General features: G+C 44.6%; 1 protein-coding gene across 2 annotated transcripts; it reads right to left on the minus strand.

Moving 5' to 3' along the window:
• Window positions 1–36400: 36400 nt before the first annotated feature.
• On the minus strand, window positions 36401–900728 carry MCTP2 (multiple C2 and transmembrane domain containing 2). Of its 2 annotated transcripts, XM_086958087.1 has the most exons (23): window positions 900207–900728; window positions 634530–635062; window positions 529899–529973; window positions 516358–516466; window positions 424223–424365; window positions 408899–408975; window positions 404377–404488; window positions 403658–403693; window positions 376608–376772; window positions 371249–371379; window positions 342807–342993; window positions 336814–336907; window positions 332982–333084; window positions 330655–330757; window positions 262225–262326; window positions 262054–262128; window positions 261288–261407; window positions 174212–174331; window positions 147663–147704; window positions 128939–129048; window positions 97166–97275; window positions 75873–75970; window positions 36401–38132 (listed from the first exon to the last, which is right to left on the minus strand). In XM_086958087.1, exons 2-23 carry the CDS (start codon window positions 634992–634994, stop codon window positions 38082–38084), a joined length of 2628 nt encoding a protein of 875 aa, XP_086814213.1. In that variant the 5' UTR covers window positions 634995–635062; window positions 900207–900728; the 3' UTR covers window positions 36401–38081. The 2 variants fall into 2 exon arrangements, with proteins under 2 accessions (XP_086814213.1, XP_086814214.1); XM_086958088.1 differs by lacking the exon at window positions 403658–403693 and having other exon boundaries at window positions 900207–900680.
• Window positions 900729–1153433: the final 252705 nt, after the last annotated feature.

Consider the following 1153433-nt stretch of genomic DNA (forward strand, 5'->3'; position numbering starts at 1 on the left):
CACTGGAGGAAATCAGATTTTAAAATACTAGTGATCAGAGGGGAAGATGGGACAAGACCTCAAACCTGTGCACTATAGCATTGGAATCCAAGTCTGGAGATGGTAGTCCTGTCCAAATCAGCAGATGGAGGCTACTACCTTGCCCATAAATACACAGGGTGAGCAGCACAGAAGTATTCTTGTGTGTGGGGGTTGAGTCCGATATTTCAGTAGGCAGCTAAACGTGTCAAGGCTTAGTGGTAACTGAGTTGGAAGAAGCACATCTGCGGCACATCCTAGCACAGTGAAAAAATAGCACCACATGTGCCTATCCCTACTGGTTGTATGTGATTTCATAGAAAAAAGATTTAATGGAATACCATTACTAAGAAACTATTTCATCTTAACTGTTTAATAGACATTTCAAGAATGAAAGACATTTAACATTTCATAGAAACCAATTCATAGAATGTCTTTGTTCGAAATTGGCCTTGGCATGCATTTTTTATAAGGTGTAACTACAATGGTTCCAAGTCTTACTTTCAGAAACAGTTTTGCCTGAGGTATTTATTTCAGTGCTTTCATTCAGGGGATATTATTTCAAATTTATATTTTTCACAATGTCAAACAGTTAATGTGGATGCTTATAATTCGCTGACCCCTGACCAGCTCTAAACACCATCCATCCCTGACCCCACACAACCCGTAAATACCATCAATCCCTGCCCCCTAAAAATCCCTCACTACAGCTAAACCTCCATTCCTAATCCCTAAAACCTTTTCAACCCCTATCTTCCACCCATTTCAGGAACCTAAAAAAACCTCACTACACCCAAACTACACCCATTGACTTCTAAACCACACCCATCCCAGAATATAAGAATCCCTTTCTATTCTGTTACAAATGGGGTCTGTAGTTGGCAGAGGAATGCACCCAGTGTAGGTAGGTCCCCACACTCTTGTCAGGGTAAGGGCAGTAAACACTAAAAGTTTACCAGTGCTCACTGTAGGAAGCCGGTTCTCTATATAGTGTACTAAAATGAAGTACACTGAGCGGACAGTCCAGTGAGACCCAGATTGGTAAACAGAGACAAACGTTTATAATACTACTGCTCTATTTGCGGTATTGTGGGCGAGCACACGCTCAAGAATAAATATGAGAACAATTGATAATTGTATAGAAAATTGTACATTTGGGTTTCGGGGTTCATCTTTGGGTTTTAGGAGGGCAGCAAAGCCAGGTCAAATGTCCCACCAGCAGATTGTTGGGAAGGTCCCAAGTTCGGCGGGGAGCAGGGCAGTGGCATGACAAAACTTGAGGGCCCCCCTGCAAGTTCCGTGGAGGGGCCCTCTCCAGACTCAAACAGGCGCTCTGTGGCCAGGGCAATGTGGTGAGGGGGCCCCCTGGAGCTGGGGGGGGCCGCTGCACGGTAGGTGCTGCAGGGGGCTTTGTTACGTCATTAGAGCAGGGTGCCGAGGTTGTTGGTAGCAGAAGAGAAGGGGTCACCTCAAAACAGGATGCAGAAGGGGGATTGCAGGTAAATCCAGAGGATTGTAAACGAGGAATCGGGTCACAAGGGCCAAAGGACCACAGTAGCACAGCTGGTTCATCGGTACCCAAGCCGGGTGGGCTGGGTGCAGGGCAGCCAGGTCAGCCGGGCTCTGTGCGTCAAGATGGTCTTCGCGGGTAGGGGCAATCAGGTTGCAGGGGCAATTCCCAGACAGCTGAGCCACTTCTGGGTGCTTGCTTTCGGGGCAGTTGGATTCTTTGATTCAGTGTCGTTTGCAGGTGGTCCGCTACCTCAGGTATTGCCACGACATGGCTCCGGTAGGTCCTAGTGTCCTCTCACTTGGTGGGGGGACAGGATTGGTGTTCAGAGCTGGTGTGCCATTTCTGGTTTGGTTGCTGTGTCAGCATCGCCAGGGAGTGGCAAGACTGTAAGCTGGACTCTGCAGGTTCAGTACCTGCGGTATGCAGGGAAGTAGTTTCTCTACTCCAAGGGCGTTCTCTGGCGATTGTCAAAGGGCTGGAGGTGCTCCAAGGTTCTTGGAGGCCTCACAGCACACCACAATGGTTGAGTCCTTGAGGAAGCAGGCAGGGATTTGCGCTAAAATTCTGCAGTGCAATAAATCTGGGTCCAGATGTGCCACCTAAATACTACACTTAGGGGAATTAAAGGGAGTATCAGGTAGTAGCTAATGGGCTACCTACCGTTAGGGTGACTACACCCTCCTATGAGTACTTCCATTGGATTGGTGTCACTACAACGCATGCTTTTACATTGCATGCCTTTACAACGTGGTTTTTACCACGCAGTCCATTACAACGCATAATGCTTTTAGGCGCTGGATAGTGAATTATTTAATTTACTATTCCAACTCCAGTCCCCGTGGATAGCAGGGAAGGTGTTGGATAGTAAATTAAATATATTCCCTATCCTAGAGCGCCCCCCAGCGCAATGCGTTGTAATGGTATGCGTTGTAATGGTTGCGATGTAATGGTAGTGCGTTGTAAAAAATGCGTTGTAAGTGATGTTCCCCCTTCCATTGGATAGTAGGCATAATCCTAACCCTTGTTGGCTACAAGATGGGAGAATAGTAAAAAGTGGGGTCCACATCACCTGCTCCATCTTAGGGGTGGTGCTGGTTGAATGTGGGCACACCTAATCTAATTAATGTTTCTTCCTGTCCTCCTGCCAAAAGTGGAGCAGGACTGCGAGGTTGGCATTCTCCACTAAATGGAGATGCCTGGGTTGCATTTCAAAGGCAGATTCGCCTTTGAAAATTCACACCTTGGAATGCCAGTCCGGCCTGGAGGAGGTGTGAAACTCCTCTAGCCAGAACAGGCACTATTGCCAGCCTCTGCGAGAAAAGGCTCTCACCCCATGAGGTCAGAAATATGTCTGGTGTTGGCTGTCTGGTTAAGACTAGTCAAACACCAAACCAGTGTTTGGTAAGTTTTCAGGGGGCACCTCCAAGGTGCGACTGTGGGCAGTTATTAACAAGTCCAACACTGGCATCAGTGAGGATTTATTAAGACAAGATGTTTGGTACTAAACATCCCTGGGTTTAGAGAAGCCATCATGGTGGTGGTGAACCTGTAATGACGGGTGCTTAGCCCATGAACTCTATATGGCTTCCCTGCGCACTTACAATATCCAAAAATGGACATGACCACACATGTGATATAGTTCACCTTGCCTTAGGGCAGTAAGGCCAGCAGTAGGGGGGACTTACCAATACCTCATGCAGTGTCTGTTGGCATGTCACACAAGGATGTGTGCCATGTCGACTCTTCAGTTTTCTCTGCACAAAGACATGTAGCCTGCAATGGCAGTTTGCATGGTCTTGGTGAGGGGTCCGTAGGGTGACACAATTTGTGCTGCAGTCCTAGTGGGCCCTCTTCAGTCCCAATGCCCGAGATACCAAATGTACCATTTATTGGGAACTTACAGGGGGTTGCTGAAGTTGTGCCAATCATGATCCAGTTTTAGGAAAGAGCTCTGGCACTGGAGACCTGGTTAGCACTTTCATTGTGGGGGCTAACCATGTCAAAAGAGGCACTTTCCTACACTCGCCCTCTGGTTGCTTGCCGCAGAGCAGTCAGGCTAAACTAAGGAGGAAATATGTAACGTATTTGTACATACACACAAACACAGTGAAAACACCACAAAAGTACTCAACACCAGTTTAGGAAAATAGCCAAAATAGCCAATACTTATCCAAGTAAAGCATGACCAAAATAACAAATATCCAACATACACAAGTCAAGATATGATTTTTTTAAAGATTAAATCAAAAATGCAGTGCTTACAAGTCAATAGCTCCAACTGAGGCTATCTGGTTGCACTTGACTGAGACAAATCCACGGGACGGATGCACAAATCACACAGATCCTCTTACAGTACTTTTGATGCGTAAGATATTTAAGACGATGTGTGGCACAGAGGAGGTGAGGCGTCGTGGATGCAGGTGATGTGTCGATTCCCGAAGGTGGAGCAAGGTCGTTGAACCTTAGCTACTCAGGGATGGTGCATTGAGCAGCTGTGTGCTGTGTGTGCACATGCTCCATACAGGCCTGCATGATAGCCATGGCACCGTAAATCAGTGCTGAGTGAGTGTGTAGGAGTGACTGGCTGTTATTACTTACACTGCACAGCAGTGTTGCTTTACACGTTGATTCCTTGTCAAAAGAATATTACTTTTGACATTGTTTTTACCTGCAAGACCTTGGCCTACACTGTTGCTTAAAAGTGTTGTAATTACCTCTGTGTACACATTTCTGATATTGTTGTGATCTGGGGTGCACTCTATAACAGTGTTGTATTGAATTATAATAATTGCTGGGGTGGGCTGCGGTCTGACAATGTTTCACACTGCATAAGTGAGCTGGGAGTAGAGTAGAATCTTTCCTTTTTTTTTTAAATGTATTTATATTTTCACAGCTAGAACACATACACAAAAAAGAAATCCATTACAGTTCATAGACATAAAAAATGCAGCAAGATAAATAAATAAATCAGCACAGGTCATCATAATAAATAACAATAACAATACATAAGCAAGAAAGGGCAAAAAAACAAATACAGAAAAATACAGCCTTTCAATCATTTTCTGCACAATTCATTCATATCCACAAATATCAAATCTCATAATAATTACGGAAGCACCCCAAATTTTCAGACCCAGTTGTCTCCTCCTAGAGCCCTTAACTGAGAAAAGCCTCATTCCAGTTTATTTAAACTATGCATTTTGGCTCGCCATTGTTGAAAAGCAGGTGGATTTTCCTGTAGCCACTCAGTTGCTATACACAACCGGGCTACCATCATAGAAAAAAACACAAAAAATAACATCATGGCCGGTGTAATTACTAAAGGCGTTTTAATAACCAATGACACAAACTTTTCAATATCCGCAATGAAACTTTGGAGTTTAACACAACCAAAAACAATATGTAAACTATCCGCGTCATCCTCCTTACAACGAAAACATTTGCCCTCGTATCCACCCCCCCATTTGGCCATTCGTGCCGGGGTTTAACCCCTTCGATGCTCATGATGAGCTCAGCTCGTCATGAGGTACACCTCTCGTACACTCATGACGAGCTGAGCTCGTCATGAACAATGGGAATACATCGGGATCAGCACAGGAGGGGAATACCATCAGCATTGATGGTGATAATATAAATCAAATAAGGTCTTATAGAATTGGACTTTAAGGTTTGCAGACATTAATGATTCTTTCGCCAGCATAAGCATATCCTCTACTTCAATTTCAGAGTCCCCTAAAGCAGTAACCCACTTCAACCTAACTTTATCAAGGTCATCTGGTCTTCCCAAAAGCAATATTTGATATAGAAGTCCAATTTTAGCCTGTCTTCTAACACCTTCAACCACCATATTTGTTTGCATAACCACATTAAGGCGAGCTAGAAAATCACAAATTTGAAGAAATTAAAAAAAAAGGTTCTAGGAAAAGCAAACTGAGCCATTACTTCCTCGAATGATTTACAGCTCCCATTATCCATATACAAGTTCCCCAAAAATCTAACCCCTTTCCTCTGCCACTTTAATGACATATCTGAGAATATACCTGGTAAAAGCCTATAGGCTTTATAGGGTGTATAGAAAGAAATTTTCCCCATTGCAGTTGTTTTGAAAATCCATTTCCAAACTTTAAATGCGCTAATCAATACTTTAAAACGCGTGCGTTTATAATAGCTACCATCCAGCTCGATAAATAAACATTGCTTCGCAATTGGGCCTAATGACATTTCACAAATAGTAGGGGCTAGAGCCATATTAGCAGCCATCTCCCCCGTGATCATTACCCTTATTTTTAACAAAAAACAGATAACATAATAAAAGAAAAAAACAGGCACCGACATGCCCCCCCCCTATCAAGGGGCAGAGTCATGAATTTCATTGCCCGTCTAGGTCTCCCTGGGCTCCAGATGAATTTGCCACACATTGATTGTAAATGCTGTAACCTTTTTTTAGATATTTCCAAAGGTATTGACCGGAATAAGTAAAGGACCTTTGGTAGTACATTAATTTTAACAATGTTACACCGGCCAATAATAGAGAAATATAATCGTTCCCACCTTCTTAATGAAGTAATAATTTTGAAAATCAACGCGTTCCAATTAACATCCACCAATTCAGTCATATTTGCTCTGATCTGGATCCCTAAATACGTGACATCATTTACAACTCTATCATCAAGCCATACTAAGATATCCGAGCACAAAATCTGCGTCTTTGATTCGTTAAGTTTATAGCCCATTACGCTACCAAACTTTTTAGCCAATCGCTCAATTTCTTCGATGGCAGGTGCAGGATTCACTGTAGCTACAGCGATATCATCCGCAAATGCGAACACAGAAAAACAATAACCAAGAACTCGATACGCTGGAATAAATACACTCCGAGACAGTTGTTCAATAAAAGGGTTAATATACAGGGCAAACAAAAGAGGGGAACAAGGGCAACCCTGCCGGGTTCCCCGGGCTATACTCAATGAATCAGAAAGCAATCCCATGGAAGATATCTTGGCCTTAGGGGCTACATAAAGAGACTGTAAATCTGCAATACATTTCTGACCAAAACCCATTTTATCCATAAGTCTCCACATATAGCCCCAATGAACGCGGTTGAACGCTTTCTCAGCGTCAAGTAAAATAAGCTCTAACTCCCTTTTCTCCACACCTGCAATATCAAATAAACTTATCAGTATATTTACATGATCAACCGTACCTCTTTTCGGTATAAAACCGTGTTGATATTGGGACACTAGGGGCGTTATACCTTTAGAGAGTCGGTTAGCCAAAATCTTGGAGTAAATTTTATTATCGGCGTTTAGTAATGATATTGGGCGATAAGATCCAACCAAGTCAGGGGCCTTGCCTTTCTTACAAAATACCGCGCTCGTAGCATCCGACCAAGATCTAGGAGGATAGCCCAACTGCACCATCTGCATAACTTTAAGCAGCTCATCCTTGATAATATTGAAAAACTGCCTATAAACCTCCCCGGGGATTCTATCGGGGCCTGCTGCCTTACCTAAAGCCAAGCTTTTCACTGCACTTTCCAATTCTAGCATAGTAATTGGGGATTCCAATTCTTCTAGTTTGGAGGGATCTAATAATTTTATGCCCTCTTCCAGCGTTTCTGTCCAGTCCCCTTCCACCTCCACCCCACTCTGCTGTGTATATAACTCAGAGTAAAACTGCTGAAAGATCTTAATAATCTGGTGAGGTTTGGAGTGCGATACCCCATTCACGTCTCTCAATGCCTGAATATTTCTAGCCGACTCCTTCATCCGTAATTGTACCACAAGCTGTTTCCTGATTGATTCCCCAAATTCATGGCTTTGCATCCTAGATATTGAATACCTCCTGGCATTCTCTGCGCTACAGAACCCCAAGACATTAGCCCTCTTCTTCGCCACCTCATTCTCTAATTCAGATAGATCATTCAGGCATGTGGCGATCCCCTTGGTTAGTGAAGTTTCAGCCTCAATCAAACGATCATAAAACGTTGGCAATTCTTTTTTAATCTTCTTTTGCTGCCATGAGCTAAAACTAATACATTCACCTCAGAAGCACGCTGTAAGAGTGTCCCAGACTATACTCCTCCAGAGATTTCACGGAATCACTCCAGAGCTTGAACTTTATATCTCACATCCACACCCCCACCCATGTCCAGGGTCATACCTTGGACCAAGCCTGGTCCCTCAATATCCCCCTTCTTGCTCCCACTGTGACCCCCTGTTTGTGGTCTGACCACCACTGGATTTCTTTCTCCCTGAATTTAAGTCTGTCCACAAAACCCCCATTGCCCAAAAACACCTGGGCTCGAAACTGGGGCAAAGTTGACATCCCATCACTCTGCTCCTCTTTACTATCCACTTGTCCAGCTATAATGATCAAACCCCACTGTTTCAAGCTGAAACTCTAAACAAATGGCTGGCCAACGCCTGTGACCAAGTGGCCCCCCCTGAGAAGTATTACGGTAAGACGTGCTCATGACGTCAACAAATGGTTTAGTCCTGAGCTCAAGGAGAAAAAACTAGCTGTCCGCCGTGCAGAACGTGCTTGGAGACGAACCTACTGCTCCGCCTCTAAATCATTGTATTCCTCCATCCAGGCCGAGTACAAAAATGCCATCCTGGATGCAAAAACCTGCTACTTTTCAAATAAAATCCTTCGGGCAGAGAACCAACCTAGAGAAATCTTAGCCACAGTTTTTGAATTGGCCTCTTCAGACAGGACCACCTCCAAGCCGGTACCCTCCCAATCCCTGTGCGACTCGCTGAACAACTTTTTTATCAACAAAATTGCAGATATTAAGGCCAACATTCCCTCTCCCTCCCCAGTTTTTGTCAACCCCGACTCACCACCCAACACCTATCACCTTGATCAAATAGCCCCTCTGTCTAAAGAAACCTTTCTTTCCCTGATCCCCTGCGTCAAGTCCGGTTCTCCTTCCAACATCTGCCCAGCCTACATCCTAAGAGACATTTTCCTAACCTGTCCTTTCTCTGCCCTTACCTTTCTCAACAAGACCCTTAAGTCAGGAACTGTCCCCCCTTGCCACAAATATGCCACCATCATCCCAATCCTAAAAAAAACGGGCGCTGACCCAACAGCGCTAGTAAATTATCGTCTCATCTCCCTTCTTCCCTACCTAGTCAAGGTCCTCGAACGCCACGTCACCAAAGTCCTCATCTCCTTCATCGAGGACAGTGGCTATCTCGCTCCTTGCCAAGCAGGGTTCCGCCTTCTCTATTCCAACGACAAGCATTTGCAATGCAATAGGTCTCGCATTTGGAAAGTTTGAGGTATTGGTATTGTAAATGACAATTTTTTTATTTATGTATTGGTTTTGAAAATAGCAAAATACTTTGTCATTTACAATGCCAATAGTTTTAACTTTCGCAAACGTGACACCTATAGCATTTGTAATGAAATATGTGTTGTATTTACATGACTTAGATGTATTAATATTACAAATAACAATGGCTTTTATTTTTTTTAATAATTAATACTTAAATAAAAGTTATTGTAATTTATAATGGCAATAGCTTAAACTTTTGTAAATAACTTTTGGGAAGATTATGTTCAGTGTATTTTATTGTGATGAAAAATCCAAGAACAGTAGTGAAATATTAACATCTTTTTGTGACATTTGTAATAAAGCTGCTGGATGGCGTTTCCCCAAATTCAACAAAAATTACGTACCAGGAGACTCCGTGAAATAGCGGAAAAAACCATTAACCCCCACAAAACAACACCAGTGTCCTCTGCCCACATCAGTACAAACTTCATGCATCTCTGTCAACTGCAACAACTGTGAAATAACAGAAAATAAAAAAAGGAACAAACACTGTGATTTACCGTCACGCTGTTTTGTTCTGTGCTGCCTGCAAAATGAAGTTAAGCATTTGGCCACCATAATAGTGACTTAATCTTCCTGTGCCTGAAGGTGTCCTTGTGTAACGTAACCCGTGCTCATTTAAAGCGCTCCAATACCTACGGCACGAGTTCACGCTGTATTAATCTGCATTAAAAAAAAAGCACCCAAAAATAAAAAATAAAAAATAAATAAACTGCACACGCATCACAAAACAGCCTCAATACATGAAAGCGGCTGGCTGGCGTTTCCCCAAATTCAACAAAAACTACGGACCAGGCGGGCGTTTTGCTCCTCGTCGGGCTGTCACTGCAATGCCCCACTGGTCCCCAGAAGGATCGCTTTAGCGGAGATTTTCTGAGACAAAACATTGTACGGTGCATGCGGGTGTGTGGAGTGGGTCCTCTTGGAGGGTGGTGTGGTGCGTGCAACGTGAGAATTATGATTTTTAATGAAGGGGTACCCTTGACAGAGTAAAAACCCAAAGGTTAGAGGTTACTTTAGTCTGCTTAATGAGCCCCAGGTAACTATCACATAAAAGAGGTTGACATGTTTCGCGCCTGTCTGGTCTCAAAGATCCATGGTGCCTCTTCAGGACCGAAAAAGCAGGGTGAAGTGTTGTGCACATGAATAGTGTCAGGGTTAATACCCTGAGGAGGTGTCGGGGCAGGCCAGGGAACAGTGTACCCTGCAGTCTAGCTGCAAAAAACTAGTTATTGCCGCTCCAGTGCGTCACCTAGGAGAGAGATGATAGAAAAGAGAAAATGTGTGTCAGAGTTACACGTGGGGCATATCAACGAGTCCCCACAGCCTATCATTGGGCTATGCACGTCGTGGTGACATGAATGCAAGAAGTTACCACAAGAGCGGACTGCACATGTGCGGAATTTTAACTACGAGTCACAAATGGGCTGAGCACAAATCATGCCAGAGGAGTGGCCCTAGCATGTGCTGCCTCTCCGGTACCCCAGGAGTCACCCCCATTCTATGCCATCCTGCTAATAAAAATGCCCAATATTAAAAAGTGAGTGAGCCTCTCTAGAGCGCTTAGAATATGATTGGCATATTCGACCAGTGGCTGTTGCACAATCGGAGAGGTTCCTACAAGAGTTGGAGCCTACAAGTGCCATGACTAGTCTCCCACAAGTGTGGTCTACAGTAGTTAAAATCATAACATCCTCTTACCTCTAAATATCGGTGGAGTTGCTCCATAGGCTAGGGAAGTAGGACGCCCGCACCTTACTGGGCTAAACAGATGACATAATGTAAAACATAAACATCAGATACGCCCCTGGAAATGACAGTATAGTGCGGTGTAGTACACTTACTACATAGCTCCCGATGCCCCCAGACCAGCGGTCTTGCTCATAATTTTGCTCGGGTGCTGGCTCACTCGCACCTACATCATCTGTACTCCTGCCAGCAATATGCGGTCATCGGTGGGGACGGCTTTAAGTAGTGAAACTAATTTGTGTGGGGAGGGCCACTGGTCTAGAACACAACAGAATCACAGACTAGCAGTAAAATACAAACAATAACATTATAATGCACGTGAAATATATACTAGGGATCCGTGCAAAAGCGTATAAGTAAAACATACACACATGCACAAACATTTAATAAACGAAACACCACATCTTCCCTGTGATAATGGACTGCTAAAACTACAAAACTAACTTCACTCAATGAATTCTCTCGAACAAAATAAACAAGTCTTTACCTTGTGACCAGAAGAGTCCATTTCCAAAACACATACACAAAACACGTCACTTCCGGTAACATGGGCACCTTTTCCGCCTGATGACGTTATCAGCCGCTATGGTGTTAAGAAACCCGATGTTAAAGCCGCAAGAGTTCTCAATATTCTGCGTTCCCATTGCGCAATCATATAACAAAGCTCATTCAATTTATATTGGTATTTATTAAAATTTAAATTCTTAATCATTTGATTATTATAACTGAATTATTTGTCATATTTTGCTGCTATTTTGTTGCACAAATTCCAAACACATTCCTAGGGTATTTGTTTTGCCCTTTCTCTTTTGAAATGTGGGATTCAATCAATAAGACAACTCCATTTCAAAATGGCGTCAATCTTTGACACAGCTCCCGGAAGAAACGAAAGACTACAATGTTTCACCCGTCTTCGCTTTCTTTTCTCGGCATTAAAGCGGCTGTTGGTTTCTGGATATGTCTACAGTGCGTTCTAGAACACAGAAAACGAATCGGAAGACCCGAAATAAAATTATAAAATCTCGAACTTTGATGACGTTGACCGTTTTTAATTGTCTGCAGTGTGTGCACAAAGAGAGGCATAACAAGCACGGAATAGAAACCTGTGGTGCACAGAGGAGCCGACGCGGGAATAGAAACCAGTGGTGCGCGCGCACCAGAGGAGCGGGGGCAAGGGAGCTCGAAGACACGCCCAGACGAGGTAGGGGATGTGTGTGTGTGTAAGCGCCGGGGGTTCTGTGTGTGTGTGTGTGTGTGTGTATGCATGCATGGCGGCGGGGGCAGGGGGGGGTTCTGTGAGTGTGTGTATGCGCAGCGGGGGGGTCTGTATATGTGTTGTGAACAGCCTGCCGGAATCGGAGCGCGTGTTGACGCGCGCGACCTGATCCCGGCAGGCTGCTGCTGCGTGCGCGTGACAGTCTGTTGTCCTCTCCCCTTGAGTCCCTGAAAACCGGAATGATAACAATAGTCTCGCTCTGCGACAGCAGGCCTTTGGCCTGCAAGCGCAGGGCGAGACCTAAAAAAGTGGTGGTTTCGGTTTTAGACACACTTAGAGAGGGGCTAGACGCTAACCTCCCACAGGCACTGATTCTTCTTGACTTGTCGTCCGCCTTCGACGCGGTGGACCACACCATCCTCCTTTCCCGTGTCGAAGCGGCTGGCATCGGAGGTTCAGCCCTGGCTTGGCTCAGCTCATTTTTGAGCGAGCGCGCACAAGCAGTCCATCTGGCAAATTTCTCCTCCCTAGCCTGTAAAGTGCAATGTGGCTTCCCTCAAGGATCTTCTCTCTCCCCTCTTCTTTTTAATCTGTATATCTTCCCGCTCATTTCTGCCTTACAGAGGATGGAGGTCACGGTGTTTAATTACGCCGATGACCTCCAGCTCATCTTTAACCTCTCTAACTCTTCTGACTCAATCTATAATTTTCAGTCGGTGATAGTCTTTATCAGTGATTGGATGAGCTTTAACCACCTCAAGCTCAACCCTGATAAGACCGAACTTCTGCTCACTGGCGGCAAACTCAACCCTTGGTCTCCTATCTTTTGGACCCCCTCTTTTGGTTCCTCCCCTTCTCCTTCTTCCTCTGCTAAGACACTGGGAATCACCCTCAACCAACAACTCACCCTTCACTCTCAGATCAGCACGGTGGTTTCCTTGTTTTTTTATTTTGCACACTATCCGGAAGATCTCACGGTTCTTTTCCTTTTCTGCTCTTAAATTGATACTGATGGCTATGGTCCTCTCCAGTTTAGATTACGGGAATGTCCTGTACAATGGTGCTCCTGCGGACGCCATCCGACGGCTCCAATTGGTGCAAAACCAAGCTGCTTGCCTAGCCTATGGCCTATCCAAATCAAACCATACCACTCCCCTCCTAAGATCCCTCCACTGGCTCCCTATCAGACAAAGGGCCCTCTTCAAGATAGGATGCATCACCTTCCAGGCTCTCGTAGGAACAGCCCCTGAGTTCATCAAGTCCAAAATCACACCTTATATCCCCAGCAGACAACTGCGCTCTTCTTCTCTGTCCCTCTTGGTGGTACCCAGGTTGAAGAAGAGCAGAATGGGAGGCTCTAATTTCTCAGTTCTTGCCCCCAATTTTGGAACTCTCTTCCTCTCCAAATGAGATCCAATACATCCTACCTGGAGTTCTGCAGTACCCTGAAAACCTTTCTGTTCTCACAGGCATTTTAAGAATCTAAACCTTCTTCCCTTCCAACCCAGGAACCGTTCTCCTCAATAGCGCCATGAAACCGCCTGGTGTACGAGCGCTCTACAAATACCTTCAAATTCACATTCAAATTCAAATTAAGGCAACCCACTAATTCAAGCACAATTGAAGCATGGTCCGATGTAATCCTTGGATAGACACGTATTGTGGCCCCACCCAATAAAGAAACAGGTGCAAAGAAATAATCAAGTCTAACCAACTTTTTGTGGGGGTAAGAATAAAAAGTAAAACCACCATCTTGACCCCTCAAATACCCCACACATCCACTAATCCTTGGTCCCTAACTAAATTATGAAGTGCCTTAAAAACTTTAGGTTTCCGCCCCCTGTATTTATGAAATCCATCCTGAAGTGCTTCATTCATCAGATTTATATTGATATCTCCACATACCACCACCGGTTGCGGCCAAGTAGCCAGTTCCGAATTTATTTCATTTAAAACCCCCACGTCATCCACATTGGCTCCGTATACCGTACAAAGTGTTATCTTTCGCCCCTCAAAATTACACTCTGCTATAGCCCAACGCCTCTTCTTAACCATAAGTTTCCGATCAACATTAACATAGTTTCGTCTAGCAAGAATGGCTACACCCCTTATCATACTGGATTAGCCTGTTGCGATAATTAACGGATAGCCCAATTCCTTTAAAACCCCCTCTTAACCCACGGGATATGGGTTTCCTGAATACAAACTAAGTCTGGGTGAATATGTCTTAATTCAGCTGCTACCTTTTGTCACTTTAACACATTATTCAGCCCAGACACATTCATTGAGCAAATTGTTACTCCTGTTGTAGTCATTTTAAATCAAAAAAACAAAACTCAAAAGCGCTTATCCTTTCAAAATCAGATCTGCTGATTATTATCAACCAACGGCTGAACTGCCCTTTGCAATAAGTATTTGATTCTAGTGTTAGTCGCTGTGAAATACTTTTTCCCCTTTTTTTAACCCCCCAAGTGCTACCCTCCACCCCCTAGCCCTACTACTCCAGCCCCCCCTGGAACCCTCCAACTTACCCTCCACAAACCTCCACGCTCCCATCACTGAGGCTTTAGGTCCGCAGGTCCTTTAGATGCAAGCTTTACCTGAGCCTCTTGCGTTCACCTGTCGAGCCGTACTAACCCAACATAAGAATACTTTAGAATAAACATAAAGAGAAAAGAGCACCTAGGGAGCAGTGAGCCTTACATATACCCCCAAAGAAAGAGTATACACAAAAAACGGTAACTTACATTATCCTAACTATTATTATACTGAACAAATTTCAGGTTTCATCATTATATTCTCACTGACTATCAAACTCCATGAGCTATATCAATCATACAAATTCAGTAGCAGAAGCAATATTTGGAAAAAACCTGGTTTGAGCCTTAGTTACTATTTTCAATTTAGCCTCGGGTAAATACTCGACTGATAGTCGGGTATTAATTGCCATCTCAGTTCTACGGACTTCTGACACAGATCCGGGTGAACAAAAAATTCAACCTCCCCAGCCTTGGCCTTCTTGTCTGGTCTAGCTAATTTGAAAACCTCATCACGGGCCAGAAAACTATTAAATGCAATTAATATTGCCCTGGGTCTACTTTCCTGAACCTGTCCAGGCTTTAAAGGAATGTTAAAGGGGAATCTATGTGCCCTTTCGATTTCACGTTCCCAGTCCTACTGAGTTAAACCAGGAAAAGCCGCCTTAAACAAACTAACCACGAAACCCCTTGGATCTTGCCCCTCTTGTCCTTCGGGAATTTGAAGCAGCCTCAGGTTATTGCTTCTACTACGATTCTCAATGTCAGCAAGTTTCCAAATCATATCCTCTTTTATCGAAAGACTCTGTTCCACTGCTGCCTTCTGCTGTGCAAAGTCATCTTCCAAGTTAGAGATCCTCGTTTCAACTTCGTTAACTCTAACCACAAAGTCTCCATGTGATTTCAACAACCGTCTATTGGAGTTTTGTAATTTACGACAGATGTTCTGTACCCTTACACTCTCTTCCTTAGTTTCCTCTCGGTGTTGCAAGATAGTTTTATATATTAATGACAGGGACACATCTACGCCCTAAGAGTCATCCAGTGGGTTTTTCTCAGCGACATTATCATTATCATGCAGGCCCGGCTTTTAACCTAAATCCAGTTTCCTAACTGTTTGTAACTAGCCTTCCACCAATACTTCAGGATCCTCAGTCAGTGAGCTTCCACCATCGCTGCAGTCCACCATTGAAAGCTGCACCGAGTACTGCTCAGCCAAATCTTCACAGGAGGAGTCAGAGTGTTCTGACAGTGAGTAAAAATCACCACCCTCCTCAATACCAGACTCGAAGCCTCCAACATCGCGAGCGCTTGCTTCACTTTGCAGTCCTGTGCTAGCAATACCTGGTGCAGAAAGTTCAAACCCCTCTTGCAGCGCTGAAGTTTCACCCTCTTTATTCCTCCTTCTCTCCCTTTCTGTCTGCCTTTCCGGTGTAGCGGTAAACAGCGCTGGAATTTTCTTACCGCCTTCAGTTTGACTGCCTTTCTCCTTCTCTACATGGCCAGCCCCCAGATTTTGAATGCCGTCGCTCTTTTTTTGTGCCTTGTTAGCTATGTTAATGGCAGCGTTATCTTCGACCGCCTGCTTCCCCTTTCCCTTATCAGCAGCCTCTGCCGGGATTTCCGCAGTGCCTTCTTCCATTCCTTTCTTGCTCCGTGAACTCTTCGGCGGCATCTTGCAATCTTACAAGCTTACAAACTACCAAACTAATCACCACTGACCGCCGCTGCTGAGGACCGCGGTACACTCCCTCTGCTCAGAAAAGATAAGGCAGCTACTTCTGGAGTCCTCCTAGCGTCCTCCTTACTCCTCCCTTCTCGCTCCTCTCTCCTCACACCACAACTAAACACCACTGAAGACCGCTGAGCATTCACTCCACTCGGCAGAGACACCTACTGCTGTTGTCTTCCTTTCTCCTTCCTCCTCGCTCCACTCCTCGCACCGCACACCACAGGAAAAGGATCTGCAGCTGCTCCCGATCAAAGTTGCCGCGCTGCTCCATGATACAGTGTAACGGCGTCCTCCACGGCTGCTACACGCCTGCCGCCTTAACAAACAGCAGGGACACTCTTTGCCGCGGGTCCGCGCCACTGCAGCTAAGACACCACGATACAATGTTAGAAATATATCAGCGTCCTCCTCGGGTAATACACGCCTTCTATCTCAGCATTCAGCCGGGAAGCTCTTTTTCTGCAGGTCCGCTCCGCTCCACACAGTTTACCGGTTTGCCGCTCCACTCCACACGAGTTAACAGCTGCAGCTGAAGCACCACGATACAATGTATCAGCGTCCTCTGCAGGTATTACACGCCTCCTATCTCAGCATTCAGCCAGGACGCTCTGTTACCGCGGGTCCGCTCCGCTCCGCTCCACACAATTTACCGGCTGAACACACACAATTTCCTCCCGCAGTCTGTCCGCTTTCAAATCAGTGCGTCCCGTTTTCTTTCCTTGAGCTCTTCACGCTCACCACACCCCCCGCTCGCTCTCCGATACACGGCTCAGCAGGATCCCGCAGGAGAGGTAAAACTCAAGTGTCCTGCACGGGCGCCATCTTGCCTCCTTAAAAAATAGGATCTTTCCCAAGTGTGCATATTACTGATGTCATTTTAACATGCTTGGGCCTAGTACTTCTAATGTCATTTCCTAATGTGATGTATGCCCATAAATACATAATGTTCATGTTGTGTTAATTAAGGTGTGTTGAATACAAACTTTATTTACATGCATCATGCATGAAGTCTCTTTTGTGATGCTCAGTGTAGTTATTGTGTGAGAGTGCTGTGCCAATGATTTTCACATTGCCTCTGTGATAAGCCGGACTGCTCAGTGCCAGGCTACCCACGGGGGAGTGAAGGTTATACAGTGAGTGCAATCACCGGCCCCTGATGGGAGTGGTAGGTTCGGACTGGCTGAGGCATCACCTCAGTCAACCACAATGTGCCTGTTCCAACAAGAAGCATGAAAAATACTCTCTTCTCATCTGGGACTTTCTTCTAATTAGTTCCATCACACCTTAATTTCTTTGGCCAAGAAACCACTGGACAATATGTTTCCCTTATATTAGCCATGAATTTTCATTTGCTCCGCTCATCGCACTTCAGATCTTCCACAAAAATGTCTTTCTTGGCACCCACTTACAGCCAAGTGCTCTCTCTAATTACATTACTATTTTAAGCTATTCTACACATTGAATTGAATTTAAAATTATTTATTAAGCGCACGTTCGCCAGCGGCTTCATGGCGCTACAACTTACAGAAGCAGGGTGAACTGGCCAATGTAAAATAGAGCAATTCAAACTATGGGAGGAACAATTTAATTAAAGGCTTTAGAAAACAAAAGTCTTAAGTTGTTTTCTAAACTGGGAGTAAAGAGACATGTTAAAGAGACGTGTTACTGACATTAGTCAGTAACACGTTCCTGTATTCCAAACATGTCCTGGGTCTTCTGACTCACCAAATGATGTGAAAGTGAAATAGTAAGAAGCCAGTATGATATTACATGGGATAAGAAAAATGGGGAAAACATCAGGTAAATGCAGGATTCACAACCAATGCTTAAAGTTCTAACTGGCACTAAATACAACCAATAATACTACACAATTTATTGTGAACTGGGAAGCCATGCATGTTCGTCCTGTGGTTTCTCCATTTGCTCCTTGTCCTGTTGTTTACTCACTGTTTTGACAGGTGTGGTTCTAGGAGGGTCACCTCAGTAGTGTCGCTAGCTCTTCATTTCTATATCTGTCAGTTGGATCAAAAAAGTCTCTTCATATTTTCTCAAGTTTTGCCATTTGACTATGGGAATTATTCTTTCATATGATGTGATTTCATGTATATCCTGCAGCCAAGAGTGATATAAAGGAATTTTCTCTGTTTTCCATGGCATACATGTACCTAGTTCAGCCCCTGTCATCAGAGTTGCGAATGATCTCTGGTGTTACTGAGTAACCTCTTATAACTCATCTCTATCATGTAGTTGTCCCATTCTACAAGTTAGTGTTTTCTCAGTCATATCAGGTTTCCCTGTATAAAGTCCCACATTTTCAGGAATTCTTGCCATCATTTCTGACAGTCCAAAAGTAGAACCCCCAGTGGTGCTAATAAATCTAAGTTTACTAGCAGTCTTATTGCATTGAGATTTAAAGCTTAATTTGCAAATATCGATGTGTCTGTGACTCAACACAGTGGCAACACCCAACAACAACAAATTATCAAGGCATGATCTTATCCATGTGCACCTTAACCCCTTCGGTGCTGCGCACATTTTTGCGATTTAAATAGTTGGCGGGATTCAGACGGCCCCCGTCCGTCCTCCGCACACGCCCACCGTGACAAATGACGGCCCCCATTATTGTGTAAAACAGGGACCCCCTGAACAAAGTCAGATTCCTGGATCAGGGAACAACAGGTAATTGAGAACAACAATATCCAGGCAATCAGAAATAATATTAAACTGGCAAAAAACACACAATGTAGTGCAAAAATATATAAACACAAGTAGAAGAAAGCAAGATAACCATTAATTATAATCACATATAAAATTTAATACCATGGATACAAATTGATAAAAATTATTACATTATTGATATTAAAATAAAAGATAACATTAAGAGAAAACAGATTGACTAATCTCTCAATCTTAAAAGAAGAAGTGGGAACTGTAATGGCTCCCACGGCTGATAGTTTGGGTCGATGTCAACGCGTTTCGACACAGAGTGTCTTCATCAGGACCTTAATAGCACCTTATCAGCACATATCTAAAATTATAAAAGGATAACAGATAAACTTTTACTTGTGTTTAAAATGATATATTTCATTAGATCTGATAGATTGCACTTACATTTACTACCAGAAAGTATTTATAGTACATTTCACCGCACAAAAAGAACATTGACGAGAAACCAAATAGCAAAATATGTAAACCACAGGTCAAGTTTTAGCATTCTTTTGCAATACATATTTAACATTTCCTAGAGATCAGTAAATTCTTACATGATCTTGGAATTCTTTTGCAATACATATTTACCATTTCCTAGAGATCACAAATTTCTTACATAATCTTGGAATTAGCTAACAATGAAGAAGAAATATATATACACATCGTTATACAGAAGATAAGTCACATAGAATCATACATAAATAGTATATATTCAATATATATTCTGGTCCTTAGTAGGTAAGAGGAAAAAGGAAAAAGGGCCATTCCTGATCATATCTGAAGATATTTCTCAATTGAATTGTTCTGGATAAATGGGTTCAAACGATTAAAAGGCAAAGCCACGAAGTATTAGTCAAACCACTATTGTACAAGGGAAAATAAGAACAAGGAATGTCTCAGTTAAGGATTATATTTTGGCCAAAGTTCGTCTCATCTTTGACGTGGTTGCTGACATATCTAAAACATCTTTAATAATTACCTTCATAAATAGGAATATCAAGTTCCCGCTGATATTCCTTATCTAGAAGAATTCAATTGAGAAATATCTTCAGATATGATCAGGTAATGAATGGGAACTAAAATTGAGGCATAAGTTGGCCCTTAGGAATTTATATAGCGTGTGTGATCTGAAAATGAACTATAGAACTCTATACCCGGATTAATTTAGATGGAGTTTATTTTATAGCAGTGATATTGACGCTAACATAGTTATATTGATATTGCGATGGTGTTGGCGCCAATGACACATACTTTATTAAATTTAAATATTGCGAATAGCTAGATGGCCATATTAATTGGAGTCCCTTGATTAGAATGCAAGCCATTCTTATTTTGGCTTCTTATTCTTTTCAAATAAAACCTAATAAGAAGGTTATCTTTCCCTTTAGATAGGATCATTATTTGGAAATGGCCCTTTTTCCTTTTTCCTCTTACCTACTAAGGACCAGAATATATATTGAATATATACTATTTATGTATGTTTCTATGTGACTTATCTTCTGTATAACGATGTGTATATATATTTCTTCTTCATTGTTAGCTAATTCCAAGATCATGTAAGAAATTAGTGATCTCTAGGAAATGGTAAATATGTATTGGAAAAGAATTCCAAGATCATGTAAGAATTTACTGATCTCTAGGAAATGTTAAATATGTATTGCAAAAGAATGCTAAAACTTGACCTGTGTTTTACATATTTTGCTATTTGGTTTCTCGTCAATGTTCTTTTTGTGCGGTGAAATGTACTATAAATACTTTCTGGCAGTAAATGTAAGTGCAATCTATCAGATCTAATGAAATATATAATTTTAAACACAAGTAAAAGTTTATCTGTTATCCTTTTATAATTTTAGATATGTGCTGATAAGGTGCTGTTAAGGTCCTGATGAAGACACTCTGTGCCGAAACGCGTTGACATCGACCCGAACTATCAGCCGTGGGAGCCATTACAGTTCCCACTTCTTCTTTTAAGATTGAGAGATTAGTCTATCTGTCTTCTCTTAATGTTATCTTTTATTTTAATATCAATAATGTAATAATTTTTATCAATTTGTATCCATGGTATTAAATTTTATATGTGATTATAATTAATGGTTATCTTGCTTTCTTCTACTTGTGTTTATATATTTTTGCACTACATTGTGTGTGTTTTTTGCCAGTTTAATATTATTTCTGATTGCCTGGATATTGTTGTTCTCAATCACATGACGGCCCCCAGCCATCATGCGCACTGAAGGGGTTAATGGAATAAAGGGCCTAATTTACATCTCAGTGGATGGGTTACTCCTTCACAACAGTGTTGGATATCCCGATTACCAAACTATAAATCCGATTATGTCCTATGAGGTTTAGATTTCGGCAGACGGGATACCCGCCCCCTTTGTGACAGAGTAACCCATCGCCGAGATTTAAATCAGCCCCATAGTCTTTCTCCACTGGGTACATAGGTTTTTTAAAGAATCTTTAATTTTATAGTTAGTCTTAGGTCTTTTAAGATCCCCATACCTGGCCCTTGTTTGGTGTCTTTTCATCCTGATCTGTCTATGAATGTGTCAAGAACTACCTTCCAGTATCCTCCTAAAATTACACTTGTCTTATTCAGAAAGAAAGTCCAAGAGATTTTCATGAGGAAAGTGTCTTTATTTCTTATTAATGTGTATATGGACCCTATTACTGAAGTTTGTTTGTTTTGTGCTATTGATTAGTATAAAATGGCCTTGTGGATCTGCCCATGTCTTTTTGAATCCATAAAGGTAGCCCCTTCCTACTATGTATTGCAACTCAACAGTATGTTGCTTTGGTGAGTTGTTAGTGTTCTGTGTTACATAACTTACTTGCACAGTATATTTTTCCTAATCAGTTCCTTCTAAGATTATCACTTTCCTGTGGAGACAAGTGCATTTTTTGATTCAAAGAGAAGTCTGTTTTATTTGGCCTTATGTAGGTCAAGGCTTTTCTCAGTTTTAGGAATTGGGTCAGCCTGTGTACATTAAGTGAAATTATGTTAAGACCTCGATGTCTATTGGTTGTCAGGGCAAACATGCACGTTTGGTTGGGTACTTACTTGTGGGCCTCTGGAGGATATTTAAAATAGCTAATTGATCTGTGATGCTGTATGATGTGACTATTGGGACTTTTATTGGAAATCTATACATAAGTAAAACTGTACCCGTTTGTGACACACACAAGCTATGTGTTCTTAGCTGGTTTGTGTCGGAAGTTTAACAGGATCACAGGCCAATTTCATGGTGACTTATAATGTTTTGTGTTGGAAACTGGGTTATTGATGGGGGTAAGTATGCACCTACCACTATCAATAAGGCTACCAACATGGTATAGGGTCCAGTAAAGGTCTAAGTATATTAGCTCCTTGCTCAACCCTTGGTAGCTGACAACGAACAGTCAGGTCTAACTTAGAAGACAGGAGCGTAAAGCATCTCAAAACATCAAATAAGTACGACACCATACATAGTAAAAATCCCACACCAATTAATAAAAATAGTAAATATTTCCATGAACAAATAGAAGTCTGGCACTCCAGCGCTTTCAGCGGGACAAACATGAAATTCTGACTGGGTCGTGGTTAAAGATAGTTGACTTGACTCAACGTTGGGGCGGTCACCTCATGGAGCTTTTTTATAAAAGCTCTCCCAACATCAGAAGGTGCTTCTTGAAGGACTCCTTGTAGGTTCAAAGTGTACAAATCACCAATCTAAAGATCTGGAATCTCCTAGATGGTCTCTGGAATGTCTGGACTACAATTCACACAATGCACCTGCCCAAATCCTTAAAAGTTCACTGGACGCACTCCATGATGGTGACTCTTTGTGGAGATGAAACAGGAGAGCTCTGCTAACCTGTAGCTTGTAGGGAATCCACTCCTTAATCCTTCTTGAAACAAGGTACAGCCCACAGGGCTGTAGTGCAAGATTGTGCAGCAGGCACAGTTAGTCAGAGTGCAGGTCTCTGGTTGCAAATCCAGATTCCAGCATGGCAGCCATTTTCCTTGTAGTTTCAGGCTGCAGATCTGAGACTATGCAGCTCTCACATATTTATTCAGTGCTCTGGGGCGATATGTAGGGTGCACCTCTGTCCAAAGAGATCTTTGGTGCCAGTCTAAAGCAAAGCAACTTCCTCCAAAGTATGGCATCTTCTTGTACCACAAAGCTCTGCACTTCCAAAATCCAACATGGATGATTGCACTCCAGAGGAGTAAGAGCTAGCTAATTCAACTCACAGTTTGGCTCATTTCCAATAGCTCTGCTCCCCCTGACCTCTGCAAATTCCTGTCCTATGCCTGCTATCTGGCTGGGGCAGAGGATGTGGGGATAGGTACGCCTAGCATTCCTTACTGATCTGCTAGCTCTTTGGGCTCAGTTTGATTTACCCTGCCCCCTCTACAGGACCCATCCTGGTCAGCTTCCAACCTCCTACCATCAAATAACCTCTGCTCCAGCCAGACAACTTATCGCCTAATCAAAGTAGCCTGGCTAAGCCTGTTAAGGCTGACCAATCAGCAGAGACCACTAGAAAGCTGGATTTTGGTTTACAGAAGAGAACGTTCTATAACTTCTCTTCTGTACTAGTTATGATAAATGTAACAGTGGCAAGTTGTTGACTTTATCAATACCACTCTTTTAAATCCTTGAATGATATTTTTACCCCTGTAGACTGTGGGGGTGCCTAATATGTAAAGATAAGGTAGCTTGTCACTTTTACTTTTAAAGTGCCCATATCAACAAATTCGAGTTTGCACACAATTTACTTTTAAAGACAGTCACCAAAGCCAAGCTGCCTTTAAACATGATAAAAGTCACTCAGTAGTGCATACATGCAAGTTTAGGAAATCTGCTGAGCCTCTAAACTTCCATGCTCTATTATATACTAGGAATGTACAGGTAGTTTGAAACTCCTTGCCCCAGTATATATTAGGGACTTATTATAGGGGTCTGTCAATATCGATTGTGGGAGTTTACTTTTAAAGACAGGCTGCAAGGCAGGCCTGCCTTTAAAAGGACAGCAGGCTCATATGCAAGTGCAGGAAACCTGCTGGGCTTTTAAACTCCCATGCCCCACTAGGGACTCATAGGTAGATTGCACCCCCTGGCTCCACTATCTGATAGGGACTTATAGGGTCTGTCATTGAAAATTGTAAGTGTACAGTGTACCCTATTACATTTGCCTTTTTAAAAATAACACTGGCCCTGGTCCTGGTTAGCAGAGCCCAGGGTACAGTTAGAGGTAGTTACCACCAGTATCATTCAGCAAACAAATTGGAGTGAACAGGGATAAAATAGTACTTTCTAACATCCAGTTTCCACATAGTGCAAACAGAGTGGCCACCAATGGAGCTCTGAAAGGGCTCCCTAGGGTCTGCATACCTGAATGTTTTTTAATGGATTTACAACATTGCAGATTCTACTTGTCCTCAGCCTGTACATTTTGCAAATGTGCTGCCTGAAGAAATAGAGGAGGGGTGACCCTTAGGAGTAAGTTTCTGATTTACCTACTTGGTGTATGACATCTGAAATTCGCAGATGCATGTTCCTCCGATCCGCCCTACCTAGCTTGGGTTGGTAGGCCAGAACTAAATTAGATTGATTCTACATTAGTCTATCATTGTTCTTCTGAACCCCCCAATCAGTTATATTGGCCCAACTCCCCCATCTTCCATCTATACATACAACATTAAATCTTGATGTCTATCTGCACTTATACTATCAACAAGCAATCTTATTGAAATAATGTATCATATTTATCATACCAGCAGTGAGTGAGAGTGAATATACACTGGCTTTAAGTAACAACAACCATGTTTGTCTATGCCCACTATGTAGGGCGAGTTGTCAATTATCATCAGTGTCCTTTAGTGACAACATTGATTTATCTCTTAGAACTGGGAGTTTCTGTTGGTCTTTGAATCTCTTATTCAATGTCTTTTGTCTTCTTTAAAACTCAAATAATTATTACCCACTTGATAGGTGCTTTGTTCTTCATAGTTGAGATGGAGGACAGTGTTAAGTGTCCATAGGAAATGCTTCCATGGTATTTAGGAAATGTTCCAATGATTTAGGGTTGTCAAATTCTTTTGATCTTCCATATACAGTTAACAAAATAACAGTAGCTTCAAGCAAGTCACAACAAATTTCCAATGTTTTTTTAAGTCTGAGTCTTAGTATTAGGAATTTCTTACTCTTTGAGGTAGTCTCATAAAATAAACCTCATTTTCTCCAAACTGAAACAAGGCTTGTTTTTTCTGCAAGGATCACTTGCCATGCTTGCTGCTGCCTGGGAGAAAGCAAGCAGTGTGGGTCTTGATGATCCAGTACTTTTGCTTGATCGGATCCTATGAGTTCTGTAGTTCCAGTGGAAGGATAAAAGTTATTTTGGAGAACTCTGGGATAAGTCAAGGTGGCTTTTTTTTAGCATCTCTGGGATTCCAGAAAAGTATATAGTATGTCCTATATTCCAGTTTTCAGGAATGACAATTGATCTTCTGCTGTCTACAAGAGCACATTGAAAGCTTGGTATGTCTGATTCAATGGTGAAGTCTAGCATTTGTTTAGTTGTATTGTCTTCCACAATTGTTTTTCTTGTGGTCAGCTCTCTCAATCATTTCTGGAATTATCTGTTGGGATATCCGTACAGGCTCTTCAATGTTTTTTAGTAGCTTGCTGTCAATTGTTTCATGAAGAGTAGATGGCTGGGCTATTTAGATTTGGATATTAAGCCATTCACATTGTCCTTTTATCTTCTTTTATCTTCTTCTGTCACAATGGTGGCCTTCTCCTCTCACAGGCCAGTTTATGTATTCAGTCATGCTTATGATGTCCACACTACTGGAGTGCTGTCTATTGCTCTTACTTTACATGGTGTACGACATGCATCAAATCTGCTGCCTGTGTTTGACAGCGTGGACACATATCTGATGAGTCTGAGAACATACGTTGCAGCGTGTGCATGGTCAAATATGCTCTATGCAGTAGCATAAGTTGTATGAACTTAAATTTCGCATTTCTTGACACCTTCCTAGGGTATTCCACCAACACACTCCATTCTTTGTCACTAAATGCCCGTCCCATATCCGTTTCCCATGAATCACGCAGAGTCCGGAGGGATACTGCTGCCACTGTGCAAATGCCTTTGTATACCCACCTGGTAAGGTGTCTGCCATTGCCCATCAAATGCTGCATAGTGATCCACCAAGTGCCCATGTAGTGCAGATGTAGTGAGAGGCTGGCATGCAGAAGGAACAGCGTGTCTGGTGCTCCATGTTCCAGCGTAAACCCATCATGTGACGTCATATTACCTTCTCTGGAGAAATCGCCCACTGTGGTCACTCCTACTTCCTCCCACGCTCGGATCCGTCTCATAGTGATTCTGCCCAACTGTGTGGGGATCCCCAGCAGGAGGTATAGTGGGGGCATATGGGGTCGCTGCCTTGGTATATCGAAGTGAATGCCTCCAGTAGAGTAATGCAATTTTCAAAAGGTGTGGGGCCGATGGTGGGAATTTGCTGTTAGGCAGCATTAGTGTATGTGTTGCGCCCCTCTGCCAGTCCGAGTGTGCCATGTCAATTTCTTGCAAGTTTTGCCCCGCTAACCAGTAGGCCAGCCATTGCAATTGACGCACGTAGCAATAGGCTTTCAGGTCAGGGACTCCCATTCCCCATTGCTTGTATCTAGGCACAACTTTGCAAGGCCTATACGCTGCCTGCCCCCACCTCATATTAATTCAGTAAGCATAGAGGAGAGCATTTTAAACATCTTGAACGGTATCAGTACGGGCAGGTTGGTGAAGAAATACAGCAGTCTGGAAAGCACCACCATCTTGGTAATTGCTACCCTCCCCGCTACAGATAAAGGCAAAGTGAACCAGAACTTTATTTGGGATCGCAGCGAGGTAATAGCCCTTTCCGGGTTACCCTCCAGCATGTCATCAGTATCCCTGTTTATATTGATCCCCAGGTATCTGAAGGTGCCAGGCGCTATCCGTAACAACCAGTCCCCAAAGACTAGTGCACCAGTACGTGTTGCATCCTTAAAGTAATAGGCATAGGATTTGTTTTCATTTATCGACAATCCCGATAATTTTTGGAATATGGCAAAAATCGAGGGCACAAGTTCATAGTCTGCATGCGAGTCCCTAAAATACAATATTAGATCGTCTGCATATGCAGATGCAGTGTGTGTGGTAGGGCCCATTACTATACCCCTATGTCCCGCAGGCATGAGTAGTTTCAATAGCAAGGGTTCTAATGCCAAAATAAACAGCAGGCGTGACAGCGGGCATCCCTGCCCGGTGCCCCTTGCAACCACATATTGCCTTGAAATATGCCTACCCGTTCTCTCGCCTGTGCCATAGGGTCTGTATACAGCAGTGTCACCCATTTGATGTATTCCGCAGGGATTCCGTATCTGGCTAGAGCATAAAACATATATTACCACTGTATGGAATCGAAGGCCTAACGTAAATCTAATGAAATACAACCCACTGAGTCAGTCCATTGGAGAGTATGAGCCATCACCTGATGTAATCGTCTTATATTAAAGGCTGTACTTCTGCCTGGGACAAACCCACATTGGTCATTGTGTATTAGCTGTGGTACGTAGTGACTAATCCGATTTGCCAGTATTTTACTCAGTATCTTGTAATCTATTTAGTAATGAGAGGGGCCTATACCCTGCCATATCCGTGCTATCCCTTCTGGGTTTCGGCACTGAAACCACCATAGCTTGCAACGTGGTAAGCGGCAGGGGGCCCACCTCCAAGGATGAGTGGTATAGCCGTTGTAAGTGGGGCACCAGTAGGTCGGCAAACGCGGCATAAAATTCCACCAGCAACCCATCCCCGCCAGGCTATTTATTCCTGGGCAAACTATGTTTCGCCTTTTTGATTTCTATCGCAGTCACCGGGAGTCGGAGTTCGTCTATGTGTGCCTGTAGTAACTGAGAGAGGTGCAACCCGTCAAAAAAGACATCCATTTCCGTCCCACCAACATCATCCGGCCTGTTGCATAGTATTCCCTAAAGGCTTCATTTATGTCGAGTTGTGTGCTTACCATTTCACCGTGTACATTTCTAACCTCCAGTATGGGGACAACTAGTGGGGCATCTTTGACAATCCTAGCCAGCAACGGTCCCAACCCTGTCCGCTATCATATGTTGTTTCTGAGCATGAAGCCTACTATCCACCATTCTCAGATCTTCCAGTAATTCGGCATAACGTATATTAGATTCTTATAGTTGCGCCCTGCTTGTGTCATCCAATGCGGCCCACTGTTCCATTCTTCCCAGTGTATTCTCTATGTCAGTAAGTTGCGTGACTAGTGCGTGTCTCAATCCCACCCTTGTACTGATCGCCACGCCTCTCAACACCATTTTGAATGCATCCCATTTAATCTGCCTGGAGGAGGCAGTGTTTGCATTTTCGGAGAAATAAGTATCTATAGTACTGGCTATTGTTGTTTTGAAGACGGAGTCTTCTAGCAGCTGCGGTTGCAGTTTCCATGTCAGCACTAGGGTCAGAATTTTGCTCCACTGCAGTGTGATCTCCACCGGGCAATGGTCTGACAATGTTTTCCCTAAATGAGTGGAGTCCCTAACTGCGCTCATCAGCGTGGCCGAGCAGAATATCCTGTCAATGCGCTATGTAATTTGTGCATTGGGGAATAAAATGAGTATTCCCTGATTCTGCAGTGTTGTTTCCTCCATACATCCATAATTCCCCACACGCTTGCCCAGTTCCTCAGTACCGTCGCAACTTTCTTACTAGGTGCGTTATGTAGTGGTGGGTGGGACCTATCTAGTCTGATGTCTAACACCGCATTAAAATCACCCGCTACCACCCATGGATATTCCTCCCAGCCGACCAGCAGCGTATTCAAACCCTCCCAAAACTTGTCCTGTTATGTATTTGGTGTGTAAACACTGCCCAGCACAATGTGCTCCCCATCAAGTAACCCATGGATCAACACATATCTTCCTTCTTTGTCAATCGTTTGTTCTAGTAGCTTAAAGGGCGTGCCATTTCTCAGCCATATCGCGGTTCCCTTTGCGAAGGCCGAATATGACGTAAAGAATAACTGGCCCCTCCACTTCCTGTTCAGCTTAACTGCCTCATCATGATTTAGGTGAGTCTCCTGAAGAATTGCAACATTCACTTTCCACCTATTCCGTTGTGCAAACAGTCTACGTCTCTTCTGAATGGAGCCCATGCCCTGAACATTCCAGGAATGACATCTGTATGTGTCCGAGTGTGCCATTAGTCCTTACATTAAGTGACCACCCAGGTCCACAGGAACCGCTGATCTCGACATTATCAGATCGACTAACGATGAGCCCTCAAACACAGTAAAACTCCCCAATACTCGGTTGCCCCTTTCAACAACGGATGACCAAACCAGCATTAACCATATAATCAGAAATCTACTAAGTTCATATCTCAATGCAGTTGCCACAGGGGGGGGAGGCAACCACCATCGCACTCTTTGACATTTACTCAGTACATGTTTCATACTCTCGGTACCCCAGTTCAAACCCTTTACATGCTAATGTACTAACATATGGAACAGGCCACCTCATCTTATCAGCAATAGACAAGTGCGCTAGGCAACACATTATACAATACCAATTCTGTCCGGAACCCTTTCCCAGTTCAGTAATTATCTGCCGTCTGTGCAGTCACCAGCAGGAACAAAGTTAGGCTAGATTCTGATTCCGAACGGGCCGGCGCCCCCTCTGAGTGGACAGAAACCGCCTGTATTTTAGCATCATGTTCCTCCAGTGCCGCAGCCATCAGCAAAGTGTCCTTCTGGCTGCTTGTAATTTGTTCCATCGATGGTGATAGCCCAGGAGCCGACGCCCCTATGATTCATCTCAGCTAGTGTCGATGGCACAACTCGTCGTCGTGTGGAGTTCCCCGATCCACCACTCGGCCTGGAGTCCTGCGTGGCCCAGGGGGTGGGGGGGTGAGAAAGTGATCTCAAGCCAATCCGCAGCTTCTTCCGGGTTCTCAAAGAAAAGTGACTTTTGTAAAAAGATCACTTTCAACCTGGCCGGGAAGAGTAAGGCGTATTTCAGGTCGACCGCCGTGAGCTTCCTCTTGACCTCCAAGAAAGTGGTCCTGGCCTTCTGGACCGCCAGTGTAAAATCCAAGTACAAGGAGATCGTTTTATTCTCAAATCGAATAGGAGCATTTTCTCGCGCCGCTCTCAATATCGTGTCGCGATCTTTGTAATTCCGTATATGAGCAACCAGGGGTCTCGGGGGTGTCCCAGTCAGTGGAGGCCTGGCTGGTACTCTATGCGCTCTCTCTACACTGTACATCACCGACAGTCCATACTTCACCACGTGCTCTTTTGGCCAGGTCTCCACAAACTGCGTGGGATTGCGCCCCTCACTTTTCTCCGGTATTCCCAGTATACGTACATTGTTCCCAAGGGACCTCCGTTCCGCGTCATCCACCCGGTCCTGGAGCCTCTTCAGCTGGCGCCGTACCTGTTCCATTTGAGTAGTTTGCTCCATTTGTTGCGGGAGCAAGTCATCGATGGCTATTTTATTGCATTTCACCTTCTCCGCTAAATTTTTGTGGTCGGCCTTTAATAAGTTGAAACTGGTAGAGAGGGATCCCAGCTACGCCTCCATTGCCAATCGCCAGTCACTTATTTCTTTCAGTATGAGGTGTAGTTTGTCCACAGGTTGCGTTTCATCTGTTGGGGGGATCACATCCGTATCCGACTCCTGTGTCTGGCCACTTGACGTCATTGCACTCACGTTGTCCGCAGCCTGTGCGTCCGGCTGTTTCGCCCTAGTACGCCCCATGTCACTGAGTTGGCCCTGCTCCAGGGCTCTGTGGCTTGCCAGCACTCAGTTAAATGTATGCACCAGTATTTCTGCCACCAGAATGGGGGAGGGAACTTATGGGATAAGCCTCTTTTTAATGCCTTGCAGGACCCGTTCGGGGTCTCAGCCGGGTCACTGCACTGTCCATTCTCCCCTTGCAGACAGCTGCTATAGCAGCTCACCGTCTACTTAGAGCTCCAGCTCCACGACTAAACCCCCCCTCGTGTACAGCACATCCACATGGGGCTCGACATTGATGTGGGTGAAAGTGAGCAAATTCTTAGTACAGCACGCCTCTTAGGCCACGTAACACCTCACCCCTGTGCTTAGGCGGTGATGTTTGCAGTCCGGCAATGTACTCCTTCCAAGCGGATATCTCCAGGCACAAGCCCCTCCGCTGTACAGCACCCCAATGCCCAGTATTCCACACACCTCTGTGTACTGCGCAGCATCTCTGTATGCCCACAGCAGCCGCTAAGCGTCCTCTGTTTTCAGCAATTGGCTTTGTGCCCCATATGTCGAAGTGCCTGCAATGCAGCCCAAGTGGCAGACCTCCCCCGCTCGTGGGTAACACAGTTCCAGGACCACTGTATATCCAATGGGGGGGGGGGCACAGGTTCCAGCACACACCTCCAGTATACGGCTGCTCTCCACCCCAGGTCCGTTCTCCTACGAGTATGAGTTCCTCTCCTCTGTCCCGCTCACACGCCGCAGTCCTCAAAGCCGGGTTCCGCTGCCCCGCAGCACCGCCGCTTCCTGCTGGCAACTATCACCTCCCTCCGGGCGCCATCTTCGAATCCCACCGTCCGTCAGCGCCACTACACCGTTCCCCAGTGCACCGGGGTCCGCAGCACGATACCGCTTATGTCCTTCACCGCCTGCCACGTTCAGGGAGGGAAAAGGAGATCGCCCGTACCAACAGCGTTCCACAGGATTCCACGCTCAGCCCCGCACCAGTGTACTCGTCTGCATTCCCCTTCAATTTTACTGCACCGCAGCTACAGCCCAATCCACTTCACTCAGGAAGGGGCCCATTTCAGCTCACCACATGCAGTTCCCTGATTGCTCCGCTGCAGCTTGCAGGTATTTGTAGTACAAAAGTGACCCGTTCTGACAACATAATTTGACAAGTGTCAGGTTTGTCTCAGAGCTTCCTTAGCTCGCCTCCGCCATGCTTGGCAGTTAGCCACGCCCCCCCTCGTTTCCGACAGACTTAACAATGATAGGGATTGGCTTTGTTCAAGATGCCTTCCAATCCCTGTTTCTTGATTTGGTCTTTGTGTGAGGGTTGTCACCTAATGAAATGTAGTGTAATATGCTGATAGTGTAGCATTTCTGGGTAATGAGCACCTTATGTGTATATAGAGGTAAATGGTTTTGTGTTATATAGTGGTAAATGGTTTTGTGTTACAGTCTGTTGTCCTCAAGGGAAGAAAGGCCTGTTATGTTCAGCACCTATTTAATAATGTTCTAATAACCTGTCCTTTTTTCCCTGATTCAACCCATCCGATTGTGTTGTTTCTCTGATTCCCCGCCTGTTAACAAAAGGTGAGACGGGCTTAAGTGCTCACCGCAGGCATCTCTGACAGGTCCTTCATAAACAAGTAACTAGCTCTGTTCTTTCTATTCTAAAATAGTCACCGTCTTCTATTAATCAGCTGTCCTCTTTCTCTATTTGTTGTTCTGGTGGTTTATAGATCTGCTGGTGCTTGCTTGCTCTCTGGTCCCTGCCCTCCTGTATCTTGATTTACATTGATTTAAAGTAGCAGCACGCCACTCCCTCTACTTGCCAACAGGTGCACTTCTACTAGTGGTCTAGGCCCTTTTCAATCTCAGTTGACTGACAGGCTCCTGCAAATGGCATTTCCTAAGCTTCTTAGCATTCTGTGGCTCTTCCTGTGCTCCCTTTCCAACTCCTCAGTGGAGTGGTGTGGTCGTCAAGTACAGCTGAGATATCACCTCCTCTGCAGTTCTATAAAGCTGTGGCTGAGGGCCTGGACATTCTCACAAGACTCTCCGGACCCTGCTTCACCTCCAGTTATCATTCCTCTTGTTCTATGTGATATGTATAGCCTGGGCCATGATCAGGTTCAGTGCATCAGAAGGAAGCTACCACCTTCAAAATAGTATTCAACAATTTCACCATTGTCATGGTAATGTGCTTATTGACTAGTCTGCCCTTATACATTTTCTATTACAAGAAGAGAAGAAATACAAAACAAAGTATATTCCTCTCTAGTTCACTTTTCAGCTACTTCGTAGACATGCCTTAGCACACTAGTATTGTGCAACATGCTTTCGCATGCCAGGCCATATGCTGCATCAGTAAAATGTTCCATGTTATCATAGCTTATCATCACCCCCTTTCACAATGACACCATATAAGAGTTCAAGCAACTCATTCGATACAACAGTGACCATTTTCACAGCTTTCACAAACCTAGTGAAATGGCGCTTCAAGAGAAGTCCGATTTTCACACGTCCCAACTGTCTGGAGAACGGGAACCTCAATATATTCACCTTGTGTTGAATCGCAAGTTTGTATATACATTGACTGTAGATGATTGACTTTTATGTATAACATACTCAATCTATCTTTGGCCTTGAAACCCTCCAGCTCAGCTGCTACCACACACGAACTCTACTTAACCATATCCACTTGAATCCCTTACAAATTTAGGCAATGACTAATCTTGGATCCTTCTTTCTCCACAATTGGAAAGTAATCTAAGTAACTAGTAATGCCTGTTAGTGAATTGTCTCTTGTACTCTCCCGTCGTAAACAATGTGAAAAGGCTTGACTACGGCACAGGAGATGAAACATCCACAATGAGCTGCTGGTCACAACAGAACTTGTTTTAAGCAAAATAATGCAGCTCGTAATCACTTTACCTGTCAACAACCAGAAACCAGAGTTAGCATCTGCTATGATCAATAACGCTACCTTTCACCAACCCACCAACAGGACAAGCAGCCACATCAAAGGTTACATAGCTTTCTGAACATATTTTACTGCTCTAGTAGTTTACTGAATTACTCCCCTGGAAGAAAAGACTATGTACTGTCCTGAAATTCCGTTGCTCCTTCTTAGAAATACAAATCTCTGATGCAAACCTTGAAACTTGCTAGGGGAAGCAGAATAGACAGACCAGCTATCTCACAGGGCTCTCACTATCATCATTTATTTTCCATGAATATGTCAGTTCAGCCTCTAGCCAACTTGTTATTTGCTTTCTAAAATCCTTTCCATTGCCACATCACCAATACCCAACTTCAAGTCTAAGGAGGACTTTCCCTCTCCTTGCATTATCATATTTAGATTATCATGCTTTCCCCTTTGATTTAAACTCTTGCTATATTTGCCATCAGCCTTGCCTTGTCCTTCTACTGCTTTCTTCAAATGCTCATTTCAACCCTTTCTTTATTATTTGTTCCAGTTCCTTTTCCTGGAGTCTCGTCTACTGCATGTTCCTACCTCCAGCCATTTATTTACATTTTCTGTATTACTGTACTCTTGCCCTCCTCATCTGTGTCCTGCAGCACTTACTTTCTGCTTTATTCGGCCAGACAGATTGTAAAAAGTGCAGGCGCAGTTGTAGTACCACGCTTTAGCACATATAGCACAGGCTCATTTTCCTCACATTGGCTCAATGCCTGAATTCTCATAATTTACTCTGCCACTTTATATATTTTCAGGACGAAGGGCCTCATTTGGAGTTTGGCAGACAGTTTTAGTACTGTCCCCATGGCGGAGTACCATGGTGAGGGTGCTCTGCCACTCAAATTTAGAAGAGACCGCCAGCCAAGCAGACATCTCTGCATTTACTGGAACCACCATTACAGGACTTTGTGTAAATGCATTAAATGTTTGATGCATCCGTTCCTTCAGCACGACTGAGCCATATGACAAATTTCGAATGCTTTTATTTTTATTTTGAAAAACAAAATCCCAAAGCAGGATTTTGTTTTTGAAAATTAAGAAAAATAAACATGGTCCTCTCGCCATTGGGTTTTTCTCTCATGGGTTGGGGGTCATTTTACAGTTTTCACTTCCGCTTCCTGCAGATTTTAGTTGGTGGTAATAACAGGAAACACTGGCAAAGTGTTCGCCACTCTAAAAAGGGTGGGTGAACACACGGCCAAACTTCTGGCGGCCCTTACTCCATTGAAGCTATGTTAGTGGCAGCAATAGAGTAGTCTACGCAGTGTACATCTTGAAGTTCCACCCTACTCCAAATACGGCTCCGTTGTGACAGAGTATACTCTGCTCCAAAGTCTAAATCAGGTCCTTAGAAGTCACTTACTGGTTTCATGCACGCTGAGGCTACAGCAGTTGGGCAGGATGAGCAAGAATGAGGGCGGAGATGCTACTGTATGGGTCAGTCACTTCTAATTGTCTCGCCTTCAACAGTTTCAGACTATCTGGGTCTCTTAGGAGTAATAATGGAACAATTGTGCAGTATACCAGGCCTTCACTGATTTATGTCTGGTAAGGTGAGTGGAGGGCAGAAGTGTGGTATGTGCAGGCAGACACAGGTACATTCTGGTCTTGGCAGAAACAGAAAGCAAGTTTTCTGGTACTCCTGTAACATACCATACCGTGTATTTCTGCAGCACAACACTTAGGGCATCTTGGAGCTAAAAAACGGATGTTTACTGCTACCCACTTCAGAGGTACTCAATTTAACGACCTCAGAAGGATAAAAGCCTAAGTGGGCCCAGTGGGATTTGAATCTTTGACTATGAGGTAAAACACTGATTCCTGGAGTGGATGCATTAGTCCACTGAACTATCAGCCTGTCGAAGGAGAAGAATAGAGGGAGGGTAAAATATCCCCATCTGCTGCCCCACGTAGAAGTGGCTTTCAGAACCTGTAACCCTTGGTAAATAGGAAAGTAGTATAGGGAGAGTCTGATTTGTTCAGCCCTTTCCCTAGAGAGAGTGAGCAGCAATGTGCCGGTGCAGGAGAGGATTGACTAGGAGATACCAGTCTGCCCAACTATTACCCATCATGGACTACCTTTACCAGACCCTCTACTACTGAAGGGCAAAATGGGATGAATGGACGATTTGTGTATCCTCATCAAGTACCACCAGATTGATACTACTTTGTGAATGGACCATGGGTGCTTCATTGTACTAACCTGAGTTCTCATTTCTGGTTCTATTGCTAAAAGACATGTCTAGTAGTTTTTTTTCATTAATATACTAATATTAAAAGTCGCCGCAATTATAGCTTATGCTGGAACATCCAAAACACAATATATTTTAAAGGGTAACTGCACAGAATTTGAATACTGGTATTAATTATGTGGTAACTGTATGGCAGTCAATTGTTCATCTGCCCTCTTTTTGTCTGAAGGAAGTTGCAATCAAGCAGACAGACAGAACAAGTGTAGTGAGTAAGCCAGGACACATTTGGAGATTATCTTGGGTTGTTTGCGTTATCTCCATTTCTCGATTGATAAAAATATCATAATATTAAATAGTTGTAAATAAGACACATCATTTTAATGTGGTGTGCCTAAGGGAGCCGAATATTTCAAATTGATTGGTTACTTTTCTGCACTCTTACCTTTAATTTTCCCACATCACTGTGTGTAGGACAGAGATAAAGGTTTACCATCAGCTACAATTTGTAATTACATTAAAATGTAATAAATATGCCTGAGAGACTGTTAATCAACTTGATACATTATTAAATAAAGCCATGTAAACTAAGAATTTCACCATACACGTATGACAAAAATATTTTTATTCCGTTGTACAAATGTGTTACTTTAATAGTAAATACAAAGATAGACAAACAATGAACACACCTCTTGTATTATCAAAGTAAAAACTTCTTACCTTAATACATACATGTGGCATTAGCAATTCTAATGATGATCCGTTTGGCACTGTATTGCACTTGTAGTAGCAAGCTTTTATGATATTCATATAAAACATTTCAGAAGAACAGCCATCAAAAGGTGCAGTAAAATTCTTCATAAACAGAGAAAAACTCCATTACAGAAACCTTTGTAAGATAGCTCATCACGTAATTTCATGTTTGAGCCCGATATTCGGAAAGTCCTTTTAAAAAACAGCAATTGATTTAGCACAGATCAAAATCATGATTTAATAAATCGCATTTATAAAAACAATATCCTCAAAAGGGTTAATTTCCTACCAGTTAACATTCTTGCTGTCAAAAGATACTCAGCCTCGATTCACATCACCCACCCATTTTGAAATGGTATCTGCTGGAAAAGTGCATTTGTGGGAGACATCATTGCTTCACTAAATTATCCACTTTACCAAGATAAAATAAGAATGCACATGAAAGTAGTAAAACTGTATTTACACACATCCTTTATATGTGCCATATCCTACACATTTAACTCTCCCTTATACAGCTTTAAGAAACATTCGAAAAACTGCAGCCCACAATCAATGCCACATTTATTTGCATTTTTTTTATTTTAACATTAACCATAAAGAGATTTCAAGACATGTCACCTCTGGTTATGGAGATAGAAGACAAGTACTGTACCACATTTAGCAGACAATTAATTTGACTTTAGACAGACAAGGATGATACACCAAAAAAAAAGATAAAATTATGTGCCTTTGGAATTTCTTTGTCTTAAATAGATATTTCAGAAGTGTGACTGGAATGTGAAAATCCATGTTAACTCTATTACTGGGCATTACTCTTAATAAAATCTATTTGGTAAAAAAATATATTAAATACATTCTTCACAAACTTTTTTATGCAGCACAGGGCCGTTGTGCAATTACTTTTAAGGCTGTAGTGTTGGTAAATCTTTGGCTTTAAGCACAAGCAATGATCCACTTTTCTAGGTCACAGGAGGCAGAAATTGTACAAGTAAAGGAGTTAAGAAAATATGTTTGTGCATAGACTTGTATCCACCTGTATCTGGAAGTGAATGCACCGCTTGAGCATTTGCAGGTTTTCATCAATCACTAATTTTCAATGTTTGAAAGTACGAGGAGACCTCGGACTCTTGCAGCATTTGCACTGCCACTGACTCACTCAACTAAGATGGCGAATCTGCTGGAGGTATTCCAATGTGCAGGCCGTATCTCCTCAGAGAAGCTTTTCCATCCACTCCATTGTTGATAAGTATGCTTTGCCGCGGTGCAAGCTGGGGATTTCATTATCAAGCTTGGCCAGTGCGAATTAAAGAGATATGCTTTCTCAGACATAGCCCACCAAGCCATTCTCTGAATTCCAGCTTTTCCTGGAGGCCGTTCCTCCACAGAAGGAAAAGGCAACTTTCAGTAGGGCCGCGTCAGAAAAGCCAGCAGTAAGTTTCCAGCCGAACCAAACTGGGCTCCCATGACAGTGATTAGTGCTGACTGGTGAAGAACAGAAAGAGGCAGGGCATTTCTTCTCAAGCGCCTGCCTCGTGCCTAAAGAGTAGTCCTCTTCTTCCTTAGGGGTTTCAATTCCGCATACTGCACCTGTAAAAACAAACAGACATGACGTTCACTGTTAGGTAACTCCAGCTCACTCCAGTGTGTGTTAATGGCTCCCGAAGGACAGCGCTTGAGGGAAACCACGGAAGGTTCAAAAGTAATGAATCATTCTCTAAACACGTGAACGTGGGGGATTAATTGCAGGAAAGGTTTGAGAAGCCATGCATCATTTCTTGAAACAAAAATATTAAAAGCAGATTTTTCTAATGAGATGCATGGGATTTCTACCTGATTTCAGCACTGTGGATGGGTGTCTGTTCGCGGTTTTAGCCTGCTCATAATAGGGAATAGGAAGTCGTGCAGCAAGTGAAACCCATTTGGGAAACCAGTTGCAACGAACAGTCCCCTCTAAAAACACTGGACTCAAAATTAAACAAATGCATTTGAAGGAAAGAAAAAAAACGGGGAGGTGAACCATTTTACGAGGACATATTTCCCACATTCAAACAGAGCAAAGCAATTTGCCTGTAGGGAACTCTGTTACCATGATAATGACTTAAACATCAGTGAAAAATGTAGAGCACTGGTGTAATCCCAAGGGCCAAATTGTCGAGTGTGCTGCTGAAAAGGATTCCCAGAAGGCATGTAAGGAATCCAACACAAAGTGGTGTTCTTTCAATCAGCATCTCCATGGCGTACCTCGGTTTATGTGTGTCAATCTTGCAGTCTGCTGAAATACTACACACATGCCGGCTCTCGCCAAAGCAGCAAAATGATTTAAAATGCATTACAAGTACTACCAGAGAACTCGAAAACAGATCTGTTTATTTTTACTGAAATGTCTTTAATTGCAGTCTCATGTTACCGTGTACATGTGCAAACACTTTTAGCATTGACATGTAACAAAATAAGACATAACCAGTGTTCTAGACAAAGGTATATAATTCAAATGGTAAATATAGAGCTTAACTACATTATATAAATATACATATATGTGTGTGTTTATTTAAATATATATTCACTGAAAAAAACAAAGATTAAAGTGACATTATATTAGGTGAAAATTTCAGTGACATCGTGACGTATTTAAAATAAATTAAAAAACGGACTCACTAGTTATCTCAAGTAACTATAAGTTGTGCCTTATGGGGGCTATATCTCGTGCCCCCACCTTGCACAGTCTTGCCTTCAATGATGTCATTGCAAATGTTGCAGTGATGTTATTGTACATGTAATATATGTGAGGTCTTCTCACCTTCAGAGCCTACCACCAGTCGGGTCCCACCTATCTGTCCCAAAGGTTTGGAAGATACACCCCCTCTCGATCGCTCAGGTCCTCCAACCTGAACCTACTGGTGGTCCCCAGATTTAGGCTCTCAACCAAAGGTGGAAAATCTTTAGGAAAATCTTTAGGTTTTTTGGGAGCTAGAGCCTGGAACAAGCTCCCCACCCAGATGCGTCTGATCCCTTCAGAAAACCTGTTTCGCAAGGCTCTCAAAACCTGGATTTTTAATGCATCTGACACCCTCGTCCTAAAACTAATTTAACTTAACACAATTCAGTCAGCCCCCTCTCCCCCCCTCCCCCTTTTAGTCGCCCGTACATTTCCTTTCTCCCCTCCTCTGTGACACTTTTACCACTAGCGCCAAGATGCTCCTTGGAGTGTAAGTTGCGCTCTATAAAAACCGTATCATATCATATCATATCATATCAGCTGTGCATGACGAGAGCGCGAGTTGTGGTCAAGTGTTTTTTTTAATTTAAAATGTTACATTGTCACTGAGGGAGTTTTTACTTTTTTATTTATTAAACATAAAGTAATATTTTACTACCTTACATAAAGCTAATCCCTCAACATGCACACATGGCGTCGGATTGGCTACAGACCCTGCGCCCAACCCTCCATGGGCAGCAAACCCGCACCACACATAGCTTACTGCTGCATGCAATGTTTTATTGGCCACTGGCCAGGCTTGGCTGTGTCTAACCCCTCACAGCAGGCGCGGCTCTAGGCTCATGGCGGCCCTGGGCAGGGAGCGTAGGTGGGGGGCCCCGGAAGAGGGGGTCCGGGCGGGGCGGAGCACAGAGGCCAGTGAAGAGGGGGGGTCAGGGTGTTTGGAAGTGGAACAGAACCGCAGGCCGCCAAATCCCTGCCAGGGGCCGCCCCGAAAATATGTATATATCCTCAGAGGATTATTATATTAAGGATATATATGGGCATGGTGGCCACTGGGGTTTGGTGGCCCTGTGCAGGTGCACAGCTTGCACATGCCTAAGGCCGCCCCTGCTCATAGGCAAGAAACAAGACGACATGCATGGCCTTCGTCCATGTGCGTCGAGGTGTTGGCTGCAGCCGTGAGAAATGTGAGATTGGACGGCCAGTTTCTGCCTCTGACCCTTATGACCTGACACAATGCATAGCCTTATGGCATGCAAATCCTGGCCACAGTCAGGCAGACTTACTGACTTTCGCTAGCTGCGGGCTTCTGAGAAAACCTTTGGGTACCAGCACTTACTATTTTACAAATTAAGCACTGCTCTCATCATATCAACAAGATCATGGCTAGATAAAATAAATAAAACACTCCTTCTGGGCGATCTGTAACAACACTTTTCACTGTCTCAAAAAGATCGATAACGATCCTCACCTTATTTAAGTTACACCTAAAACCTCTTTTGGGCTTCATAGATAAACTAGACCTCTCTTTCCATCAAGATGTAGAAAACCTATATACTGATATAAGGAATATTAACAGCATCCCCCAAATAATGACATAAAAGAATTCTATTCCAAAAGATGAAACTGAAATGGAATCGGAACAATACTCAGTTCCTGATAGTCAGCTCTAACCTAAAAAAAAAGTGCAGCAAAAAATTGAAATGTATTTTTTGCTTTGAGTGGGCCTCGCTAAAATTTTAAATACACTTGTGAAATTAAAAAAATTCTGAAATATTGCACTATGCAAATTTCGAAATAGGCAACATTTTGGATAATGCAATTTTGCATAACTTTTTATTCAAGGGTGCATCTTGTGCAAAATAAAAAGTCTTGTCATTTTTCAGTTAAAGACTGGTTTGCACAGAAACTGTCTCACAAGAGACATTTTCCGCTTGAACTAGTCTCGTGCCAGTATCTTGAAAGAATTTATTTTATTTTTACACAATGTGCACACTTTTTCGCAAAAGTGTAATTAATTAACATTTTCACGGAATTTCCCAATGATAAATGATGGGATTTTGCCATATGTTTTTAAGTTGACAAATCTCTGGGTTCCAATTTAGATAACTAACAGAAAAGTCTTATCCCCAGACAAGGTGTCCGCGTCTGCCTGAAAGTTTTAAGTTTTTTCTAGATCATGTGAAGTGTTTCACAGCTTTGAAAATGAAAGAGGAAGATCTAAAAGTACTGAAGGCTTTGAGAGAGTCATTTGAGTTTAAATAGCATAGGGGTGATATGCTCACATTTCCTAATAAATGTAATAAGTCTTGCAGCTTTATTAAGAACAATTTTCATTGGGGCTGTCCTGGTGACTGGGAAGTCAGTGAGGATAAATGTCCCACATTACAACCTCAAGACTTCCATTGTGTGTGTTTGGGAGGTATGCTGTCAAACAACTTCACCAGCTGAGGCTTCATCTACACCAGTGCAGCTGCCGTAAATCGAGTGTTTTTTTTTATAGCAAAGTATCTTCGCTGAAAACGTTTTTACTGACAAGGAAAAACATAATACAATGTCTTTATTTTTCAGACCCAAAAAAAGAAATGTCTGAAAAGCATGGAGTTTTCTGCTTTCTCTTGCCCAGCACCACCATGGCTCACATAGGCAGAAAAATGAACATCAAAAGCCCCGTTCTTAATAGGATGAGCCTTCTGAGGTATACTGAATGGCAGCCATTTCGCCGATGGCCCACCTCTCAACATTTTAATGGCGGAGCCAGCTGATGCTACAAAGTAAGAAACATAGTAGTTTCTGCATACCTGTAATAGTTGAGGAAACCAAGGGTGTTGCTAGCAGGACAGCAAATGGTTTGCAGTGGTTTGGCTCTATCACCTGCCAAAACTTACATGATCCCAAATACTTGAAGGACAAACTGACAATGGGATTAATACATCAGTAGTAAATGGTTCATACACCCTTGCTGTGTCTCTAAATCTTTCACACATCTGAAAAACAGTTATGGCTTTTAAAGGGCAGAGGATGTAGCCTTACGGCTAGAGTGGTTGACGTCGAAGCTGGGAAACTGGAAAGGGGCGACCACTCGGTCCCACCGAACGTATGGTTGGGTGCCCCGATCCTCCCGGGAAACCATTTTGGGCGGGGGGCGTGTCTCGGCTGGTATGCCCGAAGCGGCGCGCCTTTTCCCGCCCAAGAGGGGTTGTCCTAGACACCTACACCGATGACCACGCCCAGTAGGTGTACCGGAGGAGGGTACACGCCCTCCCGAAGAAGAATAAATGGAGCGGGAATCCGAAGAAGCGTCCTCTTGTTCCTGTGCTCTGAAGGCTGCACCCACTCGTTGCTCGTGAGCCCTCGACGGAACAAGCGGCAATTTTGAGAACTTTTAATTCTTGTGTTTCTCTTTCAGTGATTTAAGGCGAAGAATCCAGGACCGTGTTGATCGACTCGGAGCGGATAATCGAACCATGTCTGGCAAGAAGGCAGGAAAGGGTTCCGAGACAGACAAGGTGCTACGCATGTTGGTGAACCGAATAGCGGGCATGGAACGGAAAGTCGGCCAAGTCCCAGCGCTTGGTCGAGATTTGGCGGTCGTCAAAAAGCAACTGGCTGCAATGAACAAGCCTGGTAGCCCGAAGAAGGTAATAGGCCCGGCCTTGCCGGGAATCGTCCCAGAGGGTAGAGGGAAACGGGTCAAGAGGAGGGCGGTTGCAGGGGAGGTTCCGGTCCCTGAGGTGCCCCCGGTCACACCAGCTAATTACCCGGTACCGATCCCAGACGCGGGTCAACCGATCCCGGTTGTGATTACGCCCGCTAACGAGGAGGATATGCCTCCTGAACTGGCCACCCAGTTGGCCGCATGGCTCAATAAGAAGGCAGGGGGTGCTACGGCGCCCGGAGATACAGCCGAAGAGGCCAAGTTACTAATTCAGCAGTTGCAGCAGTCGCGAGATGCCGCGAAGGCGAATCTTCCTCTTGTTTCCCCACAGGTGATACCGGAAGGACCGGCAGCTGGTCGCGAGAAAACGGCGGGAACAACGACCGAACCGGGTAAGCTCGCTTTGCCGCTGGCGGGGGAGGGCTCATTACCCTCAAGGCGGGAGAGGGTGGTACAACATATCCCGATTGCCACCAAAGAATTGATATGGGCAGACAAGTATGTCAATATGTTTTCGTTATTAACTGACCATCGAGAGATGGAATATGCTAAAACACAGAAAGATTTGTGGCACCCGAGCGTCTGGCGTGCCAAGTTTGCGGAGTTTCGGGTAGAGGAGACGATAACGAATTGGGCGAAGGCCTTTGCAATGTTTACTGCGATTATTGGTGAACGTAAGCCCGAGGTATTGACTGAACTGTCTTGTTATCAAACTCGCAAAATGGATTTTTATGAAATGTATGAGGGGGACGAATGGAAAGGTTACGACATGAAATTCCGTAAAGCGAAAGAGTATGATTCCTCTCTGACATGGGACTGCCTCGACTCAATTTCTTGGCATAAGCAGCTCCTGCCTGGGACGGCAGGGACATCCTCGCCAGGCGGGAGTGGGTCGGGGGTTTCCCGCCAAAAGCCCGCGGTGCCCTTTCGAGCAGGCGCCAGGGGTGATCACCAGCCGAAGGCCGGCGGGAATGGTGGAAAGCGGGGGGTCTGTTGGGGCTTCAATCGAGGCAACTGTAACAGACCGCAAGGAACATGTAGGTTCAAGCATGTGTGTGCGGGCTGTGGGAATTCCTCACTTATACGGCTGCCACATCCCGGCGGGGGATTTTCGAGGGGAACCTTTTTGTAAAAACCAGCTATCAGCGCAGCAGAATCCAAGTGTGGTAGAGAGAAAACTAGCAAAAGAAGTGAGTCTAGCGCCCGCCAGTGGCGGATTTCATCTGTTCCCCATTAGGGGTCGCCTGAAGAAGGAACTGGGGGAGTTTAGGCTGATCCATAACCTGTCTGCTCCAAGGGGTTTCTCGGTGAACGATGCTATTGACCCAGAAGTTTGTTCGGTGCGGTATGCGTCATTCGATGATGCCGTCACCATGTTAAATCGCCTGGGCCCCGGGGCGCTGATGGCAAAATCAGATATCAAATCAGCGTTCCGCTTGCTCCCGGTACACCCACAGGATCAGCGTTTGCTAGGTTTTGCTTTCCAAGGGAATTATTACATGGATAAATGCATGCCGATGGGTTGCTCCATTTCTTGTGCCTATTTTGAAAGATTCAGCTGTTTTTTAGAGTGGGCATTCACCGAGGCCACAGGGCATAGGTATGTTATGCATTATCTAGATGACTTTCTGTTCTTGGGAGCAGCCGGCGACACGAAATGTGCGCAGGCGCTACAGGACTTTTGCATCCTCATGAGGGAGTTCGGAGTCCCATTGGCACCAGGTAAGACGGTTGGACCATCTCCTTCACTGGAGTTTCTGGGAATTGAGCTCGATTCTGTGGAGGGGTGTTTCCGTTTGCCGGTGGGTAAGGTAGCTAAATTTAGGGCTTCCCTAGAACTTTGCCTTGGTAAGGAGAAAGTGACCCTGCACCAGTTACAGCAAACAGTGGGTCAGCTTAACCTTGCCTTGAGAGTTATATCAATGGCCCGCCCCTTCTCACGCTCTATTGCACAAGCTATGGTTGGTCTCAAAGAAGGACACCACCGTACGAGACTGTCTGCAGAGGTTCGCTAGGATATGCGCATTTGGTTGGCATTTCTGGCGGACTTCAACGGTCGAGTAGTGTGGAGCAAGCCGCCAGCGTCTTCGGACGAGCTGGGTTTATGGACCGACTCGGCGGGGAGCGTGGGATTTGGCGCCATTTTTGGTAACCGATGGTCGGCGCAAACATGGCCGGCGTGGTGGCACTCCAGCGGTCTCACAAGTAACATTGGGTTCCTGGAGCTGTTCCCTATTCTTGTTGCTCTGATGGCATGGCCAGACGATTTCAGAGACCGCTCGGTGGTATTTTGGTCTGATAATATGACTGTTGTCGAATGTATTAACCAACAGGCAGCACGCTGCAAATGGATCTTGAGATTGTTAAAAGAAATTATGCTGCTTTGCATGAGACTGAATGTACAGTTCAGGGCGAAACATGTGCCGGGTGTACTGAATCATGCGGCTGATGCACTCTCTCGTTTGCATATGCAGGCGTTACCTACCTACAGCGGACCTAGCGGCGGCACCATTCCCCGAAACACTCTGGCTAATCGGTGCCCCGGATTACAAGACCTCGTGGCAGCAAGCTTAGCCCCCAGGACAAGGAAGGCATACGAAGGAGCGTTTCGTTCCTATTGTGCATTTTTGGGTCCGACAGGGAATCAGAACTGGGGTCAGGAGGAATCCTTCCTAGGGTTCTTGGTAGCACTGCACATAGAAGGCCGACAGTGTAGTTGTGCAGCTCGTGCGAGGGTCCCCCACGTGCCCGATAATGTGTATAGAGGAATACTTGGCACTGAGGGGGAATACATGGGGGGGGGGGAGTTTGCTGAGGCACAACGATGGCACCCCACTGACGAGGTTTCAGTTCCAGAGGGTGCTAGCACTGACAATCGCTGCTGCGGGCATGGACCCGGGCGATTTTGGGACCCACTCCTTTAGGATAGGGGCTGCTACTGAGGCTACGGCCAGGGGTCAGAGTGCAGAGGAAGTGAAACGATTGGGACGATGGTCCTCGGATTGCTTCAAATGGTATGTGCGATTGCACATGTTGTGAAGTCAATTGACATGCACTCACGCTTCTTGTCTTTTGTTTGAATTACAGTTTCGCGAGCATATCATGCGGGGCGGAATTCGCAGTCGACCCAGTACCAGGATACCAGCGGTCATGGATCACCGTCTGAGGAGAGAGTGGTGTGGGTCGTGGGCCACTCATACGTGAGGCGGGCCGGGGACGTATTCAAAGCAGGTGACGCGACTCGCGCAGCTGGGGAATACCGGTACAGAGTGGCCTTCCATGGAAGGGGCGGGCTCTGTATTGACCAATTCAAATCTTTTGTTGAGGGTCTTTTAGGGCGGCAGAGGTCACCCCCATCTGTAGTCATAGTACACCTGGGGGGCAATGACTTGGTGACTCTGGGTAGACGAATATTGTTCGAGCAAGTTTTGTCTGCTGTTAGCTGGTTGGCAAAAAGAATCCCGGGGTGCACGATTGCCTGGTCCCACATGATTCCCAAGAAAGTATGGCGGGGGGGCCTTTCGGTGTCAGCACTGAACCATTCGGTGAAGAAGGTTAACAATAAAATTGGTAGATTGTTTCGCTCAGCACAATTGCATAGTATTCCTCATGGGTGTATTCGGGGTGATCACATGTACCTAAATGATGGGGTTCACCTGACCCGGGAGGGGAATGTTTTACTCATAGGAGACTTCATAGCATGGCTAAGTGGTTTGAGGAAGCATGACCTTTAGGAGGAGTCTGGGGGGGGGCCGGATAGCCGGTCAACTATCCGGCCTGTGGCGGTAAGGTCATGATCGGTGAGCAGTAATTTCAAGGTCCCTAGAGTGGGGCGCCACCCAATATGGATGGGAGCGCCCGGGGGGAGGCGGCCATTGGCCCCTCCCACTGGGAGGCGGAACCCACTAATGATGGGTCGCCTAAGGGGAGACGGCCATAGGCCCCTTCCAGGGGAGGAGGCGGCTATATGCCCCTCCTACGAATTTCCCAGGCATGGATGTGTGCCACATGGCACATTTCAAAAAGCAAAAAAGTGCTTTTTGAAAGGAAATCGCTAATTACCACCAACTTGAAGTTGGTGATAATAAGCGATTCCTTAAGGATCACTCTTTAATGTGCTTCCTACATTGCATTTAAGGAATCGGTATTACAGATTCCTTAAATGCAAGAGCAATAAGGAATTGGTATTAAGGAATCGGTATTTACTTACCTACATTAGGAATGGCTAAATACCAGTCGGTAACACTGAAATTTACTGAATTTCGGCGATACCGACCAGTATTTAGCCACCTACATCTGGCCGTTAATCTCCCTGGGCCTAAAAAATGAATGTGCCCTTATGTAACGAAACTGGTGCTATGTAAAGCACTCTGATACCAGATATCTTCGGGTGTAGTTAGCGATATATAAAACTATTAAAAAAAAATTCAAGTATAGAACAAAATGTTTTCACTGGGTCTTTGTATCAGGATCTTACATCACCCACTCCTTTCCTCAACATTGTTTTAATAACTACTAACTTCATAAAATATCAATCTCCTTTACTCAGAATAAAATACCTGCAATAGCCAGTGACAACAATAACAAATGAAGGTTAGAACGGACACATCTACTCTATGTTATGTCACTCTCAAAATATTGTTAAATGTGTTTTATGTATGCACGTAAGTAGGGCTGTTTGAGAAGTAAAGTCCTAGTAACAGAGGTCTTTTTAAGTTTAAAGGACACTCTTGATAGTTAGAGCAGCGACAGAGTTGTTTAAACAAATCATCTTTATAACATTGGTAGAATAAGATGGTTCTACAGTACATTGAATCCAATGGAGCTAACACATATGTTGAAGGAATGGCCGTACCACACAACTAAGAATTTTATGCAGACACCCACCTGCGGCTTCTTTCATGACTATTGGTTTGTTTGAGGTCACAAGTTATACATTGTCAGTTATAAATAATCATGGTTTTATCAGGTATCTGACCAAGCATTTCATCAGCGTCTACCAGAAACTCTTGATTCTATCATAAAAACAAAAACACCCTTCTTCTCTTTGGAATTTTCACCCTTTACATCGCCTCCATTAATCCTATTATAATAAACTATTTCAGTATCACTATTCATTTAGTCCTTAATACCTGTGATGCAGTTGTGTATGTTTACTGTGCACCACTGGTCTTTAAAGCCAACCCCATTCTTTATGAATACCCCAAGAAGTTAGGATTCAGGCAAGATGATTGATCCAATGGGGCTGGAGAGGATCGAGAACAGATCCATGGTGTCCGAGACGAGAACACTAAACTGCTTCCTGATAGTGATGCTCACGTACTAACGTCCTGGTTTGGGGTCACGTACAGGTCATGAAGGGTACAGCCCAATTTAGTCTTTGTCTGTACTTAATCCTGTCCTTAACAACGTGGTGTGTGGTTGCATTGGCTTTTTGATTTTCATTTTAGTTCTCATCCTTTTTGAGCCTCTTCACTGTGTTTTTTTTCCTTTACTGTGTCCTTGGTTTCCTTTACTTCTGTCCCATCTTAGAATTATTGTTTTTATTGTCATTTGTCTCGTTTTGTGTAGAGATAAAACTTGTGTGCATTACGCAGCACCCATGGGCTTGACCTTACTCCAAGTTTGCCCCCAGCTTGTCATAGCACCATCCATGGCTGAAACTGGCCAGCCTTGTTTCAGTTGTTATTTGTTGTTGCTGTTCAGCTGAAAAATTACACTTATCGTATATGCCCTGACTTCCAGCTGGTCAAATCTATCATTCCAGACTATTTCACTTTCTATGTCTTTCCTGTTTCTCTCCTGCGTTTGTCTGGTGATCTGTTTTATCTCGATCACTAGCACAGATATCCAGGTACTGAATTTGCTTTCAGCGGATCCTCAATACTGAAACCAAACATAGAGACAGGAATCTGACATCTGTACCTCCAGAGCAGTAGACACTGGAGGATATGATGCTGTCATCACAGGGCTAGATTTTATTTTGTTAGGAGTTTTTATTCTGCGCTTATTTGAGCCATGATGCTACACAGTATATGTCCAAAGCCATTTGAAAAAGGCTTTCAACAAAGGCCCAAACCACAGCAGAACAGCAAAGGATTTTTTTTTTTTTGTGGCTGAATGTTGTCAATTGCAAGATCATAATTTATGCTTATACTAAGACCACTTGTTATCACGTTTCTCCAGAGCTGGTCCCACTGAAGTGTCTTGATGTGATAAATCTGTTACCTTGAGAGAAAGGAAGGATTTTTTTCAACAGAGAAAACAGTTTCACATTTGTGTGGGAGAACATTGGATCCCTAAAACACACCAGATTAACTTTAATCTCCCTATATGATTGAAGATAGCACTAAAATTCCAATAAGCACGGGCTATTTGCATTTGTGATATATATTGACTGCAGCTTGATGGGCACTTGATCATTGTACAAGAGCCTCATTCAACACCCTTATGAAATGGTGTTGTTGGCTGGGGGGTGAATCAGTACTTCTCAAGCAACAGCCACAATCCCGTCAGGGGGAACCACAAAAATTCATTAAAATAACCTGTGCTTAACCCTATGGTAGCTTGGCACAAATGCAGTCAGGCTTAACTTTTGTGGCAGAATACAAATAGTAATAAAGTGAAAACAAAACAAGAGAAAAATCCCACACTAATGTAGAAAAAAAGAATAATATCTAATAGATTATTGACACCAGATCAGTAGAACTGGAGTTATGAGTTTGTAAAGGATTTTAGGACAATCTAGCACCTCAAAGAAGATCAAAGGGCCAATCACAGACATCAAGTTGCACAAGACCAAGAATAGTCAAACGTTATGCTTGACCGCGTTTCGGATACAAGAAGTGGATGGGTCTTGGTCTCAGCTTGCCTTTGGACTTAAGAAAAATGTAAGAGAAGGTTAAGTTCAGCAGGGCATGACAGTCGGCAATGTCCGAGGATGAGCTGTCGTCAGAGAGATGATGGATGACAACACAGTGTTGCAAGGCTTCTGTTTGGAAACAGAACTATGCCTGGGACCATAGGACTTTGGATTGTAGGGACTCAGTCACCATACTACATCAGTACCTAGGGACCCAAATCCAACTAGATCATAGTGCCTTACCTGCCCTCCTAACCTTCCCAGAGTAACAGGTGAATTGGCACCCCAGAGCACAACTTTCTAGTCACCATAAACCATGGAAACCAATCTGTAGTTAGGTGGTCTTCATATCAGGTTGTGCAAAGCTAGCGCGCCTGTCCCGGGACCTTTCCCCTCTGCAAGAATCTTCTTCTCTGTTTTCAAAAGCCAAGTCTATGATAAGAGGTGACTCACTTGAAAGCAGCAGCTGTTCCTTTGTGGTGTGTCTAAATGCCAAGCTATGTTGTTAACTGATGACAGAAGAAACAGGACACAGTGTTGTTCGACCACGTACGAAATGTTCACACTGAGTCCCAAAAAGGAGAACTGAATAATAAAAACATGTGCAGCGTATTTCTAAAATAATATCGTGGCACAAAAACAAACATGCTGTGTGTTACGTATGCAAAGCAAAGCAGCCTACATTGTGTTATGAAGATAAAATAAGGGAGAACTAAGTGGGGCCTAAAGGGAACTCATGACAACAGCGAAGATTTCTTCATTTGGATTTAATCTCTTTTTTGGAAGGCGAAGACCTCCAGCAGGATGAAGCTGCAGGCCGCATTCGATGAGTGCTCCTAGAGGCTGGCTACCGTTCCAGAGATCAGTCTCTGAACAGGTTCTGCTGAGGTTGAGAAAATGTAGCGGGATCTGCCGTTAAGTCAAGCCCACCAACAATGCACCGTGGGTGGATCAGCAAGCAGGTCGGTCCCAGTCTCCTCTCAGTTCTCAGAGTAGTTTTTGGTACAAAATATTTAAGTCCAAATTTTGGGATTTTAATTGGTTGGGCACCTTTACCACCACTTCCAAGAGACCAGGATTGGAGACACTACTTGGAGGGTTAGGGCTCACTTCCGGCTGGTTCAAGGTGCATTTTAAAACTTTTTGGAACTTTTTGTGTCCCTGTAGCTCTGATCAGATTGCCACTAAACTAGCTCTTTGAGTCACTGTGGTGGAACTGTGTCAGAGAGGAAGGCAAGTATCAAGTAACAGGGCAGCCCATGAGGGCACTGCTAAGGATTTAGGAAGCAGAATCGTCCTCTTGCAGCAGGGCAGTCCTCTGAAGTACTCAGCAGGCCTTAGGCAGCAGGGCAGTTCTCTGAGAATCCTCCAGATGTTCATAAGTGAACTGAAGAGTGAATCTAAGGAACCTAATAACTGGTGCCAGTTTTGATGTGGAAGAATCTTCTAGAGTTTTCCCCCCACAGATAGTCCTGGAATTTCCTGCCAGGCTCCAGTGGGTCTGGGGTTACAAAAGGCTAGTGTTCTTTGTTTGCGTGCTTAGACAAGTTGTTTGTTTGTGTGGTGAAGAAACTCCTTTAAAATGTAAGAGGGGCTTAGCACAGCTCTGCCCCTCCCATCCTCTCAGGATGCCCCATCCTGCCAACACCTAAACCCTTTGTGTTACAGTCTAGGAGAAATACATACGAGCATTTGGTAACTACACCTAATAATGAGACCCAGGAAAAAGGCTGCAGGCACCAAATAGTTAGGACAAGAAAATGACAACTTTAAAAAACTATTTACAACAAGGGGTGGTGAGGGACAGAGTCTCTGAATTAAGCAGAAAACTCTCACCCAGTCAAGAGATCAGGGCTAGATCCAACACCGTTTTTTAGCTCACTGCACCATCCCAGTTTCAGAACCTGGCTGTATGCAAATTAGTCTGTTCCTGTCCCAGTGCATGATGGGAACAGGGCAAACCAAACTACAAAAGCCAATTCTTACACTGGGAAGGAAACAAGCTCCCGGGGACCGGTTTCTGGCATTACAGCCGTCTTCGGCCCGGTTTGCTTGAATCCTGATGGTGCAATGAGCAAGGGACTCATGTCTGAGTATACCCTTCCACGCTTAGGGTGGACAAAAATATTTACAACAAGGGGTGGTGAGGGACAGTCTCTCTGAATTAAGCAGAAAACTCTCACCCAGTCAAGAGATCAGGGCTAGATCCAACACCGTTTTTTAGCTCACTGCACCACCCCAGTTTCAGAACCTGGCTGTATGCAAATTAGTCTGTCCCCGGTAGCTTGTTTCCTTCCCAGTATAAGAATTGGCTTGGTAGTTTGGTCTGCCCTGTTCCCATGATGCACTGGGCCAGGGTCAGACTAATTTGCATATAGCCAAGTTCTGAGCTGGGATGGTGCAGTGAGCTAAAAAACGGTGATGGATCAAGCCCTGATCTTTGGACTGGGTAGGAGTGGTCTGCTTGATTCAGACACTCTGTTCATCACCACCCCCTTTTCTGAATCATTTTTGTCCACCATAAGCGTGGAAGGGTATACTCAGATGTGAGTCCCTAGCTCATTGCACCATCAGGATTCAAGCAAGCCGGGCCGAAGACGGCTGAAATGCCAGAAACCGGTCCCCCTTTTGTAAATCGATTTTGGCCACTATAGGTGTGGCAGGGTATACTCAGACATGAGTCCCTTTCTCACTGCTCCATCAGGATTCAAGCAAGCCGGGCCGAAGAGGCTGAAATGCCAGAAACCGGTCCCCGGTAGCTTGTCTCCTTTCTGGTAAAGAATTGGCTTGGTAGTTTAGTCTGCCCTGTTCCCATGATGCACTGGGCCAGGGACAGACTGATTTGCATATAGCCAGGTTCTGAGCTGGGATGGGGCAGTGAGATAAATAACGGTGATGGATCAAGCCCTGATCTTTGGACTGGGTAAGAGTGGTCTGCTCAATTCAGACACTCTGTTCATCACCACCCCCTTTTGTAAATCGATTTTGGCCACTATAGGTGTGGCAGGGTATACTCAGACATGAGTCCCTTTCTCACTGCTCCATCAGGATTCAAGCAAGCCGGGCCGAAGAGGCTGAAATGCCAGAAACCGGTCCCCGGTAGCTTGTCTCCTTTCTGGTAAAGAATTGGCTTGGTAGTTTAGTCTGCCCTGTTCCCATGATGCACTGGGCCAGGGACAGACTGATTTGCATATAGCCAGGTTCTGAGCTGGGATGGGGCAGTGAGATAAATAACGGTGATGGATCAAGCCCTGATCTTTGGACTGGGTAAGAGTGGTCTGCTCAATTCAGACACTCTGTTCATCACCACCCCCTTTTGTAAATCGATTTTGGCCACTATAGGTGTGGCAGGGTATACTCAGACATGAGTCCCTTTCTCACTGCTCCATCAGGATTCAAGCAAGCCGGGCCGAAGAGGCTGAAATGCCAGAAACCGGTCCCCGGTAGCTTGTCTCCTTTCTGGTAAAGAATTGGCTTGGTAGTTTAGTCTGCCCTGTTCCCATGATGCACTGGGCCAGGGACAGACTGATTTGCATATAGCCAGGTTCTGAGCTGGGATGGGGCAGTGAGATAAATAACGGTGATGGATCAAGCCCTGATCTTTGGACTGGGTAAGAGTGGTCTGCTCAATTCAGACACTCTGTTCATCACCACCCCCTTTTGCAAATTGATTTTCTAACAGAGCATAATTGCGATTAGTAAAAAATTCCGACCCTATCCAGGACTTGAAAAACAAACGTGACTGAGGGGCTAAAAAGGTTTCAAACCCCAGTCAGATTATTCTGTTAGCATAAGTAGGACAAAGTTGAGATAAATATCACCCTTTGATTCATTCAACAATTGAGTAATTGTTTGATGCTTTTTATGTATTTATGGTGTATAGTCAATGTAATGTGTACTTAAATGTTGAATGTTTTTCGTTTTGGATGTTATAAGATTCGCAACAAAAGAGTGTTGAATTGATAATGAAGGTGAATACCAATATGTATATATAAAAAAGCTACAAAGATTTCAAAAAATAAGTTTTGATAGCCCAAAATCAATAAAATGGATTGTTGAGGCAAAAAGTTATTGTCATGTATGGTATCAGAGGTATCAGTGTTGCAAAAAAAGTATTATAGATTCCAGCCTCTGAGGTCCTTAACTGAATCAACCCCTTTCATTATATACCAAGGACTGGATATGTGACATGATCCTTTGGCAAGATCAACTTTGCACGTACGCTGAACTACTCCCCCACTCCTAATGCCCCTGTGACATTTGGGGCCCACTGCAGTCATACTTACTATAGCACCCTACCATTGCTACTGATGAGCCATGAGCCCTAACCGCTACTGTAAATGCTGATGTACTCATTGTATCTCACTGACGGACATTTAAATTTAAAAAAAAGTCTCAGCGGGGACGCTCAACATCCTGTGATTCTGGGAAAATCGCTTAAATCTTTCTGTGCATAACAAAATGAATGTATCTGTCTGTAACTCAACTGGTGCTCATGTAAAGCACTCTAATACCTCCGGGGCGAGTTTGCAATATATAAAACAAAAACAAGAAGTGGGTTTAATTTCAGGCAATAAAAAGCCATCCAAGATAAAAATGTCTGCCCTAGCTAGAGTAAATAGGGAGGAGAGTCTTAGATATAATTGTGTTTCACATGCAAAGAGATGAAGCATCATTTTTTAGCGTCTGAGAACTATGGCCAGATATTCCTAGTACAATTTGAAAAAGTTAGGGCTAGAAGTGAGCCTTGAGGCACTCCCTGGCCTAGAGGTGAGGGACCCAAAGATTATTACTCCATTTTACTGGCTTGAATCTGTTTTCCGGTTAAGGTGCAAGCCAGGTCACTTAGGTGCCACTACTCATCTATTCCTTCTTTGTTTTGTGAACGGTGTAGTGGTTTAATATTTGACATGCCCAATAGATCTAGCAGGATGAGTAGATGTGTTGTCTAGGACCTCGAGGCATAATGTGTTATCGACATACTGAAAGATTGCTGTTTGAATTGTATAGCCACGTCTGAATTTGGACTTTTTCTGAATCAAAAAAAGAGCTGTTAGAACTGGTGGATAAGGTATGGATTGGGTTCCTATTATGTGTTGGTTGGTACTGGATCAGTTAAGTGAAGTGAGAAGATAGGTAATTATTTTTATATTCCTAATGAGTTTACTTGTAATCAATTGTCTAAGGTTCTTTTATGCCACATCAGTTTAGGAGTTGCAATTTGGAATAATTGATCAGCTGTTTAGTTAGATAGAGTAAGCTCAATCTGTTTAACCTGTTTAACAAATAATTGATATAATTATCTTTTTTTTAATTTTTGACATCACATCTGGGAAACAGTTTTGGTTTTTGTATCACAGTCAGCCTATAATTCTTATGCTTTATTATTTCATTTTGACGCGTTTCCAGGATCATATATAAATTTCCTTTTCTTCATTCAGCTATTTAGAGCATCATTGAGCTTATTTAACGTTTTATCTTCATACATTTATTTGTGCTAATTTGGTCACCATGTCCATGATCGGTTCATGCAATGTGCTGTAATTCGGAATGCCTTTAATTTCTTCTTAGGGTATTGTAATTCAGACAAGATATGTGGTGCCAAGCGAGAGATATCGAGATCCTTAGTGTCTCTTATCCATTGCTTAGTTCTTTTTACCTGGTAATTAGTTACTGTTTTACTGGATTGATTGAGAATGGAGTGAGGCGGTGGTGAGGGACAGAGTCTCTGAATTAAGCTTTCTGCTTAATTCAGAGACTCTGTCCCTCACCACCCCCTTTTTGTAAATATTTTTGTCCACCCTAAGCGTGGAAGGGTATTCTCAGATGTGAGACCCTTGCTCATTGCACCATCAGGATTCAAGCAAACCGGGCCGAAGACGGCTGTAATGCCAGAAACCGGTCCCCGGGAGCTTGTTTCCTTCCCAGTGTAAGAATTGGCTTCTGTAGTTTGGTTTGTCCTGTTCCCATCATGCACTGGGACAGGAATGGACTAATTTGCATACAGCCGGGTTCTGAAACTGGGATGGTGCAGTGAGCTAAAAAACGGTGTTGGATCTAGCCCTGATCTTTTGACTGGGTGAGAGCTTTCTGCTTAATTCAGAGACTCTGTCCCTCACCACCCCCTTTTTGTAAATATTTTTGTCCACCCTAAGCGTGGAAGGGTATTCTCAGATGTGAGACCCTTGCTCATTGCACCATCAGGATTCAAGCAAACCGGGCCGAAGACGGCTGTAATGCCAGAAACCGGTCCCCGGGAGCTTGTTTCCTTCCCAGTGTAAGAATTGGCTTCTGTAGTTTGGTTTGTCCTGTTCCCATCATGCACTGGGACAGGAATGGACTAATTTGCATACAGCCGGGTTCTGAAACTGGGATGGTGCAGTGAGCTAAAAAACGGTGTTGGATCTAGCCCTGATCTTTTGACTGGGTGAGAGCTTTCTGCTTAATACAGAGACTCTGTCCCTCACCACCCCCTTTTTGTAAATATTTTTGTCCACCCTAAGCGTGGAAGGGTATTCTCAGATGTGAGACCCTTGCTCATTGCACCATCAGGATTCAAGCAAACCGGGCCGAAGACGGCTGTAATGCCAGAAACCGGTCCCCGGGAGCTTGTTTCCTTCCCAGTGTAAGAATTGGCTTCTGTAGTTTGGTTTGTCCTGTTCCCATCATGCACTGGGACAGGAATGGACTAATTTGCATACAGCCGGGTTCTGAAACTGGGATGGTGCAGTGAGCTAAAAAACGGTGTTGGATCTAGCCCTGATCTTTTGACTGGGTGAGAGCTTTCTGCTTAATTCAGAGACTCTGTCCCTCACCACCCCCTTTTTGTAAATATTTTTGTCCACCCTAAGCGTGGAAGGGTATTCTCAGATGTGAGACCCTTGCTCATTGCACCATCAGGATTCAAGCAAACCGGGCCGAAGACGGCTGTAATGCCAGAAACCGGTCCCCGGGAGCTTGTTTCCTTCCCAGTGTAAGAATTGGCTTCTGTAGTTTGGTTTGTCCTGTTCCCATCATGCACTGGGACAGGAATGGACTAATTTGCATACAGCCGGGTTCTGAAACTGGGATGGTGCAGTGAGCTAAAAAACGGTGTTGGATCTAGCCCTGATCTTTTGACTGGGTGAGAGCTTTCTGCTTAATTCAGAGACTCTGTCCCTCACCACCCCCTTTTTGTAAATATTTTTGTCCACCCTAAGCGTGGAAGGGTATTCTCAGATGTGAGACCCTTGCTCATTGCACCATCAGGATTCAAGCAAACCGGGCCGAAGACGGCTGTAATGCCAGAAACCGGTCCCCGGGAGCTTGTTTCCTTCCCAGTGTAAGAATTGGCTTCTGTAGTTTGGTTTGTCCTGTTCCCATCATGCACTGGGACAGGAATGGACTAATTTGCATACAGCCGGGTTCTGAAACTGGGATGGTGCAGTGAGCTAAAAAACGGTGTTGGATCTAGCCCTGATCTTTTGACTGGGTGAGAGCTTTCTGCTTAATTCAGAGACTCTGTCCCTCACCACCCCCTTTTTGTAAATACTGTTAGAAAATCAGTCATTATCGCTCTTAGGTTCCAGTGAACGAATCTACAGTGCATAAAGTCTTCCAATCCTCTATCTTGTTCCTTGCCAACGCGTTTCGACCGCCTTGTGTTAGGACCAGGTGTGTTTTCTTATGCAGTCTTCCTCAGGGCTGAGTGCTTATTCTTTTGGACTTCTTTTTGCACCCGAAATTTGTCTCCTTCAGATGTGAGCTGCTCTGTTCTCACAGCGTGGATGAGTATTTTTTGGTCTGTCGGGTTTTTTCTGGGTCTGTTTCCTGTAGGCTTCGTGATCGGCTCACTTTCCTCCGGGTTGATTCCGTGGAGTCTGTTCCGGGTGTTATATATACATATTGGTGAATACCAATATGTATATATAAAAAAGCTACAAAGATTTCCAAAAATAAGTTTTGATAGCCCAAAATCAATCAAATGGATTGTTGAGGCAAAAAGTTATTGTCATCTATGGTATCAGAGGTATCAGTGTTGCATATCCAGTCCTAACACTTGGGGGCTCGGCCACGGCCCCATCTACACTCGACGCTTCGCCAACACTAAACAAAAGGACATGAATTTCCTATATGCAACAGGGATATGTTCCGTATACCCTAGGAGTGTTATAAGAGGGGATCTGGAGATAGGTGCAGAAGTCAGGGAATCTAGGGCCCCGAGAACATGGCTCCAATAGCGAAGCACCCCCGGACATCCCCACGCTAGATGTAAGAAATATGCTTGTTCCGCCTAACATCTATCGCATCTATCAGAGTCGAGCAAGCTGTACTTGTGGAGCTGGACCGGGGTATAATAGCTACGGTGGAGAAATCTGTACTTCATGACACGGAGCCTGCTGTTAGAGAAGACCTTCTCCACCTGCTTGCAGCAGTACGCCCACTGTTCATCGGTTAGCTCCTGGTCCAGCTCTGCCTCCCATTTAGCCCGAGAGGCGCACAGCAGGTAATCATTATCTACATACAAGATGTGATATAGTGTGGATACTAAGTGTGAAGCGGAATCTGTGCATAAGATTTGGTGCAGTGGCGTCAAAGTGCTGGACTCAGAAGGGAATGTGGAGTAACATGCTTGTATGTCATGACGCAGAAGAGCATAGAGAAAGGTGTCCAGAGTAGATGGAGAGGGATTTTGGCACATCTGCTGGCGGGTAGGGAACTTGCCATTGACATATAAGTCTCCCCAGTATTGAATATTTTGTGTGGGCACCATCTTCCTAAACATGCCCTCATGCAATAATGCCACGTCCGGGTGATAGGTGAGTGGGAGAAGAGGGGAATAGAGGCAAGAGTCGGCTGTATGTCCTAAAATGCGAGCCCAAGCTTTTTTCGTGCAGTCTACAGAGGTGGGGTTATGCCCCGAGGCTCAACACTGGGGAGTAAAATGCCATCCAGTGGTATAGGGTCCACAAGCCAATGTTCAGTGGCGACATGAGGAGTATAGCGAGGTGAATTAAACCAGTAGTAAGCGAAGTGTGCCTGTGGGCTTATATAGTTAAATTCAAAATTTGGAATGTCAAAACCTCCCTGTGCATAAGGTCGTACAAGCGTGTCCCATTGAATACGTGGCTGCTTACCACCCCATACCAATCTAATCAATTCTGTGCGAAGAGTCCTAAAAAGTGACAGCCAGGATCATAGGGGATGTTGAGGAATAAATATAGAAATTTAGGCAGGATAACCATTTTAATGAGGGATATGCGACCAGCCATACTCAAGGGTAGTGCTATCCATCGTGTAATACAGCCTGTGACGTGTTCCATACATAACCGTAATTAAGACGCATAAGTTCCTCCGGTTCTGCTGTCAAGTGAATCCCCAAGTATTTAACCTCGTCTTCGCACCACACAATGGGATAATCTGTTTCAAATAGAGTGGCTGCAGTGGTCAGTGGGAATATTTGAGATTTGGACCAGTTGATATGAATTCCAGAGTAGCCACCAAATTTAACAAACTCACGAATGAGTGGGTTTAAATTCTGACAGGGGGTTTTTATATGTAGGGTGACATCGTCCGCATATAGTGAGATAAGATTAGGACACAGGAGGCAACGAAGGCCTATGTGGTAGTAGTGTTGACTGATTCTTGCTGCCAAAGGCTCCATCACTAGGGCAAAGAGGATAGGGGAGAGGGGACATTCCTGACGGGTGCCACAGGATAGGGAAAAGGAGGGTGAAGTGTGCCCGTTGATCAAATCTCTTGCCGTCGGTGAGGTATATAATAATCGGACCAAGGAAAGAAAGCCAATGGGAAGTCCCATACATTGTAAGACAGTAAAGAGGTAGTCCCACTCTACCAAGTCAAAAGCCTTGGAGGCGTCTAGAAAAACTGCCAACAGTGCCATTTCGAGTTCGACCGTTTGTAAAATGGAGAATAAGGTTCTAAGGTTGTGTGATGTCGCTCTTCCAGGAATAAATCCCGCCTGGTCGGGAAGGACTAGTTTATCTAGGAGGAGACACAGGAGATTCGTCAATAATTTAGCAAGAATTTTAGTGTCCGTGTTTATAAGGAAATGGGGTATGTAAGATTCACAATGGTTTGCAGGCTTGCCCAGCTTTAATAATGACGTGATAAGGGCCTCCCTCATCAAAGCCGGAAGAATTTGTGTCTCATGATCTTCAAGAAAAACCTCTTTCAGTATTGGGAGGAGCTGATCAATGTAGGAGTCATAAAAATCAATGGGTAGTCGATCAGATCCTGGAGTTTTGCCCGATTTCATCTGCATAATGGCTGCCCGCAGCTCATCATCCTCAAACGGTGCGGCAAGGAATTTGCGCTGTGTGCAACTTAGCCAGCCTAGAGTGATGTCTCCAAAAAAGGGAGTAAAATCTGGGGGGGGAGGTACATTGTGAGTTATACAGATTCGCAAAGAAATGTGGTGAATGTTTCAAGTATATCCTGACTGTCCCTATGTCGCACGTCCTCATCATCAACCACATCAAGCACATAGTTAGAAAAACAAGGTTGCTTAATGGCATTAGCTAAGGCGCGTCGAGGTCTTTCACCCTCCCCATAGCGCCGGGCAATGAAATACTTGCCTCGGAATTTCACTTCACGGTCTGCAGTAGTTGTATAGTCTGCCAGTTTTTTTCGGAGTAGAGCCCGGTGTGCACCAGAAGTATCGTTCCACATGTCAACCTCCAATCGTTTAATCTCAACCTCTAAACGCTGAAAATTCCATCTGATGTCACAAAGTACTCCAAAGCTCTTGGACATACCTATGCCCCGAACAGTGACTTTAAAGGCTTCCCACAATGGGCCCATCTGATCAACCGAACCGTTATTTCTGACAAAGAAATCCGTGATCTCTTCCCCCAGTTCAGCCTGAAAGACAATATCCAGTAGAGTCTCGGGTAATAATTTCCAGCAACCGGGAGTGCCAACAGAATTGGAGGGAGCTATCTCAAGACGCGCACTCAAGACGCACAGGGGCATGGTTTGAATACGTGCGGGCCAAATGAGCAACCGATCGGATCCAGGGGGTCGCTCTTCGGGAACAAAGCCAGTAGTCTAGACGAGACCACGTAGTATGACCAGCAGTACAAAGCGTGCCCTCTCTCTCAGTAGGATGCATGTACCTCCATGTATCTACCAGTCCGTTTTCCTCGAGTATCCCTGAGAGAGCCTTGTGCTTGTTAGTGTAGTGGTGTGTTTGAGCGTTAGATCGGTCAGCAGTTGGATGTAGAGTGGTGTTGAAACGTCCCTCCCCACAACACATGCATGAAGCCTATTTCCAATATGCGTCCCCAGAGAGTGGTGAAATAGTTAGGATTGTCTTGATTAGGGCCATAGCTACAAGCCAAAGTAACTGCTTGTGTACTCAATGTACCCCACATTATGCAGCTACAGCCAGAAGTGTCACTATATGTGCCTCCCAGTATGAATGGTGTATTCTTTTTGACTGAGATGAGCGTACCTCGAGAGTATGTTGAGTAGGAGGAGAATGCACATGCGGAGGCCCATCTACTGCCATATAACGAAGGGCGGCGAGGGTCCATGTGAGTCTCCTGAAGTAGGGCAATGTGTACATGGTGACGATCTAAATACGCCAGGATTTGTCTCCTTTTACGAGGTTTGCGTAACCCCCTGACATTCCACGTGAGTAGTTTAATGCTTAGGTGATCAGATTGTGCTGTCATAAGAAATGGGGGAGAGGTAACTGATGTGAATGTGTTTGTGTAGAGGCATTGCCACTATTCATGCAGAATTTGATGTGTTGAAAGACATGTATCCCACATGTGACGTAACAATAAAAAACATTCCCACCCCTTCCCACCCACCAGCAAGAAAAAACCCCAGTCAAGCTGATGTTGAAACACATGCCAAATCTCGAAACCACCCCCTCCCACAACGGCCGGTATATAGCCGCCCACCCAAAAATTCCCAGTATTGCAAGAATTGTCCACAGGCCCAGTAAGGCCGGGCACAAAACAAGGAGTGCCAGCAAACAATAACAAATGAAACAAACATGCAAGGGGGAGCTCCCATAAAGGGTGCGCCAAGTGAGCACCATTCCCCTCCCATCACCCAACAGTACCGCAATGTAGCCCCCCAGGTAAAAACCAGTCGGGGATAGAGCAAAACATGGGGGAGGGGTGCTCAGTGATGTATCAAAGGTATCTACCAATCACGCATTAGTGCAATTACCAACATGCATCAATAACGTTTAAAGTATTCAAAGCCACTAGGGCACTTAGCTGTCCAGAACCAGTTGGCATTAGCAGTGGGCCTTCCTGCAGCATATTAACGATCGGACCAAGGAAGCAGAAACAGAGGCCAACAGGAAGTTTACATCTCATGATGTCTTGTCACTGTTAACTTGATCAATCAAAACAATGTAATTGTGGTGTAGATTAGCTGCCTGGTGGTGAGGGAGATCTAGAGTCCCGTTCTCGTCTCGGCAAACATTTCAAAATCTTTTTCAGGAAGTCGTCCACTTGCTGCGGGTTTGTGCAGATGATGTGTTTGTCTTTATCTATAATCCGGAGCTTCGCAGGGTATAGAAGAGCGTACGCTAAGTTGGGCTTACAGAGTTTTTGCTTTGTAGGGAGAAATTTCTGACGTGCCTCCTGAACTGCAAGGGTAAAATCAGAATATATGGAGAACGAATTGCCTTCAAATTGCAGAGGCTTGATTTCACTGGCTTTTTGTAGCGCAATAAGACGTTTGGGGATAATGGGTGTCAGGGGGGCTCCTGGCAGGGGACGCGGCCCCAGGGAGCGGTGTGCACACTCCACTACAAAATGAGGTGAAAAGGAGGCTGTACCAAATGATCCTTTCAGGAGATGCTCAACGTATTCTTGAATACAGCCTGTGTTGGTACTTTCTGGTATGCCCACTAAGCAGATGTTGTTGCGGCAGCTTCGAACTTTGATGTCCTCATTTTCAGCCGCTATGACTTTTAATAGTTTGTCCATGTTTGTGACCTGACCTTGCAGCTGAGAGCGGGCATCTTCATTCTCAGAGATACAAGGCTCGGCCTCTTTGAGCTGCCCATCGTGCTTGTCAACTTTGTGGCACGAGGAAGTCAAGGCGATTATTCATTATATCCATCTTCCCGGACAGGTCCGAAAGACTGCTGAACTGCCAAAAGAAGTGTTTTGACGTCATCCCCGGGAGGATGATTGACTATGATCCATGTCCGCTGATTCAGAGTCCATAGAAGTGCAGCTTTCTTGGTGTCAAACGTCAATCTGGGCTGTCGGTTGTCAGGTTTCCACATGGTGTCACGACACACGACAGGACAGTGGAGAAAGAGTGTTGTGTTGTAGGATATCCAGGCTTCTCAAGAAGTATACAAGGCCACCATGTGAAAAACAATATTGGCCAAGCAAATAGCAATGACCATTAAACCGTTGAAGGATGTAGAGTTTCTACCTGCCAGCGCATCAGGTGGAGTGAGACCCGACCGGGTTAGGGCATGCGTCCAGATATAGGCAGCAGTCAAGTCGGCGGACCTCCAGCGGAAAGGTTCCCAGGAGTAAATAGCTTAATGGTGCTGGCAGCGTGTGGCAGCCATGTGAGAAAGCTTCAGGCCACAAGCAAACTCCCAATGATGGATCTGCAAAGGCAATACTGAAGTTGGGAATTCTTTAGTACCATGTGTGAGGTCCCCCATGTTTAAGTGTCAAGTAAGAGGAGGGGAGCAGTATCTAAGCGCACCAGCACTTGCGGATCAGTTTCCTCTCGTCATGCGTAAAGGAGTAGAGTGCGGCATACAGGTAATTTCGTGCTCCAGGGCCCAACGGCATATCAACAAGTTGTTCATGCAGGCCTCGGGTGATTCCTTGTGCATGGGCACAGCGCGATTTAGGCAGTGCAGGGTGTAACGCCTCCGTGCATGGGATGGAGGTCACGTACAATTGCCAGCACAAGTATTATAGATGGGCTTAGGCCGTGTGTGTCACATTTGAGGTCCCGGCAGATTCCAGAAGAACAGTGCGGCCTCATCAAAGAAACGTGCCTCGTGGGTTGTCAGTGCAGAGGTGGATACTCGCTGTAGGGCCTTGGCTATTGTTTGCACCCCGGCCGTTAGGCACTCCACAAGATATAAATTCAGTGCTGATCGGAGGTAGTGGGGAAATTCAAAAGTTCCAGCCAGTATACGCAGCCCATGTGGGGTCTGTGGAGGGGGATAATCAACAACCGCATACGCCCCCAGCAGGATGGCTTCCCCGAGACGGGTGACTCTGACTAGTCAGATGTCCCGAGTGGCTGCGACACCAGAGGTGGGAGGCCTGGGAAAATGTTTCAGTCTATACCGCCTCTGCCGATTCAGGATCCCCGTAGCAGGCGCGTGGCTCACCTCAGTATTTGCTAGTCTCAAGAGTAGCAGGCAGTAAGCAAGGCAGGAAGAAGAACAGCACCTCGTGGAGACCCCCCAAATCAATTTCGGGTTGCCGCAGGCCCAGAACCGCGTGGAAACCAGGGAGCTAGCGTAGAGGCGGCAGCCGATCCGGGCTGCAGTGCAATCACCCGCCCTCAGCAAAAGCACTTCTGCCGGAGCAAAGCCATTCACCCAGAAGCCGCAAATTTTCACCCAGCGTGGCAGGAGGGTCTGATGTATATGCAGGTTACAGCAGCAGCCAAAGATTACCGGGAGATACACATAATTAGCGGATTTCTTCACCGAGCCTCCGGAGCCTCACAGGTGTGCGGCCATCTTGGATGAGCGCCACCTAACACCCCTGTCCCCGCTGAGACTTGAACTTCCTTAAGCAGCCTTGAGGGCGACCGATCTAGCCATAAGGTCACATTCCTTCTTATTTCACCACTGAAGACCTCATTCCCCGTCTAGTTATTTCTGGACTACTTTAATGTACAGACCTACAAACGTTTTGCATACCCAAAATCTCTGGGCTTCACACTAAATAAAAATCAGACTCTAAATGCACACATAAACGCCATAGCAAAAATGCTCAGTTGCAACGTATCCTTCTTAAATGGGTTAAGCTCTTCATAAAAGCACTGAAAAACAGATCGGCAGTACACTAATTTTGCGACTAGACTATAACAAGGCCTTACTCAGAGATATACAAAGTTTTATCTAGCTCCTCTGAAGCCAACCCCATTCAATGCAGCTAGACTAGACCAGACCAGAAGTAGAACGCTTCAATAACACCACCCCAGTGCTTATTAATGTGACATTTTCTTCCACAGACTAGCAATGCATATTTACAATGCCCTGCATCATGAACAAACCAAACCATGCACTTTAGAACCTGAAAGATCTTTCACCGAAAAGAACTATCTCAGGGTGCGAAAGTGTTCCTAGGGGAAGCCGTTCTCTATAAATTTCTGGATCCATGCTCCTGGAACCACCTTGGTTCAAAAAACGAAACATGTATTCTAATCATTGTCACGACTATCCTCATATGCGGTATGTAAATCTACAAATAAATAAATAAAATAAGTCACCAATATCTACACCACTATGTAATTTAGGGATAGGGACCCCCATCTCAAGAATGTTGATTCAATATTTGATGACTGGCCAGAGCGATAGTATGACAAGGATTCAAAATCTCACAAAAACACAAGCTCAGAGGAAAAATGTCAACTAGTCTAAAACCACTATGGTCAAAGGAATAACAAAAAAAAAACTTCAAAACTAGAGACGCTCCACCAATAGCAGGCGAGATGAAGCGCTACTTCAATAGAGAAATCAAAAAGTGATGAGTCATAAAGTGGTGATAAAAATATATTTAAAAGAATATCTGAAATGGGTTATGGAATTTGGCCCATGAATCCAATTGTCACAAAAAGAATATTCAATTAGTGTGACTGACATAATATTAGGTTCAAGCCGGCAAGTTTTCTTAAATTCATAGTAAATACATAAATAAGAGAAGAGGGTGATGTACTTCCTGTATTTCTTGATTATATAACACTAAGCTCATAGGTTATTAACTACATGACGTAATTTATAAAGTAGAGCTTTTGTCTTATTGTTATGTCTTGTTTTGTGTTTTTGTGGGATAGTAGCAGAACACTGACAAGAATCTCCAGTAAAGATGTTTATTCACAAATAAAGCAATAAAACATCTTCATATTTTTCTCTAGTAGAAAAACAATTTAAAATGCATCCAAGTAACCCTCATGATTTTCTTCAATTCATGTTTCAAAATTATTTTTTAATGACCTTTCAATATCTTACTAATCCCTTTCACTCCCAAATCCTTCAGCAATTCTCATTTTTTCTTGTATTTAAAATGGATAGCAATTTACAAAATACCCATACATCATGCATCCACACATACCTAATGTTGAAGTTGATGTAGCATCTTTAAATCAGATCTTTGTATGTACATCAGATAGAAGGTACCTTATTATTACTCTGCCTATGTAAGAATTTCACAGCACGTGTCGTTGCTACATACAGTGAAATTATTTTTCAATTTTCTGCAGACTGAAATGAATACTTAACTCTGGTTAGCTTATCATGAATAATAGTTTTTTTATGTTCCAATTTGATGGCGTGCTATTTGATAAGTCTCTCCTGAGAACTCTATCGAAAGGAGAGCTCCAGATTGGCTATCCAAGGTGAGGATGCTTACAGATGGTTTATTTGGTTGCTTTTCCATCAAAATGGGCCACTGGAGGAGAGGAAACTCGGAAGGCCAAATTCGCATTTAAATTTGTACAAGACGCAAATAAAGAAGCCCTTCGTGTTTAAGGCTGTGCGTTTGCAACTGCAGACACTTGCTCATTAAAAGGGAATGATGAATGAAAGACCGCACACAATTCTAAATACCCCTCGACTGTACCTTAATACAAGCGGGCAAAGTGAGGGGGTCGTGTAAAAATGTATATTGTTAAACTACCATATAAAAAAGTTCTCTACGCTACCTTTTAATGTGTTCAATGGCGAAAAATCATTTATTGACCAAGAAAAAAAATCGTTCAGTAAGAAACGCGTTAGTGCTCTGTGTTCTGCACAACAAACATGGATATTTTAAGGTGCATTCCTGCATCTGCCCTACTATCTCTTTCTGCTCCCTACATGTCCCTCCTATTCTGCTCCTGCTATATTTCTAAAATAGTTTTCATATTAGACAAAGAGAAAAACTGGGAAGGTGAGATAAAGATGCAACAAACATCATAAAGAGTCAACTAATACATGGGAGGTCTGCCTCCTTGCAGAGAAACCAGAATTCTCAAAGCAGTTCAGCACATCTGTGCAAACCCAGGCACTGCTCTGGTACAGGGGCATGCCCCATTCCCTGTGTGGCCCTCACTTTACATCCAGAGCATTCAAAGGTCTGATGATTTAGTGGCCAGCAGAAGCAGGAGATTCAGCATTAACAGAATCTTTCTCCTGCATCCTGATTGCCAACTATGAATAACCATTGGGGCAAATCAACCCGGAAAAGAAATATAATAAAATAAATGAAATGCAGAATAGGTCACCCAGGAAAACACCTAAGCTTATGATCTCTAGGCCGAGACTAGTATGATGCTGAGGGGATCCTTTAAGTGAGTAATGCTAACAGGGCCATGTGGGGTGGTGGTATTGAAAGTTGTCTTACAGATATTTGGGGCCACTTCTGAAGACCATAACAAGTTCTTCTTTAGCTCCGGTCGAACAACTGTCTCCTAAATGATCAGAACACCCAGCTCATTGGATTGCTGACTAGAGGAAACGCTTAATTTTAGAAGGTGCTACACAAAACGTTGTCCTATCAAACATAAACATGAAAAACAAAGATCCGAGCAATACATTCTATTCAAGATCAAAGTGGATGGAAGTGAAAAGTACACGATTCATCAAGACTGACAGACACCCTTTCTGCAATGGAAGCACAAAGACTTGAAAACGTGAAAAAATGCCCCCAATTATGAGAAAATCTGGAACAACACAGAGATAATAGGTGAGTACTGAACATTACCTTCCCACTACAAAGTCCTTAGCAGTTCTGACGTGTAGGGAGTTTGAAGAGTGAAGATATATCTGGCTGACATAATAGGAAGAAAGGATGTGTGGTAAGAGAACAGCAAAGTTTTGCACAAAGGCGTAGTTCCAAAATTATGTTAGACGCATGACAGGACCAAGTTGAGGTTTCTATGATTAGGTTGCGATATTTGTTCAGGTCAGTTCTTGAGGGTGGGCCTTTACCAGGCAGTCAGACAGGGGTGACAAAAGATGTACTGTTTCTCCCTATATGGCATTAGCAGGGCTCTGAAAAACAGTATCTAATTTATGAAAAGGAGTGAAACATTTATTTTAATTGCGTAATATGGGATTTGCTAGGTAACCATACTGCGTTCTAAGCCTTAGATATGTGCATGTCTCTTGGTGTTATTTATCTGTTGTGTTTTGAGCTCATACAGCAGTTTAAAGTATACACTTTAGGTACTGAGACGGGCTGCAGGAGACAGACATCTCTGTCAACGAGTCAACACTAATGTGTGGAAATCCAAGAGGGAGGTCAGCTAGGTGAAAATCCTCAGAAAGACCAGTACGACTGATCTTGTGAAACACATGCAGATTAAAAGAAGCTAATTGTGTTACGGCTCCAGTTCCTCTCCACAGGTCTCAAGGAGCAACACCATGTATTTTATTGAAAGAATATCTTTAGCGCTGGGTCTGGCTAAAGCAATTTCTCTGCACTGCAAGGAAGCACACCCGTTCGTGCCACTGCTGCTTTGGCAAGATGAGTGCGTACTGGTCTGGTTTAATGAAAACAAAAGCGCTCACATAACAGCATTAGAAAACAAGCATTTGCAATGCAATAGGTCTCGCATTCACACAAGTCTGAGCTATTGGCATTGTAAATGACAATGTCTTTTATTTATGTTTCGGGTTTTAAAACATAAATAAAAGGCATTATCATTTACAATACTAATAGGTTAAACTCTCGCAAATGCGAGACACATTGCATTGCAATTGAAGGCCTTATCAACCGTTTGTTAGATTGTAAATATCAAAGGAAGTGACCGGCCTGCGAGGTCTTCAAAGTTGTGAAAAGAGTGCATTGAAGAAGATGTGTAAGTGTTGTAAATTATAAAGAAAATTACACTGACAGAATGTGTGAAGTGAGAGTTACATATGATCTAAGGTATAAACACTAACAAAGCGCTTCAACACCTTTCGCTCTGTGATTACACTGTCGCGGCTCAGGAGGAAGAGCGGGGGGTAGCTATTTCCTGCCCTCTCCGTGATTTGAGTGTGCAGTGTGGCACTGCTTAATGTCATTGCTATATTTGGCCTAATAAAAACACTCCAGCTGTAGTAGGGCCCTGGCTTCACCTCATGGTGCAGGGCGGCTATGCTTTATGACAGGCATGGAAGGGATGGATTGTCTCGACAGCAGCTCCAGCCTCGTAGAGTGATCCTGCTATTACTAGTGAGAAAGAGTCGCTGAGGTGGTGGTATTGGTTGTGGTGGTATTGGTGGTGATGGTGGTACTGGTGGTGGTATTGGTGGTGGTGGTGGTGGTATTGGTGATATTGGTGGTGTTGGTATTGGTGGTGGTGGTGGTGGTATTGGATTGGAGGTGGGGGTGTATTGATGGTATTGATGGTGGTATTGGTGTCAGTATTGGAGGTGGTGGTATTGCTGGTGGTATTGGTGGTGGTATTGGTTGTGGTTGTATTAGTGGTGGTATTGGTGGTGGCATTGGTGGTGGCGATTTTGATGGTGGTATTGGTGGTGGTATTGATCTTATTGGCAGTCGTAATTTGATATGGGTGATGGTGGTATTATTGGTATTGGTATTGGTGGTGGTGGTATTGGTAGTGGTGTTATGGGTGGTGGTGTTAGTATTGGTGGTGGTCTGGTAGGTGGTGGTGGTGGTATTTGTGGTGGTGGTATTGGTGGTGGTGGAAGTGGTGGTATTGGTGGTGGTATTCATGGTGGGGTTATTGGTGATGGTATTGGTGGTGGTTCTGGTCGTAGTCGTATTGGTGGTGGTATTGGTGGTGGTATAGGTGGTGTTGTTAATAAAACAGGCTTTTGAAAACAACCCATCAAGTGGCTTCAGTACAGATGACATGTAACACAGATATGCTGTTGTCAGCTTCAGCACATTAGCACAGGATTATGTGCTACTTGGAATTCACATGACTTAATTCGCAAATCATTTCTAAATCCAATTTACCAGGGGGTAGGAGGGTGTTGAAATAGACACAAGATAATGCCAAGTTAATGTGACTAAAACCAGGCCCCGGTGTTATGGGTCGGCCATGCTGATTGAAAAAACACAAGCGGTTTCAGCTGAAGCAGTGCATGTCCGGACGGCAGTAAGAGAAACTCAGTAACATAAATAGTGCTTACAGACTAAATAACAGGTCCCATGGAACAACCGAAGTAAAGGGGCCAGTCACAATGGGAGGGTTCAAATGAAGACAATGCCATACTAAGGAGGGACTAACAAGCCTATTAACGAATCTGAAGGCAGCATTCACGAAAGACAATTGCACAAGTCAATGAAAAATATGGTAGAAGAGTGGGCACGGCTTCTCTCCCATACTCTACAACAGCAGTCTCGCAGAGTGAGTAATGCATGTGCACTGCTGCTAGGCTCGACCTAAACTGCTAAAACCAGTAATCAACCCACTTCGAACTGTGAACACTGCACTGCTCACCAAGTGATTGGCAACTCTATTTGGATTAAGGACAAATTGTGTGGTATTTTTACCTCATTGGAAGTAATCAAAGAAAGATGCCTGGTACCAGAGCTTGAGGAATCCGTAAACATTTTGATCTCTTTTGATTAGAGCAGTACTCTTCATTAGGATATGTTGCAGACACTTGGTCTAAAAGTGAGCACTGCAAACATAATGTGATTAGAGCATGTGTTGGAGATGGCCCTCTCTGCAGGGTCACCCCAAACCTTTTACCTTTTACCCTCCACTTTTTGCTGAATTCTTTTTTTTTGGCCATAGGACTCTGTGTACTTTACCACAGCTAACCAGTGCTAAAGTGCTTGTGCTCTCTCCTTAAAACATGGTAGAATTGTCTTATACCCAATTGGTATATTTCATTTACTTACATGTCCCTATTAAATTGGCAGCACATGTGCTCAGGGCCTGAAAATCAAACGTTGCTAGCAGGCCTGCAACATTGATTGTGCCACTCACGTTCATAGACCTTTAAACATGTCTCTGGTCTGCCATTACAGAGCCTGTGTGTGAAATTTTAAACTGTCATGTCGACGTGGCAAAATAAACCCTTTGGTAGGCTCAAAACATCCTTTTTAATAAATTAAAGTGACCCATAGTGTTTCCCCTGGACAGCCCGGAGATCAGGGAGAAATGTATTTGAAAAATTGGACATGTACTTTAAAATTTTGCATGTCCTGGTAGTGAAAAACTCAAATTCGTTTTCCACTACTGCAAGGCCTAGCCCTCTCATAGGATAACATTGGAGTTGAAGTATTACATAGTGTAAATTCCAAATGGGAATAGATAACCTGTACCTCTGCAATCACAATTTAAAATCCTATTTTTTTGGTGAAGTTAGTTTTAAATTGCAATTCTGAAAATGACACTTTTAGAAAGTTGACATTTTCTTGCTTTAGCCATTTGAGGTCTGAGGCCTGTAGCCTGTCTTAGGTCACATAACTGGGTGCAACTAACAGACTTTGCAATTCCCCCGACAGTCACACAATAGTGGGATTAGGTATGCCTGAATGGACCATCTTCTGGCAGAATGGGGGGCACAGCTTACCGCAGTTCCACTTGCAACTTAATAGGCTATGCCCTGCCTCCACACAAAGAGCTGTATGCCCCCTGCAGTTGGTCATGAGCCGGGCAGGGATGGTATGGCCTATGTGCACCTCAAAGGCATGCCTCTAGAAGCTTCTCCCAACTTTAAAAGCATAACTGTGTATAAAAGAAGGACCTCAGACACCAGCGCTTCAGTAAACTTCTGGTCCTGTGGATACTCTACCAGGAGACTGCAGTGCTGCTACAAGGGTTGTCACTCTGCTGGACTGCTGCTCTTAAGGAACTGCTTCCCTACTGTGTTGAACTGCTGCCTCTTTCCTGTGGAAGAACTGGACCTGCAATTTCATCTTTGTTCTCCGGACCCCAGAGAGACTGAAATGGATAGCCTGCAGGCCACCTGGCCTCAGGGACATAAAAGGCAACCCAAAACCTCCTGGACCAGTCTTCAGTCAGTTCCTGGCCTCCAAGTGGTGCTTCTCAGGTCCTGGACACTTGTGGTTCAGGGGCGCTCAAATAAATGAAGCTGTTGGGCCCTTTATGAACTGTAAATGAGCCTGTTTGTACCTGAACCGTGCCGCACGCACAGAAATTCAGGGCGAACCACCATCAGCCCATCTCTTTGCACAGCAAGCATCGATCGCCCACAGAGGCCCCCCACCACGAAGTTTTAATCTATCCATCTACAATGCCAGGCATGTTCCTCGCACGATCTGACCACTGCCTGCAACACCCTCCTTGCTCCCTGCGACCCTCTCCAATGTGAAGAGGACTCTTGGCACAAAACTTGAGAAGGTAAAACTTCAGCAAGACTAATCTGGGACTGCATCCGACCCATGTTCCATTGCGATTGGCATGACCTTTTGTCTTTGACACGTCAACCCGACGAGAACTGCGGTTGGCACTTTCTGCTTTTAGGTGCTTCAATGCAGTTTATTCTTCATTACTACGGTGGGAAACAGGCGATGCGTCAATTCTTTCAGCTGCGGACTGGTGATGCATCGATTCTTTCAGCCGCACAGGAGGGTCTGCGTAAGTCTCAATGGAGTGGTCTTTAACGACAGAAACACGGTAAGCTGGACTCAGGCTGCAGAAGTTCTGCGGGACGCGAACAAGCACTGCATCAATTTCTTCAGCCACATGTCAGCAGTGCATGGAAACTTCTCCCTCATGGCGGGGCTGCGTCAGGAAAACAGACATTGGAAGGTGCGATGCATAGATTTTGCAGTCTTTTGGAGCAGGAACAACCTCCATGGGCCCAGAACTGGAATTGGCACCAGTTGCCAGGTCAGAACACCCAGCAGTGGAATTCAGGGATGCTGCAGGTCTATGATGGCCCGAGACATCCAACAGGAGGCAAGCACACACAAGCCCTTGGAGAAGCTTGGAAAAGCAGGATTCAAAAGCAAAGTACAGTTCTTTCACTGCCCGCAGACAGAAGCAGTAACTGCAGGCCAACCCAGCAAAGCAACACACAGCAAAGGGGCAATACTCCTCTGACAGCTCTTCTTCTTGACAAAGTCCCCAATCCAGAAGTGTTCTAAAGATGTGGGGTTATAGGTCCAAATCTTATACCCCTTTTGACCTCTGAAGTAGGCATCCTTCAAAGGAAAGTCTTCGTTGTCCACAAGATCCTGCTGTAGCTTCAGAGATACTACAGGGGGAAGAGACAGCATCGTGGGAGGCCAGGCACAGCCCTATTCAGGTGTCAGTACCAACTCCTCTCACCACTCTAGCTCAGGAAGGCCCATCAGCCTGGTGATGGGCCATCAGGATATGGAGGGCACACCTCAGCTCTCTTTTTTGGGGGAATGTGGTTAAATATATTCATTATTCGATCAAACAGAGAAAGACAGCTATTTCAAGAAATAAACATTCTTGATCTGGTTTAAATGTTTAGAAATACTGTTGTATTTGCAGTTGCGTCAGGATGTCTAAATGTATCTGACGGAAGGCATTTTCCTAGAAATGTATTTATTATTTATTTATTTAGAAGTTTTCTATAGTGCTGGCAAGACCCGAAGGTAACAGAGCGCTTTACAGTTAGAGACTGACAAATGAACAACATGACATATAAGAAGTGATAGCAGTCAACGAATGACAATATAGAAGGAGTTGGTAACAGGATTCAGCGTCGCCACATAGTTCTGGGGATGATTGCTCATCCGAATTAACTGCAGCCAAGGGAGCGGATAAGGAACAGGGATTTAAGTTGTCTCTTGAATTCCACATAGGACGGTATGGTTCTGATGTGCGGGGGGATGGAGTTCCATATTTTGGGGGCGTTTCCTGTGAAAGAGCAGTCCGCAGTTTTCTTCTTTCTGGTTTTAGGTAGAATGAGCAGAAGGGAGTTAGAGCTTCTCAGATTTCTGGCTTGACCTGCTTTTTTGAGCTTGTTTGCCAGGTATTCCGGTTTGCCGGTGTGGAGGGCTTTGTGGGTTAGGCAGGCCGTTCTGAAGGTGCTACGCATTTCAACTGGGAGCCACTTGAGTTCTTTGAGTGCCGGGGAGATGTGGTCAGATTTTTTGAAGCCGGTGATCATTCTTGCTGCCGCATGTAGTGTTGTTTTTAGTGGTACCAGGTGTGCTTTAGGGATGCCTGTTAGGATTGAGTTCCCATAGTCCAGTCTTGATAGTACTAGAGTTTGCGTGGCTAATTTGAGGTCCTTGTTGGGATTGTACGGTTTGATTTTGTTCAAAAGTCTGAGGTTAAAGAATGCACTTTTCACCGAATTCTTTATGTGATTTGTCAAGGTACGTTTGGGGTCTAGGGTGAAGCCAAGAGATTTTACGGAGTCAGCTAGCGTGAGATTCCCTTCAAGCGCATCGATTGACTTTAGCCACTCGGTGATTTGAGAGTTGTCTTCTTTGTTCGAGATTAGGAGTGTCTCAGTCTTGTCGGGTTTGAGTTTCAAGTGATTATTTGTCAGCCATTCTTGGACATCAATAAGGATGTCATTTAGTCAGTGGATGTCATTAAGAGAGGAGGTTTCCAGATAAATCTGCGTGTCATCCGCTTAGAGGTGGAAGCGGATGTTGGCTTTCCTGAGTAGCTTGGCGAGCGGTTCCATTTAAATGTTAAATAGCTGAGGAGAAAGTACTGAGCCTTGGGGGACACCCTTGTTGACTAGCTGGGTTTCGGAGGTGAAGTTCTTGATTTTTATTATTTGCGTGCGGTTGTGTAGAAAGGAGGAAAACCACTTGAGGACTACCTCGCCGAGGCCAGCTCTATCTTAAATAACATTAAGAAGAACAAAATACATTTATGTTTTTCCTTTGCAGCAATCACATTTCTTGTCAATATTCAAATATGCACAAAACGTTCCTTCATACATGAGCTTAATGTTCCACAGGTACAATTTCCACAACTTCATGGTCAGTATACAAGTATTCTGAACAAGCCCACGTGAGTGGATTTTTAAAAAATATTCCTCACGAAAAATTAAGCTACCTTCAGCTTGATGTCTGCTTTTGTATATGTGTGAGCCTATCTCCCAGACAAATGTGTGTGTATTTTTATGATTTTATATTTTGGGGTAATACATCAATTAACTCCTCAAAGGAAAAATATATTGCCCAGTAACCACTTCTAGGAGTGATGAAGGAAGAACTCAATGATGAGTGCTATATTCCTTTTGCACGATATCCACTACGAGAAAAGATGCCTTTTGAAAAACTCTGTAATACATTTTTTTAAATGCACTATTTTGCCTTAAGCTAGTCTCTGAGGCTTTGAATTATTTTCACACTGTTGATATACCCTAAAGTGATGCTGCAATGAGCAAAACCCATTGAGACATGATCAATGAATTATTCTGACAAAAAAGGTTCTTTAAAGATTGCTCAGGAGACAATACCAGAGAAAAACGCCCATCTTTTAAGGGATCCAATACCGTGTTATTGAACCCTGATGTAGCTTCTTCGATCACAAACATTTCATTGACACTAACAATATCAAACACAAGCTCTTGACTTTCAAGGCTGAGGAAACCCCAACAATAACATAATGGGTCCAATAGAAAACGCTCATTTTCTATTCACCAACTGCTTTTTAAAGAATACTAAGCAATAAATGAACACGCCCGACCTATAAACTGCTGTTCAGCAACTACTGTATAGTTGGTGTTTTTGTTATGCTTTAATATGTCACGAGGCCGAGGAATATTGTACACATGGAAGACATTAAAAGTAGGTAATGAACTTTGTTATTTTTAAAGTAGACTCATATTTAGTATCCATTCTTGTGGGACAAAAGAACAACAAACATGTGACAAAACCAAAAGTCTTTCCTAAATGTAATATTATTTTTTAAGATTTCAAGTGTTAACGTGCCAGGCTTTATGGCTGTAAAATGTGTCTGTCACCATACCGGAGAATTACTTGCCTTTTGAACATCAGATGGAACTCTGGAGAGAAAATCTAATAACTCGTTATTGTCAATAGAGTCGGGATTTCTGAGCTTCTTGGTAAATTTGTTGATCCCTGAAAAGCAACAACAATGTTTATGAAATACTCATGTATAGACGTACACACATATTACACATGACAGTTTTAAGTTTGATATATTTGGAGGACTATTTCAAATGGTTACCATTTAATTCATGGTACATAAACATCTACATTTCAGTGGTACCCTCACACTAAATTTTCTGTGTCCTTTCCAAAGGGATCCACATATCACGCAAGTTATATTTTGGTGAGATACGCTTGCATATGCACATACTGGGTTTTCTATAGGACCCAGTGAAGGACAAATTTTAACAAACTTACACAACAAATTTAAGAAACATATATATTTTGATCTGACAGTATGCTGTCTAGCAGTAAATTAAAACTCTATATTCAACAATCAAATTGTATAACCAATCAACTTGTTTTAAATGTCAGGCATTTTAATTCCACTTTTAGTTGTAAAAGTAACATGCTTGAGACCATGAAGAACAAGAAACTTTCCTTTGGTAATGCTCTTTTTGGTGAATACGCCATCAAACCTCATATTCCTTACCCTTAGATTGTTCCCTAAGTACAGGACTACATCTTGAAACTTTTCATGACAGTGTTCCTGTGCACCATGTGGGTCTGCGTAGGGTACATTCTTCGCCGAAAGAATAGATTTCAAAAGCAATACCTCAGAAAGGTGGCTCATCTAGGAAGTGGGCTTAGGCCAGAAAATCATGAAGGGCTGTATAGGCAAAATGCTCTTCTGGCTTGGTTTTCCAGGCAGTAATGCTTTGTAAACATGTGTATAGATGCCCACGGCACAGCCTAATAGGTGTCAAGGACAGGAACTCTGCGTGCAAAGTGAGTGGAAATGGGCTCTCAGACTTACTGAAGCCTGTTTTTTTGGCCAATGCATAGCATATGGTAATGCAGAGGATTATCTACCTCGACAGAGTCACTTTCTGCATAGAGAGCTCCACAAAAAGCTGGTCAACCACCCAATGGTCCATTGTACAATCAATGTAGAAACTTAAAGATCTTTTGGGATCCATTAGATGGAGCATCTTCTATTTTGAGGGGTAAGGCGAGACAAAGAATGCCAGGAGAGTGATAGAATGCACAACGTGGTAAGGAGTCATAACTCACACCCTTGCCATGCACTGCTTATGACCTCACATATTATATCACTCATGACATATTCTAGCACATCAATACGACATATGAAATGACATCACTGATGACAATACTGTTCATAGTAAACTGTAAATGGTGAATTTCAGTGTTTATTATTTAAAATGTTATGTTTTAACTGACATTTTCACATAACAAGAACCTCACTTCAATAAAAAAAAAAATATATATATATATATATGCAAAAAAATAAGGAGAGAACTCTGGGTAGTTCTCAAGTTTTGGTGGAAAGCAGCTCCTGTTAGAGCACTCTCAACTCCAGCGACACTCTAAATCTGCTCACCTCAAATGTCTGTTTTTCTATCAAAGTTTTTAAGCATAGGATTAGCACAGTGCTATCCACGCCGAGATAGAAATGGACAAAGTCTTTTGCTATTTATACAGCAAAGTCTTTAAGCATAGGACTAGTACAGTGCTGTCCTTGCCGAGCTGTAAAATAACAAAAGCCATTTATCATTCCAGGGTGAGCAGATTTAGAGTGTCGCTGGTGTTGAGAGTGCTCTAACAGGAGCTGCTTTCCACCAAAACTTGAGAACTACCCAGAGTTCTCTCCTTCTTTTTTGCATAATGTATGCGTCACTCTATGCCTGAAAGGGTTTTGTTTTGACTTAATACTGGGTGCTCCCTTGTGTCTGGACAAAGCTATACCTCTCTGAAGAGCTCAAATTAGAGCGAAACACTGTGTCAGGGGTTGTTTTTACTCATTTCAGGTTGGCTTGAGTTGGTATTTTACCAATTCAAAGCTGTAATATTGTGCCTGGAGTGATAAATGGCTTTTGTTATTTTACAGCTCGGCAAGGACAGCACTGTACTAGTCCTATGCTTAAAGACTTTGCTGTATAAATGGCAAAAGACTTTGTCCATTTCTATCTCGGCGTGGATAGCACTGTGCTAATCCTATGCTTAAAAACTTTGATATAAAAACAGACATTTGAGGCGAGCAGATTTAGAGTGTCGCTGGTGTTGAGAGTGCTCTAACAGGAGCTGCTTTCCACCAAAACTTGAGAACTGCCCAGAGTTCTCTCCTTTTTTGCATAATTTATGCGTCACTCTATGCCTGAAAGGGTTTTTTTTGAGATTATATATATATATATATATATATATATATATATAGGCTGGTCTAGATCTTTGCAGTGAGGTAGGAGAGGGAACGTCCTCCACTGCTGCTTCAGCAGATGCGGGTTATGAGCAAGGGAGAGGTGGGCAGAGCACAGGAGTCTGGAGGGATGGAGGAAACTCAGGCAGTGGTTTATGGATGCTGGTCTCTACAACTCCTGTGGATGAGGATCCAGTGGAGTTTCTTCAGGGGAGGGGTGGTGTGGGTATGCCTTGGATGGCTGAGGATGAGTCTGTGGAAATTCCTGCATAGAGGGTGTTGTCATAGTCCACGCGGCTGGGGATGAGGGCTTAAGTGACTGTGTGTCTAGTGGAGACTGTGAGCTATTTGAAGATCATTCCAGGTATGCACAGAATGAGAAAGGAAGCATAGATTCATGGGTCCATTGTAGATCTGATGTGGATCCTCAATGGTGTGAAATATACAAAGACTTGGATGCTTAATATCTCACTAAATACAGAACAGATTTATACAGATCACTAAAACAAGCTTTTTGTACCAAGATTTTGCTTTCTGCAAAATTTGGTGTAATTCCGTTCAGCAGTTTGAGCTGTAGCTGTGTCAAATTTTCCTATGGAAAAATGAATGGGACAAACGTGTTTTGGGACTATCCCCTTTTCTCCGCCACCCGCTTTATGCATCACCCTGAAACTTTCAAGAAAGGAGCTGAGGTGGGAGTACATTTTTTGGGAAAGGCTCATAAGGCTTCATCAAATGACGCCAACGTTATTAGGAAAACAGAAAATGCCTTTCCTATGGAAACTTGGTCCTAAGTATAACTACTTAGTGGCAACTGTCACTGGGAAATTTATACCATGTAAAATAATAATTATGACATCTCAAACACATTTTTTGTGAGAACACAAAGCATGGTAGAGTGGAGAGTCATAGTTAATGTAGTGTGGCTACCGACTTAAATAAACTGTAAAGGGAGGTGCAGGAGTTCTAATAATTTGAAGGTGTTGCATACATTTTAAAATAAAGGTATGAAAATAATTTCAGAAGTTAAATTTTGTATGTACTTTAACTTTTGTTTGTTGCTAAAGAATAAATGAAGTTATATGAATTTAAAGATGGTGGATAAATTATAAATGTAAGGTACAAATACCACTGAAGAATTTCTCCATGTTTGTGTATTTTAAGTTTGGTTTGTATAGAAAGAATACCTAAACTTTCCTAAGTATAACAGGTTTAACTTTTAGTTTTTCCCCAGAATTTTTAATTTTTAATTAAAAAAAAATGAAATCATCGAGTTTACTGTCATCGATTGTAGTGCCATTAAGCGGACTGCATGGGGAGAAAATTACAAAAAACAATTTGATGGACAGAATGTAGATCAATGTCTTACATTCACCCCAGTACAAGGATCTGGGCCTAAATCCATCGTTTTTTGCACTCCACACCACCCTGGGTCAGATAATGGCTTTATGCAAATCAGCTCTGACCCTGTGCCCCATGGGAACAGTCCAGTCCGAACTACAACAGCCATATCTTTCCCAGACCGGAATCAAGCATCCGAGGACCGGACCGGTTTCGAGGTAACACCTCTCATCAAAGCAGACTGCGGCACAGCAGAGTGGATGAGTGTCATAAGGCATACTATGGTAGAGTATAGTATAATGGAGTAAAGTGAAATGGGGTTCAGTGGAGTGGCCTACAGTGGAACAGCATACATTGGAGTGGTGTAGACTGCAATGGCATATTGTAGAGTATTGTGCCATGAAGTGTGGTAAAGTGGGGTGGCATAGAGTGGAATAGCATAGAGAGGAGTGGTGTAGAGTGGAGTGGCATAAAGTAGGATAGCATACAGTGGAGTGGCAGTGAGTGCAGTGTAGTTGAGTGCAGTAGCGTACAGTGAAGCAGTGCAGAGTGAAATGGTGTACAGTGGAGCAGAGTGGAGTGAGGTACAGTGCCGTGGTATACAGTACAAAAGCATAGATTGTAGTGGCATAGAGTGGAGTTGCATTAAATGGAATAGCGTATAGTGGAGTGTCGTAAAGGGGAGCCTCCTAGAGTGTAGTGGCGCAGAATGTAGTAACAGAGTGGAATAGTGTGGAGTGGCGTACAGTGGAACCATGTAGAGAGGAGTCGTGAGAGTGAAGTCTATACTGTGTGTTAGAACCAGTGTCTCTAGTTGGCTGGGGTATGCACCCTAGTCAAAGTAGGGACCACCGCTTCCGACAGGGTAGCTTGGCGCAGAGCAGGAAGGCGTAACTTAAGAGGCAATGTGTAAAGTAGTTGTGCAGCACAACCCCAACAGTGACACAGTAACAACACTCACAAAAGGACACTACACCAATGAATCATAAAAATAAAAATATCTTTATCTATATTTCAGGTAAGGTCAACAATAAAAAAAAACATTCCACAGGAATCAGGAGTTCTTAATTGTCAGGTTTGTTATAAGGAAAACAGTCATCAATTCTGGTAGTCTTTTAAGGGAACGCTAGTCCTGAAATTGCCAGTTCAATCTGAGGTGGTGGTGAGAGTCCCATAGGACAATGAATTGTGGGCTTAGATTACTGAGGACTCTAAATGTGGGCGTGTCCCTAGTGTGCAGGGCCTCTCACGCTGCTGGTCTGGGTCTAGATTGCACGTATTGGGCCCCGACTGTGCTGCCAGCAGAAAGTTCTGTGTCCCCCACGCACCCCGCTGCACGTTACCAGTTAGGGATCTCCTTAACTGAAGGCAGAACCCCATTGTGCAGAAATGTGGGGGGATTATGTCCCTCAACTTCCTGATCAAGTTAGTGTATTTCCGAGTACCACAGTGCCCCTACAGGGGGGTGCCAGCCGTGATTGACACTGGGGAAAAGGAAGAGATTTCCGCAGTCAAAGACGTGCCCCTGGTCTTCCTGCTACCGCCCACACGGACTCAAGTTCTGAAATTCAAGTACTGTGGTCCCCAGCCCGTACCCCTCCCGGTGGCACGGCAGGCAGGGCCACAGCGCATGCGTTAAGGGGTTACCTGGGATCCAAGCGAAGCAGGCACCATCCTGGAGTTCCTCTCCACCCTGGGGCTTTCGGTTCTGATTGGCTCGGCAGCCGAGGAGCGGGAAAGCCCTTTCCGGTCTCAGCTTGACCTCGGGCTGGGACGAGCCCCCATTGCCGGGCAACGCTCCACCCCAGTCACCAATCCCAGCGCGGCCCCTCTCTGACTCAGGTGGGCTCTGCACAGGCTTCCCGAGACTCCCAGGCCGTTACTGTGATTTCGTTGGGGTCTTAAAAGCGGTCCTGGTGTGCTTGACGAGCTCTTAAATTGAGTTTGGCGGCTCTGGCCAGAGGCAGTGATGTGCCTGATGTTCCCAGGTAGTGCAGACACTCACGCTCAGCGCCACGGGGTGATGTGAATAAGGCATACAGTCCTCCTTTGCAACAGTGCTTCAGTCCTTGCGCAGCGCTTCTCAGCGTAAGCCTGTCCCCGGGCGGCTGCAGCGATTTCCCAGGCACAGAGCGCCCCTTCAACATACATGGGGTTCAGACCCCACATGCTCCGTAATGTAGGTGAGCCTTTGGGCTAGTCCTGTTCCCACAGCAAGGGCAGGAGTGGGGCTAAGTGTAGTTGTGTACACCCAGCATGCACACACCGTCCTGATAGTTTAGAGCAGAGGTCTTCAAATTTTTGATGCCGAGACCCCCTAGTAAAACCTTTTTAGGCGTAAGGACCCCCTTCCGACAAAAGTTTCTAGAAACTGGTACTCTTCATCATCAACTTTTGACAACCATAAATGCGCCTGTTAGACCTCATCACATCCCTCCATCATTCATCCACCCACACTTTCACACATCCATCCATCCACCCTTTCATCCTTCCATCCATACATACATCCTTGATCCATCCACCCTTTCATCCTTCCATCCATCCATACATCCATCCTTTACCCATCCACCCTTCCTTCCATCCACCCATCATTTATCCACCCACCTTTTCACACATCCATCCATCATTCATCCATGCAAACTTTTATCCATTCATCCATCCATCCACCCTTTCATCTTCCCATCCTTCAACCACCCACCCTTTCGTCCTCCCATCCATACATCCATCCTTCACCTATCCACCCTTTCATCCATCCATCCACCCACCCTTTCATCCATCCATCTACCCATCATTCATCCCCCACCTTTTCACACATCCATCCACCCATATTCATCCATCCACCATTTCATTCATCCATCCTTCATCTGTCCACCCTTTCATTCTTCCATCCATACATCTATCCTTCACCAATCTATCCTTCATCCATCCACCCTTTCATCCTTCCATCCATACATCCATCATTCATCCACCCACCTTTTCACACATCCATCCATCCTAGGGGGGGGGGGGGGGGGGAGGATCAGTATCTTTCTGCATTGTCTTCCTTCTTCTTTCCCACTCATGGGAGGGCATCTCTGTGCCTCCCTGCTGTGGGCGGGGGACGTGTCTCGGGACCCACAGCTCCAGGTGCGCAACATCCATTGAACTCAAAGGGCTACACTACAGCCACTCCCCCAGCCCCCCCCACTCCCCAGCTCCCCCCAGCTCGTGTATGTGATTCCGGCTGTAACAGCTTCAGGGACACACACACAGTCACACCCAAGTACTTGACAGGTCTTTAAAAGACCTTTTACTTGTTAATGAGGCGTTGATGTTTTAGACACCTCTGTGTGAATTAGGCCTCCGCCGTGAGCCCCCTCCGCCCAATGCCAGGAACTGCACTCTGCAGAATCTGCGACCCCCTTCCCAGGACTCCACGACCCCCCTGGGGGTCGCGCCCCACAGATTGAAGACCGCTGGTTTAGAGTGTTCTTTTGGGCCCCAGAAACCAGGAAACCCGTCAATCTTCTTATTCGAGACACTCCGGAGATGTCTTGGTGTTATATCCAGTTCTCCCTAGCAGGACAGGATCAGCAGGCAGTAGGGCAGCTCAGCAAGCAGGGGCAGCATTTCCTGGGAGCAGTCAGCCTCCACACAAGTGGAAATCCTCCTGGTGCAGCAGTCCTCACTCCAGCAGAGATTCCTCGTAGTCCAGCAGTGTAACAAAGATGTGAGGCCAGGACCCTCCCTTATATACCCTACAGTCTAGTTACTAGAAGGTAGCAGAAGTCTCTGGAAGGGGCTTGGGGCAGGGGCTTCTGGAAGAGTCCAGGGAGTTCTGGGATGTTCCCTGCCTTCCCTGACCTTGCTATCACAGTGACTAAAGACAGGGCAGTTAAGGCTACAGTGGGCAGCCAGTCACAGCCCATTCAAAGAGAGAAGGTGTGAATCACCACTCCCACCTCCCAACCCAGGCAGCTATCAGTGTGTAGATAGAAGGGGGGAGTCTGCAGTGTCCAGACTGAGTGTAGGCAGGAAAATGTCCACTTTCTAAAAGTGGGATTTCTAAAGTAGTAGGGCCCAAACCCCATATATAATTGGAAAGGATTCCCCGCCCCGGTTCCAACAAGACCAAACATGACATTCTTATTAGGTCCCAGTCAGAAATTATACCATTAGTGGGGGGTCCCCAATGTTCCCGTAGCAGAGGCCTGTGGCATGTATTCAGTAAAAACTGTATGCATTGTTTCAGATTTAATCCTTAGGCACCCCTGATGGACTGTATACATTCTGCATTCTTGCAATTATTTCATTGGACTTGGGATCTAGATCATTCATTTTAGACCCAGGTAAATCACATCAATAGACTTATCTATTGTGTATACATGTGTTGCATAGTAGGAGTTGAACTTGTATATATTTTTCTAATTGTTTTATTTCCTTTGGTGAATTATACATTTATAAAATCCGGTATCTATTTATATATTAGCTATATTGATGATGGATCATAACAGGTTCTATACATATATGCTCTTTAGGATTCCTCACCACAGAGGTTTGCTGTTTTTCCTGACCCAGTCGTACATCTCGATTGGGCACTCCCAAGTTAATGACAGGTAAATATCTATCTCTTTTAGTAGTTGCCTCCTTCTTATGTCTTATTTAATATAAGCACTAAAGGACTTCTCTTGTATTCCGGTCTGTGTTCAGTTATAGATACATCAAGCTCTCTAGCACCAGTTGCTCACTTCCTGGAGGCTCTTACATTTTACCTCCTTTGGTAAGCATTGTATCTTTTAAAAAAAATACACAGATTCTCACTTTGGTTTACACTCTTTTCTCATATTTCTTATCACATTGCACATGCTGATTCTTTATCTCTTTCTGTTCACTTTCTCTTATCTGTGCACCACAGATACATTCTTGTACCCTATTGGGGTCTTACCTTGGTTCTTTATTCCGTTTGCGGCCTTTTTTGTTATTTTTTGCACCGCCTACATGTATTATTTCACAGTTAATCTTTTTAAATGTAAAACGTTATTGCTTTTTGGAACACCCCTAAAGGTTTGTACTGTGCACTATGCCTTATATGTGATAGACTCAGTGTACTGTAGTATATGTACTATGGCATGTTATATGGTATGCTTATTGTTTTTTACATATACAGAAATTCAAGTGTTTCTCCTGAAGAAGGTGGGGGATACGCCGAAACACACAGAGATTGTCATCCATATCTACCCAGATTTAGTGACCCTTGTATTACTTTATTATTTGTTGTCCTATGTTTTATGAAGATTGATGAAACAATTGACTTTTATCTATGATCAAACTGTGTTTGGTTTGGTAACTGGTGTTTTAATGTTCGTTTTAAAATCAAGATATATACATATATGGAAAAAAATAAAATGACATTTTTAACTGTGTTTTGTTAGTACACTGAGTTTCTGTCTTTCAACCTGAATGCGTGAAACCTGATTCCAGACAGGAGTTAAGTTGCCTAGGAATTGTTATTATTTAAAGGTATGCCAGTGTCACAATGCTTTAGGGGCGAGCACCTGCACCTGAGCTCTGTTTCGAAGTGGTGAGGTGCCCAGAGTCCTACGTCCAACAAAAAGGTATGATAAAAATGGTAGGTACAAGGGAAAAAATGTGGGGGAAGACCACCCTAAGGCTGACAGGTCCAACACGTGTCCCCCCCAGCTGAAAGTGGGGAGAACTACCCAACCTCTAGGGAGTTCTCATCACTAAGGCGAAAAACCTAGAGAGACCGTCTGCATTGGTGTGGTCTGTGTTCCACCCTTAAGTCCATCCCCAGTAGAGAAAAGACCATCTCAACCATTTGGGATTTTCACCCCTCATTTGCATAAGCCATCTGAGGGGCCGGTGGCCAGTTTGAATCAGGAAGTGGGAGCCAAACAGGTATGGCTTCAGCTCCTTCACAGCCCAGACAACCGCAAAGGCTTCTGTCTCTATAGCACTCCACAGCTGTTCCCGGGGGAGTAACCTCCTGGAGATAAAATCCTGGAGATGGTCCAGGCCCTCCTCATTGAGTTACAAAAGAACCACCCCTATGCCATGCTCTGAGACGTCCGTTTGGACAATGAACTCTTTGGAGAAGTCAGGGTTCACAGCAACTCTTAGCCGACCTGAAACCCCTCCCCACTCAAATGGATCCTGTGCTACAGGATAGTGACCATCCTTGTTGTCAGCTACCACAGCTGGGTGGAATGCATCGGGAATTATTTGCTCTGGTGACATAGTCATGCTGGCACCTGTGTCCCTCAGGGCCTCCACCCCCTGACCATTGATGGTGACCCACTGCCTATACTTGGTAGCATTTGAGGGCACATGGACCTTAGGAACCATCTCACTGTCTCCCAGGGACACTAGGACAAACCCTGCCCCCTCACTCCCATTATCTAGGGACACCTCCTCCCCAAGCGCTACACTAGCCACCCCGGGGTTTTTACCTCCAGTGGGAGGTGGTGTTTTCTTGCAACACTTGGTATCCCCCTTGTAGTGTCCAATCTCACCACACTCATTGCACCGGACAATTCTGGGCTGCTGTCAGAATAAGTGGGCTTTTGGTGGCCAGATTGGGGCAGGGACCCAGACCCTTTCCCTTGTGAATTGTTTTGGGGGCGTTTGGAGAACTTTTTTTATCTCCCCCTCTTTCTTCTGGTGGGATCCCTGACCACCCCTTTGGGAGTCCCCCAGATCACTTGTTGGACACCCTGGTACTGACCCAGGTGCCTTCCTCCTCCGCAAGCTTCCTAGGATGTCAACTTGCAGTCAACCAGGTGTTGGCGCAGCTCTGGAAAACTTTTCTCTAGAAGGTGCTCTCTTAAGAACAAGTGATACAACCCTTCATAGTCATGCACAATTCTGCCCCGCACCCAGCACTCCAAAGCTTTACTGGCATAGTCCAGGAAATCTACCCAGTTCTGTGTGGGAAGTTTGTGGCTATTCCTAAACCTCTGCCTATACCTCTCAGGTGTAAGACCGAACCTTTTGAGCAATGCTGCTTTCATGACAGAATAGTTGGTCTGGTCTTTCTTTTCTAGGTAAAGGAGTGTGTCCCTAACTCCTGGAGGTATGTACTTGTAAGAACCACTCCCTAGTAACTCTCTGGGACCCCATGGGCTTAGGGACACCTCATAGGCTGCTAACCACTTGTCAATATTATCCCACACCGTAAAAGTGGCCATCACATCTTTAGGCATAAAGACCTTGGACTCACGTGAAGCTTCAGTAAGTAGGTATGCTGCCATCATTCTTGTTGCTGTTGGTCCCTACTTGTAGGGCTCGAATTTCCAGCTCCTTCAGTCTGAGCTCATGGGCAAGTTTCCTCTCCTCCCTGGCCCACCTTTCTTTCTCACGCTCCCTTTCCAACTTGACAAGCTCCAATTTAAACTGTCTCTCCTGTCCTCCAATTCCTTTGAGGACAGGGTCCTTACTGACACACTACTGCCTGCCCTGGAAGGTACCCTTGTACCTAACATTTTCCACCAAGTGCAGTAGGTCAAGATCTCCTGCGGTGTCGTGCTCTGATCCCTGCTGGTCCCCTTCTCCTTCTGGGTAGGCAGTTACCCATGCTCTCAATGCTTTCTGCAGCTCTGCCTTCTTGGCGTTTCTCTTGAAGGGCACCCTTTTCTCCTCGCAGAATTCTTTGAGCTGCACCACCGTGTAAGCTTCCAGGTTGGTCAGCTCAAGTTCCATCTTGCTAGGTAGGACGCTTGTGGAGAAAACCAATGGGACTTGGCAAATTGGCTGCTCTTTTTCAAAGTCCTGTCAGAGAGAATTTAAAAAATAAAAATGCCAATTGGAGAGGGTAGACAAAAAGGTTTCAGTGGAGTCAGGTGTAGGGTTGCAGTTTCACTGAGTCACTGTGTGGTGTTACACAAACACAAGTCCTAATCCCACCGCTTGATCACCAATGTTAGAACCGGGATCTCTAGTTGGCAGGGGTATGCACCCTAGTCCAAGTAGGGACCACCGCTTCCGACGGGGTATCTTGGCGCAGAGCAGGAAGGCGTAACTTAAGAGGCAATGTGTAAAGTATTTGTGCAACACACCCCAACAGTGACACAGTAACAACACTCACAAAAGGACACTACACCAATGAATCATAAAAATATATTTATCTATATTTCAGGTAAGGTCAACCATAAAAAAAACATTACACAGGAATCATGAGTTCTTAATTGTCAGGTTTGTTGTAAGGAAAACAGTCATTAATTCCAGTAGTCTTAAGGGGACGCTACTCCTGAAATTGCCAGTTCAATCTGAGGTGGTGGTGAGAGTCCCGTGGGAGAATGAATTGTGGGCTTATAGTACTGAGGTCTCTCAATGTAGGCATGTCCCTAGTGTGCAGGGCCTCTCACGCTACTGGTCTGGGTCTAGATTGCACGTATTGGGCCCAGACTGTGCTGCCAGCTGAAAGTTCCATGTTGCCCACACGCCCTGCTGCACGTTACCAGTTAGGGATCTCTTTAACTAAGTACAGAACCCCGTTGTGTAAAAATGTGGGTGGAATATGTCCCTCAATCTCCTGATCGAGTTAGTAAACTTTCGAGTACCGCTGTGCCCCTACAGTGGGGTGCGGGCCGTGATTGACACTGGGGAAGAGGAAGAAGAAGAGAGTTCTGCGGTCATAGAAGTGACTCTGGTGTTTCCGATACCGCCCACACGGACTCAAGTCCTGCAATTCAAGTACTGTGGTCACCAGCCCATAATCCACCCGGCAACTTGGCAGGCAGGGCCTCAGGGCACATGTTAAGGGGTTACCTGGGATCCAGGCGAAGTGGGCACCGTCCTGGAGTTCCTCTTAGCCCTGGGGCTTTCGGTCCCAATTGAGTTCGGGGAGCCAAGGAGCAGGGAAGCCCTTTCCGGTCTCAGCACCGCCTTCGCGCTGGTACGAGCCCCCGTTGCCAGGCAACGCTCCACACTCATCACTAATCCCAGTGCGGCCCCTCTCTGATGTCAGAGGGGCTGTGCACAGGCTTCTCAAGACTCCCGGGCTGTGACAGGGATTTTGGGGGGAGTCTTAAAAGTGGTCCTGGTGTGCTTTTTCGCCCAGGCTGTGGCAGTGACTTCAGGAGCTCTTCAATGGAGTTTGCCACCATGGGCACGCAGCAGTGATGGGCACAATGTTCCCGATGTTCCAAGGGAGTGAAGACACTCACGCTCAGCGCCACAGGGTGATGTGAATACGGCACACCGTCCTCCTTTGCAACAGCACTTCAGTCCTTGCGCATCTCTTCTCAGCGCAAGCCTGTCCCGGGTGGCTGCAGTGCAGACCCCACATGCTCCGTGAGGTAGCTGAGCCTTTGGGTTAGTCCTGTTCCCATAGCAAGGGCAGGAGTGGGGCTAGGTGTAGTTGTGTACACCCAGCATGCACACACTGTCCTGATAGTTTAGAGTGTTCTTTTGGGCCCCAGAAACCAGGAAACCCGTCAGTCTTCTTATTGGAGATACTCTGGAGATGTCTTAGTGTTATTTCCAGTTCTCCCTAGCAGGGCAGGATCAGCAGGTAGTAGGGCAGCTCAGCAAGCAGGGGCAGCAGTTCCTTTGGGCAGTCAGCCTCAACATAAGTGGCAATCCTCCTGGTGCAGCAATCCTCACTCCAGCAGAGATTCCTCGTAGTCCAGCAGTGTAACAAAGATGTGAGGCCAGGATCCTCCCTTATATACCCTACAGTCTAGTTACTAGAAGGTGGCAGAAGTCTCTGGAAGGGGCTGGAGGCAGGGGCTTCTGGAAGAATCGAGGGAGTTCTGGGATGTTCCCTGACTTGGCTATCACAGTGACAAAAGACAGGGCAGTTAAGGCTACAGTGGGCAGCCTGTCACAGCCCATTCAAGGGGAGAAGGTGTGAATCACCACTCCCACCTCCCAACACAGGCAGCTATCAGTGTGTAGATGGAAGGGGGGAGTCTGCAGTGTCCATACTGAGTGTAGGCAGGAAAATGTCCACTTTCTAAAAGTGGGATTTCTAAAGTAGTAGTGCCCATATATCATTGGAAAGGATTCCCCGCCCTGGTTCCAACAAGACCAAACATGACATACTTTTTAGGTCCCAGTCAGAAATTATCCCATAAGGGAGGTCCCCAATGGTAACCTATGGAGGGTTAGGCCTAACTGCGGTAGCAGGGGCCTGTGGCACGTATGCCAGTGTCGCAATGCTTTAGGGGAGAGCACCTGCACCTCAGCACTGTTTAGCAGTGGTGAGGCGCCCAGAGTCCTAAGTCCAACAAAAAGGTACAATAAAAAGGGGAGGCACAAGGGCATAAATGTATGGGAAGACCACCCTAAGGCTGACAGGTCCGACACAGTGGTAAAGCGTAGAGGGGACTAGCATAGACTGGAGTGGCATAGAGTGGATTGGCATAGGGTGCAGTGGCATAGAGTGCAGTGGCACACAGTGGAATACTATACATTAGAGTGGCGCATGGTGCAGTGGTGTACAGTGGAGTGGCCTAGAGTGGAATAGCATAGAGTGGAGTGCAATACTTTGGAGTTGCGTTGAAACCACTCTGCAAACGCGCCTCCTGGTGGCAGTATAAACTGATATTCTTGTGCTGATTGATTTCTTGCCTAGTCTAGAAGCAAACTTTCAAATAGTTACATTACTCTGGACAAGATTTGAGTGATTGTTAGATAATAAGGGATTCCATCATAAGTCGGCGTCAAACAAGAGTTCCAGATATGGAAAAAATGTTCACCCTCGTGATTGCCTGTGTACCTATCTTAAAGATTCTAGATTTTGTATTCCTTGGGCCAACTACCATCACGTGGGAGTTTCTAACATTAGTACTGAGGTCCACTTCTTTCATAAAACTCACAAATAAGATAAAAAGGGCTTGCGAGCCCCTGGCTGTTTTATCCATGAGCATGGCGTTGTCCGCAGGACGGGTAAGGACCAACTTTTTACTTTTGGGCAATATACTCCCCCATCTACCAGAGTTTGTTCAAGTTTATTAATATGCAGGCTGAATAAAAAGGGGGCCATGATGCACCCCCTGCCTAACACAATGCCTAACTGAGGCCATGCAGCTTACGATCCGAACAAATAGGGACAATGTCTATACAACCACATTAACACCTTACTAAAAAACAAAAGTTGAAACTACAAAGGTTTAAATTCAATAATTGAGTTTATTGCCCAGCCACTTGATTGCCAGTACACTTCTTGTACACTTGCAAAAGTATAGCATTTGAATACATTTTGAAAATTAGCCCAGCCAATGCAATGAATCAAAGTACCTATTCAAGCCCATGCATGCACTCTCAGGTACTTCCAGCAGGATCAATAATGGGGAGAGCTCTATCTCCAGGTTCAAAACATCATACAATAAGGCAATCACCGATGCTCAATATCCCAATGTTCTAGGACAGGACCATGTCATGTGAAAGAAATGAGCTAGGATTTGGGGGCATTGAAAGCATGCAGGACTGGTGTGAAGCCCAGCTTTATGGAGCCTCTTTGATAAGAGGTATGAAGTCTGAAGACAGTATGTTTATACTAACTAAAGCAGAGATGAGATAGTGAGAGCCTGGGGGGCCATCAGTGCATCCTGCCAATCTGTGTCCTCTATAGGTCCAAGACACCCTTCTCAGTGGGCTCTAAGGGCCGACAGTGTGTCCAAGGCATTGATGATCAGTGAGCGACAAATCTTAGATATTGCGCCTTTGCGGAGGACAGGGAGGACATAGACCCCCAGTGTGTGATGCAGTTGCAAATATTTATGGAACTGCGTTCCAGACAGGGAGTAAGCACACTGAATGGAGGACATGTGGTTGCTCTTCCACACGTCTCCTAGAAATGTAATGCCGATGGACTCCCACCGAGCAAAGCCATCTAGTGATGCTACCTCTCTCAGCCACATGCCTTGCCATGGGGGGAGGGTGTTGGGAGAGTTTGGACCACCACCCTGTGTGTCTATGGGCTGCCTTTCACCTCTTAAATACCAGCCGGGTCACCTCTGGAATTGTGTTTGGAATTCTGCCTCTGTATAGCATTGCTAGTATTCGGGGGAAACCTAACATGTTGAGCTTTAATCAGTAGGCTGTTTCAGACCATCAGCCACTGAGCCACTCGTTCACAATCAGGAAGGGTAATGTCAGGTAATACAAATAGAGTTTAGTCATGCCTAAGCTGCCATCATAGGGGGCACACTGGCAGGTGCCAAATGCAGTCTTGAGTGGTACCTAGTAAGGCAATTGCAATTGAATCAATCTCTCGAAACCAGTGACAGGGGATTGTGTGAGGGAAACGTTGCAGGATATAGAGGAATAGTGGCAATACCATTTTATACAAAGCCTTTCTCCCCGTGACATTCAATGGGACCACCTGTCACTTCCTGAGATCCTCCCTGATCCTAAGGGTGAGTGGAGCAATGTTAAGGGATCATGTCAGCCCTGGGCCCAAGGCCACCTGGATGCCTAAGTACTGAAAACTAAGACGGTGTACTGGGATAGTAATTTGCCAGTCCACAAAGTCTGGCGAGGGAGCCAATGGGACCAACACTAATTTGGCAGAATTAAATGTTAATCACAAGACTTCCGCGTAAATTTTCTGCAGCTGGAGGCATCGAGGAGCACTAGCAGCGGGATTAGTCAAGTACATGAGAATGTCATCCGCACAGAGAACTATGCTATCCTTGTGTACCACAGCCCATACCCATCCCTGTATCTGCGCATCACAATGTATAAGCCTAGCAAGGGGTACAATGGCTAGCACAAATAGGACGGGGGATAAAGGGCAATCCTGGTAGGTTCCGCATTGCAGGAAAACTCAGCGTACATCACCCCATTAATCTGCACCCTGATCGTCCGGTTGGAGTAAAGAACTTGGACTAGGCCTCGGAATCATGGTCCGAATCATGCCCTTTCTAACACTCATCGGGTACCCCCAGTCCACAGTCCTAAACGTCTTTTCGAAGACTATCTACAAACAGCACTAGCTGGGAGGCAGGGAGCAGTGGTGGATGAGCACCACAAAGATGCCCGCAATAGGCAGTGCCTCGTGCTTCGGGCGGGCATTAAGCCACATTGGTCTGGGTGGATTAGGGCCTGGAAGACACTCCGCAAGCATTAAGTAACCATAAGGGGCAACTTTTTGTGCTGGATGCCGCAACACGGAGGAGTAGCTGGTCATGATGGGAGATCCCGCACGGGAGGATTCGTGCATGAGACACTGAAAGCACATCTGAGCATTGCAACCACCGGAACACCCTGGAAAATTCAGCCTGGTGGACTTTTTCAAAACCCTGATGAGCTAGGAATAGACAATGGAAGCCTAGTAAATGGGTCTCCTGATGCATCAACATGAATGGTTGAAAGTGATGGGTGTAACGCAATTCCGCAGAGCTCTTGCTCCTATCTAAAAGACCATTAACGTTCCATGCCAAAATAGTGTGTGTGGTAATGGCGGTGCATGTATTGCTAGTGTGAACAGAAGTAAAATGGCGTACAGCACCTTGCAGGTAGCTAAATGTGAGGTGTCTTGTGAGGACAGGTGCGTGCAAAAGACCAGCTGGCAATAGGACAATGCCGGTTCAATGTGGCAACCTAAGGAAAGAGGAGGGCATATGCATACAACAACACAAGGTGAAATATGTACCTATCAAAAGAACACCTACCCCCTCAAATCCCCCCACCCCAATCTTCCCCCAAAGAAGCATATGTCCCCCCGAAATGTAAACCCCAACTTAAACTCAACGTATCTTGATTAGGCGTGGAGTGGTGAATACAATGCGGTGCAAGCACCTGCACGCCCGACCTTTTGACCCTCCATTGTAGTTCACAGGTGCAGCCTCCCATGAAGGTCTCTTCACAGGTGGACCATGATAGATTCAGATGGGCAATGGAGTTCAACTGAGCTGATCAGTTATCTGGAGTTGCATATGAATCTCCCCTGGAATGCAAGGGCGATCCCAACCTCTGGAGCCGCACAGAGGACCCCGAGCTTGGGGAGGGTGATAAATCTCTGGTGTTGTGCTGCCTTGGTCAAGAGCGATTACAGACCCTTGTCCAATGTTTGGTCAACCGCAGATCACATGTCAACATTTGTCGAGTGGTGGGAGGTGAGGTGCGAGAAGGGTGGCACAGTTGTTCCTCCTACGTTAGCCATACCTAAGCAGACTCTGGAATTGTATTCATCCTCAAACAGGACTGAGTCGCACTGGGAAAAACATCATAAAGGTTAGCTTGAGATTCCAGAGATTTTCATCAACAGCTTCGTATGATTTGTGGTGGGCCTGGACCTCGTGGTTGTAATACGGAAAAATCTGTATTTTGGTATTTTGATCTTGAAGGTCTGGCCTCATGCAGGATACAGTCACGATCTGAGAAATGAAAGAATCTCGCTGCTATGGGCCTTCAGGTTTAGGGGTGAGTGCCCTGTGATCCACCTCCCCGGCAAACCAGGGGAAGAGTTTGTCAGCAGGCATTCAGTATTTAAGCCATACCTCAAGGAATTCTGCAGGCCGGGAGCGCTCCACATCTTCCCGAAAAACCATAAAATGCAGATTGTTGCTTCTGGAGCGGTTTTCTGCATCCTCAACGTGGTGATGAAGTTTGTTTTTTGCGGGTAAGGAGTTAGGCCACTTTGGCCTTGAGGTCCGCTTTAGTGATACGGCATATGACATTACACAGGTCCTGGCAAAGAAGAGCCACATCAACAAGCACCTCCCCCATTTTCCTCTCAGCTGCGGTTTGGGAAGATTGTAATACTTGGAGGATTTTGTCACGACCACCTTCAGATACCGTACTTTTGTCAATTGTTTCTACCCCGGTGGGGTAGTAAGTTGGTGATGCGTGGTTGGGAGGGTGGTGGGTTCGCAGACTTTCTCCATTGTCTCTAAAGAACCAAGTGGTCCTCATATGAAGAAGCTCATCCTGCTTACCGCGTCCCCACTGTAGCACGAGCAGCCGGGTGGAGGACTGGCCACCAACCCCACTTAGAGCCAGAGTTGCAACAAATGAAGTACTGGGCCACCGGGGGTAAAGGCAGTGCACCACTAGTCTATGTGGGTGGAAGTCAGGCCCGCTCACCACTGCTTGCAGTAGCACAAGCAGCCAGTCGTTGGATTGATCACCTACCTCTACTGAGGATCACAGACGGGCAAGCAGAGGAGCTAAGTGCCAGGGATCCAGATGTTCTTGAGCCCCAAGTGACTCTCGTTCCCTTAGGCACTATGAAGATGGGTGAGGAGCTGAGAGCGAAGTCTCAAGTGACCCTGATCACTAGTACTCCACTCTGCAGCGCCCCCAGAGCCAGAAGGATCAAAATGGTTATAGATGTTTAAGTGTCTTAGGCCCCAGGAAGCATCAATAGGGGGGAAATAAATGGTACATTGCCAGGCACTGCAGCTAAAGGAGAGTGCCTGTGTTGGGAACAGCCTGCAGAAATACACCTAATGAGTGAAGGCTGTGTCTGCAGAAATCAACTTCTGGCCTAAAATGTAGTCGCACTCCTTATACTGGACCAGGCCCCTATGAGTATCCCAGCGCAAGCTGCATGGCCACAGGGAAGGGCCTATATTGTCTCCTTGCTGCTCCTCCCCCACATGGCAGCCCAAGCCTCAAGTGATCTCCCCCAGCAAGTCAGCCCCCAAGTGCCGCCCCCAAGTGTTGGTCAGGGGAACTTGAGACATTCAGAAAAGGTCCCGGCCTGGGTCCTCACCACTTCTATATGAAGCCAGTGAGAATGCGTCTCCAGTTAGTTTCTAAAGCAGGATGCAGGGGGGAACCAGCCTTGATGGGGTGAGGAGACCCCCCACCTCTCTTAGCACTGACAAAGCAGGACAGGCACATGAGCCCCAGCTCCACACGGCACTATCTTGTGTCCGTACTGAATATCATATGCGGTTGCAGCTGCTCACCTAGTAATTTACCTCACCCCGTCCTTCAGTGTTGCAGTGCCCGGCCTCGGCCTGTTCACAGCGACAGAACAGACATGTCAGGCGCAAACTGACAAACTTGTGCCCAGACAGGATCCGCCATTTTGAAGCTCAGACGGACTCCGCTCACTGTCTCTCCAGCTGGCGCCACTCCATGCAGCACTCTTGGCAGATTGATGCTGCAAGGCCTCAGGATGAGCTACCCCCATGAAAATCAGACCGGACACCACGTCGGATGGAGGCAGATGGCAGAGGGGTCAGGAGCACTCAAAGAGTGTGACCGCCATCTTGACGCCACAAGCCATTCCCCGGGGATCTCACTTTTCACTTATCTTATGGCTTGATACGTTTTAGAAAATTTTCAAGAGGTAATGATCAAGTGTGGAGTCCAGCACTGGTTGCTCTCTAGTGTGATAGTTACCTCCATTTCATGCTAAACTAAATAAAGATCAAGAAACAAATGGAAAAGGGACCCAAATTGGACATCCAGAATGCAATTCTTCGCTAAAGTTCCTTATTTATTTCTTACTACATCATATAGTCCAATCAGAATAGTTAGCCTCTTTAATGATCTCATCATAATATTGCAGCAATTTACTTTCTATAGAACAAGACACTTGTTTCAGGTGGTATGATTATATTACCATACTCGTACAACTTAACAGCCCTGTATTGTTATCCTTACTCTGTGTATTTCTTATTGTTTATTTTATGCATTAAAATCTGTTCTATAGATTTACGTGGAAAATGTGGTTTTTGGTAGAGAAAAGTGCGAGCCCTTCCCAAGCAACAGACACAGTTCTTGCCAGGGAGAACCACAAAATTCACAAAATTAACCTGTGCTTAACCCTCTAGTAGCTTGACACAAAAGCAGTCAGGCTGAACTTCGAGGTAACGTGTACAGTATTTATGCAGCATACATACACAAGAAAAATTTGGTGCTAATTTAGAAAAATAGAGTAAAATGTAATAAAATAGTTGACACCAAAACGAGACAAATTCAATCAGAAGCACTGGAGATATGAAGTTTCAAAGACTTAAGATAAGCATAGGACCTAAAATCAGAAGACACCACTCACAGTTATCTGGGCATGACCGGGATGGAGCGCAGGCCAGATATAGGGACTGGGTTAGCCCTGTTGAAAGAGTTACCTTCTAAAGTCCAGCACTAAGAGTCTAGTTCACGGTGAAGGAGGCACTAGCAGAAGGGAGGGTATTGCAGGTAGTTGTTGCTATCTACTTATCTGCTCCTCTACTTATCTTATGCTTCACAATTCACTGGCTGGACCCACCCTGTGAGGTAGCATCCTATGCTACCTCAAGACTCTATTTACTAGGTAGTTAGCATTTTTTCAAATAAACCGTCTTATCAATGGCCCTATAACTGCTGAAGCGCTTAACGGATGCATCCTGAAACTCAAAATTCCTTCATATCACATTCTAATGCAGGATATTTGTATTATTACTGGACGTCCTGTATCTAAAGAATTTGGTACTGCTACCTAAACAGTTTAATAATATATAACATTTTATGGAAATATAGGTCGTTTTGATGCACTAATCCAGTTGAACGGAATTAATTGATTCTGATATACATGTTCATCTCAGTTTCTTTCCAGTGCCTAATTGCAATCTTAACACATAAGGATCACTCATTGAAATTGTTTAACAGCATACTACAAATATGGTCATAAGCCTGCAATGGAAGTCCCAAAAAACAAAACTTACCCCATATTAAAACAATATATCTCAATGGTATGAAATATAGGAGAACCGTGGCCACAGCGAATACTGTTCCAGCAAGAAGAGACAAAAAGGGCATTGTCCAATTAAAAGTGCTGAAAATAAAGAAGGAAAATAAGATTAGATAATAGATGTAAATTATAACAATTAAAAATACATCAACTTAATCCCACACACGAAATTCCTAGAATAGCAGCCGCACTTTAAAACAAGACACATTTAGGTGCTGATATCGGCACTAAACTTTGACTCGGATAACACAGTTTGTAAAAGTGTATGTAGCACGTAAGCATAAATTGTCACTTTAGAATATGATTCACAAAATAATTCACTGACTAAGGGGGTCTATAAATTAGCACTGAAGAAATATCATGCCTGAATAACTAAACTAAACAAGCCTATTATGAGGCGAGGATTGCAAAAGCAGGAAACAGTTCGAGAGAGATCTTCTTGATTGTGAGGAGTTATCGCCCCACCAGCATGTAATATTTCCCAATCAGTCTCCGCAGAATAGTGTGAACAGCTTGCTAGTTTTTTTAATGTAAAGATTTTAAGTATTCAACCAAATCTGTCTGTGGGCTTAAGACCAGTGGAAGACCCTGGGATAAAACCACAAGTCAGGATGACTCCGCTCTCTAAGGAAAAGTTGAACACCTCAGATCCCATTTCTCTGTGGGCTTTGAATGCCGTTAAATCTGGTTCTCTGCAGATCCGTGTCCCCCTAAATTATTGACATCACGGGTTGACATTATTAATCCTGTGGCCAATTTGATTTTAAATACATCATTAAAGATGGCCACAGTTCTCAGGGTGTGGAAGCAGTCTAAAAAGCCTGCAGCAGATCCAGCTATCCCTGCCGACTATAGGTAGATCTCCCTATTGCCTGCCTATCTAAACTTTTAGAGAAACATGTGAATAAATAGCTCTTCAGTCTTAAATAGCGCTTCAATCTAGCCAGTCAGGCTTTAAAGACCAGTATAGTACAGAGACGGCTCTGGTGGAAGCATCTGAATATGTCAGAGGAACTCTGAATGCTAGGGGAGTGGCTGAATTAATCATGCATGACCAATCAGGAGCATTTGATACGGTCCCCACTCGATGCTGCTGGACCATCGTGAGGCCACTGGAGTAACAGGGCAAGCTTTGGACTGGATAACATAATTTCTAGCTAAAAGGAGCCCAAAGTCTGAATTCCTCCATGTTCTGCCAATCCATGTAATACACTGGTGGGAGTTCATCGGGGCTCTGCCCTGAGCTCCAACCTTTTTAATTTATATCTTACCCCTCTGGCTCAACAAGCAGAAGATCTGGGAGCTAAAGTGATCTCCTATGCGGATGATACACAACTGATTTTCTCCTGGCATAAGGGTGCTGAGTTGAAAGGTGGTCAGATTAAAAGTTACCTGGATGCTGTTTTTCACTGGTTAGCTACGGCAAAACTCAAATGTAACAAAGAAAAAATAGAAATTCTATACTTTGGGAAGATTCCATCAGGTTTTTAGCCAACCTTTTGGCCAGACAAAGCTTCTCCCCCAGTGCCCCAGACAGACTCTGTTGAAATCTGTGTATTAAATTTGATAATAGACTGTCAAGTAAAAGTGTTGCTAGGCGGGGTGTGGCTTAGCGGGCCAGCATGGCGGACGCAGACTAGTGTGGCTCCGTCCCGCCCGTCATCTATCCTTCGATATATCCTGTTCCCCTGTACCGCTTGGAGGAGAGGCACTCGGCTCTGCAGGCGGGGTGCGGCTCCGGTGAGATTTGTGGAACTCCTGAGTGCCCACGGACCGAGCTACACATAGCGGCGGCCCCGGCCCTGCTCCGTAGAGTGGCAACCGGGACCTAAATTTTCGCGCTCTCCTAGGCCTGCTGCTTTTGGGAGGCCGCTGGGAGACCACACTGACTGCTGTGCCGGCGCTCCGACGCAGTCATTGACGGATGCCTCGTCCCACCTAAGGAGCACTGACTGGGGGTTGAGGCTCCAGTGTGGGCTGCCGGGGGCTGGAGTGCCCGGACTACAAAGAACAATGCACGCCGGGTTCGGGCCTAGTCCGCGGTGCGGAGGCCGGGACCTCGATTTTCAGGCTCCCTGGGCCCGACGCACAGGAGGCGGCCGCCGGCCCAGAAATAGCAGCTGGCCAGGCACACTGGGGGAGTGACCAGCGGACGTCCCGGAGGGCCCCCAGGAGGTGCCGGGGGTCAGGGCCGGTTGCAGCAGGGACTGGTTCCTGCCCCAGAGGCGGCGTGGGGGCCCGGAGATCGAAGGGCCCGGGGGCAAGCTGGGGGTTCGGGCCCAGCGCCTAGACCAGCCACATAGGTCACCCCTGAAGAGACAGGACTGGTGGGGCTCTTGGGTCATATCGGCCCTCGGTGGCGGCAGTGCTCAGTGGCCGTGAGAGAGCAGGCTGGCCATAGGGACAAGATCTGGTCCTTGGTGGAGGACGACGTGGGAGGCTACAGCTAGCTGGTCAGCTCAAGATACGTATCCATGGCGAGGGGCCTGACTGGGCCGCAGTGATCTTTCAGTTGCCTGCCTTGTCTTGGCCCAGGGGGTCAGATACTCCTGTTTCGGACCGGACTGGTGCGCCTATGTGTGGAAATATAATTGGACTACTTGGCGCAACTGGATCGGTGCCACTTCGACCCCACTGGAGGTCTGGAGGGGCTGTGAAGGCGGCCCCCTGTTGTGATGGTCAGTAACTCGGAGTGGCTGTACTGCCCTGTCAGGGATGGACTGGACGGAGTCCACGTATTCATCCGGGGCCCCGGAGAGGCGAGGGGGAGAGATAGATGGGCGGGACGGCAGGATAGCTGGTGAGTGTCCCAGATTGCCACCCAGGATGACGAGGGGTGGGGGTGGGGGGAGCCACAAAACATGGACCAATTGAAAAATTCACGGAACCAAGTGGTGGGGCCGGAGCAGCTGGGGGCCCCCAGGCCGGGTGGGCGGACAATGCAGCCTGGCTGGCAGCCATAACTCAATCTAGAGATATGTTGGACGCAAAAATTGGGGTGGTAGGAGCGGATGTCACTCTGCTGCGTCAGGACTTGCGCAACGCCGTAGCCCGCCTCACTGAAGCTGAAACTAGACTCTCAGGAGTGGAAGATGACATGGCGACTTTGAAACGCAAGGTTGCCAGCATGGAGATAATCCAGAAGAACCTAGCACTCCGGGCAGAGGATGCGGAAGGGCGGGCTAGGCGGAACAACTTGCGCTTTGTTGGGCTTCCAGAGGGCTGCGAGAAGGGCAACATGGAAAAATTCTTGATTCAGAGGCTGACGAATTGGCTTCCCCCGGACTCCCTGTCGAATTGTTTTGTAATAGAACGGGCCCATAGGGCTCTGGTTCAGAAGCCGACGGGTGGGGCTCGTCCCCGACCTGTCATCGCCAATTTATTGAACTATCATGATCGCGATGTCATCCTACAACAGGCACGGGCGAAAGAGCCGCTTCTATATGATAACCACCAGATCCTCATCTTTCCAGACTACACACGAATGGTGCAACAACAACGGCAGTCATTCATGGCGGCAAAAGCGTGTCTACGAGACCTTAAACTTCCATACGCCTTGCTTTATCCGGCTCGTCTGAGGGTGGTTTCCAATCTCACACTCACTTTTTCGACACTCCGGAAGAGGACTTCCAATGGATGGATGAGACAGTCAAAGTGAGGGTGCATGCCCCGCCGGGCCTGGATTCAGATGCTCCGCGGAGCAAACCACAGACACAAACGGCACGGGGAACGAGGAACAGTGGGAATTGGCACTCCAGGTCCAGAAGGCGCTCCGAGTCAGAAGTGGGGAGGTGGGGGGTCGGGGGTGCCGCGGGTGCCGCTGGATCTCCTGTAGCAGATCCTTGATTTTTGGTCCACTTGGTAAGGGGGAATTGCACATGCCGGACAAATGTCTTGCCACTGATATGACTAGGATATCGGGAGGGTGTACCCCTGACTAAGAACTGGGGCCGAAGATTCTCCGTATATGTGGATGATGTTATTTGTGATGTAGCGGGATGGGGGGATATGTACGGGGCGGGTCATTCCCCTTGGTTGGGACTTTATGGGGAGTGGTAGGTCGATGGGTAGTTTAGGAGGGATCCATTGGTGTGGTCAGGCTCAGGCCCTCTGTTTTGGGCTTGGTCGCCTATACCGCGACAGGTACTTCAGCGTTCTTGAGGTATGGGGTTGGGATCCGGGATTGGGGGGAGGGCCGCGGCTTGTTGTTCTACAGGGGGAGGTAGTTGGAGGTGGGTCACCCGATCATTGGGACCTCTCCTTGCAATGCTTGCATACACCTCAGAGGCCCGGCACCTGGGCAATACATAACATAATACATAACTACCAGATGGCGAGCTCTGGAGTTGGCACAGTGAACCCCGAAGCGACCCTTAAAATCCTAAGCTGGAATGTGAGAGGTTTGTTAGATAAAATTAAGAGGGGTGCGGTGTTACAGCAAGCAAAGAGGGAACACGCTGATATCCTATTGTTACAAGAAACTCATCTATTAGGCAACAAAGCACTTTGCTTGCAGCGATTTGGCTATCAACAGGTCTACCATGCAGGATTTGCTAGAGGGTCCAAGGGGGTGGCCATATTAGTGCACCGCAGACTCTTATGTTCATGCCACTCAATGGGTCGACACACAGGGCAGGTACATTTTTATCAGGGGTAAGATTGGGGAGGAGACCCTGGTACTGGGTAGTATATATGCGCCACCTCCTTTACAGTGGTCTCTAGTCGAGAAACTCTTTGATGTTTGGGCTGACATCCCGGAGACACCAGCGGTAGTGGGAGGAGATTGGAATGATGTTATGAACGGACTGGTGGATCGATGTAGGCCAGAGGGCGGGCGTTGGCCACAGCATCTACCAGATTGGGGGACATGGTCAGAAGTTTTCATTGGATTGACACATGGCGGTACTTCCATGCACTTGGGAGGGAATACACATACTTATCCGCAGTCCACAAATACATCTCCAGGCTAGATTATATCTTTGTCCCACGAGCAGTTATTGGCAGAGTGGGGTCGGCGGCTATTTTGTCGAGGGGACTATCGGACCACTCTCCTGTTAGTATAGAGTTACTGCTCGGCATAAGGCGGCAGCCATTTCGGTGGCGCCTGTCTGCGTGGCATTTGCAACACGAAGACTACCGAAACCATATGGGCGAAGCCATTGCACAATCCTTGGTAGAAAATGTGGGATTGGTCACTACAGCCGAGACAGTGTGGGAAGCCCTGAAGCCCATGCTGCGGGGAGTTGATATTGCTTGGTGCGCGGCGGCGTAAAGAGGACTTAATCCGTGCCGCTGCGGATATCGAAGCTTTAGAACGTCGCTGTAGTGTAGGGGGGAAGTCAAATGGTGGGGTAACTCCTACTGGCACAGCAAAGATACACATCCCTGCTACTAGATGAGGTGCGCCATGCGTGGCTAGCAACACGCAGCAGAATCTGTCAATGGGGGGATAATTCAGGGACGCTGTCGCACCGGCTTTGCCATGGCACGTTCCACGCTCAAACCCTGCCAGGTAACCTTGATGCGGCGGGACACCCGATTGCAGACCCAAAGGTACTAGCAGAAGGTTTTGTGACATATTACGCGACCCAATACGCCCCGAGTGAATGCCTCCCAGCTGATATGGTAGACAAATTTCTGGCGGACCTGCCACTGCATGCGGTAACAGAGGAGGTGCGTGATCACCTGGAGCTCCCTCTGACGGCCGAAGAATTGGGGAAAGCTCTGGGAGACCTCAACACCGGAAAGGCTCCGGGACCCAATGGGTTCCCAAGTGAGTTTTACAAAAAATATCATCTCCAGCTCGGCATGCCTTACAGGGCGGCATTGGAGGAGGCCAGGGAGGGAGGTTGCCTCCCTGAGGACTGAAGACATGCTGAGGTGGTGGTGTTCCAGAAGTCGGGCAGGCCCCCGGAACAGCACGCGTCATACAGGCCTATATCCTTACTAAATGTTGAGGCTAAAATATTAGCTAAGGCACTGGCTAATCGTCCTCTGCCCCACATTGCGGGACTCGTTCACCCAAATCAGACCAGGTTTATGCCCCATAGGGCTACCAGGCATAACATTCGCAGGGCCCACGTAGCAGTGGCGGCAATTCAGGATACTGGAGTACAGGCTGCACTTCTCCTAGCAGACATCTTCAAAGCCTTCCACTCACTGAGCTGGGTCTACCTGTTTGCATTGCTGCCTCGGCTCAATCTGGGGCCTCGATTCTTGTCCAATCTGAAACTTTTGTATACGGATTTGACGGCATCAGTGAGGGTGGCAGGCACAATTTCCCTATCTATTCCCCCTGGCAATGGAGCCGTTGGGGGCATGGGTGCACATGGATCCACAGCTTAGAGGTCTTGAATGGGACACGGGTCCGTCGGATAGAATTGCTCTGTACGCGGACAATGTCCTGTTCTTTCTTACCGACCTCAACAGATCGGGGCCACGTATACTCGAGATAATGCAAATATTCGGTGAAACCTCGGGTCTGTATCTAAACCCTCGGAAATCCACCCAATGGGTGCTCGGAGTGCAAGCCAGGGTGGGAGAATGGGCATCCGCGTTACAGGTGGCGGTTGGGGGTATCAAATACCTAGGAGTATTTATCTCGGAAGTCCCGGCGATCTCCTGGGAGCATAACCTGGTGCCAGTCTGGGATAGGGTTCGGACCAAAATGAAGACATGGTCCCGGATGCCCCTCACCATATATGGTAGATCGGCCATATTTAAAATGGTGGCCCTCCCTCGATTGCTTTATCAATTACAAAATCATCCTTATCCAATCGCACCCCAGTGGTTCCGCCAGGTGGATTCAGCGCTGGGGCAGTTTCTCTGGGCTGGAAGAGCAGTGAGGGTGGCATGCTTCTTCCCAACTTACTGTGGTGGCCTGGCGACGTCTGATATACTATCCTATTATCAAGCCTCTCACCTCCTAGTTCTGAATGAGTGGTGGTATGGGGATAGGGGAGACCCTGCATATGCCCTAGAACGACATCTGATGGGCTCTAATTCTCTACATGTGCTATTGTACGCAGCACGGCTGCGAAAGAGGTTGCCGCCGGCTACTTAAATTGTCTTCCAGATATGGAGGTGGGCACTACATCGCATGGGGTGGTGGGGTACGCTGACAGAGGAGACCCCACTGTGGAATAATGGAGGCCTCCCGGCCTTGGAGTCGCTTAAGGGCTTTAGGGAGTGGGATGCCATAGGAATTTTGACCCTGGGGGATGTAATGTCGGGAACAACACTTAAATCCTTCCAAGACTTACGAACTAAATATGACATTCCCCGGTCCCAATTTTTCCGATATTTGCAATTTCGTCATGCAATCACCCGAGCATAGAGGGCCTGGAATCACTCCCGGAATGTAGCCCTATAGAGGCCAAGATCTTTATGGGGGACCTAGGAGATAAGAAAATATCCCGCATTTACCAAACACGGGTGACACATTGCTCCACAACATTACAGAAGCTCCGGGAGGCATGGGAGAGGGAGAGGGATGTGGGCGACTTAGAGGAAGAGGATTGGCGGGAGGCATTGGAGGCCCCTAGAGGGGCAGCCATAGCGATTCGGCTGAGGTTAATCGAATTTAAATACTTGCACAGGATTTATTATACCAGGAAACGACTCTGGAGGGCAGGCCTCATTGCATCCCCAAATTGTCTTATATGCAAGAGGGAAGTGGGGTCGCTGCTGCCCACGGTGTGGAGTTGTGTTTCGCTAGCTATGTTCTGAAAGGGAGTGTGGGATTGCTTGACCGAGGTCCTGGGGTGGGCCCTCCACGCCACGCTTAGGCCTGTTGCTCGTGATGGATGAGGTAGGGGGGAACAGATATAAGCGACACCTACTGCTACTGGCCTGACCACTGCCAAGAGAGATATAGCACAGGCCTTGAAAGACCCCAGATCTCCTTCAGTTCCGGTGTGGAAGAAGGGACTAGATTTGTGTGTGGGGCTGGAGCAGCCAATCTTCGAAGCCCGCAGCTGCCTGCGTAAGCATTACAAGATATGGAAGAGATGGGCCGACTATCGGGGCCTATGGCTAGAACCTCCGGTGGGTCAGGAGACTACCCTGGATGCTATGTAGGGAGCTTTAATGAAAGGTGTAGGCTACTCTAGACTTAGAACTGCTTTGTAGAATAGAGGAGACCGAGTCGTGTGACCGGGGGTGTGGGATCCAGAGGGTTGGGGGAGTTGGATGGTTCGGGAGGGGTGGGGGGGCCAGTATTGTTTAAAGTTGATGCTATTGCCGGCAAAAATGATGTACGGATTGCTATTTCATTGATAACTTGTATATGATTGGCAGTGGACTCCAGTGCGCGGGGCGCTGCACTATATGTGCTATCCATCTAATGAAATCTGTTTTAAAAAAAAAAGTGTTGCTAGGCACTTGTTTTGGGATTATGGGGTCCTGAAAGAAATTTGTGCCTCTCTTATCCTTTTGAGCAAAGAAGATGTCAATTCAGGCGCTGGTAACATCCAGAATAGTTTATGGTAATGCACTATATTTGCCTTACCAGAGTATCCGATGGACAAACTTCAAGTGATCCAGAATGCAGCGACCTGTCTCTTGCTAAATGTTCCTATGAGAACATAGATTTCCCTACATTTGCATGCACTCTCTTGGCTGCCCATTAGGGAAAGAGTCAAATTTAAGGCTCTAGTATTAGTACATGACATCCTACATAAATCCAGCCCCTCCTACCTTAGAGCCAGATTTGGCTTTCATAACCCCACAAGACAGCTGAGATCCTCCAACAAATTGCAGGGATCCCTAGGATTCAGGGCGTAAGAGCAGGAGGAAAGTCTTGAACCTACCTGACGACAACAGCGTGGAATCAGCTCCCTTTGGATCTGCAGATGATGAATGATGTGGCACTGTTTAAGAAGAAACTTAAAACTTGGCCCTTTGTGCAGGTCTTTTTCAGATTTCAATCGCACTGCTTGTGCCGGGACACCTATGAGTGGCTGTACGCATTGCATATTGGAATAAAGGAATGCCAGTGAGGCTTACCCACATACTGGGGTGGATATTCGCAAACATTTGCAATGAGCTGTCATACTAATAACACACATACAACTTCTTCAAATAAAGTTAGGAGAGAGACTGTTTCAATGCTGAGACAGGACATGGTTACTTCAATGAATCCCAGCTTATTTTGCTCACCACACCACCGCAGTTTGGACCCAGTCATATCCAAATCAGACTTGATCCTGTTCCTTGTGGGAACAATCCAGCCCAAGCTGCCAAGCCAGGTCCTCCCTGGACCGGAAACAAGCATCCTGGGACTAGTTTCAGGGCATTGCACTTCATCAGCCAGGCTAGCTTGAATCCAGTTGTGTAGTGAGCATAGGACCCACGTCTGGGCATACCCTTTCCAGGTAGGGTGATGTATGCAAAAGAAACTATTGATGGACGGAATGCTGGACAGTGCAAACATTCACCCCCAGTCACAAGGATCTGAGTTAAATCCATCATTTTGTTGCTCACCACACCACCCCAGCCATATGCAAATCCGTGTTGATCCTGTTCCTTGTGGGAACAGTCTAGCCCGAACTGCCAAGCCGGGTCCTACCTGGACTGGAAACAAGCATCCTGGGACCGGTTTCAGGGCATCACCCTTCATCAGCCAGGCTAGCTTGAATCCAGTGGTGTAGTGAGCCGGTCCCATGTCTGGGCATACCCTTCCCACTTAGGGCGACGTATAATTACAGCAGTTATGTTGTGAGCCTAACCATAACTCCTGAAGTTGTGTTTTTTCCGGTTTTAAATCCAAACCACAATTTCCCATTAAATCTTGATTTTTTTTTGTTCCTTTTTTTTTAGTTTATTTTGAATATTTGCCAAGATGTTATAACTAGCCATATCTTCACTTTAAACTTTTTTTTTAATCACATAAAACATCCAGGAGTTCCTTACACCCAACTATTCGTGAGCAGCCAACCTATTCAGCTGTGTGCAGTGGGAGTTGGCCGCAGGGCCGGCCTCCAGAAGGACCTTACTGCTAACTTTCCATAAGTGGCCAACCTCCTCTGCACACAAACTTTGACCTCCTGCCTCTGCGCAGGCATTGAACCCAAACTGCTATGGGTGGCCATCCCCCCTGCATACTGCACAGTTGAGTCACACATGTGAATCATAACAAGTAGACACAAGCGCACAAGACATACACGCTCGTGTCTCGTGTACACAAAAGGCTCAGCACTATTTGAAAGATAAAGACACAAGTAGGTGGCACGAAACTGACACAAATGTCACACTCACACACTACTCATGCACAATAGCACATGTAACCGTTTCACCCTTGTTGTGGGCTCATAAGCTGGGTAAAGCTTGGTTCCAGTAACGGTGTACGCATGTGACCCACGTTTAGGCATACCTGTCAGACATAGGGCATCAAAAGCTATACCCGAATGATGAGCCAATGAGAAGGGTGAAACCAGTCCTCGTTGGTTTTTATCTGGTTTAGGGGGGTGAGGCCTGGCAGTTCAGGCTGGACTGGAGCAGTGTCAAGGGAGATTTGCATATGGGTCCAAACAGAGGTGGCATTGTGGGTGAAAAACAATGGATCTGGAACGTTGAAGGATCTGCAAAATATTGGTCGAAATATCTCAACAATTACACCTATTAGGAACACAAACCTGCTTTTGTAACAATTATTTCTCAAAATTTACTGAATGGAATTAAAACAAACCAAACTAATTAAAGTTTGAGTCTAATGCTACGTTTGGAGTAATCATGTTCAGGGTATTTGTTGTAGCGGAGACCAACATTTTTCAATTGGAGTTTAAAATGGAACACACACATTTTTTGACGCTTGCTGCAATTATACCCCTTTCAGAGCAGCTCTACACAAAACGTGAAATAGCTGCACTTAGCAATAATGTCATTTGATTGGAACGATTTATGTACATTGTTCAAAGGGGAAACAGCCACTACAACGTGACTGTTTCCACGAATGCACTAACCACGCATGGTTTACAACGCATGCGTGGTTACCACTATAACCTTTACCACGCGTTCCTTTACTACGAACTACATAGTAAAGGAATGTGAGTTAAAGGTCCAATAAAAAAAGGGGCTTGGTAGGCCTGTGGGAGGGGGGGGGGGTCTCCCCCCCCAAAAAAAAATAACAATAAAACGAGCGGGTTTAAGAAGAAAACTTACATAAAAAACGCTCTTCAGTGCCTCTGTCGTTCAAGGAAAGAACCTCCCCAACGACGTGGCGTGTAGTGTACGTCATTATAGAAGTCCTTTTTTAATTTTGCTAGACATGTTTTGACGCTTGTTTCTGTGGTTGGTGGAAGTAAGGGCTGCTGCTGAAAAGCGTGCAGGTGTCAGGTAAGAAAACTAAAATTTAAACATAAAAAAGTATTATTTAAGCGCTCTTTAAATTAAATGCATTTTTAAATGTAAGTTAATCTGTTGTTTTTGATTGTTTTAAACATCGATCTTTTGATTTGTTCTGCAGTTTTGACTATTTTTTTTAGCCTATCACTATCATTATGTACATTTCAATGACATATGTGCCTAAGGGACGTTAGATGTTTCATAACGTTTTTTTTTGCATTGTATAATCCTGCGTTCTAAAATGCTGCGTGGTAAAGCCACTCGCAAAGTAAAATTTGCGTGGTAATGCCATGCGTGGTACTTGTTAGCGTTGTATAATCATACAACCTGTTCAAAGGTATCGTATAAATGAAATGTGCACTTCCAAGACAACAATTCCAAATGGACCCAACTCAGGCCCCAGGACTGAAGGTCTTCAGATGTAGAGATGGATAAAAAGATCTCTGGCAAATAGCCCCCTCACAGGACCCTTGGGCACTGCAGCAGTGCCTACCTAACAAGAAGCACAGCCCAATGATGAAGTTTGCCACCTTGGTAGGTAATGCCCTGTGCATCCTAATAGGATGCTCTGTGGCTCATGACAGGCCGTGGGGCCCGAGTTGAGTCCATCAGGAATTCTGTCTTCAGAAAAGCACACTTGATTAATGCAATATTATTCAGGGAGTTTGTGCTCTGGACCAGTATTTCCTCTTGACCCTTCATTTTATAGTATTGAGGGGATTTGTCAACGGTGTCAAAATGATAAGTGAAGAAAAATTGCCTTTTGGATGGAAAATGATACCTAACCAGAACTACACAGTTGAATGAAATATATATATATATATATATATATATATATATATATATATATATATATATATATATATATATATATATATATATATATATATATATATATATATATGTATATATATATCCTCTTCGCTGCTGATGACGAGCTCAGCTCGTCATCAGCTACGGCGCTCGTTTGCTGATGACGAGCTGAGTTCGTCATGTAACGCAACTTTTTGAAAATTGCCGCACACAGCGGGAAAATCCGCTGCAGCGATGCGGTTTTATATATATATATATATATATATATATATATTTTTTTTTTTTTTTTCACTAGAATGCCTCTGACATAAAGACGCCACTCCGTGGATGAACAGGAACAACCTTCTTTATTTGCAGAAACTGCGCCAAGCGTCCGTCATTTTTCTGGGGTCCCCAACGCGTTTCGAAGCGTCTCGCTTCTTCCTCAGGGGGTGGCACTCGATGAGGACGGATGCAACTACAACTCTATTTATCCATTGCGCATGCGCCCTCCAATGGGTGCATGCTGGGGGTTGTGGTTTGTTGATGCTCCTCTGGTGGAGTCCGTTTGCTCAAAGTGTTTACGTGCTTTTGGTCCGTATTTAACTGCCCTCCAGTGGGCTGCAGACACAAAGCGCAGTTTTTAATATGGCAGTTCATTCACGCCGCTTGTTGACTGTCGGGTGACAGTCCCAGCAGACCCGCGTTGCCTTTTCAGCGGGCGGTGCATCTTCCGCGGTTGAGGCCACCGCGCATAATCTTTTCACTAGAATGCCTCTGACATAAAGACGCCACTCCGTGGATGAACAGGAACAACCTTCTTTATTTGCAGAAACTGCGCCAAGCGTCCGTCATTTTTCTGGGGTCCCCAACGCGTTTCGAAGCGTCTCGCTTCTTCCTCAGGGGGTGGCACTCGATGAGGACGGATGCAACTACAACTCTATTTATCCATTGCGCATGCGCCCTCCAATGGGTGCATGCTGGGGGTTGTGGTTTGTTGATGCTCCTCTGGTGGAGTCCGTTTGCTCAAAGTGTTTACGTGCTTTTGGTCCGTATTTAACTGCCCTCCAGTGGGCTGCAGACACAAAGCGCAGTTTTTAATATGGCAGTTCATTCACGCCGCTTGTTGACTGTCGGGTGACAGTCCCAGCAGACCCGCGTTGCCTTTTCAGCGGGCGGTGCATCTTCCGCGGTTGAGGCCACCGCGCATAATCTTTTCACTAGAATGCCTCTGACATAAAGACGCCACTCCGTGGATGAACAGGAACAACCTTCTTTATTTGCAGAAACTGCGCCAAGCGTCCGTCATTTTTCTGGGGTCCCCAACGCGTTTCGAAGCGTCTCGCTTCTTCCTCAGGGGGTGGCACTCGATGAGGACGGATGCACCTACAACTCTATTTATCCATTGCGCATGCGCCCTCCAATGGGTGCATGCTGGGGGTTGTGGTTTGTTGATGCTCCTCTGGTGGAGTCCGTTTGCTCAAAGTGTTTACGTGCTTTTGGTCCGTATTTAACTGCCCTCCAGTGGGCTGCAGACACAAAGCGCAGTTTTTAATATGGCAGTTCATTCACGCCGCTTGTTGACTGTCGGGTGACAGTCCCAGCAGACCCGCGTTGCCTTTTCAGCGGGCGGTGCATCTTCCGCGGTTGAGGCCACCGCGCATAATCTTTTCACTAGAATGCCTCTGACATAAAGACGCCACTCCGTGGATGAACAGGAACAACCTTCTTTATTTGCAGAAACTGCGCCAAGCGTCCGTCATTTTTCTGGGGTCCCCAACGCGTTTCGAAGCGTCTCGCTTCTTCCTCAGGGGGTGGCACTCGATGAGGACGGATGCAACTACAACTCTATTTATCCATTGCGCATGCGCCCTCCAATGGGTGCATGCTGGGGGTTGTGGTTTGTTGATGCTCCTCTGGTGGAGTCCGTTTGCTCAAAGTGTTTACGTGCTTTTGGTCCGTATTTAACTGCCCTCCAGTGGGCTGCAGACACAAAGCGCAGTTTTTAATATGGCAGTTCATTCACGCCGCTTGTTGACTGTCGGGTGACAGTCCCAGCAGACCCGCGTTGCCTTTTCAGCGGGCGGTGCATCTTCCGCGGTTGAGGCCACCACTCACACACTTTGAGCAAACGGACTCCACCAGAGGAGCATCAACAAACCACAACCCCCAGCATGCACCCATTGGAGGGCGCATGCGCAATGGATAAATAGAGTTGTAGTTGCATCCGTCCTCATCGAGTGCCACCCCCTGAGGAAGAAGCGAGACGCTTCGAAACGCGTTGGGGACCCCAGAAAAATGACGGACGCTTGGCGCAGTTTCTGCAAATAAAGAAGGTTGTTCCTGTTCATCCACGGAGTGGCGTCTTTATGTCAGAGGCATTCTAGTGAAAAGATTATGCGCGGTGGCCTCAACCGCGGAAGATGCACCGCCCGCTGAAAAGGCAACGCGGGTCTGCTGGGACTGTCACCCGACAGTCAACAAGCGGCGTGAATGAACTGCCATATTAAAAACTGCGCTTTGTGTCTGCAGCCCACTGGAGGGCAGTTAAATACGGACCAAAAGCACGTAAACACTTTGAGCAAACGGACTCCACCAGAGGAGCATCAACAAACCACAACCCCCAGCATGCACCCATTGGAGGGCGCATGCGCAATGGATAAATAGAGTTGTAGTTGCATCCGTCCTCATCGAGTGCCACCCCCTGAGGAAGAAGCGAGACGCTTCGAAACGCGTTGGGGACCCCAGAAAAATGACGGACGCTTGGCGCAGTTTCTGCAAATAAAGAAGGTTGTTCCTGTTCATCCACGGAGTGGCGTCTTTATGTCAGAGGCATTCTAGTGAAAAGATTATGCGCGGTGGCCTCAACCGCGGAAGATGCACCGCCCGCTGAAAAGGCAACGCGGGTCTGCTGGGACTGTCACCCGACAGTCAACAAGCGGCGTGAATGAACTGCCATATTAAAAACTGCGCTTTGTGTCTGCAGCCCACTGGAGGGCAGTTAAATACGGACCAAAAGCACGTAAACACTTTGAGCAAACGGACTCCACCAGAGGAGCATCAACAAACCACAACCCCCAGCATGCACCCATTGGAGGGCGCATGCGCAATGGATAAATAGAGTTGTAGTTGCATCCGTCCTCATCGAGTGCCACCCCCTGAGGAAGAAGCGAGACGCTTCGAAACGCGTTGGGGACCCCAGAAAAATGACGGACGCTTGGCGCAGTTTCTGCAAATAAAGAAGGTTGTTCCTGTTCATCCACGGAGTGGCGTCTTTATGTCAGAGGCATTCTAGTGAAAAGATTATGCGCGGTGGCCTCAACCGCGGAAGATGCACCGCCCGCTGAAAAGGCAACGCGGGTCTGCTGGGACTGTCACCCGACAGTCAACAAGCGGCGTGAATGAACTGCCATATTAAAAACTGCGCTTTGTGTCTGCAGCCCACTGGAGGGCAGTTAAATACGGACCAAAAGCACGTAAACACTTTGAGCAAACGGACTCCACCAGAGGAGCATCAACAAACCACAACCCCCAGCATGCACCCATTGGAGGGCGCATGCGCAATGGATAAATAGAGTTGTAGTTGCATCCGTCCTCATCGAGTGCCACCCCCTGAGGAAGAAGCGAGACGCTTCGAAACGCGTTGGGGACCCCAGAAAAATGACGGACGCTTGGCGCAGTTTCTGCAAATAAAGAAGGTTGTTCCTGTTCATCCACGGAGTGGCGTCTTTATGTCAGAGGCATTCTAGTGAAAAGATTATGCGCGGTGGCCTCAACCGCGGAAGATGCACCGCCCGCTGAAAAGGCAACGCGGGTCTGCTGGGACTGTCACCCGACAGTCAACAAGCGGCGTGAATGAACTGCCATATTAAAAACTGCGCTTTGTGTCTGCAGCCCACTGGAGGGCAGTTAAATACGGACCAAAAGCACGTAAACACTTTGAGCAAACGGACTCCACCAGAGGAGCATCAACAAACCACAACCCCCAGCATGCACCCATTGGAGGGCGCATGCGCAATGGATAAATAGAGTTGTAGTTGCATCCGTCCTCATCGAGTGCCACCCCCTGAGGAAGAAGCGAGACGCTTCGAAACGCGTTGGGGACCCCAGAAAAATGACGGACGCTTGGCGCAGTTTCTGCAAATAAAGAAGGTTGTTCCTGTTCATCCACGGAGTGGCGTCTTTATGTCAGAGGCATTCTAGTGAAAAGATTATGCGCGGTGGCCTCAACCGCGGAAGATGCACCGCCCGCTGAAAAGGCAACGCGGGTCTGCTGGGACTGTCACCCGACAGTCAACAAGCGGCGTGAATGAACTGCCATATTAAAAACTGCGCTTTGTGTCTGCAGCCCACTGGAGGGCAGTTAAATACGGACCAAAAGCACGTAAACACTTTGAGCAAACGGACTCCACAAGAGGAGCATCAACAAACCACAACCCCCAGCATGCACCCATTGGAGGGCGCATGCGCAATGGATAAATAGAGTTGTAGTTGCATCCGTCCTCATCGAGTGCCACCCCCTGAGGAAGAAGCGAGACGCTTCGAAACGCGTTGGGGACCCCAGAAAAATGACGGACGCTTGGCGCAGTTTCTGCAAATAAAGAAGGTTGTTCCTGTTCATCCACGGAGTGGCGTCTTTATGTCAGAGGCATTCTAGTGAAAAGATTATGCGCGGTGGCCTCAACCGCGGAAGATGCACCGCCCGCTGAAAAGGCAACGCGGGTCTGCTGGGACTGTCACCCGACAGTCAACAAGCGGCGTGAATGAACTGCCATATTAAAAACTGCGCTTTGTGTCTGCAGCCCACTGGAGGGCAGTTAAATACGGACCAAAAGCACGTAAACACTTTGAGCAAACGGACTCCACCAGAGGAGCATCAACAAACCACAACCCCCAGCATGCACCCATTGGAGGGCGCATGCGCAATGGATAAATAGAGTTGTAGTTGCATCCGTCCTCATCGAGTGCCACCCCCTGAGGAAGAAGCGAGACGCTTCGAAACGCGTTGGGGACCCCAGAAAAATGACGGACGCTTGGCGCAGTTTCTGCAAATAAAGAAGGTTGTTCCTGTTCATCCACGGAGTGGCGTCTTTATGTCAGAGGCATTCTAGTGAAAAGATTATGCGCGGTGGCCTCAACCGCGGAAGATGCACCGCCCGCTGAAAAGGCAACGCGGGTCTGCTGGGACTGTCACCCGACAGTCAACAAGCGGCGTGAATGAACTGCCATATTAAAAACTGCGCTTTGTGTCTGCAGCCCACTGGAGGGCAGTTAAATACGGACCAAAAGCACGTAAACACTTTGAGCAAACGGACTCCACCAGAGGAGCATCAACAAACCACAACCCCCAGCATGCACCCATTGGAGGGCGCATGCGCAATGGATAAATAGAGTTGTAGTTGCATCCGTCCTCATCGAGTGCCACCCCCTGAGGAAGAAGCGAGACGCTTCGAAACGCGTTGGGGACCCCAGAAAAATGACGGACGCTTGGCGCAGTTTCTGCAAATAAAGAAGGTTGTTCCTGTTCATCCACGGAGTGGCGTCTTTATGTCAGAGGCATTCTAGTGAAAAGATTATGCGCGGTGGCCTCAACCGCGGAAGATGCACCGCCCGCTGAAAAGGCAACGCGGGTCTGCTGGGACTGTCACCCGACAGTCAACAAGCGGCGTGAATGAACTGCCATATTAAAAACTGCGCTTTGTGTCTGCAGCCCACTGGAGGGCAGTTAAATACGGACCAAAAGCACGTAAACACTTTGAGCAAACGGACTCCACCAGAGGAGCATCAACAAACCACAACCCCCAGCATGCACCCATTGGAGGGCGCATGCGCAATGGATAAATAGAGTTGTAGTTGCATCCGTCCTCATCGAGTGCCACCCCCTGAGGAAGAAGCGAGACGCTTCGAAACGCGTTGGGGACCCCAGAAAAATGACGGACGCTTGGCGCAGTTTCTGCAAATAAAGAAGGTTGTTCCTGTTCATCCACGGAGTGGCGTCTTTATGTCAGAGGCATTCTAGTGAAAAGATTATGCGCGGTGGCCTCAACCGCGGAAGATGCACCGCCCGCTGAAAAGGCAACGCGGGTCTGCTGGGACTGTCACCCGACAGTCAACAAGCGGCGTGAATGAACTGCCATATTAAAAACTGCGCTTTGTGTCTGCAGCCCACTGGAGGGCAGTTAAATACGGACCAAAAGCACGTAAACACTTTGAGCAAACGGACTCCACCAGAGGAGCATCAACAAACCACAACCCCCAGCATGCACCCATTGGAGGGCGCATGCGCAATGGATAAATAGAGTTGTAGTTGCATCCGTCCTCATCGAGTGCCACCCCCTGAGGAAGAAGCGAGACGCTTCGAAACGCGTTGGGGACCCCAGAAAAATGACGGACGCTTGGCGCAGTTTCTGCAAATAAAGAAGGTTGTTCCTGTTCATCCACGGAGTGGCGTCTTTATGTCAGAGGCATTCTAGTGAAAAAAAAAAAAAATATATATATATATATATATATATATATATATATATATATATATATATATATACATATATATATATATATATATATATATATATACATACATATATACACACACACGTTTCACCTTCTACAGGTAGTGAAATATGTGTAGATAGATACATAGATAATCGTGTATCTAGCTCGCCTTGCCGTCTACAGTTCTCGGCTATTGGATTTTACATCTATTGATTACTAAGCCACACAAGCCTGCATCCATATATTGCTCTACCCACCCATCTATCTTCTTATGTATGTGTGTCTAGGCACACACTTTACTGGAAAGAAGCCCGCACACGCACACCTGCTGTCTGCCTGTCCATCTCCCAGAACCATTTCAGCTCTTTCTATTGTTCCCAATGAACTCACAAAGGAATACTAATTTTGCAGAAAGCCCGTAGGTATAGGGCTTTTTCTTGAAATAAGTGTCTGACTGTAAAGCATGATGAACGGCGGAGAACGCTGAGTGCAATCACGGGGGAGGGGAGGCAAGCAGCTGGGGAGTAGAGGATAGAGAGGATTTCTTCCTTGAATGATTTTGAAAGATCAAAACTAGGAAAAGACTGGGTTGACAATTAAAAGACAGGCATTTTAGGTTAGGAACAAGTCAGATGGGAACAAGTCAAGTCAGGAAAAGCATTGCTTTTATGTAGTTTCTTTTGGTTACAATGCAGAATGCATTCTTGGCAGTCATCACTGAGGCGCACATTTATATTTAGGATAAGTGAAATCTTTCAAGAAGCTGCACTTGACAGTTTTATTATTTTACCCCCCACTATTTAGCCATTTTATGCTTTTTAAGCTATGATGAACTGAGGAAACACTATTTTAGTACAAGTACAGAAGGACAACGCTCCCTGCTGTGTTAAACATGCAGTGCACGTCCCGCCAATTCGAGATAACAAAACAACAATCCAGTCTCCAAAATAAACACATTGGAGTGTAACTTCATTCTGCAACTCATTTAGCGGGCTCTCAGAACACATCGGCCTACAAGCAACTTAGGCACCGTGAGCAGATGTGAAGTGATTGAAAATTCCCCGGTTATTAAACGAACACTATAACACAACGGTGTTTGCTTAACAAAGTGGAAATGGGTGAACACAGGAAAATGCTGAATTTCTAATTCCCGTATTAGATGTGAAAGAAGCATTTGCAATGCAAGAGGTCTCGCATTTTTTTTTAAGTTAGAGCTCTTGGCCTTGTAATGGAAATGTTTTTTACTTATGTGTTTAGGAGTGGAGTGGATGTATGTGCTGACAATTGTATGTTTTACAATGAGTCTAAAAGAAAGCGCGTTGATGGTCGGATATGGTGCATGTCAGCCACTATGTGTGCCATGTAAATATAATGTGAACACTAGTCAAATAGATTATGCGGTGCTGTGCATGTTCCAAAAGTGATAAAGAATCACCTGTGGTTAATATGCAAAAGTTAAAGCACAAGAACCACTGGCAGGCTGTGCGTTCTATGAATGAACTGCTGTGACCAAACCTGACAGGATTATAGGGATGATACACACAAGTCCCCTATTGTGAAAACGGTGCCTGGGGTATGTAGTCTTCAATGTGAGCGTAGTGAATACGGTGGGAACACCAGTCCAGGTGATGAACACTGGTTGAGGTGAACCAGAGGTCCAGAGTAAGTTTCATATATGGTGAAAAAAAATCATCACTCGATGTGCGAACCAAAAAGTAATACAAATTGAAAAAGTAACAACCAGCAGGCTGTGCTTTGTGTAAATGATGCGTACTGGTGCAGTAGCAGACAAATGTAGTTTCACCGCTATCTTGGAATGGTGTTCAACCCCATGGCACGTCTATATATATTGTATACTCAAATCCACATGTACAATTAACTTCAAATCCACATCCATCCACAAATACACCACGTCTACGCTGCCTGTACATGCAGCCCAACCGAGATACGCACAATCATGTACTCATACAATGCTCCACACCCCATCCATGAGTAATGAATTAACTGAAACTCCAAATTTTTTCCCATAAAAAACAAAACAGTGAACTAGAGGCTGATCTGAAACTAATTAGAATCTCAAACCACCACAAAGTTTTAATAACAATGGTTGGACGTAAAAAAAGATTTTTTTTAAAGGCTGATGTGAATCACTGGCACATCATATACATTCATCACATACATTTTTAGACGAAGTTTGACAATAAACAACTCAACCCACCATATGTTTACTGACCTATTAATTAATTTATCCAAGTATTGTCCAAGTAGGAATTTCCCAACATGTGCTATAAAATTTATGCGATGAAGTCGAAGGCTGAAATAAATCTGACTTCCAGTTATACGATGATGTAGCATTGTTCAAAGCTATCAAAAGGATATTCATATTGCAGTACAATTTAAAGGGCTTACACCCAAGTTGGCATTTTGCAGCATCACAACCAGCATGGACAGGATCACGAGCAGCTAGCACTGGATCTTTACCGGATTCCATAACTGAAACCCCGAAAGAACCAACAAATTAAGTAATACTTTGCCAAACAAATGTTGGCTTGTGTTGCTTTTTGTCAAAATTGATATCAAAACTATTAAACATTAACATATGAAAAACTCGGAATATCACGTACTTTCAAAGTAAATTGTAGAACAACAGAAATTATATGAACCAATTTAGTGAGGAGAAACTGCCCAAATGACATTTTTTCCAAAAATGAGCCACCTGATACTAACCAATGTTATGCAAAAAACACTTTTTGGAGGTGATTCAGGGCCTAAGTGTAGCGTCAATTCAACCCTCACTTTGGTTACCGTGCTATCTGTCTAGGAAGAGACATCTAGCAGCATAGTAAAAGAGGGGAAGGGCTGTCGCCCCACTTACTGGACTTTTCAATGTCCTAGAGACTGCAAGCAAGAGGTACCCTACCAGTCCTAACAAAACAGGCTGTAATGGAACAGGCATAAATTGTGTTGCTAATGCGAGCTGATGGTCATGCTGTGACAGGCAGAGGGAGGCCTAGGGACTCTGGAGAGGAGAACTAACTGACATGGTGACAGTGGACCTGCCATGTTTTCAAAATGTTGGGCAAGAGAGATGATCTGACGTTACGACTAGAGCTGCCAACTTTGGAACACGAGAACCATGTTCAAGTCTTGGCATTGGTTCAACATCCTGTTATTCTACCTCAAAGAAAAAAAATATATTGACCATGTGTAATGTAACTGGTGCTTATACAAATCAATCCAATACCTTCGGCTTGAGTTCATGATATATAAAACTGCAAATATTAAATTAGAAACTAAAGGTGCAAGAGAAAGCATCACAATGCACTGCAGACTATCAGCGTGATGGCTCCAAAGTGATGCAATGTCTCCGTAATCACAGCTGAGCAGTCCATTTGGCGGCAGTGTGCCTCCCATAAAAGACATATTTTGGGATGATTCTCCATGATGTTAGGCTCACCCACCATTATGCCAGGACACAACTGCTCCTACCTCCCTTCTATAAAGGGTCTGCCTCGGAGAGATCATGTGTGGATTCACCTCTAAGAAGCGTAAAACATATATTGCCCTTTGAAAAAAGACTGAAACACACATGAGCTACCAGAAATATCCAAAACAAGTTGTCACCTACATAACAACCAAAATGACAACAAAAACAACTCACTGAAGCTAAGAATTATTCAACAGAAGATGCCATTATCCGGACATTCTCTAGCTTTCTGTTATTTCCATGCATAGGAATTAAGATGCAAAAAGTGTGCTGTGGTAACTAATAATCTTGAGAAACAAATTGTAAGGCAAGCTCTTTACGGTCTTGCATAATATAAAAACTATCCAAAATACTCGATGGGCGGGAGGTGGTGGTGGGGGTGGTGAAAGATCGACACATCAAGCTGAACAAAATTGTGTGGCATGCTCCTTATGGTCTTGAATAATAATATAAAAACGGTCCAAAATACTCAATGGGAGGGAGGTGGTGGTGGGAGGATGGCTGGGAGCCGAAGCTGAACAGCACCAAACAGCGAGCAGGAAAGAAATAATAAACAAGCAGGAGGGAAGAGAAGGAGACAGCTGCAGCTCTAAGGAGAGAGGAGCAAGCATGGGCACAAGCAAGATCCTGAGCCTAAACAAGCAAAAACAGAAAAAGGTGCCCTCACAAACTAATAAATAACATGAAGAGTAAGAGCACATGTAGGAGGGGCTGTCCCCATGGGAGGTTACAGAAGTAGAAAAGGAAAGACTACCGAGCATATTAATCAAAGATAAGAAGCCATTTACGAAGGGCAGTAAAAGGACCCAATTAGAATGAAGCGCGGTGCTTAAAGACCATATTCTAGATACAGCCTGTCTCGAAGACACACCACATGTGCTGCCTAGGCAAGACCAAAAAAATTAGAAAAATTATTTCAATATCAGTTCAAAAGGTTGCCTGTCAAAGAATGAAAATGCAGCCCCAACCATCCCCTCTGGTTTTAAGCAGTAACGTTTAGCAGTAACTTTATTTATAACACACAAAGAGGGTTGCTTAATCTTTCATAAGCTTCTCAATCGCTGCCAATAGTCAGATCAATTTCCTTCAACTCTTTTTATCTATTGAGAAACCTAACAACTGTTTAGAGTTCAAAACTACTCTGAAAACAATGTATAATGAAGTTAACCAAGGGGCAGATATGAGATTGCTTCTAAAGCTGTACAGAAGCAAAGAATTGTTTGAGAGCGCAGAGAGGCCTCATACAGACATGTTGATTGCTTAAGGCTTCAAATAAATCAATCCATGTTAAGGTTAGTTATATGTTTTCCTGATATAAAACGGAGTTTGTGAAACAAGTTCCAGTGAAACTATTTTCTAGAACTAGATTTCATCCATTTTTCATAATGAATGTTTAGTACGTTAGAATGTACACAGTTTTTTGCAAAGGGATTCTACTCTTTTCCTGAAGCCAAAGTTTTCTGCTGCACTATTTACTTCTAAGAATTCCCTACTATTGCATCCCCCTTGGCACATAAATCCTGTTTAGTTATAAAAGTCATAAGACAATGATCCTGAGGATGATTTTAGAATGCCTTAGGAATGATTCGTGTTTTTGAGATGATTTTGGAATGATTATTTTTTTATTCCTAAGCTCAGATCAATCCAGCTGAAATCCTTAAGTGCTGCAGGAGACACAGCAAGTTTCAGGATTCTTGCCTCTATGTACATCTCCCTATATATACTGAAATTATTTACAACTACAATTATTGGAGAGCATACAAAATGACAAAACTGGGACCTCAGTCCGATAATGCTGTGCCTTCACCTCTCCTCATCCATGGCGGATAGGATATGCAAGCAGCCTGCAGGATTACTTGCATAGGCACTGCAGACAACTATGCCTGTAACTAAATAGTGTGGCAATCTGGTTTACTGCTCAACACTTGTTTTCACGAGCCTGAGATAGATATGGTATGTTAGTGCGTTCAGATATTGATTTTCCTCACACAGATGCAAAAGATGTGAATCTGATTTGCAATGAATACAGGCAGGATAGTCCGACAAGAAGGCTGACAATTTAAACGAAGAGCTGGGACAACTAGTGATTGGACGAGATGTTCGAATATTTAGTATAGGCCTCAAAGAGTTTAGAGACCATACTTCTAAAGCGGTACAAAAGGGGGTGGTGATGGACGGAGCCTCTGAATCAATCAAACACTCACACCCAGTCAGAAGATCTGGGTTTAATCCATCACCGTTCTTTAGCCCACTCTGCCACCCCAGTTCAGACATGGCTATATGCAAATCAGTCTGACCCTGTGCCTCATGGGAACAGTCCAGCCCGAACTGCCAAGCCATGTCTTCCCTGAACCGGAAACAAGCTTCAGAGGACCGCTTTCTGGCATTCCAGCCGTCTTCAGCCCGGCTTGCTTGAATCCAGTGGCAAAGTGAGCAATGGACTCACGTCTGAGCATACCCTGCCACACTTATGGCAGCCAAAAGCGGTACAAAAGGGGGTGGTGATGGACAGAGCATCTGCATCTTTTGCCACTGGATTCAGGCAGGCCGGGCTGAGGACGGCTGGAATGCCAGAAACCGGTCCTCAGAAGCTTGTTCCCGGTCCAGGGAAGACATGGCTAGGCAGTTCGGGCTGGACTGTTACCATGAGGCACAGGGTCAGACTGATTTGCATATGGCCATGTCTGAACTGGGGTGGCAGAGTGGGCTAAAGAACGGTGATGGATTAAACCCAGATCTTTTGACTGGGTGTGAGTGTTTGATTGATTCAGATGCTCCGTCCATCACCACCCCCTTTTGTACCACATTCTTCTAAAGCAGCATCACAGAACAGATGCAGAATTAGGATTACATTTTGGAATTAGGTGCAGCAAAATTATTTGCACACAATACTATCCAGACCTACTTCATCCAAGCAATTCATGAGATTACAACAAACACCATGATTTTCAAAGTCGTTCATTCAAGAAGTTCTTTTTGACTCAACAATGGCGTTGGTAAGAGGATTCATTCACTGAAAAGAGGAGAAGGGGAGAAGGGGGTGAAATGGTGATAGAAAGCATCTTATATCAGGCAAAACATCACATACTTCAATGACGAGATTCTAAAATGCCCATAGTATATGTAAGATTATTCATTTCAGAGGTCTTCAAACTGGAGGGTGGGCCCCATGGGGATAACTGGAATCATTATAGGGGAGGAGCAGGCACTGGCCAAGAGGAACATTATGCTGAAAACAATGAGAGGCAGTGGGCCACTTTGTAATTGGGCGTCATAACATATTTTACCACTTGAGCCCTGGATGACAGTAGGTGTCAAAGGGGGCAGAAGGCTCCAAATAACCCTCCAAGCACCTCTTTCAATTCTGTTTAAGGATCCCTCTGTGGATACCTTTAAACTTTAAGGTGACCAGCCTGCCAAAAACAGATGTTAATCATATATTTGATTGCATTTTTTCAAGGGATAACAGATATAACTGCAATGTTTGAAATATTCAATGTGCTGAGAGCAACCACTTTTTTTGATATTTGAATTTTTTTATTGCAGAAGATCTGGTGAGCAGTTGAAGTCTGATATGTGCAATGGCAGAGAAGCTTCTTTCCCCTTGCAATAAATGCATTTGGGTTTGCACCCACCAGAGGAGAGCTTGCTCTTGCTGAGTGGAGGGGGGAGAGGGGGGATACAAAACATGTTTAGACAAGATTGGTGAAAACAACAATTTGCCAAACAGATCTGCTATCCAAATAAGGTTGCTACGAAACAGGAATTTTATATGGTTTTTTCAGATATGGAAAGGCAGAGGTGCCCATGGGTGTTCTGGTTTCTGTGAGCCATTACTGCTGCTTAAAGACATCTGACAATAAAAAATTAGCAAAACCAGGAACTTAAAGGTTACCTCTGTCATAATATGCATCCTTATGGGATCGTTTAGTGCTTGCTTATATAAAAGGCAATTTTGAATACAATCCACTCACCGATGGGACACTAACTCCCATAATCTTCACTGTATCTAGCACTCTATACTAACTGAAAGGAGACCAGTACCACTACTTAAAAAATTTGCAATAAATTAAATACCATAAAAGGTTACTCACTTAAATACTGTACTTATTTACCATGCCACCATGTTCTTATTGATCCAATCTTCTATTTCAGTGATTTGGTAAGACTATATGATGTAGATACAAAGACTGAAGGGAAACACAGGACATCCTCCAACAGTGATACCTCAGCGACCAACGTCTAATAAGGAACCCCAATGCCGTATACCAGTTGAGTGCGACATTCCATTACTTACCAAACATATGCAGGTATCCATTCAATAAATATGCCCAACTTATCTAAATAGGACTTACTGGTGAAAAGCAAGTCATTAATTATTTTATAACAAACATATTACTACAGGGCTCTAAAAGATAATGTCTTTCTACTCTTTAGTACATTTCACTAATAATTTTTCAACAGGGCTTTTCTAACTGTCCCACATTCAGAGCATCACATATCCTGAGCGCAAGAACATGGATAAATAGTTAGACATAAGAACTCTTTCTTGGGACGTCTTGAATATACCTAAGACAAGGTTCAAATCCGAAGATATAACGCACAAAAAAGAGTTGTCATTCATAACAAGGTACTCATTAGCCCCAGATCTCTGTACTGAAGTGAATGTATGACACTGTTCTGCATTCTGTCCATCAACTGTTGTTTTTGCATTTGTCACCCCGAGTGGGACAGGTATGCTCAGACCTGAGTCCTGTGCTCTCCATGCCACTGGAATCAAGCTATCCTGGCTGATGAGGGCTAAAAGCCCGAAACCGGTCTTAGGATGCTTGTTTCCAGTCCAGGGAGGACCTGGCTTGGCAGTTCGGGCTGGACTGTTCCCATGGGGCACATGGTCAAGACTGATTTGCATATGGCTGGATTCAAACTGGAATGGCATGGTGAGCAAACAAACGATGGATTTAGGCCCAGATCTCTGTACAGGGGTGAATGTATGACATTGTTCTGCATTCTGTCCATCAACTGTTGTTTTTGCATTTGTCACCCCGAATGGGACGGGTATGCTCAGACGCGAGTCCCGTGCTCTCCATGCCACTGGAATCAAGCTAACCTGGCTGATGAGGGCGGAAAACCGAAACCAGCCCGAGGATGCTTGTTTCCAGTCCATGGAGGACCTGGCTTGACAGTTCGGACTGGACTGTTCCCATGGGGCACAGGGTCATGACTGATTTGCATATGGCTGGGTTCAAACTGGAATGGCATGGTGAGCAAAAAAAACGATGGATTTAGGCCCAGATCTCTGTACGTCTGAATATAGGACATTGTTCTGCATGCTGTCCATCAACTGTTGTTTTTGCACTTGTCACCCCGCGTGTGACGGGTATGCTCAGACGTGAGTCCCGTGCTCTCCATGCTACTGGAATCAAGCTATCCTGGCTGATGAGGACTGAAAGCCCGAAACCGGTCCTAGGATGCTTGTTTCCAGTCCAGGGAGGACCTGGCTTGGCAGTTCGAGCTGGACTGTTCCCATGGGGCACAGGGTCAAAGACTGATTTGCACATGGCTGGATTCAAACTGGAATGGCATGGTAAGCAAAAAAACGATGGATTTAGGCCCAGATCTCTATACTGCGGTGAATATATGACATTGTTCTTCATTCTGTCCATCAACTGTTGTTTTTACATTTGTCACCCCGAGTGGGACGGGTATGTTCAGACGTGAGACCCGTGCTCTCCATGCCACTGGAATCAAGCTATCGTGGCTGATGAGGGCTGAAAGCCCTAAACCAGTCCTAGGATGCTTGTTTCCTGACCAGGGAGGACCTGACTTGGCAGTTCGGGCTGGACTGTTCCCATGGGGCACATGGTCAAGACTGATTTGCATATGGCTGGGTTCAAACTGGAATGGCATGGTGAGCAAATAAACAATGGATTTAGGCTCAGATCTCTGTACTGGGGTGAATATATGACATTGTTCTGCATTCTGTCCATCAACTGCTGTTTTTGGCATTTGTCACCCCGAGTGGGACGGGTATGCTCAGACGTGAGTCCTGTGCTCTCCATGCCACTGGAATCAAGCTATCCTGGCTGATGAGGGCTGAAAGCCAGAAACCGGTCCTAGGATGCTTGTTTCCAGTCCAGGGAGGACCTGGTTTGGCAGTTCGGGCTGAACAATTCCCATGGGGCACAGGGTCAAGACTGATTTGCGTATGGCTGGGTTCGAACTGGAAAGGCATAGTGGGCAAAAAAACAATTGATTGAGGTCCAGATCTCTGTACTGGGGTGAATGACTTTGTTCTGCATTCTGTCCATCAACTGTTGTTTTTCCAAATGAGAGGTATTCATTTTAATTGCTCCTAGACCAAATGACCACTTTCCAATAAGTAAACAATATTGGCTCCCGATCTAAAATTGAAGACTTCATGTTCAGTCCTTTAGATTTTAAGATATCACCCTATGTCAATACAGGCTTGTTTTAGGAATAAGGTTAGTAGTATGGGCATTAAGAATGTTCCTGCAGCTGTGAGTCAGCAATCAAGCTAATGCATAAAAGAGGATGAACAGGGAAAATTTTAATATGCTCAGGGAATTTCACAGATCCCGCAGTCCCCTTATGTCAATGAACGTGTGTTATTCTTGCACCTCTGTTTCTGCAGCCTTTTTCTTTCTGGATGGATCTCTAACCTTCCTTTCTCTTGCTTCGTCAACAGCCCTTTCCCCACTTGTATTTCTAAGAATTGCTTCTCCTGGCTGCCTCTTATCAATAATAATACATTTGAATTCTCGAATTAAATCAACAACTTCTGTCCTCCTCCGCTTACTCCCATCTCACCCCATAATGCCACTTCCTTCTTCCTCCACTTCTGTTAAACTCACCACTCACACATTTATTTTGCTGCTTCTCACAGTTCCTCCCATTTCCACTACATTTTCTGACGTCATCTTCCACACTTCACCCTTTATCCCACTTCATCTCCCTTTTCTCTGATATTTCATTTTACAATATTCTTTCTTATGCTGATAACTTCCTTCCCTGCTTCTTTCTTTTTTAAACTTAAACCACTTTCCCGATTTTCCAATTTCTTTCAACCCCACATACCCTACATTGTAATATACAGATCCTCTGTTATCTCACTCTCCCTTTCTGTACTTTGTACTTCATTCCATTTTTCTCTCTAGTTTTGGTGCACTGGTATTCTTTTCTCATTCTAATACTCACCCTAGTGCTTCCATTTCCTTAACCACTGCCTTTCTTCCCCTCACCATACTTTTTTTCCCGCTCTTCACACCTCTCTTTTGCACTTTTTGCTTTCTCTAAATTCTACATTTCATCTGATTAACCTACATATCCAACTCAGTGCCACTTCGCACTCTAACTCGTTTTTACCACTTATCTCACCTCTGCCTTTCTATGTCCACCTTTCTTTAAGCTGCCTATTTCTCTTATCAAACTTTCCAAATTATTCTTTTTCATTTTAAATACTGTCATTTTTGTTAACTTATTTCACCTTCCTTTCACTTTCCATAGCTCTCTTTTTCTCGTTCAGCCAACTTTTCCCCACGCTAAACCTGATCGCTCTACAATAATTTTTCTTTTATAAACTATAAATATATGAATATTTTGATCCCCTTAAAAAGTGGTAAACATCTCTTTAAAGAAAAGAGGGATGCTTTGTCACAAGTGCAGCTTGTACACTTTTATGAAGCCAGTGACTGCTGCTTCTACTAAATTTGAGCAGCAAATGAAAGTAAGGAAGCATTATTAGATGATTGTGCTCTCAGTTTTTAGGAGACTGAGGCTTTATGGGCTTTATGACTTATTTTTAAAATGTTACTGTTGTGGGTAAGCACTTTCTGGTAAAAGTGTTTTAAAAAAAGATTTTTCTGAAATAAATAACAACGTTTCTTGTAATGTTAGTATTGAGGTACCAATTAAATAATTCTACATAAAAACACTCACAAATCTATGTTCGTAGGCCAAGTTGAGTCCTAAAGAATTTCAAAATTAGAAAGAGACCTAGATTAAGACAACACAAATAAAATGAATTATTTATATGGATGTGTTGGAATTTATATAGCACAAACCTATCTCAGAAGCAACAGAGTGCTATATATTTCTTGGAGGAATGGGAAACAATCTACAAGATTGTGTACATCGATTGGACATTACACAAGTAAAAATCACAGATTACATTTCATATTTTAGGCAGACAGAGATTAAGGGCCCAAGTACGAGTTTCCATGGTGCAAGGGCGGGTCGTACTCCACCGCCATGCCCCTGCAACGCTGAGACATGCCACTGCCCTCCCGCCAGATTACAATGTATTTGTTGTCTGGATGGCGTCGAGGCATTCCGAGGGTGGTGCCTCTCCACAATGGAAATGCCTCAGAAGGTTCCTGCAAGGCATGGACTAAAAAGTCTATGTCATGCAGGAACTCCTGTGCATACACACAGTGGGCACACAATATGCCTTCATGTGTGCATGCGCAAGCAGATGAGGCTCAGGGGGCCCTCTAGGGCCCCCTTTCTTTCAGCTCCACCAGGGTTGACATGGAGAAGGAACCTCTATGTTACCATCAGCGGAGAAGAAACTCATAATATGCCTGGTGGGAACACAACGGTCCCTCCATGTATTCTGCAACCTCTGACCGCTGCGCCAACTCCAGGGAATGGTGGTTCACTGGCAGCATGACGGTCTGACTGCACAACTCCTAATGGGGCGGTCGGACTGCCAGTGGATGGACCTCCACCGCCGTGCCACCATAGACTGGAAGTCATGGGTTGTAGTGACTTATGAGTGGTGGTCCAGCCACCGCTGCACCTGTGGTTCGACCACCCCATTATGAGTTGGTTGATTGGACCGCCCTTGGACTGCTTATGCTGCCAGGGAACCGTCGTTCCCTCGAGGTGGTGTGACGGTCAGAGGCCGCAATATGCCTGGTCCCGTGGTCCCGCCAAGCATATTACGAGTTTCCTCCTCCAGGTCAACATTGGCAGAGAGGAAGCAATGGCCCATTGTGCCTCCCCCGCTTGTGCATTCACACAGTGGGGCATTAGAGGTGCCCCCCTGTGGCAATGCACTAAAGGTTCCTGCATAGCATGGACTTATCAGTCTATGCCGTGCAGGCCCATTGCTGTGCCTTTTTATAAAGCCACCGCAGCCTTTGAAAGAGGCACCGCCCTATGAACACCACGGCACCCGCCCACCAGACAACAAATAACTTGTAATCTGGCTGCTGGCGGCGAGTCTTGTTGGTGCGGGGGCACAACTGAGTAGTACCACCCTTCCTCCCACCACCAAAATTCATAATCAGGCCCTAAAAGTCGCCCAGAATCACATGATGTGGAATCAAGTACCAAGGTTGGGTTCGAACCAAGGTCCAAATTTGGTAGCTCCAGCATCAATAGGTACATGAAGGCTCGAACATATTCCCCACGAGAGGTCAACAGTGTGATGATTGTATCACAATTGTGATTGTATCAAATAGACTGGATATATGCACAGGATGATGAACGACTGATGACTTTGAACTGGAAACATCTACATTTCAGCAACCTAGAAGTAAACCGGGAATGTTTTATCTACGAAATTTGAAATGTTTAGACCTTAAAGGCCACCGATGTTATACTTACTTTTTAATTCTTTCTCCAAATGATGCAATTTCTTCCAAAACATTTTGAACCGTTATGACAACATCTTGGACCATGTAAATTCTTTCAATAATCCCCTTTTTTTCAGACTCCTGTAAATATAAATAAATATTTGTTTTTGGTTGCAGCCATGCATTGATAGCGTAGTAGCCGATAACATTCCCGGTTTATCATAGTGGTGGATAAAATGGTATCATTTTTTTCCCGGGGTAATATGCATAATTTATTGGGAATACATGCATTTTACCTGAATTATTTTTGGACGGGTGCCTGCTCAAAATCGAAAGTAAGATATGCCATCAAGTTCAAAAGTCAAGCTAGAGATCTACTTGATATTTTGGGCTAGCCCTTTTAAAACATTTTCTATTCAAACTTGTCTTCGCATGCAAAAAGTATGTGAAAACCGTAAGCGAAAGAAAAACCAAAAATGATGTGAAATGCACAAAACCCAGAATTGCGATTATGCAAGATTATGGTCACATAAAAAAATCTGCTCGGGTTTAGTGAACAGTCATTTGTTTGATACTACAAACAATCCCCAAGGGTGGGAAGGAGTTTACCACTCAAAGTATGAGTACCCTCATTCCACTAGAGTCTTGCATAGCTCAAAATTTACAAAACCTGACAGCACATTTTAAGCAGCTGTATTTTCTTCCTTTTCAAAAGAAAAGGTTTTTGGCTACAGACATCCCAATTTCACATAAACAAAATTCGCAGCTTTTGCTATCACAGATATAACCAGCTTAAGAAGACATAGCTACATATCAAATCTTTTTCTGGGATTATGTGCTTTGGGGGATTGTGTTTACTACACTTTGTGATCCAGCATCTAATTAGCCGCTCATTAGCATCTCATTAGCTGCTGAACAACCTTGGTATACTCTTGTCTGCTTTGTGTGACTCCAGAATCCCTACTTGGTGGTAATGCCTTAAATTGCAATCATTGACTTTACACTTAACACACTGGGAGTCAGAACTCTGTAACTTGTTATCAAGAGACACATATTCTCTTGAAGTTATGAACATGGGAGAATAATTCAGGTACGGCAAGGCATCCCTTCTTCCAACTAACTGATCTATCAGTATAGTTTTCTATTAATTTATAAATTGTTATATAGTGCAGACATTACCCAAAGGTGCTAGAGCGCTTTAAAATGAACAAGGTTAGTTGCAAAGATACGGAATTATAAACACATCAGATCACAAGTCATACAAAAGGCACAGATTAGATATTACTCAGATGTCTGTACATTACTGGAGGTAGCAGCTTGCCTAAAAATGCCCAAATCGAATAGTTAAATCCATGATAGGCATCATTGTTGCAACTACACAAAATGTCTTTGAAGGAGGAGGGCTTTCAATTCTGATTTGAAGATAGCCCCCAAAGTCATGGTGCGCACGTTCGGAGGGAACGAGATCAGTATTCTGGTTGCCCTTCCGGAGAATGATTGTTCCACGATTTGTTCCTTTTTTAAAAGTTGGGGTATTCAAGTAGCAGTGTTTTGACATTTCACGATCGTCTGGTGTCCCCAGAGATCTTGAATTTGCCAGGTAGCATGGGGTGGACGTATGTAGGTCCTTGTGTGTGAAACCAGCTGCCTTATATAAGGGCCTGGCTTCGAAGGGCAGCAGCTGAGAGTAAGGAGCATAGGTGTGTAGCAATCATTTCTTTTCGCCCCGTAAATGAAGCGTTCTGCCGAATGAAGGCTAGATTAAGGGAGAGAGATATGCATCTAGAGCTGCAGTAGTAGAGTCTTGAGAGCACCAAGGAATTGACCAGAGTTTACAAATCTTGCTCTGGAATAATGCTGCATATTCCCCCCCCCCGCCCCCCCCCCCCGAGAAAGCGTAGTTGATATAGTGTATTTTTGGCCTTTGATGTTGATTTACAATTGAAGAGTTAATCTTATCTAGGATGACTCCTAGGGATTTTGAGCTGTCCACGATGGCGGGTTTACTATTTAGGATGTTGAGCGTGTCCATCCACAGTTAAATGATCAATCTTTGCAATCATTGCAGAGTGACGAGTATTCTTTGATTATCAAGAGTCCTAGGGGAAATAAAGATGCTCTTACATGTAAAATGGAGACTTAGGAAAAGACTATGTAACACTTTTCCTGAACCCTTGCACCCCCTATTCAAACACCGACAGAGAAACGATTGCACTTTGCATTAAAAATGTATCCTGTAAACAGTGTTTGGATACAAGCAACTCCTGCACCCTTTCTAGGGAGTACTAAAAACTTCTACATAAAATCCAGGGAGAGTTACAATTGAAACACTCAGTGAGCTGTCAGGATATGTTAAAGCTCAACCACCAGTGCTCAATTTGTGGCAGCGGTTGCACATGGTGGGCACCAGCACGGTTTTCTGAGAGGAGCATTACTTTTGTTCAACAAACTTTGGCCAAGAGAAAGGCAAACAAGGCAAACAAAAGAAGGTACGAAAGACAACAAAACAGTGACAGAGAGAGAGAGAGAAAGCACGGAACAGAAAGAACATACAAAAGTGAGATAGAGAGACAGAAATCATAGGACGATAGAAGAAAGAAGAATGAGGTGGAATGAAGACGAGACAATGTTGGTGTTTGGTAACCCCCGGCATTCTTCAGCACTGGTGGCAGGCTTCTAAAAAATAAGTCGAACCCCTTTCACCTATGCATATATATTTATATGTATGTATGTTGTCATAAATTATGCACTGGGATCCCATATGGACAGTGTCATAGTTCGCAACATTCTAGGATCTAAGGATGGAGCTGAAGGGGACAGGTCCACTCTACAGTTCCAGGTCAGTCTTGTAATTTTAACTTCACATGGAAACAAATGATGTGTTATGAGCAGACTTCCACAGATTTGCGCTGTGATTTTCACTGGCAAGTGACTTGACCATAGTCATTGGCAACATCCCAGCACTTTCCTTCAAAACAACCCTTTTTCCTATATTTTGTACACTGCCTCTTTCAGTTTATGTGGGGAGCTGGAATTCCTTCCACACTGAGAAGCACTATTCATTGTGCCCAGAAGGTCACCTCGCAGCTCTCTCTTCACTGACACTGAATTCAAGCCTATGACAGGCACATGAGGAAACTTTCTTGTCATCTCAGCAGAAAAGTATCACCAACCCCCCCACCGCCTCACAGCCGGGGGCAACCACCCAGGACGTCCCAGCCTGAGGCTATGTCTGAGAGTGCAGCTGGGGAACTTGCTTCTTGCCAGCTGTCTACTGTCTCTTTCAGTATAAGGGGAGACTTAAAACTAGCAGCGATGCTTCTCAAGGGGTATTGTTGAACGATGAATCCTGACTGAGAGCCCGTGCGCACTGAGGGTTACACAAAATGGCCTCACATTTTGAGAGGACGCCTGCGGAGGAAAAAGCAGGGCATTCAATAACTAGTTCCACCCACATGTTCTACTCTGCATTATGATACAGCAATGGAGTCTTTGTCTGCCTTGTAGCAATCACAAACCTCTACATATCCCCAAAATAAGTTAGGCAATTAACAATCTGTCATGGGGCTTTCTGTTTATATAACAGTCTCTGTCTATCAAACTCGGGCCTCGGGCTAACAATTACAAGGCTGTCTTTTCAATGAGGGTCCAATAGGCACTTAGTAATTGAAAGAATGAAAACAAACAGTCTTTGCAAAGGTTATCGCTGCTCACGGCCCACTGACATGCGACGTTCGGTGTCAGGCATTGCAATTTTAATGCAGAAATGTCGTGCAAGCATTGGTGTGCAGTTGTGTTCACCATGTGAATGTGATATGAACTAAGTGGAACGCAGCCGAGATCAGCACGATTGATGGATTAGTACGGGGCAAACTCCACAAACACCTTTGGTACAATGGTTTTCAAGGGCAGGTATGCACTTCTTCTCCAAGCAGGGTCACTTGGCAGCTCCAGATGCAGCCTGTTGACTTTGCACACTGCAGACTGCTTTAGAAATGTGGTGTTGGAACAGTTCAACAACCACAGTATTACTTTTGCAGTAACTGCCATTGTGTCATGAAAAAAGCAACAGTGACTTACTGTGAAATTTGTAATCTCATAATATGTTTCCTCTTCCAGAAGCATGTGTTGCACAGTAGCATTTCCAGCTTGTGTGTCAGACGCTCAAAAGGGAAACTAGCTCCTGAAGTGCAGGAACTTCAACACACACATACACTATACGCAGATGGGCAGAGTGTGATATTCTATTTATTTCCATTTTTATTAAGTGTGAGTAGGGGCCATGAATCACAAGAAGATATGCCCCTCCCTCCATAAAGATAAAAAAAACACAGCATATTATATTCTGCACACATGGTTTACAACATGGCGTTTTTTATTTGCATTTGTTTTAAAAAAATATATTGAAGAGGGTACATGTGCAGTACGTGAACTTCTCACTGCAGAAGCCTGGTAACTAATAGGAGAAATATTTCAATGTGTAAAGCAATTGTAAAATGCAACGTGAGAGCCAGTAAACCGTGTTTTTCACAAGCTGAGGTCGCACTATTGTGGCAATCAACCGCAGTATGAATCTGTTTTTATTATTACAGTTGTTCTACATAACGAGTGTTATTAGGTCACATTTTATTTCACTGCCGTGGCAGAACTGTATGTATTTATTCAATGGCACAAATAAACTACAGGTTACAATCTTTACAGTATGGACACAGCCTTTCACCCATTCAGATTTCCTAAAATTATTACCGTTTTATTTATTTATTTTTTACTATTAGCATATCTCCACATATCTTGAAGCTCAAAGTATTGCATTGGGGATACATAGGGATCTGCCGGCACTTTTCTTAGAAGTGAAAAAAATTAATATGAGACCCACATTTAAAAAAAATATCACTCAAGCACAATAACCATATTAAAAAAGGCAACAAAGAAACAGGGCTACACACGGAGTTGGCCTGAGACAGAATCTGTGGGACAGGTCTGTTTGGAGAAAAAACAAGTGATGGATGGAATAACTGAAATAATGACGGCCAATGAAATTTACACTGAGGTACATTATTGCTCAACATTTGTTTGCTCACAGTGCCCTGATGGACAGGACCCTCCATGTTCAAATCAGGTTGGGCCTGCTCCAATAGGAATAGCCCGTCTCATCTGAGTGGGAATAGGACTAACACATGATGTTGTGTCAGCACTGTTAGATCTCCCCACTTGGGTACACTTTAAGTCCTATGGCATAATGTACCATGAGACCCATAGGAGACAATGCAGCGGTGGCTCCTCATCAAACAAGCATTGAAAATGCAATAGGTCTCGCCTTTGACCCTTTCGATGCTGATGACTAGCTCAGCTCGTCATCACCCACGGGTGTCGTGTGCTGATGACGAGCTGAGCTCGTCATGGTGCCACTAAAATGGCATTTTCCAGCACAGGGGGGGGAAAACGCCCAGCAGCCATGTGGTTAAGTTAAAGCCATTTACTTTACTAATGGTATTGTATAGCAAAGCAAATGGTTTTAACTTGATGAAAGGCGAGACCTATTGCATTTTTAATGCTTGTTTGAACTGAACGCAACAAAAGTTGATTAATAATTTTTTTTTAAACACAGAGACAAAAAAAAACTGTGACGGCTGCGGTATCGCGGATATAAAGTGCAAATGATACCAACGCAAAATCACGAAATCATCTTCAATTCTTCCTGCCCATAAAATATCCTTGGTGCCTCAAAGGTGTGTTAAATTAGAAAATTATTTTCAAAATCCACTGAAATCGATCAATGCAGGCAGGTGAAGTCTTTCAAGTCTGCACACAAACACCAATGGTTCGCCCTCCTCCGCAGGCGCTCTCAACGGAACACAGGATCACGCCTACTAACAGTACCATGCACGACTGCACGCTCAAAAACAATTACCAAATGGCGTTTTTCCTCACAATGCGATAAAGTTTTGTAAACTTTATTTTGTATATTCATTAAAGCTACTAAGGTGTTTCACAAAACTTTTTCCGTAGATATCTACAATTGCACCAACATTACTAAAAAGAGGGTTTTCCTATCGTCCGTATGTCTGAGGTGTCCGCCATTTGCCTACTACTATTACCATATTGTTTATTATTGGAAAATAAATATGAGCTATGCCATTAAGATAGCGTTCACTTTCAAGATGGTACCGCAACTATGCAACTTACCTGATTGGCTGAAGGAGCCTTCCTGCAGTGGGAGGTAACTGAAATGAAGACTCTGCTCCTAAGGAGTTTGTCTCCCAGTTACTTTTCCACAACAACTTTTCCAACCTATCCAATTGAAATCCAAATCAATGATGATGCTGGCTTGCGCTGGTGTTCGTGTGACACAAAACAGCACAAACGGGAGCACCAACTGTAGAGAGCAAAAGTAATTTTCGATCTGAAAGTCAACATAAAGTCAGCAGAAAATGCCTCAATGTTGTTTAGCGCCAACCGCCTGCAAACCAATGCAGCAGGGACATAATTAGGCGCAGGAGAATTTTGCGTATGCTAGCAAAACCCCATGCAATTCCTTGCCTTTAGCTTGTTACGAAAAAAGCTCGAGAGTTCGTTCACGTAAAAATTGTATTGCAGAGCACTCATATAAAATAACATGCTTAAAGAAGAACTCCTTGTGCAAACTAAAGATACCAGAGTCTCAGCCGCTGATTAGGCTGTGGGCACCGGCTCAGTTTATAAAGTCTAGGCACCCAACATGGTGGCCGGGGATAGAGATACGTGGTTGCCATTGAGTATCAGCGCCATCACATGTGTAGGAGGTTATGCACGAGAGACCATGAGGGTGAGAGGGCTGTAACAATCCTGCTAGTACCAAACGGTAATCGGGGCAACAATCCCTTCACGGACAGACCATGCACTATGAAGAAGATGCACATAGACTGCAAGTCTCACACAAACCATATGGTCCCGCAATTTGATGCGGACTCACCCCTTGTAAAATAAGCATAAGGACTGTGGAGTGAATGGAGTAAGCCACCTTAGAGCGCAAGTAAGAACAGCGGTGTCGCAGTGTGTGTGCGCCTACTATGTAGCCAACTAATTGGAAAATGAGGGGAAAAAAATGGCATGCCCGCTTTCATGCAAGACACATGCAATAGTAAAAAAAAAAGTGTTGAATGTTAAGATCAAAGCCACCTTCTCACGCCGCTGGTAAAACCTCCAGTCCAGTTGGGCGTGGCCTAAAGTGGACAGGATGGCATGCAGGAGGGACTAAGAACACTCCGGTGCATTCAACAAAGTATGTTTTGCATAATCAGTGATGAATGATGAGCCTCAAATAGATTAAAGCTCTCTGGGGAAGCTTCTTGCTTGTGCCACTGAGAAAGAAAAATTTATGGCGAGAAGAGGGCATCAGCAGCTAAATATGACGCACAACAAGGTGCAGAGTGGCACAAAAATTGGACTGCAAATACTCTAAAGGTTATGGAGGAATGCCTGCAATAAGTCTAAGAACTTGCAATCCACTCGGGTAGCATCCCAACCAATCATTCATTTGCCCACTATACTACCTCAGTTAGGAGCCGGCCATATTTAAATTTGTCTTGACCCTCTACCATTAGGTACAGTCCAGCCCGAACTGCCTGGCCTGGTCCTCCCTGAGCCTGTACAGTAGCAACCCAAGGGCAGTTTAGTCCTGAATGCTGTCTCAAGAGATTGCCAGTGATTACTCTTACTGCAAGCATTTCTCTCAGCACCTTTTGTTTGTTTGGCTTAAAGTGGGCCTCCATTGAAAAAAAACCATTTTATTAATGGGTTATTCTGCATGGGGAATTTACAACGGTGAAGTCTTCAGACTAAATTAACCTAGAAAGGTAGCAGCATTATTAAAGGAATATTTTATTTAGTAACATAGTTCAGAACTACAAAAAAATTAAACTCAAGAAATCAATGTATTAATCAGATGTTACAAAAGGACAAATCAATTCTAGATTAGGCATTTAACATTTTTCAGCTCAAAATCAATATTTTCATCAATGAACACCAGTAGCATGACATTGGACATGCCCATATTCAGGGCCTTGGAAATGTACACCAATTGAGAGGGAGGCAAATAGTAAGGTTATTTGGAAAAACACCTCTTGTTGCACATTTCTTACAGGACGTTTCGCTTGTCCTTGCTGATTGAGAAAAAACATCTCTAAAACAGTGATTCCTAATTTTTGAGGTTGCTTTTTATTTAGTAAGCCCTGAGGCAAAATCTATGGTCCAGGTTTATTTGGGGAAAAAACATGATAGGTTGAAGGCTGCAAATAATCTGAGCCACTGGTAATTCATCAGGGCTGCATTAAAATCCAGCTTGTTTTGCTCATGATGCAAAGACAGACGTGGGCTAATCAAATTCAAATAACTGTTGGTCCAGCTACTATAGGAACATCCCAGTCTAGTAAGGCCATGTCTCCTCAGAGAGGAGCACATAGTCGACTGTTTTCAGCATTGTAGGACATCATCTCAGACTGATACAGCTTTAGTCTTACTATAGAGTGAGCTACAAGACTGATATCTGGGTAGATATCGGGTCTTTTCTATGAAATAGGTGAAGAGAATATTCCTGCACCTTTCTCTGCTGCTCCTCAGGGGAAATTATAAGTCGAATCCTATAAGGAGAGACATCAACTTTGCATCAACCCCTCTAGTCATTGCATGACAATTAATACTGAAGGCTCCTTTAGGAGAAACCTCAGAATGTTCAGCAGAAGATGAAGAAAAAGAAAAAAAACAGTCCCCACATAAGCATACTTGCAATATATCGCCTAAAATTCAAAACAAACATCTGGTGTGGAAAGAAGAATCCCAGGGTTGGGAATGAGACGAGAAAAGAACGTTATTGTTTGCTTCATTCATAAAAAAACAATGTAAAAAAGTTGCGGTTTGTCACAAACATTCGAAAAACAGAAAGAAAACAAAAAAGCAAACCAAGCATCCTCAAAAAAAAAAAAAAACATCCTCAAAATAAATGGTTCTTTTGAGATACTACCAAAACATCTGAAAATGATCTTGCTTCTACGAACAACTCACAGTGGGTTGGGTGCAGGGCCCAGTCATAGGCCATGTCATGTAGCCTACTCCGTAGTGCATGGTTAAAGGCCATTCATGGCCGTTAGGCACAATTATGGACTTTTGTGGAACTCCTGCTGCACACCAGTGAAGACCATGCATAGCTGGGGTTGCCTTCCACAGATGGTTGGGCACAGGACCTGGCCAAAGTCACTCCTTGTGGCCAAACCCCACTGAGCACAGCCAAAACAATTAAGAGAATAATTTCAAAGATGCTGGTTGTATTATCTTATAAAAACTGAAATTCACTGAGAAAACTATTATTAAAATAAAGTTCTGTCTGGAATCACTGATAGCACATATCATATGTTTAGAAAAACCACTGAACAATTCACAGTTAAGTGAAGTTATGTCATTAAGCAAAACTCAAAAAAACACTGAAATTCACCAGTAATGGTTAGTTATCTAATCCATAAATCACACTTCAGCCACCTAACTAAAATGCGCCAACCAAATGATGTAGGAAGAAAAATCATACTTCCAGGGAACCACGAATAATGGAAAATATTTCATGCAGCACTATTAAATATGGGTTGCATCATAACAAAGATGACCCTCAAAGCCGCTCAGCAGCATTACTATGTTGAGGGCTTCTAGGATTATTAGGTGGTATGTGGGACTAAATTAAGCAGGAATGTTTTCTAGATTTTGGAAAAATAAATGAAATGTGTGGCTCTGTCCCGGGCAGTATTATCTTCATCCAACTGAGGTAGAAACATGAGTGATGTGATATATGTGGTCATAAGCAGTGCATGGCTGGGGGAGCTAGTTATTGTTAGCACTTCTATCTATATCTGGTGAATTTCTGTGTTTTTTTTTTAGCTCAAAATGGTAATGTTGACAAATTCACCTAAATATAATGTTACTTTAAATTTAATGTTACTTTAAACTTTGTTTTTTCAGCATAGTTTCTAGGTTTCTTTTAGTGTAAAGTCATATTTAATTACGATACATAAATCCCAACCCCCGCATGTAGCTAACCCCATGCGGTGCACCATCTTCAGCCATGCGCTGCCTGGGACTGGCCACAGGACAAGGCCCTGAGTACCTCATTACCCAGGACCTTTTTGGTTTTTTTAAAGAGGGGTGGCTGCGTATCTCTCCACGAAGGCCCCATTTTGCTCTCGGGAACCCATCCCCTAGGGCTGTTGTTTTTTTATTAAAGGGAAGGGAGCTCTCCGGGACATGGTTACTGAGCAGGACCTGAGGAATGGGGGAAAGACACCATTCTCCGTTCCAAGTACATATTTCCCTTCTCAGGAAACTAATTAACCCATTATCATAGTTAATGCATCCCTTTCACAGACCATCTTAACTGGCAAGCAGATAACAGGACAGCATATTATCCTGACCTATACAAAAAAAGAACATTTGGGCCCAAAGTAGCTCAACCGCTAGAAAACCATTATGCCTCCTATATTTCTTGTGCAGCTACCAGAACATGTAGTGACCATTCACCTGGAAGGACAAATCCTCCATGACAATCAGGCAGGCTTCAGGCAACAATGACGTGCTAAAACACTCATAATGAAACCAATGGGTGATGTTAATATATGGACATGGGAGTAGCCAGAAAATTGCCCACGCTTGGAAACATATGCCATGTGGCACAGAGATACCTAAGTAACGACGAAGAGGATTGGAAGGCAGAGTTCCATACACCCATAAAAAATGAAAAAATAATGGGAAAAAGCATATTTTAAGGCCCCTTTTCCAGAAACTTCGCCAAAAACTATAACTTTTCCAGTCAGTTGTTAAATGACACTCATGTAATAAAAAAAATCGAGGTTAATAATTTTTATTTCTTTTAGAAGTCAATCTCTCTGAAAAATTCTGAAACAATGGGGTCAAATTGTGCATTTACAGCACAATCCTCACATAATTTGAATAAAATAAATAATATGTTTTACCATCCATTCTGAAGAGGCCTTCATTGAGTATTTCAATAACGTAATGGACCTGTACCTAACCCTAGTAGACTGATCCTCCCATGGGAAATTGGGGGTTCACTTTATATGACTCCTGGTAAAGATAGAGGGCAAATGAAGATTTTTTTTCCAGTCTAATTTCGATGCAAAAGGTTACTTGAAGTTGCCTACTTTAATGTTTCAAGATGCACTTAGCGTCTCACTTTGCTCTTACTCTCGTCTACTTTCATAGTCCTACACTAACCCCTCCAAGTACACTTTCTGGGATATATATCATGACTGAGAATTTATTTGTAGTGCACAGGTTGAGAAAATAAAAATTTACACAGATCGTATATTATCTATCATTTGATAGAATGACTATCTCTCAAGTTAGACTGCTCACATAGTCTCAGACACCCAACCCACCAAGCAGGTACAGACAGCTGACTAAACCATGTGGTTATAGCAATCATACAGACTTTCACCTCAATCACAGCTTGATCATTACGGAGTATGAAATGCCTACACATGAATGATGACCGGTGTAGCAGCAAGTGCTCTTTGGCACCAAGGAAATACCATCAACAATATGTGGCCCTAGTTCACCATGAAGTGTCTCTTGCATATTTGCTTAAAACCTAATATGGGAATGCAATGATGTGGTTCCCTCAGATCAGGTTGGCATTTCCTGATAAAATACATATGTTGCTTTGAAATACCAGATTTTCTTTTCAGATAAATCCGACCAAGTCCCCGAAACCATAGTTTGTACAATTTGTAATGTACGTTTTGTCATGAAAATGCTAGCTTTTTGCTTTTAGTAAATCCGCAAAAATTGTGTCAAATACCAACTTGCCAATGTCATCAAGTGTGCTACTTTTCCACAAGAGAGAAACAATCTCATATGCCAAGCATCACAAACACATTTCATAGATGTCCATAGCTTAGAATCCCCACCTAATTACACAATGCTCTTATATGTGTGGATACTATATGCTAATGAAGGTAAACATTATGTCTAGGGTGGTAACATTAATAGATAGGATGCCAACAACATGCAAAACGTATCCAGTGCATTTCATGCCTATCATTGTGCCAGGGCTGACCAACAGGATGTGTTGAATTATCATAAAATGCCAATGAGAACCACCTTTTGTAAGTGCTACTGCAAAGCCTGAAATGCCGGAAAGAAGCCATAAATAGTTAACTTATGCCAGGCCGCCTTCATGCGTAGAGTACTCACAAAATGCCATAGAGGGCCACTTTATGCTAGAGCCAGCATCATCACTGGACTGGCCACAGGATGCCACGGAGGGCCATCATAATGCCTCCGGCTCCTTAAATACACCACAGAGGTCTAATTTATGCCAACGTATCCTCTTACTTCCACCTGTCTTCTTATTTTTACCCTAATTCTCTTTGACCTCTCTTCCCTTTTCTCTTTGTTTGTACTTTGCCTTTCCATTTGCCACTATGAACCTTGTTTTTTCTTTTCAATTTTAATAATTTCATTGTCACTTTATGTGATTCCTTTGCCACGCTTGGGGTTCCAACTCACATCTCGGTCATCCAGTGATATTTATTATCCCGCGTCTGGAGGTCTGGATGTCACTGTACATGTGGTCTGAAAATAATAATTGGTTTGATCCAGTAAAATACGCATCCATAAAGTACAATACAACCTTATCTGTAGATCACAACTATGATCTCCTGGCACTGCTGCTAATTTCTCTGCAGCCTTCCGCATGGGTAAACGCCAGACACATAAGCAACCTCCAACTTGCGTGGGATTTTATGGCATTCTGCTTCATTGGTTATCCTACTGTCCACTTACCACTCATTTACAGCAACCAAGGTTTCGAGGTGAACATTACCAAAAGCATCCATATAGCTAGATACAATATATCACTCCTGCAGAACATAGACCCCTGCTTATTGTAGAATAATTTCAGAACTATCCAGAGCTCAAGCCTTGTCCTCCCACCTGGATGGTGTCAACATCCTAGCTGTTAAAGTCCAGTTTCTTGTGTGGATCCTCAAAAAGACGTCATCTATGACATAGCGTTCCTCATCAGTGGGCTAAAGAAATGTGACTATCACAACAATCCCAATGTATCCCATTTGCAGTACAGCAGCATGGAAAGAAGCATACAGTCAACTTTAGTAAATAAAAGGAAAGGGAAGTAACTTTGCTTCCTTCAAAACCATATAATAATCATAGGAACAAAGCTGTTGTTTCATCATTTAGAGCCCGTTTAGTTTCCAGCTCAATGCTTTGTAACTGAAGAATTGATGTTTTGGCCACGCCTCATAAGCACTTTGATATAGTTATGTCTGTAGACCAAAGGCACAGGTGACATGTGCACAAGGATCCCATTATGAGAACTCAGTAGTTGCAAGGGGATAACAAAGATACAATATGGCAACTCCGTGGGGCAACGGCTTGGCATGATAATTCTATAGGTGGCCGTTATATGGTCCACCAGGCTGTGATAAAATATTTTAAATTAGCAGTGATTTCCTGTCTACATTTTAGTGCTGAGTGACATTAACCATGACAAAGCAGTTGGTCTGGCCATATTTTGGATTCAGATGAGTATTGTTTGTCTAGTGTCAGCCATGTACTGTTAGGCATGCTATGCGTGTAAGGAATACATAATGTACCAGGTGGCAGATGCGTGTATTTCCGGTTTTGATGGAATGGTATTTCCTCTGTAGTGGGAAATCCTCAACTCCTGGCTGATGCCATGATAATTATTTGATAACTATTTCTGAAATACAAAGAGTATTTACTCAGTACATCTGAAAAATGCATACAACTCAATATCTGCTGCATCTTAAAAAATGCATTTGTGGCTCTGCTCAAACTATGTTGGGAGGAGCTGGGTCGCTCAGCAACATGGCGACTCCCTTTTCTCACTCCTCGTGATGTTGTTGACACGTCCGTGGCTACCACTTTTTTTTGTTTAATCAGAAATCGCCTGCACTAGGGGTCTGCGTAGAAAGACAGGGTGCTGGCGAGTTTGGGGCTCACTGCTCAGAGAACGGGCTCAGCATTATTTATCATATCTTACAAAGGAGTCCAAAAAACATGGCCAGGGGCTGGAAGTCATGCATCCAGAGAAATGCTGGGAAAGTATCTGTTCATTTAAGGAGAAGTGGGCCGTTTCCCAGCATGCTCTTATCTTTTGCTGAGACATTTGCTGGACACTGGAGTGCGAGCACTGCAATCCTGTCATTTTACAGATGGGAAGTCGACTTAAAAAGGGAGATACGCAGCTCTTCTGTTTTTGAACTGCATACTCCGGATGGTTATAATTTATAAACAATAACTCTCTCCCAGGGCGAGTTACAATGTCCAGAAGCATGCTCTGCCTTGTTTAACAAGCGCCAGAATCTAGAAAAGCGGTCGGCATGAGAGGATTGTGACAGCGCACGACCTACTTATGACGGGAAACAGAACCGGGACATTTCAAATCATCATATCCCACGATGAACACCAGTTTACTCTTGGCACTGGGAAAAAGAAGATGAAAATGAAGGCAGGCATAAGCGCAAGGATACAGCAGAATGCCTCCTCCCTCTCTATGTGTTATTAGTAAAGAATTGTCTTTCTTGGGTCTTAATAAACATCACCTCAATATTTGTAGCTGTATCTTCTGTGGGTCAAAAATAACTTTTGAGTTCACCTTTAAGTCCTTTGATACACAATGAGTCAAAGTAGGGAATCCTATCAGGAGCATGATGCAGAAAGGACTGCATCAGCTAAGTCTATGCAGCATAGCAAAACAATTTAAATATAGTGTCATGAGGTGATGAATGCTTAGCGTATATGTGTGATGAAACTACTGATGCCTGCGTCATTTAGGTGCCACGTGAATGTGTGATAGACATACATGCACACAGCACCACACGTGGGCACATAATGAATGATGCAGGCATCATGATGTTATATTTCCCTATACAAGATGGCGGAATCACCTCACCGTTTGCGTTAAATGGAAAGATACATTTTCAATTGTTCTAAGATTCATTACAGAAAGAGGAGTAGCCCGCAGTAAATGGGAGCGGCAGGGCATAGGCAGAAATGTAAATAATTCCAGGAATGTAAAATCACTACGAGGGATGGGTGACCAAGGGAGGAGAGGGTGCGGGAAGCAACAGGGAGGGGGCAAAGAGGATTGCATAAAAATTAAAATAAAGCCAGGCCTGGGAGAGAAGTGATAAAGGGGAGGAAAATCAGCACATGAGTTAGAGAGTAGAGTCCGGTGATGGTTTTAGTGGCGCGGAGAAGCATTTGATCAACAGGAGACCAAAGCAGGGCTGGATGCTGGCTCTACTGCTTTTTAACTACTATACAGCATCAAAGATGAGGGAGCTGAGAAGTTTGTCACTTGGGAACAACCCTCACTTGCACTGAGACAACTCCAGTTTTAAATGTTGTCATTTTGAAAACTGTCTGTCTTCGAAGGCTAGTTCAGCTCTGATTCGGAAGCCTAATGAATTTTTTCCTGTGTTAGGTCGATGTACTTATCTTTTCCAGTTGTCTTTATAAATCTGAATGAATAGTCTCTTATATAAAAAAGTATGGCATTTAGAAATATCCTAAACAAAACGCCACAAAACTATGAGGAAAAAACATTTTAACAAAAACTTTAGAACTAAATTAGAGCGTCCCTTCGAGCCAAGCTTGGAAATTGCATAGTCACTACACGCAGCAACAAGACCATCCACGGAGTAATTTTAGAATGGTGATATTTCCTTAGAATCGTGCATATTACCAATTGGTATTAAAAAGTGCTGTGGTCAAGGAGCATGGCTAAGTTAATGTGACAGCCCGGGGCACACAGTTTTCCGGTTATCTATGTCCCCTCCATGCATGGATTAGGTCAAGAGCCTTATCTAGCTAAAGAACTCTGTCTATACTACCAAACTTTTCTAAACATTTTACTGCCATCACGGCTTTAATGTATATCAATAATTCTTTAATGGAGGGTTGCTCACTTGTAATTCCTGTAGGGGTATTATCACTTATTTCATAAAACAACTAGCTTTTAATCAAAAGATGTTTAATATCATTTGAAGGACTTTAGTTTGTTCTGGACATTACCGTCTGCATCTTGAGACCTGTATTTAGGAATACACCGTTGTTACTCTTACATGGTTGAAAGCTCATGCTTACTCAAAAATATGATCTGGAAACCTACATTATACGCGTTCATCTTTTATACATGGATGCCAATCATCAACCTCAAGTTCAAGACTAAAGATGTCATTTAAAATTAGTGGCACAAGAGTCCTGCTCTAACTTAGCAGACACCCACCCTGCAAACTCGCTCTTCTCTGCAACATTTAGAGTCGGGGAGAGCACTTGATTTACACTGGAGGTGTCTCTGCTGGCTTTTTCATTGTAAGTCTTTGACCAAAGAGCCTGTCTGAGAAGAGGCTGCGAGGTCACAGTAACAGTCATGCAAACATTTTAAGTATAGGACTACCACAACTCATTTTTCCTGTTCATGTAAGTTTAGTAAGGCATGGTGCGCAATATGAATTATGGTCCCCACTTGCAAGAAGAAAACTCCCTGTGTCCCAGGAAGCTTGTTTCTTCAAATAAAAAAAGGTTACCTGAACAGAGGTTTAAAACAATGCACACGCTCTGCAAACTTCACTGCTGTGAAGGGAGCCACCATAACACTGGGTTCCTTCACGACAGAGATTCCTGCATTGCAGGTGACAATCTCAAAATATAGCAGGTGGTCCTGTACCATAGGGTTGGAGGAATTCTCTACACTGACCTTGCAGGACAAAAGGTCCCCTATCATACTCAAAATAAACTCTAAAATCTTCCTTATCAATGGCAGCCATCGCCCACCTGAGATATAGGCATATCTCTACACCATCAAATAACAAGGTGTCAGCCCCTATCGAATGACCTTTGTTAAATCTTTAGGCGTTCACATACTTTTAATCTCTTCTTTAAAGATCATCTGGGGGGAAAAAAGGTCTAGACCATATGGTAGCAAAACTCTGTTAACTGGCCCATCTGAAGCCAACTGTTTACGTGTGTACTGAACACAGCAGCTCATGAAATCACATAGAAAATTCGAATGGCTCAAGCTTTTCCTGCAACAACAAAATTGGCCTCACCATATTTGCTTCAAAGCTTGATCACTGGGCTACAGCATATTGCGCACATACACACCGCAAACTCTCACATAATCAATTGCAGAATATCTGTTGGTAACTCCCCAAAAAATCGGCTCCTTGTATGACAGTCTTGTGGTCCAAAATTCTCTTCAGCAATCCACATGAAACTAAGTCTTTACTTTGTTTGCTCCAAGATGATGGTGATTTAACAAACAAGGAGACCCAAATATTTGGTCAGGGACCTTTGGGCGTAGTAATTTTATATGAAGAATGTTCCCTAACAAGAAGAATAGAGGAGTGAAATGATAATGACATACAATGAGTTCTATATATAGAAATGTGTCCATCCGGATAAAAAAAATCTTTTAATGTCTATATATGAAATTAATCACACACAAGCAACAAATAAGTGGGGACACATTTTATCGGGAAACATAAAAACATAAGAAGAAAGCTTAGGCATTTACAAGGGTTTGGAATCCAATGTGCAGTTGTCCAAGCAAATACAAAAGTGCAACACCATTGTACAATACAATGAACAATTCTGAGAGTATCAAGGTGTACAGAATCAATGACGTTTCGATCCCACTTAACTGGATACCGGGATCATAATTAGGACATAAGGGTATATGCCTGATGCTAATGCCTGTAAAACGGTCCTGTCAGAACACCCTACCCTGGATGGGACTGGGAGCAGTTGGCGCGGTAGGTGTACGGGCGCACGTCGTAAGAACCCCTAAGGAGTTCTGCTGGGTCCTATAGCAATATAGGTTCTCAGAATTCGTCTTAAGAGAAGAGTCCAGTTCTGATTATCCTATTATTTGGAGGACCCAAAGAGTGGCTAATCCAATTCTGCATTTCTACGAGTACTGGAGTTCCTGGGGCTTCCCAAGGTAACAGATACCCTTCTTGTTTGTATGTCCAGTCCGAGTAAGGTCCTCTGTACTTCAAACCAGATCTCTGGAGCAAGTCGCTGTGTATTTATGGTGTTACATTGTTTTGTCCCAATAATTGCTGCACGAGTATTTATTCTGTGCTTTTTTAGCTTTTATTAGCGGAATAAAACATTTTTGACTGACTGACTGGCAAACTTCTCTCTGCCTCAAAATATCATGATGTAACAAACTATCCATTCTTTTTGTAACATGAACATTGTAACCCTACATGCATCCTTTAAGCATTTACTGCTATATGGATCACTCTTAAGGCTTTTCCAATGCAATTTGCAAAAGGGTATTGTAAGTAGACCTTGATTCTACACTTTGTTTATTGTGAGTTATGGGAACTTAACTATTCGGCTGTAAGCCACCATTGTCTCACCCATCCCAGTGAGGCCAGTGACCCCTCACATAATGCCAAGGGCATTTTATTCTTATTTTAGAGTAAGCAATTTATACAGCACTGCATATTGTACGAGTTGTCACTTCACTTAAGCTGGAAAACACACCTATGTTGTAAAGACAACAACATAACAGGATTCATTTTCTCCTTATTTGGCAGCTTGGAAATCTAAATCTGACTAGTAACTCGTGAAATAGTCTTTACCTATAATGACACAGTGAGAACAAGGTTTTCAAATGAAGAAAGGGCCTAGAAAATGTAATAATTTTCAGCACATACCTTATCATCATCATCTTCATCATCGCCTATATCCAAACTCTCCTAGAAAACAAACAAACAAGCTGTATTATTTTCAATGTGAAAAATTACTTCCACAATTATCAAATAATATGCTACATTAATGAAATAATATATATTCATATTCTTTATTATTTTAATTGAAGAAAAAGTTCTGTGCGTACTGTACAACGCTCAAACATTTACTAGCTCTATAACTAAATGGTGGTGGGAGCAGCTTTGTCGCACACAATGCTTGACATGGGATTATGTATTAATTATTTGGTTTAGTTTATTCGATAAAGGTTGTAATGCGCGGGTGATATTTCAACACTGGCATGTCAATCATGAATTTAAGGTTCACTGCTATACAGTACAATATTCCTCTTTATTGACAATTTATCAACACTACAATATGTTTATATTAAGGAACATACAGTTGTAGGTATTGATTTTTGAAACATTTTAAATGTTTGGCTAAGACACAGATTGTGATAACATCTGGAACCTGAGTTCACTCCACAACTTGGAGTGCATTGGCATCTTAGTGAGCCTATGGAAAACCAAGACCTGGGCCTACACTAGACCAGCATAACGGCTAAAACCCACCAATAGATGGGCTAATCCACACAGTGACCAGGACAGATACATCATACCTGCTAGAATAAACAACAAAAAATTATGTCAAATTTGTAAAATTTTATTTTCTGTAATTATGCAAAATTTTAGAAAAGTACACAAAATGATCTATATATTATTCTATATTTTAGCGTGAAAATCATCCTTTCTTCTATTTTGGATGTTATGATGCATTTCGCTCTAATAATAATAGTGCAAAAACCTAACGCTCCACAAACAACAGCCTCTTGAATGCTTTGTTCATTCACATTAATCCTTTGATTCGGATATTGGGATTTTCATCCAAGCAGACTTGAAATTATGCAATATGGCATAAGGGAATAATTTAGAGATTTTTGTGTAGCAAGAGTACTAACAATGCCCAAAAACTTCAGGAGATTAAGCCGGTTTAAAGAAAATGTAATCCGGATCTAAACAAAAGCAATCATGGTGGGTGGACAATTCGCTTAAAAAAGTTGGACAAAGCTATACAAAGAAGTGCAATTAAGTTATGTTAAGATGTGGGGCTCCGTGGGGGGTGGCCACGCCGCAGACTAAGATGGCTGCGTGGCTCTGAAGCTCTGTCCGGCTGCTACTGCACAATCCATCTGTCTCGCACAATTAGGATCGCTAGGAAGGTGTGACCCACAGCGCTAAATCCCCTCCAGATGGTGCCTCGATGTATCCGATTTAACCCCCTGAGTCTACCCGCAATCTGGTGAAAATCGATCCGGGAGCCCGAGGGGAGGTGCCTGCTCCATCCTCCAACACGGCCTGTTGGAGCTCCCGGGCTACCTGCACCTGGAACATTCACTGGGCACCCAGTGGAGACGGCCTTAGCACTGGAGCCTGCGGCGGTGAGTGCGATGCTTGCTTGGCCTCCCCCACCCCTCTAGAGCCAATTCTGCCGTCACCGCGCGCTCCCCCTATTAGTTCCCATGAGAGATGCGCTCGCCCTTGGTGATGCTCCCTGAGTTCCCTGGGGAGACAGGGTCCTCGGGCAGGAAAGGGAGACAGCTATCCAGCTGCGCACTGGGTCTGTGGGGGGTGGGTGGCTGGGTGTGGTGCGGGCCTTCTACTGCTCGGGCTACGGACTGCCGGTGATGCAGCTACATAATTGGTAGCCTCTCCCTTGGACTCTCAGTGCTGTGAAGTGGAGGTGAGGGCAAAATCACACGCCACTGGAGAGATAAATAACTGGGCGGCAGCTGGCCACTTACCAGGGTGGGGTCACCTCCAAGCGGACCAGATGATGCCAATGACACTACTGGAACATTGCTCTTTCCCTGCCTGCGTATTTAGAACACCTCATCAAGACTAAGGCCAGGCACAGCATGAGGGATCAACTCAATTGTTGGCCAGTTGCTCAAAGTGCACCCCCTGCTGATAGGTCTTCCCTCAATATCTGGCTATAAAACTCACGGAAACGCCTCTGACACATACTGCAGGCGACCTGGGGACGGAATGGCCACCTGAGTACTTACACAATGGCTTTCTACTCACTACACATCGGCTGCTGCGATGCCCATGCTGCACTAACTTGGCGCTGCTACGTTATGTCATATTGCCTAATCCGGTTAGCTATCGTCACAATGGCAGGCTTGTCACTCTGTCAAGGTCACACAGGTATGGGCAAGAAGGATCCCAAGCAGAGAGTGCCTACATTCTCCGTCGCCACAGAGAGTGAACAAGACCACAGGACTACCATGGTGGAGGGTGGCCAGGACACGCCCGCTGTCCCTGAGACCACCCCCTCCCATCCCGATTTGTTGGCAGAACTCAAAAGCCAGGTTTAAGTCACAGGATAGTAGATTTGATACACTTGACAAACGCCTTGACTCGCTAGGGGCTAAACTGGACATCCATGACCCTAGGCTGCACACGGTGGAAGGACCTTGAAGACGAGGCCGCGCAGTCAATGAAACGTTTGAAACGCATGGACACATTTTTAAAGAACATTGCAATTAAAAACGGAGATTTAGAAGCACGCAGCCGCCCAAATAATCTCTGCATTATTGGGGTCCCGGAGTTGACAAACAAAGGAAGAATGGACAAGTTTGCTGAATCATTGCTCGGTGAAATTTTCGGAAAAGAGGCCTTCACCCCTGGATTTGTTGTGGAACGCGCTCATCGCTCCTTGGGACCCCACCCCAATCCTGGCTGTCCACCTCGGCCTATCATAGCAGGCATCATGAACTTTCGCAATAGGGACAGGGCATTAAGACTGGCCAGAGAGCTTGGGGAACTTACCTGGCAGGGCTCCGTTGTGTCTTTATTCCTGGACTTCAAACGTATGGTCCAAGAAGCTCGCCGAAAAGACTCTGGTGTTAAGGCAGCGCTGCAAAACTTGGGACTCCGGTATGGCATGCTGTACCCTGCGTACCTATGAGTTGACATTAAAGGGCGGTCCCGCATATTTGACAATCTCACTGAGGCCCAAGCTTTTTGCAAGACCTACAAAAACTCAGAAGGCCAGTGGAGGGACGCTGGGGTCCGGTTCATCTCCACCCCACATGTGGCTCAGTTACGAGTGTGGACGTTTTCTCTAATGATTAATCCTCTTGGCTACTCCTTTTTCATTTCTGTTTTTTGCTCTGCATATAGCGGCTTTATGCCTCAACTAAGCTAAATGATAATTGAGACAGATAAGTAATGTGCCTTTCTTTTATTCTACTATGCTGTGCACTGTTGGAGAGTTGCCGCCCCCCTAGGTGTGTAGCACACTGTTGTATTCACAGATCACAATGCATTGTTCTGAGACTTGGTATTTACATACATGATGTTTACAGGATGCATTAGGTTATTGGTTACTAGGGTTGATACCTTGCGAACTGGGATGCGAGGTTGAGAGGGGGTGAAGGGAGGGGATGTTTTTGGATTGTTATATGCTATTTGTTTGCCAGCTCCATGCATGATCATCAGTGGTTGCTCGCCACTCATCACACTTTCATTGTAATGCTCTGTGGCACGGACTACTGCCCCTAATTTAGTGGACCTCTCCAATCTGTCTCTCATTACTTGGAACGTGCGGGGACTCAACCCCAAAAAATTTAAACACGTACTGCATTATCTGCAATGGTAGAATGTTAATATAACCATTCTTCAGGAGACACATCTGCCCTGGTGTGACACCACTCAGTTTGCAGCTGCTGGGGCGCACACAGTTTCTTTTCCAATTACAGCACGTATGCCCAAGGCACAGCGATTTTAATACACAAGAGACTTCCTTTCTCCTTGATTCGCAGCCACAACGATAGAGAAGATCGGTTTACAATAGTAGTGGGCAAACTGATGGGCCACATTGTGACTGTGGTGTGCATTTAATGCTCCCAACACCGACTGCCCTGAATTTTTTCAGGAACTAGACACAGCACTTTTACGCTTGGGCACTGACAGTTTGCAACTGGGGGGATTTTAACTTACTTCTTAACCACGCAGACAGTTCCTCCGGGGCTGCGGACACCAAACCCCATGCACGTCAGGTGCTGTTAGACACCTGCGAGACATTTCAACTCTCGGATATTTGGAGAGCCCGCAACCCGAAAAATCCAGGTTTTACACACTAGTCAGCCAAACGTGACACCTGGACCAGACTAGACTTCTGGATTCTCGCCCGAGCCCAGCCATGTGGTACAAAGCAAATAGGATACTCCCCAGGACCTATTCTGATCACGCGCCAGTCTTGCTTAGACTCTGTATTCCCAGACCAGAGGGACATGAGTGGTATTGGAGATTCCCCAGCAGGGCGTTGAACGATTACTTGTTTGACTCACAAATTAAAAAAGCAATTGAGGATTATTTTGATTTAAATACCAGGTCAGAGGACACATGGGCGATGCTTTGGGAAGCCTTTAAGGCCTATATCAGGGGTGTTGCCATATCAAAACATGCTGGAGTGTTAAAAGATCCGAGAAAATCTCTAGCTAATATTGAACAGCAGCTGATGGCGTTGGATACCTCTATGCTTCTGTCACCAGATGCGGCGGAGGGTAGACAGCGTTGTCTGGCATTATTGGTGGAATTTCTAGACTCAGCAGATAGGAAAACCCATTTCCTGAGTAAATATGCAACAGCGTGTAGGTATGGCGAAGGCGAGAGGCCAGGGCTCACATTAGCACAATTGTTGAGACCTTCATATTCCAAATTATACATCACAGAACTCCAGGCCAACTCTGGGCAGATCTTAACAGATACATCGGACATACGGGATGCATTCCTAATATATTATGAGCAATAGTAAACTTCCAAACTTGTGAACAACTCCTCGGAGCGAGATGATTATTTTGCTGAGAATGCACTGGTATACAAGGAAAAATATATGCCGAGCCATTTTCTACAGACAAAATAATCAGTGCGATTGATGCATTGAACGGCTCTTGGCCTCGATGGTTTCACAGGAGACTTTTATAAAAGATACAAGGATATATTAGCCCCAAAGCTCCTGGAAGTATACAATGAATCCTTAGAACAGAATCAGTTGCCTCCCACTCTTAGAGAAGCAGTGATAGTCTTATTGCCTAAACCTGGCAAGGATCCCTTGTTGTGCGGGTCATACAGACCTTTGTCACTGTTAAACTTCGATTATAAAATATTAGCAAAAACGATCGCCATGCGACTCACCCTGCTACTGGACAAAATAATATTCTCAGCCCAGTCGGGGGTTGCGCTCCACAGATCTACCGCTCTAAATTTGTGAACTCTTCTTTGCAGTCGTACAACGAATTGATCCGGAGACTCTGGCAGCCGCAGTCCTGCTAGATGCGGAGAAGGCATTCGACTCCCTGGAGTGGCCATTTTTATGGACATTTATGCGTAGGCTGGGCATGCCATTTGGATTCGTAAATCTCACTGCGCCCCCACTGCCAGACTGTAACTAAATGGCACGCTATCCCGCTCCTTTACCTTATCCCCAGGCACCAGGGGCGTAACACAGGCGCCTTCAGTCCCCGCATTGCGGGGGGCCCTCCTGCTACAGTGGCCCCCTCTGTGGTCACGCAGCACTTACAACTATACACATCCGTCTGGGATGTGAATTACATAACTTACTTAATTTGCGCTCGCCCAGCCTTGCCGTCGGTAATTAAATGATGTGCGGGCTGCGTCTACGTGGTCCCCACCATTAGGTTGGAGCATAGGGTTGGATGGTCATTGTCAATGCGCATGCCGCTTTGCGCACTTAAAAGAGCGTGTGAGGTGCGATGGCTCAGAGAGACCGTGCGGCCATACTGTAATTACTGCCAGCCATGGATAACCTTGCCCAGTCTTCTGCCGAGCCTGCGACTGGAGCTGCAGGCCCGGCCTCCGGTGAGTCTGTCACAGAAGTTTCTGAGGGTGGGGTGGGGTGGGCACTGGCAGCATACCGGACATGCCAGTTGCATGCATCACAGGGCCTGGCATAGAATGTAATATAGGCCCAGCAGCCCCCGTCAGCGCTGAGCGCAATAGTTGTAGCATGCATGGGTGCCCCAGTTGCCTCATAACAGTCCTGGCCTGGTAACCTCTTTTACTGGAACAACTTGAATGTATTGTGATTTCAAAAGTCCATCACCGCCAAAAATGTTTTCCCCGTTAAAGTATGTTGGGGCTGGAGACAGGGAAAGGCCGGGGGCAGGGGAGGCTCTAGGCTCATGGCGGCCTTGGGCAGGGAGCATCGGTAGGGTACCCGGAAGAGGGGGTCCGGGCGGAGCGCGGAGGCCAGTGAAGGGGGGTTCGGGAGGATTCAGGGTGTTTGGAAGTGATACAGAGCCGGAGGCCGCCAAATCCCTGCCAGGGGCCGCCACACCAATATGTATCCATCCTCAGAGGATTATCATATTAAGGATATATATTGGCATGGTGGCCCCTGGGGTTTGGTAGCCCTGTGCAGGTGCACAGCTTGCACATGCCTAAGGCCGCCCCTGCCAGGGGTGACATTTAAGGGGAGCTGCGATCTGCTTCTGTCCCAGGTAAAGAATGTAGGCCCCAGTTTCTAATTATAAGATGCATCATTCCTAAGAATAAAAAAAAATGCTCTTTGATTAGGTCGGGTCAGGTATCACTTGCTTGACTTATCAAGATCGCAATTGTATTTTACTGCCTGCTCTTTTCTCGAAGTCACAACCCAGTGACATTCCTGGCAAAATCTTTCATGGCGACATCCCCCTCAGGGCGTGAGTTATTCCCAAAGGCCCCGTAATTTCCCTTTGAAATGGCTCATCGAAATCTGCGCATTTCTCCCACCAGGCCCTTGTTTAGTTAAACTTGGGAAGAGAACATTACTGGGGAGAAAGCTCTGTGGGTTGATGCATATGCTGCTGGTATTGGAACCAGATTTTTAATTTGACCGACAGAAGCATAAGAACGATCGGGTTAAATAAATATAGCAATTTTTGTTTATAGTGCTACGAAGCAACAACACTGCGCCAACAAGTGCAACTGAACATTAAATGAATGAATGAATATTAACATAAACTCCTTCATTGGGAAAAGAAATAAGGGACATACCCCATAGTGCAAGATGAAATTACACAAAAGTGATACGACTGACGTTTGTAGGAATTATATGCACTTTAAAGAAGCTGCTTTGTTTTGTCTATAACATGTTACATATAGCAGTTAAACAGTGCAGAACTTTTTAAATACTTTGTAAAATTATATATTGGATATAAAATTACCGCATTTAATTGTCTTCCGGAAATAAACATTCTGGTTTTAGAACCTCTCTGAGCTCCATTGCAGGGCCCGCTCAAAGCAAGGAGCCCTCCGTTGGAAAGGACTTGTTCGAGTTTGTTATTCCAGTTAAGAAGAAAAATGTCTCTCACATACACATGGGAGCCTTCTACTAAAAAAACAACAGAGCCTGTGAGTCAAAGGTACTAAGGAGTGATAATCAACACTGGTATAATTGCACGGAAGGGAACCTAACTGAAGACCATCAACAGTAGCTGATTAAGTCCTATCAGCCCACCCAATGGCGGAGCCTCATCATGTAGGACTCCAATACCAAGGTAAGTGTGCAATCGCCCAGTTGTCAATTAGCGATGCATTCCTCAACCGAGGTAAGGTCACTACCGTTGTTAGACTTGAGTGGGAGACTGATAAGTGCAGTGCAGGAAAAGAAAATAGTGTGTGATTAAAATGGCTATCAAGGCAAACAAAGACCTTTATTAGCGTTTGCCTGGATGTCAGGTTAAAAAATAGTGAGAAAACAGTGTGGAAAAAAATCACTGTTAGACTTGCTTGATAGAAAACTAAGTAAGATATAAGAGGGCCAACATGTTTCTGCCTTTAATGTGAAAAATCACTGGCATTCGTCAGGGCCGAATTAATATCTGCTACTGCAAGACACTATTGTATGTGTGCAATATATTAACAAAATGGAACCATCCTACCACATCTTGTCAGTATTGTCGTGGTGATGCGATGGATTTTTCCTGTGAGAGTACAAGAAAGAAAAAAAGAAGAAAAAGAACAATGTAGACATTGCATTTTTACATTGCTCAAAGGTTAAATCTACACCAAACATATTCAAATGAGATGATTTAACGTGCAAAACCAGTGTAGACTCTCAAACCTATGACAGGACCATCACTCATTGGTGGTGGTCACATACAAGGTGCATTCTGATACGTCACCCAGTGATTGGAAATAAAGTACACAGTATCAACACTTACCCAGCAGTGTGTGGGAAGTGGACCTCACCTCACCCGGCAACTGCTCGGACGAATAAGGCACCGCTCTGAACATAAAAAGACAATATCTCACAAGATGCATGTCTCTGGGGTCTATACTCCCTATGTTCAATAAAACCCAAATGCTTTAACAACTGTCTGTCACGTGTTCCCACCCGGTGTCCTCGGTGGCCACGCATCACTGATATTACATCAAAACCTCCAGTAAATTGAGAAGATGCTCTTGAGTTTATGTTAGAAATACCAACTAATTTATCAACAATATCAATCAGTGATGATTGCTAATGTCTAGAATAAGTAGAAAGAAATCCCCATCATCCATAGTCCATCTCTACAGCTAAACAAAGGATTAATGTTAAGCTGTTCAAAATTGAATGAAGGGAAATCTTGCTGGTCTTAACTGTTAACTAGATGTCAGAATCTCCTACTGAGCTCTCTAGGTTCGTCCTGGCAATGTAACCCTGACCCTGCTTACCTGTCCGTCGGTACCTTGAGGCTGAAAAACGAGCCGAAGGGGAGGCACCGAACGAACGATCTGGCGTCTATTTATAGCGCTGGTATCTCGCTAATGTGGCTCAGCTGAGTGTCTCAAGTGCGCGCTGCACCTGCGTGATGTACCGGTTACTGCATCCTCGCGCGTGTCTTCTAAAACAAACATCTAGCGCGCATGCGCGGACATGAAAACGCTTGTTTAAGTGCACCGCGCATGCGCGTACGAAACACGTAGCTAGTGCGCATGCGCGAACATGGAAACGCCTGGTTAAGCGCACCGCGCATGCGCATGAGAGCAGTACCAACACACTCGGTCCCGGCACAGCGCGAGATAGTGCTTGCATGCAGTTGTCTCGCGCATGCGTGTTATAGCCTCAATCTCGCTTTGGCAATAAATGTTTACCGGCAGGGCAAACGCAATTGTATTGCATTTGACACTGCGTTAAATTCATGACCTGATAGGACAGAATCTATACAAAACGATGTAGTAAAGCAAGGGGATGAGTAAACTAATGTTTTTAACCCATGAGGTAATAGCCTTTCCACAAATCGTGAAGTGCGCACAGTTATGCCAAAAGTCTGCAATACTAAATGGTAAAACAGAGAAAGGTAAAATAGGTCCTGGGCCAACATGCGCAGGACGCCTTTCTCCTACGGTGGAAGTACATGTCTAGTTATAATGGGTATACCAAGATAATGTCATTTGGGAGAGACAAAACTAGACAGGAGGACTGTGTTTAACTCGGGTACCTCCAGGCGGTCAATAAGGGGCCTGGTGTCGCCAACACTCAAGATGGGTGGTAATAAATCACACCAGAAATGGCTCGTTGTAACCACCAGAGGTACACATGACAAGTGGTCCACCAGAATTACTCATAGCCAGGGGTCCAATCAGATTAATAGCCACGGAATATTGTCATTCAAGCCAACAACGTCAGATTGCAATCTGTGGATCCACCGTTGCTCCTTCACAAACAGAAAGTGGGAGACATTGGTAATGTGTGGTGGAATATACGGCTTTTCCAACACTAGCCAAAACATATCCTCAGGTTTGTGTTTCGCTTCCAAAAAGTGATTCGTGAGGCCTGTAGATTGCTTCCTACATCGGATCGTACTTTTATGTTCACTGATGCGAGCCTTGATCATCCGGGTTGTGTGGCCCACATACTGTTTTTTGCATGGGCAGGTGATCAAATAAATTAGTTTGTCTGAGTTACAATTAGTGTGTTTTATCAACTTCCAAGGTCTATCGGTACCGATATCCACAGAGAGGGTTTTACGTGTCTGAGGACAGGCTGCACAATTCCCGCAGGGGTAATGGCCTTGGACTGGAGTGCTGTTCCAGATGGTATTGATAGTTTGTCTCATCTCATTGCGTGGTCTGGTATGCACCAGACTGTCCCGAATGGAGGGTCCTCTTCTGAAGGCAAACAGAGGGCGAGGTATGGTGCCTGCTGCTGTGTTTAGTATCTTCCAATGCCTTAATATGGTTTTCTTCACCTGATTGGAAGATGTGGTGAACGTTTGGACCATAGTCATCTGGTCGCTTGTGGTCTCAGGCCTCTTGTGTTGCAAAAGTGCTTCACGGTTGTTGTGAAAAGCTCTCTTGCGTGCACGGCGAATTAAATGACCCGGGTAATGTCGATCTTTCAGATTGAGCGCTAGTTCCTTCGCATGTTGTTCATATAAGGTGTTGGATGAACAGTTCCTTCTTACCCTCAAAAATTGTCCTACAGGCAAGTTCTCGCGTAGGGACTGAGGATGGAAACTATGGTAGGACAAAAGCGAGTTCCGTGCCATTGGTTTTTTGAAGAGCTCACTCTGTAGGCCTGCTTCTGATGGAAAAATCTGAAGATCCAGGTAAGCCAATCTCTCTTTGCTGCTTTCCATGGTAAACTTGAGGAACTGATTCCTCGAGTTTAACCATGTGTGAAAGGCCGAAACCTCCGTCAATGTACCTCTCCAAACCACCAAAATATCGTCAATATAACGTTTCCACAATACCACTTGGTGAATAAAGGGATTATTGTGGTTCAATGCGTGGTCTTGTTCGAACTGGTGCATGTATAGATTTGCCAAACTTGGCGCAAATACACTCCCCATTGAGGTCCCTGAGACCTGTAGATAGAGATTATTTTGGTATTGGAAAAAATTCTCCATCATGGCGATCCTCGCACACTCCATAATAAAAGCGACGGGGGTAATTGTGTCCATTTGTCTAGACTCCAAGAGATTCCTAACACAATCCAGTGTTGCTTGCTGTGGGATTGACGTATAAAGCGATTCAACATCGAAGCTTACTAGTAGATCAGTCTCACCATTAAATTCCACATCGGCCAGGAGTCTAAGCACATCTCCAGTGTCTTTGAGGTACGTGGGTGTTTCCTGCACAATGGGTTTGAGAAAAAAATCTACAAAAGTAGATAAAGGCTCGAGTAACGAACCTATACCCGATATAATGGGCCTTCCAGGAGGCGGTCTCTGTGCCTTATGAATTTTTGGAAGGCAGTAGAAATAGGGAATGACCGGATGTAAGGTGATGAGATATCTAGCTTCGTGAGAAGTGATCCATCCTTCTGCCAATCCTTCTTCAACCAGGCTCTTTATTTCATTGGAGACTCTGGGAGTTGGATCTTCACATAGGAGGCGGTAAAATTTGGTGTCATCAAGTTGTCGCTGACATTCTTGTTGGTAAGCCACAGTGTCCTGTAGCACGATGGCCCCGCCCTTATCAGCCGGCTTGATGGTAAGGGATCTGTCGTTTGACAGCGTCGACAATGCTGATTTCTCCAAATTAGACATGTTATGAAAGATCTTCCGTCGTTGTTCAGTGTTCATAACATCATGTGTCACTGCTTGTTCAAAAGCAAGGACATTGGCTGGTACTTGTTGATTTAGAGGAGTGAACGTTGATTTAGGTCTAAGACCAGTGTTTTGTTCGACCTGGTCAATCGCATTGAGCTCGTTCGTGTTAGAGCTGGATGACTTGAAAAAGAAGTGCAGGCGTATTTTTCTATAAAAACTTTCAAGCTCGCATCTCAATTTGAACATGTCTCCTGTATTGGTAGGGACAAATCCAAGCCCCTTGTTGAGGACAATATCTTCAGTTGGTGTGATAGTCCTCGAACTCAGATTTACTACTAGGTTGCTGTTCCAGGGGTGGGGCCTGTCTTGTTGGGTTGTGGAGCCCAATTCACGGTCTGTTGATTTCTCCTTTTGCCGCGGTTCCTGCCACGGCCCTGCCATAAAAAAGACGATTGGTCGTAGTAAAATGACGGATTTGGAGGATACATTGGCATAGGGTGACCCATCGGTGGGGGGCCCATTGCCCCCGGATTGTAGTTCCACGGGCCCGGCGGCCACCACTGTCCTGGGTTAGGATACTGTTGTCCACCACGGCCTCTGTAAGGTCTACGTTGGAACCCTCCACCTCGTGGGCCGGTATTGGGGCCTGTATTAGAGTTCCCTTGATCACTCGAGCCAGAATCAGATCCTGACGAAGAATAGTTAGACCCATATCTTTTCCCTTTCGAGTTAGTAGAGGGGACTACATACGAGTCACTCAGATACGGATAAGCCAATTCCATGGAGAAGCGTGCCAGGTCTTTTTTAAACTTCTCCACTTTGTTTAACAAGATGTTATCATAATAGTCTTTGTTTGTTTTGTTGGCCTCATCTAAGTTCTTTTTATAGATCACGGGCCGCACCGCTGCGTTGATTTGTCCCTCTAGGACTTGAATCTCTATCAATAATGCATCGGCTGTTTTTTTAGCTGTTTTAATGATTAAAACCAGCCAGTCCCGGGTGCATCGCCAACCAATCAATGCCCAGTTTCTAAGAAATTCTTTATCTTTCAAGAAGAGTCTAGGCGTCGTAGTGACGATCAGGCCTGATGGAGCACACTTGCCATGTAAGTACTCATTCATGATCACACCATGCAGTGTAATCCGAGAGTGATTCTTTTTCAAATTCAAGAGTTTAACCCACTCATCTTCTGTCGTGGGAGTGGAGGTAGAGGGTAAGTCATCAAGTATACTGGGGTTGTTGCTGAGGATGGTGTTCAAATCCTCCTCATCAAATGCTAGGCCACCGAAGTCCTCCATGGTGAGGAACTGCAATGGACAGACAGCCGAATAAGTAAAATGGGTGAGCTAAAAGCACTAAAACAATTGCGTGTAGTGCTAATTGAAAGAATTAATGACCCGCAGCCGAGGCTGCTCTATACACTCTTTACACTGTTGTCGGTAAACTTTCCCTCGGACCCTCTCTTACGAGTTGTTCAGATAGCCTTCTACTAAAGGCACCACTCACGTGGGTCCAACTCTGATAAACTTTTCTTCCACTCCCTGAGTGGGCAGCTCTCTGTAACCTGCCCTGATGACTGCAGGGTGATTCTGTTGCACGCCCTCGCTGACAATCGTCCTTACTGAAATGGTGGACGAACAGCAAACCTCTGAGGCCATCCTTATTAAACGAGGCTTCGCACGTGGCCTAGTGCAAACATATGTCTCTGAGCTGTGGAATTTCTCTATCCAAAGACAAGTGCTGCTGTATCCACCGCAAAGCGCCTGGAAACGAATGGCGTTTACACCTGGAGGTGGTGCTAGAGCTCTAACAAGAATGGGAAGAACCTTTGCTTGATCTACTGACCACCGCTGAGAACTTAGATCAGCACTTCTGCGCGTTTGAATTTCCAAGCACTACACACATCCATTTGGGATGTGAATTAAATAACTTACGTTGCGCTCGCTGTCGGTAATTAACCTCATCCGTGCTGCGCATTTTCCCGCTGTGCGCTGAACTTTTAATGCGCATTTTCCCGCTGTGCGCTGAGCTTTTAAAAATCCCGCGGTTCATGACGAGCTCAGCTCGTCATGAGCGTACGAGAGGTGTACTTCATGACGAGCTGAGCTCGTCATGAGCGTCGAAGGGGTTAAATGATGCGCGTCTGCGCGGCACTCACCATTAGGGTGGAGCATAGGGTGGGGTTGGTCATTGTCATGCGCATGCCGCTTTGAGCAATTAAAAATGCGTGTGAGGTGTGATGGCTCAGAGAGACTGTGCAGCCATAATTTAATTACTGCTAGCCCCTGGATAACCTTGCCCAGTCTTCTGCCGTCGACTCGACCTGCCACAGGAGTTGCAGGCCAGGACTCAGGTGAGTCTGTCAGAGGAGTTGCCGAGGGTGGGGTGGGGTGGGGTGGGGTGGGCAGCATACCAGACATGCCAGTCTCATGCATCATGGGGCCAGGCGTAGAATGTAATATAGGCCCCACAGCCCCCATGTTCCAGCCTCCAGGCCCCTCTCCTCTCTCCTGTTTACCAGCCCAGCATCATTGTCTTTGTTTGTAGCACATTCCGATGACCAAGTTATAGATAGAGCCACACAACTATAGGGACAGCAATTACATGTTAGGTTACTTTATTAATGTTAATATACTGTATTCTATGGAAAATATGGCCCACAGCCCAAATGGTATGTCTGTGCTTAGTTAGATGTAAGCAAAATGTTCTATTTAATGTGTTGTATTGGAAGTTTGTGTGCCATTGAAAAGTGCTTTTCGGGGGCCACATTGCAGCCAGCTCTATAGTATATTTGTGCTATGTGAGGTGTGTCCAGTGCGTTCTGTTCAATTCTTGCATGTGTTTTATACTACTTTCAATGCTCGTGGGAGCTGCGGGCCATCCAGCTATATGGTATTTCTGAGCTATGTGCTATATAAGCTTTACCCAGTGTGCGTCATTACATGTCTGCGTGTGATGTACATTATTGAAAAGTGTTGTTGGGTGCTACAGTGCACCACAACAGTCAGTCAGCTGTACGCTCAACATACCTTTGTAAACTGGTTACAGTTGCTTAGTATTTTTCTAGTTCCAGTGCCCCCTGGGCTCCCACTCTGCCTATTCCTTGGATTTGAAATTTACATTTACTGCTGTATTGTGAGAATGCATTTCATGAAAAGGAATATAAAGTAGGGTGGCCAAAAGAAAAAGTGTCACTCATGTGTTGTTTAAAGAGCCTTGAGTCTTGGCACTAAATAGGGTTTTAAATAAATAAGTATGTATTCATTTGTAATCTGACTTTGTTCCCTTTAATTATATGTCATAAATCTCATCATTCAGGCAGCTCTAGAACACAATTTAAAGTGCTTTTTTATTTATATTTACTGTTCAAAGTATGCACAGATAAGTGCTGAAAATATGGCTTTAGGTGACTGATTATTCTTGCCCAGTCTGGGACATCAAAATAATGAGCTGGCCACCCTAATCATAAAACTGGAAGTTTGTTGCATGATCAGCACATTATTTATTTCCTTCACCTTTAATCCCTGTTTGATAACAATAGTTTAACTTATATATGAAACCCTACGCCGCCGTCAATAACTTGCTGAGTTACTTCAAGTGTCTGGGAATGCACTCTGCATTAAGATAACTCACGCCTCATTCTCGGCCTTCACTGTTACGCTCACCCTGCACTCTCAGCAGTCACAATGCACTCACTGAACACCATGCACTCACACCATTCACCCGCTCACCCTGCACTCAGTGATCACTCCGCACTCACAATGCACTTGCGCTATTCACCCTGTACCTCACCTTGCAGTCACATGAGCACACTACTCACCCTGCACTCATGTGACACTTCACTCACCTGTCCCTCTCACTGCTCAATCTGTAATCTCACTCAAACAAGGCCATCAATAACCATGCTTTCTCTTTTGTCCTACTCTGTACTTACATCTGCACCTAAATTCATTTGGTCACTTCACTCACCCTGCAGTCACTCTTCTTACCCTACTCTCACACTGTCACATCACTCACCGTGCACTCACATGGGCATTCCTGCCACCCACAAAGGGCAGAGGGTCAATGTGCCTGCTAAAAAGAATGTGTGAGTAAACTATGAGTAGCACTATAAAAAAAATGTTTGTCAGAAAGGTGCTATAGAGAGATGGGGTGCATTGTTGGTTAGTGGTAGTGGGGAATTCATGGAGAAGGAGAAAATGGGGGTGGCAAAAAAGACCGTTGCACCGTGTGCGACAAGTGCTATTGCAAGGCCTGGCTGGGAGTGGTAGCCCATCCTCCTCCCTGAAGTTTGGGTCTAGTTACGCCCCAGGTTTCAATCCCTTAGCCAAATTATGACTTTCGTTCTCGCTTCTCTGATTTGTTATATGAGGCTTAGGTTGGTGATGGCCACTGGGGAAGCAAGGGGCAAAGCCAATCTGTGAATGGGCAGAGGTGTGGCACCCCCAGTGCTTTAAGCATTTGATCTCCATAGTATAGATATGTGTCCATCTATGGGCATTACATGGTACTTCCTTCATTTTAAACCATGAGTGAAAGCTCACAGAGTTGAATATGGACTTTGATTTTTTTAAAGCATACTGCTATGCGAATACAGAATTGTCAATCATGTTGAAAATAACAAGTTGCCCGAGTCGAAAATTTATATTTTTTGTAGGCAACAGTGTGTATAATGTGAGGGCACATAAGTCTCTTACTCTTATCAGTACTGATGTTAATTATTTACCGAATGTGCAATATTCATCTACATTTTTGAAAATCAGGGATTCATCTTCACAATAACCTCTCTGTGTAAAAAAGGATGTGTTCATCACACAACATAACGAACCCCTTAATATAGTTTGCTTTAGTCCCTTCTAAAATTCTATTGCATTCATTGGCAAAAGAGAAAGGAAGGTGACCTGAATCTTACTTTTTCCTTTAACAACTAACACCGTTATCAATATCATCTCCAGCTTTACTCTTAACATCCTAAAACACTTCAATATTTACTTGCTCAGATGGAGAACTGTAATATGGGAAAGGAGTGTATTAAAAAAACATGTTAAAACATATTTTAAAAGAAAACATGTAACTAGCTACTGTTTGTTAGCAATCATGTGCGGCTTGTGCAGCTTTGGATGCTTCTTCCTAAACTGTACATGCCTTTGGTTTTCCAAGTTGCGGTCCAACATGAGGAGCTGCAAGACATCTTTTCAAATTATTTAGGTGTGTGGGTTTTGGTGCTACTTTGCCTGCAGGACTGTCTCTAGCCACCCTGTCACTTGCATTTACATGCCCACCACTTCGTGATGGGCTGCTATCTTCCTTCAGACTTCCTTTCACGTGCAGTAAATTCTCAGCTCCTGTTCCATGCCAGGGCCCAGGCTGATTCTAAGTGCTCTGCCACTTGCCATGTTTGTCGAGCCATATCCTTCGCCTCTAGCAAGGACCTCCTTTACTCTCCCCAGGTCACAACTGCTGCCTCCGAAGCTGCCATTACTGCATGGGAGATTGTTGCATCCATTAAAGGCAGATGCTATCCAGAGATGTTTTAAAGCATGGTCAAAGTGGGCTTTGGCCCAGGGCCCCAGACTTTCAGGGTGCCCCCTTATAAAACCAGCTTTGTTCTGCAGAGCCTTGCCCTGATGATATGAAATTATTATTGAACTGATTTTTTTAAATTTCACTTACCTTTTCTTTATTTCAATATTGGTGATACTTGTGTCTATTACAGACATTTTGTAGAGGAATGTTTTGTTTCATGCAACATCTATAAAATAGTTTCTTTTGGATCAAATCAGGACCTCACACATATGAGAAATGGGAGCGTGTCACAGAGATTATTTGCAGTAATATTGGCGAGCAGCTGCTGTTACAATATTGAAAACACACATCTCTATCCCTGAATATTACATGGAAACACATTTAAAATTTGTCTGTTACACTTTCTGTGACCCATGACAGTCGCTAGTGTGTGGCATGCTATTTCTCTTGAATTTCACAGGAGTTATATCTTGTGTACTTCTCATTTATATTGTCAGTCGAGTCTATGGAATTTCAGGTTTGGGTTTGTCTTTCAAAATTTCACGTTCACGTTATTGTCCATTATTGTCAATTCTAATTCAGAACCTTCATAGTTTTTTGTTCTTCAGAGGCAGTTCCTGAGACAATAGGATCGCTCATTGAAATTGTTCTGATTGCTGCCTCAGTTAAATAATCTGCTTTTGACAGTATTGTTACAAATGGCATAGCTTGTTAAGAGTTTTTCCCAATATCTCATTAGATTTTTGAGCAGGACAATATAGAGGCATTTCATTGATTGTTGGAGGTTTCAAATTAAAAGTTACCAGATTTTTGGGAGGTGGGGCACAGTGGTCGATGGGGGGCCGGCCTCTGGTGGGGGGCCCCCTCCATGTGCTTTGCAGGGGGGCCCGCTCAAGTTTTGTTACGCCACTGCCAGGCACCAGATAAGGATGCCACCCGTCTCCTCACCTATTTTTATTAGCAATGGACCCGCTCGTTAGGGATTACCAGGAGCGTCATTTACAGAGGGGGCTCCAATTCAACTAAGGACTGGTCAAAAGAGAAATAGCACTCAAATGGGAACAAACAATTGCTCCGACCCACAAGGAATGGCTGGGCAGTCTTGCATTTGCAATACCAACTACGACTTATATGCCTTCACTCTTCCAGGTACATTCCTGCCACAGGACATTTGGGGTCCTTTCAAACACTACACGGCAGCAACACGATTGCAGCCCAACACAAAAAAAAAAAAAGAAAAAGATGTGGGGCTCCGTGACACCTAGACATGGGGCTCTGCAACATCTAGGGCCAAGCATCAAAAATTTGTGAATAATCTACGCCACGAAACATGTTCAAGAAACATCAAAATGGGGGAGGGTGGGCACTAATTGACATCGAGATGTGTGGCCAAGCCACAACAATAGTTAGCACAAAGAGGTGCAGCTGTGCAACAAGATATTGGAATGGGTGAATCCCAAATTTTCACATGCTACTCTGCAAAGTTGTAATACTTCGCAATCAATCTTATCTCATACCATCCTTTCATTCCAAGCTTTTCTTAATTTTTGCGTGTACGGTGTGGTACCTCTCTGCACCATCACGTTCCATGTTCTTCTGGTTTATCCACCTCTTGTTGAAAGGCATTTTTATTTTTTTGCCCATATTTCTCTTTGGCTACCTTCTCTTTTCAGAAGTTCCTCCTCCAGTTTGTGGACATTTTTCTGTCCATATTTTTCGATTTTACCAGTCTTGTTTGCTTAAATTTCTTCTGTTCTGCCTGAATGTGATTAGATGAGTAGATTTTTTTGGGCTCAAGTATTTCTCGCGAGCTACTGGACATGTTTAAGACTCTCAGTCTGAATAAATGTGATGTCTGTTTTATTTTTAACAGCTCATCTCCTGATTTTTGTGTGAATCCCATGGCACCTTGTTCTTCTTTGTTTGTTCCCCTTTCTTTGTTCCCCTTTCTTTGCTTACAGCTTTGCCTGTTGCTTTCATTGTGAGGTGTTAATTTTCGCACTTGCCTGTCAATGAAACTTATTTCATGAAGTGTTATTTACGACAAGATGCTATTCACAATAGCACTACACAAAGTACTGGAGACATATAGTTGGAACAAAGTGACAAAAATAAGTGGTGCTAAGTACTAAAAGTAGGTGGGGCTAGCCTACAACAAGCAATGCTGTCATGTTAGCAGATGCTGCAGAGCTATAGATCAAAAAGTGATGGTATCAAACTAAATGAGGCTGAGTTAAGCCACAGCAAAATGAGAGAATAAACAACAGTTGGATTTGAGGGAAAGTAAAGCCAAGAAGCAATCAAGAATTTGAACTTCAGAAATGTATTTGTTGAATCTGGAGACAAAGGCGTTTATGTTGTTATAAGGACTGATGTGGAGACAGGAGGTTAGAAGCAAGTATTGCTGGGTTGTTAAGGTTTTTAATATCAGCAAACAAGATCAGTCTGTTTGGGTTTACGAGAAGGGAATTGGGGAATCCGGCGAGTTCCCATTGACATGGCCTTCAGGGTGATTAGGTCGAATCACAACACAACCTGCCCCAATTTAGGAAGCGCCTAAAGACCTGGCTTTACCAGTAACTTTACTCTGAAAATAACTGTCTTCTAGTGTTTTCAGTGCCTAGATACCTCCGGGTTATGTCGTGCTTTAGAAATCCTTCATTTAATTTCATTTCAAATGCTTGAGCTTCCAATCTCTAGTCTGAGTGGGATGAGTGGACCGCTGGGTGAGATCCATAGAACAGAGGAATAAGTAGAAGATATTTTCTGAACTATCGTTGTAGTTCCCGCCTTATAGATTCAAATCACCTCAAATGTGTTAGAGTCAGAGAGAATAAGTGGATTACTAATGTACACTATACATGTGTCCGTAAAACTGAAAATGTCAACCGAGGATAATAGATGGCATTGGAACGAATCGACTGGATTTACAGCTGTATGTTCTCACCAATCAGGCAATACAAAGAGACATAGATGTTAGTGGCAACTGCCCAACACTGGACTGTCTGAAATGTCATCTACACCTCTTCTATGCTACTTTCCAGGTCACAGTGCAGAAAAGAGGAAGCAGTAGGACCATGATATTGTGAGAAGTGCCTTTCGGCCAAGCCTCCGTTAAGCAAAAGAACATCTAGTTTTTAATTAGTAATAGGGTCATACATTTTGAGTCTATGTTTCACTGTAGATCTGTAGTAGTATAATCGGCAATGGAAAGCAGCATTGGCTGGGAATATAACTGAATTTTAGAGATTACTATGGTTAACTCTCATTTGCAAGTAAATATTCATTGGAAGTCTAGAGAAAGAGACCACTGTGATGGTAGCAGTAGCTACATAGTCCCTGCAGTGCAGCTTATTGGTGAAGTGGCAACTGCAAACTTCAAGAAGGTTAGGTATATATCCTAATTGAAGAAGTAGTGGCTCGGTCGGTAAAGAGGACGTTCCTGGTTGTCTCGCTGTATGGTGCACATGACAAAATGATGGTTAGGTGAATGTGGTCAGAACGTCTGACCAGGGAAGCAAAATGCCGAATTGAGATTGGGAGAGAGAATTGTGCCATATTCAGCTAAGAGCTCAATTCTGTTAAGAAGAGGGTAGAAGAAAGTGGGATTTTGAGGCGTTTCGTGACCTGCTGCAGCTGGTGTCCGACCAGACGAGGTTATGATTCAAAGGGGAAGTTGAGATGGTCAAAGCTGACAGAGACCCAACTTTGAAGACAGGTCAATGTATCTTCCCATTTCCAAGGAGGGGCAGACTCTATGGTACGAATTAGATGATAAAGATAACATACTCAAACCAAAAGCAATATAGCAAGATTGGTGCTAGTTTTGGGAACATACTGGGAGGAGGTTATTGAGCTGCAAGAGAGGACACGTTTAAGAGAGTAGATGTATAAGGAGGAGGGGTGGGTTGAGAGGGATCTAATTTTGAGGGCACTATCAGAAAGTGGGCAAGAAGAATCTATTGCAGTTGGTGGCAGACAGTGGAATTACCTGTGTCATCAATAAGGGAAGTAAGAGAGACAGATGTGAACGCTGGGTGTGTTGATTTGAAGAAGATGACAAGCAGGGAGGAGAGAGGCAGAGGATAGACAACAACGTTTGAGAGCTTTTGATCAGTAATAAAGGAAAAGGCTTAGAAGTAGATGACATAATATGGGGGTGCAAGCGGAGAGACTGAGTGAGGAGAGGATGAAGGCCATTATAGTATGGAAGAAGAGGGAGGGTGGAGATGAATGTCAATGATGTCAGGGTTAGGTCATGAAACTCAAAGTGAGCAAGAGGACTGAGAAATTCTAGAACATAGCAGTGTCTTAAAGCAAAGATCAAAGAGGCACAATTTGCCATCCTGTCTTCTTCCTGTTGTTGTAAAAAGAGATACCACTGAAGCTGGCTGAGGCAGAGATTGTCATTTTATGGCCCTAGAAAATCATCTTCACACCACATAAGTTAAAATAATTGATGTAAGTTTAGGGGCAGGGTATTGTGTTGAGTGTAGATGATAAGGTCAGTTTCATGTTTCCCCTTCCAATCACAGTGGTATTGGTCAGCACTAAGTGTTCAGGGTACTCTCTCATGACCTTGTTTTTCAAACCTTCGTTAGTGAGGTTAGATGGATTTGGAATATTATATGAAGATAGTGATTGCACGTTTGAGATGATGTGCTCCTTTCTATGCTGTATCCATATTGTTCAGTTATGAGTTACAGAACTGACTTGCTTGAAAACAATCACACGGTTGCTTCTTGCATCCCGACCAATTGGATTAGTACAAGTAGGTTTGTGAGAATAGATTGACTTGATTGAGTGCCCAATAAGTATGTCAATTCGGTCTGTTTAATCAGACTTTTTCCTTGTTTATTGCTATTTGGACTTCAGAATTATCATTATTGTCCCTTTTTAGATCTCGCCTAGCGTTGCAGCGCATGCGCTGCACACTTGGTGCGACCTAAAGTGATAGAGTAGATTTCAGAAGAGGACTTGAAGCCCCGCTCATCCTTTTCATTGCGTCACGTCAGCGTTTATGCTAAACGCTGGCTTCCCATTGAAAAGGATGCTTTTGGGCCACTGCCCTTTCTCCTTTTTGTCCAGCCCATCCAGACTGGCTAGTATGCGCTGTGAAGCAACTTCTTATCTCCACATCGGCCGTGTGTTTATTTTTGCATCGCGCTTTCACTTGAAGTGAAAGCGCAATGGAAATATAAACAAGTGGCTGCCTTCCCGCAATGGCGAGTGCTTGTTGTTTATTATGTCACTCCTCTCTTTACATGACATTCATTTTGTGCGTGTGAACCTTTATCAATGCATCAAGAATGGTGTTCTTGGGGTCACATATGATTTCTTGGGGCTTGTTCCCTGATTATGCCGTCTGTTTTCATGCTGTCAGTCGTCCCCTTCTCTTTTGTGGTTATAAGCACTGGCTAATTATCTTGTGAGTGCACCTTGAGCCTGCCCATTTCTGTGTGCCCTATGGTGGTCAGGGTACCATCCATGTGCGGTGTTCGCCATTGTCAGCCCGAGTGTTTTCACGTTGGATATATTACACGGTGGCTGCATCAGCACCCAAATACTGATAGGCCGGGGTTAGCTGAGCTCGGGGGATTGTCAGAGTGAAACATGCAGTGCGTGTGTGCATGTAAAGGCTTCGATGTGTGTGTATGAGTATCCCACCCCCTGCCGCTCTTGACGTCTGTCGGAAGAGGGAGTGGGAGGAGGGAGAGGACAAAGATGGGCTTCAGTCGCTAACCTTAAGAGTGTGTGCGCGGAGCAGCGATGGCTAGCTAGTGCTCCTGTGGAGACTGCATCTGCAGAGAACGCACCCACCGCAGTGTATGTACCACTACCATCGCGCTCCTCATCCACAGACAAGCATGTGCTAGACAGATGGCAAAGAACAGAGGTTTGTGCCTTGGGTCCCACCTTCTCCGACCAAGTTACATAATTCTGTGCACGTTATCACCCTACACTCCACTCCTGCACCAGTGGTTGTATTTAAACCTGTTAAGTTGAAACTAAGTACCCTGCAGCTCTCAACTGCACAGCACCATCCCTACTTACGTGATATTGTCAGTAACAGACACGCGCTATGCAATGCAATAGGTGTTGCTTTTGGTATTGAAAATAACAATGGCTTTTAATTTTTTAAACCTAAACGGCATTGCCATTTACAATGCCAATAGCTCCAGAATTCACAGTTGCGAGACCTACTGCATTGTAAATGCTTGTTATTAAGAAGGACTAATAGATGTTTTATTTTAAGACTGGTTACATTTTAGCCATTTAATCAGCTATTTAAAGGTTATCCAGTTGTCATGCAATAACCTTTTTTGTCAATTTAAATAATATTTTGGTTAATTTTGCTATGATTTGTAAATCCATTTAAAGCCTTTTTTAAGGCAGTTGCTAAGGTTTTTGCTGAGAATAATAAATAAATAAACAAATAAATATTAACAGACTTTGTACCCACCTTGTACAGTTGTTGTGACGGGGTGGGTTAAGAGAGAGCCATGATTTAGGAGAAAGAGGGAGTGTGAGCTTAATGTTACAACCTAGAACCAGCTATTGGGAGGAAAGTGTATGCTAAGAGAGGAAGAAGGGTAATAGCTTATTGACAGTGGTAGCAGCTGTAGCATCAGCGTTAAACTAACACTGAGTGTGCACTAAGCCTGACATTAAACAGCAGGTTATGCACAGGAAAATCAGATACCATCTAAACTCCAGTAACAGACTATTCATGCAGTTTATGGGTACAAGAACCAAGGAACACTGTAAAATGTCACCTTGGTGATAGTGGGTCAAGGGCAATTTAAAGAGAGCAGTGAACACAATGGCATGAGAAGACCTAATGATCTTAATTAAAGTAGTTCTTCCTGAATTTTGCTGCACGGAATGGTTCATATTGGTGATAAGAACTTTTAAATGTTAATGCAGCCACATAAATTCAGAGTGAGGCCAGCCTCAGTTTCAATGCCTAACAACGAACACTACCCTGGGATGATTTACCTCAGCATTTAATGGCCTATACCTCTTTTTTACTGCCATTCAAAAACTTAGATGGAACTCCTATGAGAATCATGTATATATGGGAGGAAGATACCCGTCTGAATACTGATGTCTTTGAGCTAATAGCAATTTGCAGCCTGCAGTAGTCATGAATTAGGTGTTTCCTCAATATCAGTTAGTTCAGGCAAGCATGAGTAGGATTTCTTCAACGTTGATGAAACTAAGAAAGGCCATTGCAAAATCACCTTCTCCCAGGGCATAAACTCGGGAGTTCTTTGAAACAGTGGGAGAGTTGTTGTAAACTCAGGAGGAGCTGGGACAAACCAGCATATCATCAAACAAACTATTACGGAATAAATCACAACATGCCTGAATGGGGTGATGGTGTGCTACAAGTATCCACAGGATAACAATCTTAGTACATATTCAAAAATGAATTCATGGAAGTTTTCTACAGCATTTGAATATTTTGTCCTGATGATGGTCTACAAGACGACTGCTCCTTAGACCGAAACGTCGACACCTTCATCATCTCCGGAAACGGTGCATTGGCACAAACATACAACCACTTTTTTATTAATTAATTTTGGTTGTTTTTCTGTATCCATTTGGAGTTGATGTCTTTGGTTATGAACTGTAGAAAAAAATATTGTTTATCTCTGTTCATGACTTTTTGCTTGAATTAATTTGTTTGCATTTATCTCCCCAATTTTGTGTTAGTAAATATACATTTTCTGAATATATTTTCCTTCTCTGTGTGTTCTCTTCTTACCTTCCATGAATTCATTTTTGCATATGTACTAAGATTGTTATCCTGTGGATACATTTGAGTGTGTTACTTTTGTACAACTCACAAATTAGATCGACTATCTCTCTAAATAAGTCCCTTGTAGCACACTTTGACCTCAACCATACAGTGCCCAAGCCTACAAGGGTCGATTGGGTTTCCCCTGCTTATAACATAAATGGGGTGATGACACCAATCCTATCTTGCATGCCTATCACAGGTCTGTTGTTCTCCCAATTTATATAGGCAAAATGGATTGTACATTTTAGTAACTGACGTACCCGCTTGACTGTGGTAAAGACTCCTGAACACCAGGCGTGTCACACTCCCTTCTTGAGACTCGCCAACACAGTTGGTGCCTCCTGGCACAATCCTCAGGTTGCTGTAGCTCTACATGTCCAGTGTCCATAACATTGCTACTCACCCCTTCAGTGTTTCCCAATCTGACCTCGCCACCTGCTGCGAACCTGTCCTGGTGGCATCGCCCTTCTATGCTACTGGCCACTGTGGAGCACAAAATATGCGTACCCCGACCATGCCCAGCCACTTACACTGGGATTTCAGGGCTAAGCTGCAAGTAGGCTGCAAGCACTCCTCTGGAAGGAATTTATAGACGAATTCTGAACATTGTGTTGTGTTACTACTTTCAGTCGAGAGAATGAGCGAGTCAGTACTGGAACGACGCAGGCCATGGCGGCATGTTATAGCTCAAAGCTCTGCTGACCGCCAAGCATTACAATATAGGGCATTACACTTCTGACTACAAAGATTGCCAGGACCCTCCAATCATGCAGCATTAACCACTGCTTGAAGTCATCCCAGTCGTAGGCCTTGAAGGCATCTGCGTGAGTAGGATGCTAACAGACTGCGTGTCCAGCCAAGGAGCCTCGGGTCAGTGGGACCATGTGCCGCCATCATCAGCTTGGATGGCCCTCTTAGGGCCATGGCTATTTCCAGTACACAGTACTCAGTTGTGAAGGATTTTTTTTTCGGAGAGAGTGCTTCACTGAAAACAAGGGTTTACTGTAATAAGGGTAGCAATCTGAGTGGTCCGTATGCTCGTTTGAACAGATAGAAGAATGTAAAAAGAATTCTTACCCCTAACTCACTTCACCGCATGGACAACAATGACTGCAGAATTAACAAACATGAAGGTTATTCTCCAGGTCCTTCAACTGAAAGGAAACGAAACCCTCCTCGGTTGGGCTAATGACAATCTCTCATTAAATAATGCATTAAAAAAATAAAAGGTGTTGCAACAACTGCGCAAAGAGAGTGTGCAAACATTATGGGCTTAAACGTCGGTTTTAGTTCATCGTGAGCATGTATACTGACGGAAAATAAGAACACATTTTTTTCTAGTCTATTTGCGATCAGACTTTCAAAAAACACTATCTTTCTCCAAACCACTGAATGTTTTTGTCGAATGGGGATGCTGCTGAAAATACCAAAGTTGGCCAAGTGCTTTATTTCATCTTGTGGCTAGCTTCTTTAAGAGAGCATTTTTTTAAAGAGAAAGGAAATGTATCCGCCAAGAAAAGGTACGTCAAGAGAACACATTATTTTAAAGACTTAAATGTTCAGCGAAATGCTAGGAGATGTTTTGGGTGGCATAATTTTACAAGAAATAACAAAGCACGTTTGCCTCTACTTACCAGATTGTCCTGGGTGTTAGTCTTCCCAGTGGAAAGGAGGGCGAAATTATAGGCAAACAGGGACAGAAGGAAGAGGGGAATCATGTAAAGCTCAAAATTCCAGACAGTAACGAGGAACACCTGGAACAAAAGGAGTAATTATTATGTTTTTGACATGTGTGAAATTACAAATTATGCTAAATATACCCTTTCCCTATTGTAGAAAGAAATATGCATATTTATGTAATTTTAAGCAGAGACTCTATTGTAAAAAATAATTATTCATAAGCATGTCATATTTAAACTTTCTCTGCCTACCCTGTAGATATTGACAAGCTCAAAGAATACAAGAAGTTGTTTACAGACAAGTTTACTTTTGGCACCTTTTACTTTTCAGTGGAAGGATTAAATACATTATTTACCTTAACCATTGTACAGATTGATAAAATCTTCCCTCTGCAGAATCCTATTCTGTTGAACTATTTGTGGCCAAAAGGTTGGAAGCCCTAAAGTATTTTCCTCCATCTCAAACTGTCTTTGTGCAGTACATACACTAAGCATCCTGGTAAGGTTGTGCAGAGCAGAGGCCATATTATCAAAGTGCCCCAGTAGAGCAAAAAGGCACGTGAGGCCATGTTTTGCCCACCCCATGCCACTTTGGAATTACAGAAAGGGCTACAGAACACATGAGCAGCTACTTCAGGAGTACAGATTGCAAAAACAATCTTAAGGGAGTGTTTTCTTGGAAGCAATGGGGCATGGCCCAAAGCAAATGAGGAAACATTTTCCCACTGCCATGTTTCAGACGCCGGTGCAAAGGAGATGCCGATGGAGGGTGGGGCATGGTCTGTACACTAAAAAAGGGGTTGTGTACAGTCAGTGTGCCCGACAGCAAACATTGGAAGAAGGGAAAGAATGTCACATAGCACCCTCCAGACATCCACTAGCAGCAAGCATGGCCAGTCACTCACTGCAACCACCTTCAGGTGGGTCTCTGAGCCCCTTTCCAATGAATGTGGGCTGAGTTACAGCCTGTACATTGAAAGGTGGACTGGAGGATTCAAATAGCTGGTACGCGTTCAAAGGCATTCATTGTGACAGGGTGAAGTGACACAATCTGTGTCCAGTGCATACTCTTGAAGATGCACCAGACGGGTTGTATTACCAAGATTTGCCGGCCCCTTAGTCTTTGCAATTGTATGTCATCAATGCTCCTGTAGAACCTTAGGTTCTGCAATAGTTCCCACCACACAAAGGTACCAAGAACACTCAGAGGCAAAGAAGGGGCACAGCCGGGGCATAAAGATTCTCATGTGAGCAAAAATAGTAACCATTAGAATCATCATTATCGTGTATTCTACAAGATAGTAATCTTCATCTGTAGATTCTTAATGGTGTAAAAGTTTCTGCCAGCCAATACCATAAAAATCTGGAGAAAAAAGGGCATAAGATATTTTTCAGAAAATAAATAAAGTTATCCAAGTTGTGCCGAACTTCTGTTCTTTAAAATAATGCTCTGGGATGAGAATGAGAAAGAGTATAGATAATGGTTTAGAATGAAAGAAGCCATTCAAATCTTTTAGATTGGAATAATAGACTTTTCCTCTGGTACAATGAGCTTTAAAATTCTAGCAAGTGAAATTTGTAGGCACCCTCAAAAGCTGCGAAGCAGGCCGTCATCGACCGAAATAAAGTTTGTTTGGAAACTAGGGGCCTGGTTTAGAGTTTGTCAGATGGGGTACCCCGCCACCGTACAACATGTGCCATTGAATCTAATGCACTTGTAATAAGGCAGATGGAATTTCCGTCTCGTTTGCACAGAGTATGCCGTTCGTCAAACTCAAAATTAGGCCATAGGTATCTAATGACTAACATATTTTAGGATCAGGGCTATGAAACTATTATTCAATCTTTTAAAGAATGAGGAGCTAAATATTCAGGAATCTTTTTTGTTTTGTTTTCATAGTATTGCAAAACCTACATGTTGGAGACATGCATTGTAAACCGGCATAGACAAAACCCGTAACTGGTTACAAGTAAAAACATTAAATGAGGGAAAGTGCTGCATAATATTTTAGTCATTTCTGACAAATAAAGGCTGATTTGCAAGAGAAGAACTAAAACAAGATGGTAAGAACAAGCCTCTCAAGAGGGGGGGTGGGTGTAGAACACAGAGAGAGGGCGGAAGAGACCAAGAGGAGGGAACCAAGTGCAATAAATCAGATGATACTGAGGTGATATTTGTGGGCAATACAATGTATTCTGCCAAAGAGACATGTAGAGGCAGTACATGACTTCCAGAGAGGGAGAAGGGAAAGACTGAAACATATGCTGCTATAATGATCTATGGTAGGCGATGCTCTGTGTGAGAGAGAACTGCAGGGATGATGTGCCCTAGGAGACATACTGAAGTTAGCACATATACGATCCTGTACATGATGTTATCAGATAAAACGATCTGCAGAATGTGTGATGTGTCATGGGAGAGAGATTCAGAGGAAGAAAGATGAGCCTAAGGAAGGAGGTCTGCAGAGCATAAGACTGGTGAAAAAAAGATCAACATATGATGTCTTTTGAAGAGAGTCATGCTTTGGTGAGATGTTTCATGAGATTAAGGTATGTGAATTTTATGTGTCCTGAGAGAGAATCAGCAGGGGCTGAAAGAGAAGGGTGAACGATAGAGATAAAACCAAAAGCTGATTAGTAGACTTTATGCTCCCTGGAGAGTGAAATCTCTAGACCCAGGAATTTATTCCACAAGGACTAAGGTGTTGCCTGGAAGAGAGAACAACACTGAGCAAATCGAAAGCGCTAAAAACTCGAATAAAAAGCTCTTTGAAATAACCAAACATCTCGCGGGATGTGTCCCAGACATTAACCCCCCCCTTGCTCACAAAATTTCTGTGATTCACTGGCATCCTTCTTTTTCACCAAGGTGAATGACATTTTTTCAGCATTCAACCTAGGTGATAACCAATGCATTGAAAAAATAAATATACCATCGTCAAGCAATAATTTTTCTTGCTTTGCAGAGGTTACTGAAGATCAAATCCAGGACATTATTAAAACTATTAAATCTGGATCAACTCTGGACCCCTGTCCTCTGAATACCCTTCGTTCACTAATGAACAACGTCATTCCAGTTATCACCCAAATAAGCCATCTAATGTTTCGCACAGGCATCTTCCCTAACCAGTTAAAAAAGACCTTACTTAAACCCCTCCTGAAAAAACCCGGCTTGGATAAAGCTGAACTGAAAAATTACAGGCCCATAGCGAACTTACCCTTTCTTGCCAAGATAGTCGAGAAAGCCATGAACACCCAACTTGCGGAATTCATCGAGCAATATCATCTGCTCGACGAAACACAATTTGGATTCCCCAAGTTTCATGGAACAGAAACAGCGCTCATTAAAGCGGCGGATGATATCCGATTAATCAGAGACCAAGGTGGCACAGCACTATTGGTGCTTCTAGATTTATCGGCTGCTTTCGACACGGTTGACCATAAGATCTTAGTCAACCGTGTCGAAAAGATGGGAGTGCAAGGCCTAGCAAAAGATCTATTGGCGTCTTTTCTGGCAGAGAGATCCCAGGCAGTTATACTGGGCCAGTTTGAATCTGCTGAGTTATCACTGCCATGTGGGGTACCTCAAGGTTCATCCCTTAGTCCGACACTATTTAATATATATGTGTCGGACCTCGCAAAAACCATCAAAGCGCATGGGATGAACCTTACCTCATATGCAGATGATACACAGCTGATACTGGCTGTTAGAAATGATGGGGAAACAGTGGCGGAAAGTTTCAAAACAGGTATGCTGGCCATTGGAAAATGGATGTCAGCAAACTGTCTGAAATTAAATTCCGATAAAACCGAGGTGGTCCATTTTGGCCATCTGAGCCCTAGCTGGTCCCCAACTTGGTGGCCATCTTCCTTTGGAGCTGTACCCAAACCAGTCACGAAAGTGAGAAATTTGGGTGTCATCTTTGATGACAATCTAAATTTCATGGCTCATGCCAATCAGACGGCCTCCACTGCCTTCTATAAGTTACGACTGGTCAGGAAGATTCTTCCTTTTCTTCCCAAAAATGTGGGCAAGACATTGGTCAGCGCTCTGGTCCTATCAGCATTGGATTACTGCAATGGCTTGTTCGCTAATGCTCAAGTCAGGATTATCAAGAAAATGCAGACAATCCAAAATGCAGCAGCCAGACTTCTCCTTAACATCCCTAAATTCAAGCCAATAGCTGAGACCTTAAGGAGTCTCCATTGGCTTCCTGTTAGGAATAGAATTAAATTCAAAACACTGTGCATCGTCTACAAGTCACTACACCATCAAGCGCCTCAATTTTTGTGCGACAATCTTGTCCCATACATTCCCACTCGAACGCTACGATCAGCAAGACAGAATGACCTGGTAGTGCCACGGACTAGGCTGGTCAACTGGGGAGACAGACGTTTCCTAGTTGTCGCCCCAAAACTATGGAATACACTCCCGCAAACCATAAGATCCAGCCCAAATCTCATGTCCTTTAGGAAGAAACTGAAGACATGGTTATTTGACCTCTGAACAATTCATAAGATCATTCAGGAGAGTAACAAAAGTACAGCGCCGAGACGCCTGCGGGCAATTGTTCGCGCTTAATAAATGCGAAAAATAAATAAATAAATAAATAAAATCAACAGGTAGCACGAGGTGATCTTGGAAAGAGATCCCCATCCATGGGTGAAGCTTACCTTAAACAGAGACCTACACGAGTGAGATGTGCTGTGTGAAGATCACAAAGGGGGTTGCAAGGCCTTGTGAGACCATACTGTGAATTTGAACTTTCTGTAATGCAGCACACTAGGAGCCCATCTTGCTCCTGTAGCACCACTGTGAAAGCTTTTCTTCACTCTGACAGTATAAAACCGGAATACCCCTCAGGGCATGGCTCTCATTGTCCTATGCTACAGTTGTGGAAGTAGGCAGTGTGGTGTCCTGGTTTTGAGGTCACCTTTCACTGTAGTCTTGCTGCAGGGGAGGGAACATTAGAAGTGTGAGGCAAACATGAGGATAGATCCTACTCAGGGTCTGTTCAGTAGGAGGACCTCACAGTGACATCACTACTGAAGCAGCTGCTCCCAGGGTAACACTGATGCAGTAATGGGAGTTCCCAAGGTGTAAATGGTGCAAAGGATAGCTTAAGGTTGGATGATACTTCAGAAAATGGCAGCTCCCAGTAAGATATCAATGAACCAAGAGCAGCTCACAGAGTGACCCAAAAGACAAATCAGAGTGTGATTTCACTGACTTAAGTGCAGTTACTAAGGTATTGTCAAAGCAGCAGAGACCACCAGTGCAATAACACTGTGATAAGTAAGCATGGGCGACTTTTGCGAATTCGCGATCAGCGGATTTGCGAATTCGCGATCTGCAAAATTCGCGAATTTGTGCGAAGCATCAGGGAGTGAGTTTGGGGAAAGACACTACCTAAAAGAACAGTACCCCGCACAGAGCGAAGGAGGCAGCCCAGATGGGAGTAAGAGGAGAGGCATGAGTTAAGGGTAGAAAGAGAGAGAGCTCTCACCTGATAGGGGGAACAACTCCCCTGGAGGAAGACAAGACTCAGTCCTGAGCCCCATATGGGGATAAGCCCGAGAAAGAGTCAGAAGGAAGGCCCCTAACAGAAGCATTCACAGCACCTGGTCATGGGCGCAATAAAGGGGCCCTCCAGGAAATGAGTAGTCAGGCTAGCCTGACTGAAACACAACTGAAACTCCGAAGGAGCAGGATGGCACCTTTATAGGCATACGAGGAGAGCTACGACAAGGACATTCGTCACTACCCGAATGCGCCAGTCAGGCAGACCAACCCCTAGAAAGAAAGTGTCCAGAGAAGAGGGCGAGGCCTTCACACTGAATTTCTGCCATCTACTGGTCTACTGGACCGAAAGGAAGGGCCAGTTCGATTGCCCTGGCTGGGGAGGGATCCTTCAAACCCGAGGACATGGCAGTTGTATAGTACTGGAGGGGTGATGCGAGATAGATGCAGGAATGCCTGCGATGACGAGAGCACTACTTACAGAAGCACTTTCAGCACACTACATGTAGAAAATCAGCAGTCAACATAGTAATACCATGTGATTCGCATCAAGCATTTTTCATCTTCCATCCCTGTATGCAAAACACCATTACCATATCGAAAATCAGGATGGATGTTAAAAAAATGGTGCTCAGACCAATCACAACGCTGCATTGCAGCGTTCGGATTGGCTATCGGGAGGCTGGGAGCAGGGTGCTTCCTGCCCTGCAGGCGAAGAGGACAGAGAGAAGGAGGAGGCAGCGGCAGATAGGTAAGTGTATTTTTATTTTCAACTCATCCCTCCTCTGCCCCCCCTGCAACCTGCCTCCCTTACTGCTGGTAAATACCAGCCGTCACTGTGAAGCGGGAGTAGTGAGTGACTGCACCCGCCTGCAAGGAGATGTCTGGGGAGTCCATAGGACCCCCTTCCACATCTCCAGAGGGCTGCCATAAGGGAGCACACTGACAGTGCTTCATCTTTTAGCGGGCACACTATCAATGCGCCTCCTGAGAGCATCTTTGCCTCTGTGCTAATATCTGTAGTACCGCTCGTGCACAGAGGCAAATGGATTCCCACATTTACATGGGTCACACAGCACTCCCATGCAAATGAGGGAATGCCCTCTGACAATAGCGCTGGTGCTTTATGTGCTCCAGCACTTTCAGTATTTCAGAGGGGGCTGCATAAGCGTCTGCGGCCCCTTCTGTAATACCAAAGTGCCCCGGGAGCATACAAAGCGGGCACAAATACCCGTTGCGCCCCCGGGACACTTGGTAATACGGCCCTAGGTGTAAAAGGAATGGTTGTGAGAAGACTCATCCCTGAAATTAAGGGTACACGGCCCTTCACAATGACTGCAGCCGCAACATGTCCTCCTTCTGAAGCAGGAGCCGGCACCAGTATGGTAGCAGGTTAACGTGAACATGGACTGATTTCCAGCTCCCTCCTGGCAATATAGAAGGCATTCAGCAAGAGATCCCTTTGTGTTTGTTTATTTAAAGGCTTCCTAATACTGTTGCAAGGATGCTTCTTGGCACTAGGAAACCTAAGCTACACTGCCTGGACAAGCAAATACAATCAGGCAATGAAAAACAAATGTGATTGCCATGTGTGTCTCGCAAGAGGACTGGCACAACCTTCATGCAACAAAGAGAGACCATGCTAGTGGACAAGGAACACGGCTTCCGGTGGGACTAAAGGGTTTTTACATCATTGGGAACTGGGGTTTTGATGATTCGGTGAAGACACAAAGTACTGTGCACGATGCTTTGTGAGATATATGGGACAATAAGGCCCAAAATATAATTATATGGCTAGTACAAGCCGCCCAGCATTCCCTGCCTCCGCTGCATTCCAGGAAGATTGTAATTGTATAGCGCTTACTTCCCCCGAGGAGGAGTTGAATGAGCATGTACCACTTATTATATGTGCTTCTTTTGACTACGATGCCTAAAATGATGGCTCTATAAAAATGTATCGCCATTAAATAACTCATCCAGTTCGATGCTTTTGTCCCATTTTGTTCGGAGAGGGATGTACCGAATGAACCCAAGCATAGACACAACCTTGTTTTTATTAACGGCTTTACTGTGCAACAATGTTTTATTTTAATTGAACAAACTACCTGCTCTGACAAAATTGCAAAAGGTCATGAACATATTGGTAGATGTGTTGATAATTGCTTGCTAACTGCATTAAGTGTTTACGCTTCTGTTAGGAATGTCAAAGTTGACAAGTGAATATGCTTGTATTTGTATCTGGAAAGTATGCAGTGGAAAATCACAATGGGTCGCTGAAAAAGAATTGTATACTTCAATGCAGGTTTACCCGTAGATGATGGACAGCTGCGACACGTGACATGGACCATGTGTTTCAAAAGGTGCTCCTGCCCGCGAGGCAAGCTATTATTATACCCGGTGTGCTAGGAAAAGGGTAGGGGCAGGGATTTTATACGACCATAGTTACGTGAATGGAAAGACACGTTGCCGCGCCAGCGCTCTCTACAATAGCAAAAAGAAATGCAAATCTACAGAATTGTGGCTTTATTTTCAAGGTCAAACATCCATCAATTTTAATGCAAAGCAGCTTTTGCATAGAAAGAACGCCACAGCTTCATTAACACTGTACATCACGGTATTAAAAAAATGCCCCATGGCCGCTTTCGAAATCGAATTGTTTAATTTTTTTGTATTGTTTATTGCTAGAACGGTTTTGTTCTTGTTCCATAACTAGTTTCGAACCATGATTTCTAACCCCCTTCTCACACAAAAAAAAACAGGCTGTGACAAATGATAAAAGCGCGCATTTAAAAGACTTTGATCCTGCACATTTGATTCCATTCACAGAGGAAGGCTAACCTTCAAGAGTAAAGCGGGCGTAGTTTGGATGTGCTCAGCTGCGAGTGATCCGGCACGGCAGTTTAATGTACAGTAATGTGGTTTTTCGCCGGCCTTCATCTAAGACATGAAGAGCAGGGTTAGAGGCAAGCTGCGGCGCACGCACGTGAAACGACATCACGTACCGCGGAAGTCGGGTGCAGGGACGTAGCAGCGAGCTGCTCTCAGATCTCTCGAGATGGGGAATAATTGGGCATTTTAGCTAAAAAATCGTGTTTTTTTTTTCAAATGAAACCAGGGGTGAGCCATCCAGGAGAATAGGCCGGAGGGGGTCGTTTCGTATCTGCTCTTTCAACATCACAAAGGGGCCAGGGAGTCAATGGGTGAAAATGGGCACATGAAAAATTATTACCAGGTTCTCCAAGGGTGTCATGGCTGGGGGGAGGATTACTGAAAGTGACAATTAAAAATCTTCCTTTAACATTCAAGTGCCTAGGCCCCATCTTTACACACCCTGCGGGATATCTGGTCGAAAAAAGTGTAACAATGCAGTTTTACTGCAAGTTAACCACTCTATATGACGATTATAACCATGGTGTGCTTTATATAGCATTTCTGACTGTGCATCTGCTTTTAACTACTGTACATAACTCGTGCTTTTATTACCCACTTTAATGGTCACCAGCTGACTAACATTGGAAGGGTGGGATCTGCAGTGGGCACTTGTCCGCAGTGTGCACTTAACTGACTTAGGCCCGCATGACAATGGCCCAGAAAACAAAACAGAAAATCCGACCTCACCCCGTAGTTACTATGGGTAACCCTGGGAATGGAGAAAATGATGCCAATTATGATTTGGAAAGCGAGGGACCATTACAAAAGTTAAGAATTACCGGACGAATCTCGTTTTCCAGTTTCACATCTACCCGAAATTTCTCACTTCCCCCCCATACTTTTACACAAAGGTTTCAACTTCTTTCTGCAGCCAAAATCTCCATTGAAAGTAAGGTGATCCTGAGTGTTCCAGCAGATCTCATATTTCTAAAGGGGTGGGACTCTGCTGTTACCAAGCCCACTGGACATAAGATGCCACTGATAATGAGGGCCTAAGCCATTTTGCAGGCAGCATTATTCAATATATAAACTATGTGGCAATCTTAAGGCTCTAATAGTCATTTCCCCTTAATGTCCGGTAGAAATGACAGGGCATGGCAATGTAAAGACATCTGCCCACTTAAGGCCAGAGTAAATAATCAAAATAGGGAGTGAAGAGGTAATGCTCCGAAAGCAAAAGAGGTGGATACGTCCTCCTCTATTCAGTATATAAGAAACAAAAGGGATCCACCCTTGAATAGATATATAACCGTGTTCTCCCAGACGTAGTGTGTCTCCTACAATGGTGGAAAGCGCACAGCTTTGTTTAAATACCCCTCACACACCAAAATGGCCCTTGGTGTCATGCTTCATGATAGTGGTCTTCCCGCCCCGCTGCGGGACGGGACGTGCTGAACCTATGACTACGCGGGAGCACTAATTTTTTGGAACAAAACTATGTATAGTGTAGGAATGTGAGTGGAAGGGTGAGGAGGGAGTGAATATATGTTAAAAAAAACTGGCTCTTTGGAAAGAAAATGTTAATATTCTGTTGAACAAATATTATATTCCTCACTTTTAAAAATATTTGCTCAACGGAATACAGTCGCAGGTTGCAGCACGCCCCGTCCCGCAGTGGGTCTGGAAGACCCCTATGATGAAGGGTGAGTCCCTTTTGTTTCTTATACACTTAGGGCCTGATCCAGTGAAATTGTTTTATAATAAAGCCAATAACTGTATTGTATTGTAATTTATATAGAGCTTACTATCCCTGACAAGACATTGAAGCATTTTGAAGAAGGACAGCACTCGACTCCAACGAGTTATTAGAAAGTGATTAAGTTGGCATATATTGGGGACGATTATAGTTGTTGTTCTCGTGCAGTGTCATTCAATCAGTGATGTTTTGTGCCAACTAGTTGGTAGTGGTGCCTGGTATAATTAACCCCTTCGATGCTGATGACGAGCTCAGCTCGTCATCAGCCATGGGGGGCGTGTGCGGATGACGAGCTGAGCTCGTCATCTAACGCAGCTTTTCGAAAAAAAGCAGCGTAGGGGAAAAATCACTGCAGCAGCGATGCGGTTAAAGGCTTAGTTTAGTGGTTAGTCAAGATATAAACATGGCTTTAGGTGGGATGAAAAAAAGGGGAGGGGGTATCTCAATGTAATTAAGGACGTGGCTTAAAACACGTAAGCATAAAATATGTGCTCAGTATAGTGTGCCACCTGAATGGTATTTTGCGGCTTCTGTCATTGCATCTAGATATTTAACAAACGTCACATTACACCTACAACAAGCCAGAACTGTTGGCTTTGTCAATGGTTGTTAGGTGCATAAGCAACAACTAGGACGATGAATATAATATGACAATTGTTCAGTTCTGATGAAATGAGACTGTAAATGAACTTTAACGAGTGTCTTCGAAGTTACCCAAAAGGCAGTGAAGGGTGGTACTGTTGCAGAGTAAAGATTTTTTTTTTCACCCCACGAGGGTGATGGCAAAAAAGGAGATCCCAACAGAGACCCGTCTCGACACCTGCTTTTCAGAGCTGCCGGTGCACTGCACCGGCGGGACTTGGCCCACTTAAAGCCCTGGGTATAAGTGAAGACCTGTTTGGCTTGTGGTGCATGATTGAAGAAAAGCCCTTATTGGGCGACAAATGCTAGTTTAAAGGGAGGGCTTGGCTGACGAATAAAACAAGCCCTGCTTGAGTTGTGGTGCATGCTATGAGAGAAGATCTGTTGGCTGCTGGTAAATGGTATGAGGAATGATCCCACTCAATGCAGGTATACGATATGAGGGAGGGGGGGAGAGACCTGCTTGATAGTTATTACTGGTATAAGATAACATAAGGTTTGTGGTAATTCCTGTCATAAGGAAATATTTGTTTGGTTTGCGATACATGCTTGAAGGAAATGCCTGGCATGATAATGATTCTTGATACTAAGGAAGACCTTGGTGAAGGGTGACGCATGGTATAATGTTAGGCCTGGCTGGGAGGTGATTTCAGGTGTAAGGTTAAGCCTGGCTAATACTTTATTCCACAGCTGCTTATTGCCCACTTTAAGGAGCCCCCCCTACTTTACAAGCCACTTCCCTATGTGGTGTACTCTTCAAGAGGGTGTGAAGCCACAAAGGGCGGTAGCTTGTCTGGCGGGATCCTCAGCAGGGCCATGGAATCCGGAGCAGCGGGAACATGGGCTGCAATACACGAGACATCATGGTGGAGAACCTGGGTGGAATGTTTTGGTGCAAGATGGGGTGTCCAACCGCATATTAATGGCCACGCTAAACCACGCCTGGCAGTATGTTCAAGGTAGGTCCAAAGTACTGTCACATGATTGTCATTAAATTCACTTTAACCTACAAGGTCACAGTCATTTATTCTTAGCTTATACAAGGTGCCTGATTCCTAAAAAGACCATATGTAATATTCAGTCTACAGCCTTTAGACTCCCAACAGGCTCCTATCACCCACTACTCCCTCCTGTGTGAGCTGATAAGGAAAGAATGGCAGACAAATATTATTTTTTAGTTAACAGTAAGGGGATGCTGAGAAAGTGCAAACCTTGGCATCTTAGCTTCCCTGCTGAGGGCCCACATTCAAACAGCTCTTCAGCAAACTATTTTGTATGAACAAGAAGAACTCGTGCCACTTTTACACACAAATCTGCTAGGCATATTCTGTGCTGGAAAACAGATCCAACTTTGTGAGTTGAAAGCAAGGGCAACAGAGAATATATCCCAAGTGTTTCAGTAATTAAACGAATACGCATAATGAACCGTACGCCCACAGGGCTTCTTCTACATGTGGGCCAGGTTTTCGCTTGAATTTTTAATCTTTATATACAGATCAAATGCTCAGCGTGTAATATAGCAAGTGTGTTCGCCAAAACGCTACAGCCGGAACGAGTACTCCGGGGCTAGGCTTGCAACGAATTAGGACACCATTCCGCTTGGGGTAGTGGCTTCTAGGTCCAGATCAGCAGATGAGTTCCAGGGATTTTTTTCTACGTTGTCTCCTGCTCGTTCTGCCATTTGAAGCCAAACATTCGGAAAAAAGTGTCTTTTTCTAGCAGAAATTTGGATATTTTCATGGACTTTGAATTTCTCTTAATTTTTCATGAAATCAAATTCAGAAAAAAACAATGCATGTAGACATAGAATGGAAGAGGTATATGAAAAGGGGTAAAATGCAGGCAAGGGCCCAATTCTATTGGCTCCTTCTTTGACTTTCAACCCGAACAGGTCTTTTGGGGAAAGCTGAAGCACAGAACACAGGGGCAATGCGTCTGTTCCCAGTGTCAGTATCAAATATGTCACAAGAAAATGATCACAAATAATATGGCGTACATAGACAGCAAGTATCAAAATAGGTCGAGGATGAGGAGAGGATGTGGCGTTGTGGCCATAGCTGCCGACTCTGAATTGGGGAACCATATTCAACTCTCTGCTTCGGCTCAACATCCTGTGATTCTGGTCACTTAATCTCCTCATGCCTAAAAATAAATAATTCGAGCTTTGTGTAATGGCACTGGTTCTTGGGTAATGCGCTCCAATACCTTCAGGTCGAGTTCGCACTGTAGAAAACGGCAAAAACCAGACAAAAAAAAAATAGCAACAGTGGTGTGGTGTAATTCCATGGTCTCAAGTGCAACGAATGGCCAAGGGAATACTTCCGATTTCATAATAAAAAATCGTATTGTGAACTTTAAGCACAATTTCTCTACAGAATTGACAAAAAGTCAGCTTTCACAAAGTTCTTAAGAGGCTCTTATAAAATATTCCGGCAGCTCCAGGCTTGACAAATGAAACAGAAAAGCTGAGTATAATGTGCTATACCGTTTATAACTTCATGAAGGGTGCAAAGTTTTCTGGTTTGACATATTTGCATTAAAATCTCGACCTTTGGCCCTAAAGTGTATATGCCCACTGGACACTTGCAAAACAGTTCTACATACAATTTACGTTGCAGAAAATAGCTATTCATGAGCAATGGTGTTGTCCATAGAAAGGCTCTGTAATGGCAAACTTCAAGAGAAAAACATGCATACACTATCCAGCATGGGTGGGCTTCATTATAAAGAACTGTATCTTGTACTGCACTGAAGCGGACATTGCAAATGCATACAAGCGAAAGTGACTGTAAGCCTTGCATGTTCAGCCATGGAAGTCGTGGAACAAGTTATGACAAATAAAACGGGTCACGCCTTTGCAACCTACAATCTTTGACAATGCCTTTTGCTGATGTTGTCAGCAATGGAAAAACATGTTTGCCAATCCTGTGCAACATCGACCAAAAAAGCTATCACACGTGTGCCCATGCCCCACGATGCATGAGCATGCCGAAGAAAAGAGGCAGGTTTTATGTATCTGTTCTGAGGAAGGGCTAGCATAAATTTTCTGTTGTGCCCACCAAAATGTTATTTTAAATTAGTTGAAATGATAAAATAAGGACCAGCGGGGGTACAGAAGCAGGATTAGGGGTGAAGCAATAGAGAGTGGGTGGGGCGCACCACAAAACAAAATAATAAAGCCGGTTGTGGAGAGAAGCTGAAATAAAGCACAGGAGGGAGTGAACAGCAAATGGAGAGAAACTCATGAGGGAGAGACCACACACAGAAGCACACAAGCACAGAGAGTGAAGCACACAAGAGAGACCGACCAGGACATATAGGAGAGTACAACATGGAGCAGGTGGGGGGCATTTTGAGAGGGTAGAAACAGATGGGGGGAGAGATGGATAATGCATGCACACTCTGGGCATGCTTAACTAAAAAGAGAAATTAAGTTTCCAAACATTGCACAGTGTAAGAATATAGATCAGTCATGCAAAAAAGATGTTGAACAGACTTTGCTCAATAGAAGGGACAAACAAAAGAGAGAAGAATAACCTATAGAATAGGACGCAAGCAAATTTATTTAGTTATTTGAGTGTTTTATATAGCTGTAGTTAGACACGGAGGTATCAGAGTGCTTTTCAACAGTAAATGGTCACATTAAAGATAACATACACACACACACTAATTCACAAGTTAAATCCAATTAGCAATACTGATAGCTTTGAGTACTGTTCGTTCTTGGATTATATGTATAATAATACCATAACCTGAGTAGTTTTGTTTTAATCCTCTAGACATTCATAGTTAATCTCAATCTCATTAGCTACAGTTTCATAAAACACTAACTTTACATCATCATTGTTTTTAAGTTACCTTGTAGGTGAGTTGATATTATTTCTGCTCAAATCAAGGAAAGTTGCTAACATCAATTGAATTTAACCAATATGAAGAGAAGTCATGGTTTCTATCAGCAGCATGTCCCATGAGTGAGATAGCCCAAAGAGAGTATACAAAAGCCCAGTAGGAGGTGATTGTAGTAGGTAAATAATGTATGTTGGGGCACGACTAAAGGTCAAGAATATTGGGGTAGAGACTATTTAAAGGGACTATGGGAGTTCGGCACAAAAAGAAATTGATGGGCCGGGAAGGTCAGAGAGTGTCTTTACTTAGGGGCTAAGATTGACTGCAATGTGGCTCCAGTCCATGCACAACCCTCAATGTAGTTTTATTTCGCATTTTCCAAATTTAGTAAACTTAACCTAGTTATTTCACCACTAGGCTAAAGCCAAATGTTAGCCTCTAGACCTGTGTGAACTCAAGACTATTTAGCAGCAGTATGCATATTTGGATAAGATGCTGAGTCATACCTTGTACTATTGTGTTTTAAATGTGAAGACTCTTATTTCATGATCTTTGAGCTAAGTGACATGAATTTTCTGGGAAAAAATGTACGCTTCTCTTTTGTGGCTGTGCAGGGCAATGACTTCTGGAAAAAGAACTGATGTGGTCCCTTAGAATATCGCAAACATCTGTTCAATCCACTTGCAGGTTTTTTTAACATCCCTATGTGATTGTTTTTTCCGCCCTGATCTCTGTTGCTCCATTTTTTTGCTTATGACTTGCCTATACCTTTGTGCACATGGTACTACAGTGCATTACCTAATATGACAACTATTATGCTACATCTTTTTTTACATATGTTGATGCCTGTACAGTTACACCTTCTCCTTTCCAAAGATCACTTTGTCCCTTTTAGCTAAAAGGAATTTCACTTTTCTTGCTTAATCTCCTAGGGGTTGGTGGACCATACGCAGCATGTACTAATAACTGGATTGTGAGTCCCGGGGCAAGAATGCAACTTTTATCACCCTCCCTCCAAAAAAGTGATACAATAGTCAATGATGTTTGGACATTTTTCAGAGTGATAAATAGCACCAATTACATGTAATCACCCTAAAATGATGAATAACAGATTTTGGTGCTTTGTTCCAGTGTTGACTGAGCATCTTTCACCATGTTCGACTAGTCAAAATTCATATGGGGGTGTAGACTTTAATGCTCACAGCAATTACTGGGTGCGACGAACTTCATAATAGTTGTACTTACCTGTCTAAGCAGGGATCGGTAAAATCCGAGGCAGCTGTAATAACAGCCTGAGTGTATTGTCACACGGTCAACGTTCAAGGGCATTGTGTTTTTTTCTAGAAGCTAGTAGAGAGCAACTAAGGCAGCCGCCCCTCATATCTAGGAACTCCAAACCAGTGTTCAAGCAGCTGGGCCAAAGTGGGTGAAGGGTGCTAGCAGTGTATGGCTGGAACCGTCACTGCACCATGCTACTCAACGCCCACTGTAATATCTGGCGAGCATGAAAGAAATGCTGTAATGTAGTGTAATAGCTCAAGGACATGAACTAGCCAGGTGAAAATTTGATCCATAAAATGACATTTCAGGTCAGCTGTAAATCTTATTTTTTGACTTCTACAAATGCATCTCAAGGTAGCTTTACGAGTTTCTCGGATTGTCCCAAGAATTGTAAATATAGTACGACTATTGTTTTAGAGCCATTCCACAGCGTCTCTATACATCACAATGCTTTAAACAAATGAATAAACAGTCCCTTGGAAACAACTGCCGACGGGATTGCATTTACACCTTCCTGCGGCTGAGATTCAATTTCTCATGGCAATTCGTACCTTTTCTAGCAGCAGCGCCCTTGATTCATCCATCTGTGCACTTCAACAAGAAATCTCATGACTGCTTCCAGAAAGCGGGCTGGCGTGGCCCGCTGGACGGCGGTAAAAATAGAAAGCACAGACGCCGTGCATTTGCATGTGTCAGAGCGCTGTTTCCCATTTCAATTTCACGTGTTCGGTACAGTAAGTACTTCAGTCGCAAGAGGGAGAGCGTGGGGGAAATTCGGTAAGTGAATGAAAATCAATATGCCGAAGATGTGCTTTTTCACAGACAGGAACATAAAATAACAGATTCCACATGCACAGGCTTTCCAAAGCTGATGCCTGGACGTATTACTCGTTCAGTAAAGCTGTAGTTACATCCAACGTGGGGCACATCTAGAAGATGCAGGGTGTCAGCATAAGGGATCTCGTCATGTCCTGTCCACAGAGATTGTACATCCAGGGAAACAACAACAAGCACCAGCAGCACCACCACTGCATACACAAGCATCACTCTCTGGTGACTTATGGTATTTGTCATCCCACCGATGGAGAATTTCCATATACTGTGTATTATAGATGAGTGAACGGACCTTTCAACATGATGATATGAGTTACCACCTCGGAGGCCCTTAAACATGCCTGCATCGCTACACTGAATCAGACACGTAGTTTACCTTCAATGAAACCCACTTATATCCATGGAAGCGTCCCATGATAATGGAGGACTGCCTGCTACCTCGGCTTGCGTAACTACACTGCCTTCAGACACACAAAGCCGCCATCAGCACGACAGCATGGGGGATTAGCTTATAATTATAAAGTAAAACTTACAAATTAAGTAATGCTAAGAGTTCATCTATTGCCCACTCAAAGTGCCCATCCTTCGTTTACGGAGTTAGCAAATTTAACACTGTGTCTTCGAGGCGTGGGCTTGCAAGTAATCCCAATTGCCACATGTTGGCACACTAATCGTTCATGTATATTGGCTGGCATGGACTGAATTACTCTTAACTCAGAAATGCTGCCAGGGGACAGCAGGCCTTTTGGAGTAGGGCAGATCGCATTGTTTGCAAAGCATGGGAGAGAAAGTTCTACAGCACAGTCTATGTTGACATATATGAGAAATAAATAAATAAATAAATAAATAAATATAGTGGCCTAACAACACAATACAGGAAGAATAATTATTTATAGTTTCAATGCAATTAATCCAATACATTTCAAAGTAACCAAATTCACGCCAAAACATGTAATAGGAAATAAAAGCACCACCATTTATTATATATATTAACTGAAAAAACCAAAAGGTTAGATTCAGATTTTACACACACAAAATCACAGACATTCAGCAGTCAGTTATCTCAAGTAACTATAACTCATGCCCTACGGTAACTATATATAAATGCAATTACAATTCAATAACTCACACCCTCACCATGCACAGTTTTCTCATCAAAAACTTAATTGCAAATGTTGCAGTGATAATATTATTGATGTAATAGGAGGTGACATGTCCGATGTAATATGTGGAGTAATTAGCAGTACATGACGAGAGCGAGATTTATAGTCACCTAAGGGCACGAGATATAGTTATGTGAGATAACTATACCTGCTGAATATCTACGGTTTTGTATATAACATACAATATATTTTACACACACACACATTAATATGTTGCAGTGTAAGGGGACCAAGGAAGTCGGCCGTGGCTGTTCGTCTGGATGGCAAAACACACAGCCTACCTGCACCAGCGCGGACCTACCGTTCTGCCTCACTTCTCCACACCACCTGCCCAGGCTGGACGGTACAGTAGATTACTCATTGACACTGAACTACTGTGGGTGTGGCGACACCATTAGGGGGAGGAGCAGCGAGTGCTGGGAAGGATTTTTAACAGGTGGACTATTAGGTGTGCTCAGTGCTGGGCGCTGAAGAAGGCTGACTACGCCGAAATGCATTCGCCCGCTGCCACTGCCTAAAGATGAAATAAAGCGAGCTGGCTTCTCTGAAAACCCCTTCAGGCCTCTGAGTCCTTCTTTCTGCGAGAGGGTATGGATATATATATATATACATATATATATATATATATATATATATATATATATATATATATATATATATATATTACCTACTGGCGGTCGCCAGTAGGTATATATAGTTAGGATTTTTTCTCTATGGGAATTTTGAAAATTCTATGTCTAATAACTTTGGCGTTTGTGGACGGAATTGGCTGAAATTTTCAGGAAAATGGAACATTTTGTTTCTGAGCAGCCCCTGACAATTTGGGGGGGTTTCATAAAGGGGGGGCCGAGAAAAAAGGGGGGTCCCAAAACGCGTTTTTCCCATGTTAATTTCCATAGGGCGGTTGGCCTCACTTTTAGCTCGAACGGCTGAATGGATTTGCACGAAACTTGGCAAAATTGTAGGGACTGTTAGCCCGATGTGCCTTTGCTAGGTCTCAATATATGTACTCCAGTGGATTTTGAGTAATTTAGGTTCAAAAAAAGATATATATCTGGGCGGAGCCTAACCACACATCTGATCTGATTGGCTGTCAGCACTTCATCCAAGAAGTGTTGGCAGCCATCTTGGGACCAATATACATGATAGCACCTCATTAAAAAGCATTGTAGTTTATAGAGGGTTTTAGGACTTTAGTTACATTATAAATCATTTGTTGATGGTACCATACTCGTTTTAGGAATTGTGGTGGGTTCTAAGGTGATTTTACCATGTGAAAAAACCTTCTGCTGTGATATCATGAATATTGTTTGAAAGAAAACTAATATCTCATGATTTTCCCACAGTGGTTTGGAAGGGGATCTATAAGCTAAACTGAAAGCATATTTTCTGTAAATTCACATTATCTTTCTCAGTCATGTGAAAATGAAGTCTGACATTCTCAGTAAAACATGTACATCCAACAAGGACAGAGACTGTCAGTTGATTCCTTTGTGTTCTACTGCAGCCTCCTAGAGTGTTCTAAAGAACAACTAGAGCGCTAACAGTCCTACTTATTACAAAGGTATGGCACACCTGAAGCCATCTTGATTGGAATAAAGTGGTAACTCTTAAAACATTTAATTTAAAAAGAAACAACATGAGGGGGTATATTTTACCATAGAAAGTATGATTAGTGCTGCAGAATGAAAAATTAGGGCACATTTTGAGTGACTTCTCAAATCCTTTTCTATTTCATTAAAACATTCTGACATGCAGTCTCCCAAAATGGCCACCAGAGACAAAAGAGCCCAAATGTAGCCCAAATATCACCCAGATGTAGCCCAAGTATAGCCCAATGACAGAATGTCCCAGAGTGTTCTAAAGAACAACTAGAGCGCTAACAGTCCTACTTATTACAAAGGTATAGCACACCTGGAGCCATCGTGATGGGAATAAAGTGGTAACTCTTAAGACATTTAATTTAAAAAGGAACAAAATGAGGGGGTATATTATGCAATAGAAGGTATTATTAGTGCTGCAGAAAGAAAAATTAGGGCACATTTTGAGTGACTTTTCAAATCCTCTTCTATTTCATTAAAAAATTCTGGCATGCAGTCTCCCAAAATGGCCACCAGAGACAAAAGAGCCCAAATGTAGCCCAAATATCACCTAGATGTAGCCCAAGTATAGCCCAATGACAGAATGTCCCAGAGTGTTCTAAAGAACAACTAGAGCGCTAACAGTCCTACTTATTACAAAGGTATGGCACACCTGAAGCCATCTTGATTGGAATAAAGTGGTAACTCTTAAAACATTTAATTTAAAAAGGAACAAAATGAGGGGGTATATTTTGCCATATGAATTATGATTAGTGCTGCAGAAAGAAAAATTAGGGCACATTTTGAGTGACTTCTCAAACCCTCTTCAATTTCATTAAAAAATTCTGACATAGTCTCCCAAGATGGCCACCAGAGACAAAAGAGCCTAAATGTAGCCCAAATATCACCCAGATGTACCCCAAGTATAGCCCAATGACAGAATGTCCCAGAGTGTTCTAAAGAACAACTAGAGCGCTAACAGTCTTACTTATGACAAAAGTATGGCACACCAGAAGCCATCTTGATTGGAATGAAGTGGTAAGTCTGAAAACACTCAATTTAAAAAGGAACAACATGAGGGGGTTAATTTTGCCATAGAAAGTATGATTAGTGCTTCAGAAAGAAAAATTAGGGATCATTTTGAGTGACTTCTCAAATCCTCTTCTATTTCATTAAAAAAATTCTGACATGCAGACTGAAACATGCACTTTGAATACCAGCAGCAGACGTCCCTGGTGAGCAGTAGCATTACTACAGTGATCTAATGTGCAACTAGAGTGCTAACATTCAGAATTTATGGCAAATGTGTGACACATCTGAATGCCTTCTTGATGGAACCAAAGTAAACAAGCATTGAAAATGCAATAGATCTCGCCCTCGTTTAAGTTAAAGCCATTCTGTTTGTAATGAGGTGGCTTTTTAGCTTTGCTTTTATTAGTGTTTTTTCAACTTTCATGTAAATAACGCACCGTTTTCACCAAATCGACTTTGCCCAAGCACACCCTTCCCTTCGGCCAACAAATCCCAAAAATGCGGCACACCTGCCGATCCACTCTCCCTACAGCTCACCCAAGCCCCGTCCCTCTAGCGCAACTGGAACACCCCAAATTCTCCTTCTCCATGCGCACCAAAAACTCCCATTGAATAACATGGCAATTCGCTACTCCGCACAAAAATTGCTCTTTAAAGCACTTCCACTGCTCCGATCCGCTTCAAACTTGGCTGGACACTAGTTCCAGCGATTCCCTAACATCTCACCAAGAATCAGCCCAATCCATCCACTGGAACGGGGACGAATTTCAACCTGAATACGCGCCCCCCGCAAACACAAAAAAAAGCCATAAAACAGCCAAATCTCGACCAAAAACCGCCAAAATCCCTCAAAACCTTGCCAACACCAATACGCACGAAACTGAACCGGCCCCTCAGCCCTAGGCTCCGGGAACCCTACTTAATTGACCCAAAAGCCCTAAAAAAGCAACATAATACACACGAAAACACCCTAACAACCCTAAAATGCATATAAGTATATGTATGCATGCATTTATGTTTGTATTTATATAGATATACCGATGATATATGTTTATATATGTATGTATATATATATATTCACTGAAAAAACCATAGGCTATAGACCATATATAGTTAGGAATTAGCATTTACAAAACCTTGAAAATTCACTGAAAAAACCATAGGTTATAGACCATATATAGTTAGGAATTAGCATTTACAAAACCTTGAAAATTCACTGAAAAAACCATAGGTTATAGACCATATATAGTTAGGAATTCGCATTTACAAAACCTTATTTTACTCACACAAAACCATTGAAATTCCATATATAGTTAGTTGCACTAACTATATATCGCGCACCCGCAATCCACTGCTGATGATGTCACATATTACATCATTCATGACATGGTCAGTGACATCACTGATGACATCACTGATGACATCTCAAATGACATCACTGATGACATCACTGATGACAACATCCAGTGACTGTATGTTTCTGTAAAGTTAAAATATGTCTTACATATTGAAGAATGAGTGGATGTATAAGTGTCTGGATGAAGGATTTAGTAGGTGCATGACTGACTGTATGAGTGAGTGATTAAATGTGTCTCACTGAGTGCATGGGTTAGTGACTAAACTGTCTTAATTTGTGCATCATTATGTCTGTTGTTCTGTAAACTGTTGCATGTGTTGATAAGTAGCTATATGAGTAACTGTATGGGTTATTGATTGGTTGCCCAAGTATTTGTATGGGAGACTGAGTGTGTGTGTGGGTGGCTGGGAGGTGTATGACTCTGTGCATAGATGTGTGAGCAGTTGATTCACTAGATGTATGGTTTCAAAAGTGCATGTGGAAACAGCTGTATGGGCGGTTGACTGTGTGCATGAGTGTATTGGTGAGTGAATGGATATCTCAGTGCTACATGTCAAAGTAAGTACTTATGTAAAACACAGTACATGTGAGAGTTGACATATATAAATAACTGTGCATAAGAGCCAGTGAATGTGTGAGTGGCTGTATGGATCATTGTGAACTTGTATCAGGGAATGTATAAGAGAGTAAATATGTGTTAGTATATGTTTGAATAAGTAAAGTTTGTATAACTGTATAGTTGAGGAAATGGAGGTGTGATTGATTCTTTGCATGACTGACTAGGTGTGTGAGTAACTCCATGGATGAGTGACAGTCTGTGAGTGTCTGTTTACACTGATTGTATCTAAGGTTATATTAGAGTCTGAAGAGGTTCATCGTATTATCACATGAATGATATCATCAGTGATGTGATCAGTAATGTCAAATGAGATGTCATCAGTGATGTCATCAGTGATGTCATTTGAGATGTCATCAGTGATGTCATTTGAGATGTCATCAGTGATGTCATCAGTGATGTCACTGACCATGTCATGAATGATGTAATATGTGACATCATCAGCAGTGGATTGCGGGTGCGCGATATATAGTTAGTGCAACTAACTATATATGGAATTTCAATGGTTTTGTGTGAGTAAAATAAGGTTTTGTAAATGCGAATTCCTAACTATATATGGTCTATAACCTATGGTTTTTTCAGTGAATATATATATATATATATATATATATATATATATATATATATATATATATATATATATATATATATATATATATATATATATATATATATGTATATATTCCGTGATCCTCAAAGCTCAGTTTGGTTGCTTTTAAATATAGTGGAGGGATGATATCCAGTTTGCATCGCAGAAAGCGATCCAAACATATAAGTACGCATGCAAGGCTTGCTGGTCTAACTGGATTAATGGGTGAGCATCTCCACTTAGCAATTTGTGCATCCGCTTCAATAGTGCATATTCCCTCTTTGAAAAACTGACATTAATATATGTGTGTGTGTGTATCTATCTACAAAAAAATACGCCATATACAAATAAATTATATATATATATATATATATGAAGGCTTTTAACACTGCAGAGATCAATTTAAAGAGCATATGATAAAATAAAGTAAAATATCACAATAGTACCTTGGTCCATCCTGTAGTAACCTAGGGCCAGATGTAGGTGGCCATTTACCGGCCGTTACCGACCGGTAAATGGGTTTTTGGGATGTAGGGCGCCGATTTTACCGAATCGGTAAAATACCGAATCGGTATTTTTACTGATTCGGTAACTTCCAGATGTAGGTGGAACTCTTCTGAGTCCCAAAGGCCTTTCAGATTTGGTATTTTACCACCCAATCCAATTGGGTGGTAAAATACCGAATCCAGGTGTGCATGCACATGTGTGCATGCACACCTATGCCATGTGACAGACAGACATGCCCTTAGGGCTTGTCTGTCTGTCACATGGCACACATACCTGTATTTGGGGTGCTAGAGGGTGTCAAAGTGACACCCCCTGCACCCTTGCTGGAATCGGTATTTACCGATTCTGTAAATACCGATTCAGTAATACCAATTGATTCCTATGGGCTTCAATGCCCATAGGAATCAATGGGCATTACGGAATCGGTATTTACAGAATCGGTAAATACCAAATCTTAACGATTCGGTATTTACCGATTCTGTAATACCTATATCCCCCCCCTCCCAACCCCCCCACCTCTATTTTACCACTTCTTAAATACCGAATCAGTAAAATTCGGTATTTAAGAAGTGGTAAAATAAAATTACCTACATCTAGGCCCAATTGTGATAAAAGTTTCAATTGTTTTCTTTTCTCAATATATATATCATTGTAATCCGTGTTTCTCAGGATCTTTTCGTGTCCTACATATAGGGGGTGGACATTCCAGGAAGCGCTTTCTGCGATCCAAACTGGATATCATCCCTCCACTATATTTAAAAGCAACCAAACTGAGCTTTGAGAATCACGGACACTTTTCGGCCGTCCAAAGGCTGGACCCGCCCTCAACACACCTTGGTTTCCTAACGCCCTGCCAATGCACTCGATGTGATTGTACACTGTGTGGTTTGATGATCACGTGCACGCATCACTCATAAAAGACACGTTTCCTATCATCACAGCGTGTGTAAACGTGTATTTGGTCATCCGAGGATAACACCCTGGCCAGCCCAGTACTCTTTATGCTTCTTCTTAAGCCATTTAGGAATGGCGCGGTGAGTGACTGAAGACGAGTACACGCACTGCGGCGGCTCCACTTCAACTGTGCGCCGTGTGTTTGTTTTAGCGTTTCCCACAGTGCAGCGATGCTGAGGCCTCGCAGCTCCGCTCCTCGCATGTATTCTGCAGGAAAAGTAACAGCTAGCATTGGGGTGGTCGTGGGAGGGCGGGGGGGGGTTGTTGGTCCACTGCAGCAAGCCAGCCCGAACTCCAGGGACTTCTCTATAAGCGAATAAAAGGCAGGGAATCAGGACATCCCATCTACGCCTGAGCTTTTCAGGTAGTCCATGAATCATCCCTTTTAGGGTCCTGTTGAACCTTTCAACAAGCCCATTGCATTGTGGATGATAGGGTGTAGTGAACTTGTAGTTGACACCACATTCCTTCCACAGAGCAGTCAAGTAGCTCGACATGAAGTTTGCACCTCTGTCAGAGACAACCTCCTTAGGGAAGCCCACTCTGGAGAACACTCCAACTAGGGCTCTTGCCACAACAGGTGCTGTAGTGGTCCTAAGGGGAATAGCTTCAGGATACCTGGTGGCATGATCCACTACCACCAGTATAAACTTGTGCCCTGATGCTGTCTGGGGTTCAATTGGACCGACAATGTCAATCCCCACTCTTTCAAAGGGCACCCCCACCACAGGCATTGGTATAAGGGGGGCCTTTGTTGTGCGACCTGGCTTACCACTGGCTTGGCAAGTGACACAGGAGCGACAAAACTCCTTGGTATCCTCGTTCATGTGAGGCCAGTGAAAGTGTGAGACAAGCCTGTCCCACGTCTTCGTCTGGCCTAAGTGTCCTGCTAAGGGAATCTCGTGGGCCAAGGTAAGAAGGAAACCACGCTGAGACAAGGGGATAACCAGCCTCCTGGTCATGCCAGGCTTGGGGTCTCTTGCCTCAGTGTACAGGAGTCCATCCTCCCAGTACACCTTGTGGGTACCTGTGGCGATCCCAGCAGCCTCAGCAGCAGTCTGCTGTCTGAGGGGTTCAAGGGAAGGGCAGTCTAACTGGTCCTTCCCCAGGTCTTCTCGTGAGGGTCCCCCTGAGCCCAGAAACTCAACTTGATCAAGTTTGAGTTCTTTAGGTTCAGTTTCCCGCAATTCCTGGAGGTCAGCCTCCTCTGAAACTTGATCCTCGACCTGGGGCAAGGGGGAAGGCGCGGCCTTAACCCTTCTGCTCTTCTTCTTGGGAGGTGTCTGATCCAGCACATGTTCAGTGGGGCATCGTCTGACCTGTGACCTAGTCACAGCAAGCACATGTGCTGGCAAGCCTAACATTCAATTCAATTCAATTCAGAGATTTATATAGCGCGCTACATACCCAGAGGGTCTCAAGGCGCTAGGAGAAGGGTGGGTAGTTACTTGTCAAAAATCCAGGTTTTAAGTTGCTTTCTGAATGCTAGGTGATTCTGAGTGAGGCGAAGGTGAGTGGGAAGTGAGTTCCAGGTTTTAGCCGCCAGGAAGGAGAAGGATCTTCCTCCCATGGTGATTTTGTTGATGCGAGGTACAACAGCAAGGGCTTGGTGGGAGGAGCGTAGCTGGCGGGAGGGGGTGTAGAAGGAAAGTCGTGTGTTGAGGCCTTCGGGTCCAAGTTCGTAAAGTGCTTTGTGTGCGTGGGTTAGAAGGCGGAATGTTATTCTCTTATTGATGGGGAGCCAGTGGAGGTTTTTCAGGTGACCAGAAATGTGCTCTTTATGCGGAATGTCAAGAATGAGTCTGGCTGAGGCGTTCTGGATGCGTTGGAGTTTTTTCTGAAGTTTTGCGGTGGTACCGGCGTATAGGGTGATTCCGTAGTCCAGACGGCTTGTAACTAGTGCGTGGGTGACCGTTTTTCTAGTTTCAGTGGGGATCCAGCGAAAAGTTTTTTTGAGCATGCGAAGAATGTTGAAGCAAGATGATGAAACTGCGTTGACTTGTCTAGTCATCAAGAGTGAGAGGAGTCCAGAATGACGCCCAGGTTTTGTGCGTGGTCTGTTGGGATGGGTGTTTTTCCAAGGGATTCTGGCCACCACAAGTCGTCCCAGGCGAAGGGGGAGGTACCTAAGATAAGGACTTCTGTTTTGTCGGAATTCATTTCAGGCTGCTGTGCTTCATCCACTCAGCTACTTCTCTCATTCCTTTATGTAGGTTGGTTTTGGCGGTGTTAGGGTCATTGGTGAGTGAGAGGATCAGTTGAGTGTCGTCAGCGTAGGAGATGATGTTGAGGTTGTGTTGACGTGCGATGGCCGCGAGGGGGCTCATGTATACGTTGAAGAGGGTGGGGCTGAGTGAGGATCCTTGTGGAACTCCGCAGATGACTTCAGTGGCTTCTGATTTGAATGGTGGGAGGTGGACTCTCTGAGTTTTTCTGGCAAGGAATGAGGTAATCCACTCCAGTGCTTTTCCTTGAATTCCGATGTTTCTGAGGCGCTGTACCAGGGTGCTATGACAGACTGTGTCGAAGGCTGCGGAGAGGTCGAGGAGGATGAGGGCGACGGTGTCACCTTTGTCCAGTAGAGTTCGGATGTCGTCTGTTGCTGCGATGAGTGCGGTCTCGGTGTTAGATTTGGCTCGGAAGCCGGACTGTGAGGAGTTGAGGGATTTGTTGGTTTCTAGGAATGCGGCGAGCTGTTTGTTGACAGCTTTCTCGATGACTTTGGCCGGGAATGGAAGGAGTGATATGGGGCGGTAGTTTTTGAGTTCGGTGGGGTCAGCTGTGGGTTTTTTCAGAAGGGCCTGAGTTTGGCGTGTTTCCAGCTGTCAGGGAAGGTGGCGGAGGTGAGGGAGCAGTTGATGACATCTCGGAGGTGGGGTGCGATGATGGAATCTGCTTTGTTGAAGATGTGGTGAGGTCATGGGTCTGTGGGGGATCCTGAGTGGATGGAGTTCATGAGGCGGATGGTATCATCCGTGGAGATTGGGTTCCAGCCATTAAGGTTGTTCAAGGGGGGTGAAGGTGAGGCAGAAGGTTGGGTGGGTTGGTCTCCGGGTTGGTTGTGGAAGCTGTTGTGGATGTCTGCGATTTTGTCGTGGAAGAACGAAGCTAGGGAGTCGCAGAGGTCTTGAGAGGGAGTGATGTTGTTGGACTTGGCAGTGGGGTTGGTGAATTCTTTGACGATGTTGAATAATTCCTTGCTGTTATGGGCGTTGTTGTCAAGTCAGTCTTTGAAAGCGGCTTTCTTGGCAGTTCGTATCAGTTGGTGGTGTATGCGGGTGGCGTTTTTGAAGGCGTCTCTGGTGCTGAGATTTGGGTCTTTTTTCCAGGCCTTCTCAAGGGAGCGACAGAGTTTCTTGGATTTCTTAAGATCATCGTTGAACCAGGGGGCGTTTTTGGTGCCTTGTTTGATTTGGCGTTTTTTCAGGGGTGCTAGGTTGTCGGCGCTGTTGGTTAGCCATTGAGTGAGGTTGATGGCTGCTTGGTTGGCGTTCGATGAGTGCTCAGGGGGGTTTTGAAGAAGCGATGAGGAGATCTGGTTGATGGTGATTTTGTTCCAGTTTCTTCGCAGAGTAGGTTGAGGATGGTTGTGGGTTGTGGTCTTTTTGTAGATAAAGTGAACCATGTGAGTCCTCTGCTCCACTTCTGACCATTGTGAGGACTCCAAATCATTGCCCAACAAACAATCCACTGGGAGGTCTGAACTAACAACCTTTTTCTGGCCATTTACCCCTCCCAAGGAGAAAGCAACAATCGCCATACTATGACTGGTAGTGACATTGCTGGCATTGGTCACCAGGAAATCTGTACCTGGCATGATCTGTCCAGGGTCCACAAAGTTAGGTGTCACCATGGTGACACTGGCACAAGTGTCCCTATAGGCCTGAGCCATTCTTCCATTTATTAAAGGCGTCTGTCGGTATTTGCCCAAAGTATTGGGGCTGACATCAGGGGACATATCCACATCCCCTGTACAGACAAGGACAGCCTGAGTGAGTGTGCCAACTAAGTTGTCACACCCCTCAGAACCCAAGGTTAACCCAACTAGTCCCTTGGGAGGTGCACTACTACTGCTGGCTGTACTAGGGGAAACAGGTGCCTTAGGGGCTGCAGTAGCAGGAGTCTGCCCTCCTTTCTTGGTGCAATCACTAAACCAGTGAGTTTTACTTTTACAGTATTGGCACCACCTTTTCGATTGGCCTTCTTGATGCTTCTTTTTCTGGGAAGCCTGACCCCCCCCCCTCTTTGGGTTGTTGGGGACCTGTCGAAGACTTCTGGTCATTTTGTTCACCCTTAGAATCTTTACCCTTCTGGTCTGCTTTCTTCTGACCACCCTAGTTCTGGCCCTGGTTTTGCTTAACCCTTGTTCTGACCCATCTGTCTGCCTTCTTTCCCAATTCTTGGGGAGAGGTCAGATCCGAGTCGACAAGGTGCTGATGCAACAACTGGTTCTGACAATTGTTTAAAATCTGTTCTCGCATGATCAAATTATACAATCCTGTGTAATCAGTAACCTTACTGCCCAGCAACCAGCCCTCCAAAGCCTTAGTGGCACAATCGACAAAATCAGACCAGTCCTGAGACTGAGTTTTCTGGGTATCCCTGAACAGCAGCCTGTACTGCTCAGTGGTTAGGCCGAACCCATCAATCAGTGTGTTCTTTAGGACCTGGTAATCATTAGCGTCCTCAGCTCTAGTAGTGAGGAGCTTATCTCTACCTTTACCTTCAAAGGAGAGCCACAAGATAGCTGCCCACTGACTCTGGGGGACACACTGTACAGTGCAGGCCCTCTCCAAAGCAGTAATCCATTTGTGGATATCATCCCCTTGCTTAAAGGGGGGCACTATCTTACTCAGGTGTCTAGTGTCTAAACTCCTGTTTTCCCTTGGGGAATGCTGCCACCAGTGGGGTTTTTCCCACTCAATTCTTGCTCTCTAGCAAAGGCGAGTCTCTCTTTGGCCAGGGCAAGTTCTGCCCTTTCGATCCTCAGATTGACTTCCCTCACTTTAGCTTCGTACACTCTCCTCTGAGGGGATGTCATCCCTCTTTGAGAGGAGCCTCGAGAGCCATTGGTTCGAACAGATCTATTAGAGCCTCTCGATAGAGACCTAACTCGTCCATTCCCAATGTTAAGCTGGCCTGAGAGGGGCCCCAGGGGTCTCCTAGTACCATTCTCGTGCCTGCTTAAGTTGTCCCTAGTTAGCTGGCTAACTACTACTGGACCTTTGTCTGCCTCGTCCTCAGATGGCTCTAGATCCTCATCCTCCTCTTCACCTTCTGCGGAGAGATGGATAAGGTCAGGGTCACCTAGAGTTCCCTCGAGGGGGGGCATATTCCCATCTGGATGAGAAGGTTCTGTGTTACCAGCCCTCCTAGCATCATAAGTCTCCAAGAGACCAATCAGAAACGGAATGGTAGGGTTTGCACCCTGTTTTAGCTTCCTGGATGTACAGATCTGTCGCATCTCTTGGAAGCTAAGTGCAGCATATCTGGACATGACCTGTGGAGGGTCGACTGACACAAGGGGAGACTCAGAGTTTCCTCCTTTGTCTGACATGCTGCTTCTAGTGTGGTGTAAGTGATGCACCTACCTACACTATATGTTTACCTACTGATCCCTTGCTAAGAGTTGTAGCCAAGGTGTGCTAAGCCTTGAGGAGCTACAACAGCTGGTTCAGTAGAACTCAGAGTATTCTAAGCTAAGTTATATGTACCTGGGGTACTTATGCGATCTTTCACAAGATATTCTTAGGATACGCGTGGTAAAACAACAGCAAGCTCAAATCCCAACCGCTGCTCACCAATGTGAGAAGTTGGCCTGATATGCAGTGCTCACTATTCTAGTGATCACTATGCATCAGTCCAAACGACCCTTATGGTGATTGGTTGTAAGTCAACCTTAGACCAGCTATCCTAGTAGCGTGGATACGAGCAGTCTTCGGGCTAAACTCTAGAGGGTGTGTTAAGCCAGCTGTTATACCATCACATATACCCCTTGAACACCAAGTGAAAGGACACCACACAAGTGTTATGAAAATAAACAGTGTATTTATTTTAAGTCACAACAGCCCTGTACTCTTTATGAGGACAGGGTACTAAGCACACAACAAAACTCTTAGGAAAATACTTCAAGTGCACAATCTACACAAATGCCCGAGGGTACGGAAAGTTTAGTGTTCTCGGGCGAACCCGATAAGGTAAGTCGGAAGCGACAGTGACTCTGGACCCTTAGATAATGAGGCTATGCGGGCACCGAAATGCCAAAGTTACCTAGCCCAGGGGCTGCGGCTGCATAAGTCTTTACAGACGTCGGGAATCCTCGCTGACGGACCAGGAGCCGGAAGAAAGGAGTTGCTGGCCGGCGACCAGTGAAGATAGTTCGTAGAGATCCAAGCCTGGATCAGAGATGGATGACACCTGAAAGCAGAGGGGACCAAGTTCGTAACTACTAGCCAGTAGTCAGAGGGTACCAGGAGGGCACCGGATGATCGTCACCTCGACTAGGTGAGTTGTCGACGCTAGGCTCTGCAGTCTCACGGACCAGGAGGCGTTGTCGGTGACCAGGATGGAGGTGCGAGCTGTCCCACGAAGATTGATGCTGTCGGCGTCGCTGGGCCCAGGATTGGGGCAACAAGCCTTGGCAAATTCAGGGCCACGTGGTGGACCTAAAATGGCGTCTTGAGTGGACCAGGAGGGTCCGGGGTGCTCCTCTTTCAGAAGGGAGCAAAGGCCAGTCTGGAACAACCAGACCAGCAGCGATGTTGTCGGGCGTCGTCGAGAAGGCCACAAACCAGCGGGCTAGTAGCCAGACAACGTGATGAGCAGCAAAAATCAGAAGGGCCCCACGCAGATTGTGGAGATGCTGGGAGTCTGAACTTCGGTGCTGGAGCTGCTCAGGGTCGGGGCTTCTCGGACCCCAAAGCACTCACCAGAGGATCCCTCGGCGGTCGTGCTGGTTTTTAGAAGTCGTGCAGGTTCTGATGATGGCTGGTCCCTCGAGGTCTCGTCGCACCCACGGATCTCAGCTGAGCTGATGATGTGGGTAGAGGTCAGAGGTGCCAGGGAAGCCGGTTCTCGTCGAGCTGTGGCAGTCGGATTCCTGAGGAAGGACGTGCAGCAAACCGCAGAGTTCTTAGATGGTGCCTGCGGATGCAGGGTGACTACTCCTTAGCCACAAGGGAGAAATCTTGAGAAGAGTCGAGAGTTCCTTTCGTAGAAAGTAGTTTCTTGATTCAAAGATGATCTAATTTGGAAGGGTCCCCGCTCCTGCCTTTATCCTAAAGAAAGGGGTGGGTACGCGACTAGGTCCTGCCCTAGGGGTGGGACCAGGAAGGGGGGTGGTTACACCCCTCTCCCATGCCGGACTTTCCCCAGGTCAGGGGCTGGTGTGCCCCTGGAACTTGTTCTAGCCGGCAGATGCGTAGTGAGCACTGGGGTGCCACTCCGCAGTCACCTTCCTGTAAAGCCCTGCCTACCCAGGATACACAAAACCCTGTCTGGGATTGTGCGAGCACCGCCCCGGACAGGAAACCCTTTGTCCAAGCTCTCCTCGCTGGAAGGACACCCAGCAGCAGGAGGTCAGACTCGTGTCTGTGGTGGCAGCATCCATTTTGTGGAGCTGAGGCTTCAGTTAACTTTAACCGGGGTTTACAGTTACGTACATGTCGTGTCCCTCTAGAAGGGTGGAATGCTAACCCCGTCGCCAGCATTGGTGAGGGGTCAGTATCCCAATTCGTATAACACCTTACTCGATATGTTTTGATAACGCGATACCGAATTTAGCATTAAAGAGTATGGTACGCGTTATCATGGAGCAGCCATTGGGACTTGGTTCCCGCAAGCTGCAACCGGGCTCGGCTCATGCCAGAGCGCCAATTCACACGATTCCACGCACTCTGCCTTCAGGATTGTCAAGGCCTGCCATAGGAGTGACTGATAGGAATCCGGGTGTCCATTTTAGGGTTAGATATAGGTATACTATATCTAAAGCAAAGGGTGATTACACCACCTTGCCCCAGCTGTCGTGCAGCCAGTTGTGTCAGATTTAGATGGCCATCCAGGGGTGGCATAATACATGCTTCAGCCCCTGGTAGGCCCTGGGTACACCGATGCCCTGAGTTACAGGGTCTGACAAGGTGGCCCAGTTCCAATTGGGTAATGCACCTAAGGTACACATGTCAATTTAGTGAGGGAACAGCTAGGCTGTGGGTCTGATTGGCAGGCCCACAGCCAGAGAAAGTCGTAAACCAGTGAAACAAAAGCAAAATATCTGGGTGATCATAGGATTGCAGACCCTACTCTCCTACACTTTCTAAAAGTGCTGTTCTCAAAAACAGGATTTAAAAACAACCTTTCCTAAAAGATGTGTTATTAAATTATGAGTTCAGGGGTACCAGACTTTTATGACCAATCTTGCTCCTATGGGAAGATATGCTGGTAGCCACTGTAGCCAGCATCCCACATGATAGCCTATGGGGCAAGATAGCCTTACAATAGTGAAAAACGAAAATGGCTGTAATTCACTACCAGAGCATGTCACTTAAACACGTACATTCTATACCTTTCACATACACTGCACCCTGTAAATGTAAATGTGCTGGACTTGTAAAGCGCACAGCTGCCCGTAAGCGTCCCGGCGCTTGCTTAGGGAACTCGTCCTGGTATCCCCCTGTGAGAAACCACGGCACGGTGTCCACAAGGTGAAAGCCAGGCATCCCGCCGCGAGGGGCCGTAGTGGAGATTAAGCAACTATTGCCCAGAGTCGCAGAGTGTGACCCCGTGAGTTGAGTAGGCACCACAGCGAGAATTGTCGAGTCCGTAGAATTTTGAGCCCGAGACCCGCCGAGGCGGGGAATCGAACCCTGGTCCACGGTCGATCTCAGCTTCCGGGTCTGCCGCCTCTAACCACTGAGCCACGCTTCTCCACCGATGGGCCTTCCATAGGGGTGACCAATGTGTACAGAAAGGGAAGGGTTAGGCCTGGCCAGTGGGGACACTGACCAGGAGGACATGGCAGTTCACAGACTGCACACAGGCACTGCGGTGGCTGGCCTGAAGCACCATTTTAGGGCTCCTCATGTGGGTGGCACAGTCAGTGCTGCAGGCCTACCAGTGAGAAAATTACAAAAAACAATTTGATGGACAGAATGTAGATCAATGTCTTACATTCACCCCAGTACAAGGATCTGGGCCTAAATCCATCGTTTTTTGCACTCCACACCACCCTGGGTTAGATAATGGCTTTATGCAAATCAGAAACAACAAGTGATGGACTGAATGTGGATCAATGTCACACACTCCCCCAGTCAAAAGATCTGGGCCCAAATCCATCGTTTTTTTGCACTCCACACCACCCTGGGTTAGACAATGGCGATATGCAAATCAGCTCTGACCCTGTTGCCCCATGGGAACAGTCCAGTCCGAACTACAAAAGCCATGTCCTTCCCAGAACGGAATCAAGCATCCGAGGACCGGACCGGTTTCGAGGTAACACCTCTCATCAGCCCGGCTAGCTTGACTCCAGTGGTGTGGAGGCTCTGGGACCCACGTCTGAGCTACCCCTGTACACTCAGGGAGAAAATGACAAAAAACAATTTGATGGACAGAATGTAGATCAATGTCTTACATTCACCCCAGTACAAGGATCCGGGCCTAAATCCATCGTTTTTTGCACTCCACACCACCCTGGGTTAGATAATGGCTTTATGCAAATCAGCTCTGACCCTGTGCCCCATGGGAACAGTCCAGTCCGAACTACACAGCCATATCTTTCCCAGACCGGAATCAAGCATCCGAGGACCGGACCGGGAAGGACATGGCTTTTGTAGTTCGGACTGGACTGTTCCCATGGGGCACAGGGTCAGAGCTGATTTGCATATCGCCATTGTCTAACCCAGGGTGGTGTGGAGTGCAAAATAACGATGGATTTGGGCCCAGATCTTTGGACTGGGTTGAGTGTGTGACATTGATCCACATTTGGTCCATCACCTGTTGTATTTGCATATTCCACCCTAAGTGCGCTAGGGATGCCCAGACGTGGGTCCCAGGCACTCCACACCACTGGAGTCAAGCTAGCCGGGCTGATGAGAGGTGTTACCTCGAAACCGGTCCGGTCCTCGGATGCTTGATTCCGTTCTGGGAAGGACATGGCTTTTGGAGTTCGGACTGGACTGTTCCCATGGGGCACAGGGTCAGAGCTGATTTGCATATCGCCATTGTCTAACCCAGGGTGGTGTGGAGTGCAAAATAACGATGGATTTGGGCCCAGATCTTTGGACTGGGTTGAGTGTGTGACATTGATCCACATTTGGTCCATCACCTGTTGTGTTTGCATATTCCGCCCTAAGTGCGCTGGGGATGCCCAGACGTGGGTCCCAGGCACTCCACACCACTGGAGTCAAGCTAGCCCGGCTGATGAGCGGTGTTACCTTGAAACCGGTCCGGTCCTCGGATGCTTGATTCCGTTCTGGGAAGGACATGGCTTTTGTAGTTCGGACTGGACCCATGGGGCACAGGATCAGAGCTGATTTGCATATCGCCATTGTCTAACCCAGGGTGTTGTGGAGTGCAAAATAACGATGGATTTGGGCCCAGATCCTTGGACTGGGTTGAGTGTGTGACATTGATCCACATTTGGTCCATCACCTGTTGTGTTTGCATATTCCGCCCTAAGTGCGCTAGGGATGCCCAGACGTGGGTCCCAGGCACTCCACACCACTGGAGTCAAGCTAGCCGGGCTGATGAGAGGTGTTACCTCGAAACCGGTCCGGTACTCGGATGCTTGATTCCGTTCTGGGAAGGACATGGCTTTTGGAGTTCGGACTGGACTGTTCCCATGGGGCACAGGGTCAGAGCTGATTTGCATATCGCCATTGTCTAACCCAGGGTGGTGTGGAGTGCAAAATAACGATGGATTTGGGCCCAGATCTTTGGACTGGGTTGAGTGTGTGACATTGCTCCACATTTGGTCCATCACCTGTTGTGTTTGCATATTCCGCCCTAAGTGCGATGGGGATGCCCAGACGTGGGTCCCAGGCACTCCACACCACTGGAGTCAAGCTAGCCCGGCTGATGAGAGGTGTTACCTTGAAACCGGTCCGGTCCTCGGATGCTTGATTCCGTTCTGAGAAGGACATGGCTTTTGTAGTTCGGACTGGACTGTTCCCATGGGGCACAGGATCAGAGCTGATTTGCATATCGCCATTGTCTAACCCAGGGTGTTGTGGAGTGCAAAATAACGATGGATTTGGGCCCAGATCCTTGGACTGGGTTGAGTGTGTGACATTGATCCACATTTGGTCCATCACCTGTTGTGTTTGCATATTCCGCTCTAAGTGCGCTAGGGATGCCCAGACGTGGGTCCCAGGCACTCCACACCACTGGAGTCAAGCTAGCCGGGCTGATGAGAGGTGTTACCTCGAAACCGGTCCGGTCCTCGGATGCTTGATTCCGTTCTGGGAAGGACATGGCTTTTGTAGTTCGGACTGGACTGTTCCCATGGGGCACAGGATCAGAGCTGATTTGCATATCGCCATTGTCTAACCCAGGGTGGTGTGGAGTGCAAAATAACGATGGATTTGGGCCCAGCTCTTTGGACTGGGTTGAGTGTGTGACATTGATCCACATTTGGTCCATCACCTGTTGTGTTTGCATATTCTGCCCTAAGTGCGCTGGGGATGCCCAGACGTGGGTCCCAGGCACTCCACACCACTGGAGTCAAGCTAGCCGGGCTGATGAGGTGTTACCTCAAAACCGGTCCGGTCCTTGAATGCTTGATTCCGTTCTGGGAAGGACATGGCTTTTGTAGTTCGGACTGGACTGTTCCCATGGGGCACAGGGTCAGAGCTGATTTGCATATCGCCATTGTCTAACCCAGGGTGGTGTGGAGTGCAAAATAACAATGGATTTGGGCCCAGATCTTTGGACTGGGTTGAGTGTGTGACATTGATCCACATTTGGTCCATCACCTGTTGTGTTTGCATATTCCGCCCTAAGTGCACTGGGGATGCCCAGACGTGGGTCCCAGGCACTCCACACCACTGGAGTCAAGCTAGCCGGGCTGATGAGAGGTGTTACCTCGAAACCGGTCCGGTCCTCGGATGCTTGATTCTGTCCTGGGAAGGACATGGCTTTTGTAGTTCGGACTGGACTGTTCCCATGGGGCACAGGATCAGAGCTGATTTGCATATCGCCATTGTCTAACCCAGGGTGGTGTGGAGTGCAAAATAACGATGGATTTGGGCCCAGATCTTTGGACTGGGTTGAGTGTGTGACATTGATCCACATTTGGTCCATCACCTGTTGTGTTTGCAGGCCTACCAGTAGCATTTGTTATAACCAGCCCTGGCACACTCAGTGCACTTTACTAGGGACTTCTGGGTAACACAAATATGCCAATCTCTTTTTTTTTTTTTTTTTTTTAATTTTTTTATTCCTCATATACCAGAAGTGGGTATTCTAGAAAGGGTATCTCCTCCTCTCCTCAATGCGATGTTCCGACCAACTGGACCAAAGCTACCGTCTTGGCTCCAGATTGGGAGAGAAGGTCGGATACCCCTCCAGTCTCCACTGTGAGCTAGGTCCACTCCATACCCTATAGTCGATACGGCCCTCAGTTGGGTAGGATACCAAGCGTCCACAGGACCCAGGTGAAATCATAGGAATATATATCCTCGGTTCCGCCAAGCCACCAGGGCCGCCCAGGTTTTGTCAAGGCAAGAATTATCACATGCAAGATCAGCTTCACTGATATATATAATATAGCTTAAAAAATCTGTAAAGGTAGGAATGATCTCTGACTTCCAAAGCTTACAAATTTCTCGTCTAGCTATAATCATTGCATAAAATATAAATTTAGTCCTCATCTCGTTAAGCGGAGATCCAAGCTCTAACCCAAAAAAAATGGTCATCGGAGTAATTTTAAACCGTATATTACACACTTCTATTATAAATTCCTCTATTTTGGACCAAAAGAGAGATAATTTAGGGCACTCAGCGAACATATGTATGTCGTCTGCCTTGGAAAGTTTACAGCGCAAACAAGAGTAATCCATATTCGTAAACTTGGACAGCTTCTTGGGTGAAAAATACGCTCTATATAATGTAAACAGATGGTTTCGCTTTAAGGGGGCAGATTTAACAACCGTATGCAACAGTTTAAAAGAATCTCCCCAAAGACCTTGTAGTTCGCCATGTTGTAGAGCTATTTCTTCTCCCCATAATTTGTTAAGTTCAGGTTCCGTGACTTGATCTTTCTCATTTAGTGCGTCGTACCAAAAGGCAGCTTCTTTTTTCCAGCCCCCTTTTCTCTTTACTAGATCAAATTTAGGATTAGATGTGAGATTCCAAGTTATAGTACTACACCAGTTGGATAATTGATAAAATTTGAATCTAGTAAGGGTTCTATTTGTTAATCTGGATAATGAATCCCACTCCATTAGTCTAGAGTCTATGATGAGGTCTTGCCAATGTCCAATGCCCGCTGTTCTAAGAGGAATTGATAATTGATCTCTGAGGCATTCCGGTGTTCCCGGGGAATCCCATATGGGGGCAAGGGGAGTGTAGTAAGAAATATCCAGTTTTTTCCTGATAAACACCCAATTTCGCAAAGCTGTTCCCAAGATTTTTAATCTGACCTTCTTGTAGAACTACAAGAAGGTCAGATAACCAATCTCAATAACAATTTACACAGGTAGCACTTGCACTTTGACACTGAACAGCAGTGGCAAAGTGCCCAAAGCATCTAAACCAGCAAAAACGAAATCCAGCACAGCATCAAAAATACAGGAGCTACAGGCAAAAAGATAATGGGAAACCACGCCAAAGATGCCAGGTCTAACAGCGACGATCCTGGTTACATGGACTTCCCAGTGTGCAAGTTATCTCAAGCAAGCTGGACCAAAAGATATAGGTGGTCTCACATCCTCTTCCGAAAATTAATGATCTATTTGCATCAACCAAAGGTGCTACGTTTTTCACCAAACTTGACCTGTCTAGTGCATATCACCAGGTTGAGTTACATCCTGATTCCCGTCATCTTACTGCATTTATATCCCCGTTAGGCAAGTTTCAGTATCGGCGCATGCCCTTTGGATTAGCATCGGCTGCGTCGATATTTCAGAGGGTGATGAGTACCATCCTGAAAGGAGTTGATGGGGTATCAGTTTTCTAAGAAGATGTACTTATCTTTGCGAAAGAGGTTTCTTCACATGACCTCATTTTGCATAACGTTTTGGGTTTACTTCAGGAACACGATGTTTTAAAATTAGAAAAATGCAAGGTCCTTTGTACCGAAGTGGAATACTTAGGTCATGTCCTCACTCAAGACGGTGTTAAGCCTAGACCTGGTCTCCTGGAGGCCATTTCCAATGCTCTTACTCCCACAAGACCCGCGTCAAATCTCTTCTGGGGCTTTGTGAATATTATTCAAGGTTTATCCCTCATTATGCTACAATAGTCCGCCCCATCAGTAACCTTCTCAAAAAGGGGACCAGATTTGTTTGGAGCAATGAATGTGTTTTGGCATTTGAGGAAGTAGAAGACAGAGTTGAAAAAAAACATAGCATTTGCATCTAGAGTACTGAGGTCACTTGAATTATAATATTCAGTTATTGAAAAAGAATTATTGGCTTGTGCATGGGCAATTGAAAAGTTTCGCTCATATGGGTGGGGAAAGTGGTTTGTTCTTCAAACTGATCACAAGCCTCTAGTCAATATCTTGGGTGGTAGTTTGACAAAGTGTTGTACTACTAGCATTATGAGAATGGTTACTAAATTACTCCAATATCAATTTGATATCAAACACATCTCTGGTGGTAAGAATGGGAAAGCAGATTTTCTTTCTCATTTCCCTCCCACAGTTTTCATGAAGATGAAGTTACCTTGTCTGACCTCATTAAGGAGGATTGTGAAGATTGTCTTGTGGCAGGTGTGGATATTCCTGAGTTAAAGTTTTATTCTGAGGATGAATGGAGAGAAGCATTTTCCAATGACTGTGTTCTTCAAGATGTTTGTAACTTTATTAGATCGGGATGGCCAAGAGAAAAGGTGCTACCTTCCTCTCTTCAACCTTTTTCTGTAGTGGAGGATGAAATATCTTTGGAAGAAGGTATTTTGTTGCGTAATGACAAAGTGATTCCTCCACATTTATGTAGGAAAGGGATTATTGTAAGAGCTCATGAAGGACATTTAGGTTCTTCTTTCACCAAGCGTCATATTTATAACACATTTTGGCGGCCGGGAATGGATTCAGAAATTGACGAGTTTGTGGCGGATTGTTGTATTTGTAGGTCATCGGACAAATCCCTTAAAACTTCTGTTCCTCCTCTTATGCCTGTTGAGTGTCCCGACCGTCCTTGGTGAAACTTGTTGTAGATGTCATGGGACCATATTTGACAGTCAATGGTAATTCTAGATTTGTTTTGGTTTTGGTAGACTATGCGTCTTTGTGGCCTAAGTACAAATTAGTTATGGAAGCTGACACCAAAAGCATTATTGATTTCCTAAGTGAGGTCTGGTCCAGAGAAGGCTTTCCTGAGATACTTATTTCAGACAATGGGAAACAGTTCGTTAGTAAAGATTTTGAATCTTTCTTGCCTGTTTCCGGCATTAAGCATATAAAAAGTTCCCTTTATCACCCTCAAGGAAATGGACTTGTTGAAAGGATGAATCGAGTAATTGGGGACTGTGTGAAATGATCTAAAGCCAGCAACCACGATATTGTCAAATTCCTTAACAGTATGATATGGTTCTATAGAACTACCCATTAAACATGAATCTGAAGCACTCCCTCTCTTGTCTTATATCAGATTTTTTGTAGCTGTTTATCTAGTTTAGCGTGCATGCACTCGAGTGTGCTCTGCTCCATTTTGCACACTAATACTGTCCGTACTTAAACAATGGCCCACTCCGTGCTGGTCATAAACGAGTTGCACAGCTGTGTACACTTAGTGTTCCAAATGATTCACTTTCACCATAGTTTGTCCATATTTAATCCATTTTATTTCCAATTTTTATCCAAACTTCATTGTCATGCCAGGGATACGAAATTCATTGAAACTTCTGCGAATAAATACTTCATGATTGCCTATCCAGGCTTAAACATGAGCATGTACTGAATTTCGAGTCCTCCAAATTATGCAAAAATGACATCAAACCCAATGCATTTCGCTTTACGCTTCGTCAGGGGTATCAACGATAAAAAATTCACATGTTTCCATTACTGTTTGAGTTACACTTTCAACATATTTTAACATTGTTGTTTGAATCCATTCCCCACACCATAATTACAAGACAGCTATTCACTACGTAAATACTTTCTAACTCACACCATGTGCTGTGCATGTTTTCTAAAACCCTATCATCATAACGAAACTCCCCATTTAACATGCATCCTCTAAAGTAATCTTTGGCTGCAACATAAATTGTAAAAAACGCTATCTCATGCCTCCCCCTAATTAAAACAAATTCTTTGCTGTAGTCCTAATACCTCTTGAAATCACACTAACTAACTTTCTCCCTCTCCCATTCCTAACCCGACAGGCTCTTTTGTATAATCTGTTTACGTTCGTACCTGATGTCGACCTGCTCCATGACTCTTTCCGTGTTAACCTCCATTTGACCCGTCCGCCTTACAACTACTCTTTTTAAAGCTATGTGACCCACCCACCTGTGAACCCTTAGTGCATTACCCACGTGTCAAACTAGCTCCTCCCCTTAAACTATATTCACCCAATCATATCGCACAACGGTAAAACATAACCCCTCCACATTACATCAACCGTGAATGTTGCCCTCATCTTTCTAAGTGAATATCCGTATAATAAATAATGTTTTTTGAAGTTATATGACAATGTCTCCTTAAAATGTCCACACATGATTTTTGGTTAATCCTTGCCATTAACTCGGTGAGTGATCCTCGGCGTGACCTTCAGGTAATCCTTCGTTCGTTTCAATTTATCTGCGGGGTGCTGCCAGGTTGGAACAGATTGGTTACGATACATTAAACATGAATCTGAAGCACTCCCTCTCTTGTCTTATATCAGATTTTTTGTAGCTGTTTATCTAGTTTAGCGTGCATGCACTCGAGTGTGCTCTGCTCCATTTTGCACACTAATACTGTCCGTACTCAAACAATGGCCCGCTCCACGAAATTCATTGAAACTTCTGCGAATAAATACTTCATGATTGCCTATCCAGGCTTAAACATGAGCATGTACTGAATTTCGAGTCCTCCAAATTATGCAAAAATTACATCAAACATGTACATGCTCATGTTTAAGCCTGGATAGGCAATCATGAAGTAATTTTTTATCGTAGATACCCCTGATGAAGCGTAAAGCGAAATGCATTGGGTTTGATGTAATTTTTGCATAATTTGGAGGACTCGAAATTCAGTACATGCTCATGTTTAAGCCTGGATATGCAATCATGAAGTATTTATTTTGCCGAAGTTTCAATGAATTTCGTGTCAGATGTATGCAAATTGATGTCTATTGTAAAAGGTAATGTTGCACTTTCACCCAAGCTAAACAGAAAGACAGTTTTGATGCGAAGAAGGGCTCGAAAACAGCTATTCTCAAGGTTGGGGATACTGTCAAAATCAAGAAGTCCGTTCATGTTAACAAGGGTGAGCGCAGATTCGGTCCACCTGTTGAAGGTGGATTTTGGTGGAATTTAAGCAAGGTTGCTAAAGTTCAATGGTCTACTCAGCAGGTTGTTTCCAAGCATGATAGTAGGTTTTCTTTTTGTACGGAATCTACTACAGGGAATACCAGGAGCAGTTACCGCAATGTGGTTAAACCTGCAAGATATAGAGAATTACGTTTTTCTTTTTTAAATTTTTTGTTGTAATTTTTTTTAGTTTCAGAAGAAGGGAACGTAATGTGGTAATCTGTTTGTTCAGATTAAGTTTCTTCTGTTAAGTATTTCTTCCATATTTGTATACTGTAATTGTAATGTGCTAGTTTCTTTAAGAATGTTCTGTCACTGCCTAGATACTGTAGAATGTACATTAATTTACTCTTGAGTTGGTATCTGTTGGAGCTGGCTGCTTCCAAGCTAGCTCCTCTTCCATGTAACCTTACAATAAATCTACTCAAGACATTATCTGCTTCCAGGCTATTTACTACATACTTTTTGCCTCAGAGCCCTGGCGGGACAGGAGTACCAGGGCTATTCCAACACCTGAACTCTCCCATCCTGCGGGCTCCAGGAGGTGTGCTCTTCAGGGACTACAAGTCCTAGCATTCCCAGTTTCCACCACAGGTGCCGCGAGTGAGGGGGAGGCGACATCCATCGCGCTTATAGTGCTGCCTCTACCTCTGTGGCACGGGAAGCAGCCCGGACGAAGATCGTCTGTGCCCGTCAGGGGCCGGATCAAATTTGTTTGTTTGTGTGGTCAGGAGTAGTGACAAGGGCGAGTTCAGTTGTGGCGCTTGGCCATTATGAACAAACGTAAAACTGCAGTGGGAGCAGGGGTTGTGGGGACAGGCAATGAGTTTCTTTCCAGGGCCGAATCAGTGCTAATTCACCAAATTCAGCTCACTGAGCGCAGGCTAACGCTCAAACCAGCAGTTCCTTCTAGTACTCTTGGAACATCCCGACCCCTTCCGCGCAATGAGACAAACATCATTGAAGCCACAGATCAGCCCAGTGGTCTGTCTCCCTCACTCCATTGTGTTCAAACACTACGCATCTCCTCTAGTCCAGGTATTTTAGAAAGTCCCCCTAACGCCACCTTGGTTTCGACTAGTGGTTGGAAGTCTATCCATGCCACTATTGTCGAACCACCGTCTAAATAGAGGAAAGCTTGAGGACCACCGAAAAACAGCTATATGCCATTAAGGTCAGGCAAACTCAAAGGGGAGCCTCTTGGTAGCACCAGCAGTAAGATGGCTGGTAGTATTCATACCAGCTCCCCCTCCCAGCAGCTGTATGTGTTACTCCCCTTATGTTTAATGAGGTAAAACTTTGCACTAGGATCAAATTTAAACTATTGGCATTGATAGATCCCATTCTAAAGAAATTGACACTGAAAGAAGAAAGTCTTGACAAAATAGGGCTGGGCATTTTTAACTCTCCCCTAAGTAACTTCAGCGGAACAACTGAGGGTGGGGCTATAACACTTGAATGGGAGGTCAGTGGGAGTATTTAGGGGTCCAGCCAGTAGTGCAAGTTGCTTTCCATCCTCACAAGGCACTGTCACAGTGGCAACACAACCAGATAAGCCACCCCAAATTATAAAGACCCCACTTCCCACAATACAGCAGGTAGAGACAGCTACTAGTCAGCAGATACATCAGCCCCATATCTCTGGTTTTGAGCACTCAAACCTTCCTACACCTACTCCTGGAGGCTAGACCTTAGACAGTTGTTCTGTCCAACGTCCCAGTGCTCCCCTCTGGTGTACAGGAGCACTTGTCTACGTTAAGAAATAAGGCATTACATCTGCTGAGTGTTAGGGCAGGTATAAAGGAACCTCTTTTCAGTGAGTTTAAGATGGGTTGCAGAGTTCCTTGGGTGGGAAAATCCTGCAAGTATCTCCCAGGTGATTGCGTGGTACTTAGTTTTAGAGCACCCAGTTTGGTTCAGCACATATTGAAGAGGGCTGGTAATTGTTTCATTAAGGAGGATGATATTAACATTGTCCCATTGGGATTTTTTTATAAAACAACAGAAGGCGTTATTGGACGCAGAGAGAGAAAGGGCGTACCATACACATGTGGCCAACATACCTTCCAGATTCCCATTAGCAACCAATTTGATACTCTAACTTCCATGGAAGATATAGACTGACTTAAAGTACCGGGTGGCCCGATTTTAGTAGGAGTGCAAGGATCTGAGGACTCAACTGGGGTAGCTTTCGGCTCTCTCGATCTACTCTATGCTGTGACTATTAACACCAGTGATGTTTCTGTCGACAGCAGTCCTGCCGACCCTGGGACTGTTTGTGGTATTAGGGAGGTTAAAACACTGGAGGTGAGGACGAGTGAATTAAATAATACTTCTTCGGCTAAAACACCCATCATAGTGTTTTCCAACAGCCCGAAAGTTCTTCCCACAAGCCAGAGTTTGTGGGCAATAGTAGTATGGGTGTAAATGACCAACATAATACCACCACACAGCGGCAGGTACAGCCATCTATGTCTATATCTTCCTGGAATATTGCTGGGTTGTCTTCCAAAACCGCCCCAACTGATTGGACAGCTTTCATAGATAAATACGACATCTGAACCTTTTAGGAAACTTGGTCTTTGACTCATTTTCTTCCCAGGATATCTTAACCTTTCCAAACTTGCGCTGGGTGGCCAGAAGGGAAGGCCGTTTGGTGGACTAACATGCTGGGTTAGGCAGTCAGCTGGATGGGTGGTGCAGGAAGTCGATATAGACAGCCCTGATATAATGGTATTGCGGCTACAGATGGGTGATGCATTAGACATTTTGATAATTAACGTCTATGGTAGAGGGTTGCCAAGGGACAGAGCATCAACTGTAATTGCCCTTCTAAATACGTTTTTAGGAAGTCTAAGGGGTGTCTGCAATTTGATAGTAGCGGGGGATTTTAATTGCACCTTCGAGCCCCTTGACTATGAAGACGGTAACCTCAGTTTAGAAGAGGACGTACAATGGAATATTCTGCAACTAAATTTAAGCCCAAAGTGGACAGAGGCTGCATTACAGCTCAAAGAGTTGTGTTTGGAAAGGAGAGTCAGAGCAGCTAATGGGAGGATGCATTCAGACAGTAAGGGCACCCATACTTTTAGTAATGGAGTGAGAAGTAGTTGCATCGACTATATATTCCTCAATTTAGAATTCTGGTCTTTCATTTTAGAAATGGTGGTTCAGGAGCGGAATGGAAGTGACCGCAATCCACTGACCCTAACCTTAAAGGTTCCTGTACTATCTAGAATTGTCACTAAGGCCACCGAGGATAAGTTAGCAGAGGCCTTACTTACCAATGATACGAGGAGAGTTACATGGGCAAGGATTGTTTACATTTACATTTAGGGTAGCCTCCTGGTATAATAAATCCTGTAGAGAGACGTATAAGTCACTGGCTAGGACTATTAGATCACACGACATGGGGGATATAAAAGTAGCAAGAACTAGGTACAAGGCATCCCAAGCGAAGAAGGACTGGGATGAGTCCAGTTGGCACGATCTGCTTGTAGCAAGTAAAGAGCAAAATATGACAATTCTGGCAGCTCGTCAAATGGGGCAGTGGAGTTATATCCCAAGTACCCATAAACCATGTTGCCCAGACGTGTGGGTGTCCCACTTTGAGACACAGTTCTCCGCCACTAATTCTAGTGACTCTCTCAGCCATCTTCCTATTGCAGTTACTAGTGCATCCTTTACCTGTCTTGAGGTGGAACATGTGCTAAAATCGATTCCACGCGCCGGGCCCCTGGTCCCGATTGTATTCCAGCCGATCTGTTTGTATCGGACAAAGAGAATTGGGTTCCTTATATACAATATCTTGCAAACGCCGTAGCCAGTGGCGCTCCTATTCCTGAAACCAGGTCTGGTGCCGAAATTTTACCCATACATAAGCAGGGTGACCATTCCCAACCAGGCAATTATAGGCCAATAAACCTTATAGATTCTATTACAAAAAATTGTTGTGAGGCTTGCTTTAGTCAGAATCCAGGCTTGGAAAGAAGAGAAGGACATATTGCCCCCCTACAGGCAGGGTTCCGCCCCCATACATGCACCCTTTATCAGGTGTTTATTGGAAGGTAGTTGCTATTGGAGGCAGTACGATTTAAGCGGCTTTTGTAGATCTCAAGACCGCGTTCGACCTAGTTCCAGGTACCAAATTGTGGAGCGAATTATTGGCTTTGGGAATGCCCCATGAAATATTGGGTATTCTGGTAAAATTGCATGAAACAAATTATGCTCAGGTCCGATGGGGAAAGCAGGGGAATGTTACTGAAAGTTTCCCGGTAACTGAGGGGTTCGTCAAGGGTGTGTACTGGCCCCACCCTGTTTTCACTATTTATTAACAGGGTGGTCCTATATTTTACATCCCAGCCCACTGATGCTCCAATGCTGGCAGGTACGAAGATACCCTTGCTCATATTTGCGGATAATACCATGATACTTTCAAGGACTCAGCAAGGGCTGCAGGTAGCCTTGCAGAGTTTTTTTTTTGCTGCGAGCATGAACTAGTGGTGAATGTGGAAAAAACAAAGTTTATGGTGTTCCATAGGTCTACGGCTCTGAGGGGGAGGGTTTGCGTGAATAATGTCCCCTTGGAACAGACTGACACTTTCACCTATTTAGGGTTAACATTGGGCAAGAAACTCAGCTGGAAATCTCAGATTGACCTGCTGGCGCTCAAGCACTCCCAATTAGCAGGTGTATTGTTAAAAGAGCATAGGCTTTCCAAGATCAAGCCCCTAGCCCTGGTGTTAAAGATTTACAACCAGAAAATAGGCTCATCATTATTGTATGGGGCGGAACTATGGGGTTTTGATGATTTAATATCGTTGGTAGCTGCCAAAAACAAATTTGTGAGAGCTCTGATTGGCCTGCCGCAGTCTACGCCACTTCGGCCTTTATATTTGGATTTGGGCTGTAACAAAATTGCGGATCAGGCACGGTTTAGACTAGTAGCACTCTGGAGAAGGCTCTGGACCACTACAGAGCTTTCTCTGTATGCTCAAACCTTTTATGAAGTCAGGAAGCTGGGTTGTACAAACAAAATCCCCTAGATGAGGAATCCAAAACACACTGAAAGCAGCCTACTAGAACATGGTTAGATGGCAGCAACTTACTCTCCACCAACGCTGCTCTTTGACTAGGGTTTTTTTTACGAGCATAAATTCGAGCCAAAGTTGGAAACATACTGGGACATTATTGCCAGACCAAACGATAGGAAGCTGTATCATCAGTTTAGGGTGGGTTTGTTTCCTATTAAAGTGTTTACCAGTAGTTGCCATCCCCCCACGCATGACAAATGTTCTTTTTGCCCAGCAGAGATTGAGTCACTAGCTCACATTTTCTTTATATGCCCTGCCTATATGCCACCTAGGCACAAATGGCTGAACCCAATTTGTAAGTACTTGGCATAAGAGTGGCCCTGGACGCTTTAAGGATTCTGAAAACTAATATCATGATCATGTTGTTATTGCAGTGGCTAAATTCGTGAGCTAGATGTGGATCATCCGAGAAAATAAGATGAGGGTCTAATAACTTGGCCCAATATCAAATAAGGACCCAAATTTTCCAGTTGTAGCTACTACTAACAATCTACTTCAGTTTTAGTAACTTATGTACCATGTCTATATTTGCCCACTGTCTTTTTCAAATGATGGTAGTAATGGCCTGGGCGGTGAAGTTCACGCCATTTCCTTTTATGAGTTTTGTAGCCCTTTAAATAATATGAATAGTTGTTTTAGATAATTGAAATATTGTTATTTTTTATGTACTTCTTTTACATCTGTTTTTTGTTCTTTTAACAGATTTATTGGTCTTGGGAATCCCAGCTAATGTGTTATTATGTAATTTCCTTGATGTAGAAAATATTGGTAGGTGAAAAAGATACATCAAAAGTTTGAAATTCTTTAGTCACAATTGCCAGGAGTGGCATCCACCAGTTATATTTGGATAGTCCGCTTCAGATAGTGAAAAGCAGCCCATGAAAGCACTATAAGAAAGTGCTGTTAGAGGCCCTTTGAAGGTGAGAATTGGCAGGGCATGTCTAATATTTTCTGAGTAAGGTATTACAGAAGTTTAATGTGCTGCCAGAGAAAGATTGTTTGAGAGTGCAGGTTTCTCAAAATAGTTGAGTGAGCAGCTTGAACATAGACTGGCTTCTGAGGGATATGGTACAATCAGAGATCTGAGGTTTTCCGTTGTTGATGTCGTCCTCTTCTGACGTCGTCATTCCTCAGTTCTTTTTTACTTGTTCTCTATCTGTTGAGATGTTACTACTTTCTTCACACTTTGCACTATTTTTTCTACTGTTCTCTTTTTCTCTTCTCTTATTCAATTCTTTCTCTTTTCTTTCTTTACTATATTCTCTTCATTCTCTTCTGATCTCTTTCTCTTACATTTACTGTTTTTCACATTTTCATTGCGATTCTCTTCCTTTCCATACTCATCTCTTAATGTATCTTATTTCATATCATTTTACTGAAGTTACAAAATCCGAGTAGTTACTTGGAATGTTAAGGGGTTAAATAACCCCATTAAACGTCAACGTGTCCTAACTCACTTAACACGGCTTAAAGCCGACGTAGCTCTCCTACAAGAATCCCATCTTTCGGACAAGGAAGCTACCAAACTTAAACGTTGCTGGGTGGGACATGTTTTTCACTCTCCTGCTTTAGGTAAGAAAAATGGTACTGTTATTTTATGTCATAAAAAGTTAACTGTTTCAGTTGTATCCCATGAAAATGATGATAATGGCCGTTGGGTTATTACTAATCTTCTCATTGATAAAATTCCTATCGTTATCTTTAATGTTTATGCTCCTACAGGTGTTGATAAGTTATTTTGGCCTGCTATTTCTGACAAATTGGTTACACTTGATGAACAATATGTTATTTTTGGTGGTGACTGCAACCAAGTTATGGACCCCTTTCTTGACAGGAATTCCAAAGTTAAGTTTATTCCCTCCAAGATGCATTCCCAATTTATTACTTCAATTCAAAACTATGCTCTAGTTGACATATGGAGATTATGTAACCCTGACCTTAAGGAGTACACGTTCTATTCCCCCACCCATCACTCTCAATCTCGTATTGATTACCTTTTCCTCAGCAAACCCCTAGCACAACTAGCCACTCATTCCGATATTGGCTCCATTTTAATCTCTGACCATGCCCCCGTTTTTGTCGATATCGACCTTATTCCCTTCTCCCCTCATTCAGGACGCTGGAGATTTAATAATTCTTTACTCCTAGACCCCATATTCTCCACTAAATTTATAACTTTTACCTCTGAGTTCTTTGCACTAAATCATCTCCCTGAGTCTTCCTTTGTCACGGTGTGGGACTCTTTCAAAGCAGCTGCTAGAGGTTTTATCATCAATTTTGTTTCTCAAAAGAAAAAACAGTCGATCACCAAGTCAACTCAACTTTTGGATAAAATTAAGAAACTAGAATATACCTATTATAATTCTACCTCTGAATCTTCACTTCGCGAACTTATTTCTGCCAAAATTGAGTTTAATAAGTTTACTACAAATGCGGCATCAAATTCTCTCCTTAAATGTAACTCCCGCTATTATGGAGGCCAAAACAAAATGGGCAAACTTCTAGCTAATTACCTTAAAATACGCAAAGAAAAAACAAAGATTGAGTCTTTACTAGATCCAGCTGGTGTTTCTTTGTTCAAAGACAAAGACATATTAGCTCAATTTGTCTCTTTCTACCAAACTTTATACACTCCTGAGTCTAGCCCTGATCCTGATGACCTTCTTTCTTATTTCCAAAATATCCCTTCCCCTCACTCTTCTCATGTTGATTTTCAATCATTAAATTCAGACATTTCCCTCTCTGAAATTTCACATGCTGTTTCAATCCTCCGTAGAGGCAAAGCCCCAGGACCAGACGGTTTTACCATTGAGTTTTACAATCACTTCTCTTCCCTTCTCCTCCCTAGGCTTTTATCATTGTTTCAGTCCTTTGTCGAATCTGGCTCTTCTCGGGGAACTTTTCAAGAAGCATTAATTTGTCTAATACCCAAACCGGATAAAGATCATACTTTATGTAAAAACTATCGCCCAATCTCCCTGGTAAATACAGACTATAACATTTTCGCCAAAATTATAGCCCTTAGATTAGATCCTCTGTTACCAGAACTTATCGGTCCGGAGCAATCCGGATTCGTTAAGGGTCGCTTGTCATCAGATAATTCTCGTGTTTTCTTTAACATTTTGAGTAGAGCCGCCTCTCTTCCTTCTCCACTAGCTGCCATTTCTCTCGATGCCGAAAAGGCTTTTGATAGAATAGGCTGGGATTTTATGTTTCAAGCTCTTCGTTGGTTCGGTTTTCCACCCAAATTCATTTCTCTTATTTCTTTACTTTACTCCAGCCCCCATGCCTCCATTTTTGCTAACGGTATCACTTCCGATTATTTTCCCCTTCGCAGAGGAGTTCGTCAAGGATGTCCTCTATCTCCTCTTTTGTTTATTCTAGCTTTAGAACCCTTTTTAACTAAAATTAGACGTGACGAGAATATTTCCGGTTTTCAATATGGTCCCCAACAACAAGTTAAATTATCGGTGTACGCTGATGATATTTTATTTTACTGCTCAGATCCTCAAACAACTTTACCTTCCTTCCTTAATCAAGTTTCTGCTTTCTCTAATGTATCTGGATATAGACTTAATACGGCCAAATGTGAAATCCTCCCCCTGAATCCGTTATGCCTCAAACATCTATTTGATGCTTCTGGCTTTTCCTGGCAACCCTCTAAGATTAAATATTTCGGTGTCTGGTTCGCCCCTCGTCTCTCTGATACCCTCAAATTTAATTTCGAATCTCTCTCTACTAAGATCACTACTTCTATCAATCGTTGGAACCCTCTCTTTCTTTCTTGGTGGGGGCGCTTGGATTCCATAAAAATGATGCTAGCTCCTTTGGTCCTCTACACTATTTCTATGACTCCTATTCGCATCCCTAATCATTACTTCAAGTCAATAGATTCTATTCTGTTGAAGTTTTTATGGAAAGGTAAAACATCTCGAATAGCCCTTTCTGTTTTAAAGAAAGATAAATCTTTGGGTGGGGTCAAATTTCCCAATTTTAAATCATATCATACTGCCTTTTCCTTAAAACAAGCCTTACGTTGGCTCTCTTCAGATCTTCCGTATTATCCTCCACTCTGGCTGACGCTAGAATCATCCTTCCTTCATCCTTATGACTTCAATGAAGTTCTTTCCTTTTCCTCTAATGTCTCCTCTCTTCGATCTCCCATCATTTCTCACACACGTTCTCTTCTTCAGCCTTACTTGCTATCCTCCTACCCCTCTGCTTCTTCTATTCATACCCAACCTATTTGGCATAATAAACACCTTAAAATTCGTAATCGCTCACTCTATTGGAAATCTTGGCATTCACGTGGTTTAAAATGGATTTCTCAACTTATTTCTGATACTTGCCCTCTCCCTTTCCACCTCCTTCAAAACCAATTTTCGTTGCCTTCCTCTTCTCGTAAACAATATTTATCGCTGATCCCCTCCCTTATCCAATATCTTTCCTCCCTCCCTGCTACCAACTCTATTCCTATACCCCACCTTTACATCTCTAATGCCCTTGACCAATCCCCCTCTGCTTCTTTTCTCTATAAAGCTCTACAATCATCGACTGAACGCACTAAATCTAAGGTTGAGTTGGCTTGGGAGGAAGACTTGTCTCAAAACTGGCCCCCTATTCTTTGGGATAAAATTTGGTCTAAAATTCATAGTACATCTAGAGCTGCCAATACTACCCAAACCTTATTTTTTATCTATAATCGTACATTATATGCTCCCTTAATTCTGTCTTCTTTCTCCTCAGACACTCCTTCCACTTGTTGGTCCTGTCCTTGTCCTTTAGCTGATTTGAAACACATGCTCTTTGACTGCCCTCCCATTCTCCATTTCTGGCAATTAGTTTGGTCCCAAATTCATAGAATTTTCAACATTACTCTCCCCTTTTCAATCCTTCACATTTTTCTAGGTTCCCTTTCCCCTGATCTTTCTGGACCCCACCATAAACACAAACTACTCGATCTCCTGATAGCCATTGCTTTTCATCATATTACATCGCATTGGAAACAGGCTAAGGATGTTTCCTTCTCTGCATGGTGGAATGCAGTGTGTTTTAACCATCGTCTAGATACCAATTTTGTCTCCCCTATTTCCCTAGCAATTAAACGTGACCTTCTATGGCTCCCCCTTACCGAATATCTATCCAGAATTTCCAGACCATCTCCCAATTCTCCATTACGTAATGTCGAAGTTCAAAAACCACCGTGATTGTTTTATCTTAATATATGTAAGTTTATTGATGCAAACTATGATTTCTTTTTTTTTTTTTCTGTCACTTCTACGATATATGATTCTAATGTTTTTCCCTTACCCTCAATATTCCTGACTTTTTTAATACACATTGTTTCTATTTTACGTTATTTCTATGATCAATTCCATTCCAATGTAAGAGAGATTTCTTGTTTTTTATAACTTATGATTGTTTCTTCATGTACTGTCTTTTCTTCTTTATGCCTTAATAAACTTCAAACTTAAAAAAAAAAAGAGATCTGAGGTTTTCGAGACAAGTACTCATTTATTTCAGTGGATTGCCTTGAACGTATTGCGTGGAATCTCATATGCTGAGTTACATTCAAGGGGACACAAACCTAGAAAAGAAAAGCAAGCACAGGTGTAAAGTACTGAAATCTTTTTGCATTTTATACCCTGCATGTTGTCATGCGAAGGGCCACTTTCGGGGGTCTTGGTGATATTTGGGCAAACTAATAATGTCTATAGTCTATACAAAAAGGTCTATAAAGTGGACAGACAGTATCGTGTCTTGCTTCAGAAAGAAGAGCATAAGTCTGCTGAGAAGTTTTAGCTGGAAGTGTGTGACTTTGGCCACTAAGCAATGTAAATATCAAGGGGGAAAGCCAAATGAATTTGCTGAGGTGGTTGTTTTAGATGTAAGTAATGTGTCCTTCAGGTGACTTGACCGTTCATAGAGACGGTTCTAATCTTTGTTGAGGGAAAGTAGGAGAATATATACATATAATCTATTTTGTATCTACAGGTCCAACTTGTCCTCAGGATAATGTATAGAAATGGGTCAATGCATTTCAATGGGTATCTGGTTATTCCATCTTTATCATGACTGTCATTATGATCACTTTTCTTTGTGGTATATTTGATTGTTATGCCCTGAATGAAAGGGAGTTAATATTTGCACTTATTCTTGTACTTCTTTTGCAGACTCGAAAAATGGTCTATTTTTCCTGACCCCCTTGTTAAATAGACATGAATAATCCCTATTTCCCAACTGCCGTATATTCTTGAATTGGTCAATCCAGAACCCCACAGATTTCTAGTTTTGTGTCCAAGCGGTCCGCATATGAGGTCCAAGGTAGAGGGGCTTGAAGTACATACACCTCCCCACCTGCTGATGCCCTTACGTCGCGCTCTTATTAGCTCAGGGACTCCCCGTCCTGCTTTGTCCGAAGCAGAACGGGGAATCCCTGAGCTAATAAGAGCGCGATGTAAGCGCATCGGCAGATGAGGAGGTGAATGTACTTAAAGCCCCTCTACCTTGGACCTCATATGCGGACCGCTTGGACACAAAACTAGAAATCTGTGGGGTTCTGGATTGCACCGTTCAAGAATATACGGCAGTTGGGAAACGGGGATTATTCAAGTCCGTTTAAGAAGGGGGTCCAGTAAATAGACCCATTTTTCGAATCTGCAAAAGAAGTACAAGAATAAGTGCAAATATCAACTTCCTTTCATTCAGAGTATAACAATCAAATATACCACAAAGAAAAGTGAACATAATGACAGTCTTGATAAAGATGGAATAACCAGATACCCATTGAAACGCATCAAAGCATTTCTATACATTATCCTGAGGACAAGTTGGACCTGTTGATACAAAATAGAGTATATGTATCCTGGCTAACCTTGCTAAAATTATTCTCAGGGAATTGTTGAGTTAAAAGACAAAGCATACTGTCTATCATTGTTCATCTTCCCTATTTTGTAGGGTTCTCTGTGGTAAAAGTGTCATTAGATGTTACGTTATGTCCTGATTTGATGAATTGTATGGTTTTCAATTATGCTGAAATGATGCATTGTGTTTTATTATAGGTGTTTTTAAAATATTTGTGTTTTAATAATATTCACATGTACTAAAGAAATAAATTGATTTGTTTGCACTGTATGTTATAGTAGTATCATTGTTTGAGTGTTTCTGGGACTTTGAGTGAGAACTTTTTCAAGTTTATCTATGGGTTTTACATGAATTAAGAATACCACTACTGATAGGGAGTTCTTGTTGATTGAGTGAATAAAGAGATCATTTGTTGGTTGTACTGATAGTACTCTACTCCCTTCGTTGCTGACAAGGGGTCTCTCTCTGTTTAAACGTGAATGTGGTCACACCAGGAGAGGTCACTGGCACATTTTTGCATCCCACAGTAGGGAGCTGGCACTAGTGCACACCAGTTGCAAACTTAAATTGTCTATTATATACTCAAGCTTCCTTTAATTTGTCTTCAAAACAAATCAATTTTTCATTTAGGTTTTTGACCAAACGTGCTTTAAAACATACTATCTGCCTCTATTATCCTTGTATTTCCCTTGGGAACAAACTCCCCAAACTGTCCTAACAGGGTCGGATAGTCTTCTCATGTTTTGGCAAATTTTACTGTGAATATACTTTTTAACATCGGTCATATAATAGTTTTCTAAATTGGTTTGCGAGTTTTAGCGTGTTTTTTACTTTAACATTGTTGGTACTGCACACTTCTTTGGTGATTGCCTGCTGCTTGGGCCCTGCTACCAGCGGTGGGCGAGAGACTCTCTGTAGTATCCTTAGGTTGTACATATGTTCCTTTACTCCTCTGTATCTAGCTGCTCAGCCAGGGTGAGTGTTCCGGTTAGAATGTTAGTGAGAGTGCAATGCTTGGGTGGCTGCTGTATGAGTGTTGTCAGTTGAGGATGGGCCGAGAAGCTAGGAGGCTGCTCCTGGTGGGACTTGATGTAACTTCATCTAGAACTTAATGAACTTCATCTACATTTACCTGGCCATGTCTACACTCGCTACTTTTGACACGTGAACATGTGGGACCAGCCCACTACACTCTCTCAGCCTGGGTTTTGACTTAACCAGGGTGGGATTATTGAGTAGGTGTGGGTACTCCATGTCAAATTAATAACCCCATTCCTGGTATATTAATTTAGAATTTGACTAACAACCAACTTAGCGAAACCTAACCATCAATCTAAAAGGCATAGACATGCCGCATAGAGAACAAAGCAATGTTTCGCAGGCGATAGTGCCTTAGAGATAAATATAACATAATCTGGTGACTAGTTATTAGAACACTGTACAATACAACCACAACAAACAAGGTGGGATTACCACTCACTGGAGTTCAACAAAACATAGAAAGCTTCTCTTGATAATGGGATTTGGCCTTTTATATTTGACCTTCCACTACAAGGTCATGCATGTTTCCTGACTCCTGTATAGTAGAGTATGACCTATTAACACGCACATAAAATTGTAGAAACAGGTACAAACAAAGACAAAATATAAGTTGAGTGTTGTGGGACAATGCGTTTTCTGTTCATGTTTCTTCAGAAACTGGCTATCTCTGCGTCATGAGATCAAACAAAATGAATGTATATCACCTCCCAATAGTCAGAACAGCAAAACAACCAGTATCTGGGTAAACTGGGTAAAGAGAAAGTGCATGGTCGTGTTACTTCGGCATTCACAACTCGCAATCCAGTCTACCATGTGCCTATCAACATAATAAGTGGAAGGCGCTATTGTTTTGTTAATAAACTCTAAAAAACAACACCACCAAAAGTCTGATTTCTTGGCCCCAACAGATACAAATATTGTTATTAGTGGACCAAACCTACTACATTTTTCATCGGTTCATTCGGAAACAACACTTCCACACTCAGTTTACAGCAAAGGTTACAGAACATTTTACTGAAGAGATAAAAAAAAAAAAGGTTTGTGCGGAAAGAAACGCTTGTAAAACAATGCATTTCTGAGTTGCTGGTGCCACCTACTGGTTTTATGCTCAACACCTTTGGGAACCAGAAAAAAAAGAGGGGACAAGTAGATGCATTTATTTTTAAGTTATGTATGTCAAGCACATCATACCAAAGCGGTGTCAAAGCACTTTATAAGGAGAATTTTTCATCCGAAGGGGGATACAGCGTCCGCTGCTGTGTGCGCGCGAGGACAGTGACCTACAACACAAGGATGCCACGGCCCAAGGACAAGCAAGGGACCCCCCGCCCCCTATTCTCAATTTAGGAGGTAAATGTGGAGTGCAGCGGGATCTCACGCCCCTCGGCCACTGCACACAGCACTAATCATAGCTCGACCTTGCGAGAGAGACTCTTGAGTCTAAGGGGTGAGTAGAGCACAGAACGGCAAACCAAAGGGTGAAGTGACTCATGGTGCGGGTGAGGAAAACAAGGCAACTCCGACCACTAACTGGACAGTACAATAGAGCCATAATGCAGGTACAGGGGATCCCTGGCATCCCCGTCCATGCTGCAACTGTACCTGCTGCACTATTGATAACTAAGCCCCGGAGTGGAATCTTTGTGAACCTATTTCCCCGGTCTGCGGTTTCGTTCGCCCTTGAGTATGAAAAAAAGCTAAATGTATCCTTTATTTCAGAAACGTTTCAATATAATTTGCCTTGTTGGAATTTTCATGGAAAGGGGTCTTCGAGGTCACAAAGGGGGCACCTCTCCTAATTAACATGTCTGACCTACTCCCACTGTACTGTCTCTAGACACCGCTGTGCCAAGGATCAACCATGTGGTGGCAACGTCCTCAGAGCTGGCCAACGTCAACGGCTTTCTTTCTCTTAATATTCAGGCCCATCTTTCCTGTTCACCGAGTCTGCAAACTGTGCACAGCAGAGGTTTCTATCTTTCTTCCGACACCAGAATTCCAGTACAATGATAAAACCATCAAATTACTCCTTTAATAGCTGTTCCAAAAAGTCTCTTCCTCTGATTGCGGTATCTAAACTTTTGTACAGTCGTTCTCTTTCTCCTGCTTAGTCTACGATTAAAAAACATGAAACTTCAAAATTGATAATTCATCATAGATTTCAGTTTGAGAAAATTATAAGCATCGGGACCAATCAGAGTGTCCGATGGCTGCTAAATGTACACACAAAGACTTTTGTAACAATTGGCTCCTTTTGACTGATCTACCAAATATTCGGCCCATTGGAAGCACCTAATTTCATCTTCTTACTGAAGCTTCACACTACATCCAGTAAAAGGCAAATGGACCATATTTTTCAAAATAAAGGACCATTTATATCACCTCTGCATCGTGCAGTTGAAAATAAATATGTGCTTTTGCCTGTAAGTGCGGGACTGTCTTTTCGAGGTTTTCAACCTAGATTGCCAATCAGATATCCTTATTAAACTTTATATTTCGGAGCCTATTTATAAAGGCATTTTAGGATATGTCGATCAATACTCCTGCATCACATGTTTACATGTGTTTGTAAATTAGCCCAAAAATGGCGATAAAGTGACAATATTCAGGAAATAGTCATGTACAAGTAAACAGGACTATGTCCTGTTTGTGACTTACTAGCAGAGAGTGAGATATTTTGGGGCCTATTTACATAGGGATTAAAGAGTACATAATGGCTTCTCCTATAGTACTACTTCCAATACTTGGAGCTATTGTTGTGAGTTGTCCCCTTTGTGTGCATATATTCTGTGTGAACATTTGATTTCATTATAGGATTTCTCAAGCTCTCTAAAGTGCTTTAGGTACATCTGACATATTTGAAGTGCAAGTGAACTTTGAAAGTACTTAGAATACAGCAAAGTTCTAGACACACCTCTTTGCAAGGATTTACATCCTTTAGAAAATGAACACAGAACATTTTCAAGGAATTTGAACATTCAGTGCTACACACTATAGAATAACTCAACAAGCTTTTAGCATTGTCATACACTGGCCTAAAGCTTGCTGGTGGAAAAGTACCCGATGAAACAGACTCACTGAATTTCTACAGTTTAATGATTCTTCATACACAAGGATATGCTGTCATGCACACTCGCACATTTGTGTGTTAGGAAATACGATCAAAGTAGCAGCATTAGTCACCTATATCATCCAAATGCCTCAAGTGGACACCATTTTTTGAGCCCATCAGGCGCGACACAGGCACACATTATGATTTGCCCAAACTTTAGTGAGTAGATACCACGGGCCAGAATCTACATCACTGGCCAGTTTTCAACACCAAAGCACGACCATTACAAGTTTCCCCCCTAAAATGGGGGAATGGAGTGCATAGGGGTAGAGCGCACCCTTGTGCCTGCATGAGGGGAGCATTGCCTGTTCTCCCCTGTTGCAGGGGTGGGCAGAGGCCATGCAATGTTGTCTACAACCTCTGCACTTCAGCAACTGTGACCGGCCCAATGTTTCCGGAGTTTTTAGATTCTACAATTACAGACTGGTACACACTTGGAACTGTGACGTGGTATACTTCACCAAGAGTTATCACTCTGTGTAAAATACTCCAACTTGTAATGTGGTTCGTAGACTATTGTGAATCCAGGTACATTTGCTGCATTAATAAGAATATGTTGTGAGTATTTTATTAGTTGTGGTGGCTAGTTCCCAACACAAGTTAAAAAGTCACTACATCGTTAGGTCTGGTTAAAGGTTTAAGTATTTTAAATTTAACGGCAACCACATGTAGTTGTGGCACAGAGCAGACAGGCTTAACTTAGAGAAGATGTGTAAAGCATTCGGAAGTACCAAATCCGTTAAAATGTTGACAATACAACACAATCAAAATCCCACTGCAATTTATAAAAACAGAGAAACATTTAAGAAGTAAAAGGATGCCAAAATGTAAAAAATCTGAAGATGAGAACCACAGATATGAATTTTTAAAGAGTTAAGTGGAAAAAGCACAAAGAAGCGCAAATCACTAATTGTAATCAATGCTTGCAGTAGACATAGATCTAGGATAGATTTGAGGCCAACAACGAAGTAGTGCCGTCCAATACATCAAGTAGATTGCCCTTGTTAGGGCCAATAATAGGGAATTTCTAAAACGATTCTAAATCCTAATCCGCATGGCTAGAGGAAATTAAAAATGGTGGTTCTAATGGGAAATCACAGATTACTCAAAACAATGCATACGTAAGAAGGAAGTATTTCCCAACAAAAGATGAATTCCAAAACGTGGCTTCTGTGGGCTGAGAAGACCTGACATTAACATAACATATATAAAGATAAAATAAAATTAATTAAGACTTGGACTAACAGCAGGGAGCAATATGCAAGGTAAAATAGCTTTCATTTGCGAGACCAAGTAGTTATTTCCTATTTCACGGGGAAGAGGAAACTTGATGGATTCCATGATTGTGCCAACCGTGAGTACTGCTAATGTGTTTGTTTTCCAACTAAAGCTTTTTTTCTTTCATTTTCAGTGGCTTCACTGCAGACCATTAGCATCAGTAATGGATATGGTGTGGCTCACTGGTTAGAGGCGGCAGACCCAGGAGCAAAGAACGGCCCGGGACCAGGGTTCAATTCCCGACACGGCAGGGTCGTGGACCAGGGTCAGCGGACTTGATAATTCTCGCCTCGGTGCCTACTCTAACCAGGGATCACACTCAGCAACTCTGGGCATTAGCTTGCCTCATCTCTACAACGGCCCCCCACATTCGCCGGGGATGCCTGGTTTCACCTTGGAGATACCCAGCAGGGACCATCTCACAGGGATAGCCAGGACGGGTTCCCCAGCAGTCTACAGCGCCACAATGCCTCAGGGCCGCAGTGCGCTTTACAAGACCACATACATCAGTACCTCTGGAAAAGGAATTGTCCAGCTAAGCTTGCACTTTCCCTGTTGTGCTGATGTGAAACTTGTATTTCTGGCACAAGTATTTAATTCACGGAATAGAATTAAATAGTGTATGACAGTGATACGTTCATTGGCACACCAGAATATAATAAGAACATTTACCAGACCGTCATAATATGGTGGCATTACATTTCCAGTTAAATAGATGTCACCCCACTCCATCAACGCACAGAAATACGAATTGTGAACCAAACAGCTGTAGGGGTATGAACAAATGTGTGCTATCTTTAGAATCTCAAGCTTTATTCTCCCACTTTAGGGTTCTTGTCCTTATATCTGCTCTTCCTTTTAAGCTGCCATGGTATACTACATATTCACCTGAGGGTCCAAACAAACACCCTTATCAGACAGAGGCACAAAATCAAATTAAAAAACAGAGTCCCGACATAAGCAGATGGCAAGAGAGCCTATATTCGAAGACTGGGAAACAAAAAACAAAAGAAATCTATCAATCAGTGTCTGCCAAAATATGCACCGTTCAACAATAAATGCAGATTCCTTCAAAGTTCACTGCAACACAAATTCAAGGGATCGCACACAGCACAGAATAGAAGATCTCCTACTTGTAGCTATACTCACACTATTCACATCTCGAAAGAGACAAAACTATAAGAGGCAGCAGTTGCAGCATTGCCTGCCAAGGACTTGCCCGGCAGCAGCTTCAGAAACAAGGTCAGATCAGTCCTTTCCACGGATTGTGTAATGGGCAGCATAATGAGAATGACACGTGCATAGCTTTAAATGAAGCCTTGCCACTACTTGATTTAGAAAAGCTGTTTTAATATTGTTCACATCATCTGAGGGGGTGCATGGGCACTGGAAAAACAATACAGCCAGCAGGCTACATCAACAGACGTGAATACACACCTGGAACCTAACAGAGTTTTTTTTGCATGCAAGATCAAGAAAGCTAAATAAGTAAACAACTTAACATTCAGTAATGATATAAAAACATCCCCAAACCCAAGATCAGTTTTAACTTTTTGACTTCGGTGGACCCCCACTTAATTATCACTGGAATCCAGGGACCCTCAGTATTTATTGGAATAAAGAGACACCACAGACTCATTATTGAAATCTAGGGAATCAGACCTAAGCAATTTAGTTGATTTAAAACAAACAATACACATAAACAGGGGAACACATATTCATCAAACAAACATAAATGACAACATATTTTATTAAATTTACAGATCTAAAAAAAAACAAAAAAAAATGTTTATTGTAATGGATATGTTGGAGCCTTTCTAAATTCGATCTAGGCCACTCATCATTCAAACTACATTTTGTCTGATTTGCACTGCTCCCATGAATCAATCTAAGGATACCAACTTAATTTGTAACCTCCAATTTCAAATTTCCTCACATTTACAGAACATTAAAAAAAATTCAGTTTTATATTTTGCTTCTTGATTTCTGTGCACTTTATGAACCTGTTAATATTAATTAATTCTCTAAGAAGCAGTGTACTCCTTAAGCAGGCATTGCAGACCCCCAGGGGTCCCCGGACCACAAGTCAAGAAACGCTGCCCTAGATAATTAACGGCCTCGGTTTGCGACTGCGAGACATTAGTGGCAATTGTCCTGCTTTACACCAGGTCCCGTATATCTAAAACTGCTGTCTTACAAGCTCTTTGACGTTGATCGGAAATGCTTGGGAAGCATGCATGCAAATGGATCCAGTGTATCTGAACGATATGCAATTCAATATAGTCAAAATGGCAAACCGGATGAGATCCAACTGTTTACCACTCAGTTAGGGAGCATCCAAGGTAACTGTTTCCACTCAAGGCATCACTAAATCAGTCTCATTGCCCTGTCTGCCATCCTTGGAAATTATCTAGAAGCAACCTATCATTCATACTACATGCATCCCAAGGTATTAGACCGTGACATCCCAAAATAGCAGTTTTTAAAGTTATTGTACCTATTGAGATTCTAAAATAAAATCCATTAATAATAGGTACCATTTCACAATGGCTGATAATGCCAATGCAATTGAAGAAGGTTAACCCAGATTCAATTAATTAACCTTCTCACAGACCAAGAACAAGGGAGCAATGCTAGTTTGTGTGAACTCAGGTATCACGTTGCTCTAGTGCGGACGTCTCCACACTGGCTAGTGTCTTAATCTGTATTCAAGCTTGCGGTGCGCTGTAGCCCAATCGAATCTGATGGATTCAGTGCCATGCCTAATTAAATTCTTGGTTTATAAAGTATGGTGCAACTCCTATTCCCAAAACAATGCATATGTCCTAGCTGCTTTTCTTCAGATGGAGAAAAAGTAGCTGACACCATCTGGTAGTAATAGGTTATCAGGTTCAAAAGACACTTTCCATCACTTTTATCCTGGGTGCTTTGCCTAACTTGATGCAAATTAGGGGACTGTTTAAAGCACACTCATGTCAGTCATATCACAATTCACAGATAGATTACCAAGGACGTGTGATACCCATTAATTGTGTATAAATAGAGTAAAAAGGTCCAAGTGATAGTTACTAAGGCTTCAGTGGAAGGTGCACAAAGGAACGCACAGATTCACTTTGTTCCAGGGATTTCCAATACATTATACTCTGGAGCACATACTGCCTTTTCTACTCTTAGGAAAAAGCCAACATACATTTGTGTTTCTTAACATGCTACTGACACACATTTGAAACAGATAGTCAGTTCGAGAACTGTACCTCCTAAAACTTTCTGCCCGTGTAGAAAACTTGTTCTTAGCATCCTATATTAAACTAGCCACTTTCAGCTCCTAAGAATGAGAAAGTGCTGTCGGTACACGTGGGCAAGTGGACCCTTCTGATTACAGGGGGAATGAAACCAGACACTGTAAAAGGTTCGAACGAAATGTCTGGTCTGCAGATAGCCAAGTTAATCCAGCCGTCAGGTTCCAAAATAATTTCCTTCACCGGAGCAGGAGCTCAATACACCTGCAGGGCCAGACTTTTTATTTTTTCAATCTTTGCTATTTTATGCATTTTACAGATCCATCATCTGTTAAAAACTTCTAAGGCGAGAGTAGTTCGAAGGTCAGTCGAGCCCCACTCAAGTGTCAACAAGACTGTGCAATGAGAGTTGGAGATCTGTCAGAATCAGGACTGCAGAGGCCAGCATTGAATGAAACAACCTGAGCAAATAATTCAACAGGATCCAAATTACTTCAGGTTTTTATGCCCCTTGTGCTAACATCATATAATAGAAAAAAATGAAATATTACTCTTCTTGTTAGGACATGTCATATCATTACATAGTTAAGCAACTGGATGCGCTGAACTAAATGAACCTGCGCTTTTACAGAAGCCCACACGATTAATGCTTTTGAAAATTAGCGTTTGCCATTCACATACTCGGGGATAGCGTCAATACTACACCCTGTCCAGTTCTGCGGGGAAATAAGAAAGAGGGATTGGTGGAAATGTTTTCTTATTTTGTGGAGAATTGTAGGAAAATCTATGTGGGCATCTACAAATAGAAATAATTCATATTTTTGTTTCTTAGAATAGTGTAAAAAATAATGAAACACGAACTGGCAAAGTCAGTTATGAGGCTAGGTCAGAATAGCTACATAATCAACAACCCGCCAAACCTATCTAAAAATTCAGCCAAATCCCTTAAACACAGACTCCTTAAATCGAACCCAGAAACCCTAATCTCTGACCCCTATTACTGACAGGAACTATCACAAATGATCTGATCTTTTACTCTAAAAGAAGGGCACAATGGAGAAATGCCTTCTACTCACTACTCTGTATCGCCTCCTCTAAGAAAATTCCTTATGGCCTAAGGCTCTCTCTAGTCACCTCATCCACATTAAAAGCGACGGCTATCATATCCATTTATAATGTACAAAGAACACCTGTGCACATCATATCAAGTCACTTTTATCCCAGTGCCTTAAGCACAAAGTTTCAATGCAAATTCTTTTTCCAGACACTCCTTCTTAACTCCTTCGACGCTCATGACGAGCTCAGCTCGTCATGGTGTACACCTCCATACACTCATGACGAGCTGAGCTCGTCATGAACAATGGGAATTTTAAATGATCAGCGCAGGAGGAAAATAACACTAGCATCGATGGTGTTAATCCAAGGGAATCACGTAGTGTAGACAAAATACTTCATTTTCTTTTTGTTAAAATCAAGTGCTTCACAGCCGACGCGCGTTTTGCCCTTTCCGGGCTTTCTCAAGGCAGGTTTTCAATAATCCTTAGTGCAATATATTTCTTAACATTCGTCTCAATAAATCCTTCTAAGAGTACGCTTCGTCTGATTAATTAATCCAACGTTTCCAAGCACATAAGATAGAAAGTACATTCCTTCCAAAAGTCATTCAGGAGCCATGATAAGTTCCATAAGCTTCACCGACACACATGTGTAACACCAGGAACTCCTGGTGTTACACAGGTGTTCTTTGTACTTTATGAATGTGATAGTCTGTAACACCATGGGTGGGCAGATTGTCTAATTGTCAATACTTTAGGTGGATAAGCATTTCACACCTAGTTTGCACTCAATAGTGGGATGATATGATACACTGCTTGGATACATGAAAAGAGACTAAATGTGATGTGCAGATCACATATAGCAAATCCGCCTTCTTGTGTGTTTATGTAAATATCCATTTATAATATTGGGATTATCCTTATACAAGCCACAAATCGTAACCTAAACATCTTTGATGAATGTTTTGCTGTCATTAAGAACTCCCTTAACAACAGCCCCCCTCTCAAAACTCCAGAGAACTCTAATCCCTCACCCATTTCTCAGGACCACCACAAAGCCTACATTCTTAATCCCAAGCACCATACTACTCCACCTGAGACCTACACTCTCTTGCCCAATGCTGATACACATTTCTCCCAATAACAATGTCCCTCCCATACCATCTTGGGACTGTAGCCCTTCACCCACACCTCCGGCCCCTCAAGGAATCCTCCTATATCACCTAATGACCTCCTCTTCCTCCTCTCCCACCTGGCCAACACCAACAGACCGCCCCTGATGGGATCGTCCCTTCTTACCATCCTCGCATATTTTCCCCTACTACTACCACACCTGGGACTGACTCCCCACTCCCACGCTCACAGACACTCAGCCTTATGTGGTTTCCAGACTAAAGAAAATCAACCGGGAGCTACAAAAACTCAAAAATTACATATAAAAATCTCAACCATCCCCTCAAAGCTGGCCTCAGACTTATCGTCCAACAAGGCCCTCAGAATTGCCTGCAAATACCCATACATTACCCTAAGACTTCAACTTCTCCTGCTGAGATGAGGAGGGACCCTAAGCATACCTCCCCCCTCCGGTCCTGGAACACTACTCCCTACCCGAAAGCCACGTTCAGACCCATTAGATTGAAGAACCACCTTTCTGGCCCGGACATTCTCTCCCTTCTTCTAACTTACAACACCACTCAACCTGATATCCCAGTCACATCCAGACCTACTTAAGCTACGCCGCTAGCCCTTTTTAAAGATCCAAATAATCTGATTGTCACACCGAAGACCATTCAAACCATTACACTAAACCTGCATAGAACCCCCACAGATAACTCCAATGCTCTTAGTACCACAATTCTCATACAAGTTCACATTGCACAGTCTACTTCCACTGACTCCCAAAATCACCTGAAATACATCCTTCTCAACTGCGGATCTGCAGTGAAACATGCCACGGATATCGCTGACCTCATCCTTGATCAGGAACTTGACCTCCTGATTCTCACTGAAACTTGGCTCAATGTCATCTTGGGTCCTGTCCTGGACATCCCAGTTGCTCCTACTCACAACATTAACAGACTTGACAGAGCTAAGAGTATGGGGGAGGCGTTGCCTGTATTTACCATAACAGTCTCTCAGCATAACAATCTCTGTCCGCTTCTCTCTCCTCTTGTGAAAACCTAAGAATCAACATCTTCAGCAGACAAAGACCCCATATAAAACCTACACATCTTCTACCATCCACCAGAGATAACCTCCTTCTGATTGAACAAACCATAGAAACCATCTTAGCCAATCTAGGTCTTTATTGCCCCCAGATCTTCCTGAAAGACTTCAACCTACATTGGAATGACCCAAATGACCTGGCCGTGAACAGTCTTAAAGAATTCCGACTTGACCCCAATCTGACTCAATTCTGCGATAGCTCAACACACAACTTGGGCTTGGCCCACGATCTAATCATCTCCAGCCCCAACAACATTCAGATTGAAAAGATAGCCCCATGTGACTGGTCAAATCACCACTGTATTTCCTTCTTCCTACTTTAACAATGGAACACCCAAAGACTTCAACCCAATACATTGAAACACTAGAAAAGATCAATGCAAAACGCAAACATGGAGGACCTCATATCATGGAGCAATCTGTCCCTGCCTCCACCCATGCTCATGGCAGATGTCCATGAATTCACCGATCACTACAACCACTCCATGCTAAATGTTTTGGATGCAATTGTCCCCCTTCAACTAAAAAGAAAATCCAACAAAGACTCCAATCCTCGGTTCAATGACTGCCTAAACTCATACAGGCGCAATTTAAGAATAGCAGAACAAGCTTGGAGATACTCTCCATCTACCAAATTCCTCAAACGTTTGAGAGTAAAAAGGAGTCTGTACAACAAACACATCAGAACTGCAAAAGCGACCTTCTTCAGAAGATAACTAGACAAAGCCAGAAATCGCCCCAAAATGCTGTTTGAACTGATCAAATGGCAATCCAACAACACACCCATACAATTGACAATCACCACAAGTCCCCAACCTAATTGCGAGGACTTTGCTGCCTTCTTCCTTGAAAAATCCCCAAAAATTGAATCTGATCTAAGGTCTGCCTTGCTCGAAATATCTTTACTAGACTTCAACTCCCCAGTGCCCTCTTCCTACTTACCACTCTACTAAAAACAATCTGCATTGGAATCAATTCTCAACCTTCAATGACACTTGCATTCTCTCTACCCTGAAACCCTCAAACCACTTCAACGATTCCCTTCCCTCAGATTTCTTTAAAAAAATGATAAGGCATCTAGTTCTGCTCTGAACCAAGATCATTAATGCCTCCGTACTACAAGGTGAGACACGGACTGCCTAAAGTCTGGGCTAGTTCTCCCTATTCTCAAAAAATCTACGGTGGAAACTGAGGATCTGAATAACTTCTGACCAATCACTAACACCCCTACTCTGGCAAGCTCATTGAGAAATGTGTACAGGTACAACTATGTAACCACATTGAGGAATTCCAGCTACTAGACCAATTTCAATCGGGCTTCCGTCAAGGCCACAGCACCGAAACAGCCATCACACACATAGTTGATGACATGCTTTTACCCTACTTGGCTGGAACAAATCCTGCCTATTAATCTTACTCGACCTCTCATCAGCCTTCGATACGGTCACACATGACAACCTCCTGAGACTTCTGGAACATAGGATGGGGCTCTCTGGTGCAGTACTAAAATGGTTCATCTCCTTTCTCCATAATAGAATACAGAGAATTAAATCCAACCAATCTCTCTCCCATCTGAACCACTGCACCTTGGGGGTGCCCCAAGGCTCCTCGCTTTCACCCACACTTTTAACCTATTCATTAAACCCTCACTGAAATATTCAAAGCATCTAACATCCAATACCACATGTATGCGGACAACACCCAACTGTACATGAAAATCTCCTCGCCTGATGATATCAAGTCACTCAACGGAACCTTACACAAAACCCTTAACTGGCTTACCTTCAACCATGTCAAACGAAACACCCTCAAAACGGACTTCCTCCTTATTTCCCCGCCCAAGCAAGTACCCATCATTGGGGAATACATGAAAAATCTATCTGATCTCAACTGCACACCACATATCATAGACTCTACGAAATCCCTGGATATAATGTTGGATAGGAACTTGAGCATGCAGGATCACATTAGTGCTTCTACCAAAGGAGCGAACTTCAAACTGAGCATCCTAAGGAAAGTAAAACCTTTCCTCCCCCCTGATGACAAGTCCGCAGTACAAGCATTAGTCATCTCACGATTGGAATATGGCAGTGCAACACTCTGCGGTCTGTCTAAGTACAGACAGGCCCCCCTCAGAGTCTCACTGAATGCGGCCACCAGACATGTTACAGGCTCCAAGAAGTATAATCACATTTCTCCGGACCTGAAAACTCAACTGGCTACCTTTCGAAGCAAGGATACACCTAAAACTTGCCTGCATGACCCACAAATCCCTTCACTTCAACACACCTGCAGAGTAGGTGGGCGATCCTTCCGTGTTTTGGCTGCTAAACTTTGGAACTCACTCCCATCTCATATTCGTGCTCTTGATGACTTGTTTGTGTTCAGGAGGGCTATTAAACCTTTTTTGTTTCCCCCCCCCCTGCTCTTTAGTGATCTGCTCTTTTGGCCCTATGATGTTTTGCTGTGTTGTGTTTCTTCTGCCTTTCCTAAGCGCTGAGGCAGCTGTGCGCTATAGAAGTTTTTTTAACATAACATAACATAACACCTCTCTACCTCGCAAAATAAATTGAGCTGTTGGGTGGTGCACGTACCTCCAGGAGCTCCAGCACCCTCCTACTTAAATCAAAGAAATAAAAAAACAAAAACCTACAACCGTTCCTTCTCAGGAACTGCCCCAAGAATCTGGAACTCCTTTCCAACGGCAATGAGACTGATTCAATTTACAGTGTCCTTCAAAAAGGAAATGAAAGTGCTACTGATGAATACTTGCCTGCCCCGAAGTCCAGTGGGGGTCCTAGGTCACCTCATCTTCCATCACGCTGATGACTTTCTCGCATTATCCTACTGACTAATTCTTTTTGCCCACTATTATGTCGTTATGTAACTATTGCAATTTTTTTTGTCTATCATGTCGTCACATAACTATTGTTATTTTTGTCTATTGCTGTGATTCTGCAACGATTGCCCCCCTCATATGTGTCGCAACCCTCTGTAAAGCGCTCAGATACCCTCTAGGGTCATGTATTCACTATACAAAACATTCTAAATAAATAAATAATTCGACCTTGCTGTGCAAAAGATTTTTGTTTGTCTCTATTAGTTTTGCCAATTCTTTTAAAATGGTATCAGCAGTGTCAACACTCATAGAGCCGAACAGCTATCTTGAAAGACCATTTTCTATGCTTTCAAGATGGCTGCCACTTTTCATGACATAACATGGCAGCATGCGTCGTGACGGCCATTTTCAAAGTATAGAAAATAATGTTTTAATTTTAGATGGGTCTGTGTGACTTTGTGTGCATGGGCACTTCACGGATGTTCTCTTTAAGAATATGAACCTGCATGTCTGCTTCCTAGTTAAAGGTGTCTGTTGCCTCTGTGAATAACTGCATGCAATGATGGCTGAAAAAGGTTGCAAACATGTCTGTATCTTGTTAGTCATATGCATGAGTGAATCTCAGTGATTCTCTGTTTTTTATCCTGTGAACATGGACACGTTTATCAGCATGCAGGGGACCTTTATGTTTATCTGTGTGCATGGGATTCTTTATGTTGGTTTGTCTCTGTGAATAAGACCCATTATTTCTCCTAGCCTATGTGCTGTGAATGCAACAGCATATCCTAATGTTTCTGTGCAGAAAAGCCTGTAGGTGTTTTGTTTCTGTTCCTCTAATTACTCAAATTGGACAACTGTCTGTCCAGTCAGTTTATCCATTCTGTTAGTTTTCAGCAAGAGTATGGATGCTTGAGTGTGCCTTGTGGGATTGAGAGAGTAATCTATGTCTGCCTATCCGTCTGTGGGTTCCTGTTTTGGTACATATATGTCTGGTGATCCACAAAAATAGGTGCCAATAAGTCTGTTGATTTGTGTCTATGTGCTTCTGTTCATATTTCCGCAACCTATATGTGAAATGCGTGTGTTTATGAAAGGAGTTTGTAAGTGTGCAGGTTCTAAAGCTCCTGTTGGCTTTGTCAAAGCGGTCTGCTCTCCCGTAAGTACTTGTCAACCTTTCATTCCATGAAGAGCACAGGCTGGGAGCTTGTAATGCAGCGTCTCACGAGCCCCTCTGATGTTTGAGAGAGGCCGGGTTTAAACATGAATGTACATATGGCGGTCCCAAATGTTAGCACAAGAAGTGCAGTTGTGAAAGAGGATAAGCGCAGTCTTCTTCATATAGGCATCTGAGTGATTCTACTTCTGCCTACCTCCCCCAATGCCTGCAGGCGCTCAGATTAGCCACGTGCCTGTGTGCTTCATCCTCTTAGAACACCAAGTCACACTAATGGCATCCATACCCAAAAATAGTGTGAGAGATGTGGGGCCTTTCAATTCGCAGACAGCAGCAAAACGCTTTAAAACACGTTTTTGAACTATTAGAGCTGCACCAGCAGACACACGTGGGGGCAGTTCGATATAGGAATGACTGGAAAAAGAACTTACTGTGCAGAACAGTGTGTGTGGACTGACAGCTTCTGAGAGCCTGTGCGTCAAATAGCGGAAGGATGCTGGCAGTTAAAACAAATGGTGCAGCATGAAGAAGTGTATCACAAAACGGCTCCAGTGACAGGTAGCGCTCCCCTGTCATGCCCGAGTTAGGAATTTGAGGTAGGAATTCCCCGCCTATCATTGCTACTTCATTTCTGTGATTAACAGACAACTGATCTGCGCATGCATCTGGCCCCGTTCTGTACCGTCTTCAAATGAGATACTTTTCCGAACTTAGTCTTCATTGGAATGAGCATAGGTGGAGAATTTGCACAGAGCACTAACTAATCAAGAGTCAACTGGTTAGCCGATACCCGTTTGTTTGAGTGATGGCTGAATATTCCCATAAGTCTATGAAACATATGCGCAATCTCCTCTCGAGGTCTTCTGCTGTTGAAATCAAGCCTGTTTTCCTCATCTATTTAACCTCAAAAGCTCCTTGGCAAGTGGATCTTATGATTCTTGCACCAAGACACCCTCGGGTATTTGCACGCTTTTAGACATTTTAATTAAGTAATTCATTCATACTGATTGCTTTAGATTGTGAATACTCTCAGTTCTTTTTCTAAAGTCACTGTCACGCATTTCACAATGAATGTATCTCAAAGTGCTGCTAAAGCAAGTGATTTTAGACTCTGTCATTCTATTTGTGTTGAAGACCACTTGCCTGGTGGACTTTCATACTGTGCGACAGCAGTGCAAACAAGCACTTGCAATGCAATAGGTCTCGCATTTAAGCGAGTTTAAGCTATTGTCATTGTAAATGACAATGCATTTTATTTGTGTTTTAAAAACTAAAACATAAATAAATGCAAATGTAAATGCAAGCATTTGTAAAGCGCACAGCTACCTCTGACGGAGGTGTTCCAGCGCTGGGGCCAGTTGGGAAGATTAAGCAAGCTATTGCCCAGAGTCACATGTTGCTGATCAGAGCCGGGGATCGAACCGTGAACCCTGTGGTCCGGAGTCAGGCACCCTTGCCGCTGCGCCACACCTCTTCCAGGCATTGTCATTTACAATGCCAATAGATCAAACTCGTGTAAATGCAAGACATATTGCATTGCAAATTGTAGGCATCACGGACAACGGGAGGGAGGGTGGGCGGGAGAAGGCACGGACAACGGGAGGGAGGGCGGAGTATACTAAAGAAGGCACAACGACAGGAGGGAGGGTAAAGAAGGCACAGACATAAGGTGGGAGGGCAGGTTTGTAAAGACGGCACCAAAGCATGTCATGCCTGCAGTAAGAGAAACTAGAAAGAAAGAAAATAGTGCTCACTGTCTAAACACGTACCATGTAACAACCGAAGTAAAGGGGCCATTCACCATGAGAAGTGACAAATAAAGAGGAGGCTGTACTAAGAAGGGACTAACAAGCCTATTTACTAATTAGAAGGCAGCATTTAGGACAGATAATGACACAAGCCAATGGAAAATATGGGCGGAGAGTGGGCAGGGCTTCTATGCCCTACTCCACTACAACAAGTCTCGCAGAGCAGCGCATATACGCTGGCACTAGACTCGACCTAAAAACTGTCTTTGGAAGGCTGGTCCAGTGGCGCAGTAGGCCCTCCGCTCTCATAGGTGAATAATTAGCGAGGAAGCCATGCAGGCAACGAATAGGATTGGAGGATATATTTCAGTCAACTTGTCGAACTCTACAGGGAAATTCCCAAGTCACTACATGAGGAGGAATGAAGTACATTATCTTTATAATTTTCCAAGGACACTTTTATTGCTGGGCACAAAAAAAAAATTCATGAAGTGTGTCAAGAATCCAGAAAAGATTGAGAAGAGAAAGCACCAATGCAACCCTAGTCCATAATGAACAGATCATACAATAGCATTGCGAAGTGACAGGTAAGTAAGTAATGCATTTATATAGCACACAAATACCGGGGTGTCTTGGCGCTGAAAGAGTTAGGTGTAACGAGAACTGTTCCAGAGAAGGAAAAAAATCATATTTGCTTAGATATGAATTTTTTCCTTCTCTGGAACAGTTCTCGTCACTTTCACCACCTTTGACATCATCACTATTCCCATCCTCATTCAGCGTCTCCATGAAGCTGGCATACTCACTACAGGATCTGCTCTTTCGACGTATTCAGCCAGTCAGTCTGGGTCCCTACACCTCAGCTGGAAACAACCTCACCTGCAAGGTACCCCAAGAATCTTCTCACAGCCCGATGCTGTTCATCGCCATGCTGTTCTATAGCGCCTCTCGCCAGCTTCATTGGAGCAGACGGAATCAATGATGTCTCCTATGCCGGAGACAACCAGCTCATCCTTTCCCTCTTTATCGCAACAGCAAGCATGTTTTATCCTCCTGCATGTCTGAAGTCACCAGTTGTATGAAGACCACATGTCTGAATCTTAACAACCACAAAAAATGGACACCTAACCAATGAACTCCACTTGGTAGCTAGCAGATCTCCGATCTTGGCCCTGCCCAACAATCTAAGTCAAGTACGAAGGAATAGTAGTGGCCAACCGACTCTGTATGATCAGCCAAACCAATTGTTTCCTCCTCATGCTTCCACAAGCTCAAACATTCCCACAAATCTCTACGTGACTACCGATCAACACATGCAACACCACCTGTAGGCCTTTATCAACAGAAAACTTGATTACGGCAGCATACTCTACATCAGTATCTCCGCCCACCTGACTGGAAGATTTCAGGCCATAAAAAATGCAGCAGCCAGAATATCAAAAAAAGTCCTGCTCCACACACACATCCACGCAGCAAAGCTCTCCACTGGTTCCTCATCCACAAATGTGCACTCTTCAAGCTCCTCGCATGTACAGATATAGCGCTATACAATCTGGCTGGGCTTCTACTCGCACACATTTGCAGAGTCAGTGGTTATGCCTTCTCTTAATGCTCCTCCAAAGTGTGGCACAACATCAGAGTTTCGTCCTCAGTCCTGGAGTAATGCAAGAAGTCTTTCTTGGCCAATGCATAGTAGATCTAGATAAAGAGGATGACGCAATGTGAAGTGGTGTTTTTGTTCACCACCTGGCCATTTGTGGCTCCAGCAAAACCTGACACAGCTGGTCTAATCTGTCCTGTCAAAAGTGTTCTATGTAAATGGATACCACATGAATGGGGTTCAGTCAGTACAGCTCCTCCTCTTTGATGGGACAAGGAAGAAAAATGGAAGAGAGATGGAGAAGCCTATGTGATAAGCAGATACTAATTTTGGGGGGAAAAGTGGACAGGTATGGAGAACTTATTTATACAAGTAGAATACAATAATTTGTTTTTGAACTAAAAGTACTCAAAGTTCACTCACACTATGGGTGATGTCAATAAAACTAACAAGATAGTTTTCAAAGTGAGAAATTGAACACAGCAATTGTGTATTGGCTCAAATGTGGATGCCGTTAGGAACATCAACACAAGATCTCACCTGGAACAATAGAGTGGAAGAAAGAAATAACATGGATAACGTGCCACGAGTGACAACAAAAACAGAGAATGCTGGCAACTACAACAGAGAAAGCTGGTTTGGAGACACATGAAAGCAGCTATTTCAGATGTAACAGTAACAACTGCTAGATCTTGCAGTGGAAGTGACAGTGCAGAAATTCAGAAAGGCAAAACTAAAATGGATTTAGAACTTCCATCACACACCATTGAACAAACCTGATCCTGTCAACCGCATGCATGGATTTTATAGTGGGTTTATTGCCCAGCAAAGGGATGTTTGCAACATCAGATGGTAAGCAAAAGGAAGCTGATATTTGCTCAACTCCACATGTGCAGCTGCTGTGTTTGTGGACTGTAGTGGTAAACCAGACCTTCTTCTGCAAAAGCAGGTTTACCCTGTGTTAAAGTAGGCTGAATTCTGAGTGCTAAGAAAATGACGTACCAGGTCCTCCTCGCCCAGTCTAACGCTTTGAATTTCAGCGATGCCTGATATTACAATCCCTTCAGTAAGACCCTCAACAGAAAAGGAATAGGGGGAAATGTTTGCAGTAAGAAGCTTGACCAACTAAACCTGCAGTAATCCCAATGGACCTATTTAGAGGGAAGTGTATGAAACAAATCTGAGTACACTTCCTGTTCTGGGCTGTGGTGAATAGAGTCACTTAGGGACACCCTAATCAGGAGATTATCAGTGCTGGCATTTCGGGATGTAGCTCGCATCAATGGTCCTCCAAGGTAAGTTGACTCAGAGCATCCGCTCTCACTTTGAGGGAGTCCATAAAATGTGCTGTTAGCAGGAAAATCCACACTGGTGATCCCATTGACTCAGGTGAATCTCCACCAAGCAAATAATCTACAACCACACAATAGTGCATTTGTTGGTATAGTAGACAGTGAAGGTATTGTCAGAACGGATCTGAATAACACTCCCTGAGATGGAAGTGAGAAAAACCTTCAAAGCAGGGTGGGCCGCCTGCAGCTCCAGCACGTTTACAATTAGGCATTAATACAACGTGGACCAAAGGCCTTGCGCAGTTATTTCACCCATATGGGTGCCCTAGCAAAGTGATGAGGCATCACTGACTACATTAGTCTGCACCTACAGAAGGCTTAAGCAAATACCCACCAGTAGGTTGAAGGGACACATCCATCAGTGCAGATCTGGATAGAATAAATCAAACAATATGCACCTGAGCCAAGAGCTTTCCATGTTATTGCAAGCACAGCTTTCCCAGGCATCCGTAAAGACCTCCCATTCACTATTGTGTGTGTTGTGATTACAGGATGCACAAGACAATTAGACCCAGCAGATACAGTGTATGCAGAACCAGGAACTGTGTCTCAGTCAGAAACATTGAACTCATCTCCTGAATATCCACAGTCCTCTGAGGCTAAGGAAAGGCCTTCATGCAGGACATGCACAACACCACCTCTATGGATATCATTCAATGCATGGGAAAACAATATCATTTCTGGTAATGATTGTAAAGCCGAAGTTGTGAAGGAGGATCATTGTGCACTAAAAATAATGCAACTTGACGACAGCAGTAGACATCGATTTGATCAGCTCGTCATCCATGTTCAAAAATGCTTGGACTCCTGACCACCAAAGGTTGCTATGCCAAACTGATAGTGTTGGAACCCCAAGATGAACCTTGGGAAAAGCATGTGTGCTGGAAAGATGTGAAGGTGAACCATGAAGTAAAGGCAGGAGAATCCCATGACCCTTTTCTCTAAAGAATCAACCTCTATGGCCACTTTGTTTAGCAGGCCTGAAACTTCTTTCTCTAAAATCGAGGAATGTGTTAGAGAGCGCAATCTGTGGAAAGCAGGGGTTCCCGAGAGAGGAACTGGAAGGGTAAAGTCTAATCCTCGAAGGTTAACTGTTAACGGTTATCGTCTTTCAATTGGTGGAATAACGGAGGACCTTTCCCCCAATGGTAGCTTAAGAGAGGTTTTGAGGCAGCAGACACACAGAAAGATGTCAAGACTCGCTCTGCTAATGCTTTTGGTGATGGCATACTCTAAAGTCAACCCTACCGCAAAATGAGTGGACATCTGATGTGATGTCTGTGAAGGTTATCGTTGCCAGGTGGCTGTGACCTGGAAAACTCTCAAAATATTTTATATAATCAATGGAACAGCTTTGCAGGCTAGGTTAGGCTCAATGAACGACTTTCATTTGTTTATGAAGCATCAAGGGAGCAGTTGAGCCTTTTCACCAAACAGCTACTCACCACCAAAGTATATGCACGAGGGCTGCTTGGGCATCTTCTGAAAACCCGCTGGAATGCATGCAAGTGCGGTGACACATTGTGACAGCTGTGCTAATGGAATCGGCCAAAATATCTAAAAAATCTAAGTTACACTTCTGGATTAGTTTGGAGGAAACCACACCATTGAAAACCAAATCAGAATCTTAACCAAATCAGAAAACAAGCTTTTTCATGTGGTCCATAAGACTTAACTATAAGCCTTGTCAGCTCCTACATGGCATGGACATAGTGACATAAAAGTCAGGTGGCAATCAACATACAGAGGGCAAGGGTGCAAGAAATTAAAACTTTTCATCCCACAAAATCTGGATTCGTAAACTCTATGTGGGACACTGGTGGGAAAGTAATTTGGGTCCAGCTTTGAGAAGCCTAGCTCAAGAAAATTCCTGTCAAGATGTGTGAAACCAAGACTTTTTGGCCCTATGGGCATGATGTGGCAGGTCCAGGTAATCTGGTTTCAGTCAATGGAGCCTGGAATTCCAGCTCCATCTTGTTTAACATTTGGATCAGCTGTGGCAATAATGAGGAACCCAGCATCAGGAGCAGTGTCGCTTCTCTACAAGATGCTGAAAGTGGCATAATTTCCTGGACGATGATTTGATTTCTCTAACCACGAACACTTTTTATATTTTTGTGGACAGATATTTTGGGATATCATTTCATGTCAGGCAAAAGGAGATGGGAAAGTAATATACTTGGTTGTCTGTGAGAGAGGAAAGAGAGACACTTTGGTGTGTCCTTATGCACCACTGCCAGAAACTGTTTGACCTCCCACTCTCTGATAATGTTCAGATGTATCAATGACCAAGAATTGCAGCCCCTGTCATCTTGATTGGGCCCTAGACACAAAAGGCAGATATCACGTGGGTCTGACAGAACATCCTATTGAAGCATCTGGGACAGGGTTTAAACCCAGAGTCTTAGAAGTGGACATTTCATATAGCTGCTTGAAAGACACCTGAGGAATTTCATGATTGAAGCAGAGTGCGCTCTGGACCCTAGTCGATGAGGTATGGAAAACAGGAACTGATGCCTGCGATACTAGGTATCTAGTACACTCCCATGCCATCACATCCGCGTGGCACCACCTGGTGATGCAGAAAGACTATTGCTGTGGGGAAAATCTGAGAATCTTGTCTGGTTCATGGCGTAGATTCATAAGGTTAATAAACTGCAAGAAGATGTATCTAAAGAATCTTGGAGACAGTTGTGCTGCGTAGTACTACTACCAAATCAATAGTGTAGGTCATTTAGCTCATCCTTGCCACAGCAGGGTTCCGAAAAGAAAAAATAATTTTAAAAAACAGGGAACACTCATTTCCGAGTTGTTGAAGCAAATTCAGTAAATCTTAAACATTAACATATCTCACTGTATTGTGCGCAAACAGGTGGGCCAGTGTTAGAAATGGGGTCTCTAGTTGGCAGTGATTTGCATCCTTTCTAAGCAGAGACCCACACTCTAGGCACAGTAAGTGTAGTACACACTAAGTTTACCTGTGCTCGCCCTCTGGTACTTTGGCTCAGAGCAGTCGGGTTAGACTAAAGAGACAATGTGTAAACTAGTTGTGTACACACACACACACACACACGGTGAAAGTACCACAAAAGTACTCTACACCAGTTTAGAAAAATAGCCAATAGTTGTCTGAGTAAAACAAGACAAAAATGACAAAAATCCAGCATACAGTAGTTAAGTTATGAATTTTTCAAGATTAAATGTAGTTAAAGTGCTTAGAAAGACAATAGCTCTGGTCAGGGCATGATATCTGGTATACTAGATAACTCAGCTCCCTTTGTGTGTAACTGTCTAGATTGAATTCGGAAAGCCCAACTGTCATCCAACCCAGACGTATTCTAGGGTCAAGCAGAGGCACAGAATGGTTACAGTAAGAAAATAACAAGTTTCAAAAATTGGCATTTTTAGACCTGCAATTCATAAAACCAACTTCCCTAAATGATGTGTTATTAATTTGTGAGTCCAGAGACACCTAAATAAATGTTTCCATCTACTCCCAATTGGAAGATACATTTGTGAAGTGTGACAAAGCAGCTCCAATGCTATCCTATAGGAGGGATAGGCCTTGCTGTAGTGAAAACAAATTCAGCAGTTTTTCTCAACCAGGACATGTAAAACTCAAAAGTACATTTCCTACCTTTTAAACACATTGCACCCTTACCACGCAGCTATCTATGGCCTACCTTAGGGGTGCCTTAGATGTAGTAAGAGTGAAGACTTGGGCCTGGCAAGTACGTGAACTTGCCAGGTCGACATGGCAGTTTAATACTGCACACACAGGCTCTGCAGTGGCATGCCTTTTTTGGGCTACTTGTGTGGGTGGCACAACTTGTGCTGCAGATCCACTAGTAGCATTTGATGTGCAGGCCCTGGGCACACATAGTACACTGTACTATGGACTTATTAATAAATCAAATATGCCCATCATGAAGAAACCAAACGCCATTACATTTTAGACATAGAACAGATGCACGTTAGCAGTGGTTGTTAGTGGTAAAATACTCAAGAGTACTTACACCAACAAAATGAAGGCCAGAAAAATAGGCAAAGGAATGCAAAACGTTAGGAGATAACCCAGCACAAAGGGCAAGGTCCAACAGTCAGTAAAACAATGAAGTTGTGCTCTCAAACACATGCTAAAGAAAAATGTCACTGTCGATCACCAGCAATGGAAAGACTTCCTCAGACAATCCATGTTTGACTAAATGTTTAGTTCATCGTTCAGAAGAAGCTACACGATTTCCCCTCTGGACAATTTGCAAAGTAAGTACATGACAATAAGCTTCACATAGAAATCTACGATTTGCATATGTTTACAAAAGTACTCTTGGGAAATTCCTGAATCCCATAAAAGATTAAAAAAAATATGCAAAGGACAAACATTACAAGTGTTAGTTATGTTTATGGCTTTTGTGTGGTAATTGGTCTCAATATAATTAAACACAATCAATAATTAATAATATATGCATTTGTAAATGAAGGTAATGCTGACAATAAGAAAAAAATAAATGCATGGAATTCATCATTATGAAAAGACAAAAGATGTATAAAGGAGGATACACGGGAATTAACTATATTTGTAAGTATGTCTGTATTCTAGAGAGAGCAATCATTGCTAACAAAAAGAGAACTGCACAAAAAAAAAAAGATTAACCAGAAAAGCAGCAGCAAGTATTTATTATTTTCATAAGGGAAATGCAATACTTCCAAAGAAGATACTTTTATAAACCACCACCCACCACCCAAGAACCCAGCTACATGCAGTGCATCCTTCGTTGAAAGCTTTGCCACACCATAAAATTCCTTTATAGTGGTCATGAACAACTGCAGTTGAATTATGACTGTTCAGTGTTCTGGGGACTCCAAGTCACAGGACCCTCTGCAGTGCCTGCTCCAGGAGGGGGAAGCAGGGGCATCATTTGGCTCTATATAGCACTTCCATGTACCCCACTGCATGGAGAAAGCCTGCATCTTTGGGGAATACAAGTCCCAGGACCCTCCGTTGTGCCTGCTCCAGGAGGGGTAAGGTGGTAGGGCTCACTACAATCATCTGATGCCATATAGCGCTTCTATTTGCCCGCTGTGTGGGACACACACGGTCCAAGACTGGGTCGAGGGCGGGCGGGCCCGTCCGCATCAAGAAGAGGCGGGGCAGGGTACCCCCTGGCCATCTTGTAGAGGTTCGATTGACCCTCTCGACCGAAGTCCACTTCCGGTCACATCAAGACACCTTTTAACCTCTACCATTGAATATTGGGTCATAAAATACTTTTTTATTAACTCACTTGCACCTTGAAGGCTAGTTGGTTTTATTGCACTAAAGTAAATGTTAGCTATGCAGTTACGGTATAAATGGCAGGCATTGATTGTTTCAATTTATCATAAAGGTGAGCAAATTTATTAAACTGCAATCATTTCGGTGTCACAGAGGAAAAGTGTTTCAAGGTAGCAATGTTATATCAGAGCATCTACACAAAAAGCACTCGGGTGCCATTTAGTCCTACCTCTATCTCTAATCTGTAGCACACACATACATAGCTCAGCTAGCAGACCAATGAAGCTGTAATGAAAACAAAAACTAGATAGAGTGAGCGATTTTCCACAGTAATGTGGCACACATTATTGGACACCAGCTCCCTAGGGTTGCTATAACAGAGCACCGTGGCCCTCTTTTTCTACCCGTACCAGTAATCCTGATCCAGGTAGAAAGGGCAATAAGTATCCAAGTGGAATTACCACTGGGGCAGCAATACTGTATTCTTTAGCCACATAAATTGCCCACAAAGAGAGGGTGGACACACAGCTATCCGACGCCTGCGCATTCAAACATGTATAAGGTGAACCATGCGGGGTCTATTAGCTTATGCCTGAAAGCCCATCAGCACAGTGAAAGCAACAGTCACACTCCCAGTGCGAGGGATCAGATACGTCACATTCAGATGGTCAATGTGTATAATTAAGTGAAAACAAGAGCGCGTGGGCTTGTGTAAGACCAAGCACAATTTCCCAAACATTTCTCGACTCTAAAGATCGAACCGTGGGAAGGCATAGATGTACATATGAATTAGAGAGTCCATAGAACTGGAAAATGCTTCATAAATCGAAGTATAAACGAAAGGACAATGCACAGCAGTAACTCTCGGCAGACCACAAGGAGAGCTTCTCTCCATAAACATCAGATCAGGCAGCTAAAATGATTACCGAGGCGCTCTTATAGCTGTCACCTGCGGTGGGTATAATTACAGGCTGCCGCTGGAAACGCGCCCACGTTCCCCAGCAATAAAAGGACCCGCGGCGTGCCAAGACCAGACAGACAATGGAGAGGACACGCCACCTGACGAGCGCCCAGGAGGATCAGCCGAGGAGCCTAATGCAAAAAACTGACAGCTCCGAAAAAACGAGGGAAAATGCCTCGGCCACGTAAAAAAACAAAGAAAGAGGCATCGGCAAATAGAGGAAAGCCACTGGGGTGTTTCATTTCACACAACTTGAGAGTTTGAGTTCTGAAACATGACGAGTCACTATGAATCGCGCATCGTTAAGGGGATATTGAGAGTTTCATTGATTTGGAGACCAAATTTAAGACAAAGAAAATCTGTCTCAGGATTGAGAGAAGGTACCAATGGTGCTCTGGGGTCAGAACACAGTTGCAATTAGACGTTTTCAAACTAGCATTCAACTGAGTTCATTTACACAGTATGGGGGGTCGTGGCTGCAGAAGAACATCAGAGAACGGCCCATCCCCATCACTCAGCCTGCAACTACAGGGCAAGTGACCAAGGCCGAAGCTTCATCTGGACTTTCAATGCGCTAAAGATGACTTAAAGGAGAAATGCATAACTCTCTTAAAGAATCAGAGAAATTGATCAATGAATGGATGCACAGGTAAATACCTCGACTTAGGTATGGTTCATTGGAATCTGCATCCCCCTCAGGAACATCTAGCAAAGTTCCTATGGTCTTAAACCAATCAAGGAACCCCTCCGGCCTCGCCACCCCTGTCTCCCACTTCTATACTTAAAGTGACCCATAACTGGGGTACAGAAAGGGCCCCTTCTCCTCTTGAGTCCAGTGCCACTGCACCTGCTGCACTAATGCCCTTTGTATGCGAACAATTTGGCAAAAGTCCCTCATCCGATCACTTGAACTCCAAGACAGCTACATGTATTCCTTCAATAAGTTCACATCTCTTCAACAGAGTCGCCTCCCAGACTTCATAGTTTTTGACCATGACTCAAAACAACCCGGCACAGGAATGTGAATAAATATTTTTATCGGGTGAACCGGAATAATAATAAAGAAGAAAACAGCTATGGATTTTTTAGGGAGATTGAATCGGATCGTTTTAATATTAATGCAAGTATTTCTCATCATCGGGTACAATAATATTATTACAGAAAACAATTTCAATTGGGTGGGAGTTGTGTAAGTTGCCATGCTTACAGGTGAGACCCATTCCATTTGATGCAGCAAGGAGTCACAGTTTTTGCAGTAGTGTGATGTAAGATGGAGTATAACTTGAGTGGGAATGAAGTATACAAAAAGTACAAAGCCGCAAAACCCTGTATAACAGTTTAATCAAACGATGAAAGTACTAGCATACATCGCACAATCATTATGTAAGCTTATATAAAGGTATACAGGATTTGTTAGGAGCAGGGAGTTGCTATCTCCATAATCCAGTGATCAATCAAGACAGTAGAAAGTGCAATGTATCGCAAATGAGGAAAATCACATAACATATGGTATGTGTACACTCCAGACACATGTTGAAGGGGACTTCAAAAGCAAGAGCTTGCAGTAATTTGTCTGTAAACTGACGGATGGTGGAATTCCAATATACATCAAACAATCAGCCAACACTTGTTTCATTCTGAGGAACTTTTCAAGATTGTAACAATATATATGAGCAACTGTATCGGTTGGTAAAATAATGACTATTTTTTCAATAGCTAGGGAGTGGGATATAATAAGTAGCAGTCAGTTACACCAAGATATGGAGACCGATAGTATAAGAAATAAGGAAGACCTGAAATGCAGTTAGTGTGAAGAGAAGTGTTAAAAATGCACACATTGCATGCAATTGGTTAGATTTGTCATGTACGGCAAGAGGTACCTATTGGTATTCTGGAGGAGTTTTGTTTGTATAAATATGTTGGGCAAGGCATTGGGCGTGCAGTGGCTGAAAAAGGAAAATATAAATGACAGTGCTACTCTGTGAGCAAAATCAGAGGTATAGGCACTCCTGGAACAGTTATCACCTATGGTTTCTATAAAATGGGCCCCTTAGGTCATACCAAGACTCAGGATGGCATGATGATGGTAATTGCTGACCTTTTTTTTTTTTTAACGGCTTCCCCTTTTTCCGCCTTTCAATAATCAAACATTTTGATGGATTTTACGTCATTCTATATTTTGTGTGGTTTTACCATTGCTTGTGTGAAATCCTTTTTTGATGCAGAATTCATTAATACTGTTTTAAGAGATTTTAATAACTGGGTCATCTTTAAGTTCTTGGAACTTCAAGAGCTTGTTACTGGGCCCCCACACGTGGCTGGACATTAACTAGATTTAATTTTCACCTTTAAATCATTAGTTTCCTATACCTATTATTGATCTTTAACATGAACATTCTATTTGGTCCTACCTTTCACCATTCTTGTCCCAGACCTCAACTATGGACAGCATTCCTAGAATATAAGAGGGAGCGCTTGAGCTATTGTCATTTGGAATCTATCTTTCAGGTTTAAATAACTCTTTCTTGTCTCGAATGACAGCCATGTAGTAGGGTATCATAGTTTTTCAGCTGGCATCCGTGAAGCTCCTGGTTCAGTGTTCTTTAAGGTTTCTAAGATCTTCTATCTTTAGTCAACACAAAGAGAAATAATATCCTGAGCAATGAGTGTCCATAATAATAAGAACTGTCCACATCAGTAGTAGGCACAAAATTCTTCTTATCTTCTTAATTTTCTTAGGACAAGATCCTTAATACGCCGTTTCTAGGGAGTACTCTCCTCTCCATATTAATTTCCCGCTAAGGTCATTTCTGGAGTAATGAATATTGAGTTTGGAACCCTTTATGGGCTGTTATTTTTTCACTTGAAATTGTGATATTTTGCAGTCCTTGACACTGTCCAAGTACGTTATTCGTTCCACCACACTATAGCCTTTAGTAGATCGAGATATTTTGTCTTTTGCCCTGAGGAAGTCTGCGGTTGACTCCACAATAAGACGAAACATGTGTTGGCTAGAAGCTGTGTTGAATCTTGTCTTAAGAAAATAAAGATAAGAAGATTTTTGTGTCAACTACTGATGTGGACAGTTATAATTATGGACACTCATTGCTCAGGATATTACTTCTCCTTGTGTTTACTATATGTGTGGGCTGCTGTCTGCATACAAGGTAATGGTGGATGGCCATTACTTATATCCTTCGGCATTGTGATTTAATCATTGCTACTGTACGCAACTCAACGCAAACTTTCTTTCAAACTATCCTTTGGTTGTATTTTCTTTCATTAATACCCAATTGCACATCAGTTGAATATGTACGGTGCTGACATTATAGTGTCATTGAAAATCGAGGCTGTAGCTACCTTAAGTAAAGTTTAAAATGCTGCACAAAAGAACTGCGTCCAGACTCTTGTCAGAGACATGTTCCACCTCCCACTAGCAGTGAGACAGCATCATTTGAGTGCTTTCTTAAATCTTCAGATTGATGCATGCTCATCGCTGTCTTTCTCTGAAGAAGCAACAACTATCTTAGCAGCTACAATACAGGATAGTTGGACTACGTATGTATTTATGTGTCGTACTTAGCACAAAACTAGCTATCAAGTATTTTTCTTGTCCCCTCTCTCAAAATGACAAACTCAGAAATTAAGGAATATAATCAAGCTTCACTAAATGTTCAATTTAATGCAGAGGTGTGAGCGTGCACCCCTTATTTAAAATATATTCACATCCTTTATTCACCCCTGTGACCTTCAGACATAAAATGTCATCCTGGGTCATTATTGGTCTTCGTTTGGACTACTCCAACACCTTTCATTTTGGTATTTCTGCTTTTCTTCAAAGTAAGTTATAGTAGTCCAAAACAACATAGCAAGGAAAATCTCTGGATCCAGCAGACCCTGATGCAGAGGTCTAGCCCGGGACCAGGGTTCAATTCCCCGCCTCGGCGGGTCTTGGGCTCAAAATTCCACTGACCTGATAATTCTCGCCTCGGTGCCTATTCCAATCATGGAGTTCCACTCTGCAACTCTGGGCAATAGCCTGCTTAATCTCCACAACGGCCCCCACAACGCAAAGGATGCCTGGCCTCCACCTTGGAGGTGCCCAGGAGTGGACGCCTCACAGGGAAAGCCAGGATGGGTTCCACAGCGGTATTCGTACAAGCGCCTTGAGACCCTTGCGGGTGAGTAGTGCGCTATACAAGTATCAATTTACATTTGTTTTTACATTTTATGTACAGCTTCAAGCAAGATCATCTTCCAAATAGCTGTCTTATGCTTAAGATTTACCTATTGTTGCTCTCCCCAATCACAACTAAAACGTTATCGGAGACCTTACATAATAAGGGGAACACTGTGTTCATTCTCAAATAATCTGCTTAGTGGTCCATGGAACAATGCCCTGCCTGGGGGATGCCCCCACTTAGTTCTGGATCCAAACCTATGGAGTTCCTTACCTGAGCCAAAGTCTCGGTCTCTTAGCATTCTTTCAATCATTAAACTTTTGATTGCTTAAGAGCTCCAATGGTACACAGAGGTTTTGGTCCATGGATCTTGCTAGCACTGAGGATCCCATTTGTGACTATGTGCTTAAAAGTAACTTTTATACAACATGTGGTGATTTTCAGATTTGTCAATTTATCTTTAGTTCTGGATACACAAGCAGCAACTTAGGTTTTGTCAAGTGAAAAACAACCTAATGTGTAGAATCTTGAATTGACTATCTGTTCTTCAACTGATGAACATAGTGGTGATAGTAGTAGTAGTACTAATAATAATAACAACAACAACCAGATTGGTCCCTATGGCAGCTTTGTCTAGAAATCAGGTGCCTTCACCACGTGATGAAGACAACAGGAGGTCTCATGACAGTAATTACGAATTGGAATTGAAAGCGCAATAGAACCAGTTAGAAACACAAATCATGTGATAAATATTGCATTTCAGGAAACTAAATCGATCAGACTATGAAACTGACGACACATTTTAGTGCCTATACTTTAAAGCAAAGATGGCCAGAAAACGTATCTGAAACATTAGCGAATCTCTAGAAAACCTTGTTAATGTTCCTTAGCGGTCAGCCTCATTTTCATGAGATCTTGAAAAAGAGATTAAGCACCCATTTACTGCTCTCACATTTCATGCATTTGCCAATTCCTGAGAGAAAGTTTTGCAGTGCATTCAATTAAACCACAGCAAAAAGATGGCATTAAAAGTGTGAAACAATGCACACCAGACGGCGGCTGGTATTTTCTAATGTTGCAGTGTGGGCTTGGAGTTGATCTAAGTTATCTCTGCAAGGTGTGTGCAGTGCTTCCAGCTTAAATTAACCTTTTCCCAACTAGATTAAGCTCTTAGCATTCAGTGATATTGATGACTTATTACTGAATGTAGCAGTGTAGCTCTTCTGTGCAGTGTGGCAGTGCCTTCTGCCTCATGGCACTCTAAAGCCACTAAAGAAAATCATGTGTCTACCAAGTGGAGTGGCTTTGAGTTGGAGCGCAGACGTGTAACCGCTAGGGTCCACTTCATTCCTGCATGCATCATTGTGGGGTGATCTCACTGGGTGAGAGAGAATGCATCAACAGTGCTTGTCGAGCATTGGACTCCATTAACATGAAGAGAATATTGCAGCAGCACAAGCTATTCAGCGGAGTTCATATGACATCCATACTTATCTCCCGCATAGATGTATGTATGTATGTATTTGCATACTTATATAGCGCTGTACTGTCACCCAGAGGGTATCCTGGCGCTAGATAATTGTTTACATCCTCACCCTCGATTACTAGCAAACAACACATTTACAGAATTTGGCCTAAGTGCACACCAGCTAGCATTTTTAGTTTGCAAGAGTATGGGAGAAAAAACATAATTGTTAAACTCCAGGATTACCCTCTTTGCTTGCTGTCACTAAAACAAGCCATCTATTCATAAAACTTTCAATATATCACTTACCAGAAATGCTATCACGCTTCTTTTCCGTGATTCCCACTGAAAACAGCTTTTAACAAACTGGATTGTGTTCCATATTGCCAACATGATTCTTTTTACACGGTCGACGTTCCTCGCTAAAATCTAGTGAAGAGACAATAAAGATAAGGCAACACACTAAATTCCAATTAAATACTTTGAAAAAGGAAATTATTGTTTTCCCTACTTATGCAACACTGTTTGTAAACATATCAAGTTGCAAGCCAGTCTCTCGCAATACACATGTTTTTATATCAACACTTTGGCTTATGGTACATTACAGAAAAATAAATGTACTAAAAAATACCTTAAGGGTAAAATCAGCCCTACTTTCACTGGCAACCTATCACGCTCAAGTGTCAGTAGCTTCTACAGTCCCTACAAGGCGCACTTCACCTCCATGCAATAATCCCTTTGAACATGGGCTTGGCTATCTAGGTTGCAACTTCTATCGTTGTCTCATTGAATAGTGCTGGAACAGAAGTGGGAGTGAGTGGAAGCAACAATAAATGGCCTGGAGATATCTTAAACAGTTTGATGCCAATATAATGGTCTCTACACCCTTCTGTCTATTCTCTCACAAGATTTGGGAATTGTCCGTCGAATGACCTTCACAGACTAGGTTTTCACATGTCATCGGCTCAGGTCATGTGGGCAGCGAGTGGCCTCCTGAACCAGCAGTGGAATCTGTCAAATGAGGCGAAAGGGTCGAGAAGATTAAATACACCAGCACTCCTTTTAGTGAACAAACCTTTTTTGAAAACTTCTGGTTGTCTTCTAGAAAGCGCGTTTCTCTTGGCTCAAATGTCCGGATGCTTGCTCTTACCTGAAAAAGATAAATCCGTTGCAAAAAATGAACCTGCTTTTCATGATTTTTATGTCCTGACCAAATCCCAATTTCAGGGAAAGAAAAAGAACTTACTGGATTGAAAATGACGTCCATTTCCAAGTGGATAACTCCTTTTGCTGCTTTTCCCAACTCTTTATTTTTCAATGAATAACATATTTGCTGAGCATTTTTAATCTACAAAAAATAAACATACATAAACACACACTTTACTTTCCCATCCCCTGTAGGATAAAGATTAAGGCGCAAAGATTATAGTGGTCAATACATCTGGTGGGACATAAGTAAGAATAACTGTGGTTTATTGATACATATAGAGAGAAAATGCTAGGAGTTTGCATTTAGAGAAGGCTGGGAAACTAGCTTGTTATTCCCTGAATGCTTTTTCAGAACAATGTTAAGAGCAGCAAGGAGAACAGGTTTTCAATACAGTTTAGCATCAACAATGGAGCAGTTTTGCACTTAAGCTAATGCCATTGACAGCAAGTAGACAGTGCCAGCTGACAAAGGAAAAGTTGAAGACGGTAGTTTGGAAAGCAGGATGATCATTTTTCAGTGTGGAAATATGCCAAATTTGATGCTCTGAATAGGCACACCTACAATCCACCCTCCTCTAATGATGCTACTACATTTTCACTACATTGGGCAGAAAAGAGAGGATAAGCCATATAGTTGAGAAGTGTGGCTCACTGGTTAGAGGAGGCAGACCTGGAAGCAGAGGTCAGCCCGGGACCAGGGTTCAATTCCCGGCTTCGGCGGGGTCTTGAGTCCTAAAATGTCCATGGACTCGACAATTCTCGCTCCGGTGCCTACTTGATTCACGGGTTCACACTCTGGGCAATAGCTTGCTTAATCTCCACAACGGCCCCTCGCGGCGGGATGCCTGGCTTTCACCTTAAGGATACCCTGCCGGGGTTATCTCACAGGGGAATACCAGGACGGGTTCCCTAAGCAAGCGCTTAGAAACCGCTCGGTGATTTGCGCTATATAAATTCCTGTACAATAACTCATCAGTGCATAAGAAGAACATATTCTCTCTCTACCACTGTTGAACCTGGCCCTTTCTGCAGGGTTACTCACAAAGATTTTGCATTCCTCTGCGTGTTTTTCTGACCTTCGTTTTGTTGGCTTTAGGATTCAGGGAAAGTTACCAATGCTAAAGCGCAAGTGCTCTCTCTTCTAAACATGGTATGATTGGTTTACACCGGTTTGGCACATTTGATATGCCTGTAAACCCTTTATAAAGCAGTATACCATATACACAGGGTCTGTAAATTAAATGCTACTAGTGGGCCTGCGGCACATCGTGAGCCACCCACACACGTAGCCTTCCAAACCAATCTCAGGCCTGCCACAGTAGGACCTGTGCGCACAATTTACTACCACTTTGACTTTGCATTTAAAACTACTTGCCAAGCCTTACACTCCTCTTTTATAACACATAGGTCACTCCTATAGCAGGCTCTAAGTAGCCCTACAGGAAGGGTCCTGTGTAAGTAAAAGATGGGAAATATCCTAGAAGTGACAAACAGCCTATTTCGTTTTTCACTGCTGTGAAGTCTAGACCTCTCATAGGCTAGCATTGGGAATTCCCTCATACACTTTTAAGTGGCAATTCCTGATCAGAAAGGAGTGGCATTACCATGTCTTGTATGTTTAAAAAATTGGTAATAAATCCTATTACAGGTGCAGTTGTTTTTGACATTTCTATTTTAGAAATGCCACTTTAAGAAGTGGGCATTCTCTGTGCTTATTACTATTTGTCTGTTGCAACCTTACTCCAATACGCGTCTGGGTTGGGTGACCGCTATGCTTGGGGGAGGGGATAAATCTGAATTCATCTGCATACTGATAGTCTTATTGTGCTGGGAGAGGGAGAGATCATTCAGACTTTACATTTGCATAGAGTGTGCCCTGCCCTTATACAAAGGGCTAATTTACCCCCTACTGATCGTCTGAAGCCAGAGCTGGGTCTGAAAGGCATTGTTGTGCACTTCTAAGGTTTCCTTTGAAGTCACCTCTTCATCAAAGAAATTTTTGAGTATAAATACTGGGGCTCTGACCCATGTTCTTAGCTGCTGCTAGGGACTTGTAACCAGACTCAGCTGGCTCTACAACTTCACATTGCTAGGAGAACTGCTGTGCTGCAAGCAGAAACCACCATTCTTCCTACTTGCTTTGATGAGCTGGCCTGCGTTTGTGCCTCTCCTCAAGTGCTGTCCATGTGCTTGTTGGCTTGCTCCCTTCCTGTTCTTTTGGAATCTAAGGGCCACAAAAAGATTCTTCCATTCCTGCCCCTGCCATGGTACTCTGTTACTGGTGAGTCCGGCATTGGGGCCTTAGTCTGACCAGCGCTGGGATGATCAACCGTTTATGCCGGGAGAAATTGCTTTTCGAAGGTTGCGTACTGAACAAAGGATCAACACTCCCTTTGCTGACCTCACACTGCACAGGCAGTGTGTGCCGAGTCGACAGAGCTCCTTCAGGGATCAGTGTTCCCCTCTACGGATTACTGCCACCTTCCTTCCAAAAACGCACTGCCCAGAAACAGGAAGCCTCCGGACCGCATCAACATTGCCTCACTCTGCCCCCAGGAAACCAAGACCTGTGGGGCATGACTGTGGCCATCGGTCCTCAATCTCCCAGCATGATGAGCCCCGACTGAGAGAGGGAACACTGCGGGTGTGCTGCTCGGGCTCCCAACAGGCAGCAGAGTCTGCTCCAATGCAAGGCCACCCCTCAAGGAGGCACGGAAGGTACAGTGTTGTGAACCTTTGTCCTGTGAGATCCCCGCAACCAATCTGCAAGCAGAGGGCGGATAGCACCTTCTCCGGCACCTTGTCCTGAGGGACCCACACAGCATTCCTGGAATTGAGTGTAGCCGCCCCTTGCTCCCTCATGGGCAGTTCTGCCTGCACTGGGATCAGTAGTCTGAGGGGCCCCAGAGAGCTCCCGACATGCTGTTCTTTGTGAACCTTACTTTTTTTTAATAGGAGCCTATGTGGGGGCCCCAGATTGGAAGGGCTCTTTGCCCTCTCAATTTAAAATGACTGCATTGAAATTTCCTGCGGTAGATCCCAGACCGGGACCATTGCATTCACACTAGCAGGACTCCTGTAAAGCCTCTAAGAGAGGGGAGGGGGCTTTACCTGCATGTATTCAGAGATTGTGAGGCTTGTAAAAACAAAGGAGATACTCATGCTTTTCTCTAAACAAACCTGCATTACTTGCCAATTGCACTAATAGGGCCATAAGGACTACCATAGTAACTAATGCATTTATAGTGATATCAAGGCAATATTTAGTTCTCCATTTTATGTGATACCTTAAAACTGCATACCTTGGGAAGTATGTGTCACTTGCATTTGGATGGCATATTTTTTAAAGTATATTGTGTAATCTCCACAGTATTTATCGATTTATATTGTTTTCGCAGAGTACTGCAACGTATCGGAGTTTCTCTAAAAAGAACCTGCGTACCCTGCACAGTATTTTTAGCACATGTCCTTTGGTCTTGTGTTGTGTACAATAAAGAAAGTATTTTTTATGCCCCTTGTGTGGAGGCTCCTTTTTGTGTTGTGTAAGTGTGTGGCACAACTGCTTTATTCATTGCCTCTGATAAGCCTGCCTGCCCTGCACCAAGGTAACAGAAGGTGAGCATAGGTTATCCTTGGTGTGTAACTGCCTTACCTAGACTAGAGTGATGGGTTTTGCTTGGCTTAGGTGCATACCCTAGCCAACCAGAAACCCCATTTCCAACAACCATCTTCATTTACAACCAGTGCTTTATCGAGAGAAGAAAGACCTCCAGGATGCCTGCACTGATAGCCTCTATTACCGCTGTGATATTTTAAATTCTCCTTGTCTATGCGCTCTCTCTGCAAAAAGAGCATTTACAATGCCTCTTGATTGGAGATTGGAAGGGAAAGAAAATAAGGCCACCTATTGAGAATTCGGAGGGCTATTCCTCTTCCTCATACACAGCAGCTTTCAGTGAAACTTATGATCTATTGACATGATAGTACAAAAATACCTAGTGAATTTTAAAATCACTTCAGAGCTAAGGGCAAAATGAACAATTAGATCATGCAAGGATTGGAATTATAGATTCAGTACCAGGGAACAGTAAATTAAACCCTACTAGAGTAGCACTGTAAAACATGCCTCCGGAGTGCTACTGCAACCTATAGTGAATTTTTAAACTGTCACTTGACCTGGCAAAATAAACCTTTGCCAGGCCTGAACCTTCCTTTATAATACTTAGAAGTCACCCCTAAGGTAGGCCCTAAAGGCTCATAGGGCACAATGCATTGATATGTTTACCCATGTTTTACATTTCCTGGAAGTGAAAAACCTCTAAAGTAATTTTTCACTGTTGTAAAGTCTATCTCTCCTATTGGCTCACCCTCGATTATCCTATTACATTTAAGAAGTACCAACTTTGGACAGGCGGAGATAGAGCTATGCGGTTGGCATTCAAATGAATTGTAATTTAAAATCCTCTTTAATGGTGGAGTCAGATTTTAAGACACAGTTCTAAAAATGCCACTTTTAGAAATATGTCATTTCCTTGCCCCAACCAGTTGTGCCTTCTGCCAGTATCGTGGCCACATGACTGTCCAGACAATAACACAAAGGGGGCCTTTAGTGTGAGCAGGATGGGTCATTCAGGCAGGATGACTGGGAAGGTGCTATACTCAGCCGCACATACACCTTAAAATGTTTTGATTCCAGCACACACAAAGGAACAAATGAACTTGACACAAGGCCTTCCCTGCCTTTGGTGACTCGTTAACAGCTTGGAGCCTTGACAGGAGGAGGGGGAAGAACTTTCCAGAACCAGATCTGGGGTAGGACAGAAGTGCCCTCACAAAGCAGGGTACTAGGTATTAATATTGGACCTGTGGTACTTGGAGAGGACTGCCCTGTAGCTTGGAGGACTGAATGGCTTGCTGCATGAGAAGGAAGACTGGACCTGATTGCTTTCATCATAGGCTAACAAGAGTGATTCCATGTGTCAGTTGGCTGACCTCCTGTGTGAGCTACAGGGAAATTACAAGCTTCAGATGTCTCCCACCCAACTGATCTGCTGCAACTAGACCTCTAAGGACCTGCAACTGGACCAGCCTAAGCTCAGCTGGCCTTAGCTTGAGTGAGTTCCCGATTCCCAGGACGAATCTCTGCAGATCCTGGACCCTTACTTGGCATCAGACTGTACTCTTCTGGAGGTAAAAGTGAAAATCCTGGAGTTTGGGCTCCTCTCAACTGTGAACTGACCCAGACAGCCATGAAGAATGCCAACACAAAGTACAGGTGAGCCCTGTTTGTCGTGACAACCGTGATTGTCGCAGTGACAGCAATGCATGACATACATTATGTGCTTCTGCAACAGCAGTCCGCTCTGACCTTCAAGTCAAAGCTACAGCAATAACTGTCCATGCTGCCCAACTGGCTCTTTACACCACAGCAAGGACTATCCACGAGAACCAATCTGCTTTTCGCTTTACAGTGATGACTGTCTGCAACACTCAGCTTTTTTTGTTGCGGCCTCCTCCACTGTGAACAGAACACTTTGCACTGGACTTGAGAAAGTACATATTCAACTGGACTAACCTGGTCCCTGTATGCGACCTGAACTTGGGACTTCGCCCCAGTCCAGTGTGACCAGATGACTGCGAATGGCGCTTTTTGCTTCTAGCGCTATTTTCACTAAAAACCTTACAAATTGAATGTCTCTGATTCTTCTGACTGGATTTTCATTTTTATTTTTCTGGTATTGTTTTATTTGTTAAAATTTGCTATATTTTTTTTAATTGGTTTGGACTATTCTTATTTTATTTTTTCACTTCATTACAGGGTGTGTGCTGCATAAATACTTTACATGTTGCCTCTAAATTAAGCCTGACTGCCTACTGCCAATCAGAGAGTTAAGCACAGGTTAATTTAGTGACTTTTGGGGTTCACCCTGACAAAAATTGTGGTTCTTGCTTGAGTAAGGTGTTGACCCCTCTCAACCAAAAACCCAATTTCCCACATGAAGTATTTAGGGCCATATGTATCAACATCCTGATTTGCGGTTCTCAAATAGCGATTTTTTAGAAATCGCTATTTGAGAATCGCAAATCAGGATGTATGTAAAAAAATCAATTTTTTTTAGCGATTTCTTAATAGTCCTTAATTGCGATTAGCGAATTGCGAATAGCAATTAAGGAATACTTTCCCATTCATTTCTATGAGACAGGAGGCCCATAGGAATGAATGAAAAGTTATTCTCAATTTGCGATTCGCAATTTGAGAATCGCAAATTGAAAATAATATCAAGGGTGCAGGGGTGTCAAAAATGCACCCTGATGCACCCCTGAAATAAGCATGGGTGCACATGTGGTGCACATACATGCCCTAAGGGCATGTATGTGCTTCACATTGCACTTTGAAAAATGCAAAAAAGTGAATTTTTCAAAAAAATCGCAAATTACCACCAATTTGAAGTTGGTGGTAATTTGGATTCCTTAAGGCCAAATTGCACCTTTTGGTGCTTCTTACATTGCATTTAAGGAATCGCTAAATTTGCGATTCCTTAAATGTAAATCGCAAAATAAGGAATAGCAAATTTTGTGATTCCTTATTTTGCCTGAATACATACCATTTGGCAAAATTGCATTTGCAAATGCCTAAATTCTGCGAATTTCGGCGTTTGCGAAGGCAATTTTGCTTGATACATATGGCCCTTAGTGTTTTTACCCATTGACTAATTTGCGACTCAATCTATATTTTGAAATGTGACAGATCTACAAATCAGTTACAATGAAAATTAATGAGTATTCTGTAGAATTTGCAAAATTCTGTTTCATGAATATTAAGGAGGCAGGTAGCCATTTGGCAAATCATACCAAATGCCTGAGAAATCAGTTTGGGAGGCCTATGTGCAATTGCACTTCCCTGTTGCTTAAGTCACGCCAATTGGAGTTCTTCTGAGTACAGCCCTTGCTCCAAAAAGAGACAAGTGCTCCATTCAGAAGCAAATGTTGTTGGGAAAGCCATTAGCTTAGGCTTGTATTGTGAACCCTGACTAAAAAAAAAACGCAACAAAGATAGCTTTCATGGGTATACACTGCATCTAGATGATAAAAATGTAATGTGTGCTGATTCAGTGTACTTTTGAGATATCAAATTGCCCCATATTCCATTGCTATACAATGCAAACATTATGTAGGAAATGAATGAAGTCAACAGCATGAGGTGAGACATTGTAACACCTCTGTTTGGAGTCACATCCTTTCAGTGCATATTTTAAGGAATTGCACCATTGTGCCTCGAGAGGAAGCGGGAAGTTACCCTTGCATACCCCTATCCATCATCCAATTCACAAAGTGCCAACAATTCCAACTTGCAACATAACCTTGTCACCAACCACAGGCTTTGCAAATGCAAAAACACTTTAGTACGATTATGGGGCCTTTAGTTAGCAATAAAATTGATAAGTATTCATGCCACACATATTAGTACTTTTCAATGGATATGTAAACAATGTTGTGGGACACACAGAATTCCACAAGAGAGCTCACTCAGTTACCTAATGTTTGAAGCTTTCAGAATCACAGACTTTGGTGAGAGATAATCAAGCTCACAATAAAAGAATCCATTTTGTAAACTGTGTCAAGGCAGAAATATTTACTTCAACACACCCTTCAGTGCTCAAATGTTAACGTACACAAAAGAACAACAGGGTGCAATACAAAAAAAAAATTTAAAGGGGAAAGCCTGGATTTTTAGAGGAATTATGTATTTTATGTTGTGCATGAAGATGTGTGTTTGTTTAGTTGTGGGAGGCCAGACTGTATGTTGAGGTGCTTTGTTAGCACTTCTACGCAAGAGTGGTCCTTCGGGAGTAACAGCACAGGGCTGTGTATAGATTTGTATGGAGTGCAGGGTAATGTGAGCTGGTCGGCAGGTGGTAGTGTGGGAATGTTACTATGGAAGTGTAGGTCAGCAATGCAATGGTGTAGTATGATACTACTGCGGCGGAGTTGTAGTTCAACTGGAGTAGCAACAGTGAAAATACAATGCTGCTGGCGAGCTGGTATTTTGGTTTTGTTGGCGGGTGAGTGGATTGTGGTTTGCAGATGAGTGTCACAGTAACAGGGAGCAGAGGCTTGTAGTTCACTGCTAGCCGTTCTAATGTGGTACAGGGAGGTGGTACTGTGATTTAATTAGCTCCAAAGAGTGCCAGATGCAATCAATTGAGAGCCACATACACTCACATAAAAAGCTCACATCAAACATGCAAAATGCTAAATTAACAAGCATTGGACGAGCAGCCGTGCAAACGACACAGCTGCAAAAGTGAAAGCGATCGGGCTAAGAATGCGCAACTGTTTGTGTGTGTGCGTGCAGTCTGCTCTTTTTCGAAGCACATACTCGTGCTTGTGGCATGCTCCCGCAAGGTGGATGCCGCTACAAGCATGAGTATCTGCTTCAAAAAAGAGCAGAATGACGGCTAAAGGTCTCCTATGCAGCGCATGGGCACTGCGCAGGCGAGACTTAAACATCAGGATTACATCAGCTGCTGTTTTACAGTAGACATAACTTAAAACAAGATAAAACAAACGCATTCAGTGTGTCCACTAGTGGGCGCTCATAACGTGGATTTTCTTTAGACATCAGTGTCCCTTTCTGCAATTAGGGCAGGTTGATCTCACATATTAGCGTGAATAAAATACAACCGGAAGCCCTATGTGCCTTCAGGATACAACATTGATATTTTTGAGGAAGAAGATTGATAAACATCTATCTTAAACAAAAAGACCTAACTCTGACCAGATTATCCTATTTTTCAATTTTGAAATTTATTCCATTACATTGTTGTGAACTGCCTGTGGCTTTCTCATCAAGCTTCAAGAATTAAACTGCTGGATCAACGGTGACACGTGGCCGTCTTGCAGAAGTGGATAGATTTTAGAATATGTAGACAGATAGCACTGGGCAAACATAACAACACTGCCTTCTTGTTTATCGAAACAAATATAGTTATCAGATATCAAATTGAGAATGAACACGGTCACCACTGAAGCTGCAGCTACAACCACAGAGCTCAGCCACACAAAAGGAAATCTGATGGAGGAAAGGCCTGACAAGCAAGTGATGGGAAATGGCCTTCTGTTCTGGCATTCCACCCAACTGCCTAATCAGATTATGCACTAAGGATGTGGTGGCGGCATATTCTTAATTTAGCTCTAAATTAATAACTAAAGATTTTCTTCTTGTTTTGAGGGACACATATACTATCCTGGTGACCTTGGGAATTAGAAGGTGAGTATGTAGGCCATGAAGACCTGAAGGGACGAAAATATTTGAAACTTGTTATTCGAAGAATGGAATTTTCTCTTATGATTTCTTCTGTTCATAACCACCCAATAAGGATCATGTTATGACATTTCCTATAGTGCTCACTTGTCCTTTTTGAATCCCCATCTCTGAGAGAGCCCTTCAGACAATGGAAACTGTCCTCCATGTGGACTACATCAAGACAGCAGACAACAAGACAGGTTTCGCACTGTGAAAAATCAAAGGATTATCTTCAGTCCCACTACAAACTCCCCAGAACAGAGTACAGTCCTAACAGATAGACAGGAATCCATGACAGTGACATTTTGTCAGATACAAAGGATGTATTATTGATTGTAGGAGGTGCCCAGCGTTTCAGTGAATCTCACTGGAATTGTACCATGACAAACGTAACCAAAAGATCACCACAGATACATACCAGGTTGTCAAAATTGAAGCCATGATAGTCAGTCAGCAAAAGTGGCATTGACACTAAATGAACCATGAAACTGAACTCATGCTGTTTTGTTAAATTCACGCATCCAGCCTCCTCCCAAAAAAAGTCCCTAATTTTCTTATCTCAATTTTGCCCACAAAACAATCAGAGTACTGCTGGCCATGGATTGCAAAAAAACACAACACTATACACAAATATGCCCGCTCTGTGCCAGTACCATATTGTATAAATTAATTTAAATTCGGATACATTTCACCTCACCATATCAGATTCTAGCTTTGATTGCAATCAGACAGAGATGAAAGTCTGGCTTGCGGATGTAACCACTTTTAAAATTATAAGTGAATTACTCATTAGGCTTATTTGTCTACATTTGTTAACCCACTTCTTTTCCAGCAATATGAGTATGCCATATGTGATATTAGGAGATTGAAAATGGTGGTCGCAGTTTGATACCTGATGGATTGTATTATGGAATTGATGGGTGGATTATAGTATTGAAGGACGGCTGTGTAATTTCTTCAAGGGTATGGGCTCCTAATTATGTAACTCATATTTAACTGAACAGAATTTAAACTAAATAATTGAATATTTATTACTCATTAGGGCTCTGCATAATAATTTATTTTAAAAATAGTTACACATTTTGACTACTAAGCGATATTATAAGGGACTACAAAATTATATTATATTGAATGGATTTTTAAGTAAATTATCATTAGTAGATATGCCACAGGGAGGGATAAAATCTGATTAATACCAAAAATATTTAATGTTTGTTTTGTTGAAAAAGTTCCTTCTAGGATCGAGCAGAAATACAGAACCATGCTCATGCTGTGGTGCTGCATTATGAAAGTGAGACATGATCATTTCAACAAACTACCTACACGAATACACTTGCTTGTAAATCGCATAAAACAATATTAGCAAGCAATAAGCTATGGTCCATGAAAAACTGCCAATTATATTATGTGTAGGTCGATGCTTATTATTTTTGCATTTCTTCACAAATATGTTTGTCTGTATGTGATCACTTTTCTTTTTCAAATTAAAGATTCTTATAATCTTACACAACAATGGTCACATCTGTATCACTTCCTTGAGCTACATTACAATGAGAGATCCATTACATCACAATATCCAATAACACATAGTGAAGTAAATCACATAGCAAACCAATATCGTACTAAACAGTCAAGCATTTGAGTCAGAGGCTCCCAAATATCTGAGGGCTTAGAAACAGTTGGTAGTTCTTCTGCGTATATTAAAAAATGATCTCTACAATCGACAGCATCTAATATCCAACTTGTTAGGGTGGGGGTCATCTTGCTATCCCAATGCATCGCCACTATACGTTTTGCAAGCAGTTACATTATGGCAACCAACTTCTTTTTGTTGATCTCACATGTATGTTAAGGCCTAATAGGCCTAACCGGGGTGTGCACGAAAGTGTACAAGATACCAGCATTCCCAAGTGGTAAGTCACAGCTTCCCAATATTTCTTTACATTATCATAATTCCATGAAAGATGTGCAAAATCTGCTTGGTCAATCCCACATCTCTTACAATGTGCATTATGGCGTAGACCATATTTATAGAGTTTGGCCGGAGTGTGGTACGTCTGATGTAGATATTTGTAATGGATGATACAGATATTGCCATTAGGTGTGAGCAATGTGGTTAGCGTGCAACAAGAGGCCCAGTCTTCGTCCTTCAGGGAGGTAGCTAATAATTTGTTCCAGTCGTCATGAGCTCTTTGGGTGTGAGCTCCTATATCCGTTTGGACCAGTTTATAAAGTAGTGAGATTATACTAGAGTGGGTGGAGGCGGCTATTAGAGTCTGTAGTGGTTTAAGGATAGGGGGTTCAATGGGGTAAGATCGATACAATTTCCTGATTGCAGCTCTCAGTCCATGATAAATAAATCAGAATAGCGGCGATTGGTTTTGTATATACGACAGGTCATCAGAGGTAATGAAGGTTCCACTGGGATATAGGTCGCCCATCTGTGCTATACCCACTTGTTCCAACAGCATCATGCTATTTTGTTCTTGTGTGACAGATAGCGCAGGGTGGTACGCCAGCGGTAGATTCGGGGTGTATATGGGAGTTTTGTTCGCTAAGTGACTGATGAGTCGCCATGCTTGTGAAGTGGTCCGTATCATATTTATATCCTGCTTTGACAAATAAGGTCATGTACGCGTGAGTATATTGGATAGCGGTATTGGCTCCGGGTCACCATATTCTACTGCAAGGTGTGGCAGGTATTTTACTGGGTGATACCAATAGTAGGCATAGTGTGCCTGGGTGCATAAATAGTATAAATAGATATCATGGACCGTGAATCTGGCAGCGGCATATGGGAGTGATATGGTTTGTAGACTGATTCGGGCCCGTTTGTCGGCCCATATCAGTTTGATGAAGTTCGTGCGTATCCTGTTAAAGATTGAAGCAGGTGGTAGTATGGGTATATTAATAAATAGATATAACAGCTTGGGCAGCAACACCATTTTTATTAACGATATTCGATCAGCTAAGGAGAGAGGAAGAGTGATCCACCTATTTATTTGTGTTTCTATGCGATCTATTGCGATGCCATAATTGGATCTGAGTACTAATTCAGAATCTCGATGTATCCAGATTCCGAGATATTTAATTGGATCCTCCTGCCATACTAGGGGAAATTCCAGATTCGGTGCTTTTATATTTCCTGTCAACGGTATCACCGCCGATTTGCTCCAGTTAATTTGCAGTCCAGAGTGACGCCCAAATGTTATATATTCTCGTAATAGTAGTGAGAGATTATCCTCAGGATCTGGCAGGTATAATACCATATAATCTGCGGATAATGATATGCTAATGGGTCGCAGATTAAACTGCAGTGGCGTGTTTACATAGCTCTGATGTATTTTGCAAGCTAGCGGCTCCAACGCTATGGAGAAGAGCAGAGGGGACAGCAGACAACCCTGTCTAGTGCCACGTTGTATTGATATTACTTCTGATATATGTCTGTTTACTTCGATGCAGGGAGTGAGTTTAGTGTAGAGAAGAGTGATCCAGTTGATAAACATTGCTGGAAAACCAATTCTTTGTAAAATCGTGAACATATAAGGCCACTCAACGGAATCGAAGGATTTAGCTGCGTCTAGTAGGAGCGCCACTGCTTGTAGATCCAGTGTCAGTTGATTTAACAGGGCAAATATGGTGCGTAGATTATGTGTGGTTGATCTCTCAGGAATGAATTCCGATTGATCTGGTAGGACTATAGTGGACATAAGTGGTTGCAGCCTCGTGGCTATGATCTTTGCCAATATCTTAATGTCAGTATTTATTAGTGAGAGGGGCAGGTAGGATTCCACTTTTTCAGGATTTTTGTCTGGCTTTAACAAAGCCACTATAAGCGCTTCCTGTAGCGCAGGAGGAAGGATTTTATTGTTATAGGCTTCATCGTACATACTCAAGCAGGTGTGGGGTCAATAAGTCTGACTGTATGTGATCACTAAAGTTATTGTGAGAAAACATGTCACAAAAAGACAGTAAGGTGTTCTGAGGGATTTGTGGGAGGAACTTAAATGCACTATTTTGAAAAACATAATTTCATCTTCAAAATGGTGTTTAACCCCTTCGATGCTCATGACGAGCTCAGCTCGTCATGAGGTACACCTCTCGTACACTCATGACGAGCTGAGCTCGTCATGAACAATGGGAATCGATGATGGTCAGCGCACAGGGTAAATCTGCACCGCACCGATGGTGTTAAGAAAAAATTTGCGATATGCCCTTTTTATATTTCAAATATTTAAACATTTACTATTGAGAAGGACTAGCCTAAGAGTTAGGCATTTGATAAGGAAAATTCATAATGAGTCACAGAAATTGTAAATTTAAATGAGGAGGCAAAACAAGGTAGTGTAAAAGCGAAAAAGTAATGCTGAACGAGGTAAGAACAGGAGTGTTAGTAATATTTAACTGTTATGAGTCATAGGAGGGTGACTATTATAATATCATGACTGATGGCGTAAGTCTAGTCGTTGTGGATGTATTATGGTACCCTACTGATAGTGAAGAGACAAAGGTGATGGTGGGATCAAATTGTGGTGGTGAGGTTTTTGGGTGAGGCTGAAAGGAATGTGTTTGGGAGGGAATATATTTTAATTGGGTGGTCGAGATATTCATATGGTCGGAATGCAGAGAATTTTGGTGTGGTTTTTAATATTTGTAATTCGATGGGGTGCTAGTGCAGTGGTAGGTGCATCAGCACAGTGGTGCAGTCAAAACAGAAGTGATGTAGAAGAGCACTATATAGAAAGGTTATACCTTACTCGTGGAATGCAGCATATCGGTGTTTGTGTAGGAAGGTTGTGCGAAGTCACACTACCATTATAGATGGGTTTGCAGTGGAGGCCTGAGGGGTGTTTCTAAAGTTCTAAATGATATTGTGGCTTACCAGGAGGTGGCATTTCTGTTGTGGATGAAGGTGGACTAGTGGTGGGAGAAGGAAGCCCATGGCTTTGAGGTGGTAGCATGGTGGCAGGCATTATCTTATGCAAATGTATAGAGTTCATAGCTTCCAAGTGCCAAGTGAGTCGAGTGTGCATTCCCAATCATCTAGAGCTAGAGTCTAAGTTAAACTAATAAGGGTAAAACTATGTTTTGAGCATTTTCCTGAAATTAACCTCATTAGGCTCCATTCTTAATTCCGCTGGCAGAGAATTCAAAAGTTTGGGGGACAGATAAGAGAACGATCTGCCACTCAATCTGGATCTGTGACTGCATGTCACCCTGAAAAGACCTACGTCTGAGGATCATAAACTTCTATTTGGAACATGGGCTGATAGAAGAGCACTTATCAGTGGAGGTCCCCTACGATTCACACTTCTGTGAACCATGCAGAGTGCCTTAAATGTTATTCTTCCCTCCAGTGGAAGCCAGGGAAGAGGCGAAGGCACCTTTCAGTGAGATATGGTTAGGCAGCTTGTAGATAGTGTCGCAGAAGCATTTTGGGCCACCTGAAGTGTCAAAACAACTGACTTTGAGAAACCCATATACACAGAGTTGCCATCGTTCAGGCGGGAGAGAATAAGCACTTGGAACACGATACTCCTGGAAGGTGAGGGAAGTAGATCTAAGACTTTCCGTAGAGTTCTATGCATAGCAAATCAGGATGTGGTCAATCTATTGAATTGAGCTTTCATTGTTAAGAAACTATTCATCCACATACCTAAACTTTGGAGAGGGGGAGAAGGGAAAGGAGGAGGTCCTAGACAATCTGGCCAACTTAACATTATGTGTGGGTTGAGACGGTTTCTCACCATCAACAGCTCGGTGTTATCTCCATTTAATTTTAAGGAACAGTTTGTCATCCACTGTGCTACTTTCTTGAGGCATGGAACTAGCTGATGTTGAGATCCAGTCGTTCCAGCAAGAGAAACCACCTACTGCGTATCAGCTGCATAGGAGACCAATGACACACCAGATTCCTTAACTATGGCTGCTAGAAGGCCGTACACATATATTGAACAATATGGGGCTTAGTGCAGATCCCTGTGGGATCCCACACTTTAAAGGGACAGACTCCAAAAACAGGGAGGTTCACTGATCTGAAAAGACCTTTCTTTTATAGAAGAGGAAAGCCAGTTTAGTGCATCCTTTCTTATTCCAATTTCCCTTAGCCTGAGTGCAAGCGTGTCATGATTGATCGTATCAAACGCTGAACTCAGGTCGAGAAGAATGATAGCCACAGACCGTCCCTGGTCTAGTAGCATTTTTGCCTCCTCGGTTACCGCAAGTAATGCAGATTCAGTACTATGTTTTGGACAAAAGCTATTCTGAGTGGGATCAAGAAGGAAGTTGTCTTCTAGAAATCGTGAGAGATGCTCATTGATATGCCTTTTTAGGAACTTCCCTATAACTGGTAGAAATGATATGGGTCTGTAGTTCCCAGGGCATGTAGGGCCAAGATTCTATTTTTTTTTTTTTTTTTTAACTGTGGCTTGACCACTGCATGTTTCAACGCTCAGAGAATTGTTCCTGCTTTTATTGACGAAGTAAGGAGCTTTGGAAGACTAGGGAAAACGTCTCCCTTTACCTATAAAAAAAATATGGTGAGGACTTTACCTTTCCAAATAGCACGGGAAGTACCTCTTTTGGGATCAAGAGAAAGGCTGAGAGACAGGGCATATCCTCCCAATGAATACTGTAAACAGGCACAATCTGCCGAAACTCTAACGTCTAACAGAGGGCAAACGATCAATGTCAATCGATTCCTAACAAAGTATTCACAGCCTTGTTATGTTACGGAGGTAGCAACAATTGCAAAGGCCAGACGTTCACTCTTTCTCTATGTGTTCCATGTAAATGTTGACAAACAATGGGGTAGAAACTTTAAGACTTGCAGATGCAGTCACACAAAAATGTATTTTCGATCGGAAGGTTGTTGGCAAATGTATTCACTATGATGTGTACAGCCTTCCAGTTTTTGCACTCCCTGAGTCGGGTCCATACAGCTCTCCCGCCTGCATAAAAGCTGCTAGCGCATCACCTTCACACTATTAGAGCTAGGGGTTCAAGATGTTCTACGCTAACTGGAGAAGACCACTAATTTCACCCTGTTCGAATGGGAGTGAAATTACACGACCTCGCCTAGCGTGAAGATAATCCCAGGCGGCCAACTTCAGGACACAATTACCTGCTACAGGATGTCCCTTCGGTGGGCCATCCTGTGCCAGTAAATCATATGATGGTCTGAAACACTCCCCATACAGGTAAAAAATGTAAGAAAAGAGTGTACAAAGTATCAGGTGGAGGAATAGAAATTGGTACTTTGGCAGCTGGCATTCTCTAAGTGGGACTTGAGACTTTCTTTGCTGTACAGATGTGGAGCAGGGATGGAGATTACTGCTGAGTGGTGACATGCCTCCTACTGGCCTTTACAACAGAAAGAAATGCTGCCTGCTGCACAGAAGTGCAGCCTCTTTTTTTGTTTATACTCGCACTTAGCGAGCTTGCAAAACTCTTTTCTTTTTCAAATTTCAATATTGTGAGCACCAAGTTTATAATTCTGCACACCACTAAACAGATCTCGGTTATGTTATGCATACAGCACACAACTTACAGAGGAGGGAATCCCGGCTCTGAAACTGTGTGGCAGAGCCAGGGTCAGGACTAGGGTAAGAGCCAGTTCTTAAATTTCTTGTGGAATTCAAGCACTATGGAGGAGGTTCGGATCTGCAGGTGCATGCTGTTGAGGCTCTAGTGAGATGGGTCAGTCCTTGTCCTAAGCAGAGCAGAGGTCGGAAGTCAGCAGGGCAGCACAGCAAAGAAGAAAATAGGTTCTTTCAGAGCTGCGGTCCAGCAGAGTGAAAATCCTTGCAGCCCAGCAGTCTTTACTCCGGCCAGTGATCATCACAGGTCCAGTAGTGTGCTGTGTTGGTAGGGTCAGAGCCCCTGTACTTATACCCTGTTGTGCCTTTGAAGTAGATGCGGTTTCAAAGCAGGCCCCCTTTTCTTCCCAGCCAGTCCCAGACTATCAGTAATAATCCCTTTGTGTCGAACAGGACACTGCATATTCCGATGTAAGTGTCAGCTCAAACCCCCCCACCCCCACCACCCCCCCCTTCATCCCCCTGCCCAGGAAGAGCCATATGGAAGCAGATGAGTTCTCTGTCACACCCACCCTTTCTGTGTCTCTAAATTGAATGCACAAAGTGTAGCTGTCACTCCTCCCATATGTTTATTGGAGACAGGTTGCAAGGCACACAGGCAGTACGAGTAGAGAAATTTCCACTTTCAAATAGTGGCATTTTAAAAATAGTAATGTTAAACCCAATTTTACAGTAAAGATCACATCATTTTCATTTCAAAGATATGAAACATGATGCAGCTACTCCTTTATAACCAAGCATTACAGCTTAAAAGTGTTTTAAGAAATTCACAATGATAGCCTATAACAAGAGTAGGCCTCACAGTAGTGAAAAACGAATTTGGGTGTTTGTCACTACCAGGACATGCAAACCATAAAAGTACATGTCCTACCTTTTACTTACCTGCACCCTGCCCGTAGAGCTACCTGGGGCCTACCTTAGGGGTGACGTGTAATAAAAGAAAGGAGTTTCATGCTTGGCAGGTAGTTTTAAATGCCAAGCCGGAGTGTGAGTAAACTACACACACAGGCCTTGCACTGGCAGGCCTGAGAAAGGTTTGAAAGGGTACTTGTGTGGGTGGCACTATCAGTGCTGCAGGCCCACTATTAGCCATTAATTTACAGGCATTGGGAATATGGAATGGCACTTTACAAGGGATTTGCAGTAAATGAAAAATGCAATACAGGTGTAAACCAATTATACCATGATAAGAGAAGAGAGCACATTTACTTTAGCAATGTTAGCAGTGGTAAAGTGCTCAGGGTCCTAAAGCCAACACAAAGGTGGTCAGAAAAAGTAGAGGAAAAAGGTAAAAGGTTTGAGGTGACCCTTAAGAGAGGGCTATTTTCCAACAGCCCACATCAAACTCATTGTTCCTCCCATCACTCTTCAGTTCTTCTAGGATTCTAAACTACATGTTTCAATTCTCTTTTTCTATGCCTACTTCCTGCCTGTAATTACAGATTATTAATCTATTTGTGAAGTGTGAGCAAGGCAACACCTCCTCCTATATGCTTGTGGCGATTAAACTGTACTTCCTAATTCTTTTGTTCTTCCTCCCAAATTTCACTGGATCCTCATCCCACACCTTGTGCTCACTACCATCTCCGTTCCGTTTTCGCTCTTGGCTCCTAAATAAGAGAACGCCCTATCTGCATTTGGCTTCTTAACTTTATTATTAACTTTTCTTGTCACATCACCTTACTTCTTTAACACTCCAAAGAAAATTCATAGACCTGTTGCATGGTACTGGCTTCTGTAATAACATGGAAATCAATTTAGAATTTCAAACTCACTTTTTCTGTCATGCAATGTTAATGTAAACAGAGTTTAGGCATAAATTATTAATATGTTGGAAGTAAATGAAAGACAATTTGCAAACATTTGTTATATTAATGTACCTGGAATGAAGATTTAATAGAGAGATCTGATGAAGTAAAGATTAGTAGAAGAGTGCTAAAGAAATATCCAAAGTATCTGCAAACGAGAATTATAGGTGAATTAAGACGACAAGAGGAAAAGACTGGACCAATTTAAGAAACTTTAAATTCACACTTGAAAAGGCTATAGAAAACTGTATAGTGCTCTGTGGGTGATGGCAGCTACAAAGCTAGAAGTAGCATGTTCAGACCCCGGTAAACAAAAAAGGCATAGTTTCTTATTTTTAAAATGTTTTTATTGGAATTTACATATTGCATATTACAAAAGACACTGTAACAAGTAATATATAGCAGGTTTCGCAGACAATCGCATAGGGCAAAACTGTGGTTGTTTTTACAGTCTTTGCTTGTCCGCCCCACAGTCTGGCTCGCATAAAACATTGAACATTTAAGTTCTTGCGATTGGACGCGTATCTAATTGGTACATAAAACATAGAAGTGATTGGTGGTTGTTTAGTGACAGAGCGCCGGGCCCACGTGGAGTTGCGTTAAGTTGGTTTGGCTCTTTAGGCATGTATTTGTTGTTTACAGAGATTTGTGGGGGTTTAGGAATATGTCTAGTTTTGACCACATCCCTCTGTTGGGGTTCCTCCAGGGTGTGTGCCGAAGTGCAGTGTTGTCGGCTCCTCTGAGGAAAGTGGCTTTGGAGTTGTCCTTCCATTTGGTTAGTATCGTTTTGACTGCTGTCGTCAGGAGGAAGTCCAGGAGGTTTCTGTCCTGTTGTGTGGCGATGTCTGCTGTTATGTGTGCTGTGGTAGTTGTGGCAAATGTTTGTTTTAGATTACAGCCTAGGGTTTTGTGGATGTAGATGAGCACCTTCCCCCAGAAGTTGCTGACCTTAGTGCAGTGATAGATGAGGTGTGCGAGGTCTCCCCTTTCTGTGCCAAAGTTCCAGCAGCTATCGCTTTCTCTTAGGCCTATCGAAGTAAGGCGAGCTGGCGTCCAGTATGCTTGGTGTAATAGCCAGAATTATATCTGTGCCAGCAATGGGGATATCATATTTTTTGATGGGGCCGCCCAGAAGGTTTGGCGTTCTTGTTCCATGAGTTTGGAGCCTAGCTAAGTTTCCCAGTAGCTGGTGTTCTTGGCGTTGAGTTTGGTGGAGACAGGCTGGCAGGTTTGTATTGGGGTGAAACTTGGTGACAGGTCATGTTTATGGTTTCCATGTATTGAAAGGTTGAGGGCTTGTGCTTGGCTAATTTTGACTTTGTTAAGGCTGTTTTGATTGCTAGGAAATTGTATCGTTCTATGTCTGGGAGGTTGTGTCGTGTTTTCAAGCTGTTGAAGGTGTGGGGCTCCCCCTCAGCTACCAGCTGAGCTGAATACGAGATTCCTAGCTTTTTCCATGACTCTATGCCGAGGGGCTTCCCCCTGTATTTAATCTTGGAGTTTGCTCAGAGTGTTTCCCATTGTGAGTTCTTAATGCTGTGTTCGAGCTTCTGGTCTACTTTGAGCAGCGCGTACCTTGTCGGTGAGGAGAGTTAATAGGTCTATGAAATTTAGAATGGCTTTCTCTATAGAGAGCCATGTCGGTGTGTATTGCTGTTTCGGAAGTACCCAGTGCATTCCCTGTCTGGCTATGAAGGCTGTCTGGAATATTCTCAGGTCCGCCACGTTAAGTCCACCTAGCTTTTTCTCTAGTCTTAGTTTTGGGAGGCCTATTCTGGGTTTCTTATCCCGCCATATAAATTTGTTTAGCATTTGGGCTATCTTCCTGTGGAATTTGTCCGAGAGGCCCAGGGGAAGCATACCTGCTAGATAGTTTACTATGGGAGTGATCATCATCTTTACAGTGTCTATTCTGCCCCACCAGGTGATGAACTTGGGCAACCAGGTTTCCAGTAGCCCTTTGATCTTTTCCAATGTTGTTTTCTCATTTTGTTCTAAGGTGCTTCTTAAGCTTTTTGTGAATTGAATACCCAGGTATTTGACAAACCCAGGTTGCCAGGCCAGCCCTGTGGTACCCATTACCTCTCTGGTTGTGTGTATGTTGAGGGGCCTGCATTCTGATTTGCCTCTGTTGAGTTTGTATCCCGAGTGTTTAGCGTATGTTTCAATGGTTTGCATGAGTGCTGGTATGTATTGACCCTGGTTCTCTGTTATTATGAGTAAGTCATCCGCAGAGGCAGCAAGTTTGGCTGTGGTGTTATTGGTTATGCCTGCTATATCGCTGTTACCTAATGTGACCCTAATCAGGGGTTCAAGTGCTAGGGGGAACAGTAGCGGGGATAGCCGGCAACCTTGTCTTGTCCCCCTCTCAAGGTTAAATTGGGCAGATGAACTTCCGTTAATAGCTACCTGTGCTTTAGCGTTTTTGTACATTGCCATGACTTTCTTCGTGTAGCTGTCTCCTAGGTTGTATGCTTGCATGCTCTTCTCTAGGAAGTGCCAGGATATTCTGTCAAAGACCTTTTCTGCGTCTAGCGTGATAGCTACCGCAGAGTTGTATGATTTTGAGGAGTGCTCTATGACTTGTCAGGGGAGTCTTGTATTATTGTGCGACATGCGTGTTTTCATGTAGCCTACCTGTGTATTCCCAATCAGTTGTGGTAGTACTTTGTTTAGTCTTGTGGCTAGAACTTTGGCGTATAACTTGCAATCTAAGTTTATTAGTGAGATGGGGCGGTAGTTTTTGGGCCATTGTGAATCTTTGCCTTCTTTGGGTATGACAATTATGTTGACTTGTGGCATAGATTCTGTTACTACCCCCTCCTTTCCGCAGTGGTTGAAGACTTTAGTCAAAAAGGGGGAGAAGTTGGAAGTTTTTGTAGAAGGGTGTTGTATATCTGTCTGGCCCTGAGGCTTTGTTATCTTTTAGTGACTTTATAGCTGTTGTGATCTCAGTCATTTTTATGTCTTGACCTAGTGTTCTAGCTTCATCTGCCTTTATCTTGGGTAAGTTTAGTCTGTCTATGTAGGCTGAGCTGCCCTCCTGATCGAGATTGTCGTCTCTTTTGTAGAATTCCATGAACGTGTGTAGGATATCCTTGTGTCAGGTGTGTGTCTTGTTGTTCGCATCTGTGATTGTGGAGATACAGTGTTGTCTTCGCTTGTGTTTGAGATATGATGCTAGGATTTTCCCTGCTTTATTAGCTTCACAGAGGTTAATTTGTTTGTATTTTATTATCCACAGACCCGCTCTTTCGCTAAGAATCCAGTTGAATTCATACTTTTTCCCTGTGAGTTCTACTAGAACAGCTGTGTTTGAAGTGTTCCAGATATGCTTAGTTTCCAATTGTTTGATGTCCGATTCTAGCTGAATTAAGCTGAGCTCTTGTTTCCCTGTCTCTTCTGGCCTTCATTTCTATTAGCGTACTTCTGATGGTCGCCTTAAGGGCGTCCCATAGGCTTTTAAGATCTATTCCCGGTGTGTCGTTTTATTCGATATAGTCCTTAATGGCCTTCTCTATATTGTTTGTGTCCTGTTTTGCCATTGTTATGTTGTTGAACCGCTATCTACGGGTGATGTGCTCATTATGACGGCCTGTTAGCTGTAGGCTGATGCAAGAGTGGTCTGAGATTGTTCTTGCCGCAATTTCTGTGTGTTCTATCAGGTGTGTGTGTGAGCCTGAGATGAGGATGTAGTCATTTCTGCTATATGAGTTGTGTGGGTTGGAATAGAAAGTGTAGTTTCTAGTGTCTGGGTGTTGTAGGGGCAATGGGTCTTGCAGGTCGAATCTGTTACATATGTTTTTTAGAATGTTCTAGGAGGCTGGAGGCCGTGCTTGGGACCCTGATTGTCTATCTAGGGTGTGGTCTAGGACTAGGTTGAAGTCACCTGCCATGATGGTCATGTCATTTAACCGATTTGCCTCTAGTTTGCTCGTCACCCCCTCCCAGTATGTTGTGTCGTCTATGTTTGGTGCATAAATGTTTGCTACTAATATGGTTTCCTCCCCTCTTAAGTTGGGTAATCAGTAGTCTACCTTCGTTGTCATACTGTTCTTTCTCAATGATTAACTTGGACTTGGTGTTTACTAGGGTGATTACCCCCGTTTTTTGCCTACCGCCTGTGAGCAGGCTAGCTGACTAATCCATCTCGCTCTAAGCTTACTCGCGTCTTCCAAGGAGAGTTTGGTTTCTTGTAGAAGGATAATATCACTTTTAGTCTTTGCCAGCTAGTCTAATACTTTCTTTCTTTTAATCGGGTAGTTCAGACCTTTGACGTTCAGAGAGACAATCTTTAGGTCAGCCTGCAGTGCGTTGTTGATATTCAGTGTGCTGGCAAACAGATCCCAGCTCTTCAAGAGTGTATTTACTGCGATCTTTGGGTGTCAGTGGTCTGTCTGTGTGAGTGAGGTTAGCTGGTATTGGCTGTTGCTTTGACCCAGACATCCTGTCTGAGAGTTTGGTGTGGACATAGACGAAGATGCAGACGAGACATACTGGGCCAACTTGACAAACAGGACAAACATGACGGACGGGACAAACCCTTTCCTCCCTCTCCCCCTTCCAAACCTCCCCTCCCTCCCCCCCTACTAGTGTGTCGTACTGTAGACGTGCGACAGCAAGGTCCCTCCCACCCAGCTACAACCCTGGGATAGTCGAATACGTTAGTCTAGTTTGCTTATTCTATGCTCTGCTGACCTTGAGATAAATCCAACGATTACCCTTCACAGCCGGCTATCATCCATGCCAACCAACATTGGAACTGTTATCAGCTGATGCTGGGACACTATGAACTTCCCCCATAGCTCCATATGACTGGTTTGTGACACCTGTACTGCCGGGTATGCAACCTGGTGCTGCAGGGGCCGGCAGGCACCCATCGATCCCCCTGTTTGGACCTAGGATTGTGATTGCTCACTGTCTCCTCAGTGGAGATGGTGGACTTGCCCAGTAGGGGCTCGAGGAAGTCTATCGCCACCAGAGCAGGCCCGGATGATACAGAGTGGGAGAGCGGCATGGCGATTCCCAGTACATGTGGGCTTCTGTTTCCTGCCCCCGCCCCCATTGGCGGGTGACATAGGGGAGTCTCACTGATGGAGACCTTAGAGGGGTGGGCCTCCCTCTCCCAACCCATTTCTACCACCCTGTGAGACAGTGTCATGGGGGTGGAGCCCAGGATTTGCCGCCTGGCAGCTTGGAGGCTTACTTACAATCAGCAGTGTATTGGAACATGATGGTGCACTTACAGATACTGGCTGCCCACTGTGGATGCACTGGAACACAACAAGGCAATTTGGAGGGAGTGCCTCCCCCTCTGTGGATACATAAGTGTCAAACTTAAGCTGTAAAACCCATCATTAACTGAACCTGCTATTATATGCCTTTAGCAATACGGTTGACTCTTGTGACGGTGAGCCCACTGCTTGCAGGTCTGGTGGAGGACCGATATGCCATATTTCTCATTTTTGCGCCTACATGGCTTCAGCACCCTCAGCAGCCCAGACAATGGGGATGACAGAATAAGCATCAGGCTAAATTATTTTTCAGCAAACATCGCACACGAAGGAAAGCAGGAACATGACAGGACAACCAGGCCCCATCCAACACCCTAGAGGATAGGGACATATTTGCAGAAGTGCGCAGTACCTCAGGAGAATTGACTCTAAGATCGGCATGCTGTCAAGACACCTGGACAGAATGGGTAATTGGTAATCGACTGGATAAACATGAGTGACTTCTCCAACTTGAGCAACATGTTTTCGACTCTAAGGGCGGAGCAGAAGCATACAAAGAGCAACTATTACAAATGAAGAAGGTTCTTGCGGTTATTAAGGCCAAAGATGAAGACCTGGAGGTGTGCTTTTCTGGGCAACAACATTAGAGTCCTGGATCTCCCCGAGTCTACTACCATGACCACTGAGGAAGAATATATGGAAAATCTCCTCCATGCAGTATTTAGTGACCATTTCACTGCTATGTTCTCATTGGCGTGCACTCATTGCTCCCTGGGGTTGCACATTCCCTGCCATGCTCCCCAGAAAGGCCTATCACTGCAAGGCTACTCCATTATAAGGACTGGGACATCATCCCGAGCCTTGCAAGTGAGAATGGTGAGATTCTCCACCAAGGAAACAGAATATCTATCTGCCCAGACTTTACCCTTGAGGTCGACTGATGAAAATGTCCTCCACCCGGCCAAGGTATACATTACTCTTAACCCCTTCGATGCTCATGACGGAACGGTTCCGTCATGAGCATAGGTTGAGCTGTGCTCATGACGGAACCGTTCCGTCATGACCATGCCCGTTTTCGTTAGGGCTCAGCACCGGCGGTAAATCTTACCCGCACGGATGTGGTTAAAGACAGAACACATTTCTTCACCGACCCTAAGCTGGCCCTAAATTTCTGCTGCAAGCACTCCCGGGGGCAACCAGACATAAACTCACAGGCGAATGCTGATTGAGATAGCCACCTCATTGACAATGATTACAACTGCCGCTACTGATATACCTACTCTGGGGCACATGTCACACCACTGTGACCCATCCGATGAATGACTCCTGATATGATTGATTTCTTCTTTTTTTCTTTGTTAGTAGGGTTGGGGTTATTGTTCAAAAAGTTGAGAATGTTAAAGTGGTGTGGGGGATGGAATACTGGGCTTTGTACCTGGTTGGGTTTGTTGTCTTCTTTATCAAGATACCCTATGCAGCACAATCACATTTTGCCAGTGCTATGGTGCATTACTGGAACATCATTCATACACTGCAAGTGCCTGGTTTGGCCAGGGATTCCTTACGGACTCTCTTAACAAGATTACACTGTTGACATGGAAAAATCGAAGTTTAAATAACCCAGGAAAAGAGAGGCAGATGATTGCATTTCTGCTGTGGTATAGGGTGGATATCACACTGATGCAGGTGATCCACTCAACATAGGACACTTTGGAGTGGTTGTACTCCAGGTGGATCGAGGAGACATATATATATCCACATACTCTCCGTTCGCCTTTGGAGTGGCTTTGATTGTTTGCAGGGTATTCCGGTGGGGGTAGCAGTAGACTTAGATTGATATGGAGGATAGATATGTGATAGTGCATGGAAAACTGCTGGGGTAGCAAATCACAATTGCCTGTGTATATTGCCCCAATGTTGACTAGCTAGATTTCTTTGCGACTATGTGGGAGAAAATAGTTGCCCTTGGCCACTCAATAGTACTATGGGATGGAGACTTCAATGTAGTCCTTGACCCACAGATGGATAGATCCTCAATCAATCAATCAGAGACACTTATAAAGCGCGCTACATACCCGTAGGGTCTCAAGGCGCTGGGTGGGGGGGGTGGGGGGGGTGCCGCTACTGCTCGAACAGCCAGGTCTTCAGCTTCTTCCTGAAGGAGAGGTGGTCTTGGGTCAGGCGCAGGTCGGGAGGGAGGGAGTTCCAGGTCTTGGCGGCCAGGTAGGAGAAGGACCTTCCTCCTGTAGTCGCTCTTCGGATGCGGGGGACGGCGGCGAGGGCGTGGTTGGCTGATCGGAGGTGGCGTTTCGGAGCGTAGAAGTTGAGTCGGCTGTTGAGGTAGCTCGGGCCTTGGTCGTGTAGGGCTTTGTGTGCGTGGGTGAGGAGGCGGAAGGTGATTCTTTTGTTGACGGGGAGCCAGTGAAGGTCTCTCAGATGTCCGGAGATGTGGCTGGTTCGTGGGATGTCGAGGATGAGTCTGGCTGAGGCGTTCTGGATCCGCTGGAGTCTCTTCTGGAGCTTGGCGGTGGTACCGGCGTAGAGGGCGTTGCCGTAGTCCAGTCGGCTGGTGACGAGGGCCTGGGTGACGGTCTTCCTGGTCTCGGTGGGGATCCACCAGAAGATCTTCCGTAGCATGCGTAGGATGTTGAAGCACGCCGAGGAGTTAGCGCCTGCATCCCCACACTGCATCCCAGATTCTCTCCCTCATAGAAGATCATAACCTGGTAGACATTAGACACGCCTATGCAACTAAGGGCACGTGTGTGACCACTGCCTGTGGCACCTGGTCATGCATTGGCTATTGGCTCATCACAAGGGATATATTCAGGAGTGTTGTGAGAATTGAGTGGCTAGACCTCAAACTCTCAGGCCATGCTCCAGTGAAGCTGACCCTGGTGTTGGGACGTCCCATGGACCGCTCCTTTACCAGGCATCCCCCACACAAGGTGCCACATGACATCCTCCTCCATGCTATGATATATGCCGCTATAGCGGACTACTTCACAAATAACAGTGGTTCCGTTGACTCGCTAGGGGTACTCTGGGAGGCTTTTAAGGCATACGTATGTGGTATATGCATATTTAAACAATCAGGCATTCATCGTGACTTGCGCACCCACCTGCAGGCATTAGAGCATAAGCTCTATGAGCTTGAATTGCCCTACTTTGAAACAGTGCTAAGACACGCTCGCTAATTATGAGGACTGTGCAGACAGTGAAGTGCTCTTTCTTCATATGGAGAATACTGCGTGCCAGTTTGGAGAGGGCAAAAGAGTAAGCTGAATGTTTGCAGCAGTGCTCAAAAAAAGTGGACCAGTTCCTACATCCCTGAACTGTGTGATCCCACTGGAGAGTCACAATATTCCTATGCGGCCATTACCCAGACCATGACCCCTTCCATAAGAGATGCACTAATAGTTATGCTCCTAAAATCTGAAAAGCCATCTAGCCAATGTGACTCATACAGACCCCTCTACATGATCAACCTAGACAATAAAAAATTTGCGACCGCATCTTTCCCCTCCTACCCACAACAGTGCACCCAGACCAGTTGGGTTCTTCCCAGGCCACAAGCCTCTATACCCTTTTCGGACTCCAACACTAGCTGCATCTCCGCTTCCTGCAGCAGCTGTGTTTCTGGATGCAAATAAGGCCTTTGACTCTCTGGATTGGTCTTATCTTTTCCTGCTGTTACAGTCAATAGGCTTCAGTACTGACTTCCTTAGATGGATTCGATTTTGTACACGACCCGAAATGCTAGACTTCGCATTAATGAGGAGGTTACTTGCCAAATTGCTGTCTGCAGGGGTGCACACTTCCCCCAATCCATCATGCAAACATCATCGAACCACTAGCCACCCTTCTTAGTCAACCCCATGCCAAATATGGGCTTAATTATACAGCCGGTCGATGTTGGAACTGGCCCTTCTTGCAGGGTCATCCCAGACTTTTTACTTCTTCTTCCATTATTTTTCCTGACCGTGGCTGTTGGCAATAGGACTCTGCGCACTTTACCACTGCTGATCAGTGCCAAAGTGCATATGCTCTCTGTTTAAATTGTTATTGTGATTGGATCTACATGATTGGCATATTTGTATTACCAAGAAGTCCCAAGTAAAGTGCACTGGGTGTGCAAGGGCAGGTAATGACAAATGCTACTAGTGGGCCTGCAGCACTGATTGTGCCACCCACACAAGTAGCCCCAAAATGGTGTCTCAGGCCTGCCACCGCAGTGCCTGTGTGCAGTCTGTGAACTGCCATGTCCTCCTGGTCAGTGTCCCCACTGACCGGGCCTAATCCTTCCCTTTTTGTGCACATTGGTCACCCCTATGGAAGGCCCAAGGTACCCCCCTGGGCAGGGTGTAGTGTATGTGAAAGGTAGAGCATGTACTGGTGCAGGTGAAATGCTGTGGTAGTGAATTACAGCCATTTTCGTTTTTCACTGCTGCAAGGCTATCTTGCTCCATAGGCTATCATGGGGGATGCTGGCTACAGTGGCTACCAGGAGATCTTCCCATAGCAACAAAATAGGACATAAAAGTCTGGTATCCCTGAACTCAGAATTTATTAACACATCTTTTACAAAAGGTTGTTCTTAAATCCTGTGTTTGAGAACAGCACTTTTAGAAAGTTGCTGTTCTCTTCTCTGACCTTTCTGTGTGCCTTGGCCTGTTTGTGTATTGACTGTCTGGTTTGAGAGTGACAGGGGTTGGGGATTCCCCAGGAGGCTGGCTGAGTCAGCCCTAGGCCGAATGACTGCATTTGCAACTTGAGTGGTGGGAGGAGATAGCATCTGGGCCCGAGTAGGGCTGTGCCAGCCTTCCACAATGATGGCTCCACCTCCTGCTGGGCGGCTGACGACCCTGCCCCTCACTCTGAAAGGAAAGGAGAAGTCAGAAAAACAAAGTGCTCAAGGAACACCCAGAACTGGTTCAGACCGGGCTCAGGGCCCACTTGCACAAAGAGAACAAAGACTTTTAGGGGTATAAGTACAGGACCCCTGACAACAGAAAATTAGATCATCCTGGAATCAAAAAGGACATTCTGCCAAGGAGAAAGCTGAAACTGAAGAATGAAGATTGTCCAGCTGTTACTCTGCTGGATTGCCCTGTTGTTGCTTTGCTGCCAAGGAGAGGGGAAGGACTTTGCTTTGTGCTGTGTCCCCTTGCTTGAAGAAATCTCCAAGGGCCTGAGAAGGGCTGGCTCCCTGTTCTGAAGTCCCAGGAACAAAAGGACTTCACCCCCAGCTTCCCCTGAGTGCTACTGAGAGAGTTCTGTCCTTCCTGGAGTGTGTGGCCCATGTGTTGTGCCTCTGGAAGCTGTGCCTATGCTGGGAAGCTGGAAACCAAGAGACTTGCTACAGAAAAGTTATAGCATCGCTCGCTGCGGAGCGCATCCCCGACAGTGCGAGGAAATTCCCGCCGCTACGAAGGTCGAGACCGTCGCAGCGCTTGTTGCTGCTGTCAGATCCGTCGCATCCTTCATTTGCGGGACGTACCCGATCGTTGCAGGAAGTCTAACATCGCTGCGAGTGTCGTCGCAGAGCCTGTCGTCGCTGGGTGAGATCGCCGCACCGCCTGCATGCGGACAGCATCACGTCGCTGCGAACATCATCGCAGAGCCATCGCATGTAGGAGCTGCAAGAGAGAGATCGCTGCTGGATCGCGCATCGTCACCCCGGAGATCGCCGCAGCCCCCACGAGATCGTCGCATCGTGCCTTTGCGAGAACAAACTTCCTACGGAACCTATGCACCGGAATCCATACAAGTGGCCTTCCTCCCAATAAAGACCGGATTCGTCGCAACACGCCTGCTGCTGCAGCAGGGCTGTCGTATTGCCTCCACAGGGTCTCAGGAGCAACGCATTGCTTGTTTTCTACGCGCACCAGCTTCTGCTTTTGGAACTGTCGCAACTGAAGGTACTGTGAGTTAAACGTGAGCCAACTGTGAACTTTTCACGCAACTGGGGATTATTTTATCGCAACCTAAAGCACTCTTTTGAAACCATATTTTTGAACTGTGTATGTTGGATTTTTGTCATTTTGGTCTTGTGTCGTTTAGATTAAATACCTGTATTTTTCTAAAACTGCTGTGGAGTCAGTTTGTGGTGTTTTCACTGTGTTACTGTGAGTGTTGGTACAAATACTTTACACATTGCCTTCTGATTAGCCTTGACTGCTCATGCCAAGCTACCTAGAGGGTGAGCCGGGGTTATCTCCGAGGGTTTTCTCCTTACCCTGACTAGAAGCAAGGGTCCCTATTTGGACAGTGGTACCTACCTCTGCCAACTAGAGAGCCTCAGTTCTAACAGCCGGCTTATAATCTCCCTATATGCAGATGATGTTATCTTTTATGTTAGGGAGCGGACTACGAACCTTGAGCAAATTTTGTGGGCATTCACCTGTTTTTCTCTACTGACTGGAGTAGCCATTATCTTGTCCAAATCAACCATTTTCCCCTTATTAGGAGCACAATATATTTCCCCATTGACAATCCCCTTAAATGGCTGATGGCAGTTTACGCTACCTTGAGAAACAGATTCTCAGGGGCATCACCCAGATCTCGTTGGAAAATTATGGCTTGGTGGTCGGATGGTTAGAGGAGCAAGTCCCTGCGTGGACTTAACTACCATTGCCGCCTACTGGGAGAGTGGTTATCACCAAGATGGTGGTGAAATTACCCGAGCTCCTCTACCTGTTTGTAAATATCCCGCTTCCACTCTCTATATCATTCTTTGCAGGTCTCTTCTGCTCTAGCTAGCATGGGCAGGCCAGCAGTCACAATTGGCCGGGGAAACACTGACTGTGCCGTTTAAACAGTGAGGGCTGGGAATCCCGAACACTGAGCAATATTATTACAGAGTGTGGGACCGCTACGGCTTCTACTGCATACAAATGAAAGAACACACCAACTACATCGCGGGTCTGTGTTTCCACACCATTGGTCTACTCAGACGTGTCTTTCCTTTTCTTCCTGCCACATGTAGAAAGACACTTGTACAGGCCTTGGTAACCAGCCGCCTGGACTACTGTAACGGCCTGCTGACATTAGCCAGTACGGATGCAGTAGGCCGCTTACAGGTGGTCCAGAATACGGCAGCCAGACTGGTCATGGGTGCACCTGCCAGGACTCCTTCCAAGCCCTTGCTGAAAGAACTGCACTGGCTTCCCATACGACAGCGCATCCACTTTAAGATCTGTTGCACGGTACACAAATGTCTGTATGGAGCAAGCCCTAAATACCTAGCACAGTCTCTTGAACTATACCAGCCTAGCAGGACCCTGCGTTCCTGCAACCAAGCCCTGTTAAAACCTCCCAACACAAAGAAGACTAGGCAGGGTGACCGTGCTTTCTCCGCTGTTGGTCCTGCCCTCTGGAACAACCTTCCCATTTACCTAAGAACCACCATAAATCACTTGTCCTTCAGAAGGGCATTAAAAACCCTTCTTTTCCAAGAAGCATTTCCATCCACATAAACCTTAGGCTGCTCTACCTAATAACCTTCTTAGCTGGCAAAGCGCGGAGATACCCTTACGGGATTGATTCCTGCGCTATAGAAGAAATTAAAATAAATAAATAAAATACAAATGGTTCAATTCCTACCCATGACAATGCTAGCAACTGCCCTTTGCCCTTAGCTGTTTGCACCGCACCTGTGCATCCGCGTGGGTAGATGGATATGGTTTATTGCACTGCATGAGCTTGGTACTACCTCTGCCTTCCCTTGGCAAATAACCCAACATTGCCCCCCACTAGAGATGGCCATGCTAAACATCAATTGCAACAGCTAGGGTTGGAGACTCTGGGTGACCTATACCCTGAAGGCAAATTACTATCTATATGGGCCCTGTAGGACTACACCCACTGCACTCATTTGGACATGCTCCTATATAATAAATGCCCAGCACATAGCACATACCTCAGCTAACCTGCGCCCCTACAGTCCCTGTATTGTGTGCTAAATATCTGCTCATTTAAATGAGTGATAACGTGCCTATACACTATTATAAAGACAAGGCACAAGTAGCAACACCTAAAACGCTGTTGAGATGGCAGACATACATTGGCGCAGATCTAACTGATGCAAAATGTAGGTATTGCTGCTCTCAAACTAGCTTATTGTTGCCAAATGATAAACTGAGCCTCATATGCATACATTTCCTACATTGCAGTTATTGCTAGCCTGTGGAGGATGGGCCTTGCCCAGGAGACGAGTTGAGAGGCTGTGGTGTTGAGGGGGCTGCCTACCTGCACCAGTCTCATTGATTAATGAAATGCTGCCTTCAACTCCATATGATAATAGAGAGTCCTACGCCATGCAGTACACGCACAGCCCTAATGGGGTATGTCAAAGATATTTCAGGACTGTTAGACTTGGCATCTTTGTCGTGATTTACCCTGACATTTTGCCTTTACCTCCTGTATTTTTGATGCTGTGCTGGATTTCGTCTTTGCTAGCTTAGATGCTTTGGGAACTTTTCCACTGCTCATCAGTTTCAAAGTGCAAGTGCTCCCTGTGTGAATTGTTGTTACAATTGGTTGTCCCTGATCAGCATATTTTATTTACTGCTAAGTCCATAGTAAAGGGCACTGAAGTGTTTCAGGGCCTGTAAATCAAATGCTACTAGTGGGCCTGCAGCACTGATTGTGCCAACCACATGAGTAGCTCTGAACATGTAACTCAGGCCTGCCACTGCAGTGCCTGTGCACAGTTGTTAACTGCCATGTCGACTTGGCAAGTGCACCCACTTGCCAGGCCCTAACCATCCCTTTTCTTACAAGTAAGGCACCGCTATGGTAGGCCCAAAGTACCCCCCTGGGCACGATGCAGTATATTTGAAAGGTAGGACATGTATTGGTGTGTGTGACATGTCCTGATAGTGAAATACTGCCACTTTTGTTTCAAACTATTGAAAGGCCATCTTGCCCCATACACTAGAATGGCAGTTTATTTATAAAATCTTATAAATATAACTTCCCATTGGAACAAGATTGAGAAATAAAATTTAGGCTCTCCGAACTCAGAATTTAATAACTCAGCCTTTAGAATAGATGTTTTTTAAATTTAGTATTTGTAAATTCCACTTTTAGAAAAGTAGGCATTTTCTTGTTTAACCAGTCTCAGTGCCTCTGCCTGTTTGTGTATTGACCATCTGGTTTTGTAGTGACAGGGGCTGGGGGTGTGCATTCACTGTAGACAGCCTCTGGGGGGGTTGAGGTGTGCCTGGCCCTTCCTGGATGACTCATAGCTGGGCTGAATAGACCCTGGCAGAATTTAGATGGGGGAGGAGATTTCCTTGCACCTGCATAGGGCCTGTCTCCTTAGCAAAAAATGCTGTCTCCGCCCCCTGCCGTCATGCTCTACAAGTGAGGACAGCACTGGTTTGGACTGGGCTCAGAGACCCTTGCACAAAGGGAACAAATACATTTTTGGGGTATAAGTATTAGACCTAACACCCCTGAACTTTAGACTACTTCTGGAATCAAGAGTAACCTTTGCCAAGGAGTAGAGCTGGAGAAACTGAGGAGAAGTACTGCCCCTTTGTTGTGTGACTGGGGTTGGACTGCAGTAGCTGTTTCTGCCACGGAAAGGAGAAGGACTTGCTGTGTGCTGTGTCCCGTGCTTGAAGAAGATCTCCAAGGGCTTGAGTAGAGCTTCCCTCCTGTTTTGAAGTCTCAGAGACATAAAGACTTCACCCTCAGCTCCCCTGAACTTACTTGCTGGGATTTCTGACCTGCCAGGAGGTGCCTGTGACTGTCTTGGGTCTCTGGAGGTTGATTGTGCTGTTGGGAGCTGCAAAAGCAACGTAAATGCAAAAAATCAACGCATCGTTCTTCTTGTGGCACTTTTTCCAAAGCAGCCCTGCAGTGAGAGAAGAATCTCCATGCCTAAACCGACACAGCACCTGGCACCACTGCAAGAACCGACGCATCAAGGGGACGCAGCTGAAGAGACCGACGCAGCAAAGCTCGACCACGCCGTGTCATTCGCTGCCACATCCCAGATTTCCACGCAACATACCTGTGCGTGAAGTTTTCCCGACGCACCACCTGTGGCTCGGAATTGCTTCAGAATCGCTTACCACCTATAGACCGGATCCCGCGCACAGCTCTCCTGCATGCAGAAGAACTGTCGCATTGCATCCCCAAGGTCTCAGGAAACGATGCACCATTTTCTATGCCGCCCATCGCTATGGCTGTTTGGCCTTGTGAATTTTGTCACAACTACAAGTGCTTTGAGAGAAATCACGCATCTATAAGTTTCTATTGACCCAGTTGCCAAAAACATTTTTAAGGTCATTTTTATTAATACTTGTATGTTAGGGTTTTTGTTGATTTGGTCTTGCTGAGTTTAGATAAAGATAATTTATTTTTGTAAACTGGTGTGTTTTGAGTAGAAATACTTTACACATTGCCTTTGGGATAGGCCTGTTTTGCTCCTGACAAGCTACCAAGGGGGTGGCAGGGGTTATCTAAATTGTGTATCCCCCTTACCCCGACTAAAAGCAAGGGTCCATATTTGGACAAAGGTACCTACCTCTGCCAACTAGAGACCCGCATTTCTAACAAGGACTCACACATCAACTGATTCTGATGTGGTTACTTCTTGCTAAGAGAAGGGTGGTGATGCACTGGGGAAGGAGCAAGAGTCACATACATAACTAATGGCTAAGAGATGTGGTGTATTGTCAAGACAGACTGGAGGACTGCTGGGCGATGATGCCAGTAATATCTCGCCCCAGAGACATCTGGAGACACCTGGAGCCCCTTTCAGCTCTTATCTGACACTCCAGGCAGATGTAAACGCCTCCTCCTCAACACCCCCATAAATACTGTTTCTTCAACGAGAGATTATTGAATAGGACATCTCCTTTATTTGCATCACAGTGCAAACAAATTCTGCACAACTTAATAAGAATAAAAAAAACTTTTTCAGAGGTCATCACTGGTCACAGACAGATCGAAGAAGGATTACTGCTCTTTAACAGACTCAACAGTAGTTACACGGAGTAGATTCTTTCGAACTTGAAATAGATAAAGATGGTTAAAGAATGAGTGGAGGTGTCTCAGTGGTCACCATTTGGCTTATCTCCTCTTCCGGATGCTGCAGCTAAGAACTCATCCTTGTGCTCCAGTGGTTGATGTCTCTTGCCGCAGGGCATCTTGGTGGTCGACCGCTACTTTGCCTCAAATTACTAGTGCATGTCAATATTCCTTCCTATGTCATTAGAAGTTGGAGCATCTCAGAGCTAAGCACTGCTTCCATTGATGTAAGGCAGGTAGAAAAACTGTACCTTATGCCAAAATAGCAATAAATGTAAAAAGGAACCTACAAAATGTTCTGTTAAATGTCACAGAGGAATAACTTCACTTGTGGCACAGATGAACAAAAAGTGCTCCAAATATATTCAGGACAATGTTTCCTACATTTCAATAGACAGTACTTGTCGACAGGTACTTTGTTCTGCTTTGCCCTTCAGTCATCTTAGATGTTTTCACTTTCTATGTCTTTATTCTTATTTCTTAATGTCTAACAGTTCATCAGTTTTCATTTGTAGCCTCATTGCTGTGTAACACACACACATATATATATTTTTTTTTCCCCAAAAAATTTCGGCAGCCCTCTCTTCGACAATAATTCAGCTTAATCCAATCCAAACTTAAGGCATAAATTCCACTGAAGGAAGAGAGGAAAGGTTTTTTTAATCCATGAAGTACAAGCTTTTTATTTAAAATGCGCAATGCCAATATGATAAATATATAGAATAAGACATCCTGAAAGGGTATGGTTTGAGTGGGTGTGCAAATATTTATAACATCTTTCACATATGTGTGTGTGTGTGTGTATATATATATGTTATGTATATATGTATCTATATATATATACATTACATATATATAATGTAAAATTGTCTGCCTTAACCTACGGTACATGCAAGTCAAACGGTTTTAGCAATTTTAAAGATTCCCCCTAATGGAATTTGGAATGATTTTTTGATTACAGAGAATTGTTCAATACAGCTTGAATATATAAAGGTAAATCTGAGCTAAGAGATACAAATGATGGATTACTCGCTTCAGAGTCTCCAAATATCTATTGGATTTGCACTTCAAGATGTATAAGGGCAAGACCTCTGCATAAAAGGCGTAACTCGAAAATTGATGAAAAGAGGAGTTTTGGCATAGATTATTTCTCAAATCAGTGTTTAGCAAACCTCAACATCACTGACCTTTATCTCTAGGCATTCCCAGGACATTCCTTGGTTTCGGCTAGTCCATCATCTTATAAAATCATTTTGAGTCTCGGAAACCCTACCCACAAATAACGTCAGAGGTGCTAGACAAAACGATGGTGTGTCATAGTATGTAGCTCTGGCTGTACACTCAGTTAAAATCATATCAAGAGTAGTTTACACACTTGAAAGTGCGCTGCACTTATACTTTATATATATATTTACCTGTTTTTGAATCCGGAGCTGTGTCCCGCTTACTTTCAACGGAGGGTGAGCATTGGATTTTGTATGTTTCCGGTTGGCTGAGACCGGTGGGGGCACGCACTCTCGGTCAAAAGCACCGCACCATTACAGCAAAACAAACTTGGACAGTACGAGGAGTACAAGGTGCGGCGCCCCCCCAGCGAAGACATTGCCCGCGGGTGATTGGTTTCCGCTATGGGGAGAGAGGAGGTGGCATTGCGCTACCCAATAGGATGAAAACGCGGGTGGTGACGGAACAACACTTTCCTGGCTGCATTGCTAGGATGTATGGAGCAGTGCCGAGGGAAGGGAACATCCCGAGAGGTTGTTTGGAACTCCGCTATTAAGCAGGGAATCCACACTGGACTACACATCCCAAGATGCAATCCGCCAGGCGCTACAGCGCTAACACCTGCAGATGGGAGGAGGAGCCGTGAGACCGCCCTAGAGGGAGGGGTCCCCCCATTGAGGTGCAGGACTGTCCTAAAAGGAGTGGTCAGCGATCCGAAGCCCACACGAATTGCCAGCAGCCTGTGACATCGGCACTGAAGACGGCCAAGACGGCCAGAAACGCGTCTGCCCACACAACAAGAAGCGCATCACGGACTGCAAAGGAAAGTGCTGTAGGTTTCAATAAAATTCCTACCTGTTTTTGAATCCGGAGCTGTGTCCCGCTTACTTTCAACGGAGGGTGAGCATTGGATTTTGTATGTTTCCGGTTGGCTGAGACCGGTGGGGGCACGCACTCTCGGTCAGGAGCACCGCACCATTACAGCAAAACAAACTTGGACAGTACGAGGAGTACAAGGTGCGGCGCCCCCCCAGCGAAGACATTGCCCGCGGGTGATTGGTTTCCGCTATGGGGAGAGAGGAGGTGGCATTGCGCTACCCAATAGGATGAAAACGCGGGTGGTGACGGAACAACACTTTCCTGGCTGCATTGCTAGAATGTATGGAGCAGTGCCGAGGGAAGGGAACATCCCGAGAGGTTGTTTGGAACTCCGCTATTAAGCAGGGAATCCACACTGGACTACACATCCCAAGATGCAATCCGCCAGGCGCTACAGCGCTAACACCTGCAGATGGGAGGAGGAGCCGTGAGACCGCCCTAGAGGGAGGGGTCCCCCCATTGAGGTGCAGGACTGTCCTAAAAGGAGTGGTCAGCGATCCGAAGCCCACACGAATTGCCAGCAGCCTGTGACATCGGCACTGAAGACGGCCAGAAACGCGTCTGCCCACACAACAAGAAGCGCATCACGGACTGCAAAGGAAAGTGCTGTAGGTTTCAATAAAATTCCTACCTGTTTTTGAATCCGGAGCTGTGTCCCGCTTACTTTCAACGGAGGGTGAGCATTGGATTTTATATATATATATATATATATATATATATATATATATATATATATATATATATATATATATATATATATATATATATATATATATATATATATATATATATATATATATATACATATATATAAAAACACCACGCAAGTTCGGTAATTTCAGGGTAAAACAAGCATGTGAAATGCCTGAAGCCCCTCTGCTATACTTCTTTGCTATGCTTACCTTAGTGTTGCTTCCTTTAGTCAGTCAGCCATTTCATGTCACTGACCACCACCTTAAACCAACGTTCAAGCAGAAGGATCAGCTCCACTTGCCACCTCAAGAGCTTAAAAAAACAATAATCACTTAACCCATCCAGGAGGCTCAGAGGGCCTGAATTCAGCCTGCAGTTACAGATCCCTTTATTGGCCTACCCACCTCCCTTGGTTTTCAGCAACACATCCCTTTGATGTCAGAGTAGCCCTACAGAATGGCCAGGGACTAATGAAAATAAACCATATCTAGGCAAGTTGCCAGTGCCAACTGCTGAGTGGTGATTCGAGCAGGCCTTACCATATGACCTGTTGAAGGCCAGGAATGAAATATTATCAATTGTAAGGGAACTTAGTTTGAATCCAGTCCAGTCCAGTCCCGCAAATATCCCACCAATGAGGAGAATGGGGTTGCAGTCTAGGAGGTCATGTGTGTCATGCATTGACACGTGGATGTGTCAGGTACTTCATGACCAGTTTGTCACCCTGCTATGAAAGCTAATCCATGTACGGTAGGCAGCTGGAAATTAAAGAAACTTAACAAAAGAGATCAAGAATGAATTTCCTCATAAGAATCGTTAACATGATTTCAAGAGGTAACTATAATCCATTGATAGTTATTTAGAAGAGAAAGGATGATTAAAGAAAAAAAACAAGTCTCCAAAGTGATTTATTAGCCAAGGATTCGTTCCGAAATATAAACAAACTATGATGTACTGTAATGGAGGCTGTGAAAGACCGGTATTACCCTAAGCATTCTCGGTCATGTCATCATACTTTGATTTCATACAAGCCAGTGCTACCTTTTTTGTACTTGATTGATGGGTTTAATAGCATGATCAAGGCTGTCCAGAAAACTATCCATGGACTGACCAGGAATTTCAGTAAAACACCAGGAAAGATTTTAATTTTACAAGACAAATGACATAATACATCTGTTACGTATGGCTCTGGTATAGAGCTTCTATCGTTTATTTCAGTTTCTGAATGTCATTTCTCAGTGCTATGACATCACAACAGTTGATAACACTTGTTACCCACTGTTGTGATGTCATAAAGGCATCCCGTGCAAGGCTGACATGCCTCCCTGAGAGTCTGTCAGCAGAACTCAGCTTGTCTCCATTGACTGAAAGAAGAAAGCACCGCTGCAAAAAGGGAAGGGAAGGCAGGGAACTTTGTGGGGGTTTGTTAAGCATGGCAGGTTAGTTTTTGTTTAACCTTTGGAACAGAGATACATAACAGAGGCCATGTTATATATGGCTCCTCCAATACTCCTCTGCCACTGGTTGCAGCTGAAAGCAAGGGGCATATGATTTTGGGAGACATACATAACATAAAACTATAGATGTTAAAAAGTGAATCATGGGGATGTTTTTGACCTTGGGGTTCTGAGTGCCATCAAAGACAACTTAAGCTTCACTTTCGTTGTCCAGTAGATGTCACTCAGAAGCCCTCTGCATTAGACCTGTCAACCTTAGGTTGACCTTCTCCCAAACATTTTGCCATCCTTCTCCATTTGTGCTGGCCTTAAGACTCTGCACAGATTACGACTGCTTATCAGTGATAAAGTGCATGTGCTCACTCATTAAAATATAGTAACATTGGCTTATCCCCAATTGGCATATTCAATTTGCTTACAAGTCCCTGGTAAAGTGGAACTACATGTACCCTTGACCTACAAATTAAATGCTACTAGTGGGCCTGAAACACTTATTGTGCCACCCACTTAAGTACCCCTTTAAATATGTCTCCTTCTTGCTATTGTAACCTGTTTGTGCAGTTTGTAACTGCCAGGTCGACCTGGCAAAATAAACCATTGCCAGGCCCAAATCTTTCCTTTTGAAACATGCAAGCCACTGCTAGGATAGGCCCTGGACAGACCCCAGGGCAGGGTGTAGTGTATTTAAAAGGTAGGATATATACTTTTTAGTTTTATAAGTCCCAGTAGTGAAAAAACATTAAATTCATTCTTCCTTACTGCAAGGCCTATCTCTCCCATAGTTTAACATTGAAGACACCTAGTTCCATCTAGTATTCTATAATTTCCAAATGGGAGCAGGTACCCAGTTTATGTTTGGTGTCTTTGGAATTGTAATGAAAAATCCTAATTTATGGTGAAGTTGGATTTTAAATTACAATATTGAAAATGCCACTCTTAGAAAGTTGCCATTTTCCTGCCTTTGCCATTTAGTGCCTGTAGCTTGTCTCTGGGTCACATGACTGTATTTGACTGATAGGCTTTGTGTATTCCCCCTAGACAGCCTCACACAAGGTGTGCCTCAATGGGCCATCACTGGTGTGATGGGAGGGTGGACCTGCGCACAGCCCTACTCACACTGTAATAGTTGCACCTGCCTCCACACAAAGGGCTGCATACCCCCTGTAGTTAGTTTGGAGCCAGGACAGGGAAGGCTGGATACCTGGGGATGTCAAAGGGAAACCTGTAGAAGCTTTTCCCCCACTTCAAAGGCACAACTGGTTATAAATACTGGACCTAAGACACCAACTCTTCAGTACACTTCTGGACCTGTGAATACTCTGCCAGGAATAAGGACTGCTGAGCTGCTGAAGGACTGCCACTCTGTCAGACTGCTGCCCCGCTATGCTGACCTGCTGCCCTTTCGCCTGGTTGAGAAGGATTAGACCTGCATCTCTTGTTCCCAGAACTCCAAAGTGACTCCAAGGGCTAGTTAGCTGGCCTCCTCCCTCCAAAAACTCAAAAGGCTCCAAAAACGTTCTCCTGGACAAGAGGTGCCATTCCAGTCCTGACCCCTTGGATGGGAGCCTAAGATGCTCTGCCAGCCTCTGTGGATCCAGCGGAACCGAAGCACCTCCCCTGATGTGCGTTACAACCCCGAGCAGAACTGATGCATCGCTGCTGCTCACAAAGACTGCCATCACATGGCAGCCCATCTCCGCTGTGCGACGCATCTTCCGTGCAGACCCGCGCATCTTTAGTTGACAGTAACCTCCACGACGACACCGGACTCTGCATTGCAGCCTCACAGATCCTTGGAACCGACGCATAGCCCCAACTGGGGCAAAGCATCCTCGACACCGGATTTCGCATTGCAAGACCTCAATGATAGGATCTTTGACATCAATGCATCAGGAACTCACACCATAGCATCTTGGAACTAATGCATCTTTGATGCAGATCTTTGAAGTATCTGCAATCCAGGATTCAAGGCATTTTGTTCAGTGGGCCTAACTGGGTACATGTAGCCAGCTCGTGCTCCACCGCAGTGGGCCTGAACTTGTGACTTTGCCCCATTACGGCGCAACCAGATAACCGCAGTTGGCACTTTGAGCCTTTTGGCACTATTTTCATTAAAATATTTTAACCTAAATATCTCCGGTACTGCTAATTTTAATTTTGGTCTTGTTTTATTTATTAGAAAATACTCTATTTTACACACTCTGTTGTGTGCTCCTTTTGTGGTGTGTTCTCACTGTGTTACTGTTTGACATGTTGCGCAAATACTTTAAACATTGCCTCTGAGTTAAGCATGATTGCTCTTTGCCAAGCTACCTGAGGGTTGGGCACAGGTTAATTTAGGGTTTGCTTGTGGCTTCATCCTGAGAAGAATTGTGGCGGCTGTAGTAACCCAATTTCTAACACTCTGTGAAAAACATCCCCTTATTTCACTGTTACCCATCTATAATTCCATATACTGTTTCATGTTAAATAGTCTTTCTTTTACGATGTAGTACTGTCCCACAATTTGAGATCACTAAATTAACATGTGTTAGTAGAAATATGTTTTAAGTTGCCGCAAAAATGAATTTGCTTGATCACAAATGTTAACACAGGTGGTAGGTGTTCATTATATTCCCTATGAAAAGGGAGAGTAATAGTAGATATGCACCAACTTTGTTGGTAAAGTCCAATACCAAGACATGGATCAAGGCAGATCAATCATACCAGGGTCTCCTATAAGAGTGTTTGCTAGTTCTGGGATTTAGCCAGATGACACTATAATTATATGTTTTACGCTGCATCTTTGTCAATTATTGTTACCCAGGGGGGAGGAGCTACGACACCAACCAAGATGGCCGCATAGTCTCCCGGCTCCGCTGACCTCCGTCCTTCGCTCTATTATCCTGTCGCCTATCCTGGTTACCTGCACCGGATCCGTGTGTGTGATCCGACCTGCTCTCCAGTGGTGCAATCCCGGAGTTTCTCCGCCGTTGTGGAGCGGAGTTACGTCGATGATCGTTTGAGGCCTAACACAGCAGGGACGCCGGGGTCTCGAGTGCGGGCTCTGCCGGGTCCGAATTGAATAACAACGGACTGCTGAATGAGGTCGGGTCCGCTCTCTGGAACACTCAGACTTTTTGATTGGTCTGCTATCACCAGCTGCCTGGTGCCCTACAGTAGGTGAGGCGACGAGTGACACACGGTGCTGTGTCGCGGGGGTCCCTGACCGGGGGGTTCGGCATTTGCATCGTCGATCCCCCTGGGTCGATGCCTTGCTGCGTATTACTGCTTGCTAACCGTCAGTCCCTCATGGCTTACTCCTGCTCCGCCTAATTTTGCCCCGGAGAAGGCGCCTCTCCGTGGGGACCATCATGTTGGAGGAAGAAAGGCATCTAGCGGAGCAGGCTCGAACTGGCCCGTCATTACGAATGGTGCTGGAGGCACTCATTGCACTTAAGGGGACCATTTTAGTCCAGACTTGCAATTTGTTGTCTGCGACGGAAGGACTCGCAGGCCTGAGAGCGGATTCTGACTCGACACCCGTGCCCCGGCAGCTAGCCTGCATTTCGATAGATGTTTCGGAGACTTGTTTTGACCCGGCGCTGAAAGCAGAGTTCGCCCCTATTGTACTGGGTCTATCTGACTGTACTGTGCCCGATCACCCAATGGAGCTGTTGGAACCCCCGACTGTGTACCCCTTGGAACATTTACATGTCGTCCTCATTCTGGAACTTTCTACTTTTCATCTTTTGCTGTTTCGGACCTTGTCGACTCCCCTCCCCTGTCGGTCTTACAAGATGGCGGATGGAGTAAAGCTTGGCTTCGGAGACAGGGAGGGGCAACATTGGCACCAACCATCTACATTGAGATCTGCCGTTCTTTTCTCCTCTGTTTACTCCTGTTCTGTAGACTTTTGCAGTAATTTGTGGAAGGGACTTTCTTTAATTGACGACTTTAGTGAATTTGATCGACGGGGCCAGGGTTGAGATTGTTATCTGGGTCTTTCATTGTGGCACTGGGTTTAACGGGATTGCTTTCTTGACCTAACGGAGTCCGGGGCGGGGCTGGCTATGACGGGTGGAAGGAGACCGGGAGTCCGTAGAAATATGCCCTCTTCCGATTTCCCTCACCGAGTGGGGCTCTTTGACTTTTCTTTCTTTCTCTTCTTCTATATTTCGGGTTCTGATTACTGGGCGACAGGCACGCTGCGAGGGGGGTGGCCGTAGTCATCAGCAGGGGTGCAGGTTGGGGGGGTGTGGGGATGGGTGTTCGTTTTTATTTTTGTTCTATGGCCTCTTTTCTTCCTTCTCTTCCCTTGTCTTCTTCTCTTTTTCCTTTTCCGGGTTAGTGTAGTGGGTTCGGCTTTCTTACATCGTTGTTTCTATATCTGTACCTTGACTTTTTTGAGGTTTTGGTGCTCTGGGGCGGACAAAAATGCTGGAGTTGACTAATATTAATGTGCTAGTTTATCCTTATGTCTTAGGTCTTAACTCCGTTGACTTATTTTATGGCGAGTTTATTTTGGACACGTTGTTTCTTTGCTCGCCCCCCCTTTTGTGATCCGAGACACTGTGCGACACCTGACTCTTCCTACTTATTATTTTAAAATGAAAACCTCCTATCCTGTGTTCAAATTGAACTACCTTTGCAATCGATCCGTTTTGTGAATTGAGATCCTATGCTCTCCAGGGAGGCGGGTTTGAAGTTTGCGGGTAATAACGTACTAAAATGCTTAGCGGCCAGCCCTGAGGGTTGTAGGCCCTTGTCTGTATTTGATTGCAAATGTTAAATAAAGGTTTAAAAAAAAAAAAAATTATTGTTACCCACTCTTTCAGTTAATTTTTCACATTATGTCGCCATCATCAGTTATTCCCTTAAAAAATATAAGCACTAGTAGCATTTCATCCAAATCGCAGGTGCTGTTTAAGTGACATAGTATGCTGTTTGAGCAACACACAGCCTCTGACAGTAAACTGTAACTTTTAACAAATCAATTCTTGTTGTAATAAAAGTCAAGTGCATGTTTAAAAAGTGTTTCATAACAGGCATAAAGAGCCAGCTACTAACACTGTTAAAATACACATGTTTTCTTTAAACAAAATGGGTCTTAATCATAAAGGTATTTTAGAGTACAGAAAGCAGTATTCCCGAAGTACTCTTACCTACACTTGAATATATTTGTGAATTGGCTCCAAAATGTGTAAAATGGTACTATTAATAGAATTTCATATACAGTTAGTACAAATAGAAAGGACAGGGCCCTATTTGCAATGTTACTAATAGAGAGTTGAACTTTTTGGGGCTGATTCCGAAAGATAGCTAAGGGTAAGTAAAGAAGTACATCTACAATCCTACCACCTGTACTCATATTGCTTTTGCGAATTTGCCGGTTATTAGGTTTGTAGATTTATATAGCTCTGCCTATGGCCTGTGAGGGTATCCAGTCGCTGTCCTGGGGCACGGGAAGATTAAGCGATTTGCCCAGAATCACTGGATGTTAGGCTGATGCCGAGACTCGAACCCGGGTCTCCAACTCGAGAACAGGCAGCTCTGGTCACTGCCCCACACCCTCCCCCAGTAGAATACGGTGCATTTGTTCATACTGACCAAATTAAGAAGAATTTGATTTGCTAGCAGCAACAAAGAGGTAGAAACTGTTACAACTCCATTTTACACCCCTGATTTGAAGCACATTGTCTGAATGTATAGAATGTGGAGGCTTTCCACTGATGTTAATCCTCATTCGCAACATTCTGGTCCTATTTTTGTTCCTCCACATGCTTTGCTTGGAGGTCCACTGGACCTACCACCGCACCACTGTGTGCATTCTATGATTCACAGGAATCCACATTCTCCAGGAACTGGACTTTTATTAGTTGTCATCATTCCGGCTGGTCTGGTTTGCATGCCTGCCGCCCGTGTTTCACTGCCTCTAGTGCCCCTTCAAATAGGCACTGGATATTTGCTTGGCTCTGCTGACGCAGGCTCCCATGGACATAGTACAACAATAAATACTCCAAAGGAGACCCACTCTGAAATCCACTGGATCAATGTGGGTAATGATATTGAGGATAGACCCTACGTGTTGGGTGAGATTATACAACTAAACACTTAGGGTGTGTGTGATATGCTAATCATACCTATGTGGTGATGAGGGGGCAACACTAGTTGTTTTTAGTTACCCTCACACACCCTAGTGGTGTCATGCTTCATCATCGGGTCACCTGGACTCCTATAGGTCCAGGTGGGCTCAACCACAGTATTGGGAAGCTCTTATGATATTGAAGGCAGATGGATATAAATAAAATACCTCAGACAGTACCCAGGTATCCCTTTATTCGTGGGTCTGTATGGGTAATTAAAATTAAAGATAAAAAGGGTTTCGTCAGGATTTTTATGGTCCTATGACCCTAGTGAGATGCCATCTCACTAGGGTCATAGGACCATAAAAATCCTGACGAAACCCTTTTTATCTTTAATGCCATCTCACTAGGGTCATAGGACCATAAAAATCCTGACGAAACCCTTTTTATCTTTAATTTTAATTACCCATACAGACCCACGAATAAAGGGATACCTGGGTACTGTCTGAGGTATTTTATTTATATCCATCTGCCTTCAATATCATAAGAGCTTCCCAATACTGTGGTTGAGCCCACCTGGACCTATAGGAGTCCAGGTGACCCGATGATGAAGCATGACACCACTAGGGTGTGTGAGGGTAACTAAAAACAACTAGTGTTGCCCCCTCATCACCACATAGGTATGATTAGCATATCACACACACCCTAAGTGTTTAGTTGTATATTCTCACCCAACCCGTAGGGTCTATCCTCAATATCATTACCCACATTGATCCAGTGGATTTCAGAGTGGGTCTCCTTTGGAGTATTTATTGTTGTATTATAATTATAAGGGAGGACGTACTCCACATCCCCTCTCATATCCCCCCGGACCTCTGAATTAACTCACAGAGGCCCGTTTTTTGTCTTATCCCATGGACATAGACCTATTGATGAGTCCATTAGCGACCCATTTTCAAAGTTGTCCTTCGGGCATATGGCTTCTTCAAAATGTGAGCTAAGAGCCACTCCTTCATGAGGAGACGAGTGCAACTGCACATGGAATACTACGCACAGGCTCCACTAACACAGATGCAGGTTGCCCGGCTACTTTATCAGCATCAGAATAGAAACAGAATTGCATGCCTGTTGCATGGAACTTGTGGACTGGGCTGTAAACCTACAGTCTGCGGAGATGGAATCTGTTCTGGATTTACTCACCTTCGAAATACCTCTGATAATTTTTAGATTTGGAGACTTTCCAAAATCGAGAAAATTAGTTATTTTCAAACCTTTTTATATTTTGATTTGCATTTTAATTCAATATTGATTGAGTAATGTTTAGAGTCTGCTTATCTTATTATAGTTATTTTTTTTATCAATTATTTTGTTGGTCGTAGAGTTAGACTCCCGACCAAAGGGAGGCTGTTGTGGGGCCCGTATAGGACCACAGTAGTTTTGCCTTATATTAACCCAAGTACATAGATAATAGGCCGCTACTGCTTTGCACACATTACGCATTAACATGCTTGTGTTTGTGCCACAATGTTATTTTCAAAATAAACTACACGTTTTCTAATCCCATTCTTCAGCTGGGACTAAATCTGTACATCGTGCAGGGCCAAACAACATAATACCCTGTTTTTCTCTGTGGTTGGACACTAACACCTTGACACAATCGAGACAGCAAGCTGCTGTTTTTCTACCAGAGCAAGTCTTATTATATAGGTGAAGACTTGCAGTCCTAAAACAGAGTGAGGCGAGGCTTGCAGAGAAAGGGTTCTGAGATGAATGAACTACGAGCCTGAGATGATTATAACTCACAGGTATGAGGTCCGGCCTAATAACAGATCCTTAGTCTAATATAGAACATAGCCAGCAAGGGTATGCTTAGGCTGAATTGTTTTCTAAATATGACAGGGCTTTTCATTGTGTATAGTTTATTAATCGTGCTGATCACATTCCCTTGCATATGTCTCCTAATTGTAGCACAGCTTTTGCATAATAGATCACGTTAGTTTCAATAAATATTGTAAACTAGGCATGTGTCTCTTACATTTTATAGCCGACATGTGTGTGAGAAACAAAAGGTGATGGACGACCTGTTACCACGACGCCTAAGAGAGTCTAGAATATTCTGTTCTGGGTGCCAATTCACTTGCCTCTCTGGAAATGTTAGGCACTATTAGCTAGTCTGATTTGGGCCCATAGGTGAAGATGTCCTTTTGTGGTGTGTTCTCACTGTGTTACTGTTTGACATGTTGCACAAATACTTTTAACATTGCCTCTGAGTTAAGCATGATTGCTCTTTGCCAAGCTACCTGAGGGTTGGGCACAGATTAATTTAGGGTTTGCATGTGGCTTCATCCTGAGAAGAATTGTGGCGGCTGCAGTAACCCAATTTCTTACACTCTGAGGTCCCAGGCAAAGGTTTGTCTCTGAGCAGAATCCCTGCAAAGATATCCACCACAAGGTGAATCTTTGTATTGTTAGATTTCATTTCCCTTACTTGTAAAGTTATATTACATGCAAGAGCATTGTGGATCATTACGTTTCTGTTATCTTTTCTCAATAGAACAGGTGGTTTTCTTTTAGACTATCAATTATTTTTAACAAGTAGGGTCTTTGCAATTTAGGTTAAACTAGTGTTTTTCAGGTTTTCTTGACAAGTATTCACTTACAACTGTAATAAATCAAAATATTGAAAACAAATTACCAATAACGTTACTCGGAGTTTATATCAAACCAAAACGATGACCAAAATGTTTTTTGCTCAAGAAGGCAAACATGCATTGTGCAAAAGTAGCCCTTTCTCCCTGTCATCCATCACTCAAAAATCGAAGCAAAATATTGAATGTCTGCGATCGTCCTTCTCTCCTTTCTCTGGGTGGCACATACTTGGTATGAATGCACGTGCAGCCTCCACAAAGGGACAACTGCCGGTCATATGGCCACACACAGAATGACCCCCTATTATCTTTAGAAAAAACACTATGGACGAGTAACCCAGAACATGAACACTAAGATGAGCTTAAAGATTAATAAGGCGAAAAAAAACGTTTTTATCCAAACGATTATTGAAATGAAATGTCCCTTATAGTGTCCGAAAATTCATGCAGTACCTTCCGAAAGGCTCAGTGCCACAAAAACGTAACCTTGATGGGCTCATTATCTTGTCAATTCTAAACGTTGCAAGTGGGGAAAAAAATAATTCTGCAGTTAATTAATGAGCTTTCTTGATTATTTACACATGTCTGGGGTAAAACAAAAGTGACTTAATGTCATATTGATGTAGCCAATGGTAAATCTATTAGGCAACAACCTTAACGACAGCTACTGTCTCTGAATTCTAATAGCGACGACAACAGTTAATATGAGCGCCGCAGAATAAACAGACACAGGCTTGTATGGGAAAGGAAGACCCGCGAAATTAATCGATTCACGAAAATTAAAGGATGTCCACGCAATAAACAGCACTCGGCTGCCAGCTGAAGGGCCATACATCAAAACATCTTCAACCACGACAGCAAGCGCGCAGCTGACCGGATAATTAAAACAGTAGGTGCCTAAGCTGAGGTCTGATTACAAAATACGGCGAAGAGTCAGGGCGCTGGTCGAGCACAGGAGGATCTTATCATGGACTCGTGGCGGGGTGCCGCTCGCGCCACGGATAACGGGAGGAGAAGGCGCGCGGAATTTTCACAAAGAGATTTCCAAGTAATAAAACCTGCCTTAATCACAGCACTAGTTCTCAGACAGGCAAGGCAGCACTGAACGCACATGCCTCATTTGGAAGTGAGAACGGCATTAACTTTGACTCGGGGCAGGGATCGTGTGAATGTGGTACCGTAAATACACTTTTAGTAACTCCCTCAGATCAGGCCAACCCAGGAATCGCATTTTGAGGGCAGCCGTACAGTATGCTTCAGTTCTCGGCAAAGTACAGGGTTGGCGGAAGTATTCCTCCGTGGGCCATCATTTTGATGTACAGCTGTATTTCTCCTGGTACTAATGTCAGATCAGCCCAGGTCCATAAAGGAACACTTCTCACAGTGTTGTGACGTTCCGGTGCGCTCTGGCCATTCTTTTCATGGTCAGGCAGTCTCTCTCTCTCTCTCTCTCTCTCTTTCTTTCTTTCTCTCTCTTTCTCTCTCTGACACGTGTTATCAGTGCGTAATTATCATATGCGTTTGTCCAGGCACGCTATTTATGATTGATATTCAGTATCAGACGAGATTTTGACGGCACGAAAAGGCGATGTTATAACAGGGACTGTTTGCATGCACAATGACGTATTCATGACTGCTATTATTTCCATTGGCCAGTGTCAGATTTAATGCTGACACGATCCTGATGGGTACTATAAGTGCCACTATAACAACTACACAAAACCATAAAATGTGACATAATCTAGTTTAAATGACAAAAGGAGCGCCCCGTGCAGGTAAGAGGGCTGTGGCGGTGGGGCCGGGTTGGGGGGTGAGGGGGGATTTCGACAGACGATTACGAGGGAAAAATAATTATTTATTTATTTAATTTTCCCTTGTGTTCTCTGTCGTAATCCCCACACCCTGCCCACCACTCTTACCTGCACAGGCCATTCCTAAATTACAATGTATCTTTCAACAAAGTAGATTTAACTAGCACCGGCTCTGGGAAGCTGCGGAGATGGCACGTCAGGGGCGGCCTTAGGCATGTGCAAGCTGTGCACCTGCACAGGGCCACCAAACCCCAGTGGCCACCATGCCAATATATATCCTTTATATAATAATCCTCTGAGGATGGATACATATTTGTGTGGCGGCGACTGGCAGGGATTTGGTAGCCTCCGGCTCTGTTCCACTTCCAAACACCCTGACCCCTCCCCCCTTCACTGGCCTCTGAGCCTGCGTTCCTCCTGGTTCCTGATTGGCTTCTTTTTTTTCCCTACCCACTCCCTCATGTCGTGTGTCACAATGCCCTTCTCCTCCTAAATTTTATCGTTCTGAAACAAGTTTGGAAGGGTAGGAGCAGCCGCAGGTACTGGTCATCTAACGCCTTTTCTGGACGTTTTATTAAAACACCTTCCTGAGCTCTGGGGGGCTGCGCCCCACCCGGACCTCCTCTTCCGGGGGCCCCTACCTACGCTCCCTGCCCAGGGCCGCCATGAGCCTTGAGCCGCTATTGGGCACGTGATAAGAAGGACAGAGAAGTGCACCCCCTTCCGCCGGAGAGGCAGGCTATGCAAGGAAGCCAACGATAATAAAATGTCAACACTGCTCTCATTTTTAACCTGTGACATGAAGTGTTACTCTGGCAAAATATACGAGTCCAATGAAACCAACTGCTAAGCATTTTTAAACTTAAATAAAAAATGCATTTCTAAACTTTAAAAAAAAGGCGAATGCAGCGTGCGTTTCACAACTGGCAACAGAAACAAGGTGTGCAGCTTACAACTAACTTAAGAGTTGTAAACTCAAATTGAGCTCGATAGCCCGGTTCCCACACGCCATCCAGAGAAGGCGTGGCTGAGGGCAGAATGTACCCTCACTGAAAATACCGTGGCAGCATGGCCGCTTGAACGGACCTACTGGCAAGAAAAGGTTGCTTTCTTTCATTCAGAACTTACTGCAATGTTGTAGCTGGTTCTCGGTAACCTAAAAAAAAGGCTAGGTTATTTCCAGCTTAAGTGTGTTTATTGACCTAAGAATAATGGAAGGCTGGGACAGCCCCGCAGCAATTACAGCACGTGACCTGCAAAGCAACATACAATATGAATATATTGAGCTCCATTGTGGGTTTTGATGTGCACTAAATGACGTAACACATTAAAAGCAACCAAAGCTGCAAGGGGTTGTTGTGGGCATGTGCCTTAAAAGAGCTGATCAAAAGCCAGAGGCCGGCCTGAGGGGGTCTGTTGGTCCGGTTTCATGTGCCCTTGGATGTGCTCATAAAGGGCGTCAATCACCGACAGCGTAGATTCCTCAATCAATAACTCTCCCAGTGTGGACTTTGACACGTTGAAGAAAAGTTATTTAAGTATGAGACCCAATACGACTCTGGAAGGTTTGCCCCTGGGGAGTATTTCTAAAACACTCCCTCAAAATGTTGTTCCCTTTTTGTCTAACGTCTGATAAAGGGAACTACCCTGACATTACAACACACTATGCCTTTGCACAGAGTTGTCCTGTCTTGACTGGTGTGTGTATGGGAAAGGGAGCGCCTTCCTGGTGGTGGCAGCCTGCGTGCCAGTATATACCGCCCTGTCCTACCCCGGGACATTCACTTCGGTCACCTTACTAGAGGCCAGATTCTTAAACCCGAGCCCAGAGACCCCTTCCTTGTCAGGGTTTAGGAGTCGGTAAGTACTGTTCCAGCCCACGGTTGGAGAGCGCAGCTAGGATGGCTCATCTCTTCAAGGTGCACCCCAATAATCATTCCCAAGGGCCTCCTCCCCAGTCCCAGGGCCAATGGTGAAACACACCCACCCCTTTTTATCCACAAAGTCTTGAGCCCCCGCCTCCATCCCCTATGTACAAAGCTCCCTTGCTCATGTGCTGCAACATGCCAAGGCCAACAGGACAACTCTATCCCAGCCGTCCATGGGTGCTCCGGGGTACACACTTTGTTGTGGATTAGTGCAGAGAAAGGCAAAGGTTTCCGGTTCCACATAAAAACCAGGCAGAAAGAATAGCAGTGAATGTGAGGCATGTCAGGAAAGAAATAGAAAAAATAAACAACAAGCAGCACTTAGGTTCGGTAGTGGAGGCATGATAGTGCCTTAAGATTAGTGCATCGCTAGGCGCGAGACCTAAAAAGGTGAGTATTTAATGCTCTCCCTAAAGTGAGCCGTGTGAAGCAGATTTCAATGTTTTCTGGGAAAGAGTTCTTGGTCTCTGGAAATCACCTTTGCAGATGGTGCTACACCCAGCTTTTCTTTCTGGGATTGTGTCTTGAAAAGAATCCATAAGAGTCAGTACAGATAATGAGTATTTTTTTTTATCAGATTTCTTCTTCTTTGGCTTTCATGCCTGTTTCAAGATTGGACATTGCCTGGGTGGGCTCTTCCTTATGGCTACATGGATAGCTGAATGGTCCCATTTGATTTCCAGTTAGTTGGTAGTGATGGTATATGAAGAAAACATTTTATTAAACTGGAGATGTGAGGGATGTGCAGCCTGTGACTAAGAACTAGTGAACATTAATCAATGTATTTACTTTGATAACATGAAAATATTTTAATTGCCGATTTATGACTTTTTATTTAAGAAGGGTGTTGCTGCTTGTATGCGCTAGCTTGTCATAAAGACATATTGCTATTCACCAGCAGCCCTTAACCCCTGGTGTGCTTTTGACGGCCCCCGGCCGTCCGATGTCACGGTGGACGTGTGCGGAGGACAGCGGAGGGCCATCCGAACTCCACCCTCTCAATAAAACGCCCGCACAGCACGAAAATTCGCGCAGCGCGGAACGGGTTAAAAGCTTATTCGTTTTACTTTGCTGTGTTAATAGCATGTTGTTAGAATAACTGCCTTTGTCATCAGAAAGTAAAGACAGTCACACAAAGGTTTTCTTAACATATTAACTGTTGAGGCAGCACCCCTTCCCAACAGCAGAGCCATTTTGTGTTATCTTGGACATTTCACACTTAAGCCATCATAACCTTTTTCACAAAAGACATCCAGCCATATATGTACCCTTTTCCCCTCAGTATTAGAGATTCTATATGTACAAAGGGTTTGTGGATTCTCATGGATTGATGCAATCCATGAAAATTCATAGATTGTTCAAGAATGCATATTATTTTTTTCCCCTCAAATGTTATCCACAAAAGGTTTTCTGTGATAATATAACCCTCTCACCAGCTTTTAGGAACAATCAGAGATGTGAAAGAACAATTATCACAGTTGTTGCATTTTAGTACGTTCTAGTAGCGTTTTCCTATTCTTTGTGGCTTCTACCCACTTGCAGTCTGGCGTGGAAACAGGTGTGAATCTCATGGGTGAACCAGTAAAGCAATATAATTCTGAAAAGCAGGAACAAATTGAAATTAAGCTAGGGGTCATTTGTGCAGATAACTCATGGATTTCCCAAAGAAACTAAATGTTGAAAGAAAAAAAAAAGAAATTAGGTAGCAAAAAACTGAAACGGGATATTTTCATCTGTAAATGTATGCCCCGAAATTGGATTTACAAAAGTAGCACACTTTTCCATCAGAATTTTCTATTATAGAGATATATAATGTTCCTTAATAGACTAAAAACTCATGATAAACAGAGCCAACAACTGAACAGCAGCTTATAATAATTTGTTAATATGAACCAAATATGCATCAGTTCATATGGTAAATTCTAATAAATGTAAAATGAGTATACAGGAAGCCTATGCATTTTTTAAATTTGTATGAGATAATGAGTTTAGGAATAGTGGTTATTGGTACATCTCCAATTTTTGGGTTTCATATAATAACAGATTCAGAAGACATTTTGCAAAACGTGTTTCTTGCACATTGGCTTAAATCCGAAAGCCAAAAATGGAGCGAAATTCAATTGATAATAACAAATATATTACAATTATGAGTTTCCACACTTTTCCCGAAAAATGGTACCCCACTTTTGTGACTGGGCTTATCAGCAGTGAACCAAATTACAACAGGAGATGCAACAAGGAGAAACTAAAGTAGCCCATCATGGACTCCTGCAACGGACTAGAAATGCTGACCTTTCTGTCACATAAAAATGGAAAAACAGTATTTATGACCGATACTTTGATTTTTGCATGGAATTCTGGTTATGAAAATGTGGTGGGATCCACACAAGACACACAACCATGCATTCCCCTGGACCTCTATATTTCATAAATGTCCAGTTTTGATAGGGTTCCCTGGTTACTGACTTACCCAGCAACCCAATATTGCATTCATTCACCATATTTCTTTTTTTTCCTTGGTAGTCTAGTAAGCTTTCAGTCCTCCTGGTTGGTAGATTGGAGTATGAAGTTTGCCTATCCTGGCACTACACAGTATTCACAAGGAGATGATGGACGAAGTGCTGAAACTTTTCAGACACACACACTCAGTCACAGATCTGGGTTGAATCCATCATCGTTCTTTAACTGACTTTGCCACCTCAGTTCAGACCTAGCTATATGCAAATCAGTCTTAACCCTGTGCCTTATGGGAACAGTCCAGCCCGAACTACTAAGCCAAGTCTTAACTGAAACAGAAACAAGCAATCCTGGGACCGATTTCAAGGTAACATCCCTCATCACCCAGACTAGCTTAAATCCAGTGGCAAAGTAAGCAAGGGATCCATGTCTGGGCACACCCTGCCAACTAAGGATAAACAAAGCAAACACAAGGACATGATGGACAGAGCGCTGTAACTTTTCAGACACCCACCCTCAGTCACATATCTGGGTTGAATCCATCATCGTTCTTTAGCTCACTTCGCCACCTCAGTTCAGTTCCAGTTATATGCAAATCAGTCTTGACCCTGTGCCTCATGGGAAAAATTCAGCCTGAACTGCTAAAGTTAGCAGGGTGTGCCCAGACATGGGTCCCATACTCACTTTAACACTGGATTCCAGCTAATCCAGCTGATGAGGGGTGTTACCCCAAAACCGGTCTCAGGATGCTTGTTTCCAGTCCTGGGAAGACCTGGCTTGGCAGAGCAGTCTGGACTGTTCTCATGAGGCACAGTGTCAAAACTGATTTGCATATGGCTTGGGTGGCGAAGTGAGCTAAAGAACGATGATGGAGTCAACCCAGATCTGTAACTGGGGGCGATTGTCTGAAAAGTTTCAGCACTCCGTCCATTATCTCCTTGTTTTGCTTTGTTCGCCCATTGTTGGCAGGGTACACCCAAACTTGGGCCCCTAGCTCACTTTGCCACTGAATTCAAGCTAGACTGGCTGAAGAGAGGTGTTACCCTGAAACAGGTCCCAGGATGCTGGTTTCTGGTCCAGGAAAGACCTGGCTTGGCAGTTCGGTCTTGACAGTTCCCATGAGGCGCAGGGTCAAGACTGATTTACATATGGCTGGGTCTGAACTGGGGTGGTGAAGTGAGCTAAAGAACGATGATGTATTACAGAAGAACCTAAGTAGGTCACAACTGCTACTGTGTACTGATTTTAAATGGGGGCGACCGGATCGGATCTTTATTCACGATCGCCCGCATATGTTCAAGGATCCTCTTTTGGGCTGGGTGTATGGTGTTGAACTGCATTTTAAAAACCCACACGACTCCATTTTGTGTTGCCATGCTCTCTGCAACTTGGTGCAGAACTGCTTCCCACGTCCCCGTTGAAACTTGCACAACCCTCCCCGCTCCTTGTGCTTGAGTCGATTCCGAGAGGCTGCCTGTGTGCCTCACCACCCCAGTTGTGTCAAAGACTCAGCTACATCCTGTCGACTGTTGGTAACTCAGCCTGTCAAAACTCCTGTGCCCCATGACCACGCCATCTGGTCAAGGAAGCATGAGGCTTTGCCACGTGACAACGCCATCCGATCACGGAAGCACAAGGCTGCACCCTGTGACCACACCATTGAGCAAGGGAGCACAAGGCTGTGGACATTGTGCAATAAGAGACAGATGTCCCCTGGCCACGATTACACCACAAGACTGACGAAGAACTTGTCAAATTAGGAACTAAGCAAAATGTGGAACTGTGTATTGTGTAAATGGGCGTGGCTAGCGCTATAAGTATGTGTGTGCTGCGGATTGAAGCAGCAGTCTCCGTAGAATTGTCTTTGTACCATTCTGGGACCTCTGTCCTTAGCTCGAGCTAATAAATAACTTACTTCCCTCCACGGCTGGTTGTCCTGGTCTCTTTGGTAATGTATGACTTAAACAAGGAGAACCCGTAGATTCTAAGGTGTGCCCTGCACCCCTGGCTTTGACTCTCCTAGTGGGGGAAAGGTCTCCAAAAGCCGGTTCTACAATGGTGCTCCCAATATACCTGCAGCCGTACAGTGACTATGTACTAACTGGTCCTTTAACAAAGTACTTAGTCTGTATGTGATTTGGGGATTACACGTGATGACTTCTCTAGTGATGTTCTCGGTTGTAAGGATTCTCCAATTTTTCTTAAAAATCTGTTCTAGTTTGTGGGAGCTCGAGCTAAAGTCCGTAATCATTCTACAGGTCCCTCTCTTTCATTATTAATAGGTTTGGTGCAGGTTTTGGTAACAAGGAGGCTAGATCTTTCCAAACTGTCAGCTTTTCTCACATGCCCTAGTAAAATACCTTTGGTGTAACCTCTTTTGCAAAGTCTCTCAAGCGTACTTTCCTTCGCTGTCTGGTAATCTCAATCAGTAGTGCAGTTATGCTTGATAGGTAGGAGTTCACTGTATGGGATATTTTTTATCAAAATCCCGGGGGGATGAATCCCTGCATGCAGTATTGAATTCCCTGTGGTGGGCTTCCTATATATTATAGTCGAAAGCTTATTCTCATCTACAGATACCTCCAAATCCAAATAGAAGACACTGGTATTACTGATGTACCTTGAGAAGACCAAGTTTAGGTATTCTGATTTAGGACACTAATGTAGGCGTCAGTCATTGCACGCGTGCCCTTCCACATAATGAATAAATCGTCTATATAACAGGCCCATAGGACCATATTGGTAACCCATTCTTCTAGTTCATCTGCCCAGGCCACGTGCTTCTCCCACCAGCCCACAAAGAGATCCATGTAGCTGAGGGCGAAGCACATGCCCATCGCAATTACTATTATTATTAATTACATTTGTAAGGCGCAACAGGTACCCAAAAAGGGTTTCCTGGCGCCGGCTAGACCAAGAAATAGATGGCAGCTTAATGATTATTGATTAAAAAGCCAGGTTTTTAAGGATTTGCAGAATTGGACATACACTGCTTCATTTCGAATTAAAGTAGGGAGGGAGTTCTATAGGGAGGGACCGAGGTATGCAAACGATCGACCACCCTTCCGGGATAGTTTGACTCTGGGCACAGAGAATTTCCCTTGGGTAGAGGAGCGAAGGCAACGAGGAGGCAGGTAAGGACAGACCAGTGACGGCAGATACTGAGGGGCCACACCGATTTTGTTTTTAAACATGTAGCATTTCTCAACCCTGAGCCCGTGCAGATCCATGCTTTTGTTGGTACAGTACTCCAGCGATTGTAAATATGTTGTTTTCTAAACAAAATATCGTAATTTCTAGCAACATCATATTGTGGTCTCTAAATTTCAACGCTCTTTTGTTAAGAAACCACTTGACTGTTTCCAGACACTCTTCATGATCAATGCAGGTATAAAGAATGTTATGTCAAGTGTGATTAGTTACATCTCCTCCTCCCACTGGATAACATCAATTAATCTAAGGACGTTCTGTGTGTCCTTCACATAAGAGCTAAGATCTTTCACAAAGGGAGATAAAAATGAATCAATATAAACAGAAGTGTTTTCCAATAGGCTGTTTTGAGATGCCACTATTGGTCATCCTGGGGGATTAGTCATGTACTTGTGAACTTGTGGCAGATGATAAAAGGCAGGCAGTACAGGATGTTCACAAAATAAAAGAAATATTCATCCTGTTCTAGCATGCGGTTTCTCCAGGTTAGCAGATGTTTATGAAAACTGTCCACACATTTATCCTAATAAGTTAATTCATTGTTAAGTAGCTGTTGTCATCCTTCAGTTGTCTTAATGACTACTTGTAATATTGGTCTTTCCTAAACAGAACAAGGTTTGATAACAAGGGGATCATCCCTCTTCAGATCTTGTTTCGCCTTCCACTGTCTCACTGGAATGTTGTAGTTCCTATGTTGCTTTTTCGAGTTAATCAGTGCAATTAAATCTCATATAGTTGCTTCGTTGAACACATCAATGGTATCAAAGGGGTTTTGAGGCACAAGTTCTGATTAAAATTTTAAGTCACTCTTCCCACTCTGTTGTGCAATACCAGTTCTAGCCTAGAAGGCAGTAATATTATCTCCAGTCTCAAACATGTTGGATTCTTCCAGTTCCAGCAGTGTCAACAGCTCGTCCAAATCATTACCAGTTAGAATGTCCATGTCTTCAGTAGCCATTGTCCTACATGGAGTTTTAGTTCTGGGATGTCGAAGATGTACTTTTTGCAACTTTAAGTTTCTCACAAATTTAAACAATTCAATGCAAGTCTGCCTGTAGTTGAACTCAGTGGTGGGACAAAATGCCAGGCCTAACTTCAGTACCTGTATCTCATTAGAATTCAACACTCACACAAATTGATAATAGTCTTTTCTTCCAGTGCTCCTGCCATTTTCCTCTTCTCCCCTTGCGACCATATGAGATTTGATTGTACTAAATACCTCGAAAACGCAACATAGGAACTACAATATTCAAGCAAGACAGTGGAAGGCGATATGAAATGAGTTGACAACATGATGTATAATAGGTGAATTTATCTTGTTGGTCCCTCGATTAGAGTTTATTTTCTAATTTTATTTAATTAAAATAATTAGTTTTTTTAGAGGCTGTTCATTCTGCTAGCAGCAAATGTTTGCCCACTGGGACAATCAGAGGGCATTGATGTGTAGACTGATTGCCCATTCAGGGCTTGATTGTAGAAAATTGATAGATGAACTCAAGCTATGTTAGGGGTGACCAATGGCAATGTGTGCCAGAGGCTTGGCTATTTGGTATTAACCAATATATAGGAGATGTCCTGCGTATGTAACAATAGCCGAAGGATGACTATCCATGGTATAAGAATTGAGTATTATTCTTCCTTGCATTTCATTTCTTCATCTACTGTTTTTCTTCCTCCCTTTTTTCGCTCATGTGATCTATTCAATCAGCAACTTTAATGTATATTTGTACACCATGATTTGCAAGTGATACATTTATATATCAGAAAACCGTATGTTAGTATTTGTTACTTCACTGCAATATGGCTGCAATTTTTACGGAGTATTCTCAGACTTGTTGTGCCTTCTTTTGTTTTCATGAAATGTATTGCACATTCACGTACAATCAAATGATTCAAAATGTGAAAAATATTTGATTTACACTTACACTGAGGAAGGCGATGTGCCGAAACGTGTCTGCCAGTGCGGATGACTGGCCAATAAACAAATTCTTTAATCCTGGACCCGGGAGCCTGCACAATCGCAAATGGCAGGTGTATTCTAACGTATTGCGGCTCACCACCGCGGGAGTGGCACCTGAGACGAAAGGTGTGGCGGTGGGTGAAAATCGTGTGCTTCGATATATATATTATATATAATATATATATTTATATAAAATATGTACATATAGAATTCTATTTTGCATGTCTCCCATGGAAATATAATTACAGAGAAGGCAATGAGATATGCAAATTTTCCTTCCTTCTGGTACATAAAAGGGCTTCAGGGGTGTCATGCAGACTTGGTGTCTCTCCCATTCGCTAAGACTAAATCATGTTTTGTACTGAACAATAGCAAAATATGTGAGTTACATTGATGAATCTATCTGCATCAGTTTATCTTTTAATCTGATGGACCTTCAAGTGTGTTCAAATTTGGCTTAGGAGGCGGAGGAAGTCTTATTAACTTGGTGAGAGATGATTAATAGGATGACAGAGACCTCATGCGGCAGACCTTGTGAAACCAGCAATGGAGGTGAGGGGGGTGAGGGGGAGGAGAGGCAGGGGTGATGGGTAGAGATTGGGAAAGGTGGAGACTCTGGGAGAATGAGATTTTTTCGTACATTATGCCCAGTGAGTGGTGAATTGAAATTAAATTTGAATGGACATTAATGTAAATGTATCACCCACTTGGCCAGTGCGTTTCTCGGTTGTTCATGGTTGTTCATTAAAAATGTGAATAAAGAATACAAAAAAAAGTGTGTATGTTTTTCTATGCTCTTACAGTTAAATGCAAATAGGTGCTCTATATTTGTGGGCTTGTGTGCCCAAATCTTAGTGCGGAGTAATGTGCAGACCTCTGAATTGGTGCGCATCAGCATGCCAAACTGTGCCGATTAATAGTTATATCTTGTGACGTTTTTCGTTAAGGCATTTGTCTCTTTGAGCATATTTAGAGTGTGGATTTTGGTATAGGTAGGCAGACCTGCGTCTTGGCAATTTATTTTTCAGTTTCTGAAGATGAGGAGATGTGTTTGTGGTCATTTCTGTCTGAGGAAGTCACGAGTATGTGATTTTAAAAAAAGTAATCCGTTCTTCACTTGGCGAAGCGAATGCTCTTCTTTTCTGCCACAATAGCACCTGTGTGTGATTTGTGTGTAAGGATGTATGCCATTAACCCCATGAAGGAGCATTTATGTGAGTTTTTAGGGTGTGTATTGGTTCGCACCTGTGTGCATGTGAGACCCTTTCCATACATAGGTACACACAAATGGATAGATTGGATATGATCCAGATGCATTATTTGACTTTACGTGAAGTGTGTGAGTGTAGTAAGGGGTTATTTTTTATATTTGGGTACACAACGTGATTGTGGCTGCATTTCTACACATCTATACAACGCAGAACCCCGTAGACAGCGGATCAATACTACATCCACCCGGTACTCTTCGCAACAGGCCATTAAAGAAATATTACTGACAGTGGACCTTCACACTATCAATCAGGATCAGCTCCTTGTGTTTCCATAAAGAAAAACTTAAGGAAAATGCACTGGATATTAACCACAGTACTGACTTTACCATTGCCAGAAACAGTGATTACAAGGAAAACGCTGATGACTGGTATGGCCTAGAGACCGATGAACAAAACAAGTTTTTTTCCCAATTCAATTGGACCATTTACCACAAGGGGCATAAATAATAAGCTGCACAAAGTTAAACAGACCAGGCAACAGGCAATAATAGAAATACGAAATCTTAACTAGAAACCAACGTGGAACCAAAACTGATTCTCTATCAAGAGAAATAATTCCCATCATTTTCTTAGGGGCAATGGCATTTAACCCCTGCTTGTGACAGCAAATTTTTGGTCTTGATAAAGGTGGTAATGACCAAGTGAACCCACCGAAACGCGTTGACGCATATATTGGTATAATTCAAGCCTCCAACACCAAAATTGATATGCTGATGCAATAGCAATACAATACCGGTGTGTCTATAACAGAGCCAGAATATACAATTGTATTCAACAAATTAATGTTGTACTTGTTCTGTCTTTTCAATTGTGCAGGTCAAAATTGTTTGTATTATTTTAAATGTGTTTTAGATTAGGGATCTAGATCAGTTGAATTCTCAATTGTGTATTTAAGTTTTTCAAAAATAAATGAATTTTTTAATTAATTACTTGTTTCTGTTGTTTGTACGTATGACATTGTAAGGTTGGTATGAAATCTCTGCTTAACCCTTTTCCAAGGGAATCTTCATTTTTCGGCTGCATTTCTAGGCCAAGAGGCTGTGTCTTGCACACAGATTATCTCCCTGCTTACATATACACACACAAGGTGTGTGCTGTGTCGGTGCGTTTGTGAGTGACTCCATGCCTTGGGCTCATCCAGAAAAAAATGCAAGCCATTGCTGTTTGGTCAAGTCCTTCCCTCTCCTACTCCACCTGACCCTGATGATCACAGGACCTCAGATACATCTACTGGCTACACTTTATTGGAAAAAAGGGGGTAGAAGGTGAGGAAATCAAACAGCAATGAACTCTGCTGAAAACAAACAGTAAAAACGTCACAGTATAAAAAAGCACTCACCAATGGCTCTGAACAAAATTAAATAAATACAAAATTGTAGGGAGATGAATGCTTCCAATCAAAATGTACAACATGCAAACACGATTCATAAGGTCTTAAAGGGCCACTAAACTCTATTTATTTCACCGAAAGTGACCTAATAAGTTCATGTTCCTTTCATCAAAATGGCACGTAAAACCTGTCTAAACACAAGACCTGGGAATGGAAATGAATAGTAAATTAAGTGCATCTGCTTGTACCAACACCCTTGTTCCTGGTCTCTTCAAAGATGCTTGGGAAAGGCTTACAGACTCGAGGAAAACTCCCAATTTAACTTCCTCTCGCTGTGAGCCCACACAGGCAGCAGGCTGATCCCACAGTAAATTTGGCAGTCAGGGCTTCTGTAGCAGCACAGCTGTGTAGGCCTCTCTTTCAGTAGCATTTGGGAAATGAGGATTTTGGGAGGAATTAAAACAAGATCAAAAACAGCACGCAAGTCAGTAACGTTGGGAGCGTTGCCATGTTTCTTGTTATCACCCAGGATTCTTTGCTTGAAGTTTACTTCAATTCAGTTTCTAGTTGTAAATCAACTCGGTCGGCAGCCCACACTGTGTGCAACCAGACCAGAACCAATAAAAACAGGGACAAAGGGTGGAGGGTAAGAAACAACACTACAATTAAAGGTCTCTTTTATATAGAAATCCAAATAACCGTGAAAGAAAATTTTACAAGGCTCTTGAAATCAGCTCAACGTTTTGGGCTATTATTTGTGGTAGCCATTTTATTACTTCAATATGTGTATAATTCAATTTCTGAACACCTTCAGAACAGCTAACCAAGAGAATGTATGTTGTACTGTAATTTGGTCTACAAATGTATTACTTCCAAGCTTTTACATTTTCGGTTAAAGTGTACTTTCTGAAGTCACTGAAAGAGGCCAAGACATGCACCACAACTTCAACACACCACAAACACTGCGTGCACATCTTCCAGGCCTTGATGTCCAGTGCTACCTGAAGCTAAACTCAACCAAGACAGTATTCCTATTATTTGCCAAGAATAAACAAACAAGATAAAGTGCAAACCTTGCTCAATGATTTGAATACTGATGGCTTTTGAATCCCAGCTCTCACCAAGTGTCCCTTGGATTCACCGTGGACACCAACCACACCCTCAAGGAATACATTTCCAAAAAACAAAGGCAGCCTGGTACCAACTCTCTCTTCTAAAAAAAAGTCAAACCATTTCATCCAGAAAGGGAGTTCAGAACTGCTGTTCAAGCCCTCGTACTCTTGCTTCTGGATGGTGGTAATTCCCTTCTCCACGGCCGACCAGACTCTACACAGGGTACCCCATATCTGCATTCTACACTCTGCAGCAGGTCTCATCCAGGGCCTGGAGACATATGATCATATTATGCCCATCTTGATAGAACTCCATTGTCTAACTTTGCGGGCCCGCATTATCTTCAAAAACCAGCTGCATCATTTAGAAAGGTCAGTAATTCACAATGGGGTGACCCAGTATCCCTCAGAACCTGGGCGCAAGTATAAAGTATACAAATGGTTCTGTCGCTTGTGTACTATTTCTTTATGTTGCACTGAATCCTAAACAATATATACATTTCAAAGCATTTTCATCGAGGAAGAAAGAATATATACATTTTGAAGTGATTTCATATAGGGAAAAAAAAGAGAATATAAATCCAAACAATCTGGGGTAAAAACATGTTTTACTTTTCTAAATTATTTTCATTTATAATTACCCTGATTTCAAATATGAGAAGGCTGTACAACATACATAATGGCGATCAAATGTGAAGAAAGGTGAAGCTCAGTGATTTTTGTGAAGGTGTCAAAATATACAGTGGTGTTTAAAAGGGGGGACAAGGAGGGGAAATTGGCCAGTAATATAGGATTTTCAGGAACTTCTGAGGACCTCATCCGTTGGTCTTCTCACAGAGTCCTTAGTGCTGGTCCAAAGTATTGGACTGTCGACGTTTCAACCCTGGGTAAGCCCTCTTGAAGGCTCAGAGTGGGTCTTCATCAGAACTGGGAAGGGCGTGGGGGGGTGACCGCCTCAACGGGTGCCCAGTTGGGCGCAGCCAGGTGGGGTTAAGGCAGAGCCACTGGTTGGTCTGTAGCTGGTACGAGGTATTAATTCCCTTGTTTGTTAAGTCTTTAAATCATGGAAGTTGCCTGTTATGGTGCAAGCATTTCATTAGCGAGGATGCTGATCAAAGATGGCATGCATCCGCATGTAACAGTTTCGGGCAATCAAGGCCCAGAGGTGCCCATCTGGCTCAGGGACGGTCGAGCTCAAAACAGTCTAGGACCTCACCAATTCCCATGGTCTATTTGCCCAAATGTAGTCTGTTGATGCCTCAGTTAGCAGGTACTACAATTCCAATATTAGCTGGACAGCTGGACCACAACCAAAAGCAAACCGTTGGTATTTTCATCGATGGCCTGACTTTGCATTCCCCAGCAGAATTTCGCCTTTGGGGCAGAGAAAGTCTAGGGGAGGGACACTAATGTCGCCAGTACACCAATAACACCTTGCCAAAACAACAATGTTGTGCATCGTTTTCTCCTTCAGGAATGGAGTTGGTTATTTAGTGTACTGCGAGTACACATGATTATAGATTTAAAGTTTTCACACCTAGCTATACTTCCAGCATATTTAGTGCAAAGTGAACATTAGTAATTGAAGCAGACAGATCTGTATAAACCTCCAACACGGACCTCCCCATCACCTCAGCCCAAAACAAGACAAACACATACCATTCACTGTAAACAAACACAGTTCTTGTGATAAACACTGGAACATGAAGTAATGTACGTAGTGCAACCTGATGATTTTTCCTAGTATCGAGGTGCGTCAGAAAAGTCCCCTTCTTTCAGTGTCTCTCACATTTACAGTTGATTGGGCAAATATGCAGTTTCTCTTTACAAAATGTACATCTGAAACCACAATGGTTTGGGGTATGTTGTTCATTAAGGTATTTAATATTGCTGGAGCCAGTTGTGCTGGCAGGGAGCAGATGAAAAGGAGATGTAGCATTAGTGCCAGAGCTAGGACTTTGAAACTGAGGAACCAGGTTTGAGCCGTGGCTCAACATCATGTTATGACAGGCAAATCACTTAATTTCCCCGTGCCTACAAAAATGAATTTGTCCTTGTGCAATGCAACTGGTGGTCGTGTAAAGCACTCCAATATCTTCAGGTCGTGTTAGTGCTAAATAATTACAGCAAAAAATGAAATAAAATGGATCAGTTTGCCTGTGCCCTACTGAGAGAATGTCTGCAACCATGGTACATGACTTCCATCTCCTTGACAAGGGAAGAGTCTAGAATTGAGATCTATATTACTCCCAATAATCAAAACAGCGAATACTAGTCATTTCAATCTGTTATCTGTATGCTGTACACAGACTGTTGTGGAAGATGCATTGACCCACCAAAAAGCTGTGTGGGCATAGAGTACTTTCTGCAAGTCATTTGGGCAGTTTGATCCTTTCCTCTTCTTTCCAAGTACAACACCTAAGATGGCAGCAGCTGCAGTAACTTACCAAGCTACTCTATTAATGTTTGCGCTCATTTTCCATTTCCATGTAGGTGCCATGACCTGCAGGTGGAAAGCGGCTGATAACAAGGAAGCTCCCTCAGGCATCAGTGAATCAGGATAAAGAAGGGGGTGTACCAGCTACTTTGACCATAAAGTGACAGAGGTCTTAGTAGGGACAGGACAGGAGGATGAGATGGGCGAGAAGTTAAGCCCAAGAGCTCTAATGCAGGTGTATTTACAGACAATGATAATTCAGAACATGCAGTTCTTGCTACACCTCTAGAAACAGCCACGCGGCTAAGCCCACCTAATGCTTCAGCTCCTTTGCTCTGAGTAACACTGCCTTAGACCCAGAAGATGGGCAAACAACATTGGAATGCGACAGGAGTGAGTAGGAATGCACTTTCACCATCCTTCTGAGGGACCAATAAGAGTTTATTTTCAAAAATGTTTCAAGTTCCCTCGCCTTACAAAGGCTCCCTCTTTAACTACTCCCCCTTCCTCCTCCCACCACCACAAGATTAACTATGCCATCTTTCTTCTATTCTGACATCACAACTGAGTGTTTTTTCTTATTTTTCGCACATAATATATATAAAGCGGTCAGTCTTTCCTTTCTGTAAACTTTTGCATACAACCACTTAAGGAGACTGTGTTGTACTCTGAACCAAATAAAGTGAGCTTTCGAAAACAGTTCATCTTAATTGCATTTGTTTAGGTACAACAAAAAACAACATTAGTAAGCAGTAAGCCCCATAAAAAATTACAATAAAAACATCATACCTTATTAATTCAATACAATAAAAAATATATATTCAAGCTAACACCCAACCAAGTTATAATAAAACTATCAATAGCATCATAAAGTTATCTTATCCAGAAACTAAAAAATATGTTAACCACCAAAGGAGAAAGTAAACAATGGCATTTTGAAATGATGTTAGCAATCATAACGGACACATTTGCCCACTCAGATCAATAGGAGAAGTCACAGCAGAGAGGCAGGAATGAAGACTGCATGATTTTGTGATGTATTAACAGTGATTTCTAAGAAAATCACTGGACTAGCATGTTGCTGATTACTACTCGTTAAATCATGACATTTTACAGCCACTGAAAGAGGTTTAATCTTATTATCTAATAGTGCTTTTAGGACCTCTCTTCTTCTCATATGGACTAACCCTGGACCAACACAGAAAATATGGGCCACTCTTTTAGAATCAGGCTGCATATTTTGTATAACTTATTCCACTTCCCATTGGTTGCACCCATACTGATGTTACCCCACTAGGTGGAGCTGCCTCAAAAAATACCTCATGAACCCATACCTAACCTTCGGGGACAAAGGAGTTTGTAAGTATTTTGTACAGATAATTGTTCATAACATGAGGTCAGATCTTTACAGCACTTTAAGCACGACTGAGCATCAGTATGATATATGGGATCCTGCAATCCATGTATAAAAGGTAGTCTCTAATTTTCTTACTAAAGTCAAATCGGGACAATTCTAGTTACCTGTCAAAAAAATGATGTTGTTGATAAACTAAAATAAGTTGCGCCCTGACCTTATGAAGGAACTTGCCCTTCAGCATCGTTCCTATATATGGGCATGGAACTCCTCAGTGACTGGCAGTAGACTTACAATGCAGGCAGGGGGTACTTTATCCGATATATATTTATCGATCCTTTTTTTAACCTTATTTATCATTGTAAAATCCTCCCAGATATCATGCAAATTATATTCATTAAGAAGTGACTCTAAATGATAGTACTTTATGACATTACTTTAATTCCTGGAAGAACCATTCATCAAATTGCAAGGGGGTGTTGTGCTGGAAGATAATAGTATATAGACACAACTGATTTGACAGTCTGCCCACAGAAGTACCGTCGTACCTGTAATCCAAGTAGTACCCGCTTTGGGGTCAATAAGAAATGAATCAGTGCTCGCCTCAGGGTCAATAAGAAATGAAAAGTGTTAGTCTAATATATTTACTTATTATTTTAACTGGCCCTTTTAAGGTGGGAAGGCGCACATTAAAGTGGCTTTTAAGTAGCTTCTTACTTACACTGCTACAGCAGTCAAGCGTGAACCAGCTGTCAGACCACCATATTTCCTATTAAAGTAATTTAGTTCATTAGTTACTTCTGCTACTTTTTTCTTAAGATGTTCAGGATGTAATTTCCATGCTAAGGATTTTGAAATATAAATAGTAATATACGGCACATGGGTAATCTCACTGTTCGCTGATCATAATTTTTCTTACATCTATTTTACCAAAGATTAATATATTCGTTTTGTTGAGTTGTACTTTAAGGTAATTACCCTTGTTATATATCTGTAAGTTATCTAATAGTCTATTCAGTAGATAGTGTCACCGGAGAAACAGTAACATTTGCCAAAAAGAAACAATAACCAAGGCCCAGTGAAATAATAGTCAAGAGTAACAGGATGGGTAGTCTAGAATTTTTTTTAAAAACATGGCAGAGTGATAGATGCCACCTGACTGGGAAACAACACTGATTCAGTGAGCCATAGAAAATGGAGCATTGATGGAGGGACACAGAAACATTGACCCAGTGAAACAATATAGGGAACAACTGGTACATAAGCACCAGCATTATCACTGCAGTTCAGGAAATATTTCTCACATAGAAAACTACTTTTCCACTTTCAATTTTTTTAGTGTAAAGCATGCCCTGGCAGCGGTGAGCACTTTACAGAGAAACAACAATAATCCAAACTTTGCATTGTATTATTAAAGGATTTATTTGTTATAATCAGCATTTCTATTTAGACAGGACGTTTACTGCTGAATGGGTAAGTATTAAAGAAACATATAAACAAAAAGGAAGACTTTGGCACTGTAACTAAGGGAGTAAACAGCAGAACGAGATTTCTAGCCAAAGACTGGGGCTAGTGCTGCTGCTCAGCAGCTGCATAAAACGAACACTGCAAACCAGAGGAAGCAATCTATTCACTTACCGACAGCAAAGGGATGGTAACTTTCCCAAGAAAGTCAGGTGGTCTATCTGCATCGTCATCAAAGACTGTCACTTCCAGCACATCATGGATGTCCTTAATAGGGCTAGAATTGAAGCACAACGTATGCTGTAATACAAACACATTCACAGTCTTTTCCTCAAAGTATTCAACTAATTAATCAGCATTCCCTCTGTGTATAAAACTCTCACTTAATTAAGATCAAAAATTAAATCGAAACAAATGTATTCCCAGATCTTCCATCACACCCCTTACAAGGAGCTAAACAATATTTACCCGGCAAGTTGATGGGTATTATCGTATGAATGTCTAAGAAAAATCTGCTGTGAATGAGCAGTATGTATGTCTAAAAAATAAAAAAGAGACAAGGCATCTTCTTTTTCAATATTTAAGCAAGCCAACTCGAGATTCCCAGATTGAGGTATGGCGGTCATTCTCAGCAGCCTCCCTACTCCAATAGGTGTTTCAGTAAAGGTTTACTGTAAACGTTATCACATTTCATGATCACTTCTGGTAATGTAACACTGCTTCAGAAAACAAGAACTTCACACCTTATGTGGGGAATGGCACGAATTAGAAATTAATATTTCATTTGTCAAGCAGAGGAACCCTGAATTTTGAAGGTGTATCTGGCAAAACTCACAAACAGTAAAATTACTTCTGGGTCCCACTTGCTTATACTGAAGTGGTTAATGCTCTGGACGAGCAAGTGATAGGGCTCCTACGGCCATGGCTGGGAATCCTCCATCTCTCTTTTTCTCACAGGCAGATCCCATCAAATGCAGGTTAAACTGAAATTAGGCACTGGATTGTAGTAATGTCACATGAATGTTGACTGAGGGAATATTTCTCTATGATTTCCTATTACACACATTGTTCATCTGTGACAGTATGTGGCATTACCTCTACTCCAAGGTCCACAGACTGCTCGGGTCTGTATTTTGGGAGATGTTTATTACACTTTGCCTCTGCTGCTAATGGTGATTTACATATGCATTAAGTGTCAATGTTTGTTAATGCAAAGTGCCTGAAGTGACTACCTATATGAAAACATTGCCAGGCTACTGCGATATCCAACCATGTTTATCCCTATTATATGTGATTTTCTAATGGCCATTCTACCAAAAAACTCTAAAGCTATGGCAAGAGCCACTAAGCTCAACAAGAAGACAACCAGCACCATTATTGGGCCAATGAGCACCGACAACGGCTCTCCTGCAAGAAGTCACTTCAGTGGCTTGGCTATCCCACCAAATAAAGGGTCAAAACCAAGGATGTGTACCTTCTGTGGAAAGCTCTCTATGGTTGTACGCACTCCTCATTTTCCAATGTGCTGACGATGCAGGAGGGCAAAAGATGTATGATGGAAGAGTAGATTTACGAGGCAAAACTGAGTGTTCAAGGCTACTCCACAGTGACACTCACTTCCCATATTGATCAGCCTTATAGAACACTTTCTTTGCAATCCAGAAAAGACCTAAAAGCACATCTGTTATGACAGGTCTTTGTAGCTCATCCAAGCAGAATATCCTCTAAAGCAGCAATTTCCTTGCAGAATATATGGTCTCTGATGCAGTGCTCTCTATCCAACCTCCTGCAACCTACTTCTCCCCTCTCCTACAAAGCATATCGTCAATCACTCTATTTATAAACCACAGGACATAGCTGATGGACTTCTGGAAAGAATTTCTTCAAAGTACCGCAAACAAAATATTAATAGATAGGTTGAGACATAATTCAATGAAAAGGTCTAGTGGAACCATGAAATGAGAAAAGAAAACACTCTATGCACACTGTCTCAACTGATTCCTTAACAGCACGCTAAACAACCGGTAAACGCCCACTTTTCCATTTTTTATGATGCAATAACATTACCAAAAAATTTCCTAGAATTAAGTTCCCTTTGTTGCAGCTCAATGCTACTAAATATCTATGCAAAAGAAAACACTTAAAGGAACTTTTCGACATCACTTTATTTTGTCGTCCAATGGCACATCAGGAAACACATAGAGTATATATATATATTGCACAATCCTAATGCTCATTTAAATAAATACTTGGAAAGCTTCACCGTGAGATATGTATCAAAGTGTATGAGTTTCGTGGTGAATGCAATAAAACAATTCAATTGTTTAGAGACGAGTCTTTCACCAATCGTTTTGAGCACATACAGCACACAATGCCTATGTCCTTCCATCGTTCTCCGACAATCAGATATACAGGTGGGTTGCTCTGCGAATACTTAAGAAACGGCAACAACATCCTGGAGGAGTGTTTATAGCAAGTGGTTAAAAATTCTGTTCACTTACAAAGTGAAAACTTTGTTCCACTCCGGGTTGAGGTTTTTGTAAACCGTATGCGTCTGTAGTCTGTCATTGCCCACCTCCAAGACGCAGAAAGGGTCGCTTTTGCCTGAAAGAATAAAAGAAAACATGTCAAATGTCCCTATAAGTCTTTCTCTCGGAAACGGATATATTTGTCCGCACCCAATAAATGCCAATGCTAGATGGTGCGTACATTCGTTTAAGAACAATATCTTCTGCAGCGATAGCTCTATCAAACCTAAAATGCGAATCTAAAAGTCTGATTTAAGTCAGGCATAATAAAAAGTACATTTACTCTGACGGCCCTTACATGTGTATGTAAACTACACGGTACCTTTCCAAGTCAGCAGCGAATGCACAGAAAAAATCGCGAAGGCCCTACTCAAAATGCAAAGTGGTATATGACAAAAACGATTCCACCCTGTAATTTTGTGTTCTGAACACGGTTTTTTGGTCAGTGAGCAAATGCAATCTTGACGAATAACATTCATATGTATAACAACTATTCAATGAGGCAAAAAAGTCATTCCACATTGACAAAACTATTATCTGGAACCGCAAAATCTCAATAGCAGCGAATCACACGGAACTTGAGCAGGGGTAGGAAGGGGGCGAAGGGTATCATTAAACAGAAAATGCCCTGTCATAGTCTCCACATGTAGAGATGTGGAAATAGCTCTCTAAGCACCTTTCCACGTCGCTGTGAAGTCCCCAAAATAGACTGCGAGGCGACCATGCCTTGTGGCCCCCAGCTACTGTTAAACTGCAAAACAACTCGGGTAAATGACTATTATTGTGGCGCTTGATCATTCATTTGCTGCACAGGTTTACAAGTTTAAACATTTCTCTTTGTCCCTAGCTATGCTGTGATCCTTAATGTGTAATGCATTTTGCTGGAGTTGTAGCAATGTTCTGCTGAGGGTCTGAGCTGACCTTGAACTAAGAGCAATCATTGTCCTCTGGGTAGGTCCACTGTCAGGGTCGTTACTAAGGCTCCGGGACGGGTGTGCTTTTAGTGCATTAGAGGAAGGAAGAGGACTAAGAAGGAAACAGAACAAGCATCAATGATGTGTCTTGTAAATTAAAGCACACATCCATTGAGGTCGCAGTGTTCATAAAATGTTCATGATTTTGTAAAGCGCTTATACCAAAGTAGGCATCTTGGCGCTAGTGACAGACATTAAGCGCTGTCAATATTATAGTCTGATAAAAAGCAATCCAAACATTAGACGAGTACAGGACAATTATTCTAAAGAAAAGAGTAAATCTTTGCTAAATTTCAAAAGGTTGGGTTAGGATCGAAGGTGTTCAGGCAGCACATTCCACCATTTTGAAAAAGGATACAAGCTAACACATTTGGTTGTGCTATATGGGGTGCAATATAAAACGTTATGCTTATGTTAGATCTTTCTACCACTCACATTTGCATCAAACCTGTAACAACGGTGCACTATTTTCAACTGTATGAGTACCCACAGTTCACAGTATCCGGGTTAGCAGTGGGACTATGGCCATTTCAGTGAGGAGTATTCTACCGTGAATTCAGACCTTTCAAAAGCAAAGTGGCTCCTTAGAGTTGATTGGGTGGTGGTGGTGGGGAGGGGGATATCTCAATATTTTAATGCCATCTAGAAAAGCGGTTTGTCCTAGGGAAAAAGTTAAATCGGTCGATGCACACCAATGTATCATTTACATACAGAGTTTTTGACAAATGTTGCAGTTTGATGAAGTCCAGAAAATGTATGGCTGTCACAGATTTCCAAGACAAATGTAGAATTGTTTATAAATGCATAAAAATTAGATCTGCTCAATAGATAGGCAAAACCACATCAGATGAGAATTCTGACTTTCCTATTTGGAGCACTGAGTACTGGGCCTTTTGGGAACATTGTACAATGTATCACGCTTTGGTCGTCTTAGACTACTGGGCATGCATTTCCCAAAGATGAGAGAGCAAAATAGAGGTGATGTTAGTACATTAGAGGTGGTGACGCAGCATGTTCTGTGTGGTGGGAGCCAGAGAGCACAGTCTCCGTAAGCACTTATGATAATATAATATCTCTCTTCGTTAGAGCAATTTCACGAGTAGGCTTGAGGTTCTAAAAAGATAGGTAGGTCTCCAGTGAGTGCTAAACAAATGACCTCATACAATTAATGACATTATAATACAAATCCCTTACTCAGTACCCTGTTGCTCAAGCAGTTTTACTTTTATGCCAAAGTTCGATACCACTTAGGGAGTAGATAGCTGCGACTGTAATGCCGCACACCACAGCATGGCACATGAACTTTTACAAATGAGCCATCTTTGGAAACAACAAGCCACACCAGCATAAATACAGTGAACAATGCAACATTAAATGATATTAAAAAGTGAGAACATACATAATTCATTAACGAAAACTATTGAAAACGTGATCAATTAACATATGATTAAATATTTTGCTACATTAGATCCAAAATGCTACGTTAATTAGTAACTTAGTAAAATATGTTAAAACAATGTTGATTACAGTGAATGTCTGGTTTTACATTATTATAGACAGTCTTCAACTAAAAAGATGAGGCTAAGTCAAGATATCCGAGCGGTTGTGCAGATGGCACTGCCTGTGCTCTCTGGAGTTCGCATCCCTGGGATGGACGTAGGAGTCACACATGATGGGTGCAATGCCAAAAAAAGGGGTGACTAGTGCCGTGGCCGAAACAGGGACTTTGGACTGCCTGAAGCAATGTGCAGGTGTGGAACCCCCTGCCTCACAGCTCTTCGCACCCTCACAATAGCCATGTACTGCTCAGAGACCTTTGTTTGGCAACTTTATTACTGGTGCTGATGCGTGCTCAGCACCTACCATGAGATTAAAGGAGAAAAGACAAAAGTCTCCTGTAACAAGAACTCCCCAGGCATTAGAATGAAGTCCTGGGAGATCAGTATTATTACTGAGAGCTCATGTGATCCCCTCCCAAGTGAAAGGAAAGATCTCCCCTCTGCGGAACTGGGGGAGTCATCTAGGACTCCTACTCAAAGGAGTGGATAAGGAGTCATCATGATGACTCCTGGATGAGAGGATGCAAGTGACGCTGGAAGTGACATTAGAGAGGGAACAACGTCAGAGTAATGGGTACAGACAGATCGATTCACATCAATCGCTTGAAATCCCCGCAATGAGCGGGTTCATATCAGTTGTCATCTCATTGTCCTTTCTTTATTTTCAGGACAGTCATTATTTTGCACGGATGTAGACGGAGTGGCATCATGGGTACCCACAGCTGAAGAAGAGCTGGTGACTCCACTGAAGGACAAAAGGTTACATTTAGCCAGTCCTTACTTTTCAGCTAACAGCACAAAGCATGCTGGGGTATCTTGGTTGTACTTCTAACAGGAAAGGGTAAACTACAAGTCTTGGCCGGAACACCCTGCCTATGAGCAGTAAGGAGAGGGCACAGGTATGGGTCCAGTCAAAGTTAAGGTGCTGGCAACATCAGTGCATCAGAGTCCGGATGCTACCTATGCCATGCCTGCACTGTGCATGGGGGATGCTCACGCTGCTTCTGGTCTTGCTGTACCTCCTGTGTGTAAATGTAACTTACAAAGACACTGGTGATGGTGTAGCTGATGTGCAGGAAGCTTGCTCTGCTGCTGTGTACACCTCATATCTTACTCTGGGTATTAGGTGAAGTTTGCACCGCCACTGCAGGTGTACCTCTTCAAATGTGTGCAAGAGATCCTAACACTGCTGCTGTTCTTGCAGTACCAGCACAGGGTAAGTCTATTAACGCTTCAAAACAACGAAGAAGAGAATAGGCTAACAGTGATTACCTGAAAAATCTGCAGCCAACAGATCTTCTGCTTTTAAAACTTTCACTTGCAGAAAGCCAATGTCCCTCATATTCTGGAAGGAGTTCTTAAGACACTGAAATATAAAAAGGTCCATTAGATACGTCATTCATGGATCTAACCTACCTGGATTACCGTGCACTATAGTAGGAGGGATTGCCTCTAAATGCAGGAAGGAAAATTCCTTGGAAAAAGATTCCCTTGTGTAACTTATAATGCCTAAACGTGCACACACCTAAAGGCTATTTACTCATATTTGTTGGCTATAGTAAACAATGTGTGGATTATTACTGAGTGCTACTTCTACAAATATGGACATTCCAAGAGCCTAGGTGAAGTATTGGGGTTCAACAGGTTAACACAATGACATAAAATCAAAAAGTCACGTGCAATTAGAACGCATTACACAAGTTTCTCCTTGCAAACCTGTATTTTTTCACTTGATGGCCCACCCGTTTGGCATATTGCTGGCTAAACACATACTGTTTCACTGTGCAGTAGATCTGAATGTCTTTTCACAATGACTGAGATATAAAGTCCGTTGTACTTCATTTAAAATCGAACCTGCCAACCTGAATATAGGGTGGTGACTACCAATGTTTATTTCCTTAAAATGAGCAGTGGGCTTGTTCCGCGACTGCTTTCTTGCCAGCCTTTTACATACGGTAGAGCACAGATGCATTCGGCTATGCTGTTCATTGGTTGTATGACAAAAGTAAGGGCACAGAGTAGACAGTCCTGGTCCTCTTGCCGGCATCTGATTTTTTGGCTATTCCTGCTCCTCTGTGTTATAATAATGCTCTTGCTATTTATTACCCATGATGAGAGGTGCTTTAAGTCATAGCCTGTGTAAAGCAGCTCACTAGTCGTTAAGATGCAAATGCTGTTAGTAAGAGAATATGCCTTACTGAACTATTTAAGGATCTACCCAAAACAAAGATCTCTCGTTGTTAAATAATAATGTAAATAATCTATCGAAAGATGCTCTTAGATAAAAAATAAATGAGTAAACAAAAAATACTACATTTATTTGGAAGAAAAAACAAACATTCTTTCTAAAGCACAACTAAGAAATGAAGTGGTAGGGCTGACACCCAAAGGTAAAAGTAAAAGAAAGAAAAGAAAGGAAAAGGCACACATAAACATACAGACCCCCTCCAAACCCCATCGAAGAAAACAGACTTAAAAAGCAATAACACTTATGTGAAATATTTAGTTCTTTGGGTCCTATCGAACATGAACGGCAACCATTGATGATCAAGTGTTATCGGAACCATTGAATAATTTATTTTCTTTGTATTACATATTATCAAACCAATCCTGTGATTTGTAGAAGGCCAAGCACATTTAATTTGCATGGGAGGAATTTATTTCTCAATAAGGTAAATACCGAACCCTATATCAGGGCCGCTGAAAAAACAAAATAATATGTTAAATTTGAGCAATTCTTCAAACTGTCAGTTCTATGCTTACAGATGATGGTCCCACATTGAAGGAAAGCACAGACAGGACATTGACAGAATAATCAGATTTGGAACCAACAGATTTGTATTTGTAAGACAATAACAGAAATCAGATACCCTGACGAAGGTTAATTTCTCCTCCGATTGAATACATCCATTTACACTGCGATGGCAGGGCATTGTTGAGCCTCTCAATTGGTTAAAACTCCCACAAGAACTAACATTATGGTAATTGTTCTGGTCTGTTCATCATGACCTTTGCATTTACAAATTTTATGTAAGTGGCAAGTGAATGAATGAATGAATACCCTCTTCTATAGCGCATGGCTACTCTTGAGCATCCCAGCGCTGTAAGACCAAGGGACAAGGAAGACACTATTGAAACAAGTGCGTCTTTAAACGCTTCCTGAAAGCGAGGTGGTTAGACTCGTGCCTGATGTCATCTGGGAGTGCGTTCCATTCTTTAGCTGCGTGCACAGAAAGCCGGCGGCCACCCATCTGGGCCAGCTTTATCCTGGGGACTACCAACAAGTTCCGCTGGTTGGATCTCAGAGATCTCACTGATTGATGGCAACGAAAGAGGGGATCCAAAATCGGGGGGCCAGCACCATGGATGGACTTATGCGCCAAGCACAGGGTTTTGAAAGTAATCCTTCCCTTGATGGGTAGCCAGTGAAGAAATTGAAGTGCGGCTTTCGCTGAGCATCTTTTGGGGACTTTCATAAGCAGCCGAGCAGCACAGTTCTGCACAGATTGCAGAATTTTTATGGTGCCGACTGGAGCCCCCATATAGACGGCATTTGCATAATCCAGCCGCGACATAATCAGCGACTGGACCAGCAATCGTCTGGCTTCGAATGGCAAGAGATCTAGCACTTTTTTTAAGACTCTCAGCAGCCCATAGCAGGTTGCGGCTACCTTTTTAGCCTGATAGTGAAAACCAAGGGAGGAATCTAGCCAGATCCCCAGGCTTTTTATATGGGTCTTAGGTGCTGGGGGGGGGTCCTAAGCAGTGAGGCCACCAAGGGTCCAAGTTAATTGGGGCTTTGTAGCCCAGAAGCATAATGTCCGTTTTGGTCCCATTTAGCTTCAAAAAGGAGGAGGTCATCCATTCCAGAACCTTGGTGAGACACGGGGTCAGATTGTTGATCCCCTGATTTACGGCATCGTTCCTCACCAAGGATACAACCAGCTGCGTGTCATCGGCGTAGGTAACAAGTTGGATTCCCCAGGGAAGAACCACCTCAGCCAAAGGTCTCATATAGATATTAAATAGAGTAGGGCTGAGGGAAGATCCCTGGGGAAGGCCGTGATTCAGTTGCAGCTGGCTGGATGACACCTCTCCCTCAAAGACGGAGAAGCTTCTTTCTGATAGAAAAGAATGAAACCATTTGATGGCCACTCCGGAGACCCCTGTAAGATGCAGCCGATGCAGCAAGAGAGAATGGTTTACTGTATCGAAGGCTGCGCTGAGGTCCAACAGGACCACCGCAGCACAGCCTCCTGCATCCACAATACCCCTAACTGCCTCCACTACCGCCACCAGGGCAGTCTCTGTTCCTTGTTTTGCTCTGAACCCCGTCTGGGTGGAGTGTAATCCATTCGTGGATTCAATAAAGGACGAGAGAACCTGGTTGACATGTTTTTCAGCTATTTTGCTGATGGTCGGTAGAAGAGAAATGGGCCTGTAATTGGCCAGGTCTTCAGGATCCAAGCTAGGTTTCTTTAGCAAGGCTCTGACCTTAGCCTTCTTCCAATTGGGGGGCACAACACCGGAGGCCAGAGACGCATTGATGACCTGCATTATCACAGGGCATACTGTCCCTGATACTTGTTTCAGAACTGCCGGAGGTGCAGCATCTACCGGGGAGCCAGATTTAAGATTGCCAAGGAGACTATCCACTCCAGCCAGATCCAGTGGCGGGAGGACTTTGAGACCTACAGCTGGATTAGGGTCTACTTCCCGGTTCCCCCTTTTTCCGTTCTCCCAATTATCTGGGGAATCTTTCACTGGTGCAAAGCCGGAATAGATATTCGACATATTCGAATAAAGCCCCTTTGCTCCAGGGTTCAAGACCATGAACTGTGATCCATTTGCCCTCTCTTGCTTATGGGCTGGGGCTCAAACACAAGATATGGTCCTGCAAGAAAGGAACCCTGGGAGCTGTAAATGTCCTCTCACTCTGCACAACCTTGTAGTGCTGCAGAGGCATTCAGAATGCAACTAGTCTAGAGTGTAATCCCTCATACTAAGACACTGTTTATACATCAAAATAATCAAAGATGCAGATTCTTAAGCCCAAACAGTGACCACAATTTATGAAAGGTTGGGTTGTACATAATACTAATATGCATTTATTGATCATACAATATCACTGCTGGTCTTTTGACACTAGCTGCAACAAACACCTAGCAGCAGCAGAGATATCAACCAACTTCTAAAAAATACATAATACATTCATCTTAAGTTGAAGATGATGTTAAACATGGAATCAAGCATCACAAAATTCAAGATATTGATAACCTTCTGCGGTTATGCAAAGCCAGAAAAAGTAGCAGCCTATAATACTAATGGGGATCAATTTTTCTTTTTAGAAAACTGCTTTATTTCATTTTAAATCAAGCTGCAAATGACTTAGGTAAACCAGCAGGGAAGGTCTTTTAAATCTGGAAGAATATGCGCACCGGGTGCATATTTTCTATAATTTAATCCAAAAGAAGAAAAATATATCTGTCCTTAAACATAGAAACACACTTTGCTCAAATCATTCCATAGCAACCCTCTTCTTTTGTGGCTCCTATACCGACATTCTCAATTCAGTGTACTGGTGTGGTCTTGGTATAGACAAAAGAAAGAAAAGAAGTAATCAACTGGATCTGTAGAGTGATTTTTGCAACTCACACCTTGCTGGTGGTGATGGAGCATGTCGAGTCAACACCTAACATATTGTGCACTCATTTGTGAGGGATGCACTGATTTAGCCTAGTAGAGTAGCTTTTTGTTAGTGAAAAATTGTAAGAAATATCAGGTAAGATTAAACAAGATTTGGAAAATAAGTTTAGAAGACCAACCTTTGCATGACATGAACGCGTTGACATATTCTGGAAAAGTGACTATTCTCCAACTATAAATGGGAAAACACCAAGAACCTTACACATATTACACACCAAACTGTGGAAATAGTTTTTTTTTCACTGTTAGATTGCGGGCAGTGCAATTACAAATATTCTCGACAATAAACATAGTTTCGCTCATTTCAGAGGAAAGTATTCTACAAAAAAACTCTGACAAATAGTAAATGAGCATGTCAGAGCTATACAGAATGATGCTCCATTGTTGGTCCACAAGAGCATTAACTATGACCGTTATCCACCGTTTTGAATGAATAAGTTGTTTATTTTTACTGTTTACATGAAAATTTGTCATGAGGATACCCTTAGAATACCCTTAGAACCTGGCATAAACACGGCCCTCTTACACAAACTTCAGAAACTCAAGCTCAACAGGCCTTACATAGCACCAAGTTGTGCCCAGATTCAGCCAATCTACATAATATGCCCAAAAATATCTTTAATAAATCACGGAGTTAGGTCCTGGGGAATGTAGTTGGTTGGACCATATAGTTATAGGAGTAAGCAAAAGTACCAACTACACACTTCTTTTTCTGACCTCTGGATTGAGGAAAAAACAAACTAATCTTACTTTTAATTTGTAAGGTACCCTTTATTTATACCTTTTTTTTATATTTTGATTATTCTGATATCCTTGTGTGTGAGAAAGAACACACTATACAATTTATACTTTCAACATCAAAACAATACACTCAGGACATTTTACATATAAAAAACATCTATATACAATTCATATCCAATTTTTACCTACAAACAACTGATTCTCAAAAGGTGTTTTTAATAGCACCACAATTGGACAAAGTCGCGTTTTTCTAAAGGTTCAATCGACAACAAATTCATACAAAAATAAGTTCAATGCACCACCACAAAATTCATTAGTGTATGGGACAACTATTATCGATTCTATTAAATTTTTCCGACGCGTTTCGAACCCAATGACACCAATTTTCGGGTTCTCCTCAGGGCTCTGTCTCATGTGTTTGTCTGTTCTCCAGTTTGCACCGGGCCACAGGGTAGTTTATGACTCTGGGGGTCTTCTATCATTTGACCAGCATGTGTCTCTCGCTTTTCATAGACACTAAATCTCTGTCTCTGTGTTTATATTCAGGTCGTTCTATCTGTTTTTGACTGCCTGTTTTAATCCTTCCGGGCACTTCGGACGCTGTGTGCTTAGGACGCTGTGTACTTATCGCCCATGATAGTTCGAGCAGCTTACTCGGCGTGGGGCCCTCGTATCTCAAGTTCCCTATGCCTTCATCGTTACGGTGCTTGTTTGGTTATTTGGTTCCGTCACAGAATCATTTTGAGAGAGCATTTTGGGAAAAAGCAGTACAGCTTATTTCAAAGGCAGGCTGGTAAAGGGTGTTAAAAAGTACTTACATATCGCTGGCAAATCTGTTTCCTTTCAGTGGATTCTCCAAGAGGGCACGCACAGATGTCAGAAATGGAAACTCCTGTACATGTAGTAATCTTTATCAACATCACTATGGACGCCTGGCTGTTTTCCAAAGAAAGCTCCACGCGATTCCTCTGCTCCATTGGAAGGGCTGCGATATCCAATTTGCACCTGGAAAAAAGCAAACATCTTCAAATAATATTTTGTCTTAATGAGTTGCCATATTATGGGGCTCTCTGGGCAATGCAAATGCAAAGCAAAGACATGCAAATCTTTTCAAATGCTAAACTCTGGATCCCATACAACCAAAATAGCAAACACCAATGGGTTGCTGGGTTTTTTGACACAATAACCACCCCATATAATTTTAATCCCAAGAGAGTACGTTGATAGGAGACATAACCTATACTTAACACTATAACACTTTCTCTCCCTCTAAAACTAACTTTTATTTGCATTTATTTACAAATTGCCTGACAGGATTAATGCAGGTTTACTTTCAAACGCATAATTTAACTGTAAATCAATGGGAGAATGATGTGTCTGGTAGCAAGTAGTTTAGGTCATGGCTTTGAACATCTTGAACACACAACATATTTCTTCAGCTCCTAACTCGAATAGTGGGATAGTTTAGAACATAAATCAACTTATACAAGGAATGTGCTTCCACTTTAAAACTGAGAGCAGTAGAAATGAGACATCTTCCAAGACAGGACCTCTTTAAACTATTAAAGGATTACAAAGACATTCTAATGGATCGGCCATGAAAAAACTAGAATGAGAATACATGAAAACATGCAACTCAGCCTCCGGTGTTGGGCTTAAGTATAGCTTGCCAGTAACACCTTTCGAGAGATTAGGGGCATGGCATGGCATGGTGCCATTACAGTTGCATGGCAAGGTCCTCCAACTGAGTAAGGTTTCACAAGAATCCAGCAATGGCCTGGGGTTTTATTTGCAGATGGATCGAGCAAGTGCTGTAACCGATTGTTTATCAGAAAACATTGCTAATAGGGAATTTATTATTACTAGGTAATTATGGGTTGTGCCATATGTAAGAGAGCAACTAGATTCATATTGGTATGCTGTGGTAGGTATTTATCTTCTGAGCATGTGCTTAAGATCTCTTTCTGTTGGGGACAGATCAAGGGGATTTATTTTGCAGATGACATTCAATTAAAGTGGATCTAAACTGTTTCTAGAACAAAGGCTCTATGCAAATTCCATAAAATATATCAGCATTCACCTGCATAATAAAACATGATTTGTGCTTTATATGAAAAAGCTTGAACACATTTAATAACTATCTGTTCCAGTCTTTGCAAGGAGTTTCACAGGAAAGAACCAGGTATCTTTCATGGTGAGAGAAGGAGTAGTTTCTCATCTATAACTCCAGTTCTGTAGTAAGGGTATCTCTGTTATAGTCATAATCTTGTGAATAGTCCCACCCATGTGCGGGGACCCCAGAGCATTCAAAATAGTCTCTTAAGTTGTCTTCCTCTACAGTCTTGCATAGACACTTAAGAGATAATCAAAGACAAATAATGCAGCCTAAAACTACAAGGCTACATTGGCCAGCACTTCGTCTGGAAGTGAAAAAGGATAGCCAAATAATTTCAAAATTTACACATTTTGTTAAGTTTCACAAAAATCCTTTGAAATGATAGAGAGGAAGGATTGGACAGACAAGCCCCCATAGTCTGCCATTATATGTGCCTGGAAAAGGGATACTGTGTCTTTAAGGAACTCTCCAGAGACCCTCGGTATCCCAGGATGCACAGCCAAAGGCCTTTTACTTTCAGTTCTTGTTGAAGGTGTATAAAGCCAGGCCTGTAGCATACAGTTCAATTATCATTTTCTTCACCGGGGAGGAGGGCGGGCGCTTATGACTATAACAGAGATACCACTACTACAGAACAGGAGTTACAGGTAAGAAACTACTCCTTCTGTAGTAGGGGATCTCTGTGTATAGTCATAATCTTGTGAACAGAATGGCAAGCCCATCCCAACAACCAAACCAGCGGTGGAGGAAACAGATAACACCCCTACTGTGCAAACCAATTTCTAAACTAAGCCTGCTCAACCTGAGCATCTGCCATGGCATCAGAGTCCAGACAGTAGTGTTTAGCAAAGGTATGGACTGACTTCAAAGTGGCAGCCCAACAGATATCTGCAATGGGAACATTACGTAGCAAAGCTGTTGTAGCCCCTTTGCCCCTGGTGGAATGAGCCTTCGGTATACCCCCTAAGGGTTTGTTATTCTTTTGGTAACAAAACTGGATACAGGATACAATCCACCTAGAGATGGACTGTTTAGAAGTGGCAAGACCAGTCCTGACCGATCCGTAATTGACAAACAATTGGTCTGACCTAAGAATGTCTTTGGTCTTATCCAAATAGAATTTCAACACTCTTCTGACATCCAGGGAATGAAGAGACCTCTCCACTGGAGTAGAAGGATGTTGAAAAAACATAGGTAATGTTATCGTCTGATTGACCTGGAAATCAGAAATCACTTTAGGAAGTAACTTCGGGTAAGTTTGCATTACTACCTTAGAAGCATGAAATACAGTGTAAGGTTCTTGGTAACACAAGGCCTGGATTTCACTCACCCTGCGGGCCGATGTAATAGACACCAGGAAGGCCGCCTTCCAGGACAGATGCTGTAGAGAAGCCTTATGAATAGGTTCAAAAGGTTACTTCGAGCGAGACAGCACCACATTCAGCTCCCATGAAGGCGAAGGACGCCGAACAGGGGGAAACACTTTCTTCAATCCCTCCAAAAAATCATTAATCACAGGAATCTGGACGAAGGATGTTTGTGAAGGGCATTTCCTATATGCAGTTAATGCTCTGAGGTGAACCTTAATAGAATGAAAATTAATGCCAGATTGAGCCAAATGCAAGAGGTAAGGAAGGATGACATCTTTCTTGCAGGTGGTAGGATCATAGTTATTGGACTTGCACCAGATGCAGAACCTTTTCCATTTGTTTCTGGAGTGCCCCATCTGTCAAAGATTTTGCCTAGCACCTCGTTGTTTAGGACCCACTTGTGATTTTCTTGGTCCAGCCTGCTGAGTGCGTCTGCCTGAGCATTCTGCACACCTGGCAAATGGGTAGCCGATATTGCCAGTCCTCTGGCTAGCAGCCAGTGCCAGATCGCCTGCGCTTCTTGTGACAGTGTGCGCGATCTCTAGCCCCCTTGCTTGTTGAAGTAATACATTGTGGTCGTATTGTCCATCTGTACAAGCAAGGAGTTGGTCTGGAAGGACGGATGAAAGGCCTTCAGTGCCAAGCGAACAGCTCTGAGCTCCAGAAAATTGATGGGATACGTGGATTCCGGCGGGGACCACGTTCCTTGGATCTGTAAATGGTCCGAATGTGCTCCCCAGCCGTGAAGAGAAGCATCCGTCACTATAGTCTGAATGAGAATGTCCTTGTGGAATGGAACCCCCTTGAGGAGATTCTCTGCTGAGCACCACCATCTCAGGGACTGTTGAGCATGTAGAGACAGTCGGATCCTGTCGTCCCAGCTCCCTCGTTTCTGGTCCCACTGATCCTCCAGATATTCCTGCAGCGGCCTCATGTGCAGACATGCATGTGGCATGAGGAAGATGCAAGAGGCCATCTACCCCAGGAGAGATGACAGCGTCCTCACTGTCGTAGATGGAACAGACATGAGAGGCTGAGCCTTCCCGAAGGATCGATAAGCGTCGCTCCTCCGAAGGAGACACACTTGCTAAAAGATTATCGATGGAGGCTGCCAAGTATTGTAGGCACTGAACAGGAGTCAGAACAGACTTGGACATGCTTATGGGACACTCCAGCTGGTTCAACAAAACGGCCGTCCTTTTGAAGTGCAACTGCGCTTCCTGGAAGGTGGAGGCTTTGATCAACCAGTCGTCCAGGTACGGGTAGACAAACACCTTGTTCTTTCTCAGTTGCGCTGCCACCACTGTCATGCATTTTGAAAAAGTCCTGGGTGCAGACTTCAGTCCAAACAATAGTACGGTATACTGATTGTGATTGGTGCCGACTAGAAAGCACAGGAACTTCCGGTGTTTCTGTGCAATGAGCACAGGGAAGTACGCATCCTGCAGATCTATTCCACAAAGCCAGTCTCCTCTTTGCAGCTGAGGACAAATCTGGTGCAAAGACAGCATTCAAAACTTCTCCCTGCGAATCCATTTGTTTGCTTGTCGCAAATCCAGAATGGGTCTGAACTCGTTTTTGTCCTTCTTGCGTACCAGAAAGAACCTTGAGTATAGACCCTTTCCCCTTTGAGACAGAGGGACTTCTTCTATCGCCCTTTTTCTTAACAGGGTATTGGCCTCTGCTTGAAGCTCGCGCAGCTAGTACAGCGAGCGAACCGGTGGAATTGCTGGAGGAGGGCTGACAAAACAAAGACTGTATCCATTGCAAACAATATTCAGCACCCACTTGTCCTGAGTAATTTTTCTCCACTCTGCCAAGTAATTTTGTATGCTTCCCCCCGGAGTGGGTAACGGACGAGGGGGAAGTAACTCCTCAGGGCTTAGACCCAGCCGGGCCCTTGTCCGCCGAGGAGTACTGCTGGCCGCCTCTGCCCCTCTGACGCTTCTGGAAGGGATGCCGCTGGTATTGCTGCTGCTGTTGTTGCTGCTTGCCAGCTTGACGACCTTGCCCTCGCCTCTGGGAACGGTACCACCTCTGGAAATGACGGAAGGACTTCCGTTGTTCCTTTGGTTTCTCCAAACAAACCGCCTTCAGCGTCTCTACCTCCTCCTTCATGCAGGCCATTTCCTCATCTGCATGCGTACCAAAGAGGGTCGATTCCGAGAATGGCAAATTCGCGACCCTCTATTGCGCCTCTGGCTTAAGAGAGGTAAGGCGCAACCAGGAATGATGTCTCAAGTTGATGCCATGGCAGTACCCATGAGCAGCCAGGGGAGAGGCGTCTGCCGCCGAGCTGATGACTTGATTTGAGACCATCATGCCCACGTTTAATATCTCCTGGAAGTCTTCCTGCCTATCCCTCGGGAGGAGCTCAATAAACTGTTGCAGGGACTCCCACAAGGAGCAATCATAGCGACCCGAGAGCGCCGAGGCACTCGCCGCTTTCATCGAGGTGGCAGCCGTACTGCAGACTTTCCGTCCAGCTGAGTCCATCTGACGGCTCTCCTTGTCCGGAGGGACCGTAGGCGAAGAGGCAGTCGAATGCAGCTTCTTGGCCGCTGTCACAATTACAGAATCCGGGACAGAACCTGACCTCAAGAACACCGGATCAGAATCCAGGGGCCTGTACTTATTTTGAAGTTGGTTTCTCCAGTCCTGGCAGCAAAGGCAACAAAGGGCGAGAGAGATGTCTTTTGTGCAAAGTCTCAAAGATCACAGAGGTAGGAGTGGGTACCGTCAATGTGATCTCTAACTTCGCTGCCCCCCTCAGCAGCACATCCTGGAATGTCACAATGTCATCCACAGGCGACACTCTCGTAGGAGGAGAGTCCGATAACGTGGGAGAATACCACCGGTCACTGGAAGAGTCCGTGTGACGGGACCATGACCTTTCCCTCCGATGGCGATGATGGGACCTTGTCGAGGAGCGACGCTCACAGCAAGAGTGATACCTCCCTCTGGACCTTGACCTAGACCTCCTGGGTCTCGCAGGAACCGCCGGCCTTGGAGGAGGCGGAAGCGGAGGAGTCGGAGCCAGAACCCCAGGTTGTGGTTGTGGAGGCCGGGGAGGCGGTGGACGAGGAGGCAGAGGTAGTGGAGGCAGAGGAGGCGGAGGAGGAGGAGGAGTAGGAGGAGGAGGAGGAGGAGGAGGTTTCCAAGGAGACAGTGACAGAAGAGTAGGAGGCAAAGGAGTCCTGGGCCTAGACGGCAAATAGGTCCGTGAACAATCAGATTTCGGTGACCTAAGCACTCTCCTCTTCTTACGAGCAGGCCTCGAGCAGGATGCTCTGGAGGCAGACCTCTTTGCGGACGAACGCCAGCGCCTCCGCGACCGGGAACTCACCAATGAAGATGATAGACTAACCACCGAGGCACTGGACACCGTCCTGGGCCTTGACTGTCTCCTCGACGTTGATTATTCTCTTCTTGACGTCGACCTCTTCGACTTCCCTGTTCTCGACGTCGATCTTCCAGACGTCGACGAACTCCTTGATGTCGAATGTCGTCTCCTCGACGTCGACTTGTCTCTCCTTGACGTCGACCTTCGCGTTGACGGTGAACGGCAGTGTCGCCTCGACGGCGAGCGCCTTCGGGACACATCATGATGTTGATGGTGTTTCGAGGCCAGTGAAGTCCTCGACGTCGACCTCATCCGAGGTCTCAATGTCGAACAGCGACGCCTCTTTGACCCAGAGCCCTGGGTCGACAGGGAGCATATGGTGATTGTTAGACCCGTCAGCCCTAGGGTGGTCTTTCCCTATTTTTTTACGCCCTTGTCTCATTTCTTCCCACCTTTTTTTTTGTTGGCCTTAGATCTCCAGGCACCTTCCCATTGCTAATCAATGCTAAGGTGCAGGAGCTCTCTACTTCAAACATGGCTGCCACAGGCCCCTGCTACTACAGCGTGGTCTTTTGTGTAGCACCCTAGTTGCCAGGAGCTGGCTGGGACCTTAAACATTGTTGCAATACCAGCCTGCCAGCCTGCCCATAGCTAGAGTGAGGAAGCTCCTGGAACCTTCCAGAATAGGAGAGTGGACACCAACTGCCACTGCCAACTGCCAACTGACGCTATAAAAGAAAAGGGAGGGAAACATTCCAGTCAGTTGGGGCATCACTGACCTCTGGGGACCCTATGAAGGAGGCTTAGGTGGTAGGGCCTAGTTAGGAACCTATACCACTGGGGGTGACAGGGTTTAGGCACTGCCCACCAAGCTGAGTAAGGAACACAGAACTAGCCCACTGATCTGGCCCGGCGGGAGGGGAAACCAGGGACCACCTGAAGTGACCTGCTGAGGAAAGCCTTCAACTCAAGCCCCCCCTCCTCAAGAAACTGAGAGACTGTAACCTACCAAGGGCGCAGGAACCACCAAGCGCCAAGAACAAACCTCACTGCCAGGACTACTGGGGAACAATCAGGTACGGGGCTGTGTCCCTCCTGCGCCCCTCATCTGAGCCTGCGCTGTCCTGCCTAATCCCCTTTGTTGTCTTTCATCATCTCCACTGTGGGCTTCCCTGCCTGCCTACCCAGCCCTCTTCTACTGTGCCCCCTCTGAAAGCATTGGGATCTGCCTTACAAGCGCTATATCTCGCCCCAGGCGCTGGACTGCCACGTGCTACTGTGGCCTGTACTGCTTTTACCCCTCGCGCCTGAAGCGCTGTGGAGCCCGAGACTGTTGGAGCTCTGTGAAGCGCTGTTCCTGAAAGCGCCGTAATTTCCCCTCAAGCGCTCACCTGTGGTGTCCTGTGAAGCGCTGCGATTAGCCCCAGTGCCAGGAGAGGGCCGCCGCCGTGTGGTTGTGGGCCACGCCCAGCCTGAGCGACTGCGGTCCCTGAGGTGGTCCCCGGAGCCTTGGGGAGGCCACTGTGATCATCAGCTAGGCTGTGCCCTGACTGGGAGCCTCCTGTCCCCGCCTTCGTAAATTCCTGTCAGGCCACACTAGGCCGCAAGCCTGAGGCCGAGAGGAACCCCCATCACGTGGCGGGGGAACGCCGTCGCGTCACCGGCCGCGCCCCCGTCATTGTGGCCTGTGATTGGTAGGGAGGCCGGCACGCCGCGGGCCGCTCTGCCATTGGCAGCCGCGGGTGTGCCTTCCCATCGCCGCACTCCGATTGGTCCCCGGGCCCCAGGAGTGAGTGGAAGGCCCGGGACCGAGGGAGTCTCCAGCACCAGCGCTCGTGAAGAACGAGAGCCCCCACCTGCCGACATAGGCCCCGGAGGACCACCTGTCGACATAGGCCCCGGAGGGCCTGGAATCAATCGGGAGGCCTACCAGAGGGCCGGAGCCCTCCCCACCTGCCGCTTACACTGCAAGAGGCCGGGAAGGCCTGAAGACCTGAGGTAAAGCTCCTGGGGAGGGCGAAGGACTCGGGGAGAAGCGGGGCCTCCCGGATGTGAGAGGGGGCCCTGAAACCGCCCCTCCCCCGCGGGGAACTGGTGATTGGGCCCCGTTGGCCCTGATTAAGGAACAGATATACTGTCCCCAGGAACTGTGACTATTCTGGCATAATGACCTGTATATTTTTGCTTAAGGAAAGGGTGATTTCATGCTTATAGTTCCATAATGAGCTGGTTCATTAACGCCTAAGGGAATATCCAGGGCTGGGGCATGAAATAGTTGGGAACCTACTGAAATGAATATTCCTATTGAAAGGGGTGTCCTTACCTAATGAATGGTTTCCTTCTAAATAATGAATTGCCTTGTTTCAGCCTTATGAAATATTCTACTTCAGCTGTTGAACTGCTTATCTTTGCAGCTAGGAAATGTTATTACTGAGTAACGCAGCGTTTATCCTCCTAATGAAATGAGGTATTGCTACTGTGTTTATGGGTGGCTATACATGAAAGGGTATCTGAAAAGGTTGATGCCAGGCCTACAGTTAGTCACTATTTAATATTTATTTATTTATGTATTTATGGCTGAGTACTGAGAAATATGCCGTTTAAGGGGATGTGCATTGAGTTATTGCTACAGTGAATATTGAATTGCACCCCTGATGAAATGTACTGAAATTTACTGATGAAATGTTTTAAGGAGATATTGATACCTTTATTGCCAAAGATACCTTGAATATTGATTGTCCTGATTCTAATGCTATATAAAAGCTTATTGATTTGAATCAAACGTACTGGTGTGGTCTCAGTTTTTGCGTGCACTTATTGTCTCAGTAGCTGTGTGTGCCATGTAGTCACTTAACTGAGGTTTTGGGTGCCTACCTGCTCAAGCCAGGCTACCCCCGGGAAACTGGTGACCCCAGTTCCTACATTTGGTGGCGAGCGGTGGGATCAGGACCTGTGACTGTACAGCACCCTCCAGTGAGACAGAGTGAGCTGCAATCAGACTAGACACCTATCCTGCATGCAAGCCTACTCAATTGACCCCCAGTCTTAACCTGAGTGTGTAGAGACCTGTTTTGACCCAGTATTGTTACCTACGTCCTAGTGCTTTCTCTTATTTTTATCTGGGTCCCCACCTGGCAAAATGGAGTTCCAGCTAGCCGACCTGGAAGAATACACAGTGGTGCAGCTTAGGGAATTTTGTCAGGGGATGGGGGTGCCGGTTGGGCGGAGAGCCGCAAAGGAAGAACTCAGTACCGCCTTGAGGGCAAGGGCCCACTCAGAGGGGAGAGGGGATGGGGGACAGGAGGGGCAGGGTGCACCAGGGGAGGTGGGCACTCCAGCAGACCAAGGCCTACTCAACATTGATGTGTCTGACAATGTGTTGCCAGGAAGACTTTCCGGGGCAGGGAGTAGTGTATCTAGGGGGAGTGCGTCGTCGCAGGAGTATGAGGACAGGAGGGAGGAGAGGCAATTGAAGTGGGAGATTGCCAAGCTAGAGCACGAGAGGGAGGGAGAAAGGGAAGATAAAAAGCTTGCATTGGAAGAAAAAAAATTAGCATGGAGGAGAGGAAGCTGGTGCACGAGTTTCAGCTTAAGGAGCTGGAGCTGCGAGCATTGCAATTGAGTGCGCCAGGAAGTCCCAATGGTGGCAGCGTACCAGGGGCTCAACACGAGCCTAGGTTTTGGTTACCCAAGGAGGTGATAGTGAGCTACACTCAGGGGGATGACATCGCCAGGTAGTTGGAGGCGTATGAAGTGGCCTTGACAGCCCATGGGGTGCCCGAGAAACACTGGGGAGATGGCCTGTATCGTTACGTACCTCCCAATGTCAGGGACACCCTCCTGTACTTGGATAAGGCGGACAAGTTCAGGAATTCCCCCATGAAGGAGGCGCTCTTTAAAAAGTTTGGCCTCAACCCCGAAAGGTATCGCCAGAAGTTCCGTGGCAGCCATAAGCGGTCCACGCAGAATTGGTTGGATTTTTTTGATTATGCCCGTAAGGCTCTGGATGGTTGGGTGCGTGGCAGCGAGGTGCAAGATTATGAGGGCTTGTACAATCTTTTTTTGATAGGATAAGTGTTTTCCGGAGCTGCACCAACACCTGGTGGACGCAAGCTAACTGATCCCCGTGAGCTTGCAGAGGAGGCGGATACTTGGGTTAGCACGCGGGTGTCACACAAGGGCCCCGGGGGAGATGGCCCGAAAGGCGGACAGGGCGTCCCCCAGAAGAAAGAGGGGGGAGATAAAAAGAAGGAGTTCTCACGAGGCCCACAAAACAGACAGTTTGGGAGAGGAGTAGATACCTCATCTCAGTCCAGTTCCCCAAAGTCCACTTACCCTGACAAGAGTCAGCAGCCAAATGTTGTCCGGTGCTATGAATGCGGGGAGGTTGGACACTACAAAGGAGATGCCCAGTGTCGCAAACGACCCCCAGCTCCCACAGGTGGCAAGAGTCCCGGGGTGGCTAGTGTAGCACTTGGGGTGGAGCTGCCCCTAGATAGGGAAGGGGAGTGGACAGGCCTGACCCTGGTTTCACTCGGGGACAGATAGTTGGTCCCAGTGGCGTCCTTACCATTGAACACTGCTAAGTACCAGCAGAGGGTGAAGGTTAATGGGGAGGAGGTGGAGGCTCTGAAGGACACAGGAGCCAGCATGACCACCGTAGTGAGGTGGCTGGTGTCCCCTGAGCAAGGAGTACCTGACGTGTTCCATCCGGCCGTGTTGGCTAACGGCAGTCTGAGCTACTATCCCGTGGCTCCGGTTCCCTTTGAGTGGGGAGGAGTGAAAGGCCCGTTGAGAGTTGCGATCAGCCCTGCCTTGCCTGTGGACTGTCTGCTAGGAAATGACCTGGAACAGACCGCCTGGAAGGAAGTGGAGTTTAAGGCCCACACTGAGATGCTGGGGTTGCCAGGATGGACTTGCGTGGTCACGCAGTCCATGACTACCCTGTAAGGAACACAACCCGGGTTGGAGCCTGAGACAACGACCCAACCCAATGCTGGTCCTGAAGAGGAGAATGTTGTGAAGGACACACCCCATGTGATGGATGGGGAGTCTGTGGAGGTACCCCCGGAGTCCGTGGAGGTGGATGTTGTTCCCGTGGGGACTTGCCAACCCTTGCCGAGTGGCATGTGGAAGGAGGTCCTACCCGGGAGGAATTCTGTCGGGCGCAAAATGAGTGCCCCGCACTTGAAGGCATGCGGCGACAGGCCGAAGCCCAAGCGACCGATCAGGAGACCAGCAGTTTTCACATGTACTGGGAGGATGGCCTCCTTTACAGTGAACCTAAGGTTCCGGTGCATGGATCTTCGAGGGCCTTAGTGGTCCCCCAATGATACCGGGCATTCTTATTGGAACTGGCGCATGAGATTCATTTGGCTGGACACCTGGACCAGGACAAAACCTTTGCGTGGTTGGTCCTGCATTTTTATTGGCCCAGGATGAGGGTTGCCTCTGACACCTACTGTAAGACCTGCAAGACTTGCCAAGCCAGTGGCTAGACGGGGACTAAAGTTAAGGTCCTTTTGGAACTGCTCCCGGTGGTCGGGACCCCTTTTAAGCGGGTCGGAATCTACATCGTTGGGCCGTTGGACCCTCCGACCTCTGCGGGACACCGGTTCATCTTGGTGTTAGTGGACCACGCCACTCGGTACACGGAGGCTATCCATCTGAGGACCGTCACTGCATCTGTGGTGGCGCGGGCCCTGATGGGGATATTTACCAGAGTGGGATTCCCCAAGGTCGTGGTGTCAGACAGGGGCACAAACTTCATGTCTGCCTACATGCAAGCCATGTGGAAGGAGTGCGGAGTGACCTACCGGTTCTCCACTCCTTACCACCCCCAGACTAACGGGCTCTTAGAGCGCTTCAACAAAACTTCGAAGGTGATGATCCAGAGCCTGCCATAGGAATTGTAGCGGAAATGGGACATCCTCCTCCCTTGCCTGCTGTTTTCGTACCGCGAGGTGCCACAGAAGGGAATCGGGTACAGCCCCTTCGAACTGCTCTATGGCCATCTCGTTAGGGGGCCCCTCATCCTTGTCAAGGAGGGGTGGGAGAAGACTTCAAAGAAGCTTCCCGTGATGTCGTCAGCTACATGCTGGCGTTCTGCAGCCAGATGGCCAAGCTGTGGAAGGAAGCCTCAGACAACTTGGAGGCTAGCCAAGCCGTCATGAAGGAGTGGTATGACCGCAACACTCGGACGGTGGAGTTGGACGCTAGACAGAAGGTGTGGGTCATGGAGCCTGGGGAGCTTAGTGCCCTCCAGGAACGGTGGACTGGTCTGTACGAAATTGTGGAGCGTCAAGGCCAGTCTACCTATGTTGTTGACTTAAAGACCCCCGTTAGCCCCATCGGGTGCTCCACAACAACCGCCTGAAGCCTTACCATGAGCGATCTGAGATTGCTCTCCTCATGGTGACGGACGGGAGCGAGGAGGAAGAGAGTGAGCCTCTTCCTGACATTCTGGCAGCCCAGGAGAAGGATAGTTCAGCGGAGGGAGTTGTCCTCTCCCCATCCTTGATCCCAGAGCAACAGAGGGACTGCCGCCAGGTGCTGGAGCAGTACGCCTCTTTGTTCTCCCTCACGCCTAGAATTACACATCTGTGTACCCATGATGTGGACACAGGGGACAGTCCGCCTGTAAAAACCACATGTTACCGGCTGTCCGATAAAGTTAAGAACAGCATCCAGGGTGAGGTGACCAAAATGCTGGAGCTGGGGGTGATCGAACCTTCCAGCAGCCCTTGGGCTAGTCCGGTTGTGTTGGTGTCGAAAGCGGCCCCACCGGGCACCACACCAGAACTTCGGTTCTGTGTGGACTATCATGGATTGAACTTGGTCACCAAGACAGATGCTCACCCGATCCCACGGGCAGATGAGCTAATTGACCGGCTGGGAGCAGCCCGGTACCTCAGCACCATTGATCTAACATCAGGGTATTGGCAGATTGCCATGGCCGATAGAGCAAAGGAGAAAACAGCGTTCTCCACCCCGAGGGCCACTTTCAATTTAGAGTGATGCCCTTCGGGCTCAAGAATGCTTCAGCCACCTTCCAGCGGTTGGTGAACAAGGTGCTGTGTGGCCTGGAGTCCTTCTCAGTAGCGTGCCTGGATGACATAGCTGTCTTCAGTAGCCCCTGGGAGAACCATCTGCAGCATCTCCAGGAGGTGCTGCAGGCTTTGCAACATGCTGGCCTGACCATCTAGGCTAGCAAGTGCCAGAATAGACAGGGATCTGTCGTTTACCTGGGACACCTGGTGGGCGGGGGTAAGGTGCAACCTCTCCAGGCCAAAATTGAGACCATCTTGGCCTGGGAGCCCCCCAAAACCCAGACTGAGGTCCGAGATTTCCTCTGCCTCACTGGCTATTACCGCCGGTTCGTCAAGGGATATGGTACCATCGTAGCCCCCTTGACTGAGTTGACGTCCAAGAAGCAGCCACGAAAAGTGATCTGGACCGCTGCTTGCCAAGAGGCATTCGAAACACTGAAGCACGCGATGTGCACCGCTCCGGTGCTTGCAACACCTGATTTCACGAAAGAATTCATCGTCCAGACGGACGCCTCTGAGCACGGCATAGGCGCTGTGCTATCGCAACTCAACAACGATGGGCAAGACCAACCTGTGGCCTTTATCTCCAGAAGACTCCTCCCTCGGGAACGGCGATGGGGTACCATCGAGCGAGAAGCCTTCGCTGTGGGCTGGGTCTTGAAGAAGTTGAGGCCATACCTTTTTGGCTCTCACTTCCTGATTCAAACCGACCACCGACCCCTTCGCTGGCTCATGCAGATGAGAGGCGAAAACCCCAAGTTGCTAGGTGGTCCATTTCCCTACAGGGGATGGACTTTAGGGTGGAACATCGAACCGTAGTGGACCACGACAATGCTGACGGTCTCTCCCGGTTTTTCTGCCTTAGTGACGAGAACTCCCTAGAGGTTGGGTTGCTCTCCCCACTTTCAGCTGGGGGGGACGCATATTAGACCTGTCAGCCCTAGGGTGGTCTTTCCCTATTTTTTTTTTTGCCCTTGCCTCATTTTTTCCCACCTTTTTTTTGTTGGCCTTAGGTCTCCGGGCACCTTCCCATTGCTAATCAATGCTAAGGTGCAGGAGCTCTCTACTTCAAACATGGCTGCCACAGGCCCTTGCTACTGCAGCGTGGTCTTTTTGTGTAGCACCCTAGTTGCCAGGAGCTGACTGGGACCTTAAACATTGTTGCAATACCAGCCTGCCCATAGCTAGAGTGAGGAATCTCCTGAAACCTTCCAGAATAGGGGAGTGGACACCAACTGCCAACTGACGCTATAAAAGAAAAGGGAGGGAAACTTTCCAGTCAGTTGGGACATCTCTGAACTGGGGGACCCTACGCAAGAGAGGTGGTAGGGACTAGTCAGGAACCTATACCGCTGGGGGTGACAGGGTTTAGGCGCTGCCCACCAAGCTGAGTAAGGAACACTGAACAAGCCCACTGATCTGGCCCGGCGGGAGGGGAACCCAGGGACCACCTGAAGTGACCTGCTGAGGAAAAGCCTTCAACTCAATCCCCCCCCCCTCAAAAAACTGAGAGACTGTACCCTACCAAGGGTGCAGGAACCACCAAGCGCCAAGAACAAACCTCACTGCCAGGACTACTGGGGAACAATCAGGTACGGGGCTGTGTCCCTCCTGCACCCCTCATCTGGGCCTGCGCTGTCCTGCCTAATCCCCTTTGTTGTCTTTCATCATCTCCACTGTTCGGTTCCCTGCCTGCCTACCCAGCGCTCTACTACTGTGCCCCCTCTGAAAGTGCTGGGATCTGCCTTACAAGCGCTATATCTCGCCCCAGGCGCTGGACTGCCACGTGCTACTGTGGCCTGTACTGCTTCCCCCTGAAGCGCCAGAGACTGTTGGAGCTCAGTGAAGCGCTGTTCATGCAAGCGCCGTAATTTCCCCTCAAGCGCTCACCTCTGGTGTCCTGTGAAGCGCTGCGATTTGCCCCGGGTGGCCCTCGGTGCCAGGAGACGGCCGCCGCCGTGTGGTTGTGGGCCTCACCCAGCCTGAGTGACTGCGGTCCCTGCGGCGGCGCCCGGAGCCTTGGGGAGGCTGCCGCGATCATCAGCTAGGCTGTGCCCTGACTAGGAGCCTCCTGTCCCCGCCTTCGTAAATTCCTGTCAGGCCACACTAGGCCGCAAGCCTGAGGCCGGGAGGAACCCCCATCATGTGGCGGGGGAATGCCGCCTCGTCACCGGCCGCGCCCCCGTCATTGTGGCCTGTGATTGGTAGGGAGGTCGGCACGCCCTGCGCGCCGCGCTGCCATTGGCGGCCGCGGGTGTGCCTTCCCATCGCCGCACTCCGATTGGTCCCCGGGCCCCAGGAGCGAGTGGAAGTCTCCAGCGCCAGCGCTCGTGAAGAGCAAGAGCCCCCACCTGCCAACATAGGTCCCGGAGGGCCTGGAATCAATCGGGAGGCCTACCAGAGGGCCGGAGCACTCCCCACCTGCCGCTAACACCGCAAGAGGCCGGGAAGTCCTGAAGACCTAAGGTAAAGCCCCGGGGAGGGCAAAGGACTCGGGGAGAAGCGGGGCCTCCCGGATGTGAGAGGGGGCCCCGAAACCACCCCTACCCTGCGGAGAACTGGTGATTGGGCCCCGTTGGCCCTGATTAATTAATTACCGGCTGCTTTTCATCAAATATGACAACTGTGGGAGAGAAAACAGCTTAGATTACTTGCATTTCTTTTAAAGCCAGGACACCTGCATAAGGAGAACCTCTCATCTTGCTATATGGCTCATGTGGAAGCAGTGGATGTGGGTGTTGGCTCTATGCGCGTGCCACAGTGCAGTATACCACCATTGTGTGCTACAGCCATGTAGGACGCCCATTTTTTGCCCATTGTATCAGTAATGTGAGCGAAAGAAGAGTGCTTTGCTGTCTGGAGATAATGGAGGTTGTAGCTAAACACCAGACTTCCGAGAGCACTTACAGCAAAGCTACATCATCAATATACATTCCCCTAGACCTGGCCGGTAAGACAGGATCCGTGAACTAGTATAGTGGGCACCACAATACACTAAGGGTGAAATTTATGTCCAAGAGGAAGATAGGACCATTTTAAAAGACATATCATAGAACGTCTCCCAGTGGCAGTCTTTAAGAAGCAAAGGGCTTCTTTTTTTGACGTGATTAAAATCTAAGAATCCTCCCTCAATAGGACCTGAATGAAGACTGTCTGAACAATTGCAGACGATGGACTAACTGTTGGCAGGAGGTGGCCAGTGTTCCCCTACAAAGTCAATAGTAGGTGAAAGATGTAGGTAAATCAGACATTCATAAGATCGAGGACTAGTATGCAAGTTTTTTTTTTGTGTTTTATATAGCGCAAACTACACCCAAGGCATCGGGTATCGCAGCGCTTTACATGAGCACTAGTTTTGTTACAGATGTACACATTAATTTTTGTGAGGCACGGGAAGATTAAGTGATTTGCCCCAGAATCACAGGATGCTGAGCTATCGTTGCCGAGACTTGAACTCGGTTCCCCAGGTACGAAGTCAAACACTCTAGCCATAAGGATACATACTCTCCCCATTATTATTAACCCTGTAATGCCTACGCTTTAACAGAGAGCTGAAGGCTAATCTGTATCCCACAGGAGGGGCTGTCTGAGAAGTCCCCAAGTTCTACCCTTTAGAAGGGAAAGAAAAGGAAGCTTATTTCCAGAAGCTCTGTGAAACCTACCACTTCAACTACATCCTCTGTGACATCCATGTCCTTTGCTAAACCTCAACAAGGACCCACATCCTATTGAGAGAGAAATGTCTACTGTGTATAGGGTTAGACTTACCTGAGAAATCAGGTTACCCCAACATATGGCTGCAGTAAAAAAAAAAGCATACACAGTAGTACTCGCAGCAGTAGTAAAGGTGGCTCAAGCAGTTAGCTTGTGTGAGGCTGAATGCACTGATTCAAGTAGTACCCTTTCACGCGAACCACCCAATTACAGCAATGGAGATATTGATGCTAAAGAGAAGAAAATGATTACACCTCCCATAATACAATGTTCTTGATCTGCAGCTGTGACACCTGATGCTGAAGGGTTGAGTTAGACCTGGTATAATTGGCGTGAGTCTCCCTTCCATTTTTACTGATTGCCTCCTCTGTTTTTTATCGGTTTTGCTGGTTAGAAACTTTGGGCACTGTGCCACTGTTATTCAGTGCCACAGTGAATAACAGTGGCACAGTGGGCACAGTGCCACAGTGTAAGTATTGATGTATTGATTAGTGACTCCACGATTGGGTTATTTGATTTACTTGTCAGACCCTAGTACAGTGCACCATGCTTGTAGATCTAATGCTGCTGGTGTGCTTCCAGCACTGGTTGTGCCACCCACAGAAGCAGCTTGTAAATTGTGTCTCAGGACAGCCATTGCAGAGCCTGTGTGCAGTCTAGTACTGCCATGTCGACTTGGAAAGTGCATCCACTTGCCTGTCCCTAAACCTTCCCTTTTCTTCATATCAGACACCCCTAAGGTAGGCCCAAGGGGATGGTGTATTGTATGTAGAAGGTAGGACATGCCCTGATGTTTGTGGCATGTCCTAATAGTGAATCACATCCATTTTCGTTTTTCACTATTGCAAGAATACCTGTTCCCCATAGGCCATAATTGGCAGTTTGGTAATAACATCTTATCATCCTAACTGACTCAGGGAACTAGGTAGAAATTCAAATTAGTATGCCTGAACTCAGAATGATAAAATACATATTTTAGTGAAGTTGGTTTTAACATTCTGTGTTTGAAAATACCACTTTTAGAAAGTAGGTCTTTTCTTGCCTAACTATCCAAGCCTTCCTCTGCTAGGTTGTGTATTCCATGTCTGGAGTTTGAGTGACAGTGGCTGGGGGATTCCAGGAGACAGGTTGAGTCAGCACAGGGCTGAATAGAGAGATCTGCATGTAGATGGGGGGTGGGGGGTGCGGGGGGGGGAGTTGCACCTGGGACGTGAATAGGGCTGTGCCTTCCCTGCACAATGCTGGCTCCACCTCCTGTGGTGTGCTTGATATTCCTGGCCTACACTCTGACAGGAAAGAAGGAGTCTTGTCAACAAAGTGCTCCAGCACTGAGTAGAACTGATTTGGACCAGGCAAAGGCCTCTCTGTCTTCAGAGAACAAAGAGAATATGAGTATAAATATTTGGACCAAGACCCCAAGCCTTTAGATCACTTCTGGGAACAAGACAAACGTTTTGCCGAGTAGAAGAAACAAAGAAGCTGCAGTAGTTTGGACTGCCCCTCTGCCAGTGTGCGGTTTGCTGGGTTGGCCAGCAGTGGTCTCTTCATTGCTAAGGAAAGGAGAAGGAACTTTTAAAGAACGTTCATCATCTTGCAGAATATTACTCTAAGGGCTTGATTTGAGCTTGCCTCCTGACCGAAGTCTCAGGGATACCAGACTTCACCCCCTTCTGTGTGCATGCATCTGGAACTTGCTGTTTTAGTGCTACAGAAGGAATTTGCAATACCGACGCCGGCGAGCGACGCCGTAATCTGCAACCAAGTCGTGAGCGCTGCTCCGACTTGCAACGTAGACCAGACGCCGGCCGCCGTACCACATCGATGCGAGTGAACAACATCGTAAGCCTGCCGTAGCCGTGAGTGCTGCTCCAATTTGCGACGCCGGCCCGAAGCCCGCTGCTGTACCGCATCGACTCCAAAGCCATCACAGAGCCGATCGTCGACGTGGGGGGTCAAGAAACTATCGACATCGTACGGAATCGTGGTTTCAGCGCCATCATGACGTCACCTCCTCTCCGGTCAGGAACCGACCCCTCCCCTGCCTGCGCAAGCATCCGAGACACCGACGCATCATCTCCACCGAAGTAAGGAACCAACACCGCAACGAGCCAACGACGGCGCTCCTCCCCAACGCCGTGAGCTGTCCTTGTTTTCGCTTTTCCAAGGTACTGTTTTTTGGGTGGTATGTTTGTATTCCGGGCCCGACGCTGCGCGCCTTGTGGTCGGTGCCGTACTTTGGGATTTCTTTGACCTTGCCGTTGTGATAACTCCAGTTGGGGTTATCTGTTGCTAAAGACTGTTTTTAAGTGAATAACCTATTTTTGAACTATTTCTACCATCTTGAAGAATTCTTATTGAGTACATTATTGTGGATTGTTGTTGTTTATGGTCTTGTGATAAGTCTATAATAAAGAATACTTTTTTTATAAAACCTGTGTGGTGTCCATCTGTAGTGTTTTCACTGTGTTACTGTGTGTATTCACAAATGCTTAACACACTGCCTCGGAGATAAGCCTGTCTGCTTGTGCCCAACTACCAAGGGGGTGAGCAGGGGTTATACAGTAGTATAATCCCCTTTCCCTGACTTAGAAGCAAGGGTCCCTATTTGTTCAAAGGGGTATACCATAGCCAACGATAGACACCCTGTTCTAACAGGTTGATACTACAGGAAGCGCATCATCAGGAGAGTCAGCCCTTTATGTTTGAGAAGAGGGATCAAAGACCTCAGGCTTTGTTGGACAAACGTGGGATAGAGATAGAGAAAATGCAAGCTTCCAGACTATGTTCTGCCACTACACATTTACTCACCTAGTTTCCCACTTGTATCCTGTTTTTGATCCACACGTAAACACAAGTCTTTAGCAGGCACCATTTCCAACAATTTTAGATTGAGACCAATCAGTCCACTTATTTGGAGGCAAGAGACCATTGGACAACCCGCCCCTTCACCTGTATACCAATAGTGTTACAGTTCTGTGGACTAATGCAGGGACTAACAGTTTTATTAAAATTCCAATTTGTTTCTTGGTTCACACGGCTCCTGAGATACACATTAATGTTAAAGAGATCAAGCAAACTTCAAGGGAAAGTAACTTCAAATTGCTCGTCACATTTCTAGATTTATAGCGAGACAGGTTTATAGTTCTCCAAAGATTCATATATTGGAACAAGTCAGTCACATTTGAAATCATTTAGAATCCTGGGTCTCTGGTCCCACTGAGAATCAGCAAGGCTTACTGAGGAGCCTTCTAAGACAGATATTTTGGTTATGAGAGAGTCATTATTTCATCAGTGTTTCTGCAGTCAAGCTTCTTATGGTCAGCAAGCATCGCAAGACAAGGCAAGTTTTGTGAGATTTCCAGACATGATCCCTCCTTTATGAAGGCAATCGACAGAGTCCATGTTCTCCAGATTCAGAAATACTTGTCAAAAAGCTGACCTAAAAGCTTGGAGATCTGGCTGTGGTTCACCAATACTTACTAAAAAGTCCAACAGGCTGAGCATGGGTGAAGCTCCAAACACAAGCATTACTTTATTCAGAATATGAACGGACAGCCAACTAGGTGAGTGCACAATTTTGTGGACTGCTCTCTAGACCTTCTGAGGCCGGCCAGGAATCATCTGGCCATTACAACCCAAAGTCATACATCTGGTAAACAAGGGCACCTTTATAGAAGACTTCAGTCATGCAAATGCAACTCACTTAGCAGAGCTAAAATACGGTACATACTCCAAGGAGTTATGGTTGCATTAATCGTAGGCTAAATGGATATTTCACAAGGTGACTGGCTGAACTTTTGTTTAGAGGTTACTGCAAACAATTTATGGAATTGTGTAAATTCCAATATGCATTTGACCCGCCAACAAAAGACAGCAATGCCATAACCACAGTGGGGGCAAAATACACTCCTTGTGACTATGCAGGGGAACACTTTGTGTGTCCCCAAGTTTAGTGGAGACTGTAACCAGGGAGCAAACAAGAGTTGGTTTATTGGTGGTCTGGTCTGGTACAATAAAGGCCAAGGCTGAGAAAAATGCATGGAGATCTTGGTGAAAAATATGAGTAGATCAGCACAGTGGTTTAGAGAACAGTGAAGAAAAGTTTATCTTTGATATTTGTGTCCTTCAGTATCTGGAAAGTTCTTTCACTGGAGCAGCATCAACATATGTGTTATGTCAATGATTCCCAAAGCTTTAAAATGTTTGGTTACATTGATTAAAAGATGCCAGGGACAAATTTCAACTGATGACAGTTTTCCACTCAGACATCGTGGTTATAAACCAAATTCTGGGATGATTAGTGGACTAATGTAGGCTCAACATTCTACTTTAGAAACCTAAAAACAACTTTGGAAGTGTATTCGGATTATGTATGCCCAAAAATTACATAAAGAAGTGAAAGAATTATATGGCAGTAAATACTGAGAAAATCAGGATGAATGCTGGGCACAGAGGTAGCGCGAACACAACGGTAAAGTGAAGTGGGGAAAAAAGTTCTGCGCTGTGTGGTAGGGCCAGGAAGTGAGAAGTCAAGTTGTATGAATGGGAAAGAAGACTATGGGAGGCTGCGTTGAAGGCGAAGACAAATGCATGAAGAATACTGGGCTAGCAGAGGCCAAAATGAAAAGAAAGATAATTTCAAAGTAGCCCAGAGGTCAAAGAAGAATTCTGGGGGTCCTTGAGCATTGGAAGAAAGGTGCAACAGAGCTGTCAGCATATTTTTTGAATAGATGGAAGAGGTTAAGCGGTAGCACAGAATTAATTAGAACATGCACAAGTGAACTGGGACAAGGCCACTTTAAAGCAAGAGCAGAGAAGGACCTTGCCCGAACCAGGATAGGAAACTGAGGAACACACCAAATTCAAAAACGCGGACATCTGCAAAATTCAAGCAGCGAGGGATATTTTATTCAAACCGAACATCTAGGGTTTCTGCCACCCCGACCAAAGCCACAAAATCGTCATCAAGGGGAAAAGCAGAAGAAAAGTAAGAGATGCGATTGAACGGAGGGGAAAGGACAGGAATTTTGTCTTTTGTGACATCTTCCTTTGAAGTAACTGCATTTAATCTAAGAGGAGACAGAAATAAGACAATCCAACACCGGATTGTGCACTGAGGGAACAAAAGCAAAAGAGCAACAGAGGCGCGCGCCGTCCATGTGCAGACGATACTGGCGACCATGAAAGGAAATATTATTTCCGATAAAAGAGGCGCGAAGGGAAAAGAAGAAGACCCAGACAGCGCCATGTGGAACCCCAACTGAGCAGAAGAAGGAAAGGGCAGCACTTCACACAACCAAAAAGAGCCACTGGAAAAAGAGGATTCGAACAATTGAAGAGCAGGATAAAATAAGCAAGGCCCCAGAGTCAGCGATGAACTGATTAATCTACAGACGACGCCGTCTGAAAGAAATCATGTGTTTTAAACAAAATCACCGCGCAGGAAGGGATCCGCGTTCTTTGCTCTCCAACCCTCCTGAAAGTATTTGAGGCAAACCTTCAGTGAAGGTGGAAAAGCATTTTTCAATTCAGTAAAAAAAAAAAAAATGTGACAAAAAAAATATATCAAAACTAGAAGCATTTCTATTGTGGAGCGGAATCCTTTTTCAGCGAGCTCGTGGAATTTACAAAAAAAAGGGGACTGGGTCTTAGGAAGAGAAGCGAAACACTCCCGCTGGGCCAGTAAAGATCGTGTCAGGCAGGAAACACTTTCTTTTCAGTTTTCTTGTTTTACAGAGAAGAGTCGGCAGGGATAAAGCTGTGCGGTGTTTGGATGGTTGTGTGTTCTGACATCAGCTCTCCCAGGGACGGGAAGGTGCCCTGTAAACTCGCAAATTAGCAATCCCTCCTGGACCGGATATGGTTTCAGTGAACAGAAAACCACTTCGAAAATATGAAAACCAGGAAACGCGCGTGAACGTAGCACTCGGCAATAAGTGCAGGTTTTTGCAGCCTTCGGTGTCCTATTCACAGATAGCTAAAATCAGTGCATTCACTGCCATCTTTAATAGGAAGCAATGTGTGCCCTAGTCCAAACAGATGCCCACAACGTGACAAGCTACAAATAACTAAAATAATAATTCATGTCGCAAACTCGGGCTTGACGCAGATGCTGCTATCCTATCTTAAACCACCGAGCTGTCTCCACAGGAGACCTTTTCAGTTCCAAGAATTTTAGGAATACCGAGTAAATATTCCTCCTACGGGTAACCGTAATTTTGGCAAGCGCGAATATCATTATTTTTTTGCAGTTTTATACAGCACGAATTGACCCGAGGGTAGCAGGACGCTAAACATGAGCATCAGATGCATTACAGACGGACATGTTAATTTTAGGCAGGGGGAGATTAAGTAATTTGCCCAGAATCGAACATGGTTCCCCAGCTTCAAAGTCAACCGCTCTATCCGTTAAGCCACATCATCTTCAGACTTTGAGTGTGTCCCTGGAAATAAAAACCCGCAGCAGGAATCGCACATTACCGCACCTTAATTTCACTGTAACTCCCTGCTTTTTTTGGCCCTTCCAACTTAAAAGTATCGGCAGATTTTAGGTGGCAAAATGTCTCTACATGAAGCACTGAGAAGTCGGCAGTTACGCGTGGCTTGTAATTCTCGGTAATGGCGCGAACTCCACTACCACCCGAAAAAGGAACGAAGACAGGGACTATGCCTTATGTAGGTCCCAACCAATATGCCTCTCACCCTATAGATAGTTGAATTTCAGGCCCAACTAAATGTCACACAGAGTGAATAATAAATGTTATGTCGAATGTGCCATGTCCCCAAATTAGAACAATACTTGTCCTTGTATCCACGGTGCTACTAGCTGTCAATATACATGTGCAATTTCCTCAACCCAAAATCACTTATCCTAAGCACGGCTGCCAAAATCTGATTATCAGACGAGTCACACTCGACTCGAGTACGCTCCAACTCGAGAAATACATTTAGGGCAAAAGAGGCTTATGAAGAAATGATGTAAACAATGTGTAAGAAAATTTCATTCTTGGTGCTTATGACGATAAGGCCAGCCCCCGAGTCTGTGGCCACCGCATGTCGACAAAGCTGTGGAGCGGGCCCCAGAATAAAGAGCCACTCGAGGGCCACCAGTCTGCTGCTTCACTGACCATGGTCAAGGTGAAAGGCCGTGACCCGCATGAGCATGGTACTTACGAAAGCACCTTAGTTTGGTGGTCTGTGTCGCATCACAGTACCGGAAGGCAATTAGAGAACGTAATTACATGTGCTTGTAGTCTTAAACACAAACGTTCTGTGGTCATCACGGTGACTGACACGTATCAAATGTGCACTGAAGAACAGTTACTAGGGCTTTTCCTCAATAAAGCAACCCAGATTGCCCAAATATTTAAAGAATTGCTGGCTCTATAAACACCAGGTACTCTTGGACTATACAGAAATGATTTACAGGGCTAACTTTGTAAAAAAAAATCAAATAAATGCAGGTCCCCAAAGATTTTCTTAGGAGCCCAGAGCCAGTGCAGCTGAATGAAAGGGCCTAGAATTGATGCTACCTTTTTTCACCCACACTCCCTGTCGCTTTATATTACTATTGCCGGTTATTTTTCAACCATTCGTTCCCCTCTGGTCAGTGTTCTATTTTTTGCTTCCTCTTCCTTTCTCTGCACTTGCTAGTAAGTCAAAATATAAGTGCTGTCGGCTCAGCACCAGCAACCACAGTCACAAATTAACCACTGCTATGTAGAGTGCATTGGACAGAGGCAAACTCTAAGAAGGCGAGTAGGATGGAGAAAAAGAAGGACCAAAAATACTAGCATTGAGAATAGTTTCCATTCTGTGATTCTGACATGTCTCTCCTGTGTTGCAGGAGGCTTTTCTATTCTCATCCATGTTTCGATGTTGTCAGAGGCTATGGCAAATCGTGCATACAGTAGTGTTGCACTGTGCCTGCATCACACATGAACATCCCGAAGTCTTAGATTACCGACAACTATATGTAGCTGCTTGACACTGCTGAAGAGGCCGAAGGGGTCTTCCTGTCCAGGCCCATGCACTATCAGAGGCACTGCAAAATCTGCAGGAAAAAAACCTCTTAATTCAGTCAACTGCGTAAACCTGGCAATTTTCCCTGTAAAGTCTTGTTCACGGGTAATCGCAGTCTAGTGCCTAGAAGCCCTGCATGGCTGTAGAGAACGATACGAGTCTGTTTATCCAAAACTACATTTCCATCGTAACTCACGTTTCCTTTCCGACAATAGAACAGTTTTTGGCCCCAGTTTCATTTGAAAAGAGCTGTTTATTTTGGCTCTGGTGAAAGGTACCAGACTGACAACCTTGGAAACAACACAAACAGAAGTTGTGACTGTCGGAAAGGTTTCCACCTAGGACCACACTAGCGGGGCTAACTAGAAGCCCCCGATCTAATCTAAAAATAAGAAGGGAGAGATGCATTTTTAACTCCGTCGAACTTCTTGCCTAGCTGCTGGAACTGAAAGCCAAATTGTCAAACGTGATGTGAGTTTTGTTATACATCATACAGGGTTACGAGTTGAATGGCATTTCAGGAGAGCTCCAAGCTGTTTATCCAGCCATTGGCCCGGTGTTTGAAATGAAAAGGAAACCGATGCAGGACACTTTATTTAGCAGCTCTTTTCAGTATTTCTGGGTTAAATGTCCAAAGCCATGATCCATGCCTACACAGCAGCAAATGAATTATTTAAATGGAGGACAGCAGTTCTTAACCTGGGGTTCGCAGTCCCTACTCCTGGGGCCCGCGCTTACAAAATTAAATAATATTTGTAGATTATTAAAATATATAAGCATAAAAAAGCAAAATGTAAAATTTTACATTTCAAAACGCTCTGTAAATGTGTAGGAATGTAAAATTGGAGACAACAAATGAAGATGGTATTCTTAGCAAGCTTTGTGGGAGCAGTGCAAGCACATCTGCAACCAGAATCCAGTAAGGACATTTGGTGGTCGCACGGAAGCAGTGCTTTGTGCCAACATAAGAGCAGGTATGAAGAGAAAATGTGCTGGAGACTAGCATATCACACTGCTTTTCAAAAATAAAAATAAAAAGTTTTGAAAGGCTCTAACCTTCCAATTAAGATTAAAATTGTGGTTTGAATACTGTTTGTGAACAAAATAAAAAAATTCACAACTAGTGCCTTTTTTAATGTATTCTTTTTATATTTTTTTGTATTGTTTTAAGGGTCAACAAGTGAAAAATTATTAAGTTTTGTATCAGTGGGAGACCATAGAAGTAAAAAAATGTCAGAACAGCAGATGTAGTGTATAGAATGTGGAAATACATAATTTGCTTTATGACCTCTGCGCCACTGCTTTCAATTTTTACATATCATATTAACATTTTAAGGTGCTTTTTGAAATAAAATGGGAAATATGTTTAACGCTCCTCCAAATCAGCAAATAAAACCCACTACACTGAAATCTACAGTGTGTATGCCCCTAAGCAGGTCTAATGGGCTGTCCTCCCTCAGTATTATAACTGCCTCCTTTAGGCAGTAGATTATGACTCTTCTAAGGGTGGGTCTTCAACAAGGTAGGAATCTCAAACTACCTTAAGGGGTCACCAATACAAGGGGCCAAGCTTCCCCCAAAATATCAGATATCACCCACCTCTAGAGATAATAAAGGACAGTCACCTAAAGAGTTACTTTCTTAGGATATAAGTTAATGCGTATTGAAAAAATAGCAATTGAAGGGCGGTTTGAGAGATATTTCCCACCTGCTTGATGGGAACAGTCCATCATATTCACCATGCGTGTCAGTTTGTTTTTGTTTGCCCACATTTGTTACAGTTATGTGCACTAACATTACTCCCTATTTTTACCCATCTTTCAATTTTCAACCATACCTAAGCAACTACTAATAAAGGGGAAACCTCCTGAGTTGCTTAAGGTATTTTTATTCTCCAAGACCCTATCTTCTATCACTTATTCAAAGTGCTACCTGGAATATGGTCGAGCCCATCCTGGTTTTAAGGAACCAGGATGAATCCGGATGATGGAGCATGCCACTACTAGAGTGGGTGAGTGTCCTACTAAAAAAATAATTGTATTTCTTGAGCAGATAGTGATCAACTAGGTATGCCCAATGGAAAGCAGTGGGTGAGGATACCTATTAGTGTATATGATTCATAGTGTTGGGAGAACATTTCCTTCCCCCTTACAAAACTCTCTTGCCCCACCGCTGGGAGGCTCACTATACACCTTCTGTAATTTGGTTATTGGTATCAGTCTTCAGCTCTCATGGAAACATATCCATGCCTGTACTCCAGGTTCTTTGTGGTAGATTAAGGTAATAGGTGTTGTCATTAATGAGAGCTATGCACGTTCACATGAATGGTGGATGGGATGAGTCGATAGGCTAGAAGAAATCAGGCATTGTTAGATTGCTGGTTACATTTGTGAAAGAGGTTGCGAGCTATGAAATAAGTTGCGGGCAGTTTGCAGAAAGACAAAATTATGAAGACAGGCAGACGGCTTTGATAAGGCTGTACTCCGACAGCAGGCATACAGAGGATTTAAGGTAAGGAGAAGGTCATTCAAAGGAAAGAAAGGAGCGGACCAATCGATAGTTTTCAGTCAAGATCAGTTTTTCATGTAGGGTTTTAGGAACATAGAGCTTGAGACTTTGCAAGTTAGCACACACACAATACAACATGACAGTGATGAATAACATGCAAAATACATTAAATACCACTTTCTACAGAAAAAGATATTCTACCTTGTAGGAAATCTATTTGACCATTAAAACAGCCTTCAAAAATCTAACAGCAATAATCGGCCACACAACACTACAAAGCATAACCCCCCTCTCGCTTCCTTAAAATAAATTGTCCTAACAACATGCATATATCTAAGAATTTACCTATTGGTTTGCACTGTCTACATATGAAAAACAAAAACCATCTAATTAACAACTATGGGTGTTTATGAAATAATGAGGCATGACTGTGTACAGTAAAGGGACAGAACTGTTATCTGCACGTAAAAATGTGTCCTGCGACACCTGCTTTCTCAGATCACCTTATCCCTACTCATGCACAGCATTCACAGCAAATGATGCATCTTAAGAGGAAAATTATCATGACCACTAGACCGCCATTACTCAGCGAACCTGAGCATTGCTGTGCAAAGATCATGGGTATATAAGGTGTTTCTTCCAAAAATGTTGAATCTGCAGACACCAAAGGGGAAATAGTCCCCTCCCGAAAGTGCAAATAACAAAAAAAGCAGCAGTTAAATCGTTGAACAGAATTACTTAGCCAACCAAAGATCAAAATCCTATGACGTGCTATAATCAATTTAATTATTTTAAGGATTCAGCTTAATAAAACTTTTTCATAATCCCCGACTTTCATGTTCTTAACGATCCAGACCCTTGTGGCTTTCTCGGTTAGTGTTCACCCTGAATCCCTAATGTCAAAAGCCTAAATGGGGAGAGCAGAAAATCTAGCTCACACATTTCCTGTTTACCACATGTGTATACGGCAAAGGGGTTACAAGCGACATGAGAACTGTAAGCCAGAACATTAATTTATCTGTAAGAATAATAGTTTTGTGCTACACCTTCTTTTACGAAGAATTGAATTATACTGTCATGAGTGGGGCGGGAATTGGGAAGGAAAAGATGAAAAACAGAGAGAAATTAAGCTACTTACGTCCCCAGAACTTCTTCGTGTCTTTTGTTTTCCTTTCCGCACACCTCGATGTCCAGTATGCCCATCCTGCCAGAGAAGTAGTGAAAATCAAACCGCTCCCTCCACTGAGGATTTGTCGTCCTACACTGTGTCTGGAAAACGTACAATTATGATGAATTAATGATATTTTAGTAGCTTAATGTTGTAGTACGACATGGCAACAAACAGTAGATACAATACAACACTAGATCGCATTTTGCAAGGATTGATTAATCGAAATCCAAGGGCAGTATCAACCGTTTCAAGTGAGAAACAAACACTGATGTCCTTAAGGGGAAAGGTGCAAATTGCAAGTTGTAAAAAAAATGACATATTATGACTGGGTGTATGACACTAAATAACATCAATCTGCAACAACAGGTCACAGTGATATCAGCCCAGAAAAAAATATCGCAATTAATAAGGAATGCAGCATACGGTGTCTCACGTAAAATATCCCTCAGTGCACCTATGTTTTACATGTAAAAGAATGCCCCTAAAAAACTTGGACTTAATTTAGGCTTGAGTTAGGGTGACCAACACCGCCCTGCCCAATACGGACACTGTACCATGTCTTAGACCTTTAGGGCAAAATCCTAATGCACTCTGGGTGCTGTAGTCTTGATTTGCTTTCATTGGATTAATAAGACAAAGACGTGTGATAAGTTCAGGATTGGAGACAGTGTCAACTTGGAGTAAAGTGATCACCCTAAACTGAGTGGTAAAGAAAAATGCTCCATTTTGTTTGTCGACAACGCTAAATCCAGAGGAGTATACAATGGTGGACTTTGCATCAAAAACTGTTGATTCTCTTTTCATTTTTACACGTTCTCTAGATAGTTGTTTTGTTCCACATCACTATAAATTAGGCACTTATGCCAATGTATTAATTATTTTTAGTGATATCATTATGAAACAAGATTGTATGTGCAGCAAATCTACCTTTTCTGCATAGCCATCACAGACATTTTGGCTTTTTCTTATTGCTATTTTTCTGGCTTTAGGAGTCAGGGAACTTTATCAATGCTAATTATTAGTAAAGTGCCTGTATTTCCTCTCTAAAACGTGCTGTACACCGGACCTCTCTGTTTGGTGTATTTAACTTCACATAATCCAATTGCAAATGGTGCGTTAAGTGCACCTAAGTCATAGAACGTTAAGTGCTATATAAGGGCTGCAGCAGGTATTTACACCTTCCACACATAAAATAGGTAGGTGTATTTAACTTTCATGGAAGCCCATTGTAAATAGTGCCTTGAGTGCACCATTGGCATAGAAAGTTAAGAGACATATGAGGGCTGCAGTGGGAATTTACACATCCCACACATAAAACAGAAATGTAGTGTTATATCTTCCAGGAGCACCACTGTGCCTGATTGGGCTGCAGTTTAAATGCACTGCAGAGAAACATGGTTAGAACAAACACCTTTGCCTTGTGGGAAAAGCCTTATTTGATATATTCATAAGTTACCCCCAAAGTGTGCCTTGTAAGCCCACAGGACAGGCTGCCAATATAAAGAAATACATATTCGGGTTAGGTTTTCTTCAAAAGCTATGTCACTTTGTAGGTGACTTTTTACACTTTTTCCTACAAGGCATGGATGGAATGAAATGATTTATTTAAACCCCCACTCAGGAAGGGGCTATATAAATGCTTCTTAGTTTCTTCCTACTAAGTATTAAAAGTCTGAAAAAATCAATTTTCAAAAAAAAACTTAAGCAGAAAAGTAACTTAGTATAAATGTACTTTAGAGTCTCCTAGCCAGAACTGGCTTAAAAACATTGCTGTCACACCTCCAGGTGTTCAATACACATCCTTGGCTGGCAAATTTAACAACCCTGGATCATACAACAATGGCTTGACTTGGAGCCTAGGAAAAAGCCAATGGGGTGTTAACTACTGACCAATTACCACAGATTAGCTGTTTGAGGTTGGACAGGAACAGGTGGCAAAGAAAGGGTTGCTTTAGGACTACCCACTATAGCTTAGTCCTATTCATCCCCTGGACCCCATTAGCCAAACAGATTCAAGTGGTGCCATTGTAGAAGAAAAAACTTGTTTTTACCCTGTCAGGTAGGGAAGTAAAAAGAACAATGGATGGACAGAACGCAGAAAAATGTCATACATTCTCCTGAATACAGAGATCTGGGCCTAAATCCATCGTATTTTTGCTCACCATGCCATTCCAGTTTGGACCCAGCCATATGCAAATCAGTGCTGACCCTGCGCCCAATGGGAACAGTCCAGCCCAAACTGCCTGGCCTGTTCCTCTCTGTACTGGAAACAAGCATCCTAGGACCCAAATCCGGTCCCAGGATGCTTTTTTCTGGTCAAGGGAAGACATGGCTTGGCAGTTCGGGCTGGACTGTTCCTATGAGACACAGGGTCAAGAATGATTTGCATATAGCTGTGTCTGAACTGGGGTGGAGAAGTGAGCAAAAGAAAGATGATAGATTCAACCCAGATCTGTGACTGAGGGTGAGTGTCTGAAAAGTTTTAGCGCTCCGTCCGTCATCTCCTTGTGTTTGCTTTGATAGCCCTAAGTTGGCAGGGTATGCCCAGATGTGGGTCCCTTGCTCACTTTGCCACTGGATTCAAGCTAGCCTGGCTGATGAGGGCTGTTAGTCCAAAACCGGTCCAAGGATGCTTGTTTCTGGTCGATGGAAGACATGGCTTGGCAGTTCGGGCTGGACTGTTCCCATGAGGCACAGGGTGAAGACTGATTTGCATACAACTGTGTCTGAACTGGGGTGGCGAAGTGAGGTAATGAACAATTATGGATTCAACCCAGATCTGGGGGTGAGTGTTTGAAACGTTTCAGCGCTCCGTCCACCATCTCCTTGTGTTTGCTTAGGTATGGAAGCAGCCAAAAAGCTGAAGGCAGGCTTTCCTGAGGGCATTAGGGCACTGCCATATTAAACCAGGGGATCCTGTGTAATTTTACAGTAGGTCAAAGAGGAAGTGCAACAAAATGAGGTGGAGGTCTGTAGGAAAATAGGAATGGTAGATTTTATCCACACACACACAATCACCATCTCCTCAGAATATTCCTGGACCTGGGAAATTTACATCCGAAGAAAGCCTTGCAGGAAGAAGAATCATGTCTTCTGTTTCCTGCAGAAGACTCACACACGAATCAAGGGTTTCTCAATCCTGCTGGCACTCAATGAATGGAACTGCTCTTCAAGGCTCAACTGGCAGGCCTCCTGCTTATCAGCTTCAGGAACACAAAAAGCAGATCGACTCCTGTTTCCAAGGAGGCCCAGAGGACTAAAGAAGACTAGTCCATGGATGAAAACTGGTGCTCAGAAGTCTGCCTGGAGGAACTCGGGCTGCAGGACCAGAAGAAGCTTTCCCAGCAGCTGAAGACTATGTCTGAAGGGAACACCTTTGACCAGGACAACCCTCTAGGCGTATCTGACCTCCACTCTGTCATGGTCAGGTTGAAATTGCACCTTGATCTCGGTCCACCACAAACTGCTGGTTTTCCATAGAGTTTGGATATTGTTCTAGGTACTTGTTTCATAAAACTTTAAATGTCATATCTATGGTTCCTTTTAACCTATTTTAACAATGTGGGTGTCTTTTTACCTATAATTGTTTTTCTCCACTGTTCCTAATTGGTTTGGAATTTTATTGTGTCATGTTGCTTCCATTTGTATTGTTGGTACAGCTCAAACGTAGCACGCACTTCTCTTACACTTGCCTGCTGCTTGTGCCATATCTACAAAGGGTTAAGCAGAGCTTCTCTTAGAACTATTTTGACCTAACGGGAGTGTGAGTTTATGGAGCTGCTAGAGGTACCACTCTCCCAAACTAATAACACAATTTCTGATGGTCTGTAATTAAACAGACACTTTTTCTACTGGACAAAACTTTAATCCTAGCCCACTATTTCTCTCTTCTCCGTGCTGCCTCTTGCCTTTTACATCATAGCTCCGCCATCCTCCCCCACTCCTCCGTACTTACTCAGGTGTTTCCATACTTCAGATTCCTACTAAATCCAGGCTCACGCCATCCCTACTTCTGTCCCCGACCCCCACCTCGGCGCTGGTCCATTACAACCCTCTGCTCCACCCAACCTTCAGGATTGTTACTTCCACATACTGAATTGCTCCTCCCCATTGCTGGCTGCTCCCCTCTGGCTCACACCTTCCCATTAACCTCTTGAGCCCTGCACTTAAAGGCTAGCTTTCCCCATGTTTACTTGTTCTTCCCTTCCCCTATCAGTACAGCACCCACCTCCCCTTACTGTGCTTCTCCTCTGCCATATTCCACTGCCCTTCTTACTTCACGTCTCCTTCCCATTACTAAGCAGCTTCTACCCTCATACTGGACACACCTCCTCCCATTTCTGGGCTACTCCTCCCAGGTCCAGAGCAGTCACACCCCTCCCAGGTCCTGAGCAGTCACACCCATCCCAGGTCCTGAGCAGTTACACCCATCCCAGGTCCTGAGCAGTCACACCCATCCCAGGTCCAGAGCAGTCACACCAGTCACACCCATCCCAGGTCCAGAGCAGTCACACCCATCCCAGGTCCAGAGCAGTCACACCAGTCACACCCATCCCAGGTCCAGAGCAGTCACACCAGTCACACCCATCCCAGGTCCAGAGCAGTCACACCCATCCCAGGTCCAGAGCAGTCACACCCATCCCAGGTCCTGAGCAGTCACACCCATCCCAGGTCCTGAGCAGTCACACCCATCCCAGGTCCAGAGCAGTCACACCCATCCCAGGTCCAGAGCAGTCACACCCATCCCAGGTCCAGAGCAGTCACACCAGTCACACCCATCCCAGGTCCAGAGCAGTCACACCAGTCACACCCATCCCAGGTCCAGAGCAGTCACACCCATCCCAGGTCCAGAGCAGTCACACCCATCCCAGGTCCTGAGCAGTCACACCCATCCCAGGTCCTGAGCAGTCACACCCATCCCAGGTCCTGAGCAGTCACACCCATCCCAGGTCCTGAGCAGTCACACCCATCCCAGGTCCAGAGCAGTCACACCCATCCCAGGTCCTGAGCAGTCACACCCATCCCAGGTCCTGAGCAGTCACACCCATCCCCAGGTCTTTCCATTGCAATTGCTAAACTCTCGAGTTCCCTTCTCGCTCAATCTTCGTATGGAATCAACACTTTTTTAAGTTTAGACCACCCCTCATGACAGCATCCTCTCACATGAGGTAGCTAACAATGCTCAATTTGTGTTGTGTGGGTTGTCTGTTGTGAGGCTGAAAGTAATGTGGTGGTCACGTATCTTTAAAATGTCATATAACATAACAGAACACCCAACGTTCCCATACGACCAGTTTCCAGTGACAATCCCATAGCAGAAACATACCTTGCTTCTATACTTTTGGTCGCCCAGTCTGAACCGCACAAAGGCAGCGGGTATGCCTCCTTCCGGGATATTCTTCCCTTCTAGCAAAGTAATGCTGATATTTCCGTTCCATAACTGGTTCTTGCCCAGAGATTCCGACAGCTTCAGACTTTGCATCGAACTTGACTGACAAAAAAAGATGCAAACAGATGCACTGTATAAATAACTTACTCTTTGGTCAGAGCCGAAACGGTCGTTTACAGGTCAACAGGTAAACATTTAAATTTAGTGTCACCACAAATGCAGCGATGCAACTGATATTACAAGATGTGAGGAGAAGGCAGAGCACTGTCATTAACGTGAAATGAGAAAGCCAGAACGCCTTCTAGCTGGTGTCAGTCGGAGTGTGTGTCAAATGAAATCCATGTGTACTGTTTCTCCCGGGATAAAGGCTGACAGATGAATTTCTCACCTGTCTTGTATTCCCCGTGCACCACTTCCCTGGATCGAGCAAAAGCTTAGAGGCGTTTATATAGCAGAAAAAAACACCTTTTCTATGCCTACACTTAGCTATTCAAGAGTGGTGGGCCAGAATGTGGCCTCACCCTAAAGGGGCAGTTCATTTAATGCCGAGCTACAAGCGGGGGTGGAGGTGTGCACAGTTTCTGCCTTCATCTGTGTAGTGGGGACACTTCCGTGTTGCTGCTCCTATAAGTCCACTCTCACATTACCATCAGGTGGGTGTTCCTTCAATAAAAGCCACCAGCGCCCCGATGAGTGAGTATTCTTACACAACCTGCAGCTGCTTGCGAGTTGCACAAAACCAAAAAGATTGTCAAAACGCTTATTATGCATTTATGGAACACGGAATACAATTTAAAAAGTATAAAAATAGCTGAAAATTGAGTCAACTCAATGATGAAAAGCATTGACAGAAGATGATATGAAATAGACAACAGAAAAATACAAGGGCTGGGTTACTCAACACATCAAGCAGGTGTGCTCCAGAATACTTCCTCCAAAGTGGTATAAAAGAAGCTGTGCGGTGAATACTACCAATAAAGGAGTGCATGACGCAGAGAATTTAGTATTTATGCGAAGTTTTCCTTTTTAATCTTCCTTGACCTGGATAAAACCGCATAAAATCCCCAATAGCAGCTGCATCCTTAGATTATTACAATTGCAACCACTGTGAAAGAAAAGTGCCAAGTCCAACATTACTGTCTATGGGCTTCATTATAGAAAGAGCTGCAGGAACCTCGAGCTTTGCAATTAATAACTACTACCTGAGGTAACTGACAGAGAAGCAGCAATACAGAAAGACGAATTATTACCTCGTGAGAAATCCCTATCTGTCATGTTACTGCCAGGAGTGAAATAATTACTAGCAGTAAATGCATTACAGAAGCAACTCCTGTTTATAAAAAAATATTTAACGAGAAAACAATATTATTACTTCCCAAATATACGTCATCTTGAAATTGTTTAAATATGAATATTGATTATGTGTGGTCACTAGACACTCATATAATTAGACACGTGTTTTGTCTCCCAAGGTCCATATCCTTATGTGTGAAAGGGAAATGTACTTTTTTCTCTGGTGGTATTTTTATCACCCATCGCTAAATTGTATACCTGGCTAGATTTGTTGAGCTGCTAAGTTCATGGATTTGCAATAGCTTACTGTATTTTCTAATTTCTGTTGGTAATTACTGTCAAACCTAACAGCTTAGGGTGGTCTTCCCTCCAACTTTTTGCCTGCCTCTGTCCATTTTTATGAAATCATTTTTGCTGGTTTTAGGACTCTGCAAATATTACCACTGCGGACAAGTGCTACAGTGTTTGCACTCTCTCCCCTTAACAAAGTAACATTGGCTCAACCCCAATTGGCATATTTAAGTTACTTAAAAGTTCCTAGTAAAGTGCACTACATGTGCCCACTGTCTGTAAATTAAATGCTACTAGTCAGCCTGCAGCACTGATGATTGTACCACTCACATAAAAAGCCCTGTAACCATGGCTCAGGCCAGCCATTGCAGAGCATGGATGTGCAGTTTTAAACTGCCATTTTAACCTGCCAGCAACCCTCTTGCTAGGCCTAAACCTTCCTTTTTTATACATATACATCACCACTGAAGTATGTATGCCAAGTCTTATCCACAGGGCAGTGTGCCATGCATTTGAAAGTCAGGACATGCACTTTTAAGTTTTACATGTACTGGTAGTGAAAAACGAACAATTTTGTTTGTCATTATTGCAAGGCCTATCTCTCCTATATGATAACATTGGGATTACCTTATTAGCCCTTATAAGTGTAATTCCCAATTGTGAAGAGATAGACTTTTCTAGTGTGGTGTCACTGAACTCACAATTTAAAATCACAGCTTAATGGTGAAGTTGGATTTTATACTCCAGTTTAGAAAATGCCACTTTTAGAAAGTTGGCATTTAATTACTTTAGCCATTTCATGCCTTCTGCCTGTCTCTGAATACACATCTAGGGTGGGTGATAGCTGGCTACTTGCCTTCCCGCTAGTCCGCCACGCACAAAGGAAGGGTAGGTGTGACTGAGTAGCTATCTGCATGCTATTGGATCATCCTGAGCAGGGTGGGAGGAAGGTGCTGACCATTAAACCTGAAAGGGCTGTATCCAGTCCGCACACAAAGGGTTGCGCACCCCCCTATAGGGAGGCTGGAGCCAGTGAAGGAAAGGCAGGGACTCTGGGTACTTCAAAACTTTCCTTTGAAGTCTGCCCCACTTCTAAGATACCACTGGGTGCAAGTAATGGACCTCTAACACCATGACTTCAATACACTTCTGGACCTGTGACTACCCTGCCAGGAAGGAGAACTACTGTGCTGCTGAAAGGATTGCAACTCTGCTGGACTGATGCTTTGCTGGACTCTGCTTGCTGTGCTGGACTCTGCCTTGCTGTGCTCTTACCTTGTAGAGCTGTCCTTCTGCCTGTTGTTCTCCTGCCTGGTTGAGAAGGACTGGACCTGCATTACTTGAACCCAGAGAGACTCCAAGGGTTTACTGGCCTGCCTGCTGTTCCAAGTCTCAGGGATATCAAAGACTTTAACTACCTGCATGTTCACCTGGATTCGGCAAGCTTTGAGTCTGACCTGCAAAGTGGGACCACCCCAGTCCTGGAACCTTGGAAGTGAGTTCTACAGTTCTTCTTGATCCAGAACCAATGCATTCTCATCGTAAACGGCACATATTCACCTATGCCCGGGTTGGAACTAGCACATCATTGTTGTTGCGAGGAGTGGACCCGGTGCATCACCCTCGGAACCAGCGCATCGCATTCAGAATTGATGCATAGCCTACTGTGTGAATAGCAGTTGCCCATCGCATCCGGAACTAGCGTCTCACACTCTGAACTGGCGCATTGCCGCAGTTCTGTGGAGAAAATCAACACATATTGTCCACTATGTGGCTCGACAACGAAGCATCGCCTCGGCTGCACCTCACATCCTCGTTGACTATGCAACATCCTGGATAAAGGTACTTTGGTTCAGCGGGCCCAAGTGGGTCCCTGTATTCGGCCCATGCTACAGCGCAGTTGGCCTGAGCTTTTGAATGTCCTAGTCTAGCGCGACCCGATACCTCATTTAAGAACTTATTGCTTCTCAGCGCTATTTTGACATTTACACTTTCAAAATTAATATTTCAACTTCTACTCACTGGAATTTGTAGTATTGGTCTTGTTTTATTTATAAAAATATCCTTTATTTTTTTAACCTGGTGAGAAGGCTTTTTGTGGTGTTTTCACTGTTTTACTGTTTGAAGTGTTGCACAAATACCTACATATTGCCTCTTAAGTTAAGCCTGACTGCTCTGTGCCAAGCTACCAGAGAGTGAGTACAGGCTAATCTAAGTTGTGTTATGACCTACCCTGACTAGGATTTCACTCTCTTTTTTGATGGTAATGAACATACAAGGAATACTAATAATAAGGAATTGGGAAGAGAGATTTGATTGAGAATGTGAAGCGAGCATGAAAACAATGAGAATTGTGTGCTTTGGGCATCCCAAGTATTACTTCAAAGATGGCCCCCGCCTACTGAAAACGGACGACGCAGTTGAAAAGTAGACTATTGGGGCACGTGATTTGTTTTGCGACCAGTAACGCAGTATTGGTGAAACAGAGAGCACACGTACTACAGTCAATCAGAGCTCCTGGGAAAATAAACAACACAATGGTACAACTGTGGGGTTGGAGAGCTGGATACACAAAAGAGATTATCCAGACTCATCTTAAGTATTTCTGTTTTTATCATCTGTGCCAATGCTATTCTGTAGAGCTCTTTATCTCACAATAATTATTATTAGACAACTTCTGTTAGTTGTCTGGGATGTGAAAGTTAGTTTGGAGTTGAAATAGACTACTAGTAGATTACCTAACCAATAAAATAGTTCAGGGGAAGGAGTGCCTGCCCCATAACGCTTCTAGGCACAATAATGATAATACATTAGTCAACGTACTCTACGCATCCAACACACTATACAGAGTTAGCCAGGGAGATGGCTCAGAGACCCAGTGTTAGCACTGGCTACAGAATGCAGCAAAACCAGTGATGGCCCCACATTCTTTGAGATTCTTTGAACTTGGAGCACAGTGGATAAAGGTATGCCAGAGTCCCCCGGTGTACTGCAGGATGCAGTGATAAGTCAACAAGGGAACCAAAGGAGGAGAAGGGACCAAAGGCAATCAAGGATACCATCACAATTATATTGATTAGCACACTTGTTTATGTATCAACTGTAAAAGAGAGGACCAAAGTAGCCATGCTAGACTGTAAAAGTCCTGATTATAGCTACTAAACCTCCAGCAGACCACCACAGGCAACACATCTTCTATGTTCTCAGGAGCACTCTCAGAAAGGGCAGCACACTTACAAAAGCACCAAGAACTGTTGACCAATCAAATGAAAGGTTTTCTAAAGGGCACGCCCGCTGTCCATTTTTTCAAATGAATCAAGAAGCAGCTCCATATAACATGGAGTGGAAAACGTCCAATTCCATGTGGCCCAAAGACGAAGATGTGTTTTGTGTTACAGCATAGGTCTTTGTGGTAAAAATATACCACACTTGGGTCAGAGTAATATGAATTCTGTAAATAAAATGCATACACTGATCAAAATGAAAAACCCTGCATTCCAATTTCTTAATGCATGAATTGTTGACTCCCACAGCAGTCATTGTGATGCTGGGACAGCAAGTGATGGTAGTACATTGGATAGAAATATAATGCAGAGAGGTACTAGAAATTACGTCACTGAAAACTGAGGGCCTTCAGCAGTTCAGTGGCAAGGTACAGAACAGATAGTGGCAGGGTTTTCTTCTCCAAATTGCCTCTCCAATTATGGTCAACCCTGCTGTGAAATCAACAAGTTACTATGGATTCCTTGCCCATTCACTTTCTAGCCTCCCTAGCAAACATGCCAACCAGGTACTAATGTGACAGTGGTATTAGTAAAACAAGGTACCTACCAACTGGTAACTGGACATCAAAAATCATAAAATAGTTTTGAATGATAAGGACTGCGCTTTAAAATCCAATCCACAACTTGATGGAGTAATACATGTGAACATGTCTACGTCAATCGCCCTCTGATTATCCCCTTAACCTACTGCAATGTTGCCAGCAATATGCCACTGAATGAAACAGTAGTGTCAGGAAACATTCCAGAGGGGCTCAGAGAGATCAGGACTCACAACACCATAACATGCTCTTTGCCGCTTACACTGAAGCTCTGCACAAATACATCTGTAACGTTACATTAACTTTCAGCACTGGCATTCCACGGGCACGACACAACTTCACCTACAGGCCTTCACCATGAAAAAGAAAATTAGACTTTGATTCATAAATCCAGCTGCAACTTTTTCCCCTTTACTTTGACTTGGAGGCCAAGAAGTTAAACTTGATTGTTCCCATGGCTATACTTCAAAGCCCCGGCAGATATATGCCTCCCTAAACACTGAAACTATTTCAAAATCCCTTTTAAAAACGAGGACTAATGTCCACAGAGGAGCAAAGGCCATCTCGCAGTCTGGCAACCGCGTCAGAAAAATGGCTGCGCTTCCATGAAATATGCCCAAAAATAATTTTGCGGCTTGGTATGTCCTAATTTCAAATTGAATGTTTATCTTGGAAAGGCTTCTATCTAACTTAGCCATAAAACAGCTCCACTTAGCTCTGCGAGCCCTGTGAAAATGGAATCCGAAGCTGGCTATTAAAGGGGCCTGGAGATTGCTTCCATATGGCGGAACAGCATGAGAGTGGAGGGCTAAGGCCTACAGCAGGCGCGGCTTGGCGGGAGCTCCAGATCTATCCATGGACACTCGTTGCATTACACCAGAACATCTGGATTATTGCTTGTAATGTCCCTGGGAAATATCCACTTCCCATCAAAGCCTTTATCGTGCTCGGCCGCGCTCGGAACATTTTCGGATTTAACACAGTCACGTTGGAAGTGTTACGCTTGCAGCTTCGGGTTTCAACTTTTCGGCCTTTTCAAGCACAACTCTGAAAACAGGCACAAGAAACAGTTCCTCGATGTGCATTTTAAGGTGTCTTGTTCTGTGCATTTGACTTGTTCACTTTTGCAATTACAGGTTTTTTCGAGTGGAGAGTGTAATGCAAGGCTAATTAATTAAACTTTGCAATGCAGAAAGTAGAATTGAATCATAATTGTCCTGGGGACTTCCTGTGTGTGTGTGTGTGTGTGGAAATCTCGGTATCTCTATTAACTTCGTTCTACAAATGTCAAAATATGAAAACGAATAGTCTGTTCTGTTACAAAATAATTACCAGCACAAAAAGAGAAAGCGCTTAAATGCGAGGGGATGGCACAACACTTGCTACAGGAGGCACAAAGAAAGTGTCTGTGGAAGCAGCCAGTGTTGGCCTGGCACCCTCTCATCGTTTATATTTAATTAAAATCTAAAGTTAGTTTGAATAAAAATGTAATTCACATACATTAGGGTCAACAGGTGACACACTTTTGTTAGGGACCTCAAAATACTGTCCTGTTTCTCCATCCACAACACTTCCTGGTTTGGAACACAAGACTTATTGGTCCACGCGAATAGAACCATCTCATTGGTGCACTTGGCGTAACATGGCGGAGCGAGGAAGCTGATGGAGTCATTCATAACTGTGACCAGGGCACTCGAGCAGCTCTACTAGGCCTCTTTCAGCCTCAATACAGAAGAAGTCGGTGGGAGGTCGCGTAAGGTGACTGCTTTTTTGGTGCCATGTTTGAAATTGAGCACACGGACTGGGGTATGAGTGAGCTCTTTTAAAAAAAACTGAAATCCCCACACCTGTGGCCAAGATGTGGGATAATGGATCATGGACAACCCTGCCTACTTTTCAGCAAGACTTGAAAGGTCTAAAAACAGCAACCCCCACACTTAGGCAAATTACGGTAGCACTGGCACCATTAATGATCAGTGTTCCATGGGGCCAATGATGCTCATTCGTGCTGATGCCATTGAGTGTCATTATTGCTGGGCACCAAGGATGGTCATTGCTGCCTCAGTGTATTAACATTCTTTATTGCCTGGGATCACTGACACTCTTTTACTGCCCAGGTCTATTAAAGCCCAGGTCTATTAAACTGCACTACTTTCTGGTCACATTGTTGTTCAATACTGCCTGGAGCAACTGAGTGTCATAACTGCCTGATAACATTTAGGCTCATTACTGCCTCAGGGGGAATTTAATCTCATCCACCCCTGTGGATAGAACATGGGGCCATTAATAGAGGGGGGATAAATATGCTTATTAATGTATTCCTAGGAGCGAGACGTTGATTCTCATAAAGACCAGAATCCATTGCTCCTGGAGAATTTGCTGGAACCATAAAAAAGAACAAAATTCAATAGAAAAATATTTTACGTTTGTTAAGTTTGTTGGCAGGTAAATGGCACCTAAAACACAAAACCTCATATGGAAGGAAATACAATAAGACAGAGCTTCTGAACCTGTGGTCCGTGAACCCCTGTGGGTCTGTGACGACTACTCAGCGGGTCTGCAACTGCTTGGAAAATTAAATATTATTAACATATTACTAAACTGTATCTAAATAAAGTAGTTTAATTCAAGATTAAACATGTTAAAACGTAAAGTAATTGGATTTGTAGCTGCAACTGGAGGCTGAGGATTAAGTTTGTGCCCTCAGATTGATTAATGACAGCAGTGCAAATGCATCAAAAATAATATGTATGTAATAGTATGGACAAAGAGTGGCCTTAGTTGAATATAGAAAAGCCTCAACCTTCCCATTAAAATGAAGATGTTTGTATATATATATATATATACACACATATACATATACATATACACACACACACACACATATATATATATATATATATATATATATATATATATATATATATATATATGTGTGTGTGTAAAATAAATGAAACATGTAATCATTTCTGTGTTTGTTGAATGCTTGTTTCTCTGTTTCTAAGTATTGTTTTGCGTCCAAGTCATCCAAATTGCTCAAGCCAGGACCCTGACTTCCAGTATGTACTAATGACTCCGTGGGGGGCCCGGGTTGCAGCAAAGATTAGGTAGGGGTACACGGAAGGGAAAAGATTAAGAACCACTGCACTGCATTAGGTAATACTGTGTACCCCACGCTCACTGTCATGAGCGAGGCACTGTCTGCTTTCATTTCACATCCGATCCGTTTCTGTCATTTTATCCATCTTCCTTTTGTAAAGACTATTTCTATTACTTAAATCACAACCGGTATCTCCTGCCATTGTATCTGTAAATTAAGGTTTGAATTTAAGAAGATGTCGTGCCTGAGATGGATTTGAGGCTAATTTACCTCCTCAACGATTGCATTTTTTTGTTTTGAGGTTTTGCGTTTTAGGCTCTATTTACATTCTCTAAACCGTATCTGAATGTGCACTAAATGTTTTCCAAGTGAATATATATTTTTAAGTTACAATATACCCTTTATATTTTCGAAATATTAACTATCTCATCGAGTACTAAGTCCGTCCAGCTGAAAAAAAATCCGACTTCACTGATACATAGGCAGGCACCAATATAATTGTCTTTTTTTCGCCGTTCTGCTATTGTACAAATAAAAGTTTAACATAGTCCTCGTTCCTACAGTTAAGACCAATTTCATTAAGGAACATCAAGCAGTTTCCAAGAGATTTACAACCACGGACTCAGTGCAATTCACAGTTTCAGTGAGATAAAAAATGACCCAATAATAGAAAAGGAAAATTCAGTGTGGCTCAAATGACATTATGGACAACAACAAGTAAGTAAGTGGGGGACCACGTTATGCGTCCTGGAGCAAAACAGCAGGTCAAAAGCACTGCTGAATCTATCTTAATTTCCATTAATTCGTAGACAACAATGTTTTGCAACATTCAAGTTCCATCACTTGGAGTGGCAGCATTAATTTCAGCCCTTGCATGTTTTCACGTTTTCCTGCATTTTTAGCTGTTTGTAGCATGTTTAGAGTGTCTTAGTCCAGAGCGTAGTATTTTATTCCACACCAGTGCCTCCTCCTGGCTACTCTTACACAGAAGCTCTCATCTTTTCCCTGGTCGCCAATATTCCCCAAACTCACTGTTTTTCTTTCTAGCCTTAATGTTGTTTTCCCAAACTGGCAGTACTGCTCCACAGACCAGAGTTTCCTAACTAAAGATGGTTATTGATGTACTGCTGTTTTAGTGCAGTAGCAGAATCAATAAACTAGAACATACTGCTGTTTGTCAGGATTGCCAGAGCATTCTGGGAAATTGTTTACTGCCGGTCTTCAATGGCCCTATACGAAGAGAGCCTGAGCATCCTTTCAAGAATACAACCGAGAGCAGTGTTTACAGCGTGATGTTCTACTGCCCTCTAACGGACTTTTTAAATAACGCAGCCAAAACCTCCCACTTGTTCCATTCAATTACATTATTTTAGGATATACTTCAGCATGTAAAATCACCACTGTATGTTATGTTACATAGAGTAGAGACGCAAATGAACGTGTGGCCTAATAGTATGTGTTTTAAGTGTAAACATGCTTCCAATTACTCCCGCGGCACAGCAATACTTATTTACAAATGGGTGCCCTTTACCCTCCACTCAGTGATTGGAGACAGTGTGGGCAGGTACACCATTGTCACAGGCTCACTTATGGGTCATAATATTGCCCTGGCCAGTGTTTATACCTCGAACACAGACTCCCCCGAATTCTTTCATTCACTTCAGGCACAACTCGCTAAGCTTGACTGCGGCTTATCGATAGTAGGTGGAGACTTTAATCTACTTTTAAATCCCACGCTAGGCAGCACAGCCTCTACCCCAAGCACGAAGCCTCGTGCGCACTAGGCGCTAATAGACATGTGCAAGCAACCTCCATTCTTAGACATCTGGCGCAGGCGCAACCCCCCCACCACAGACTACACGCATTAATCTGGTCAGCACAACACATGGACGAGGATAGATTACTGGCTACTTTCCCCCTAAATGGGCTTAGTTCCCACTGTGGGATGAGAGATATATGGCACACATCAACTAGTCTCTGTATGAAACAATGCTCTCTGTTGAGATAGTATAATGCTTTGTGATAGAAGTATTATGTATGTGCTTTGTTAAAAGAGTAGGCGCAGAATGTGCAGGGGACTACATGCTCTCTAGCCTCAGGGACTTGGATGTTCCACTTGAACTGGATTTATTACTAATTTGTTCTGTTTTATCTTACCAGCAGACCTATAACTCCATACCTTTTAGTTGTTCAATGTTAAATGACACTTTAATTAACTGCGATATTGACAGTGAGCCGATATGCTTCTATTGCTGTAATGCACAATAGGATAAATACACTTAAAAAAAAGTAAGAAACGTGCAGCCTGAGAAGACGCGGAGTGTGCGGCCTGGCCTTGGCGGAGACGCTGTGAGGCCTTGCTACCCAGAAGCAACTCAGAGGCGGTCGGGTCCTCCGGCTCATCACTGGGGGAGTGAGTACCCAAAACTGAGCTGCGAAAGGGAATGTGACCGGCTCATAGCTGCACATCCACAGAGGTGCTGAGTGATTTTGATGTAATCGAGCACGGGAGCCTGGCTGCAAAGGACATTATAATTGGGAGGTGCCCATTTGCAAGCACAAGGCGCAGCGAACGCTGACGGCTGGTAGAGCGAAGGGGTCTCCAGTTAAAGGCAAGAGTATAACCCTAGAACAAGAAACAGCGCTCCAATACTAGCGCTATATTGAATAAAGGAAAGAGCTCCTGGTCACAAAGAAAATATCTCAAAGTGATGAGGAGAGACATGTAGTGGAAGAAAGACGACAAGATTATGTCTGTTATTAGATAAGAAGTAAGAGACATATATATGTATATACATACACGCACATACATATATACACTCATACATATACACATACATACAGAGAGAGAGAGAGAGAGAGAGATTTCATGGGGTCCACTGCCTCAGAGGTCTTGAATTTCATAAAACAGTGCTATTTCGCAATCAGGCTAAGGAGATGGATGCACAGGATTGTACTGCCCACTAGATTACCAGACTTATAGTAGCGCATCTTCCCGAACAGACAGCTGGGGGTTCCCAGGAGCAGTAGAGTAGAGAGGAAAAAAGATGAGCATCAGCGACCCACGAGAGCGGAGAGTGTGCCCACCAACGATAGTGAAAAACCACGCCATGTGTTGGGGAAGTGAAACGCTTTGGGCAAAGTGGACAAAACGCAACCCAAGCTGCACTTCGAACAGCGAAAGTTGAGGCTCAGCGACAACGAAGCAGACCAGGTGACTGACAAGCCAAATAAAATGGCAGAGGAAGCAGCGGGAGACATACAACACATCCTAGCAGCAACGCAAAAGAGCTTGTCCACAACAGATGGCAAAATTAAGTCACTAGCATACCGCATGGACCGCATGACCGAGCACCTCGACAAACATGCTAACCGACTAGATATGACGGAGAGAAGAGTGGCGGAATTAGAAGAGGCCCAGACTGAGACGGATACTGCGCTGAAACAGAGGGGGAAGCTCCTGAGTGTATTACAAGATAAGGCTGAGGACTTGGAGGCTAGATCCCAGAGATGCAATATTCGTATTACAGGCCTTCCGGAAACCACCCATGTGATATGGAGATGTACGTAGATGAGTTATTGATATCACTGCTAGGCCAGGAAACCTTCTCAGATACGTTTGTAGTGGGGCTCGCACACCGATCGCTGGGCCCGAGGCTTCCTCCTGACGCCACACCATGACCTATCATAGCTAAACTGCTGAACTATAAGGATGGGGATGCAGCACAGAAGATGACCAGAGAAAAGCATGATCTAAAGTATGAGGGCTCCATGATATCAGTCTTCCCAGACTTTACCATGAGGGTGCAAGAGGCACGGAGGCAATTTGCTCCTCTGAAGCGACTGCTGTGAGAACAGAATCTATAATACACTATGCTACATCCAGCTTGACTCAGGGTTAATATGAATGGGAAATCCAAGATTTTCACAGATCCAAAGTTCTGCAGAAAGCTCTCAAGGAATGAGCCAAAACTGGGCAGCGAAGCAAGAAGGCATAAGTGCAAGACGGTGTAAATGGCGATCACCTAGAGGAGCAGGACTAGCAGGACACCACACAATCTCTCAGCCATGTGCCCGGAACTACTGGGGAAATGACTCTTCACATACACATATTGCAAGGTTAGAGATGGGAGTGTAATTGTCAAATTGGCGTGTGCATAGTTCTCCGGAGATAGAGACTGGATTGTTGGGCGACATCATAGTTAGATTGACAACCTAGACATAAAAGGGTTATAAGTTAAAGATATTATCTAAATGATAAAATAAGGACTCGAGGCTGGATGTAGAACTTATATTGTAGTTTAGATGGCAAGGTTATAAAGCTAACTCAGTGAGACAGATAAGGGCGAGCCGGCAATATCCGCCCCTCGAGTGTGAGACAGAAATGTTCTTTGAAGAAAATAGTCATTATTGATTGTTTCAAACAGAATGAGGGAGGATAACCAACTATGCAAAGTTTGCATGGCGTGGGTGGGTGGATTGTTAGGGGCTCTTGTTAATTGGTGATCACAAAGCTAAATTGGTGTGTTTCTAGCATGCAAAGTACAATGCAAGATGGAGGAGAGAGGGGGACGATATGTCTGTTATTCTGTTATACATAGTGCAAGATCAATGAAATAAAGTAAACATGGCGCAGAATCAGGACAGTAGTACAACAATTTTAACATGCAATAGCCAAGGTCTCAATGATTTTAGGAAACTACGAAAAGTGTCAGTTTATCTTACTCGGCATGGGATAGACAATGCGCTCTAACAAGAGACTCATCTGCCCACTATTAGAAGAATGTTGACAAGTAGACAATTGCATGGAACTTTCCATGCTGCAGGGTTCACCATTCACACCAGAGGCATACTATCATGGCTAGGCCCGAAGTCAAGGATTATACTGGAAGCGTTAGAGACGGACCCAGAGGGCAGATATGCCGTCTCTAGATGTTGCGGGTGAGGGCTAGATTTGATTACTGTTTACATATTTGGACCGAATTACGACAATCCACAATTCTACTTAGATCTATTGGAGAGACTATGCAAGTATATGACTCTCCCGCAGACCTGGGGAGGTGACTTAAATTGTGTAATGGATCCGACTCTGGATTGCTCTTGTGGTCCCACCCAATGCCCCTCCGCAGCTGCCAGTGCTTTACTGGATGGGACTGTCCGGCTAGACCTGTGGGATGTATGGCAAACGCACTTGGGAAACAACCATTACTTAGCAACTTTTAATTTGCTATTCTTTTACTTAGCAACTTTTACTTCGCATAGTCCATTACTAAGCATGCTTCTACTTAGCATGCCTTTACTTCGCATACACCGTTACTTCGCAAATTAAATTATTTTTTACGTAGGTTGATGGTGAAGACAGGGACCACGAGGAGAGAGAGGTAAGTGGGGCAGGGTAGTTGTGTAGTGTATGTGTAGGTAGGGGGTAATGTTTTAGGGTTTAGGGTAGTGTTGTAGTGTATGTGTAGTGTAGGGGGTAGTGTTTTAGGGTTTAGGGTAGTGTTGTAGTATATGTGTAGTGAAGGAGGTAGTGTTTTAGAGTTTAGAATAGTGTTGTAGTGTATGTGTAGTGTAGGGGGTAGTGTTTTAGGGTTTAGGGTAGTGTTGTATGTGTAATGTAGGGTAGTGTTTTAGGGTTTATGGTAGTGTTGTAGTGTATGTGTAGTGTAGGGGGTAGTGTTTTAGGTTATAAGGTAGTGTATGTGTAGTGTAGGTGGTAGTGTTTTAGGGTTTATGGTAGTGTTGTAGTGTACGTGTAGTGTAGGGGTAGTGTTTTAGTGTTCAGGGTAGTGTTGTAGTGTATGTGTAGTGTGGGGGTAGTGTATTAGGGTTTAGGGTAGTGTTGTAGTGTACGTGTAGGGTAGTGTTTTAGGGTTTAGTGTAGTGTTGAAGTGTATGTGTAGTGTAGGGGTAGTGTTTTAGTGTAGTGTACTGTAGGGGGTAGTGTTTTAGGGTTTAGGGTAGTGTTGTAGTGTATGTGTAGGGTAGGGTAGGGTAGGGTAGTGCTTTAGGGTTTAGGGCAGTGTTGTAGTGTATGTGTAGTGTGAGGGGTAGTGTTTTAGGGTTTAGGGTAGTGTAGTATATGTATAGTGTAGGAGGTAGTGTTTTAGGGTTTAGGATAGTGTTGTAGTGTATGTGTAGTGTAGGGGGTAGTGTTTTAGGGTTTAGGGTAGTGTTGTAGAGTATGTGTAGTGTAGGGGGTAGTGTTTTAGGGTTTAGGGTAGTGTTGTAGTGTATGTGTAGTGTAGGGTAGTGTTTTAGGGTTTAGGGTAGTGTTGTAGTGTATGTGTAGTGTAGGGTCGTGTTTTAGGGTTTAGGGTAGTGTTGTAGTGCATGTGTAGTGTAGGGGGTAGTGGTTTAGGGTAGTGTATGTGTAGTGGTGGGGGAAGTTTTTTAGGGTTTAGGGTAGCGCTGTAGTGTATGTGTAGTGTAGGGTAGTGTTTTAGGGTTTAGGGAAGTGTAGGGAGCGTGGAGGGTAGTGTTGGTGTGTAGTGAAAAAAATGTTTAAAAGAATATGTATGCGTAGTAACAACCTGCAAAGTAATGTACTGCTAATTAATGTCACTTTAATGGTTTTCAATGAATTTGCGAAGTAATGGCATTCGTTATAAAATACTGCTAATTAAAGGCATTTGCGAAGTAAAAACTTCGTTAAAAAATCATGCTAAGTAATGGCATGCTAAGTAACATCATACATTCACGCACTTGCCTAGTCAGGGTGGTTACACGCATTACTCAGCCCAACATTACCTGCACACCAAAATTAATTACTGTTTTGCCTCACGTGCACTAAAGACCCATATCCGGATATGCGAGATTCATCCCGCTCATATTCGGATCACTCCTGGATAGATTTGGGCATGGGTTGTCCACAGAAAAGAATTTACACCTGGAGATTCCCACCATATTCGCTACTTGATAACTTTTTTTAAACGGAGATGTCAGAGGCTGTAGATAAGTTCTTTGACAAACACTGGCTCGGTAGATACATTTTCAATGGTGTGTCAAACTTTCAAGGTGTATATAGGAGGAACTGCCATGACCAAGCATTCAGATGTCCTCCGAGCACTTAGAAAGAGATTGGCTAATCTAGAGGACCCTCTGAGGACATTGGAGCGGGACATCCAGGTGGCAGAAGGAGACAGGGCAGAGGAGGAACTAAAAGCAACATTATAAGAGCTTCACAAGACTGCAGATACAGAAGTGAAACATATGGGAAAATATGCTACTGCCCGCACCTATGGGGAGGAAGAAAGAACGGGCTCGGTCCTGGCATCTCTGCTGAGAAGCAGGTGGGATACGACTGGAGTGGTAGAAATACAAGCAGAGGGAGGCGAAATCATGAGACCCGTCCGATGTAGCCAATAGATTTAACCAGTATTATTCCAAATTATACAGCTCCAAAGTGGCAATGGATGAGAGAGAGATCCAAGACTATCTAGAGTAATTTAAACTTCCATGGCTAACAGACAAATATAGAGAATATCTAATCAGGCCACTTGATGCTTACGAAATAATGGTTGTGTTACAACGATGAGAGCAGGGAGTGCCCCAGGGCAGGACAGCGGTTTATTTTTATAAAGAATTCAAAGGGCAACTTATCCCACATTTAATAATATAATGTTATTTGAAGAGATGAACGAGGAGGGAGGCCTTGATAGTTGCTATTCTGAAGCCAGGGAAACCCCCAATGAGTGTTCATCGTACAGACCCCTATTGCTCCTAAACGTAGATACAAAGATATTTGCAAACATTTTGGTGAACCTCATGGCTCCCTTGGTGCTGCTGCTGGTATGGCTAGAACAGGCAGGTTTCAGGGCCATACAACACACCAGAAACTAAGGAGCCCGCTGCATTTTTGGATATGGAAAAAGCCTTTGATTTGGTGGAGTAGGCGTTTATGAGCTAGGTATTGAGACAAAGGGGGCTGGGTGATGTGTTTTAACAATTGTTCCTGTATAACGCACCCTCAGCAGGGGTCAGAATAGGTGACATGGTTACTGCCCCTATTAGGATATCTAGAAGTATGGCCCAGGGTTGCCATCTATTGCCACTGTTATGTGCATTGGTGGCAGAACCCCTGGCTTGTGCTCTCCTAGAGTATCCTAGTCATAGGGAGATACGCTTCCAAGCCAAAAATCTGATCATATCCACTTAAGCAGATGACACGCTTCCATATATAAGAGACCTAGAAAACAATGTGCCTCCAGTGCTCTGAAAGGTACCTAGATATGGGGAGCTATCAGAACTCAAGGTCAATTGGTCCAAGTCAATTATTTTCCCACTGACCCTGGCGGCGGAGCCTTTTGAGCCTGAATACCCATTACAGTGGACAACTGAACCGGTAAGATATTTGGGTGTAAATATACACACCAATTCAGAAGGGATCTTCAAAGAGAACTATGGGAGGGCAGTTAGCAAATTAGAGGAAGACATAGAACGGTGGATTTGCTTGGCCCTGTCTCTGATGGGACGTGTGTCCCTCATGAAGATGGTAATATTACCTAATTTGTTAATTTTATTTATGATGGTCGTCCCAGCGCACTTTTTCAAAACAGTCAAATCACTACTGGTTAAACTGGCTTGGGCTGGAAAACAAGCACGAGTTAAGTGGGACATGCTAACACTACCATACTCTATGGGGGGGTCTAGGAGCCCCAGACCTAGATTTGTATTACAGAGCTGCGCAAAGATCCCTGGGCACCCCATTTGCAGATTGAGAAAATAGTGGAGGCTCCCTCCCCACTTCCGGAAATAATCTTTTAATCCCCCATACGAAGTACCCTAATCCTAGATTCAGTGAATGCTACCATGCATGCCTGGCAGCACCTACTCAAACAGCAGGCAGGGGCCATATTATCCACCCCATTGTCTCCAATAGAATGGTGCTCCTGGCTGCCACTATGTAGAGAGAAGGGAGTAATCCGCGCTCTAAAATCAATTAACATTAATACAATCGGAGACCTGCTCATGGAGTTCAAAGCGCAGATTTTGGCTGAAACAGAGGCAGAAGGACATAAAAGCACAATACTTGCAAGATTCCACTTTCATAGAATGAGACATGCACTGAAGGAGACATTGGGTGACGAAATGTTGGAACCTTCGGACATGGCAGCCTTTACTTATACACTGAGAACAGACTTGCCCGCAAGGATAGTTTACAACATATACAACACTGCACAGGACTACCGGAAAAACTACTACATTAAGGCTAGACTAGAGTGGCAGAGTGAGATTGGAGATGACACTACCAGGAAAAACTGCTGTGAGAACACAAAGCCACACTTCTTTAGTAGAGAAGTGTGGCTCAATGGTTAGAGCGGCAGACCCTGATGCAGTAGTCTGGCCGGGACCAGGGTTCAATTCCCGCCTCGGCGGGTCTCGGGCTCAATTTCCTCGGACCTGAAAATTCTCGTCTCGGTGCCTATTCTAATCATGAGCCCCACTCTGCACCTCAGGGCAATAGCTTGCTTAATGTCTACAACGGCCCCAACAACGCTGAGGATGCCTGCCTTCACCTTGGGGGTGCCCAGGAGTGGGCTCCTCACAGGGAAAAGCCAGGAAGGGTTCCTTGGCGGTATTCGTACAAGCGCCGAGATGCCTCCGGGTAGTCGTGCGCTATATAAGTTCATAATTATCCTTTTATTTATCTCATTAAACAGATGCAACAGATTATTCCATTTCAAATTACTTAACAGAGTTTATTACACCCCAGATAGACTGCACTATTATAGCATGTGTGACTCAGCAGAGTGCAAAAGATGTAGAGCATGACCAGCTGTTCTTTTCCACCTAAGTAGGTAATGCCCAGGGATTACTAATTATTGGAAGCTAATATTCAATACGCTGGGAGAAATAATCGGCATGAGGTAAACTGAAGACCCATTATTAGCGATGCAGGGCTACTCAAAGAGCTTCCCGAAAGAAGTTAGAGGGTTGGTAGATATGGGGCTGCTACTAGTGTTCTGGGCTCGGGGTCCGGTTCCTACTGTAGCCAGTTGGTCTAAAGACCTAGTGTACTGTAATACGCAAACATAACTATACAGTGACTTACTTCCCCACAGAGCCTACCAAAAAACTTTTGGGGTTTATATCGAAGCTATGTTGCTGCAAGAGAGGTGACAGAACCTGCCCCAGAAGGTCCGAATTAATGAACCAGTCTAAAAGCGTGTTCAGAGCACAGAAATCTGCCTGACAAATTTCCATGCTTAAGGAGATATTAGCAGATGATTGTCTGTCATGTGATTAATGTAAGGTTAGATTGACTGCAATTGACTAATATTGTATACAGACAAATCTGCAAGTAGACAGATATGCTTTCCCCTCCCACAACACTGCATACATGTCTGTGATAGCCAAAATGCTGGTAATACTTGACTCAAAACCTTAACAACGCTGTGATCGACCTTATGTAATTTTTCAGTACGATGCATTGTAATGTCATGTTCTCATCTCTTCTCTTTTCCTTTCTATTTTGCTAGTTGTGTACATGTATATTCAAATGCCAATAAACAAATACAAAAAATCACAAACAATTGTTGGGACACGTGTCCTAAAGTAGAAGAGTATGACTGAATGTTGCAGGGGATATAGAATTCCCAAGGTGTTTATTATGTAAGTGCCTGCACATATGTTCAGTGTGTGCAAAATCTAAACTGAAGATTAAAGGTTGATAGAAATGATGGGTGTTGACGATATAATAAGTACAGCAATATGATAAGTATCTGTAAGATCTCGGCTGGAAAAACTCAGTTACGCAGTTAAAGATTGAGCCCTAGACCCGACTCAGCCCAGTTCAAAAACTTCAGATCATGTGTCATCAGCAAGTGGGATTAATGTCTGTATCTCAGGAACTGTTGCTTCTCACGTCATACTAGTGGCCAGGGTGATACTGTGGGCAGTTTACAGACAGGCACCACACCTAAGAGTGGCCCAGATGGGAGCGGAGTATTATTGACAACACTGACACAGAGTTGATTCACACTTGTGCGGGGACTGCTGTGGCGAGCCCACCTCTTTATTTTATACTACTGCAGTCAGGTAACTTAGGGATTACCATGCATGCCATAATATCGGGGGCATCAGATGGAACACCACTCTGCCCGAGATGTAGTATTCCTCCAGAAATGACACTGATCCCCCCCATCCAGAGGAGATGCCAGTTTAATATTCTGACCCACGCATCCAAATCCATGCACAATAAAATAGCATCATACATTAACAAATGCTTGACCTTCCACCAACCGACCAGACATCTACGGCCGCCTCCCTCTTCCTCGCAGACACACTGCAGATCCACCGAAGTAATAGCAGAGAATGCTCCTTCTTGCACCTGATGGGCAAAACTTGAAATAATCTTCTCCTGCACCTCAGGACAGCACCATCGCTCTGGAAATTCAGGAAAATCAGGAGAGGACTCAAACCTGGATGTTTGAATGAACAGATCAGCATGGCTTAGTTAGCATCTCCAGCGCATTGAGACCCTTCCGGATGATATGCTGCACTTTATAAATCCCTGATTGTTTGATTGACAAGTGCCTCCCCAACATCGCAATCAAACGTAAGAGACATTTAACTCCAACAGTAGACAACATTGTTGCAGAGCTATCCGGCTCCAGGTGGTTCTCGAAGATGGACCTGTGGTCAGGCTACCACCAAATCCTCTTACCTCTGGAATCCCATCACATTAGAATGTTTCCAACCCACATCGGTCTTCGACTTTGCAAGCTCCTCAACTTTGGCATTTTGAGCAGAAACTAAGTCTTCCAAGACATTGTGCATGGGTTGCTGGCTGGCCTCCAAGGGGTTTTGAATGTCAGCGATGACATCCTGATGTATGCCCCAATCAGCGAAGAACACCTCTACAGGCTGAAGGCAGTATTCAAGCGCTTTCGGGAAAGTGGGAACACCCTCCACTTACACAAAAGTTTGAGTTTCTTAGAGAAAACATCAGCTTCTTCGGTTACTGCTTTTCTGTAAAAGGTGGCATTCCTGACCCTTCTAAAATCAGGGACATACAAGCAGCACCCTCCCCCAGCCCCCCCCCCCACCACCATCAAATGTCACTGAAGTCGGAAGTTTCTTAGGTATAGTGACACACTGTGATCACTTCATGCAGAACCTCTCACAACTCACTGAACTGCTCAGAGAACATCGCCCCCTGGCAGTGGGGTGCGGAGCAAGACCAAGCATTTCAGGCCATGAAACAAGCTCTCTCGGAGGAGATCACTCTGGCATGCTATGATCCTGTAAAGGACACTGACATTTCTGTAGATGCGAACCATACCGGCCTCGGAGCCGGACTGTCCCAGTGCCATTAGTGCAGAGAATGCACTCCCATTGCCTATGCCAGCAGGGCACTACCCCCAACCAAGCAAAGGAACTCTCACATTGACAAAAAGGCAATCACCATCAATTGGGCGTGCAGTCACTTCCATATGTAGCTGGAAGGCTACCCATTCCAGGGGAATACGGACTACAAGCCGCTCATACTCCTGTTCAAAGGGTCCACGTTGACCCCCCCCCATGGTGGATCGAGAAATGGATCCTCCAATTATAGGAGTACAACTTCTCTGTGGAGTACACTAGGGTCCCACAATCTGCCAGATTGCCTGTCGTGGCCTGCCAGGCCAACCATCACACAGGAAGATCAGAAAGCAACAGACACAGAGGAGTATGCCAAAAACATGGTAGAGGGATCTCACCTTCTTCCTAATTACCTGGCATAAACCACAGAGGATATTAGAACCAACGATTGTCTCCAGTCTGCCATCGCTGCAACACGGTCCCGCATGGATCGAGATATTGGCCACCCTGGCACAAAAGCCATCCGAAGCCCACCGCATCCCGCAGTCCATACACAGTGTAAAGGATGAGCTCACTGTCACTGAGGAAGGTTGCCTCCTTAGAGGACCCCGGCTGGTGATACCCTCCCGTTTGAACAGCAGATAGTGGACCATGCCCATGGATCTCAACAATGTGTAGTTCGAATCAAGGACTGACTGCACTACAAGGTGTGATTCTCGGGCCTGGATGAGCTACCTGAACGCCCCATCAAGCTGTGTGACTTGTGACAAGCATCTGGTCACCCTGACCCACTGCCTCCTATAAACATGGAGCCAATCCCATAGATCCTGTGGAACTTTGCCAGTGCAGATTTCGGTCTCCCCGATGGCCATCACCTGTTTGTCAACATCGGCAATTTCTCCGAATACCCAGAGGTAGCAATCGTGTAATCTACATCAGCAGAAGAGACAGTTCCTAAGTGTGAGAAAAGTCATGGCCATCCATGGACTTTAACCGCATCGCTGCGGCGGCTTTTCCCGCTGTGTGCGGCATTTTTTTAAATACTGCGTTACATGACGAGCTCAGCTCGTCATTAGCATACGAGCGTCGTAGCGGATGACGAGCTGAGCTCGTCATCAGCAGCGAAGAGGTTAAAGAATTGAGTACAGACAATGCCCCCCCGCTTCAATGGCCAGGAGTTCACTGGCTACCTGTGATCGTGAAACACCAAGGAATGTCAGATCATCCCACGTTGGCTTCAAGCCAATGGGAAGGCTTAGACGATCATGTGAACCATGAAGAACGTCATCAGCATTACACAGGCAGAACACACAAATGTTGAGACAGCGATATACACATTTCTAAGAGACTATCGTCTGACGCCACACATCACCACCAGTGTAGCTCCCTGGGTCCTTTGCTTTAGAAGGAGGGTAGCAGATACAATACCACACCAACCCCAGTGGGACAAGATCTCCGTCCACATCAGCATGGCCTCATCCTGGAGACATGTCCATAACCAAAATATGTCACAGTGCACACAGGCTGCCACTACAAACATCCAAGTTGGAGACCGTGTGTTAGTTTGAGATCGACATCGTGGTAGCAAATTCCATTTGCCTTTTGAACGAGCACCCTGACAGGTTAGAGGTACAAAAGGGACAAAGATGTCGGCTGCAAAGGGAAAGCAGACTGTCACAATAAATGTGTCACACTTCAAGAAGTTCTGGATGGGTCCGGTAACACACCAAGAAGTCATGTCAGTCCCACAAGGTATCAAAGAAACCCGTCCCAATCATAACCGACAGATGAGGACTACAAACCAGCAGAACAACTCCACGCAACCACATAAGAGACCCAAGCAGCTTGCCCAGGTCATCTTTTGCAGGAGCAAGAACCCCCGGCAGCAGAAACTTCAAGGTGAGTACTGTCCGGATACAATCTCAGGAAAAATCCCACCCTCATTGCCAATTGTTGCATCCCCTGTGATACTGCAGGCCAGGGGCAATGTGTGCTAATTGGTGGCGCACCCAAGAGAATTCCAGAGGTGAGGAGCAGAGTATAAATGATGACAGACACAGAGTTGATTCACACTCCTGCGGCGACTGCCGCGTCTACGCCTCTTAATTTTATACTCTGGCGGTATGGAGAAACCATGCATGACATACACATACTATCGGGTGAGTACTCTGCCTGCGATGTAACAGGAACGAATGCTGAAGAATTACAAACTGCTACTCCTCATTTGAAAAAAGAAAAAAAAAGTAACCCTTCAACTCTGCATCGCAAAGACAGGAGTGGACAAGACACAGTAGGCAAAAGCAGCTGATCAAGGTTTGCCTTGACCTCGGTAAACATCCAAGAGGGAATGTTTGAGACCAAAAGGAAGACAACTAAATCAGAAGTGGAGCCCAACAATTCTGAATAAAGCACCCACTGTTGGAGTCCATGACAAAGAACAAATAGGTATGCTTCCCAGGATTCACCGGACACCATACCTACACTTTGGGTATCATGGAAAGATGCATTGTAACCTGTCAATTGTGAGAGTCATGACATAAAGTGACATTCAACTGCATCTAGCTCTAGTCCGAACCTCTCCTGAGACCTTGTCAATCAAGAAGAAGATACACTATATATCGTTCTCACCCACACAGAGAAAAACTCAATAAAATGTCTTCTTATTCAGAAGTAACCAAAACACCTCCGCCATGTCTGCACCCAGAAAGAGTGGTTCAGGACAGTGAAGGGAGAGTCCCTGAAACATAAAGGTATGGAGGGTGATACTACGCATCTCGAACAACGATTGTTGTTTTACAGCAAAGAATAAAATCCCAAAACATCCACTGGAAAGAGCACTATTGCTTAGTTCATGGATAGACATTAGCAACAAATGACTTTTCAGAGAAAAATGAACACATGTAGCTGAAAAGCATAAAGAGTGAGATAACTGTTGGTGAGAAAGGTAAAACCGGGGAGAAGACAAATCTGAGGTCCTCATGAACAGGAAGGCATTACTTTACATTTGGAATACCTGTGCGACCTGTGTTCCCAAACAACGTCCTCCACGAGCATGGCAGAAAACAATGTGGATATGAGCCAAGTACTAACACTTTCCCCTTTACAGAAGAGAGGAGGAAGAATTCTCTGAAAACAAAAGAAGTGCTGGACTCTACCACTGGTCCAGCTGCTGAGATCTTTACACATTTTCTAGAAGTTTTAGGATCCTAATCCTCTCTACAAAGAAAGGACCCTAGTGCATGTAGAGAGGTGCAAGCGTTGGCCAAAGACCAGTCTCTGCGTTCAACCTCCACTGCACCTGGTTACGTGTATATGAGAGATGTGCGTAGGCCACGCCCTCGTTCAAACCAGAAGACTCAAAATGTTATTTCCGATGTCAACATTGATTTTATGAGCAGCACATGAAAGGGATTGGAGTTATGGTGTGAGTAGCATACCACAATTGGGGTATTTCAGTGTTTTTATATTTTGTATCTGTGGTCCTTAATGGATTTTCCGAGATTTTTACTAACAGAACCCTATTCATTATGCTTTTTTGACATTATTTAATATATAACGTGATTAAATTCTTAAGAACGCATTCTAGAATGCTTTCCTCCAAATGAGGTGGAGCCAACATGACTATTGTATTATAGAAACTATTGGTGAAACAGTACCTGCCCTGTGTGTAGAGGGGTTTAGTACATACAAAAGATGGCGTAATTATTACAATCATGCAAATGCAAAAGAATGACTCATTGTTTGCGTTTTCAAGGCACATGCATGAAAACAAAGAAATGTAAATATTTGTGAACAACCTTCACACAAGACTGCAGGTGTGGCCAGAAGCGATATCTTGTTAAAGGCATCATATGTGCTTTTTTTATAGACCGAATTCAAAATGTATTAATTATGAGCGAAGTACAAATGCTTTAATATGCACTGGGAGGTTTGTACATGACTGGGGCAGAGAACCAAAGTCTGCATCCATTTCACTCTCTTTAATATTCCAAAAAGCATGAAATAACTTGCTACATGCCCATCGAAACATGTTTGTGACTAATCATGGTCTAAAGTGCTATACATGCAATTGTAAAGCTGTAAAGATTAGCAATCCCAGGAGATGTGTGAAGGAAACGCCCAGGAGACGGGCGTCCTTTTTCACTTCTCACTAAAAGATGGTAAAGTGCTGTAGCACACAAAACGTCAACCCTAGAGTGTATGGAGGTTCAGTTAAATACAGACAGAGTGTATATACAAGTGACTGAAGACCACAAGAGAGATATTTTGGATCAAATGTGCATCAACAGCAATGTTTGTTCTACCACAGCAGCAGGTCTTGGTCCAGATAAAGTCAGTATGATTTTCAGCTGGGCCCACACAACAATATTGACCTCTCTTTAGAGAGATGCAAGGACAACCTGCTGGGCCTGAACCATACTTCCTAGGGCTTCAATTCCCTCAAAGATAAACATTTAGGTTTGTCTTCCATTGACCTACCTGCCTTACCAGCGTCAGCACAGTACTCTGTTTGCCTTCCGACAATCTAAAGATGCCCTTCAGTCCAACCATCAAATACCCATCGTTAAGGACATTCCAAGAAGGAATAAAGTTGCCAACCATGCCCTTGCGGTGACAAGTAAGAGTGTAGCATAGGACAGCATGTAGACACCTATTTGGTAACATATTACGTTACAACTAAGCATGTGGGTGTTTTCACCATTCTAGACAGGGTATCAGCCTCCATCAAGGCTGCCATTTCATGGTCCTCTTTCTTTGGTGGTGCTCAGTTGTGCAGCCAGAGCTTGAGTTGGTAGAGCCTGTTGTAGTGCAGCAGAATCACAACCAGATTTTTCTTCTAGTCTTATTTTTGTTTTCCAGTCAAAGGTTGAGGAGAGAATAGCCAACTTCAGATACCAGCGGTGCACTATTGCATTTGAGCAATGGGTCCTGCACACCGTGAATGGACATCCTGGTAAACGTATGACAATTTCTATTTCAGACATGTACAGAATGCACAGCTAGGTTTTATAACAAAGAACGACCATAGGAATGTGATGCTACCGACAATGCATTAGGTGACTGATTTAACTCAATTCAAGATCAGATGAGCAACATTTTTCGAGTCAGGAAAAAACAAAAAGGCCTGGTCCATGACATCAACTTTAACATCACTTAACTATACTATCACTCAATGCATCAAACAAAGCCCTCTGTCATGTGGTAACACTAATCGATTATGATTTCAAATGCGTGGTTGTTACTGTTACCAAGTAAGCATACCTAACATTTGAGATAACATTGGCACAGCTCTGAGCTACTCTTGATGTTGCAGTGTAAAATGAAAAACTGGAGATGTACCATATTACATTGATGATGATTCTTTGAAAAGGACGCTAATGAAGTAAAAAAAAAATCTGAAGGATTAGGTTTTAGAATTTGCTAAGAATCGTGCTAGTTCATAAAAGTAGTAGAGCACGCTTACAGTCCAAGGTAATTTAGGAAAGCGCCTGGTTTGGAGTGGAATGGTGTGGCTCAATGGTTAGAGGCGGCAGACCCGGAAGCAGAGAACGGCCCGGGACCAGGGTTCAATTCCCGACGCGGCAGGGTCGTGGACCAGGGTCAGCGGACTCGATAATTCTCGCCTCGGTGCCTACTCTAACCAGGGATCACACTCGGCAACTCTGGGCATTAGCCTGCCTCATCTCTATAACGGCCCCCCCACATTCGCCGGGGATGCCTGGTTTCACCTTGGAGATACCCAGTAGGGACAATCTCACAGGGATAGCCAGGACGGGTTCCCCAGCGGTCTACAGCGCCACAACGCCTCAGGGCAGCAGTGCGCTTTACAAGACCACATACATTACATTTGTCAAAAGAACCCATAATGAACATTCTGTAATGTCAACGTAATGATACACAACTCATTAACCTAAAAGATAATTTTCCTTTATTTGATATAAGCAGTCCTACTTACCAAGAATTTTCTAAATTTTTAGATAAACACATCCAACTGAAGAAAAGGACATATCCACAGAGTACATACATCTAATGCATACACAAAACAATTAAATAAGCCAAACACTGTCCATGCAGAAGGGTGCTGCAACGGGATTTTAATAGTTAATGTTAATAGTTAAATGGGTTTAGGGTTGGGGGTTAAGGGGAAAAACAATAGAAGAAGAGGTTAGTTACCTTCAAGTTACCTAACCGCCTCCGGGATGACCATCTCTATTCATTAGGTGCCAAAATGGTAACATATGAAGGCAAGGAGGGAGAACAGTGATGGAAAAAGAACATGTATTAATGTAAAATATGAGCAAACCACGTGTTAACAAACAAGCAAGTTAATAAAACTACATTATTGGGTTAAAGCAAACAACAAGTCTGACAAAACCAGCCAACTAATGTCACTGTTTCCAACAGAAAACAGACAGGCATTCTAGTGAGGCAAAACACAGGATCTTGCATTGTGATGATAGAAGAAGGACAATTAAGCCAGTTTTGATTTGTTATGCAGTTACAGTCCTCTAGAGATAAGCAAGATGAAACAGGGTGTTATTGTTTAAGTTACAGTCAATAGTAAAACCTACCCACGGCTCCCTTAAAAATATTCCCAGCGTTGTCACCAGTGTGGGCCGCTAAGAATAAATCACGGAGAAATATCTAGAAGGTGCAATTCTTTGCCTATTCTTCATCTGAACTTTAGCACCTGACAAACAAAAATGTGTGAGCCTCTATTCTCACACATAAAATTGAATTTGGTTATAGGGCATTGTTTTTGTAAATGTGGGACAATAACATGTTTTGCACCACTGAATGTGCACTGTTCACACATCCAGGGTGGCCATAAAGAACTGCAATAGCCCAATTTTGCATACATTCATAATTACACCAAAGTGAGAATCACATACATGGCTCTTTTGGTCCCTTTGTCTGATGGACAAAGTGAAATCAATTACAAGCACTCCCATATCGTCTTCTAAACTGTTTGGATCCTCCAGTTTAAATATTTTCTCTGTAGTCCTGTTGAAAAAAACATATTTAGAAATTGAGAACAAACTGTGATGATAGTTTCTTTTTGTTAACAAGGGCTGAAAAAGTAATTACATGTATATTAACCTGGGGAAAACCAAACAGTTGTAACACTCAAAACAAACCTGCACAACTTGAGCCTTTGACTTAGCTTAACACATAGGGATTGCCATGTTCAGTGCGTTCATGCCACTACACTTCCAATTGGGGCCGCCATCTTTTTAATAAGCTGTTTAGTTGAGAAGGCAGGGTTAGGGGGTTGTCCTGCAGGGACTTAAGAGGGGCCATTGCACGATGCGCCACTTCCGTGCTGTAGGCACTCCTTAGGCAAACCTGTCTGCACCAGACCTCGCTCAGCCCGCTTTCAGCACGAATCATGCAGCCCAAATTCTATCTCAGCCAGGTCTATATAAAAGTTACTCCCTTTCGGAGATCCATGCTTTAATTCCTAATTTATCATGCTCTGGTCAGTTTGAAATGTCCCCTTCAGCTCTGTCGCCGACTTGCCTCTGTGTTCCCCTGAACTGTATGGCTGTTTGTCATCTGCTACCGCTTCCTGGGCTAACATCTACCTGAAGGTTAGCAACCATCATGCCAATACTTTAAGGATCCATTTAGAGCTAATAAGTATTAGATCCCTCCACAAATGCATTGCAAATCTCTAAGCTTCTCAGGGAGGATTACTTGGATATCCTCTTCCTCGCAGAAACATGAATGAGCGATAGCTCTGCGCCGGACATTGCGTTTGAGTTGCTATGAATTACTCGATTGTTCACCATGATGGAGTGGGTAAGAGGTGAGGGAGTGGTTACAATTTCAAAACGCTCCTTGAATTTGACTTCTTTTGAGATTCCAGAAACTTATGGGGCTGAATCCTTGGGTTTCTGCTTATCTCTTTCAGCAACTAAATCTTTGTCTGGAATGTTAATTTTCCGTCCTCCTGGTCAGCCTAATGATTTTTTGTCCTCATAAGAGGACTGTCTGTAAATTGTATGCTAAATTACTCTAACGTCTCTATACTGGGAGACCTGAATATGCATTTGAACAGAACAGGGGATAGCCATGCCTCCCTTCTCCTGTACATTATGCCCACCTGTACTTTGAAGCATTTTTTTGGGCAAACCTACTCACTCTGCGGCAACCTGCTTGACACAATATTTTCTAATAGTTATATCACGTTTGAAGAGGATCTGTGAGCAGAATACCTGGTCGGATCATTCTAAGGTTCCTGGACACTGGAGCAAGGCCCCTGATCCAGAGAGTGTGAATCCTCAGTGCCAAATCATAAATCGGCCAAGGTGAAGACAGAGGAAATAACATACTCTTAATATTAACTTTCCAGCTTCATCTGACAATATTGAAGCAGATGCACTGGCAGTTAATGACTGGCTAGGTAACATGGCTGCCTGGGTGGATCCCATTAAATCAGCATCTGGTGGTTTGAGACACCAATTTGCCCCTTGGTTTGATAAGGAGCATAGATCAATGAGAAAGCGGTGTATACAGCTTAAAAAGATTCTTGAGCAAGCTGTATTTACCAGAGGACAAAAAATGCTATAAAAAAAAAGGAGATGTCTATTTACCATCATTCCACACCATGATTTTCACAAAAAAAATCCTATTGTCAAATAAATATGTGGTTAAAAAACACAAAGCTAGATAACCACAATGAAAAATATTTTCTATGCTAAATAAATTAAAACAGACGTCAGTTACAAAAAAAAAAAAAATTAAAGGAGCAAATATCCCTATCATCAGCATAAACAGATGATGATGCATGCAAAAATGATATGGAGTGTTTTCACAGAGGCATAAATGATACAGTGGGTTGTCATTACAGAGGAGATACCAATTGAGGGTTACGGCCAAAACGAGAGTGAGAATGCAACGCCTGGAATCCATAGTAAAGAAAGCCTAACATAAGAGAAAGGCATATAGAAAAGAAAGGCAGTTGGAGGAGATCAGCTGATGGAAAAGTCTGTCTGATAGAGTGGAATGGATGATACAGGAGAAAAGCTGGCACAGAAAAAAGGCTTACATAAGAAAAAGGCACCTAAATGGGACAGATGAAGAGTCAACAAACTGAAGAGTGGATGATACAAAAGACTAACTATACACAAGGTGAGGGGCAGGAGGTGCTAGTCCTAGTAAGGCCCTAAAAGATGGTCAATCGGAGAGGTAAGCAATACGAAAATTAATTGATATTATGTATAAGGTATATCATACTTACGAGAGGATGGGGTAATGGAAATCACATTTAAGAAATGCAAGAAGAAACAACTACATGAGTTATAGATAGCAGGGATTAGAGTTGCACCACATAATTAAGTCACAATAAGGGCAATAGACAAAAGAGATAGGAAACTAGTGTGGTAAGAAAGTATAGGGGTCAGATTTACTAGTAGTGTAAGATGGCTGGGGGCAAGAGATGACAGGGTCATGGAAAAATGGGGTTAAGAAATTACAAGGTTAGTAGACAAGGCTAAGAGACACTTTTAAGAGTTGACAGGCCTAAAAGATGACAGAGTTAGGAGATACTAGATGTAACAGATACTGATGTTAATAGATAAAGGATTAAAATATGTGGTAAAAGTGATGGACAATAAGAAGGCATTTGGAAACTTCCTATTGTGTGGTTTTAGAGAATATCTGAGTTGCGACATGGACATCTCAATTGTAAGGGCTGCATCATAGGGATGTGTTATTATAAATATGACACAATACTATAATTTATGTTTTTTTTTAAAAATCAACACATCATTTTCATTCTATTTTAAATGACATAACAGAAGCAAGGGCATACTCCACTGATCCATAGCGAGCTATGTAACATCAGAATCTGTAGTATTTTGAAGAATCCTCATTATAAAAGGATTGCCCTGGCTGTCTAATGAAAAGGAATTCGAGCACTACCAACTGTTATTCTATTTTAAAATGGAGACAATACCAGATTATCTCAAGGAATGTTTCTGCCTGCACACACTCTCAAAGACAACAATGAGAATTTGAAATGCTTTAGCTGGCTGCATGCACATTAGATACAAAGTAATATTTAAAGTCGCTACAGTCTGAATTCATAATGGATAGCTAACTCTATCGGACGACTTCTTATTCTGTACCATCTCATATTTACAATATAGGGCAAACAACAATAACAAAGTTATCCTGAACCAAACAATATTAAACTAAATTATCAAAGTCCGATGACGGGCTAGTTTTCTGAGTTCTAAATTCTCCACCTCAGCCACTAGGCAAATCTTAACATTCAGTGAATTGTGTTTTGAAGTCGGAGTTGTATGCTGCAGATTTAAATCCAGGTAGGATTGACTCAGTCACCATTTTTCTTGATACATTGCGTACCAATTTAAATTACAAATTCAAAAATATAAAAGGTGAAACTATGGAGGAGCAAAGTATAGGAGGGGCACAAACAAAATGGAGTGAAATATATAAAACATATTAAGTGTAAAAGAGAACAACAAACTTACAACATGTGGAGTAAAAGACAAATGGGCTAAATCAAACAGTAAGTAACAGGTATGTAAGGTTAAATGTATGTGTAAAATGTAGAATAATAATTTAAAGATACACAGCATAAATACAAGAAAGTTTCACAATTTCCATCTCCAGCATTAAAATGAGACATCCAAGCTGAACAAACCCACTTAAAAAATTCAACAAATCTATCAGTATTGACTAGTAAATCCAGTGTAAAGGTTTTTAACATACAAGCACATAAAATTAATTTCAAACAATTAAATCAACACACACTTTAATATGTTTCAAATACTCAGAACTTGGTTCATATGTGATGTAGATTGGCTGTGTGTACAATGACATGACATTCTTTAAAAAAAAAAAGTAATAACTACACCATCATTTTCTTTAGGTGAATAAGATACCACACTCTAGAAAATGTCTTTCAAAACCCTAGGCACACTGAGACATTTGCTCTTAACCGCATACAGATTTTCAAAAGATTTGCTTTATGGAGCACTTTAGGAGATTATATTTACATTTCCAGAGATTATCCTCAGAATTATATGTTTTTTGAAAACTTTATTCATACAATTAAGCATAAACCATAATATAAGCAGCATGATTGAATAACAGAAGAATGACCAGAGCAGTAATCACAGAAGTCATCCTAAAATTAACAAACTAGATCATTCAGCTACAATGCCATTGCACCGCTGGCTCCCACCCCATTCCTCAGCATCACAATTAAGTTTTCAATCTTATTTTCCTTTAACAAAATCTTGGCCAATAAGGATCTTCATTTGGCATATCAAATTATGTTGTCATCTATATTAGGCACTGTTACTAAGTACATATAAATAATGTATTAACACCCAACAGAATTAACAGGAAAGAATGACGAAAAACAGTACAAAACCTTACTTATTGAGTTCCAGGTCCCGTAGAGCTATAAATGCAGAGCCCATGAAGTCATCAGTGGTAAAGTCACGATCATACACCTAGCATAGACAGAAAAGAAAAAAAACGAAGGATTAAGCATCTCTATTAAAATATATTTTATTTCACGCTTCAAAATAACAAATGAGTGGCAAAAAATTACAAAATACCGCATCTTCAGCTATTAAAAATGCTTCAACTTGGTAGCTAGTTCTTTGTAAATTACACATAACATGAACTCTACCATGAGTTTTCAGAAATCTACTTGATTGACAGGTCATCAGAAATACGAGAACCCTCCATGATGAATCGTCATATCCCAAAATATGGGTCTAAGGGTGACATTATGAATAAAGCTCAATCATATGCGAAGAGCAGTCACAAACAACAGGCAGACAGTTCATGTTATTTTGTTGATCTTTTGAAACTTGTTAAATAAGTGTTACATCTAGTTACATGTTTCATTGAGCCAACAAATCTTTGACTTTTGAAAAGCTGGGAGTGAAGATATATTACCACCATATCAGTCAGGAATATATAAATTAACACAAGCGCTTGCACAGCATAGCTCTATAATATGAACCATCTCATGATTGGAAGACTGAACGTATCAGCTCAGTTTAATATTTTTTTCTAAAGGAGAGGTTGATGTATTTAAACCGTTTCAACCGTAAAGGCTACTCGCTTTATTTCTTACACCGGGCCGCTCTCAATAATGAATCAGGCACAGTGGGTGAAAAAATTTAACAACCCGAAATGTCATAACATCACAGATATAGAAATATGATAGAGATATAAGAAATATTGGGAGTATTCTTTACGGTTGAAACGGTTTAAATAGATAATGTTTAAATCAAAGGTCGAATGGCCATAATAGTGGCATTGTTGTTTCTTTCTCCCGCTCTTTTCTAGATCGGTCATTTGAAATAAGAAAGTGTGACTAATAGCACACTGTAGGTAACATTATTTCCATCAACCGGCTTACGGCAAAATCCTGATGGCACTATCTCCGCACGTTTAACTTCGGCGTCATCAGGTATACGACCTCAACTATTAAAAGAATATAATCATTAGCCAAGAAGGAATAAAAGACCAATGAGTTGATGTGTATGTCTTACTCTTTTAGATTATTTCGACAAACACCACTGAGTGTACTTTTAACAGCACATCTCCTGCAAATGCATTGCAGTCTGGCCTTTATGAAAAGTAAGCAGTTAGTAAATATAATTATTCCTCCTTTTTTCAAGAAGGTCTGATTCTATGTTAAGCGATAGGTACCCTAATGTTAAAGATTGAGGTGATCGGTGACAAGGCAAAACTTGTTTTGTTTCTGCAAGGTGGTGGCTGCTACATCCTGGAATAGCTGTGGTGAATGACAACGGAATCAAAGTATTGCTTCTTTCTCTATGAAGTTGCGAATGCAGACCAGCGTGTCTGCTGCTGGATGGGGGGGGGGGGGCCCCTGGAGCGACCAACTTGGTGACACCGATCTATTTTGATGTTGTTCATCAGTGCCACCTAGAATAGAGCTGAATAGAGCCTGGACATAGCCCTAGAGGTCCACGCCCTCAGCGCCAGAAGGGATTCCCAGATGCGGACCTTGTTTCTTCTGGACCTGTTTTTTAAGTCTTCAGCATGGGCCTGCCAGTCAATTTGTTGGTCCTGGAGATGGATGATGGAGATGAATGATTTCCTGCTGGAGGGCTTCTATTTCTTCATCTATAGCAGCAGCTCTCTCTTCAAGGGCCACCACTCTTTAGCCTACTTCATCAATGTTTTGGTGTGCTTCCCTTAGCTCCGTCAGATCCTTTATCACTGTCTGCAGGTCCTCAAGCTGCTCAGGGAACCGAGTGACTCCAGGAACTCGTGGGTCACCATGCCCTTAACTCCATCTCCCCCACCAGGGTGCTTCGACTCACTTGTCACCTTCTTGTCCTGCTGGGCTTCCCCGTGCCTTTTAGCAACAAATCACGACTAAACGGTCTTTTGTCGTTTTCCATGTAGCCAGCGTGTACAGGCTCATGGAACCTTGGGGTGAGTGTGGTGGGGCAGTAAGTTCAGGTCGTGGCGTGAGCAAGAGCTGATCCAAGGTCCCTCCCGATGAGCCCCACCTCCGTGCGGTTCGGGCCCATGTTCGTCCCTAATCCAAGGTCAACAGCCCTGCCTCAGAAGTGTCCATATTGATACGTTCAGCACATTGTACCCTAGGCCCTACGACAGGTTAGGCCCTACGACAGGGTATCCGATGATGTCAGTGAATGGTAGGCCACCAAGATGCAAAAGCTGGGGTTCTTCCAAATGCCACACTGCGGGGGTTAATGTGACTCGCTGAGTGGTAGCCCAACAGCTTTGGCCCCTAGATATCGAAGCTGCTCTGATCATCCGCCGCAACTCTGGGATGAAACACCTGAGGTCCAAGATCGCAGATGCTTCTGCGGCACGTGGCTTGAGGGGCAATTCAGGATGATGGAGGCATTCAAAGGGGGCTCAGGCCCAAGTAGCTTACAGCAGTTGGGAAGGCTGAGAACTTTTGTTGCTTGTATGGCCCAGGACCACCACACCTGATTTGTGGTGGAGCGCAGATAGGAGCTTACTTGATCGGTCCCTGGCACGTGAAGGCCTGGTCTGTAAGAGTCCAGCCACACCTGTTTGCCGATGACCCGTGGAGGCTTATATAGTGCGAAGCCGTCCTGAGCCTCCAGCCCCAACTCCCCGGAGGCAGCAACCCCGGGCCGGGGAAGCTGTAGGTTGGGTGTTCTTGGTGGGCACTTTGCAGTTCTTTTGCCACCCCCGGCACTGATGAATGTGGTGATGTAAGAGGAGAGAAGGAGGGGGGGCCGCAGCTCGCGGCCCACCAGGACGTCTCTGGACCCGGCCCATGAATGAGTCACATGATGGGGGTCACACGGGTTTTCTAAGGCTGTGCGTTCCAAGTGAGAGAGCAGGCCAGCCTGTGGAGTGCAGGCCTATCCGACGTGGCACTTCAAACCGCTAACGCGGCTCCATCTCAACTCCGCTCATTTTTTTGGGACATGGAAGGTGCACCAGATATGGAGTCAAAGTCATATATTTTAGTCTATTATTTCACTTGATTGGTAATAGGAGTAAGAATGGTCATCAGCCAAAGCGCTTTGTTCATTTGACCCAAGGAACTTCATCAGGGCTCCATGTAACTAGTGGAATATATTGTGTTATCTTCCATGGTTCATAACAGAAACGTAGTATCTCAGGACGTCACCACAAAGTCAAGGTCCAATAGTTCTAGTCCCGGTTCGCAATCTGAGACTTTCCTGAACTGCCAAATGTATCTGCACTGCATTGCATTCTGGGACCCTGGAGGAGCCCTCCAGCAGCCGCCTGGAGAGGAGCGTTTTGTATGTTACCAGTTAGCCGGCTTACAAAACTCCCAGAATTCCAGAGTCCCAGAATGCAATGCAGAGCAAACCGTGTTACCCTGTTTGACAACAATTAATCAGGGTCACAGTGAAAGCTCTTGCTTTTGGGTCTTCTATGTGAAGAAAATAGCACAACAGAATGGTTCGGTGGGCATTTGTCTTCGTCAGTTGTGGCCTCCATGCCATTGGGGAGTCCTTTGCTATGGCAGTGATGATATCTTAGTCCACAGCACGCAAGCAGACTCAGAACAGGTGCCATGGTTCACAGCAGAGGAACAGGGAGGCATGCTGGCACTTAGGAGTTGTTGTCACTTCATGCAATGCACCACAAGGACTATGCATGAAGTGCAGGTGACCACTCCCAGCTCGGGTCAGCACCGGCTAAACTCCTAAACACAAGTTGGCTTCTTTAGGTTTTCTATCCACCGGAAACATGGCTAGGCAGAGAACAAGCTTACCACTTCCCTTATTTGAAGGGGCACATATGCTTCTTGAGCCCAGCCAGACTCACAGCTTCTCCAGCAGGTTGTATAGACTTTAAATAATGTCCTCTCACCTCTTGCAGATTGGCTATCATGCAGACACCAGCCCTGGATCACAGTAGCACGGTACAACATCCCATCCTTGGTCAAGGAGAACATGGAACTGGAACATGGGATGATGTGGATCCCACATTTAGACTTAGGAGTATCCCAAAACGTGGTCACAATGAAGCATCATTACTCTAAACCTGGCTATCATTTGCATTTCTGAAGTAGCATTCAAAGAAAGAAAACAGGGCAAGCTCTGCCCAGAAACTTTAACAACAGAATCTGCTGGTTCTCCTCTATTCTTCCATCCACCAAATTGCGGTGCTCAGGAAGGAATATTCAGCAATCCCCTGCCAAAAGGTCCTCAAAGAATTGTCAAGGGTATCCCTGTCTGGGTCTCACACCTTCAGCTCAAGGAACACAGGAAATGCACTACCACTGTCTGGGGCAGCTGCTGTATCCCATTCTCCATCTCCCTACATGTGATGCCAGGGGCTATCCAAATAGAAAAACCTCCAAAAGAGCAATACTGGCCTTAACTGGTCGCACTGGTATTAGTTATTTACAAGTATCAAAATAGCACTCAACCTTGTATGGTTCTACTGCTCCAGAACCATAAGATAAGACACATAATGGGGCACAAAGAAAAGTCCAAGAGGTTACCTGCAAGGTCATCAAATATTAATTAAAGTCCATCAAACATAAGAATTCTTCATCGAGCCCAATACACAGCAGGAGCCATAATGTGATATCCAAAAATAATTTTATTCTTCAAAACATTGTAATCTAGCCCAGCCAATAAATATCGTCCTGATATTGACTTCTTCAGAGTTTTGAATGATCTTTATCTTCCTACTGGACAATAGTGTAGCAGAAGAGTAAAATGGTTCAACAGTATTTTAATCCCAAGTGGGTCCTGCAAAGTTGAGCAGTAGAGCAGACCGCAGCACCAACACAAAACTTCCTCATCTTTCAGTAACCCTCTTAGACTTTTCTTTGTCCTTCCTTATATGTCTTATCTTTAGGCTATCCAAACAGATCCTTCTCATTCCAGCAATCAGACTCTCAATACAACATTATTCTTGCTACCACTCACATCATACACACATACATAATCGATACGTGATGTCAGCCTAGGGTATGGGTGTTGGATCTAAGCAGAACTTCACACGAATGGGGAGCGTAGGCTGCATTCCAACAAAACAGAAAAAAGCTCTGTTAAGTATTATCAATCAACAAAATTAACGATATGATGCGAAACCCGCTTCATGTCAACAACCCAGGATAAGAGTACCATGTCCGTGATGAGTGCCTGCACTGTATGCCCCTTCCATTTCTCTTGCATTTACAATGGAATTCCCTGGCTTCAGTGCAAGTTTGAATATAGTGACAGGTGCAATAACAAAAATCAGGATACCAGTTTCACTTGCGGTTGTGTCACTCAGTGTAAAGCAAATGCTTATTCATTCCTCTCCCAAAATGTTCCACTGATGAATATAAAATGAAAATGTTCCCACTAGCTGGCAACTCTTTACCGACTAAATCAAAAATGGATGAGCTCTTATCCGTCCCAACCATAATGAGAGCCCTTAATTTAGTTAATTGATGGTTGATTGAGGGATCTCCATACAATAAGAGGAATATGTGATGTCACTGCTGTGAGCAATGGACCTTTATATGGCATTTTATCAAAATACGCTCACTTAGGGGCGGGGGAGAATCTCCAATTTCATACCCTACTGGGGGAGATAATCTGAATAGGATGAACATTATATTAAATATGAGTCCCTGCTTATTAAAAGATATCGTTTTCATTGTGTGACATTTTAACTGAATGAGAAGTCGAATACAAAAAAGAAAAAAATAAGCACATGAAGTAACTCCTTCAAAATAGTGTTCATAAAAATGAAGGCTACGTGATTGCACATTAAGAAGGCAAGACCATCACGGATAATTTGTCCCAGATTTTAAAAAGGCCTGCGTTAGAAGTGAGAATCTAACCGCAAGAACGGCATGCAAATGAGGATTCTGAGCAACCAGACAAGACTTAAACCTCAATATACCTGGTTAACTCCTATCACGACGAAGGTGGCAGAGAGGCAGACTTGGCTTTAAAAACTTTCATTTCCAATTGAAGACTCTCTGGGCCCTACATTAGTTTCTCGTAGTTTGACCCTTTGCACACCCACCAGGTCTCCTTGGTCAGCTGCCCTCTTGCTTATGAAAGTTCTGCCCCAACCCCTAGAGTTTAACTCGTTTGTAGTGGCGGGCATGCTTTTCACGCGGAGAACAATGCCACCTCTCCAATGGCATGCTTTGTAAGATCTACCTGTTTGGATAATTCTGTTTGCCACAATCTGTTTCTCTCTCTGAGTTCAAAGTGTCAAGATGCCTCTTTTGGTGAATGCACTTCACAATATATACACTTTCTTCAAATAAGGTTATTTCAAAAACAGATTGTAATTGGTGATTGGGGGTCTCCTCTGTAAGAAAATGCAATGAGCAAACCAGATCAGTCTTCAACCCTTAGGGTAAATTTGGAAGAAAGTGATAATGGCTCCGTTTTAAACAGAAAGAAAATGCGATTTTTTTTAATCCAGCTCTGGAGAAGGCCGTATTTAGACCCTGACAAGAACTTTCACTTGCTCTTAGTGAGAAAGTCAGAACTAAGCAAGATCTCCTATCTGCTGGAAATGTTGGGTCTGGCAATATAAAAAAAAAAACACTGAAAAGCTCGTGCACTCCAGACACAGATGTTGTAGCACTTACCTCTTGTAACTGGAAGCTCGGAGTTCCATTAGCTAAAACATTCTTCATAATACAAATCGGATTTTGTGCCTGTCACCATGGAGTCAGAGGTAATATTTTCTGTAAACTCGGAAAGCTTAAGCATGTCCGGTGGAAAAAGGGCAAATCATTTCGTGAAGCATTTGTTTCCTTTTAACTTCAAGGGAACAGATGCTGCCGCCCATTCCTGCAGAGCCATACGGCCGCATACAACTGAGCCATATCACAGACTAGTTAAAAAAAGAAACCGAAACAAGTGAAAAACTAATAGCAATGTGCATATTTAAGAATAATAGAAACTTCGTTTATTAAAAATGTTGTGGATGGGGGAGCAGTTTCAATTTGTAGCTTGTAAAGACTGGCGTCTCTTAGCTGAAAATAACTATTTGATGTGGTTTCAATGTCCTGTGGTTACCTCTGGGGTACAGAGGCCTACACCATGTGAGCAATCTTCAATAAAATGTGTTTTAATCAATAACATTTGTTTTAAATAAAAATGTAGTGTATTGCTTAATGTCTGAGATTCACAAGCAAACTTCCCTGAGTCATCGTCATTCACCATTCCCAGCCTCCTTTAGCTAGGTTTTGCGGTCTCGGTACTAGCCCTCCCCTCCCAGGGACATCTTAAGGATTTTGGGGGCCCTGGGCCAAACATATTTTGGGGGCCCCTGTTCAGAACAACCTTTGAATTTATGATCCACTTTGAGCCCCTGTTTCCCACACAGTTTCCGCTTCCTCAGCTGCTTTAGTGATCCAGTTTGCATCATAGGCATTAGCCTATATATTCCTGATGTAAATGGATGCGTGCAGCTGACAGCGATAGAATTTAGTGTTTCCTGCCCAGCTACTAGGTTTTTCATATTTTTTAAATTGTATATGTGTGGCTGAATTTCTCTGTGCTTTTTAACATTTTCTCCTACCCACGCGCACTTGAACTTTACTTGATTCTGCTTGTCTACACCTCCTTAGCTGCTCCGATTTACATCTCGCTTTTACTCCAGTCCTGGTCTGTTACGGCTGATATGCCGATTGTACGGAGGGCTGGGGTTACTATCGGGCTCCTCACTTCCGCCCTCGCAGTTGCCGCTTCCTCAGCTGCGTTAGTGATCCAGTTTGCATCAGAGGCATTAGCCTATATATTACTGATGCAAACGGACGCGTGCAGCGGGGCGCTGCTGGCGCGCTAAAGGCAAGCCCAGAGGCGTCCGGCGCCAGCCATGCTGCCCCTCCGGTGAGTTACATCCACTATATTAAAATAGGGAAAAACTGCCTAGCCTTGGGCGGCTTCCATTATGTCAGTGTACAGCGGCTGATCCGAGCTTGGAGGTAGATTTTCGATGCAATAAGTACAACTGGTCTCTCCCCCAGCCCAGGAATCTCACACCCAAGATCCTTCCATGCAACAATAAGTATAAAAACAATAAGAAAACAGAGGACTTAAAGACCACCCTTTAAATTGTCGCTCTATGCAAAAGCATGAACCACACATTTATGGCCTACTTTTAGACGAACAACCTGATTTTTTATTTCTCACTGAGACCTGGCTGTCTGAAGCCTCCAACCCTACTATCACCTCAGCCATCCCTACAGGTTATAAAATCCTTAGGAGGGACAGAGTGAGTGGGAAGGGGAGTGGTGTCGCCATAATTAACAATAAAAAACTAGACTTCTTTCCCATCCCGATGGAAAACATCGAGGGTGCAGAGTCCTTAGGCTTCTGCTGTACCTTAACCTCCCAATATAGCATTGCTGTTTTTCTGATTTACAGACCTCCCAATGCAATTGGAAATTTTATTACTATGCTTAATACATCCACCACCTCCCTGGCCTTAAAATACAACAACTGCATTATTCTGGGAGATTTCAATATACATATGGACAATGGAAAAGACCCTCTAACAATTTACTAGTTGGAGACGCTGCAGACCTGCAACATGTTTCCATCTATTTCTTCTGCCACCCATGAGAAGGGCCATACCCTAGACCAAATCTTTTACAACTTTGACATATCAGTAAGCCTACCTCTTCCCATTATCTGGTCTGATCACTTCCTTTTAAAATTCATCATTTCCAACTCTGCTACAGCGCCTCTGGCTAACGCAGGGTAGAGGTTCCCTAATTACAGGACATTCCATAAAATATCCATCCTGATGTTAGCAGACACCCTCGGTTGTTCCTCACCAGAGCTGTCTGGCTGCTCCAACTCAAGTGCCCTCTCAATAGATTAATGGCTCCGAACCAACATTGATGCAGCGCTACTGGTTGTTTCCCGCTCCTCAAAGAGTTTGGCCCCATCAGCTCCATGGTTTAATGATTGCCTCAGATCTAGCAAAAGAAATTGTAGAAAAATGGAACAGAAATGGCGTAAATCCCATCTACCTGAGGACAGGAAGGTGTCTAAAGACAACTTAAAAGCTCATTACATTCTTGTGTGGGCAGCCAAGAAAAACTTCTTTCAAACCAAGATAGAAAATGCCCAAAATAAGAGTAAGGAAATCTTTAGTATAGTTAAATCTTTTACCGCCCGAAAGCCAGGAACAAAGGAAGGGATGTGCATGGAAGAATGGTCCAAGCAAATAGCTCAATTCTTCCACAAACAGATCTCTGTGATCCAACAAGCCTTCACTAACATCTCAGAGGAATAACTGACCTTCTACCTTGGTTCTAATAGCATATTTCACCTCTTGGATCCTGCATCATTACTAGCTTTCCCTGAGTTTCAGCTTAAAGAGTCACTGACCCTTCTCCAAAGCATTAAATCTGGCTCTCCTACCGACCCATGTCCAGCAAATATCCTGAACGTATTAGCTCCCACCATAAACCCCATGGTAAACCAGCTCTTTAATGCTTCCCTCTCCTCAGGCAACATGCCGAAATTATGGAAGAATGCTAAGATTCTTCCACTGATAAAAAGTCTAACGCCAAACCGACGGACCCTGCCAACTACAGGGCAATCTCCCTTCTTCCAGCCCTCTCCAAAATATTAGAGAAGCATGTAAACAAGGCCCTCCAAAAACACATTGAAGATGGGAAGCTCCTTAAGGAGTCACAATCCAGTTTTAGGGCTAACTACAGTACGGAGTCCGCTCTGCTGGAAGTGACTGAAGGGTAAGCTGGACCAGGGAGGCACGTCTGTTCTGATACTGCGCGATCTGTCAGCGACCTTCGATATGGTCCCACATGAGAGGCTCCTGGAGAGACTTGCTAACATCGTCCTGGGGGAGACCATTTTAACATGGATGTCATCCTTCTTGGCAAATAGCTCTCAGGACATCTGACTCCCCCCTTTCTTATACCCGGCTCTGGCCATGAATGTAGGTGTCCCTCAGGGCTCCATTCTCAGTCTTACCCTTTTTAATATACATCTATCCCCCCTTGAATTTCTGGTAGAGGAAGAGGGTGCCAAATTTGTTTCCTATGCCGATGACACGCAGCTAATTTTTACGTGTGAAAAAGGAACCAACTTTGACAGGGCAATGATTAGGTCTTGCCTCACAAACATTTTTAACTGGCTTAAGATCAATCAGCTTAAGTGCAATCCTGACAAAACTGAAGTTGTTTTCTTTGGTAATCCAGAAACGCCTGACTGGAGCTCTGGTGGCCAAAAGATCTGCCTCCCCTGCCTGCGGAAAAGGAGAAAGTAAAAAACGTAGGAATAGTCATAGACAAGACACTCTCCATATGCTTACAAATCCAAAATCTAACTGGTGCTTGCTTTGGCATACTCCGGATGCAAAAAAAATTCCTGCCACTTTTACCACTTGAGAGCAGAAAGATTGTGGTGCAGGCACTGGCGAAATCAAAGCTTGACTATGTCAATAGCTTGCACTTCAGTCTTCCCAAATCCCTTATCCAGTGCCTACAAGTGGTACAAAACGCGTCCGCCAGAGCCATCCCGAGACCTAAACCCGGATCTAGTATGACCCCTATTCTTAAGTCTCTAAACTGGCTCCCCATAAAAGAATGGATCGGCCATCATCTTTAAAGCTTTACCCGGCTAAGGACCTGGCTACCTAAATAGGCAGGTTAACTGCTACAAAACATCTAGACCCCTAAGATCTTCGAATACCAACCTGGCCATCGTGCCTAAAATATGCCGTGCCCGCACTGGAGGCATATCCCTCAGGTTTCTAAGATGCAAAATTGTGGGACAGCCTCCCTGAGTCTCTGAGACTAACCACAGACCTACTCTTTTTCAGGAAGAACTTAAAAACCTGTCTTTTTAATAACTGATGGGTCTGTTACATATGTTTTCCTCCCACTGTTGCGTGCCAGAACACTCTAGCCTGAGTAACTACATGCTTTATTAAATACACTATTTCATTTCATTAGGTCCCTGACAGTGCAAAGGAACACTGGTTCAAATTCTAAGGGCCTTATTTATGAGGCCTTGCTTCACTTTTATGTCGCTGGTGTGTCACTTTTAGTGACGCACCGGCAGCGTACAAAATGTGCCATTTTGCGCCATATTTACAAAGTGACGCATCTAGGCAGATGCGTCACTTTGTAAACCCCTGCACCACATTATACCTGCCCAGGTATAATATATGCAGGGTGAGTGTTCCCAGCAAAAAGCCTTGTAGAAGTGGCACATTGAAATCAATGAGAACTCATTGTGCCACTTCTAGAACGCCATTGCATCAATATCTTACACCTGCCTCAGAGCAGGTGTAAGACTGATGCAGGCAAGCCCCATGTGAAATGACACATTGCTGGAGTTGGGTCTATTTTCAGACAAACACCAGCAATGCACCACTTTTGCGCCTACAGATATGTCAGAAATACTGACGTATCTGTAACTCCTTGCGACATGATGCTTCGTACAGTAAATATGATGCATCCAACATGACACAAGGAGGGCGCACTAAGAAGGGACGCATTACTGTTTTCACACAGCGATGCATCACTTCTCACAAATAAGGCCCTAAATGTGTTCACATCTAATATTCATGGATAGTTATGTGTGTTTTCAATATTGTAACACAGCAGCAGCTCACCAATATTACTTCAAATAATCTCTGTGACTCCCTCCCATTTCTTATACAGGCTTTGTTTTGATCTAAACGAAACTTTTTTTATGTATAGTGCATGAAACAAACACATTTCTCTGCAAAATGGCTGTACTAGACTCCCACACATCAGGTACATAAAAAAATAAATTAAAGGAAAACAGTATATGTTAAAGCAATATTCAAGGTCATTAGGGCAAAACTCTGGAGAATGGAGCTGACTGTCAGGGGGCCCCTCAAGGGCTGGGGCCCTGGGCCAAAGCCCACTTTGCCCCTGTGTTAAAACGTCTCTGTCCCCTCCTGGGCAAGTCGTGTGTGTGTGTGTGTGTCTATGTAGTCTTTGACTGGTACCTTTCCTTCCTCCCTCACATGTTCATTCTTTTACCATAAACACCTATAAAATAGTATGCAAAATAAGCTGGGCATATTTCTCCCGATGGGTCTTCATGCACTCGGCACTGGACACCAGTGAGACCTCTAGAGAGAAACACAATACAGTCCAATTCCGCCTTTAAAACTAGTACCAATACTTTCCACATCATTCCACAGAAATGTCATCGATATTACAGGTAAAAAGGCAACACAAATGTGCTTTTCTGAAGATTAAATTTGAAGGTGACAAGGAACATTTCAATTATTTCCTGTAGTTAGGAGGATTCATGCAGTTTCCTACTTCACAAAGTTCTAGGAAGTCTCCTGAAGGTTATGTGACCGAGGGAGACTTTGACCATCCCTGCTGCCGGATGTCCCACCGAACAAGACAACTGGGAAACACAATGGCTGCAACTTGCCCATGGCATCTTTGTGATCTCTTGGCATTTTGAATGGTTTTTCGCAATGCTGCACAGCGTCCCCAAAGCTGTGCAGTTCGGCTAAATTTAAATAAGTAAAAACCTTTTGACATGGCAGTAACTGCTGTAAATCAGTATTCCAACCATTGTGTAGATGATTAATATCATTTCTTAGGTCCTGACGAATTGCCAATTGATCACTTTGTGACCCATCAGGCAAGAAACATGTTGATATTTGATTTGGTAGAACGACCAGAGAACACGGTCTCTTAGGTTAGTGATTATAATTTTTAACTAGACAGGCAGACTCACTTATTAAAACTTGCCTTAGAGTACTATGTAGACTATTTTAATTACACTACCCTACGCACTTTGCACATCATCACATTCATCTTCACCTCGTGGCCCTACACCCTCACTTCACATTATGATTTTGGAATAAAACATCTCAGATAAAGAGCCCCTTTATGGGTGTTCTTCACGCATTACAGCACTGGCCCGACGAGGAGCAAGCGCAATGATGAAGCATGACACTGAGTCAGGTGTGTGAGGGGCCCCAGTACCAAAAGGAGTGGACTCCTGACCTATCCTGTGAATATTAGATCGAGCAGCCTCATATTCTCTTCATTAGACTCTGTCTGGTGAAAATTCATACCTTTTTGAAACAATGGATACTTATAAGTAACCCTGGGCGGGTAACTCCTCTCAGCTCCGCCAGCGGAGTTTGTGGAGATTTGCCTACTCTGCGCTCTGTGGTGAACACGGAGGTAGGCAAAATTCTGATTCCGTGGCGGGGCGGAGTTAGCCACTCTCTACCCCTCCCAAATGCTTCAAAATGATAAAAAGAAGGCACTTACCTGTGTTTCTGCCGCCTCCCCTGCCCAGCCGTTCTCCTTCCTGTTCCCCTCGCGTCCTTCTATATTTAAAAAAACACTACGTTGTGCGTCTTACGAGTGCGCATGCACTCACGCAAGACTTACAACATAGTGCTTTTTTCAATAAAGAAGGATTCGAGGCAGCGATTTAGAAGGGTATGATGGAGTGGTTGGTCCATGTGAGTGGAGGGACAGAGCTGTATGCAATCCTGTGTCTGGTGGTGAAGATTGGATCCAGGGTGTATTCTGTGATGTGTGTAGGGCCTGTAATGAGCTGGGTGATTCCAGTGTTGCCCATGCTTTTAAGGAGGGCTGTAGAGTAGGGGTCCATTGAGTCTTCGAGACAGAAGTTGAGGTCACCAACTGGTATGAAGTCCTTGGAGTTAATGGTGAAGTAAACTATTAAAACGAAGTCCTGGTGGTCGATATGCGAGGATGCCTTTAAGGGGAAAGCAGCCATTGGTTTATATTTTGAAATACATGTGTTCCATGATGTCCGTGGATTGCAAGTCCTCCTCCTGGCTTGTAAAGGCGGTCATGTTATACGATCTTGTAACTTGTTGGGATACCCACAGTGATGTTGGGTGGTGACGCGGAGGTCAGCCATGTTTACATGAAGAAGAGAAGGACCGGTGCTGTAGTTTAGGAGATTCCAGACCTCGGTGGTGTGTTTGCTGAGCGAGCAAGTGTTGGAAAGCATGCATGCGAGTGGTTGTTGAGGTGCTGGTTTGGTGTATGGGAGGGATTTGTCCGGATGGGAGGTAGTGTTGCTGGTGCACGGATGTGCACCACTACTTATACGGGGCTCATGCTGGACCTATAAGCATCCCTGATCCCCTACCCTTTGATGATAGTGTTTGAGTGAGGCCTTGTGGGTGGCTTTGGTATCGGCATCATGGTTGGCTCTCTATTTTCTTTCTATCTTTTTACAAAAGAGTTTAGTGGTGTAGTGGTGGGGGCTGATCAGACCAGGATTCCTGGCACTGAGCACAGGCCAGGTGTATCAGTGCAGATGGACTGACCTTTAGCACTCCGTAGTTGCCATTTAGTAGGCCCTGGAAGGGGGGGGGGGAGGGGGGGGGGGAGTACAGTGCAGTAGATGGGATTAGCAGCATTGGAAGAGAGATGGAAAGGAGAGCAGGTATGGAGCGTGGGAAGAGGTGCATGAGGGGGTTCCAGAGGCTAGAAACGGGGGAACAAAGGCACAAAGAACGAGAGCTAAGATAGAAAGTGGCACAATAGGCTAAAAGCGGGGGAGGGAGCAAAAAAATGGGAAAGAAGAAGAGTGAAAGTGGTACTAAGAAGACAAAATGCGGCTCAGAAAAGGCCTAAGAGTGAGAGAAACGAGATTAAGGGGAGGGCAGAGAGAAAGGAGAGAGAGCAGCAGCAGAGAGGCGGGTAAGCATCGGGCACAGATCCAGGTCTGAGAGGGCCTTAACTGGTGGGAGGGCCTGTCCAGGTAAGTCTTGGGCTGGGCCTAGGTACGCATCGTACTCTATGCTGGTCTCCCATTACATTTTGGCAGGTTTGACCTGCCAAAATGTAACAAATATTGAGTTATTTACCCCATCCTATACTTAGCAAATGCGTTAAATAACTTAGTCCTTTGTTAGTGGCATTGTTACCCAGCGCTGGGACACCTCTGTAAGTGAAATCTCTTTACTGGACGTCTAAAGCACAGTAAAGTGCAAAATGAGGACAGAACACTACTGAATTACTGTTTTATAAAGTTTTCATCGATCGGCAGCGCAGCAGACAATTTCTCAGATGCATAATAATGTTCAATTGAAAAGAAACGCATTTCATTTTATGACAGAGCCTGTCCCAGATAGGAACAAAGGCAGCACAACCAGCCAAGATTCAAAGTATTGTAGATGTAAGCAACGTTTCAACATGTTTCATAAGCGCGGTAATCACCGTACCTTAACATGGAGTTTGTGATTGAGGTTTTGAATGGGTAATACAAAGTTGTCATCCCACACTGGATTCAGGTTCTTGTAAACAACTTTACTTTTGTAAAGAGTCTTTTTGTTCAGTTTAAATTTCACATATGGATCGCTTGTACCTGAAAGAGAAAAGGTTTAAGACTTTAAAGACCTTAAACATTATTTCGTCTTTAAGTAGTTACAAATAAATGGAACCACTTTTTGGGCCACATGCAACAGAGAGAACAGTAAATTCTCCACTAGCAAAACATGACATGCCAGTTTTCTTCTAAGTGTGCCAATGCCTTTTTTCTGTAGCTAAGCCAATCTGCATTTTCTCTAAGTGGAAAAACAGGGTTTACATAACTTTTTAAATAACAGATTTCTCAAAATATAATAATAAACAGACATTTACCAAATAAATCAAGTATACACAAAAATGCCCAGTTTAAAATATCATTATTCAAAGGGAACCGCTGAGCAATAGTTCACGTACACAAAATAGTTTACAATATAAAAATAAGGTAGATGAAAGACCACAATAAACTCCTTGGTATCCGGGTATTAGTTTACAGTGACGCAGAGTCTAATGAATATGAAGTTCTAACCACCGAGTTATACCATGGCTTGTGTTCGTTTTTACGACATGCCTAGAGAAATCTTTAACCGCATTGTCGACCGCAAACGTAGTCAAAATGTCATAATAATAAACATGCATAGGTACACAGTTGCGGCCTTCAACATTTGGTACAGGCGCAGCACCGAGGCTAGGGTTGCACAGTGTTTAGCGCACACACATTCAATATGTTTTCTAAGAGATTGGCACCTCTGTTTCCGTCTAAAGCACAGTTACTTATACCAGGGCTAGGCTGCTTCCAATAACAATTACTTACTTGGTAATGGCAGCTTCTCAGTATGTGGAAAATCAGAAGAAACCTAATGACCATCAGAATGCCGATGTGGAAAATCACCTGAGTTAGATTGGTGTCAGGGCTTGCATGGTCACTAACTCATCCACCCATGCATTCCTCTGAAAAGATCTCTCTGTGATGATGTCCCTTGTGACTTAGGTGTGTTAGACCAAATATCTTATTAATGAAAATGACTATTTAGTGGTACGGGAACGACGGTGGCAGTGTCTCCTGACCCCGCTTGGCACCAGTTAACATTTTCAGAGCGGAACACTCTGTATGGTATTGTGGATCTTGTTGCAAAACTTAAATGTTACTCTTTTAAAATTGATTACTAATTTTAATTCACTCACGCTGTGTAAAAATTTACTATGATTTTAATCCACTCAGGCTGTGTTGAAATTGATTAATAATTTTAAACCACCACTCACATCGGTGTTTCAGCCTGCCCGCCCCGGTCCGACTCGGTATCCAATACTGTAGAGCGGAGGGCGGGACAGGTAAGAGCCAGACACGCCCAGATACTCCCAGACAGTCGAGCGGTTAGCGCTCTAGCCTTACAGCTCAAAGGGCTATTTAGCCACTCGTCGGCACTAGCGCGCAGCGGTTGTGTGCAGTGGGGCGCCTAAGCTTGCGCCTAAGAGGAGCCAAAGACCATCCCGTCTGCGCCCGTCCGCGACTGGACGGGGCCAGGGGCTATGGGGGCTACATCTGCAAATCTGGGAGCTCACTCTACCAGTCGGATATCATATTCCCCTCAGCTACTCACAAAATTACGGGAGAAACCGTTACAGGGATGTATAGGCGGAGAAAATTGTCTTCTAGAAGGGCCTTTTTCCTGCCGCCGAACCCAGTTTAACACGCTTAAGGAGGAAGGTGGCTTTACTGGACGCATTGATAGGTACCACCCTAACCCAATCAGTAATGAAAATGATAATGCTTCTTTAGGGAACAAGAATCTGCTCTGTAACGTTAGATCATTATCGAAACACACAGCCGAGGTATGGGATCTAATCTCTTCCCGAGGTATGGGATCTAATCTCTTCGAAAGAACCTGATTTGTGCTTCCTTACAGAAACATGACTAAAACCCCGCTCAGTTCCTGACATAACCTTAGGAATCCAGACTGGGTACAAAATAGTTAGATTAGATCGCCCGACCAAGATAGGGGGAGGGATTGCGGTTGTTCACAAACAGGAAATTGATATTTCCATAGTAGAGGAACTAAGCACACCAGAACTAGAATTGCTGATCTTTAAAATTAGCTTCACACCCAAGGGAAGCCGAATGGGAGCTTTGGTGTACCGCCCTCCTAGACCGTGCACAAACTTCTCTAACATACTGGTTGAAACACTTGCCTTATAAATGAATAATGACAGTGACTTTTTACAAGTAGGGGATTTTAATGTGCACAGTGAATTAGGAGATTGCAGTGAGGCACAATCTTTACTGACGTACCTATCCCTACTGGGCTTAATACAAAGAAATTGTGGGCCCATACATCAGGCAGGTCACACCCTGGATTTGATCCTATCCAATTCTCCTTTGGTCACTTGCCTTCCCCCAATGCAAGTAAATTGGACTGACCATTTTATCATTGAATGTCATACTCCCCACATTAAACCCACCCCCTCAGGCCCGGTCCCTTTGCCTAGCAAACGAAGACAGTGGCACAAAATTAATCAAGTTTCATTCAAAGAAAGGTTTGTTGAACCCGCTATCACTCCTTTAGAGAATATCGAAACAGCTCTAAAGAAATTCGAAGGGGCAACTAAGGCAGCTATAAATGATATAGCCCCTCTGAAACTGTTCAAACCACACCCATCCCATAAACAAGGAGTCTGGTTTTCAGAGCATTTAAGGACACTGAAACAAGCTGCCAGAAAACTTGAAAAGAGGTGGAGAACGTCCCATTTGGCGGATGACAAGAACCGCTACTGGGACTCCCCATCAATTTATCACAGAGCCATTCGCACAGCACGCAAAACAAACATTGCTTCCCAAATCACAGCTGCAGGAAATTCTCCTAGGATTTTGAACCAAATCCTACAATCTTTTGTCAAACCTGTAGCGTGTGAAAGTTCTGAGTTGGCATCACAGCAGCTATGTGATGAAATTTCCCAGTTCTTCACTAATAAAATAGACACAATTTATGAGAAAATCGTTAATTCTAATATGGCATTTAGTACAGACAAATCACTCCCTCAGATTAAGGATGAATCTAATTCTATCTCCCACACCCTTGACATGTTCCCCCCTATCACTGCAGAGGGGCATTATCTTTAACCTCACAGATAAAGAGTGGAAGTACCGATGACACATTCCAGCTAGAATAATGCCCATGTTTGCTGAAGAATTATGCCCTGTGATCCAGAGGCTCGTGAATCTCTCAATAAGCTCAGGTGACGTCCCCAGGGGATGGAAACGGGCCTTGGTAAGACCAATCTAGAAAAATACCGCCATACCATGGACCGAATTATCCAATCTTAGTCCCATATCCCTGCTACCATTCTTAGGGAAACTGACCGAAAAACATGTCAATCGTCATCTGTCAAACTACATTGAACATGCAGGGGGGTTGGACTATTCTCAATCAGGGTTCAGGCCGAAGCACAGCACGGAGTCAACCCTTCTGTCCGTCACAGACGACTTGCATATGTATTAGGACAAGGGCTACGCCGTGATCCTGGTACTATTAGATCTGTCGGCAGCATTCGACACTGTGTCACATACCATCCTGACTGACCGGTTGGCGAACATTGGACTAAAGGACAAAGTCCTTGCCTGGATAAGGGGTTTCATATCCAATCGCACCAAGAGTGTCACCATGGGTGCATACCGCTCAGTGGAGGTAGAGATTTCGAAAGGGGTGCCACAGGGCTCTTGTTTGAGCCCAACCCTCTTTAACATCTACGTGGCACTCCTGGCAAGAGTGATGCGCACGTATGGCTTCATCCCAGTGTCATATGTGGATGACACGCAGCTCCTCTTTCCTTTCAAAACTCTCTCCACTGAAGTAAAGAACTCCTTCTCATTAGGCATGAAGGCTGTAGCACAATGGATGTCCTCTAGCTGCCTTCAGTGCAATGTCAGCAAAACAGAAGTCATGCTGTTCAGGGAGGCTAAAATGCTATGGACTCCTGATTGGTGGCCACACGACCTGGGAGCAGTTACTGAACCAAAGCAGGTCGTTAAAAATCTGGGGATCCGTTTAGATCAAGAACTTTTGCTGAAACAGCACAGCAACTATGTCATAGGCTCATGTTTCCACACTATCAGCCTGTTGCGCAAAGTTTTTCCCCTGCTCCCAGATTCCTTCAGGAGATCTCTGGTACAGGCTCTTGTTCTAAGTCGGATCGACTACTGTAACGGCTTGCTACTCTCTGCAAACGAGGGAGTGCTGGCCAAGCTCCAAGTAATCCAGAACTCGGCGGCCCGCCTGGTCCTGAATGTCCCTCCGAGAACTGCATCCAAACCTCTTCTGGACCAATTACACTGGCTCTCAATCCGGTAGAGAACAAAGTTTAAAATATGCTGTTTAATACATAAAAGCTTAAACGGACAAGGGCCCGTCTACCTGGAAAACAAATTCATTCGATATGTCCCTACCCGATCTCTCAGATCCAGCAACCACCTTCTCTTGGTGGTGCCCCGTGCAAGAAAGGCCAGACACGGAGGCAAAGCTCTATCTGTAACTGGACCATCACTGTGGAACAAGCTCCCTCTGTCTCTCAGACAATGTTCTGAACATCTAAAATTTAGAAGGCAGCTCAAAACCCTGCTGTTTAGAAACCAGATCTAGATCCATCTGATGCTACTTTTGCTCTGTCTTTGTTTCCTTGCTCCCAGGTGCAGAGATACTCCTCCGGGAGTTTGTTCAAGCGCGTTACAAACCCGCAAATAAATATGAAAATTTGGATTTTAAATGGATTTGCAGCACTCAACGGAACCGTCTTTCCTTACGTTGACCATACTAGGCCATAACTTTATTTTGGATTTTAAAACATGACCATGTTTTCATTATTGCTGTTTCCACATGCAGCAAAATGTAAACCTAAATATTATTGAATGTCATATGTATTGTGATTCTGTCACTTTCTTTCATTATAATATGTACTTTGTAAGATTTAGAGGAAGCTTTCCTCTCAAAATGTTGCTTTTCAAAGTTCCTGTTTGAAGCTCAATGGGCTCATGCATTTCATAAAACTGTCATTGATTGTTTTTACGATTTGTACTATCACATCCAATGTCATTTGGGCACAGGGGACTAATTACTTTTCATTTCGAGAGTGGCAATGGGTATTGCTGCATTTATTCGATATTCTGCTTTTCTGAGCCTATGTTTTTTTATTACCTCATGCTGCCTGTTTGATTTTCACTGTGATTTTGCTATAATAGAGGGCTCATTGTGGAGGTGAGCCAGAGTGACTCTTATGGAGTTGCTTTACCTGATTCTTAGAGATCAGACCTATACCTATACCTTAAGTCAGATTTCATGCTGCATTTGACTGAGCTTTATGCTAATTCCCTACATAGAAGTTTATTAGAACAATGACTTTGTAATTAATATTTGAATAATTTAATACATTTTCATGTTTTTTATTTTCTTCTCAGTAAAGTGTATTTAACAGTGAATGCTATTTGAATTATTGACAAAACTTATCTGCTAAGAGGTAGGTTTCCTTATATATTCTTGAAGTCAATACCCCTCCTTAATTTTTCTGCATAGGTGCTTTATCTTTACATTACTTAATAATAAGAGATAGCGTCTTCAACTGCCCATTGTGAGTGACGAAAGATTGTAATAGTCATACCAGCTTAGTCTGTTCTGTGGGAAATGGAGGACTGTTGTGCTGCCTTCTGTAAGGAAAGGAAGCATACTTCACTATTACCATGCTTTATCTGTTCTGTGAGGAAGCAAAGTTTGCGCTGCTGCTGCCTGATTGGTTCCTATCCTGAGCTTAACACACTTGCCCTGGGACTGCCATACCTGTACTCTGAAGGAGGTAAACTTGCACTGTTTCTGCCCATGATGTAACTGTTCTACCTAGAAAGGGTGTTTCTACTGCAGTTTCCACATATTATGAAAAAACTAAATCTATTGAAAGTACTTACACAGCCTACTCTATGAACCAGGGGCTTGATCTGAAATAATTATAGCCCTGAAGCAGGCAATGGAAAAAAGAATCAGTGCTGGTTAGTTGACACTCCTGTTTTTAATCTCATGGTAGGTGGACACTAATAAAAAATGTCTTTAGCTCACACTCGCACAACTTTAGTATAGGTCTGACAACTTAACAAAGGGAGAACATAAATATTGTTTCGAGAGATAGACCTTGATGCTATTTTTGGAACCTATTGAAGAAGCTTACCTCACTAGGTAGATGAGGGTTCATCATCCAATATCAATATATGGCTGTACGGTAATTATATAGATATTTGGCTGTTTCTGCAAACATGTTGTATTTCTCATATGTTTTTGTCTCTTTACATAGCGTGCACAACATTCCTTTTACTCCTCTCATGCCCTCTTTAGTATATTAGCTACCTGTATTGTGACTGCCCTGTGTTTGTGAGAGAATTTTGTGTTCCTTTTTCTACTGCCATGTGTCTGTTACTTACTCTTGGTGCAAGAGAACGCTGCAATGGTGCATACTACATTTTACCTTTATAATGCTGTGAAACTCATAAAAAACTGCCCAGTAAAAAAAGGCAAAATTATTCACATTATCAATTAAATCCATAATTTAAATAAAAGAGTGAACCCCACAAAACATGTACAGAGTTTACTTTTTGCCTTATGTGAAACACAAGCAGGTTTATTTTTAAAATGAATTAGATGACTCTAAAGCATTAAATCATAGCAGAAATGTGGTTCCATGTATGAAAAACACCTTTGCCAATTTTAGCTAACAGCACTTTGCATGCTGGGGTTGTGTGTGTTAAAAGCAAAACTACATGTCCCACAATGTAACAAGCTGATGTTATCAGGTCATACTGTCAATGGCCATGGCTGGGAAATGCAAAATAAAATTTGGCCCCTGACCTTTGTTCTTTTCAGGTTTTGCCTGCACAGCACTTGACCTGTGCTTGTGAAATCTATTGTATTTCATATAATGCTTAAAAGGGGCTTGATCCCGCCCTTGCTTTTCAATGGTTCCTGTGCTTGCCACTTCCTTTTCCTCAGTTCCTATTAGCTGTAGCAAAACCATTTCCTGTTCTTCCTCGTGTGTTTGTCTTATCAGTGTCCCATGGCCCAGGTACAGTGGAACTTGTTTTAGGCGAGTCAGCACCCCTGCCATCACTGCAAGACCTACATCGTTGCAGATACAGCCTTTCAGCATTATCTAGCATCTGGTCCCATGACTACTCATGTGACTTCTCTTCATGAGCTTAAAAAACGTCATTTAAGGGAGTAATGGTGTTAAACGCTTCTCTTCATTCTGATGCAGTTATCATGCCAGTAGGCTTCTCGTTTGTACATTTTAAAGTGACTGGCATTTCCCTTAATAACTATATTGCCGGCATAAAAATGTTCTACTTGTCGTTTGAGTTTTTCACTTTTAGTTTATATACAGCACCAGCACCTTTGTTGCTCCTCTCCTCATAATAGTAGAGTTACGCACAGCATGCTTCCATTTGAAATATGCTCCAAATGAGTGAACGAGTCTTTCTTTATACTCCAGGTCTGGTTTAATATTTAGGGGCTGGTAGTTTAGGAGCCCTGCCTCAAAGCCAAGACGGGCCCACGCGGCTGCAGTGGGATTTACAATCTTCAAACTGGACAATAACACCACGCGCTTCCTGTCTGGAGGGTTGGCGCATGCTGGGTGCTGGAGGGAGATGGACAGAGGCTAACACTGCACTGTGCAGGCAAGGTAGGCAAAATGTTTGCTTGGTAGCTCCAGATATTGAAGTCCCTACTCCGCCCACACATCCCTGCATTCTCAGTCAACACAATAAATACAGTCTTTACTTTTAAAAAACGTCTGACACTTTTTTCACCGGACTGCCCCCACCCTGCACCCAATAATGTTAGATCCCTGCCACAGAATGTACCAATTACCAAATGTGGGACAAGGCAGAGAGATTGCAGAGGACTACAATGAGCAGATAAAAGTGCTCCGAATAAACCTGTTGGCTGCTACCAGTAAATGATAAACTGCACACAGCAAGGCATTCAACTAACGTTCAGTACAGGCGCTCTCTACAAATACACCACTGACGAGAGGAAGCAGTGTATTTGAATAATTTAATGTTACACTGCTTCACGGTAAAGTCCTGTCCAAATAAAAAAAACTGAAACAGAATGAAATTTGAATAACTGTGTGGAAAAGGAATGCGCACTTTTCACCTGCATGGGGTGCTAATGTACTTGGCTCGCTTGACCGTCCTGTATTTGAAGCAGACAGGACTTAAAACAATAGTGGTCTCCATGCCATCACCCTTTGGATCACCTTACCTTGGCTTTCTTTAGTTGGTGCTTTTGCATAATTTTAATTGTAAAGCTCAAATGGAGCCATTTAGGTTTCCCCTACATGGTGCCTGTACTGAACTTGAGATTAGGTTTCGCCTGCATAGCCTTCTCTGCTCTTTTCTTGCCCTATTTTTGCCTTTTTCTGCTCGTTTCTTGCCCTCTGTTTCACTTTTTCTTCTCATTTCTTGCCCTCGGTTTATGCTTTGTCAGCTAATTTTGTGTTCTGTTTTTGCCTTTTTAGCTTGTTTCTTACCCTCTGTGTTGTTTTTTTTGCCAGTTTCTTGCTCTCTTATTCCTATTTCCCTCCTCCCACCACTCAGCGCGTCTCTTTCTCACCAAGCCACCCTCCATGGCAGAATTCAGAAAGAAACTCAAGACCTGGCTTTTCGACTGAGACCGTGGACCCAGTGCCCAGATACCCTGAGGGGTGACATTGCTGAACTCTACAAAATGCTGATTGATTGATTTAAAGTTATATTGATACCAATGTGTGATATCACAATGTTACTGATAAAAAAAATATAAATCCACAGTAACACTATATTGACATAATGACAGCCTGCAAGAAACAAGTCACTAGTGTTGTGATGTGATTTGATTAAATTCCATCTACACAATGAATAAACGCAGGGTGCACATGGACTTATTTTTTATAGCTAATTCTATACCATATACTTTTGAAAATAAATGTTTTTATGTGTTATGTTGGGTGGTGTGAATTTTCATACATTAGTAAGTGAGAAATGCTGTCTGATCTCAATAAAGCCTGAATTGGCTTAGTATGTTTATAGTAGCATAAACTTCCATAGATTGCACAATAACATACCATTACATCATTTAATGGCAGCATTGGACCATTTTAATTATGAATACTTTTAAAGCAGTTAGAGGATAGAGACAAATTCTACCGTTAGGAGTTATGCTTAATTTGTGCCAGTAGTTGCAGGTTGTCGCAGTAGCACTAGGGTGACCACCGTCCTGAACATTTCACCTGCAAATTGCTCTTTTCAAGTGTGTTAATCTATTTAGTTCAATATAAACAACGCATTACTTTATCACATAGAATGCATTTGGTTAGTACATAAAAGTCTAGAAGTGGATTATAGGTTTCTGTTGTCAATCACCTTTTCTATTACCACGGTTCTGCAGCTCACCTTTCGATTATGGGTTAGAGCTTTATTTATTTTTTAGCTATAAGACATGCTGCACAACAGCTGGCGCTGCAGTAGAACATGTCTAAAAAACTCTGACAAAAACAATAGATTTTGCAGAGGCCGAAAACAAGTCATAACACTTTTACGGAGTTTCTTTTACTTACATTGCACAACTGCTCACCAAGCGAAAAAGTTCAAAGAAATTAAGTTATTACTAATCACATAGGCGAAACCTACTGTATTTGTCAATGCGTATTTCTTCTAGGTGATCATAGGTTAAATACCTAGTGGGTAACAGGGTAGATGCAGCATCTCACTGTCAATGGGCTAACCTTGGCATTCTTTGGAAGACGTTACAGAGTGAACTGCAGCAGCGTGAATTGTCTAAAGAGACACTAAAAAAAAAAAAAAATGTGCTGGCGGCACTCCTCTTTCCAAGTCCATCTTTGACCTAGAGATAGTTGCGATTTAGGCGGAGTGCTTTCAACACCATTGTAATAAAACAGTGTTTTGAACATGTGCAGTGTGTGCTACCCGTGCAAAGGCCGCCCCGTACGCGTACATAATTTCATCAGCCCTTCAAATCTTTGTCTGTTTATCTGTCATTCACATTTTGCTTCCCCTACCACAGCATATAGCAGCGGGTCAAGGCACTTGGAACACTAGTTCTCTTGCCTCGTGAATGACAACATTTTGCCTGATCACATATGCACAGCTGCTTGCAAAGGAATGCCAAGGCTGGTGTGTCTTCTTTATGAGTTTTAGATTTTGGTCCATTTTTTTCACATTGCTTGTTTGCAAAAAAACAAAATGTATGCTTGCCGTGACCAGACTTATTGGCTTTGCCAGTGCTTGTTTCTTTCTGACCCAAGGTGGCAGATGGAGCCCCCTGTTCACAGCCCAGCACTTTCTGCACGGTTGAGCCAGATTTTCAGTCACATTCACGTCACGGTTTCCCACTGCTTTCAAGGTGCACTTTAATACTAAATCATTGCGTTTGTGAGAGACTCGTAAGCACGGAAAGCAGAAAAGTATTGTTCCCCATGGCCACATTATAGTAGCCGCCCCCTACTTTACTACTAAAATTGTGTCGGTGTGTGTTTGAGAGCTTCTGTGACGCAGACATGTCAGAGTAAGAGGCGGGTCTGGTCATGGCATCATTCTAGAGCCACAAAGGAACTAGTGATGCCTCATTAACCAATAATACCGACCTGAGAAGGTGACAGTGGTGAGGAATTTCAATTTTAGTATGTTTATTATTTTGGTACATTGAGGGTCAGTATAACAGCAGCCAACCACTTCAAAGCCCTGTGACAAGGAATTTCAAAACAAATGTATTTATTCATTATGCCAGCTGTCAGAATGACCCCTTGCTACTATTTCACATGATTGCGCCCATTAGACATCATAGGTAGGGACTCGTCATTAAGGTGCCTTCTGAAAGAAAACCTTGGTCAGGGTGCACTGTAACAAGCTAGAGTACAGCCATTGTTTAGATGAAACGATGGGCAGATCCTAATAAGACTGACAGAAATGCTAGTGCATGAGTTCCATATTAATGCAGCAATCTTCCTTCGCACATACTTGATTGCAAGATCAACCAAGGTTTTCAAAGCATCTTCATTTACTTCAAGTAATATCATAATCCAGATAAAATACATATTTACTGTTGGACCCGGCCCTTTTGAGCAGGTTCACCCCTAGACTTTTTGCTTTTTCCTAGCCTGTTTCTGTAACCTGGTGTTGGTGATTCTAGGCCTCTGCGCACTTTTTTCACTGTGGTACAGTGTAAAGTGCTTGAGCTCCCTGTATGAAGAGTGAGTGACCTGCCCTCCCATAGGAATGAATGGGGAATATGTATGCCCATGGTAGTTCCTGTTGTGTGGGGAGTGCAGGGGTCGAGTTTGATATGTGTGAACTCGTGAGAATGAATGCTGCAAAATGATGTATGCAGCTTGTTTGTGCCTAGTCTGGAAGTACTACTTTTGGAAGTTGGTATATTTGTGTAAGTTGGTGCTAGCGTGTGATTGGCTGGTGAGTCTGCCCAGGAGTGCCTGGACCTGCTGGTGGATGGACTGTCCGGTTTGAGTAGGACAGGGTCTGCAGGGTCTGCAAGGCCCCAGAGGAGGGGGTCTGAGTCAGCCGTTGATGAAAGGCCCCTCTGCTGTCAGGGATGGGAGGAAAGAGCGTCTGGTGGTGCCGGGCCGTGCCTGTCGGCCACCCTGCTAGCTCTCCTTCCTGACGGCTCACTGTCACCTCTGGCCCTGAAGCTGTCAGGAAAGACGTAAACCAGAAACATTCCAGCACTCAGGGTCCCTTGCACGAAGTACTTCAAAGACATTCCTGGCTATAAGAAGGAGCTGTGTCTCCCTCCAACTGGTTCTTGTCTTCAACTTGAATCTGCCAGGGGCTGTTGCTGCTTGAGCTCAGGGGAATCCCTGGCTCTGCCCAGCCCTGGGCACCTGATGGACCTTCCTGGATCCCTGGGGGACCCCTTTGCCTGTGGTCCCCTGCTGCAGACTGCTGAGGACTTCTTGCTTGCTTTTGCCAAGGCTTATTCTAGCCTGGAAGTGCCTGGAGGACTTTGCTGCTGAGTGCGCCTGGGAGCGCTTTATTTTTAAATCCGTCTTGGTCCTTGTAGCGCTGGAGGCGCTATGGTTTGATTCCTGGCGCTGATAGCGCTTTATCTGTAATCCTGGGCTGGAGGGCGCGTGTTTTTGCCCTTTAGCGTTTTGGAGCGCTTTATCTGGCCCAAGCGCTTAGTAGCGCTTTTATTTTGCATTTAAGGGAGGCCGGTGCCCACCCGGCATTGCCCCGTGTTGTCACCGCTGCGGCCCGGGGGCCTGAAGGCGATCAGGAGCCGAGGAGAGGAGAACGAAGGGGCCGGGACCCGATTGGTCCCTCACCGACAGGAGCCGCGCTCTGATTGGCCGTTGCAAGAGGCCTGCCCCCGAGAGTCGCGCTGGGATTGGCTGCCTGGCCCGCCGAGGCTCCGACGTCACTGGGAGGCTCGCTGCGAGGGCCGCGATGGGATTGGCCCGTCGCTCGTGTTCACCGCCGGGCCCAGGAAGAGGAGGAAGGCGCGGAGAGATGGCGGCCGGTTAACAGGGCTCCCGTGTGCCGAGGGAGCCCTGCAGCGAGAGGAGAGCGTCTGAGCGGCCCGGCGGGGCTCCGTGGTGGAAGAGGAGCCCCGCGCTGGCCAGAAGAAGAGAGCCGCCGCCCGGAGGAGCCGCCCCTGAGGCCCGGTGAGTTGAAGGGCTGGGGGGCTCCGTGTGGACCGGGTGAGGCGGGGGCAGTGCTGTTGCTGCTCCGTGAGGGAGCAGATGGGTTCTCGTGGTGCCGGTCGAGGCACCAAGGAAGGGTGGCCCCGAATGGCAGTGGGTCACCCCACCGTGAGCACAGAGCCCGCGAGGGGCTCTTGAGGGCCCGCATTTCGTCGTGTTGGTGCCGGGTTGGAGGCACTGCTTCAGGGCGGCCCCGGATGGCAGCGGGCCGCCCCAACGATGTGTAGAGCCCGTTTGGCTCCAGAGAGGGCCATATCCGAGAGGGGGGACTTCGGGGCATATTTTCGGTGCTCGTCCCTTCCGGCCCCCGAGTGTGAGGGCTAGAGTCCGGTGAGGCTCATGGGGGCATCCTTGTTTTAAGAGCCTGTATGGCTCCAACGGTTGGCATCATTGTTTAAGAGCCTCTGTGGCTCCAACGTCTGGGGCATGTGTGTTATGCCCAGAGCCTGTGTGGCTCCAGCCTGGGCGCAGTTTGCTCCTAAGGGCCAGTGAGGGCCCTGGCGCAGTTTTATTGTTCTCCAGGTGCCCAGCACTTAGTGGGCACCTGCTACGTTTAGGCTTTTTGGTACTTCGAGACTGGCGCTGCATGGCAGCGCACCCTGACACTGAGACTCAGGGCGTCTGAGCCCCAACAAGGCCATTGGCCTAGGGACTGCCACAGGTGGTGGCTTATGTGAGTTTGAGCAATGGTATGGTTATTGCACCTCTGAATGTGATCTTTTGCATCATGTGTTATTCCTGCACCTCTGAAGGTTTTTAGGCCTCATGTGATTTTTGCGCTATTGCTTTACCCTTGACACCTCTGAATGTTTGATGCATTATGTGTCTTTCTTTTCATGCGCTGCACCTCTGAATGTTTAGTCATCATGTGTCTTCTTGCGCTGCACCCCTGAATGTATTGTGATTACATCATGTGCTCTGTCCTGAACACCGCTGAATGTGTAGGTCTATACATCATGTGTTTTCTATCTTTACTACTCCTCTGAATGTATATTCATGCATCATGGGTAATGTGTTCTGATTTATACCCCTAAGTGGATTTCATCCTTAGGTGGTTGTTCTTTCTAGTACAGGTGGTCCTAGTGAGGTCCTGGGTACCTGCGTGACATGCTCCTAAGGTGTTTAGGGTTGCGTAGTGTGTACTTACCTGTTCCCAGTAGTTACTGGATGTGATTCATAACTGTTACTTTGTGCTACAGTGATTTTATATGCTTATTCTAATTTCTGACAAGTATTTCTATTTCGGAAAGTGTTGAATATGACAGTGGCCCATGTGGCCCTGTCTTGTGAATAATCCTATGTGAATATTGCCCGTGCCAATTGGCACCATGTATATGTGTGATTTTATCTGATGTGCTTTTACAATACAAAAGGTATTTTTATAATAACCTTGTGTGGAGTCTCTTTTGTGGTGTACCTAGTATGTTGTTGCTATTGTGCGCTGACGCAAATGCTTTACACATTGCCTCCGAGTTTAGCCTAGACTGCTCGTGCCAAGCTACCAAGGGGGTGAGCAGGGGTTATCTTGGCGTGTGACTTCCTTGCCCTGACTAGATTGGTGGTTTCTGCCTGGCTTTGGCGTCAGCCTTAGCCTACCAGAAATAGCCAGTTCTAACATTTACAATGTATTTTTATTTTATCTACGCCTGCTACTGCAACTCAGTGCAAAAGACTGATTTGTAGCAAGTATAATATAAGTCACTATTTCGAGAGAGATTGCTTCCTACAGTTACTTCACCCACCTTTTTTTGACCCACTTTGAGGCTCTACCTTTAATCCTAAAGTAAATTTTAACCCTAAATCTGTGAGCCCAACCATTTCAATAATAAATTAATCTGTACTTAGATTACATAAAAAATAAAAACAATCCATTCAATAACCCATATTCCAAGTTATGATAAGTAGAGATGTCTCCTATAACTGAAGTAGTGCTAGTATTAAATTAAAATGAATTAATGTACAAAATAAAGATATCGTTAATATCCTGAAAGTGTAGACATTTTGATACATTAATAGCATGCCTTCAGACATGATAGAGGAAACTGTGAATCACATCTGTAAAAGGAATGTTTACACTTTGAATTGACTTGATTCAGCTCTAATTGTTTTAGAGGGATTTCATGGGTTTTATATATGCTGTGTGAGTGCTAAGTGTTAGAGGTTCACTCTGAATGACTGTGTGCACACTGGATAGAAAGCCATAGCCAACTGATTATGTATAGGGCTTTTGAAGTTGAATACACATTGGTGTTGGGGAGAAGGCTCTGAGGGGAAAGACTGTGATTGTTTCTGAAGTGTTTCGTTTGTGAAAAGGGTAAATACCATGGCCCTTCTCAAGAGGCCACTGCAGCTTGCACCACCCATTGCCCCTGCCAGCGCTGCCAATACCAGGTACCACACAACTACTAACCATTGCACTCCTGAAAGTATGACAAATCAGACTATTCAAGGCCACTCAAACTAGAAGGATTAAGCCTGGGTGGAGTTTATGGAAGCACAATACGCGGAGTTCCGCAACGTACCAAAAAACTCAGCCATGCGTAGTTCCGTCATTTCGTCAGGATAAAGAGAAATTACTATAACACGCTGTTTTTGAGAAAATCTACCAAGATGTACTGATTTATGATTACCAATTAACGTTTAAGCCCTGAAGAAGTCTCATTGTCAGAGACGAAACGCGTTGGCTGGCTAAGAAGGAAATCCATTTGTGTTCTTGGATTTTTCCTGTGTTGAAATACCACATTAAAGAACTTCAATAAGAAAATCTGGCAAGAATCCGGACCTTTTTTTACAAGATCGTGCACTTGTATATGTATTGTGGACATTTGAAATTACAAAGAAAATGCCTTTTGGATGGGTGCTGATTTCTTATCATTCATTGCAATTTTTGGGCTTTGCCCTTGAAGGAACAAACAGGGTTGTGTTCCTTGGAATCACAAGCACCATCACTCTTATTTACAAGCCACAGGTGTAAGCAGGTGCATTCTCTTTGCCTCAACCCTTGCTTTTTATATAACCAAGAACATTACTCAATGTGCAGTATTTCATGCAAAACTTGCAGCCCTGCTCAGATGCAAACCGAGGTGACCAGGAATCATTTTGAGAATTCTCGCCAAGTATAATTTGGGGTACTTTCAGCCATAAATGTACGTTTACAGATAAACAAAAATACCATTGTGATTCCGACCCAGTGTGGCAAAGGGGTTGGATACTGTTGTTTTTAGTGCCATCATTTGTTTTCTATTACACAGAAGGTGTCTTGCTAAATGTAACTTCAGAAATATATGTTTAATATTGGAGATGCAGAGTAGGATGAATGTGAAACCTCGAGTAGAAAAGGCCCTAAATCACAAAAGGAACTGCTGGAACTAGTCTTTAATGAAGATTACAATTCCATTGTTTAATAGATTGAATTCATAGCTAGAGAGCCCCTGCAGTCTAGCATCCCTGAGACCCTACGTTTTATCAAACAGTGTAACGAGTTTGACATTTTACTCCATAAAAACGTTTTTACTTCATTAATCTTGGAGCCTGTTTTTCAACCCTTCTGTGAGGTTCTAGAAGGTAGATATATTTTTTTCTTCTCTTTATTGTAATGTAAAAACAGAACAAGGCACTAAATAGTGTTCTGTTTCATTAATCTGGAATGTAATGAATAAGGTGCTGTCATCTATCAATTATAGTCTGATCACGTTTTCATTGCCAAATACATTAAGCCATGAATATATGATAAAATCATGGAGAATCGTAAAATCGGGTAGGAAGCTGCCATGTTCCAACCTTACAACCCAATGTTAACACCATTCTGGCATGGGAGCCCCCTCAAGACCCAGACAGACGTGACAGCCTTCCAGACCTCACTGTCTTCTACCGCAGATTTATCAAGGGATATGGCACCATTCTTGCCCCCTTGACAGAGCTGACTTCAAGTAAGCAGCTGCATCAGGTGATGGGAACTGAGGCATGTCAGACCTCTTTTGACATCCTGAAGGGGGCCTTGTGCACGACACCAGCGCACAAGGGTCCCGACTTCTCCAAGGAGTTTGTGGTGCAGACTGATGCCACCGAGCATGGCGTGGGAGCTGTGCTTTCACAGGTGATCGAAGACGGCCTAGATAATCCCATATCCTTCGCTAGTAGTAGATTACTTCCCCAGGAACAGAGGTGGAGCACAATTGAAAGGGAAGCTTTTGTTTTTGGTCTGGGCAGTAAAGAAGCTAAGTCCCTATTTGTTTGGGACTCACTTTCGGGTACAGACAAACCAAAGGTCCCTCAGATGGATAATGCAGATGAGGGGTGAGAACCCAAAGCTGTTGAGGTGGTCCATCTCCCTACAGGGAATGGACTTTATGGTGGAAGACCACCCCTTAGTGAAGATAACTCCCATGCTGTTGGGTAGCTTAGCTCTCTCCACTTTCAGCTGGGGGGGAGTGAGGGAGACACTTGTTAGATCTGGCACCTTTTGCATGATTTCCTCTGTATATTTTCTTCTGACCTCCTGTTATTTCAGTGTGTGCTGCATTTCGTTTTTGCTGGTTTTAGGACTCTGGGCACTTTACAACTGCTGTCCAGTGATAAAGTGCAAGTGCTCACTGAGTAAATTGTATTGGTAATTGGTTTATCCAACATCACCATATTTGATTAACTAGTCAGACCTTAGTAAAGTGCACCAGATGTGCCCAAGGCCTGCAAATCAAATGCTACTTGTGGGCCTGCAAAACTGATCGAGCCACCCACATGAGAGGCCTTGCAAACATGTAATGGTGTCTTGTAAAGCGCATGTATCACCCCGCCATGGGGTATCTCAGCGCTGTAGAACGCTGGTGAACCCGTCCTGGCTTTCCCTGTAAGATGGTCCCTGCTGGGTATCTCCAAGGTGAAACCAGGCATCCCCGGCGTATGTGGAGGGCCATTGTGGAGATAGGGCAAGCTAATGCCCAGAGTTGCAGTGTGAGATCCCTGGTTAGAGTAGGCACAGAAGCAAGAATTATCGAGTCCGCTGACCCTGGTCCACGACCCTGCCGCATCGGGAATAAGCATGAGCGCAAAATCCGTTCCGCTCGCGGATTTTGCGAATTTTCGGTAAATTTGCGATCCGCGAACTCCCACGAATTTACTGCGAATTCGCAAATCCGCGAGCGGCGGATTCCGGGGGCAAAAGTTGAAGCCTGGCTGGCCTGTCAACTTGTAACTATTTTAGGATGGCGCCGGCAAGCTGCCAGCGCCATCCTAAAATAGTTACTAAGTTAGCTTCAACAGGAAGCTCTAATAGATAAAATAAAGCAGGTGCTCGCACCTGCTTTATTTTATCTATTAGAGCTTCCTGTTGAAGCTAATTTAGTAAGTATTTTAGGATGGCGCTGGCAGCTTGCCGGCGCCATCCTAAAATAGTTACAACATGCCCTAATCGTGAGCGTCGCCGAGGCAGGTGTGCCTTCTTCACAAATCTACCGTGGAAAATCAGCTGTGATGCTGGATAGAGGCTTTTGCATCCTTGACTTTCACGAGCGCAATACCCGTGCTGTTTCTGTGACCAGGAGCTTATTTCTCTTCATCTGCTGAACTGATCTTTCTCTGACCTTTTATACACATTACACACAAGAAGCATGTGAACTCGCATGGTAGCCCTGCCCGTTTGGCCCCGCCCACACACTCGCGGTTTGCACCGTCTTCCCGCCATTCACCCACTATGATGGACAGCTCACTCAAGGGACCCCTGCGCCCTTCGGGGCGATTGCATAGTAACACACACATGGTCGCTCGAACTAGTTGATGCTCAAATTCAGTGACTCATTCATTAGCCCAAAAACAATCGTGAGCGTCGTCGAGGCAGGTGTCCCTTCTTCCCAACTCTACCGTGGAAAATCAGCTGTGATGCTGGATAGAGGCCTTTGCATCCTTGACTTTCACGAGCACAATACCCGTGCTGTTCTTGTGACCAGGGGTTTCTTTCTCTTCATCTGCTGAACTGATCTTTCTCAGACCTTTTATACACAGAAGCATGTGAACTCGCATGGTAGCCCTGCCCGTTTGGCCCCGCCCATACACTCGCGGTTTGCACCGTCTTCCCGCCATTCACCCACTATGATGGACAGCTCACTCAAGGGACCCCTGCGCCCGTCGGGGCGATTGCATAGTAACACACACATGGTTGCTCGAACTAGTTGATGCTCAAATTCAGTGACTCATTCATTAGCCCAAAAACAATCGTGAGCGTCGTCGAGGCTGGACAGGTGTGCCTTCTTCCCAACTCTACCGTGGAAAATCAGCTGTGATGCTGGATAGAGGCCTCACAAGAGGCATGTGCACTCGCATAGAAGCCCCGCCCCCGCCCCCGCCCCAAATCCGCAAATCCGCAAAATCCGCGGAACGTGGATCCGCAAAATCCGCCCATGCTTAATCGGGAATTGAACCCTGGTCCCGGTAAGCATGGGCGGAAAATCCGTTTCGCTCGCGGATTTTGCGGATTTTCGGTAAATTCGCAATCCGCGAGATTCGCGAATCTCCCGCAAAATCCGCAAATCCGCGAGCAGCGGATTTTATGGCTTGCTCGCACTGTTCGCGTGAGTTCGCGGCTTCCCAGTACAACTTTGCGCCCCGCGAATAAGCGCTAAATTGCAGAAATACGATCTTAGCAAAACTGAAACTACTTACCAGGTTCAAAAGTTCAGGCTCATCATTAGTAGCCATTTCCTGTAGTGCTTCCTGAGGGGCCCCTCCAGAGTTCAGTTGCCAGTTGCAACTATTATGTGACCCTGCTCTGTACCTCAGAATAGTTACACATATGCCACAAAGGTTCTGAATTACAGCTAAGGGAGACAAGCAGGAGCCAGGCTGGAAGTTCAAATCCATTAATCAGCCCCTAATTCATTATTGTCAGTTGGGGCAGGGCAGGTGTTGTAACTAATTTTGCAACAATGAAAGCACTTAGCAAGTGCAAAAGATCACTAATCAGGAAGCACTAAGGAAGCAGGTGCCAGCTAAAAAAATATTCTGTGACACATTAATCAGCCCCAAATTAATTCAGGTCACTTGAGGCAGGGAAGGTGTGCTTTGCTTTGCCACAATAATGTACACTGACTGGACAACCAGAGGGTGCTGTGATGAAACAGAGGGTGGCATGGGTGGGCCAGAGAGTGGCATGAGTAGTCAGAGAGTGGCAGTGGTGACAGAGAGTGGCAGTGATGAAGAAGAGTGTCCCAAACAGGCTGGACACGTAGAAACAACAAGTTCGCAAAACCCGACAGGTAAGTTCGCGTTTGCAAAATTGTACAAAACCCTCGCGAACTGGCAGAAACCCGCGTGAACACACAAAAAAAAATTCGCGAGAATTCCCGGATTTTGCGGATTGCGAGTTCGCAAATCCGCAAAATTAGCGAACGCGAGATTCGCAAAATTCGCCCATGCTTAGGTCCCGGGCCGTCCTCTGCTTCCGGGTCTGCCGCCTCTAACCAGTGAGCCACACCACACCACGAAGACATGTCTCAGACCTGCCACTGCAGTGCCTGTGTGTGCAGTTTTAAACTGCCATTTTGGCCTGACAAGTGCACCCATTTGCCAGGGCCAAACCTTCTGTTTTACTACATGCAAGTCACCTCTAAGTTAGGTCAAAGGCAACCTCATGGGCAGAGTGCAGGGTTATTTAAAAGGTAGGACATTTACAAGTGTGTTTTACATGTCCCAATAGTGAAATATTGCTATTTTCGTTTTTCACGATTGCGAGGACTATCTCTCCTATAGGGTAACATGGGGATTGCCTTGAAATATAATATCTTTTACATGTGATATCCGTTTGGGAGCAGACAGAGATTAGGAGTTTGGGGTGTCTGAGTTCACAACTTAATGATACATCTTTTGGTGAAGTATGTTTTTAAATTGCGTGTTTGAAAATACCATTTCTAGAAATCGAACATGTTCTTGCTTAACCATTCTGTGCCTCTGCTTGTCTGTATAATACGCGTCTGGGTGGGCTGACAGTTTGGCTCTTGTACATTCACTCTAGACAGTCACACAAAAAAGAAGCTGAAGAGTGCCTTGCATATACTGATGGCCATTACCAGGCTGATGGGTCTTCCTGGGCTAGAGTGGTGGGAGAGTTGTCATAGACACCTGAATAGGGCTGTGCCTGTCCTCTCACAAAGCCGCCTCCACCCCCCTGAGATGTGTCTGGAGCCAGGTCAAGGAGAGGCAGGGTCTTGTGCACTAAAAAGACTTACCTTTGAAGTTTGCCTACTTCAAAGGCCAAAAGAAGTAGAAGTACTGGGCCTCTGCCACCCCAAAATCAGAACACTTCCAGACTGAGGACATTCTACCAGGAAGAAAAGCTGAATGCGGCAGGAGGGACTGCCACTCTGCCTGTTGCTTTGTTGTGCTGGCCTACTGCTTGCTGCTTCTCTCCCGAGAGTAAAAGGACTAAACTTTGCTTTTTGTATCCTGCTTCCAAGGTTCTTTAACGGCTTGTGCATGCTTACATCCTGTTAAAAAGTCTCAGAGCCATCAAAGACTTCCCCAACCTATGCCTGGGCTCTACTTTTGAGAGCATTGCTTTGTCAAGTGGTGCTAAATCCTGTTCATGTGCCCTTGGGCCCAGGTGAGAAAACCATTGCATTGACTCACAGTGCCTGTTTTCTTAATGTAGCACCTGCTTTGCGACTGAAAAATGGCCTCAGGTCAAGGTCTCCAAGGGCTTCTGGGTGCTTGGCTCCTGTTGCATGTCTTAGGGCCATCAAAGACTTCATCTGCTGCTACACTGATCTCCTAAGCTGGGAGTTCTAACCTGCCAAGTGGTGCTATCCCAGTCCTGGGCCCTTGGAGGTGTTTTTGCTCCCTCAAGTACTGAAAATCGAAGCATCGCCCTTCAGCACCTGCTTTTGCCGCCGCAGCAATGCAATCCAGCTGAAAAACCAATGCATTGCTGCGGTGTGGCTTAAGAATTGAAAAAGCACCTGTTGTGAGACAGAGATTACAGCAGCCCGAGTCCTGAGCACTGTGTCTCCGATATGGGAAACCCCTGCTCCAACCCCAACGCAGGCCCAGCTGTGCAGCTGAAGGAATCCACACACCACCTGCCCACGGCTGGGAAGATCGATCCAGCTACACTTGATTAAACATTCAAAAGGGGATATCTCTACTAATGTATGTTGGATTTTTGTTGTTTTGGTCTTGTTTGGTTTAGATAAAGATTGCTTATTTTTCTAAATTGGTGTGGAGTAAATCTGTAGTGTTTCCACAGTGTTGCTGTTTTTTTATGTACAAATACTTTACACATTGCCTATGAGATAAGCCTGACTGCTCATGTCAAGCTACCAAAGGGGTGACCAGGGGTTATCTTGGGTATTAAACTCCCTTACCCTCACAAGAACAAGGGTCCCTACTTGGACAGGGTGCAAACCACTACCAATTAGCGACCCCATTTCTAATAGTGAGAGTTTGGGTGTGTGAGTGAGTGAGTTCGAAATTGTGAAAGTGTTTGTATGAGAGTGTGCATGAGTCCATGTGACAGTGTAGTTTATGCTTGCATGTGTGTTGTTGGTCTTGACATACAGGTGGTAGTTCTTATCTTATAGGGGAGAGCACCCTTGACATGTGGGCGGGATTTATAAAATTGTCACCCATGGCAAAAAAGAAGCGCCTACCATACTGGAAGAAAATCTTGATACATGTGAGCCCCCATGGCAAAAATAATTGTTGCAGGCGTTTTAGAGGTACTTTTTGGTGTAATAGAAGTTATCCATGGTCCTGGTAATGTATGGGAAATGCCAGCATTTGCTCACTCAAAACATTTTTTTTACATAAGGCAGCATCTATTATAAAAGTGTGTCACTGGCTAATTGTATACTTGATAACACACAGTAGCACCAATAACATACAGGAGGTAGGAACCAATGACATAATACTGAGCCAGGTATACTGGAGGTATTAATTGATATAAGAGGACACTTGTGGCAAAACATGAAAATAACTAGTGTCTGTTCGGGGGGAGGGGCAGGCTTCCATGAAATTACTGGAATATTTTGAGTCCTTCCAAATCCCATAGGTTTTAGCTATTGTATGTGAAGATGTGAAAACTGTGCTTTAAAATGCATAGTTTGATCACATTTTCCTCAAACTTTTCTCCAGGGAGAACGCCAGGAATCCTCTTAGAAGAGATCCGGTTCACTCACTTTGCTTACTCACTGGAATTAGCGGCAAATATTACATCATACCATCAATGATCGATTTGTAAAAGATGGTGTGCCTGTGCCCAAAACTCTGCTCAGAAGCAGCAACCGGTGCAAGTAAATGTGTTTTTTTGTTTTCCCCTCTCTTAAACCGGGTAACTAACTGAATGCAGAAAAATAAGTGCTGGTTCCCAAAAGTGAGTGCCGGTGGACTGTATATAACTTTCAAAGATCCCAATGGTGAGCAGATGTGGCAAGGAGCATACAATGGCTGTGTACACGCAGAGGAGGACGTGTGAATGCAGAAGGAGAAGGAACAGAGATTCAGCAATGAAATTAACCACACTATCCCATCTTTAAATTGTTTACAAGTGGGTACGGCAGCTGCATTTCCTTTCTACCAGCAATTCTTCTAAATGTTGAAACCTAGGAGATGTCGTCTGGGCCCCACCAATGATTTTGTGAATTTGGCTCCCAGAAACCCCATCCGCCATACCCACAAAATTCAGCTGGGCTAGAGGGTTGCAGACCACATTCCCTAATGCATAATACGGGCTGCAGAATAGTACACAATAAGGTCATAGTGCACGCCAATGGAGCAAGTGCGTTCCCAAAAACAGCTAAATAATGTATGCGAATTTGAAATAATGCGTCTGTGCAGGAAAGAGTCTGGGCGACTGGGTTCCACTGATATAGCTTTTGTTTACAGAAAAAGAGAACCACAACCTGGACTAGCGTGTTGGCTCTTAAATCTGGTGGCTGCTCACCCAGCCTATACATCTGGGTATACCTGCCAACGTAGCTTGACTCACAAAAATAATTTCTCTGCTTAATCATGCCTGCGTATACAAAAAAAATAAAAACATTCTTTTAATTTCAGATGTAAATGGACGTCCAGGAGCTCTACAATGAATATGCTATCAATAATGCAGCACGTAACATAACAGACCGACGCTGTAGTATCATATATTAATTTTGCAAACTCAGGCTATTCCACCTGATCCACCCTGCCCCCACTTTAAAATTGAGCCAGACTTAACTGAACAGATAAACATAAAAAAAACTGTAGGGGTGGGGGAACCATTAAAGAAAAAAAGGCTTTAATTAAATGAGATTGCCACGCTGGGATCAGGCCTTCATGCCTGTCAGCTTACTCTTAAAATAAACATCTCAAAAGTAGGCCTCAGTGGTGTCACTTTCTCACAAGCAAAGCATGCTGGGTAATCCCTAGGCGTCTTGACAGCTACATAATGTTCAAACTCTTTCACGGGTGAATGGCGGCAATTGAGTAGAAAAAAATAATAATAATGTCTGGATTTAATAATAAAAAAAGAAACAGGAGGTTTACAAAGCAAAGAGAGGAGCTGTGTCAAGTTAGTGCTGCGCTTAATTGTTTGAAGCAAAGGAAAATGGAGAAGGCGCTGCAACGTCAAGGATAAGACCATAGAGTCCTCCCTGTCAAAAAGTAACGTCTCAACTAGGCAGGCTCTGAGAAGGGTCAGCGGTGCAAGACTGCGCCTTCAAGAAGTTACAAAAAGCGAGATGTAGCGTGGATGTCAGTAAATAGACGGAATGTATAACCCCTTCGTGTCAAGTATGACAAAGAAGGCAAGTCGCACATTTCACGATGAGAAAACCGAACGGCAAGAGAATGGTTTTTAATGGCGGCAGCGGTTCTGAATTGGCACCGGACACTGACGCAGACTTGAAAGCAAGCCATTCAGTTCAGGTGAGAAGTGAACGTCGTTACCTTTCACACACTTCTTTGCTGAAGTGCCCCCGATCACGAAAGCATTTCAATTACCTCGAAAATTCCAGACATTTACTGCCATTTCTATACGTCTCAGTGCAGAATTTAGAAGCTAATGTGCCATCTGTTCAGAGCAATACATTGGGGTTTATGGTCTCATCAAAAGGGCAAGAAAGAGGAAATCAATGTGTTGCAAAGGCAGAAAGAAGCAAGCATTGCCAAAGCCAATCTGTCACGTTTTTTGGGACTTATTGGCTCTGCCTATTTATGCCTTTTATCCATGCTGTATGACAAGATGACGTGCAGCATGGTGAAAATCTTAAATAACAAAAGTTGATGTAATTTTGTAGGTACAAGTATGCTCTATTATCCGTGTGCGCCTACAAAAATAATGTAGGCAGCATTTTTTCCCCCAGAACCCCAGGGTTATTGCAGCAAAACTTAGTGAATTTTACAGTAACATTTAGTTAACTTTTGCGGCATATTATGATGTTTCTATGGCACAGTTGTAGCTCTTTATTTTATCGATCTGCAATAGTTTGCACAATATTTTTGCTTGTGATTTAATTTCAAACCATGAAGCCTTTTGATATCTGATGAGATTGGTGAGTAGAGAAAGGAGCATTGTCAATGGGTTTGCCCCGAACGTGTACCAACCCCAATTTTTAGCATGCCTATCCAGACAGTTAGCTCCAAACCGGACGACTGCAGTGCTCATGGGCAGAGACTTTAATGCCATTGCTGATGTTGAATTGGACGGGTTACACCCACAATTGCGAGACTCTCCAACGGTCCGTCATGTGCGGGTGTTTCGAGACGGGCAGGGACATTGGGGACTGGTAGACTTATGGAGAACCCTGCACCCCAGGACCGAGACTACTCATTCTTTTGCCGACGCATGAGGTACACACATGGCTGGACACATTTTTATGCACACAAGACACATATGGGCAGGTGAAAAGTACTGAATACTTGAGGAGGACGATATCCGATCATAACACCTTATTATTGGGGCTCAGCTGGGCGGATCAGGCTCCCGCCATTCCTACTTGGCGACTGCGCCCCGAGACACTGGAAGACCAGGTCTTCAAGGAAGGTACCAGAGAAAAGATTACGCAATTTTACCAAGACAATGAATGGAAGGCATCCTCTCCGCTCCCGGGAATGGGATGGCTTTAAGGCAACCATTACAGGTCATTGTATAGCAGAGATAACAGGGGTCAGGCGTTCACTGACAGTGGAAAAGAAGCTAAGTGCTGAAAGTGCTGAAAAGCAGCTAAGACGGATAGAGCGGGAAAGACCAGAGCACTCTGACCTGCAGGAAGCACTGCTAGAAGTGTGCAAGACTGTGACGCGACAGACAGTGAGACTACTAGTCTTTGACTATAAACAATATCTGGACCGCAAGCATGCGAAACATGATAAATCAGGCTCATTGCTGGCGTGGATCGCCAACCCACACCACAGGGGGTCATTGACAGAATTGGAAGATGATGATGGGTGTAGACAGTATACACAAGAGAATATCAGTGACATCTTCACCAAATACTATACCAACTTATACAGCAGTGTTATGGGGAGCAGTGGAGAGACACCAGGAGACTATCTCGCTGAGCTGGAACTCCCTCAGTTAGACCCTGGGGAAGCAGAGGAATTTGGGGCGGACATCTATCTCCCTATGGGAGGTGAGAGTAGCCATTAGGCATATGGCATGCAATAAAACGCCAGTGATGGATGGACACCCAGCAGAGTTCTACATGGCATATGCTGAGGATCTGGCTTCTTTGCCGGTTGTACTGTACTGGACAGCAAGAGAGCAGCTCCACCTGCCCGAAACTACGAGTGAAGCCCTAATTATCCCTGTGCTTAAGCCCAGAAAACCGCCCCACGATAAAACTATGTATAGACCACTGTCCATGCTGAACATGAACCATCAAATATTAAGCAAAATCATTGTGAATAGATTGCTCCCCCACATGCCCCAGCTAGTGCATGCAGATTTATACCACAAAAAAATACTGCCTTTAACATCAGACGCCTCATGGCCATATTGAGGGCAGATGACTATGCCAAGGATGAGGCTGCAATATTTGCAGTCGACATCGAAAAAGCATTTGACAGCCTGGAATGGCAATACCTTTACAGAGCTTTAAAAGTGATGAGCCCAGGCGTGGGATTCATAGAATGGGTGAAACTGCTATATGCAGTTCCCAGCTTATGGGTGCAGACGGGGAACGTGATCTATCAGAGAATGAGGGTAGAGAGAGGGACTACACAGGGATGTCCTCTCTCCCCTCTTTTATTCGCACTGGCCACGGCACCGCTGGCATGTCAGGCAAGAACGATACAGGACTATGCGGGGCTGTAGATCCACGACATTATCGCATAGCACTCTATGCAGATGACTTACTCCTCTTTTTGCAAAATACAGGTGGAGATTTGCAAGGGGCCAGAGATATGTTAGAAGAATTTGGAGCTCTTTTGGGATTGCAAGTAAGCTGGCAGAAATCTAAGGTATGCCCTTTGACGCATAATGGACAACCCCCAGAGGATTTGGGGACCTTACAATGAGAATCCACATCCCTAGAATAACTGGGGGTGACAATATACCATGACACAGTGGACCTGGTAGAGGATAACGTGGCAAGGGGGATGCACGCTCTCCGCAATTCCATGGACTTTTGGGGGTCCCTCCTGCTGTCAGTGGCAGGCAGGTTGGCCCTCCTGAAGATGGTGGCGCTGCTCCATCTGCTATACATATTTGGGACATTCCCGATTTGGATCCCCTGTGCGATATTCTTCAAACTAAACTCACAGATCATAACTTTTCTGTGGGAGACCGGGCGTAGAAGAGTGTCATTAAGCACAATGCAGTGCTCTGCAGCCACGTGAGGGCTAGCGGTCCCTGACCTCGAAGCTTATTACCTGGCAGCACAGCTGCAATGGTTCGTAAGATGGCTGTCGAGCAGCAGAGACCCAGAAAGGGTGCAATCACCATTTGCCCCTGAACCCCAAGTCCTAACGAAAATACTGTTAAGGCTGAGGCCCCGTAGGAAGATGGACAAGGAGACAGTAATTGCGAGGTGCTGGACGAGGTGGCTACAGAGATCGGGCTGCAGGGTCCCCTACTCTCCAGACATACCCATTGACATGCTCCGCCAGTTACCGCATGGAGGGAACTGGGTTGGGCTAGAGGAATGGAAGGAAGCTGGGCTGAAAGTAGTCGCGCATCTCTTTATAGAATCACAAATGCTTCCATTCAAGGACCTATGAGAGGAGTTTAACCTCCCGCAGGGACATTTCCTACTACATAGAGCTTTTACAGTGGCATTCTGAAAACACTGGACAACGGGGGCGACAGAACCTAAACGCTAGATTGCGGTAGGTATGTAGTCCTTTCAGCAGGTAGGATAAAAACTGTCTCTTGCATATATAGAGCCATAAGGCAGGATGTTGAGACTCGTGGAGCAACTGTGAGCACGGTGGGAAGAAGACTTAGGGGTACCAATCGTAGCAAAAGACTGGGATGCCATTGTGGAACACACACTGAAGGTCTCTAGAAACGCGAGGTTCGACCTCATAAACTACTATGTGCTTCATAGGACGTACCTAACGCCAGCCAGAATCAGGCGCTACTTCCTCATGGAGCAAGAGGCTTGCCCACAATCTGGGAATGGGGAGGTGCACATTCTACAGATGTTGTGGGATTGCTCAGAGCTGAGGGAATTCTGGGAGGAGGTACAAGCGACTGTCGAGAGCGTCATAGATAGGGAAATTGAGCACACGCCACACCGATGTATACTCCTCTGGTTTCTGCACATGGTGAAAACAAAGACTACTGGGAGATTCCAAGACACAGCATTTGTACTTGCGAAAAGGGAAAATCACAAGAATTGGAAATCCTCAAGAGGCCCCCAATTAGGGAGCTGGAGAAGGGAAATGGAGAAATGGGCAGCTACAGAACACAGAGTCTTACTTTGTGCAGCGAACAGAGGGATGTAAAACCTAGAAATAGCGAGAGCCTGGGGGAACCTAGTGAAAGACCTACAAATACCAGACCTAGATGATACAGCAGATGACCAACCAGATTCGCCACCACAGAACAGGGACAATGAAATAGGGACTCTGGAGATACGAGAGAGGTAAAAGCCCTAAGCTGTGACGAGAGATGCGACAGCGCCTGCTTTACCCCAACCCCGCCCACTAACCATGCATCACCCAAAGTAAGAACAGAATAGACAGACGAAAGAGTAGCACACTCCGCTGACACATACAACTGACACTACGCAACTTGTTTACGGGGGGGAGTGTAAGAGGAGTTGAGAGTTAGAACTGTTTGAACCGGTTGAACAACTTAATCTGAACAGATATTGCATTGCAGAATGAGAAAATAATGCACTGAATGCTACGGAACAAATGTCTGATACCTGAAATGTGAAAGCTTCAAAGAGTGGTATGCGAGCTAAATGGCAATAAAGTCTGTTTAAAAAAAAACATTTTGATATATGATTTCGGAACTCTCTTATTTAATAGATGTCAAATGTCACGTGCAACATCTTGGTACATCCGTGACTTTTTAGACACATACTGGGATTTTGAGTCAGTCTTTTCAGTTGTTATAGTTAAAGTACAAACCGCAGAATGCATTATGTGGTTGGTTAAAAATCCACCACTGGTTGAGCGAGGTGTACATAACATGAGGCTGCTCTGCAACGGTTTGTTTGGCTTTATGTGTAAGGGGGTGTGCCTGCACAACTGGATGAAATAATTAAGATGGGCCAGTCCTTGGTAAATTAAGAGCAGAAGTCGTCAGCCCCCCAGGTTGAATGGAGACAGGTGACTAGTGTGAGGATATAATTTCTTTGTGGTATCAGTGCGGGTCCCTGTTGAGGGCACTGATGCCGTGAGACTGAGGGTATGGCACTCATGGGTATGGTTGAGGGAAACGAGCCCCGGCCGATGATCTCTCCTCGAGGCACTGATGCTTTCACTTCATCTGAATATTTGGAAACTCCACTCCCAGTCTGCACAGAGTCTATCAGAGTGGTGGTGCTATGACTGGGAGTTAATGGAGGTCAAACACAGGTATTTTTTGTCTTTTTAGCTAGAGGGGCTGCTTCAGTGCCCTCCGGCATACTAATGTCACGGTCGGGAGGTCCTCAGCAGCTAACAGCGTGGCGATGAAGAGAGATGGGGTCGAGTGGCTAAGGGCCCAGTAATAATGTAATGGTGAGAATTACAGTATAAGAATAACAAGGACCCCTTGAACCATGAATAACATGCTTCCTAGGACAGGGATTCAGCGTTTGTCAAATATAATTCCTAGGCAATCTAGAATTTGAACATTAATAACCAATATCGATATATGGCACAATACATAAAATGTGAAGAAAAGAACAAAAATAATTAAAAGGATTTAAAAAGACGGTCACAAATTTTAATGATTTGTGAAAAAAATCCTCAAAAAGGATTTACACAGTACATAAAGTAATACACATTATAAAAAAAGGAAGAACCATTCCCTATCCGCATACGCAGACCACCTTTTCTTTGCGGAATTATCGTCGACATTCAGGAATCATATCAGCTTACACTGAAGTCCAACAGTCGGGTCTACGAGCAGATTTACATCAGAAAACGCCGCCGTCCACCCTATACTGATGTTAGCCTTGAGAGAGCGCAATTTGAATGAAAATTTATGTCTGCATCATATTTACAAGCCTGTAGCGTAAAGTTGGCTTATGTAACTTAAGGAGTGAGAAAATGTATCTGTATTTACTCTAGAGTGTTTATTAGAAGTAGAAAAGCCCGTATAGAGAGTGGGCTAATGTAGAAATGTGTGAAAATGCTTAGGAACATTAGACGCGTTAAACAGATTCCATGCATGTAGTTACTAAATGGAGAAAGAGATGAAATGTAAAATGAAGAAACGTGCAGACCACATGGCACTGTGTAAGAACGGAAATATACCATTGTATCTTTCATATAGCATGGATTCGATATTATTCAATGATTTGCTTACTTGTATATATGTGTGTTAAAGGCAATATTTTTATAGAAGTGTACTGTATAATTTTAGAGTGGTGTGTTAACATATTATTTTAAACAGGAGAAATAAGAGTTCACCGAGTGCAGACCACTGCATATAATTTAGTGGGCTTGGAGAGATAGTGGGATAGCTTTGATCTGCACGTGTGAGCCAAGAGTCAAAAGTCTCGTTAAAATAAATTGCCAATGCTGGTCGAAGTTTTACGGCCTAGTAAGATAAGGGGAGCCTGGAATTTGGGGCCCTGTTTCAAAGTGTCTGTTTGCAGGTGCGAGGGGGGTACCAATCACAAGCTTGATGAATAGAGCTCTGTTTGAGGAGATAGGCTCTGGTCCGGAGGAGTCGACCGGAATGTCATGGGGGTACCAGCACGATGGAGACGGCGCCTGGGAAGCAAGGTCAACTTAACAGACGACTCAAAGAAACTAAACTATGGAAAAAACCAGAAGCAAGAACACGTGAAATGTATACGTGGTGGGCGTCTCAAAGGGGCGTTCCACCCATACTGTGATTTTGTATTAGGGACAGCACCCCGGGGAGAGGAGAGAGCAGATGGCCTGAGGACCCTTAGAGAGCGGATGGGTAGGCAGAAAGGGTACTGCTACGCGACATAGGTTTCCATCTGAGACTAAGAGAGTTTGAGCTTCTTCGGGAGTCCAACTGCTGACACCTTTTTAGGTAAAGAACTTGATGAGTAGGGATGTCATCTAGCATAGTGTAGGGACAGCTTAATCTGTTTCATTTCCTTTCTGTAAATGACGCTTCAGATTCACCTTGTGTCAATGATATTCAACTTATTGATTTTCGAATTGGTTTTGATTGTTTTCTTCTGTCGATTGAGGTTTCTTAGAGAGTTTATGTTCCTTCTTGTACCTGTATACCTGTTGAACCTTATATTGAGGTGTTTGTATTTGCAACTGATTTTGGTTTTATAATAAATCTTTAAACTTTCCCAGTCATAAGTGGTTCATTAGAAGTTGCGTCAGTTTATGGGGTTGATTTAATCTAAGTGGGTTTGTCTTTTACTCAATGACAGTCAATAATCGATCCAAAAAGGGACTCAAGTGAGATAGGTATCAAGGTGATCAGATAATCGATCAAAATCTCATTCCCGCAGCCTCGATAATCGGCATTATTATCAGTCCGTCATCACTGTGACCAAAAAGATCACGATTGAACAGTCGTGAAATTATTTCATTGAACACGTGAGACTGCCCTGCATCTCGATTTACCCATTAAAGAACTGAAAGTGACACCTATCCTGTGTAAAGAAAATCTACTTTTTAATCGCTCGTCTGTTTTTAAAGTCCAAGAATACATACGATCCTATCAAGTATAAATAGAGTTCCATATGAAAACAGGTTTACGTCGCCCTGGTTATCGTGCAGCAGGTGACATATATCGTGTTTGAAGAATTTTGGATACGTTAAACTTTACAGAAATTCTTGTGGCTCTTTCTGAAGAAGGCGTGTAAAACGCTGAAACCCGCGTCGAGATAGAAATGAAAAAAACTTTTTGCCACTTTTTAAGTATTTTCATATGAAATTGTATGAGATGGTTATTTCTTTTTTATAATGTGTATTACTTTATGTACTGTGTAAATCCTTTTTGAGGATTTGTTTAACAAATCATTAAAATTTATGACCGTCTTTTTAAATCCTTTTAATTATTTTTGTTATTTTCTTCACATTTTATGTATAGTGAGAATTACAACCACTGACTAAGAACTTGTTGTGACACAGAGGCAGCAACAAGGCGAGATTTGGACTCATGATGATCTTTCTAGTTTTCATGTTTGTGGTAAATCTCCAGAGCTGCGGATATGTTGCTGAAAGAAAATAAACAGGGGAATGAAAAAAAGGCCTCATTTACAACAAAATAATCTGTATTATCGGAGGGCACATGTAAAGGGTCAAGCGGGTTCCTGACCTTTCTGAAGAGGCACTTCAAGTGCAGTGCAACAGGGATCAAAAGCTCTTGGAAACCCACTGACCACTGATTCTTGCTATATTTAACTATTAACAAGCAGTCACACCTTGTAGGCACTAGAGTTGGTGATCAGGGCGGTCTTGGTGCTGTAGTTGGCATGGAAACCAGATTGGGAGGAGTCTATCAGGTGTTTCTCTCCAGGTATTTGGTGAGCTGCTAGTTGATGGCCTTCTCCAAGACTTTGGCGGGTAAAGGGAGCAGTGAGATGGGGTGTAGTTCAAGGGTCGCTCGAGTTGGCGGAGGAGGTTTGACTTCTGCATGTTTCCATATGTCATGAAAGGTGGCTGTGGTGTTGGATGCGTTGAGGATGGGGTGGAGCTGGTGGCTGATCTTGTTGCTTTCTAGGTTGAAGAAGCGGTGCGTCAGGGGTCAGTGGGTGCTCCTGAGTGGATGGAGTTCATGATGGCTGTGGTGTCCAGTATGGTGAGCTGTCCCATGTGGTGAGATGTTGATTGGGGGAGGCTTCTTTTGCAGTGAGGATGCTGAGGATGTTGGTGGGTTAGGGCTCTAAGTTCTTGTAGATGGAGGATATCTTGTTGTGGAAGCGTCTCGCTAGAGCGTTGCAGAGGTCCTGTGAGGGAGGAAATGTATTCTTGGTGGCTGTAGGGCATAACTCTGACGGTGGTGAAGAGTTCCTTGGTGTGGTTGGTAATTGCCTGAATGCTGTATGCAAGGGCATCCTTTTTTGCATCTTTGAGTCATTGGTGGTATTTGTTGGGGACTGACTTGAAGGTGGCTCGTTATGTAGCATATCTGCTGGTGCGCCATCTTCTCACCTGTTGTATGCAGCTGTGTTGCACTGTACGGAGTTCTGGTGTATACTAGCTGGCTTGTTTGGTGGATCTGTAGATTTTGGCTGGTTCGATGGAGGCGACTTGGTCGGCGGCGTAGGTGATCCAAGTGTTTAAGTAATGGACTGCTTGTTCCAGGTTTGTTGTGTCATTGAGCTGAGTGGTGTTTGCGAGGTCCATCCATTGGTCAGTGTCACTTTGCTCCAGCTGGGGAAGGAAGTGTTGGGGGGTGGGGAGTTTGGTGGTGGTGTGCGGTGATCATGCGCTGGTGAAAGGTACGATGGAGTGATCAGCCCCGGTGTATCTATGGTATGAAAATGGTAGGGTAATGATTTGAATGCTGCAGTAAATGCATTGGCACAGAGGTCAAATGGTCTAGGAAACCCACTGAATACAGAATATTGCTATATTTGACTAATAACCAAGCAGTCACAAGTACAGTTACCTTGCAGGCACTAGGGTCATAATTTGAATGGTGCAGCAGGTGCAGTAGCACAGGGGCCAAAAGCTCTTGGGAACACACTGAATAAAGATAATTACAATATTTTACCACTAAGCAAGCAGTCACAAGTACAGTACATTGCAAGCACTAGGGTAATGATTTGAATGGTGCCGCAGGTGAGGTGGCACAGGGGCCATAAGGTCTAGAAAAACCACTGACAACCGATTATTGCTATATTGTACTACTATAGAAGCAGTAACAAGTGCCTTGCAAACACTAAGGAGCCACAGATGCAGCTCTAAACACCCATGACCAACAATGTTCATTGCCAGAGCACTGACTAAATTGCATAGAAGATAAACACACATAGGTAGGGTGTTTCGGGTTTTGTCAATGCAGCTTAGCCTGGACAATCACTGGGATATGCTAAGTAGATAAGAATACAATTGACATTATGGGGAAAGGATGTCGTCTGATGCCAAGAGCTGTGACTTAAGAACTTAGGAACCAGGTTTTAGTCCTGGCATCAGTTAAACATTCTTTGATTCTGGGCAACTCACTTAAGCTCCACATGCCTAAAAAGAAAAAATAAATCTGATCATGTGTGTTGTAATCTAGTTGTCATGTAAATAACTCTAAAGCCCCGAGGCAGAGTTTTCACATTATTAATCTGCAGAAAAAACAACAACAAAAAAACAACCTTGTTGTCCTCGTTCTCTCCTATCTTCCAAGGTGCAATTCCCAACTTTTGATACACAATATTAAATATGTGAAATAATGTGTTGTCTCCAAGAAAATAAAATGATCAGTCTTTGCTTTTCTTATAGGTTGGAAAAACAATACAATGGAATCTCAAATCAAGGGATCTTCATTAATAAAGCAAGCGTAAAAAATACAACACTCTATCTCTGTTAAAGAATCAATAAAACTCAATGTCAGCACTAAAATGTATTTGGTTGAAATGGCAAATTTAGTTGTGCCGGCTCTCCAACCACAATACCAGCAGTGAGCTGAGCCCATCCTCTGTCCGAGAGGCAGATAAACAGATTAGTACCAGGCAGGGAGCATGAAGGAGACTGCTTGCCTGCCTACAATACATCTATTTTGGAGGTTCACAGAAGCACACAGTGAGGTGTATTTTGGACAGGAAAAGTGTGGCTCAATGGTTAGAGCAGCAGACCCTGATGCAGAGGTCTAGCTTGAGACCAGGGTTCAATTCCCCGCCTCGGCGGGTCTTGGGCTCAAAAATTCCACGGACCGGATAACTCTAGCCTCGGTGCCTATTCCAATCATTGAGTACCACTCTGCAACTCTGGGCAATAGCTTGCTTAATCTCCACAACGGCCCCCACAACGCTAAGGATGCCTGGCCTCCACCTTGGGGGTGCCCAGGAGTAGACGTCTCACAGGGAAAGCCAGGATGGGTTCCACAGCGGTATTCGTACAAGCGCCTTGAGACCCTTGCGGGTGAGTAGTGGGCTATACAAGTATCAATTTATATTTTACATTTACATTACAGCCAATAACCATACAGCACTTGAAACAACACAACACCATAAACAAAGAAGTGAGCGGGGGCAGATTTTGGGGGACGGGATGGTGGGTGGGGTCTGCAGCAGGGAACGGAGCGGTGGGAGGGGGCAGCAGCAACAGGGAACGGGACAGTGGGAGGGGGCAGCAGAGAGCGGCGGAGAGGGAGCAGCAGCAGAAGAATGGGAGGTGGGTAGCACTTGGGGTGGGAGGGAGCAGCAACAGGGAACTGGAGGTGGGAGGAAGGGGTCCAGCAATGGGGGGTAGGATGGAACCAGCAATGGGGAGCGGGATGGAGTAGCAACGAGGAGCAGCAACGAGGAGCGGTGGGGGCCAGCAATGGGGTGCCAGAGGGGCCAGCAAAGGGGAGCAGGAGGGCACGAGGAGCCAGTAACAGAGGGTGGGAGGAGCCAGCAACGGAGAGCAGGAGGGTCAGCAATGGGGAGCGGGAGGGCAGGAGGGTCCTGCAATGGAGAGCGGGAGGGCAGGAGGCGTCAGCAACAGGGGCAGGAGGGTGGAAGGGGCCAACAACTGGGAGCGGGAGGGCGGGAGCGGGCAGCATTGGGGAGCGGGAGGACTTGAGGGGCCAGCAACGGGGGGTGGGAGCTGCCAGCAACGGAGGGCGGGGAGGGAGAGCAACGGAGGGTGGGAGGGGAGAGCAACTGGGGGGTGGGAGGCGAGAGCAACTGGGGGGTGGGAGGGGAGAGCAACTGGGGGGTGGGAGGGGAGAGCAACTGGGGGGTGGGAGGGGCTAGCAACAGGAAGGGCAGAAGGGGCCAGCAACAGGGAGGGCAGGAGGGGACAGGGAGGGCGGGAGGGGTCAGGACAGGGAGGGCGGGAGGGAGGGGCCAGCAACAGGGAGGCAGGAGGGGGCCAGCAACAGGAAGGGTCCAGCAACAGGGAGGGTCCAGCAACAGGGAGGGTGGGAGGGTCCAGCAACAGGGAGGGTGGGAGGGGCCAGCAACGGGGAGAGGGACGGTGGGAGGAGTCAGCAACAGGGAGAGGTAGGGTGGGAGGAGCCAGCAACGGGGAGAGGGAGGGCGGTAGGAGCCATCAACAATGAGAGGGCGGGCGGTAGGGGCCATCAACAGGGAGAGGGCGGGCGGGAGGGGCCATCAACCGGGAGAGGGTGGGCGGGAGGGGCCATCAACAGGGAGAGGGCGGGCGGGAGGGGCCATCAACAGGGAGAAGGCGGGTGGGAGGGGCCATCAACAGGGAGAGGGCGGGAGGGAGGGGCCATCAACAGGGAGAGGGCGGGCGGGAGAGGCCATCAACAGGGAGAGGGCGGGAGGGAGAGGGCGTGAGGGAGTGGCCATCAACAGGGAGAGGGCGTGAGGGAGGGGCCATCAACAGGGAGAGGGCGGGCAGGAGGGGCCAGCAACAGGGAGAGGGAGGGCGGAAGGGGCCAGCAACAGGGAGAGGGAGGGCGAGAGGGGCCAGCAACGGAGAGGAGGAGGGGCCAGCAACAGAAGGCAGGAGGGATCAGCAAGGGGGAGCAGGAGGGCAGGAGTAGCCAGCAATGGGGAGCGGGAGGGCGGTAGGGGCCATCAACAGGGAGAGGGCGAGCGGTAGGGGCCATCAACAGGGAGAGGGCGGGCGGGAGGGGCCATCAACAGGGAGAGGGCGGGCGGGAGGGGCCATCAACAGGGAGAGGGCGGGTGGGAGGGGCCATCAACAGGGAGAGGGCGGGTGGGAGGGGCCATCAACAGGGGGAGGGCGTGAGGGAGGGGCCATCAAAAGGGAGAGGGCGGGCGGGAGGGGCCATCAACAGGGAGAGGGTGGGCGGAAGGGGCCAGCAACAGGGAGAGGGAGGGCGGAAGGGGCCAGCAACAGGGAGAGGGAGGGCGAGAGGGGCCAGCAACGGAGAGGAGGAGGGGCCAGCAACAGAAGGCAGGAGGGATCAGCAAGGGGGAGCAGGAGGGCAGGAGTAGCCAGCAATGGGGAGAGGGAGGGCTGTAGGGGCCATCAACAGGGAGAGGGCGAGCGGTAGGGGCCATCAAGAGGGAGAGGGCGGGCGGGAGGGGCCATCAAGAGGGAGAGGGCGGGCGGGAGGGGCCATCAAGAGGGAGAGGGCGGGCGGGAGGGGCCATCAACAGGGAGAGGGCGGGCGGGAGGGCCATCAACAGGGAGAGGGCGGGCGGGAGGGGCCATCAACAGGGAGAGGGCGGGTGGGAGGGGCCATCAACAGGGAGAGGGCGGGCGGGAGGGGCCATCAACAGGGAGAGGGCGGGCAGGAGGAGCCATCAACAGAGAGAGGGCGGGCGGGAGGGGCCATCAACAGGGAGAGGGTGGACGGAAGGGGCCAGCAACAGGGAGAGGGAGGGCGGAAGGGGCCAGCAACAGGGAGAGGGAGGGCGAGAGGGGCCAGCAACGGAGAGGAGGAGGGGCCAGCAACAGAAGGCAGGAGGGATCAGCAAGGGGGAGCAGGAGGGCAGGAGTAGCCAGCAATGGGGAGCGGGAGGGCAGGAGTGGTCAGCAACGAGAGCGGGAGGGCAGGAGGGGCCAGCAACGGGGAGCGGGAGGGCAGGAGGGGCCAGCAACGGGGAGTGGGAGGGGCCAGCCCAGTGGAGCAGGAGGGTGGGAGGGGCCAGCAACAGAGGGTGGGAGGGGCCAGCAATAGAGGATGGGAGGGCCCAGCAATAGAGGATGGGAGGGCCCAGCAACGGAGGGTGGAAGGGCCCAGCAAAAGGGAGCGGGAGAGGTCAGCAACAGGGGGCGCGAGAGGTAAGCAAGAGAGGGTGGGCGGGCCAGCAAGGCGAGTGGAGGGGCCAGCAACGGTGAGCGGGAGTGCGGGGGTGCCAACAACGATGAATACGAGGCCAGGAGGGGCCAGCAACAGGGAGCAGGAGGGTGGAAGGGGCCAGAAACTGGGAGCGGGAGTGGCCAGCAATGGGGAGCAGAAGGGCTTGAGGGGCCAGCAAGGGGGAGTAGGAAGATGGTAGGGGCCAGCAATGGAGAGCGGGAAGGTGGGAGGGGCCAGCAATGGGGAGCAGGAGGGGCCAGCAATGGGGAGTGGGAGGGGCCAGCAAGGGGGAGTTTGAGGGGCTAGTAAGGGGGAGCAGGAGGGCTGGATGGGCCAACGATGGAGAATGGGAGGGGCCAACAAATTTGTTGTGAACATACAGCTATCTTTCTATGCATTTATTCTTGTGAATATACATTTACTATGCATTGTTTTACATATACATTATTGCTAATTGACATCTGGGGAGGTGCATTGCCAAAAATATTTAGTCTTCCTTTTAAAAGTCTTGTACTAATAAATACATGCGTTTCATTTTAAAAGCACCTGGATCCGTTTATTTGCTTCATTTTGAGAGTACTGAGTTCCTTTTCTACATGCGTCATTCAAAGGTGCAGTGATATATATACATTTGCCTCATTTTGAGAGTGTTGAGTTTATGTGTGTCCTATTGTTTCAAGTCTGAAGCAGAACAGGGGCTGCACTCAGGGAGAAGCACACAAATGAGAAGGCAATGTGGAGGAAAAGCACATGATGGTGTGTGCCACACGGAGGTCGCCGGGATGAAGAATATGGTCAAAAAAAGAGCACCACAGAGCGTGATGGGGAACAGAAATACATGAGAGATACAGCTAGAAAATAAACACAACCTTAAAATACTGCCCGAAAAGTAAGCAGTGAAAGGACACAAGTAAAGAGGGGATGCTCCAGGGGAGGGTCAAACCCAAGAAAAGGAAATAAAGCCCATAAACAAGACTTACAACTATTGCCTTTGCCAAAACACCACCGACTGAATTATAAAGCGCAGCGCCCGTGTTGTAAAGATGTGAGCGGGCACTGGGCTGAAAGAAAGCATGGCACCCGTGCACATAAAAGTTATGCAAATGGCGGCCAGTGAAGCGGAAGCCAAGGTAAAAAAAAAAAAACACAAGTTTTTGGTCTTTTAATGAACAGCACCCCCGCCATGTGTTCCTGTATGCCGCTCTTTAGTGGTGGCAGGCGGAGTGTGTGAGAGCGCTGCAGGCATGTTATAGAAGCACAAACAAAAAAAACAAGAGGGGGCACCAGTCAGAATCTCTATTCTCTAAATGAGAGATAAATGCGAAAATTGCTTGCTAGTCTGACTCCGGCACTGCCCACAGTTTCCCATAAGCATTAACTCGATTTGCTTGAGCACGTTCAACTACACTGTTGTCGGATGAAACGCTATGCATGACATGAGAGTTTTACAAACCGGCAAATAATCTTTCAACCAGTACCAAAAGCTGTACTTTTACTATCAAACAAATAATTTAGTGAAAACAGACCTTCAACTTGGCAACTGCTATTCCATTTCTTTACATTTTGGAGTTGTGAGATTTGCCAGAAGAAAAGGGCCTGAATGTTCCTCTCTTCTACATAACATGGATGGTTATATCGCTGCAGTGGTTTTATACTGCTATTCGATGTCTTTGAATTTTGTAGTGGTGAGATTTGCCTGTAGAAAAGGGCCTGAATGTTCCCCTTCTTCAACATAACAACATGCACTGTCTTATTGCCATGGTGGATTTTACTAAACATCAAAGTCGAGTCCAACTCCATTATTTTAATTTATTGAATCATGAGACTAAGTGATGTATTGGAGTAATTACTGAAATAATTGAATTGTAATTAAAAAATCCAGAGTAACAACACATGTAACAGGGGCAGTCTTCATGGGAGATTACAATAGGAGAAAAGGAGGTACTAAGGATGGACTACTATGGCTATTAATGAATCAAAAGCCACCATTTACAAAGACCAGTAACAGGAGCCAATTGAAAAGATGGGCCAAAAATGGGAAGAGCTTAAAGTACATACTTGAATACAGAATGTCTCCAAGAGACAGTGCAAGCGCTGCTGTTAAGGGGAGACCTAAAAACAAGCGAGTGTGCAATAAAGGCAACCAATGGTAAGCAATGAAAAGAGGATGCGAGCATACTGCCTCACATCCCAGCACTCAGTTTGTCCCCAATGCATCACGGTAAAGCTTACACTGTCTGCTGGTAGGGCCTGCTAACCACAGCAAGCCACCATCGCTATGATGACCACCAATTGGGGTGCATCCTATATTGTGACCTATCTCATTAATAATAATAAGGAAGGTTGGCTTGCGATCAATTCCAAATCAAAATGTTGTGAACTAACATGTTAGTACACGGATCAGGACCTCAGTAACTGTAATGGGGAACCACACCCCTCCTGGAGTCCATGGCTGTGGCGCTTGCAGTAAAAGGTATGTAAAAAACTTGTTTTCCATTTTCGTAGACACACAATTAAAGTAGTCTTAACTTTGAACTAGATGTTTATTGGACCGTTCGAGTGAAATGAGTGAGCCCCTCCCTCGTAATAAAGTCCCCCTATCCTTCTTTCCTTGCTACCTATCAATGTAATCTGGTCCTCTAATGCATGTTCTCATCAGTCTAATCATACATCTTTTAAGCTATCTATATTTTCAGCCTTGCTTAAATCTAGTCATTCCTGCACCTTTTTATCCATCTATCCACTCATGCATCCAATCCTTTGCTCTTCACAAATCCAAACATCCAACCAATTTTCCATTCAGACATTCACCATCGATCCAGACACCTTTCCATCAATTATTTGATCAACCCTGCTATTTTTTCACTTGTTCATCCATTCCTCTGTTCACCAATTTATCATGTTACCATTCAATCCTTCCTTCTTTCAATCAATCAATCCATCTATTCGTCTATACTTTCCCTTCCCACTGACCTATCTGCACACCCAGCCATTTTTTCACTCATCCATCCTTTCAACCAATGACCCATCCTTTCCCCATGCACCCTAATGTTACCTATCCTTTCACTCCCGCTCATCCTTTCACCTTTCTTTGTTGCCTCTCTTCACCCTTCCATCTATCTTTTTCCTCTTCCTCCTTTCCCCCCTTTTAACCTCACCCTTCCATTTACCTTTCCTCCTTCTTTTCACCCTCCCGTTCTAGATTCCTTCTAGCAACCAATAGTTCTTTCTTTCCTACCCTAAAAAGTTTTTTCTTCCTTTCTCACTTCAGCTCACTTCTAATTTTTCCTTCTCTTTCCACTTCACTGTACTTCGCTTAGTTTCCCTTTTTCCAACATGTAAGACCCGTTTGTTGATCGGGTTCCTAGTTCGTTTTTTGGACAGTAGGATGTTGGGATTTAGGCTCTATCGCTGAAATACTGGTACAGGTGCACTGGATTAACCCACTGGAATTCTCAGGAGCTCAAATTATAACCACATAAAGTGTATTCATTTGTAATAATTCATTGCCAATTTGCACTGCTCATCAAGGTCAACTTATTTTCAAAGTAGTGGTGTATCTCAGAATACGCAGCACCTTCCACTCTAAAAATTGCTAGGCCTGATAGCTGTTTGTTATGAGGACGCAATTGGAAATCCAGGAGGTGGGCTCTTATTACCCCAGCAAGAGGAAGCAGGTAACAAACTGCATTAGTCTAAGAGACTGCAAAGATCCTCTTCAGTGTTGTCAGTGGACCCTGAAGCTACCTTTAAATGGATGTATGACGTTACAACGCAGGCTATTACAATGCCTGCTTTTACAACGCGGTTTTTACATCGCATACCTTTACAACGCATAGCGCTTAGAGGTGCTGGATAGTGAAAAGTTTAATTTTCTATTCCAACTCCAGTCCCCGTGGACACTAGGGAAGGTGTTGGATAGAAAATTAAACTTATTCCCTATCCTAGAGCGCCCCCCAGCGCAATGCGTTGTAATGGTTTGCGTTGTAATGACCGCGTTGTAATGGTAGTGCGTTGTAAAAGTTTCGTTGTAAAGGTTGTTCACCCCTTTAAATGCATGTTAAGAAACAGGTTGGAAACAGTAGTTATTAACTATCGTCCTTTTTTGGCCGAAGGTGAAAAGCGATATGTCGAATATTCAGTTTAGGACTTTTTTCTATAAAAGAAGAGTAGGCCATCTATTATAAGAGAGCAAAGAGGAGTCATTAACCCCAGTTCTAAATAACATGAGATGCTCTTGGCAAATCTGGGTGACGTCAATTTCATCACGCATATCTTCTGCATAATTGTGAAACGATGATGAGTGAAGAAAGTGCATTTTAAGTGGTTTAATGCATACGTTATGTTTGGGATATAGCTGGTCTTGGTCCACGTTCATGGCGAATGGTCCTGCTGAAAAACTGCTGCTATTGACTTTCAGTACCAGCAGTGCTTGAGAAGATGGCCATTGATATTTGGACTTTCACCAACACCATATAAAACACGTCATAGGTGTCAATAATCCTTAGAGGACAAAGCTACCAACAAATGCATTACAATGATTGTTCTTATAAGTCTGAAGGAGGGAAGTATTCAATCGCATCTAATAAGGTCTTTTCCATATAGCTGGAACTAGTTTCAGAGTCTGCCAGCAGTTCGTGTTCTTAAACATAGGCCCCTTGTCTTAGCTGATGTTCTTTCCACAATTTTAGCAAAGGCGACAATTTGAGATTAGAGAGGCGCTCTTTGCCACAAATTCTTCACAGTAGATATCTTAATAATGAACTGTCAGGGGCTGTAGCCCATTGGGATACTGCCCCACCTTAAAGGTTCCTCGCCACTCTAAATGTCTGAATTTGTGTAAACTTACCTCTGCCACCGCCCCCTTCCCCCGGAGTGATAATTAATATTCTGTGCATGTCTGATGGGCCCTTTGTCCACCATGTGTCCATTACACATGCTTAGCTTGAAGAATACAGCAGTGGTCATTATTGATCTGTTAGAGCACTAGTGCACCAGCTGCACCACGACAGGCTGTGTTATAGGCTCCGCACTGTCTATCACACTCTTACTGTGTGAGTAGAGCCTGCAGAGTGTGTCTAGAGCGTCCCAGGTGGAGGGAAACGGTCTCAGTTCAGGATCCGAGCAGAGGAGCATTACAGAAGAGAGGCAGCAAGAACCCCATTGCAGCTTTGCTAGGAAAGCGGGTTGATAACACTTGAAAAAGTTGTTGAAGTGTATGTCAAGGTATGTATTTATGACATACACACATTATGCAACGGCAAGCAACTTGGATAATACTGCCCAGACATACCTGCATAAATTCTCAGCCAATGTTGACCATTCTTGACATGAGGGTGCCCGCTCTTGGTATAATATGGGCAATGGCATACCGGTGCGAATTCTTGGCATATTGATTTGTCTGTGGGTTGACCTAATGATATATGGACATGTACGGGTATTATTTATGTGTGGCAGTAGTGCACATGAGTACTAGCAATGAGGTTTGAATAGCATTTGTTTAAAGTTGTTAACAGTCTTCATACATTTTAAACCGCTATCGCAAGTAGCTGTGATCTCTACCTGTGCTAAATGTTTTCAAGTAAACCGAAGAGAGAGTTTAACCTCTACATATAAAGTGTGCTGACATATTATTTTCCTCGGTTTGCTTGTGTAGCATCTTCGACTGTAACGAGTTGTAGTTAGGGTAGGTTGTGCTCTTCTATGTTTAAAATGGTTTGGTGAGGAAAGTACTAGATTTGCGTATCCCTGGAGATAGTCAATGCATCTTCTAAAATGTATGAAGGGGAAAAAAAAGACTGAATTGCAAAGCCTCTCTCAGTGTTGAGAGCAATAATTAAAACAACCACAAGGTGGCACCAATATGTAAGATAATTCTGAGCGAGAACCGTAAAACAGCAAAACGGTGCCACTCTTTGTTCTATTGCTGATATTTCTGGCAAATAGACGTAATAAATCAATATCACACTGTTTAATTTCCGACAACCTGAATCACAGGACGTATGTTAAAAAGATGAGGTTTTGTAATAAGCTCAGAATCTAAACACCCTTCAACTTCCGCTTGATTACCACCACCAAAACCCGGGGTGTGGTGTGTGCTCTTAGGGTACATTCAATGTGTTTCTATTCTTAACATATCAAGTGCAAAAAAATACAGATTTCTAATAAATTACCAGCCCAAATGTTGCTAATATAACCGCTTTGGAGAACAGATACGTTTTAATTGGTTAATTAATTGAGCTAGCTCGTCGGTCGTGAACAACCACCTTAATGTGTGCCATGAATGAAGGAAAGACACAGGTAGTTATTATGAACGTGGGGAAAACACATTCACTCTACAGTTTCACCGCGGCCGGCTGAACTCTCCTGTGGAGAAGATACCAGAAAGCTCGCTGGAATATTAAAAGCAGGGTCACCCCCCAGGAACGGGGGCATCTGGCCCTGGAAGCTTCTCTTTCAAGCACGCCAAACCCGCACCAAGCTAAAGCAACACGTTCAACGCCCCCTACTTCCTCAAGGTCTTCATCGCAGATGTAAAGGACAGACAACTAACACGTTGTTATAATCAACTGAGTGGCAGGAGACGGTTACCGTTTCCTGTGTAACAAGCCACAGTTAGTGCAGCCCGCAGGGCGACAAAGCCACGTTATGCGCTTCCTGTGCCAAGATTTTATGCTGCCTGGCAGTCTTGTCATACACAGACAGCATCTTACTATCGGCGGCTGGTGGGCCACCATGACATTGGCACTGCAGTAATACACGCAGGGCTGTTTATGGTAAATGCAAAGCTGTAGGAAGTTCTACAGCTAAGATAACCAACCCAGGTCAATATCTCGTTCTGCAAAACTGGTGTGTGGTAGGACTGAGATGAACTGGAAAGACCTACATCATGTTGTAGCAGGCAATGGTGGCAGACCATGCTAATGCGGAAAAGCCTTCGGCCTACTACTTCCATGCTTTCCTCATGTTTCATCTGTCAGCCTCAAAAGGTACCATTTACAGTCCTTTCATAAATTAACTTCATCAAGGGTGGAAATCTTATGGGGCTTTTTAATCAATATTAGAACATTGGAATGTTGGGAGCTCCATTGAAAACAATGGAGTAGCTCTGGGCTTATAATGGCTGGTATAAGCCTGGAGCTCCAACATTCCAATGTTTCTTTGTTCACAGCTCTGGCTGTGAACAAAGGCTTCAGGGAGCCTGAGGGGATTCCAATCCCCTCACGCTCCCAAAAGGCTTTGTTCTTTTTTGTTAGAACATTCTGCCCTCTAGTGGCAGAATGTTCTAATAGCCTTAAAGCCCTTCGTAGTTGGGTTACACCAGCTATTAAAGTCCCTCTCCCTTGTTAAAGGCCTTCACCTTCGGCTCGGGGCCTTTAAGGCTGGAGAGGGCCTTTAATAACCGGTATAGCCCTCTATGGCGGGCTATAAGGCTATAATGCTTCTTCGTTCGACATCCCCCTTTTGCTTTGCTCCCCTAAGTGGATCTGTATGAAACTTGACAAAGCAAACCCAAACTAAACACTCTAATTATTGCAAATTGCCCTGCAGATTTACAAACAGTGCTAAATTTACTACAATATAATACGCCGCTTCAATGATACCTGCATCTTATACAAAGCAAATGCATATTTAAAACTGATATTTCACCGCAAAATCACGGTTTTAAAAATCACGATCTTAAAAGCTGAAAATCGCACTTTTCCGAACTAAAAATACATTTTCCACCTTCCTGGAGACAGCGCACAACCCCGAACTACAGTCAACTCGTGCTTTCTGATGAACCTGCTTTTATGACGGAAGGAAAGCATAACATAAAAGACAATCACCAACCACTCGAAGTTGTAAAAAAAAAATATATATATATATATATATATGCACACACACACACACACATCTTGATAACAGAATCCACAATTTCGAAATTGCAATTTTAAATGCTCTATCTATACATTTTTGACCCCATGTTTTTCACTTTTTCGCGTAAACTTAGGTCACATTTTCATGACACCAAAAATGATTGCAAAACGCAACAAGAAGCTTTGCTTCACCCAAGCTAAGTGCAAATCCATTCCCTCAAATTAGTAAGGGGATATTCATTAAAGGCATTCGCTTACCACTTTTGTCCCTATAATGGATCGCCAAAAAGCTTCCAAAATCAAGTTGATGGGAAATAAATGACAGTATTAATAAACTGCACTGGTACCCATGCGGGGGATATTCTGGTGCTGGGGAAGAACTGGAAGAAAGAGTATGATGTCCAAAAGGGCACATTTTGACATTCGTCCTGGAGAGTAGATGATTAGATTCAGCACAGAGGTCCACGACAAGAGCATCCCAGTGGGTAGTGCAAGGCAAATAAAAGAGGGGCCAACTAAGTGACTTCTTTTCACTCGAGACACTTTAGCCAAATAGGTGTATTAAGAGCATAGACTCTTCGTTGGCATGTAACATGGACGTCATTTAGGGGTAGCAGCTGTGACCCCTGGCTTGCCCCTTGCTACCTCTGGCACTACTTTTGTGACCCCTGGCCTTAAAGGTGTCAAAATCAGTGCCTGGAATACAGGGGCAGTTCTTCCTAATGGACGCTAAGTAAAGCTCCACTTGCCTAGTTTCTGTAAAAATTGGTATTATAAAAATAGTAAATAATAATATTCACTATTAGTGTAAAAAAATGGAGTACATTAGCTGGAATATGACCCTATCTGGAAGGTAAGGTAAGTAGAAAAATGTTGTAAAATGTATGTTGTATGCATGCTTGCGGGTGAGAGCGTGTTTATGTATGCGAGAGTGTTTTAGTATGTGTAAGCATGTGTGTGTGAGTCAAAGAAAAAGGTCAAACGGCATGCAATGTCACTTCCGCTACCCCCAGGCAATTTGGTGAATTGACGTCCATGAAATGTAGGTGAAAATTGTATTTGGTGTGAAATGCGGTATACAACGTTTACAACGAAGTTTGTACAACGCACTACCATTACAACGCAGGCATTACCACGCATACCATTACAACGCATTGCGCTGGGGGGTGCTCTAGGATAGGGAATAAGTTTAATTTTCTATCCAACACCTTCCCTAGTGTACACAGGGACTGGAGTTGGAATAGAAAATTATACTTACCACTATCCAGCACTTCTAAGCGCTATGCGTTGTAACGGTATTCGTTGTAAATACCGCGTTGTAAAGGTATGCGTGGTAAAAGTATGCGTTGTAACTTCATACATCCATGAAATGCAGGCCCTATGTTCAATGCCTTTGGCAGATGCAGAGTGCACTGAACAGGGAACGCTTAGCCACCAGGCATGAGTAAAGGACCTGGAGGTGACCCGCGATCGAGTATAGCAGCTAGGGTTTCAATGAGCTGGATGAGAGCTGCCAAAGTCTACGTGCAACAGAACATTGACTGGGATCACAGGTTTTCAAGAGTCCAAGGAGAGAAGTGGTATTACTTTCTGGCATTAAACTTTTGGAAATGTGTGTACGGTTTTGATAAGTAAAACCAGAGGTTAGGCTAGCTTAATGATTACTATACAGTGACTAAGTCAGACACAGCCACTCTGCAGTTATGGTAAACATTTTAGCTTTCTTTGGAAATTCATTTTATGGTTTGATATGCTGCTAGAAATGTAATACTTTGTTAGCATATCTGACTCAGTTCTGTTATGTCAAATATTATACAAACCGTCTAGGAGGCAAATGGGAGGATTAAAAATGAAGCATTTTCCATGTGAGCTCCTGTAGGAATGTTTGCCTCTAACTTCAAAAAGGACTGCTGAACGGAATTACTACAAACGTAACGTGAAACTAGAAGTTCAATCAAAAAAGCTCCTTATCATGGCTTGGTGCAAATCCTTTTGGCAGTTTTTAAGATAGCTGCATTACAAAAAGCTGTAGGGCAGAGTTTGAAGAGTTATATTATAGAATTAGCTGGACTATTAATTTGTGAACCCAAAGAGGATTTGCAGATCTAAGCAAGATAAATACATGAATCTGATTTGAAGGTGGAAAAATCTTCTCCCCTGGAGGTTTGAACTTTATGTTTTCCCCAGTCTTTCATTATCCAAATGTTGTTAAAAAGAGTTCATTCGGGTAGAAATACATTCTTATTAGTAAAGCCAACCCCAATCACTGTGGCACGTTTTAAATCCTGAGTTAGTGTTTCTCCAGAACAAACACTCTTAAAATATACTGCCTACTAGCATGGATGACGTGACTTCTACACCTTGTAATCCTCATTGACTAATGCAACATTTCCTAGACTGATTTACACCCGTATGATTTATATCCCTTGCATAATGTGTGTTTGATGTTAAGTGCTCTGACACCCTACACTGATATGAGTAGCGCTATATAACAATAATATAGACGTGAAAGAAGGGCTTTAGAGAAATGAGGTAGGGGTGTGGTCTTGAGAGAATCCACGGAGAATGAGGTCATGGGGTCAGCGTCTCCAAAAAAGATTGTGACACCGGGCGCACCAATGCTAAAGCGAGCCCTGCTTCCACAGGCTGTATGCAGGAGACACAGCTCCTATCCCTAAATTTACAGTAAAGAATTTGGGTGTACGCTTGGACAAGACTAACTATGAAAGATCAGGTAGTGGCTATCACTGGCATCTGCTTACAGGTGGGGTGGGCACTGGGCACAACTTCTGTTGATGGGACTGGCAACGAGGATTGGTTATAGGGCATGCCCTGTGCCCAAAGCCTGCCCCGCTGAGGACAGCCCAAAGTAGAGCCTAGCCAGCATCTTTGGAAAGGACTGATGCAAAGCCGGGCCCATTGGCCTGCCCTGCGGCCAGACACCACTGCTCAAGGCCCAAGGTCTGCACAGCTGCTTTGGTAGGAAGTGGACAGGGCAACGACCACCCCACACCCCTTACTAAGCAGTATCAGGCCAGCAGCCGTTCATAGAGAGCTACAATACAGATGTTCAACATTTAAGGGCCATGTACAATTTAAAGACTCTTGCAAGGAAAGTTATTAATTCCATAATTATTTTTTTTAAATATTTAAGCTTTCATTTCGCTTAGAACCGCTCTGTTGTTGGCAGGTTGAAGCTCTGTGGCAGGCATCTAATTAGAATAAAATGCCTAGAACAAGAAATATTTTCAACTTGCAAAGACCATTATATAACTGGAAAACACTTTAAACACGATTATTTCCCTTCTCTGCCATCTAGTGGATATGTTACAATTTGCACGCGAGATTGATTTCTAGCTTGTCTATGTATTCCATCACTCAGAACGTGGGGTGGGCAGAGGTGAGGATTAAACGATATTTGATCGGGGAGAGCAGTTGCACACTATTGAGACAACAGAAAAAATACACGGATATCTGTTGTTTTAGCAGTATTCTGTCAATGTAAATGTTTGAGTCATATTTTCACGCAGCGAAGCAAATTTGCGTGAGATGCCTAATTTTCTTTTCACTCAAGTAAAGAAGGCGGGCTTCACTGAAAAAGGTTGGTCTCAGAGCATGACTCAACACACACAATAACCAACAATCAATGATTATTATTTGCAGAAAAAGACACAGCAGCTATATAAACAAGGCTGATTCAGAGGGACGAGAATCTTTTGCATTAGAAATGCGACAGCATTTGAATCACAAATTAAAACATCGACATGATAGTTTTGGGAAAAAAAACTGCCTGCCTGCCAAAACATGCAGCAATAGAGTCTCCACCAGTAATCAACGCTAGAGGACGTCTCTTTTTAAGTACACATATATTATCAACTAGCTTGGCAGTCTTCCTGTGCGGCACTCTGTACTGATGGCTTCAAGGATTGTCTTAACTGAAACAGATGTATAGTGTCCAGATCTCTGCTTCCAAACAACTTCAAAAGCTGTAACACAGCGACATCCGTTTCGAAGCACACTATTACTTGTGTTTAAAAATCAGGCTTACTGCCGTTTAGGTGACTGTTGCAGCAGCTGTTCTTGGTTTGCGAGAATTCGCAACCTGAAGAGCTGTTATTTCCACGCGATTAAGTGCAATAACTCGTGCCTGGAGATATATCTCGGCACTAAGCCAACACACAAACCTCGCAGCAGCCTAAAACAGCCAGGTCTTCAAGAGTTTTGTTAACCTTGGAAGAGTCGGAACAGCAGCGGGGATGTTGCGGGAGCTGCTTTCAAGTCGACGGGGCAATAAAGGAGAAAGCTCTACTGACGAATCTGGAGACGCGAATATGGAGAACAGTTATCATAAGCGCCTTATCGCTTGATCTAAGCGTTCTGGCATGACAGTAATAGGGAGTTTGTCCATTTAGTAGGAGGGATACCCACTCATCAGAGCCTGGTGGCTAAGGTAACAGATCTAGAAAACGGTGAGCTTTCTGACTAAAAGCTCATGTAAGCTTTCCAGAGAGGGTGCAGAGCGAGAGCCTGCCAGAAGATTATCAACCAGGCCTGTGGCTGTGTTTTGAAATACCTGGAGTTTGGTCAATAAGGTGGCACTGGTGGCCAGAAGCACTGCGTTGCCATAGTCAAGGAGACTTATGACTACGGCCTGGACGAGAGTTTTCCTTGCAGAGGATGGTATCCAAGGGAAGACTTTCCCCAGTAGCCACACGGCTGCAAAACAGTCCCGCATATTGTGGAGAAATGATCTTTAATGGATAAACCCTGATCTAATTTAACGCACACATTTTTCATGGGGAACCTGGGGAGGGGGTTACCCTGAGTTCAGATGGCCACCAGTTAGTAGACCAACGATTCTGGACTTAGGCTAATAGCAGCATTTTAGTTTTTTTCGTTGTTGATTTCAAGACAGCTGGCTGCAATCCTTCTAATCCAGTCCACGAATCAGTGTGTTACACTATCAGAATCCGGATAGAACAAGATGATCAGCTGAGTGTCATCTGCATACGAGATGACAGCAAAGCCACAAGATTGAACAATCTGACAAGGTGGACTATGTAACGTTGGGCACAAGGATGAGCCCTGAGGCACCTCTTTGTTAATAGAGATGGAGTGGGACATAAACGTGCCCAGCATGTTCATCTGTGTGTGACTGTCTAAGAAGTCAGCGAGCCATAGTAAGGCCTTGACACCCACACCGATTTCATGCAGTCTGCACAGTAGTATTTCATGAGAAACAGTGTCAAAGGCGGCTGGCAAGTCCAGCAACACAAGCATGGCAGGAGAACCCACATGTAGAGATAGGCAAATGGTGTCCGCAAATGCCACCAGTGCTGTCTCAATGCTGTGGATTTACAAAAGGGGGTGGTGATGAACAGAGTGTCTGAATTGAGCAGACCACTCTTACCCAGTCCAAAGATCAGGGCTTGATCCATCACCGTTATTTATCTCACTGCCCCATCCCAGCTCAGAACCTGGCTATATGCAAATCAGTCTGTCCCTGGCCCAGTGCATCATGGGAACAGGGCAGACTAAACTACCAAGCCAATTCTTTACCAGAAAGGAGACAAGCTACCGGGGACCGGTTTCTGGCATTTCAGCCTCTTCGGCCCGGCTTGCTTGAATCCTGATGGAGCAGTGAGAAAGGGACTCATGTCTGAGTATACCCTGCCACACCTATAGTGGCCAAAATCGATTTACAAAAGGGGGTGGTGATGAACAGAGTGTCTGAATTGAGCAGACCACTCTTACCCAGTCCAAAGATCAGGGCTTGATCCATCACCGTTATTTATCTCACTGCCCCATCCCAGCTCAGAACCTGGCTATATGCAAATCAGTCTGTCCCTGGCCCAGTGCATCATGGGAACAGGGCAGACTAAACTACCAAGCCAATTCTTTACCAGAAAGGAGACAAGCTACCGGGGACCGGTTTCTGGCATTTCAGCCTCTTCGGCCCGGCTTGCTTGAATCCTGATGGAGCAGTGAGAAAGGGACTCATGTCTGAGTATACCCTGCCACACCTATAGTGGCCAAAATCGATTTACAAAAGGGGGTGGTGATGAACAGAGTGTCTGAATTGAGCAGACCACTCTTACCCAGTCCAAAGATCAGGGCTTGATCCATCACCGTTATTTATCTCACTGCCCCATCCCAGCTCAGAACCTGGCTATATGCAAATCAGTCTGTCCCTGGCCCAGTGCATCATGGGAACAGGGCAGACTAAACTACCAAGCCAATTCTTTACCAGAAAGGAGACAAGCTACCGGGGACCGGTTTCTGGCATTTCAGCCTCTTCGGCCCGGCTTGCTTGAATCCTGATGGAGCAGTGAGAAAGGGACTCATGTCTGAGTATACCCTGCCACACCTATAGTGGCCAAAATCGATTTACAAAAGGGGGTGGTGATGAACAGAGTGTCTGAATTGAGCAGACCACTCTTACCCAGTCCAAAGATCAGGGCTTGATCCATCACCGTTATTTATCTCACTGCCCCATCCCAGCTCAGAACCTGGCTATATGCAAATCAGTCTGTCCCTGGCCCAGTGCATCATGGGAACAGGGCAGACTAAACTACCAAGCCAATTCTTTACCAGAAAGGAGACAAGCTACCGGGGACCGGTTTCTGGCATTTCAGCCTCTTCGGCCCGGCTTGCTTGAATCCTGATGGAGCAGTGAGAAAGGGACTCATGTCTGAGTATACCCTGCCACACCTATAGTGGCCAAAATCGATTTACAAAAGGGGGTGGTGATGAACAGAGTGTCTGAATTGAGCAGACCACTCTTACCCAGTCCAAAGATCAGGGCTTGATCCATCACCGTTATTTATCTCACTGCCCCATCCCAGCTCAGAACCTGGCTATATGCAAATCAGTCTGTCCCTGGCCCAGTGCATCATGGGAACAGGGCAGACTAAACTACCAAGCCAATTCTTTACCAGAAAGGAGACAAGCTACCGGGGACCGGTTTCTGGCATTTCAGCCTCTTCGGCCCGGCTTGCTTGAATCCTGATGGAGCAGTGAGAAAGGGACTCATGTCTGAGTATACCCTGCCACACCTATAGTGGCCAAAATCGATTTACAAAAGGGGTGGTGATGAACAGAGTGTCTGAATTGAGCAGACCACTCTTACCCAGTCCAAAGATCAGGGCTTGATCCATCACCGTTATTTATCTCACTGCCCCATCCCAGCTCAGAACCTGGCTATATGCAAATCAGTCTGTCCCTGGCCCAGTGCATCATGGGAACAGGGCAGACTAAACTACCAAGCCAATTCTTTACCAGAAAGGAGACAAGCTACCGGGGACCGGTTTCTGGCATTTCAGCCTCTTCGGCCCGGCTTGCTTGAATCCTGATGGAGCAGTGAGAAAGGGACTCATGTCTGAGTATACCCTGCCACACCTATAGTGGCCAAAATCGATTTACAAAAGGGGGTGGTGATGAACAGAGTGTCTGAATTGAGCAGACCACTCTTACCCAGTCCAAAGATCAGGGCTTGATCCATCACCGTTATTTATCTCACTGCCCCATCCCAGCTCAGAACCTGGCTATATGCAAATCAGTCTGTCCCTGGCCCAGTGCATCATGGGAACAGGGCAGACTAAACTACCAAGCCAATTCTTTACCAGAAAGGAGACAAGCTACCGGGGACCGGTTTCTGGCATTTCAGCCTCTTCGGCCCGGCTTGCTTGAATCCTGATGGAGCAGTGAGAAAGGGACTCATGTCTGAGTATACCCTGCCACACCTATAGTGGCCAAAATCGATTTACAAAAGGGGGTGGTGATGAACAGAGTGTCTGAATTGAGCAGACCACTCTTACCCAGTCCAAAGATCAGGGCTTGATCCATCACCGTTATTTATCTCACTGCCCCATCCCAGCTCAGAACCTGGCTATATGCAAATCAGTCTGTCCCTGGCCCAGTGCATCATGGGAACAGGGCAGACTAAACTACCAAGCCAATTCTTTACCAGAAAGTAGACAAGCTACCGGGGACCGGTTTCTGGCATTTCAGCCTCTTCGGCCCGGCTTGCTTGAATCCTGATGGAGCAGTGAGAAAGGGACTCATGTCTGAGTATACCCTGCCACACCTATAGTGGCCAAAATCGATTTACAAAAGGGGGTGGTGATGAACAGAGTGTCTGAATTGAGCAGACCACTCTTACCCAGTCCAAAGATCAGGGCTTGATCCATCACCGTTATTTATCTCACTGCCCCATCCCAGCTCAGAACCTGGCTATATGCAAATCAGTCTGTCCCTGGCCCAGTGCATCATGGGAACAGGGCAGACTAAACTACCAAGCCAATTCTTTACCAGAAAGGAGACAAGCTACCGGGGACCGGTTTCTGGCATTTCATCCTCTTCGGCCCGGCTTGCTTGAATCCTGATGGAGCAGTGAGAAAGGGACTCATGTCTGAGTATACCCTGCCACACCTATAGTGGCCAAAATCGATTTACAAAAGGGGGTGGTGATGAACAGAGTGTCTGAATTGAGCAGACCACTCTTACCCAGTCCAAAGATCAGGGCTTGATCCATCACCGTTATTTATCTCACTGCCCCATCCCAGCTCAGAACCTGGCTATATGCAAATCAGTCTGTCCCTGGCCCAGTGCATCATGGGAACAGGGCAGACTAAACTACCAAGCCAATTCTTTACCAGAAAGGAGACAAGCTACCGGGGACCGGTTTCTGGCATTTCAGCCTCTTCGGCCCGGCTTGCTTGAATCCTGATGGAGCAGTGAGAAAGGGACTCATGTCTGAGTATACCCTGCCACACCTATAGTGGCCAAAATCGATTTACAAAAGGGGGTGGTGATGAACAGAGTGTCTGAATTGAGCAGACCACTCTTACCCAGTCCAAAGATCAGGGCTTGATCCATCACCGTTATTTATCTCACTGCCCCATCCCAGCTCAGAACCTGGCTATATGCAAATCAGTCTGTCCCTGGCCCAGTGCATCATGGGAACAGGGCAGACTAAACTACCAAGCCAATTCTTTACCAGAAAGGAGACAAGCTACCGGGGACCGGTTTCTGGCATTTCAGCCTCTTCGGCCCGGCTTGCTTGAATCCTGATGGAGCAGTGAGAAAGGGACTCATGTCTGAGTATACCCTGCCACACCTATAGTGGCCAAAATCGATTTACAAAAGGGGGTGGTGATGAACAGAGTGTCTGAATTGAGCAGACCACTCTTACCCAGTCCAAAGATCAGGGCTTGATCCATCACCGTTATTTATCTCACTGCCCCATCCCAGCTCAGAACCTGGCTATATGCAAATCAGTCTGTCCCTGGCCCAGTGCATCATGGGAACAGGGCAGACTAAACTACCAAGCCAATTCTTTACCAGAAAGGAGACAAGCTACCGGGGACCGGTTTCTGGCATTTCAGCCTCTTCGGCCCGGCTTGCTTGAATCCTGATGGAGCAGTGAGAAAGGGACTCATGTCTGAGTATACCCTGCCACACCTATAGTGGCCAAAATCGATTTACAAAAGGGGGTGGTGATGAACAGAGTGTCTGAATTGAGCAGACCACTCTTACCCAGTCCAAAGATCAGGGCTTGATCCATCACCGTTATTTATCTCACTGCCCCATCCCAGCTCAGAACCTGGCTATATGCAAATCAGTCTGTCCCTGGCCCAGTGCATCATGGGAACAGGGCAGACTAAACTACCAAGCCAATTCTTTACCAGAAAGGAGACAAGCTACCGGGGACCGGTTTCTGGCATTTCAGCCTCTTCGGCCCGGCTTGCTTGAATCCTGATGGAGCAGTGAGAAAGGGACTCATGTCTGAGTATACCCTGCCACACCTATAGTGGCCAAAATCGATTTACAAAAGGGGGTGGTGATGAACAGAGTGTCTGAATTGAGCAGACCACTCTTACCCAGTCCAAAGATCAGGGCTTGATCCATCACCGTTATTTATCTCACTGCCCCATCCCAGCTCAGAACCTGGCTATATGCAAATCAGTCTGTCCCTGGCCCAGTGCATCATGGGAACAGGGCAGACTAAACTACCAAGCCAATTCTTTACCAGAAAGGAGACAAGCTACCGGGGACCGGTTTCTGGCATTTCAGCCTCTTCGGCCCGGCTTGCTTGAATCCTGATGGAGCAGTGAGAAAGGGACTCATGTCTGAGTATACCCTGCCACACCTATAGTGGCCAAAATCGATTTACAAAAGGGGGTGGTGATGAACAGAGTGTCTGAATTGAGCAGACCACTCTTACCCAGTCCAAAGATCAGGGCTTGATCCATCACCGTTATTTATCTCACTGCCCCATCCCAGCTCAGAACCTGGCTATATGCAAATCAGTCTGTCCCTGGCCCAGTGCATCATGGGAACAGGGCAGACTAAACTACCAAGCCAATTCTTTACCAGAAAGGAGACAAGCTACCGGGGACCGGTTTCTGGCATTTCAGCCTCTTCGGCCCGGCTTGCTTGAATCCTGATGGAGCAGTGAGAAAGGGACTCATGTCTGAGTATACCCTGCCACACCTATAGTGGCCAAAATCGATTTACAAAAGGGGTGGTGATGAACAGAGTGTCTGAATTGAGCAGACCACTCTTACCCAGTCCAAAGATCAGGGCTTGATCCATCACCGTTATTTATCTCACTGCCCCATCCCAGCTCAGAACCTGGCTATATGCAAATCAGTCTGTCCCTGGCCCAGTGCATCATGGGAACAGGGCAGACTAAACTACCAAGCCAATTCTTTACCAGAAAGGAGACAAGCTACCGGGGACCGGTTTCTGGCATTTCAGCCTCTTCGGCCCGGCTTGCTTGAATCCTGATGGAGCAGTGAGAAAGGGACTCATGTCTGAGTATACCCTGCCACACCTATAGTGGCCAAAATCGATTTACAAAAGGGGGTGGTGATGAACAGAGTGTCTGAATTGAGCAGACCACTCTTACCCAGTCCAAAGATCAGGGCTTGATCCATCACCGTTATTTATCTCACTGCCCCATCCCAGCTCAGAACCTGGCTATATGCAAATCAGTCTGTCCCTGGCCCAGTGCATCATGGGAACAGGGCAGACTAAACTACCAAGCCAATTCTTTACCAGAAAGGAGACAAGCTACCGGGGACCGGTTTCTGGCATTTCAGCCTCTTCGGCCCGGCTTGCTTGAATCCTGATGGAGCAGTGAGAAAGGGACTCATGTCTGAGTATACCCTGCCACACCTATAGTGGCCAAAATCGATTTACAAAAGGGGGTGGTGATGAACAGAGTGTCTGAATTGAGCAGACCACTCTTACCCAGTCCAAAGATCAGGGCTTGATCCATCACCGTTATTTATCTCACTGCCCCATCCCAGCTCAGAACCTGGCTATATGCAAATCAGTCTGTCCCTGGCCCAGTGCATCATGGGAACAGGGCAGACTAAACTACCAAGCCAATTCTTTACCAGAAAGGAGACAAGCTACCGGGGACCGGTTTCTGGCATTTCAGCCTCTTCGGCCCGGCTTGCTTGAATCCTGATGGAGCAGTGAGAAAGGGACTCATGTCTGAGTATACCCTGCCACACCTATAGTGGCCAAAATCGATTTACAAAAGGGGGTGGTGATGAACAGAGTGTCTGAATTGAGCAGACCACTCTTACCCAGTCCAAAGATCAGGGCTTGATCCATCACCGTTATTTATCTCACTGCCCCATCCCAGCTCAGAACCTGGCTATATGCAAATCAGTCTGTCCCTGGCCCAGTGCATCATGGGAACAGGGCAGACTAAACTACCAAGCCAATTCTTTACCAGAAAGGAGACAAGCTACCGGGGACCGGTTTCTGGCATTTCAGCCTCTTCGGCCCGGCTTGCTTGAATCCTGATGGAGCAGTGAGAAAGGGACTCATGTCTGAGTATACCCTGCCACACCTATAGTGGCCAAAATCGATTTACAAAAGGGGGTGGTGATGAACAGAGTGTCTGAATTGAGCAGACCACTCTTACCCAGTCCAAAGATCAGGGCTTGATCCATCACCGTTATTTATCTCACTGCCCCATTGCAGCTCAGAACCTGGCTATATGCAAATCAGTCTGTCCCTGGCCCAGTGCATCATGGGAACAGGGCAGACTAAACTACCAAGCCAATTCTTTACCAGAAAGGAGACAAGCTACCGGGGACCGGTTTCTGGCATTTCAGCCTCTTCGGCCCGGCTTGCTTGAATCCTGATGGAGCAGTGAGAAAGGGACTCATGTCTGAGTATACCCTGCCACACCTATAGTGGCCAAAATCGATTTACAAAAGGGGGTGGTGATGAACAGAGTGTCTGAATTGAGCAGACCACTCTTACCCAGTCCAAAGATCAGGGCTTGATCCATCACCGTTATTTATCTCACTGCCCCATCCCAGCTCAGAACCTGGCTACATGCAAATCAGTCTGTCCCTGGCCCAGTGCATCATGGGAACAGGGCAGACTAAACTACCAAGCCAATTCTTTACCAGAAAGGAGACAAGCTACCGGGGACCGGTTTCTGGCATTTCAGCCTCTTCGGCCCGGCTTGCTTGAATCCTGATGGAGCAGTGAGAAAGGGACTCATGTCTGAGTATACCCTGCCACACCTATAGTGGCCAAAATCGATTTACAAAAGGGGGTGGTGATGAACAGAGTGTCTGAATTGAGCAGACCACTCTTACCCAGTCCAAAGATCAGGGCTTGATCCATCACCGTTATTTATCTCACTGCCCCATCCCAGCTCAGAACCTGGCTATATGCAAATCAGTCTGTCCCTGGCCCAGTGCATCATGGGAACAGGGCAGACTAAACTACCAAGCCAATTCTTTACCAGAAAGGAGACAAGCTACCGGGGACCGGTTTCTGGCATTTCAGCCTCTTCGGCCCGGCTTGCTTGAATCCTGATGGAGCAGTGAGAAAGGGACTCATGTCTGAGTATACCCTGCCACACCTATAGTGGCCAAAATCGATTTACAAAAGGGGGTGGTGATGAACAGAGTGTCTGAATTGAGCAGACCACTCTTACCCAGTCCAAAGATCAGGGCTTGATCCATCACCGTTATTTATCTCACTGCCCCATCCCAGCTCAGAACCTGGCTATATGCAAATCAGTCTGTCCCTGGCCCAGTGCATCATGGGAACAGGGCAGACTAAACTACCAAGCCAATTCTTTACCAGAAAGGAGACAAGCTACCGGGGACCGGTTTCTGGCATTTCAGCCTCTTCGGCCCGGCTTGCTTGAATCCTGATGGAGCAGTGAGAAAGGGACTCATGTCTGAGTATACCCTGCCACACCTATAGTGGCCAAAATCGATTTACAAAAGGGGGTGGTGATGAACAGAGTGTCTGAATTGAGCAGACCACTCTTACCCAGTCCACCCTAAAATACCCTTCCACCCTAAGCGTGGAAGGGTATTCTCAGATGTGAGACCCTTGCTCATTGCACCATCAGGATTCAAGCAAACCGGGCCGAAGACGGCTGTAATGCCAGAAACCGGTCCCCGGGAGCTTGTTTCCTTCCCAGTGTAAGAATTGGCTTTTGTAGTTTGGTTTGCCCTGTTCCCATCATGCACTGGGACAGGAACAGACTAATTTGCATACAGCCAGGTTCTGAAACTGGGATGGTGCAGTGAGCTAAAAAACGGTGTAGGATCTAGCCCTGATCTCTTGACTGGGTGAGAGCTTTCTGCTTAATTCAGAGACTCTGTCCCTCACCACCCCTTGTTGTAAATATAAATGTCTCAATGCTGTGGCCAGCTGTGAGTCCCGATTGTGAAGTATCAAGAAGTTTAAAGTCCTCAAGGAATGTCATAAGCTGTTTGTTGACTAGGCGAGATGGGGTGGTAGTTAGATAAGCATTTTGAGTCTGCATTTTTTTTATATCCAAGAGACAAGATCGGACTTTCAGGTTATAGTACTTTTTTAGACATCATAATACATGAAACATTTGCGCACTAAAGACATGAAAATATCAAAGTACACTTTGCACACAGAGATAGTGACACAGGAAACAAGACACGTGTAGTAGAATCACTGAAAAAGCATGCAAAAAAGAAGGAGAGACCTCTGGGTAGTTCTCTAGTTTAGGTGGAAAGCAGCTCCTGTGAGAGCACTCAACACCAGCGACACTCTAGATCATTCATTCATTTCAGGTTGGCTTGATTTGGTATTTTACCAATTCAAAGCTGTAATATTGTGCCTGGAGTGATAAATGGCTTTTGTCATTTACAGCTCGGCAAGGACAGCACTGTACTAGTCCTATGCTTAAAGACTTTCCTGTACAAATGGCAAAAGACTTTGTCCTTTTCTATCTCGGCGTGGATAGCACTGTGCTAATCCTATGCTTAAAAACTTTGATAGAAAAACAGACATTTGAGGTGAGCAGATCTAGAGTGTCGCTGGTGTTGAGAGTGCTATAACAGGAGCTGCTTTCCACCTTCTTTTTTGCATAATTTATGCATCACTCTATGCCTGAAAGGGTTTTGTTTTCACTGAAAAAGCAGGCTTTAAAATATGAGATGGAGAAAACAAACAGAACAATACTGATACATATAGACAAGTTGTACTAATGAATTTCTAATGCACATGTTGCTTATTAAAGTAAATTGTTGGAATGTTGATGGAAAGTGAAGTGGCAAGTGTTTTTGATGCTTTCTATAAGAATGCACCAGTTAGAAAAGTCAGTGCAAAAAAGTGTAGAAATAATGTTCGAGCTTAAAACTCTACATAATGATACTAGATAACCTACGAAAAACTAAAAATGATGTTGTAAAATGAGGTCAGAAAAATATGCACTTCCAGCAACGTTGTTAAATGTTGTCGTGGTTCGATATTTCTAACACTTGCTGTTTCCATGTAATAATACTTAGTGAATGTTCTACATATTGCTTATTTGAACTGATTTAATTTAATTTTATTTATTTAAAGTTTGTTTCATGTAAATGTGTAATGCCAATTCAAAGGTTTTTCAAAATGCTTTTTAGGTTTTGCCTAGCAAATGCATGCGTACGAAGTACGCATGCGCTAGGAAAAATCTTATGATCTGTGTGTGGAGTCGGGTAACAGCCCCCTCCTCCCATTGGCTAGCTCCATAAATGGAGGCTAGTCATTGGGAGAAGGCTCTGTCCGTCAATCTCGGACCAGATTCGGGGGCGTTCCCGAGAATTTTTGGCTTTTGGCTACGTCAGCCGAAAGCCTGTTCTCGGGAACGCCCCCGAATCTGGTAAGGCATTGAAGGCACCCGGAAGAAGTCCAGGTGTGTGCTTGCTTTTTTTTCCCCGTTCCCACCCCCTCTCCCGCTCTCCGTCGCTCCGGACCCATTCCCGCCCCCCTACCGCTGCCTCGCTCTCCGTGTCTCCCCGGCCCGTTCCCGCCCCCCTACCGCTGCCTCGGCTCCCGTTCCCGCCCCCCTACCGCTGCCTCGCTCTCCGTGGCACCCCATGTCACAACATCGATGGCTCCCCATGCCAGTGTCTCACTAACGAGCCCGTCTGTCCCAACCACAGCGCTAAGAAGTTCAAAATCACCAGCAGCCACTTTGCCACCGGTGAGCCCTTCTGCCCCTGCAATAAAGACGAACTCCGCGCCCCTAGCTTCTTTATCTGCACCTATCAGGAGCTCTTCGCTGCCTGCTGCTAACAATCACTTCCACCAACCTACTCAGCACAACTCCGCGCCGCATACGTATCCTGCAGGGGCAGTCGGCAGTGCAAGCAGCAGTAGTTCAAACATGAGTATTCTATGCAGTCCCAAAAGTGCATCTCCTGCCGCTCATCAAAGTCCGCTTCAAGCCAACTTGATGTATGGCGCCAACCAGCCCTCTGTCCATTTTCAAAGACCTCAAGCTCACATAACAGCCATTACACAAAATGGGCATTGTAGCTCAGGCTCCCGTTCCCGCCCCCCCTACCGCTGCCTCGCTCTCCGTGTCTCCGTGGCACTCCATGTCACAACATCGATGGCTCCCCATGCCAGTGTTTCACTAATGAGCCCGTCTGTCCCAACCACAGCGCTAAGAAGTTCAAAATCACCAGCGGCCACTTTGCCACCGGTGAGCCCTCCTGCCCCTGCAATAAAGACGAACTCCGCGCCCCTAGCTTCTTTATCTGCACCTATCAGGAGCTCTTCGCTGCCTGCTGCTAACAATGGATGTATGACGTTACAACGCATACCATTACAACTACCTACCATTACAACGCGACCATTACAACGCATACCATTACAACGCATAGCGCTTAGAGGTGCTGGATAGTGGTAAGTATAATTTACTATTCCAACTCCAGTCCCCGTGGACACTAGGGAAGGTGTTGGATAGTAAATTAAACGTATTCCCTATCCTAGAGCGCCCCCCAGCGCAATGCGTTGTAATGGTATGCGTTGTAAAAGTTGCGTTGTAATGGTAGGTAGTTGTAAAAGTTGCGTTGTAACAGGTGTATACCGCTAACAATCACTTCCACCAACCTACTCAGCACAACTCCGCGCCGCATACGTATCCTGCAGGGGCATTCGGCAGTGCAAGCAGCAGTAGTTCAAACATGAGTATTCTATGCAGTCCCAAAAGTGCATTTCCTGCCGTTCATCAAAGTCCGCTTCAAGCCAACTTGATGTATGGCGCCAACCAGCCCTCTGTCCATTTTCAAAGACCTCAAGCTCACATAACAGCCATTACACAAAATGGGCAGTGTAGCTCAGGCTCCCGTTCCCGCCCCCCTACCGCTGCCTCGCTCTCCGTGTCTCCGTGGCACCCCATGTCACAACATCGATGGCTCCCCATGCCAGTGTCTCACTAATGAGCCCGTCTGTCCCAACCACAGCGCTAAGAAGTTCAAAATCACCAGCAGCCACTTTGCCACCGGTGAGCCCTTCTGCCCCTGCAATAAAGACGAACTCCGCGCCCCTAGCTTCTTTATCTGCACCTATCAGGAGCTCTTCGCTGCCTGCTGCTAACAATCACTTCCACCAACCTACTCAGCACAACTCCGCGCCGCATACGTATCCTGCAGGGGCAGTCGGCAGTGCAAGCAGCAGTAGTTCAAACATGAGTATTCTATGCAGTCCCAAAAGTGCATCTCCTGCCGCTCATCAAAGTCCGCTTCAAGCCAACTTGATGTATGGCGCCAACCAGCCCTCTGTCCATTTTCAAAGACCTCAAGCTCACATAACAGCCATTACACAAAATGGGCATTGTAGCTCAGGCTCCCGTTCCCGCCCCCCTACCGCTGCCTCGCTCTCCGTGTCTCCGTGGCACCCCATGTCACAACATCAATGGCTCCCCATGCCAGTGTCTCACTAATGAGCCCGTCTGTCCCAACCACAGCGCTAAGAAGTTCAAAATCACCAGCAGCCACTTTGCCACCGGTGAGCCCTTCTGCCCCTGCAATAAAGATGAACTCCGCGCCCCTAGCTTCTTTATCTGCACCTATCAGGAGCTCTTCGCTGCCTGCTGCTAACAATCACTTCCACCAACCTACTCAGCACAACTCCACGCCGCATACGTATCCTGCAGGGGCAGTCGGCAGTGCAAGCAGCAGTAGTTCAAACATGAGTATTCTATGCAGTCCCAAAAGTGCATCTCCTGCCGCTCAGCAAAGTCCGCTTCAAGCCAACTTGATGTATGGCGCCAACCAGCCCTCTGTCCATTTTCAAAGACCTCAAGCTCACATAACAGCCATTACACAAAATGGGCATTGTAGCTCAGTTGACCCTGTATTTATGCAGAATGTGGACTGTGCAAGGCGCACTTACGCATCAACGTCAGTAACACACGTTGTCAACCACCAGAATCCATCTGTAACTCACTGTAAACTGGACTCACAAATGCAGCCTAAACATCAGCAGTGCAACTTCACCATGCTGCAGGAGCATCGCCTTGCAAACCCTCACCGTCTCTTCCAATGATGATGCCTCCCACAAGCATAATGCACAATACTCCATGTTCTGTCCCTGTAGTGTTCAACAACGACACACTGCGCACCAGTATTACACCGTCCCCCCTTGGGTTGGGGGTTCCATGTTCTGCTGCAAGTGGCATGCAGCAGAGCACAGTTGCACATGTCATGTCCAACCCATTACTGTCGCCATCACTGAGGCATGCGATGGCGACTCCTCCGAGAATAGTTGCCCCATAGCTCATTATGCGGCCTCCTCAACAAAGCACAATCCAGTTGCCTCCAGGTCTTTCTATACCACCTGGTAAGTGGAATTGTAATCAGTTAGCCTTCTTAAATTTTTAATTTGGACAAAGCATTCTGTATTCCATATTTGTGTTGATTATACATATAAATGAATCATATTTATGGGAAAAAAACTTTCTAGACTTTTCACATATTGTGAAACTAAGCATAGAATCGAATAGATTATTAATTCCTCAGTGATTTCTGACATGGTGAGATCCTAAAGAAAAGAAAACAAATCATCTAAAGGATTAAGTAGTTATAGTTGTTTTTGTTTCATGTAGAAATATATATTGAAGTTTTGAATTTGTTTTGATGGACCAACAGAGTTCCAAACCATGTATTTTTAGGTTTTGACTGGCGATGCGCACGTAGTGCGCATGCGCCAATAAAACCTTATGAGTTGTGTGTGGGGTCGAGTATACGCCCCCTCCTCCCATTGGCTAGCTCCATAAATGGAGGCTAGCCATTGGGAGAAGGCTCTGTCCGTCAATCTCGGACCAGATTCTGGGGCGTTCCCGAGAATTTTTGGCTTTTGGCTACGTCAGCCGAAAGCCTGTTCTCGGGAACGCCCCCGAATCTGGTCCGGCATTGAAGGCACCCGGAAGAAGTCCAGGTGAGTGCTTGCTTTTTTTTTGTGCTTTTTTTTTGCCCGTTCCCACCCCCTCTCCCGCTCTCCGTGTCTCCGGACCCGTTCCCGCCCCCCTACCGCTGCCTTGCTCTCCGTGTCTCCCCGGCCCCGTTCCCGCCCCCCTACCGCTGCCTCGGCGCCCGTTCCCGCCCCCCTACCGCTGCCTCGCTCTCCGTGTCTCCCCGGCTCCGTTCCCGCCCCCCTACCGCTGCCTCGGCTCCCGTTCCCGCCCCCCTACCGCTGCCTCGCTCTCCGTGTCTCCCCGGCTTCGTTCCCGCCCCCCTACCGCTGCCTCGGCTCCCGTTCCCGCCCCCCTACCGCTGCCTCGCTCTCCGTGTCTCCCCGGCTCCGTTCCCGCCCCCCTACCGCTGCCTCGGCTCCCGTTCCCGCCCCCCTACCGCTGCCTCGCTCTCCGTGTCTCCCCGGCTTCGTTCCCGCCCCCTACCGCTGCCTCAGCTCCCGTTCCCGCCCCCTACCGCTGCCTCGCTCTCTGTGTCTCCCCCGGCCCCGTTCCTGCCCCCCTACCGCTGCCTCGGCTCCTGTTCCCGCCCCCCTACCGCTGCCTCGTTCTCTGTCTCCCCGGCCCCGTTCCCGTCCCCCCACCGCTGCCTCGGCTCCCGTTCCCGCCCCCCTACCGCTGCCTCGGCTCCCGTTCCCGCCCCCCTACCGCTGCCTCGGCTCCCGGAGTTGCAGGAGAGCCCCACTGGCTGAAAGAAGATGCTAGGTTTAGCTTTTTTTCTCGTGTCTTTTCTTTTATTGAGCCATGGGGAGGGGTAGGGGGTAGGTGGAGAGGGTAAAGGAATAAGCCCTTTCAGTGCAATGCAGTTCTCTCCAGTCATCCATCATATCTACGCAATCCATCAAGTCAGCCAACTACATTCGAAAATATGTGCTCTGTCCCTGTTCATTGAGGATATCCATTTTACCCGTCATTACACAGTTACCATTGCTTGTCCGTTTCATAGGGCTCTTGCTTATGAAACATCTATCAGAAGTAATCTTCCTGGTCCATGTTTATCACTTCTAGAACAAATAGATAGCCACCCCTCTGTTGACGGTAGAAGACACAGAATAATATCACTGTCCACCCCATTTCTCTGCTAGCTTGGAATACTCCATGTGCATTTTAATGTGTTTCCTGCAGGAACTCGATTCCTACCCTGTTCTGTTTAAGGAAAGCAAAACAAGTGATGGGTCGACTTCATGAAATAATTTCAGCCACCAGTAATCGTGTGCCCCTGTTGCCTGCGTGTGCCTCCGTGTGCCCCTGTTGCCTGCTTGTACCTCCGTGTGCCCCTGTTGCCTGCTTGTGCCTCCGTGTGCCCCTGTTGCCTGCTTGTGCCTCTGTGTGCCCCTGTTGCCTGCTTGTGCCTCCGTGTGCCCCCGTTGCCTGCTTGTGCCTCCGTGTGCCCCCGTTGCCTGCTTGTGCCTCCGTTTGCCCCTGTTGCCTGCGTGTGCCTTCGTGTGCCCCTGTTGCCTGCTTGTGCCTCCGTGTGCCCCTGTTGCCTGCTTGTGCCTCCGTGTGCCCCTGTTGCCTGCTTGTGCTGTGTGGGTGTGTGTGGAGGGCTCTGTGTGGCTGTGTGTGTGGGAAGCTTTGTGTGGCTGTGTGTGTGGGAAGCTTTGTGTGGCTGTGTGTGTAGGAAGCTTTGTGTGGCTGTGTGTGGGGGGACATTGTGTGGCTGTGTGTGTGTGGGGGGCTCTGTGTGTGTGGGGGGCTCTGTGTGTGTGGGGGGGGGGGCTCTGTGTGTTTGTGTGTGTCATTTGCGAGAGATAAAGCTAGTGGCATTGTAAATGACAATGCCATTTATTTATGTTAAAAAAAACATAAATAAAAATAATGTCAAGAGCAATGCCAATAGCTCTAACTTTAACAAAGGCAAAACCATTGCATTGTAAATGCTTGTTTCTAATGCTAACCTTTCCCCTGGCCTAATACAATGGGTCTTTTCACAGCTAGTGAAATGTTGCTTTATCTGTTCTATAAATGTGTACACCCCGACATTCCTGAATGTTTCTTCAATGTTGTCTGTGAATGATTCCTGTGGGAACATAATTGCAGCTGTTACTTAGATAACTACCCTTTATCCCTTATTACTGATACTAGGCCTTTGTGGACTCTCAGTTTCTCATGACCAACATGGGAAAGCATTTCACAGTTTCAAGTGTCCTAGATGATGTTGTGTGAATATGGACATGTGATAGTTTTCCGATGGTGGTGTGATGCCACCTCACTGGGACGATATTAAAAACGTTATAAAAGAAGAAACCCCAAAGGAGGGGTAACACTATTCTGATTTTTCCTATTCTCAGATCCAGATGCTATGCTGATCGATTTTTAAACTATCCTTTACTTTTGGACTGTCTTGCTGATGCTGTAGTCGGTAGCATATGTGGAACACGAGCCCATAATCCTATCGATGCCCAGGCCGCTGGCGCAAACCGCCTCTTAGTTCCCATGTTGATCAGTTACCAAAATAAAGAGACGGGCGCTGGAAGCAGGAATCAAGAGCAGAGTTTATTTCTCATGAGGAGAGCATGTCATTTCGGACACGAAACACAGTGTCTTTCGGGAGGTGCTCTAACAAGTGAGCTGAGACTCTGGCTTTTATACTCTACAGAACACTTGATAACACAATCAGGACTGTATGACGCAAAAGAAAGACATCCCTATAATCCTCGTGGTGATCCTATAATCCTCGTGGTGATCCTACCCATATACATTCACAATGGGGACCCTTGACCTGCTGATAAGAGGGGAGGGCAATCACGCAGCTGGGTGTTTTGTAGCATGTGTACGCCGGATCATAGCCCGGGGGGTGGGGTGGCTAAGACCAATAGAGGATCCTTTGAAGAGGAGTGACTTCGTACAATAAGGGCAGTAAATGGTATCTCCTGGCCCAGGCGATGGCCTCGGACATGTGTGGTCAGCCGGACTCGGGGGAAAGGGTCATCAAAGGAGTGGTATTCATGCCGCGTGGACAATCGAGCGCGGAGGGAAGGCTTGTCAACAGAGGGGCATTCATGGAAGGGAAGGAGGTGTTGGTCAGGCGCGGCCGTGACTCTCAAGGACAGGGTCTTGCAAAAGAGGGTTTATGACTTGCCTGTGTGAGGAGAAGGGAGGGGGAGCCAGGGTGGACACAGGGACAGAGTCACACAGAGAGAGAGAGATAGATCTTATGACCCGTACATGAGAGAGCGGGGGCAGTCGGGTGCAGCTGGGGAGGGCTATGTCCGCTAAGGCGAAGGATGCCTCTTCAAGAGGGAATGGGGGGTTTGCGTGGGTCGAGCAAAAGGGGCTGCCTTTCAGGGCAGGGTCGTGTACACGCAGAAGGGGAGCCGGTGATTCTAATCTTAGGCGGGCAAAAGGGCCAGGGTGCCTAAAATGGCTGTCATGTATACATGGGTACAGGCCTTTGCTGGCAGTAGGATGTAGTTAATGCTTTACGGTATTCATGGTACGCGCAGGGAGAGGAGTGGGAAAAGGGAAATGAACGTTGCTTATGTACATCAATATCCGTGAACTGAGAAGGGTGAAGGGATGAAGGGGATGGAGTGTCCAGTGGCATGCGGGAGCAACCCACAGATCCAACAGTTCGTAGCATTTGCAGCAAGGTTATGTTGGTGCAACAGTTGCACGAAGGAATTGTTCCAGAATTCCCTGCGCCTTTCTCGGAGCTGAGGCGACAGAGAGATTAGGTGATGCTCTTTCAGGGGTGTTGGCTGTGCAGTAGGTAGCAATGTCTCATGAGCCGGTGTGCTCTCCTCCAGGATCCAGAAGGAGGTCATGAGTAGGAGGCAGAAGAGGAAGACAATGAAGAGTGCAATTGTCTTTGATTTGTGCAGGTTGTCAGTCTTTGGATTTCTATACTGGGTATTTCCCGTTGCTTCCATCATCTTCTTATCTGGCGCTTCCATCATCTTCTTATTTGGCGCTTCCATCACCTTCAAGGGGCTCGGTAGTGGGCAGAACCACAGACCTCGTTTAGCTTCTCTCCCGGCAACCCTTGATTGTGTGTAGGTCACCGTTCTGAGATTTTAACTTAGTCCGTGGCCTACTTAGCCGAGACTCCCTCCTTTCGACGCAGGAAATACCCTTCTCTGGATGGCACAGTAGGATCAGAGAATTTTGCAAGTTCGAGTGCCTCAGTATCTGGATAACAGTCCAATATCGGTCGGTCTTTGCTCAGGAGCTCTTCTTGGGTGTTGATGTTTTCTGTCGTGGCCAGGTTTGCAGAGACCTTCCGGCAATGATGCGCGTGCAGCCAGTGCCTCTTCCCCTCCACTCGGAGTGCCGTTCGGGTGGTGATCAGCACTTGCCAGGGGCCCGTCCACCGAGGCTCCAGACTCTTGGTTCGCTGGAAATTTCGTATTAATACGAAATCTCCCGGTTGGATGTCGTGACCGGGGCCCCTGGAAGCATCGGGGATGGCCTGCTGCACCTGTTGATGAATGACAGACAACGTTTTAGTTAACTTGCACAAATAATCAGATAGTAGGACGTCTGGGACGTCATGAATGGAGGTCGGTTTGGGAGCAGTCCAGAGATTCATTGGCCGCCCGAACACGACCTCGTAGGGGGTCAAATGGTGCTTGGTGGGAGTGGAGCGCATTGATAACAAAGCCAGTGGGAGGGCATCCGGCCAGTTAAGTCCAGTGGTGGCCACTATTTTTGCCAGTTTCAGCTTGAGTGTGGCATTGTGGCGTTCCACTAGACCAGCGGATTGGGGGTGGAAGACCGCATGGAATCGTTGCTTCACCCCCAACCCCTTCAGGATTAGTTGGATAACCTCAGCTATGAAGTGGGGGCCATTGTCGCTCCATAAAATTCGGCAAAGGCCATAACGAGGGAAGAATTCCTTCAGTAGTACTTTGGCAGTAGTCATGGCAGTGTTGTCACGGGTTGGATAGGCTTCTACCCATTTGCTGAAGGCACATACGATGACTAGTACATACTTCAGGTTTTGGCATCTCTCTAGTTGGATATAATCCATCTGAAGGACCTCAAAGGGGTGATTGGGGGTCCCAAACCCTCCCCGGGGCACTACAGTCCCTTTCCCGGGGTTGTGTTGCAGACAGATAAGGCATTGTCGAACTAGGCGTCTGGCTGAATCAGGGATTTTGTCGTTATGCCAGACTTTGGAAATGAGTTCAATCATGGGTGTAGATCCTATGTGTGCGGGGGAGTGAGCCATGGTCAGTATGGGAATCAGATATGAGTCGGGCAGCATCCATTTGCTTGCATCCTTCGTTCGCCAACAGCCTTCCTCATCCTTCAAACCCACCCCTGCCCACTTAGTCAGCTCGTGAGGGGTGCTGGCCGATTGAATGTCCCTGATCATTATCCTTGTGTCACTCCATGTTTCTGCTTGTGACCTGGTCACGTACATGTGTGTCGCTGTCCTATTCTCGGCTGTGGTTCGTGCAGTGATGTCGGCCAGTGCATTCCCTTGTCCAACTAAGTCTGTCACCTTTTTGTGTGCCTGACATTTAATCACCGCTAATCGTTTGGGGAGGAGAACTGCTTCAATCAGAGCGGAGACTAGATCTCCGTGGAGGATCGGGGTGCCGTGGGACGTCAGGAATCCCCTCTCTCTCCACAAGAGCCCAAAATGGTGGACCACTCCGAAGGCATACTGGCTGTCCGTATATACGTTCGTGGGAGTCCCTGCGGCTATGGTGCATGCTCGGGTGAGGGCTATCAGCTCTGCTGCTTGGGCAGATCGTTGTGTGATGCAAGCTGTCTCAACTACTGTTCGGGCTGTCGTTACTGCATAGGCAGCTGAGGTGGTGCCATCTGGGAGTTTGATGCAAGAGCCGTCTACCCATAGCTCTCCATCGGGGTCAGGGAAAGCAGTGTCTCGGAGGTCAACCCTACTCCTAGTTTGTTCGTCCGTGAGGGTCACACAGTCGTGGATGGGGGGAATGCCGGGGTCATTTTCAGGCAGGGGTAACAATGTGGCAGGATTCAAAGTCGTGCATCTCTTTAGCGTGATGTGGGGTGCAAGTAGCATCAGTTCATACCCTGTCAGCCGGGCGCTAGTCAGGTGCTGGGTTTTGGTCTGGTTCAAGAGGGTGTCAACTGCATGGGGTACTAGCACTGTGAGAGTGTTGGAAAGTACAATTCCCTCGCTCTGACGGATAGAGACAGCAGCGGCGGCTACTGCTCGAAGGCAGGCAGGCAAAGCTCTGGCTACAGGATCAAGAGTGGCGGAGAAGTAGGCACAAGGGCGCTGCTTAGGACCAATTGATTGAGTTAGGACAGACAATGCGCATCCCTCCCTTTCGTGGGTGAAGAGGGAGAAGGGTTTGGAGTAATCCGGAGTTCCTAGGACAGGCGCTGAACAGAGTGCATCCCGTAATTCCTTAAAGGAGGCTTGACACTCAGCGGTCCAAGGAAGCGGGGAGGGGGCATCTTTGGTCAGTAGGGCAAGTAATGGTTTCACAATGAGGCTGTAATTAGGCAACCACTGTCTGCAAAAAGATGTTAGGCCAACCAAAGAGCGGACCTGCTTTTGTGTTTTTGGGATGGGGGTATCTAGGATGGTTTGGATTCGGTCGGGTGTAAGTTTCCTCCCTTCTTTGGACAGAAGATGGCCTAGGTAAGTCACCTGTGGCTGACAGAACTGTAACTTCTTTTTGGAGACTTTATGGCCATTTTCTGCAAGAAAGTGTAGGAGTTGAACGGTGGCTGTCGTTGCAAGGGGGGTGGTGTCGGCCGCCAAAAGGATATCATCGACATATTGGATCAACACCACTCCCTCGGGAAGCTGGAAGGCATCCAGCTGTCTTTTGAGGGCCTGGCTGTAAATGCTGGGACTTTCAGTGTACCCCTGGGGAGCTCTACAGAATCGGTACGAGCGGGATTTTAAGGTGAAGCCGAAGAGATAACGGCTGTCTGGATGAATGGGGATAGAGAAAAACGCGTTTTTAAGGTCGATAACAGAGAAGGTGGTGGCAGTGGACGGGATGAGGGTCAGAATGGTGGTGATATCAGAGACCACAGGATATTGGGGTACAACCACTTTGTTAATTTCTCGCAAGTCGATGATGAAGCGGTACGCTTTCTCATCTCCTTCACCCTGCTTCTTAATAATAGGTAGGATTGGGCTGTTGCAGACGTTGCTAACCACCTCTTCAACCACTCCTGCGTCTACCAGAGACTGAATGATCGCTACCAGTGCCTTCTCACCCTCTGGCGATATCCGATACTGCGGGAGTTTCGGGAGCATAGCGTCCTGTCGTACAGTTATGTGAATAGGATCAATCATCATTCGCCCCACATCAGAGTCATTTTTGGCCCACAGGTACGAAGGTAGGGTGTCAAGCAGGGATAGGTCAGCGTCAGTTATAGAGCACATGTGTCGTGGGGGACGGGATCTGGGCATGTCTGGGTTGTCGTACAGGATGACTCGTATTCCATCTGGGGAACACCTAATGGTAGCTCGAAAATGCTTCAGTAAGTCAATGCCCATAATGGCGTCAGGGGAGTTGGAGGAGAGGAGAAATGTCGCGTCAGTAGTGTTGTTTTCTAGGTCAAAGGTAATAGGTACGGACAGGGGGTTAGTGGAGGGCGTCCCATCGAAACCTATCGACGTTATGTGTGAGCCAGACAAGGGTGCCCTTGGAATCAGTCGTTTTGATAACACACTACGTGTCGCCCCAGTGTCTACCAAGAATGGAGACTCTGTACCCAAGACCTTAGCGGTGACATAAGGACCTTGCTGGTCAACACAGAGCTCGACTGGATCCCTCCCTTGCCCCTGGCAGTCCTATGCAAAGTCGGGGGCATGTTCACCTTCAGATAGATGATATTGGTTCTGTCGGGGTCGGTCAAATGTGTTCAGTCTTCCTGATCTGTCATTATTGGTGTCGTTGGGGCTCCCTCGTCCCTGTACTCTATTCCTCGGACCACCCGCCACATCCCTGGACTCCCTATTTCTGTTCATTTCTATCAGAACTGGACACTGAAATTTCCAATGACCGAGCCCTTTGCAGAAGGCGCATTGGTCATTGCTAACGTCTCTACGTCCAGTGTGGGGTGCGGGGGTGTGATCTTTAGGGGGTAGATCTCTGGGGGTAGTTGATTGGTAGTTCCCCCTTTGGTGTTCCCGTCCTAGCGCTATACCCTGTATCTGGGCTATCATTACCCTTTCCTTCAAATCTTTCTTCTTTTTCTCGGATGCCCTATCATTCTCATTCTTTTGGTGCTCGTAATACTGAGCCATCTGAAGGATAGCTGCGGGTTTGGAGGCCCCCCAACTACTCTCACTCGTCTGTAGTTTTTGGGAGACCTCCTGTGTTAGTCCCTTTACGTAATTTTGCACAAACAGGTGCTGTCCGGTTGCGGTGGTCATATCTTGGCCACTGTAGTCGGAGAACACGGTCTCGAATCGGGAGAAGTATTCTGACACATCCTCCTGGGGTTTCTGTCGACAGGCCGTGACTATCGACCAGTCTACTTTCCTTTCCGGGACCAGGGTTTTTAACTTCTGGACTAGTTTGTCTGGGAGTTCCAGTATGTCCTTCACTGGTTTACTCCCCGGCTCTCGCTGTCTATCTAGTTTACCGAGTTGGTCCCAGGTATGTCCAAACAGATCCGTGTGGTCGACCTTCCGGATTTGCTTCCACACATCAGCTGGCAGGCATAACCCAAAGAACAAGTCAATATCTGCTAAAGTCATTATTGTCGAACCCAAGGCTGTGCCTAATTCGGTATAAAATGCCGTCGGGTTCTTCCTTAAGTCGGGCAAGGTTTGCTTGAAGGTTAGGATGTCTTGTCGGTCCCATGGTTGGTAAACCCAATTGTACACAACCCTCCCCTTTGCATTTTCACTATTAACATCATCGCTCGTTCCCTGGCCCCGTGGCGGGATCCAGTAAGGAGCCGCTTCTCTGATAGGCATCATAGTATTGGCTACCTCTGCCGAGGTCGTTTCAGGGACCGTAACCTTGGTTTCTGGTTTCTGTTCCGCGAGGTGGCGGAAGACCTCAAGCATTTGCATGAAGAGCTCCGTCGCCTCACGTTCAGTCCCATCTCCAACATCAATCTTTCTATACAGTGTTGTGAGTTTAGCGGGACCCTTACTCTGATACCTATCTTCATACGCGTTCAGGGTGTGGTAGCTGAACCGCAAAATGAAATGCCGTCTATGGCTGTCGGCATGTGAATTATATACGCTCATTGTGTATTCTTCGCTCTCCCTTCGTTCTACCAATGTCTTTGCTATTTCGTTGATCCCATCCCGCTCATCTTTGCTTAACCTACTTAACCTGGCGGATGATTGTTTGCTAGCCTCGGGGTCGTCTAACGAAGTTGTTAATGTGGCTGGTGCGGAGGCCATGAGGGCCGGTGCACTAGCACTAGGGCCACTTTCACTCACACTCGGGGCTTGCAAGTTTTGTTGGCTGGGAGCATATGGAGGGGGCATGTAGATGATCGGTGGACCTAGCAATAGCTCATCGTTTGTCCGTTGTTTGGAGGGTAGTTCAGGGTAGAGCGCAGAGGGGGTCCTAACAGGACATTGGCCTGTCGACCCTGATTCTTGGTTTTGTGTAGCTTCTTTTCTTTCTTTTATTTCTTCTTCTAGTTGCTTAGCGGCTAGGTGGGCTGCCTTTCGTAGTTCTTTCCCTATTTTTGCTTCTTCTCTTTTCTTTCGTTGTTCCGTTTCTTTGCGCCACATGCCGATACTGTCGAGCATAGTGGGCGTGGTCTTATTCTTCTGGAGCGCTATTTCTAATGTTTTTATTTTATTTTCACTAAAGGAACCTATCAGTGGCCACTGACTTTCAGGGTTCTTTTTCGTATATTTATGCCATAGTTTAGTGTAAGCTATAGCGACTAGTCCATACTTAGTGAACATGTCCTTATTAGGGGTGCCCTCCAGTGGAGCTGGATGGTTCATCTCTAATAAGCGGTCCGGGCTAAACAGGCTACCAACCAGTGGGGAGAAGATAGGCATGACGGTTTACACCGGGGACAAAAGTCTGCACTACCTATCTTATCACGGCGGGCAAAGACTAGACAGAATATTTCTATTCTCCGTTGTTTGCCGGCGGTGAATACCTCAAACGAACCAATACCGAATAATCGGTCAATCAAAACAATTCAGTGGGGAGAATAAGTGGGCACGAAAAGTTATCGTTACCTACTCTTTCTCTACCTGCAAAGAGAGACCTTGTTCTTCCCTGTTTGCAGAAAAAGAATCTCCAGACAATAATCCACGAACGATAGTTCGGGAAACAGTGGGGGAGGAAGATAGTCACGACGGATTACAATAGGGACAAAAGTCCGCGTTACCTATCCTTCACTGTTTGCAAAGAGAGAGCCTGTTTGTTTTTCCCCGTTTGCAGACAGCGAATCTCCAGAGGTTTCAACAAAGCGTAATACTAGTATTATCCAAACAAAACAATTTTCCTCAATTCGTCGTGTTTACACGACCTTACCCGGACCGCATGGACGGTTTCCTGTCCTCTGGATCCAGCGCCCGATCGTCCTCTCTCCTTCGTGATGTTCGCGGCACTCCTGATGGTTCCCAGTCAGGACCGTAGATCACTCGAGAGAGGTCTGTTCAGAACTAGTGAAGGTCGGATGATCGGCTGTCAGACGAGGGTCTATCGGACATGAGCTCTTCCCGATCGTTGCAGTCGTTCACTCTGTCATCGGGACCTCTCCCACTGGATCCACGTGTCGCTGATGGGCCCCACGCTTTGGGACGCCAATTGTGGATAAAGGTAGGGCTAGGACCTTTCTCAAGATTTGCCCGGCGCTAACCGCCCTTGTACCATTCAAGTTTACCAAGCAATGAGGCAGGCGCCGGAGACCAGAAGGCAGGAAACAGAAGTTTATTCCGACGGAGCAGAACACATCAGATCAGACAACAAGGTATCGTCTCGAGGTGCTCTAACAGCCACTCAGAGGCCTGGCCTCTTATACACTGGTTTATGGCATGTGACCTTCCTTTATTACAATCACAACTTTGTAAGGCATGGGAAAAGACATCCCCGTAATCCTCGTGTTAATCCCACCCCCATATACCTTCACAATGGAGGTCCTCAACCTGCTGATAAGAGAGAGGGTCATCACGCAGCTGAGTGTTTCGTCGAGTCTTAGGATGTGTGCGCCTGATCATGTCACAGGGGGTGGGGAGGCCTGGATTAATAGAGGGTCCTTTGAAGGAGAGCGACCTCATACAATAAGGGCAGTAAATGGTATCTCTCGGCTTAGGCAATGGCCTCGGACCTGTGTGGACAGTCGGACACCGGGTGAGGGGCCATCAATGGAGTGGTATTCATGCTGCGTGGACAATCCAGCGCAGAGGGGAGGTTTATCAACAGAGGGGCATTCATGGGAAGAGAGGAGGTGTTGGTCAGGCGCTGGCGTGACTCCCAAGGACAGGGTCATGCAGATGGGTCATGCTCATAAGGAGGAGGGAGGGGGGAGCCAGGGTGCGCGGAGGATGCTTGCTGGGTCAGAGGGGCGCGCTGGCGATCGGTCGTGGACAGGGAGACCATGATATCTAAAAATGGCTGCCGTGCACGTATTTGTATACCGAAATTGTTGGTATTGGTTCATTTAGCTTTGAGGGCTACTTGACATATTGGTTCTCTTCTGAGAACGAGACATTCTCTGTTTTCAAACAGCGGCGAATAGGAACGTCGTCCCTCTTTGCAGATAGAGAAGGGTAGGTAATGTAGACTTTTGTCCCCGGTATTAATCCGTCATGCCTACTTTTCTCCCCACTGAATTGTTTGAAGTCGATTGATAATCGATTGTTGTTCTTTAAGAATTGTTGAAGTCGATTAATAATCGATTGTTGTTCTTTGAGAATTGTTTGAAGTCGGTTGATAGTCGATTGTTGTTCTTTGAGATCTTCCCTGTCTACAAACTGAGACGAGTAGAAATATTCTGTCTTCCTTTTTGGATAGCGAAGGGCAGGTAATGCAGACATTTGTCCCCGTTGTAATCCGTCATGCCTGTTTTTCTCCCCACTGATTGGTTGGTTGCCTGGACATTGTTGTTCCAGGAATTGTTTCGTTTGAGGTATTTTCTGCCTGCAAACAACGTGGAATAGAAATATTCTATCTAGTCTTTGCAAGTAGTAAAGGGTAGGTTATGCCCCTTTGTGAATTCGTCAGTCCTACCCACTCCCCACTGTTTGGGGGGTAGCTCGCATGGTCCGCCCAGGAGACTACCCTTATGGAGGACATATGCTCCCCGCTCATGGGCCATTTAGTGGAGGTAGACCATCTGGTCCGTCCAGGAGGCTACCCTAGTAGATGGAAATACATCGCTCGGTCTGTCCAGGATGATACCCCAATGAAGGAATATATGTCCCCCCTTTTTTTTTTTTTTTGATCGATAATCTCGTTCCACCCCGGACCATTTATTGGAGGGAACTCGTCTGGTCCGCCCAGAAGTACCCCCTAGTGAAAAGGACACATAAAAATATGAAGTGATCACCGTTCCCTACTAACAGAAAGCCTTAGCTCGAAACACGCTGAGGAAGAGAAAGAAAACTAAAAAAAGAAATCAGGCTAAGTCAGTAACCCCCTGATGAGCTTTTGACTTCACTAAAAATAAGAAACATTAGAAATAGTTCATAAATAAGAAATATAAAATGGCGAAAAGTTTGGCAGCAAAGATAGCCACGAGGTAGCTAGGCTTCAACGCCTGTTCCTGCTCCCAACATGCCTGCCTCATTGCCCGCCACGCCCAAATAACGATCACATGAAATAGAAACAATCCGATAGGTACCTACCCTCATTCCGGAAGCTCCCAAAATGCAACAGGTCCGCGGTTACGCCCATCCGGAAGGTGAGGCCTCGAGGCACGAGGGGCTCGCCTGACCACGGTCGGGAGGAGATGATGTTGGGCAGGCGGTCCAAAGAATGGCAGAGTCCTCTCCTTCTCTCCTCTTCCGCTGCCCTGCAGGCCACGGGGGGGGGGCTGTCTTGCTTCAGCCACCGACCACCCCCCCCCCCTTCTGTCTCTCGCCTGGTCCGACCCACGAAGAAGGCAGAAGCCGAAGGCGAGAATGGCGGCGAATCAAGTAGTCCCGCCACATGTCAAATTCCCTGGATAGTTACAGGTAGTGCTGCCACATGTCGACGCCTGGACAGTTCCAGATAGTCCCGCCACATGTCAAGGGAAAGGGGGGGGCTGTCTTGCCTCAGCCGCCGACCACCCCCCCCCATCTTCAATAGCCAGCACGGCCAATATCGAGACGACGGAGCCGAGTAACGGCGCGGGGTCGCTGGAAGGGGGAGGTGACGCGAACGAGCCTCCCCCACCTCCCTCCAGGTGGAGGCTTCCAGCGACACCCCAATGCTCTTACTTAAAGAGGGTCAACATCATAAAGTGGTCTTCTGCCCAGGACGGGCACACGCTCCATGCCTTCTCCCCTCAACCTTGAAGATTCTATAAGAGCCGGGGGGCACCTCGATCCCTCCGCATGGGTGCCCCCGCCCCCTTCACTGGGAACCACGACACCGGTGCAACTCCTGCCGGCACAGCCTCGGATTGGAAATGGCTAAAATGAAGTCACGGCACAGGCTTGTTCAGTTCCGGAGGAACGCCAGGATGACCCGGTAGGAAAATTATTGCCGCCCTTCCCACTCTTTTGACTCATGGTCCACATTTGCTAAACTATTAACTACATAGCGCAAAACTTTTTGAACTACCAACGGAAAGTTCTGGGCCAACCACGCGAGACTAGAGACTCTCTGACTGTACTGGAACTTGCCTGACCCCACCTAAAATGGCGCCGCCGCAAAATGAAACGTACTTTGAATAAACTTTGTTGCACCCAGGTTGCGCAGCTTGTTGTCCCGGGATCTATGTGCAGTTTTTGGGATAATGAAAGTAGATATGAAGGGCGTTGAGTATGTGCTTGGATAATGAATTGACTTAGGGTGGGTACTGATTATGATTTGGAAAATGAATTGGTGTAACTTAGATAACGAATGAGTATTGGATAAATGAATTTTTGAATTAATTAAAATGAATTCTTGACATGCATCATGTTTGCTCTGTAAGGAAATTTTAATACGATTTTATTTGCACTGCTGCACTTTATGCAATGAACTGCCACCAATTTCGTTTATTAAAAGTATTTTGAAGAAGAAAGCATGGTCGTAGCAGTTGCATTAATGAGTTTTGGATGCCTTACTACTGTGAGCGAAGAGTAAGTATGATGAAGGATGTAGATCAAAGGGGATCAGATATTTAGCAGCCACCTTATGTGCCACAAGCAGCCGGAAAAGTGTTTCAGATACCCTTAAAATGATACCACAGAAAATGCCACCTGACCATCACCCTTGCACCCGATAAAGAGGGTTACGACCAAGTAGCTCATGTAGATACTCAGATCGTCAATGATTATCTATCTGACACCACTGGTCCCTCTGGGCTGAAATGCCGAGATGGCAAGGGAATGCAGTACGAGGAGATCGGGCGAGTATATGGTAGGTAAAAAGATTTTCAAACTACTGCATGATGATGTGCTTTGAATGCTGCACCCCACCCCCTTCTTTTCCTCCCTTCTGCAGGTCACGTCAGAACGTCGGCTGAGGTGTGGAAGAGCGACGGTTGGACCACCGACGAAAAAGGGAAAGGGGGAATATGTGTTTAGTCGTTGTAACGATAAGTTTTTAAAAGACGTAGGCTTAACATGACTGTTCCTCCTTAGGACATAGCGACTGAGAGGATGGACTGACATAGAAATTGGACAGGTACTGAATGACGAAAAATTGACTAGAAATGACGTGTTAAAATAATGTAACTGGACGTTTGACTACGTAGGGAAAGGACACAGAAAAATTATACGGGCAAGGGTTGCCACAGCACCACCCGTCTAGGAAGTTCGAAATGTTGCTGATGTTCAAAATGCGCTACCCCCCTTTTCTCACACTCTTATAGATATAGCCAAGCTGTCCGACTGTTTCCCCGATCAATACTAGCCGTTGCCTCAGCCTGAAGAACTTCCCACCAAAGGAGGAAACAGAAAGATGGCTTAAGATCCTACCATGGGTAACTAGCACGACCAGGTTAATTACTGATCGACCAACCGAGGTGTGAGTATTGGTAATAGGGAACGCTCGCAGGCGTGACAAGCGAGAAGGGAAAAGGGGGGGAAGGGTAGAAAGAGCTAGGCACGTAAATAAATAGGATAGTAAAGATACGTGGGATATATATATATATATATAAACAGATCTTGTAGGCTAACAATTGTTTCCTGTCTTATCGTGAATGTCTTATATATGTGTAATACATGTGCCGTCTTCCCTGTCTGAGTTTGTGTATAATGTACGGATTTATGTCTTCCCTCTGTTTGTATCTGCACGTTACCTAACCTTTGCTGTCCATATACATTCACAATGGGGACCCTTGACCTGCTGATAAGAGGGGAGGGCAATCACGCAGCTGGGTGTTTTGTAGGATGTGTACGCCGGATCATAGCCCGGGGGGTGGGGTGGCTAAGACCAATAGAGGATCCTTTGAAGAGGAGTGACTTCGTACAATAAGGGCAGTAAATGGTATCTCCTGGCCCAGGCGATGGCCTCGGACATGTGTGGTCAGCCGGACTCGGGGGAAAGGGTCATCAAAGGAGTGGTATTCATGCCGCGTGGACAATCGAGCGCGGAGGGAAGGCTTGTCAACAGAGGGGCATTCATGGAAGGGAAGGAGGTGTTGGTCAGGCGCGGCCGTGACTCTCAAGGACAGGGTCTTGCAAAAGAGGGTTTATGACTTGCCTGTGTGAGGAGAAGGGAGGGGGAGCCAGGGTGGACACAGGGACAGAGTCACACAGAGAGAGAGAGAGAGATAGATCTTATGACCCGTACATGAGAGAGCGGGGGCAGTCGGGTGCAGCTGGGGAGGGCTATGTCCGCTAAGGCGAAGGATGCCTCTTCAAGAGGGAATGGGGGGTTTGCGTGGGTCGAGCAAAAGGGGCTGCCTTTCAGGGCAGGGTCGTGTACACGCAGAAGGGGAGCCGGTGATTCTAATCTTAGGCGGGCAAAAGGGCCAGGGTGCCTAAAATGGCTGTCATGTATACATGGGTACAGGCCTTTGCTGGCAGTAGGATGTAGTTAATGCTTTACGGTATTCATGGTACGCGCAGGGAGAGGAGTGGGAAAAGGGAAATGAACGTTGCTTATGTACATCAATATTTCTAATTTTCTACAGTCGCCCCTTTTTACATAGCAAAAAGTTCATTTTCGTGATCGATGATGGTACATATAAACAGGCACGGTCGCAGAATTAGCATTGTCAATATTAGCATATGGTATATAATCATGGACAGTTGATGTGTTTGGTAGAATACGGCACATAGGATATTGCATTTGTCGAGTTCCTACCATTTCAAAGCACTACACAGCATAAATGTTTCTGATTAAAAAAATGTAACCAATGAACAGTTTTGACCAGGTAGTTGAGAGCGGAATTCAGTTCAATATACAATATTTCTTCGTCCCAGTGTCTTTTTATCAGTGAGCCATCACTGGTAGGCTCTAGTCCGAGTACTTTCGTTGGCGCTGTTGAGCACCGGCGGTGGAGCTATAGGTCCAGCTCTGTTCTATCCTTTCGCATTGCAGGGTGCGGTCAGTCCTCTGCTGTTAGACCACAGTCCTGTTCCCTAAACAATCCGGTTGGTGGCGCCTCATGCTCGGCACCCATAGTTCTATGGCAGCACCCTATTCCCAGTGGGATGCTGTTCGTTCCTTTGGCAAAAAAGTCATGTGGAAAAGAGGGTGAGTGTGGTCCAAATAGTCGATAGGGGAGAGGGTGGAGTTGGGCCAGAGTTCCTGGGACACACAAAAGGGACCAAGGGAGCAAAGGGTAACAAGCAGGCAGGCCCATCCATCGGGCTCAAGGAAGGGGGACGGAGACTCCAGGCATACGTGGGTTTAGCAGGCGGGTGGCTTCGAGGTGGCCCGCCGTTTTTCATTTTCCACGTTGAAGTTGCGGTCTCGTCCCGTACCCTGTTGCTCTGCGGCTCCACCTTTGGTCGAGGTCACACGAGTCCCAAGATCCGCAGCCAGGCTGTACGTCACTTCTGACCCATCTCCTTCGGTGATCGTGAATCTTTGAATAGGTACAAGACAAGGTTTCAGTGAAATGGCAAAAGAAGATATCTATGCATGTGAATTCCTCCCTCAACTCTACGCATTTGGGAGATACGCTCATTGGTCACAGTCAGAGGTCCATTACCAAGCAGTGCATGTGTCAGTATTCCTACTGGGTTCATGGCAGGTCTATTCATCGTCTTATTTATAAATCAAGTGAGGTTCCCATCAACTGTGCATTACATCATATTCAGCATTTTACAGAGCATTTCCCATCAGGACTGGCTAACCTTTTCGAACAGGGCGGGGGTGCCATTATCGAGAGTCAGGCAAAACAGAGTTTTGAGGGTCAACAGCTACTCATGTGCATCAAGTTTATATTCGGGACAGCAATTGGGGTTTATCAAAAATGGGGCGGGGATGCTTCGGGCGCTTGCGCTTGGGTGCGAAAGGGGGTGGGGCAATCCGGGCGTTGGGTGTTCAATCTGGACGTTGGCGTTCGTCTCTGAAAAACAGACATAAGGTGCCATTGACATACAGTTCCCCTATAAATGGCCAGATTTGGGGGACTTTAGTCGTCTTACCTGTCCTTTCCTTCTCAGCCAATTCAAGTTCATTCAATTTTTGCAGAAAGGAGAGGCAGTAATATGGCGAGATACAATCATTTTAGTTTCGGCCAATTTCGCTGAACACCTTCGCGTTCAATATGTATCAAATCAGACTGGTGCCGGTGAGGCACAATTTTACCAATGAGGGAGAGAGAATAGGGAGACTCTCATAGAGAGTGAGAGTCGTCCGCAATCTAAACGAGCCATTCGGTACACGTATGACATGTAGGGAGAGAGAGAGAGAGAGAGAGAGAGAGAGAGAGAGACGTGTACAAAAATAGGTCATTTAGTGCGCTCACAACACAGGACAGCAAAGGTTAGGTAACGTGCAGATACAAACAGAGGGAAGACATAAATCCGTACATTATACACAAACTCAGACAGGGAAGACGGCACATGTATTACACATATATAAGACATTCACGATAAGACAGGAAACAATTGTTAGCCTACAAGATCTGTTTATATATATATATATATCCCACGTATCTTTACTATCCTATTTATTTACGTGCCTAGCTCTTTCTACCCTTCCCCCCCTTTTCCCTTCTCGCTTGTCACGCCTGCGAGCGTTCCCTATTACCAATACTCACACCTCGGTTGGTCGATCAGTAATTAACCTGGTCGTGCTAGTTACCCATGGTAGGATCTTAAGCCATCTTTCTGTTTCCTCCTTTGGTGGGAAGTTCTTCAGGCTGAGGCAACGGCTAGTATTGATCGGGGAAACAGTCGGACAGCTTGGCTATATCTATAAGAGTGTGAGAAAAGGGGGGTAGCGCATTTTGAACATCAGCAACATTTCGAACTTCCTAGACGGGTGGTGCTGTGGCAACCCTTGCCCGTATAATTTTTCTGTGTCCTTTCCCTACGTAGTCAAACGTCCAGTTACATTATTTTAACACGTCATTTCTAATCAATTTTTCGTCATTCAGTACCTGTCCAATTTCTATGTCAGTCCATCCTCTCAGTCGCTATGTCCTAAGGAGGAACAGTCATGTTAAGCCTACGTCTTTTAAAAACTTATCGTTACAACGACTAAACACATATTCCCCCTTTCCCTTTTTCGTCGGTGGTCCAACCGTCGCTCTTCCACACCTCAGCCGACGTTCTGACGTGACCTGCAGAAGGGAGGAAAAGAAGGGGGTGGGGGGCAGCATTCAAAGCACATCATCATGCAGTAGTTTGAAAATCTTTTTACCTACCATATACTCGCCCGATCTCCTCGTACTGCATTCCCTTGCCATCTCGGCATTTCAGCCCAGAGGGACCAGTGGTGTCAGATAGATAATCATTGACGATCTGAGTATCTACATGAGCTACTTGGTCGTAACCCTCTTTATCGGGTGCAAGGGTGATGGTCAGGTGGCATTTTCTGTGGTATCATTTTAAGGGTATCTGAAACACTTTTCCGGCTGCTTGTGGCACATAAGGTGGCTGCTAAATATCTGATCCCCTTTGATCTACATCCTTCATCATACTTACTCTTCGCTCACAGTAGTAAGGCATCCAAAACTCATTAATGCAACTGCTACGACCATGCTTTCTTCTTCAAAATACTTTTAATAAACGAAATTGGTGGCAGTTCATTGCATAAAGTGCAGCAGTGCAAATAAAATCGTATTAAAATTTCCTTACAGAGCAAACATGATGCATGTCAAGAATTCATTTTAATTAATTCAAAAATTCATTTATCCAATACTCATTCGTTATCTAAGTTACACCAATTCATTTTCCAAATCATAATCAGTACCCACCCTAAGTCAATTCATTATCCAAGCACATACTCAACGCCCTTCATATCTACTTTCATTATCCCAAAAACTGCACATAGATCCCGGGACAACAAGCTGCGCAACCTGGGTGCAACAAAGTTTATTCAAAGTACGTTTCATTTTGCGGCGGCGCCATTTTAGGTGGGGTCAGGCAAGTTCCAGTACAGTCAGAGAGTCTCTAGTCTCGCGTGGTTGGCCCAGAACTTTCCGTTGGTAGTTCAAAAAGTTTTGCGCTATGTAGTTAATAGTTTAGCAAATGTGGACCATGAGTCAAAAGAGTGGGAAGGGCGGCAATAATTTTCCTACCGGGTCATCCTGGCGTTCCTCCGGAACTGAACAAGCCTGTGCCGTGACTTCATTTTAGCCATTTCCAATCCGAGGCTGGTGCCGGCAGGAGTTGCACCGGTGTCGTGGTTCCCAGTGAAGGGGGCGGGGGCACCCATGCGGAGGGATCGAGGTGCCCCCCGGCTCTTATAGAATCTTCAAGGTTGAGGGGAGAAGGCATGGAGCGTGTGCCCGTCCTGGGCAGAAGACCACTTTATGATGTTGACCCTCTTTAAGTAAGAGCATTGGGGTGTCGCTGGAAGCCTCCACCTGGAGGGAGGTGGGGGAGGCTCGTTCGCGTCACCTCCCCCTTCCAGCGACCCCGCGCCGTTACTCGGCTCCGTCGTCTCGATATTGGCCGTGCTGGCTATTGAAGATGGGGGGGGGTGGTCGGCGGCTGAGGCAAGACAGCCCCCCCCTTTCCCTTGACATGTGGCGGGACTATCTGGAACTGTCCAGGCGTCGACATGTGGCAGCACTACCTGTAACTATCCAGGGAATTTGACATGTGGCGGGACTACTTGATTCGCCGCCATTCTCGCCTTCGGCTTCTGCCTTCTTCGTGGGTCGGACCAGGCGAGAGACAGAAGGGGGGGGGGGGGGGGTGGTCGGTGGCTGAAGCAAGACAGCCCCCCCCTCGTGGCCTGCAGGGCAGCGGAAGAGGAGAGAAGGAGAGGACTCTGCCATTCTTTGGACCGCCTGCCCAACATCATCTCCTCCCGACCGTGGTCAGGCGAGCCCCTCGTGCCTCGAGGCCTCACCTTCCGGATGGGCGTAACCGCGGACCTGTTGCATTTTGGGAGCTTCCGGAATGAGGGTAGGTACCTATCGGATTGTTTCTATTTCATGTGATCGTTATTTGGGCGTGGCGGGCAATGAGGCAGGCATGTTGGGAGCAGGAACAGGCGTTGAAGCCTAGCTACCTCGTGGCTATCTTTGCTGCCAAACTTTTCGCCATTTTATATTTCTTATTTATGAACTATTTCTAATGTTTCTTATTTTTAGTGAAGTCAAAAGCTCATCAGGGGGTTACTGACTTAGCCTGATTTCTTTTTTTAGTTTTCTTTCTCTTCCTCAGCGTGTTTCGAGCTAAGGCTTTCTGTTAGTAGGGAACGGTGATCACTTCATATTTTTATGTGTCCTTTTCACTAGGGGGTACTTCTGGGCGGACCAGACGAGTTCCCTCCAATAAATGGTCCGGGGTGGAACGAGATTATCGATCAAAAAAAAAAAAAAAGGGGGGACATATATTCCTTCATTGGGGTATCATCCTGGACAGACCGAGCGATGTATTTCCATCTACTAGGGTAGCCTCCTGGACGGACCAGATGGTCTACCTCCACTAAATGGCCCATGAGCGGGGAGCATATGTCCTCCATAAGGGTAGTCTCCTGGGCGGACCATGCGAGCTACCCCCCAAACAGTGGGGAGTGGGTAGGACTGACAAATTCACAAAGGGGCATAACCTACCCTTTACTACTTGCAAAGACTAGATAGAATATTTCTATTCCACGTTGTTTGCAGGCAGAAAATACCTCAAACGAAACAATTCCTGGAACAACAATGTCCAGGCAACCAACCAATCAGTGGGGAGAAAAACAGGCATGACGGATTACAACGGGGACAAATGTCTGCATTACCTGCCCTTCGCTATCCAAAAAGGAAGACAGAATATTTCTACTCGTCTCAGTTTGTAGACAGGGAAGATCTCAAAGAACAACAATCGACTATCAACCGACTTCAAACAATTCTCAAAGAACAACAATCGATTATTAATCGACTTCAACAATTCTTAAAGAACAACAATCGATTATCAATCGACTTCAAACAATTCAGTGGGGAGAAAAGTAGGCATGACGGATTAATACCGGGGACAAAAGTCTACATTACCTACCCTTCTCTATCTGCAAAGAGGGACGACGTTCCTATTCGCCGCTGTTTGAAAACAGAGAATGTCTCGTTCTCAGAAGAGAACCAATATGTCAAGTAGCCCTCAAAGCTAAATGAACCAATACCAACAATTTCGGTATACAAATACCGATTTTCAATACAAACAATCAATCAATCAGGTGGATAGAACCACCCTACCAATCAGGCGTAAAAACGCCCTACTTAATCTTACCCGGACCGGACCATACGGACAGTTCTTCGATTTCCTCCTCCAGCGCCTGTTCGTTCTCTTACTCCATGTAGCATTCCTGTGGGTTCCCAGTCAGGACAATAGGTCACTTCAAGAGAGGTCCGTTCGGAATTGGTGAAGCTCTGTCGATCGGCAGCCGGGCGAGAGCCCTCTCAAGGCAGGCATGCTCCGATCATTTAGATGTTCACTTCTTCGTCTGGATCTCTCTTACCGCACCCCATGTCACTGATGGACCCCGCGTTGGGACGCCAATTGTGGAACACGAGCCCATAATCCTATCGATGCCCAGGCCGCTGGCGCAAACCGCCTCTTAGTTCCCATGTTGATCAGTTACCAAAATAAAGAGACGGGCGCTGGAAGCAGGAATCAAGAGCAGAGTTTATTTCTCATGAGGAGAGCATGTCATTTCGGACACGAAACACAGTGTCTTTCGGGAGGTGCTCTAACAAGTGAGCTGAGACTATGGCTTTTATACTCTACAGAACACTTGATAACACAATCAGGACTGTATGACGCAAAAGAAAGACATCCCTATAATCCTCGTGGTGATCCTATAATCCTCGTGGTGATCCTACCCATATACATTCACAATGGGGACCCTTGACCTGCTGATAAGAGGGGAGGGCAATCACGCAGCTGGGTGTTTTGTAGGATGTGTACGCCGGATCATAGCCCGGGGGGTGGGGTGGCTAAGACCAATAGAGGATCCTTTGAAGAGGAGTGACTTCGTACAATAAGGGCAGTAAATGGTATCTCCTGGCCCAGGCGATGGCCTCGGACATGTGTGGTCAGCCGGACTCGGGGGAAAGGGTCATCAAAGGAGTGGTATTCATGCCGCGTGGACAATCGAGCGCGGAGGGAAGGCTTGTCAACAGAGGGGCATTCATGGAAGGGAAGGAGGTGTTGGTCAGGCGCGGCCGTGACTCTCAAGGACAGGGTCTTGCAAAAGAGGGTTTATGACTTGCCTGTGTGAGGAGAAGGGAGGGGGAGCCAGGGTGGACACAGGGACAGAGTCACAGAGAGAGAGAGAGATAGATCTTATGACCCGTACATGAGAGAGCGGGGGCAGTCGGGTGCAGCTGGGGAGGGCTATGTCCGCTAAGGCGAAGGATGCCTCTTCAAGAGGGAATGGGGGGTTTGCGTGGGTCGAGCAAAAGGGGCTGCCTTTCAGGGCAGGGTCGTGTACACGCAGAAGGGGAGCCGGTGATTCTAATCTTAGGCGGGCAAAAGGGCCAGGGTGCCTAAAATGGCTGTCATGTATACATGGGTACAGGCCTTTGCTGGCAGTAGGATGTAGTTAATGCTTTACGGTATTCATGGTACGCGCAGGGAGAGGAGTGGGAAAAGGGAAATGAACGTTGCTTATGTACATCAATATTTCTAATTTTCTACACATATGGACGGATACCTTCTTCGCCAAACCATTTTATTTTCAATTTCCTTTGTTCTAATCTAATGTACTCGCTCTTAATTGACTTTAAATCTGAACATTTTCCCTTTCTTTGTAGGATTTAAGCTGTTAGATGAACAAACTATGTACCTGCCTTTAATGGTAGTTGGACTTTGTAAACTGATTCTACGGTAACCATCCAAAAGGACTTACTTAAATGTTTGGTCTTTAAATCAAAGCTGCAAAATTTTTCATGAGATTTTTAAAATATTGCTTATTGTTACACATTTTGAATCTTTAATACAATAAACAAATTGATTTAAATCGCAGTCTGTGTCTAATATAGAGTCTTGTCAGTTTTTCCTTTTAACCTGTGCTACTGGACCGATGCTTTAATTGCGTTGTGGGGAGGATCAGCAAGCTTTGGCAGAACATCAAGTGCTACTTCTCTTGTTCTGTGTGGCTGTTGCAGAGACTTTGGTCTGCGTTATTCTAGTTTGACATTCTTTATATCTACAGCATGGTTTTGAGAGTGGTGTACCTAAACCGGATTTCGAATTTGTAAGTTAGCTGTCAATTAATGTTCCTCATTGCACAGCTAATGTGGAGATTGGTCACTCTATTTTCCACCCTTCCTATCAGTGGAGAAAGATTCATCAGAGGATCATTGTTTCTGTGGTGAATGGAAGTGCAGCAGATTGTCTAATCGATATAGGGACCAGTACGGTTAGAGTAGTAAAAGAGTGTAAAGATGAGGATAAGATTCCTACCGTGTTTCCACTGCAACAGATTAAAAAGGCAGAGAATTGTGGATAAATAATAATAATAATAATAATAATAATAATAATAATAATAATAATAATAATAATAATAATGCCATAAGAGACTCAAGATTCTTGGTGATCCAGTGTAGACATACATCTGCAGGCGAACCGGATTTAGCTTTAGCCAAGAACCCACAAATTTGGTCTAAAGTAATAGGTTCTAACCTATCTAGGAGGGGTTGCAATCAGACAGAGGAGTCATAGAATCGGTTGGCCTAGTCTGACTCTGGCTGAAGGGAAATGTCTTATAGATGACTTCAATTTTTTCCTTTAAAAAGTGAGCCAAAGAGGCACACTTTGCTGAGAGGGGCGAAAAGCCAGGGACTAGGCGAGTGGCTTGGTGAAATCATTTGGCACTTTGTAGAGCTCTTTAGACAAGTAGCCAGCATTATCAATTTTAGTAGAGATGTAGCTTCTAGTTTTCCTAATATGTGCATGGTAGCTCGTGAATGCTAGTTTGTATGCCCTCTATCTTCCGGAGATTTAGATTATCGCCATAGTTTTTCCAGCATTTTGCAGGCCGCTATCATAATGATTAATTCTATGGGCAACCAGGGAGCATGAGGTCTATAACAGACAGGCCAGGCCTGTTTAATCGGTACTGTTTCATCAAATGCTACAACAAGACCATGGTGATAGTTTGTTAGTGCAATGTTGACATCTGAATACTGGACAACATCCACCAGGATGAATGATTCAGAGAACACTTCTGGTGAGTTGGTGTTCCAGGATCTACAGGCGTTTTTTGCTGCTTTGGTGGATGGGTACACACAGTCAGCCTTGGCAATCTGCTACTTGATTAAATAGTGGTCCGTCCAGGTCAGAGGGAGAGGATGTTCACTCTCAAGGAGTGAGGAATTGGTGAAAATCAAGTCCAGAGTATGACCAGCCACATGCATGGAGCCAACAACGCTCTGTCGGAGGCCAAGTATCTATTTCAGTGAGAAGTTGGATGATCTCTGGCTTCGCATCATCTTCCCAATGGAAATTATAATCTCCCAGTAAAAGGAAGTTGCTGGAAAGCAGTATAAAAAGGGCAATGCATTCAGCTAGGAGACTACTAAAATCTTTCTTAGCACCTGGTGGTTGTTAAATAAGTGCGGCCCTCCAGTGGACTCCGGCTGACAGCTCAACCTCAAAAATGCACATTTCCACCCAGTCCACTAAAAATAATTCAATAAGCTGAATAGTAACAGTGTCTCGGGATGGAATGGCTACTCTGCCTCCCAGTCTAGAATCTCTATCCAACCTAACTAGCTGATAGTTATCAGGCAGAATACGAAGGATACAAGGCAGAGCCGTGGCGATTTACCATGCTCCAGTAAAAAAAAAAAAAACAGACAACTGAGGAAAGAGAGGATTAAAGATAAAAGATTTCAGCAGAGTGTTTAGGCAGAGACCTAACACTGCAGTAAATAGAAGAGGCAGGGTGGCATTTGAGTGTGATTCTTAAAGTGTGGCATGAGGAAAAAACATATCACGCTATGGAAGGAACCCCTCACATTTCAATTATGTTTAGGAATCCACCCCTATGGTTCAGTTTTGCTCAAATGTCCAGCTATTTGGAGAATGTTAATCCTGATTTGAACTCATTATCAGCAAATGTTTTGAAATTGTTTATAAAAGTATATTATGCTTGGAATTGGGAGTTGTTATAGAGTGTTGCACTAGAAAATTCAGCAAAACTATATCCCAAATTGTCTCCAAATAGTAGTATCACTTACTGGTTGCGCTATTTATCAAAATCAGTGGGTGGACATTTCCTTTTTTGGGCATCAACTGTTTATGGCAGCCAATTTTTAAAGAATGATTTTTTTTTGCCAGAGGGGCACTTTTTTATACCCCTCAATTTTTAAACAAATGTTTTCCCAATATTTTAAACAAATGCTTCACATGTACCACAAAGGCGCAGGGGTACTGGGCACATCTTTTCTGTACCTGTCAAACCCACAATTGTTTTGTCAACAGATATTTATCCTTTTATATCAAAGAATATCTAAAAGGTTGGTGCCAGGTTTATTAGCCACACTTTTTGGGGTGTTGGTTAATAATAAAGCATTCACAAAATCTGTACAAAAGTTTATTTTTATGGCAGCTTAGATCACTAGCTCACTCATTTTACAGTGCTGGAAAACTCTTAGATGCTCATCATTTGGCCAATAGCAGAGTGTTTAGGCAGAGACCTAACACTGCAGTAAATAGAAGAGGCAGGGTGGCGTTCTAGTGTGATTCTTAAAGTGTGGCATGAGGAAAAAACATATCACGCTATGGAAGGAACCCCCACATTTCGATCACCCAAGAAATTGTGCCAAGATAAAAGTGAAAATGAATTCATCCTATCTAACATTATTGATCACAAACAGACATCATTTTAAGATAGTTTATAATTTTGTGGCACCCGCTATATATCTATTCTGTTATTCTTTTACAAATTCTGGACAGCAGGTTCTTCTTCTGTGACTTGGTTGCTGTAGTTTTCTTCTGTTTTTGAGTACTTCGAACTTTTATTGTTTCCTTCTCAAATATCCTTCATGTTTTCATATTCGCTTCCCTTCTAATCACACTTATTTTTTTGCTTTGTTGTACTATTGGTGGATTATGTAGGTTTAGTATTCATATCAGCCCTGCATGTTTAATATTTATTCCATCTAAAAATGAGATTTTATGGGGAAGTGGTGAGAATGCATAGTCATAGCAATGCTAAGTGACAGAATAGTCCTGTATTTACTCGTACAGTATGTAGATGGCATACTTTGTCTTGGTAACATCATATATAACTTAAGGCCGACTATATTTCTATTTTGTTTCACTGAAGGCTTTGAAATTGCATGTTTATTTTCTCAGTTCCTGTCATGCTGGCAAAACACTGTAGAATGGAAACTATTTCTAAGGCTTTCGAAACAGGTCAGACATTGCAAGATTTTGCAGGATATTGATATTTCTGTATCCTCCATTGCTATGGCCATTCTGCAACAAAACTGTATTCTTCAAAACTTATAAGGAAATAGAATAGACAAATGGGTCTGCTTGAGAAATGGCGAGCATGCACACGTAGAAATACTTCACTGTCCCCCAAATCCCTAGGGACATTAGATCAGTTGAAAACCAAAGAATGTATTTACCAGATCGATCCCGTATAACCAGGTTTCTCCCTTCTCTCAGATGTATACCAAGAAGATACGCTGCGGGGGTAGGCAACTCTCCCACGGAATCACCCCCTTCCTCAAGTGCCTGCAGGGTACAAATGCCAAACAGCATTAATCAAAAACGGGATAGCCACAATATGTTTATTAAAATGTACTAAATGAACAGCAAGAGCAGAGCAAACAATTTAAAAACTTAATCTAGTCCCAGAATTTGACAGCAGTGTTCAGGAGTAATAAGCATGAACATTTCCAAGTGTTACTCCTATTTACTGCTTGCCAGTGGCCCATATTTCAAGAAAACACGCTGCTTGATCATAAGGGAGGGCCCTGTGCAACAAAGGCATCAGAATTGTAATTATATCAGGAATAAACTACCGTCTGCTGTGCTTTGCAAGGATATTGCAAGTCACTGAGAAGTTCTACATCTATATAGAGGAACGAGGCCAAAGGCCGAGTTCCTTTATAAGCTTACGGAAATCCAAGGGAAACTCATTTTTCCCACAAACCACTTAAAACCTTGGTGCAGAGCTCTTTCATTTAATAGTGAGCTTATGATTGCAAACATGAAAAATACAAATAGAAACTCTAGTGCAAAATTAAACACATCATCATAAACCTGTTAGATATTTGTTTAAGAAAATGATATTAGAAACAGTGTAATACAAGTCAGTTAAAAAAAGCTGTAGTAGTTCGGAATGTGTAGAAGCATTCGGAAAGATTCAAACTTTTCTATAAATATCTAATAAATGCAAAAAAGAAACATGCTCTTTCTGCTAACTACCCTAAGCTAAAATATCAGAGCAGAAGAAAGAAAACCAACATTTTTGATGCTTTAAACAGCTGTTCTATGAACTGACCTGCATTTCACTTCAGTTGCTGGCTATGGCAGCAATCATTATGATATCAGAACTCGATTATAATAGCTTATTGCAGTTTAGTTCTGATAGTTTTTTGTTTAAATAATCAGCGACTGGGTGGTTCACAATTATATAAGGGAGAAAGTACCTCCTGCAGTACATTATATGGTTACTGAAGGTCACTGTCGAGTTTCAGAACCATATAAATGAACGAGGCCGAAGGCCGAGTTCCTTTATAAGGGTATGGAACTCAAAGGTGACTTTCAATACCCTTATATTGTACACTTACCCATAAGAACATTCAACATCTGCTGTTTAATGTCTCTGCCAAAGACCTTCCAATTGAAATTAGGGATCAGTAGGAGCCTACTCGCCCTATTAGGTTTCTCAGGGTTTTTGTCACCTCCAACATTCTCCATTTGTATGAGATAAATTATCATGCAACATCCTGAAAAGTCAAGAGAATGGCGGAGTCTTGGATTTTTTTACCATTGTCTATCAGAGGCCGAGTTGCTTTAATTAAAATGTCAATTTGACCTTTTTTTTTAGTTTTGTTTTCTAATGCATCTATTAGACTTAAGAAAAATTATTTTAAGCAGTGCATAGTTTAATTAGGAGATTTATTTGGAAACAAGAGCATCCACGTATCAACTTGTGGACTATTCAAGGATCAGGGCAAGTTGGTTATTTTTATCAGTATTATCAAGCAGCCTCCTTTGACTCTCATGCACAACTATTCGCCAACCCATTCCAACCGGATTTATATATTTTTTTATGGATTATGGTGCATTCGCCAGGGTTTCAATTTTCGTTTTTTTTTTTTAATTATGGAAACGCCCCAAGAGAACTAGGCATAAATAGTTGTACACAACACTGTTGTGTAAAAATAAATAAGGAGTAAAATACAATTATTTTTGATGGACAACCCTTTTTTTTTTACAGGCTTGTAATAGTCTGCGTTTGCAGTTCTCACAATCAACAACTGCATTTTGGAATAGACTTGGTGTTTAGTATGTTATCTGACTTCAGTATAAATGGTAGATGGAAGACCTGGAAGCAGTTAGGCTTGCAAATGTTCAGGAATCCACACCTATGGTTCAGTTTCACTCAATTGTCCAGCTTTTTGGAGAATGTTAATACTGATTTAGACTCATTATCAGCGAATGTTTTGACATTTTTTATAAAAGTATATTATGATTGGAATTGGGAGTTGTTATAGAATGTTGCACTAGAAAATTCAGCAAAACTATATCCCAAATTGTCTCCAAATAATAGTATCACTTACTGGTTGCGCTATTTATCAAAATCAGTGGGTGGACATTTCCTTTTTTGGGCATAAACTGTTTATGGCAGCCAATTTTAAAAGAATGATTTTTTTGCCAGAGGGGCACTTTTTTATACCCCTCAATTTTTAAACAAATGTTTTCCCAATATTTTAAACAAATGCTTCACATGTACCACAAAGGCGCAGGGGTACTGGGCACATCTTTTCTGTACCTGTCAAACCCACAATTGTTTTGTCAACAGATATTTATCCTTTTATATCAAAGAATATCTAAAAGGTTGGTGCCAGGTTTATTAGCCACACGTTTTGGGGTGTTTGTTAATAATAAAGCATTCATGAAATCTGTACAAAAGTTTATTTTTATGGCAGCTTAGATCACTAGCTCACTCATTTTACAGTGCTGGAAAACTCTTAGATGCTCATCATTTGGTCAATAGGAAATAAAAAAAATGAGTAAGATACGGCACCGTCCCCCGCACTCGGCGAGCGACCACCAGCAGCAGATCATTCTCCCACCTCACCGCGAAGACTTGAAACACCCTCCCCATCTGCCTGCGACAGACCCAGGACCTGTTGACCTTCAAAAGACTTTTCTGCGCTATTTCCTGCTGTGTATAGGAGCAAATCATGAAATATAAGAAAAGTGGGATCCATTTGTTTGTTCCCAGTGAGATCTTCTACTTATAATTGTTTTGGAGTTTCTTGGTTGTACAAGACTCAGTGCATTTTAAAGGCACAACTGCACTATGTCTGATGATTAGATGCACTTTAAAGAACATGCTCTGATTAGGTGGTTGAAATTCTCCCTGCATATCAAGAGTAGAATTGGTCATTGTTTTAGCATCGCTCCTATTTTTTGTTGTCAAATGTTGCATCTTTTTGAAATGCTATCTTCTATTATTTAAGAACACGCTTATTCACGTTGCACTTTAAATACATACAATTTACTGAGGGTATTGCACTTAAATAATATGCATTAAACTGTGCTCCTGCCCTGTTGGGATTTAGATACATATCTGTATGTCAAGTGCTTAGATCTTTTTAACTTATGTACTTAGACCTTTTACCTATTTGAGACATGTCTGACTTATGGCGCCTACATAACTGCTGCTATTTTTGCACTATTTATGCTTACACTTGTTCACTTTGCACTTTAAAAATGTACTATTTGCAGTGTCTGTTATGTATGACTGCTTGTGATAAGTTTGTAATTGTATTTTTATTCTATCTGCTAATAAAAAATAATATATAGCACTAATTGCTCTGCAGATATACTCTTAGGCATCCATGCCAAGCTTGATGAGTTCATAAATGAAGTGGATAAGGAGGTCAAACATATGTATCGCTTTGCCACTGCCAGGGCATACAGTGTGGCGATGATGGCACTATAAGGCAAATATTGAAGGCTATCTTAAATGAATTTGTAGGGTCCTAAAACAACCTATATGCGAAGCACTACTCTACCACATCAGGAGACTATACGGCCTATTTTGACAGAGTTGCACTGGCTTGGCTGGAGGGGCCACTACAACTATTTTTGGAGGAGGACATTACTCTTGAAATTACTAAGGCCATATCTGGTCTGCCCACAGGCAAATCATCGGGGTTCGATGGTTTTAGGCCTGAATTTTACGAAGCGTATGCTAAATATTCTGGCACCCAGATTCCAGCTTCTCTTTGCTGAGGCATTGGAGAGTGGTTCTCGTCTACTTTTTAAGGAGGCCATCACATTATGCAGTTAAAACCTGGTAAGCACCCAAGTTATCCACACTCTTACCGCCCACTGTTGCTTATAAAGACAGATTCGAAGATTTTTGCCAAAATTCATGCTAACAGAATACAACCCCTGCTACCGAGGTGATCATCCCAGACCAATCGAGGTTTATACATGGAAGGTTTACTGTACATAATCTGCAAACACTATTTGCACTTCTGCACCAAACTGATCCAGTAGAGGACGTAGTGGTGGTCCTGTTAAGAAGTCACCAAGACGTTTGACTCTGTAGAGTGGGGGTACCTATTTGCAGTATGGAGCAGCATGGTTTTTTTATTGCATTTTATTTGATTTATAAAACTACTCTGCACTTCCCCTAGGTCCAGAGTTTGACATTCGACCCGTTCGAGGGATGCCCCTTCTCCCCCTTGCTATTTGTCACTGCAAAGGAGACGTTTGCCTGTGCCATTTGGTAACTAGATGGGCATAGGAGGCTTACATTTTCACCACCCAATTTAATTGTAACCCTATCCGCTGATGACATTACACTCTCTTTGTAACCACTGCCATATCCTCGCCCCTGTTACACAAAAATTGACCCTGCTTCGAGTACAGTCACGAACAGGGAAAAACTGAAGTAAAAAAGTCTGCCATATTTCTCCTAACTCCGGCAATAACGGAACAGCAGTTTGAATATCCCATCCCCTGGTGCAGTACATCCCCCAAATGCTTTGGCATTTGGGTGAGCCGAAACTGGGAGACCATAATCAAGGAAATTAATGGCACTACCATTTAAAAAAATGGAAGATCATTTCATCCACAGTGGATTAGACTCACTTTATCCTTGCATGGTAGAATTGCCCTGATGAAGATGATAATCCTACTGAAACATTTGTACTCATTTGATAACATATCGATCCAATTGAATAGGCAATTTCTCAACACTCATGTCCCTCATAAATATACTTGCATGGGCCACTAGACTGCCTCAGGTCAATTGAGAAACTATCACTTTGTCGTACAAACAGGTAGGTCTGGCAGCGCCAGACTTCGAGTTGTATTATTATCTTTGCGCGCAAACCCAATATGCTTTTTATTGGCACCCACCACCCTATATGGCTTAGAAAAGCATTATGCGGCCTTCCCCGCCCCACTCATAGAGCAAGAGACTAGGCACAAGCATGCAGAAATAAGCACAGTAGCAAACACACAGATGTCATGGGGAGGAATAGGTATGTGATATGGGGTTATTTTAATATTCTGCAGTTTTAATATTCTGCAGCTCGAATACATTGGCCAAATTGGTTTCTTGGTAGTGGAAGTCCATGGGTGACCTGTTCCAGAATGGTGAAATTATACCTGCTTTTAACATGACAGAACAGGAGCTGACCACTGCCCTAGACTTATATCTATACTAACAGATACATGCACAATGCAAAGACCACTGCATCACACTTCCCGCGTGCACCCCCTGAATATCAGGCATGGATTACCTTGCTGACAGTGGAATCTTGCAGGCACCTCATCACTCGTTTATATATGACAACCCAGGCTACGGCCCCACTGGTAACACCAATGGCGAGAGACGAATGGGAGAGGTGGGGCTTGAGAGAGACGATGACCCCAAAGGGATGGGCTTTTTACTGCTCACAGACCGGGCCCTAGGGCCCAACAGCCAGCTTCGGCTAATTCACTTTAAATTTCCAGACCGGGTGTTCCACACTCCACCTAAACTCTGTGCCTGGGGTTAAGAACAGATTTCAGATGTGCTCACTGTGGTGCCCCCAAGGCAGACTTTATTCACTGTGCCTGGCTGTGCCCGCCTATATAGCCACTTATTGGTCCCAGATATTCCATGCTCTTTCTGCAATGATTGATATGGCGGTGTTACCCTCAGCAAACCGGCTATGCAGGGCAACACTCTTCATAAACCATGGGAGGTGCATAATATAGATCCATAGCATTGTGGCTGGCAAAGAAATTGTTGGCTTGCCACTGGGGAAGAATACACCCGCCGGTTGTCAAAATATAGCTTCACAACTTATTGTATGGTCAGGAACAATTGGACACTTACTATCTGTTGCTCCCACCCAAGAACAGACCTAGGGAGGTAAGAGATCTACTTATGTATGGTGGTCCTGAACCGAACAGCAGTAGGGACAGGGAGTTACCATCTTACACCAGATGCACTTTGTAATACATAACGTATTCACTCTAGTGTTTCTGGAATGCTTAACTGGAATGTTTTACATGCAGAATGTACTTTACCCTCATGTTCTAGGTTTTCCTATGGTGCTTTGGTTCTGTTCTATGGCAGTTACAGATTGCTGCTGTAGTGGACAGTCCACTCTTGTTACTTCTCTGGAACTTAATAAAAGGATTAACTTGTTCTACATGGATTCTGTCCCATCTATTTACTACACACTTCTGAATGGGATAGAGGCTGGCACCTCTGGGTTGGACCTGCCATCTGATGGACCTAGATGCTGGGTGCCAGGGTTAGGTGTCTGGTGCCAATTTATGGTGGTGAGTGGTCACCTAGATATAGCCCTATCAGATTATAAATGTATCTACCTATCGAGCCTGATTCACTGCCTATGTCCAACCTGGATTATATTCTATGCTATCATGCAATGCACTGTCCTGGGGAAGGTTTAAAGTGATAATTGTTCTTCTGCTCTGTTATTTTTGCTGTTGCAAGTAATGAATAAAACAAAATAAATGAAATTAAAACTTTTGAATTTGACCCGGTCTAGTCTGATCAGGTACCCACAGTTAGTGCTTTTTGCCTTTTGGCCGGAGGAACAGTTACAACTTTGAAAAAATCATATGTCCGCTTCCCTACAGATTTTTGTCCTTTCCATGTTAGTTTGCTCATTATATTTTACTCTATTTGTATAAATTAGAGTGGGATTTCTATGGTGCTGTGCCGTATACTTTTTAACAGTGCTCTGTGCTACATCTACAATGGGTTGAGTTCAGGTTTAAATTATTGAGACCTAACTGAACCTAGTAGGGAATAGTGCCATGATTGCCTGAAGAGGACTACCGTCCACTTCAACGAATAATTCACTTTCTCACAGTGGTACACTTGAGGATTTGGAGCTCTACCTTGAGTGATAAGAATCCAAGGCACACTTTTGACCACTTCACATTCTCGAAGACGACTAAGTGACTACTGATTTCCTTTACATTTCATAAATTGCTATAGTGGGTCTTATATGGAAGATACGGTCTTCGTAAAACATATTGCCCCAAAGGCAATCCTTCATAAGAAAAGCAACTCTCATTAATCGTTGTGTGTTAAATAAAGCTTGAGGCCTTGCTGGGTAATTAGAGCTGTCTCCTTCTATTTTTAGGGTGTCTATGTGGTCATTCTGTTTTCTCTTCTAGTTTTTCTTTACACTTAGACCAGAATTATATGCAGAGATAGGCCACGTTGGTGGCCACCAAGTATGGTATTGGGAACTCTTTCTACTCTCTTTTTCTCAGCATGTTCACTTTAGGTCTCTAGGTATTTTGGGGGTGTGCTCCCATTTTGAAATTAAGATCCCCCATTTCCCCATTCGTTACTTCTCAGTCCCACCCCTGTGTTTTCCAGGTTGGTTCCATGTGCTGTGTGCTCTTCCCGGAGGGAGAAGAGACATGTAGTGAGTGCATGTGGGTTGCCAGTGAGAGGGCTGGCCACTTCTTTTCCACCTCCTTACATTCTTTGCATTATTTCACCCATTTTGGCTATCCCTTTCTGAACAACTGAAAGCCTCTGGAGTTTGCTACCCTCCCCATGTTTCTGGGACCACGCCTTTGTCCCTCACTTTCTCTTCTTAAGGCTTGGCTGAGGACAGGTTCTCCCAGGATTGCCATTTTGACTTAAACCAATATGCTGCCATACAGCATTTTATCTGCCTGCTGAGATGCCATTTAGTTTATCCTCACTATGTATTCATGAATCCTCTCTCTGAGATAACCAGCTCCAGAGTCGTGCTAGGCCTTATGCATTAATACCATGGCCTTAAATTGCCCCCTCTTTTTTACAGGGAGCCAATGAAGGGCTTTCAGATGGGTAGATATTTAAGTTCTAGGAGGAAGTTAGAATAGAAGTCCGGCTGCCAAATTCTGCACCACCTGAAGTCTATTAAGAAGGTAATCAGGGTTGACAATGACCCGAGGGGTATGAGTTATACTGTCCGGGCCTGTCCTTATCTGTGGTCCCATATAAAAATACTGTACAACCCATAGAGTGAAGACATTTCCGTCCCCACAGATTGCACGGTACCAGGTATTTTGTAACTTCTCTGATCAGCTACTGTTGTGTATGCTGCCGAGATGCTTCGGATTGTCATGCCTATGCACTGATTTTGCGTAACTGTACTAATTGCTTTTTTGTCGATGAGTGTTAATATAAAGATTTATAAAAAAAAGAGTAATCAGGGACTCCAAGATAAAGGGCATTACCATAATGTAGTTTGATCCTGATCAGAGCTTGGATAACCTTTTTGCTGGCAGACTCAGACAGGAAAGGTATGAATCTTTTCAGCATACAAAGCGTGCTGAAGCATGAGCAGATTAAACCTATCTGTGGTTGGAAAGAGAGGGTGCTGTCAAATTTAATGTCAAGATTCTTCACAGAATTTTAAAGCGGACCTGGCTGCAGCGCGTCTTTAGGCCAGAAAGTTCTCAGTAAGTTAGGAGGGGCATCTATGAAGATCACAATCTCTGTCTTATCCGAGATGCATTTCAGTTGATGCAGAGCCAACCAACGAAACACTCTAGCAAGACATTTAGAAATGAGCTCCCCATCCAGCTCCTCTCCCCTACCACAGGAGAAGAGAAGCCGCTTATCATCCGAGTAAGAAATTACTTTTGTTCCCAATGACTCTGCCAAGATTGCCAAAGGCGTGAGGTAAATGTTAAACAGGGTGAGGCTTAGGGCAGATCCCTGGGGTACGCCCGCCATCAGAGTCCTAGCTGGTGAAGAAAATGGAGGCATCCATACTTCTTGGCTTTGATTACTCAAAAAAGAGGTCAGCTGTTTCAAGGCAATGTTTCTGATCCCTATCTCTTGAAAGCATTCGGGTAGTTTTACTTGGAGCAGTGTGTCGAAAGCAGCAGTTAGGTCTAACATGATGAGAATGGCTTGCATCCCTTGTCAAGCGTGCTTCTGACATGCTCCACTACTTCCAGAAGCACTGTCTCAATGCTGAAGTGGGGTCGAAAGCCTGATTGACTGGGATGTAATATTTTGTTACCTCCCCGGTATTGGGACAATTGACGCTTGACTTCCTTCTCCAAAATTGTGGAGAAGGCAGGGAGATAGGTCTATAGTTTGCTCATTGCTTTGGATCAGCCAAAGCAATGAGCATCACTTTTGCCCTTTTACTACGTGCAAGGACCAAGCAAGTCGCCAGCAAGGTATTTAGTATATTACTTACTATAGGATTGACAGTTTGGGCGACAATAGTTAACAGATTAGTAAGACATGGGTCCAAAGGTGAGCCTGACTTCAGGCATTCAATCACTATTAGTGACATTTAGAGAGGCAGTGGGTCGAAATTGGCCAGGGAGGAGTGTACGGTGAAAGAGATGTGGTCTTCCAGGAGATCCACATGCGTCTGGTCAGTCCGTACAATGTTAAGAAGATTGGCCTGGATGGTATTGATTGTTTCATAAAAGAATGAATATAACTCCTTACACCACACAGATGACGGTTTTTCATTCTCTATGTATTACCTCAGGTCTGAGAAAGGAACTGACAAGTTAAACAATCTAATATGACTTGGTGTCTGCCGCCTTGATCTTTGTTTCGAAGGTCTTTTTAGCTAGAGACACCTTCACATGGTATCTTTTTAATGCAAGCTTAAGAGTTGCTTTATCTCCTGGCTTGAAATTACTACTCCATACCCTTTCAACGTATTTGAAATGTTTTTTGCATGCTCTAAGCTCATCAATAAACCAGGGGGCGATGGTTTCACCCCCATTGGAGTACATTTTATGGTAGGGGCTAACTTATTGATGGTCCCTAGGATCCAGCTGTTTAAGCCTGCAGTGTCCTCTTCCATACAAACGGATAGAGCCGGTGTATTTATTGTCAAGGTTAGCCTCAAGTCATCTTGCAGTATTTTGTGGTAGGCTCGATAGGTGGTCAAGGTATTTTCCGTAAGAGGGAACCGAATACATGTTTGAAGCCAATAGAATTAAATAAGGTGGTGATCAGACCATACAAGAGGGGATGGTTGTGACACCACCAGATGACTTTAGAAAAGACCTGATCTAAAGTATCGCCTGCTTGGTGCATGGAACCAAAAACCTGTTGCTTAAGAGAGAAAGAGCTCATAGTATCTAAGAGCGTTGAAGCCTCTTGTTCCATGGTGTTATTCAAATAGACATTGAAATGTCCCAGCGTTATAAAGTGGGCATACATCATAGCCCCTGGAGGTAGGGTACTTCCTATTGGGTTCATGCAGTTGCTGGATTGGCCAGGGAGGAGGTAGAGGTTGGCACGCTTGGAGGAGGGTTAGGGACAGGCAGAAGAACAGTGCTTCCTCCTTCTAAATACCCTCAAGAGAAAAAGATGTGCATTCATATTCCTTCTTATAAAGATGACCGTAAGATATTCCACTCCCTAAACTCCATAAAATAACTCACTTATGCTCATGTATTTAAATGTTTCAGTCGAGGAATAGGTTATAATCCACTACTGAAGCATGATGTACTGGCTCCTTAACTAAAATAAACATGCATTGGCAAAGCCAATAAAGTCTGTCCTTGCCAAACATACACTTTTTAAAAACAAATCATAGACAAAAATATTTGGCAAACATGTAAAAGTAATTCAAATAAAGGACCAGCTTAGCAATCCACAGACACCAGCATTGTGATTGAACTGCACTCCTTTTCATGCAGCTGGTACATATGCTCATGCCAAATTGTGTCACTCACAGTAGAAGACAGTTAATGGATGAAGTGAGTTGACCTACTGATTGAGATATATTGCCACTGGGTATGGTGGTTGCCACCGGGTACTTAAAGTTAGGACCGTGCTTGTTTCCAAAGGAAAACCGTTTTTTTTGTTTTTCCTAATAAATTTGCCGTTATTTTATGAATTTTCGCAAAACATTCCAAAAGCAACTTTTTTCCACCTCAGCTCCTACCTGGAAAGTTTCAAGGCACTTCAAGGAGGAGGGGAGAGTTCAAGAAAAATCAGGGCATCCCAAAATGCATTTTCCCTATTCATTTTGCATAGAAATATTAACAGCTACAGCCAAAACCTCTGGATGAATTTAGACCAAATTTAGCAGAAAGTTAGATCTTGGTCCAGAAAGCATTGTTTTGTGATTTGGTGTAAATCCATTTGGTAGTTTTTGAGAAATTAAGGCTCAAAAACTTTGCACATTTCATGCCGCGAAGGATCTGAGGAGCAGACAGATTCCTGAGGCGAGATCCTATTGGCTGCCACCACATCAACAACAATGTGGATGCAGCCATCGTAGTGCTCAAGACTCAGTCCTGAGTCTTGGAAAACAGATTTAAAAGAGGGACCCTCTCTAGGGTCAAAACATATTTTTTCAAAATTTAATTTGATTGACTCGTGCCCCAAAGTAACTAGACCTCACTCCCTCGCCATGCGCTGCTAATTACCTCCCATATTACATCACTAGTGACATGTTCTGTGACATCAATGATAATAGGACTGTAATATCTGAAGTTACATTATGGATGACAAAATTGTGCCTGGCAGAAGCACAAGTTATAGTTAATTTAGGCCTCGAGGTCCGGTTACTTGAGATAAGTAGAACTAGTGAATGTCAATGGTTTTGATAGTTTAAATATTCTCTTTTTTGCTTGGCAACTTTTCATGTCAACATCTGCAGCAACATTGATTTGCAAGTGATATATGTCCTCTTTCTTAGCAAGTTAATTGTTAGAGTGGGCAAGCTAATTTAACTGAATAACCTTCCATAGCAGCATAAGCCCAGTTGAGGAGTCTACATAATAAAGACGGAAACAATCATTTATTTATAATAACAATAATACAAATAATAATATTAACAATAGAATAGCAGGTCAGTGAATGTGTAAATTCAACATTAACCAGGTGAAGTTTATGAGCCTGCCTTATTACTTTGGCTTTATAAATATTTGCTTGTGGACAGTGGGTGTGTTATGGTATCCCCGTACAGAAACAAATCCATGTGTACATGAAAACGAGTGTTTGCCATTTTGACAACATTTTGGATTTGAAGTGAGATCTTAGTGTCCTGTAAACTTTGGAGAATTGTTTCTGAAAAGCCAGCAACAAAGACGTCATTCAGATGCAGATATTAAAAACATGTTAGTAGCCGAAGAAATAACATTATTATGGATCGCACCCAGCTGATCACACAGATTAAGGTCTCATTTAATTAATATAGTAGCAACAATACTCTCTGCATGAAAAGAAAGGCAGCAATGACCAACAAAAACTCATTAAAGACTATTAAATTAAAACAGGGCACAAAGGGAAATATCCTGAAATGAAAATGATCTCGGTGCAGCAAAAATGTCAAATAAGTTCTGTAACGTTTGTAAGGTAATTGGAAAATATTCTTTAGATAAAAATAATGTATATGGTTTCTCTCTCGACCAGCCTTTCCTCTTTCCAAAATATGTGAATCTCAAGTCTTCAGATTAAATCTCTAAAAAAAATCTTTAGTTGTTGCATGTCGGATCAAAAGTGGCAAGTATTCTTTCTGCCTATGCATGCTCTTGACTGCATGTTTTACATAAAATTACCAGCACAAATAGCTGCGAAACTGGGGAGGTGATGCATATTGACAACTCACCCTGATGCAAGCCCCGGACCTATTCAGGCCTGCCTGAGTAGGGCTGAAACATGCTGGGTAAAGAAGGGTCATAGGACCATTGAATCCTAAATACCCCCACAATATTCAGTGTTACTGTCCCCAACCACTCCATAAATAAAGGGATACCTTGGAGCTGTTGAGGGATATCTAATCTGTAGTTATGCCTACTCGTTATTTTCCCATAGGAGCTCTCCTGAAACATGGTCGAGCCCACCCTGACTTTTAGGAGTCCAACGAAGAAGTATCACAAGTGTGAAGATTATTTAAAGAAAAGGATTTTTTTCATTTCCAGCACTCATTGACACAGAATCTAGTTGAGGCGACCACTTCCTCATCACACACATGTTGTGACACTATATGGGGTACCTGCGAGTATTGTATAGTTAGTTTGGTAGGACGTATTCCCCCTCTCCTTCCAGAAAGGTGAAAGGGCCTCTCCATCCTTTAGTAATGGCCAGGGCTTCCCACACCCAGTTCCTAGTTGATCACAGTATTTCCTGGCACACCATTTAAAACAGTTGTTGTTTCTCCTGGCAAAGGAATTCCAATCACAATATTTCGAAAGAGTAAGTTGCATCAGACAGGTAATGAGTCTCTCCTCTAGCACATGTCTTTTCCTGCTACACCTCTAGTATTTCGTAATGGGCTATGTTATTGCAGTGCACATACACAATTTGCTGCTGCAAAAAGTATTACTCGTAAATATTTTAGCTCACTCTGAAGTGTTGAACTTGTACATTAGTTTCTCTTTAGAAATGTCTGTAAAGTGCATAGCTCTTTAGGTAATGTATTTGGTAGTATATGATAATAACACTTACAGATTGATCTTCGAACTGGTGGGAGGCCATGGAAGACGTTAAGGAAGAGCTAAAGTCCATGCCAGAAGACGTATCCTGCAGAAAAAGAAAGAAAAAAAGAAAATTAAGACTGTTTGCTAGTAGTACTAACTGTGCCTTTAACAAGTGAGAAAATATCTCCCATGCAACCTACCATGATTGGATTTTTTTTAATTTTGGAAGGTGACATTTAAACATAATGATGTACTTCATGGATTGAACACATACAGAAATCTAGAGGAAAAAATAGTTAAAGATTTCACACTGTTTCTGTTGAAAGCGACCCATGTTTGGTGGTTCCAGCATTTCCTAAAGTGACACACGGGCGGCGAAGGACTTTCTGACAAATCAACACACACTATCGCCAAAAACCTGCAAATGTTCACAACTTCCGCAAGAAATTAACATCCACCACAATTTCAATATCAAATACATTTATAATGTTTTTCCCATGTGTACATTGTATGAGTGTTAGGTTGGTATTAATGTAATGTGCCTAACTGCAGATGTATTAATTACTTTAGTGGCAGACACATTTGTGTCTGGTTGTCTTGATTCTTACAAACACTTTGATGCCAAAAGAAGTCCAACTATATGGATTTTCCAAGCATATAGATTTGTGATGGCATCCTCTGCCCATTTCATTACATAGCGGAGATATTTCGTGTTTAACTTTTGGAGGGAAAAGTCGACCCCAAGCATGGGAGACAAGACTTGGTGTGAATTTACACTGATTTCGGATCTCTTGATCATACCAGATTATCAAATCGGGCAATACAGACAAGTCTAGCGCTGAGATGAGAAACAGCGCATGTTTATGGAATGAGAGCATTTCTCCCATCCCCTAAAGATGGAAAGCGAGAGCTGGAAAAACAGTCTACAGAGAAGAGGATGAGCTTAAGAGAGGGCCTTCTGAAAGTTGATAGGTGTGGGGTGAAATCAAAGTGTGAGGAAATTGTTCGTGCTATCAGGATATCACAGGAGATGAACTGTATTTCAATATATGGTTTGACATTTCCGAAGCTAGGTATGCGGCAGCAGAGCACTTTACATGGGTATGAGATTAAAGTAGAACAGAGTTATGAGAGATAGAGGTAAAGAGCGCGGTTTGAGAGTTGATTGAAGACCATTGAGTGTGGTGTAGCAGAGAGCTGAAGGGGGATCCAGAGTGAGTGCTGGACTGGAAGACTGAGGGGGAGGTATGCAGTTGGAAATAGCAAAACTGTGGAGAAGGGACAGGTGGCGAGTGGTGGTGAGTGCTGAGAACAGGAGGAAGATATGCCGTGAATGAGAGCGGAAGGTGAGCATTTGACAGTAATAAAAGGTAGAGCATGGGAGAACTGTTTTAGTCATGTAAAAGAAGAATTAGCTAAGCCTCAAATATAGAAGGATCTTATTTCCAAACAGAAGATGTAGCGTAATTCCATGTGTTCGAAAGAAGGGACAGAGCCCTGTATTTGTGGATCTATTCCTCACTGCTGGCCCAAGCGCTAGTGTGCAGTAACCGGAGCTATTTGAATGAAGCAAAGTGTACCGCTGTGCTAGCCTTCTTCACTGGTTCTAACTTTTCCTCGGAACAACGGCAAGCGATAGCCAAATTGAACAGAGACATTACTCCCATAGACATGAAGGAAATTAAAGTTACAGAAGTAGCTTAAGGTGTTTCACATACAATTTGACCCCCAGTGCTATACTGGCAACCCCATATCTGACACATAATGGTCAGAAAAGCCCTTTATGTCCAATACAGTCTCAAACTATTAGTCGTGTTAGGAGCCTCATGCACCGATAAAGCCTCACTAGACCTGTACAAATGTAAGGACCTCAGTGCTGGCAAACATGCTGAATGGAGCCTCCGTGCAGCCCCGAAGGCTCGGTGCAGCATAAGAACCCATGTACAGCCTGAAAGGCCCAGTGCAGTTTCATATACCAACACACAGTCTCATACCCAGTTCACCCCCTCAGCCCCATAGAATCTTTAGGGATTCTACCCTAATGTAAGCAGGGTCCGAGTAAGTTATTGGGGAGTCAACATAACACAGCCAGGCTCCCCTGGCAGGTGCTGGGTTGGGAGACAAACCAGTGCAGCTATTATCACCTCCCTTTCCTTCTACCCACGTTTTCCAAAAGTATAGTTTCCTGGTGACCTGATGATGGGAAAAAGAAGGAACTCTTGTCCGTCCACAGCCTCCTTGACAGATAAATCATATGCTTGGGATGCTTATAAATGAAAAGAGCTGGGGAATTCATGAAGTCAGTCTGACTTCTTCATAGTCCTGTGTGTTTCTGTCACGGTCAGAGCCTCTTCAATCACAGATCCCCACAGGTTTAAGGTGAATATCAAAGGTGGTAAGGTGTTTTCTACAGCTATTAAAAACAGAGTCCTAGATGGACTCTAGCAAACTAGACAGTTAACATGGCTTTAATGCAAGGCATATGGGAGTTATGCCTACGATTTACATGGCCCAGTCTCCTCTAATCTAATATCATGTGAGAGAGAAGAACAGTAGGAGTTTGCAACAAATGAATCTAGACTGGATGTGCACATAACATTCAGAAACCCAACCTCTTCTCAAATTTCTGTTAGGGACACAACGCAGAAGAAATGTCTTAGTTGACATGAATAAACTACATATTACTAATTATTGGCGCTGGTGCTCATGAAAAATACTGGTCTATCTCCATGAGCACGGATGATTGCAATAGCGAAGCTTTTATTACACGAATGCTCCGAAAGTTCTTTCCATTCTTGACCAGACACCAGAAGACAGTGGGCTCAACATGCATTCTAACATCTAGGATTAATTACTGCAGTCTGGAAAGGACACCGAGTTCTGCAGCACCCTTCATTTCAACATTAAGGAAAGGAATACCACCTCATGAGCGCAAGAACGTGGAGAGACAATGTCTCCAATAGACCCATTACAGTCCCTTAAATCAACTCGGAGGTAAAAGTACCTGAAGTAACCTCTACCACTAACAGGCAGCATAGATTGGTTACAGCTACCTGCCCTTGGATCGCCCGTACGATAGCCCACCATATTGCATACTTTTGTATGGAATAAACCTTCAGCATTATTTTCCCATAACAGAAGTTGTGTTGTGTATTTATTTATTCATGCATGCTCAGGCTGTGGGTGGGCATGTTGCCAATAATGGCACTAGACCCCTTACAGTCCCTCAAAATCAACTCGGAGTTAAAAGTTCCTTAAGTAACCCCTACCACCATGAGACCTCACTCCTCGTCAGGCAGCAACACTATTACACAAAATGTACATTAGTTAAAAGTCAAGTACAGAATGCGTCTGGGGCGCTGACAGATGTTCCTTGAAGGGTGTAGATATATGCTGAACTCAAGGACAGTCTGACAGATGTTTCAATATGAAATCTAGAACAAATCCTAAATGTTAAAAGAGAATTCACTGTCTAGACACAAGGAATGTGATTTCTTCATCCCTTCTGGAGTTAGGTATCTGCTTCCCAATCCGAGAGCATTGAGCACATCTCTCTGATGTTTAAGTTTATAGTCATTTTCAGCTTCCTTATTATGTGAGTTTACATAGAGGTGAACGCTGTGTGCCAACCAACCTTCTTACGATTGATCAAGTATTTTTAGCCATATTCAAAAACTTGATTACTATCAGGAAACTTCGATAGGTCACAGTACTACTCAGAGAAAAATGATAGTGGCAAATAAATGATTTTGATGAGCAAAACTCCCTCAATCTATTTGAAATGATGAAAAAGTGCATAGATTTACAAAAATTGGAATATGGATTGATTGAGATATTATTAACCGGAGGCAACCTGTTTGGCACCTTCATAGCAGTTACAGAAAAAATCATTTTATGTCTTACCTGGACTTGATACATTTACATTTCCCAGACCGGACTTCCCCTAAAGGTAAGAGTGGTTGAATACCTTAAATTCTTAGTAAATGTAAAGCTTCATCAGCCTTCACAGTTTCTCAAATATTTTAAATCATTTGTATACTTCCGAGAAGGCAATAATCTTAATTGAGAGGCGGAGCACCACCAAGGAGATTGGGAGGGCACCATATTGGTCATTGTATTAAAGAAGCGTAATGTTTGGAGACATCAGATTATTGCCCTGCGTCAAAGCTGCAGCACTGCTGCATTATTTCTCTAGAGCTTTCAATCACATCTGTCGGGTCTTGCTATAGAATAAATTCGCCTATTCGGGTTACCCAAAGCACATAATTGCAAAACGGTTCAAATTGCAGAGTACTATATGGGCAAGTCTTCCTGAAGTGGATCACACTTTTGGTTGCAAATGGTGACGTTGATTGTTTAATGACAAATGTTCATTATTTGTGACCAACTCTGAGGGCCAGTAAAGCAAGGCCACTTTATTAAGCAAATGACAATAAGGTTTCAGGAGTCGCTGAAGTATTCCAGTCTCATGCCAAACCCAATTCACGGGTCATCAATAAACAGAAAGCAAAAGCAATGGTTTTTGGTTACAGGAACGTTAGTGGTAGCTCTGTAATGTCAGGATGCAGTAGTCCAGACAGTTTAACTACAGGACTATATTGTTTGGTGGCAGACTGATTTGGATAAGATGATGGCTAAAGTAAGTCAACATCCAATATTTAGCAATAGGTTACGTGGATTTTATTCAGAATGCCTACTGCTGCTGCCTCGCGGCTATGGTGTGCTATATAAATGCCAAATCCATCCATACCTAAATCAGAAGCTTTAACTGTATCCTACCAAGGGTATGAAGAATAGGACACAAGGAGCACATCTATTGCTACCCATTGTCATCACATTGGTGGGTAGCCTTGAACGCATGCTGTTGGAGGTCAGAAACAGTGCACTGAAAGGGTCTCTCTTATATTGTTCCAGGGCTGAGAGGAATAATGGTTCCAAAGGTAAACATAAGATCTATGTAAACCCTTTTTTTTATATCAGTGTATTTCACTGATCTGACTAGAATATTGACCATAATGTTGTTCAACATAAATATAATGTCCTAAAAATTGTCTACAAACATACTGCCTCATTGGAGTTTATCGTAGAAAATCTACATCAAACTGGACAACATTTTTGCAACATTATTTAGGACACAATATTAATTTGAGGAAATATTACTAACTATGATGACATACAACACATCTTATTTCTCCTCTAGTTGCACGTTAAAGAAGAAAATATGCTTTTAAGCATTGGAGCTCAAAGTCTCCTCTCCAAATTAGAAAACATGACATTTATGGAAATTACTTTAGTAAGCATTACAATAAATTGCATTATCCAGCATTGTTTAAAAAATAAATTACAGGTAAGATTTGCCCTTCAGCTGCTTTTACAGGTCATTAGTGCTTCAACAGATGTTTCACAGAAGAGGAGCTCGGGAAGAGACTCTTCTACTGATCTTATTCCGCTGTGAAGCTTTAAAAACCTGTACTTTGGGGCTTATATAATATAGTATGGCAAGGTTTTCATAGTCTTCTAATACAAAATGCAGTGCCAGATCTGCGATGAAGTGGACTTAACCGCATGCGCGCTAGCGGGTTTTCCCGCTGCGCGCTGAAAATGCAAAAAACCCGTGTTACGTGACAAAGCCAGCTCGTCATGCGCGCAGCGCAGGTAACGCCCATGACGAGCTGGCTTTGTCACCAGCATCGAAGGGGTTAAAAGAAGCAGTCGGTCGACTTCCATGGTGGATGAAAATGGTTAGGTAGGTGGCACAAAAAATTGCTAAAGCCTTGTTTCCGCTTAACGACAACAATTTATTTTACAAAACTTTACTATCCCCACAAAAGGTGTTAACAAGGAGAACACACAGGCAGCAGCAACATCAATTAACCTCACACACTGAACAGTTATGAAACAGACCGCAAAAGTTTGAACAGGCTACTTTGTTTTAGGCTTAAGCCTTTAACTGCTAACAAAAAGCCTACATACATCAGTACAGCTTTATAAACACCAATAAACTACTGCACAACCACAAACTAAAATGCCATTCCAAGAAAGGAAAGTGAGTGAGAACTAGTCATTTTATTTCTACTTGATGGGCCAACACAATGCTACTTTGTTGTATAAAATAGCAGCAAGAAAGACAGACATTAGACTATTCTGGTTGGTTTTGTTGTTTAGGGATGTCACAAAATACGTTTTCTACTTCCTTTGTTTCCTTCACTTTTGTGTGCTTGAATTAAAGGTACAGGGCTTAGATGCATGTTTAGGTCCTGCCTAATTTTTTTATACACTGTAGAAAATCTGGGAATATTAAAATCATATGTCATCTTTTGACAGTGATTATTTATTTCGCTGGTGAAATGGCTGGCTCAGATGAATCTTGGCCAAATTGTACTATCACATTTTCCCACAGACTTATGCTGGGTAAAACCCTTTGATGCATCAACCCTCTGTTCTAACAAGTCAGAACTGAACACCTCAGGGTTTAAACATTCAGTGCACTGTGTAGTGACAGGTACATGTGAATAGAGGGCTGTCACCATGCATATGGGATGGTGGTGAAAACATGATAACTTTCCATATAACAGAGAAATTCATAGCTGTAAGGTGTTCTTTTGTTGTGTGCGATACCTTCAGTGTATCTTGGCTTTTTACCCAGCTGCACTTTAATGTTGGGTTTTCTGAGCCAATAGTCACAATATTAATAGCACAATTTCTAGTCCTAGAGTACAATGTGATGTCTGTTAAAAGGTCAGGACGTATTAAAAAAATGTGAAATTAGCCATGGGGACATTTGGCAACTATGAATGTCCACACAAAAGCAGCACCATCTTAATGTAGTCAGGCACACAAACTGTAGAAAAGCAGTGGTGAGCATTAATAAAGCATCAAGTGTCAGACGCTTTAGAATGGAGGGCTGCAAATTAATTGAGGAGCAATTAAATATTTTAACGTTTCACAAGATATGTGTTTGGCAGGGTTAGCCATTCCTTCAATGTCATAATATTTGGTAAGGAGGAGGTGAATGGCCCAATACTGTGTACAGGAATTTGGCTATTAAGACATTAATAGTCCTGTAAACCAGACAGGGTCCTGACACCGTGAGTTTGAGAGGTAATGACAAAGGGTGAGGGGGTAATGATATACGAGTGTCAATGAGAGTGCAATATACAGAATTACTATGCTTAAAACAGTCAAACATACACCCATTAGACAAACAGCCAATGGGAAGGCACTACATACCACGCAATATGTCTCCTTTAAATTAAATATGTGTTTTAAACAATCGCTGTAAATACAAAAAAAAATACGTTTTGTAAACACAGAAAGAACAGTTTTTGAATATTTTGGTGGGTTTGGAAGCTGCTTAAACACTGACATGTACTAATTTCAAATGGTTTGGAAAACCTGCTGGGTAAACCCCACTGAAATCCACAAATATAACACTGAAATCAGGATGGCCTAAGTATGAGCTTGCCTCAACATGGAATTAGTATATTGCCAGATTCCCCTCACATATAAAACAGATATGCACAATTGCTGTGGCATTGATTTATTATATACAATCACCCCTGAGTTGCCTAGGAGATCCGAAAGAAGAATGATGGGGTATAGTTGGAAAAGTTAATCATAGCTAAAGAAGGATATTGTTTTACCACTGTGCCTTCAGCAATGTCTCAAGGCATGGGCAAACTGGGTCTAGAACCATGAAGAGTCTGCTTCCAAACTGTCCTATGTTTGTTTTCTTTGAAACTGGAGGCAAGTAAGAGAAGACCATAATGTATTATATTGTGTTGTAACACTTATATAGAGATTATTACCCCTACATGGTGCACTGAAGCATTTGCTTACATGAGCACCATGATTAGCAGGGTGCGGTCTTTGTTTTGAACCTATTTGTGAAGTGCTTCCATGTTGTGCATGATGCCTACTGAGGTGTAGTTATCATGAGTTGGTTATCATATTGAGTTGTTCAGTATGAGATTCTTGATTTAAAATGTATGGTCCTGAGTAGGCATAGGTTGGGTGAAAAGCTGGTATGAGAGATCTAATCAGATGGACTTTCTTATTATCATCCCACATAACAATTGTCGATGTAAGATGTCAAGAAGGGGTCCTAGAATGCAGAGTGGTGGGGCACGCAGAGGTTGACAAAATTAGAGTTCTATGTTGGCCACTTAGGTGATGTGGACTTGTGCAGTAATGGGTGTTGGACACGAACCGTAGAGGTGTTTTTAAGAGGGTGTAAAAAATAGGAGACTTATTATGTGGCCGGTTTGAGCTACATTCAGCTGACCACCTGCTGAGTGTTATGGTATTAGTATTAAGCAAAGCCAAGAGGCTTATATTTAAATTGAGATTGGTATATAAAGCCATAGGTCAGCCCTTCATAACTTCCCTGAACATAGACAATTGTGTGCTGGTTGAGCTGTTACTTATTTGTGAACTGTGGATTGCAGATTGTACCTCAAGTAGCAATTATTATTCTGGCTTCTATCCCAGGGACAACAGATGATGATGTTATCTTACAAACTGCCATTGTTTCAACTCTCTCCTCAAGTGTAAATGGTCATGAATACTTCAAATTGTGGCTGGTAGTGAGTTCCAGATCGTGTCAGCTCGTACTGAAGAAAAGCTGCCTCCTTTGAATTTCTTATTGTAAGGTTGCATGATGATCTGTGGTGAAAGCTGAAGTGCAGAGTCCTGTTTTGTTTGTATTAGCCTGGGAGATTCTATATACAATGTAGACTGACTTGAACAATGCTCCTCTAACTACAGGTCGTTAGTGGAGCTACTGCAGTACTGGAATCATGCACTCTCTTGGGTGGAGGAGTTCTGCGGTGTACTTTTGGATTAGTTGTAGTTTGTGTGTGATTAAACTGGAGCATAATGTATTACCAGAGGCACTGGAATTATGCAGTGGTGGAGGGCCAAGTTATGCGGCAGGATTGGGAAAATTATGTTGCAAGAAAAGGCAAATTATGCGAACTAAAGCAGCATATTTTATGATAGTAGAATTTCCGTATTTTGGCATTTTTATACCTGTTAACCCTGTCTGAGGATTGGTTGCACCTCATTAGTACCCGTTTAACAACTAAATATAGCAATAAGCAACAGAAAGGAGACCAGTCAATCTCTGCAAAGGGACTTCTACTGTTAGGCATCATATGTCACTACGATTTTAGTAACTTTTGAACTGTTTGAGCTAGGAACAAAATTTGTTTGGGTTAAAATCTGCAGATTAGGAGGAACATGATGTTTTATGTGGCGTATGCTGCAAATCTATAATTGTGCGAAAATCGCTGTGGCCGCACAATCGCATAATTCCAGTGGCCCTGTGTATTACCTAGCTTTTGGCATAGTTAATGTTGGAGATTATGACTGTGAGCATAGCTTGCAGCTTTGTTGGTATCCATGGTATTGGAAGATGTGACAGGCATAGCCAAGTGAAACTCGCATTCGAAGGCTGACATCGCCAACTGCCAGAGGAGGAAGGAGGCCATGGTATCTTGACCAGCAACCCACAGCTTACCCCATGAGTGTGGCCCACCATTACCGAGGCATAAGCCGACCATGTGGTCTAAGCTACCACTCCTCAGTTTAACCCACTCCATATTGGCACTTCTCCCTCAATTCCAGCATCATTGTATTTTAAGTGAAAATACTTTGACAATATAAACCAGAGTAATCGCATCCAAAGGTGTGTTTAGTGTTGGATGAGATTGCTTCAACCAATTCCACCCAGCATTACATTTTTGCCTATTGGTTTCACCCTAAATGACATGGGTATGGCCAGATGTGGGTTCTCATCTCACTGTGCTACAAGGGCAAATGTTTCACCACATAAATGAGAAAGTGGAAAAATGACTGGGCCTGTGTCTGCTCTCTTTCTCAGTGGATGTCGCCTGGCGTACGACTGGACTATATCTTAAAATGTGGCCTACTGATTTATGTGATGCATTTTGGTTTAGAGACACAAATAAATAGAATTGAAGTCACACTCACTGATTACCCATTGTTAAAACTGATACCCAAATTTCTATTCATCAGAATGCTTTATGTTAGGCATCTACTGTGTGTCGTTCTTCACGATAATAGAGTTGTTCGGGTGCTTAGCCACATGGCCAACATTATCTTTAAAAATCACACACTGGAGACCGATATTAGTTGGACTGTACTCAAAAGATAAAATAATCAGATCAGAACATTGGATTACACCAGATTACTGATGAAAAAGGAACAGGAGCGGGTCCACCGTGACTGAATGAAGACATTCCAAGGGGAGCAATAAACGTCTTATAGCCCCTTACATATCACAGGAAGCTGGCATCCAGGCTTATACACAGTAAGAACCCACTTTACTTGGGGATTCCTCCATCCTTTGGTCACTTATCTACCATTTGTAGTCAGACTGCAGTTTTAAATGTCAGTCGTTTTATGCTTCATTCAACTTTACTTAATCTGCTTGAACGATCTGAGCACTTTAGACATTTCTTTCTTAGCATTTACGTTCGTGTGCACTGTCAATTTGTTTGCCATTGAATATGGTGTATTTCGAGAATTTCTGTAGTTGGGTTATAAACAACCTTCCAAATACTAAACAAAAGGGATGATAACTATGTACATATGCACTTCACACAGCACATGTTGATATCTCACGGTTTATGCTGACGTGCTGCATCGATCACATACCTAATCAATGTACTACTACTGCGCCACACGCGGACGTAATACGTCAAGGAGTTGGAGGGAGCAAGCTGCCCTCATTATCTTAAAATGAATTTTGCTGTCGTCAATTACCACCTTCCGAGAAATTTATTCAGGCTTAGGGTACCAGGTCTATGCCACCCTTTGATGACGGGAGTATGTTTGTAAAAAAAACCTTTTTCTGATCTCTAACTATGTGCAAAGGTGACTTGATTTTAGCGTAAGTCAGGAGTGCTCGTTGACCCCCATTTATATGACACTTCTCACAGCAGAGAATATTGAGGTGGATTCTTTCCTTGGCATTTTAGACATGCTAAGAACAATGGGCAATTTTTTTCATAAATTCCACTCATCTAATCCTTGAGACAGACATGAATGTAGGAGAATCCCTACTTCTCAACAGACCGACGGATGAATGATTTTTTCCAGTCATTTATAAGGAACATTCATAACCATACGTCAACATTACTTACAGTGTCATCAAGGGGTATGTTCCCCATATGATGTAAAGGCCCATTGATGTTTAGCGTAAGGAAGATTTTATTTTATTTTATTCTTTTAATAATATGGAAGGTGTTTCTCTTTGCGTTATGTGTTGCGGTTTATAATGTGAGACATTTTATATGATACTTTTCATTAACAGACAAGGATGAAACTTTGCTTTCCTAGTTTCTTTAAATCTGGTGGAAGAGACATTTATATACATTTTATATATACTATTTTCTCAGGTTCATCTCACAGTGAAAATACCTAATCACAAGTATTTACAAAAAAATATTTCTAATTGTGCTTGAAATTATGTTTTGCCCTCTCCATGACACATACATTCTTATCACATTAGAGATGTAGTGTCTGTGTTTAGGAATCCCAGGGTCTTGATGAAGGCCATAGACCCATTTGGGGCTTATTGCGGTGGCCGTAACATGTTGACCAGCTGACATATAGATTTATGCATTTTTACCCCAAACGTCATGTTTTTAATCTTACTGGTTCAACGAGAATAAAGGTGGATCAGGTTAACCTTGAGGTAATTTCATTCTATGTATGTTGGATCCCACCCACTGTAGACAAAAACTCTTCCATTAATTGGACTCAGAAGGATATATGAGTTCATGACAAGAGCTCTTCTGGAGCCAGTTCAGCCAAGTGAAATGCCTGTTCCGAATGCGGAGGAAAACCAATGATGAAGCATGCCACCAATGGTGGGTGAGGGTTCCATGACATAACAAAAAAAAACTTCTTTGTGATAGAACACTTGGCCCTCTTGGTACTGGTCAAGTTTACTGTTTTTGTGTGTTTATGACACCAATTTGAAACCTCCATGCCTTGATGACTTTTTACATCTCTACCTTGCCAAAAGGTAGTGGTAGAGTATGTATATTTCACACTCCCTGATGTGCCCAACAAAAAAAGAGGGTGTATTTCCCAACCTGCACCTTGATAGTCAAATGGAGGGTATTTACATCATTTTGTCACTTCCCCCACCTGGCAGAGAGGGAGATTACTACTCATTTCCACTTTGTCCAAGCCATAACTGATGTGTATCTACTCCTTGCTCAAGGTCCCCCCTTCTTTACATAAGGGAGACAAGAGGATTATTCTCCTCCTTTCACCATGCCCAAGGGTGGAGAGCGGCTGACACCAGAGTGCGGGGCTCGCAGTTCATTCCCCAGTGCGGGCGGCAGCTCAGCATCATGTGACTCTGGGCAATAGTTCACTTAATATCCCTGACGGACCACAACGCCTGGATATCATTAGGGGTGATAAGTTGCACTCTACAAATCTGGAATTATTAATAATATTAATTCAGAGGGTAGATTTTGTTGTTTACATGCCCAAGCCTACCCTTATAGTGGGTGTGCTGTATAGTGCTCCTGTCTTTCCCAGTGTGGGGTAGGACTTACTTTGAGCAATGTGCAAGGGGTATATTATTCACCAGATTCTTGTTCAAGAGTGGGGTGGGGTGATAGCAAGTTTAGGGACTTCTTTCCAGCTTGCTTAAGGTAGGTTGCTGTTTTTTTTTAACACACATCATTTCCAAGGGTAGTGGGTGTGTTGTTTTTTGCTATGGTGTCCCTGTGTTTGCAAACATCAAGTGAGCAATTAAAAACACAAAAATAACATAGGTGTTTTTATTGGGAGTGCAATTTCATTGTGAAAATTGACCATTTTTAACAAAACTGTATTTTCATTGAAAATGTGCTTTTTAAAAGATAAAGGCCTTATTATTTTAATTTCTATCTTGATGTTTGTGAACATCAGATAATTATAAATACATAAAAGGTCCAGCAGGGTTTAACTGATGTATAGGTTTTATACTCTAAAAGTGGCCAATGGTGGTGGGTGTATGTGGTAAACACCTCAGACTTTCCCAACAGCAAACGGTGGACACTACCCTCTTACTCCCTTGCCTTACCTAAGGGGAAAGGAGGTATAATTGGATCATCCAGGGAAATTGTCCTGGTGCAGTTTTTGACCACAGAATAGTATCTCCTCGAGGGGAGTGGGACCTACACTACTTCTTTATGGCTTGGAAAATCGTGGGTGCCATGATAGAGCCTTGCAGTTGGACTGTATTCGAGAGAATAAATAACCTGGTCAGAACATCTGACTACATCAGATTACTAATAAAAAAGGAACAGTGACAAAGGGGCGGCTCCTCCATTTGAGCGGAGGACTGTTCCCCCACAAGCCCCAGAGGTCAAAAATAAAACGGTAATAAAGTTGATTAATTATTGTTTTATTTTTCAGCAACCCATCCTGAACTAAGTGTCAGGACGGGACGGGGTGGGGCTAGCGCTGATGAGTGGCAGCAGCAGGGAGCTGTGCCTTTAAATTGCCCAGGTCTCTTTGGCCGGCCATCTTGGGCTGGCCAGCCAGAAAAGCACATTTTAAAGTTCTCTAACCTAGCTGTCTAAGACTGCGAGGTTAGAGAAAGCACAGGCTTCCAGTGCTCTTAGGAGCGCTTGCTCTATCTAATCCTGGCGCTACTCTCATGCTGCTAAAACAGTGCCATGATTGGGTAGTAGTTTCCTGCATTGGGAGCTTCCTGGAGGACACCCGAGGGCAGAGGACATCGCACTGCAAGAGGTAAGTGAATTTATTTGTGTCCCCCTCCCCACCCCACCACCCTCGCTACAAGCCAGCTGCCACTACAGAGATGGGTCTACAGTTTACAGACACACATATATGATTGAATGATGAAATTACATATGGATAGATAAACTCTTTATTACCCCTTACTTATCACACGGAGTTGACATCCACTGACTTTCCAGGAATTACACACTTTACATGGGGCTACTTCAATCCTTTCCCTTGATTCACCTGTTCCCTGTTTGCAATTGTGAACAGGACAGAGAGCCCTTGCCTATCTGTGGTCCACATTATGCTGCTGGGTATCTCTCCCAATTTATATATGATATTTCTTTGAAATCCACTCGCTCACACATCTCTATGTTGAGCCGCTGATTAAACATATCCGGTCAAAGGGTATATATTTTATGGGTATGCAGATTACACCAAGACCCACTTTCAGTTGGTTGGGAAGGATCCTCTGTTACATCCTTTAAACTTAGCATGGTGAAAAAAAGGGACTGGTTGGGCCACCAATGATGCAAACCTGCCTTTTACAAAACAGAGGTTAAATGGCTGGAGTGAGGACGAACCTTCAGAATTCTGACTTCTGGTCTCGAGCTTTAGTTGACTGTTTTACGCTAGATATGGTCATAAATAATGTATGCTTAAAATGTATGCCATCCTTCCATTTACATGCCAGATGCCTGCAAGATCTTAGACCTGCTTCCTCAGTTTCAAACAGTTTCACTACCATACTTCACTCCTGAAGAGCGACAATATGTAACTTAGCAATCATTAAATATAGATTAGACCACAGTAAATCCCTGGGTATGGGAAGCGAACATCTAAATTCTATCATGCCACCCTGATCCTATGTATGATTCCTATATTCATGCTTAGACAGTGCTAAATTTGTAAAATAATAGGTGCCAGGCCTAAACAATTACTCAGAGGATGCCACAGTCACTGCAGAAGATCATGGTGTCCTGATTCCCCTTCATGCAGCTTATTATTTAGAAATTGTTATTGGTTTTAATAAGCAGTGCCAGTAGTGGTACACAGCATGTGGCACAATTGCACAAGAGAAATCATCATTTACAACATGACAAATGAACCTTAAAGCTATAATGCAGGAAAACATGGCCAGACATCCCTAGGCCTCACGGTGAACTCTCGGCCCCTCATCCCTTGTGGCAGCTGTGTATGTCAGGGCTGCTTGAGCATGTCTCACTAAAAGCAGGCACAGCTCCAACTGTATGCCCCAGTATCCAGCCCAAACCTTCCAAACTTTGTAGTGTTTCTGGAGGCAACTGCTTGCCAGGTAAGTAAACCGAACACTCCACCTTATACAGTAATCCATAACCTTAGCCCATGTCTCTATGGAGGGAGTCACCGTGTTCTTCTAGGCTCATGCAATATCTCTTTTAGCAATGAGCAAAACCAGCCGGAGCAGTGTCTTTGATATATATTCCCCTCCAAATCGCTGCGATATGCAAAAGGATAAGTTTGGGATCCCTGGGAATGTTCCTTCGCGGCACTCTCTCCAATCGTCCTAGGTCACAATTCCAGAAGGGAGAGATTGTGAGGCAGTGCCCTTGTGGGCGGTCGCACCTCAGGCACTTCCCTGTGGTTGTTATCCCCATGCGGCGCAATCTTGCTCACATGAGGTAACATGATGAAGTAGCTTGAGCTGTATCGGTCTGAATTTGGATGCTATTACAGCCTCTCTGGGAGCCTATACCGCTTTCCTTGAATCCTCATCATCTATCGGTCCTAGCTTCCTGCCAATGCCTCGCTTCACCCCCACCATCGAATCTGGCAAATTGTGTGGAAGCATTTTGTATTTCTCAGATAATTTTTGAACTTCGATATTCGCTTCGACCCTTCATATATCTTTAATCTATCACAAGGCATGCCCTGCTCTTCAAAATCAGTGGTGCCTGTTCTTTTTAGTCCCTGCTTACTGCGTTTGTCACTTTTTTCTGCCTCCTCTTCCTCCTTTTCGTGTGTTTCTATTTCTTTTTGTTCAGATCTCCTTTAAATACTACAAACTGTGCACCACACTTTTTGAAAAAGAGACTTCCTGCCACCTCCAGACCTTTTCAACCTTTTGGACATTGTGCACAGCAAGGTAGTTTCTCTTCCAGCCCCTGCTCTTTGGATAAACTCTTCATCTTCAACCCCGCCTAATATTAGAAATCTCCTTTGAGGAAGTGATTCAAATTAAGGTTTTGATCCAGCAGCTATAAAACAGAACGAGTAAGAGTAGGGATTTGGTCAGTTTTCGGTTTACTCTGTGCTGATGAACCCTTCAGGGCTATCACGCGTTCTATAAAAACTTAAAATCAAGACTTAAATCCCTTTAATGTCAAATGAGTAAAATGGCTTTTTCATTGAAAATAAGAGGTCTGAGAAGACTCTTGTTGTATTTGACTCGTAGATAGAAAACCAAGCAGCCTGGGCCTCCGGTATTGTCTCAGGTTGTCTAATTTTCTGTTCCTTAATTACATTTTAAAAAAGCTCTATAGAATATGATTGAAAGCTCCGTTTGCAAAGTTTTGGGAGGTGGTTAAACGTACTTTGCGTAATTGAAAATTAAGCACTTTACAATTACCAAAGGTAACACAAGTGCTCCTAAAGAGATATATAAAGTATGAGTACAGAACATGGCCCAGTTTTTCTGATAGGGAGTGTAGTGTTAACGGTGCCTATGTTGGAATTTACCATTTGCACATAAAATACCATCTCTGTTCCTATGCAGAAATCTACATATTAGGTCACATTGTGAGGAAATGTCCCGAGTTGTGGCTTTGACGTGACAGGTATCACTCCCACCCACGTCTTCCTAAAAGATGGTGCATCAGTCCTTTTATTTAATAGGTAGCATCACTCAGTCTTGCGGTTACTAAAATATAGGTTTACAGAGAGAATTTAAATGTTGTTTAACAATGGTTTTGGGAGTGTGATTTAAACATGAGCACGTGTTGCACAATGTATCATAAGAGTCATCCTGCTCAGATAAATCGTGATGTAACATGAGCTATCTGGCACAACTTCAAGCTGTTTAGGGAGGGGTGTGCAATCCTGCCAGTAAAAAAAAAACCATGACGGTGCTCGACACAAAAAGAAATTCCCGAAAGGAAGCAATGCACAAACAGGCCATGTGAGGCTACGTTTAGCGAGTCGTCTTCCCAGAACACACATACACTTTTAGAATGCATTTCCTTAATATTGTTCGCTTTCTCGCTGTGGTCGATGTAGATTGCAAAAACCGGATGTTTTTATAAAACAATCTGATAAATTTCCATTCCACCCCTCCTACTTCGGATACTAAATGAATTTTTGTACCCGGGCCACCTGCATCTCAACTACTAGTGCGAAAACTGAAAGTTAATGTACTAGATGCCTTAAAGTCACTGAGTTTAAGAATAAAAATGTGGGTAAACAATTGCAAAACATACAAACAGCTGAGCAATTCTGGAATTCGAACGCTGCAACATTTGAAATCGATTTATAATGCTGCATGTCGTTGTAGCACTTGGGAAATGGCCACTACAACGCAGCCGTTTGCACGAAAACCTTTACCACGGCTGCAATACAATGCATGCATGGTAACAACGAGAGGTTTTACCATGCATACCTTTACGACGAAATACGTAGTTAAGGTATGTGTGGTAAAGGAAAAAAAAGGGGGGTTTTGGGGGGTCTCCCCTCAAAAACTAAAAAAGCGTGGGATTAAAAAGGGGTGTTAGGGGGTCTCCCCCCCACCAAAAAAAACCACCAAACTAACCTGCAGTGCCGAAGATCAAGCAATCAGCGGCGTTAGAGAGGAAACGGAATTAAACTTCTGCTTCCTCTTTACGACGTACGACCGACGTAACCAATGAAGATGGAGAGGAGACAGTTAAAAAGGTAAGGGGAAATGTAATAAAAAAAATGTAAGGGTTAAGGCAAAGGGTAATAATAAGGAGTGGAGGCTGGGGCTGTGTAAGGGGAGAGGTATAACCTTTAACAAGAATATGCCCTCACCATGCATAAATTAACAACAAAAAACGTTGTTAATCTATGCATGGTAAAGGAATATTAGTGGTAAAGGTTATACGTAGAAAATGAATTCCGTTGTAACACATGGGTGGTAAAGGCATGCGTTGCAACGGAATTCGTTGTAACAACATACAACCGTAGCAATTTGCCTCCTAAACGTCTGAACGGATTTTGGCTGAATGCCTTTGAAAATAGTTTGTATTCTCACACAAGTCAAATAGGTCTTGGAAGTGGGAGAATTATTGCCATTGTCAATGTGTTTTAGCCATGTATACACACATTTTAATATCAAATACACACTTTAAATGCTGGTATACATATAGTAATTCAACCAAACAAAAGCTTCTAGTTTAGTAGGCTGGACAGCACACAGGACAGCAATTTACAGGTAGCTGGAGAGCTATTAGTAGCTCACGAGCTACACGTAGGCAGGGCGCAAGTCCTAAAAATAGAAGTAGGGGGACGCTGTCACCAGAAGTAACGTCACAACAGGAAATTATGTCACGAAAGGTGGCTTGCAACATCGGGCTAATTGCCTCCCCTCGCTCACCCCTTAGATGCTATTGCATCTGAGAAGTCAGAGTGTGAGCAGCATGCTGTGAACTCGGAGTTCCTCATCCCACAGAGGCCAGAGAGTGAAGTCCAGCTGTTAGGCAGGGGGACGGCGTCCACCCGGTAAAATTAGTGGGGGGACGCCGTCCACCCGCGTGGTACCCCGACTCGAGCCCTGCACGTAGGGGAAGCTTGAACAGACTGTTTCCTACAGTGAAACTTGAAGAGACGCATGCAGCCTTCTAGAAAGCATTTGAAAATGGAAGTGGGACAATGTTTTTATGGTTAGAGGCTACTTTCAATCAATCAATTACAAAAAGTAGTGTGCGGGTCGAAGAACAGCTGCCTCAGCGATGTTACCATGTCCTTTTGCACACCTAGTCACAGAAGAACATGTCACTTCCGGTTCCGCTAAGGAAAATAAAAGTGTAAGGTACACTACGCACAGATAGGCACAGGGTGCACTGCAGTATCCCCAGATACTCCGCAGCAACCAGTCTCCAACGTAAGAGATGCGCAGATGAAGGGAACCTGTGAAACAGCAATGGGGATCATAATGGGACGAGCAGCAAAAACCTATCGGCACCACCAATACACAGATCAGGGTGCAAGAAAATAACCTTTATCCTCATGATAGTCAACACTACCACCCTGCAGGCAGACAGGTGATTTACGCAAGAATACACCACGTGACGTCCACTTATACGTCCCTTTACAAACTAAAGCATGGGAACAAAAGCCTTCGTTTTTCACTGTAAACAGAACAGCCATCCTGATTTTCCACAACTAATAGGTCAAACAATGAACTTACATTGAGTTAGTTCTTAGGCTTCGACCCATTACACAAAAGATGATTTGCAATGATTGTGATATCTGACATAGAACAAAGAATAGGTCATTTCATACCAGTGACTTAAAAGACTGCATTATTAGAATGTTTAATAATTTTGTTTTTAGGGGATATTCACTTTGCTATAGGTCAGTATAGGTCAGTAAGTTGTAAGTAGCTTTATAGCTGCCGAATTGCCAAGTATTTTTAGTAGCAACCTGTTGTGTTTTCATAAAAATTGGCATACCAGTAGAACACTAGTTGTGTAATAAAACGAGAATTGACAGGTCATGGCTTTTTTGAGCTTCCCAAATTGCTCTGCTGGGGAAGGGGGCTCCGGGGGGGGGGGGGGTTTGGGGGTGGATAGGGACCGAATGCCCAAGTGAACCATATATCAAACATTTCCTATCCATGACGCCATCTTAGAGCGTGCACTTTTTGAAATAGCAGGTCAGCTAGAACAGTTTTCATCAAAATGGGCACACATCATATTCCACTCATTATATAACGTAAGTAGTAATTTTAGTAATTACCATTCCATTCTAACTAAAATTATTTAAGCCTTTCACAAACAGTGCATGCCTGAATTATATCAAAAACATCCATGGACTTTACAGGTCATAAGTACTTATTACTACAATCCTTGTTATTTGTTATTTCTTGACTAGGTTTCTGAAGTTAAAACTCTTGTTTTGTCCTTGCTCCAGGTTTTATTTGAAGTAGAAACGACCTGCCCTAGCATGGCAGCTGTGCTAAGAGATTGGGTGTGGGGGAGGTCACCAGAATGCAGCTTAATGCGATATCACTGCAATTGGTCTTTTCTGAGCTATTGGAAGCAGGTTGTGCATCTTCTCGGAGTTTGAACACGGCACAGAAAGAGGAACCCCCAACAACACCTAAGGCATGGGAAGTCACACAGTGTAAACGCTATACTGTTTGGAGAATCTGTACAAGCGCTCGTGCACAAAGCAATCTGGGATGAGGGAGGGGATGTGGAAAATAGAGCTTTGGAGCACTGGGAAAGAAGCTCAAAACAAGTTCAAATTTTGGCAAAGAAAAATACAAAACAAGCACTATTCCACATAATGACAACAATAGTTACACAAAAATACACTGACGCATTGATTATTTAGCGAGACCTAGAAAATGTAAATATTAACCTTTAGAGAAGCAGCGTTTGTGACAAGATAATAACAAGATTTACCACCCGTTTAGAGAAACTGTAAAGTGCTCCAAATTAAAGAAAACGTAGTTCCAAAAACATTTGGTAAAATTAGAACTGCGGCTGGATAGTAGTAAATGGTCCATGCTCTTGGAACGGGCTAAACACAGGAAAAGGCATGACGCATGCATGGCTTGGGCAAATGGGGAGAACGACTATGAGAGCAACGATGGAGCCAGGAAATGGGAAGCTTATGGGTGGGATGAAGTCCACAAAGTATATACAACATGTCTCTTCAAGACAGCGTATGCGCAGTCTAGAGCAGAGACCTCAAAACTTTAGTGACTGTTTCTCTTTTTAGAATGGGTTACATTTCTGTACAATAAAAAGATGCTGTGCTAGGGAAAAAAAAATTTAAGTCTTTATTTATGCATTCACCTAGCATTATGAACTCACAAAATAATTACTGTGACAATTACATTCCAAACCTACCAATATTTTAGAGTTTTATAGAAACCCGGCCCTCCTGCATATTCCCCATTATACTTGTGTCATATCAATTGCTCCTCCAACTCCCCTCGTCTAATATATATTTCATATTATGTTGCTTCCTGGGACCATGGAAATACCCTGTAATCCCCTGGGTCCATTCAAACCTCCCATTCCATAAGCATAAAAAGTCACAAATGAGCCTCCCTAAGTACAGACAATTTGTCCCCTTCATGTGTCCCCACCTCCTCAAAGGACTTGTGTATCTCTCCCCAGACCTCCAAGTCTTCGGTTACCTTTTCATCTCTACAAGAGAGTCTAATGTGTGTCTCCCCTGCCAATGGCCAGTTAATGGTGCCCTTTACCCATCGTTCTACTACTTGCTCCTCTGTACCCAACCTTCCCATTGCCATCCGCAGTTCAACAGGAGTGCCAGTTGGAGGAATTTATACTCCATCTTTCCTTGTTTGGAAACCCTATCATACCCAGTTAGTACTGCTTGAGGTCGGGTCTAGTGTCAACCCCGTCACTCAATAAATCCATTCAATCTGTTTCAGCCAGTACACATGTAATTTGTGAAGAATGCAAGTCCATGCAATGTGTAGGATAGTAGGTCCCCCCTTACCACAATGATTACATACAGTTGAACGTCATACATATATTCTGATAGGCTTCAGTGGTGTGAGGTAAGTAAGATGGACATATTTAAAGTGAATTCATTTAAACCTGCCATCCACAGAGAGACCCTACACCCCGAGCAGAAGCGGTGACTGCAAATAAATTGGAGTGGTGAAGCGGGGGGAGGGGGGAGGCAGAGTTGGGAGAAGAAATACAATTTACCTGGGTACGGTCACCACGAAACCGCCTCTCCTCGTCGCTTCAGATTACCAGAATGGAAGCAGTAAGCCCACAGGCTTCCCCTAAGCCAATCATGATTCTGCTGTCACTATGACTACAGTGTTGTGATTGGCCTGAGTGCCATGGTTCGGTGCTCAGATGTGCACTTACAGCCTGTGTATGTTCTCTACCCAGGCTGTGCATTAAAGTCTGGTGGAGCACAAGCAAAATGTGCATGACTGTTTGGCTGGCCCAAGACAGCCAGCTAAAAAGTCATGCAGACTTACGAAAGTGCTCACCCATCCTCCCCCTGCTCTGCACAGATCAGCCCCATCCGAAAACTGAGCAAGCATGGAAAAATAAAATAGTAACAATGTGTTCTCATTTGATTTTTCCTTTTTTAACTGGTCAGAGGGCAGTGGGGCGACACGACTGAGGGGACGCTCCTCTTCCTTAGTGGAGGAGCAGTCATTGGTGAGCAGGTCTTTTTCTATTCACGGTCTGTGAGTTGTCATTTCAACTCCTCTACCCAGCTACCAACTGTGTCTGGACCTGTCTTATTTAAGAGCTTTTAAGATCCAAGACACCAGACGATCTCCCTCCCCTCATACTTGGGAGCACATATTGGATCTCAGACAGTGGGTGCATCTCCGGAAACCACTCCAAACTTCCCATGCTGTTCATGTGATTTTGGCATATTGTAAATATTGGTAAAGATGCAAGGGAAAAGCCTCCTGATAGAAAAGGAAGTGTTAACACTGCATACAAATCTCCTAGCAGTCTACAACCTCCCGCTTGCCATCGAGTGATGCACCCTATATCTTTAAATGGTTTAAGTGCCCAAACCTCTGGAGAAGGGCTGAGTTGAAGGACCCTGGAGACTATCCAATCCCAGATCCAAGTAGTGTGTTGCACCAGGTAGGGGATTCCTTCTCTAGGTTTGAACCCTCATAAACACTTCCATCAGAGGTATATTACATATGCATCCCATTCAGTAACCTTTTCTCACTATTGTTTGTTTCAGTTACCCACTTAGCTGAATACTGGATGTATGCACCTTAGTAATCTAATTTAATGTCCGGTAGTTCTAGTCCGCCTTCCTCCTGATCCAGTTTTAAAGTGTCACGAGCCACACCAGTTCTCTTGCCTACCCAGACCAGCAAAATCAGGAGGCTATTGAAGTGCCTAAATGTATTTAGAGGGACGGAGACAGAGTTCTGTAGCACATGGAGACGTCTGGAGAAAAAATAAATGTTGTCTATTGTGACCCTCCCCATACTGGACAAGGGTAAGCAAGTCCAAAATTGGATAGACTTATAAAGGCTCTCCAACATCCTCTCAATATTACAAGCGTATTGTTTTTTGGAAGTCACTGCTACCATTATGCAGAGATATCTAAATCTATTGATTTCCCAGTGTAACCCCATGTCCAGCAGGCGGTCTAAAGGGGCCCAGGTCAGTACACTCGGGGGAAACAGAATATTCTTCTTTCCATGATGTCTCAGTCCTGTCACCCTACCAAACTCCTCTAGGTGTGCCATTAGTTTAAGGACAGATTCTACCGGCCTCTTTAAATAAAATAGGCTGTCATCGACAAAAAATGAAAGCACACGTGTGGTGTCTCCCAGCTGGACCGCACACTTCCCTATTGCCCTCCTTGGCCAGATGGCCAGTGGCTCCAGCGCCAACACAAACAGGAGTGGCAAAAGCTGACATCCCTGTATGGTGCCAAACTGTATTCCTAAAGCCCCCAACACCACTCTGCCATTTCTCACCCAAGCCATGGGATTCATGGAGAGCAAGTTAACCCAGGTGCAAAAGTTCCTTACAAATCCCACTCAAGGAAGTTAAATGCCTTGGCAATATTGCACGATGCCAAGGTTACCTCTCTATTCCAGTGCAGCACGCAAGTCAAACAGCTGGGTTATAAAACCACACGGTCCTCATGGACCAACAGACAAACCAAAGTGTACAGTGTTGCACAGACATGCCAAATATAATTGCACATAACAGAAATTGAATGAAAATGTACCAATTCCATCCATTAGGGAGGGCCCCATAGGGAATACTCAGAGCAGCGGCTACTCACCAGCACTGTGTGTCCAGAAATTATAAAAATTACCTTACAGGTTGAAAAGCGATGGTTGGACTTTTCTTAAGAAAGGTCTGCTGTTCACTTATTTAGATTCTGAGAAGGCTTGGTGGGAATTGTTGTCTGCTTCCTGTGTCCCTGATGGTAACCATAAGGGAGCACAAAGCCATTTTTCAACCTGCCTCACTTGTGTCAGCACGCATTGTGCATGCTAATATCGTTCGGCATCTTGGAGTGGTGACCATGAGCACAATAGGCGCACTTCATAAGTTGTGTAATCTTTGTACATTTGAAAAGGGGGCAAAAATGTATAAAGCAAAGTGGGTTATTCCTTTGAAAAAACCTTTATGGTTAGAAAGATTTAAAATGGACATGGGTATTACTCAAATGGGTAGAACCCTCCACTGCCAATGTGGGCAGCTGCCATGTTGGAGTGGTGACTGCAAATGATGACAACATGTATTAAAGATAGTATGCTCCTCAATGAAAGCTTATAAAATGGGGGCCATTTTGCTGAAGTTTTTCTTAAATAAAGATAACCCTATGTGACTAACAATTTTGGACTAATATGAAAGTGGCCGAATAAGTAGTAGATGGCACGAGTAAAACTTTGTGTGAAGAGACCCTTATATACAAATAAACCAGGTGTGGAAGATACCACGTTAGTAACCGGTATTATTACCAGCAAGGGACCCTAAAGTCTTCAGTGGAAAATAGGGCAAGGAGACCTAATGTCCAAGAAAAGAGAATATAAAAAAACGCAAATTATGCATTCCCAACATTTAAAGGGTCACAGATCATGCTCTTTAAGGAAGAGTCACAGTTTTAGCGATTTGAAAGAACAGTGACATCGTTATGTAGTTATCTGAACACTCATCTTTGTTCTCTGTGGAAGAGGTTTTTTAGGATTTGTTTTTGGATATCATGGTCATCTTGTAATCTGTTTCATGCAGTGATTCGTGAGTTGTGTTGCTGTGCTGATTTATTTTATTGTGCTTCGATGTTCATTTAGCCTTACTTTTAGTGGGTGTGTTGTCATTCCAATATTTTGTACTGAACATGGTAATTGGACCAAATATACAGAATTATTGGCATTGCAATTAGTATGTTTCTTCAACTGCCATTGTTTAGGAAGACTCTGTCTATGCTGAATGCAGACCTTACATTCACCATAGGGGAAATACACCATAACCCTGGGGAGCTTCCAATTAGTGTAAATGGTTGGAGAGTCAGATCTACTACCACTTCAGGTGTGGATTAGCGAATCTCTTAGATTCCTGGATCTCATAAAGGGAAAGAGTGGTATATCCAATTGCATTTTTCGAGCGTTCTGAATATGCCATTTCTTAGTAACAATACTCTTCACATGATTTGATATAGGAGTTTATGTAGTTACATAGGTTATTTTTTCTGCAATATTCTTTAATCGTGTTTCTAAAAGATCCTTCCTATTATTGCTGTTAGAAAGTTTGCATGCTGCACAAATAGTTTGAAAAGGGCAAACCCTTCTCTGATAGTAAATCAGCTTCATTCTGAAAGTGAATGAGTCTGTGGCAGTTCCTCCGTAGTCTCAGAAATTGGTCACTGGTAAGATCAAATGTAGAGATTTAGAATGAAAGCTATCTAACTGCAGAAACTGTTTTATTCCAAAGGAATAACACGCTATACTTTCTAAAATAATATTATTTCCTTTTAAAATGTATAAAGATCAGGCATTTCTTATCTATGTGTTAGCTTGGATTTGCTATTGAGCAATTCAATATTTTGAACATCAAGTGCATCTCTTGGTCAGTTTAGGTCCACATGGCACAAAATCAAGAAATTTAAAGGCACACAAAACACCAACCTTTCCTGGAACAGGTGCAACTGTGGAAAATCAGGCCCAGAGGAGCCCATTTCAAGGTGTACCTAGTACAAATTCCAAAACAGACACTACTTTCCAAGCAGTGACTGTTGTGTGCAGATTGCAAGATTAATGTCTCCTTGCAGAAACCAAAAATAACTTCCTTGCAGAAGAGAAAATGGCGGTTTATTTTCTATAGAATATGGCCTTTGACAATTGACTCCCTGGAAAATTTCTTACTATAACATTTAGGCTTTGCAGTCCTTCTGGTATAAAATTGTGGAAAATGCTTTCAGAGCATAAAGCGATGCAACACTTTGTTAAATGTACTACCCTAAATATATGGCAACTTGTTATCAGGAATGTGTTTACTCCTTGGAAGGTGGGTGATGTTAGCTGCAGGACCTGCACACAGGCGAGCAATGCACTGCACCCTATGTAGTGTGGCAATATAGTAATCCCCTTAATGCCCTTTGGGCGGCCTAGAAAAGTCTGTGCTCTCTTTTCGGTCTGGCAATTTCCAAGACCTTTTGACTGTAACAAATCACCACTGGGTAGTTATAATTTGGTCAGCATTTCCATAGGAAATCAGTTGTTTGTGTTGCTAATAACGTTAGCACAATTTGCTGAATATTCATGAAACTTTCCAAAAAAAGTGCTCTTTTTTGCCTGGTTTTAGCATGGAAAGTTTTGGAGTGACACGTAAAGTGGGGGTTGAGAAACAAGTGGGGGTTCCAACATGCAAAATACCCCCATGGCCCCAGAAGTTGGGGTCCCCCAGAGCCTAATCTGGCCTGGTGAGGAGGCTGTAGCCCCCTCCCCTTTTGTTTAAATTTCACCCCTGGTGATGGTGTGCCTGGGGCCAAATTATGCTCAGGGAGAGGGGGGGGGGCAACACACTCCTATCCATCTATTAATTATTCGGCCTAATGAGAAGGGATCCCAATGGCCTAATATGGCTCAGTTTAGGGGTCTGCTTGGCGTCCTTCCCATTTTTGATAAAATACGGCCAAAGGGGATGGTGTCCACAAGGGCTAATAAGGCTCGGTGGGGGTGGGGGGAGGGCTCGTAGCCCTCCTTCCATTTAGAAAAAAACACAGCCTTGCGTGGATGGGTTCGGCAGGGCTAAAAGAGGCTCGGACAGGCGGCTGATTGGCCCTCCTACCCTTTTAAAAACCTGAAGGCCCCGCAGCCTGAGAAGGCACTAGGCCCTTTTGCCAGCTCACTGCTGTGCACAGCACAAGGTTTTGTCCAGCATGGGGTTGGCTACCTGTGTTGGTTTACCGCAGGGTCTGGCCGGAAGGGAGTTGCCTTTAGTATGCTAATAAAATATTACTTTATGTTAAACAAAACTTAGAAAGTCACTGAAAACAAACAGATGTTATAATAACGTTAAAGTTTGGTGGATATGTCAGTGACAATATTAACATCAAACTAAAAATAATACAAAAATTCACCAGTTATAGTTAGCAGAGCAAAGTTTAACTTGTGCCCATGCCATGCACTGCTTATGACCTCACATATTACATCACTCATGATATGGTCAGTGACATCACTGATGACATCTCAAATGACATCACTGATGACATAATCCACAGAACCACTCACACTCACACTCACACCCTCATAGAATGTCTCATACACCCACTCCCACCCATCCGCTCACATACCCATTCATGGACCCATACAAGCACTTACACACCCACTCACTAATCCATACAGCCACTCACACATCCATTCACTCATGCAACCACTCACAGAATCACTAACTCGCCCATAATGCCGCTAATGCACCCACTCACTCACTCATACAACCAATAACACAACCACTCATTTACTTGGACGTATACTCACGCACCTATAGTCACAAACACAAGTACACACTCACCCATACATCCCTGCTCCCATTTAGTCACTCACCCATTCAACACTTACGGACCCACTCACTCATACAGCCACTCACACACCCCAACACTCATCCATCCAGCTTCTCACAAACCCATCTACTCACCCATACACCACTAACATACCCATACAGCCACTCACACATCCACTCACATATCAATACATCCACTCACTCACCCATACAACCACTCACACACCCATAGAGCCACTCAGACACCTACTCGCACATGAATACACACAGTCACTCACATAATGTGTTGCACAGTAATGAACAACGTTTAGTAATTTAACATTTTTAGTATCGTAATACATATCTTTCACACTCAGAAACGTATAGAAAACGCTCACAATAAGTGGATCATGTCATCAATGATGTCACTTGAGATGTCATCGGCGAAGTCATCAGTGATGTTACTGACCATGTCATGAGTGATGTAATATATGAGGTCATAAGCAGTGCATTGCGGCACGTAAGTTACAGTTATCTCAGGCAACTAGAACTGCTGAATTTCAATGGTTTTGTATGAGTGAAATCAGAGCCTAGCAGCAACATCCCTGTAACCTTTGTTTTTTCCAGTGGATTTCAGTGTTTTTTAATGTTAATTCTTAACTATAACATCCCCCGTACCCTTTGTTTTTTTTTTAGTGTTTTTTGAAGGTCTTTTCAAATTGTATTTCCTAACTGTTACCGTTGAGAGTGCATGTGTGAGTGGCTGTATGGGTCTGTGAGTGGTCTTGTGGGTGTACAGGCCTGTGAGTTGGTGTGAGAATGTCCGAGTGGGTTTATAATGACTCCATGAGTATGCGAGTACATCTGTGAGTGCATGAGTGTCTGTGAATGGGTGCATTAGCCTCTGTGTGGTCTGTGAATGTATGAGTGAGTCTGTGAGTGGGTGCATGAGTCTCTGAGTAGGTCTGCAATTGGTGGATGAGTGCCTGAGTGGGTCTCTTAGTGGGTGCTTGAGTCTGAGTGGGTATATGAGTCTCTCAGTAGCTCTACAATTGGATGCATGAGTGTCTTAGTGGGTCCGAGTGAGTGTGTAAGAATATGAGTGGGTCTGTGAGTGTGTGAGTATCTAAGTGGGTCTGTGAGTGGGTGCATCAACTGTCTGAATGAGTCTTTCAATATAATTTTGCAGCTGTCCTGCCTCAAGGATTTTGGAGAATTTTCCCTTTCTACTCAATGACTTATCCGATAACACTACCTTCCTTGTCATAAGTTTCGGACCCGGTCAACCTGCTGAGCTGACCTGAACATAAGCCATCAGAGGTCACTGTGTGACCTCAATCACCTATAAGTAAGCCCTGGTCGGAAAACCTGCTAAAAAAAAAAAAAAAAAAGAAAAAGAAGGACTCACCAGCATTCACAACGTCTCCTTATCTGGCACGTTATTTAACATAAGATCTGCCAATGTACCCCACCCACAAATTGCTGCAGATCTATTCTGTGTGGTAAATCTGGCTAGGTGATTTCTTGCAAAACATCATGGACTACCTCTTCCCACCAAGCTACGGAATCCCAAGAATAGACCAAGAAGGGAAAAATGAAGGTGGGGTGGCAATCATTTTTATCACATCTCTCGCTAAGCACTAGTCCAGTCCGACACAACATCTTATGCTTCATGCAAAAGCATGAAAAAGGCAGTGTTAACAAATCCATTCTTGACTATCTACCTACACACAATCTACAGACTATGTAAACTCTTCAAAAACCTTGCAGAACACTTCTCTGAATACTTTGCTATCAACTGATGCTATCCTGCAATAATAGCCTCATGGTAGACTTCATCATCATCGGGGAAAAGCATACTTGAACTTTTCCCAAGTACTAGACAGTGTTGTGAGGGTACACCACTTCTATTTGTTTTGGTAGCATTTCTTTATTAGATTTCTCAGTAATATACACAACTATTACAAATACAAGGACTCCCGGTCCCACAAATCCATGCATAAGGAAGTACTTATATGTAAACATACAAACTGTAACTGTTTTACAAGTCACAAAAGTTGGTCATCATCAAATATTAGTCAGAGATGCGTACCATTGCCAGGTTTGACATCGGTCTCACTTAATGGGACTTTTAGCTAGGTTCAAATACAATTGTGCATATAAGCAGTATCCACCATAGCTATTCACAGGTACCCCTTACAAACCTACACAAATGAGGAGTTAGAGTGAACAGGATGCACCTAGGTAGTCCAACTATCTATAGCCTATCAAGCACCCCATTTGACACCACAAAGTGAAAGAACACCAACAGTATTAGACCCTTCGGATCGACCTCGCCCCTTCATATGGAGAAGTGTGGCTGTGGAGAAGTGTGGCTCAGGGATTAGAGGCGGCAGACCCGGAAGCTGAGATCGGCCCTGGACCAGGGTTCAATTCCCCGCCTCGGCGGGTCTTGGGCTAAAAATTCCACGGACTCGATAATTCTCGCTCCGGTGCCTTCTCGACTCAAGTGTTCACACTCTGCGACTCTGGGCAATAGCTTGCTTAATCTCCACAACGGCCCCTCGTGGCGGGATGCCTGGCTTTCACCTTGTGGATACCCTACCTTATCTCACAGGGGAATACCAGGACGGGTTCCCTAAGCAAGCGCCGGGAAACCCACTGCGGGTAGCTGTGCGCTATATAAGCTCAAATACATACATACATACATATACTATGGGGGGCAGTCCTGAAGAAGGTTCGCAGGCTGTAATCTCATGAAGGTTGTGTGAGGAACCGAAGTGAGGTGGCTGTGACTGCAGTGACCCCCCTAGACAGAGCAGCATCCCTCCCTCTCACACATCATCCTAGCATACAGATAGTCAAAACCTGTGCTGAGGGAATAGGGGTAGCAGTCCCCACCCAGGTCAGGCTATGGAGTCACAGAGGTCTGTAGTGCCAGTGCTGTCATCTTAGCAATGTGGTTGAGGGAGTGGGTTGGGGAGGTGAGGAATGGTGCACAAGCACTGTATTTAAAACTGTCACCAGGGTCTGGCCAGCATCCTGCACAGTCCTTGGTCTTGGATCCCCCCCAATTAGGTGCATATCAAGTATAGACTTGTGCCTATAGGCCAATAAGTTAAAGAAAGGCGCCCCAGATAGACTCAAACTTTTGAAGATGGTCCTTCACCATGTATATAAGTCACTCAAAAGTAGCCATGCGGAACGGTTCATCGCCCATTCTGGGTGTGTAAGTGGAGTCAGGGAGCGCCAGTGCATAAGGACGCAGATTTTAGCTGTCATTAGCATAGTCAATATCTACTGTCTCCAATGATAGGCGCTACCCTCATGTCTGCAGTATCATGAAGTATGGTCAGTTTTGCTGATTCTATTAAAGGGTAGAGGCTAGTTTTATTTAATGTATGCCAGACAACCTTTCAGTAGCCATGGGGCACAAACACACCAAATGGTATAAATCACAGTCCTTCAGAGTGCAGTGATCATTGGGTGCAAGCCAGGCTTTGTGCAATTTGTGGAGGTCCAGGTCCAGTACCAGTTATGAAGCACTTTAAAGTATACAATCTTTAGTTTGGCCTACTGCAATGCACAGTCTTTGTGTATAGGCGGTCCAGCCAGTATTTGTCAGATTAATGAGTGTCCAGTTTTAACTGCCAATATGGTTTACCTGTGGTTCAAGTACTTAAACAAATATTATATGGGTTTACACTATTGCTCTTAGATTGTCAACAGGAGATCAGGTACTTCCTGATCGGAGAAGGTTCTGGCATCATACAGGTCATCTATCTCCTATATACTGCAGTCCTCCCATATCATCCATCTGATTGTTTTCCTTCCAACCTTTAGCCCGACAAAGGTGCCCCTCGGAGCAATGTGCCACCCACCCCTACCGTCTTGTGGGAGACCTTCCATGCTGTCCACATGATACATGACTGACAAGCATAGTCCCCCAGTTGTTGTGTCACCGTGCATTTTCAAGGGTTTGAATCGAGGTTTCCAGCCTGCCACATGAAAAGTTTTATTCAGCTGATAATGCTGCACAAGGTCCCCTTGGAAATCATAAGTAGTAACATGCCAAAAAAGTAGTTATATCGAGGGGCTATCACTATCTTCACTACTTGTTCTTCTCTGCAATTTTATATATGGGGCCTTGTACATCAAAGAAAGTCCTGGTCAGTTTTGGACATTAATGGTTGCAAGTTATCTGCAATCATATTGTCAAGGCCTCTATTGACTAAGATCCCTAAGTAATTTGGTTGTGCTGTCATCCAAGTGAAGCCCAAAGCAGTGTCTGTACATTTGTCTTGGCATTTAGTGATGGGAAGGGCCTCACTTTTCCCCCAGTTGATCTGCTTCTTGAGAATGCAGAGAAAGTGTCAAGTAATGACATGAGGGCAGGGACAGAGGAGAACATATCTGCAGGAGTCAGGCGATATGGCATAGACCATAAGTTTAACTATTCTATTAGGGCATCTATACCTTTCACATTTTCCTGCGGTCTCATTACAGCTGCTAGAGGCTCCAGTGCCACTAAGATGAGGGGGGACATTAGACACACTTGGCACGTTCCCTGCTGGGGGACATGAAACCGTCACGATCTATTTGGACGGTGAGGTAAGAGTGCAGCCACAGGATCTTAGCCAGGAATCCTGGGCCAACACCAGCCCGTTCTGGGCTGCAAAAGAGATAACCCCACTTAATAAAGTGAATTTTTTTTTGTATCGAGCGATAGGGGGATTTTATCATCCGCATCATTTCGTACATGCCAGAGTGGATTTGTCAGTGTTTGTATGTGGTCATTAGATGACCGGCCTAGCACAAAGCCCACTCATGATTGATGAATGTATGATCTTATTCCGCTGTTTTTCTCCCCTCAGGGAATCACAACATGGATGTTACAACGACCACATTGTGATTCTGTCCGCATACCATTACTCCGCAAGTCGGAACAACAGCTTGCGGAGGGGGGGTGCTGGATGTTTGAATAGTATAATTTACTATTCCAACTCCAGTCTGTGTGGAAAATAGGGAAGGTGTTGGATTTTAAATCCAACACCCCCCCTCCGCAAGTCGTTGTTCCGACTTACGGAGTAATGGTATGCAGAAAGTCGTTGTGATTCCCTGCGGGGACAAAGATTTGTGGTAAACAACGTTTACCATGATTGATATACAAGACTGGAGAGGACTTTCTTAAACAGGATTATCAGTATATTTTCACGTCTGTATTGAGGAGCAAGATCAGGTGATGACTGGCACAGTTGGTTGGCTCCTTGCCAACCTTTAAAAGTAGGCTGATGAGCACATTATTGCTTTCCGTCTGAGGCAACCGCATTCTTCAGCTTCTTGAAAGACTTTGTAAACAAAGGATGCTATTGTTTGTTTTTTCAGTTTGAAGAATTCCATAGGGAATCTATCATCTAGCATGGCTTTGTTATGGGGCAGGTCAGAGATGGCAGTGGCTATCTAATACTTTGATATTTTCCCCTCTAGGAGCTGTCTGCCTGCCTCTGAAAGGGCCAGAAATGCTGCTTCCCTTTAAGGGTCATCTGGTGCTTCTGCACTAAAAAGGATACCTAGACAGGTGACAAAGGTGTCCCTTATCTGCAGCAGGTCTGTGGCCGGGAGGCCAGATCCATCCCTAATTGCCAGTATAACTAGGTGTGCTTCTCACTGACGGAGCTGCACTGCTAGCAATCTGCCGGCCTTTGCTCCCAGCTTGTAGTGGTGCAGATTCAAGCAAAGCAGGTTGTATTCTGCTTTGGAGGTAAATAGAACGTTTAAGTTCACCTTAGATCCAGTTGGCTCAGGACTTGAGAGGAGGGGTAATCAGTGTACTGTATGGTCAATGCCCATATCTCCGATCCAAGCTGTTTGTCCAGGGAGTCACATTTGATAATGACCAAGTCCCTCATTAGAGCACCTCTAATGACTGCCTTCCCCCATATTCCACAGGACCAGTGAGGATGTAACCAAGCTCTCATTATCTGCCAAGTACTGGCATAATTGAGTGGCCAAGTTCTATTTATCCACTGACAATTTAAAACATGTCATGTACATTCTCCTGCATATGGTCATCTGGGCTAAAAGGCCGAAGTCTAGGACAAAGAGAACTAGGGCATGGTCACATAAAACCTTATCCAGTATACAGCAATCCAGCAATGTAGCTAATGTGGGATGATTTAGCAAGATGAAATCGATTCTCATGCAAGAACCATGAACACTGGCAACATAAGTGAATTCTTTACTTCAGGATGGAGCAAGTGCCAAGGTATGTCAGACCAAAATTGATTATATTAATCAGGATTACACGATCCTTAGCATTAGGTGTGTCATGACCTCCTGTATGGTCAATAAGGCAGTCAAACACCAGTCACCTCCCACCACAATCCTGGTACAGCAGAAATCTATGAAGAGTTGAAACAAGAAGGAGAAGAAGAAGGATCTATCTTTATTAGGCGCATATAGAGAGTTCAGCACCATTGTCCCACCCATTATGCTGATCGTGGTGAAAATGGGAGTAGCCACCTAGCTTGCCACTTGCATGGGGCTCCAGCTCCTCTTGTTCCAGACTAATCCAGTGACACTGCAGCTGCCCTCTTCTACACCATCGCTGAGCTCTACACCCTTGACCCCGGACACCACAACAAATACTGCCACTGCGCCAACCAATGCTCCATGGTAGGACCTTTCACCTGCATCAAGTGCCACTACACACACACTAGCCGACCAACCAGCTTTATCACAAACACACCACAGAAACGACTTGAACATACACACCAACTTCAATGCACAATTTTCAATACATGCTCACTATGCAAGCATTCCACTGAATGATGGGACCTTATCGCCACCCTCGCACCCGGCATTGTCTTCCTCACTGAAACCCGGCTAAACCACACATGCACCCCAGACATTGCCACAGCGACCCTCAACAGATAAAAATTCACACACCATGACCGCACCAACAATCCAGGAGAAGGAACAGCCATCATCCACAAAAGACTATACAGTGTACCACCAACACCACCATCACCCCCATAGAACATCTCAACTTCAAATTCCACATGGACAACAAGACAACCATCAGAGGCACCCTCATGTACTGACCCCCCCAGACCTGTGCTCTAGCTTCTGCAACACCATCACAGACTTCATTGAGCCACTAGCCTTAGACTCCAAGACTAAATCTTCCTCGACGACCTACATTTCCACATCGACGGCACCAATGACAAAAACACTGTACACTTCTTCGACAGTATGAACAGCCTTGGATTGACCCAGATCATTCACAACTCTACAAACAATGCTGGAAACACACTGGACCTAATTTTTGTCGCCAGCAACTCCTGTCATATGCAGCCATGTCACAGAACACACATGGCCCTATCACTCTATCGTCCACTTAAGCATCACCAGATCCGACACCTCCATCTTCAAGTTGACCAATGCCCCCCACAGGAGGTGGAACATAATTTCAGACACCAGCTGGGCGAACGCTCTCAACAACTCCAACCCTGCAACCGCCACCAACCTCAAACAGGGAGTGAAAAACATCAACCCCTGGATCACCAACTGTGCACACCGCATGTCCCCATAAAGAGCAACATCCAAAGAAAATCATTCAGAAAGGTCAGCTGGTTCACCCAAAAACTCATAACAGCTAAATGGGACAGCAAACAGTTGGGGAGGAGATGGCACACCAGCAAGGACACCTCAGAGAAGGCAGCTTTCAAGACCTCTCTCAACTTTCATCATCGCCTTCTGAGGGCAACAAAGAAAGCAGCCCCTTGCTAATCGAAACAGCACTAACACCACCAAGTAACTTTTCAACATTCTCCAATGCAACTGCCAGCGAAAACATAACTCACATGAGCTGTGCAACAACCTTGCCAATTTCTTCCACAAGAATGGAATATACAGAATCTTAGAACCTCAAACCACACATATGGACTTCATCGACAGCTACACCAACACTGTAACCAACTTGGGCCACACACTGACCACCCAGGACAGCACCTCTACCATGATATCCATTCACTCAGGAGCTCCCACATCTTTACTGCAACAGCAGCAACACATGGAATTACTTTTGATGACCATCAGACCTAGAACCCGCACCCACTCCCTCAGACCACACCGCAAACCTCAGAATCGTCACTGACAACAAGTTCACTTTGAAATCACAGATCAATGCCATCTCCTCCACCTGCTTCTCACACTATGCATGCTAGGTAAGATCTTCAAGTGGTTACACCTACACGCGAGACATACCTTGACACAGGCCCTCGTCACCAGCTGACTGGACTACAGCAACCCCGTCTACATAGGGATCGCTACACACCTTCCACATAGACTTCAGACCATACAGAACGCCACAGCCAGACTCATCTTTGGCCTTCTCCGATAACTCGCATAGCACATCACCATAGGCAACTCCACTGCCTACCTGTACAAAAGAGGTGCCAATTCAAACTGCTGACCCATTAACACAAGGCTCTACATACCCAAGGACCCACATAGATTAATCACCACCTGAAATTACACCATCATCGAGAAGACTATGACCTGCCTCCCTTTCACTTGCACATACTCCCCACATCCACCTAAGCATAAGTAGAGGATGCTTTTTCTCCCATATCACAGCAAAGACCTGGAACAGCCTCCCCATGCACCTCCGGACCATCACCCCACTTCCAGAATTCCAATTAGCCTTTAAGACCTGGCTTTTCAAATAAACCTCCGCTGCCTGCAAGTGCCTGAATACCCTATCAGGTGATTAGCCGCAATTTATAAATCCTGATTGATTGATTGATGTAGTGCCCACCTTCATCCACCCAGGTCTTGCATACTGTGGTTTGGAGGGACATGCTAAAGAGTATGGCCACCCCCCCTTTATTAAGGATGTTTAGTCAGGATCCGCAGGGTGGCAGGGATACTAGCGGGCCACTGTAGCCGGCACGGAGTACTCTACCTACCCAGTCGTGTTTTAACTTGTCCGATTCCACCTGTGACAGGTGGGTTTACAGCAAAATGACAATGTCTGGGGATTTTGTGGCGTGGTAGGTGAGGGCTTTTTTTTCCTCTTACTGCAATGGGACATACCATTGATATTGAGTGATACAAGTCATAAGGACTTACAGCATGGGTCTGTTGTCGTGCGGCTATGTAAGTGGTCTGAAATGCAAGTTGTAGGACACCAAGTGTAGTCTGTGGGTGGCACTATCCGCCGCATGGATGCAGGCAGTCAACACCTAGGCAGGGGTGGGTAATGGCAGGCGGTGGGGACGAGTGTGAAGGAGGATGCCCTATGTAGAGGTCGAAGTGTAAAGTGTACAGCACTTGTCCCTATCGGAACGTGTGGTGGTGCCTGTGACCACAAGTTGCAATAGACAGGAGAACAACAACATTTTTTCAAATAAACAGGAAACAAATACCAATCTAAAAAGCCAAAATCTATGGATTCATCAAATTGAAATAGGCTAAGTAAACTAAATTGTTACCTACTTTTAACAGGCGAGTGCTTCCCCTTCTCCTGCCGCCTCCCCTGGCACGTGGTATCCATTAAAATCATAAGAAGCCACCTTTCCCCGGATATTAGCGTGAAGAGGAAAGGACAGGTAAAGAGTGAAGATGAGGGTGTGCAGTACCCGTAAGTGCCCCTCAATCAACTTGTGGGAAACTGGAGCGAAGTAAATAGAAGTAGTCAGGGGGGTTGGGAGGCAGGTGGCCCTCCCGGCAAGCCTAGCAGAAAACATTTGCCACCAAAGGCAGGCAACCTAATATTCTTCCTGCCCACACAACAATAAAATCCTGCAGACATGGGTACATCTCGCCAGCTGTGAAGCTGGCGAATTATTAAGGGGCCACTGCCATTGCCTGGTCTGCAAAGAATTAAAAAAGAAAAAAAAAGGAGTACTGCAGGAGTGGGATTTGTTCCTGCCTCAGTCTCTGTCTTTGTCCTTATCAACTGGTTGCAAGGGTCCCAAAATATCAACAAATGTCACCAAGTCCTCAAAGGGAACTCATGCCCCAGATCAACTGGAATTCACCAGCAGGAAGGAAGGAGGGAGGGACAGGGATGTCCGCTAGGATCTTGTTGTATTGTGCCAGAGGGTGCAAATGACTTGCCAGAGCCCTCACCTTCACAGGGTGAAAGTAGGTGGTTTCAAGTGGGTCGCCGCAGTGCTGGTGGAAACACAGGAGTGGCTGTAAAATGGGGATCCCTGAGCCTGTCATGAATCGGGTGTGGGGAGGAGAGCCAATCATGGTTGCTGGCCATGTTGGGTTGAGGCAGTGTAAACAGAGGAACTCCACACTATGCCGCTGGTGATATCTGCCCCTGAATTGATCCGTGGGTGAGGGCAACAAGGTGGAGAGGGGGTGGGGGGGGGTGCAGAGGCTACGGCTGGGCTGGAGCAGAATTCTGTTAGGTCTTCAGGCAGGGCACCGCAGACTCTATTGGTTTTCATGTTGCGGCTACCACATCCCAGAGTTAGCAGGTCCACCCCCTGAGGGTGTGAGAGGCCACAGTCTGAGGTGGCGAGGAGACAGCAGCTTGAGGAGCGGTTCCACTAGAAAGGCTTCCACGACTCACAGCATGCCATGGGAGGCCCCTCAGTGGGTGGCAGTCTCCACAGCCAGGCATGCAGAATTGGTGCAGACTCTGCAGGTATCTGGGGATGGGAGAAAGGTTGATTTTTTTGTCGGACTTGTTGGATGGTTTAAAGGAAACCCACTATCATGAGCATGGTAACACTCTGCCTCCTGAGGGTGCACCACTTCAAACAAATCTCTAGCCTCCCCACTTACAACAAAGGAAAATATGTAAGCTTTTTCTTCACCTCTATGGAGGGCAGCTCTTGCCTCACTCCTCTAAAACTGACTGGACAGACCATTTACCCCCATACAGTTTAGCTTTTCCTAGGTAATTTTTATAAGCAACACATTTCAAAGCGCCAAAAGCTGGAATCAGAACCACAATCTATTCACCATAGAAGCTTTAAATGAAGAACTGTTCAATAAGAATAACCACATCTTTTTCAAACAATACACAAATTTGCAAACTTTACAATCCTGGCAAAATTAAACCCTGCAAAACCGACTGCCAACAAATCATGGTTTAATGTGGTTGCATAAGTGCAAAAAGAACTCAAACAGCTGAAAAGGCTATGGCTAAAAATACAGGATGGACAAATCAAACCCCAAACTAAAAAAAGACAAAGATATTTAAACTAGAAATTAGAAGCACAAAATTAACTTTATTTCAGTTATTAATATCAAGGTTACAGAACACATCTTGTGCCTTATTTAACATCTTAGAGAAAATACAAATGTCAGAAAAAGTGAAATATCCAACTCCCTCTTCAAAAAAAATTAAGTCTCCTTACTTTTTTCTCTAGCAGAATTGATAAACTTAAATCGGAAATCTCTGGTAAAACTTCCCTACCACCTATGTTTACACCTAAAACAACTAACATCTGGGAATCATTCCAGAAGCTCATTCGTGACAATATATCCAAAATAATCAATGAAATGCGACCTACCCTCTGCTTCTGAAACAAGATTGCACCTTTATGGCTCGTGCTAATAAATGCATCACTATCCAAAGGTCAATTTACCACCAATCTATAAGTTTGAATATGTTTACTAATATTTCACAGATGTTTACCAAAAATCTAAAGGAGGATCAGATCTTAACTATACCTAAGGATCCAAATGCCAGCCATGAAATCCAGGAAAATGTCAAACCCATCAGTAATCTCCAATGGTTAGGAAAGTAACCGAAAGTTGTGTCACACTCCAACTAAACAAACAAATAAGCATCAATTACTTACTTTCCAGCATCCAATCAGGCTTCTGAGATGGTTGAAGCATTAAAACAGCAACCTTGAAGATCTTGGATGCTTTGTACCACTTACTTATACTAGTCTGGTTACTCACACTTTTGGATTTAACATTGGCATTTGACACTATGGACCACAATCTATTCCTCAAGACACTGGAACTTAGGACGGGCCAGACCCAGCAAAATTAGGGAGCTTCACATCTGCAACATAGAGAATGACTTGCAGTGTTTCATAAGGCTTCGTGGTCTCCCCAATGTTGTTTAATCTTTATGTGGAACCTTACGAGTTAGTAAACAACAATGCCCTAAAGCTATACCAATAAGCCTATTACTCCCAGTTAGGTATGGGCGGAAAATCCGTTTCGCTCGCGGATTTTGCGGATTTTCGGGAAATCCGCAATCCGCGAGATTCGCGAATCTCCCGCAAAATCCGCAAATCCGCGAGCAGCGGATTTTGCTCGCACTGCTCGCACTGTTCGCGTGAGTTCGCGGTTTCCCAGTACAACTTCGCGCCCCGCGAATAAGTGCTAAATTGCAGAAATACGATCTTAGCAAAACAAACTACTTGCCAGGTTCAAAAGTTCAGGCTCATCATTAGTAGCCATTTCCTGTAGTGCTTCCTGAGGGGCCCCTCCAGAGTTCAGTTGCCAGTTGCAACTATTATGTGAACCTGCTCTGAACCTCAGAATAGTTACACATATGCCACAAAGGTCCTGAATTACAGCTAAGGGAGACAAGCAGGAGTCAGGCTGGAAGTTAAAATCCATTAATCAGCCCCTAATTCATTATTGTCAGTTGGGGCAGGGCAGGTGTTGTAACTAATTTTGCAACAATGAAAGCACTTAGCAAGTGCAAAAGATCACTAATCAGGGCGCACTAAGGAAGCAGGTGCCAGCTAAAAAAATATTCTGTGACACATTAATCAGCCCCAAATTAATTCAGGTCACTTGAGGCAGGGAAGGTGTGCTTTGCTTTGCCGAAAATAATGTACACTGGACAACCAGAGGGTGTGGTGATGAAACAGAGGGTGGCATGGGTGGGCCAGAGGGTGGCATGAGTAGTCAGAGAGTGGCAGTGGTGACAGAGAGTGGCAGTGATGAAGAAGAGTGTCCCAAACAGGCTGGACACGTAGAAACAACAAGTTCGCAAAACTTGCGACCCGACAGGTAAGTTCGCAAATTGCGAAATTGTAAAAACCCTCGCGAACTGGCAGAAACACGGGCGAACACAAAAAAAAAAAATCCGCAAATTCGCGGGAATTCGCGGATTTTGCGGATTGCGAGTTCGCAAATCCGCAAAATTCGCGAACGCGAGATCCGCAAAATTCGCCCATGCTTACTCCCAGTTATACTTAAAATTATCTTGGGTGCAGCACTCAACCACCAACAAGATCTAAAATTAACACAGGACAGTCTTACAACTAAAGCAGTCAAAAATGGAGCACCTCTTACTATCCCTCAAATCCTATACCAAAATCGATCCAATGCTGTTAACTGAGCTTTCAATAAGGGACTTCACACTGGACTTCTCTACCATTTTGGCAGCTCATGTGAACAAAATGGTGCAATATGCCAACTTCGCTCACATCATTTCAAGGAATGACGCAGGCTTTGTCAATAAGGGAACGGACATAAGGGAACACACTGGCACTATAAAGCCGTAGGTAAATAAACGAGGTTACATTTTCTGTAGGGCGTCTAACATACAAGGGGAAATGTGACACCTTTTCATACAGTGGATTCAAAGATGAATAACAGATAACAAACATTAGGTCTATTTGCAGTCCAAATATGTTTTTATTCGCTTCTCATTTTCACAGCTCACTGGTTGTGGTTTACTTATTCATTGTTTCATAGACTTTGAGCACATTAGGTGCTGGACAGGGTGGTGGCTGCACTGAAAACGAACTTAAAGTAAATATTTAATGGAAGTCTGCACATATTGAACGTAAAAAAGTATGTTCAAAGACGATTCTGCATTTATGAAAAATGAATGTTTAAATCGAGCAAATGTTTAGCAAAACATTAGAGTCGACACATGTTTGACAAACAAGAAGATGGCATTGGATGAGAATGCTATCAAAGTTGAATCTGGAAGCAAGAGAGCACCGCTTGAATTACTGAGCAATGGCTAAGAAGGACCTTTTTTGTGTTAAATTTCTATCACATTTTTTTAACTCAGCAACACACAGTGGCATGCGGTTTACGATTTTGAGGCATTAGTAGGATAGGCACAGCATGGTTAGAAAAGTGACCTATAACAGCAAAGAGACAGCTGTAGTGAAACTACTGGTCCACTGCATTTGGTGACTTCTTCCTTTAATATTAAGTAATAGAACTGTTATATTCCATATAAGTACTATAATATAGGTCCCAGTAACTTCATTACCATTCACCTATATTCTTCCCTACATTAGACTTTTCACGGTTTATAGGGACTGACCTTTTACCTAGATATAACACTGCTTTCAGAACATGGGTTTTCCCGATTTGAGATCTCATACATTATGCATGAGGATTCTTGGAAGCAGAGCAGGATGACCATCTCCTCTATAAAATCTAATTATAAAGTTTATGCCCAACGTCATCCTTAGGCCGACACAGTAAAACAGCGAGGTAGGATCCCTGGGGCACCTATGCATATATATACATCTCATCCTGCTAAGATAGAACAGATGAGACCGAGACTTCCCGGCCGAAACACTGACAAGAGACGCTGAGGTTCCTGCATGCAGACACTCCAGCTCGCAGTGGTCTAACATGCCTTGCAGGGTGTCCAGTTGAAGACCAGGACGGGGTTCCATAATCTTTCACTTCAGGTAATGGGGTTGATTAAATCTAAGAGAGATTCTTGGCTTAACAAAAATACAAATGCTAGATACATTTAGGTACATCGATTTAGAGAAGCATCATAGGAGTACGCATCTTTTTATCATGTGTTGTATATACTCATATGGAATCATGATTATTGTAAGATGGTAGAGCAATACCATCCCTTTAATTTTATAGTACTGCTAATCATTTATATCTTATACTGTCTAATGGTTGTTGCAGGTAGGGTGACCAACCGCCCGTAAATTTCACGGACAGTCCGTAATTTCGGCCGTCTGTCCGTTGTCAGTGAAGGATTCTTTAACGGACGCCATTTGTCCGTAATTTTAACCGGGCACGGGTCGCACATCCCTAAAGCAGGCACAGCTTCCACTCACCTCCCTTCTTGACTTGACATGACGCATTCAGGGCTGTTTGCATCTGAATAAATGCCCCTGCTCTTGAAGCTGCAGCCCCCACCCCTCACACCTCCAGCCCTTGATGAGCTGTTAAGAGGTGCTTGAAGGTGACCGAGAGGGAGGGGCTGCAGCTTCAGGAGCAGGGGCATCTATTCAGATGCAAACAGCCCTGAATGCGTCTTGTATCTGCAATTTGCGTGAGACATTCCCTTTCTGCCCAGGGCCCCAAACATCCTACAACCGGTCTGGATTACACCGAGGCTGCACGTGGTTCTCATCACAGCACAGAGCTTAATAACTGTCACTAAATTGTAAACAAACCTCGATTCTTCAAACATGCAGTCTTTAATGTAATAAAATAAAGAAATGGCACAATCACACCCACAAAGATTAACAACGTAAGGAGGACAATCAGTTAAATCAGTTCTCGCGGAGTGTCTCCTTTAAGTACTGTACATCACAGTGGGGGCTGGAAAAAGTAACATTTTGGAAAGAGAGCCTGACTTCTCCTTGTCTTGTCCAGGAGGGGGTGAGGAGCCCTACCCCACCCTGGAAGAGACCAAGATGATACTAGTATACCGCATGCCCACCCCTGTGCCCACCCTAGTGGATCCTGGTCCCACTCCTTGCCACCCCCCTCCCCCCAGTGATGGCTCCTGTCCCTCCCCCTCCCCCCCCACCTGTGGTGCATCCTGTCTCTGCCCTGGGTGGCTTCTGTCCCAGTCCAGGAATGGCTTCTGCATTAAAAAGGCTCAGCTCAAAATTAATATGAAAAGGTGGGCGAGTGAGTAAGTGAAGGGATGGGTGGATGGCTGGATGAATTAGTGAAAGGGTACATGGATGAATGAAAGATTGAATAGATGGATAATAAAAGAGGATGGATGGATTGATGAGTGAGTGGTGGAAGGATGGAAGGGAGAAAAGGTAAATAGCTGGATGTATGGGTGGAAGGGCAGCTGGATGGGTAAAAGGGTGGATGGATGAGTGAAAGGATGGATGAGTGAAAGGATGGATGAGTGGGTGGATGGATGAGTGAACTGATGGATGGATTGATGAATTGATAAGTGCAAGGGTGAATGGATGGACAGATGAGTGAAAGGGTAGATATAAGGATGGATGAGTGAGTGAAAGGGAGGGTAGATGGACAAAAGGATGAATAGATGAGTGAAGGAGTAAAAGGATAAATGGATGAGAGAATGGATGGATGAGTGATAGGGTCAATGGATGGATTCATGAGTGGATGAGTAGATGGATGGGTGGATGGATGGATAGATGGAAGGAAGGATTGCTAAGTGAAAGGGACGATGGAGAGAGAAAGGAAGGATGGTGGATGGGTGGATGGGTGGAAGGATGAGTGACTGGGTGGATGGATGAGTAAGAGAAAGGATGGCTGGATGGGTGAAAGGGTAAATGGCTGGATGAATGGATGGATGGATGGATGGGTAGAAGAGTGGATGGATGAGTGTGCAGATGGCGAGGGTGAAAGGGTGGATGGATGGATAAAGGATGGATGAAGGGATGGAAGAGTGAAAGGATAGATGGAAGGATACATGATTGATAGGTTTGCAAATGGTTGAATATGTTTGGATATGGCTAGGCTTACTTATATACCATTGCGCGACCTCTGATGTGTCTGTAAAACTAATCCAATTGTCCTGAAGTTTTGTCCTGAATTTTGACCTCCTGTCCTGAATTTGTGTCCTGAATTTTGACCCTTTGTCCTGAATATTTACACTCACCGTCCTGAATTTGCACCAATGCCAGTTGGTCACCCTAGTTGCAGGTCATATATTCTACACCAGGATAACAACTGCTCATTAAATACTTATTGAAAACCCCCAGCCTGTTTATTCTGTGTACATCTCTGAGACAGACTAAGTAAGCATGAGTGACTGAGCGAAAAGTAGTATATTGCGTCCACGGTCCTTAGGGATAAGGGTTGTCATGTTTGATGGTTGCCAAGAACTATTCTCTCCTTGGTAAGTGGAGATTCTAGTGGCAATGTGGGCTAGCTGGTACAAAAAGCCAACATACCCGGTGGGGGTGTTCAGAATCAGTCCGGCACCAATTCTATAGTGTATGTTGTCTAAAACTCGCAGATCCTGTATAATTAGGATTTACAGACAGCTAATTTTCAATTGAAATGTCCTCTTAGCTTGCAGGGTCACACAGTTTAACTAATAAAACTATACAGACCCTCCAGGATTTCGCGATTTGCCATGAAATCGGCACTTTTGTAAAAATGCCGCAATTTTTACAAAAGTGCCCGCGAAATTGGCACTTTTGTAAAAATTGCGGCATTTTTACAAAAATGCCCGCAAAATCGGATGGTGATGTGTGCCTGCCTGGTTCCTCGGCAGCACTCTGATCGCTGCATAAATGTAGGGCATACTGGGTAGGCAAATACCCCTGTGTCAAAATACAACAAAACTCCCCAATTTCTGTCCTCTCCTCTAGCAAAACCTTCACAGATCCCTAGAACTCACTGCAGCTTGGAAGCAGGCAGGCGATCTGCAGCCCTGGTCCCTTGATACTGAACAATGTCACAGTGTGAGGAGGAGGCGGGCGGAATATACCTCGTTTGAACCCCCGCTCTCAACCCACCCCCCCCCCTAAAAAAAGCTTGTTGAGGCTGGTAACGACGTCCTGGGGTGGTTTCACACCCCTTAATGGACGTCAGTGACTGACTAGGCCTTCAGAACGGACGTTTCACTGATTGGTGTAGGCAATCTCACGATCCTGTTATATGAGATGCCTATATCACGGCCCTCCCAAAGGTGACTAGGGCGGTGCTCCAGACCTGGAGGGCCAGGGTGCGGTGAACAGGATGGGACAGCAGAGGGATGCTGGAAACCCAGCTCTGGAGGGGCTGATGGTTGAGCCAGGTATCACTTTAATGGCTAGGACAGAATAGGCTTGTCAGAATTGGGCGATGCATGGGTGGGCGATGCACGGGAGGGCGATCATATGAAATGCTTTCTTACTTTTCAAACTGAATTCTCTCTCCACAAGTCTCAATTCTACCACCTACACCTCAGGCCACCGACATGGCCTAGCAGCAACTCCAGATCACAACCTCCTGATGGCACAACTACTCCTTGGTCCATTAGAGAGAGGGGGCTTTTTACAGGTGTACAGAGCCCTGATAATCCACTTGCCCTGTAACCTATCACATCTGAAAGTTCGGTGGGAGGCCTGGATGGGTCCACTGGAGGACAAAGATTGGAAAGAAGCATGTATGGGACCACGTACCCTTGCAATATCAGCTATATATGCCTCTTTCAAATGCATTACGTACACTGCATATTTTTCAAACCCCGGCGGCTGTGGATGGCGAAAAGACTCCTGGAACTGCCTGCACTAGATGCCCTGACAGCATGGAAGATTTCTTCCATATGATGTGTGGATGCTCTCCTATTCAGCAATAATGGGTTGCTGTCTTCTGAACACTTTCGGAGGTTCTGGGCCAGCTGATTGAGGCATCACTGAAGCCCTAAGACTAGACAAACAAACCTGCAGGAGACAAGAAAGATCATGGCGGAAAAATTATGATGCAGCTGAAAAAGAACAATATAAGCGTATGCTAGCAGACTATAAGAAAAAAATAATTACGGAGAAGAGTCATTTTTATAGGCAGAAAATAGAAATGGCGGGAAACTCAAGTAAGGAACTTTTTTCATATAATTTGACGACTGCTAAAAAGGATAGCAATGAGATTTAGACTCAAGATTTTTGCAATCTATTGGCCCAGACGTTTAAAACAAAGGTAGATCAGATCTTCGACAAATTTGCCTTACATATCCCTCACAATGCGGATTTAGATCAGGGAGTTAAAACCATAACACCCTTAATAAACGTTACCTCTACCTCCCCAGAGCAGGTTGCCACACTTCTCCTAAAAACTAAGTCTGGTTCTCCGGATGACCCTTGTCCTCCTAGATTATTGCATAACATTAGTCACATAATTAGTCCTCAGTTATCTGGCATTTTTAACTAAAATGCTCTTACAAGGTACCTTCGCTTCACTGTGGAAACAGGCCTGTATATTGCCATTATTAAAAAAAAAAAAATGTTCGTGTAAAGAATCCGATCAACTGTAGGCCAATTGCTAAAAGATTTGAGAAAATTGGAAATAAAGAACGTTCCACATACATTCTTGATAATGATGTTCTATATAATAGCCAATTTGGCTTCTGTACATGCAATAGTACTGAAACAGCCTTAATTAAGACCACAAAATAGATTCATACCGCACTAGATGGCGGGGAATCAACAGCCCTGATCCTCCTTGATCTGTCTGCGGCATTTGACACCATGGACCACAACTTACTGACAGAACGGCTGAAAGCTATTGGTCTTGGAGGGAAGGCTTTGTCGATTTTAACATCCTTTTTAGCAGATAGGTCACAGACAATGCAACTGGACGATTTTAAATCCACACCTTTTAGAAAACTGCGTTCGGCTACTGCCTTCTTGATGCCCATCTACAGAATCAGGACAACAAACTGGGGGGGAAGGGGTTTCAGTCATAGTACCATTAGACCCTGGAACTCTCTCTCGCTTACTCTTAGGACGACACGTTCTCTGATAGAGTTCAGGAAAAACCTTAAAACATGGCTATTCAAAACCAAGCTCTCTGTACAGTATGCGGTCCGTAAGCGCCTAGAAACCCAAGGGTATTAGTGCGCTATAAAAATTTAGATAACATAACATCACCCAAAGTCGCCTTGAAAATTTGGGAGGCCCCAGGGATGACCTAATGCCAGTGGGAATGGGGGTGCTATTAGCAAAAAGAGACAGCATAATATTGGAAGAGGCTTAGTGCCCCCCCCCCCCACTGAGAGAATGGAGAGTGGGCATGGACCATTGTGCAACGTGGAGGAACCATTTTATGTAGCAAGTGGGTGCCCAACAAAAACACACCAAGTTGTGGGTGAAATGGTGGTCCTACTAAGTGGGGAATGTTCGTACGATGGGTGATTAGAGGGCAGTTGTGCGCAGAATTGTATATAGTTCTTGGTTAAGAGTTCCCTGCATGGACCAGCAGAGGATGTATATTATGTGTATTTTTCCAACAAAAAAATATTAAAAAATGTTTTTATTAAAAAAAAAGGAAAAGGAACTTCTGAGTGCCAAGTGCAAGACCAGAATCGGATTCCAGAATGTACGGACTAAGTATATGACACAAGAGAGCTGGCCTACTAACATCTGAGACAAGGCCAAAGAACACGTGGAGGTGAACTGTGGAAACAGAAATGAAGACCCTGGACCATAGCTGAGGCACCGTTCAGAAACGTGCTCAAGACAAACAGAAGTCGTTGCTGCACTACATGCCAGCTGCCATACCCAGTGGCGTAACGAAACTTGAGCGGGACCCCCTGCAAAGCACATGGAGGGGGCCCCCACCAGAGGCCCGGCCCCCCCTTCTACCACTGTGCCCCACCACCCAAAAATCTAGTATTTCTTTATTTGAAACCTCCAACAATCAATGAAATGCCTCTATATTGTCTTGCTCAAAATTCTAATGAGATATTGGGAAAAACTCTTAACATATAAGCTACGCCATTTGTAACAATACTGTCAAAAGCAGATTAATTAACTGAGGCAACAATCGGAACAATTTCAAGGAGCGATCCTATTGTCTCAGGAACTGCCTCTGAAGAACAAAAAACTATGAAGGTTCTGAATTAGAATTGACAATAATGGAGAATAACGTGAACGTGAAATTTTGAAAGACAAACCCAAACCTGCAATTCCATAGACTCGACTGACAATATACATGAGAAGTACACAAGATATAACTCCTGTGAAACTCAAGAGAAATAGCATGCCACACACTAGCGACTGTCATGGGTCACAGAAAGTGTCACAGACACACTAGTCCAAATTCTAAATGTGTTTCCATGTAATATTCAGGGATAGTGATGTGTGTTTTCAATATTGTAACAGCAGCTGCTCGCCAATATTACTGCAAATAATCTCTGTGACACGCTCCCATTTCTCATATGTGTGAGGTCCTGATTTGATCCAAAAGAAACTATTTTATAGATGTTGCATGAAACAAAACATTCCTCTACAAAATGTCTGTAATAGACACAAGTATCACCAATATTGAAATAAAGAAAAGGTAAGTGAAATAAAAAAAAAATCAGTTCAATAATCATTTCATGTCATCAGGGCAAGACTATGCAGAACAAAGCTGGTTTTATTAGGGGGCACCCTGAAAGTCTGGGACCCTGGGCCAGAGCCCACTTTGACCATGCTTTAGTTTAAAACATCTCTGGACAGCATCTGCCTTTAATGGATGCAACAATCTCCCATGCAGTAATGGCAGCTTCGGAGGCAGCAGTTGTGACCTGGGGAGAGTAAAGGAGGTCCTTGCCAGAGGCGAAGGATATGGCTCGACAAACATGGCAAGTGGCAGAGCACTTAGAATCAGGCCTGGGCCCTGGCATGGAACAGGAGCAGAGAATTTACTGTACATGAAAGGAAGTCTGAGGGAAGATAGCAGCCCATCACGAAGTGGTGGGCATGTAAATGCAAGTGACAGGGTGGCTAGAGACAGTCCTGCAGGCAAAGTAGCACCAAAACCCACACACCTAAATAATTTGAAAAGATGTCTTGCAGCTCCTCATGTTGGATCGCAACTTGGAAAACCAAAGGCATGTACAGTTTAGGAAGAAGCATCCAAAGCTGCACAAGCGGCACATGATTGCTAACAAACAGTAGCTAGTTATAAGTTTTCTTTTAAAATATGTGTAAACATGTTTTTTTAATACACTCCTTTCCCAAATAACAGTTCTCCATCTGAGCAAGTACATATTGAAGTGTTTTAGGATGTTCAGAGTAAAGCTGGAGATGATATTGATAACTGAGTTAGTTGTTAAAGGAAAAAGTAAGATTCAGGTCACCTTCCTTTCTCTTTTACCGATGAATGCAATAGAATTTTAGAAGGGACTAAAGCAAACTATATTAAGGGTTCGTTATTTTGTGTGATGAACACAAACTTTTTTCCACAGAGAGGTTATTGTAAAGACTAATCTCTGATTTTTAAAAATGTAGATGAATATTGCACATTCGGTAAATGATTAACATCAGTACTGAGAAGAGTAAGAGACTTATGTGCCCTCACATTATACACACTGTTGCCTACAAAAAATATAAATTTTCGACTCGAGCAACTTATTTTCAACATGATTGACAATTCTGTATTAGCATAGCAGTATGCTTAAAAAAATCAAAGTCCATATTCAACTCTGTGAGCTTTCACTCATGGTTTAAAATGCAGGAAGTACCATGTAATGCCCATAGATGGACACATATCTATACTGTGGAGATCAAATGGGTAAAGCACAGGGGGTGGCACACCTCTGCCCATTCACAGATTGGCTTTGCCCCTTGCTTCCCCAGTGGCCATCACCAACCTAAGCCTCATATAACAAATCAGAGAAGCGAGAACGAAAGTCATACGTTGGCAAGGGGATTGAAACCTGGGGCGTAACTAGACCCAAACTTTGGGGAGGAGGATGGGCTACCACTCCCAGCCAGGCCTGGCAATGGCACTGGTCGCACACGGTGCAACAGTCTTTTTTGCCACCCCCATTTTCTCCTTCTCCATGAATTCCCCACTACCACTAACCAACAATGCACCCCATTTCTCTATAGCACCTTTCTGACAAACATTTTTTTATAGTGCTACTCATAGTTTACTCACACATTCTTTTTAGCAGGCACATTGACCCTCTGCCCTTTGTGGGTGGCAGGAATGCCCATGTGAGTGCACGGTGAGTGATGTGACAGTGTGAGAGTAGGGTAAGAGAAGTGACTGCAGGGTGAGTGAGGTGACCATATGAATTTAGGTGCAGATGTAAGTACAGAGTGGGACGAAAGAGAAAGCATGGTTAGTGATGGCCTTGTTTGAGTGAGATTTCAGATTGAGCAATGAGAGGGACAAGTGAGTGAAGTGTCACATGAGTGCAGGGTGAGTAGTGTGCTCATGTGACTGCAGGGTGAGGTACAGGGTGAATAGCGCAAGTGCATTGTGAGTGCGAAGTGATCACTGAGTGCAGGGTGAGCGGGTGAATAGTGTGAGTGCATGGTGTTCAGTGAGTGCATTGTGATTGCTGAGAGTGCAGGGTGAGCGTAAAAGTGAAGAGCGAGAATAAGGAGTGAGTTGTCTTAATGCAGAGTGCATTCCCAGACACTTGAAGTAACTCAGCAAGTTATTGACAGCGGCGTAGGGTTTCATATATAAGTAAACTATTGCTATTATTCAGGGATTAAAGGTGTAGGAAATAAATAATGTGCTGATCATGCAACAAACTTCCAGTCTTATGATTAGGGTGGCCAGCTCATTATGTTGATGTCCCAGACTGGGCAAGAATAAGCAGTCACATAAAGCCATATTTTCAGCACTTATCTGTGCATACTTTGAACAGTACATATATAAATAGAAAGCACTTTTAATTGTGTTCTAGAGCTGCCTGAATGATGAGATTCATGACATATAATTAAAGGGAACAAAGTCAGAAAAAAGTCACCTTACAAATGAATACATATTTATTTATTTATAACCCTATTTAGTGCCAAGACTCCAGGCTCTTTAAACAACACATGGCTGACACTTTTTCTTTTGGCCCCCCTACTTTATATTCCTTTTCATGAAATGCATTCTCACAATACAGCAGTAAATGTAAATTTCAAATGCAAGGAATAGGCAGAGTGGGAGCCCAGGGGGCACTGGAACTAGAAAAATACTAAGCAACTGTAACCAGTTTACAAAGGTATGTTGAGCGTACAGCTGACTGACTGTTGTGGTGCACTGTAGCACCCAACAACACTTTTCAATAATGTACATCACACGCAGACATGTAATGGCGCACACTGGGTAGAGCTTATATAGCACATAGCTCAGAAATACCATATAGCTGGATGGCCAGCAGCTCCCAAGAGCATTGTAAGTAGTATAAAACACATGCAAGAATTGAACAGAATGCACTGGACACACCTCACATAGCGCAAATATACTATACAGCTGGCTGCAATGTGGCCCCCGAAAAGCACTTTTCAATGGCACACAAACTTCCAATACAACACATTAAATAGAACATTTTGCTTACATCTAACTAAGCACAGACATAACATTTGGGCCGTGGGCCATATTTTCCATAGAATACAATATATTAACATAAATAACGTAACCTAACATGTAATTGCTGTCCCTATAGTTGTGTGGCTCTATCTATAACTTGGTCATCGGAATGTGCTACAAACAAAGTCAATGATGCTGGGCTGGTAAACAGGAGAGAGGAGAGGGGCCTGGAGGCTGGAACATGGGCGCTGTGGGGCCTATATTACATTCTACGCCTGGCCCCATGATGCATGTGACTGGCATGTCCGGTATGCTGCCCACCCCACCCCACCCTCGGCGACTCCTCTGACAGACTCACCTGAGTCCTGGCCTGCAGCTCCAATGGCAGGTCGAGTCGACGGCAGAAGCCTGGGCAAGGTTAGCCAGGGGCTAGCAGTAATTAAATTATGGCTGCACAGTCTCTCTGAGCCATCACACCTCACACGCATTTTTAATTGCTTAAAGCGGCATGCGCATGACAATGACCAGACCCACCCTATGCTCCACCCTAATGGTGAGTGCCGCACAGACGCGCATCATTTAATTACCGACGGCGAGCGCAACGTAAGCTATTTAATTCACATCCCAGATGGATGTGTGTAGTGCTAAGTGCAGCGCGACCGCGACCCTGTAGTGCGAGGCCTGTGTTATGCCCCCGGAGCCACTAGGATGACTTGGGCCCAGTTTGTTGTAATCTTCTTAAGGACCCGGGGCAGGAGTAGTATTGGGGGAAAGCATACAAGAGTCCTATGTTCCACTCCAAAATAATGTGTCTCATAGCAAAAGCTGATTTGGAAATTCCAACGCGCAGAAGTGCTGATCTAAGTTCTCAGCGGTGGTCAGTAGATCAAGCAAAGGTTCTTCCCATTCTTGTTAGAGCTCTAGCACCACCTCCAGGTGTAAACGCCATTCGTTTCCAGGCGCTTTGCGGTGGATACAGCAGCACTTGTCTTTGGATAGATGTTAGACCTGACATCATTGGCTTGAGTCTCTCCTCCATTTTTTCTGTTTGCCTCCACTGTTTTACGATGTTTTGCTGGTATATGCTTTGAGCGCGGTGTCACTGCTGATCAGTGCCACAGCGCAAGTGCTCCCTATGTTAAATTGATGTATCTATTGTATCCATGTTTGGCTTATTTGGTTTACTGTCAGTCCGTAGTCTAGTGCACCAGGAGTGCCGGGGCTTGTAAATACAAATGCCGCTCGTGGGCTTGCAGCACGTGTTGTGCCACCCACAGGAGCGGCCTCGTAAAAGAATGTCTACGGGTCGGTCATTGCGAGACCCACGTGCAGCCTAGTGCTGTCACGCAGGCTGCGCAAGTATACCTACTTGCCAGCCCCTCCAACCTTCCCTTGACTTCATGCTAGTCACCCCTATGGTAGGCCCACGGGCAGGGTGCATTGTAAGTCTAAGGTAGGACACGCCTGACCAAGTTGGCATGTCCTAATAGTGAATTACCGCCATCTTCGTTCTTCACTATTGCGAGGTAGCCTGCTCTCCGTTGGGTAGAATGGGCCGCCGGGATTATTAATGCTATGATCCTAGCTGGCTCGGGAGCATGGTGCAATGTCGAGTTTGGTATCCCTGAACTCGGGGTTTAATTACGCATCCGTTGGTGTGGATGGTTTTTGGACTCTGGGTTTGAAAATAGCACTTTTAGAAAGTGTCTATTTTCTTGTCTAACCATTTCTGGTTTCTGCTGGTCTTGCGTGTGTGTGACAGGAGCTGGGTGGCTCCACAGGTCTGGATGAGTCAGTGTGGGATGAGTGGGACATTTGCGTTGCGAGTAGGGGGAGAGTAGTTGTTGATAGCCTGCCCTGCCTGATACAATGCTGGCTCCACCTCCTGCCAAGCGGATGATGGCTCTGTGCCTGCCATGGACGATCCTAGCCCCACCTCCTGCCAGGAGGCCGATAGCTCTGCTCCTGCCAGTGTCAATGCTGGCTCCACCTCCTGCTGGGCGTCTGTGGACCCAGCCCTGCTCAGTAAATACGCCAGGTGCTTCTGCCTGGCTCCACCCACAACAGACCCAGGATGTTGGGAAAGTCCCCGACATGGACAAAGGGATCAAAGCCGGAAAGGGGTATAAGAGAAGGACCCCTGAACTAAGAAATCAGATCACTTCTGACAAGGAACCCTGTAACCAAGGACAAGAGGCCTGCTGATCTGAGGACTTGCCTACCCCTTCTGCCAGTGTGCTGTTTGCTGGGGGGAATCCTGCAGTGCTTCTTTATTTTTGCCGAGGAACCAGGAGAGAGGAACTTTGTGTGTACTCATGCTTGATAAGAAAATCTCCAAGGACTGGAAGAGTGCCAGTCTCCTGCTGAAGTCACAGGGCTAAAAGACTTCATCTGCTTAAAGTGCTATTTGCTGGAATCGTGAATCCAGCACCTCTGAAAGAACTAGCAATCTCGACGCCGACGGACGTCGCCGAATCCAGCTCGACGCAGTGGGTAACAGCCCCAGTGTCCCGCTTCCTCGACGACTGGCCGCCGGGCCCGACCGACGCCAGCAGCAACGCCAGTGAGTGGGAGTACGGCTCTAGCTCCAGAGGACCTCGTGTCTGCACCGCTGCTGATCGCATCAACTGTGTGCCCTCTCGACGCCGTGAGCGCTGCTCACTCTGTGCAACCGCATCATCGACGACGCCTGCTGAGGCCTGATCGACACCGAAGACGCGACGCCGGATTGTTCGACGCCGCTGATCATCGTGTGCTTCATTTTCCAAAGGTACTGTGTTGTTGGGGGTCCGTGTGACTCCGGGCTCGACGTAGCGCTCCTCGCGGTCGACGCCGAACCTTTGGATTAACTTTGCCTCGACGTCGTGTAGCCCCCGTGTGGGTTACCCTGTTGCTAAGAACTGTATTGCCAAGAAGAAAATTTGCTTGATACTAAAGACTTTTGTGCTAAAGAAGAAACTACCTTTGAACTATCCTTTTTCCCTTCCCCGAGTATTTATTACGATTGTGTACATTTTTGTCGTTCCTTGGTCTTGTGCTAAGCCTTATATAAAAATACCTATTTTTATAATACTACTGTGTCGTGTCCATTTGTAGTGTATTCACTGTATTACTGTATGTGGTCATAAATGCTTAACACACAGCCTCTGAGATAAGCCTGTTCTGCTCTGCCAAGCTACCAAGGGGGTGAGCAGGGGTTATCGAAGGGTGTGATCCCCTTGCCCTGACTAGAAAAGGTGTGTCCCTATTTGTCAGAAGTGTATACCTCTGCCAACTAGAGACAGCCGGTTCTAACAATAGAGAAATTCCACAGCTCGGAGACATATGTTTGCACTAGGCCACGTGCGAAGCCTCATTTAATAAGGATGGCCTCAGAGGTTTGCTGTTCGTCCACCATTTCAGTAAGGACGATTGTCAGCGAGGGCGTGCAGCAGAATCACCCTGCAGTCATCAGGGCAGGTTACAGAGAGCTGCCGACTCAGGGAGTGGAAGAAACGTTTATCAGAGTTGCACCCACGTGAGTGGTGCCTTTAGTAGAAGGCTCCCATGTGCATGTGAGACGTTCGTGTTCTTAACTGGAATAACAAACTAGGAACAAGTCCTTTCCGACGGAGGGCTCCTTGCTTTGAGCGGGCCCTGCAATGGAGCTCAGAGAGGTTCTAAAACCAGAATGTTTATTTCCGGAAGACAATTAAATGCGGTAATTTTATATCCAATATATAATTTTACAAGATATTCAAAAAGCTCTGCACTGTTTAACTGCTATATGTAACATATTATAGACAAAACAAAGCAGCTACTTTAAAGTGCATATAATTCCTATAAACGCCATTTATTTTGGCTGGCTCGTATCACTTTTGTGTAATTTCATCTTGCACTATGGGGTATGTCCCTTATTTCTTTTCCTAATGAAGGAGTTTATGTTAATATTCATTCATTCATTTAATTTTCAGTTGCACTTGTTGGCACAGTGTTGTTGCTTCGTAGCACTTTAAACAAAAAATGCAATATTTATTTAACCCGATCGTTCTTATGCTTCTGTCCGTCAAATTAAAAATCCGGTTCCAATACCAGCAGCATATGCATCAACCCACAGAGCTTTCTCCCCAGCAATGTTCTCTTCCCAAGTTTAACTAAACAAGGGCCTGGTGGGAGAAATGCGCAGATTTCGATGAGCCGGTTCAAAGGGAAATTACGGGGTCTTTGGGAATAACTCACGCCCTAAGGGGGATGTCGCCATGAAAGATTTTGCCAGGAATGTCACTGGGTTGTGACTTCGAGAAAAGAGCAGGCAGTAAAATGCAATTGCGGTCTTGATAAGTCAAGCAAGTGGTACCTGACCCGACCTAATCAAAGAGCAATTTTTTTATTCTTAGGAATGATGCATCTTATAAATAGAAACTGGGGCCTACATTCTTTACCTGGGACAGAAGCAGGTCGCAGCTCCCCTTACATGTCACCCCCGGCCTTTCCCTGTCTCCAGCCCCAACACACTTTAACGGGGGAAACATTTTTGACGGTGGTGGACTTTCGAAATCACAATACATTCAAGTTGTTCCAGTAAAAGAGGTTACCAGGCCAGGACTGTTATGAGGCAACTGGGGCACCCATGCACGCTACAACTACTGCGCTCAGCGCTGATGGGGGCTGCGGGGCCTATATTACATTCTATGCCTGACCCTGTGATGCATGCGACTGGCATGGCCGGTATGCTGCCAGTGCCCACCCCACCCTCAGAGACTTCTGTGACAGACTCACCGGAGGCTGGGCGTGCAGCTCCAGTCGCAGGCTCGGCAGAAGACTGGGCAAGGTTATCCAGGGCTGGCAGTAATTACAGTATGGCCGCACGGTCTCTCTGAGCCATCGCACCTCACACGCACTTTTAAGTGCGCAAAGCGGCATGCGCATGACAATGACCACCCAACCCTATGCTCCACCCTATGGTGGGGACCACGCAGACGCAGCCCGCACATCATTTAATTACCGACGGCAAGGCTGGGCGAGCGCAACTTACGTAAGTTATGCAATTCACATCCCAGACGGATGTGTATAGTTGCAAGTGCTGCGTGACCACAGAGGGGGCCCCTGTAGCAGGAAGCCCCCTCCCCCCCCCCCCCCCCCCCCCCCCCCCAATGCGGGGACTGCGGGGGCCTGTGTTACGCCCCGGGAAATAGTAGATAAGATGGTTTCTAAAGCCGTTATCATTATCATCCAATCACTGTGAATATTTGTCAGCACCTGCGCCAACCTCCACAGTGAATGAGCATAGTGTACACTGTACAGAAATAGAAGCTTTGATTGCAAAGTGCTCCTGCCAATGTAGTGTCACCAGTCAGAATTCCAATTAAACAAATGTATTCCGTCTGCTTGATTCTTCTTTTTAAATGCCACGGGTAATACCAGCAAGTAGTACTTTTAACATTTTCACCTGTGGTCGAACCCCAAGCCACATGCCTTGTACATTCATTTACGTGCAAAACATTTAAAAGCATTAAAACATCACTTATGTGGGGGCAAGGGGGGTCTTCTCTCAAGCAATTAGATGAGAGCCTTTAGAGCCCCAAAACAATTCTGAATTGAAGCAGACTACTTAACAGAGCAGTACAGCACAAATAAGGAACGTACAATGACGAACTTGACGTGGGCACTTTTATCTAATAAATGCAACATTCAAACACTATCATTTGAAGCACAGGATATAAGTACCGATTTTGATATGGCTAAAAACTAACTTAAAAAGACTTCCCTCAATCTTCTTGGAAAGGCTTAGAACAAACACAAAAAGAAACGTAATTTCATGACATTTGATTGTCTACACCTAGAGATAAAACCCGAATGTTATATTAATACGTTGTATAATAAGGCGTGATACAACTTGGTGGGGACCTCTAAGGGCAAGGCAATGAAGGAGGGGTAAAAATACTTACTCCACCTATCAATCCACACCGTGCATCTATCTGTAAAGAACCTGCACATATTAAGGTTTAAGTATGCGTTATACACAGACGACAACACAATAAATCAACCAATCAAACTGCTTCCTTCAGAAAGAGCTTACTCCCATTTAAATAATAGCATTTTTCTAAAACCGGTGCCATTATCATAGGCTTCATACTTCTATCCCTTTGACTCCAAAAACATACCTGTGAAACGTTTCTTTTTTGGTCAGCCGACCTCCAGATTGTGGAATTTAAATTGAAAACATAAATACAGAAACTGTTAGCAGCACTCGTTTACAGCTGTGGTCATGGTAACCTATAACACTGACAGCAAACATTGCCAGGACCCATGCCAAATCTTGGGAAAGTGAAAATAACAGCTGAAATTTCTGGAGGCATAGGGCAGATTTCGCATCGTTGCCTTAATTTTCAGAAAAAAGCAGACTTTTGGATTTCATCTGAAACAGATTCAACGTCTTTCTGCAAAAGTTCTTTAGAAGGGCATTCCGCAGACTTGCTTAGTGTCTTCTCTTGAAACAGACATGATGAAACAGCATCACGATTTCATTTTGGCTTTAGCAGCAGGGGTGTGGTGTAACTTAACATCCGGGGAGCATGGCTTTCTCAATGTTGGTGGGGGCTGTTGATGAATGCATGGGGGCGCACTCTTTAATCCTGCTCATTTATTGTGTAACATGGCCCACTGTTTGCGCCACAGAAGCCGTGCACCAATGTCTCAGCACTATTTGCCCATTTCAGAACTGGTGAAGGGTCATGCGGATAATAAGATTTGGCAATAACAGGATTTGTTTTACCAGGGTAACCATAGATCATAAACGAAGATCCACGTAACAAGACTGTCTTTTTTAGGTCGAGCCTACCACACAGCACATCCCTCTGGTTACAGAAGACCTGTTGTGGTCTCACAAAGAACATGAAGGGGCTTGCAGCGGTCGCTCCATATTTGTAGTGTCCTAACATTGTAGACCGAAATAGCACTTTAATTAAACTACATGACCAACATAAACATAAGATTAACAAAAACATGTGACGTGCTTATTGATGCAGTGGTGTGTTTGTGATGCTTTTTTTGCCTTTCCACTGGTTTAATATGTTCAACGCTAACAGCCCAGTACTTGCACAAATGGTTGGAATTGTCTACAGTGTCAATAACATTATTTGAGTGTAGCTGCTTTAGAAAGATTAAGCTCAGTAATAGAGGGATGAATGCTAGATAGACATATGGGCAGCTCAGATGCACAACTACAATCGCAGTTAAGTAACAGGCACAGTTAAAATGATGCAGCACAGACTGCTTTGACTTTATATGATCATTATGATTATATGTGATTTACTGTGACCATTATTGTATGAACTCTGGAGTGGCCCATTTCTTCCCGTGCATCCTACCCATCTTTTCTCTCTAGTCCATTAACCCACGCACTCACAATGTTCTGGATCTTCCCTAACCTCTCGGACTTTCTTGACTCGAGTAGTTAGAGAAACATCTCACTAGTAGTTACCCCACTCATGTGGCCCTCTTATTACCACACCTCTTCCAAATGACCTCCTGCCCCTATCGCTATCCCTTCTCAAACCTTGCATGGATGGAATCCGGCCTGGATTTCCAGGATAAGAGTGAAAGGGTTGAATGCATATTCCTGAATAACCTGTCTGTAACCAGTTCCCTTGGCCCGGTTATGCTCCCCATTAGACTGCCACGTCTGAGTGGACTCCATTCACTATGTTCACCATATTATAAGTGAATATTTTGGGTGGCTCTATCTTCCAGTGGTTAAACATCTGCTACTTTGGGTTCTACTGATGGACTCCGGATGCATTTAGTGGGCAGCTGCATCTTTGAATGTATTCCACCTGAGACACTCCAGGTTGGACCACATACAATGTTGTTTAGTCTAGCAAGCTGCACTGTCAGTGGGTCCCACATCTGACAGTTTATAAAGAACCCTTGAGACTCATATATTTGGTATTTTTTGGGGGGAATCTACCACTTCCAGTGAGTTGCACCTCTTCAAACCAGGATGTACAGCATACAACGTGAATGGCTTACTTCCATAGATGTTTGAGTTTCTATGATATCACTGTTTAGGTTGGGAGTTGTCTTTACATCATCATTTATTGCCTTCCTAATCACCCCTTGAAATATTTCCATCCACGCTTCTCACTAACACTTTTCTTCCTTTTTCTTATCCATCTTTATCTCACTAATCACTTCTCTCGTGACTCTTTATTTCTCCCTCTACTTTTTCCCTTGATGATCACCCTTCTTCCATGAAGTATCTCATCCACACCATTACTCTGCATTGCCTGTTTTTTCTTCTCCTGCTACTTGTCCTGTACTCCCATTTACCTTTCCCCTACCTTCCTCCTATCACCACCTTCTTCTCTTCCTGCATTTTCTTTATTGCAACTTTTAAACTGCCCATACCACCTGGACAGCAATCATCTGCCTCCCATTATCAATGCCCCCAAATGATCAACCAGTACAATATGGCTTCAGTGAGAGGAAGGGAACTATGGAGCTATGCCTAAATCTAGAGTTGATGATAGGTAAACTTGTGGTGGCGAAGAAAAGTACAATCCATTTAGCATTCATGGACCTAAGCAGCACTGTCAACAGAGTTAATAGGCCAAAACTGTGGTCCATATTATCTGATATGGGAATGCCACAAACCCTGCTGAATTTTCTGCAATCTATTCCCTCAGAAATAGCAGTAACTGTAAGATTTGGACAGATAGGGTAGTGCACAGACTTCTTTAACCTCTCTAGAGATGTTAGGCAGGGTTGTGTGCTGCCCCCCCTCTTATTCCTAATATACATTAACGACTTGAATACATTTTGCTTTTGTCCCATCTCTACTGTATGCAGATGATGCAGTTTTATTATGCCGCACATCTAATGGTCTAAAGGTCTTGGTGGATACATTTGTAAACTTTGAATGACCTGGATCTAGATACCAAAATTCCCAAAAACCATATTATGATCTGCGGGAAGATCACTTCTAAAGTTAGGCCCATATGTATTAAGGGTAAAGTAATATCACGGATAAGTTCTTTTCCATACCCGAGAATCACTTTTGACCAACATAGAAACTGGAGCCCATGTATAGCTGATGGAGGCCAACGTTTTAATTAAGCTTGTGGTGCTCTTTTTAAGTTTTCTGCCTCAATCTGCAATAAACCTATAGTCCCTCGTTAACAGATCTATAGGATGAAATGTAGGCCAGTTCTTATGTATGGTGCAGCCATCTGGGGCTATCATACTAGAGGAGAATAGATATTGTCGAGAACTACTTGGGGTTGGTCCCACAAATCCTTACACCTTCATGCATGATGAGTTGGGACTGGGATTTGTGAAAGATGCTGTTAAAATAGCTCCATTACTCCTCGGATCTTTGTCTGGAGTGGGGATCACACAGCCTTTAACAGAGAAGTAAATAAGGACTGTCTTGGCTATGATCTGCGGGACAAGATACCATGGCTGGCTTATATGAAAACCTGACTGCTGAAATAGGACATCCATTATTGTATTACGCTCCTTAATCTATTGTTAAAGCAGATGGGAAGAGGATATAGGAGAAATATATGAGACAAACTATTGTAATAAGGGAATCTAGGGCCCTGGAAGAACAATAGGAAGAGCCTGTAAGATTATACAAACCACTCCACGGCCAGAGCCCTATTTTACCTTGGTTAAAAATCCCTGGGAGAGATCCCTGCTCACAAGGTTTCATTTGGGCTCTATACTGTGCAGTCTCTGCTTCCCTCCTGGTCAATATGACAGTAATTCTATTTTTATGTGTCCTTGTGAAAGACTCTCTGTACAAACCTTGGTCAATTTGGTTTTATTTTGTCTGACCTATTACTTTTCGCCAAAAAGATATCTTTCTCCTATTTTAAAATCTATAGGCTTTTACCAACATAGACCAGCTTTTTTGTACTTACAATTACTATTATCTTAGCTGTTGTGTCTTTTAAAAATGAATGCTGCTATATATGCCTAATTGCTTTTTCCCCCAATACCAAGGTATGCTACTTGTACATTGTAGCTTTAATGAAAATGTTAGATGTCATCTTTTATATCTTTTTAAAATTCATTCAAGGTCGTTTTTAGGATGTAATGTATGTTGCCAAAGACTTCTTGTTTGCACTTTTATGATTACTAATTAATAATCAAATACATAAATACTGATTTCTTGATCAACCATTAGAAGAGGAACATGAATTAAAGTCTCTGCTTCTCTCCTCTTCTTCGTTTCTTTTTACCCTCACATTCTTCTTCATGCCCCTAGCCTATCCTATTCTGCTCTTGCCTCTTAACCTTACTTTTTCTCACAATCATATCAAATCACCTTCTACCCTTTATTGCCAAATTGATCCACCTACCAACTACTCCATCCTTATATCTCAACTATTTCTTCTATCCTAAAATTACTGCTATGCCTACTGAATCTTAACAATAAATCAACTTCTTGTTTAATGACAACTTACCTCTCCATCCCTCAAAGTACTAATTCCTTTCACCATCATCGTAATGTCTATCCGCCATCATTTTTGAATCTGCATTTTATTTATTTATTTATTTATTTTATGTAGCTTATAAAGCGCACAGCTACCCCCGAAGGGGTGTCCCGGCGCTGGAACCTGAGTCTTAGAGGGGAGAGAAGGAACGGACAGGGGAAGTGACATGATAAATCAGAGTCTAGAAAAGAGCCAGGTTTTGAGTCTGGCCCGGAAGACAGATTCAGAAGGGCAGAATCTGAGATCGACTGGCAGGGAGTTCCATAGTTTTGCAGCAATGACACTGAATCCTCTGCCACCCATTCTGGAAAGTCTAAAGCGGGGGGAGATCAGAAGGCATAGGTCATTGGATCTCAAAGATCTGATGGACCGGGATATTGAGACTCGTTTTTTTAGATAGTTTGGTCCGCGATCATTAATGGCTCGATGAGTCAGAGTGAGGATCTTAAACTGAATTCGGCTGGCCACAGGTAGCCAGTGCAGTTCCCTACGATATGCGGTGACTGACTGACGATAAGAAATATTACCAATCAGCCTCGCCGCCGCATTCTGGACAATCTGCAGCCGGTCAATCAGGTATTGGGGAGCTCCGGCATACAGGCTATTAGCATAGTCCAGGTGGGACGTTATGAGAGCGTGGGTAACTGTCCGGCGGGAATCCAAAGGGAGATAGGGGAGGATTTTCCTGATCATGCGTAGCTTCAGGAAGCAGGCCGAGGTCACTTTTTGAATCGGAGTCTTGCATGATAAAGAGTCATTGAAATGGAAGCCCAGGTTGCGGGCCGAATGGACGGGAGAGGGAGCGGGATCGAGTGCCGTGGGCCACCACCAGGAGGAGGGGATGGAGTTTTTCTGGTTAAAAAACAGCACCTCTGTTTTGTCAGCGTTGAGTCTTAGATGGTTTTCAGACATCCAATCACTGATGTTGTTAAGGCACCGGCGGAAGTTGGAGAACGCGGAGTCAGAGTGGCCTCTAAAGGAGAACACTAGCTGAGTATCATCAGCGTAAGAGACAACCCTGACTCCGTAGGACTCCACCACGCCGGCCAGTGGGGCAAGATATATGTTAAAAAACAGAGGGCTGAGGGCCGAGCCCTGTGGCACGCCGCAGGATAAGGGTTTTTCCTCCGATCTGAAAGGCCGCAACAGCACCCTTTGACTTCTTCCAGAGAGGAAGGACTCGATCCAACTGATGGCGGTGCCGCCGATGCCCAAATGCCGTAGTCGGTCAAGGAGGATGGAGTGGGATACCGTATCGAATGCCGCGGACAGGTCGAGGAGGACCAGCATGGCCTCCTCGCCTCTGTCCACGCACTCTCGAATGGTCTCCGAGACCTCCAGCAGAGCCGTCTCAGTACTGTATCCCGCCCGAAATCCAGATTGCGAGTCGTGCAGTAGATCAATGGAATCAAGCCTGCTCTTCAGTTCCAGCCTGCACATTCTCTTCATAACGGAGACCTAGCTAGAAGACAATAGATTTGCCACATTTCACAAGGCCAAACCACTGGACTTACAAATACATATAATACACCTGTCCACTAAAATAACCAGCAACGTAGTAGCAGGACTCTCCATGAAGTCCTTAACAACTACCGGCTTCCAATATTTTTTTAGAAGAATTCAAATCATTTTTCATCACTGCTCACCTGCACCAACTCAAGCAGAGTGAACATGCAATCCACTTCTTCCAATCATTGTTGATGGAATCAGTGTCAGTGTCACTCAACTCATAATGTAAGTAGAACAATTCTATCACTGGCTCTCCTCAGCCTTTAACAAGGATATCCTCATAAAGACCTCATACCTGGAACACCGATGACATGTTGGCCGTTTGTATGGAGATGTAAATACTCTGGAGTGAGACAACAGAATTCTTAAGAGAAAATGGACAAAAGGCAAACCACGCCGTGTCAAGCTCAGATTCCAATAAAACTCAAGAACATACCTTATCACCATCAAGGTGAAAAGGCTCTATTTTTTCACTGCATCTCCAAAGCAAAACAAAATCGTCACAGAATTCTATAATCCATAATGCTTTGCCTTTGAGAACTCCGACTCACAGCAACTCTTCAAAAGCACTATAAGACCAGTACAGAGATTAAAACAAGAGCATGGAAAAGTACCTCAAGAGCAATTTGACCAGTAAACTCTCACCATGACGCAAGAATCTGCACTCTATCTAAAAACTGATGTTGTCCTCTTTCAAGCTACATTTTGCCTTTAATCTCATCTCATAGAACTCATCAAGACAAGCAGTACTGCTGGCTCACCAACAGACTTAAGCCCTCCAGTGCATTTAAACCATAATCATCACTGTCCTATATCTAGCCAAATCTATTAATGAAGAATGTTCTGGATCTGACAGAATCCTAATACTCCTGACTAATTTCTAATAGCATGCTAGTCAGCAAAAATATTTTAACATTTGCTTTCACCAAACCACTACTTTTAAATATAGGATTCTACTCGGTAGAGTGATGGAAAGTGACTGATCTCCGTAAGGGATGAACTGAAGACTATCCTCGACATAAGGTGTGGGTGCTCTCCTCAGTACTTATTTTGTAAAAAAAAAAAAAGAAGAGAAAAAAAGAGTTCCAGTGCCCAAACGCTGCTCAAAAGCCTGTCGCCAAAGCAAATAAATGTTGGTACGCCCGATACCACGGTTAGTAATCTTCAATCCTCCTCATGTCTCTTTCATCAATTACCAGATGCTCCCTGCCCCCTTCTCACTCTTGCAGGTCACTGCTTTCTCTTTTTGTGACAGTTTTGAAGTATTTTTCTTCCTGATGTGTATTTTCACCCTGATTCTGAAAAATAAGTTTCAGTTCCCAAAATAAAGTGCCGGTGGACCCCACCGGCAAACTTCAGCTCAAATTAAGAGCTGGCACTTCTGGAGTTAAACTTTCTTCTTCCTTGGACAAGGTGTATCACCCCATTTGACCTCAGAAACTGGGATGTTGGTATTCAATATACAGACTTGGGCAAGGTTTCAAACCCCTCGCCTTCCTTGAAAGAACCAATATTGTCTCACTACTGCCATTTTCATTGGCTTCATTCTATTCCTGTTTTAACATCCCATTAATTTCCACAATAGCCACATTCCACTCCCGTGCATACCACAGTCCCCAGCCAGACCTCATCAACCTATTGTATCTAAATTATGGTTGGCACACATGGCACCCTTAAGCTTGAAAATACCTGTTCCCATGACCAGTATATCCAAGCTGTGAGCCACTGAAAGCTACTCAACCACCACAATCTCAATACATCAAACACAGAGATTCTTACATATGGAAACTGTGCATATCATCCAACTACCATCTGGCAGCAGTAATATAGATTACATCCCAACACATTGAAAAAAGTGAGAAATCTGGTGTGAGAGGCTCACCTGGTATATGATGTCCACTAATGTAAGTGGGCACCCTGCACCAGTCCAGACAACCCTTATGGTGATTTAAAAGGTCTTAGACAACCGTAGAAAGCTCTCTAAGTGGTAGCTGTGGAAAGCAGCTTTCAGGCTTAGCCCAGAAGGATTGTAAAGCAGCTTGTTTTACCAGAATGTAATGCTATATGTATAGATTAAAGGAAAAAGAACCACCCAAGGTATCTATAAAAATATGTATTTATTATATAATACTCTCTACCACATTTAGATATCTTCTACCCAGAGATAAACACAATGCATACAATACTTTGCATACAAATCAAGTAAATAACACTGAATACACAGTGGACCCCAGTGGGGGACCAAACCATATACTAAGAAAGTGGTATAAGAACCACAACTTGTGTCAAGACAATGTCTAGAGGATGTAAAAGTGCTGGTGACCCAATGAACCACCCAAAGTGAGAGACTAGCAGCCCCACAGAGACAGTGTGCAGTGTGGAAACACAATTGCGTTATCTGTAAAAATCAAAGTGTAAGTCGCGGTTGCAATTTTAAAGATTAAGGACCCTTCCCAGTGGACTTGAAAAAGAAACCTTGTGAAAGACAGAAGGTTGGAGAGCCACCCCACCTGTCGATACCCTAGCACCCACATTACCTACACCAGGGTAGCCGGGTGCTTCGGTGTGGAGTAGTGTCAGAAACCGCGGTCAAACCCATTAGATGACTTCACGAAAGTGCAGCTGCCGGAGAAGTGTCCGGTGGAATCTGATGGTGGATTTAGGATGAGAAGTACCTGCAAGCAGAGGGGACAGAGTTTATGTCACTCAGGAGTGCCCGGAGACCTGGAAGACGAATGCCCAACGATGTCGGGTGTTGCAGGAGAGTTGACGTTAACCTAGACTCTGCAGCTGTGAGGATCAGGCAACACTCAGGAAGACCAGGAGCCATGCAGGAGCTGTCCCATGTTGAGTACTGAGGGGTAATGTCCGTCGGAAGCACCAACAAGCCTTGGCAACTGCAAAGAATGTAGTATTTGAAGAAGGTGCAATGTCAGGACCAGCAAGGTCCAGAGAACTCCTAACAAGCAGGGGAGGCATAAGGTGACTTATAGGTTTTAAGTGCAGTGACTCGAGATATAGGAAACCTATTTCTTTCATTAGCAATGCAAGCACCTGCTTACACAGGCTGCAATGGCAGGCATGTAGGTACAGTTTGAATGGTCTCCCATGGGTGGCATAAAACATGCGTCAGCCCATGGGGGACCTCAGAGGTACTTATGCCCGGGGTACCTTATATACTAAGGATGGTAGCCCCAGTATCCAATCTGGGGTGTACCCAAGTACTGAACATAACAATTTAAGGGAGAAAGCAGAGAGACTGGGGTCCTGATTAGCAGGATCCCAGTCAGACCTATCAAAACAGCCTATCACCAGCTGAAAAGTGGGGGTAACCATAAAAGCAGATCCTACTTTCCTACATATGGGACTTATCAATGACTTACAATAGTTAAATGTGTCACAATTAAACAGAGTGATCAAAATTGTCTGCTATACTAGGTGATCAATACCAAATTCAGTCAACATGGCTCTTCCCATAGTTTGTGCCCACTATTCTGCTGCTGGAACTTCTAGACTATGCCAATGCCAACCACTGGGACCCTCAATTTACAAAAAAGAATCCGGAGAAATCAAAATGAATTTATCAGAAATCTCCTACATAAATGCATATGTGACAACATCTTCCCACACTCAAGCCCTCTGCTGGCTGACTATGGCCATAATAAACTAATGTAGCACTATCTGCTAAATCACTGGAGTGGACACAGAAACAGACCAACTTTCCCTATACAACACAAGCGATGTGGAAAGAAGGGTGCTCCATTCTATAGTAGCTGCAATCCAGCCATTTCCACTAAGAAAAACATATGATGTTGGTAATTTCTTCTCTGTGCTGAGACCTTAATAAGTAGCAGTATACTAGTCCCTTAATCATTTGCATTTAGGACCACCAATATTGGAAAGAGGGGTACCTTCCAACCACCCATTTTGCAGAATTATGAACCTTGTTGTAGGAAACTGGACTCTGTTGCAGTAATCCACCACTTGTTGCCTTCTATCTGATGCAACTTTGACTAAAAGTGTGCTAAGTTCCTGATAACCAGGTCCCCAGTATGTACCAGTGTTATATCCCTAAGCTGTACCATTGATACATAATTGCCACCCCTTTAGGATTCCTGTAAGTCCCTAATAAGTGGTACCTCTGATATCTAGGGCCTTGAAACAGTAGAGAGTCCCTAAAAGCTGCAGCACAAATTATACCACCCTAAGAGGCCCCGCACCAAGCAATTATTATTTATTATTTGAAGGTTTTATAGAGCGCAAACAAGATCCTTGAGGATATCAGAGCGCTTTCCAGTATTCAGAGTTGCAAAATACATAGGGAAAAGTATGACAAATTATACAGGTAATAAATGAGGGGTAACAAACGCAAGGGATAATAGTACGAGTGCAAGGTACAAATCGTGGGGTAGGGAAACAAGGGATAACATTAAAAACAAAGAACAGGAACAGTAGTAGAGAGATTAATGTGAGTATCTCGATTTCTTAAATTCCATGGCAGGAAATCGTGCCTAGGGAGAATGGATGGACCCCCCCAATGCGGGAACTATTGTTCTTCAGCTTTGCTAAGCGTCTAGTCAAGTAAATTTTGCCATGAGGATCGCTTTTGCTTCCTTTTTGAAGGAGACGGTGGAAGAGTTCAATATGGTTTCTGGGGGAAGAGAATTTTAAATCCCTGGTGCCATTCCAGAAAAGGTTTGTTTGTATGTTTTCATTTTGTTGAATCTTTGAGGTTTTAGAAGTAGGTTGTAGCTACCTCTGGAGGACCTAGACCCGCCAGAGATTGTCAATTTCTGGGCCAGGTAAATGCGAGCCTTGTAGTGTAAGGCCTTGTGTGTCATGCACGCTATTTTTAGATGAATTCTAGTTTCAAGCGGGAGCCAATTCAGGGAATTTAGATTAGGAGAGATGTGGGAACTTCTTTTCGAGCCCATGATGAGTCTTGCTGCAGTGTTTGAGGCTCTCAGGGGAGCTTTGATGACTTTTGGGAGGCTGCAAAGAGAGACACTTCCATAATCCACCTGTGGGATAACTAGCGCTTGTACAGCTATCTTGAAGTCAATGGCAGGCAGGAAGGGCTTTAGCTTCCTCAAAGTGTTAATCTGGAAGTTTGCTCCCTTTGTGGCATTGCTAATGTGTTTCTGCATCGTGAGATTGCTGTCCAGGGTTTTTCCCAAGGACTTTGCAGAGTCAACGATAGTAGGTTGAACGTTAAATGCAGTGATATGTTGGATTAGGTGTTGCATAAAAGGGAGATTAGCAGGTCAAGCGATAAGGAGGAATTCAGTCTTTAGAGCATTCAATTTGAGGTGGTTTTCTACCAACCAATGTTGGGTGTTCTTAAGTGTGGTGTTAATGTTTAATGACTTCTAAGGTATTGATCTTAAGATAAAGTTGTGCATCGTCAGCGTACATATACGTTAGACGCCTGTAGCATTTCAGTGAGTGGCTCCATAAACAGATTAAAAAGTGTCGGGGATAGTAAAGACCCTTGTGGAACGCCCAACCTTACTGGGGCTGGCTTGGAAAGGTTGTTGTTGATCTTGAATTGTTGTGTGTGATTATGTAGAAAAGAGGAAAACCAGTTTAATACTACTCCAGACGGACCCATCCTAAATTTGCGAAGATCTATCAGATTCTCGTGTTTGACCGTATCAAAGGCTGGGGATAGGTCCAGAAGAATGAGTAGGCAAGATCCGTTCTGGTCAAGGATTTGTAGCACATCATCGATGATGTGAGTCATGGCTGATTCCGTGCTGTGACCTGCTCTGAAGCCTGATTGGTGAATGTTAAGAAGGTCAAAGTGGTCAATATGCTTAGTCAGTTGTTGGTGTACACATTTTTCAAGTAATTTGGCTAAGGTAGGGATATTGGAAATAGGGCAGTAGTTGTTAAGATCTGTGGGGTCGGCAGTTGGTTTCTTTAGGATGGGTGAAACCTGTCCGACCTGGAGGGAGTTTGGAATGCAATCTTGATGCAGTGAAGTATTAATGATTTTGGTCCATAATGGAAGAAGCCACGGTGTTAGGTCTTTGACAGCGTTAGCGGGAAGAAGATCGATGAGGTGGTTGGAGGGTTTCAAGGCATTGAGAATCTTTCCTATGGCCTCTTCAGTGTAGGTGTGAAAGGAGGACCATGTTGCTTCGTTTTTAAGATAATACTTTGAGGGGATTTGGAGAAGCAAAGCGGGGAGAGATCGGGAGTTTTGCATATGTGGTAACGGGTACAGTAATCAATCATTTAGGAGATCATTCTCGATGTTGACAGTCTTCTGAGTAAAGAAGGCAGAGAATTGTTCACAATGGTGTTGCGGATGGTCTGTGTTTTGCAGCCGTTGAGGTGCATCCTTAGATTGCGATTTGATTAGCTCAAAAAGCTTTTAAGGGTGATTTTTAGCTTGGTCTAGTTGTTGGCTAAAGAAGTCGGCTTTGGTGCGCTTGATCTTTTTGTAATAAGCATTTCTTTTTTTCCTTAATAACTTAAGGTGATTAGTAGACGGGACTGATCTTCAGTTACTATCAAGAGCTCTGAGAGATCGTCTGTCTTCGTTGAGTAGGCCATTGTACCACGGTTTCGAGTCTTTAGTGGAAATTCTCTTAAGTTGAAGGGGGGCAATCTCATTAATAATTGAGGTCTTAGAGTTGAGGTAGTGGTTGGTGAGGTCATTGACGTCTGAGATGCCAACATTTGGCAATAGCGGGTTGTTAAGGTTAATGAGCTTGGGTTGAGGCGTTTCAGGTCTCTTTTCCATACTTTTGTTTTGTGGCTTGAACCGAGTTACATTTTACTGTTTCTTTGATGAAGAAGGTGATAATATGGTGGTTGGACCAGTCACAGGGTTGTATCGATTCCAGCTGTATGACGTCACTTTTGGAGATAATTATATCTAGGGTTGATCCTTTCTTATGTGTAGGGCTATTGCAAGTTTGGGTAAGGGCAAGATCATCAAGGAAGTTTTTGAGGCAGTTGACCACTGAGTCTTTGTTGTCATTCCAGTGGAGATTGAAATCGCCAAGGTATATTTGGGTGTTTTGCCATCCGTTGTTAGTTGAGATAAGATCCATGAGCTGCTCGGAGAATATTAGGTTATCGCCTGGTGGATGATAGATGATATGAAGTGAGCACGCTGGTTTGCCGTTGCTGCTAACGTTTAGGCAGAAGTATTCGCAGGAAGACAGGGGATATGGCTCTAGTAATAGTGATGCTACTCCTATGTATACAGGCTATACCTCCCCCTATCTTACCGACTCTGTCTAATCTGATAATGTAGTAGTTCGGGGGGACTATAATGTCCATCAGTGGGGAGGAAGATTCTGTTCGCCACGTTTCGGTCAACATTAGAAGGTCTAGTTCCTTTGAAATGATGAGGTCAGCTATGTCTGCAGCATGTCTAGAGGCAGATCTGCAGTTTAGGAGAGTGCATTTAAGCTGGGGAGTGATGAGGGAGAAGGCACCATAGAGGTACCCCCTGAAAACCTACTGACTACTACTGTGTTGACTCACTGATCTCGACCAGCCAGTCACCACAGACAGGTTTCTGATATCCATTCCTGAAGTGAGAGCCTTTGCCCCCAGAGGCCAGGAACAAAGCCTCCTCTGGCCATACGTGTTCACACCTCCACGCAGAATGTTCATTCCATGGCGGGAAGCTTCAACCTTTGTTATGCGACCCAGGCCTCCCCAGATAGTGGAGATGCCCACCCCCATTGTGTTCCCACTTTTGGCGGCAAGACAGATGGGAAAATGAATAAGATTAGGAAGTGCCCAGTGACAGCTGCTGCCCAATCTAAATGGTGGAGCAGTGCGGGGGGAAACGCAAGGAAAATAAATAAAAAATAAACATACACTCACCTTATGCTCCCGTGCCGCGCAGATGCTCTGCTCCCAGAACTGTAGTTGTTCCTATGAGCACACGCTCCCAGCTCCCTACGCATTCCTAGCACTTCTTTCATGCTATTACTCCCAGGACTGGAATTTTGTGGAGCAGGACGGTTTCCCGCTCCAGCAGGAACTAGGAGCCTGTGCTCCTGAGACCTACTGTTATCTCCAAGGAATAGCCTCTAAAATATACAAGTGTGCATGTCGGTTTAGCAGGCCAAACCTTCTGTGCGCACTTTCAGTGCCAAATACCAATCCTCTCTCTTCTGACGACTGTGACCTGGCCCCACTCCAGACTCACCGACTCTACAAACTTGGCAGAGTCAATGAAAAATAAAATGATAATAAAAGTGATTTATTATGATTTTACTTTTCATTTTCCTACCTTAAGCAGTGGGCAATGCTTCTCCGCCACAGTGGAGGAGCCGCCCTAGGGTGTGCCCACATTCAGCCAGCACCACCTCTAGGTTGGGCCAGTGAATGTGGAAACCACATTTCCGATTCCTCCATCTTGTTTTGGACAGAATTAGCATGCTTGGCCCACTTCATTCAGGAAGTGGTCATATAAAGGGTGTTGACACCCTAAAGGTAGGTAGCCTTAAATTGAGCATTTAGGTGGTACCTCTAACCCCAAGAACTCATATTTGACAGATCAAGAGAAGAAGGATGACAAAGACTCACTGTCTGACGAGAACTGCAGCACAACTGTGGAGATTTCGTGAAAAACCCTGCCTGTAGTAAGCCCTCTCTCGACAATCACAACAGAGTGACTTGTCCTGTGAGTTGGAGAACTACAGCCTTGGGTAGCCTGCCAGCACTTCGAAAATCATCTACAGACTCCCTTGGAGTAGACGAGCTACTCCCCTACAACCTACAGGCACTGACAAGCAGAGTCCGGTTCACTGCCTTGCTGCACCCCTAACCAGACTGACACTGCAGATGACCAGGAGCTGGAACTCATGCTCCTGGAGGTCAGATCTGTCTCTTCATCAAGTGTAAAGATACCAGGACCAACCAGAGCCATGCAGCATCAACCCCGGGGAACCGAACGCCCTACACCATGCACCAAAAGTCAGAGTCCATTCCGGATTCCACTGCACCAAGACCAAGCAGCCATCGAGAGACATCAGCATCTCTGACACCCACTTTGTGAGTGGCCTTCGGCTTTGATTTTGCCCTGGACAGCTGTTTGTCGCTGACCAAAAGGAGCATTTTTGCGTACCCAGGCCGCCGCCCTAACCGGTCTCCACCTGAGCCGTCTGGCTGGAGTCCTAACGAACAGAGTGTGCACCCTTACTCCAAGACTCTTTGCAGCCCAAGTACCTGTTTGGGAGCTCTCGGACTTGGCCCAAGTCCCCCTGTGCTGCCTGTTTTTGGGTGGCCCCACTTATCCATAGCGTACCAGCTACCAACCTCACCAGCACCCTGCTACCAGTGGAACCTGGGTAGATCCCGAAGAACTGCTGGTGGTGCTTTGGACCTTCGCCCACTACAACTCCGAACCCTGAAGGTAAACCCCTGAAACCGACTGTACCTACCTTTATGCATCACAGACTTTTCCTTTGATATGATTGCATTGTGCGTAAAGGCGCACAACTTTAAAAGCTTCACTTACCTGTACAAATTGCTGTTGAAAACAGTACTTACTTTTGAATGAAGTTCTTGGTTTTGAAACATATATAAAAAGGTGTTATTTTTCTAAATTGGTCTCAATTTTATTGAGTATGTGTCTCCGTTATTGCCTTTGAGTACAACAAATGCTTAGCACTATCCTCTGATTAGCCTAACTGCTCGCCCACACGACCACAAAAGAGAGCATAATAGTATCTACTTTAACCTCTGTAAACCAATTGGGGACCCACTGGACTCTGCACGGTGTACTTCTTTTTAGTATACTATATAGAGTGCCAGCGTCCTACACTAGCTATGAGAGTGTTTTTAAAAAGTTGCTTATGCAGTGTCAGATGGCTGTCTGTGTATCAATTAAAAAATGAATCTGTAATGTATGTGAACAGTATTCCTGTAGATTGGCCCAAAAACTATTCAACTTATTTATCCAGATAATGTGTGTCCAGGTACCACCGCCCTCCATCAAACACCTAAAACAGCTAGCCGATTTGTCTTATTCTGGAAAGCGGGTGTTCTATAGAGCAGCCTTTTCGTATAATATGGCATACAGCGAAAATTAACCTTCTTTAATAAGGAAAAGTAAAACAAATTAATCTTATTCCAAGTCTATGCCGAGATCCAAAGGCCTTGCTTAAACTTCCATTTCTTACTGTCTTTCATAAATATATTGGCTTCTTTATATTGTCTAAAGATGTCTACCCAATAGCTAATGAGCAACGTGTTGTAGTCTCAATTAAACCCTCAACTAAATCTAAACTTGCCATAATTCTTCTGGGATCTAATTCTGTTAGAAAATGTTTTACACGAATAAACGACCAATGACTCAACAATTTAGAGTATCTAATAGTAGGTTCAACTCCCGTCCAATCCTTCCAGGTGTTAAAATTAAAAAAAAACACAATGCTCTGATAGGCATTACTTTCTCATCTAGAAACAGTATTCTTATCTATTAAAGGAAGGTGGCCAATGTAAATATCCGTTAAAGGCGGAGCTTTTAAATTGAATTATGTGACAATCTTCCTGGAGTCCAGGGAATGTGAAAGGAACAGGATCTGGTATGTCCTGTTTTTACAACACACACCATAATGTAAATTCCTGTAAATGAACTGTTTGCATTTAGCATTTAGGGAGGCAAAAATGAAGCACTTTTTTGTAATTTTGAAGCATGCTGGAAACAGAGATTTTAATAGGAACAAATCAAATCAAGATATTTTACTTGGTGATGCACAGATGACAAATATTAACAGAAGCTCAATCACACATTATCATTTGGGTGCCATATAGGTCCATCAGTAAACTGTGTCTATGCACATTTAGAAGCCATTTCAATGGAAAATGTGCTGTCTTTGAATGGCAATGTGCATCCATACATGGCTTTGGTTACGTTACAAAAATGTCTCTCCTTATGTCCATTAAAGGTAGAAGGGTTGCGTACATTTTTATTCTAAAAATTGAGTCATGGTTCTAAAAAGTTTGTTAACCACTCTTCCAGTGATTAATTAAAGGTCTGGGCTTGGACAGATTCAGTTTAGTTTAATGAGTTTTTAGATGCTCTCTAGTTTTCTGAATGTGTCCAAAATAAAATAAATGTTGACGATTTGCGGTCTCGAAATTCCTAGAAGTCACTAATCATTTAGTTTACAGGTAAGCTGGGAAAATCAGTTCAATCACGTCCATGAGCCATTAAAGATACGTGGCAGTAACCCAATGAGGGGTCTACAAGTACTTCCCTAATCCACGTCCTGCTCTCAAACAGCAGCCAAACACCGTGGAGCCATGGCAACGTATTACGAGAACTCAGGAAGTCAGAGCTATGTAAGGTTTGTAGACAATCAGAAGGCCACTGACCTGAGTACAAAGTTTTTCCATGCTTCAACACAAAACCATAAAACATTCTCCCTCTTGATCAATGCAAGAATTTCTCTCTGACATTTCTTAATTTCGTCAACATTTTTGTTTCTTGTATCGGGACAAAGGACAATAGAGGGCCAGGTAATATTGCAGCAACTTTGACAGGCCTGGTGTCGCTGGGCCTGGAATTATCAGGTGTGGGGTTTTCTAGCCCGATAATCATCGCTCTGGGGAGAACACCGCAATATGTAATGAGAGCAAAATGCTGGAGATGAAATCGAGAAGGAATGTTTGCAACTGAATCTACGTCTCTTTTGTGAGTCAATGGCATATGCTTCAGATGGAGGGCAGGTGATAGAACAGGTTTACATTGTGGTTATTTTGATATTTCATTTCACTGCATTAGTGTTTGAGGTGTTACTATTCTGTATGATTGTTGTAACTCTGTTGTTGGCATATTTAACAAGGTCCCTGTGCATCTGTAAGGAGCCTGGTTAAGAAGCAGGGATTGTTGGAGCAGCGTTGACAGCTGTGAATAGTCCCAGAGCTTAACTAGCCTCCCATTTTTAACGTTTATTTGTAAGTTTATTTCTTTGAAGTATTATATGACGCAAACCAGACTCAATGGATGTCAGGCCTCATTTCATAAGAATAGTCGTGAGAAAGTGAGTTCACCCTTAAATGTGCCTTAATGTTATTTATTTACTTTGGAAAAGCTCATGCTAATGTTTACCAAAAAGTGCGCAGTCAAATAGTATTAAACTGCAGTTTTGTTCTTGTACCTCCTTGAAGTATACTAATGTACTAATGCCTCAGTATTGTTGCACATTTACACACATTTAAAACGTTCTGTAGTTGTAGTATTCCATGTTGTACACTGCACAATTCTGCTGAACCATGCTAGTAAAGTGTAGACTCGTTCTGAAGTTGGCACAACGAAGCAAGAAGTTAAGAAAATAGTAGAATCAGCTCCTGTTAGTATCGACCAGTACCTGCCCAATTAAAGCACCGGCGACCTCTGAGTACCTGCACTTCTTGAATTTGACTACCAGCACTTTTAAGGAGCAAGTGAGTGTCTGCATTTCTATATTTCCATTTAAAGCACGGGTGTTAAATGTATCTCTTTTCCAAGGTCGTCTTACATTCCTTCCCCCAAGACTCTGGCACCTGCACATTAGTGACTATTTGTAAGTTTCACTTCTGCTTGCTTCCATCCACTTGTATTGAGAAAAACTGTATAACAAAACCACAAAATTTATGGATTTTAGCATTACATGCTTCAAGGACAAAGTCCTGGTACATTGAAAAGGCAATTCTCTTGCTTCATTTTTGAATGATGAAAGCTATTTTGGATTAAATACAAGTCACACTTCTATGTGGTATCCCAAATGTTTTATTGTACGTTTTGCTACACAACATTTTGTATAGGTCATGGTTAGATCTGTGCAACACATTCATCTATGAGTCGCTTAAGATGGCAATGGCCAGATTGTCTTGATGGAAGGAACAAACCATAACAGTACAGAGCCATAGGATGTCATGTCAGCATTCGGACCTATGTTCGGCCCCTTTGCTAGGAGTAACACATGACACCAAGGAGCCTTCCCAGGCACACCTAAGACAAATGCTAATGGTATTGAGGTGATCTAGGCAGATGTCCAGGAAAGTGGCAATCCACATCTTAAATGATGCAGGTGTTACTCTTCAAACAAGACTAGCTCTATATTGTCACTGAGAAACACTATCCAGAAAGTGACTTGAGGCAGTTGAAGTGAATGGTGGCCATTTTTACTTCCAACGTGGTCAATACCTTCCTTACCCAACAATGTTGTGTCTAAAGTGAGCTGCATTGTAGTTTTTAAAGATGTCTGTAATGCTGTATGGCTGTATCCAGGGGACTACTGGAGAACATGACACAAGATGCTGGCAATTTCTATGGACAACTGAGCTCAACAGCCAACATAACGAATACCAAGTACCCATTATGATACTAAATGGTCCACAGCATCCCGCTGCACCATCGTCACAAGCAAACCACTGCTCTTCCTCCCAAGGCAGCATCCTCCGTCAACAGATGCATTTTGGAGATAGCACAATCATTAGACTCCAACAGTCACCAGTCTGACCCGTCAGCATGAGTCACAGGCCGTCAGAAAGAAACAGCAGCTCTCTCACCTCTGAGATGGCCATTCTGACACCAGGAAGGATCTGACACCAGTTCCTTCCAGTTTAGATTTTAGTGTAGACTGGCGACACATAACATAATGAGCCAGTGGTGAACGAAGCCCACAGACAGCCTTGCTGCAGCTGTCAGAGTACACTAAGTTCAGCACTGACTGAACTATCATGCTTGATCTTTGCGGTACTGTTAGCACTTAGTAGGCAATATACCTGTCCTTATAAATAAATGCCGGCGGTGCCCAACAGGAATCACCGGTACAAATTAAACACCACGTTTGAAAGATTAGCTCTTCTAAAAAAATATATTAAAATATTGGAGAGGAATTGGTATAGGAATAGAATCTACTATGGAGAAAAACAAATTTGTTTTCCTGTATTTTGAAGAGCCGTCACAGGAAGAAGGTGTGCACCTGTTTTATGCTGTTTTGGTGGTCCGAATACAGTTAATGAAGTTTTAACTTGGCAATGAAATACCATCACTTAAATCCCGGTGGGAACACCTTAGGGCATACCACGAGAGTGAAGGGATACTTATTTCTATACAAGTGTTCTGGTTAGCCTACCGTTCCTGAAATAAATAGGGGTATATGCTTCTCAGGTGTATAATATTGGTGGGATGACTAGCATAACAAAAACAAAATTCAAAACAAAGGAACACTTTCTAACTATTTCTGACATTGACTTTTGCCAGCAGAATGTTTATCAGGAGTCAATTAATCAAGATAAGGTGAACAAAAAGAAAATGTTCTTACCAAATAAAAGTTGTCAAGAATTAAATTAAAACAAGCATTGCCGAAGACAATAGGTTTCGCCTTGTAAATACCTATTCACTAAGCCTGGCAAATAGAGTCACCCTTTATCCCAGTATGTGTAGTAGGAACCACGTTCATCCAGTAGCTACACTAGTACTTGAAAGGCTGGGCTTATGTGGTTGTATTTTCATAGGTTAAATAACATTGGGGTCACTTGAGTTTGTAATATTTACGAACCCCAGAGCAGACTTGAGAATTCCTTCCCACCTTTGTTAACCTTCCCAACAGGATCTAATGTGCTACGGTGTAGTAGAAGAAAGAGAAGTATTATGGCTGTTTGGCTTTTTTCTTCTCCTGAACAATGGAATAGAGCTATTCTCTAGTGAAAGGCAGAGCTATTCCATTCTTATAGTAGCCTTGAACTCGAAGGGATAGTCTTTAGAGGTATGTAGGAACAAGCCATATCCTTCAAGTTCTCTCAATTATTGTTAACTGCCAATAACTGTAAGTTATTTACCCAGCACCTAATTTGTCACTAACAGCAGTTATTTCTAGGGACCGGGACTCTTTGCTCTCTCCAGCTCTGTCCCAATCTGCAGCTAGAAACAGCAAAAACATCGAAGGGCAGACAATAGTGTGATCCCTCACTATTTAACTGTATTGGGTGCTCTCCTTCTATGAACCACAGTGAAAATATGACCATGGCTCTCTCTCAGCCAGTGTGTGTCTTCTTTCAGACCAGCCTCACTGTGCAGCCAAAGGCCAGGCAGGTTTCTGTGGTGATTGGGTGCTCTTTCTCCAATCGGGATCTCCAGTGCTCAACCAGGCATCCCTCATCCACATCCCCCTGCCCGCTCCATAGTCAACAGCGGCTCTAGAAGCCTCAAGCATTTTAGAGATAGTTCTGGTGATCAACACTCATTATTTCACAAATTAACCACTTTATTGACCAATTGACATGATGTGTACTGCGCAATTGGGGCTTTTCTGTTTAAAATCTTTTAGGAGATCGTTATGAATTTTTTCAATAAAGGTCTGTGTTCAGCAAGTAAGTTCAATATCAGTATTTCAGATCTTCAAGCTTAAATACTGCTCAGTTTTACAAATAGCCTTCAGATTCCAGACATGCATGGCTTGATTATTATATCTACAAGCAGAAAGGAATCAGATCTGTGCTCTCTATGCTGTATGTGGTCAAAATTGGGGGACACAGACCCATTTCGTTTTTTGAGTATAAACAAGCTATTGTTAACCCGGTCATTATCCGTGAATGTTAGGCTCCACCGTGAAAGGTATACTACAAAGCACTTGAGGTTCTGAAAATTACGAATTTGTTCGTACTCGGCCTCCATTTTGAGATCGCCGCCTCAGGCAGCTCGGCGAACGCGATGTTTTTTTTCATTTCTGCTTTACGTGTCAGGTGGCTTCCTCGCCTATGTTTACTAACGAGTGTCGGGGTCTGGCCGAGTACACTAATTCTAGTCTGAGCTGAATAATCCCCGTCCGGACTACATGTCATTTCACACCATTGTTTCCTTTAAGTTATCTTATCTGCTATCCTTCGCTACACGTCTCATGCATTCTCCTGTTTCTCGACTGTCCTTCTACGACACACAGCTGTGTTTTCTTTGCTAGTAAACTGTGTTTTTTCTCTGCTAGTAAATTGAATTGTGTGTATTCACTTGTGATTTGCTTAAAGGATCGAGTGACAAACATACTCGGGAACTTGAGTTGTTTTGGACTTTAAGTATTGTCTGCAACATTTCTCTATAGCTCATGTTCATGTGTGATTGCATTTTTGCATTGTGTTGTAGGATATATAAACCTGTGCACCACGGAGTTAAGTGGCAGTCTCTTTTGAACCTCTTTGTATTGACGACGTCTAAGACCACTGAACTAGCTGCAGCTAATAAACACCATCTTCTACGCCACACGAAGAGTCTGTGTCTCTGTTTTGACAAGGCAGGTGAATCCCGGGGATTTAGGCGTACCCTGTGCCACCGGGCCTTAAGGCTGCGGTTCTCCAACTGGCGCCCAACGTGGGGCGACTTCAGCGGTAGCGGTTGAGCCAGAGGGTGGTGAGGAGCCCCGGAGTAAAACTCCGGAGGAAGCGCACCACGTAATCGACCCCTGCATGTCGGAAGTGGACCGAAGGTCTTTGACGGCGCGGCTACTCCTTTCCGACGGCTGCTGACGACTGCTGCCCTGACTTGGACCCTTCTGAAGTTTTGGTAGAGCGAGACGATAGACAGACCTTCGCTGGCGCAGAACAATTTTTTTATTAAGTATTTGGTGAGTCGTTCCCACAGACCTTTGTTCTGTTTTTATTCTTAGTCTTTGTTCAGTCATTGCAATAACTGAAGCCAAGGGGTAAGTACGATTGTACTGTGTCACTGATTTATACCCTTTGTTGTTTGTGATCAGTCCGGAGAAGTGACGATGCCTGGGCTGAGTACGTTCAAAAGATTTTGTTGTTTGGGTTGTACAAGGGATTCCCGTTGGAAGAGTCATGTCCGATTCCTCCGGTTGGAACTCCGACTTATGAGCTCTATTCGAAACATGGTATTGGTCCCATTACCTTTAACGAGACATGGGTCCAATATACAAAAAATAGTGGAGTTTTGAGATGGCCACAGAATGGTAGCTTCGATCCCGCTATATTGGATAATTTAGAAACAATTCTGTTCAGGAGAAAAGCCCGGCCGGCTATGTTTGACTCCTTTCGCCTCTGGCGTAAAGAAGCCAAACAGAAAGAAATTAAACAAGTGAAAAAGGGTAAGAAAGCACGAGACATGTTAGTCCTTCAGGCTGCTCAGCATTTTAAAGATAACAAAGTAGATGATGCGAAAGAGATATCAGAGAGACAACATCGTATGGTGATAGATAGATGCTAACCGATGTTGCCTACTTCCTCTTCAGATAAAAGTAAGGAATTAGAAGAAGATCCCCTAATGACTTGCTTATTGAGTTCACCTCCATCCTATGTTCAGAATGCGACTGCACCTCTGTTACCCCCTCCTGTTGCTCAACAAGTGGTTGCTCAATTACCGATTGTCCAGCGACCAGCTCAGCCCCTTAATGCTTCCTTGTTTACTTCTGCTTTGCCTTCACAGCTTGTACATCAGCCCCCGCCTTCTCCTGCTCCTACCTTCGACATGCTACGTCTCGGTCTCCATTGCCTTCTACATCTGTAATACCCCCTATTCTTTCGAGGGAGGAGGATAGCAGATGCTCTTACAAATTTCTTTTCTCCTTTTGTTAGGTCCCTGAAAATGTATCCGGCTATTTCTAGACGACAATCTCGCTGTCAGCTTCCTTTTGCGGACGAGAAAATTGCTCTGGGTTCTCTCGCTCGCAAATGGATTGAGCATGGGCCAGAATATACTACAGATGATATCATGAGTTGTTTTCATCAATGGGGGGAGCCCACACAGAGATACGTTTTCAACATCATGTGTCAAACTCTTATAAAAGGTTGGGAAGATATGGAGTTAGATACAGTCCCTTTGGACCTTCTGAAATTACAAGGTGATTTTGATAAAGGTTTTATTGTAGGACACCGAGTTGAGGAAGTGGTAACTAGACTCATTGCATTACGAACAATGTTTTTATTCCTGTCCTTTTCCGAGGTTGATTCCGTTAACAAAAAGGGTAGTAAGAATTATCCGATGCGTGAAGTCCCTCCCGTATGGAGAGACGCGGTGGTTGGTCCACCTGCTGTCCCTGCTCATTTCCAGCGTATATGGGTTCACGAACCCTGGAAGACGTTCGAAGTATTGACGCTTAAGCAAACTCTTCCTGACCCCCGTAAGAACCCTGCAGGATATTACAAAGAATTGTCCCAAACAGTTGATGCTTGTATCATGAATTTGGCCGATATTGATAAGTTATTTGGAAATGTTGTTCCACAAGGTATATGGGCGCGGATTCGTAGGGAAGATCATTTGGCCGAATTAGGTGGCGATTGGGCTGCTTATTAGAGCTGCGGATGCGAATCAGGTGGGTGTTGCAAAGCCCGAGGATTTGATTACGGCTCTTCCAGGTAGAAAAATTGAGTTAATGAAGACAATGATGCCGGCGGTGCGTGTAAATTGGGATAAGTTGGCCGCATGTAAGCAGAAGAAAGATGAAAGTGTTTCGGATTTTTTCACTCGTTTCGAAGAAGCGTTTATAGATCATAGCGGTCAGGATTTGAGTGTAGAGGGTGGCCAGCGATTGTTTGTGGACAAGTTTGTATATAATTTACTCCCCGAATTATCGAATAAACTGAAGAGTTCTGAAAGTGCATGGGCTGTCTCTTCTCCTGCCAAAATATTGGCTACTGCACAGTATTATGAGAATAGGGATAAGGAGGAGAAAGAGAAGCAAGAGAAGAAAAATAAGGATTTGAAAACTAAAGTTCTTTTACAACAAGCGAATCCGCCTCGTTCGAACAAGCATCAGCAAAACACTCAGTTTCAGCAGCCTCCACAGTTCCAGAGATTGTTGCAAAAAATGAGTATTTTACGCCAAGACCTTCATTAGGTCCTAATCAATGTGCATATTGTAGGGAAGAAGGACATTTTAAAAGTAATTGTCCAGTCCTGTTACAGCGTAATATGGGATGTCTGCTTCTCGAGGTCGTGGTCATTTTCAGACGGGATCTAGGGGAAGAGGATGAGGTACGGCTTCCCAGGAGCAGCGTTCTCGTGTCCCATCTACATCAAATTACTTTGACCAGCAGGCAGTTCCGTCTAAGCAGTATTACAACGATGATTATTATGTTGAAGAAAGGGCTGACAATTTTCAGACCGAATAGGACAGCCAAGGATGAAGTGAGGGAGTTGTGTTGATTCCAGCAGATCAAGATGGGCCATATGTCCCTGTTAATACAATGGGTGTCTCAGAACCGTTTCATTTGGATACTGGTGCGATGAGAAGTTCGATTATTCATTCTAAACTCCCTGGGGCCCCTTTGTCTGGCTTAATGAATACTTCTGTGGGATTTTCTTGTGCTTCGGTTTGTAATCCGTTTTTTTGCCCCATGCCTGTTTTGATTGGTCCTTATGATTTGGAGGCTCCGCTGATATTGACAACAGGTTGTAATGAGAACTTATTGGGTTTAGATTTACTGAAAAGGTTGCATGCGACATTGTGTTGTCCCTATATTTGGGGGGCTTGCCTAAAGTTAAGGGGAAATGTTTTATTAGGCACACTGACACCGCTGACACCTTGAAAACACCACAGTTCGGCACTGCCGCTTTTGCCGAATACCGGCGACGGTGGGCGCCATCTTGAGGGAGGCAGGGAGAGCGCTCTAGTCGCGCCATACTCCCGCCCCCCTGGAAAATTTAACTCGCGTCTTCCTCGCGCTCGGTGCCCTACAGTAGCTCTCCCCAGTGAGGCAACTGGGGCTGCGAGCTGCGCTGAATCCTTGCTATTTGTGGAGAATTTATGTGAACTTTTAAAACTGTGAAAAAGCTTCTGTGCATTTTTTAAACCTAATTGTTTCTTACTGTTCCTATATTCGGGGGGCTTGCCTAAAGTTAAGGGGAAATGTTTTATTAGGCACACTGACACCGCTGACACCTTGAAAACACCACAGTTCGGCACTGCCGCTTTTGCCGAATACCGGCGACGGTGGGCGCCATCTTGAGGGAGGCAGGGAGAGCGCTCTAGTCGCGCCATACTCCCGCCCCCTTTTCTCCCTATATTATGTGTAAACCGGCCAGACGGCGCAGCGGGCTGGCGCAGCGGGCACGCCGGATGCGCGCCGAAGCCGCGCCTAAGCCAAACCCGTCTGCGCCCGTCCGCGACCGGATCGCGCTGGGCGCAGGGCACGCTGTCGGGCTGAAACCCGCCATCAGGTACGATAACAACTATTTACTGTCCCTACGCCCCCCACCTGCTCCCCACTGTTGCGACTGCCCCCATATTGACCCCCTTTCCAGCCCCCTGGTATGTCCTTGTTGTGAATGGACTCCCCCCCCTGCATATAAATGACGTCGCCGACATGCACGTCCCTCCAAAAATCCGCCCCACCCACTTTAAGGGAGGTCTGGTGAATGCCAGGTCTCTAGCCTGCCATTGCCAAGATGTGCACGATTTAATATTAAGCCAAGAACTCGATGCCTTGTTCATCACCGAAAGTTGGCTCAATGACTCCTCCAACCCTGATCTTGCTATTGCCCTCCCCCCTGGTTTCACCATATTCAGGAGGGATAGACCCTCAGGCCGAGGTGGTGGGATAGCACTAATCATCAAGGATACATTTCCCTGCCACACATTTGATTTATGCCACCTTAAGGATGCTGAAAGCTTGGGTTTCTCAATTAAAATCGCTGCCTCGTTTTTCCTCTCGGTTGGGCTCCTTTATCGTTGTAAAGGAGCAGGAGTAGTGGGAGTAACTGATTCCGAGACTTTGATCAGAGATTTTAAGGAAGGTTTTATTTTTATATAGGCTCTCCGGCTTCTACTAGTAAGTCTCTCTCTAGCAAACACTGCAGGATCCGTTCTGGTGTTCTTGATAGGCTCCAGGATGTCTTCTCCTGTCAGGATCCCGTTGTGTAATGGCCCAGTGGTCCGGAAAGGCAATCGACATGTAACAAAGGAGAACAAAAGGAAATGGTCACTGGGACGTTCACTTCACGTCAGGCAGTGGGACCGGGGGTGAGGGAGAACCAAGTGCTCAAGTGCCAGGTTTATACAGTGATGCCGAGTGCTCTGGTGCTCGTGAAAAGGGAGGGGGTTTCACATCGACTATATAATATTTACACTAGCGCTCGGTTTTTACTCCGGAGGGTGCAGACGCCGTCCCACCCAACCCGCTACCTTGCCCCGTACCTCTGAAAGCCACACTCCTCCCCCGGGAGCGTGGCGGGGCGGCTCGTGGGGTCGTTGGCCTCCTGGCTTGCTGGTGTCGCCGGGGCTCGTCTCGTCTCCTCCGTCCAGGCTCTCCTCCCGACTCAAAGTTATCTCACTCCTTCTCCGGTCTCCGATTCCGACTCCTTCTTCCTCCGGGGATACGCCGTCCGTCCACTTCCTGGGTTGTCCTTCTTTTGGCTCGGCAGGGCCCGCTACGTCATCAAGGGGAGGAGTCTCGGCAATCAGAGAGGCGCAGTTAAAGGCGCCCGGTCCTTTAATATTCTCATCGTCCCAACTGTACCCGTAGTCTTTAGATAGCCAATCGTCCTCCGGGCAGGGGGTTTCGCGCTGTTGAAAGGGGAGAGACATGGGTGTCAAGGGCGTCGTAGTCCACCACTCCCGGTCCTCCCCGTCACAATCGTCCTCCGGGCAACCCTTCCTCATTTCTCAACTCTTTAGATGAGGCCCTCGGAGCACTCATGCTACAATACCCTAACTTCACGCTTCTTGGCGATATGAACCTTCATATGGAATCACTTACTGACCCTCACTCTATCTCCTTCCTACAGTCCTTGAACATCTTTGGACTCTCCCAATGCATTAACACGGCCACTCACAGTGCTGGACATACTATTGATGGCATCTGTTCTAATCTCTCTACCCTTTCCACTTCTCCTCCGTTGCCTCAAATTTGGACTGACCACTATTTCATCCCTTTTGACATTATGACATCTATTCCTACCTTACCCAGCCCCAGACATATACAAGCCACCTTTACAGTTAACTGGAAGAAAGTGGCCGGACGAATAAAGCTTGAGTCAAAACCACTGCCCTCACCCCCCACGGTAACTGGAGACGTTGAAATTGACTCCCGCAACTTCCATATCTGGATGAACCAAATAGTCGCGGTTAATACTGAACCCAAAAACAATCAAGGAAAGGGCCCTAAGAAGAAAAAACCAAATGCCCCATGGTACACCCAGACCCTTGCAGATAGTCATCTTCTTTGTAGGAGACTAGAAAGACACTGGAGACAAGCATATGACACAACCTCCAGAACACGCTATGTCCAACAGAGGAAATTATATCTCTCTGACATAAAATCAGCAAAAAAGGAATACTTTACTAATCTTATAAAGGAAGCGCATCAAAATCAAAAAACCATCTTCACCATAGTTAAATCTTTCACTCATCCGAAAGCTCTCACCACCGATATACCTCCCTCAGAGAGTCTTTGCAATCAAATTGCTGATTACTTCATTGACAAAATTGTCAACATTCAGAAAGACTTTCCCCCACCCTCGACAACCACCGTAGAGGTAACAGTTAACTACCCTCCTCTCTCCAGTTTCAAACCAGTTTCCTTGCAACAGACAAGCAAGGCAATCCGGGCCTGTAAATCAGGAGCACCCACTGATTCCTGTCCCCCCATCATTCTTCATCACCTGATTGACACAGTCAACCCCTACATTAATGGAATTATTAATGAATCCCTTGAATCCGGAATTGTACCTGCCGAATGGAAGAAGGCCACTGTTAAACCTCTGTTGAAAAAACAGAACAAATCACCTACAGATTTGACTAACATGCGCCCCATCTCCTTACTTCCTATTCTGGGCAAAGTCACTGAGCATTTAGTGCATGAGGAGCTTAAAACTTTCACAGAAGCCCATAACATCTTGCACCCTCAGCAATCGGGCTCTCGCTCCGGTCACTCCACCGAAACAGCTTTGATCGAACTTGCTGATTCGATCAAATTCCTGCAGGATGAGGGCAAGCAAGCTGTCCTCATCCTGCTGGATCTCACAGCAGCATTCGACACTATCTCGCATGCCATCCTAATCAATCGAATGCGAGAGATTGGTGTGACAGACACAGCCCTGGCCTGGATTTCATCATTCCTATCAAATAGGTCTCAGACTGTGGCACTAGGACCCCACCTATCCTGCGAAAAACTAATCACATCTGGAGTGCCCCAGGGGTCCATATTAAGCCCCTTATTTTTTAACATCTATATGGCACCCCTTTTAGCTGTGATAGAATCACATGGGATCCTGGTCACGTCCTACGCTGACGACACTCAATTGGTCGTCACCATTGACAAACAGCGTACTGACGCAGATCTCCGGTTCAAAAATTGCCTCTCTGATGTTTTTGAGTGGTTAAATACTAATCATCTCAGATGTAATAGCGCAAAGACGGAGATTATCCCATTAGGTAAGAATCTTTCTTTTTGCCCGAAAGATTGGTGGCCCACAGGATCAGAGGCCCCTCCTAGGGCAGTCACATCAGCCAGAAACCTGGGCGTACAATTTGATTCTTCCCTTACTTTTGATGACCACGTCAAGATCACCGCCGGTCGCTGTTTCGGATTAATAAAATCTCAGAAGAAATTTTTTGATTTCCTCCCAATTGCAGCCAGAAAGTCAGTCGCGGTAGCCCTCATACTTTCCCGACTTGACTACTGCAACGGCCTTATGGCCGGGGTGAAAAAATCTACTCTCAGAAAGCTGCAGAGCCTACAACATGCTGCAGCTCGACTGGTTTTACAACTCCCCAGAAGGTCATCTGCGTCTGCAGCCCTGAATGCGCTTCACTGGATGCCACTGCACAAAAGAATCCTTTTCAAACTGCTTCTCACAGTTCACAAAACCATGCAAAACACAGGACCCCGTTACTTTGTAAACCGTTTTAAGCACTATAACCCCTCGCGTTGCTTGAGATCCTCTGGGACAAATTTGGTTCAAATTCCCAGATTCAAATATAAGACCAAGGGCGGAAAATCTTTTAATGTTCTGGCAGCCAAGGCCTGGAACACCCTACCCGCCAACCTTAGAGCCATAGACAATGAGAACAACTTCAGAAAACTCCTCAAGACATGGGTCTACAAATTACCAGACTTCTCTGTCCTGGCTGTCATTTAGTTCTCTCTTCCATTCACTCCACTCTGTCAGCTATTCCTCTGCAGCTCGCCCAGCGCCATGATGCTCCCCTGGGAACGAACGCTTGCGCTTTACAAATGCTCATAAATATCAAAAATTGTTCCCCTTCCGGTGTGCATCTCACGTTGGGAAAAGGATTAATGTCCCCTATGTATTTATCTCGGGACAAGTTTACACCTGAGTTATGTTCTCTCCCAGAAAGTCTTTGGGCCACGGGTCCGAATGACGTGGGTCATCTTGCGATCCCACCGTATGTCGTCACAGTTAAGGATAATGTTCGAATGCCACGCATTCCTTAATATCGTATCTCTAGTGATGGAGAGAAAGCATTATTAGCCATTGTTGATGACTTCATTCAGAAACGTGTGGTTGAAGAGACTAGAGGCAATGTCTGTAATAGCCCTATTCTTCCGATACTTAAAAGGACGGATCCTTCACAGCCTCCTGTCTATAGATTTGTTATTGATTTAAGGGAAGTCAACAAAATAGTGGTACCGCAGTCCCCTGTTGTTCCGGTTATTACAGCCTTATTGACGATGGTTCCTGCTTCGGCAGCTTGGTTTTCAGTGATCAACCTTAAGAATGCTTTCTTTAGCATTCCCATTGCTGAGGAGAGTAGGGATATTTTTGGTTTCTCTTTAGGTGGCCGAAGTTTTCGCTTCGTGAGAGCTCCACAAGGCTATTTTGAAAGTCCCTCTATTTACAGTAAAGCTCTTAAATGTCAACTTGATACCTTTCCTTTGCCTCCAGGTGCTACGCTTGTTCAGTATGTGGATGATTTGCTGGTGGCTGCTGATACGGAAGATGTGTGTAGGAGTGTGACTGTGGCGTTGTTACATCATTTGGTTGTTTTGAATCATAAAGTATCGCCCTCCAAGTTGCAGAATGTCCGACAAGAAGTGACCTATTTAGATCATCTTTTGTCGAAAGAGGGAAGGCGATTGACCCCAGAACGTATTCATACTATTTCACAAATGTCTGTACCCACCACACAGAGAGAAGTGCGTGCCTTTTTGGGTATCCCTTCCTATTGTAGACAATGGATTCCTAATTTTTCTCTCTTAGCGAAACCATTGGTGGCATTAACGCTGAAAGATACACCCCATCCGCTCCCTTAGACGGATGAATGTCAGAATGTTTTGTTGATTTACGTACTGCCCTGTGTTCCGCTCCAGTGTTGGGTACCCCAGATTATAGTAAGATCTTTACACTGTACGTTCATGAGAGAGAAGGTTGCGCGTTGTCAGTCTTGACACAGCAATTCTGAGATAAGCAAAGGCCATGTGCCTATTTCTCCGCTACATTAGACCCAGTAGCTAAAGCTTTGCCCAGTTGTCTTAGAGCTACAGCAGCTGCCACAATTTCTATTAGACAGTCTGTCGGATTAGTATTAGATAACACACTTATTGTTATGGTTCCACATGCAGTGGATACTCTGCTAAATAGAACCAATACGCAGCATCTCACGAGTGCTTGTTTGTCCGGTTACGAGCTGACCCTTCTAGCGAGCCATGTACATATCAAAAGATGTAACACGGTAAATCCAGCTACACTGTTGCCACTCCCAGATGAGAAAGAGGATCAGGATAAGCATGATTGTTTTCTTCGAACAGAAGAAGAAATGAAGGGGAGGATTGATTTAAAGGACACTCTGCTCAAGGACCCGGACGGGGTCCTATGGGTGGACGGTTCTGGTTTTAAGCTTCCAAATGGAGAAACCACTTCTGCCTATGCTGTTACTACCTTATGCACTATTGTTGAGACGGCACGTATTGGACATAATTCAGCCCAAGCAGCTGAATTAATAGCTTTGACTAGAGCATGTGTACTGTCGAAGGGAAAGAGAGTGAATGTGTATACAGATAGTCAGTATACGTTCGGTGTTGCGCATAGTTTTGGAAAGTTATGGAGGGAGAGAGGATTTTTCACCTCTCATGGGACAAAGATTCAGCATGGTCAGTTGGTAACTGATCTTCTTGAGTCACTCACTTTGCCAGCACAGATAGCGATCATAAAATGCAGCGCACATAAGAAAATCACAGATGATGTAGGTCGTGGAAATGCTTTTGCAGATGAGATAGCGAAAACCACAGCTAGAAACACCACTAGTCGAATGTATGTTGCAGGCCCTGCAAATTGGGTGAGGGAAATTGGAATGTGTGAAGATACGATTGAGAGTGTGAAAACGATTCAGGGAGAAGCTACTGAGAAAGAATTGAGCGTGTGGAAAGAAAGGACAGGAATGTTAGATCCAACGGGTTGTTGGACAGAGTTGTCGGAACGTCAGCGATGGTTGTTACCGGATGCTTATGTGCTGCCGGTCGTGACTATGACTCATGGCCCGGCTCACATTAGTGCAAAAGGCATATGCAAGCTTTTGGCTCCGGTATGGCAGAATGAAGGAATTCCAAAATGTGCAGAAAATGTGGTTAAACATTGCATTGTTTGCTTAATGCATAAGCCAGGAAAAGGAACCCCAACTCCAGCGGGCCATTTTGCTCCTCCGTCATATCCCTTCGAGGTGTTGTAGATCGATTACATTCATATGGATCGCTGTAACAACCTCAAGTATGTTCTGGTGGTGGTATGTGCCTTTTCCCGCTGGATAGAGGCCTACCCCTTTAAAGATAACACTGCTTTGTCAACTGCTAAAGTGCTAATTAAGGAATTCTTTCCTAGATTTGGTTTGCCGCGCATTGTCTGGAGTGACAATGGAAGTGAACTTGTGGGCCAGATTATGCAGAAAGTGTGTTCTGGTCTTGGTATTAGGCAAAAATTCCATGCGGCAAACCATCCACAGTCAGCGGGTTTGGTTGAGTGTTACAATGGTACGCTCAAGCTTAAGCTGGCGAAGATTCAAGCCAGTACAGGTCTTGCTTGACCGGATGCTCTGCCCCTAGCTCTTTTGTCAACCAGAACTATTGTACACTCTTGTATGGGACTTAGCCCATATGAAGTGGTATTTGGATGCCCAGCAAATGTTTGGGTGTCCCTCGTCCCAAAAGATACTCAGATATACCATATCCTTTGTTAATTGATTATCTGCACGATTTGACTACTAAATTGAGTATTATTCGTCAACAGGTACAAAGTGTTCTGCCAGAGGCCTCCACAGACCCAGGTCACACCATCGTTCCCGGGGACTGGGTCTGTGTGAAGAACTTTCAACGGACCAACAATTTGGAGCCTAGGTGGTCCCCACCTACGCAGGTGCTGCTCGCTACTCGCACGGCTTTTAAGGTGGTGGGAAAGCGCAACTGGGTGCATGGAGTGTACTGCAAAAAGGTGCCACTTCCATTACCCTTTGACCAGTGGACTCGTAGTGGTGTAAGAGAATCGGACACTGCAGCTGTTCCTTGTTTTGTCCCGTTCAGTGATGCTCAGATTTATGGGACTCTGTCTGAAAAAGCGGATGACAACATTCTTCAAGCTGCTGTGCCTGTGCATCGTCGAATAGACACCACCAACCCAGAAATACTGTTTAAAGACCAGACCGTGCCGAGCAAAACACGCTACAATTTAAGACCAAGACCTAACGAACTGAACTCTTGAACACTTTTTACTGATTAAAGACATTCTTTTGTTCTTTTTGCTTTTTTTTGTGTAATATTAGTATTAGATGTGCCATCTGTCTCCGTCGCAGGGTCACGGTAGGAGACTCAGACTGTAACCTGATTCTGTTATTTAGTAAGCGGCTAGTGCCTCAGGTATACAGAAGTGATTAGCTGAGTGATTGGAGAAGAGTGCCGTGAGCGACATTTTTTTAGATAAAGATGGATGGTGCAATAATTGTAGGTAGGGAAAATAGGAAGCAAGAAATGAGAGTGAAATATTGTAAACTATTACGTAGCCGATTTGGCGTAGCTTTGTGTGTTCTTATGTTTTTGTGTATTTTATTAGCCAGCACAGGATGGATTGTTCATATCTTACAATCAAGGAATGTTGCTAATACTACGACTTCTTTGCCTTCTTGACGTTCTGTCTTTTCACAGAAAATGCATACTTTACCCCCACATGAACAGATAAGGAGAGCCGAGTATATGAATAATACGTTTATTCAGTTGTTGCACCAACATCAGTTGGCTATCAATATGACTGACTGTTGGGTGTGCGGACTCATGCCACATAATACACAAAAGGGAATGCCATATCTGGTTCTTCCTTTCTCATACGAAGGTTCAGCTTGGACCTATTTGACAAGGTTTTCGGCCGCATACCACAACAGACTTAGAAGCCCTGTGAGAACTCTTGGGAATGGATTAGATTTTAGTCATAGTTCCCTGATAAAAAGCATAGTGGTAATGGCCAAGATTGTAGAGAAGAGTAAGATTCCATTGGATGAAAAAAAAGCTTATGATGGATGGAATGTTACCCACTATGTCTCCATTCTCAGCGATAAAACTAGAAAAGGCAAGTCTTCCCCAGTGTGGACTGTGCCCCATAAAGGAAATCTTTGTCTCCAGATTATTAGCAAGAAAATTGATGATGTCCAGAAATGTACATACACCTATGTTCTTTCATCTCTTGATTTCCCTCCGCTAGTTCCATCTCAAGGAACATACTTTGTTTTTAATGATCGAGCCTACACTTGGTTACCTTCTAACTTTTCTGGAACTTGCTAGATAGCTTTTCTTCTGCCCCCTACATATACGGCTTCGTCGGACCATCACAAAGTTAGACATAGCAGAGGCGTATTAGATGCCAAAGACACGGCTGAGCAAGAGGGAGGAGATTTCCTTAAGGAATTCCTTCCTTTTTGGGGTCCAATGGTTAACAGTAGACACATTAGGCAATTGGTTCGAGTGGTTGAGACCACTATTAATGATACTGCAGGTGCAAAAGGTAACATTACTGCAGAGCTTCAAGCGGACCGTCTTATGACGCTTCAGAATCGAATTGCACTAGACGTGATTTTAGCAGATCGAGGAGGTGTCTGTAGATTGATCGGATCTAGTTGCTGCATTTATGTTCCAGATGACGCTCCAGCAGTATACCAGGCCATTTCCAAATTGCACACAGTCTCCGAATTGATACATCAGGATGAAGAAGATTGGTCTTTAATGGGATGGTTTTGGGGAATACTGTCAACTTGGGGATGGAAAATCTGAAAACATTCATTGGAGCAGTTCTAGCTGTCATATTCTCTTGTTGTTTGTGTGTTCAGTGTGGTCCAGCAGTGTGTGGCCTGTTGGCTACCTTGTGCGTTCCACGATCTGCTGCTCAGAAGACAGAGAATATTAGAATGATGGTGCAGCAACAACTTGAAGATTTCATGAATATTAGTATTGACTCTGACTCAGATTAGCATGAGTTGGTTTGTTTTTGCTTGAGTAATGGCAAAAGGAGGGTCTGAGGTTCTGAAAATTACGAATTCGTTCGTACTCAGCCTCCATTTTGAGATCGCCGCCATTTTGTGTTGCCCTCACTCAGGCAGCTCGGCGAACGCGATGTTTTTTTCATTTCTGCTTTACGTGTCAGGTGGCTTCCTCGCCTATGTTTACTAACGAGTGTCAGGGTCTGGCCGAGTACACTAATTCCTGTCTGAGCTGAATAATCCCCATCTGGACTACATGTCATTTCACACCATTGTTTCCTTTAAGTTATCTTATCTGCTGTCCTTCGCTACACGTCTCAGGCATTCTCCTGTTTCTCGACTGCCCTTCTACGACACACAGCTGTGTTTTCTTTGCTAGTAAACTGTGTTTTTTCTCTGCTAGTAAATTGAATTGTGTGGATTCACTTGTGATTTGCTTAAGGGATCGAGTGACAAACATACTCGGGAACTTGAGTTGTTTTGGATTTAAAGTATTGTCTGCAACATTTGCCTATAGCTCATGTTCGTGTGTGATTGCATTTTTGCATTGTGTTGTATGATATATAAACCTGTGCGCCATGAAGTTAAGTGGCAGTCTCTTTTGAACCTCGTTGAATTGACGACTTCTAATACCACTGTACTAGCTGCAGCTAATAAATACCATCTTCTACGCCAGACGAAGAGTCTGTGTCTCTGTTTTGACAAGGCAGGTGAATCCCGGGGATTTAGGCGTACCCTGTGCCACCGGGCCTTAAGGCTGCGGTTCTCCACACAGTATTATAACAGTGCTTTGTCAATAAGTTTAATTTTACCTAAAACCATCAAACGTCCTCCATCCTCAGTGTAGCCAAGGATTTGCCTTCACCTGAATAAACGGTACAAAAGGGGGTGGTGATGGACGGAGCATCTGAATCAATCAAACACTCACACCCTTCCGAGGACCGGTTTCTGGCATTCCAGCCGTCTTCAGCCCGGCTTGCTCGAATCCAGTGTACCGCTTTGGCCACCATAAGTGTGGCAGGGTATGCTCAGACGTGAGTCCCTTGCTCACTTTGCCACTGGATTCAAGCAAGCCGGGCTGAAGATGGCTGGAATGCCAGAAACGGGTCCTTGGAAGCTTGTTTCCGGTCAAGGAAGACATGGCTTGGCAGTTCAGGCTGGACTGTTCCCATGAGGCACAGGGTCAGACTGATTTGCATATAGCCATGTCTGAACTGGGGTGGCAGAGTGGGCTAAAGAGCGGTGATGGATTAAACCCAGATCTTTTGACTGGGTGTGAGTGTTTGATTGATTCAGATGCTCTGTCCATCACCACCCCCTTTTGTACCGTTCACCTGAATAAAGGCAAGTGCCTTGGCATTATGACTGGAACTGAATAATGTAGCATTTGAAGGCCCAAGACAAATTTCTTCAATAGAGGAATTTGAGAGAAGAATTCTTACTTGCCAAACTATCTCCAGAATCATAGAAACATTCTAAAGTGAATTACATCCAGGTAACACCTATGTCACTCCTTAACACGTACTTCAGATTAATGCATTAGGAACCATCATTTTATATTCATTAGCATTCTTCCCAGCCTGGAAAGGAAAGGGGTTGTAGTGTTTTATATTCACCATGTTATTTCCGGTATAGTTATCCTCTTCACTGAGCTGCATATGCTTAGTATTTAGATAGGTGTCAAATATAAAATGTATATCAATTAATGTTGCTTTTCATTGAGACGTGATAATCAAGTCTGCTTGATTATACTCTCAGCATTTGAAAGTTATTACTAGCTATAAGTAATTGCCTTGAGTTATGAACAAGAGTTCTGGGAAAGTTGAAAATCTAATTTCTTGATTGTTAGTTAAAGGGCACCGTTTCACAAAATAAAAATGAGCAAGAGGTTAGCAGGCACTTTTCTGCTAATTGTTTATTCTAAAAGGTTAATCCATTATCAGATAATGTTATATAAACTAAGAACCGAATATGATGGCTCAGAGAGGAACTTCATGAGAGAAGAGTGAGACAGGCCATGCTGAATACCATCACCCACTTTTGCTGAAGGTTGACAGGAGCCACAATTAGACTTCGCAGGCTGGGCTTATTAGCCTGCCCGCCAACGCAGATGGTAACTGCAAACGATGCTTACAATGAACATTAGCCTCTTTCTACAAAACGGGTAAGCAGATGTAATCCCTCTATGAAACAAAAATAAGGCTAGCATTGTGGTGCTAAAATTCGTTTAGTTAGTCAAAGAGAGATTGGGATTTTAAATATTTACATAAAGCTTCCTGCAGTAACTAGCTTGTTGCAATCTTTTCTGCTCTTTACACTGCTCGTACACATTGTAGCTACTATTTTGAAAGTTTTGATATAGTTTCTATTTATATTATGTGCACTTTGATAGGATTTTAATTTTAAAATACATTTTTTAAATATATCAATTGTTTCCGAATGTTCTCGGGTGTGCCTTTCTATTATGAAAAAGGGTTTTGGTTCCTCTAATCATCCCTGTGATATCTCGCAGAACTGATTGTTCCCTGAAAGATATCTCACTCTGATATTGCTCATTGGTTTGCAGGTTGGTTGCAGTCCAACTGGCTCTCTGACTCGGCTTTAATGGCAGGGGATTTAGAAAGCCTATCCCAGTCCGAGTGCTGGAATATTCATCCGGAAAATGGGTCAAGTGAACATAGTTGAGAGACATGTATCTTAATTGGAGTAATATGGCAACTACAATTACTTTGGGGATTAAAGAAAAAGTAATTTCCTGGTACCATGCTTTCCTGTAAAAAGCTGTACACAGCTTGCATGTCAAATGTGTCTGGAACACACACACTCATTATTGTACTGTTAAGAGAAAAATTTTAAAACCTACTTTGCAGGACTATGAGAAACTAACAGTACGGAGTGCACTTTTGAAGACATGTAGAAAACTATATTCAATTACCACAGAGCGAGGGGATTTTCAGAGGGCGAATACATATACTCAATCATCTACATTTTGCTAGGTTTCGCTGGTTGGTTAATGTAAGAAAACTCCTTAGGATATATTTGTAGACCCCAATCGCAACTGGACAGTTCTTGCCAGTTTCTTCCTTAACATGCAAATGCCTAATAGAAAGGTTATTAACAAGACAAAGCAAGCATTGGCAAAGCCAATAGATAAAGCCTCTGCATTGGTTCTTAGCTATGCTGCACAGCATTCCCAATGCTTTGCAGCAAGACTAGATAAAAAGAAAAAAACATATTGCACTATTTTGTAGGAGTGAGCACCATGCATGGGTGCACCTACATAATGATGCAGCTGCTTTTGTCTATGTATTTGCTGATCTAACTAGGGACTGGCAAAAATAAATTAATTGCATAACGATGGGGAAGCAACACAGGTGGGGGTGCTGTAGCAACACAGTGGCAAAGTGCATGGAGGGTGCAGAAGCAACACGGACGGCAAGTGGAGGCTGAAGCAATACAGATGTACGAAAGCAACACAGAGGGCATAAGTAGTTGAAGCAACAAGAAGGGCTTTGGGGTTGCACATCAGTGGGATATAGAGTAATGTGGAGCATGGAGGGTGAGGAGAAAAGCAAACAAGCAAAAGATAATTACCATTTTGGGCAGGGCAGGTGTAGAAGCACACAGGTGAGAAAGCCTATGGGTGGGGAAACACAAGAAGGCAAGTGCATCAAGGATGGTGCCGGGGAGAACCACAAGGGTGAGAGAGCAGCACTGAAACGGTATGAAAAGCGCACAAGGGAGACAGCTGGAGAACACATGCACTTGCACATCCTTAAACAAAATGAAAAAAGTTGTGCCTGAAAAAGCAGGCAGTGTAAGGACACAGTAATGCATCTATGCTCCAGAGGAGAGGCAAACACAAGAAAGAAAAGCCCACACACATTAATAAATAAGAAGCAAGACCACACACACTAATGAATCGAAAACAAGAAAAGGAGAGTGACAATGAAGCCAACCAATGGGAAGCAATGGGAAGGCTCCTAACCCAGTGTAAGTTGGCAATCAATCTTGCAAAAGACAGTGCAAGCACAGTGTTGTAGGCAACACTTACAAAAGGGTGTTTAAAAACATTTCCAATATGCAGTAAAAATACTAAAGGGACTAAATTATTTAATGTGACCAAGCAGAACACATCATTGCAGTATTTTCAGTGGGAGATTAACATTATCACTTAGCTAACAGTTCCGTAAATTAAACTATAAGTTTAGAAACTGAGAGGTGATTGGAAAACATAACCTTCCCGTTTCGACAGAAGAGATGTCGTATTGACAAAGGAGCAATAGTTTATTCATAAATGGAGCAGTGGGGATATTTTTGACCCATTACCAAGCCTCTACTTATTATTGTATGTTAGTATTTACTTGCCTTGGTGATGTCACAGGTTTTCTAGGAAATGGAGCAGTTGTTAAGAGGACAAATGAACAGATATAAAAGAGCAGCATACTCTTTATAACATGAAAACACATAATGCCTTCATTATGAATTATCTCCCAGGGATAATATAATTTGCCTATGAAGAGATGAATGACAGACACCAGTCATCAATGAAAGTCCAGGCTTCATCCTTGTTTATGTCACGTTATACCAAAATAATCTCAGTTTTGCTTTCATGAGGTTTCAGAATAGAAACTAACCACCTATAATCTGGCTCAGCTGTATTGTCCACAATGCCTGCAAAATAATGACTGACAGTATATGGTAATCTGGAGTATCCCCTCAAAGGGCCATGCCTCTCAGACACAGTAAATATGAGGAGCACTATAAGATGAGTAAGATAGTTCTTCTATGATCAGACTAGGATATAAATTCAGTCCAGGCAGCAACAATTATGGTGGACATTTGTGATTTGCAGCTTTCTGCAACCATGCATTTGGTTATTACCTTAAGGGGTATTTCCTAGGTAAAAATATGACAAATGATACATTTTAAAAAGTACAATGGACCAGCAATAACGGTCAAGAATGAGCTACTCTGGGGGTGTATGGTTTCTACCCAAGATTGTCTGATGATAATTAACAGTTAATGGTGTATTTTAAACTGTCAATAACAGTGATCAGGCTGAATACAACTCAACATTAGTTTCACACATCAGCGTTTATAAGTCCCCCCCAGAACAAATATTATCTTAAGTTTACTGAGGCAGTAACAATAATTAAAAAAAGTGAATATAATTTAAAGACGATATTATGGGAGTGGCTGTTCTCAGGAAAATTATTTAGGGAATGTTTTGGTGATGCATTTAAACTAACATTTGGTAGAAACGGAAATGGGTGTGATAACAGTACAGGGGACTGCCTCCCTAATTAATACAGTAGCTCTCCCCAGTGAGGCAACTGGGGCTGCGAGCTGCGTGGTGACTAGCAGCAACTTGTGTAACTGGGAAAGTGAATTTACCTTTTAAAATTGCACCTGATCGCTTTTAATTTTGAATTGATTTTATTGATTCCGTTTTACTTGGGGGCTCATTAGAGTTAAGGGGAAAAACTTTTATAGGCACTCTAACACCGCTTACACATTCCACAAGCCTTCTTTCGGCACTGCCGCCTCGCCGATTCTAGACGACGACGGGCGCCATCTTGAGGGAGGCAGGGAGAGCGCTCTAGTCGCGCCATACTCCCGCCCCCTTGGAATATTTATTCCGCTTCTTCCTCGCGCTCGGTGCCCTACAGTAGCTCTCCCCAGTGAGGCAACTGGGGCTGCGAGCTGCGTGGTGACTAGCAGCAACTTGTGTAACTGGGAAAGTGAATTTACCTTTTAAAATTGCACCTGATCGCTTTTAATTTTGAATTGATTTTATTGATTCCGTTTTACTTGGGGGCTCATTAGAGTTAAGGGGAAAAACTTTTATAGGCACTTAAACACCGCTTACACATTCCACAAGCCTTCTTTCGGCACTGCCGCCTCGCCGATTCTAGACGACGACGGGCGCCATCTTGAGGGAGGCAGGGAGAGCGCTCTAGTCGCGCCATACTCCCGCCCCCTTGGAATATTTATTCCGCTTCTTCCTCGCGCTCGGTGCCCTACAGTAGCTCTCCCCAGTGAGGCAACTGGGGCTGTGAGCTGCGTGGTGACTAGCAGCAACTTGTGTAACTGGGAAAGTGAATTTACCTTTTAAAATTGCACCTGATCGCTTTTAATTTTGAATTGATTTTATTGATTCCGTTTTACTTGGGGGCTCATTAGAGTTAAGGGGAAAAACTTTTATAGGCACTCTAACACCGCTTACACATTCCACAAGCCTTCTTTCGGCACTGCCGCCTCGCCGATTCTAGACGACGACGGGCGCCATCTTGAGGGAGGCAGGGAGAGCGCTCTAGTCGCGCCATACTCCCACCCCCTTTTCTCCCTACATTATGTGTAGACCAGCCAGACGGCGCAGCGGGCTGGCGCAGCGGGCGCGCCGGTCGCGCGCCGAAGCCGCGCCTAAGCCAAGCCCGTCTGCGCCCGTCCGCGCCAAGACCGCGCCGAGCGCGGGCCATGCTGCTCCCGCACTCCCTTCCCTCAGGTACGACTCTCCTGCATTGCTTTCCTTGCGTTCTACCTCAATACGTCCTTCCTGTCATGTTTTTGCCTTCTCAGACGATCTCAGGGGCCCCTTCTCCTGTCAATCATGTGGTTGGTCATCCTCGTGTTCCGTCAGCCCTAATGTTACCCTTCCTTCTCAAACCTGTCATAATACTACCTTTTTCAGTAGTGGCCTTGTTAACGCTAGATCCCTAGCATGTCACGCACAAGACATCCACGACCTTATCGTATCAGCTGATCTTGATGCCCTATTCATTACTGAATCATGGCTGCATGATGCCTCCAACCCTGATCTTGCAACTGCCCTTCCTCCTGATTTCACCATCATCAGGCAGGACAGACCCATTGGTCGGGGAGGCGGGCTGGCCATTATAATAAAGAATACTTTCAAGTGTCATACTTTCGATCTGGCCGCCCTTAAGGACTGCGAGTCCCTCGGATTTGTTATTCAAATTAGTTCTTCCTCTGCTTTCTCCGGAGGACTTGTTTACCGCCCCCCCGGAAACGCCACTTCATTCTTGGATTCCCTGGATGAAACCCTGGCAGCCCTCCTTACTCACTACCCCTCCTTCACCCTCCTAGGGGATTTCAATCTTCATTTGGAATCCTGTACCGAGTCACACTCCCTCAATTTCCACCACTCCCTCGAGATTTTTGGTCTCTCCCAATTAGTCTCCCTTCCTACTCATCGTGCCGGGCACACCTTGGACGGCATTTGTACAAACTTGGCCTCTTTAGAAGTCTCTCCCCCTCTACCACAAATATGGTCAGATCACTGTCTTATCCCTTTCTCTGTCCAATCCAAAACTCTGCCTCCTCCCCCCACTAAACATTCCCATACCCCCTTCCCAGTTAACTGGAAAAAGGTAGCTGAGTGCATCAAACTCAACCCCCTACCGACTGTCCCTCCTCCTCCCATAACGGGTGATGTAGCAGTAGACTCCACAAATTTTCATCAGTGGATTGACAGAATGGTCTCTGCCAATTCTGCACCTTCCACTCAAAAACTAGCTCGTGGTAAGAAGAAGCCTAGTGCCCCCTGGTATACTCCAGCCCTCACTGACTGCCATCTTAAATGTAGGCGTATGGAGAGAAATTGGAGAAAGACCTATGACCCTACTGCCAGAACCCTATACATTCTGCAGAGAAAACAATACCTTACCGATATAAAAAGGATATAAAAAGGGCAAAAACTGCCTTTTTTACTCATGAAATAGATTCAGCCAACCAGAAACAGCAAACGATCTTCAACATCGTAAAATCCTTCACTCATCCTAAGGCTTTGGCACGTGAAATTCCCCCCTCACAAATTCTCTGCGATCAAATCGCAGATTTCTTCGAGGAGAAAATTCAGAATATCCATAAGGACTCCCCCCCCCCCCCACCCACTCCAACCTTAGAACTCGATTCATTCATGCCCCTACTTAGCCAATTCACACCAGTCTCCCTACAGCAAACGCATAAAGCCATTTTGGCGTGTAAATCAGGCGCCCCCACGGATTCTTGCCCTCCAGTCATCCTTCACCATCTCGTCGAAGTTGTCAATCCTCTAATTAATGCTATTGTGAATCAATCTCTCCACTCCGGTACTGTACCCTCTGACTGGAAGAAGGCCATAGTCAAGCCCCTTATGAAAAAGCAAAATAAATCCCCCATCGACTTGACTAATATGCGCCCAATTTCCCTTCTTCCAGTACTAGGCAAAATCACCGAGCAATTAGTCCATGAGGAACTAAAACACTTTGTGGAAAATCGACATATTTTGCACCCACAGCAATCTGGCTTCCGCCCCGGCCACTCCACAGAAACCGCTCTGATTGAGTTATCTGACACCATCAAGTTCTTGCAAGATGAGGGCAGGCAGGCTGTCCTCATCTTGCTCGACCTTACCGTGGCCTTCGACACCATCTCTCATGCGATCCTTATCAGCAGGATGCGTGGGATTGGTGTCTCGGGTTCCGCGCTTGCTTGGATAATTTCATTTCTGTCCAATCGCTCTCAAACGGTTTCCTTAGGCCCTTACTTCTCTGGTGAACGCCCCATCATCTCAGGTGTCCCTCAGGGCTCCATCTTGAGCCCTCTCTTTTTTAATGTATACATGGCCCCCCTCCTTACGTTGATTGAGTCACATGGGATTCTAGTGACGTCCTATGCTGACGACACTCAACTCGTCGTCACTATCGACAAAAGAATCCCTGACGCTACCATCAGACTCCAAAAGAAGTCTTTTCCTGGCTCAACCTGAATCATCTGAAATGTAACAGCGCCAAAACCGAAATAATACCTCTCGGTAAAGGCACACTCTTTTCCCCTAAAGAGTGGTGGCCCCAAAATTCTGAAGCACCACCAAGTGCGGTTGTGTCAGCCCGCAACCTGGGAGTTCAATTCGATGCTTCCCTCAGCTTCGATGAACATGTGCGCATCACCGCAGGACGCTGTTTCAGCTTAATCAGGCAACTAAAGAAATTCTTTAATTTCTTGCCTATCTCAGCCAGGAAATCAGTCGCGGTTGCACTTATCCTTTCCCGGCTGGATTATTGTAACGGTCTCCTCGCAGGCATTAAGAAGTCCTCACTAAAAAAACTACAGACCGTTCAACATGAAGCCGCCAGACTCGTCCTGAAACTCCCCCGTAGGTCCTCGGCCACTGCAGCCCTCAACGCACTCCATTGGCTGCCCCTCCATAAGAGAATCTTGTTTAAGCTTTTAATTACTGTTTTTAAAGCTAAAAAGTGTATGGGCCCAGCTTACATAACTAAGCGCTTTCAGCATTATACTCCAACTCGCTGCTTGAGGTCATCAGGCGCTAATTTCATCTCTGAACCTCGTATCAAATTAAAAACAAAAGGTGGAAAGACCTTTTCATTCCTTGCTGTTAGGGCATGGAATCGCCTTCCCCCTCATCTTAGGCATGCCCCCTCAGAAAGCCTTTTCAGGAAAGCCCTGGCGACGTGGATCTACTCTCAATCTGACTCCTCAGTTCTCGCAGCCATCTGATCCATGCTATCCAAGTAGATCTGCTGTGGGTGCAGCGCCAAGATGCTCCTCCCGGAGCAATAGAAGCGCTTTACAAAAAACCATAAATATCAAATATCAAATATCAAATAATTCATTTTTACTTTTAAGTTTGATGGCATGTTATTTAGAGCTATTTTATGCCACATATCATTCACATCAGCAAAATGTGCAAAGCAGATTCTTAAGGTGGCCTGTGTTTTGTAAGGTATGAATATTTGTAACTAGTATAATTCAATCATCACTGCAAGCAGGCAACACAATTCGTGCAAGTGACCACCAGAAATTCTCAAGAAACCAGGGCCGGACTAGGAACCGAAACCGACCCTGGCAAACTGCTCGGCTGGCACCCTCTGGGGTGAGGGGGGTACAGCCAAGCAGTTTGCGAGGGCCGGTTTCAGACGAATTTGTTACAGGGGGATGATATTTCTGACACCCAGTAACAAAAAACGCCCCCCAGGGGCCAAAAAACAGTCCCCACCCTAGCGGCCCACTGGAGAAAAAGCCCAGTGCCCGCTACGGCCAGTACGGCCCTGCAAGAAACCCATCAATGATGAAGCAGTAAGTCCTCGAGTGACACCCTGCATGATCATCCATTACCCAAGGGACACACAATCCCAAGATGGCATGCCAAGCAAGAGCCACGCAAATGACATCCCTGATGGGAGTAAATGCTCAATAACATACCGAGGACAATGGAACAAAGGTCCATACACTACGTGGGCAAGTGGGAATCGCTTTTGTAACCTTTAGATTATAGGCAGGTCTCTGCAGTGGATGCATTCGAGGACCATGATATACAACACGTTCAGTTCCAAATATTATCCATTTATAACATGCAGCAACACCAATTGCAAGAGAATCCCTACATTGGTACATCATTTCATTGTCTCCTTAATTTACGAGTAAAGCACTTTTGTCAGTTTTGCAAAATGTGACCATAATGCACATCATTTCCTTCTGCCAGTCCTTGCTTCATGTGGAATTTCGACTCCCTGAGATCAGTAACCATATAGATGTAACTGGGAAGAAGACTTTTTGGCAATATTTCTATTATAAGACAGCATTTGGCCCCTCTCCTCCTCCTCGTGACCCCTCTGTTTTACCTTAGAAAAACCCTGTAAAAATCTAAAGGAAATAAAACCCCACTGAAAAGGGCTCACAGTAGGGGATGAATGCAGAACATTGGCCAGAATTCACAAACGCTCTCAAAAAGCCAATAAAAGCCTCAATGTAAAAGTAAAACATTAAGAATTTGTGAGTTGTTTTGAGTTGTTGCTATAACGTAAATTCATGCCCTGTTTCCAAAGTGCTTCAATATAGCAGAAACTTTTTCCTCAGTTGCAGATTAACTTTCCTGATAGCCAGTTTCCGCAAAATGATTGTAGACAAAAATACGTAGCAGGCACACACGGAGGTGGTACCACCCAATGGCTTACAGACATGCACGAATATATGCGGAGAGACAACCTAGCAGGCCTGCACCGGCAAGCACACACATGTACACGGAGGTAAAACGGCCATTACACGTCACCATAAAGCATGTATTTACTCAGTAACTTTTAGATGTGTATGCGTCCAGTTTTAACAATAAAGCAGTAGTTCACCAAATGGTATAACGTATAGTAACCAAAGTAGCAAAACCGAGTATCCATACACCAGCACGTAACTAACTGCTCAATGTTCTTAACCTCTTCCCCCTATCCCCCACCTCATCCCCATTAGTGGACCAATTTGATCAGTTTGTTTATTATTACAATAATATACATTTTCCACAACGAAGCAGTAGAATTTTCCACAACGAAGCAGTAAGCAACACTCTTTGAATGTATAGAGTAGGTCACAAACTATGGGCATTCTTTTTATATGTTTTTAAGCTACTCATATGTAAAACTTGCCTTTATTATCAAATATCCAACTAGCAGACAGGAGTGTGAAAAGTAATGTGCTTATCTCGCCGTAACATTAAAGTACATGTCATTTTAAATGAGCAATTGTTACGTAGAGTATAGAGTGCATTTGTCTTAAGGAGTAAATGAACAAGACTTCATTTTTGCTTCTTTTTTTTACATGTCATAGATTACAAAGGCTGTCTTACCTCATCCTTATCGTCAGCATTTTCTCCATTCATGTGTTGTCTGTGAAGAATGTCCAGGATGTTTTCCTCGCTGCATTCTCCCTGTCCCTCCACTCCAGTGCTATAGGAGACCACTCGTTCTGTAGTTGTAGTTTCCATATGCATAGATTGCTCGCATGTCCAAGTGCCATCTTCCCTCAGCTGCTTCATACTAGCAGCACTTCGATTGCTGGACATCATGCATGATGAGAAACTACTTGCCAATGAAGGTTGGAACTCGGCATCCTCTAAAAATGCATCTTCCTCTTGTGTATAACTATCAAAATTGGTCATATCCGGCACAGAGACACTCATGCGATGGCCCAATTTGTGCCTTTTAAAGGCGTTCACTGTGCTTTTCCTGTTCTTCTTTAAGTTGAAACTTTTGAGCAATGGTTTTGTTTTGTCTTTCATGGTTTCCCAAACGCTCAACTTCCCAAACTCCATGTTTGCAGAAAGTCTGTTGGCAACTTCCCCAAAGCGGCACTCGTTCTTCCAAATCACTGCAGTCGGTTCTGACGGAGAAAAAATTGGTTACAAATCGTTCATAATAGCCGAAGGCAAATATTATATTAAACTTTGGCAAAAGAATGCCCAAATGCACATCCAAAATCACACTAAGCAGCCCCTAGGTATCTATTACTTGTTTATATTTCTTAAAATGCATTATTTTTGCGACACGTTAAACATTCTGAAGACATAACTTTAAAAATGTTTTTCCACAGGACCTGTACATCACGTTTCTTGTTAGGAGCGAATGGCTGTACACGCGCTCCTCACATTCACAAATCACTTCAGCCCTTTAGTCATGGGCTCTCACACTATGTATCAGTTATTGACCTTTCATTCAGGGCTTATTCCCAGCAAAGTCTGCCAACAATTACAACACTCATACGGCCACATGCATCAATGTTGCTGTTTGCGAATCCTTAATTGTGAAAATTAAGGAATCGCAACTAAGAATTTGCAAACGGCAATGCATCAAAATTTCGCAAATATTTTTGCGATTTCTTATTTTTCCTTAATTGCGATTCTCAATTTGCAAATCGCTCTTAAGGAATCCCATTCCCATTGATTCCTATGGGCCAAGAGGCCCATAGGAATCAATGGGAAGGCATTCACAACCTGCGATTTTCAATTTGCGAATCACAAATTGAAAATGCAATTTCAAGGGTGCAGGGGGGGTCCAAAGAACCCCTCCCTGCACCCCTGAAATTAAACTTAAGTGCAATTTACACACACACGTCCCAAGGACATGTGTGTGTGTAAAATGCAACTTTCAAAAATGCAATTTAGTGCATGTTTGAAAGTTTTCGGTAAATTAGCATGAAGTCCAACTTCATGCTAATTTACCTCTTCCAAATTGTGAATTCACAATTTAGAAATGATCATGCATTGCATTTAAGAAATCTCAAATTGCGATTTCTTAAATGCAAATCGCAATTTTAGAAATCACAACATAATTGCAATTTCTAAAATTGCGAAAAAAGCAGAAAAGCTTAATGCATCCCAAATCAATTAATTGCATTCGCAAAAAACGGACGAATTTTGCGATTCGCACCGTTTGCAAATGCAATTCAGTTTGATGCATGTGGGCATTACTTCCTAAATGTCTATACCAAAAACAAAAAATAAAGACCGTGCAAATCTAAGCTAGCAATGCCAACTTTCTCCACACTGTTGTCCACTTACTACCAGTCCCAAAACACAAGCATGCAATTACATACCTAAAAGGTACAATAGTCACACAATCACAATTATTTAATTTATTATTCATCTCCATTAGTTATTTAGAATGTTGAGCTCCATTAAAGACAATGGAGTAGCTTAGGATTTATATTGGCTGGTATAAGCCCGGATCTCTAAAATTCCAATGCTTGTCTTCATGTTTTTCCTTTTTTAATTTAGAACATTCTACCCTAAGTGGGTGGAATGTTAAAATAGACTTCTAGCCCTTCTGCCTCGGGCAATACCAGTTGTTAAAGGTTCTTTCCCTCGTTAAAGGCCCTCGCCTACAGCTCGGACATATAAGCAGTCGCAGTCAGAATGGCTCGTAGGGGTGGGGGGGCAGGAGTCCGCGCAGGGAAGGAGGGAACAGGAAGCACAAGCAGGCAGCCAGTATCCCTCCCCTAAGCCAATCACAACGCAGCAAGCAGCATTTTGATTGGTCGGGACGCCGCTCAGCCACAGGCTTATGGGGGGGCCATTTTCTCTACACAGGCTGCGTTGCAGCCTGCAGGAGAAGGGAACAGTGCGCATGACTGCTTTGGGCGGCCCCAGGGGGCCGACCAAACAGTCTTTGCACACTCAGGAGTGGGCAGGCACACCACTGCTCCCCTGCCCTGCTCGCAGAGCAGCACCGCCACTGGCCCGCCCGCAACCAAACATAAAATGGTTATAACTTAAAGTTATTACCATCGTAGGTTTCTGATTCTCGCACTGCAAGAAAGCAGTGAGGCAACGCTCCTTCGCCCTAATAGAGGAGCCGCCCTTGCATTTAACTTGGGTTCTGGGCCTTTAACAACCTCGGGAGAAGAATATAATACAGCTGCTAACCTCAAACATCAAGAGACATGCACTGTATAAAACTTAAGACAGTCATTTAAGTGACTAATATAAATCACTGTCTCCTCTGCAATTCTGTAAACGACAATAACAAAACACAAAAGAGGGTAACTCGATATGGACATTTAAAACCTCAAGACTTTCCTGGGCTGTAGGGACAGACTCAACCAACTGTAGTTTTTTTGTATTTTTTTGTTGTTGTCTTGCAGTATCACAGAAATGTTTCACAACACAATCCTTCAGCACAGATTGTTCCCTTTATTACAGTCCAGTCATGCACTCCTGTTTAAACGTTATGCCAAATCTGAAAACACAATCTTTATCTACTTATTAACTTAATATCTACTCATTAATGAGACAAATACTGGAGACACAGATATTCCCAAGAACAAAAATCTTTAAAGCAGCAGATGCCATCTTAATGTTTGTGGGTGATAAGGGTGGGCGTAAAATCCGTTTCGCGGGCGAATTTGCGGATTTTCTACGATTTCACGATCTGCGAATCTCGCGAAATCGCGGTAAAATCCGCGAATCAGCGGGGACGAATTTTCAGCCAAGCAAGGGTTACAGCAGCAGGTGCAAAAGTTGAACCTAATTTCTTTGTAACCTTTTACAAAAGGGTTACAAACAAATTAACTTCAACTTGGACACCTGCTGCTAATTGCTTCCTGGCGCCTCGTTGCCTACTTGGAACTATTCTCTGACCCTGCTCTGACCCTTGAAGCAGGGTCAGAGAATAGTTACAAGTAGGCAACGAGGCACCTGTCCAAGGAATTAAACCTCATCAGGAAGCACTTACAGATATAAAAAACAGGAAGAAGGGAGAGGATGGTAAATACACCCATTTTGAGTTGTCAGGAGGGGTTAAACTAAAAGAGACCTTTACAGCACAATTTTCATATGCATTTTGCTAAAAATAAAAAGCTGTATGTTCTCTAGGGGCAACTCAGGAATCTGGCCCTTCAGAGATCCAGCCTCTCTTTCTTTCTCTCGTTCTTTCTCTCCCTCTCTCTTTCCCTCTCTTTCCCTCTCTATCTATCTATCTATCTATCTCTCCCTCTCCCATAAACGACTGCATGGGTAACTTCGCTATGCAAGCGGCTCGCGAAGACGCAAAAAAGCCTCGCAAAGACGCAAAAAGCCCAGCGAACAGGCAAAAAAAACCTGCGAATACGCCATAAAACCCCGCGAACACGCAATAAAACAAAAATCCGCAAATTCGCACAAATTCGCGAATTTTGCGGATCGCGAATTCGCAAATCCGCAAATTCGCGGATTGCGAATTCGCAAAATTCGCCCATGCTTAGTGGGTGATCTCTGGAGTTATGAAACGAAATTACACTGCGAGCTTGTGAGAAACACTAATCAGACAACAAAACCTCTATTTCTCAAGCACAAGGAGAGAATGGTAAACGCATGCCATGCAATATACCCAGTGTATAAGTTCTTCTACTTTTATTAGCAAGATTGCAAAATAGTTTGTGCATTACAGGAATCTGCAAAACAACCTAGTGAGGTGGACTTTGAGGATCAAGAAAAATTTTAGGAGCTGATCACAATATCGTCTAATTATAGCTGAGCTATTAATGTGAAGCTTTTCAGAAGGAACATTTAGTTGAGTGATAAGCAATTGCACACTGTATGTCCAACAGTGATATGGACTTTAATAACTTTTGGCAGTTCAATTAGCTTCCACGTGGTACAAAGGTTACCAGCACAGTCTAGTGTTTTAGCCAGTTTGTGAAAGTTTACGGGTAGTGTGTTCGGGTCATATGATCAGGTAAGTGGCTCTTTTTCAATGAGCTGTGGTGTATCATTTTGCTTTTCAAGTATTACACCAGAGGTCTATGCCAAGTGCTGACTCATCTTCTAGGTCAATGATCATTACCATTTGGCAGCAAATGATGATGTGATGCATGTGGTGTATCTTGGTGGCGAGTGGCTTTCTCAGAGCTGTGAAAAAGCTACCTTAGTTTCAACTTGAGCTAAGCAGTGCTTCTTTAAAATATTCAGGGTGTTGTCATTGACTGATCTAATCAGAATCCTTATTAGCAATGAAACATAAGATGATGTTTTCAGAGATCAATCAGGCATATTACTAACATATGAACCACCCCTTTCAGTGTGGAGAAGACAAAATGGCGGGACGCTCATTTAAAATAGGTCTCGTTAGCATCTTCTCATCTTTGGCACAGCTACTCATGTATCAGCATTTGGCAACCAAAAAGATATCAGTTTAAATGATGGTACATTTCAGGCTGGGTGCCAGGGACTGTTAACCTATGAAAGTACAACCAAGTAGGACATTGTGAGGTTCTGTGGCGGATGTATGACGTTACAACGCATACCATTACAACTACCTACCATTACAACGCGACCATTACAACGCATACCATTACAACGCATAGCGCTTAGAGGTGCTGGATAGTGGTAAGTATAATTTACTATTCCAACTCCAGTCCCCGTGGACACTAGGGAAGGTGTTGGATAGTAAATTATACTTATTCCCTATCCTAGAGCGCCCCCCAGCGCAATGCGTTGTAATGGTATGCGTTGTAAAAGTTGCGTTCTAATGGTAGGTAGTTGTAAAAGTTGCGTTGTAACAGGTGTATACCTTCTGTGGCACCTCGCAACAACACATGTGTTTCACCCCTGCTTTCTTACTTTATTCTTTACATTACTTTTCTTAAATGAACTGTATTGTGCAGATATTGGCTCTTCATTTACATTTTCTAGTACTGAATTCATATTTAATTTCGCACCTTCCTACAAGGAGCGATTTCTCACTTTCATGGATATCTTGGGAGAAAGTTTTACCCTGTATCATGGACAAATAAAAAATCTGTAGATTTCTGCCTGCTATGACACTATTTTGGAATCTCACGCTATTCCGTGCTTGAGTGGGAGAACTTAGGGGTGCATTCTGCTTCTATGTAGAGGAGGTAAAGGTCTTCAGGAGTTCCGTGCTGTGCACAAGGGGGGGGCAGAGCTTGGGGTAGAGCAGAGAGATTAAAAAGACAACACGTGAGCCTTTTTATATGCTTCCCCTATTTTTACTAGTGGGTCAGACAGGAACTGGGAAAATGGGTCCACATTGCATTGCAGACCATTTTGTATGAAATTTTCCTGGCTAGATTTTCCAGTCAGTAAAGTGTGGCATGACTTTATCGTACAATGACAATTTGAATGTGGGATGCCAGGCGCTACACATTTTGTGGAGCAAATTCCACTTAGGAATTCTGCTCCACCCTGCTTATAATTGTGACCTGACAGTCCTGGCATTGAAAAACAAACAGTTATTATGAAGAATATAGCAACCGTATGTAAGATCACTAAATGGAAAGTCATTTTTGTTATAGGAAAAGTTTAGAAGACAAGTAACAGGTGCCAATTATTTGGCAATATGGTTTCTAAGTTTGATAATGGGTTCCAGCTAAACTGCAAGGCAAACTTGATGCTGTGCACCATGGCTAAAGAATTAGACAAATTTATTTTTTACATGTATAAGCATGTCATTTTGTAGGCACACACAACCACGTGAGCACCTACTAAATGACTCAGGCGCTTTTGCATTTTTCTTTTTTAGTTACCGTTTGGAGCTCAATTAGTAACCAAAAAGAGAAAAGCAGAAACTTAAGGGGAGCACAGGTGGTGAAACACACTGAGTTAGAGCAACACAAAAAAGGGGCAGAGAAGCACATGAGAGAGAGAATTGAAAAACATGTGAACTCTCATACAGTGCTCAACTAAAAAGTACAAATTAGCACTAAAAAAACTAGTAGTGTAAGGACACTAACATGTCCATGCTCCAGGAGAGGGACACACTACCAATAGTTAAGTGAAGTCAACACCAGCCATCAAACAAGAAGCAAGCAAATGAGAGTGACAATGAAGACAACCAATAGTAAGCAATGGGTGGATTCAATGTCCATTCTAAGCTAACAAAATGTCTTGTAACAGATTCTTAGCAGGATCTAACAAGGACTGTGTTCACATGTTGAGTGGAGGAGATAATGTGCAATTCCTTTTTATGTTTAATCAATTTTTCAAGCTCCACAGTTACACAAAACAGCTATTCTATGTAATGCAAACAGAGCACTTGCGTCAGGATTCATTTCGAACAGACTGCAACCAGGGCCGGACTGGCCGTAGCGGGCACTGGGTGTTTCCCTAGTGGGCCTCCAGCGTGGGGGCTGATTTTGGGCAATTGGGGGCTGTTTTTGTTACCAGGGGTCGGTTTTGCATCATAGCTGCAATATGGCCCCCCTGTAACAAAATCGTCCGAAACCGGCCCTGTCAAACAGCTCAGCTGCACCACCCCAACTTCTGGGTGTTGGCCGGGCAATTTGCCAGGGCCCGTTTCAGTTCCCAGTCTGGCCCTGACAGCAACTGCCACTCGCTGTGAGTTTAGTCAATTCAGTCTTTCATCCTCCTCAGGTAAATTGAAGGAATATTACTGATCAAGTGGCAAAACACTCGTTTTTTGCAGCATTTTCAATATAGACTTTCTCCTAGTGGTGTCCTATCTCAACGGAGATCTACAGCATATTTTATTTAACAATTTTATATGTCACAAACAATTAAAGGTATGAGACCTACAATAACACAAATTAGAAGGACAAGGCATCAATAGTTACAGCATCATTATAGAGAAAGTGAAGCACTACAACTATCGGAGTATAATAACACAAACATATAACCTACTTTGAACACATATCACACAGGAAAATAAAGGCACATCTTCTCACTCAGCCATTAAAGAAATTCTTCAAAGTTTATGGAGGTCAGGCCCTTGGCCAGTCTATAAAGGTAATCAACATGAAGGTTATCTGATCTCTTCTTTATGCCTCTCCTGTCTTTAAAGAAACACACAAAAAGTGATGAGATGCAATACATCTAACCACTGGCAATAGCTCAGGTTGATACTTCAACCCATTGTATGCGAAATAACGATGGACTGGTACGCAGCCCGAGTGATTACCAGTAGCAGAGATTAATTCAAGCATTCCGTCCATCACTGCTTTGTATGCTTGTCTTTAAGGACAAAAACGTCACAGACTTGAATACATTTTACATAAGCGAAATAAGGTTTCTGCTGGGTCTTCGATCCTCCACCCCACATAGTAAAATGTGACAGGAACTATCTTTAACATCGTTACTTGCTAGACACACAGGGGAAGCCTCAAACTATACGCATGACTGCATTGTTGCCAACAAAGTCTCCCTAAAGTATCTCTTATACAAAGCGCAGTTAATGACGCAGGAATCTTCGACAGCACTGAGTCTTGCAGCGCTTGACAATGCCACAGTGTCGCTTGTCACGCTCGGCTCGCTAGAGGCTCATAAGGCAAACCTTGAGGAAGAACTTTCCACAGATCAAATTGATTATTTCCTAGTCTTACATCCATGCAGACTGTACCATACGTATTTGAATCAGATTTTTTTTACATACACATTACACTCAGTTAGTAAAAACAAATATTTGAGATTTCGTCCCACGTTCATCCCTACCGCCCAATTTGAAGGCTCCTGGAATACTCAATATTTGCCTTCAAAGTCAGGCCTGCTCTGTGGTTACAGGAACGAGTCCATAGAACATACTATTTGATTACATCCCTCGGTATTGAATACAAGTTAGAAGTATTTGAAGTCTGGCTTCATTTAAGCAAATTGCATAACAGTGCATATACGAATCAGGTACTGTTTCTCATCTAATGACAGACAGTTCATTGACAACATTTTCAGACCTAGCATTTTGTTGTCTCTTGCAATAACAGCCATTGGAACCTACATATATTCTTTTCTGTTTTAATGAAGAAAGGTATTGATAGTTTGTAATGTTTTTATTACTGTCATTGATATTTTATTATTTCTATACAATAAATATTTTCATTAATTCTTGATCCGTGGAGGGAGAGTGAGATGGATGGAACAGGGCAAGAAAAGTTACACTAATAATTCAAATGTAAATGCTTACTTATGGTATTAAAGCCTGCATTCATATATGTGTACAATTGAAAACGACTCTATTTAAAGTATTTTCTCGATGAGGCTGATGAAAAATATGAATGTTTACATAGGCTAACCAAGTGCTCCTTTAACCTAAATACTATATAACTATCGACTAAATTGGGATTTGTGGGAATGAGCTAGAAACATGTAATCTCCACAAATCGCACTTATTCGGTTTAGGCTAGGGTTATTCTTTTTTTGTTTGTTTGTTTATTTATTCATTTATTTGTGCTTGTGATGGCTGTCCTGTCTCCTGTAGCTACTTTCTTGTATTACGGTGTTTCTACATATTTTCATGGAAATGCCAGGCTCCTAATCTTCGGAAAAAAAATCACTCCAGCCTTTGATTTTGGTGGCTTAAAGACTACTGTGGAAAATAGGCAAAGGGGCAGGCAGAGCCACTAGAAGCCCAAGTCCACTTAACAACAGTACAATATCAGTAATAATAGAAACATTCTGTATTCTGTCCTCTTTTCATCTTTCACTTAAGCCTAGGGATCGTCTCTATGACAGAGCACCCACACGTTTATAGTAGCTTCCACACTCTCAGCTTTCACCTGAACAAACAATAACTACCAAAGTCAATAGTTTTTTGATTTGTTAGTCCTGACTAAAATATAAAGAAACAACTGCTGCAGAGGAAAAAAATATTATTGTCTATATTCAGTGCGCCTATGTAATAAGACATTTCTTGCTTGATGATTCAGTGCACTTTTGAGATGTAAAATAGCCCACGTGCACTGCAATGTACTACATAGAAGGTAGAACGATTCATTAGACAGACAAGAGCATGAGGTGAGAAGCAAATACTCCTTCACGATTAGCTAAATCTCGCTATGTATATTCTTAAACCTTGATAATAATAGGCAATGGGTAATGCAGACTCCTGAGCTCTTTAGCCAGACCTAAAACCAACTCAAATAAAATAAGAGAAGAAAAGACTAGGATAACCCTACGTTTGATCTTGGATATTCTAAAACCTTTTCCACTACCATCATTGAAATACAGCTCATCTTTTTAATTTAAACAGATTACATTTGTATTCTAGAAATCAATCCAGCTCGCATAGAACGTTGAAATATGAGAATTTCGCAAAACAGATGAGCTGTAAACAGTGTGCCTCTCTCTAAAAACATGTGATATAGATATATATATATTACCTACTGGCTGTCACCAGTAGGTATATATAGTTAGGATTATTTGTCTATGGAACTTTTGAAAATTCTATGTCTAATAACTTTGGCGTTTGTGGACGGAATCGGCTGAAATTTTCAGGAAAATGGCACATTTTGTTTCTGAGCAGCCCCCGAAAATTTGGGGGGGTTTCGTCAAGGGGGGGCCGAGAAAAAAGGGGGGTCCCAAAACGCGTTTTTCCCATGTTAATTTCCATAGGGCCTTTGGCCTCACTTTTAGCTCGAACGGCTGAATGGATTTGCACGAAACTTGGCAAAATTGTAGGGACTGTTAGCCCGATGTGCCTTTGCTAAGTCTCAATATATGTGCTCCAGTGGATTTTGAGAAATTAACGTTCAAAACAAGATATATATCCGTAACAGCGCTCCGGGCTGCGCTCCGGTCCGCTTACTTTTCGCAAAACTGAACTTTGCGCGCAGAAAGCTGATTGGCTCTCCGGTGTCTGTCAACATTCTAAACAGTCCGGAGCGGTCGCCATCTTATCTCTCGGTAGGATCGAGAGAGAAGAAGAGGTGAAAAACGAAGGGGGAATTTAATGAAAGGGGGCAAGATATACCTCTCTTGACCCCCTAGGAATGATGTTGGGGTTATTAAAGGGTCCCGTGGGGAAAATAAAAAAAAAATATTTTTCACGGTAGAAGCGCTTCCCGGGCCGCGAACGGGGCCGCAAACTGGTAGCGAAACGGGAATTCGCCATTTTGTGTTTCGTTTTAATTAAATTACTAGGTATAAGGGGGTGCGGGAGACGTATCCTGACCCCTTATGTTTTCTGAGGGTGGCTGAGGAGGCTCATATATGTTGATACATGTCTTCCAGCGGTTGTACGTGAGCTTTTTTTTTTTTTTTTGCTGCGTGACGTCTGTTAACGTTCGATTCGATGGAAATCAGGAAGTGTTGACCACCATTTTGTCACTGCGAGTAAATATTTTGTTATAAATGAATCCTTATTGATAAACATTGTCTGCGCCATCTTGCCTTTTTGTCCAATGCCACAATTTTGTCGTGCACGGCAGCCATTTTAGATGCCTTGACCAGACCCACTCTCTGCACGCCGTCGATTCTCAGCACGGCTCCCCACCCTCGCAAGCATCTCCCCCACGCACTGGTCACCCCCGCTCTCTCTCTCATGCATGGGCCATATACTTCCCCCCATCTGCGCTGCTCTTCCCTGAGAATCACACCCTGTGCCCGCCCGACACCTCCCTTTCACCCTATTCACTACCGCACCCTCTGACACTCCTCTTCCTCTGTGTCCGATTGTCCAGGCCGGACCCAGGCTATCACCTAGCCCTGTAGTTTATGGCCCCAGCTGTAGAGAATCCAGACATACCAATCCTCTCGATTCAGGCGTGAGACTACTGATTTCAGTGCTAGTCTTCCGCCTCCCGATTCCTGCAAGGAAAAACCCGGGGGCATATTACCAACAACTAGCGATAATTTTTGTCTCTAACTTGTTTAGAGACAAAAATTATCGCCGCACATCTGCGAATTTTATCGCAGATAAACCTTGCTATTAGCAAGGTTTATCGCAAATGCGATAAAAAACGGCCGCAATGCATGAATATCGCTGAAAAGTCCGCGATATTCATGCATTATCCAGCAAATGCTCTTAGCCATGTTATCCACCTTCCATTGGATAACATGGCTAAAAACTGCTCAGGGCAGGTGTTAGCTTTTGGAGATATTCGCGCTTAGCGCGAATATCTCCAAAAGTTGGTAATAGGAGATAGCGATGGTTAGGGACTGTTTCCAGTCGCTAACATCTTGGCACGCCCACTTTGCATGTCATTAGTGATAAATATCACTGACATGCAAAGCGGGGCCCAAGATGGTCGCTATCTCCTTTTAGCTGTCACTAACTGGTGTTAGCGACAGCTTGGTAATAGGGAGATAATTTTATCTCCTTTTTTTTGGCTTTTAAAGCCAAAAAAGCGGAAATAAACCCCCTTGATAATATGCCCCACGATTCCTCGGGGGTTTCAGCTGACAGGGCTTGGTATTGTGTTACGTGCTAATTCTTCCAGGAAACGTCAGAGGGTCGATGCAGGGGTTCTAGAAGGGGTGATAAACCATTTAAGCCTCATGAACAAGCGCATGGTCTTTTAAAGATTTGTGAAGTACTCGGGGCGGCGGTGTGTGTGTGCCCTCTTTCAGGAGCGGGCGGGGGGGCACTGCCAGCAACTTGCCAGGCAAGGCAGTGTTCAACACGTGCATCACCCTTTCTCTGCCTGCTATTGCGCTCCATGCTTCGGAAAGGTAAGAAAAAGAAGGTGTATTCGAGTTTGAAATGTCCGATCCTGTAGCAGTACACTTGCAAAGCCAACACATGACAATAACCCGATTCAAGGCCCCATTCACCCGATTTTTAAAAAAAATATAGTACTCCAAGAAAGTTGGATTATAAAACTTTATTAACTTTTAAATATAACGAACGCAACAAAAACTGTAAATATATTTAAACATTTTTTGATTAAAAAAAACAACAATGGTCAGAAGCTGTCTTTTGTGCGAATAGTCCCAAGGCAGCACAACGTGCTGAGTTGTGGAAGGCACCCAGGTGAAGAACCATCCCTTCTTTAAACCCCATGGTGACCAACTATAGTTTCAATGAGTGCTATGTCCCAGGTTTTACATAAAGTAGTGTTTACCTATAGTGGTGCTGTGTAGGACACTCTGAATGGAAATTAACCAGAACTATAACGATAACAACAACAACAACAATAATATAACTTTTATGCCCAAATTACGCAAACATTTAGCTAATCTGCTAAAGGGGGGAGTCGCCATTTCTTTACAATAATCAATAATGAAAAATCAACATCAATAGGGTTGTCCGTATTCCCGATGCAGCACTATAGTGCAACATACACAGCACCTGGGGTGTCAAGAGCGAACAGGTCCTAGCTGCTTAACCAATGACTGACAAATGCTATATTAAACACTTACTATGTATAATACTTGCGTTCACAATAGTTTTACTTTACAAAACAGAACAAAAGATGTCCCCTGTAAGTAAACCCATATTAGCTGTTTCAGTTATTGAACATCCTAAGGTTTTATGACATGGGGAACAGTGGTGATATCCTGGGCCACCCATCCGTAGCCTCTCTAATCTCCATTACAATGTGTTTCTTGCTTAAATTAGCCAGAACTATAACCATAACAACAACAACAACAACAATAATATAACTAACGTCCAAATTACGCAAAGATTTAGCTAATCTGGTAAAGGGGGGGAGTCGCCATTTCTTTGGATAATTTATTCATCCATCCGTAACCTCTCTAATCTCCATTACAATATGTTTCTTGCTGTCGCTAGCTGATGAAAAAACTAAAGTGATAACTTCCTCATCCTTATTTTGTCTTTCTTTGTTCCTTAAGATGTTATCTGTGTCAACCTCTTCCGAGAATGTTGATGCGTTAGGGATTTCCTTGTGTTTCTTAATAGCATTGGTGTCTGCACACTTCTTTGTCAATTCTGTGAACATGATAACTGCTTCATAAACAGACGATATCCTTGTTAAGTCATTAGTGTTAAGTGTGTCTGAAACTACAGTGCCCTTCTGTTTTTCTTTCTTCAGGCTCTACAGAGTTTTGTGTGTTGTTCTTTTGAGCGACAATTATTCCAGAGGTTTCAGGTTCACTTGTTTTGTCCTGCAGTGAGTTAACAGCTTTAGAGACTTCATGTTTATTTCCTATGTCCTGCTGTGCGTCAACTGCTTCAGAGACGTCAGCCTCATTTGTTATGTTTGACTAGATCCTGGACCTGCCCGGCCGCGCCCAAAATGGCGCCGGTGTAAATGGGACTCGTAACTGCTTGTTGTGTACTGGTTGCCCAACCTTGATATCACGAGATACGTATGCAGTTTTGAAGCACATGGCGGAGGCTCGTCTGCTGTAGTGGGGCGCCCCTTTATCGTTTCAGTCGCCATTCCGCCCGCTTTTGCTACACTGTGCCTTTTCCGCCATTCAGCTGTTTACCGCCCGCTCTTACGGCTACAGCGTCTCGCTCACCATGTAGTTGAGTTGCTCCCACTCTTGCGGTGCAGCGATAGGCGGCTGCCACAGGACTCTTAAAATGGCGGCCGGCTCTTCGGATTTGGGCCTGGTCCACTAAAATGGCCATGGGACACCTTGGAACTCGGACGCTTGTCTGCCAGGGCTTGGGTCCCATTCTCGAAAGCGTCCCCTCAGCCTTGAAGATTGTACAAAAGTCTTGGGGGCCCTCGACTCCCGCAGGCTTCCGGTGGGGAGCGGCTGCCATGATTGCTTGCGGAATGGCCACGACGGAGCTACGAGATGGTGGTGCTCTCATGGTGACGCCAGCTTCAGTCTGAAACATCCAGAAACAAGGTGGGGCTTTCATCGTTTGGGAAAAAAATGTTTTAATCCAATGAAAAGTGTTATTTTTAGGTCACATGACCTAGTCTTACATCATTAGGAAAACAAAAGTAAAATGAACCAATGAAAAGTTTTATTAACAAGTCACATGACCTGTTATGCTTACGTTACGCGCTGCGCGGCGCGCTCTGGATCGTTTCCGGGAAGCTGCGCCTTGCGCACCGGAGCACTTCCGGGTGCGCTAACGCGGCACGTCATATGACGCATTACGCGACAACGCAGGTCCAGAATATAGTCAAAATGTCTTCACCAACCAGCGGTCGGAATACAACCGCTTTCAGCAGTCCAAAAAGTTCTGTTAAATCTTAAGAGCGGGAGCAACTCAACTACATGGTGAGCGAGACGCTGTAGTCGCAAGAGCGGGCGGTAAACAGCTGAATGGCGGAAGAGGCACAGAGTACCAAAAGCGGGCGGAATGGCAACTAAAACGGTAAAGGGGCGCCCCACTACAGCGTGTCTTCAGGTCAAACGGATTGTGGGACAAGGTCCAGAATGGAAGAGTCATCAAAAGGCAAAAAATTCCGCCGGACCCCGGGAGCCGGTCGCCTATGTTGGGGGCGATCTCAGGCCACACCAGGGCAACACGACTTGGGGAGGGGGCAGGAGCCAAGCGCCCCCTCCCAGTCCGCGCCATCTCACCGCCCCTCGGGGGCCTCCGTCAAGCGGTTTAGGGAGGCACCGTATCACATTGTTTTCCAATGCAGTCAGGTCCACAAACGGACCCCACTTACTTTGAATAGTGAAGCTGCAGCAGGTGCAAATAAGGTTTAGACAGTGTTACAAGCGCTGCTTAGAACTCTGAAGTATGGCACTCAACATCCAGAACTTATGCCATTTGTGTAAGGCAGTGACATCGAAGCAACTCAGGGACCAAAAGCATGAACGAACACTCACGTATGAAAATCTTATTTGGGGAAGGGGCAGGATCCAAACGCCCCCTCCCAGTTCGCGCCACTACACCGTATGTAGAAAATCTGAAGCCATCGTTCTACAAACTCTCAACGCTTGCTATCAGTGCATGAGTTTCATGCTCGATCGATTGAGCTAGCCGGATCGGGCAACAAAAAGTATAAAATAGTTATATAAATAGTTATTTAATAAAATGTTTTACCCTGTTTCTTTGCTGGTGTGTTGTCTATATTTATAATATTTGCATAGGGTTTGTCGTTATTTTGGGCGGGGTGGGTGACGGAGCCGAGCTGTCTTGCAGCCCTCATGGTGTGGAGCTCAGTTCATTTCACTATTTTCGTATTTCTCATGAAGGGTTGTTCCTAATGTTTGTATTTTAGCGAGGTCAAAAAGAGATCCAATTAGTGGTCTACTGATTTTGCACGATTACTTTTATTTTTTTACACGATTTTTCACTATCTGCAAAGACTAAACAGAGTATTGCGACTTTGTGCTTGTTTGTAAATAGAGAATGATCCAAAGAGAACCAATTCTAAAACAGTAAATGCTTGGATAACAATCAATCAAATGGAGAGACAAGCAGGTACGATGGATTACAACGGGGGTAAAGGTCTGCGTTAACTACCCTTCACTATCTGCAAAGAGAGAGTACTACTAAGAGAAAAGAGGGGAGTGGGGGGGGGGGGAAGCGTTCAAAGCACATGAGCGTGCATAAACACGAAAACGTTTTTACCTATCACGTACTTGACATTTGACAGCTTTTGATATTTGCTATTAAAAAACCATTGAAATTCACAGAAAAAACCATAGGTTATAGTCCATATATAGTTAGGAATTTGCATTTACAAAACCTTGAAAATTCAATGAAAAAACCATTGGTTATAGAACATATATAGTTAGGAATTTGCATTTACAAAACCTTATTTTACTCGCATAAAACCATTGAAATTCCATATATAGTTAGATGCGCTAACTATATATCGCGCACCCGCAATCCACTGCTGATGATGTCACATATTACATCATTCATGACATGGTTAGTGACATCACTGATGACATCACTGATGACATCTCAAATGACATCACTGATAAAATCACTGATAACATCTCATTTGACATGACTGATCACATCACTGATGATATCATTCATGTGATAATACCATGAACCTCTTCAGACTCTAATATAACCTTAGATACAATCAGTGTAAACAGACAGTCACAGACTGTCACTCATCCATGGAGTTACTCACACACCTAGTCAGTTATGCAAAAAATCAATCACACCTCCATTTTCTCAACTATACAGTTATACACACCTTACTTATTCAAACATATACTAACACATATTTACTTTACTCTCTTATACAATCCCTGATACATGTTCACAATGATCCATACAGCCACTCACACATTCACTGGCTCTTATGAACAGTTATTTATAGATGTCAACTCTCACATGTACTGTGTTTTACATATGTACTTACTTTGACATGTAGCACTGAGATATCCATTCACTCACTAATACACTCATGCACAGTCAACCGCCCATACAGCTGTTTCCACATGCACTTTTGAACCCATACATATAGTGAATCAACTACTCACACATCTATGTACAGAGTCACACACCTCCCAGCCACCCATACACACACACTCAGTTTCCCATACAAATACTTGGACAACCAATGAATAACCCATACAGTTACTCATATAGCTACTGATCAACATATGCAGCAGTTTGCAGAACAACAGATATAATGATGCACAAATTAAAACAGTTTAGTCACTAACCCATGCACTCAGTGAGACACATTTAATCACTCACTCATACAGTCAGTCATGCACCTACTAAATCCTTCATCCAGACACTTATACATCCACTCATTCTTCAATATGTAAGACATATTTTAACTTTACAGAAACAAACAGTCACTGGATGTTGTCATCAGTGATGTCATCAGTGATGTCATTTGAGATGTCATCAGTGATGTCATCAGTGATGTCACTAACCATGTCATGAATGATGTAATATGTGACATCATCAGCAGTGGATTGCGGGTGCGCGATATATAGTTAGCGCATCTAACTATATATGGAATTTCAATGGTTTTATGCGAGTAAAATAAGGTTTTGTAAATGCAAATTCCTAACTATATATATTCTATAACCAATGGTTTTTTCATTGAATATTATATATATATATATATATATATTAATATAATGACTAAGCAAAGGAAATTTGAGCAACCTACGGAGCATATGAGGCAGAACACTACAATTAGCAGCTACTCTAGAGCCAACATAGTCTATGTGACAATAATGCCTGAAACAGGACCACCCGCCTAGCATTCCAAAATATTTTTTTATCTTTTGCTGTAGAGAACATGATAGGCTGGTTCAGTACGGTTTTGCAAAATCTTCATTGATGCAGGACAGAAAAGAAGGGGATGAACATGAGGACCCAGGCAAAAAAGTGACAAAATGCCAGGAGCTTACCAAATAACACATCAACAGATTACATTATACATTTCTCTTTTAACCAATCCAGGACTCCGGTCTCAGAAAACAACTGACACAATGCTTGATGGTGTCACATTTGGTTTCACCTCACACACCTTCACTGATACATCAGATTCCTTCAAGATGTATCGTTTGTGAGTGGTTCATTGAATTTCTCTTGCATATTACAAAAAAATTAGTCAACCAGCAAACTAATGAACAGGATACATAAACCACTGTTTAACCCCTCCCGTCGGACAGCCCCAGGCCGTCCGACGTCATGGTGGGCGTGTGCGTCGCCGTCCGATGTGCGCACGCATCAAATTGATTAAACAAACAATCTAGCTAAGAGAATGGTATTGAACCATCATAGAATCGTGTGTAAGAGGATGCAAATATACCTCAAGTGTGCAGAAGTATTATGAGCACAGCCGGACTGGGAACAGAAACCAGCCCTTGCAATCAGCTCGACTGGCCCCCGGGAGAGTGGGGGATGCACCAGTCCCTCATTTGTTACACAGGGCCGATATTGCAGCATTGCGGCAAAACCAGACCCTGTAACAAAAACAGCCCCTCCCATTCTGTCAGTCCACTGGGAAAACACCCATGCCAGTCCAGCCCTAATCCATCAGACATCATCTAACACTGGAGCAGGTGGTTTACCATTTTCCAAAAAGTGGCACAGTCAATAATGCCCTCTGCTGCTTTGAGTCACTGAACACTTGCTAAAGTCCTTCCTGTTGTGGCAGCATTGACACCTCAGAAAGAAGGTGCTCAGCTTCTTTCTCACACTTGCTCACTCAATCCTGCCCCACCATGCTGCTTGATAGCTTTGTTGTACACAAATGGGCTTTTCTGCATCAAAACGATAGTGCTAACGGTATATTCAGCAGCAACAAGCGTTACTGGCTACCCTGACTAATATTGCCTTTTCTCATCACAAGCTGCTTATCCTTGGTGATTTTAATCTCTGGCGCAATGGCGCCCTTGACTCGGGTCTCTGCAACTTACTTCAAGCCTGTGAAAGTTTTGGCCTTTCTCAGCTGGCTACTAGAGCTACCCACAAAGCGGGTCATCTTCTAGACTTGGTTTTCGTGGCCCCCTACTTGGTGGCGATGGGGGAAACCTTACCTATGGAGTGGACAGACCACTCACTCGTTAAATTCTTTATTCACATGAACGGTGGTCCTCACAAGGCTCCTGCGACGAATAGGGAATTTAAGTGCAGAGATTGGAGGGCTCTAACACGTCTGCACTCCCTCGGGGAGGTGTTCCATATGGAACTGCTCTTTAATGAGGATAAGAAAATAGAGGAAAACTACACCTCTCTCTGCACTGGAATCACAGCTGTCCTTGAGGCCCATGCCCCTCTAAAAACACGTAGCTGTAAGGGTAAGGACTCCGCCCCCTGGTTTAATGACGATCTAAAAAACCTAAAACAGGGATGCAAACAAGCTGAGAGAAGGTGGAGACGTGACTATAAAGATACCTTTAAAGAGGTGTGGAAAAATAAGGTCCTTGCATATAAGAACCTGATTAAAAAATCTAAGGCAGAATACTATTCCTCTCTGATCTGTAACTCCACCAACAATTCCAGGAGCATTTTTAACATACTAAATAGTGTCACTAAGCCGGAGTGTTCCAAGAATGCTATCGTCCCGTCCCAAGACCTGTGCGATAACCTTGCTGTATTTTTCAAGGAAAAAATTGAACTCATCCATAGGGACTTGGAAACTCCCCTGAATTTCGTCCCTCCCTCCGACTTGAGACTTGGTTCTCCTGTGGACCGGATGGCTGGCCCAGCCATGGCTATGAAAGAAATATTACTCGAGTTCCCACCACTTACGTACGAGGCCTTCACTAAGCTAGCCAGAGGGATTTCCTCCGGGTCTCCTATGGATCCTGTGCCTCCTAAAATTTGGAAGGAATTTGAGGATGAATTATTCCCCTCACTCCACCTAATTTGTAACCAATCCCTAGTGACTGGTACCTTTCCAGCTCAATGAAAACGGGTGTTAGTATCTCCTCTGCTAAAAAAGCCTTCCCTAGACCCATGCTGCTCAAAAAACTATAGGCCCATCTCCCTGCTACCTTTCCCTGACACAATTGTTGAGCGTTTAGTTAGCAACACTCTCTCCAACCTTCTGGAATGTCATCAACTACTATATGGGGACCAATTTGGCTTTCGGCCTGCCCATGGAACCGAAACAGCTCTTATCACCGCTATGGACGAGCTTCAAAGGCGCGCAGACAGAAGGCAGGCAGCGTTCCTGATCCTGCTTGATATGTCTGCCGCCTTTGACACGGTGAACCACAAGATACTGTTGAGGCGGCTGTTTGAGGTGGGAGTGAGAGGTACAGCGCTGCAGTGGTTTCAATCATTCCTGCAGGATAGGCAGCAGGCAGTGTCCATGCCACCTTTTCAGTCAGCCTTTTGCTTGATAACGCATGGGGTTCCTCAGGGCTCAGCAATCAGCCCAATCCTTTTCAATCTATACCTCAGACCTCTGATTTCACTCATCAAAAACTTTAACATCAGGATTGTCAACTACGCTGACGACACGCAGATGATCCTCTCCTTGGAATGGGAGGACTAAACATCTGTGGAGGTCCTACACAACTGTCTGCGTGATACGTCTCGGTGGCTAAAGGACAACTCCCTCCAGTTCATCGCAGGGAAGACGGAGGTGCTCTTTAGTGCCGGAACTAGGATTTCCCGGCCGTTTACAAACTACTTTTGGCCCCCGGAAACAGGGACCAAAGTACGGCCGGTGGAATCAGTCCGCAATCTAGGGGTCATGCTGGATCATAGGCTCAGTATGGAGACGCATGTACAAAAGACATCTGCCTGTTGTTTTGCCATCCTTCGCTCCCGAAGGAAAGTCCTGCCTCTCCTACCAACCCATGCTCGCGCCCAAGTGGTAAGATGTACCATCCTCAGCAGGCTGGACTATTGTAACGCCCTCCTGCTTGGGTCCCCTGAGTTCCTGTTGGACAGGCTCCAGAGGGTCCAATCAGCAGCTACTAAGTTGGCCTTGGGGCTTCCGAGAAGATCTCATGGACCGTCCGCTCTGGGAAAACTGCACTGGCTGCCGGTAAGACAGAGGATTCAATTTAAGGCCCTCTGCATAGTCTTTAGGGCTCTCCATGGAACTGGTCCAGCCCCCTTACAATCGAAATTTGCCTGGTACACACCAACCGGACAGCTTCGATCCTCTGAGGCCAAGCTGGTAGTCTTACCCAGATTCAGGAAAGTCAGAGCCGGAGGCAGATCCTTTGAGGTGGCAGCCGCGAAACTCTGGAATACTCTCCCTGTCGAGATTAGGCACCTCACTGAGCTCCTCCCATTCAGAAGAAGGATTAAAACCTGGTTATTCCCCTTGTCAACCGCCTGGAAGCTCACACTCCCCGTGTTCACTTCCGTCTCCTCTGATCTTATCAGCGCCAGGATGCCTGCAATGGTGACAGTCGCGCTTTACAAATTCCTAAAATAAATAATAAATAAATAAATATAAAATTGCAGTTCCTACTTCTTATCAGACTTCCATCTCTGCAGTTTAAATCATATTAATGGATGCTTTGTGAACCATAAAATTACTTTTAGTGGTACCCCACATCTCAATAAGAAAGAGGTTTGTACATTGCTAGCTATTCATTTGCTGCTCTGCAAATATATTCCAAGAACTATCTTTCTTCCAAGCACATTTCACCCAGTGCTTACCTTAAGTGTATTATGAAATCTACTAACTTTGCAAATAGCTGTCACTTGGTTATCTTTATATTCTCTCTCTATACATCCTAGGAAATGTTGTTACAGCATTAATGAGTTTGATAAGCCTTTAATAGAAGAAGAAATATATCAATTTTTGTTCCCTTACTGCAATGTGGTGACTCAATTATGTTAAGTACCGGCATTAGGCGGGTGCTGTACCAGTCAATTATTTCAACAACCCGTGTTCAATGACCAATGCCCGCTCTCCAAGGTGATTTCAATCTTTTGAAATCACCTTGGAGTGTAGGTAGTGTTTCTTGAAAAAAATATATAAATCTACATATATGTTTACATAGGTAACACAGCACTCTGGGAAAAGTGATGTAACTCATTTAATTATCCATAATGTGAGAGCAAACAGATAACACCAACCTTGCAGTGATGGTCATCGTTTTCAGTGTGTAAAAAACATGCATTTGTTTTTTTAAATACGAACTACAATTACCAACATGCACCTTAACTGGGAGAATTAGAGAAGTATAAAATGGTGTCATCGAGAAAGGACTCTATAGCCGTGACCAAGACTACAAGGTTGAAAAGCATTGGCATTATCCGTTTTCTCTTACATTATGAATAATTAAAGGATTTACATCACTATTACCAGAGTGCACAGCATTATCTTTGGATAAAATTAATAACAGGAGTTGGCCGACTGTTATTCATGTAGATATAACTTGGGCCCCCCGCCATGCTATAATTGGTGCCTAAAGTAAATCTAACTTGCGATCTCATCATACATTGCTAATTCCAAATACATAACACCACTCATTACATGTTCTATGACATAATTGATAACATCAATGCAGCATCGAAATAACATAGCTGATGTGTGGTCATCAACGATGTCATATCAGATGCTGCAGGTGTGCGTAGCGAGTTGTAGTTTTTAGGGCTCGAGTTACAGTAACTTGAGATTACAATATGTGAATTTCAGTGGTTTTGATCTCAATTAAAATGGTATGTTTTATCTGACATTTTCCCCTAGCTATAACATCTAATTGGCCTTCATTTTTTTTTCACGCAGCACCAAATGCTGAATAATATTAATTACAAACTAATTAAAATGGTATGTTTTATCTGACATTTTCCCCTAGCTATAACATCTAATTGGCCTTCATTTCTTTTTCACGCAGCACCAAATGCTGAATAATATTAATTACAAACTAAGGTTCAAAAACTGAAAACAGGCAATTTCAAAGAAGAAATATTTGATCTAGGTTATCTACTCATCGCATAATACAATACCCAAGCACATATTAGCACATGGTTTGGCGCGATAACAGTGATAACATGTTTTATGAAGCACTTCCTGCCGGATTATTGTTCTGTCCTACAACTGCAAATAACGTGTTACAAGGAGGGCTAGCAATTCCATTAAGATGAGAAGGTATGTTGTAATATGCTTTTATGACATTTCATAGCCTGTACACTTCATTGTGGGGCATTAAATCTTTTCCAGAGGCAGTGTCCTCTTTTTTTATTTAATAAACTTCACCCTGCTAAATATTTAAATAAATAACCTTACCCTTAACTAATTTACCTGAAACGATACAATGCCTCCCAATGTTGTGAGAACTATGTAGTGTGGATATTATGCAAGTTTACATCGATCTTACTGTTATGAAAGGCCTGGCCATTACTCATTGATTGTCAAAGCCAGGGGTATAGCTTAGGCAATAATGTTAGGGTGGTGCGAGTCTGAGATTTATTAACAAGCAACATCATGCTGCACAACTGAAAATAATGGGGACAGTGTAGAACTACCGATGGATGGGAAGAAAGGACAGTATTATGGATATTGGTTTCAAATTATTTGGAAAAGTAAGCATATCTGTGGTAATATTATAGCCTTGTAGCCCACCGTAGCGGGCTATACCGGCTATTAAAGGCCCGCTGAATCGTTAAAGGCCCGAGCCGACGGCGAGGGACTTTAAGGAGACAGCGGGACTTTAATTGCCGGTATAGCCCTGCTACGAACGGCTATAAAGCTATTAGAACATTCTGCCACTAGAGGGCCGAATGTTCTAACAAATTAAACAAAGGATTCTCGAAGCTCGAGGGGATATAGATTCCCTCGAGCTTCGAGAAGCCTTTGCAGAACATTGGAATGTTGCTCTGCAGGCCTTTACCGGCCAGTAGAAGCAGGGAGCACTTCATTGTCTGCAATGTAGCCCCCAACATTCCAATGTTCTAATAACTCCTATAGAGTCATAAGGCGTAACATAGGTAAGGTAACACAAATGGAATCCAGAGTGGTTAAGGTCACATATGGCATAAGTGCTCCCCACATATCCTCTAGACTTACATTATTTATAAAGGACCGGGACACTCAATGGATGCTCATAGTCAGGATCACCTGCTTGGAACCCTTGGTCAGAAGCCCAACTTAGGTATCAATGCCAACAGTGGGGTGATTAATGGTTTTGAGATATGACAGAGACCGCTTTGGTGTTAGCTTCCCACTGTAACAGAATATGTACAGCACATCATTATCAGCATACGCATCCCTCACTGAGCAGGTACAGCTAGGCATTAGGGTTTTCCTCCCTCAGAGTACGGATGCACCATCTGCATTAGTTATTTAACCCCTTCGATGCTGATGACGAGCTCAGCTCGTCATCAGCTACGGCGCTCGTATGCTGATGACGAGCTGAGCTCGTCATGTTACTCGGTATTTTGGAAATCCCAGCACACAACGGGAAAACCGCTAGCAGTCAAGGTGTTAAGCATCCCATTTCACATTACAGCAGCTGTAGTCCAAGCTTTCATTTCTAACATACGAGCTGCAGATCACCACCAGAAGCAGTGGGTGGAATTCCAACACCCACAAATTCAAGTGTCTGAGAGTTCTGAATTACTGGCCTTGCAAACTCATGACTCCATAATTTAAGGCTAAAGACACTAGGCCACGCTTCACTGCTCCAGGGTTTACCAGCAGCAGCAGAGTCTGGCTCCCATCTGACCACTGTAGCAGCATGAGGGGAGTAGACAATGCTATCCTTGAACAGGCTAAAGCATGCCCTACCCCCTCTAGGCCCCATCCTCCATCCACTGGCTGCCTGCTGACATTTTACACCTACCTATACGAGCGGGAACGGGTCAATTAAGCTATTGCTCATTCTGGGGGGAAAACATATAGTTAAAGATTTTAGGGTGGGGATACAGGTCTGAATCGAAGATTACTCCTTTCAATGCTAAATAATGCCAAAGAAATTAAGAGAACACAAATATTTACTTTACTTACTTAATATGTAAAGTGCGAATATATTGCTAACAAAAAAATAGTGAACCAAAACATTGTCATTAAAGAGTTAAGTTTTAAAATATTTATGATATTAACTTAAAAAAATATTAAAATAACTTTAAAATGAACAAAGGATATAAATAATATATTATAAACATTGACAATAAATAAATAAAATTGTAATACAAAGAAAACAGATTACAATTCTAACTTCAAAGTAATATACATTTTAAAAATATCATAGACAAAGAGCATTATAACTATTGGAAAATGTTTTAAAAATCTACATACAGAAAAAAAGAAATACCATTACTACAACAATCTAAAGAACTTTAGAAAAAATATCAGACTTTGGAGGTGTCAGATTTACTATTACCAATTCAACTGTAGGGAAAGTGTTGGACTGTGAAGAGTTCTATTTACGATTTGCACAGCAACCTCAGTAACAGTAGGCAAGGAGTTGGACTCTGAAGAGTTAAGATTTACTATTCCTAATTTTAAAAAAAACGAATCAGTAAAGGTTAGAAAATAAACAAATGTATTTTAAGAAATATTAAAACATGAATTATTATACCATTGTTTAAATATGTTAGAAGTAACAACAAATTAAAGATTACAACAAACTTTACATTTATTTATAAAATATAATGTATCTACCAATTAAAAACTACATATATAGATATATAGATGGCACTAGTCCAAGTAATACTCACACATATTGGGGGTAATAATACATATGGCACTAGACCAAATGTAATGAGTTACCATGTACAAACTGTATGACTCTACTTGTGCGATTGTACAGAGCACCGTTACTCAGGCTTTGATTCCACCGTGCTGCATTACAACCACAGTGAACTTGCTGGGGTTTATGTAATTATTTTAAAATGTTTTATTTAAAAATCAATATAATTTTTTCTATAAATCCTTTACTTTTTAGGATTAATTGTGGGCAAGTTCAGCATGTACTTAACTGCTAAAATATTGCCCGCTCACTGCACTGTGTAGAAATGCCCCGAATGCTACTACAACATGGCGCTCAATTTCAAGTCTGTGATTGTACAATGTGATAGTGCATCGTTTATATTTACACTTTGTTTACTTAACACCATCGATGCTAGTGTTATTTTCCTCCTGTGCTGAGTTATGTTGATTCCCATTGTTCATGAAGAGCTCAGCTCGTCATGAGTGTATGGAGGTGTACACCATGACGAGCTGAGCTCGTCATGAGCGTCGAAGGAGTTAAGCACGTCCTATTCCTATTTTGTTTATCGTGTGACCAAGACACCATTGTGTGTCGAAACGCGTAACGAAGGAATAAAGCTCTGGTAAACTCTCCTGAGAGCGCATTTGACTTTTCTTTGTGGTTTTGAAAATTATTACCGGCTTTAGGGTGCCTGCCGGCAATGCGCTACCCGACTATGGGATTGACCTCGGAAGGACCCTGAATTCGGAAATATATATATGTAAATATATATATATATATATATATATTATATATATATTATATATATATACACACACACACACACACACACACACACACACACACACACACACACACACACACACATCAAGGTATCCTGTTAGCGCTCGTCACAGAGACAGCTGCACCTGATCATCAGACATCCAAGCCAGTAAGTCATCAGGCACTGCAGGATGCAGAAAACTTCTTCTTCGTATTATCATCATATCCAAAGCGACTACACCAAACACAAATAAGACGTCAACGCATTTCGGCTTGCGCCTTCAATTTGGCAACCTGTTTCCATCTTCCACGGTGATTCAAAAACAATCCCTCACTCAACTGCATTGCCATTTCTGACCTATAGCTAGACAGCAACATGCAACTCATTACGAACCATTCACAGGCGCCATCTTACATTGGTGTCGTAAACCCTCCAATATCATGTATCAAACAATATCATAATCGGGAGTCGTTTTGGGACATGTACATGTTACATAATTTAAAGAATGAAAACCAGTCATCAGCACCATATATATATATATATATATAATGAACAATAAATCTTCTTAAATATTAGTTAGCAAATAATCTGAAGGTTTGCAAATATAAATGGAAATTCAGCATGTGCCCAATTGAACTGAATTAGAGTTTGACCAACGATCTAACCTCTAGTCTATGTAATCCATACCATATTATAAATCATAACATTTAGATTTTACTGGTGCACCCTTCCTATCAGTATTTCGAATTTGAATTGTGTCTAGCAGCCCAATATATATCACCTACCACGTTGTTTAATTCAGTGCACAATAAACATGACAACTGGGATAATCGTTTCGTTTCGTTCCAACTTTATTTCAACAATGTTGTCATCAAAGGAATCACATTTAATTGGACAGTTTAAAGAAGAAAGTTGTTATAATACATTCAAATACACTATAGAAATAGAATCAATGTCGTCACATAACCAGGGAACTATTTCATCACAGCCTAAAAAATACTAAAAGACATAAATAGGTACATGGTCAGCTAAAAAAAACCCTGCCCATCTAAAATCAGAGATCATGGTCCCTAGGATCTATGCAGTTATTTCTACTGGATCATATTTCATACAGGGTTCACAAATGTCCTTCTAATTATCCACAAAGCTGCTAAAAATGTTGTTACAGCAAAAACAATTAGAGGAGAGAGATCCGTTTTAAGTATTCTGCATGCGTGCAGACAGTGCATGATACCCAGATTTTTGCACAGTGGAATAATCCACTTCTTTCTGGCTTTTTCGATAGACAGGGCAAAAGAACATGACATGCAATTCATTTTCAAGTTCCGAGGTGCATCCAGGGCAGTTTTGCAGTGACGATGGACACCACTTACTCGTAAAGTCTCTGATTGGCAGAAAACCGTGTCTCCATTGAAAATACAACTTTCTGGAAGCAACAGGACTAACATCGTCGAAAACAGACTCGAATTTATAAGAGTCTTTAATCATTGAAAACGTGGCGGACAGCGTACCAATTGGGCATTCACTAGACAAGCAGATAAGTTGGTTTCGTGATACAGATTGGTCATATGCTTGTTTGATACATTTCTGCAAGCGTGCTCCGGGTCGGACCACATGAGCGCAAGGCCTAGTCTCTCAAATTCCTCTCTAATATACTTTATCCACGGAAGTTTCCGAGCATTCGTAAGTCTTAAAACATCCGAAAGCTCTTGCCTATAAATTTTTAACTCAGGGGTAACCCAGAGTCTCCTTCAGAAAGTTAGAGGTTTAAGGCCCAGTTCTTCATTTATGGGTCTACGGCCCAGGTCCAGCCTGAGCGGCAACAGAGGTGTACTTTGGGGCAATGCTACCAACAGTCTTAAAAATCTGTTCTACGCGGCGGCAATCGCGGGTGCACACTCGTGACCCCACAGTTCTCCACCATGGATTACAGCCCCCCGTGCCTGCAATTTATAGATTTCCAGTGGAGGACCAATTGGTTTAACAGCAGATTTATTTAAAAGATTAGTGATGGCCCCCACTTTTTGGGACAGCTTAAGTTGCAATTTTATTTGATGTTGCCACGTTGTCATATTTTCATTTAAAGTGAGACCCAGATACTCAAACGTCTGCACTCTTTCAAGGTGCACTCCACCTATCACAGGGCTTGGACGAGATGTTATCGGGGGGTTGAAAATCATGTATTTAGTTTTCATGGAATTAATTTCAACCCCCGGTCCCGGCAAAAAAGCACAAAACCATCAAGGACTCGCTGGATGCCCATAGGAGTCTTAGAGAGCAATAAGGTATCATCCGCGAACATATTCGCAGAGATACCAAACCCAGCAAGTCTTGGGGCATCACTATTGGGGACCGCATTCAGGTGGGAGATTACCCCGTTGACAAAAAGGCAAAACAGGTTGGGCGCCAAAACGCACCCCTGTCTTACCCCCTGCCAACGGGGAATCTAGATGACAAAGAACCATTTTTCCCACACCTGACCTGTGCGATATTCTCAGTGTGCAGTCGGATTATTATATTCAAGAGAGCGGAAGGAATGCCCAACTCTGAAAGCACACTCCACAATTTCCGACATGGGACTAAATCGAAAGCCGCACGAAGGTCCACAAAGACGGTATGAAGTGAGCCGCCCTCGATCTTGACAGTTTTCCAGTAAAGCAGGGTTAAGCGAAAGATCTGCTCCGTAGTGGATACATTCCTTCTAAACCCCGCTTGATATGGGCTTAAGATGTCAAATTCCTCCATTCAATCTAGGAGGCGATCTAAGATCAGCCTCGAGAATAGCTTTTGCGAGACATCTATGAGGCTGATCAGCCTATAGTTGGCTGGGAGCAGAGGAGAACCCTACTTAAAGATAGGGACTATCCCTGCCCCCCGCCAAGTACTAGGGACCGCCATGCCTCCCAGAAAGGCATTAAAAATTACCGTTAGGTAAGGGGCCCAGACCCTGGGTTCGTGCTTGAAAAGATCGCCGGGGGCTTTACCAAGCGGGAGTTTAGAAATAGCAGCCCTCACTTCTCCCTCTGTAAATTCTAGCTCAGTCATATCTGGATTAGAACTGGGAACTAGTCGATCTTGTGCCAGGTCCTCTGTAAGATTTTCCCCCGATACAGAGTATGAAAATGTTCTTCCCACACATCCGCCGAGATGTTGGGGGCTACAGCCGCTACAGGGTCAGCCGATCCCGTATTCACAATCAGCCAGAACTTCCGGGCATCTCTTGTTGACAGAGCCGATGTTAAGTTTGCCCAGTTCTCATTGCCTCACTCAAGCTTGGCATGATGGATTAGCTGGCGATATACTACTCTTCTTTGCTTTATCAGTGCCCTGTTATTATTTTGTTTCACCGCCTCAAGGAGTTCTGTTTCGCCGTTCTACAGGCCTTATTATACCAGGTCGGTTTGTTCCCTGCTCTTTTCCCAGTAGACTCTGGAGGATTAAGAATATAAGCTACACTATTAACTAGATTCCTATTCAATTCTGCTAGCTTGATATGTACTTCATGTGGGGGGTATTGCAGCTATAAGGCACAAACGGCTTCCAACACCGGAATTAACAGAGCATACAGCTCTGCCACTAGCTCCGGGTGGGTAACCACTTTGTCCCATCTAACCCTACGCCTGTTGTTTGAAAGGAGACCCCTGTTGCCTGGTCCGTAGTCTTCGCTACTGCAAGCTATGGGGATACCTGGGGATACAAAGTCTAAGATCAACGCATTGTGATCACTTTCGCCCCTAGGTACCACCCTAAAATCAAGGACCTTATACCACGCACAGCACTCAACAAAAACATAATCCAGGGGTGATTCTTGCCCTGGTTTATTGAAAGTGCACTTTGAGGGGATATCTGATTTTACCCGGCCATTACAGGCCCTAATTGAATGATTCAGGGTCAGGGCCATAATCTGTACAGCCAATGGCGCCCATGTCCTTGGAGGGGGACCGCCACTAGTGGGATTTTCCAGTGCTCATCCTCCTCCTGACTTACACCTTCCGTTAGGCCCGCGAGTGGCTCGAAGTCAGAGTTGAAATCACCCCCTATCACTACTGTGATCCCCTCTGGGATCTTATTTAGAAAAGAGGAGAGCTCATCGATGGTTCTGGACTCAGCTGTAATACTCACAGGTCTAGAGTAGATATTGACCAAGGCGAGTCTAGAGCCATTCAGCCACTCATTGCACATCCTCTGATCTAGTATCCATGACCCTCACACTGCACCCCAAATGGGTTCCCACCCAGATTATTAGCCCTCCCGACGGTCTGCCCTTTCCCCCCACCTGGCTGGGACTGAAAATGATGCAAAACCAGATCGAAATTGGTCTCCCCTAGCCCAGGTTTCCTGGAAGAGACAGACGTCATTCGCGTCTATAAAAGAAGCCCACTCAGGGCAGGCCACTTTATTACCCAGACCTGCCACGTTCCAGGAAAGGATTTTTAATGGGGTATCATCTGCTCTCACTCGTTGGGCTGGCGGAGTGACTTCAGCCTCAATGACTGGAGTAAGAACCCTATTGGTTTTTGCTTGCCCCATAGCTTCTCTGTCGGTAGGAGGCTCATGTGATGCAATCGCCAATATCCCTGGATGGGTGTTCCTCGCAATGTCTTCTTCCCGACTGCTATGGTGGTTCAGGGCACTCCTCCTCCCAGGACAGCTCCCCACACTAGCTTTGTTTGTAGTGTAGTCAGTCTACCTGGTCCAAGAAACTATACCTGTTGGTGTGAGAGTAGTGGGTAGTCATGAAAGGCTCATACAAATTGGTCCTATACCCTCTAGTGTGGCCCCTGGATCCCACCCTTGTCCAGCCCTCTTCGAGCCCAGGATCAGGTTGCATGTTAGCAGGCGGGTAGAAGAACGACAACGGGTGCGACTGGATTGCAGTGTCTTCACTACTGACCGGCCAGTTGCCGATGTTGGAGACAATCCATGGGTTCCTAAAATTCACAAGGATACAGTCACCATTGATTGTTTTGTTGGTATGACCCACCCACGGAACCCTTCTAACCATTAAAATTTCACTTGAGGCATGGGGGGGAAGGGGTCGGAAGGTGTTCAACCAGCTAGCAACTTTATTCCTCAAAGATGGAAAAGATTCTTCCATAGAGTTACTAAGCTCATGGACACCAGCAAGAACCACAGGAGCAGCCTCAGGGGGTAGATTTACTATCTTTTTTTGCCTCGCTCTATTACCATCAACATTAGTTCGCTCATCATTCACAGTAGGTTTGTTGACCGGCCTATGGGAATTAGTCAATGCAACAGACTCTATGTTCTGTACTGGAGCGATGGGGATTGCTTGGGTAGGAATATTTGCTAAAGGAGGAGGATTAGATGATAGAGAACCCCCCCTAGACGCATTGGAAGCCCTCTGCGTATTTTCCAGTATCTTCAGCTGGTCTACCATAGCCTCAGTAGCCGTTTCTATGGTTTGCAGCTTAAGGTCAATTCGATCAAGTCTAGCACCAAGGGGGTCAATCAAAGATTCCAGGGTGTTTCCCAGGGCGAGAGTAAACTGGTCATCCCCGACGTGAGTGACATTCCCAAATCTGAAAGCAGATGACTGTACAAATGGCAATAGATTGGATGGCGGATTAGTAATAATGTTAGTAGCTTGGGGGACCATGCTATCTTCTATGGGACCTGCAGAATCTTTGTTAGTAGAACATTTATCTAATTTCGCCTTTTTTCCACTCCTTGCCTGTGGCCCACGTTTTCTTTTTGGGACAGCCCATTCTCAAATTCCTTGTAGATGAAGAGAGTTGGAATCGTGCCTATCCCCTTGTGACACACTATTATCATTAGGTTGCACAGGAATAACCTCAGGGATAACCACGAGGGAATCTCTATGCGTAAAGGGGCTACTCCTAAGCTCTTGAAGTACAGTTGTTATTGTTTGGTCTATGGTATTAAGAAGAAGAAGAGGAGATTCCCCAAGCATTTCGGGGGATTTAGCATTAGCAATTAGGCCTAATGAAGATCTTCTAGCATTTTCAATTCCTTGCGAGAGGCGTCTTTGTAAGATATTTAGTTTATTAGTCACCAGTGAGTTCGCTCTAATCCAAAAATTGTCCAAAGTACCTGCCACCATGGTACTCGACACCATGGCTCTGCTTCTCAATTCCCGAGTTGACATGGTCCTTGATCCACGAAGATCCGCCAACCAGAGAAGCAGGGGCCAAGAGGGGGGGCCCGGTCTGGTTTTGCTCGGTCAGTAACGGGCTAGAACGGGCCCGCCCTTGGCCCGGGCTTCGCCCGGCGCGCGCCCGCGCGTGTCCCGCGAAGCTGGATGCAGACCCAATGATATAAGTAAGTAGCAGTGGGGGCGGGAAGAGGACGAAACGCTGCCGCGCGGGCTGCCGGTCCTCGCAGTCCCGCCTGTACAAGATTAATGCCCCAAAAGAAGTCTCTCCACAGAATGAGCCTCCGAGCGGCTCCTGCGAAGCGGGGTCCGCGAGGCGCTGCTTTATGGTCCCAAATGCGGTGGGGGCGGGAAGAGGACAAAACGTTGCCGCACGGGCTGCTAGTCCTCGCAGTCCCGCCGGTACAAGATTAATGCCCAAAAAGAAGTCTGTCCACAGAATGAGCCTCCGAGCGGCCCCCTCGAAGGGAGGGAGGGCCGTGAGGCGCTACTTTATGGTCCCAAGTGCGGTGGGGGCAGGAAGAGGACGAAACGTTGACGCGCGGGCTGCCGGTCCTCGCAGCCCCGCCGGTACAAGATTAATGCCCCAAAAGAAGTCTCTCCATAGAATGAGCCTCCGAGCGGCACCCTGGGATAATCACAAATATATGTAGGTGGAACAATTAGGATCATGTTAGCGTATGTGACAAAATAAGGCAAAATGATACATACTAGCAGCAATTCCGATCTATCCAAAGTGTCAGGTGCAGGTTAGTCAGTATTAGCAACACTAGCAATTATTCTCAGGTATCATGTGCAAGATGAAAGTGCTGTTATATGAGGGTTAATCAGCCTACCATATATTAAATCGAACCATACATCAAATAAGTGAATGCACAGTGCAAACATTTAACAGATAGCAAAACACATGTTAACAGCTATAAATATCACGTTTCTCAGTTGATTGCACATTAGACACAACAATCATAACGTTTACAGATAGAAAGGGATGGAACATTGAGGATCCTGTTAGTGTGCACAACAAAGTCAAGTACAAATGTGCATGATAGAAGCAGCATCGATCCATCTAAAGTGTCATGTGCAGAAAGATCTCCAATAGCAGCAATATTGGTCCATTTAAAGTGTCATTTGCACGATAACAATGGTAATGTTTGATTACAAGTAAACTACTGTCACCAGTGTTAAGGTGGGACCCACAGTTAAATAAATGAATGGAGAGCAAACAGGTAACAATGTAATGTTAATGGTAACACCTGTAAAGCGTAATGGTGCTATGTTCAAGAATAATTAAAATCGAAGACATCGTTTAACAGGAACCCTAAAATCCTACTTCCAAATATATGTAAACAGAGGAATTAGATTCCAATAGATTGCAACATTTGCACATCCTTTGCAAGTTTTTCCTGGGTCAACAAATCCAATCGCAAGAGTCAGTATAGCGACACACTGTAATAAATAAGCAATTTGGTGGTGTAGGCTCTTCAAATGTGATCTTAATACTTGAATACTCCATGAAACCATTTTGACAATGTATACTGTCTCAGGACTCTTAGATCCCATTAGGGATTTTCAACCATGAAGGTTGCTATTATGTAATTTCTACATGAATGCTCATGGATTATGAATAAAAAAACAAAATCGCCCATGATCGCAATACAAATCATCATGCAAGCTTATGCAGTAAATGACACTGTGCACTATATTAAAAGACATTTATGAAATCAGATAATATCTTGTCACATACTAGAGTCCATAGCTGTTCATAAAGTGTCAGTACAGTGCAATGAAAGAGCTATCTATACATATTGTGGAATTGTGTGATTAAAAAAAGGGGATAAAATGGAATACAATTCAACAAATACCAATATACCATTATATAAAAACAGAATTTAAACTCATTATCCATTTTGATTGAAACAGGTAATCTACACAAATCAATAATCATGAACAGCAGTTATCCCACATCTTCTCGAGTGCATATCGACACAGCCACCACTGGTCTGTGTATTCCAATTCCAATTGATCTCATAGTAGTGAATCATCTCATCCCATGTAGACATGTAACTCTGCATCCAATTTGTGACCCCAGGGTGTTTCACTGCCCAATAAGATTATCATTTTGGACTCATATCTGTGTAATTCAATTCACGAACCCAGTTAGGAGGATGAGCCTTAATATGTTTGATCCCATACTATATCAGGCAACTTGGGTTTCCTTGATCTGCCTCCCAGAAATATTTGACCATAGGATAATTCCTATCCTGATTTTTTTGTATGGCCCTCATACACTCATACACTTCCCACTCTACTACCCTACAAAACACAAGAACACAAAAAATAAAACTACTAGTAACAAATACTGCAATTGTAATGTTATAATATTTATTATTTTACAAAAACTACAATCTAATACATTTAAAGAATATAAAAAAATAATAAACAATAAAATAACTGATGTAACTAATGATAGAATGAATCAATTATCAATGTCATTAAAATACCTAATAAATCATTTACCAATATAATCATTTACTTAAATTAACGAATTAAAATGCAAAAAATAATTAATTATGAAATGCTCAATATCAAACACTTCCTACTATCCTACAAACCTAACAATCCACATTTTATCCAGTAATACTGGAATACTAAACTACACAAAAGAATTACATAATTCGTATGAGTAAATACTAATTATGATTACAAGAACAGAAAATTTAGATTACACTCCGAATATAAAAATAATTTTCCAAATAAAAACAATGGTAAATATATACCAGACATTGCGACTCCTTTAAAAGTTAAATAGTATTAACGTATCAGTCAAGTGTATATAAAATTAAGATGCAAAATATAATACTGGACATTTTAAAACATTAAAAAAACTGTAAATGTGAAGGAATTTGAAATTAAACTGGATGCAAAAAATTAAGTTTGTACCCACCGATTGATTCATGAGAGCAGTGCAAGAGCATCAAACTGAAACTAGTGTGGATGGTGGAACGTTTGAATTGAATTTTGAAAAACTCCAACCTGGCACTTAAAATGTGTTGGTTTTATATTTGTTAGTGAATTAAATTAAATATGTCATGATTAACGTGTTTGTTTGACGAACGCTTGAATCTGAATTTGTGTGTACTGTTTTGCAGTTCAAGTCATCGAAAATTATTAAACCTGGGTCCCCGGATTTTAACAATGATTCATTGGTGGTCCCAAGATTCCAATAATGAGTCAGCAGGGCCCCTGGATTGCAGTAGCGATTACGAGGGAGTCCACATAAATTAAAATGTTAAGAGCCACTCTTTATACGATGGGAATGTGCTAGCGCGAGTGGAATTAACTGCAGGTAACAAATGTTCACTAAGAGTGAGTGACCTGTGAGCTCTGTACCTGGATATTAACAATTGTTTACCGAAAGTAAATGGAAATATGAAACACAAAAAAAGGTAACAGTTTAATTCAGGAGTTTAGGCATTTCGTACAGGACAGCACACTCTTTCAGTCTCTAGATATTTTTAACCACATGGGAATGTCTTGCAGTGGTTTGAAATGACCAGATGGCAGTGTCTCTTTCTTGCCGGTACTGCATGGATCCTAATATTGCATTTGCAAATCTTTCGTATTTCCGGGTCCATGCGTGAGTAGCTTCCCCACTCCTGATTTTACTTGATTTTTTTGTATTTTGCACACTTATAAATACAATAATACAACTCCTTACAGACAATGAAAACGTCCGGATTGGCTCACGGCCACAGGCTGGTAAACTTGAGGGCTCTGCATTCGATGCCACCACACGGTATCAATCCATCGCCAGCTGTTTAAAAATAAGGCAGCCTATACAAACGGAATGTTCTGGCCTTATTCCCACCAATTCAATTCATTCCCAGATGTAGCGAGCAGCCGAAGCCAACATAAATAAAAAAAACTCATTTCCATGGAAGGCTTTTTCCCGCCTGCGGGAGAATTATGTCTAGACACGGCTGTGCACGCTCGCACGTTTTTTCATTGTTTTCAAACTCCCTCACGCGACAGTCAGCAGCAACGTTTCCGAATTTGATTTTTTTGTGTGATATGTTTTACTAGTGCTACCAGTAACTGACGGTAACATGAGACGCGTTCTCTCCATTTGTTTTTCTTACTGCCAACTTCCTTACTCTGTGGAGTTAGACTCCTTCCTAAAACCCAAAGCCGCAATTCCATAAGTAACGTAGTTTATGCAAGGCTCTGCCAACAGTGTGTTATTTGCTGAAATAGTGTGGCCCCCTAAGGTGTAGAACTGGAACTAAACCTGGGAGGGCGGATGGGGGTGTTCACTGGGCTCATGTTGGCTGAACAATCAAAGGCAACTTGAAAGGAAGAAAAGCTCCCACTCTAATGCCAAGTAAACATCCAGAGAAAGAAAGGGCTGGTTTGCCCCTTCAGCACTGGGATGGGCCTTTCATGGATCAGTGTTGGCCCTTGGAGGTGAGAACGAGGCCTTTCTTGGCTGCTATTGATCATGCATGTTCCTCTGTTCTGAGGTCTGAACAGTGGCGGTGCGTCCATTGGGGGCGTTGGGGCGTTGCCCCACTAGCCATGGACGCACCTGCCAACAAGACATGGCATGCATAATTTATTTTTAAAAACGTCAGAACGGTACGGCCGGGATTATAATTGCAGCGCGCTATCGTCCCCGGCCGGGAGAAGCCCGACAGAATCTGGCAGCGCATAAGGCAGTGGGCCGTGCGGGGGCGGTGCAAGCAGAATAGCGTTGGCCAGTAACTGCGCGCGGCGCGGGCCTGTCAAAATATTGAGGACTCGTGGGTTTCACATGCGCAGTGTGTACTACAGTAACTGTACACCTGCGCATGGGAAATCCAGGAGGCCTCGATATTTTGACTGGCCTGCGCATGCGTACTGTGGTCCGTCCACCCCCCCCCCACCCTTAGCACTAAGAAACTAGACAGGCATGCAGTCCCGGCCCCGGTCTCATTAGGGGCAAATAGCAGTCTGCTCGTAAGCCAATCCTGGCGCAGTGGCGCTGTTAACGCTGCGCCAGGATTGGCTGCTACAGCAGCAGGATGGTGCCACGCGTGGGTGTTGGCTGCTCTGCTGTGGCCCGCACTGCTTGGCCAATCACCTGTGCAGCTGGATTCAGTCTTATTCCTGCTTCCCACGCTGCAGTTATGCAGGACGCCATTTCTGCACCAGTCAGACTCGTGGCTTTATGAGAAGCTGCGTGTGAAGATTGAAGGACTAGTCACCAACTTGAAGGCTTGAAGCTTTTCCCCATTTCCGACGATGCCCCGCAATCTCACAACGAGCAGAAATGTAAAAAAAAAACCACATAGCAGCCCGCCTCCGTGGGGAAACAAGTAAGCAACTCGCTCAGGCCTGGTCTGTTAGAAGTTTTTGCATAAGTTCTGTTTACTGTTGCTTCAACTCTACAGAGGCACTTTAAATTTAATGACACCTGTTCTGTTTTCCATGGCGCAGCAGAGCAATTGATATATTTATTCTTTATGTGCAGGCTTTTGCATTTCGCTTCCGTTTCTGGTCTATGTCATTGGAAATGCTTATAAATTAAATGAGCTGGTGCGGGCAAAATCGGAAACGCGTCTCCTTTTATCACTGGGGAAATAATTTGATTTTTTTTAAATCAAAGCACAGAGTTCTCCCCTCTTTCCCTGTTGACAAAACACACTGCTTTGGCGCGCACATGAAACAGGAGGATCGGATGGTGTCTGAACCCTTCAGTGCATCTCCCATACTCCTAGTTTTCCTCACAGCCGCTCATGAAGATGGAGATAGATTAAGATTTAAAAAATGAGAATCGAGAGAACATATTTCTCCTTTTGGCTTGTACTGACTTGGGAGCAAATTCAGACCGCGGGAGAAAGATGAATGAAAGCCATGTTTGGCTTTCGAAATTCAAGCGTCTCCCACCTGGATCCGGTCTGTAGCTGCGTTGTATGCAACCCACAACCCTGCTCTGCTCTCACCCTGAGAGCATCATGTTTCTCTTGTAGCCATTAGTGATCTTCTTTATAAAAGCTCTTTTCTTATTTGCAGAATTGCAGGTTTAAATTGTAGCGCAAACTTGACCAGAACGTATTGGAGTACTTTACCTGTTACATTACACAAGAACGCATTTGTGTTTTTTAGGCACGAGGAGATTGTGATCTTCCCAGAATTAATCCTATGATGCTGTTGAACTGATGCTGAGACTTACACCTCGTTTTCTAGTTTCCACAGCTGCAACTCTCTCTATTATCTCATATTTGCCCTGCTCTCATCGGTCTGAGCTACACCCTTCTGGAGGAAGGTGAGGGGTCAGAGGCCTGGACAATACGCTTTCCCACGGTTAACTTCGGAGCAGGATTTCCCACTTATATCCTTCCCTAGTTTAGTTTTTATACATCGGCCTAAACTTTCACAAGCAAAACTGTCTAAAACCATGTGGAAGTCAGCTGAATTTTTTTTAACACATCTTGACAATGCAGACTGGCATATGTGCATGGTACTGAGAAGACGCCTTCAGTTTGGGCCTGCCCTTGAGGTAAGGGTGCTTACGTTTTAAAAAGTCTATGGTAGCTGCCCCAGCTCTGCGGTGCAAAAAACAAGCAAGGAAAATAGACCCCCATCATCTGTCTTCTTAGTTCAAAAACACCTTTGGGGTGGAGAAGGCCCTTGTGCCACAGTATCTGCTGCACTAATGCTATTTATGTTGCTGCAACCACGTGGAGTATTCGCAATTCCAATTTCACAATTGCTTTTTTTGACCTTCTTGCTTATGTCAAGTTTGTTTGAAAATGCACCAATTGCCCACTCTTTGTTCATACTTTTCTCGGGGGAGACTCTGTGGAACACCTTTTGGGCAGTTGGCCTCACTCGCTACTCTCACTCACATGGGACACTCAACCCAAACTTTTACGCCCCACCACTTTCAAATGTCACCAGCCGCCACTGGGTCTGAAGATGAGCAGAAGTGCTGCTGATAAAGGGAATGTGACTGCACATGAGCCAGTAACACACACGTACCCAACATGACGGCCTAGTGCCGGAGGGCCTGCGTCTACTGCTCTTCCCAAGAGTCTCAATGAGGGAATGAGTGACCTGATAAAGGTATGTGTTTTGCTTTTAAATTGCAAATATCGGTATGAGTCCAACTGGGACAACGTTCTGGTTTCTAAACTCTGACCGTGCCTTCAATCGTCGTGATAGGCACTGGCCCCGTATGTCTAAACTAATTGAAAAAAACAACAGTTGATGGACAGAATGCAGAACAATGTCATACATTCACCCCAGTACAAAGATCTGGGCCTAAATCCATCGTTTTTTTGCACACCATGCCATTGCAGTTTGGACCCAGCTATATGCAAATCAGTCTCGACCCTGTGCCCCATGGGAACAGTCCAGCCCGAACTGCCAAGCCAGGTCCTCCCTGGACTGGAAACAAGCACCCTAGGACCGGTTTTGGGCTTTCAGCCCTCTTCAGCCAGGATAGCTTGATTCCAGTGGCATGGAGAGCACTAAATGACAGCCACTAAACTGAATGATCTCCTTTGCCTGTTCCCAGGAAGTTCCAGGATCAGTGAATGTAGATGGTGAGCGGCACCAAACAATTTAATTCCTGTAACCTGATGTATCATTCACATTAGCATCTGGTAGCAGGAATTAGGAGAATTATAAATATGTTGGATTGTGTGTGTCAGAAAGTAGGATCTGCTTTTATGATTATGCCTACTTTTTGCTTGATGTAATACTGTTTCTCACTAGTCTGACTGGTATCCCGCTAATCAGGACCCCAGTCTCTGTGCTTTCTCACCCTAAACTGGTATGGTAAGTACTTAGTTCATCCCAGATTGGACACTGGTGTACACTTATCAGTCCCTAGTATGTGGTACTAAGGTACCCAGGGCAGAGGTACACCAGGGGTCCCCCATGGGCTGAAGCATGTATTATGCCATGCACTCAATTTGTAACTATGGGCCTGCCATTGCAGCCTGTGTAAGCTGGTGCTAACACCACGTACGAAAGATATTGGTTTCCTATATCTAAGGTCACTGCACTTTAAAATCTATAAGTCACCCCTAGAACAGGCCTTTCAATCCTGAAGGCAGGGTGCTCGGTTCTAAGTGTGAGGGTGCCCCTGCATGAGAACGACAGCTCTACAACCTACGGAGTCCATTCTCCCGGGTTGTGAGACAGCCATATAACATATAGAGGGGCACTGCGTCATTACGCGATGACCATCTCGAAACTGGCTGTAACGAATCCTATCATGTTTGGTATCAAACATGTTGGAATCATACCACCCACACCATAAACTGTGTGGGAGGTATGATTCCATGCACTGTAAAGCTCCGGCGAGGGACCCTCAGTGTTCTCGGTACCAGTCTTCTAGACCAGGACAACACAACATCGCTGCTGCCGACCAGAGACACGATTCTACCTCCCTGCTGCTGAGCCAAGCTCGAACAGGGGAAAGCAGAACAATAGGTATCCTGTCACAGGGAGGTGTTACCACCTCCCAGACAGTGTTTAGTGTATTGAGGTTGGGTGGGAGCGCTTGCCAGTGCCACTCAGTCTGCTTGAATTGCACTCTTGTTGCCCTTCCTTGCATAGTCCAGTTCATACCAGCTCCGGGAGCCATTGGCTCCTGCTCTGGCACGAAACTGAACAAAGGAAATGGGAGTATCCTGCCCACTGTCTGACCCCTCTCCTGGGAGGGCACCCTGAATCATCTCAACCCTTTCCTTAGGGTACTTAAGGACTTACCTGAGGGTGGGTCCCTAGATTTGTCGTGGGACAAGATTAAATTCAGACACCACTTCTTCTTCAATCGTCCAGGCACGCTGGACTTTGCTCTGGGCATCAATGCTGCAACTGGGAAGACTCCTACTGCTCCTGATTTTGTCGCCCTGCTCATCTGCTGCAACGTCTGTGCCTGTGCAACAGACAGGAATCTTCCAAGGCCTGTGGGCATCAAAGACACCTGAAGGAATCTCCCTTGAAGTGAAGGAGTCACTTCCCTGCATCTGCAGGCACCGCATCCAAGCTGACTGGTCTGCTTATCCTAGGCTCCAACGGACTCCCAAAGGCTCAGCAACACAGGTGGTGCTTCTTCACATCCCTCGAGCCCTGCCCTGTCCTCTCACCAAGTTTGAGACCAGTATCCCTCGTCGAAGCCGCAGGAACAAAATCCCAACGTCTAGTTGCAGTTGCAAAGGCTTGTTGGCTTCCTTCCATCAAGATCTTCGACTCTTGTAGCCCCAGCCTCATGTATTTCCAGTAATTACGTTCGTTGTCCTCACTGCAATACTTGCACTGTGGGCCTGCATCTCTTCTTTGAATTCTTTGGGATTCCCTGATTGCTCGGGCCTGCCCTGACTCCCCTGCTTGTGATGAGTCACCTGGACCTTGCTGATCCAGACACTGCCCCTTCTTTGCTTTACATGTTGTTTGTAGTTGCCAAGACTTGTTGGTGCTTCCGATGGATACCGACCCCTTAACTCTCGACATCCGACATGGGACAGCTCTGGAACAGCTGCTTGTCTTCCACAGCGTCGCCTGGTCCTCACAGATGCAGCTTCAAGGTCACAGTCAACTCTCCTGCAGCACTCGACATCGGTGGGCATTCATCTTCCGAGACACTGTCCCCTGTTCTTGCAGGTACTTCTCAACTTGAATCCACCTTTAAGTTCTACAGGACACTTTCACTTTCCCCAGCAGCGGAATCTTCCTGAAGTCCTTTAATGGGTTCCGACGCCACTTCACACCTATGCACCCAGCTTCACATTGTGTACGTATCCTGGTTCCTAGGGTACCCACAGGTGGTGTGGCTAAGCAACCTTCTGTCTTCTACAGGGTTTCTTCAGGGTCCACTGGGAAGGGTACTTCCTCTTTAAATTGCAACTGCGACGTACCCATTGACTTGCATTGATCCAGCGGTTGTGTTCCCACTCTGCACACGGCGTGCATGGGGCTCCTGGCACTGCCACGTCTTCTGGGTATAGTCTTGACTCTGGTCATGGTTCGCATACAACTATTTTAGTATATGGTTTGGTCTCCTCCTGGTGACCACTGTGTATTACATGCTACATACCTGTTTCTATTGAAAAGTATTGGGTGCATTGTGTGTTTCTCCGGCTAGGAGATATCTGTATGTGTTAGTGAGTGTCTTATAATAAATACGTATTTTTATAAATAGACTGTGTGGTTCTTTTTCACTTAATCTATACCAATAAGATTATGTTCTGGTAAAACAAGCTGCTTTACACTCCTTCTGGACTAAGACTGAAGACTGATCTCCACAGCTACCACTTGGAGAGCTTTCTAAGGTTGTCTGAGACCACTAAAATTACCATAAGGTTGCCCACTTACATAAGTGTACACCATATACCAAGCCAGCTTCTCACAGTGTAACGAGAAACTTCAAGAAGAAGTAAGAGATTCCCTGAATTTGCCCAAACATATAGGTGCAAATTCTCCCAACCTTTGTTAATACCTCTTTACAGCTGGTGACTTACAACGTTTATTTTATGGAGAAATAAAGACAGCCTACCCCTAATCACTATACATTAGTCTTGTACACCTGGGGATGCATTGAATACCGGCTGTCCCAAAATGCCAATTAATGCTCTATTTTGCACAAGTTTTAGAAATGACCTTGGCGAAAACCCCCAAACCTCCAGTGTACAATATTTAAATCCTATTAGTCGCTAGTTGATCCTCTTTGGTTTTTAAATCCTTTCCAGCTCTGAATAATTTTACTTGAGCAAAGTACTTTCTAAAATCACACTTGGGAAATTATTTGTTGGAACCACACAGACAGCTGAGAGCTTTTAGGTTCATCGTTGCACAGATAGGGTGGAGGAATGTGGACAACACATGCTAATGTTGGGAATATAGAGCTTGCGTATTCAATGGTTTTATTAGTACCGCACCATATCCAGCATAGGAACTGCATCATCTTGTGTAATGCCACTTGGTGTTAGTGATAGGTTTCTGTAATTTTTAAAACCTCTACACCTACTTCATTTAGCTGAGCTTTTTTGGCACACAGTCATGATATTTCTAATGTTCACCTGACTTGAATTTACCTAATTCCTGGCACTTCCATAGAAAAACTCATTTCCCCAACCCTTTCGTTAAAAACAACAGTAGAGAAATCAACATACCTAAAGAATTTTCGGCAATGTGTTTTGTCCTCGAGGGCCTGAACGGACAGCCATCAATTGCTCTTAACTAGTTGTTTACTGCCCTGTACAACTTCATCCAACTCACAGGTGATTCTCCAAGGTACTGTGCAGCATATGGCATGGGTTAATAGACTGTTTGGTGAAGGAACTGGGAAATAGGTATATTAAAGAAGTGCGAGCCTACCAGGGGCAGTATTGCACAAAATGCCCTGGGGGCACAGTGGGCATTTGTGCCCACTTTGCTATTACAGAAGGGGCCACAGATGCTTACGCAGCCCCTTGTGTAATACTGAAAGCACTGGTGCACATACAGCTCCAGTTATTTCTCAAGAGGGTATTCCCTCATTTGCATGGGGGCATGCCCCATGCAAATGAGGGAATCCCTTTGTCTTTGCGCCCGTGCCATATTATAGACGAGGGTCAGAGGGCGCACTGTCGGTGCGCCCTCTGATAGCAGCCTTTTGGAGGGGTACATGGACCACTAGACTTCCCCTCGCAGGCGGGTGCAGTCACTAACTGCAACCGCCTGCAAGGGGATCTCTAATAGCCTTGAAAAGTGCAGGCAGGTTGCCACCTGCACAGTGAAACACGGAGCGGCTGCTTTAAAGCCGCTCCGTATTTCACTTGAATGCGCTGACCCCAGAGCAGCATGAGTTACCGGCTGCCCGGGGGCAGTGCATTTTATGTTATAGGGCGCACTTTCTCGGTTTCGTCCTGGCGCCCCTGTTTTAAGGTGCGTCAGGGCACAAACAGGGTAAGTGCTCCCTATACATAATACTGCCCCAGAAAGGGTTCAAAAGAAAATTAGTGAATATACAACATGAACCTGACTAGATAGATACATCTATATTTTATAGCCCACTACACAAAAACTTTTCACCAACTCCATAAATAGGTTTTCAGTTTTATTATTCATATATATATATATATATATATATATATTTTTTTTTTTTTTATAGCAGTTATTTTTTGAGTATAAATATAAACTTTATAGATACAATCTGATATATTTCCTAATAGATGAGTATTTTTGTGAAATTTCTCAAACAGTTCCTAAAAAACACATAACACACACACAAATGAGCATGAGACACCTGATGAAGGCTGCCAAGTCGAAACGCATGTAGTCATCTACCGCTTTGCCTCCATCGTCTTTCTTGTCTCATGCTCATTTGTGTGTGTGTGTTATGTGTTTTTTAGGAACGGTTTGAAAAATTTCACAAAAATACTAATCTATTAGGAAATATATCAGATTGTATCTATAAAGTTTATATTTACACTCAAAAAATAACTGCTATATAAAATATATATATATATATATATTTGAATAATAAAACTGACAAACCTATTAATGGAGTTTGTGAAAACTTTTTGTGTAGTGGGCTATAAAATATAGATGTATCTATCCAGTCAGGTTCATGTTGTATATTCACTAGTTATAGACCTTTCCAAACCAGTAATTTTTCCCTATGTATAGCTAGTGCATTCTTATATAGGGGTCCCCTACTTCCTAAACAATTCAAAAGAACATTATACTGCTGGAAGCTACAAACAATTCAAGATGCATGGATAAGTGTTCCACAAGTTCCAGTTCTCCGAAATGGGAGCTACGTTATGAAACAGAACACTGGGAACATTTTGAGACAATAGTATCAATTATACCAAACATCCAGCACAGCAAAATTTATTTAATTTCATCAGTAAGAGTGATGGTAGCACACAGCACTTTGATAATCATACAATAGCCACTTATGGCGGGATTCACTTCGCAGACTTATGTTGCGCAATGTACTTTGATCCTCTCCGGCAGAACCCAGAGCGTCCGCCTACCACCCTTCCGATCCGAAGCCACCAACATCATATGCGGCGTAACCCAGGGCTCATCCCTCAGCCCAACACTGTTCAACATCTACATGGCCCCCCTCGCACAAGTGGCCCGCCATCAGGACCTCAACATCATCTCCAAAGCCGACGACACCCAGCTAATCCTCTCCCTCACCAAGGACCCACACACCGCCAAAACCAACATCCACGAGGGAATGAAGGCCGTCGCTGACTGGATGAGGAGCAACCGTCTGAAGCTGAACTCGGACAAGACGGAGGTACTCATCCTAGGACTCATCCCCTCAGCCTGGGACGACTTCTGGTGGCCGACGACAATGGGAACAGCACCAACACCCACCGACCATGCACGCAACCTAGGATTCATCCTCGACTCCTCTCTCTCCATGGCTAAGCAGGTCAATGCCGTCTCCTCCTCCTGCTACAACACCCTCCGCATGCTCCGCAGGATCTACAAGTGGATCCTGACCAAAACAAGAAGAACGGTGACGCAGGCCCTCGTCAGCAGCAGACTGGACTACGGCAAAGCACTTTACACAGGAATCCCAGCCAAACACCTACGACGACTACAACGCATTCAAAACGCCTCCGCCCGACCGATCGTCAAGGTCCCCTGCCGCGCCACATAACCCCCCACCTGAGAGACCTACACTGGCTCCCAGTCGACAAGAGGATCACCTTCAAGCTCCTCACCCACGCACACAAAGCACTCCACAACGCCAGACCAGACTATGTTAACAGCAGACTCAGCTTCTACACCCTCACCCGCCAGCTCCGCTCCGCCAGCCTCGCCCTTGCTGATGTCCCCCGCATCCAATTAACGACCTCCGGCGGCAGATCCTTCGCCTACCTCGTCACCAAGACCTGGAACACCCTCCCTCCCACATACGGCAGACCCAAGACCTACTCGCCTTCAGAAGACTCCTCAAGACCTGGCTCTTCAGGCAGTAGCAGCACACCACCCTTCTCCACCAGCACCTTGAGACCCCTCACGGGTAAGTAGCACGCTCTACAAGTACTCTGATTGATTGATTTATTAAGATAGCCACTGGCATCATAATGAATGTGATTCCTCACTTTAAACCCAGAGATGGAAAGGCTGGTGGGTGCAGTCAATGTAGTAAATGTCCTCAAGATGCAGTTGCAATCCAGAACATCGAGAAATGGAGGGTATGGGTTCTTGCCCAGACGATGTAGAGGTTTCTTAATCTCCTGGACGTGTGTACCCTTCAGGTGTATCATGGCAGTTTGTACATAGGGGCATGGAATAAGGACCATCATAGTGATCCATTGCAAATGAAACTTTCTGATATACTTCTAATTGTCAAGTCTTTTGGCCCAGTAAGACCTTGCCGCAGGCAATGTTAAACTGTATTTGTAAGGGACCACTCATGAAACATTACTGAAAGGTGTATTTCCTCCTGCATCTTTTGTTATGCTGCAGTGGAGCTGTAACACAGCTGTTCATTGAGACATCTGACTCTTAAGACTGCCTTTCTTACTGTGATTACTTTTACACCTACTTTCCAATCAGGTTGGTGATTTGGACTCAGGGATCTGTTTTATAAGAGGTGATGCTGCCCATCAATGTGGCGGAGTCTATCATGCACCTGCCTTATTTTTTCTTGTCACATCCCTTCAAGGAGGAGGAGCAACTTCATAGGTTGAACCCTAAAGAGTTCTTAGACTTTACACCAATCAAATTAAGGAGCACTGGGTGGATGACCAACTCTTACTTTGTGTCGTTTTCTGATGTGAAGAAATGGAAGGCTGTTCCAAAAAAGACCTTATCCAGATAGATTATTCTCTGCGCAAAATGTACTATTCCTTGGCTGAGAAGGACGTCAAGCTAATTTAACCAGAGCAAAGACCACAATGTCCAGTGCTAGATATATGTATGTGGTAGCTACCTGGGTGCTCATCCACACATTCACTAGACAGTATGGCTTTGATTCACAAGTTCGCAGAGGACCATTTTGCTCACTCAGTCCTGAAGGATCTCCTGCTGTGAAGTTCACTCCTCAAACTTGACATTTATTCGGGAGTGCTGCTTTATTATCTTTTCAAAGGAGAAAGAATCGATGGTTGGAAAGATCCATCTAAAGAACAAGTTACTTACGCCTAGTAACTATTTTTCTAATGGATACTCGAACCACAGATTCCTAACCACCTGCCCTCCTGCTAATTAAGTGGAGTGGACTTCTAGGTTTTAATAAGGTCCCATGTTAGATTTCTGCACACAGTCACGGTTCCCATCTGGTTACCAATGTCCTGCTTCTAAGGATGTTGAATGCTTAATGGTAAATGGACGTCAGCACCTACATACAGCTTTGTGCCTTCACTTTAGGAGGTGGGTCGAGGTAGCCGCAGAGTCTGACAGTATCATCAATTGCACAAGTGGTATCAACTACTGATAACCTTCCCAGATCCAGTTTGGTGCTTGGGTGAATCAAAAGGTTAGAGGATCCATCAGAGAGAGTATATTCAATCTTTTGGGATCACTGCACCACCTTCCATTCTCCACTTTGGATCATTGGATGGGTTTTAATTTGATCACGCTACACTGCTGCAAAAACTGTTTGAGCCAGAGCTGGCTAGAGACACATGCCAAAAGGTCATGTGATAAGAGGTGTGGCGCAGCGGCCAGCATGCCTGACTCCAGACCACAGGGTTCGATCACCAGCACTGGCGGCGGGTTAGCCCAGCACCATGTGACGCTGGGACACCTCAGTCGGAGGTAGCTGTGCGCTTTACAAATGCTGGCCTTTAGATTACACTTGGTACAACAACCCATTCTGAGAGGCTTTCTTTTCTGAGAATCTGTTATGCCCGTCATATTGTAATTTTGTAGGTGCTACCCTTCATATCACAATTTTAATTGACCTGCAAGCGACCTTCATGGAATCAATGTACTGCCTTCTCTAGACCATTGTGGGCTACTGGCTTGATTTGAATTTCCTCACTCACTGTATGTGCACTATAGTTTGAATTAGAATGGTCTTGAGGTACATAATGCAGGATTGATTTTTTTTCCCTATCCTCAAGGACAACCTCACCAGATTATCTTCCAGTTAAGGGCATCCAGAGAGAATCGCTCTTCTTTCTGTGGTGAGTCCTCGGTTTATCCATGTTCCTGGTGGGCAGAGGACCGGAGAACCAGATATTACTTTGTGGCTCCTTTCTAGGAACCCGCGTCACATCATTAAGTTACAACACTAGCTGTTCAGAAGGGTTTGTGGACTCAATCTTCATCCCTCACATTCAACCTGAAAGAACTGCAATGTTATCAATAATTTATCGGACCTTTCTATACTGCCAGGCACATGCTTAATTAATTCCTTAGTGTCAGACCAAGGGAATCTTGGTGTTTTGGAACCTTGCCATCTTCCTTAAACTGACCAACAAAGTATCCCAGCCACCATCTGGATGCTGGCTTAATGTAATCATATAAATAGTAAGTATTGCCCCTCGACTTGCCTGTTGCAGGAAAATATGCATTGCGCCTTAGAAAAGAACGTTGAAGACTTTGCTCTATCGCTAGACTCTCATTGCCATGAAAAAACACATCTATATTTTAGCAATGGCTCGCTGAAACTGTCAGAACTCAGACAAGACGAGACATGGCCTTTAAAAACAACTATACGGATATATACATTTATATGGACCTTATTTGTGTTATAACCATAACCAGCTAAATGTGAGACTTGTTCCTTAATACCAAGTAAGACGTGCTTTATTTACCAATGCTACATAAAATGGCAATAACATGATTTGAGGAAAACAAAACTGTCGAACCTCATTTGGGCATCATGGGGCAAGGAAAGACTATTGGACCACAGCCATGGGGGATGTGGTCATTTACCTATAATGTGCCGGGATCCATCCTACTTCGGCTCTGCAAACTAGGCCAAGTCAACCCCAAGTACAACACCTACAACACTTGACTTTCAATGGTAGCGATGGATTCACAGTCTTTTCCAGGAGGCAGTCTTGGGGAGGTATCAAGCTCACAACGCAACAATTACCCAGAAGCACAGTAGCTGATCGTTTTTATAGAATCTAAAGTATGTTAACACACTTACAAAAAGAGACACGACGTATTAAAATGTACAGGCACTAATCCAATAATTAAGTTCCACAGTACTCTGGATTGAAGGCTGCATTTCTCTCCCCCCAAAACTCCCCGTAACTCTGCGTAAAGTATGTGGCAAGTTCAAGGTATGTAGAATGCTACCACTGTGGTATTTAAAGTTTGCACGCTCATGTCAATCTCACCAGTACAGGTATTTCAGTCCTCTGCCAGCTACGATCGGCTGGCAGAGGGTTACAATACCCTACATTGTACAACACTAATCAACAGGTGCAGGGCCACTGTAGTCAGGCTTTAAGGCCCCCCCTTCTCCCTCCCCAACTCTGTATAGGATAGTGCATCCGGTTTCAAGCTTAGGTACTACCCTTGTGTTCAGAGTTCGCACACTCTGGTTTAAGGTTTCTAAACCCAAAATGATTTTCAACATTGCAAGGCTTTTAGTCCTCCTTTGGCCACAGTCAGGCCTGCAGCAAATGTTCACCCTCCCCGTGCTCTTCTGTGAAAACAATTCACAGGAGTGGGCGTGGCTGCACTCCAGCTCCTGTCTTGGACACAGCAGCTGTGGGGATGCTACCCAAGACTTGTTGTCGGAAGACTCTGGCAGTGCTGACGGTCCTCAATTACAGCAAGCCCTCTTCTAGTAATGAGGGGGAGTCAGACTGGGTCAGAGGTCAAGGGGCCACTGTCAGAACTTCTCAGGTGACAAGACAGCTTTGACTCCAATCTGTGGTTTATTTATTTTATTTTATGCGTTTTTATATAGCGCATACTTTACCCGAAGGTGTCAGAGCGCTTCACAATAGGAACAGTAGTGTTACACGAGGAGAAAATTACAATTGGGCATGTTACAAAAGCAAACGTTACGTTATATGAGGCAAAAGTTGCAAATGTGCATGTATCAAAAGCAAACAAAATATAAGAAGAGGTAGCAAACGATACATTACAAGAGGAAAAAGTGACTTGTGTGCAAGTTACATAGGCGTACAAGAGACAAGTAGAGGTATAATACTGCAATAAATGGCAGACACTCAAAACACAAGAACACACTGGGAAGGAACTTCTATAGGAATGGAGTACAGAATTTCCTATAGTGGAAGAACTTCCTTCAGGGAATAGAATAGAGAGAGCATTAAGTAGATTTGAAAGTGTCTTTGAAGGAGGAGAACTTTGAGGTCAGATTTGAAGGACCTGTAAAGGTGGTGGTCCGGAGCTGAACGGAGTTCCAGATTCTCACTGCGTTGCCTGAAAAAGGATTGGGCCGTCGATCTTTCCTTTTTGAAAGTGGGAGGTTCAAGCAAGACATTCTCCACATTACATGATGGTCTAGAGCCTCCAGAGAGTTTGTTTATTCGCCAGATAGCGAGGAGAGGAGAAGTGCAAGGCTTTGTGGATGATAAAGGCAGTCTCGTAGATCTTGCCTCGATGGGAAGCCAACGGAGGGTGGATAAAATGGGTGTGATGTGGTCGCTTCTTTTGGCCCCATATATGAAACGAGCTGCTGAATGGAGAACAGATTTGAGGGGGGACAGGAGGGATTTGGGGAGGCCAGTAAGAAGAGAATTGCAGTAGTCCATTCTAGGGAGAACCAGCGATTGGACCAGGGTTTTAAGGTCTTGCTCCGGAAAGAAGCGACAAATCCCCCAAAGAAGGGGCAGTTGGTATCAAGTAGACTTTGCATTGGAATTGATGTGGGAGAGTAGACAGAGTTTTTTGTCGAGTAAGACACCAAGGGATTTTGCGGTGTCGACAATGATGGGTTTATTGTTAAGTAGATTCATCTGATCCATCCATGATTGAACTAGGCGAGAAGGTTAGAGGACAGGTGGACTAAATAGGGGGGTGGCAGGCAGGGATGGGGAGGAGATAAGATTGGAGTACCGGGATGCTGCAGATTGGACGAGGAGCGTATTAGCTAGAGGTAAGGCTGAAGTGATAAAGGGAGGGGAACACTGTGAGGGGGGGAAAAGAATGGGAGAGGAGGGCACAGGGGAGGGGGGGGGGTCGACCTGTGCCTCCCGAGTATGCAGCTATTGGAGTGTAGGGGGGGTCAGGGGAGGAGATAGGGAGTACTGGGTGGAGCTAGATGAAGAGTCAAGGGAGAACCTGGTCGCAGGGGAGGGGTGTAGGGAAGGGAAAAGGCGGTCAAAGAGAGAGAGACAGGTTCTGCAAGGACAGAGAGAGGGAAAGGGTTACCAAGGGGGGAAAGGTGGTAGCACAGCATTACTGGAGGAGTGGGGGGTAGAAGAGAGATGCAATGGAGTTGTGAAGAAATTGGGGGCCATGGGGAGGAGGGGGTAGAAAAGAGGAGAAGAGGAGGGAATAGGGGCATCGTAAAGAAAGTTAACTAGGGCAGAAGGTTAGAGCACAGGTGGACTAAATAGGGGGGTGGCAGGCAGAGATGGGGAGGAGATAAGATTGGAGTATTGGGCTGCTGCAGATTGGACGAGGAGCGTATTAGCTAGAGGTAAGGCTGAAGTGATGAAGGGAGAGGCACACTGTGGGGGGGAAGAATGGGATAGGAGGGCACAGGGGAGGGGGAAGAGGGTCGACCTGTGCCTCCCGAGGGTGCAGCCTATTGGAGTGTAGGGGGGTCCGGGGAGGAGATAGGGAGTACTGGGTGGAGCTAGATGAAGAGTCAAGGGAGAACCTGGTCGCAGGGGAGGGGTGTAGGGAAGGGAAAAGGTGGTCAAAGAGAGAGAGACAGGTGTCTTTGGCTTGGATCATGACAGTACCTTTGTTATAGAGCGAGATAGTGAGGGAGTCATTAAAACATGCAGAGGGGAACGTTTTTAGCGGTTTCCCCTGAGGGATGAAGGAGGAGGAGGTGACGTTAAGGGAATTATATAAGCTGTTGGACCTGGAGGGGATGTCGTGAGTGGGAAAAAATGAAATCCTTTCTGAACCTTCCATAACGACCCGTAGAATTGATCAATAAAAAGGGAATTAGGGAAACATTCAATGGTGTTATGCTTGAATCATTTTGCTGAAGCTTTAGTCAGGTTAGGAGGATAAATGATTTTGTAGCATTTAATTCCAGACTTAACTCGAGTGGTGGCCATGTTGGGAAAATGAGGAGGAAGAGGGTTGTGGGGATATGAGAAGGGTGTTACTAGGGTAGCGGTGGTGAGGAGAAGTATAAGGACAAAAAGGGGGCACATATTCCAGATGTCGGGAGAAGATACCCAAATTAATATGCAGTCAGGGAAGTGAGGAGGACTGATTCAACAAGATAGGACTGAAGATAGAGCAGTGTAAGAGGAAGAATGGGGCACAGATTCCAGTAGTCGAGAGAGGATAATCGCCATAATGCACGGTATGGCTCCTTTGTAAAGTCAGGCATTGTAGACTCAAATCTCCTCAGTCGTCATGAGGCCACCTAAAAATGCTTATCGTCAAAGTCAGTCAAGGTACCTTGGTCACTACCTTGGTCTTGGGATCAGTGCTCACTCCAGGTGGAAAAAGAGGGGCTACTCGGGATCTCCCAAGTTGCCCTGGTCCTCAACAGACACTCAGGTAAGGCACAACAGCTCTCTGGATTGCTCCAGTTGGGGTGAACAGTAGCAGGCTCACGCTTCTTCGCCTTTTCTGTGTACCAAAGCCCCAATCCAGTGTACTCCAGCCCTGCCTCTAAGCTTTACTGCTTGGGAGTCTCTATGACTCCGCAGGCATTTGATGGGCCCTTCACCTAAGTAGCTTGAGAGGCTCCTCATAATAAATTATCTTAATGGTGGCCATCTTAGGGTCAGGCAATATTTGATGCTCCTGCTGTCAGTGATATGGACTCTTTTCAGTGACCATGACTTTCTGTATGCTTGTCAGGCGCTGCACCAGCACTTTTTACATCACCACGACTAACCAGGCACGTCCCCTCTTAGATTAATGCAAACTGGGGCCCGATCGCCACCATTTTAGAGTCAGGCGTGGCTGTCTCCTCACCGCCTCGCAGATATCACATGTGCCTCCTGGTGCCTCCTTTTCAATGCGGGAGCCCGTCGCGCATGAATCCCTAGAGGGGCCCACCGCTCGCCTCTGTTCTCTTGTCGCTCTTTCGGACCCCACCGACAGAGCTTAGAGCTCTATGTCGGGCCGCTTGATGCCTGCTCTTTCTCCCGCCAGAACCCCCACGGACAAAGGACAGTTAATCCAGTCTCCGCTAAGGGGCTAACAGCAGCAATACACCTTCCGGCCCTCATGTATGCGCCGACAGTCCCTGCTTACGGTTGCGCGGCAGGACAGCGCCATCTTGGCTCGTGGCCCTCATCGTTATTTAATTACCTTCACCGCAGGTCCGAAAGGCTCTTCTAGGCAAATGCAGGGAGGCTCTGACAACAGGCGATCACTCCAGACCATCCCCCGCATCACTTTCACCAACATGCAACATGGCACTATGGCTTGGTTTTCTTTGGAACACAATGTTCACGATAACTCACAGGGATGAAGTCTGCTTGGGCAGACTTTGCCAGTGCCACGGTCCTGCTTCAGAATAACAGTGGCCTATTCTGCTTCTGGCACCCTTCAGGACAGTGCCGAAGGTGCGCCAAAGGTAAGCCCGTCTACGCCCGTCCGCGCCTGGCCCGTGCCCAGCGCCAGACCCCCTGGTCCCCGCAATGCCCAGCCCACCCGCACTACATACGACGCCTCCACCATCTTAGCACTAAACCCCGGCCGTCTCCCCAATTGCGCCCAAGCCGCACCTGGACATACCCATGGACCCTTTACATGCAACTCCTGCAAGTTTGATGGCACCAAGACCAACTCCACATCCACAAACACCAAACAGAGATTCGACACCAACCACCTCAAATGCATCCTGCTTAACACCCGCTCGGTCCATAGACATGCCATCGACCTTTGGAATCTACTAGACACCATCTCTCCAGACGTCGCCTTCCTAACAGAAACCTGGATGAACGCCTCATCAGCTCCAGACATCACCATAGCCATCCCGGAAGGCTACAAGAACATCCGAAAAGACCGCACCAACCAAACAGGAGGAGGCATCGCCATCGTCCATAAGAATTCCATCCGCATTTCAACCAGCTCAGACGTCAACCTCGCTAGCGCCGAACACCTCCACTTCCAGATCCACACCGACCCTAAGACCACACTCTGAGGCGCCCTCCTCTACAGGCCGCCAGGACCCCGATCACAATTCAGTGAAGACATCACTGACTTCATCACCCCTCACGCCCTCCCCTCCGAGAACTACATTCTACTAGGAGACCTCAATTATCACCTGGAAAAGAACAACGACAACAACACCACCACTCTTCTGGACAATCTCGCTAACCTCGGACTCAAACAACTAGTTAACACCCCCACCCACTATGCAGGACACACACTCGACCCTATCTTCACCTCCAGCAAACATATCTCCTTCAGTCACACCACAACTCTCCACTGAACGGACCACAGCTGCATTCCCTTTGTGTACAAAAAAAACACAACCCACAACCATCCTCAACCTACTCTGCGAAGAAACTGGAACAAAATCACCATCGACCAGATCTCCTAATCGCTTCTTCAAAACCCTCCTGCCCACTCATCAAACCCCAACCAAGCAGCCATTAACCTCACTCAATGGCTAACCATCAGCGCCGGCAACCTAGCACCTTTGAAAAAACGTCAATTCAAACTAGGCAGCAAAAACGCCCCCTGGTTCAACGATGATCTTAAGAAATCCAAGAAACTCTGTCGCTCCCTTGAGAAGGCTTGGAAAAAAGACCCAAACAACAGCACCAGGGACGCCTTCAAAAACGCCACCCGTTTACACCACCAACTGATCCGGACAGCCAAGAAAGCTGCATTCAAAGACAGACTTGACAACAACGCCCACAACAGCAAGGAATTATTCAACATTGTCAAAGAATTTACCAACCCCACTGCCAACTCCAACGACATCACTCCCTCTCAAACCCTTTGCGACTCCTTAGCTTCGTTCTTCCACGACAAAATTGCAGACATCCACAACAGCTTCGACAACCAAACCGGAGACCAACCCTCCAAACCGTATGCCGAACCTTCACCCCCCTTGAACATCCTTAATGACTGGAACCCAATCTCCACGGAGGACACCATCCGCCTGATGAACTCCATCCACTCAGGATCCCCCACTGACCCATGCCCTCACCACATCTTCAACAAAGCAGACTCCATCATCGCACCACACCTCCGAGACGTCATCAACTGCTCCCTAAACACCGCCACCTTCCCGGAAAGCTGGAAAAGCGGTGAACTCAGCGCCCTTCTGAAAAAACCCACAGCTGACCCCACCGAACTCAAAAACTACCGCCCCATCTCGCTCCTTCCATTCCCGGCCAAAGTCATCGAGAAAGCAGTCAACAACCAGCTCGCCGCCTTCCTCGAAACCAACAAATCCCTTGACTCCTCACAGTCCGGCTTCCGAGCCAAACACAGCACTGAGACCGCACTCATTGCAGCAACAGACGACATTCGAACTCTACTGGACAATGGAGACACAGTCGCCCTCATCCTCCTCGACCTCTCTGCAGCCTTCGACACAGTCTGTCATAGCACCCTGTTACAACGCCTCAGAAACATCGGAATCCAAGGAAAAGCACTTGAATGGATCACCCCGTTCCTTGCCGGAAGAACTCAGAGAGTCCGCCTCCCACCGTTCAATTCAGAGGCCACTGAAGTCATTTGCGGCGTGCCACAAGGATCTTCACTCAGCCCCACCCTCTTCAACGTATATATGAGCCCCCTCGCGACCATCGCACGCCAACACAACCTCAATATCATCTCCTACGCTGATGACACTCAACTGATCCTCTCACTCACCAAAGACCCTAACACCGCCAAAACCAACCTACATGAAGGAATGAAAGAAGTAGCAGAGTGGATGAAGCACAGCCGTCTAAAACTGAATTCAGACAAAACAGAAGTCCTTATCTTAGGTACCTCCCCCTCCGCCTGGGACGACTTTTGGTGGCCAGCGGCCCTTGGAAAAGCACCCATCCCAACGGACCACGCACGGAACCTGGGCGTCATCCTGGACTCCTCACTCTCGATGACCAGACAAGTCAACGCCTTTCTCATCATCTTGCTTCAACATTCTTCGCATGCTCAAAAAAACATTTCGCTGGATCCCCACCGAAACCAGAAAAACGGTCACCCACGCACTGGTTACAAGCCTGGACTACGGAAACACACTATACGCCGGTACCACCGCAAAACTTCAGAAAAAACTACAACGCATCCAGAACGCATCTGCCAGGCTCATACTAGACATCCCGCGTAAAGACCACATTTCTGGTCACCTGAAAAACCTCCACTGGCTCCCTGTCAATAAGAGGATAACATTCCGCCTCCTCACCCACGCACACAAAGCACTTTACGAACTTGGACCCGAATGCCTCAACGCGCGACTCTCCTTCTACACCCCCTCCCGCCAGCTACGCTCTTCCAACCAAGCCCTTGCTGCTGTTCCTCGCATCAACAAAACCACCATGGGAGGAAGATCCTTCTCCTACCTGGCAGCTAAAACCTGGAACTCACTCCCCATTCGACAAGTAATTCCCCACCCTTCTTCAAGCGCCTTGAGACCCTCTGGGTATGTAGCGCGCTATATAAATTATTTGACTTGACTTGACTTGACATGGCACCAGACATGTCCAGGATCATAGTGGCGCAGTCCACTTAAACACCCTGAAGCAGTGCCATGGTCCTGCTGCTTCAGAGTCACACAGTCTAGAATGCTTCAGACACACTTTTGAACAGTGCCACAGCACAGGCCTCTGCTGGCAAGAGACAATGCTCAAGAAGACTCAGCAGCAGGACCTGAAGAAGAGCGCCTACGAGAATTTGTAAAGAGAAACCTATCTCCTTTTTAACCACTTCAGCATTTAGGCCTCCTCCCAAAAGCTTCAGAAATGTAGCAATGCACTTGCACTGTCTGGAAATACAACCTCACCTCCATGTTATGCACATAAATAGGCGAGGGACACTCACACACACGATATATGCACCATGTAGTTCACTCAAAGACGGACATACACGCAAACATACACCAAGATGTTAATGTTAGGATCTAGATTAGCTTGTGGCAGAGGAACTTTACACAAGTGGGCCAATAAACCTCCACTCCTGTGGCATATAAAAAAGATCTGGTCACAATACAGATTCACAAAATACAGTAAACTGCCACCACCACACTACATACTAACCCCATGACAAGGACAATAGTTCAATACAGGTTTAGGCCTTCATGCACATGTTAGATTAGCACCAGGCCATGGCCAAAATCAAATAATAGGATACCAGCTAGTCACACTACACAAGGCAGGAGAACACAACTGTACAAAGTGCAGGAGACATTCCCATCCACCCAAAAAACACATGAACCGTCATAATGACTTCACTTATTCTTCGAAATCAAGGCTGTTTAAAAGCACAGCTCGGACCTTGGGGCACAAATGGGTGAATACATCGGATCCTGTGAACAAATAGTTTGCCCACCATCCACAAGATATATAGAGCAACTCCACTGAAAACAAAAATTAAGTCATCATGCTATGTATCTCCTTCTAGACCCACAGCACTATGACCTGAGATCTGCATGTCTCTACAGAAGAATTAGACGTTGTGCTGCTACTGTTCTAGCATTTTTTCTGAGATCGACCTTGGGATGGAGATTCATCTATTCTGCACATTTTGCTTAGGAGGCATTTTGCTGTCAATATAAATCCCAACCTATGGCACTCTTTACCAGAGTGTATGTATCAATAAGGACTAGCTAAGGTTAAGAGAAGTAGGAGACTCAGAGCAGTACGTCAAATAAGGAGAAATTAACGTCTACTTGCCTTTTATCCGCTAACAGAGGCCCAGTTCATTAAAATATTTTACCCTCGGGTACTGGGACCGGCTGTATAGCTTTTAAACTTCACCCTTCTCACCCAACTCACTGCACACTCAGCAACATACCAGCTCCGCAGTCACCTGGCGTTGAAGCACACCCGGGGCACATACGGTGCCACTGCGGTGGGCCCGATGATGAGGCATGCCACCGACTGGGTCGGTGGGTGAGGGTTTTATAAGGAAAACAACGTTTCTCCTTATTTGACGTACTGCTCTGAGTCTCCTACTTCTCTTAACCTTAGCTAGTCCTTATTGATACATACATATAACCAAGGGGATACGGTCTAGCCTATCTAGTCCTCTCTCTCTCATTGATTAAAGCACTCTTTACCAGAGCACTTCTGGATAGTCAAGAAGCATCTCGATCCACATGGCTATTAAAATGTGTCTGTTCCCTGTCTCAGAAAATTCATGCAATCCTGTGAACTTGGTTAACTAAGGCATCATGATCATCTTGGTTCTCTCCCTAACTTTATGTTAGTAAACAATATATTCATTATAGATATCACTCCATAATTAACTCAAGGGCTCATCAAAGTAAATATGAATCAATATGAAATGTGTGTACAAATTCTAGGGCACTGGTATGCTGAGCTGCGTAGTCATGCTGTTTAGATATGAAAGGAGCAGATCTCTGACACCTTGGGTGCGCTAGTATGCGAGCCACAAGATGGCCGCATTATAGTGTGGCTCTGCAGACCAGAAGTCATCATCTGACATTTTATGCAACTTTTGAGCTGCACAATTATGCAGAACCCCTGCCAAATCTAGCAGAATGCCTTGTGAGAACATGGAGTACCTTTGGGCTTCCCAGACGGTCTGGTTTGACTTGAGGGACAGTGGCGTCTGCTGGGAGTGTGCCGCCTAAGATGGCAGGCAGTCTAAGATGGCAGGCAGCCACTCGAGCAGAATCAGATTGCCACGGGGATGGAGGAGGTGGCACAGCCTCTCATCCGGTCACTTCACTGTGGAGATAGGAGGTGAGACAATGCAAGTGTGTTATGTGGCGGCAGGACTGCTGCTCTGTTAAATCTCGTGGCAAACCTAGGGCTGCACAGCACGACCCAAGCCTGGATGTGGCTGATTGCTGAGGCCCTGAATGTTCTCAGTAGCTCATATACAGCACTTAGCTAGAACACTTATCAGACCACTTTTCCAGCTGAAACTGCAGCTTCCGGAGCCTCAAAAAACACCCAGCATGCAGTGGCTATACAAGATTCATCAAGAAATTCTGGAATATTTTAAACATAATAGGGCTCAGTAGTGGACACAGGCACTAACTGGGAAGCATTCAAGCTGGTGATTCGGGGCTTTGAATTGCAAAGCAGAATTGCGTGCTCAAATCACTAAAGAATCTCTTGAATGAGACACCAAAGAGAGAGAAGGCAGATAGATGCTTGGGCTGACTCCATACTATTAGCTAATATCATAGCAAAAATCGCTTAATATAATATTTCAGAGAGGGGGCTCAAATTTGTGGGAAAATGTACTGTATCGTGAACGTTTGGGGAAGAGGATCATCAGCTTTTCTATTCAAATTTGATGACCAGGAAGTATAAGGCAAATCCATCCTAATCTAATAAAACAGCCCTGGACCGCAAATCATCTGGTCAGTATTAAAGATAATACCAGGGATACCATACTTGATGCTGAGACCATCTTGCAGGGGTTTACATCCTACTACACGGACCTCTGTTACTCTAAATGTTTTAACAACTCCGCTATGTGCTAAGATGACTTCTTAAAGAGCATTGCAATCACCTGGCTGAGTGATGCACACAGGAAATACCCGAGACAGCCATTTGCAGTGGAGGAGATTGTGTCTGCGATTAGAAATGTCCCTGCTGGAAAAGCCCCAGCCACAGATGGATGACTAGCAGAATTTTACAAGGAATTTATGGAGATTCTAGCCTCCTAACCACTAGTCCTCATTGTGGAATTGATCACAAGTAGTTTCTCCCTTCAACCATGAGGGAGGCCCTTTTGATCCCTCTCCTAAAGCCATATGTGGTTTGTAGAGGACCCGGTCACTAATAAATTGCAACATCATGGTTCACCCTAAACTACCAGCGAACAGGCTAAACCTGACGCTCCCAGATCTGGCTCTACCAGATCAGGTGGTCTTTGTCCCTGAAAAAGGAAGAGCACACAATATGGGCACTCTATTTATACTTTTACAGAATATAGGCCACAGATAGATGCTGCAACTCGATTCTTGGATGCTACTAAGGTATTTGATTCTGCTTTCTGCTACATTCCAGAGTGTGGGTCTTCCACATCCTTTTGTTGACTGGATTAGTCTGCTATACACCAACCCAAAGGCATGCCTCAGAATTAATGGAATCACATCTGCCCTAATCAACATCTCAAGAGGCAAAGAAAAAGGGTGCTCATTATTCCCTATGCTTTTCACACTGGCATTGGAATTGTTAACAGCTAAGTTGTGGCAACATCACTTTACTTTTGCCTTCAAATACATGTCACACAATTTCATAGTCTTGTTATTTGCAGACGATATGACAATATACATTAGAGACCCACAAGTCCGTTTAGTCAGATTTTTTGAGAATCCATCAGATTGGATGAGCTATTGGACATTACAATCAGTTGGAGAAAATTGGCCATCTTTCCTCTCATGCTAAAAGATAAGAAATTTACACAAGACTTTCCCCCAACAGGGTGTGACAATTCTGTAAAGTATCTAAGGATATGGATCAACCTAGACACGAACACCATTGTTACCAATAATTACGGATCAACCATATCCCAGTGAGACACTGAAATCGTTAAATGGATTGAGCTCCTACTGTCCATGGTAGGGCATATCACACAAAATTACATTGGTAGCACTGCAAAACCACTAAATTATTTTAACCCCTTGTGTGCTCAGGGTGGACCCCACTGGGCATGTACTCAGGACGGCCGGGGGCTGTCCTAACGCTGCCGATTCCGCAGCGCGGCGCAAATTCCCCACCTGTGAGGATGAATTAATTAGTGGGTGGAGTTCGGATGGCCCCCGACCGTCCTGAGCACACACCCAGCGTGACATAGGACGGCAGGGAGCAGGCCTGAGCTCGCAAGGGGTTACGCCCCCTAATTAAATACCTGAACCGCAGCAGAATTTGCGCCGCAGGTAAGGGCTTAACATTCCCATCCTGCTTACAAAATCTTTATTACAAACACTGCCCTCTCTGGTGATCAAGCAGGTATGGATAGGCAAGCTACTGAGGCTTAAATTGAAGACACTAAACCTGCCCTTTTGCCATGACGGATTTCCAGCACCAGACTTACAGAAGTACTATCTATGTGTGCAGTCACATTTTGCCTATCAATGGTACAACTCCAACCCTTTATGTCTCATTTGACAGTCGAAAAAGATAATGCAAACCTACCCCCACTCCAAACACGTAATTTTTAGCATGCTCATAACTGACAGACTGAACTAACCACCACAAACTGCGCAGTGCTAGCATGGGATGAACTGAAATGTAGACAAGGTCTTGATATATTGTACTTCCCTACCATTCCTTAAATTAGCAAACCTGGCCCATCACTAACCAGCGAAGGTAAAGCTGCCTCACAACTGGCAAACCTTAACATTACAACATGAGGAGACCTAATAGGAATGGTAACTTTAGAAGCATTGACATGATAACTAACAAATCTGCCTACACAGTACTGGATGTATTTTTATACGGGTAACAAGTAAGACACTTATGCAAGGTTGTCCCTGTATGCTTCCCACTTTTAAAGTTCTAGAACTCCCAATCTCTGGTACAACAGCCAAGTAGCTAGTGGCAATCCTATGTAACTCTCTTCAGTTGGAAGCCCCTTTTTCATACACCAAATTCCAGATACAAATCGAAAGTGGAGCGGCAAATCCCACTGTCAGAAAATTAAATAGGACTATTGCTGCTCAGAAACTGAAGACCTCTCGCCCACCAGCCCACTCCGCATGATCCACAACCACAAATTCCATAGAGCAAATCACAACCCATAAAGCCTGCGGAGATGAGATTCCCTACCCAACTACAACTGCCAAATAGGTAGCACTCAGGAGTCTGGATTTTTATACCGCGCCTGGTGATGCCTCCAAATACATCACTAATGGCACAGGCACACCAATTGAATTGGAACCAGAACTAGCACCCTTGGGATAGGTGAGGCTTATGCCAACAACAGATAAAACGTTTACAGCCCTGGCTCTCTTCCTTGACAAACACCAAGTGGCAAAACATTGGGGAGAGGCTGGGTACCCGCTCACAAACTGGGTGTCAGACCTCTCAACTGCAGCTATACACAGATACAGCCTGGAGCCTCCTGCTGTAAAGATATTGGGAGCCTGTGACAGACTTAGATGCCACTTGTGGTTCTTAGAGAATATTAATTGGAGAGTCCTGCTTAATGTATGAAGAGTGGATGGATTCCACTATGCTCTTCAGCTTACATATGTCAATCTGACTGGATGACATGACGGCGTTGTGATCTGCATTTGTTAACATAGTAATATGTCTCTTTGGTTCTATGTGTCATTCGATCATCATTAATCATCCTGTTTATGATGTGATCACATTTTTATGTCTCGCATTGTTTACATTTTGAGAAAATGACTAAAAAAAGTTAAAACAAAAAAAGTGCCTCTTAACTATGCATGCACGCACCACCCTGGCTAACGTATGGGCTTTTGGTTAATATATCACTACTGGTACCCGAAGGTTTGGTTTCTAATCCAGGTTTCTTCAGGTGCTGCCTAGTGTGACCCTTAACAAATGAAATATCTTCATTGCCTTATGTCCTTAATTTGCGAGTGCCCTCAAGCAAGAAAACACCGACTTAAAGGTCAGAGATATATTATTATTTGGTTTTTGCTATTTGCTGGAATTGTCTCTGTCTTACGCGCTTTCACAATTGCAGGCACCGTCTGATCCCACGTGACTTTGCGATACGTGGTCAGTGTGCTAGTGCATTCTGAAGTACTGCAATAGGTTTGCATAAAGAAGTTTTAAAATCTTGCCTTATTAAGTGTACCTAATGAAAATCAAGAAGAGCCTTCAAAGAATTGAATTTCACTAACTACAGACTGACGAGAGAAGTCCTCAAGGGAATGAAATCTGGTGGCCAAATTGTACACAACAAAGCGTGTCAAATGTAAAATGTTTTGAAGGTCATGCATTGATCACACCCTACTTACCTCCGACCTTGTTTCATGCTACATTATCTCTAAGTGGTTATATTTAAAAGAAAAACAACCATGCCTTCTGTTCTGGTCTCCTAACCTTCCATGTGCCTGTCACTACATCTTGCACTTCACTGAACCCTGCCCCCAGTGCTGCAAGCACTTTCATTATTTGTATCTATAAGTTTAATTACTCATACAGCATTGCTTTCCATTCCCAATCTAACTGATTTATGGTTATATTAATTTGTACACAAAGTATTTCTATAAGACTGTGGTACGCAGTAAGCGGGTGGTACATAGGCGGTAGAATGGTTATGTAGATCAGAGGTGGAGGGGGGAAATAAATAAAGGGACAGTACGTTGCCAGACCATTAAATAATCATCACACTTTATTCATACTACACATGTTTAGAATTTCAGGCACAGGGAGATGAAGAGATTTGTCCAGAATAACCCAAAAGGATAGATGAGTGCCACGATTTTGGCATTGATTTTCTCTTATCAGAAACTAAAACACAAGACCGCAAATGTCAGCCACACAAAGTTCATGACTGCATTACCTTTTTCGGTTTTTCGGTTGTGTGATCTTTTGCACTATGCGTGTTTCACTATTTGATGAGTACACTGTTCACTATGTTCTTTTGTTACTACTTTTGCAAATTGTTTCTGAAAATTGGGCCACATCCCATGTCTAAAATAGCCTAACCAATGTTAACACTCATACTTGCCAGTGCATTATCAACAAATTTTAAACAGGAACTTCTGTCATTTTTTCTGGATTCGAAATCGCCCCATAAATAGCACTGCCAGTGGCACGAAATACTCAACGACTCCTTTTCCTTCAGATTTGAAGTCCATGAAGCAGAAGATGGATTCATCCTCTTCTACAAGTGAGCTGAAAGGCTTGTTTTGCAGGAATTTCCAGAGGTGACCGCTCACCTTGAACGATTCCGTAAAATTTTGGCCAGGAAGTGAAAAGACAAAAAAATAAATATAGACCTCGAGTATTTTTCTTTTTTTAAAGGCAGATGCACTTAAGTGACTCAACTCTCCCGGTAATAGATCAAAAGCAAATTCAATAACATAAACCACTTTTACCACTGAAATGCTTCTGAACTGTTTCGGGTCGAAATTCTACTGCTAGTGTTAAATAAATAAATACATATATAAATCTACTTAATTCTATAGATCTGCAGAGATATCATACTTTTCTAGGCCAATACCTTAACATGGAGATGTCCAAGACATCCATCATGTTGTTTGTAACAAGTGCACATCACGTGGATACTTCCAAAGCAGGTGGGTATAAAGCTGCCTTAAAAGAGGCACTAAATACAAGGATAGAGAGGAACTCATTTGATCACAAGATAAAATTCTTCGGGCAACTTTTTTCAATCAAACACGTCAGTGTCTAAATCAGAACATTTGGATTTTTTTTTACTAATTTCCACATAAAATTATCAAAAACTAGATCTAATTTTGTTAATTGTTTTATTTTGGAACACACACAAAGATCATGGCAAGATTTAGAAGGAGACTCGCTCAATAAAGGAACTTAATAGAACACTTGTTACTCATTCAAGCGGGGAGGGTGGTGCTTAACTTAGGTCTCAAGGAATGTTGTTTAGTAGCAGGAAGAGTTCTGCAAAGGAATAAACTGAAAACATGACACTTACAGGCACTACTCTGGACAAAGGGCTTATATTTGCTTATTCAAGGGGTTAGCAAAAGACACGCAATTGATGGATGGGATGCAGAAGAAATCAAAACATTTACCCCTTGTCAAATGATTCGGATGAAATCCATCATTCTTTTGCTCACCATGCCACCCCGGTTCAGACCTGGCCATATGGAAATCAGTTTTGATTCTGTGCCTCATGAGAACAGTCCAGCCCAAACTGCCAACCAAGGTCCTCCCTGGACTAGGCATCCTAGGACCTGTTTCCGGGTTTCACCCCTCATCACCCAGGATAGCTTGAATCCAGTGGCACAGTGGGTCTTTTGTATTCAAGGGATTAAAGCACTGAAGTCCATGCAAGTGCCTGTACCTCCTATTGGGAAAGTATTCAGGTACAAGGTTATACATCCATTGGTCTTGGTGTCACACCCCTTTCCCACAAGATGTCTTACGAAAGAAGACAGAAATATTCCCTCATGGAACACTGTGCATCCTTCTGCACAGGATGTAGTCGGCTAAGACCGAAGAAAATGTAGTATGCCTTTATTGTGTTCAAGTACTACTGAAAATCATTAATAACGCCAAAAGGTGAGCTATAGAAGATCTAACTTTGGAAACTGATGTAGAAATAATGAATAGGAATACTGTGTGGTACTCTAAACAATGCAACCATATAGCAAAAGATGTCTGATGAAGCGGTGTTGGTTTACACAACCACATTGGTAAAGCCCCATCAGACACTTTTAGACTTACGTTTGAGTATTTCCTAATGCATGGCAGAGTTTAACTAGCATACCTGTCTTGTGTGAACTCCCAGACATTATGCTTCACCTAGTTTATGACCACCACAGGGGCCCAAGCATAGTACTTAACCATCATGTGTTTCTGTTTATTGATGCAATTCTTTACCACTACAGAAACTATGACGGTAATATGAGAGGGACACAACAGAGGTCAAGCTAATCGATATATAAAGAAAACATTTTTATTAAAATTGCACTTTCCAAAGATCTCCTTCTGCTTGTGGTGTTTTTTTGGGGTACAGATTTTTATTAATTTTCAGAAGACATAGAAAGCATTTCACAGGGCTTGTTGTAATTGCACCACCTGACAATCGTTACTTACAAAGCAAGCCTGCGGAAAAATGAGTTTCCCTCCATTATTCTAGACTGCTTTTGCACTGGGCTTACCTGCACATGCCAAAGAAAACGTGGGTTACTGCCTTTTAACATCTATTAAAAAAAAATCACAACATAACAATGTGCTTTTTCTGCCTAGATTTTTTTTTGCCTTTTTATAGATTGACTTTTGCTAGTAATAGGACTCTTTGTAATGTGGCAATGCCATTTAGTGACATAGCACGTCTTCTGTCCCTACTTGCACACGGTAAAAGTGATAAACTGGCTGATTTAACTTTCCAGCAATGCCATGGTAGGTTGGTGCACGAAATGCACCCTAGACATGGACGTTAAATGTCACATGAGTGCTGCATTGTATATCTGCAGTGCATCCACTTGCATGGCAACAAACGTATGGCTTTAGAGAGACCATTGTGTCCTGCTGGCTGCAGTTTTACACACTATAATAACACGTCAGAGAAAAGGGCTCTGTCATGTACCTTTACACATTAGTCCAGTCACTCTTAAGCATGCCCTGCTGTAATCGAACAGCTTTCTGTGTGTAAAGTATGGAAAAGGAGCTGGCTGAGTATTAACCCCTTCACTGCGGCGGCTATTCCGCCGCAGTGCTAAGGGGGCGGGGCGGAAGAGCGGCGGGCGCATGCTGGTGACGGAACCGCTCCGTCACCAGCGTCGGTTGCGCTGTGCTTATGACGGAGCGGTTCCGTCACGGCGGATGGAACCGCTCCGTCATCAGCACAGCTCCACAGCAGCTGATGACGGAGCGGTTCCGTCATCAGCGCCCAAGGGGTTAAACATAACCAGGACTCAACAATAAACAGCTTTCAAATACCGTTTGTCATTTTGTAGGTAAAGTGGCATTTCTTATGTAGAAGTCTGATTGTGAATACATTTATTTTTTGCAATTCTGCTTAAGAAAATAATGGAACCTTCATTGACAGGTCAAGGAAGACATTTTTAAAAAAATCCGGTTCAATAGTATAAATGTATTTGTAATATTTAAAGTGCAGAATAGAAGCTTAGCACACTTGAACCAGTGGTGTAACATTAGCCCCCGAGCTCCAGGGTCCCCTCTCAACACAGTACACTGACTGGGTCTGATACCAGAGTGGTAGGTGGTGGGCTGGGGATGGAACTACATGTACTTTGCGGGGGAGGAGGTGCTCTAAAGTTTCATCACGCACTGACTTGAACCAGTTCTGCTCACTTCCCCAGTGGCAGTATTCCAATTAGGTATGAAGAAATGTGCTTTCAAGTAACAATAAACAAGCTTCTAAAAGCAGGAATACTGTTGAGGGGCAATCACTAAACACCAGGCTGGGTGGGATACGCCAATTGGGAGTAGGACGAGAACAGATGCTGCCACAAAGAACCAGAGCAGAAGCCAGCGTATTCGCATTGGAATGCTCTACGAGGCCCAAGTGACCGAAAACGCAAAGGAATGGGTGCCCTTAAGGCATTTATGCCTGCCCACGACAGGAGTGAGAGTTGTTCCCCAATCGAAAACTAGGGTGATTCCTCATTTACAATGAACTGGATCTCAGGGAAGTACTCGGAGCTCCTCAGAGGAGTGTTATCGTCTGCCATTATGAACAGAGAAATATGGGTTGGAGGACAGTCAAAGAAGGGCATGAAGTGCTGAAAAAGAAAGGTGGGTTTTGATGGAATATTTTCAGGTATTTGGCTAGGGAATCATCTAATTACTGATTAGCGCAATATATAAATCATGACCCCACACAATAGGCTCCTTTTAAAATACCTGGATCTAGTCAGAACACTGGAATAAAGAATAATTCTGCTCAACCTGCCTGTGAAGAACCCAGAGTTGCCTCCGGTCATCCACCTGAAACCAGGGGCTAGAATTGCTCTCCAAGGTTCAGCTAGCTAGCGTCCTGCAACTGCCTCATGGACAGAAATGGCTGAAGAGGACTTCACCCTGTGTAGAGGAATCAGCAGTCCAGTCAGGTGTTGTTAGACCGGGCTTTTTCAGCGGGTTTACCATCAGACATTTTGCCCTCTTGTTTTTGACTCTGTTTTTGCACTTTACCACAGCTGATCAGTGCTAAAGTGCATATGCTGTAAATTGTTACTACGGAATAGTATTTCCATGATTGGCTTATTTGGCTTACTGTTAAGTCCCTAGCACAGTAAACTGTGTGTGCCCAGGGCCTGTAACCCAAATGCTGTTAGTGGGTTTGCAGCACTGATAGTGCAAACCACACAAGCAGCCTTGCAAAAGGGTTGCAGGCCTACCATTGCAGTGTCTGTGTGCAGTCTAGTACTGTCATGTCGACTTGGCAAGTGCACTCACTTGCAGGGCCCTAACCTTCCCTTTTCTTACATGTGAGTCACCCCTAAGGTAGAACCAAGGTACCCCTGTGGGCAGGGTGCAGTGTATGTTAAAGGTAGGGCATGCCCTGATGTGTGTGGCCTGTCCTGATAGTGAAGTACTGCCAATTTAGTTCTCACTATTGAAAGGCCATCTGTCCCATTGGATAGAATGGGGAGATTACTTATAACATCTTAGGTAAAACAATGGAGTGGGAGCAAGAGAGGTAAGTGGAGTTTGGTATGCCGGAACTGAGAATATAAAGATGCTTCTTTTTAAAACAATGCTTTTTATATGCTGGGATTGAAAATACCACTTTTAGAAAGTGGATATTTTCTTGCTTTGCCATCCAGTGTGCCTCTTCTAGGGTTATGTAGTGACTGTCTGGCTTTGGTGTGGCAGGCGCTGGGGATGTGCATTCTGTCCAGAAAGCCACTTGAGGGTGGGGGGTGAGGTGTGTACGGCCTTTCCAGGGTGAGTCAGGGCTGGGCTGAATAGGCCTGGGCTATTCAGAGTAGGGGGAGGAGATTGTTTTCAAACTTGAATGGAACGGGTCTGCTTGGACAATGCTGTCTCCACCTCCTGCCAGGAAGCTACACCAGAGAAAACAGAACTGATTTTGGCTGGCAAAAGAGCTTCTCTGCCACCAGAGAACAAAGGAATTTGTGCTTTAAAAAGTGGGGCCCAGAACCCTGAACTTTAGATTACTTCTGGAATTCAAGAGGAACCTCTGCCAAGAACCAGAACTCGGAAAACCGAAGGAGAAGTATTGCCCCTTTTCTGTATGCTGTCTAGGGTTGGCCTGCAGTGCCTGTTTCTGCCAAGGAGAGGATACAGACCTTGCTGTGTGCTGTGTATCCTGCTTGAGGAAGATCTCCAAGGGCTTGAAGTAGATCTTGCTTCCTGTTTTGAACTCTTAGGGATACAAAGACTTACCACCAGCTCCCCTGAACCTCCTTGCTGGGAGTTGTGACCTGCCAAGAGGTACCTGTTTCTGTATTGAGTCTCTGCAGGCTGTTCCTGCTGTTGGGGGCTGGAAAAGAAATGCAACATCAAGAAGAGTGATGCATCAGCACCTGTTTCCGACGCATCGCCAAAGAAACCGATGCAGCACCTAGCCGCGGATAGAGAAATCTCTGCACACCGCATCCCGTGCACCGATCTCTGAAGACCGAGATCAATGCACTGATTCAGACATAGGCCATGCTGTGCAGAGATGTCTCAATTTTAATTTGCTATGGACAGAACTGTTTCTACCTTTTAAAAGTAGTCATATTTTTTTTACTGTATTGTGGATTTTCGTCGTTTTGATCTTGTTTGGTTTAGATAAAGATTACTTATTTTTCTAAACTGGTGTAGTGTCCATTTGTAGTGTTTTCACTGAGATATTGTATGTATGCACAAATGCTTTACACTGAGATAAGCCTGTCTGCTCGTGCCAAGCTACCATGAGGGAGAGCAGGGGTCATTTAGAAGTGTATCCACCTTACCCTGACTAGTAAGAAGGGTCCCTATTTGGACAAAGGTGCAAACCATTGCCAACTACAGACTCCCTTTTGTAACAGGAGGGAACTCCACTCTACCAAGAAGTATCCCTGGCTGGAAATAGACTGAGACTAAGTAAGATTTCTCTGAGAGTTGTGAAAAAAAGACCCAAATTAACTTTCCTGCAGCCGAGGAAAAATTGAGACTTAGTAATTTTTCTAACCTCAGGATGGCCATGCCAACGAAGGATTGTCACTTAGGATTCTCATAGCCTTTTGTGGCTCAAGTTTGAAGCTACTGTGTGACCTCCATAAAGACTTAACCATCCTTTGAAGCACTCTTTGGCTACAACCTCATTCCTTGGCCTGTTCAAGAAATATGACCACCAGAAAGGATACAAGCACTTAGAACTAGGCCGAAGTGAGTGATATATCCCAGTGGAAAAGAACGGTCAGTGACTACGAAATGGAGCTTTATCATGCTGGGAGCTTTTGTTGGTGCCAAAAGTGAAGTTTTAACCTGGAGATGAAGGAGAGCACATCTAACTTCAAGAGACTCATGCTGGCTTCAGCATCTTTGCTTTTTTTCTCAGATGCTGAAAGTAAATGAGAACAAAAAAGTCAAGTTTTGTCTGCTGAGACCTGCAACACTTGCCTGACCCCTGCTCCAATGTATAGGCCTGAAATTGTGGCAGTCCCAGTCTACAACAAAGATTGACTGTAACTGACACTATGCTTTCTCTAAGCATTTTGTGACAACATTCTTTATATATCACTGGTTATCTTGCCACTCCCAAAAGCAGAGGAAGAAGCTTAAGCTAAGTGATAAACAGCTGAAGTGGTAGAATAACAGTTTTAGGGAGACCAGCATTGAGCACTGACTCCACAACCCAGTGTGTGATTCCCACTGATGCTCTGACTTAAAGTGTGAACTGTCTTTAAGTTCCAAAATCACATAATCAAGCAAGTAACCAGAGTAAAGGCCTGAAGCCATCAAGGACAGTTGTATAGCGAAGGTACATTGGGCACTAACTGAAGAATTAAGAATGGGCTCTGCAGCCAATTGGTACGTGGCAAGAATATAGAATTAGACCTCTCCCACCCACAGACCGTAGTACCACTGCACCTTCTGCAATCCTGATAGTTACGCCTCTGATACTGTTAATAACACACCAAACAGCCAGGTTTTTGACAGGTTACACTGTAGTAAAAGGAGGTACATAGCCTTTTATAGCAAAATATATTGCACTAAATAAAATCTGACGTTAGACGGAGAAGACAAGCACATCCAGGAGGAGCCAAGATGGTGGAGTGGAGGTAATCCCCTCTGCTCCGTCGCAACTCGTTCTAAAGACAGTAAGATTGCACCCGAAAACGGATACGCAACTACGCAAATCTGCAGTGTTAATTCCCCCAAACCAGCATGAAGAGAAAAACAGAAGTTTTTGGAAAAACAAACCTACGATGCAGCTGGATACGAGGAAAGTCGGGTCCAGACCTGGCTGGGGTGGCGGGTCGCACCTACTACTGATCCGGCAACAACTACAACACTGCCGATGGTAGGAGGATTCCGCCGACTCGTAGAAGTGTCTGCACACCGGACTCCTTCCCGTGTGCCCTTTTGGCACATCACCGTGCAGAAGAGCCTCTATCTCGGAGCTCTTGTGGGAAGCAGCGCACCAAGGTGAGAGGCGGGGGCCCAGGTGAAATAGGGGGCACCGCAACTCAAGAACCTGGAGGGAGGTGAGAGGAGGCGCTGTGGGAGTCGATTTCAACAGAGGATGGGGCACTCTCCCCACCCTGCCCCCACGACTCCCGGTAGAGGGGGCGGCCCCACGGCTAGGGATATCACAGGAGCGGGATGTCGGACTCTAAAATGCCGCCCATTTCGGATAGGAGCATATAAAGACGGATTCTCTCGCCAGAAAGCCAATATCCCTTAATTCCAAATACATTGAGGGATGCATGCTAGACCTAGGAGGCCCCTTACCTGAAAGGAAGAGAGACCTACCAGAGGATTTTACAGGGACCTGGGCAATATTGCTAAGGTGGGCCCATGCCTGGCCCTTAAATGAGCTACAGGCACCGAGATAATGAATCAGCGGGGCAAAAAGCTACACAAAAAGCCATATACACAGCCTGATCTTCTTACAACAATACATAAGGGAACCCCCTGAGCACAAAGATAGGTCAGGCAAGTCATCACCTAAGAGGCTCCACATCCGAAGTAATTCTCCTGTTCAACACACCCTGCAATTTATGAGAGCCAAGACATAACTCCACTCAATGGGATTTCTCTTCACCAGACCCTTCATGGCCCAGACCCCTAACTCATTTATGCCTCCCAAATAAAACAAACAAAAAAAACAACAAGGTATTTAGGGTCTCCAACTGCTTTGCCCCAGCAGAATCAGACGGCAACTTCTGTGCCAAGCGGACACCGACCAATTGGCCCTCACAAAAGAAATACTTTTATCCTCCCTTTATGAATTCAAAAAGGAGCTACATGAAGAACTAAAGAGGTATATGGTCTCTTCTTTGGATGCTCTGAAAGCAGCTCTCTCAGATAAAATTAACTTCCCCATCAGTACTTCGCCTGCACTCACCCAGAGATGGAAGACATGGCGGACAGCGCCTCCCAGTAACACCGGGACTGATTCTATGGAACTATAACGATGCCCCACGGGCTGAAACTTTAAACTGTGTGTATTGACCACAGAGCCCGAGTTCCCTTGAACCCTGCCCGGTGGAGCTGTCCTATGCAGCTATAGCATAGTCTGGCTCTGGGCCACCCCCTCGGCCGTAACCTACCCAGCGGGACATCAGACATTACTTTTCACGGTTCTTCATGATGTTATCTGTCTCTCTCTCCTCGACGGCTTTGTTCCCCCTGGAGTACTTTCCCCCTTCAGATCTACCCGACTGTCTGCTTTCCTCTTCCCTGTTTACCTTTGCCCCACTACCTTCCATTTCCCATATTACGCGTGTCTTAGATATGCTATGCTCTAATATCCTATATTATTGTGTAATCTCACATTTCTCTCCTAAACATATATTGGTAACTGTAACTGTAACGGATGTAACTATGTGTTACCCACCATTGCGTGTGCCCTTTACCAAAGCACTCCTTCTGTCCATGTTGGGGAGGGATCCAGCATTTACACCCAGGAGTCTCAGAGACCCCCTTGAGAGGGTCCACAGCGTCAAGAGAGCCACACACAGTGGAGGTGTGGGAATGGGGCCCTTTGCCAAAGCACTTTTTCTCCCTTTGTTCGGGAGGGATCCAGTATTTATGCCCTGGAGTTTCACAGATCCCTCTGAGAGAGTCCACAGCGCAATGGGAACCACACACAGCGGACGTGTGGGAATGATACCTCTTCCACGTTGGACACTGTTTCTCCTTGTCTACAGTTGTGTTTTCCTTCACCCTCCCCCACCTCTCTCCCCCTTGTCTACCTCCCCTGCTCCTATCCTGTCTCCCCTGAATCTCTCTCCCCTTGCCTGCTTTTTTTCCTTTCATCTATGTTTTAATGCATGTAACTTCGCTCCAGTAACTCATGTGACTTGTAACTATGCTCGGAAACAATGCTCGTTCTCATGTAAAGTGCTCTGATAGCTCCGGATCTAGACAGCGCTATCTAAAACCTTTCAAATAAATAAATAAGACCCGTAATAGCTGTGGTGTCTGTCTGGATCAAGAAAACATTTTTCACGTCCATTGTCATTAAGCAGAAGAGGGGTTCTCACTAGCACCATAAGCCTTCCTTATCTAAAGATGCCTAACAAGGTATGGAAGCCAGCACCCAGAATTACACTGAGAAATAATCGAATATTCGATCTGCTCATTGGTGTCTGGTCACCCTGATGTTACAGCCCTAATAGACAAAAACTCTGATTATCAAGTTGCTACAGAACTAAAAAGAGAACAGATAATCCAAAACCATCCCGAAGACACTCAGAGACTTTCTTCTTTTATCACTTGCCTGGCTGTGTACTGAAAGAGTGAGAAGGAGACAATGTCACACCGTAGTCCAGTGTGTCCTATGTTATCGTCATACTGTGACCATACATAAGAGTCCTGCCCTATAATCTGAATTAAGATTAGGAGCGGCATCTAAAGTCTGGTCAATCTGCCACAGTAAGAGCATATAGCTTAAGAACTTAAAAGATCCTTCAGAGGATTGATCAAAGCTGTAGTACTTCTCTGGAAAAGAAAATCCCTCCTCAACAATCAAATTGTTTCTAAAAAACGACAGCATTCATTTATAGAGAGCAGTTTATACATATAGAGGTGTCCTGGCCCGATAATCAAACACAATGCTCGCCCCAGGGAGTTAGAGGGTGTAGAACTAGGCTTTTAGGGCCGCCCTGAATGCGGCAGCTAGATTGTAGAGGGAAGAGGCAGAGGTGAGCTAATCCAGGGACATGCCGCTTGGACAGACAATGCTCTTCCTCCTGTTCGTTCCAGTCTAAACTGCAAAACTCCAGTCTGAAGCAAATTATCAAATTTGCTTCAGCAGAACATTGTGGGCATCTGGGTCAATATCATTCAAACTTGCCGAGTTATTTACACATAACCCTCTTACACAGAGGTAGTCAGTGTAGAGAATTAAAGGCACCAAATGTAGACGAATAGTGAAGCATTAACAATGCTAATCTGGAAGCTGCACTTTGGAACAAATAAAGTTGCTTCGGGATGTAATCTGGTAAATCCAAGAATAATGTGTTTAAAAAATCATGCCTCCTTCGAATATGGTAACTGTACTATCCGAGGATCTACGTCAGCAGGGAGGAGAGGAAGGATTTTGCGGAAAAAACACATCAATGAGAAGTATGAAGATTGCATTTTTAAATGAAATCTTAGGTTACGGACAAGGCAGAAGGCATACATTCAACTGTCATCAACCACAAATTGTCAAGACGTGTTTGTGAAGGCCTGTTAAAGGAATAGCACAGGATCTTTCCCTTTCCCCATTATTTTTTAGGGAGTTCCAAGCCAACTAAGAGGTGATATACTCCATACAACTGATTGCCTTTTTTGATCGGCGTCGTATCATCAGCATAGTACATATAATTTACTTCATGTGCCCTAGTCAACAGTTTGAGACAAATGTTAAAAAAAGTCAGGCTAAAAGCAGAACCTCGAGGGACACCTAGCTTGGATTGGAAAGATTGAAGAAGAACCAAGTTGGATCCGTTTGCCAAATGCGATATTGTGAGATACTGTATTGAATGCAGCACACAAATCGAGCAGCACGAGTGCCCCAAAGTGGCCTTGTCTGCTGATAATTTGAGGTCATCCATAAAGGAGCTAAGAGCAGATTTGGTGCCATGTGCAGGATGGAAATCAAATAGAGCAACATCCAACATTTGATCATGTTTCAAAATATCTGAAATCTCCCTTTTGACTATTTCTCCATGGTCTTTACTGGAAATGGTGAAAGAGATAAGGGGCAAAAATTGCTCAGATTTGCTGGATCTGTTTTTTTTAACAGTGAAATCACCATGCCCTTTTTTCACCTCAAAGAAAAAGAGCCTTCAGAGGAGTAGTGAAAGGGGACATTTCCCTCTAGATCCTGGCTGGTATAGGATCTAGAGGGGAGTCTGAGGAACTAAAAACAATAAGACATTTTTCTGACTTTTTCACCATTTCCATTACAATTGCCATAGTTGTATTAAATTACATTATCAAGGATTACCATTTTGTGACTTTCACTCAAATGATAAAGACATTATTTCCCAGTCTGTCTAAATTAACTTTCTCCAAATAAATCTTTGTTATTTACAAATCAACAGTCTTGAATTCAGTCCACTCTAAATAAAGGGAGAAGCAGGTACACGTTATGAATTGTTTGTTTCGCTTATGAGAAGCCTTTATTAAAAAGGCAATTTTATTACACAACCTACTTAGGAGTACACAATTAGACTGCTCCGAATATATTTTATCAGCTACTGCAGTTCCTCTCAAAATAGATGGTGTCTTAATTTCATTATAAATTGAATCTGCCATGTGCTGTTTGCACACATTGAGATGCATGTGTAATCTTGCAAGACAACCTTGCACCTGAAGTACTCAAAGTGGCTGTAGACTTTATTATGTATACACATATTGAACCTATTGTATAGCGTGATCAGTATCTCGCACCCTGGTACATAGCATTAATTTTTGCCAAAACAAGCCTCACTCTGCAATTTGCTTGGACACATATATACACTGGTACTGAGATGAATATTTAGTTTAGAATTTATATATTGACAAATTTACACAACATGGAGCAGAACTTAATAGTTTCCGTCCCATGTGCAATACAGAAAAAGATTTCATTAGCCTAGCTCAGCTGCATTGTGAAACGTCCGGCTGAGTAATGTAAAAAGCACACCGCAAGTTTCACAAACATTAACAAAAATGGGTGAAACACTAAACTCTCATTGTGCTTATTGTTTCACTAGAACTGAAAAAATGATTACAAGTACGCAAAGATGCATCATAAAAAAATTACTAACGTTTCTCAGTCTTTCATCCCTTAAACTCGATTTTATTCTTTAAAGCCACGAGAACGTGTCTGTTACGTTTTCTCATACCTTATTTATGACGTTGTTCTCATCTACAAAGTTCAAATAAAAAATCGTGTAAAATCTCTAACTGTAACCTGTGCACACCACAGAATACCTAATCACGGGTTCTCCCCTCAGTTGTACCCATTCATTCAATGAGGCCATGTAACCACTTCTCCCACCACCACAAGGGTGGATGCAGTCAAACACTGCCCCAAATATAGAGGTGGACACCAGGGTCCCTTGAATGGTTGAGGGAGGCTGCCCAGGGCCTTCCGAGAGACATGGACAGGACAGCTACTGACTGCTCTAGTCACTGCCAGTGCTGGTAAAATCCCCTCCCATTTTAGGTTTTGCCTGCAAAGTGCAGTGCCTGTGCTTGCAAAATCTCTTTCAATGAAAAAAAAGTATTAAAATGAGCTCGAGCCCACCACTTACTTAACTTTGCTTACCATTGTCTGGCTCCCATGTCACTCTAATTTACTTGCTTCCTATTGGTCAGTGCCTCCGTCTTCCTTCTGGGCTTCAACACTTCATCGCGCTGTGGAGCTTGAACCAAGTACTGCTTCTGATGGCCAATGTACTTCAACTGTAGGCTCCTGTAGGTATCTTTTTGCTCTATTCACGCCATCACCAGTGGAAACGTCCTACACTCTTTGCTGTGGTTTCTACTTGTTTAATAAAGCTTACTGGAATGAGCGCTACAGACCATTGATAATTCCATATCACCTTTAATCGAACCGAACCGCCTGTTTACCATCAAAACAACCTCCTGAAGAAAAGCGACGAACCTTCACTCTGATAATCACCCAACACAGAAGCCTAATGTCAAAGAACACTTTAAAAAGGCCTAATGTCACAGAACACTTTAAAAAGACAAGCATTGGCAAAGCCAATAGGTTTCACCTTTGCAAAATCTATCGGATTTGTCTATGTTTTTCTTCATGTTGCACAGCAGTTGAGCGGCTGCACATCATGGCTTTTAGTAAAAAAAAGAAAATGCTATGTCAGTGTCAATGCTGGCTGTCATAGCACTTTTCTTTTATTTACTTTTTAACTTTAAGCCATATTGCACAGCAGCTCAACTGCTGTGCATCATGTGAAAAATCATTGACAATGCCATTTGATTTTGCATAGGCAAAAGCTATTGCATTTGCCAATGCTGGTTTCTGCCAGGTGCAGCGGTTCTGTCTCTCTTCATCTCTCTCATGGGTACATCAATAACCCCGCCTAAAGCATGGCACTGCAAGACAGGGGCATATTTATAGTGCCACACTTCATGGTTGGGCAGAGGTGGTATGTTACTGGGGGACTTCTGGCTCTGTGATAGAGCACTGCCACACAGCCACGTGTTTTTTGCTCATGCATATGAAGGAATGCGTGGGCACTAATACTGCACCTTCACAATGCACGGGATACTTGTTTTAATATTTGTTAATAAAAGCTTAGGTGTGGGGGGTAGAGTACATAAGCAGCATATTCAAGGGTGGTCTACCTGCTCCATTTACAGCATACAGCCAGGGATATACTTAAAATAATGTTTGGGGATGTCCCGCATCTTAATGTCTCTTCATTTCCCAATATCTATTTCCGAAGGGGAGCACAATGGTCTAAGGCCTCTTCCTTAGCCCTCTAGAGACAGTAGCTGGAATCTAAATATGTAAATTTGGTACCAGTCTACCTTACCTGTAGAAAGAAACTCCGACCCCAATTCAGAATAAAACTTGCTCAAGGTTAGGATCCACTAACTACAACAAGAAAGTTCAAAACATCCATCTCTCACTTCAAAAAATGTCTTAAAATGAATCACGAATATGTGCAAGATAAACCTTTTTGCCTCAAAATTGCATGCTTCCTATTAGGATAACTCAATTACGCCAAGTAGTAAGCATGAGTAGTAATATGTAGCAGTTATTTGTCATACACATAATTAAATAGTCTTTTAACAGCAGTTGTTTGATATTCATCGCTTTGAGGATAAAGGATCTATCAATAAATCGAGAGGAGTGGGAAAACACAGTATCAAATCATGGGATCTCTAACGAAAATTGTTGTGGGATCCTCAACAGTTATGTTTTGTCAGTGGTATGTTTCCCTGCTTACATAAGGATGACTGATGGTACCATCATCGGGTCTGTCCTCCAACAGGAGGGAACGCCTCACACACCAAAGACAGTTTGAGAACCATGATATAGAAATTGTTTTTTACAATTACCTCTTACCTCCAAAAACGTTTTATTTATTAAAAAATGGGGGTAGAGGAAAGGTTAAAAAGAGAAAGGATGTGTGTAAAGAGAGGTTAGGTGTCACACACTTTTGAGCAAAACATCTAGTCAACATGTTTGAGTCTACTTGCGTCCTATAGGGTTGGTGGCTTTCGTCAGGACCATGAGTCTAAATAAGTCAAAATAAAGCTGTGAGGATGACATTTTTGCTTGCAGGTTACATTCAGGTTTCTACAATAATCGCATGACGTCATCACACATTTCATGCACAATTCATTTATACTTCGCATACCACAGTCTCGGCAATAGTACAATAATATATTTGCCAAGACTGTGGCCAAAATAGGTAGGATTTTCATATTTCAAAATAGTTAGCTTCATGACCATCCACATAAATGACACCATATGGCCCTTGTCTTGTCACTGTCAACACTACAAAACCGAGATCATTTCCCCGTAGAAATTCCTGTTCCCTATAGAAATTCTTCTTCTGTGCCTACCCTACATCCTACTCTTACCATCTTCCTTTATTTAATGACTCTCTTCATCCTCCCACATCTTACTCCTTCCTCCTCCATTATGACATTTTGAATCTCTTCTGCCTTTTCTCTCACTTGCTCTCAACATCTCCCCGTCCTCATTGTTCCACATCCTACCCTCCTCTTACACAATCATCCCATCCTCTCACTCCATTATGACCTTCCTCTCGCCCCCATTCTGCTCCTTGTTCATCGTAGTCTTTTCTCCCATCCCCTCTTATCTGCCTTCTTTTTGACTTACTACTTCACTACAACTCCTCTTACACAATCACTAAGTTTCGATCCATTCCTTAGCCTCCTTTTCCAACTAACAGTTGGAAACTATTCATCTTGATTAGAATCCTAATTACATCCGAATGCAATATTCATAAACTGAAGACAAAACTTGCGGGTTTGAGGTTTGCATGGTGTGTAAACCGAGTAGGCGCAAGCTGTACACTAGTCAAGCTTATTTAATTTGGCAACAAGTGTTTGCCTGGTAATACTGGGGAGCAAACACAGGCAAAAGCATCTTAAAAGAAGCACAAGCCACGAGGGGGCAATGACAATATTTTTATTTGTGTGTCAGTTCAGCCCTGCTCCAGAGGAACAGCAGGCACCCAGATCCAACTCAGCCCAATCAGAGGGGAGCATCAGGTGACGAGGCCCCTGTCAACTCAATTCCAGGGGAGCAGCTGGTGACCAGACCAGCCTCAACTCAATCCCAGGGGTTCAGCAGGTGACCAAACCGAGCTCAGCCCAATCCCACTGCAGCAGCAGGTGACCAGACCCGGCTCAGCACAATCCCAGGGGAGAAGCAGGTGACCAGACGCGGCCCAGCCCAATCCCAGGGGAAGCAGCTGGTGACCAGACATAGCTCAGCCCAATCCCCCTGCAGCAGCAGGTGACCAGACCCGGCTCAGCCCAATCCCAGGGGAGCAGCAGGTGACCAGACATAGCTCAGCCCAATCCCCCTGCAGCAGCAGGTGACCAGACCCGGCCCAGCCCAATCCCAGGGGAGCAGCTGGTGACCAGACCCGGCCCAGCCCAATCCCAGGGGAGCAGCAGGTGACCAGACATAGCTGAGCCCAATCCTAGGGAAGCAGCTGGTGACCAGACCCGGCCCAGCCCAATCCCAGTGTAGCAGCAGGTGACCAGACATAGCTCAGCCCAATCCCAGGGAAGCAGCAGGTGACTAGACAAATCCCAGTGGATCAGCAAGCACCCAAATCCAGCAAAATCCAATTCCATATGAGCAGCAGGTGACCACCTCAGCCCAATCCCAGGGGAGCGTTGGCCAGACCCACCTCAGCCCAATCCCAGGGGAGCAGCAGTTGACCAGACCCATCCTATAGCTTAGCCGTGTCCAGGCCCTGCTCTAGGGCTGCTGCTGGCAGTGCCACCCGTGACTGAGACCCACCCCAAGCCGCGCAGCAGTGTTTGCTGAGTGGCCGTTACATTTCAGCACTGCCCACGCAGAGGTTGTTGTCTAAGCCTGCCCACTAGGGGGCGACAAAGAGGTCCAATAGAGCTGCCCTCCCCGGCTTGGACAGCTGTCCGCGGCAGCAGCCGGACTCACACTCACCGTGCTCGTGGCCTCCAGGGTTAGAGGAGGAGATGAGGAACTCCCAGGAAGAAGGCTGGCCTCAGCCGGGCACACAAGAGAGCACTCTGCAGCGTCAGCACAGGGGAACCTATGCCCATGCAGCCATACACAGGACGTGACCTGTGGTGACGGAAGTAGAGGCCGAGTGGCTCTTGGCGGCTGCTGTTCTACAGAAGCAATTGGGAGAATATGAGGCATGCCTTGCCAAGAGTCTGTGTGTTTCCCGGCTCCCTCTGGGCCGTCTCCTGTTGGCTACCCAAAAAGTAATAATCATGTTTTGCAAATACTAGAATAATTATACAATGTAATTTGTTCTCAGGTAATTTTCTCCTCATGTTTCATCACTGGTCCTATTGTGAAGCGCTCCGACACCTTCGGGTAAAGTCCGCGCTTCGCCTGCGCGAGCACTGCTGCGCAGTGCTACGCCAGGCGAAACCTAAAAAGGAAGTAAAAGCCATCCTCATGGCCAAATTCACATGAATATGGTACATAGAAATCCTCGGCCTGTACAGGATAAAAGTCCCCTGTAAGCAATCTTGGCATTATACTGACCCTCGGTCTCACACTACGAGACAGACTGTATATCGGTTCTTACTTTGTTTTGCACTTGTATAATACGCCCCTGTACATATGTTTTGATCTGCTCTTCTTTTTCATTGATGTATAAGTAACATTTATTGACTGTATAGCGCTCTGATATCCGCCAGGATCTTGTTCGCGCTCTATAAAACTTTCAAAATACATAAATGAATACGGAGGACATCTGAATATTTTGTGTGCTTAAGGTAAGTCCCACCCCCTTCAGCATGAAGGAGGAGGGTGAGATGCTAAGGCCGAGACAGCGAATGGAAACGGGAAAGAACTCGCTCACTCGATGAAACATACCCGACAGTGTATTTCCCAAACTCCTGTGTTACCTAAAGCTCCAGGGGCAGGTGTTGCCAGAGAATATTGGAGGGCCCCTATGGACTCTTCCATTCGTACCGCTTTTACAAGATCCACTTTTTTAGCACCCCCTTCAGCCCAGTGTGCTAATCTTTTACATCAATGTGCCTATTCCACTCTTTTCTGATGCCCAATGCCTCTTAGTGATTGCACCAATGGCCTCTCTTATAACACTTGCAGTTTGCATTACTTCTGCCCTGCCTTCTCTCAGACTTCCCCTCTACAGTGGCCCAGGACTTCCACTTGTTGTTCTCTCACCTTGACTTGTTTCTGCCCCGTGACCATGAGCTCTCCCTTACGGAGCTTACTCGGGTCTCCTCACTTCAAGCACCTGATTTCTCACAAATGGTCCTCCTAACTTCTCCATTGCTGTGGCACTAGCCAAACTCCACTAACTAGCCGGTCTCTCTGCTATGCTTCTGTTGTATTGGGGATATGCTGATTATCAATATTGCTTTAAATAGCTTGTATACTTTTCATAGTATGGTCATGTTGGCTCTGCTGCCCTGGTTTCTACTGTTGTCCATTGGGGATTTCAAATCAGACTTTCTGACTGGACAGTAGAGTTTCCAGCGGCTCCTGCCTGGTCTTCGTGGACTCTTCACTTTATCTTCATTCTACAACTAATAAATCAACTTCAAGACTTTTACTGCACCCAAGTGTTCATTCTTAAAGGGAGACACAGCAGATTCTGAGTCTAAGGCCCATCTACCCTGCCATCCAGGCACCCGGCTCCCTGGTGCTCCCCATCTAGGCCAGCTCCAGCCCCAAATCATTGTGGTCCTTAAATTCCGGTTCTGAGGCAGTAGCTGGCATGGCCGTCTCTGTCTTTAACCTTCCATGGTCAGTAAATGAAATATTTACTTCTAACAGTAACACCTGCTATTTATAGCGCAATATGGCAGCAGTGGGGTTTGAAGAGCTATGTGAAAAAACAGTTGTAGGTCCACGTTCTCCCTCCTTTCAAGTCTGTTTCGCTGCCAACTCTGTCCCTTCCACCCTGGCCGCACTACCCTCACTGACAGTCTGGTGTACGATGCCATCATGGCAAAACCACAAATTAATGTAATAAGCTAAAACTAACCTTCACATTCACGTCACTTCTCGGAATATCCTTCTCCTCTCCCAACAATTGTCACAAATACACCTCACTTCTATACATTTTCATCTCCTGACGATGGACATACCATTTCCCCTAGCCATTTCCTTGCACCCTCCGCCCAAATCATCTGTCATTGCCACCAATTCTTCTGATTCTCCCTTCACCTGTGGGACTTTTTTCCCTGCCACACTGCTCATAACCATTGGTGTCCCTCTTCTCTTCACATTCCTCGGCCATGTTAGTGTGCTTTTCCTACCCCCATTTTCATAGTAATTGCTTGTTCCCTCTCCTCACAGTCTTTGCATACTTGCACACACTCCTTTATCTATCCGGCCACATTTCTCACATCTTTCAGTTTTCCTCGCCACAATCTTGCTTCTATAACCAAAACTTACCTTCTGGACTCCCCAAATGTGTCACTTTCATACCTCACCCTACACTGTGTTCACATGTCAGTCACTCTGCCCTGCACACTCCTCGCATACGGTAAACATTTAGGTCTTATGTTGTCTGTGCCTTCCATTGTTGCCACAACAGTCAGCATAACTTGCCCTCTCCCAACCCAACTGTCATCGATCACCTCCTCTCACTGCTCGCATCTGTCCAATCCCTACTCCCTCCACTATCACCTCTGTCAGTCTCCCTCACCGCTTCTCTTTCCTCTATACGTCTGAAGCCCTTTTCTCTCAGCACGCTCCTTACATATGTGGGACGCCTTTGCCTCTCTTCTGCTACACTCCGCGTATGTTACTTTTTCTTCTACATTCCTCACATTTGTCAGAGCTTCTCACTACACCCCCTTTCACACACTTTCCTCCGACACAGAACATTACTCTGCCACGGACCCCCTCCTCCTGAGCCCTCATCTGCCCAGCTGCTCGCCACTCACCGTTCTCCTCTGTAAATGTTTCTTTTTCCCGCCCCATACTACTCGCATTTCAGAGTAGTCATCTCCTTTCGACGCCCCTCACATGTTAACCTTTTATAACCTCTTCACATCGATCAATTGCCCTTTTATAACACTTTTTTAAACTCAACCCCTCTGTGACATCTGCCCCCCACTCTCCTTCACGTCCCTCAGCCAACTGTGAGGCCCCTTCACTTTTCAAAAATGATCCTTCCTAGTCATATGCATCAATGTCTCGCTCCGCACGAACTATACAAACCTCTTCACATCTGTCAGTGTCACTCTAATCTTGCCCCTTCTTTTCCGGTTATTTTGAATCTAAATGTCAGCATGTTCATTGGCGCACTAGGGCAGCGCGCGACGACTCCTCATTGGTCCGCCTCTGCATTGTTTTACAGCCACATTCTATAAGGACAGAATGTTGCCATCAAAAGAGGACTGGGTGGGTCCTGGTTTGGTATTGACATCTATCTCGAAACAAGCATTTTTAGCATTAAGTGCAACAGTAGGTATGAAGAAAACAATGCAGAATAGATTGAATTCGTAGCAATGCGATTTAAAAAGACCTGTCTCACTTGTAGCGTTGGTTAGCGAACCATTCGGAGATGTTGAGATATTTTTGGGAGTGGGTGCTTAATTTAAAATACCGCCTTATAAATAGTACAACATGCTTGAAGTAGCCATTACAGATTTATGGCTTTGAAGGCATTGCTTCCAAACTTGGCGTGTGGTGTGTGCCCTTAAGCGAATCCAAAATATACCACTAATATTAATATATCCACCTGTAAATGCAACGTATGTACATGTAAAGCGCTCCGATACCATCGGGTCGAGTTCGCGCTACATACAACTGCAACAAAAAAGAGGAAATAACAGCAATAACAAAATAACGTCATGTAACTTAGGGAACTCATCTACGCCTTTAATAATAGCTTAAACGTATATGCAATACCGGTTCATTTTGAAAACGTGTGCGCATTATTGGCTAAATAACACGGTTTAGACTTTTGTCAGTGGTAAATTCAATGGAACCAGATACAGTTCAAATATGGCAGCCTACTCACTGCTGTGTAGGCAGCCCCATTGTTATCCACGTGCCGCGCCTTCATCCACTTGATTGGTCCTACAAGGCTGCCAGCCCTCCCCTCTCAGGTACCGCCCTTCTTTTGACCACACCGACTCCAGCATACCTGAGGACTTCCCCCGTTTCCAATTGGAGTTTCTACAAGGAAGAGGGTTACGCCCTCTTTCAAAAAACGAAATCTGTAATCATGGAAGAAGTTGTTTAAAAGTGTGTGACGCTGACAATGCTTATAGCAGTTAGCCGCATACAGTTTAAGCAGGGGTCTTCGTGCACACCACTATTTAATGTAGCATACATCGAGGAGAACAGTTAAACTGTTAAACTGTGAGGGTATTGTATGCAAACATGTAGAACGTAGCACTGCATGTGCATGTACATGGTGTAACCCATAGGGTGTGTACCACCGTGGCTTTTTTGCGTGGAACATTCAGGGAAAGTGTTGGAGTAGCTGACACGGACACCTAATTTACAAAAAGGTGGGCAGCTGCGGAGGCGTGTGATCTGCACATGCAGTACATGGTGGCGAACTGTTGTAAGCTCGGGGGCGTGTTTTTCGTGGTCTCCCCTTCCCATTGGCTGGAAGGTAAAATTCCAGCCAATCGGAAGAGGAGAGGGCGGGACTTAAAAAAATACACGGAAACGCCCCCGAATCGCATTCCGGCAGGGACATTGTGACTGACAGCCAAGCTCTTCCAATGGCTAGCCTCCATTTATGGAGCTAGCCAATGGAAGACAGAGGCGGGACGAAGCCCCATACTGTAGGACATAAGGTTTCGCCCTGGGCTTTGCACTGCTTCGCAGTGTTATGGCCAGGGCGAAACCTAAAAATGGATGGCACAGGATTTGACTATAAAATGTGGAGCTCTTGGCTTTGCCAATGATGTTTTACTAGCCACGTGCACGCACAATTTTGAAATGGGTGTTCGGTAAAAAAAAAAAAAAAACATTCCAAGATGGCCACATATGCATGCATGAGTGGTGACTCATGGACCAGTCTGACTCCTGATACATGCAAAAGCTTGCTTTGTGATACATTTTTAATTTACCAATAACAGTGAACTCATTTTAATTAAAGGTTTGAAAGTAAAACAAAGTGTCTGTGATCATCAAAACAGAAAGTGAGTGGCCAAGCAGAATCCTGAAGATGCCTGGGTCTTCTAAAATAAAAATGTAATGCGGTTCAGGAAGGTGGAATAGTAGTGGGGTGGGGAGCATTTTGGGGGAGAAGAGAGGAGTTAAAATAGAGTGCGTAGGAGTGGAGGCACAAAATAAAAGTAAAAGAAAGTATGCATGGTTCCAAAAAAAAGGGACTGCCTTGGAAGCACTCTGCAGTTGCCAGGCACCTCTTAAAAAATGTGATACATTTCTAAAAATGTAAAGCCAGGTGAGAGGCATTGGGAGCGGATTAAAAACCGCATGGAAGCACACTACATGGTTGAGAGTTAGAAAGCACATGCACTTGCATGGAGTGCAAAATTCAAAAAATTAACAGTGGAAGAATACAAGACATCAATATAAACACAGACCAAAATACTCATACATGGGATAAATGCAAGAATTGGAAGGAAAGCCACTAAAAAGCAAACGCCTGCAAGACATTAAAGCCATCCAATTGGAAGATAGTGGCTGATACACTATGGGCCTGATTTAGATTTCGGCAGAAGGGTTATTCCATCACAGCGGTGACGGACATCCTGTACACCAAATTATAAATCCCAAAGGGTATTGTGGGATTTATACTTTGGCGGATGAGACATACACCACCGCTGTGTGGAGTAACCTGTCTGCCGAAATCTAAAGGGGCAGCAGTCCTCTCAATAGCATACATTTTCAGATGCTTTCGTCAGTGCTCGCTACCCAGCTCTGCTGGCCGTTCAACAGTTATTGTGAATGCGGCTGCTGTGTTGAAAAGTGAAACAATTATAGGGTATGTAGAATACTCTCGTTATTCGGTGAAAAATTGAATTGTAAATTGCCATTGAATGCACCAGCTGTCTTGCATTCCTTAAAGGAGCTCCAAAAAGGGTGAAATGCTCATCAGGAATGTATTACACTACGTCTCTTTTTCTGTACTACAATGACCATAATTCACAGGCATGGTTTACTGATCCAAAAGATCAGGTATAATGAAACTGTTCAAGGTTACCGGTAGTACGTGGTCCTCAAGCAAAAACAAACACTGGAAACAAAGAAAGGGCTATTGAGCCAAGAACTGCATCTGTAAGTGGTTTAGTAGTTTGGTATTTTAATGATCCAGGAAGGTTTCAGAAACGCTTGTTGATGTGTGCATGAAAGAGCTGTGCCTATATAACTCTTTAAACCGAAGCACTTTCCTTATTCAGCAACCAGATCACAGTGAACTGTAAAAACGAACTTACAAAAACCCTGACTGGGGTTTTGCGTTACAAGCCTCTGTTTCTCACAGTAATGTAAACAATCGGATGTTTTCACCCAGACTGACTAGTGGACCCTTTGTTTTGTTTTTAAAGAATTTGGAAAATAACTGCACAAAAACTAACACTGCAGACATGTATGTGTGGCAAGGCAATGAAATGAGAAAGCTGCTTCTGAGAGGATTGGTTTTACCACACAAAGACAAGAGGCATCCGGAGTGCTACCCAGGCAGAGATGCATTACTGCAGCCTAATAATAGCTGTTAAACAGACATGACCTCGAGGATAAGCCAGTCATAAGAAGTCAGGCAGCATAAGATGCAGCATTTCGTACTTGAATCGCACGGATGAAGGACACCCTATTAGCAATGAACGCTTATGTGCAGGCAGCATTGTCTCTCAAAAAGTCCACCACCACGCAGCAACATTTCTTTAGGATTTACCAATTAAAAACAGCTTTAACCTCATTACCGTAATGCAATTCATAAAATCAAGGCTACCCGTGTTATGGTGTTTATTTGGTTTATTAACATGTTCGTCTGTATGTATCCAGTTTCTCTTGCAAGTATTTATCCATATTGACTTTTACGCTATAAAAAATGTAAACCCCACCTGGTTATTTAACAAATAAATGTACACTCAACTTAGTCTACCTGTATGCTATATGCATTTAAATATACTGCCACAATAATAATCTGGAAACATCTGCATTGTAGTATAAATACACATGCGTACAACTTGAGATATTATGCTAAACATTTTAACACGGTCTCTTTGTGTAACTTCCTAAATTTAAAGCTATTGGCTGGGGAGTCATGACTAATAGCATTGAAAGTCGCTAAAGGACACCTACGTTCGGCTTTTCTCCAAAATTAAAATTAAGGAGCCCGGAATAGGCAGAAAAAAAACTAAATTCGGAAGCCTTTACAATAGTGGACCTTTTTGTCGACAAATAGCACTAACATAACATAACATAACATAACAACAAAAGAACTCCTTTGCACAATAAGCTATGCATGAAAAATGTCATGTTATTAACCGTTGTATTGTTTACATTCTGCCGCTTGAATGCTCTTGTAATACGTTCAGCAGTCCAGCGACTTTGCAGATGGTTCCTTGGCGCCAACACAGACTCGGCTCGGATTTAAACTTGTGAAGAGTTGTGTGCACTACGTTTTGATCAGGGTCGCGGCTAGCTACAGCGGCGCAGCGGAGCCCCACCCCTTAAGGTGCCCCTGCCCCCAATACTTCAGGGACCCCCTTTCAACTCAAGCATAAGAAATATCTGCGAGACCTGAGAGACTTATTTTGCGTTTAGCCACTAGTTAGATAGTTGCAGTCAAGAAAATGTGAGTGCAAGATGTTGGTGTTTAAGTTTTCATAAAATGAGAACGCTCTAGAGTTTTTACTTTTTTAGATAAGCGCAATAGGAACCAGTGACCATATCGCAGTTTTACATTAGTGCAAAAGCAAAAAAGGCAAATCCTTTAACTGAAATTGTAATTGAATTATTATATTTGTCAAATACAAACTTAGCAGAACCTGACACCATTGTTTTTTCCAGTGTATATATTCAATGGTGAAACATAGGGCTATGTTTGAGTAACAAACCGTTCAGTTTTTTTTTTTTATCAAAACAAAAAAGAAAGTAATCACTTTGGTCGGTTTCATTAAAAGGTTATACATGGAATGAGATTCGTTGCTGAAATCTTAATTAGCGATTTAAAATAACGTATAGCTAATACATTTATTATAATCCATTCATTAGGTTTGCCCCAATGCACAAGTATTTATGTAATGCGGAATAGAGAAAGACTGCCCGATTCTATATTCTAGAAGCAGCAAAATGGTTTAAATTGATTTTCATTTTCTTTATATAGCAGAGAAAGGTTTTTGTAATAAGGTTGAAGGAGTCACATTTGTAGCTTTTGGGGCAGATGTAATAAGAAGAACACAGATGTCTACTGTTTCTCCTTAACTGAGGTAGCTTACGTCTGAAACATTGTTAAGAATCAAATGAGGTGTCATTCAAACTAGCATTCCCTTTAACTCTGAAATAAATATTGGCAAAGCCTTGCCAGTTCGGAAAGGTGCCACATTGCGCAAATTGCCCTTAACATCTGATAATATGCTGGCAAGAATAGCACGTACTTTTCTTTTTAATCTAATGATTAATCACCAGTCCAACAGGATTTATTCAAGGAAAAAAGTCACATGCTACATTTTCGAAAAGACTTGTGTCCTACAATGGGACATAAAATAAAAGTTGGAATTACAGCATAAAATCAAGAAGGTGCAAGCACCGCAGTACATGCTATTACACATGGAGGCTAATAAAGTTTCACTTTCGTCCATATCAGTTCTTATCCCGAAACATCCGGGTGCCACGGCTACACTTTAGGCATGGTATTCTCTACCAATAACTTGTGTGCACAGCCCCTTCAACCCTGGGATCCATCAGCTCCTGAGCAGCAATACAAGGCACCATCTCTGTGCAGCAAGAGATATCCCTGGGGCGTGCGTGCTCCCCTTTACCCTCTCAGTTTCTTGCTCTATATACTTTTCTCTCTATTCCCCCTCACTGCCCTCCCTTCCTCTATCTCTCGTTCATTCACCCTCGTTCTATTTCTCGCTCCTTATTTTTGTTACTTTTATTTTGATATTCATTTAATTTTCTATATCCCTATTTCTTTCTTCACTCGGCTCCTTTTTATTTTTCTCAATTTATATTTGACAAAATCAAATCTGTTTCTATTTCATCAACTCTGTCTATTTCTAACTCTCTCCCTTTTTATATTCCTCTAAACCAAAGAATAGACTTGCTTTCTTTCTCATTCCATTATTCATCTCCAATCACCGTCTTTCCTTTTGTATTCTTCAGTTTCTTTTCCTTGCTCCCTTTTTTGACCCCTGTGTTTCTTGTACTACCTCTCAATATGAATCTCTTTGTATTTCTTTCATTTCTTAATTTTTCTTGTTCTATATTATCCCACCTTGTTATTTCACATTTCATATTGGTGCAGAGCAGCACTTATAAGTAAGGTATCCTAAAACTGTAAAGTAGCAAATACCATCAGGTTCCCAGCACCTAGCTACCAATTGTAGCAAGTTGCATGTTGATGCTAGTTCATGTGTTGTGCCTCCAACATGGCTGACTCGGACTTTTATTCTTCTAGCCCCATATTTGTCTGTTGGCACGTTTTTATTTGAATTACTAACATCCAATATTGATAAGTAAACACTACGGAGGTACAACTTATTAATGTTCAATGAAAGTGGTTAATCAGGGTATTAACCATAATATCATCACACTTGCTTAGTAATATCCGAAAAGTGTGATACCTGTCAGGTGGGATAATTTGGTAGGCAAGTATTATGTTTTGGGGTCTGGCTCGATAGCAGAGCTGTCTGCAGAACATATTGTTGGCATGGTTAATATTAATTATGGTGACAATGGGTTTTGCAGACCGGTGTGCCTAGGTCTTGCACACAGGCATGCCTATTTGCACCGAATATTTGATATATGCACAGAGAGGACTTTGAATTCAAACTGTATAAACTGTGCACAAAAGTACACTCGCAGGTCCTTTGTTCAAAATAACCCATACACAGGATGCAGTTTCCATGCTGTATAATTAGTCCCTTGTTTACAGAACAATACAGACAAGGTACATTTAACTCACCAATATATCACAATCACCTTTGTACTAAATATACCACAATCCAGGTGCATTGTGCTCACTAGTGCATCGCAGTACCCTTATTTTATACCCTAATTTGGGTGAATTGTGCTTACTGGTCCATCACAATGCCTTTTGTTTATATTACCACACAACCAGGCTATAGTGTGCACAATAGTACACCGCAATGTACTTTTTTAACACCAGCCACTGTCAGTGCCACAAGGTCTCTCTCTCTCTCCAAGTCTCTCTCTCTCGCTCTCCTCTAGCTCTGTCTCTAAATCTGTCTCTCTCTCTAAATCTCTCTCTCTTTAAATCTCGCCAATTCTCTCTCTACATCTCTCTCTAAATCTCTACATCTAAATATCTCTCTAAATCTCTCTCTCTCTAAATCTCTTTCTTGTTCTCTATAAATCTCTCTTTAAATCTCTTTTTCTCTTTCTCTTTAAATCTCTCCAAATCTCCCTCTCTAAATCTCCCTCTCTAAATCCCCCTCTCTAAATCCCCCTCTCTAAATCCCCCTCTCTAAATCCCCCTCTCTAAATCCCCCTCTCTAAATCCCCCTCTCTAAATCCCCCTCTCTAAATCTCTGAATCTTACTAAATCTGTGAATCTCTCTAAATCTGTGAATCTCTCTAAATCTCTGAATCTCTGAATCTCTCTAAATCTCTGAATCTCTCTCACTAATCTCTTTAAATCTCTCTCCAAAAATCTCTCTCTCTAAATCTCTTGCTAAATCTCTCTTTCACTCTCTCTCCATACCTCTCTCTCTCTCTCTAAACCTCTCTCTCTAAATATCTCTCTAAATTTCTCGCTAAATTTCTCTAAACCTTTCTCTAAACCTCTCTTTCTCTCTCCTAACCTCTCTCTCTCTCTAAACCTCTCTCTCTCTCTAAAGCTCTCTCTCTTTCTCTAAACCTCTCTCTCTTTTAAACCCCTCTCTCTCTAAACCTCTCTAAATCTCTCTCTCAATATCTTTCAAAATCTCTCTCAAAATCTCTCTCAAAATCTCTCTCGCTAAATCTCTCTCGCTAAACCTCTCTCTCTCTCTAAACGTCTCTCTAAATCTCTCTCGCTCTCTAAATAGCTCTCTCTCTCTAAACCTCTCTCTAAACCTCTCTCTCTCTAAACCTCTCTCTCTTTAAACCTCTCTCTCTCTAAACCTCTCTCTCTAAACCTCTCTCTCTCTAAACCTCTCTCTAAACCTCTCTCGCTCTCAAAATCTCGCTCTCAAAATCTACCTATCAAAATCTCGCTCTCAAAATCTCGCTCTCAAAATCTCTCTCTCGCTAAATCTCTCTCACTCTCTCACTCTCTCACTCTCTCACTCTCTCACTCTCTCACTCTCTCACTCTCTCACTCTCTCACTCTCTCACTCTCTCACTCTCTCACTCTGGTTGGTTGACATGTTAGCTGTATTTGGGAGTAGAACATTGCTGATACTCAACAGTTACTATGTAAACAAGCATTCGCATAGCCAATAGGTCTCTCTTTTGGGACCTTATAAATGTCTAGCCATGCAACAGTTGATGTTGTTGGATCAAGGATATTGTGCTGCATAAGTAAATACTTATACGGTCCTAAAAGCGAGACCTATTGGCTATGCCAATGCAGGTTTTACCTATAACTGCTCACATCTAGGGTTAACCCATGGTGTGAAGAGGATAAAGCGGTAAATCAAAACTGGGTGGTACTGTTAAAAAATAGAGACGGGCTAAGTAATAAATCACGTGAGGGCACATGGCCTAGGAAACATTCAGAAAATTTAACAGAACTCAGGTCATAGCAAGGATTTCAGACTAGCATTGTTGTACATTGAATATTTCCATGGTCTACACAGTGACTCATTTGTATAAATAGAATTTCCAGGGCCTAAGCCAGATAAGGGTGCCACAAAATTCCCTACACTGGAAGTTAAAGAGCGCCTCACCTTTCACATTTTACTCACGGGTAGAAAGAGACTGCCTCATTTTCACTATTGTGACATTCACCTCTTTCATATTATCTAGTGAAAAGAGAATGCCTCCTTAGCACTATTGGGAAATTCACCTCTTGGATATCATCTGCAACCTGGCTCTGTAGTACCCGTCACGCTGATCTGACTTCGAAGAGGTGAATTTCGTGTTAATGATTCATAAGCATGCTTTCTTCCTGGTGATTGCAACATAAAAGGTGAGGCGCTCATTTAACTTCCGGAGCGTCATGGAACCAGCCTGCACACGACTTAAAATAGGTTGCTTTCAACTAAAAGAAGAGAAAAAAAGTTTTCCCCTAGGTATCCTCTCTTTCCGTTGAATAAAATGAAAGGCAAGATGCTAATTTGATCACATTATGTGGTCCTTGTACAGCCCCTGAATCTCCATTTGCTCACCTCCCTTCCCAGAATACACCTAATCTTACCTTCCTGTAGGAAAGACGGGTGGTTCCAGGCCACATTACACAACAGTGCGGCCAGGAGGGAGCAGGCTGGTGGCGCTCACTTTGTAGCATCAAGTGTATAATGTTACACAACAGAAACGACGTGCAGGTCACTTTAAAAAAAGTTGTTTTTTTTTTACTATAGACTACTCTCTCTACCCGGTGTTCAAAAACCACTGCCACGCAATGCCATTTTCCCCTAAGTTTTACCGTCGCAAGCTGCTCGTCTCTGATAATACCTTGTGTGATACTTTTACAATTTTTAAAGATCCAGTTATTATTTTCTTAAAAACATGTGTATAATTAAATACCTTCGTGTCACGAGGATTCCCCTTTTTGGCCATGAAAAGGCGCACTGTTTGACAATTCAGTTAGCGTGAGAGCGTGAGGCAACGTGCTGTAATCGCGTGCTTGTTAGCAGCCCGTGACTATATCCTCTATAAACATTTGCTAGCGATCATCCAATGACAATGTGTGTTACATATATGCCTGCCAAGCAGCTGCCTTCACTGACTAGGACCTCTGTAACCTGTAGTGAGGGTGTGTGGGTAGGCCTACGCGACCAGCATGGCCACGTGCGCAGGGGTGGAAGCGCGGAGCATCAGCCAGTAAACCACACACTCGTCTCATTCGGAAGTGACGTGCCCGAGCGCGCGTCCTTCTTTTATTGGACCCCGCAGGCCACGCCTGGCCTACGGATGCGTGGATGCGTACGTGCGTCTGCTAGAGTGCTAACCGCACTACATCTCTATCCAACTTTCAACAATTTCAAAATGTTCAATAAACTGTTCATGAAATGAAACATACAATGATGACAGGTACTTGCGTGCTCCTCGGCTGCAGAGTTCAGGAGCTCAGGTGGCAGACATAGTCATTGAGTTTCTGGTTGGGGCGGGGGTTGGGCCTCAGACTGTAACGAGGCGTGCGGCCTGAGCCTCGATCCCTGTGGTGGGCCTGGCTCCGGACGGGGGTGGAGGGTATTGGCGCTTCAGGTTCTGGTGTGAGGCCCCCGCCGTCTGCTGCAGAGCCACTCACCACTTCTGGTGCTGTCGCTCCGGGCGTTTCGGGGGTGTCCTCCTGTGTTTCAGCACTTGCACTGCCGGCTGGAGTGATTACCTTGAACCATGATGAGTTCCTTGATACTTCTTCTCCCTCCTTGTTGGCGGTCACCATGGTGCCCTTCGTGTTAGTGACCGTCCACGGTCCTGGTTCATAGAAAGTCCGAAACTTCCCCCCGGGTCGTCGATTCTTGATGATGACCCTGTCTCCTCGATGTAGCTGCCTTGGGGTAGCCCTGCGGCGGCTGCTCGCCCGCATGTTGTTCCTGCGTCGGCGTCTTTGTGCAAGTTCCTGCATCTCATCCGGTTCCTTATCTTCCCGCCTTTGCCCCGGCGGTACAGGGAGGAGGTCCCTACGTTGGCCTTGAAACATCAGCGACCACGGGCTTCTCAGCGTGGTGCAGTGGGGCGTTCCACGGTACTCCTTCAGGAATTAGTGCAGTCTCTGCTCGGGGTCGGCCTCTTCGACCACTGCGATCCTGAACATTTTGTTAAGTGTACGCATAAACCGCTCCACCTCCCCGTTGGCTTGTGGCCACTGGGGAGTGATGCGCCGGTGGGTGATGCCTCGCGTCGCCATGAAGGTGGCAAACTCCGCCCCCTGGAAGGGAGGGCCATTGTCGCTTTTAAGTTCACCGGGCAGGCCGAATAGGGAGAACATCTTCTCAAGTGCTGGCCCCACATGGGCAAAAGCCGTGGATGGCACTTTCTCTACAAGGGGATATTTGGAATAAGAGTCTATGACCACTAGAGTGTGTCCCTCACCGGGGAAGCTTCCAAAATCCACACTGACCTTTTCCCATGGAGTGGTGCAGGCATCCTCCGTGATGACGGGGACTGGTCGTTCCGGATCGCTGGTTAACTGGCAGGGCATGCAGTTCTTGACATATTCGTCCACGGTGCTTTCTAGTGCGGGGAACCACACCTTCTCGCGCATGCGCGCCTTCATCTTGGTGACCCCTTGGTGGCCTCCATGTGCCAGTTGGGTGGCCCGATGTCTGAGTTGCCTTGGTATCACGAGGCGCGTCCCCCTAAGTAGTGTGCCCTCCTCTGTGGCACTGAGTTCATGGCGGATCTGCCAATACTTGGTGAGGGTTTCCTTGTCTGCCGCCGACCAGCTCGGGGGAGGCCTGAGATAATCCGTCCAGGACCCCTCTTGCACCGCCTGGAGTGACCGCATGTAGGGGAGGTCTTCTGTGGCTGCCTCCTTGATTTCATCTAGAGTCATACACTGGGGGCATGATGTGAGAGCCACCCACTGAACATAGCCATCACACTCCTCGTCAGTGGTTGCCAGTTCTCGCGGCAGCGGGTGCCGTGACAAGTAGTCGGCTGGATTTTTGGCTCCGGGCCTGTAGATGACCTCCATGTCGTAGGTCTGGAGCTGTATCACCCATCTCTCGATTCGTGGCGGTGGATGGGGGGCAGTGCCTTTGAAGAGTGGCACCAACGGTTGATGATCTGTGACCATGACGAATGCTTGTCCGTGTAGGTAAAGGTGGAAGTGTCCACAGGGCCACTTGATAGCTAGCGCTTCGCGCTCAATCTGGGCATATCGGGCCTCGGTGGGTGTTAGGGCTTTGCTTGCGAATGCTAGGGCGGTCCATTTTCCTGGTTCATGTTCTTGTGTCAAGACTGCCCCAAGCCCCACGGGGCTGGCATCCACGATTACCTCAGTCCGCTTGGTCGGGTCGAAGTATGAGAGGGTGGCGTTCTCTAGAAGCGCTTCTTTTATGCTCCGGAATGTTTCTTGTTCTCTGGGGCCCCAGGTCCATGCGGCATCTGCCTTCGTCAACGCTCGGAGAGGCTCACTGCGTGTGGCCAGTCCTGGGATGAAACAGCCGCAGTAGGTGGCCATTCCGAGGAAGCTCCTCACTTCTGTGGGCGACTGGGGTGCTGGGGCGTCCTTGATGGACTTTGACTTTCGTGGGTCAATCTGGACTCCCTCCTGGTTGAACACGTAGCCAAAGAACTCGATCGAGGGCTGGAAAAATTGGCATTTCTCCTTGTGGAGTGTCGCTCCATGTGTGCTGAGTCTCTTCAACACATCCCGCAAGTGTTTGTAATGTTCGGAGGCCGTGGCTGAGTGTATGAGGATGTCGTCGCTCACATTGATGACTCCTGGCAGTCCTGAGAGCAGCTCCCTGATGGTGTTTTGAAACACCTCGGCGGCCGAGGATATTCCGAAGTTGAGTCGCTTGTACCTCCGGAGGCCCAGGTGGGTGCTGAATGTGGTTATGAAACGGCACTCTTCAGCGAGTGGCATTTGATGGTTTGCTGCATTAAGGTCGATTTTGGAAAACCACTTCGAGCCATTCACGTCGGCTATGATGTCATCCATCGTCGGGGTCAGGTGTCTTTCCCGCTTGATTGCCGCGTTCGGTAGTCTCATATCTATGCATAGCCGGACCCCGCCCGGCTGCTTGGGTTTTTCGACGATGACCATGGGCGACACCCACGGGGTGGGCCCGGTTACCTTTTCGATGACCCCCAATTTCTCGAGTTTCACCAGTTCTTTCTCCACCAATGGCCGCAGGTGGAATGGGATTCTCCGATGGCGGAGAGCGGTGGGGGTGACGGTCTTGTCGATGTGCAACTTGATCGGTGCACATTTGATGCACCCAAGGCCTTTGAACAGCTCGGGGAAGCGTTCCAGAAGTTCTTCTACCTGGTGGTTCCGTATGTGGTTGGCGAAAGCAATGAGCTTTAGGTCCTCCGCCGTGTGGCTGCTTATTAGGGTGTCGGCCTCTCGATCAATGATGTGGATCGTTGCGGTTACTTCCACGTCGTCAGCCCGTATTGGTGTGATTATTTTCCCTTTTAGGGGAAGTGGGGTGTCAGCGCCATACGCAAAAATCTTGGTCTTGGAGTTTAAGACTTCCGGGCGAGGGCGCAGCTTGTTGAATTCTTGTAGGCCCATGACATTGACGGTGGCCACTGTATCAATGACGGCCTTCACTTCGCTCTCACCCACGTGGATCACACATGTTGGCTGCGGCCTTCGTCTGATTTTCAGTTCCCTGGCGAAAGAGACCACATACGCCTCCTCCTCGTCCTCGGAGTCTGATTCAACCTGCGACGTTGGTAGGAATTTGTCTGTCCTCCCCGGGGGTGATTCTGCTATAGATAGTTGGCGGACCACTTTGGCGGTTGTCCATGATTTCTGTGAGTTTGGAGGTTTGTTCCTCCGGCGGCAAACCGCTGCGAAATGATTTGGGATTCCGCAGTTCCCGCAGACTTGGCCTTGGGCAGGACAGTCTCTGGCCGCATGGGGTTCGTGTCCACAATATCCGCACCGGCCCTGTGGTGCATCTCGCCGGGCTCCTTTTCTTCCTGGGCCACGTGGTCGTGCCCGTACTGCGTCAGCCCGCTCACTCTTGGTCGTTTCCGGTTTGGCGGGAACTTTATGCAGCGCTTGTTCCATGGCCGTGGCCCTGGCATCTGACAGTTCATGGGCTCTGGCCAAGACAAGGATGTCTTCGAGCGAGATCCCAGGCTTTCTTAGGATGTGGCCCCTTAGCGTTTTGTCCCGACACCCTTGTATTAGTTGGCGCCTGATGGCCTTGGGTTGGTCTTCGTCCGTGGAACTGGCCAGTTCCCGGACCCGAGTGTGGAATTGATCCATCGATTCACCTTCTCGTTGGCAGGCTTGTCCCAGTTTAAAGACTTCGAAGTCTACGTTCAGTTGTGGGTCAAAGTGGTTGTTCAGTGCGGTGACCGCAGCAGCATACCTGGTTACACCTGCCGAATTGGGTAGGTGTTTGAAGAGTCGGAACACCTCGTCCCCCGCGTAGTGAAGGAGCAGCGATCGTTTCACCGCGTCGTCCGTTTCTCTGGTGACCACGAAGTAATTTTCGAGTCTCTCTAGCCACACCTTCCACCGGGGTGATGCTGTGGATGGGTCACTCGCTTCGCTGAACGGCGGCAGCACTCCAGCAGCAGCATGCTGGAACGGGATGTTGATGACTGGTGCCGCTACCTCGTCCGCCATGGCGGTTGTGCTCGAATGTTAGTGGGTCGACAAAACCTGTGGTGTTGCCTCGGTGTGAGTCAGGCAATCTCGGGTCACTGGGGCGGACCCGCCAGAATGAGGGTACGTTGGTCTCCTCGCGGTAGGCACCGCGGGTTGGTGTCGATGGTACCACCCGATGAAGGGAGCGGGGGTTGGTATCCCGCCTCTCGTAGCCAATGTAGTGAGGGTGTGTGGGTAGGCCTACGCGACCAGCATGGCCACGTGCGCAGGGGTGGAAGCGCGGAGCATCAGCCAGTAAACCACACACTCGTCTCATTCGGAAGTGACGTGCCCGAGCGCGCGTCCTTCTTTTATTGGACCCCGTAGGCCACGCCTGGCCTGCGGATGCGTGGATGCGTACGTGCGTCTGCTAGAGTGCTAACCGCACTACATAACCCCATGCTTGTGTGCTCAGAAACTAAAGCTGGTGTGCCCTGCCTGCGACTCTGCACGGTAAGTATGTGACTGACTGGGCATCCTGCATTAATGGGCGACTAAACTAACGCTAGTGACATGAAATGGTGCCTCACTAGTGTGTACTCTTAAACAATTACCAACTTCCTTTGGCCAAAGTCATGTGTATGGTAACTTATTCAACATAAAGGTAAAAACATTAACGCAAACCTCGAGTCTCTTTGGCCGACCAATGGATTTTGAATAAATATGCTGACAGAATCATCTTTTATAGTGAGTTTCCTTTTCTCATGTGAACTTCACATAAGTCAGATTTATTTAGTTGCAAGCAAGGTTCACACAGAGCTTTTGTCTCGGTCTCAATGAACATTAGAGTAATTGAAGCGCTCAATGGTGTAATTGCATGGAATTTTGTGGACACATAACCCTAAATAGTGAAGTCTGGAGTTACCAATAATGTGTCATTAATTACTTTTGTATTCCACTTTGTATGTAGCATTATTATTTCATATTCACGAAGCAAACCTGACATACCTGGGCTTGTAGTCCTCTTACTAGTTAATATGATGAAGCCAACGTTAAAAACAGAAACTGCCAAGATTTTAGAATACTGAATAGCTTACACCGAGGTTGTTAACACTTGATTGCGGTGTGGCCATGCTTGATGAAGTATTGCCCACAAAGCCACCTGGTACGTGCATCAGCTTTAATTGCTTTGCTGTCAATACTCCCTGGCTTCCTAGTGGTAACCTGTATTGCGCACACTGGGAGGCCTTAATCCATGTGGCTGAATAGAACGACTCATGTAATTATAAAAAACTATGATAACTTGTACTGTCTCAGCACACAAACTGGCAGGACAGGTCAAATTTGTATTAAGCCACTGACTTGAGTGTGTCCTGAGTGTGACTCGCTTCTAGTGTTGTGATGCGGCAAGAGAAAAGTATGGTTGATAATGCATACACTTGTAAGTATAAACTGCTCATGTACAATCTCAAAATAAAAATGCAAATTTAGGGGGGGCGTGGCTTGGCGCCTGACGAGGACGGCGGCTCCGATGTGAGCACTCCAGGTCAACCGGGGGATTCGCTCTCTTTTGCCCTTTGTCATCACCTGCCGGAAGCAGTTTCTACCACCGGAGCATAGGGAGAATGATGTGCTCTTAGTTGGAGGCAGATTTTGGGCATTTTTATGGCTTTTCCGGCAAGTTTTCGAGCGGCCGCGGCTCTCTGACGGCCGCGACTGCCATTTTGTTTTCGCTTCGCGCGTTTACCACGCACCTTGCCACGGACAATGCTTGCCTACCACAGCGCTCCTGACATCGACAACCGCTCATGGGCAGCTAATTTTATCACTTTCAAGCTGCTACTGCCCTTAACCTGCCTGCGCTGACCTGTGCGAGTTTTACTCGCGATTATTACGAATTTGGTGGCCATTTTGTCTTATGGAAACACTTCTTTCAAGCAGACTACCTGTGCACACTATCTGAGTCTGCTCTTCACCAGCCGCACTATAATTTTCTTGCACTCTCCCATATTTGGACTTTCTTCATCTTGGCAGCTCTTCACGCCATCTATGCATTTTCTTGTCAGCGCATTCGCCTCAGGCTGCCCTTCTGCACTACGACGCTGTGCTTTTCCTAATGGACTTTCCCTTCTCCACTATACACCATCCTGTTGATTCTCATTGGCATGGATATTCTCCGCTTCGCTCTTCAGCGTGAGGGCTTCCTGACATAAGTTTATGGATACTGTTCTGTGCCTCTATGTGATCCTTTGGTGTTCCTAAGTGATGGAGAGGGAACCTTATTCGGACCTTTTCTTTTTTCTTTTTTGGCGCTTGTGTGCTTCAGCTGACTGAGGTATTCCTCCACACATGTATTAATTCTCGCAGGCACGCATGGAATACTCCTGGTGCTAGTTTTTCCCTCGTTTTCTCTTTGGAGGAGATTCTCATTGTATGGAGAGAAGTGCAACTACTCTTATTTCCAAAACTCCACAACGTGTTTTCATCAAAAACTCAAGAGTCTTTTCTGCATTGGCGCATCTGGAAGCTTCTCAGGCACTTGCTGTCCAAATGTCGCAGTCCAACGCGGAACGCCCAGTTCAACCTTCAGGGAAGGTCACGTCGAAGCGCCTCAAAAAAGATCCTCCATCACCGACAGGTTCTACCTCGGCTGTATCTATGGAATTATTGCTGGAGGAGATACGTGATCTCCGACCTTTCATGGAGGAAACTAATTCCAAGCTGCAAGTTCTAACTGACAACTGGTCACAGATGGATGCGAGAGTAACTACAGTGGAACGCTCTATATCTTCTCTTCAAGAGTCATCTTCCAAGGTGACACACATGCAGTCGCAGATCTCCTCTCTCCAGAAGCAGGTTGAGGAGCTTGAGAACCGCAATAGACGTAACAACCTTCAACTCTACGGCCTGGCGGAGAATTGTGAGGGGAATGATCCCATTGCTTTCTTTAAATCCTTCCTACCTAAGCTCCTTCACTTGCCCGAAGGTACCACGCTTAACATCCAACGAGCACATAGGCTTGGTCGCATCTCCTCAACTTCCTCTGCTTCTTCACGACCAAGAGGTGTTATCATGTATTTCTTAGAATACACTGATCTTCTCAAAGTCCTCTCAGCGGCCCGTGCCTCCCCTCGCCTTACATGGTCAGGATCCAGTCTCTTTTTTGCGCAGGATTACGCCAGAGCTACAGCCAGCCGCCGTAAAGCCTTCTTGGATATGCGACCAGAGCTCCGTTCCATTGGCGCCAGATATGGTCTATTCCATCCTTGCCTGTTCAGAGTTACTTTCAACAACAAAACAACGACCTATGAGGATCCTGTTCGCCTCCGGAGCTTCCTGAACTCTGCGCAAGCGTCTGATATGGATTTATCCAATTCCTCATCAGCTTTTCCTCCATGACTTTCATGAGTTGCTGTTCTGTTTTCTTAATTAGTCTGCACAATTAATGTTGACTGCTTCCTTGTTCGCATTTATCACGTTGTTCCGCCCCTTTTCTCTTATATGATTCTTTTTGAATCTCATTTGTTCCCTTATGTCTCTATTATGTAGTCATATGTTGTCTACTATTATTTGCCATTTCGTTTTTATTACTTAATTCCTTCATGTTTTCTCCTTCTCAAGATTTTTGTTCTTTCTTCTTTCTTGCAGGTTTCACAACTTACAGTGTGTTTCCCCCTCGGTCTGGTGGTTCACTTACGTTGGATGTTTTGCCTCCTCCAGCTGCCACCCCCCCCCTCAGTCTGTTCTTCTCGTCTCCTCTCCCCAGTGATCGCCCTTCCCCAGTTTTTCCCTCCGTAAGTATGTTCTCCTCCCTTCCCCTGTTGTTTGCTGCCTCCTTTTTACCCCTCATCCTATTCTTTTCCCTAGTTCTCCTTTGTTCACAGGTGTCTTCCTCTTCTTGCTTTCGACAACTTTTATGTTCCAACTTTTTTCATACCTTTTTCTCTTTCACTTACATTCCTCTCTTTTGTTTCCTCATTCAACTGGTTTTCATCACCACTTTTTTACTCTATATTCCTCTTCTTTATTTCCTTTTTCAATCCCACATTATCTTACTTCTTCTTGACTCTCTTATCCTTTTTGCTCACTTTTTTCTTCTGGGTACTTCTTATATTCCTTTTTTTCTCATTGACATTTTCTTTCTCACTTTCATGTTATGTCGTTGAAAATAGTTTTATGGAATGTTAAGGGCGTTAATTCTCCCATCAAACGTCAGAGAATTTTGTCGCACCTTGCACGTTTAAATGTTGATATTGCTTTTTTGCAAGAAACCCATTTATCTGCTGAAGAATCTGTTAAATTGAAGAGAAGTTGGGTGGGTGATGTTTATTATTCTCCAGGGGATGGCAAGCGTAATGGAGTAGCCATTTTATGTCACAAAACTCTTTCTCACTCTTTGCTCGCTCAGGAATCAGACGATGGTGGTCGCTGGACATATGCTAAGCTCTCTATTAAGAATGTTCCAATTTCCCTTCTAAATGTCTATGCCCTCACTGCTGGCGATCCTACTTTCTGGCATACATTTTCCCGTCATATTACCAGATTTATTGATGACAACTTTATTTTAGCGGGGGACTGTAATCAGTCCCTTGATCCCTTTTTGGATAGAAATTCCAAGGTTCACTTTATTCCTAATAAATCAGATAAATCCTTCTCTCAAGCTATCTCTCAACGTAAGCTCACTGATGCTTGGCCCTTATGCAATCCAGAGCTGCAGGAATTCACTTTTTACTCTCCGTGTCATCACTCCCAATCCCGGATTGATTACATTTTTGTTACTAACAACATTGTCCAAACCCTTACCCACGCAGAGATTGGTTCGATTTTACTTTCAGACCATGCCCTCACTTTGGTTCAACTTGACATCCTACCTAAATCAGTTGGGCCCAATCGATGGCGCTTTAATAATTCCCTTCTCTTGGATCCCAAGTTCACTGCATCCTTCACTGAATTCTCAGATTCATTTTTTTTACTTAATGATACTCCCTCCATTCCCAGGCACACCATTTGGGACGCCTTCAAGGCTGCGGCAAGGGACTTTATAATTGGCTTTGTGGCGAAAAAGCGGAGGGCTGCTCGTAGCTTTACAGCTGCTATCCTTCTTGATATTAAGAAATTGGAGCATTCTTATTTTACTTCCCGATCACAGGAAAGTCTAACAGCCCTGATCAATGCTAAAATTAAATTTAACAAAAAGTCCACGGATGATGCGTCTTTATATCTCCTGAAATCGAGGGCCAAGTTTTATGGGGGCAAAAATAAGGCTGGGAAGGTTTTAGCTAATTATCTGAAGGTAAAGCACAACAAGTTAAATATTGAATCAATCTATGACACACACTCTGTTCTCAAACATACGGATACAGACATTCTTGCTGAATTTTCTACCTTTTACAAAACTTTATACTCTTCCGAAACCCAACCCTCCTCTCAATCCTTAGATCACTTTTTCTCCAACATCCAAAAACCAGCTCACTTCCCGGTTGACCTTTCTCATTTAGAGCTTAGCATCTCCCAACAAGAGTTACTCACAGCACTTCAGAATCTCCAAAAAGATAAGGCTCCTGGGCCAGATGGCTTTACTGTTGATTTTTTCCTTCACTTTTCAAAACTTCTTATCCCAAAACTACATTCCCTCATTGATGCTTTCCTCACCTTGGGATCTTCCTCAGGTTCTTTTTCTGATGCACATATTTGTCTCATACCCAAGGAGGGGAAAGATCCTCAACATTGTAAAAATTACAGACCAATCTCCTTGGTTAACATTGATTATAAAATATTTGCGAAGTCTCTTGCAGCACGTCTTGACCTTCTTCTACCGGATCTTCTGGGTGAGGAACAGTCGGGTTTTGTCAAGAGCCGTTTCATAACTGACAACACTAGACTGCTATTTAATGTCTTATCTAAGTCCCGCCATTTGCCCCATTCCCTCGCAGCCATTGCCCTTGATGCTGAAAAGGCGTTTGATAGAGTTGAATGGACCTATCTTTTTCACACCCTTCGTTGGTTTGGTTTTGGTCCCATTTTCATTTCTCTGATTTCCTTACTTTACTCCAACCCACGTGCAGCTGTTTGTGCTAATGGTCAAATATCCTGCTTTTTTGATTTGAAAAGAGGCGTTCGTCAAGGGTGCCCCCTGTCTCCTTTTCTCTTTAACTTGGCCTTAGAACCCTTTCTGTCTAAACTTCTTCAGAACCCCACCATTCAGGGCTTTCAGATATCAGATTCCCAAATTAAGCTAGCCGCATACGCGGACGACATTCTTCTTTTTATCTCTAACCCCACTAATTCGATTCCCGCCTTCCTTGCTGAAGTAAATGATTACTCCCAAATATCTGGATATAAACTTAACAATGATAAAAGTGAGATCCTACCCTTGACGAAATTCACATTTAAGCCTGATTTCGCTGCATCTAACTTTACATGGAAATCTTCCCATATTAAATACCTTGGATTGCATATTACTCCTACCATCCCAGATACTGTTTCCCTCTGTCTGTCCAAATGCATCCAAAAATTAATGGATTTAACGTCCAAATGGCATCCTCTTTACCTGTCCTGGTGGGGCCGCCTTGATACTATTAAAATGATGTTATCTCCCATAGTCCTCTACACTATTTCTAATATTCCAGTCTATCATTCCTTCCAAATTTTTTAAAATAATTTACTCCATTCTAACGTCCTTTCTTTGGAATAAGAAGAGGCCTCGATTGTCTCTAGCTCGACTGATTCGTCCTAAGACAGAGGGTGGAGTTAACTTCCCAGACTTCCCTGCTTACCATAAAGCGTTTCAATTACGACAAGCCTCCTTCTGGTTGCAAGATTCCAGCACTCTTTGTCCTTTATGGACTAAATTTGAGCGCCTTTCTCTTTCTCCTTTTTCCTTTGCAGAATATCTCTCTTTCTCTCGTAAACCCTCTTCCATTTCCACTCCCATTCACAAATTTACTACTAAACTGCTCCTATCTTCTTCCCATTCCCTTCCCACGACCATTGCTGATTTCCTTTCCTCCACCATTTGGCATAACACCGCCCTACTTATCCATAACAAACCCTTCTTTTGGAAGGCATGGCGTCACAAAGGGCTGATATGGGTCTCCCAACTCTTTTCTCACTCCTCTTTCTTACCTTTCACCACTCTTCGTTCCCTTTATGACTTACCTACCTCCTTTACTCGCAACTATCACTTACTTAGAGAGGCAGCACTGACAACTTATAATCGGCTCTCTCAATTGTGTCCCCCTCCTGCTTCTCCCACTCCCCTCTCCTTACTTCACTCCTTTTTACACAACACTCCAAAGGCTTCCGCCATTTACAAATACTTTCACACTACTGGCTCCATTAGGCCTAAATCCAAAGTGGAGGAATGTTGGGAACATGACCTTTCTACGTCCTGGCCAATCTCACTATGGGACAAAGTCTGGATTAAGATCCGTAAATCCTCGAGAGCGGCAACTTTGACACAGTCTTTGTTCTTCATTTACAATAGACTTCTTTATACACCCTTTGACCTCCATAAACGCTTTCCAAACACTTTTCATGCATGTTGGTCTTGCTCATCCCCATGAGCCACTTTGTTTCACATGTTATTCTTATGTACCTCTGTTCATGATTTTTGGTTACAGGTTTGGGCTCAAATTAATCTGATTTTTCACACATGTATCCCTTTTTCTCATATAAACATTTTCTTAGGCAGCCTTTCCCCTTGCTGGGATACTGTTGAACTAAAGCCTCAGATTATCGATTTGCTACTGGCTGCTGCATTCGAGCAGATAACGGTAAATTGGAAGGACTTCTCCAATATCTCCTTTAAGGCGTGGTGGTTTAATGTCTGCCATAACCATAGACTTGACACTGCTTTTGTTTTTCCGGCTCGCATGGCTGCAAAGCGTATGGACTTATGGCTCCCTGTCACGCTTTACTTGGATGCCTGTGCTAATCGTTTGTTTCGTCCACTGCCTTCGCAACAAGAAGTCCCCAAGCCTCCTTAAATGCTCATTGCATTCCATTTTCTTCACTGTATCATCTTTATATTCCTTTCAGGCATTTTCATGCTTTTTATGATTAATGTTTCAAATGCTTTTTCCTTTTTTTTTTCTTATTCCATTGCCTAGATTTTCCTTTTGATACTATTTACAACTGTATGCTTGTTTTATTTATCATAGTTTTCAACGTTTATATTCCAATGTACTTTGTTTTGACACCTTGTTTTTCTCTTGTCATTATCAAATAAAATGTTCTTGAACTTAAAAAAAAATGCACATTTAGGACTTTAGCTGAGCTAACATTCCCCATGGTCAATATTTGTGATTAAGGCTGCAGGGTTTAAAGGGAAGTCCATAATATACCAAAATATCAGCACAATTATACGTATTCCGAGTCATGCTATGAAACCTACAACTTGCTATTATGGTAAACCATATTTAATTACTGCACATACGTGTCTGCATGTGTGCCACATGCGTGTATCCACACATTGGAAAACATATTGCCATAATAACAAAGAAGATATTCCCCTACAATGGTCCGGCACTATTGGCTTCAACAATGCCAGTATTAAATCTACTCTTAGTCCTACATTTAGAAAGAAACATGATTAGTTAAAGTCCCATAATTCAACTAAGTTCTTTTCGATGGCAGTCAAGAGTTACTATTTTTAATGAATTGCATGTCAACTTTTCTTTATAGCATCACTTGTGCTAAATAAGGATGTGTTTTCTTCAGATCAGTAGTCTGCTAGTAATAGTTTTACAGACTAAGTTTAGCTCTTCAGTTAAGTAGATATGGAGTTTGCCTAAATGACAGATGGTTCTGTTGTGATGAGACCAGCAAAAGCTGAAAGGCAATATATCCTCTGGTCTGGGGATCTAATCCTCAGTTGAAGAGGAGGAAGACTGAGAATCCAGTCCAAATACAAAGGCCTAAATGATGTGCTTTAATTACCCCCCCCACCCCCACCCCCCCTTGATCATCTTGTGAGAATTTAGTCGCAGGGCCAGTGGCATTATTAAGTATTCTACAAAAAATGACTATTGACATACTTCCTTCATGTAGAAAGAGATAATTCCAGACTTGTCCTTCACAAGAAATGATCAATTACTTTTATAGCTCACAGTGAGCATATTTGTTTACAGGCACTAGGCACCGCAGAATACTTCTATCTGCCTCAATAGGAAGGGAAAATAAAAGGGCACTTGTATTGGAGCACTGATAATCAATCAATCAGTCAATTTCTAGAGCACTGCTTACCACCCGTTTAACGATTTGTGAAAATATCCCTACTAACTTTCCACCTCTCACAAACATCGGTATTTCTAGACAAAGATAGAAGACAAGAAATTAAAAGCAAACTCTTAGAACCGGCTGTCTCTAGTTGGCAGAGGTATACACTTCTGACAAATAGGGACACTCCTTTTCTAGTCAGGGCAAGGGGATCACACCCTTCGATAACCCCTGCTCACCCCCTTGGTAGCTTGGCAGAGCAGAACAGGCTTATCTCAGAGGCTGTGTGTTAAGCAATTATGACCACATACAGTAATAAAGTGAATACACTACAAATGGACACGACACTGTAGTATTATAAAAATAAGTATCTTTATATAAGACTTAGCACAAGACCAAATAACGGCAAAACTGTACACAATCGGAATAAATACGTTCGGGAAGGAAAAAGGATATTTCAAAGGTAGTTTCTTCTTTAGCACAAGAGTCTTTTATATCAAGCAAATCTTCTTCTTGGAAACAAAGTTCTTAGCAACAGGGTAACTCACACGGGAGCTACACAACGCCGGGGCAAAGATAATCCACAGGTTCGGCGTCGACCGCGAGGAGCGCTGCGCCGGGCCTGGAGTCACACGGACCTTCAACAACAAAGTACCTTAGGAAAATGAAGCACACGATGATCAGCGGCGTCGAGCAATCCGGCGTCGCGTCTTCGGTGTCGATCAGGCCTCAGCAGGTGTTGTCGATGATGCAGTTGCACAGAGTGAGCAGCGCTCACGGCGTCGAAGGGCACACGGTTGATGCGATCAGCAGCGGGGCAGACACGAGGTCCTCTGGAGTTAGAGCCGTACTCCTACTCACTGGCGTTGCTGCTGGCGTCGGTCGGGCCCAGCGTCCGATCGTCGTGATTGCTGGTCCTTTCAGAGGTGCTGGATTCACACTTCCAGCGGATAGCACTTTTTAGCAGGTGAAGTCCTTTAGCCCTGTGACTTCGGCAGGAGACTGGCACTCTTCCAGTCCTTGGAGATTTTCTTAGCAAGCGTGAGAGTACACACACAGTTCCTCTCTCCTGGTTCCTTGGCAAAAATAAAGAAGCACTGCAGGATTCCCCCAACAACAGCACACTGGCAGAAGGGGTAGGCAGTCCTTTAGATCAGCAGGCTTCTTGTCCTTGGTTACAGGGTTCCTTGTCAGAAGTGATCTGATTTCCTAGTTCAGGGGTCCTTCTCTTATACCCCTTTTCGTCTTTGATCCCTTTGTCTAGGCCGGGGGTTTCCCAACACCCTGGGCCTGCGGTGGGTGGAGCTAGGCAGTAGCACCTGGCCTATTCATTGAGCCGGGCCGGGTCCTCAGGCGCCCCGCAGGAGGTGGAGCCAGCATTGATACTGGCAGGAGCAGAGCTATCGCCCTCCTGGCAGGAGGTGGGGCTAGGATCGTCCATGGCAGGTACAGAGCCATCAGTCGCTCGGCAGGAGGTGGAGCCAGCATTGTATCAGGCAAGGCAGGCTATCAACAACTACTCTCCCCCTACTCTCAACGTAAATGTCCCACTCATCCCACACTGACTCATCCAGACCTCTTGGAGCCACCCAGCTCCTGTCACACACACGTAAGACCAGCAGAGACCAGATATGGTTAGACAAGAAAATAGACACTTTCTAAAAGTACTACTTTCGAACCCAGAGTCCAAAAACCATCCACACCAACGGATGCGTAATTAAACCCCGAGCTCAGGGATACCAAACTCGACATTGCACCGTACTCTCCGAGCCAGCTAGGATCATAGCATTAATAATCCCGGCAGCCCATTCTATCCAACGGAGAGCAGGCTACCTCGCAATAGTGAAGTCCTAAGATGGCGGTACTTCACTATCAGGACATGCCAACTTGGTCAGGCTTGTCCTACCTTACACTTACAATGCACCCTGCCCATGGGCCTACCATAGGGGTGACTAACATGAAGTTAAGGGAAGGTTGGAGGGGCTGGCAAGTAGGTATACCTGCGCAGCCGACGTGACAGTGCAAGACTGCACGTGGGTCTCGCAATGACCGACCCGTAGACATTCTTTTACAAGGCCGCTCCTGTGGGTGGCACAACACGTGCTGCAAGCCCACGAGCGGCATTTGTATTTACAAGCCCCGGCACTCCTGGTGCACTAGACTAGGGACTGACAGTAAACCAAATAAGCCAAACATGGATACAATAGATACATCATTTTAACATAGGGAGCACTTGCGCTATGGCACTGATCAGCAGTGACACGGCGCCCAAAGCATATACCAGCAAAACATCGTAAAACAGTAGAGGCAAACAGAAAAATGGAGGAGAGACTCAAGCCAATGATGTCAGGTCTAACACGTGTCCCCTCCAGCTGAAATGTGGGGAGAACTACCCTTAACCTAGGTAGTCCTCATCACTAAGGCGGAAAAATCTGGACAGACCATCAGCATTGGCGTGATCTGTACCAGGGCGGTGTTCCACCGTAAAGTCCATCCCCTGTAGAGCAATGGACCACCTCAACAGTTTTGGATTCTCACCCCTCATTTGCATCAACCATCTGAGGGGCCTGTGGTCTGTCTGAACCCGGAAGTGAGTCCCAAACAGGTAGGGTCTTAGCTTCTTCAGCGCCCAGACCACAGCAAATGCTTCTCTCTCTATCGCACTCCACCTCGTTTCCCTGGGAAGTAACCTCCTACTGATGAAGGCTACAGGCAAGTCTCGGCCCTCTTCATTCACCTGAGCTAGAACAGCCCCCACGCCATGCTCTGAAGCGTCCGTCTGAACAATGAATTCTTTTGAAAAGTCGGGTGCCTGGAGTATAGGTGCTGTGCACATTGCAGTTTTCAGGGTGTCAAAGGCCGTTTGACAGGCATCAGTCCAGATCACGTTTCGTGGCTGCTTCCTGGAAGTCAGCGAAGTCAAGGGGTGCACAATGTTACCGTAATCCTTGACAAACCTCCTGTAATAACCCGTGAGTCCTAAGAAGGCTCTCACCTGTGTTTGGGTTTTGGGCGGTGCCCAAGCCAGGATGGTATCAATCTTGGGTTGCAGGGGGGCCACCTTCCCACTCCCTACTTGGTGCCCCAAGTACACCACAGAACCCTGCCCAATCTGGCACTTACTGGCTTTGATTGTGAGGCCTGCTCCGCGCAGGGCCAACAACACTTCCTGGAGGTGGCGCAAGTGTTCCTCCCAGCTGGCGCTGAACACTGCGATGTCGTCCAGGTAGGCGGCGCTGAATTCCTCCAGTCCAGCCAAGACCTGGTTGACCAACCTCTGGAAGGTGGCAGGGGCATTCTTCATCCCAAAGGGCATCACCCGGAACTGGTATAGCCCATCTGGTGTGGAGAACGCTGACCTCTCTTTTGCCCCATCAGTCAAGGCGATCTGCCAGTACCCAGACGTTAAGTCAAACGTACTAAGGTACCGGGCAGCCCCCAACCGATCGATGAGCTCATCAGCTCTGGGGATGGGGTGCGCGTCAGTCTTCGTGACCGAATTGAGTCCTCGGTAATCCACGCAGAACCGGAGTTCTGGTGAAGCACCAGGCGCTGCAGCCTTCGGGACCAAGACCACTGGGCTGGCCCAAGGACTGCTAGAGGACTCAATCACCCCTAACGCGAACATTTTGGAGACCTCCTCCTTAATGTACGCTCTGACCTTGTCAGTCACCCTGTAAGCCTTGTGCTTCACAGGAGGGCTGTCTCCGGTGTCAACGTCATGGACACACCAATGCGTGACACCCGGAACCAAGGAAAACAGACCCGGGAATTGTCCCAACAGGTGGCGACAATCCTGTTTCTGCTCAAGGGTCAGTGTGTCAGAGAGGACCACACCATCCACTGACCCGTCTTGCTCTTTAGCATACAGGAGGTCAGGAAGAGGCTCACTCTCCTCCTCCGTTCCATCATCTGTAGCTAAGAGCATGCCCACTTCGGACCTTTCTAAGTGGGGCTTCAAACGGTTGACATGCAGGACCCGCAAGGGGTTCCTGGGAGATTTCAAGTCCACCAAGTAGGTGACATCGCTCTTCTTCTCCACAACCTTAAACGGTCCAGTCCACCTGTCCTTGAGCGCACAAGGTTCCACAGGGGACATGACCCACACTTCCTGACCAGGCTGAAGCTCTACCAGAGTGGCATTCCGGTCGTACCATCGCTTCATCTCCTCCTGGCTGGCCTCCAGATTTGCCTGAGCAAGTTCTCTGAAGCGCCGAGTCTGGTTCAGAAAGGCCAGCATGTAGCTGTATACATCCTGGGGAGGTTTCCTGGGAGATTGCTCCCAGCCTTCCTTGACCAGACTCAAAGGCCCTCTTACCGGGTGACCGTATAAGAGCTCAAAGGGGCTGAACCCTAGAGCCTTCTGCGGTACCTCACGGTAAGCAAACAACAGGCATGGCAAGAGGACGTCCCATTTCCGCCTCATTGGTTCTTCAAGACCCATAATCATGTCTTTCTGGGTCCGGTTGAATCTCTCAACCAGCCCATTTCCTTGAGGGTGGTAAGGAGTGGTGAACTTGTAGGTTACCCCACACTCCTTCCACAGAGACTTCATATAGTTCGAAATGAAGTTGGTGCCTCGGTCGGACACCACCTCTCTGGGGAACCCCATCCGGGAGAAAACACCCATCAGTGCCCGTCCCACCACGGGGGCCGTCACTGTCCTGAGAGGGATGGCTTCCGGGTACCTTGTGGCATGGTCCACCAAGACCAGGATGAACCTGTTGCCCAGGGCTGTCTTGGGGTCCAGGGGCCCAACAATCTCAATACCCACCCGGTCAAAGGGGGTGCTGACTACCGGAAAAGGTTGGAGGGGAGCCTTCTGCTTCCTTCCGCTTTTCCCACTTGCCTGGCAAGTGCGACAAGTCTTGCAATGGATGTCTACATCCCTACGTATCTGAGGCCAATAAAAATGGGTGACAAGCCTGTCATAGGTCTTGTCCTGCCCCAGATGTCCAGCTAACGGTACGTCATGAGCCAAACCCAGTAGGAAGGCTCTGAAGCGCTGGGGTACCACCAGCACACGGGCTGACCCAGGCTCAGCAGCCTTAGGCTCGCTATACAGGAGGTCGTTCTCCCAGTACACAAAATGTGATCCTGACTGATCACCTGAGGATTGGGCTGAGGCCTGCTGCCTCATGCCCACAAGAGAAGGGCACACCTTCTTTTCCGCACAGAATTCCTCCCTGGAGGGACCACCATCCTGCTGCCAGTGGGTCAGCTCGGGCAGATCTCCCAGTTCGGCAATTTGTTCCCCTGTGGGCTCCAGGGCATCCCCCTCAGGGTCTACCTCCTTCTGGACCACGGGAACAACGGGGGCCGGTTTCCCGCGCCTCCTGCCTCTTCTCTTCACAGCTGGGTCCTGGGCCGTACTTTCAGGCTCCGGGACCCCATCAACACCCTTACTCGCTGTCATGGATCGAGTGGTTGCACACACCCACTCTGGTACACCCAACATTTTCAAGTGCGCCGCTCGCTCCACCTTAGCCCAAGGGGAGTCTTCCAAATCATTGCCCAGGAGACAGTCGACAGGCATGGCGGGCCTCACAGCAACCTGAAGAGTACCTGAAACTCCCCCCCCCCCCATTCAAAGGAAACCTGAGCCACCTCACACTCTTTCTGGGAGTTATCGGCAGCTATCACGGGGTAGAATGCGTGGGGAACCACCTGCTCTCTGGACACCAAGTGACACTTGACAGCTGTCACACTCGCTCCGGTGTCTCTGAGAGCTTCCACTCTATGGCCATTAATGGTCACCCACTGCCTATATTTACTAGTGTTACTAGGCAGAGGGGGTGGAGGGACCATTTGCATGTCTCCTAGCGAGACCAGGGATATTTCTGCGGGACCCCTCCCACCATGGACAACCATCTCCTCCCCTCCCAAGGCTACACTTGCCAACTGACGAGGGGGTGCACGCGGCGGTGCATTCGAATCCTTCTTGGGACACTGGGGGTCATAAAACCGGTGTCCCACCTGCCCACAACCGTAGCAGGTTAGGGGGCCCCTATGAACAGGTTTACCCGTCGGGGCCCCTGGCTTCTTCTCAGGGGGAGTCTGGGAACCTTTCCCTTGGTTCCCTTGGGGATTACTTTGGGGCCCTTTCTGAGACTCCTTCTGTTTACCCTTGTCCCCCCCACTCTTCTGCTGGGGACCCTGCCCACCTTTGGCTGAGTCTCCCACTGGACCCTTGTGGACCCTGGTACTGACCCAGCGGTCCGCCTCCTCAGCAAGTTTTCTAGGGTTAGATATCTTGCTATCAATCAGGTGCTGGCGCAGCTCTGGAAAACAGTTATTAGACAAGTGCTCCCACGCAAACAAATCATAGAGAGCTTCATAACTTTCCACTTTGCTGCCCTTTACCCAACCATCCATGGCTCTGCAAAAATAAGACACATATTCAACCCACGTCGTACCAGGCAATTTCTTACATTCTCTAAAAGCTTGTCTGTACTGCTCGGGGGTTAAACCATATCGCAACATTAAAGCATCTTTCATATGAGCATACGACATCCTATCTGCAACAGGCATGTCTAACAGGGTATCTCTTCCCTCATTCACAAAGCGACCCCACAACCCCACTCCCCAATTCTTCTCAGGGACCTGGTGGGCCAACAATGCTAACTCATATGCTTTAAACCATTGACCAATATCTTCATTCTTATTGTAATCTTTGATCACATCTTTCGGGAAGTAAAACTTACTTTCTGCAGGCTCGGATGGAATGCTGCCACCAGAGGGATTCAACTCTAACTTTTTAGCTTGGATATCCAGTTCCCTCAACCTGGCTTCACGCTCCAAAGCTAACTTCTCTCGTTCAAACTCCAACTTTTTGATCTCTAAATCAGCTTCCCTTCTACCTCTTGCATTTTCTAACTCCAACTGCCCATTTATCTTTAGCCTTGCCATCTCCATGTTGTAAGCTCGCTCTTTCGCCCTTTCTTCTCTTTCTTCACGGGAAAGACCTTTGGAGGAAACACTGCTTCCGGGAGAGGGCACAGGTCCATTCACTGGCACCTCCTCATCCCCTTCCTCTGTGGGTACCACCACCACATCAGAGGGATTTCTGGATTCCCACCAGGCCTGCAATGCTTTATAAAAATCATCTTTTCTCGAGAGGCCGGTGGTAGGAACTTCAAACTGGTTGCAAAAGTGTTTCAGCTCATCTTTCTTGTATCTTTTTAGCTTACTCCTCTCGAACTCTTCAACAACAACGATAGCAGGGGCAGTGACACCGTTGTCACTCATTGTTAAACTGGCAGTGTTCAGAAAATCAAGTTTCAGGAAAGCGGAGAACAAAAATAGGATCCTTCCGAATCAGATTGTGACTGCGTTATGGTCTGCTTTCACTACGTAGCGCACACTAATCACTGTACATAGGTCATAAATGCAAGGTCCAAATCCTCACCGCTGCATCCAATGTTAGAACCGGCTGTCTCTAGTTGGCAGAGGTATACACTTCTGACAAATAGGGACACTCCTTTTCTAGTCAGGGCAAGGGGATCACACCCTTCGATAACCCCTGCTCACCCCCTTGGTAGCTTGGCAGAGCAGAACAGGCTTATCTCAGAGGCTGTGTGTTAAGCAATTATGACCACATACAGTAATAAAGTGAATACACTACAAATGGACACGACACAGTAGTATTATAAAAATAAGTATCTTTATATAAGACTTAGCACAAGACCAAATAACGGCAAAACTGTACACAATCGGAATAAATACGTTCGGGAAGGAAAAAGGATATTTCAAAGGTAGTTTCTTCTTTAGCACAAGAGTCTTTTATATCAAGCAAATCTTCTTCTTGGAAACAAAGTTCTTAGCAACAGGGTAACTCACACGGGAGCTACACAACGCCGGGGCAAAGATAATCCACAGGTTCGGCGTCGACCGCGAGGAGCGCTGCGCCGGGCCTGGAGTCACACGGACCCCCAACAACACAGTACCTTAGGAAAATGAAGCACACGATGATCAGCGGCGTCGAGCAATCCGGCGTCGCGTCTTCGGTGTCGATCAGGCCTCAGCAGGCGTTGTCGATGATGCAGTTGCACAGAGTGAGCAGCGCTCACGGCGTCGAAGGGCACACGGTTGATGCGATCAGCAGCGGGGCAGACACGAGGTCCTCTGGAGTTAGAGCCGTACTCCTACTCACTGGCGTTGCTGCTGGCGTCGGTCGGGCCCAGCGTCCGATCGTCGTGATTGCTGGTCCTTTCAGAGGTGCTGGATTCACACTTCCAGCGAATAGCACTTTTTAGCAGGTGAAGTCCTTTAGCCCTGTGACTTCGGCAGGAGACTGGCACTCTTCCAGTCCTTGGAGATTTTCTTAGCAAGCGTGAGAGTACACACACAGTTCCTCTCTCCTGGTTCCTTGGCAAAAATAAAGAAGCACTGCAGGATTCCCCCAACAACAGCACACTGGCAGAAGGGGTAGGCAGTCCTTTAGATCAGCAGGCTTCTTGTCCTTGGTTACAGGGTTCCTTGTCAGAAGTGATCTGATTTCCTAGTTCAGGGGTCCTTCTCTTATACCCCTTTTCGTCTTTGATCCCTTTGTCTAGGCCGGGGGTTTCCCAACACCCTGGGCCTGCGGTGGGTGGAGCTAGGCAGTAGCACCTGGCCTATTCATTGAGCCGGGCCAGGTCCTCAGGCGCCCCGCAGGAGGTGGAGCCAGCATTGATACTGGCAGGAGCAGAGCTATCGCCCTCCGGCAGGAGGTGGGGCTAGGATCGTCCATGGCAGGTACAGAGCCATCAGTCGCTCGGCAGGAGGTGGAGCCAGCATTGTATCAGGCAAGGCAGGCTATCAACAACTACTCTCCCCCTACTCTCAACGTAAATGTCCCACTCATCCCACACTGACTCATCCAGACCTCTTGGAGCCACCCAGCTCCTGTCACACACACGTAAGACCAGCAGAGACCAGATATGGTTAGACAAGAAAATAGACACTTTCTAAAAGTACTACTTTCGAACCCAGAGTCCAAAAACCATCCACACCAACGGATGCGTAATTAAACCCCGAGCTCAGGGATACCAAACTCGACATTGCACCGTACTCTCCGAGCCAGCTAGGATCATAGCATTAATAATCCCGGCGGCCCATTCTATCCAACGGAGAGCAGGCTACCTCGCAATAGTGAAGTCCTAAGTTGGCGGTACTTCACTATCAGGACATGCCAACTTGGTCAGGCTTGTCCTACCTTACACTTACAATGCACCCTGCCCATGGGCCTACCATAGGGGTGACTAACATGAAGTTAAGGGAAGGTTGGAGGGGCTGGCAAGTAGGTATACCTGCGCAGCCGACGTGACAGTGCAAGACTGCACGTGGGTCTCGCAATGACCGACCCGTAGACATTCTTTTACAAGGCCGCTCCTGTGGGTGGCACAACACGTGCTGCAAGCCCACGAGCGGCATTTGTATTTACAAGCCCCGGCACCCCTGGTGCACTAGACTAGGGACTGACAGTAAACCAAATAAGCCAAACATGGATACAATAGATACATCATTTTAACATAGGGAGCACTTGCGCTATGGCACTGATCAGCAGTGACACGGCGCCCAAAGCATATACCAGCAAAACATCGTAAAACAGTAGAGGCAAACAGAAAAATGGAGGAGAGACTCAAGCCAATGATGTCAGGTCTAACACAAACTAATACTAAGAGACTGATTCTGATGCAGGCAGGAAGAGCACCGACCATCGGGCGGAGCCCTCCTGCCCACATCAGAGTATGCAGTTCTGATTTCTTTCTGACCGAAACCAATCTGATGGGCTCGTCAGAAAGGAATCCGACTCGGTTTTCCGGATGGCTTAAGATTGGCTCGGAGAGCCTGTCTGCCATCTGGAAACTCTTCAGTACTCCCCAGGCTGTCTCTATCCGGCCTAGGGAATACAATGGAAGTTTCCCACTGCTATTTTGTGCCTGTCTTTCCACCACAAAAAGACAGTGGGTAACCCCAGCAGCACCCCCATGGGTGCAAGGTTGCCGGATGTCAGCCTAGGGGGCACCTTTGATCACTGCACCCGGTGGCAGGCAGCTTGAGGTGCCTGCCACTGGGTGAAGGGATGAACTGCACCTCTGCAGTTAACAATAAGAGCATGCAATTCGATCGGAATGCATGCTCCGATTGTGAAGTATAGGTTTGCGACCGACCAGCGTTCGTCACATCCTACTTGCAGATTTAGAACAGATGACAATAGGTAATTCGGTTCCAGTTCCTGTCCGATGTTGGACGTACTCCGGTCCGTACAACATCGGAATTGGCCCCTTAAAACATGAGCTGCTATCTCTGGGAACCATATCCACAACCTAGCTGTCTATGCTACCCTATGTTTATGCTAGTAAGTTAATGGGGGTTACAGGGGCCCTGTGTGAAATTATCCACTTCTGTCTTGTGGTGAGCTTCTTTTAGAACTATGTGAAAAAGCCTAACTTTTCCCCCTTATCCTCTTAAGGAATTTGTATCAACATCATCTACATTCATTCAGTTATGTCTACAAAACTCTCTAATGATGGTTCAGATACAACAACAAAAACTATAAAAAGAAAACATTCATAAATAGGCCAATACCCCTCTTGCGAAGGCTGCAGCTGAGGATACTTAAATGCAAGCACATCAGAAACTGGAATGAGGTAAACCTCAAAGATGGATATCTGCCTGTTTTAAGCCTCAAAAGCAATAGTAACATCTAGATTAAGATTATTTTTCACGTCCATTGGGCTGTATTTGAAGTAGCTGGTCCTTCACGGGAGAGGACTTAGGGACCACATAATCGTGCCATTATGGCAGTTAAAAACCTGAATGCGAGGCACAAGGACAGACAACAGTTGAGCTACTTGTCTTCTGTTACAAGGTGCTGCATATTTAATTTTAAAAGTAAATTCCTGCTTTTAATAGTTTGAGGAAACTGAACACTTCAGCGTAAAGGATTTCTCTAATCACTAGATGATTTTAGAAGAGAGACTAGTTTTGTAAAGTAGTGGGAATATGATTATACCACTCGCTATGTTTAACAGTTCACCATGACCATTTACAGATGATAGGATTAACGATTACTAATTTATATATTTAGCCTTCGGACCAAAAAAATGGCAAAAAAATAAGGATCATAGCATTGATCACTCGGAAAAGTCTCTACTGATTAATAGTCAAATATGAAAAATTCAACCCCTGCCACTCTGGATTACCAGAAGATGCAATAACAGATTCCTCGGATGAACATCTATAGCAGCAAGAACCAGATACCTGCCTCAAATACTGTAGTTTATTGACCATCCAATTTGCATGTCAGTTTCCTTGGCTTAAAATATGAATATTCATGGTTGCTAATAGTCACAGCAGACATGGTAATGAAGAGGGGAAGTGAAAACAATCATTAGCCGTAGTCGTTTTAGAGCAAAATACATGCCGTAATACTTTATAATAAACATTTGTAAATGAAAAAATGTATCTTACACTGGCAATACATGAAGAAAATATAAACAATATCACTTTCACGCTTTTTTCTCATTAGTACTATGAAATGGTTGATAGGACTGTTGAGAGATATACTTGGCAGCTTACTTTACTAGGAATGACATCCATTCCTAGAATATCGCACATTATCCAGATATCATAACTTCTCACAAAATCCAATAAGGTTTGCTTCTAGTGACTGCTATATATCTTGCAACCAAGCTGGTATATTATGCGCCCTCTGAAAAGCAATGATCTACAACCAAATGCTGCTCGCCTGCCCAGTGGAAGTATGGACTATAATGTGTGTATGTGGTCAAAAGTAGGCTGATACAATTAGACCACACATTGGTGAGACATTGTGCAGTACAAAGGCTCTATTACGCTAAGGAAAATTAACCTTCAGCTAATTATTGCACCCACTCTCTTGCGGAGAGTGGATGCAATGATTAGCTAAAGGTTATGGAATGAGATGAAAGACAATTGAGAGCCGGTTTCCCGCGCCTCCTGCCTCTTCTCTTCACAGCTGGGTCCTGGGCCGTACTTTCAGGCTCCGGGACCCCATCAACACCCTTACTCGCTGTCATGGATCGAGTGGTTGCACACACCCACTCTGGTACACCCAACATTTTCAAGTGCGCCGCTCGCTCCACCTTAGCCCAAGGGGAGTCTTCCAAATCATTGCCCAGGAGACAGTCGACAGGCATGGCGGGCCTCACAGCAACCTGAAGAGTACCTGAAACTCCCCCCCCCCCATTCAAAGGAAACCTGAGCCACCTCACACTCTTTCTGGGAGTTATCGGCAGCTATCACGGGGTAGAATGCGTGGGGAACCACCTGCTCTCTGGACACCAAGTGACACTTGACAGCTGTCACACTCGCTCCGGTGTCTCTGAGAGCTTCCACTCTATGGCCATTAATGGTCACCCACTGCCTATATTTACTAGTGTTACTAGGCAGAGGGGGTGGAGGGACCATTTGCATGTCTCCTAGCGAGACCAGGGATATTTCTGCGGGACCCCTCCCACCATGGACAACCATCTCCTCCCCTCCCAAGGCTACACTTGCCAACTGACGAGGGGGTGCACGCGGCGGTGCATTCGAATCCTTCTTGGGACACTGGGGGTCATAAAACCGGTGTCCCACCTGCCCACAACCGTAGCAGGTTAGGGGGCCCCTATGAACAGGTTTACCCGTCGGGGCCCCTGGCTTCTTCTCAGGGGGAGGCTGGGAACCTTTCCCTTGGTTCCCTTGGGGATTACTTTGGGGCCCTTTCTGAGACTCCTTCTGTTTACCCTTGTCCCCCCCACTCTTCTGCTGGGGACCCTGCCCACCTTTGGCTGAGTCTCCCACTGGACCCTTGTGGACCCTGGTACTGACCCAGCGGTCCGCCTCCTCAGCAAGTTTTCTAGGGTTAGATATCTTGCTATCAATCAGGTGCTGGCGCAGCTCTGGAAAACAGTTATTAGACAAGTGCTCCCACGCAAACAAATCATAGAGAGCTTCATAACTTTCCACTTTGCTGCCCTTTACCCAACCATCCATGGCTCTGCAAAAATAAGACACATATTCAACCCACGTCGTACCAGGCAATTTCTTACATTCTCTAAAAGCTTGTCTGTACTGCTCGGGGGTTAAACCATATCGCAACATTAAAGCATCTTTCATATGAGCATACGACATCCTATCTGCAACAGGCATGTCTAACAGGGTATCTCTTCCCTCATTCACAAAGCGACCCCACAACCCCGCTCCCCAATTCTTCTCAGGGACCTGGTGGGCCAACAATGCTAACTCATATGCTTTAAACCATTGACCAATATCTTCATTCTTATTGTAATCTTTGATCACATCTTTCGGGAAGTAAAACTTACTTTCTGCAGGCTCGGATGGAATGCTGCCACCAGAGGGATTCAACTCTAACTTTTTAGCTTGGATATCCAGTTCCCTCAACCTGGCTTCACGCTCCAAAGCTAACTTCTCTCGTTCAAACTCCAACTTTTTGATCTCTAAATCAGCTTCCCTTCTACCTCTTGCATTTTCTAACTCCAACTGCCCATTTATCTTTAGCCTTGCCATCTCCATGTTGTAAGCTCGCTCTTTCGCCCTTTCTTCTCTTTCTTCACGGGAAAGACCTTTGGAGGAAACACTGCTTCCGGGAGAGGGCACAGGTCCATTCACTGGCACCTCCTCATCCCCTTCCTCTGTGGGTACCACCACCACATCAGAGGGATTTCTGGATTCCCACCAGGCCTGCAATGCTTTATAAAAATCATCTTTTCTCGAGAGGCCGGTGGTAGGAACTTCAAACTGGTTGCAAAAGTGTTTCAGCTCATCTTTCTTGTATCTTTTTAGCTTACTCCTCTCGAACTCTTCAACAACAACGATAGCAGGGGCAGTGACACCGTTGTCACTCATTGTTAAACTGGCAGTGTTCAGAAAATCAAGTTTCAGGAAAGCGGAGAACAAAAATAGGATCCTTCCGAATCAGATTGTGACTGCGTTATGGTCTGCTTTCACTACGTAGCGCACACTAATCACTGTACATAGGTCATAAATGCAAGGTCCAAATCCTCACCGCTGCATCCAATGTTAGAACCGGCTGTCTCTAGTTGGCAGAGGTATACACTTCTGACAAATAGGGACACTCCTTTTCTAGTCAGGGCAAGGGGATCACACCCTTCGATAACCCCTGCTCACCCCCTTGGTAGCTTGGCAGAGCAGAACAGGCTTATCTCAGAGGCTGTGTGTTAAGCAATTATGACCACATACAGTAATAAAGTGAATACACTACAAATGGACACGACACAGTAGTATTATAAAAATAAGTATCTTTATATAAGACTTAGCACAAGACCAAATAACGGCAAAACTGTACACAATCGGAATAAATACGTTCGGGAAGGAAAAAGGATATTTCAAAGGTAGTTTCTTCTTTAGCACAAGAGTCTTTTATATCAAGCAAATCTTCTTCTTGGAAACAAAGTTCTTAGCAACAGGGTAACTCACACGGGAGCTACACAACGCCGGGGCAAAGATAATCCACAGGTTCGGCGTCGACCGCGAGGAGCGCTGCGCCGGGCCTGGAGTCACACGGACCCCCAACAACACAGTACCTTAGGAAAATGAAGCACACGATGATCAGCGGCGTCGAGCAATCCGGCGTCGCGTCTTCGGTGTCGATCAGGCCTCAGCAGGCGTTGTCGATGATGCAGTTGCACAGAGTGAGCAGCGCTCACGGCGTCGAAGGGCACACGGTTGATGCGATCAGCAGCGGGGCAGACACGAGGTCCTCTGGAGTTAGAGCCGTACTCCTACTCACTGGCGTTGCTGCTGGCGTCGGTCAGGCCCAGCGTCCGATCGTCGTGATTGCTGGTCCTTTCAGAGGTGCTGGATTCACACTTCCAGCGAATAGCACTTTTTAGCAGGTGAAGTCCTTTAGCCCTGTGACTTCGGCAGGAGACTGGCACTCTTCCAGTCCTTGGAGATTTTCTTAGCAAGCGTGAGAGTACACACACAGTTCCTCTCTCCTGGTTCCTTGGCAAAAATAAAGAAGCACTGCAGGATTCCCCCAACAACAGCACACTGGCAGAAGGGGTAGGCAGTCCTTTAGATCAGCAGGCTTCTTGTCCTTGGTTACAGGGTTCCTTGTCAGAAGTGATCTGATTTCCTAGTTCAGGGGTCCTTCTCTTATACCCCTTTTCGTCTTTGATCCCTTTGTCTAGGCCGGGGGTTTCCCAACACCCTGGGCCTGCGGTGGGTGGAGCTAGGCAGTAGCACCTGGCCTATTCATTGAGCCGGGCCAGGTCCTCAGGCGCCCCGCAGGAGGTGGAGCCAGCATTGATACTGGCAGGAGCAGAGCTATCGCCCTCCTGGCAGGAGGTGGGGCTAGGATCGTCCATGGCAGGTACAGAGCCATCAGTCGCTCGGCAGGAGGTGGAGCCAGCATTGTATCAGGCAAGGCAGGCTATCAACAACTACTCTCCCCCTACTCTCAACGTAAATGTCCCACTCATCCCACACTGACTCATCCAGACCTCTTGGAGCCACCCAGCTCCTGTCACACACACGTAAGACCAGCAGAGACCAGATATGGTTAGACAAGAAAATAGACACTTTCTAAAAGTACTACTTTCGAACCCAGAGTCCAAAAACCATCCACACCAACGGATGCGTAATTAAACCCCGAGCTCAGGGATACCAAACTCGACATTGCACCGTACTCTCCGAGCCAGCTAGGATCATAGCATTAATAATCCCGGCGGCCCATTCTATCCAACGGAGAGCAGGCTACCTCGCAATAGTGAAGTCCTAAGTTGGCGGTACTTCACTATCAGGACATGCCAACTTGGTCAGGCTTGTCCTACCTTACACTTACAATGCACCCTGCCCATGGGCCTACCATAGGGGTGACTAACATGAAGTTAAGGGAAGGTTGGAGGGGCTGGCAAGTAGGTATACCTGCGCAGCCGACGTGACAGTGCAAGACTGCACGTGGGTCTCGCAATGACCGACCCGTAGACATTCTTTTACAAGGCCGCTCCTGTGGGTGGCACAACACGTGCTGCAAGCCCACGAGCGGCATTTGTATTTACAAGCCCCGGCACCCCTGGTGCACTAGACTAGGGACTGACAGTAAACCAAATAAGCCAAACATGGATACAATAGATACATCATTTTAACATAGGGAGCACTTGCGCTATGGCACTGATCAGCAGTGACACGGCGCCCAAAGCATATACCAGCAAAACATCGTAAAACAGTAGAGGCAAACAGAAAAATGGAGGAGAGACTCAAGCCAATGATGTCAGGTCTAACACAAACTAATACTAAGAGACTGATTCTGATGCAGGCAGGAAGAGCACCGACCATCGGGCGGAGCCCTCCTGCCCACATCAGAGTATGCAGTTCTGATTTCTTTCTGACCGAAACCAATCTGATGGGCTCGTCAGAAAGGAATCCGACTCGGTTTTCCGGATGGCTTAAGATTGGCTCGGAGAGCCTGTCTGCCATCTGGAAACTCTTCAGTACTCCCCAGGCTGTCTCTATCCGGCCTAGGGAATACAATGGAAGTTTCCCACTGCTATTTTGTGCCTGTCTTTCCACCACAAAAAGACAGTGGGTAACCCCAGCAGCACCCCCATGGGTGCAAGGTTGCCGGATGTCAGCCTAGGGGGCACCTTTGATCACTGCACCCGGTGGCAGGCAGCTTGAGGTGCCTGCCACTGGGTGAAGGGATGAACTGCACCTCTGCAGTTAACAATAAGAGCATGCAATTCGATCGGAATGCATGCTCCGATTGTGAAGTATAGGTTTGCGACCGACCAGCGTTCGTCACATCCTACTTGCAGATTTAGAACAGATGACAATAGGTAATTCGGTTCCAGTTCCTGTCCGATGTTGGACGTACTCCGGTCCGTACAACATCGGAATTGGCCCCTTAAAACATGAGCTGCTATCTCTGGGAACCATATCCACAACCTAGCTGTCTATGCTACCCTATGTTTATGCTAGTAAGTTAATGGGGGTTACAGGGGCCCTGTGTGAAATTATCCACTTCTGTCTTGTGGTGAGCTTCTTTTAGAACTATGTGAAAAAGCCTAACTTTTCCCCCTTATCCTCTTAAGGAATTTGTATCAACATCATCTACATTCATTCAGTTATGTCTACAAAACTCTCTAATGATGGTTCAGATACAACAACAAAAACTATAAAAAGAAAACATTCATAAATAGGCCAATACCCCTCTTGCGAAGGCTGCAGCTGAGGATACTTAAATGCAAGCACATCAGAAACTGGAATGAGGTAAACCTCAAAGATGGATATCTGCCTGTTTTAAGCCTCAAAAGCAATAGTAACATCTAGATTAAGATTATTTTTCACGTCCATTGGGCTGTATTTGAAGTAGCTGGTCCTTCACGGGAGAGGACTTAGGGACCACATAATCGTGCCATTATGGCAGTTAAAAACCTGAATGCGAGGCACAAGGACAGACAACAGTTGAGCTACTTGTCTTCTGTTACAAGGTGCTGCATATTTAATTTTAAAAGTAAATTCCTGCTTTTAATAGTTTGAGGAAACTGAACACTTCAGCGTAAAGGATTTCTCTAATCACTAGATGATTTTAGAAGAGAGACTAGTTTTGTAAAGTAGTGGGAATATGATTATACCACTCGCTATGTTTAACAGTTCACCATGACCATTTACAGATGATAGGATTAACGATTACTAATTTATATATTTAGCCTTCGGACCAAAAAAATGGCAAAAAAATAAGGATCATAGCATTGATCACTCGGAAAAGTCTCTACTGATTAATAGTCAAATATGAAAAATTCAACCCCTGCCACTCTGGATTACCAGAAGATGCAATAACAGATTCCTCGGATGAACATCTATAGCAGCAAGAACCAGATACCTGCCTCAAATACTGTAGTTTATTGACCATCCAATTTGCATGTCAGTTTCCTTGGCTTAAAATATGAATATTCATGGTTGCTAATAGTCACAGCAGACATGGTAATGAAGAGGGGAAGTGAAAACAATCATTAGCCGTAGTCGTTTTAGAGCAAAATACATGCCGTAATACTTTATAATAAACATTTGTAAATGAAAAAATGTATCTTACACTGGCAATACATGAAGAAAATATAAACAATATCACTTTCACGCTTTTTTCTCATTAGTACTATGAAATGGTTGATAGGACTGTTGAGAGATATACTTGGCAGCTTACTTTACTAGGAATGACATCCATTCCTAGAATATCGCACATTATCCAGATATCATAACTTCTCACAAAATCCAATAAGGTTTGCTTCTAGTGACTGCTATATATCTTGCAACCAAGCTGGTATATTATGCGCCCTCTGAAAAGCAATGATCTACAACCAAATGCTGCTCGCCTGCCCAGTGGAAGTATGGACTATAATGTGTGTATGTGGTCAAAAGTAGGCTGATACAATTAGACCACACATTGGTGAGACATTGTGCAGTACAAAGGCTCTATTACGCTAAGGAAAATTAACCTTCAGCTAATTATTGCACCCACTCTCTTGCGGAGAGTGGATGCAATGATTAGCTAAAGGTTATGGAATGAGATGAAAGACAATTGAGAGCCGGTTTCCCGCGCCTCCTGCCTCTTCTCTTCACAGCTGGGTCCTGGGCCGTACTTTCAGGCTCCGGGACCCCATCAACACCCTTACTCGCTGTCATGGATCGAGTGGTTGCACACACCCACTCTGGTACACCCAACATTTTCAAGTGCGCCGCTCGCTCCACCTTAGCCCAAGGGGAGTCTTCCAAATCATTGCCCAGGAGACAGTCGACAGGCATGGCGGGCCTCACAGCAACCTGAAGAGTACCTGAAACTCCCCCCCCCCCATTCAAAGGAAACCTGAGCCACCTCACACTCTTTCTGGGAGTTATCGGCAGCTATCACGGGGTAGAATGCGTGGGGAACCACCTGCTCTCTGGACACCAAGTGACACTTGACAGCTGTCACACTCGCTCCGGTGTCTCTGAGAGCTTCCACTCTATGGCCATTAATGGTCACCCACTGCCTATATTTACTAGTGTTACTAGGCAGAGGGGGTGGAGGGACCATTTGCATGTCTCCTAGCGAGACCAGGGATATTTCTGCGGGACCCCTCCCACCATGGACAACCATCTCCTCCCCTCCCAAGGCTACACTTGCCAACTGACGAGGGGGTGCACGCGGCGGTGCATTCGAATCCTTCTTGGGACACTGGGGGTCATAAAACCGGTGTCCCACCTGCCCACAACCGTAGCAGGTTAGGGGGCCCCTATGAACAGGTTTACCCGTCGGGGCCCCTGGCTTCTTCTCAGGGGGAGGCTGGGAACCTTTCCCTTGGTTCCCTTGGGGATTACTTTGGGGCCCTTTCTGAGACTCCTTCTGTTTACCCTTGTCCCCCCCACTCTTCTGCTGGGGACCCTGCCCACCTTTGGCTGAGTCTCCCACTGGACCCTTGTGGACCCTGGTACTGACCCAGCGGTCCGCCTCCTCAGCAAGTTTTCTAGGGTTAGATATCTTGCTATCAATCAGGTGCTGGCGCAGCTCTGGAAAACAGTTATTAGACAAGTGCTCCCACGCAAACAAATCATAGAGAGCTTCATAACTTTCCACTTTGCTGCCCTTTACCCAACCATCCATTGCTCTGCAAAAATAAGACACATATTCAACCCACGTCGTACCAGGCAATTTCTTACATTCTCTAAAAGCTTGTCTGTACTGCTCGGGGGTTAAACCATATCGCAACATTAAAGCATCTTTCATATGAGCATACGACATCCTATCTGCAACAGGCATGTCTAACAGGGTATCTCTTCCCTCATTCACAAAGCGACCCCACAACCCCGCTCCCCAATTCTTCTCAGGGACCTGGTGGGCCAACAATGCTAACTCATATGCTTTAAACCATTGACCAATATCTTCATTCTTATTGTAATCTTTGATCACATCTTTCGGGAAGTAAAACTTACTTTCTGCAGGCTCGGATGGAATGCTGCCACCAGAGGGATTCAACTCTAACTTTTTAGCTTGGATATCCAGTTCCCTCAACCTGGCTTCACGCTCCAAAGCTAACTTCTCTCGTTCAAACTCCAACTTTTTGATCTCTAAATCAGCTTCCCTTCTACCTCTTGCATTTTCTAACTCCAACTGCCCATTTATCTTTAGCCTTGCCATCTCCATGTTGTAAGCTCGCTCTTTCGCCCTTTCTTCTCTTTCTTCACGGGAAAGACCTTTGGAGGAAACACTGCTTCCGGGAGAGGGCACAGGTCCATTCACTGGCACCTCCTCATCCCCTTCCTCTGTGGGTACCACCACCACATCAGAGGGATTTCTGGATTCCCACCAGGCCTGCAATGCTTTATAAAAATCATCTTTTCTCGAGAGGCCGGTGGTAGGAACTTCAAACTGGTTGCAAAAGTGTTTCAGCTCATCTTTCTTGTATCTTTTTAGCTTACTCCTCTCGAACTCTTCAACAACAACGATAGCAGGGGCAGTGACACCGTTGTCACTCATTGTTAAACTGGCAGTGTTCAGAAAATCAAGTTTCAGGAAAGCGGAGAACAAAAATAGGATCCTTCCGAATCAGATTGTGACTGCGTTATGGTCTGCTTTCACTACGTAGCGCACACTAATCACTGTACATAGGTCATAAATGCAAGGTCCAAATCCTCACCGCTGCATCCAATGTTAGAACCGGCTGTCTCTAGTTGGCAGAGGTATACACTTCTGACAAATAGGGACACTCCTTTTCTAGTCAGGGCAAGGGGATCACACCCTTCGATAACCCCTGCTCACCCCCTTGGTAGCTTGGCAGAGCAGAACAGGCTTATCTCAGAGGCTGTGTGTTAAGCAATTATGACCACATACAGTAATAAAGTGAATACACTACAAATGGACACGACACAGTAGTATTATAAAAATAAGTATCTTTATATAAGACTTAGCACAAGACCAAATAACGGCAAAACTGTACACAATCGGAATAAATACGTTCGGGAAGGAAAAAGGATATTTCAAAGGTAGTTTCTTCTTTAGCACAAGAGTCTTTTATATCAAGCAAATCTTCTTCTTGGAAACAAAGTTCTTAGCAACAGGGTAACTCACACGGGAGCTACACAACGCCGGGGCAAAGATAATCCACAGGTTCGGCGTCGACCGCGAGGAGCGCTGCGCCGGGCCTGGAGTCACACGGACCCCCAACAACACAGTACCTTAGGAAAATGAAGCACACGATGATCAGCGGCGTCGAGCAATCCGGCGTCGCGTCTTCGGTGTCGATCAGGCCTCAGCAGGCGTTGTCGATGATGCAGTTGCACAGAGTGAGCAGCGCTCACGGCGTCGAAGGGCACACGGTTGATGCGATCAGCAGCGGGGCAGACACGAGGTCCTCTGGAGTTAGAGCCGTACTCCTACTCACTGGCGTTGCTGCTGGCGTCGGTCGGGCCCAGCGTCCGATCGTCGTGATTGCTGGTCCTTTCAGAGGTGCTGGATTCACACTTCCAGCGAATAGCACTTTTTAGCAGGTGAAGTCCTTTAGCCCTGTGACTTCGGCAGGAGACTGGCACTCTTCCAGTCCTTGGAGATTTTCTTAGCAAGCGTGAGAGTACACACACAGTTCCTCTCTCCTGGTTCCTTGGCAAAAATAAAGAAGCACTGCAGGATTCCCCCAACAACAGCACACTGGCAGAAGGGGTAGGCAGTCCTTTAGATCAGCAGGCTTCTTGTCCTTGGTTACAGGGTTCCTTGTCAGAAGTGATCTGATTTCCTAGTTCAGGGGTCCTTCTCTTATACCCCTTTTCGTCTTTGATCCCTTTGTCTAGGCCGGGGGTTTCCCAACACCCTGGGCCTGCGGTGGGTGGAGCTAGGCAGTAGCACCTGGCCTATTCATTGAGCCGGGCCAGGTCCTCAGGCGCCCCGCAGGAGGTGGAGCCAGCATTGATACTGGCAGGAGCAGAGCTATCGCGCTCCTGGCAGGAGGTGGGGCTAGGATCGTCCATGGCAGGTACAGAGCCATCAGTCGCTCGGCAGGAGGTGGAGCCAGCATTGTATCAGGCAAGGCAGGCTATCAACAACTACTCTCCCCCTACTCTCAACGTAAATGTCCCACTCATCCCACACTGACTCATCCAGACCTCTTGGAGCCACCCAGCTCCTGTCACACACACGTAAGACCAGCAGAGACCAGATATGGTTAGACAAGAAAATAGACACTTTCTAAAAGTACTACTTTCGAACCCAGAGTCCAAAAACCATCCACACCAACGGATGCGTAATTAAACCCCGAGCTCAGGGATACCAAACTCGACATTGCACCGTACTCTCCGAGCCAGCTAGGATCATAGCATTAATAATCCCGGCGGCCCATTCTATCCAACGGAGAGCAGGCTACCTCGCAATAGTGAAGTCCTAAGTTGGCGGTACTTCACTATCAGGACATGCCAACTTGGTCAGGCTTGTCCTACCTTACACTTACAATGCACCCTGCCCATGGGCCTACCATAGGGGTGACTAACATGAAGTTAAGGGAAGGTTGGAGGGGCTGGCAAGTAGGTATACCTGCGCAGCCGACGTGACAGTGCAAGACTGCACGTGGGTCTCGCAATGACCGACCCGTAGACATTCTTTTACAAGGCCGCTCCTGTGGGTGGCACAACACGTGCTGCAAGCCCACGAGCGGCATTTGTATTTACAAGCCCCGGCACCCCTGGTGCACTAGACTAGGGACTGACAGTAAACCAAATAAGCCAAACATGGATACAATAGATACATCATTTTAACATAGGGAGCACTTGCGCTATGGCACTGATCAGCAGTGACACGGCGCCCAAAGCATATACCAGCAAAACATCGTAAAACAGTAGAGGCAAACAGAAAAATGGAGGAGAGACTCAAGCCAATGATGTCAGGTCTAACACAAACTAATACTAAGAGACTGATTCTGATGCAGGCAGGAAGAGCACCGACCATCGGGCGGAGCCCTCCTGCCCACATCAGAGTATGCAGTTCTGATTTCTTTCTGACCGAAACCAATCTGATGGGCTCGTCAGAAAGGAATCCGACTCGGTTTTCCAGATGGCTTAAGATTGGCTCGGAGAGCCTGTCTGCCATCTGGAAACTCTTCAGTACTCCCCAGGCTGTCTCTATCCGGCCTAGGGAATACAATGGAAGTTTCCCACTGCTATTTTGTGCCTGTCTTTCCACCACAAAAAGACAGTGGGTAACCCCAGCAGCACCCCCATGGGTGCAAGGTTGCCGGATGTCAGCCTAGGGGGCACCTTTGATCACTGCACCCGGTGGCAGGCAGCTTGAGGTGCCTGCCACTGGGTGAAGGGATGAACTGCACCTCTGCAGTTAACAATAAGAGCATGCAATTCGATCGGAATGCATGCTCCGATTGTGAAGTATAGGTTTGCGACCGACCAGCGTTCGTCACATCCTACTTGCAGATTTAGAACAGATGACAATAGGTAATTCGGTTCCAGTTCCTGTCCGATGTTGGACGTACTCCGGTCCGTACAACATCGGAATTGGCCCCTTAAAACATGAGCTGCTATCTCTGGGAACCATATCCACAACCTAGCTGTCTATGCTACCCTATGTTTATGCTAGTAAGTTAATGGGGGTTACAGGGGCCCTGTGTGAAATTATCCACTTCTGTCTTGTGGTGAGCTTCTTTTAGAACTATGTGAAAAAGCCTAACTTTTCCCCCTTATCCTCTTAAGGAATTTGTATCAACATCATCTACATTCATTCAGTTATGTCTACAAAACTCTCTAATGATGGTTCAGATACAACAACAAAAACTATAAAAAGAAAACATTCATAAATAGGCCAATACCCCTCTTGCGAAGGCTGCAGCTGAGGATACTTAAATGCAAGCACATCAGAAACTGGAATGAGGTAAACCTCAAAGATGGATATCTGCCTGTTTTAAGCCTCAAAAGCAATAGTAACATCTAGATTAAGATTATTTTTCACGTCCATTGGGCTGTATTTGAAGTAGCTGGTCCTTCACGGGAGAGGACTTAGGGACCACATAATCGTGCCATTATGGCAGTTAAAAACCTGAATGCGAGGCACAAGGACAGACAACAGTTGAGCTACTTGTCTTCTGTTACAAGGTGCTGCATATTTAATTTTAAAAGTAAATTCCTGCTTTTAATAGTTTGAGGAAACTGAACACTTCAGCGTAAAGGATTTCTCTAATCACTAGATGATTTTAGAAGAGAGACTAGTTTTGTAAAGTAGTGGGAATATGATTATACCACTCGCTATGTTTAACAGTTCACCATGACCATTTACAGATGATAGGATTAACGATTACTAATTTATATATTTAGCCTTCGGACCAAAAAAATGGCAAAAAAATAAGGATCATAGCATTGATCACTCGGAAAAGTCTCTACTGATTAATAGTCAAATATGAAAAATTCAACCCCTGCCACTCTGGATTACCAGAAGATGCAATAACAGATTCCTCGGAAGAACATCTATAGCAGCAAGAACCAGATACCTGCCTCAAATACTGTAGTTTATTGACCATCCAATTTGCATGTCAGTTTCCTTGGCTTAAAATATGAATATTCATGGTTGCTAATAGTCACAGCAGACATGGTAATGAAGAGGGGAAGTGAAAACAATCATTAGCCGTAGTCGTTTTAGAGCAAAATACATGCCGTAATACTTTATAATAAACATTTGTAAATGAAAAAATGTATCTTACACTGGCAATACATGAAGAAAATATAAACAATATCACTTTCACGCTTTTTTCTCATTAGTACTATGAAATGGTTGATAGGACTGTTGAGAGATATACTTGGCAGCTTACTTTACTAGGAATGACATCAATTCCTAGAATATCGCACATTATCCAGATATCATAACTTCTCACAAAATCCAATAAGGTTTGCTTCTAGTGACTGCTATATATCTTGCAACCAAGCTGGTATATTATGCGCCCTCTGAAAAGCAATGATCTACAACCAAATGCTGCTCGCCTGCCCAGTGGAAGTATGGACTATAATGTGTGTATGTGGTCAAAAGTAGGCTGATACAATTAGACCACACATTGGTGAGACATTGTGCAGTACAAAGGCTCTATTACGCTAAGGAAAATTAACCTTCAGCTAATTATTGCACCCACTCTCTTGCGGAGAGTGGATGCAATGATTAGCTAAAGGTTATGGAATGAGATGAAAGACAATTGAGAGCGCGGACCATACTGCTCAACACCAGGAAAAACGTTTACTGTGATCAAACCGTTTTAACACCTATACAGCCAATTATGTTGTAAGGCAGACATTAAATAACGAGTGTTAGACTACGTACCAACCCTATCCCAAAAAACAACACTGGAATCACAGCTCATGCTCCCATCTGGTTAGGTTAAATAGGAACAGAGTGAGACATTAGGGTCATATGAAGAAAGGCTATCATATTGTGAGGTACCTATAGCATAAAGTTCAAAGCATTACAATCACTGTTTATAATATATTCACTATGTTCAAGTATTTCCTTTAGTAGAGAATGTGACGGAGCAAAATATAAAATTACTCAAGATCTTTTCCTTCATTTGGAATGCATTTTCACTTCTCTACCCAAACCAAGCCATCTCCAAAGACACCCCCTTAATACATCATTCAGACTTTGCTCCAACAACCAAACAACCCTTTCACTACCTAGTGTCTTTAAAACTCCACAAGGAGATGCCCCTTGAGGCACCCTCCACAAGGAGATGCCCCTTGAGGCACCCTCCAGTATATGCAACACAAGGGGGTCTGCAGTCAATCTAATCCACTCGTTTTGAAACTAATGCCACATTTAACCCTTTTCACAAAACTTAAACTGGGTTCTCATGCCCCCGCTCAAAAAAAAACTTGGGTGTGGATTTAGTGCTATTTAAATGCACATAAATTAACACAAAACTAAATGTATTATCATATTGGTTTTCTAACCAAAGAAACACACATTATGTGTAATGTCATCAATTAAATCAGAGTAAGAGTGTCATATAAAACATAGATATTCCTGCAATTATACAATTAAAAAAACAGGGTTTGGTGTGCATACATGCTCTTTTGAAGCTGAACTTTGTGTTGCAAATTTAATTAAGGAGGCTCTTGAAATAAGCTACTTCACGACCTTGCTGAAAATATTATCAACCTATACGTCCTTACATGTACCTTACTGTTATTTCAGAATTACTTGTTATGGGGATATAAGTACTTAAACACTAGTATATTGAATAGCGCACGCCGATTCCTAATTCATACTAAGATACAAGTTGTGTCTCAAAAAGACTAATCAGATCTCTCATCTGATGGCACTCAGGTGATCATTGCTAATGCAATGATGTTAGCAAGAAACTGATGTGTATTTCCCATCTTTTAAATTAGGGGTGAAATGGGGATGGTTCTCAAAAAAGGATGTGGCATGAAGAGTAACTATAACTTCTTCAAAAGGGTGTGTCCTAACACAGGGGACTAGAAACCTGAGTTGCACAAATTCATTAACAGTTTTTCACAAAACCATACACTGATAACCAAAAGCAACAATATATTTAAGTTTACAGAGAATTTTTGGGGGGAAATTTTAAATCTGAAAAGATATTTTTGGGCAAAATTCTGGTATTTTTTAATAACTGACATTTTCTGGACTAGTTACTACCCACTGTCCCTTTTCAGGCACTGCACAATAAAGCCTAGCTGAGAGTTTATATGGCTTACTTTCATTTATCAGTGAACGAAGCAGAAATGTTCGCTTTTCCTTTGCAAAGATTATGCAGAGATATGATACCCTGTATCCACCCCCCCCCATGTGATCATATTTTCAGATTAGCTCTTGATCGAGGCAACATACAGAACAAAGCAGTCTGTTCCCAGTTGCTACAAAGGATTTGTAACAGCCTAGATATTGATTATTCTTTACACAACATATACATTAAATTGGACACTAAAATAATAACACGTACCTTACACACTGACGAAAACATCACAGAAAGAGAGAAAACATTGAATTATCAGCACCGTAAAAGAATGCTTGATTACCTAGAAACAGAAACAGTAAGATCATTCAAATAATACGATTTTATGAAGACTAACGAGAAGTTTAGCATTTCTATTGATTTCATTTGCAGAGTGTTTTCACAAACTCTTGGTGTAAATCAATGCTGATAAGGGTTGAATGCTAGAAACTTTCAGTATAAGTACTTAACATACTAAAGACTGTATATTAATGAAACGTTTTTGTTTTTATGGATTTTAGAATTAGTTTACATGCTGCTACTTTTGAAATTCGTATGAGTAGGCCATATTAAGAACCGTTCATTTTTAATTTAATAATTACCAACAAACTATTATTTCTTTGTGTGAAGCTTTTGATTTTCTTTCTTATGTTTTGAATAGTTATTGATGAGTGGATTCACTAAAGAAGATGGTTCTAATGCATTGACATTTTCTTGCTTAGGCTGCATCGATTCATTGTCTAGTGAAATGAAGTTTGACACGTCTCCTACAAATGTTGCCTTAACTGTGCCTGTCTAATGTACCAATTGGACTATGAATGAAGGCTTATTCCTTGTGTGAGTGAATTGTTGGGAACCAATCCCTGGCCTGTACCCATGAAGGAGCTGCAAATACATTTTTCTTTTTGTAACTAACCTGTGAGGAATGCAAACACTGATTTCTCATTACTAGCTTGGGAAACAATGCTGGAGTAGGAAATGGTACCTGACAAAATGAAGATGACCGCACAATGGATAGTCTGCTGTGGTCCAATAGCTGATGGGAAAACTGCATCGTCTGTACTATAAAGATGAACTACCCGAAGGAGTGGGACGAAAGAGCTCTCTTAATTTCTTTTTAGCACTTTTTGCTCAATCACTTGGATATTTGTTCAGCTGCTGTTCATGGACATTTCTCTAGAGGACTTTAACTTAATCCTAGGACCTCTTTCCTGAATTAGATTTTTCCTCTTTTTACCATCCTCCAGCCTTCATTGGTAGTGGGAATCTATAATGCTTAAACCATCCTCTTTGAAATTCTTTGACTACATCTGTAGATTTATATCATGTGTTATTTGCATTCTAACTAAGCTACTTAAAATATTACTTGAATGATTTGATTTTGTATCATTAGTACAATAACCAATTCATCTACATTTGCCTAAGTCTGTTATTGTGTCCTGATGTTCTTTCTTTAAACTGTGCTATTTAGTATTGATTCTAGATGCATAATAGAGAGAGTCATAGATTATTTTCAGAGCATCAAGTTCTGCGTCCACATTGCATAACTCTTAGTATATATACAATGTTATTATCGCTTTATGTTTCACTGACAGACAATGCTGTGGAATTTAGGGTAGGCCTGGCTATCCTATATGGGTAGACAGCTGCACTTTAAGTGTGCATATCCGTTTGGCCAGCCGTCTTAGGACAGCCAAACCAACATGCGCACTTTGATTTCTCCAACCCAGCTGTATTATACAGTTGGGTGCGGAAATGGTACAGGCGCTCAGTCCCTTAGTGAGCACATAATAGGCCCCTTTGACCAATCCTGGTGTTGCTCTCACAGCATGAGAACAGTGTATGGATTGGGTTGGGGGGCTGGGAGCCTGTGCTGGCCTTTGGACATCTTCCGGGAAGAGAGGAGCACCAATGCGGCTAGCAACAGGAGCGGCAGGTAAGTGCTTTTCTTTTTTACTATTAATATTTGCCCCCAACACTTTATTTTGTCAGTAGCCGATCCTGGCATGATCACTTCACAGCAGGCGCTCAGCTCTCCCTCTGGACCAGCTTGTCTGTTCATGATGAGATTTTAGTTGGGCTCTCCGGACAGACTAATGGTAAAGTTCCATTTTCCGCATGCTTTCTTAAATGAGTCACTCTAATCTGCCCCAGTGCTTAATTTGAGCCAGTTTTTAAGCGGAGGGCCTCCAGCACTCATTTTTGGGGACCAGCACTTATTTTCTCACATCAGATGTTTATTAACACATGAGAGGGAAAACACACACATGGCAGAGAGACTGGGAAAACAAAGACAGAAAAACAGTCACAAATGAAGTAAGCAGGAAACAGCAAGTTCAAGATAAAAGGAAAGGGAGAATCTGGTAGTGAATTAAAAGGCATGACGTTGATTTAAGACTGATTTGGTATTCGGCAGAGCAACATTTAGTTGCACTGGCTGAGGGCTTATAAGTAGAGTTTTGACACTCACTCTTGTACAAGTAAGCACTGTAATAAAAAAAATGTTACCAATGGCAGGGAAGGGAAATTGTCTTACAAATGCAGGCCTGTGGGCCGTCAAGGCAATCAATAAAGGTTTCACTTGTCCAATTGCATTGCTCTTCGATCCTTTTTGTGCACTATACAGTATGCTACTGTCCAGGATGCAGTTTGCAACCTGCTGCTTATGGGGCTTTAACTCTTCTGTGTAACAAACCACTTACTGCTTGGCAGGATATCAGTGCTGCGTCCAGCCACGTTGTAAAAGGGAGGACATTTTAGGAATGTTTAAGGAGTACGAGTGCTAAAACTGACTTGACTTTGAAAGGGAGGGGGATGAGCTCTGGCAGATCTCCAGCAACTCGACAAGGTGTAATCAATAAGACTCAAAGTTAAACCGGTCCAAGGAATTAATTGGTTTATCTTTGGTAATTCCCGTGCTTAATTTCAGCTGGTGGTTGGGGCCCGTGGCAGGGTGCTTACTTTTCCTCCTAAGACTTTGATCTAGAGCAAGACAGTAAAAAACAGAAAAGGAGGCAGAAAAGAAAGAAGAAAACAACTGTGACAAAGGGAGAAAGCAAGGATGAAAATGAGCCTGCAAGAGTGTGATAAAGGGGCAGAGAGTGTCTGGACGTGAACAAAAAACCCCGAAGTGTAATCTAGGCTACGCAGCCTTGGTATTTGACATTCGTTAGGTCTGACTGCACACTTCTGAGAAAAACTTTGGCCACTGGCACTTATTATTTTGCAAATTAAGCACTGACTGTCCGGACTTTTGCCTCTGGCATAGAACAGTGTTTTTTGTTCTTGTTCAGAAAGATTTTATTAAGTTTTAAGACAAAATGAAAAGAACAAGTACAATACAAAAAAGAGGAAGGAATTTACAAGCGTAAGCGATCAAATAATCAATATGAAATGCATTAAACCAAAATACGCAATATTAACATATAATAATAAAAGAGAATCGCAATTAAAGAGGAAGGGAAAGGAGGAAGGGGAGGGAGAGGGGAAGGAAAGCACATGTCATAGGGTCATAAATTCATAAACTACAGAGTTACAGTTAAATTGTAATGTAAAAATAGAACATAAGAAAATATTTAACAATATCATTGCAAAACATATGAATCAATAGGAGACCAAAACGACTGAAATGATTGTGAATTATGAGTAACGCCTTTAATAGATAGCTGCGCACCTCTTCTCGTAAAGGTAATCCATGACCACCAAGCATGGACTGAAAGAGAAGAAGCATCTTTCCAACAGAAGGTAATGGATTTTAAGGCAGCTGTTATCAGAAAATTAAACAATTTTGCCTCTGACTCAGAAAGGGGATAAGTTAGGGCAATCGATTTGCAAATTAATAAATTAAAGGAAATGTCATCTTGTAAAGGTAAAATTTTTAAAATTACACTCCATACTTCCAACCAAAATTGCATAATAACTGGACAGTCAAATAGCATATGGCGAAGTGAACCAGGGCTAGCATTGCAGTGCCAACAAACATCAGAAAGTAACAGTTTAGCATGAAATAGACGTGATGGAGTCCACAAAGTGTTAAATAATATATAGGCATTGGTTTGATAAAGGGACACTGGGAGCCAGCCAGAGATACTGTCAAGCCATATAGAGGACCATGAGTCATCTGACAGGGAGATAGAAAGTTCATTGTTCCAGAACGACGAAATAATCTGAACATTGGAGCCCTGTGAGGTGGAATTTTTTTATAAAAAACAGAGACAGCTTTAGGGGACGATGTTGCAGCTGTAAGGTAAATTAATAGGTCATTTGTGGTGTAAGAGGGAATACCATTAGGAAAGGAATCCAAAATAGAGTAACACAAGAATTGATATTTTAAAAGGTTAGTAGCTGGGAGACCAAATTTTAACTGTATCTGTTCAAAGGGAATAAAAGCATTACCATTAAAGACATCCTTAAGATATAAAATTCCCTTTGAAATCCAAGAGGACCAAAAGGTAATGTTTATGTTCAATTTAAGTAGTGCACTGTGCCATAAAGACAAGTGGATTGTGGAAAGTAGGGGTAATTCAAAATTAGAATCTAAATCATTAATTATCAATCTGGAGGACTTAATGATAGAGGAAAGATGAACAACCTTCGCTGTGGATGACATTGACATCAATGAAGGCAAAGAAAAGGGCCGTAAAATGGAGGCTTCAATATCCAACCAAAATGGAGGTTTTACCATATGTGAAGTATTAAACCAAAGGGTACTCTGCTTTAAAATAAAAGCTTTATGGTAAAGGTGAAAGTCTGGCAGGGAAAAACCAGCCTGGGCCTTAGGAATTTTTAACTTTTTGTAAGCAATACGAGGGACTTTGTTAGACCAAAGGAATTTAGATAAGAGTGTGTCAATAGATTTATAAAAACAAAGAGGAAATTGGGTGGGGATCATAGCTAAAGAGTAAAAAACTTTAGGCGCTATATTCATTTTTATAGATTCCATTCTTCCCCACCAAGTGAGATGAAGGGCAGACCACTTGGATGTTTTGTTTTTAATGTAGTCAATTATGAAATCAGAGTTAAGTTTTAATGTAGCTGGCAACGATGAAGCAAATAGAATACCCAAATACTTAATTTTGGTTGTTTGCCAAAGAATATCTGTGTTTGGGAGCATCTCTGAGCTACAAAACACATTCAAAGGAAAAAATTCAGTTTTGCTTACATTCAATTTGTAACCTGAAACCATAGAGTATTGAGCAATAATGTCTAATAGGGAAGGAACAGAAGAAAGAGGGTTATTAATAAATAATAAAACATCATCAGCATAGGCTAAAGTTTTAACAGTTACATCATTGATCATAATACCTTGAATGTCATCACAAAGGCGAATATAATTAAGAAAAGGTTCAATACCTAAGAGAAATAACAGTGGAGAAAGAGGACAACCTTGCCTAGTTCCTCTAAAGAGCGGAAATTGGCTAGAAATTTGACCATTAATGAACAAACGAGCAGTAGGGGCAAAATATAAAGCAGAAATCATACGAATAAAAGGGGCACCAAAATCAAAGGACAATAAAGTTTTAAATAAAAATTGCCAGTGAATCTTATCAAATGCTTTTTCTGCATCTAATGCCATCACTCCCGCAGGAGAAGTAAGTTGAGAACTTTGTTCAATAATATGTAGCAGAGTTCTAGTATTATTAGCAGAATATCTATTTTTCATGAAACCAGATTGATCTGGGTGAATAATGGAATGGAGTACCGGAGCTAGTCTAGTAGCTAGGATTTTCGCATAGAGCTTACAGTCCTGGTTTATTAGGGAAATGGGACGATAATTAGAGACCAAGGTAGGATCTTTATCAGGTTTAGGCAGAACAATAATGAAGGCTTCCGTAAAAGAGCCCGAGATAGTACCAGAGGAATCAAAATGAGAGAAAAGGGTATTCAAATAAGGGAGGAGATGGGATTGAAATTCTTTGTAAAATTCTGCTGGGATACCATCCGGACCTGGGGATTTATTCTTAGGAAGTGACTTAATGGCCAGTAAAATTTCTTCAGATGTAATTGGTGAGTCTAGACCTGTTCGATCTGATAAGGAGATATGGGGTAAATTGCACTTATTTAAAAAAGAATCGATTAAAGATTCAGGGCAGGTGTCAGGTTTACTATAAAGGGTAGAATAAAAACGTAAAAATTCTTGCACAATATCGTTATGAGAAATAGCCACTTTGCCTTGAGATCCTCGTATTGAGGTAATCTGAGTCTTATCTCTTTTAATTCGTAAGTAATTAGCAAGGAGTTTTCCTGATCTATTGGTATTAAAACGAAATTTAGCATTGGACTTTGAAAGTTGAACTCCAGCTCTGTGACTAAGAATGGCATTAAATTCATAGCGGAGTTTCTGAAGGGTTAGTTTGTACTGGGGGTCATTAGAAGAGATAAACAAATGCTCAAATTTAGCAATTTGTTTTTCCAAATGCTTAATGTTAGCGTTAAATTGTTTGTTCTCATGAGCCATAATAGAAATAGTGGTACCTCTAATGTAGGCCTTAAATGCATCCCATCTGGTGACAATAGATGTGGAATCTTCTGGCTTGAACAAAAAATAGTCTTGTATAGCCTGCAATAGTTTAGGTTTATGCTTATCAGTAAGGACAATGTTGGAGTTCATACGCCACCTATTTTGTTTAGTAAAAGTAGAAGAGATATTTAAGACAAATGAAATTAAAGCATGGTCTGAAATGTCTATAGTGCCTATAACAGGATTAGTAGCTGACTGAAGTAGAGAAGGTGAAATCAAAAAATAATCAATCCTTGAATGAGAATTATGGGGATTAGAGAAAAAAGAAAACCATTTATCAGTGGGAAAGTGTAATCTCCATACATCAGCCAGTTTAGTAGTACTAAGAAAAGATTTAAAAGCATGAACAACTTTGGGGGGTCTAAACTTGGTAGTAGAAAGTCTATCAAGTAATGGATCAATGATCACATTAAAATCCCCTCCAACAATCAAAGGAACTTGTCCCAACTTTAGAACTTCTGTAGCTAAGTTAGAACAAAACGAAGGATCATCAGCTGTGGGACCATAGATATTAAGCAAAAAGAAGGTGGAGTCATGAATTTTAACTTTAACAACAATAAATCTACCTTCTGTATCTGTGAATTTATTAATAATCTGACAGTGTAATCTCTTTGCAAAGAAAATCGCAACCCCATTTTTCTTACCAAGGGCAGGTGACGAAACAATAGTGTCCACCCACTTTTTGTTCATATATTGTAAAATGTTGTCATCAACATGAGTTTCTTGAAGAAAACATATATCAGCTTTAGAAGCACCCAAGTAGTCTAAAATTTTCGTTCGTTTAACTGGATGTCGCAGACCTTTAACATTAAGAGAAACAATTTTAACATCATGTATAGCAGCCATGAAGAAGTAAAATGAAGATGAAAAGAGGGGTTAAAGAAAGAGAAGAGTGAGTACACCAATGGAAGAAAAGCATCTCTACGTAGAAAGCTAGAAAAGGCAGGGAAAGACACAAAAGGAAGAAACAGAAAAGGAAGAAAAAGCTACAAACAGGGTACATAAATAAGGACACAGAGACGCACACCCGTTCCACAAGCATGGCCAGAGACCGTTGGAGCCCATGAAGAAAGAAGAATCGCCAGGAATGCTCAAATTAAATGCGTTCAGGTAATAGGCGCTTGAGTCTCCATTGAAGACGAAGCTTGTTGGTCCAGAAAGAGTCGTAAGTCTGCAGGACGATGAAAAGATTTTGAGAATGTGTCTTTCCAAACTCGCATTGTAGACGGATCAAATAGACCATACTTAAAACCAAGGCTTTTCAGATGTGGACGCAGAGAGGAAAATTCCTTGCGAATAGCAACCGTTTCCTTAGCAAAGTCTTGATGGATAAATATTTTGGAGCCATTTACCAGAAGCGAAGGAATGACTCTGGCAGCTTTCCTTATGAGAACCAAGTGATGGTGACGCAAGACCTTGATAATCACCTGCCTGGGTTTTGTATGGCGTGGATTCCTGTGTGAGGGAATTCTACGTGCTTTGTCCACCTCAAATTTTTCTGGAAATTTGATATTTAGAAGACCAGGCAGCAAGGATTCCAAGTACAAGCGACAGTCGGAGCCTTCAACTTCCTCCGGCAAATTGAAAATGCGGAGATTATATTGTCTATTACGGTTCTCCAATTCCAATAATTGGGTATGCATTGGTACTATCTGAGCCATCAAAGGTGTAAATGCATCGAGCTTGGTTTTATTGTCCTGAATTTTAATAGTATTGTCAGATACTTTCATGGACATGGACGCCATATCTTTGCGAACATTTTTCACTTTGTTTGCAATAGCATCAGTATTCATGCGCAGCGCTTTTATTTCTTCTAGTATCAGAGTAAGTGAAGGTTCAGAAGTTTCAACAACCTTCGATTTATTTGGGGGAGGAGACACCTGCTGCTTCCTTTTATTGTTAGCAGAATTTTTGTTATCCATCTTGAGGAGAAAAAATAACTTTTTCCGTCAGGAAAATGTAGAAAAACCAAATCCACCTCAAAATGTAATAAATATGAGAGAAAAGGGTATTAAAAGCTCCAAAAGCACTTGAGGAAAAGGCAGTGCAAGAGTTAAGGAGTGCCGTGGGAGTGGCTAGGCCCAAGCCAGGCCCTTTCTTCAGAAATGCACCGCCCCCTGTGCTGAGGTAATCGGCAGAGCTGGAGCAGAGGCTGGGGAGAGGAGCCAGGAAGCAGACAGAGGGAACCCCGCGCGTTGAAAACGCTCAAAATTCACAGCTAAGGTAGGGGGCCGTCATAGGAGTCAAGCGCTATCAAAAGTGAGCAAACCTTGTGGAAAAAAACGTCGTTATTCAGCTCATTAGGCTGATGTAGTTACGGAGCTCCGGTGGCGGCGGCCATCTTGTCGACGCGCTCGCGCGACTCCCTTAGTGTTTTTTGTTCTTAAATGTTACTCTCTGATGGTCTCTTAATAAAAGTGTGTACTGGGAGGAGAGTATAGCTGGTCAAGATCAATATGTCTGAAACTTATAACGACTCACCGAGGAAACCTGAGAGTGAAAGGGGATGAGCCGAAAGAGAATGCAACTTGAAGTTGATGGCTGTTGCCTATCCCAATATCTTGGGATTTGCTGCATGTCAGTAATGAAAAGTCCCTTCCTTATTGCAGGCCCAAACAGACTTCACTGTTTTCTAGAACTAGGAGCTCACTTCTTGAGCGCTTTATGTGTTGGGCTTTATGCACGAGGAACTCGCAGTGCGCTGCCCATTCATTTACTAGCTTTAGCATGATTCCATGATGGTGGAGAGGCGCAGAAACAAAAATGATTTCTTCTAGTTCTGTGCCACAAAGCAGAAGAGATGGCAGAAGATTTTAACTGAAATTCCTGCTGTTGACTCTGAGATAACCAAGGGAGAGAAGGTACTATTGAATTCTATCAATGCCTTCCATTCTGATCTGACCCAGAAAACTCCAAAGATTGAGATCGTGGTGAAGGCAGCTGAAAATAAGGTAGAACGTCTGTCTGCACGTATGATGCAATGGAAAGGAAATGTATTTATTTATTTATACTTATATAGCGCCTATCACCCAAGGTCTCTAAGCGCTAAGATGTTAACATAGTTCAAAATACATATGCACTGCAGTGTCTAGCAAAGAAAGATCAACTCAAAAACCAATAGGGGCGAACGGAGACCATAGAAATAAAAGGCTAGACATAGGCCTCTCTAAATAGTAAAGTTTTCAGGCACTTCCTAAACGGTAAGAGCCTAGTTTCTTTGCGAAGAGTCACTGGTAATTTATTCCAGAGCTTAGGAGCCACTACGGATGAGGTTCGGCGACCCAGTCTAGTTCCAGTAAATCGAGGGCAGGTTAAAAGACTACAGTCTGATGAACGGAGCAAACGCTAGGTGCATGTGCCTTCAGACGATCTCTGATATATTCTGGGGCCATACCATGCTGTGATTTGTGTGTAATACATAAAACCTTAAATTCAATACGTTGTTTCATTGGGAGCCAATGCAGCTGCTTCAGAAGAGGAAGTACTAACAGTCCTTAGAGCAATAAAATCCGGCTCCCCTGCAGACCCCTGCCCACACTTTGTATTCTCTGAAATTGCACCGACTCTATGCCCAATCATCACCAAACTTTTTAATCAATCTCTCACCTCCGCGTCCTTTCCAGATTGCTGGAAACACGCATCTGTAACCCCCCTCCTGAAGAAAGCTGGGGCCGATATTCTCAACCCAGAGAACTATAGGCCAATTTCACAACTCCCTTACCTCTCCAAAGCATTGGAGAAAATGGTTAACTCACAGTTATCCAAATATCTTGAGGACAACTCGCTTCTGGACCCCACCCAAACTGGATTCAGATCCAACAATAGCACCGAGGCTACGCTGCTGGCAGTGTCGGACAGTGTCAGATGCATCACTGACCAAGGGGGTTCGGTGGCTCTGATACTGTTGGACCTGTCGGCAGCGTTCGACACAGTGTCGCACAAATGCCTACTGAACATTCTCCGGAGCAAAGGTATACAAGACACAGCGTTGCAATGGATTGAATCCTTCCTGTGCAACCGCACCCAAGCAGTGCATATGGGCCAATTCCATTCAGAACCCCGCCCCATCGGCTGTGGAGTCCCACAAGGGGCTTCCCTAAGCCCCACTCTCTTTAATGCCTACGTATCATCTCTGGCCGACATCGGAAGAAAGTGGGGCATCGGCATTTGCTCATACGCCGATGACACGCAGCTGATGGTGACCTTGGATGAAAGATCGGAAAAATTAGAAACAACTAAAAATAAACTCCACAGCTGCCTATCCGAAATGGCGGACTGGATGCGTAACCACTGCCTCAAGCTCAATGCCGGAAAATCCGAAATTTTATTGTTCGGAGGAGCTAAACTATCGTGGAATGATTCTTGGTGGCCACCGGCTCTGGGAACAGCCCCCGCCCCGAAACAATATGCCAGGAATCTGGGCATCATGATGGATGACGCACTATCCATGAAGGACCACATGCGCACACTTTGGGGTAAGGGATTTGCAATCCTGAAACTCCTCGCTAAGATCTTCACATGGATCCCACTTGACTGTCGTCGTACGATCACCCAGGCCCTCCTAGTCAGCCGCCTGGATTATGGCAATGCTCTATTCGAAGGAATGAACAAGCAGTTGTTCTCCCGCCTTCAGGTCCTGCAAAACCAGGCTGCCAAGCTGGTATGCAACAAAGGCAAACGAGACTCTGCATCGGCATGTCTAAAACAACTCCACTGGCTGCCGATGCGCCAGCGCGCCACATTCAAACTACTTTGTCATGCGCACAAAGCCCTCCATAAAACAGGCCCTACAATCCTGCAAGGGAAAATCGAATTTTACATTCCAAACAGGAACTTAAGATCCATTAACTCAGCCCTAGCAAAACCCAAGCGTATCTACAAAACAAGAACAGGAGGACGAGCTTTCTCGCATTTGGCGGCCAAACGATGGAATGAACTACCGATGGATCTGAGACACACTGTGAACCTTCTTTCATTCCGGCAAAAACTCAAAACACATCTCTTCCCCAAATAATAACCCCCCCTGCTCAACCTCAGCAGCCCTTTCTTATTCAGCGCCTTGATATCCCCTGGGATGAATGCTGCGCTCTACAAATACCACAAATAAAAATAAGTACTGGGGTAGCATGGGCACTCCTAGGCAGCATATAGATTAACCTTGCAGCATCATTCATAACCACCTGCAATTTTTTGATGAGTACGTCAGGAAGCCCAAGATAGACTGCATTCCCATAATCTAAGCGGGAAAGAATGAGTGCAGTCACACAGTCTGTCTAGTTGAAGAGGACAGCAAATGTACCACCTTCTGGAGTTGTCGCATCAAATCAACACAGCTCCCAACTACTGCTGAAACTTGCTGTTTTAGTGAAAGGTCGGTGACCAGTGTAATGCCCAAACTCTTGACGGCAGATACTGGCGAGGGCACTGTGCCTAGCTGCAGCTAAACCAAGGTGAAACTGCTGCGGACAGTACCAGGATCTCCGTCTTATCAGGGTTTAACTTCAAAGAATTGAAGGTCATCCAGTTAGTGATAAACCGGAGGGTTTTCTGGACATTAGACTGGGAGGGAGCAGTATTATCAATGCGTACGATTAATTGCGTGTCGTCTGCGTAGTTAAAGACGTGACAGTCCAATTTGGATAGTGCATAGATCCGTGGCTGTAGGTAAATGTTGAATAGGAGGGGGGACAAAGCTGAACCTTGAGGTACACCCCACCCTATCCTGCAGGCTTTAGAGGTATACTTTCCCATCTGAACTCTCTGCAAGCGGTCCTCCAAGAACGAGGTGATCCATCGAAGCGCATTCCCCGAAACTCCCAACCGGCCGACACGGGAGACCAGTTTACCATGGTCCACCGTGTCGAACGCGGCTGAGAGATCCAAGAGGATAAGGGCAGATGGAACCTTCCTATCTGCTGCACATCGCAGATCGTCTAACACTGAAAGCATCACCAATTCAGTGCTATTATGTGCTCGGAAGCCAGCTTGTCTGGGGTGAAGGAGGTTATTGTCTCCTATATAAGATGAGAGAGCACCGAGCACATGTTGCTCCAAGATCTTAGCCATAAAAGGGAGCTGTGAGATCGGTCGGTGGTTTTTTAGATTTTTTACATCTGCTCCCACCTTCTTGAGGAGGGGGATCACTGTAGCTTCCTTCAGTTTAGGTGGGACCTTCTCTCTAGCTAAGAATGTGTTCAGTATGGATAGTATATCCCCTTATAAAAAGGGCATGATAGATTGAAACACTTTCAGGGGACAGGGATCATCCGGCGAGCCAGACCTAATTTTTGGTACAATACGAAGTAGGTCATGAGGCTCAAGAGGAGGGAAGTCCAACAAAGAATTATTTGGTAGCGTTAGTAGTTCCTCCTCTAGCAGTGGAGCAGAGGTGAGGCAGGAACTATTGATGTTTAAAATAATGTACTTGACTTTGGTCAGGAAGAACTCTTGCATCTTCTCACACTCAGATTGGATCAAAGTCTGGACCTGGTATTTTAGGACATCTTAACTCTCTAAGGACTTTAAAAGATTCCCTTTGAATGTCCGCTGCCTCCTTTATCTTCGTATCATAGAAATAAGGTCAACATTCAAGATTCAGGCCTTAGAAGGGCAGAACTGAAGTATAAGGAGTAGATAAATGATATGATGACTTTTATAAACTACAACTTTGAAAGCATTTTGCAGCTGAATTTAAGGATAGAAATGCAATAACCTTGGAAGGGATCTCAGTTACGGGGACTGGGAGTGTCTTCTAGGGTTGCTGATAGGCTAACTAAAGGATTTCAGGAGTGTTCAATGGACAATTGGGCCCTCTGATAATTCTGTTCCACAGCTGATAAAGAAAGTTTACAGACTACATTCCAGGACCATGGGAAGTGAACAGGCTATCAGCAGTACTGCGAAGTTTCTTTTGTTATCTGCAGAACATCACCAGAGGATAATGCAAGATGCAAATAAAAAGAAGATGATTCTGTGATGTTACAAAGATAGCAGAATGTTTCTATTTTCAGGTCTGGGCCCTGGGACATATCCAAGAAACAGAGTGCTGAAACATATGTGGGAAACGTTTTGATGTTTTGTGTAAGTGGGGATCAAGGTTCGATCCAGGGCACCGGAGGCAGATTAGCCCAGCACCATCTGACTCTGGGCAATAGCTTGCTTAATCTTCCCGACGGCCCCCAGCGCCTAGAGACTCTGACGGGTGATTGCGCGCTTTACAAATGTGGATTATTATTAGAAAGCCAGGCAATCCAGGTGGCCAGGGGCGGTGGTTAGGCTGTAACTTATCCAACCTCCTAAATAAATGCATTCTTAACTTGGTAATTGGGTCTGCTATGTCTGTTGTTGTTTTTTCCTCTACCTCATTTCTCTAAGAGGCTTTGACTGGTTTCTTTTTTGGATCATCATTTTCAATATATGAAGTAGTAAATCAGCACTCATAGACGTACTCCCTGAATTGATATATATGTATTACTTTTTAGAGTATCAAAACACTGGCAATAATAGGCTTGGAAAGCTCGGCCAGCCTCCTGTGTGCAGGTAAACTTCTGGCAATCAAACTGAAAATCAAAATAAAAGTAATGGGGGCGAATGCTTCTAAATAGCCTGAACACTGGCAGTCACTCAGGGTAGCATTACATATCATTGCTTTTCGCCCACCAAGCCACGCTAGACAGAGGGCATGATTAAGGGTTTGGCAGTTGGAGTAAAGGAAGACAGGATGGTGGAGGACTTTGTCTGGCGTCATACTTCTACTCAAATTTAGAGATGTCCGCCAGCCCCGCAGACACCTCTACACATTGGCAGGAGCCGCTGTCACGGCAGTTCCTATCAATACAGGAAGATTTTGACAGACAGCTCTGTCAAGCATGATGGCTGCCCGTTAAACTAAGTTAACAAAGACCACCTCACCATGGCAGTGTTCTTCCCAAGGCCCCACTCTAAATAAGGCGGATTGTCATGTTGGGCAGTTGGATAAATGTTTTACACGATGCAATAACTTTTAATTGTGATTCTCCCTACTCAAAATTGGTTGGGCAGACCTGGAGTGTGGTGGACAGGGTACTTACTCTGCCGCAACTGGAGTAACTGTCTGCCAAACTCAGCCCCAGAGCCCCCACCTAATGCAAATCACTACTAAGACTGCTCCTCATGGGAACAGTTCATACGGAGCCTTGGGCATCTCAGCCATTCACCCTGCAGCCCATGTGTTTCTAGTTGGGGGATATAATATTCACATCCCTCGAAACGCACCGACTTAGCTACCCCCCCTCCCCCCCCTGCATGTGGCAACGTTTAAAAGGCAGAGATGCTGTAAATGACTAAAATAACGCCAAGTAGGCAAGGAAGGCGCGAGTAACACCAGCTTATGAATGAGTAGAACAGGCATCAAGCTTGGCAAACTGAGCAGACACGGTGTACTCTTTAATATGCCCAGATTTCACAAAATCCTGCTATGGTGAAATAGGTCAAAGTTTTGAGCAAGGATTCACAACCCAAACTCCACTAATGCTCCCTCAGGAACCCAAGTTGAGCTCTAGTTAGATCACTGCTCATAACCTTCCTAGAGCTCTCTGTATGGAAAGATGAGACAATGTGCTTGCAATGGTGCTGTACTGCCTGCCCAGGAATTAAAGTACTAGTCCCATGTTATCCTTCTGTCTACATCCCTTCAGGTGAGCTCAATACTTTCTATGAGATCCCAAAAATCCTTTCTCCCTCTAGATTTACATGAGGAGGAACACTCCGGCCCTTCTAGAATTCTATCCCTAACAATTTACACGTTAATTATTAGTGGGGGGGAATGGCTAGTGGTCGCAGTGAATAAGAGTATTACACCACATAAATCTGATCTCATTATGCTACTTGCAAGACTGTCCAATTTTCCCCATGCAGGAGTCGCACATTACAAGATCTATAACTCTCCCACTGTCAATTATAGGCTCACCGTTGAAATGCAAAATAAATGGCAAGAACCACACCAAGACACTAAACGATAAATGAGGATACATGGAAGAAAATCTGGATGTGCGCCCGCAAAAACAAAGTATCACCCATCCTCTCACAATGCAAATATTGGCCTTACACAAAAGCAAACTGGACTCCGGGAAAACTCTTTAAGCTGGGTCTCTTAGATTCGGACAACTGCTGAAATTGTCAGGCATTGCCAGTCACCCTCAGTCATATGCCGTTTCATTGTAAGATGCTGAATTCATTTTGGAAAGAGATTCAAAACTTAATAAATGGAATCTTTAAAACAGAGATCTCCCTCAACTTCAATGCAGAGACATTAGGACGGTGGTCCCACACCACTGAAGCTAAACACTGCAGGCATGAGTTTCTTGAATCTCCTATTAACAATGGGAGTCAAAAATATTCTCTGTAAATTATTATTCTCTGCAATTACCAGAATTCCTCAAGCTATGGAACAAGCTAGACCTATATATCCAAATAATTAAACCAACCTGAACACATCTTCAATAGCTACTCAATTATATACCAACATGTTCACAGAGGGACATGAACTACCTATTTACACAACATAACATACACAACTCTTTCATCGTGTCACCAACATGCTTCTCCATCTACAGATCCCTCAGCTTATCAACACCGCCCTATCCCTGACATCGCTCTAGACACCCTCTCTCTACATTTTATTTTCACTGGGGCTCTATTTCTTCCCTTCACCTCTTCTCCCCTTCTCTCACTTACCCAACTTTACTCTCCTGTCATGGACAACAATTAACAATGCTCTACTCTAGATAGTTCTATCTTTGTCACGCTCATGATCTTAAATGTATCTAACTTTGCGCCTCAGAAATGTCTCAAATGTGGTAAGCATGGTATACATCGCAATTGGTTAAACCCCTTTTCTCCATTTCTGTATCCTTAAAACTAATAAGATATTTTGAAATGAAAATAGTGGGTGCATAGCATTTTAGGGTAAAAAAACAAAGTGCCATACTGTATGTTACAATTCAGAACTTCGGTTTTACACGTGGGGTTTCCCACCAGTAATGTAAAATCTGCTCAGCCAGAATCTTTGCACAGAAATCCATATTATTCGTAGTCGGGCCCTTACTATGTACAATAGGTTAACTTTAGCACAGATGATGATGATGATGATGATGCATTAAGAGTCGTCATTGTATTGGGGGAGGCTCGTGTACCATGACCAGTTAAAGCTTAAAGTTCTAACGTAATTCCAATTGCAGAGTGATAACGAAACAATATATACTGGCGATATATCTCACATATTGATATACAGGTAATGCAAGTCCGAGCCTGCAATGTCTTGCACGTAGTTTTGAGCAGCCCAAGATAAGTAAAGCCAGAATAATTACAGATTGTCTCATATTCTAAAATATTAAAATATTTCCCACCTTACGTTTACACTTTCCATCCACTTATTTTGGGTCGTCTGGAGAGAAACTCCCTCTCGCATTACACGTCTGCGTGACTTTGTAATCTCGTACAGTGTATCAAATGTTGTTGATTCAACATTTCACAACCGTGCAGTACATTCAATACATCAAAGGAAACAGGAAACTCACTATAGGACAGCTACCCTACTAAGGAACAGGTCACTATACATTACACTGGAATCTGACGTGGCTACTATAAATACAAAAGCTTGCAAGCCTACCTGACAGTGAATACAACACAAAAGTAATCTCTCTTCCTCAATGACACATTACATTGTTACGCTTGATAGCTGTCGTACAGTTTATGCTACAAAAAATTACTGTCACAAATTCATCTACTGGAAAAAGAGCAATGTCCTGGAAATGGGAGAAACTATTGCACCGGTTTCAAGGTTCAGTTGGTAAAGTTATGTCCAGGTTCAGTCATGTGGCTGCATTCTGGCTGGGGTGCCCTATTAAAATTAGCATCATATGTATCACATGTGCACATTTCTCAAGAATCGCGTCAAACTTTGCTCCCAAAAGACCAGCCTGTAAAAGTTAATCACACATTAAACAAGAACACCCTCGTGCAGGGGAACCCGGGTTTACTTAGCTTTCAATCTGAAGCATTGTTCCGAATACCGGAAGTGTGTGGGCACGCGGGAGAGGATGTAACGCGTCTTGATACTGCATTGCTCTGTGCACGTTTAATACGGTCTGCAACAGAGATGTGGACGCGCGTCTGTCGGTCTCCCGCTTAACCACGAACAATGTGCTATCTTCTTTATATGTTTGAAACAAGCTCCGTTTTAAGTTACTTCCGCAATCTCTTTATATAAAATATGTAGGGGCATTTGTTAATGTAGCATTGTAGCCTACAGGCAGGGCTTTAAGTGGACCGGGTCTTGCCAAAAAGTAGGTGCCGAGACGGGCCTCTATCGGGCTCTTCATTTTTGCCCACTCTCAGGGTGAAAAATTGCAAAACAAATCTCAACTCTGCAGCAGACCCTCCCTTCACTGCCTTTGATGTAATTTCAAAGAGACGCGGTATAGGTCTTTCACAGTCTCATCATTTCAGGACTGAAGCATTTTCAATAGTCTATGCTACATACGAAGCGACGTTTGTTGCTTATTTATCTTCTGCAACTAACAACCATTGACAAAGTCAATACTCCTGACTTCTTGTAGGTGTAATATTACGTGTATTGCATATCTGGATGCAATGACAGAAGTGGCAAATTACCATTCGGGCAACACTAGGCTAAGCCCAGATTTTAGCTTACTTTTTAAGCCACGCCCTACTTACATTAGCCACGCCTCTTTGAGAGACCCCCGTGCTTGTCATGGCAAGACGCAAAGACATTTTGCCTCTGCTGCAATGGTTGTTGCGGATAGGCCTGAATGGTGCCCCTCCCCATGTTCTTGGTGGCTTTTATTAGTAGGCGTCTGGTTTTAAGTGTTAGGCTTTGCTCTACACACACTGTCCTCTTCACTTGAGACAAGGATTGTGAGCCACATCTCATGGTTGAGCTCCAGGTAGGAGTTCTGTTTATATTTGGAGGTTGTGGCTGTTTGTCATTATCTCCACATTTGGATCAAGAAAAATTGTAACTGAGGGGTGGGCACTTTGATAACGGGGGGCAGATGGAGGAACTATCCTTAGAGAATGTATTAACATTTTACTTTTAGACAACAATAAATAGCCTGTTCATATGTTTCACCATCAACGTGAACATCAACCACAGACCAAATAGACACTTGCAAATCAAGATTAGCCACGGCCATTGTTCAACACATAATACAGATCTACATTAAGTTGTCTTTTTAACAAGCATGATATTTTATGTCTAAAACAATAAATGAATGTCAAGTACTGGTGTAAATCCCATACTTGCCATACATACAACGGATATTTGAGGGCTGAGTCAAGACATTAAAAAAATCAAAGAATTATCACCTCTGGGAAAATTCTTGTTGTCACTCCCACCGCCACTAAGATACCCATCTCTAACTACCCCTGAAAGTTTTCACCCTTCCATTCTATTGCACGCAACAACCCACTGCGATAATATGGGTTCTATATAAGTTTACTTATGCCCCGTGTAACTCTGTGCTATTTCTACTATGTGCTGTCAAAAACAATATTTTTTTATGTATGCCGTTTCTACCTCAAAATTTGTATCAGCTATTAATCCTAATGCCTTCATATGATTGACGTATGTACTGCCATTATGTCTCTATGCCTACCCCAATATGTAATCTCTTAATTGCAACTATGAAAACTCTGTGAAGTGCTTTGATGCCTTCGGGTCAAGTTCACGCTATATAAAACTCAACACATAAATAAGGGTCGGCCACACCAGCTTGCAGCTAAAATCTGATTTTCATAAGTCTAGACAGTTTCCACCTTTGGGACCAAGACAGAAACTAATAGGGATGTAAATGGCCCAATCGAGATAGGAAATGATAGGGAAACAGCTGCAAGGTAATGATGTCCACAAAAAGAGATGGGGGATTTTCAGAGACTGAAAGAGCAAGTACTTCAGCCATGAACAAATGAAGTACCACATGAAATATTGGCAATGGCTCTGTAGCAAGGTAAAGTTGGTCTCCCAAAAAGGCGACAGCAGCAATTCACAGTACATACTTTGGTAAGGGTGCAAAGAAGTTACCTGGACATTGATGCTGCATTCAGGAGTGCAGGCAAGAGTGACTTGAGAGGTATTTGTGTCGGTGTCAACAATCAGTGGCACAGCTAGCTTCATTCCCAGCACCCAGCAGATGCTGTGGGGCCAGCTGAGGGAAAGCCTGTTACTCCATATAGGGTTTTGCAAACTGGAACACGTCTTAGAAGAGGATTCCTTAGTCGTACAGAAACCTTCTCCAGCAGTGTTGGTGTAGAGAGAGAATACTGGTTGCCGTCTTGGAAGGGGTCACAATGCCAATTTTTGCTACATGCTTTTCAAGGTGATGAACAAGCATCTAAAATGGAGGTAGCCAAGTCTAGGGGGGGAAAAGTTTACCAGGAAGATTTCACAACAATCGGCCAGTTTATGAAAAAAGCTAATAGTTGCCCACCGAGGGACTGCTGTGGTGCCTTAATATCACCAATGAATGAAAGAAATGAGGCTACACAATGGAGGTATAATAGAGCTAAAAATCCTGGGCACTTTAAATAACTGAATCTGTGATTCTGCCTCCTCCTGTCTAATCAATTAAATTATCTGGACTAATAGCAGAGGTTATTAATATCCTCTAAAATGTACTCTTACAACCAGCATCTTTCTGGAGTTTAGAGGTGGAGGTCACCACGTCTTCAATCAGAATATGTGTGGCTAAATGGTTTGCCAATCTCAGTGTGGCACCATAATTTGAGAAACTAAAGACTGCCCTTAAGTCTACTTTTTTGAGCGCTCATAAGTTCGGGTCTTAACTAGAGATGAGTTGATCAGCAAACGGATATGTGCTTCACATAGCGTCCATCACCACCCCCTTTTGTACCGCTTTTGGCCGCCATAAGTGTGGCAGGGTATGCTCAGACATGAGTCCCTTGCTCACTTTGCCACTGGATTCAAGCAAGCCGGGCTGAAGACGGCTGGAATGCCAGAAACCGGTCCTCGGAAGCTTGTTTCCGGTCCAGGGAAGACATGGCTTGGCAGTTCGGGCTGGACTGTTCCCATGAGGCACGGGGTCAGACTGATTTGCATATAGCCATGTCTGAACTGGGGTGGCAGAGTGGGCTAAAGAACGGTGATGGATTAAACCCAGATCTTTTGACTGGGTGTGAGTGTTTGATTGATTCAGATGCTCCGTCCATCACCCCCCCTTTTGTATCACATAGCCTGCTGTGCATATATTATCAACTCAGCGTAGGACCATGGAGACATTTACTGAGTTACCCAAAGGAATAGTACAGAGTTATTAAACAAAGATGGCAGCAAAGAAGTAGGACATATAAGACACTGAATATATGCTGTTGGTAGGAAGGCACAATGAGCATTCAGTGATCCAGAGTTGTAAAGGCAATTCATGGCCAATCTCACCACCTTGCTGACTCCCTCTCTCATTATAGCACTGCTCCACCAATTTAGACTACTAAACACTGCCTTCCATGTGTTTACAAATGCAGATGCTCTCTAAGGACTTTTCTAACAGAAAATCGACACTGGAATGCGATCCTAAGGGATCTTGGAGAGACTTGTTCCATATTACCAATCAACACTGTCCTTTCATAAACTTTATTCGACAATTAAGTCATAAAAGTATACATAAAATACACAATTATAGTTTAAAAATCCATTAAAATGTATACAATAAATATAAAAAAGGTATTAAACTACAATAGACTATAGCCGAGTATCATCTTACATTATTTCAAGGATCATAAAAACAATCTCATCAATATACATTTGGTCCAGAAGAGTATTGCACGAAAGATCATAAAAGCAACCCCTAATATTTACGGATACAGCTTAATCAACACTGTACTAAAATCCTATGTCCTTTCACCATTCAAACCCACAAATGTTGACACATGTTGCCCACATTATAACGTGCCTTGCATTCGCTGGTCCTTAGTATCACGATACAGCTTAGACCATGCTGTGCACTCTGGAAACATCAAAATCCATTGCTTTCAGATATTGTATTTTGAGATCTCATAAGTATAACAACTCATAATATTTCTATCTAATTCTTAACACATACATCCAACTAGCGTATTTTGTTCTAAATACTATATCCTTGATGTGTTTGTTCAAATATTTCAGCAAAAAAAGAAAGGTCTCTGTGGTCTGCTGGCCACGAAGCAGGGGTGTAGGGATCATGGTATAATGGTATAATGAATACTGCAAACGCCATTCAAAATGCATTGAGATTGCTTGGGATAGACAACGTTAGGTAAGGAAAATTCTTGACTCTAATCAGTGACCCGTGATGTCTGTTCCAAGGTCTAGCTAATCTGAAAGCTGTTTGCACTGCTCTTTAGGGATATCAGAGGTTCATAATTAAAAGAGAAATGATGTGAGACTGGTAGACTTCAAACTGAGGGTTATGCACTCAACTATAGGTTTCCTTTGTTTTTACACTCACACTGACTATTTCATTGGAAGAACCAACGAGTTAAAAAACGAAAGTATCAAGTTGAATATTTAAAAGAATGTACATGTGAAAAAGGTACCTGCATGTAGATATCTTATTGGGTTCACTGATGTCAACAAAGTGTGTACTTTACATTTTAAGTAAACAAAAACAGATTCCATGTCCATATCTTCAGCCATCCCAATTAACTTTGCATAACACTTCTTGCCTGATAAAGCACTGCACATTGATTATTAGCTCCGATGGGTATGATTTAGGATGGTTTAAATGCGGTGGATGCTATCAGTGGTACCCATAACTTTAATTCAGCCCACAATCCCGTATCCCCAGAACATGACAATTATATTGCAGTTGTCTTGAATGTAAGAGCAAAACTAAGAGACCAACACTAACATTGAAGGATGTGCGCCGAGTCACCTCTTATAGGGTTACCCGATGAAAGATGTCACAATAGGTTTTAGAATCCAACAGACGTGGAAGTGAAAGACATTCTGCAACCCTTACTGTTGGTGGTTACGGATGAGGCAAGATTGAAACGAGTCGAGATCTTTTCATTCACTGTCAAGCACCTTAAATGTTCTGCAATAAGAGAATCATCTCCCTAAAGCCCTTTCTGGCTGTCACCACAAAGCAATGTTGCTTGACTTCAAGGGCATGGGACAAATAAAATAAACCTGGGGTCTGAATTTAAAACTGTAGAAGTAAAACCTTAATTCTGGCGAATTGAGGATTCATACGGAAGAGAGAAGTATCTTAAACTAGAAGGGAAGGAAGGGACTTGGAGGATTAAGAAAACACACGTCACTGAAATAATCAAAGCGTTATCAAAAACGTATTAGTCATGCAGAGGATTTATGTTAGGTTATGGATATTTGTAGAGAAGCAGGTCAGGACAGCTCAATAGGAGGGTTTAGAAAAAAACAGTTTTTCAGAAGTTTACGGAGGGGAAGGAGATTTTAAGGACTTAAATTATCCCAACACGATTCATTGTATCAACTGTGTGAAAGGTTCTTTTTCTGAATACCATAATCCTGCACTCATGGTTCGAGTCCACACTGTTTTTTCTCCTGGGAAACACTCTCCCAGTTCGGACTGTACGTATTTGTGGTCATTTCTTTATGCTCTGCCTCGGTCAGTCTGAAGAGTGGAACAAACAGCAGCAGTAAGTCACTGTGCAAACATTGACTTACAGCGCACTTTCCCAAGGTTGAATGTTGTGCAACTTGCGCTCATATGTACCAGCCTTAAAAAGACAGGATCAAAAGTGCCAGCCAGACACCTCCGGTAGTGTTCCGGGCCTCAGGCCCTCATGCTGTAAGAGTGACCACAGTGACACGCTGTAGTAGGGTGCTAGAACAGGTCCAGGGCACGTGTGCCAGGCCCCTTTCATTTGCAGGGTCACCTGACTGATGACGCCTGTGGTGGGTGGGTGTAAAGTGTGGGTTACATCATCAGTGGAACACTAGAATGTATTCAGCCGGATACTACACCTACATATCAGTGGCGTAACCGAACTTGAGGGGGGCCACCCCACCCGCACAGTAGGGCCCATTGTTACGCCACTGGTACTGATATATTATAAAGGGCGGACAACTAGCATACCGGCCACTTCCACTCTCTTACTTGTGAAATATTACTCGCAGAACGACTAGTCCCAGAAAGCGGTCACATTACAAAGATCTGATGTATTGGCTCCAGTACATTTGTTACAGTCACGCCTGCTATGCCTTACGATTAAACCTAATGACTGAAAAATGCGCAAAAGATAATGCGCTTAAGTGTGGTTAATGCTGGGGCGGTGTGGTGCCAAACCCTCCTTCCAAACTTCTCAAAATCTGTGCGACATTGAGTTGAATTTTGCGCCGCAATTGTCGACTTTGGTACAAAAATGTGCTGGAGACAGATGTCTGGCAGAGCTTGCTATTATGCACAAGTATCCTTCTGTCCAACAAATATTCGAAGCCTCCAGTCGAATAACTGTGTTTAGGGGGCTGCAGGGTAGAGCACTGACTCCAGAGAAGGTAACACTCTCTCCAATTTCAACTCTCACTGTTAGTTTAGGATATCAATAAAAACCATGACATGTGCTTTAAATAGCACTTCCTACTGCACTATTGTTGTTTCTAAGCAGTCTTACTGTTGTCCAATGTTCAGGGACTCAATTGTATCGACCCCCGAAGGATGGAAAGCGGAGCCACCTCCATGTAGAACGACTAACGAAGAAGTGTTTGGTACAAGGATTGTGGGATTTCAAGGGTTTAGAGTCTCAAAGCTTATTATTCGGGGTGCACAAGTGACGCCACAATCGGAAAACACGGAATAAAAATAAACATTTCGGGTGACTACTGCCTCTATTATGGGAAGGGAAGAGCATACTTTCCAGATGAGCACCGCCTCGCAGCAGCAACGCAGCCCGGCGTTTGTTTTTGATTACAGTAATTCCATATACCTTGCGCTTCCCAATTAATTGATGCGGAACAGACTAGGGCGGAGTTCGATAGCGAGGCTGGTTCATCACGACATTGTGAAAGCGCCGCTTTACCGCTCCAGCTACTGGGGGCCAAGCCTGAACTGCACAAAATATGACATAACAAAGATGTCTTTTTATATCACGTTTATTTACTTCAACGCTTTCCTGTGTCCGATATGTTCTGTTTCATCGTAAGCTTCAGTCCCATACTTAGATCAAGCATGCTTGTGTTTCATTTATCACACAGCTGTTTAGTCTGGCTTTGTGGTGTTGAAACCAGGAGGATGTGTCAAGCATCTCACACGCAGAACGGTCGTTGAAGTGACGTTAAACCGCTGAGGATTTCCGCCTTTTTTTTCTCCCCTGCTGACAACTGCTTCTGATGTAGGACACATGTTTAGGTTAGGCCAGGACATTCTCCCCATGTCTGCATCTTACAGTGGTTTTCGTATTCTAGTCCCTGCAAGACCATGCACATGAGCCCACCGGACCTGACATGCTATATGCTGCATCTGATAGTGTAGTCCCTCCTGCTACAACAAAAATGTTCACTGCACAAAGATACCAAAGGCCTTTGCCGGATTTACGACCTACAAAGAGATTCTCACCTCATGTGGATTCCACCAATGCAGGTTCAAATTTGACCCTACATTCAAATCTCCGTCTAGTAATTACAATCCCTAGAAATGACACTATTTTCACAAAGGTTTCTTTTCCAAAGAGCAGTGTCACTTGACTTCCGGTGAGCAAAGCAACACCAGTATAAATACTATAGTCATGTTTTTTTCAACAATATGAGGTCTTTGTTATACTTCCAGGGTCGCTTGCATATAAATGCGGTATCTAGGTCTTTCAATCCTGCTTCTGTAGTATAATATTTTACATCACACCCACCTCACACCACTCAAGACGTTTGTTTTCAGGTCGAGGTGTCAGAAGCCCTGAGTCAGTAATGCAGATAAACATTTCCAGCTCAGCCACTGGCACGCCCTCTTTCAGGCTGAACCCGATACACGAGTAGTCTGCTGCTAAGTGCCTGCAAGGGCTCCATCGCGTCAGCACCCGTCGCCCCGCAGCCTCTCCCTGGCTCAGGTATGCATACTTCACTACATGGAATGCTCGGCGTGTGCTGCTGATAGTTCAACACAGTCTAATGTCATGGCGTCTCCTGTGTCCACCAGAATGTGCTAAGTTAAGAACATCTTACTAGATCAATAATTGTGCGATGGAACACTCGAAACTCCTATGACATTGCACAAGAAGGTGGGGAGCGGATGTGCCGTAACGCCAAGAGCGGCAGACTTTGAAACTAGGGAACCAGGTTCGAATCTCGTCTCAACATCCTGTGCTTCTGGGCACATAACGTAATCTCCCCGTGCGTGCCCCAAAAAGAAAGTGTCCTTGTGCGATGTAACTGGTGTTACTACTCTACTTGCTGCCAGGGATAGACTCGAACTGACGTCCTAGCGGGGGAAGGCCCTACAGACCCTTTGACTTACTGTCCTCTACCCATGGGTTACAAGAACTTCTGAGGTAGGAGTCTAAAAAAATGGAAAAAAACCTTGTGTGGTAATAAAATCAAATAATCGATACAGTGTGCAAACGTCACAGAACTGTAAAATCCCCACAGCTCTCATAGTTGAATCTTTCTCATGGAGTAAAATATAACATTTATAATATTTTTTATTAACGCTATTGAGTGTAATAATGTATTATTTTTTATACAATTTATACACAAAAATCATCAGTATAATATATACATTAATATATAGACAACTCTCAAGGAACCCAGCAAAAGCAATAACACCCGAGTCAGCTCACTCAAACTATTATTCCCTCACACCATACCGGCCCCACATTTCAATCGTTTTTTCATATCAATAAAAAACAATCATCCCGCAAACCCCTAGTACAGGGATTCATTGTAAGCTGACTGGACTATGGAAATGCATTACTAGCAGACATCAAGGAAAGTTCCCTGACCAAACTTCAGACTCCCCAAAATACAGCAGCCAGATTGGTTTTAGATCTCCCGCCCCGCACTCTTTCGACCCCATGCTTAAAAAAGTTACACTGGCTCCCCATAAGGAAACGCATCAAATTCAAAATATGTTGCTTGGTTCACAAATCCATAAATGGCCAGGGACCAAAGTACCTGGAAAGAAAACTCAAGAAATACCGCCCAGTCAGAACCCTCCGATCCGCGGACAAACACCTGCTAATAGTCCCAAAAGTACAAACGGTCAAAAATGGGGACAGATGCTTTTCTAAAATTGGCACCGCTACATGGAACACCTTACCACTATCTTTTAGAGCCGATATAAACCACAAATCTTTCCGCAAGAACCTGAAAACATGGCTCTTTTAGACCTTGGGCAATCTTTCTAACACACCTCCCTCCGGAATTTCTGCAAGCGCTATGAGACCTATCGGTGATATACGCGCTATATAAATTTAAATACAAATACAAATATAAATACAAACCACAGCTATTTTCCAATGGACCAAAAAATACTAATTAAGAAATAGCGATTTGTTCTAAATGCTCCAAAGTTTCAAATGATACACAACCAAAGGTTCCTCCATCCAATGGTGCTCAAATTAAATAAATGTCCTGGTCCAGATGGTTGTGGAGGTAGCACCAAGTGCCGGGCTGTCTTCAGTCCTTAAATCCTGTCAGGCATAAGCTTCTGCCTGACAGTAACACAAGGACATCTTGTTTCTAAAGCCGGACTCACAACACGTTACTGTAAAAGAAGTTCCAGCAAGAATCAAGCTAGAGAGGTTTCTTTTCTACAAATAAAGTTACTACCAAATTAAAATATACGTTACCTATCACACTGCTGCAATCATGGCACAGTTCTTAAGATATCAAAGACTATATATGTTTGGATGAATGGCAAAACAATCATTTTACGTGGATTTAGGCAAAATCCAAATATGTAATACGTTAAAAACCATTTATACTAGGTTCACATTGTCAACATGTTCAATGTTGCCATGCACGTTTCGCAAGCAATACTATGAAACTATTAATTAAAAATAGCTTTTTGTAAACAAATTAATGATTTTTGAAATCTCATATTGTCGATACAGTTGTGTGATGTGAATATTGCTTTGTGCTAGGGTCTTATTGAAATATATGGGTTCATTCTCCCGAACTGCCCCCTCCTCGAGATTTATGAATGGCTCCAATGGTATAGTGAGTAAAAAGAAAATTTTTGGGAGAAAAAAAGTCTGATTACAGCAATCACAAATCAAAGGGATACAAGGGGGTTACATTATTTTGGATGTACTTATTTACTATACGTTTTCTATAGCTCTACAAGAGGTCATGCATACTTCAGAGGGCTGCACAGTTTGCGGTAGAAGATCAAGATGTGAGACAGCAGGAGTCCAACCAAATATTGGGAGCACCCCGCCCCCGGGCAATATTCTTGCCTCTAGCCCAAAGTCTGTGGTTTATTGTCCATTGTAGTCTATATCACCATCGCGTCTTCAGCAGAAAGCCTTTTGGAAGAGTTCCATTTTAAGGACTTTTCTTAGATGGACATGATTGGGTTCTGCTCACAGAGTGGGGGTCAGAGTTCCAGTGATCTGCCTTGGGGCTTCAGTTACCTGAAAGTTTGCTGCTGGATTAGGTGCATGTTGGCTGATCATAGGTTCTCGTTGCAGTGCAACGTGGAGCTGGTTGGTACGACGAGGACCCTGTGCTTATCTTGCCCAATGTTGAAGGGGCACAACATTAGCCAGCGATTTCCTCCAATGCAAGATAATGGATACCTCAGGGGAAAAAAGTGTGCTGGATACCGGAGCGAAAAACATGTCATATACCTCTTCTGGCATATTTGAAGGTAATCAAAGTTAGATTTACATCCACTCAGGATCACCGACAGACCCGTGCCCACACCACATATTTAACAAGGCAGACGCAGCCATCGCACTCCAACTACGGAAGATCATCAACATCTCCTTCGAAACAGCGACATTCCCGGAAAGCTGGAAGCACGCCGAAATCAACGACCTCCTCAAAAAGCCCAAGGCGGACCCCAAGGACATCAAGAACTTCTGGCCCATCTCCTTGCTCCCGTTCCCGGCGAAGGTCATTGAGAAAATCGTCAACATGCAACTGACCCGCCACCTCGAAGACAACAACATCCTGGACCCGTCCCAATCCGGTTTCAGACGAAACCACAACACCTAGACAGCCCTCATCGCCGCCACAGACGACATCAGGCGCCAATTAGACAACAGCGAAACATCTGCCCTCATCCTCCTGGATCTCTTGGCCGCCTTCGACACGGTCTGCCATCGCACTCTAAAAACACACCTCCAAGAAGCCGGTATCCAAGAGAAGGCCGTCGACTGGACCACATCCTTCCTCTCCGAGAGATCCTAGAGCGTCCGCCTACCACCTTTCTGATCTGCAGCCGCCGACATCATCTGCGGCGTCCCCGAGGGCTCCTCCCTCAGCCCGACGCTGTTCAACATTTACATGGCTCCCCTCGCACAAGTGGTCCGCCACCACAACCTCAACATCATCTCCTACGCTGACGACACTCAGCTCATCCTCTCCCTCACCAAGGACCCACACACCGCCAAAACCAACATCCACGACGGAATGAGGAGTAGCCATCTGAAACTGAACTCGGACAAGACGGAGGTCCTCATCCTCGGACCGAACCCCTCAGCCTGGGACGATTCCTGCTGGCCAACCACTCTGGGGACAGCACCCACACCCACCGACCACGCACGCAATCTTGGATTCATCCTGGACTCCTCCCTCTCCATGTCCAAACAGGTCAACGCCGTCTCCTCCTCCTGCTATAACACCCTCTGCATGCTCCGCAGGATCTACAAGTGGATCCCGACCGAAACAAGAAGAACGGTGACACAAGCCCTCGTCAGCAGCAGGCTGGACTATGGCAACGCACTCTACGTCGGAATCCCAGCCAAACACCTACGACGACTACAGCGCATCCAAAATGCCTCCGCCTGACTGATCATCAACGTCCCCTGCCGCAGCCACATCACCCCCCACCTGAGAAACCTATACTGGCTCCCCGTCGACAAGAGGATCACCTTCAAACTCCTCACCCACGCACACAAAGTACTCTGCAACGCCGGACCAGCCTACCTGAACAGCAGACTCAGTTTCCACGCCCCTAGCGGCCAGCTCCGCTCCGCCAGCCTCGCCCTCGCCGCCGTCCCCCGCATCCATCGAACAACCTCAGGTGGCAGATCCTTCTCCTACCTCATCGCCAAGGCCTGGAACACCCTTTCTACCCACCTACGGCATACCGAAAACCTACTCGCCTTCAGAAGACTCCTCAAGACCTGGCTCTTCGAACAGTAGCGAAGCTTCCACACCCTCCCCTCAGCGCCTTGAGACCCTCACGGGTAAATAGCGCACTCTACAAATAGATGGATTGATTGATTGATAGATACTCATAAATACCTAGTGGATTTCATTGGCTGCTGGATAACGGTCATCTCTCTATTTCCACCTCTTTCTGCTCTACCATGATTCTGCCACACCCCAACAAGTTTGGAATCTTTGTTGCTTGCTATGCACGTCTCCCTAAAATGACATATGATATGATTGAGGCTCCCTTTCGGACATGGTGAAAGTGACCAGACTCCTGCTAGAGCACGAGGCAGGGAGGGTCCAGGTCTCTGAGACCCTGCCAGACATTCCACCGCCTTGCTGCCGCTGACCTCGCTCTTTCTAGCAGACTGGATGTAGCCAATTGGTTCTACTCTCTCCAAGGATGTGTCCACAGTAGAAATGTATCCCTTCTCAATCTTTCTGTGCCTTAAAAGATGTTTAGTTCTCTAGTGTGTGCAATAAATAAAAAATAAAGAAAACATAAAAGGAGGAGCTACTTGCTCTAATAAAACGTTTAACTGGTGAAGGAGGTTAAGCAATGTGTTTACAAAGTAGCAGCTCTCTGAAGTGCCCAGAAGGACACTGATGGAGTTTTAATGCCCCTTCAAAGGTCCTGGCCTTTCCCTTCCATTTAAATGATCCTCTAGTTCACAGTCGCCTAATAAATAGTCAACTGACAAAACCTCAACGAGGGCTCGAACTTGCCAGGAAGTGATGCTTCCAGGAAAAGCCCAACCCTGAGAGCCAGGGTACGGTTTTGAAGCACAGCCCTCATCAGCAGATCAAACAAGGTGACCCTTTTACTGCACGACGCCCACTTGTGCAAGAGGAAGCTTTGCTAAGTTCAGCACTGCATGTTCACACATTACACAAAGAATGTTATCTCCATCAGATTTATGTTTGAATAATGTGTTGTATGGAATCAGATAAATGTAAAGATGCCTTTCCCAAGTGAAACATCTAAAGTTTATTTAACAGGGCACAGTATGCTATTAAATGCCTAACTATGTTAACTTTGACATAATCTGATCGTGATAACATAGTGCATAAATTAACTTCATCTATATAAACTAGTGTGACATTTGTTTTACCTCCCAATGTTTTCTGCACAACTCACATTACTGCTCCATCTGGTTTAATAAAAGGTGTGGTGGACTCCTTTCAGCTCAAAACTGAACTATTGTCAGTTTGAAAATATCAACCTCAAAAACACAAACAACCTATGCTGAGGCACACTTCACAAATTCATAGGGGACATCAGTGCTTGTAGCTATGGGTTAGGAGCCTTATCTATTTTCAGCTGTAAAATTAAAAATAACTTATGACTATTACGTCGCTTTGTTCTTGGACAAATTAGGTCAACAGGTTAAGTGATCACCACTGACATCTGCTGGTTAGGAATTTGAATTACAGCAAAGAAAACTCAGCTTCATGCTTCAGAGGATGGTAAAATTACTAGCTTTGAATTGGGTAATAGTAGCAAGTGTTAGTCCCAGCCCTTAACAATGGCAGAGGTATGGTATGAAGTGCTAGGTAAAAAAGAAGATGCTATGACTTTTCCTAACGACTTAGTCTTCATTGGGATGGATGACATTTTAAAGATGAAGGTAATCCACCCAAAGCTGCATTCTCAATGGTAAACCCTTGTTTCGCGCTGACCCTGAATGGTTGTGCACATGTTCTCTTTGATGCCTTACCACGGCTTCATAGAGTCGTAGATTTTAATACTTTTACTATGCCCACTAGGATACATCTACACAAGACAAGCCTTCGGTATTCTTATTGAGTTTATTTTTTACCTCCCAGCAGATATATCAAGAGCTCCCACTTACCTGTTATTAGTTCCGGCTAGAGCAGGGGTGGCGGGATCTGATCAGTTGTCCGTCGGTGCATAATTAAAGGGTTCCACATTACTAGTTTCCAGATAATTCCAGTGCATCCGGTAATTTGTGGAAACCGCTACAATTATAGAAGCCTTTGATTTTCCAACTACTTTTAGACTCTGCATGTAGACTTCCAATACACACTTTTCTTATTTCAGGAAACATCTGGCCATCGTCCTCCATCCTCACAGGAGCACATGGAAAACCCATGTCATCATAAGACAGTGGTCTTTTTTTTAGACATCTATATTTTTCAACAACCTAATTGGTTTGGTTTCCAGACGTTCAAACAATCTTTCAGTTAAATGAACAACATGTACCACTAACAAATCACCAGAAGGACACAATGATCACCATTATAGAAACCTTGCATTGAGGCATATGTAAAGTAGAAATATTTGCTATTTACAGAGGTTCATGGCGGGTGATGCATTCCTTCCATGCAAATGATGGAGGTGCATTTAAAATCATTTAAAAAGTAAAAATTGTTTAAAATCACTGCCACTGGTATGGGAACTGAAAAATACATGTGTCCATCAGCTCTAGTGCCACAGAGATAATAACTAATGTCAAGATAATAATAACTAATGTCAAGATGGGTATTCTCTGACCAGAAATTACAGGTCTTAAAGTTGTAGACTCTCAAGTTTGAGGTCATGCTGCTTTACTAATGAGCCTCTTAATTATTTCCCATGCACCAAGACTAAACGTTTCTCAGAAAGGCGTGAGCTATCATCTAAACTGCATAAAATGTAAATCGGAATGATAATATCTTCAGTTACCAAATCATACTCCGTGTTGGCGAAATAGACAGCATAGGGAACCAGCTAGACGGTAACCTGATAATTAAAGTGGTATCAGGGGTGGCCCCTGTAGGGTGTGGAAGCCCTTTCAGAGGTATCAATCAGGCCAAGGCCTATAATTCGCTGAGTTATATTAGGGATTCAGTGGCCCCTCATCAAATTCTGCAAGGAAGACCATCATTTTGTGTTACGCGACTGATCATCATGGTTAGTTATACCTTACAATAGGAAAAGCTGATATATTTTGCTTATTTGACTTTCCGAAAACAGAATACCTCCAAATATCTGGCTCTACATTTACTGCAGGCAATCCAAAAAGTTGTCTATGTGCATCAACCAATCTTCAACATCATCAGTGAGCGAAAATGTTAATGAGAGTTCTGCCATGCATAAAAACAAGTAGGTAAGTAGACCAATGTGGGCACACCATACACACAGTGTTTTTTGTGTGCCCAAGATGCAAAGCATCAATGAAAATGATATGTGCCAGAAACACAGTGACGTAGAATTTGTCAAAAGTAGTGGGGTACATTTCTGTCCTGTTAGAATGTATGTTTGCCTTTGAAGAGAAAATAGAAGCTTGCCAAAGATAGTCTTAGCCGTGCATCCATATGACCCAAAGTCTCTTTTTTTAATAAATAGGACACATGCCATACAAAGACATGCCTATTAACATGATATCTGTAAATGCACCATGAGATGTCTACGTAACAATTTTTGGAGGTCAGTCACATGAATGTAATTTAAGTCTTCTTGTTGTACAGGAAAAAATTTACTATGTCTACACGCATTCGTAAGGTTAATTAGAGGTCTATGGTATGCTCTAGGGTGTGTTGTAGGCAGCAGTCTTGTCTTTAGGTCTACAAGCTTCAGACATGGTAATGGGATAACCGTGTGCTATACTGCAAAGATTATGCTGTGCTCAGTTGTGTATGCTTTTCAGTCACTGTAGGGAATTAGAGTAATTTTTAAACTGACAGAGGCCCCTCTGCAACTGCACTGCTGACCTGCTGCACTGGACCTGCCTGAATCCTGCTGGCCTCTGCTGGAGTGAGTTCCTGCTTTTCAAAAGGTGCTTCTCAGGTCCTGGACCCTTGGTGTGGCATTAGTTGAGCTCCTCTTAGAAGAAAAGGAGAAATCCTGAAGCTTTGGACTATTTGCGAACTGACTACTTCGCACCAAGATATTGCTGCCTGTGACAACCACCACTGCAAAGCGCCAGTGAATCGGACTCTTCATGCTACAGCAATCAACAGTTGTGACCGGCAATGCGAAATCCGCACTTTGCGTTACAGCATCAACATCCCGCAGTGACCACCAACGCGAAGCTCCAGTAACAGCTGTCCACGACGACTGACAGGATCTTCACACTGCAGCAATTGCCGTCTGCAACTCCCAGCCTGCTTGTCGCGCTATAATGATGACCATCTGCACCACTCTCCCTCCTCCTCGCGGTCTACCCCACTGCAAGCCGAACACTTCATGATGTACTTTAGAAGGTAGTATTTCAGTCAGATTAACCCGGTCCCTTTATCTGGCCCACTCTCCATCATGGTCCATTGGGCTAGGCGTGGGCGGAAAATCCGTTCCGCTCGCGGATTTTGCGGATTTTCGGGAAATCCGCAATCCGCGAGATTTGCGAATTTCCCGCAAAATCCGCAAATCCGCGAGCAGCGGATTTTGCTCGCACTGCTCGCACTGTTCGCGTGAGTTCGCGCCCCGCGAATAAGTGCAAAATTGCAGAAATACGATCTTAGCAAAACTGAAAGTAACTACTTACCAGGTTCAAAAGTTCAGGCTCATCATTAGTAGCCATTTCCTGGAGTGCTTCCTGAGGGGCCCCTCCAGAGTTCAGTTGCCAGTTGAAACTAGTATGTGACCCTGCTCTGAACCTCAGAATAGTTACACATATGCCACAAAGGTCCTGAATTACAGCTAAGGGAGACAAGCAGGAGCCAGGCTGGAAGTTAAAATCCATTAATCAGCCCCTAATTCATTATTGTCAGTTGGGGCAGGGCAGGTGTTGTAACTAATTTTGCAACAATGAAAGCACTTAGCAAGTGCAAAAGATCACTAATCAGGGCGCACTAAGGAAGCAGGTGCCAGCTAAAAAAATATTCTGTGACACATGAATCAGCCCCAAATTAATTCAGGTCACTTGAGGCAGGGAAGGTGTGCTTTGCTTTGCCGAAAATAATGTACACTGGACAACCAGAGGGTGTGGTGATGAAACAGAGGGTGGCATGGGTGGGCCAGAGGGTGGCATGAGTAGTCAGAGAGTGGCAGTGGTGACAGAGAGTGGCAGTGATGAAGAAGAGTGTCCCAAACAGGCTGGACACGTAGAAACAACAAGTTCGCGAAACTTGCGACCCGACAGGTAAGTTCGCAATTTGCGAAAGTGTACAAAACCCTCGCGAACTGGCAGAAACACGGGCGAACACAAAAAAAAAAAAAATCCGCAAATTCGCGGATTTTGCGGATTGCGAATCCGCAAATCCGCAAAATTCGCGAACGCGAGATCCGCAAAATTCGCTCATGCTTACATTGGGCCCTACACCAGAAGATATTGCTTGCCTCGAGGCTAGGCTTTCAATGGTATTCTCTTAAAAGGCAGCCGATATCTTCTTCCTTGAACAAGGGGACTGTCCAAGGCCTTAAAAAGGGAGATGAATTGGCGCACCTTTTCTGTTTCAGCTGCCAAGTTGAGGAATACTCTCACTATCCACATTGCTTATCCTACTGCCAATGTGCCTCCCGTTAGATGCTGAAAACTTGGCTATTCTCCCTCCCATAATTGCTCGTGGCGGTTTCTTTCTGATGATAGCACCTTGACGCCTTAAGGCATACAGCGCTTTTTAAATTCAAATTCAAAGGGTCAGTCTGAACTTGTGACCATATAACTGAGAGTAGCACTCTGTGCTTTTAGGTGCTATACGTACCTGCACATTTTTGAAATTTCATATCTATGCATCTACTGATTTTATTTTTGTCATTTTGGTGTAAAATAATTACATTTTACTCTATTTTCCTAAATGGTTGTGGGATGTTTCTTGTGTTTTGGTTTAACTTTATTACAGTTTAAATCCTGCAGAAATACTTTACAGAGTGCCTCTAAGTTGAGCCTGACTGCTTTTGTGCCAAGGTAGCACAGTGTTAAGCACATGTTAATTTAGTGACTTTTTGCAAGTCAACTGGACAAGAATTGTAGCTGTTGCTGGAGTAGGGTTTCACCGCTCTCAACCAACAACCCGGTTTCTCACAAACTACGCACGTAGTGGTCTACATTTTATGTTCACTTTGTGAAGCCTTTTAGAAGAGGGAAACGGGGAGAAGGGATCACAAACGTCCACTTCTCCCCACGTCCGGAAGGATGAATTACCAGACTACAGCCTCCTTTAAGAGGCACTTCAACCTCTGCAAAAGCACATGCTATGGCATCTGGGAGAACGTCTAGGCAGAATAGATGGGAATGTGTTTCAGAGATTTACCCCAAGTTAGTTTGAAGCAAATACATGAAACAGGACAGCGAAACAAGTGACTAACGCTCTTGAAACTACTTACTTGCCGCTGTTGCAGCAGAACTCCCTGGAGACCCTCTGAGCATTGCGGGGTATTGCAGCCCTCATTGCTTGTACCCAACTGCCCCTGCATCCAGCTGCCCCGCTCCCACTGCCACCTGGGGAGCCGGCCGCCGAGTGGAGCGCAGGAGGACTACACTTCCCAGCAGACCAAGCGACCCGCGTGGTCACTCGTCAGCGCCAGGAGGTGCACAAAAACAGAGGCAGCCCTGCAGAGCGGGGGGGAACGCTCTTGAAACTACTTACTTGCCGCTGTTGCAGCAGAACTCCCTGGAGACCCTCTGAGCATTGCGGGGTATTGCAGCCCTCATTGCTTGTACCCAACTGCCCCTGCATCCAGCTGCCCCGCTCCCACTGCCACCTGGGGAGCCGGCCGCCGAGTGGAGCGCAGGAGGACTACACTTCCCAGCAGACCACGCGACCCGCGTGGTCACTCGTCAGCGCCAGGAGGTGCACAAAAACAGAGGCAGCCCTGCAGAGCGGGGGGGAACGCTCTTGAAACTACTTACTTGCCGCTGTTGCAGCAGAACTCCCTGGAGACCCTCTGAGCATTGCGGGGTATTGCAGACCTCATTGCTTGTACCCAAACTGCCCCTGCATCCCGCTGCCCCGCTCCCACTGCCACCTGGGGAGCCGGCCGCCGAGTGGAGCGCAGGAGGACTACACTTCCCAGCAGACCACGCGACCCTCATGGTCACTCGTCAGCGCCAAGCGGCGCACAAAAACAGCGGCAGCCCTGCAAAGCGGGGGGAACGCTCTTGAAACTACTTACTTGCCCCTGTTGCAGCAGAACTCCCTGGAGACCCTGGAGAGCCTCTGAGCATTGCGGGGTATTGCAGCCCTCATTGCTTGTACCCGAACTGCCCCTGCATCCCGCTGCCCCGCTCCCACTGCCACCTGGGGAGCCGGCTGCCGAGTGGAGCGCAGGAGGACTACACTTCCTAGCAGACCACGCGACTCGCGTGGTCACTCGTCAGCGCCAGGAGGCGCACAAAAACAGAAGCAGCCCTCCCTCGCGGGACGCGAGCGGGACGCCGAGCAAAGCCCGAGCAAAGGGCGGGCCCTCTGAGGCCCTCAGAGGACGAGGAGGTCTGGTCGGGTGCACCCCCATAACGACATCATTCCAACTTAATACAGGGTTTGTGACTCTTATTTTGGTTATCATTCTATCATTTGGTATCTTATTAGAAGGTTACTGGCCCCGCACTACACTGTCCGGTGGCTACTGGGTCTTTGTCACATTTGTTCTAACTAAGACAATACTATTATTCCCACTATGTCCACCAGAGGTAGTCTAAGCAAGACAGCTGCCGGAGGGGCAGCTGTGATTGGACCAATAGACAGTTTTATAACAAGGACCAATGACGCAATCGAACTCAGCATTTCGCTTCTTGAGCGCAGGGTCTCCCGAGATCTAGAAATTGCTAAACGTTCTTCCCTTGGGAGCATTATATCAGCAAGAACCCCAGTTAGCTCCAAAAATTCACACACAGGCAGTGCTTGTCAAACCCGAGCTGACCTTCATACCCTACCCAATGAGGTTAACCTATCGGCAACAAACCCCCTAATCAACTCCGACCTCGATTTAAGCAGTGAACTAGAAAGGACTCCAGATTTAAACATAGACTCCACACCAGAAATAGTAGTGGAAAACAACGAGATACACCCAAGAGATAGGCAACAGGGCGCAATTCGAAAACAAACAAAGCAAACGGTTCAATCCATTCCCCCTGCTGCTAGAAAACGCAATGTCACAAAAGCACAACACAAGAAAGGCACAAATAAACACTTACATGCTAATGGGATAAGCCCATCTATAGAGACAGTAAGAGAAGGCACCCAGGGGATCCACCATGTGCATGTGGACAAGCCTGATGTAAGCACAGTAAACTACCAACTAGTTGAAAGATTTGGCGACCTTTTAAGCATCTTTATGTCGCCAATCGAATCCAGGCTTGCCCGCATTGAAAAACAGCTAGAAGAACTAATAACACATAACAAAAAAGCTCCTACTGCCGCTCCAAAAACTAATACAGGCTTGAAGACAAGTATCAGTAAATCCATATCCTCTAAATCGAAGGTTATCCCAGTTCCAGATACTGTGACAAAATCAAAACCTGCTACCTCTCTAACCAAAGAAATTGCCACAAACAAACCTGTACCAACCAGCAGTTCTATTCCTAGTACTGACACGAACACCCACATCACAAATACGCAGACAGGGAAGACACACACAATATCCCAAAGAGGAAGAAAGACACCTAACCAAACTAGTGACACGATGCCAACTTTCCAAAGGCCCCGGATGTCTCACAATCCACCTTACAACTCAAGGCAGATACCTCCACGCATTAATCTGCCACCTGAGTGTGGGGCCTACGTATTGGCCTTGGTTAATGTCCCGAAACTTAGGTATGATCAAGACGAAACCTCCTCCTCACTGTAAAATAAGACCTTACATTGGTTAATAGCGAATTGCAATTTCCCAATGGAATGCTCAGGAGAAATTATTCATACCCAGAGAGTAGGATGGATAGGTTCTTTGAAGAAAAAGTTCGAGGGGGATTGCATAACTGTTAACTTCAAAAACCCGCAATGGGCCAAAAGAACTCTGGCTAGGGCACCCCCTCCCCCCTCTACCTGGGAATTTAATACCACCCTTCTTCTTTGGGCTATTTTTATAGACACTTGATCAATACACATTCCATCATGGTAACTAATCCGACTACTCCTTTTTATGATCAATATCCGACATTTGAAAGTGATTCCCCTTTTTTGCATCAGAATTCCAAATTCACTTATCCGAAAGGCTCTGCACAATGGCATCAAGGCCAAATTCACTCACACTCGATAACTCATCCCTACTTGTCCACAAAGCCACATTATGAGCATAGAGATGCTCGATGGCAACAAGTTGCCGCGGCACCAGGCAATTCTTACAGTATCCCCACCTATAATAGATTTAGTGCACTGTCCGGTTTGGACTTGAATGACTGACTGAATTATGACCAGCCCGAATGGGTAAATGTGCACACATCGACTATGGGGGCCCCCCCAACATGTAAAACCCCAGGTATAGAGGAGAAAAACATACCAATTATTTCTGGTAAACATACTCCTACTGTTTCCTTGCAAAGTCTGCCGGGTGATCTGGCTAATTCACCACTAGCCCCTCCTAATTCCAGGTCAACGGATAACTTAACGAATATAGCAATCCCTCTCAGTCTTCATTTACCAACTTTCCAAGTACATTTCACGTTTTGGAACATAGCCGGGTTGTTTGCCAAACAGACAAACCCTAATTTCCTGAATCAGGTTAATTGAAGTAACATAATTTGCCTACAGGAAACTTGGGCTATTGATCCAATACACATAATAGGGTATAAGATTTTTTTTTCGGCAGCTAAAAAATCATCTTCTGGAAGGAGTAGAGGTGGTTTAGTCACCTACATTGCAAATACTTTACATAGTGAGGACATTCTCCCCCTAAAATTGGAAGAGAACTAACTATAAGCTAATAGTCGTAAAGATGACTAAACAAAAGACATATGTAATAGTAAATTTTTACAACAACCTGAATATAGATGACCTGATCAATCTTCTTTCAGAGATTTCCCTAGCCCTCCAAGATCCCCGAGCACAGTACATTAAGAAGTCATGTACAATAGTGTGGGGTGGTGACTTCAGCCTTCATTTATGTAGAAACAACAACATTGACAAGTGTGGAATTAAAGAGGATGATGGCAACAGTATAACACACTTTTTACATTCGACAGAGGGTGAAAAAATGAACGAGATTATGACAGAACTGGAACTGGGTTTCGCCAATGAGTTAAAGACTTCCCCAGTAGCCTTTTCGCCAACATTCAACGGCAGGGGTCTAATGAGCCTGATAGATTATGTCTTGATTTCATCATGCAAAGGTTCAAACATCGAATTATTTGAAGTAATTAAAAATCCATTGAGCGATCACTTCCCAATTACTATCGCTTTACGAGACTCCAAATCTAAAAAAAAACCCGACATAATGAATACCTTAGACCAGCAAGAAATCGAATTAGGATCCTTGAATGGTTATACGTTAAAATGGGGAAATATTGATAAAGAAGCTGTAACCGCAAAAATAGTCAGGCAAAGTCGGACAGACATAATAAAATGTCTTGACTCTAGGATAAAATCTAGAGAAGTTCTGGCTAGCTTTAATATCATCTCTCAAAATATAAAGAAAGCACTCACTAGATCATATAAACAAAAAAGCCAGGCGAAAAAAGGCTGGTTTAGCCCGGCTTGCACAAAAGCATATTCGAAATTAAAGGAAGCCTTAAGTAGGGGAAAGAGAGACAGAGGGGAGGTTATCAGATTAAGAAAAGAATATGCTTTAGCTTTAAAAACCAGAAAACAAGAGCTAAAAGCCGACCTATGGGAGCGTCTTACTAGAAATTCAGAACTAAAAGACAGCGCAACTTTCTGGCAAATAGTTAGATCTCCTTTTTTAACAGATAGTGAGGACTTACCATCCATCGATGTCGCGATTAGCGACCGTGAATGGGTGAACCATTTTTCTAAAGTTTTCAGTGATAGGAATATATGGGGTATGGACCACACAGATTCCCTGACCCAGGTTACCTACCCAATAACACTGCATTTCTCACACGACGAGGTAAAAAAAGCACTAAAATCCTCAAAAACAGGTAAAGCCTTAGGCCCAGACGGGGTTCCAGTGGACACTTTTAAACATGAAGTAGATCTTTGGTCCCCGTTACTGACAAATGTCCTAAACGCCACCATAGAAGAGGGTTTAATAGAATCCTGGAAAACCTCGATATTGGTTCCTATATTTAAAAAAGGGGACCGAAATAGCCCAACTTGTTATAGACTATTTCGCTCCTGGATTCGCTCGGGAAGATGGCAGGCCGGATTCTTCTCGACCGACTCCAGGAGTGGACAACTAGTCAGAACATCATCTCGACAATACAATATGGTTTCCGAGAGGGGCTAGGTACAGTAGACCAAGCACTAAACCTATCTTTACTGGCAGGTAAATATGTGGAGGCCAAGGGGACTGCGCTGCTTATGGTGTACGTTGATTTATCCGCAGTGTTCGATTGTGTAGTACACTCGAGGCTGTGGAAAATCATTTTAATAATGGGTGTCGACCCCCCGGTTGTAGATTTCCTCCAGGAATTATACACTGGCACAACAGGAAGAGTAAGTTTCGGGACCAAAGGACAACTTACAGAAAGTTTCAGGGTGGAAAAGGGGGTAAGACAAAGATGCGTGCTGGCCCCCTTTTTATTCACCCTGTATACAAATGGTCTAGAGGCCGCTATGCTAGAAGGAAGTAAAGATCTCCCTTCAATTGGTCGTCGGCAGATACCTGCCTAGTTATATGCCGACGACGCGGTTATCCTTGCTAGAACCCCTGTTGAGCTGCAGCGAGCACTAGATAGATACTGTGCCTTCATGTTGAGTCTAAACCTGACCCTGAATGTAAAAAAAACCTACACTATGCACGCGGGGAAAACAACTGCAAAGACTAGAAGCCTGTTTGTAAAAGGCGAGGTACTGGACAGAACTGTAATATTTGGGGATTGTAATTGATTGCAAATTTAAGTGGAAAGCAGCGATTAATGCAAGGAAACTGGCCTTCCTTAGAGCAACTACAGCACTAAAATCGTTTGCTCAAAGACTGGGTCAGAGACCACCATTAGAACTACTAAAAATATATAACAACAATTGGCCTCACACAAAAGAACCAGGGTCCCACACATGAAGGTGGACACTGCATCGACCTGATATACACTAACTTCGACAATATATTGTGTCACAAACCCACCCAATTAAACTGGTCTGATCATTTTTTATTACAATTTACTATTCTTAAAGTTAACAAAGGTCCCCATAAGAAATCCCTACCTCCCATTATACGCAGACAGTGGCACAAACTCACACTAGAAACATTACAAAAGGTGTGGGAAAAACCCGATATTAGAAATACTGAGGAAGTAGAACATAGCCTAACTATGTTTCAGCAATCTCTAACTAAAGCCATTGACAAAATTGCCCCCCTGAAAACATTTAGACAATTCCCTGTGGCCAAACAGGAAAAATGGTACACCGAGGCTCTCAGAAAAGAGAAGCAAGAATGCAGGAGGATAGAGAAGAGATGGAGAAAATCTCACTCCGAGGATAACAAAAAGGCACATCGTGCAGCTCAAACTAACTATTATAAACATATTAAAGCTGCCCGTAAAAATAACATTGCCCAACAGCTCGTAGAAGCCGGCAATTCTCCTAAAGAACTGTACAGAATTCTCGAAACATTTGTAAAACCTACGGCCTGCGTAAGTCCGGATGACTTCTCACAAAGTTTATGTGAAGAAGTCTCCTTATACTTCGAAAATAAAATAGAATCTATCTATGATAAAATTCTAGTATCCCAAACAAACAGTGACACTCTGACTGCTCCCTCCCCCAACGAAAACACCAACTTTACGCTGACCACATTCCCTCCTATCAACACTGAAGAGCTGTCTACACTAATGACCCAAGTAAAATCCGGGTCGCCGGATGACCTCATCCCTGTTAAAACCCTAACCTCCCTCAGCACCCTGCTAGCCCCCCACATTCAAGATGTAATTAACCAGTCTTTGAAAGAGGGAAAAGTACCAACTGAATGGAAAAGAGCGGTGGTGAACCCCATCCGCAAGAACGCGGCTCTCCCATGGACGGAGCTTTCCAACCTCCGGCCCATCTCCCTCCTGCCTTATTTCAGCAAGCTGGCCGAGAAATATGTCAACGCACACCTGTCCAATTACATCGAGGCAGCGGGCGGCCTAGACCACTCACAATCTGGTTTTAGGCCTAACCATAGCACCGAATCAGCCCTCCTGTCTGTGACAGATAACATCAGAATGTCACTTGACAGGGGGAGCTCAGTGATTCTGGTGCTATTGGATTTGTCCGCTGCCTTGGACACGGTGTCGCATAAAATCCTTCTCGACCGCCTGAAGGGAGTGGGAGTAAAAGGGACCGCCCTTGCGTGGCTTGAAAGCTTTCTTGAAGACAGACAACAAGGTGTCAAACTAGGCTCCCATAAATCTGTCTGCAGGAAGCTTACCAAGGGTGTGCCACAGGGCTCATGCCTGAGCCCCACGTTATTCAACGTATAGGTGGCCCCTCTGGCGGAGATTATAAGATCTTATGGGTTCTCCCCAATCTCTTACGCTGACGACACCCAGCTGTTGTTTCCCTTTCAAACTATTACACCTGCAGTCATGCAATCCTTTCAAAATGGCATGAGAGCTGTGGCAGGTTGGATGGCCCAGAACTTCCTCCAATGCAATGTGACTAAAACAGAAGTCATGTTGTTTGGAGGGGCCACCCTGCTTTGGTCTCCAGATTGGTGGCCACTTGAGCTAGGACCTGTCCCAGCGCCCAAACAGACCATCAAAAACCTGGGGGTACGCCTAGACCAAACTCTGATTCTAAAAGATCATGTCAGCCAAGTCACGGGAACGTGTTTTCGAACAATTGGTCTTTTACGGCGTATCTTTCCTTTCCTGCCAAACACCCACAGGAAAACGCTGGTACAGGCACTAGTCCTTGGGCGGGTAGACTATTGTAATGGTCTACTCATCTCTGCCAACCATGAACAACTACGCAGACTGGAGGTGGTGCAGAACACCGCGGCAAGACTCATCTTGAATGCCCCCCCCGTACACCGTCCCGCCCTCTGCTTTCCCACCTTCACTGGCTTCCGGTACAACAACGGGTTCATTTCAAACTCTGCTGCATTATGCATAAGTGCATCTATGGGTCCGGTCCCAAATACCTAAAAGACATCTTTCTTCCCTACTCTCCCGGACGTGCTCTGCGATCCAGCAACACTATGTTGCTGCATGTACCCAAAATTACCAGAGCGAGACAGGGTGGTCGAGCACCCTCTCTTAAAGGCCCCTTGCTGTGGAATTCCCTTCCACCTCAGCTGAGACAAGTCTCTAACCTTTTTTCCTTTAGGAAAAAACTAAAAACATACCTGTTCACCCAAGATTAATCTTTATTTTACTTTTCTCTCTCTGTCTTCCCACAATAAAGTTTGTCCGACTCATACAGAAGCTACGCGCGGAGATACCCCTTCGGGGCTGATTCATGCGCGCAATAAGAATATAAATAAATAAATAAATAAACACAAAATGTGTTAGCACTGCCACGAACGGGGCTGGGATATGGAGTCTCGCGAATGTGGATGAACTGCAAAAAATAGAAAATTCTTATGTAAGATATTTACTTGGAGTACCGAAGAGCTCTTCCACATATGCCTGTCATTTAGAGCTGGGCATAGACTATATATCAGACACCATAAAAACCCAACCAGTAATGTTGTGGCGCCGAATTTGAGTAACTGAACAATGCCATCTAACAAGATCAATTGTACAAGACATTCAGACACTTGATCACCATGGAAAGATAAAGTGGTTAGCATATGTCAAAGCTTTATTAACAGATCTAGGGTATGAACATTTTTTTACAGAGCCATTAACAATAACAGAGATCTCTAAGGCGGATTTAAAAAAAGCCTGCATGGCACACTTGGGCCAAATACGCCTGCTAAGAGAGATAGAGAAACCCTCTGTTTAACAGGGCTTATTAGCTCAGACTGTGTTTTCCATTGAACCTTACTTGATGTACAGATTAACTCAATTCGAAAAATTGCTGCTGACACGTTTTAGACTTAATATGTTTCACTTAATGGTCTCCTTTCCCTCTCAAAATGAATGGTCATCAAAATCAATCCCATGCCCTTGTGATACTATTTCGATGCAATCGACCATACATACAATTCTTTTTTGTAAATTTTATACAATACCACGGAGGCGCTGGTTATTGCCCATACTGAAAAACTGGGGCCTGCGCCAATGCCGTCCAGCATATTTGGCGCTTCAGTACCTCGAAGATGAAATAATAGCAAAAGCGATGGTGCGCTTCCTTAAATTCTGTATTCGTCATCGTTTAAATCTTTGACAAACATAAGTCTTCCTGTTTTGTATAATAGAGGTCTGATGAAGTTATTGTAAAAACTGCATGTTATGGTCATAATTGTATGAACTGTGATTTCTATACAAATAGCTTTTTTTTAATTGTATAGTAATAATTAAATTTTTTAAATTGTAACTGATTTTTAACTGAGAAAATTGTATAAAATGTATTTTATGAACGTTTATGGTATTTCTACAACTATGAAAAACCGAATAAAGTTGGTTTTGATTTGACCAATATTAAAAGTATTGGTCCAGCAAGCGCAGTTTTACGCTGGTAAAAGTGATTTGAAAAGAAGGTAAAATTTGAATGGCAGTGCAATTCAATTTCAATTACAATAGTTAAAGCAGGGGCAGGTGAGAGAATCCCTAAAGGGTCTTGGAGTTCAGATATCCTTACCACGGCATTAAAAGGGGTGGAGCGCTGAAGCAGTACGTTCTTGATGCCCTGACTGAGCTGCTACAGAAAGATACCTGCTCAATGTCTAGATCCCTTGATCATGCATAGAACCCACGAGGCGGTAAAACACTAACATTGTTGACAAGGAAGAATAGAAATCAGGAACGGTAGGCAACATCTTGGAGGCCATACATCTTATAGGATGGAGGAAGAGATTTAAGAGGAGAGTGTCACAGAATTGGCAAGACATGTAGAGAAGGGGGGATGGCAAGATGGTGTGATATGGTAAAATGTCTGATGGGGAGTGGGGAAGCTGGAGAGATATGAACAATGGGAGAGTGAGACTGATGCTAAGTCGTGTCAGCAATGAAATGAGTGATGTCAGCACTGAAAGTAGGGTGTCAATTGGTTTCAAATAAATGAACAGATTAGATGCATGCTATGAAACCATAAAAATGTTGGATATGTGCTAGGCATAAAATAAGGAACAATCAGAGAGAGGGCTTAGCAGAAGATTGAGAGTTCCCTTGTTACTCGCCATCAGCACTGCCTGGAACACGAAGCTAAGAGCATTCAGACATCACATGCAACTTAAACACACTTTCCAAAGACATGAAAATGGCCCTGTTCTGGGAAACGGCAAAGCAAGAACACTTTGTTTACACTGCGCTATCGGAAATCTTAGGGAGAAGGATCAAAGCGTCGCTGGGTTCACACAAGACAGTCAGGGAAGCCAATTTCCTGTTCGTTCCAATTCTACCCAGGCACGGATGGGAGTATTTTATTCATAATCTGCAATGGAATGTGTTTGTGTAGAGAGGACCCACGCATTACCCATTCACCCAGCCTGGCACGACGAAAGCAGCGCAGGTGGGGCTCCGGGTGCACCTCACTGACAGACGGCAAGATGCTATGTTCAAGGATGGAGACTTTATCAAAACCTGGGGGAACTCCCTGGTCTGTGTTGTGTGCTTCACCATTGAGGCGCGGTGGCTTCGGGCTGCACTGACTTTCTCTTCCATAGATAATGGAACATGTGTATATGGTTTCTGCCCCAATGTTCCTAATTTCCGTGCAACTGTGAAACATATCACTGCGTAGCAGATAAAGGAATCACATGATGTGTGGTCCAGTCTCTGGTGTGATGAAAAAATGTGTGTCCCCTGCTGATCCACCCAGAAGTATATGCATAATGTACGCTCTCTCAAGGGATGCCAATATCTATCCCACTTTTCATCACTGCCGGAGACTACCTAGCTGCACTAACCGGTGAAGCAATGCAGGTTCTTTGTTTTAGAAGACACAGCAATGGCTCACTCAGCACACCCTACAGCACAAAAGCAATCCTCAGATTAGCCTCTTAGAAATACAGTGATTGGGGTCACAAGACTAGATCCCAGTGTGACTGACTGAGCCTACCCTCTTTCGGATCTCAATAAATGTAGAACTATTACATGGAGTAACCGCAGGCTGAAACCTTTCAAATGTATTTACTGAGAGAAATGTAATCAGTGAATCACTATAAATAAATCAACTAAGTACATTAAGCTAAGGAACTACAATCAATAGCATAGCTCTGAAGTGACCTTTCTGGACCCACATATCTATGTCAGACGACCCTCACCACAACGTGGACAGGGGGTCACGTGAATAGATGCCCACACACCTCCTCCTCCATTTGATCTGAGCACAGTGGCACAAAAATGAAAGGAACACAAAACGTTCAATGATAATATAATGATATTGAAACAAAAACTTCTAGTGAACTGTAACTTTAACTAAAATTGCTCAGGTTAACGAACAAATTGCTCAGGTTAACGAACAGCCGATGCTTGAAGACGTTTCAGAGTTCAAATGACCCATAGACATTTCTTAGAAACAAACAAGAATGTTATAAATTATAACCTATTGACATGCCTGCTATCGTTGATTGACTATAAATTAAACCGAACAAGTTGAGCAAATTACAACCGACCACCCAGCTCAAGGTAAACCGAAAAAGCTCATCAGCAGATGTAACACATTTGAAATATACGTATTTGGATCAAAGTTTTTTTACTTTCAAATTCACCAAAAGAAACAAATTGTGAAATAGGGTTTCAACACATAAATCTATAGCATCCACAAATGGTCACGTGGCATATGATCAAACAATAATACACAACAGATAGATGGAGACTCCGAAGATTAAAAATAATTTTTGAATAAGCACTACGGCATGGCCAGCACTAATTCTATTAAAAAAGGCCCAATAGCACTGGCCACGTCATACCATTTGTTTCAAATTATTTTTGGTGGCCTGCACCCCATTCCCTCTTGTATGTCCTCTCTCCTCACCCAAATCCTTTTCTGCCGCCCCCTTTGTGTTTTCTTAAACAAATGAGTGAGTTGGGGGATGATGCAAAACGCATTGGGGGAGTAAAGAAGAGAAGGAGGCGGGGGTAGAGGTTAGGGGATGGTGGAGTTTACGGACAATGAAAGGTGGGAAGTAGGGACTAGGGCAAGCACATTGACAACAAAAGGGGTCTGGGGCAAGCGACAGACAACAGAAGGTGGGCTGTTGAGGCTGGGCAAGAGTTATTAGGGTAATCACTCACACAATGGAGGGTGGGCAGGAAGTACATGGACAACAAAGGGTCTGGGGGAACCACACCCAAAATGGAGGGTAGGGGACTGGGGCAGGAACATGGACAATGGTGGGTGGGGCGCGAGGGACAGAGGAAACACATGGACATAGGGTAGTGTGGAGGAACATGGAGGGAGAAGTAGTGTACAAAGGAGACACCAGGAAACAAAAACACTCTTGTACAGTACTTAAACAAAAAGAAAAAAATAGCACCTGAAAAAGCCATCAGTGGAGGTACAAAAACAAGAAGAGGAAGGACAGCCTACGGAAGCTAACAAGCTAGAAGCAAGCAAATGAGAGTGACAATGAAGTCAAGCACATGTAAGCAGTGTGTGGGTTCTAAGCCCACTCTAAGGGAACAAATGTCTCTCAACAGACATCCGTCTAAGGCAAGACGTAAAAAGAAGAGGTAGATTAAGAAACTTACATATGACGAACAGACCCACACACCCACTACTTTCCAACTACATTGAGCTCCATTTGCTGCACTGTATCACTAGCTGCCATATTCAATACCACAGCATCCAAATACTATTTGCTGATTCTGCCATAATGCCTTAAATATAAGAAACAATGTCTCTTTGCGGTACATACATATACCATATATGATGTTCTTGGATTAGTTATGCGTCTCTGTACAAATTTACTTCTCAGTTCTCTTCTATGTGGCTTGGACCTAAACACTGCATTCATAAAGGACTAGCATGCTGAAGGGGTTTGCTGCAGAACATACATGTCAGCGTTCTATGTGAATCTTCCTAAATATGTGGAAATGCACCTTTATTTGTTATTATTCACCCCAGCCAGAATTCCCCAAAATGGCAAATATTACGTTTCCTCTGTGGCCACAATTTTGGGTCCTATCACAGCCTATTTTGCTTTTGAAAATGCTCTGATGGGGAACTGATAGAAGTCATGCTTCAGAAGGTTGGAACTTTGGTTCTGACGTGGACCTTGCTGGGGAGAAGCATTAGTGTGCGTGTGCATAGCATTAACCAATCTTAACTTTGTAAACTGAGAAATACTACTACTAGTTACCACATAGATTCTTGTATCACATTTCTCTTTGTTTCGAAGTGCTGAAAAGTGAAGGTTTTTTAATATCAAAGTCGTATATTGACCTGGAAGCATTAAAGACTGAGTTGGCTTTGTTGGGATTTAAACACACATCTTACTGATCATCCTAGATGAAAACAATAAATGCTTACCTTGCTGATGCATCTTGGCATAGGGGGACCTATTTTCTCAAACACATTGGCTACTGGCTAGTTGACTAATATAGTTTGGGATTCAGTCTTCCACACTTGTGATTCTGGTGCAACCTTTTTTGGGGACATGGCCAATTAAAGTTTACTGGTCCGGAATATAAGTAGAAAATATTTAACACTGATGTCCGAGGGCCAACAACACTGCTGAAATCAATGTTACTCCCCTGGATCAGTCACGACTTCTTTAGGACTTGGTGTGGGTTAGAAACTCAGAAACAGCATGACACAGATTAACATTCAGTAAGCTCAAAGTTGTCAATGTGCATTTTATTCAGATAGAGCCCAGTAGAAGGACACCGTTTCCAAGAAGCATGTGGCGACACAGCAAAGGGGGGATTTTACATGCTATCAGTTCAAATCTACCATAGACAAAGTGAAAAGGCTGGCTTCTTCCTCAGCCCATTAGCTTGTTATTAGGTACTGTGCAAGAGTTGTCAGAGAGACGTGTGTATGTTTTGCAAACAAAGTAAGGCCCTTGTAGGTAATCAGTCCAGTAGCCAGTAGTGTAGATTATGTAGGTTTATTCAGTTACAGGTAAGATGGTACAGCCCCAACGCGAACAGCATCCTGCTGCTCAGCCCCAGTCATTCCAACTGACCACTAATCCAAACCATGCACTCATGAACATTCTACTGCATCACACTCACACAGGCGGAGCAGCAAGGAACTAGGAGATCATAGAATACAACGGTATGCTTTCATTTTTGGACTGTACACAGACTAGTCAGCAGAGAGCCCACCATCTTGTGCAACCACCCAAACAGCCTCAACTGGATACCATCCATTTACAGACAAGTACTCCCACGACATCCCAAGTGGCCAATCAAGGAACCCTATTTATGGGGAATTGGACCATATTTTTTGGGAGGGGGCGGGATGAATAGGATGCCTAACCACCATGTGTGCTGGTAAAAATGCGTGTAAACCAACCAGCATTATTTGTTGCTGTTATTATATTGTGGAAGCTTTACCCAAGGGCATGTGTTATAATCTGATGTCTGTTCTCTTTAAGGAATTCTATGAGGTCATATAGAATGTGAGCTCCTTGCAGGGCAGTTCATGTTAGACTGGAAACCGACTGGACGTTGATGCTGTACTTCATTAAAGTTACTTAAATTACTTGAAATCGAGTATCTCTCCTTAATGGCGACGAGGATGGGATTTTTTGATAAAAGCTTTTCTTGTACTTGTTACTTAAATTACTTGAAATCGAGTATCTCTCCTCTTAAGGGCATTACAGTGCTCTATATGCGCATGAGAGTAAGTGATTTGCCCAGAATCACTGGATTATGAGCTGATGCCAGGACTCTGCCTGGTTCCCCAACTGAAAAGATGGCAGCTCTGGCCAGTAGGCCACATCTCCCATCATCATGACCAGAAATTCCTTCTTCAAAGCTCCACATGATAAGTCAGTGGCTAGGATTACTCTGGTAAAGTGGGGCTTCCTTGTGGGCCTCCCTATCAGTGGTAAATAGCTAACAGGTAAGAGCAGCCCAGTAAAAATGCAGACCACCTCAAATGGATTCAAAAATCATGGATTTCACTAAAGGAAAAAATACAGGTCAAGCCAGAATGATAAACAGGGCAGGGTAGCACAACTATTCACAGCTAAATGAATACCTCCTCAAAAGAGTAAATGTTATGGGTATGTTGCTGTAATCCTAGATGTTTGCCCACCTCGAGTCTAAAAGTGCACTACCTGCATCTTTAAAAATAAAACGAGTCTGCACGCCAAAACCCATGATGTGGAACGTGTCTGGTGTACAGACAGACACTTATGACTTAAGTTAGTCACGCATTCCGGACAGTCAAAACACTTTGCTTCCTAAACGCATTCATTATAATGAAAGGACACAGAGTTTGCCAACTTCTCCATGTATCTTGTCTACAGAAGAACATTTGTTCACAATGTTTTGGGTCGGAAACCTAACAAACAATCTTCACTCTAAATATTTACTCTACAGTCGAGGCACTCCGGAAAACCCCAGCAAATAGCTCGGAGTACGTCTGAATTACCACTCCAATGCCTTCAAACTCATGGTTCCTTCAGAAGGCTTCAAACAATAGGTTTTCCGTTTTCGAGTAAAATCAATATTATTTTTAAATATATCTTTTGAACTAATCCAGCTTGGATCAAACACTCCGTGGTAGAAAGGAAGTATCCCCAAAGTAAACGAAAACAACTTCTTTCCCTTTTAAAAAGGCTCAACACTTCTACACCACTGGACAAAAACTTGGATTGCAATTAAGATGCAGTTGGCCTAGGACGTAAAGAGGGGGGCGCGTACTTACGGTAGATGACCCACTGGTAATGAAGATCCCCACTAAAAGCAGGACTCCTTGCAAGTCAGGAAAGGGGGTGCTTGGATGGCGTCGTAATTGACTCCTACAGTGGTAAATACAGAGCACTGCTGTCGGGAGGAGGTGGGTGGGGGGCGTAGAAACTTTGTAAAGAGGAAACATTGACAGTGGTCGTCGTTTTGTCTTATTCTGAATGGAGTCAGTGAATGTACAGCACGTATGGGCCACACGGGCCTACCTGATGCTAAAATATTACTTTCTAAACATATAAAAAGAATACTGACAACAAGAGTGTGGTATCTTCCGCCTGCATCTCCCCCCGGCGGCTCCGCATGTAATGGAGCTGCTCGCGGTGACATCACTTAGAATGTCACCGCGACCAGCATTCCAAGGCGAGCGCCGGGGGTAACGGGAACAAGCTGTCGTGAGGAAGCTGTGGCTGAGGTCGCAAGGTTGCTAATTGACTTAATAAAGTTCAAGAGTTAGAATCTACAAGGTGTCACGTACTTTTATGGCTGTCACCACACTGGCGACGAGGGAAACTAACGCCTGCGACCTCAACACGCTGACATGTGAAGAATTCCGCGACCCAGAGGCAGTGGCTATGAGGAGAAATCACCTCTATAAGAACTGAGCGGAGTCGTGTGGAAAAGGAAATAAAGCGTGGCAGCCTTACATCATTTCAAGTAAGTGCTGAACAGATGGAAGAACATTTTCCCGTCAGTGATCTGTGAAGCCGTGTAACTAGACCGGGAGAGGAAGAATGGAAATGAGAAGAATACACTCTCGAGCATGAATGAATAAATCTTTTAAAGAGAACTTGATGGGGGTGCCCTTGCGATCCCGTGCTGACTGGCTTGATGTGGTGAAATCGCGGAAGTAACAGCTGTGATCCCATCCTTAATGAGCTGCCTGTTGCCGGTTTTGGGAGAACATTAACCTCTGTCAGCTGTTTCATGGGGCGTCATGCTGTTTCCAGTGTCCGCTTATGCTTTGTCTGCCACGGGAGGAAAGTAGTGCCATCACAGCACACACTTTGGCGGGCTGTGATCGGAAGCACTTAAAAGTGCGTGTATGAAGAATTTGAAGGTGCGACAGCGAGACAACAGCAAGCAGAAAAGGTTGCCGCTTTCAGTCGCGCTGTGGAGACCGCGCGCTTTGCTTCAAGCCTGCCGGCCTGTGTTTGCACCTTGAGCGAAGTAGGGGCCGGCGCATGAGACCTCGCCCTCGTAGGAGACTGGTGCATATTTGTGACAGTCTGTCACGGTAGCGCGTCTTGCGCATTGTGACTTTTCACACGGAGTCATTTCACTCTGAATCACGCATAGGGTAGCCTGGAGGCCTGCAACTTGGGTTTTGGTTGATTCTGTGTTCGTGACTATTAAACGTACCACCACCGCCGCCTTTGCAACAACTGGCGTTTTCATCTCCATTGCAGCATTTATTAGGGCGTATAAGGAAAAAGTAACACTGTTTTTATGGTCAGGCGCCCTTCCAAACGTATAAGGGAATCTACTGCTTCCACCCCGCCACTCCCCCTCACTTTGTGAATCTAGCCGATGGCATTCTGAACCAGGGGACTGGCCGTATTTACAAGACTAGGAGCCATATCTGCCGATATTATTCTTTGGGTTCCCTACAGTCTGGGGGTGGGTTGTGCAATTGATGTATGCGGGATGTTATTCTTTTGTACACAAACCTGAGATCAGTTGTGACAGGCGTACCCACCACTATCCCCACTAAGGTGGTTTATGCTCGCAATATGCAAAGGTAGAATTTAATGCAAAAGTGTTATATGCAATTTTAATCCATCCAGCGTCTGGAAGTAGCACCCTGCTCAAATTTACACTGTTTGTGACTCTTACACGTTGCTTTCTGGGTTCCTTGGTTGTACATCACACGGTGACTTTGCAACATGCAGAGTGTGACCCCTCCACCCTTTTTCCTGACTAACCCAGGCGATCCCACCATACAATGGAAGAAGTGGAAAAAAGTGTTTTTGAATTACGCCACTGTGTGTGGGCCCAACCTTGGCCTGGAAAGGAAGGTAGCATTGTTAGCGTATTACTTGGGTGCGGAAGGAGAAGAGGTTTTAGACCACCTCCCAGAGTTAGGGACACAAGAAGCAAGGGGTCTCAATGAGCTAGAAGTAAGTTTAAAGAAATTGGATTTACACTATCTCCCCAAGACTAGCACAATTATGGAGAGGTACCATTTTGGGAGGAGGACACAGAAGGAGGGGGAATCTATTGAAGATTTTGTCTCTGAATTGAGGAAACTAGCAGCTACGTGCAAGTTTGGTGGGGCAAGTGAGGAAAGGATCAGGGATCAGTTTGTATTGGCTTGCAGGATGGAGCGTGTGCGAGAAGAGTTGTGGCTGAAGGATGACCCACCCTTGAGGGAGGTTCTCATCGTAGCTAAGCAGGTTGAGCACATGCTACAGTGTGTCAAGGAAATAGGGCAAGACAACGGGGAGAAAAGAAGCGAAGAGAGACCCAATGTCAGTGAAGTAGTGACCGAGCGGGAGGCCGTGTCAGTGATCAACGGTCAGAAGGTGGCGGGTGGAGAGCAGAGGGTGAGCAAGTTGGGAGGAACATTCAAGGGCACCTGCTACAGGTGTGGCAAGCAGGGGCATTTTGCTAATGACAAAGAGTGTCCCGCCCTCAGGTTTACATGTAATAAGTGCGGCAAGAAAGGTCATTTCAAGCAGTATTGCAAGAGTGGGCTAGGAGCAGGAAGACAGAGTAGAGACGGGACGAACGAAGTATGTGATGAAATCGTAGTACAGGTGAAAGGGTTGCAGATCCAAAGTCTTGTTGACGCCACATGCGAACAATTAGGAGTACAAGTTGATGAGAGTCAGGTCAGCAGCCCTAAAGACACAATAAAGGTGGGGAACACTGAGTTAGACGCTTTGTTTGATTCCTGTTCTAGGATAACCATCATCAATGCAAAAGAATTCACTCGTGTGTCCAAGGGGAAAATAGTATTGAAAAGTATGGACCTGAGACTGGGGGGGGTATGCTGGTCGCCCCATCTCTATGAAAGGTTATTTCCTAGGAAAAATCGAATACAGAAACAGGACAACTGTGTCCAAAGTGTATGTGTCCACTGTTGGGGATAACATCTTGGGGTGGCAAGCACAGAAAGAGTTAGGGGTCTACCTTAATCCCAATAGTAATCCCCAGATCCTGATACAGGAGATAAAGGAGCAAATGACAAACGTAGTGACTGAGTTCAAAGAAGTGTTCAGAGAGGAGCTAGGATGTTTGAAAAACTACTGTCACAAGATAAAACTTAGAGAGAATGCGAAGCCTGTCGTGGCCAAAGTCAGGAAGCTTCCCATAGCCATCCAGGAAGAGGTCAAGTCCGAACTAGAGAAATTGTGTAAGGCAGGAGTCATCGAACCAGTTGAGGCGACGGAATGGCTAGCGCCCATCGTGGCCGCGAAGAAGAAGGATGGGTCGGTTCGGCTCTGCATCGACCTGAGAGCATTGAATAAGGAGGTCGTGGTTGATAGATTCCCCCTGCCCAACATCACTCAAATGATGAGCATGCTCGAGGGAGCAAAAGTGTTTTCCACTCTCGACCTCACCTCGGCATACTTCCAGATAAAGCTGCACGAAGAGTCACAGGAACTCACAGCATTTGTGACACCCATGGGCGCATACAAGTTCAAGAGGATGCCCTTCGGGTTAGTTTCGGCGGCCGCCGTATTTCAGAGACTCATGGGGAACATTTTGAAAGGCATCCCAGGTGTCATGTGCTACCAGGACGATGTACTCATCTTTGCAAAGAACCAAGAGGAGCATGATGAGAGGCTGAGACGAGTACTGGGAAGGTTCAGGTCACAAGGTCTAACGGTGAAAAAGGACAAGTGTGTGTTTGGCTGCGCTGAACTGGATTTCTTGGGACACAAGGTGACAGCTGAAGGAATATGTCCCAAAGTTGAACTACAAAACACCATCGTTAATCTAGCGCCCCCAACGAGTAAGGACGAAATCAAGTCGATGATGGGAATGTTGGAGTTCTATGGAAAATTCATAAAGAACCTGGCAGGAAGGACTTACGCCATCAGACTGCTGCTAAAGAAAGAGACTGAGTTCAACTGGAGTCAGGAGTGTCAGAGGGAATTTGAAGACGTAAAAAGGGCACTTGCAGAGGCCCCCAGCCTGAAGTCGTACATACCCAGCCGGGCGACTGTGGTCACCACCGACGCAAGCGCTAAGGGACTGGGAGCAGTCCTCACCCAAGTAGGCAAGGACGGAGAGGAGACGATAGCCTTCGCCTCAAGGTCACTCCAGAAGTCCGAAAACAACTACTCGGTGATTGAAAAAGAGGCCATGGCAGTATCATGGGCACTAAGGAAATTCAGAGACTTCCTGTGGGGCACACAGTTCACTCTTCGTACCGACCACAAGCCACTGGTGGAAGTATTCAGCAAAAAAGGCCTGGATGCCATCTCGAGTAGGATTAGGCGGTGGGTGGTCGGACTTCAAGAATACACCTTCGGTGTCGAGTACGTCCCGGGAGCGCGAAATGTCGCAGCAGACTGTCTGTCAAGACTAGTAAAGGAGAATGAAGTGAGGGAGAGTCAAGAGGAAGTGGATGATGAAGCGGATGAACTACAGATGGAGAACGTCTGCGCCATCCAGAGGGCAGTAGGAGAAGAAACGTGGAAGAATGCATTGAAGGAAGATGAGGTCTTGGAAGAGGTGTGCAAAAGAGTAAAAAACAGGTGGAAACACGAAGATAAACAGGAGGGAAATCTGCGACCATACTGGGTTGTCAAGGATGAACTGTCCATTGTAGACGAGTGCCTGTTCAGGGGGACGAGACTAGTGCCACCCACGTCGGTCAGAGACAACTTGGTCGAGATAGCCCATGAAGGACATATGGGCCTCACTAAGACTAAACAGAGACTCAGAGAGAGCTATTGGTGGCCAAGCATGGACCTTGCCACGGAAAGGAAAATTAGAGACTGCATTCCCTGCAGCAACAGTGACAAGGTCTTGAAGCAAATTACACCCCCGATGGTATGCAGGCCGCCACCGTCAGGACCCTGGGAGGAGTTAGCATTGGACATCGTGGGTCCGTTGTCTGGAGAGCTGCGCACGCCGTACATCCTAGTACTCATGGATATGCATTCTAGGTGGCCGGAAATAAAGTTAGTATGTGAAGTCACCACTAAGACAGTCATAGGATTTTTGGAAGAGGTGTTCATCAGGGAAGGGCTACCCAGCAGCATTCTCACGGATAATGGGGTGCAGTTGTGTTCTAAAGAAATGGAAGACTTCCTTGTAGAGAGGAGCATCAGACACAAACGTTGTGCCCTGTATCACCCAGAAACGAATGGCATGGTTGAGCGTTTTAACAAAACCCTCAAGGAGAGCATACAGTTGGCCAAGGCCAGTGGCATAAACTGGAAAGAAGAAGCATGGAGGCGGGTAGAAGCGTACAGGTTCACACCACACCAAACGACGGGAGTCACGCCATTCGAGTTGCTCCGCGCACGGATACCCAACACCAAGCTATCCCCGGGGTGGATGGGGTGGCACAAGGGATGGTCAGACCACTCAAAAGAAGCAAAAAGCCTAGAGAAACAAGAGGAAAAAATGGCAAAAAGGAAGGAATGATACGACCAGTTGAAATCTACACGAGAGGCCGGATTCAAAGTAGGGGACAGCATCAAGATCAGAACCCCAACTGGTAGAGCGAGCTGGTCAGAGTACAGTAGTCCAACCAAGATAACAAAGTTGTTCAAAAACGCTGTGAAGACACAGGAGGGTAAGATCTGGAATCTGGGGAGAGTAGTGAGATTCCACCCACCCGTTCAAGACTCAAATAGTGAGAGTGAGGGGGAGAGTGATACGGAGGGGAGCAAAAGGCCCAACACTAAGATTCTGTTGCCATCCCCTCACCCCAGTGTCAGGCCCAGCAGGAGAGTGACCAGACCCCCCAGACACTTTGATCAATATGTCATGATGTAACATTTGACAGCATTTGTTGTGTTGTTATATCCTTTGTGTTCATTCCGCAGGGGAGGGGGATGTGTGGTATCTTCCGCCTGCATCTCCCCCCGGCGGCTCCGCATGTAATGGAGCTGCTCGCGGTGACATCACTTAGAATGTCACCGCGACCAGCATTCCAAGGCGAGCGCCGGGGGTAACGGGAACAAGCTGTCGTGAGGAAGCTGTGGCTGAGGTCGCAAGGTTGCTAATTGACTTAATAAAGTTCAAGAGTTAGAATCTACAAGGTGTCACGTACTTTTATGGCTGTCACCACAAAGAGGTCGTTTAAATATGGACAGTCAAACATCACTTCCGCCCCTGTGATTGGCATGTTCTGCCCAGACTCGAAAGTTCTGGCCTCAGTCATTGGTCCTCAGTCATTGGTCTCTGGTAGTGCCTACCTCAAAGAAGGCTCTGCGTCTCCTCCACGGGAAAGAACGTTCTCTCACTCCAACCCTGTCCCTGTCACCTGAAGGTTTTGTTTGCACTGGTGTATTTCAGACACAGTGCGATTTCCAGGATGCCACAGGTTTGGGTAAAATGTAAACTTCCAGTTGAACACAGTTGGCTGGTTGTGAAAGCTGGCATGTCACAAGACGAGACTGCGCAATATCGCAAGGCCAGCCGGCCCCACGCTTCTCTGTGAATGACCCGTTGATTACTAATGAGATTAGAAGATGTCGAGACACCTGTGGCCGCGGATCCCTCAAAGGCGAAGAGGAAACCAGCTGCAGGCAGTATTGCAAAGGAGTGTTAGTAACAGCCACACTGTGCCCATTCCAGGAACCCTACCATACCTGTGTATCTGTAATACTACACACAGCCAACAGTCATTGTTTTTGTGGCGGTTGTTGGACGCAGTTTTATTACTCATTACATACGTCATATTTGTACAATTCCACTTGACACCTTCTTGGGCTGGGGTCATAAATCATTATCATACATTGTCACAATTTGTTATCAGTCAGTGTCATTTGGACAACATAAATCATGGGTCATAAATCATCGGGTATCATAACTCATTCTGTCATAGTTTTGTTGTCATAAATCGCTCTGCCGGAGCATCATTAATCATTGTCATAAATCATGGTCATAAATCATCGGGATGTCATAAATAATTCTTTCCTAACCAGAGAAGCAGGCAGTCCCTGACGGAACAGCAGAGATATACGCCCATGCGCCACAGGGACATGACGAAAGCGCCTCTGGTACCTTTTTTTAAAAATAAAACCCTAAAACCAGGGAAATAAGCAGTCCCTCTGCGCCACAGTGTGAAACATTAATTCACGACGCAAGGACACGACTGAAGCGCCTCTGGTCTTTTGATAATAAAATAAAACGTATCACAAGGCCTAAATACTAGACAACAGCTAAAGTTAACGCCTTCAAGTTCTAATATCAGGAGTCTATTGCATATGACTTTTTTTTAACCAAAGAGGGGAATATATAAAGCCCAAATCTTTACTCTAACACGCTCCCGTGTGATTAATAACGAAAATCGGACCACATTCAAAAGAGAATCTCAAGGGAGATCATATTGACCCACTCACCACGACAGACACCAAATGTTGTCTTGACAAAGGTGGACAAAAACGTGGAAACCCACCGAAATGCGTCGACGCACCATCGCAGTATAATTCATGACTCATACACCTTTGTTGATATGCTATTCTGTGGTGTGCACAACATAGGTGTTGGAAACAGAGTTGGAATATACATTTAGTACTGTACAAGTTTCATGTCTCACTGTGTTCTGTCTTTATGTTTCAATCTTGCTGGTCAATATTGAATGTCAAACAGTTTTATTGTTTTTTTTAATTTTGCCATAGTGGTTCTTGTATGTCCACTTTTTTTAACATTTATATTTTTCAATAAATTGTTAAGAATTCTTTTTACATTAGTGAATCTTTTTATTGTTTTTTTTTACCTTCGTGCCCTGTTTATCTAGTTCTGTTCAAGGGAATTCTTTCTTTGTACATTGATAAATAATTCTGTCACAAATCTGTCATCATTCTGTTGTCATAAATCATTCTGCATGGGCATCATAAATCATCAGCCATAAATCATCGGCTGACCATAAATCACTGGTTTGTCTTTTGCTCATTTGCATATCCTAAGGTCGTAAATCATCACCCTGACAGCTTGTAGATTGTTCTTTGTTGTTTTCCACGCCCCTTTGCATGTGGTGGGGTAGCCTTTTCCTGGACCCAGGCCACAACTCGCTACCTTGCTAGTCTCTCAAGCGCCCCTACGCCTGGCGGGGGCTGGGCTGCGAGTGCCATCTCCGTTAGCTACCCCGATTTTTGTCAGGCGTACTCACCCAGCCATGAGGCATCCCAGCATGAGTGGCCCTCCTTCTACACACTGCTCTGTCGGTGTGTTTCCATAACCAAACCAATACACCTTTTGTTTCCGCCACGCCGCCAGGGAGGCTTCCATCTTCCAGCGGCTCCCCCTACCCTGTGTCGTCTCTTTGCACCTCCGTTGCTCCTTCTGTGGGCCTGCCCATGCTGTTCCACTCAAACGCTAGGAACCCACCACTAGCTGTATTTCCGGGAGGCTGACATCTGGTAAGGTCTGACGGCAATCTTTCCCCAAACGCCATGGTGTGCTCTGCTCCGTCCTCCTCATTATGTCGTGGCAGGCTTGTGTCCTGTTCCGAGTCTTACGGCACTGTCTCCTCTAGCCATGGGTCATACATGAAATCAAAATAGGGAGGCAGTCAGATACAGATTATGGAGGCGTGATGCCACAGACCTAGCCAGATAACCTCGTGTACGTACGCCGGGGAACCTTGGCGATGAACAAGATTTATTGTTACCAGCGTTTCTGGTACTGCTATTAAGATCTCACTTTCTCTTCTCTCCTGCACATCTGAGCATGTGTAATGGGCGCAATTACCTCTAATGTGGAGGCCAACCCAGCTCGCACCCTTACCTCTGTCCCCGGGGACCAGGGCACTACCAGCAAGCTGTCCGTGACCTGTTCTATTGAGATACGGCAATCATTCCTATTCCGTAAACGTTGCATTGGTAAAACATTTGCTTAAACTTTGTAGACGCCTACTCCAATGTAATATTGTACGAATATTTTTTTTAAACTTTTAACACTTGAAATTGCATTTGCTTCTTCTAGTATCCAATATACCAAATTAATTGCGCATTTCATTGTGGTATTTCCACACAGGACATTGTTCCTTACATGCCACCCCACTCATCAACTTTACTTATTTCTTACTTGGAAGGAGGGAATCACGGGTTGGCCCCACCGGGGTGGCAGGAAACCTAACCGTCATATTTGTAAAGCTCATGCTTATTGTTACCCCCACTCTCTGGTACTTATTTTATTGACCTCGAATACCTGCCCAGACACTTGGCTTTATATCAACTGTGTTCCTCTTGAGTGTCATCGGGTGAGTGTGTGAGCTACTACCCCCCTCCGGACTCAGGCACCCTTCAGCCCTAGCTATTTTATTTTTATTAAAAACCGGGCACACTTCAGCCCCAGCCGAGAACTATCTTATATTACCGGAAACATACTGGCTGCAGTTTCTTCGCGTGGCTTAGCCAAAAAGAGATAGGTACTATGAAGGAAGTTAACGCTTGGGGGCCCTGTTGTCTATATACCGTCTCTTTCCTTCCATTCTACCCGGACTGCAGAGCTGCAGGATGTTTTTGAAATGAAATTATTTTCTTTTTGTTGCAAGTTCTTTGCCAGTTCCTAGCTCACTGTATACTGCTATTACCAAAAAAGAAGTCTCTGAAAAAAGTGGTAACCCACTGACATGTTGACCTTTCCTTCCCTTTGTGATCTGCATGGTCCATGTTCTTTGCAGCAGGCACGTGTACCCTCGGCACTGTTTACTATGACTAAAACCCAGAACGTCCCCTAGTCAAAACTCCTACTACATAAGACTTTGCTTTTGCCAGCATGTTGGGAGTTTTCTTGCCATTCAATTGTTTCCTGAAAATTGCTGGAGGGCGGGAATGCGGCAGCCTGGCTCTTAATCACGAAATAAAAGTAGCATTGGCGCTGATAACCGGCAGGTACTGCCCAGACAACAGGTCTGCAGGACACTTTTCAATCCAACGTATTTATTTACGCTGCAGTTTGCTCAGCGTGGAGTCGTTAGGCCACACCATCCATCATTTCATTTTAGCAAATGATCGGCGCCTGGTATCCCCAATCCGGCAATCTGGGAAGAAACACTGACAATGCGAAGTACCCATGAGCTCGCTGTGTGCTCACCGTGCTTGGCACTAAGAGGCGGTCTCCCCAGCGCTCGGTATTAGGAGGCGGTCTCCCATCCCAGTCCCTACTAGGCTCGACCCCGCAAAAAGTCCAAAAGTCAGGCACCTCCATGGTGGCATGGCCACCGGCTGTAGGAGTTAACAAACAACTCTACTCGGTGGCTGTAGGCGCACTGCTCAAAGATTTTCCTTGCGCTACCTGCCTGTGGGTACCCTCGTTCCCTGAAAGTCTCGGCTTGCTCTTAGCTGGATCCCTTAACGACATCCTGTTTGAGCCAGGGACACCCCTTGGCAGCGACCTGTGTCCCTTCCATGTAAGGCTATGCCAGCTAGATAAGCCTCAGCAATGCACAGCCACCACGTGAACGTGGCCCAAGCTTCCGAGCTAGGTTGCAGGATGATCGCAGGAATTGTAAGACTACCGGGTCATGCCAAAAAGACTGAGAGGCGCCCCTATATGCAGAAGTATGCAAACCAACAGAGAAGTTGGGATATGAACACCAGGGCTCCCTAACCTTGAAGCGACCCTACTACACTTGCAAACGGAACCAGCGATGCCCGCCGGGACCTGCCCTAGCAAAAAATCATTGCGTTGTAGGATTCATATATACCTTTCATATATCGCTTCCATCGACACTCATGCCGTTCAAGTGTGTGCTGTTACCTATCGCACCAGCCTCTGAAGTATTTGAAAGACGGGGTCCGTCTTCCCCGCATCGGAGCTCGTGCCCCGTAGAGCCGCCTGCAGCGTTACCTCACTCAAGCCATGTTCGCTGCAGTATCATTCCTCATCGCACCCGGCCGCACTTGGGGCACAGTTTAATTAGCAAGGGATCGAATTTGCGCACCCAATTCATTCTGCAGTAACCGGATACCTCAGTGCTTACCTTCGCAGAAAAACGGCGCCCCTGCCCGAAGCCGCCATCTAACATTTTACTGATTGTGGGGCTGCTATGCACCTATGATATACGGTCTTGCACCATCCTTTGGCCTTGCGCTTATGAAACAGCTTATTCATTCGAAGCTACTGCTTACCCGTATGAGCGCAAACTTGCCCTGGCATCACCGGCTCGAGGGCACCTTCATGCTTTTCCAGCGGCACGGGTCGAGGTGTCTTGCTCCAGGATGGCTGCTCCCCCTAGGCACTGCCGTGCTGGCTCCGGGTTAATTTGCGGGGCCTGTCCTGCTGCTGCCGTTGTTGGACCTCGGGTGCAAGTCACCTGCTCCTTACATTGACCTGGTTGAGATGGTGGGACGCTTCTGATTCTTCGTTCGTCTTTTTGTCTCTTGGGTGGGGGCATGTCAGTTGGGTTCGTCTTCAATCTCCTCGTGCCTCAGGAGAGAGTGGAGAGCGAGTTCTCGTGACCACTGCCGTTCTGGCTTCAGGTGCATCCGGGTAGCCGATCTGACTCAGTGTTCTGCCTCGATCACCCTGTCGAACAGCTGATCATCGATCACCGACCTCCTGGACCCAGGTTCCTGCTGGGTGCTGAAGGACTGGGTTTTTCTAAGACCCAGCGGTGCCAGGGGACAACACCTGAAACCTTCGTGGGTTACCTGTTCCGGCGTACAAATGACAGAGACACGGGACACTTCCTTCGGCGTCAAAGATCGAGGTTTATTTACTGCAGGGAACACAGAAGTCACAAGAAGTACATCACATGTAGGTTCTGGGAGACTGCTTCAAATTGCATCTGTGGATCGCTCCTTTTATACAGTTTTTCGTCATAGAACAACATGGCAAACAAGAGGTTACAACCCAGTTCCCACAGTAAATTTCATAGGGGGTCGCTTTCATGTATTCAGAGTCCCGGGACATAATTACAGTAACATCACAAGTTCCCAACTGTAAAAGTACATCTTCCCACCATTAGTACATTCCAATCCGGCTGTAAACGAATTAAGGAAAACTCAGAAACAGGTGCAAAGGGAGACAAAGATAATCGACAGATTGAAAAGAGTGTAAAGGGGTGATATCGGAAACACGATTGCAGCATCAAAGGAGACATGCCTAATGAATGCACGGCTGAAACAATAGACCGGCACGGCAAGATGAGCCTCAAGCGGGGCCATCTGCCTTTGCAGTGCCATCCCCCTCGTCATAAAGACACTGTTAGACCTGACATCATTGGCTTGAGTCTCTCCTCCATTTTTTCTGTTTGCCTCTACTGTTTTACGATGTTTTGCTGGTATATGCTTTGGGCGCCGTGTCACTGCTGATCAGTGCCATAGCGCAAGTGCTCCCGATGTTAAAATGATGTATCTATTGTATCCATGTTTGGCTTATTTGGTTTACTATCAGTCCCTAGTCTAGTGCACCAGGAGTGCCGGGGCTTGTGAATGCAAATGCCGCTCGTGGGCTTGCAGCACGTGTTGTGCCACCCACAGGAGCGGCTTCGTAAAAGAATGTCTACGGGTCAGTCATTGCGAGACCCACGTGCAGTCTTGTACTGTCACGCAGGCTGCGCAGGTATACCTACTTGCCAGCCCCTCCAACCTTCCCTTACCTTCATGTTAGTCACCCCTATGGTAGGCCCGTGGGCAGGGTGCATTGTAAGTGTAAGGTAGGACACGCCTGACCAAGTTGGCATGTCCTGATAGTGAAGTACCGCCATCTTCGTGCTTCACTATGGCGAGGTAGCCTGCTCTCCATTGATTAGAATGGGCCGCCGGGATTGTTAACGCTATGATCCTAGCTGGCTCGGAGAGTACGGTGCAATGTCGAGTTTGGTATCCCTGAACTCGGGGTTTAATTACGCATCCATTGGTGTGGATGGTTTTTGGACTCTGGGTTCGAGAATGGCACTTTTAGAAAGTGTCCATTTTCTTGCCTAACCATATCTGGTTTCTGCTGGTCTTGCGTGTGTGTGACAGGAGCTGGGTGGCTCCAAGAGGTCTGGATGAGTCAGTGTGGGATGAGTGGGACATTACGTTGAGAGTAGGGGGAGAGTAGTTGTTGATAGCCTGCCTTGCCTGATACAATGCTGGCTCCACCTCCTGCCAAGCGACTGATGGCTCTGTACCTGCCATGGACGATCCTAGCCCCACCTCCTGCCAGGAGGGCGATAGCTCTGCTCCGGCCAGTATCAATGTTGGCTCCACCTCCTGCGGGGCGTCTGAGGACCCGGCCCGGCTCAATGAATAGGCCAGGTGCTACTGCCTAGCTCCACCCACCACAGACCCAGGATGTTGGGAAATCCCCGGCATAGACAAAGGGATCAAAGACGAAAAGGGGTATAACAGAAGGACCCCTGAACTAGGAAATCAGATCACTTCTGACAAGGAACCCTGTAACCAAGGACAAGAAGCCTGCTGATCTAAAGGACTGCCTACCCCTTCTGCCAGTGTGCTGTTGTTGGGGGAATCCTGCGGTGCTTCTTTATTTTTGCCAAGGAACCAGGAGAGAGGAACTGTGTGTGTACTCTCACGCTTGCTAAGAAAATCTCCAAGGACTGGAAGGGTGCCAGTCTCCTGCCGAAGTCACAGGGCTAAAAGACTTCATCTGCTAAAAGTGCTATCTGCTGGAAGTGTGAATCCAGCACCTCTGAAAGAAACAGCAATCACGACGACCGGACGGTGGGCCCGACCGACGCCAGCAGCAACGCCAGTGAGTGGGAGTACGGCTCTAGCTCCAGAGGACCTCGTGTCTGCACCGCTGCTGATCGCATCAACCGTGTGCCCCTCGACGCCGTGAGCGCTGCTCACTCTGTGCAACTGCATCATCAACAACGCCTGCTGAGGCCTGATCGACACCGGAGACGCGACGCCGGATTGCTCGACGCCGCTGATCATCGTGTGCTTCATTTTCCTAAGGTACTGTGTTGTTGGGGGGTCCGTGTGACTCCAGGCCCGACGCAGCGCTCCTCGCGGTCGACGCCGAACCTGTGGATTATCTTTGCCTCGACGTTGTGTAGCTCCCGTGTGAGTTACCCTGTTGCTAAGAACTGTGTTTCCAAGAAGAAGATTTGCTTGATACTAAAAGACTTTTGTGCTAAAGAAGAAACTACCTTTGAACTATCCTTTTTCCTCCCCGAACGTATTTATTCCGATTGTGTACAGTTTTTCCGTTATTTGGTCTTGTGCTAAGCCTTATATAAAAATACTTATTTTTATAATACTACGGTGTCGTGTCCATTTGTAGTGTATTCACTGTGTTACTGTATGTGGTCATAATTGCTTAACGCACAGCCTCTGAGATAAGCCTATACTGCTCTGCCAAGCTACCGAGGGGGTGAGCAGGGGTTATCGAAGGGTGTGATCCCCTTGCCCTGACTAGAAAAGGAGTGTCCCTATTTGTCAGAAGTGTATACCTCTGCCAACTAGAGACAACCGGTTCTAACAGACACCCTCAGAGGAACATATGTCTTCCGCAAGAGTTTGGGAATCCCAGGGACACGAAGCGAACTGTGTCCGTTCGCTGGCTACTTGAGGGCAAGAGACAAAATGGATGCCGTATCTAAAATGGAACCCGTGGGTTCAGATGAAGAAACCCACGAAACAGACCAACGGTTTAGGTCAGCATAGCGAAAACGCGTACACCCACTAAACTCGTCATTTGCGGTTCATAGATACCAAACTCGTCCATATTCGAACGAGTCGAAAACACCACTTACAATTGTCACGGAACCTCAGTGCAGCCTGGATCTCGCCGCCGCACCGCATGGGGAGCTGGGGATTACTTTGTCCCTCTTCCACTGTTGCCTGGAGAGGTGGGTGTCGTGTCTCAAGCCTCTGGTCCCCTCAGCCTTGGTCTTCCCAGTTCCGGCAGGGGTCATGCTACAGGTGAAAGGCTCGGAAGCCGTTGCATTCTCAGCAGTCCACACGTTTTCTTGGACTGCATTCTCTGTATCATGGTAGCTGGGTGCATGCTGGTCCGCTTCGTCTGTCTTTTCCTCAGGGTGCCGCAATGACCACCTACGAGTCCGGATGCTGCCTTTGGTTGAGAGCCTGGCCGCTCAGCCAGCTTCACCAATCCACATCAAGCCAGGAGGCTGCATCGAAGTACCCAGGGGCAGGAACAACGGGCTGCAGCACAAGTACAGGAAAGCTAGATCCATGGACATCCTCAGTTCTTCTACTCCTCTGGTGAGGTACCTTGAGCCGTGTTGTGGGGAACCTGGTCATCATCTTCCTGGGGCACACGGGTCACGCGGTAAGAGCGCTTCCCTCTCTGCGCTGCAAATGGAGCTGACGAAGTTCAGGAATTCTGCTGACCCGGTGCAGTTGGTTGCTCCTGCTGGGGGTTGATGGCCTTGACTCTATGTCGCCCAGTCAGTTCTGAAATTCTTCCGGCGTCCCTCAGCAGCGCTCAAAAAACGTTGGTGCTGCTCTCCCAGCTCACTGATGTAAAAGGTGAGCTGTCCAGGGAGAGTTTTGCCTTATATCCCCCTTTCCTTCTTCCCTTTGTTCTTGGGGAGAGGGAGGAGAGGACCTTGCGTGCAGACTGAAAGGATTCTCGGGTAGGAACTAAGGTCCCAGCCGAGCACACGCTCGCCCTCTATGCCCCAACAATCAGGATTCAGGGAAACAGCCACTGACTAGAGCAGAATTATGCCCCCTTTGGGTTGCGGGCTGCCTCCAGCTTTGTTTGCTTTATCATGGTGATCAGCTAATGTTTCTGCTCAGATAACAAAAAGTGTCATACGAAGCAGCCCATCGGTGGCGCTTAAGGCAGTGGCTTGCCTCTTTGTTAGGTCTGGCGTTGGACTGATGTAACTAGGTGCATAATATAACACCTCATAGGCGCCTTCAGCCACCTCTCTTCATCCATTGGTCTGTTATTGTGTCATTTACATTTTTCATCAGCCCACTATATCATGCATCTTGAGGCAATGGGTCAGCCACCTTCAGCCACTGGCTGACCTCACTGAGTGACCGCATTCCAACCTGTCACAAAGAGCACATACACACAAAAAGTTGTTCCCTTTAGCCACGCAGTGGCTGACCGCCTGCGCCGACGACCTCGCAGCACTGAAGAACCCTCCCAGCCAAACCAGAAGCAAGAAGGCCCCCTGGTTCACCAACGAACTCAAGGACTCCAAAAAAGACATGCCGCACCCTCGAGAAAGCCTGGCTCCTCGACCAGACCACTGACAACATGACCGCCCTCAAACAAGCCACCCGCAAGCACCACCAGCTCATCCGCACCACCAAGAAGAAATCACTGAAGGATCGACTGGACAACAATGCCCACGACAGCAAGGAACTCTTCAGCATCGTCAAGGAGTTCTCCAACCCCCAGCACCGGCAACAACAACATCACCCCTTCACAAGATCTCTGCGACTCCCTCGCCTCGTTCTTCCACCGCAAGATTGCCGACATCCACAACAGCTTCGGCGCACCATCCTCGCACCCAACCGTCGAGCCAATGCACCCCACCACCACCCTCCGCACCTGGACCATGGTGACCACCGAAGACACAGCCCGCACGATGAACACCATCCACTCCGGATCTCCGACCGACCCCTGCCCCCACCACATCTTCAACAAGGCTGACTCCACCATCGCACCCCAACTCCGAGATGTCATCAACACCTCCTTCGACACCGCCACCTTCCTGGAGAGCTGGAAGCATGCCGAGCTCAGCACCCTACTGAAGAAACCTACAGCGGACCCCACCGACCTCAAAAACTTCCGCCCTATCTCGCTCCTCCCTTTTCCTGACAAAGTCATCGAGAAGATCGCCAACAGACAGCTGGCCGCCTTCTCGAGACGAACGGATCCCTCGACCCCTCGCAGTCCGGTTTCAGAGCCAACCACAGCACCGAAACCGCCCTCATCTCAGCCACCGACAACATCCGAGCCATGCTCGACAACGGGGAAACAGCGGCACTCATCCTCCTGGATCTCTCCGCAGCGTTCGACACTGTCTGCCACCGCACCCTAGTCCAACGCCTCAGCAACACCGGCATCCAAGAGAAGGCACTGAAGTGGATCATCTCGTTCATCGCCGGAAGAACCCAGAGAGTCCGCCTCCCCCGTTCAGATCCGAGGCCACCAAAGTCATCTGCGGCGTCCCGCAAGGATCATCACTCAGCCCCACTCTCTTCAACGTCTACATGAGACCTCTCGCTACCATCGCACGCCAACACAACCTCAACATCATCTCCTACACCGACGACACCCAGCTGATCCTCTCCCTCACCAGAGACCCCGACACCGCCAGAACCAGCCTCCACGAAGGGGTGAAAGACGTCGCCGAGTGGATGAAGAACATCCGCCTGAAACTGAACTCAGACAAGACGGAAGTCCTCATCCTGGGACCATCACCCTCTGCTTGGGATGACTCCTGGTGGCCCCCAGCCCTGGGCACCGCCCCCAAGCCAACAGACCACGCACGCAACCTGGGCTTCATCCTGGACTCCTCCCTCTCGATGACCAGACAAGTTAACGCCGTCTCCTCTTCATGCTTTCACACCCTCCGCATGCTATGCAAGGTCTTCCGATGGATCCCGACCGAAACCAGGAAGACGGTCACCCAGGTCCTCGTCACCAGCCGACTGGACTACGGAAACACCCTCTACGCCGGAACCACAGCCAAGCTACAGAAAAGACTCCAACGCATCCAGAACGCCTCCGCCCGACTCATCCTGAACATCCCCCGACGCAGCCACATCTCCGGCCACCTGAGGGACCTGCACTGGCTCCCCGTCAACAAGAGGATCACGTTCAGGCTCCTCACGCATGCACACAAGTCTCTCCACAACCTGGGCCCTAAGTACCTCAACGACCACCTGACCTTAAACACGCCCACCCGCCAGCTGCGATCTGCCAGCCTCGCCCTTGCCGCCGTACCACGCATCCGAAGAACCACCGCCGGAGGCAGATCCTTCTCCTACCTAGCGGCCAAGACATGGAACTCCCTCCCCATCCACCTTCGGCTGACCCAGGACCACCTCGCCTTCCGGAGACAACTCAAGACCTGGCTGTTCAAGCAGTAGCGAACCCCTTCCCCCAAGCGCCTTGAGACCCTTCTGGGTGAGTAGCGCTGTATACAAGTGTTATGATTGATTGATTGATTAATGCCAGAAACCAAACCAAATCAATATGTTGGCATTTAGACAGTTTCTTTATAGATTGAGGATGGCCCAGAAGATTCCACAACAATTAAGTTTCGAAAAAAACATCATGGAAAAAACAAGCCCTGGCAAAGCCAAAGGATAGGCAGTCAACTCCAGAGCTCCTCCTTTGGCCAACACTGGTTGAGAGTGCAATCCAAACCAGATCACACTATGCAGCACAGCCCACTGCTAACAGTTCCACTAGAACATGTGAGTTGCTTCTCTGGTCTGTTCTCAAGAACAGGGAGGGATAAATAACCAAATGACATTATAAGAAATTGTGCATACCTCAAGTTTATTCACAAAACTATGCTGAATTGCAGCCGGAGATTGTCTGCAAGGAAAGGTGTGTGTAAGAGATAAAGGTATGTTTCCTAAATAATGCCCATTGTAAGGGCTTTCACTGCTTATTGTATGTACAGCCTTACAGATACTATTCAATACTGAGTGATGCACAAGTTTGCTTCTTACAAATGACATTGTCTCCTTCCATTGTGATAAAGAAAAGCTTTGTCTGGTTGCCTTGGTCATCCACTGCAGGAATCTGTATCTGAGCTTTTTGTCACATGTCTGGATCCCTTGGGATCCACTCATCTGTTCATCCTTCCAAGATCGATACATTAAACATCACTGAATTGAGAAGAGAGCAACTATTTATTTGGCTTCCAAACTGCAGATTTTAAGACATAAACACACATAGTTATTCGTGTATTTTTATGTGGCCACTTCATAGCCCAGAGTTTAGAAGGTCATTCTGAAAGACTAGTAGAGTGCTCCTAAAGCGTGTCACAATGTCTCTTGGGTGGCATGAGTCTTACAAAATTAGTAGTAGGTACAGTCTCCAGAGGTTGACAAGCAGAATAACTTGCTGCTAGGAAGGGCCAATCCACTTCTGTCTTGAAGGGGTGGCCCTGCAGTGTCGTCTGGAAAAGCAGCAGCAGTTTCTCAAATGAGGGCACCCCCCCTGCCAGCTGTGAGCCCGCAGTGAAAAAATAAAATGGCAAATAAATGATTTCATTGGCATTTTATTTTTTCGCCGGTGTGCGCACCACAGTGCAACCGTGCCAAAAGACCCGTCCTCTGCTGCTGCTTGGAGCATCCACTGCTCCTGTCCTGCATGCTGCCAAAAAGTGCATGTCAGTTTGGACGGCTGTCTTGCAACAGCCAGTCTGACATACACACTTTGAAGTTCTCCATCCTGAGCGGTCTTAGCTGGGTGAAGGGCAAGCATGCCCAGCCAACCAGCTCCAACCAATCCTGGTGCTTCTCTCATGCTAGTTAACAGCATGAGAACAGCATCTGGATTGGTGAGGGGAGCTCCAAAGCAGATTGCAGTTTTCAAAGACCGAGGAGGAAGTGCTGCACCACTGTTTCTTTAAAAATTCTGGGCACTTAATCGACCTGGAAATGCCTGGTCTACGTTTGCTCAGTCACCATGGTCCCGAATCAAATACAGTGATTAACTCCCCAAGTTCCATGTGCACTTTGCATGCAGAACGCTGTTTGCTTATGGTTTGCTTGCGTGTCTTATCCATATAAACAAGTGCTTGAAGTTCGAGAACGAAGTTTATACAACACACTATCTGTAAAGAATGATAAACGAGTTCCAGCAAGAAGCCTAAAACATAAAACAAAAAGGAGCGAGTGGCAGCAGTGCACTGTCTGGACGCCTTGTCCTAACGGAACCTGCTGTGACATGGAGAAGGTCAGTGAGGACTGCCTTGAGTCCAACAAAAGTTGAAAATTCCAGTCAACTCGTTTCCAAAACCATGAGCAAATTCTGCACAAAGGCTTTGTTGTACTAACTGTTTAAATAACATTTTTTTGTGTGTTGTACTACCTTTCCCCAAAAATAGCATCTCCATAGTTATTTAAAATTGAACGTACTTGGTGCAATACATGCCGGAAAGTTCAGCTTTAGCTCTCCTGAAACGAAGAGGCTTCTTAAAGTCACAAACTGGCAGCCCTTGTTAGCTGGGGCCTACCACAAGTGGGGAGGGACAATGATAAAGCGTAAACTGGTTAAAGGTACCACGCTTTAATGCGGTACTCCAGACACGCTTCATTTTAAGTAATCAATGGTTCTGCCCCAGCAACTTAATTTGCCTATTTGTTAAATTATTGCAGGACCCTGCATGGTTTCAAACGACATTTAGTAACCCACTACATCTGCCTTAGCAGTTCTTGAAAATGGCAAGGTGCCTACTTCAAAACAAGCATTTGCAATGCAATTGGTCTCGCATTTGCGAGAGTTTGAGCTATTGGCATTGTAAATGACAATACCTTTTATTTGTGCGTTTTGAAAACTTGAAAGCGGTGCGTTACTAAGCACTTTGCACTTGTAGTCCTTGCTTAGGACAAGCAAGTCTGGCAGCAAACGAGGCGCAGTTACTGCAAGCCTTGGTTCTCATAAGCAACGACTATAAGTAGAAAAAGGGAGTGTTTACTACTGTTTTAAAGTTTTTAAAACACATATATAAAAGGCATTGTTATTTTCAATGCCAATAGCTCAAACTCTCACAAGTGCGAGACCTATTGCATTGCAAATGCTTGTTGATTAAGAAATAGTGCTTTATTTCAGCAAAGCAACCCTGGAAGCAAGGTGCCATTTCTCGCTGGTTCCTTACTGTGCTGACAGACAAGGACCTCGATGTCTAAAATTTGAAGCCATAGGTGTGTCTGCAGGTAAATATTGAACAAGAGAGACTACAATAATGTATTCATCAAGAAGTCTGCAAGAAGTCTTATGATTTGAAGTCACAGATGGTGGAATGGTGATGGAGTGGCCTCTGCTGAGAATATGGGCTCCAGGTCAGTGCCTATATGCCAGCCCCCCTCTCCTCGTCCCCCACCCCCTTGAGGCAGCTAAAGGCCGATGACAGCTCCAACAGTATCAGATATAGTCACAGAGAAGAGTAATTTCCAGGTGGTGGAGAAGAGATGTGCAAGTATGCCCAAATGGCTCTGCGTGGTTGTAATTCAGAATTAAGGAATGTTTCCTCGAACTGCGCTTGGAAACCTTTGTGACTTCTAAGAATTTTTAGCTCTGTGCCCATGTGAGGTAGTACACCTGCAGGTGCAGGTTTGCAAATTGTTCTGTGAATAAGGCCCCGAGTGATGATTTATGTATCCCTGCGTAAGGAACGCCCAGGCAAGGGAAGGTGCATTGACAGGGGAGTTTGTCCGGTAGTTAAGAGGGCTAGGAAAAAGTTAGTCACATGCCTGACTCGAACCTCCTTTATTTAGAAAGCTGAAAACTCTACCCCAAGGCCCTACTGATTTTGACCCAACTTTTTTGCATGTGCTGAAATAATTCTGTCCCTCTGGCAGACTTGAGAACTTGAATTTCCGTGTGCGCGAGCGGTTCCTGTAAAAAACGCATACAATAAAAATATAATAAAATGACTTTGCCCGATCTATGGGGTCTCGTGACACATCTTGCATCAGAGTGACCCCTGGGGACCTTTGTCCGGTGACGAGTGTCATTGCAGCATCGGCAGTAAGCAAACATCCAACGGGAGGCCGCCGCGTGCATTGATCTCTTTCAGATCAGGACTCCGTGTCCGGAACCGTGTCCTCCGATGGAAGGTTAGAACCGCCCACCTTTTATTCCGTCACTGAGGATCTCCAGGGCCGCGGCAATGACGTAAGCTGTCTTCAGAAAGTGGCATTTTGAATCCAACCGCCCCAGGCAATGGGGTCCTAGTAGTCGATGCGTCTAAGGGCAGTTTATCATTACGGTGCTGGGGCATCTGCCTTATATTACCCTAAGGTACCACTTACTCTGTTTGTGGGGCGAGAAGTGGTGGGGCAATGGCACCCTGCACTAGTATTTAGTCTGGTAACGCATGATAAATAAATCCATTGTTATACACATTTTAATAAGCCTACCCCTCATTATGCCCGGAGTGAAGGTATCACCGCCGCTGGCCCAATTCGGCGTGAAAACTGGAAGTCAGGCAGCGTCATACCTGCAGTGGGGTGGGACTTTCGCCTTCCGCAGGAAGCCGCACCCACAGAGTGGCTGGCTAAGAGGAGAAGTGGTGTCGCGGGGCTCCCATGCCAGAGGGAGAGCCCCGGGTGGTGGCAGAAGTAAGGAGAAGCCCTGGGTCAGAAGTGGCGGCTGAGGCCGCCAATGCCGCCTATGCAAGTGCAGGGCTCCCATGAGTGAGGGAAGACCAGAGTGTGCCAGGTCATGCGAGGCGGAGGAGATGACACCAGGGGAGTACTGAGATGAAGCCTTAAGCAGCCACAAAAGAGCCTGGTGAGTGGGGCTCAGTGGAACCGTGGGGGCTGGTGCGTGTGTTTGTTGTTCAGTGATCGAGTACACCTGCACTGGCTGGGGTGGCTGGTGCGTGTGTGTACGTGTTCACAACTTAACTCCTGTCTCGAGCCTAATTAACGCGGCACCAAGCACCAGCGTACATGTGCACATCTGATACATTAAACACAAGCGCGTCCACAGACTCCAATCTCCAAAAGACCTGCGCGTGCCCATCTCCTGTCCCACTTCCGAGGCAAGTCAGCAACAGTAGTCTCGCTGGTGACAACAGCGCTTTCACGCTGCGTTCGCCAGGCGAGACCTAATCAGGAATAAGGGGGGGGAACGGTGCTCTTTTGTCTAGCGCCCCAATATAGATTCCAGGGTCTGCTCTACATTCATTTTAAACCACAATACATTTTTGAGTAATTTAACAGAAGGTTCTATGAAGATAAAAGGTATGTATTTATTTTATTTAAATGCCGGCACAAACATGCTGCAATGTCTAGGCAGATACATTCAATGTTAACACCAAAGCATCACTAAAAATTTAAAGAGAACATAAATATAGGGGGCGTTGGAACTAAGGGTTGAAGCAGGAGGAAGGCAGAACGTTTGAGGAACTATAACACGCATGCACAAATGGAATGGGTTTGGTTTTGGAGGAGGCATAGAAAGCACATCACAGGAAAACAAGGAGGGCTCAGCAGAGGGGGAGCTCGAGTAAATGGGAGAGAGAGCACTGAAGGGGGAGCACTGTGGGGTGGGGAAGCACTGCAGGGGGCAGAAACAGCATAATAGAGGTGGGGCAGAAACAGCATAATAGAGGTGGAGCAGAGTCAGCACAGATGTATGAAGACAGTACAACACTAGATGTAAGGAGCAAGCAGCACAGCAGAGGTGGGGAAGAGACCGCACAGATGTATGGAGACAGATCACCAGATCTAAGGTGCCGGCACAGCAGAGGAGGGGCAGAGACATAACTGCCAAATTTTCAGATTGCTATGTGTGACATTTGTATAATTTCAATGTAATTATGAGTGACATTCCAACAACTATGAGTAGCCCTTTTTTGCAAGCAAAATCAAGCAATGAAGACGAGGGAAACATATAAATATTAGATATTACACCAATTTGAGCAAAGGGAAACTCTAAGAAGATCTTAAAACTGCTGCAAAGCACCAGAAATGGATGGGCACACACATAGCCTAGGGGGTCACAGCCCGGCCGCAGGCTAGAATTTATTTCAAAAAGACATACACTGAGCAGTATAACAAAAATCGATTAACTTAGCACAGCATCACCCGGGGTGTGGTGTGCGGAACCACCATCTATATATAATCAACCTGAGGCTGAGAATAAGTTGCATGGCTAGTCTAACCTTACTGCAAAAATCAGTTAAGTCTGCAAACCAACGTATGGTATTCGTTCTTAAACAGTGTACGCAGGCTGCTCAGATCAAAAGGATAATCAGAAATAGGTGGGAGATAATTGCGCAAGAACCAGATTTCGCTCAAATATTTGATGGAATGCCAATGTTTGCTCACAACCGTCCTAAAAATCTCAGGGAAATACTCAAAAGGAAAAACATTACATTTAAAGGCATGCGTAAATGTTGGAATTGCGGTCAGTGGTGCAATGTAATTGTAGGCAGCACTTTTGCACATCCCAAGACTGGACAAAAAATACCATTGACACACACATCAGACTGTAACACTGAGGGCGTGATATACACCATTCAATGCCAATGTGGTTTAGTCTATGTTGGGAGGACTTTGAGGAAAGTGAAGACTCGTATCATTGAACATAAAAGTACAATTCGTAATAAACATCCAATGTCAAGGCTAGCTGCTCATTGGGTGAATACATCACATACCATTCCACAAATCAGGTTCACTATATTAGAACAGGTAGAAGACATAGCGGGAAAAGACTTTCACACATCACTGTCTCGCAGAGAGAAATTTTGGATTAAATATTTCGGAACAATTATTCCTGGGGGCCTTAATGACCAGTATGAAATGTTGTGTTTTCTTTGAAAATGTCTGTTACACGTTGTTAGCATCTTCATATAACTTGTGATGCTCTAATTTTATCTGAACAGGATTTGCACATGCACTCTAAATCTTTGGTTCTTTATAGTACATGAATTTCTTTGGTTCTTGATAGTACATGAATTTTAGGAGCGCAGATCATGTGTTTCGTTTATTTTACACCTTTTTTCTTTCACGTCTTTCTATTCACGTTCTTTCTTGGTTTCCATTGAGCTCGGGTTTGACTTAAAAATGCACCCAAAACGTATGCCGCCCACTCGCAGGGGGGGGGGAGTGGGGGGTCAGCTAAGCAGGAGGGACCCGTCACTCAACCCCCACCTGACCTTAGCCTATAACTGTGTCTCTAACTCACAGAGTCCGATTTACTAGTCAAGCCATGATTGGGCACAGACTATGTCAGTTAAGCTTGTGTGTCCGGCTTTGGGTGTGTGTGCGGGAGGTGTCTTCAACTTACATACATTGTAACAGAGAGATTAGTACTCGCAAGTTGCGCGCCAAGCAGATCTTGAGCCAGCACCCTTAGCCTGCTGGGAGCTGCGTGCACTGTGCTACTGCAGCTCACTGTCACAATCGTGCCATATAGCACTGTTTACTTCCCTGTTGTGGGTAGAGAGGGATGCTCTCAGGTGAGTTGCTGATTCAGCGTGCTGCACTTTGACATAAAGGGTTTCAGACGAGTTTCTCTTTCACTATTCTTTGGTTTAGAAATATGTTGGTTTTTTGTTGTTTTTTTTTATTTATTTTTTATTATCAGTTCGGTTGCTTACACATTTGGTTATCAATGAACATTAAAGATTCTCATCTGCAAATTATTGGTACACATCACAGTGCATAGCATACATGACAGTTTTGTCTCCATTTCCAAATATCACAGTATATTATAACAGATGACACCCTCACTCCCAGTGTCTCCCCCGTCTCTGCACCTCTCCATCCTACCATTTGCCCAGTCTGTTGGTTCCCCTCTATATTCATGGACTGGTTTCCGGAGTAGATGTCATTTGTGGAGGTTCACAGATTCTCTTTCACTATTAATTAGAATGGTTAATATTCCAGACCTCTCAATACCTAAATCCCCACTGTGTCTGTCTAAACCCTTCAGTCTTTCTTGATAACCTCAAATTGCCACCGGAGGATGTGTAAAAGAGTGGGGATGGTTACTGCCGGTCAAGTCCCACCAAAAATTCAACAAGATGGTTACCATTCTTGGAGGTTCCTGGAGCCACGTAAGAGGTAATTCTGACCCACTAACAGTCAGTAGTAAGCTGCAAAAACCACAGAAAAATTAAATACTTCACGAGGAGCCAATGATAAGTGCATGAAGAAGCCAATTCCAAGAACGACTACAAATCAGGATGTCTTTCACATAGATTTTGAAATGGGGCAAACAAAGCAGGTTTGTCCAGGACAGAAGAGTGACAAACGGGAAGAAATGCGACTTGCCCCCTATGAACACTAGAACAAATAACGCAGGCAAACTGTAACTTACGCCTCCTGTCACAGTTAAGACGTCACTCAGCAAGTAATCAAAAGGCACTCAGAATTACTAGTTGCAAGGTATGCAATGGTTGGATAATAAATGCAGATTACGTTCAGTTCACTTGCATCACCAGTACAGCCATTTCTCACAGGAAACCATTGTTAAAGTGCTACTGAAATTCTAGAACAAGATAGGGCGTCACACTGCGCTGTACTGTCGATTATTCGTGTGAATTAAAACATTTCTGTAGGGGAAAAAATATATTGCATAAATGGCTACTTTATCTTTGGATTTAGCGAATGCGAACAAGCATGACATTTAAAAAAAAAAAAAAAAAAAATTAGAACCGGTTTTCGAGGATTCCAGAAATATGCACCCCTCTATTTTGTAGTTTTCTATAGAGCGAATTACAGCAATGGCTGTCTGGGCACTTTACATAGGAATAGTCACAATACTTAATCATGACGGAGTACAAAAGAAGAAGAAAAAAAGCACAGATATTGTAGTATTACAGCAAAGGGGAACCTCACGTGTCTGGCCTATATCATGGTTTATCCGTCTCTGTATCTGTAGGCTTCCGGACTGTACAGCACACAAGATACCACGTGAGTCAAGACAAAACCGCTTCCGATTACTGCTTTAACAACTGCAGTAGATTTCCTGCCAAATTCTTACGTTTCTGAGACTGGAGTAGGCTATTCTGAAGCCATCTAGTTTCCCTCAAAAATACAAAACACCTTCCTGAGGTAAAAAAATAAAAACATTCATATTTAATTTACAGCTAGCACAAACATAATTGGGTCTACGCGTTTGAAACAGGAGATCATTGTTCAATTCAAAAGTACTCATGTTATCGACCTTGGAAGAATGAAATCTAATTTGGCTTTACCATGATTTTAACCTGTGACTTTACGGTATTTGAGCAGGCACATGGACACCTGGGAGCATTTCTTTTTGCTTCGCTGAGGTTTTTATGGAAAAAACAACAGAAAGGGGAAGTGGAAGCCAGGCGTGTGATAACAATTGCCTTATTATGACTATACAGAGCAAATATGTGCAGAATAGTAAAACACCGTGAAAGTTATCTATCGTTAAAAACGTTAAGCGAAACCAAATACAAATTTAAAGTAGAACCTTAAAACATTTTAATAAATGGTGCTAAAAGTTCATTTGTATGCGTTTGTGCGCGTTGTTATTGTTAGTATAATGCATGCTTTTGTAATCCAGTATCAGCAAAAGTCAATGTTTTCGATACGTTAAATAAACATTTGAAGACAGACATCCAAATCCAGCCTTAAGCGATCAACTAGCACCAGCTTTTCAAACAGAACTAAAAATGGTGCTCCCAGCATACCGAGATAAATGCAATGGCCGGCGTGTGACTAATGACGTCGGGATCAGTTGGAGTCAGAACCGCCTGGCAACACAATTTCAACTCTTCTGTGGACCTGTACGTGAAATAACATGACGCGCAGTTGGAAATCGCAGGTTCATAACTTGGCGCATCTTCTTACAGACCAACACGTTTACTGCTTCTTCTCACAACAGTATTCATTGTATCGACCTAGGAAGAATGAATGACTGATTGGACCTGCTGCTATTGGAACCTGTAACCATGAGGTCAAACACAGATCTCTGTGTAGGTGCATTTGTCACTCAGCTACATGACTTCATTCCACACAGTTGCCTCTTGATAGCCCATTTGAATATGCTTGATAGCCCGAGCTTCACAATATTTTACCAGATTCAGAAAGGTACAGAAAAATATTTATCGGGAGCATGGACATATTACTTCTGCCTCTGTATACAAAATATGGATGGATGGGTAAAATGCTACATTTCCATACCAATCTTAGCAGACTGCACCATGCAAGTAAAAGAGTATGGGATTCAAAAGGATGAATACTAGAATTGAAAAACAACATAATAGCGATCACACAATCAAAAAACCATGACAACAATCATTTTGCTTTTGCATTAGGGTAACAATAAAACGAAGAGCCCACAATAAGGAAACCCATAGTGTTGAGAATATGTCCCCAGTCCTAATGCTACTGAGGAGGCCAAAAAGAAAGCACGATGACACAGTCGGTAAGATCTCTCGTATTTATTAAGGTCCAAACAGTGCGAACGATTGAGCAGCAGACATAGCACCAACTGCCAGCTAGTTCATAAACAAACACCTTCTGTATTCTAATTCCATATTACCTTCTACTCCCTTAAAGAATAAGACCAAACACATCTTCCCTCTATCTAACGAAAAACCATATCCACCAAAACAAATTAAACTTTCACAATGACCCAAACTCGGATAATAATTTCAATGCTTAAAAGGGAAGAAATATACATAGATACGCAATGAAAAATACACCTAAACTGTATTAGGCAGAACAGACTATGTATAGTCACGTAATTTGACTTGAGGTCTCCTCTCCCATGGTGGTCTCAACACTCTCACATCATGAGATTCTGAACTCCTGAAGAATCATTAGTCCTGATCTCACCACACCATGACAAACACCAGGTCTTCGAAGAGACAACTTCTCTTTAACCCACCATTTACCACCCTGAAGCATGATCCTTGACCTGAATGACCTTCCTAGGGTGCAAGAACCTGGACTAACCTTTGATTGAAACATCAGGTTCGAACCCTAACGAATGTCCTGGTTTAACCGACACCACAAGTGTACCTCCAATCCCCAAGACGTCAGCATACTTCTTCTGTACCTCTTCATGCTTATCTTTCACCAATGGCAACATCTTCTTCAACACACCACCACCCTGCCACAGACACAACAATTTGGTGGCAGGCATACAACTCTTTAAGAGAGTAGACAGAGAGGCACCGGGAGTGGTGTGAATAGCCCACAACAAATCCTTAAGTTTCTTGCACCAATTCAGTCCATTAGCAACGGGCAACCGCACATTCTCTTTAATGAACCTATTGCATCTTTTCACTAAACCAATGCTATGGGGATGGTTCAAAGACAATTTAGTATGCTTCAGACCCCAATGTGACAAAGAATTTGCATTATGGGAAGCGAACTGTGCTTCATTGTCTTATCACTAACTCACTAGCAGCTCCTTCTCCAATGAATACAGATTGTAAAAGAAATTACCTCACATGTGTTGGAAGATTTAATAAATTCCCCTCTGGCCACCATGAAAAAGAATCCACAAGCAGAATACCAATATTTACAACTCTCCTTGACCACATTGATGTGGCCAATGACATACATGCCTAGCTTAACCCAGGATATATCCAGAACTGGCACAGCATCAACCAGGCTAGGCACAGTAACTTCAGATGGGTCACTGATGGTACAAGCGCTACACTCCCTAGCAATATGCTCCACTTCCCTATACATCCCTGGCCATCAAAACCTGTCCCATATCCTTCTTTTCATGGCCCTCATAACCACATGACCTTCATGTGCTACACTTAAAACTTTACCACAAATTTCCCATAGGCCAACCTTTAGCAATAAAACGTATAACTTTCTATAAAATGTCATCACCTTCAACAGTAGATTTCCACTTACTCTCTGAAATGCAATCACTTGTCAAATTGGCAACAAATCAAATGTTAGTGAAATCTTCCTCAATAGCGTTCTCCACAACAGTAGATTCCTTTAAAGGCAACAAGAAAGACAGTCAGCAAAGATGGTCTTTACACACAATATGTACTTAACAGGATATTGAAATTCCTGCAGCCCTCCACCAGCAAGCCAATTCTGCATGCTCAATTACTGAATAAGTAAAAGACACAAAAGCAACCACTTCATATTTCCCCTCTAGCTTCTGCAGTAAAATCGCACCAAGCCCATACCGACTGGCATCGGTAAAAATTACACATGGGCCACGAGTATCAAACAGTTTCAAAGTCATAGCATTAGTAACCTCATGTTAATTAACATGCTTGGTCCATACACATTTCTCATTCTTCTTGAGCAATAACTGCAAGTTATACCTTCTCCCAACTCACTTAGGGATAAACTGTGCATAAAACTCCAGCATACCACACATGATAGTAACTGATCTTGATTTACAGGCATCGATAATTCTGAAATAGTCTTTACGAAGCTCTCTTTGGGTTCAATTCCTTGTGCCATGTATTATACCCCAAATAATCAACATTATCTAATGCAAAGTTGCACTTGCTGGTTCTCAACATAATACCTTTTCCTTTTAACACGAACAAAACCATGCCTAAGGACTTATCAATGGAAGGCATATCATGTCCAAAAACCAAAATGTGTTTCTGGAAACAACAAGCATTGGGTACGTCTTTGTATAATGCTTCCACTACACTCTGAAAAACCAACGAGACAGAGGCTAAGGCGAATGGCAGAAGTTTAAACCTAAGTGCCCCTTCGGGAGTAAAGAATGATGTTAAATGTCTTGACTAATGCTTGAATTCTAGCTAATATGCAGCCATCATATCAAAGGTTGTAAAAACCTCTGCGCTCTTGAGTGAGGAAAGCATCGAGGTTGTGTTTGGCAATAGATGCCTGCCAACCCAAGTCCTGTCATTAACATTTCTCAAGTCAATACAAAGCCTTACCAGCCCATTGGCTAACACAATGAGGAGAGTCACTCTGAACTCTCAATCACTTCAATTATCCCTTGTTCACACATATTTTACAACTCCTTTCTTAACTCATCTGTCATGGCAATGGCATGCGCCTAACCTTACGTACAACTGGCATGGCACCAAACTTCAAAAGGAGCAAATGATGGACGGAATGCTGAACAATACAAACATTCTTTCCCAGTCCCAAAGATCTAGGTTTAATCCATCCTTTTTTTGCTCACCACGCCACCCCTGTTTGGACCTGGCCATATGCAAATCAGCCTTGACCCTGTGCCTCCTGGAAACAGTCCGGCCCGAACTGCCAAGCCCAGGACCTCCCTGGACCGGAAACAAGCATCCTGGGACCGCTTTCAGGGCATCACCCCTCATCAGCCAGGCTGGCTTGAATACGGTGGCACAGTAAGCACAGGACCCACATCAGGGCATACGCTGCCTGCGCACTAAGGGCATAATGACCCCACATTCTCACTGCAACCAGCTTGGAGCTAGGGCAGGGAAGACTGGATATTCCATGCACTTCAAATCCGCCACTGTCTAGAAGATTCTCCCACCTTCCAGTACCAGGGCACAAAGGTATAAACGTAGAACCTCAGACACCAACTCTTCAGTACACTTCTGGACCTGTAGACATTTTGGCAGGAAGAAGGAAAGCTGTGCTGCTAGTCGGACGGAAGGCTGGACGGACTGCCACTCTGCTGGACTGCTACTCCCAAAGGACTGCTGCCCTGCTGGATTGCTGCCATTTTGTCCTGCTGCTCGGTCACCTTCTGCCTTGTTGCAAGGACTGGACCTTCAGCTGTCCCAGGACCTCCCCAGTGACTCACAAGGGCTAGTTTGCTAGCCTCCTGTTCAGAGCTACAGGGGCATAAAGGATTTCCTCTATCCTGAACCTGCAACGGGACCCAGCGAGTCCTAACCCTCCAAGTGGTGCCCTTCCCGTCCTGGACCCTTGGAAGTGATGCTGATGGTGCCCAGAAAGCAAATAATATTAAGTGAGGACTTGGAATTTTTTTGCTAAATACTACTCTGAGAACCAGAATGGAACCATCCTGCTTTTTATCTGCACGAGATTCATCGCTGATCAGATTGAGTTTGTGGTTTTTGCCCTTACGTTCTTCCACAAAGCAGCACATTCATTTCAGCGGTCCTTTGCCAAAGAGGTATCCGGCCTTGTGTAACTGTCTTCACCTACAGCCCTCTGCCTCGTCCCGCTGGAGATTTTTAACTTTCATTTCAGAGACTAAGGGCCTGATTACTATGTCAGACGGACCTGAGTCCGTCTGACATTATTTGGGAACTGGGACCGACCGACCTCCTTTCGGCGGTCCCAACCCAGCAATTAGGATGAGACTGAACACTGTTGGTTGCAATCCTATTCTTAACAATGGGAGCATGCATTCCGATCGGAATGCATGCTCTCATTGTAAAGAGCTGAAGTGTAGTTCATCTCTGCACCCCGTGGCAGGCACCTCAAGGTGCCTACCACAGGGTGCAGAGATTAACAGGGGGGGCACATATGCCCCCTAAACCACCATCCGGATGCCTTGCACCCATGGGGGCCTTGCTGGGAGTCCCCAAAGTCGCATTCCCACAGACTTTCTGTGTTGGAAAGGCCGGCACAGAAAGGCTGTGGGAATCTGCCATCGTAATCCCTCGGGCAGAAAGCACGGCCCTTGGGATTAAGCGTCCCTTTCTGAATGGCAGACAGGCTCTCTGCGCCCATCGTATGCCATTCGAAATCCTGTTTGGGTTAAATTCCGACTGATTCCATCCAAATGGTTCGGTTGGAAATGAATCCTAACAGGAGATTACGATGCCCTAGGAAAGGCTCTGACCAAGGGTCGGAGCCATTTCCTAGGGCATCGTAACCAGGCCCTTAGTCTGAACGTAGAAAACTTCACCCAGGTTTTGATTCAAGTCTATCAGATGATAATACAATACTCCCTCCTCTGACACATCCTGCAGCCTTGCCCCACTAAACTTTACCTTCTCAGAACATTTTTCTCACAGATTTTTCTAAGTCCGAAGGTAAGCATTGACTGGTCCAAACCATTTCTTGCATCTGAACCGCGCTTTATTACAGTACGCTATAACTTTCAACTTTGACCCAGTCTTTTGCGACTAGATGTCTGCGGTTGGTGCTTTGGTCTATTAAGTGATCGTTTTTACAAAAACTTTTAAAATGTATTACTCCGGTTCTATTGTTTAGATTTTTGACTTTTTGGTGTCCTATAACTTATTTAAAATGTATTCTATTTTTCTAGATTGTTTTGGGATTTTTCATGTGTTGTGTTTTCATTCTATTACTGTTTGTGTGCTGCATAAAGGCTTTACACATTGCCTCCAAATTAAGCCTGACAGAATTCGGTGCCAAGGTACCCAGGGTTAAGCACAGGCTAATTAAGGGTCTTTTTGTGGTTCACCCTGCAAGGAATTGCAGTGGTTGCTGGACCAGTGATCACACACCAGTCAACCAACAACCCAAGTTCTAACACACAGAGCTACACTATCCTCATTGGATTTAGATTTGATTTCATTGCTAGCCGTTATTTCAACCACATTAACAATTCTTGATGAAGATTCAGCACTACTAGGATTTACACACCTTTGCAAAGTGTTTTTTTTTACACTTAGCACACACTTTATCAAAAGCAGAACAACATGAAGCATTGCCCATATGATTTTTGCTACCGCATCTGCAACACTCTGAATTCTCTCTTTTTTCCTCACTTTTCTTTACTTTATATGTCACACAACATCCACACCCTGCATAGCATGTGCCTGTATACTAAATGGCATTTGCTCCATGCAGGCAGAAGTACATTCTATACTACTTGCAATTTTAATAGCCTTTTTTAAGGTCAAGTTTTCTGTGTTTAATAATTTCTCTTGAATCTTTTTGGCATTTGTTTTTTCTACCGCTTGATCTCTTCATCATCTTCAAATGATTTATATTCACAACAAGCTGCTAAAGCATCAATGAAACACTCAATAGACTACCCCGGTGATTGATGTCTAACATAAAATTCGAGCCTTTTCATGAACACATTTATTTTCCTAAAGACAGTTTAAGTATTTTAATGGCAGTAGTGTACTCATTCAGTACATCCCCATCAGATTTGTTACCATGAAGTGCTTTAAACTCTTCTTACCCTCGGGACCTAAAGAGTGTCTAAAAATAGCAACGTTTTTCTTTGATGTAAATATTCCATCCTCAATGTCCTCCAAACAGGCCTCAAACCCTTCCTTCCATTTTTTAGGTTGAGGACCTTAGGAGGCGCTTGCGCAGTCTCGGTCACAGATTTAATGTTACTTAGTATGGGGGCATTAACCTGCCCCTCTTCTCCATCGGCTGGCTTCCTAAACGGAGGCCAGCGATTGGAGGAGAGGGGCATCACTCCCTTTAAGCCCCGCCTTTTTTAGATTCAGGGGCGTCTTTTTCGCTTCTTTCTTGTTTTCTTTCTCTCCTCTTCTCATTGGCTGTAATTTTACCTTCCAGCCAATGGGAAGAGGAGGGAACGAAAACCACGCCCCGAATCTGAAAAATACAATGCTTTCTCCGAGGCATATCTGCATCGCCTCGGAGAAAGATGGTGGTGCTTCATTCCCTTCCCGTACCCGCCCCAGTTTCAGCCAACCCCGTCATCAGAGGCTTATAATCTGCAGTGAATCTCTGCTCTCCCCGGATGGCTGACGACCCCATGCCTGAAATCCCAGGCTCCGGGCCCCTTTTCTCCGGTGCACTCTTGCCCTAAAGTACAGCTGCGGCGCTGCACTGTTTAAGGAGCCCAGCTTCAGCCCCTTCCTGTGCCCGCCCCCGTTTCAGCCGACCCCGTTATCAGAGGCTTGTATTCCGCTGTGAATCTCTGCCCTCCCCCGATGGCTGCCGCCTCCGTGCCTGGAATCCCGGGCCTGGGCCCCTTTTTCCTGGTCCACTCTCACGCTCTGCGACTGGGAGCGGCGGCCCGTGGGCGGGAGGGGCCTTCTGCAGGGAGAGGGCCCTGTGGCGTCGCAATGGGGCTCCGGGGGCCACAGGGAGCGTGTTCTGGAACGGGCCGAACTAACAAAGGGCTCCGACCGCCGAGCGTGGAGAGTGGAGACAATGCCAGGGAGCCCCGGCCCGGGGGCAGGTGGGCCCTCGCGCGCGCCTGCACCCTAGCTGGGGGGACTTTTACCAGCAGCGTGGTACCAACATGTTATCAAGACGTGCTTCAAGGTGAATACAGGCCAACTTCCAACTGACTTAAACATAGTCGCCATTGATTTTACTTTGACTCCTGGGGCACTTAAGAAGTTGTCCCTACCCAGGCGACCATCGAAGACACGCACCAGCGATCCACCCCGGAGGTTTGTGCCTCAGTGCAGACTCCTTGCTCCAGCTACTTGAGAACACTCTCAGAGGACAGACACAAGTGATTCTCTCAAGAGGCTGGTGTCTGAATGCTGCTTCCCGTGCTACAGTCCAGCACCTTGAGGTCACTGTGAAAGGACAAGCAGGAACAAAAGGCAAACAAAGCTCTCTATGAGACATGTTTGCTTTCTGTATTTCCCACGCCGTGCCTTAACCCTGAGCAGGGAAATGAAGGGTGTCAAGGGTCTACAGGTGGGACAAGGGGTCCAACCCGTCGTGTTACCAGGGGTCAAACGGTAAGTGATGTTGCAACCGCTACCCTTGCCATTTTGGTGAACAGATGTTTTGGTGTTTAATTCTGTAATATTCTTTTATTTAAAGACATGTCTTGCCCATTTTGGAAGGATGATGGGGGGGGGGTCGTCATCATCATTATCTTATTTTTACAGTGCCTAATTAGAATAAAGAGTGATCAAAACTCTTGTGAACCTAAGAGCCTCCGATTCGACTTTAATCAGTGTAGCAAGCGCACCAACCCACTGATCTATGTTAGGCCGTTTATTTAAATGATCACCTTAATGCTTGTTTTAATAGTGCTGATTGCTGAGTGATACTAGTGCTGCCTCGGCGCTAAAGTACAGCCCTCCATGCTTTATACATGATTATTGTGTTTGTGCAGTGCTGCATGCTGCTGACTCACATAACACAAACCAGGTGTTGAGCCCGGGCCAGACTGCCCCACAGTGACCCAGTGAGGGGGATTAATACATCGGGGGCCACATGCTATGTGTGGCAGGGTGACTGAGGTGTGGCGTCACTGAGCCGCAGACTCGCTCTGCCTGTCAGCAATGTCCAGAGCGCCTTGGAGTGAGGAGTGCAGGCCTCTGTGTGTATGTGTAATAAGCGTGCGAGGCCTGCAGTGGTGTTGGCTCCTGTGTGTGTGATGAGTGCGTGCGGTCTGCAGTGGTGTCTGTCCTTGTGTGTGTGACTCTGTGTGTGAGATGAGTGTGTGCCTGCAGCGGTGTCTGCCCACCGATGTGCGTGTATGTGTGTGTATGATGGGTGTTTGTGGCCTGCAGTAGTGTCTGTCCCTCAGTGGTCGAAGTGGGGAAAAAAAAGTAGGGGAACTGTGGGTGGAGAATCAGGGGGCGGGAACAACCGAAGATTGAATCAGTGGGCTGAGTCAGGGGTGTGGCTAGAAATAGCAAAACATACCAATTTTTAGTACGTTTAGCATTTCACTGACCAGTTACAGCTTATAACGTTATTTAATTAAAAGAATGGATATGTTTATTTGAGGTTTAATTCAGGAAAAAGCAAACACTCATAGGGAATACAGGTTTATGTAAAGCATGTGAAATATAAGCAGGAACAACATGTTACCTTAATGCTTTTACTCTCATTGTTCAGAAATCCATGATTATTTTTTGTCTCAAACATTGAGGTCATGAATGCAGGGCTCCTCCTATACACATGTGGTAAGCAGGGCTCAGAAGAGAAAGGGACTCTTCAGGAGAATCTAGACTCACAGAAACCCACAAAGGCTCCTTCATATTCATGTCAGCCAGCTGGCTGCTCAATCATAATATAGTAAAAAGAACAACTGGTGGACAGAATGCAGAGCAATATCATACATTCACCCCAGTGCAGAGAGATGAGCCTAAATCCATTGTTTATTTGCTCACATGCGATTTCAGTTTGGACCCAGCCATATGCAAATCAGTCTTGATCCTGTGCCCAATGAGAACAGTGTAGCCCGAACTGCCAGGCCAGGTCCTCCCTGGACTGGAAACAAGCATCCTAGGAACGGTTTCGGGCTTTCAGCCCTCATCAGCCAGGATAGCTTGATTCCATTGGCATGGAGAGCACAGGACTCATGTCTGAGCATACCTGTCCCACTCGGGTGACAAATGCAAAAAGAACAATTGATGGACAGAATGCAGAACAAGGTCATACATTCACCCCAGTTCAGAGATCGGGGCTTAAATCCATCGTTTTTTGCTCACCATGCCATTCCAGTTTGGACCCAGCCATATGCAAATCAGTCTTGATCCTGCGCCCAATGTGAACAGTCCAGCCCGAACTGCCAGGCCATATGTATTCAAGTGTCCTTTCATTCGGGAAGTGAACACAAAGCAGTACCCACTGAACTATACACATAACATATTGCTCTTTGATATGTATGGTACATGTTCTTTGCAGCAGGCATATTACCCCTCTGCACTACCTTAGATGAGTAAAATAGCCACTAGACAAAACATGCTCCCATCTCCCTCCAGCAGGTACATTGATCACCAAAGTTATCTTGGCACTTGTATTGTTGACCGAAACCTGCTGAATATACAAATAACTTTGCAGTGTTTTTAAAACTCCTGCACTTGTACAAAACCGGTCCCCCCAAACTAAACTGGCCCCCTACCCTTCCAGTCGCCCTGGGAAATGCCTACTCCTGCCCTTTCACTGCTCCTGTCCAGTCAGTACTCCTGCTCATGCTCGATCAACACTCCTGCTTCGTCAATTCCCCCGACCCCTCCCTTCTCCTGGCCCGTCACTTCTACTGGCCCGTCACTTCTCCTGCCCGTCACTGCTCCTGCCCTGTTCACCGCTCCTGCCCTGTTCACCGCTCCTGCCCCGCTCACCGCTCCTGCCCCGCTCACCGCTCCTGCCCCGTTCACCGCTCCTGCCCCGTTCACCGCTCCTGCCCCGTTCACCGCTCCTGCCCCGTTCACCGCTCCGGTCCCGTTCACCGCTCCGGTCCCGTTCACTGCTCCTGTCCTGTTCACTGCTCCTGTCCTGTTCACTGCTCCTGTCCTGTTCACTGCTCCTGTCCTGTTCACTGCTCCTGTCCTGTTCACTGCTCCTGTCCTGTTCACTGCTCCTGTCCTGTTCACTGCTCCTGCCCCATTCACTGCTCCTGCCCCGTTCACTGCTCCTGCCCCGTTCACTGCTCCTGCCCCGTTCACTGCTCCTGCCCAGTTCACCGCTCCTGTCCTTTCACCGCTCCTGTCCTTTCACCGCTCCTGTCCTTTCACCGCTCCTGTCCTTTCACCGCTCACATCCGGTTACTGCTCTAGCTCATGCCCCGTCACCTCTCCTGCCTCGTCACCTCTCCTGCCTTGTCACCTCTCCTGCCCAGTCACCTCTCCTGCCCCGTCACCTCTCCTGCCCCGTCACCTCTCCTGCCCCGTCACCTCTCCTGCCCCGTCACCTCTCCTGCCCCGTCGACTCTCCTGCCCATCACCTCTCCTGCCCATCACCTCTCCTGCCCATCATGTCACCTGCCTGTCATGTCACCTGCCTGTCATGTCACCTGCCTATCATGTCACCTGCCCAGTCACCTCTCCTGCCCTGTTGCCTCTCCTTCCACGTCTCCTCTCCTGCCCTGTCGCCTCTCCTGCCCCATCACTGCTCCTGCTCCGACACTGCTCCTGCCCCCTTCACTGCTCCTGCCCCATTCGCACCTCCTGCCCCGTTTGCACCTCCTGTCTCGTTCACTGCTCCTGCCTCTTTCACTGCTCCTGTCCTTTCATTGCTCCTGTCCTTTCTCCGCCCCTGTCTTTTCACGGCTCACACCCGGTTACTGCTCTAGCTCATGCCCCGTCACCTCTTCTGCCCCGTCACCTCTCCTGCCCCGTCACCTCTCCTGCCCCGCCACCTCTCCTGCCCCGCCACCTCTCCTGCCCCGCCACCTCTCCTGCCCCGCCACCTCTCCTGCCCCGTCACCTCTTCTGCCCCGTCACCTCTCCTGCCCCGTCACCTCTCCTGCCCATCACCGCACCTGCCCATCCCATCACCTGCCTGTCATGTCACCTGCCCATCACTTCTTGTGCCCGGTCACCTCTCCTGCCCCGTTGCCTCTCCTTCCACGTCTCCTCTCCTGCCCTGTCGCTGCTCCTGCCCTGTCGCTGCTCCTGCCCTGTCGCTGCTCCTGCCCTGTCGCTGCTCCTGCCCTGTCGCTGCTCCTGCCCCGTTCACTGCTCCTGCCCCGTTTACTGCTCCTGCCCCGTTTACTGCTCCTGCCCCGTTTACTGCTCCTGCCCCGTTCACTGCTCCTGCCCCGTTCACTGCTCCTGCCCCGTTCATTTCTGCTGCCCCGTTCATTTCTGCTGCCCCGTTCATTTCTGCTGCCCCGTTCATTTCTGCTACCCCGTTCACTGCTCCTGCCCCGTTCACTGCTCCTGCCCCGTTCACTGCTCCTGTCCTTTCACCGCTGCTGTCCTTTCACCGCTCACACCCGGTTACTGCTCTAGCTCATGCCCCGTCACCTCTCCTGCCCTGTTCACCGCTCCTGCCCTGTTCACCGCTCCTGCCCCGCTCACCGCTCCTGCCCCGTTCACCGCTGCTGCCCCGCTCACCGCTCCTGCCCCGCTCACTGCTCCTGCCCCGTTCACTGCTCCTGCCCCGTTCACTGCTCCTGCCCCGTTCACTGCTCCTGCCCCGTTCACTGCTCCTGCCCCGTTCACTGCTCCTGTCCTGTTCACTGCTCCTGTCCTGTTCACTGCTCCTGCCCCATCACCTCTCCTGCCCCGTCACCTCTCCTGCCCCGTTACCTCTCCTGCCCCGTCACCTCTCCTGCCCCGTCACCTCTCCTGCCCCGTCACCTCTCCTGCCCCGTCACCTCTCCTGCCCCGTCACCTCTCCTGCCCGTCACATCACCTGCCCGTCACGTCACCTGCCCGTCACGTCACCTGCCCGTCACTTCTTGTGCCCGGTCACCTCTCCTGCCCTGTTGCCTCTCCTTCCACGTCTCCTCTCCTGCCCTGTCGCTGCTCCTGCCTTGTCACTGCTCCTGCCCCGTTCACTGCTCCTGCCCAGTTCACTGCTCCTGCCCCGTTCACTGCTCCTGCCCCGTTCACTGCTCCTGCCCCGTTTACTGCTCCTGCCCCGTTTACTGCTCCTGCCCCGTTCACTGCTCCTGCCCCGTTCACTGCTCCTGCCCCGTTCACTGCTCCTGCCCCGTTCACTGCTCCTGCCCCGTTCACTGCTCCTGTCCTTTCACCGCTGCTGTCCTTTCACCGCTCACACCCGGTTACTGCTCTAGCTCAAGCCCCGTCACCTCTCCTGCCCAGTCACCTCTCCTGCCCATCACCTCACCTGCCCGTCACATCACTTGCCTGTCATGTCACCTGCCCGTCACTTCTTGTGCCCGGTCACCTCTCCTGCCCTATTGCCTCTCCTTCCACGTCTCCTCTCCTGTCGCCTCTCCTGCCCCATCACTGCTCCTGCCCCATCACTGCTCCTGCCCCATCACTGCTCCTGCCCTTCATCATCCCCATAAGGTCACCAATCATAGACTTCAGAACATTGGAATATTTTCTTAAATCACTAACAGACTCCTAAATACTGGGGTCAAACGCCGGGGCTGTCATTGCTTGAGTTGGAAAAGATTTGTCTGCACAGATGGCGTCATTATCAATGGGGCTTTGCAGGGGGGCGAATCTGTTAGTACATGCAATTATTAAATCTGCCAAATCATGTGCACATGGGTCAGGAGGTGGTGTAAATACTGCTTCCAAATATGAGCTTACTCGTTTGGTTATGGGTGCAAAACCACTCTTGCCCTTGGGTTTCTCAAACATCTTTGGAATGGTGTGTTACACCGGTGCCTGTATGGGGAGGACAACTGTCAACAGAACTAGAAGTGGCGTGAAAACGGCCCCGGTGCACCTCCGGGCCGAGATTGCCGGGGAAACAGTCTGGTAGGCATTGATGAACGTTGCTTCAGCAGGTAAACACTGTGAATATCACTGCCACAAAACCCAACTAATAGCAGCTTTAAATTGGCATGTAAATTTGCTGGCAGCGTCCTCACAAATGAGGTGTGATCACTGGCTCACAGCAGCCGCAGGGCCATCAGAGTAGCCGTTTTCGCACTATGCTACACTGATGGCCCTTTCAGTCTCACCTTGCAGGCCCATTAGACCCAGCGGGGAAGGGGAGGAGGTCGGGCGCAGTGCAGAGGCCTTCTGAATATTCACGTTGCACCACTCATGCGTGAAAAAGAAAAAAAGGTGTACTTTAAAGTATGGCAATTTTACAGTCCCCGGTACGCTCTTTTAAAACTAAGAAGTAGGGGAACGGACTAACATAATTTTAAGAAGTAAGGGCACGCCGTGCCCTTCCGTCCCCGCCCACTTCTAACGCTGCTGTCCCTGTGTGGGTGATGAGTGCGTGCTCATGCAGCAGTGCCTGCCCCTGTATATGTGTGTCCTTGTGTGTGTGTGTGGCCTGTAGTGGTGACTGAGTGTGTCAGTGTATGTTAGTTTTTGTGTATATAATGAGTGTGTGTTGGCCCTGCATTGGAGTGTGTGTGTTTGCGCGTGGTTTCTTTATTTATTTCTTATTCAACACGGAGAGCGGTGTCCTTGAAGCGGGCACCGCGCTCACTGTTAAAGTTAAGAAATATATAAATAATCCAAGCGCGGGTGTATGTGAAGTGGTGCTTAATAGGAAAAAAAAAAAAAAGGATTCACCCCACCTTCGTAGGCTGACAAGAACAGAATTTTCTGAGGCCTACCTCTGCGTTTCCATGTATAAGAGATTGTTAGAGATTTAGACTTCTTTGTAGGCTCCTTCCGTGTGGAGACTGTGGCGTGATGTGCAGTGCAATGTTTAATCTCCGGTAGATCACCAGTTAAGCTGATGTTACTTATAACAGCGTCTTGTAAATGAAGTGATGGATACCTGTACATTTGTTGCAAACTGCATACATTTTCCTTGAGAGCTTCGATTGTTTTCAGGATATCCGCACACATGAAACACTCTCTGAATTTAAACGAGGACCAGATTACCGGAACATGACTAATAACGAGGCCAGGGGATGGCTGTCCAGGAATCACCGAGTTCTGCTGAAAAGCAGAAATCCGAGACAAGGCCAGCAGAAAGAAATACCCATCGGATGTGCTAACCCGGGGCCAGGGTTGTATTGGGATTAAAAAAATAATAATAAAAAAAAAAAAATTGGCCCACATTTGCATAATGCCTTCCCTCAAATCACTGCTTACAGCATAATTTTACATAAAAAAAGGGGGGGGGGGGCTGTAGAAAAAAAAATAAAGCACGCATCAGTTTACACTAGTGAAACACACCTTAAAACAAGTGAGGTCACTTCTGCTCAGGCCCCCTGCCCCGCTCTGTATGCCTACATTAATGGGAGGCTCAGAGAAAGAAAAGGGGTGACACCTCTACCTGTTGCTGCTATACGGGAGATAATGAGCGCCTATCTCCCTCCAGAAAGGCCACTCAGACACCCACTGGGCCACTGGCGGTATAGTCGAACAACAGAGACACCGCCCAAATCAGCCCCCAGGCTGCTCAAAGCCTGCAGCTGGAACTCGGACCCCGCCCCTCGGACATTGCCTGAATGCCCCAGTTACCCATCCGACGCTGCCCAGGGTTTGCTTTTTTTAGGCACAATCTCTTGGCGCGCTCTTATTCTAGAGCCCGCACTTGCAGGATTAAATGTGAAATTGTAAGTCCCACAATGCAACGGTCTGGTGGCATGCAGGCGGAAGGCAATGCTCAACTCTTAAGCGGGTGTGCTGTCTTAATATATATAAACAGTCACGGCTAAGTTTTTTCAGCATTACCCATTAGAGCACACCTTGAGGGGCAATGAATATTCCCTCAGCGCATTTTCATACTTAACATTGGAACAGAGTGTTCGCCTTTCGTGATTGGGTTTTCCTTTCTTTTTGTGTACAAGGACCAGCTTCCTTGTGTGCAGCAGGCAGGGACTGATTGCAAACAAGTGACAGAAGAGATATTTCCAGATCTGCTCTGTGTGCTGCCCGAAAATAATTCAACGCAGGGAAGGGACGTAGCGTTACAGGTTAAGTACAATAATTAGGAGGGGCCCTAGTGTCACTGCACCTGCTGCACCATGAAAATATACGCCTATATCTATTCAGCCCTCGGGGCTGTCGGTCCTTTGCTCAGTCACTGCAGGCGCGCGCTGTTGTCATTAGGGTGTCCACCTCACTCCATGCCATGGTGATCACGGTTTACTTTCAAGATACCGTGAGGCATTCTGGGTGTTGCAGTCTGGATTTGCTTCAATTGAAGAAATGAGATGTGAACACTTGATAGCTGTGATTGGAGGGTAAGAACGTAATGACTGGAACAGCGTCTGTGATCACGAAGAGTGCGGTTGTCAGCCTGACTGTCATATCACAGGGTTCGTCACAACTCTGTCACTCAGAGATGTCACTGCGTGGGCTGCCACCAATCCCTGCTCTCACTAGAAGTTGTGTTTTTCCTGTGCTAGGAGTCTCTTGGTGCTCTGTGCGCGCACTCAAGAACCGTCACTTCTGTCTGTCCAGTCCACCCACATGTGCCGTCTCTACATGGTGCTGTCTCAGTTCTATCAACTGTGTCTACTCTGACTCTGCTCTCACCACCGTTACTGTTCTACCCACAAATGGAAACTGGCTGCTTTCTACTTGCACTCATGGCCTCTTTTATCGCCTTCACACCCCAGGGCTGTCAATGACTGCCTCTACTCTCAAATCACTATACTACTCACTCTCTACTACGAACTCCACTACAACTCTATACTACTCACTCTATACTACTCACATTACCACTCACTCTAATACTCTCTATTATTCTCTCTACTACTCTCTAACACACTAAACTAACTCTTTACTACTTACTCTCTACTACTCTCTTTGCTACTCACACTCTACTCCTCTCTTCTCTCTCTCTACTCACTCTCTACTACTCTCTAGTACTCTCTAGTCACTCTGTACTACTCACTCTCTACTACACACTATAAGTAAGTAAGTAAGTAAGTAAAATATTTATTTGTATATGATTAATTAAAATCTTTACAAAATTGAAAAGTATCCGTAGTAATTTTTGCTTTAACGTACAAACAAAAACAAAAAATAAGGTGCATAAAATTACAGTGATGTTAACAGTTATATGGTTAGCATCATAGGATTAAAAGTTCATATGGCATGGTTAAGTCTCTTTCTTATTAGGTCAAAGAACTTCACAACTTGACAGATCAATTTAGTGTCGCTAGTAGAAAAGCACAATATGGCTGCCTGTCTGCAGGTCCGGACGGCATAAAAGTTAAAAAAAGGACGTAAGAGATTGAACCTCAGGTCCTTTATGCTAGGGCAGATGCAAATCACATGAATTATGTTTTCCTTGCCGGTTTTGCACATGCGACACTGTTGTGACGGGTTATTTCTCTCCCAAGGTGGAAGATGTGGAAGTATGGGAATTACACCAAGTCGTAATTTTAGGAATTTTTCTTTAACATTTATTTTCATGCCAATACTGAAGTACGCTTGTGGCCGCAGTTTTTCATAAGCTCCCACCGTTAGCCATCCATGTGCTCGGTTTGCTAGGTCTTTCTTGTCTTCTATCGCTGAGATGATGCTAGCTGATTTTTTAGCTACTTTTTTAAAGGACAAGAGATCCATTGATGTTTCCCAGGTTTCAGTCAGGCCTAGAACTTTGAGAGAGTCATATAAGTAGGCTCTCGGCACGAGGTTGCGGTGCCGAAGTAATTCTTCCCATAGGTTTGCACATAGAGATCCAGCATCTGCGTTGCGAATTTTATGCCAGTTTGTTGCATACACGCTCCGCCTCTCTAGAGTTTGTTTCAAGATACCGAATTCTAGTCGAATCTGAGCCGGGGAAACGTACTTGGGAAGATTGAAAATAGCCCTGTATGAATTGTCAATAAGAGTGTCCAGTAACGCCGCGTCCTTACCATGGTGTGATTCACTCCCATATGTGAGAGTCGGTTTTAATTTGGCACTCAATAGATCTATAAGTACTCTATCTACTACTCACAATACTCACAACTCACTCTATTACTCTCTCCACTATCTACTACTCACTCTCTACTACTCTCTACTACACTCTACTACTCTCTAATACTCACTAACTACTGCTCTCTAATCTCTACTCAATTTTACTACTCATTCTCTACTACTCGCTCTACTAAATCTACTACTCACTCTACTACCCTCTATTACTATCTTGTACTCTTCATTAATCTCTACTACTCACTCTCTACTAATAGCTATCTCCTACACACTATCTCCTACTAACTCTATACTACTCTAGACTGCTCACTCTCTATTACTGCCTACAACTCACTACTACTCTACTCTCTACAACTCTACTCTCTATTAGTCTACTACTCTCCTTACTACTCCCTACTACTACTCTCTACTACTCCCTACTGCTCAGTCTCTACTGCTCACTCTACTAATCACACTACTAACTCTCTAGTACTCACTCTCTATTACTCTCTAGTACTCTCTACTCACTATGTACTACTCACTCTCTATTACTCAATCTGCAAAAACAGCCTAACCTTACTCCAAACCTTTACTCTTTGCCTAAAGGCACTATTAAACAAAATGCCATATGTTTCATCTTTATTACACATAACGCAATTCTATTTGTAATCAGGTGGCTTTTTACCTTTAGCTTTATTATTGTTTTTCAAACTTTCATGAACATAACATGTGTATATATATATGCATAAATATATATGTGTGTATATATACATACATATATAAACATATAAACATCTGCATATCTACATCAATACCAATATTATTGCATACTTACATATACATAGACGCACACATGCATGTTATGTACATGGGGCTTTAAAAAACACTAATAAAAGCTCAACTAAAAAGCAACCTAATTACAAACAGGATTGTGTTATGTGTAATAAAGATGAGACATACGGAATTTGGTTTACTAGTGCCTTTAGGCAAAGAGTAAAAGTTTGGAGTAAGGTTAGGCTGTTTTTAGGTCGAGGACTGTAGGCTGCGCTTGCGCAGTCTCAGTCAGAGATTTAATGTTACTTAGTATGGGGGCATTAACCCGCCCCCCTTCTCCATTGGCTGGCCTCGTAAATGCTGGCCAGCCATTGGAGGAGAGGGGTGTCACTCCCTTTAAGCCCCGTCTTTTCCCAGATTTGGGGGCTTTTTTTTCTCTTCTTTCTCTCCATGACGTCATTGGGAGAGAGCACACCCCTCATCACGCTGCCTGCACGCTGAAGTCAGCTCTCTGATTGGTGTTCCTTATTAACCAATCAGAGGGCCGACTGGCGCGTGCAGGCAGCATGAGCAGACTCTTCTCCCAGACCCTTGGCTCGTCGCTCGTCCATGTCTACTTTTGATGAGGAGGCTTGACTTCAGCAGGGCAAAGCAGGAACCCATACGGGAAGAAGCGCCCGTTGTGCAGTCGTGACTCTCGGACATGCTGCACGTGGCACTGATATGCATGTTTCCCCCACATTTTCGTGTCTTTCAGCTTTTTAAAACATCCGCCACTCGCTGGACATCAAATGGCACAATCGTCTCGCAACTCTTCATTGCCTCATGCTGGCTATAGTTGTAAACACTTTTCCCGTTCCAAATTTACCATCTCGTGTTTTCAAGCCTTCAATAGCTTTCGTGTTAAATTGGACGGTAGCCCATCACCCACTTTTCTATTTGTCAGATCAAGTCCATGTTCGAAAAAAATGCACCATGTGTCCTGCCCCCTCGTTGCTTGTGCTTGCTCCCCTGCCCCCCTCGTTCTCTTGTGCTTGCTGCCCTGTCCCCCCCTCGATGCTTGTGCTTGCTGTCCTGCCCCCGTTGCTTGTGCTTGCTGTCTTGCCCCCTCGTTGCTTGTGCTTGCTCTCCTGCCCTGCTATTGGCATTGTAAATGACAATGCCATTTATTTAGGTTTAAAAAAAAAAAAACATAAATAAAAATAATGTCATGAGCAATGCCAATAGCTCTAACTTTAAAAATGCCGAGATCATTTCATTGTAAATGCTTGTCTTAATCAATCTGTGGAGAGCGCAGTATAATTCCTTATTACATTCTACTCGCTTAAAGAACAAGACCCAAAACCTACCTCTAAATCCAACTCATATCGTATCTATGACCATTACCTGTGCCCTGATATTTACCATGAAGCTAACTTCTAGACATGACCCCTAAAGCTTAACCTAATGCTAACAAACTGTAAACCAAACTGAGTTCCTTACCGTAACCGTTATCACTTTGATATGACATACACTGTAATCCTTACCCACAACTCTTAGCCTAGTCCCCCACCTCAAACTAGGACTCATAACCTAGTCCTAATTTGAACTGTAACCCCTTTTTATTGAATTTGTCATTGCTTTTATACTTAAAAAATGTACATTTCCTTAATATTTGCTATTTCAATTCATTATGTTTCTTCCTTATATAAGTTCTTCATTTTTGATTCATGGCGATTACATTTTTGTTATGGCTTCTTCACATTGACAAAATGACAAAAGCAAGTGAGTCTTATAAATCCATGCCTTGCATATAAGTGCAACTTCATCATTCATTAAATTTATGCATGTGTAGATGACACTGCCACTTAAAGATTTTAATAGAGATGGCAACTTTTAAGGCCATTGACAGTTGTTCTCATGCATACATCTCACGCCATACTGAATGTAGATTTTTTTTTTTCATCCCATTTCTACTTATGGCACATTTTATTAAAATTAATAATGCACATTTACGTTGGAGAAAGGATTCACTGTTCATTTGGGTTTTTTAATTAAGTGTACACTACAGAGCGCTTGTATTTGGTTTAGAACTCGGTTTGACTTGGTCAGTGTGCATCCAAGCTGTATTAAGATTCGGGTAATTTAGTGGTGTAGAAAGGTTATCAATCCATTGGAGTTGAGCTCGCCCTCACGATTTCACATCAAAAGGCTTGGATCAGAACATGGAGTTACACAAACCCACAGTGTATCTGAGTTTAAGGACGCATGTCCACAGTACACCTAACCTCCTGATTAAAGAAGGCAGACCATAGGTATATACAGTACAACTCGGTCTGGCCCTGTAGGCTTTGAAGGAAGCTGATATTAGGCAATATTATAGATGGTTCCATGTGTAGCTACAAATTATTGATGGCTTTAAAGTAAAATTCTACATTTTCCTCTTCAATCTGAACCCCCCTAGCCCCCCCCAAAAAATCAAATTGACCAATATGGAAGGGTAAATAAACATCCCCGAGATAAATGCATAATGCTTGCTCTGCGGGATAAAAGAAAAGAAAGAGGACTGACGGCGTATCACAAAGTCTGATTTTTCTGAAAATTGTAACTAGATAAACATACTCAATAAAACGTTCCATGTAAATTAGTTCACAATATCTGCTATAGCCACATTATTATTCATTATAAAACTGCTCTCCTAAATTCTTTCCTCATTAATTTTTAACTTCTTAAACTGGAAAAATAATTCAGATTATTAATAAACACGCTTCTGAAATACTTGTGTGAAGCATTCACCAGAGGTTTCGACCCCAGTAGGATAAAGTGACGCCACCATATTTGGGAATACCAACATGTTATTACAAGACTGTGAAGTCATTAAATCACTGGAGAAATTACTGCAATTTAAAAGATAATACGAATTCCAAATTTGTTATTATGACGCTGAAATGAGGAATGTAGTTTAGTAGTTCTGGAAAAAACAGAATCTCTCAGAAAACTGGTTGGAGGGGCCTGTGAACACCTCCCTCACTCTGGGCTGAGTTATTGGTTCCGAGTGACAGGCTGTTGCCATGTCCTCCAGATACGGTGGTGTAAAAAAACAAGCTGATGAAACCCCTGCAGTGCACACATAGGGTGACCCCTGCCTATACCTCAATTAAAATGAAGCCTAAGAATAGGGGATCCTCTCTTCCCTGATGTTCTCTCTTCCTTTGAACCGATTATTTGAAGGGTGGTGCGTTGTTATTACACTTTTTGCCAGAAGACATTTATTGGGCCAGAATCTTTAGTTGTTCTCAAGAATGTATTGCCAGATATGCCCAATCGTCCCAGTCTCAGGCACTTCAAGATTCTAAAAATGTTTGTTCCCTAGTTAGGCAAATATCTACCCCTTCAACTCTGCTGTGAGGCAAGATTCGCCTGTAGTTGAGGAGTGAACGAGGAGCAGGAGTGACAGATGGGAAGCAGGTTATCTACCAGCTTTTATCTTCCAAGCTAAGAAATAAAAAATACAAAAACTTTTAGGGTCAAAAATATATATTTGTTATATATGATGTGTTCAATTCATGCAGTACTCAAACTTTAGGGCTTATTTAGAGTTTAGCAGAGGGAATACTCGGTCACAACAGTCACTGAGTACCCTCTCTGCCAAACTCACAGTCCACCCTCCAAATTTAGAGACTAGAGGACCCTAAGTTTATCTATGATGAAGGATTCCTGGCTCAGTCATCAAAATACCCCTCCATTGTCCCCATGGAGTACGGACCATCAGAGGTAACCTATTGGACTGTCAAATTTAAAGTGGGAGGTCGGGTGGCTTTTAATTTGCTGTCTATCACAGTGAGAGAGAGTAGAAATAAACAAGCACTGGTAAAGGCAATAGGTCTTACATATGGTAGAGCTATTGGTTTTGCCACTGTCTTTTAGCCATGTTGTGGAGTTGCATGGTGAAATGCAGCAAGGCTAAATGTTAGTCCCAAAGAGCACTATGCTGGCTGCATCATGGTGTTTCTTTTTAGGTCGAGCCTGGGCAGCGCATGCACTGCTCTGCAAGGCATGCTGTATTGTGGTATGGACTTGAAGCTGCCCACTCTCCGCCCATATTTTTCATCGGCTTGTGTGATTGTCCTTTGGAAACTGTGGCTTTTCATAGATCAACAGGCTTGTTAGTCCCTCCTTAGTACCGCCTTGTCTCAATTTTTAACATCCCATGACAACACTCCCTGTTACGTGTCGTTACTCAGTAGGCTTTAATTGCAACCTCCGAGCACTAATATGCTAAATGGATTTCGGCCCTGCTGTCGCAAGCAGGACAAGCTCTCTCGCAAAACTTTTTTTTTTTTGTAATGGCAGCTGCACCCCTTTTTTTAGACATGGCTTATGTAAGAACTGGGCGCGGCCCACATTATCGTGAAAGAGTGTCATGGGGCTCTTTTACAAAAAAAGCATTTCTTTGTCAACTTGACAAACAAATGTTTTTTTGTGTGCCCAGTCAAAAGAGGGAAACGTTTTGTGAGCCCTCAGAAAGGAAAAAAACAAAGGAAAACTTTAGGGGCCTCTTCCCGGCTCAGCAGGAATGCAGATCCTAGAATATTCACTGCACAACAGAAACTCGAACCATTATGCTTTGAGGCGCCCTTTAGTCAAATAAGTGTTGGCCCATAATTCAGCCTGTGGTGGTCCTAGTACGATGGGGCCACCACAAAACCATTCTGCACTGCATGCTTTTCTATTCTAGGCTATCATCTGGGTCCTCACTTTAAGTTGGGGGGACCTCAAAATTATCACCTTTCCTACTGTGAGATGGTTTATAAATCCACTTTTCCATAGTAGGAGCTAATGCTCTGCAGCAGGGAGGACGTGCTAAAGGTAACATTTCCAGTTTCTTTAGATGAGTCAAGTCTAAAGAAAGGTGTGCAGCCATTAATAAAGTGAAACTGTGGCATGGGGCACTTTTACAAAAAAAACGCATTGGTTTGTCAACTTGACAATCTGATGGTTTTTTTTTTGCAAATACTCTCTATACCACGCTTTCGTTTTAATGGCGGTCCCGCCCCTTTCTTTAGGCGAGCCGGGTCAAAAAAAAAAAAGGGGGTGCGGCCGCCATGAACGTAAAAGCGTGCCATGGGGTGCTTTTACAGAAATTGCATTTGCAATGCAATAGGTCTCGTATTTGTGAGAGTTTAAGCTATTGCCATTGTTATTTATATGCGACACCTATTTCATTGCAACTGCTTGTTTCTTATGGTTGGTGGGGCAACATTGACAACTAGAGGGAGGAAGGAAGGGAAAGGGGAAGACAAGTGGGAGGAAGCGGGCAAGGGGACTGTTAAAACAAGCACTGGCGTTGCCAATAGGTCTCGCAGTAGGAAAGTTGGAGCTATTACAATTGCAAATAACAATGCCTTTTATTTTTGTTTTCATTTTAAAAACATAGGGGGCTTTGTCATTTACAAAACCAATAGCTCCAACTTTCCTACTGCGAGACCTATTGGCAACGCCAGTGCTTGTTTGAATGGCCTTGCAAGTTTGTGTCCCCCCGCCCCTCCTCCCTCCCCCTCCTCCCTCTCGAAGCATGCAGCCGACTTCCTTGTGTGCTGCCTGACAGACAGATAAATTACTGGAATTATTTCAGACTTCAGAGGACCTTGTAAAAGTAAAGCATACCTGTGAATTTTAATTCTGACCTGGCCCTTAGTCCCAAAAAACCGGGACATGTATTTAAAATTAAGAACAGCTTCGGAACACCGGGATAATCTTGTGAAATCCGGAACGTCTGGTCACCTCATTTTTATTGATTTTTTTCAGTGGTATGATTCAGAACCGTTTGAAAATACTGAGGTGGTAACGAATGAATGAGCGGATTAATCGTGTTCACACACGTAGGGCGGAGTGTACCGTTGGCACGCAGGAACAGGTCGTCAAATAAATGATTGACGTTAAAAGAATGCAGATGTCGAAGAATGATGAATGAATGAATGACTAGTCACGTGCACAGCACCCCCAAACTATCGGTGTGAAAGGGACGCATGAATGAAGGATGAAATTGATACCGAGTGCCTCAAAGGAACGAGTCCTGCTGCTGGAAAGCTGCAAGCCTGCCAGTCCTCCGGCCCCTCCCGCTCTGCGGTGAGCAGCCGCCGCTCGGCGAACACAGCCAGGAAAGGGGGCGGGGCACCCGGCTGACAGCTACTGCAATGCAGGTGGAGCCGACCATGCTCCTGCGAAAAGCGGGCACCGTGACCTGCGCCCAGGCTGGTACGCTCGCTGCCCGTGACCCCCACCCGTGGGCTCCTGTCCGGAGCTGGCCTGAGGGATGCGGCGGGCCTCTGTAATCACATCACAGTAACCACCGGACGTCGCAGCCATGTAAGTCCGTACGTAACAGACTGATAGAGGCGTAGTATTCATGGGTAATAATAATAATTACACTGTTCGCCATTTCATTGCTGTACAGCCACGTAGAGGGCACGGGCTGCTAGTATAAGCTGAAATTGGGAGAGGGCTCGAAACGCTGTCCCCTCTGGAAGGCCAGTAGGGCCGTGGTCTAGGCTCCCTGTTGATTGACTGTCTCTGGGACACTTTACTTCTTGCTACCACCTCCTTTTGTCGCGCCCTTATGTCAAGGCCAGTCCTCTGTAAAAGCCCAAATTAATATCACAATAAACGATGTTCTTTGAACCGGCATTGATCCGAAGTGCGAACGGACAGTATGTTGAGGTTCATTTACACGGTTTGCTACCCTGTACATACGGATCACGTTTGAGCAGTAGTTGGTATTCCAATCTATTTAATCCACCAGGACAGCGTATATAGCTATGGTCAGTACAAAACAATAGTGCGCAACAAACATTTAAAAGGACACACACTTGCATAACCTAGGATTGAGTCAATTTACAAAAAGCGTGCCTTTAGAAAGGTATAGAAAATGGACAAAGCAGGAGTTCAAAAAGAAAATGGGGATGAGGGTGCACCCTGTTAAACATAGTTTAAGGGGACAGTGGCTCAAGAGGTCAGAGCTTAAAACAGGACGATTTCCGAAAACTCGAAAGAGAAGAAGCCAGGCTCCGTTTTTGAACATTGGTGACAAGTCTGGATGGTTTAAATTACAATTTTAGTTTTCTTTTTAATTGCTGTTGTGTTACAAGTCTGCACCATGAAGCTCCGGTGTAAGAGTGGTCCAAAAGTATAAACTACATGGCATAGGAATGTGCTAGTAGAGGTGCGATGTTTTTAAAAACGGGTACACTATCTCAAATGTACAGAAATTACTATTTGGACTAACTTCCTCTTCCCAAACAAGACGGAGGGAAGGCAGAGAAGGGGAGGGGGGGGGAGGAGAAATGCGACACGGTGTGAAGCAGCAGGGGCTTTTGAAGTGAAGCTAAGCTTCACTTCAAAGGTGTGGGAGGAGTGCTGCTACGGCCTGGGGGAAGCTGGCTGGGGAGGGGGAGGAGAAATGCAAGTTTATGGCCCAAAAGCCCGTGCCTGTGGCCACGTGAACTCGAAGAAAACCGCAGCAAAAAGCCTGTGGTTTCACGAGGATTTTGAGCACTTGAATTCTCGCTCCGCTCAATGCGCTTGCGCGCATTGATAGGTCGCGAGACCTAAAAAAAATGCTATGATGCGTTGATTGCTGGCCACTTCACAGCACCTTTATTTTCTTGTGGTGATTAGGGGGTAAAGACAGACAATGGGATGGTGATAGTTGGAGGTAAGAAGCAACATGGACAAAAGGAGCAACATGGACGAGAGTTGTAGGAGGGGAAGAAGCAAATTGGACAAAGATCTTGGGAGGGGAAGAAGCAACATGGACAAGGGGGTGGAAAAGTAAGAATCAAAACCGAAAAAGGGGGGAAGAAACAGCAACAATGGGGAGGGTGGGGGGCAAGAAGCAACACCTACAAAGGGGAGGAGGGGAAGAAGCAACACCAACAAAGGGGGTGGGAGGGAAGTAGCAACACAGACAAAGAGGAGGTGGGAGGGGTAGAAGCAACACCAACTATGCACTTCACATTGAATTGAACATGCCTCACAAGGAAGTACTTGGGCTTCAAGGCATTAGACCTTAAAATGAGATGCACTGTTTTTGGAATTTATCTAAAGTTCTCTCTTGAAATTACTGCCACTTTGAGAACAGTGCCTGTGATGGTAACATAAACTTTAGTGAACTGAGAAACAAAAATTGTCCATTATAAAGAATGAATCATTATTTTTATCCGGTTTTGAACTACATAGAAATAATTAAGTTTTTTTTTTATTTCAAATAATTTTTATTAGTTGTTTTCAAAAAAGAAGGAACAAAAAGCCATGAAACAATAAACGATGTACAGCCAAATGAAATTATGTCGATACATAAATTGGGGAAAAAACATATCAGTTCCAATTGTAATGACATTCAGAGAGCCTTAACCCCAATACTATACGGTAATGTAAAGAAAATATTGCAAGCTGATACCACAAGCTGTATACTAACAACTACTCTTCATAAAGTCTCTGAAATAATAAGCAAAGAAAAATACTGAGGAAGACGAGATAAATAATAGTAATAACTAATATGAGCTAAAGAAAAGAATAGCGGAAAAGGTTAATTAAGGTTTATTTGATATCGACAGAGGTCCTTCCTAATCTTTTTCCTGCTAAAATAGAACAGGACCTGGCCGACATTACCCCCTCTTTTAATACCTTGCTACTGCAATCAAGAGCAGAATGGTGACCAGCTGACTTTTTCAATACATCTGGTGTTGCGTTGCACCTGGGATCGTGTGAAATTTCAGTTATGCCGGTATAATTGAGAAACTTTTGTGTTATGCTTGTTGCATGAAAGACCTGAAATGATGCCATTTTGCACATTTATACCGTGTTTTCTGTAAAATGATATGGCAGGAACAACCCTAATGACCAGACCTACAACACTCGTTGTTTAGGAACTATTTGCTAGCACGGAATGCACCCTCAAGTCAAAAAAGGATTCAAGAACGCATTTTGTGTAATTTAGCAATAGCAGATTATACTAACTCCACAACCCACAGTTGCACCCTGTTTACTACGACTGTAATGATTCTCATTAGTTTGAGCTATAAATGGGCAAATTTATCCAGATTATGTACGGTATGGGCTGTGCCAAATATAAAATTAGGTGGAAAACGCATTCACATGTACCACACGCCTCCTAAGAAGTAAAACTTGAATCGGTGATCTGAATGGTTCAAATGAAGGGATGGGTTTCCACTCATGATCACATGGATAAAGCGAATATTAAAAAGTTCCAACAAGAGGCAGCGCTTCCAAATCGAACTGTGGGAGGTATGAGCGAGTATTCCTATCCTGGATTCCCCTTTGTACTCTGATAATTGTGTTTTTAATTAGATAACCAATGTCAGAATGCAAAGTAAACAAGCATTAGAAATGCAATCAGGCTCGGATTTATTTGAGTTTGAGCTAATGGCATTGTAAATGCCAATGTCTTTTCGCCATGTGTTATGGAGTGTGTGCATGTGGTGTGTAGTGGAATTATGTGGGTTGGATTGTAATTTTACCAATGGTGGCATGCTGTGTTTTATATGAATATGTTTAAAAGTAAAGTGTACCATACTGCGATTGTTTGGTGGAAAAGTGCACTGCCGGCTGGAGGTGTGTGTGCCTGGTGGAAGGGTGCACTGACGGCTGGTGGGTGTGTGCTTGGTAAAAGTGTGCACAGATGGCTGATGGTTGTTGGTGTTTGTGCATGGTGAAAGCATTCATTGACGGCTGGGGGTGTGTTGTTCTGTGTGTTGTTTTCTGTGTACTGGTGAGTGTGTGGCGGTGAGTCTGTGGGGGTGAGCCTGGGGAGTGAGTGTGGTGGTGAGTGTGTTGTGTTGAGTGGTGACGAGTGTGTTGTGTTGAGTGGTGACGAGTGTGTGGTGTTGAGAGACTGAGGTGTGTGGTTTGTGTGTGCGTTATGTGTGTGTGGTGTGTGTGGGTCTATGGTGTGTGTGTGTGGTATGTGTGTGTGGTGTATGTGTGTGTGGTGTTTTCTGCACAATCACACACTGCCCCTACACATTCACACACTGCTCACCCGCACACTCCCAATGTCACCCTGCATAGTCACACACTGTTTATTCTGCACCTGCACTCACCGCCACTCTGCACTCACCGCCACTCTGCACGCACCGCCACTCTGCACGCACCGCCACTCTGCACGCACCGCCACTCTGCACGCACCGCCACTCTGCACGCACCGCCACTCTGCACGCACCGCCACTCAGATTTCATATTGCCGAATTGTTAATAAGGATGTGAATGTGAACTAATAATAATGATAAGGTATAAAACGCATAGTCAAGCAAACACATTGGCACCAAGGGCATGCTAATACCTCACGAACACAATTAGAAAAGTTTACTTTCAGGAAATTGTGCTACGAGGCCAACGGAGGAGTTGGTTGTGTTACACAAAAGTACCAAGGACATCTGGTTTGTTAACATTAGCAGAGCCCGAGAGCGCACCATGGCATAATATTAATCGCTAACAGTTATCTCTTTTTTAACTAAAACACGCGAACGCACCCGAGCTTCTCATTGCTTGAAATTCGTAATTTAGACGCGCGCCCGACAAACGCACTGCTCACTGGTGAACGCGCGCACACCATCTGGAATGCATTACATGGGCACCCTCACAGCTCCTAATTAAAAATAATGGATTGCAGTGCGCGAAACCGCACAGAATATGCCAAAAATGGCGGACCAAAAATAAATAGCCCTATCGCATCCCGACTATTAAAAACACACCACCGCGACGACCAATCACCATTCAGATAATAAAAAAACGCACTGAAAATGCACGAGCAAAGAAAAATTTATCCAGCACGAACGGAATGCTTCTGGCCGAAGCCCTAAAGAAACCTTTTTTTTTTTTTTTCGTTAACAATAGGAGCTCGGAGCTCCGCCCCACTTCGTGGTGACGTAGGCCGAGCCCTAAAAATCAAGGCCTGGGTGACCAACGCACTCCGTGGATAGTGCGACTTCAAAGCTCTAGAAGCAGCAGAACGCTGTTTAAACAGCTGTTAGTTAGATTTCACAGAAATAGACATCATTTGGCTCTGTTAGAATGCCCGGTTCATGGTATCGTTTCTCTCCTCTGATCAGGGGCGGATTGGCAATGCGGGCATTCGGGCATCGGCCGAAGGGCTGGTGTCTCAGTGCCCTCTATGGGCTGTTTTTTTCTCCCCTTTCCAAGTCCACAGAGAGTGGACTAGAAAAGGGGAGAAAAAAAAACGGCCCACAGAGGGCACAGAGACAGACAGAGAAATGAAAGCAGCCTCGCTGTGCGGCCGTACAGCGATTATCAGCTGTGGCCTCTCCTTCACCCCCTGCCCTGCCAAGCAATCACGCTGAGGCTGGGCTGGGGAGGGGTGATTTTTTGCAACAATGGGCCTCCCTGGGGGCCAGGTGTTGACCAGGCCTTTGAGCTATTTTCACCTCTGGTCCCCTGGAGGCCCAGAAACAGTGGGTCTTAACACCTCGCCCACAGCCCTTCACATTCAGGGCATAGTGGGCGAGGAAGAATGGGTCTCGCTGTGGGGGCCAGGTGATGTTTGGAACTCGCACCATCTTCACCTCAGTCTCCCCCTGGCTACCGTAGATGACCCATCAGCTGTGTTTTGTGCTCCCCTGCCAGGACATTGCCCTGAGGCCTGTAGGGCTGGGGAGGGCTGATTAATTTACTAATTGCAGGGGCCTTACCTCTGCTGTTCATGTGCTCCTGAGCTGAAGGTCTGGGGAGGGCTAAATAGGTTAGTAATAGCAGGGGCTTTGCTGATTTTCAGGTGCTCCTGCCTGGAGGGCTCGAATAGTTTTGTGACAGAAAGGGGCCTTGCTGTTTTTTTTAGTTGCTCAGCATGTAGGCCATTGTCACCTTGGCCCTGTGTCCTGCCCAAGAACAGTATCCTCCCACTTTCATTCCTTGTCTGTGCAAATGGTGTTTCATGAAAGGGCACCCCCCTGGAATATGGGCCACGCCCCTTAAATGTGGGCCACTCCTCATGAATGTGGGCCACTTTTTTTGTCAATGCCCGGGCCAAATTGTGGTCCCAATCCGACCCTGCCTCTGACACTACTATGTCCTGAGCGGTCTCCGGCGCCTTGAGAGGTGGTAAGTCGTACCATGATGCTGATGACTGGATGGGGGTAAGTGCGAGGCCACGGCACTGATATGCTCGTAGTGAGAGCAGTGAAGTATGAGGCCAGAGTCCTGGAAGTGTGGGTGGCGATAGCATCGATTACTCGTAGTTAAGAGTACCTGAAAGATGGTATGTGAGGCCTGGAGTAGAGGGAGCGTGGGCTCTATTTAGCACGCTGTACTCCTGCAGTGAAGGGCACCTGTGGTTTGAGTGTTTACATGCACAGAGACCACACTTGGTGACTAAGAACGCCCGCAGATGGAAGGGGGCTTTGTGGGGACCCTCCTTCCTGAAGAGAAAACAGTTTTGAAAGATATACAGCAACAGTATGTTTAGTCAGTTTATACTTCCGCCTTCAGAGACAAGAATTCAGCAAGCTCAGTCACAGGCTGAAACAGTCTCTTCACAAACACATTTGCAATATCATGGCTTTGGGGCACCTACAAGAACAGGGGACTCTCCCAAGCCCCCTCAGACCGCCACCCGCAACCTGTGGGGTCATGTGTTACACCCTGTCATGTCTTCCTCGTAATAACGACAGACTACTTCTTAATGTATCTAAGAGCATTATTCAACAGGTGCTCTCAGGTCCCCCTCCCTATTCTAACTGACTAGCCCATCCCCTGGATCCTCCTCTTCCTCCAGCCCACTCACTCTGCCCACCCAGCTACTAGAACGTTTACAATACCACATCTCCCCCTTTCTTGACAAAACGGAATAACAAGTTAATTCACAGTTCCTCAATTAGTCGTTTAGGCCGATGAACAGCTCGTCGGGGCCATTGGGGGCCTCCTCCACCGGCAATCTCACTCTCAGACTGGGTGTCCGTATGAATAGGGTTAATGTTCAGAACAAAACTCTCACTGCATTCACCATTGGATGGCTCAACTGTTGTAGCGAGGGCGTCTCTCAGGACTGGGGCACACTCGAGTGCATGCGACATGCTGTTGGGGATTCTCTGACCGGCAGGTGCTGTGGTCACTAGGGTGCCCTTCTGACATGTGGTAGTCAAAGGATCGTCCCAAAATCAACAGTCTGCCTCCACTGATTGTTCTTGCTTTATCACCACAGGGTAATCCGTTTCTGATTGTTGCTCTTGCTTTATCACCACATTGTCCCCTGCCGGCAGGGAGGAGTGTCTCATCTTCCGGCAGTGATCGACACGCAATTTCATTTCTTCAGTCTTGGCCTTCTGGGCAGTGCTGACTTCGTAAACACAGCCAGTCATTGACACATGTCTCAGTGCGCCTTCCCTTGTGGACATTCTTGTCGGGAGGGGTCGACTCAACATTAATGTTGCTGGGCATTTGCCCGTGGTGACATGGGGAGTGTTTGGTAGGCTCTCACTACTTCATCAAGGGTCACCTGAAAGTCCTTCCGGTTCAGAGCGGTTTGTTGAAACGTTTTCCGAAGGATAGCCATGAACCGATCACTAGTGCCATTACCTGGTGGCCACAGCGAGGTGATCTTTTGATAGTGAATGTTGAGCTGCTTTGTAAAATCCTCGAACTCTGGACTAGTGAATGGTGAACCATTGTCTGTTTTCAGCCCTTTGGGAGCACCCCATGCATCAAAGACTTCGTCAAGCATCACTATAATGTTGAGCACACTCTGGGAGGAGACAAGCTGAGCAACTGGGAATCTGGAAAGTTCATCCATCACCACGAGGACATACTGGCCCGAAGGTAACGGGCCATGAAAGTCTATGACTAGTTCTTGCCACACCTCTTGAGGTAGTCCAGTCTTTGGCAGAGGCTGGTGTGGACCTCCAGCGTTGACTACTTTGCATTGATGGCAATCCTGCAGCGCTAGTTCAACCATGTGATCGAGTGAGGGAAACCAGACCCATTCTCTCACAGCTCTCTTGGTGGCCCCCACACCACGATGGCTGGTGTGCGCTAAATTGATGATTCTCTGACGTAATTTACTGGGAATGACAATCCTTTGGTTTCTTAACAGAAGCCAGTCAGGGGTGACAGACAATTCCCTCCGAATGTTTTGGAACACTTGCAGTTCCTGCCGAAGTTGTGGTCATTCTCCCCTTCTTTGTTAATGTCTCTCTACCGGTTGTTTCGTAGACAGTATAAGATTTTTTTGAAAACAGCATCATCTCTGGTGCCTTGCCGAACATCCTCCAGGGGAACTGCCGGTGACTTGACTTGATCTGCAACACGATGATAGCATTCTACCGCTGCTGCTAAATCAGTGGCATGAAATGAAAGCAGAGAGCGTGGCACATGATCACCAGTGTCGACTGACTCCCGGGGTTGAAGGGTAATTGCATAAAAGTCATCGGCCATAACCACATGGACACTGGCACCCTTTGTTGTAGCCTCTGACAGAATGTGCCCAGAGAACTTGAGGGTGGAACAATGAAACTCACATTTCTCTTTGTTTAGCGTTAAGTTAGCTCCCACCAGAGCGTGACATACTCTATCCAGTGCCTTGTCATGTTCTTGTGTGCTGGACCCATATACTAGTATGCTATCTTTGTGGTTCAGAGTATTGGGTATATGCTGAATGACTTTGCCAATTGCTTCCTGCAGTATTTCTACTGCTGCAGGGATGTCTTCACTCAATCATTTGTAACGGAATAGTCCCATGTGTGTGACAAAAGTCGTGATGTATCGCGACTTGCCGTGTAGTGTTAGCTGGGAATACCCATGGTTGAGGTCAAGTCTGGAAAATACTTTAGCATTATTTAGTGTCCATCTCATGTCACTCAGATGGGGCCCCACAGGGCGTTCCTCGCCAAGGGCCATGTCGGGCGCTCTCAAATCCACACACAGGTGTACTCTTGTGGGCGTCCCTTACCTGGGGACGATAAGAACTGGTGACACCCAGGGGACAGGACCACGTGCTCGCTCAATAATGTCATCTTTCAATAGTTCTTGTATGTCCTTTTCAACAGCTTGTTGGAGATGCCCGGGCACCCTTTGGGGTTGTTGAGCCACAGGGCGGATTTGTTCATCTATGCGAAGTTTAATCTTAAACTGGTTCATCCTTCCTAGCTTTGGGAATTGGTGCACTATGCCTGGGTCATCACCACCTCTATACAGAATTTCTACCAGCCGAAGGCGCTCGGCAGTAGGCAGGCTGAGGAGACAGTCTGCCTCTGGACCCTCGATAACATGAATGACAGCTGGTATTGACATTGCTTTGTATTGAAGTGTCGTGGAAAACTTTCCAAGACAGGTAAGCGGCTCTTTGGCCATCTACGTGTACACCCGGACATAAGGGGGGCTTAACTGCGGTGATGCTTTCATTTTTTTGTATTCATTCACTGATATATAGTTTAATGACACTCCGCTATCTAACACAAATTTGGCAGCGTGACTCCCTACCCAGATGTCAAGGCGGGGATACTTCTTTAACTGATCTCGGTCTGTCACCATGCTCACGTATTCATCCGTGTATTCAGGTTCTCTGGATCCTGACCGGTACTCTCGTGTCGAAGGTCTGCGGGTCCACTGAGATCATCTCGACCCCCTACTGGAGTTTGATGATCCGGACAAGAATTTGGTGCGATCTTGCACTGCTCGCGCATGATGATGCAGAGCGCCCGGCCGGGACGCTCGTGCGGCGTCACATTCCTGTTCACGTCGGTGATCTCCACACATAGCTTCAAAATGATTCTGGCGCCCACACTTCCGACACTGCTGGCCCATCGCCGGGCAGGCGTCTGTATGTGGAAAGTCATAGCCACATCTATAGCATTTCTTCGCACGATCCACCCTTTGGTCGTGCCAACTGATTTCATGACGCCAGCGTCTGGCTGGTTTGTGCCGCAAGGATGGCCTGGTTCTTCTGGGCATTGCGCTGGAACGCCAGCGGGATCGGACATTCTGAACCCGGTTGGCCTGTTCTCTTTTTCCTACACGCCCTGACTCCATTTTCTTGGCGTGCGCCTCGGCCTGATAGTGCACTCTTGTCATCTCTTCGATTTCGTCAAGATTGTGACTTTTCTTTAGCAGCTTCCGTCTAAGTGCTTTAGACGGACACTCGTCAATGATTCGAAGCCGTATGGCATCTTCAGTGGAAAATGTGTCAAAGTCGCAGTATCGGGATAACCGACAAAGTCGTGTTATGTACGTGCTCATCAGCTCTTCTGGGTCCTGACGAGCCTGGTGAAACATATCTCTCGTAATCAACATTACGCTTGTGCAGGAACTTTTTGTTTAGGGCCTCACGAACTTTGGCATACGTCCCGGTTTCAGCCGGGGGCAGTTCTTTTATCACTTTGCTAATGTCTTTTCCAACTAGATTACGCAATGCAATCAACTGATCTTCATCCACCGTCACCTTGGACCCTTTGATGTAGTCCTCGAAGTCTTAAACCCACTCCTGCCACCGTGGACCCATGCTTCCACCAGCTATCAGAGTCAATGGCTCTGGGGGCCTCAGGTGGGTCATGCCCACCAGGATTGGCTTGGCTTCTCTTTGTGGTGAATTGTGCGTTGACATGATGAATGATTTATCTAATGTTCCTGTTTCCTGTAACACTCTATCTCTCTTGACCACGTGTGGTCATTTGGATTGTCTTGTGCTTGTTCGAGAACTCTGTCGCTGCCTCTGGGCAGTCGTGTGATTCACTGTTCACAGTTTCAAGTGATGCCCTTATTCACACTGAGCAATCATCTCATGTTATTTACCTTTTCATCAGTTCATTACCGTGTGGCTTGGAATGTCTCGGGCTTGTCTTCATGCAACAGGGTCACCTCATTCATGTGACTCGTCGGTACACTGTACTCGTGACACTTTATGTCTGCAATTCTGTGCAACACTACAAAGGCTCGTGTCCTTCTTTGTCTTGCCTCTTGGGGTGATGCGCTCTTGGTACAGTCCGTTATTCAATCATTACTGTGCTCGAATTTCTTTAACTGAATGGAGCGCACTGATGCCCGACTCCAAGATGGCCGCTTCACTATTGACCAGGGAGGTCCTTCTCGTCTTGCCTGACTTCAAAATGGCCGCTTGACTGATGGCTTTCACTCTGCGATGCCCGACGACATGCACTCTTCACTCGCACGATGCGTTGCAACAGGGACTCACCGGCCGCCACCACACTGCTGGCACAACGATCTCTCCAATCGTCTGCTTGTCTCTCGCCGGCCACTCCACTTCACCAGGTACACTTGGGCTGCAATTCAATTTCGCGCGCATGCCACTTCGCACGCTTTTTGGGTGAGGTTATCTCGTGGCGGGCTATCTCATCTGTTCAGTACTTTTCCACGCATTCATCCTGATCTCACACTTCTTACGATTTCGTAGCACAGTGGTACTGGGTGACTTCAGAGCTTGTCAGTAGGCCTCACACCATACCGGGCCTCTTAGCTTCTCACCGCTTCAGGTGCGGACTGGCGCCAAATTCAAAACTTCACCAATGCTCAACTGCGCTTCTTCGCTGGGGCTGTACGCGATCTCCCGATCACGGAACAGATACGAACTGCTGGCCTCTCTTCTCTGGGCGGCAATTCTTCTTGGGGCACTTGCGTCGCAATAGCGACTTCCTTCCCAATTTCTAGGAACGGGACCGAATGTTATTTGTGGGTTCAGGGACAGCAAGCTGTGCATCCCACCCTTGTCGCCAGTTGTCGTGTCTTCCTCGTAATAACGACAGACTACTTCTTTATGTATCTAAGAGCTTTATTCAACAGGTGCTCTCAGGTCCCCGTCCATTTTCTAACTGACTAGCCCATCCCCTGGATCCTCCTCTTCCTCCAGCCCACTAACTCTGCCCACCCAGCTACTAGAACGTTTACAATACCACACACCCATGCCCCGATAAAACTGTAAACTCAAAGAGATGGGTTACAGTTTCACATTGTATACATACCACCGTGCAATTTCTCAGATAAAATGTTCAGAAATGCTCCGTTTAAACAGCATTTCAAAAAGTTATTGCGCTGAGGACTAAACTGTGCACAGTAAGAGTAAGTGAAATGCGATGAATGCTTTAAATGTCAAGACAAGTATTGGAATGCTCAAAGCTCTGACTTATACCTGAAAACACCTCTTCAGTTACTGGTAAGCATTGTCATGCCTCATTACACAGGCATTCTGTTTCTCGTCCTGGCACCCATGAATGCATTCACCACCTATGACTCATTCTTATATTCATCCTCTATAAAACACTCAACAAGAATGTGCAAGATAAATTAAATATAAAACTAGAAAAATTGATCACGTATGTGCTTGAAATTAAGAATAAGTAATGCGTTAAAAGTGGCAGCCAATGCCCATTTTCCAATGGCAAATTGCATATAGTGAATAATTGCTGTATGAATGAAAGGTGGCTGACATGTTAATTCTTAAATATTCCGGTCATCTTGGAACAGTAATACAATAATAGTCTATGGACAAGTACCTTAATTTATTCAATTTTACCTCCTACAGTCCTCCAACATATTGAATTGTGCGTAAAGGCACTTCCTCATACATGAATTAACAGAGTAGAGCAGTTCATTACATGATGGGGGAATGGAAAAGTTAATGGGTTTCATTACAAAAATTAAAAATAAGCAGCGCGTAGTCCATGCCAAGGGGCAGCATGCCTAGCAGCATTGGAAAGTCTCCTAAAAAATTCCTCAAAATGCTGGCTCATCCCTAAAATCATGGGACTCTAATACACATTTCAAACATAACAAATTTGAGAAACTTCAAAATCGTTGTGGTGTGAGCTAAAGTATTAATTCTTTAGCAAATCAGAACACAAGAATATTACATGTCATTACCTTAGTACTTGAGCACTATCCCATTTCTAAAAAGAATACGCATTCAACACCCTCTAGGCTAATGTCATCTGGAGATGTTCTGATAAATATGAAACAATAGTATTTTCTCCCAATGAATAGACTAGTGGTCACAGAGGAAAGTAGCGGAAGAGACCATGACAACGTTACAAGTCAAAGGGAACAGGGAAATATTCATTGGAAGCAAAGTAACCATAATAGTTTAAATAAACTACTGCATGTCAGCATGACTGTGCTCTGCGCGGCATGTGGGGAGAAGGTGTGCAAGGTGACCGGTGTGAATGTCAAATGGCATCCATCTTGTTCAAAATGGCATTTTACCTAAAAATGTGGTATAACTTAAAAACATTAATAACCACTGTTGGAACTGGCCCTTTTTGCAGGGTCATCCCCAAACTTTTTGCTTCTTCCTCCCTTATTTTTCCTGACCCATGGCTGTTGGCAATAGGACTCTGCGCACTTTACCGCTGCTGATCAGTGCTAAAGTGCATATGCTCTCTGTGTAAATTGTTATTCTGATTGGATATACATGTTTGGCATATTTGTATCACCATGAAGTCCCTAGTAAAGTGCACTGGGTGTGCCAGGGCTGGTGATGACAAATGCTACTAGTGGGCCTGCAGCACTGATTGTGCCACCCACAGGAGTAGCTCTAAAATGGTGTCTCGGGCCTGCCACTGCAGCGCCTACGGGCAGTTTAGAACTGCCATGACCTCCTGGTCCGCGTCCCCGCTGACCAGGCCTAACCCTTCCCTTCTCGTGCACATCAGTCACCCCTATGGAAGGCCCAAGGTACCCCCCTGGGCAGGGTGCAGTGTATGTGAAAGGTAGAGCATGTACTAGTGCAGGTACCATGCTCTGGTAGTGAATTACAGCCATTTTCGTTTTTCACTATTGTAAGGCTATCTTGCTCCATAGGTTAACATGGGGGATGCTGGCTACAGTGGTTAACAGCATTTCTTCCCATAGGAACAAGATAGGACATAAGTATCTAGTATCCCTGAACTCAGAATTTAATAACGCATCTTTTAGGAAAGGTGGTTTTTAGATCCTGTGTTTGAGGACAGCACTTTTAGAAAGTTGCTGTTCTCTTGTCTGACCCTTCTGTGTGCCTGAGACTGTTGTGTATTGACTGTCTGGTTTGTGAGTGACAGGGGCTGGGGAATTCCCCCAGAGGCTGGATGAGTCAGCACTAGGCTGAGTGGAGCAATTGCAACCTGAGTGGTGGGAGGAGTTAGCACCTGGGCTGAATAGGGCTGTGCCTGCCTGCCACAATGCTGGCTCCACCTCCTGCTGGGCGGCTGAGGACTCTGCCCCTCACTCTGAAAGGAAAGATGCAGCCAGCACATCAAGGTGCTCAGGACCCACCCAGAACTGGTTCAGACCGGGCTCAGGGCCCACATGCACTGAAAGAACAAAGACTTTAGGGGTATAAGTACAGGACCCCTGACAACAGAAAATTAGATCATCCTGGAAATCAAGAAGGAACCTCTGCCAAGGAGAAAGCTGACTCTGAAGAAGGAAGACTGTCCTGCTGTTGCTCTGCTGGACTGACCTGCTGTTGCTTTGCTGCCAAGGAGAGGGGAAGGACTTTGCTGTGAGCTGTGTCCCCTGTCTTGTAAGGAATCTCCAAGGGCCTGAGAAGAGCTGGCTCCCTGTTTCCGAAGTCCCAGGAACAAAAGGACTTCGCCCCCAGTCTCCCTGAACTCTGCTGAGAGAGTTCTGTCCTTCGTAGAGTGCTTGATCCAGTTGTGGGGCCTCTAGAAGTTGAACCTGAGCTGGGAAGCTTGAGACTAAGCTGAGAAACTTGTGAAGCTGAAAAGTGTAGCATCGCTCGCTTGCGGAGCGCATCCCCGACAGTGCGAGAAGTTTCCCGCCGCTACGAAGGTCGAGATCGGCGCAGCGCCTGACATCGCTGCCGGAGCCGTCGCACCCTTCGTTTGCGGGACGCACCAGACCGGTGCGGGAGAATCGAACATCGCTGCGAGTGTCGTCGCAGAGCCTGTCGTCGCTGGGTGAGATCGCCGCACCGCTTGCTTGCGGACCGCATCACGTCGCTGCGAGCACCGTCGCAGAATCATCGCATCGAGGAGCTGCGAGAGAGAGGATCACCGCTGGATCGCGCATCGTCGCCCCGGAGATCGTCGCAGCCCCTACGAGATCATCGCATCGTGCCTTTGCGAGAACAGACTTCCTGCGGAACCTACGCACCGGAATCTACGCAAGCTGCCTTCCTCCCCATACAGACCGGATTCGTCGCAACACGCCCGCTGCTGCAGCGGGGCTGTCGCATCGCCTCCCCAGGGTCTCAGGAGTAACGCATCGCTTGTTTCCACCGCACCAGCTTCCTGCTTGTGGAACTTTGTTGCATCTAAAAGGTACTGTGAGTAAACGTGACGCAACTGTGAACTTTTCACGCATCTGTGGATTATTTTAACGCAACTTAAAGAACTTTGATTGCAACCTGAAGAACTCATTTTTGAAACCATATCCTTGAACTGTGTATGTTGGATTTTTGCCGTTTTGGTCTTGTGTAGTTTAGAATAAATATCTTTATTTTCCTAAACTGTTGTGGAATCAGTTTGTGGTGTTTTCACTGTGTTACTGTGAGTGTTGGTACAAATACTTAACGCATTGCCTCTGGTTAGCCTAGACTGCTCAGGCCAAGCTACCTTGAGGGCGAGCAGGGGTTATCTGAGAGGGTTATCTCCTTGTCCTGACTAGAAGCAAGGGTCCCTATTTGGACAGTGGTACCTACCTCTGCCAACTAGAGACCCCCAGTTCTAACAACCACATTTGACATAAGAAATGTGTTTCAATTGCATGTATGTCAATTCAGGCTGTATATATATTATATATATATAGCCTGAATTGACATAAATGCAAGGATGTATGTTATGTTATGTTAACAATATTTTATATAGCGCTCGTACACCCAGAGGTTTCATGGCGCTGACTAGCAGATGCTCTGGCAATCAGAGGATTATGCATGGGCCTTAGTGAATAACCAGGTTTTAAGCGGTCTCCTGAACACTAGAAGATTGGTGCAGGAGCGGATTTCCAAGGGGAAAGAGTTCCAGAGTCTGGAAGCAAGGGTCTCAAACCTGCGTCCTCCCTGGTGTTGGAGCTTGAAAGGGGAAATGATCAAAAGATGTAGATTGGCAGACCGAAGGTTGCGAGAGGGAGTGTATCTAGGCAAGAGGTTATTGATAAATTGGGGGCTACGAGCGTGAAGGGACTTAAAGATGATGCAGGCCATTTTGAATGTTACTCGTTGGAGGATGGGGGGCCAGTGATGTTGTTTTAACAGGGGCCTTGCAGACTGCCAACGCGACGGTCGATGAATGAATCCAGCGGCCTGGTTTTGGACCATCTGAAGTCGCTTACCGAGAGAGAGAGGGAGGCCCAAGTAGATGGAATTGGCGTAGTCCAGGTGTGATAGTACTAAGTCTATCACCACCTGGATCAAGGCTGGCTGGGTTAGCATCCGACTGATCTTCCTGATCCTACGGAGCTGGAAGAAACAGGAGGACACCACCGTGCCCACTTGGGTTTTCAGTGACAGGTCCTGGTCTATGGACACCCCCAGGCTTTTGACCGAGGTGGAGGGAGTGGGAGGAGAGCCAAGTTCTGGGGGCCAATAGTGTGGGCCCCAGAGCAGTTGACTTTTGCCATTGAGGACTAATTCGGTCTTGCCGGGGTTTAGTTTCAGATGATTAGAATCCATCCATTGACGGATGTGTAGCATAGTGCTCTGGAACTCCCGGATAAATTCAGGGGAATTATCGATTGTGAAAATGAGCTGAAGGTCGTCTGCATAGTTGAATGTGACGGCCTTGAATGCTTTGAGGGACTGAATCAGAGGGGCTATATACAGATTAAACAAAAGGGGAGACAGCGAGGAACCCTGGGGAACCCCGCAGGAGGTGTGGAGTTTGGGGGCTCAAAGGGAGCTAGACGCACGGCTTGAGTGCGGTCATTAAGAAAGGACATGATCCAGCTGTAGGCTGAGTTACAGATGCCGGCCTGTCTGACACGGTCGAGTAGGATGTTATGATCGACCGTGTCAAACGCTGCCGAGAGGTCCTATAGGACCAGGGCCTGTGGGATTCCTCTATCTGCATTGTCACAGAGATAATCCATGACAGCGGTGATAACGGTCTCGGTGGAGTGGGCAGGTCGAAATCCAGCTTGATAGGGATCCAGGAAGTTGGATTGCTCGATAAAATTGGGTGGTTACGTGAGCCTCTAGGACTTTGGCTAAATAGGGAAGGAGGGAGATAGGCCTATAATTAGAGAGGGTTGAATGGTATGCCCATGGCTTTTTTAAGAGGGGTACAACGACTGCCTCTTTGAGGGCTTTAGGGTCCACGCCTTGGGACAATGAGGCATCTGTCATTCACACCGGTCTTCTTGCACATCTTCTCCCCACATGCCGCGCAGAGCAGAGTCAAGCTGACATGCAGTAGTTTTTATATACACACATACACATTCATTCATGGGGCAAAAAGAAAATATTAATTATCATTATTACTGCACAAAACAGTAACCTCAAAAAATAATTCTACATCAGCTCAGTTTAGAAGCTAAGCAGTGGAAATGCAGGATGCAAAGGGTTGCAGATGAAATGAGCAGTAAACGAGTGGCCTGGTCGCATGATTTAGGGAGCTACTGGACGCTTTAAAAAAAAATTCAATAAATAGAGAAGGGAAGAAAAAGAGGGGATCTATTCTGGAACAAAATGCAAAGCTAAAAAGTGACTCGCGCACAAGCCCAGACATTGGAGCACACTCGATTTCAGGTGGATGCGCACATGTGATCAGACACACTCCCATCACTCAAGAGAGCAACAGAGCCATTAGCCATATTGGGCTGATTTACTGCCCATACTAAATGTAGTCCTTGGTGGGAAAAGAACTTGGATGACACTCAGTCAAATGGCTAAGAGGGCTGACCCAAAGTCTCTGCTATGAGCTTTTGCGGGGGTCGGGTGAATTGCATTAACATAGCAGGCTGCTAAAGTCGTCAGGCTGAATTTAAGATGTATTTCAACACATACACCACGAAATGATATGTACAAATTTACAAATATGTATAAAATTGCAGTTGGTAAAACAAAATATAATCACCCCTCAGAGGTCTAACAAGAAGAAATCTTCTACCCCATGGGCTGTGAGAGTCCGGTAACAAACCACACTCCATGCCTGCTACATTATTCTGCCAGATTCCGTGTAACAAAATTCCTATATACAGTTTACACAGTGTAATACGATTCTACACTAAAAGAGCTTCTGTATTGAGCATATGTTTTTCACTCTAAATAAGTCAGCGCTATTGCCTTTGCTGAAGGATTTTGCAATAAACAAAATATACACAAGTAATCAGGCATACATTTCTACAATTAATAAATCAAATATGCATCCTAATTATTGGTTTTTCACCATAACCAACCCTTGGCTACTGTGGTGAGTCTGGGGCATCCACCTCATACATGCAAAAAACTGAAACATTTATCAAATTAGAGTTAGCAAATCAATATACAATCCCTCATAAGTGGGCATAATAAGGAGTCTTGAAGTGCAGATTCCTACAATGAGGGGTTGTCATAGAAGGGAAATAACACAAAATATCTTACTTGATGTGGAACTTATTAAGATTCCATGTGACTAAAAATACGTGGCAACAGGTTTTAATATGTGTAAAATTATTCCACATTTTAGTGCCTATTGGCTTTAACAAATACTTTAAAATGTTGGGTCTACTGCCTTTATTGTGGCCTTTTACAATAAACATTTCAGAACTATGGCATTGGATAGTACGTTTTATAATGAACCAACAGATCAGACCAATTGTATCAGATATAACATTTCCAATTGAACCAATCATGTCTTTAGCCTTTATCATTAGCTTGACAAAATAACCAAATGGCGGCTGCTATGCTGAGAATAAGCTTTCCCACAAGTCAACAGTCAAAAGATGAGAAATATGCACACATTTACAGCTGGTGTAACAATATACAAGTACTCCTAAAAGGGCCTAACAAGGATTATCACCAGTCAAATCTTCTCCCTCAAGATTTTGTCAGAGGAGATGACCAACACCAAAACCATTGCCTACTATGGTAAACTGAGATTCTGTGAAACAAAATATCTTCTCAAGGCTTTAACAGACCGTAATAGCAATGCACACGTAAAGACATGTTGGTTGTAAAATGTTATTTTTACTATAAATACTTGGTTAGCCCTATTACTGTTGTTGTAACTTTCAATAATAAACAGATGCGTTTGATCAGGGGTGGCCTTAGGCATGTGCAAGCTGTGCACCTGCACAGGGCCGCCAAACCCCAGGGACCGCCACACCAATATATATCCTTAATATAATAATCCTCTGAGGATGGATACATATTTGTGTGGCGATCCCTGGCAGGGATTTGGCGGCCTCCGGCTCGGTTCCACTTCCAAACACCCTGACCCCCACGCGCCTGCGTTCCGCCGGGGGCCCCCCTACCTACGCTCCCTGCCCTGGGGCCGCCATGAGCCTAGAGCCGCCCGGTTTGATTTAATATTTACCAATGAAGAAAGGAGGCCTATAGACTTTATTATTACCATGTCCACTTCACCAGTTGAGGCATACCATACAATATAAATTCCCTCATAAGTGGACATAACAGGGATTTTCACTGTGCATACCTTCTAGCGCACGGGTTTCTCAGATAGGGGAATTCAACACCAAAATGATGCCTCTTTGAAATTTTGTATAAAAAAACCTGTTAATAGGATTTTGCACAGTCTAAAAACTATTCGCCGTTAGTAGCTATGAGATTTAACAAGTGACTCACTATAAATAAGTTATCCCTATTCCCTTTGTTGTAATATTATGTAATAAACAGATAAGACGTATGGCATGTGACCAATGGCATCAGCAGCTTATCACCATAACCAATGGAGGCCTGTTGTATTGAACATTAGTTTTCCACGAAGCATATAGTCACAAAATTATAAATACGTACAAAATTATTTGGCAAAACAATACACCCCCGTTCCGCAAATCAGTATTACATGGTTTCTCACAGTGAAAATCTTCTACCTCAAGAGTTTGACAGGAAGAGTAACCAAAACTAAAGTCATTGCCTATTACAGTAATCTGCGACATTCCTTGCGACAAATTTCCTGCATACAGACTTTACCACTGCATTATAATAACAATCCACCCTTAAAGGCCTATTGAAATCCGCATATGTTTTTCATGTTTTTGAACTACAAATACGTGCAGCCAGCTTAGAGCCCTAACATTTCATATAGTTTTGTTAATTAAGATTCTTGGATCTCGTGGCTTTGATGCAGAATCCAAATGTCTAGATACTCGACTTTTTTTCCCTGCTCATTTTGGGGGTGCACCTCCTGGGCCGGACTGAGAATGCAACACAGGCCGGGCAATTAAGTTTGACCAGCAGGGGGGCGGGGTGGGGGTTGCTGGTGGGAAACACTGCAGCTGCTTTTGTTACTGGGGGTCGATATTGTAGCACGGTTGCAAAACCTACCCCCGGTAACAAAAACGGCCCCAACCTGTCCAAAACTGGGCCCCACCCTTCCGGTCCACAGGGAACACGCTCAGTGTCCGCTACACCCAGTCCAGCCCTCTGAACCTCATATGGGGATCACATAAATTAATCCACAATGAGAATTCCTGAAATTGTTCCTCCTCCCCTTGCTGGATAAATAAAATGTCATCGATAAACTTGGCCCACTGGTGTATGTTCGCCATAAAAGTGGCTACTTCTTTTTATATAAAGTTCTCCTCGAAAATGCTGATGTACCGATTCACCACGCTGGGGGCTGAGGCTGCCCCCAAGCAGACTCCCTTGGTTTGTGGGTAAAGCACCCCTTCAAATTAAAATAAATTCTCCCCAAGTAAGAGGTCTAGGCTTTGCATGAATAAGTCACAGTGTTTGTTTTCACATAGACTCTCCTGTGTAATTCTTCCTGCTTGCTGCTTTCCTGAGCGCTATGATGATGGTGGTCCATACTTCAGTGTTCCGCCGTAATGCACGTTGGCACAACTAAAGCCTAGATTAAAACCAGGCTGAATGATTACAGATGATGCAGAGAATCACATGTGTACCAAAAGGATGTATATAATGAAGTCTAGAAATTGTTAATTATACTGAAACTAATGGAATCTTATGTTGGATAATCAGCTTTTCCATAGTAAACAATTAGGCAACTCAATTGGAATACTAGGTCACTGCTTTATTTTTAATGTATTTTGGTATGAATGAGACTGATTGAATGGCGTTTGATAGATCACAGTGTGTATGAGATTTTTTAGTATATGTGGAATGATGGGTGTCCAGTAATGCAACTATTCTGCATGTACAATGTTCTCAATATTGTTCGGTTTATGAGTTGAGCTTACGGTCTACATCCTTGTGAAATGAATCATGTTTTTTGTTATTCTGTAAAATATTCAAATGGAAACAGTGCATAGAAAGATTGTCTTCCGAAATAAATGGTTTTTGAGAATGTCTGACCAATGAATCTTTATCATTGAGAGAAACGAGTAGTCATACCTAAATTAAATTGTGTGGAATTGATGGGCATGTTTGCTTAGAATTTCTCCTTTTCGCCCCCTGGGGTTGCCTTCTCCTTATTCATTTCCAGGGGCCCTCTTTTGTCTAGTAGACCAGTCTAGACAAAGACCTGTTTCACGCATATCAGTTTTGGTTCTGCTGCAATCGGAACAGTCCAGCCCATAAGGCCAGACAGGGTCTTCTCCAGATGGAAACGCAAGCAATCCCCGACCAATTGTGACCTACTTAGTCTCATCAGTGAGGTACAGTTGAGTCTTGTGGCACAGTGAGCATTGAATCTAGTATTAGGAATAACCGCTGCCTAATGGCATCTTCTACAAAAAACAACACTGTGATATAACAAATGCTTGATTTCATCTAAGCAACTGGCAATCGCTCTGGACCAGTCGTAGGCTGCTTGTGTTCTGTCTCAGGGAGGACCTGGCCTGGCAGTTCACCTGGACTGTTTCTGAGGAGCACGGTCTAGACCTTCCTTAGCAACAAGCAGACTATCTTTGTTTATTATGATGCTATGTCAGTCACCTAGCTGACACACAGGGTCTGCCAAGAAACAAAAACTGAGGCCGCCTAGAATTAACTTTAATGAGAAAGAGTGGCTTCATTATTCAACACTTCTATTGTAGGGAGTTGTGAGGGTATCTATCAGGAAGGAAGGTGGGGTCAAAATAACATCCTGTCAACATTGTAGTGACTACTGGGGCTGACATGCACTAGTAAATGACTGCCCGCCTGCTGCATTACACCTATTCAGTTCTTCTAGTGAGACCAGGCGTCCCAGATGTGTCGGGACAGTCCCGGTTTCTTATTACCGGTCCTGTAAATTTAGCACATATCCTGGTTTTCAGAAATGGGCACCTCAAAATGGAGGGAGACAAGTCCTCGGGTACAGAATTTGTTAACAGATCTAGTAGAAGACCTGGTTAGCACAGATGATATCTGTGTGAAAATTACAGTTAATTCCCTCTAGTTCCTCATTTTCTTCTGGTTTTCTATGTTGGTGAGTACTGTCAATTAATTAATTCTGCGCCCCCTGGTCGATGCAAAAAGGCTGCATTTTGATTTTCAAAATCTGGTCCCTCTAAAATTCTCATAAGGCACCATCACAGTGCTCTTTATCTATTAATGAGTGTAACTGGGTTCTTCAGCGTTGTCTCGCTGACTATTTGCCCTTTATAACGTGGCACGATTTTACAGGGTGCACGTTATGTTAGCCCTAAGGCTTGTACTGCCCATTTCAAAACATGATCCTAAACCACAAAGCATGACTGTTGAGAGCTAAATTAAATGTGCAGCTGTTATTGAATTAAGCTGCAGAAACACATGCATACATGGGCGACGAATCCTCAAACAGGCTAGGTGCTGCGGAAGGAACATCACGCATCCTTTTGTCCTCCTGATGACATGACAGGTTTTACACCTTATCCCACCAACAGCACAGCAAAAGACATTTATTTGCTGTTAGGAAAAGAGCGTGTCCATGCACAAAGTATATATGCCTCTTTGGGGTTTCGATTACCTTCTATTGATGCTGCCACTTCATTCTCCCGCCTTGAGATGAGGGTTAGCAAGAACACTACCCGCTGTATCACATGGGAAGCCACTCGCTGTAACTCCCGCGCTTATCTGACATGCATGATGGGGCAGTAACTATATCTGACATACACGGAGAAGTAACTGACGTTGGAGCCGAGACTGTACTGGATATCCTTAGATCCGAGCATGAAATCCCTGTTCTTCTGAGAATTGCAGATACCATCTAAAAAACAGTATTGCAGCTCCACAGAAATGTCCTCGTTACATCCGCCTTTCCCACAAATAAAGAGAAGAGTGATGCTATCATGTACAAACAGAAAGTACCTCCAGCCCACTTAAAAAGCAGGACAGACATCCTAGAGCAGATATTTAAATTAGATTACTTACACACCAGGGACATCAGTGAAAAGTGTTATGACACTTTGAATGGTGGCAGTGGTCTTAAGAAATTCTTCTGTGACCAAACAATCATTGGGAAGCTTTTTGTTTATTGTGAATGTATGGACGGCAAGGGTGAGCTCTAGTCCCACATTTGTGGCTAATTAACATTCTCTGATAAGTAATACCTTTCAACAATTAAAAGGACAGTAATGTGTACGTCTGAATTGTACAATGTCCCTTAGGTTTATGAGTTTTTCATTCAATCTAGACTCCCTAGCTTGCGAGCTCTCCTTATTGCGATTTACTGCAGACTGAAAATAATGAAACTTATCTGTGATGATGCTCTGTAGTCCACCTGCACGAACCCCATTGTCCGTCAGAGAAAGGGAATAAAAATCTTCTAAAATGCGTCTTTTTGGGAGGACTACTTCCTCTTGAGAATATGACACCTTTCAACTCAAAAATGTGCACAAATAGACATATGACGAAGCACAACAACGTATAGTCCTAGGATTGTCTTTAAATGAGTCAATTAGGTTCGTCCATGTACTATGGAATGAAATGTGTACTGGATAAAGGGGCCACCTGCCTTCTCGTCCTTCTCCACCTCTCTTCAACCATTAATACTGGAAATCATGGTAAGCTACTGCACATCCTGGATGATCAAAGGGGCTTCTAAATTCAGGTACTGAGTTGGTTTGTAGCCTTGTACCCCTCATTCTGGTGTTTGAATTGGATCTATTCATCATTCAATCAAGCAATCATTCAGGATTCTATGTAGCCTGGCTACTGAACCGTATGGGTCTCAAGGCGCTGGGGGGCTGCTGATCCACCTGGGCGTGAAGGTTCAGTCGAAGAGGCAGGTCTTGAGTTCCTTCCTGAATTGGGTCATCGACAGGGATTGCGTGAAGTGGAGTGGCAGGGTGTTCCAGGTATTGACACCATGGTAGAAGGATATTCCTCCAGTTCTAGTCTTGCGAATCCGTCGGACGGAGGCCAGAGCACATTGGGCGGAGCGAAGTTGTCTGGCGGTTGCATGGAATGCAAGGCAGTGGTACAGATACACTGGAGAGCTTTGCAAGCATGCTTGAGGAGGCCTCATTATGCGAAAGATAGAAAACACTACAACAAAACCTCTCCTGCACATGATATGCACACACTCTAACAACACTTTTCTCCAGGTTAATCCTTCCAAAACAGAATTCTGTTTTCCACAAAATAAATTTGACATACAACTTCCTGTCTATTGAAAGGGGATAGCTTTGACCCATCTATGGCTTCCTCTGTAAAATCCTCTCGAATAGACTATACTGTTCCTCCCTCACATAAGCAGAATTACTGGATAAGAACATTTCTAACTTTTGCATCTCAAGAAGATCAAAATTGTATTTAAACCTGCCCAACTAAAAACTGAAGCTCATGGACTAGCCCTCTCTCACCTGGACTTTAGAAATGCTGATCTAGCTGGCTTCCCAAGCCCTCGCCGGCTCCCAACAAAGTTGTTTCTGATTTCAATGTTTTGTTACCCCCACACCATCCTCAAGAAGTACACTTGCTCCTCCTGGAAAGGACACAATTCAAAATCATGTGCCTCACCTACAAAGTCTTTCATTTAAATTGTGCCAACAGTAAACTGGGCATGACCGCACAAGTCAATGCTGTCACTGCATCCTGCTTCCACACCCTGGTGATGCAGATGAAGATATTCAAATGGCTTCCAAGCATCACTAGAAAAAATTGTCACTCATGCCCTAGTCACCAGCAAGTTGTACTAGGGGAACACTCTCTCCACTAGGATCCCCAGCCAACTTATTAGGACACTACAAAGCAGCCAGGTATCCTCAACCTCGCACCCAGACCTAACATCGCACTACACCTCAGGGAGCTTCACTGGCTCCTGATACAAAAATGCCCTCATTTGAAACTCACCACACACACATTCAAGGCTTCATTCAACTTAATCCTGCCAGCCTGAACAGTTGCATCTCCTTCTACCAACCACCCAGACACCTTCACAGAGCGGGACTCCTACTGGTAAACATCCCACACATACACAGAGCCTGATCAGAAGGATGGGCCTTCCCTTACATCAATCCTGATGTGTGGAATGGCATCCCTCTCCACATCGTGCCTCCTCCTCTCTTCTTGAATTGCACAAGAAGCTTAAGACCTGGCTTTTTGATTAACCAACATACCGTAAGCACATACACCTGCTCAGGGCCAGGGTACCATTGCTGATGATGGTGCAGTGGTTTGGCTAGCCCTTTGGGTGCCTGTGGTGGCCACTGCGTTTGACTTCCCGCGGCAGCCGCGTTGAAGAATGGGGGAAAAGGAATTACCACCCCAGACGCCAGGTAAGAGTGAGGGTGGGAGCCCGCCAACCCCAAAACTCATGCGTCCTGGGGCAGACCGCCTACCTCTACTCCCCCACCTTGCTATGCCACTGTGATAGTGCGCTTTACAAATACACACAACATATTTGGTGGTCTTCTAGACATCTCAAGAACCCAAAGAGTTATATGGAGAAAAACCAATCAAGTGCTCAAAGTACCTAGATTTAAAAGCTCTCGAGTACTGAACAAACCTTTTAAACAGGCACAAAATGTCTATAGAACGATCTCACTACACAGAACTGAACTGCTTCCGCCCTCCTGGCATTAGAAAAGAAAAAAAAGAATCCCACACCTTTTCTTTACACAAGAGAATAACTCTCACTCCACCACCTAGTTAACAAACTTTTTATCCACCCACAAACCTGGTTTAACTGGATCAATGTTATTTGCTTTGGAGTCTCTAGGTTCTTCACAAAGTGCAATAATGCTTCATGGTGAAGAAGCACTATATAAAATATGCAAAATACTATACATAAAACATGCAAATTAGAAATATTTTCACCACATAAATAAATAGCTTGTTTTTGTTTTTTTACCAATATGCAAAGGTGAGTGTGTACTGAAGCTTCATTGCCTGAGATTTGTTTTTATGCTTACCAGGTGAAACTTCTCTATGCAAATGTGCACGATGATTCATCAAAGGCAGGTTATCTGAAAATGCTCGTTCGAGGTGCAGGTTGTAATTTAGCTTTTTACATTTTAAGTACAGTACTAGCCACCGCTAGTGATGTTTCTCAAATGCAGAAATCCGCTATAAATGCATTTACTGCCAATACCTGCCTCAATTTCAAGTTTTTGTGAGTGTGGATCCCACAGCAGTGAAATTAAATGTGGTCCAATAACATGTTATTTAGAGCAACTGTACTAATAAGCATACATCCACGCATTTATTACAGTTCAACTGTCATATTCAAGCTCATTACCACAATACTGCAACATTGACATGTAACAATTGCTTGACATAGGGCAACATCTCTCCTAATAGTCAAGAGGTCTCTTCTGTGTGATGTGTTTTTATCACAAAGTACACACTTAATCCCCTGCATCATGGGTTTGGGAATATTTATTTTGCAACAAAAAAAGTACACCTAAAAAATACAGTAGAACAATCTATCTATCTAATCATACGAACAGAGTGGGACATGCTGTTTTATTACACTGTTGAGGGTTTGATGGGGAGACAGGTTCGCCTGTTTTTTGCCTATTTGTGTGTCATGGCCTTTCCCCATATTAATATACACATATGCACATACCTGAAACATTCACTTGAACAGTGCTTGGATCCATAATTGGACCTGGTTTGTGCCAAACAAAAATGTAAATAAAAGGGGCTGTCGTCTGGGCTCATCTAAAGGGCACCCTCAGTCTCCACAGATCACTCTTTCGCCATATCCATTAACACCTCCCTTCTTGTCTCGAAAGTTCTCTGGGCGCTATGTGTGTGCAGATAATGCACACGCATCTTCTCCATCAGTTGTGGGGAGCGCTGCATGCACCTATTTTGGCCGAGCACCATATGAATGCCCTGCTCTCTCAGTCTCACCTCCCACCTTTGAGAGGTCTTCTAGCAGCCGAGAACTCATCACCTCTCAATAACTCCCTTCCCGCTGCACAATGTTTATGCCCAGAATGAACATCACCTTGGAGTTACACTGTCACATGGCACCATTTGTGACTAAACGCATCGTTCATTCTTTTGCTTTTCGATGCGTTGCTTTTGCATAGGCGGCACTACAATACTCCAAAGAAAGAAACAAAATATTAGATCCATATGAGATATATTGGCTTTGCTCACGTCCACATGCAACCCGGCTGTAGACACCCTCGAACACTTTCTTTTCTGCAAGTATGTCCCTAACCGCCAACAGGCCTTCGGTCATGCTTACACCTCCCATCTCTTCGAGTATTAAAAGAATCGTGTTCACCAAGGCGTGAATGCCACTTGTTAGACAAAAAAAACCTACAAGTTCCAGAATGCACTGGGCTACCAAATAAACAGTGGAGGCTCACTGACGGTGTCACGACTGTCAAGAGGGGGCGGTGCGAACGTAAACATCAAAAAGGCATGTGGTCATATACTGTACCTGCTCTGGCTCGACGCCTTCCAGGGTCCCAGTTAGTAACCTCCACCAGAAAGTTGTGCTCTCCGCTGGGAGATGCTCTCTTCCCTCAACCGCCTCTCCCGAGCATGGCTCCTGGCACAGCTGTGCTTTACTTAGCACACACGAGGTCCAAATGGGAACTCTTCCCCTCTTACATGCATACAACTCTCCTCTGAACAGGTTCGGGGCAACTATGCACACTTTCAGTGGACCCTGCTGTTCGGTGTGTTTTCCTCTCCTCTGCAGGCGTCGCCTTCTCTCCAAACAGCAGGGCAGGTACCCTCTTTTCTGAAGAATATCCCTTCCTCACGCGCCGCTCCCTTCTGCTTCAATGTTAATTGTGGTATATCTTTCTCCCCTGGACCCCATTGTCCAGTCTGAAACAACCCACACCGACAGCCTCTTCAGGCGCCCCGCACTTCCTCCTCCTGTCCGGACACTCACATACACACACCCGGGCCGGCCCCCGACAGGAGCGGGGAGGAGCGTGTCCTACCCACGCCCTTCGCCCGCCCACTCCGTAAAGCCTCTGTACAGTGCAACCGAGGACCAACTCCGCGTTTCATAACGAACTGGAAGCCAAGGGATAGGAAGCAAGTTCCTTGACAATAAAATAGCCCTTACCCTGGCTTTATAACAAAGAGCGCGCTCTTCTCTGTGACATTTCGGTTTCACGTTCATTATTGTCAGGGTCATCATACCTTCTATTGGTGCAGCCGATGCAGCGCCACCTGGACCCAGAGGCCCATTGAACTCCGATTGTTGCTGTATTTTATAATGCATGCAGCAGCCATGTCACACAGTGTCTAGGCTGCTGATTATTGTTAGCATGACTTCAAAAACCCAAACATGCTGAGTGCTGTTGGTTGAAAAGCCAAGACTTGATGACCTGGAGCCCTTTGGCAGCTATACTTTGACAAGTATTCCAAATCGCAGTGAATCATGGTTTTCACTGTCCCATTATACTGAGTTTGACTGAACTCCCTATGAATTTGACAGTTATTAAAATAATAAGGGGCATATTTATAAGCGATTTGAGTCGCATTTGCACAATGCAACGTGGTACATGCTCAGGTGCAATTGGCATTTTTATGCCTGCTGAGCTTCGCAGTGTAGAGTGAAATGGTGGCCGAAGCATCGCTTCAGACAGCACTGCATATCACAGATTCATAGGGCCATGTTAGTCCGTCTTAGGAAGGGGTATTCTGCTTCTGGATCCTTTGTTCGAAGGCCTACCTGAGCGACAGCAATGCTTGCTGCCTGACTCTGCACAGCGTGTCTCATTGTCTGCGTGGGTACTGGTTATCTGTATGCAGCGCCAGACAAATCTTATGCCTACCTGGGAAGACTTTAAACGGGATATGCGTTCACCGACACGGGGTCAATGATAATGCCTCATCTCAGTTTAACAGAAGATAGAGGGTTACTGCAGGCACAGCCGGTCCTAGATTGTGCTGATGCCCTTATTTTGTCTATGGGAAGTATATGGAGGAGCAATGCGTGCAGAAAGGCAGGAAAACATTGTTGTGATACTTCATCAAAAAAAACCTGTCCATTTACCAGGCCATATAATTTCACTACATAAATACATTTTACACCACACAATTCCAACCTACACAATTCCACAATTAACAATTCCAGTAAAACCCACATAATGCTACTCCATAACACATATATCCACTACACTGCAAACCAAAAAACATAGGTAATACACATTGTCTTTAACAACACCAATAGCTTTAACTGTCGCAAATGTGAGTCCTATTGCATTGCAAATGCTTGTTAACATTGCGGCTGGTGCTGCAGCCAACAGCACCCGCGGCAATGGTAAAGGTTGGTAATGCAACCGGCACAGTGGCTGTCGTATCATAATTCCTATTGTGGGACTGCCGCACTGTTGGCGGGCGGTCCCAAATAGGAGACCATGGCAAACGGACTGAAGTCCGTCCGCCATCGTAATCACCCCCAAAGTTAGATTTATGAAGTCACGCAAGGACACTATGCATGACCCTGAGTGGCTACATGAATCTGGAGTAAGGCAACAGCACAAATCGATGCATAGCCTTACCCTGCGCAAGTGAAGTGTTCCACGGACGTTCCCATGCAATTCCTATGGTTTTTGATGCATTCCTAGACATACCAGAACTGGTAAACCTGGGAATTCACCCAAAAGATACGCCTCCAAGGAGAGGCATAACAAGGAGAAATATCTCTATTTCGCCTAGTTACTTCTCTTTCTACATGTGCTGCATTTTGCAGTACCCATAGAAAGAGAAAAATGCCTCTCAGGAGCATTTATGTGTAGGAAGAGGTTTCTTACTGCACAAAACAATCCTGCATGCCACACAGGCACCATTTATTTATTTATTTATAAAGTTTTATATAGCGCAAACTAGATCCCGAAGGATTGCAGCATGGTGCAAGGCTGCTTGCATTTGCACTCTGCTGCCAAAAAGGTGCCAGTGCAGGGGAACAGGCAGAAATGCGCCATATTGTCTTAAATGTGGCACATTCCTGCCCTTTCTCTGTCGCTCAGTGCAGCGAAGCAAAGTAACTATTTGAACGGCACTGCTTGTGTTTTTCATAGATCTGCAATCGAGTATTTATTTTTTTTAAATGAAAGGGCTTATTTATTATTTTTTTTTTTAAATATATTTTATTTTACATTTCTATAAGCACACATTTCAAAAAAGAATACAAAATTTTCCTCCTACATTTGTTCGTCTCACAATATAACAAAACAAGTTTTAAATCGAAACTATTTAACCACCGAAAGGGGGGGCCAAGACAATATATATCATATTATACAAGAAACACAATCATAAGTCAACAACAAAATGAATCATCCTATTCCTGTTCTCCATTTCTCCAAAGGTCCCCATATCTTAATACCTCAAGCTCTCCCTATCCTACCCTTCCTTGCATATATGTATTTCTCTAAATTATGTGTAGCAATAAGATTGGATAGCCATATTTGCAAGGTCGGGGGAGTCTTATCTAACCATACTCTGGCTAGCATTAATCTAAAGACAGCCGCTGCCATAAACACAAACATTGCATCGCCTGGGTCCATTTGCACATTTCCTGCGTCCACACCCAGCATAATTAAGCCTACAGTGAAGGTTATCCTTATCTTTAATGAATTGATTAAAATTTTTTCGACATCCTTAATTAATGTATATAATTGAGAACATGTAGCAAACATGTGGACAATATCTGCCTCAGTAGAGTTGCATCTGGGGCATGTAGTACCCTCGGTGCCCCCCCATTTCGCGATCCTGGCTGGAGTATAATATAGCGAGAATAGTGTTTTGTAGTGTTGGGATTGCAAAGGGGCAGAACATAGCATAGACCGGCCTAGTTCCAGTGATTCGTTGAATGATTCAGGGGTAGCCTCTATCCTTTCCCCCCATTTAGCCCTATGCTTATCTAGATCATCAGGTCTATTTTTTGCCAGTGCAGCGTATATTAGCCTAATGGAGTATTCCTCCCCCGTAGTTAGCCCTTCCATCAGTTCGGTTGGGAGAAAGCCCAATGGCCCTCCTTGTTTATTCCTAAGAAAACTCCTAATCTGGAGATACTTAAAGAAGTCCCTTCTGTTTATTTTATATTTTTTAATCAATTCCTCAAATTGTATGACACCCTCTGAATTTACTAAATCCCCGATTTGCTGTATCCCTTTACCCTCCCACTCCGTAATTACTGAATCAGCAAAAATTTCTTCAGGGAAGGATTTATTTTTATAGACTTTGGTGTACCTATTAAATCTACCCATACCGGTCTTTTTCAAGAAAATGCTCCAGATTTTAAGTGCCGCCCTGAGACTCTTGTATGTCTGCCTTCTGAGATAACCCAGATCCGTAAAATACAGGAAACCATTAACAGTATTTTGTCCTAGTACCATTGTATAAGCTTTGTTTGACATATTAATGGTCTTTGATGACCCCCCACCTCCTCCAATTATTCCCTGCATATACTGGAGAGCAGCAGCCAAATAGTATAATCTAAAGTCTGGTGCACCCCACCCCCCTCTATCCCTTGGCAAGGTGATAAATTTATAAGCCCTACGAGTTTTTCCTCGTGCCCAGATAAATCTATTAGCCACACTCTCCAACCTATTGAACCATTTGTTCTCAAAAATCAAAGGTATTGACCTGAATAAATACAAAAATTTGGGCAGGACCATCATTTTCAACACATTTGTGCATCCAACCAAAGAGAGATGTAAATTGTTTATCCTTTCCAGGTCCTTTTTAACCTTCGCAAGCAATGGTTCCATATTGCGCTCAACTAATTCCTCCAATTTTGCAGATATGTCAATCTCTAAGTATATTGCATTATTGACCACCCTGCTATCTAGACTTGATGCAAACCTATTCACGATAATCTGGGTTTTAGTTTTATTTAGGCTATATCCTGAGATCAGCCCAAACTCCTGCGCTTCTGCCTCTACTCCAACCATGGCTATATCCGGATTTGGAGTCAATATAGCCACGTCGTCAGCATAGGCCAGAGTTTTCACAGTGCAACCATTTAATGACATAGGTTGAATAACACGGTTTCCCTCTAGTTTGCGTAGTAATGGCTCTATGTACAGGGCGAACAACAGTGGAGAAGACGGGCAGCCCTGGCGAGTCCCCCGCTGTATATGTACTATATCCGAGTGCCCTCCATTTACTCTGATTTTAACCACCGGGTCTCTGTATAGGGCTTGCATAGCTCGTATGTAACCTGGACCAATACCACACCACATCATAACTTCCCATAGATATTCCCAGGCGACCCTATCAAAAGCCTTCTCGGCGTCTAAAAACAATGCTGAAATAGGGTCACCTGTGACTTCTGCCGCATCGAACATAGTGATCAATGTCCTAATGTGCTGTGTAGTACCCTTCCCGGGTATAAAACCATGCTGTGATGGGCTCACCAAGTGTTCAATACAACCTGCTAATCTCTTTGCCAACATCTTAGAATATACCTTGCTGTCTGAATTCATCAAAGTGATGGGTCTATAGGATCCAGGAAGGGTTACGGGCTTCCCTTTTTTAGCAATAACAATTATATCCGCCCCACGCCATGAGTCTGGTGATAGCCCCCGTTGCTGTACATATACCATAACCTCAAACATATAGATCAACAGACAATCACGAAATACTTTATAAAATTCAACCGGAATTTGATCCGGTCCGGTTGCCTTTCCTGATGGTAAGCTGTTTAATGCATCGATAAATTCCTCCAGACCTAGGGTAGAGTCTAACATTTCTCCTTCTTCTTTTGTGACAGAGGGTGAGCACACATCTCTAAGATAATTCCTAACTTCCACTATTCCCTCTGTGTCGCCCTGTGTATACAGTTTTTCATAAAAGCCTCTAAAGACATCCCTTATCTCATCTGAGCCTGTGACAGTGACACCCATCGGATCTAATATCTCCTTTATCTCTGCATCTGCCCTCTGCTGTCTAACTTTAACCGCAAGTATGTGTCCCACCTTCTCACTACACTCATATAACTCTTCTTTCTTAGCCAGATATTTTTCAGCAGACCTTTTCGAGAGACTTTCTATCGCATCTGCCTTCAGTGCTACTAGTGTTAATAATATATTTTCCAAGCTGGATTTAGATCTTACTGCAGCAACTAGTTTTTCTTCTTCGATAATCAGCTTTTGGCGAATAGCTTCATTCCTTAACCTCTCCTTCTTACGTCTGGTCATCACATAACTCAGTGTTTCCCCTCTAACACCTGCTTTAAAACAATCCCAGGTTTGCCCTACTGAGGCAGTTCCATGATTAATCTCCCAGAATAACCTAATCCACCCTTCCATATGTTTCCTATACTCAAGGTCTTGGAGCAGACTCCTCTCAAACGTCCATGTGGACCTCTTACTCTGTACTTGCGGGACCTTAACTGTCAGTATTAACGGACTATGGTCAGAAATAGTTCTTGGTTGCTTCTCAATCTTCGTCTCCAAGACCATGGACCTAGAGACTAAGAAATAATCTAATCTCACCAACACCTGATGAGGTGCCGAAAAAAAAGTGCTACCATCGACCAATGGGTGTTGCATTATCCAGGGATCTGTCAGAAGATTATTTTTAACCATATTGGTAATAGCCCTGTTTACTTTTCTCTTTCTACCATTATAGACTACGCCTGTACTCATAAATGAACTTGAAGGGTCATGCATATTGAAATCACCACAACAAATTACTGGTTCGGGCCACTGTGCTAATTCTATATCTAAAAACTCCCAAATCTCTGGATCATCCTCAGTGGAACCATATATGTTTACTAATGTTACATTGAGCCCTTTAACACATAATTCCGCCATAACCCATCTCCCCCAACGGTCCTCTTTCTTTCTTTTAACTGTCACTTCTCTTCTTCTCCCCAGGATAACAACTCCTCTTGTCCTAGATCCTTGCCTACTGGCTGCAAGTACATCAAAACCCAATTGGTTCATTAGATAAATCTGCTTTTCCTCTACATGCGTTTCTTGTAAACATACTAGATCCACTTGTAAAGTTCTTATATACGCTGCTACATTCGCCCTCTTCCTTGGATCATTCAGCCCACATACATTTAAGGAGACAATCTTACATGACATTTTGTATTGAAAAAAAGGCCATCTCTTCCTAGCCCAGCTGTCTCTTTCGACTGTCTCCCCCCCTTCCATTCTTCCTCCCTCCTTCTTCACTCAAAACTATAAACAACAAACAAAATATATAATCAATGTGTGCTAACTGCCATATCAAAACCATACATTTCAGCTGCTTTTTGCTTTCCTTCCCCCCCTCCCCTGAGTTACCCCCCCCCCCCCCCCTACAGGCAAATAGGTCAATACTGACCTATATGTGGACGCTTCCTGGTTGTGTTAGTCGCACCCCTCCCCCATCTTCTCCAGTGTGCCCCCCCTCTCTTCAAAAAGGTACCTTTATCCCTCAGTGACCCTCTTTCTTTGCCCTCTCCAAATCTTGAATAAACTCCTGTGCTTTCACTTCCGAAATAAACATCCTGACCTTGCCCTTTGTGACCACTTTCAACCTGGCTGGGAATAACAAATATGCTTCTGATCCTAAAGCCTGAAACTCCGAGATCAGTCTTCTGAGCTTCCACCTCCTCTCTACTGTCACGTGGCAGAAATCAGGTCTAGTAAAAAATGTAACACCCTCCACAGTTCTTTTGCTGTCTGGCCTGGCTTTCTGGATAAGTTCCTCACGGAGTAAAAAGTTTCCAACGTACACTAATATTGCTCGGGGGAGTGGTGCTTTCGACCCTCCTTCAGCTCCGTATGCCTTCCGCTGGACAAAGGGGAATCTATGCGCCCTCTGCACCTCTGCCTCCCACTGCCACTGGGACTCAGGGAACGCCCCCTTTAGTAATTTGACCACAAACCCCCTGGGATCTTGCCCTTCAAGCCCTTCCGCCACTCCCAAAATGCGAACATTATTGCGCCTTTGGCGATTTTCGAAATCCTCCATCTTCCAGAGGATATCATCCGCCTTCTTTTCCTGTTGTGATTTAAATTCGCTAAAGCTGCGAAAGTCATCCTCCATCTTGCCAGTTCTCTCCTCGACCTCGGAAACTCTCCCCGCCAGACCTTCATAAAGTTTGTTTGTTTTTCTAAGCGTCGTTTGGATTTTTCTAAAGTCTTGCCTTGTTTTCCGACTTGTAGGTCTCTCTTCTGATTGTATTTGCTTCAGCATGTTGAATACTCTTCCTAGTGCATCATCCTGATTCAGACTTGTTTCTGGCTCTTCTTGGTATGTCTGCGATGTTGCCGAGTAATCCCAGTCCAGCTTCCTCTCAGCCCCCCTTGTGGGTGACCTTTCGTGTCTATGTCGCCTTGTCTGTTTCTTCTTTAGTGTAGAATCCTTATCAATATCAGTTTCCGAAGAGGTAGAAGCCACCCATGAATCATCCTCCTCTTCATCTTCATCCTCCTCCTTCTCTGCCTCTTCTTCCTCCTCTAAATCTGAAATCTCTCCCTCCTGTTGAACGGAGTCAGAATCCTCATCCACTGAAAAAAAGCGGTCCCCCTCCAATGAGCATACATCTTCCTTCTCTTTGGGGTGGCCGAGTACTGGTTTTTCTGCCACCAAGCTAACTGCGCTTCCCCATGTGGAATTAGTGGATTTAGCCATTAGTTCTGCCTCCACCTGCATAATCGCCTGCATCATGTCGTCAGCATTCTCTTGCACACTCGGGCCTCCTGTCCCTCCTGCCCCTTTTTGCACTTCCTTATCAATTTCATTAGTCTCATGTAATGTAATGTAATGTAATGGACATTTCTACCGCGCTACTTCCACTCCAAGGAGTATCTTGGCGCTTACACAACTCAGATGGAAAGTTGGAAAAGGAAAGCAGATGTCCTAATCTCTTCACACACATTACACCAGAGTCCTGCACACGGCGTCAGGCAGAGAGAAAATCCAGGTTTTCAATGCCTTCCTGAAGGAAGCTTCTTGAGAGAAAGACCGCAGGGAAAGGGGGAGTTTATTCCAGGTCTTAGTTCCCAGAACGAAGATGGATTTGCCACCCTTAGTGGTCAGTTTGAAATGAGGTGTAGAGAGTAAGTTCTGGTTTGTGGATCTCAAGCAACGCGCTGGGTAGTATCTTTTAAACCCCTTTCGTAGGTAGGTTGGTCCACGTTGGTGGAAAGCCCTGAAAGTGATTAGGAGAAGTTTGAATAAGATTCTCTTCCCAATTGGCAGCCAATGTAAAGTATTTAAGGCTGTTGAGGCTGACGATCTACGGGGCAAACGCAGTACAAGGCGGGCTGCCGCATTTTGGACCATCTGCAATTTGTGGAGAACGATCTTATTTGCTCCAACATAAAGTCCATTGCAATAGTCCAGCCTAGAGTTAATTAAGGCCACTGCAACTGTCTTCCTGGCCGAGAGAGGGAGAAGGTCAAAGAACTTCCTGAGTGCTTTAATAATTTGAAAGCACATGCCTGCTACTGCTACAGCCTGGGGTTTAAAGGATAATTTGTTATCAAATTTTATACCCAGGTTCCGGGCGGATACAATTGTATTAGGTGGCACTTCAGCATCTGATGGCCAGCATGCTATAGGGGAAAAAGGGTTATTTGTCCCTACAGGTAAAATTTCCGTTTTACCGGCGTTGCACTTTAAATGGTTGTTGTTCATCCATTTAAATGTTGCTGCAAGACAGTCCCTAAGGTCTTCCTCGGCACCTGGCCGTTCCCTGTCCAGCACCAAAATTAGTTGGGTGTCGTCAGCGTATGAAATAGAACTGATCCTGAATGACGCGATCAAGTTCATCAGAGGTGCCATATATAGATTGATATGGCTGAGATACCCGCCACCCCCTCTCAACACAATCCCCAAAGAAGGGAAACCGGAAACAGTTCTTGAAGTTTTTGGAAGTGGGAGGGAGTGACCCTCCCGGCCGTATTTATTAAAACAAAAAATTAAAACATTAAACATTAATGTACAATTTCATACCACATTGCGATGTTTGGCTAACCTTAACAGATTCTCTAATACAGAGGTTCTCCTAGCCGAACTAACATCCTACAAAACATTTACTTGAAATATTGAAATTGTACATCCTAACGTTTAAGGGCCAACGGCAAGGTCGTAACCGGTGTCAAGATCCCTAACCCGACATACCCCCCCCACTTGGGAGGGGCGACAGCACTGAGGCGTACTCAAGTGCAACTACTACCAATTTCCCTTGACTTGACGGGGGCACTTATCAACTCGACGCCAGTTAAAGGTCGTTCGAAGACTCGTGTGAGGTATCTAGAAGGTATCGTAGACCTCCCCCCAACCCCACACAACTTACCGCATCTGCCGTCGCAGATGTCACTGGCCCCGGGAAATTCCCCAGGAGGGGGCTGTAACCCCTCCTACACAGGAAGGGGCCTTGACCGCCTTTCCTCTTCTTTCGGCGACCCATCCTTAGAAGGGACCGCCTCCCCGTTGAGGGGCCAAAGGCCACCTCCCCCGAGCGCTCCCATCCGTGTTGGGTGACGCCCACTCATAGGGATCTTCCAATTAGTGCTCACCGATCATGACCTTACCGCCCGACCAAAATAAATACGACAAATGCTAACTAAACGAAACTACATTGGCCCCTATGACCGAAAAAAGCCTGTTTATAAATGGACCTTAAATCCGAAGTTCTTTAATCACAAACTTGTACAATTAGACCAATCTTTATTACACATTCAACATCGACATAACACTAAAACAACCTGTAAACGATATAGAATAATTGAACAATTTTATTAAAACAACTGGCTGTCCTCAGGGGCTGGTGGGTGGGTCAAAATTGGCTCTTCGTTCCGTCTCGAGCTCACGTGCAGCGAGGAGGTGCAGCTTCAGAGCACAGGAACAAGAGGATGTCTTCTGGTCTTGCGTCCCTTTTTATCCGTCTTCAGGGCGGGCGTAAACCCGCCCCTGCCTGCCCCGAGGGCGTGGCCGGCCGCGTCAGTGTCTAGGCCAGCCCACTCTAGGGCGGGAAAAAGCGCGCCCCGGCTACGCCGCTTCGGGCATACCAGCCGAGACGCGCCTCCCGCCCAAAATGGCTTCCCGGGGGGATCGAGGCACTCAGCCATACGTTCGGGGGGACCGAGTGGTCGCCCCTTTCCATATGGCTGAGATACCCGCCACCCCCTCTCAACACAATCCCCAAAGAAGGGAAACCGGAAACAGTTCTTGAAGTTTTTGGAAGTGGGAGGGAGTGACCCTCCCGGCCGTATTTATTAAAACAAAAAATTAAAACATTAAACATTAATGTACAATTTCATACCACATTGCGATGTTTGGCTAACCTTAACAGATTCTCTAATACAGAGGTTCTCCTAGCCGAACTAACATCCTACAAAACATTTACTTGAAATATTGAAATTGTACATCCTAACGTTTAAGGGCCAACGGCAAGGTCGTAACCGGTGTCAAGATCCCTAACCCGACATACCCCCCCCACTTGGGAGGGGCGACAGCACTGAGGCGTACTCAAGTGCAACTACTACCAATTTCCCTTGACTTGACGGGGGCACTTATCAACTCGACGCCAGTTAAAGGTCGTTCGAAGACTCGTGTGAGGTATCTAGAAGGTATCGTAGACCTCCCCCCAACCCCACACAACTTACCGCATCTGCCGTCGCAGATGTCACTGGCCCCGGGAAATTCCCCAGGAGGGGGCTGTAACCCCTCCTACACAGGAAGGGGCCTTGACCGCCTTTCCTCTTCTTTCGGCGACCCATCCTTAGAAGGGACCGCCTCCCCGTTGAGGGGCCAAAGGCCACCTCCCCCGAGCGCTCCCATCCGTGTTGGGTGACGCCCACTCATAGGGATCTTCCAATTAGTGCTCACCGATCATGACCTTACCGCCACAGGCCGGATAGTTGACCGGCTATCCGGACCCCCCACAAAAACTCCTACCTAAAGGTCATGTTTCAACGATTTTAACCATGCTAAGAAGTCTCCTAAGAGTAACTCATTCCCCACCCAAGACAAATGCACACCATCCCCCAAATACATACTGTCATCATTAATACAGCTATGAGAAATAGAATGCAAAGTCCTGGAACGGAACAACCTACTCACTTTATTATTAAGCTTTCTAACCGAATGGTTCAAAGCAGCAATAGAGACAGCCCCCCGCCACACCTTTCGTGGAATCAAATGGGACCATGCAATCGTGCACCCCGGAACTCTCCTCGCCAACCAACTTACAGTGGAAAGCATTGCCTCCAGGAGTAGTCGTCTACCGATGGTGACCAGATCATTGCCCCCAACATGCACTATAACTATAGACGGCGGTGACCTTGTCCGCCCTAACAAACCCTCGAAAAATGTTTGAAACTGGTCAATACAGAGACCGCCCCTTCCGTAGAAGGACATCCTGTACCCGTATTCCCCAGCCACGTGAATCATGTCACCTGCTTTGAATACGTCTGCGGCACGCCTCACGTATGAGTGGCCCACGACCCACACCTCCTTTTTCACAGCCGGTGATGTCTGACCGCTGGCCCGGTGTAGGGTCGACTGCATAGTCCGCCCCGCCTCGTAGGCTTGCGTAACTGAAAACCAAACAAAACAAGAAGCGTGAGTACATTATTACAGCTTCACAACATGTGCAACCGCACGTATCTTTTATAACAATTGGAGGACCAACGCCCCACTCGTTTCACTTGCTCAACATTAAGACCCCTGGCTGTAGCTTCCGTAGCAGCCCCTATCCGAAAGGAATGGGTCCCAAAGTCGCCCGGGTTCAAGCCCGCAGCGGCAATTGACATCGCAAGCACCCGCTGAAACTGAAATTTCGTCAGTGGGGTGGCGTCAGCGTGTCTTAACAAAGTCCCCCCCCATGATGCCACCCTTCGTGCTAGGTAATCCTCTAAACACTTTACCGGACATATGGAGGACCCAGGAATCCTGCGTATGATGACGCAGTCACCCATCCCGTCTTGGTCAGTCTTGGATTTTACAAAGGAGACAGTCATTGTTTCTCCCCGTATCTGAACGTGTTCTTGGCACAAACCCCCCGCCACATCCAGTTTGTTCCTTGCAACCAATTCGCTTACCCGCATTGCTCCGTGAAATGCTAGCGTAAAAGCGGCTCGGAACAGCACCGCCTCAAACTGAGATGAACATGTGGCGGGGAGTGTGGCCAACAACTGGGACAATCTATCCAAACCTATCGGGCGCCTTTCATCTACTCTGCGACCCTCAAGGCGTTGCCACCCACGCAGCGCCTTCTGTACAACGAAAGACGCTGTTGGGTCCTGGATAGCATGTGCTCTGGCAACAAAGGAAATGGCAGCACGATGCCTCTGGGCCGTAGCCACCGATTTCCCAGCCCTACGTAAGGATATCAGGAAATTCACTACCCACTCCTCGTGACCCCAAAATCGCTCCCTATCACTCCCCAAAAAGTCTAAATAGGCCCGAAACGCCCCTTCGTATGCCTTCCTCGTCCTTGGTGCTAGACTCTCTCCCACGAGGTGACGAAGTTCGGGGCACCGAGAGACCAGAGAGCTTCGGGAAAGGGTGCCGGCTCTGGGTCCGCTGAGGGGAGGAAACCCGAAAAAGCCTGCATTTGAAAACGAGACAGTGCGTCAGCCGCCTGATTCATCACCCCCGGAACATGTTTTGCTCTGAATAGCACGTTCAATTGCATACATAGCAACACAATTTCCTTAAGCAGTCTCAAAATCAGTTTACAACGTGCTGCCTGATTATTGATGCAATCGACCACGGTCATATTGTCAGACCAAAATATGACAGAGTGATCTTTGAACCCATCGGGCCATGTTCTCAAGGCCACCAGGATGGGAAACAGTTCTAGGAAAGCAATATTACTCGTCAGACCATTCTTATGCCACCATGTCGGCCATCTTTGTGCCGACCATTTCGTGCCGAAAATGGCGCCAAAACCTATGCTTCCTGCTGAATCCGTCCACAGCCCCAGCTCTTCAGAAGACACGGCTGGTTCATTCCAGACGATTCTACCATTGAAGTCCGCCAGAAATGCTAACCAAATACGCATGTCCTGGCGGATCTCGGCCGATAGTCTCGTGCGATGATGGCACTCTTTAAGGCCGACCATCGCTTGGGCAATTGAACGGGAAAAGGGGCGGGCCATTGGTATTACCCTCAAGGCAAAATTCAACTGTCCCACCAACTGCTGTAATTGTTGCAGCGTAACTTTTGATGCATTTATACACACTTGCAGCGCAGCCCTGAACTTCAACACTTTCTCAGCTGGCAAACGGAAACACCCTTCAATGGAGTCCAACTCGATCCCCAGAAACTCGAGGCAAGTCGTAGGACCCACTGTTTTACCCGGCGCCAATGGCACACCGAACTGTTTCATTAACACACAAAATTCGGCCAAGGCCCGGCCACATTCAAGATCCCCGGCTGCCCCAAGAAACAGAAAATCATCAAGGTAGTGCATTACATCTTGGAAACCTGTTTTCTTTGTGAAGACCCATTGTAGAAAACTACTGAATTTCTCGAAATAAGCACAGGATATAGAGCACCCCATTGGCATACACCTATCCATGTAATAACAACCCTGAAACATGAATCCTAAGAGACGCTGGTCGTCTGGGTGTACCGGGAGCAATCGGAACGCTGACTCGATATCTGACTTCGCCATCAGCGCCCCGGGCCCCAGGCGATTTAAAATGGCTACGGCCTCATCGAAGGATGCGTACCGCACCGAACACACTTCTGGATCGATTGCATCATTTACGGAAATACCTCGTGGAGCTGATAAATTATGAATCAGTCGGAACTCACCGGGGTCTTTCTTGGGGACTACCCCTAAGGGAGAACAAACAAAATTCTGGACCGGGGGTAAACTAAACGGGCCGGCGACCCGACCTCGAGTCACCTCTTTCCGGATCTTATCCTGTACTACGGTCGTATGCTGCAGGACGGAAAGTTGATTTTTACACTTTTCCACACCCTGAAAGTCCCCTACCGGGATGCGGAAACCATACGAAAAACCGTTCCGCAGCACCCCAGCAGAAGTACGATCCGGGTATTCACTGAGCCAGGGAATCATCGCCAGGGTATCAATTGGGGTAGGTAAAGGCGCCCCTCGGACTATATTAGACCTGTTTGGCACCTCCTCTCCCCCCGTTATCACCCGTTTTGGCTCTGCACAAGGACTCAGGATGGGACGACCCACAACCACTACATTCATGTTTGAATTTACACGATCCCTGGGGTCTAGTACATTTACCTCTGTTGTAATTAAAGCAGAAACCCTTTTTCCCGGTATTGCCGGCAGGTTTCGAGTAATCGTCGGCACCCGTACCTGATCGAAAGGGCGTCCCCGCATATAGCCGGGAGGATTCGCCAACATTACTTCCTACTAACGGCATTTTCAACATTCCTGACTCCTTCATTTTATCCCAAGTCAAGGAATCATAACAATCCCAGGTCAAATTTTTATTATGCTCCTTTTCCTTTCTAAACAGATTATCGTAACAAAACCAATGATTACCCTGGTGCGATGTCGAGTACCCCATGATTCGTGATTGATAGATTGGGAACTCGGAAAGCAACTCAGGTCTACGTTCCCCCAAGATTGATGTAAAGATTCCCCAAGCATTGCCCCAATTGGCGATATTCTCATTTACTTTAAAGGCGGCCATTTTTGCGCGCCAAACACTCGGATGCATGAGATCCTTCTGATTCTTTACATGCTCTACTTCATAGTGATCAACAAGCAGTGAGAAAATGTTCACATACTCCCCCGCCCAAATCTTTTCCTTAATTGCCAAAGGAACATGTTGCCCCAACTTTTCTCTCCGAGAGGGTGTTGACTCATCCCTCGCGATCGGCAATGGCCGCTTACCTGCACCTGACGCTGCCTCTGTGATCGCAATCGTCCCTGGTGTCTTGTCCCCTACTGCAGCCGGCACGGGCACCTTGGCTGCTTCCCGTTTCTCACGCAATTGCTTTATCAGCGCCTGCGCATCGACAGCCGTGGCGCCCTCGTTACCTTTACCCAACCACGCTGCCAATTGTTCCGCCAGCTCGGGCGGCATATCATCCTCGGACACGGGGGTGACCACAACGGGAATTGGATTCCCCTCCTTCGGCACGGGAGTTGGAGCCTCGAGCGGGGCACTGGGACCCGGGATGTCTTCACCCGCTGCCCCCCTCCTGGGTCTCTTGTGTTTCCCTCCCGGGGCTGCTCCCGCCAAAGGACGTTTTGGACCCCCTTCCTCATTCTTGTCCACCCGCTTCTTTAGCTCGGACATCTCCTTCATGAGAACGCGCAGCATCTGGTCAGTAGTCATGCGCTTTCCCACCTTCTTCGGCATTCTCCAACAAAGTAACTGTAAAACAAACAAGAACGATTAAAACGCTCAAAATTGGCTCTTCGTTCCGTCTCGAGCTCACGTGCAGCGAGGAGGTGCAGCTTCAGAGCACAGGAACAAGAGGATGTCTTCTGGTCTTGCGTCCCTTTTTATCCGTCTTCAGGGCGGGCGTAAACCCGCCCCTGCCTGCCCCGAGGGCGTGGCCGGCCGCGTCAGTGTCTAGGCCAGCCCACTCTAGGGCGGGAAAAAGCGCGCCCCGGCTACGCCGCTTCGGGCATACCAGCCGAGACGCGCCTCCCGCCCAAAATGGCTTCCCGGGGGGATCGAGGCACTCAGCCATACGTTCGGGGGGACCGAGTGGTCGCCCCTTTCCAAAAGAACTGGGCTCAAACTGGAGCCCTGTGGCACCCCTGAGCTGACGTTTTTAGCCTCAGATTGATATGGGCCTAGCACTGTTTTTTGGCGTCTGTCAGTGAGGAAATTCCTACACCAAGCCAACACCTGTCCTCCTACCCCTGCGGCAGCCAACCGGTCCAGTAAGATGTTGTGGGACACGGTATCAAAGGCTGCCGACAGGTCAAGTAGGATCAGGACAGCCTGTTTTCCTTGGTCCATTGCTGCTCTTAAAGTTTCAGCAGTGTATAATAGAGCTGATTCGGTAGAGTGTTCTGACCGAAATCCTGACTGATTGGGGTGGAGAACGTTAGTCTTCTCCAAAAAGTTAGTCAGTTGACTATTGACAAACTTTTCAGTCAGCTTAAATAAAATGGGCAACAAGGAAATTGGGCGTAGGTTGGAAAGGGTGGTGGGATTGGCAAGGGCCTTTTCTTGGAGTGGCTTAACAGCTGCCAATTTCCAATCGTTAGGGATACTTGCTGTTGCTAGAGAGGAATTGATGATTTTGTTAATGATAGGATTAACCATCTCTATTAAGTGATGCAACACCGGAGGGGGACAGGGGTCGAAGGGGGAACCCGATTTGATGGCTAAAATAGCTTTAGCAGTTTCTTCTAAAGACACTGGGGTAAACTCATCAAGACGGAGGGAGGAAGTTGTCTTCACTATCTCTTCATCATCCATTATCATAGTGTTTTCCAATGGAAGAGTCTTGGTAATGGTCAGGATTTTATTGTCGAAATAGTCAGATATCGCATTACAGAGTTCTTGCGATGGAGGAATCTCTTGCGATAGAGCTGAAGGATTCATAAAATCCTTAACAATCCTAAAGATTGCTTTTTGTTCTTGACCTGCTAAGGAAATGGCTTGTAGATAGTGAGATTTTTTTGCTAGTTTTATTCCTGCGTGATATTTCCGTCTTGCTGCAATATAGACGTAGCGAGCAGCGGTGTCGTAATTACGACGCCACCTCCGTTCTAGTGTCTTTACTTCACCTAATTCAGACTTAAGAGCTGGTGAGAACCAGGGGGCATTTTTCTTGTTCCTAGGTTTAGAGTTCTCCTTATTAGATGGTTTAAGCAACATGCCCACTCCAGCAATCCAATCACAAAAGATCTGATAATCTGAAGAGGTGCAGTCAGCAGGGACTGGTAACCTATCTTTAAGTTTTTCGACAATATCAGCTCTCTTAGCTAGCGACTTCCAGGCCGGGGTGGATTTCGTGTGGGATTTATCCTTACATTTTGAGGGGTTTATTGTGGGTTTCCAGGTCCCAGCTATAAAAAAAGGAATAAAAAATGGTCTGTCCATACCTGAGGACAGGGGGATTTAGTTGTCAACGTGGGAAGATTAGAACAGATACAGTCCAGTAGATGTCCTGCCTGGTGGGTGGGTTCACAGTTCACAAGCGTAAGGCCCAACACTTCAATTGTGTCCAAAAGGCAGCTAACTCCAGGATCATTTGGGGCTTCGAGGTGCAGGTTAAGATCACCCAACACCGTAAAGTTAGAGGACCTGAGAGTTAGATCACTGAGCACGTCACCGACAGAATCCAAAAATATAGAAGAAGGGCCGGGAGGACGATAGATAAGGGCTCCAGAAAATACAAGGGAATCATGGATTGCTAAAGAGAAAGCCAGTGCTTCTGAATCTTTTATTTCAGTCAATTCTTCTATAGAACATTTAAAGGTGTTTCGATAAATGATTGCAAGTCCCCCTCCTCGTTGTTCATGTCTGTCCAGACGTTGGATGTGAAAATCATTTGGTAGTCCTATAGCTAGGGCAGGGTTGCACCACGGCTTCAACCACGTTTCTGTGATGAAAAGACAGTCCAGTTGAGATTCGGTAATTAGATCATAAACGTTCTGGGCGTTTTTTACTAAGGAGCGTGCATTGATTAGCCCGCCTTGAAGTAGAGTAGAGTCCGTGGGTGTCGATGGGCAAATCGAGATTTAAAGTCTGATGACAGTGGGCACAACAAAACGGACCATGCCAGGTGTGTGGGGCCAAGGAGTGATGACAGGGGGCTTGAGGACCACGAAATGATAATAAGAACTCACGTGACATACCTGAATCAGGAGGTCACGTGAAGCGGCAAGGGAAGTGATCGGAGTCTCCCACCTCTTGCGCCTCCTTAGCGCTGACGGGCGCAGACGGGCAGACTCTGGCTTGACTCAGGCGAGAGTCAGGCGCTTCCGCTGCACGTCTCCGCTGCGCGGGGGGGGTGTGAGCTTTAAATACAGGCTCACCTGGTGTCCAAAGCTGAGCACTAGAGCGCTCAGAGAAGTGGGGCACAATCGAATTGTAAGACAGCCCCAAGATGGCGGCCGGGCGCCTCGAGTGACAGCTAAAATACCGGAGTAATCCGCTCTACAAGCGGTGAGGGCACAGTTTAAGTTGCAAGTATGTGGGCATTCAGATGATTTTTAAAAACAGGGGTTAAAAAAGTAAGATAACAGAAATATCAAAATTCGGTAAATTTTTAAAAGTAATTATTGCACTGCGCGCCTGCACACACGCTAGTCCGAATGCGCGTCCTGAAATGAGGCACAGCTTTCCTAAGGTCAAAACTACTCCAGGTGCTCGCCTTAAATACAGGCTCACCTGGTGTCCAAAGCTGAGCACTAGAGCGCTCAGAGAAGTGGCGCGATTCTATTGTAAGACAGCCCCAAGATGGCGGCCGGGCGCCTCGAGTGACAGCTAAAATACCGGAGTAATCCGCTCTACAAGCGGTGAGGGCACAGTTTAAGTTGCAAGTATGTGGGCATTCAGATGATTTTTAAAAACAGGGGTTAAAAAAGTAAGATAACAGAAATATCAAAATTCGGTAAATTTTTAAAAGTAATTATTGCACTGCGCGCCTGCACACACGCTAGTCCGAATGCGCGTCCTGAAATGAGGCACAGCTTTCCTAAGGTCAAAATTACTCCAGGTGCTCGCCTTAAATACAGGCTCACCTGGTGTCCAAAGCTGAGCACTAGAGCGCTCAGAGAAGTGGCACGATCGAATTGTAAGACAGCCCCAAGATGGCGGCCGGGCGCCTCGAGTGACAGCTAAAATACCGGAGTAATCCGCTCTACAAGCGGTGAGGGCACAGTTTAAGTTGCAAGTATGTGGGCATTCAGATGATTTTTAAAAACAGGGGTTAAAAAAGTAAGATAACAGAAATATCAAAATTCGGTAAATTTTTAAAAGTAATTATTGCACTGCGCGCCTGCACACACGCTAGTCCGAATGCGTGTCCTGAAATGAGGCACAGCTTTCCTAAGGTCAAAACTACTCCAGGTGCTCGCCTTAAATACAGGCTCACCTGGTGTCCAAAGCTGAGCACTAGAGCGCTCAGAGAAGTGGCACGATCGAATTGTAAGACAGCCCCAAGATGGCGGCCGGGCGCCTCGAGTGACAGCTAAAATACCGGAGTAATCCGCTCTACAAGCGGTGAGGGCACAGTTTAAGTTGCAAGTATGTGGGCATTCAGATGATTTTTAAAAACAGGGGTTAAAAAAGTAAGATAACAGAAATATCAAAATTCGGTAAATTTTTAAAAGTAATTATTGCACTGCGCGCCTGCACACACGCTAGTCCGAATGCGCGTCCTGAAATGAGGCACAGCTTTCCTAAGGTCAAAACTACTCCAGGTGCTCGCCTTAAATACAGGCTCACCTGGTGTCCAAAGCTGAGCACTAGAGCGCTCAGAGAAGTGGCACGATCGAATTGTAAGACAGCCCCAAGATGGCGGCCGGGCGCCTCGAGTGACAGCTAAAATACCGGAGTAATCCGCTCTACAAGCGGTGAGGGCACAGTTTAAGTTGCAAGTATGTGGGCATTCAGATGATTTTTAAAAACAGGGGTTAAAAAAGTAAGATAACAGAAATATCAAAATTCGGTAAATTTTTAAAAGTAATTATTGCACTGCGCGCCTGCACACACGCTAGTCCGAATGCGCGTCCTGAAATGAGGCACAGCTTTCCTAAGGTCAAAACTACTCCAGGTGCTCGCCTTAAATACAGGCTCACCTGGTGTCCAAAGCTGAGCACTAGAGCGCTCAGAGAAGTGGCACGTTCGAATTGTAAGACAGCCCCAAGATGGCGGCCGGGCGCCTCGAGTGACAGCTAAAATACCGGAGTAATCCGCTCTACAAGCGGTGAGGGCACAGTTTAAGTTGCAAGTATGTGGGCATTCAGATGATTTTTAAAAACAGGGGTTAAAAAAGTAAAATAACAGAAATATCAAAATTCGGTAAATTTTTAAAAGTAATTATTGCACTGCGCGCCTGCACACACGCTAGTCCGAATGCGCGTCCTGAAATGAGGCACAGCTTTCCTCATTATTCTTTACCTCAAGCAACCCCCTCTGAGGCATCTCCTTTGCCCAACCCTTTTCAGCGCTTATCCCAGCCCTCTGTCCCGCATTCCCAGCTGTTACCTCCTGTTTGCTTCTGCTGGCGTCCTGCTCATGCTTCGAAGAAGGCAGCGCTGCTGGTTGCTTGGCAACTGCTGACTCGGCGTCCCTCACGTTCCGAGCTCCAGTACCTGCTTCTGCTGCTGCCGCTGCGTCCTCGAGGACGCTTTTTTGACTAACTTCGGGATCAGGCTCTTGTTCTGTAACGCTGGGGACTCCTGGGCTCCTGCTGATTGTTCCGCCGTCTGAGCTGCCTGGGCGGGTGAACGATTCAGGTAGGGTGGGCTGCCTGAGAGGGGTCCCTTTGTTTTTACTTTTGAGGATCGCTGCCTTTTCATTCGCTTTGATGCGCTCATCGCCCAGTGGTTTCCCTTTTATATCTGCTTTCTTTTTAACGGGAGGCTCCGTCACCTTCTTTATCGCGCCTGGGTTCTTTGCTGGAAGCTGTGATTTCAGCATGGCGGGTGTCTCTGATGCAGCCAAATTTAAATTGTTCGTTTCAGTATGTTCTTTTACTTTCTTTTTGTCGGTCTTCGCTGGTCTTGGCGGCATTTTGGCAGGAATCAAACCGCTCCAGTCCTTGAATCCTAGCACTGCAATGATCGCCGCATGCTTGACTAGGTTGTTTGTAAAGGCTCTCAGTTTCCACGTTAGTCTTCTTGTCAACCTGCCAAGTTCACCTGCCACCAAGTCTCCAAGGTCTCTGAGGTGGCCGGTATTTGTCTGTGCCGTTTTTTGTAAAAATACGTTTTCCAGCATCACATCCCTTGTAGATACGAGCAGAGTCAAAAATGCTGTTTTAAGAGTTATCCGGGGAGGACTAGCGCTATCATCCTAGCGCTCAGCTAACTCCTACTAGTCAGTCCAGATGGGAGAGAGGCTCTGGTGCGACTACTCACCACAACCCACCCGTGGCCATCTTGCCTTCCCTAAATTAAATGAAAGGGCTTATAATGTGTTTGCCACACACAAACACGGATTTTGGATTTTCTTCCTGATGCCTGGTCACTTGGATAGAAAGCAGTAAATAGTCCTATCAAATCAAGAGCAAAGTCGCAGACTGTGAGGAATTTATGGTATTAGAAATATGCACAGGGGTGGGCGAAGTACAAGAACCTGACAGGCCTCTAAATCAAACCATTTGAATATATTATTCCTAGACTGTGCGTCTGCCTGTCAGGGTTTGTGGCCACTTGTGTGCATCAGAGGTCATGGGTTACCTTTAGTTACCAACGTTATGACTTCCAAAACGGGTTACCTTTAGTTACCAACTTTAAGTATTGTGAATTGAAAATTTGTCTTAAGGTTTCACCTACAGTCTTCCTTAACTGTCTGATGAGAGACCATGTCATAAAAGGACAAAATACCCCTGCCACATGGCAGTGGGTATCACGGCGGACGGAAAGTCCGTCTGCTGCTTTTCAGCCAGCAGGCAATCGTTACGATTGCCTACTGGGGGGAGGAGGTGCTCCAATATGGTGGCTGTGCCTAGCAGGCACCACCAGCCATATTAGGATGTGGAGTTTTGAAGACCATTCCTCATGGAAAGGCTGGCGGAGATTGGCCTTGGGGGCACGTTGCGGGCCCCCGGGGGGTAGGGGAGTGAGGGGGTGCACTTACCCTCCAAAATGTCGCTGCACCAAGTGGCAGGCACCGTGTGGTGCCTGCCATGTGGTGCAGTGACATGCCACACATGCGATTTTGACATCACGGCAGGTGCTGCTGTAAGCAGCATCAGCCACACTGTCAAAATGCAGAATTTGACCGTCAGGGTGGCAGTCTAGTCCTAATTTGTGGAGCTGGACCGCCCCATGTCTGGCTGCCAGTCCCAACACTGCGAGGATGGTGGGCGGACTCATGTCCGCCCGCCATCCTAATAAGCCCCCTAGTTTCCATAGGAAAAGTTTTTTGTTTTGCTAACAACTTTGCGTCGTTTGATGAATCCACAACATTTTCAGAACTATTACGATGCTCACTTCAGCTGCCATCTTGAAAGCTTTGGGGTGATCCGTCAAGCGGGGGCTGAGATCCAGGGGGTGCTTAAACGTGTGCTTTCCCCATGTTAATTCCCATAGGACCTTAAGACATGACTACAGCATGAACTGCTGAACCGAATTACACCAAATTTGGCAGGAAGGTAGATGTTGGTTAAAGGAAGTGCCTTTTTATGATTTAGTGTAAATCCATTTAGTAGTTGCTGAGAAATGTAAAACAAAATTCCAGTTGTATATGTAGGGACGCAGTGGAGTCTTTACCCTTCCCAATCTTGTGCTGAGATCTGATTGACTGCGAATACTTCCAAACCAGGAAGTGTTGGCAGCCATCTTGTGCCTCGGTTGAACTGAGTCACAAGAAAAAAGAAAGAAAAGGGGCAGCGTAGAAACAGCCTCTTTGGTTGGCTCACGGGGATGATATAGAGCCCAAAAGAACATTTTTTGAAAATTATTTCTGTTGGAGTCTTGCTAGATCCGAGTCTCTAGCCAAATTGTTTTTTAAAATGAAGCGCAGGCTGCCGTGCTTCTTTTCATATAGGCCCCTGATGGGCCAGGTCCTGGGAGCAAGTTTTTATAGGAACTGGGGCATACCCACGCGGCACTCCCGCAGCCTTGGGGACCGCCACCTCCCCGGGGCTAAATAAGGCAAAATCGGGGGGCACGCAGCCCCGGGGACCGCCATCTTCCCAGAGCTAAATTAAACAGGAGGGAGGCCTTTAAGTTGGGCTGTCTTACGTTCAAATCCCTCCACTGCACCAGTCCTGCCTTTCTTAACTCACTGATCACTCCGTACCAACCTGCACGTAACCTTCGGTCAGCTCATCATCACCTACTTGTCACTCCGAAAGTCAAAACCAGCAAGGTTGGGGGCCGTCGCTTCGCCCACCTCGCACCTAAATTCTGGAATTCTCTTCCAATAGTCATTAAATCTAATGGTTCCTTACTCCAATTCAGGAAGCTTTTAAAAACTTTTCTGTTCTCCAGCACCGGTTAAGTTTCTGCCTTGGGATTTTGTTTTTGTTCTGTCAGTTAGCGCCAAGAAACCTCTGGTGTTAGTGCGCTTAAGAAGTTTCACCTAACATAACATAACAAACAATAATGTGTGAGGGGACCACCACCTCCATGGGGCAACTCTCTAAAATTACATACGGGGCCCGACGACTACAAACTCCCTGGGGCTTAATTACATTAGAGAGGGGCTATGCAGCCCACCTCGTGGAGCCCTGGATGGCCCCTGGGGACTGCCACCCACCAGGGCCAGCTCCAGCAATGTCCCGGGGTGCCCACCCTGGGACATTGCAGTTTGCTATACTCCGCCAAGCCATAGCAAACAGTTCTTCACTTTCAGCAAGCAAGATCAGAAAATGCTCTCAATTGCTGAAAGCGGAGCATGTCTGTTTCCCTGCCCGCTGTCAAGCAAGCAGAGAAACAGGCACATTGCTTTAAGCCCTTGCATGCTCCCATCAGCCGTTGGCCGACAGGAGCACTACCTCCCTAGTGCTGCCATCGGCCAACTGCCGACAGAGCCCTGCCCACCCTTTAGAACGCCCGCACCGCAGTGGAAAAACCGCTGCGGTTAAGGCGCTAGGATCCAGGAAGCTGCATGTTAGCAGCTCCCTGTGTCTCAAAGCAATGCTGGCTTACACAGGATGTGCGGAGCTGGTAGGGATGGCAGAGGCCTTCAGGCCCCCCCACGGGCCCCAATGAAGTTACCAGCCCCCGGGGATGGGGTCCATGGGGCGATTTTGTCCCGGGGAGTGAAGGGCGGGCTCTCCTACCCATTAAAAAATATATATATAAAGGTCAGGCCCCAGAGGATGGGGTCCCTCGGCCAATATCGGCCCAGGGAGGTGGGCAGCACCAGCCCCTCCCCTTTAAAAAAATATCCATAAAGGCCTGGTCTATCCTTTCTTTATTTAAAAAAGAAGAAAAAAAATGTCCGGTGCCTGGGGAAACGAGTCCCCATGGCCAAAATTGGCCCAGGGAAGGGAGGCTACGCAGGCCCCATTCCTTTGAAAAAAACAAACAGAAAAAAGCCTGTCAAATCGCTGGAGGCCTCTTCACTATTCTGCAAATGCACCTTCTGGCACACAGCTCGTTGGGGGATGAAGTCCCCTTGGCTGCTGAGGGCCCTTAGGGGACAACAAGACCTCCTGTTACCTCCAGTAAACTCCACACAGTGGGATTGCTGGGAGGGGGTTGGAGTCCATGTCCCCTTCCACTACCACTCTGCAAATGTGTCTCTTGGCACACTGCTGATGGGGGAATGAGGTCCTCTTGTCTGCTGAGGGCCTCAGGACTAAAGTGGACTTTTTCTCCGAAGCAGCAGTGTTGCAGGAGCCACATTTGCAGAGTGGTGGAGAAAGGGGTCATGGCCTCTTATTACGTCTCAGCGCTCGATTACGTCTCAGCAATACAGCTGGGTGGGTCTTACTGAAGGTAACATGAGGGCTAGTTGTCCCCCAGGAACCCTCAAGAAGCAAGGGAACTTCATCCCCCAAATAGTAGTGTGACAGGAGGCGCGTTCGCAGAGTGGTGGAGAAAGGAATGGAATGGAATCGGATTTGTAACGCACGTGGCTACCCATGGGCGTCCCATCACTGAGTGTGTGGAGCTGACTAAGGAGCAGGGGTGACCTAGGGGAAAAGGCTGGTTTTTAGGAGTTTTCAGAATTTCAATAGGTTGGCTTTTTTGCGAATGTTGAGGGGGAGAGAGTTCCAGAGCTTTGCGATGTTATAGGAGAAGAGGCGTCCACCTGTTCGTGCCTTCTTAATTCTGTGAGTGTTTGCGAGGAAGAGGTGGTCGGATTTTAGCTCTCTATTGGCTTTGTAAGGAGTAATCAAGGCTGTTAGAATAGGGGGGACCTTGCTCTGGAAGATTTTGTGCGTTATGCATAGGGACTTACATTTGATTCTCTCCCGGATTGGGAGCCAGTGGAGGGAGCTCAGTGCATGTTTGGCTGAGAGCCGCTTTTTTGTCCCTGTGAGCAGTCTGGCTGACGGATTCTGGACGAGTTGGAGTTTGTTTTTTGACAGACTCCTGGGCGCCTAAATAAAGGGAATTGCTGTAATTTAGTCTAGGATGAGACTCTAAATGAGGAGTTTCCTAGAGTGGGGTGGTAATAGGGGGAGGATTTTTCATGTGGTGCGAAGCAGGCCAAAGCAGACACCAGCGGTTTTCCTGGCTTGGGTTTGGAAGGTGAGGTCCTGGTCGAGCCAGACACCGAGACCTTTTATTTCCTTTTTTGGGAAGGGGGCTGGCCCCATGCATGTCAGCCACATGGAGTTGGGAGTGAATGTACCTTTATTGCCAGGCACCAGAAGCTCAGTTTTGTGTCCGTTGAGTTTGAGGAGGGAATTGTTCATCCAACTGGAGATTTCAGAGAGGCAGAATCGTATGTTTTCAGGGGAGTGATCCGACTAGTTTAGTGAGACGACCAGTTGGGTGTTGTCTGCGTACGTGATCAGTTTGATACCGAAGGGGGCAACGCTATCCTCCAATGGGGACATGTACACATTAAAGAGTGTAGGGCTCAGGGACGAGCCCTACGGCACCCCGCATTGGAGAGGGATTGCTCTGGAGCGGACGTTGCCTTCGGAGACCTGGTAGGTTCTGTTTTCTATGAAAGATTTAAGCCATGCTAGAGCCAACCCTGTGACTCCCAGATTGCTTAGACTGTGAATCAGGATACAGTGATCAACCGTATGGAAGGCTGCACTTAAGTCCAGGAGGATCACAGCTGCTGAGCCTCCTGAGTCCAGGATCTTCCTTGCCTCTTCTACATCTGCCACCAGGCCGGTGTCTGTGCCCTGGCCGGGGCCAAAGCCTGTCTGGGAGCAGCGTAGAAGCCCACCTGCCTCCAGGAAGGCAGAGAGTTGTTGGTTGACAATTTTTTCCGCAATCTTGCCAATTCCTGGTAGTAAAGAGATGGGCCGGTAGTTAGCCATCTCCAGGGGCTCTAGATGAGGTCTTTTTAACAGTGCTCTTACTATGGCTCTTTTTCAATAAGGGGGGACAGTACCATGTGTTAGAGAGGCATTCATTAGGTTAGTGATATGGGAGGCAATAGTGGGTGTCACTAGCTTCAGGATATTAAGGAATGCAGGGTCTAAAGGGGAGCCACTTTTTATTGATTCGAGAATTGGGGGAGCATCTCCACTGTGAGGGGAGAGAAGGAGTCTAGGTGGAGCATGTCATTTGAGGCGACTGGGGGAATGAGTTCTGGTAACTGATCAATGGTTGGGAGGGTTTGTAGGATATTTAGAATTTTAGTCAGGAAGAATGCTGCCAGTTCGTTACATCTATGGCCTGAGAGGTCGGGGCGGGGGCCGGGTCTGGGATTTTCAAAAGTTCTTTAACAATGCGGAATGTTTCTCTAGCTGAGTTGGCGGAGGCTTGACTTTTCTCTTCGAAGAAGGCTACTTGGGTAGTTTTAAGGGAGGCTTTATAGGACCTGATGGCTGCTCTATATTCTGTTTTTTTATTAGTGGCCCAGTCTTTCCTCCAAGAACACTCTAACTTTTTGCATTGTTTTTTTAAGTCACGAAGTTCTGGGGTGAACAAAGGGGATTTGAAGGGTCCGCTTTTTTTTGGAAGGATTTTTCTAGGCAGAACTATGTCGAGTGAGTTTTCTATCCAAGTTGTGAATTTCTTGTCTGCTATCAAAGGATCTAAATCATATGTTCAAGCTCTAGTTTGCATCTCCATTCATCGAGGGGGAGTTTGGACCAAGGATGTTCTGGATTGCGTGGAACCAGAGCCTTGGGGGGCTCAATGGTGGTTTGCCATGTGAATGGGACTAGAAAGTGGTCTGACAACGGGATAGGTAAAATTCTTTTTATTAACATAAACAAAAGAAAAGCATCAGGTGACATACATTGCTTTCACATTAGTCAATCATACATTTCCAGGTAACAATAATACGTTCAGGATAACATTAGGTATCACTGGGCTCCCTGATTTCTAATGCGGTGATGTTTGAGAACATCGGATCTAAAAGATGCCTTTTTACATGGGTAGCTTGAGGGCTCTTAAGGTGAAGATCGTAAGAGGTCAGGTGGAGTGCTAATTTGCCTGCAACTTTGTCTGAGGGGTCGCCAAAATGAAGGTTTAGAACTCCCAGCAGAGTAAAGTTGGAGGAAGTGCTGGCTCGAGAGATGATGGTTTCTGACAGTGAACTACAGAATTGCCCCAGTGCTCCCGGGGGACGGTACAGGAGAATACCTAAGAGAGATTTTGTGGGGGAGAGTTGAATAATAAAGTAGGCATTCTCACAGTCTAGGATGGGGCTGTCCAAAAAGCGGCAGGAGAGGTTGTTTTTATAGATAATCGCAATCCCCCCACCCTTGCCGCTTGATCTGTCGAGGGGCTGAATTAGGTATCCCGGGGGTAGGCCCTGGACAATATCAGGGTCGGAGTTAGGGGACAACCAGGTTTCTGTTAAAAACAGCAGATCTAATTATGTGTCATGAAGGAGTAAGGAGATTTCCAGGGAATGTTTGGGCAGGGATTTGCAGTTCAGCAGGGCCATGCTGACTGAGGTTACGTTGTGAGGTGGGGTATTCTTTGAAGACAGAGAATACCGGCAGTGAGCACAGGGGCTTTGTGGTTCCTCTGGTGAGAGTGAGTGGAGGCATGAAGGGTTTGTAGCCTGCCTCCATTGTAGTATTGCATTCCGTGTGTAGGTAACGAGGACTGATGGAGAGGGGCAGATGTTCCTGGCCCTGGGCCCGGTCTGGCGCACCAGCAGCTCGCCCGCTGCGCGCGTCCTCTGCCTGCACAGTGGCCATGGAGTTTTAAGCCCTAGCGCTAGAGACTAGAGCGCTAATCTCGTTGCACATGAGCACTTCCGGTCTGCGTAGCCTTCCCTCCACTCAACTGGAACACTCCGTGGTGGACTGGGGAAGCGCAGCCTAGTGCCCGTGTCGTTGCAGTAAGAGGTGAGTGAGTTTTAAAACAATTAGAGAAAATGCGGCGATTTTTAAAAGTAAAGTGAAGAGAATCACAGCGTCGGAGTGTGCAGGGCTTATCGCTGTCTTTCTTTGTGAAGATAATGGTCCCCTGAAGGTATGGATGAGTGGAGGCAGTTCAGCAAGATGTCAGAGTAAGCAATCCGGTTCAAAGAGCCTTATGCCCGGTGCTCCTACCTCGCACTAATTCCAATGTTACTGTCCTTTCGCACGTGGTCATCGAAAACCACTCAGAAAACCCACTGTGTAGGACTTGCCGGAGGTAAGAAGAGAGGTAGTTAGCCTGCAAGGACCCTCAGTAGCAAAGGGGACTTCCTCCATCTACTAGTAGTACACCAGGAGACACGTTTGTACAAGGTGGAAAAAAGGGGCATGGCCACCTACAGAGATCTCAGCAATACCACAGTGTGGGACTTACTCGAGGTAACAGGAGTGGTAGTTGCCCCCAAGGATGTCCTTGAGGGCCAACTACCCCATCTGTTTTCTCCAGTAAGTCCCACACAGTGAGATTGCTAAGAGGTCTTTTGAGGCCATGCGCCTTCTGCAAATGTGCCACGTGGCGCACTGCCAGTGGGGGAACCAGGTTCCCTTGTCTGCTGAGGGCCTCATGCCTAAAGTAGAATTCTTACCCAAAGCAGCAGTGTGCCAGGAGGCACATTTGCAAAGTGGTGGAGGAATGGGGCGTGGCCTCTGATGAACTGTCAGCAATATGGTTGTGTGGGTCTTACTGGAGGTACCAGGAGGGCTAATTGGCCCCAAGGACCCCCAAGAACCAAGGGGACTTCACCCCCCAACTAGTAGTGTGCCAGGAGGCACGTTTGCAGAGTGGTGGAAAAAGGAGGCGTGGTCACCAAAAACCTCTCAGCAGACCCACTGTGTGGGACTTGCTGGAGGTAAGAGGGGAGGTAGTTGGCCCACAAGGACCCTCAAAAGCCAAGGGGACTTCACCCTCCTTCTAATAGCGCACCAGGAGACACGTTTGCAGACAGGTGGAAAAAAGGGGCATGGCCACCTACAGAGATCTCAGCAATCCCACTGTGTGGGACTTACTCGAGGTAACAGGTGGGGTAGATGCCCCTCCAAGGATGTCCTTGGGGGCCAACTACCCCACCTGTTTTCTCCAATAAGTCCCACAGAGTGGGATTATTAAGAGGTCTTCTGAGGCCATACCTCCTTCTCCACCACTCTGCAAACATGGCTCTTGGTGCCGTACTGGTTGGGGGATGAAGTCCACTTTACTCCTGAGGAACCTTGGGGGCCCAGAAACCCTACTGGTACCCCCTATAAGTCCTACGCAGGAGGATCCCTAAGAGCTGGTCAGAGGCCCAGCCTTTTTCTCCACCACTCTGCAAACGTGACTGCTAGTTAAAAAAAAACACTCAGAGATGTTATTGTTAAGAATTAACATATAAAATACTGTAGATATTCAGTGAAAACACAAAGGGTACAAGGATGTTATAGTTAGCAAATAGAAATTTAAAAAACCTTGGAAATTCATTGGAAAAAAAAAGTTACAGGGACGTTATAGTTCGAGTCAGATTTCACTCATACAAAACCAGTGAAATTTGCCATTTATAGTTACCTGAGATTACTTTACCTTAAGCGCCTGAAATGCACTGCTTATGACTCCACATATTACATCACTCTTGACATGGTCAGTGACATCACTGATGACATCTCAAATGACATCACTGATGACATCATCCATGGAACTACTCACACACCTACTCACATCCCCATACAGCCTGTTATACGCCCACTCACACACCCGTACAACCACTGACATGCTCCTTCACAGACCTATACCAGTACTCACACACCCACTCACTCTTCCATAGAGCCACTCACACACCGAGTCACCCACTCATACAGCCACTCACACAACCATTTATTCACCCATACAGCCATGCATACAACCAGTTGCCCACCCATACAGCCAGTCACATAACCATACATTCACCCATACAGACCCTTGCAGAACCACTCATTTACATACAAAGTCACACACCCATTTGCTCACCCAATCATCCTCTCAACACAGCCACTCGCTCATACAAACCCCTCATACACTCACTCACACAACCACTTACATACCCATTCACATATCCATACAAGCACTCACACATACCTGTACTCACCCATACACACAGACACTCACTGTCCAATACAGTCACTCACACACAAAGTCACTTAACAAAACATCTATTCAAACAGCCACTCACTAACCCATACAGCCACTTACACACCCAGTCACTCACTCATACAGCCATTTAGACACCCGCTCACTCACTTATACAGTCACTATACACCCACTGATAGAGACACTTATGCAGTCTCTCACCCATCCATAAAGCCACTGACATGAAGATGTCCCTTGTGCACCGGATGAAAGGACAGGAGTGCACCGTATCTTGTAGATTTGGTGCATTCCTGCCCATTCAATTTGGTGTAGGGCAGCATAGCAAAAAGACTTAGTGCAAGAAAGTGTGAGAGAACCCTTCAAGAAGCTCATTGGAATTCAAAGCAAAGATTACACCTCACCACTTTTAAAGGTCACCAGTCACCACTGGCGATGAACTCCTGGGGGAAAATATTATTAGGCCTTCTCTTTCTGCTTACAGCACCATATGTCTGTAGGGCTATTATTCCTGCCGAATCTTGTCACTCTCCTAATAACATTTCCAACTCACCTCACTGACCTCACTGAGGTCTCCTCCAATAACATGAACTGAGCCTGGAGTTTCTAAGAGTAACATGCCAAACTCAGCCATCACTGTATCATACATTCATTGGCGAGGCATGCAAACTAACAATCATATTCTTTTTGTGTCGTCAGATACTCACAACACGTAGGTACTGGCCTTTAGGTTCTCAGAGGACCCTATTGGTTTGTAATGGGATTGTCTCATCACAGTGACCCCTAGAAACAGTTCTTATAAACAACCTGGGGCATTACCGAAGGCCTTCTGAGTGGTCCATGCGACTTGCATCAATACCCCACCAACACCCAGTGGAGTGATTTCAGTGGTATATCTTGTCTTGTTGAAGGCATTGTATAGCAGCTTGATTCTAAACTCTCTGCAGCCGGTCTGTACCTTTCTCAAAAAGACCGGTAAATAGTATGTCACAATAGTCAGAGTGTGCCATTACCAGCGCCCGGGATAGCCCCACACTATGCAAGGTGACATGGAGGCGGAGAGTTTCTTGCAGCATCGACAACTTTAAGTTGATGCCTTTGCGTTGGGGGAGGGCAGAGTTCAGAATCAAAGAGATCTTCTAGATGTTTTGTGCTTTCTGAGGCCTCTTTGGATGCTCTCTAAGACTACTGGGCCATTCGAACATGCAGGGGCTCTGAGTGGTACACCATCCCCTAGGATTTCAGTTCTGGTCCCCTCTCCGCAGATTAATGATTGTTTCTTGCATAGCTGTATGTCAAAGTCAAAGTCAAAATGTATGTTTATTATGACCGTAGTCTTTAAACAAAGCAGTGAGCATAACGCAGTAAAGCGTGTATACAATAAATGTCTATACTTATTTTTAAAATGTTATTCTTTAAAAAGCAATTCTACATTTCATATGCATAGCTGTATGAATTTGAGGAATTTGGTTGGCCACCTGAATCATTCGCCAGCCTAATGAGAATATAGAAGCCATCCATGTGCACACAGAGTGGGTGGTTTCCTTTCAGCTACGTCGGTGGAAGCATAAAGACATTGAAGAAAAATGGTGAAAAAGAAATATGCACAAGACCAAATCTGACCCTATCCGTAATTGTAGGGGAGATTGCTAGGGAAGGAATGGATCTAACTTAAGGCAGTGTCGGTCACTCCTGCTTTGACTGCCCCATCCTTCATACCAGTGTGGGGTCTTTGTGAGTTATGTGTGTTAATTATGTGGGTCTAAGTTGTGAGCTCACACACAAGCATCTGTTCTTTTAAACTTGTAAACTTGTAAAATCAAACTTTGATTACACGAAAGGGGGTTTGCCATTCTGTATGTATGGGAAAATGTGTTAGTACGGACGTATGGCACATAGTTCTTATTCCCCAAACATCACACTGGCATCAGGTATTACACAGAGAGGAAAAGTGTCAGCTATAAATATAGTTTTTCTGATTTCCAGGAATGCATGTCTAAAGTCAACAAGAAAACGGTTCAAACCGCAAGCGTTTCCTACCATTTTATAATAGGCTTGTCAAGACACCTGTTTCCTATTTAATGTTATTTTTTCTTGTAGTTGTAATGACTTTGACCCACCCAGGGCACTTGTGCTTCCCTGGCAATGGCACTTGGCATTCCTAGGGCTGTATCATAATAGGCAGCTGGCAGTCTCTCTGCCTGGCGTCACATGGTAGGAACCTAGGCTCTCGGGGGTGTATTCGCATATTCAGGGTCACGCATTGTATTCCATTTATGTCTATATATTTATACAGCACATTCCTCAACCCTAAAGCGCTTTACAGTAACTTTCTTACCGAGCACATAGCCTAACAGAGTACCAGATGGGCCCTCTAGGCAGGAACCGGCTAGAGGGCCAGAATTTGGTAGTTACAGAGCCATTGCTAGGAAAATACATGTTTGGCGGCAAGGGCCTGGTAATGACAAGGAGGTGTTAAATTAGAGGAGAGGCATGTTGGACGCAGTATCTTTTGAAACAGTGCTGTACTAAAATACGTTAAAAACACATTCCATTTTTTTGTGTTTTTTATGGTGTTATCTCCAGAGGTAAAAATGGTGTATGTTAAAGCAAGTTAGCCAAAATTGAACCTAGTATATAGACATCATTACAAGAGAGGTGTAAGGTTCCCTCATAAAATAGATTGGAACATTAGGGTCAGTATTGTGCACTAAGACCTCCTTTTTAAGGAATTGGCGTAGGGCAGCAATGCAAGTCCTCTTGCAGCGTTTCCCTACCCCAATGTGGAAGAGCAGGAATGTACCGTATTTATGAGATGCTGTGCATTCCTCTCCTTTCCTCCTGCTCTGGAGCAAAATTTGATCCTTAGTGCCAATGTTGGCACCCTTGCACCATGATGCAAGAGTGCCTTCATTGCAGGCAGGATTGTTTTTGTGCAGGAGGTGCCCCTTCCAGAGAGGCATTTTCCTACAGCACACATGAAAAGAGGAAAGAACGAGTAGAAAAACAAATATTTTTCTGTACCGCTTTGTTCGCCATAAGTTGGCAGGGTATGCTCAGACGTGAGTCCCTTGCTCACTTTGCCACTGGATTCAAGGAAGCCTGGCTGAAGACGGCTGTAATGCCAGAAACCAGTCCTAGGAAGCTTGAATCGGGTCCAGGGAAGGCATGGCTTGGCAGTTCGGGCTGGACTGTTCCCATGAGGCACAGGGTCAGACTGATTTGCATATGGCCATGTCTGAACTGGGGTGGCAGAGTGGGTTAAAGAATGGTGATGAGTTAAACCCAGATCTGTTGACTGGGTGTGAGTGTTTGATTGGTTCAGATGCTCCGTTCATCACCACCCCCTTTTGTACCAGGCCAAAAGGCAGCACAATAATGCGCATACATACACACTAGGGGCATTGTGTAACACACATTTGTTTTTTGATGTAACATTTGAGATGCATGACCATCATACTTGGAAGGCTTAATGTACAGACCATGAATATTGATCAAGATGACGGTTGCATGTTACGTGTAATATAAGACATGTGTACACAGAAAAAAACCTTTCAAAAAAGTTGTTTAAGGTGAAGTTGTGTTTCCCATCAAACGCTGTAGAGAGAATGACTAAAATGGGTGGGGTCGTCCAACTGTTACAATGGGAAATGTTATGAACTAATCAAATGCTTTTTTTTAAGGTCACATGGCAATCGCGCACTGAGAGCTCAAGGTGGCCGCACCCGACGCGATTTTGACAAAATATATTTATCATAATATAAGTTTATTACAGTTAGAAATATATAAATGTTTAAAATATTTTAGATTATCGATTGCTGTCATATACTGTTTAAAGTTATTTACATATAGTTTTGGGACAAAAAAAAGAGGGAATTGCATAACCGGCATGACACCATAAGTCTGTGATGTAACACAGGGCCTGGCAGCTTGCACTCAACGTGCAGCGGGCGCGACCCATATGTACATGACGTAATGCGTGGCTTGGTACTGCGTACCCGTCAGATACCAAAGTAGCAGCTGGGGCGACTTCATGCGTATATGATGTTCCGTGGGACACGGTGTCACGAAATGCGCATCCTTTACGAGTTTAGCAATATCGTGGATCGGATTTGCGTGGTGATGGAGCTTGGTATGCTACCGGTATGGGAGTGCAGTTTTCTCACACAAAAAAGAGATACATATTTTTCGAGGAAGATATAAAACATTACATACTTTTTAAAGTAAAAAAAAAGAAGTATAACAGAGTTCCAAAATATTTAAAAATATGATAGAAAAAATATAGGTTTTATAAACATTATAATATGAAATTACCATTTAAAAAACCTTTGAAATTCACTAAAAAAGCATAGGCTTCAGGTGCACCATAACATATAGCTCAATAAAAATAAGTCCAATAAGTCACAGGAGTATAGGTTCCTCGGTTAGTTCTCTTTATTTCATTAGAAAAATAGAGCACAATACAACCAACGCATTTCATCCCAGAATGGGACTTCTTCAGGGCGAAGAAAGAAGGAACTTCAAAGTACCCCCAAGAATGGGCTAAGGTATGTGTATGATACTGCACACAAAGGAAAGGCTTGTCTTACCAGATAGGACTAAAGTAATTTGAGGGCTGTCCCAGTGCAAATCTCCACTGGTTTCAAAAAGGTTTTAATATACTGGCCCAAGGTATGAGGTTGAGCCGTCTGACAAATACACAAGGTTAAAATTTAATAAGTCCAATACAGTTCGGGGGCTGTCCAAGTATATACGCAACGGGAGTCCCGAATGGAGTGTTGCACAACCTATCTGTCATCAATCATAGTATGCAGTCCCTCAATGCGCAGATATTCATGCCAAGTCCATTTGTAGATATAATGCTTGAATCGTAATATGATAATTACGACTGGCTAACCAATAATCTGACACGCAGCGATAACGAAGAGTCCTCCAGCAATTCGTGACTCATATAAAACCAGAGAAATTTGCCTATTATAGTTAGGTGAGCTAACTGTATGTAATTTTGATACATACAGACAACAATGCCATATACTACATACCAGCCACAATTTCCTAGGTCTGTAACGAATGTATGACATTACAACGCATGCTATTACAACGCATGCCATTACCACACATTTTTCACAACGCAAAAACCATTACAACAAATGTTTCTACAACGCATACCATTACTACGCAATGCAATTAGAAAACATTAAAAGTAGCATTACAACGCAAAACAATACTACGCATACCAATACAATGCAAAAAAAATATATTTTTTAAATTTAGTAAAATAACTCCAGGCATGGGATGCAGGGAAAATAGGGGTTTTGGGTGGGGAAGTGTATTAAAATGTGTAACTCAACTGAGCACATCATTTTAAAAACACGGAAAGTTTCAAAGAAATAAATACTCAGGTATTAAATTTAATACTCGAGTATTATTCGAGCAACAATAAATCTTTTTAAAAAACAATTTCAAAATCAGAAACGACAATGATGTTAATATTAAAAATGTTAAAAATAAAAGAAAACTAAGTCAAAAAGGAAATAAACAATCATCCATAAAAGGAGCCACCATTTTAAGACCTTTCTAAAAAACAAGTCCTACAACAGTTTTCATGACGAGAATCATAGCCTACAGAAAATAAAATGGAGAAGTAAACACTGACGAACAAATCAAACAGTAACTTTAATAAAAGTAAAATAAAATAGAGGTTCTCAACTCAAACAAATAAAAAAAAACATGAATAAAATCGAATATTTTCACGTAAAATATGGTGACATACACAAAAAAGTATAAATAAAGCTTAGCCACCCTTTTGAAGCCAGTAGTCAACAGACTATGAGCTAGAGCAGACGGATATTCCGCACCCTCTAACGTTCACACAAAAATAAAGACTCTGCAATTGCCTTACAACAATTCACAAAAAAACAAATAAGTATAACACATTTAACTAAGAATATTCACTATAAATATATAAATATTTCAAAATATTAAAAATAGACTCATTATATTTTACAGTTTTGTTCAAACTTGAAAATCGATTAACCAACGAGAAGAATATAGACAAGCAATTAAAGCTATTAGAAGTAAGTACATTTTTAAAATAACATTAAGAGTATGTCACATAAAGTGCATATCACTTAAAAAATAAGTCAATGAATCCAATGTTATGTAGCACATTTAAATTTTTTTATTTAAAAACTAGCTAAAACAGTGTGTTTAAAAAATTAAAAGAAGAATGCGAAAAATAAAACATTTTTCTGAAAGATTTTAACATATAAACAAAGCTAAGCCATATCACGTTTTCGGAATTTCAGCAAACTAAAATTATTTTGGACATAATCTTTAAAGAAGAGATTGAAGAAAGAACACAATCAAATTAAAATGACATCTCTTTCCAAGGTAATGAATGTGAATTAAAAATCAATAGGCTAAGTCAGTAATTAATGATTTTTTAAAAAGATTTATAAATTATCATAATTAATTTTGCAACTGTTTCTAAACTTTAATCGAACAAATGTGAAATCAATGTTTGAAAAACTATTTGCTGTCAAAAATTATTTTTAATAAAAAAAATATAAAAAATTATATCCATGAACTAATGAAATATTTTTAAATCCTAAAAATAGAGAATTATTAAAATAATAATAAACACTCTTTTTTTTACATATAACCTACTACAGATATCTTCAAAGAAATATCAACTCAAAAAAGAGAAAAACAACCAGCTGAAGACCATCTTCAAAAGAAAAAGAGACCATCTACAATACAACTAAAAACAAATACTAAAGGTAAATAGAAATCAAAAATGTATAATGAAATACATTAACCACTTTAAACTCCTCATTAAGTAACTTCACAAACAAACTCAAAAAACTGAAATGTCTTTTTAATTTTGTTACAGCAAAACCAATTCCAAAGTCAACAGAGGAACAAGTGGATCAATCAACTACATCTCCAGAAACCAGAAAGCAGCATAAAAAAGGTAAAAAAAATATTATTACATTTTTAACTAATAACATTTTAAACTTATACTCCAGAGGGGTATAAAAGTAGGTTAAATGTTGAATAGTATAAGGAGTAAAAAAAAATATTCTTACTCCAAGGGGGTGTAAAAGTAGGGTAAGTGCTGGATAGTGTAGGAGTATAAATTACTAACCTAACTCCAGGGGGGTGTCAAAGTAGGGTAAGTGCCGGATAGTGTAGGAGTATTAATTACTAACCTAACTGCTGAGGGGGTGCAAAAGTAGTGTAAGTGCTGGATAGTGTAGGTGTATTAATTATTATTCTAACTCCAGGGAGGTGTAAAAGCAGGGTAAGTGCAGTATAGTGTAGGAGTATTAATTACTATTCTAACTCCAGGGGGGTGGAAAAGTAGGGTAAGTGCCGGATAGTGTAGGAAAATTAATTACTATTCTAACTCCAGGGGGGTGTAAAAGTAGGGTAAGGGCTGGATAGTGTAGGAGTATTAATTTCTATTCTAACTCCTGGGGGGGATAAAAAATAGGGTAATTGCTGGATAGTGTAAGAGTATTAATTACTATTCTAACTCCAGGGGGTGTAAAAGTAGTATAAGTGCTGGATAGTGTAGGAGTATTAATTAATATTCTAGCACCAGGGGGGTGTAAAAGTAGGGTAAGGGCTGGATAGTGTAGGAGTATTAATTTCTATTCAAACTACTGGGGGGTGTAAAAGTAGGGTAAGTGCTGGATAGTGTAGGAGTATTAATTACTATTCTAACTCCATAGCTATATTCCTGCTCACTTGATGGCAGCATTAAACTCTGGGACTTCATGGATGGTATTTTACTCCACGATACAGGCCCCATCATCCTACATGACATGATCAGATTTCATAAACCCTCTAGAAACCTACGATCTATGACGTCAGGAAGAGCATCCATCACCCGAGCTCGGACTGTCAGGATGGGAGAACGGGCCTTCTCTCACATTGCCGCAACAAAGTGGAATGAGTTACCCCCCAAACTCAGAACAACTGACTGCTTCCTCTCATTTAGGAAACAACTAAAAACATTCCTCTTCCCCAGGTCAGATCAATAATTCTCAACTAGTGCTGCCGTCAAATCACCTGCAACTTTTCCTCAGCGCTGTGATGTCCTTTCAGGATGAATGTTAGCGCTTTATAAACAAACAAACAAACAAAAAACAAACAAACTATTCTAACTCCAGGGGGGTGTAATATTTGGGTAAGTGATGGATAGTGTAGGAGTATTAATTACTAATCTAACTACAGTGGGGGGTGTAAAAGTAGGGTAAGTGTTGTATAGTGTAGGAATATTAATTACTATTCTAACTCCATGGGGGTTGTACATTACATTAAAAATACATTTAAAAATAAATAAATTCAAATTAAAATATTATAATAATAAATTAATACATTAAAAAAACGTACCCATACTTACGTTATAATAGCATGCGTTGTAATAGCATCTGCGTTGTAATAGCATGTGTTGTATTAGCATGCGTTGAAAAGGATCTTTGCGTTGTAAAAGATTTGTTGTAAAGATAGTGCGTTGTGAAAGATGCGTTGTAATGGTTGCTTCCCTCTGTAACCACATCCAGTCACTTATACATGCCGTTACTCATCAATACAGTACTATAATATGCAATCATACACCTATAATACAGTAACACTCCGCTGCTCATCCATAGAATTATTCACACAGCTAGTCAATGATGCAAAGAATCAATCACATACCAAGGTACTCATGTATACAGTTATACACACCAACTCCATTATTTATACGCACAACAAATCACATATTTAAGCAGATACTAACACATAATTACTTATACAATCACTGATACAAGCAGACACTCATTTATACACACACTCTTCAAATAACTTACTCTCACGTATAGTCATTTATATATTCTAACACTCACATATACTGCTTTAAAACATATATAGTTACTTACACATATACCACTGAGACATTCATTCACTCACCAAGACACCCATACACACACTAACTCACCCATACAGCTCTTCCCAGCTGGACATTTGAAACCATTCAATCAGTGAATACCCACTCAGACATCTATGCACAGTCACACACCCTGCCACCCACCCATACAGACACTCAGATACCCATACAGATACTCAGACAACAAATCAATAACCCATATTGACACTCATGTAGCTACTCACCAACCCATGCAGCCGCTTACACACCAACTACAAGACTAATACAAGTCAAGTCAAGTCAAGTCAAGAAGAACTTTATTTCGGCTGACTAGCCATAAAAGCACATAAAAAATATAAGACATTTTACGAGCACCTTTGAATGGATGGTTTAGATAATACAAACCAAGATAGAATATTGCTTTTTTTAAAAGATAATAAAATGCAGTTTCATTTACAATATATTGTTACACATCATTCTAGTATATTGTAAAATTAATTTAAAATCATTTTCTACAATTTTTTTAGAGCGTAAAACATTATTTAATAAAGATTGGCTAAAAACAATCGAGATATTGTTCAAAGTTAAATTTCTATTTGTCCTTTTTGGGAGAATGTGCAAGATTAGCATACATATTAGCGAATGGAAAAGCAATATGCAATGAGGGTTTTCCATTGGAGTCAATGATTAGATAGTGCTTAGTTGTTGACTGACACAGTTTCTTTTATGATGCTCCTGCGTATGCACCACATCGCAAATAGAAACCTGGAAGTAGCAAACACATATAGTGGGTCTGTTTCATACCTAAGTAGTCTAAGAGCCTCAGATTGATGTCTGATTCCCACGTTTCTGCAGAGCTGGACAATCCATTTTGACCTAGGTCTACTGTACGCAGGGCAAAAAAGAAGGACGTGGGAATCTGTTTCTTCTGTCGCAGGGCACCCTGGACATCCTAATTTGGAGGCTCCCTTCCATTTGTTTGTGAACGCTCTAAGTGGGAGCACACCATGCCTGAATTGTAAATACAATTTCTTTGCGGTGAAAGGCTGTATACTATCCAGGGCCAACTCCATTTTGTACTGCTGCTTGGCTTCCAAAAACCTGTAAGTCAAGCTGCACGAATTGGCGAACTGAGATAGTTGGGTGAATTTGTATTCCCTATAGGTAGAAAGCAGGGACATTTTGGAGGTGGAGGGGCAGGTCTCTTCTGGCGTTAGCCACAAATTCATTATGCCCAATACCTAGCAAGTGCTCTTAATCTGGGACAGCCAGGGTATGTTCCCTGCACCCAGGATGGTCATCAAATCCCTAAGCTCCTCCCTGTAATGGATCAGCTCGGGCGTACTCAAGATACGATGCCAGAATAGAAGTGGGAGGGAGGCGGTTAAATCGGCAATGGGGCCAATACCCAAATCCATCCGTAATGGTGTGAGCAGAGTACTTTTCGGAAGAGCCAATAGCTGCCTCAGAAAGGTATTCTCTTGTATAGGTAGGATATTAGCTGGGCAGTGTCCCCAGAGCTCTGCTCCGTACAGCGTTGCTCCCTTTGCCTGCACTTTGTAAATTTGTGCCGGAGGGCCTACCACTTTCTGTGTGCATTTTTTTAAATACTTTCAGGATTCCCCCTATGGACTGAGGAAGCTTCAAGTTGGCTTTCTTAATTTTGTTTCCCCAGTCCATCTTGTCATTGAGTGTCAGGCCTAAGTAGTCAAAAATGGACACCCTCTCTAGGGCCAAGCCTTCCATTTGGGGATGTGGTCAATTGGTGGTGTTTGCATGGAAGACCATATATTTTGTCTTTTGGAGATTTATCTCCAGGTCCCTCTTCCTGCAGAACAAACAAAACTCTTCCAGAACCCGCTGCATACCCATTGGCGACATGGAGAGTAGCAGAGTATCGTCCACAAATATTAAGGCTGGTATTTTGCGGTTGCCTAACCTTGGGGAGTCTATATCTTTAACAGCTAATAATGATTCAATTAACCCGTTTAGAGACAGGGAAAACAGGGTTGGGGCTAAAACATATCCCTGCCTCACCCCTTTCTCTACCGGGAAGGGGTCAGTGAGTTCCCCTTTTTTGCCATACCTTATTCTCACATACGTTTCATGGTGCAGACGCTTGAGCAAGTTACATAAATATGTCAGTACTCCCATATCCTGGAGTATGCCCCATAGTTGGTCCCGCTGCACCATGTCCAATGCGGATCTAAGGTCCACAAATATTAGGTAGAGACTGCCACCCTCCAATAAGACCTTTTTCCAATAGATCAATTGCAATCTAAAAATCTGATCTATGGTAGAGGTTTTAGTCCTAAACCCAGTTTGTAGGGGCGTTAATACATTGTTTTCCACTATTCAAGATTTCAATCGATCGAGAACAACCCTAACGAAAATCTTTTGGCTAACATCAATAAGACTTATTGGCCGATAGTTTGCCGGGTTGAGTGGGGAACCTTTTTTATAGATAGGGATGATTTCTGCCCCTGCCCAGGTCGGGGGCATGGCCATACCTTGGAGGATGGCATTGAACAAGATGCATAAATAGGGTGTCCACACTACTTGCTCGCTTTTATACAGATAACCAGGGATTCGGTCGAGGCCAGGTGCCTTGGCCGGCAAAAGACTACCCAAAGCCGCATTGACCTCTTTCAGTGTTTATGGTGGTGCATCACTGGTTAAATATGTTTCCTTTGATTCAGCTTCGGTCAGGACCACTTCACCAATGACTAGCCACATATAAAGGGATTTAAATTGGGATCGCCAAACATCTTCACCCAAGTTTGGTTCGATTGCAGAGATGCCTTTGAATGTGCCAATTTTCACTAGATTCCAGAAGCCTCTCATATCCCGGGTGTCTAAAGCTTTTTTGATTGCTTCCCATTTATCTAGCTCCCAGATTGCTTTTGCTTCGGCTATAGTTTTTTTGTAGTGTGCCCTATTTATCTTGGTAGATTGTTTATCGTTATTTTTTATCCCAAGAGATAGAGCACGCTTTGCACCCTTGCATAATATATTATACCAGGGGTGTTCGATTTTAGTGTCTTAGCTTCTGGTTATAAAAGTGTTCCACTAATTTTAAAAACAATTCCTGGTGGTTCATGCTTAGTAGCATCAGGAGTTCTAAACCTTGACTGTTGTCAGGTGCTTAGAAAGCTGTTTCTAAAAAAGGGATGGCTTGTTTATAAAGGGTGGCCACTTTCCCTGGGGACTGCCCAATGGTTCCCTACCGCACTCTTCTACCCCCTTCAGTGGTGATTAAGTTCCGAACTGCTTGTGGGCGTGAGCTCTGTGGAACATTTAACTGGGGGAGAGCTATTTCTATTACCAACAGATTGTGGTCACTTTCCGTTCTAAGCATAACTAGAAAGTCAATGGCTTTGTGCCATAAATCTACATCGACAGGATATAGTCGATTGTAGAGGCCTGCCCTATCTTGGTAAAAGTAAATTCCCCTGGGCTGAAAGATGGGAAGCGACCGTTACATGCCCTGAGCGAATGACTACAGGTCAGTGAGTTCATCTGTAGTACTAGGGGAGTCCACCCTCTAACTGGATAGAAATTACAGTCAGGAATTGACCGAGCCGCGTCTTCATCACTCGTGATGAAGGTTATCAAGACCATTTAAGGGTTCATAATGACAGTTGAAGTACATGTGTGCGTTCGGATAGCGTATATAAAAAGGAGTCAAGGGAAGCAATTGTCAGAGAGGTTTGCCCCATCCTTACTGGGCGTGAGTATGTAGCAACAATTGCTATCTTCAGGTGGTTAGTAAAAGAAAGGAGAATGCATAGGATGTCAGGGGAAGAGGTTTCTAGCATTTTAATACAGCATCCTAGCCAACCCATATGCATTTGCCCCCTGAGGGTTTTCCCCTAGGCCCCTGGACAGCTGAAATGCTATATGTGACATAGCCCACTCTATGCAGATCTACCCTAGACCAGGTTTCCTGGAAGAGGCATAGTTGGTGACTATCAATGTACTCTCCCCAATCTGGGAGGTCCATTTTAGCACTAAGCCCTGCTATATTCCATGATAAAATCTTTGGGTGCTTGGGCTTGTCTGGGTTTGGAATTACGTGGTGTAGTTGCCTTCCTTCCCTTGGTGTTAACTGACGTGGGGGGTTGGTCTGCTCGACGTCATTTGGCTTAGTTAGAATACTTTCAGAATCCCTACTTGTCTCAATGGAGCTCCCATGGTTATTGTTGTTTTTTAGGGGATTATATGACTTTCCAACCAAATCACCCATACTCATAGTTTTTCCGCAATTGACTAGGTCTATTACCTGATCTGTTGGTCGTGGGGGGCTTTTGGGTTTGGTTATTTAGTCAATCCGAGTCCAGAGTGCTGAATATATTGCTCACTGGAATGTTAAAAGGCATAGTATCCTCGCATCCCTGGCCCTGGTTGCGGGAGGTGGCACACTGGACTTTTAATTCCCATTTTCTATAGACTCTACCCATGTCGTCGACCTGCTGGCTTAGGGGATAGAAATAATCCAGGGAGAGTTTTTGAATGGCTCCCTTCTCCTCGTGTGATCTCAACCCCAACATGTGCTATGCTGCCCTCCTCTCCCTAAAGTTGATCAGAACACAATCTCTTATTATTTCCTTACGGCTCTGACCTGGAGAAGTGTGGCTCAATGATTAGAGCAGCAGACCATGATGCAGCGGTCTAGCCCGGGACCAGGGTTCAATTGCCCGCCTCGGCGGGTCTTGGGCTTAAAATTCCACTGACCTGATAATTCTCGCCTCGGTGCCTATTCCAATCATGGAGTCCCACTCTGCAACTCTGGGCAAAAGCTTGCTTAATCTCCACAACGGCCCCCACAACGCTAAGGATGCCTGGCCTCCACCTTGGGGGTGCCCAGGAGTGGACGCCTCACAGGGAAAGCCAGGATGGGTTCCACAGTGGTATTCGTACAAGCGCCTTGAGACCCTTGCGAGTGAGTAGTGCGCTATACAAGTATCAATTTACATTTTACATTTACCCAGCTAACTAACCCTACACACAAATAAGGTTTAATTATATGTTGATGGGGGAAGTGGTCTATATTTGTCTAGCCAGTGTGTAGCTTTATTTTTCAATTAAGGGTAAGTCTCCTCCCTGTCATTTTCCAACTCTGGCACTCCAGCTAATATGACAACGTAAGGTGCTGATGCAGGGAGCAGGTCTATACAAGGAAGTATTGAGCTCTGGTCCCTCGCCCTAGGGTTGGATGATTTCCGAGTAGCTGTAGTGAAGGTTGTTTGTGGCTGGTATCCTATTGTCAACTCTGAGGTGGTAGCCATAGGCCTAAGCTCTTGCCCAGGGTCTGTTATGTGTGACAGCCTATTCTGGGGGTTAGCTAGGGCCTGATTATTTTGGGCAACGGGGACAGTCCCAGTACATGCTTCCATATTAACAGGTTTATCCTGAGCCCCAGAAAGGAATTGGAGCAGAGGGGAGGGTGCATGTTTCACAATTTGAGGGGGGGCTGTATTAGAGTTTGGTTGGTTAATCATTTCCATTTTTTGGTAGATGGCATCAGTTTTTGGCCACCATAAGACCATAATAATAATAATAATAATTGAATTTGTAAAGTGCCTGGCTACACTGTACTAGTGTGTCCCCGCGCTATAGAACGGCCAAAACCAGAGCCACTCAACTGCTATTTCTTACCACCATCAATGTAGTTAACTTGTTGATGCGTCTCATTACCACTTCAAACTCATATCTTATAAACTGTTCGAGGTGTTCCTTTAGTACTGTGGCCAGATGTTGTACCTATACTAAGGGCTCCAGAGTTTGGTGGCTACATTTAACAGCCTCTTGACCTCCCGCCAAATTGTCTGGAGCCCCCGAGGACTTTCTTCACCTGTTTCCCTCTTTTTTGAGCGTTTTGCTTGCAAAGACCTCCTCTCTTTCTTTGTCCCCTGCCCTTGCCTGTCTTATCATTAGTGTCCCCAATTGGGCACCCTTCGGCACAAGGTAGGTCAGGTATAGTGGGAGCCGCCAGTGTTTGAGTGGGGTGGGGTGGTTCTAGGACCTTAGTTGGGGAGGTGGCTGTTAGCACAGGAGTTAATGATAGGCGTTTCTCAGTGCGTTCAATTTCACTTGAGACAACTCCTATTGCCTGCTGCAACATTTTATCGATGGCATTTGGTTTAACAATTGGCTTGGGTAGTGCAGTTTTCTGCCTAGTCATTGGCCTAGAGGGCGGGGAGGTGTTCTTTCCCATGGTTATTTGCTTAGTAGTCCCGTTGGTGATAGTTTGTGGCAGTAGGATTGGACTTCCAATGGCACAGTGGACTTTCGCTTTTGACCCAGCATTAACCCCCACAACAGTTTAAATCTGTTTCTTAAAGTATATATATAGTTGAAAGTAGCAGCCAAGGGGGGTGGCCCAGCCCAGCCTCGTAAAGTGTCGGACGGGCTCAGACGGGCCTGCCCTTGACCCGGGCATCGCCTGGGCACGCCTGCGCACGTCCCGCGTTGCAAGGGTGCCGCTGCCGTTTTATCACGCCCCCTGGGAGGTCCCAGGTGAGTGAGAGCAGAGGCCTCTGGGCAATGTGGTTCATTGGGCCATTCCCCTCACAGCTGGGAAGTGAAGGCGGTGGCCGTTCCCCTCACGGTGGCAGCGGAGTCTGCTTTAGAATAGCCCAGTCAAGATGTGTTTCCTGCGTTGCAGGGGGCACTGTCATTTTATCGCGCCCCCCGGCGCTGTCTCAGGTGAGTGAGAGCAGGGGCCTCTGGGCGATGATGGTTCGTTGGGCCGTTCCCCTCATGCTGGGAAGTGAAGGCGGTGGCCGTTTCCCTCACGGAGGCAGCGGAGGCTGCTTCAGAATAGCCCAGTCAAGATGTGTGTCCCGCGTTGCGGGGGCCTCTGTCATTTTATCGCGCCCCCGGTGCGGTCTCAGGTGAGTGAGAGCAGGGGCCTCTGGGCAATGTGGTTTGTTGGGCCATTCCCCTTACGGCCAGGAAGTAAAGGCGGTGGGTGTTCCCCTCACGGTGGCAGTGGAGGCTGCTTCAGAATAGCCCAGTCAAGATGTGTGTCCCGCATTGCGGGGGAGCCACTGTTGTTGTATCGCGCCCCCCCGGCGCGGTCTCAGGTGAGTGAGAGCAGGGGCTTCTGGGCAATGTGGATCCTTGGGCCATTCCCCTCATGGCCGGGAAGTGAAGGCGGTGGCTGTTCTCCTTACGGCGGCAGCAGAGGCTGCTTCAGAATTGCCCTGTCAAGATGTGTGTCCCGCGTGCCGGGGGGATGCTGCTGTTTTATCGCGCCCCCGGTGCGGTCTCAGGTGAGTGAGAGCAGGGGCCTCTGGGCAATGTGGTTTGTTGGGCCATTCTCCTCACGGCCGGGAAGTGAAGGAGGTGGCGTTCCCCCCACGGCGGCAGCGGAGGCTGCTTCAGAATAGCCCAGATAAGATGTGTGTCCCATGTTGCGGGGGGGGGGCTGTTGTTTTATCACGCCCCCAGCGCAGTCTCAGGTGAGTAAGAGCAAGGGCCTCTGGGCAATGTGGTTCGTTGGGCCGTTCCCCTCACGGCCGGGAAGTGAAGGCGGTGGCTGTTCCCCTCACGGCAACAGCGGAGGCTGCTTCATAATAGCCTAGTCAAGATGTGTGTCTCGCATTGCGGGGGGACCACTGTCATTTTATCATGCCCCCTGCAGAGCAGGGGCCTCTGGGCAATGTGGTTCATTGGGCCGTTCCCCTCACGGCCGGGAAGTGAATGCGGTGGCCATCCCCCTCACGGCGGCAGCGGAGGCTGCTTCAGAATAGCCCAGTTAAGATGTTTGTCCCGCGTTGCGGGGGGGCCACAGTCATTTTATCACACCCCCCGGCGCGGTCTCAGGTGAGTGAGAGCAGGGGCCTCTAGGCAATGTGATTTGTTGGGCCATTCCCCTCACGGCCGGGAAGTAAAGGCGGTGGGTGTTCCCCTCACGGCGGCAGTGGAGTCTGCTTCAGAAAAGCCCAGTCAAGATGTGTGTCACGCGCTCCGGGGGGGCCGCTGTCTTTGTATCGCGCCCCCCAGCGCGGTCTCAGGTGAGTGAGAGCAGGGGCCTCAGGTGAGTGAGAGCAGGGGCCTCTGGGCAAAGTGGTTCATTGGGCCATTCCCCTCACGGCCGGGAAGTGAAGGCGGTGGCCGTTCCCCTCACGGCGGCAGTGGAGGCTGCTTCAGAAAAGCCCAGTCAAGATGTGTGTCTAGACTGATACAGACTTTTACACAGTTTAGTCACTAACCCATGCATTCAGTAAGACATGTTCAATCACTCACTTATATCAATAACAACAAGAGAGATAGGGATAAAGCACACTCCCATTCCCCCAACAAAATATTAAAGAACAAGGAAGGAATGACAAGAAAGAAGAGATTTACAATATCCAAGATACTAATTCCTGGACCGAGACAACAAGTTGTTTCATAAGATACTAGTACTCACACAGGAATAACATAAGAGAATAGCTAACTGGGTAGGAAGCATTCAATGTTTGTAAATAAAACCCTCACTCATCAACATAGTTGATTACATGCTTCATCATAGGATTTTTACCACTCCTCACTCCTTCATTGTTCTTTAACAATCACTCACTTATACAGTCAGTCACGCACCTACTAAATAATCCATTCAAGCACTTGTAAATCCAGCATTCTTCAATTTTTTTAGCAAATTTCCAAGGTTTTTTAAATGGTAATTCCTAACTATAACGTCTGTAAAACCTATGTTTTTTTCAGTGAATATATATATATATATATACGGATCACTGACATAATATTGACTACAAAAATATAGGCATTTAAAATATCGACTACAAAATATCGACTACCAAAATATCAAAATCCTATCTACAAACAGGTAAGTACAAAAATATTGAATCAAAAATATTGTTTAAAAATATGTACTTTGTAAAAATATCGAATTTATTAAAATTAATGTAAAATTTTAAAAAAAGAGTTATAAAAAAAACACAATTTTATTTGTTGAAACATATATATATATATATATATATATATATATATTAACATAATATTATTAATAAATATAAAATATTATTACCATAGCATAGCAAGAGTGGTAAAATTACTATTCCCACTCCAACGACTGCAACAGTAGGGAAAGAGTTGGATAGCGTAGGGGTAAAAATTACTATTCCCACTCCAAAGAGTGCAACAATATGGAAAGCGTTGGATAGCGTAGCGGTAAAAATTACTATTCCGACTCCAAAGAGTTCAACAGTAGGGAAAGCGTTGGATAGCGTAGGGGTAAAAATTACTATTCCCACTCCAAAGAGTGCAACAATATGGAAAGTGTTGGATAGCGTAGGGGTAAAAATTACTATTCCCACTCCAGTGAGTGCAACAGTAGGGAAAGTGTTGGATAGCGTAGGGGTAAAAATTACTATTCCCACTCCAGTGAGTGCAACAGTAGGGAAAGTGTTGGATAGCGTAGGGGGAAAAATTACTATTCCCACTCCAGTGGGTGCAACAATAGGGAAAGCGTTGGATAGCATAGGGGTAAAAATGACTATTCCCACTCCAGTGAGTGCAACAGTAGGGAAAGCGTTGGATAGCGTAGGGGTAAAAATTACTATTCCCACTCCAAAGAGTGCAACAGTAGGGAAAGCGTTGGATAGCATAGGGGTTAAAATTACTATTCCCACTCCAAAGAGTGCAACAGTAGGGAAAGCGTTGGATAGCGTAGGGGTAAAAATTACTATTCCCACTCCAAAGAGTGCAACAGTAGGGAAAGCGTTGGATAGCGTAGGGGTAAAAATAACTATTCCCACTCCAGTGGGTGCAACAGTAGGGAAAGCGTTGGATAGCGTAGGGGTAAAAATTACTATTCCCACTCCAGTGAGTGCAACAGTAGAGAAAGCGTTGGATAGCGTAGGGGTAAAAATTACTATTCCCACTCCAGTGAGTGCAACAGTAGGGAAAGCGTTGGATAGCATGGGGGTAAAAATTACTATTCCAACTCCAAGGAGTGCAACAGTAGGGAAAGCGTTGGATAGCGTAGGCGTCAAAATTACTATTCCCACTCCAAAGAGTGAAACAGTAGGGAAAGCGTTAGATAGCGTAGGGGTAAAAATTCCTATTCCCACTCCAGAGTGTGCAACAGTAGGGAAAGTAAATACTTCATATATTATTAAAAAAATATAAATGAATATCTATAAAAAATTATTTAAAAGTAATTACCAATTTAATATAATATAAAAATAATCAATTAAAATTACAAATTAAAAATAATTATTACAATTAGTTACCTATTAATACAAATTAATTATAAATTAACAATTAATTTACAATAAAAAATTAATTAACAAATAATTCAAATTGAATACAAATAAATAAATTGATTTATTTAATTAATTATAAATAAATTACTTCCCACCCTATTCCCCTATAAACCCACAACCCACTACAGGAAATAAATTAGTAAAATTAACATAATTAGCAATTAATCAATTAAATAAAATAATTGGCAATTAAAATTTAATTAATTACCCATAAAAAATGAATTAACAAATAATTCTAAATATATACCAATAAATAATTTTACATATTTAATTTATTATAAATAAATTACTTCCCACCCAATTCCCCTATAAACACACAACCCGCTACAGAAAATAAATGAGTAAAATTTACATAATTAGCAATTATTCAATTAATTAAAATTAATTGCCTATTAAAATGTAATTAATTATCAAATATAAATCAATTAACTATTAAATAAAAATGAATACCAATAAATGAATGTACATATTTAATTAATTATAATTAAATTACTTCCCACCCTATTCCCCTATAAACCCACAATCCGCTACAGAATTAAATTATGCAAAAATAAAAAAACGAAATTCATTAATTAAAATAAAATATAACATAAATACACACTTTTCACACATATAATAACATAAAAACCACTATAAAAAATGTGATATTATTAAAAATTCGATAATTTTAATAACCTATATTATATACTTCGATACTTTAACTTTCTATATTTTTAACATTCGATATTACATTACTTTCCTTAAAAACGATATTTTTGATGTCTATATTCTGTCCATTCGATATTTTGTCCATTTTATATTTTAAACTCGATATTATGTCCATTCGATATTTTTTACTCGATATTTTGACTATTTACCATATATACATATATATATATTCACTATAAAACCATAGGTTTCACACATGTTATAGTTAGGAATTAGCTTTTAAAAAACCTTAGAAATTCACTGAAAAAACCATAGGTTTCACACATGTTATAGTTAGCCGGACATTTCACTAATACAAAACCATTGAAATTCCCCTGTTATAGTTAGGTCAGCTAACTATAACTCGCGCGCCCGCAATGCACTGCTGATGACTTCACATATTACATCACTCATGACATGGTCAGTGACATCACTCATGACATCACTGATGACATCTGAATGACATCACTGATGACATCATCCAGTGAATGTGTGTCTTCCTGAAAAATAAATATTTTTTATATATGTATATCTAAAGGTCGATGGAAGAATAAATGGGTAAATAAGTGTCTGAATGGATGTTTTCTTTGTAAAAATGATTGCATAACTGACTTATTAAGTGTATCTAAGTGAATACATGTATTAGCGAGAAATGTTAAAAATGTAAATATCTGTATCAGTATCTCACTTTGTCTATAAGTGGATGCATGGGTTGGTGAGTAGCTACATGAGTGTGTATATGGGTTATTAGTTTGTTTTTTGAGTATCAGTATGAGTGTCTGTATGGTTCAGTGGGGGATATAACTTAGCGTATAGATGCATGAGTGAGTGACATTGTTTGTATGAGTTTTGTAGACAGCATGTGTGCGGACTGTATGAGTGGATGAGTGTGTGTATGGGTTTGTTAGCGAGTCAATGACTGTCTCAATAGTGTCTTTATGAGTAACTTCATATGTTTTAATCTAGTATATGTGAGTATTGATGTATATAAGTGACTATAAATGCTAATTCCTAACTATAACATGTGTAAAACCTATGGTTTTTTCAGTGAATTTCAAAGGTTTTGTAAATGATAATTTTTAAATGTATTATTTATTATATTTCTTTCTTTTTATACTAATTTACTAAATTTTTATTATAAATATTTATATTTATTTTATTTTTTTAACTTATATTTCATATTCTTAATGTACAATATTAACAAAACTAAATTCAAAAATATTTTTTGTAATAATAATTTTTTTTTCCAATATATTAAAATTAAATTCTATATAATTCCTTTTTCATTGTTTTTTTTTGATAATCGTACCGTACGCGTACCGTGAACGCACCATACTTTGTACAGTAAATTGTTCTCTGCGTGAACCCCCGCACACGTTACAAATGCGCTTTGACATTACGTGTCGCATCAACGCTTCCGTGTGATGTCATATACGGCTCACCGTACGCGCACACCGCAAAAGTTTCTAATTGTTCAAAATCATATATTTATGTATTTAATGTACATATCAAGGGAAGATATTATGTGGGATAATCATAAAAATAGTTTTATAAAACTTTTAATAAGCGTATATTACTTTTGAAAGCAATTACGCACATCGCGACGGTACGTTGTACGTACTCGCATCCTGAGAGCAGCGTAAGAGCAGCGTAAGAGCTCCGTAAGCGCTCCGTAAGAGTACGCACAGCCATGTGACTTTAAAAGAAGAGATTTCATTGGGTCATAACATTTCCTATTCCAACTGTTGAAAGACCCCTCCAATTTTGATCATTCTACTTGGACTTTCTCAGGAGCACCATCTATTCTGAGGAGCTGCAGTCCTTTAGAAGAAAAGTGAAAAATGGTTGGTCTTCCTGAGAGTTCTTCAGAACATTCTTCAGAGGAAGAATTTGTAGCTGAGCCCCCTCAGAAAAAAAGGAAGAAAGGATTTATTTGGAATTTTTTTACATTTCCTGAGGGGCAGAAGAAAGTAAATGCTCCTAAGGAAACATGCAAACTATGCGAAGTTACTCTTTCAAGGGGTGACCCCTCTAAAAAAAATTATTTTGGAACTGCTAGTATGGATCATCATGTGAAGACCTTACATGCTATCAACTATGCAAGGATAGCCACACCCAGCTTGCAAGAGAATACTCCACCTGCAGTGGCTGATACTTCATCTGCACCACCACCACCTCCTCCGAGCAGTCCACATCCAATTATTGTCCCTCAGTTTGCCAACCTGACTATTCATTGCAAGCACTGCAAACAACTTCTTTGTTATGGCGAGCAGTCAATTGACCTTATTGTAAAGAGGCAAGAGGAGCACCATTGCCCGAAAAAATAATTAAAAAAAATTATTTGTTGCAGTTTCAGTTTTTTTTTCTAGTTCTATTTTTTTGCTTTATAAAAAAACTTGTTGAAAAATTACAAAAAAAACACAAAACTAAAAAGGCAAACAAACCCAGTTATTTTCAGAACTACCTTCACTGGTCAAAGAAAGAACTATATTTCTATGTTAGTGTGTCAAAGTTTGTCAGATTGAATGTGTAGTTCATAAATGAATGAATGAATACATTAGTAGTGTATGGTGAATGTGAAAGTGCAGAACTATAAGGAAGTGCTACAGCATAAATCTATAAGGTGTTTACCTATAGTATACTGTAGTACCTCCGAAGAACTTGAATGTAACATATGCACATAAATATGTTACAAGTCTATGCTTCAATTTGCACTGCCGGTGAAACTGCCTGGATGAATTTGTATGTGTTATGGGTTGATTTACAACCCCCTTGTGCCTCTTTTACACAGCAGTTGTGTCACTTTTGTGACGCAGTGGTGGTGCAAAAGATGTGCCATGGTGTGTGGCATTTACAATGTGACGCATTTGGAAGGTGCATCACATTGTAAAGCCCTGCGCCAGAAGGAGACATTCCTGCAGAGGGAGAGGATGTTCTGGTGCAGGAACGCCTCCTAAAAGTGACTAAGTGAAATCTATAAGATTTCATTCAGAAACCTTTGGGCTAATGCTGCGTCAAAACCCTGCACCTGCTTGAAACAGGTGTAAGGATTGATACAGCATTATGAGCATAGGGCCCCACCAGCATTGCTGGAGCTGCATTGCACTTGCAAGTCAAGCAATGTGCCATCTTCACAGCACAGGTACATCACATATCTGTACCGTTTTTGCCCCATAGTGCACCACCCAACACATTGTAAATACGGTGCATCCATGGTGGTGATGTTACACTGCACAATAACTGGCATATCTATGGGGATCTACCACTTATTATACAACTACTGATTAGTGTTTTAATGTAGGGAATGCCTTACTACACAATGATCAATGAGTCACTATAAAAGTATACCAAGATTGACTGAGTGTTTGGTGGAAGTGTAAGGATAGAGACTGCGGAATTCAACATATAAAAGGCAAATTTGCAGGTGCATAGAACAGCGTGTGTATAATCTATAGGGGTTTGAAGTACTCCTTGCCCTGAGGCCCACTTTGCACTATGAATAGTTGGCTAGTGACATAGCACCTCATTTATGAGATTTTGCCGTAGAGAAGCACAACAGGCCTTCCTGTTGCACTTTCCTACGTCAAATGAAAAAGAGAATAATGAGTCATATCTATAAGATACGGCACATGCCTCTCCTTTTCCCCTGCACCGGAACACAATGGTGTGCCTGTGCCAACGCAGGCACCTTTGCTCAATAGTGCAAGGGTGCCTGTGTTGCGGGGATGATTATTTTTGTTCAGCAAGGGAAACCTTTCTGTACAAAATTCATCACAAGAGACTTTTCTTTTTTCTATGTGTACTGCAGAATTTAGCAAACATAGCAAAAGGATAAACGAATAGAAATAAAACTATTTTTCCTTGTTGTGCCTTCCTTATGCCTCCCCTGGGAGGCGTAAGCTTTTGCCACTGCCTCAGATTCACAATTTCTCGTAAATCTGGGGCAGTGTCAAAAAGCTATAGGTGTTACTGTGAACGCTCCCAGCAACAACCATTGCATGACCCTTTAACCCAGAACACTATGTTAAAGGAGCTGATATTTATCATGCAGCAGTATGCCCAAAAAATTGGGTTATTTGTGCCTGATAAGTATCACGCAGACAGCTGTGCCACGGAGCATCACAAACAGTGACGTTCCGATGGCACAAATAGCCTCATGAAACAGTAGAATGAGAGTGATTTCTGAAAGTCAAATGATGCAGACTGGGGAATTCAATGTATAAAGGACTAGTTTGTAGGTACATAGAAGACTGCATGCATAGTCTATGCAGGTTTAAAGCAGTCCATGGCCTAAGGCAGAGCTTTCCAAACTGTGTGTCCAAACACAGTACTGTGTCGCCTACAAATGGTGGGTGTGTCGCAGGCACTTAGCACATAATGGCTGCTAATAAAGAGGCTTTACTTAACACTCTGCTCTATGGTCTTTGAACCACCTGTGAAGTGCAGCAGTGGAGACAGCTCTCATCTCCAGGCTAGAGGAAGGGAAATGCCGCCTGCCTATCAGCTAAAAAGAAAAACGCAATAAAGGCTTTCAGTGTTAATCGGGGCTCTACAACCTTTTGTGGAAATTCCTTCGGTGTCTCGAACTTGCAGAACAAGGCCTTAACCTTGGCCTCAGCTGCCTGCGCACAGCGAAGCCAGGGAAGCCTCTTGCAGAGAAGCTCGATGTACGGTATGCATGCCGAGTAAAAAATGTGTGTACATGCGTTCATAGTTTATCTTCACTTTTGGTGCACGCCAGGGCTATTCTGCACGGAACCATTAGATAGACGTTCCATGGCTGCTCTCTGAAAATTCAAGGCACGTTCTCTCTGCTTGAATATTCATGATGTGTTGTAAGCTAAAACTGTGGACAAGTTAGCAAGAGTAAACCCTATTGAAGAAGTGCTCTGTGTGTGGATCAAGGCTTGGCTTTTCTTGTGTTAGTGGTGTATACACGGCAGACATCTGCTCTTGCAAAGGGCTCTAGTAAACCCCTTTCAGGGTAGAAACCAGTATGGAACTCGACTTCAGTTGGGTGTAAGGGAGGGTTTCTTGCTGATAGAAAATTGCAAAACGTGCTGGCTTCCCTCTCTGCGGCCTTGTAGCGACAGAGAGAGAGGGAGACAAAGAGAGTGAGTGAGACAGATGGAGAGAGAGTAAGAGAGAGGTAGAGAGCAAGCGAGAGGAAGGTAAACAGAAGAAAGAGAGAGAGGAAGGGAGACAGAAAGAGACAGAGAGACAGAGAGGGAGAGAGAGAGAGAGAGACAGAGAGAGGGAGGGAGACAGAGATAAAGACAGAGACCGAGACAGACAGACAGAGACAGGCACAGGGGCAGAGAGATAGAGGCAGAGACAGCCAGAGACAGAGACAGAGAGACAGAGAGGGAGACAGAGGGAGGAAGACAGGGACAGACGGAGACGGAGATAGAGGGTGACAGACAGAGGGAGGGAGACAGATAGAGGGAGGGAGACAGAGAAAGAGGGAAACCGTGGGAGACAAACAGAAAGGTAGAGTGAGAGAGACAAAGGGAAGGAGACAGAGGGAGCGAGTCTGCGATAGACAGAGGGAGGGAGGAGGGCGACACTGGGATGGACACAGACAGAGGGAGACCATTTTCCCACTTGTATTTCAAAATGTTCTTCCAGAGGGAGAAAACACCGCCCTTCCCCCTCCAAACCCCCTTCGGCGGTTCGGGCTCGCTCGCTGCACTATCTTACTATGTCACAAAATTATGCCTCTCCAAAAAGTGTGTCACCAACATGAACAGTTTAGAAAGCTGTAGCCTAAGGCATACTTTCCTCCATGAATATTTGGATACTGACTGGATAATTACAGGTCTCCAAGGAGAGTGCCTAACTGAATTTAAAATAGGTTCATTTTTAGCACAGTGCATAGATAAGAACATTCTGCTGAATAGCTCAGTACAATACGGAATCAGCAATCACAGAGACTTTCCTGGAAGTCAAATGTTACAGATCTGGAAATAAAAGCTATAAAACACAACTTTACTGGTGCATAGAAGAGTGCATACATAATCTATAGAAGTTTGAAGCAGTCCATGTCCTAAGGCCCACTTTGCACCATGAGTACTTGGATACTACCTGAATGATTACAATTCTACAAGAAGAGTCTCTGAAACTATTTTTAATTTTTAGCACAGTGCATAGATAAGAACATTCTGCTGAATGCTCAGTACAATACGGAATCAGCAATCACAGAGACTTTCCTGGAAGTCAAATGATACAGATCTGGAAATAAAAGCTATAAAACACAACTTTACTGGTGCATAGAAGAGTGCATACATCATCTATAGAAGTTTGAAGCAGTCCATGTCCTAAGGCCCACTTTGCACCATGAGTACTTGGATACTACCTGAATGATTACAATTCTACAAGAAGAGTCTCTGAAACCATTTTTAATTTTAAATCATTAATCTATTCCTGTAACATTTCATAATTTAATAGAGCTTCTAACATCATTTCGTCTGAAATTTCATTTTTGTGGATGATCAATTTCAAAAGTCCTATCATGAAACTCGATGTCGTCTAATGCTTCAACAAAATCATAATCCAATGTTTCATCTAAAAAATCGCAGGTAATATCTCCAGCACCAATACTTTAATCTTCATTCTCGCTCCTCATGAAAGGTATATTCTGCTCCTCTATCAGAGTGTTACTAATTTCAAAACTATCTTCCATTTTGTTCTGTTGTTCTTCAACAGTGAATTTTTTAATGTTGTTGTTCCTTGTAGAAAAACATAAATACTTAATTTTATCATTTTACCTAATACATAATACAAAACTAGGTTTATCAACTATTTTGCCCTTTAAAAAATATTATGCAAAAATCATTCTCAACTACTTTATAGGATTATATCAATAAAATTGCTTATATTAATTTGTAGTTTAAAAATGTCCTTACATTTTCAAACCAGTCACTCTTTATCACTATAGAAACTAAGGCTATTATAATAAAATGCAGTACTAAAAAAAGTACAAAATATCTATTTACCTTACCAGTTCCAAAGTAGTTGATGTGCTGTAGTTAAATGCAAAGAATACAGGTACACTCAGTATATATTTTTTTTAATTTCTTCAAAAATGTTTAAAAGATACAAACCGTCTTTACAAACTTATGTACACCATGGACGTTCTCTTACTACAGCTCTGTAGAACTACATCCCATCGATCATTTTTAACAGTTGTTATACTTACCTTCAAAATAATGCATTTAAAAAAAATAATTATTATAAATTTAGCATCTGTAGAAGACAAAAAAATACAGTTACAATTTATCTTTTACAACACAAAATCACTTGTAAAGCATTTCAGATGCCTTTTTTGCTGTTCTCTGAATATATTGAAATTCAATAGTACTCATCACATAACAGCGGGCAAAAAAAAGACAATCAAGAAGATTATCTTAAAGAAAACAACAATCTCAATAACAATCTAAAAAATAGAAATAAAACATATGTTGAATGTTTTTTTCTAAGACCATTTCTTATGTGACTATGAGGTATGGCAAACAATCTTGAAATAACAAAACACCATCATTGATTTTCTTCCATTATAAATAATGTTACTTACAAATATATGCTGACAAAATTTACATCAAAAAGTCATTAAGGGTTTCACATACTTTTCCCCATGCCCAAATAGTATGTGTGAAATTCTTAGTTTAAAAGTTGTTAAATAGAAACTCTGATCGTCTGCCTTCCAGTCTTCTGATACAAAACAACTGACATAATTTGCACTGTCCTCCACTCAGCCCAACGCTATTCAACATCTCAATGGCCACCCCCACACAAGTGGCCCACCATCTCAACCACAACATCATCTCCTACATCGACGACACCCAGCTCATCATCTTCCTCACCAAGGAGCCACATACCACAAAAAACAACCTCCACGACACAATTAAGGACATCACCAAGTGGATAAGGAGCATCTCTTTAAACATGAACTCGCACAACATAAAGATACTCATCCTCAGACCCACCCCCTTAGCTTCAGATGACTCCTGCTGGCCAACTACACTGTGAACAGTACCAACACCTACTGACCATGTACACAACCTACAATTCATCTTCAACTCCTCCCTCTAAAAGTGTAAACAAGTCTACTGCATTTCCTCATACTGCTATAACACACTCCACATGCTCCGCAACCTTTACAAGTACATCCTAAAGAAAAGAAGAAGAAACAGACTACACTGTGGCAACACACTCTACACAAGAATTCCAGCCAAACACCTGTAACGACTACAACCAATTCAAAGCACCTCCATCTGACTGATCTTTAATGTCCCCTGCTACAGCCACATCACCCACAACATGATACACCTACACTGACTCAACATCTAGAACAGGATTTCATTCTAGCTCCTCAACCTCAGTTACAACATTCTCTACAACACCAGACTAATCTACCTTAACAGCAGTAATCCTGAATGGCCAAATTTTGATCTTAAAATTTTGGCTTTCAAAATATTAGATAAGTATTTGGTAACTCTTTAGGCAAACGTTGCTTAAAAACTAATTGAGTATCATTACAATGTATCCAACCTTTCAGACCTTCAATAAACAGTGTAATGTCCAGATGTTGTAGCAGGTCCATCATGAAAAATAATTGCAACCGCTACAAAAGTTCTTCCTGATATTGATAGTTGAGTAGCCACAACATTTTTATTAAAGTTTTCAATGTTCTTCCATCAGCTCTACAACGTTGCAGCATTCAAATTACATACTGTCCATATCTTTGTATAAATAATGTTGATGACATTTCTGATTTACATTGGCTAAACTCCATGTTTTGACTTGCTCCTCTAACTAGATTGTTAAAGGACACTGATTCACAGTCTGGTAAAGTCAAATATATGAATCTTTCAGTGTCTATGTTAGTGTGACATGTAAGCAAACAATTGTGACAGTCATGTTTCCATTTATAAGAAAGGCCAAAAAGATTTCAGTACACCAAGCATAAACATTAAAAATTCCTGACAATCTTGCTGAATATTCTGCGTAAATTGAGAAGAACCAGAACATATGTCCAAAACATTTCGAATATCAGAAGCACTTTATATTTTACTTGTATCACTACTAGATTTCTCATAAACAGAATACAACAATGAACAGAATCTTTCGTCCCGATTTTCAAAAATTTGCTGTTGCAAACTTTCAAGAAAAAAAACAACATTAACAACTACATTGGCATAGCAGTTGACACCACAACTCTTTTCAAATCGATAACCAACATTCTCCTCAACACTGTCTTTTTTCTTTTTGCTTGCAGGCGCAACTTCCTCCTGTTTTTTTTCTTTCTCTACAGTTTCACTACAGATATTCTCAAATCTTCTTTTTCTACCTACCACAAGCTTTTCAAATACTTGATATTGACCTAAATTGGGTGCAAATTCTCTACTTAATCTATTATACTCTTTTAAACAACTTGCATCTGCACTAATCTTTGTCTCATCAAAATCAATCAAGTACAATCCAGATAAAGTTCTGACTCGGGCCAAAGCAACATATGACATACCCTCTTTAAACACGGTACTTCCAATATTCACTAAAGCACTATCTACACTTAAACCTTGAGATTTATGAATGGTCACCGCATATGCCAAACAAATAGGAAACTGTTTTCTGCATACATACAAATCTTTTACAAGCAAAAACCGAGATGAACAACGACTAAATTGTTGTACTTCAGCAATTTCATCAAATTAGATTTTCAAAAATTCAATCCCATCTCTATTTACATATTTAACAAAATCAACAATTTTACGCATTGCTCCATTTACTAAACCTTTTTCCACATTCAAATTACGTCGTAAAATTACCCTACAGTTTACACATGCATAGAAATTCTTCTCTAAACCAGCAGTTTTACTTATCGACTACTCTAAAGAATCCAATTTCCTCTTCAACATTCAGCCAAAATAATAGTGATTCCTTCATGTTCTATCTTATCAATAGCTTCCAATTTTATAATTTCTTCATTTACCAACTTTAACATTTCTTCATTGAATACAGAACATTCATGCAGTGTTGGTATTAAGCAGATTACAGACTTGTTTTCTGCAATTTTTCATAAATATTTTCTCTGGAACAATATTTTCCTTTGGAAAACAAATTGGGAAGTAATCGTTTCTGTAAAGCTTGTTTGCCATGTTCTGTCACTTTTCCAATTCTTATATCTTGAAGAGTTTTTCCATAATCTGCATAATTTGCCTGACACATATATGTAATAAGTTCCATATACTCAAAATATGACCAAATGTTAACATTTCCAATGCTCCCTAAAGACTTTCTGGCATCTTCATGTGTCAGTGTTTTAAACACCGGTTGTCCTTTTACAGGAGTAAGTTGTAGTAGATCTCCTAAAACTATGACGTGTTTTCCTCCAAATAATACGTCATAGTCTGTTTTAAGAATTTGCTGCATTCTTAAATGCACAAAGGCAAGCATTAAGTTTGATACCATGCTTTCCTCATCAATAATGAGAAGTTTCATTTTCTTCAAGACTCTTAAAACTTCAAAACAAGCTTCTCCAGATAGCTTGTAGTATTCTAATTTGTTTTCATGCTCTACTGGTAGCATTAATAAATGATGTAAAGTAATTCCTTTAATATTGTGTGCCGCCAACCAAGTTGGAGCAGTGACAACACAAGACAAATAGGAGTCAGTTGTTTTGTGTAGATAAGTTGAAATTACTTTAATTAAAAAACTTTTCCCTGTTCCAGCTTGTCCACTCACATACAATCGGATAGGTTGAAACGATGAGCAAGAGCACTCTTTCTTTTCATGAAGGAATCCATGGTTAATCTGTTCTCTCACTTGCTCATATATTTGTTTCTGCTCAACATTTAGGTGTTCTTCAAATTTCCTAAGTTTCTTACATCTTTTGGAGCTTGATACATTGCTGCTTCCACCTCTTCCATAGCAGTTGCTGCTTCATTTTGAATAATTGGTTCTCCTAATGGATCCCAACTTAACGGAGCAGAAGTTTGACTTTCTTGAGAACTTTCTCTAGCAATCTCAACTGCAATTGTAGCTTCTTGCTCAATTTCATCGTTCAGCATTTTCACATTATTAGCAAAAACAGGACATTCTACAGTATTTTTAGTTGCCTTGAAAGAATCTTCATAGCTCTGAAAATCTCCAATTAATTCTAATTCTGAACGCCATGGCTTGAAAAGTTGCATAAGAGCTAAACAGTAAAATTCCCTTTTGTCAGGTGTTTCGCAACTCAGTTTCGCCTTACTCAGAACCACCTAGCATTCAGAAAGCAACTTAAAACCTGGATATTCGACAAGTAATTTCCTCCCCTTCCTCAAGCGCCTTGAGACCCTATGGGTATGTAGCGCGCTATATAAATTTCTGACTTGACTTGACTTGACGGTGATTAATCAAATGTCCTTTTCTTTGCTTCACCAGACACCCTTCAGAACCCATCACAGCATATGTACCATTATTGATGTTTTCTGTAATACTCCGTTTAAAAATATAGTTTTGCAGCACTTCATAGAGACAAATGTTCTCAAGATGATGACTTCTATTTGGATAATATGTATCCAACATATTTGTTTTCACAATATCTGTACTTTCTGGCTCCTTTTCAGCTAAATATTCAAATTATTGTACAGATTTAAGTACTTGGTTCCGTGTTGCAGCAAGACCTAGACTCACCCAAATGACTCTTCTATATTTGAAGTATAGACTTGCAGATGATAAGCGATCCGAGCATTCATATGCTCCAATTTCTCGATGAGCTAACATCTTCAAACTATAACTGTATAATTTCATACTTAGACTCTTCTCGTGGGAAATCTGTACCCACATTTCCTTCAATTCCGTCTTTTCTGATTTTGTTATATAGGTTGTTACATATCGAGCAACAGCAATGGAATTGTCCGCAACATATGGAATATCCATGTTGGCATTGCCACATGGACAAAATGACTGGGTTATAGTCATTTATGTATTTTGACTCTTCATTTCTTCTTAGGTTGTAGGTATTTTTAGGAGACTTTCTTGTGATAGTATGCCGCAAAGATGACATAAAACTGTTCACTCTTCCTTTCGATATTACTGGACGTGGAAATCCAAAAAGGCATTTGGTGTAGAATTTGTCCTTAGATTTGTACTTTCGACAGCAGTATTTCCCACAACGATGACTTTGGAATCGTAAGACTTGTTGTCTTAAGTCCTTATTCTGTGTGCTTTTGGGTATATCACATGTAGCGTATTCTTCAATAAAAGACAACACAGTATCATCTGAGTCTGTTCCAAATTTGGGAGCATCTGTAATCCATATTAGCATGTGTTTGTGAGGAGCACCTCTTGCTTGATACACCTTTCTCCAAAAGAAGTCCACAACCTCTCCAAGAGGATGATTTTTTTATTGGTGATAAAAGACATCATAGTTTCAAATCTATGATTGAAATACCTCCATACATTAACTAGATCCAAAGAGCAAAATTCTCCAGGTGTCTTGTATTCAATATTTAGTATATTTGAATTTGCCTCTTGTAGAAATTGAAGTAAATCATCACAAGCATATTCAGCACAACTTAGAGTAAGGAACCATGTAGGAGTTCCTAAGTTCCTTAGCATACATTTAAGTTCTCCATGACGACGGTACCAGTACTCATTAGTACCACGCTGACATGCCATGAGATTAATTAGCTGAGATTCCAAAACATTATCTTTCTGGTGTACTTTATCCATAAATTCCTTTGCCGAAACAATTTGCAGATGTACACCTGTTTTCAATATATGGTTTACTGCATAAGAAAGTCCAGACAAATCACTCTCAAACAAAAGATGAAGCAAATATGGAATACATTGTCCAAATCTTGGATCTTCTGATACAATCTTAATGTCCGGTATTCAGATGCAGGAATCTGCACAGGTCGATCATCATATCGTCCTCCTTTTCCTATGGGAAACTTTTGAGGGAAAAAACGAGCTTCCAAGCTTTTTTCCCATAGACTAATGGGACTTCCCTTTGCTTCTTTCATTTGGAATAACTCTATAGTATTCCCCATCACTTCTTTAGAATGAAGAGGATGAACACTGTAATGTTCGTAGATTTTTTCAGTTCTGGATACATCCACTTTTTCAATTTGTCCAGATGGCAAGTCACTATCTTCTTCTGCAGTTATTTCTTCTTTACTCATAAACACATTTTTATAATATTGATTATTTTTATCAGATACAACATTGCCTTTTTCAATTTCCTAACATCCACTAATTCCTGCCAGATTTTCTTACTCTTAGTAGAAACACCATTAACAAGAATAACTAAAATTTCATCTTCTACATTTTCTACACCAACTGCTTCAATATTTTTCTTTAAATCTAGTGGCAAATACACAACTCTTCCCTTTAATCCTCTCTGTAAATCTGAAGGAGGCAATTTCCCTGTCGTAGGCTCAATACGAACAATAGCCTGAAAAGGATGCACCCATTGAATAAGAATAGACTCATAAGTATTTAAATTCATCAGTTCAGAAGGAATATTTACCAACTCAAAATTATTATGCACAGCACTAGCAGGCATTTTATTCTCGTCTAATTTGTTATAACAATATTTACAAATACTCTGATCAGAACTCAAATCAAAACTATTCTCTACCAACAAATAAGTTACAAATTCCATCCACTCCTTATTATTTTCTTTTTCACATTTTAAATACAGATCAACAGCCCTAGTCTGATTTTTCAAATGAGTACGTCGACAACAAATACAATAATAATTTGGTGTTTCACCTGAAATCACCTTGAACTTTGTAATTTCTTGCTCAAATTTTTCTGTACTACAATGTTGTACATTCTCTTCTACATTTCCTTCTACTGACATATCAATTTCTGCACTGTCTTCTTCAGGACCAAAGTAAAGAACCTGAATTTCATCACAAACATTCTTTACATCTGATACAGATCCATGCAAAAGAGCACTGTTCAACTTCTTTAACGTTAGAGCTGTACTTTTTGCATAATACAACCTTCTGACTAATTTCCTCATTTCAGTATGAAGTACTGCCAACATTCTGAAATGATGAAAAACTCTTTTACATACTTTTTTAGAAAGACAAGCCAAAGATTGACCTTGCAAACCAGTATTTTCTCTCACTCTGCAAGGGTATAATCCTTGCCACATCTTAATCTTTTGTTTAATACTTTTCTTAGTATTGTTACGTAAGAAATTGCGTAAAAAATCAATAGATTCCTGCCGTATACTACAAATACTCCTGCAATTTCAAGTGTACGCTGGAGCTTTAGGCCTTCTACCTAATACTTCATCAGCTAACATTTCTAGGAACAATTTTCCCTTTCTCAATAGGACAACCATTTTTTACCTCATAAGCACAACCTGTGGTGTCAACTGCATGCTACAAATCATTACTCTGAAAATAACTCTCCTCATTAAAAAAAGGCTCAGAACTTGAACTATGTTTCCATTCACCCCAAAAAACTTCAGAAACATTACTTCTATTAATAACTCTTCTCCACTTACTTTTGCCCTTCATTAAATGGATTAGCTTATCTAGTGATCGAATTCTATTGATTCCTAAAACAAACAGTTTCTTTTTTAATTCAAAAGCTTTCTCAACTACATTTTCAATGAATTTCCTCTTCTTATAAAATGCTGTTTTCTTTTTACAATTCTTGACTAACTTAGTCAAGTTTGACAAAACTCTATTATAGAACATCTTCTTCCTTATTTCCTTATATTGGTTTTTCCTCCTTTTACTATATATATTTTTTTTTCAGAACAAGTTTTTCCATGGTTCTTCTCTTTCCTCTTAGTTGCAGAAACAGTGATACTCTTTTTTACTTTGCGCACACTACTGTTAGTGGTTAACAATCTTCGCAGAAAAGTCTTAGTTTTCTTACCCGGACTTTTTTTCTTTTTGTTTACACATTGTTCTTCAGGTAAATGTTGTAGATGACTTCTCTTTAAATAAACTGCTTTCTTTAGTTTTTTCCTCCTTTCTGTTTTTTTGGCATGATGTTTTTTTCAGTGATGATCAAAAGAATCTTATAACAAGAGAGGGGAGATTATGACAACAAACGTGGGAGTATGAAAATAGAAAGAGTTACAAGAAGAGAAAGAGGACTATGAGACAATAGACAATAGGGATATATAAATAGAAAAGAGAATATAAACAGACACTGCAGTATAAGGGGATAAATAAAGTATGAAAAGACTGGAAAGTATGAAGAGATAAGGAGGAGTATGAGGAGAAAGGTGGCAGTATGAGGAAAGAAGGGAGAGTATAAGAAAAAAGAGATAAAGTACAAGGAGACAGGGGGGCAGTATAAAAAGAGTACCAGAAGAGAACACGGATAATGTGAGGAAAACTGCTGTATAAGAAGAAATCGAGGGTACAAGAACAGAGAATACACTATGAGAAAAAAGGAAAGAGTATAAACATATGGTAGATTATGAAGAGTGAAAAGATTATGACAAAAGAGGGAAGACTATGACAAGACAAACAAATATAAAGAGAGAGGTCAGTATGAAAAGATGGGGAGTATGAGGAAAGTCCTACAGAGTATACACAGGGAGTCAAGAAGGAGTAAGAGAATAGAACAGGCAATATGAACAGAAGGGTAAAGTATAAAAAAAGACAAGACAAAATGAAAACAGAAAAAACAATACGAAGAGAGACAGGAGAAGACGAACACAAACAGAAGGAGTATAGGACATAAGGGAATATAAGAAAAAGAAAATAGTATGAGGACACAGGAAAAAGTGAGAAAAGAGAAGAGAATATGAAAACAGGGGAGACTATAAGGACAGGGAGGAGAATGTTGAGAAGAATATGACGATAACAAAAGAGACGAATATTAGGACAGAGTTGGAAGTATAAGAAAAGAGGAGATGTGTGAGCAGAGAGTGGAGAGTATGGGAAGAGAAAGAAAAATAGGAGAAAAGAATGGGAAGTATGTGCAAAGAAGAGCAAAAATAATAAGAAAGGGAGAATATAAGGAGAGAAGAGTATGTATGAGAAAGGAAGAAGAAGGTATGATGATAGAGAGAACATTAAGAGGTCAAAGGACAGAATATAAAAAGAAGGGGACTATTAGGAGACAGAGGAGGCAATGAGGACAGAGAGAGACTAAAAGAACAGAAGAGGCTATGAAAACAAGTAGCACTATGACGAAAGACAAATAAAAATAAAGAAAAAGGAGAAATATCAGAACAGAGGATACAGTATAAACAGAGAGAGGTAGAATGTGAGGAGAGACTGCAGAGTAAAACCATACATTTTACCAAAACACATTTACCATACTAAAACGTTTAAGTGACTGAACACATTACATGTATATGACTACTACATTTCAGTGGACAACCCTGACTCTTTTTGCAAATACATTTCCAATTTGCTGCATTATTATTTTGCCAACATTAAATCCAAAAATGAGACACAATAGAACAAGAAAGAGGCCCAAGGGGCTTGCAAATCTGCCCAAGAGTGTATGCAGCAGTCTATGTGTACTGACTGGAGAAATATTGAGAGGGAGATATGATGAGAGAAAGAGGATTAAGAGGTCAGCAAGACCACTGACTCATTGTCAGTGAAATTGCTCTCCCACCCTCGCAGCTCCACCATTAAGTGAGGTGCCCCTGCCCCTGCACTCTTGAGTGTTGGTGATTGATCGAGGCCCTCCTCCACCCACAGGTTTCCCTGCGCCTCATCCCCGGTGGTCCAGTGGACCTCTGTCTCCTTTCTTTCTTTCTTTCTGCTCCTTCACTTGTTTTTCTCCCCTTTCTATCTTTCACCTTTCTGCACCTCTGCTCCTTTGTGCCTTATTTCTGCCCATTTTCCCTTTCTCTCCCTCTGCTCCTTCACTCGTGTTCACTCGTTTTTCTCCCCTTTCTATCTTTCACCTTTCTGCACCTCTGCTCTTTTGTGCCTTATTTCTGCCCATTTTCCCTTTCTCTCCCTCTGCTCCTTCACTCGTTTTCACTCATTTTTCTACCCTTTCTATCTTTCACCTTTCTGCTCTTTTCTGCATCTCTGCTCTTTTGTGCCTTATTTCTGCTTATTTTCCCTTTTTTCTTTATCCCTTCTTTCCTCCCTTTATCTTTTTCCGCCGCTGCTGCCCCCACGGCCCCTCCCCCCCAGCGCGACCGGCCCAATCCAGCTCCCCTCCCCGCTCCCGCCTCCCAGCTGTCCAGCCCTCCCCGACCCCTACTTAATTGCGGCCACTGCGGGGACAGGCGAGCAAGACCACTGACTCATTGTCAGTGAAATTGCTCTCCCACCCTCGCAGCTCCACCATTAAGTGAGGTGCCCCTGCCCCTGCACTCTTGAGTGTTTGTGATCGAGGCCCTCCTCCACCCGCAGGTTTCCCTGCGCCTCATCCCTGGTGGTCCAGTGGACCTCTGTCTCCTTTCTTTCTTTCTGCTCCTACACTCGTTTTTCTCCCCTTTCTATCTTTCACCTTTCTGCACCTCTGCTATTTTGCGCCTTATTTCTGCCCATTTTCCCTTTCTCTCCCTCTGCTCCTTCACTCGTTTTCACACGTTTTTCTCCCCTTTCTATCTTTCACCTTTCTGCACCTCTGCTCTTTTGTGCCTTATTTCTGCCCATTTTCCCTTTCTCTCCCTCTGCTCCTTCACTCGTTTTGACTCATTTTTCTACCCTTTCTATCTTTCACCTTTCTGCTCTTTTCTGCATCTCTGCTCTTTTGTGCCTTATTTCTGCTTATTTTCCCTTTTGTCTTTATCCCTTCTTTCCTCCTTTTACCTTTCCCCGCTGCTGCTGCCCTTGCGGCCCCTCCCCCAGCGCGACCGGCCCAATCCAGCTCCCCTCCCCGCTCCCACCTCCCAGCTGTCCAGCCCTCCCTGACCCCTACTTAATGGCGGCCACTGCCATCGCCATCCCCCAAGGATACAAGATCTCCAGGAAGGACCGTCCCACCCACCCAGGAGGAGGAATAGCCATCGTCCACAAATCCAGCCTCCGCCTGAGCACACTCCCTGACGAGTCCACAGAACTGATGGAACACCTTCACTTCAAGATACTGGCCAGCCCCACCGCCGCCCTCCAAGGAACCCTCATCTACCGACCCCCTGGACCCCACGGACCCTTCGCCAACTTCATCACGGACATTATCTCCCCGCAGGCCATCGCATCCACCAACTACACCCTGCTGGGAGACCTCAACTTCCACCTCGACAATCAACTGTACCCCAACACCACATGCCTCCTGGACAACCTCCACAACATTGGACTCCGCCAGATCGTGACCGAACCCACGCACTCAGCAGGACACACCCTCGACCCCCTCTTCACTACAGGAAACTCCATCACCTTCAGCCACACCACCGAACTCCCATGGACCGACCATCGTTGCGTCCACTTCACCTTCAGAACACCCACCATCCACAGACACCAGCACCTGCTTCCACAAAGAAACTGGACCAAAATCACCGATGACCAGCTCACCTCCTCACTCAACAACTCCACCCCAACCATCGCGGAAAACGACGACCCCAACACCGCAGCCCGAACCCTGCATAGATGGATCTCGGACAGCATCAACACCATAGCCCCCCTCAAGAAAAACAACAATACCCATGCCAAGAAAGCCAGATGGTTTACCACCGAACTTCGAGAGTCCAGGCGCAAATGCCGCCTCGAAAAGGCCTGGAGAAACACCAAATCCACAGAAGCCCACAACAACTTCAGAGCCGCCACCAACGCCCACCATCAACTCATCAGAGAAACGAGGAAAAAAGCGATTGAAGACAGAATCTCCACCCACGCACACAACAGCAAGGAACTCTTCAGCATCATCAAGGAGTTCGCCCAACCCACCAGCGAGTCTACCGACATCCCTCCCTCACAAGACCTCTGCGACAAACTCAGCATCTTTTTCCACCACAAAATCAAGAGCATCTACGACAACTTCGACGAAGACAACCAACACACTGAAACCTCACCAACCACCCCGACACCCGGAAACCAGCGATTGATGACTGGACAGCCCTCACCACCGAAGACACACTGAAGACAATGAAGTCAATCTACTCAGGGGCCTCCATGCACCCATGCTCCGCCAAACCATCAACCGCTCCCTGGCGACCGCCTCGTTCCCCGACGACTGGAAACACGCCGAGGTCAACCCCTTCCTAAAGAAACCCTCAGCAGACCCCACCGACCTCAAAAACTACAGACCCATCTCCCTGCTCCCGTTCCCAGCGAAAGTCATTGAGAAAGCCATCAACAGCCAACTCGCCACATTCATTGAAGAACACAACATCCTCGACTCCTCCCAATCCGGCTTCAGAAAAAACCACAGTACGGAAACTGCCCTCCTTGCCGCAACAGACGACATCCGCACCTTACTGGACAAAGGAGAAACAGTAGCCCTCATCCTCCTCGACCTATCAGCGGCGTTCGACACAGTCTCCCACCGCACCCTAATACGCAGACTCTACGGTACAGGAATCCAGGACAAGGCCCTCGACTGGATCTGCTCCTTCCTCTCCAGCAGGACGCAGCGGGTCAGACTCCCCCCTTTCCTCTCGGACCCCACACCTACCACCTGCGGAGTCCCCCAGGGCTCGTCCCTCAGCCCGACGCTCTTCAACGTCTACATGGCTCCACTTGCCCCCATCGTCAGAACCTACGGACTCAACATCGTGTCATACGCCTACGACACCCAGCTCATCCTCTCCCTATCCAACGAGCCCAACACCGCCAGACGCAACTTTCGAGAAGGCATGGAAGCCGTCGCCAAATGGATGAAAAACAGCTGCCTACAACTAAACACCAACAAAACAGAAGTACTCATCATGGGCCCAAACCCCGACGCCTGGAGCGACACCTGGTGGCCCACCGCCCTCGGAAACCCACCAACCCCCACAGACCACGCACGCAACCTGGGGATCATCCTGGACTCCGAGATCAAAATGGACCGCCAGATCATCTCTGTCTCATCTTCCTGCTTCCACACCCTCCACCTCCTTCGTAAGACCTTCAAATGGATCCCCTTCGAACACCGAAAGACAGTCACTCACGCCCTGGTCACCAGCAGACTCGACTACGGCAATGCACTCTACGCCGGAATAAACAAAAACCTCATCCGCAAGCTACAGAACATCCAGAACGCCACCGCAAGGCTGGTCCTCAACCTGCCAAAACACTGCCACATCTCCCAGCACCTGTGCACACTCCACTGGCTACCAGTCGAGGCGAGAATCACCTTTAAGATGCTCACCCACGCACACAAGGCCCTCCACGGCACCGGACCAGCATACCTGAACAGCCGACTCAAATTCCACGCACCCCAAAGGACCCTACGATCAGCCCAGCTTTCCTACGCCGTGGTCCCCCGCACCAGAAAGACCAGATCGGGAGGCCGCTCCTTCTCCTTCCTCGTGGCCAAAGCATGGAACGCCCTTCCGCTCCACCTCAGACAGGCAACATCGCTCCCCATCTTCGCAAGAAACTTCAAAACCTGGCTCTTCGACAGACCCCCTCCTTGATGGAATGGAACCTGCACCTCCCCCACCCCCCCACCCCTAGCGCCTTGAGACCCTTATGGGTGAGTAGTCACGCTTTAACAAACTCCTGATTGATTGATTGATTGATTGAGGTCAGAGGAGAGACTATAAAAAGAAGGGGGACTATTAGGAGACAGAGGAAACAATGAGGACAGAGGGGGACTAAGAGGACAGAAGGTAGTATGAGAAGAAGTGGCACTATGAGAAAAGACAATTGAAATTAAGGAAATAAGGGAAATATCAGGAGAGGGGACACTATAAGCAGAGAGAGATAGACTGTGAGAGAGACAGCAGAGATTAGGGAAAAAGGTGCAAGTATAATTCCTTAATTTACATAGACGCTCAGTGTGATTCTAGATAAAATTATTTAAAACCATACATTTTACCAAAACACATTTACCACATTAAAACGTTGAAGTGACTTAACACATTCTATGTTCATAACCACAACATTTCAGTGGACAATCCTGAATCATTTTGCAAATAGATTTCCAATTTGCTGCATTATTGTTTTGCCAACATTACATCCAAAAATGAGACACAATAGAACAAAATAGACGCCCAATGGGCTTGTAAATCTGCCCAAGAGTGTATGCAGCACTCTATGTATACTGACTGGGGAATTTTAAGAAGGAGATATGAAGAGAGAGGGAGAATTAAGAGGTCAGAGGAGAGACTATAAAAAGAAGGGGGACTATTAGGAGACAGAAGGAGACAATCAGGACAGAGGGGGACTAAAAGGACAGGAGGGAGTATGAGAAGAAGTGGCACTATGAAGAAAGACAAATGAAAATGAGGAAAGAAGGGAAATATCAGAAGAGAGGGGACACTATAAGTAGAGCGAGGTAGACTATGAGAGAGACAACAGAGATTATGGAAAAAGGTGCAAGTGTAATTCCTTAATTTACACAGACGCTCAGTATGATTCTAGACAAAATAATTTAAAAGCATACATTAAAAGAATACATCAACAAAAAGACAAAAGGGGCTTATGAATCTGCTAAAAGTGTATGCAGGAGTCTATGTATACTGACTACAAAATTGTAGACTTAGAACACAAGCCTAATTCTAAAGAAGCAACACTATTAAGTATTCTACAACTACAAAAGTGACTGCACACATTCCACATATTCTGGTACTGCATTTTATTGCACAAAGGTGACTAACTAAACAAATTAACTTACCAAATGATTTTATCACAATAGTTATCCAAATGCAGACAAACTCAGAATATGGTTCTACAAACTTTACAAGAATTAACATATTACTCTTACTAAAAATAAAACGCACCACATACAGACCCTTACAAGTTATCAACTCACCTTTCAAACTGATTAGTAGATTAAGAAGAATGCCACTCACACAGCAGATAGTATTACACATTGCAGCAGAACCAACAAATGGCACATTTTCCCTCTCAATTTACACATATATACACATTACTAACAAATCAAATTCCTTCACCTAATAATTCAAAACCAAAGACCTTTCCAACTGACATAACTTTCCACCCTACCCCCAACAGATCATGCAAAAGTTAACAGTCAACAGAGGTCAAAAGTTCAGCACTCTATGAAACACTGCTCCTCAACAAGTTTAGACTATGCATAAGTACTTACTTATAAGTACCAATAAAGAGAAAAGGTATAATTAGAACCAACCAACACATAAACACATAAACTTGATAGATATTTGTAAAATATCTTTTTTTTATTGAGTTTTTCTTGCTTAGGTATGCTCACGGGACGACTTACAGACTTTGCACCGTACGTCGTATGTACGAGCATGGTACAAGCACTGTAATCTAACGTAAAAAAAATATTAATAATTTTTTATAATCCCCGGGGACCCCATTCCCTTGGGGCTAAAATATAACGTTGGGGACCATGGGGGGAGCCCCAAAGCCCCCACGGTCCCAGCCGGCTCCCCGGGTCCTTCGGGAGCCGGCATTGCTTTTTGTCAGAGAGCAGCTAACATGCTGCTCTCTCTTACAAAAAGCAATCTGCTTTCCTATTTGAAAGAGAGGGCAGGTTTCCTGCTCTCTCTTTCAAATAGGAAAGCAGTTTGATATGGTAGGGTTGGAGCCACAAGGCTCCCACCCTACCGTAGCAAACTGCAGTGTCCCGGGGGTAGGCACCAGAGGACACTGCAGGAGCCGTCCCTGGGGAGGTAGTGTCCCCAGGGCCATCAAAGGATCAAAGGCTCCAAGAGGGGGGCCACGCGGCCCTCCTCCCAACAATCAAAAGCCCTGGGGAGTGGTAGTCCCCGGGACTGGGAGTCCATCTCGGACCCCCCCTATATTCAAAATTAGAGCCCCGGGAAGGTGGCAGTGCCCGGGGTGAGTGGGGGGTCTTGAGCCCCCCCCCACAGGTATTTTTTTAACAGAAAAATAAATTGCCCCCAGAATTTGGCCCCCCGGGGGCTAATTAAGAATAAAGTGAACATCATTTTTTTTCCTTAGTAACCGTGTACGTGCACCATACGTGTATCCCGTGATTTAAAAATAAATAAATAAATAATGGGGGGGCCTTTTGGGACCCCCTGAAAAGGAATAGGGGGTCAGGGTATGTCTACACACCCCTTTGCATGTTTTTACGTTTCTTTGACTACTTTCTTGTGCCTCAGTTCTACCGAGGTATGCTGCCAACACTTCCTGGTTTGGAGTGTTGACAGACAGTTGACAGCCAATATATATATATATATTCACTGAAAAAACCATAGGTTTCACGCAAGTTATTGTTAGGAATTAGCATTTAAAAAACCTTAGAAATTCACTGAAAAAACCATAGGTTTCACACATGTTATAGTTAGCTGTACATTTCACTCATAAAAAACCTTTGAAAATCCCCCGTTATAGTTAGTTCAGCTAACTATAACTCGTGCGCTCGCAATGCACTGCTGATGACGTCACATACTACATCACTCATGACATCGTCAGTGACATCACTCATGATATCACTGATGACATCACAAATTACATCACTGATGACATCACTGATGACATCATCCTTGCGAAAGAGTGGCACACCTCCTCTCACCCAAATATAACCTTTGATACACACATTGAAAAATAGAGACTAAAATGTTCAAAACAATGGAGATACCAATACTACTTAGAACAACCTATATACTGTCCATTTCTTTGTATAAATAATGTTGATGAAATTTCTGATTTACATTGTCTACACTCCATGTTTTGACTTGCTCCTCTAATTAGATTGTTAAAAGACACTGATTCATATTCAGGTGAAGTCAAATATATGAATCCTTCACTGTCAATGTTACCGCTACATGTAAACAAACACTTTTCACAGTTATGTTCCCATTTAAAAGAAAGGTCAAAACGATTTTCAATATCTATACCTTCAACTTCCAATACAACAAGCATATACATTACAAATTCCTGACAATCTTGCTGAATATTCTGCGAAAATTGAGTAGAACCAGAACATATGTCCAAAACATTTTGAATATCAGAAACACTTTGTATTTTACTTTTATCACTACTACATTTCTCATAAACAAAATACAACAATGAACAGAATCTTTCTTTCCGATTTTCAACAATTGTTTTAGCAAACTTTCAAGAAAAAAAAATGAACAACTACATTAGCATAGCAGTTGACACCAAAACTATTTTCAAACTGATAACCAACATTCTCTTCAACACTGTCCTTTTTCTTTTTGCCTCCAATCACAACTTCATCTTGATTTTTTTCTTTCTCTACAGCTTCACTACAGATATTCTCAAATCTTCTTTTACTACCTACCACATGCTTTTCAAATATTGGATATTGACCTAGATTGGGTGCATATTCTCCTCTTAACCTATTATACTCTTTCACACAACTTGCATCTGCACTAATCTTTGTCTCATCAAAATCAACCAAGTACAATCCAGATAAAGTTCTCACTCGAGACAAAGCAACATATGCCATACCCTCTTTGAACACAGTACTTCCAGTATTCACTAAAGCACTATCTACACTTAAACCTTGAGATTTATGAATGGTCACCGCATACGCCAAACAAATAGGAAACTGTTTTCTGCGAACATACACATCTTTTACAAGTAAAAACCAAGATGAACAACGACTAAATTGTTGTACTTCATCAATTTCATCAAATTTGATTTTCAAAAATTCGATACCATCTCTATTTACGTAATTAACAAAATTAACTATTTTACCCATTGCCCTATTTACTAAACCTTTTTCCACATTCAAATTACGTCGTAAAATTACCCTACAGTTTACACATGCATATAAATTATTTTCTAAACCAGCAGTTTTACTTTTCGATTTCTCTAAAGAATCCAATTTCCTCTTCAACTTTTCAGTCAAAATAATAGGGATTCCTTCATGTTCTATTTTATCAATAGCTTCCAATTTCATAATTTCTTCATTTTCCAACTTTAACATTTCTTCATTGAATATAGAACATTCACGCAGTGTTGGCATTAAGCAGATTACAGATTTGTTTTCTGCAATTCTCATGTATATTTTCTCTGGGACAGTATTTTCATTTGGAAACAAATTAGAAAGTAATCGTCTCTGTAAAGCTTGTTTGCCATGTTCAGTCACTTTTCCAATTCTTATATCTTGAAGAATAGTTCCATAATCAGCATCATTGGCCTGTCGCATAATTATAATAAGTTCCTTATACTCAAAATATGACCAAATGTGTACATTTCCAATGCTCCCCAAAGACTTTCTGGTATCTTCATGCGCCAGTGTTTTAAACACTGGTTGTCCTTTTACAGGAGTAAGTTGTAGAAGATCTCCAAAAACTATGATGTGTGTTCCTCTGAATAATACATCATTGTTAGACCTGGCACCATTGGCGTGGGTCTCCCTTCCATTTTGGTTACTGTGCCTCATGTGTGTTTGCTGGTGTTAGCTGCTCAGAGCACTGTGCCACTGCCAATCAGTGCCACAGTGCAAGTGCTCCCTGTATAAAGTGTATATGTTGATTGGTTTCCATGATTGGCTCATTTGGTTTACTGTTAGACCCCATTAAAGTGCACTAGGAGTGCCAGGGCTTGTGAATTCAAATGCTGCTAGTGGGCTTGCAGCACTGGTTGTGCCACCCACAGAAGCAGCCCTGTAAATTGTGTCTAAGGTCTGCCATTGCAGAGACTGCGTGCAGTCTGGTACTGTCATGCTGACTGGGCAAATGCACCCACTTGCCAGTCCCTAAACCTTCCCTTAACTTCATATTATTCACCCCTATGGTAGGCCCAAGGGCTGGGTGCACTGTAAGCATAAGGTAGGACAAGCCCTGATGTGTGTGGCATGTCCTAATAGTGAATTATAGCCAATTTCGTTTTCACTATAGCAAGGCTACCTGTTCTCATAGACCAGAAAGGGCTTTTGGAATTACTACATTCTACATTCCTAACAGACTCAGGGAACATGGTAGAAATTCGAGTTTAGTATGCCTGAACTCAGAATAATAAAATACATCTTTTAGTAAAGTTTATTTTAATGTTCTGGGTTTGCAAATTCCACTTTTAGAAAGTTGGTATTTGCTTGCCTAACCTTTTCAGCCCGCCTCTGCTAGAATGTGTATCTGCTGTTTGGTTTCTGTGTGTGACAGGGCTGGGGAATTCCAGGAGACAGGCTGGGCAGCCAGGTGGTGAATAGAAAGATTACACCAGGATGGGTGGGAGGAGTGCCCCTTGACTCTGAATAGGGCTGTGCTCTACCACCACAATGCTGGCTCCACCTCCTGTGGAGCGTCTGGTGTCTCTGCCCTGCACACTGAAAGCAGAAGCCTGCATCTTGTCAACAAAGTGCTCAGGAACTGGACAGAACTAGGCAAAGGCCCCCTGGCCTCAAAGAACAAAGGATTTGTTGTATAAATATAGGAGCCCTGCTCCTAAGAAATTAGATCCTGCTTGAAACAAGAAGAACCTCTGCCCAACAAGCAGGAACTGAGAAAAGCTGAAGGAGGAGTACTGTCCCTGACCTGGGGGATTGGCCTGCAGTGGTTGCCTTGCTGTGAAAGGATAGGAAAATACTGAAAAGGACTTTTATTCAACTTGTGCTTCAACTATCTCCAAGGGCTTGTGGGTGAGCTTTAATATTGTGGGCTGCTAATCCAGTTGGAGCAGTGAAAACACAAGACAAATGCGACTCAGTTGTTTACTGTAGAAAAGTGGTGATTACTTTAATTAAAACACTTTTGCCTGTTCAAGCTTGTCCACTCACGTACATTCGGATAGGTTGAAATGATGAGCAAGAGCACTCTTTCTTCTCATGAAGTAATCCATGGTCAATTTGTTCTCTCACTTGCTCATATATTTCTTTCTGCTCAATATTTAGTTGTTCTTCCAAGTTTCCTAAGTTTGTTACATCTTCTTGAGCTTGATACATTGCTGTGTCCACCTCTTCCATAGCAGTTGCTGCTTCATTTTGAACAATTGGTTCTCCTAGTGGGTCCTGACTCAACGGAGCAGAAGTTTGACTCTCTTGAGAACTCTCTCTAGCAATCTCAGCTGCAATTGTAGCTTCTTGCTCATTTTCGTTGTTCAACATTTTCACATAATTAGCAAAAACAGGACATTCTATACAATCTTTACTTGCTTTGAATGAATCTTCATAGCTCTGAAAATCTCCAAGTAATTCCAATTCTGAACGCCACGGCTTGAAAAGTTGCAAAATAGCTAAATAGTAAAATTCCCTTTTGTCAGGAATTTCGCAACTCAGTTTACAGTGATTATTCAAATGTCCTTTTCTTTGTTTCATCAAACATCCTTCAGAACCAACCACAGATTATATACCATTATTGATGTTTTCTATAGTATTCTGTTTAAAAATATAGTTTTGAAGCACTTCATAGAGATACATGTTTCCAAGATGATGACTTTTATTTGGATAATATGTATCCAACATATTTGTTTTCACAATATCTGTACTTTCTGGCTCTTTTTCAGCTAAATATTCAATTTCTTGTACAGATTTAAGTACTTGATTTCATGTTGCAGCAAGACCTAAACTCACCCAAATGATTCTTCTAGATGTGGAGTATAGACTAGCAGATGATAAGCGATCTGAACATTCATACACTCCAATTTCTCGATGAGATAACATCTTCGAACTGTAACTATATAATTTCTTACTTAGACTCTTCTCGTGGGAAATCTCTTCCCACATTTCCTTCAATTCTGTCTTTTCTGATTTGGTTATGTAGGATGTTACATATCGAGCAACAGCAATGGAATTGTCTGCAACATATTGAATATCCATGTTAGCATTCCACATGGACAATATGACTGGGTTGTAGACATTTAAGCATTTTGACTCTTCCTTTCTTTTTAAGTTGTAGCTATTTTTGGAGACTTTCTTGTGATAGTATGTCTCAAAGATGACATAAAACTGTTCACTCTTCCTTTCGATATTACAGGACGTGGAAATCCAAGATGACATTTGGTGTAGAACTTGTCCTTAGATTTGTACTTTCGACGACAGTATTTCCCACAACGATGGCTTTGGAATCATAAGACTTGTTGTCTTAAGTCCTTATCTTGTATACTTTGGGGTATATCACATGTAGCATATTCTTCAATAAAAGACAGCACAGTATCATCTGACTCAGTTCCAAATTTGGGAGCAACTTTGATCCATATTAGCATATGTATGTGAGGAGCACCTCTCGCTTGATACTCCTTTCTCCAAAAGAAATCCAGAACCTCTCCAAGAAGAGGATTTTTTTTATTCATGATAAAAGACATCATAGCTTTGAATCTACGATTGAAATACCTGCATACATTAACTGGATCCAAAGAGCACAATTCTCCAGGTGTCTTGTATTCAATATTTAGTATATTTGGATTTGCCTCTCAAAGAAATTGAAGTAAATCATCCCAAGCATATTCAGCACAGCTTCAAGTAAGAAACCATGTAGGAGTTCCTAAGTTCCTTAGCATGCATTTCAGTTCTCCATGACGATGGTACCAGTACTCATTAGTAAAACGCTGACATGCCATGAGATTAATCAGGTGAGATTCCATAACATTATCTTTCTGCAGTACTTTATCCATAAATTCCTTTGCCGAAACATTTTAGAGACGTACACCTGTTTTCAATATATGGTTTACTGCATAAGAAAGTCCAGAAAAATCACTCTCAAACAAAAGACGAAACAAATATGGAATACATTGTCGAAATCTTGGATCTTCTGCATACTATTATTATTATTATTATTTATAAATTTGTAAAGCGCCTGGTGACCCGGAGGCATCCCCGCGCTATAGAATTGCGAATATCCAAGAGGAGGGGGGGGACCGGAAGACTATTTAGGGAATAAGAAGGTCTTTAGTTTTTTTCGGAAGAGGGAGTGGGAGGGTTCCAGACGCAAGTGGCGAGGCAGTGCGTTCCACCCTGAAGAGGCTTTGACCGAGAAGCGACGGCCGCCGGTACGAGCCTTCTTAAATTTAGGGACGATGGCCAGATGCTCGTCGTCCGAGCGCAGTGACCTTGGGGCTTTGTAGGGGGTGACAAGGTCTTTCAGGGCGGCCGGGCCGGCACCATTAATAAGTTTATGACTGGTGCACATTGCTTTAAACTCAATTCGCTGGCGGACAGGGAGCCAGTGAAGGGCCTTGAGGGCTGGTTTGGCAGAGGCTCTAGGGGGGAGGTCCATTATGAGCCTAGCCGCAGCGTTTTGTGCCCGTTGGAGTTTGGCTACGGTGAACTCTGGTGCACCGAGGTAGACGGCATTGCTATAATCAAGTCTGGCTAGGATGAGCCCTTGAACCAGCAGCTTCCTGGAGAGCGGGGGGAGGAGGGGAAGGATCTTGCGGGTAGACCGCAAGAGGCCAAAGCATGTTCCAGCGGTCTTTGTCGCCTGGGTTTTCATGGTAAGGCTTGGTTCGAGCCAGACGCCTAGCGTTTTGACTTCGGTCTTTGGAGTGGGAATCTCACCAAAGGTATCCGGCCACACCGCGGCGGGGATTGAAGACCATTTGTTACCCAGGAGCATAATTTCGGTCTTAGCACCGTTCAATTTTAGGGAGGATTCGCACATCCAGGAGTAAATGTCCTGGAGACAGTTCCGCAGGCTGTCTGGATGTTTGTCCAGCTGGGAGAGGGAGACGACAAGTTGGGTGTCATCAGCGTAGTTGACAACCTTGATCCCATAGGGGGTCACAACATCTTCCAGGGGGGCCATGTAGACATTAAACAGGGTGGGACTAAGCGAGGACCCCTGCGGGACTCCGCATGTGAGTGGAAGGGGGTCTGAGCGAGAGTTGCCGTCCCACACCTGAAAAGTACGGCCTGATAGGAAGGAGTTAATCCAGGCGTGTGCAGAACCCACGATTCCTGCCCTGGCCAGGCGATGTAGAAGGACACGGTGATCCACCGTATCAAAGGCGGCACTGAGGTCCAGGAGGATCACCGCCACTGATCCTCCTGAATCCAGAATGCGCCTTGATTCCTCAATGACGGAGAGGAGGGCTGTATCCGTGCCCTGGCCGGGCCGGAAGCCGGTTTGAGATGGGCGCAGGATTTTGTTGGTCTCAAGGAATTGGGAGAGTTGGGAATTAACTAGTTTCTCTGCCATCTTGCTGATGCAGGGAAGGAGTGATATAGGTCTATAGTTAGACATGTCGTCAGGATTCAGATGGGGTTTTTTTAGCAGGGCTTTGACAACCGCGTTTTTCCAGCTGGGCGGCACTGTGCCTTGGCGTAAGGAGGTGTTAATGAGATCCCTGATGGTGGTGACTATGCTGGGGGCGGCAGTTTTTAATATTCTAGCCGGGGCTGGGTCAAGAGGTGAGCCGCTTTTCATTTTGGATAACGTGGAGGTGACCTCAATGAGAGAGGTAGCTCTAAATGAGGACAGCCGCGGGCTGTTCGTGCAGACCTCAGTATCAGTGGAGTTGTGGGGGGTAATCATGGGGAGAGAGTCCAGTATTCGCGTGATTTTAGAGTCGAAGAAGGAGGCAAGGTCATTACTTCTGTCTGGGGGGGCATGGGAAACGCTGGGGGCCGATGGTATGTTGAGGAGTTCTTTGACAATCAAGTACGCTTCTTTTGAGGAATTGGTGGTGTTTTGTATTCTGTTGTCATAGAATCCTGCCTTGGCAAGTTTGAGAGCTGATTTATAGCGTCTTACTGCACTATTGTAAAGGTCTTTGTTGCTATGTCGCCAGTCCTTTCTCCATTGCCTCTCGGCCTTTTTGCACTCTTTGCGTAGGTCCCTGAGGTCAGCATTGTACCAGGGGGCTTGGCCCTTTATCCTGTTTTTGATCTCCCGATTTTTTATGGGGATGAGTTTGTCGAGGGTGGACGATATCCAGTCTCTGACTTGGGAGTCGGCGGTGGCGGGGTCCTCAGAAAGACTGGGGGTCGAAGCGTCTAGGGCTGTGGACCAATCCTCCACCGAGAGTCTGGCCCACGCTCTGTCTCTGGTGAAGGTGGGGGATTTTTGAAGCCTCTTAAAAGTTCCAGGGAGATGGGTCGTGACCAAAAAGTGGTCCGTCCACGGGAGGGGTTGGGACTTGATGTAAAGGAGGGAGGGAATGTTGGAGAACACCGGGTCGAGAAGGTGCCCTTTCGTGTGAGTAGGATCAGAGTTGGCGAGATACAGACCCAAGGCCGCTAGGTCGTCGATAAGGTCGGTTGCCCCAGTGTCAAGGGGATCCTCGAGATGGATGTTTAGGTCACCAGTTATAATAAAGTTGGGTGAAAGGTGAGCTGTGGAGGTGACGGTTTCCAGCAGGGCGGCTGTGAAGGGGCCCGAGTAGCCGGGCGGCCGATACACCAGGAGGCCTGACAGGGAGTTGGTCGAAGACAGCTGAATCGTGAAGAGACAGCTCTCTGAGTCTTGGATCGCGCAGTCTTTCGTTCGACAAGTAAAGTGGTCCCTGTAGATAATGGCCAGTCCACCACCTCTACCTAAGGGGCGAGGTTGAGACATGATAAGGAAACCCGGGGGGAGGGCCATGACAATGTCAGCGTTGGAGTGCTCCGTAATCCAGGTTTCTGTGAGTAATAGTATGTCCAGATTAAGGTCGACAATAAGATGGTTGATAAGCAGGGCGTGTTTAGGGAGTGATCTGCAGTTAAGAGTCGAGATTTTGAGAACAGGGGGAGGGGCCGGGGGTTTCGGAAGGGAGAGATTGCCTGGTTTGCATTTATCGCAGCGAAGAAAGGGGACAGTAGGATCGAGTAGTGCCAGACAGGCGCTGGTTTTAGTGGGTCTGAGGCTGAGAAGCTCTCTACGAGAGTAGCTTACCTTGGAGGCGGCTGGGACAGGCATAGTGTCTGGCATAGTGTCAGTACAACCTTGATGTCCGGTATTCAGATGCAGGATTCTGCACAGGTCGGTCATCATAACGTCCTCCTTTTCCTGTGGGTACCAACTGGTGGAAACAACGAGCTTCCAAGCTTTTTTCCCATACACTAAAGGGACTTCCTTTTGCTTCTTTCATTTGGAATACCTCTATACTATTCCCCATCACTTCTTTAGAATGCAGTGGATGAATACTATAATGTTCGTAGATTTCTTCATTTCTGGACACATCCACTTTCTCAATTTGCCCAGATGGCAAGTCACTATCTTCTTCTACAGTTATTTCTTCTTCTCTCACATACACATTTTTATAATATTGATTATTTTTCACCAGATACAACATTGCCTTTTTCACTTTCCAAAACATCCACTATTTCTTGCCAGATTTTCTTACTCTTAGTAGGAACGCCATTAACAAGAATACCTCTACATTTTCTACACCAATTGTTTCAATATTGTTCTTTAAATCTAGAGGCAAATATACAATTCTTCCCTTTAATACTCTCTGTAAATCAGGAGGAGGCAATTTTCCTGTCTTAGGCTCCACACGTACAATAGCCTGAAAAGGATGCACACATTGAATAAGAATAAACTCATAAGTATTTAAATCCATCAGTTCAGAAGGAATATTTACCAACTCAAAATTATTATGCACAGCTCTAGCAGGCATTTTGTTCTCATCTAATTTCTTATAACAATATTTACAAATACGCTGATCAGAACCCAAATTAAAACAATTCTCTACCAACAAATAAGTTGCAAAATCCTTCCACTCAATATTATTTTCCTTTTCACTTTTTAAATACAAATCAACAGTCCTGGCCTGATTTTTATTATGAGTTCGTCGACAACAGATACAAGAATATTTTGGCCTTTCACCTGAAATCACCTTAAACTTCGTAATTTCTTGCTCAAAATTTTCTGTACTACAATGTTGTACATTCTCTTCTACATTTCCTTCTATTAATATCTCAATTTCTGCACTGTCTTCCTCAGGACCAAAATAAGTAACCTCAATTTCATCACAAATGTTCATTACATTTGATACAGATCCATGCAAAAGAGCACTGTTCAACTTTTTTAACATTAGTGCTGGACTTTTTGCATAATACAATCTTCTGACTAATTTCCTCATTTCAGAATTATGTACTGCTAACATCCTGAAATGGTGAAAAACACTTTGACATACTTTTTTTGAAAGACAAGCCAGAGAATTACCTTGCAAACCAGTATTTTCTCTCACTCTGCAAGGGTCTAGTCCTTGCAACATCTTAATCTTTTGTTTAACACTTTTCTTAGTATAGTTAAGTACGAAATTGCGTAAAAAATCTATAGGCTTCTGCTGTACACTACAAATACTACTGTAATTCCAAGTGTACACTGGAGCTTTAGGACGTCTCCCTAAAACTTCATCAGCTAACATCTCTTCTACATTTCTAGGAACAATTTTCTCTTTCTCAATAGGACAACCATTTCTAACCTCATAAGCACAACAACTAGTGTCAACTGCATGCAACAAATCATTACTCTGAAGATAACTTTCTTCATTAAAAAGGCTCAGAACCTGAACTATGTTTCCATTAATCCCCCAAAAAACTCACAAAAATTACTTCTGTTAATTACTCTTCTCCGCTTACTTTTGGCCTTCATTAAATGGATTGGCTTAGTTAGTGATCTAATTCTATTGATTACTAAAATAAACAGTTTTGTTTTCAATTCGAAAGCTTTCTCAACGACATTTTCCATACCTTTCTTCTTCTTATAAAATGCTGTTTTGTTTACATTCCTTAATTTCTTTAATTAAATTTGCCACAACTCTATTATAAAACATGTTTTTCCTAATTTCTATAAATTGTTTTTTCCTCCTTTTACTATACACTATTTTTTCAGCAGTTGCTTTTCCATGATTGCCCTCTTTATTCCTCTTTTTCTTTTTCGTTTCAGATACACTAATACTATTTTTCTCTTTGTGCACACTACTCTTGGGGCCCGATGTAGGTGGCCAATACCGGTCGGAAACGGCCGAATTCGGCCGTTTCCGACCGGTATTTGGCCTTTTGAGATGTAGGGGACCTTTTTTTCACCGATTAGGTATTTTACTGATTCGGTAAAATTACCGAATCGGAAAAATACCGAATCGGTAAGTTTACCGATTTTAAAAAATCGGGATGTAGGTGGGACTACTTTCAGTCCCACAGGCCCTTCAGATTCGGTATTTTAACACCCAATCCAATTGGGTGTTAAAATACCGAATCCAGGTGTGCATGCACATGTGTGCATGCACACCTATGCCATGTGACAGACAGACATGCCCTTAGGGCATGTCTGTGTGCCACATGGCACACAAGCCAGTATTGGGGGTGCTAGAGGGTGTCAAAGTGACACCCCCTGCACCCTTGCAGAAATCGGTAATTACCAAATCGGTAAATACCGATTCGGTAATGCACATTGATTCCTATGGGCTTCAAGGCCCATAGGAATCAATGGGGGATACCGATTCGGTATTTACAGAATCGGTAAATACCGAATCTTACAGATTTGGTATTTACCGATTCTGAAATACCCGCATCTCCCCCCCTCCAATTTACCACTTCTTAAATACCGAATCGGTATGATTCGGTATTTAAGAAGTGGTAAATTGGAGTTTACCTACATCGGGCCCTTGGTCTTTAATATTTTCCTCAGAAAAGTAATCCTTCTCTTACCAGGACTTTTTTTCTTTTTGTTAACACATTGTTCCTCATGTAAATCTTGTGGATGACTTCTCTTCAATTTAACACCTTTCTTTCCTTGTTTCCTCTTTTGAGCTTTCGTAGGCATGATACATTTTTTGCAGTATTGATAAACAGAATCTATTATATTTTTTTTATATAACACTACAAAAATAAATATATGAAATATTCTATTATATTACTTATAAGAAGAGAGCGAGGATTACGAGGACAAACGTGGGACTATGAAAATAAAAGGACTTAGAACAAGAGAGGAAGGAGTATCAAACAAGGGAAATTATAATGAAAAAAGGGAGTATAAACAGACACTGCAATATAAGGGGATAAAGATAGTATGAATAAACTGGAAAGTATGAATACGTAAGGGAGAGTATGGAGAGAAAGATGGAAATATGAGGAGAGAAAAAAGAGTATAAGAAGAAAAAAGAGAGTGAGAGGACAGAGGGGGCACTATAAGAAGGGAGAGAAAGACTATAAAGAAAAAAGAAGGAATGTGTGAAAAGACGCGCAACTATAAGAACAAAAAAGGAATACTGGCAAAGGACAGTGTGTGAGACAGGGGAGAGAGAACAGTACCAGAAGAGAGCACAGATGATGTGAGGAAAAGTGGGACATAACAATAAAAGGAGTGAACAAGAACAGAGGATGTAGTATGAGGAGAAAAGAAGGAGTATAAACAGAAGGAGGATTATGAATAGTGAAAAGTGTATGACGAAAGAGGCGGAAGTATGAGAAGAGAAACAAATATAAAGAGAGAGGTCAGTATGAAAAGACGGATAATATGAGGAAAGTACTGCAGAGTGTATGCAGGGAGTCAAGGAGGACTAAGAGAAGAGAGCAAGCAATATGAACAAATTTAACAAGTATAAACAGAGAGGACAGAAAATTAAAATAGAAAAGAAATATAAAAAAAAAGGAAAATATGAACACAGAGAGAAGGAGTATAGGACTAAAGGGAATATAAGAAAAGGCAGTAGTATTAGGAGACATGGAGAAGTAAGAGAAGAGAGAGTAGAATATGAAAACAGGGGGAGTATAAGAACAAGGGGGAAAATGAGGAGAGGAATGTGACAAAAACAAAAGACGGCAATATTAGTAGAGAGTGCGAAGTATAAGAAAAGAGAGGAGAAATGTGAGTACAGAGACAAGAGTATGAGAAGAAAAATAAAAGTATGAGAAAACAATAGGGAGTACTTGCAAAGAACAGCGGGAATAAGAAGAAACAGAGAATATAAGAACAGAAGAGTATATATGAAGAAAGAGGAAGGAATAGAAAGAGACACAAAGACAAAAATGTGGAGAAAAGACAAATATAAGTGAAGACTGAGCGTATAAGGAGAGAGGGAGTACTATGAGAAGACAGTAGGAACTATGAATATAAGACAAGAGAGAATATAAAGAGTAGCAGAAAAATACAAAAAGAGGAGCAAATATAAAAAAGTATAAAAAGAGAGCAGAATATAAGATAAAGAAGATAGTATAATGACAGAGGAAGGAGTAAGAAGAGAGAGGAGGGAGTATGACAAGAGACTGTAGAAAATATGAAAAAAGGGGCGAATATAATTCCTTAATGTACACAGATGCACAGTGTGATATTACCCCAAAAATTATAAGACCATGCATTTTACCAAAACACATTTACTACTGTAAAACGTTTAAAAAGGGGTGAATATTGGGCCATATTATCAAGCCTGGGCGATAAAATTATCGCCGCTTTATTTGCAGGAAACTGCCGATAAAGTGGCGATAATGGGCTTGATAATATGCTCAATGGAATTCCAATCGAAGCTCATGTTAAATGTGAAGGACATCTAACATGTGCTTCGATTGGAATTCCAAAGAGCATATTATCAAGCCGATTATCTCCACTTCATCGGCAGTTTTCTGCCGATAAAGCGGGGATAATGTTATCGCCCAGGCTTGATAATATGCCCCATAATTCCTTAATGTACACACATGCACAGTGTGATATTAGACAAAAAAATATGAGACGATGCATTTTACCATTTACTACTGAAAAACGTTTTAGTGACTATACATATTCCATGTATATAATTACTACATTTCAGTGAACAACACTGAATCATTTTCCAAATACATATGCAATTTACTACATTATTTCTGCCACTATTACATCAAAAAAACGAACACAATAAAACAACAAAGACGGACAAGGGGTTTGTAAATCTGCCCAGAGTATATACAGAGGGAGAGAAATGAGAAAGAGGACAGAACAGGGAGTATCAAGAAAAAAATGAAATATGAAGAGAGAGGGAAGTAAATGAGGAGACAGAAGGAATCAGAGGAGAGACAGGAAAATATAAAGACAAAGAAGGGCAATATGAGCACAGAGGACAATCTAAGAAAAAGAGAGTAGTACTGAGAGAGAGGAAGGAGTAAGAGTAGAGAGAGGGAGTATAAAAAGAGAGGCTAGAAATTATGGAAAAAGGCACAGATGTAATTCCTTAATGTACACAGACCCACAATGTGATAATAAGCAACAAAAAATAACAGCATGCATTATAGCAAAACACATTTACTACTATAAAACGTTTAAAAAGGGACGACTATAATTCCTTAATGTACAAAGATGCACCACATACATTACCATACAACTTATCAACTCACCTTTCAAATTGATTTGTAGATTAAGAAGCATGCCACTCACAGAGTAGATATTCTTATACAGAATCTCTCTAGTTCAGTGTTTGCAGCAGAACCACGAAATGGAACATTTTCTCTCTCATTTTACAAATACATACATGTAAATAACCAATTAAAATCCTTCACACATTAATTCAAAACAAAACACTCATTTCTATTGGTTCAACATTTCAAACCTTTCCAACTGACATAACTTTCCACCCTACCCCCAACAGATCATGCAAAAGTCAATTGTCAACAGAGGTCAAAAGTTCAGCACTGCTCCTCAACAAATGTAGACTATGCATAAGCACTTACTTATAAGTACCAATAAAGAGAAAAGGTCTCATTAGAAGCAACCAACATATAAACACATAAACTTGATAGATATCTGTAAAATATATATTTTTAATTTTTTTTTTTTGCTTACATACGCTTATGGAACGACTTTCAGAATTCGCACTGTACGCGTACAGAAAATATACAGTGAAAAAAGGAAAATAGCATCTATCACTAACTTTTTACAATCCCCGAGCCCTCATCGCCCGGGGCTCAAATATAACGTTCAGGACCGTGGGGGGAGCCCCAAAACCCCCACGGTCTCAGCCAGCTCCCTGCGTCCTTTGGGAGCCGGCATTGCTTTTTGTCAGAGAGACCAGCTTACATGCTGCTTTCTCAGATGAAAAGCAATGTGCTTTCCTACTTGAAAGAGAACTCTCGCCCTACCATAGCAAACAGCAGTGTCCTGGGGATAGGCACCCCGTAACACTACAGAAGCCGGACCTCGGAGGTGGTGCTCCCCATGGCCATCAAAGGCTCAACAAAGGCCATCAAAGATTTTGACCTTGGGGATCATTGTAAAATCCCCTAAGCAGTCCTCGGGGTTCAGGAAGTCCTACAGCTAATAGCAAATTTTTCCAGTTAATCTACACACTCAATCTACACAAATATACAATTAAATAAACAATCACATTTATTCCCATATTAAATCAAAACGAGACACACTTTCATATTGCTTGAACTTTTGCACCCTTTCCAACTAAAAAAACTTTCAACCCTTCCCCCATTCCACATTCTGCCAGTTACCATAGAAACACTTCAGTGAACACCTAACTGAGCACACAGGTGAAAAGTTCATCATACATTGTTGCAAATTAAAACAGCAAGTGTGCTTGACTTGAGAATATACCAGCTTATTTTATGTAACATTCTTTTCTATCAGTTTTTCTTAACCAATAAAAATCAGGCTTTTAAAAAACATAAACATGCATTCTAGCTCTGTGTATAATGTTGTCAAACAACTCATCATTTCTTTTCTTTTTTCAAAACTGCATGTTGTCCACCATATTAGAAAAATCTTACATTTCAAACTGCCATTTTATTTACAGAGACCATCAGAGGGCATCCAGACCTCTCTTCAAGATGCTTACAGTGTGTCCAGTAGGCTCTGTGTACAGTGAGTAAATGATTTCTTTTGAGAGCAGCAGACGTTACAATTGACCAGCATATGCTCATAGATACTTGCCATGCAACACTTGTATCCAGCGTCGGCAGGTCTTTTCCCCAGATACGTTCTGGAATTCGGAAGTCGTCCTCCCCAGCCGAGATTAGAGCCCAGTACCAGAAGGAAATTTCTTTCGGAAATGGTTTGGACGTCTGCATCTTTATCTCCAGGGCGGTGTTACCTTTTCTAGTTTCTTTGAGGGACTTGCTCCAACTCAGTAGTTGGTAATATTTAAATTTCGAAAGAGTGGAGTTCGTGCATTGAGATAATATATCCCAATCAAGAAGTTTATCTTGAAACAGGAGCTGTCCCCATTCCGTTATTCCTGCTGATCTTAACGGTATCGCTAAACTGTCTTTAAGGCAGTCTGGTGTGATCTGAGAATCCCAGATCGGGCCTTATCACTGTAAAAGGGGATATCCACTGTGGATCTAATTCAGTACCACAGTCTAGCTGCAGATTTCAGGACCTTCAATTTAATTTTTTTCAAAAACTTCGGATGACCGAATTTGTAGAGTAGGTGGCTGGAATTATTTGTTAAAATTCGTAGGTACAATGGATAGTTTTCATAAGGACCCAACAACACTCTAATACTTTTAAATTGGAAGGCTCTGCAATATTCTAGTAGATCTGGGCTTGCTATACCTCCTTGCTCTTTAGATCTTCTTAATTTACGCCATGCGATTCTTGGTTTTTTAGAAGACCATATGAAACTGGATAGGTCTCCCTGCATCTTTTTTATCTTGTCTCTATTGAACTCAAGCGGGATAGCGTTAAAAATAAAGGTGAATTTTGGTAATATTGCCATTTTTATGATGTTCGATTTACCCAGGAATGTTAAGGGCAGAGCTCTCCAGTAACTTCTTTACCTCCATCTCTACCCTATGAAAATTTATTTGGGTAATTCTATCAATCTCCTTTACCAGATCAATACCCAGGTATCTTATCTTTTCTTTACTAAAGGGGGATATGAAATTTTCATTCCAGCTTACAGTTTCAGTTTTTGTTTGATTTATCTGATAACCAGATATCCTCCCAAAGTTTATTAAGGTCTCTTCAGTTGTTTTGAGAGCCTCTTCTAGGTCTGAAGTAAAGATCATGAGATCGTCTGCATATAAAGCAACTTTCTTGTGCCACCCTTGATAGCAAAATGGGGAGATTGAAGGGAGATTCCTAAGATATTCTGCAATCGGCTCAATATAGAAATTAAAAAGCAGGGGGGAGAGGGGGCATCCCTGGCGTGTACCTCTACCTATTTGGATGTTATTAGTTAGGTGACCATTAATTAGTATTTTGGCTCTGGGCGAGTTGTAAATATTTTCTACGACTTTTATGATGTTGTCCCCCAGTTTAAATTTCTTTAATACCTCACTTAGGTAGGACCAGTTTACCCTGTCAAACGCTTTGGCAGCGTCAATTGTAATTATTGATAGTGGGATTTTCTCTACAATAGCGATGTCAATTGCCCCGATCAACTCATGTGTGAGATCCTGAAGATGCCTTCCTGCCATGAAGCCCTTTTGATTAGAATGTATTAGTGACCCCGCTATTTTCCCCAATCTTTTTGCCAGGATTTGAGTAAAGATCTTATAGTCACAATTTAGGATGGATATTGGGCGATAGGATTCGCATTTCTTTGAGTTTTTACCTGGTTTCAAGATAATAGAAATGGTAGCATTGTTCCATGACTCCGGGATTTTAACGTTGTTTATAAAAATCTTGTTAAATAGTATTGTTAATTGGGGAGCCAGCGTATCTTTTAGCTTTATATAGAATTCATTTGGGAGGGCATCAGGACCTGCAGCTTTTCCTCTCTTTAGTTTTTTTATCGCTTGGACAACCTCCTCTGTTTTTATTTCACTATTTAAATTTTCTTTTTCCTCTTGGGTTAAGACTGGAATGTTTTGTGCTTGTAAAAAATTGGTTATCTCCTCAATTTTTGGATTACAGTCCTCAGTGTAGAGGTTGGTAAAAAAGACCGAGAATTCTTCTTTTATTACTTTCTCTTCAAACCAATTTTGAGAGCTGTCTGTTGGATCTATACAGTTTATTTTATTTCTAGCTTGGTCTGTTTTAAGCTTCCACGCGAGCATCTTCACGCAGCCCTCTCCATATTCATAATGGGCTAGTTTACTGCTTTCCCATCTTTCCCTAATTTTGCCTTCTAGTAATGTCGATAAATTTTCCTTCAAATTGAGCCTTTCCTTAATTAAGTCTTGACATATCAAGGGAGAAGTGTCTATCAAGATCTGTCGGTCCAGTGTTTTTATATTCTCTTCTATTTTCTGGATCTCTTTTTTTGCATCTCTTGATTTATGAATGGCCAAGCCGCAGATCTTGCCCCTTATTACTGCCTTATATGCATCCCAGACCACTTGGAGTGAAGCACTCCCATTATTGTCTTGGAAATATAGTTCTGTCTCCTGTGTAAGTTGGTCAATTATTATGGGGTCTAGGAGGACAGAACAATCCAGAGTCCATCTCCGTAATGTTATATCGTCATTTATTTTTAATGTCATTTGGACAGCCGAGTGGTCTGAGAGATGAGCGGGAAGGTGGATCAGTTTATGAGTATTTTCTACTAGCCCCTGATCTATTAGAAAATAGTCAATTCTTGATTGTATACCGAGCATTTTATTATTAAAGGTAAACCTGTCCTGTTTGGTGCCCTTCTCATCCCATACATCAATTAGGTTTAGATCCCTTTTATATATTCCTAACCATTCTCTCATTTTAGGCAGACTGACCTGTTTTCTTTTTGGGAGCCGATCTGTATTTGGATTTAAAATTATATTAAAGTCTCCGCCTAGAATCACAGGAAAATTTACCGAAATCAAATGGGAGTATGATGATTGTAATGGGGTAGGATCATCTATGTTAGGGCCATAATACCCGGCTAAAATAAAGGTGTTATTAAATATGCTAATCTTAGCTAGCGCCCATCTCCCCTTAGGGTCTGTCTCGGATGATAAGATTCTTGCCTTCAAAGATTTTTTTATGAGGATAACAACCCCTTTTGTGACGCACTGTTGGTCAGTACAAACATAATCCTCAACCCAATGAAGAGTTTTAATGATCTCTTCCCATTCTTTCCTAAGTAGGTGTGTTTCTTGTAGAATTAAGATTTCGCTATCGGCAGATTTTAGATATTCAAAGATTTTCCTTCTTCTGCTCTTAGTTCTTAACCCATTAACATTCCAGGTGATTATTTTTATATTCTTCAGGTTTTTTCCCATCTCCCTCTGTAAAGTGTTTTACGTCCATTATTAATCAACTGGTTCCTGATTATCTCCTTTGCTTTAAGATGAGGACTTTTTTTATGTTTTTCCCTAATTTGCTCCCAACCCTCATGTGCTCCCCCCCCTTCTCCCCTCTTAAAAGTGCTGAGAACCACTTGTGAATGTGGTAATATAAGATAAACACGAAAAAGAAAAGAAAAAAGGAGGGATGGGGAGACACATACCCTCCCTGGGAAAGCCTCCCTTTCCTTTGGGCCTTAATTATAGCTCTCTTTGAGCCCCGTGCCTGCATTCAAATAAGGTAATTGAGGACACTAGTGTTGTAAGAATGTCTTAATACTAGTTTTCATTTCTTCATTTTAGGTATATACCGTCTAGAACACATATAATCAGACTAGGAATGGGATTGAGCTTGAATTTGAATTTGATCCCGCATCTGTACTAAAAGATTATCAACTTCAAGAGGATCTTTGATGTTATACATCTTATTCCTCCACATAATCCCGACTGAAGCCGGGAACTTCATTTGGACTGTAGCTCCGAATGATTTTAGTTCAGGCATTTTTTGACCCAGTTCCCATTGCCTGTCTTGTGTCACTTTCACAATGTCAGATCGGATCCTAAAAGACCAGTCATCCCTGTTGTATGCTCCACATTTTAGTGCTTCACTCAAGATCCTCTCTTTGATGTTGTAAGATCTAAAATTCACCAGGATCTTCCTTGGATTCTTCCTCTCTTTAGGTTTCCCAAAAAGGATCACGGTGTACCCGCTGAATGTCATTTTCCAGGTCTAGGGTTTTACTCCATGGAAAATAATCCTCTATTAGCGAAATTATAAATTTCTGACCCTTCTCGACCTTCCGGCACATTAAGAATTCTCAAGTTAGATCTTCTAGACTGATTTTCCAAGGCTTCCAGCTTTTCCTCCACGTCTGCTGCTCTCAAAAGAAATCATTTACTCACTGTACACAGAGCCTACTGGACACCGAAAAGATTATCCAAACTGAACGGGGCCACAGTGAAGAGCTGCCCAAAGTGTGGTTTACAGATGGCTGATGACCTACATATGTTCTGGCGTTGTCCCAGCCTGGACGCCTTCTGGAAAGAAGTGGGTACTACCTTAGAAGGGGTTTTTGGAAGACAACTTTCTGTAAGTATCGACCTAGTTATCTTTGGGGTCTCAAGTACGAATGTAGGAAGACCTTTTACTAAAGCTCAAGAGAACTTAATTTTCATACTGATTCTCTTGGCAAGAAGGGAAATTTGTGTAAAATGGCTGGCTTCAGTTTTGAAAGTGTTCAACCTAGATAAAAATAAGAAACATGCCTCTAAAAAATATAAATTCTGGGACTTGTGGGAAGAATATCATAAGAGGTGAATTTAATGGAACGGAATATATATATTGTGCATGTAATATGGTGGTAACATTCCTGGATTTCCCACTACTCTTCTGTAAACTGTCCAATGATTACGCCATCGCAACAATGTCGAGGAAGGCTTGTAAGAGTAGCAAATATGGCTAGCTCAACCTACTACGATACAACAATCCTCCTCCTTATAAGTGTATGGACGTAAGGGGTCTCTTTTCTCAGGGGAGCCACGAAGTTGAGAAAGGTCCCTGAAATCTCCTTACTTTTAACTGTTGCGTAATGAGGACAAAAAAAAAAAAAAGATGCTTACAGTGTGGAATGTGGGACACAGCTATATTTTCTGGAGCCAAAGTTACGCAGAACAGAAAAGAATTCACAGAGACCTACGTTTACCAAATGTAGACATTAAATGGATTGGACAGAGAGGATTAAAGTGGCACCAATTGATGCCATTGGTAAAATGCTTTTTACATCTCCAACACCCTGACCTCATATTTGTGCACTGTGGTGGCAATGACCTAGGCACTGTGACTGGGGTAGGTATGGAAATGCTTATGAAGGAAACCTTTGCACAATTGATGACACTTTTCCCCAAAACTGCCTTGGTCTATTCTAATATATGCCAAAGGCAGAAATGGAACTGGTCCAACCACTATTGTCAACAGATTGAGAAAGCTAGGAAACATGTGAATAAATTTGTTTCTGCCTTCCTCCGAGACTATCCAATGGGGTCCATCTACCACAACAATCTTCGTTTCAATATGCATGACATCTATAGGAGAGACGGTATACATTTTACAGAGGAGGGTAACAGACTCTTCCTCTTGAACTTTAGACTCTGCATTGGTACTTACTTGTAGGTACTAAAATCTCCCAATAAACACAAGGGCTCTTTTTAGAGCCACCCAACATCTAAACACATACACTTCATAAGTATCTGAAAAATATTCTTATTTTTCTTCCTTTAGTACGCTTATGGGACGACTTCCAATCTTTCGCACCGTACGCGTCCATACGTGCTTGGTACGTGTACGATAAATCTACCATAAAAAATAGCTGTTATCACTACTTTTTTATAATCCCCGAGGACCCCATCCCCCGGGGATCAAATGTAACGTTGCAGACCGTGGGAAGAGCCCCAAGGCCTCCACGGTCCCAGCCGGCTTCCTGCGGGAGCCGGCATTGCTTTCGTCACAGAGAGCAGCTTACATGCTTCCATTCTTCTTTGAAAGATGATTTCAACAGTTATAAATTTTATAAAATAATATAGTACTGCACGCTAAAGGAGAAAAGTCAGCACAATTATGATAGAATAGAAAATAGAAAAAAAATACTTCTACACTCAACAAACTCGTAAGCAGAGTACACAGTTTAATTTAAAAGCACCCTACCACAACTAGTTTTTGAAACTCACTGTACAATAAAATACGTCACAAAATAGGCTACATACATGGTGACTGTATCGTAACGTCACAAGAAAGCCACTCTTACGCTACCAGGAAAACACAACAAAAGTACAAGGCCCAAATTTGCATTGTAGTGATTTCTTAGTTACAGGTCTAGTTGTCAGATCGACACACACACTCCCTCATGGCTGGCATACACCCACACCACACCCATTCAGCGTGTCCGCCACTACACACGTGACCCTATGTATAAAAAAGACAGAGCGCACGTGTTGTATGCCATTTTAGAGTTGTTCCCAAAGCACCGAACAAGGGGCCCACTACTACATGCGTGGCCTCTTTGGTCACTGAGTTAGTGGTGCCTGAAGCACTGAGCGGGTGAAGAACCTGCAAAGATGATGATGATGGGAGCATGAGTATGTCGTTAGCCATAGAGCTATCAAGACTCGGCATCATATATGACACTTCTTTGTTGGAGATCGGAACTTTATCATGAAGAAGGTGTCTTTCCACGAAAAAAAGGTGAGCAGTGAGACTTGAATACGCATCGGAAGGAGTCAAAGGGTTGTAGCTGACTAGATAAAAAAATGCAACTTAGTATTTTAGACGAACGGACTCCTATATAGAGTATTAATTTACATGCATTATTTTTTTTCCCAATAGCAGTAACGTTTTTACAATCGTTGAAATGTACGGAATATTACGATTACAAACAGTTTGTAGAAATGTGAGAACGAACGTGTATAAAAGCGCAATGCTATCTAACTCCAAATTAATACAGTAACAATTACCAATCATAACATCTATCTTTTAGATGTACAGCTTCACGATGGATTATGTAACAAGGACGACGGCAATAGCACAAGGTGAGCAAAGAAGCTTGTTTCTGAAACAACGACAAGTTATCTGTGAAAGGAGAGAATGTGTAGTATGCAGCAGGCGCGCAAAACACACATTGGGCTAACAGGGCTTCAGCTACGATGACATAGCTTCCTCGGCCCACACACAGTCGCACCCGAGTACGTCACAGGTCTTTTAAAGACATTTTGCTTGTTAATGAGGCTTTGATGTCCCCCCCACTTACAGCCTCTGCAGCTCCACTCTTCTTTCTGCTTGAACTTAATCCCCCCGATATTTTTGACTGTGGTTGCGCCTCTGGCTTCAGGTACCCCCCCTGTCGTGCGTGTCTCTCCCACGTGTTAATGTCCTTTTTTCTCTTTCTCTTTCTTACTCTCTCACATAGTTTCTCTTTCTTTTTTAAAGTTTTGGACGTTGCTATCTCCACTCTGCTGTATACAACCTTATCTGAATTGAAGTGGTTAGCTCTCTTGATTACAGTGAAGGCTTCTTTGACACGTAGAGCACCATCTTTCAATCACGCCAATGGCACTAGGTGACAAAGAATTTTTTTTCCAAAACAACAACAATTTATTTGTGAAAGGAGAGAGTGGGTAGTGTGCAGCAGCTTGACTGTGCAGAAATATATAATTACCTCCGAGCAGTGACAACAGATAGGTTACAACAGTCTGAGAAACAGATCTACAAGCTTATTGCGCCACTTTTGTGTCACTTTTAACATGAGAAAACTGGCGCAAGGAGCTTGTAAATCTGCGTCTCACTTTTCAAGAAAAAATCGTAATTCCAGACTCTGCAAGACACTTTTAATGTTCTTTTCTCTCTCTTTCTCTCTCTCACTCTGTGACATCATTTCTCTTTCTCTTTTAAAGTTATAGACACTGCTGTCTACTTCGACCTGTAGAAGCAAACTTGATTTGAAGTTGTGAACTTCGGTGCCTGCCCTGTTTATACAAGGTAAGCACAGTGGCCTAGATATACAATTCCTCCATTGCAATGCATTAGAAATAAGTGGGCGTATTTACAATCCCGTTGTGCCACTTTTGTGTCAGTAACGCAGAAGGCACTTCCATGTAAACACCACTTGAACGCGGACTATAACAGAAGTGAAATGTAATAGACACACTGCACACGTAAAATCACAGTGTACCTTCACTTAGATAGGTTACAACAGTCTGAGGAACAGATCTACAACCTCATTGCGCCACTTTTGTGTCACTTTTAACATTAGAAAACTGGCGCAAGGAGCTTGTAAATCTGCATCTCACTTTTCAAGAAAAAATCGTAACTCCAGACTCTGCAAGACAGTTTTAATGTTCTTTTCTCTCTCTCTCTTTCTCTCTCTCACTCTCTGTGACATCATTTCTCTTTCTCTTTTAAAGTAATAGACACTGCTGTCTATTTCGACGTGAAGAAGCACAGTTGAATTCAAGTTGTGAACTCCGGTGGCCGCAGTGTTTATACAAGGTAAGCACAGCGGCCTAGATATGCAATGCCTCCATTGCAATGCATTAGGGCCACAGTGTTTATACAAGGTAAGCACAGCGGCCTAGATATGCAATGCCTCCATTGCAATGCATTAGAAATAAGTTGGTGTATTTACAATCCCGTTGTGCCACTTTTGTGTCAGTAACGCAGTAGGCATTTCCTTACAGACACCACTTGAACGCAGTACTAGAACTGTACTAGCACACTGCACACGTAACATTCTAGTGTTACCTTTAATTGTGAAAGGAGAGAGTGGGTAGTGTGCAGCAGCTTGACTGTGTAGAAATGTATAATTACCTCTGAGCAGTGACAACAGATAGGTTACAACAGTCTGAGAAACAGATCTACAAGCTTATTGCCCCACTTGTGTGTCACTTTTAACATGGGAAAAGTGGAGCAAGGAGCAGGTAAATCTGCGTCTGACTTTTCAAAAAAAATCTCAACTCCAGACTCTGCAAGACAGTTTTAATGTACTTTTCTTTCTCTTTCTCTCTCTCACTCTCTGTGACATCATTTCTCTTTTAAAGTTATAGACACTGCCGTCTATTTCGAGGTGTAGAAGCACAGTTGAATTCAAGTTGTGAATTCTGGTGGCCGCAGTGTTTATACAAGGTAAGCACAGCGGCCTAGATGTACAATGCCCCCATTGCAATGCATTAGAAATAAGTCGGCATATTTACAATCCCGTTGTGCCACTTTTGTGTCCGTAACGCAGTAGGCACTTCAATATAAACACCACTTGAACGCGGGACTATAACAGAAGTGAAATGTACTAGGCACACTGTACACGTAATATCGTATTGTTACCTTCACTTGTAATGCTTTGCCTTATTTAGTCACATCTACATAACTTTAAACTCTTTTTTTCTTTTTTGTTTTGAAGATTACTAACCAACGTCTTTTGAAGTCCACATCACAATTTGTTTATAATACTGTTTTATTAAAGTTATTTTTCTAGTTGTTTATTACATTATCTTTAAGTTATGTTTACAGTTATTGTTGTTTTAATAAAAGTTAATAAAAAAAACATATACTTGTTTTTTTTGGGGGGAGGAGGGCAACGGTCCACAACATAAATAATATTTATCATTTGAAGTACTATAGTAAGACAGTAGGGTTGAAAAGTACTGGCTGTACAATAACTTATATTTTCTCTGGATGGACTACAACATAGAAAGGAAATCAAAGTAAAACAAAAAAATGTGTACCACATTTACAAACCTCTTGCAACAATTTCACGTGCAAACCTACCCCCCTACAAAATTAACTGTGTGGGCCTCAATGACGCCGCTCAAACCACGAAAACGACCACTCCCCTGGAGATTTCTATATTGTGTGAGGGAGGCTGCATGGCCTACTGCCTGATGCCCTGGAGTCGGCCACACCCAGACCAGGTTCCTGCAGTGTCCTGGGGGAAACAGCTGTTACAACGCGGTCATAAGCACGCGTGATTGTCACCACAAATTCATTAGCACGCATATGGCTTTACCATGCATACTTTTACAACTAGTATACATAAAGCCATAAACATACTAATGGCTTTGTGGTGACGGACACTCGTTGTAATGGCTGTGGCTTACGTGCTTCAAATTAGATTTTAGGTATGCTTGTGAGCAAGTCCGATAACATCACAGTCCAAGGACAAACACCGTGGTGTCTGTGGCAGGAAATCTCATCGATCACAGAGAAGATAGGCGGAGGGTAAAATTAAACTAACAGGTATAATAAAAATAACGGAAGAAAACTACTAAAATGGCGGTGGACAGAGTATGTAATCAACGTTTGGCGCCTCGGCAATACGTTTCAAATAAATATAGATAGAATATGATTATTAATATATTACAAAAGTATAGCAGCGGATGACACGCACGACCCGGGAAAAGAAAGCGGCAAATGTAATACCTGAAATAAGGACAGCTTTGCTTGGCGAACTTGAAGATAAAAAAAGAAACATGGGCTTGGAAACAAGGCTGCCCATGCGTAGAGAGTACAACTGGTACACAAAAAAATGGAAAGTTTTACATACTATCATAGAAATATAGCTCTTTTTTTAACCAGTAAAGTTAGTTCTCAAAAAGAACTGTTTTTTTTAGCCGCAATGCCACCACGATCCCAGACGGCTCCCCGCGTCCATACTTCAAAATAAAACCCCAGGGAGTGCCTTTCCCCGGGTCTCAGAGTGCCTTACAAGCCCCACATTATGAAAATAAAGGAATAAAACAGTCTTCTAGTTTTTTTCCCTTTTCCACCACGTACGCGTACAATACGCGTACCCTGTGATTTTTTTATTTAAAAAATAATAATTTTGGGCCTAAAGATCCATGTGGGACCCCCTGAGCAGGCCTAGAGGGTCAACATGTTTCTACCCTGCCCCCTTTCCTTATTTCTCAACTTTGTTTTACTGTTTTCTTGTGACTCGGTTCTAGCTACGCACAAGATGGCTGCCAACACTTCCTGGTTTGGAGTGTTGATAGACAATTGACAGCCAATCAGCATGCAGCTCGCGCTCGTAATTGTATGGATTTCCGTACGCATGGGGTACTTCATCTCTAGATATCGCTAAGATTTTACTTTTAATTTTCTCAGAAACTACTGAACAGATTTTCACCATTTAACAAAAAGCACAATCTGTGAGCCGAACTCTACCTCTCTGCCAAATTTGGTGGAAAACATGTTTTGGTACCCCCCTTTTTTATCAGCCCCCACTTGATGAATCACCCCCAACCTTTCAGGGAAGGAGTTGAGCCGAGCAGGCCATTTTCTTGGAGAAATTTGTGAAGATTCGTCCACTGGCGCCAAAGTTATTCCAAATAGAATGTTGTGGATTTCCTATGGAAACTAGGTCCTAACTATAACTACCTACTGGCGACCGCCAGCAGGTAATATATATATATATATATATATATATATATATATATATATATATATATATATATATATATATATATATATATATAGATATATATATATATATATATATATATATATATATATATATATATATATATATATATATATGTGCCATGGTTCATTGAAGATTGAGTGGGTGTATAAGTGTCTGAATATATGATTTAGTAGGTGCATGACTGACTGTATAAGTGAGCGATTAAACGTGTCTTACTGAATGCATGGGTTAGTGAGTAAACTATATAAATGTCTGTATCAGCCTGTCAGTTGGTGTGTAAGCAGCTGCAGGGTTTGGTGATTAGCTACATCAGTATCTCTATGGGTTATTGATTGGTTGTCTGAGTATCTGTATGGGTCACCGAGTGTCTGTGTGTGTAGGTGAGGGTGTGTGACTCTGTGCATAGATGTGTGAGTGGGTAATTCACTGGGTGTATGGGTTCAAGAGTGCATATGTGAAGGGCTGTATGGGTGGGTGAGTGTGTGTATGGGTGTGTTGGTGAGTGAATAGATGTCTCAGTGGTACATGTGTGAGTAACTACATATGTGAAATGAAGTATATGTGAGTGTTGGAGTATATAAATCACTATTTGTGAGAGTGAGTGATTTTGAGAGTGGCTGTATGGATGAGTGTGTGCTTGTATCAGTGACTGTGTAAGATAGTAAGTATTTGTTAGTATCTGTATAAATAAGTGAGGTGGAGTGTGTATAACTGTATAGGTGAGTAAATGGGAGTGTGATTAATTCTTTGCATGACTGACTAGGTGTGTGAGTAACTATGGATGAGTAGCGGTGTGTTAGAGTCTGTATAGGTGTATGAGTGCATATGATAGTGCTGTATTGATGAGTGACTGTATGGGTGATTGAGTAGATGTGTGTGTAGACCTAGGAATCAGTGAGTGTCTATATAGTAACTGGTATTGGTGTGTCTATGGTTTCGAATATGGTAGTCAGTATTTTAGAGTGGGTGTATCAAAGGTTATATTAGGGCGTTAGGGGGTGCAGCAGATAATCACATGGATGATATATTCAGTGATGTCATTTGAGATGTCATGAATGATGTAATATGTGATGTCATCAGCAATGCATTGCGAGGGCGCGAGTTATAGTTAGCTCAACTAACTATAACGGGCGAATTTCTCTGGTTTTGTACGAGTGAAATGTCAAACTAACTATAACGTCCCTGAACCTGTGGTTTATTTCAGTGAATTTCAAAGATTTTTCAAATGCTAATTTCTAACTATAACGTCCCTAGAACTTGTGTTTTTTTTGTGAATATCAAAGGTTTTGTAAATGCTACATAGTTAGAAAGGTGCAAAAAGAAGCAAGAGATATGCAGAAAGAACCAACAGAGGTGCCGAAAGAAGCCTTGTTGCAAAGTCATCCTGTGCACCCAGCTTTTTGCTGACTGGTTCTGGTGGTAACTGACTCTACCTAACCAGGCCTAGAGCAAGTGCTATGCTGAAAGACACTAAGAATACAGTGAAAACACCTACATACACTAGGGTACACTATAGGTTTGGGTACCCCTGGGATTCCCATGACCTCCCCTGTAAGGCCCTAGTACATAATAGGGCAGGAGGATTAAAACTATCTCTAAGTCAGAGGCACAGAAAGAGGCAAGAGATGTACAGAAAAAAGCAACAGATGTGCCGAAAGAGGCAAGAGAGGTGCAGAAAGAAGCAAGTGAGGTGCAGAAAGAGACAACAGAGGTGCAGAAATATGCACAAGAGGTACATAAACAAGCAAGAGAAGTGCAGAAAGAGGCAAGAGAATTGCTGAAAGAAGCAACAGAGGTATTGAAAGAAGCAAGAGAAGTGCAGAAAGAGTCAACAGGGGTACAGAGAGAGGTAGGAGAGGTACACAAAGAAGCAAAAGAGTTACTGAAAGAGTCAGGAGGGATGCAGAAAGAAGAAAGAGAAGTATAGAAAGAGGCAACAGAATTGCTGATAGAAGCGACAGAGGTGTAGAAAGAAGCAACAGAAGTACAGAAAGGGGTTAGTGAGGTACCGAAAGAGGCAAGAGAGATGCTAAAAAGGGAAGAAGGGTATAGAAAATGGCAAGAGAATAGGAGAAAGAGGCAAGAGAGATGCTAAAAAGGGAAGAGGGGTATGCAAGAGAGGTGCAGAAAGAAGCAAGGGAGGTGAGTGCAGAAAGATACAGCAGGGTTGCAGAATGAGACAACTGAGGTACAGAAAGACGCAAGAGAGGTACAGAAAGAGGTAATAGAAGTACGGAAAGAAGCAACAGAGGTAGAGAAAGAGGGAAGAGGGGTGCATAAAGAGGCAAGAGCAGTGCAGAAAGAACCAAGAGATGTGCAGAAAGAGGCAAGAGAATCCAGAAAGAGGCAAGAGATGTACAGAAAGAAGCAAGAGTAGTACAGGAAGAGGCAAGTGAGGTCTAGAAGGAGGCAAGAGAACTGCAGAAAGAGGCAAGAGAGTTGCAGAAACAGGCACATGGTGTGAAGAAAGAGGGAACAGGTGTGCTGACAGAGGCAAGAGAGGTACAGAAAGGGGTAAGAGGAGTACAGAAAAAGGCAAGAGGGATGCAGAAAGTTGCAAGAGAGGTGCAAAAAGAAGCATGAGCAGTGCAGAAAGAACAAACAGAGGTGCAGAAAGTGGCAAGAGGGATACAGAAAGAGGCAAGAAAAGTGCAGAAAGAAGCAAACGAGGTACAGAAAGAGGCAAGCGAACTGCACAAAGAGGCAAGAGGGGTGCAGAAAGAACCAAGAGATGTGCAGAATGAGGCAAGAGAGGTGCTGAAAGAGGCAGGAGATATGCAGAAAGAAGCAAGAAAAGTGCAGAAAGAGGCAAGTGAGGCCCAGAAGGAGGCAAGAAAGTCAAAGTCAAAGACAGAGGGTCTTGTATAGCGCAACATGTTACCATTAGGTCTCAGGGCGCTTTCTGTAGAGAACGGCAGAAAGAGGCAAGAGAGTTGGAGAAACAGGCAAAAGTCATGAAGAAAGAGGGAACATGTGGACAGACAGAGGCAAGAGAGGTGCAGAAAGAGGTAAGAGGAGTACAGAAAGAGGCAAGAGGAATACAGAAAATGTCAACAGAGGTGCAGAAAGAGTCAAGAGGGATACAGAAAGAGGCTCAAAAAGTGCAGAAAGAAGCAAAAGAGGTGCAGAAAGAGGCAAGAGAACTGTAGAAAAAGGCAAGAGAGGTATAGAAAGCATCAGGAGAGGTACACAAAGAGGCAAAAGGGGGTACAGAAAGAGGCATGGGGGGTATAGAAAGAACCAAGATAATTGCGGAAAGAAGAAACCGAGGGGCTGAAAGAGGCAAGTGGGGTGCAGAAAGAGGCAAGAGAAGTGCAGACAGAAACAACAGAGGTGCAGAAAGAGGCAAGAGTGGTGCAGAAACATGCAGGAACGTTTCAGAAAGAGGGAACATGGGAGCAGAAAGAGGCAAGAGGGATATAGAAATTTGCAAAAGAGGTGCAGAAAGAAGAAAGAGCAGGGCAGAAAGAACCAATAGAGGTGCAGAAAAAGGCAAGAGGGATATAGAAAGAGGCAGGAGAAGTACAGAAACAAGTGAAAGAGGTACAGAAAGAGGCAAGAGAACTGCAGTAAATGGCAAGAGAGGGACAGAAAGAGGAAGGAGAGGTGCACAAAGAGGAAAGAGGGGTACAGAAAGAGGTAAGAAGGGTATAGGAGGAAATAAGAGAAGTGCAGAAAGAAGCAACAGAGGGGCTGAAAGAGGTAAGAATTGTGCAGAAAAAGGCAAGAGAAGTGCAGAAATAAGCAACCGAGGTGCAGAAAGAAGCAAAAGAGGTACAGAAAGAGGCAGGAAATGTACAATAAGAGGGAACAGGGGTGCAGAGAGAGGCAAAAGGGATAAATACATTTGCAAAAGAAGTGCAGAAAGAAGCAAGAGCACTGCAGAAAGAACCAACAAAGGTGCAAAAAGAGGCAACCGGGGTGCAGAAAGACACAAGAGAGTGCAGAAAGAGGCAAGAGGGTACAGAAAGAGGCAAGAGGGTGCAGAAGGAAGCAAGAGAAGTACAGAAAGAAGCAACAGATTTTCTGAAAGAGGCACGAGGGGTACAGGCAGAAAGAGGAAAGATGAGTGTAGAAAGAAGCAACAGAGGTACAGAAAGAGGGAAGAGGGGTGCAGAAACAGGCAGGAAAGGTAGAGAAAGAAGGAACAGAGATGCAGCAAGATGCTAGAGAGATTCAGAAATTTGTAAAAGAGGAGCAGAAATAAGCAAGAGCAGTGCAGAAAGAACCATCAGAGTTATAGAAAGAGGCAAGAGGGTGCATGAAGAGGTGCACAAAGAGGCAAGAGAGGTACAGAAAGAGGCAAGAGAGTGGAGAAAGAAAGAAGAGAAGTGCTGAAAGAAGCAACAGAGCTGCTGAAAGAGACAAGAAGGGTATAGAAAGAGGGAAGAGGGTACTGAAAGAGGCAACAGGGGTACAGAAAGAGTCAAGAGAGGTGTAGAAAGTAGAAGAGATTTGCAGAAAGAGAGGTACAGAAAAAGAAAGTAATTTGCAGAAAGAAGCAACAGAAATGCAGAAAGAGGCACGAGAGTCACAGAAGGATGCAAGAGTGGCTTGCACACCATTAGTACCAATGTAACACCCACATTTAGCAATAAATTCTAGGTTTGCAAAGGGTCTTCCACCATGCTGTAACACTTGTCACTGCATGTTTGGTAACGTTTTAGCCGTTTGAGCTAGAAACAAGGGGCCTCATTTATGAGGCCTTGCGTCAGTTTTGCGCTGCTAATGCGTCACTTTTTGTGACGCATCCGCGTCGTAAAACATGCGCCTTGTTGCGCCATATTTAAAAAGTGACGCATCTAGGTAGATGTGTCACTTTTTAAACCCCTGCGCCACATTATACCTGTGTCAGGTATAATGTATGCAGAGGGGGCGTTCCCCCGCAAAAAGCCTCGTAATAGTGACGCAGTGAAATCTATGAGATTTCACTGCGTCACTTTTAGGACGCTGTTGCGTCAAAATCTTGCGCCTGCCTCACAGCAGGCGTAAGACTGACGCAAGCCCTTTCACATGGGGCTTTCCCCATGTGAAAGGACGCATTGCTGGAGTTGCGTCACTTTTGTGACACACTCCAGCAATGCGTCACTTTTGCACTTCCAGATACGTCAGAAATACTGACGTATCTGTAACTCCTTGCGACATGATGCGTCATACATTAAATATGACGCATCATTGGTGTCGCAAGGAGTGCGCAGTGAAAAGTGACGCATCGCTGTTTTCACGCAGCGATGCGTCACTTTTCATAAATGAGGCCCATGGCTTTTTTTGTTCAAATCTGCAGATTAGGGAGCAGATAATGGATTAAGTGGCTAATGCAGAAAATGTATATTTATACAGTCGCATTATTCCAGTGGCCCTGCTCATACCTCTGACTTGGTCCACAAGTGCTCCTCAGTGATTCCTTTTTTTTGTCTCACTGAGTTCATAGGTGACCTTCTATGGAAATGAGGAAGACTAAACCTGAATTTATCACTACACAACAAAGACTAACATACCCCATAATTACTCTCAGAACACATAATCCCACTTTACATAATTCCTACACACTAACTACCACATACTTTCTATCCATATAATTTCACTGCACAACTTACCAAATAATTATACTACACACAACGTACATACACTGCACTCCAAAAAACATTAGTAAAAATATTTTTTATTTACAACGTCAATAGCTCTAACTCTCGCAAATGCGAAAACTATTGCATTGCAAACACTTCTTTAACTAATAGATGCATTTGCAGAGTGGTGGAGAAAGAATGCTGGGCCTCCGACCAACTCTCAGGGATTTTGCTGTGTAGGACTTACAGGAGGTACCAGGAGGGCTTTTTGGCCCCCAAAGTCCCTCAGGAATAAAGTGGACTTCATCCCCCATCCCGTAGACTGCTAGGAGACGCATTTGCAGAGTGGTAGAGAAAGGTGGGTGTGTCCTCTAAAGAGGTGTTAGCAATCCCACTGTGTGGAACTTACTGGAGGTAACAGGAGGGGTAGTTGTCCTCCAAGGACAGCCTTAGGGCCAACTACCCCTCCTATTACCTCCAGTAAGTCCCACACAGCAGTATTGCTAAATTCTCATAGCAGGCCATGCCACCTTTGCCCACCACTCTGCAAACGCTCCCCCTGGTGCGCTCTTGGATGGGGATTGAAGTCCCCTTTACTGCTGGGAGTTCTTAGGGGCCAACAAGCCTACCTCTTACCTTCAGTAAGCCCCACAACAGTGGGATTGCTGAGAGGTGGACACAGGCTACGCCCCCTTTCTCCACCACCCTGCAAACGTGCCTCCTGGTGTGTTCTAAGTTTGGGTATTAAGCCCCCTTCATTCCTGAGGGTACCTGAGGGCCAACTAACCCACCAGGTACCTCCAGTAAGCACAACACGCCTGAGTTGCTGAGAAAGGTCCGAGGCCACGCTCCCTTTTTACATCACTCTGCAAACGTAGCTCCTGCCATACTGCTGCTTGGGGGATGAAGTCCACTTGTGTCCTGAGCTCACCTTGCCCAAAAGTAATTCTGCTTCGCTTCATCTGACACTTATGATACCTCAGGAGATTTTGACAAACTAAAATTTCTACCGAAATGTGTGATATTGTTTGACTAAGAGCTAAATATGACTTAACAGCACCCTGTCCGTTTCTCCAGCGGAATTTATGTAAATGAGTGGAAAGTATAGCCTAATACACACGCTGGTGTTTGAACATTGAGTTTAGCATAAGCCGTCGGTTTAAATGCACATAAATGTCCACAATAAATTCACTGTCTAAATAAATCTTTACTTCAGGAAAATCCTAGCAAGTAAAGGTTAACCTTACCGGCAACGAGGCACACGTGCTGATGTTACCGCAATATGCGTGATCACGCACACGTAAGTTAGCCTCGGGCACTGGTGTTTTAAAGACGCCTGGCCTGGGAGACAAGCCTTCCTCTGGATGCAAGGTGAACTGCAAGTTTGGGGTTCACCTTGCACCGTATGTGTGCACCTTAGGGAGTGCACACTGTATTGTTTTCCCTGGTCCTGAAGAAAGCCTTGCCACAACGCATTAAAAAAGGCTGAAACATGTAGACCTTGTCATGAGTACACCACGGATGTCAATGACCAATTAAGCCATATAGGACATCCCCCAACTTTGTTTTTTAATCTTGTCCTAAAACTCCACCAATACATTTCAAGGTGTCTTAGAAGCAATCCATGTCACTTGTCACTCACTCCGCACAAAGAAACCTGCTCCCCTGTAATTCAGGCGTCACACCTGGGAGGAATTTGGCTACTCGGGTGGGAACCCTATGATGAAGCATGCCACCAACTAGGTTGGTGCGTGAGAGTTCCTTTTAAAAAAGGAATTGCTTCCTTTTTTTCATCACATAAAGCAGTAATCCTTTTCTGGAATTGATCCTTTTTTGTTGAATGTATGGGGAGACTAAGAAACCTTAAACTTTTGGTTTCCTCCAAACACATTGCACACTCTGACTCAGACTCCACTCATAATGACATGGAGGATGCCTCTCCTCATAAACCTGGCTCTTCACCAGGCGCCATTCCAAAATCGCAGCTTTCAAGGAAGATGCCTGTGGGATCCTCTAAAAGACCAAAAAAGGGCCCTCCATCCACAGTGCACTCCTCGTCAGCCTCCATGGATATGATTGTTGAGGAAATTCATGCATTAAAACCCTTCATGGAGGAAACTAATAAAACTCTGCAACATCTGGATGACAAATGGACTTCTTTGGAATGACATGTGCTTGTTGTGGAACAAAAATGGAATCTCTTCAATCTACTTGCTCTCGCATCTCTTTTCTGGAATCTGAAATATCTTTTCTTAAAAAGCACACTAGGACTTTGAAAATCGAAACCATAGGAATAACCTCTGCATTTACAAACTCCCTGAAAATATTTTCAGACTTTTTTGCCCAAGCTTCTAAACATGTCTACTACTGCTCCACTTAACATACAACAGGCCCAGAGACTTGGTCCCAGGGTCTCAATGAAACCACGTGGTGTCATCATGTTTTTCCTTTAAAATACTCAACTACTACAAAACTTGTCGGCTATCAAATCCCCAAAACAAATGTATTGGGAGGGTCATAAACTGTTTTTCTCTCAGGATGTTGTGTCAGTCACTGCGGATCGTCGTAAAAAATTCCTGGATCATTGTTCTCAGCTAAGATCTATAATTGCCAGATACGGTGTAATCCACCCTTTTCTTTTTCAATTTACTTATAAGGAGAAGACTACCACTTTTGATGAGCCAGCTGCACTACAGGACTTTCTGCATAATTCTTTGAATGTTATTTTGTTCTTGTCTAACTTTTAAGGTGCTCATTCACTAGTCTCTTTTCTCTTTTTTCTCCTTTTCTTCTCTTTTCATAAAATTATTTTATTCTTATTGTCTCTCTTCTTCCTAATACAGATGTATTTTTCACATCCCATCTCCCAAATGGTCTCCTCAATGTGTTGATATCTTTACCCATCCAAGGTTACCCTAAATTCCGATAGAACTCGAGTGCTGTTGTCGTTGTCTCCTGGTGTTGCCACCCCATTTCATGTTTCTGTTTTGTAGGTATGTTATTCAGTCATCATTCGTATGACTTGTACTGTCTATTTGTTTCTTGTTTTATTTCCCCTTTGTTCATGTTTTTCTATGTAGTTCTTTGCTATCATTTTCCTCTTCATATTATCTACTTTATCACTCTTTTTCCTTCCTTTTCTTACTAAACAAACACTTTATTTTTTATCATATTTCTTTTTCATATTTTTTTTATCCCAATCTCAATCTCGCTACTGTAAGCATATTGATTGTTCATGTTCTTACTTTTAACTTACTTTCCAGGTTACTACTTGGAATATTAAAGGGCCAGGTAACCCTATTAAAAGGCAACAGGTATTATCTTATCTAGCCGAGTTAAAAACTGTTATTGTGCTGCTGTATGAATCACAACTTTCTGAGTCTAAAGCTTCCAAGTGGAAGAAATGTTCAATTCTCTTGCTTTAGGTAAGAAGAATGGTGTTCTGATACTCTGCTATAAAAAATTGCATGTTTCATTAGTTCATCAAGAATCTGACACTGAAGTTCGATGGGTTGTTGTTAAGCTCCTTATTTATAAGATACCTGTAGTTATTTTCAATCTATATGGTCCAGTCTCTGTCGATAAGGTTTTTTGGACAAACATCTATGATAAACTGCTTTTATATGATGATGACTACATTATATTTAGTGGTGACAGTAACCAAATTCATGATTCCATATTGGACAGGTACTTGACAGTTAAGTTTGTTCCCAATAAAATGCACTCTCACTTTACTTCCACAATACGACGTGAATCGTTAGTTGAAATGTGGTTACTCTGCCATGCTGACCTTCAAGAGAACAGTTTTTATTCAGCTCCACACCTTTCACAATCCTGTATTGATTATATTTTTCTGAGCACATCTTTAGCTCAACATGCTCTTTAAACTGAGATAGGAGCAATTTTAATATCAGATCACGCTCCAGTACAGTGGATTTTGACCTTATCCCTTTTTCTCCGTGCTCAGGTAGATGGTGCTTTAACAATTTATTATTCTTGGATCCTAAATTCAACAACAATTCAGTTCCATTGTCTCAGAATTTTTCACTATCAACTCAACCCCGGAGTCCTCTTTTTCAATGATTTGGTACTCCTTCAAGGCAACCGCCAGGGTTTTTTTAAGTACATTTCGTCTCACAAAAGAAAAAATCTTTAGATGCCCGAACTACCCAAGTATTTAATAAAATTAAACAGCAAGAATATTCGTACTGTCACTCCAATGATGAGTTTTTCCTAAAAAATCTTATTGGCACTAAACTCACTTTTAATAGGCCATCTACGGATGCTGTCTCTTTCTATCTATTGAAAAGTAGTACTCGCTATTATGGGGGTCAGAATAAAATGGGGAAACTGCTGGCTAATTATTTAAAAGTGAGAAGAGACAAAACTAGAATAGCATCTTGACATGGTCCTACTGGTACTCCTTTTTGTAAATTAATTTGTTTCTTTTGATAAAAACCTATATTTTCAAGAAACACAACCAGAGGAGTCTGATCTCTCCACTTATTTTCAGTCCTTTACTTCTCCTGTTTCCCATCACATTGATTTCAACTCATTAGAAACCAATATTTCCTTAGTGGAAATCACTCATTCAGTTTTATTGCTAGGTCGAGGGAAGGCTCCTGGGCCTGATGGGTTTACTGTTGAATTTTACAACTATTTTGCAAAACTCCTCCTACCCAATTGTTTACTTCTATGGTGTATCTCAAAGCACTTTCCAAGAAGTCATGGTTTGCTTAATTCCAAAACAGAATAAAGTTCACTCTCTCTGTAAGAACTATTGTCCCGTCTCTTTCGTTAATACTGACTATAAGATTTTTACCAAGATTCTGTCATTGCTTATTGATCCCGTCCTGCCTGATCTGATAGGTCCTGAACAATCCGTCTTTGTTAAAGGACAATTAGTCTCTGACTAGTCTTGAGTCTTTTTCAATGTTCTCAGCAGGCTTCACCTTTGGATCACCCTATTGCTGCTATTGCTTTGTATGCAGAAAAACATCTTGACAGGATTGAATGGGATTTTATGTTTCACGCATTAAGATGGGTTGGTATTCCTCCAATATTGATTGCATTAATTTCCCTGCTATCTTCTGGTCACACAGCCTCAATTTTTGTTAATGATAGAACCTCAGATTACTTCCTTTTGCTTAGAGGGTTACAGCAAGGGTGTCCTTTAACACCTCTATTGTTTGTCATTGCGCTGGGAACCTTTCTAACTTTAATCAGACAGGATGCTCATATTTCAGGTTTCCCATTTGGTCCTCCTCAGGTTCAAATGTCCGTTTATGCTGATGACATTCTTTTATGTGGTTCTAACCCTAAAACCCTTTTCTTCAACAAGTCAATACATTTTCCAAGCTATTAGGATATTGGCTTAATACTGATAACTGTGAAGTTTTACCTTTCAATGTTTTATATCAAAAGCATCTTTTTGTTCACATGGACTTCTCTTGGCAACCTTCTAAAATTAAACATCTGGGCCTGTGGTTCTCTCTGACAATTCCTGAAACATTAAAAATAAATTTCGATCACATTACCGAAACATTAAAAAAATACTAATACACGTCAGCATCCTCTTTTTCTCTCCTGGTGGGGCCAAATGGATTTGATTAAAATGATGCTCACCACTCTGATATTAAATATTATTTCCATGATTCCGGTTCGCATTCTTGGGTATTATTTTAGGAAAATTGATTCTCTCTTAACAAAATTTCTGTGGAAAAACAAACCCCCTCACATAGCTATGTCTTCTTTAAAAAAGGAAAAACCTAACCGAGGTGTTAGCTTTCCCGATTGCAAAACACATCATTCTGCATTTTCCCTAATGCAAGCTGACCGGTGGCTCTCTTCAGAGCTTCCTGGATATCCTCCCATGTGGGTAGAAATAGAGATATTTCTTATTTCCCCCTTTGATATTCAGAAAGTCCTGACTTTTACTACTAATATCTTGATACAATCTTGTTTTAACTGAGATTTTTGAATCAGTGCTGAATGAAATTGAATTTGCTTTTTTGCTGTTACTTAAAACTCTGATGCGCTTTTGTTTTAACTGATATTTAAAAATTACTGTTGAACAAAATCTGAATTCTTATGCTTGAAATCTTACCTGCACTGCACTTGAGATGGAGATTTCTCCCCTTCCTGCATGGTTCTTTCTGGGCTGATTTCCGGCCTCAGGCTAGTGACGCCATTCTTGCAGTGCGTGCTCTAGTTGATCGGGGAGGCAGGGTTATAAAAAATGCACGCTACACGTGCGCGCCACTGGGACACCGCTGGCATGCCTAAGGCAATCCAGCGGTGCGTGTCCCAGAAGCGGCCAGCACCGACCACTATGTGCGTTTCATCCCACATCCTTCTGGCGCACCCCAAAGGTAGTATAGGGCCGAGCTGTGCCAGCTTCGTACTCCACTTTGCCCGTGCCTCCCTTGGGAAGTCTTTGAAAACCATGACACTACTTGTGAGTTGTGTAACTTTTCATTGTGCACCACAGATACTCCCACCCCAGTGTTCCTGGGAGGAGACAGTCAAGCGGACCCCCCTATCCGAGCAGCCCTTATTAATGCTCGCCCCTTGGTCTTCCATTTTCAGGATATTTGGGACCTTATCGAGGATGAGTCTCTGGATCTGCTTTTTATTACAGAAACGTGGCTCCATAAGTTCGCCAACTCCGTTATAGAACTAGCTATTCCTAGGGGTCTCAAAGTGTCCCGGGTCGATCGCCTAATGGGCAGAGGAGGGGGGGTTGCAGTGGTGTATAGGAAAAAGCACTTCAAAGAACCTTCAGAAGTTTCTTACACTTCAAAGCTAGCACCAGGAAAGAAAAATAGGACCCACAGACCCACCCAGTTCACTTTGGAAGGACTCTTACATGACTGTATAAAGTTTCTTGGTCAGACCATCACGAAATCCTACTCGTATTGCAACAAGGAGATATTGTGAGCAATGGAGAGGGTGAGGCTTTGGATTTTTCCCTTACCATCTCCCCACAATTCTCATTGGGCGATATTTTGGTTTACAGACCTCCTGGTCCTACAGGTACCTTTTTGAAAGCATTGGATGACATTATCATTCCTCGATCATTGCACTTCTCCCACTTTCCTCTTCTAGGTGATTTAAACATACATCTAGACTGTACTGAGGTAGGGGATACGAGGTAGTTCTATGATTCACTACACCTGGATCAGCTATCCCAATGGATAAATTCCCCTAATCACTGTGGAGGTCACATCCTGGACACTATTTGCTCTAATTTTCCCATTATTATTAAGCCCTATTTCAAGTTACCTGGACCGCTCATGCGGTTATTCCATTCTCGTGGTGTCTTAAAGACCCTCTCCTCCCAAAAAAGCACACCCAGCACAGATTGGCACTCAAAATCAATCCTGACGCCTTTAGATCAGCCTTGGCAGAGTCCAAGCCAGACTTAGCCCAAGATATGAAGGTAGTTTGGGAAAATCTTAATAGCTGGATCACTCAGGCAGTCGAGCTTACTTCCTCCTCCTGTCCCCCCAGATGAAGCAGAGACTCCCCTTCGAAACCTTGGTTCTCTGAGGAGCTTAAGGCTCAGAAGAGGGTATGTAAAAAATTAGAGCTAAGCTGGCGTCAATCCTACTGCCCCCTGGCTTAACAGCTATTGAGGAAAGCTTAACAACGGTATTATGCTGCCATTCTGCAGGCTAAAAGCATGTATTATGCTGAGAGAATTGTTCTCTCAAAAAATAATGCTAAGGAAATGTTTTCAATTGTACAGAGTTTCCAGGCACCCACGGCTGAAAGCACTATTCTTCCTATGTCGGCCTCTTGGTGTGAGAAATTATCGAGTTTTTTTATCGATAAAATTCTGGCAATTAAAGAAAATTTTAAGATATCCTCAACCATGACTCTATCAGCTGAGGGCGCTGTCCCGTCAGCCGGACTAGGGGGTCCACTTGGATCATCTGTTTTCTCTGCTTCTTCCTCCATCACTCTGCAAGATTCTTTGGCAATTGTAAAAGCTCTTAACCTCATGGCTGCTAATGGTTTTCCCCTCCTGTGCTGAAAAAACGCAAATACCAGTGTTACATGACGAGCTGGGCTCGTCATCAGCGTGCGAGGAGGTTACACCATGACGAGCCCAGCTCGTCATCAGCCTGGAAGGGGTTAAATCTGGTTCTCAGTCAGATCCCTGCGCGGCCAGGATGCTGGCATCAGTGGCTGAGACAGTTAACCTAGAGGTTAACACTCTGATTAATCTATCCCTGAAGACATCAACTGTCCCTCTGACGTGGAAGCAAGCCAAACTCTTGCCTTTGCTTAAAAAGCTATTGCTGGATCCTTTGATTCCTACAAGTTACCGGCCAATTTCACTTCTGCCTGCAGTGGCTAAAGTCTTTGAGAAGGCAAAGGAAGTTCGTGGAAGACAAAGGCCTGTTCAATCCAGCTCAATCTGGATTTAGGGCCAAGCATACTACGGATGGCCTGGTTGAAGTGACTGAGGCCATCAGAGAGTGTTTTGATTCTGGCGGCAGAGTGGCTTTGATTTTATTAGACATCCCTGCGGCATTCAGTACTGTCCCTCACTCTCTGCTGCTGGCCGGGCTGGCTGACATTGGGTTGGGTCTTTTTTGGACCAACGATCACAGCAAGTCTGGCTACCCCCGTTCATCTCTACGCCGCAAGCTATGTCCACTGGAGTCCCTCAGGGCTGTACCCTTAGCCCTCTTCTCTTCAACATTTATGTGACCTCTCTGATTTACCTGGCTGAGGAGCTGGGGCTCTAGGTCATAGCTTACGCTGATGACACCCAGCTCCTCTTTACCTGGAATAAAGATGACTCTTCTCCGGCCAGACCCTGCCTGTCAGCTGTTTTTAAATGGTTTTGTGCTGGGGAGCTTAAGTGCAACGAGGATAAGACCGAAATCCTCTTGTACGGTTCTTTTCCTTTGCAATTCAAGAAATCCCTTTGGCCGACCGAATATCCTATTCCCAATTCAGAGTGCCAACCTGTAAAAAATCTGGGGGTCTGGTTTAATGAGGATCTCAGGTTTACAGATAAAAAAAATTGCCAGACAATGTTTTGGTGTCCTTAGATCTCTTAGGAAATTTCTGCCACTTCTACCACATCCGGCTAAAGAGATGGTCATACGCGCCCTAATATCGTCATGCATTGACTATTTGAATGCTCTTTATGTGGGCGTTCCTGGTTACCAGTAGAAAAAACTCAAGTCTATCCAGAATGCCGAGGCCAGGGTTTTATTGAATATCCCTCGAAGGTCAAGCATACGACAATGTCTGCCTGATCTCCATTAGCTGCCGGTTGCGGAAAGAGTGAGATTTAAAGCCCTCACAACAGCGCATGCGGCCTTGTATCAGTCTTTCCCTGGCTACCTTAGGAAGCGTTTTAAATTCTACGTGCCCCCGAGAAACCTACATTCTATGGCACAGTTCCTTGCAGTGATTCCACATTTCCACCGGGTGAGAATGGGCGACTGCTGTGGCTTGGAATGCACCTCCTTATCTTCTTATCTTGACATGTGTACGCCACCAGCACAACACTCATGACTCACGGTGATACTCCCTGACTGTAAACCCAAGTATGACCTTCACACATACCCCTCATCTACCTATCTCCCACCTTCGCTACTCAACACCTGTGTGAAGCACAGATAAAGGTAAAAATAAGGCCCTGTGTGTTCCCTGATGACCAATGCCACACCCTGGCTTGTATCTACAAATGTCGGAAACCCACTTAGGGATATCTGATCCCAAACCAAATGCCAAACAATTGTTTCACAAACCACATCAAAAGAAGTCCAACAAGCTTAGCCATCTGTAGCCAAACAGTGGATAGGAAATGTGATTGGTTATGGACATACATCATCTTCCCACAGTATAGTGTCACACTATGAAGTGGTTGGGAGGATCAAACACAGGCAAGGCATGGGGTGGAAGATATTAGACTTAAGTGGTGTGTACATTAGTATTGGACAGAAGAGTAACTCCCAATGTGTAGGCATCAAAAGCTCCTCTTCTGGGGTCTGGTATGACTCAGAATACCATGTAGTGGTCAAAATAAAGTGTAAAATGACATCAATGTATGTGAAAAGTCACTTATAATGTTTGTTTGCCTGAGCCAGTCAGCACAGTGATAACAAACGTAAGCAAGAGCCCTGGCTCATCATAAAAACACAACACAGACATTCCAGTGACACACTATGCATACTCACAAATGACGTTGACAACAAGTAGGTGTACCCAGGATGCAAGGTCATACCGACACACCGCACATTGATCAAAAAACAACTCCTGCTTGTGCCCACAATCTACAGCAGGTGCCTGATCATGTAAACAAACAGGCACTCCTTAACTGGATCATACATGTGTATAAGTATCATGTTCAAGGGCACATACACATCAACACTTCAGCTAATGACAGGAAAATCAGACTGTATGACTACTCAAGTGCACACATTCTAAAGTACCCATGTGACTATGAAACCAGGCCAGTGCAAGATGACTACACATCTACACTTCTGTGTACACATCAAGATAGATTCCACAGATATGACTGACCCTGTCCACCCCACAAGTTATCATGTGAATGGAATTCTCTGCTGTTGTGGTACAGGATCCAAATATGACATCTGTACAAAACTAGAGACCCGACAATAGAATGATTAGGACAAGAGTAGACCATCACAGATAAGCATCATTGAACCCGCAAGCCTCTGGGTCAATAAAGACAAATGTTGCTGGAACCTCTGCAAAAGAAAATCAAACCGATGCCAATGTGAATGTGGCGTACAGGGCATGTAACAGATGAACATATACACATACATTGCACTGCATCATTAGCTAGGGCAACAACAAAGCTCAAAACATAAGTTACAGTCTTTATTACATAAACTCTGTATCAACATCAAAAGTGCAAAACATCAAGGCCATTGGCCAGTCCAAATGTCAAGTCTGCACATTTGTGCATGAAAACATGTAACACCATCCACTGCCATGGGAATCACCACAGGATAGTGGCCTCAAATGGGCAATCCAGGCACTGCTCAGGGAGGAATAGGATGGGAAGGGGGGATTGGCTTCAAATTTAGGTGGAAGTTGAATTGGGAGGGTGCTGATTGTCTGGACTGGTTGGAGGACTGGACCTGGGAGGGAGAGAAATGGCTGAGGTAGAGGGGTCTGTAGATTTGGGAGCCTGAGGGCTGCCTGGACCGGGTGGAGTGGTGGCCCGGGGAGGTGGAGACATGCTGTGTGGAGGCTCATTGGCTGATGGTAAATGTGTAGGGCTGGGTCTCAATTGTTTTGGGATCCGATATCCCACAAGTGTCTTGCTATATGTGAGCAGTGGGGTGGCCCCAACTGCCTCCCTCTTCCCTGAAGGTATAGCAGGTGGTAGTGGATCTTCCAGTGGAGATTTGCTGGACCCCGTGGTACACTGGTGGCGGGGTTACATTTTCCCCTGCATTCTCGGTTGTGGAGGTACAATCCCCACGTTGCTCTCTTGCCCATGCTTCACAGGGGTGTGGGTGGGAGTCAACGTTTTGGGTGGAACTGCCTTCTGAATATATTTGGGCTTAATTGTGGCAGGCACCAGGTTCACCTCAGACAGGGCAAGTGTTTGTGTGTCTTTGGGATTAGGTTTGGGGACGGGGAGTGCCCTTGGATGGTGATGAATCTGAGAAATGTAATGTGGATGTATGTTTTTGGCCTTATGTCCCTGAGTGTCCTGTGATGGGCTTTTTGTTTTGCGGTCATGTGTGCTCTTTGTGTGCTGTGGTGATGGTGTATGGTGTCTGGTTCACTAAGAGTGCTAGTTTTGTGTGCTGCGTGTGGATGACTGGGTGCCTGAGGGTTCTGGTGTATGTACTGTGGTCAGGTGGGGGTACTGGGAGTGTGGTTGCAGAAGGGACAGGAGATGGACTGGGAGCCTGGGACTGCTGAATGGATGCTGTCACTGTGGAGGACAAAGACTGGACAGTTCGGTGTAGCCCTTACATGTCCGAATTAATGCCCTCCATGAACGCAACAACCTGTTACAACTTGCTACCATGATCCTGGAGGGCATTCAGGAGAGCAGTCTGAAGCACACACAGCTGCCGCAAAATGTCTATTGCCGCCACACTGAGGGCAGCAGGGGAGACAGGGGCAGGGGCAGCGGCACCTGGGGGGTAGGAAACTCTACCCTTCTTAGGGCTGCGGGCACGGATAGCACTTTGAGGAGCATCCGGGAGGGTGGACACAGGACGAGGTGTGGCAGAAGAAGATGCAGATCTTGAACTTCCTGTGCCCGCCAATATTGAGGAGTCACCAATGGACTGGGAAGATGTGGAGGTTGGTGTTTCCTGGTAGGAATCCTCCAAGGCACTCCTGTCCCCCTCCGAGGCGCTGCTCCCCTCAGTGTCACTGAACTCCTGTGTACCAGTCGTGCCAGTAGCTTCCCCAATGGTGTCGACCCAGCCTTCCCTGCCCTCAGTAGATGCTGCAAGAGACAGAGAAATAGGTTCAGTATAGTGCCATACTCAGAAACATTATATGCAATACAGACACAAATAACTTGACTGAAACGCCCACATTTAACTACTCCATGTACTTTCAGCATATTCCAAATGTGTGCAGTCATCAGATGATGCATGGAAACATGCTTAGTTGATAGTCTTTCTCCATGTTGCGTTGACATAGCCAAATAGCTGTGCATGTACCTACATTCAAACATCACAAACAATTGTCTGTAGGCACACCTACGCGCCTGTAGGTAAGATAGCTTCACATCAAAATATGTGATCTCAGTCACATTTGAAGTATATTTCACTGAACACCACAGATACAAAGTAAAATATATCCATTAGCAAGTGATATTACCTCCTTAAATCCACTATGTTTGGTATTGAAGCACAACTACGGTTGTTTATTGGTGTCAGCTGTGTAGATGTACCAATTTCTTTGGAGTACACAACACACGTCTCTAAATGAACGCTAACATGATGCTCACTGGTGTTCACTGCCAGTTGATGTCTCTGACACTCACACGGCAGCATATGTAACATGGACTCATCTTTTTGGGTAATGAAGTCCAAATAAGCCCCATGTAACAATGTTGTCACATAGCCAATGCACAATAGCATGAGAATGGCAATGTAATGCAAGGCCTTCATGTGTTGTGACATGTCACATACCAACATCTTTACAATTGCCTGACAGACCTTCATTGTGCCAAGGCATGATAGTGCCCTCTGTAGATGAAGTTGTGAGTGGCCTCCATTAGGACAGCTACTATGTGACAATACCTACAGTCTGGCCTGTGACATCCCTATGTTGTGCTGACTGATGATATTGATGACACATGTATGTGCCAAAAAATCAGTCACTGGTTAAACGCAGTAGCCACAACTTCACCATGCACTGATGCATATGGACACCCCTCCACAATGCACACATACTGAATAATGACACTCTGGGTAACATTTGCTTCTGTTCATCTATCAAATTACAATACAACACCTCAGTCACATCACAATTTGGCCTACCAACTGACCTCATCCAACCATGTTAAGCCCTAGTGCCCAAACAATCTCACAATAACCTGGTTCTGCAAAATTGCATTTAAATTCCAGAGTCCAACCTTCCCAGTCATGTTGCCATGTGCACAGTTGGCGAATGCAAACCAGCCAATGCATCTCTGCAATCATCACCACCTACACTCTTCAGCACCTTTGTGCGCTTGCTGTCACTGTGGCAGGAAATCACATTTTGTGATGTCATGCTGCTTATATTTGGCTAATTGTTTTGCAATGATGCTGTCATCTCAGTTGTTGTGAAAAAACACAACCCATGGGACAGGTGCAACCTCTACCAACTCACTACCCCCTGAGTCCACATTTGTGCATTAATATAACCACTTACACATCATCACATGAGCACACTATTGTGATAGCCACACAGAGCACACAAGCCTGACAAGTGTACAGGCTACACACTTCACACAAATACTTTCATGTGTAGGAAGGTATAATTTCAGACAACATTCACAAAATGTGAGATAAAAACATGTCAAGCTGACTAGCTAGGACAACGTTCATGGATTCACATGAGCAACTAAATGTTGGACACCTGCAGACCCTCTGCACTCAACAATGAGGATACTTAGGAGCCATTGCATCACACCAGAGACATCACAGAGGTCTGTACTTGCTTTAGTCTGGGATTCAGGCAGTCACTCATGCGCTAAGTCACACTTAAGACAATACTCACCCCCAACTTGCTCCTGGTGTGCTCTTAAATGTCCATCCAGCTCTGGCTGTGTTATTGTCAGTATGCGGGACATTAGTGGTGTCATGTTCCTGTGCGCCAACCTGCCACTTCGCAAGACCAGCCCCAGCGTCATTTCTGCCACGTTTTTGCTGAGCTGGCAGATGCCATCCTACCTCTTGTGGCAGTGTGTATGGCATCGGTTTGAGACACCCAGGGACCGCACCTTGCGGGCAATGGCCCTCCATATGGCCTTACGCTGATGGACCTTGAGCTGTACGCATTGGGAGACAAGAAATTGACTATTTGTAACACTGTATTGTGCACCACTGTGTGACAGTACAGGAGCATGTAAACACACAGATACATCAATGGACAGTAGAGCCCATACACCATGTCACATAGTACACTTTGAGCAAGCCATAACATTGCAATAAATACATATATGATGATGGACACACTACATGCCCTTCTCATACACATGCAGAGTGCCAGCACAGAAAGAAATTGGAAAATGTGCCTCATCTGTGATGCACTATGCAAGTGAGCATAACATACGATACACTGTGAATGATGATCCGACTCACTTTCTTACACTACACACCCCTTAATGTCCTTGACCATTGCATATCTACACGTGTCATGGCGGGTACAGTTAGGTAACTGATCTTACATTCACACACTATTTTCACAAGTTGTAGGCCTGTCTTGTGTACTCCTAAGGCCTATGATATCTCCTTCAAAAATAGGATAGTGGACAACACATATGTTTATCAAAGTCATTTTAGTGATCGGACCTTGAAACATTGTGCATTCACTGGGCAGGCCTGAGGGCTTATCACTGTAGACACACGTGGACCATCACAGAAATCACATCCATGTACAATCATAATGGTGGAACAGTGAAGAGACATGCAAGACATATTATTGATTTAAAAGAAGGATGACATGTCCATCGTACATTTGGAAGATGTGTCTGAGGTGATTTAACACAAATAGTGATAGATACAGGCCTTGTACTCCTGTGCAGGATATCCATATCTCCATAGGGTGAATTTGAAAGCAGTACACACATTATTCACTACCCTCTGGCCCATCTATATTGTACATGTCATAAATGAGCATATGAACACTTAATGAACAATTACATTACATGGCACAGGGAATGTGTGTGCAGAGTTAGAGTGCCTCAAATCAGCAGTGTAACTGTATAACTGCTAAACCACAGTATGTTCTTTACATCATTGCATGTAGTCTTGGATCTGTGGAATTAAGGCTATACACCCCATGGATGTGAAGTCATCATGCTTGGCAGCGTCTCACACATTTACATTACCCAATCTCAGAACAACATGAGTACTTTTTTGCTTCAAATGAGCTGCAGCAGTGTCAATGCTGCCATCCTACCCACATACTCATGTGCAATAAGTTTTAGGTCATGTATGGACTATGCTGTTGGCAAAATATTAATGCACAAACTTTGGCTTGCACTCACAGGCACATACAACTGTACAGTAAAACCATCTGAGCATTCTGAGCACTCATAAACTTTTACTCATACACTTACCAGTACCTCTGGAGCACCATATAGGCGCCTGTACTGGCCAAGGTCCTCCAGCTCCTCTGTGGTGAAGGGACAGGCCTGACTGGGTCCAGAGTAGAGGTACAGCAATTGGTGTTGATGAATTGCAGGCAGCAGTGTCTGAATGCAAATGACAGGTGCGGCTATCTCACGGACATTTATAGGCCCACAGGGTTGTTTCAGTGGTACTCTGCTGATGCAATTGGTCTGCCTGGTTTGCATCTTTCCATTGTGGCAGTGCAAGCCTACCGCAGGTTTCAAAATGTACTGCACTACCACGATGTTGCTTCCCATTGGCTGCAATGACATTTGCATAGGCGGTGTCACACAGTGGGGGCCAGGTGGTCTTTACCGCAATCCAGCATCTTTCAATTGTTTCCAATGCCTGTGACTGCAGTAGAGATGCACGTCTATCGCGAGTTTCAAAAATGTATTGCACTACCGCGATGGCGGCTCCCATTGGCTGCAATGACATTCAAAGAGGCAGTGTCACACCGTGGGGGCCAGGTGGTCTCTACTGCAATCCGGCATCTTTCAATTGTGGTAAATGCCCGTGACCGCAGTGGTGGTGCACCCCTACCGTACATTGTGCTGTAGCATTGTCACTTTGCAAATTGCATCACTGATCACTATACATTTACAATATAGCGGTTGTAAAATGAAATGAGAGTGTGACATTTAACTCTATGATGCCCACACATGTCATATGAGTACACATGCAATGCATTGGTATGTACTTACTCGCATGTCAAATTTAATCTTTGTGGGCATGTATATAGATTTGAGGTGTAATTGAGTCTCACTTTTATAAACATGCCATTGTGGGAAATGGCAACTCATCCCACAGTCATGATGGACTGACCACATAATGTGCCTATAGCACTGTATACAATGCTGTATTTATATTGATAGTTGTCCAGATAGTAGTCCACTCATTGTGCTCATTTTTTAATGATGTTGTGGTTAGTGAGACTTAAGCAAGAAGGTTGTGCAGTGACAGCCGCTACGTACAACTCAGAATTATTGCTGTGTGTCACAATTACTCTGTCAGCCACACACAGGGCTGGTGACACAAGATCTAGGAGTGTACCATATACCAATTACATAGCCTGATTCTGATTTGACAGTAATTAGTATGCACATCCAGCCCACATGAAGGACTACAGTAGATCAAGGTGTCTGTGCAAGTGACTTGTGCATTAAGCTGATTTCAAGGTTCAGTCAGTGTAGGGGCTGTGTTAGTTATTATGTAAGATGTTTGACACATCTCATCTGTGACTCATATTTACATGTGTCCTCTTTCTGAATACGTAGGAGACGACCAACTGTGCATCGGTCTTTCTCACTGCTGGGGAACATGGAGGATAAGGACATCATAAGGAAATTCAGTTTGAATCGCCTTACCCTTCAAGAGCTAGGTGCTCAATAGGAGCCCCATTTGTGGCCTCACAGAACATATCCAACAGCTTTGACACCAACAGTAAAGGTGATGGCCGTACTGCATTTCTTTGCCACTGGTTCATTTCAGTACATAGGGGCCATCGCCAGTGGGATGTCTCAACCTATGTTCAGCATGGTGCTGCATGATTCCTGTTTGCATTGTTGACCTACAAGGACAACTACATCATCTTTCCAAGGAGGCATGAACTGGCAGATGGGATGGGGGAATTGTTTGACCTTGGTCACATACCTAATGTTGTTGGAGCCATTGACTGCACACTGCCATTGACTGCCAATGACCTAGTTCCACCACAGGCACGTGAGCACATCTACCATAACAGGAAGCATTATCATTCCATTAATGTGCATGTGGTATGCCAAGCTGATAAGATTAACTCTCATGTATGTACCAAATATCCGGGTTCTGCACATGACTCCTACATACTGCGTAAGAGCATCATCCCACAATTGATGGAAAATTGCATCCAGAGCTTGCGTGGCTTGTTGGTCAGTAAGCTGTGTCAAGTAGTGTGCTATATGTGTGACATGCTGTCAACTATTTGTAGTACAAACTTGGCCTGTGTTTCTTACAACTAGGTGACTCTGCGTATCCCAATCAGCCATGGTTGCTGAGCCCACTGAGGAATCCAAGGGCCCCAGGGTAAGTCCACTTCAATGATGCACATGGGGGGGACACCTCGTGAAGTGGATCATGCTTTTGGACTTCTGATGGTTAGATTTCTGTGTCTGGACAAGAGCGGTGGTGCACTACTCTACTCTACTCAAAAGGTGTGTCAGGTTATAGTTGCATGCTGCATGCTCCACAACATGGCCTTGCGCAAAGACATCCCCCTGAATTCTGGATGATGGGATGATGATGACCAGCATATGTCCCCCGCTGCAAATCCACACATGCCCAGTGATGATGATAGTGGAGAAGAGGAAGGTGTTGACCTGCGTCAACAGCTCATCGACAACTTCTTCCCTTGAGTGTAAGTTAACATTGAACAACTATGACATTGTCTGTTGCCTTTGCTGTTACTGGTGAAGCATAGATGAGATATTTGGATGCTGGCTGTTATTTGCTCACTGCTAATGGCTGATGTGTGTGGCACAGTGTATTGGTTTCCTCTTACCTCATGTCTCTTGTGATGGTGTTGGTCATTGTTATGTCTGATGAATGTTGTACAGTGTTGACTAGTGGTGTGTTGTTGCTGTAATGGCATCACCTGACAACTCAATGTCATCCTCTTGTGTCTTTCTAGGTTTCTTCGCCCCATTATTGTCTCGTCACAATCAGAGCTTATGGTACATTGGAATCAGAGTTGACATTGTACATACTGTTATAAACATGGAAGTGACACAAAGGCAAAGGGGTGTAATTAGTGTTTATTTTCTTTTAGATTGTGTTAAAATTAAAGTGGATGTAAGGTAATTTGTGCATTGTGAGTGTATGAGTTGTCAGTGATGGTAAAGGAGACAAATCGAGTAGTCCCTACATTTATGGAATTACACAGTCCAGCAAACTCCTGCCATCAACATGGCAATGTGGGATATGCAATGGATGTTACATTTGATATGCCAAACATTTTACATTGCAATCACTTGATATTGGTAGAAGATTATCAGCATCATGACATGATGTTGAGGTACATACATTACTTGTCATTAGTTTGACATGTAAATAACAACCATTTGACATGCTCAGATAGTGTATTTACAAGGACATGTCATCATCTACCAACTTGGTGCACATCAACTTTGATTTATGCATGGATTTAGTTGACTTTTCAGAGAATCTGTTTCAGCTATGCTAAAACTTAAAAATGTAATTATTTATATGTTCTTTGAAATCATGTGGTTTTGTTTGTTTGACAGATTGATCTTGCATGTGTTGTGTTCATATGAGCCTTCATGCTTTGAAACCATGGCACTTACACATTGCATTCTGTGTTTTGCATGATTGGACCCTGAATTTATTTTGCATGTGACTTGGTGAGTCAAAGTGTAATTCCTGTGACAGTTACATGCGCTTAGCTGTGTGCACACTGGATGTGACATTTGGATCTATACAGAGTTGGCTAACACATGAGGGATGTGGTAGTCATATGGCTCCATGCATTTTGAGAAGGCTGACAGGGTGCATGCACTATCTACCTACCTGTTAGGTAGCACAGTAGAGGGAAAATGGCTGCCACGCGGTTCTGGCTTGGGGGAGTGTTACATCTTGCTCAGGGGTGAGACAAGAGTGCCTGATGGGAGTTGTAGTGCTGGCTCCCTATCCACAAACTTCCCTCCCTGTTGAGATGGCTACCTACCTGTAAGGTGGGGGAGAGCAATGAAATGGCTGCCACATGGCTCTGGGTGGGAGGAGTATTCCATTCTGCTCAGGGGTGATGCAAGAGAGCATGAGAAGGCTACCTCCATGTGAAGTGGAACAGAGGAAGGGAATAGGTTACAGATGGCTCTTGGGTGGGGGGAATGCTCCATCCCGCAAGTGATCATGAGAAGGCTACCTACCTGTAAGATAGAGTGGAGCAATGAAATGGCTGCCACATGGTTCTGGGTGGGAGGAATGTTCCATCTTGCTCATGGGTGATGAAAGTGAGCATGAGAAGGCTACCTATCTGGAAGGTGAAGGAGAGAGAGAAATTAAATGGCTGCCACATGGTTCTGGGTGAGGGAGTGTTACATCGTGCTCAGGGGTGAGACAAGAGTGCCTGATAGGAATTGTAGTGCTGGCTACCTATCCACAAACCCCCCTCCCTGTTGAGATGGCTATCTACCTGTAAGGTAGAGGAGAGCAATGAAATGGCTGCCACAGTGTGCTGGGTGGTGGGAGTGTTCCATCCTGCTCAGAGATGATGAAAGAGAGAATGAGAAGGCTACCTCCTTGTAAGGTGGAGTGGAGCAATGAAATGGCTGCCACATGGTTCTGTGCTCAGGGGTGATGCAAGTGAGCATGAGAAGGCTACCTACCTGTAAGGTGAAGGATAGCAATGAAAGGTCTGCCATATGGTTCTGGGTAGGGGAGTGTTACATCGTGATCAAAGGCTACCTCCCTGTGAAGTGGAGCAGAGAGTGGGAACAGGTTACACATGGCTCTTGGGTGGGGGGAGTGTTCCATCCTGCTCAGCTATGGGAAAAGGATACTTGGTGGGAGATGTAGTGCTGGCTGTCTGTACAGCCCCCTCCCCTATTAAGAAGGCTATCTCCCTGTGAAGTGGAGCACAGGAAGGGAATATGTTACAAATGGCTCTTGGGTGGGAGGAATGTTCCATCCACCTCAGCTGTTGGACAACGGTGCCTGGTGGGAGTTGTAGTGCTGGCTACCTGTACACATACCCCCAATGGAACCATTGCTAGCTACCTTTGAGGTGAATCAGAGGAAGGATATGGTAGATATGTGAGACATGTGTTGGGAAGAGTGTGTGGTACATGAGTGCATTTAAGTCTAGGAAGTGAAGCTTTATAGTTGTGCAAGACAGTACATGGCAGTGTTATGGGATACATTTGTTGGTACTCACCAGCCTACACTCCCCCAGCTATTTCTGTGAGACTCTCTCGATGCACTATGGCAAGCACCTTCTCCCATTCAGTGAATGTTAGTGGTAGAATGGGAGGGCCACCACCAGTGAAGTAGTGTGGCTCACTGGTTAGAGGCGGCAGACCCGAGAGCAGAGGACGGCCCGGGACCAGGGTTCGAATCCCGGTGCGGCAGGTTTCTGGACCAGGGTCAGCGGACTCGATAATTCTCTCGCCTCGGTGCCCACTCTGATCAGCGATCGCACTCGGCAACTCTGGGCATTAGCTTGCCTCATCTTCACTAACGGCCCCACCAGACCGCCGGGGATGCCTGGTCTCACCCTGGAGATACCCATTAAGTGACCATCTCTCAGGGAAGCCAGGAAGGGTTTTGCAGCGGTTGAAGCGCCTTGGGACCCTCCGGGTAAGTAGTGCGCTATATAAATGCCTATACATTTACATACATTTACATTTACATTTACAGTCTTCTGAGCCACCTCATGGTTCCTGTTGGCATGGTATTTCACCCTGGTCTTTAGGTCATGCCACCTCTTCTTGATGTCACGCAGTATGCGCTGGGTGGTCTCTACTGAATTTAATTTGTTGACTATCCTTTCCCCCATTTGAATTCTTCTGACTAGTGGTGTCTGTTGGCCAATTCGTCCAAACAAATGAGGTTCTACTCTAATTATCTCGTCTACCATCACTGATAACTCATTGTCTGTGAATTTGAGCATTTTTTTCTGTGACATGGTGTGTGATGTGCTAATCGGTGATGAGTGCAGGTGGGAAGGTGGTGGGGGAGATGTGTGTAGTGTGTGTTTGTTAGACCTGGCACCTTGGCGTGAGTCTCCCTTCCACTTTTTGCTGCTCTGCCTCATGTGTTTTGCTGGTGTTAGCTGCTCAGAGCACTGAGCCACTGCCAATCAGTGCCACAGTGCAAGTGCTCCCTGTGTAAAGTGTATACCTTGATTGGTTTCCATGATTGGCTTATTTGGTTCACTGTCAGACCCCAGTAAAGTGCACCAGGAGTGCCAGGGCTTGTAAATTCAAATGCTCCGGGTGGGCTTGCAGCACTGGTTGTGCCACCCACAGAAGTGGCCTGGTAAAATTTGTCTAAGGTCTGTCATTGCAGAACCTGCGTGCAGTCTGGTACTGTCATGCTGACTGGGCAAGGGCACCCCCTTGCCAGTCCCTAAACCTTCCCTTAACTTCATATTAGTCACCCCTATGGTAGGCCCAAGGGCAGGGTGCATTGTAAGTGTAAGGTAGGACAAGCCCTGAGGTGTGTGGCATGTCCTAATAGTAAATTACAGCCATTTTCGTTTTTCACTATTGTAAGGCTACCTGTTCTCATAGGCCAGAATGGGCTGTTGGAATTGTTACACTCTCTGATCCCAACAGACTCAGTGAACACAGTAGAAATTCAAGTTTAGTATGCCTGAACTCAGAATAATAAAATACATCTTTTAGTAAAGTTTATTTTAATATCCTGTGTTTGCAAATACCATTTTTAGAAAGATGGTATTTGCTTGCCTAACCATTTCAGCCCGCCTCTGCTCTGATGTGTATCTGCTGTCTGGTCTCTGTGTGTAACAGGGCACGGGAATTCCAGGAGACAGGCTGGGGCTGACAGGTGGTGAATAGAGAGATTACACAAAGGATGGGTGGGGGGAATGCCCCTCGACTCTGAATAGGGCTGTCCTCTGCCACCTCAATGCTGGCTCCGCCCCCTGGAGAGCGTCTGATGTCCCTGCCCTGCACCTTGTAAAGAGAGAAGGTACGACTGTCAACAGAGTACTCCTGGACTGTACTTGTCACCACAATGCTGGCTCCACCTCCTGCGGAGCGTCTGATGTCCCTGCCCTGCACACTGAAAGAAGAAGCCAGAGTCTGCAAAACAAAGTGCTCAAGGACTGAACTGGATTAGGCAAAGACCCCCCTTGTCTGAAAGAACAAGGGATTTTGAGTATAAAAGTAGGAGCCCTGCTCCTAAGAAATCAGATCCTGTTTGACCACGAAGAACCTCTGCCCGACTAGAAGGACCTGGAGAAGCTGAAGGAGGAAGACTGTCCCTGAACTGGGGGACTGGCCTGCAGTGGGTGCCTTGCTGAAGAAAGGAGAGGAAAAGACTTAGAAAGACTTTGCAGAACTTGTGCTTTAAACAATCTCCAAGGGTTTGGAACTGAGCTTGCCCCCTGAACAGAGTCCCAGGACATTGGACTCTCCCCTGCCTTCCCTGATGAGTTGCTGGATTTTTGCCTTATGTCCTGTGCCGCTGGGGCCACGATCTGAAGTGCACCTTGCTTCCCCCGCTGTGTAGCCTGTGCCTGGCCGCCCCGCCACGAGTGACGCTGCTCTAACCTGAGCCGAGTTTTCTTTAAAGAAACGAGCACCTTTAACAAAAAGCTTGCCTAAAAAGTAATGTGGCCTATGTTGAAACGTGATTGGTTCTTATACTAAGTCTTTTTAATGCATACATAAAATACCTATAATTTTTATAAACTAGACTGGTGTCCTTTTTTGGTGGATCATTGAATTACTGTATATTGTCATGAATGCTTAACCCATAATGCCCTGAAGTTTAGCCTTGTCTGCTCGCCCCACGCAACCTAGAGGGTGAGCAGGGGTTATTCTAAAGAGTAAGTCCCTCGCCCTGACTAGAGGAGAGGGTCCCTGCTTGTCAGAAGTGCTTACCTGTGCCAACCAGAGACCCCCAATTCTAACAGTGTTGGTGTTGTTAGTGTGGGTGGCTGTGATTGTGTGATGTGTGAGGATTTGCCTCTCCTTTCTGCTCTGGTGTTTGGCCCTTCACTGCTGGAGTTGTGCAAAGGATGCTGGTCAGAGAAGGGGTTGGTTTTATACTGAGCTATGTGGCTGTATCAAAATGGGGTATTCATTGCAGGTGTTTTCTCTATGTTGACCTGCGATTTATTTGTTTTTCAATGCCATGGGGGTGTGCCGTTGAGGTGTGTCAAGTGTTTTTGAGGGAAGCAGAAAAACCAGCCACATTTGGAGGCCTTGTGGTGTGGATGCATTCAACCACCATTCTTCTTACCGCGTGACGGCAGCGGTCGGAACGCAGTGATCGTTCCGTCAGCTCTGCCATTCATCTTTTCGCGTGACGTCAGCGGTCGGAAAACAATGATCATTCCGTCTGCTCCCCCATCTTATCATAATTTTACTTGCGGTCATTCCGCTTGTGGATCAGCGTTGGTACTTTCTGCAGTATTTACGTCCCCCGTGGTTGGATTTTCTGGTTTTCCGGAAGTGGTGGATGGATTTTTGTGGAATCCGACCGCAGCAGTTAGATTTTGCTTTCATTGCATCGCAATGTGACCGCCGGTTTTGCCGTGGAACATGAAGGTGTTTATTTTCCTCAACCACGGTAGTTGGAGGGTTTTTCCGTCTGCCATCCCAATAACCCCCTTAATTTTTATCAACAGCAACCCGTTTGGCATAATAAATCATTATGAATTAAGAATTGTACCATATATTGGAGAAATTGGCGTTCCAAGGACTTGTGATGAATATCTCAACTTCTACTTGATGATCAACCCATATCAGTTACTGACCTTCAAACAAAATTTTCTTTACCAGCTACCTTTAGATCACAATATGATCTTTTATGTCCCTCCCTTTCTTGCATTACCAAGTGCTTCCAATCCTCCCACAAAACGTATTACCCTTTCCCCATTATTGGATACTTTCCTTTCTGCATCCACTATATACAAGACCTTATAATTACCCCTGGACCGACTCAAATCAAAGACCGAATTGGCCTGGGAAAAAGATTTATTACAATGTTGGCCAATTGGGAGATGTGATAAATTATGGTCTAAGCTTCACAAAACCTCACGAGCTGCTAATACCACACAAACCCTTTATTATGTTTACCAACGGGTGTTATTTTCTCCGGTGACTCTAGCATCTTTCTCACCAAGTATGTCTTCTACTTGTTGGTCCTGTTTCTGCTGTAATGGCGATTTAAAACATGCTATTTGAGTGCCCTCCTATCCATCAGTTTTGGCAGTAGGTTTGGTTTCAAATTAAGAAGATTTTCAAAGTTATTGTCCCATTTTCTCTAACCTATATATTCTTAGTCACTTTGTCAACCCAATGGCTGCAGACACCATCGAGTTTTAAGTTGTTAGATCTATTGTTAGCTGTGGCTTTTCATTTAATACCCTCAAATAGGAAACATGCTAAAAATGCACTTTTAGATCCTGGTGGAACGCTGTATGTTTTTATCATGGATTAGACACTAATTATGTCTCCCCTGTATCTCTAGCGATTAAAAGAGATCTCTTATGGCTTCTGTTAATTACGTATTTATCTTTATCTGCCTCTTCAGCTAATAAAGTAATTACTGTATCAAGTGAAGTATGGAAGCCACCTTAACTTCACCCTTTGTCTCTCTTTCAGATGATTAGTAGATATTTATACCCTTATAGTTTTACCCTGCTATTTAGTTTTTCTTATTGTTATGCTTACAGTATTACATCATTTATTATTCATGTTTCTTACTCTTAATATCTTAAAGTAATTATATATTGTTCCCATATCCCTTTCCTTTATTGTTTACATTGTTTATTTTTCTCTACATACAGCTTGATAGTTATACCCTTCATATATTCTTGTTTCCCCTACAATCAGTATATAAATAATGTATTCATTGCTTTGCTGTTCTTTCCTTGTTGTTCTCAATAAAGTCAAATACAAGAAAAAAATGGTTTCTACCTGGAACGGCCTAGCACCAAGATACATCTTCTGGTGTTATTCGTTGCACTTTATAAGTGGATATAAAATACAATTGGCTATTTTGGCACAAGTTTAAAAACTATTTGCCACTTTACATACAACATCAATTTCCCAATTTACTCAAGCCTCTCTACAGAAAATATAGAAATGTCTCCTTCTTTTCTATTCGTAGGATCAGTGAATCTCGTATTGTCAGGTTAAAGCAAAGAGGAACATTCATTTGTTGAATTCTCGCCTCTAAAATGTACATTAATGAAATTCAAATTACTCAGAAGAACGTTTGGTAAATAGCATCATGGAGAAAAATACAAGTACAGTGAACACATTTAAACGCTTGTAGAGTAATCACCAACCTCAACAGTTTTGTGACATCAACGGCAGTTATAACATAAAAGGTTTATTGTCAACTCTAAAGTGTAACATCACAAAGACCTATTTTCATAAATAAGCAATATTAAGGGTCTAAATATTAATATCTCAAGTCACCATTTTCAGTGAGTGTATTACATACAAATCCAATACAATCAAACAATAAAATAAGAATAAAAATGGTCGAAGAAGTTCATTACTTTCAGTGGTTACATCTTGCCATGATGAAGTAATCCATATTTTTCCAATGCAGTCTACTAATTGATGAAATTGTGTTGAGGAAAAAGTATAACTAAAGAAGTATTATGACTATTGCTTTCGAAAGGACAAAAAGTATTCAGTGCTATAAACTGCAGCAGCTTTTGAAAAACTTGGCACATGAACATTAACTCAGAAAATGTCTCACATGGTTTGCTGACGTGTACCTTTTTTGTTTCCTGATTAAATAAAAACTGGAAAAACTGGTATTTGACCAATGCTAGATGTGCAGTTGTTAACTTTGAACTTTAGGTTTACACAATGGATAGAGTTAATTAAAAACAACCAATGATCCTCCATGCGTTAAAAGTAGTTTCACACTTAATTTCCATGTGAAGTGAAAAAGAGCTGCATCTTTTAGGCACTCTTGTTGCAAAACAATTATTGCTGAAACAGGATTTCATCGATTAAAACAAGGAGGTACCTAAAATTGCATTCCCATAAAACACTCCTTTAGTGCAAAGCTTTTAATGGTCCCTAGGGTTCACCCCATTTTTCCTTAGCAAACCTAGGGCCTTATTTGTTTTAATGGATTTTTTATTAGTTATTGCACTATGAACATTCTGTTCATTTAACAACATATTATGGAGGAGTTCAAGCTTATCCACATAAATACACGGATCGTGGTTTCACATATTTCACTCCGTGATAGACAGATAGCAGTGCTTGGAACTCTCAGGCATATAGAAATTACAAACAGCAGGTATGGCGCGTCAGAGTTGTTACATGGATATGTATCATAATTGAATATTCAAGGGAGCACAATAATGCGTAATATATGGGAAAAAAATCAAAATGTGTGCATTTCTTGTATTGTTGTTGTGGGACCTCACACAAGAGGAATACCATTCGCAAACAGCGCTAGCAATGGGGGAGGTGCAAACAAGAGTATCGTCTGCACCCATAGTGAAGATCTCCTTTCCATCTCTGTTCTATCACGGCTTACTGTGTCTTTGCATCTGGACTAAGGTGGACAATTATCATTTCTGGTAGAGGCTTCAAACTTTATTAAAATGGTGTCCCACTCTTGTGACAGGATAGATGTGCAAAGTCTGAACGCTTCTTCACTTCTGGGCACTCAACTCTCTGCTTCCCTCCACTGCAGCAATGCCTGGCCCCACTTGTGAATGCTGGGTATGTTGCTGACTGACCAACAACTGGTGGTGGCCCTCTTTGCTTGTAAGAAGGCCTTGTGAAAGAGACACGCTGTTGTGCTGCACTCTTTAGTGTATCAAAAGTTCCCCAGAGCACATGACTCCCATGTCTTTAAAGTGGTGTAGCATGCCGCTCGTTCCAATCATGCCTCAGCTTTGGACCAGCAGTGGGACAGTGATGGGTATGACGACAACATATGTGTCAGCTTCTCATCTGCTATTGGGGGTACTTTGTGCCTGCACCTGGAAAATATTGATTAATTTTAGCCGGAGACAAATAGGCTATATATAGGATGTTGAACTCTATTAGTTTAAACCTGTAGTTCATGGAAATTTCCAAGTGATAGGCCAAAATTCTCTACCATTCTTTGTCATTGACACCCTAGCTATCTCCATCACCCATCTGTTGTAGAGTGTGATAAGAGAAGCATGTGTATGTTTGCCTAGTGCTTTAGCTAGCAAGCTATAGAGCCTGCATCCCATGCCCATGGTATGTAAGTACTGCACAAGTGTATATGTTTGTGGTTCCTCAGTGACTGCCACTGGGCTCTTGTAGTATATGTGAAGGCAAAGTATGCTAAGAATTCAACCCTGTGTATGCTTGATTTCTCCATGTGGTTTTATAAAGGCAGAACGTGGCCCTCTTGGATTAAGCCACTCATTGTGTGCATGCCCTTTGCATTCCAGTGTGGTAGGTCAAGGAGTGCCCGAGAGCCTGTAGTTCAATGATGCCCTGTAGTGAGTTAGCCTGTGTTAAAAATTGGGGTTCTGGTTGGCAGAGGTATGCGCCCTGTCCTACCAAGAACCACAATCCTAGTCAGAAACACACCACAAATTAACCTGTGTTCAGCCTCCGTTAGCTTGGCACAGAGCAGTAATTCTTAACTTAAGAGGCAATGTGTAGAATATTTGTGCAATACATCAAACAGTAACACAGTACAAACACCACAAACGACAGCACACCAGTTTAGAAAAGCAAAGAATAATGTAGCAAATGAACCAAGACCAAAATGACAAAAATTCAATAAGTAGATCCTGTGATCTGCAATTTTAAAGATTTAGGTGACAATAGCACATAAAAGGGCAAAGGGCCAACTGGGCTTATCTGGTTGCGCTGGATTGCCACAAAGTCACAAGTTCAGGCAGACCGTGATGGAGTGCAGGCCGGCTAAAAGGATCCACTTGGGCCCACTGAACAAAGTACTTAAATCCTGGTGCTCAGTCTGGCCAAAATGGTTTTGCCAGGCTTCACGCTGTCCGGCATCAGTTCCAAGAAGCTGTGCGGCAAGACTTTGCAGGGATTTGCATTGTGTCAATCCCGGGGAGCTATGCGGCAAGTGTTTGCAGGGCTTGGTGTCACTGTGTATTAGTCCTGATAGACTGGAAGCTGATTGGCAAGGCTTTGAGTTGCTTCTCACCACATGGCGACGATTCGGGTGAGGCTGGCAGGTGTGCAGCGAGGCTTTGCAGGCTTCATGCTGCTTTGTGGTGTTTCCGATGAGGACCACAGAGGGCAGAGCACATAAGGCCATGACTTAGGTGGTGACACTTTACAGGGCAGACTCACAGATGTCAGAGTTCAGGTGCAGGAGCAGGTTGATTGGAAGTCTTTTGTGTCTCTGAGACTTCAGATAATTGGAGACCAGTCAGCTGGCCCTTGGAGTCACTTTGAGTTCTGGATTGTAGAGATGCAGGTCCAATTCTTTTTAAGCCCAGACAAAAGGGCAGCAGGTATATATCAGTACAGCAGAGCAGGAGTCCAAGAGAGTAGCATTCCTTCTAGCAGCACAACAGCTCTTCTCCGTGGTAGAGGATCCACAGGTCTAGAAGTGTACTGAGTTGGTGGTGTTTGAGGTTCAGTACTTATACCCAAATGTAAGTGTTTTATACTACTAGTGCACGTACAACTTAAAAATACATGTCCTTCTTTTTAAAAACACTGCACCCTGCCCTTGTGCTGTCCAGGGCTTATCTTAGGGGAGATATGTGTTAAAAAGGAAGGTTTGTGCTTGAAAAGAGTGTTAATTTGCCAGGTCAACATCGCAGTTTAAAACTGCACACATAGGCTCTGCAGTGGCATGTCTGAGGCATGTTTAAAAGGCTACTTAAGTGGATGGCACAATCAGTGCTGCAGGCCCACGAGTAACATTTAATTTACAGTCCCTGGGGAAATGTAGTGTAATTTTATCATGTCTTAAGCGGAGGGCACTTTAGCCGTGGCTAGCAGTGGTAAAGTGACCCAAGTCCTAAAGACAACAAAAACAAGTTCAAAACAAGAAGAAAGCTTTCGGTTGACCCTGCAGAAAGAGCAATTTTCAACAAAGTGGGAGTTTCAAGATTTTCTTTTCTGTTGTGCATAAGCTCTTTTTAAGTTAGGAGTGCTTTGCACACTAGGCATTGGCTCTGAAGTGGCAGGCCTGGTCTCTGGTATGGCATTCTCGTTGGCAACTAGAACATCTGCGTGAGCTTTGCTAGGCATGGAGGATGGTACATCATGGCAATATGAGCCAGTTGGTTGCCCGCCAGCCAGTGGCACACTGACCGAAGTTGGACTTCTAGACCAAAGAGCTTGATGTTCGGGGTACCCAATCCCTCTCCGTCCATTGGAAAATGTAGCTTCAGCAGCACTAGTCTGTGACACGTATTACACCAAATAAGTTTGCAAAGCAAGTTGTATAAAGTGTATAAGAATTTCACCAGGATGTATTTTACCAAAACAGTACAATAAACGAGGGTGCATGTCCAATTAGGAGAGCGCTATGCGCCACATTACTGGTAGTGACAATGTTGCCCAAAAAGTCACTTGGCTGAGTAATGCAGTTACTGCACACGTGCTCTCGCCGTCCAGCAGGGCAGTAGAGAGTAGAGGGAACAAACATGATTTGCTCCAAAACACCTTCATGGCTGAAACATTTGCAAAACAGCTAAGCGCCACTGCTATAGTATCTGGCATTGCTGAGACAATTCTAATATGTCATCTGAATGTAGGGATATTACATTCATCCGATCACCTGGAGGGAGGCCCCCAGTCCATACTATTGCTCTGCAGTTTATTAGCCAGTGGTTCCACAGCCAAGGTGAAAAAGAGAAAGGAGGGTGAGCAACTTTGCCTGGTGTCTCTCAATACTGTGATGAGATTCAATATTATTTTGCCTCTCGCTCCGGGTGTTGTATCAAGTAGCTTAATGATAGGAGTCTCCAAGCAGTAGCTCATGAGCTACTGTAGTTCTCCAGTTACCTCAGAGTAGCTCACCTGTGGGCAGCCCAGCTTATTACATTAGAAAGCTTTTGCTTGTGTAGAATAAAAGGGCATATTAGGGGTTCACTGATGCACCTGGTCCTTAAACTAACAAAGAAGAGATTAGCACGGAAGCTGTAATATCAAAAGAACACATTTATTCACCTCACACGAGGGAGACTGCGTCAATACCCTACCCACAGGCCACTGTATGAGACAGTCTAAGGAGTACAGAAACCAAGGGCCTTTTATGGCCAGTTTATTGCTAAGTTAGCATGAAGACTCAAAAAGAGGCAGTACAAGTGTGCACACAAAAAACTATTACACATATAAGGACTAACAGAAAATACTTAGTCAACAAAGTAGGAGGAGTAACAGAGTTGCTGACATCAGTTAAAATAGCCTGACAGTTATACACTAAGAGCAGGTGCATTCTACCAGCGAGGCCTTTCTGAGCATGTGCAGTGCTCTGGCTCAGTATTGAAGGAGTTAACTGTAACTGATGACTTAAGCAGAATACAAGGGCAGGCAATACTGAAGATGGAGAAAGCACATGGTGAGCACATGGCTAACTAAAATGGCTGCCAAAAAGCAAAATGGCTTCAACTGATGCTAACAGCCATTTCAGCTAGTTGTCACAGATGGCAGTTTTAGCATTAGCGGAAGATATCCGCTATGATTAACCCCTTCCATGCTGGTGACGAACCCCAGCCGTCACGCTCTGCGGCGCTCGTGTGCTGATGACGGCTGGGGTTCGTCACGGCCCCGCCCTGTTCTTTTGTTTACCGCACAGCTGCGGAAACGGCCCAGCATGGAAGGGGTTAATAGAAACATGGAAGTTATCTTGCATATCTATCCTTATAATCCTTTAATATCCTGATCCATTGCTAGGTGGGCATTTACATTTGAACATTTCGTTTAGCTGGTGAGATACAAGTAGGAATACATGGGGAACAGAGCATTGGGTCATCATGAACACACAGATAGCAGGAGAGAATAATGGCTATAATTACAAACATAACTATCAATATTTACCAACCCCAGGCAGAAAGTAAATCCCAAAACCATCCAGTCCAATTCTATGTTTCAGGGCTCAGATGTATTTCAGTGAATATCTATTTCAATTTCAGAACAACACATGTCTAATATAATATCCTTAAAAAAAACATTTTTTTAATAGACCCTTCCAGTGTTTTTTTAATGAGGGCTAGAGTATCCCTTAATATGCTCAGGAAGAGGGCATCAATATTTGTCAACTCTTCAATATGGCCGGGATACCCGTCACCCCCTCCCCAACACAATCCCCAAAGGATGGGAAGACGGACACAGTTCTTGACTTTTGGAAGGCGGGAGGGAGTTACCCTCCCGGCCGTATTTATTAAAATATGAAACAAAATTAAAACATTAAAATAACAGTTTCATATCATGTACAATTTCATTTTCACATTACGATGTTTATTGGCTAACCTTAACACAGCTCTAATACAAAGGTTCTCCTAGCCGATTCTAAACATCCTGCAAATGCATATACTCAAAATTAAATTGTACATCCTAACATTACGGGCCAACGGCAAGGTCGTAACCGGTGTCAGATCCCTAATACCAGAACTCCCCCCCTTACTTGTAAGGGGCGGGCGCACAGAGGACTGTACCTCTGTGCCAACTTCCAATTTCCCTTGTCTTAACGGGGGCCCCATATTTACTCGACGCCATCTTAGTGGTCGTCCGAGGACTCGTGAGAGGTGTCTAGAAGGTAGCGTAGACCCCCCTCCCACCCCACACTGCTTACCAAATCCGCCGTCGCGGATGTCCTGGCCCCGGGAAATTCCCAGGAGGGGCCCGTAGCCCCTCCTCCCCAGGGAGGGGCCTATGACCGCCTTCCCTTTTGGCGGCCCCATCCTTAGAGGGGTACCGCCTCCCCGTGTGAGGGGCCAATGGCCGCCTCCCCCCGGGCGCTCCCATCCATAATGGGTGGCGCCCCACCTCTAGGGATCTTCCAATTACTGCTCACCGATCATGACCTTACCGCCACAGGCCGGATAGTTGACCGGCTATCCGGACCCCCCACAAACTCCTACTAAAGGTCATGGCTACACAAACTCTTTAACCAAGCTATGAAGTCTCCTATGAGTAAGACATTCCCCTCCCGGGACAAATGGACCCCATCTTCAAGATACATATGGTCCCCCCGAATACATTCATGTGGAATACAATGCAACTGGCCTGAATGAAACAACCTACTAAGTTTGTTATTAACTTTCTTTACCGACTGATTCAAAGCTGGCACAGAGAGGGCCCCCCGCCACACCCTTCTATGAATCATGTGTGACCATGCAATCGTGCACCCCGGAACCCTTCTTGCCAACCAACTCACTGTGGATAAAATTAACTCGAGAAGTACTCGTCGACCAATGGTTACCAAATCATTGCCCCCAAGATGTACTATGATTACAGACGGCGGTGACCTCGTCCGCCCTAGCAGTCCCTCCATAAAAGTTTGAAACTGGTCAATACAGAGTCCGCCCCTTCCGTGGAAGGTCACCCTGCACCCGTATTCCCCAGCCACGTGAATCATGTCACCTGCTTTGAATACGTCCGCGGCTCGCCTCACGTATGAGTGGCCAACGACCCACACCACTCTTCCCTCAGCCGGTGATCTTTGACCGCTGGTCCCCAGGTGTCGGGTCAACTGCACAGTCCGCCCCGCAAAGCCTGCTCGCGAAACTGTAAACCAACAGAAAACAAGAAGTGTGAGTGCATGACATTAGCTTCACAACATGTGCAACCGCACATACCTTTTATAACAATTCGAGGACCAACGCCCCAACTGTTTCACCTTTTCAACACTCAGACCCCTGGCTGTAGCCTCTGTAGCAGCCCCTATCCGGAAGGAATGGGTCCCAAAATCGCTCGGGTTCAAGCCCGCTGCTGCGATTGCCATTGTTAACACCCGCTGGAACTGAAACCTAGTAAGTGGGGTGGCGTCGGTGTGCCTCAGCAAGCTTCCCCCCCATGATGCCGCCCTCTGCGCTAAATACTCCTCCATGCATTTTACCGGGCACATGGGAGACCCTGGAATCCGCTGGACTACCACACAGTCCCCGATCGCTCCCTGATCGGTCTTGGACCTGGCTATTGAGACTACCATCGTCTCACCCTTGATTTGAATGTGTTCTCGACACAGACCTCCCCCCGTATCCTGCTTGTTCCTCGCTACCAGTTCGCTTACCCGCATAGCCCCATGGAATGCTAATGCAAAAGCGGCCCGGAACAGCACTGTCTCTGATTGAGATGAACATGTCGCAGGGAGTACGGACATTAACAGGGACAACCTTTCTAGACCTATCGGGTGCCTCTCATCCACCCTACGACCCTCAAGGCGTTGCCACCCACGCAGAGCCTTCTTTACGAGAAAGGACGATGTGGGGTCCTGGATGCCATGAGCCTGCGCCATGAAGGCAATGGCGGCCCTGTGCCTATTGGCCGTTGCCAGTGATCGGCCTGCCTGATGTAGTGATACCAGAAATTTCAGGACATACTCCTCCTGCCCCCAATGCTCCCCCCTAGCTGAACCCAAAAATTCCCAATAGGAACGGAACGCCCCTTCATATGCCTTCCTTGTCCTGGGTGCTAGACTCTCTCCCACGAGGTTTTGTAATCCGGGGCACCGAGAGACCAGAGAGCTTCGGGAAATGGTGCCGCCACCAAGTCCGCTGAGGGCAGAAAACCCCGGAAGGCCTGCATGTGGGAACGAGAGAGCGCATCAGCCGCCTGGTTCAGTACCCCAGGCACGTGTCTTGCCCTAAAGTGGACGTTTAGTCTCATACATGGCAGGACAATTTCTTTCAGCAATCTCAAAATCCATTTGCAGCGTGCTGCCTGATTATTGATACATTCAACAACGGTCATATTATCAGACCAGAACACCACAGTGCGATCACGAAACCCCTCTGGCCATGTTTCCAACGCCACCAGAATGGGGAACAGCTCAAGAAACCCAATGTTACCTGTGAGCCCGCTATCGTGCCACCACGCCGGCTATGTTCGTGCCGACCATCGATTACCAAAGATGGCGCCAAAGCCCACACTCCCTGCCGAGTCAGTCCACAACCCCAGCTCCTTGGAGGAAGCTGGCGGTTTGTTCCACACGACACGACCGTTGAAATCCGCCAGAAATGCCAGCCATATGCACATATCCTGGCGAACCTCTGCTGACAGTCATGTGCGGTGGTGCCCTTCCTTGAGGCCAACCATGGCTTGGGCGATAGAGCGGGAAAAGGGGCGTGCCATCGGTATCACTCTAAGGGCAAAGTTAAGCTGACCCACAGCTTGTTGCAACTGATGGAGAGTTACTTTTTTCTCGCCGAGGCACATTTCAAGTGAGGCTTTAAATTTCATTACCTTCTCTTTGGGCAAACGGAAGCACCCCTCTACAGAATCGAGCTCAATTCCCAGAAACTCGAGTGAAGTAGATGGCCCTACCGTCTTGCCTGGTGCCAGTGGCACGCCAAAACGTTTCATGAGATTACAGAATTCCCTCAAAGCCTGTGCACATTCCGTGTCCCCAGCTGCCCCCAGAAACAGAAAATCATCAAGGTAATGCATAACCTGCGTAAAGCCCGTGGCTCTGGTGAACGCCCATTGCAAAAAAGTACTGAACTTCTCAAAATACGCACAAGAGATGGAGCAACCCATCGGCATACATTTATCCATGTAGTAGCGTCCTTGAAAAACAAAACCTAAGAGACGCTGATCGTGTGGGTGTACCGGGAGCAACCGGATCGCTGACTCGATATCTGATTTAGCCATCAGCGCTCCGGGCCCCAGGCGATTCAACATGGCGACGGCCTCATCAAAGGATGCATACCGCACCGAACAAACTCCCGGGTCAATCGCATCGTTCACCGAAAGACCCCTAGGAGCGGACAAATTATGGATTAACCTGAACTCACCCGGGTCCTTCTTGGGGACCACTCCCAACAGTGAACAAACAAAGTTAACAACCGGCGGGTTTTCATATGGACCTGTAACCCGACCTCGGGCCACCTCCTTTGCAATCTTTGCCTGTACGACCGCCGTATTTTGTTGAACCGATAGTTGGTTCTTACACTGTGCTTCCCCCCGAAAATCCCCCGCTGGGATGCGGAAACCATATGAGAAACCGTCTCGCAACACCCCGGCAGAGACATGATCAGGATATTCGTTCAGCCAAGGGATCATTGCCATGATATCAACGGGAGTAGGTAACGGTGCCCCTCGGTCGATGTTAGACCTGTTTGGCCCCCCCTCTACCTCCTGTATCACCATTCTTGGCTCTGCACGAACTCTCGGGGTGTGAAGACTGTCCGCACCCTGCACACTCATGCCTGAACTTGCATGTCCCTTGTGGCCTAGTGCACTTACCCCTGTTAAAGCTCCAACAGACCCCTTTTCTACTCGAGTTCCCGTTATTCTTTGTGTGCTGATCGCTGTTGGCGCCCGCCCGAAAGGGCGCCGCCACATAATGGCGGGAAGGATCCGCCCCATTCCCGCCGAAAGAAGACGACTTCGTCGTGTTCGGCATAACCTGCTTCTGCCAAGAAATGGAGTCGAAACAATCCCACGTCAGGGATGAGTCGTGCTCCTTGGCCTTACGAAATTTGTTATCATAACCCATCCATTGATTGCCTTCATACGTTTCATAAAATTCCATTATACGTGTCTGGTAACAAGCTAATCCCGACAATACTTCAGGCCTACGTTCCCCCATGATTGCAGTGAACATTCCAAACGCTCTGGCCCAATTAGCGATCATTTCATCTACTCTGAAACCCGCCATTTTGGCACGCCATACACTCGGATGCAACAACTCCTTCTGATTTCTAACGTGCTCTATCTCGTAGTGATCGGTCAACAGCGAAAACATGTTCACATATTTATCCGCCCAAATCCTTTCTTTCACATCCATCGGGATATGTTGGACCACCTTTTCCCTCCTTGAGGGTAACGATCCCTCCCCCGCCATTGGCAACGGCTGCTTACCCGAACCAGTAGCTGGATTTGTTGTTGCCGCTGTTCCAACGCTCGACGCCGGTTGTTCCGAGGGATTCTGCGGGGAAACAAGAGGACAAGGTGCCTTCGCAGCATCACTCGATTGCCGCAACTGCTTCATTATTAACCTGGCCTCCTCGGCCGTGTCTCCTGGTGCCACAGCACCCTCGTTGCTCTTGCCTAACCACGCCGCCAACTGGGCGGCCAGTTCGGGAGGCATATCCCCCTCGTTCACGGGTGTAACTACCACAGGGATCGGCTGTCCCGCGTTCGGGATCGGAACTGTTGCCTCAACTGGACTGACCGGGCTCGCCGGAGGTGACTCGGGCACCGGGGCCTCCCCCCCTGCCGCCCTATTCCTGGCCCTTTTACCTCTCCCGGCAGGGACTACTCCCGGCAATGCTGGCCCAATGACTTTCTTCGGTCTACCCGTACCATTCATTGCCGCCATCTGCTTCTTCATGTTCGCCATGTCCTTCACCAGCATGCGAAGCATTTGTTCGGTCCCGACCTTCTTTCCGACCTTCTTGCCAGGCATCGTTCAAAGCTATTCGATTCGAGGTCCTGGATCCAAAGCTTCGAAATCACTGAAATGAGAAACACAAAAATTACAAGTTCTCAAAATTGGCTCCTTGTTCCGTCTCGGGCTCACGTGCAACGAGGAGGTGCAGCTTACAAGCACAGGAACAAGAGGATGCTTCCTTAGATTGTTGCTCTTTTATTCTTCCTCGGGAGGGCGTGTACCCTCCTCCGATCCGCCTACGGGGCGTGGCCAACGGTGTAGGTGTCTAGGACAACCCCTCCTGGGCGGGAAAAGGCGCGCCCCGGCTACGCCGCTTCGGGCATACCAGCCGGGACACGCCCCCCGCCCAAAATGGTTTTCCGGGGGGGTCAGGGCACCCTACCATACGTTCGGGGGGACCGAGTGGTCGCCCCTTTCCAAAAAGTTTCTCTTGCATAATAAACATTCTCCTAAATACTAATATTAAAGAAAATATAAGGATCATTAAAAAAACTGTTTTTGCTCCAGGGAATCAGGAGGACCACACGGGGCCATGGGAATTAGGACGAGGAGCAGCAAAGGGCTGCTCCTCCTCAAAAATAGGATGACCAAAGGGGTACATTGCTATAAAGTACTTGAAGAAATAGAAGCAGCTGTATAACTAGCCAGAGGGGAGTCTTCTCCCTGTGTCAGTTTGAGTCTTAAAGGCAGGCTCCTATCATTCGTCAAAAGGTATTTTTCAATGGTGGAGCTGGACGGGGGTGTGGCTTAGGCACCGATCAAGATGGCCGCCTAAAGAGATTCCTGCGTCATCCCGGGGCCATTTTCGGCAATTATATTGATTTTCCGGCACTATACTGGCATGCAATCTCCTCTTTCATGAACCGGAATGTAACGTTCATCCAGTGAAGCCGCTTGTCATTTCCTGCTGCTGTCAGCTGGCTGTGTTATCGCAACAACGCATTCTCCTCAGAAGGGCCTCCGCCATCTCCGCCGAGAACGCTCTCCGTGTGGGGAGGGTGGCGTGCCTGCCTCCTACGTGCCGCTTCTGCTACTGGTCTTTGAGGCGCATAGCAGGTACTTCGCAAGAGCGCTTCTTTGAATAGCCTGTCACAAGTATCGGCCCTATTTATTCAGCTGCATTTAACGCTGTTGCTGATCACAGCATTTTCTCTGAGGAAGTCATTCTGACTGGATGAGGAAGTCATTCTGACTGGAAGCTGAGCATTCATATGCTCCAACACCTGCCTAAACGCAATTGCTGCCCTCTTACTGATGTTTATGTTTCTCCTGAGGTCACCACAGTGCTTTTACTATGTGGAGGTGCCTTTTAAGTCTGGCCATACAATGCTTTATGCCTGATTTTAAGGATTAAAGCTCATAACACGACTTGCAATGGGTTCTGACTCTTTCAACATCATTTTCTTTCTGGAATAACTTTCACTGCTGTGGAAAACTTTTTTTTTATATTTCCGCAGTCATGCCTGCTTGTTGTTTTTGAGTGGTTTTGCTTTTGTTTTTTCATGCCATTTAAAGGAATATTTTGCCACACATTTTTTCATCATTTCTTGTGGAAAGGTCCCTTTCAACTCTAACATGTTTACCGCAGCGTAATTCTCTGTTGATGCCTTTGCGACAGCCCTTTTTTCGACTATACATTTTTGGATTATTGACTTGTTAACTTTGCGTCATTCGGCACTGCTATTCGTTTCACCAATTTCTCCTGCATTCTGCCATCTGGCCTCACTTTTACACAAGTTTTTGTTCAACGCATTTGCTACTTTATTACATTTCAGTATATTGAACATTTCTGGTTGTCTATGGTACGTCTGCGTAAACCAAAATTTGTTTTCACACCTTCTACAGCAGACCAAGCACCCTTTTCTCTCGTGTCTCCTCCTATTAGCACTCCACCAATGGCGGGTGCCACTCCTAACCGCTCTTCTGCTCCTCATTCCACTTCTAGCAAAGCTTCTCCTCCTATTTCCTCATCAAAACGTTTGAAGCATGACCCTCCTTCTCCTGACAAATCTGCCTCCCCTATTTCTATGGAACTAATTTTGGAAGAAATTAGAGCATTGCGTCCATTTATAGAGGACACTAACAAGGACATGCAACTTCTGAAAGAAAAGTGGTCAGTTATGGACACCCGGATCACTTCTGTGGAACAGCAGGTTTTGGAGGTACAAACAAACTCGCAACGCATTTCTTCTTTAGAAAAGTCTGTTCTCTCCCTACAACAACATACTGAGGACTTGGAAAATAGAAATAGAAGAAATAACCTCCGTATTTATAACCTTCCGGAATCCCTTAAGGGAGATGATCCTGTGACTTTCTTTACGTCTTTTCTTCCAAAGCTCCTGGATATGCCACCTACCACCTCTCTTAGTATACAAAGAGCCCACCGACTTGGCCCGTGTTCCACCACCTCAACAAAGCCTTGTGGAGTTATTCTTCTTTTTCTGAAATTGACAGACTTGCTATCGTTCCTCTCAGCAGCCAGATCTAAGAGGCAAGTTTCCTGGGATTGGCCAGAGAGTCTTCTTATCCCAGGATGTTTCAAATGCTACTGCTTCACGTAGGAAGGAATTTATGTCTTTGCGTCCTCCTCTGCGCTCTATTGGGGCTCGATATGGGTTGTTTCATCCCAGTGTTTTCAAGGTCACCTATCAAAACCGAACATGGACTTTTCAGGATCCTGGTGAAGATAAGAACTTCATTCATCTTCAATCTAACGGCGGCATGGATACTTCTACGCCTCCTACTGGTTGACTTCTGTGCTATTAGTATTTGTTGGTGCTTTTGATCTCTTTATTACAATGTTTTAGTTGATGTTTTTTATATTTGTTTGTTTCATGTAGTTTTATAGAGTTGTTCCATAGTTGGCTATGTTTTTGTCCATTTCTTGTCTCTCCCGCCTTGTATTTGTTAATAACCATTTATTCTTTGTTTATTTATTTATTTTATTTGCGGTTTTTATAAAGCCCAGCACTCATCCCATGGGATATCACGGCGCTGAAAACCAGGGAAGCTGCTGGGGTGTGGCTGAGAGATTTACAGTTTAGGGAAGAGATGCGTTTTGAGTTTCCTTCAGAACTGGAGATAGTTGGTGGTGTGTCTCAGGTCGGAAGGGAGCTCATTCCACCTTTTTGCTTCAAGGTAGGAAAAGGAGCGTCCGCCTGTTCTGACCTTATAGATGTGCTTAGATTTCGCCAGGGCTGATTGGCATGATCGTAGGTTCCTGTTGGGTACATAGAATTAGATTCTCCCTAGGAGTATCGAGGGGCGAGTTCTATGTAAGGTTCTGTGAGCATGGCTGAGTAGTTTGAAGGCAGCCCTCTGGCGCATCGGGAGCCAGTGAAGTTTTTTTAGGCACTCTGATGCCGAATCTCGTTTGCCTTTATTGAGAATAAGTTTGGCCGCCTGGTTTTGCACAGTCTGTAAGCGGGAGAATAACTGCTTATTCATCCCATTGAATAGTGCGTTGCCATAGTCCAGGCGACTTACCAGTACGGCCTGCGTAACAGACCGTCTGCAGTCCAGGGGTATCCAGGGGAATATTTTGGCGAGAAGTTTGAGAATAGCAAAACCCTTGCCACAGAGAGATCGAACGTGGTCCTTCATGGAAAGTGCGTCATCCATGATGATTCCCAAATTCCTGCCATCTTGTTTAGGGATAGGGGCCGTTCCCAATGAAGGTGGCCACCATGTGGCGTCCCACACGTGTTTTGCTCCCCCGAACAGGAGGATCTCCGATTTTCCTGCATTCAGTTTCAGAAAGTGCTTGTGCATCCATTGTGCCATTTCTGACAGGCAGTTGTGTAATTTGGTTTTGGTTACCTCGAGTCCCTCGTCCATAGCCACCACCAGCTGTGTGTCGTCTGCATAGGAGCAGGCGCCAATGCCCCACTTACTTCCAATGTCAGCCAGAGATGAAACATAGACATTGAAAAGGGTGGGGCTCAGAGAGGCGCCCTGTGGCACCCCACAGCCGATGGGGTTAGGTCTAGAGTGGAACTGTCCCATGTGTACTGCCTGAGTACGGTTGTCAGGAAGGAGTGTAGCCAATTTAAAGCTATGGATTGTACTCCCTTACTCCGGAGTATGTGTAGCAGGCAGTCGTGGGAGACCGTATCAAACACCGCTGACAGATCGAGCAGTATCAGTGCCACCGCTCCACCTTGATCGGTGGAGGATCTGATACTGTCCGACACTGCCAGCAACGTTGCTTCGGTGCTATTGTTGGCTCTGAACCCAGTCTGAGATGGGTCCAGAAGGGAATTGCTTTCGAGGTACCTGGTCAGCTGTGTGTTGACCAGTTTCTCCAATGCTTTAGAGAGATAGGGAAGCTGAGAGATGGGTCTATAATTCTCAGGATTGAGAATATCAGTTCCCGCTTTCTTCAAAAGAGGGGTCACAGAAGCATGCTTCCAAGCGTCAGGAAAGGTGGCTGTGGTTAATGATTTATTGAAAAGTTGAGTAATTAAGGGACAGAGCGTAGGTGCAGTTTTCGAGAACACAAAATGGGGGCAGGGATCTGAGGGGGATCCAGATTTAATTGTGTTCAAGGCTGTTAAGACCTCTTTTGTAGAGAGTGGTTCAAAGCTGGTGAGACGGGGTCCAGTTTCTAGGTCTAATGGATCTATAGAAACTTCTGATGAAGAGACAGCTTTAGGTGGGTTGTCTGGGTGGCTGATATTTTGAGGGGTGAAGGTGGAGTATATTTTCCTGATTTTTTCCGAAAAGAACGTGCTAATGCGTTTACAGGCCTCGATCGAAGGAGTAAGTGTTTGTGAGGTGCTAGAAGGTTTGCTGAGTTCCTTCACTATTTTAAATAGTTCTTTTGCAGAATTGCAGTTATCTTGGATGCACTGTGTAAAATAGTCCTTTTTTGCCTGTTTAATGGCGAGAATATACTGCTTCCGTTTATCGACATGGTTTTGTCTCGCTTCACTGTCTTTGGACTGCCTCCATAGATGTTCCTTTTTTTGGCATTCCTTTTAAAAAAATTTTAGACAGGGAGTATACCATTTCTCTGTTATGGTTTTTGTTCTGGCTTTCCTAAACGGGGCTAGTGTGTTTAGTGTTTGCAATATACCCTCGTCTAATAAGGCGACATTGTTACAGATAGGGGAATCCTCTGAAAATATAACCTTATCTTTTGGGAAGTTTAATTCGAAGTTGGATTCGTTAATCAACCTCCAAGCTCATTTGGAAATATGAGGGGCAGTCTTAGGTTTTGAAGGTCTGCCAGGAAGGGTAAGTGAGAAGGATATAAGAAAGTGGTCCGACCAGGGTAGTGGGTTGACCTCTTTTAGGCTAGTGGATTCGATGTTGGTGAATAATAGATCTTGTGTGTGGCCGGCAGAGTGCGTGGGGCCCACAATCCACTGCTTGAGTTGGAGAATTTCCATGTCGGATTTCAATTGGGAGGTTCCCGAGGCATCCATTTTTTCATAGTGGACATTAAAGTCGCCGACTATCATATTTGTGTTTTAAACACAGTGGCAAGAGTTGATTTAAAAGTTTAGCACCAAGGCTGGCTTGTTGTCCAGGGGGGTTATAGAGCACTGCACCGGCTAGAACGGTAAGGCCATCTAAGAGTACTTTAAAAGGCAAGATCTCGTGTTCAATGTGTGCAGTCATTTGTTTAGCCAAGCATGTTAGATGATCCCTGAATATTACAGCAACCCCTCCTCCTCTTCTTTTTCCTGCCCTATCTTGTGAAATGATTTTGTAGTTAGGGGGGAGGGCAATTGCTAAGTCTGGAGCACTGGTCTCGGATAGCCAGGTTTCAGTTACGAAAACTAGGTCCGGGGTCTTAGATGTAATTAGATCCCAGATGTCTAGGGCATGTCCAGGTAGGGATCTGGCATTGAAATATAAGCAATTCAATGACAGGTTGTTCTTCCCGTGAGGTGAATGGTTGTCCGATAGGGTTAGACCCATACTGGACCAGTGACAGGCGAGGCATGAGATAGGTCCGTAGGAAAGACCTGGTCCCGTTTGGGTGCATAGATGGGTTTTTATACCTCTATTGCCTTTATGAAGAGCTAGTAGTTCGCTTCGTGAATAGCGAATGGGCGTCGGCAAATTTTGGACGGTACTTGCAGGGGGTATAGCCCCTAGTCCCGGTCGGTCGCGGCCTTCGGCGCGCGTCCGCTGCGCGTCCGGCCCAGGCACATATTTTATAGTGGTAAGGAGGGGGCGTGGCCTCAGGGCGGTGGGCGTGTCCCACTGTCCTCGTAATTTGTCAGCAGCTGGTTTGCCCGCGGCAGCGTTCAAACGGCTGCGCGGCGTGAATACAGCGTTTGGAAAATGAGGGGGGAAGTGCTCAGGGCAGCGTGACAAACTAAGGAAGTAAGTTTTCTAAAAGTGTGAAATACAATTTTAAAAGAGCAAAGCTCCCGGCTTCCGCCTCAAGAGCTGTCCTTAGGTTTTGACGCAATTGCTTTCCTGGCGTGGTTTTTATACCTGCAGGGGGCGTGGCCTCAGGGCGGTGGGCGTGTCCCACTGTCCTCGTAATTTGGCAGCAGCTGGTTTGCCCGCGGCAGCGTTCATTCGGCTGCGCGGAGTGAATACAGCGTTTGGAAAATGATGGGGGAAGTGCTCAGGGCAGCGTGACAAACTAAGGAAGTAAGTTTTCTAAAAGTGTGAAATACAATTTTAAAAGAGCAAAGTTCCCGGCTTCCGCCTCAAGAGCTGTCCTTAGGTTTGGACGCGATCGCTTTCCTGGGCTGGTTTTTATACCTGCAGGGGGCGTGGCCTCAGGGCAGTGGGCGTGTCCCACTGTCCTCGTAATTTGTCAGCAGCTGGTTTGCCCGCGGCACGTTTAATCGGCTGTGCGGCGTGAATACAGCATTTGGAAAATGAGGGGGGAAGTGCTCAGGGCAGCGTGACAAACTAAGGAAGTACGTTTTCTAAAAGTGTGAAATACAATTTTAAAAGAGCAAAGTTCCCGGCTTCCGCCTCAAGAGCTGTCCTTAGGTTTTGACGCGATTGCTTTCCTGGCACAGCTTTTATACCTGCAGGGGGCGTGGCCTCAGGGCGGTGGGCGTGTCCCACTGTCCTCGTAATTTGGCAGCAGCTGGTTTGCCCGCGGCAGCGTTCAATCGGCTGCGCGGCGTGAATACAGCGTTTGGAAAATGAGGGGGGAAGTGCTCAGGGCAGCGTGACAAACTAAGGAAGTAAGTTTCCTAACAGTGTGAAATACAATTTTAAAAGAGCAAAGCTCCCGGCTTCCGCCTCAAGAGCTGTCCTTAGGTTTTGACGCGATTGCTTTCCTGGCGTGGTTTTTATACCTGCAGGGGGCGTGGCCTCAGGGCGGTGGGCGTGTCCCACTGTCCTCGTAATTTGGCAGCAGCTGGTTTGCCCGCGGCAGCGTTCAATCGGCTGCGCGGCGTGAATACAGCGTTTGGAAAATGAGGGGGGAAGTGCTCAGGGCAGCGTGACAAACTAAGGAAGTAAGTTTTCTAAAAGTGTGAAATACAATTTTAAAAGAGCAAAGCTCCCGGCTTCCGCCTCAAGAGCTGTCCTTAGGTTTTGACGCGATTGCTTTCCTGGTGTGGTTTTTATACCTGCAGGGGGCGTGGCCTCAGGGCGGTGGGCGTGTCACACTGTCCTCGTAATTTGTCAGCAGCTGGTTTGCCCGCGGCACGTTTAATCGGCTGTGCGGCGTGAATACAGCGTTTGGAAAATGAGGGGGGAAGTGCTCAGGGCAGCGTGACAAACTAAGGAAGTACGTTTTCTAAAAGTGTGAAATACTATTTTAAAAGAGCAAAGTTCCCGGCTTCCGCCTCAAGAGCTGTCCTTAGGTTTTGACGCGATTGCTTTCCTGGCACGGTTTTTATACCTGCAGGGGGCGTGGCCTCAGGGCGGTGGGCGTGTCCCACTGTCCTCGTAATTTGGCAGCAGCTGGTTTGCCCGTGGCAGCGTTCAATCGGCTGCGCGGCGTGAATACAGCGTTTGGAAAATGAGGGGGGAAGTGCTCAGGGCAGCGTGACAAACTAAGGAAGTAAGTTTCCTAAAAGTGTGAAATACAATTTTAAAAGAGCAAAGCTCCCGGCTTCCGCCTCAAGAGCTGTCTTTAGGTTTTGACGCGATTGCTTTCCTGGCGCGGTTTTTATACCTGCAGGGGGCACGGCCTCAGGGCGGTGGGGGTGTCCCACTGTCCTCGTAATTTGTCAGCAACTGGTTTGCCCGCGGCAGCCTTCAATCGGCTGCGCGGCGTGAATACAGCGTTTGGAAAATGAGGGGGGAAGTGCTCAGGGCAGCGTGACAAACTAAGGAAGTAAGTTTTCTAAAAGTGTGAAATACAATTTTAAAAGAGCAGAGCTCCCGGCTTCCGCCTCAAGAGCTGTCCTTAGGTTTGTTCCCTTCCACAGTGTCATGCTGTTTGCCCTGTACTTCATGTAAATCCCTTAAGGTTCTTCTCACGTCCTGGTTTGATCGGAGTCTTGCTCTTCGTACGGCTCATCTTGTTTCGTATCACCACTTTCCTACTCCCCTTGTGTATCTCCCCATCAGATATGTTTTCTACAGTCATCCTTTTGGATATGTACTGTCTGTTCTCTTTTCTCCCTTTTTCCCTTCTACTCCTCTTCTTTCTATTTGTTCCCTCTTTTCTTTTTATTTTCTGTTCTACTCTTGCTGAGGGTGTGCACTCTTCATTTCTTCTCTTCATTGTCCTTTTTCCCGAGTATATGATGTATATGTATTGTTCTGCATTATTTGTTTTAATGGTCCTGTTCTTATTTGACATTTAGAGTTGTTTCTTGGAATGTAAAAGGTTTTGTCAACCCTATTAAAATGCAGAGAGTCCTCTCTCATTTAGCTTCCTATTCTCCTGATATTGTCATTCTACAGGAAACTCATCTTAATGAACTTGAATCCCTTAAATTAATAAGGTAATTGGGTTGGATCAGTTTTATTTCCCCCCTCTATTAATAAGAAGAACAGTGTGGCCATTTTGATTCATAAAAAGTTAAAATGTAAAGTTTTATCAGAAGAAAAAGATACCGATGGTAGATGGATTCTTGCTAAACTGTTAATTAATTCAATTCCTTTGACTATTTTTAATGTATATGGCCCTACCGCACCTGATTTTGCATTTTGGCCTTTAATTACGAGCAAATGTTTTCAGCATAGAGATGATTTGTTTCTTTTAGGTGGTGATTGCAACCAAATTATGGACCCTTTTCTTGATCGCAAATCTTCAGTTCGATTTTTGCCCCACAAATCCCATAAACAGTTTCTTAACACTATTTCACAAACACGTCTCATTGACTCTTGGAGACTCTTGCATCCAGACACTTTGGACTATTCCTTTTGTTTTCCTCCTCATGCGGCTTTTTCTCATCTTGACTATATATTTCTCTCTCAGTCCTTATCTCAATCTTTACTGTCCTCCTCAATTGAGCCTATTGTTATTTCTGACCATGCCCCCATTGTATCTGACCTTGATCTGCTCCCATCCCACCCCAAGTCTTCTCGTTGGTGCTTTAATTGTGCTCTCCTTTCTGATCCTATTTTCTCTTCCTCATTTCGTTCTTTTACTGATGACTTCTTTCATCTTAATTCTGACCCTGCTATCTCAACCTCTACTCTTTGGGATTCTTTTAAAGCTACTGCAAGGGGTTTCGTTATTGATTTTGTTGCCAAAAGAAAGAAACAGTTCCTTCAAAAGCTGAAACTCTCCCTTGCTCGTATCAAGCAATTAGAACACCAATTTAACACTTCTTCGGATAAAAGTATGTCGCCAGATCTTCTCAGAGCTAAACTAGATTTTAATAAAATCTCTACGGACAATGCCTCTACCATTCTTCTCCGTAGTAGCGACCGCTTTTATGGAGGTCGCAATAAGTCTGGTAAGCTTTTGGCCAATTATTTGAAATCTTGTAAAGAGCGCACTTTTATTGAATCCATTTACTCGCCTGAAAATATACTTCTTCATAAGAATACAGATATATTAGATCAATTCCGTCTGTTTTATCAACAGCTTTACACTCCAGAATCTCCTACTACCCCCTCTCTTATTCTTTCTTATTTTGAGAAACTTCCCAAACCCTCCACTTCCCATTTGGATTTCTCTGCTCTTGAACTCGATCTCTCATTACATGAACTTTCTGCGGCTTTATCTTCTCTCACTAAAGGTAAAACTCCTGGTCCTGATGGCTTTCCTGTCGAATTTTATTTACACTTCACTGATCTCTTACTACCCAAACTCCTCTCTCTTTTTCTTTTTTTTAAATATTTTTTTTTTATTGAGAATTTAAATGGTGTCAAAGAAAAAAAGAAGAAGTACCAATAGTTATCCAAAGATTAATGCAGTACAGTTCATTGAAAAGATCACATCCATACATAAATACATAAATACAATTCGATGTTATTAGGAGAAGCGGAGTGGAGGACCAAGATGGACATAAATATATAAATATATAAATATGTATCATAAACATAGAAATCTGATCATCATAACACATAAACACCTAACCACAAAACATTTTTTCCAGTATTTGATAGATTATGACAGTGCAAATTTATATATAGTGATCTATCTGAGTTGGTTAAAAGATTAAGGTACTGTGCTCTCCCTCCATACCGTCAACGGGGCCCACAATTTATATCCGAAATCCCGCAATTTTCTACCTTTATGTAAATAAAGCGAAGATTCTATATTATGGATAGCGAGAAGTCTGGCCAACCACATTGAAAAGGTTGGGGGGGAAGGATCCTTCCATGCAGCTGAGAGCAGGATCCGTAAGACGGCCACAAACAAAAAAATAAATGCCTCAGTTTCTCTACTACTACTGAGACCCAACTTACTGTCAATCCCAAGGATCATCACTGTTGGGGATAGACTGATCTTCGAGCCTAGCAACCCCTCCAGGAATTTCTCAATCTCAGTTGTAGTAAGTTTTTCACAAAAAAAGAACATATGCACCAGGTCAGCCGAGCCTTGCTGACATCTCGGGCATTTACTATCCGTCCTCATACCCCAGTCGTATAGCTTAGAAGGGGTGTAATATAAATTGAAAAGAGTTTTAAAATGTTGAGCCTTCATATTAGAGGACCTAAGCACTTGCTTATCCAGAGATAGGGCTTTATCGAGATCTACATCTGGATCCTGTAATTTTGCTGCCCATGCTACCTCGTGTTTCTCCAGATCATCTGGTAGTTTTTCAATTAACTCCTGATAGATAACCCTAATCCTATCTCGGCCCTTCTATAGACATTCAAGTATAAAACTACAAACAGAAAAGGTGGTGGCTGACACAACAGCTTTGAGCGTTCGTGAGATCTGAAGGTACTTAAAGCTATGACCGATAGGGAGATCATATTTTTGCTGAATGGCGTCAAGTGACATAATCTTACCATTACTTATTACATCCCCCACTGTCTGGATGCCTTGTTGTTCCCATATTTTCCAGGCCCCGTCTACGCTCAGTTTCCGGAAAAAACCTGATTTCCACAAGGGTGTGTATCTATTAATTCTGGGAATCTGTAAAATTTTCTGTAGGGTTTTCCAAAGATCCCAGGCTGCAAGAGGGACCTTAAGCCTGGTTTTCTTAAAAAATCTACACCCTGTTTTTCTTAGTAGTGCGCCTACAGCTTCATTCCGCATTAAGAGCTCGTAAATTGAAGGGAGGATATATAAATCAGAGGTCGGGTCCAAAGTGTGTCTCTCCTTACTTGCAGAATCAAATAAGACAGACATCTGGGTCAGTAAACAGGCCCAGTGGTAAAATCCTATATTTGGAGCTCCCAAACCTCCATGTTCCTGGGAGAGAGTCATATATTTAGCTGCCCTCCTTATCTTGCCGTATTGCCACAGGAAGCTATTTAAGATAGAATCAGTCTTTTTTAACACCCCCTCCTCGATTAGATGGGGAATGGATCTATATAAATAAAGAAGTTTGGGTAGCATGGTCATTTTTAAGACATTTGTCCTGCCTATAAGGGATAATTGTAATGCATCCATACGCTTTAATTCTAGCTCGATTTTTTTAAGGAGTGGATTAAAATTATCTTGTATAATTGAGCCTGTATCTGCATTAATAATTACTCCCAGATAGGTAGCAGAGTTAACATATCGCTGATCCATTTTTGCTATATTCTTTGAACATATCACCTGTGTTTTTGACTCATTTAAACGGTACTCCAAATAGGGACCAAATTGCTTGGTAACCTCAACTAAAATATGCATAGTCTCTGCCGGATCTGGTGTAATAACTGCCAGATCGTCGGCGTATTTTACTCTGAAACCCGTTGGTTATTACTGGTTCGATGCTGTTATTCGCCAATATCTGCCTAATCAGCGGGTCGATATATAGTGCAAATAGAATAGGTGAACAGGGACACCCCTGACGGGTGCCCCTGTTTATCAAAATTCCATCCGAACTCAGACCCATCATCTGATTACGAGCCACTGGATCACAATACATCGCCCTAATAGCCGTCATAATCTTAGGACCAAAACCTCACTCCAAGAGTACATCCCAAAGGTATTGCCATCTAACGCGATCAAACGCTTTTTTCGCGTCGAGGAGGATCATGGCCACTCCCCTCCCCCCTCAGAATGGGCCTCAAATAACGATATAGCTCTTCTAACATGGTCCGTCGTACCACGACCCGGAATGAACCCATGCTGCCAGGGGGAGACGAGTCCACCAATGATCCCCCCCAACCTCGTGGCCAAGATCTTAGCGTGCAGCTTATTATCAGAATTTATGAGAGAGATCGGTCTATATGATCCGGTACTTTCTTTTGGCTTTCCCTTTTTATGGAAGACAATTATATTAGTATCCTTCCATGTTTCGGGAATTTTACCGGTACAGATAATTCCATTAAACAGATCTAGTAATAATGGAGCGAGTTCAACCGACAAACATTTGTAAATCTCCAGGGGTATACTGTCGGGGCCAGCGGCTTTGCCTGCAGCCAGATTAGATAATGCCTCACGTACCTCTTCAATTGTTATGTTATACTCTAGGTGTGCCGCCTCCTGAGGCTGCAATTTAGGACCTAGGTCCGAGTAGTGACCATCTAGGGCATCCAGACATGTGACCCCTGCTTCTTCACTATATAGATTTTGATAAAATTTTTCAAATACTGAAATAATATCTTTAGGTTCGACATAGTCCTGCCCCTCATCGTGTATGCTAGTTATGACATTTTTGACACTATCTTGCCTAATTCTTAGAGCCAGTGCCCTCCCAGCCTGCTCCCCTGTCTCATACATTTTCTTCCTTTATGTCCAGTATTCCGTTGATGCCTTTTCCGCCATCTGTTTCTGTAGTTCAGCTTTAATCAGACAGATTTTAGTTTGGCTCACGCTACCTTCCATTCCTTGTGACAAGTCAAGACAGTGCTGCTCTTCTGCCTTCGTCAAGTCATCAAGGAGTTTATTCTTCCCATCCTGTTGTTTTTTCCTTGCCTGGGAGGTGTAACTAATAACTTCCCCTCTTAATGCTGCTTTGAAAGAATCCCAGACCGATTTTCTTGAGGCACTATATTGGTTTGCATCAAAAAACTTGCGAGCCCATGTTCGTAGATGTTCCACAAAAAAGACATCAGCCAATAATTTACGGTTGAATGTCTTCGTTTTTTGATCATCTCCTAATTTCTGAAGCCAAAAATTGATAGCGAACAGTAACCATCTTATGGAGATAATACCACACAAATCAGAATTGTATACAGTCAATTCTCAATTTTTTCTTTATGCTTTCCCCCCCACGCCCCCCAACTGTGACCCCTTCACCCCCCCTTAGGGCCCACCCCAACCTCCCTCCCCTTCCACCCCTCCCTCTCCCTCTCCCTCTAGAAGCTCTCAGACTGGGGTCTGTGCGTTGATGGATGAATGCAGCGGCGTGATGCATGGGTGCAACTATGATTTCCAAAAGTCATACAATTAACATAACATACCCTACCCCCAGAAACCCCCCACCCCCTACCCCCTTGCAAAACTCAACACAAAAGAAAGAAAAAGAAGAGGTTAATAACATTTCAAACCGTACATCCCACCTCAATCTCTCAACTACTGTTTCTTAATGTTAATGTTAATAGTTCACAAAGAGTCCAAAAACTCTTTTGCCTTCACCTCGGATGAAAAATATTGAGTCTTGCCTTCCCTCATAACCTTGAGCTGTGCTGGACTTACTAGATAGACCTGCATATGTTTATCCTGGAAGGGCTTAATCAGCTGCCGAAGTCTCCAACGCCTCTCAACCGTGGCGTGGCAAAAGTCTGGTCGGACGAAAAAGGATATACCCTCACTAGTTCTTTTTGCGTCAGGTCTGGCCTTGTCAGATATGATTTGTCTGAGGACAAAGTTTCCAAGAAAAATCAATACTGCCCTAGGTTTGTCGCTAGCAGCACTTGGACGGACTTTGAACGGACTGCGATGGGCTCTCTGGATTTCAGATGACCAGTTCCAGTCTGACAGCCACGGAAATGCATTTTTGAATAATGTGATCATATAGGCCCTGGTATCCGAGCCCTCGACCCCTTCCGGGACCCCCAGGACGCGGAGATTGTTGCGTCTTAGTCTATTTTTCATATCTTCCAGCTTCCACTGGATATCGACAACCTGTGCTGCCTGGGAGTCAACTTTAAGTGAGGCAGAAGCAGCTTCAGCCTCAGTCGCGACAATCCGTTCCTCAAGATTAGTGACCCTGTCCCCAACATTGGCGTGCGCCTTCGACAGTTTTCTAACAACACCTCGTAGTTTACGCATTGCGGACTGTGATTTCCTCGTGTCCTATCTAGCTTCTTCTCTATGCGTGAGAATGGTCTGGTATATAACATCCAAAAGAGGAGGGTGAGAGGTAGATGCCTCGGCGTCCTGTGTACCCTGAAGTGGCGTAGCTGAGGAATGATCCCAGGTCAAATCCTTGTGCGATTGAATGTGGATCTTATCCTTACCAGTAGGTCTTTTAACCGTGCTATGGGGGGTCTGATCCGGATCACTATCCGACTCTATATTACTGCCCTCTTGAGAAGAGCTCCTCTCATCATCGGACCAGTCTGCCTCCTCAGTCAGGGAATAGAAACACTCACTACTATCCTTCTCCTTTTCCTGCTCACTCTCCATACCTTCCGCCAGAGTCAATAGAGCGAGAGGGGGACATAAAAGTGTGATATCTTTTTCATTGCCATCAGCCTCTTTCACCTGCTCCTGACCTGCAGTGTCATCTAGTAGCTCATTATTCATCAAATCCACGATGCATGCTGTTTTGGATAGAGTGCAGGCGTTGGCGACTTCGCTAATTGCAGACCCGCCAGCTTGCTCCTGTTCAGCCGTCCCTGTCCTACTAGGTTCTGGGGTCATCTGGGATACATCTTCACCCCTTACATCAGACAAATCATCAATGCTCTCAGCCGCCTGTTCAACTGATGCACTTCCAACACCCCCCAGCAGTGGAGCACACGCAGCGTTGGTACCTGATTCTTGTGCTGTTTCTTTAACTGGTGAATGTGGCGCTGCGTTTGTTGCATTTTTCTGAATGTTGCCACTTTTGCCGCTGCGAGCGAGTTATTCCGATATTGAGGGGGTCTGCCTAGACCGTGTCGTCGTTTGTTTCCCTTTCTTATTATGTTCAGGAGTCTCCGACTGCTCCGTTACTGTCTCAGGCTCCAGAGCAGCATCTTGTGAATATCCTGAATTAGCAGTATTATCTGCTGTTTGAGAAGCGACCTGGGCAGCCTGTGCTTTCTTTTTTGCGGCAGCCGCCGCTTTTGCCGCTGCCCCGGAGGTTGATTTGGGGGCCATTGCTACCGTCGCCTGCTCGCGGTACCGCCCACACCAGCAGACTCGTCTCCAATTCCTATCCTCACTCGGGGGCGAGACACTGCCAATGACCGACTGTCACGCCCAGCGCTCCGCCTTCGCCGAGCCCAGATCGACAGCGCTGCCGTCAGCAGCCACAGGATCCTGACCGCTCCGGCTGCTCCCGGGAGCTGTTTCACCTGCGGGCTCCTGTGGGCTCCTGCGGGCGCCGTCCCAGCACGGAAATGACAAACCAGCATGGGTGAGCGGGTCCCGCACAAAAAACCGAGGGACGATTCCGTGGCCAATCCCGCACGAGGGTGCAGAATCTGGGGGTAAGTTGCACCACAAACGTGCTGCTGCTCCGCGGCTCCTCTCACTCAGCCGCCATCTTGCTTCACGTCCCAAAATGACAATAAACAAAACTCCTCTCTCTTTTTCAATCATTTTTTTCTTCTGGCAAAGCTGAACGCTCTTTTCAAGACGCGACCATATGTTTAATTCCGAAAGATGGCCATGACCCCAAGTTTTGTAAAAACTATCGCCCAATTTCTTTAGTTAATGTTGACTACAAACTCTTTGCCAAATTACTCGCATTCCGTTTGGATCCCCTTATGCCCCATCTTATTGGTAAGGAGCAGTGTGGTTTTGTTAGGGGTAGGCTCACCTCCGATAATTCCCATCTCTTTCTTAACGTCTTAAATAAAGCCCCCTCTCTCTTGTTTCCCTTAGCTGCTATTTCTGTTGATGCAGAGAAGGCTTTTGATAGAGTGGATTGGTCTTTTTTGTTTGCCTCATTGCGTTGGCATAGCTTTGATCCTAATTTCAGGTCTCTTGTTTCTTTGTTGTATTCTGCTCCCAAGCTTCAGTTCTTGTGAATGGTCAGTTATCTTCCTCCCTTTCTCTCCAAAGAGGCGTTTGTCAGGGATGTCCTCTTTCCCCACTCCTTTTTATTTTGGCTCTTGAACCGTTTCTCACTTCCATCTGCCATAATGATCTCTTTACTGGTTTTCCCTTGGGTAATGAACATTTGAAACTTTCTGCTTACGCAGATGATATTCTTTTATTCATCTCCAATCCAGATTCATCTTTTCTTCGACTGGCTTTGCTTGGAACACTACAAAGATCAAATATCTTGGAATGTTGTTTTCTAGACCTATCTCTTCCTCTATCTCATTGAATATGTCTGCAGTTTTATCTCGAATTGAGCATCTATTCTCCTCTTGGAATCCCCTGTTCCTTTCCTGGTGGGGTAGGCTAGACTCTATCAAGATGATGGTTGCTCCTATCCTTATTTATATTCTTTCTATGCTACCGGTTCATATTCCTGCTCTTTATTTTAAGTGCATTGATTCGTCTAATTCCAAATATCTTTGGAAAAACAAAAAGGCTAGAATATCTCTAACTTCCCTTCGCAAGCATAAATCGAATGGAGGAGTTAATTTCCCTGATTTTTGTCTTTACCATAAGTCCTTCTCCCTTCGACAGGCTTCTCGATGGCTCTCGCCCAATCCTTCCCCCTTTTCTCCTCTTTGGCTTGACATTGAATGTAACTTGCTACTTCCCTTTTCATTCAAGGAGGTGTTGTATTTCTCTTCTAGGAATACCTGTTCTTTCCTTCCTCTGTTTAAACACACTTCCTCTATTTTAAAACCTTTGCTATTTATGCCTGTTACCACTCCGGAAGCCTTTCTACATTCCCCTAATTTGGTATAATTCCCTTATACTCTTTCACAATAGACCCATTTATTGGAGATCCAAGGGTATTATTTGGATCAATGATCTTTTTGATGGTATTTCACCTAGATCTTTTCCCCAATTTCAGACTTTGTTCTGCTGCCCTCGCTCGTTTATATATAAATTCATGGTCCTTATGGAGATTATACTTGACCATTATTATTCTCTTCCCCCTTCAGGCGCAGTACCTCCTCAATCTTCTCTTATTGCTATTCTCTCTACTCTTCCTAAAGCATCTTTAATTTATAAATGCTATTCTTCTCCTAACCCAGAGCAAAGTAAGACTAATGCGGAGCTTTCTTGGGAAAAGGATTTTGATTGTATTTGGTCTATTGATTTATGGGACTCCATTTGGGCTAGATCCTTGAAGATTTCCCGCTCTGCTTCTCTTACTCAATCCTTATTCTTCCTTCACCACAGACTTTATCTTTCCCCTCTTTCTCTCTCTCGGTTTTCCTCTGCTTCTGACTCCAAATGCTGGACATGTGGCTCTTTAAACGCAGATCTTTTTCACCTCTTTTTTCTCTGTCCTGTTGTGTCTTACTTTTGGAAAACAGTTTGGTCCTCTATTTCTCGTATCTTCACACTTTCTATTCCTTTTTCACTTCCCCTTCTCTTTCTTGGTAGTTTCTCTGATTCTTTAGTTCTGCCTTCACACTCACATGGTCTTTACGATCTTATGCTAGCACTTGCTTTCCAACACATTTCTTCTGATTGGAAATCTCTTTCAAATATTTCTACCAGACATTGGTGGAACTCTTTATGCCACTTTCATAGGCTTGATGTTGCCTTCGCTTCCTCTTGTACACCAAGACGCAATGTGGACCTGTATTGGTTACCTCTCACAACATGCTTAGATCATTTAGCTCATAAATTGCCTAATCACACCACTGCAGAGAATTTTAAACCCCCTTGAAGGATTTATACTCTCTCCTATTTGTTCTTTGGTGTTCTTTTTTTTGTGCAAAGTTCTTAATATTATAATGCCATTTTTCTTTTTACATTGTATTGTGTGATATGGTTGATCACCTTCTCTCTTTCTTTCTTGGAGTGCCGTTCTTCTTTATGATATTACTCTGCCATAGCATTTCTTTTTCCCCCTTTCTTCCCTTTCCCCCTCCCCTATAATCTGAAATTCCCATAAAATGCTTCGGTTCTCTGTTATGACATTAGTATTGATGCTGTATCAGAATTTGTGTTCTGGATTCGTTCTTTGCTGATATCTATTACTGTTTACCATTTTTATTATTCAATAAAGCTTTCAAACATAAAAAAAACTGTCAAGCTGGACAGTTTGTAACTCAAGAAAACAATCACGCTCAGTTTGAAGAAGAAAACCATGATCCTGTCCAGTGTCTCACGCAGAATATATCAAGAACAACCTGAAAAAGTATTCTTCACTTTAATGTAACAGGCACCAAGGGCACAGCACCTGTAGTCCTTCCCTAGCTCCTGTATTGCTCCGCTGATGCACTGCTCTTTTGTCGGGCCACAGATTGTACCCAGGCACCTCTTGGTCAACAAACAGAGGTACAGACTTGTATTCACTTGCAGACCAGTACTCAGAGGCCTGATGATGGAATATCTGAAGCAGCCCTTGTTTTCAAAGGGGGTCACCTCAAGCAAAAGCCTCCTTACCGCTCTTGTCGGTCTGTGACAGCTGGGCATCAAAAACTGGATTCACGCAAAGAATTTTCCATCCTAATTTGTGACCTCGTCTTTCGCCCAAGACAATGGCAGGGGTACACACTTCTTCCAATCTTCCACCTTCACTGCTGTTATAGTGGCCAGCAATGCCTTTGCTGGTACCCTTCACCTTGGCTTCAAGCTGGACCGTCGCTGACTCCCCAGGCTGGATCTGATGTCCGGACCCCTCTGGCAATGGTTCTAGGGCAGCAGATACCTATTGGGGGTTAGAACCAAAAAAATCTTTAGACAAGGCATACAAATAATCTATTTCCAAAATACTTCTTTTGGTGTGGGGCGCCCCATACATTAGCAAGGCACCCAAGAACCACTTCATCTATCTGAGAGTAAAAACACACCCTGGATCCATTAGCGAGTACAAAGGAAACCCCTTGGTGAACTGACAAGAGTAAAACGTTACACTATTTTAAGCAGCCAAGGAAGTCTATGTTTATTTACTAAATTCCGAGGGGAAAAAGAAAAACAATACAGACATACTGTAAATCCTTACATTTGAGTATTCCTATATAATTCATCTGAAGAACCTCAAGAAAGGGAATTTTTAGAACAAGCATTCTTTTGTGCTTCTTTTCTTAAAAATATTGTGTTTCATAAGTCATAACTTTTCACTACTTGTACAGATCTGCAGACACTTCTAAAATGATTTTTCTTACGTAAAAACACCTACATTTTACTCTTAGAACCATGCTCTCATGTTATAGGTGCAGCGGGAAAATCTAAACCTCAACATAGTGGGTACATGAATTTCTCTAGCAGAACCTATTGTGGCAAACAAACTCCAATAAAGGAATATTTTCCTTCTAGATGTTTGCTGAGGATCACACAGGCATCTTTCCTAACATTGTGAACCCTTGTGGATTCTACTTTTCATGATCTGGACTATGTAACATCATTTTTCAAAAGAAAAAAAAACATTCACCAGCTCCAATAAGGGCTTCCAGCTGAATTACACAGACTAATAGGAGACTAGTAATGCCCTTGCACAACTATATGTAGCATGAGAATAGCATAAACAATAATGGTGTTATCACCTGAGAATTTTAGAACAAGAACTACCCACATACAGTTCCCCTTTAAAGGTCAAATAAGGGAATAGCAATCTAACTAATCATCCTTTCATAATTTCATCAGACAGGATGGGCAGCAACATGGCGTATTTATTAATTAATTTTTTTAATGCAAAAAATTTTAAAACAGTATTACTGAATAGCCAATTAAACGTCCCATGGCCATTCCTAGACAGCTTAGACAGGCTCAAGAGAAAGTGAGAAAAAGAGAGAGAGAGAGAGCGAGAGAGAGCACATAAATCAAGAAAAATGACAATGTGTTACTTAATTTTAGTTACCCTTAATTTGCCTTGGAGCTAATCTCCCTAATCTCCTCCCCCATGCAACAGTAGGTAACCTGAAACAGGTAGCCTTCTGTCGTCACGATTTACCCCTATTTTGGGCAGATGGGCACAAACAAACTTACAGGAGGTAAATAGCACATTGAGCTAGCTAGAAAACGATAATAACCAACTACCAATTCCTTTAGAAATTGCACTAGTGTGACATAAGGGTGCATGAATGCAAACTTTATTTCATGGCCCTTTGATCTGGCCCTAGCACAATAATTTTAAGCAGCATTTCTGTATGTATGGCAGAGCTATTCTCTAAATATGGCCTACAGACACTGCTATGCCTTGATAATGTTATTCAATAGGATAAACCCCACCTGCATAAGTTCTACACTTGTATTATTGTGCAAGAAAACACTGATATCTCCATGTGCTCCTAACAGAATATGCAATATTTCCTTTAGCCAATGATACCTAACATAGATCTGTGATGTCCAATCTTGTTTCAGGAAGGCTTAATCAGGGTCATAAGTGTATTGAAACAACTAAGTAAATTCTTCAATTTCTTAAATGTAGTTAAAAGCTTTCCAAGTTTAATGTAGAAATCACATACTGTTACAGTGGCTCTCTGCATGGAAATTTCACGTTCAGTAGGGCTGGTCAGTTCTAAAAACAGAGCTTGGTCTCTGACACTTAAACCTGTTGTCCCTCGTCTGAGAAAAGCTATTCCATGCGGTCTTTCAATTCAAAGTAACTCTGAAGAATCACAGCTGAAAGGCAGTCTTGTTTCGTGCCTGTGAGCGAATAACTTGAAAGGTAGTAACTAACTTCTGTTTTTGTTTTTTTTATACTTATTTTTATTTGTGTGCAGTGTGTGGTGTGCCTTCTAGCAGTTTAGAGGCCAGCTGATTGTTCTGCATGTGCATGTGTGCATTTCTAAAGCCTGGTATCAGTTTGAAAACAGCCTTTAGGTGCCAGGACAGCTTTCAAAAGGTAAATTGTGCCCAAACTCTACATTGGTGGTAGGGGCACTAAAAATGAATAACCTACAATGTTTTGGCATATTAGGGACCCCCAGGGTCTCCCCTAGATATCCCAGGGGTTGGGGGATTAGAAATATATAAGGTTCACCCTTATAAAATAAGTGTTTATACGCCTGGGTAAAGTGTAATTTCAAATTTCACTCCCCACATTGTGGAAAAGTGCTGCTCAAATTCAATTTTAATGCTAGGAGCTTATATATTTTTCGCATTTGGATTATTAGACATCATAAAGATCAAAAGAAAAAACGATTTTAGTGCAATCATTTTGTTTAAAAAAATATTTTTATTGAATAAACAAAACAATACAAAAAAGAAACAAATAATAAATCAGGTGATCTCACACAATCTGCAACACAGGGGTCATTGTGGCTGGGTACAGAATCGCAAGCAACAATACACGATACTAGGATCAAGGGGATTCCTGTGCTTCCATTTCCGGATTTGATAGCTGTGGTTCACAAATCTCTCCCCGGTGACTATTCCATGCTCCCCACACTTTCCCCCACTTCTTCAGGCATCCCCTAGCTAAAAACACTGACTTCTCCCTGAACATGCACCAGTCAAGGTCCTCCTCCCATTTAGTTACTTGGGGCGGCTGACTCGCACCCTAAAGCTGGGCAATGTTCCGCTTGGCCACCATGTAAGCCAGGGTGACCCACTGCTTCGGATATACATTCAGGTCCGTGGGCTCTCACACATTCAACAGACACCTTCGGGCTTCCGGCAATAACTCTGCCCCCAGAACATCCCTTAATACATCGTGACTCTTTGCCCAGAAAGGCTGTATCACCACAAAGTGCCACATAATATGAATGAGGGTGCTAGTTTCTCCACACTCTCTCCTACACTCACCACTCCCTTCTTGACCCATTCATACCAGTCGAGGCCCAGTGATATATGACTTATGCAGTATCTTCAGTTGCACTAGTCGAAGCCTCATCTGAATCGCCACAACCTTGGGAGAGGAAACCGCCGCCACCCAGTCTTCATCATCTAATTCCAACCCATCCATATTCCACTGGTCCCTGATTCTCCCCAGCGGGTCCTCCATGATATTGGTCAGCTTCCTATATATCAGAGAAATAGTCTTTTCTGGAATATGCCCATCGAGCACCCAATCCTCAAGGGGTGACGACTCAGTGAGTATCAAGTCCTTAGGCACATGCGCGGCGAGGGTGTGTCGCACCTGCAAATATCGGAAGTATTCATTCTTGTGTAAACTATATATTTTTTGTAAAGAATCGAACGTATGCACCGCGCCCTCCCCCCAAACATCCTTCACATGAGTAATGCCAATCGTGTCCCACTTATCGAACCCCTTAGTGCAATCATTTTTAATAATTGTTTTCTCGATGTAGTCCCTCTTTTTTGTAATAATGATCACTAACTCTTTTAATGTTTCCACATATGAAAAGTAAGCCACATTTCTTTCCTGTTGCCTTTCAATGCATGTATTTATAACACTCTCTGGCACATGCATTAACATAGGCTTTTGCATTTCCTAAATAGCGATTTTTAAGGAATCGCTATTTAGGAAGCGCAAAAGCCTATGCATGTAGGAATCGCTATAAAAATAGCGATTCCTAAACATTCCTTAATTGCTTCTCGCAAATTGCTAGTCGCAATTAAGGAATGCTTTCCCATTCATTCCTATGGGCCTATAGGCCCATAGGAATTAATTGGAGATTGCATGAGCAATTTGCAAGTACCAGAAGGTACTCGCAAATTGCACATGCAATTTCAAGGGTGCAAGGGTGTCAAAATGACACCCAGTTGCACCCCTGAAATTGATCTCTGCACATATGTTCTACACACACATGCCCTAAGGGCATGTGTGCGCGCAACATGAAACTTTAAAAAATGCACAATAGTGCATTTTTCAAAGTTTTTGCAAATTACCATGAACTTCAACTTCATGGTAATTTGCTACTCCTATTAGCGAAATCGCTAATTTTTTAACTTTTATGCATTGCATTTAAGGAATCTCAATTTGGGATTCCATAAATGCAATCGCAATTTAAGGAATCGCAATTCAGAGATTACTTATATTGCGATTTTTGCATTTGGGATGATGCATCCCAAATGCAAAAAAATACCGGTGGCAAAGGGGCGGATTCTGGGATTCTGCCCGTTTGCGACCAGTTTTTGGTTTGATGCATGGGGCCCTCTGTACAGAAGCTGTTCTGAAACATAAAACAGTTTGTGCCACTTTTTAAAGGACAGTAATTATTTAACATCAGAACCACAGATGTGCCTATGTAAAAAGCAACAAGAAAGAAAGTCCCTACTATGAATCCTTTCTGTTTTATCAAAAATAATGAAACTGTATTTCTATCTTTTCAAAATCAGCAGTCTTTTAATGGATGCCTCCATATCATGCTGTCCTAATTTAAAACCTAGTTCCCACAGCCTGATCTGTAGGGTTATGGCCAGCCATGTGTTGTTTACTCAGCTCTGCTTTTTACGAACAGCAGGCGTCAACTTCTTAAGCTTTTTCAGGATAAAAACCCTTTTGCTGTATTGTAATGTCCTGAAAAAGTTTGCAAACCATTTCTAACCTCTGCCGTTCGGACAGCTTCCTTCGGTACAGACAGCTTTGAACAGCTGTTTAAAAGCTTTTTTCAGGTGCTGGAATTCCAAGCCAGCACAAATCTATGTCTTGTAATGTAAAAAAGTGGCGCTTTTTATCTTAGCAGCAACTAATTACTCAGATAATTTGAATGCCTTTTAATATTAATATCTTAGGATAATGCTGTAACATTTTACATTGAGTTCTACGTGTGTAAAGCACACAATTTTGTTTTTTGTTTTCTTTCTGAGGCCTATTTTTTTACCATTTGACAATTGTCACACATCTATAGTTTGTTACTGTTTCACTTCGAATGGTAGCGTGCAGCTATTTAGCATATGTTACATAATTAATTCCTTGAATTTTAAAATGTAGTTCTTTTAATGACATTTGCATAACAGAATGACAACAAACAACAAATTGAGCTAATTCCAGACATTTTCAAGAAAGGGGTCATATACTCAGAACACACAACACGCCTGGTTAAAGCAAGCCATTCTCACACAAAAAACATAGTCTACTTACTGAAACAAGAACTTCACAAGCATGTCAATCCACAACCACAGAGACACTAAAAAAACAATTAACCCACAAATCAACTCTTAGGACAAAGCAAGAGACAGCCCGCAGTCTGTACTCACACTAAACCATTTGTAAATACCAATTGTAAGTTCTATTTACAAAAAGAGCTCTTAAAAGTAGTCCAAAAACTGCACCAACACAGCCCAAAGACTGTTCCATGTTCAAGAAGCCAAAGTACACCAAATTACCAATTTGGCTATCAGAACACTCAAAATCACCCCTTATGAATTTTACTAAGTGCGCAGATCAGGATCATTTTTATATATAAATATTTGTTCCTTGGTGTACTAGTCCTCATGGAAGAAATACAATTTTTAATGTACCTAAACCTATTTAGGTATTCCCTCTAGGGGAATCAGCTGAGTACTTTCTGAATCCATATTGGTACCTCCAAGACAGCAACACTTTCTATGAAGTGTGCTAGAAACAGGCATGCCAAGAGTATTGTAGCATATACAATATTATTCACCAAGTGACACTTAACACAATGTGTGCCGTTCAAGTTTTCAAAATTTAGAGAAAAATCAATCCATTACCTGCCTTCAATGGCTGCAGCAAATAAATAAACAAACTAGAATCTTGGCCAAGTCATTCCAAAAAGTGTTGCTACAGCAACCTTACCAAACTAAAGTCTCCAGCTTCCAACTGGCAAGTTCTGAGTGACCTAACGGTCGTTTTGAAATACTCACGCCAAAGAAAATCTCAGTCGGGAACGGCCATCACCTAGAGGGTCAGATCATAAAAACCGAAAAACACGTTGTTCTGAAAAGACAAAGAGTATCCTTGTGCAGGGTACCTCCTCAGTAGATTCCTGTCCTGTCCTGCTCAGTAGATTCCTGTCTTCCGTCAGGACCACTTCCTTGAATAGCTGTGTCTCCGATGAGACCCCAGTTTGGGCGACTATATTTGTAGTATAATAAGCCTTTTCAGGGGTTCACTGATGCACCTGGTTCTTAAACCGACAAAGAAGAGATTGGCACGGAAGCTGTAATATCAAAAGAACAAATGGATTCACCTCACATGATGGAGACTGCTTCAATACGCTACCCTCAGGCCACTGTATGAGACAATCTAAGAAGAACAGAAACCAAGGGCCTTTTATTAAGCATGGGCGAATTTTGCGAATCTCGCGTTCGCGAATTTTGCGGATTTGCAATCCGCAAAATCCGCAAATTCTTGCGAATTTGCGGATTTTTTTTTTTGTGTTCTCAAGGATTTCTGCCAGTTCGCGAGGGTTTCGTACCAGTTCGCAATTGCGAACTTACATTTCTGCGCGCAACGGTCGCGAATTATGTTGTTTCTACGTCTGGTTCATCATCACAGGTTCCCAGCACCCTCTGTTTCACCACTGCAACCCTCTGTTACATCAATGCCACCCTCTGGTTCATCATTACTGTAGATTATGGGGGGGAAAAGCAAGCACACCAGCCCTGCTTCAACTGAGATGAATTAATTTGGGGTTAGTTTATTAATGTGTCACTGTTTAAAAATTCCAGTCTGGCACCTGCTTCCTTATCTGTAATTTTGCTTTCTGTTGCAGTGCATTTTTTTTCCCCCGGACCTTTGTGGCCTACTTGTAGCTATTCTATGAGCCTGCTGTGAGGGTCAGAGCAGGGTCATACAATTGTTGCAACTAGCAACTGAATTCTGGAGGGGCCCCAGTCAGGAAGCCCTACCGGGAATTGTTACTAATGATGAGTTTGAACTCTTGCCCCTGCCGAGTGCTTTCAGTTTTGAAAAACTCGTTTTTCTGCAATTTTGCGGGGTTCGCGTGGCGCGAACACGCGCGAGATCGGATTCGGAAGCCGCAAATAGGTGCGAATATGCAATTTGTTATTTTTGCGGCGTGTTAGTTGGCAAGGTTTTGTGCGTTTTTGCGAGCCGCTCGTAGCGCAAGGCGCGAAGTTACCCTCGCGGTCGTTCAAGGGCGCAGCCATCTTGTTTGCCTGACGTATTTCCGTTTCCGGGCGCGAAGTGTAATCTCGCAAAGTCCGCGGCTTGCCAGTACAGTTTCGTGCGTATTCGCAAGGAAAATCTCGCGCGAACTTACCGGCGCGGTCGTGAACGGGCGCGGCCATCTTGTTTCTCATTCATTGCTATGGTTCTGGGCATGGTCTTTGTATCCTCTGTCAATCTCTGCCATCCTTTGCTTGTTTGAATTTTTTTTAATCTATTTTACTTATTATCTATCCCTCTATTTTTCTAGCCCTATATTTTTGTGTTTACTGCTACTTTTGGTTAATTTTAAACTACTTTTGTAAACTCTTTTCTTTTCTTCTCTTCCCTATTCTATTTTCTTTATTCCTTTCTGCCCAGACCATGGTGAAGGGAGCCGGGAAGCATCCCGAGAAGGGGAAGGGTCCCGCACCCCGTGTCCGGCTCCCGTGCGGGCGTTTGAGGGGGGAGCTAGTGATGCCACGGGAGATCTTTAGCCCGGAGGAGGTGGGCCAACTCGTTTTTTATGTTCAGCGCCGCCTCCCCAGGACCATCATGCCAGGTACGGGGCCCGGGAGCGCCGGAAGCGGTGGGAGAAGGTGTGCCAGGCCATTTACCACCACTCTCGGGTCTGGCGCACCTACAACCAGGCCACCCACCGCTGGACGGATGTCCTGACCCGGGAGCGAGATCTGCTCGACCTCCTTGGCCTTGAGATCCCCGGGCTTGGTGAGTAGTAGTAGCTATGTCTTTACTACTATGTTTTCTCCTGCTGTGTTATTATATTGCAAATTTTTGTATTTTACCAAGAGCAATAATGCTGCTCATTACATTGTAGGTAAATTATATTTCAAAATCTTCTGTGCATTTCAGGTACACTGCTCTCCTTCTTCTCAGTAGTGTTGCTACTATGCTTATTTGTTTTAGATTTTGTGTTCATTTCATTGGCCTGTGAAATTATGTATGAGTGTAGTTGAAAGAACTGCGTAATGCTACACACTAAGGTTCAGATTTTTAATTACCGGCGCATCCCTGCAAAGTAGCAGGGATGCGCCAGTAATTGTGCGTCACGCCACCATCACACATGGTGTGCCGTATTTACAATGCGGCGCACCATGGGCCCAAAACGTCACCAAAGCGTTACGCATCTGTGCCGTAAAGGCGGCGCATTGCTGGAGTTGCGTCGCAACGATGGTGCAGCTCCATCAATGCTCTGGGGTGCCCTATCTCCCCAATGCTGCGTCAAGCCGTACGTCTGCTTCAAGCAGGCGCAGGGTTTGAGTCACGCATCATTGTCCTCAAAGTGACTGATTGAAATCTTGTAGATTTCCCTCAGCCACTTTTAGGATGCGTTCCTGCGCAGGAACGCCCTCCCTTGCGCCGGAACGCCCCCTATTGGCGCAGGGCTTTACAATGTGATGCATCTCCCATATGCGTCACGTTGTTAATATACGCCGCACCATTGCGCCTCTTTTGTGCTGTCGCTGCGTCACAAAAGTCATGCAACAATGGAGCAAAAGAGCCGCAAGGGCCTTCTAAATCAGCCCCTACAGACTCAAGTCCAGTCCTTCCTTTGTACACATGGCGATAAGAAGAAATAGTGGTGGTGGATTAATAGTTTGAGTATTTTAATGACTGGTTAATGTAGTAGGAAACTTTAGTGTTGTCGCTGATCTTCAATCACGATGGACTTTGGCTGTCACTTTGCGTGCTGCGGACTGCTACCTGCCAATCCTAGGCAAACCTTTTTAGTACTTTGTTTAGTGAGTTACATAGGGTAGTTTCCAATTCGACGGTCCGCAAATCAAGCAATACTAAAGTAATGACGTAGTCGACCACATGAGATTGGTCAATAATATATCCCATGGAGTCGTTCCCTATTTGCTATTTCGCAAAAATATTTTGTTACTTTGTTAGTTCTTTTGAAATGTTTGATTTGGTTGAGAAATATCATCCATGTTTTCTGTTTTTCTTTCTTTCATGTTGTACATCAGCTTCCCCCAGGGGCAAGAGGAGGACACAGGAGGAGGAGGAGGAGGGTGCTGTTGACGATGCAGGCCAGGACCGGGCAGGCGAGGGCTCCTTTGCTTGCCCCAGTAAGTTTTAATTTTAATATAGAGTACTTATTTTTTCCTAGCGTTCCTCATTCGATTTTTTCTAAATCGTCTTTGATCTTCTTGTAGACAGGATCTAAATTCTTATCCTGCCTCGACTATGACTCCGTGTGGTATTACTAGATTATTCTTATTAGTCTGTCTGTGTAGCTAACTAAGATTGCACATTTGGCATTTCCATTGGACTCCCATTCTAGTCAGCAATAGCTCTATGCACTGAGTGCAGTCCTCTGTGATTGTCCATAATGTCTTTTCAAGTATTCTAAATGTTTATGCTTTGACCATTGCCAACAATAAAAAGGTGAATGACCACCACCAAGAAAGAATAAGATACTACTTTACTTTTGGTTTGGATAGGAGGACAATCCATTCTACTACTGTTGCAGGGACAAATCTGCACAAACATAACTATGGACACTAAATAATGCATCGCTTAGCTTATCAATTATAATAGGTGCTGTAACTGTTAGACTTTCCACATACCTCAGTGATAACAGACTTTGTAGTTGAACCCCCAATCTCCTTACTGACTTGATAGTGTGGCAGAGTCATTTAGCTCCCAAAGTCACCGATGGCAAAGGCACGGACTCATGCTTGCAAAAATTCAAAAACCTTTAGCTCATCCACTCTAGTCTGGAGGACCAAAAACCACAGAGTCTATTTAAGTTTAAAAGCTTTATTAAAAGTAAACACATTTATTAAATTCAAGTTTGTCATAAAAGTGAACGTGTAACTGAAAATGGAAAAGTGCTTAGTGCTGACGATTAATTGGACACATTTCTTGTGGTCGAGCCGAGCTCTCACCTGGTTTGAACTTGATCCTGCTCGTGTTCTTAGAAGTCAAGGTTCTGTCTGTTAGGAGAAAAAGTGGTGCGTGTTAAAAAGTAAAAAGCAAACATTCATCAGTTGTGCCAAAAAGTGCAGCAAGACAACAGCCTTCCCTGGAAAAAGGGACATTTTTACTCTAGAGTACACAGTCATAAATTATTAAATTGTACACTGTTTTTTTCACATTTCTTTCTTCCTCCTAGACCAAATATTATATAGTAGTGAGTGGTGTATTCTAACATTATTAAATGTACTTTGTAGGTGGAACATCTGGAGACGGGGCCAGTGCGGAGGTGGTGGTGGCATTGGACGAGGAGGACAACTCTGGGGAGGAGGCGGTGCAAGTGCCGGACAAGGACATGCCTGTGAGGGTTCACACGGTGGAGGCGGGCAGAGGTAAGCTATACATTCCTTAGTCATTGAGATTGAAGACTGCAGAGTGTGCTTTCTGCACGGGTGTATTATAAAAAAAAGCAGGTAGTAGCCTCCTCTAAATGTACTTCGACTTAGCTGTGAAGTTTTTGGCGAGAAGAATCCCAATCAGATCTGAGGTGAACTTGATGGATGGGATGAACGAAAAGCGAAAGAAGGGTGTAAGTAAGTGTGGAAGCACGAGAAATGTAATGATGACTGGCAAAGAAGAATGATATGTGTTTGCTTGGTCCCCGAGGTGGCTGGGAAGGTAAGAAAATGGTATGGTGCATGGCTGGGTGAATGATGAAGCAAGGATGGGTGGAAGGAGAACAGCCTGGGTGGGTGAGACAGAAACTGTATGTGTGCAATATACTTTGAATGGATGGATGCCTGGATCATTCATGGTACTATCTGACTCTTAGATAGCATATGTGTATCTAGAGAGAGTAGACGGTCACTGGATGAACTAAGTGTTACTTTGAAGAGCATGTAACACCGCACCCGCACGTCCGTTCCAGTGTAGGAAAGGCAAGGAAAAGAAGTTGTAACGTTGTCCAAATACTACAATGAATAGTAGCAGTAGTTTGTATTGCAACTGCAAGCACAGCATATATCCGGTTATTACGGTGGACACTCCCTACCTCTCTTAATACCTTTAGTTTAGTAGTAGTACGTCATTCATGTGTGGGGGTATCACTGTTCACTCAATAATAAGCAAAGCACCTAAAGTCATCCCATATGTCATCAAATACATCCCATGTGAAGTGATAGATAATCAGATAATTTAGCTTCTTCATTTTCCTTTTCTAATACTCATTTGCACTGTAGGGTGAAAGCTAAATTAATTAAGCAGTAGCCCTTTTAACAGAGTATTCTCAGTGCCACCCGTAATAGAAAAGTAAGAGCTTCACCACCTGCATGTACTGGACCGGTACAGTAACGCAAGTCTGTCTCACTCACCATGGCGTGCGTCTGTTTTTCTCGGGTGCAAGTTCACTGCGCTGGCATTATGCCGGCTTGCATAAGATAACGTACCAATTTTCCTAAACAAGAGAGAAGAAGAAGAATAAGAGTGGTGTACTGTCATAGTCGACTGTAATGGAAGTCCATAGTGCTCGTAGAATTTGTTCCTGAAACTCCCACTAATGTTAGAGCAAGGATGAAGAAGTCGGAGGTTACATAGATACTGTCCTCAATAGTTATGTACTGTGCTTTCAATTTGCTACTTGTACTGTGACAACTTTCTGCTCAATCATTTTGTGTTAATCTTAAGGAGCATTGGTTACAGACTATGTCTTTCTTTTTTCATGTAGTTGCTCCTTCCAAATCCAAGACACCATCAAGGAGGAAGGAGCTTGCTCGAATGGCCCGGCAACGGAGGCTGGATGCCACTGTCGCTGAATATCGGCGGCTGGTGGCCCTGGAGGAGGAGGAGATGCAGTCTGGTACAACAACAACGTCCACTGGGACAGCTGCATCCTCCTCCGTGCGGGCTGCCAGCCAGCGCAGTGCTCCAGCGGTACGGAGCCGGGCTACCAAAGCCAAACGCCACCGCCCAGCAGCAAAGAAAGCAGCTGCCCCTCACAGGATTTGCAAGGCACACCGGCGCCGCTTATCCCTCAGACTGTCCTACCTGGAGCAGGAGGTCCATAACTATAAGAACGTGGTGGAGGGCCTCCGCTTCGAACTTGCCACCCTCCGCAAGGAGCATGATGCCCTGGCTGCTAATTCCAACAGCACCCTGCCATAGTGTCCCTTGCCCCTTTTTTAGAGACTTTTGGGGGGTGGGAATTGGGAGTTGGGATTTTTGGGGAATTTTGAAGGACAATCGTTGGGGTTAGGGAGGGTCTTGAGGGAGAATTCTTTTGTTAGGGCTATAAAAATATACTTTTTGAAACTTTATCTGACCATACCTGTTTTTTACTGCTTTTGAGTCTGGTGGGTGGGGGTTTACCAGTAAGTTTGTTTTCCTGAATAGTCCTAGGACTTTAGTAGTACTACCGTCAATCCAATCTCTTGTCTCTCCTAATACTCCATTATACTACCTCCAACCGAACGCCTATCTTACCTGTAATTTCTGTTTGCAAGTAGGGCTAGGCCCAGGGCTGGCTCCACGGGAAACAGCGAATAAGGTTGGCAATCCTGGGCGGATAAAATTTCCTCATAGCGGTGGTACTAGTGGTGTGACACAGTGGCAGTTGCATGCCTATGAAAAAAAAGAAAATGAAATCTGGTTTGTCCTCCTGAGCAATACAACGGTACAATAGAGAATATAGCAGGTGACAGAAGTATACTAGAACAGTGCCACATTGTAGCCTAACAAATGTTAAAGTATAACTAATTCGGTTGAAGTTCTTTGACAATAGCCATGGGTCTTTGTCAATCAGAGTAAGAATATATCCTCGGATTTCTTCACCAGCCTGTTGCTATCACCTTATTCTCCCCAGCAAGTGTGTGGATTTATTGCTGTAATTTAGTCACACATCAATGAAAACCACACAGCCCGGGGGAAGAGGGTTAGGGTTTGAAAAATGGAAGGGTACGGGGGTTTTTGGGAAAGTTTTTGGGAGACAAGAAAAAATAGCACAGCATGGACAAACAATTGTGAACATAAACAAATCTTTGGGTACAAACCTATCCATCAATCTTTGAAAGTGCATGCACTACTGGATGCATGTCAGTGAAAAGTAAGTAGTACTTTCGACAACTGTGGAAGAAAGAATGCGACAGTACAGGGCGTGTGTGGAATTATTGATAACTATATTCAACATAAGGTCTCTGTAGCCAGATACCTGAGAGCCTTGCTGGTCACTATAAATCCATTCACAACAACACTCAATGGGGTTGGTCTGGAAGGTATAGTAGATAGAAAAGGAGAAATTGCTCTTTTTCTAGGTGTCCCCTCACTCACCAGGGTTGCCCCTTGGTGACATGCTTCATCATTGGGGCCATCCCAGTCCTCTACGGGCTGGGGCGTGCTGCGACTTGCGAATTACGTAGGAGCACTTACAAATGACTATGTGTGGTGCAGATGTGATAGTGGAGTGGACTAAGTGATGTGTTAAGGAAGGGATCAATTTAGAAGCAGAGAGATATCCAAGAAATGCAGTCACAGTCAGAGAAAAAGGCAAGGGATACTGTATCTATGTTGTTGTAGTTGTCCTGTTGGAAGTGGTAAGTAAGTTGCCTGCAGAAAAAAAATCCTCTTATTAGCAGCACTCCTCCATTGCAGCCGACGCTTCGTCCATCGATGTTGGTCACCAGAAAACACCCTGTAAATAAAGCACAGCATAGACAAACAATTGAACATAAACAATTCTTTGGGTACAAACCTATCCATCAATCTTTGAAAGTGCATGCACTACTGCATGCATGTCAGTGAAAAGTAAGTAGTACTTTCGACAACTGTGGAAGAAAGAATGCGACAGTACAGGGCGTGTGTGGAAATATTGATAACTATATTCAACATAAGGTCTCTGTAGCCAGATACCTGAGAGCCTTGCTGGTCACTATAAATCCATTCACAACACTCAATGGGGTTGGTCTGGAAGGTATAGTAGATAGAAAAGGAGAAATTGCTCTTTTTCTAGGTGTCCCCTCACTCACCAGGGTTGCCCCTTGGTGACATGCTTCATCATTGGGGCCATCCCAGTCGTCTACGGGCTGGGGCGTGCTGCGACTTGCGAATTACGTAGGAGCACTTACAAATGACTATGTGTGGTGCAGATGTGATAGTGGAGTGGACTAAGTGATGTGTTAAGGAAGGGATCAATTTAGAAGCAGAGAGAGATCCAAGAAATGCAGTCACAGTCAGAGAAAAACACTAAGGATACTGTATCTGTATGTTGTTGTAGTTGTCCTGTTGAATTTGGTAAGTAAGTTGCATTCAGAAAAAAAATCATCTCATTAGCGGCACTCCTCCATTGCAGCTGACGCTTCGTCCATCAATGTTGGTCACCAGAAGACACCCTGTCTACTGCCTGCCTGATGCTGAATTGTGGCTCGCTAATGTGAAGCCTGACTCCATCCTTTTTTCCCCATTGCAGAGACTGAAACCCGGCCTGTAATTATTCAATGAAAAACAGGAAGTGATATAATATTACAACACCACTGATAAATAAATATAAGGTATGTAGGCTGTGGAGTGCAAAAAGTCACACTTTGATTTTCCTAGTAGACAGTACAATATTTTTGAAAGTGCGTACTCTGTCTGAGTCACCTTTTGAAGGATAAATAAGTAGGGGCAAATTAATGTAGCGGATCTTTCCCCTCAAGCTAGGTGTACTGTAAACTGTGTTTTAGAACAAAATTAGATCTTCCCAGCAGTGCTCCCACGGTCCCAGACCCTTACTAAAGCCAGTCGCAAAAATGTAGAAGACCCCCAATCAAATCTCAAAAAACGAGGCCTAGCAGAAAACTGGTGACAAAACGTACTTTGAAAGTAAAAGTAGGCCCAAGTACCCCCTTACCCACCGTGGATTGCATTCAAACCACTTGCAAGCAACCAAGCAAAAGTATCCATAGCCAGCATCGCTCCAAGACTCGAAAACCCCCCCACCCAAACACATGCAATAGAAATACTGCTAACCCTAACGAACCCTAAGTTAAGAATAGTGGCAAAGGCTTTCTTTAACTTTGCCAAATCCCCCCTTTCCCACCATGGATTTTCTTCAAATGACTTGCAACCAAAATTACACATTCTCACGAGTGCTCTAAGACCCCAGAACTCAGTTGCAAAAATCTAGAACACCCCGAAAGACATGCAATCCTGCTGCTAGGGCTAACCCTAACGAACCCTAAGTTACAAAAAGTGCCAAAAGGCTTTTCCGCGAGGATTTTGTCCCAACCACTTCTACCCGGTATTAGACCTTCCCAGGAATGCCCCAAGACCCGCCAACCCACCCGCCAAAAAGCATAACACCCCCAAACAGGCCAAAAGCAAAATCTCATACTTGCAATATTTCTCGGCCTTCGGTCCAAACGCGCTGCGTAGCTAGGCCATAAGTCGGGGTTGCCACCACGGATTTCCTGAAAAGCAAATGCAATCAAGATTAGAGTGTCCCAGCAGTGCTCCCAGACCCCGAAACCCACCCACAAACACCAGGAAGCCCCCCAAACAGGCCCCCGAAAACGCTACATTGAGCAAAATGTCAGAAATAGCCCAAAAAAATCGGCCTGGATTTTGTCCCAACCACTTCTACCCGGTATTAGACCTTCCCAGAAATGTCCCAAGACCCGCCAACCCACCCGCCAAGAAGCAAAACACCCCCAAACAGGCCAAAAGCAAAATCTCATACTTGCAATATTTCTCGGCCTTCGGTCCAAACGCGCTGCGTAGGTAGGCCATAAGTCGGGGTTGCCACCACGGATTTCCTGAAAAGCAAATGCAATCAAGATTAGAGTGTCCCAGCAGTGCTCCCAGACCCCGAAACTCACCCACAAACAGACGGAACACCCCCTAAGAGCACCTCAAAGGCAAGCAAGTCAGCAAAAACACTAAAAAATTTGCGCCTCGGATTTGGTCCAAACCATTTTTATCCGGTATTAGAGCTTCCCAACAATGGTCCCAGAGCCGTCAACTCACCTGCAAAGAGGTAGAACAACACCCCCACAAGTGCTGAGTCTTTCTTCATTGGGCGTAAACCAGCCCTCTGGTTTGATGGAAATAGGAGTCTGGAGGAGGAGGATAGAGGAGCATGTTCTTCTGAACTTGTGAACCTGAGGAATGCAGACTGCGGCAACTTCAAATCAATTAGCAAACCAGTGAAGACAGTTCTGCTGATGGGCGTGTTTTTGTGATTATCTGATTAAAGTTTGAAATATATTAACTGTGCACAACAAAGAAAGACAGACACACAGGAATAAAAGTGAATAAGGACAAAAAAGAAAGTTATTGATTCGTTGTCTCATTTTCAGGGCTCGGTATCACGGTCGAGGAATGAGAATAAGGCTTCGTCATCATACTCTGCGAATTCAGGCAGGGTGAGCTCAGTGTCACCTGACAGAGTAGAAATTCCCTCATCTATGTTGCTGGCCACCTCGTCTTCATCCGGCGCGCTTTCTCGTACTCTGAAATCTGGTGGTATGAGGTGCTGATTCATCTTGATCATTGTTAACCTCTCCACATTTTTGGGCGAGAGGCGGCTCCGTTTGGGAGTTACAATGCCACCAGCAGCACTGAAAACCCGTTCAGAAGACACGCTTGCGAGTGGGCAAGACAAGTAGTTTAAAGCCAGGTTGGTGAGCTGTGGCCACAATTCTTTTTTCCCATGCCAATACGCCAATGGGTCAGAATTAACATAGACCTCTGTTGAGTCATTCAGATAGTCCTTCACCATCGACTCAAGGTCCTCATCCAAGGTTCCTCCACTTTGCTTAGCTCTTGCTGTGCCTCTGACCTTTTGAGAACCAAACCCACGCAGAGCTAGCCAATCCTCTTCAGCCTCCAATGTTTCTGTTGTGTCTGGTGCAGATGATCCGGTTGCCGGTGTCTTTAACGGCTGAGAGGTCACTTGTGCCACAGCCACAGGTGCAGAAGTGGATTGTTTTGACTGGGGATGGCCTGCTGATGTACTGCCATTTCCTTCAATTTCCAGCCGTTCTCTTTCAAACCTCTTGGCTGACAAGGCTAGCCAATGTTTGTACTTTGGAACATGTTCATCATCAAAAGGAAAGAATGCTTGGCCTGCCAGCGCCTTTTTGTAGCGTGGATCCAGAATAGTAGCACAAATGTAATGCTCTTCTGAGTGGATCTTTTTAAGACGTTCATCACCTTGTAGGAGCTCTAATAATTTCTCAGCCAGAAGAAAAGAGTCTTGGTTTTTTACATCTTTTTCAAACACAGAACACACCTCCTTCAGTTGGTCCTCCAGCATGTACAACAATGGGATAGCTTTTCCCAAATTACAGTCCTCCTTGCTGACTGCACGCGTGAAGAACTCAAAAGAACGAAGCATGCGTGTCAGGCTTTGAACTATGTTCCATTGCGCCGCACCCATCCTCAGGTCCTCTGTACCCTCTGTAAGGAAATATTGATCGAGTACCGTATACTGCTCATACAGACGCTCAAGCATGTAGAAGGTTGAGTTCCAACGTGTTACCACCTCCTGGATGAGTGCTTTCACTGGCATTTTACGTTGATATAGCAGGCTCCTCAGCTGCTTCCGGGCCTTAAAAGAATGGCTGAAATGGGTGCACATTTTTCGGCAGGTGTCCAATACTCTGTACGCTGCACTGCCTTTATTACCCAAGAATTTTTGGACAACCAGGTTTATACAGTGCGCCAAACACGGCACTCTGAAATAGTTACCCCCAAACAGGCCAAAAGCAAAATCTCATACTTGCAATATTTCTCGGCCTTCGGTCCAAACGCGCTGCGTAGCTAGGCCATAAGTCGGGGTTGCCACCACGGATTTCCTGAAAAGCAAATGCAATCAAGATTAGAGTGTCCCAGCAGTGCTCCCAGACCCCGAAACCCACCCACAAACACCAGGAAGCCCCCCAAACAGGCCCCCGAAAACGCTACATTGAGCAAAATGTCAGAAATAGCCCAAAAAAAATCGGCCTGGATTTTGTCCCAACCACTTCTACCCGGTATTAGACCTTCCCAGAAATGTCCCAAGACCCGCCAACCCACCCGCCAAGAAGCATAACACCCCCAAACAGGCCAAAAGCAAAATCTCATACTTGCAATATTTCTCGGCCTTCGGTCCAAACGCGCTGCGTAGGTAGGCCATAAGTCGGGGTTGCCACCACGGATTTCCTGAAAAGCAAATGCAATCAAGATTAGAGTGTCCCAGCAGTGCTCCCAGACCCCGAAACTCACCCACAAACAGACGGAACACCCCCTAAGAGCACCTCAAAGGCAAGCAAGTCAGCAAAAACACTAAAAAATTTGCGCCTCGGATTTGGTCCAAACCATTTTTATCCGGTATTAGAGCTTCCCAACAATGGTCCCAGAGCCGTCAACTCACCTGCAAAGAGGTAGAACAACACCCCCACAAGTGCTGAGTCTTTCTTCATTGGGCGTAAACCAGCCCTCTGGTTTGATGGAAATAGGAGTCTGGAGGAGGAGGATAGAGGAGCATGTTCTTCTGAACTTGTGAACCTGAGGAATGCAGACTGCGGCAACTTCAAATCAATTAGCAAACCAGTGAAGACAGTTCTGCTGATGGGCTTGTTTTTGTGATTATCTGATTAAAGTTTGAAATATATTAACTGTGCACAACAAAGAAAGACAGACACACAGGAATAAAAGTGAATAAGGACGAAAAAGAAAGTTATTGATTCGTTGTCTCATTTTCAGGGCTCGGTATCACGGTCCAGGAATGAGAATAAGGCTTCGTCATCATACTCTGCGAATTCAGGCAGGGTGAGCTCAGTGTCACCTGACAGAGTAGAAATTCCCTCATCTATGTTGCTGGCCACCTCGTCTTCATCCGACGCGCTTTCTCGTACTCTGAAATCTGGTGGTATGAGGTGCTGATTCATCTTGATCATTGTTAACCTCTCCACATTTTTGGGCGAGAGGCGGCTCCGTTTGGGAGTTACAATGCCACCAGCAGCACTGAAAACCCGTTCAGAAGACACGCTTGCGAGTGGGAAAGACAAGTAGTTTAAAGCCACGTTGGTGAGCTGTGGCCACAATTCTTTTTTCCCATGCCAATACGCCAATGGGTCAGAATTAACATAGACCTCTGTTGAGTCATTCAGATAGTCCTTCACCATCGACTCAAGGTCCTCATCCAAGGTTCCTCCACTTTGCTTAGCTCTTGCTGTGCCTCTGACCTTTTGAGAACCAAACCCACGCAGAGCTAGCCAATCCTCTTCAGCCTCCAATGTTTCTGTTGTGTCTGGTGCAGATGATCCGGTTGCCGGTGTCTTTAACGGCTGAGAGGTCACTTGTGCCACAGCCACAGGTGCAGAAGTGGATTGTTTTGACTGGGGATGGCCTGCTGATGTACTGCCATTTCCTTCAATTTCCAGCCGTTCTCTTTCAAACCTCTTGGCTGACAAGGCTAGCCAATGTTTGTACTTTGGAACATGTTCATCATCAAAAGGAAAGAATGCTTGGCCTGCCAGCGCCGTTTTGTAGCGTGGATCCAGAATAGTAGCACAAATGTAATGCTCTTCTGAGTGGATCTTTTTAAGACGTTCATCACCTTGTAGGAGCTCTAATAATTTCTCAGCCAGAAGAAAAGAGTCTTGGTTTTTTACATCTTTTTCAAACACAGAACACACCTCCTTCAGTTGGTCCTCCAGCATGTACAACAATGGGATAGCTTTTCCCAAGTTACAGTCCTCCTTGCTGACTGCACGCGTGAAGAACTCAAAAGAACGAAGCATGCGTGTCAGGCTTTGAACTATGTTCCATTGCGCCGCACCCATCCTCAGGTCCTCTGTACCCTCTGTAAGGAAATATTGATCGAGTACCGTATACTGCTCATACAGACGCTCAAGCATGTAGAAGGTTGAGTTCCAACGTGTTACCACCTCCTGGATGAGTGCTTTCACTGGCATTTTACGTTGATATAGCAGGCTCCTCAGCTGCTTCCGGGCCTTAAAAGAATGGCTGAAATGGGTGCACATTTTTCGGCAGGTGTCCAATACTCTGTACGCTGCACTGCCTTTATTACCCAAGAATTTTTGGACAACCAGGTTTATACAGTGCGCCAAACACGGCACTGTGAAATAGTTACCGTCCCTCATGGCCTTAACTATATTGGCGCCATTGTCCGTGGAAACATAACCAACCTGGCGTTTTAGTGGGGACAGCCAGTTAAGGACCTTTGTGTTAAAGACATCCAAAATGTTTTCTGCTGTGTGACGTTTCTCCAAACCAAACATGGCTAGTGTTGCATGTTTCCGAGCAGCTTTAAAAACAATGTCCGTGTCAACACCTGTGTTTAGCTTTGCTTTAGCCCCTGAAAAAGAGACCCAGTGTGCAGTGATGCACATGTAATCAGCGCCTGCGCCACTGGTCCAAATGTCTGTTGTCATATGTATAGTGTGAACAGCACTCTTCTGCAAAGCTGCCCCAATCACCTTCAGAACATCTTCATGTAGTGCTGGAACCGCAACTCGGGCAAAATAGAACCGGCTAGGAACCTTCCATTTAGGGCAGAGCGCTGCCACTAATTCTAGAAAACCAACCCCTTCTACAAAAGAAAAAGGGAGAAGGTCCAGAGCTAGCATTTTAGCCAGCTTAGTGTTATACAGACGCGTCAGTGGGTGGTTGCGTTCATATTGCGCTTCTTTAAACAACATCTTTTTAATGTTGCCCTGGACCAAGGATTTACGGGATGATGATGATATCTTCGACCCAGTTACGCTCGCTGATGAACTTTTCCGCATTGATGTCTCACTCTCTCCCACACTCTTAGTGTGCCTCACATGGGGTGTGCTGCTGACAGGGGTACTGGGTGTAAGTGAAGTGTTTGAATCGTCTTCTTCCTCCTCGTCATCATCAGATGAAAAATCAACATTTTCATTATGTGCAATTCCGGCTTCCTTGACCGCCTCTAGGTGCGGAAACCATTGGACAGGGTGCGCTCTCCTAAGATGACCTCTCTGGCCTCCGGTACCATAGTTAGAACCAAACTTACCACGACTAACTCGAAGCTTACAAATGCTACAAATGGCTACGTTTTCCATTTTTGGGCAAACACTAAAGAAGTCCCAAACTGGAGACTTGAAATGTCTTTGGGGGCCGGAGGAGGCGGCGATACTGGTGGTGGTGGTCCTGCTGCTAATGCCAGATGAAGTGGAGGATGTGGATTGCCGAACTTCAGTACGTTTTGCACTTTCACCACCACGAATTGAGGTCGAGGTGGGTCCCTTCTTGCGAGGAAGAAATATGGAAGCGGTAGGTGTTGGTGTACTAGTTAACTCCAAATCTAATGATTGTTGTGTTTCCATTTCCATTGCCTCCTCGTCGACATCATCATCACGCTCAGCAGCTTCTCGGGATAGGGTCAAAATGTCTCTTTGCTGCATGCCCGCTGGGGCTGCAGTGACCTTTGTGATGACTGGCTCGTCGTCATCGTGAGAGGCTTCATCACCAGCAGTATCTGTCACTTCTTGTTGAGCCTCATCGCACTCCATAGCTATGAGTTTTTCGACGACCTTCCTTTTACGCTTAGGTACCTTTGTCAGATCATGGTGTGCCTCACTCTCAGACCGCAGTGGTGGTTCCCAAGCTTGATCTGTATCATCAGAAGGAAGTGGGCTTGAAGAAGATGTAGACACCCCCCTTGATCTTTTCCTTGCTAGGGATGTGGAAGACAATGAATGATCATCAGGAGGAGTGGCTTCCAATGATACCTCGGCTTCATTGTCGATTTCCTGATGTGCCCCTACTTCGGGAGGAACAACTATTGTGGGCACTTGTGACCCTCCATGCACCTCTGCTTGCGCATCTCCTTTTGCTGCCTCTCCTTCCACATGTACTTGGGCGTGTACTTGCACATGGTGTTGTTGTTGCGGCTGTGGTTGTTCAACACTTGTCAGATGAGTTACAACAACCTGTGTTGATTCAGGGACATTGCTGCTACTTTCTTGCGATGAGCCAACATCACTGGTCGATGGTGATTGGAGAAGTACACTGACTGCCTCTGAAGCACTCAAAGGCTTTGACTTAAGTTGGCGTGGTGGTGGAGGCACTGAACCCAATGGAGCAGGGGTGCTGCTCCCAGCTTGGTCCCCAGCAGATCCTGCTGCTGCTGCAGGCGTACTTTTTTTTTTGCTCCCAAAAAACGTGGCGGTTGGCACACCAGCCTCCTTGGTAACTTGCTTCTTCTGCTCCTTACTAGCAACTTTCTTGCTAGAGGAGCTACGGAGAACTTTTTTTGGGGCCATCTTCTTCAGAGCAGGTCAGACAGCAGGCCGCAGTTGCACGAATTGTACAGTTGTCTGAGGCCAGACGTGACGTCGCGTGACATTATGCTGCACACACACACCGCAGCAGGACTTCTTCCTGGCACTGGTGGTTCTCTTGAGTCTTGTGCACCTAAAAACAATGGAAGACAGAGGAACATCAGTTCAGTTATACACCACAAAAAAATCGGAAAAAAACCAGATAAATCAGCACAATCCCATTCCATCCATGCCCTCCATGATGTTTAAGTTCAAGACACCCCACAGAAAGACTAGGCCCATGCTAGACTCAAATACCCCTGGTGAAAAGGCCACAAGTACAGCCCCAAAAAACGAAAATCACTGAAAAATCAGCACAATCCCAATCCATCCATGCCCTCCATGATGTTTAAATTCAAGACAACCCACAGAAAGACTAGGCCCATGCTAGACTCAAATACCCCTGGTGAAAAGGCCACAAGTACAGCCCCAAAAAACGAAAATCACTGAAAAATCAGCACAATCCCAATCCATCCATGCCCTCCATGATGTTTAAATTCAAGACAACCTACAGAAAGACTAGGCCGATGCTAGACTCAAATACCCCTGGTGAAAAGGCCACAAGTACAGCCCCAAAAAACGAAAATCACTGAAAAATCAGCACAATCCCAATCCATCCATGCCCTCCATGATGTTTAAATTCAAGACAACCCACAGAAAGACTATGCCCATGCTAGACTCAAATACCCCTGGTGAAAAGGCCACAAGTACAGCCCCAAAAAACGAAAATCACTGAAAAATCAGCACAATCCCAATCCATCCATGCCCTCCATGATGTTTAAATTCAAGACAACCCACAGAAAGACTAGGCCCATGCAAGACTCACTACCCCTGTGCATAAAGGTTGAAAAGTAGGCAAAATGGTTGCAGGCCTAACAACAATGCCTGCATTCAAAATGGCCACTTGCCTCCCAGCACATGGCCAGTGCCTGTAGCAGCACTCAAAATGGCCCCCAGCCACATGGCCTGTCCCTCCCCATGAACACCCCCAAAAATCGAAAAACACTGCAAAATCAGCACAATCCCATTCCATCCATGCCCTCCATGATGTTTAAGTTCACGACAGCCCACAGAAAGACTAGGCCCATGCTAGACTCAAATACCCCTGGTGAAAAGGCCACAAGTACAGCCTCAAAAAACGAAAATCACTGAAAAATCAGCACAATCCCAATCCATCCATGCCCTCCATGATGTTTAAATTCAAGACAACCCACAGAAAGACTAGGCCCATGCAGGACTCACTACCCCTGGGCATAAAGGTTGAAAAGTAGGCAAAATGGTTGCAGGCCTAACAACAAAGCCTGCATTCAAAATGGCCACTTGCCTCCCAGCACATGGCCAGTGCCTGTAGCAGCACTCAAAATGGCCACCAGCCACATGGCCTGTCCCTCCCCATGAACACCCCCAAAAATCGAAAAACACTGCAAAATCAGCACAATCCCATTCCATCCATGCCCTCCATGATGTTTAAGTTCAAGACAGCCCACAGAAAGACTAGGCCCATGCTAGACTCAAATACCCCTGGTGAAAAGGCCACAAGTACAGCCCCAAAAAACGAAAATCACTGAAAAATCAGCACAATCCCATTCCATCCATGCCCTCCATGATGTTTAAGTTCAAGACAGCCCACAGAAAGACTAGGCCCATGCTAGACTCAAATACCCCTGGTGAAAAGGCCACAAGTACAGCCCCAAAAAACGAAAATCACTGAAAAATCAGCACAATCCCAATCCATCCATGCCCTCCATGATGTTTAAATTCAAGACAACCCACAGAAAGACTAGGCCCATGCAAGACTCACTACCCCTGGGCATAAAGGTTGAAAAGTAGGCAAAATGGTTGCAGGCCTAACAACAAAGCCTGCATTCAAAATGGCCACTTGCCTCCCAGCACATGGCCAGTGCCTGTAGCAGCACTCAAAATGGCCACCAGCCACATGGCCTGTCCCTCCCCATGAACACCCCCAAAAATCGAAAAACACTGCAAAATCAGCACAATCCCATTCCATCCATGCCCTCCATGATGTTTAAGTTCAAGACAGCCCACAGAAAGACTAGGCCCATGCAAGACTCACTACCCCTGGGCATAAAGGTTGAAAAGTAGGCAAAATGGTTGCAGGCCTAACAACAAAGCCTGCATTCAAAATGGCCACTTGCCTCCCAGCACATGGCCAGTGCCTGTAGCAGCACTCAAAATGGCCACCAGCCACATGGCCTGTCCCTCCCCATGAACACCCCAAAAAATCGAAAAACACTGCAAAATCAGCACAATCCCATTCCATCCATGCCCTCCATGATGTTTAAGTTCAAGACAGCTCACAGAAAGACTAGGCCCATGCTAGACTCAAATACCCCTGGTGAAAAGGCCACAAGTACAGCCCCAAAAAACGAAAATCACTGAAAAATCAGCACTATCCCATTCCATCCATGCCCTCCATGATGTTTAAGTTCAAGACAGCCCACAGAAAGACTAGGCCCATGCTAGACTCAAATACCCCTGGTGAAAAGGCCACAAGTACAGCCCCAAAAAACGAAAATCACTGAAAAATCAGCACAAATCCATTCCATCCATGCCCTCCATGATGTTTAAGTTCAAGACAGCCCACAGAAAGACTAGGCCCATGCTAGACTCAAATACCCCTGGTGAAAAGGCCACAAGTACAGCCCCAAAAAACGAAAATCACTGAAAAATCAGCACAATCCCAATCCATCCATGCCCTCCATGATGTTTAAGTTCAAGACAACCCACAGAAAGACTCAGTCCACCCACCACTGAGTACCCCTGGGCAAAAGGCCCCAAAACAGCCCAAAAATCGAAAATTCCAAAATTGTAGTTGCAGCAACTTTAATGCCCCAAACAAACTTACTTGTAAAATTTCTAATCCAACAGTGATCCAAAGAAAGTCAAAAAGGCCTCAAATCCAAATATCCAGCAGCATCCACAAAAAGTAATCCTTCCAGCTCCAGATCCAAATGAAAAGTGACCAGGAGATGGACAAAGCACTGGGAGGAGCCTGCTGGACAGGAACAGGAAGTTGAAGACTGTGGGGCACTTCCTTCCTCCCACCCACCTCCCCCCCTCCCCAAAATGGACTCCTCGCTAAAAAAGTGCAGGCAAATGTCAACCTAAGGAGTTATTCAGATAAAAATCATCATTTCAAGAAGGTTTATGCTGCTTGCTGGTGGATTTCTTGTGCAGAATTGCAAATTTTATATTTTCGCTTGTGCGAGATTGTTGCTGCTCGCCGCATCTCAAATCTCGCAATTGCGAAGTACCGCGAGACGTGATCTCGCCGTACTCGCGTTGACAAACTCTCGCTGTGCAAGTTGGCAAGCCGCGATGACGTAATCGCGCTCGCCAAATTCCCGCGGGATCACACAGCAAGATCCAAAATGGCGCAGCACTCGCAAAATATCGAGAAAAACAACTCGGCAAACGATGATAAACGCCGCGCGCCGCAAAAATTGTATCACCAACGACGCGAGCCGCAAAAAAAATCCGCTGCGTGCGAATTTGCGGATTTTGCGGGAAATTCGCAAATCTCGCGGATTGCGAATTTCCCAAAAATCCGCAAAATCCGCGAGCGTAACGGATTTTCCGCCCATGCTTACCTTTTATGGCCAGTTTATTGTTGAGTTAGCATGAAGACTCAAAAAGAGGCAATACAAGTGTGCATACAAATAACTATTACACATATTAAGACCAACAGAAAATACTTAGTGAACAAAGTAGGAGGAGTAACAGAGTTGCTGACAACAGTTAAAATAGCCTGACAGTTATACACTAAGAGCAGGTGCATTCTACCAGCTAGGCCTTTCTGAGAATGTGCAGTGCTCTGGTTCAATACTGAAGGAGTTACCTGTAACTGATGACTTAAAGCAGAATACAAGGGCATGAAATAATGAAGAGGGAGAAAGCACATGGCAAGCACAGGGCTAACTAAAATGGCTGCCAAAAAGCAAAACGGCTTCACCTGATGCTAACAGCCATTTCAGCTAGTTTCCACACTTGGTGGAATTATTATACATATAAAAGAATTGAAATTATACAACACTAATAATATTAGTAGCTCTAAATATGTTTCATTGAACATAAGTAGGTCACAGTCCAGAAAAGGCTGGGGACCCCTTTAGTCTATATCTCTTGAACACCTCATATAAGTAGCCCCACTCTAATAAATCAAGCGTCCTTTCCAGGTCAAGGACCATGCAAGCTGTTTGTGTCCTGGTTGTTGGCATCAGATATTAGGGGAAGTGCGTCAGTGCTTAATTTGCAAAAAAATAAGCGCCAAGGCTCTCCTCTGGAGGCCACTGCACTCTTGCACCACACATTGCCCCTGTCATGGTTAGTAATAACACAGTTACTAACAATCATCACACTCTTACAAGTGTGACACTTCAGATGATTTGAGACCCCCGAAGCTATAGGAATGGCTTGGGTGGCAGGTAATATTCATTGTTAATGTATATTGAATTAATAATGAACTCTTATTGTGGTTATCTCTAAATTAGCCAGACAGCACCAGATTGTGGCAGAGTGTCACAAGAGCTGGGGCTGACAATTAAGTGTCAGTGCTGAGCACTGGAAACTGCCCGCTCAAATTAAGCACTGTTGCTGGTACAAATCCATTTGAATTGACATGTTTAATAGTCTGGAGCAAAGGCAAGTCACTATGTCTTACTAAAATTTTGAAATCAGAATTAAGAATTACCAGCAGCCTGTAGGAAGCAACATCCTGAGCGTCTTTCCCAGGTTTAGGGATCGATATGAAAATGGCATCACATAGAAAGGGGGAAGTGTCCCTGTTGTGATCACTTGTGGAACAAGCGTTCTAGTCAGGGAACCAGTAAAGAGAGGATACTTTTTAGAAAATTCTATAGGTATACCATCTGGATCAGGGGATTTAATCAATGCTAGGGAGTGTGTGGTTTCTCCTATTTCAGAGATCTTTATGGGCACATCTAACAATAGGCAGTGGTCATGTGGGTTTTGAGGAAAGTAGCAGTCATTCAGCAAGTCATCTATAGTGGCGTGCGAACAGTCACAGGAAGATGAGTAGAATGTGGTAGAATATTGGACAAAGGCTGTGTGTACCTCAAGTTGTGAATATATTGTGATGTGAGTGTGCTTACTCTTTATGAATCAGCCATGACAAAAAGTGGCACGATTTTACGGCTTCTGCGTGGGTCTTCTGCAGCACAGTTGCAAAGTTCAACCGCTGTAAGCGTTCATGAAGTTCAGCATGTTTAGTGCGTGCTTCCGCAAGATCTGTGACCTTTGTAGCATCCAATAAAGCCTTTCGTTCTTCTCATGAGAGAATACATTTGCAGGTTTTAATCTGGAGGTCTAACACTCGATCATAGAGAGGATACAGTGTCACTATTCAGTTCAAATAGGAGTCTATGTTCTCACACAGTGTGCCTAAAATGCTTGATCTTCTAGTAAAGCAGGCTGTAAGCATCATGCCTGGATCAGCGGGCATGTGGTTCCCAGGCACTAGCTCAGCCTCAATGGATCATGGTCTGATAACACCCTAACAGATATTCAGTCTCTTTTACAAAGGGGACAAGTGTCCAAGAGCATACTATTCGGTCGAGTATGATGTGGGGATCTTGTGGGGGGAATAGAAGAAGTAAACTCATACTCCAGGATTATGTTGTTGCCAGATATCTGGTAACGTCCATCAGTCTTGCCATTGGGCAAAGCGCTTGGCATTGTGTGTTGTGAGTGCACGCAGAAGCGAGGAGAGCGATTTGTCCAAATCCATCTAATACGCAGTTAAAGTCCCCACCCAGCAGCCAAGGTACGCCTGTCCACTGTGCTAGTCCGCCTGAGAACTGTGTGAGGAAGGCATTCTGCTCCAAGTTGGGTACATATATTAACAGAGGATTGGCAATATAATGTTTTGATAGAAAAATTAACATGAAGGGTGTTGTGGTTTTAGGCCTTAAGTTGCACATATATATCACAGCAGATATGAAAGTCAGATGTTCTCATAGTTGGAAGAGCAAAATTAATGTACTGATTTACATTTTTTACAGGGAAGACATTTATAATCTTAGTGCATAGGTGCCAACACCTTCATATTTTTTCAGTAGCATTTCTTTTTCAGTATCAGGAGTTGATATTATTTTTGGGAGAAGAAACGCTGGTGCTGGGACTAATGATTGGGCATTCATTTTGACTGCCTCATTTGCTTGTAATGATTGACACCTTTGTGAAAGGTTCGCAATTTTTTTTTTCCAAATACCTTTATTGTACCTTCAAATTTACACAGCTGAAGGCCTACAACCCGTTGGGCTGGCCGCTATATCGATCTTTTAATCATCCTGCAGCAGCATTAAGTCATTGTTAAAATGTCAGTCATAGTAAACAGCAATGTAACTGCACCGATGAAGAGGTACATTATATTCGGCATAATTTTAAATAGCAGTGGTTCTTGATTTTCTATTTTTACAAAAACAACAACAAATCAAAAGAAACTCCAGGAATCACAATGTGGTCGTGTATTGATCTGTATCGGTCGTGTGTAACTATTTCGTAAAATGTTCCCCCCTCAGTACTCCTCCCGGTCCCTCTAGTACTGCCTGAGATGCATGTTAGTGCGAGTGCATCGGCACCGTCGAACTATATTCCCTTGTAGCCTCCCCCATTCGACCCTGTGTAGTATCATATAAAACTGGCGAGACCCATGGTCCATGGCCTCCACCCCATCACAGTCTGCAAGTACTATTATTCCTCCTCCCCCTCCCCATCTGACACATCCTGGTCCCCTTCTGGCAAGGGATCACATATCTCCCCTCTGTACACATTCCACTTGGTCCAGATTTTGTTCCACTTCCCCGGACAGGCTCGATTAGAGTACACCGCCCTTTCCGTTACCATCACCCTATCCATGTTCAGGCACCATTGTGTCTTTGTTGGCACTTCTGCCGCTCCCCAGCGTTGTGCGATATCACGTTTCGCTACCATCAAGCCCACCGTGACCCAAAGTTGACCATATCTAGATAGATCAGTAGGTTCCCATACATTTAGGAGGCACCTCTTTGGTTCAGGCAACAATGAAATCTCCAGTGTCTGTGAGATTGTTCGCAGTATTTGTCTCCAGAACTCCTGCACCCGGGGACAATCCCATATGGTGTGAAAAAATGTGCCCTCCTCCCCGCACCCATGAAGGCAGTAAGGGTGTTGTGTTCTGTGAATGCAATGTAGCATAGTCCTCGTGTAGTACACCCTATGTAACACTTTCAGTTGTACAAGTCTGTCGTGCGGAGATGCCTACTTCCTTAGGCGATGCTATCGCCTCATTCCATTCATGTTCGTCCATTTCACTGGTGTCACCCTCCCATTTCACCTTTAAGGAGGTTGTCGGGTCCGGCAAGTTGTTAAGTATTTTACGGTACGTGAGTGACGTTGCGCGTTCAATCATAAAGTCAGTGAGGAGGCGGTCTTCCAGTGGGGACGATTCTGGCAGAACCGTGTCCGTGGGCAGAGCAGCGAGCAATGCATGTTGTATCTGAATGTATCTATACAACTCTCTCTCACTCAGGTCGTATAGCTCCCTCAATCTACTGAAAGGTACCACCCCTCCCCTCTCCCAGAGATCTCCCACTGTAGATATACCTATAGTGTCCCAGTGTGAGAACCCCCTGCTGTTTCTCATGTTACCTAGGGCTCGAGAGTCCCATAGCGGGGTAAGCTTGGTTATTCTCCCCTTCCATCCCAGAGCTGCTGTCGCTGTATGCCACAGCGCCACAGTTAGTTTAGTGGGCCCCACCAATTTACACATTTTACGTAGGTCATATAACGGAGCCAGTAAGCTGTTTGTGCCCAATTGTCCCCTGTCTGCCTGAAATGCTGGCTCGTTTTGTGGAGTGTGTAGCCATTGGTTGATGGGTTTAAGGTGTGCCGCCCAATAATACAGTTTTAGATTAGGTATCGCGATCCCGCCATCATACCATCCTCTATGCAATTTAGGTTGTGCGATGCGCGCCGGTAGGTTCCCCCATAGGAGATTGGATACCAGTGCCGCAACTTTCTGAAAAAATCTCGGGGCCACCGGATATGGTGTGTTTTCAAGTACGTATAAAAATCGGGGCAGGGCCATCATTTTATACAGGGCAGCCCTTCCTAATAGCGTTAATGGTAGCCCCGAAAAAAATTTAACGTCCTGCTTGAGCCTTTCCAAGCGGGGCCCCAGATTTTTGTCCATAAACTCCGAGGGGTCCCTAGTAACCTGGATACCTAAGTATTTAAATGACAAACCTGCTATCTTCAGAGGGCATTCTGCACTTAGTGCCGGGACTTGTCCCTTCAGAACATACAGTTCCGATTTGCTCCAGTTTAACGTAAATCCAGATACCCTACCGTGACTATCGCAAAGATGTAAGAGAGGCGGTACCCCGCTTTCTGGATCTGTTAGACATACCAGCATATCATCAGCATAGAGTGACAGCCGGTCCTCCCAGCCCTCCATCCAGCATATGCCCTTTAAGAGGGGCGAGGTCCTTATTAGAGTGGCAAGGGGTTCCAATGAGATCACAAATAGCAACGGCGAGAGGAGGCATCCTTGTCGTGTGCCCCTCCCAAGTGGGAATGTTTGCAAAATATGGCCATTTGCCACTACCTGAGCTACCGGGTCAGTGCACAACAGTCTAATCCATGCGATAAATCGGGGACCAAATCCCAAACGTGACAGAGACTCAAACAAGTAGTTCCACTCTACAAGGTCAAATGCCATCTTGTTATCAAGGTTCAATATCACTGCTTGGGTTGTAATCGATTCCGCCCTTGCCAGTACTCCGTGCAGTCTGCGCAGATTCAACGCCGTGTTTCTGTGAGGCATAAATCCGGACTGATCCGGGTGTATGAGGGACGGCAGATGAGGCAAAATCCTGGTCGCCAGGAGTTTGGCAAGAATTTTAGCTTCTGCATTAAGCAGCGAGATGGGGCGGTATGAGGATAATCTTCAGGCGGCTTCCCTGGCTTGGAGATGGCTACTATAGTTGTCATCCTCTGATCTGGTGGAAGTATGCCTTTCTCTAAACACTCCTTAAACATCCCTAGTAGATGTTTGCTGAGGCTCTCGGGCGTCGCTTGATACCATTCTATAGGTATGCCGTTTGGTCCCATCGCCTTACCCGGGTTCAACGCATTAATAGCCATTTGGATTTCGTCAGCGGTAATGTCCGCTTCTAACTCAGTTGCCACCTCCGATGACAGCGTCCGGACCTCTATCTGCTCCAATGCTTCTCTGGCCATCTCGGGTGTAACCACGCGTTCAGGGGTATAGACTCCCTCAAAGTGGGCCACGAGCTGTTCAACTATTTGCTCTGGATTAGTATGCATCCTCCCTAGATTGTCCTTCACTCGTTGGATTCCCCTGGAGCTTCCTCCCCTTTTGTCAAGCCATGCCAGTATCCTTCCTGCCTTGTCGCCCACCTCGTAAATCCTATTCTGAGTGTCGGTTATTTGCCCCTTTACCTGGAAACGTAAGTGGTCAGTGTACAGCTGCTGTTGAATGTTAAGTGCGTGTAGGGTGGCCGGAGTGGGGTGTTGTTCATGTGTCGTTGTCAACTCCCTCAACGTTAATTCCAATTTGGCTAGCTCCTGGGCCTGTTCCCTTTTGTAGCCCGTGATTGAGTTTATGGCTTGCCTCCTTAAAACCGTCTTATATGCCTCCTATACTACCTCTGAGGAGCGCACTGAGTTTACATTCTCATTGAAATACTGTATCGTCGCTTTCTTAAGAGCCTTGCGAACTTGAGGAATCTTGAGATATGTAGCGTGTATGGGGTATATGCGTTTGCGTGACTTCTCCTGAGTGGAGATCGTGAGAGTGAGTGGGGAGTGATCCGAGATTCCTCGAGGGTGAATTTCAACTGTGTCTATACGTTGGAGACCATTTCCCAGGGCCAGGAAGTGGTCGATTCTTGACATACTGCCGTGCACTGCGGAGTGGAAGGTGTATTGCTTAGCATTGGGGTGGGTGTGCCTCCAAACATCAGTGAGACCCATGGCTGTCAGGAACCGTTGGAGGCGGGGGGATCCCCCCGTGGGAACTGGTGTTGGAAACCTGTCAAGTTGTGTATCTAAAATGGCGTTGAAGTCCCCCCCAAGATTAACATCCCCCTCGGGAAGAGTCAGTATAAAGTCTGCCAGCTTCGGGAGCTGCACCGAGTGAAGTGCCGGTGGGATATATATGGAAACTAAGTTAAGAAGCCTACCCTCCCACTGTCCCTGCAGTGCCGCGAAGAAACCTTGATCATCAGTCTTAGTTTGTAGTGGGATGAACCGTGAGGCTTTCTGAATCAGGATACCAGTCCCCCTGGACCCCGATGGGAAGTCCGAGTGGACCATCATCTTGTAGCCTCTTCTATCCATGGCCTTAGTTGCCCCCCGTCAAATGTGTCTCCTGTAGTAGTGCAATAGTGGGTTTCTGTCTCCTCAGTGCGGTCAGTACCAGTCCTAGGTTTACCTTATCCCCCAGCCCTCTCACATTCCAAGTCAGTAATCGTAGGGACAAGCCCTGTGACTCTGTGTCTACTCTTACCGCTCCGGGAGCTGGGTCATCAGCCATTTGGAATTATGGGGTCCATGATATATCTGACATGGTTTGTGTCATGGGTGCTGGCTTCGTACCTGTTCAGTAAACTGCTGAGGGTCCTCATGGGGGAGCTAGACCAGTGTTGCATATACCAACCTTTTGTCAAATCGTGCGTATGCGTAGCATTTGTCTTCGACCTTACATGTGTATTCCCAACTGTGTTAAAACAACCCCACCCTTACCCCCCCTCCCTGCACCCCTGCCTAACGGACTTCCAACTGCCCGCCCCCTCCAACTGAGCAGAGTGCTTAACCCATCCCACAACCAGAGTACTTGCGTGTAGGGCGGAGAGCGTCTCCCCGAGCAGGCGGCATCCCTGCGTACTTCCGGGGCTAACCAGGCCAGCGTTCACATGCAGCTGTAAACCAGTATGCCAATGATCAAAGACAGCAGCCATTATATTTTCTAAGGTTCAGGTCATTCTTCTCCGCCGGCCCCTGCAAATCCATGAGATGGAGAGCTTTCCGCTCCTCCTCGACCTGACGTTTGCGATCCTGTCCGGCTATCTTCCCTGCATCCCTGGTTTGACCTATGAGTTCTCCGTGGCTGGTCCGTAGTGCGCCAACCCTCGAGCCAATCCCTGGCCGCATCTGGGGAGTCGAAGAACCAGACCTTTTTGTCCGCTACCACTCGCAGCCGGGCCAGAAAGAGCATCGAGTAAGGCAATTCTTTTTCTCTCAATGTCTTTTTCACCTCGAGAAACGTTCTTCTCTTCCTTGAGACTTCCGCCGTATAGTCTGGGAAAAAGGCTATCCTTGAGTTCTGAATTTGGATGGCAGGTGCTACTCTTGCCGCTTGTAAAATGGCGTCACGATCCCTAAAGTTGAATAGCCTTGCTAGTATCGGCCTTGGCGGACCTCCTGTCTTTGGCTTACCCCCTGGCACCCTGTGTGCCCTTTCCACTGAAATTTGAGAGTCCTTTAGGCTGGAGCCGGGTTTTGATCATTTCCTCCACGTAGAGGTCCATCGCTCCCATATCTTCAGATTCCGGCACGCTTAAAATTCGGACGTTGTTGCGCCGAGAACGCCCTTCCTGATCGTCTAGATTTTCTCTGAGCATTTTGTTGTCCGCTTGCAGTTTCTCCATTTCCGTTTGTAGTTCGGACACATCCTCGACTAAGGATTTGGTCACCACCTCAACTTGTTTAACCCTCTCATTCATCTTCTGGAGGTCTGCTCGTATCAAGGTAACCTCAGTAGCCGTAGCCCCCACTGTCACCTGCACCTGGGCCAGAGCCGCCAGAACGTCCTCCAGTGTGGCCTTCTTCGTCCCTTCGGTTTCTGTCGTTTTCCCCGTGGGCTTGCGTTGTTCTTGGGGAGGAGTCTGCCTCTCATAGGCGAATTTGTCGAGCTTGGCCTGCGTGGAGCTGTGTCTGGAGCCTCTGTTCGCCATGTTTCGCCGCAGAAGAGCGTTCTAGTCCCCCTCAGTGGCTCGGTACCTGGGCAAAAGGAGGGCTGTCCACGCGCCCACCGGTTGCTGTCTGTGTGGTGGTTGCGATAGTCTCTCCGCAGTGCACGATACCCGCTTCTCCCGGTGGGCCCTCGCCCTCCGAGTCGTTCTTTGGTGGCAATGCGGGGTCGGGCAGCGTCCCGCACAGGCGAGAAGCAACTGGGGTGTCACCCCGCCTCACTCCAGGTGCAAAGGACTCCGCACTCTTTGTCCGTGTCTCCAAACAGCGTCTCAGCGCAGTCAGCCGACTGAGCCTGCAAGAGTATACAGTACTGTGGCCAGTTCAGCCGGGGTTTATTCTGCTTTATTGTGCGCTGCCCCGTGCTTCTGTGCGTCACGGACCCGGAGTCCCCTCTCCCGAATTCAGGCGCTCCACCTCCACTCTGCCTGGTGTCGTTCGTGTCCCATCAGTCAGAGAGGGGGGGGGGAGGTCCGACTCCTTGCCGGCTCTCAATACCGCCTGCACCGCGTCTCCTTGATGGTGCACCCCCAAATGTTCCTGCAAATAGAGCGGATCGCCGTTCACTCACCCGGGGGTTATCCCCGACCGCAGTATGCCAAGCATACCGACACCATGGGGCCCGCTACTAATCCTTAGGGTCTCAACCCACGATGTGTGTCTCCCGCCCAAGATGGCGGTTCCGCCCCTTCGAGCCGCGGCGTCTTCGGCCGTGTGTTCCGTGCTGTTCCCCCTGCAGCGCTCACCATTACGGGTCACCGCCCAGTCCTCTGTTGCTCATGGAAGTGCTCCGATCATTTACAGACAGCTCCGCCGAAGGACCGGCGCTTCCGGCCAGCAGCACCCGCCAAGACACCGCTTCCGGTCGGATTCGGTCCGTCCGCTACACCGCTGCCGCCGGGAGGACAGCAGGCCCCTCCTCTCTCCACGTCTTGCCGGCTGTCTTCGGGCCGCCGCTGCCTTAGAATTGCTCGTTGGGCGCCGCATGGACCCCGGACCAGGTTCACCCCTTCAGGTACTGAAATTTATCGGAGAAGTATTACGGATTTGTGTGGGAAGCCGTCTTGTCACAGGAGCCTCCCTAAGCTGCGGCCGCCATCGTTGGCTGCTAGCCACGCCCCCCAAGGTTCGCAATTTTAATTATTTTCTGTCAATTTATTCCTCTTTTTCTTTAGTTTTTTTTTGTAATAGTTAGTTGTTGAAATTAATCATTTCTTGATGGTTAGTGCTTTCTGGGGAATGATAATGTTTACGTATTTGGACCAATATTTGGTATTTAAAATCCAAAGTTTAAATCATTGCAATTGCAGTTTCATCTCTATTGATTAACTTTAAATAGAAAATATTATTCTTCACCTTTTAGTGAAATTCTTTAACAATCGTCAGTAGGCCCTGCCTCTCCTGGTGAAGGGCCTGTATTAGCTCCTACCCACACTTGCCGGGTCCTGTAAATGCTGAGGCATGTGGCTGCCCTCACCTGAATGGATTCCTCTGCCTCCTACACTAGTCTCCTGGTCCCTGGCTGTGCTGCACCACTTTCTCCTGCGACGATTTGTCTTGCACGCTCCTCCTTCCCCACCACGCTGGGGACTTCCACCTCTCCAGGCCGTACAACAATCTGCGCGTATGCTGCGCCTCGGCCGGCCCATCTCTACACACTACTAAGCAGACTCTTAGACCGACTTCACCGCAACCAAGGGGGGCCCCCTAGGGCCGGTCCGCATACCGCCCAAGAAGGGAACATCCATCGTTTTAGGCTAGGCACTGGTGAGGTTGCCGCAGAGCTGCAAATGACGGTGTCAGTGCTAAATGGCCAGATTCTCCTTGGAAACTGCTTGGCAGATCTAAAACAGCGGAAGTCTCTCCTGGTAATTGTGTGCATTGATGGCATTTTGTACATTGCTGGCAGTGTGTGCATTGTTGGGCTGTGCGAGTCGGGGCGGATCGCCGGTGCACCCTGCTTTCTCTTGGTGTGGGGTAGACCAGATGAGCCTGTGACCATGATCCGCACGAGATAAGTGCAGACTTTTGGACCGAGAGCAACATAGCTGCTCAGTGTCTCGCGGACAACCTCTCCGCGGTTCTACACGATACCAGGAGAGGAGCTGAGTGACAACACTTGCCTGGTCGCTGGCAGGCAGACCTCCGGCAGCTGGGTGCTATCATCGTGAGGGTGTGCGCACTGGATGGCCCCTGGCGGCGGACGGAGCATCATAGCGGCCCGATCTCTCTCAGAATCGGATGCGAGCAGCGGGATTTACTGTGTTTTTGAAAGTACCTCAATACAAGCCTGATAGTCGACATCGCAAAGCGGTCTCACAGAGAAACGTTAGATAAACATTTGACATTAATCTATGAATGAACGCTTTGCTGTACCACCGACCCCTCCTACGCGACTTGCCTGACCCTGATACCTTAAATGGCGGCTCCCACTGCAGAGATGTGATATAAAAAGGGATTGAATGCAATTGTATGCCAGTGTATGCAAGTGACATTTAACCTACAAGGACTCTGTCTGACCTCCGGTGGAGCTGCTCTGTTCAGCTATTTAGGAGATCGGCCTTGGCTCATCCCCTGACCGTCACCTACCCAGCCGGACTTTGGGCACAGTTTTTCACCCTGTCTCCCTGTCTCGCCCACCCCCCATCGTATTTCTGTAACTATGCTTTTTCCTTGTCTCCTATCTATATATCTGTTCCCATTTAGCACTCTTTCTCTCATTGTCTACTTCCTTTGCTCCTATCCCCTCTCACCTGAAGCTTTCCCCTTGCCAGGTACACCGCCTAGCCTCCCTGTCCTTTTGTGCCCTTTGATTAAGCACTCCTTCTCCCCATGTTGGGGAAAGATCCAATATTTATACTCTGGAGTCTCAGCGAACCCACTGAGAGAGTCCACAGCGCCTAGGGAGCAACTTACAGTTGAGGTATGGTATGACACCCCTTGCCAAAGCACTCCCTCTCCCCTTTTTGGGGAAGGATCCAGTATGTAGGCCCCTACATACTCTGAGACCCCTCTGAGAGAGTCCATTGCGTTTAGGGAGCCTCTTGCAACAAAGCTGGGGAAATTATACCACTTCCCCTGGGATCACAGTTTACTGGAATTTGGACGCAGCTCTGACTCGTCTACCGGTTTGTGTCCCCGTCTCCCTACCCCCTCTTTCCATCCTCTTTCCATCCTGTGTTCTATCACCCTCACCTCCTGTTTCCCTCCTCCATTTTCTCTACTTCCCCTGCTTTTACCCCCTCCTCTCCTGAATATCTCCCCTTGCCTGCTTTTTCCTTACGTATATGTCCTTTTTGTTTGTCTCGACCTTACTTGTCTCTATGTGGCCAGGCTCTAATAACTGTGTAACCTTTTGTAATGATGTAACCTGCAATTATGGTTTGATACTCATGTAAAGCGCTCTGATATCCCCGGGTCTAGCCAGCGCTATATAAAACCTTTAAAATAAATAAATAAAATAAAAATAAATAAATAAAAATATTATGAATCCGGAGCCCTGGATCAATGTTGTAACAAAGATATCTTTCTGGCAAGGTGTTCATTTTAGATGCTTAAATAAATACACTATTGTCATTCAAGCAAGCATGTGCAACCTTTTTCTAGTCCAATAAATATTTACACTATACTAAAATAATAAAAGCTAGTATTTACACTATATGCAATCGATAAATACCTTAGCAGTGTAGAGGACAAAAGACTGCATATTCTGCAGATATTAAATAACAAGTTGACATTTTCTCAACCTGGCTTCTTATGGACAAATATAGTCTGATGCCAAGGAAAACTTGGATTAGTATACAAATAGCTAGGAAAGTCACCGCAAAACAGATTAGTTTGTTCAATGAACTTTCAAACTATTTGCTATGCGTCCCTCTCTACTGTTTACCATTTGCACATTTGACAAGTGCAGTATGTGCTTCTCTCACACAGATCCACATTTATAATTGTAAGTTGAAATGTAATGTGGCTAAATGCCAGAGATGGTAAGCTCTGCATTGTAAGACATTTTTTGTCATCCTGATGTGGTCTGAAAACATTTTCGACATAGTGTCTTACTTCCCAAGGCTTATATGTGAAATTGGACACAACAAAGGGGCCTGACCCTTTCACCATAGAAACTGTCTATATACATCTCTTAAAAAGCATTGTATGGGTCTTCAAATTATTAAATCACTGCTTTGATATTCCTAATATGACAAAATGTGTTTAATGCACTAGATACACTTTTACACCAGTTATTTGTGTCACAACCGGACCCTGACAAAGCATAGCTAAAACTCCTATACCTCACTACTCTCAGTGATTTTCCAGTGTGACCTTCAAAAACCCATACAAATTTTGTCTTGGCATTGACATTAAATCCTCAAATAAACCCAACCAAATGTAATAGAATGAAGGCAGGTAAAACTACTAAAACTTAGCAAGGTTAAAGGGTAAAGCTAATACCAGATTGCTCATAAGAAAGAATCTTAGTTCACAGTATTGCAGAGGACAGTATCTGGATGTAAGCAGAAATAAGCAGAGACAAGGTGTACTCAAAGAAAGGGATGTACAGGTACATGACAAGAGGTCTCCTGGTAGCTCACGGAAAGTATTTTGGATTGATGCCAGCAAATTGCTCTTAACAGCAGTCATACAGCGGAGTCATTGTCTTGGACTTTCTGTTACAGCAAGTGTTGTACTTAGTGTAAAGGTGGACCAAGATTGCTAAAAACTCGGTGACAGTTAAGACTCCAAAGCTGCTGAGCACAACTGAAGTCTTTCCCCTTCCTGATCCGAACAGAGACTAAGCCAGATTGTGGGCCGATTATGACCAGGAAATGAAAACCAGAGTGGACATATTAACCGGAATAAAGGATAGACACAAATCAAGAGCACACAATAAGACAATAGGAAATAGAAAATGTCTGAGGGCAATTACTATACTAGCAGTATCTGAAATACCAGTGGGGATGGCAGGGAGTCAATGAGAAATCCTGAACTGGACTTCAGATATCAAGACTATGATTTGGAGATCAAGCGTAGGTTTTGCCCAAAAGACACTGTAATAAGTAAATCCCTGTTTGGTACAGGGAAGGATGACCATGGATTTGGAAGAATGAATGCATTGATGTACATAAAAGGCACTAGGACAACTAGTGTCTTGCTGGTACATCGAGGATGGAACAAGAAATTAAAACAACGAACTCAAGAATGTACCTGACAAGTTATGAAACAATTAATGCCCTGTGATCACATGGAATTACACAGAAACTCAGACTCACTTAAAAAAGTACCAAACGTGAAGGTGAATAGAGTGACTGCGAAGTTCAGCGAATTCGTGGTCAGAAGCCCAGCATGTAAAACCCATAAAAACAAGATGTCATAGTATCAAGGAAAGGCAGAAACAATGTAAGACTGTGAGGCAAGAAAGAAACAGATGTATCACAATGATCCAAAGTCAAACATAAAAAAGGCAGGCTACTGTAAAACAGTAACATAACTCAGGATTCATCAGAATCTACAACTGGAGTAGAAAGATAGAGCTACCAGTAATAGCATTTAATAGCAAACATTTTGGAGGAAGACACCTGTCCTCCTTTCAGCCATATGCTACCATGCCACATGACAAAGTCAGGAACAGGTACTTCAACCACAATCAGATGACAGCCATTCAGATACTACCCATTCAGAGTAGCGTTAACTGGCACACAGAATAGGTATTAGCTAAATGAAGCTCAATGAAGGTGAGAACAGTTCAGTCTTTCCTCCAGCTCTCTGCCTGAAAGAGAGCATGGAGGTTTCAGGGATGAATTGACAGAGCCCAGCTCCAGGATGGAATATGGAATGGACACTGTTTTAGAATTGGGCAGCAACATACACAAAGAAGCAAGGCAGACATGGTTGGGGTGAAAACACATGGTCTAAAATATAAAAGGTATGATTAGATTGACTGAAGATTTCTTCTATTGCTCTGAGCCCAAGCTAAGGCACACAGGAACCACAATGCGTTAAAAGTTGGGAAGTAAATCCTGGAAATAAAACTGGGTTGGATCTGGTTTCCAAGAGGATTAGGTGAGTCAGTGAAAGAATACTTGAGTGTGCCACAGGTTGCAAACTAGTGTTCATAAGGGACGCAGATGTTATATCTTGTGTCCTGTAATGTATTTTAAGCCTATTCATTGCCTGTGTTTACTCCATTCTAATGTTTCCCTTTCGCTTGTCATGCTACAAGTGTGGAGTCTTTACATTTATCTACCATGCCTTTCAGAGCCGTTGTGCTGTGCTATGACATTATTTGGAAGTGGAATAAATCTTGTTTATCTGATACATGGTTTACATTTGAAAAGCAGGGTCACAGAAGGTCTTCAGGTAGGTAGTGACACAATGGCAGAATAGGAGAGTCTGGACCCCCAGTGACAGAATGTAGAGTTCTGAAAGGTCAAACATAAGAGTTTCATTCTCTCAGATTCTGAGGCTACAGCAGCCGTTTAAAACATTATAGAATGTCAAAATATCTTAGTCAATAAACTCTTCAAGAGCACTCTAAGACATCCCACTCAGAGCCCACTAGTAAGAAGTTTTGACTGCCCCAAGCCATATGCTACCATGCCACATGACAAAGTCAGGAACAGGGACTTCAACCTCAATCAGATGACAGTGGCTTGTTATGTTATGTGATAGCATATTTATAAAGCACACATACACCAAAAAGTTTTCCTGTTGCTAAAAAGTACATGAAACAGAGGAAATTCAAAGACTGAACCGTACGCCTCTTTGAAATGATGGATTTTTAGCAAAGATCTAAAACTTGTATAGGAGGTTGTGGCTCTGATGTTAGGGGGAAGAGAATTCCAGACACCAGGAACAAGCACGGCACATCTTTTTTTTAACATGCTTTTATTGAGAGTTAGGGAAGCAATAGAGGACGTGAATAGACACAGAGATGGTTGCTTTCCGGTAGGAGCAATGGCTGGCTCGGGGAAGATTGAGTAATATCGAGTGTTTTAAACGTATGAATACTTTGGGTTGACTCCGTTGTTCGGCTTTGTTTAATTACAGAGAGTTCGTCACCGCGAGGATAGTGGCGTTTCATGTTGGATTACACATATGTTCACGACTTTTCTTATAAACATAACGTGAGTAGTTTATTTGAGTGCCATAGAGACTACACTGTTGGGAGTGATGACGAGTGTTTTGATTTAGCCATTACTTGGGATTTCAGGACGAAAGTACCTTCTACACTCGAATAGGGATTGAGTTTCAACATTGGAGTGAGTTCTTTTTTTTTTGACTTAGTCTTTTTTTCACTTGGGTGTTCTCTGGTTGGAGGCTGTTCTTCACTGTCCAGATTACATCTTTACTGACCATTTCTATCAGAAACGTTTCAGTGCTAAAAACTGCTTGTATTTCTCAAGTTCTTAGTTAAGGGACAATGGATTTATGTGCTTGTTATATATTTTTTTTCTAGTGTTGCCCCTGACGAAGGGACTACATCAAAAGTCCCGAAATGCATTGGGCCAAGAACATTCATCTTTGAAAGAAAATATAGTTTATTGAAATATTATGTTGTATACCAATTATTTGGATTGAATGTTTATGTTTTATGGAATTGTATAAAGAAGCACCTATAAGTGCTTATGTATGCCTAGAATAAATTAAATGATGAAAAGAATCAGAAACATGGTTTAAAACATTGGTTTATGTTTAAAAAGGTTTTTTACCTATCAAGGTTGTGCACATCTAATGTCAGCATGCATTTGTTGCATGCTAGCCCCTCTTTATTGTTTATTGAGAGTTAGGGCATTGTCATACAGTATAAATACATTTCCAGTATACATTGCATAGGCACCCCTCAGTGCAAAGAACAATCATATCAACTAAAATAATAATAAACAATCCCCAACAGGTACCTTCAAGTCATCAGTTTATGACAGACATGTACATGACTTTTTAGTGTTGCTCTTGCCACATAGATGTGTAATTCGGGTGTTCAAGATCTCAGAAGGACTCCCTACCTGGCAGTGATTAACTCAGACTCTATTTTGCTCTGAGCCATAAAATACTCTCTCAAAGGAGCCCAGATATCTTTGGGTCTAGAGGTTGTTGGTAGTTCCTCTGCATACAACTCAACTGTTCGCGACAATACACCATGTCCTTTATCCACAGATCTGTTTTCAGGCTTAGTCTGCTGTCCCATATAAATAATACCTGCCTCTTTGCCAACAACAAAGCCACTCTAACAAACTTGCCCACTATAGCCTTTATCTGGGAGACATATCCTAGTAAACATTCCAGTGGCGTACATGGTATTTCCTGCCCCGTCATGGTATGCAGAGTAGTATTTACCTTCTCACAGTATTGTAACACAGCCTTACACCGCCAAGCAAGATGTATGAAGTCAGCTCCACATTGATCACATCTTTTACAGTTGTTTGAATCTCGAAGTCCTATCTTATGTAATTTATCGGGAGTGAAATATACTTGATGCAAAAACTTGAAATGGATTATTCTCAAATTACTATTCGATGTTAAACGGCCAGTCAACATACAAATCTGCTCCGACTCTTTGTCAGTGACCGAGGAAGCCAATAAATTGTTCCATCTTTCCAGACTCCTATCCAGGCAAGAAGCTGTTTCCCCCTGGAATGCTTTATAAAGTTAAGTTATCAATTTCTTCCTAGTCGGGGTGACTTTCACCATATATAATGCCTGTAGCGTTTCAGGCTCGTCAGGAAAAGAAGTGTAATAGCCCTGCACAGCGCGTTTCAGTCTGTAACAAGTATGTTGGAATAGGAGTGTGGGATTTTGTATGTAGGATAAGTCATCTCTAGTGAGGTATTTCCCTCCCGGATATAAGCCACCCATATTTGCGTCCCACCTCCTTCAATGCAGTTATAGGCCCATATTCCTGAGCAACTGACAACGCTGCATGCCCAGCAAGGGGTAGCGCCGGGGCGTATAGAGGGTGTTTGTGTGCCCGCCTGCCGAACTCCTGCCAGGCTGCTATATGGGAATCTATGGTATTAATCTCGGTCTTGGGCATGTGTCTAGTAGAATGTGTGATGACACTACTTAAATGCAACGGATAAACATTGCCCTCTTCCACCGCCACATGTGGAATAAAGTCGTGAGGTTTAAACCAAAAGTATGCATATTGGGGCTGCGCGCAGAGGTTATAAACATATAGATCTGGAGCATTGAACCCTCCCTCTCATATGACTGTGTTAACGTGCGCCAGTCAAGTCAAGTCAAGTCAGGTCATTTATATAGCGCGCTACATACCCAGAGGGTCTCAAGGCGCTTGAAGAAGGGTGGGGAATTACTTGTCAAATATCCACGTTTTAAGTTGCTTTCTGAATGCTAGGTGGTTCTGAGTAAGGCGAAGGTGAGTGGGAAGTGAGTTCCAGGTTTTAGCTGCCAGGTAGGAGAAGGATCTACCTCCCATGGTGGTTTTGTTGATGCGAGGTACAGTGGCAAGGGCTTGGTTGGAGGATCGTAGCTGGCGGGAGGGGGTGTAGAAGGACAGTCGTGTGTTGAGGCATTCGGGTCCGATTTCGTAGAGTGCTTTGTGTGCGTGGGTTAGGAGCCGGAAAGTAATCCTCTTATTGACGGGGAGCCAGTAGAGGTTTTTCAGGTGACCAGATATGTGTTCTTTACGCGGGATCTCTAATATGAGCCTGGCTGAAGCGTTCTGGATGCGTTGGAGTTTTTTCTGGAGTTTTGCGGTGGTACCGGCGTAGAGGGTGTTTCCGTAGTCCAGTCGGCTCGTGACCAGAGCGTGGGTGACTGTTTTTCTAGTTTCGGTGGGGATCCAGCGAAATGTTTTTTTGAGCATGCGAAGAATGTTGAAGCAAGATGAAGAAACGGCGTTGACTTGTCTGTTCATCGAGAGTGAGGAATCCAGGATGACGCCCAGGTTCCGTGCATGGTCCGTCGGGATGGGTGCTTTTCCAAGGGTCTCTGGCCACCAGGAGTCGTCCCAGGCGGAGGGGGAGGTGCCTAGGATGAGGACTTCTGTTTTGTCTGAGTTCAGTTTCAGACGGCTGTGCTTCATCCATTCGGCTACTTCTTTCATTCCTTCATGCAGGTTGGTTTTGGCAGTGTTAGGGTCTCTGGTGAGTGATAGGATCAGTTGAGTGTCGTCGGCGTAGGAGATGATGTTGAGGTTGTGTTGGCGTGCAATGGCCGCGAGGGGGCTCATGTATACGTTGAAGAGGGTGGGGCTGAGTGAGGATCCTTGTGGTACGCCGCAGATAACTTCAGTGGCCTCTGACTTGAATGGTGGAAGGCGGACTCTCTGGGTTCTTCCGGTGAGGAACGAGGTGATCCATTCAGTGCTTTTCCTTGGATTCCGACGTTTCTGAGGCGTTGTAAAAGGGTGCTATGACAGACCGTGTCGAAGGCTGCGGAGAGGTCGAGGAGGATGAGGGCGACTGTGTCACCATTGTCCAGTAGAGTTCGAATGTCGTCTGTTGCTGCGATGAGGGCTGTTTCAGTGCTGTGCTTGGCTCGGAAGCCGGATTGTGAGGAGTCGAGGGATTGGTTGGTTTCGAGGAATGCAGCGAGCTGGTTGTTGACCGCTTTCTCGATGACTTTGGCCGGGAATGGAAGGAGTGAGATAGGGCGGTAGTTTTTGAGTTCGGTGGGGTCAGCTGTGGGTTTCTTCAGGAGGGCGCTGAATTCGGCATGTTTCCAGCTTTCCGGGAAGGTAGCGGAGTTGAGGGAGCAGTTGATGACGTCTCGGAGGTGCGGTGCTATAATGGAGTCTGCTTTGTTAAAGATGTGGTGAGGGCATGGGTCTGTGGGGGATCCTGAGTGGATAGAGTTCATCAGATGGATGGTGTCCTCAGTGGAGATTGGCTTCCAGTCATTGCGGATGTTCAGGGGGTGTGGGGGTCCTGCAGGGGGTTGGGTGGGTTGGTCTTCGGGTCGGTTGTCGAAGCTGTTGTGGATGTCTGCAATTTTGTTGTGGAAGAATGAGGCTAGGGAGTCACAGAGGGCTTGAGAGGGGGTGATGTCGTTGGAGTTGGCCGAGGGGTTGGTAAATTCCTTGACGATGTTGAATAATTCCTTGCTGTTGTGGGCGTTGTTATCTAGTCGGTCCTTGAAAGCGGCTTTCTTGGCATTCCGGATCAATTGGTGGTGTAATCGGATGGCGTTTTTGAAGGCGTCCTTGGTGCTGGTGGTTGGGTCTTTTTTCCAGGCCTTCTCAAGGGAGCAACAGAGTTTCTTGGATTTCTTAAGCTCATCGTTGAACCAGGAGGTCCTCTTGCTGCCTAGTTTGATTTGACGTTTTTTCAGTTGTGCTAGGATGTCGGCGCTGTTGGATAACCATTGGGTGAGGTTGGTGGCTGCTTGGTCTGGGTTTGAGGAGTGGGCTGGGGGGTTTTGAAGAAGCGATGAGGAGATCTGGTCGATGGTGATTTTGTTCCAGTTTCTTTGCAGAGTGGGTTGGGGGTGGTTGTTGGATGTGGGCTTGTTGTAGGTAAAGTGAACACAGCTGTGGTCAGTCCAAAGGAGAGCTATGGTGTGGCTGAAGGAGATATGTTTGCTGGAGGTGAAGATAGGGTCGAGAGTGTGACCTGCGAAGTGGGTGGGGGTAGTGACAAGTTGTTTAAGTCCGAGGTTGGCGAGGTTGTCCAGAAGGGTGGAGGTGTTGCGGTCGTTATTCTTTTCAAGGTGAAAGTTGAGGTCTCCCAAAAAGATGTAATCCTCGGAGGGGAGCGCGTGTGGAGTGATGAAGTCCGTGATGTCTTCACTAAATTGTGCGCGGGGTCCTGGTGGCCTGTAAAGGAGGGTGCCTCTGAGTGTGGTCTTGGGGTCGGTGTGGATCTGGAAGTGAAGGTGTTCAGAGTTGGCGAGATTGACGTCTGAGCTGGTTGAGATGCGGATGGATTTCTTATGGACGATAGCCATGCCTCCTCCTGTGTGGCCGCTACGGTCCTTGCGAATGATCTTATAGCCTTCCGGGATGGCAATGGTGATGTCTGGGGCTGAAGAGGCATTCATCCATGTTTCTGTTAAGAAGGCGACGTCCGGAGAGATGGTGTCTAGTAGATTCCAGAGGTCAATGGCGTGTCTGTGGACCGAGCGGGTGTTGAGCAGGATGCATTGTAGGTGGTTGGAGTCGGATAACTGTTGTGTGTTCGTAGATGAGGAGTTGTTCTTGGTGCCGTCGAACTTGCAGGAGTAGCAGGAAAAGGGTCCATGGGTGTGGCCAGGAGCGGCTTGGACGCAGTTGGGGGAACGGCCGGGGTTAAGGGCTAGGAGGGTGGAGGCGTCGTAAGTAATGCGGGAGGGGTGGACAGAACGAGGACCAGGGGCTCTGGCGCTAGGCGCGGTCCAGGCGCGGACGGGCGTAGACGGGCTTACCTTTGGCGCACCTTCGGCGCGGCCGTAGCGCGTGGACGCTGCGCGTGGGACCATCTGTCATTAATACACTTTGAGGGGGGAGGGGCGTGGGAGGGGCAGCAGGGAGGCGGGAGCGGTGCGAGGAGGAAGGGCTCAGGGCAACAACAACAAACAAAATGGAGGTAGAGACAAGTCGAGTGAGGCTGGGGCACAGATAAAAGTTCACAGGCGCTTTAAACATGCAAATTGAAGTAAACAGGTAGAGCGCAGCTCCGTTTCCGTCGCGCTAATTAAAATGCCTAAATTATGTTGCGCTGCAGAATACCTGAAACGTGCCACAAACTGAGCGGAATGAGAAGTAAATCACAAGCGCTAAAACAGATGCACAATCACAAGCGCTAATGCAGATGCACAAATCAGAAATCACAAGCGCTAATGCAGATGCACAAGTACACAGATGGTCTGAGGTAAGGGTAACGATACCGTCAGGAGCCAGGGAGCGTGGGAGCGACCGTGTCTGACGAAGTCAGGGCGGTCACAGCTGAGTATCCTACGGGGTCTACAGTAAGGGTCAGTGGGTGGGAGGGGCAGCAGGGAGGCGGGAGCGGTGCGAGGAGGAAGGGCTCAGGGCAACAACAACAAACAAAATGGAGGTAGAGACAAGTCGAGTGAGGCTGGGGCACAGATAAAAGTTCACAGGCGCTTTAAACATGCAGATTGAAGTAAACAGGTAGAGCGCAGCTCAGTTTCCGTCGCGCTAATTAAAATGCCTAAATTATGTTGCGCTGCAGAATACCTGAAACGTGCCACAAACTGAGCGGAATGAGAAGTAAATCACAAGCGCTAAAACAGATGCACAATCACAAGCGCTAATCGTAGCAGCTGGGTTTGAACTGTTTTAAAAAAATGTTTCATCAACTGAATTGGAATATTGCAAAACAAATTAAGAAACTTGGGAAGGATGACCATTTTTATTACCGCGATGCGATCTGCTAAAGACAACAGCAAACCGGCCCATCGGTCAATTTGCTGTACTAACGTGGTGTATGCCCGACCATAATTCTCCCTGATCACAACCTCAGGATCTCGGTGCACCCATATCCCAAGTATTTGACTGGCTCTATGGACCACACCAATGGGTACTCTACCTGGGGCGACGATGTTTTTAAAGTTAAGGGATTATGATGACAGATTTTTCCCAGTTTATCCGGAGTCCTGAAAATAGACCAAACCTGATATATTCCCGTATGATCGGGCTAAATATCGTTGCGGCTCGCAAACAAAGAGGACCATGTCGTCCGCATATAATGAGATCCCAACCGGCCGGTTGTTAAAATTAAGGGACAACAGAACAACAGCGAAAAGTAGAGGGGACAAGGGACAGCCCCAACTAGTGCCACGCTCTATACGGAGAGGCTCTGTAGTGAACCTACCCACTCGGACCCTCGCTGAAGCATCAGTGTAAAGAACTTGAATCCAGCGAGTGAACACAGGGGGGAATCCCATTCTATGTAGAATGTGTATCATATATCTCCATTCTATAGAATCAAACGCTTTTGCAGCGTCTAAGAGAACTGCAGCCGCTGCCAGATCTGGGTTGAGCACATGAAACATGGCAAAAATAGTGACAAATGACACCACCTTCTCTCTCCCCATGTAGAAGAGTTAGCATGGTCAAACAATGATCTGAATGATGACCTCGATGGAGAAGTGTTTCCTAATTTTCTTTATTTTTCGAAGTTGGATAAAAGAGGACGAAGTCACAGGGCCTACCTGGGGCTTCAATGTAAGGTCTTCATCAACTATAATCCCAAGGCTTTTAACCACTTTTTTTGGATAGTAGGGGCATCCATATCCAATAGCCAGATAGAGTCATTCCAACCATGAAATGTATTATTTAAAAAGTTTTTATTAAGTTTTTAATTTGATATGACACGTCACAAAACAACACTTTCATCAACAGAGCCACATAGGGTAGAGCATACACAGTCATAGTAATTCAGTGGTACAGTACAGTGTCAGTATATGCAATTTATTTGTAGTCATCATAAGTTCAGTTTTATCTGAGTTCAACTAATGACAATTTATCCAGTCACAGAATTAGAACATAGTTCTCTGAAACGACTCTACAGATTCAAGAAAGTCATCAATGTCAAAAAGTAGCTGCAAGTCGTCGGTGTAGTTATATATTTTCAACCTAAACCTCTGTAGTGTATGTACCAATCGGCGGATGTAAAGATTGAATAATTGGGGGACAAAGACGAACCCTGTGTTACTCCAAAGTCACGCCTGACCTTGAATAAACAAAAAGGGAATAAGCGAACCGGCTGAAGTCAGTCAGATAGGAAGTATTACATCCACTCTAGTGATGTTCCACGCAGGCCAGCTGCTTCGACACAGTTGATTAAGATGTCATGACCCAATGTGTCAAAGGCTGCTGATATGCCCAAAAGGGCTAATTTGGTCCTATTCTTTCTCAGCTTCCTCTCTCATGTCATTCACTATGGAAAGTGTGACAGATTCCGTAGAATTGGCTAGATTATCAACCCACCTGATGAGAGTCGAGGAAGGCACAGTCTTCTAGAAAAGAGCAAAGATATTGGGCAATGTGAGCCTTAAGTATATCACCTCGGTAAGTAATTAAGGAGATGGGCCGCTTGTTCTTCAAAACAGATTACTCTTCCCCAGCTTTTTTTTAGAAGTGGGATGACTACCGCTTCCTTAAAGGTATTGGGGTCCATGCCCTGGCTTAAGGATAGGTTGAGCAAGGAGATCACTGGGTCAGGGAAATCTAAGAAGACAATATTTTGAATCCAAGTGGGGCAGATATCATGATCAGAGCCGGATTTAACCTTGGTCATCAATTTCAAGAGACCATTTTTAGTGATTGTGGGAAATGCTGCGAGTTGTGTCGGATTCATATCTTCTGAGGGGATAGAACTAATAAGACTATCTTTTATCATCTGAATTTCTGAATTTCTGAATTTCCTCAATGGGGAAAGAATTAAACTTTTCGCACAATTTTTGAGTGGGTAACACTGGGGCATTTGAGCGGTCCGGGTTGGAAAGCTTAATAAGTATATCAAATATTACTTTAGTTTTGTTTCCAGAATGTAAAATTTTATAAGAGAAGTAGGTGGATTTGGCCTCCCATATCATTTTCTTATAGGCTTTGAGCCACAAGACAAAGCTATCCTTTTGGTCAGATGAATATGCTTTCCTACATTTACTTTCCAACTGACATTATCAGTGATCCTATCAACAGTACCCTAATACATACCACCTAAATTCAACCATATAACTGTTTGGCCATAGCAGACCATACCACGAATGAGGGTTTCAGCCTCAAGAAGGGTTTTTGCTACCTATAAAGATTAAGGTGACCTATCTGTCCGTTGAAGGCTAGCAATTAAATTGACATTCGCTCCATTGATGACTAGGACCTATGGAAGTAGTGAACAAAGATGGCAGACTCAATGAGGCACAACATACATAAAAACAAGTGTAAACATCCCAAACTCAAGTAAGTGGCCCACAATAATTTATAAAAAGTAATAAGGAGTCATCCTAACAAGTTGCATTATAATGAAATATTGCTTGGAGACCTAGTCTCAGCTGAAGCTTTCTTTCCACCAAATCTACTATCTCTAAAAACAACCAAAGCACATATTTTTATTTAGAGAACTTTCTGTTCATGGTTAGTAACAGTAGCTTAAAATGGAAACAGTTTGAATGGAAAATAATGCTAGAATGTCAACAACAAAACAAACTTTACAAAATAATGGTGTCCATCCCTATACAGAGCAGGCTATGACTAACAAATCACATCAGGGCCTATTCACAAACTGCACTTTTTAAAACTTTAGTAGTACTGCAGTAGTACTGCTTACGTACCACAAAATTCTATTCACAAACATACATGCTGTGCTATTCACAAGCCTAATTTAACTTTTCAATGCGATCTACTCACATGTATACCTATGTTTTTGTAATAATGGTGGGAGAGATGAAGGAGTGGCTGTTAAATGGGGTATATTTATTACAAATTGAGAGTGGTTTAGAGAAGGGCGAGGAGGGGTTAAGAAAGAGTTAATGAAGGAATGTAGGGTGGAGCAATCACCACCTACAAAAAAGTAAACGTTTTGCTTTTCACAAAGTTCACTTTGATAGTTACTACCACCAAAAAAGTCCCAGCACAGACATTTTGCACCACTCATGGAACAACCATTGAACTGCAATACCCTTCCACAGAAAGTAATGGAGGCAGGGAATTAAAAAGAAACCCCATGGGAAATAATGTTAAAAATAAATTATTGTATTTTGACTTTTAAAAAAATATATAAATTTATATAATTAAAAATAAATACTATTTTATTATAGTTCTTTAATTAGCCTTTTAAAATGAAATAACAAATGTAACATCATTTTTTGTAAAAAACATTAAATTAATATAAATTTATATTTTATACAAACAAATAAAATCTTTCTATTGTAAGTGTGATCTTTTGAAATAAATATTGGAATAAATATTGATATATTAGTTACGCTTATTTAAATTAATTTTCATTCAATACACTTATCAAAAAGTGTTTTTGTGTGTGCTGGATTTAAATAAAATATATACAAATATTTTCATATTTAGTGTTAAAATATTTCTACTAAACTATTTTAAAGGTTAAAGTGGGGCGACACTCCTCTGCCTTAGCTTGCGCCAACACCAGGCAGAACCACCACTCTAGTAAGGGCAAGGGAGTTACACACTGAGGATAACCCCTGCTCACACCCTTGGTACCTTGGTACGAGCAGTCAGGATTATCTCAGAGGCAATGTGTAAAGCGTTTGCACAACACACACACAGCAGCAACACATTAGGCACACCACAAAAGAAACTCAACACCAGGTTATATATATAGCCTTATATAAATAGCCTTTGTATTATCATAAATACATTAGAAACCTAAGCACACATTACACTGTGCCAACTGGCACGGGCAATATTCACAGGGGAATATATACAGGACCGGGCCAATCGGGCAACGGTCAGAACCATCAGATAAGGTAACTACTGGTATCATAATGACCTAAGCATTAATCTATTAGCATTAGACATAAACCCACATTAGGCCCAAACCTCATCAGCATAAACACATTATGCAATGGGCCTCACAAGCATACACACATTATACAAATAGGTACTCCCCCAAAACATCATAGCATGACATTAGGCATTAGCACATTAGGGCACAAACCCCATTAGCATACACACCTTACGAATCAGGTATCACCAGCATTACGCAATAGGCCTCACTAGCATAACATTAGACATCACAGTAACCCAGATAAAGTGCACACAGCACCTTACCAACTAACCCCAGGCCAACTGGCCTCTCACAGGGGACCCCAACGCCCTCTGTCCACAATGTCAGGGTTCTCCAGGGCCATCTATCCCCTTAACCCTCTGGCTGCTAGCAAGCAGAAAGTGTGCACAGGTACTGGTCTAAACGTTGCAGATGCCCACTAAGTGCTGGGAAGCTGGGAAACAGAACGTGGGCCTGGGTACTCACTGTACCCTCTTGAGCAGATCTGCCCTACGTTGCAGCTGCCCTTTATCACGCGGGGCAGCTGGGGGAAGTGCCTTGGCACTACAGTGCCCTGGGAACCCTCAATTGGTTCCTTCAATGCCAGAGAGAAGCCCCACTTACTGGGGCTTGGTTCTGCCACCTCCCGTCTCTCTTGCAGGGGGGAGGCACTGACAATGTTTGTGTGAGCCCCAAGGGGCTCCTTAATCAAAAACGCTGCCTCCCGTTAGGCCCCACTCCCCGGGTCATTGCAGGCTCCTCTTGGTGGCTGAAGGCATGCCAGGACACATCACCGGCAGGGCCCGATCACAGGACCTCTTCTGGGTGGCTCCCGGCATACTTCTAGGAATCCCCGCTCACCGGGACTCTCCGATCATCCTAGGCTACAGGCGGCACGTCGTCTTGCACCGGGACGCCCAGGGAGGTAGGGTTCTCCTCTCTCTCACGGGGAGACCCGCCAACAGTCAGACTCTGTTTTTCTTCAGCGTGCGTTCCAGCGCGGGGTGGGCTCCCGCCTGGGTCTTCTGGTTTTGTGCTGCTTTCTCCTCGCTTCCTGCTGTTGGCACCGCAGGGCTCTCCCTTGCACACTGGAGCCCGGTGCAGGCATGCCGACTTCCAGGACTTCCTTCCGCCTTCGTCCGGCCAGCACTTCCAGTTACTGGCTCCAAGGCCCCGACCACAGTCAGGCAACCTTGCATGTCTTCCTGGTCGCTCGGCCATGGTGGTGATATCCTTCATTTGGTAAAGTGCGGTGTGGGCACCTGCTTTTAGATAGAAGCGATTGAGGGGTGGGCACCCACTCGTTACACCATAAGCGGGGAGGCAATGCGGAGTGGGCACACGCTTTCCGAAATATGCAAAACAGAGGGGTGGGCTCCTGCTTCGCTGGGCAGGAATGTAGGGGAATCCCCACTTCGGAATTCCCTCCACACCGGTGGCTGCTCTGCGCTGTGACGGCCACGCTCTTTTATCATAACACCAGCAGAAGACTCTCACAGTGCTTAAAGTCCCAAAGTCCTTTTAGAGGTAAAGAGGGCAATTCAAAACACAGCGCTCATGAGGCACTAGAAGCCAGCCAAAAGTCCAAGCAACAAGTTCCTCTAAAGATCAAGGGGCAATGCAGGTCCCAGGGAGGCAAACCCTCATGGCAGCCCCCCCTGGGCCCAAGCAGCAGCAGGCCCCAGGAGGATCAGCACGCCAGAACTGAACAACATTCATGGGGTCACAGCCCCTCTTTTTATACACCCTTTCTCTTTGTTCTGCAGAGAACAGGGCTTGGGGAACCAGCAGAAACTGGTTCAGAGGGTGATTGGAGCACTTTTTTTCCAAGCTCCTCTTCCCCTTTGTCAGGTGGGGGCTCGTCATCAGACACACCACATGGGGGTGGAGCCAGCATTCACTAGGTCAGGCACCATCCTATTCAGAGTCAGGGGATTAGCCCTCCCACTACTCTTAGCCCAGGAGTCCCATTCAGCCTAGTGCTGAATCACCCTGCCCCTCCTGGAGCCATCCACGCCTCTCAGGCCCTGTCACTCACAAGCCAGACATGCAATTCACATCAGGCAGGCAGACACATAGCACACAGAAATGCCAACTTCTAAAAGTGGTACTTCTCCACCAGTTATCATAAATCTGCGCACACCATTGGACAGCATTTATTCTCACAATTTCATATATGCTAAACTCGCCCCTGCCACTCCTCTCATGCCAGGAATTACCACGGACACACTCATCCCCAATGCATTCCTATAGGAGGGCAGGTCAATCTCACCATACGAACACAGAGAGTGCACACACTTTACACTGGATCACAGTGCTAAAGTGCCCAGTGGCCTAACATCACCAACACCAGGTTACAGACAAGGCAAAATGTTTCGGGGGTGAACCTGCCAAAAGGGCCAAGTCCAACACCTACTATGCATAGACAAGCCATTTTTCCCAGTCTGCCTAAATAAAAAGAAGACATCTAAAAGTATTGCTCAATAGGGTTGCAGATAAACTGGGTAGATTGCATAGTTATTTAATTCAGTTTATAAAATTGAATTACTTCAGCGAATGCACAACATTCCCATTAGACAGTGTTTTTTTTTACAAGTATATACTTTTAGTGTATTTGTGATTTTAAATGGACATAAGTGATGATCACATAAACAGTTTTCGAGCAGCATAACATTTGCTGAGATATGTAATGTATTGGATGAATTGTCAATGTCATATCATACCATCATACATTTTGCAGCACAATTAAAACCTGCTTGTATGTAGACTCCAAGGCAGCCTTTCAATGTCAATTTGTTTGTGGTTTATTAGCATCCAAACAGAATTAAAATGGGGACTATGCTCACTATGAAATTGACAGAATCAATCATACCACAGTTTAGCAAATATAATTTGGAAAATGTTCCAAAGTGCATCACTGAAACTAATTTTTACAGAAGTGTCTTTGTGGCACCAACATTGCCCACTTTAAGGTGTTTTGGTCATGCACTAGTTTATTCAGTAAGATTTTTTTTAAACACTAAGCTATTAGTAAGCTGGTGAATTGGCCAGCACCCTCACTCTGAAAATTGTTCCAGCCCATCTGACCTAAATCCAGTCTGTGTACAAAACTGGTAGCACTGTCAAGCCAGACCTAAACCTAAACCCATGTCTGACACATTCAGGAGTGCAAAAAGTCTAGAGTTTTAGAGTTACACTATAGAGGAGGAAGTCAAAAGTGGTTTGAGTCCGCAGCTACTAATTTTAAGGAATTAGTCAGGCATCTCTTTATTAAGTTGTTAAAGACACATATTTGTGTTAATTTTTTGAAGTATAGTCCCCCAGATTAAGTTATAACTAAACAATCTATGTTACATATATTTATGTATTTTTTTTACTGCAAGTTTAGTTTTGTTGTGCTGATAATAACATGCGCTGGTACTTCATTCATTGATGACCATTTATTCAGAAATTACAAAAGGCTGATTTTACCAGTGGGGATCTAACCATGTACCTTTGTAGTTGAACACGGGTCCCATAGAATGAGCTTGTTAGGCAACTGAGCCACCAGCTTGTAGTAAGCTTGTGTTTATTGTAGGAAGAGTCAATGGTGTGTCATTCTGCCAGTGTGAACCAATTTTGTCAAATTCCATTGGCATGTTCATTGAACTTTTATAGTTCTTATCAGGAGCGGCTTGTGTCAGCAACAAGAGGTAGGATGGTGGGGTCGCAAGGGATCGATCAGGGACGATGGTGAAAAAAAAAAAAAGAAACTTACCTTCCATCCTCCTGTTGCCAATCCTGAAGCTGTTCTCATGCATAGGAGAAGCTTCAGGATTTGCTCAAACGCCATGAACTTTCGCTCCCAGACAGTCTTGGAGACTGTGCTTCAGTCTGTCAATGCAGCTCGGGTTGAGAGAACTTCAGTGTGAACATGACGGTTTGGCCGGCCTGAGACAGCGAGCCAAACCATCCTGCACACTGATAACAGTGCCCTCTATAAGAACTGCCTTTTATATGGAAGACACGAGCCGGTGTAACTTTTTAAGTATTTTATTTCCCGGAGTGCCGGGACAATGTCTCTCTCGGCACTTGGCTAGCGTCACTCTAAGATGTCCGCCTTCCACTTCCGGCTTTCCCTTTCCGGTTCCGGCTAGTGGAAACACTAGACCGTTACCACATATCTCCCACCCTTATGCAACAACACTTAACTTGGTAAACACTCTTACTTGCTGTTCATTTCAAAGTCTTTGAATCTTACAGGGGTCCTTACCACTCTTCCTGCTCTCGTCTTCATCACTCCTTCTACTCCTCCACTCTTTTGTTCCTCCGACATCCTGCCTTGTGCCTCTGCTCCTTCATGAGTACTTCCCGTCCTTTTCTTTTCAGTTTCTTTCTTGCTCCTGCCATTTGCTCCACCTTCCTCTCTGACATTCCTGTCCTCTTCAATCTCTCTCTCCTCAACCTTCTGCATGCCTTCTTCTACTTGCTCCATATTCCTTCCACAACCTTCTTCGCTACTCCTCTCCACATTCTCTTCGCCTTCTTCCGTCTCTGCTCCCCACTTTAAGATTTTGCTACACTTTGCCATTCTGTCCTGTGACCACACCTTGCCGTCGCTGAGTAACGCCGATCGGGCATATGGCTCCAGAACTTGCAGGGGCGGTGTGAACTTACTTTCCCCTTTTCCCTTCAGGGTCACCACCTTCACTCTCACCCAGTCACCCTTCTCTAGCGACACTCCTTGTACATTTTGCCTCTTATTGAAATGTTCGGTGTACGTCTCCTGTGCTTTCTCCAGATTACTCCTGACTACGGCTGGCGACCACTTGCTCTGCACAACCATCTTCCTCCATGCCATATTGTCTTTTGTAAATGGTTCTCTCCCTCTTAGTACTTTGAAAGGGCTGTAACCCGTGCTGCCTGGCATGATTCGGTATGCCCACAACATCTTGGGTAACTCCCTCTCCTAGTCCAGTCCGTCATTTATGGCTGCTTGTATAGTGCCCATTATCACCCTGTTAAAACGTTCCACTTGTCCATTGCCAGCAGGGTGATATATGGGTGTATGCTTGACCTCTATTCCATTCCTGGCTACAAAAGCTTCCCATTTTACTGACGTGAACTGCGGTCCATTGTCGCACGGGATAATTTTTGGAATTCCTTCCTTGATGAATATGTCCCTCAGGAAGGCTATCACTGTCTCGGTATCTACTGCTTCCTTCACCTCCACCTCGGGCCACTTGGAATACTTGCCAATCAATACCATGGCGTACTTTTGTATACCTTTCGTGTTCAGAATGGGTCCCATGATGTCGACGGACACCATCTCCCATGGCCCTCCAGGCACCGGGAACTTCCCTAACGGTGGCCTCAGCATGAACTGGGATTTGTCCGCTTTAGAACACGACTCACATTGTCTTACATATCGTTCCACTTGTGAGTCGATATCCGGCCACCAATAGGCTTGTCGAGCCAGGGCCTTGGTCTTGGTGATCCCCTGGTGTCCTTCATGTAACAGGGCCATCAAATGATCTACGATCCCCTGGGGAGGAATTACTTTGTCGCCCCTAAGAAGGAACAGGGGATTTTCCCCCAGTTACAATTCGTCCCTTACTTCCCATGATCTCCTTAATGTTTACTTAAGGTGTCTCTTCTCGGGCCACCCGTGGACGACGTACACTTTTACCGCTTCCAGATCATCGTCCGATTTGTAGGCCTCTTCCCATTCTTGAGCACTGATCACTTTCTCCATGTCATGTATGGTGGCCATCACATAACCCTCCCACTTCGGGGTCTCTTGCTTGTCCACCTGCTCCTTAGCCACTGCTCGGCTCAGGAAGTCTGCCACCTTGTTCTGTGGCCCCGGTATATGCTCCACTTCGTACACGAAGTCCAGCAATCGAAGTGTCATTTTTGCGATCCTTGGTGCCGCATGGGCATGGCCATTGGATGTTAAAACCTTTATCAGGGGTTTGTGGTCGGTTTTGACTAAAAACTTGGCGCCCCACAGGTACTGTCTAAACCGTTCCATCGCCCACACCACAACTAGCATCTCCTTTTCGATGACGCTGAATTTTTCCTTGTTGGGTGCCAGAGACCTTGAGGCGAAGCTGACCGTTGATATCTCTCCTTTTTCCGACTTCTGCATTAACACTGCTCCCAGGCCTCGGTCACTGGCATCGTTGGTAAGGATGGATTCGGCGTCCCGGTCAAACCCTTTTAGGGGTATGGTTTCACTCATCTCCTGTTTCAATGTGTCGAATTCCTCCTGCTCTTCCTTGTTCCATTTGAAGCCATTCATTTCCTTCAGTAGCTGGCGCAAACAGTGCGTCTTGGTGGCAAAGTTGGGAATGAATTTGCTATAATATTCGGCCATTCCCAGGAATGCTCTGATGTCCTTCTTCTTCCCTGGGGCTGGCACGTCCAATATTGCTTGCATGTTGGCTCTCTTTGGTTCTATGCCCCTTTTGCTAACTTCATGGCCGAGGTAGGTTACTGACGGTACCCCAAATTTGCACTTGGACCACTCCGCTGTCAAGCTGTTCTCCTGCAAAGTGCATAGCACAGTGTGCAGCTTCTCATTGTGTTCTTGTTTGGAGGCACCCATGACCAGGATGTCGTCCTGGAAGAATTGAACACCTTCCACCTTCCGAAAGAGTCTATGCATCAGTTTTTGGAATACGGCAGCTGCTGATGCCAGCCCAAATGGCATCCTAACAAATTTGTAGCATCCGAAGGGTGTGATAAATGGCGTGAGGTGACTGCATGACAGATGAAGCTTTACCTGGTGGTAGGCAGATGACAGGTCCACTGTCGAGAACCATTTTATGCCCTTTGCCCTGGCCAACATTTCATTGATGCGAGGAAGGGGAAACTTGTCGATCAGGATGTTTTTGTTAAGTTCCCTGAGGTCGACACACAGCCTCACCTTTCCATTTGGCTTTTGAGCTACTACCAAAGGCGAGAGCCACTCTGCGCTCTCAATGGCCTGTTTCACCTCACTCTTCTCCAGTCTGTCGAGTTCTGCCTGCACTGCCTCCCGGCATCGGAAAGGAATGTTCCTTACTTTGTGAATGACCAGTTTGGCTCCCTCCTTCAACCTGATGAGGTCTTTGTACTTGGCCAATTCACCTATCTGTCCTTGGGGTATTCCCTGTGCCAGGCCTCATTGTCATCTCCTCCTTCCATGTTCATCAGCATCACCTTTTCTATGCCACCCGGGTTCAGTTGTATTCCTAACGCACCTTGGTCCTTCCAACTGAGTACTGATGGTCCTTTTTCCGCAATGTACAACTTGCAATTCGCTTGACGTCCTCTGAACTCGAAGAGCAACGGGCAGTAGCCTAGCATGGGTATCCTCTGCCCCGTGTACGTGACAGGTCTTAGATCCATGGGGCGCAGCTCCTCTTTTACTTTCGTCACAAACTTCTCCTCCCACACTTGCCTTTGTATTATGGTGATGGGGGCTCCAGTGTACGCAATTATCTCAATGGACACCCAACCTATGTGCATGTTCAACCTGGGTTTGTCCGATTCTGTGCACCCTACGTCCAAGACCGGGGAATCAATGTAGGGGACTTCCTCCAAATCCTCATCCTTCGTTTGAGTTTCTTCTTCTTCACAGTTTTCTTGGTCTCTGCATCTGATCATGGCTCCTTTTGATTTTCGGCGGCATACCTTTTCATAGTGGCCAAACACGTGGCAGTATGCACATTTTGCCCTGAACGCCGGGCACACTTTGTCATTTCCCATGTGCGACGTGCTTCCACACCTGTAACAGCTAGGTCGTCCACCTCTTCCCGAGACTGCGCCTCCTGATTGTGTGTTCTGTCTATTGTCTTGGCCTCTTGGTGGTTCTCTCTGCTTGGCCCTTTCGCTCTTGCCGTGCGTCATTTCCTTGCAGACCGTCTGTGTCCCTCCTGCATCTTTCCGGGCCGCTTGGGCGCACCGCTTGGACATTTCCGCTTTCTTCACCAGGGCCCAAACCGCCTTTAGGGGGGCCTCTCCGTTTACCCACAGTTTTTCTTGTACATGTGTGCTGGATGTGTGCATTATGATCTGGTCCCTTATCAGTTCATCATGTAGCGTGCCAAATTTACACGTCAGGCCCAATTTCTGCAGTGCTGCTACGTACTCATCGATTGTCTCTACCCTCTTGTTTCCTCTGGAAGAAGTTATGCCTGTCGATGGCTACACACACTACCGGCCTGTAGTGCGCGTCAAGGTCCTCAATGGCGTGACGAAACACGTCTGTGTCGGTCGCATCTCTTGCGCCTTTGACGATGGTGTCATACACTCTGAGCCCCTCCGGGCCCAAATTGTGCAGCAGGATCTTCCTCCTCCTTGGGCTCGAGTACGCCGCTTCACTCTCCTCTTCCAATGCTTCTAAATAATTTAGAAAATAACGCTTCCAGTCTTCCCACGGCATTGTGGGTTCCCCTCTTTTCGGGAGAAAAGGCACCAATTGGGTGAGGGAGGTGGACTGTGTTGCCATCTTTCCGTTTCCTCTGGGGCCCGCCTGTGTTGGGATGGCCCGGCCAGGTGGGCTTCCAGGCGCCTGTCTCTCGTCCGTGTCCTCCTCGCTGTCGGCAGAACCTCCCCCTTGTGCGCCGTCAGTAGTTGGGAGCACTCTTGGACTGCCTCTATCAGCTGTGCCAGCTGTGCTCGATCCTACCCCCTTTCCTTGCTGCGCCACCAGTGTGCCGTGTGAGGTTCAATCGTGGGTGGGGGTCTTTTGTGCTTGGCTGTGTGTGTCACCGATCCCCTTGTGTGCCCCGTGTGGTGCGCGGTATCGTCTCTTTCCGCTCTCACCTCGACGCCCTGTGGCCAGACTGCAGTTCCGCTGTCTTTAGGGCTGACGCCACTGTGCCGACTGTGGTGGGTGCGCCCTTGTTCTCCCGCCGGAGTTTGCCCTTCGCCCTCTGCCGCGGTCCGGGAGCAACGCACCTCCGCTCGTGGGGTACGTCGTTCTCTGTCTCCTTCTTCCTAGTGCACCCGCAAGGTTCTGTGCTAGATTCCGTGCCTCGTCACCATTATAAGAACTGCCTTTTATATGGAAGACACGAGCCGGTGTAACTTTTAAGTATTTTATTTCCCGGAGCGCCGGGACAATGTCTCTCTCGGCACTCGGCTGGCGCCACTCTAAGATGGCCGCCTTCCACTTCCGGCTTTCCCTTTCTGGTTCCGGCTAGTGGAATCACTAGACCATTACCACACCCTCCATTCCCAATCCAGTACTGTCACCCCTTGGCCCTGCCCCTAAGATCGGCACACAGACCCATAGAAGTAAATAAAACAAAAAAACTGTTTTATTATCGCTTTATTTTTCACGTGTTTCGAGGGTGCTGTGGGGACCGTCGCTGCTTCTCATACACATAGTATGCATAGTGTGGCAGAGGGGCAGAAGAATTAATGGATAATATTTCATGTCACTTCTATTCCCATGGTTTCCAGTGATTTAATTTCTTCCATCTCGTTTTCACAGCTTGTTTTCAATGGAATTATAAGAGATAGGGGCCGAAACATTTCGCACAATCCTGTTTTTGCGTTTTATGTTCTCTATCCATCTGCTCTCCACTTTGTGGGTAATACTTTTTAAACTGATTACTGCGTTGTGAATTGGGTTGGCAAGTTTTACAATTCTGAATTATTCAATAAACTTCACACAATTCAGTAACTCTCTGATGTATATAAGTATTGATCACTAAACTTCGGTAATTCGGTAGCTCTGTGATTTAGTATTGATCATGACAAAGTACAAAGAAGATTGTAAACTGCAATGTGCATACACATGTGTGACAAAGTAGCCACACTAGGAAGATAAATCATTATGTGGGAGCCAGTCACAGATAAACACATTTGCTTGGAGTTCATTCTGCTGAATGAGCCAGCCCTGCTTTCTGAAGTTTTGCAGGTGGGGCACTGAGTCACTGGTGAGCTTTGGAAGTGCTGGGGTCAAAGTACAGAGGAGAAAAGGATCGAGCAAGTCCAACTTCCTCCAGGTGGTTTGTTGGGGTTATCCCGAGAAAGTGTTGAAAACATGTAAAACGTTGTGCATTTTAAAGCACACTTGTGTAATCTCAGTGAAAATCGCTGTTTCTCAATGTATTTAACAAATACTTTTGTGATTAAGTAAGCAAACTTTACTCTCGCCAGCGTTGTGGGCGTTCACTCTTCTGAGAAAACTTTGAAAAATAGTTATTAAATAAGCACAATTTCACTAGAAACTCCCTAAGAAGCTCTAAGTGTTAACACTAGTTAAACAAATCTAATAATGCAATGTTGCTTGGCCCATCAATTTTAAAATATACATCTTCACATTAATTTTCTAGTACTTCCGCCAATTCATTGCATCGATTAATTGATGGCTCTACTAAAGGGGGGGATCAGGTGTTTTGAGAAGTTTTCGAGCAATTTGAAACGTCTCCCTTGATGAGTTGGTAGATGACTTGATTTTTTCCTCGAAGTATTTGGCTTGGGCGGTTTTAAGTGCCTTTTTGTAATTAAGAATGGTCTGTTTATATTCAATTTTTTTAATGGGGTCGAAATTTTTTCTCCAGTCTCTTTCTGATTTTTTACAGGCTTTTTTTAGGAGTCGCATTTTCTGGGTAAACCATGGGGAGGTAATTTTACCTCGGGGTTTACAAGAGGACTTCGTTCACATGAGGTCAGGTAAACAGTACTTCAAATAATAAGCAATCATTGTAGGGAAGGAGGGGCACAGGGGAGAGACAATAAGCAGACAGTATTGCAAACACTGAATGTGGGGTCAGGGGGAAAGTGCGATATCGATGTTATCTACTGCAGGTGGTGTACATATGTCACCTCGATACCTATTCCACGGCCCCCAGATTTTATGCCATTTCTGAGGGCGGCCCCGGGCCAGATACAACGTTTTTTCCCGAAACATGCACCAATCCATGTTTTCATTCCACGTGTCAACCTTGGCCTTTGGGACCCCCACAGATATATCACATTTAGCGATCATGGCCCCCAGGGATGCCCACTGGGTCTGGGCCATGTTCTAATCTGTGGGTTCCCAGACATTTAGCAAGCAGAGAGAGGAACCCCCGTGACTTCTTCCATTACATCGTGCACCCCATTCCAATAAGCCACCACGTCAGGACATTCCCAGATAATATGCAGAATGTCCCCACCAGACCACATCCCCGCTTACACAAACCCTCCTCGGAAAAGCCCATGTGAACCAGACGGGGGCCCGTGACGTACACCCTATGAAGGATCTTAAGCTGGACCAGCCGAAGTCTCACTGGAATCGCTACCTCCTTGGGATAGGAGATCGCCGACTGCCAGTCCTCATCATCTAATTCAAGACCGTCCCGGACCCAGAGATCACGCAAGGGCAACAGAAGATCCGATCTATCATTAATCAGCTTTTTATAGACAAGGGAGATTGTACTGTCCGGAACGTGGCCATCTAGCAATCTATCTTTAAGCAGGGACGACTCGGGTATCGCCTCCCCCGTCGAAAAGACCGATATCAATGCATGGCAGATCTGGACATAGCGGAAATACTCCAAGTTCCCCAACTCAAACTCCTTCTTTAAAGTATCCAACAACTTCACTTGTCCCTTAACCCAGAGGTCTCCCACCTTGCTAATGCCAATGAGGTCCCATCTATAGAACCCTTTTGTCTTCCACAGAGTACCAAGTCTATCTGAGTCGAAAAGTGGGGTCGCTAAAGTCAGGCGGTCCTTCCAACCCATAGAAGCAGTTGCATCATGCCATACACGAACCGCCGTCCTAGTAGGCCCGGACAATGACTTGACCACTGATTTCGAGTACAATGCCCTATAGTAATTGCCCCCCGGCAGCAACCATCTATCCATAGCGAACGCAGGATTCAGTTCGGGACCATACATACCGTGATTAATGGCCCCCAACTGAGACGGCCAGTAATATCGCTTGATGTCTGGGAGGGCAATACCCCCATCGTACCACGGGAGCGTTAGTCTGGACAACGCAATGAGAGGTCGACCGTCCCATATCAATTTCCTCTGGAGACCCTCGATGTTACGAAAATAACTGGCAGGGACTATGTCAAGCGTGTTTTGGAGGGCATATAGGAAACGAGGCAAAGACATAATCTTAAAGAGGGCCGCGCGTTCCAACGGCGAGAGTGGAAGTCTACGCCATCCCGCGACATCCTGCCGCAATCGAGTTAAAGGTGGGAGAAGATTCAGCTCATACCGAGCCACAGGGTCTGTGGAGACCCAGATACCCAGATATTTAAATCCCGTATGTGTCACCTGTATGGGGCAGTTACGCTTGAGGAGGGGGACGTCGCCACAAATAACGTACAAATAGGATTTTGCCCAATTGATAATTAAACCCGAGTTTCTACCAAAGGAGGCCAGGACATCACAGAAAATCATCAACGATTTCCTGGGCGAGGTTAGATATGGCAATATGTCATCAGCATAGAGCGAAAAGCGATCTTCAGAGTCGGCGGACCACCGAATATTCTTATTGAGGGCTCCCAGCGGATCCAGGCGGCAAGGGGCTCAAGGGACAGGGCAAACAGGAGCGGTGACAGGGGGCATCCCTGATGGGTACCACGCCCGAGACTAAACGGGACCAAAACTCGACCGTTGACTACGATCTGGGCAAGCGGGTCTTCGTAAAGAAGCCGGAGCCAACCGATAAAGCCGGGACCAAAACCAAATTTAGCTAATGCAGCCCACAAATAAGGCTACTCAATAGTATCAAAAGCCATCGTGGCATCCAAGGACGCTAAAATGGCCGGCTCGCGCAACGTCGCAGCCCTCGCGAGAACTCTGTGCAGACGCCTGAGATTTAACGCAGTGTTCCGATGGGGAATAAACCCGGACTGATCCGGATGGACCAAGTCACTAATGACAGTAATCAAGCAATTGGCCAGCAACTTTGCGAGAATCTTAGGCTCAGCGTTCAAAAGAGATATAGGACGGTACGACCCACACTTGTCCCTTGGTTTCCCTTCTTTATGTATAACAACAATCGTCGCAAGTCCCTGGTCTCAAGGGAGAGAACCACACTCACGAGACTCCAAAAACATATCTCTCAAACTAGGGAGCTATCTTATCGGGTCGCAACTTGCATAGCTCTATCGACAGCCCATTAGGACCCATGGCCTTACCAGACTGCACGGAGCGGATCGCAAGGACAACCTCATCGGCGGTTATTGCGATGTCCATTTGCTCTCTATCAGCATCTGAAATACTCGGCAATGCAATGTCACGCAGCAACAAATGAGAGTCTTCCTCCAGTCTATCCGACATGGGGGAGTACACCATCCAAAAGTGATCAGCAAAGCACTCAACAATCTCTACCGGGTCCGAGACCCGCACACCACTCACCCTCTCAATCTCAGGCTGACACAAGTAGCTCTATCCCTCTTGTCCAACCATGCTATCAATTTACCTGCTTTATCTCCGACGTCATATAGACGACCCTGTTGCTCTCGACTCATGGCCTTAGCTGCATCCGTAACTAAAGCCCTGTATTCCAACTGCTTCAATCGCAACATATGTGTCTTCGCGCGGGTAACCTCCTGTTCCAGATCTAGCTCAAGGTCCGCTATTTCAGTCTCAACATTCACCACCGCCTCATTCCTCTGTTTCTTAACGCCCACAATCAAAGACAGGGCTTGACCCCTGAGAACTGTTTTAAAGGCCTCCCAAAGCGACATTGTGGACGAAACAGAGCCCTCATTCTCTGAAAAATATAGATCAAGGGACTTTATCAAATTGTTACGAGTTTTGGGATTACGGGGATACCAAGGGTTGATCAGGGCCACCCGCCCCTCGGTCCCCGAAGACAATTCAATTCGAAGCCACAGATGAGAGTGATCAGAAATTCCCCGAGCCATATGTTTAACCTCAGCAACAGAAGGCGCCTGTGCAGCAGGCACCAGGACGTAGTCAATCCTCGACAGGCTACCATGGGCACCAGAGTGGAACGTGTATTGCAGCTGAGTACGATGCAACAGTCTCCAACAGTCTACAAGGCCTAAGGTATCGATGAGATCATGAAGCCAGTTCTGTGCCCCCTTGAGGTCCCTAGGTGGATGTCTATCAAAAATACCAGACACAACCGCATTAAAATCACTACCCCGTATTAATGATCCCTCGGGGAGAGCCAGGAGAACCCGTCCCAAATCTGCAAAGGTAGTGGATTGTAGGCCGGGAGGAACATACACGGAGACCAGGGAAAGGGTCCTGCCCTCCCAACGACCAGTAAGGACGACATAGCGCCCTCTATCATCGAGAACCATTGCATCTACCTCCAACGGGAGAGAGTTCTTAATAAGAATACCCACCCCTCGGGAACCTGTGGAGAGCCCTGCATGGGCGACTAAATGATACCCCTTCCTATTCATAGCATAGCATGCATTTCCTATCAAATGAGTTTCCTGAAGTAGGACCACATCTGGGGAATGACGTTTTAACTGCTGCAGTACCACCCCAGGCTTTATCCTATCCCCCAGCCCATTCACATTCCAGTTCAGAAGCCTCAACCCCCTACCCCCCATCCCACACAAGAAAGAAAATCCAACCCTAAGAAGAAACCAGCGCTCCGATCAGAAAGTCTTGCAATACATTGCCTTGCAGAAAAAGAAACTGAAAAAACAACAAAAAAACCCTCCTCCCCACCCAACAGCCCGTTACAACACCCCCCACCCTGCACCCCTGCAGAAAACTAAAAAGCCACCCCAACTTGCAGTGTGCCTGTCCCCCCCACATCTAAACTAATCTACAGAAAATCAAGCAGAGGAGGAAAACGACCCCCCGATAGCCCCGCAACCCCCCGAAATGTCTCACAGAATCGCATTACACAGTTATTGCACCACAGTTCGAAACCTCCAGAATACCCCAGGAACCTGTCAATGATAAGGAGTATTCCTGGTCCATCGATCCGCCCTCCGCACCACCGCTCTGCCCGCCCTGCGGATGATGGGCCGGAAGAGTATCAAGCCAGTCGGCCACTACGTCTGGTCTGTCGAAAAAATAAGTCCGCTCTGCATGTTCGATACGCAACTTGGCCGGAAAAAGCATGGCGTACTTGAGGTCCATCTCTCGGAGTCTCCTTTTCACCCCAAGAAAACCAAGTCTCTGTTTCTGAACAGCTTGGGTAAAGTCTGGATAAAAACTGATGGTAGTATTCTCAAACTTTATGAGACCGCCTGTACGTGAAGCCTGCAGGATAGCGTCTCTATCACGGAAATTGAAAATCCGTGCTATTATAGGCCACGGCGGGGCACCCGTCTTGGGTTGTCCACCCGGAACTCTGTGAGCTCGTTCCACAGTGAAAAAATTACTCAGTCCCTAGGGTGAAAGATGATTCATGATCAGGTTCTCCACAAAAAGATCAGTTGCTGAATCCTCAGCTTTCTCTGGAACTCCTATAATACGGACGTTATTCCGCCTAGACCTTCCTTCAAAATCCTCCAGACGACGCGAAAGGAGGTCATTGGAGGCCCTCAGATTGTGAACCTCCGCCTGTATCTCAACGACGTCGTCCGTCAGACCAGAAGTCTTAATATCCAGCGATTTAATCTTTTCGTTGGTTTTCGCTAGGTCCGCGCAAATCAAATTCACATCAATCGCCACAGTGTCGAGTTTGTGGGCGAGAGTCTCCATTTGTTTCCAGAGGGATGATCTGATCCCATCAATGGTGGCCATCACGTCTTGCAGGGTAGGCTCCGCCGCTGAGGTCAGTAGATCTTTCGTTCCCTCCAGCAACCTACCCGATCCACTGGGTGACACCTTAGCCTGGGCATAGCGGTCCATGATGTTGGTTTGGGTATAACTACCCCACCGAGTAGCCTTTGACCTCTGCTTGTCCCCCTCTGGCTTCCCCGCCATAGTGAAAGACAGTAAAGATTATTCCAAACTGGGGCGGGGGGATAAAAGCGCAATCAAGAGGCTGAGTGGAAGGCCATGCCCGGCAGCGATCGACCTCGGTCAGCCCGAGACAGTCAAGCAAAGTAGAAAGATGGAGATCTCTAAGGTCCCTCAAGCAGAAGTACGGAATCAGCCTAAAAACACGGCTTAAGCGCCTCTACAAGGCAGATCCTACCGTGGAATATTCACACTTGAGTACCAGACCAGACCGTCACCTCCAGCGAGAGGGAGGGGCACTCACAGTATTTGGTCTCTCCAGCAGACGAAAAAGAAAGTGAAAGTGAGCCGGACCGGTCATCTCCGCCGCCTCAGGCCGATGTTGTTCAACGACAACTCGGGCACCATGCCAACTCCACAGCCAGGCATCACGGAGGCGCAGGCCGCAATCTTCAAATCGTCATAACTCCGGCTCCCGGGGTCCGATCCGGATTATGGTTGCAGTATTCGCCTCCCCAGTGGTTCGTCTTCACGGGGACATATATGAAAGTCAGGATAAACTACAGGATATATGCAGGAGGTTACGAGGGTCTCGAGAGCCCTGTGCTCACGCGGCCATCTTGGTTGCGCTCGAAGCTCCTCCTCTCCTAGATGATTATTGATTATGATTGAATTTACTGATTTGAGATTGTAACTTTACTAAGCTATTAATAAACTTTTATGGTTTGCAAGTGTACTGCTCTGTGTCTTCACTGTAGAGCAATATATACTTCACTGTGATTAAAATGTTCAAATAGATGATGGTAAGCCTCAGTTTGAGATCACTGTCCATTGGAGAAAGTGCAGTGCGGAAATGAGTCTGAGTCTAGTTTGTGTAGTGCAAATACCATCTCTGGTTCCCGTGCTATCAGAGGTACAATGAAACTTGTGAATTTCAGTGTGAAATGTTTGCATTTTTAGAAACTGGCAAGCTTATCTTTCAGGCAAAATAATTACATTCATGAAAAATATTTTTACGGCTGTTATTTTAGTGATAATTCATGTTGAGTTCAGGAGGTGTATTGCTCATTTTGGTTGCTTGGTACCAGCTTGCGCTTTTGCATTCTTGATTTTTATGGAAGTGTTTCATCATCTATATCTATAAAGCTTTCTGTGGTATCCGACACCTGTCTGAGAACCGAGCAGATGGTGTTGTGTGGTCTGAGCCTGTACATTCTCTCTAACTGAGCAGGTAAATCATTATATGATCCTGTAGGTTTGTCCAGCTTTTTTTAATTTGATCTGTGATTATGACACTTGTATTACTTTTGATTTATCTCCCTACCTCTTCCAATGTTGACAAACTATCATAATATGTGTCCCAGAAGAGGCAAGAAAAATCATGGACTCAGGAGGATCAGTGGCAGTGATCCTCCTGGATCTGAGTGCGGCCTTCGACACCGTCAACCACTCGACACTGGTCCATAGGCTCAGAGATCTTGCAATCGTAGGAACGACTCTGTCCTGGCTGGAATCCTTCCTTAACGAGAGGTCTTTCCAGGTAGCAGATGGTAATTTCACTTCTAGGCCCACTGGCATCAGCTGCGGGGTCCCTCAGGGCTCGTCCCTGAGTCCGACCCTTTTTAATGTTTACATGCCCCCCCTTGAGAAGATCGTCACCCCTTTTGGGATCAAGCTTTTAACCTACGCTGACGATACTCAATTGGTAGTCTCTTTAAGTCAGCAAGACCAATCCCTTACCAACCTCCACAACTGCCTTTGCGATATAACCAAATGGATGAACACCTCACACCTCAAACTTAATAATGACAAAACAGAGATAATGGTTCTAGGCAATCAGTCACTCTACCAACCTAAATCTCTGTGGCCACCCTGTATGGGCACACCTCCTAATCCGAAGCAAGAAATCAATAGCCTAGGAATCTGGCTAGATGAGGGCCTTAATTTCTACACCCAAGCAAGGAAAACGGCTGGTGTGTGCCATGGCCTTCTACGGACCGCTAGAAACATTTTGCCTTTACTTCCAACACAATCCCCAAAACTCTTGATTCACGGCCTTGTGCTGTCCCGCCTGGACTATGGCAATGCCCTCTATCTGGGGGCCCCTAAAAAAGTAATATCTAAACTTCAGACAGTACAAAATACCGCCGCCCGACTTCTCTCAGGAACCCATCGTCGTTGTTCAGCCAAACCAGCCCTGAACGCCTTGCACTGGTTGCCTATCCAGGAAAGAATACAATTTAAGGCACTCTGCACGACATATAAAATTCTGCATGGGAAGGCCCCACCCATCCTAAAAAACCTTATTACTCCCTACACTACTAGGAGAACGTTACGCTCTACCCACTGTAACTTGGCATCCGTACCCAGAATCAAGAAAGCCCGCTCTGGAGGTCGACTCTTTGCATACAATGCTTCCAAACTATGGAACGGATTGCCTCCAGACATCAGAGCCCAACCCAACCTACTCGCATTCCGCAGGGCACTTAAGACTTGGCTGTTCCCGTAATGCTTCCCCCGCACCTGGTTTCTAGTCAACAGCGCTGGGACGCTTACGGGCAGCCATGCGCTCTACAAATCTGTAAAATAAATAAAATAAATAAATAATGTATATTGTTTTTGCCTTGCTTGTTATACTTAATAAAAAAAAACAACATTCATCTAGGAAACGCTAGGCGCGTGCAGACAAGATGGCCGCACCTCAGGGTGGCTCCGTCAGCCCTGGAGCATATATTCATCATTTATTCATTTATCCTGAATCCGGGGGCTAAACTCGCCCACAATCACACCGCAGCGTATCGGAAGACTTAAGGAGGTGGCACGCATAGCCTATGATGACCCAGAGATAGTGGTAACCCCGCTGAGTGCTGGCCAAAACTGTGGCCTGCGGCGTGCGACTCTGCTACCTGTGATCGCGGAGGGGCGGTGACGGGCTGGTCCCGGCATTAGCTGGGAGACTCCGCAGCTACAGATGCACAAGTGTCTCCTGTAACGCTACCAGTGCCACAATAGTGAACACCTGAAGGGGCAAAAGCAGACAGGAAGGCAGGGCCGACGATAGCGGCCTCACCCTGACTACTGGATCACACCATTTCCAGTAACCATCCTGAAATGGTAGGCGGGCACGCAAGGCAGAGGATCGGGGCCTATCCCACATGCGCAAGTCCCAGAACAACCGTAAGTCAGGACAGCGATTAGCTGGGGGAGAAATATGAAGACACAGCGGCTGGGCGGGGACAAGTGTTACACCCCAGTGGTCACCCACCCGCAGCCCAGAGGCCTTTCGGGAGTAGGGGCTGACACGCGAGGCCGAGGGTTGGGGCCTACCATGTGCACTTCAACACCACAATGCGCCCAGACAAAGTGACGGCTGCATCTGCAGCACCACGCATTCAGGCATGGGACATAGCTATTGCCTGCAGCGAAGCCCTGGGTGCTGCCTGAAGAGTCCCCCACTGATCCAAGGGTCATTGCCTAACTGGCGGCCTTGCTAATCCCCGGGTGGAGCAACTGGGGTTCCTGGAGCCTGAGGTTGTTAGAGGCCATGGTCGCTCTGCTCTTGTCTGCCTGCAAGGAGCCTTGGTAGCAGGTGACCCTCTGGCCTGTGTGTCACCTGGGGCCGGTGCTCCGGCACACACTTTCTTTGCACCACCCGCCCCATCATGGCGCCCTGGCTGAGGCTCTAGCTATCCTGCCCTCCTACAGGGGCCTGCCCAGATATCGCCTAGTGGGCAACCATAGATACTGAAGAAAACACCTGAGGAGGCCGCTGTGAACCTGCCTAACCCTACACAGCATCGCTCCTGCGACCCCCCCCCGCATTGGGAGGCTCTGGCCTTAATTAAAGCTGCGCAAAAGGAGACTGTCACATTAGATTGGCCTCCCTATCGGGGATGGGGTCACATAGCCATCCAGGTGAGACGCAGTGCCTGCCCCTGCAATATCACGCCTAGCTGGGCGGAGGTGACAACCACGCCATCCATCTTCTGAACATCATTGGTCACCTGCTACTGCCGGGAATGACTATACTGCCCCTGCTGGGACAGGCAGTCAGGGGGCCAGCTTAGAGTTTATGAGACCAACTGCCTTCAGCCCAGCCACAAAAGACAATGTGAAAATCAGACGGCAAACAGCCCATACTCATTTTCGACACCCGCAGAATGCCTAGAGGGCAGCCACCGGGATTGGAGCACGACAGCATGAGCCAGCGAAGTCAGGGCGCAGACCAGGTGGACATGAAGACTTTGCTCCACACATTGAAAACTAGCCTGGCCTTCATCGAAGGGAAAAAAGACTCCATGTGCGCCAGAATGGATCAGATCACACAGAAGATTGAAAAAATGGTTGGCAGAATAAAAGAGGCTGAAACATGAATCTCCACTCTGGAAGATGAGCATGCGCAGGCCGCGGGGCAACTCATGGACACCGATAAACTACTAAAGGTGATTGCGGTGAAAAATAAGGACATCAAAGCCCGCTCAAGGCAGAATAATATCCGTAACACGGGCATTCCCGAGACAACCAATACCAGGAGACTAAAAGTCTATGTAGAGTGGCTACTCACCACCTGCTTTGGGCAGGAGGCCTTCTCTAGAATTCTTATTGTGAAATGGGCGCATCGCACACTGGCACCAAAGCCCCCACCTGGAGCATTACCCCAGCCCACAGTTGCGAGATTACTCAACTATTGCGACCGCGATAATGCCCTTTACAGGGTAAGGGAGCTGAGAGACGTCGTCTTTGAGAACAATTGCATCTCATTATACCCTGATTTTACCCTCAGCGTCCAGGAAGTGTGGAAGAAATTTGCTACCATCAAAAAGAAGCTCCACACATCTGCGGTTCGCTCACAACGGCTTGCAACACGTCTGCAACACTCCACAGCAGGAGGCGGACTTCCTCAAAAAGATAGTGCTAGCTGCGAGAAGAGCAGAGCACTCACCATCGGGCGGTGGAGGTGGCTCACCACACCATGAAGAGGACTGAGAATGGTAGATGTGGACTTGTATGCTACAGCTCGCAGGTTAGAACGTAGGCACTATCAACATAGAAGTTCGATCCAACGAACAGTTAACATTAGTTGTTGTCAATGCAATGCCTCCTGGTCTTTCACTAGACTATCCGCAGACAGCGAGTACCCTGCAGGATTTTGAACTCGCATTTCAAGGACCTCTTCTGCATGTTACGACAGTGCAGTAGAAGCTGTCACGCCCTCTGGGACACACGTCTCCAAGAGAGCCCCCTTTTTCTTCATTATTGGGGATTGTATTGCTTGGCTGTCGCCTTTGTCTCCATCAACGGGGACTGTATTGTTAAATTGTTGCCTTTGTTATTTTGTTGTAGGGACACTGGATTTATTGGTCACTAATAGCCCTGTAGTTCGAGCACTACCCATTCTATATATTGACAACGCCTGCTTGTTCTTGTCCGTTTGTTTCCTCATTTCATGGACATTTCGCAAACCCACTGTATGGACAAAACAGTGTCAACTCAGGGATAATGTGGCCCGCATGACAGGACTGGTTCATGATGTACTGGGAGAGGTTGAGAGGGTGGGAACTATACACAGCAAGTTGGGACGCCATTGTGGGGGGATATTGGGATAAAAGGGTAGGCATATGCACGCTAGTTATAACAACCGGTTTGTTCGGATACCTTTCACATGCAGACATCAGTCCAGAATCACAGTACATGTATGCAAGTGGGAAATCAGGCAAGGACGGTTGAGGGGCAGAAGACCAATACCATTGCGAGCGTGAGTCTCCTCACCTGGAATGTTAGAGGGCTGGGAAACCCCACAAAGAAGCAACACATCTTGGCCTATTTAGACAGGCACCATGTCAGCATAGATATGTTGCAGGAAACGCATACCCTCCCCACACAACAGCCCCAGTTCTCTTCTAGATGGGCCTCGCATAGACACTTTTCCTCGTATTGTGCCTTTTCTAGAGGTGCGGCAATCCTAATTAAAAAAGTGGTGCCTTACATTGAGGAGGGATCTGCACTTGACCCACAGGTGAGGTACTGCATAACATGGGGAAGGATGGAATCCGCTTCCATCAGGCTGGTGTTTAGCTATGGGCCCAATGTGGACGATGAAGACTATTACATCACCTTATGTGCACGCATAGTAAGCATAGGCTCGACCCACCTTATATGGGAGAAGGTACTTTAATTTAACGCTGGATCCCTCACACAACTGTTCCCACACACTGCTGCACCACTACACCAAAGCGCAACGCTAACTCCAGCAAATAATCGCAGACAATCTTCAGGTAGATGTCTGGCGCCACCATCATTGAGCACAGTTTGAGGGCACATATCACTTGGCAGTACACAGCAATTGGTCCAGGCTGGACATGTGGATCGTATCAGAAGACATTGTGTTGCATACTCTCTCCTCTAGCCAATTAGCACGTACCTACTTGGACCACTCCCCTGTGGTTATGTCGATGAATCTCCCTGGTATGTCGCCCCAACCTAGGCAGCGGGGCCTACAACCCACGGCATTCCTTGATATGGTATTTAAGATTGAACTGGGGGAAACACTAGAAGAATACTTGAAAATCAATATAGGCTCAGTGTCATCCCTAGCTACTATGTGGTAGGCACTGAATGTCGCTGTCAGGGGCCATTAAATGGCCAAAGCGGGGGGCATCCTCAAAGATATTTGCACAACAATAGCACACCTGGAACATCAGATTAACCAGCTGGAAACGAATGTCCACGAGACGCGAGAGGGTCCCACATTGGCCAAGATACGTGAATCCCTTACAGAGTACCAGGCCGAAGCAGAGAGTGAATGTCTTTTCCGAGGCAAATTCAATTGAAAAGTAGCAACCTAGGCAATTTGACACTTTAAATCACATATAGATCAAAAATATATAAGAGTAAACTACAGCTGGCTAAAACACAAGTTTTTATTAATCAATTGACACAATTAAAAAAATTCATTTATATAACATTTAAATAGCAGTTAAAAATTCACAGTATATAATTGACATTCACACATTAGTGATTAACAAACAATAAAAAATGGGGGTAGGTGGCATGAAAATTCAGTCTCAAGAGGCAAATACCACACAGCGCGTAGATATAGTGCGGGAGAGCATCCTGGCAAGGCGCTTGCTGAGACTATCCAACCACCTAGAACAGCGAACCATGTACTGGTCGAGATAGAGACAGTATGGCAAGTCAGGACATGTCGGCTATAATGGGGATTTTCACTGCACACTACCGAACACTGTATACAATGTGTGTGGCACGTCAAGATGAGACTCAGCAATATTTGCAGCAGATAGAACTGGCCTGGCTCAGCAACCGGCAGAGAGAATTCTTAGCTGCTGACTTGGAGGTGGACGAAATACGAGATGCCATAATACCAATAGGGAACGGCAAGGCTCTGGGACCCGATGGCCTTGGTATAGAATTTGTACAAGGATTACATAGATACACTGGCCCCCTTCCTGAAGGCAGTTTATGAGGAGGCAGCCCAAACGGAGATACTCCTGCCCAACATGCGGGAGGAGATGCTGGTCTCACTACTGAAGCCCGGAAAGGCCCCTGAATCTACGGACTCGTATAGACCTCTGTCCCTGATTAATTGTGACGTTAAGGTATTGGCTAAAGCCCTGGCCAATAGGCTCACGCTACTGATGGATAAACTCATTAGACCTGACCAAGTAGGTTTCATACCTGGCTGGGTCAACTTCGCATAACTTGAGGACCCTCTTCTCCATTCTGCATGGTATCGACCAGGAGGAACAGGCAGTGGTGGTCTTCCTAGATGCCACCAAAGCATTCGACTCCCTGGAGTGGGGTTACCTAGTTGCAGTCTTGACACACAGGGGATTTCCTCGGGGGTTTCTCATGTGGATTAAATTGCTGTATTATCGGCCCTGTGCCTCATTACTGCTGAACGGAGAATGCTTCCCAGCTTTCTGCATCACCAGAGGCACGCAACTGGGATGCCCCCTCTCACCCCTGCTATTCGTGATAGCCATGGAACCGTTGTCAGCTATGTTGTGTCAGCATCACATGCAATCTACACTAGCTTACCCCACGAGGCCTGTCTTAATTTCGATATACGTGGATGATATTACGCTCTATGTGCGCGATCCTGCTGAAGGACTAAATGCCATGATCTGCAAAATAATAAAATTTGGGGCCTTCTCGGGTATCGCTATCAACTGGGGTAAGTCTCAAGCAATGCCGCTCACAACCTGTACCACTCCCTTCCCAATAAACTACCCGTTGCAGTGGTGCAATGACGAGATCTGTTACCTGGGAGTCACTATAACCAAGGATAAAGAAGAACTACTTGTGAGCTAATCATGGGGTGGCCCTCGCTAAGGAGGGGGACCTGATCACCAGGTGCATAGCTCTCCCACTCTCCCTCGCAGGCCAGATAGCCTTAATGAAGATGGTCATCATGCCCAATTTTTGTTATATGTTTACAAACATCCCCTTCCCACCGGTCGCCCCTTCTTTGCTAGGCTGAAAAGCCAGCTCATCCGCCTTGCGTGGGGCGGGAAACAACCTCAGATCAAATGGTGCACCCTCATTCTGCCGTTCGCTCAGGGCGGGTTTGAAGCTCCTGATCCTGAACTATACTATCTCAATGCTCAGACACACTAAGCTGCGTACTGGCTCGAGCCTCCGATGTTTATGATGCACTTGGCGGTGGAGCACAGGCTCATGGCACCTTTACCTTTTAAGGGGATTCTGGGTGTAGATGACAAGACAGCTGGGGGAAAGAGTTTCACCGTGGCTTGTACAAATAATGCATGGCACACCATTGCCAAAAGGTCCCAAGTCCCCATGCTATATTCCCCGCTACTCCCCCTGCTTGACTAGCACAACCTGCCAGTTACTCAAGAGGGTATCTGCAAACGCATGCTTCTCAAAGTAGGCATAAATACTTGGGGGGACTTGTACCACCTGGGGCAATTCAAAAGTGCGGCCGAATTCCTGGGTGACACACCACCCACCACCATGGACGGATTCCTCTACATTCACTTGCGACAAGCTGTTAGGGCTGCTACTCCCACGTTTCTTCACAGAATGAACTATACTCCGGTAAGGCTACCCTAACTCCAATCACGGGAGAGCAACAGATGCGACCACTGTAAGCAGGAGGGAGTGGGTTTTTTACACATTGCGTGGGAATGTAAGTTCATAGCTCAATACTGGAACAAGGTGGGGAAGGCCTTGAGAGACATTATAGGAGGACAGATCGATCTTACACCAGAAATGGGTCTCCTGGGATACCTCCCAGGACACAAAGGCCACGTTAAAGTTAAAAGATTTTTTCCAATTGGCCGACTCGTGGCCAAGTGCAAAAAGAGGGGCAGGGTGCCCAAATTCAAGAAATGGTTGACTGACGTTACTTACTGTCAGGAGCAAAACAATATTTACGCTGTGCTACTACCCCCCTTATCCCACCATTCACGACCCTGTGATGCCTGGGAACCACTCACTAGATATATACTCAGAGAAGCTGCAGCTGACACAGAGGGTGGAGCCACACTTTCCAAACCAACCACCAAATTGAGAAAAATGGGCCGCACGATCGAAAGATTGAACACTAGTGGAGCTATAGCGCCATTCTGCCTGCCACACATGCCAATATCAACTGTTGTATGTTGGGTGTGATATATTTAAAATTCAATATATGTACTTTTCTGATGTATTTATGCACTGCCAATGTCTCCCAGGACTTTCCCCACTTCAGACCAGTATTGCGCTATGGACCCACATTCCCACGCTACACGCAGGAAACCCGCTCCCTCCTGCTTACAACTGTCACATCTGTCGTTGTCTTGCAATTGAAGTCTGTGCAATCTTACCGGGGTGTAGTACATTCTGTGGAGGAATTTGAAGAGAATAATTCTGAACCTGCTGCTTGCAGTGATGCGCTCAGTTTGTTGACAACTGTATCTCCAGGCCTCCTCTGTAATAGGATGTTCCAGTTCTGCTTCTCATCCCTGTTTTATTTTCAGAGTATTGTGTGTGTCCGCCCCCACGGCCCTTTATATATGCAGGATACAGCGTGTGTTGTCCCTGTCCGTAACGTTTGGTGCAATGGGCGCAGTGTGGTAGGTTCCTCTGGGAATGCAGGAGTAGCAGCCTTAACAGCTTGTTTCAGGTTTACACATAGGAATCGGTCCATGGTGGTGGAGGCTGTGTTGCCCAAGAATTCTGCCACACTTTTGAACTGCCCCTGGTGAAACAAGTCTCCCAAAGAAGTTATGCCTAATTTGTGAAGCACGTGTTTAACAATCCTTTCTTGCGTGACTGGTAGGTTATGTTGGTCGAACAAGGAGAGTAGCAGGGAATATAGCATGGGAACTTGGGACCCTTTTGTGATGGCGAGGCACGCATTATTTGTACAGGCCACAGTGGATCTCTTTCCCCCTGATGTTTTGTCGTCTACACCCAGGAATAACACAAAAAGGTAGTGGCTGCATAAGCCCCTGCTCCACGGCCAAGTGAGTCATCAAGGGTGTAGGTACAAGCCAGTATGCGGCAAAGTGTGCCTGAGCACTGAGTAGTAAAGTTCTGGATCGGGCACTTCAAACCCTCCTTGAGTGAACGGCAAAGTTGAGTGTGCATCATTTAATTCGGGGTTGTTTCCCTCTCCACGCAAGACGCAACAGCCGATTTATGGTGGGTTGTGAAACAGCAATCGATAAAGATGCCTTTACATTTTGTATTCATCTTGTCACATTTGCTGGTGCTTCAAAGACAGAGGTAAAATGTCAGGGTATTTATTCTGGCAAATTGCTGCTTATTCTTTTAACCTGAGGATTGTTGTTGACTTTTCTTTATCTTGCTGCAAAGTGAGAAGAGTTTTTAAAGCGAATTTTATGGAACTCTTGCTGGAGTACAGGGACCGTAGAAGGAAATACTTGAGGACAAAATGTAAATACCTGTAAATAAACTGTATGCATTCGGCATTTAGGGAAGCAAAAATTAGGCAAAATTTTCACTAATTCTAATTTGTACTGCAAACAGGGATTTGACTATCATCAAAATAAATCAAAACACTTTACTTAGTAATACACAAGTATTAAATATTCAAAGAAGCCCTATTTCCATACATCATTTGTGTGCAAATAGTTTTATCAGTACAACAGTATATCTCTGCAAATTTAGTTGCCTTTCATTGGAAAATGTGCTGTCTGTAAATAACAATGCACTACACATGATGCTTTAGTTGCATTAAAAAATCTCGCAGCCTTAGGCCAATTTAAGATAGGTGGGTTGTGAAAGTATGTTCTAAAAATTGGGTTGTTGTTATACAAAGTTTGGGAAACACTGTTCTGGAACACAAGAAAAGGATTGTAAAACCAAAAGGAGATCTTACCAATGTAATTCAGGAAATATAATCACAATGGACTAAATCCACAACAAAAGTAATGTCTTCCAAACACCAAACATCACTAGAATTCATGGCAACAGCTGGTCCTGGGCTCTGAAAAAGCGATAAGAGCTAAAGGAAGAGGGCTTCCATTGAAAGACACATTGGGCTGCATAAACAAAGTAACTGGGCACATGAGTAAATTTACACATGTAAATGTAGTCGTAGTCTTACACTTTGTAGTAAATTTACTGCTTTTGACTATTCATTATTTTTGAATAAATTTACTACAAGGTGTAGATTCACAAGTCTCCACCTCCAAAGCAGGTGGTGGAGTCAGATTTACCAGTGTAATGTTACTATAGCCAAATAAAACTTGTAGCTGCACACATGTATGCATGAATGCATGCATGCATATATGCATGTATGTATGTATTTGGTATTTCAATAGCGCAAACATAGCAACAAGGCTGTACAAGGACAAAGACAAGGCCAACTAGAGGTTCTGCAGCACACACCTATAGAACAGAAATGGAGGCAGGGACATAAAATAGATCTCCATAACAAATAATCTTAAAATTAATTAATTTATTTCACCTTTTAATAATATACATACATTTAATTTAATGTTACAAATTATATGAATGAAACATAAAGATTATTTTATGATAACATATTTTTAAAGCTTTTTTAAATCTACAAAGAAATCATTTTTTTTAATTAATTCCATACATAACTTTGTGTAATTTATAATACATACAAAAGTAAATACAAATATTTTAGTTTTTGTGGTATTGTTGTAAACTGTAAGTAAATTTACTATAATTACATTAATTAAACATTATTTAAAAAGTAAGTTAATAGTCAATAGTAACTTTTAACATATCGGCAGAGGTCTCTGACACTTGGGGAGAGATCTCCCTATGGTAAAGTATAGGGAAAATGTCTAAAGTTTATTCAATGTTTGAAAAGTTTGTAAAAATATTTTTCTACTACATAGCAATATAAATACATTTTATGCATTTTCTTATTTTAAATGCACTATTATTTCCATTGTAATTACATCTTTAATTCATTGAAATACATAAATTAAAATTAAAAATATTTTCTAAAAATGTATTTTAAAAAAGAAACTAGAAGTTTATTGTATATATTATTATTATTATTATTATTATTATGTATTAACAATTACAAACCTTTATGTACAGAATTAATTTAAATTAATTTAATTAGTTTTAAAAAGATGAAAATGTTACTTTTACTTTGAAATGTAAACCATTATTGGAATATCTATACTAATATAATAAAGAGAGAGCCCAAACCTTTGAGGCGGGTAATCTCAGCACCAATCACAACACCCAATACAGCGTTGGAAAGGGCGGTTGCAGCAGAAGGACATAGGCTATGCAGACGCCCACCATATACATTTAAAAGGTAAACGAACCGTGCCAGGAAAGTAGTCCGTTGTGAGCGTGTCTGTGTTGTGCTGTGGCTGTGTGCTGGGGGGCGTGACAAACGCTGGGGGCGTGTGGTACGTTCCGCCCTTCATGCCATGTCTCATATCGTGTGCTGTGGGCGTGTGTCGGTCCGGTCCTAGGATGCTTGATTCCGGTCCAGGGAAGACATGGCTTGGAAGTTTGGGCTGGAATGTTCCCATGAGGCACAGGGTCAAGGCTGATTTGCATATGGCCATGACTGATCTGGGGTGGTGTGGAGTGCAAAAAAATATGGATTTAGACCTAGATCTCTTTACTGGGGTGAATGTATGGCATTGTTCTGCATTCTGTCTATCAACTGTTGGTTTTGCATTTGTCACCCCGAGTGGGAAGGGTATGCTCAGACGTGAATCCCGTGCTCTCCACACCACTGGAATCACGCTATCCTGGCTGAAGACGACTGATAGCCAGAAACTGGTCCTAGGATGCTTGATTCCGGTCCAGGGAAGACTTGGCTTGGTAGTTTGGGCTGGACTCTTCCCATGAGGCACAGGGTCAAGGCTGATTTGCATATGGCCATGTCTGAACTGGGGTGGTGTGGAGTGCATAAAAACAATGGATTTAGGCCCAGATATCTGTACTGGGGTGAATGTATGACATTGTTCTGCATTCTGTCCATCAACTGTTGGTATCGCATTTGTCACCCCGAGTGGGAAGGGTATGCTCAGACGTGAGTCCCGTGCTCTCCACACCACTGGAGTCAAGCTATCCTGTCTGAAGACGGTTGATAGACAGAAACCAGTCCTAGGATGCTTGATTCTGTCCATCAACTGTTGGTTTTGCATAGGGGCGTGGGCATGTGCGGAGCGCGGGATTACGGAAAAAAAGCGAGTGTTGTGCACAATATTTCATTGTTTTTTCTTCCCAGATTCTGTGCATTCCAGCTCCGGGTGTCCACCCTGCTCCCTTTAAATACCCCTGCACCCCATAATCATAACCCACCCTTACTCCGTAAAATACCCCAACACCCTTAAACACTAACCCATCTCAACCCTATAAATATACCCTGTACCCCAAAACCCAAACCTATCCCTAAACCCTAAAAATACCCCTGAACCCCAAAACCCAAACCTAGCTCTGAACCCTATAAATACCCCTGTACCTCAAAAACCCAAACCTACCCCTGAACCCTAAAAATACCCCTGTACCCCAAAACCCAAACCTAGCCCTGAACCCTAAAAATACCCCTGTACCCCTGTACAAAACAATATACTACTGGCCGGCAGCAATTCATACCCGGACAACGTCGGAACTGGCTGCTAGTTTTATTATAAATGAATATGTATTTCATTTATATATATCTAGTAATATTAAATTAAATTAATATGGATTTGTAAAAAGTCCAAATTAATTGATTAATTTTTATTGTTATTTCCTTATTGGTTCTATTTTAAGTTACTGCTTCCATTATCTTTTAGGGGAGGGTGTTGCGGTGCCGGTGTTGGCCATGTGTGACTTTGGGAATACTCCAGGTTGGAGCTGCAGTACATTTACTACTGTTTTTGGTCCTTTTTTTGGCAGTATTCACCTTAGAAGTGCAGTTTGTGATTAGCAATAGGCTTACTATTTGGAGGTTGTGTGTCTGTCCCTCCTAAACCCTGCCTTTCCTATTAAGCCGCTCCCATTTAGTAGTAAGTACTGCCAGTTTTCCAGAGAGTTCCCCTGGCCTCTCCACGTTGTGTGGCGCACTGGTGCTGCACCCGGTTGAGCGATATTTACAAGCACAGGTAAAGTTACCCTGTGTGACTTAACCTGTGCTTGTAAAAATCGCCCCTGTTCGCGCAACACTTTGCGTGTTAGGAGCGTGACATGGGTGTTGCTGTGGGTGTTCCCATGCAACATCCATGTCCACTGATGCATTTCTAGATTTATGAGAAATCGTAAATCTGGACATACGTCAGAATGCTACTCCACCCTGCGGGTGGCGTAGCAAGGTGCAACGAGGAGAAATGTTTTCATTTCTCCTCGTCTTTTTCCTCTTTCAATGCGTGCTGCATTCTACAGCACACATTGGAAGAGGAAATCACCTCAATTGATTGTTTTTGTGCAGGAAAGTGCCCCTGCCTGCACAAAAACAATCTCCCCACGACAGAGGCTTCCACACATCATGGGGCAAGGGTACCTGCGGCGGCACATGGAAGCAGTTTGTGCGCACAGAGAAATGTCATATTGTTGTAAATGTAAATATGTTGCATCCCTGTGCTTCGAAACTAATGCAGCGCGACACAGCAAAATGACTTGCGGCACCATGCTGTGTTAGTTTCTTGTAGATCTGCCCCCCTTGTATTTTACTCAATCAGAGGATATGTGATTGCAACAACCGCTTGTACATGTGGCCAGAATTTGCAATATTTTCCCAGCACTCATGCCACAAAGTTTTACCAGGAAAGGTATCAGTGAGAAAGAAATCAAGAATTACCACAGAAGTCTTAATACTGATTTGGGTTCAAACTCCCAATCATGTACACATCGAAATTACTAGGGCACTTGAAAAGGGGCGAGTAGTAAGGACACTGGAATTAAGTGGTGGAGGACCAAAATATGGAGCAGTATTGACTAAATGAAGTACCAATTAAAGTTAAATTATTCAGCATTATGTGGCACACTTTAACACACATTGATATAAAAGGATCCTACTATTATTCAAGATATAAAGGTTTAAGGAAAAAAGTATAGGTATTAAAACCCTTTCACGGAGATATTCACCAACACATAATAATTTTCTCTTACCTGAAAGTACAGGCATACAATTACATTAACACGGTACCTTTTAACTTTCAGAATAAAATAGTATGTTTATAAAATGCAATGTTGTACTCACCAGAAGCAAGCCGGCAAGTACACCCATCACAAAATAAAAGGGGTGCCTCTTTTGTTCTGCGTATTTATGTGTAGTTTTAGATCTCTTCTGATTTGTTTTTACTCTATGTCCACAATATGGGCACTAGAATAAAACCTTGCCATTAAGCATTTAAGGGGCTATGTACTTAACGTGGATTGATGCTGCCTTGTACATAAGGCACCCTTTCACGCTAAACATGGCGTGAAAGGGGCGTGCAGTGGGTGTTGTGGTGGGCGTTCCACTGCAACACCCATTGTATCGGATGCTGCCCTTTATGGGAAATCCTGGTCTTAAGTTGGCGAAACGAAGAGAAATGCATTATTTCTCCTCGTTTTTGCTTTCTTCATGTGTGCTGCCTTGTGCATTTTAGCATTGTTTAGTTGCAGGAAGGGACACCTTCCTACACATAACCAATCCTACCCTGCACACAGACACCCTTGCACTCCGGTGCAAGGGTGCCTGCATTGGAGCTAAGTTGTTAAACTTAGGGCCATCGCAGGGGGAAACACAAGGCTGCACCACATTCTTGTAAATATGGTGCAGCCATGCATTTCCAGAGTGACGAAGTGTGTCATTAAGCCCAGGAGGCTAATGACATGCTCCGCCACTTCATTGTACATATCAGACTAAGGGCCCCATTAGGATGGTGGGTGGATCGCCCCCGCCAGGCTGGCGGTAGTCACCGCCGGCCCGGCGGGCGTGATCTGCCCACCATCCATGCAGCAAAGACCCCCAGCCATATTAGGATGGCAGGGGGTCAACCGGGCGGATAGTCGGTCCAATATGGTGGCGGTGTCTGTTAGACAAAGCCAGCCATATTACGATGTGGGCAGAAACATGCCAAAGGTATACGGGGAATGCTTGCGGGGGCCCGTTACGGGCCCCCAGGGACTCTGAGGGTAGGGAGGTGCATTTCAATGTACAGCATGGCAGGCACCATGCGGTGCCTGTCACGTTGTGCATTTAAAGGCACAACCAGCCTTTGTGGCACTGCGGCGGCATGTCCCGCCAGTGTGGCGGGCGCATCCTAATTGGCAGTGCGGAAATGGTGCACCTTCAGCGGGCGGTTCTGTTTCCCAGGGGTATGACAAAGTCCGCCCGCCATACTAATGACCCCCTAAGTGTCTCACTAGTGTGCACTGGAAAAGTCAGAGCAATAGACCTTAAAAAAGGAAGGTGACTGTTTTTTTTCTTCTTTATTTTGAGAACAGTGTCTGTGGTGTAATAAGAACTATGCGAATACCTATTATCAATAATGTATTCCGGTATTTGAATAACATTTAAAAATGCTACTATTTTTACAGTTCACCTTGGTCTCAAACAACCTCAGCATTGACTTCCTGGATATTTCCATAAAGGTCACAGAAGAACGAACCTTATTCACAACCTTATTCACTAAACCCACGGCGAAAAACACTCTTTTAAAATACAACAGCTGTCAACCCAAAGCCTTGCGCGATGGGCTGCCCTTTGGGCAATTTTTACGCTTGCGTAGAAACTGCACAAGAAGGATTGATTATTTTAATCAATTTTTATTTTATTTTATTTTAAAGAAGCCCAGATACTTAAACAAAAACTGCTTTCCCGTGGTTATCCCAACAGGCTACTGAAACAGTCCCTCAAGCGGGCCTGGTACAATAATCGAGATTCACTATTACAAGTTAAAGTCAAAAACACTGAACCAAAACTAGTATGTGTCACAACTTTTGGCACATCTAGCAACTTAATTAAAAAAGTGATTTCTAAAAACTGGTCTCTACTTTCAGATTTACCAGAATTAGTTGACAAGCCTTTGTTTGCCTTCAAAAGGGCTAGAAACTTAAGAGATAGGCTAGTCCACGCATATAAAAACAACAAAGACTCTGATTTAGTGGACAACATGCGACAACTAAGTCCTTTACAGGGGCATTACAAATGCAATCACTGTGCAGCCTGCAATACTACTACCAACATGAAGCAGTTTGATCTGAACGACAAAAGTTTTAAACTTAGAAACTTTTCAAACTGCAATACAACGAATGTTGTATACTGCATTCAATGCCCGTGTGGTCTTAGATATTTTGGCAAGACTACTCAGCCAATTAAAAAAAGAATTCTCCAACATCAGTCCAGAATTCGTTGTCACACTGAAAATGCTCCATTGGTTGAGCATTACTCCATCAAAAAACACAGTGAAAATGATCTCCATTGGTGGGTTGTTGAAGTCATCAAGCCTACCATCAGACAACCAAATGTGGACCATCTACTGACTCTTAAGGAACAACGTTGGATTTGTCTGGCAGACTCAGTAAAAAGAGGGTCTAAATTCTTATACAGAATGGCACGCTTTGGCGTGCCTCAGTTGAAGTTCCTAGTAACATTTACATTTAATTCGGTCCCCACCACATAGATATCCAGCATACTGTTATGATTAAAACTATTGCATGTTTTGCTGTTTTCTCTAAAATAAGGTTATGGTGATTAATAGAAACTTGATCGGTTTTGTAAAATAGTCGACTTGTCACTTGCATTTCTGGACTAATTCCCCTTTTTCCTTGTACAAATGATTGCACTGTAATTAAATTCAATAACAGTGCGCTGTGTCCCAAAAATCAAGCAGCAATCGCTGTCTTTTTAAATACTATATTATTACGTGTACATTTTTATTATTTTGAATCTGAGAACCACTTTTACCCGAGACTTCATGTCCCTATCCAAGATGGCCACCGCGTTTTTCTCAGACGATAGTAATCACTTCCGGTTTAGTATCTCTGTGTGCCATAAAAACTTTAGTCAGAATCACAGAGTTCTGCCCCCTTATTCTATGCGACAGTTCATGTCTTTTCTTTAAAGAACTAATATCACTAGCAACGGGGCTCTAAATTAAAAATTTAAACCACGAAGAACATTCTACTTCCGGGTCAAGGCAAAACCTGCTGTATACTTAAGTAAAGTTCAGGCAGAAAGATGTCTCAATGGACATAAAGTTCAATGATCACACAGTTTCCGCGACTCTTCAGGGCTGAAGGAAATAGGTGTATAACCACAGGTCGCGTTGCCGGTGATAATTCCGACCCGGCTCTGCTCAAGACCGGGTTAATCAGAAACTTTATAAATTCCAGAGTAATCTTCTCCAAGAAGTACGTGGCAAAAGATTCTATACACAAAGTGTATTTCAGTATGAGGCTCTTCGGGTAACGTAGATTGCGATGTATTCTAATGGCGTGTATCAACGTAAAACGTGTGGAGAGTTACTACTGCAAGAGTCCCCGTAGTGCGGGGAGTCAGTACGCAGCTCATTCAGAAGCGCGTAGCGGTTCCGGGTTCGGTCACCGAATTTACAGGATTCGGTTTTGTTAGCGCCAGAGTGTTGATACTATGCTTTATCCAACTTAATTGGCTGTAAAGATCGTTTTTCTAAACAAATTGCTAATTCTTTTCAGAAAGAACCGAGCATTTTTACGACTGGACTTTACAGCCAGCTTCCTTTCTTTGACCAACAGATGTTGTTGTTTCATCATCTGATTCTACTTGAAAGTTAGGCATCACGTCCGAAGCAGAAATGTGTCCAAAAATTCACACTGTTCTCGAGTCTAATAGTACCACCTCCTCTTTTTTAGAACTTAAGTGTGGACCTCCTAGACCAACTGATGTGCTCTCTCCTCACAATCTTAAAGGTAGGCACCTTGCTCACTAGTATTAATACACCCTTAACTGAGGCATCTATTGAATGCTTTTGGACGGACATTCAAAGTGACAAGTCGACTATATTAATCAATTTGAATTTATTTTTTCAGTTTCTCTATTCAAATATCTGTCTGTTTAGCCACAATCAAAACTTGTGCCTGTACAAAGGATGATTTCTACACAGTGGGTAATGTAGTGTAGTTCCTATATTCCCAATAGGCTCTGCGCATTGGAATAATATAAACAGCAGTGTAGACGTAGGACTGAGGTCGACTAGGTCTCTACTGACTATATTAGACTTAATTAGTTTCGCCAGCTAGCTCAGAGGTCACTAGAAACTTTCTCGAATGTTCATGAAAGAGTTAACTCTCCGGATTAGACATGAAGGGATTAGCTTCTGACAACTGTACAAACATGACAACTTTTCTCCCTCAGAATAGAGTGTATCTCTAGAGTCGCGTGAAAACAATAGGCAGCTATTTCACTCAGTTAATCGTGCATACTTAGTTTCACCAGAGTGCAGAGAAATAGAGACACGGGTGTTTTCAATAAAAAGATGTTAATTTATTGAGCAGTCTTCTTTCTCATGCAAGAGAAATGAATTGCCACAATTGCAATACTTATTATGAAGTAAAGTGCGTACAGTAAAAGTAGTATTACGAAATAATACTGTAAAAGAATAGATATGGTTTCTTAGCCATATGATACTTTAAAATAGATAAAATATATATACATACATAAAACCATTGACTAACGTATTCAACTGGTGCTTCTAACTACGCCTACCCCGATGTACCTGACCTAAGCCTACCACTTGGGAAGGAGTAAGTAAGTAGTTGTTTAAGTTAAGTTGGTTAAGATTGTTTTTGCCAAGGATCTGATTCAAGAATTCTCTTTAAGGGTTTAGTCAGCTCCGTACCTTAGTAATAGAATGTGGGAGGTCTGGTATCTCTTTCTTCAGGACTCGATCTCCTAGCAACCCGGGAACACCGGAGCTGGATTTTCTCGGCGTGAGAAAAAGTAGCTTCTCCAGCGCGTCAAAGGGGAGGGGCGGCTTCCGTGGGCTCTCGAATCAGCTGGGCTCTCAGGCAAGTAGATAGCCGCTCTGCTCCAAACCACGGTGTGTTTGCTTAAGGCAACTGTTGGTATTTTATACCTGAAAGGTGCCGTGTTTGACGTAAGGTTGGACATAAGACGTCACTAAGAACGAACAGTTCTTGCTGGACTCCAGGAGTTCTTGTTCAAATCAAAACAAAAGCAGGGGGGAATATACCTGGCTGCTGGAGGCTGGGTTTGTTTAAAGAACGGGTTGTGCTTTCTAGGAGTCGATGGGAGTAGCCGTGCTGTGCTTTGGACTGCATGGGCTATTACTGAATATGGATATGATTCTTATGCCTTTGTAAGGATATTATTGATTATAACCGCACAAGGGCATGAATCGGGAATATCGAATTAGGGTCCTAGATAGAAATACAACACCCACTCCACGGATTAATGTCCATCATTACTAAAAAACTAAGCAATAATAAACATGTAACAATGCATGTGTGTTTTCCAACCCACCCCAAAATACATATTTCGCATTTGAAATGGTATATGGTAAATACACGAAAATGAGTATTGGTACTGTACGCTTTTCAAGCAGTGTCATCATTCATTAAAATGCATATATATATATTAGCTGAATGATTTGCGAAAATGTACACATGAAATGGCTCTGAATACCGAAAAGAAGGCCGAGACCATTCCATCACATATTTATACCAAATGCTGTATATGCTTGAGGCTGAGGTAAAATATTGTCTCTAGTATCCTAAAAATAGAAGCTCTGTTCTCTAAGAATAGTTCTACTTTAAGCAGAGTACCATGTGCCAAAAAAAAGGTAAATATTTTGGAAATGGAAAAATTTATTTCGTTTTCAGGGGAAAAATAGTTCCAAATTTTTTCAGTAGCTTTGTTTATCAAAACTGAAGGCCGAATTCAGAGTTCAGGGGAAGCTGTGTGATCATTGTTTTTTAAGGATTATTCTCGTTGACTGGAGAGAACATCATATCAGACAGACTCGCAAAAAAAAGGTCTACAACATCAGGTGAAAGTTCGACCAAGTTCGAAAATGCTGCTACTGTGCAGTTTGGAGCGTGATTGCTATCATCGATGTTTGGATCAGCAATGCTCACAGAAGGTTGTACCTGTATGGTGCTGCTTTCCTCTCGTACCTCACCGCCACCTACTCGTAGTGGTGAAGTCTCAAAGAATACCGTCATCAGAATATGTAGCCGCTGGGGACAACACGATGCATGAGTCGTTACCGGACCTAGCAAAGTATCGATATCCTTTGGTACTGCTGATGGTAGTGTAAGACAGATGTCTAACACGCATTCTTCTCCGCATAGCAGACATCGAAGCACAGGTAAGATGCAATCCTGCCAGATTGGTCTGAATGAAAGAAACCACGTTGTACTTAGATCTCTTAGCCGGGCCAATCCGAGGATCTTAGTGATACGGTCTCGGTATGGTATTGCTAGGATCGTTTCTTCCATTGTTGCTAGAGTCTTGTCTGTGGATTGGATTGCCATATCGGAGCAGGAGGAACAAAAATAAAATTCCTGCCACGAGTCCCAAGATTAATGGTAGGCCGCCAAAGACAGAATGGACAAAATTCGGGAAGATGCCCAGAACTGTTTCAAAGGGTGCTAACAGTCCCGAAAAAACTGTCTTAAATACATGTGCGATGCCACTGGTATCAGACATGTTTAAGATTTGGCTTAACATTTCTGCGAAATGTGCTGGGCAATTTGTCGATAAAAGAGAATGTATCTCTGCCGATGTCCTTGCCATTTGCAGATCATACGTTTCTTTGGATGACGTTAGAGGCACAGTTGTCTGTAAAAGAATAGACTTCATTCTGCTTAAAGTATCAATTCGAATAGAAGAGATATTCAACGAAGGCCATAACGCAGCCCCCATATCTGGATTGCTGTGTGGATACAATACTTGCATACAGCAAACGACCCTGGAAGTTACGGTCACGAGATAAGCTTTCCCTGGCACCATCCCACAACAGCTGTGGTCACTTATTAAAATGTAACTCCAGTTACTAAGCTGTTTGAAAAATGGCTCTATCTGTTTTGCATGCGTGCCATGCAGGTGATATGAAAGGATATTTGAAGACCTTTCGCAGGCTCCATGCAAGTTAATACCTTGACACAGAAGTGTACCGCTTAGTGACTTTTTACATTTGTTACCACTAAGGAATACATCCCTTTTCCCTTCACTATGACATCTGTGTGTATAGGGTAAATCCCATGTTGATTTGATGTATTCTTTACCCAACTTTCATACTGTCCTGCAGGTATATACTCTTGGCAGTATTTGAACTGGAAAGTTGTTATCGGAATTGAAATTGTTCCGTGTATTATCCATTCAATG

Source organism: Lissotriton vulgaris, chromosome 2_1, assembly GCF_964263255.1.
Source record: "Lissotriton vulgaris chromosome 2_1, aLisVul1.2, whole genome shotgun sequence".
Taxonomy (NCBI): Eukaryota; Metazoa; Chordata; class Amphibia; order Caudata; family Salamandridae; genus Lissotriton; species Lissotriton vulgaris.

Excerpts from the sequence above, each read along its gene's own strand:
- MCTP2 (XM_086958087.1), bottom strand. The coding sequence starts at position 634,994 with ATGGAGTTTGGGAAGTTGAGCGTTTGGGAAACCATGAAAGACAAAACA. Across the intron at positions 408,976-424,222 it reads ATCACAAACTCCATGTTAAG|GTGTATGATCGTGACTTTAC; the intron begins GTACGGTGATTA and ends TGTCTATGCTAG. Across the intron at positions 342,994-371,248 it reads CACGAAGAAGTTCTGGGGAC|GTGCAAATTGGATATCGCAG; the intron begins GTAAGTAGCTTA and ends GCTTTTTTCCAG.